This window comes from Urocitellus parryii, chromosome 3, assembly GCF_045843805.1.
Source record: "Urocitellus parryii isolate mUroPar1 chromosome 3, mUroPar1.hap1, whole genome shotgun sequence".
NCBI lineage: Eukaryota > Metazoa > Chordata > Mammalia > Rodentia > Sciuridae > Urocitellus > Urocitellus parryii.
Genome location: NC_135533.1, coordinates 73,189,149 through 74,342,581, shown reverse-complemented (window position 1 = coordinate 74,342,581; position 1,153,433 = coordinate 73,189,149). Strand labels below are relative to the sequence as shown.

Sequence of the window (1,153,433 nt, the reverse complement as noted above, 5' to 3'; positions counted from 1 at the left end):
AACACAAAGAAATGGAAAGAGAAAAAAATATTATCAAGAATAATCAGAAACAAAAAGCAATCTGGGATACACCTTTATGCAAAAACTGATTCATTTATATTTTAGCTGACTTTAAATAACAAAATTCATTACAGCAGGCAAGGACATCACAGGGTTTTCTGCAGTCTAACAAACCAATAAGAACATAACAAAAGATGAGGTTTCTTTTTCCATTTAGCAAATGCATTGCTAACATAAAATCCTGATATATTTGTTTTTATTCAGAGCTTTCCTTTATTTTTGGTTCACTCAAAATGACATCAAAATAAACACCAGCTATGTTTTCTAGTCAAATTTTGATCACTCTTATATAACTGAGTTTCCACTGGGATATTATATATCATGTAGGACAAGGTGTGTATTGCTTTCCTCTAAGAGAGTTTTACAGTGTGAGTAGAAATTGGTAAGAGTGGTGCTGAGCTTCTGTTATCAGAATATAGGATATAACATTGACCTGCCTGTTTATCACTGGCTTGCATATTGTCATCATCTGACTGACCTAGTTCATATAGCTTAGAAAGAGGGCTCAACCCAGAGGGTCAGGGAAGGTAAAAATACTTCTGATCTTTGCAAGTAAGCATATCAATGTCCTTGAGAATACATCTGAGAAATTGATGCTACCATGACATCTTGGCTTCACATCTTCTATAGTTCAGATATTTTGGGGTAGATTTGGTTCTCAATGTCCTCTGGATTGTACTGTTGGACATGAAAGAACAAAAAATGTTAAATTTTCTTATTTTAAAATATTATGACCTGAAATAATTTAATGTAGCTCTCTCGCAATTGGTTTTGTTGTATCAAACACAAAATAATAGTTTTCAATTCTTTGTAGCATACTTTATTCCTATAACAAGATATGTAAATGTTTTAAATAATATGGAAATTAAAATATTAAATTCCTCTTCTCAAAGTACATTGTAAAAAGAAATGTAAAAACTTGACTTTCATATAGAATTAACATGTGTCATATATTTTTAGTTCATTAATGAAAGAACTAATAGGAGATGAAAAGTAGTTGCCAGTACAACTGGATATTCATAGGTATTTTTAAAAAGATGATGTTGGGATAAGTTTTCTATTTTAGGCATAAAAATATTAAGGTCTTACAGAACAATGAATTCAAATCCTTCAGGCTTATTTTTTCCCTCAGACATAAATATACATGTTACTACATCACATCATAGTTCTGAAGTAAACTGCAATGTCAAACACAGATACAATCTGTTAGAAAATTTAATACCTTTATCTCTATGTGTGATAACTATGCTCTGATATAACACTGAAAAATTATGTATTTTGTTGTCTTTTATCTCAATTTTGAGAATTTCTCAATTTTCTTTTTTTCAATTTTCTTTCAATCTTGAATATTTGTCTTAATAGTTCCCACATTTTGATAAATAACCTCCAAGTATACTTGAACACAAAAGTTGAACTGTTAATTAATTTACCACTTAAGTCTTCTTGAAGGCTGTGGTTTAAGTGCTTATGTTCCCCTAAAAATTCCTATGTTGAGATCCTTACCCCTCAAGGTAATAGTGTTAGGTAGAGGAAGCTGTGGTGACAGAGCCCTTATGAATGTGATCAGTGCCCTCATACAAGATTCCAGAGAGAAAGGATCCTCCCCTTCTACCATATGAAATTAGAATGAGAGACCTACTGTGTATGAGGAAGTATAGGAAGTCATCAGATATTGAATTGACTGGCTCCTTGATCTTGGATTTCTCAGCCTCCAGAAGAGTAAGCAATAATTTTCTATTGTCTATAAGCTACCCGGTCTATGGTATTTTGTTACAGCAGCTGGAACAACTAAGACATTAAGCATAAAATTTTGAGCAACTACTGGGCCTTTACCAGAGAAATAAAACTCTCTAGATAGTCTCATAAAGAATCTCAGTTTGGACTTTTGCAAGCATATTTTATTTGATCTTATTTACCAAGACCAAGAAAGCCTCTACTATAAATTTGGGGAATTCTAATTTTTTTTCAGTGGTGGGGGTGTGCCAGGAATTGAACTCAGGGGCATTTAACCATGGAGCCACATCCTCAGTCCTATTTTGTATTTTATTTAGAAACAAAGTCTCACTGAGTTGCTTAGTGCCTCCCAGTTGCTGAGGCTGGCTTTCAATTTGCCACCATCCTGCCTCAGCCTCCGAGCATCTGGGATTACAGGCATACACCACCATGCCCAGCAAATTCTACTTTTTTAAAGGTGTGTAAAATCTGTTAAATTTTCTAGTCTGTCAGGAAGGGCCTTTCTTCTATACAGGACTAGAAATGTATAGCAGGTCACTGGGCCAATTTACCTGAGAGGCATCATTAAACATAGACTCCACAGACAAACTTATTCTCAAGTGTGGGCTTGGCGTTTACTGATAAAGTCAGACATGTTCTCAGTAGGATACTCTAGTTTTGATCTACGATACCTGACTGATTTTTCCAACTATAACTTAGTAAAGGAAAAACAGAATTTTACTTAATTTATGCAAATGATTATATTTTAATAAAAAATTCAAACTAAATAGAGGTATTTGATTTTCAATTATGAGGAGTAAATGAGACTGGTAAATTGAGAGTTAGACATAGATTAAAAAGTGAACACCTGGCATGGTGGTATATGCCTATAATTCCAGTGGCTCAGGAGGCTGAGGCAGGAAGATTGAAAATTCAAAGCCAATCTATGCAACTTAGTGAGGCCCTAACTAACTCAGAAAGCCCCTGTCTCTAAATAAAATACAAAAAAGGGGGGCTGGAGATGTGGCTCAGTATTGAATGCCCCTGGGTTCAATCCCAGGTACCCACACAATGAAACAAACAAACAAAAAGTAAGCAAACTTATTTATGTACTAAACAGAAAAAAAAAAGAATAATGTAGCTAAATCAACAATATTGCAAACTAATACCCACAATTAAGTTTCCCTCCTTGGTTCATTGAGTCCAGTAGGATTAATTTTGTTATGAGTCATAGGTCAGTTGTCTGTTTTTAATGAAGTTCTCCATTTCTAGATTAAGAAAAAGACGTACATTTCCTGACTCAGTGTACTGGAGCAGTATGACAGTAGTCTAAATGATGTTAGCTTTGAGCTTCAAAGCCTATAACCCACGAGTCTGTCTGTTCATGGCTAACTTCTTAACCATCAGTAGTTAAAAGTCTTGGCATATTGCTTCCCATGAGACTGGAAGCATAATTTTCTTTGTCAAAGGCAAAAATTTAGAACAAAGCTTTCAATAAAGCATAAGATGAAAACAAAATATTGTAGGTAATACTGAATTTCTGTGGTTAATGTTACAGAAACCAATGATATCAGTTTACAGAGGAAGAAAGTTGCTTATTGAAGTGCAGTGAATAACCTTTTCATAAACATTTTATCAGTGTTACCTCTGCGAACATATAAGGACAAGAGAAGCATTGACAAGTCTTGGAAGCTTTGAAATCCATTTTGCAAATTGTGTAATCTCTGAAATATTTATATTATTCGCAATTCATTTGTATAAATTCATCTTTTGGATTGAATCCTCTTTCCATGCAGCACCTTTTATAGTAGTGCAAAGCTAGTCAAGAAATAGAGTGCATGTGAAATGAATCTAATTATTTCCTCATATTTCTGTTTTGATAAGGTGAAAAAGCCTTTGATTTCCCCCAGAAATTCTCTCAAAAACTTACACTTTAGTTTTAGTTTCAAAGACATGCAATTTTTTCCCCACTAAACTTAGAGTCTGATTTGGTGGAATACAAAATACAAAGATTAGCAGAGAAAACATGGTTACTTGATTAAAATAGGTATATGGATGCCTAAAGAGAATCAGTGTGACAAGATAATGTTTTGTATAAACATGGAGAATGTAATGCATTGTTTAGAACCTCTTCTCCTTTAGATATGAGCAATATTTCTTCAATGTTTAAAACTCAAGGACATAATAAAAGTCAAAACAAAGTGTAGAGAATTATTCAGTTATTCTGAAGAGGCAGTGACAGAGGAAAGCCTGGGCATTCCATTTTAATACTTCTTTTTAAGAAAAGACTGAATATTTCAATTGTCACTTTAAGGGATAACAAATCCAGTTCTGCATTTTTGATGTGTTCCAGTACAAAATTCATAAGTTTAATTAAAATATATAATTTATAAACCCAACAAAGTAAAAAGTTGCAAATTTTTAACAAATTTTATTGTTTCTTTCTAGACTCAGTATTTGCAGAAAAAGAATTATTCAAGGTAAATTAAGTTAGCTTCTCTCAACTTTTTAGAGAACTTCTAAAACTTTCTACAAAAACTCATGCTTTCCCTTTCACTTTTCTTTTTTATATTCTGAAATGACCTGACAAGTTTAAAGTAAATCCACTCTTTTTTTCTCTTAAAAATCAAGAACTTATCTCATACACAGAGTTGCTTTATTCCTACTGTAATTTCAAAAATCAATATTAATACGACTTTTAGTCCAAGTCACTTCCCTTACACAAAGAAATTTCTCAGAGGGTGATTGATAACTCTCAATACCAAGCATACTGGCAGACAGCAATGGCACATGAGTACATTAATGACCATCTACTGAAAACTACACCCCTTTTATTTGTTCCTCAAATAGCTAAATGGACACCTTAATTAATTTGGCTCAAAGTATAGCTATTCTGTAAAATATTAAAGAAAGAAGTAAACAAGTATGTGTTTTTACATGTGCTGTGGTTGGAATGTGTCCCTTAAAAGTTCTTGAGTTGAAGCTCAGTCTCCTATGCAGCAGTGCACCGACAGGTGGTACTTCTGGAAATGGATTGTGTTATGATGGCTTTGCTCTCCTGGATAGATTAATCCTTTGATGAATTAATGGATTATCACAGGAGTGGCTTTGTAATAAAACAAGCTTTCTCAAGTTTACTGGCTCTGTCTCCCCACATGATGCCACATCATGTGATGTTGCAGGAAGAAAGCTTTGCCAGATGCAAAGTACCATACTCTTGGACTTTTCAGCCTCAAGCACTGGGATCTGAATAAACCCCTGGTAGTCAGTAAGTCCAACAGAAAAAAAAAACTAAAACATTGTGTAAATCCATATATCCATATATGTGTATCTAAACAGATATGCATAAACATATATGTACATTTAACTGGGTGCCATGATGCATGTCTATAACCAACTTGAGAAGCTGAGGCAGAAGAATTGCAAGTTGAAAGCCAGCTTCAGCACCTTAGTGAGGCCCTATCAAACTTAAGGAGACCTTGTCTCAAAATAAAAAATAAAAAAGGACTACAGATGTTGCTCAGTGGTTGAATCCCCAGTTTAAAAAAAAAGTGTGTGTGTGTGTGTGTGTGTGTGTGTACTTAAAGTGTCAGCATTCCATCTTATTTAACATATCACCAAGTATCTAGATATTGTTTATTAATTATTTGATTACATAATGCCCAAGTCTTTAAATTAAGTAAGGGTGTTGGAATTTATTTTAAACTTACATATTCAAAACTATGCAGAATACAGTTGCTCTTAAAATACTAACATATTTACAGGTTTTAAATTTAAGATGAGCCCACCAAGAAACCTTAAACTCACTAAAATTCTATTTATATTATGCTTGTTAGTCTCTATAAAAAATTAAAACAAAGCTCCTTCCATTTAAGATACTAGAGTCAAAATCATTGGTATACTTTGAAGAGAAGAAATTATTTCAAATTCACAAAAAGAGGTATAGGTGTATCCCAGTCAAAACCACACCAATACTGATAGAGCTTAAGGGCTCATTTCTACAGGTATGTTACATAAACACAGAATGATGCTTGGGTGTAGCTCAATGGTTGAGGATGTGCTTAGTATGTGCAAGTCCCTAGGTTCAATTCCTAGCACCAAAAATAAGTAAATAAATATATTCAGAACAAAAGATTCTCTGTTGCAGGAAAGGCTTCTCTCCTAAGTAGGCAAGGGATGTTTTTCTTTATTGAATTAAACTCACAAGTTGAAAAGCGTATGGACACAATAAATGACTAAATAACTGACAAAACAAACAGAGGTGGATGTAGGGCTGTGGGATTCAGAGGTGGGAGAGAAAGTGCTACTGGCAGCACTTAGGAATAACCCTAAGGGTCAAAGCAGTTTTGTAACCTGAACATAAAAATATCACTTAAATGGTAAAGCTGATTCTTAATGCCTTTAGGAAGCTGGACATTTATAAATATAGAAAGAGAAAGGATAAGGAATCAGAGGAAAAGATGGATATAAAGACAAGAACATTAATCAGATTACAATTCTGGGTAATGTCCTACGTGGCACTAAAACCTTAACCTTTAGGCTAGTCTTTTCTAACAAACATAAACCTATAAGGTAATATCTCAGGGTTTGGACCACAATCAAAAAATAAGTAAGAGGGGCTGGGGCTGTGGCTCAGCGGTAGCACACTTGCCTGGCATGTGTGAGGCACTGGGTTCGATCCTCAGCACCACATATAAAAACAAATACATAAAATAAAGATGTATCAACAATTTTTTAAAAAGTCTACTTTTAAAAAATAAGTAAGAAACAGATACATTCTTCTAGGATCTAGAAGATTAAGTGATACTTATTAGAAAAGGCAAATGATGACATTAGAAAGGAATTAGGTACCTTGAATTCTTTTGTTCTTTGTTTTTAATTTGCAGGTTGGTATTCTATTTCTTTTGTACACTGTAATTCCAATTATTAGAGATAATATTTTCTCTACAGATTTTTTTCTCTACATATATTTACATTTGTGAACTTTATATGAGCTCTTAAAATATGCAGCTTAATAGCTTCACATTTTTCACAGTGGGATAATAATCAATCTATTTCATTTTAGATCTCCAAATGCATTGAAATGTCTGAATGATTTTGTATACTTTCCATCCTAATGTATGCCTTCACTCCTTTTATTGTTATTACATCTAATATTCATAGTAAAAATTTAAATGCTTAATATTTTAATCTCATATTAACAGGAAAAATTTAGAGCACAAATGTTTTTGTTAAATTTTTGTGAGTGGTAAAGCAGTTGGAAGGTATAGTTTTCTAAATTTATTTTGTGCTATTTTCAGCATAGACATCTGTCTCAATGGTGAATGAGCAAATGACTCACTATTAAATGAGGCTTTGAACCATGTTCACTTTTTCAATTGAATGAAAATAACACATATTTCTATTCAGTCAATTTCTTAGTAGTCCCATGTATTCACCTACATTTTCTTTGGAGTGCATCCTCTACCAAACAGGAGAAGATATGTCTAGGTATGTCATATTATTTTCTACATAGATTCTGTGCATTCTATCTAGCTTCCCCTAGGGAAATCCTGAAGTCTACCAGTAACATCATAACTAGGGTTTCTTCAGATGAATAAGGAAGTTTTGACTGTTAGAAATAGGATATAGGTATAGGATACAAACATAGAAGGAAAATGGAAAAGGATAAAAAGAAAAAAGAAAAGAATCACAAAATAAAAATCCCAGATTGCAAAAAGGCCTCATGGAAAAGCAAAACCCTGAATGTACCATCAACCCTACCTTGATAAACTCATTCTAAATTCATTACAGCTCTCTAAACTTTGTGATTTTAATGGATAATTTCAATATTAGAAAAAGTTCATAGTGAATAAAATAATTCTATAAAAGAAAGCATTTCTTACAAGTAAAATCATGTATATATTTTCAAATATTGTCCAATGTTTTAAATTTCCCCAGTACTTGTTAAATTATATTTATAAAAGATCATTTCCCAATGCTTTAAAAATTGGGGGCTGGTAAATCACTGCAATTTTTTTTTTAGTTGTTGATGGACCTTTATTTATTTATTAATTTATATGTGGTGCTGAGAATCAAACCCAGTGCCTCACACATGCAAGGCAAGTGCTTTACCACTGAGCCACAACCCCAGCCCTCACTGCAATTTTTATAATCTTTTTCTTCCCTAGATTATTCACATATTTCTTGAGTGGTAAAAAGTACAGTAGAAGAATGCTTTCAATTAAAATGCAAAATAATTTTTTACATACTTTCAAGAATTTTTTCTGCCCAAAACTTATTTTATTAAATAAATCTAAAACAATGTTCAACTTCTTTTATAGATATGTATGTAGCAGTATAAATATGTTATCCAAAATAAAAATTTAAAATATTGTTAGCCCTCTATGTGCAAGTTAGCATGAAAAGCTTTTAAGAAAATTCAAAAAGAAAATAAATTTCTATGTTAAAAATAAATGAAATATCATCAATATAATGTTAATAAATGCAAATTTGCATGTTAGGAAATTGAGAGAAATTGCTAGACCAGCTTCCAGAGTTCATGTTTATCAAATGAGCATATTAGACTTTAGGAATGGTGAATACTATCAATAATGTCTTGCACTTTTTTAGGCTTCTGTATAATTCAGGGAGTTTTCAAATGCATTACCTTATCTAATTTCTTTATGAAGGAAAGAAAGCAGAGAAGAAACAGAACTGCAGCTGCCAAAAGATTTATCTGAGATAAAAGATGGAGTAACTCTTGCATTGAGCACACTTTTCAGACTTCTGACTATGAGTTCATCTTTTCTCGGGATAACTTTAGCTCTTTTTTTAGAAAAAATTGTTTATACTGAAAATGGAGCTGTTGCCTGGGTGACGGGGGCTAATTCTCTTCATCATTATCACTGATATTTTTGTTCCCCCAAGGACATGCTGGTGTGGTGTATGGTATTTAGATGGAAGGGAGTCCATATTTCATACAATTTTTTTCCCATACCCTAATATTGAAAAATTGGATAAGCGTTAGTTTCTCTGGTTACAATTTTCTATAAAATGAAGAATAGTTAAGTTAAACATTTGTTGAAGTCCATTTCAGCCAGATTATTGTTTTACTAGCTGACTATGACAAAACTAAAGTTGGTAGCTAGGAGATCAATGTTATTTGTAAACAAGGGATTTCTAATTGTAGTTCCTTGCAGCTAACTATTTTTATTATTGTATGTTTCACCATGCAGACATATATCTATTGTGTATTGTAATTGAAAGGCAAACATTCACGTTAGATTGGGGACCTCATGGGGTGTAGGAGCATCAGGGTAAAAATAGCATTTAAATATACTGAAGAATGGCTTGAAATACAGGTGAGATTTGTCTGAAAAGCAATGTTAACCTTTATAAAATACTGTCTGCCAAGCAATAAACAGAGTAAGTAATTTATTTACTAATATCTAATACACTGAAAGTATTTTTTAATCATTTTTATGACAATTTTGAGAATGCAAACCCCACAAACCCTGCAAAGCTTATACAGTCAGACTTTTGTTAGCTCCTTAAGCAAGAGTGTTTCTTTTCAAAATACTCTGAGCCTGACATACTGTTACTCTAACATGTCAAATTGAGTTACATCATGTAATAAACATACTTAGAAAGGTATACCATTTTAGAGAACTCTTTGAAGCTTAGAAAAATGCATTTTGTATAAAAGGTGTAGATGTGCATAGCATAAATTTCTCTACCTGCATTTTTTTTCACCAAAGAGGAAGAAAGATGTTATAATTATGTAAGCAAATAACATATCAATTGAGACATTATGTTAGTCTATCTTTATCAGAGTTTTAAAAACACTACTTACTGAGAAATTGTTTATATAAAATATTTTTTGGGGAAAAGACAAGATTTGGGTAGGGAACATTTGGAAAACTGAGTGTTTAGGAGAATGTATCAACAGCTTCATTCACAACAGATATATGGTGTCAACAAGGATTAGTTTTCATTCCTCCTGACAGCAAGTTAATCCTATCTTCTCAGTAAAGAGTACTTCCATATGATACCCATGAGGAAATGCACAAGCTATTCTGAAGATTTAGATGTGATTTTATTTTTGTGCAAATTCTTAATTTGTCTCACTACAAAATTTTGTCTTTGATGAAATTTATTTTTCAAGTGATGCTAGTATATAGAAAAGATTATAAATTTACTCTTTCACTTTCAAGTTCCTCATGTACAGGTATATTTTTGTGCATATGCTATAGCCAGATTTTAGATTTTTAGAAACTCTTAGCAAAACTAATACTTAAGAGCAGAAGTATAGAGAACTTAATAACCAGTTCTAGAAATGTCCTTGAAATAATTGTGTACTCTGAAGCTACAGTGTAGAATAAAGGAATTAAGTCATCTTGTTAACTTAAGAATTGCAGCATGAGCAGGCAATCAAGAGTCCTTCTCACCACTTGATTCTTTACTCTCCTAGTCATCCTTTAGCTTGGTTAGCTCTCAGATGCCTTCAAACATATGGATTTCTTTCTCTTTTCTTTCAGTTTTTTTTTTTAAATAGTTCTCTTTTATTTTGTTCTGAGCTGGGAATTGAACCCCTGGCTTTGTGCAGGCTGTGCTCTACCACTGAGCTCTACCCTTACCCCTGCTAATTGTTCTTTTTTTTTAAATTAATTTTTAAATTTTGTATTTGTTCTTTCTATGTATACATGACAGTAGAGTATATTTTGACATATTACACCTACATAGAATAAGTATAACTTGTCCAATTAGGATCCCATTATTGTGGTTGTATACGATGTGAAGTTACATTGCTCGTGTATTCATATTTAAGAATAGGAAAGTTATGTCTGATTTATTCTACTATCTTTTCTATTCCCATCTCCCTGCCCTTTCCTTCATTCCCCTTTGTCTAGTCCAATGAACTTCTGATCTTCCCCTCCTTTGTTATGGGTTAGCATTCACATATCAGAGAGCACATTCTGCCTTTGTTTTTGTTTTTTGTTGTTGTTTTTTTTTTGGGGGGGGGACTGGCTTATTTCAAATTACATGATATTCTCCAGTTCCATCCATTTATCGGCAAATGCCATAATTTCATTCTTCTTTATGGCTAATTGTTCTTGATAAGACAATTGGTCTAACATGTTAGTCTCCCATTGAGGAAAATACAGATTCTTTCTCTTTCTCTTTTAACTTAAAAATAAAACATTAATTATAAGTGACTTAAATACTTCAAATATATCAATAAACATGCACAGTCAAGAATTCTAGTATCATAATGGGTCAAACTGAGTAATTGATTTCATAGGAATCGAATGCACTTCTAATACACACAGGGAAAAAGCCTATTATGTCCTTATTATTCTGAGTTGCACTTCTGCTTGTGCAATGACCAGACCAAAGTTGAAGAGTGCAGTTTATAAACTTGTCCATACCTCCCCCCACACCCACAGTGCCATGGATGATGTCCTAATTGCCAGAGTTTTATTTGGTTTTGAAGTATAACCCTCACAACAGCCTGGGCAGAAAATTACAGCTCACAAGGCAATAGGCAGAGACAGATCTTCAGTGGCCACTGGACCCTGGGGGGACCAATTGATAGCCATAGAAGTATCTTTCATACTGTTCTGTGGCAGGCATATGGTATTCTGATGTGTCATGAGAATTATGGCCACAAGGCTCAAGTCTATTTTAGTTTCCCTTGAAAATTTATGGGTGCTGCCTTGTTTTTAATTGTAAAAATTGGATGTGACTTTGAGGGAAAAGGAGCTAGCCAGGAGTCCTGCTGCCTGAGTTGAAAAGAGAAATGAAAAATCAATGAGAAGATTAGATTCATTACAGAAGCTCTAGAGCCACCTGAGTAGAGGTCAGACCTCTGACATTGCAAACTCTGTGTCTGATAGCAATTGATAAAGATGCAAACAAGTGTGCTTTTTTTTTTTTAACTGGAGGATACAGTAGATATTCTCAAGCAAGAACAGAAAATCCAATTACTTAAAATTTTTCTTCATGCTATAGTGATGACTAATCTTGACACAGACACTCAAAGGAGGCATCAAAATCTGTCCAATGCCATGTGACTGAAGCTGAAATATCAGACATTATGGAAGCTATAGAACAATGTCAGAGAAAAATGGTTACTGTTTTTGATGAAGATGCTCAGCTTCAAGAAGCTGCTTTTGTAAGAAACTGCTGGAAGGAAAGAAATGTTGGAGCTGAAGAAATTGGGGAGTAGGCTACAAATCATCAATACACAAGGGGACAGGAGGTCAATTATAAGGAAAGCCAGTCAAAATATCTGACTGAAGTCATGCTGAAAATTTTTAATGAATCTGCTGTCTTTAGAGAAAATGACACAGATGATGACAAATGGACAAAAAGAGTGTCGGAAAAATGGAAGCCAAGGTTATTGGTCAGATATCAGAAACTTATTGATGCTGTTAATTTAAATGTTTCCATTTAAAAACTTGAAATAATAAAACATAATATTCTTTTTTTGAGAGAGAGAGAGAGAGAGAGAGAGAGAGAGAGAGAGAGAGAATTTTTTAATATTTTATTTTTTAGTTCTCGGCAGACACAACATCTTTGTTTGTATGTGGTGCTGAGGATCGAACCCCGTCCGCACGCATGGCAGATGGCAGGCTAGCGCGCTACCACTTGAGCCACATCCCCAGCCCAAAACATAATATTCTTAAAAATTCTAACGTGGACATCTTGAGAAAATGCACGTTATCAGTGAGATCCAAAAGCTTCTGATTGAAACTGCAGACACTGCCTGAAGTAATAAAAACTATGAATGTGACTTTGCAGAAAATCAATGGAAGAGGGAATTTGTGGCTCAGAAAAGGAGAAACTTCTCAATACTTAGGAAAACATCAGCCTTACACATCAAAGCCTACACTCCCAAAGGAAGATGTCTGAAGGACTAGAGAAACAATTGGAGGAAAAAAAAAATGGCTGAATTTGAGTTTGAAATGCAGCTTTTTTCAAATGTCCCCATTTGCACCTGCCATTCTACATGTGATCCAGTGCAGTGACTGGAGAAGGCCAAGAGAGCAAAAAAGTGAATCATGAGGACTGAGGGATACAGGACAATGTGGAAGCTTGACTGAGGTTCACAGCAGCCAAGTCCTGAATATCTACGTGCCCAGCAGAACATCTGATGCCTTTTTGAACAATTGATGCCTTTTTGTTATAACTGATTATTTAATTGAGGCAGTATATACTTTATCCAAGTTTTATATAATTATAAATACTAAGATGTAGATTCCAGAATACAGATAGTTTTAATATACCTCTTAAGAATATATAATTTAATTCTACTGTCCTCTCTAGAATTAGATTCTGTATGTACTATAGTCTAATTTACTTAGTTTTTCCACTATTACCTACACTATAACTGAAGTTGTACCTGATCAGGGGAACAATTGAAACAGTAAAGACCATTTTCATTTGATAGGAAATGTGGAAACAAAAAGTAGTGCCAACCTCAATAAATTTTGAAATACTGAAAAATAAACCTAAACCAAACAAAACCATGTCTCAACCAGATTTATTTGTATTTTTTTAGTTTTATACTCATTTCAAATATTTATTTGGGGGTATTGACATTTGGAAACCATTGAACTCTTATTTTGTTTATTCTTTGTATCCATTTTGATGCTGTTTATAATAAGGTTTACTGTGTAAACATTTCTTAATTTTATGTAGTCAAAAGATTATTCCTGGGTTCTGGGTTTCATTTTTGACTTGGAAACACTCTTTTCAATCTAAATTTTTTTTAAAAATTTCTGTTTCTCTCTGGTCATAATTTTTTAACATTAAATGTTTAATCTTACTCTGCTTTGCAGGAAGAAGAAATTAGAAATACCAAATCGTTTCCCCCCAATTCCTTATGCAGTTTTCCCAAAAGAGTTCATGAGACAATTCAAGGTTTTCAATTTAGTTTAAGTGTAATTTTTCAGGTATTAAATTCACAAATGTTCTTAGGTCTATGACCAGGGCTTATTAATAATGATCATACAGATTTCAAAATCTCATAAAGGTAATGAGTTTCTCATTTAAAAAAAATGTTCTCTTTACAAATTTCTCTTGATTGTCCAATTTTTTATGGATGGAATAAAACTTGGTCAAGTTCTCCTTCCATCCCAAGAATATAAAATGTATGTATTAATTTAGGTCACTTATTAAGGTCTTCTCTAGAACAAGTGGATTTCATGTTGACTTTTGCTTTTATTCATGTAATAAAGTTTTCTTCATCTATGTGATATAATTTTGTTATGGGGTTCAATAGTTTTTTAATGTGTTACTAATTATGAGTATTAGTATTTTAAGATATTAAACCTTTTTTCCTGCATTCCATATTTCCCTTTCTTTTTCTTCCTTTCTTTATGCACTGAATATATAGCCCTAGAAAAGGGATATTACCAGAGATAAAACCGTAAACATACAAAATATCCTTGTCTTTTATTTGAAAACTCTTAAACATAATAATAGAGAGATGACTTGGAAACTAAATAATATACCTTGGCAAGAAAAAAAAAATGATAATAGAAGCATCCCTCTAACTGCCGCCTGCACAGAGAAGTGAACATATGTGCCCTGCTTAGCCTCCTCTCGAATCTCAGGATGTACTAAGAGAGGTAGGACTGGATTTCCTAGTCTTCACGCTTCTTGCAATCTTATTTGAAGCACTAGAATTTTCTGCTCCAACAGGGTGAGATACCACATGAAATTTGATGACCAAGACAATCTCCATCACAGGAGATAAGCAGAAGAGCAAAATTCACTATCCTGGATGAAGCTTTCCTAAAATGTGGCTGTCCCCTAATAGGCACACACACCAATGGTCTCCAGAAACCTCCTTTGTCCTCAAACCCTGTCCTATAACTATGGCATTCTTGACTTTCCTTTCTCCAACCTCCTGTCATTTTGTAAATTCATTTCAAATCACAGATGTTACTATATCCCTCAATTTTGCCATTTCACAGAAGTAATAAGCTGATACATCAATTACTGCTGTTTTTACAGAATTCCATAGTCTGCTCAGCATCTATAGAAAATCAGTTTCCCTCAGACTATGTCCTTGATTTATTACATATTTCACTAAATTTGGCATGTAGTTTCATAGTGTGAGGTTTAGGATTCTTGTTCTTCCAGAGTCCAGGGATTTTTTTCTTTGTGACTTTATAGAGTCTTAATGTTAAATAATCCATGTAACATAAAAACAAGTATATAATACATGGTCATTTATTATAAAGTGATCTCTTTCATAGTACTATGGCCAACAGAAAAAAAAATATCAGTAGCTTTTGAATTCATTTCTGAATATGTTGCTACTTAAAGTATGTTTTATTTTATATATAAATCCAATTATTTCAGCTTCATTTAATGAAAGATCTGTCCTTTCTACAAGAAATTATTGTCATTTTACCTTTGATGAAATCAGTTGAGAATATATATCTTAGTCTATTTCTTGATTTGCTGTTCTATTCCATTGCTATATATTCTTTCTCAAAGACCATATAGCCTGCATGGTGAGTTTAATAATATGACAGTAAAATTTTTCCAACTTAGTTTTTATTCTTAAATTAATTCTAATTCATTTCCCTTTCCATATACTTATTTTAATAATAAATTATTAATTTATACACAAAGTCATGTTAAGAATTTGTTTGGAATTTTATTGAATCTACAGAATAGTATGAACAGCCACAGGCTGTAGGGGCCTACATTTGAGAATAAAACCTTCTTCCTGGAGAAGGATAACCCCTTCTTCCTGGAGACAGATATTATTGTCTTGTTTGAATAATTAAGTGGGCAGCAACGAACTGCAGTCTGCTAGTCAAGAAGTATAATCACATGAGATATTATTCAGCCTTAAAAAGGAAGAAAATTCTGCCATACATACAACATATATAGACCTGGAGGATATTATGCTAAGATAAATAAGCTCATTACAGAAGACAAATACTATGATTCCATTTAACATGAGGCACCTGAAATAATCAAACTCATAGAAGATGAATAAGTTCTAGAGATCTGCTTAACAACATTGTTAACATGACTATTGTGTACTAGATGTCATGTGAGGTGTTCTTATAAAATAAAACAAAACATTAAGGCACAGAGAAACTTTTGGTGTTGATAGATAGGCCTTTGGTTGTGTGTTGGTTTCATGGCTGTAGCATAAGTCCAAACTAATCCAAATCATATACATTAATTATATACAGTTGAGAAAGAGAGAGAGAGAGAGAGAGAGAGAGAGAGAGAGAGAGAAGAGACAGAGAGAAATAGAGAAAATAGAGGCATAAGCAAGAGCTTGCCTAGTTCTCTAAAAAGAGATTCGTTTGACCAGGAACCATATCCCAAGGAGCAAAGGAGAAAGATAAGCTCACCTATAGGGCATTCAAATCATACCTATTTATTCTTTATCTTATGTTCAGTGTCTCTTCTAAAATTATGGGACTTGCTATGTTTAAATTTAGTGGGATCTCCAGTATTAATTGAATGTCATGAAAGGTTGCCAATCAGTGCATTTTTGCAGATGGTAAAGTTAATTAGGGACATATGTTGCAGAGGTGCAAAAGCTAATTTACTTTTTTTTTATCTTTTCATTAGATTCATTCTTTTGGTAACTTTTGGATTTCAATTAGGTCCATTTTATTTTTTTATTTCTCCCCCTTATATCCAGGCTTCTCCTTTTCTTCCTCTCCCCATTTCCTCTTTCCCCTTCCCCTCCTTCTTTTTTTTTCTTTCTTCCTTTTTTTTCTTGTTGTTGGTTTTTGTTTTTGTTTTTGTCACTGTACATACATTAGTGTGGTGAGGTGGGTGCACATGGGTTGCTTGTGTGTATGTGTTGGGGAGGGGAATTCCTCTCTAAACTACTCATATTCACAATTTATTCCTCCAGAAACCCTCAAATTAGTATCATTAGAGTTCGTAAGTAGCCTCCCTCACAGCAATGGTTGCTTCATAGCTCACAAGGACCCCAGATTTAAGTCAGGTTTGGTTTTTATACATTGAAGTCATCCTATGGCCTCACCTTTTTGGAGTGAAGGCTTCCTTTTCTTCCCCACTTGCCTCGCTGTACAAATTCCTTCAGTATATTTAGTATTCTATCACATAAAGTCTGAATTTTCAATCTTTGTTTTTGCCTGGTCATCCAGGATGCAATGCGTTTCTGGGTGGTTACAGAGAAACACTCAGGAGCCCCAACAGCCTCCTAGGTACCCACTTTCTCCTGAAGGAAGTGCCAGTAGATCTCCCTGAGGGTCACACACATTTTGTCTTACTGAAGGACAAGCCATCAAGCCATGGGATTACATGATTGTTCTTTGGCATGCTGGTAAACATTAGTACTTAGCAAAACCCAGACACACTGACTAAGGTCTCTGCATTGGGAGAGTAGTTGAGTTCCTTCCTTGATGTCCTGAGAGGAGCTAGTACCAAATTCTTTTTTTTTTTTTCTCTTCAGTTCCTGGGCCACAGACTACCATGAACATGTACCTCAGTCCCTTTGGAGGTCAGGGAAGAACATATGATAGATCAAGAGAGCAGCAGCACTGCAGAAGTTGAGCAAAGCCACTAGTCTTGCCTGAAATTAATGACCAGTTGGGCAAGCACGTACAATGAATTCTTCCTGGGATAATCTTATTTATATAGACCTCTAAAAGATCCATCTCCAGCCCTTTTACCTCTAATTTGCTATCACATCCCGTTGAACCATTCTGTTTATTATGCCAATTGTTTTAACTGTCATCTTTTCGCTGTGTTGGTGCACAATGACCAAAAAAGTCCATATCGCTGCCCCAAGTACCAATGACAGTCACCAGGATAGATGCAGTGACCAGAAAGCATAGATTGGGTTAAGAAGCTACATTGTCACTGTTTTAGGTGGGAGCTCAAAAACAACCCGCCAAACAGGCTGAATCTGGCTGTCAGTGATCCTGCAGCAGGAAAAGAAGTCAGTAACAATTTTGGTTTAAGTATATGTGAGTATTTTAGGGTGAAATAGTATGGCAACACCTGAAGGAGGTAGCAAAGTGGACACAAGCAAAACAAGTGCACCAGCCGTTGGTGGTTCTGTTCCAGGTAGCCTTCACTGTACCACAGAATGAGGGAGTTAGCAAGAGCAGTCAGCTAGAGCTTCTCAAGTGACCTCCATTATGGCTGGGACACTGCTTCATTATGCCAACTGTTTTAATTTTCTGATTTTCACTTCATTGGTGAGGGAGCACTTTTACCTTAGGATTAAGGGAATAGCCACTCATGACCCTTGACACTGGGCAGGTGAGGTGGACAGCAGTTTATTAATCATATATATTCAGAGTCTATGAGAGGAGGGCACCTAGGGCCATACAGGGTTTACATTTGAGAACAGAGTGAATAAACAGGAGCTGTGAAGAGAGACATTGTAGTAGGGAGAAGGTAAGATGATCCTTTTTTTTTTTTTTTCATGGAGCATGTGATTGACTTCTTTAAATAATGCCAAGGGTTGATTGGGAACTTAAACACACCAATGGTCAATAAACAGGAACCATACCTGATCTCATTGGCGAGGGCTTTATAAAAAGGAGAGAGTGAGAGGGAAACTTGTAATTAGACTTGCTTTCACTGGATGTCATGGCAGCACATGGTATTGGGCTTATTTTTAGGTCTTATGCCCATATGGACAATGCCAGTTTTTGTCTAATGTATTCCAAAGCTCTGCTAGTAGGTTTTCTAACATTAGGTCTATTACTTCTTCTAGAAGCATGGTGATGTTATCAGAACATTTTAAAATCATATATTAGATGCAAGACATAGATAAAAAGAAAAAGACAATCAAACTTAAAAATGAACAACAGCTGGGATAGAAATTACTCCCCAAAATAGGCAATAAGCACATGAAAGGTACTCATCTGGTCAACATTTCATTCATTAGTCAAATACAAATCAGAACTACAATGAAATATCAATCCACATATTTTAGGATGGTTGTAATTACAAAGAGAAAATAACAAATATTGGAAAGTATTTGGAAAAGTTGGGACCCTGACGAAGATGTTAAATGGCACAGTCATTTTGGAAATCAATTTGACAGTTATTTGAAAGGTTAAGCATAGTTATCATATAAACAAACAATTCCACTCCTGTATATATACCTGAGAATTGAAAAATGTGTCCAAAACAGGACTTGTTTATGATAGCATTATTACTCATACTAAACAAAAAGGAAAAGAGACATCCAAATATCCTTCAACTGATGAGTGGATAAATAAAATGTGGTATATACATATATTGGACAACTTGGTCATAAAGAGAAATTGTATACTGATACATTCTACAGCATAGATGAACCTTGAAAGCATTACATAAGCCAGTCTCTCTCTCTCTCTCTCTCTCTCTCTCTCTCTCTCTCTCTCTCTCTCTCACACACACACACACACACACACACAAACCTTCATAGTATGTGACTTCATTTATATAAAATGTTTAGAAAATAGAAATCTAGAAAGTTGTAAAGTAGATTAGTAAGTGCTTTGGTTTAAAGGGGTTGGGAATAAATGGAAAGGGACTGCTATTGGGTATGGAGCTTCATTTGGGGATGATTATTATTTCCTGAAATTGATTATTTTTTTTTAAAGAGAGAGTGAGAGAGGGGAGAGAGAGAGAGAGAGAGAGAGAGAGAGAGAGAGAGAATTTTTTAATATTTATTTTTTAGTTCTCGGCGGACACAACATCTTTGTTGGTATGTGGTGCTGAGGATAGAACCCGGGCCGCACGCATGCCAGACGGGCGTGCTACCGCTTGAGCCACATCCCCAGCCCCTGAAATTGATTATTGTAATGACCATACCACTCTGTGAACATACTAATGAATCGTACAATTTAAATGGATAAATTATATGATATGTGATTTATGCCTCAAAAATCCATTATATTAAACAACTAAGAAACCACATAGACTAGAGGACTTCATCGTTAATTCAAGAAATATGTCCTACCCTAAATGTACACAGGATATTCTGAAAGATAGAAATGAAAGAAGTACCTCCAAAATTTATTTTATGAAGCCAGCATAACAGTGATATAAAAATATACAGACTTGAGCTTGGCATGTGGCTCAGTGGTAGAGTGATTACCTACCATGCACAAGGCCCTGATTCCATTCATAGCACCACAAAGGAAAAAAAAAAAAGTCAATGCTCTTTGAAAGAAAAGTTGCATACTAAACTTTTTATGAACATAGGTACTCAAATCCTAAAATAATAGTAATAATAATAATAATGCAAAATATATAAAGCACATCACATCAAAACCAAGTTAGAATCATTCCAGGAATGTGAAGCCATTTTAATATTCAAAAAATGATGCACTTCATAAATCAGCAGGGTAAAAAGAAGAATAATTAACATAGTATTATTAATATATGGATAACAAGTATTTGATAAACTTCAACACTCATAAACAAACTGGGATAAAAATAACTTTCTCAGTCCAACACAGCATATCAACCAACTTCTAAATCCATTATCTAAAGTTACTGGTGAAATTGTAAAAACTTTACCTTCTAGATCAAAAGAAGTACAAAGATGCCTACTCTTACGTCTCTTGTCATTGTTAACTTTTCTAGAGGTACTAATCGATTACACAAACCCAGAAAAAAATATGTTGGCATAGAAAATAAAAGGGAGAAAAGGAAAATGTATGTATGTGGTAAATCCAAAATAATATACAAGTGATATAGTTAACATATTAATTAATTTACCAAACTTGTTAGGTAAACTATGGTTGCATTTTCTAGATAACAGTAAATAAAAAATATTTTTAAATTATGGTATTGAAATTAATATAGAAAACAGGCCAAGCTTGGGCATAAATATAAAAACATATGTGTAAGAACTTCATAGAAGTGCAAGTCTACAAAATGTTACAGAGAGAATTGAAGGTGACCTAAATAGAAGGCAGCATACACCATACTCATCATCAAGAGGCTCATAACATAAAGATGTAATGTGCTCTCTAATTTACCTATTTTTAGTATACTCCATATTAAAATCCTAATAGGTAATTTGATGGGAATTAAGAAGGTTATTCTAATATTTATGTATAAATGTAAAAGGAAATTCAGGATGATGAAGTGATGAAGAGATTAGTTTTATATTTAGTCTCTCTCACGCACTTTTTTTGTGTGTGTGTGTGTTTGTGTGTGTGTGTGTGTGCCAGTGATTGAACTCAAGGACATTTAACCACTGAGCCACATCCTCTACCCTTTTTTGTATTTTATTTAGATACAGTCTCACTGAGTTGCCTAGGGCCTCGCTAAATTGCTGAGATTGGGCTTTGAACTCATGATCCTCCTACCTTAGCCTCCAGAGTCATCAGTCTCTCTTTTTACTTTTGGATACTCTTCCACTTAAGGCAATGCACACTTCCACAATCCCATAAACTCCTTTAGAATTCCCCATATCAGAGCACCTATATTTCCTTTGGAGAGCTCTATTCTGCTTGTGAAGCCATTTCAAACACTGAAGCCAGGAGCACTTAGATGGAATAGTTTTTTTTTTTGCTACTCTTTGGCAGACACCAGGCAAATTACATTCGGTTCCCTTCTGATGTGGATCCCAGGATTCTGTTATGAAAACTCACCTATGAAATAAGTTCTTATCTTTGAGTTGCATGGGGTTACCAATCCTACAGTTACTATATGTTTCATGATTATACTAACCCCATTTAGTTCATTTCTTTCTTAATTTCTCATTTCTTTTGTTTGATAAGTCCTTACAATCTTTTCAGGTCACTAGAACAGGTTTGTTTTATTAGTATTTAGTTTGGGCATTTCACTAGGTCTTTCAAAAGAATAAAGAAAACCTGATTGTTTGATCATTCATCTTAACTTAGATATGTCACTATTTTGCAGGTATTATATACTAGTATAACTAATGTTCCAATTAATTTTAGAATAAAAAGCAAATTCCTGATGCTCAAATGTTGACTGAAAGTCAAAAGAACAAAAGAGCAAAACAGCCTGTATCCTTCAAAAACATTAGTAGCTTTCCTGGTTATGAGGAGATTTTATAAGTTTCATATTAAAAATTTTTTCTTGTCTAATGGAATTAAACAACCCATAGCTTATAAAATGATCATATAAAGAAAAGCCTTCAGTGAAGGATCTATAACTTGTGTATCTATTGATTTAAGTTCTGGAATTTATGATTCATACAGCCAAATAGAGGTGAGCACATCCTGGACATTATGAAGTACATTTATGCGTTTTTATGAATTGGTTTCTTTCTTAGCTGGTAGCAGAGTCTCCATAAAATTGAATGCCTGAAGGATTTTAATAGCAAATAATTGACTTTCCATTCATTTATTACTGCTACTCCTCATTTCTATTTTCTTGGCACTAAATAAGCTCACCTTAGAAACATATATGAAATTGAGTAGTTTCCACGCAAATGGAAAATTGACATATTGTTTGCTAAAAGGGAGCAGAACCAGTTATAATAAAATATTGGACAGCCTTACTTATTAAATATAAACTAGTGTATATTCACATTCAGATGCTCTTTAATATTCTTGGATCTCCCTCTCCATTGTCACTACCCTAGTTTAAACCCCAGCTATCTCCTCCTTAGATCCTTATAAGGACCCCAGTCTTTCAACTTCTATTTACCCTTTTCTTGTCCAGTCATTTTCCACATAGGATTCAGAGAGATGCTAATTACATGCAAATTGAGATCATATCATTTTCCTGTTTCAAATTCTCCAACATTTGCACACTTCTAGCTCCTCCCCCTAGTCAACCATTGTGTTTTTCCTTTAAGTAGCACCTCCACAGAGATAAGACCCTGATCTATCCGGAGTATTAGTATATGCTGTTTTCTCTGTTTGAAAAAAAAATACTTGTTTTTGTTTTGTTTTACTTTATAATCAAATTAGTCCCATGTTTATATTTTATTCTTTTGTGCATTTGAGAATCTTCTACTCACTACCTCGAGTGTGCAAGCTACTGTGATAATATTGGTGAGCAACATCAGACATAGTCACTGGCTTCAAATCTAAGGACAAAAACAAACACAGAGCACTACTTGAACAAATAAATGTGCAATTGTGCAATTTATAAAAAAAAACAGTAATTTTTTATGAGAACATATAATAAGAGCATAATAAAGAAATGTCATCTAATCATAGAGGCAAAGTGGAGGGAAGAGCAGCATAGAAGGAGAGATCAAGAGCAAGCACCTGAACATCAATCCCTCAAGGAAGGCCTCCCTTGTATCCCAGACACCCCTGAAGTGCCCCTGGAAACAAACCCATTGCCACTGCCCTTCTCTTGTTGTGCTCTCTCAGTTTAGTTTCCCTTCGGTGTTGCTTCCTACCATGGACAATCTTCTACCTGTGACTTGGGATAGTGGCTAACTTTATGTAGAGTAATACCCAGAAAATAAATATACTCCTTGTTCCTCCCCCAACACACATACAAATTCCAGAGAAAAGCAGCCATTTGCCCTGCCAGGCTAGGGACATTACTGTTGGCCAGATCTGGGTTCTGTGCTCACCACTGTCAGGGAAGGGTCTGTTACCAGAAGGAGGCACATGGGAAGGACCATGCTGGGTAACCATAAGTGATCACTATGACATTCCACTATGCTCAAGTTTTAACTCTCCCTGATTTCTGACTCCATCTTTTATTCACTTCTTTGAGAATAGTATTCACTTCAAAGGTGGCTCCATCTTCCTTAAATGTTTAGAAAAATGACATTTAAAAAAAAAAGCTTAAAAAAAACATTTACAATTTGACTAATGTAAACATTTTTTTTTAATCTCAAGTGTGGTTTTCCACATACAAAACTGTTATGGTGGAATAATTGAAATCATATCATGCATTAGAATTCAGCAGCATTTTATAACCACAAGGGAAACAAAATTTTAAGCCAGCTTTTTGACTTTTATAAGAGCTAAATCTTTTTCTGCACTCACTCATAAAATAAGAATTGATTGTGCTGACTTTTCCATTTATATTGCAAATTATAATTTCACCCATGAAATCCTTTAACACACAGTGAATTCCTCCATAGAGAAAACAGTGTATCAATTATGGATATATTTCACCATCCTTCATAAAATCTAATATGGATGAGACTATAAATGAAGAAAATAAACAGTTTATAGTAAAGTAAGTAATTTAAGACAAGTTAGGAAATTAGCTGTGTTTTTATAAAAGCTGCCAATCTGTGTTGCATATTATAGTAAACTTCAGAACAGAAAGTGGTGTTTTACTTTATTCCTTGGGATCCCTGAGACTAATTCGAGGGTACAAAGAAAATAAATTCATAATCCTAAATGTCCTACAGTAGCATGTTTGTCTCACTTACACTAAAACTATACATAGTAACACTTTCACTTGATGAAAGTGATTTTTTGTAACACAACCTTACTGAGCATTTACTCTGTTTGGTACTCTTCCAAGAACTTGGGATACATCAATGAATAAAGCAAAATATCCAGAACTCATATGGATTATGTTGAGAAGGTTCTAATAATTATTTATGTTCCAAGTTAAGTGAACATTTAAAAGATATCTCACAATGAGTAAAGGACCTGTGATGGCATGCCCATCAGATAGCCCCCTATAAATTGACCCTTACCTTGGAAAACTCAGTTCATTTCACTGACTGACCTTCATCCACATAGAAAAGAAACCTGGAATTTGGGTATTGAGTATATTAGCTGGTCCATCATATTTCACAGGTAGAGTTCCCAAACATGGTGACAATAATAAAAGCACTGATTTACTGGATAAACATTGAAAACTACTGAGGTTGCTATACAGGGAGTGGAATACTGTATTCCTTTCTCTGTGAAAGGCCAAGTTTATCTTTGGAAAGCCAAAAATTAGTGAGTTACTGGTAGAATATGACATGACAACATGGGAGTTAAAGACAGGTTTCCATATCAATTTCAATATCAACTTCAATATCAATATAAATATCAATTTCAGTGTTTGAAATATCAGGATTTAAAAAAAATTGCTATTATCAGCCTCCTATGAAGTGCCTAGCTCTAAATTTCTGTGCAAATTATTTTGCCTTTTCTAAAATTTATACAAAGAGAAAGAAATGCACACATGCTTCTTGATGGCTGATCCAAAAAAGAACATTCTGTCTAATTACAAACATTAAAAGCTCAGTCTCCAAATTGTCCTTACCTCAGATCCACCAACCTGGGGGAGCAGGGAGGAAAAAGGTGTGGAAAATATACTTGTTTTTCCTTTAGACAACTGCATGACTTTCATTACTTCCCAGCTGATCTGCCTCACCAAATATAACACAGGATTTCAATACAGAAATTTCTTTAAAATTTGTGATAATTTTAGGAATGTATAGGGTTTACACATACACGCATGCACATGTGTGCAGACATACACACACACACACACGCACCGATTCTTTCCACCTTTGTATAGACAAGAAAGTGTTTTGGGATTTGATGATGTGCTTATTCCTTTTACTATACCTTCTCCTGTAGATATGTCCAGAATATTGTGCAAGAGAATAGAAATAGATGTATAATTTTTCCAAGAAAATGTGTATTTAGTGAGAACCTATGACAAAAGCTAATAGCAACATCATTTTCATCTTGGTATAAGATAAATTTTGTCATTCCTGAGTAGAAGACACACTTTAACTCTATGCTTCTCCTTATACTTCTCCTGCTTCTGTTCTTCCATAAAAATATTAACTTGTGATTTTTTAAAAAAATAATTTATTATATGTTTTGCTTTTTAATCCCTCTGGGAACTATAGTTTGGCTGTTTGGTTATCCTTATCACTATAATTGACATCCAGTGATCTGGTTTTAAAATTGTGTGCAGTAATTTCAGAAGTAAATTCTATCCTTTCTCCTTTGAACAATGGTCAGCAAGAATGACAGACATTCCACCTTATTTTCCTAGAACTATTCAACAAAGGGAGATTTAATCTAGATCTCAAATTTTATTAAAATTCTGAGATCATTACTCAAGAAATAAATAAATATATATATAAATATGTCTTCTAGTGAGCATTCAAAATAAAAGTAAGGAAATGTAATTTAACTGCTGAGTTTTCAGAAAAGTATGATTACTTCTACATCATTTATGATTATTTCTTTTTGTAAGTAGATGAGAAATAATCACTTCATTTAAAATCTGATAAAAATATCTTAAAACTTTTGTTGCCTAAGAAATCTAATCAACTCCTTGAGTCTATATTTTTAGTATCATTACAATTATATTTTATGTATTTTAGTGCCAAATGAATATTGATCTACTTAATTATTACAGAATTATCCAATATTAATTATTATTTTCTAAGAATATCAAATTTAACGATACAATGAGCATGATCTTTTCTCTTTCATGTTTTTATTTCACTTTTGTGAACAATTTCAGTGTCTTTGTGTTCTTTTACCCCAGTCCCTCTTTATCTTCTTCCTTATTTGTTGCCATTTTCCCTCTGAACACTAACTATCAGCTTCTATTGATAGATTCCTTGTTTCTTTTTAAGTGACCCAGATATTTCTGTATTCTACCTTAGAGAAATAGACTAAGAATATATTCATATTATCATTTCAGTGTTCATTTATTTCCATACTCAACACCTGTATAAGATAAAAGAAGAAAGGGGCAAAGAGGGTTTTCCTTACTGCTAGCAGAAAGTGAGATACAGTTAAACTGTGTATAAATTTTAGTTTAGTCTCTGTTTCTCACTGGACTAAAATCTCCCTAAAAGAGTGAACTGGGAAAATATGGTGTTTCACCATGATCAGCAGAGCTCTGTGACAATATTAGCCTTTCCTATCTGACCTATCAGACAGGAAGTCAACAGAGCCTATTATTGTTTTTGGAAACTTAGTGAGGGATGACCAGTGCCTCTCTGATTCATTTATTCATTCTTCAAACACGAGTTAATTCTCTGTTAGGCTCTAGAGGAGTTTATTAGTCAGCTTTGACCAATATACCCTTCTTAAAGGAGGAAAAGTTTATTTTGACTCACAGTTTCAGAGGTTCAGTGCATGGTTGGATGAATCCATACCTCTGGGACTCAGGTGAAGCAGAGCATCATGGCAGAAGAGTGTGGTAAGGGAAAGATGCTTAGTTCATGACAGTCAGGAAGCAAAGAGAGCTTGAATGCAAGGATCTAGGTATAATATAGTTCCAAAGGGCACATCCCAAGTGACCAACTTAATCCATCCATGCTCTACCTGCCTACGTTTACCACCCATTAATCAATTTAAATTATTCATCTATCAAAAGGATTAATCCACTGATTAGATTATGGTCCTCATAATCTAATCGTTTCACCATTGAACATTCCTGCATTTTCTCACACAAGTTTTTAGGAGAAACCTCAGATCCAAACCAGAACAAAGAAGAAACACAAAGTTGAATGAGACATGATAATTCTCATTTGAGTGAAGACAATCTATCATAATTGCTTATTTTATGACAGCAGATTTTTTTGAGTCAAGTTATAACACTAGAGAAGAAAACATCAGCATATGGGTGGCTCAGTAATTGAGAAGAAGGAAAATATTGCCCTTTGAAAGAACCTGGAGGGCTGATCTGTCTTTAGTAGCCACCTTCATGACCTGTTTAGAAATATTTTGCTTTGAGGCTTAACTTTGTTCAGTGGGGTTTTCTCCTGTATCCCACTGTGGTTACTTTTGGCCCACAAGAACATCATTTCTTGATTTATTTTCTTTTGTTTCTGATGACAGATGATATTACCTGATAAGATGGCATCCTCTAGGACCTATCACATCCCTTGACTTCCTTCTCAGTTCACAGACATTGCTGTTACTCTTTGGATAAGATTGTATATCTATCCAGAGGCTGAAATTCTCACATGAAAGAATTATGCATTTTCACACTTATAGAAGTTACTTTCATAAACTTCATGTCCATACCAAATCAAAAAGAGGCCGTTGCTGAACATGTGGAGTTTTATACATTTTTAACATGCTTTGTGTTCTCTTCTCTATGGATTTATGAGTCCCACAAGAGTCTTCAAAAGGAGATAAGGTGTATAATTCCCTTTAAAAATGAAAAAGTTTAAAGTTGGCAGTTTAATGATTTACCAGAAGTCATGGAATGGATTACAAGCACAATGAGAGCCAGGAACCAAGTTATCTGCTTTCTTAAAGCAGGACATTTGCCACTGCATTGAGTCACATATCTTGATCAGGTTTACCTGTGAGAATGAAAGTGCTAAGAAATTCATAGGAAAATACGGGAGAAAATTGCCCATTTAATTTTAGTATGTATGAGCCACTAATGCTATTACAAACTTAGTAAAACTCCAATAGATTATGGTTAATTTGACTCAGGAAAGACATTTTTATTTGATTTCTTTTAATTCATTGCAGCCATTTCCTTTGAGAAAGCTCATTAACTGAACCAAAAATAGAAGACTAAGTTGTTCTTTGCAATTTAGAACATCTGTATCTAGGTACAATTTTTGTGTGTGTGCATGTGTGTGAGGGGGGTTTGATTCTGAATGAAACCAAATATAAGTATGTCTGCTTAAAAATTAATTTTAGGTAAACAAATCAAGTATCTTAAATTTGACTTACAATTTTATGTAAGGTTCTATTTTTCTTCCTGAGTTAAGATACTAATTTTAGAGACTTATAATTAGGTCAAAAGCTGAACAATTTAAGTATCCATAACCTAGCAAATCATAGATCCTTAGTCCTAATTCCCAATGATTAAGTGGTCTTTGTCATTCTTGGAAATGAAAATGAGCTTAGAAAAAGTTTTAATATAGGGAAATCATTCTAATGGAACCCAGCTCTTTCTTCTTAATTCCGTTGCTCAGCTCTATATGTTTTAGGACTTCTATATTCATGACCTGGCTCCCCTTCAAAATCCACTAAGGCCAAGTTTTTATCCTCAAATGTGATGATTATTTTACCAAAAATAGAATCTGTTGATTGACAGTATTCATTTTTCTCTTGTGTTCTATTCACTGTGATTGCTTTGTTGAATATATGTGGTTAGAATTGCTCCTTATGGCTGCTTAACCTTTGGCATTTCCATACCTGGCTTGAAACACATTCTGCTGGCTAAAAGCTAGACATAGCTTTCATGGGCTCAAAGGATGTTATTTGCACTGTAGTTTTTCTAGGTTTATAATTCTTACAGAACCACAGACCACTCACTAGAGCCACAGAGGGACCAATCACCAGGTTATATATTGAATCCAGAGGCCAAGAGTGTCAAAGTGTGTGGCCGTAGCAACAATTGGCTCTTTAATAGTGAATGAGGGGCTGGGGATGTGGCTCAAGCGGTAGCGCGCTCGCCTAGCATGCGTGCGGCCCGGGTTCGATCCTCAGCACCACATACCAACAAAGATGTTGTGTCCGCCGAGAACTAAGAAAAAATAAATAAATATTAAAATTCTCTCTCTCTCTCTGTCCCCCTCTCTCTCTCACTCTCTCTTTAAAAAAAAAAAATAGTGAATGAGAATGCTTCAGCAGATCTACCTCTACTCAGCTGGGAAGCTTTTTCAACCTTGAAGCTCATATCTCCCAACCAGAGATCTTGATTTAAGTGGTATAAGGTGGGGCCAGGCATAGGTAAATATTAAGTGATTCTTTAATGACTCTTGTTTGCATCCAAGGTTAAGACCCATCAATATATCCTCAGGGATCAGAGATGTTCATCAGCTGAGTAGGAGACAGAATGGCAAGTAGACTCCAAGGTAGAAACCATTTGCTTTGCCATTTGATCAATATCATAGCAAAGCACACATGACTAGCTATATAATGATTATATTTACATATATTAGAAAAACAATTATTGCTAATTATTTAAATTAGGATCACTTCTCTTTTATTATGTGTAAGCTCAGAATAGAGTATAGAGTCCATATTCATAATCAGAACTTGACTTGTTTTTATGTAGATAAATAATAACTTGGTTTTAGTGGCTTGATTTAGTATCTAGCAATTCACCACAACAAAGACAAGAATAGAAATCAAATATACTGAGATTTCAAACATTCATCTTTTGTTTTAAGGCTTGTAAGCCTTTTAAGAAGGCTTCCAAGTAATGTGAGCTTGAACACTTCAGAGGTAGTATCCATAGCTTCTGAATCATGTCTGGCTTCTGAAGCTAAAAAGTAATTTGGGAGATATTGGAATCATTGGCAGATATCAGTAGTCCTGGAAATTTGCAATTTTTAAAATTCATGAGTAATAAGAAACTTAGCATGGGTAATTTTTACATAGCTCATGGGGACAAAATATGCCTCCCACATATTGTTATAAGAGCAAATATACTTATGTAGGAGTCCTAAAGGATGAGTTCACAAACTGGGCAAATAAATCTTGGTTTTTGAGGTTTTAAATATTAGGAATTGAAAGACTGAAAAGATCACAAAAGATGGATAAGAAAGCACATGGAAAGTCAAGATGTAGTAATATATCTGAGTTCCCAACAGGGCAAAGATTATGCACGCACACAGTAACATGTGCACATCTGTGCTCTTGAAAGGGGAAGAAGGTGGATTAACCAAACTTTCCTAGAAAAGGAAAATACTTTGTTTAATATGTTATGTCTTTTTAAGCATGGGGTAAAATATATTGATAATATAATACTTTTGAGAGCAGTATATACCTAGTATTAGTCCCATTTACCAGAAGTTTGTAAAGTACATAATTTTGGTTAAACACAATCAAGTGACTAGAACACTATAACTTGTCTTTCCTTAAAGCAAAAGATTGCAATCTTTTCTTTTTTTAAGAGCATATACTAATGCTAAATCTCTCCCCCACCTCCATCACCCATCATCATTCCTAATTGCACAGTACTTCATACTAAGAATCAGGTCTTGGGCTGGGGTTGTGGCTCAGCAGTAGAGCACACAACCCCAAGGCCCTGGGTTCCATCCTCAGCACCACATATAAATAAATAAAATAAAGGTATTGTGCCCAATTACGACTAAAAAATAAATATTAAAAAAAAAAGAATCAGGTCTTCCTTTTGGTACTATAAAGAATAATACCTATTGCTTTCATTCACACAAAAATGTTGTTAAAAGCAAAACAAACAAAACACATTCTTGGGATGATTTGCAGTACCTGTCCATCCTTGAAGTATAGTTTTTATAGAAGTGCACATAGTAGGTAAACAGTTTTCATGAAGTAACTAGAGAGCTTCATATGCTCTTCTGCATAGTTCTCTCTTGGTATCTTTCCCACCTAAAGAGGAGAACAGGTTTTCTGATGAAAGGTTTGGGTGTGCATGTTTTTCTGTTGCTATTACCCAATGTCTGGGCGACATGGCATGAAACTAGAGGAGAGCTGTAAAATAGTTGCTATTATACCACACAGGTCATGGCAACATTAAATGTTAGCTGCTGTCACTCTCCTCTGAGAAAAGGTCTTAAAGGAGACTGTTTTTGCCCACCCCTATATTATGGCAATCTCCAAATATCTTGGAGAAATTTTAAAATCAGACTGAATGCTCAATGAGAAAAATATAATTATCTCTTGAAAAACTTATGTGGATATTAACACATACATGAATATATACATACATGTTTATAAATGTGGCCATCATTGTTCCTACTCATAAACTTAACTGGGTTTAGATCATGTCTTATGCCCTAAAGTCCTTTACTCCAAAGAAGAAATTGTCTTTGATTTCCCTTCTGTTTATTATGGAATTAGATATCATGTCAGGAACCTCACAGATTGATCACTGGGATGCTTCTTAGTAATCCTTGCTCTATAATGTAAAAACAGATACTATGCAAAAGAAAAGAAAAATGATTACCTATTTTTCTCCTTGTGTGGACAGTACCATAGTCTAATTGATACTGAAATAAGACAATTATTTTATTTTATTTTATTTTCTGCAGGACAGCTATGGATAGGCATCTGGTTTAGAATTAGAGGATCAGGTGTTGTTTCTGGCATGGCCATATGGTGTCTTGGGCCCATCATTTATCTTCTCTGATCTTCATCTCTCTAATTTACAAAGGAATAATACCTATTGTTTTCATTCAAACAAAAATGTTGTTGAAAGCAAAACAAACACATACTCTTGGGATGATTTGTCGTACCTGTCCCCTCCTTGAAGTATAGCTTTTATAGAAGTGCACATAGTAGGTAAACAGTTTTCATGAAGGAACTAGAGAGCTTCATATGCTCTATTTCTGGGCTATTTTGACAATTTTGCCTCACAGAGGAATTTTAAGGATTGATTTATAAATCCTTTGTTAACTACACCAGATTATGCAAATAATTATTTGCTAATATTCTTATTACAATTTATCAAAGTTACATGAGGTATCAAATATATATTGCTTCACATATCCTCAAAAAACCATGTTGAATAGTATTCTGGTTATCAACCACTGTATAACAAACTAGTTAGCCCTCCATATCCATGGGTTACACATTTGTTAATTCAAACAGTCACAGATTGAAAATATTCAGAAAATAATTGCATATGTGCTGAACATATGTAGACTTTTTTCTTGTCATTACAATAGAGTAGAATACCCATTTACATAGACTGTACATTATATTAGGTAGTATTAGTAACCTAGAGATGATTTAAAATATACAGGATTATGTACATAGGTTATATGCAAATATTGGGCTAATTTTTATAAAGGATTTGGGCATCTGACAATGTGGTATCTATGGGGAGTCAAGGATTCAATCCCTCTCAGACACCAAGGATGACTGTACTCCACCTTAAAGGCTTATCTGTTTTTGCAGAAATTTGCACAGCAGAAATTTGGAAAGCCTCAAGTAAGGTATGTCTCTAATCCACTTGTGGTATAAGCTGAGGTAGCTGGGCCAGGATATCCAGGATAGTCTGATGCTGGGGCCCTTGAGCTGCTCTCTTGCTCTCTCTCCACCTGACATCACATTCTTTAAATTTTCTCCATGTAGATTTGACTTCTTACAACCTGAAATATTACTCAGTGTTTCTATGGGAAGCATTTATAGGCATTTGAGGTTGTGGATATCCTCATAAATAAAATGTCAAATCAAACAAATGAATGAGAGTAACAATAGAATGAACAGAGGGACCATAGTAGAAATCAAGATCCTGACATATATAAGAGATGTGAGTCTTCCTGAGGTGAGCACGCTGTACTGCATGGCCAAATCCTATGAGAAATGAAGAGTAGGAGGAGCAAGGTAGAGAAATAGATGCTCAGGAGATTATAAAATGGAAGAGAAGAAAACTGATGGCTACAGCATCCAGGTGATCTCAGGGAAGTCAAAGCTGTCTTATGACCATCCAGATCCAAAAGAGAAGGGACAAAAGTTCTACCTCTTAATAAGGGAAAGACCAGGTCAGCCGGGTTTTGAATCCAATATTATCTATCATCTCTTAAGTCATATGTTTCTTTTTGCTGATGTATATTTAATAAATAAACAGCTACAGCTTCTTATGTGATACACAGACATACAGAGACACACAAAACATTGTATGCTAAAGGCAGCTATTTTCTGCTATTTTATCATCTAGAAATATCCATTCACTTGACATTTGCACTCATTTTTGTTACACTGACAACTGGTATATTGTATATCACCCTCAGGTATTGAAAACTTGTGAAATGTCAAGGGAGAATATTTACACTTTATTTTAGGCTATTCTAAGTACATAGAATAATAGAAGTCTGATGCCTAAGGCAGCCTAGCAATGAATATATTTTAAGATGTAGGTTCTATGGAGGCAGCTACCACCTCTGCATAAAACCCAGGCATGTTTTTCATAATCTTGAAATGTGGAAATACATTTTTGGTAGAGTTGGTATATCAGTGTGGGTGATGTGGCTACTTTATTCCTGAGATATTTTGTTAATGAGACCACCACATTTCCTTATTATGTCAAAAACAGAGGATTTTTTAAAAAAAATACTTTCATGTGTTTTCTTTTTAGTACTTCTTGCTATAAAAACATGACTATTACAATGTGTTTAGTAATCATAACAAAATTCTTACTGTGGCCATCCATTATTGGCTTGAAGTTGAGGTTGAGGGACCATTTGCTCTTTTGTTTGTTTGTTTGTTGTTTTGTTTTGTTTTGGCACCAGGAATTGAACCCATGGGTGATCAATCACTGAGCCACATTCCCAGCCCTTTTTTAAATTTTTTTATTTTGATACAGGATCTGGGTAAGTTGCTTAGGGCCTTGCTAAGTTGCTGAGGCTGGTCTTAAACTTGTGATTCTCCTGCCTCAGCCTCCCAAGCCACTGGGTTTATAGGCATGTATGACTATGCCGGCTGCTCTTTGTTGTTTAACATCATTGTTTTCCATCCTTTTCCTCTTCTATCCATTACTTCACCTCCTTGACATCTATTTATCTGACTTTCTCCTCTCATCCTATATTTGAGAGTGAAAAATTTCTAAACTGATTTGGCCATGCAGCACAGGGAAGCCCACCTCAGGAAGACTCACACCATTATACATGTCAGGATCTTGAACGCAACTACGGTCCCTCCACTCACTTCTGACTATGCTGCATTTCACTTGTTTGACCTGAAGTCTTACTTATGAGGACATTCACAGCTTCAAATGTCTATATATGTTTAAAAGGAAATATTGCGGAATAATGCAGGTTGATGCAAGTGAAATAGAGCCTTCAGGGTTTATTTATTTTTCTGATTTTTCTCTCATTTGTTTACACATTTCAAACATGGGAAAAAAAGTATTTTTACCTACTTTACCACATTTATCTGCTATAAGAATAAATTTCACCCATGTATCTGACACTCCTCAGACTCCTGTGGAAACAATGGGAAGTGGTATAGTGTGGCACATGGAAAGACAGAAGCTCTACAAATGAGGGAGGCATTACTCAGCTCTATGCAGATGAAAATGCAGACCTATTATTACTAGATTCTATTGGCATGTAAGTTCTCCTGATTTGTTAATGTCAATAATTATTTTAAATTTTAAACAAAAGAAAATAACATATAACAGTAGATCATGTATATGAGCCCAATTCTGCCCATGGACCACTAGAATATAAATCTTTTCTTGAATCTTGATTCTTATCTTTATCTTCCTGTTGAGTTTTAAATTCATCCCTAACTATTCCCATGGCATCTTCATCAAGTATCTGAAACCCACCACGCTTCATATGTCCAAATCAGAGCTTTTAATATTTCATCTTCACATTTTTCCTGACTCAGGAACTGGCACAATTATCAACTTAGTAATTCAACTTGATCACTTTTTTCAGATTTGAGAAGAATAAAATATGAAAATCTCAGATCATCAACAAATTCTATCATTTATTAATACCCAAAATTGTAGCTAAAATACCTCCATTTCTCCCTGTCTTCAGCACCACCATCTTTAAAAAAAAATGTAGTTGTGTAGATGGAAAGAATTCTTTTATTTTATTTGCTTATTTTTATGTGGTGCTGAGGATCGAAACCCAGGGCTTCACACATGCTAGGCAAACACTCTGCCAGTGAGCTACAGCCCCAGCCCAGTGCCACCATCTTAAATTTTGCTCTACCTTCACTCTCCTAGACCATGCAATAACTTTTAGATCAGACTTTATTTCTCTTCCTTCTCCTTTTCAATCTATACTCTGTCAGCACTGGAGAAATATCTGTCAACTACAAGAAAAACAACAAGAACAATAACATTGTTTCTCTGAATCAAATCTTGCAGTAACTTCCATTAAAATAAAAGTTGCAATGTTTTCCACAGCCTACCTCTGATAACACCATCCCTCACTCACTGTCACGAGTCACATTAACCTTCTCTCTGTCCCTGAAGAAACCAGCTCTTGTCCCATAATAGGATCATGGCATTTGCTTCCCCCTGTTGCTTTGAATAGTTGACTTTTTTTTTTAATTTCACGTTTTAGCTCAAATGTCTCCTTAGAGACTTTTTCCTGACCCTCTTCTAATAGCCCTCTGTACTGGGGTTCTCTCTGTACCATCATTCTGTTTCCTTTCTTCATTAAAATACTGAAGTTCATTGTAGTTTTATTTATTTCTTTACTATCCCTCCCCACAAACAAAATAAGAATTCTACAAAAGGAATCTGGCACATGGCACTTTCAAAATAAATATCTAAGCTAATAAATGGTTGGGTACCCATAAAAATACATTTAGCATGAGGATGTCACTATTTTACCAAAGCCTCCTGTGTTGTCTAGACCTGCCTATATTAATCATGTCAGGCAATACCAGCTTTTCTCACTCTTGAACCAACTATAAGCTCTCTCACTCAACATTTCATAGATATTCTGCCATAAGCATCTTTCAACTCAAACTTCTGTTGGCTAGCCTCTACTCATGCTGTTCCTCCCTCAAATGTCAACTGATGGTTATTTTGTCAGAGCAGTCTCCCTGTCTGATTCCCATCCCATAACCTGAGACATGTATAGGTCCCTCCCAAAGTTTTACTTTTATGGGCTGTTTTTTTTTTTTTTTTTAATCCTTCTCCCAATTGAAATAAGCCTGTTTTCTTGTGACTATTTGTTCATCATCCTTAAGGACCAAGGCTGTCATGTTACTGCAGCCTTACTGCACACTTCAATAGTTCCTAAAGAAGAATTAAGACTTGTAGATGAGAAGCAATTAAAAATGTAGAACTCACCTTTCTGCCTTCCCTGTTCCCTCAGAGCACACATCAATTAACATTAAAAGAAATCAATTAGTATGGCACATGCTACCACCCTCGCATATTAATGCACAGCCTTCATTCTGTAAAATGACCTCCATTCATTTTAGGAAAATTTAAAGAATTTGCTGGTGTGCTTAGACCCACTCTGTCAGTCCCCATCAAGTTTGATGTTTTCTCTCCTCCTCTGAGTGGACCTACTGCTTTTTTCGTGTTTGTCACCTGCAGAGCTGTGCAAAATCACCTTGCTGAGATCCCTCAAGATGTCAGCAAGGTAGACTTCCATTGTTTAACCTTTGGGACCTCATCAATCCCCGTCAACATATGTGCTTCTCCTGCCATGGAAGTCCTGAGGATTTTGAAACATTCAGTGTGGATGCACTCCATTGAACAATATTTAGAAAAATAAAGAAGATGCCTTGATTTCTCTTGAATTACACATCCTGACAGTAAGTAGATTCCAGTGTTGCACAGATTTTTAAAAGAAGAGTTTGATTACTTCTTTAGATATTTCTAGCCACCTCTCTTAGGATTCAGGCCTAAATCCTTGAAGCCCTGAGTGGGATATAAATTCAACAATTGTTCTATACTTTTCTCAGAATCACCTTGCCCTTCTGATAAATGAGGGTTGGATGTACTTCAAACATATCTCTCTTCAAGCATATTTCTTATATACATAGATATCTGAAGAGGATGTCCCATCCTTTTCCCAGTGGGGAATATCCATGAGAATCATCCACTATACCCCTAAATTTTGTTTTGGTGAGGAAACAAACTAATTTGGCAGTCAGGAAGATGTGGACCCTTGTTGAGATCCATTGAAAAATACTGCAATTCAAGCATAATGAATCACCTAAAATTTTATGTATTCACTACATAAGCAAAATATTTAATATGGTTTTGGCATCACAGGGTCAGTAATGGATCTAGCATATGGATATATTTATCACCAAACCATTATAATCATCAGGGATCCCAGCCAATGCCTTCTTATTTCTCCTTTTCCCCACACTATCACTGATGATTCAAAAGAATTTTGTATGCATATAAAAAGGAAAAACACTAATCAAGGTCTAGGAATGGCAAAGAGTTGACTCTTACAGGGAATGTTCTTTCAATCTGTACAGTGACTAATCTTTTCCATAGGAAAAAAAAATTTCCACTCAGATAAATCTACCATACTTTATGACCAAATTCAAAACAAGATGATAGACACCAAGCAGTCTAGAAACAGCCTGGCTTGCCTTTTACTGCCTTCAAGAAGCCAATTTAAGTTCTGAGCATTGGAATGAGTCAGTGCTTAAGAAACACCAGGAAAGACTTCATAAGAGATTTGTAGTTAAAATAAGGAGTTAGAACCAAATAGAAATCTTAAATTTAGGAAAGTTAGTACAGATGAAACCACCCCTGAGAGCAAAAGTTTAAAACAAGAAGAATAAAAATCATTATAAGGAAAACATAATTAGACCAAAGGAAGATTGTACCATTTCTTATGCACTCCTTGTAGAGAGGGACCAGTGAGGATGATATGAACATGAGTAGAAACAAAAAAGTACTGCGAATAATTTATTTTGCAAATAAATTATATATATATATATATATATATATATATATATATATATATATATATATATAACTTTTGAAATATTTAAATATACTGTGTGATTTAAGAAGGTATTCACATAGCAATTAAGACTGCAAGAATTGAAAATTTTTGTTACTTTATTAACCACAAGCCACAGTTACAAATGTTAATAATTCATGTCAGTGATGAAGGATTATAAGAAAGAATTTTTCACAGTAGGTATCAATGTATTCAAATATGACAACCACTGGGATTCTTATTGTAATTAAATCAAACTCCCACCAGGGGGAGCAAGGGAATAAATCTGAAAGCCCTATATCCAGGGACCTTTCCAATGCAAGGTACACTAGATTCTAGAGAAAACCGCTCAGTAATTTTTTTTTTTTCTCTCCTCCTCCTTGTCCTCCTCCTCCTTCTTCTGGTGAATCATTTACAGCCTGCGTGTCACTGTGGGATGTTTCTTTCAGATTTATTTTCTCTGGTTTTTCAGCAGCTTTCTTTTGTTGTAAATCCATGCTGTGGTTGAACAGCAAAGCAATATTCCAGTGAGCTCCAGCAGGGATGCATTATCCTACAGGATTTTAAAAACCTTTCACATTCATTTAAAGCCCTCTTTCCCAGTGTCTTGCCAAAGGTAGCGCTCTGGTAACTGAGCCTGGGGACTGGGAGAGGGGATAAAATTAGAAGAGAAGGGGACACACCGCTTAGGAGAGCTTTTGGAACTACTTAATGACTCAGAAAGATGAACTGGAGAAGCAGGCGGGTCAGCACAATAGAATGCAATTAGCAAATGCAATTATCATCAGCATATAAGTCCCTCCCCCTTGACATTCTCCTTTGCATTGCCAAGGCAACCCAGGCAGACTCCTGCTTTTCCACCTCCTCCATTCCAACCCAGTTTACCTCCCCTTCTCACTCACTGACTTTGCCCTTGGAATTGATTTCTAGCAGTTGCACCTGTATAACATAGGTGGGCGTGGAGGATGGGAAAACCCTGGGAAATGAAGAGCTGGTAAAGAGTCAGGACCTAGGTTATGTAGTTGTGATTTTATATCTTGATGGCTCTCTCGCTGTTTTGGGAGATATAACCTGGGTACTTTAGGAATATTTTATTCCTTGTGACCATCAGCTGACAGAACAATGCTCTTCTTGCCAGCTCAACTTGACAGTTTGCAGATGAACAGATGAATACCCAAGCCCTTCACTGCATGCTGTAGTACACATATCACACATCTAAACTTGACACTGGAGTAGTTTATTGTGAGATAAACAATGTTTCAAGTTTATTTTTAAGGTAACTAGCATATACAAAAGAAATGGAGTTGACTAATACATACAGTAATAATGTATTATTACTATATGTATTATTAAAAAGTGGTATTAGAAAAAGAGCACTTTGATTTTTTTATTTAAGTAGTTTTTTATCATATGAAGCAAATATATAATGCTTTAAACAATACAAAACTAACCCTAATATTACAATAAAATACATTTGAAAATGAAAATTCTGAACAGTTGGAAAAAAGTTATAGAAACTAAATGAAGCAAATAACTCCAATAATAGCAAAACCTTTATTGAATGTTTTCTGCATGCCAGGCAGTATTTAAAGCACTCATTTGATTATCAAAAGAACCCTAGGATGTAAGTATTTTTATCACATTTTTTTCAAATAAGAAAACTGAGGAATAGAGATAATTTGTCTAAGATGATTTAGCAGTATAAATCATCATATTATACCACTGCCTCTCATGTTCAAATTTGTTACAATTTGTTTATAACATTATGATGTTTGTTGTATATTCTTTAAAGAAAGAAAGAGTAAAGGAAGGTAGGTAGCTTCATAGAATTAAATGAAATTTACCTTCATGGCAATAATCTTATGGATCTTAGAATCAGAAGTGAGTTCATGTCTAGGCTCTACCACATAATAGCCTCAGGCTACTGGGGCAGGCTAGCCTCAGTTTCCACTTGTGTAAGAGATGAAAAAAGAGCTACCTGTCTTCCAATCTTCTGACCTCCCATTAGGTCCTCATGTCATCCACCTGGTTTGCCCCTCGTTTGCTTTTCCATGCCATGATTTCAGATACCATCTTCTTTCTTCTTGGTAGAGAAGAGAGAATTTGATAAACTCATTTAAATAATATTTTAGTTTCACAATGCCTAGGATATTGGCACATTTTTAAAAAGACCCAACCGAAAATGAAAATGCTTATACCAAAGGCATAATTTCTTTGTGAATTCTTCAAAAGATAAGCTCTTACTGTTACTCTGTCCTGACTTGTACTCTCTTAGTTATTTGCATTTTCTTCTCAATTCTCAACTGTAGTTCTCTCCACATTAGCCATAAATATACACATACAGAGATACAGAACACTTTTTTGGAACACTCTTCAAACTTGCCTGGCCCCACATAAGGATGTTAGGTCTAAGCTAGCATTGGTGATACAGCCACAAATCAGGTCTCTTTTTTTTTTTTTTTTTGGATGGATTTTCCTCTAGGGAATGTTTTATGAGAAAGAAATCAATATCAAAGACAGTCCATTTTATTTTTTATAGTGTCCTTGAATGTGATGTTTAAATGGTTTATCTCACAGAGAAACCCGCTGTCCCTACTGCAGACATCGAACTTGAGAGGTAAGCAACTATTAGTTCAGTAGGGATCCATCTCTCTTTGCTGGCTAGAAAACATTCCAAGACAGGACATGGAACCACCATATGACCCAGCTATTCCACTCCTTGGTATTTTTTCTAAGGAATTAAAGTCATCATACTATAGTAATATATGCATACCCACCTTTATAGCAGCATAATTCATGATATTCAAACTACGGAACCAGCCTAGGTATCTGTCAACATATAAATGGGTAAAGAAAATGTGGCATTTATATATACACAAGAGTTTTACTCAGCCATAAAGAAGAATGAAATTATGAAATTTGCAGGAAAATGGATAGAACTTCTAGCATTATGTTAAGTAAATAGCCTAATTCTGGAAGTCAAGGGACACATGCTTTCTTTCTTATGTGGAAAGTAGAGAGAAAAAAAGGGGAAGAAAATGGGAGGGGAACACATGAAAACTGAAGGGAGATGAGGAGAGCAGAGGAAGGGAACCAGGGGGATGGGAGGATGGAAGAAAAAGAGGAGGTCCAGGAGAATGAAACAGAACAAATGTACTGCAATAGTGTGCACTTGTATGAGAATGTAACAACAAATCTCATATTAGGTATAATTATGATGTATCAATAAAATACACACATATATATGCATGCATATGTGTGTGTGTGTGTGTGTGTGTGTGTAAAACCTGCTTTTAATATTAAGGATAAGACACTTTCCTGGAACTATATTCAGATTTTAACTTGTTAAACACCAGAATAAAAAAAATTCTAGTTGATGCATATTAGGTACACTTTGAATTGTTAGTATGTGCCAGCGGTTCAGTTGTGGCTATAGAGTCTAGCCATTCCCTGAGAACAGTAAGACTGTGAGACATGAAAATTTGAATTTGGAAGAGACAATTCTCTCACTCACACCTGAGAATCCATCTCTTTGTCTGAATGATCAGGGAACATTGACTTTAGGCAAGTTAGGCAAGAAGAATACTGATGCTACCAGGAAACAGCTGCTGAATGGTATAGAGGGTTTGCTGTCAATGATTTTGCTTATACCTAAAATTCCAACTTGTAATGACCCAAGAACTAAGGAAATGTATTTCGAATTATAGACCTTCCACATTAGCCAGTTCTTGGATGGGACACCTCTATAATACCAGTGACTCTGGAGTCTGAGGAAGGAGGATCTCAAGTCCAAGGCCAGCCTCAGCAATTTAGTGAGGCCCTAAGCAATTTAGTGAGACTCTGTCTCAAAATTTTTTAAAAAAATGAAAAGGGCTGGGTACTTAGCTCAGTAGTAAGTCTTCCTCGGTTAAATCCCCAGTACAAAAATAAATTTTATAAATAAATAAATAGTAAAAAAACCCAAATTCATTAGTTTTTTCTCATATGTTTCAGAAAGTTAAAGAAAACTTCACACCAAGTAAGTAGACCATTAGCAGGGTTCCCAAGTTTGTATCATTCATCAAATTAGTTCTATAATATTCATTTTTTAAACCAATCAAAAATTTAAATTTGCTGAACATGAAGGATTTATAATATGGCCAAAATCATCCCTCAGTGAATCATTTTAAATAGTCAACATTTTTTGTTTCATTCTTTAGCTCAAAGGATCTAATTATAAATTTGCTGAGAAACAGATGTTGTATAAATCATTCTCATGGGTTGGCTGTTTAGAAGCTGTTAATTCTTTCATTTACTCAATATATGAGTAATAGTGCCTAGTGCTAGGCACTATTTTAATGTCTTGGTGAGAGCTATAAATAAAGTCCCTGAGCCATAGAACTTGGCTTATAATATATCTGTGTCGATCTTTTCTATGACAAATGGAATAACTTAGAAAAAAAATACACTATGATATTGTCTAAGGGTTTTTAGAGATGTAATTCTTAAATGAATTCTGCTGCCTCAAATGATTTCTGAGTACTGCTTTCTGATTTTCATTGTTTAACTGTTAATATCCTTACATATCACTGAAAAGCAATATGGAATTTTAAACAATCTTTCATACACAAAGGAATTTTCAACTAGACCAATAAACTTATTTGTTCATTTTAATAACTACAAGCACTGTGGCTTGCAATAAAGAAATTGGATTTGGAATCAGAAGCTTCAGGGGAACCCTGTCTTGCCCTGTGAACTCAGGCAAGATGTTCAGCCTGTCTGAGCTACAGCCTCATACCTAAAAAGGAGCCTTAGGAATGGTGCTGCTCCAGGTTATCTTAAGTCTATGGTAGAATGGAATGTTCTGTTACTCTAAACTCCAAAAGTCTACTGTATTAGGCTAAAATCTAAAATACTTTTAGTTTTAAAAATATCAACTAAATTTGTTGAAGACTTTAATATAAACCATACTCACTAAAATGAATAAAAAGGTAAATAGCTTTAACGAATTGAATATTTTAGTCAGAATATCGGTTCATTTATAAAATACATCAGGTAAGACAAGTCCTAAAAATGTGTCAATTTACTTAACTTTCTTTAATTTGGTTACAGAAAATTAAAATAGCACACTCAAAGCAGAACTGACAGAACAGAAAATGTTCTATTTTTATAAAAAAGGGTGAACACAAATAATTCATTTTAAAAGGAGAGCTTTTTGCATCCCAAACAGCACAAGTAACCTATGAGCATAGTTTTTCACTATAGCAACTATATCACCCTTCAGAGATTGAATACTGGTGACAAAGGCATCCCACAGGTAATATTGACTAACTCACTAGGATTCCCTAGGCTCAATGAGTTGATGAAATAAGTACCTGCAGAGAGATTTTAGACACTCAATAGAGGATGGGAAATGAATAGCACTAACTGAAAATGCATCCCTACAGATAAGTTAAAATGGACTTTTAACTTTCCACAATCAAGTTAAAGACTCCAAGAGGTAGAATATGAATGATGGTAATACCCAAGGAGGCTACACTGGATGCTCACATCATTTACCTCAAGAAGAACAACCATCACTTTCAGCCAAAGGTGACCCTGACATTCTACTGTAAACTTCCTCCTTCCCATGTCTTGCTAAGAATGGTGTTTTATTTTAAAATATATCCTTGAAATATTTACACAATGGAATTTTATCCTTATCCAGTTATGATTCTTTACAAATGGTAAAACTCCAAGATAATAACACAGAAACTGACACTTGGAATAAGAAAAATATCTGAATATGGATGGAGTGTGTTAGAAGGCCGTTCTTATTATAAAGAAGTGTTGGCAAGGATGTGGGGGAAAAGGCACACTCCTACATTGCTGGAGGGACTGCAAATTGGTGCAGCCAATATGAAAAGCAGTATGGAGAATCCTTGGAAAACTGGGAATGGAACCACCATTTGACTCAGCTATCCCAATCTCAGTTTATATCTAAAAGACTTAAAAACAGCATACTACAGGGACACAGCCACATCAATGTTGATAGCAGCACAATTCACAATAGCTAAACTGTGGAACCAACATAGATGCCCTTCTACTGAATGGATAAATAAAATGCCCTTCTATATAAATGTATACAGAAAATGTGGTAAATATACACAATGGAATATTATTTGGCATTAAAAGAGAATAAAATCATGGCATTTGCAGGTAAATAGAGTTGGAGAATATAATGCTAAGTGAAGTTAGCCAATCCCAAAAAAACAAATGCCGAATGTTTTCTCTGATTTATGGCTGCTGACTCATAATCTGGTGGTGGGGGCCATGGAGAATTAGATGAATTCTAGTTAGGGCAAAGGGGGAAAGGGAGGGAGGAGAAGGAAAGGGGCATGGGGATAGGAAAGAAGGTGGAATAAGATGTACATCATTACCTAAGTACACATATGAAGATGCGAATAGTGTGACTCTACTTTGTGTACAACCAGAGATATGAAAAATTGTGCTCTATATGTGTAATATGAATTGTAATGCGTTCTGCTGTCATATATAACAAATTAAGATAAAAAATTTTAAAAAAAGAGAATTTGGTTCTAGTCCACAATTTAACAGTCATTTTTTTAAATTTCCATGTTTTCTTGACAAAGTACTGAGACATAATATTTAGGTACCTAGGAAATACAGAGAAAATGGGTTAGCAAAGATCAACATTTACATTATATTCAGAAATTGAATGAAGGAAAACAAAAATACATACAAATATTGTGATTATTTTATGTTTTCTTACAATTTAAATAAATTCATCAAGTGGTAACCTTTTATATTTAAACCAGATGCATTTGCAGCTCAAAAATTACTTTGTGATGTATATTCCACATGAATACCTCTAAAGCTGTTCCTTTTTCTATGCAACAACAATTGAATAGTCAATGGAAATCATTTAATAGCTATGCTGCATTTGGTACACCACTTGTCTCATGCAGCTTCCCACCAATTTTGAGGAAGAAAAAGAGCAAAATTAGAACTAAGCTGTTATGCAATTGACAAAATAATAAGTAGGAACCCAATAAAATATGGTGACAGAACAAAGGCATGAACAACCCAGTACCAAAGACATTTGTTTCCACCACATATAAACCTAGTTTAATATTTCAAAGAGTAAATATAGATAGAAGTGAGATGAAAGAATTGTCAAACTGCAATGCAAGAACATACATGCATTAATGAGAAGTGATAATTATTTTTTAAAAAGTCTTGATGTTGGATTTAATAATATAGAGTTATTCAAACTTCTTTCTAAATAAATCTTAAATTGATATTTAACTTTGCTTATTCCCTCAAAGACCAAAGAGAAGAGGAACAGATAATATTTCCTAAAACACAATAGCAGATAAATTTAAAAATCTTTGCTGTAGACACTGAAGTTGGTTCCTTCAGGACCAACACACAATTTCCTCTAGATGCTGGGACTGTGGCCCTGGGTCACTGCAGAGTTCTTCCCCATAATTGCTTTCTATCAAAAAACAAAAACAAAACAATCTCCATAGGTTAAGGCTAGAAGGGTATAAATGCCTCCATTTGGGGAAACTCTGTAGGGCCATACCATCAACAGAGCTTCCTAAAAGATCAGCTGAGCCCCATTTCAACTCTGACCTTCACCCTCTCTCAATCTGCCCAATCCTGGTTCCTTAACACATTCTGTCTTTCTCTCTGTCTCTGTCTGGGTCTCTATCTCTGTCTCTCTCTTCCTCAGGTGTTGATCTTTATTCAATAAACCAGATGCATTTAAATGTCAATCTCAGAGTCTTCTTCCTGGACAACATGACCTTGACATTGGCCTCCTCCCTAATTAATTATATTTTGAAATTGCACACACTCTAACAGGAAACTGGAAAAAACTATGCATTTTCTTATTACTTCATCATTATCTTATTAAAATATTTTTTATTCATATCAAAACTTCATATAAAGCTTCTCTGTTTTTTTTCCTACCACATAGTTGATAAAATTCCAATCACATCAAGAATACAAGACACTGACAATTTTGTTTCTTGATGATAAAAATCGTGATTTAATAAGGACAGAGAGATTTGAAAGGTCACTGAATCCAGCTCTAGTTATAGTTTTCAAAAGCCAATAGACTATGAAAATTCTATTCCATCCTCCAAATTAGCATTAGTCATCCCTATTCAGAGATATCCGTGCCTGACAGTTCATTCAGATTTATATTCCCAGACCTTGGGCAACTAAAAAATTAAGTCTAAAAGAAATAAACCAGGCATTATATCATGAATGCTGCCTAACTTTTTAAGTATAATGTGTATGTAACAATATATATACAAGTGAAAAAATTACCCTTATTTACTGATATTACCATCAACTGTATATTGCACTAGGTATTTCTCATTCCTAATTGCTAAACCTTACAAACATAGTACAAGATAACTATTATCAGTATTACACAAAGAAAGTAAAACAAGATTCGTAATATTGAAACCTTGTTTATTTGTTTATTCAGTGATTTTAAGAAGAGTTGTAAAAATCAAAGGACTGATTAAGATTATTGTGAGAAGCAGGGGATATTTGCTAATTGGTTATGAATTCTGAGTTGAGATATTTAATCAGAAGAAAATGCTTATTGTCCATTTGCTTGATGCATAGTTTATTTTGTGGTTTATGAGTAAATAATTGTAAGAGGGTTCAAAGCAACTTCTTCTTTGACTTAAACCCCATTCCCATGATCTAAAAGTTTCCAAGACAGTCTAGGTGGACCTATTTTGTCATGACAAAAGAGGTGTCTCTGAGGAGGAGTCTGAGGAGTTTTTCAGAAAGAGAGGAGATCTCTACTCAAGAGCAGTAGGGTCCTTGACATATGTGATGGAAACGAATTTCAGCACATGTAAGTCAGAGGCAGAGACAGAAAATGAAAAGTGTCTCATAGTCGAGGAAGAATGAGAGCAATTTCAAGAGAGGGATGGCTTTGTGGGTAAAGCAAGATATGTACCTCAACAGTGAGAGATGCAGTTTTAGAATTCCAGCCCTGCTCTTAAAAGGATACTTGGTGTGAGGGGTGGGTATAAGAAGGTATGTAGGGATGATCTCAAAATGGTTTCTGGGGGTTTGGTCAACCTGCAGATCCTTAGGTTGTCATCGTCTTTGTTATCTGATCAGTAGAGAGCACTGCACTCTCCCCTAAATTATAGATTATCAAAATGATGCATCTTTTTAAATCTATTCATTAGGGGACTATTGAATAGATTAGGTAGTGCACAGATGATTTACAGATTTCTTAAGAATTGGGGAGCAACAGGCCTAGAAAGAGACTTGGGGAGTGACAGGCCTAGAAAAAATATATATATGGAACTTCTGAATTAAAATCATATTTCCTTGTCCTTCCTTTATGTTTCTTATCTACCTATTTCTTATTCCTCTATCCTACCTCAAATTCACCTATTCAACTCCATCATGTTACCTTTAACATGAACAAGGCTTCTACAAAATGGCTAAAATTGTCTTCTTTTATATTTGAGTTTTCATTTAGGGTAAGTTATAATGCCTTGCTGGTATGAGCCTTTCCATGAAATTTCTCTTTAACCAAGTAAGAATTTCCTTTTTCTTTTCTTCCCCATATTTTCAGGATTGGATATTATCAATCACAATTACTAATACAGCAGGGGGAGGGCATGTGAATTTTGGAAAAGACAGCAGAAAACACTAAGCACTCTGGAATGATTTGAATTGAGGAGTTAATCTTTATATATAAACAGGATTCACTGAAAAACTCTCATTGAAAGTTTCTGAGGTGGAAAAAGACATCCAGAAAATATTAATGTAATGAATTTGTGAAACTATATGAAAATTAATGAAGACCTCGTATCAGGAAATGGGGATGTGGTCAACATCTTGCAATAAATTTAATGAGGGGAAGATGTTATGGAGCTCTGATATGAATTATTCATCTGAGTAATAGTTGCCAGTGGTTAAAATGTCTTTAACTCACTGAGCAGTGAATGAATGTTAGCCCCACCTTAAATAGAAAAATCAAGCTGATCTGTTTTAGACCAACTGATTTTAAATACGTACACAGTGACAGATCAGCTCTTCTCAGTTTCTTCCAGGCTTTGTAAGGCAAAACTTGAGTGACTTTGCAGGATTTTTGCAAAATTACATAGTCTTGATTTACAGTGCATCTGTGAGGCCTGGCCATCTTCATGACCACTGCAGAAGAGTGGCACAGGCACAGGTCATAGAGTAAAACTTCATCTAGCTCTACAATTGAATCTGGTGACCTGGCTTGCCAAAATCTGTCTTCAAACATGTAAAGTAATTATGCTGAAGTTTCAACGTGACTCATTTGGGGGTTGTTCTAACTATTAGATCTGAAAATCACTCCATAAGCCAAAACAGCAACCACTTTAATATATCTTATGATTTGGGGGCTCAGAAATTAAGGCAAGGTGATTCTTCTGCTGTACAGGAACATGATTAGAGTCACTAGGCCTTATTCAGTTGGGGCTGAGCTAAACTGGAAAATTCAAGAGTGCTTCAGTCACATGTCTTTGTGCCTTAGTGGGGATAGCTGGACCTCTGGATTCTGCTATATTTTTCTTCCTTTCCTTTTCATGTAGTCTCAGAGTCACATCATTAATATCTTTGGCAAAGTAACTGGACTTATGTTAAGCTGAGGTTTATTAGTACTCTTAATAGGTAAGTGCAGAAGTAGAATCGTTTTATCTTGTGCTAAACACTATAGATCAAAGTTGCCATAGACCAGCCGAAATTAAAAGAGAAGGCAAGGAGACCCCACCTCTGTATGAAGAGAATATCAAAGCATTTGGGGCCTTCCATGATTTTCCATAGAAGTGCAAGAAGTTCTCACAGTTGGTAGCATCTCACATATCTTCTGCACACATGAGTTGTGAGAGAACTAAGTATACTTAAAAGGCATTAAGTATACTTAGTTCTCATTGAGCATTACCCATTTTTTTTGAAGGCCTCTGGTATTTTTTTTTACTGAAAATATCTAGTATGACTTCTTTTTAGAACAATGTACCTTGTAAACAATTCAGAGTGCTTACATTCACCAGTTCTCAAAACAACCAAATTGAATTAGAATATAGACAGTTGGAACTAGAAGACAATTCTGGAATAGAGATAAATGTTTAGAGAAGACATGACACAAACTCTGCTTTTGGTGTTAGTAGAACAAATGAACAGATTAAACATATAATATAGTAAAAGTATATTATAAATATATTGTATACATACTGTTCTAAATTGTTTATATAATGTAGTTAGGAAAACTATTCAAAATATTTACTTGGAACTAGGCTCAACTGCAGAGTATAAGACTGCATCACATGGCTTATGCCTTAGAAGTGATAGCTAGAAGCCTCAATTTTGAATTTAAATTGGATTCTTGGATGAGATTGTTTTAAACAAGACATTTTATCTGTTGAATAATATTTACATAAATATATTTTCAAATCCAGAATCCCATTATTGATCAATGCACATATCAAAACAAAATAATGCATCTAATGTAACTAAACTAACAGGTAATAGCATATTCTCTTTTAAGTCAACAATGTATTAACAAGGTCATCAATTTCAAGGACCAGCATTCTGAAAACTATAAATTAAGAGTTACTCCTTTGTAAACATGTCACTAAGTTAAATAGTCCATTATAACCTATATAATTGAAATTGAATTGCAAATAGAATTTTTTATACTCAAAGAACTATTTGCTTTAATTTTAATAAGTCTTTTTTATGAGATATCTTTATTGATTAAACATAAAAATGCCTTGGATTATAATATTCAATCTTATGATAGTTGGAATCTTTTCAATAATTATTATACATTCACACACATAATCAATATATTTGTAATGATTCTGGCCTTATCTTTGAAAAAATATTCTCTTTTGTGCATACATTGTGTGGTTAGTTAATAGGAAAATATTATGAGAAATACATTTTCAACAACTTTTCTCAAATATAGAAAAGCTATGTGTATGAAGTCCTTAAAATAGAAAATCACGTATAGATCATCTTCTCACATTTTATTTGTGGATTCATTTATTCTCTAGAATAGGTGTTGTTAAAAAAGGAAATATAGCTTTCTGATAGTCACATAAGTTTCCCATTGAGTCTTACTCAAATCTTTGGGGAGATGATAAATGCACTCATGATTTATGTGTATAACTGTCTGCCTTTTAACAGTGAGATATAAAACACCTGTGTATCTATCACCATTTTCTAAAATAGATAAGAGGAATTTTAGTATTTTCATATTTAATGAGTTTATATAGCTCCATAATTCACTAGATAAATATTAACTAAGCTTCTACCCTTGTCAGACTGTTTTGGGAGTATAATAATGAACCAAACCAACTTAACTCCATCATACCAAAGCTTACATCTATAGTGGAGGGAGAGACAATAAAATAGTAAGAAAAATAAATATATAAAATATTAGATAGGAATTATTACCAGAAAAAGTTAAGTTAGGGGAGAAGAGTGATGGGTAGAGTGGGCAGGGACCATTTTTGAATATATGGTCAATCAAGTCCTTTCTATGAAGGTAACATTTGACACATGGTAAATAAACACAGAGGAAGTCATGCATGACCCTGACCCTATCATTCTAGTTCATCTTCCATGACCAGATTGCCATATTGTTTTATGGTACTAATTAATATCCGATTACATTCATGATTACAATAAAATAGTTGTGTGTGGGGGGAGTGTGTTATTGTTAGTTCTGTCAAAGAGAAAGTGAACTAGAATGACAGGATTTGATTCAATGTTATTTATCACTATATCCCTATAGAAAGTCTTATTTATATATTTAGTTTTACAAATGAGGCAGCAAAGGACCATTACAATTCAGGTACCTTAACCAAAATACCATGTATCATAGTAAATAGGATAAAGATATGGGAAGAAGAAATTAAACATATATTGAATGCTACCATGTTCCAGATGTCATGGAAGACACTTTATCTACATTATAACTTTAATCTTGAAGGCAACTATAGCAGGCTGAATAATGGTCTCCCCAAATATCTATATCGTAATTCATGGAACCTCAGAATGTCACATTATAGGTAAAAGAGACTTTGCAGATGTGGTTTAGTTAAGGATCTTGAGATGAAGAGAGTATCTAGGAATACCAGGTGATCATGGGTGTTTTTATAAGAGGGAGGCAGGAAATGGAGAGAAAGCAGGAGATAGGATTTCAGAAGTGAGAGTTTAAAGAATTGGGAAGAAGCAGCAGGTGGCTTCTAGAAGCTAGAAAAGGCAAGAAGATTGATATTCAAGAAGTTTCAAGAAGGAAGCAGCCTAACCTGTCAACATCTTGATTTTACCCAGTGAAACTGTTCTGAGACATCTGGCCTCCAAAACAGTAAGAATTTATTCCTATTGTCGTAAGATACCAAGTTTGTGGTTTTTGTTATAGCAGCAATTTGAAATGAATATAGCAGCCCAGTTGGGGAATTCCGATAAAGGTTAGGCAACTTGTTCAATATAACAATATCTCTGTAGCAGAAAGTTAAATGTTCTTTTTCTTAAAATAGTAGGCAGTAATTGTTCCCCTATTCTAGAATGTCAAGTTGTTACCTTATAGTTATTTAATAAAACATGGTAATCGAGTATTTTGAGCTATCTTAATTAGTTGCATTTATTTCCCCTTGGAAAATCTTTGGTAAGATTTTCCTTCCTGAAGATTTCCTGAAAGTCTAATAATGAATAATTGTATGTTATACAGCAACCACAAATAACACACTTAGCCCCAGGCCTGACCCTCTGCATGCTTACATCCAGGATCCTTCCAACCTAGGTAAGAACAGGTGTAGAAGAATTTAGGGAAATATGAAGTAATCTGGGTTGTTGAGTTGTCATCCAGTGAATAACAGGGCAAGGAGATTCTTTCCTTCCCAAGTCAAGGTGATCTTAGGAAAACATGTAGAAGACTAGCAGTGCCTTTAAAAGAAGCAGACTGTTTAGCACACAATTGTCAAATGCTTATGAGCCACAGGATCTCATAATCTTATCCTGGGTCATCCCTTGGAATAGTCCACAATGCAGTGCTTTACTAGTCCTCTATACTATAAGTAAATGATTAGAACTGGCTTATTACATGAGTTTTCTGTGAGTGGAACTATGGCTTGAACAACCCACTATCTCAGAGATACCCAAGGGAAAAAAAGGAAGGGGCTGTATGTGGCAAGGATGTATGGACCAGTAAGACAGAATAATGTAGATCAGCTTAAGTTTTTGGTTTGGTTTGTTTTACTGTGCACTATCAAATGGGAAGGTTACCAGGAGAGGGATACTCAGAGTCTGATAGCCATATTGTAGTACTATATAATACAAAACTAAGTATTCTGAGGTGAACTTTTCCCCAAGAGTTCTTTAAAAATTTGCAGATATTCCACTCCACAAAAAAAATTTTTGAAAATTAAAAATTATATATGAATGCTTCCATATAAAGACATGTCATTCCTGATTTGTGGAGAAGAAAGAAACTTTGAATGAAGTTAGAGATTAGAGCTCTGATTTAGACTGGAAGGAACATCTAAATAAGCGAGAATGAGTCATAATGATTGAAAAGGAAGAAGAAATGACTTGGGAATTATGAGATTTGCATGATGTGCTATCAGGGAGTGGGAAGGTTGAATAGATAATGAAAAATAGTCACTTTCTGAACATATTTCTATCAAATTCACCCCCACTGAAGGCATTAGTTAACCTTTTAAGATGTGGGCTGCAACAGCTGGGTCTTGAGACAAGACCTCTCATACTGTTGTCATCTTTGTACATTTTAATACCATACTGGATCCCTACTCATCATAGAAATCAAAATTTAATTTTTTCCTGTCTTTTGTTCCAGCAAATGTGCCTTTTTAAAACCATGGTGAAACACATTGGTTTGGGTAGTCATCCATCCAGTCTCTTCTTGACTTAAAAAAGCAGAGTAACATCAGACTTCCTTAGCGGGCTTTTCCCTTTCTCTCTCTCTCTCTCTCTCTCTGCATACCAGGCGAGCGCTTTACCACTTGAGCCACATCCCAAGCCCCCCTTTCTCTTTTAAATTATTCTTTCAATTTATGGTTTGCTCAACTTGCCACATCTGATTCTCGCTTGGATTTTCCCAGTTTTTCATATAGTGGTCAAATGGGAGAGCCTTGAGATTATAACAAGTTAAAAGAAATGTTTCTTGGAAAAAGTTAGGATACCTATTATAAAGTAGAGGTGATATTTACGTGTCCTTAGATCTTATATTTAGAATCATAAGGAGATAAGGAAGAACACTGGGGAGGATTATTTTGTGCAAATGGTTTCTTGAAAAATTCAAGGTGTCTTGAATGACAGCCAATTAAGGGACTGTCAATTTGAATAACTCAATCTTGATTATAGGAAGTAGATAAAGATCCTTCATAAGAAAGAAAAAGCAATATTAAATGACCTAAGAACATTTAGAGGATGATATTTTTAAAGTATCTTTGAAATCTCAGACAAATTGAAGCAACATTTTACTAAAGCAGTTACACAAAGCTGTCTGATGTGTTAAAGCTCTCTTCTTAGTCTTGTTCTATTTTGAAATGACTGAGAACTAACATTTCTCAATTCTCCATTTAATATCTTAATTATTATGCTATTATAAAAATTAAGGCATTTTCACCAACACATTGAGTTTAAGGATGGATATCTATTTTACTTAATCATCCTAAAACTTGTACACCCATCAAAACTACCTTTGGCCTACTCTGTATATGCTATTACAGGATGTTAAAGATTTTATTTTCCTTTCTACTAAGGAGTTCAAATCACAGTCATGGATGGTCAAATATGGTAGACATCTTGATTGAGATCACTCTGTTCATGATTGAACTCAGTTTCATAAGGTTTCCTTGTCAACACTTATAGAAATTGAATCAGTAAGCACTTCTGTTGAATGCTGGCCTTATCCAGTGCACCCACTCTCTATGAACAGTATTTTTTCTTGGCTCCAAACAGCATACATACTTACCATCTCAAAGAATACAAAATAAATTTTGGAACAAAATATTATTTTCTATTTCTTATATGCAAAATTCAAAAGCACATTGTTTTGTGAAGTTTCTTTGTATCTATATTATTCGCCTTCTCATTTCTTTTTCTCCAATTTCTAATACCTAGTTTTTCCTGCATTTGACCATTTGTGCACTGGTGAGTGTGGCTGAGGAGAAGGGGGTCATTTTTAGGAGAAACAGGACAAGTGGGAAGGTGACAAACCAGAGAACTTGGGTAGTTTTGCTCATTTTCTAATCACTGAATATACTTACAAGTGTTTGTTCTATTTTAGGCTGAATTAGGTGCTTATTCCAGCATGGAAATAGGATTGTTTTGATCAAGTTTCCATAATCATTTCTGAATTAGATAGTAGAAGCTAAAGTGCTTTAGCAACAGTCTCAAAATGTAATGACTTGGGAAGAAAACAGAAATTTATTTGTGCACAATACTCTATGGTAATACTTCCCAAGGTAATGGTCCCTAAGGCTATGACAAAGAATCTGTTAAAAATAAAAATTCTTGAGTGTGACCCTAAATCTACTGAGTCAGAAACTTTGGTACTGAGATCCAGCAATCTATGTTTAAACAAAACTTCCAGGTGATTCTCATGCTTGCTAAAGCTTATGCACAACCCAGAAATATGTGTGTGCATAGAAGTGAAGGAGAGGTTGTGTGTACTCCACTTGGTCATTCAGGGACTCAAACTGACTCTGCAATCCTTGACATGCCCAGGTGAAAGGGGTAAGGGCTCCGAAAGGTATACCTGAGAAGGGTCATAGGGTAGTTACAGTGCTTATCGTACATCTTTGGAGAGAAATACAGCACATGGTCAGAGCTAACTAGAAGGGAGTCTGGAAATGTAACACAGTTGAACAGTAACATGCCTACCTACTATAACAGAAGGGAGAAGTGATTTTGATAGACAGATAATAGTTATCTTTTTATGATCAAGTATACAGGAGATGTGCTTTATTTCTTTTTTCTTACATTCCCATTGCTATTGATTTAATTCTGGCATTGGTCAAGAGGGTTGTATCACAGTATTTGAAGTTAAGAGGATAATTCAAGAAAAAGAAACAGTTGACAGTGTCAGATACTGCTGAGAAATCAATTAAACGCAGAACAACAGTATGCCCCAGATTTGATAAGATGAAGGCCATTGGTGATCTTAGGAAGGACTATCTGAAATATAATGTTACAGAAGCTGTATTGATATGGAGTGTGTTAGTATGTGCACAGGAGATGAGAAAATGGAGACAGCAAAATGTGAATAATATTTTTTAAAAGATTGATTATGAGGTGGAAGAGAGGTGGGGTTATAACTGGAAGAAGATATGGAATAGAGACCTAAGGATGATAAACTTTATGAACCTATTATAAACTTTATGAGCCTATTATAAACTTTGTGGCTGAGATGGTGGGGTTGAAAATTCAGGAAAGGGAAATGGAGTATTATTCCTGAGAAGGTGTAACAGGGTCCAAACTTATAGATGGGAGGATGAACAAAATGAAGCAGACAGGCAGGAGATGTTTAGAAATAGATGGGAAAATGGAATCATTAAGAAAATTGAGAAAGAAAGCTTATAGGATAAAAAAGATAGATTAACAGCAGTGCTAAACACCTATTTTAAGCCAATTGCACAAATCTATACAATAGCATTGTATATCCATGTTAATATTATATTGGGCTTCTGCATTAATTTGAAATATCTAAAAAAATGTTACATCTCTTTGAGTTTCTCTTTCCATTGTTGTTCATTTTTAAGACATTTTACTTCCTAAGAATAAGGAAGTTGTGATATTTTATTTTGCCTTAAATTGCTTAATTAATCTGTGAAAGGAATTTAAAATTCAGTGACTCTCCAAAGGCTTCAGAATGAGCATTCACATGGGAGATTTTAAAAAACTGACATCATTTCATTGGAATAATAAAAAAAACTCTAAAAATAAACTCATCAAATGAACCAATACTTCATGTTTATTAAAAAGTAATTAAGAAAAAAAGATTAATTAAGAATATTGAGTGCATACTCCAACATTTAGTTTCTGTTCAAAGAAAAAAGAAAAAGTAAGCATGCACTCTTAATAATTAAATGTATTATTTTAAAACAGAATCTCTAGGCGCTCTAGGTGCTTAGGAATTATGGAGTGACCTGGGTACTTACCTAGAGGCATACTTTAAACCTCGCAAACTAGATGTGTTTGGGCATCTGAGGGCCATACTGCCCACCATATTCCTCTGAGAGGTTGACCCAATTTTAGCCATTTTGGGGAGCTGATCTAGAGATTCCAAGTTCTGCTTGAGTTTTAAGGTTTACCACCCAACTACAAATGCTAGAGATAATCTATGATGCCCCACTTCTCAAACTGCAATACAAATGATCTCTGATTTATAATTAATTGCAGTTGTGAATTTTCAACCTTATGATAGTGTAAAAGTGATAGGTTTTGAATGGAAGCCATATTTTTAATTTTTATTTTTTTTATAGGACAGTGATATGTGGTATGTTACTCAGCAAGAGTGAGCTGCAAGCTCCCAGTCAGCTGAGGATCATGGGAGAAAACAACTGACCCTTTGCAGTGTGCTATACCGCTAAGCCATGATGTGAGGTAGGCTAGATGAATTGAATGCATTCTTGAAATATAATGTCAAATTAGGATAAGTTCATCCAGACGTAACCACATTGTAAGTTAAGGATCACCTGTATTCTTAAGTTATGTAGACTTTTTCTTGAAATCTGTCAATGCACTCACAATTTTCAACATGTTTTAGGAATTGAAAACTTAATCTGATGTACTAAATTGTATTTACATGGTCTGTATTACTCATTTATCTAACTAGGCATAGGATCCATTTTTGAACAGAGGAAGGACATGTTCTGATTTAGTTGAAAAAGGATTACTCTGGCTGTGGCATAGGGTAAAGGAGGGATGAGTTAAATTGGGTGAATAGGAGAGTATTTTAATAATCTATATAAAAGATATTAGTGACTTGGACAAGGGAGACAGATGAAATAATTACAAGCATACTAGATATATTTTGCAGTTGAATCAACAGAATTTTTTGGTGGTTGGATGGGAGTATGAAAATAATACAGACCTCAATAACAACTTTTTCTTCCTCCCCTAGCAAGTGGGAATTTATTTATGTAACAAGAGTACAAAATGTAAAAGTGGGTGGGTTTGGCAGACAGGAGTTTGGTTTTAGATAAGTTTAATATGGAAAAATATAGTTTTACATTATTTGAAATTACAGATGTAACATTAAAAATTGAATGCATGAATCTGGAGTTCACTGGGGAGTACCCAGGTAGAGATGTAAGTTTCAGTGTTGTCACTTTACCGATTTTTTTAGACCCATTTGTTTTTAGATGAAGTCATCTGGTGTATGGATATAGACTTAAGAAATAAATACAAGATAATTAGGCCAGGGTGTAAGCACTTGGATAGTCACTGTTCAACTGCTGGGAAAAAGAAAAAAAGGAAGAAAGAAAAACCACCAAAACACAAAAGAAATTGAAAAGGAAAATCAGTAAGTTAGCAGAAGATCTTGAAGCCAAAAGATGGCATCTTCAACCATGTTTAATACTTAAAGTAGGAATCTGAGAACTGATCTTCAAAAGTGAAAATGTGTAAGTTGCTGCTTCCCTTGGAAAAAAGAATCATAAATAAACCCACACTGTTCGGTTTATATCATCTACAGAGACACCATCTTGATGCATTTCATCTTGGTTTTCCCTTCTAATTTAATGTTCATTATATTTTGGTGCTCAATTATTTTCTAATAAAAATGGGAACAGAATATTTAATATTCCTCATCTTAAACACAGATCTATTATTTGGCATTGCATTTTGCGTTATGATGTTATAAAATCTACAACATGGTAAATATTTTATATTTATGACCCGCATTAAAAGGAGAAAAAAGTGCTATTAGCAAGTGACATACAAAATACCACTCATTAGAATCTAACTCTAAAGTTAGTTTGTCATGTCAAAGAGTCATAATCACTGATCCATGGAGTCAAAGTTATCTTCATATATCTGTGAATGAGTACAGCTTGGAATTACATTTTTATATTAGACCCTCTTTACCCTAAGTGAGTCATAAATGATAGACTAGAATATGCCATAATAACGTTTACTATATTACCAAGATATCTTTGAGGTAAAGTCCCCTAAATCTTTATACCTTGTTACAAAAAGAACAGACTACTTTAATTTACCCAATATTAGGCTTTATGTCTTCATGAAGTAATTAAAACCAAGTTTTTCTATATTTCTTCATAAATATAATACCCTGTATCTGTTGAGTACTATGTGCTTTATCACTTGAATGCAACACAATATTTTTATTTGTACACTTTATCAGAATTATGATTAAAGAATTATGTAATTATGTAAACTGTTAAAAGTCACATGGTTCAAAACATGTTTATGAAATTTAAAGTATCTCACCTACTCTGGAGGTGACCCAATATGTCTTTCCCATCTCCATCTGTGATATCCATTCACCATCATAGTTAATTCCTTTTTAAAAAAATGTGGTATATACACACTCACTTTGCTCATCAAATAAATTCAAATGAAGATGATTATTTTCTTCCTTCTTTTATATAAATTAAATGTTAATTTTAGATACCCTGCTATATACTTCACTTTTTTATTCCTTTTTAAACTTATCAATGTATGTTATTATTAATTGTACATTAACTACTATTGAATACCTACTGCATTTCAGGCAATAATATGATAGTTATAACATGTAACATAGTTCTAAAAGATACATCAGAACACTATAGATAAAAAACGCTGACTTTGTGGCAATTGCTTTGTAGTATAATATAGCATAGATCTCAAGCTGTTGCTGAGGTTTTTTGTTTCCTTTTTGTTTTTTTTAAATATATATTATTTAATTTATAGGATGGTTCAAAATTTAAATAATACTTTTACTGATATTACCAATTATTAAACTTGCCCATTTGTAATTTTGTAATGCCTTTACAGACAGATGTAGGATAAATGTCTGAAAGTGAAATGCCTAGATTAGAGAAATTTGCATTTATAATATCAATGCATTTTATCAAATAGTTATGCATATAAAGATGTTCCATCTATTCTCCAATTATTGAATATTTCTAAAAAGAATAATTGCCTTTTGGGAATTTAGAAATATAGTATTGATTTTTTTTCTTCCTACCTGTCTAATACTAGTGGATTTTGAGAGTATATAGACAACTTGCCTAATCTAGTTAATTTAGAGTAAACTTTTCAAAACAAATTTTAAAAAACTTAAGAATTATTACCATTACTGTTATTAATCCTGTTTTTGTGTGTGTGTGTGTGTGTGTGTGTGTGTGTGTGTGATATAATATACTTGTGCTGGCTTTTTGTCTTTAAATGATGTGTTGATCCAGTTTTGAGGCCCTGGCTATAGACTGGTCAGTAATCCATTTCTAGAAAGCAGAGTCCACATTCCAACCACTACCTTCATCAAGATCTTTTACTCTGAGTCACAGATACAACAGCCCCAATCAGCCCTGGCCAAGTGCCCAACAATTGGGCACAGTGCTTTAACCATTTCACTGAAAGTGTGAGAAACAGTTAAGCCCACCTTGTTTGCCATAGCTACCCCACATAGCTGTCTCGGGCCATGCTCCTTTGCTACAGCCCCATCCCTGAGCACAGTTTCTAATGAGAGCCTGTCTGACATACTTCTCTCATTAGCAGTTGTAAGCAACAAGAAATTCTGTCTTTCATCTATTCAAGTGTCAGTGTATTTAATTCTGATATCAAAGGAATTCTTAAATCTCATAAAACAATTTGCATTGTGCTCAGAAAGCTGTGGCCATGACCGGTGACACTTGGATGCCTTCTCAGGAGTCTGCTCTTGGCTTGCTAATTGCTTCCAGACTACTGTAAGAGCTGCTTCCATGGAACTTGAGCTTGTGCTTTTAGCCTAGTTGCCAGCCACTGTGTCTTCCTGTGTTTGCTGTGTCTCTCCAGGTCTTTCAGGATATTATAAACAAACTGCTAATGGGGCAAACTCTGGAGGCCAGATAGATGCCTAAGTGAGAGCGTACCTTATGACAGGAAGAATGGCTGACCACTTGGAGTGTGCATTATGGGGTTAGCATTCGATTGTTCTTCTAGCCAGCAGGTTTTTGTTTTGTTTTGTTTTGCAAAGGCCTACTCCAAGAGCCCTACTTCTTTGGCATTAGTATTTAATATTACTTGGTCAAGAATCCTGATTTGTCAATGTGTTTCAGAAAAAATCCCTGAAGAAGAAAATGTCACTTGAATTTCTCTGTGGTGGGGAAATGGCACCCATGGTTGCCATTGTTGCTAAGGTGGGGTAGCAGGCTACTGTCTTCTTTGCCACATATTTCATGTCCTCAAGACTCTCAGGAACATTCTGGGCTGCAACCTGGGAGATCATCAGCCCAATGTTTAACCCAAAGGGTGCTTCTGGGGCAAGAAAACTAATACCTCACCCCTGAAAACTCCTTCAGAATACCTTCAAAAGTTACCCAGTTGCTTAAGTAATGCAATACCCTAGACAGTCAGGGACCCTTGCATATCAACATGAGAAGAGGCTGGTACTTCAGCTTAGGAGGCTATTGTACTGTACCAGGGAGAAACTGTTCTGGCCCTCAAGTGAAACTCTAATCCTTCAGAGGTAAATTGGGAAGCCTTGGAATGAGAGCTGGCTTCCATCTAGATGATCTATATTATGGTTATTAAATAGAGAAAGAAACTAAACAACAACAACAACAACAAAACGCAGCTTTAGGTTGCTAGAGGTACAAATAATTGATTTTTTTTTTTTTACAAAAAAAAGGGAGATATAGAAAGAGTACCTTTAAAATAAATATATAAATAATGCAATATAACTATATATAAAGATATATATGTACGTATCCATAAAGTAGTTGAAAGTTCAAAATTTGATAAAAAATGTTTTTATAATACGTAGTAAGTACTCTAATTGAACTTTTGTGTCTATATTGTGATCATTGTAAATTGACTTTATTTTTTTGATACTGGGGATTTAACCCCACTTTACCACTGAGCTACATCTCCAGTTATTTCTATTTTTTTTTTTTTAATGCTGAGACAGGGTCCCACTGAATTCTGAAAGTCTCTCTAAATTGCAGAGACTAGCCTAAAATTTATGATTTTCTTGCTTCAGTCTTCAGAATTGCTGGGATTACAGGTGTGCTCCACCATGCCCAACCTAAATTAACCTTAAAATTTGTTCTAATGCATGCATTGAGCTAAAGCTTCATAGATTTTATCTGAGTCTCAAATTATAGTTCTACCAAGGAATCCCATTACATTTAAACATGATACTGCCTGCGATCTTAATGAACACCTAAATATAAAATAAAGATAATTATTTCTAAATTTAAGCATTTTCCTAAATTTTCCAAAGACATAGTATCTATTGTCCTCAAAATTGCCCTTTTTGGGCATGGATGCCCTGATACAATGTGTAATAAATTAAAATTAAATAAAAATTTGGGCATTTAAAAATTGACTTAAGTGTTCCCATACCTTTATCCCTGTCAAAATAATAATTTCAAGAATTAAAAATTATTAATATAAAACATTCCTGGGTTCAATCACAAGACCAAAAAGGAAAAAAAAAAAAGAAGAAAAAAAAGTGTGATTATGCCCACTACTTTTCTACTTAACTCAATTTTAAACACTTTTCCTTTGCTTAAACCTTTAAAAAAAATTGAAAAATAAAGAAAGGCACTTCATGGTGGTTTACTGAAACTTCAATGCTGTGGTCCCATCTATTCAGGTCCCCATACTCAATACCAATTATTATTAAAATTATTATCATCATTCTACCAAACTAGAGTTTGTTGATATTTCTTTTTAGTAGCTATTTTAATGACCTTTCAGTTTTAGTTTGCCTTTACCTTCAAAGGAAAAAGTACACCTCTTTAGACCACCCAATGTGGAACCTCAACACCTTTGCTATAATTCACCATCTTGGCAGACAGGAGCTTAACAGTATCCATCTTTCTCCATCAACACAGGTATGATTTGCACTGATCACATCCACCTCCAAGGAGTTTCCTTTGATATACTCATTACGACAATAAATGTCCAACCTTTTTTAGTCCTTTTTGGGTTGTGAAGGCAGTATTTTTCTCATTTACAAGTTCTGCTTAGTCTGATACTTCTACTTACAAACCAGCCCATATATTAAATGGGGCCTACTCCAGTAAATAGCTCCAAAACCTTTACATATTAAAATTAGCTGGCCCTGCAAGGGCCCACTATAAGTTTTGTCTGGGGTCATCCAGTGCAGTTGGATCTGGGCAGAGAGAACATTGGCTGCCTGGTGCTGATCGCCTTCATGGCTCTTACATGTCATTGTGTATCTAATGCCTGTGCAGAGGCTCTAACGCCGTGGAGCACCTAGTGTTAGTGTTGTCCCTGACCATTGCAGATACCCTTCACCTGAATAGGCCAGAGGTCAGGCCAGCTTAGATATTTCCACAGCATACACTTGTGCAAGCACATGGCAGGGAGAGATCACTTGTTTGATGAGTTTAGCAAAGCCTTTATCAGGGACTGCCATCTGAATTATCACACCCTGATTCACACTGGAGAAATGTCTTTTATTTATGTAGTTAGCAGCTGTGATAAAAAAATTCAACACAAAAACTAATTGGAAGAACCATTTTGCATGCAAACATAAAAATCAGTGAAAGAAGTATTTACATAATTTTGAAAGATGTAAGGAGACTTTTAAAAACAGCAGCTGAATATCCTTCAGTGCCAGCATAAAACAACCCATTAATCAAGGTAACCATGAAAGATGTGGGAAACACTTTGTTTTATCCAGCAAGCTGAAAGGACACAGGAAGATCCACAAGGACAATATGTGTTGCAAATAACTTTCTGAAAACACTAGAGAAATTCATAAAAAGAAAATGACATCAGGTATGCCAGAAAACATTCAAATGCAAAGTTATCTCAAGCAACATGTGAAAACTCATGCCTCAGAAAGGGATGTATACTAAGGTCCTAGAGAAAACTGTAACAGAACCTACCAACTGTGTTTCATCTCCAGAGCCATATTCTCTTTTCATGAGGAAAAGCACCATTGTGTGACCAAGACAGCTGTGACAAAAGATTTGCAATGAAACAAAGTCCCACAAGACACACCATTATGCATGATCTTAACATGGAGAAAATGAAGATCAAAGTAAAACCATCTCTACAAAATTAGCATTTGGCCTCTCATCTAAGTGGATGGATACATTCCTCCTAAAAGAAAACAAGAACAGGGCCTATCTGCCTAAAAGCAGTCATTGAACTGTATTGATCTCAACAATCACAATACTTACCCTTAGCTAAATATCAGATGGTTCTGTTTAAAGGACTACAGACGAATGAACTCAGTGTCTCTCAGACATTCATTTTTCTATATTAAAATCATTGATTTAGGAGAGAAATGGCAGGAATTTTTTTAGTCCCTTAAGTAATTTTCTGTAGAGAATTTAGTAACCTCTTGTCATGCCTACTGGAGTCTAGACCACCTATAATAGCCACAGTTTGTTCATGGGCTGCTGACACAAGAAGTCAGTCTTTTTGATTCTGTGTTATACACTATTAGGACAAAAGGGACTGGCCACATAATGGGCTTTCCTAGCATTAGAGGCCCTTACAGATCATAAGTATGTGACCCTTCCTCCATATCCAATTGTCCATTATGCCTTTGATGTAAAATCAGAAGCCCAACAAGCTCAGTATTGCTATTGAGGCCTTCTTGATCAGGATGGATCTGAACCTGGGCCCTGTGTCATATTCCACCCAGAGGAGGTGATGACTTCCACTGCCGCAGCCTGGCTGGCTGGGCAAAATAACCGGGGGGTGACGAGCAACTTGTGTAGATTGATACAGCAGGAGTGGGAGCCGTTTATTGTAGGACCGGAGGGGTATATATACATTCCACACAGCTTATCTTAATTAACATAAACTAGATACAGCAGTCAACCAATAAGGAATCTCCACACTTAATGGCTCGCTGGTGTTACTTCACAAACCACTCCCTCTGCAAAATGCCAGGCGCCATCTTGACTTGTTTACAGACTCTAACATTCCACTGTCCTAAGTCTCTTGACAGATGCCATAGTGCTGAAGAAGATCATATCACCCAAAGATCCCTTGGGTATCTAGGAAGTACCTTGAGATTAAATGACTGAGCAGCAATGGAAGTTTATCGAACGTAGGGATGGCACTGCTAACCATCCTAAGATATTGAGCTTTGTGGAATGTTGTTTCCCCCCCTTTATCATATTTCTGATAAAGGAAAGGATCAGAAAATCAGCAAATTGGCAAATTTTCAGGCAGTTTTCCTAGTACGGATTGTCCTGGTTAGCATATGGCTTTATCTGTACATTTTTTTCAAATTTTTGAATCATTGCCTGAGAGATGTCCTTTCAGAATAAAGAACTCTGTCAATCTCTTGCCTCACAGATATCAAAGTCACACATGTCTCTAGAAATACTTAGTCCACAATACAAGGCTTCAATATAACACTCCTTATCTTCTTTGGAAATCTAGACATTAGTGAGTGTAAGTTACCTGTGATTGGCAACCTCCTGTCATGCTTCCTGGAAAATGGACCACTAATAATGGCCATAGGTTGGTCATGGACACATCTCACTTCTCAGAATTCCTAACCCAGCTCTTGAAAAACTGCAAAACAAAACTTTCATTTCCCTCAATAGGTCTCAGATAACTACTTTAATGAGGAGACTTAATGAGCTCCTCACAAAACTCTTATTTCAGTTACAAAAAAAAAATGTAAATATGTATAGGGTTCTTAATTTGCCCCAGGCATTTAATAATTTTTAACCCAAGTCCCTTTAAAATACATTTAAAACCACTTTTTAAAAACTTTGTATCTTTTTTTTCTATATTTAAAGTGAGAGATGTCTCACTTCAGTGACTATAAACTCAATGACTATAAAGACTCATTATATTCTTGACGGTATAATAGAAATTCCTCTTATTTTTATGGATTTTTAATTCTTCCTCAACTCTGCAAAGGTGATAGGCCAGATCTAAAACAATGACTTCTCTGGAACCTGTTAACAATAGATTTCCCAATGAGCCAGGACTCTGCCCATCTGTTTTGGGAGCCATTTAAACCTAAGCTTCCACCAACCAGAAAATCGTTCTCAGTGTTTAGCTTATGGTGGTTGAATGAATGATTCAGGCTCTCCTTCTGATGCTTTCTAGGAAATTAATATTAGCTTTCCAGGAACATTCCTGTGGACCATATAGACACCAAGAAGGGAGACCGAAAAATCCACTTATTAAATAAATACAATGTCCAGAGATAAAAATGAAATCAATATCATATCCCATAATGGTGAAAAGAGACAACCTCTCATTGGCAATAATGCATGCTGGAAGAAAAACAGTATCAGACAGCTAAATCCTGTCAAATGTAGCAATAGATCAATCTGTTGACTGTTGGTCTTATTATTGTTGGTCTGGATGCTTTCATTGGTTTGTTATTCAGAGGCTCAAACCCTCCAAGTGAACCATTGTTTCAACATATTAAATACTGAGGTCCATATTCCAGGGAATTTGGCGAGGCTAATACAAGCCCTACTGCTAAAACATAAAGCTGGTAAACCAGCAACAGAGACAAAGGACCCATTAAGTAAACTGGAGGGCATACCTATATGATAGTGCTTAACACCCTATTAAAAACATGCACAAGTCTTGCCATACAATTTAAAACCTAACTGTAGCAGAATCTCCCTTATCAATCTAGACAAAAACCTTGGAATTTGAGGAGTTTTAAGTTCTGACACCCTTAATTAAGGTTTTGATTATGCAAGTTGGGTTCTATACCAGATTGTGCCAATTAAGTATCAGCTAATTACACCAACATCACAAATGCCATCACCTCTTTCTTAGCTGTGTACCCAAAAAGCCTTGACTTAAAAGATATTTACAAGTCAAGCTTCCAGATCCATCTTTGCCCTCAGATTTTACAAGAGACTTAGTTTTACTATAATACCCATAAACCAGACCCACATAAACTTGAATAGGCATCTACTTAATATGGATACACCAATCCCATATCCCAGACCACAATGCCCAGAAACTAGTCATTGGAGATGATATTACCTCAGATAATGTGACACCACTCAAGACCTCACAGGTTGAGATTACTTTGCTTTTGTGCCAGAGACAGTTTCATCCCAGACACTGAACCCACCATATCAGCAACACCATCAGGCTGCATATCCTAAAAGGCTGAAGAGTTGGATAAAGAACATTACCTTTATTCTTTTTGATATTAGGAAATCTATCACATTCCTGGGCTCCCTATTTACTTATCCCACAACCCTGGTACACTTGCATGCCTAAAAGAAAATTTTTAGAGCTTATAACTATCTGTGCTATTTTAATATAATGAATGCTTCCTACTGGTCCATGATAGCCTGTGCCTTTCTCTTCCCAGACTTTCTCCTTTTTTTACCTTTCAGCTTGCCACCATGACCTTATGCTCTTTTCTCTGTCCATGATCACCATTACTTTTCACTCTTGGTTACAGAAAAATATCACTAATCTTTATATAAACATCACTATCAGTTCATATTATTTTACAGCAAAACTGGTGCCTGCCATCTACCACCCTGACTGAAGGGATACATCAAAATATTATTATCTCAAAAAAATAATATAACTCGTACTTTAAACACAGTTTAAAATTCCACCAACATACTTCTAGAAAACCCCAAATTTCAGGATATTTTTGCCATATAAATGGGACACATGGTTACAATCTGTCCTACCAGGATTCCTTATATTACTGCTTGTTTGCTTCCTTTCAACTCTCAAAATGTATTTCTATCTGTTTAGGGGAACTTATATCTACTCTCTAAAACTCTTTGCTACCATTTGTGCCACTCAAAGATGTCTAATAATTAAGCTCAAAACTGATGTAAGTACAATGAGAGATCAAATAATACACATATGTATGCAATATGTGGGTGTGCCTGTGTGTATTATTTGACTTCTCATTGTATTTTGTTCTTGTCTGACTCTGCACCTCAGTTCCTGGCTGGGCTTACTCAGAGGTATGTCTTATAGGTCTTTGGAATTGGGTGGAAGGAAAGCAGTCTCTGAGTTAGAATTCTTTGTTAAGGTCTCCATCAGTTTGCAGAAATCATTCCCTCTTTAATGCTTCCCATACTGCAATAGTAATTATGTCTCTTGAATATAGTTATATACATTTATTATTTAAGGCAGACATGAAGCAGAAGTAGTAAAAAGTGAGATTTCTTGATGACCTCAGAGACCCATCTTTGTTTTAGTCAAAATAGTGTATTCTAATCAGGCTTCTCTAATCTTCAATGTGAAATTGTCAAGGCACAAATTGAACTTGATTTTCTTATTTACACAATGTAAATACTGATACCTGTCTTTCAAGTTGTGAGGAAGCTAAGATGCAAAGGCTCTGGCCCAGCAGTGCTAAGAAAATGTCGATTCTCTTTTCTGAATGAAAGATCAATAGAGAAAGTAGCTCTAATGGGCTGCTGCACTCTAGTAGTTCTTCTCAGATACTCAGCCTTCCTGACAACCTTCCTGTCTCGTGAAACTTGGTCTTAGATCAGATTTCCTAGCAATTTCAGGTAATAGAGTAACAGTCTATCTCTGGCTCATGGAAACTTGGTGGGAAAGACTCACTTGAAATTTCTGCAGCAGTGGCATCCACAAAAACAAGTGATGTAGAATCACCAGGCCCCAGGAAATGTGACAGAGTGGCAGAAATCCAGGGTACACTACGGTAAGTGGGGGAACAATTAAAAGAATTGATATATGGAAGTCTGAACAGCCAAAACATCTTCTGCCTCTTCTGTCCCAACTGGCTCACACTAAACCAGTCTGAGGTGACATGGCATAAAGTAAGTATCTAAAATTTCTAATTTCAAATACATAACTTGTTCAGATTTTCTATATAAAAATAAAATATTTTATTAATAATAGTGAAAATACTATAGCTTTAATTAAAGCCTTCTTTATTCATGGAAAGCCCTTAGCAAACACACTGATTATTTTTAACCAACTAAAAGTTTACGTTTTGGGTACAGACTATTTCCTAAGTCATTGTTTTTAAAGAAAATTAGAAGGATGACAAAGGAGCTGTGGTATTTTTCACAGTTCCACCAATGAAAAAAAAATCAGTGAAGCAAACAGTTAATTGGAAGTAACCCAGATATTTTCATTGTTTATCTCCTATAAACTGATATTTTGAGCACATATCAGAAAATGTTTGAGAAAAGAACTCTTTCTAGTCTGAAATTTAGTTGTGATAAAGTGAAATTTATCCAGAAAGCCTCTGCTATCCCTGTACTTTAATTAGAATTAATTTTTCTTAGCAGATACGCAATTGATGTCTAGTGGGATTCATGCATCCATGAAGAATCTCATGGTCTTCTGACAATGAATGTGCACAGTCAGCAATAGACACTGCCTCCAGGATTGAGAGATGTCACATTGGGGATGGGGGTGGGGGAATTTCAGCATGGGATCATTTAATAATCAACATATATAGTTCATTGTGAATTGTTATTTTAACAATATATTCTGTAATTATGTTTAGTGAAAACATAGTTACATCATAGTTTGATTTTAAAATGACTTTATTTTAAAATATTGTAAGCACACAAAAATTCTAACTTATTTTGTTTTTGTTTGTCTGTTTTGTTTTGTTTTGTTTTTTTTCTTGTCCTTCATTTTTCTATTCTGGTGACCTGAAAATGAGTATTTTCTCTCCACCTCTAAGAGGCTCTGCCAACATTGTTCTCATTGTTTACTGTGATAACAACCATCACGGAACTGGAGTAGGAGGTCATTGAACCACTAGAAAGAACGTCATCAGACATTTTTCAACAGTAGTCCTTTGGCATGGAAGGTGATTACTTGAGGGCATTTTGCCAAGGCTGTGTAGGATGGAATCCAGAATTGTGGACTATCACTATAATATCACTCTTGGAGTCCAAAAAATTTAAAAAGGATTAAAAAAATAATTAAACTAGGGGAGCTTTAGTATTTGGCAAAGGCACTTGAGAGAAAACTCTTCCTTAGCAACCAGTTAATCATGATCTCTTGGCTATGTTCACCAATATCCCCATCTTTCCTTCAGACTCTTATGTTTTTATCTACATTTCATAGATATATGAATCAATCAATTAGTCTCAAGTCCTGAGTGCTTTCCTTAAGTAAAGCTAATTTACCTGTAATATATTACACAGCATTTCACATATAAAATATACCAGGAACTGGTGCTGTTATTTTTCTCAGATAAATCGCTGCACTGATTACCATGAAGCACATTGATGTCACTATCACTATGACAACATTATGACAAGAACTAGTCACTCTAAGCTACCTAGTAAAAGGAAATGTCATCTGTATTTCTGAATAAAATGTAACATGTAGGACCTCTGCTTTCACACATAAATTAGTACCTTAATGGTTAGAAAATGTTGAATCACAATTGGATGAAGAAACAGTTCATGCTAACCTTTCTCCTAAGGTAAGATTTGAATATTTGAAGAATGTGTACTGTAACTTTTTGATCCACTAAAAGGTAAGTGATTGTTTTTTCATTATAATATAAGGAACTTTTTAATTTAATAAACTTCTCATCATTTGCTTATTTATATTTTGCAATTACGAGAATATAATTCAGTGAGAGTAACATACAGTTTAAATAGGTGAGCTTCTTGGGGATCTATTTGAAGATTATTATGTGAAAAAAACATTTGAATCAGTCTTTGTATTTTTAGGATATTGCATAATTTTAAATTTTTAGCTTTTTAAGATAGAAGTGAGTCACCCACTTGTACTGTTCCATTTTTAATTAAGCAAGGATTCAAAGTCATTTCTTCTTTGTTAACTTTAAAAATAACTTCACTCTTCTGTTCTCTACCCCCTTCCCCTCAGGAGGGTACTACAGAAACAAATGCAGGCCTCCTAGAACCTAGAAATAAGATACCAGTTATCACAAATACTGTTCATTTACAAATGCATCACTGCCAATATTTTTGGATCATTTATGCTCAATTTTGTACTTGTTTTAGTTTGTACAGTAGAGTGTCAGTATTCTGACATTTGCTGTTTAGAGAACTGTATCACACATGATGTGACATGGAACAGTTGACAAATGGCAATTTTCCCAGTAATGTTTGCCTTTTAATTTATTCAAGCCAAATCTGAAACTCTTTAGAGGAATTCCTTCCTGGTAAGACTAAATTTATTTATTAAAAAGAAAAAAAAAAGAAGACTACACAACCTGATTTGAACTGAAATACTAAATTTTATTTTGAGTAATTAAGAGATGTGATTGTTACAGTTCATGTATAAAGATGGGCATTGATCACAGAGATGGTCGCTTTGTTCCTTTATAACTTCTTAGACACATAAACCTAATTACAAGGCTATTTTTTTTTTCTGTGATGCATTACTTGGTGCTAGAGCACTAAAAGAAAAACAAAATATTTTTGGTGAGTGATGTATTATTCTGAGTATATTTCTAATAAAAAAAAACTGAAGTATGTTTTCAGTGCTACTCAAATACCCAATTATAGTAGGTGAGAGGAAAAATATCAAAATATCAAAAATAGAGAATATGTAGCTTAAGATCTCTCTGAGAAATGATGTTACTGAATAACTTAGTATTCAATCCATAATTTACCTAATTGGTCTGTTTTAGAATTTTGATGTACATCTTCTGATTTTATTATTTTTAACTAAACAGTATTTATTTTCCATATTATACTGATTTTATCTGTATTATACACCATCCAGACAAAGAAGAAAATAAATTTCACTTCTATGAGGAATGTTTTGAATATCCCTTAAATAGCATTTTAAACAAAAGTTAAATATAGGTAAGCACAGATATAAGCAGAGAATAAATTTAATTAAAAGTCTCGTGGATATGTAGAAATTTGAAGAGGGAAGGATTTTAGACTTGGATTTTAGTGAAAACACTTCAAAATTGATTGCATTGAGCTTCATTTTCAGGAGGCAAACTTCCCTTATAAATTATAGTTTCCATTTTAAGATAAGCCTTTAGCAGAGCATATTGTACATCACTTAAAAATAATTCTTTATCATATAACCTATTTTTCCTATATTGGTTAGATTTCCTATGTCCTATATAAAGCTACCCATTTTCTCCACCAGCCATATACACACATTCCGAGATATACATGTCTTTATGTCCAAGATGAAGAGATGGGGAGTTTAGTAGGTGCCTATTCTTATGTGTTATCTAAATTCTCATCATAATCTTATTTTTATTATATCTCTTTAAAAATTATTAAAGAGGTAAATAAATTAAAAATTATCCTCAAGGATAATTTTTATTTTAAAATTCAAGCAATGTGTTTTCTGTAATCTTTGAGAGAATTAAAAATTTAGCAATCATATTCTTATAAGAAGCATTCAAATCTTAAGCAATATAGTTCAGATCTAATATAATATTTTTTTAAAGAGAGAGAGAGAGAGAGGGGAGAGGGAGGGGAGAGAGAGAGAATTTCAATATTTATTTTTTTGGTTTTTCAGCGGACACAACATCTTTGTTTTGCATGTGGTGCTGAGGATCGAACCCAGGCCGCATGCATGCCAGGCGAGCCCGCTACTGCTTGAGCCATATCCCCAGCCCCAAGATCTAATATAATATTAGTCATATGTTAAATTTACCACTTCAATATGATGATTATACCCTCATCTAATGTTTTTAATTTATTTAAGTTCAGTGATTTTACTGCAACTTAGCAATAGGTAGCAAGGTATTCTTTTCTTTTTTACCCTTCAGATTTAAAATTGTCAATGTTTTCTACACTGGAAATTTTGTTTGTCTTTTTTGTCAAAAAAAATTTATAACTATAACAATTTTTGACAAAAAGACAAAATCATAGACTCGGATTTACTCCAGTTTGCCACCATTGTTACATTAAATAGCTTTTTTAATACACAAGGAACCCTAACATTTGGAATGGTAATAAATTGAAAATGCAAACTTTTCACTAGTTTTTGTTGTAGTAAGACTATAAATGAAATCAGAGTTTATTTGCAATTCATGTTGAAAATGGCATTTGTGAATTGAAATAGGATTCCAGACTAAGTTGCATCACACCTAGTTCCTAAGGTAAAGTGGCCTCTCATTTTCTGAAGCAGTATCATCCTGATTTGTCTTGAAAATATATTCCATACACTTTCATAGGCAAGTTTCCACATTGCTATGACGTTGAAATGAAATAAATACTTTCAGCTGTCTAGGAATTTTTCCATGCACATTATTTCATTTGATAAGTTTAGTGTTAACACATATGCTAATTTTCTTTCATTCTTTTTCCTGAGTAAGCCTAATTGGCTTCATAAACATTTGTTTTAAGTTTAGTTGTCTCTGTCTTGCAGTTAGGATACAGAACATTGGCTACATATTTGTACTCAGCTACAAATTTTGAACCAAATAATCATTATAAAAGTACTATATTTAACATCTTCAAATAATTTTATCTTAAGGCTGAAGTTTTCTGCCAAGAACACAATATCAAGCCTTTTGTTAATATTAATCAGAAGTGGAAAAGGAGGTAGGAAACGTCCTTTTTTTTTTCTTCCTCTAAGATTTTTTTTCTTCTAATATCCCAAAGCTCAGTAAACATAGGAACACCTTGAAATATATTTATTTATGATTATAGTTCTTTTTAAAGCCTAGGCGTTCTTTCACCTTTGAGATATGCAGTTCTTATTACTGCTATCACCATCTGTCAGAAAATATTTTGAATCGAACAGAACAGCAAAAGAATAATCCCACCTGCAGATGCTCTTCAACTGAGAAACTAATCCCAACAATTGAAATCATGGTGGAGGGAGCACAGGCTTAGTTTTCTTTTCGTCGTGACACAATAGTTTGCCTTATTTGACTCCTTGGGGAAAGAAAAGAAAATTTTAATTATTTTTCAACAAGATTTGCATTTGAAACTTCATTTTAGGGTTTTACACAGAAATGGTTGAAGAAACCTGTAACAGTTTCATTTCCTCACCCCACTTGGGGATCTGGGACATTCTAGTGTATGGATCTGCTCTCCAGCCTGCCCTCTACAAAGGCTGGTCACAGAGCTTGGGGCTGATGTCTGGAAGAAGGAGTCCAAAGGATACTACAGTGTGTCCTCATCTCCCAGATTTATATTCTCATTAAAGCAAAATATAGCCTTTCGGGCCAGAATCACAAAAAAAAAGGCTGTTATGCAACTCTGGGAATGGGCAGGAAAACAGAGACTAGTTTTACCTGCTCTCCCTTTATGATTGATGAAATAGAAGCATTTTTGAGGCTGATTTATATCTGCTTGTCTTTTTTTCCTCTCAGACATTCATTCATTCCTTCATTTTCTTTTTCCCTTCAGCTATTAATTTATTCATTCAGCTAACATTCATTAAGTATTTTAGCTTTATGATCCACTTTATTCTTACTCTATTATCTGCCAAACATGTTCTTGCCTTCAGGGGTTACATTTTTGTATTACCCTCTGGTGTTCCTGTAAAGCATTTGTCAGTACTTGAAATCATCTTATTTGTTTGCTATGTTGTCTCTTTTCCTCTTCTGAAGCATAAGTGTAGTAGGAAAAATAAATTCTATGTGTTTTTCAGTGTTGCAATTACTAGACATAGGGGTTGCCTGGCATATTGAAAATAGTGATGAGTATGGTTAATCCTCATCTTCATCTTCATCACTGAGAGCAGCTAATATTTATAAAAATTTTAAACATTTGCAAAATAAATGAAAGCACAAATGATTGGATTTGTACCATAGGATTACTGAAATTAATTGGACCCAAACATGTCACTACACATAATGATGGATTGAACCAATAAATTTTCACTTTCAAATAGCTCAAAATTTCCTAAAGTCAAAGTGTCTGCAATCACTCTTGTCTATTTTTCCCCAGGCACATTTGTGTTCCACAGGGATTAGGATCAGTCTTTCTGTGCCATCTTAAAGTATTAAATGGATATTCGCTTAAATGTATTTATGATACAAAAAGACTTAAGGAAAACTGATGGTAACATCAAGCCTCCACCTTCAGTTTGTCTCTGGCAGCATCCTCTTCTGTTGCGGTTACTGTGGTTTTATTGACTCTCTTACAAATTGCATAATGTTGGATAGGGCAATTAATAATCATAACAATTTTGACAGATTGGAAAATAAGTCCAAAAAATGACTAGCATTTTACAAAAATTAATGGAGTTTCTTCTATTTAAATATTAAAAATAGTTGAGAATACATAATAAGAAAATACCCAGAATAACACTATTAGTGATGAAAATAAAACACTTCTCAACATTTTCCTGGTGCAAATATATGGTAAATATGATTTTTTTAAAAAAGAAACTGCATGGGTTTTAATAAACATATATGCCTGAATTAAAAAAAAATAGCATGCACTGTATTTCAAGAGATATGAAAATTTACTTCAATTTTAATAGGGTCAACTTAATTTATTCCAGGCTTTTCCAGAGCAAGATACTGAACCTTACCACATGAAGTTTTGGGATTAAAAAAATGTAATTTTGATTCAGGGCAGTTATAGGCAGAATCCATGCAACAGATGTTGGAAAGGTCTGGAGTCCCTTCCAAGTCTGACATTTGATTATCTGATAAATTACCCAAAGCAAAACAGGGCCAAAGGAAGTGAATGAAAAAGACCATTAAGATCTTTTTATTTTAGGTTATCAACAATAGAATATAGAAAATGCTTTTTTTTCACAAAGAGTCTCTTGAAGATCTGTGATTTTAATGTTACCTGTGGCTTTAAAGAACCCAAAATGGACAATTTACTATATAAATAAATTGATCCATTCAAAATATTTTCTGACACATGGTGATAACAGTAATAAGAACTGCATATCCCATATATATATATATATATATATATATATATATATATATATATATATATATATGTCTTACTTTTCACTCTGTCCAAAGCAATGTTGCATTTAGTTTGGTTCAAATAGTCATACACACAAATACAATAAATAAAAGGTTATTCAAATAAAATGTCTTAAAACCTTAAGTTATGAGCCCATTTGTTTTAATTGGTTACATTCTGTTACTTCTTTCTCCACTTAGAACAGGCTTAGTGCTTCTTGATTAATATGAAAGTAAGTCAATGGAACTTTTTATTCTCCTCCTACTTATTGTTTTGCTGAAACAAGGAAGGGGGGAATAAAGGTCAAATTTGCCTGAGATTAAAAGATATAAAGAGGATCATATAATTCTTTATTGCTTCTCTACTCCTGGTAACATTAAGAGAAAGTGGCCAAAGTCACTCAGTTTTGAATTTTTCTGCTCTATGGAAATGGCCAAGTGGGCTGTCACTACTTCACCTTCACATTCATGTGTAAGAAATAGGAATACCCACTAGTCTCAACAAGTTTTTCAGTAGGTTACAGCTTTGGGTTGAGTTTAACTAACCCACTATCTCTCTCTCTCTCTCTCTCTCTCTCTCTCTCTCTCTCTCTCTCTCTCTCTCTCTCTCATATCTTTCACTCTAATTAGTTTTCTGGCTAAAAATTGTGCTGTGAATTTCATTAGTCTAATGTATTTTACTGAATTCCAGTATGTTAAACAAGATTATTCTTCCATAAGACAATTTTAAGTTTTTTAAGCTCTACAATTGCATTTTGCAAGAAAAATAGGTCTCAATTTTGTCAAATAAGAAAATAGACTGGATGTGGTGGCACACACCTGTAATCCCAGCAGTTCAGGAGGCAAGAGGAAGCCAGCCTCAGCAACAGTGAGGTGCTAACCAACTCAGTGAGACCCTGTCTCTAAATAAAATACAAAATAGAGCTGGGATGTGGTTTAGTGGTCATGTGCCCCTGAGTTCAATCCCCAGTACCTAAAAATAAAAGAAAGAAAGAAAACAAAACTTTTATTTTTAACTATAAAATACATTTTTTCCTAATAAAGTCAACTTTGTGTTTCTAAAATCAGAAAGCACTTATTCTTTAGGATGTACTATGGATGAAATGAAGAGTTTGTTGATATCCTTATGTAGCAGGTTTCAAATCCTCAGATTTCCCTTAGCAAATATGGATGAATTTTTTCACTTTAAATATTTCCATCTTTCAGATTTAAAAAAATCTTCAGCCAACCAGCTAAAATTTCAGACCAAAAAGAAAAGTTAAAATTAATTCAGTTATTTAACTGAATCAATAACCACTGTCAAACATAGGACTAAATTGGTTCAATTCAAATAATTGGCTCATTGCAAAGGTTTGCATTAGACACAGAAGGAATAAAATGTATCAGAGTCTATTGTAAAAAGTACAATTCATGTACAATATTACTTCCTTAAGATTGATTTTTTCAGGGTTTTAAACAGGAAGAATCTTGTGTAATTGTGTTTTTATGTAGTATTTTGTAAGGTAGATTTTATGTAGTACATTTTAATGAAATTTTGTTTGTAATTAAATAAAGGTATCCTTTTCTCTAATTGCCATTCATTTGTCTTTACAACATCTCTGTACTTGACCAAAAAAAGAAAGAAAGAAAAAGAAAAAGAAAGAAAATCAAAAATTAATTAGACTGCCTAAGGTTATTGTGGAATGAGGCCAAGGAAAAAATCCAAATAGATCTCTCATCTGGTCAGTCTGTTCTAATGGAGGAAGTACAAGCTCAGGCTGTAAACAACATTGATTGAATATCCCCTTAAGAACTTCTGCCATTCCTATCTAATTCGAGCTTTTCCTTGAACAAGGAAAATGATGCCAATCCATTCTGATATTACCATCGTGAATCACTAAACGTTATTTAGTAAGCTTTTTCTGTGTTTCTCCTATCGTGCTACGTGATATAAAAAAAGCCTTTTAGGACTTAATGCATCAAGGCACTCCGTGTTTAATTAGGGAGAGAGATGTAAAAGCTAAATCATATTTTACTCATCCTCTTGTAGGAAATGGAAGGAAGCAGTTAGTATGGAATGTCATAACAAAATATTCAGAGATTAAAGGCCCTCCAGCCTTAAGGTCATAACTGGATAGTATGTCGTTTTGTGGAAAGAAGTATAGAAATATAACATGGGAAATGATGGGAAAAGATTCAATCAAATTAAGAACACGGGAATGGAAATTTTGGAATACATTTATGTGTGAGCTGGAAACAATTTTCAATACGTAGGGCTGCTGCCAAGTAATGGTGTGCACCAAAGATTTAAATGTGGTGTGAGGATCGAGGACACATTTTCATAATATGTTACATTCTTTCTATGTCAGGCCTATGTAAACTTAACAGAACATGGATGGTGGTGTTCCTATATTATCACTCAGTCCTTTTTCATTTCTATGACTATTAACCACTGCTAATCTGTTAGAAAGTGATGTTTTTGTTGTGTTGGTTTTATTTAACCTTTGTTCTAAAATTTGGAAAATATTTATCTTAGGAACCCTGCTGTAAAATGTGCTCGAGTTTCTATCAGCAATTTTCACAAGAATTTTTTATACTAAAGTTCAGCTACTTGATATAAGTTGTTGATATAAAAATATGCTTCGAGTTCACATTTGGGGGTGTTAGAAACTGTTCTCGTACTCAAATGTTGATTTTCACAATTTTCTCACTCTTAACTATGTATTTATTACAACATATTTATTCTCAAAGTACTACTGTCGCTTCCATCTATATCTTTAAAACTATTTAACTTCATTAACCCTAAATCCATATAAACTACTGCCTCAAGGACTTTCTATTTGTGTAATGTATGTTAAATTGTACATATCTAAAATAAGATCCACTCATCCAATTTACATCATACTCACCTTATATTCTTCTGATCTTCCCAAATGAAGTTTGGGTGAACATCATAAAACCAACTATCAAGAAAGAAAGAAATATTGTGAAGCCAATGCCTCTCTGCTGGTTCTTCCACTAGTCACATCTAATCAATCCATACCCTCTATGTATTTTTCCTCCCTCATGCTATTCAGATTGTGTCTATAGTTGGATTATGTGAGCCAGTACTATTTATTGCTTAAGCTAGTTTTATTTGAGTCTCCATTACTTGCAACTAATAGAATCCTGGAATATTATACAAGCCTATAATTTCAATCTTAAGTGTCACCGATTTAGTTTTACATTATATCCCTTGCCTCCTATATCACTTAACTGCTAATAGTCTTGTCTATCTTTCCTCCACATTCTTGCCATAAAAGTCTCTTAACAATGAAAATGTAATATTTTCATGTCTCTTAACTCATTAAACTCCTCTTTACAAACTTTCAGTGTGATATAATAAATCCCAATATATAAAAGTTTCTTCTTTTTCTGGTCTTGGCTAAACTCTTTGTAAAACTTACTATGTGCTTTATTCTCTATTTTTCCAATATATTTATGAAAAACTTATATATATTGCTTTGTGACTCTGTGCCTTATCACATGTTTTGTGGCTCTGTGCCTTATTCTTGTCCACAATTCAACTGATAAGTACATTAATTCTTCCAAATCTTCCCTAGATATCACCCACAATGTAAAATTTCTCCCTAACCCCAAATTTCCACTTTATGTCATATATAATCAATTTTACTACTTTAGATTTTGCTATATAACTTTAGTATAACAAATATCGTGTGTGTGTAAACACACACACTCACCTACATGATTTTAATTTTACCTTTTTCTCTTCATAACTTTACTTTGTGTTGCTACAGGGCAAAGTCCATTCTATATTATATCCATGTATTGCTGGAGTTCAACAGTTCCTGCAACATGATATATTTTAATAATATTGTGTGAATTAGAGTAAATCTTCCATGTACTACAAAGAAGTCCTAAAAATCTAAAATATTAGCTATTGAATGGGAACATAGACTTATAAAACCAGGAGCTCTGAAACAGTCCTTTTTGGAAATAAAATTTTTCTCAGTCATTCCCTTGCTTACTAATTATAAAACAATTATCTTTGAATTTTAGTAGTGAATTGAGTTTCAGAAGTCAAACATATGACTTCCCTCACTCAAATTCAAATTCAATGGAAGGAAATAGCCTCATTAATTTTTCATAAAAAGGGAGAAACATTTGAATTCTCAAATTTTTTTTGCAACTTATTAAATAGGTAACTTCACTGAGTTTATTGTGCCTAATTGATTGATTACTTCAATCAATACTTAATATGCTGAATTAAACTGAGGGAACAAAACACACACCACTTGATTTTTCTTGGTGAACATATTCTCCATCTTATGTTACACAATGAAGTGCTCATTTTGTGCATTTTTGTATATTCAGTCCTTTATAAAGCTATTTCTCAGAGAAACTCTGACGTTTTATAAAGGGTTTCCTTATTAGTAATCTCCTCTGAGGTCACAGGAAGAAGCATCTAGCAAGAAAAATAATCAAAGGCCATCATATGAATTTTCAATTGCCTCTGTCTGTTTTTTTGTTTGTTTTGTTTTATTTGTTTGTTTGTTGCTATGGATTAAACCCAGGAATCCCACTGAGCTACCTCCCCAGCTGTTTTTATTTTTTATGTTGAGAAAGGGTCTTGCTAAGTTGCTTAGGGCCTTGTTAAATTGCTAAGGCTGACTTTGATCCTCCTGCCTCAGCCTCCTAGGCTGCTGGGATTATAGGTTGTGGGCCACTGTAACCAGCTCATCTTATGAATTTTTAAAGTTAGAGTTATAGAAAAAGGATTTTTTTTTTTATCGTGGAATGTGATAAAGAAGATGAGACCCTGGAAACTGTTTATGTCAAAGGTTTTAGATTTATAAAGATGGATTATTGGAGAGAGTAAAACAACCAGTCCAAGAGATGCAAACATGAGTAATGAAGAGTGTAAGAACACAATAGTAAAGGAGGGGCTCACTTCTTGGCTCTAGTAGTTGAGACTTATAGTTTCAATAATGAGATATCAAGTCCATATCTTTCCAAAGCTCATTTTAGTGGAGTGTTTGTCCCTTGTAATCAATAAAAACCTGTATCATATAATACCTTATATATTATCAGTTATGAAATTTTATGTTTGATGAAAATAGTAAAATAGAAAATCCAAAATTAAATAACACTTGAAATAACTGTAGGGAAGCTTATTGCCATATTTTCTACTTGTTTGCCTACTCACAAACACACACACACAAACACAGGCACACAGGTGCAAATACATCTACTTTCAAAAATTCCATAAACATTAATGTCTTCTGTGAAAGCACAAATAGATGTTTCATTATATTTTGAATGAGTAAATAGTCAAAACCATGATTTTTTAGTATCATGATTAAAATCTTCTGTTTCTAAACATAACTATGTGCTCTCTATCTGCAAATAAATTATTTCATTCAAAACATAAAAATATTAGTGTGACTTTGATTTTTGAAAACGCAGCAACTGCTTTTGCTGCTGTTGGTACTGCTAATATTTTAATCAGTGCACAAGGAAGGGAACAATGTGATGTCTCCTGAAATTCTGCTGGATAAGTAACTGCCAATGAAGACAACCTTTCTCAAACTAAAAAGTGGCTTATTCACATCTGAAATTAGAGAAAAGGTGTATTCAAACTATGGATATGTAAGATTTTTCTCTGTTTTGAGGGTCTGGAAATGGCTCATAAAATATCTAATCCACGACATAATGAATAATGAATTAAACTGATGGTAATTGAGGATTATAGACTTGTGTCATATACTGTTCAGATTTATAATTTTTTACTCAGTTCTAGACAAATGGTTTTATGCTTGGTAGATGGTGTTTGTAAAGAACTCACATCCTATATGATTTAAAGTCCAATAAGTTATGCTTTTTCCCAGTGCAAGGACATTATAGTTACTCAATCTGTAACATTTTGAGTTAGTGTTGTTAGAAAATAATTTCTGTATTATCTGAAAACTGGATCCTTTGAGCAGCAAAGGCAAAGACTGAAGTTTAATAGGGTACAAAGTTGTATGCATGAGTAACATCTTTGTAAAAAGTGGGATAGTGATAGGAAAGAAGCAGGATTATGCAGGAGGAACTTTCACACCATATTTTAGATTTGATAAACTCTGCCATCCAATAGAGAGGTCTGAAAGAAAGATTTCCTAATAGAAGTGTTCTGGATTGAGAAAATGTGGTCTAATTTTTCTATCATTGTTTGTTCATGTATCAGCTGTGGCTACATGAAGAAGAGTGGTCTTGGCTTAAAAGCTGTGATAAACTAGAAGTTGATAGCTAGAAACTATCTTCCCAGTTACATTCTTCAGAGCTGGCTGAGGGTCATCCTTATACTTGTGTTTTGCAGCACCATGACACCTTCATTCCAGACATCTAAGGCTAAAAGTGAACACAAAGAAATGAGATAGACCATTGAATAAAAATCAAAAATATGTGTTTTTAAATTTGGAAAGTTTTTCTTGCTAAAGAATTTTGGGGTTACCACTTGGGATTGTTTTAGTAGAAGATGGAGAAATATGGAAATAAGTCAATGCATGAACAGTCAATAATAAAAATAAATAAATTAAAGGGAAGTTATGTGCAGAACCATTTCCAAAACAATGAAAATATTCAAATGTTTTCAAAATATGGCACAAATTTTGAAAATAGGAAAACAACACAACTGAATATATTCAAAATAAGGATGGAATAAAAGAAAACTAGGAAAAGTATACTGGAATTCTAGTTTATTTTTTTCCTAAACTAGAATACATGTCATAATAAGCAGTACCATCATAAGAGACCTCTGTTTTGAATTGCTCTTATAAATTAGTCATGTCAGCACAACCCCTACAATAGACTACTATCACAAAGAACAGGATTGCTGAAATGTTTGAGTTTGAGTTGTTGTGACATGCCATAAGTCTTTAAATGTTTGTGTTTTCTGATGTTTGTCCTGAACCGTTCTCCCTGAGATCCTAGGTCATAAAACATTTACCAATGTCTTATATTTAGCTTTGTCTGACAGCAAGAGAAGTATTTGTTACTATAAGTCAGAAAATTTGAGAGGCAGAGAAGATAAGTGAATTATTAGTACTAAATATACAATATTCACTTTGACATCAGAATGCATAAGAAGATGATCTACTGTGTGACAAGGATAAGGGTATCACAGATTGACAGTAGTTAGTATCAGATGAAGTTTGGGGGAAAAAATTACCATATTCATTGTCAATCTATTCCTCTGCAATTGCTCTGACTTCATCATAGAAATGCTATTTGTAGAATCAATTTACTGAATTACTATGTAAAGTTAGTTTACTTTCTTTCTACTGTTGCTTACCCTTACTACAGTACTATTTCTGATGATGTTTTATTTAAATTTTATATAGTTTTTAGTCAATCTTGTATAAATACCAGAAATAATAAAGTCATGAGATTATTTGTAGCTCTAATATCTAAATGTGTGTACTATTAATATTTTTGGTCCATTTAATTATTTTTATTTATGTATTTATTTATTTATTTTGGTAGCAAGGATAAAATCAGAGGCATTTAACTGCTCAGCCCAGCCACCCAGCACTTTTTATTTTTACTTTTTATTTTCTTTCTTTTTTTTTTTTTTTGTACTGGGGATTGAACTCAGGGACACTTAACCACTGAGTCACATATCCAGCCCCTTTTTGTATTTTTAATTTAGAGACAGGGTCTCACTGAATTGCCTGAACCTTGCTTTTTGCTGAGGCTGGCTTTGAAATTGCTATTCTCCTGCCTCAGCCTCCCAAGCTGCTGGGATTACAGGCATGCACTATCATGCCTGGCTTTATTTTTACTTTTTATTTTAAGATAGGGTCTTGCTTAGTTGCTTAGGCCTTTGCTAAGTTGCCGAGGCTGGTTTTGAACTTGCCATCCTCTTGCCTCAGCCTCCCAAGCTGTTAGGATTCCAGGCATGTGCCACAGTGCTGGGCCATTTAAAAATTTTTTAAGATAAAAATTCTCTTTTGTAAACAAGTAGTATATAAAAACTATGGGTTGTTCTTCTTTTCATATATCAAAATGTTCCAAGCTATTGTTATATGTTCTTAAAAGCTACTTTGAGTAGCATCATAATATTCTAGCAGTGAACTAAATGCATTCACCACATAATAGCACTTGGAGTTTATGTTTTAACTTTATTGATTTTTAGACTCTAAAATAGTAACAGGAGAAAGTTAAGAGGCTGATCTTAATTTTCACATATTTGTAACTTAGAAGGCAGATTGGTCTACAAAAGGCTCCCTGGGTAGATCTCTAACTTGTAATTCATGCCCATAGTCACAATTCACTGATGAAAAAGTCTTCCCTGTGCAAGTACACCAAATGGAACCAATTTGTTGAGAAGCTAAAGGAAAAGTTTTACACTCACCAGGAGTAGATTGAAAATCATTTTGTGTAAAGAAAAACCTGGATGTTTCCTAGGCATATAATAACTGTATGTGGATATGTATGTAATATTCATAAGCACATAGTCATTTTCATATGAGGTAGGAGAAAAATTTTGGTTAAATTGAAAGTGAAGGAGAAATATTAGAGAATGCTGCTGATTTTCTATTTTACTTTCAGTGAAAAATCTGATGTTATACAGTTTCCGTTTCCCCTCACAATAATGAGTATGGAGGAATGACTGTAACCTCTCCAGACCTGAAATGTTTAAATTACTGAGCTTTCCACTGACCTCTCTTAGGTTGACACATTGGAAAAGTTATTTAGCTAGCAAGGCATTATGTAATTTAGTGACAAATGTTACTAAGTTACAAATGAGTTATGTTGTCCTAGATGAACTCTAGGACTGTGTATACCGAAATTAGTTTTTCTCCCCAGATTCCAATTAAAAATATTAAATCCAAGAAACTAGGGAATATAGGACTAGGGAGGAGGTTGTGTATAAATGGTAGATAAAGAAAAATAAAAAGAAATGGGCAGATGGAATGAGCAAAGGTATATAACTCTTCTTCAACCCAAAATGCTCTAGAAGAATGAAAATTGTATTTTTAAAAATATCTCTATTGAACAGGCAAATTGCAGGCATAAAATTAATAAGCCAGGTTTAAAATCAGTCTGCCAAGATCAGGAGCTTTCATATAACCAGTGGTAACCAATGGGAAAATGTAACTGCAAAAAATATATAAAATGTCTAGAAATAAATTTATCAATAAATGTGAACTCTTTCTGTGAAGGAATTTACTACATTTTGCTGGAGAATATAAAAGACCGAACCAGGTGGAAAAATATTCAAAATTATAAAATGAGAAGACACATTTGTAAATATGTTAATATTGCAGGTGTTATTCTTTAATTTTATATTTTGGTACTAGAGATTTAACCCAGAGGGGTTTTACTAGTGAGCCACATTTCCAGCCCTTTTTGTCTTTCTTTATTTCCTATTTATTTATTTATTTTAATTAGATATATATCACAGCAGAATGCATTTTGTTTCCTTGTACACAATTTTGCATTTCTATGTTCTATATTCTATGTTCTATGTTGTACACAATGTAGTGTCAAATCATATGTACAATCATGCATGTACTTAGGGTAATGAAGTCCATCTCATTCCACCATCTTTCCTACCTCCATGCCCCCTCCCCACACCTCTCTTCCCTTTGCCCTATCAAATTTCCTCCATTTTTTTTCCCATGTTCCCCCCATTATGGATCAGCATCCACTTATCAGAGAGAATATTCAGCCTTTGGTTTGGGGGAATTGGCTTACTTGACTTAGCATGATATTCTCCAACTCCATCCATTTACTGCAAATGCCATAATTTTAATCTCTTTTAATGCTGAGCAATATTCCATTGTGTATATATACCACAATTTCTTTATCCATTCATCTATTGAAAAGGGCATCTAGGTTACTTCCACAGATTAACTATTTTTAATTGAGCTGCTATAAACATTGAGATAGCTGCGTCCCTGTAGTATGCTGTTTTTAAGTCCTTTGGGTATAGACAGGAGGAGCAGGATAGCTGGGTCAAATGTGGTTCCATTCCAAGTTTTCTAACGAATCTCTGTACTGCTTTCCAGACTGGTTGCACCACTTTTCATTCCCATCAGCAATGAATGAGTGTGCCTTTCTCCCCAAAACCTGGTCAACATTTATTGTTATCTGTACTCTTGATAACTACCATTCTGACTGGCGTGAGATGAAATCTTAGAGTAGTTTTGATGTACATTTCTCTAATTACTAGACATATTGAACATTTTTACATATATTTGTTGGTCAAATTTATAGCCTCCTCTGAGAAGTGTCTGTTCAGCCTTTTAGCCCACTTATTGATTGGGTTTGTTTGTTTTGGTGTTAAGTTTTTTATATATCCTGGAAATTAGAGCTCTATCTGAAGTGCATGTGGCAAAAATTTGCTCCCAAAATGCAGGCTGTCTCTTCAACTCATTGATTGTTTCTTTTGTTGAGAAGAAGCTTTTTAGTTTGAATACATCTGATTTATTGATTCTTCATTTTATTTCTTGCACTTTAGGAGTCTTGTTAAGGAAGTTGGGCCAAATCCGATGTGATGAAGATTTGGGCCTACTTTTTCCTCTGTTAGGTGCAGGATCTCTGGTCTAATTCTAGGTCTTTGATCCACTTTAATTTGAGTTTTGTGCATGGTGAGAGATTTTCATTTTGTTGAATATGGATTTCCAGTTCTCCCAGCACCATTTGTTGAAGAGGCTATCTTTTGTCAAAAGTATGTTTTTGGCACCTTCGTCTAGGATGAGATAACTCTACTTATGTGGGTTTGTCTCTTGGTCTTTCTTATTTTGAGAGGGCCCCTCTAAGTTGCTGAGGCTGGCCTTGAACTTTAATCCTCTTGTTTAGCCTCCCAAACCACTGGGATTATAGGCATGTGCCACCACACTGGGAAAGATGTTAGGTTTCAGTCAAGTTGCCCTTCTATTGATCCTTTCTATTTTATTTAACTCAATGAAATCCCAAACAAAATACAAAATGAAAATACCAAATTAATAACAGTATTTTTTTTTCAAAAGTTGACAGAGGAATTTGAAGAACAATATAAAAAATGGAACTGTTCAGTTTGTGGCTAGGTTATTCTTTGGCTTTTTTTTAATTTATTTTTTATTGTTGGTTGTTCAAAACATTACATAGTTCTTGATGTGCTTCTGCAATCTGTATACGGGGTAAAAATGGGAGTTCATAACCCATTTGAATCAAAGTGTGAAATATGATATATCAAGAACTATTCTTTGGCTTTTGACATTAAAATCTAGATTATGTATTCAGAAATGATCTTTGACATTTCCTTATGCACAAAATGTTAACCCACCTGAAGATTCCTTCTCAGGAGAGACTTCTATGGAAGGTGAAGAGACCCCAGCATAAGGAGATAAATCCATCCAGCTGTGTGCCCACCATGTGGCAGGCATCTTACTTCATGGGTTACATTTACTTGTGAGGAGATGATGAAGTGTGGCCAGGGATGTGCATAATACTCCTGTGGAAATATACAAAGAAGCTGGAAAACTTGAAGCAATGAAAATGTTGGTTACTTTAATTAAGAAAAGCATCTTTGGGACATTTGGTAATAAAACCAATCATTAGTGAATGAAAATCAGGCCCTTTTGGCTTAAAATACTGAAAAAGAAATTTCCTGCAGCTGAGGCTTCTTTCCTCCTATTTTATTAACATCTCCCAGAGGGTGTATATGTGTGGAGATATTAAATGATTAAATGGGGGTGTGGTGAGATTAGCAATTTAGGGAACCTTCTAATTCAGTTATATGCATTTACTATCTGCCATTTCCTCCCTTCATTTGTCCAGAATTAATTCATGTGGACTTCTCTCCACAGCAAAGCCCATCCTCAGGAGTTCAGGGGGACCTGCTGGAGGCCTTGGCTACATACTGGCAAGTTTGGCAGCTCAGCAGGACACAAATACCTATTAGCAAATGGACAATGCTGACATGTAGTGAAATGGACATCAGGGTGGACTGGATGTTTATTTAACTCCCGTGCACCCATGCTGCAAAAATTGCTTGGAAATCTGGAATTTAAAACAAGAAAATCTAGAATTGGTATAAGGGTTTCAAACCAATGCACTTAAATTACTTATGTACAGTATCACAGACTCCACATTACAACAGACTCTACATAAGCACACATTTTATCAAATAACTGTTAATTACTTAGGATATATTTCTGAAAAAGTATTTTAAAGCAACATGTATGAAGTTTATGCTTTCACAGTTTATGCTGTGTGTGTGAAGCAAACTTTACAATTTCACTGTATGCTTGTATTCTCTTATCATTCATTCACAGCTTCATAAATGAGGCTTTTCACTTTGTCAAATTATCTGACTTCAGGTAACTACATGTATAATATTTTGGGGCAGGTGTTTTAACAACTCTAATTTTAAATAGACAAGGTAATAGATTGTGTCAATCTCATGTGAAAAATAAGTTCTTATAAAGCAAGTATATGGCAATAGGTACTATAAGGAGTTTCACAACCATTATTAGGTGGGGTAATAGCTAGTCTTAGGAAATATTAATATATCCCTCCCTACCTTTTTAGAAAGTTCTCTGTAAAGTTTTACTCAATGTTATTGGGTAGAATTAATCTATTTCTTCTCTTCCTATGCTTTGTTGAACCTTAATTATTACATTCTACTTTTGTACTATAGTTGATTACAAAAGAAACTATCTCCAATGCTAGATCACATTATTTTATCTCTCCCACTGGCAGTAGAGAATAAATAACTCTATATAGACCAAAGCAGCATTGTAAACTTTTCTGCTAGGAATATTTCCAGAAAGCTCCATTGAAAAAAAAAAAAAAAGAAGTGTCATGCATTTTCAAGTTCTGACTAGTGTCTTATTTTTGAAAGCACTGAATCAAGCTAAAAATTGTTAAATATTTTAAAGATCTCTTTGTTTTAAACATAATGGGACAAAATATTTAATAAGACACTACAGATTGAAATAGAAAATTTCAACTAGGAAACTAGAAAATTACAAAGACTCACAAATTTAACTAAAGCATTTTATAGACTCTGAAAAAAATGTTAAGTGTATGATTGACAGGTTTTAGGTTAAGGATTTCATTGCTTTGTAAGAGATTTCTAAAGGTAGAGAGAAGAAAGCCAGGAAGTAGGGACAGGAAGGAATACTACAAAAATGTTTAACTTCCTCTTAACTGCACTTTGGCCTAGGAAGAGAGAGAGAGAGAGAGAACACCAAGGCAGAGAAATTGCCTTCTTTCCCCTTTTTTAAACCGAAGAATCACACTTCAGACATAAACAAAATCCACATTTAATACAGACATTTTATGATATATATAATGTATATATTATATATTCATATATATAATGTATATATTATATATTTTTATATATAATGTGTATATGTGTGTGTGTGTGTGTGTGTGTGTGTGTGCGTATTTCAAATTTTTAAGTATGGGGAAGAGAACCCAGGGGCACTTTACCACTGTGCTACACCACCAGCCATTTTTATAATGATATAAGTTCTAAGTTGCCTATGCTGACCTCAATCTTGAGAGCCTCCTGGATAATTCTCTCCAGTTGCTAGTATTATAGCTGTGCACCACCAAGCCCAGCCACTTTCTGATCTATACATTTTCATTGTTGCATGCAAAGGTATAATTATCTCTTTTTAAAAAATTGTGTGCCCATATATTGTTACACAAATACATTGGTCTATGATGTCACAATAATAATGAATAGAAAATGAATTTTTGCCTGATGTGAACAACTTCCTAAAAGCTGAAAAGTTATCTTACTCAATCATGTCACTTCTTTGGTACAAATAGAACATATTTTAATTGTTGAATTAATGGAATTATTTAGCAGCCCATTTCTCATCTCCTAAAAATATGGGGCCATTAGTAAGTTACTAGTATGGAACTCATTTTGAATTTAAATAAAGCCTTCCTAAAATCCTTACCAAACATTGAGCAAAACTTTAGGTGATTAAATTGTATGCTGTTATTCAAATTTGTTGGGCAATAGTACACAGTCTTTCACAAATTAAGGGAGTCCTTTAGTTTGTGACCAATTGAGCCATGGGAAGGGGGCAAGACATTCAGGTTTAGGAAGGATCCTATTATATAAAGTACTGTGTTTGAAATTCTTTAAAGCATGTCAGGTCTTTCACACATGAATGTCAAAGAAAATTATTTCAGTCTCTTGATCTCTACTCAGTTTTGTACTGTGTCAAAGGTATCATCTTCATTAAAATTACCTGAGATGGCATTTAACCTACTTTGAATTTGTTCCATATTTTGATACATCTTGCTAAACCTTGAGCCTTGCCATTCTTAGTGTTATATTCTCTTTCAGAGGATCACTTTTCTCCATCACATGAGATTAGACTACATTTACCTGAAACCACACTTATCTGTAATCTGCCTCTTCAGTGTAATTCTAGAAGTTATTTCCAAGTGTAAATACTAATTGCCTAAAACAAAATTAAGATATGCTCACCTTTCAGATTCGACTCTGGTCATCTTATTAGTAAAAGTCATTATGTGGTGATTATCTACATGAGATTTACATTTCAGTACTGTGAAGAGAGGAGCTAGGTTTATCTACAGTAGCACCATTTCACTCAGACACTTTAATTGGCTTTATCATTGCCCTCCTCTTCTTTTAATTGTTGTAATTTTCAAACATTTCTTTCTATTTCTTTAGTTCCTGGATTCTTTCCTTCCAGCATCTATTTTTAAAGATATTTTATTGAAGAGTTTTCTGAAAAATAGTACTAATATTTGCATGCAGCAAATCAACAGGTCTGTGCCACCAACTTAAGTTATACTTATCCAATAAAGGACTCATACAGACAAAAATAAATACAGGCCACAGCAGCAGCAGTTTGAACTACCAATGATGAAGCCAGCCCTTACAATCATGATATTACTGGTTTTAGTGACGTCAAAATGAGTTTCCAGCATCTTTTTGAGCAAACAGTTTTAGACTTTTCTGAAGCTGAACACTGACATGGATGCCATTAGCTGTTTCCTTCTGAGATGCCTCCATTGTCTGAGACACCATTGAGATGTTTTTTTTTTCTTTTTTTTAATCTTCTCTTACATAGAATCTTCCAGAAGGAATGTCATCAAAGGTAAAGCACCAGTTATGAGGAACAAGTTTGGCTTAAAGAAATAAGTTGTGTTCAGATAATTTAGGAAAAGTCTGCAGAGAGAGAAGAAATGAGAGGAATTTCGACAACTAAGAAAATAAGAGAATGAGATGTACACAAAGGAAATTCAGGAGCATGTACTTATAGTAAAAATTGCTCACATATATTCTCTCTACTTTCTTTCCTCTTATTCATTTTGAAACTGGAAAGAAAGACCTTGTTTCTGCCCCAACTTTTCCATTAGACTTGTTCTTACAAATGATCTTTGTTGTTAATTCAAATGTCCACTTCCTTATGGTAGTTTTCTTTGACCTCTCAGCAACTTTTCATGGTATTGGTTTCACTCTTATTCTAGAAGTTTCTTTTGTTGTCTGTCATTACCTCACAGCCTGCTGGTAGTTCTTCCTGACTCTATAGCTGCTTCTCAATGTTTCCTTTGTTGGTATTATGGTTTGGATGTGAGGTGTACCCAAAAGCTCATGTGTGAGATAATGCAAGAAGGTTCAGAGAAGAAATTATTGGATTATGAGAGCCTTAACCCAATCAGTGAATTAATCCCCTAATGAGGATTAACTGAGTGATAACTGAAGGAGAGTAGGGCATGGCTGGAGGAGGTGCACATTGAGGATGTGGCTTCGGAATATATATTTTGCATCTGGCCAGTGGTGTCTCTCTCTGCTCTCTGATCATCGTGTGAGCCTCTTGGCTCTGCCACACTCTTCTGCCATCACAGTCAGCCTCCCTGGAGCTCTGAGGAATGGAGCTGGCTTTCTAAGGGTTGAAAACTGAGAAACTGTGAGTCCCCAAATACATTTTCCTCCTCTAAAATTGTTCTTGTTGGGTCTTTTAGTTGCAGCAGTAAAAAAGTGCATTAAAACAGTTGTCTACTTTTAAAAATGTCTTAATGTTAAAGTTTCTTCAATTTCCAGTGTAGAGAAGATTATTTTTTTATATTCTGTCTAAAGTTTGTCGCAAGTTTAGGGAAATATCTACATACCAGTGTGTGATATGTAGATTCCTACTGAAATTTAAAGTGTTCTTCAGAGGTTGAAACATAAAGCCAATTTTATTAAGCATACATGTTATTTTTCTGTCTTTTTGTTTTTACCTAATATCCAAAACAAATGATTTTTCAATCTTCCTCCATGACGATTTAAATTTTTTGTACATCTCATCACTCGATTGTAATGAAAAACCACATTTGCTTGACCACTAAAATATCCTCTTATTAATCCTTTAACTTTGACTTTGCTTTCCTTCCAGTTTATTCTGAATTCATTGGCTGGAAGAATTCTTTGGAATGAACATCTAATCACATCACTATGCTTCCTGACTATTAATAATTTCCTTTAATTTAAGATAACATTTAAATCATTGATATTCCTTGGAAAGCTCCACATGGTTTTACTTTTTTTTTCTTTTTTAACTTCTGCTCATACCTCTCTGACTCAATATAATTCTCTATACATTTTCTTCCTTTGTCCTCACACACCTGAAATGCTCTCCACTGCAACTGCCAATAGATTGTTCTTGTCAGCACCATGGACATCAATTGCCTTCTTAGAAATGTAGACCTTAGCACGTAGTGTGCAATTTGATTTGGAAGTGAAAGAGTTAGATATGATGCCCAAGTGTTTGACCCACCTGTCCTTCCCTCACTGGACCAACTTAAAATAGATAAAAAAGGAATTCAGAAAAGTTTCTTTTATCTCCTAGTAAAGTGATTCTCAGTTAGTGCAGGATCAAAGTCAGGTGTAGGGTTTAGTAAAATACAGATTGCTGACTTGCAGCCCCATAATTTCATATGCAGTAGGCCTGGGTTGGAAGATTAAGAATTTGCATTTTTAAGGAGTTCCCAGGTGATGCTGATACTGCATATCTAGAACATGAAGAACCTGTGGTTTTATAAAGGAACTCAGCCTGGGCTCTACAGGAGCATCACCTAAGGTAGTCTTAAAGAAATGTTGATGCCCATACCACACCCATTTATACCAATTACATCAGAATTTCTGGGAGCAGGTTTTAGGTGTGGATAACTCTCCGATTTCATGAGGCAATTTCTATTGGCAGCCAAGCTGAGATTTAGTGCTGTAAAATAAATTGGGTTCGCCTGTTTTCATCCCTCATCACACCACACAGTGTTGCCTAATGGTCTCATTACAGTTTGTGACTACATAGGGGTTGGTTGTGCTTTGATGCTTCTCTGAGCTGGAGGGTGGGGAACAGATTTCTGAGAAGTAACTGAATTTGAAAAAATAGAGACAGCAAATCAAGGCTAAATTATAAGTTGAAGAAATAAGGTGAGAAAATTATATTATTTATGGCTAAGTTTTCTTTTTTATAGTTTGGATACATTCAACTATGTTATATACCAAGTGGAAAAGACTGGAAGTAGCAGATCAGGTGAAAACACCATAAGAAATATAGCTGATAAGATGAGATATCTACATTAATAGCAATGCGATCAAGAACAAAAACCGAGAATTGGCCTTGAAAGGATGAAAGACTACATGTTCCATGTTCAAAGGCTAGCAGTAGGAAGATATGCTGTGAAGATGGACTAAAATGTGCCAGGCATGGAGGTATACACCTGTAATCCCATTAATTTGGGAAGCTAAAACAGGAGGACTAAAAGTTTGAGGCCAGTCTCAGCAACCTAGCAAGACCCTCCTTTCTCGGTTTTCTTTTAATTTTAGCAATACTATGTAATAGGCATTAGATATAAACAATTTCTAGTACATAGAATATATGCTAAATGTAATATAATTGAATTACAATTTACTTAAGCAATCAAAATATTAGCAATATCTCCACTCTCTCTGGGTACTCTTCCATTATTTGATCTTTCTCTGCCCACCCCTGCATCCTTATGCAGAGGTAGGCATATACTTAATCTTGTGACTAACAGTGATTTTTAGCATACTAATTTTTACTGTATATGTAATTTCAATAGTGTATTGAGTTTTGAGCTGATTTTTTAACTTTATAAAGTATTTTATCTTATTATTTTACAAGTAATACATTTCCTATTCTAGTTGCTTTTGGCTTTCATTTATTTTTTTTGTAACAGATATATTGAGACATAATTCTCTTACCATATGCTTTACAAGTTTAAGCTATACAATTCATCAGTTTGTGGTTATTCACTAATTTAAGTTTCATGGAAATTAAGTAAATTAAGTTTACTTTTAATTTTACATACTTATCACCTCCAAAAGAAACACTGTGATGATTAGCATTTACCTTCCATTTCTTCCCAAACATTCCCTAGCCCAGGCAAACACAAATTTACTTTGTCTCCACAGATTTTCGTATTCTGGAAATAACTCATAAATGTTATTACACAGTATTAAGTGTCATTTTGTGACTGACTTCTTTCATTTAGAAAATGATTTTCAGCTTAATATTTATTGTAGTATGTACCAGTATTTCAATTTCTTTTGTGACTGAATAATATTCCATTGTAGGGATAAACCACATTTTATTTGGTTATATTTGGTAAACATTTGGGTTGTGTCCATTGTATAACTAATATGAATATAGCTGCTTTCTACTTTCTTTACACTAATGAAAACCTCTGTTCTTATCTTTTTATCATAGTCATCCTACTATATGAGAATGTGATATCTCACTGTAGATATTCAGTATGCTTATTAGCCATTTATTTTTTGGAGAAACATCTGTTTAAAATATTCTCCAATTTTTAATTGGATTATTAATCTCCTTATTACTAGTATCTGTTATTTACATATTCTAGGTACAATTCCTTTGTTATATATATACATATAATTTATAATTTATACATGTAATTATTTGCAAATACTTTTCCAATTTAAATGAATTGTATATATTGCATATATGTCTACCATGTCTACCAGTATATCCTTAGGCCAGAACTGCACTTTCTTGATCACTCTACTTTGTTGCAAGTTTTGAGATAAGGAACTTGGTTCTTTTGCAGATTATTTTTGCTATTGTTTCCCTGTTAATTACATATTAATTTTAGAATTGTCAATTTCTCTAAATATTTCAACTAGACTTTTCACAAGATATTATTGAAGACTAGGAAGGTAGCTTAGTGGTAGAGCACTTTTCATAGCATGCACTGGGCCCTGGGATTGATCCCCAGCCAGGGGAGAGATTGCATCTATATGTTAATTTGGGGAGCATGGCTCTCTTAACAATATTGAGTCATTTGATTATGCAGATGGAATGTTGTGCCAGTTTTCCAGGGTTGCCACATCGAAATATCACAAATCGAGTAGTTTAGGCAACAGAAATGTATTGTGCCTGGCATTCACAGCTGAAAGTATTAGTGGTCAGCAGGACCGTACTTTCTGAAGGCTGAGGAAGGATCTGTACCAGGTATCTCTTCTGCTAGTTCCTGGTGAGGCATGACTGCAGTCATCACCTGGCATCCTCCTGCAAGCATGTATCACTGGATTTGGTGCAAACCCTACTCCACTATGATAATCATGTTATTATTATTGTTGTTATTTGGTACCAGTGATTGAACTCAGGGGTGCTTAACCATTAAGTCTCATCCCCAGAAGCATCCTTCACACCTTATATGTTTTATTTTGAGGCAGGGTCTCTCTGAGCTACTTGGGGCCTTGCTAAATTATTGCTGGAGCTGGATTCAAATTCACGATCCTCCCATGTCAGCCTTTTGGGCGCTGGGATTTTAGGCATGTGCCACCGTCATTACACCCTATTACTCCTGCCACTAAACTTATTTCCAAATAAATTCACCTTCTTAGGTACTTGAGGGTTAGGACTTCAAGATGTCAAATGCAGAGGAGCACAATTTAAAACATATCTTTTTAGTTAGATTATCATTGATTTATTTCAATGGTTCTTTATAGTTTTCAAACTGCAAGTTATTTTTACTTTAAAGCCTTTTTTTTTTTAGCAGTTTCATGTTTACAGACTGAACAGAAAGTAGAGTTCAAATAGACCTCTTTGATACCCCCTCCTCTGAGGATCTTCTATTTTTAAAGTCTTGACTTAGTATGGTACAAATTTAATAACAAATTAATTAATATTTCAATATTTTTATTAACCAGAGTACACAGTTTATATTAGAGCTCACTGTTTAACATTGTATGGGTTTTGAAAAATTTATAATGAAATATATTCACCATTACAGTGTCATAGAATAGTTTGCAGCTCTAAAATCCCTCTGTTTCACCTATTTCTCTCTCCTTCCCCTAAGCCATTCCTAAACCTCTGGCACCCACTGATGTCTTCACCATCTCCATCATTTTTCCTTTTCTTGAATGTCGTATTGTTTGAATCCTATAGTATGTAGGCTTTTCAGATTGTTTTCTTATACTTATCAAGATACATGTAAGATTTTTCCATGACTTTTCACAATTGAGAGTTTATTTCTTTTCCCATAGTTTGTTCCTTCACCCATTGAAGGACATCTCAGTTGCTTAAAAGTTTTGACAATCATTAATAAATCTGCCAACATCTGTAGAAACTTCTATGAAGTGACCAGAGCAGACACCCTGGCCTTCCTGTCTCAGACAGAAAACACTCAGTCTTTCACCCTTTGGTAGCATATTAGCAGTGGGATTTTTATAAAAGCCCCTTATCAGGTTAAGGAGGTACCTTCTATTGTTTGTATTGAGTGACTTCATTTTTTTTTATTTTAGTTGTTGATGGACCTTTATTTTATTTGCTTATTTATATGTGGTGCCTCACTTGTACCAGGCAAGCGCTCAAACACTGAGCTAAAACTCCAGTCCCTTGAGTAATTTATTTTTAATATGAAAGCATGTTAAGTTTTGTCCAATGCTTTTACTTTATTTTTTTTTATTCTTACTGTGATGAGTTATATTAAGTGATCATAGGCTATAAATCAACTTTGCATTCATGTAATAAATCCCACTTATCAGAGAGTATAATATTTTTATACATTATTATACATATAATATGTATATTATTGATCTTTGCATTGATATTTCAAAAGATACTGGCCTATAGTTTCCCTTTCTTTAATGTCTCTTCTAATTGTGGTATCACTGTAATCCTGGCTTTGTAAACTGAATTAGGAAGTAATTTCCTTCTTCTTTTTTTTTTTTTTTTTTTTTGAAATAGTTTGTGAAGAATTGACATTAGTTCTTCCTTAATGTTTGACAGAAACTCAGTAAACTTTATGTGCCCGGGATTTTCTTTAGGGGTAATTTTTTATTATTACTTTAATCTTTAGTATCTTATTGTTAATTTGCAGTTTAGGGTTATAAATGAGCTTGGAAATCTTATCATGTATTTGTTTTCCACTTATGTTTCTTTTGTGATATTACTATTTGTATCTATTTCCTGTATTTTTAAAACTTGTTTGATTCACAAAATTTCCGTAAGTATACTGATTAAATCTTGTGTTGCTTACATGAATTTCAAATAACCTTTCCAATTTGTGCTTTGTTTCTTTGCTATTCTTTTTTATATGTCAAATGTCCCACCTGGGTTTACTTTGCTGCATCTTGGAATGTATCATTTAGTTATCTGGTTTACTTGTTTTGTTTTAGTGCAGGTGCTTTGTGGTATTTCTCTCTAGTTTTATCTGTGAAGTGTCTTTAATTTGCCTTCAGTTTAGAAAAATAGTCTTTGTAAAAAACCATACTTTAGCTGATTGACAGCTGTTTTTTTTCTTTTGATTAGTTATTCGTTCTCTTTATTGACAAAATTATTCCACTCCTCTAGATGTCATTATTGCTATTGAGAAGTCTGAAAGCAACAGAAATACCCTTTACTCCTGGCCTTTGGTCAATAGTTTTAGTATGTATGTGTAATATTACTTATTGCTCCACATTTTAATTTTTTGTATTGATGGATAATTGGTATTTCTCTTCAATTCTGGAAATATTCTTCCATGATCCCTTCATTCTCTCTCTCTCTACAAGATGAATCTAATTAACTATAAGTTCTCTCTTATTTTGGAATACATCCTAAACACATTTTTTTCATTTCCTTTCTTTCCCCAAGGAATTTTTTTCAGATGAGTATTTTTTCATATTTACTTCATGCTAAATATCTCCACATATATTTTAAGATATGCGTTGATTAATCCAATTCAATGGATATGCTTCTAAAATTTACTTTTAACTCCTTTAATATATACCTAGCCATTCTTATAATTTTTCCTTGTTCATTTCTAAATTCCATTTATTTCCTTCATCACTGCATACAAAATTTTTTGTTATATAATAATTGTAATATGAGATTTATTCAAGATTGTCTAAATGTTAAAATTTTAGACTTTCACTTTAAAAAAAAAAAACAGTTATTGAATTCGGTTGCATTCAACCACTGAGCCACATCCCCAGATCTTTTTGTATTTTTGATTTAGAGACAGGGTCTCATTGAGTTGCTTAGCGCCTCAATTTTGTTGAGGTGGGCTTTGAACTCCCTACCCTCCTGCCTCAGTCTCTTGAGCCAATGGGATGACTTTCACTTCTAATAGTAATTATTTATTATAACTCATAATTTATTAAATTAAATAGAGAATTCCATGATCTAAATTATAAATACCTACTTCCAGATAGAATTTTAATTTTTCTGATGTTGACCAAAGTTGTCACTAACCGTTGTCACTAACCGTTTAATCCTTTTTACAGTCTCTAGATGAATTTGAGGAGTGCTTAATTTCAACTTTTTTATATTCTTAAGGAACCATTATTAGATTATTCCTCTCAATTGATTATTTTAAAGGAAACCATTTTGTGTTATATTTTGCTTGTTTCTTTACTGAGATTTAAACTCTATTTTGTTGTTGTCTTAAGGTTCAGAAATTTATATTCTAGTGAACTCAGTAGCACTTTAAATTACTTTTATAATACAGTTCATGCAGAGGTTTAATATATTTTATTGGAGTGAGGAGAGTTCTAGAGAATTATATTTGCCAAAACACTCTTTAAAATCCATTCCATATTAAGTTTAAAATTCACAAAGAAATTTCAGTAGAATCCATGGGGGAAAATTGTTAGGAATTTTTATAGTAAATGAATTAAAAGTAATCCTTTCCATTAGAAAAAATAAAATAAACCAGTGAGGAAAGACTTGGGGAGGTAAGATTAGAATGTTTGTGGTCTCAGTTTGCTATTCTATTTTAGATGCTCTGATACGTTATGATATTCCCGAATTCCATTTTTTGGTACCTTGCAAGATTACTTTGTTGACAAGTTCCTCTTCAGAGAAGGAAAATAAAATTGCCAATATATCATACTAAAATCTGTCAATATATAGCCATTCACCCTGAGCCACTACTGACTATTGGTTCAAATGTGTTGACTAAGCAGGTGGACCTGTGTTGGGATGGGGATGAATAGAAATTAATATGAGGAGAAGTTCTGCAATAAAAGCAGATTGATAATGGGCTTGGTGCCATTATGGAACCCATTTACTGTGGGAAAGAATAACATGCTTGTATAAAAATGTTCTGAGGAAATGAGTATATAACCACCATATCTGATGTAATACTTTCAACATCTATCTTTCCCAACTTCTCTTTGAACGTTTATATTAAGATATATATGATAGAGGAGGCCCCCTCCCTTTGTTTGTAGTTTTACTTCCAGTGATTTTAGTGACCTGTGAATATCTATGGTCAGAAAATGTTAAATGGAAGTTTACAGAAATAAAAGGTTCACAAGTTTCAAATTGCCGTGCCATTCTGCACAACATAATAAAACCTTGAATCATGCCTCCAGAATATCCACACAGTATATGTTACCCACTGTTAATCATTTAGTAGCCATCTGGGTTATCAGATGGACTGTCTTGAAATCATAGTACTTCTTTAAACAACCTCTATTTTACTTAAGAATGGACACAAAGCATAAGAAGACAATGCCGGCAACATAGCCATGCCAGATAAGCTGTGAAGTTCTTCCTTTCAGTGAAAAGAACAAAAGTGGTAAATATAACAAGGAAAGAAAAAGAATAGGATACGGAGATTGCAAAAATCTATTGTAAATAACATTGTTAATCTGTTACTGCACCTAGAACTTTATTAGACATTTGTTAGGGAAAAATAAATGGTGGATAGGGGATTCAGAATTATCCTTCATTTTGGGCAGTCACTGGAGATCTAGGAACATGCCCTGGTAATAAGTATTGTATCACAGTAATTTTCTCTCTCTCAGTCTCTCTCTCTGGAAGAATGCTTCTTAGGGGTTTTATTTTCTGCCTACTATTGTATGATTACATACACTAAATTGTCTCCTGAGTGTTCTGTACAATCTCTAATGTATGCATACTTTCTATACATGTTTCACAGAAGATGCAAGAAAAAAAATCTTAAGGAAAAGTTTACATGTTAACAATAATTCAAGGAGAAACAAATGGAATGCCAGAAAGATAAATTAAAAGATTCATAAGAGAACAGCTTTGTTTTTCCATTTCTATATAAAGGAGTTTGTTTTACAAGCAAAGTAACAAATGGCTTAAAACAAACTTCTTGTTGCTAGGCTCTTAGATGCCTAAACAGACCTTATGCATTTTACGTTTAAACATAACAAACTGAACCATTACAAAGATAAGAAGTTGACTCATCACAAAAATTAGAATTTCTCTTTCCTAGTGAAAGTCCTTGATTTGGATTTCCTTTCCTTTGTTAATTATTCTTATAAGTAATGACAAACTAACAATGCTAATTAATCTCTTTACTACTTTACCACTTAAAATATCTTTTAGTTATTATTTCTGATTGTTTTAAATATACCATTTTATTTTTAAATACTTCTTAATTTCTATCATAAAATATGACATGGATGATTTTGTTGAATTACACAATCAGCAGAGCATAATGAAAAGCTGATGCACTTTAAGAAACTTGATTCTAATGTTATAGGATATTTACCAAGTTGTATTGATACTGTGGCCAACAATATGAGAAAAGAGCTTGGAATTGAACTTTCAGAAGACCCAAGTGATATTTCTGTCTTTATAATTCAATAACTAAGTGATCTGGGGCAAGTCACACTCTTTTTGGTCACTTTTCATTTTCTCTACTAACACAACCGCAGGGATTCCTTTGTGAAGCAAGAAATTTGGAACTGTGTCTGATACTTGTGAGCTTGTGTTTATGTATAAAATTTAGAAGAGGTGATAAAGATGCTTTTATTGAGGTATACTATATTTTAAAATGTACAGATTCCAATGCAACACCACCAAATGTAAATTTTATATTATTTTATATGCAATGTGTATGTGTGTTAGGTGGGGGCATTTAGGATAAAGCAAAGATTACAGTGATTAGGATGCAGCAAAATGTTTTCAGAAACCAGTGTAAAAGCAAGTGGGTTTTTGGTCTAAATAAAGGTGGTATTTAAGGAAATGAAAGGTCCATTGAATGTGTTAAGAAGATAATGAGAAAAAAAAGGCACAATTGCTACAGACCTATGTGGAATTAAATGCTATAGACCTATATGGAATTAAAATTTATTGTGAAGAATGCCCATATGTTAATGTTATTTATTAAAAGCTCAATCAGCAGGGTTTGGTGGCACACATCTCTAATTCTTTTTTTGTTTGTTTGTTTATTTTATTTATTTATTTATTTTTATTGTTGGTCGTTCAAACCATTACATAGTTCTTAATACATCATATTTCACAGTTTGATTCAAGTGGGTTATGAACTCCCAATTTTACCCCGTATACAGATTGCTGTATCACATCAGTTACCCTTCCATTGATTAACATATTGCCTTTCTAGTGTCTGATGTATTCTGCTGTCTGTCCTATTCTCTACTATCCCCCCTCCCCTCCCCTCCCCTCCCCTCCCCTCCCTTCCCCTCCCCTCCCCTTTTCTCTCTCTACCCCTTCTACTGTAAATCATTTCTTCCACTTGTATTATCTTGTCTAGCTGAGGCAGGAGGATTGGGGATTCAAAGCCAGCCTCAGCAAAGGCACTAAGCAACTCAGTGAGACCCTGCCTCTAAGTAAAATACAAAAAAGTTCTGGGGGATGTGGCTCAGTGTTTGGGTGTCCCTGAGTTCAATCCCTGGTATCCCCCCAAAAGAAAAACAACTCAATCATATATCAAATGTTTAATACATATTTAATTTGATTTATATATTTACATATATATGTATATATAAATGAACAACATTGAATAGCACAACATCATAGTAATATTAGAATCAAAGTATTTTCCCTTGAAATTCATATTTTTTTGCTTTAGAAAATTATGGGTATGAAAGCTGCAAGAAAATGTACAAAGGGACTACTATAATTTGTTCATTTACTTATTATGAAAATATTGTATATAAAGTTGATGTCATCAAAAATAAAAATTTTGCAAATTCTAAATGATGACAAAAGTATAATAAATAAGGATAAGTAATTAGAATATTGATGTTCAATATTACCTTTCTTTATTTTTATATCTAAAAGCTAGGTTTTATATTCACTTTACCTATCTCCTTAAGACTTTTATTCATTGTAACATGTAATGCTTTTTAAATATTTTATTAGACATGTAAATTTTGAGTTATAGAAGATGCATCCATATTTCTGGTTCTTATAATAATCATAATAGACTATTAATGAAATGTTGCTCATCTGTGTTTGAAACATTATTATTGCTTAGACTTATACTGAAATATTCACAAAATTGAATTCTAAGACAGCATGAAGTTGTATTTCAGTGTACTCACTGGGCATGTTTTTTCACTGAAAGTAATAGAAATCTCATGTGTTAGTCACCTCTTTGTCACTGTGACCAAAATAGCTGGCAAGAATAACTTAGAGAACGAAAAATTTATTTGGGGTTCACAGTTTCAGAGGTTCTGTCTATAGTCCCTCAAGTTCATAGCTCTGGGTCTGAGTGACACAACATCATGGCAGAGGAAAGCAGCTCAGTTCAATGCATCGGGAAAGGAGGAACAGGGAGAAGAGGGAGGAAAAGAGGGAGCAAGAAGAGAGGAGAGAGAGACGGAGATAGAGAATGAGAGAAGAAGAATGAGAGGGGCAGGGCTGGGGCTATAGTTCAGTGGCTGAGCGCTTGCCTAGCATGTGTGAAGCATTGGGTTCGATCCTCGGCACCACATAAAAACAAATAAAATGAATGCATTCTGTCCATATACAACTACAAAAAATAAAAGAATGAGAGAGAATGAGACTGTAGTCCAAGCTCACACTCCCAGTGATCTTATTCCAGCCACACTCCATATGCCTAGAATTACCATCCAGTAGTCCATTCGAATTATCAATCTATCAAATGGATTAATCCACTAATGAGATTATACCTCTCATGATCTAATAATTTCAACTCTGATACATTCCTGAATTGTCTAATTCATGAGCTTTGGGAGATACCTCATATCTAACCAGAGTATCTCACCTCAAACTATTTTAAACAGTTGGAATACTCATTCTTTTTTTTTTCTAAAATAGACATGAAGTTAGGTAGTTTTAGCACTACCTGTCATAAAAGCACTGGAACAATTTATACACAGTTTTTAATTCTCTCTCATGGCTGGAGCATTGTTTTTGATGCTATAGAGCTCCAAAGAAATTCTTACTGGATTCTAAAATTAACTGCTACAAAGTTTTTTTTTTTTTTTTTTTAGTTTACATTGTTTTTTATTGAAGCTCATAGGAGAAAATTGTGTGTGTATAAAGTATCATGTTTGCAATATTCAGTTTATTAGTATGAATTCATTTTCCTATCCACTGTCATTTCCTTACTTCTGTACACCTTTTTCCTATTAAATTCTTTTTTTTTCTTTTTTTTTTTTTATTGGTCGTTCATAACATTACATAGTTCTTAATACATCATATTACACGGTTTGATTCAAGTGGATTATGAACTCCCGCTTTTACCCCGTATACAAATTGCTGTATCACATCAGTTACCCTTCCATTGACTGACATATTGCCTTTCTAGTGTCTGATGTATTCTGCTGTCTGTCCTATTGTCTACTATCCCCCCTCCCCTCCCCTCCCCTCCCCTCCCCTTTTCTCTCTCTACCCCTTCTACTGTAAATCATTTCTTCCATTTGTATTCTCTTGTCTTACCCCTCCTTTCCTCTTATATGACATTTTGTATAACCCTGAGGATCGCCTTCCATTTCCATGCAATTTCCCTTCTCACTCCCTTTCCCTCCCACCTCTCATCCCTATTTACTGTAAATATTCTTCTCAAGCTCTTCATCCCTACCCTGTCCTTGTTTACACCCCTTATATCAAAGGAGTCATTTGGTATTTGTTTTTTAAAGATTGACTAGCTTCACTTAGCATAATCTGCTCTAATGCCATCCATTTCCCTCCAAATTCTATGATTTTGTCATTTTTTAATGCAGAGTAATACTCCATAGTGTATAAATGCCACATTTTTTTTATCCATTCATCTATTGAAGGGCATCTAGGCTGGTTCCACAGTCTTGCTATCGTGAATTGAGCTGCTATGAACATCGATGTAGCAGTGTCCCTGTAGCATGCTCTTGTTAGGGCTTTAGGGAATAGACCGAGAAGGGGAATAGCTGGGTCAAATGGTGGTTCCATTCCCAGCTTTCCGAGAAATCTCCATACTGCTTTCCAAATTGGCTGCACCAATTTGCAGTCCCACCAGCAATGAACAAGAGTGCCCTTTTCCCCGCATCGTCTCCAGCACTTATTGTTGTTTGACTTCCTAATGGCTGTCAGTCTTACTGGAGTGAGATGGTATCTTAGGGTAGTTTTGATTTGCATTTCTCTGACTGCTAGCGATGGTGAGCATTGTTTCATGTACTTGTTGATTGATTGTATGTCCTCCTCTGAGAAGTGTCTGTTCAGGTCCTTGGCCCATTTATTGATTGGGTTATTTGTTATCTTATTGTCTAATTTTTTGAGTTCTTTGTATATTCTGGTTATTAGGGCTCTATCTGAAGTGTGTGGAGTAAAGATTTGTTCCCAGGATGTAGGCTCCCTGTTTATCTCTCTTATTGTTTCTTTTGCTGAGAAAAAACTTTTTAGTTTGAGTAAGTCCCATTTGTTGATTCTATTTGTTAACTCTAGCGCTATGGGTGTCCTATTGAGGAATTTGGAGCCCGATCCCATAGCGTGTAGATCATAACCAACTTTTTCTTCTATCAGATGCCGTGTCTCTGATTTAATATCAAGCTCCTTGATCCATTTTGAGTTAACTTTTGTGCACGGCGAGAGATAGGGATTCAGATTCATTTTGGTGCAAATGGATTTCCAGTTTTCCCAGCACCATTTGTTGAAGATGCTATCCTTCCTCCATTGCATGCTTTTAGCCCCTTTATCAAATATAAGATAGTTGTAGTTTTGTGGATTGGTTACTGTGTCCTCTATTCTGTACCATTGGTCCACCTGCCTGTTTTGGTACCAGTACCATGCTGTTTTTGTTACTATTGCTCTGTAGTATAGTTTGAAGTCTGGAATCGCTATACCGCCTGATTCACACTTCCTGCTTAGTATTGTTTTTGCTATTCTGGGTCTTTTATTATTCCATATGAATTTCATGATTCTTTTATCTATTTCTACAAGATATGCTGTTGGGATTTTGATTGGCATTGCATTGAACTTATAGAGAACTTTTGGTAATATCGCCATTTTGATGATGTTAGTTCTGCCTATCCATGAGCAGGGTATGTTTTTCCATCTTCTAAGGTCTTCTTCTATGTCTTTCTTTAGGGTTCTGTAATTTTCATTGTATAAATCTTTCACCTCTTTTGTTAGGTTGATTCCCAAGTATTTTATTTTTTGGGGGGATATTGTGAATGGAGTAGTTGTCCTCATTTCCGTTTCAGAGGATTTGTCGCTCATATACAGGAATGCCTTTGATTTATGCGTGTTGATCTTGTATCCTGCCACTTTGCTGAATTCATTTATTAGCTCTAATAGCTTCTTTGTAGACCCTTTTGGGTCTGCTAGGTATAGAATCATATCATCTGCAAATAGTGATAATTTAAGTTCTTCTTTTCCTATTTTTATGCCTTTAATTTCTTTTGACTGTCTAATTGCTCTGGCCAGTGTTTCGAGGACTATGTTGAACAGAAGTGGTGAGAGAGGGCATCCCTGTCTTGTACCAGATCTTAGAGGGAATGCCTTCAATTTTTCTCCATTCAGAATGATGCTGGCCTGTGGCTTATCATAGATTGCTTTTACAATGTTGAGGTATGATCCTGTTATCCCTAATTTTTCTAGCGTTTTGAACATAAAGGGATGCTGTACTTTGTCGAATGCTTTTTCTGCATCTATTGAGATGATCATATGGTTCTTATTTTTAAGTCTATTGATGTGGTGAATAACATTTATTGATTTCCGTATATTAAACCAGCCTTGCATCCCAGGGATGAATCCTACTTGATCATGATGTATAATTTTTTTGATATGTATTTGAATCCGATTCGCCAGAATTTTATTGAGGATTTTTGCATCAAGGTTCATTAGAGATATTGGTCTGTAGTTTTCCTTCTTTGATGTGTCTTTGTCTGGTTTCGGAATCAGGGTGATGTTGGCCTCGTAGAATGAATTTGGAAGTTCTCCCTCTTTTTCTATTTCCTGAAATAGCTTGAAAAGTATTGGTGTTAGTTCCTCTTTAAAGGTTTTGTAAAACTCTGCTGTATACCCATCCGGTCCTGGGCTTTTCTTAGTTGGTAGTCTTTTGATGGTTTCTTCTATTTCCTCTATTGTTATTGGTCTGTTTAGGTTGTCTATATCCTCCTGGCTGAATCTGGGCAGATCATAGGACTCAAGGAATTTATCTATGCCTTCACTATCTTCTATTTTATTGGAGTATAAGGATTCAAAGTAATTTCTGATTATCTTCTGTATTTCTGAAGTGTCTGTTGTGATATTGCCTTTTTCATCCCGTATGCTAGTAATTTGGGTTCTCTCTCTTCTTCTCTTCCTTAGCATGGCTAAGGGTCTGTCAATTTTATTTATTTTTTCAAAGAACCAGCTTTTAGTTTTGTCAATTTTTTCAATTGTTTCTTTTGTTTCAATTTCATTAATTTCAGCTCTGATTTTAATTATTTCTTGCCTTCTACTTCTTTTGCTGTTGTTTTGCTCTTCTTTTTCTAGGATTTTGAGATGAAGTATGAGATCATTTATTTGTTGGTTTTTTCTTTTTTTGAGGAATGAACTCCAAGCAATGAATTTTCCTCTTAGAACTGCTTTCAATGTGTCCCATAGATTCCGATATGTTGTGTCTGTGTTTTCATTTAACTCTAGGAATTTTTTAATTTCCTCCTTGATGTCTTCTAAAACCCATTGATCACTCAGCAACCTATTGTTCATTCTCCAGGTGATGCTTGATTTTTCCTTTCTTCTTTTTCATTGATTTTCAGTTTCATTCCATTATGATCAGATAAGATGCATGGTATTATCTCTACCCCTTTGTATTGTCTAAGAGTTGCCCTGTGACATAGTATATGGTCTATTTTTGAGAAGGTTCCATGTGCTGCTGAGAAAAAAGTGTAGCTACTTGATGTTGGGTGGTATAGTCTATATATGTCAATTAAGTCTAGGTTGTTAATTGTGTTATTGAGTTCTATAGTTTCCTTATTTAACTTTTGTTTGGAAGATCTGTCCAGTGGTGAGAGAGGTGTGTTGAAGTCTCCCATGATTATTGTATGTTGGTCTATTAGACTCTTGAACTTGAGAAGAGTTTGCTTGATGAACACAGCTGCACCATTATTTGGGGCATATATATTTCTGATTGTTATGTCTTGTTGGTGTATGGTTCCCTTGAGCAGTATGAAGTGTCCTTCTATATCCCTTTTGATTAGCTTTGGCTTGAAATCTATTTTATTAGATATGAGTATGGACACTCCTGCTTGTTTCTGCGGTCCATATGAGTGATATGATTTTTCCCAACCTTTCACCTTCAGTCTATGTATATCTTTTCCTATCAAATGCGTCTCCTGTAGACAGCATATTGTTGGGTCTTGTTTTTTGATCCATTCTACTAGCCTGTGTCTCTTAATTGGTGAGTTTAAGCCATTAACATTTAGGGTTATTATTGAGATATGGTTTGTTCTTCTATCCATATTTGTTTATTGATGTTACTAAACCTGATTTGTTATCCTCTTTGACTACTTTCCCCCCTTTACTGTCCTACCTCCCATTGTTGGTTTTCAATGTTATTTTCCATTTCCTCTTCCTGTAATGTTTTGCCAAGGATTTTTTGAAGAGATGGTTTTCTAGCTGCGAATTCTTTTAACTTTTGTTTATTGTGGAAGGTTTTAATTTCATCTTCTAACCTGAAGCTTAATTTCGCCGGATACACGATTCTTGGTTGGAGCCCATTGTCTTTCAGTGTTTGAAATATGTTATTCCAGGATCTTCTAGCTTTCAGAGTCTGTGTTGAGAGATCAGCTGTTATCCTGATTGGTTTACCCCTAAATGTAATCTGCTTTCTTTCTCTTGCAGCTTTTAAAATTCTCTCCTTATTCTGTATGTTGGACATCTTCATTATAATGTGTCTAGGTGTGGATCTCTTATGATTTTGCACATTCGGCGTCCTGTAGGCTTCTAGGATTTGGGATTCTGTCTCAATCTTCAATTCTGGGAAGTTTTCTCGTATTATTTCACTGAATAGACTGTTTATTCCTTTGGAATGGAGCTCTGTGCCTTCCTGTATCCCAATGACTCTTAAATTTGGTCTTTTGATATTGTCCCATAATTCTTGGATGTTCTGCTCATGGTTTCTTAGCAGACTTGCTGAGCTGTCTATGTTCTTTTCCAGTTGAAATACTTTGTCTTCATTGTCTGATGTTCTCTCTTCTAAGTGATCTACTCTGCTGGTAGTATTCTCAATTGAGTTTTTAAGTTGGTTTATTGTTTCCTGCATTTCTAGAATTTCAATTTGTTTGTTTTTTATTACCTCTATCTCCCTGTGAAATTGATCTTTTACTTCCTGGATTTGTTTGTCAATGTGATCTTTCATTGTCTGATTTTGCTGTCTCATGTCTTCCTTGAGACTCCAGATCATCTGAAGCATATATATCCTGAACTCTTTATCTGATATTCCATCTGTTGCAGCTATTACCTCTTCTAAAGTTGAGTTGACCTGCATTGCTTGTGGTCCTTTCTTTCCTTGTCTTTTCATACTGCTCGCGTTTCTTTCTGCTTGGTGCAACTGTTGTGTTTTGAAATTTTCCCCCTATTTATTTATGTTGCTCTTGTATACTTGAAAAGTCTCCCTTGCAGGTGCGGGCGGCGGCTGTGCCCCTACTCCAATTGGGGTGACGTGTCTACCACGCTGGCGGCTCTCTGGGCCTGTTCCGGGAGTGGAAGGCGGCTCTGCTCTGTCCCTATTCCAATTTGGGTGTCGTGACTACAATGCTGGCAGGTCGCTGGGCCTGTTCCGGGCGTGGGCGGTGGGCTTGGCTGGCGGGATTCCACCTAATGGCAGTCCCTAACCTCCCTGCTTGCTAATTAATGGCTTCTCTGAGGCGCCACGCCTTCTGTAGCTGCGGGGCAGGCCACGCGAATCAGTTGGCCTGGATCTCCGGGGTCCTGCTGCTGGCTGTTTTGATGTTGCAAGCTGTTGGAGAGTGGTGGTGTATTCTTCAGCTTTCCCGGATGGTGGCCGCTGACTGCCTGGATGGAGTGTCCGCTGTTTTGATGTTGCACTCTGAAGGAGAGTGGCGGTGTATCCTTCAGCTTTCTCGGATGGTGGCCGCTGACTGCCTCGGTGGAGTGTCCGCTGTGGGGGATGGGACTGTACCGCTTCCTTCCCCTTCTGAGATCCCGTGCTCAGCCCAAGGGTCCGTGTGGGCTTGGCTGGTGGGATTCCACCTAATGGCCTTCCCTAACCTCCCTGCTTGCTAATTAATGGCTTCACTGAGGCGCCACGCCTTCTGTAGCCGCAGGGCAGGCCATGCGAATCAGTTGGCCTGGATCTCCGGGGCCCTGCTGCAGGCTGCTGGGATCCCTGGCACTCTATCACTTTGATTTTTTCTGCTTGCCCCTCCCCCAGGGCTGGCTAGCCAGGTTTCGTTTTGGCTGCTACTAGGAGGAGGGGTTGGAGGTCAGGTGTCTCTGGTTTCCCCCTAGTCTTTATGGAGGCTCAGCTTGATACTCCCTCTCCCGGCAAGCCTAGGAGAGATTTTATGCGAATTCCCGCTGTCTGGGGGGTGAGCTGAATGACACCGACCTGTTTTGATGTTGCACTCTGAAGGAGAGTGGCGGTGTATCCTTCAGCTTTCCCGGATGGTGGCCGCTGACTGCCTCGGTGGAGTGTCCGCTGTGGGGGATCTGCTACAAAGTTTTGAGTTACAAGTAATAATACAGTAATTTCAAAATTGTATCCCTTTGAACTTACACCATGTCTAACTATCTTTTATTAACTCCTGTCCAAGTTATTAATCAAATTTTTTTGTGTTTTTCCATAATTATTAATATTTAAATTTAGTGTCATTCTAAAAATTTTTATGTGATCTCATTGAGTGATTATGGTTTGACTCCTTTTGTTAATTACCAACAGGTTTCTTGGAATAAATTGTGAAATAAGAAAAAAAGATTTCATATCTGCTATTATTCCTTAACATTTAAATCATCATCATTAATTACTTAAGGGGCAGTTCAGTAATTTTCTATAAACTATAAATTATCTTCACAAATAACTGTATGCTTAAAGTTATATGTAACATTTTGGGTGTGTGTACTCATTATTCATGAAATCCATTTAAGTACTTCATAAATCCAGGGTACTTCAGGCTAAGATTCTGATTAAATAAATATTCTTAAAAATTTTCTCCTTCCTATTCAGTTCATTCAGCTGATTCTAATTAGCTGGATCCCATAATAGTAGAGTCCTATCTAAATTGCATATCAAAAACTTCAGTCATTAGTGCTGTTTCTTTAAAGACCTGCCCTCATACAATCTAAGATTTTCAGATTCTCTTTTATTACACACAACACTACTATTTGAATAATTTATTTGAAAATGGGTTTTTTAATGACACAGTTCCATTTAAAATCGTCCCTGGTGTACTTACTAAAGTTAGTTGGACTTTGGGAAAGAATAAGTAGTTTATCTCAAATGTTAATAAAAAATATAACTTTTAATCTCACATCTAGTATTTAAATAATTCTTCTTACCATAACAAAAAGTATGATATGTACACTTTGAGAATTTAAAAAATGAAATTATATTCTGTCCTTTCAGAGTCTTATTTTAGATACATTACTTGAAAAAGACAATCCAGCCAGGTGTGGTTGTGCACTCCTATGACCCCAGCAACTTGGGAGGCTGGTTTAGGAGGATCAGAGGTTTGATGGCAGCCTGGGCAACAATATATTAATTAATTAATTAATTAATTAATTAATAGACCAGGGATGTGACTCACTGATAGAACACCCCTAGATTGGATCCCAGTAACACTCTCCTAAAATAGACAGTCTAAGGAGTTGTTAAAGTCAATTAATAGGCTTATCACCATTAAATGTAATACCTAGGAGTTTTTCTTACTGTTCATAGACATATAACTAAACCAAAATAGGATCTGACACTATTTGTAGCTTTTATAGACTGATCACCTCAGAAATATTAAACTTCGAATAGTGATTTTTTGTTCTTGACAAAATGTTTTCAAGGAGTATATTGCATTATAGAGAGATATTTGTATAATTTCAGAAATGTATTTTTATTTTGATAGAAACGTTTGCATATATTTACTTTATCAGGTAAGACAAACAATGCAATGGAAAGATTTACTTATTTGGGTTATAAGAAAAATTTATAATGCTGAATATGTGCTTACATGTTACAATCAGTCCATCCCATATACCTATTAAATGACTGTTCTAAGGGTCTCCTTTCATGTTCTGCATTCTCTTTTATCTCTTAGATACCATTCTTTATACCTCTTAGCCCTTTCAGAGGATTTTGAAAATGAAACATTCTCATTTTTAAACAACTGATATTTGTGTGTTTTGAATAGAGACCACATGTAGAATGTCCACGGTTGTCTAGATCACTGCACATATGTATTGCACAAATGTGTAACTACTTGAGCACTTGTGTGTTTTTATATGTATATTCATATATATTAGAGCAGGAAAGAGGGAAAGGCGACAAAAACAGTGAAGAACAGGTGTACTGTCTAGACATCCTGTGTAAGTTATTTAATCTTTGCTAGAATGCCTTAAAGATGGTATTTATTATCTTATTTTATAAATTTATATATGCATATTATATGTGAGTGTGCCTGTGTGTGTGCGTGCATGTGTATGAATGGTTTAACAGCTGTTATTTTAGTTTATAATATGTATAATTGTGTCTATCTTTTCAAAGTGGAACATTTTTCCATAGAAATATAAACTTTATTCAATCAGAATTTGGACATATTTATAAATTTAAGGTACATCTGGAAACATGAAAGACTTTTATTATCTAAATATTAGATAATAGAATTTAGATAATAACTTAGATGCATTGATAGCATACACATTGTAAAAACTTTGCATATACATATTGATAATTTAAAAATATATAGGGAATATATATACATATATAGAGTGTGTTTGGGCAATGAAAATCAATCAGATCAATAGTTGGTTTTTTAACACTTAAGCGAATAAGCCATTATAAGGGGTATTTAACTAGCATGAGGGGTTTTAGTGGATTTCCATAAAAGTGAAATTCTGTTTTTCAATAATTCCCTAAAATGACCTCAAAGACAAAATTAATCTCAGGGCAACATATACCTGCCCTCAGGTAAACTTTTACAAACTAACAAGGGAAATTCTATCATTTACCTGCCCTCAAAACTGAGCACTATCCCCAGTTTTAGGTAACAAAACATGCATGTTGCCTTTCTTTATCAACCATATGCTTTTCAGTAGGTAAGACTTTATGAGATACTAGGAATTTTGATTTTGGTAAAATGTCCTTGAAAATTCTGAATATGCTCTGATACTCTTCAAGAGCCCTTTGTTCTGTTTGATTTTTGCAGAGTTAGAGTATTACATGCAGAGGATTCTTTGAATACAGGAAAAATTTCTTTCTTTTAAGGTTAAGGATGAAACACTGTTCTGATCATTTCAAAAACAACCAAATATTTATACGTTATCAAAACTCAGTGCAAATGGTGATTCTAATATTGAGACATTCTTTAGAAAACAGAGGAAAAAAAGGTCTGATCTTACTGCTTCTTTAATACTGTGGAAAAATACACATTTACCCATCCCCTACTTGATGGTAGGCACAGAATATAATACATGAAATATTGACAGTATTAAGACATAGTCTGGGCTGGGGATGGGCTCAAGCGGTAACACTCTCGCCTGGCATAAGCGGAGTGCTGGGTTCGATCCTCAGCACCACAGAAAAATAAAATAAAGATGTTGTGTCTACCGAAAACTGAAAAATAAATATGAAAAATTCTCTCTCTCTCTCTCTCTCTCTCTCTCTCTCTCTCTCCCCCCCTCCCTCCCTCCCTCCCCCCCCCTCCCTCCCTCTCCCTCTCTCCTCCCTCTCCCTCTCTCCTCCCTCTCCCTCTCCCTCTCTCCTCTCTCTCCTCTCTCTCCTCTCTCTCCTCTCTCTCCTCTCTCTCTCCTCTCTCTCCTCTCTCTCCTCTCTCTCCTCTCTCTCCTCTCTCTCCTCTCTCTCTCCTCTCTCTCCTCTCTCCCCTCTCTCTCCTCTCTCTCCTCCCTCTCTCCTCTCTCTCCTCTCTCTCCTCTCTCTCCTCTCTCTCCTCTCTCTCTCCTCTTTCTCCTCTCTCTCTTTTTTTTTTTTTTTAAAAAAGACATAGTCTGCTTTGAAGAGCTCAGTTTTGGTGAAGGAGGTAGATATATAAGCTTAATTTATTTGAATGTAAGGTATTCACATAGAATATAAGAAGAGCTTTTACTGTGTCTAGAAGTTTGAATTTGTCATCTTAAAGAATGAGTAAAAGCAAATTTCTGTATACTAAATGTCTCTCAGACTGTTACTCATAAGAAGCTACCAAATAGTAGGTCAATTGTCAACCCCAGTATATTAAGATTCTTTGCTTGCAAGACTAATTTTATTCAACTTATGACAAGGAAAAGTAGAAGAAGAAAAATTAGAAAAAAATCAAAGTCAAACATCCATACCATGGCAGGAAGAGAGACAAGGGAAAGGACCTCAGTGATGCGAATGAAAGGCTCATTTCCCATATATCCCACCACTAGAATGTTTTAGCTGTAATCATTCTCTGCGCTGGCTCGTGTAACACTGTGCAAGGTCCACATTCCTGGAAAGGCAAGTTTTATTGGATTGGAAAGATGGAACCAAGAATGACAGTTTCAGCAGGATGGTGTGGGAAGGGGAAAGGATGGTCTACCAAAGAAAATTCTAGGTCTGCTGCCAGGAGAAGATGGAAAGGAAGCTGAGCTGGCAAACAGGCTACCCTGTGTTCCTATGTAGCTCTGATCTATAATGTCTTCCATCCCAGTTCTCCTTTTCCTTACTTTTTTTGTTTGGAACATCTTTATAGGCAAATCAGATTTAATCACAGCACTTAAGGATTGAGAGGGGAATGGAAAATTACTCTAGAATACATGTCTGTCACTTCCCTGGTCTCTCCTACTGTATGCTTTAGGAGCTTGCACAACCTGTCTTTACCCTGAAGTAAGCAATCTTTTTCATTCAAATTTGTTACTTCCAGTGGTGATTTTGATCCAATTTTACAGAGACAGTTCTTCATCTATTTTCTCCTTTCTTGTTTATATAGTCAGATTTTCCAATCTGTTGACCTAACCTGTCTCTGACAATCGGTGTACACTGCCTATTACAGAAACAAAACAAAACAAATCAACCTTGTTATTGTCTCTGCCAGTCTGTCTTTTTTTCCTTATTGCCTTTTTTTTCCCCCTGCAGTACTGGGAATTGAATTCAGTGGCATGATACCTTGAGCATTTCCCCAGCCCTTCTTAGTTTTTATTTTGAGACAGGGACTCGCTAAATTGCCCAGACTGCCTTTAAATTTGTGATCATTCTGCCTCAGCCTCCCAACTAGCAGAGATTACAGGAATGTACCACTGGGCATGCCTCCTTATTGCTTTTTATTAAAAGTTTCTTCTCTTTCCACTATATTCATTTATTTTTCCCTATCTATTATTTATATTTTGATATTTGATCCTGAATGTTTCATAATGTGTTTTAAAAGATTGCTTGCTGGACTTGGATTTTTTTTGCCTAGATTAGTGCTATCCAAACTAAAATTAATAATCTTGCTACTCCACATGTGGTTGACAGACCAACAACATGGGGATCACTTTGGGATAGGAATATTTTAGAAATAAACAATTCCAAAAGCCCTACTGAATCAGAATGTACCTTTTAATCCAACTTCTGGGAAGTACTTTCCTATAGAATGGGTCCAATATTTTTTTTGAAACAGCAGAGAAAGAAGAAAGAGATGGAAGAGAAAGGAAAGAATGGAGAAAAGGGAAGAAATAAAAGAGGGAGGGGAATCTAGGAGAGTGGAGGGCAGAATAAGAGAACAATTATTTGCCTTCTGATTTAGCCACAATATAATTAGCCCAATTAAAACTAAGGTACAGTCTAACAGCATAGAAATAGCATTGTGCATGTATGATACATTGAAGGTCTTAAAAAGAATATCATACACACCTTAACTATTCTGCATTCACTAGTTTCATCACTTTCTATTTTTATATAGAATTATTGCTATTGTGTATGATTACCATAACCAAAGTGCAAATAATTAATGGAAGGTTTACCTGACTGCTTTTTGTCAAAAATGCAGATGATAATTTCATTAAATTAATTTTATATATATATATATAAAATTCTTATTATATATATATATATAATTGGTGAAACTCCTATGGTACACTCAAAACCTATAGTTTGCCTTGTAGTTGCTATAAGAGAAATTTTGTTTTCCTCCTGGATATATATCTCACTGTGACACAGCTACCTCTTTTACATGTTTTTGCAATAAATGTTGTACTTTTTTGTTAATGATTCCATTTAGAAATATCCAGAATTTACAGATCCATAAGGCTGCCAAAGCCAGTTTAAATTCAAATACCATTTGCAGGCTCATTAGAGTACCCAAAGACAGGACCTGGTATCATAGATTTGTCAACTGATATTCTCAGAAAGAAGCAGGCACTTGAATGCTTTCCTGTCCAATAATACTCAAATTGGCTCTAAGGCTTATCTTGGTGTTTGTAATGTGTTTTTAAAACCACAAGACTCCAAATGTAACATTAGGCTGTAGGTACAATTATGACTGCAAGAAATTCAGTTATGTGGGTTGTCTTGTTTTTGTTTTAGTCCCTGATAAAAAACACATTGAATTTAAGAAGTTGGGCAGATATCAAAAACAAATCAATATAACACAAGGATTTTAAGGCAAATTAAGGGATTGATTGAAATAGATATTTCTTTTTGTAATCGCTTGGCTTTATCTATTTTACATCTGTGTAAGGGAGTATTGTGAAATATCTTTCACTTTGCATATTTTACACAGGTTTATTATATTGGGCAGGATATTAGAGAATTAAAGAGCAATAAATTCTGGTGAAATATGTATTTTAAATCATATAATTATTTTAAAATTAGCATTCAATGATTTCTAATTACTTACATCTTCTCTAGTTTGGTGTCTTAACCAGAAAATTTAAAAAGTAGTAGATTAGCCTGAAAATAATAATGAAAAATAAATGAATGAAAACTAATTTCTAGTTCAGTGAGATAATAGGATTGATGATGTAGAGTATAGCAAACATTCCTGCACTTGTAGGGTTTATAATCCAGCAGAATATCAGATAATTGCTTGCTTTTATCTATAGCATATTTTAAATTAATATTTCAAATGCTTATTTACAGAGTTGGCAAAGTACAAAGTTAGGTTTATCATTGAAAATGTTTAAAAGTGATTTTTCTAGGAGCAGCATTTTTTTTTAACTCTTATTTTATTTTTAGGTATTAGGGATTGAACCCAGAGGATTTTTTATCACTGAGCCACATCCCCAGCATTTAATTTTTTTTTTTTTTTTTTTTTTTACTGTGAGACAGGGTCTTATATTAAGTTGCTAAAGAGCCTTCATTAGTTGCTGAGGCTGGCCTGAATTTGAGATCCCCCTGCCTCAGTCTCCCAAATAGCTGAGAATCAAAGGCATGTATCACCTCAACCAGCTCCTATAACTAATGTTTTAACATAAGTAATTCTGAATATTAGTAAGGAAAAATAATTTAATTTTCTGCTGAAACAGAATCTGAAATTATTCATAAGGTTAAAGCACTGAAACATTGTTTATCAACTCTAATGCTGATGGGCAATTCAGAGTTTCAGTTTTTCCTGGGGACACTGATTATCGGCAGATCAAAAGCAGGGAAAGGGTGGTCAGAGCCAGTGTTTTGTTATGCACTGGGTGGGTGGGGCCATACTGACAAGGATATCCTTTCTCTGGATCCAGAGGTGGATTCTGAAGAGGAATTTATTGGGATTGTCCCATAATTGGGGAGAAGTGCTTTCAGTTTTCAGTTTATGGACCATAATTGATTAAAAAAAAATTAAAGTAATGCCTTGTAATTTTCAAATGTCAAATGAACAGAGAAACTTCTAGGGCTGCTGAAAATTAGTTTTATCTCTTAAATACTAATCATAATTGAAGAGCAGCAAAGCACAAAGCACAAAAACTAAGAAATTCATATTCTGAAGAAGCTAGTTAAGCTTCTTGCCTTTCTAAATTTAAAATTCATATATTCATAAGACCTCTGCTATTTTTTTTCTATCTTTGTATACATCCATTTCAGAAATTTCATTAGTTAATAAGCACCTAACATCTGGAGACTACAGACAGGAGTAAAATATCATTTCAACCCTGAGGGAACTTAAGGAGTGACACAATTAGCATAATAATAATTATTTGAAGGAAGCAGAATGCAGTAATCTTGAGAGAGATACAAATGTAGATGAAAACTGGACTCCATCTACTCAACACATAGTTCCCAGGACTGTATGCCAAGCACTATGTAAACAATGAGTTTAACTGGGAGCCTAAGGAAAATATTTCTAGGCAATCAAATTTAAGAGCAGAATTGAAGGATTGATATATACCCTTTGCAAAGATGATAAGGGAACCAGACTGAACGCCAGAGATACAAAATGTCCTGGTATAAGGAATTTAATGAGAAAGTTTAAATGTGTTCTGGTGATAGAGAATAATTTAATGCAGAATTAAGTGGTGATACTTTAGGCAGTAGATTAATATCTGGAAGCAAAACTTCATCAAAAGTGGGGTAAAGTATAGCTGATCCTGTCTGTCACTGTCCAGCTTACCAATTTTATATCACACCTTATGATATTGGGGTTAAATGTCTACAAACTGTATATAAAAGGTTTCTTTACCAGCTGGGTGGTAATGGAGTAAGATGTAAAGGTCAGCGGAGAGCAGGGACTGTCTTCCTGTCTCCAGTTTTTGTCAGTTCTTTTAGCATCAGCAGACAAAAACAGAGCCAGGGCCATTTAATTCTTCTAAAAGGACAACATAGAACTTTCCAAGATGACCCTAGAATAAAGCAGAGTTCTAATCATCCACTCCCCCGCTGCTTCCTTCCCCCAACCCCCCAGCTATCTGGAAATGCATTTGTGGTCAGCAGAATAGCTTTGATGATCACCTATGTCCTGGTGCTACTTCAGGGTCTGGAGTCTTTAAGGATAGTAGCCATTTTGTGTTGATTCCATTTTTCATGACCTTTCTAAATTTAATTATATGTGAAATGAGCTGTGTTTGGAATTCCTGGCTTGTTTTCTGTTTTAAAAATATGGAGGGGGCTGGGAATGTGGCTAAAGCAGTAGTGTGCTTGCCTGGCATGCACAGGTGCTGGGTTCCTCAGCACCACCTAAAAAATAAAAAAATAAAAAATAAAAAGTTGTTGTGTCCACCAAGAAAACTAGAAAATAAATATTAAAAAAATTCTCTCTCTCTCTCTCTCTCTCTCTCTCTCTCTCTCTTTAAAAAAATATGGAGGGGGGCTGGAGATGTGGCTCAGCGGTAGCGTGCTCGCCTGGCATGCATGCAGCCCGGGTTTGATCCTCAGCACCACATACCAACAAAGATGTTGTGTCCGCCGAGAACTAAAAAATAAATATTAAAAAAATTCTCTCTCTCTCTCTCTCTCTCTCTCTCTCTCTCTCTCCTCTCTCACTCTCTCTTTAAAAAAAAAATATGGAGGGATTTTGCCTCATAGGGGTGGTGTAAAGTAATATACTTTAACAAGTATAATTTTGTGGTTTCAGGATTCATCTTTATAAGAGGGTACCTATTTTACTATTATATACTATAGTTTGAATGTGAATAGAATACATGGTAATCTGGAAAAATAGTGTAACTTGGGAGGGCTATTAGTAATTCAGGTAAAGAGAAACAGTGCAACCTAGTTTGTTTAACAAGAGGTTACTGGCAACATTAAAAAAAAAAACCTTTTTATATGTAAATGGAGCTTTATTTCATTCACTTATTTATATGTGGTGCTGAGAATTGAACCCAATGCCTCACACATGCTAGGCAAGCATTCTACCACTGAGCCACAACCCCAGCCCCTCACTGGTGACATTTTTAAGATCACTTCCTGTGACAAATTAAACACAACAAAAAACAGTGGGTTGAAGCACTGAGGAGGTTAATACAGCACTAATATATATTACTATTTAGAAAAAATTAGCTGTGAGAGAACAAAAATTTTATAAGAAAAATATATTTAATTAGATTTTTTTCAATCTGACCAAGGAAAGAACACTCATTTGTTCAATATTTTTAGATACTAATACCTTAAGTAAAATTCTTACAAATTTTTGATTACAGTGTTCGGATGAAAACTAGGTATTTAGATGTTTAACATTTTAAAAATATGTGGTAATGCCTTGTTTGGCATAATTGTTAACTAAATAAATTTCTATAAACTCATCCATAAGCCTCAAGTTCCATTAACTCAGGGTTTTATGTTTATTTCCAAATCATCAATGTCCAGCATAAATTTATGTCTCAGTATGTGTTTGTTGAAAGGATTCATCTTTACAGTAGCATTTGCTAGCTATTACATACTATAGTTTGTATATTAGTGGCCACATAAAAGCTCCTCTATTAATGCAGGAGGAGGAGGTTACATGATTAGCCTAATGGTCAATCCTAATTTGAAAGGACTAACTGGGTGTTAACTGTAGGCAGGTAGGGTGGGGCTGGAGGAGTTCTGCCACTGGGGAGGTGTCCTGAATGGGTTTATCTTCCTGCAACCCCTTTCTCTCATTCTTGGCTTCCCTGTCCCTATGAACTGAGTGGCACTTCCCTTCCATGCCCTAACATTCTGCTTCATTTTGGCCCCAGAGCAATGGAACCAGCTGAAATGGACTGAACCTCTGAAACCTTGAGCCAAAGTAAACCTTTTGTTTGCTAAGTGGTTCTTGCTCAGTATTTTGGACACAGTGATGAAAAACTGACTAACACAATATACGAATATAATTTCAAATGGTTTTGTTTCCCAAGTTGAAGGGACTTCTGCAAGAAAAATCTTATTTAATCAGAGTTTTCAGATGCCCAAACTACTCCAATAATTATATGAGTGATATCATCTAGACATTGCACTGTGAGGGATATATTTGCAGTAGCAATCTTGCCTCTTTATAGACTGGCTCAGAATTGACTACAAATTATCTCCAAATAAACTAGTCAACAACGTAGTTCTTGTAAATTAAATATGTAATGGGATCTCGAAATCAGGGATTTTAGAGCAAATTTAGCACATAAATATTTAGGAAAGGAGAAGGTGCAAAATGTAAATCAGCTGCTGCTCAATATAATTGGATTATATTTTTTAAAAATTCTTTTGATTTTTCTAAGTTCTCTGACTTTTCTCTATGAATAAGGAATATAGCTGGAGGAGAAAATGAAGCATTATTATTATTAAAAGAAGTGTTCTTTTTCTTCATAGAAAGCAAAAGGGCAGTATACCTTTCTAAAAGTAGATAGAGTCTTACTGTTATTTTAAGGGTTTTTTGTTTGTGTTTGATATTTATTGACCATGTTGTATGCAAAAATAACCAAAAATGGGAGCTGAACTCAGATCAGCAAGCTGTCTTTTTGAGCAGTGGTGGAATGGCACATTTTCAGGGGAGAAAATAGCTACTGGTTACAAGAAGGGGCTGTTTTTTTTTTAATATTTTTTTCTTTTTTTTTAGTTGTATGTGGTGCTGAGGATCAAACCTGTGCCTCACATGTGCTAGGCAAGCTCTCTACCTCTGAGCCACAACCCCAGCCCCAGGGGTCTGTTTTTATAGGTCTGAGTGAAAGTCAATCATAGCAGAATGTCTGGGGTAACTTAATCATTAGAGACTTGGGATGTGCTGCCTGGGCAGTCAGGAAGCTAGTAGTTTAGATTAAAAATCTAATTCAGGAAAACAGCTGTAAAACCTTAACTCCCTCCAGGACTCATTGTTACTGGGATAGGATGAAAGACTAGAGCCCAGAACCTAATGTTTACCTCCTTCCTCATTGTCACTTATTGCCACTGGGAAGAGATGAAAGTCCAGGGCCCAGGGTCTAATGTTTACCTTTTCTCTCCCAGAACCCATTGTGCTCCAGTTATATTCTATATCCTTCAATGGCTTTTGGATTTAATGTTGTAGGATTTATATTGGAGTGTGCATTGAATTTCTTGCTTTAAAATTTTTCAATTAGTAAAACAACAACCAACAAAAATGCAAAACTAGCTAGCATCTTCATATGTCAGGATAGATATTGATGGATCTTTATTTTATTCATTTATTTTTATGTGTTGCTAAGAATCGAACCCAGTGCCTCACACATGCTGGACAAGTGCTGCACCACTGAGCCACCATCCCAGCCCCCATGATAGATATTTTTTTAAAAAGTTAAGGAGTAGTGTGTGGTGGAACAGATGCTCAAATATACCCACTTTTGAAAAACAAAAAGAAAAAATGTTTTAATTTTAAGTCAATAAAGTGGAAAAAAATTAGTACTTAATGGCACAAACAAAAGAAGAAAGAAAACAGCTAATTGAGCCACACAGAGGCCAGTTTTCTCTATCTTGAGAACATTTGCTAAAACAGATGGACATGATGTTTCATGTCACCAGGATACAGGATGCAGTAGAGGAGACCGCTGTCCTCTCTATCCCTGCATACTATCAAAACACAAAAGATCTAAATCATCCTTGAAACAGGTAAATACAAATATCTACTACCCAAGTACTCCCAGAAAAAGGGGCTCTGTCTGTTTTCAAACTTGATGTTTGAATGGTGAAGTAGTAATGCTAAACTTACTCCTTCAATATCTACAGCTCAAATTATCAGACTGACTGGCTTAAAAACCTAAAGCTCAAAATTTATAATGAAATGGTCCTTGGGTGGAAGAGGCACTGGAACCCTTCCAAACATAGAAGCAAATGAAAATCTTCTGTGGAGAACCACATGCAGAGAGGTTATCAAAAAATTTCAATGGTAAATTTTGAGGGAAAATAAGCAGATTGCTAGAACTTACAAAGCATACACACAAAAGAATGCAGGCATTACCAACAAGCGTTTTTCATACCAAATTCGGATGCAGACAGTAAATACTGAGTGAACCAGAAATAAAATGCATGAATTAAATATATCTACCAAAGATTGAGGACATTTGAGAAGGATGAGACATAAAAATTGATCAAACGTATTTCTAAAAGCAAAAATATCTTACAAAACTAGAAATCAAAACTTCTGGTTCCATAGGAATAAGAGCAGATTATTCTTCATAGCTTTTCCCAGTTAAAAAAAAAATTAAAAATCAACACAAAAATTCAACTAAACAATGTGAGAACAATAAAAAGTAAGGCTCTGAAAGATGGAAAAAAGGCAGAAGGCTGACTAGGAACAAACATTTAAACCTACAATTAAAAAATCACTGGTTATAGAAAAAAAAAAAAACAGGAAAATCACAAACTGAATGAGGAAAGAAAGCCAGCAGATGTGAACACCAAAATGAATCAAATGAGTAGATATCATGGTAATAAAGGTTACTTCAAAAGCAATTATACTGCTTTCCAGAGTGTACCTTTTTCCCCAGGGTCTCACCAACATTTATTGTTACTTGTATTCCTGATAATTGCCATTCTGACTGGAGTGAGATGAAATAAGTGTAGATTTAATTTGCATTTCTCTAACTGGTAGAGATGTTGAATTTTTTTTCATGTATATGTTGACCAATCATATTTCTGCTCATTTCTTTAATCTGTTCATTTGTGGGGTTTTTTGTTGTTGTTGTTTGTTTGTTTGTTTGGTGTTAAGTTTTTTGAGTTCTTTATATATCCTAGAGATTAATGCTCTGGGGTGCAGTTGGCAGAAATTTTCTCGAATCTATAGGTGCACTTTTTATATTCTTGATTGTTTCCTTTGCGCTAAAGAAGGTTTTTAGTTTGATTTCATTCCATTTGTTGATTTTTAATTTTACTTCTTGCACTTTAGGAGTCTTATTAAGGAAGTTGGTTCATAAGCCAACATGATAAAGATTTGGGCCTACATTTTTTTTTTTTTAATTAGGCATAGGGTCTCTGGTCTAATGCCTAAGTCCTTAGTTCACTTTGAGTTGAGTTTTATGCAGGGTGAGAGATATGGAGATTCCTAAGAAAACTTGAAATGGAACCACAATTTGACCCATTTATCCCATTACTCAGTTTCTACCCAAAGGATTTAAAATCGGCATACTACAGAGACTTGGCCATCAATGGCCAAGTATAGCAGCTCAATTCATTAAGCTATGCAACCAACCTAGGTGCCCTTCAACATATGAATGGATAAAGAAAATGTGGTATATATACACAATGGAATATTACTCGGGCATAAAAAAGATTGACATTATGACCTTTTCCAGTAAATGGATGGAACTTTAGAATATTATTCTAAGTGAAATAAACCAATCCCCCCAAAAACCAAAGGCCATGTTTTCTCTTATATGCAGATGCTAACTCACAATGGGGGAAGGGGCATTTGGGAACAATACAAGTTCTTTGCATTAGACAAAGGGGAATTAAGGAAAGGGAGAGGGAATGGGAATAGGAAAGATAGGCTAGTAAGGTTTGATTCATTCTTTTATGTGCTTATATGACCAATATAATTTTACAACATATACAACCAGAAGAATGAGAAGTTATACACCATATACTTATAATACATCAAAATACATTCTACTGTCATGTATAACTAATAAGAACAAACAAAATATGAAAATGAAGCAATTATAAAATCTTTTTAAACAAAAGAAAAATGTATAGAATGTAATCAACCAAAATAACATGTTAAAAAAAGAAATCTGTTTGAAAATATATGTGATAAAATATTTCAAAAAATTAATACTCATTAAAAACTCTCCACAAACTAGAAAATAGGGTATCTTCTTTAATTTGATAAAGAACATTAAAAAAATGTACAGCTAACAAAACCAAATGGTGAAAGACTAGATAGATGTTTAGGATTAAGCAAAGATTTTGTTTTAAATATAATACCAGAACTTCTAGCCACTCTGATAAGGCAATACAAAGAAATAGAGGCAAATTAAAAAGGGAGAGAAAACTATCCCTGTATACCCAAACCAATTATTGTCTACATAGAAAATGGCAAAATATCTAAAATGATAAACAAAGGAACAGTCACTGAGAACAATTAGTAAGTTTTGAAGGATTGCAGGATAAGAGATAGTTCACACAAATGCAATTTATCTTGTGTTTTTAACAATGAACATATGAAAACTGAAATTAAAAACACTATTATTTATAATTGCTCTAAATTAAATACTCAGGAATAAAAAACAGTTAATTAGTGTTCCACTTTGAGTTTTCTTTCCAAATTTTATTCTTTGTCATTGGTTATGAACAGACCTCCACTCACCACTACTGTCATACTCCCATATCACTTGGGAAAGAAACTTTTGTCCCAGTCTCTGCCATTTCTTTTGAAGACCTGGATTGGTACCAATGAATGGAGTGGTACTGTTAGAGGACAATTTCAATTCATTTATTGTTTGTTCCTTTTTGAAAAGCCTGATTAAATTATTAGTGACAGTTTGCAACATAATTAATCAGAACATGTTGGAATATCAAGGTGCTGAGCATAAGTAAAGCTGTTTTTTGCTGCTAGCAAAGAAATTTTTTAAAAAATGTAAATTTAAATAATATAATTCTTTAATATATCCCCATAGTGTTAGAATAAACTTCAATATTCTTAGCTTGATTGCTCAAATTATCTATTGCTTAGTTTTTGTGCCCCAGGCCTCCCAAAACATATCACTTTGGCTGCAATTTACTTAACCACTCCACTAAATATGCATATTTAGGGCTAGATAATACTTTGTTGTAAGTTCCATTTAGAAAATTGTTTAGAAGCATCCCCAGGTCTGTATTCTGGCCATGACAATCACAAACATCTGCAGACCTTCTCTATCCCCTGGGGAGTAAAATAACCCTTTGTGGAGAACCATGATATTACACAAATAACTTAAATTTCCTACAAAGCCAGCTGTTTTCTAATTCTGCTCTCAGTTTGAAATAGACATCATCTTTTTTTTTCCTTTTAAACTAATCCGTTTTATTTTTAGAATAGTAAAATTTACAGAGAGATTGAGCAACTGATAAAAGGTATCCACATAACCCTTGCTCTACCATTTTGCTTCACACATCTTGAATTAATCTCCTATATTTCTTACAATTAATGAACTAATATTGGTTGGTACAGTTATTATTAAAGTCCACAATTTATATTAAGTTTCACTGTCTGTGTTGTATAGTTCAATGAAATTTGATAAATACATAATTTCATGTTTCTACCATTACCGTATCTTGCAGAATAGTTTTGATACCCTCATAATTTTACCTGTTGATCACTGTCTCCCTCCAGAATGCTTGGAAACCAGGTACATTGGTACATTTTTACCATCTCTCTATAATTTTGCCTTTTGAGAATATCATTTAGCATTGCAGGCTTTTCAGAGTTTTTTATTTTTTAACTTGGGAAAGTGCATTTCAAGTTTATCCATGTGTTTTCTTAACTTGATAGCTTGTTTTCTTTTATCATCAAATAACATTCCATTTTGGAGATGTGCAATAGTTTTCTTACTTATTCATCCATTGAAGGACATCTTCAGGTTTGGGAAATTGGTAGAAATCTGCCATAACATTCATGTGCAGATTTTTGTGTGGATCTAAGTCTTTTTTTTTTTTTTCACTCAGTTGATTATACACTTAGGAATGTGATTGCTGGATCATGTAAAACTATTTGTCAAACTGTCTTCCAAAGTTATGTTTTATATTTCATATTCTCCTCAACAAGGAGTGAAAATTACCGGTGTTCCACATCCTGCCAGCATTTAGTATTAGAGGGTTTCTGGATTATAACCATTTGAATAAATGTATAAGGGCATCTTATTATTATAAAAATTTATAATTACATAATGATGTATGATGTTGTAGATTTTCATGTGTTATCTGTATACCTTCTTTTTGCCCTATGTATACCTTTTTTTGTGTGGTGTCTATTCAGGTAATTTGCTTAATTTTAAATTGTGGGTTTTTTTTCTTATTTAATTTTAAGTATCTTCTATTTTAAGTACAAGTGCTTTATTAAATATGTGTTTTACAAATATTTTCACCAAGGCTATGGCATATCTTTCCACCCTCTTAACATTTTTCAAAGAGGAGTTTTAAGTCCAGCATTTTCCCCTTAATGGATTGTGCTTTCAGCAGTATATCTAAAATCTCATTGCCAAACACAATTTGACCTAGAATTTTCTCCTGTTTTTTTTTTTTTTTTCTCCCTGTGTCAGTGTTGGGTTTTACATTTCTGTCCAATGTGTTTTGAATGAATTTATGGGAAGGGTTTAATATCTGTCTAGATTTCTGAATGTATATGTATTTTCCCATGGATCTCCAATTGCTACAAAACCTCCTTTTCTCAATTAAGTTGCCTTTACTTCATCAAACATTAAACATCAAATCAGTTGACTATATTTCTGTGAGTGCCTTTTGGGCTCTCTGTTCTGTTTCTTTTTCTTTTTTTTTTTTTAAAGAGAGAGTGAGAGAGGAGAGAGAGAATTTTTAATATTTATTTTTTAGTTCTCAGCGGACACAACATCTTTGTTGGTATGTGGTGCTGGGGATTGAACCCAGGCCGCATGCATGCCAGGCGAGCGCACTACCGCTTGAGCCACATCCCCAGCCCTCTCTGTTCTGTTTCATCAAATGGGTTGGCTATTCTTTGCCACTATAATGCTGTCTTGATTACTGTCACTGGATAATATGTCTTGAAATCAAGTGATGTCAGTCCCCCAACTTTATTGTTAGTATTAATAGCTATTCTGAGTCTTTTACCTGTCCATGGAAACTTAAAAATTATTTTGTCAATATTCACAAAATAAATTGCTGGAATTTTGTTAGGGCTTGCATTAACTCTATAGATTAAATTGGAAAAAACTGAACTAACAAAAAAGAGCAAGTATTCCCATCCTTGAATATGGAATATCTGTCATTTATTTAAATCTTAGATTTTTTTTGTTGTTTTATAGATTTCATCATATCATCCTGAACATATTAGATGTTTTTACCTAAGAATTTTACTTACTATTTTGGAGTATTGTGGCATTGTGCTGTGAAATGTGAATTCCAATTTTTTCACTGCTAGTACATAGTAAGGCAAATTTTTGATTCATGTTTTCTTGTATTCTATAACCTTGCTGCATTTGCTCATTAGTTCCAGAAGAATTTTTATATTTGTGGAAGTCCCAAGAATTGACAAATAATAATAACCATAATAATAAAAATCATCATCATCATCATCATCATCATCATCATTCGATCTACATAGTTTTATTGTTTTGTTCTCAATATGTATATTTCCTTTTCACATTGCATTAACTAGGAATCCCAGTACAATATTAAGTAGGAACACTGAGAGGAGACATGCCCATGTTGTTTTTTTCAATCTTAGAAGAAAACATCTATGTTCTCAATGAGTGTGATGTTAGCAGTAGAGTTTTTGCAAGTGTCCTTTATCAAGTTGAAGGAATTCTCTATTCCTAGTTGATAAGATATTTTTTTTCTTATCACAAATGGGTGTTGATTTTGACAACTCTTTCTTTCTCAACTGCTAAGATCATGATTTTTCTTGTTTAGCCTGTTATGACTATATTATATAATAATATATAACATTTATTATATTGATTTTTAGATGGTAAACTAGGTATGCATTTTCTGGAATAAATTCCTCTAGTGATTTATAATTTTTTATATATTGTTTTATTCAATTGGTTAACATTTATTTGAGGATTTTTACATCTATCTTCATGAAAGATAGTCTGTAGCTTTCCTTTCTTTAACTCTAATGGTCTGATTTTGATAATAGCATAATGCTGGCCTTACAGAATATATTGGGCAGTTCTTTGCTGATTTTTTCTTTTTTTACAGTTGATTATAGTGAATTGGTATCAATTCTTTTTTAAATGTTTGTTGGAATTCCCAAGTAAAACTGGGCATGACATTTCTGTTTTGATTGTTAATCATTGATTTAATTTCTTTAATAAATACATCCTATTTGGATTATTACTTTCTGCTTTGTGAATTTTAGTAGATTGTGTTTTTCAAGAGATTGGTACATGGTATCTAACTTATCCAATTTGTAGGCATTGACTGGTAATACTATTTATTCCTTAATTATCTTTTTATTCTAAAATAGGATCAGTGGCAATGAACTCTATTTCACTATCAATACTTGTTTTTACTTGAAGAGCCTGGTTAGAATTTTTGTTTGTTTGTTTTCTTTTTTTGGTACCAGGGATTGAACTTGGGGGGCACTCAACCACTGAGACAAATCCTCAGCCCATTCTGTGTTTGATTTAGAAACTGGGTTTCATGAGTTGCTTAGTAGTGCATCACTTTGCTGAGGCTGGCTTTGAACTTTTGATCCTCCTGCCTCAACCTCTAAAGCTTCTGGGATTACTGGCATGTACCACCATGGCCGGCTGACTGTAATTTTATCAATCCTATAAAGAATTGGGCTTTTGCTTTCATGGATTTTCCTCTATTGATTTTGTTTTCAATTTTATTTCTTCTCCAATTTTAATACTTTTCTTGTTGTTTTAGATTATATCATTGTACTTTCTCTGGTTACCTAAGGGAGAAGTTGAGATCCTTGGTCTTAGAACTTTCCTCTTTTTATAAATATGAATTCAATACCATAAACATCCCCTTTTAGCACTGCTTTTTTAATCTCACAATTTTTTATATAAATCGTATCTTTTTATTTAATCCAAAATCTTTTAAAATTTCTCTTGAGATTTATTATTTAGAAGTGTGTCATCTCCAATATTTTGTGGTTTTCCAGCTCTATTTCTGTTATTGAGTTCTAATTAAATTCCATTGTATTTGAGAACATAGCTTCCATGATTTCTATTCTTTTAAACTTGTTTTATGGACTATAATATAGTTTATCTTGATGTGTATCCCAAGTGACCTTGAGAAGCATATGTACTTGCTGCTGCTGGATAGAGTCTTATACAAATATCAATTAGATTTAGTTGATTGATGGTGATACATGGTTCAACCATGTGCTTACTGATTTTCTGGCTGGTGGATCAGTCAATATCTATTAGAAGGTTTTAAAGTCTTTACTATACTATGGTTGTCTATTTCTTCTTGTACTTTTATCAGTTTTGTCTCATGAACTTTATTCCCTTTGCAGGAACATATGCATAAATGATTGCTATGTCTTCTTGAGTCATTGTCCCTTTATCATTTATGAATTTCTTTGAAGTCAACTTTGTGTGAAAGTAATAGTCAATTTAGTTTCATTCTGATTAGTAACAGTATGAAACAATTTTACCTTTTGCTTTACATTAATGTATCTAAGTTTTTATACCTAAAGGTCTTATTGAAAACACACAGTGAGTCTTTACTATTTACCTATTTTATGTACCTTCGTAGTCTATCTTTAATTATGTGTATTTAGATTACTCATATTGAAAATTGTTACTGATATAATGAGATTGTTATCTATGATGTTTGAAATTGTCTTTTAATCATTGCATTTATTTTTTTTACCTTTCCTTTTTCTACTATCTTCTCTGTCTTTATTTGAGCATTTCACCTAATTCTAAGTTTTCCTTATCTTAGAATATCAAATCTTCTTTTAAAATTTTTTAGTGGGTGCCCTAGATCTTGCAATAAGTCTGAGTCCATGTTCAATTATACTATGACTGTTTCACAGGCAGTGTAAGTGCCTTTATAAATGAGTAATTCTACTTTTTTCTCTCCCATCCCATATAACACCACTATCATTCATTTCATGCATCCATAAGCTGCAGTCATGCCACACCTTATATTTTGTTGCAATTTTATTACTAATATTAGATCGTTATCTTTCAAATAAATAACAATTTTTTTCTTTTACCTTCATTTACCTCTTCTCTGTTGTCCTTCTATTCTTTGATAAATCCAAGTTCCTGAAGATAAAGTTTTGAAAAAAAAAATCTGAAGAATTTATTTAACATATCTTGCAAGGCAGAACTGCAGGTGACAAATCATCTTTTAATTTTCTTTTTATGAAAAGGTTTTTATTACTTTTGAAAGATTATTTCATTGAATATGAAACCTAGATTAGTGGACGTTTTTCTTTCAACATTATAAATATTATACTCTATTTTTTTCTGTTTTTTTCCATAGGCTGGGCATTTCTCTCTTCTGGCTCCTATCAAAATTTCCTCATTGGCTTTGCTATTCTGCAGTTTAAATATGATAGGCCTGGTTATAATATTTGTTAATTTTGTTTGGCTTTTGTTTATTTGTTTTATCTGGCTTATTATTCTCTAAGCTTCCTGGATCTGTGGTGAATATCTGTTATTAATTTTGAAAAATTCTTAGCTGTTACAATATCAACTATTTCTCTCTTCTACTTCCCTCTCTTCCTTCTCTCCCTTCTTTTTCTCTTCTTTCCTTCCCTTAATATATTCTTCATCAAATTATATTTGTTACACCATTTGTAATTATCCTCTAATGCTCATGTGTTCTATATTTTTATTTTTTGCATTTTATTTAAAGTAAGTACTCTTGCCATATCATCAAGCCCACTGATTTTCTTCTTGTCTCCATGCAGTCTACAGGTCAGACCTTCTTAAACTTTCTTAATTTATATTTTAGTATTAGGATTTTTTGTGTTTTTTTTCTAGTATTCTCTTTTAATTCCTTCTTAGAGTCTTCATATCTCAGTTCACATTACTCATCTGTTCTTGAATGCTCTCTATCTTTTCCATTAGCAATATTAATTATTTTAGTATTTCCTATTTAATTGTTTTTTGTTGTTTTCTGTTTTTTTTTTGTGTGTGTGTGTGTGTAAAAACAAACAAATTGAATTGTATTTGGTAATGAAACTGAGCTTTCATTTCAGGCTTTAATGTGATCATTCATGTTAATATGGCTAGGAGCTCAGCTATGGCTAATGTTTACCATATTGTAGCTGCCAGAGGGAGGATTAAATTTCCTCTAGCTGCTTCCCTGTTATTTTTGGCTTTCTCAAAAATATCTTTCATAATTAGAGTCAGCCTGTTGCCCTCTCTTAGGCTTGTTTTTTATTGATAAGTAAAATGGAGAGTGCCCAAGAGGTTTTCCTATATTCTCCACTGTACACAACTGAACATCCCTGGGTTACCCCCTCTCAGTTTAAAGGTAGGGGTCCTTGGAACAGCTGAGGGAAGGATTACAGTTTCTTTCAAATCTATATCTATCTGTCTATCCACAGCCATCCCTGTCCTTCGATGTCAGTCCTCTTCCTCAGTGGGGTAGCAGTGACTCTGAATTGTCAGTAGAAGCTTAATGGAGGTTCTGTCTAACCTGGGAGTGTAAGAGAAATCACTGGGGACAGAGTAACACAGCCTGAGATTGTAAAGGTATATCATAAGGCAGTGACTGCTAATTTCATCCATGACCAAGGCCCTCCAGGTGCTGTGGATTGTGTTTCAGGTGTGTGAATTGAGAACAGTAGCTCTCCTTACTGCTTAGTGCTCCTTTCTGAGTCTTTACTTTGCTGCTGAGTCTCAATGATATGTTGACCTAGTTACCTCTTTTGTAACTCCAGTTATGAAAGTGGTAGGTGTTAGGGAAGGTAATTTTCTATAATCTTATGATTACATCTCAGTGATTTTAGTGGATCTGTGTCCCTTGGCAGTGTGATCTTCATTGCATTTATTATCCTTTATTTTTTTGTCTCATTATGTCAAACAAGAGCAGTAGATGAGACTGGAGTTCTCTGGTTGGCATTTCCCTTGAAAGCAAGCTTTTGTTATAGAGAACATAGAGCATATTTTGAAATGGTCACTTTTGTTTGACGTATTTCAAAACAATTTCCCCTTTTCCCCAAATCATGAAGGAAGGAATTTTCCTCCCTTCACTGTGAGAAACTCGTGTGATCACATTTCAGTGTTACCACCACTTCCGACTTCCACTGGTTTTTGCAGGGTACCCTGATCTCAGCTGGGACTCTCTGAATTTGCTTGTCTCTTTAGTTTGGGGGATGGTACTTTGCCTGTCATTTTCAATTCTCTGATTGGTCTAAGAAAAATCATTGATTTTCAGTTTCATTAGTTTTGACTCATTGTAAAGATGGGATGATACATTCCAAGCTCTTTGTGTGTTTGAGACCTTACCATTTTTTTTCATGGAGTAAGTCATCCTTGAAAGTTCTTCTCCAATGTCAACTATCCCAGGAAGAATGTTTCTACTTTTATTTATTTTGGTTTACCTTCTTTTTTTCCTAACACTCTTATTATTGTAACCACTCTCTTCCTCTGTAATCTTAGAATGGTTTGTCATATTCTATGTAGCTTTAGGTTCTTGATATTTGTATTTATATTTGCTGTGTCTAGCATCATGTGCAGTACATAGGACACAATTTTCTAGGGCAAGGATAATAAATGTTTTGATGGGAATGACAGGAACTTTAAGAGGGATTTTCTAAGAAATGTAAAAAAAACCAATAATTATAAAAAGTTAAAGTTAAGTATATAGGTGCTATGCAAGTTGACAGGATGGGCAAACCATATGTTTTCAAGAGACAAAAACATCCTGAGTGTGAAACAAAGACTTTCTGTGTGCCAGGCAAACCAAGGAAGGGTCACAGGGGCATCTGTCTTGAAAGACCTAGAAGACATCTGAAGTATGGTTGTGACAGAGCGTGAAGACACAGTAGCATGATGTGACATACGGTCCACGGTGCTAGAACAACTTGTAAAAGGCTTGTGAGGCTGAGCTGAAAGCTGGCCAGAATCGTATTTCTTGTTGAAGTAGCCAGAAAGATCATCTGCTGTGAGAGGAAGGTTGAATTAAGTGAGATTCTTGAAAAGAACCACAAAGTCTGGAGGAAATGAGAAAGAAAATTACCTTCAACAAGTTAAATAAGGGGTAGTGATTTAAAACAATGAGGAACAACTTGAATGAAACATAGGTCAGGTTTTTTGTTTAATAAAATATGACAGATAGTCTGTTGGTAGATCAGAGGTGGATATGCAAGGAGACTAAGCATACTGCAAGAGAGATAGAGGCTGGAACCACCATGATATCATGAAAATGACATAGGTAATAAAACAGACACCTTGACAAACTTCCTTTACAGTATGTAGCCTTGTTATTGGCATCTACTTAGTACTGCCTGGGTGCAGCTGAGGAAAGAAACAATGATGAATGTTATGGTTGAATCGACATAACACTGAAAACTTTTCATTTTAGCTCCATTAGAACAGTTCTGGATTTTCATGTAAACCATTCAACAGCCTCGTGCCAATCCTACTGGTGTTTGTCTCTTTTTCTTCTAATATAGTCTCTCTACTGTGACTAGATAAATCACCCTAACCACTCCCCCAATAAACTCATTTTTCTGAGGCAAAGTCTCCATGTTTAACTGTGGTTTTATCTAGTTGCTAATTTCTTATTACAAGTTAAACTGATTCTGGCAGTTGGCACACAATTATACCATTTAACCCATATGAAATAGTTGATGGACTAAAATAAATCACCATGCTTCTGAACTTAGAAATACTAGGAAATGGTCCTATTTGGAGATCTAGATAGAAACATCTGAGGGTGTTTCCACTTTGAATCAGTCCATTCCAATAACTTAACATTGTTGGAGAAACTCAAATTGCTAGAGACAGAATCTGTCTTCTTAGATGGGGCCCCTTGGCTTTGGGAGCATGGATGCCTTGATTTACATTCCAATGAAATTTTATGAAAACAACCAGTTTGTTATCAGGAAGGGGAATCGGACTATAAATAGATGGAAACAGAAGTTAAAACAAGTACAAAACCATCAGAAGAGATGTGTTTTGAACATACTACAAACATATTAGCTGTTCATCAACCTCCTTTTTTTCCTGGCATTGTATACTGTTTTAGTGACATAATATTTCAACATGTTATTATGTAAACAAAATCACAAAATGCATATTAGAAAATGATTTTTTAAAGTAGTTGCCCAGGATTATTTTTATATTTCCAGTCTTTTATCTAGGTTGAATGAAACACAAAGTTGCAGCAGTTTGGCAGCCCTGGGTCATGGCACCTAGATGCTGGCCCTGTAGCATAAGGCACTCATAAGAACACCAGGTGAATAAATATAACTTTATCAGATGATATAGACTTGGAAAAAAACAGTCTGTTTTTTGAAGAGCAAGAAAGGGGATAGATTCACCAACTGTTCCTGAATTGTCAGTTTAATTTAGACTTGGATAATTAATAGATCATTTGAACTTCAGTGACAACTTGACAGATATTGTGTGAAGTGTTGGCACTATAGTGGCGAAGAAAATCCCCTTCAAATCCTGTACCTTATAGATTTTAACAGATAGTGAGATTGACAAATGTTCTTCCAAAATAATATACTGTATAATTAATTATTATCTCCACAAAAGAAGAATGAGAAAATATAAGTACTTGTACTATAACATCAGAAATTAAAATTTATAGTGCTTGGGATCAACTATTGAAAATGTTTTCAGCATTTGGACAGATCCCAACAAAAACACACTTATTAATAATGTGATAATTTAGGTGACATTTCTTATTCCATACCCTTTTTAAAGAACTAAAGATAGTAAATAAGATAGGGCCCTTCTACTAGTGACTTTATAATGTATGTGGAGCCAGTTACAGAAAAACTGACGAGAAATGTTTGACCACATGTGTACATTATAAAGCCCATACAGTTATTAAGTTAGTGAATGGCTCTATACATTTATTTTATACTTTGGCATGAAGTACATCTGACACAAACTTTAAGTTGCAGTAAACAAACACATGCTTAAAATACATAATAAAAAAGGTAAGGGAAGCTTGAATTTGGAGTGTAATGACATTAAATTGTCATTAAATTTTATGTTTCTGACATACATAAAATTGCATCTATTTGATTATATTAAATGGTGAGGTAGCATTCATCAAAAACCTACCTTCAGGTGATTCAAATCTGATACAAATTATTTCAAGAGTTAGTTATATCCTATACTGATTAATTATAGATTAATCAGCTACATTTTGAACACTTAAGTGATATTTTATCTGTTAGAACTATAGAGTCAAAACAGAAGACCTGTTGAAAATATCACCTCTGGAGTCAGATCATGCCTTCCCTACATGTTGTAAGTCCTTGAATAAATTAAATTCTGGTGCCTCTGTTATTGCACCTGAAAATTGGAAGTAAAAACGGTATCTATCTCATAAGATAGTTGTAATAAATGAAGTAACATTTGTTTATTATAGATCTCTTTGAAACTAGCATAAAAGTATTCTTTCTAAAAGTAAATATGTTTTGGTGGACAAAAAAAAACAAAAAAATGAACATAAGGAAATATGTTCTAGTCTTTTTAAAAAGTATTTTGGAAGAAATCTTTTCAATAAAGCATTATGACATCACAGCTTCCCATGATTATCACAATGGATAACAATTTTCCCCCCACAGTTTTGACGTCAATTCCTATTGATATAAAAGTGCTTACGTACAATGTTTTGCAAGACTTTTTAACCTCAAAAGCCATTTTTTAGATAAATCACCCAGGGAAAATATGATCTTTCAATTCAGGTCATGAAAACTGAGAAAAGAAGTGACTGATTTAAAAAAAATACACATATTTACTCATTGTTTTAATTATGCAATTCTTATTTTGCAAGATGATATGTAATAAAGATCATTGGAGGATTTAATTTTTTGTACAAGTCAAGAAAACTTACTTTTAAGTATTGGGCTATATCTATTCATAATTATATTTAAAACCTCAAGTGAAAAATATATTTATTTCCATCTCTACAAAATAATTCCTTTTCAGAATCCTCCAAGAAGATCTATGAAGCTGAGTCCCAGTAATATAATGTATATATGATATTGGGTGTTGATAAGGATAAAGAGGTTATAAATAGCATTGCATAAAACAACCCCTCTTTCAGTTTTTCTTTTTGCTAAGTTTTTTGAGAATCTGACATTTTAAAATATGGTTACAATATGCAGGAAGAAATTATTCACTGTGGGATGAAATGAATTGGCTTTAACAGCCAGAGCTATTTGGGCTGTGTGGGTCACATACATGATTAAGCTTTTGCTCCTTCAACTCTTCAAACTCGAGGCAGAGAAATTGTACAAAAGAAAGCTATCATAAAGAACATTAGAGTTCAATTTTTAAGGTGTTTAATTGAGGTTTAGAATGAGCTTTTCTATTTTGCAAACATTTTTTATTCTAATATCCGTATTTATCTTCAGATAGTAGACTGAGAAGGTTATGCATCCTCAGATTCTCAAACTACCTTCAAGAACAAAAACTACACAGATGGCTGATTTTATAACAGTAAAGATAATGATAATGAATTTTGTCATTATTTTTTACTATCATATTACATCTATCTTTTCAACAAAGTTTTCTGTAAAATTACCCCCAAATCAATCTATACATATCTCCATTTTCAATGCATATTGTATGTGGCTATCATTACTGTTGCAAATTTTTGGACTTTCCCTTTCAGGTCACCCACCCTTCTGAAAGTTATAGAAATCTGTTTCAGTTTAATAAAATTGCAATAAAAAGCTATTCAAGTCCAAACCTTAAAAGAAAATTCTGCATTTTTTCTTAAAGTATTTTTCTTTCACTGTAAACACTATATATAATATTTAATCATTAATTAAAATAGCTTAAAGCTAAAGTATCTATTTGCTTGAAATATATACATGGTGTTTTATAAATTTACATATTGAATGGAGGTTACCTGTTCTCTTTAAAAAATGGTATTTAAAATGATTGGTTTGATTCTACTTATCAGTGCAATTGAAACTATTTTGAGTGCCTTCCTTTTATGTGGCTTTGTGCAAAATGTATATGATTTGGCCTCAAGAACAAGTAGAATACAAATAAATGATGTCCAGAGTGTTAAGGAGACTGATCGGATGTCCTTCAAGGTTAGAGTGAGCACAGAAATAATTATAATCTACATATCTAGATTCCTAAAAAAGAATCAGAAAAAAAGCACTACAAAATATGTATGCCTTATCTTTTTGTAAACCGTTGGTCTAAATAATAAAGTGAGGTCATGCACTATAAAATATGGGCATTTTCAGTAACTCTGTGTGGGTGACCATTGCTAAATCAATTATACTGTATTCTACATCCATCTTTGAGACAGCCAAATAGATGGCTGGGCTGTATTACAGCCTGCTAATTTCCAACCTAAAACTTCAACTGCAAAACTACAACTCTATCGTAGGTTTCCTATTTTGTCCTCTAAATTGTCTTCTGCATTTTTCGTGGTTCCTTTATTATGTGTGTAGCTTAGGACTTCTTATATTGTCAGAGCCTAAGAAAGTTTGACTAAACAGCCTCTTCACTAATTTGTGTTATTTATCACTGCTTAGTTGGGCTGCTTTAAAACACCAGTTAGGTAACAGAAAGATTTCTTTGATTTTTAAATATTGCTTCCTCCTACCTCAGCAAGATGTTCGCTGCCCCTAAGTCAATCTTTTAGATTCAGCTATCTCCATTCAGTTACAAATTTGGTTACAAATAAACAAATGAAAAATAATTTAAATTATGTAATTAAGCACTAACCTTAGAAATTATGGTTCCGAGAAAGAATTGAGAGTAGTCATGAAAATGGCTATTCTAGGTGTGCTTATGAGTGTGTTTATTTGCACACACATTCACAACCCTACTAGGTGCTGAGCTGTGGGCTTCTAGAACCTGCACTGTATTCTTCCTGGATTTTCACAACCACTCTACAGTATAGTGACTATCATTATCCTCATTTTATAGGTAAGAAAACTGAGGTGTGGAGAAGATAATTGTCCCAAGGTCTTCAGCTAGTTATTGACCTAGCTAGGAGTTGAAGTGTATCTGTTATGTGCCAAAGCCTGGGTTCAGCAGACTGGTAAGATGGCCTCTCCAGCAAAAAGCCACAGTGATATACTTTGTTAGTTTCCTCTTCTATAAGAGATGAAAATTGAATTAGGTAAAGTCTAAGGGCCTATCCAAATCCAATATATTATGATGATTATTCTTTTTTAAAGGAGTGAAATAAAACCATGCCTTTTCTGGGTCTCCCCTAGCCTTGTAACCTACATTCAGTGATTCATAGATTTGAAACCAGTGGAAAAGTCCCTATGTGACAGTTTGTTCATTTATTCAATTTAGGAAGTAGTTCTTTTTTTTTTTAATCATATAAATGAAAGTTATTAAGGATTTAAATCATGTTATCATAAATCTGAATGATTTGACTTTTCTGAAACATAAACATTCTTAATTTTAATTAACAATTTTTATTTATGAGACCATATGTCCTTTAAAAGCAGATGTTATGACTAATTGAACTGTTTCTTCATACTTTTGAGAGAAATAGATGGTCAATGTTTGTTGAATAAAATTAATATGACAAGGCGATTCTTCTCCTTTTTAATTCTTTTTAGTTATACATGACAGTAGAATTCATTTTGAAATAATTATAAAAGCATGGGATGTATATTGTTCTAATTCAGTCCCTACTACCTCCCCTTTCCCTCCTCACTTCCCTCTACTGATCTTTTTATCATTTACTTATTGTTGCTGTTTAAAATTAATTTCTTGTGGATATATGCAATTGTCAAGGTGATTCTTAAGCATTTGTTTACATAACGGGCTGATTAAAAATAAATTTCTATCTTCTGGAATTTTAAATCAAAAATGTATCTACTGAAAGTAACATATTTCATTATATAAGCTATTTCTCATCATTTGTTTAAAGAATCACAATATTGAGAGTGATAAAAGGTCTATAAAAGTCTCTAACATTTTTTGGAACTCTTACACAAGTATGCAACAACCTATTTCTTTATGCTTCTAAACTAGTCTCCACAAGACTAGATCCAGATTGGCAAGTCAAAGAAGGGGGACAAGGGAGAGCTGTAAATTTCTTAAGGATTAAGTAGGTCCTTGATGTAACTGGTTTGCAAAATGATCAGGATAGAGATTATAGGGAATTTTATTGATTGCATTTGGAGAGTGGAAACCCACTCTGGAGCAGTTTTGAGAGTAGGCATTTATCATGCAATTTTGTGTAGTTTGTGAGGGATGGACCTGAAAGGATGCTTAAAGACGGTGGTAAGTGTGCCACTTTCCTACAGTGCCACAGTTACTTAACAGCTGAATTAAGACAGGAAGACAGCAAACACCTTTTTTTCCCAGCTCACTTATCTTCCCAATGCCCCATACCCATAGATTATCTCCTTATTCACTAATATATTTTTTTTAAAAAAAACTAATGTGCACCTAGTATTCTAAGCACTTTGGTAGATACTAGAGATAAATGAGTGAACTATACAAACATGGCTTTTGTAGACATTGCAAACTTTTGGCTTTTTCTCTAGTAAAGGAGTAGCATTAAATGATTTAGTTTGGGAAAACATTTGTCGATGATGAAAGAGATTTAGATAAAAATTAAGATTATTTCTTTTTTTTAAAGTTTTTTTTTATTGATTGTTCAAAACATTACAGAGCTCATGATATATCATCTTTCATACATTTGACTCAATTGGGTTTTGAACTCCCTTTTTTACCCCAAATACAGATTGCAGAATCACATCTGTTACATACTCACATTTTTACATAATGGCATATTAGTGACTGTTGTATTCTGCTACCTTTCCTATCCCCTACTATCCCCCCTCCCCTCCCCTCCTCTCCCATCTTCCTTCTCTAACTCCTCTGCTGTTGTTCAATTCTCTCCCTTTTCCCCCTCCCCCTTGCCCCTCATAACCTCTTATAATTTTGTGTATCATTGAAGGTCTCCTACCATTTCCATATGCTTTCCCTTCTCTCTCCCTTTCTCTCCCCCCATTCGTCTTTGTTTACTGTTAGTCTTTTTCCTCATGCTCTTCCTTCCTGTTCTGTTCTTAGTGGCTCTCTTTATATCAAAGAAGACATTTGGCATTTGTTTTTTAGGGCTTGGCTAGCTTCACTTAGCATAATCTGCTCTGATGCCATCCATTTCCCTGCAAATTCTATGATTTTGTCATTTCTTAGTGCTGCATAATACTCCATTGTGGATAGATGCCACATTTTTTCTTTACTTAAAGTGTTGCTTTTTTAAATTAATGAGTATTTATAGAGCAAGTTCATTTTTTCTATACTTTTTTTAAAAAAATGATCAATTATATAAATATCCCAGTAGAATTTTCTTTAAATGAAGTTTTGGGGGTAGAGAAGCATCTTAAACAAATGGACAAGGAATCAAAAGAAGCAATTTGTAAATTCTCCCCCAAAATAGAAATCCTGAATTATAACAGTCAAGAATTAAGGATCGGTCCTCAAATGAAGATCATTTTCTTCATTACCAAATCTTGTAATTTTGTCAATAAGACTGTTTTTCTTTTCTTTAATTCTCAGTAATGCTATGAGCATTTTTTTTAACAAATCAATTTAATTAGTGTTAGGTAGATTTGTTTAAAAAAAGTACCAATAATCTCAATATCTTGTGCTTATTTCTTCTCTACCCAGACTGAATGCTTAGCTTTCTTCCTCTTTTACAATAAAAATATCTAATACATTCTGTCTCTTAAGAATGTTCAAGTGTTTTTTCCCAAATATGTTGAATTTCAAAATAGGGATAAAGGTAAAGACAAAAAACTAAAATGGTAAAGTATGAAAAAAAAAACCTGCTAAACTATGAAATTTGTGATCCTGATACTGTTCCTTTCTGAGAAAGGAGTTTGAGGGCCAGAATAAGCTTACAGTCATATCACTTGCCCTTGGCTTTATGTACCATAATGTATTTCTAGATGGTAGAAACTACTTTCTTACAATGCAGTGGATTCAAGTACAAAAATAAGATGTTACTTTTCAGATTTTTAATATTAATTGTGCTTTATATAATAATCATTTAATAGACAAAGCATAAATAGGCAAAAATATGTGGCATGTTTTATTAGAATTTTGACATTTAAAAAATTCTGGTTACTTTTTGCACTTAGGATATTATATGATTTTTAAAACAAAATGTTAAACTATGGCATCTTCTGTCATTATAGTTGTTTTGGCAAATTTATTTATTGGATGATTGAAAGATGCTTTGTTCATTGATTGGTCTTTGTAGTTTTCTTATATAAACAAATCAGGAGATGTATTAATCTTTTGGGGTTCTTTTTCTTCCATTTGGTTTCTTGTTATATTCCCAGGGATTTCTTCTTTCTGTAGTCTCCGCTGTCTGAATTAACCCTGATTATAGGAACCCTCATGACAGGGAAAATACATGGCAAACATGAAAGTACTCAAAGCAAGGCAGAAATAATTGAAGGTGTACATAAGGAATAAAATCAAAAGGAATTAAGATTATTTTTAGCTCAGACAACTGAAGGATGAAAGTAGATTAGAAATATTAAGTGGTACTTAGTAAGGGTTTTTCATGATGAACCAATCTACAGAACAACTGTGAAAATAAATCATTGCTAGAGTAAATGACATCAGGTATCAAGATGCATCCTGGACTTCAGAGGAATTAGAATGTCTTTAACCTGTAAATTCTGCTGAACATTACCTTAAGTGAGAATATATTGAAATAGATGAGGGCAGAAAATAATTAACCAACAACCAGAGAGAGGGAGAGCCCATAAACAAAAGTAACAAGTAGATTTCAGTAGAATTTATAGTTGATGGGGCAATATTAATGCATCAAAATCACAGTGTGTGGGGAAGCTGAGAACCCCCAATGGACACATGCATCAATGTAACCTGCACTGAGACAGTTAAGCACTCTCTTTAACTATCAGGGTTTGCACATATTCTATCAGATAACCTGATTATTGACTAGCCTTATTTTACACTCATGGCTGAAAATCATCATTTTTATGTGTGTCCTGATTGGTTATGTATATATACATTTTCCATCTTAATAAATGTCTAGTTTATCCTTATTCATCCGCTCCTGGGTTACCAAGCTGGAATGCAGCAATAGTGTGTGCAGCTGCCACAATTCATAGACGTGGATTAGGCAGGTGGTTGCTGAACAATGACCCATCAAAGACTACACACTCTGTAGAAAAAGGGGAGACAGGTATCAGGTTTCTCATGGGAGGGGAGATATACACTGAATGGTAGTAATTGCAGTGAATTCATTTTAATGTCTCAATAACAGTCACTCATACCTGTACAGTCTCCTCCCCTATCTAATAACTCAACCAGCACTTAAACAGCTGTGAAGCCCTGTCTCCCTGATTTTCCCCTGTGCTCCAACAGCAATAGTAGCAACAGCAGCAGCAGCCAGAGATAGGCAGGGCTGTTGCTTGCAGCCGCGCAGATTGCCTCCTCCTCACCGCACGCGCCCGCACGCACACACACATATACACACACACACACACGCACACACACACTCACACACACACAGACACACACACTGAACAGACTTCCAATATCAAGGCGTCTTTGATAAAAATCAAGGGATGAAAAGAGATGAAAGAAGAGCGTTAGTCATGGACAACAGGTATTTCCAATTATCTGGTAAATTCAGTGTTCTTGATGCTTATTGGCATGAATAATAAAATAATCTTTTGCCCTACCTAGCCTGAGTGGGAGAGGAGGTCCGTAGTGGAGGAGGGTGAAGTGGGAGGAGTGAGATGTGGGGAAAAGGGACGCCAAAATTGACTTTCAAGCTGCGGAAACCTACGTCTTTCATGTCTTTCAACCTCCGCTGTTTTTGAGTTGCAAAGGATCAGGGACTGGTGGACTGCAGGCAGCCGGTGCTGTTGCCTGGAAGTAGATTTCCATCTTTTCCGACACTAGTTTGAAGGGGCAGTGTGTTCTGAAAGCGGTGGCAGTAGGGAGGAGGATGCTGTGAGCAGAGTTCTTTAGCTCCACTCCTCAGGGGAAGCCGAGCTGTGGGAGAGCCTTCTTACTGAGCGGACGGCGTGTGAATTGGAAAGGATCCTGAGAGCTGGTCGGTCCCAGTTCCTCTCCGGAAAAGCAGTCGCTCTCCCTTTCCGAGATGCGCCTAACCTTCGCCTGCATCACACTGCAGTAAGTTAAACTGGACACGGTTGGCAATTTGAGTGGCTTCTGAGTATGGAGTGCGGGGGAAGGGAAGCTGAAAAGAAATGGAGAGGAAAGTTAGAAAAACATAGCTTTGAATTTTCCCATGCAATGTGCAATCATTCGGTTTGTCTCCCTGACTCCTGTCCTAGTTATGCTGTGGTCGTGTTACTCAGTTATTTGCACTGCTGATTGCTAGTTAGGTCTGCAGAAAGTGCCCGGTTTGTTGTGATTTTAAGCAACAAAGCTGGTAGATGTGTTCTAGATTTAATTCCAAAGTGGTCTGCTGAAAGTTACTGATGAGATGGCAGCTTGCCTTTAAAAAAATAAATCAGCAAAGGGGCTGGTTTAGAATTCCAAATGCTCTAGATAATGGTTGTAAGTTTCACTCCTGATTTATTTCCTAAACGTAAAACAAGCAGACAAAACAAAAATGTCTTTGATTTACCTTATTAAATTAAGAAAAAAAAGAAAGAGAAAAAGAAATGTGAACTCAGGCTCTGGGTTACTGCTAGGCAACAACCTAGAGGGCACTGGTAATATGATCACATTCAAATATTCTTTAGTGGGTGGCATACAGAGAGTTTCCCCAGTTTCTTATTGCTGCAGTAATCTCCACTTGTTCAACAGTATCTTCCTTGTGATTTCACAGTGGTGATTTTTTACATAGATGGCTCTATACTTAGAAACTAAGCAGCATTGTGTTCACTGGCAGAAAATGAAGGCTTAAAAAAACTTTTAAAAAACAACTTAAACTCAAATTGCAGATAACCAACTCTTTTAAAAATAGGTCAGTAAGGGCCAGCCCATTGTAAAGCAAATGCCCAAATAAGCATGAATGCAGGCAGAACACTAAAGGTCTTTTTTCTAAAAGAGAAACTAGGAATTATTAATCTAAATATGTTGAAGTATCTAGCCAGGCCCTCTCATAGATTGTAATTTTATAATGGTGAAAAGAAAAAAAAAAAGAAAAAGAAAAGAAAACGAGTCCCTCAAGTTGAAAGCATATGGTACACAAAAAAGTTATGTTTAATTGGAGGATCATTGGAGAAATTTCTATATTACTACATCTTTCTCCAAGAAAGATTAATGTAAATTAGAAAGTACTGAAAACAGAATTCAGGATTTTAAACTGGATGTTCCTATAAAGTAGCATAGGTTATAGGTTAAGGTGATTACAAACTTTTGAAATAACTCTTGTGTGATGCACAATAATTCTGAAGACCTCTGTCATGAGAAAAGAGGAAATTAAAGCCTATTATTTCAATTTTAAATTGTATTATACCTTCTTTAATCCACCTAATCTTCATTAGTTTGCTAAAAATAAAATATGTCCAGGATGTAATTTAAATTGTTTAGTCTAATTAGCTGCTCATCCTGTCGATCTCTAGATACAAAGCTTTACTTAGTACTTTTGGCATTGTATTGTTGTAGTATCCATTCCACACATGAAATTTCTCTCTGCATAAACATGTGACTTTCTGAATCACTGAGTAAAATATAATCCAGAGGATGTATTTGCTATGTATTTATGTATTTGTATTATGATAATGCATACATGAGGGCGATTAAAAAGTTTAGGCAGCAATAAATTAGATCTAGGTAAAGAAGAATATAGGTTGAAGGAGTTTTCAAGCAGTTCCATGTACTCTAAAAGAGATGAATACTTGAACTTCAGGTAGCAATCTAAAGAGAAGGAATATCAGGTGGAAGACATTGATAACAATTTGTGAAAATGTCTTTAAAGACAGAAACTTAGGTAGTTGGAGGTGAAGTATAGAAATAGCCTTGATTCACACTTTTCTGGTCCTACTGATATGCAAAATTTGTATTATGTTGTTAAGAAAATTGTTACGTTTTTGAAAGAAAGCAATTATTTTAAGGTTTAAACCATTGGTGAGGTTTATTGGGACAGTGTTTGAACTAGGAAATTATCCTGTGAGTCATGGTTTTCCTTGTACACTACTGAAAGAAGAGAGAGTTGTAGCCACACAGGTCAGACATAGATAGTTGCTTGTCCCTAAATCTAATCTGTCTGCTAATAATAATAAGTATGATATATATAGGCTTGATATGACATTTTAAGATTATTATTTCCTGGATGCTTCTTCTGGCTGACTCAGGATCAGAGCTGTATTTATGTATGCAAGATAGTGTTGCAGAGTTCTCTTAAGAGTAATACCTCTAGCCTATGAGCACCTGCCCAGAGGAAGCTTCAGGCAAAGCTGAGAATAAACCTCTTCCTAGAGCCCCTATTCCATCTACAGCATTCTCTCTCTTATAAAACACCAACATAAAATAACCTCAAGTAAGAGCCCATGTACTTGTTGACCCTGGGTATCAACCGTGAAGTAGATTCAATTCCTTCAGAGCTCTGCCGATTATTTCCATACATAATTTGCTCATTGCACAATGAATGATAATGATAATTTCTGTAAGTATAGTCAATGCAGTACTAGGTCAAGCATTTTGAAAGTGTTGTTTCATTTATGGTATAACAGCTATGGAAGGGAGATGGCATTCTCTCCCATTTGGAGGGAATTCAATGTTCCATAGAATAAAAGAATTGTTGAAAGCAACATATTTGGTAGATAATGGACTAGGATTAGCCCACAAATGTGACTAACTCCAATTTCTAGTCATTTTTCTTGTTGTTGTTGTTTACCTGAACTATTCAAATGGTACTCTGTTGATGATTAGGTGTGGTAAGTCTACCATTTTGTGGATGCAGTTGGTAAGTGAGTGTTTGAGAAGTCACATCAGGTAAGGGAGATCTTTCTGCTCTGATGATACTAAAGATTGGAACCCCCAAAACTGGAACCTAAATTAACCCCAGATCCAAACCTGGCATAGTCACCATCCAATTTCAGGTTCTGCTTTGGCTTTACAAACTGTGGAAATGAAGCTGGGGACATTGCCAGGAAGATGCTGGAGTTCATTTGGGAGGAATGAAGTTGGAAGAGGGATAAAAAGGAAAATAAATGGATGTCATGGTAGGAGACACATAAAATGTGTCCAGATCCTTTGTTCTGAGGTACTCTAAAAAACTCCTTAGGCCGTGTGTGGGGAGTGGATATGTTTAAAGTCGCAGATAAAACACAGACTTGAAACATCTCTTTAAATCATTGTAAGATCTGATTATAAAAATGATGTTAGGCTTATCTCCAGATAATCTTTACACACTTTTAAGAGGGAAAAAATGATTCAAAGAAAAGTGGGGTGAAAAAAGGCCAGATGATGACTGTAGAGGTAAAATAGTACATGGAAATATCACTGATTGTTGCATAATCATTTCTTGAAAATTTGCCAAGAAGCAAAAGGCCATCTTCAACTACTGAGGAGCAAAACAGAATGCAAAGTGTTAGGTAAAATGTGAAGTGTTACGGAGCCTAACATGATTACTGCCACTTGTCTTCTTATCACAGAAGACAAACACTAACAAGGAATAAAATGAAAATGTTATAGGCATAGAGCCAAACAATATTTTAGGATTGGTCTTTCTCAGCATGCTAAATTTAAACAGCTGAAATTCTTTTTTAAGGACTTTCTGAGTCAACAATTTGAAATGACGGATTTGCCTTTTAATAGGGAGTTTGTATTACCTTGTAAATTTGAAACACAGTGTCCTTGACTGGGTTATTTTTGATTGGCAACATGCCAATCACTATAGATGCAAGGAACATAAAAACTGTTACCTTCAAATCAGAAAGTAAATGAGCTCCACAAGCTGAGTTGATGCTACTGAGCTGTTGTCAAATATGTATGTAGTGATGGAGCTTTGCAAATATGTTCACGTTCTTGGCCCTGATTCATTCCCTTGTCATTTGTGACATTTCACGTTGGGGCTGGGAATGCAATTCTGAGGGATGCTTTTTAAAAGTAGTATTGAAAATGGCCTTCATATTTTTACAGTTTAAAAATCATGGTACCAACTTTTGTTGAATGTTTACTATATGCCAGCTAACTTTATAAGCATCTTGTACATTTAATCTTGACATTACCCTTATTTGATAATCCTAATTGTTTTTTTCCTTCCCATTTTATAAGGGCAAACTGAGGAACAGCAGGGTTAAGTGATTTTCCACAGTTAGAAACTTGTAGATATACAGTGGGGGCTTGAATCCAGACAGTTTGGCTCTAGAAACCAGATTTTTAACCAAAAGGTTGGAAGTCTACTATTTGTCATTGGTTTATTATAATCCTCTACGGTTCATACTATCTTATACCTCCTTTGTTTCTGTTTATATTTGTCTCTCTGGAATTTACAGTTTTTATTTTGTTTTGGTGCTGAGGATTGAACCTGGGTCTCCCTACAACTGACATACTAGGTCCCTAGTCCTTTCCATTTTTCATTCTGAGAAAGGATCTCACTAAGTTGCCCAGGCTGCCATCCTCCTGCCTAGGCCTACAAAGTAACTGGGATTACAGGCTAGAATATTGTGTCCAGCTGGAATTTACTTCTTGATTCCCCAAATCCTCTGGCCTCCCACCATACTCACGTGTGTCATTTTGTAATGTAACTTCAGCCCTTAAGCTTTTAGTGTAGAGTCATAACCCACTGGGGATTTTATTTGGATTTTACTGCTGATCTGAGATTCTACCAAAATTTGTGCTTTCCTTTGTTGAATATGCCACAGAGTTGAAATGGTCTTGTTTCCACACTAAAGAGGGGAAACAAGACTTATTTTTTTAGAACTTTAGTGTTTAGCATAGTGTCTAACATGCCATTGAAGCTCAATAAATACTTTATAAACTGACCTCAGGACTCTAACTCAATTCCCTAAAAGGAGTAGGGAGACCCACGTGCAAAATATTTCACCTTTACCTTCCAAAAAGACTAGAGAATTGCCTTTTAAACACAAGGTGTAAATTTTGAGCCAGGGAATATATTTTAATAAACAAAACTCCTGGTTGGTATCTAAAATTACTCAAAATGCATTTACTTCCCCTGTGTGGTTTGAATTGAGTATCCCTTACCCAACACGCATGGGACAAGAAGTGTTTCAGATTTTTTTGCAGGAATATTTGCATATACATAATAGGATATCTTGGGGTGGGACCCATGTCTGAAAATGAAATTCATTTGTTTCATATATAGTTATACAAATAGCCTGAAGGTAACTTTATACAATATTTTTAGTGTGCCTGTTTTTCAGCTCACCTGTTGCATGAGATCAGGTATGAAATTTTCTACTTGTAGCATCATGGCTACACTCAAAAAGTTTCTGATTTGAGAGCACTTGAGATTAGGAATGCTCAACCGGTATTAAGTATTTAAAATATAGGGGAAGATATTTTTGGAAAATGAAATGACATTTATTTCCAAATCATAAGGTAGAATTTTTATTGATCCCTAATTTCTGATATCAAGTTATTTTTGTATTTTTTAGAGGATAAAAATAAATATTAGAATAAATGAGTCAGTCATCAAAGGTGTCCTGCCCTTATAGGACAATAGTGTGAAAGTTGTGAAACTGTGCTTTTTAAAATTGTTTTTTGAACTCTTATTTCCTTTGAGGAAAAATACCTTATGAAATTTTAATTCAGTGGTAGCTAACAAATAGTGAATCCTATCTGCAAACAGACCTTCCATACTTCAGTACCACTACAGAGACTGAAGTCAAGGTTGGTAGTAGGAAATCATTCCCAACTTCCCTCCCCCAAAGAAGTATTTTCAGTTTATATGATTACTTGAACCCTAGTTTTTTAAATTTCTTTTAATAAATATTTAAATGTTATGTAACTAGACTATTATTTTTCAGATACAATAGTTTTTAAAAAGCAATGTCTTAGGCAAAATCATTCCATTTTGTTATTCTTCCTAATCCACATGAATGATCAAATAAGAATTACAATAAGGGGAAGGACAGATGGGAAGAGAAGTATGGTAGCTATTTAAAATGTCTGGTCTTTGGAGTTACATCAACAGAGTAATCTTAGAATGATGTTTTCCCAGTGAGGCAGTTGGACCTTGCTTTACATTTACATTTTTAAAAAAATTCCAGGTTTTGATCATGATGAGATAAAGTTGTGAATAATGGTGTGAAGAAATTCACTGTACAAATAATTTCTCAATATGCAAAAAAAGCCAGAATTTTGCCATTCTAGTCTTAGTTACAATGATATAGGGGTTAAAATCTAAATGTAAAAACAACCCTTATATTAGTTTCATATTGGTAAAAATATTTAATGTGACTCAACATTTATTAAATATTATTTAAACTTTTTATAAGGAGCTTTATTAATTACTATTAGGGCCAAAAAATTTTTATTGAATTACAAAGTTAAAAATAAAGATAACTGTTAACATAGATAAATTAAATATACATGTACACTTCGTGAGTAGTGGCTGATGCACAATTAATCTTCAGAAATTCTAGTTCCCTTTCCTTTTTGTAAAAAAAAAAATATTGAGAGGTCTTTCATTTCAATTTCTCTGACATTCATCAAATGTAGTCATACTTACCTATTTGATATATAAGATGACTTTCTATTTTGTTTTATATATAGACTACTCTGCTATTTGTACCTAAGCACACTGTGAAAACATGACCTCTTCTGTGAGGAAAATTACTATTACCTAGATTGATTCCTTTTGAGTTATATGAACTGGAAAGGAGGAAGAAATAGAGGTGCTGTAAGAAAGCATTATAGGATACTTGACCTGAAAACAGAACTTCAAACAGAAAAGATGAGATTGTAGTTTATTCAGCAAGCTGTTTTGCTGATACAGGGGTTATAAAAGTGTTTCTTCCCTGGCTTTTGACCAAAGAATTCCTTTGCTGGTTAATGCAAAAGAAAAAAAAAAAAAAAGAAAAAGAAAAATAGAGCTGGGGAATTCTTGCTTGTCATGCTTTTGCTTCTGTACATTTTGGAGACTGCAAATAATAGCTACTGAGAAGTTTGATTCATACAAATGGAGATATGAAGGCCATGGCCTAAAGACAGAAGTACTGACACCATGACCCCGATCCTGTTTCATCCTTCAGCCACCGATGGGCTACTCTGTGAGGCACTGAGCCAGGATCAGTGGAGGAGGAGTAATGATAGCAGACAAGTGCCCATAGTACCTAAAGTTGCACTTCAGTGAAAGAGAAAGATGGAAGTAAAACACCTCAACAGGGAAACAAGCACCTAATGTGCTGTCCTTGTATTGCTATGAGAGACAAAAAGCTGACACCAAGAACAGAAGAGCCTCGTGGCAGGGGAACAGACTGGTCTCAAGATTAACAGGGACCACTCGTGCCCTCCCCACCTCATCAGTTTTGTTTTATTTTTCCCTCTGTAGTTGACAGTGAGTATAAGGTGACAGGGAGTTCAAGGGGATTGTACACTTGAAGGAATCCTTAAGAGCAAGACAGATGAATTCATGGTGAATCAGAATTTCAGAATTATCGAGCAAAACACTTTCATTCAGTCAAAAACATGACTCCCACATTGCTTTTTTCTTTCCCTTTATATTATAGAATTATTCAGCTTTGGGCAGCTTTTAAAGATTAGAAATATGCAAGTACTTAATGTTGCTTAGTAACTTCTCTTGCCTGTCATTTTGGGCTGCACATTATCGACTTGTAACTTCCCCACACTTGTCCCAAATTACTAGAATCAGGAAAGAGCCCGCAAGCTGATGAGTCACTTTGCTATCCTGTTGTTCTTAGTAAGAGTTCTGATCACCAGAATGGGTGCCTTGTTATTACATAATGTCGTGTGCCACAGCATATGTTAGAACTTTCTATTTGGTAAATAAAGGTTCCCTGTCACACGTTGAAGAAAGCAGTGTAGTGTAAAAGCCATTCAGGAGGGGCTTTTGTTTTGCTTAGTCTCAGATTTTGAGTGTGCCCTGTCCAAAGGACAATATATTCTGACAGTGAGGTGGTAAGGTCTTTGAGCTTCAAGTAGAAATTTTGTTTTGGACCTATCAATCCTTCTGGTATCCAACTTAACTGCATAACTACTTGGTGGTGCATTTGATGCTTAATTAACTATATTATCTTTATAAGAGCAATTAAAAAAGAATAGTTCGGGCTGGGGATGTGGCTCAAGTGGTAGTGCGCTTGCATGGTATGTGCAGGGCGCTGGGTTCGATCCTCAGCACCACATAAAAATAAAATAAAGATGTTGTGTCCACCAAAAAAACTAAAAAAATAAACATTAAAAAATTCCTCTCTAACAGAAAAAGAATAGCTTGAAAGTGACTATAATATTGCTATTTTATGATTAAGTAAATGTACCTTAATTGTTTATATTAATGACTGTAAAAATAAGAAAAAATGTGTTAGACTTGATGTATTTGTCAACACTGTAGCAGTGCTACACTGATCAATTTTTTTTTTTCTGCACTAAGAAGCATCAAAGCTTCTTGAAGGAATTTGCACCTGGAATTTGCACCTGTATTGTACAGTGATTATCCTAGACAAAAGAATGTCCTATAACCTCTGCTTCTTTAGCAATAGTTTGATGATTCTAATGAGGGAAAATCCAAACTATGTTACATGGTAAAGAAAACCTGTTTGAAGAATAATAGAATATGTATTAAGAGAAGGAAAATCACAAAAGAGAGGGAAATCTCTCCCAATTTAACCATTAATTTTTTAATTTGCGTAGTCCAGATGCAAGCATGTGCTGGCCAGGGATGGAGAATAAACTTCCCTGACCTTATTTAATCACAGAATCCTTCCTTCTGGGAGCATCTATTAATATGCCTTTGGAAAACCCAGAGTACAATTTAGGAAATAGTGGTCTATTAGCATTTGATTATTAACTTAAAAATTTGAATACCTACCATGCATTAGACAGTAGGTTCTGGGAAGCAAATTATGAATAAAACCTGACTCTGACACTAAGGAGCTCCTAACTGTGTAGTTGACGTTGGAGGAAGACATGTAGATGTAGAAATTAAAATACCATAGCTATATGTAGCGGCAGAAGTAGGCACATGTTGCTATAGGAGATGAGGAGAGGAAGAGACTAAGGAATTAATCAGATAATTTAGAATCTGAGTTGAGTCTTGAGGGAAGACCAGAAATTCACTCAAAAGATGACAAAAGCACTTATAAAGATATATCTAGAGGTTATTATTTGTTTATTTTCCCATGAAAACCAATATTCCTTTTGTTTATCCAAGCCAACTCTGGAGTGAACAGTTAGCTATGTGAGAAAGAGATAAGAACAAACTAGGAAAGAGATGTATAAGTTTGGTCATATAGATGGGCATTGAATCCTTAGGCATAGATAAGAATCCCCGAGAAAATACTGCTAGAGTGAAAAAGAAGATACTTTTAGGGGGAAAAAAGATGCATCCTAATATTTTTAGAATATTTTGATGAAGACAAGCTTGGAAAGAGTGCAAATGGCTTGTCTTAGAGAATGGAAAGTACAACAGTGATCTGTGGCATTCTGAAGACCCAGAGAAAGCATGCTGTAAGAATGACAAAGTATTGGTTACTGCCAAGAGGTGAAGTGAAATGGGCCTGGAAAATATCAATTGCCTTTGAACACAAGGAGATCATTGATGATCTTATCTAAAGACACATTGCTGAAGTCAGGGGGGGGGTGTGAAACTAAGAAGAAAATGTGTGGAGTGTGTAGGAGTTCAGGAAAGGGAGACAGTGACTCATTCAAAAGTTGTATCTATGAAGGTTTAAAGAAAGAACTGTTTTCTGGAGAATTGGGGTTTGAAGAAGCTTTCACTTTTCTGAGATGGGATATAATATATATAATATTTAAATATCTATGAGAAGTGAAGAGTGATTTAAAAAGTGTAGAGGAGAAAAGGGGTGTTTGATAGATCTTAACAGTCCCACATTCTTATGTATCTAAGACAGAGGATATAGGTTCACTTTGACCAAGAGGGGTACCACCTCTAGATAAAGAGGGGAGGAAGGATAGAAAGGAACAAACTGAAAAGGTGTGAAGGTTTTACAGTGCTCAGCTGAGAATATTTCTGGAATTTAAATTTTCTTCCTTTGAACCAAGAGGAGAATGTTTTAAGTTTAGAAAGTTTATTTACCAGAGCCATATACTATGATCTGGGCAATATTGGGAAGAGGCTATTTGAGAAGATGATCTTTGATTTATGATAATAGCAATTTACCTCAAAATGTCATTCTATACGCAGCTGGATGTGACATAGAAAACGTGAAAACATGAATAGAATTAATCAAAATTAGATTGTTCTATTTTGCTGATTTTATTAAAATACCACACCTACTTCTCAGTGTCATCTATGATCTTCCTTATTACTCCTTCAGATGTGGAAATCTGGATGGCAAAGTTTCATTATCTGTATCTCCTGTCATCATTAAGATTGGTTAAGTTACATAGATTGAAGATGTCAGTTACCTCTGGCAGAAATCCCCCTCATCTCGCCTGCATCAGCATTCCTATCTATTCCAGGTTAACCACTGCTCCATATGAATCTTGTTATTGCCTGGAACTTGTTACCTTGGGAATCATGAACTATAATGCAGTCATCACATGGCTCACTCTACCTCCCACCAACCTGGGGTACCTCGACAACCTCATTTTCTTCCAATGACTCTTTTCTCCCTTTTCTTACTATCCAGACAAGGCCTGTTATACAACTTAAATGTCTTGTCTAAATCTCCATTTCTCTGTACTCATTTCCTTCCATTTCACATCCAGGAAAATCGTTATTCTTTCTCACTTGAGCAATGTGACTTTGGAGTTTTTGTAAAATTATTAATATCTACCACACTTCAACCTTACTTCCCATGAGCCCCTAACTTCTCTGTGTCCCTGGCTTTTAGAAAAAGCTTCAGGACATGGCCCCTCTTTATGTCTTCAAGAGTGTCAACTGCTGCTCTACTCTTTTCAACACTGTGCTCCATGTGTCTCTGTACTGCTCTGAGGATCCTCGCTGCCAGAATAACTTCTTTACCTTACTTGCACTCACATTGTTGTTCATTTTTTTCTGGTATCTAGAATAGCACCTGGCACCAAACAGATACCTAAAAAGCACTGAATAAACAAGGGAACTATGACAATGCCCTTTGCTTGATTGGAGAGGATGAGCTGTCTCATGAAAGATCTCTCTGGGAAAACAATACATTTTTTTGCCTTTAAGTCTTCTCTGTTAAATAGGTAAATGGCCATCTCCTTCCTTCTCTGAAATACACTATACCTTCTCTTTTCCTATACATCATCATTATTTTTTTTCTGCTTATAAGAAATTGCCTGTTATTTAGAATACCTTCTTGGTATGAAATAGTAATGAATATTTTTGCTCTTTATGGAGAAAATATTCAATCATATTATTCTGTTTTGAGAGAAGGAGATTATTTTTAATTTAACAAAGTTACAGTATTTAGAACTATATTTTGACAACGTTAGCAGGATAAGGTAGACATAGGCATTTGTTTTATTTATGACATTTTGTGAACTGATTTATAAGTATTCAGACTGTGAACTGAATATAAAGGAGGTGAAGGATAGGGTTATTTTCAGAATTTGACGAGTACAAGCATGGAGACTTTGAGGAATCATAGGAAGTAAACAGAAGGCTAAGAGGTCACACATAGAAAGCATAGAAGATGAGAGTCTACTTTTCCTAGTGCTTTGTCACTTTCTTGGGGTCACATTTAAGTGATGATGTGCTGATAGTAACAAAAGAAAAGATTTTTCCCAGTCACATCAAATACTTTCTATACAAAGTGTAAAAAAAAATATTATAAAAGGTTTTATCAGGATTTTCAGGTTTAACTCAGGAGTGGATAGTCAAAAGTTCAGGTTCTTCATTCTCGTCACCTACCTTCTCGTCCTCCTTCTTTCCCCCACAGAATCAAATTGCTTAGAGAAATAAATAAAGGTTTTTTTAGAAGAAAAGGTTGATTTCTATCAAAGCTCATCTTCAAGTAGTGCACTCTTAGCAATTTACTAGTCTGTTTTGCAAGTGTGCAATTTCCATTTACCTTCAGCTTCAAAAATCATAGAATGAGGTTGTATCTAGGATAGCTTTTGAATTTATAATATTTTTTTCTATGTAATTCTATTTAAGCATCATAAATAAGGTTAACCGTGGCCTACCCCTCCCCCCCAAAAAAGTATACTCAATTTCCTTGGCACACAATATAGTGTATGCCCTCATTAATTTTATTTAACATTTATGTGGTGCTGAGGATCGAACTCGGGGCCTTAAGCATGCTAAGTAAGCACTCTACCACTGAGCTACAACCTCAGCCCAGTCCTCATTAATTTTATCTGAGATTTTTAAAATATGATTTTATGAAAAGTGAAAACCAGAATGAAAAGAGTCAGACTGGAAAATTCCATTAGATTTTATGACTAGGTAAATCCTGACAAACTGATTTATTTTTAATGCACATATGTTTAACTTTTTCTCTATTTCATTTGTTGTAGACATTACTGAAAGAACGTAATGTATTTATGTATGATACTTATCCCATGTCATATAAGAAAAACAAATGAAAACTAATTTTGAGTTTAAAGAAATAAGTTGATAGATTCAAATTGAGCTATTCACTTTTTTTTTAACAGTAGTAAGATTTTATGTCTTTATTTTATGCCCCTTTCCTTTCAATTTATACTTTAGTTGCCGAGGTCTGGAATACAAACTATTAATTGATACCTTTGTTTTTTCTTATACTATAAGTACTGTTGGCCTATTACTATACACGGGATGCTTATTCTCTGCTAGTGTGTTAGGCTGCTCCAGTTTCCTGAATTGAACTGTGAAATGATCTTCCTATCCCATCTCCTTTTAAGTGGGGTTTGTGATGGGTCATATCCAGACCTATTGTACTGGAACTTCGGATGGTCTGAAGAAAGATAAGAGATGAAATACAGAAGTGTTTTTCTGTAGAGCAATTAAGTTCCCTAAAATGGTAGGGGCTGCCAGACATACTGAACCATGGTCCTCATTCTTGCCAATGCTAGAACCTGAACCTGCAGTTTTTGTTTTGACTACTTTAGAATTGATGATAAAAAAAGGTCTTCACTGGAATGGCTCATAAATTCATTGTTGTGTTATATATAATATAATACTTCCTGGCTGCTATAATTCCATGGTATTTCTCTTTATTCATGTTAAACCAGCAAGGTGCAAGTTATCTAATCTTTAATGTTTTTAAAAATTATTAATCTTAAAAAACTTGGCTAGTCCAGGATACTTCATGATTTTAATACTTACAAAAGAGGGTGCAAACAATACACTGCATGAAACTCAATTTACAACAATACTCTGTCTTCACACTGTTAAGCTCTCTGAGTACTCTCCTTACACAGAGCTGAAGATGAAGGAGGATAACCAAGGGAAATTGTGACGAATCAACAAGCATTCTCTTTAGATTGCTAATTTTTTAATTTGCATTCCAGTTTTAATTCATCTTTATGTCTACCGAAGTCTATTTCTCTTATACTAACAAACACACACACAGTTGTGTTTGCATAAGTATATAAATACAAATTTATATTATACATAAATTATTCCCTGCATAGCTGGGATTACAGGCATACATAAACAAGCCCACCTACCATTTCTATGTTGACTGTTTTACAAAATGTTATGTAATACATTCTAAACAATGTTCTACCCTTGCAATTTCTAGATGTATGACTCTTGCTCACAGAAAGATGATGAAGAGGGCTGGCCTTTTGAACACTTAAGGTGTCTCCCTCCCTATTCACTATCTAAAGTAGAGGTCAGGGGAATACTGGTATAATGGTGCAAGAATTTTTAACCCTTTATGGAATTAAAGTTATCTATGTGTTAGGAACAATGTTTACTCTATCAGGTTGCTCTTGGGGCCTCTGTGTACCTCCCACTAATTGCTTAGTCAGTTTTAACCTGCTATCAGTATATATTTAATTTGGCCTGGAAATGTATTAATAATTTCTTGATTATCAAATGCTTTTGCCTATTATCAATTCTTGTCATCCTTGTATTTGACATGTTTGACAGCTTCACTCATTTCTGAAATTTTCTCTTCCATTGTTACTAGTTATGTCTGTACTACACTAATATTATTTTATTCATTCCAGCAGTTAGGAAGCATTTAAAACTAAGCACCATTTGACAATCACTTGAAAAACAATACTAATCAAACTTACAAAAACTGACTGCCCCAGTGAGATTTCAGTTCAATGAGAGTGATTGATGTTAGCTATTCATTATCTAATTTACAAAATATATTTTGAGCATCTACTTGATGCTAGGTTTTGTTCTAGGCATTGGAAATGCTGTACTAAAATGGTACAATCAAAACGTAGATTCTCTTGGAAAAGATGGAGAATGGAAGTAAAGATTAAATATAATTTTATATGTAAGACAAAAAAGTGAGGGTAGAGGAAAGAGAGATGGAGAGTGGGTACTATTTTAAATAATGTGCTATATTAGATTTATTTTCAAAATGTGTTCTATCCCTCTACAAACAACCTACATATGAAATTCCTCTAAGATACTTGAGGGGTGATGTTAATGGGCAGGTTGACATGTAAGACTTAAGGAGATTCGTTGGAGATAAAATATATGGAAACTGTGTAAACCTGGAAACTGGAAAGAGAACATAAAGGTTGAGTTTCCATGGAGAAGAATGTCCAGTGCTAAGTCTTGAATGTAAATCAACTTTTCATGACAGAACAGTGGTAGAGAAATCTACCAAGGGAATTGGGTTAGATTATTTTATAGCAATGAAGGAAATGGGGAATGCCAACAGGATGCTCTCAGATGCCACTAACCAAGTGTTTCAAGAAGGAAGTGTTGCAGAAAGGTCTTAGTTGCAACTAAGAGGACCAGCTGGTTGACTTTGCTTTGACTCTAGGACTTTGAAAGAATGGTCTTTTCTGATTCTGAAAAGGGACTGTCTTCTATCTCAGAGTGGTGTAGCAAAAGCTGACTGAAGCTAATTTAAGTGTGAATTGTTGGTGTTGAAATGGAGAAAACTAATCTAATGATCACATGAATAAATTGGAATTTATACCTTAGGGTTCTAAATCTAGGGTCCAGCGGGTTTAAGAGGCTTTTTGAAGTAATTATGAACTGAGTTCTGAAGAATGTATCTTCTTGTTACTATGTATCTATAGCATGGATACATAATAAAGAGAAGATAGAGAAGCATGTAAAAAGTCTAGTGCATGGTAAATTTGAGAGCTAAAAGAAGTCCATTCTGGCTGGTCTAGACATAATATGAGATTAAACAGGATCCAGGAGGCACATGCCATTTTGTCTTTAACCTTAGAGCGCTGTCAATAATCGAGGATTTAAAGGACATGGGAGATACGGACAATATAATGTAGTTTGATGAGATTACCCTAGCTGCTGTGTCCAAGATGAATTGCAGGTCAGGCAGATGGAAGGAGGTAGCCAGTCAGCAAACTATGGAAGCAATAAAGGTGAGTGATTATTTTAGCCTGAATCATAATAGTAATGGTAGAAGTGATGAAAAATATATTTTTAAAGTCAGATTTACAAAATGCAATTTGATCAGGCTTGTAACAGTCTGAATACAAGCATATGGAGAAATGAGGTAGAGAAATCAAGAACAAACTTTAGACTTCAGGCATAAGCAGCAGGGCAGCCAGGGCCTTGCAGCAATTAGAAGAGAATTAGAGCAGGATTCCTTTAGTCTGCTGATATTTTTGTCAAGCTTCTGAATTCAATTTAAACATGTTGAATTTTAGGGACGTTGAACCATTGTGATAAGCCTGCTAGACTAAAGAACATATCCTACTGACAACTTAAGAATAGTATCCTCAGACTCAATGGCACATGCCTTTATTCCCAGCACCTCAGGAGGCTGAGGCAGAAGAATTGTGAGTTCAAAATCAGCCTCAGCAATGGTGAGGTGCTAAGCAACTCATGGAGACCCTGTCTCTAAATAAAATATCAAATAGGGCTGAGGGTGTGTCTCAGTGGTTGAGTGCCCCTGAGTTCAATGCCTAGTACCTGCCCCACACCCCAAAAAAGAATAGTATCAAAACTCGATTTATTGTCATCACTCCAAATTCTCCTTCTACACTCAGATCTCAGTCATCTTAGAATATTCTCACTCCCTAGAATCCTCCTAGCTTCCATGACAGCTGGTTCAACTTCCCTCACCTGATGTTTGCTGTTTGGCCTTCTCTTACACTGACTCCTTCTTTTCCATTTCTGCTGCTTTTAGGTATTTTCAAGCTCTTAAATTTCACCCACTGTATTCTTCACCTGCACTTTCTTAATTTCTGGTCTCTCTATTTTCAGTCAATTCTTTGTTTGAACCTTTGTTCTATTCTGTCAATTTCCCTATGGAAGATTCTGATTTCCCCATGTCCTTGCTCAAAATATTTTTTCTTTCTTTCTAAAATTTCCTTCTTTCCTGCAGATTCACATTGGTCTGGCTTTCAGACAAACAACAAAATGCATCTGCAAAAGTCCTGTTAGCTTGTCACAGTTGTTAACGCAGTGATTAAAAACAACCTGGTTTAAATTCTGCATTTAATATTCACTAGCTGTGGGACATTGGTTATTTCATCATAATTTCTGTTTTTCTGGGATTATAAATAGCAACTCATATACAGGCTAATTAATGGTATAAGTCCAGGAAATTCACTTACCAGAGTCTATGGCACAAAAATCAAATGAATGAATACAATTTCTGTATTTTGTTGTCCACCCACTATGCTCCATCTCTCTACATAGGCATGTGTAAGCACCTTATTGAACATGCCTTTTATTTTCCCTATTTGTGTAGTTTTATGTGCCTTGCATTTTTCTGCTTAGAATGTTTTATCCCTCTGCTTTTGGTAGAACCTCCTTACAACATCTTCCTTTCTATTTTTTTTTTCCTTGTAGCTGGGTGTGATGGCACATGCCCATAATCTGCCATTTGGGAGGCTGAGGCAGGAGGATCACAAGTATGAGGCCAGCTTCAGCAACTTGGAGAGATCTTATCAAACAAAACAAAACAAAACAAAACAAAAACAAGGATGTAGCTCAGTGGTAAAGCGCTGCTAGTTTCCATCCCCAGTACCAAAAATGAGGAGGTGGTGAGAATGTGACTCAGCGGTAGACCAAGCCATACCCAGGTTCAATTCCCAGTATCCTACAATTAACAAACAAACTCTTCTTTTCCAGAAACAGCTCCATTCTCATCTTTCCAGGAAACATCCAGTTCTCTCACAATCTTTATCCATCCCCAACTCCAGGTTCTGTTGTTCCCCATTTTTATGTATTTTGACATATCTTATTAGCCGTGTGTATATGTTATAGCTTGTTATCTCTATAGTACATGAGGATCCTTAACTTAACTTATTTGTGTAGAATTTATAGTTACTGAAATATCTGTGAATGAATGACTGTAATAGAAGTAGGCAATCCCATCTGGTACCTTTAGATATTCTCCTATTTCCTTCAGAACACACACAGGTTTTGGCTCCATTCTCCATCAAGGAACATCAAGTTACCTGGCTCAGATATTTTTTCTTCAAGATAGGAGCTTTCAGGTCAGTAGTTGTCTAAAAGGATCAGGGCTAATGCATTTTTCTGTGTTCCCAGGAACTCTAAATGAATTGCAACTAAGTTCTTCTGGCAATAATGTCCCTGCTTTTTTGTTAAGTCCTTAGTTGTTGTTTTTGTTGTTGTTTTACATAATTTAAAGGAAGCAGTTGTAGGACAGGTGGTAGAACATAGCTTTATACTGTTTCACTCAGAGATATCCAATAATTGGCCTCTTTTAAAATGACATAGAACAGAACAGAATATCTTTTCTGTTTCCTGCTAATTTTCTCTGGACTGATCAATGGCCTTAGGAGCATGAGGGGCCATATTTTTAGGATGTTTCAAAAGCATAAATCGGGATAGATTCTCATTTTATTCATGACTATACTTGGTGGTAATTTACAGAGCCTAAGATGAGAGTTTATTTTTCCCCTCTGAAGTCTTCAGGGATGTTTTTGTCAGGATTTGGAAAATGTGCTCTAGGAGCTGAGTGATAAATTGAGTGGTGCCTCAGAAAAAGTCAGGCTGTCAGGGAACATATTTATCTCTTTTCGGGAAGCAGAGCAGGATAAGTACAGATCTTTAAAAAAGCTATGTGAAAACTTTCTAAGGTAAGGGAGAAGGTCAACCTGACATGGCTTTCTATTTATTTATAACTTATGGAATGTCCAGGCATAAAGAATAAACGGAAGTCCCTGGTCATTCAAGGATGAGCTTTTTTCCTTTTGTAGTGCAGTACTGAGGATAAATGGACAATTAAATGGTTCTTAATGGGATTTATGGTTTGGATGTGTCATGTTCAGAAAGTAGAGGTTATGGGGCTTCCGATTTGGGTAAAAGAGACACAGAAGCTTCCCCAATGAGACAGCTATTTATTGGAAAAGAGCAAAGTTAGATAAAGACAAGAAGGGGAACATTCATGATTACTGCTGGGTACTTCACTCCAGCAAACTTATTATATTTTCTTTTTCTCAGAGAAGCATGTTTTTATGCTTTCAAAAAATAACGTTTAACTTTTCAACTCTTCTTAAAACTGCAGTCATTATTTCTCACCCAACTCTCAGATAGCCACAGCCCATGTTTCATATAGAAATATCATCAAGGAATTGAAATATTAAATTCAGTACAGTCTAGTATAGTAAACTGTAAATGAACCCTTCCCAACCCTCTTCTTTCTTCTGCTATTTTAAGAGGGAGCTCTCGTCCTCCAGAGGAATACAATTGGTTACTACACATTCTGGCTGTCAAATATCACCCTTTTTGTGGATTACCCCCATCAATTATTCACTTTCATTCTTTCTTGCTCATCCTGGTTCCTCTCCAGTCTTCTAAACACATGCATATTCAGCTATTTCAGTTTTTGCCTTCAAAATGCACTTCTCTATTAATCATTCTATTTGAGATTATCAAAATCTCTTGCTTGGGAAATGACCATACTAGTAAAAGCATTATAAAGATTTAATGCAATTCCTATTAAAATACCAATGATGTTCTTCATGGAATTATAAAAAGCAATCATGAAATTCATTTGGAAAAATATGACATGAGATTGAGAATAGCCAAAGCAATCCTTAGTAAGAAGAGTGAAGCAGGAAGCATCACAATACCAGACTTTAAACTATACTGCAGAGCTATAGAAACAAAAATGACATGATATTGCCACCAAAACAGACATGTAGACAAATGGTACAAAATAGAAGACACAGAGACAAACCCCCATAAATACAGTTATCTCATACTAGACAAAGATGCCAAAAATATTAATTGGAGAAAACATAGCCTCTTCAATAAATGATGCTGCAAAAACTGGAAATCCCTATGAAGCAAAATGAAACTAAACCCCTATTGCTCACCCTTCCCAAAAATCAACTCAAAGTGGACATCAGGGACTTAGGTACTAGAACAGAGACCATGTGCCTAATAGAAGAAAAAGTGTCACAAATCACCACCATGTCAGCTTAGGAACCAACTTCCTTAACACGACTCCTAAAGCACAAGAAGTCAAATCAAGAATAAAAAATAGGATGGATTCAAATTAAAAAAGCTTCTTCTCAGCAAAGGAAACAATAATGTGAGAGACCCTACAGAATGGGAGAAAATCTTTACCACATAGAGATTGAGCATTAATCTCCAGGATATATAAAGAACTCAAAAAACTTAACACCAGAAAAACAAATGACCTAATCAATAAATGTTAAGGAACTGAAAAGACACTTCTCAGAAGTGAAATAAAACCAATCAACAAATATATGAAAAAGTGTTCAACATCTCTAGCAATTAGAGAAATACAAATCAAAACAATCAAGAATACAAGCAACAATAAATATTGACAAGGATATGGGGGAAAGGTACTCTCATACATTGCTGGAGGTACTACAGATTGGTGTAGCCAATATGGAGAACAGTATGGAGATTCCTTGGAAAACTGGGAATGGAACCACCATTTGACCCATCAACCCACTCCTTGGTTTACATCCAAAGGACTTAAAAATCAGCATACTTTAGTAAAGCAGTCACATCAATTTGTTTATAGCAGCTCAACTCACAAACGCTAAACTGTGGAACCCACCTATGTGCCCTTCAACAGATGAATGATAAAGAAAATGTGTGTGTGTGTGTGTGTGTGTGTGTGTGTGTGTGTATACATACATACATATATATGTATATATAATGGAATATTAATCAGCTTTAAAGAAAAAAAATTATGGCATTTGCCAGTAAATGGATGGAACTGGAGAATATCATGATATGTGAAGTAAGCCAATACCAAAGAACCAAAGGCTGAATGTTTTCTCTGATATGGGATGCTAATTTATAATAAATGGGGGCAGGGCTAGTGAAGATAGAGCTACCTTGGATTTGATAGAGGAGAGAATAGGAAGGGGAGGAGGCATGGGTAGAAAGGGTAATAATGTCTAATTCATTCTACTATGCTATCTGAATATATGATTACATCACTGGTGTGATTCTACATCATGTACAACCAGAAGAATAAGAAGTTATGTATGATGTTTCAAAATGCATTCTACTGGCAAGTAGAATGAATTGGAACAAATTAAAAAATCTCTTGCTTGGGAAATAGTGATTTGAATTTAAAGAAAAAGAATATGACTTTCATAAAATGCAAAATGAAGTTTTTATTCAATTAGTGAAGGAACTAATATGTCAGTAATGAATCAAAGGAGAATTGGGATGTGTGAGATTCATAGACTTGGTTGGCTAAAGGATTGGAGAAATGAATTTCTCAAAAGATATGAGTGGTTCATATTATTACAAGGCAGTAAGGTTAGGCTATAGAAACCATTTGCTTCTTTTTTTTTTTTTTTTTTTTTTTTGTACTGGGGATTGAACCCAGCACCTCACACATGCTAGCAAATACTTTGCTACTGAGTTTTACTCCCAGCCAAATTGCCAAGGATGGTCTTAAACTTCTAGTCCTATTGCCTCAGCCTCCTTAGCTGGGATTATAAGTGTTTGCCACTGTGCCTAACCCAAGAAGGTCCTTTTGACAGTTTTATTATATAAAAATTTAAAATACTTTCAGGGAAAATTTATTTAAATAAAAATGAAAAGCTAATGATCTGTTGAGAGAAAATACTTTTATAATATACTAGGCAAAGGCTTAATTTCTCTAGTGTTCAAGGATGTCCTGGAAAATGAGAGCCATAGAACTAATTCTGTGTGATAAAAGCAATTAATCTGTAGAAGTAATTCTGATGGCCAAGCATGTAAAGAGGTGGTCAATCTCAATAGTTGTCATAAAAATAAACCAATAACACAACAACACAAACAATATTTTAAAAACAAAATTTACCCATAAGATTGGTAAATTTAAAAGCTTTTGATCACCTCTAACATTGGCAAGAATGTAAGGAAGTGTCTTGCTTATCAACTGCAAGCCACTCTGTAAACTGCTGTGAAATATTTGGAAACTATTTTATTGTAACTTATTAATATTAAAATTTTCTATATTTTGAGGCTAAAAAATTCCATCATTATTTGTTCATTCATTCAATAAAATAAAGATGCTAAAATAGACATGCAAGGAATTTTTATTGACATATTATTATGAGGCTAGTAACAAGAGCAAATAAAATCAGTGGGGATATTGTAGAACTAATAGCAAAACATTATTCCCTACATGTGATGTGTAAATAGGTTTATACACAAAGCTTTACTGGTGATTAGAGTTATAAGCTTGGTATGAGGTTCCTAGAGACATTGTTAGGGATTTTTTTTTCAACAAAATGTGAATTTAAACAATTTCATACATAATTTTAAATTATATAATACTATGTCTCTATTCCCATATTCAACATCTTTTAAGGGGCTTTTTGTACTACTAGGATGCAATCCAAACTTTTACCACCACCCTGTGTGAGGGGGATTTGCTTACTCCTGAAACTTGACAATACCCGCTTTTAGGTTATTTGAAACAATGTGACTTTTTTTTTTTTTTTTTTTTACTGTAGAGTTTGCAAACTCACTACCCACTCCTGTCCTGCCTGAAGCCAGTCTTCCACACTTTAGTTTTTAAGTATTGCATCCCTAAAATCATTACTAATCAAAATCTTCAATAGAAATTATTCCAGTAATGAATCCTTATAAGGATTCCAAGGAATATAACTTTAAAAATAGAAATACCAGACTAGCAGATAACAAAGCTGAGAATTGCTAAGTAATGGGAAAATTTTCAAAATGCTTTGAGTGATAAACTAGAGAAGTATTCCTTAAATGTAATTTCTAAAACAGGAGCCCTCTTATGGGAGGAAACAAGGATCAGACCTATAATTGACAATTATTACTTTGAATGGCTTCTGTATTATTCCATTTACAAATAATTTCAATTTGTCCCACAAATGACATATGTAATATGTTCTTTCAGCATATAGATAAGTTACTATGAAGAAAAGGAATACCCTGCTTGATTTTTCTTCCTAGGTTTAGGAGCTGTGGATAAAGATATTTTTGTCAAATAAAAGAATGGGGGTTTACAAGTCTGTTCTTAACATATGTATTTACCATCTTAGGAAGACCTTTTGGGTTTTGTTCATTTAAGATATTAAAACTTGGTCACTAGAATTTACTTAATACGTAAATATTTATACGGGATGCAATATGTTTATAAGAATCTGATAAGATGAAGTATGAAAAATTTAAAAAATGATTTTACATTTAGGAAGCAAACTGAAATGCTAGAAACACTCTCTATTTAATATACATTTGACCATATGCATTTACTAAGTATAAAACATATAAATTTACCAAACGAAATTGTCTTTTTAGATATATTTGGCTAGCTAACATACTAAACAGGATGTCCTATAATTTGAGTCACAAGTATTTTGAAATATATTAATATAGATTATTTTTATTTGTCATTATTTGAAAAACCTACATTACTGTGGGCTGTAAAATATTGTTTTGATTCACATTACTTTTGCTAAAATAAATATACCTAGAATACCAGACATTTTGTTATGTCTGGTAACATGAGGCCATTAGTATTTAATGTATTATTATTTTTAAAAAGTATGGATTTTGAGTACTATAATCTAATCATTTGAAGAAGTGAGCATTCATTTTGATAGTTGTGTTTCAATAGAGGGTGATGGCTTTTGATACAAAGTTAAATGGCTTCAGGATCTTATGACCTATAGCCCATTAGCTAAAGCAAATGTAAGATTCATAGTGAATTCAATGGGAGGAAAGCAAAATTAGTTTTTAAGATGTTTTAATATATCACATGATATAAATAATATCTATCTCTTTGAATTCTTTTATACCCAATAAAATCATAGTTTATGAAGACTCTTTACCTACTTAAGAAATGTGGTAAATGTTAGTTTTGTTGTTACTGAAAATCTTTTCAAAACTCTAATGAAGGAATAACTGAAGAAAAGAATGTTAAAAAGCAATTACTAGAAACTTTTACTCCTCATTATCATTGATGAAAACAGATGAATTTTAAAAAGTGAAAGTGGAAACCATTAACATGTGAATTATTATTATTATTTCTTGTTAACTGGGTTTATGGGCATGGGTCAGACATAAAGAAATACATATATATTTAGTTGTAGTTGGACACAATATACCTTTATTTTATTTTACTTATTTTTTATGTGGTGCTGAATTGAACTTAGTGTCTTGCATGTGCTGAACCACAACCCCAACCCAGACATAAAGAATTTTTATTGACAAACTCTGTATATCTGTCTTATTGATAAAATATTATCGGCTTCTTTCTGATATTGAGACATCTCAAAGTTTCCATAAATTAATTGGAGTGAAGTACCAATACAGATTTTGATTATAAATGTGATTTTTTTTAGAACACACACCTATGTAGACACTGGAGATACTAAACAACAACAAAAAATGATAATCAGTCCTTGAAAGCAAGAAGTTTGATTTAATTTTTGTTTCATGAATGATTTTTTCCTATGACAAGTCAGCATATTTTTAAAAACTTCAAGATACTGTTATTTGTTCAAATGTGAATAATAATTATTTAATTATCTCTCATGAAATGTTTAAAATTTGAAGTAAGTTTGGTAAATAAACATCTATTAAGCATTGCCACAATGAGAACATGCCAGAAAAAAAATTTACATGTAAGTTATAAACCACAGACAAGTAGCCCAGCAAAGTCTGTATACAGGGGTGACGGAAACATACCACCGGAGCAATTGCCTTAAACAGAATTTTTCTAAAGAATATTTGAATAGAAATAAAACAATAAAAAATGGGCAAATTTCAGCAAGAATTCTGTAGGGTAAAAAACATGTTAATTCTTTGGGATTGGAAAGAGTAACAGTACTTAAACAAAACACAGTTAGAAAACTTCCCAACTATCCCAGCATTATTACACAAGAAAAGAGCATATAAATGCTCTTAATTTGTACTTTTGGAGATTTTTTTTGTGAGAAATTATCTTCCCAGCACAAAACACTGTTCTTAGCATGTAGAATGCAAAAGATATAGGAATCATATACTTTGACAAATTTTATTTTCTGAAAACAAAATTCAGTGGATGTTAATAGCATTCAACTTAAGTGATTTGAAATGCAGGTTGGGTTTTAATTATTTGATTCAAGGGAAAATAAATATTACCATTGAATATATGACATTTTTGCTGGTTGCAGTACAAAATGTGTCTGCTAGTTAGTTGAAACAACTAGAACTCCATGTCATTCAGTGAAAAAGTGACTGGGTGCCATGGCACATGCCTGTTACCAGTAGCTTGGGAGGCTAAGGCAGGGAGACCAGGAGTTCAAAGCCAGTCTCAGCAACAAGGAGGTGCTAAGCAACTCAGTGAGACCCTGTCTCTAAATAAGATGCAAAATAGGGCTAGGATTGTGGCTCAGTGGTTAGGTTCCATGGAGTTCAAAATCAGCTATAAAATATTATAAAGTCCAGGAAAGCAATTAAGTTGTATTGAGGTGAATCTGATGAAACTTATAAATAAACAAAACAAAACTGATACCAAGTAAGTACTGCTACTAAATAAGCATCAAAACCTAAGAATAAAATGAAGAAAAACAAGTGAGAAAAGTTGCTTGAGTTCTAACTTCAATATTTTTAGTAGACAGGGCAAAAATGTATATGTGATAATATAAAGATCTCACTTTTAACCCAACAGTGTATTAGAAGAGAGGATTTTCTTCATAGTCTAATCTGGTCACTGAAGTGAGTGTACATTCCCCTTTCCTCCACCAAGAAAAAAAAAGAAAGAAAGGAAAGAAAGAAAGAAAGAAAGAAAGAAAGAAAGAAAGAAAGAAAAACAAACAAACATACTTGGCAAGCACTTAAAAATAAATGCATATAAACTTAATGATTTTATTTTTACCAATAAATGATTGAAAGATTAAAGGTAAAATCATGAGATATTATACTGAATTATAGCTGACAAAATATTTGTATTTCTAGATAGCTTTGCAAATTGGTATATTTTAAATGTATAATGTACAATTATCCATGTTGCTTAAATAAAAATATCACGATGACTTCTATAAAATGAATTATTGAAGTTTTCAGATTTTATACTATAGTTAAGTATAATAAAGCAGAATTTCCCTGTAGAAATAGGGGAAATTCCATTGGCTATCAATAAGGACATTAGATATTTGCCAAAGTCTTGGCTTGGCACTGAATCACGAGCCACCACACACTTGCAGATTCAAACAGCAATTCTTTATTCCCGAACTCACACTGGCCTCTACACACACGTTCTGGTCCAATCTCCAATAATCAGCTGCCTCCAATCACCTACTCCACGAGGCTTTTTTCCAAATCCCATTTGAATCTCAAGAGAACTCAATGGGAACAAGCAGCAGGAACACCCTAATCCCAGCAGCAATAATCTTCAACCTCCAACTTCCCTAAAACCCATATTGTCTCAGACCGGGAACGCCCTAAACTTGTCTTAAACCAGATTGCCTTAAACTCAAGGAGCTGGAAACTTCCTCAAACCTGATCATCTCTAAACCCGGATCCACCCTGGTCTTTGAGCAGGGTCACCTTTCTCAAACACACATGCAAGGTCACAGCAAATTTCCAAGGCAAGTCCATTTAACATGGGGTACGCTGGCAAGGAAATATCGATGCCTCATTCCTACTTGGCAATGGCCCTCAGCAGATATTAATATCCTAAGCCCAGTTTTTCATTTTTAATATAGGACATAACTTTTTTGAATATTCAGTTACTCATATGGAAGGACTAGATCTAAGACTGTTCCAAAGAGAAATGTTGAATTTATGAAGATGAATTTTGAGGTTTTAAACATTGTTAATTTTCAAATAGAACTATCAATATCCAAACATCTGCCTTTTTTTTGTAGGGGTAGACAGTAGCATGCTAAACAAAACTATCATAGAAGTATTTGTCACATGTGACATGTGGTCAGTTAGCTGATTAATACGATACTTATCTTGTGTGATTCTTAACACTACAGCACAGTATTATCTCAGTGGATTATCTGGAGTGACAGCTAAAAGATGGGTTCATTTCTATTAGTGTTTGCTCTTTATATACTATTATGTTCTGCCTATTCCAAGTCGACTTTTCATCTATTAAATGAATTCTTCAGCTGCCCTAATAGAGTTCTATGAGGGTAACACCTTTTCTGTGTTTTCACCTTTAGTTTACTGTATTCAGATATTTGTTTTTAGGTTGAATGAATATAAATAGAGATTAAATGCAAATTTGAGTAAAATAAGTTCTGAATGGCAAATAACTATAAAGAAATGAAACATTTTATTTGATTCAAGTGAATATAAATATTACCATTGAATATATGACATATAATAAACATCTCCCTTAATATGATGCTGATCAAACTGTTCTTATAGCATGTTATGTTTTATATGCTTTCTATGGCTTTCAAAGAAATTCATCAACTCCATCCCATCTACTTAATGACACAATCAACTTCTTTCTAAGAAGATAGGTATCATTTTCTAACAAACAAGAAAAAATTCCTTACTGTATAAAGATTCTTACAGATTTTAAAAAATAACTACATGTTGAATTCTTTGTTGTTGTTTTTTCACCTTAGTGAAAAATAATTGGAGGGGAAGGGAAAATATTGCAAAACTATTTTTTTAGCCTGCTTGTTTTAGAAAAACAACTGGAAAATTTATATGCAGGGGACTGCCATCTAATATTTTATAATGAGTCTAATAATCTATGTGGGGACACTGATTTTGGATAATGCCTTGAAGCTCATGGTATAGTAAATTTTGTTGTACTTGTTAATTTTTTTTTTACTTTCTGAATTAAAAAGATTATTTCAAATAAATTCAATGTTTTGCAGCAATATCTCTTTGCTTCTTTTATCAGTTTTTCCATATAGAGGAAATACATGAACTATCTAATTGTTTGTATGTATCTTAATTTATATGAAACTATATATATATATAATTATATATAATTTATAGGTAGAACTATATACTATATTAGAAAGTAGGACAATAGTTTTCCCTCACTACAATCCCACAGTGAGATTATTTTTTATAGAGGGGAAAGTTGAGATTTTTTTTTATAGATTATGTGCTCCTGATAATATAAATGAAAAGCATTAAACTATCAACTGACTTGTTTCCACAAAAAGTTACATTATGGTAAATGTATGTCTACTTAAATGATCAATGAGTTCACTTGTGGCATAATAAATCCTGATTACACAGAAACGAATGAAGAAACCTAAAAGACTGGGGCAGAGCAGAGGATCTCAGGTGCTGATTTTCTGTACCTTTACAAAACAAACTTCTGGAGGTGAATTTGTGCTTGTATGTGTAGAACTTTACTGTGGGATAACTGAGTATATCTCTGTCTTCAACTAGAGAAATTCATCCTCTGTTTGATACATTAGGTACACTAGCCAAATTTTATTCAAAAAAAGATTGTTGTTACTAGAAATATTTTAAAATCACTGCTGTTTCACTCTCAGTTGAGTAGCTATTTTTTCATATTTTAATAGAAAACACTAAAGAAAAGTTTTCTTATTTTTTTTTTTTTTAGTTATATACAACATGAGGATAAACCTTGACTTATCACAGGGGCATGGGACACAACCAGCTCCAATTTAGTCCTCCCTAGCACTTTGCCCTCAAACTGTTAACCTCTACTCTACTCCCTGCACTCCATGGATCTCTCTCCAATCTACTTACAGTTTACCTTTTTTTTTTTTATTAGTGTTCTGTGAATACATCCAATGTTGAACCTCCTGTTCCATATCGTGTGATATCCAGTCATATTTTTCTATATTTTGATTAATAAAATGTAACACATAAAGGCATTAGTGAATCATAAATATTTTCTTTCTTTAAAGTCAAAGAAGGCAAATAATATTTTAATAATTTTCATTCAATGTATAGATCTTCAGTAACTGAGTCTATAGTTTGGGCTTTATGGACAACTGCTTAAATATAATGGAACTGAACATTAACTATGAATTGTTATACATGTACATGTCATTGCAAAATATGTGCAAATATCTGTATATGTATATGTAGATATCACATATATGTATACATATAATAAGTATATATATTTTGTGATAAGAAGTAAATTATGGCAATTGATATTACTTTGGTATTTATCTTTATTGTTTCCATTTGAACCTTTTCCCATCACAATCATTAGGTATATTTTCTAAAATTTCTTAAAAATCTCATATGTTTGGACAACTATTATTTGTTATAATTAACTTTATAAATTTATCTCAGCCTTATACTTTTTGTGCCTGATTTATTTTTATTATTGTGATCAGAGTATGAGGATATTAATCCATTTCATACTAATATGTTGTCTGTTATGGTACTATTGATCAAGGCTAACTATGATTAAAGAGAAAATGTGAAAATGCCTATTTTTCTTTTATCCTTGAACAAGTAAAGGTGGGCTAAATTGAACGTATGAATGGATGACTGCAGAGGTGTAATAGAAAAGGGTAGTGACTAATTGAACTTCTGTGCCAGAATGTTGTTCCCCAGCAAAAAGTTTCTGGAGACAGATAATTATTCCTATGAAGCTTAACTGATACTTTGGAAAGTTCTGTTTCTCAAACAGGATGTTTTTATTATCTTTTATGGTGTTTTGAATTTCCCATTACTTGCATCTAATTCTATATGATTCTACTTTTTGGTTACTTTTTAAAACTTACATATTAAAGCCAAGTGATTAAATTTCAATTCTTTCATATTGGCTTCCAAAATATTACATAAAATTGTAAATATTTTAAGAAGCAGGTATCCTTCACAGGGAGCCAGGAGTGCACTATTCATATCTTAGAACAAGGGAGCTTAAAGGCCACATTCTGAAACTATCTAATGTCAGTGAAATGAGAAGTGTTCAGTTTCTGAATTTTTGCAGCAACTTGAGCTTTATAAACAGTTATGATGGTGATAAACAATGCATTTTATTAGTCAATCAACATTGACTAATAAAATGCATTGTTTATTCTACCAGCATTTACCTAGATCTCCCCTAAACCAAGACCTGAGCTAGTCATTGAGAGTACAGTTTTATGTAAGATGCATACTGTTTCGCAGTTACTTTCTGCAAAGTTCATGATTCTAAAACATGTATTGAACAATAAGTTTCGTCACATACTAAAAACATCACTCATCTCTTAGCATTTTTGCCTATGATGCTGTTTAGAGTGAGTTCTGAGTCTGCCTGTGGGCTGAACAGCAAAATCTTTTAATCAATTATTTGTGACTGACTGACTGAATGTTGAAGGGAAGTGTGCCTTGTGGTAGAAGGTAGGTTATATATTTGTTATCTATGTTCCATCACTTTCTTATTCAAAAATAGTACTTCATGGGAGAAACTGATGTGCTTTGTAAGTGGCGTATTTATGTAATGAGCAATGTGAACAGATTGATATGACAGGTTCTTATTATTTTAAACTGCAGAGATGACTTATGATACTCAATTCTTCATTTTTACAAACTCATTTTTATTTTTAGATCTGGTGAATCACCATTTTGCCCTTTGCTTCACAAAGAACTTGGAGAGGTTTATCTTCTTGAGAATCACACTCTTGTCTTGGTGATAGCTTTATATGGGGCAAAGTGCCTTATCAGTCATAGAAGCTTTAATAACAACAACAAATTCAGAGCAAGTGTTTCAAACTTCCAAAATTAAAAAAGTATGCAAAGTGTGTAAATATGAAAATTCATTTGGAAAATGTCTGTTTCATGCTATCCATCTTTATACATCCACCTTCACATGTTTATACTCTATCTTAGTGATTTTAAGATAAAATTCAATAATTTTAATTTTATACAATCTCAACAATGCTGGGCACTTATTGCTGGCCTGTTAATGACCTTTGTTCCTAGAATGTTTTCTAGTGTTGTTCTATCCATATTTCCTAAGAAACAGTCCAAGTATGTTTCAGCTTAATTCTAGATGATATTAGGGTATACCAAACATCTAGGAATATAAACATCCAAAGCAGAGGAAATAAAAATTTCATAAACATTGATAAACTGTGAGAGATTGACCCTAAACAGTAAATCACAGTAGGGTATATCATGATACCAAGACAGATTTTCTTAAGAAGGTTAGACTTTGTACCTTTAACCAAAGTCTCCTTTTCTCTTTCCAGTCCTCAAATCTCAGCCTCTGATATGCATGAGAGGTGATAGGTACATTAATTAGCCTGATTCGGTCATTCCACAATGTATATATTTATAGAAATATTACAGTCCATAAATAAGTGCAATTATTGTATGTTGATTAGAAGGTCAGACTTATTAGTCTTTGTCAGGATTTCTGTAGTTAGAGAAATCGGAAAAGAATTTTTCACAGATGATGGGGAAAATACCCCATTCGAAAGGTATTTTATAAAGAATTAACTCATCAATTTGTGTGTTTATTAATATCATTTTACTTAATTATCAATAAGTGTTGTTTGAATACATTCCCTGCAAGTTTCAGGAAGCTACCAGTGGTACAAACATCAGAGGATAGAGGTCACCTCATTTGAGGTATCTATAGGGTACCTAGTGAAGATCCCCAGTTAATGATTTTTTTTAAAAAGAGAGAGAGAGAGAGAGAGAGAGAGAGAGAGAGAGAGAGAGAGAGAGAGAATTTTTTAATATTTATTTTTCAGTTTTCGGTGGACACAACATCTTTATTTTTATGTGGTGCTGAGGATCAAACCCAGTGCCCCGTGCATGCCAGGCGAGCACATTACCGCTTGAGCCACATCACCAGCCCCCAGTTAATGATTTTGAGGGCTTGGATGTCAGATGAGAAAGTGGGCTAGAGGCAAGTTTAGAAGGGTTTTTCACATAGGTGATCCCCAAATCCACAGGGAAAGCCATGGAGAGCTACAGGACATGCCAGATACAATTCTGTGTCTCAGTATTCAGTGTTGCTAGAATAACAGTGGTCCAGGAAATTTTTACAAAGTGTTGGATTATAAAACATTAAATTTGCCTTCCAAATCATAAACTAGATCTTATGGTATAGCATAAGAATTAGTGAACAATCTCTTGTTGATGTATTACCATCCGATGACCCATCAATACTGATTAGAGATCTGTAAATTTATTTAAATGCAGGACAAAATTAATTAAAAAACTATATATATATATATATATATATATATATATATATATATATATAAGTATAATGTAGGTAAAATATGTAATAGTTTAAAATGATAAGTATAGAAGAGAAATACTCAAGCATGGTAAATGCATGTTAGGGTTTTCTTATTAATCACCTATTTTACATAATTCAATAAGAATTTTCAGATAAACCTTATTGAGTTACAGCTGATTACTTCTTTTAAAAGTAAAGTGCATAACTCTTTGTTATAAAGTTATTTATTTAAGAATGAACATTAATAACAATACCATGACACAGCATGAAAGTTTAAACATTTTCCTAAAAATGGAAAGAATGTTCCTTACAGGAGGATTGTGTAATTAATTATAAAGTTGTAATAAAATATATTAATAAGAAAAGGAAATCTTTAAGCTTTTAAAATACACAAGGAATTATGAAACCAGTAAAACCTTAATTGTCTAATCCTATCAACTATGACAAGATATCAAAGTGATGCCATTACAAAGTAAAAACCAATGTTAAATTCTTAATCGAGTTGTATTTTCCAAGAACTATATAGGTTACTTTTAGTGTTACATTACTCACTGTGTTTAATTAAAAAAGATTTTTTATTTGTATATAATATTCCCTTTGGAAAAAGGCGAATCCTAATCTCTGTAGACTTGGTTACTTTAGCAATTGTTATAGTAAGATAAAATTCTTCACGTTTAGTAATGAAGAAGTCTGGCAATATTTAGATTGTAAGGACAGTCTTTCTAGATGTTACAGTTTGATAAAAATGTTCTCTCTTTACCTCCAAGATAAACAATGATGAGGGTTTCTTTTTCCAGATATCTCCATGGAACTGTTTTATGTCTTCATCTTCCCTGAGGAATTTGAAATTTGTATCCATGCAAGGAAGCAGGGAACTAACACTGAATAAGTGCCTAAACATACAGCAGAGAGTGGGCTAGAATATAAAACCTTTAACTTCACAATCCTTGAAGATAGATGCTATTTTTCTATATTATATTTACAAGCGAAAATTAACCCTATTTCATTTACAAAAGGGAGAATGGAAAATTAAAGAAGTTGGAGGGAGGAGAAATTGCTCATGAAAAGTAAAATGATGAGGAGGGGTTAAAGGGACAGGGTGAGGAGACATGGGGTTGAGGGGCAGTGCCAGTGTTACTCCAGGTAGGTTCTGGAGTGAGACTGTACAGAGAGGAGGGGAGACAGGCACACCTGGAGGCAGCTACAGATGGGACCAGTGACTAAGGGAGTAATTAAAGAGGCGTCTTTCTTTGTAAAATATGTACAATAGCTGCCACTTCCATATTTTACCGCAAAACTTTCCCTAAATTTTACACTCTTGTCAATGAAAGATTGACCCTAGGAGAGTTTGTAGTTATACCAGAGCCAGAAGAAGAGGGTCCAGTTTTATGGAGAGGTGTTTACTACATTCAAAAAGATTGGAATTCTATCTTGACCTCCTGTTTCCAAATTTCCTTATTCTGTTACCAGATCATTTTGCACAGAATTGAAAATAGCTATAAGTCAATTGGTCAACACCTGAATAAAACTGCTGTATTTCTTGTTGATAGTATTTGGTATTATGTTCACTGTGTATGACTAGATAGCTGATTTGTTTGGTTTGGCAGACATTTAAGTTAGAACTAGACATCTTAAAGATTTAATCCTAATTGTTCTGATATTTATCTTAAGGAACTTACTTCCTCAGCTATACTAACATTATTTAAAATGATGATTCTCAAAGAAGTAAACAATCCTAAGTTGGTTTTGTATTTTGTTAAAACAAAGGAGAAAATTTGATTCATTAGGGGTACTTATATACTTAATTACATCTATTTTTAATAATTTCCAAATATTTACAGCTTTATTGTTTTTCACAAATATGATTCAACAAATGAGTTTGAAAAAAAATGGTTCCATTTCAGCAAACACAAAGTTAATTTTCAAATTTTAGCGAGTCATTTAACAAGTACCATTTTGGTAAAAGGAAATGCATTATTTCAAGAAGTATTGGCTTTGAATATTTTATATGGCATTGGAAATTAGATCTTAAAGTGCTTTGAAAAAAATATGACATTTCAGTAAAACAATTAACTAGAAAATACTGTTTGAAATACTACTTAATAAGTGTATATGAATATATTAAAAATAGGAATACTGTCTTTAGATAATTATATGTCCCATATAATAATCACCAGTGTCATAAAGATATAATCTAACTAAGCTTATGCATACTAATGTCCAAAAAGCACTAGCTTATACTTCTATGCTGTATACCAGGTTTGTCACTCTAGGCACTATTAACATTTTGAGCCAGTTAATCTTTTGTTGTGGGGTAGGAATGCACTTTGCTGGATATGTGAGAGCATCCCTGGCCTGTTTATAAGACACTGTGACTGACTACCCTGCAGTAGTAAGAAAATTCTCCCTGGATATTGACAAATATCTCTTGGAAGGCAGAATTATCTCTATTTAAGATCTATGAAGATCATCACTGAACTCCATCTGAAATATATCATGCATTATTTTAAGACTTTATATTTACTTTTATCATTCATAATTACTATAAAATAATTTATACATTATATTTTTGCTCACTTTAAAAAATTATTAGTATAAGTAAAAAAGTTAGTACTAGTACCTAATATTCTCTATTCCTGTCATTCAAAAAGATTATTTACTATGAATAAATAAATAAAAGTTATTTCATTTGAGAAAATTCTTTAGAAGATTTAAAATAATGAGAAGTTGAGATATGTCATTAGGCTAGGAACATATATGTCTGTTACTAATTACCATCTCTTTAGCAATCTTTATACAGGGACCATACTTTTAAAAGTAGTGGAAAGAAAATAAATGCATTCTTGAGATTAAATTAAATCTGAGTTATGTTAAATACAGAGTTCTGTATGGTCTTTGTCATTTGTTTTTGTAGAATAGACTGAGTTGATTTATCTTGTTGATGGCTATCAAACTTATCCACAGCTACTATCATTTTTACTATTCAAAATGAAGTTATTAGTTGTCAATTTTATTTCTTCATAGAATACTAAATGACAATGAGGATTATGCACTTTTCTCGGAGAGCCAAATATATTAAAATATAAACAAAAATGTAAGTGGTGCTGTTCTTCAGACTTCATTGAAGCTATTTAAAATATATAAAACTATATCAGTTTTCTGTTAGTACAATTTAGTTTCTGTATGAGAAAGAAGATCTTGATAACAGGATATCAAAAGCTAATTGCTAATTTTTATTTGAGTAAATGTTTTTTTTTTTATTTTCACATTATGTGCCCTATGCCCTTAAAAGGCTAAGACCTAATCATGAAATATAGAACAGTTCCTTTTTCCTAACATTTTACTACCACATTACTAAAGATTACAACAGTTTTCTTTGCCAGGTGCATCATAATTAGATACCATAAAAATTCCAAGGCATATTAAAAGGCAAAAACAACAATTGTCATCCATTCCCCACCCCCACATTTGAAGATACAGAGCAGGCATCAGAATGAGACATAACAGGGATGTTAAAATTATCAGACCAAAAATGTAAACAATTATGAGTAATATGCCATTGACCATAATGAATAAAAAAAGATACTTCATGAGTAGATGAGCATATAAGCAAAGAGATAGAAATTCTAAGAAAGGACTCCCCCCCAAAAGTATTAAAGATAAAAAACACTATAATAAATTAAAGAATGCCTTTGATGAGGTTATTAGGAAACCAGACATGGCTAAGTAAAGAATCTCTTATCTTGAGAAAATATATATTTTTTCATTCAATAGGAACTTTGAAAACTAAAAAAACATAAGAACAAAGACTCAAAGAAAGGGAGAATTCCTGAATTCTAGGGGTAATTACAAAAGGTGTAGCATGGGCATAACGGCATACCAGGAGCATAAAGAAAGAAGGGGAGAAATAAATATTTGAAGCAATAATGATAAAATTTCTCAAATTAGTGGCACATATCAAACCATGGATCTAGCATTTTCTCACAGAAACCTTATATGTGCAATAAAGTGAAATATTTAAAGTGTTTACAGAAAAACAAAACAAACCCCAATTCTAAAATTCTGTATCCTGCAAATTTTCTTTCAAAAGTGAAGAAATAAGCTTTCTCAAATATTGAGGGGACTTTGTTGCCAGTGGGCATGTCTTGCAAGAAATGGTAAAATAAATTTTCAGAGAGATGAGAAATTATGTAAGTCAGCATCTCTGGCTTACAGAAAGGAAGAACACCAAAGAGAGAATAAGTTCATATAAAAACTTTTATTTTAATATCTCAATTTTTTAAAAGATAACAACATGTTAAAAATAAAAAATGAGTGTGTATAATCTTTTAAAATATGTTTACTATAGATATATATATACCTATATATTTAATACCAAGAGTGTTTTCTCATATATACATCTATTTATATAAGCTTATATATACTTATATATACATCTATTTATATAAGCTTATATATTGCTATTAACAATAGCAATAATGAAAGTATATATAAGTAAAATGAATAGCAACCATAATACAAATAAAGGGAGGTAGAAATTAGGTTATTTTGTTACAAGATATTCACTTGTGAATCAGTAAGTTAATTCATAGAAGAATTGGATTGATAATGATGTATTTTTTCATACTTTAGTCCAGAAACTAGGAAACATTAAAAAGTAAATATAACTTCTTTATGTGATAAAAAAGAGAAAAAATGGAACCATAAGCTCACTTACCCAGCAACTTGAGAAACTGAGGCAGAAAGATCATAATTCATGTCCAGCCTTTTCAACTTGAGAAGACCTTGTCTCAAAAATAAAAAAAATTAAAAAAGGGTTAGGGATGTAGATAAAGCTTCCCTGGATTCTATCGCTAGTATACAAAAAAAAATTAAGTAAAACCAGAAAATATAGAAAAAGGGTGGAAATTACAAAAGCATACAAAGAAGAATTATAACAAATAATAACAGCAAAAGATAAATACTATATTATTAATCACTTTGAATATGATTGTTTTAAATATACCAATTAAAATACATGATTATCAGAGTTCATAAAAGAAAATACAACCCAAGTATTTGTGGTCTGTAAGAAACTCATTTTAATATAAAAATACATAGTTAGCAAAGGCAAATGAATAGAAAAAATATATCAAGTTAACAATAATTGGAAAATAGTAGTAGCTATTAATTTCAGACAGATTAGGCTTCATAACAAATTTATCAGAAGGATAAATAAATCAATATTACTTATTGATAATGAATCAATTGTCTAAGAAGACATAATTCTTAACATGTATACACCTATTAACACAGGATTAGACTCTGTAGGACAAAATGAGCAGAACTAGAAGAAATGAATGAATTCACTATAGTCACTGGAGATGTCAAAACTCTTTCTGTCAGAGATAAATTCATCAGGCATTAAAAAAATCAGCATAGTTTAATTCGACATCAATCAACTGTATATAGTTTAAATATACAGACTGCTTTATGCAGCAATAATAGAACACACTCTTCTGAAACTCACGTAGAATAAATCAATAAAAATCACATTCTGGCCCATAATATTCATCAAATTTAAATGAACAGAAATCATACAGTATCTACTGTCAGATCACAATAGAATTAAACTAGAATTCAATAAGAGTAAGATAACTGGAACCCGGAAATTGTGGACATTAAATAGCACACTTCTAAAAAATGCATTAGTAAAAGAAAAAGACCTTGAGAAGTTAAAATTAAAATAAGTGAAAATAAAATTTATCAAAATATGTGAAGTAGTGAAAGCAGGGCTTAGAGGAAAAATGTATGGTACTGAATGCATTTATTAGAAAAGAATGACCTAAAATCAGTAATCTGAATTTCCATTATAGGAAATTAGACAAAGAAGAGCAGGATATATCAAAAGTAAGCCAAATAAGTAGTAAAAATTAAAGCAAAAATCAATAAAATATTAAACAGGCAATCAATAGAGAAAATATATAAAACCAAGTCAATAAATTGATAAATTTCTAGCCAACCTAAGAATAAAATGACACAAAATACTAATATATAAGAAAAGAGGAGACACTACTACAGACCCTGTGAACAGCAAACACATACTTATAAATCAATACTTAAAAATTTCATAGGCTACACGATATGAACAAATTCCTTGAAAGATAAATTCAGAATCAATAGACAATATGACGAGGCATATATTGATTAAATAAATTAGATCAGTGCTTACTAATCTTCCAAAACAGAAAGCTGTAGGCCCATGTGGATACACAGGTTAGTTTTATCTGATATTTAATGAAGAACTGATGTAAATTCTGTACCATCCATGGTTTCTCTATTTCAAAAAATAGAAGCTGAGGTAATTGGTATTACCCTAATAGCAATCCAGAAAATACATTACAAGAATTAAGAAAACAATATACCAATTTATCTCATGAGCACACTTAAAAAAATCTCAACAAAATATTAGCAAATTGAATCTAACAATTTTTGAGAGGAATATAATCATATAGTTTAATTTGCATTGTGAGCAAATGGATTCATCCCAAGTATGCAAGTCTGTTCAATGTTTGAAAATCAAGGAAATATATTAGGAAAGTGGAATGGGTCTGAGAGTAGAAAGCACAGATTGAATTGATAATATCAGATATGAACCACATTTTTATTAAAATAATTTATCCTTAATCTTAACAAAAATCCATTGTTTTTCTAGAGTCCCATTAATGGAATTAACATTTACAGGGGTCATCTCTGATGCCTCCTTAGTTAGCCAAGAGATCATCAAATCTTTGTAATTTTACCACGGAATATCTCTAGCATTGTAACTTTACTGTGGAATATCTCTAGCATTGGCATTTTCTATTATCTGCACTACAACTGCCTTGTGTCTTACCTTGGTGTATTTCTACTTGACACCATGCAAAGCATAGTCACTGGTAGCTCTGCCTGCAGTCCTTTCTTAAATGCCAGCAGAATTCTGTCTGGAAAAAGAATGACATGACAAAATTCTCCTTACATTTTAAAAATTGATAACCATCATCTAAAAAATAGTATCATAAGACTTCACCTTAGATTCTGGTTTCATTTTTTTCTATCTATCATCCCTTTACCCATAGCCTCAATTCAGTCCTATCAAATAGCCTGTGACACCTCTGGCTATTACAGATTTTTCTGTCTTTATATATTGTTTCTTCTCCTTAACTAATTCCAATACTCCTATAGGATTCTGCTGAAATACCTGTTTTCTGGGAAACATTCTAATACACAGACTCAGTTGTTTGCTATACCGGAACATATCTTATAATTCTATTTGCATTTATCTCTGTATGTTAAGTACATGTACATGCAAACACTCCATTCCCACCCCAGACTGGTAATTCTCAACCCCAAGTAGTGTGCTTCATTTCCTTGTGTATCCCTAGGATATGGTAACACGCTGGGCCTTTTGTAGATGCTACAAAAATGCTAATGGTATTTCTAGGGCTCTTATGGTCTATGGAAACAGTTCTACTCTGATTATATGAGTGGTTTTTTTTTTTTTGTGTGTGTGTGTGTGTGTCTTACTTTAACAGTGGCTGCTGCTGCTGTTTCTCCTCCTCTTCTTCCTCCTTATTCTCCCTCCTTATTCTCCTTCTCCTCCTCCTCATTCTTTTTTGGTGAATATTTGATATATAGACTGTCTCATCTAAGTGAATTAAACAAGTGGGAGTACCTATAGAAATGTATCTTATCTAAAACTATTATAAAATAAAAATGATATGTAATTATCTCTGAAATAAATGAGGTTGCTTGAAAAACCCTTAAGTAATTTTAATTTCGCAGAGACAGCGCCTCACTTTTAAAATAGTAAAAGTATTAGTATTTTTTAAATTTAATATATTTTGCTAAAAACTCACTCTCACTCTGAAAAATAAGTTCATGAGGAGACAGATGTGTTATATTAGAATGATCTAATCTTTCTATAGTGTATACATAGAGAGAAACATCACTTTGTACCCTTTAAATATACATAATTGTTAGCCATCAATTCAAGATAAATTTAAAACTTTGCAACTGTTTTTCAGTTCATGTTATGGCATTCTGTTTTATTCATGCAAAACTATAAAATATATGTGTTTTCTTTGGTGTCTCTAATGATTCTCCATTTTCTAGCATATTAAAATTATGTAGTTTAAAATTAAGTACAAAACTAAAATTTTTCAAATTTTATGTAACTTATTAGTTTTGTTTACCATCCAAATGAGAGAAAATATTTACACCAGGTAACAGACACAAATAAATACTACTTGGTATGAACTATAGTAAGAAAATTTTTCAGAAAAATACAAAAATTCAGTTGAAAATGGGTGATTTGAACATGCAATTCACACACATCCATGCACAAATTATGAATGTCTAGATATATAAAGTTTCACAACATCAGTAAAACTGGAAGAAGTACAATATGAAATATCTTGGTATCTCTGAGCCATCAAGTAAAAATTAATTAAAATTAATACTAGTAAAAATAGTATCAAATATGTAAGTTGGTCTCTCCACCCTAACCAAATGTTATTTCCTGATTGCTAATACTAGTGCTCTTATTGTTACCTTTTATAGTATTTGTAAAATCAATCATACTGAAAATTATTTTAAATAACCATTTCTGAGCAAAATAAAATATATGAGAAGTAAATTTAATGTTTTTGTGACCTGTAAAGTATATTTAATATAGTAGAGTTAAAGTAATTGTGACAGAACACAAATATTCAAAAATGGTACAGTTGAATCAAGAGATAAAACAGATTATATGTACAAATATATAAATATAAATATGAATAGTAATATATTCTATATATCTCTCTATATATAAATACACACACAACTGACACAGGCATTCTTTAGCCTTTGGCCTTTGTTCTCATTGCCCTAATCTTCTTAATATAAGCATGAAATATTTAATTCTTGCATAAGAATAGCAACAGAATATGATGGTGATACAGCTGGCTGAGAGTGAAGGTTCTTCTGCTGGACTCCATGAGTTTGCTGACACCATCACTTATTGTTTGTGATGTGGGATAAACAATTTAAACTCATTTAAACTCCTCATCTCAATCTCTAATATATAACATGGAAATAATATTACCTCATCCAAACAGTTGTTAAAACTGCTAAATAATAATGTACCTAGGCTATAGAAACACTTCATAATTATTAGCTATTATTCTAATATATAGTGTGGGATGAAAGAGAACATTACTAACTATATTAGTCAACTTTCAGCTACAGTGACAAAATACCAGTGATAATCACTTGCAAAGATGAAAGGTATATTGTGGCTCCTAGTTTCAGAGGTTCCAGTCTATGATAACTAGGGTCCACTGTTTTGGGGCCCAGGTCATGGCAGAACATCATGGTGCAATCATGTGGTGGAGTAAGGTTGCTTTTCTCCTAGTGACAATTAAGCAGAGAGGGAAAGGAAGCCAGTGTCCCAATATCTCCTTTAAAAGCTGTTCTAATTAGCTTCTTAATTGCTCATGACTAATAATCCTTACAAGAACAGTTGGAGGAGGAAAAGTTTATTTGGGCTCATGGTATCAGAGGTTCAGTCCACAGTTGGCCGGCTCTATAAACTCTGGGCCTGAGGTGAGGCAAAACACCATAAAACACCATGGGGGAAGGATATGGAGGAGGAAAGCAGCTCAGAACATGGAAAACAGGAAGCAGAGAGAGCTCTGCTCACTGGGAACAAAATATAGATCCTAAAGGCATGCCCCCAGTAACCTATTCTTCTAGCCATAACTTACCTGCCTACAGCTACCCCCTGCCAATTAATCCATATAAATGAATCAATCCATTGATTAGATTCTGCTCTCATAATCTAATCATTTCACCTCTAAACATTCCTACATTGTCTCACAAATGAGCTTTAGGGACATACCTCATGTCTAAACCAAAATGAGCATTTTTTCCAATGAAACTTCCACTAGGTTTCATCTCTTAAAGGTGTCCTCATGTCTCAACCACATCACAGATTGGTGACCAAACCTTTCTTATATGGGCCTTTGGGGATATTTAAGCCCCTTGTTATTATAAATATATCGAATGTGTTGAATCTAAAATTTGACAAGAAAATGGTTTTTAGTTGCCCTTACTATGTGCACACCATGAAAAATGGTAAATATATGTGGTGATGAATATGTTAAATTAATTTGATTGTGATTATCATTTCACAATTTAATATCAAATCATCACATCCTGCATTGAATATACAGTTGCATCTCAGTATGTGTGGGAGATTGGTATCAGAGGTTCAGAATTGGTATCAGAATTCCCCCTGATACCTACATCTACACAATGGTATAATATTTGCAAATAACCTCTGAACATGGTCCTGGATACTTTGTCATTTTTAGACTAATTATATCTAAAATGTAAATATGATGTAAATAATTGCCATACTGTATTTTTAGGGACTAATAAGAAAAATTGTATATAATTGAAATTTATTTTCCGTCCAAGTCGATCTTCAGTTAATTGAATCTGTGGATGCATATCTCATGGATACAGAAGCTGCAGATAAGAAGGGCTAACAGTATACAAAATTTTTGTTGATTTGCTTCCATAAAGCTGACTAGAGAAACAAGAAAAAAATGTGAAAATATATACTCTCAATTTTATTAAATGTCAGAAATGGAATTTAAAATCATAACGTGACATCATTTCACATTCACCTTGTTGACTAAATATAAAAAGCCAGAGTGAAGAAGTATTGGTGATAATATGTACTAGTGAGAACTAACTTCTAATATGAATGTAAATGGGAAAAAAACTCTGGAGAATAATGAGGCATTACCTCATGATTACAGGCATTACCTCACAATTATAAGAGTGTTCATAGCAACATTTCCATGAAAGCAAAAAACCTGCAGACAGCTCAAACATCCTTCAACAAGCAAATAGAATAATGTTGATGTACTCAGACAATGGAGTAGAGCTGTGTAGAAAAAATGAATGAACTTCAAAACAATATTGATGGAATGAAGTAAACACAGAAGAAAAATGCAGTGTGATTCCATCACTATATTAAAAACAGTATAAATTTAGATAATATATTGACTATGGATATATCATAAGTGGTAAAACTATATAGTGACAATTACATCATAATTTGGGACCTCATAGGTATATTTCATAATGTTTTAATGAAAAATGTTAGCCATATAATATTTTATTTTTTTATTTTTAACCATATCAGAAATTTATTAAATATAGTTATATTGAAAATCAACATTTTAATATCTTTTCATATTTAGCATAACATTTTTGTTTTGAACATACAACTAAACAGAAATAGTTTTTACATCTTATTGAATCCATACAGGCTGAGAAATATAAAATATTGTAAAATAATGTTAAAATTAAATTATGTGATTTGCAAAGTAAATATGATAGTAAAATAATTCTAGTAGTCTAGAATTTATTATGCACATTTGCCAAGTAGCTGGAAATAAAAACAGACTGTGCGGAAATCATCTCAGCTTTGAATTCCAAGTTAGAATTCCCTTATATTGGAACATTTCATCATCACTAAGAAAACAATTATAATGGAAACACATATCAGGAAAATAATCTGACATGCATTGTTTATGAGGAGATATGTCACCTGCTATGGTTTGGGCATGTAACCCCCCCCAAATTTATATGCTACATGCTTGGCCCCAAGTGTGATGATTTTTGATAAGTGGTAGAACCTTTAAAAGTTGGGGCCTCTTGGAAGTCAATTAGGTCATTGATGGCATTGCCCTCAAAGGAGATTAGTGCCAACTTCATGGAAAAAGTTAATTTTTGCAAGAGTGGGATACAAATCAAGGCCACACTGTGCATTTGGTGATATATATAATATATGTCACATATATTATATATAATATGTATATATAAGTAATATATATGTATCATTTAAATATAAAATTGCAAAGATGCATTTATATTATTTAAGTGTTTAAAATTGTCTTCTTGCTATCATATAACATGATTCCCTTTCCATTTCCCTTCCATGTTGTGATCCAGCCAGTGAGGTCCTCCCTGGAGGCCAAACGAATGAGGCCTCCTAATTTTGGATATGCAACTACCAAACTGTAAGCTAAATAACCCTCTTATCAGAGTCCAGAGCCAGGTATTTTGTTATAGCAACACAAAACCAGCCAATATAACATTTTTTTAATTCCAAGAAAAATGTAGGATCTCAATATTTATAATTGTATAACCTTTACAAAATGTCATAAAATCTATGAATTTTCTGTTCAATGTGTGCACACATGTTTACACAATCTTGCAGATATTAATTTGCCCAAAGACTCCCTGAAACTGTAAATTAACAATATGTATAATAGAGAAATGACTGAAGCAAAAAGAAGATTGCTTTATCCAGTCTTCTGAACATATCATTATGCCCTTTGAAACTACAAAACTCATAACTGTAAAAGCATTTATTTAAAATTTTCTATAGATTAATATTCTGCCACTGAATATCCAAATTTAGTTTTGTCTGCAATTCACAAATTAATTTTTTGGGTAGTCGTCATGCACACATATCAAAGAAACATCAAGAAACATGTTAAAGATTATCATCAGAGCTTAAATTTGGTCCAAGAAGCACATGTTACAAGAAATGCAATAAATCATAAAAAAATAAATGAAATTTCTCTTTTGTAACAAAACGCTACACCTTTATGGATTTGAAATCTAAAACATTTAGGTAAGTGCTATATGCTCTAAAATTTTCACAAATTCTAAAATGACAGAAATCCTAGGTTATAGTAAGTATACATTAAACTGTCCTTTAAAGTTAAAAAAAATAAAAAGGAATGGGGGAGGTAGTCATTGTAAAGTGCTTGCCTAACCTGCAGAGGTCTGGGTTCAATTCCCAGAACTGACAAAAGAAAAGTAGTAAAATGATTTAAAAAGAGAAATACCTGGCACATTGTTGTTATGATGTATTATTTAAATATAAAATTGCAAAGATGCATTGCTATTATTTCAGTGTTTAAAATTGTCTTCTTGCTATTATCTTATTTGTGACAGAAAAAAATGACATAAATGTCTTCTAATTTCTTGGTAAGGTTTATGGTCACATTGCCTATTGCCTACATTATTGCTTCCAGACTTATGCACAACTTTGCAAACATGCTATGTCCAGTCAAATACCAATAGTATCTAACCCTAAGGAGATCCTTGTCTCTCTCACAAATTCTTGTGAGAGGTGCACATGTGCAGTCCAGTTGTTTGAATTTGTTTAGGAAAGGAGTTGAGGGCATAAAGGAAAATTTTTTTAAACAACTTGGAAATTTTTAAAAAGTTGCTTTGGAAGCACATATTGTCTCTAGAGAATGCAGGGTTACCTTCAAAGGTGTGAGAATGGATAAGGAAATGAGAATTTTAACAACACCCTTATTGTGGGGGAAAAAAAACCTCAATATGTATCTCTCCTTTTCCTTTTATGCCATTGTCTTATTTCTATTCATAACCTGCTAGCTACCTCTTCCATATTCTAATGTGCAAAGTGGTGGTCCCCAGTTCCCCAGCTTTCTTGGTGAACCTTTTGAAGTGAAGCTTTCCATCTTCTTGATCACTCATGTATACAGTCTGTTTCTAACTGAATAAATACATATGTAATAAAGTAATAACAATTTGCTGTGGCTGTTATCACATAGGACTAGGAAATCAAATCTCATTACCGAGACTAACAAGGAGCCTCAGATTCTGCTCTCCTCACTTGCCTCTTTTCTTGGTATTCAAATCTCCTGTCCAATTCTGACCCCTTTTTGCCTGACTTGAGTTTCCTGTTTCTAACATCCACCCACAATCTGCACTCTTCCTGGATCATTCCTCAGTTACTGAGCGTGACATTCCTGTTACTTGGAGTACCTTCTCTCATGTCCTGTTATTCTTGTGCACACATAATTCAAGGTCAAATTTTCATTACACTTCCTCTTTGTAGCTTTCCCTAATCTCCGCAGTCAGAATCGTATTTCCACCTCTCTGCTTCCGAAACACTCTATTATTCATCAGGCTGCCTCGTATAAAGATAAATGTGATTAAATCTGTCTTTGTAAATAGTATGGGAGATCACTGAGATCTGGGACCACTGCTTAATCATGTTTATTTTACCCAGAACCAACAGCCATGGTATACACTTTTTACTCAATGAATGTTTGATTCAAATATCTGTAACCTGTCTTTTCCTCCAGTTTATAGCAACTGCTTTGATGATTCACTTGATTGACTTTCTCCATCTCTGAGTTAATTGCTGAATGTTCCCACTCACATTTCTGGCTTGCTTCAGATCTGTGGTTCTTTTTCCCTTTACTCCTTGATCTGATGCCATTTGACACCATGACAACTTTATATCCCTCATGCTATTCTGCCACCTAATGATAACACACATTCTGCAGGCCAAGTAATTATACTCCCTTTGAAGCTGATGCCCCCCACTTAACAAATCTTGTTCGTTTTTGCTCCACAGAACAGGCTCCTAATCTAATGTAGAATTTCCTGCTTCTGTACATCTTGCATTGCTTTCATATATATTTGTATTTCTATCATATTTTTCACTTTAACTTTTCCCAGAAAACATTGTATTCATATCTTATAATGAAGATGAGAAAAGTATAATCATTCTTGTTCTTTGAAGTGTATTACTGTTGATATTTAAAGCCTTTTTAACTGGAGTCATTCTTCAGTTAAAATTGAAGAACTTTGAGATCTGCTATGGGCAATCTGGTTGTGACAATTAGCCAACATAAGTAAATTGAAATCCTTGCTGTTTTCAGTGAAGCAGCATCTTACAAAGGCAACAGAAAACAAGACAAGCCCTGCAGTGTGGTTACTGTTATGTCTTACAGTGTTGTAATAGTGGAACCAATTTCACCTCTACATGCCTATTCCTCACCAGAATCCTGAATATTCATCTGTGTTACGATGAAAAAAATGCTGTTACATGTGGTAGGAGTATTTTACTTATAAGTAAAAACTAGCATCCTTTAAGTTTTGTTATTATTTCATAAATAATATAACTATTTACAATGTATTTATACTGTATTAGGCATTATAAATAATCTAGAGGTGATTTAAAGTACATGACCAGATTTATATAGGCTACATGCAAATACTATACCATTTTGTATGGAGAACTTGAATATTTGTAGACGTGGTCTCCACAGGGCTTCTTAGATCCATCCTCCATAAATACCATGGGGTAACTTTATCAGACTAGAAACATGGAAAAAAGTTATAAATAGACAAACTGGATGTTGAAGGGACACATGAAAATATGTTAAGCATTGTAGAATTTAAAATATGCAAACTAAAGATAAGTTGCAATCTCATAACTATCATATTAGTTTTTGATACTTTCGTAAGAAATTCCTAAAACTTTCCAGCTTCAAATGATACTCATTATCTTGCAGCTTCTATAGGTCAGAACTCTGGGTATGACTTAGCTGAATTCTTTTCTCAGAATCTCATAAAGGCAGGGATTTTAAGGCCTGTGTTCTCATCTGGAAGTTGTACTGCAGAAAAATCCATTTTCTTGCTCCTTAAGATTGTTGGCAGAATGTACTTCCTTGAGGCTAAAGAATTCATAAAAGCCTGCTTCCTGAAAGCCCACCAAAATAGAAGATGGGATGCAGGGGGGTACCTCTGCTGCTTCAGTTCTCTGGCCTCTTTGCCCTCTTTTGAAAGACTCACTTGAGCAGATTGAGTCTACTCAGGATAATCTCCTTTTTGATGAATTTAAAGTCAACTGATTAACAGCTTTCATCCCATCTCAAAATCCCATCAACCATGACATGGTGTGTAATCTAATCAAGGGAATGATGTCCCATCCTACTTACCAAGTCCTCTTGGTTAACAAGAAGTCAGAGACTCCACTCATACTCAAGGGAAGAGTTACAGAAGTACAACTTTGGGGGCTCGCCCTAGAATATGTCCCCTACAGTTATGGGCAAAGACTTAAACTAAAATAAGTTATTTTTGAAGAGAAATTGAGTAGCCTATGTTAAAACATACTCTAAAATACAGCAATACCATAGATGACTATGTGCCCAGGAGGCATATATGGAATGTTTATTGAATAATTAATTTTAAAAATAAGAAATTAGAGATAGTTAAAACTTACATAAATAAAAATCAGAATAATAAATCATGTGTGTTATACAATGAATACTTTTACTCTGCATCATCATGATAATCAGTGATCTAGAGCTACATATGCATATCCATATTAATGGATACATTTGGAAAACTTGAGAGAAAAAAATGCAAGTTGTTTTAAAAGATAGGCAGAGTGATCTAAGCTACATAAAGTTTAAGATAAATAAAATGATGCTATACAGTGTTCACACCATGTATGTTACATGTGCATTAAAAGAATAAAGGAAGTACAGAAATAATAGAGTTGATATTGTTTTGAATTTACATGATTTTTTTCAGCTTTATGTTACTGTGTCAAAATATCTGAGATGAAAAAAATTAAAGGGAGGAAAGGTTTATTCTGAATTATGGTTTTAGATGTTTCAATCCATGGTCAGTTGGCCGCACGACTTTGGGCCATGGTGACATAGTACATTATGGCAGAAATGTGTGGTAGAAGAGATCTATTCATCTCATGGGAAGCAAAAGGAGAGAGGACAGGTTCAGGTCCCAATATTTCCTTCAAGGGCATGCATGCCCCAGTGACCCAACTTCCTTTCATTAGGCTTCACTTCCTAAGTGTTTCACCATCTCCCAATAGCCCCACAATGTAGTGACTAAGTCTTTCAATTTATGGGTTTGGAGGGACATTTAAGATCCAACCCATGAGATGTGAGTTTGTGTGACTGTGGAAAAATACCTATGCTTACCCATTGAATAAAGATCAATTGAAACACTATATTTTTATATTTATATAAGTCTTTTTTTTTCAAAGAAGAGTTGAGGTCTTTTGTGTTTCCTATTCCACTGAGTTTCAAAAATTTTAATTTAGAATATTTCAACTCTCAAATAAGCCTCAGGAGGCTATTGAGGAAAATTCATTAGTTAAAAATGGTTCACTTCTGAATTCCCTTTTAAAAGGTATTTTGAATGCTATAAGAACATTCCATACCTGATTAGATCTCTCACTAAATATGATAGAAAATATAAGCTCTTGAGATTCAAAGGCATTTATAGGTTTAGGACTATGTTAATTTCTGGTATTCATTTGATCATATAAATTAGTATATTGGCAGTAAACACCAATGGTATTACTTAGCAATAACAATATTTTTATGTATTATCTAATACACATTTCACAGTAAAATTTGTATCTATTGTTTATACCTGTTACTTAACAAAAAATTCAAGATACATGTGAGGCACGCTTCATAGAGCAGAAAGTAAGTTATAACAAAGGTCAGATCTAGTGAACATCAAATAGGAACTAATTTAGGAACTAATATGAAAAAAAAATGAAGGATGGAGAGAATCTGAGGTTCCTAAAAATATTGTATTGAAAAGAATCTTTTGGTAAATAAAGCAACATATGAGAGACTCATTAAAGAGTGTAATCATTTATAACTGACAAGGAAGTAATAAAACTTTATCAGCCTAACGAATACATTCATGTGAGCAAGCAGATCTGTGCATGCCTGTGTACATTCGTGTGTGTGTGTTGGGGGGGGAGGTATCAGTTGTTCCTGCTGGCCAAGGGAAATAGATTTACATAATGAAAATTTCAGTGCTTTGTTCTTTTCTAGTATGTCCTAGACATGTATTTATAACAGATGCCTTAAAATTAGAACTATACCTAAGTTGAAGTGATATATATTTTTGTTCAGGAACCTTGACAGAGGCATCTGTTAGTTGAAAGTAGATTACACAGGGTGATGTAGGCTCTCTGGACTTCCAAGTGCTGCTAAATTTAGTCCCTTCTAACCAGGCAAGCCCAAGGTACATTATTTCTTCACTGATCTCCAAGAAGCTGCTGCTTACCAACCTTTTATGAGATAGACCTGATGTAAAATATTATAATCTCATATCACACCTTGCATTATTTTTAAAAAGTAATTTATTTTCAAAATCAGTTTTTGGAAACCTATGTTTATAATGTGGTTCCGTTTGTCAGTGTTTCCTTTCTTTAGAGGGCTATATCTCAGGTTCTCTTGAATGTATTACACCCTATCATATGAGTATTCCAGTTCAGAGTTTAATATTTTTAAGTCTTTCTTTGCTTATAAAGCTTTTAAATATATTTTTCTTTCAGTAGACCATTAACATAAAGGTAAACTAATTTCTTTAGTCAATTGATTGCTTTGCAATTCTGGAGATAAACTTGTGTAGATTATAAATGAAAACACAACATGTAAACATAACCCTTCTTTAAGTTCAGCCATCTAATGTAATTGGCGTGGGGATGTGGCAGGCACTAGTGACCTTATGCAACAGAGTTAGGCCTTCTGAGATCATTTGTATTATCATTCTGCCCAAGATGAAAATCAGGCATAAAGAATTTACATATGAAAGTGACAGTTTTAGGACAGATTCAGCTCCAAAGATACTATACTAAAATGTCATATGCTTAACCAGTGTAGACTTTTTGGTCTAATTATACATGTTTAATTTTGCAAATTGAACATTAACCTCTAAGTAATAAAGGACCATTAAAGGAGGTTAGATGTGGGGGTCATAAATACTGAGGGACTTTTACAGTGCAGATAATTTAACAAAGGGAGTTTGTTACATATGAATGAATCAAGATAAGATAAAGGTCTGAGGTGATGCAGTGGCCAGAGAGGTGGAGACAAAGTATGTTTTGCTTTTAGAATACCATGTGAAATTCATAGTAATTGCTGTTTTTTTAAAAAAAAATAGAGAAAAATGTTTATATTCCAAAAGTTTTCTTAATTCACTTCTAAAAAGTTTTGCAGTTTGTGGCTAAAATATTCTTAGATACATGTCCTTGTTAATTAACAAAAAATTAACATTTTATCAAGCAAGGAAAAGCAGCATTTTATATTTTAATACTAACAACAATAAAGAAAACTGAAGGACAAAATCACATTGTCAATATTTCTTAGTGGTGTTTTTGGTGAACCAGAATATATGAGAAAAGTTTAAGGTAGTAGGTTTTTAGAAGAAAAAAAATGATATACTGCCAAAACATGTTTTTCTATTGTTGACATCTATATCTGTGTATAAATTGAGTACAACTCTGTTTTATATGGTGGAATTATTGCAAGCATTGCTGTTTCTCAGAGAGGACATCAAATATCATTTGGTAAAAAGGTCCCCATTGTGTGTCAGTAGTAATTTTCCTTAGGCAGTTGTGTACTCTATCTTGAAGTTAGATAACAGAATTAAAGTAGATTATTTTTTCCTAGGGATTAAAGGTTTGAAAGATATTAGTTCCTTGCCAGTAATCATTAATTTCCAGGAAGTGCCTGAGACTGGAGTTATTATTTTTTAATGAATAGAAGAAATTTGTATAATTGGTAAGCACCCACATTCTTAATTCAGTAAAAAGTCTGAATATGTATTATGTCAGTGCTTCTTCACGAAGGGAATTAATAGATGTGAAATCATTTGGGGGGGGTCAGTTTCTGCTTTTGTAAATGGGGCACAGAACTTTTCAAAGATAAATTTATTAACTTGCAATGATCAATATTCTAGGAAATATCTGTTTCTATTGAAAAAGCCCCAGGTCAGACAGATTGAGAATAAGCATTCAATTGCATTTTTCCTTAATCATTATTGCATCCCAAGGGTAAAGGAAAGAATCATCCTTTATTCTTTTTCCTCCTTCATTCTTTCTCCTATTCATTTTTGTTTGTGTTGGAAAAATCTTTTCTAAAAGACAAAAACATGCTTTGTTCCTTGGAAAAATATGGCCTACAAAATTGACTTTTTTTTTTGTTGTTTTGGAGTTTGGAATATTTACCCCGTTCTAAAACATAATAATAATGTAGATTCTCCCCTACCCCTTATTTTTATTCTCTAGTCCTAATTTTCCAGAAATCCACACTAAAAAGTCCCAAGTTAGAAGAAAACCCAGATGGACTATTTATGCTCCACTCCTAAAGACCATATTCCTTTCTATAGAAGGAAATGAGAACTGATAGACAATATGAAACTGATCATATAATGTAAGAATGGTAAATTAAGAAGTAAACCCACACACAAATTTCATTCAGAATATGCTAAAATATAACAATATACCAATGACAATGGTATTTTTGTTTGCTTCCTATATGTGCCAAACTTTGCCCTAAGTAACTTTTTCTGGTTAATATTGCAAACAAACCACCAGTGCTTAGTGTTCTAAAACAATCATTTTATCACACTCCAGGATTTGGTGGGTCAGGAAATTAGAATAGGAGTGGTAAGGTGGATTGTTTCTGTTTCACTTGTCTGGTGCCTCAACTGGGAAGACTCTAAGCTTGGAGAATGCGGTACCTGACAGGTTGGGCTAGACTCATCTGAAGACATCCTTGTCATAATTCTCTATTGCATATTTGGGGATTGGTGCTGGCTGTTGATTGGGGCATTAGCTAGTTTAATGCCTGGTACCCACACAAGGCTTTTCCATGTGGGAGAAAGATGGTCCAAGTTAAACCTTTAAAAGTGTTCTAGTTGGTCTTCACATGACTAGCTTGGGGTTTCTTAGGATATGTTGGCTAGCTTCCAAGAGACAGACAGACTAAAGTGACATTTTATGAGGTAGACACAGAAATAATATAGATTCACTTCTACTGTCCACTGTCTTGGTTAAGGAAGTCAACGTCCTACAAGTACAAGAGGATGAGACATAGAATAATCTTTTAAAGGCATTTATAACAGGTTCTATAAAACCATGTGAGAACAATATTACTGTCATTGTTCTTGGAAAATAGAACCTGCCTGATGACTTCACATTCAAAATTTTATGTTAAAAAAGATCCTGTTCTTATACATGATTCTCATTTTCACTTAATCTGCCAGCTTTTATTGTAAAGGTGTTCTTAAAGTCATATCTGAAAAGAAAAAAACTGAAATTCACTTAATGTTTTTAAAATTCATAAAATAAAATACTAATTCAATTTCAGAATCCTGACTAAACTGTTCAGGATACAAAGCTGGTAATATGTCTCTTTTTTGCAGCATCAAAGATTTTCTTTGAATTTTTTCTGTTAGATTTTTCTAATATGTCAGCAGAGTCCCAAAATAACACAATCATGAATTTTATATTAAGCCACCCACATAATCTTTTGAAATATTTGAGGATTTGTATACTCCCCACACCAGAATACATATTGTATATATGTCTAAATGCTACAAATACATCTTAAATACATATTTATAAAAGCAAAAGAAAAATAACCCTTATTGAGATCTTTTGTTATATATTATGTGCATGTTATTTGGTTAAATGCTAATACCTCTGTGAGGTGGGTGGTTGTTATCCACTTTTCATGAGAAAGGAAATTGAGGCTGACAGGTTAAGTGATTCACTTCACACAGGGTAAAAACTGGGCTCAGAATGTTAAGGGGAATGCAGCTTCATCTGATTAAAATTGGAAAAATATAACTATTTGCCCTTTAGGTTTTGTTACCTAATCACACATTCTTCTCTGCACCTCTTACAATCACACCTTTCAAAGAGTTGATGATATTTAAGGTCTTTATTCCTAAACTTGGTCGAAGCAATACAAAAGCTTTATGGTCTTACCTTCTCAGCCTCAAAAAAAAAAAAAAAAAGGCTGTAGATGAGGTCACCAGCAACTACCATGTTGCCATTGGATCCTTCAATCATCATCTTAATGAATGACTCAGTGACTTTAGGACAATGCCTTCTACCTTTCTCCTTGAAGTAATCTTTTTTTTTTTTTTTTTTTCTCCTTCAACTCCACATTGTTCTAGTTGTTTGTTGGAGGTGGAGTGGGGGAAGTGGGAAAGGTGTGTTTCTATCTCTGATGTCTAAATGTTGGAACTGCCTTAGAGATTTATCCTGGACCATCTTTCTCCCACTACACTCTGGCCCCAGATGTGTTGGATAGCTTATCTTTGCCACTTCAGATGCCTCATTTGTCCTTTCTCATCTCGCTCTCTGCTTCATGAGGCTGTTTTACAATGGTAAGAGTATGGTAGAGGTCTTTGCTCTCTGGCTCGTGTTGGGTTTAGTTAATGTAAGGCACTGGAGGAAAAGGGAGAAAGAAATTACCCCAACTCCTATCCAGCTAGGTCATTCTAAGATGGATGGATGTTTTCCTTAAGGGTGTGGCTCTTATTTCAATTTATTTTACGCTGCTAGAGCAGGATCTCTAAAATTTGTTAATTTACAATGAACAAAAATGTATTTTCTTTCAGTTCTAGACTCTTGATTTGGAGAAATCCAAATCAAGGTGCTAGCATTTGGCAACAGCCTTTTGCTGTGTCATCATATAGCAGAAGGGCAAAGAGGCAAAGAGGTTCGAAACTTGCCTATTAAAAATGGTCTTTGGGGCTGGGGTGGTGGCTCAGGGTGAGAGTGCTCACTTAGCACATTGGAGGCCCTGGGTTTGATCCTCAGCACTACATAAAAATAAATAAACTAAAGGAATTGTGTCCAACTACCACTAAAAAAATATTTATTTATTTATTTTTTTAAAATGGCCTTAGTCCTACCCACAAAGGCAGAATGGCCTAATCCTTCTAGAAGGTCCCAGCTCTTAATACTGATACATCGACAATTACATTTAACATGAGGTTAAAGGGAACAGGTATTCAGACCATAGCCACTAATATAGAGAACTCTCTACATAGCTAGGCAAGGTCTGTTAGCTGAAACATCCTGTGTCGTTTCAGGTTGTTCATAAGCCCACCTTTAGCTGCAAGCTTGGTTAGCTCTCAACTATTTTTAGTACTGGATACCCCTTCATCCTTTATTAGCTTCCCTTACCTATGTCTGTTCTTTGTATATAATCCTTTCGTTAAACTCTTTATTACTCACTTTAAGTGTATCAACTGTTTTGTACTGGGAACTTGATACCTGGAATCCTTTACCAGGAAACACTGAGATGGAATTAGGGATGTATAAGCTCACCAGGAAAGTATTCCTATGAAGCACAAAAAGAAGAAAAAAGCAAGCAGGACAGGGAGGGAAATCCTTCAGGTTATGATGCACATCTGACACAGGTGAAAATAGAGCGGGAGATGTAGGACCAGTTAGAAATAGCCTCACACTACAAACAGATCTGATGTATTTTCAGCCAGTCTGATGGGGAGCTTTGGAATAAATATAGACCAGTAAGGATTGGACTGCAATGCACAAACTATCATCTCATCTCTGACTCCTATCTGTAAAGTTTACCTTGGTTTAAAAGCTAAATCAGTTTCTAAAGACAGAAAGAAGAAGAGACTGTCAGATGATTACACTCTTAGCAGATGAATATAAGTCTGTCTTTAGCAGAGCTTAGTGCCACAGCTCCATATCCACCGTATAGGACAGACATACCTATCTCATTGGTTAAAATATAATCTGTACTGAACAATTTATAATATCAGACCTCATATCCCTTAGCTCTAGACTGATCATCTACTAGTACTTTCAACTAAGATGCCTGATATTCATCTCAAATATTACAAGTGAAAAAAATAAAATATAGGTGTCATTCTTAATCCTTCATCTTATACAAAATAAAAACCATTCATTATCAAATCCAATTTCAAAATGTATGTTGACTTTGTTTTTTTTTTTTTTTTAACACCCTTGTCTTTATTTCCTCTTCCCTAGTTAAAGCCATTAGCTCTTACCTAATTTTTAAGCTCTCCTTGTTGGTCTTCCCACTTCTGTTCTTATCCCTTTTCTATTGTTTGGAATGACTTCTTAAAATATACATGAAAAATGTTAATCATTTGCACAAAATATTTCGATACCTTCATAATCACTTATGGCAGGTTTTACTATCCTTAATATGACCTCTAGAGACTCTCCCCCATCTAGTTCTACAGTTATTTTTCCAGCTTGCTCTTAAGGCCTACTGCTTTTTCTTCACCAGGGTCCAATCACAATTGTCATCTTTAGACAGTGTTTTAGTCAGATTTTTCACTGCTATGACTAAAACACCTGACAATAACAATAAGAGGAAGAAGAGTTCAATTTTGATCTCAAGGTTTCAGTCCACAGATGGCTGACTTCATAGCTCTGGGCCTGAGCTGGGGCAGTATACCATGGGGGCAGATTGTGGCAGAGGAAAGCAACTCAGGCTATGGCCACAAGTAAGCAGAGAGAGAGCTTGACTCACCTGAAACAACATATATACCCCAAAGGCATGCGTCCAGTGACCCACCTCACACCCTACCTGCCTATAGTTACCATCTAGTTAATACATATTAGGGGATTAATACCCTAAGGTTCTCATAAATAACCTAGTCATTTCACCTCTAAGTTTTTTGCATTGTCTCATACATGACCCTTTGAGGGACACCTCTTATTTGAGTCATAACGGAGAGCTTCTAGTATTTCTACTTTTTTCTCATATCTAGGCTCTCAGAATGGTTTTGACCTTATTGAAGTGTATAATTATTAATCCACTTTTATTATTTGGTTTCAATATATCTTCTTTTATAGGTTGCTCTTTGAACATCCCAAACTATATCAGGAAATCCTGGTGTACTCTCTTACAGAATCTGGTTGCCTCTTCTCCCTCCCCCCATATAACTGATAATAGGTCACAATTATTTATTTGTATAATTGGATTATTTAATATAGATCTTTCCCTTTTGCCAAGAGCCAGGAATTAAGTTACAATATCTATTTAACACATTACTACATACCCAGATTCTGAGAATATGCCTAGGACAACATTGGGTCTCATTTTAAATTATTTTCATGGTTACATAAAGAAATAACTATAAATCAAATTATAGAATTAGCATTCTGTTTAATTTGATCTTACTTTTCATTAATCAATTCTATGATTATGATATAACCCTGCATTTTCTCACCCCCAAGATATTTTTTCACTGCTTACCTTATAATTTGTGTTTCATGACCTTCCTAGTCAATATTTTCAGACATCATAACATCTTTTTGTATACATTTGTATACATGTATTCTTCAGTGTGCCATAATGTTTACCAACTTTTATTTGAAGATTGGAATCATGACATACTGACCTGTGATAAGTTTGTAAATATTTATACTTAATGTGACTAACAATGCCTCCAACCCAGAAGACTCTTTTACTTAGATCATGACTAAGAACTTCTTCACAAGGTAAATGACTCCTTTCTTAATGATGAAGAATGTTTTAGCCCAGGTACAATAGGCCAAAGAATCTTCTTCAACTCCTTCAACATAATTATTTTCTGCCACCAACTAGGCAAAGTGCCACATCTGTTGACTAGATGAGAAAGCCAGAATTAGGCTGATTTTCAAAAGCCAGTAAAGTGGATCCCTCCTGGCACTCGTTTTATGTGCCTAAAGAAAACCTTCTGCAAGGAAACAGGAAATCTGTGAATGCACCATAGGGATTCTCAGTTGAATAGTGTTGCATTCTTTCTACCCATTTATGAAGAAGCAGAGACTATGAGAAAGTGCTGCCATCATTTTCATCACATTCGGAGGCATGAAGAGTAGCGGTGCCTCTGGATTTGATATTATACCAGCAGCATGTCTCTTTTGACAAGCCTGGGATATATTGTTTCCACTAGTTAAAATATTTGACTGGAAAACTATTCTCCATCTGCACTTCAGTTCATTTAAGTATATGAAACTCAAATTTAAAATCCTTAGATTTTAAATCTGGTGATTTAAAATCTGATGATTCAATTTATAATTTCATACTCATTCATTCCATCACTCCATCACTGTTTTATTTGTTTGGATATTATATTTTATAATCAATTATTTAACTTATATTATTTAATGAATAATGTATGTTGCCCCTAAAAAGTTAGGGGCAACATAAGTAATTTTGTGCCCCGATGGGATTGATTATCATTACTACTATAATTTATTAATTAACTTGTTGGTAAGTCATCAGGCCTCTGGAGTCACTTTAGTTTATGACCATTCAAGAATAACAAATGGAATATGAGAATTGGCCGGGTTAAAGAAAGGAGAGAGTTCAAGAAGCTAGTTAAGAAGCTATTTTAATAACAGAAGACAGAGAAAAAACTAAACTTAGATATTGACCTGTTTTCCAAAATGCAAGTTTGATCAGATTTCTGACTTTATTTTTTCTTTTCTGGTAGTCTTTTCATTCTTCCTTACTGCCTTCAGGATAATGCCCTGACTTCTTTACTAAGCATATTTTCAAAATCTGGTCTTTTGAGGGTTTCTCTAATGAATATGGCTCTGCTCCAAGAAAACTTTATTTAGAAAAACAGGATGTGGCCCAAATTTATTTTGCTGTTAATTGTTTGCCTACCCAGGTCTATTTTATTGGGCTTCACTATGCTTAGCCCCTGGCTTCCCTTCTCAATTTTATTTATTATTACCAATAACAAAAGAAACTACTATATTTGTCAACATTTCTGGTAGGTAGCTAGAGGAAGACATACAAATATTTAAAATGACACTTCCTAACTTTTTATTCTAATGGAAACTTTCTGTATGCCTCAACCAATATCTACTTACATGATTATTGGCCACTTTTCCATGCACAGAACCTAGGTATAGTCATTTTGATAGATATATATTCACTGAATAAAATTAAGGCTTTGTTACCAAGGAAGCAAGGGAGAATGGATATTGAGGGGACTTCTAGCAGTCTCTGCCACACCTACTAGATTCCAGTCACTTAGTGTTAGTTACCTTACTTGTCAAGATAATATTTGAACATATGTATGGAGCACAGCATGGTATCTTGGCATATGTCTATATTTATTTATTTATTTTTATTTATTTTTGGCTCCAGGGATTGGACCCAGCTGCCACATCCCCATCTCATATATATTTAGAAACAGATTCTCACTAAGTTGCTTAAGGCCTTGCTAAGTTGCTGGGGCTGGCTTTGAACTCACCATCCTTCTGGCTCAGCTTCCCAAGCCATTTGGATTACAGGTGTGCACCATCTCGCCTGGCCACATTTAATCCTTTATTAAAGAATATCACTAACTTCTGGAAAGGACAAGATAGCTGGAGATCCAGGCTCAGACAGGCAAAGGTATCCAATTATTTCTGTAATGAGTTCGTTACAACTGCTTTCACCCTGTCCTTGAATCACTCTGCACTCCACATTTAAAGCCCCAGGAGACTGTAATGTGCCAAATGTGACTGAATCATCTGTCCCTCTTTGGATAGGGGAGGGCAGAACAAGTCGTTTTATACCCAAACTGCCTGTAACTGAAGAGAAGCAAAATGTTAGGATTAAATCAGTGTGAAGAATGGAATCTGCAGAAAGAAACTGGGTGGATGACTCAAGAAATGTCCGTCACATGTCCCCATTTGTTTCAGTTTGCTTTGCAATTTATCTTTGGTTAACACACTAAGATCACTCTTCTTTGTTCATTAAGTAACAAACTACCACCTTACAAAGCTGAGTACACGAACTCTGAACAAATAAGACCGAAAAGAAGAGGTTTAAATTTATTCTTACTCATTTATTTATTTATTCTTGTTAAAAACAAGGTAATAAGGATGTGACTTTGGGGTCCTGGGATTGATACTGTAGAACAATAAAGAGATGGTAAGCAAAGGCAAGGCCCTAAAACCAAATGAGCCTTGTCTGAATAAACACTCTGACATTAGCTAATGTCACTGTATAAATAAGCCTTTCAGTGATGCAATTTCAGAACCTAAGCAATTTCTTCTAAATACTTCATTTTCTTTAAAGATTACAGTGCTGGTTGGGTTGATTGCTGAACAATTGATTATAGTCTCTGATAAAAAAGTTGAAACCAGATGGGTTTTCACTTTGTCTTTACAGATTTGCCAGTGAATCTAAGTCCATGACAACCTAGGTATTTATTTTAAAACATGATTCACACTAGAATCATCTACTATCATTAAGCAAGGCTTTCAAACATTTGGAATTTCTTTAATTTGGCAAATGTAATGCGATTTTTAAAACTAAAGTTATTATCTTCATTTGATAGCTAGAAAAATCCCAGAGTTTACTTGCATCATGGCAAATGTATATGCTATAGCTGAACTCCATTCCAAATAATTGCTGGAAATATAGTAAATTAGCAATTGTATACTTAGGAGGTGATAATGCTTATTTTGACTCCTTTACATTTTGTTTTAATTTCATTCATGTAAGTGATTAGGAAATATGTATTAACATGCCATTAAAGAATGAAAAAGCATTTAAAGGTTATTCGAAATAACTTTGAAATATATGATTTCAAAATTGACAATCCTTACTATTTTATAACTTGCTGACTTTTTTTTTCCTTGGGGCAATAATGCTAATCTTTTGATTTTTATGTTTTTCTTTTCTCAGTGCTTTAACACATTATTGAAACTACAAACATCTACAGCAGATTCATGTGGACAGATTGTGTGTTTTGAAAGCTTCATATATTTCATCATGAAACATGTCACTTGGGATCTTTGAAGCATAGAGTTCTGCCCAACACCTGAATAAAGAATCCCTTTCCTGGTATGAAAGAGAACTTATCTCCACCATGACAAATCAGGAAAAATGGGCCCACCTCAGCCCCTCAGAATTTTCCCAACTTCAGAAATATGCTGAGTGTAAGTATTCACATTGATAATATGACTTCATGGCTCTTTTGTTAAAAAAAGGTATCATTCATTTATAAGAAAAGATCATAGATACTGTATATCAGAAATATGTACAGGTGCAGATCTGTCTTGTGTTTACAAGTAGGCTGACTCATGACTACCTTTTTGGCATGAGAAAAAGGAAAAGATAAATATCAAATCTAGAAGTAAAAAAAAAAAAAAGGCTCTGCAACTCAAAACTAAGCTTGGGGAACACTCCACCTGTAGTAGAAGCAAAACAAAGACACACTGCAGAATGGAAACTGGTGATACTATAGTAGGAAAGTAGAGCACCGACAGGAACACAAAGACAGTAATGAGAACGAAAAGGCAGTAATGGCTTGAGTCCCTATGGCCTGACTCATCTTTTCTTTTTGTTAACCTATCGCTTCAAAAGGACTGGAAGTAGGGAATCATAGATACATTAGAGCATTACAGTGAGAGACTGCAAAGACAGAGAACTTGTCAAGACCTTAAGCCAACCGGTCATCGTGTGTATTAGTAAAAATGATAGGACATGATAATCCAATGCATAAAATGGTATTTTAACATGTTTTTTTTTAAATGTATGGGCAGTATGATTTTATTTATAAGAACTTTGTGTTTACTATAGATTTTCAGGAATACATTTTTCTTCCGAAAGCAAATTTAGGCCTTAAATATGAACAGCAGTTGGGTCAAGGTACTAAAGAGAGAAAAGAAGCAAATAATAAATAGGAAATAATAAAAGGCTGGGAGGATAAGTAGAAAAAATAAGGCATAGAAGATGTAATTGCAATGTGGAGAGTGGAGGGAATAACATTGTGATTGTCAGAATAAAAAAATGGAAAAAAGAAAAGAACCAGTAGCACACAGCAGTAAAAGAGGCAAAAATGGAAGCATCTGGTGCTACTTATGCAGAGAGATGGTGTGGCATATAGGAGATGAGCATTATGAATGAGTTGAATAATATGAAGGCAAAGAAGAGGAAAAGGTTAAATGCAAAAGAGGAATTTAGAACATAAAAAAGTAAATGTGATGAAAGTAGTGAATACTATCCCGTTTACAGGGTACATATTATACTCCTGGAATAATGCTAAGTACTCCATATTCTGAAAAGGCCAGTTTCAAAGGTATGCTAGAACCTTTTTAATGAGAGGACTGAGTTACACTGAGTGACATTAAGAATGTTGCTGGATGTTTGCAAGGAAGTTCCAAATCCACTTTCTTAGTAAATTACAAGTTTACTTTCTTAGTAAATAATTATAAGAATGTAACTAGTACATGTTTGGGGGTTCAAACATTTTGACAACAAACTATAATCTTCATTCTCAAAACTTTAGGAAGCATAATTCATTTGTTTATCATAAAAGGAGGAATTAGCCTAGAATAGCACAATTCTTGTTTCTTGCCTATATTCTTATATTCAGTACTTCTTAAATTGACCCCAAAATGATCTACCTATGATTTCTAATTATCATATGCCCTTTGGTACTGTTTATATTCAATAATTAAGTAAATATTTCTGAGCATCTTCTCTAGGGATAGCATTCTTCCTGGTGCTGCAAGAGATGCAAATATGAACAGATAAATGTACCCTCCCCACAGGAATTTACAGTTTATTAAAGGCCCAAAACTAATGCATAATTATTTTCCATTTGGGTAGGATATTTTAAGTGCCACAAGCAAAGTCTACAGTTGTGTGGTACTTTGGATTTCACTCAGAGGTGGGAAAGAATAGGAAAGTCTTTGTGGAAAAAGTCAGATTTTTAAAGTAACTTAAAAATTTGGCTTAAGGTGAAAGACAAAGCAAATGGTAGGGAAAAAAAGAAAAGTTGACCATACTTTTGAGGAAGGGAGATAAGTCACATCACAAATTGAGTTTAAGTGGAGTTAAGGTCATAAAAATGAATCAAAATGCATAAGACTAAACGAGAATCAGGCAGTGAAGTATCATTGTAGGATTATAAATGCTAGAGTGACAGGAATACGAGTATGCTTCAAGAAGTTTAATTTTGCGACTGAGAAAATGTTTGGGGGTTTGGTTTGTCAATTTTTTGTTATTAAAACAAATAGCTGAGGTAATAAGTTTATAAGAAGAAGGGTTTATTTGGCTCACATCTTGGGAGGTTTCAATGCACAGTGGGTTCCCCCATTACTTTCGGCCCTGTTCGAGGCAGCAAGTCATGGTGAGGAGTACATGGCAGAGCAAAGTCATTCACCTGATGGCTGGGAAGTTAAAAAGAAAAGATGAAGGGGCTAGGGGGTCTCATTACCCATTCAAGGGCATGCTCCCCAGTGACCACAAAACCTCCCATTAATTCCCACCTCTTAAAATTTCTACCAACTAGAAGTAGTGCCCAGTTAATGACTAAGCTTTATACTCATGACCTTTGGGAAATACTTAGCATCCAAACTTGAGTAATACTAATGGAAAGAGACTAGAGTTGGACCAGTTAGCTAGCTCTTGGTGTAGACTAATGTGGATTATGAAAGATGATTAGACAATTAGTGATTCAGATATTGTAACATTGAAACTAGCAGAGAAAAGTTTGGGAAATGATCAAATATGAGAAATGAGGAGGAGAGAGAGAGAGAGAAAAGTCTGATTTAGGTACAGATTTGACTTGGAGGATGGGGGATTATGGTGATAAGATCCTTTAAGTAAAGAAACATTGAGTTGGGTTTTAATTATGATAAACTTTACTGTATTTTTAAAGTATATTCTCTAGTGTTTGGGTACTCTTAAGAAAAATGCCTATGGAAGTATTAATATAAAATAGGCACATTATTGCTATGATAGCTAAAGTATCATCTGTAATTACTCTTTATCAGATATAGAAACTCCACTTGAATTGATAAGCAGAGGGACATTTCTTCTGAAGTATTAAATATAAGCAGCCAACTGTATTTTATTATTTAAGGAATATGGGGGTATAGTTTGGCTTACAGTGTGTTGTATTCCAATGAACCCATTGTTAGTTGAAGACATGGCAACTTAAAAACAAACTCAATACTCCTAACCTACTGAACATTATATTTTTGTAACACAGTATGCAGTAGAATATATGGCTTTTTTATCTTTGTGATCACATGGCTGTTTGGAGCTATAGCTCACTGCCACTCTCCAGCATTGCCAGAGATTATTATACCACCTATTGTTACCCAGGGATAAGATCAAAATTCAAATTTTTAAGGTAGGGCTTTTCCTGAGTTTGTGTCACTTTTTCCCCATCAACATGAAGTAAAAAAAATGTTTAAGTCTAACCATTATATGCAGAGGACCATCTTTATATGGAAGAATGCTTGAATTAACCAATTTGTGGAAATGCTCAAACGGGGTGATAAACATTTTTTATAAATGTAAAAATTGCAATGAACTGAGACTAAATTTAGTAAGTATTCAGTGAACTGGTAATAAAAAGTGACACAGTGAGGGAAAACACATTATTAGAATGGATTTCATGAGAAGGCATATTACATACACATTAACTGAGAATTAAAAAAAAATAGTTCCAGTTCCACAAACATTGCATTTACTTCCCTTTTTAAATAGTCAACATGACATGAGATGTGCTAGACTTTTTTTTCTCCCAAGAAGTTTTCCATATGATTCAAAAAGCAAAGTATATCAAACAACTAGAATGTCTGCTTGTGTAATAAATTGCCATAGCCAAAAAGTAACTGGAAACAAACTTATAATCTGATGATCCTAAATTTAGTGGACATTCCATACTGTTTTCTGCATGCGATCAGCTATTAGGGGTATTTAAGGATCAGATTTTTCATGTTGTAATGCAATATTGGCAAAATTAAATTCCTCTATATTCTATTAGAAAAGTGGTATATTAGATTTACTTTTATTTTGTTTTTTTCAATAAGAATTTTTTTATATGTTTAAATGACTAAATCTTTTTTAAAAGTTATGGATTTAAAACTATGTTTGAAACACACTAAGATTACGCATGTTATGTATTAAATAAGTGTTTCTATGGTTGGTTGGTTGGTTTTGGATGGAGAAAGCTTTGGAACTGATGGGCAAAATAATTGAGATCGTAGAAAAGCCAAAAATTTAATGGTGAACCTAGAGGATACCATAAAGGTCATTTCCACAAGTTACTTATCTGATTTGGGGTTCTCACTGCCATCACTGCGATATGTCCCATTTTTCTGACTTCTAGGCTGTTCATAAAATTAATTGGAGATAAAGAAAGGGCAAAGCTTGTCCAGCATTCCTGGATAGGCAGCTAGCACATCAGGCAGCTCATGTTAAAAATCCTGGTCTCACTCTACCTTAGATAGTTTTTGGCAAGTGTCTTAACATTTTCTGCACCAGTTTTAAGTATTAAATTGTATGAATTTTATATGTGAAGTAAGGTGGGCAGTGCTTGGCAAATTCTTAGTGATATAACTATTTAACGGAGGGTGAATGAATATATTATCTTGTTGTTGATCAAATAGAAAAGGGCTGCATTTTGGAACATGAAGAATTGGTATCTTTTCTTTTTTCCATGCTACAAGCCTAAATTCTGTTCACAAGGTAGAAGCTTCTGGTGCTATTGGCAGCCTTAGTTCTATGTTGTCCCCACAAAGGCTGCAGGCAGCTAATGCAGAGCCTGCTGTGGCTGCCTGCAGCACGCTGTGACCATGCTCCTGTTTGGGATTTCAGGCTGAGTCACTCCATGGGAAGCATTTCCATTGATATGTGGGAGGGGAGTATAATTCTCATCTCTACTTTTTATATAAAGTCATCCAAATTGCTGTTATGAGATAGAAAGCTCTCACTCCTGCAGGGTGGAGAATTGAGCTGATCTCATTATTGGTCTGTCAGTGCTTCCTGCTGTGGTTTTGTGGCTCAGCAAAGGGTTAAGAAACTCAATGTTTCATAGATAACAATACCTTCCATGTAAAACCTACATGATATGTTCAAGTGAGTCATTATCTGCCCACATATTGTCACTTTGGATTAGCTTTTTGTTTGCCATATATAAAGCATGCTATATGGCATATAAATTATTTTTGAAAAATACTGCTATTAGGGTGGGAACATTTCTAAACTTTTATAAATTGTATGCTATTTATAGCACCCAGGGCCCCACGCATACTAGGCATGCACTCTACAACTGAGCTACATCCCAAAACCTTCTTTAAATTTTATCTTGAGATGGTCTCATATGTTGAATTATGGACCAATATGCCTAAATGTTTAGATGTCAAATTTCTTGCAATAGAGAAGGCATTCAGCATGACTTAGTGGAAAAAACACCATCTGTGCAGGCAAACTAATATTTAATGGTATTGGATTCCAGTCTTTCCTTCTACGTATTTATTGGGATAAGCTTGAGTATGTTACATAAACTACCTAGGCCTCAGCTGTGTCACCTAGGCAAAGTTGATTCCACCTCAAAATGTTCTTTAATATAAGATTTAATGAGATAGTCATGATTATCTTTGTGAAGATTCATAGTACCCTACAATAAACAACCTACAAATATTACCTCACTCAACCCTCACAATAATCCTGGGAGGGAGGCAAGCATTCTCTCTGAGGATTGAATGTTCCTGGCGGATTATCTGACACAGATTCTTGACATTGTAAGTGACAACAAAATACAAAGCTGTAACAATTTATTTGTGTGATGAATATTGTTATGTCAATAAATTGGCTATTCATCATTTTTCCAAAATAGGGAAAGCTAGAACTAGGATTAAGATCCTAATATCTCCATTATCCAAGGTCATCTTCTAGAGGGTTTTTGCATACAATACAAAAAAAGCACAGCTGCTAACTAAAATCTTGGTCCAAATGTGTATTTGTGATCTTCCTCTCTGGTATATTGAGCTGGGCCCTATGTAAACAAAAATGACATTCTGCCTGATATACAGACAGGTTTTACCATTCTTCCTACATTCATTCCTTCTGTCCCTGAAGTCTCCATCATTCTTCCTTTACTAACCATATGCTAGAGAAAAATGAAATAAAAGAAAATCATGAAGAAATTGTAATAAAGGCATAGTACTTTTCTATTTTCAGAACTTTATTTTTCTCCTTAAGGAAGTCTTCCATCCAGCATTAGGATCTAACTGTGTCTTTGAGATTTGATTTTTGCTTGATTCCCACAAGATGGGATAAGGAGAGGGGAGAAGAGACTTGACCTCCTACCATGTATGTATTTATTCATTGTTAAGCAAATTCAGATCATGTGCTAGCCCTCTTCCCAATTTATCATGCTGAGATTAGCTTTTACTTCTCTCTCATGCCCTGTGTTAGATTGGCTCTATTTTGGGAGGCCAAGCCACTTATTGATAATTACTCTCTTTGTACAAGACAAAAGGATAAATGGCATAGGGCCATTTAGCATAGCATCTGAGAACACATAATTTGGTGTCAGATAAAACTGGATTTGAAGCCTACTGCTGTGATGTGTACCTTAGTTTCTTCATAGACTCATGCTAATGATTAAATGTGAAAATGTTTGTTAATGTTTTGAATTCAATATTTTTACTATGATTAGGGTCATGATAGTGGTGGCTGAGATAGTTTAATATCAGAGGGCCTTCCATTACTCTGATTTAGGTCTACTCAAAGTATACTACCTATTTGAAATATCTTGACTTACCTAAAATGTCTTGACTTTGCCCTGATACTTGATCTGAAATGTGAATCAGCAGCCCTATTTTTGATGTGTGTTTCTCATTTCTGACCCTGTTTCTTCTGATTCACATTGATTAACTCAGCAGTTCTTGGCTTTGGCCCAGATTGTATTTCTGGAATGTATGTTGGCTGCATAATCTCTTCTGCCTCATCTCTGGCTCTGTTTTCTATTTGTTGAACTGCTTCAAACTGAATTTCCTTTTGGTTTGCTTTCCTGTTGTCCATATGTCTTAAATCTTTCAATTCCTAATTCTTGAAATAGTAAAAGATAGTAATAATTATGAATGTTTAAATTCCTGTTATTTTATGACCCCAAAACATATAATTTGGGTAAGTATTAAACATTTATTACTTTCAAATTTTCAGAATCTTTATATTTAGATTTGTGATTAAATGAACCTCAATAATGAAGTTATGACTTCTATGGAGTATTGGTTGGGTCAAACCAATATATGATATCATTAAAATATTCACAAAATCTCAGTGGCTTACCAAAGCAGAAGTTTATTTCTTATATTTTTATCTGAGTTAGCAAATGGTTCAATCTCACATTGTCCTCAATTTTGTCCTGGGCAGATGGAGCACCCATCAACTTTAGAAATTGACAGTTGTAGGAGAGAGGAGGGGGGGAAAGAGAAAGAGAGAGAGAGGAAGGGAGAGGGAGAGAAGCTTGTGAATTGAGTGCTGGTAGAAATAGGAACACTTTTTTTTGGTCTAAGATTTCATATGACCACATTTAACTTCTAGGAAGTAGGAAAGTATATTCCTTCCATCTTCCCAGTGTTAGAAGTACTGCAATATTTCATGAAAATTACTAATATGATCAGTATTATAGGAGTAAAATATAGACTATCGTTTACTTTGGAACATTATGCCAATCATTGTAAACTCTTCTAGGCTTCCATTTCTTCACATGTACAATGAGGATAATTATGCCTCTTCATAAATGATAATTTTATTAATTAGCAATAATATTATAAAAAATTACAACAAAAATTGTTGAGGCTTATGTATCTGAATTACATAAATCATCATTAATTCATTGTAGATGAAAAGTGGTTATTCACTAGAAATTTCCATAGTTGATACCATCTACATAATTGTAAGAAGTGACACAAGAAAAAAAATAACAAAAAGCCCAAATCAAATGAGTATGCAGGCTACAGGAATTTAAATTTCCCCCTTCATTATTCTTTAAGCTAACAGTATTTAGTGTCTTTAACTCTTAGGCATTATGCTTGGCTCTGGTAATGTAGAAATGATTAGTGAGATACTTTTAATCCAGGAGCTTACTAAAGTCTATACAGAAAAATAGTGGCAAATGATGATAAAGCAATAAAATGGATTATTAGTATGTTAATCATATGTAATATTTCTTAGAAAGCTTTTATCTCTGCTTCATGTGAATAAAAGTTAATAGGGGAATTTCAATTTTGATTGAAAGCATTGCAAAGAGGTAAGAGGATGTCCAAGCAGATATTAGAAAATGTGCAGAGGCATGGAAGAATATTACACATTAGGAAAGAATTGAAGTACATATTGGTATATACACATATTTTGGTATGAGCATCTGTGTGTGAACATGGGTGTGTGTGTGTAAGTGCTGAAGATTTCAGCAAGAGTCACAAAAGGTGAGTCCATGTATGCCTTTGATAATATATTGTCTATTAACATTTGGAGACATTGAGGATATTAATTTTGGAAATGGTGAAATTATAAAATATGGATTTCAGAAGAACTTTAATATACAGTATCTTGATGTGTGTTAAACATCAAATAGCAAAATACTTTATTAGTACAGCTTAATGAGTATGCAGGATTGCATGGAAGTTAAGGCATTGTTAATACACAAGTAGGCATGTATTAGAGCATCTGCAGGGAAATGAACTGAATGCAAGCATAAGTTAAGAAGGGTAGGGTATTTCATCTTGGAGAACTTAAGTCAATGTGGTCCATTCAATCCAGGAAAATAATACAAACAGGACAGGTTTAGATAGAAACCGTGTTTTGATTTTGGACAATCGAACTTTCTGACTTAAACATTCAGATCCAGATGTACAGTTCTAGATAGAGCTCAGGAAAGAAATTTGAGCCATAGATGTGGAAGGGGTATTTCTTTGCATTGTGACTGGCTATCAAATCATGGCCATAGATGAGATGTCCAGAGAAAGCAGACTCAGGAGAGAAGGAAGGAGAGAGAGTTCTAGGGAACATTGTATTTGCAAGACAGGGGAAAGGGGAGAGATGCATGAAACAACTAAAAACTTACTATTAATAAAAGAAAGGAAGGTATAAATGAGTAAATGATATTTCCCATCTAAAGAAGAAAATTGTTTTCATAAGTGAAGTCTAAATTAGGATAATAACCAAGATGCATACAGTCTTGAACATTTAGTGTATTTACACTTGTAATCCCAGTGACTTGGGAGGCTGAGACAGGAAGATCACAAGTTGGAGGCCAGCCTTGGCAACTTTGTGGGACCCTCAGCAACTGAGTGAGACCTGTCTCAAAATAAAAAATAAAAAGGACTGGAAATGTATGTCAGTGGTACAGTGCCCCTTGGGTTCAATCCCCAGTAACAAAAGAGAGCAAAAGAAAAACAAACAATATATTTGGTGGGATTAATGGAAAAGAAAAATGACAGGAGAGTGTTTTTATAGGATCCTGATTATAAAAAGATTAAGGAAAGATCATAACTAAAGTAAGGGTAATTGAGTGACTTTATTCTTCCATATAAGTGAGAAATTTTCATAGGGGGGGAAAAGGGCACAATAGGAATGGAAGTTCATATATAAAATGAGTAATTGGTGAAAGAAGTTTGCAAACCGATGGCCAAATCTAGATTTTTGTTTTGGGTTTAATTTATTTAGTTCTTTTGTCTCTACTATTTATTTTCCTAACACATTAGTGTTAGCCTTAAGCAAGTTACATAACCCTTCCAAACTTTAATTTTCTGAACTGTGTAATTAAGAAAATAATGAAGACTATCTCAAAGATTTTTCTAAGGCTCAAAATATCATGTGTATAAATGCTTTGTAAACAGCAAGCCACCATATGTAAGTTAATTATCACTTTTGTTGTTACCATTAAACTGTTCTGAGTTTTCTTTCTACTCTCTTTACTGTTTCTGTAGTTCAGCATCTCTTCTTTTCCCAAACACATATTTCTATTTCTATTTTTATTATTTACTGAATTTTGCATTTTAGTTCTATGAGACTATGTGAGAAATGCACTCCTGCTCAGAGCAGCCCAGTTTTTTTAAAATTTTTAATTTAAAAAAAAAATTTTGGAACAGTTTATATTCAAATCCTGCAATCTCTCTTAAAGCTTTGTTTAAGCATTTTAGGGAGCAATTACTATTTTTTATACCCCAAACTGTATTTTATAAGTGAGAATATGGCCAATATCATGGTGGACCTGAGACTTTTTGTCTCTGTACAAAGTAATAAGGTAGCCCACTGCAGATGTCTGCATGCTAGAGACATGGGCCTTTTGGGTTAGAGACAAAGAACTTCGTTAATCATGTCAAATAAAGAAAGTAGCTTTTACCTCCTGTTGGGCGTGGTTCCCTCTCTTCATTTCTTGTTGAGAATTATAAAAAATGCCAAGTGACATTCATACAAGCAGTGAGTTGTGTCACAGGAAGAGATCCCCATGTTTAGAGAACTGGGTATTTTATAATGGACAGTAAACAAATCTGCTCTTTGCTCAAGAGGGAGTCATAATCTGTCTCCCATGGTTGTTTACTATAAAAACATCCTTGGAATAATAGTCTGTAAGAAAGGCACTTAATGCTTCTGCTGCAACAGAAACAAAAGAAACCCTGAGAATTGTCTTCAAAGAAATATAAGCGTATATTAGCCATTAATACTATAGTCAGTGTACAGAGGGTGACTAAGTATACATATTTTCCCATCAGGCTGCCTCCCAATATCTGCAAAGGTGTTCCTGAGTCTTGGCATTTAAATCTTTTTGACTTGGTCTCTGATCTACCATCTTTTCCTTTGCCCTACTCCAAAATTCTCAAACCCACTCCAATTATACCCTAAAATTCAATGTAGGAAACGTACTCCTTTTTCTATATTCATCCAGGAAGTATGAAGGAGAATTTAGGTTCTGTTTTTTTAGAGCCTCCCCATGAAAAAGAGACTTAATTCATTCATTTTATTTAAATAAAGATGTCCTGACACACAAGCATATTCTCTCTCTCTCTCTCTCTCTCTCTCTCTCTCTCTCTCACACACACACACACACACACACACACACACACCTCATATGCATACACACCTTTTTCTTGCAAGTATCAGTCACCATTAACTGATTTTTTTCAGTGCTTTATTATAGAACACAAAAAAGAAGGGTTTCAGAGAACAGGACAATCTTACCACTATGTCCCCTTTTGTAAAATGCTTTTGAGAACTCTTTTCAAGTGAGTGAAGGTCCAGAATGGTATTTAACTTCTGTTATCATAAATACCTTGGCAGCAAAGTATGTTACTATTTGAATTTTTGTAACCACCAAATGATGAATGAATTCCAGATTTTCGTCTCAGTTTCTTCCAGATTGCAAAAAATCCGCTGGCCTTTAAAATCAACCTCAAAACTAGGATTAGTGGAAAAAACAAAGGTTTCACATTTAAAAATCAAGAAATGCTGGCAACTGAATTTTTGCCATGGACAAGGGAGTCTCCCAGATGTTTATGTAATTCCATTAAATATTCATGGCTTATCGTTTCCCTATAGATATTAGAGATTTGTTCTTGGTCCACATGTACCACTTCTTTGATATCATTCTCTTCTGCAGCTTCAGGAGCTCCTTAGTACTCCTGCCCATGTACACATCAATTTTTGTGGTCACAGAACTGAAAGATATGTAAACAGTTATTGAAGAGAGGGAGACTAAATGGTAATAGTTGTCTGAGACTTTGTCCTGAATCATCTTCATCTTTCGTGCAAACATTTTGGACTATTTGCACTTTTCTCAGAGACTCACCAGGTAAGAACTCCAATAAGACACTATTATCAGCAGCCCTGCCAAATCCAATACTATGACATTTTGTCCACTTCTAGGAAAGAATCCTTTGGAAGCATAATCTACCAGCTTGTGCCACAGTTCCTCCCAACCCCAAGTCTGTGCTCTTACAGAAGATGGGATGTCCTTTTGGGGAATCATATGAATTTGCCTAGGATACTCTCCCTATCCATAAAGGTGAAGATTTTAGAAATTATCATTCCAACCATCCATGACATCTACCATCTCAGCTTTCAATCACATTTTCTGTGATGACATATCATTCATGCCTCTTGAACTATTTCTATTTTTTCCTAGTTTTCCTTAACCTCTGACTTCTCTTCTTGCTTCTCTCTAAATTAATTAAAATCACAAGGATGCTAGACATCTTAGGGAGATTGATGTTGGCTGGCAGAGGTTGGCACTGGGCCATATATTGCTCCTACCAGCTCTTGATTGTCAACTAACTGTTTATGCTAAATTGTCCTCTCTTGTGTCCACTGTAAAAATGTCACAGTGTATCACAAAATTACATACATTCTATGTTCTCTTAATTAGGTGGTCAGGGGCTTATATATGCTTCATGGCATTCTCTAGCATGTTGAATATTTGCTTTCTGAACTGTAAACTCCACAAACTCAGTATAACAGAGATACTGCCACTTTCTCCAAGATTCTCCATTTTCCACCTCAAAGCTGACATTTGAACTGCCATTATTTCACAGATATTTCAGAGTCCATATTTCCGTTATAATTATGGCTTATTCACATTTTTGTTCCCCAGATTATTCTTGATAGTCTCACTATATATTTTTGAGATTTCAACACCTGGTGACATGGAGCAGAAATCACGCTACTTATCCCTCAGTGTTCACACAGAGCAGAGCCTACATGTGGATGACTTAAATGTGACATAGGCTCCTGCAGCTCTACCACACCCTTCATGGACATTTCTTCTCCATAAAGAATCCTCAAATTTCTTTGTGACCATTGCATATTAAATACTGGATAAGTTATGTGACACCATATGACTTTACCCAATGCTTTCTGCAGGAAATTTATTAGAGGGACACTCTAACACACATTAGTAAAACTTGATCCTGACTTTGGAGTAGAAACATTTTCAGTGTTTAAGTTCCTTCAGCAAGTTTACCATTGGAGTTCTAACTGTTCCCATATTGTTGGTATTACTTTCTCAAAGTGTTCTGCACATCTCTGTCATCAGTGTAAATGCCACAGTAGAGGTTTCTGGGACTATCTATGGTATGCATAGATTTAGATGGGGCCTTTCCACAGGTCAGAAATCATTGAAAATGTTTTCTTCAACAGCTTTCATACTATTTATTACTCTACACAATTTTTAAAGGCAGTCCAGGTCCAGGCTCTGTTCCACAAAGACTGTAATACTATGAGTAGTTGATCAAAAGCACATTTAGAGTACAAAGAATGGGGCATATCTGGAGTACAAAGAATGAAATAACCAGAGGTTATGAACAGAGGCTTCCATGGAGGAATATATTTCTGCTCATTTGTTTTCTGACCTTCTCTTGTTTCCCTTCCTGTTTCTTTTTGTAGTCATTTGCAACATCTTGGCTCCAACCTGCCTGAGCCTTGCAAAGTCAAAGCTGGCAAGACCATTATTTTGGTGTCCTGTGTAGTATAAATCGGCTATTTATTATTCATGGAATCATCCTATGTTAGCAAAAATGTTAGCAAAAGATAGTTCATTGAGTCTATTTTAGAATGTTCAGCCTAGTGCATTTTTAAGGGAAGCCAAATGGTTAATGCTGATTATTTATTAACACTCAGAGCATATCTTGAATGGCTTATAATTCTAATACTTATAAAAAGCTTATTGAGAGTGTATCATAGGTTACATTATTCTAAGTGTATATTCTTTAACTTTATTAACATAATAATCTCTAAGCAAGTCTATAAGACTCTTAGTTATTATCACCATAAAGATGAGGAAATTGAAGCCCAGAGAAGTTCAGTACTTTTCCTAAAGTCACAGACATAAATTTTAGAACCATGTTTCAAATCAGGTGGATAATTTCCAGCATCCATGCATTTAATCACTCTGCTATGCTAGATCTTGATGTGCTATTTTTGGGGTGATAGTTAACTAAAAACAAAGCGTAAACTGGCCAAATTATTCCCAAACAGAAATGAGAATAGAAAGCAAGAAAAAGAAAATTTTAATTATTTTTAAAAGATACAAATACTTGATACAAAAAATAAGAAGACATAATATTAACTGTGATATTGCCTGGAATCCTCTGGGCTAAGAAAAGGGTAATTTTAAAAGTGTCTTAAATACATACTTTAGGGTAGACTTGAGAGAGTTCTTATAGATTTTGGAGTCAGTTGGAAAGCATCAAGAAGCTCATGAAATAACCAGAGGTTATAAACAGAGGCTTCCATGGAGGAATATATTTCTCCTAGGCAGAATCCATTTCCAGGCTTCAGTGGGAAGAAGGATGGGAAGGTCAGGTAAGTTGTTAAAGCACTTAGAAACTCTTCTTACTTTTACTGCAAGTTTAACACTGCTAGTGTGTGCAAGCCCCTAAGCAATGTAGGCAGAAATCAAATAGGTTGCCTCAGGCAGCAGCAGGAAAAAGAAATGCTGAAGGTATGATCTAGTAAGTGGGCCAAAGGAAACTTGTAATATAAATGCAATTGACAAAGATGTCATGAATCAAAAAAGCTAAGGCACTTCCATATTAGTGTTCCTTCATCCTCCATTTATGGTATACCCTTAATGGGTATATTGCAGGCATAAGGATTCAGTTATGGCTTTTCTTTCAGTAGAGAGTAATTTTTAAGGAGAGAAGAAACAGCCTGGATTATTCATAGTGTGAACTTTAACAATTGTATATTTGAAGAGAGGCAGCATCAATCCCGGAGCCCGTTGAACATTGTAGTTTGTCTGAAACAGTCCTGGTCTAGACAGTAGTTCATTCATGTAAGCCTGTTGGGTTCCAGGCATTGCATAGCACTTGGGAACACACACAGAACAACAGTGTTGAAAAGTGAGTGCTCTATGAAATCTCTGCTTACATAGGATGTAGGATGTGGTGTGTGTGTGTGTGTGTGTGTGTGTGTGTGTGTGTGTGTGCGCGCGCGCGCGCACACACGCGTGTGTGTTTAAATTAGTTTGAGATATATATCTCCACTAAATTAGCTGTTCCTTTTGTGACTAGTCAATATAGAAAAAATCATATTACTAAAAGAAAAAAATTCAGAGTGAATGATTTTTTTATCAATGAAAATGGACCTCTAAATGATGTTTTATATGACTTCATGTGCTCTGATCCTGAATGGCAAAGACAGATCAACAATAATTTTTAAAAGGGTAAAGATAAATAAACCTAATATGTTGTCTACCTTCTGATAAAACTCCCCTTGGTTGTTTCAAAGCAAATAATACACATAAATTCCTCAAAGTTGAGGATAATAAATAAATTTTGAGAATCTTCATCATTTTTTAACTATATGATATAAGGTAGCATTCTGGATTCTGATGAGGAATAAGATTATTTTGCTAATTTTATTCCACAAAATAGCTATATTTGATCTATCTCACACTTTTTTTTTCCAATCTGTCTTCTCTCTAGTATTTTTTACTATTTCCCTCCCTCATGCTTTCCATTTTCTATCTTAATCAGAGAGTTGTGAGGAAAACAAAAGTATCCTCTTTGTCAAAATAAAAAATTATTATATTTTCCAACATGGACCCTCACTTAACTTATCTATTAGTATTTTTTTAGGGAGCTAACATGGAACTTTACTTAATTTATCTATTAGTCTTTCTTTAGGGAGAGTAAAAATATCAATGAAAAGAAACAATATGAATCTGGAAGAAAAGCCATGGTAATGCAGGTTATGCCTTTCAGGTAATTTGCAAACTAGGAAGGAACAGGGAAAACATTTATGCTATCAGAGTATTATTGTTTTGGTTTTTATTTTGGCAATAGACGAATCTTTAGGGGTACTGAATTTTACACATTGTTTACCTTTTATTTTAGTGAAAATGATACTCATATTTTAATGCAGATGTTAATTTAAAATCTGATATTATGAAGCCTGGATAATCTGCTCTTTTAGTTCTCAGTTAAAACTTGCTAAAAACTTAAAATCATGGAGGTATTTGAAACTTTTCCTCGTAGTTAGATTTTATAGTAACTGGTTTTTGCTCCAAATATTAACTCTGTTACAGTAAATATAGATTATGTTTGGTATAACATAGAGGTCAATTTTTAAAATTCAAAAAACACTTTTAATCTGCTGGCTTTAGGAATAAAATGTAGTAATTTGAAAGATCAGAAATAGGATTTTAGGAGAATCGATTAAAAAATTACATTTTGTAGCTTATGTACATATTTTAATATCTATTAATTTGGCAATTCTTTTGCCTATCTAATTTGGTTAAGTTTGTACTGAAATCTCACTGCTTTCTTAATTGTATTTTTTGAATAGGTTTTTTTCACTTAGTTTTCTTTTAATGTGAAAAGATATCTTGAATACTTACAATTATATGAAATGAGTAATTAAACATAAATTTCACTCTTAAATTTAAAATATATTATTTACAATAAAAATTGTTAACTTGGTTTAAATCCTTGGTGAATTCAGTTGAAAAAGGACTGCATCATCTAATTCTTCTTAAGGTATTAAGTAGAAGAGTATTATACTTGAAGTCATTCCTGATTTCTGAGATATAAAAAAAATATTTCTTGAAATAGATCTTCATTATCAGTGGAATGAGTCTTTAAATTTGTGGCTTATGCTTATTAGGATAGTTGAAGAAGCTAACACTTTTATCTCTTTGATCATTTATACTAATGCTTCCATGATCTCAGTAGCTTCCATGTTCATCGATCTCTAGATGTTCCCCCTTTCACTAGCCTCTCACTGACTTAATTCTATTCTCTTTCATTTTTATCAACCTGAAAATGCACTCTAGAATTGCTAGTCCTATGAAACTTGACTAGACCTATCTATTTACTCTTTCATTTACCTGATTGGCCGGCTTCTGCCAACAGCAATCCCGAAACCATTAATCCTAAGGTTGAAATGGTCAATATTCAGTTCTTATTTTACCTCAACCCTTCAAATTACTTATGTTATATAACTGATCATTTCTTCCTGAAATATTCATCTCTCCTCTTGCAGATCTGTTAATTTCCTATTTATTAGCTCATTTCTGGATCATTCTCTTCAATCTCCCTTTTAAATTCTTCCTTCTCAACATGACCTCTAAATATTGGCTGGTTCCAGATTATTCTCCATTTTAAAATTTAACTTTAATTTCCTATATGATCATCTGTTCCAAGGCTTTAAATACCACATATGTGACAATAACTCCCAAATGTATATTTATAAATCAATCTTCTCTCAACTTCAGCTCTAAATATGCAGCCATCTAGCTGACATCTTCAATTAGATGGCTCACTGGAATTTCACATTTAACAATTCAAAAAATGAATTCTTTTTTTTTTTAAAGAGAGAGTGAGAGAGGAGAGAGAGAAAGAGAGAGAGAGAGAGAGAGAGAGAGAGAGAGAGAGAGAGAGAGAGAGAGAGAGATTGATTTATTTTTTAGTTCTTGGCGGACACAACATCTTTGTTGGTATGTGGTGCTGAGGATCGAACCCAGGCTGCACGCATGCCAGACGAGTGCACTACCGCTTGAGCCACATCCCCAGCCCCATGAATTCTTGATTCCCTTTCTTCTCCATCAAAAATAAAAAGTGAAATACAACTCTGTTCCTTCCTTTAGCTATTGCATTTTGAATTTATACTATCACCTTTTTATAAATTTGGAAAAACCAAGTTATTTTTCATAATAGATGTTCAACACATAAATTGTCTCAACATATAATCTAACAACAGGTCAACTCTCTAAAATAATTCTAAATTATGCTGTGCTTACTGTAAACCCAATTACATCTATTTCTTTTCTGAACTACTGTAGCATCTTACTTCTTTGTCATCTTCTATCCCTGCCCCCTACCATGTCTCTCACCAACATATTTTTCTTAGAGAAGCCAGAAAAATCCTCAGAAGATATAATTCTAAATATGTTATTCTCCCTGCATGAAACCTTAAACTCAAATTCTATAAAAGTAAAATACAGTTTTCTTAACACTCCCTGTAAAAGTCACATAGACAATCTCTGGCCAGTTTTCAAAACCAACCGACAGGATTCTCTTTTGTTTATTGTGACTAGCCCCACAGATCTTGTCACACTCTACTCCCTTCTTCTGTATTTTTGATTTTTTGTTCCAGGATGTTTCCTTTTCATCTTTCAGTTTTTATTGTAAATGCCAATCTCTCTCTGAGGACTCTCCTGCCTACTTGAAGTTTTTCCTCCCTGAATTATCCACCTCTATATGCTCTTTATTACCTTCATTCACCACAGTTAATGTGATGGAAATTTATGTATTTGTTTTTATCCTCCATTATCCTTGAAGATAGTTTATTTATTCATGATTCTATATCCAACTGATGAATGGAACATTTGACACATAATGGACATTCAATAAATATGGATGAAATGAATCAATTACACTTAAGGTAAATAGGAAAAATAACTCTACTCTTCATTGAAAGGTTATATTGAAGATTAGATATGCTTTGATAGAAATTAAAGTTTTCTGACTTTAAATTTCCACTATTCCTAGTCATGGGTATGTTATTGACTTAGGTATGAATAGACAATTTTTGAAATACCTAAATAACTAGCTGACTATGGAAAAGTGTCCTAGAAATTCCTGGAATCTAATTGAGCATGTTCACAGAGAGGACAGACACCTCAACATACTCACTGCAAATACTTGAGTTGTTCCGAAGTAATGACTTTAAAATTTGAGATGAAAAATATTCATTCAATGCACTGCAATTTGTAGGACTAGGTCAATTTAAGTACAGAGCCACATTGTGCTTCAAACTTTTCCAATTTCTTTCTCTCAGTTGAATCTGTATGGTAATTTTGGGTTAGAGTTTCTTACCTTAAATCCAACAGAAAGGTTATAGCAGAGAAAGAATACCATACTCCATAGCAATTCATACACTGCACTCAAACATTTTCTGACTACCCATCAATGATAGACAGTGCTTGTTGAGAGTATTTGCTGCTTTCTTGTATTTCTCTTGATTAAATTTGAAATGATTTTAATTTTTCATGAAGCTTGGCTAACATAAGACTTTAATTCACTTGAAACCATGATGGTAAAACATAATTTCCTGATTACATGAGCAGTTTCAAGTGATTTAAAATGTTTAAAATACCCAATCTAAGGACATTTTTGCATGCATTATAATAGACACTACTAACTGTCAAATCCAAGATCTCTTTAGGACTTTTAACATTTGACAAACTACATTATAAACTCTTTGTTGAAATGCACTATGGAATAATTTGGAAAGCAGTGAAACACTACTGTACCTCAATGTTTTATAAACAAGATTTATTAGTTTGGTTTGTCTTGTTTTTGTGAGGTACAGGAATTCGAACCAAGGCCTCATGCATGCTACACTCAGAATCCCCCAGCCCCCAAAGTAGGTGGGTTAAAAAAAAAAAAAAACATGAATTTAATCTTGATGTGGAAGGTATTTTTACAGAGCCAGAATGTGTACTTTTTTATATAAAAGGTGACTGAGTCTATCTTAAAACCATAAACAATCATTAGATAAGTGAAGATTGAATATTTCAAGGTAATTCCTACACTGAACTGGCACCAGGCAATGTATTGAAAGAAAAAAAAATAGTACCTCTCTTCTCTATTTTCTTCACAAATATATTTTAACCCCCAAATATCCCAAAACATTACATGGAGTATATATAGACAATGTGTGTTTTGAGGGTGGGGGTGGTAATGGCAATGATGTCCTATTTGAATGTTTATATCTATCTGAATCTCATTCTCTTTGGAATTTACATTTATTGATTATGCCATCCATTTGATAATTAATTTAGTTTTATGTCTTAGTAGGTTTATTATATATATATATACATATATGCATATATATGTATATATATATATATATATAAAACAAGGAGTTTATAATATATATATTATAAACTCCTTATATATATATATTTATATACCATATGTATATAAACACACATCTCTCTATATAATATATATATACATCTCTATGTAAATACATCTCTATGTAGATATATTATTATATATTCATACATAATATGTATTTATATATTTAAATTATATACTATATATTTGTAGATGTATTTATATGTGTATATATGTACATATATATATATATATATAAAGGCATATAGAGTAGAAATTAAGAATACATGGTTAGAATTGAACTGCATTGATTTGAATTTGCAACTTTGGATATGTTCTTTCATCTCTGTGTCTCAGTTTATTTGTAAAATGTGAATAATTATAATGGGGGCACAGTCCAGCAATTTATTACCACTCATTATTATTATTGGTCTATGAAATTATTTATTGTAAGTATGTATAATTTGAAGGCAAAGCCTCTGTGTACCATTTTCCCCCAGAACTATACACATGAGGTACTGATGTATTAAATGAATGAGAGATATTGGGCAAAAAATAGGTTATAAAAGAGAATGGACACTTGACATTTGGAGATTACAGAATATAGATTGAAGAAAGCAGGAGACAGAGGAAGTAGGCAGAGAGGAAGTATAAAGAAGAAAGCAAACAGTCTAAAGTTTAGATACATTCAATTATTTAAATGAACAATTAAATATTTGCTACTTTATTTTCATTTTTAAATTGCAAAAATTTGATTACTTTTATAGTAATGTTTGATTTCAGGTCTTTGCACTTTCGAAAAATTCATCTTCTCTGATTTTTTCTTATCCCCTGAAAATATCACTATCTCTAATATACAGATTTTGAGTATATCATAATGTAAATATACTTTGCATTAGTCTTTTTTTCGTTGCCAATAACACAATACCATAGAATGGGTAAGTTTTAACAAAAAGAGGTTTTGGTTTACAATTCTGGAGGTCCAAGAATGAGGGGCTGCTTCTGGTGATGACCTTCTTGCTGGCAGTCCCTAGGTATCACCAGGCAAGAGACAGAGAGCATATGTGCAAAGTCTCTTCTGGTTTTTCTCCCTCTTCTTATAAAACCAACAGTATTCAATCATGGGGATTCCACTATGATCATCTTTTCTACTCCTACTCAGCTCCTAAAAGCCTGGTCTCTAAACACTGGAGTTAATAGTTTCCACCTTCTCAGTCTCTAACAGTGGGGATGAAATTTCAATGCTGAAACTGCTGGGACATAATCAGATCACATCCAACCATGGCCATGTTTCTGCAGCAGTTAACATGCCAATGTTTGGATCATCATTCCCTTCTCTTCACCTGCAAGAATAAATTTCCATTTCACAAGTAAGAGATTTAGAATCTTGATTGATAAAATAATCTGACTGGAAGGGACTGTATTCTTTTTGTTTTCTAGACAGTCATTGTTCTCATCTGTTTGCCTTATATTGCAGCTATTTTACAATTCTATTCTTCACATTCACTTCTCAGAGCTTTTCTCAGTTTTCAGACACTGTGACTAAACAGCAAGAGGCAGAAGGGAAAGGGTTACCACAGAAATTTAATGAGCTGTCTGTGCTTGCCACAGGAGCATAGCAAGTCACTGAACCTGGCTATTCATTGTCTTCTTTTTTATGTATGAGTGTTGTCATTCTCATCAACACCTACTGGTTCAAAATTCTAGAACTGAATGCATCAGAGGAGGCAGAGTTAAGTATTTGAATTAACGATGAATAGAAATTAGGCCTCCCCTGATTTATCCATTTTATTTATATTTCTGGAAAATACCTTTAAACTTCTTTCAATAGTTACTTGTAGGAGGATTATACAATGGCCCAGTTTCCCTTGATATTTTTGAAACAAATGTGCTTAGCTGTTAAGGGCCCCCCTTCAGTGAGTGTATAGAAGTTTAAGACTCTTAAGAATTCATGTTCTAATCTTCTGGAACATTGGTATTATCACAGTTTCCCAGCAGAAGTCACGATTTATTTGCTCAAGGGAAAATCTGGAGTTTTTCCCAGTTGGTATCTGGGTTGTTCTCTCTTAGATTAGCACATAGTAGAGAAATTCAGAATTAGGCTTGGCAGATAAATGAGACACCTACTGGTTTTTTGTTGTTGTTACCAGAATTGATTCTTGGTATCAGCATCATACCATAATTTGTGTGCTTCTGCATGCACATGTGCGTTTCTGTTATTAAGTTTCATAATAAGTTATTAAAATATACTTCACCATGTAATATATCATTGTTATCAATATTTTTGGAGGAATATGTGAATAGACACTAAGTAGACAATTGGTTTTGACAATATAATCTAAATATTGTGTCACGTGTGTTTATTTTAAATTAAACACATGCATTTCCCTGGCAAGAATAAAAATGCTAATTAAAATACCACTCTCAAATTTAAAAAAAAATTAATAATTTTCTGCAAAAGCAAAGATATTAAACATTTCAAAAGACAACAAAAATCCTTACAAATCAAAGTCCAATGTTTTTTTCATTTTCTTAATTGAAAGAAAATCAAGTTTCTCCTTGATTATGTTGTAACAGTTGGTCTCTTAATTTTAGATATTTTTATTGCTATTTAGTTGTTTGACTTTTTAAAAATATGATAATACCTGGCTGGATTTCATCCTTCTCTTTTCAATTAAAACCAAATTTTGAGCTTGGACTTTTTGTAAATTAATTCTTATTTCTTGTATTACTAGTCATAACTTGCAACATTTGTCAAAATTTGAGATATGTTCTTAGTGGGATGAAGAACATAAGGTATCACAATGACATTGTCTCATTTGTGTGTGATGGGGCTATTTTAAGATCCCCAAGAGAGAATCTAATCAAAGTAAAGCAACCTGGATACGGACTTCAGAAAACTCTTTAGCTTAGTTATTTCTCAAAATCTCAAAAACTGGAACTGAGTCTGAACTTTAGTATCAATTTGAAAAGAGGGAAAAATATTGACACATACTATGTAAGGAACAACATACATTCAGAAAAACATATTAATAGATACTTTATGTGCTAAACATGTCCTACTAGCTGTGTAGAACACAAAGCCAGATTTATCTTCAGATATTCATCCCTGAATGACATTTGCAGAAGAAGGAAGTCATTGTTATTATGAGCATATATTGGTTTGGAGTTGTTTATTACAAAGTATTGACAGAGAATATATATAATCATCCTATAATAATAAGCAATATCTGTCATGTGTAAAACATTCACTGATTCCTTTTCTCATATTATTCCCTTTGATCATACTTTCAAATTTATAAGATTGTATTATTTATTTGACCAAGAAAAGTAAGGTTAAGAGGGGCAGTACATCTTTAATGTGCAGGTAGAAATGGCCCTTGGATTTTCCTGATTCCATTGTTCATGTTCTTTATTCATTTGCTCCTCTGGTGGGTGAGCACAAATCTACCTACCATCAGCTAGAAACTAAATCAACATCAGTGATTGCTGCAATAACTGCCAGGCATCAAGGTGGGTAGGAGTTGAGAAAGACAGGTGGTAAAATGTCAATCTTGGTGGAAGAAGATGAAGTATCATAAATCCTGACTCAAAGTGGCTACGGTATATACATATTTATCTTCATGTATATTTATACACACATCATTTCCCATTTCACAGTTCAGAGTTGATAAAAATAGCTCAATGTTATCATTAAGTATTCTGGATTTCCCATCACTTTACTTTGCTATTCTTGGCACTGGTTTGACCTCTGGCAAAAAGGTAACAGTCACATCCAATATCCAGAGGCTGAAAAAAAGACAAACTTTCTTGAAGCTGTGTTTTATGAAAGAAGGTATTTTTCTCCCAAGATATACTCTCACAGTCCATTGAACAGAATTGTGCATCACAGCCAATCTCTAGTTGTTATGGATCATACATTTGAGAAAGAATATTGAGGAATTAATTTGTGATATTCACATTGGTTCTCCAACAATTAAGAAAAAAATACAGAGGTGAGGAAAATTCATGGCATAAAAAAGATTAAGAATGAATACTAAAATCATGCATAACTATATTACTAAAACATGTTTAAAATGTAGTGATAGAAGAAAAATTCCAAAATTATTCACTAAAAACAAATATATAACATGAAAATATAACTAAATAATTCACTTCTTAGTTCTCAGATGACACCAACAAAAATGTTTAAATAATATAACTACTGAATTATAATTAATGAAGATAACTTAATGAAGAATTTTTGGAAAATCATTAAAGATTCAAAGAGAATATTATTTATGAGAAAAGACACCAAATGTGAAAGTTTAGAAACATGAAATATGGGGGCAGGATTAAGTCATGACAATAAATCTAGAATCATTTTTTCAAATAAATTGCATGTAATCTTATTTTGAGTGCAAAATTAAAGTCCTATTATATAGTTTATGGTAGACAAAGGGAATGCAAGGTAAAGCAGATGGTTAAATGAGAGAGATGAAATAGCTGTTCCCCAAGGAGAAGGTATCTGGTGGCTATAAACTGCTCTGTCCCTCCATTCTGGTGACACTTCAGGCACAAACATCCTGGTGCAGTTATGCTGCAGCATTTCTCTGTTACTGTTCTTCATTTATGTGGTAGCTTTACATTTCCAAGAGCAACCACGGTAGCATAAAGTTGGGGAAATATGCCTCATAGGTATATGGATGAGAGTACTTTATTGCAACAGAAGCAAAAATTAAATGTTGAATTATTTAGAATTGCTTATCTATATATCACTTCCTTTCCTTCTAATACTTGCTAATGGGAATTGGTGGAAGTAAAAAATACTGAATGTGCTAGAAATTCAGGCAGTGAACGTCCTTGGAACAGTTCTAGTTATTAATAAAATTATCATATGCTTTTCACAAGTCTTTGAATGGTCGTAGTCTAAATAGGGCACCCAAAAAGTCAGAGAACAGTCAACTTTTTCTATGAGCCTTGTTTCTCTGGATTTCATGAACCCTCCTTGCCTATTTTTAGATCATAGTTAGTACATTATTCTGTTTACTTTTCTCCTTGGTTTGGATCATGTGTCCTCAAAGCCATACTTACTAGAAGGGAAGAAATCATAGTGCTATGATAGTTGTGGGTTGGTGATAAAAGGGAACTGGAGATAGGGGAAGAATTTACTGATGCTACAAAATTGCTACAGTGCAATTTCACAAGGCTAAATTTAACCTAACCAAGCACACATGGCATTTTAGTTGTTGAAATTATATTGCCTTAAAAATGAGTTTTTATACCAAAAATAGTTCGCATGTGGGAGCCGAGAGAAGAATTTAATAGAGTGAAGAGGGCTGAAAGATTGAAGCCTAGGGTATTTGACAAGATAGATTCCAACAGAAAATGTGAAATGGGGATAATTTATTTGGGACCCTGGGAGTTGTAGTTCAGAATATTCTAGAGACATTTTTAATTTTTGGAATTCAGTATGCTAATATTTCTTCATGTGAAATGATTTCATATTAAAGAATGACTTTAGAAGGATATAGTGGAGTCTGAATAAAAAATACAGGGCAGAAAATATTTAAATGACCATGGAGTAGATTTATTTGTTCTATTAGAAAGAAAAACTCTACATTCTATCAGAAATCTAATGAAAGAAAAACAGGAAAGACAACTGATCTAGCCCTTAATTAACATTTCTTAGTGTTCAGGCCAATTTCTAATTATTCTAACTCATTCATGATTGCAATATACATATTTTTTTTAAGTATCTAGAAAAAAGTTACAAATTAAGAGAAGAAACTATGTGGAATCCCAGTGACCTAAAGGAATTGAAGGACTCACACATGGTTAAACCTGTGTTTATGTACCAGATTTAGTGGAAATTAGGGAAGTGAATTCAATCCTAGAAATTTCAGATTGTAAATCTAGCAGAGGTATGCTTTTTTCATGTTAACACAACACTTTGATAGCCCCAAAATGCACCTGGGGATGGCTGAGTAACGGGATCCATTGCTCACTTTCATACATGTGGTCTAAAGTGAGAAGAACCTAGTTTTCTTAAGGAAAATAAATAACATATGCTAGTTTTTAATTTTTCTGCCCCTTTTCCCCCTTATTATCCCAAACACTGCTGCATCATTGGTCCAGTTATTGTAGAAAGTTGATGTGAGATCTGTTTGTAAGGCAGATACATCATTTGATTTTCTGGAAGATGTTAACTTATAACTTAAGAAAAAAATGTTTGGCATAAACAAATCTCTTAATGTTATGCATTCTTCATTAACAGAAACTTTTTGGAGGACACCAAATTTGTCCCTTGTTAACGCTCTAAACTTCTCACATGGATGGAAGTTCAAATACAACCGCCACCTAAGCTCTCTGTGTGATGATACCTCCCTTTGTGAGCCTTGACTTGATGTTTCACTCACTCTTTTTGATATGACCTTGAAAACATAGACCCTTTTTAGTATTTCTTTTGAGAACTCCTAGAACCTATAGTTTGCAGTTAAGTATTAGAATTACTGTAAATGAAATCACAATTTCATTTCTGCTGCCTTTCTTTTAAAATACTTTTATTGTACTTTTACATAATAGCTATGGAGAAAACTCAGCCTCCACTAAAGTTCTCACCTTCATGAGTTTAGTTTTTTTTATGTTCTTTTTAACTGCTGTTAAAAATAAATATTTTAATTTCCTCATCATTTGGAAACTTGAAGCAACTTCAAGGATAAATGGAGGAGGGCTGATATGACAGAGGCCTTCCAGAATTGAGAGGGATCTGGAGCCATCCTCTCAACTGTCATCCCTTTTGCCCTCCCAGTTTTCAACTAAGGATTTTAAGGGTGAGGCATGTTTCTTGAGTTGTACAGGGTTATAAAACTGTTTAGTGATGAGTCTCCGTTGATCACCTGGAACATTTTTATCCTAGCATAGTTATTTCCACTATTTCATGAAGATCCTCTGGCCATTTGTTGGCAATATGAAAACTGAATTAAAAGCAAATATTTCACTCTCATCAGTCTACCTGGGTTACTCTAGCAGCTAATGTCCATGTTTTACTTCCTTTGATAATCTCTTCTGCTAGACTCATTTTTCTTCAATTATTATATTAATCATCTTCATTCTTTATTGTACACTCCTTTATTGTCTACAGATTCAAGCTCAGTGCCTCGAGTCTATTCTTATTAACTCCTGACAGTGAAATCTTTTTTATACCCCTAGTTAATTTTATCTTCTTATATTTCATTTGGACTCTTCAGAGTTTTGGTGGAGAGTGATGAAGACTTAGGAAGGATTAATGCAGAGTTCTTGAATAGTATTCCATATTTTTCTATTTTTGTATTTTTATTTATTTTTAACTTATTTTTATAATTTTAATGGTATATTATAGTTATACATAAGAGTGAAGTTTTTTGTTTTCATGCATGCCCCCAAAATAATTTGGTGAATTTCATTCCTTAGTGCCTCTCCTTTTCTTCCCTCCCTCACTCCCTCTGGTCTTCTTCCTCTACTCTATTAGTCTCCTTTCTATTTTCATGAGATCTGCCTCTTTTCCACATTTTTTCCCCCTCTAGCTTCCACATATAAAAGAAAACCAATAACCCTTCAAATTCTGAGTTTGGCTTATTTTGCTTAACATAGGTTCTATTCATCTTTTCAACAACCATTCCAACTTGCTAATCAATTTGCCTTCTTCATATTGCTAATTATTTATTCCTTGTTTGGGGACTCATCTTCTTTAAGAACATAATTTCTTTATAATATGATCTTATATGTAGCAAAATAAAAACAATTTTTGGCACAAATATTTTGGGAAACAATCAGGAAATGATGTTTTAAATATATAAACATCACTCACAGGAGTCCTGTTGTTCTAGAATATAAAGAAGCATTTGCAATGGATGAACTTATTTTTAAAAGGAACCTCTAATGAATATTTGTATGACAACTGAAGTTATTAGTATATAATTTGGATATTAGACTATGAATGCTACCAATTATTTTTAGGTGTTTTGATAAATTTAATTATTGTTTTGTAAAGTATATCCTTATTCCTAGAAGTTGCATATTGAAGAATATATGGAAGAGATGCCATGATGTGTAATTATTTTAAAACAGTACCAAAGCATGTATGCATACAGAAGAAATATAAATAAATACCACAAAATATTACAGTTGTCAGAGCTAGTTTGAGGGCATGATTTTCAAAACAAAATTTTTTTATATAAAAAACAAAACAATAAAAGAAACTACTATCAGATGGAGATGCTCTAAAGCAATAATACTCAACTCTTCTCTACCATGGCATATCTGGTAGATAATATTATCCAAAAAAGCAGGAGCTTCTATGACAGAGACAGAGTAACAGACCCATTGCTTACTTTCATACATGTGGTCTAAAGTGAGATGTGGTCTAAAGTATGTATGAGATATCTCTGGTAAAAGTCAGGTTCAAGTCCAACCTTTCTACCTCATCTATATTATTACTGATGTGCATCAATACTGATCTTATCAATGTGATTTGACACCATAATTGATACTGTTTTTTTTAAATTCCAGTATTCCTGTTCTTCATAATGATTTACCACAGAGGAGAATGGAATAAACATAGCATATACTTTCTGCCAACTCAAGATATTTAACTAGAATTATAGATAAATTTTCCATTAATTATTAATAATTATTTACTATAGCAACTTATCTATGAAAATGGCTGCTTGATCTAATTTTCATTTATTGTTTTTTATTAAATAGTTGAATTGGGCAACTATTCAACTCTAACTAACTACTGGAAAGAGAGACACAGAGTTTATTGACTCATCTGAAAAGTTCCAGGACTGTTTCTGTCTCTGGCTTAGCTTTATGTCCTCAAGAATTTGTGTTTCTTTCAGTTCTGATTTTCTCCCCTAGAACTTCATTGTATTTACTTCTGTTAGCAGCATGACCCCAACAGTATTAGGTGAATTCCCTACTATTTTGCAATCCTAGCAGAGAGAGCTATCATTATTTCTAATGGCTGAGAGAAATTTCTGGAGCTCATGATGCTAACAGGTGTCTTAGTGCACTTGCTCATCCTTGCAACAAATGCCTTACATCTAATTGCCCAGACCTAAGTTAAGTGCTCATCCCTATGGCTATGGAACAAAGGGGATTTTTTAAAGGAAATTGATGTGCTGCCATAAAAGGGAGGGCAGCTTGTGGCTGTCAAGTAGGCAGATATAATAGATATTCATAGCTTACAGTAAGAAGATGTGTCTCTTACAAAGTACTGTAGGAAAGTAGCCAGGACACTGTGTATCTATAAAGATGTTACATGTGTTAGAACATGGGTCTTGAAGAAAAGAAAGGTCATTTTATGTTAAAAATCTACCAAGTACTAATAAGAAGCATACAATAAATAAATGAAAATAAAATAATGACAGGAGACATGTAGGTAAATTATAGTGATTAGTCACTATTTGCACATGTTTTGCACACATATAGCACTAGTATAGCAATATGAATGCTAAAGTATTAAACACAAAAACCTTAATAAGAAATGCATATATTTATCTTTGTATATGGAGATCCAAACCAATGTAATAATTATTGAGGAAAATAAATCACTCCTTCAAATGTTTGCTCAGATAACTGCTTCCCAAGAGGCACACATTCTGCCCTCTATTTAAATTACATCCTACTCCCAGTTTATAGTCTCCAAATAGCTTTCATCTGCTTTACTTGTTATAGCATTATTAACCTCAAACTTTAAAAAATATAGTTAATTTTCTGTTTTTAATTTGTGAGTGAGAAAATTTATTTAATGAATGAAAACATTCATTCCAATAAGTAGTCTCTATATGAATAAATATTCAGCAAATGTATGAAAAATCGGGATGGTGAAGAATCACTCTAGTTTAAGAAATATGGTTATTTTCAGTGAGGATGAGAGGAATGTGTACACATATTTTAGTAGATCTATAATTTTATGTTGATTTTTACAAATGAACTAAAGAAAAATGCATCCATTTTGACATTTGCTAAATCCATGTAGTTTCATAGGTACTCACGATTTTTTCCTCCAAAGTTTTTAGTTCTTAAATTTTACTAGTAGAATTGTATTAAAATCCATTTTAATTTGGTAAAACTTCAAATCCATATTGTTTTTAAAATTAGATTATATTAGGAATGTTAACAAGCAAATATTTTTTAATGTTTGGAAAAATTCACAGGAATTAAAAATAATATGTTTTAACATCTTCAATTTAAAAAAAGGCTAAGGATCCAAAAACATACCACAGACTTTTAAGCTGCTGAGATTTTGGTGGATCTATCAATTGAAATGTCATACTTTCTACTGTAGTCTGCTAATTGCATTGAACATTAGCAGAAAAAAATATTGTTTTCTAAAATTAATAACAAAAGAGACTGTAAGTGAAAGTCAGAAAGGATTTGCAGTCATGATTTGTCATTTACAATTGAATGGTGGTATTATTGGTGGCAGTGATCGTGCAAATTGGAAACAAAATCAATCCTAGAAATGACTAAAACAATCTTAATAGTCTTTAATTTATATAAAAAGCAAACTCTTAATTTCAAAGGACCATAAGAAATGATAGATATTCCCAAATTTGACAGCAATTATAATATTATATATTTTTTTATTAGATTCTCCAAAAAAACAAACAGTGGAGTATGTGTGTAGAGCGTGTGTGTGTGTGTGTGTGTGTGTGTGTGTGTGTGTATAGGAGGGGAGGGGAAGTGTGTGTGTGGGGGGGAAAGATCTATTATGAAGAATTGACTCAAAAGATTATGCAGATTGAGGAGTGCTGTGATCTGCTCTCTGAAAGCTGATGCCCTATTGAAGACCTCAACGGATTGGATGATACTCAAACTGGGAAGAGAAATTTACTTCATGAGTTCATTGATTCAAGTGTTAATCTCGAAACATTCCTTAGACACACTGAGAAATAAATATCAATCTGGACACCCCAAGGCCAATACATTTGACATGTAAAACTAACCATCACAAGTCCACTCCATGCCAACTTGGCACTCATATACCCACCTTGAAATTAAAACCAATAATGTGATCATTAGTCTCCCTCACATGGTACAACTATCCTGTATGCAAACACAATTGCACTCACCTCTCTCCAGAAGAGAAAGTAAAGTCCTTGAGTGATGTTTATTGTTCATGATATTTCATAAATTAAGTACTATGATGTAAAATTAACAATACTATGATATAAAATCAAGACATCTAATGGTATAATATAAGAGAACAGAAATGGGAACAAATGCATGCATACATAGTCATAGTAAAACAAGGAGAGGAAAATCATAACACTTACAGTCTTTGCTTTCTTATTTCCATAACTGGTTATTTGGTTATAGTTGTCACTTATAAATACCTACTTCCAGTCTCCATGTTTTCATCCCTTTATGGTCATAAAGCACCTCAGCTACTCATGATTCTTTACCTGGTGATGTGACCCAAACCACTAATCCTGAAAGGTCAGGGCTATTACTATTTCCTACCTGTGTTGACTCATTGTAGTTTTTCATTGACGTCAACAAGCCTGTTAATACTGAGGGATGCCCTAAGGGATATTTTGTATTACACAAATACTCTTTCTTACCTTCACTGTGGAATAGTTCAATTTCCTCTTCATAGTCAGGATCAATCACCCTAGTCAGCATTATAACTCCCTTCTTTTCCTGTTGATTCAAAGATGTCAAAATCTTACATGATTGGGTAGTAGTCGTAACTTCAAGTTCAATGGAAAGGTTGTATCTTCAGGTGGAAGCATTTCTCCCTCTGAAACGGAGACTTCTAGGTGAATAGAGCAGAAACCCATGAGACCAGGAAGCAAAATTTTTGCTACTGGGTCACTCATAGAAATAGCATGTTTTGCCACCAAACTGACATTATAACTAAATCTTTAAAAGGCCATTATATCATTTTTTTCAATGGTGGTATTATTGGTGGCAGTGATTGTGCAAATTGGAAACTAAATCAATACTAGAAATGACTAAAATAATCTTAATAGTCTTTAATTTATAATAAAAAATCAAACTCTTAATTTCAAAGGACCATAAGAAATGGTGGATATTCCCAAATTTGACAGCAATTATAATGGACCCATTGCTGTACTTCTTCCATGAATGAGTTCTCTGATTACAATCAAGGCTGTATAGAATAACATGATGATGGACAAGGCATTGTGTAGGTCGATGAGGATAAGGATCATAGCTTTGGTAGAATATTATATGCAGTGAAAGCAAATCGACATACAGACTAAGTGTCTATTCAAGCAGGAAAAAAAAAAACTAAAAAAACACTCTTCTAAAATGGAAGGAGTGCAGATAGCTGATTGATCATCTCAAAGGAACAGTGCCATGCTGGGGATTCAGTGTTGGTCTCTGCTGCTTTAAGATTCTGCACTCAGAGGTGACCACGACCAGGTTAGCCTCTGTAAGTAGAAGCCCATCCCAACCACCATGAAAAATCCTCATCCCTAGATAATGAACACATTGGTTGATGGAAGGGGGGCTTAGGGAAGGAGCCTTACTAGTTTTGAATGAGTGGGCCATAATATCCTCTTGACTATTAAAATTCTCATGTGCTAAGCCACTATTTCATTAGCATTCACATAGGACATAAATATCCTCATGATTTTTTTTTTGCCCAAGTAAGAGCTATCCATATACATTATACCCAAATTTCTTTGTCACTAGTTTTTCTAATCTTCTTCCTTCCAGGTTTTGACCATTACAGTCAGATATCACAATTCAGCCTTCATTTTAGAAAAGATATGTTAAATGCCCCATACCTTTGGACCTCTAGAAGTTTCCCTGAGATAGAAGACTCCTAAATTTTAGCCAGATTGATTTTTCAACCTCTGTCAGGCAAATGAGTACCTATAAATATAGAGCAGTTGCTACTTTTCACTACCTAGATCCAGTTATCAGAATGTTGACAGTGACATGGACCAGTGTGATATATTGCAGAAAGGATCAAGATCCTGGCAATCTCAATTATGACAGAACTGGAGAGTTGAAATACCCTTGAGTTAATAAGGTACTGATGTATTATTGACCTTGCAAGATGACAACAAAGTGCTTATGATTGACTTTATGGACAAATAGGTGGAAAAAACATAATGTTCCTGTTCAATAGTTTGTGATTATGCAGTGAATATGAGGCTCAGGTCCTCTGGCATAGACGGCAAAGTAATCAACACATCCAGAAAAGTAAAAACAGAAAGATGGAAAGAGGCAAGAGAGTATTTGAGGGTCACAAGTGAGGAATGTAGGGACAAAAGGGCAGGGGGTTTTGTTTTGTTTTTGTTTTTGTTTTGAGGCAGTAGTGACAGCCAATCATGTCCAGTTAGGAAGGATGACAGGAGCCATTCTTTCTTTTCTGATCTGCATAGTTTTACGTGGCATAGCATTTCTGTCATGTAGAATGCATTTCCAACATCCTCCTGCCAGAATGACTGCCATTATTTTTCTTAAATGTCACCATAATATTTATGTAGAATAGCCGCCAGTACACCCATTTTTTTCCCTGTAGGCATTCTAGGAAGCTTTTCGGGCTCTTGTGTCCTGTGTTTTCACCTTCCTCTTTTCTCTAAAATGTATATTTTATACAAATATGTTGATACGTGCAGTCTTTCTTCAAAGATCTCAATTGGTGATTTTCATTATAGAACTTTTTATATCGGTGTATATTTTTATATACCTACATTTTCCTTGTTCTTAAAAAGTGTTAGTGTTTCTTCTGACAAATGTCTTTCTTTATGCATTTAATTTGTACATTTTTAATTGATGAATTAAAGAAAGTTAAAGTGGAAATAATGTTCAATGAAATTTATTTTTATATTATGTTCCCCTGGGAAAATTTCTATAGTGGAAGTGATTTTTAAAGTATTTAAAAGAAACATTTTCAGGGACTAATGTAATAATACAGGTTGAGATTCCTAATTTTAAAATCTGAAATCTGAAGACTTCCAAAATTTGAAATAATTTTAGTGATAATTTCACATAAGTAGAAAATGCCACACCTGACCAAACCACAGGTGCATTAAAAATGTTTATTAATTTATCTTCATAATATGTGTGGAAGGTATATAGGAAGCATAAATGAATTCCATGTTTAGGCTTGGACCTTTTTCCCGAGATTCTCATTTTGTATATGAAAATATTCCAAAATCTGAAACATTTCTAACAAAGGAATATTTCTAGCCCCAAGCATTTCAGATAAGGTATACTTGACCTATACTCTAGGTAAGGGTGCTTTTACTTAAAGCCTATATGCAAAAAGATGAAGTGTAACTATACTAAACAACTAAAACTATTCTCACAATATATTTTCAATGTAACTTTCTCAGTTTGCTTGAAAGATTTTTCTTTCTTTTTTTTTTTTTTTACTTTCAGGTTCATCTTTGTACTTAGGTCTACCAGTTTATTTTTATTATGAATACAAAGATATTTCAGAATATCAGGATTGTCATTTATGAATGGGTAGAAAAAGTGACTGATTTTTCCCAAAACATTTGTTTTAGTTCTATCACTGCCAAACTATGTGAGTTGAGGATTACCTAGTACGAGGCCTTTTTTGCATGGATTCTAAAAGATATTACCTATTTCCTTTCTACTTCATATTGTAAAACCAGAACTAAATATGAGAGCAATGGTGATAATTACAGGGCTCTTTAACACTATTTAAGGCCTATTATGGATCTTACATTCATTATTCAATTTCATTTTACTACATCCCTTTGAATAATAATCTCAATAATATAATTAAAGCTCAAATGTTAAGTAATTTTCAAGTGTTACACAGTAAGAAAACAAAAAAGTTAGAATTTAATTTCAGGGTTATTTGAAACTGTGTCCAGTCTTGTCCCTGCTGAAGAATTCACTAAGCCTCCTAATCATTTAGTTGAATGAAGCAGGAAATTGGTTTTTAGAAGGCTCATTCCCATGACCACAAAACATTGTCTCCATTCATCCTTTTACTTACCTGTTTTTTTTTTTTTTAATTATTATTGGCAACTCTTTTAGTAGGTTCTTATTTACTTCTCTATTGTTTCTTTTTTGAGTAAAAAAGAAAAATCTAATATATGTTATTATAATTCCCCTTCTTAAATAGAATGTCTTTAAAGCATATTTTCTCTTGCACTCTTTTTTTTTTTTCTTTTTTACATAAACCCTGAAGCTATTTCCATGGTAGTATATAGAAACTTTTCTCATTATTTCTTCATAGCTACTTCGTGCTCTTTATTACCTAATGAAATTTTCTTTGGTTCCAGGGATTGAACTGAGGGCACTTAACCACTGAGCCATATCCCCAGTCCTTTTGTTTTTTCCCAGTCCTTATTTATATTTTATTTAGAGACTGGGTCTTGCTGAGTTGCTTAGGGCCTCACTAAGTTGCTGAGGTAGGCTTTAAATTCCTAATCCTCCTGCCTCAGCCTCTCTAGCTTCTGGAATTACAGGCATGTACCACTGTGCTTGGCTATCTAATAAAATTTAACAGTCCTTTCTTGCACACACACACACACACACACACACACTCACACACACACACAAATACATGCTTATTTTTTTTAATTGAGTTGTATCCTATCTTCTTCATTTACCCATAGCATTTGTCAAGTTATCTCATATTTGTACATAATTATGAATTTGTTTAAGACACATTCTAAAGACTCTGCAGGGTTGTTGAAAGAAAATATAGTTATGGAGAATGTAAGAAGTTAATTTGTATAATTTACTTATGTTTATGAGAAGATAGAATTTTATAATTGCAAGTCTGGGACACAACAACAATCTCTCCAGCATACTTGGATCTCCAGGATTAAAGAGACCTAGATTTGAAGTTATCTTTGTATTTATGGGATCTACTAACCTGTGTAAATGATTTACTCTCTCTGATCTTATTTGGTGTCCTCTATAAAATGGGAGAAAACAACAGGAACTGCAGAAGATCATTTTGAAGATGAATGAAATAATTAGTACAACTTTGAATGATATGTGTGATATAGAATAGGGACAATAATTGTAAGTTTAATTTTCTCTCTAGATCATATTGTCCAAATTAATATTACACAAATATAAATGATATTGTTTTCCATCTTTGTCATCTTGTTAGTGGACTGTTTCAGTTGAAAATATCTTTCTTGAAACATGTCAATGTTTTTTTTTTAATTATTATGTAATATCTATCCTTCTATTGGGTCTATTTTCTTTCTCAGCTAGGTTCCCAGTGATTTTATAAGAAGCACCTTACGTGGTCAAGGCCACCCACTGTTTTTAATCAGAACCCCAAAACTGCATGAAGTTGAAAAAGCATTAGAAGGGTAGCTACATAACAAGGCTGAATGCTAATTGGATTTGGGGATTAGGGTTGCATGAAAAGCTGCAGAGCTTCCCCATTCTCATACTTGATGATTGTTAGAACATTTTGTTCTGGAAAGGCAAAGCAAATGATAGCTCTGAAACAAGGTAAATGACTGTAAAACTATCAATCAGAATTCTGTCAAGGCTCCCTGACATTCGTAAGCAAACCTATTTCTAGAACACTAATAGCAACCCCTCCCACTTAGTTGACTATTTTAAGGAATATACTCCTGGAAACATTGTCAGAATATTCTTTAGATAATTCCAGCTGGCAAGATGCCCTTTAGTCTGTGTCATTTTTGCCATAGGAATAGAACACTCTGGAACTTTCAATAAAGGAATAATCAGTAAGAACGATGCACTTGTATTGTATTTGTAATGGAAACCATTAAACATTTTATGATGAAGCTGAAAACAACCTCTCTGAACTATTCAGAAAAACAAAAAAATCATAAGATGAGTCAAATATTTTTTTTTCTATTTACTTACAAATTTTTATGTGAATCAGCAAAATAGAAGGCTAGTCTTTCTCCCTTAACTGTACTTCTGAGGGTTGTTGGTTGGTTGATTGGTTGGTTGGATGGTTTCAGCAATACAGGCCTTCAAGTATGCTAGGCAAGAGTAACACTGATGAGCTATATCCCCAGCCCCAACTGGACTTCTGCTTTTTGTCTTCAAGAACTGGTTTGTGCTGCCCTTAGGTCTCTCATTATTAGTTCCCCACCTTCTTGCTATCATAACCATCCATAACCATAAAAGTCATTCTTTAAAAGACACTGATAGATTTAATAACTTCCATGCAGTATCCACTCCACTTCAGCTATGAAGTTTTATAAACTATATGCTAGCATAGCCTATCATACTAGTATAGGAATATAAATGAATTATATAAAAAAACCCCTGCAGATTAGTCTAATCGCCACTTACTGCCTGTACTAACTTCTCATGAATGACATGGCTTTGAATATCTGAGTGCAAATCTATGTGTCCATAAACATTTTCATTTCTTTTGTACTTAAATACATATAGAAGAAATATTTAAAGAAGTTATCTTTAATATCTTTAATAAATTTAAATAATATTTAAAGAAATTTTCTTTAATAAGGGAATGGAAGGTGGTAATTTTCCATTTCACTTAACCTGGTAAAATGGTGACACAAGTAGTCTATATATTTGTTTATATACCTATGTAAATGTAGGGTAATATCTAGAGAAACTACTAAAACCTGTATGAGGCGATACATTAAAAAACACTAAAGAAAAGTAAAAAAAACTCAGGAAGGTGAGATTTTCCTGCTCATTTCCCAGAAACAGCTTTACCTCTATGTGATTGAAGGATGCAAAGTTTGTGCTTGACGTCCAGTGAAAACCAATGGCTACCTACATGCCTGTACCAGCTGGGGGAAGAAGGTCCTCTCAGCCTCTGCCTGAATACTACATTTCTTGTGAGCACCCAAAGAAGCTGGTGGGAAGGAGCTACTGAGTCTTGATCCTCCAGACCAAATTGACATACTTTACCACACTTGGCCTATAAGATGTTTTTGTTTTTCGTTTTTTTTTTTTTCCTGTAACTATCATCCTTTTCTTACGGGCTGTTTGAGTGTTCAAAACTATCTTAGTATATTTTGTGTTACTGTTACAGAATACCTGAGACTAAGCAATATAAAACAAACAGAGATATTATATCTTAACTATTCTAGAGACTGGAAAATCCAATGTCAGGGGCCTGCGTTTGGCAAGGGCCATTTGGCCGCACCATTCCTTAGCAGAAGGTAGAAGAACAAGAGAACATATGCACATGTATGAAGAAAGAAGTTCTGATCCGAGATTTTATCAGGAATTCCCTCCCGTGAAAACTAACCCACTCCCATGATAATGACATCAATCTATTCTTTAGGGCCAACAATCACAACCTGATCACCTGTAAAAGGTCGCACCTCTCAACACTCTTGCATCAGGGATTACATTTCGTATACATGAGCTTTGGAGGACACATTCAAAGCATAGCACTATCCACCTGCCTCATCTATTCTTTAAAGCTCTTTTCATTTAGAATTAATTTCCCCAAGTAGCTTTGAGATCTCATCTTACTTACGTAATAATAATAATAATAATAATAAATTTTATCTAAAATACTATGACATTATTTTAGATTATTTTGATAAGAGTGACATTATTTTACAGCTATGTTATAAGTAGAAATGGAGATCTGCACTTAATTTCACTTTCAAATAGTTGTATTGCTCCTAAATTATTAATTTATTTTTTAAATAACTTGCTACTATATCAAGTTTAAATATGTACATCTTCTGATGCAACATTCTATTCCATTTTTTCCCTTTTCCATTTTTCTATTTAAAATATGTCCATTAACAATACTTTGTTCATTGGAAAGAAAAGGCTGATGTTTTATCAATCAAAGCAGTGGTATAAAAAGTTTTACTGAAAATTCTTTTGGAAAAGTAATATAGCTTTTAAAAAATTATATGGTTCTTAATAGTTTTTTAAGTCAAGTAGAGTTTTTTGTATGTGTGTGTCAAGTAGACAGTTTGGTATGCTTTACTTTTAAAATATAAAAATTGTGATAAACATCTATACATATTTCATAAAACATAACATATAGAATCCACTTGCAATCCTATCACCCTCTATATAATGATAAATAATAGTGCAGTACTGCAATGATAAACAATGATGATAGCTGTATGTTATAAGAGATGATCAATATGTCTTGGTAATTAATTGACATGGTCTTCAGGTATTTCCAATTTAAATATAAAGAAAGGGCAAAAATTCTCTGAAAACATTAATCATGTTTTGTAAAATTTAAGAACAGAGACTCACAGACAATTATAGCCAGTAGTGACTTCTTAGAAATTAGTAACTTGTAGATATAAAAGTTTATTGGAAACTGTGTATCACCAATTTTCACCAGAATATAGTATTATAAGGATGTATATGTTTATGTGTATGTGTGTGTTCCTGGATTTTTCTAATCTTTGCTTCCAAGAAATTTTTGAAAGAGGAAAAATCTGTAAAATTACTTACAAATGCTCTAGTGAATCAAAAGAAACGAAGAGAGGGTTTTAAAATCTATTTTATAAATAATTATTTGATTCATGTGTAAAAAGTTGTAATAGTTTTATTTTATCCATAAATCTTCTAACTTGTTTAAAAAGAAAATATCTTCTTTTCATATCTGAAAATTAGATTCTCTAATAATATTCAGAGAAATTAAGTTTTTCTAGATTTGGGAACATGAAATAATTATTTATCAAATATTAAATAATTATTCAACCTGTTATTTCAAAAATAATATTATTCATGACTTTTGAATGCAGATATGTCCATTTTGTCATAAGTTTTGATGTAGGGGCCATGGATTTCCAATTCAGTTCTAAGGAGACCTGTATTTGTTCTCTTCTGAGAACAGAAGAATAGCAATGAATGGATTTTATTTGATTGTGAACTTCAAAATTGTGAACTTTATGCCATATGTGTGTGTATACATACATATATATGATTATATACGTTTGTGTGTTTGTGTGCCGGTGTGTATATATTTACATGTATGTATAACTTTTATTAACTAAATGAAAGGAATAAATATTTAAAGTCAAAGTAAATGAAATGCTAAGGCAAGAAGATTGAGTAACAAAAAGCTAAAACCATTTCCTAGACTTAATAAATTTTCCAGGTGATTTTTGTACTTTTCTCAAGTACTTTTAATAAGATATCAGAAAATGATTTTTAAAAATTCCATTTATAAAATTCATTATAAATGCTTTCAGTATCACTCTTTTTATATCATGTTAAGTTTTCATTTTTCTTTTACTTTTTTTTCTAGACTTTATAAGTCATATGAGAAAACAAGTGTAAAATGCTAAGGTAAAAAGGAAATATAGGTAAAAGTCACTGAAAACATTTAGCGTACTTTCTTCTCTTTCCCTGTAGAAGGTTCATTGTTACTTCCATCTCCTGGTCAGCAAGGCTCTTGGAAACAGTGTCATACACATAGGACCTGCACTCTAGATACCTGTATCTGGGAGAGACTGACTAGTAGCACAGCAGACTAGACACATTCTGGTTTTCTGTAATAAATGTGCATTAAATATATAGTTGAGTTTCAAGAAACATGGAATGATTCCAATGGCCAAAGATGGAAACAAAGAAAGGAAGAAGAAAGGAGGGAGGAAGGGAGGGAGAAAGGAAAGAAGAAAATAGCTGACTCAGGAACAGTAAGAGAACAAAGCAGCCAGGTTGCTCTGGAGCCTAGACTAACACCAGGAAATTAAACAGATATTAAGTGTGTAAATAATTATAGTAATTTCTTCTGATGAATGAAAAAATAGTGACATAATTTGGAAGGAAGGAAATCATGACCAAGAATGTTCCATGTTTATTTTATTGTTCAGATGTGATTAAAATTAGATGTTAATGGTGTAAGAATATATATTATTTTCTGTGACCAAAGAGTAGGTTAGAAGATACAACATATAAAGGAGTGGGAAGGTGGGAGTAACATAAGCTGAAGGGGAAATATAGTAGTAAGGGAAAGATACAGTATCATAGTTTAATTACATATATGGAGACTGCAAATGTATTTTTAAGTTAAAATTCAAATTAATGCAATTTTGCATTAAACCATCCATGTGAATAAGAGATGCAATAAAAACATTCAATAAAACTCAGCATACAGTCATGATTTTAATTTCTGTCAAACCAGAAAGCAAGAAAATATCTTCATCTAGATTAAAAGTATTTAATAGAGGAGTATAACAAATATCATTGGTAAAATGATGCAAGTATTTCTTCTCAAACTAGGAACACAAAACAGACATATACTTTTACTTCTGTTGAATATTAAAATGAAGCCTCTAGTAAAATAAGAAAAGAAAGAAGGTATAAGAAGCAGATAGAAAGGTCAAATCCTCATGATTTATGGATAACATGACTATCCTTTTTTAAAAATGCAGAAAATTTTGGAGGCAGCTGAAGAATTATTAATAGAGATAATGAGGTTGATGACAGTAAGAGCAACAAAGAACAAAGTTCAAGTTTTTGTTTTAAAACTAAAAACTGGAAAATATAATTTATAATAAAAAGAAAATATAATAAAAATTTATAATAAAAAATCTAAATATATGTAAAAACCTAATAGATAAAATTATAAAACTTCATGGAAAAATGTTCAAATTGACATAAATGGATGGAACAATATTTCATGTATCTCACCAAGAAGACCTAATATTGAAGAAAAAGTAAGTCGAATCCTTCATAAATTAAGCTATGAGCCTAACTGTGTTATAATAAATATCTCAGTGAAAATTTAGGGAATACGAAGGCCTTCAAGCAAATCGATCCTAAAATTAAATGAGATAACAAAAGATAAAGAATGGTGTACTATCTATTGAAGTTAAAATGTATGTCCTAAGAAGTAATGAGTTGTTTTTTTAATAAAATTGTACCAACTAAGATATTGTGGAATTATCAAAGGAATAAACAATTAGAGTAATGAAATTAAGAGCCAAGAACTTGAATACTTGTGCATAAATGTAAAATAGAATAAATAATAGATGTGTTATTTGTGATTCAATAAGTAGAAAATTAAATAAATTGTGCTGACTAACTGAATATATGTAGAATAATAAAATAAATTGTATTCCTTTTGTATTATTCAAATAAAGGCAATTCCTTTGCATAATAGACATATAAGAAAGAAAAAATATAAATGCTTCATTTGATGATGGAGGAGGCTGTATTTGTGACCATATGCTAGGAAAAGATTTCTGAAACCAAACATGCTAGGTAGTAAGTCATAAATACAGATTAATTATATGTTTGACTATATTATAAGGAGCTTCTTTTGATATCAAGACATCATGAGGAAATAAAAAGAAGTCAAATAATGGAATGTGATATTGGTAAGCATTTATACCTAGCAATGGGTCTCTCTCCCAAAACAAAAACGAACCTTTGGGAATCAGTAAAAAACAAAAAATAACTTAATAAAAAACAGAAAAAGTGTTACTGATATCTTATATAATAAATGTTATGCATAGCTAATAATCATGAGCGAAAATGTTCAGCATCATCAGTACTCAGTTGAATACCAAAAAAGTACATTGCAAAAGGATGCATGTCCATTACACCATCCAACTGTAATAAGATTGATAATAACTAATATTAATAAAGATATCAACTAATATTAGTGAAGACATATAACTGAAAGAATAACAGGCAATGTTGTTGACAGTATAAATTGGTACATTTTTGGGAGGAATTTATGGAGTTAATGCTTCTTACAAAATGAAGATCCATGTACACCAGAATTGAGCAATTCTATTCTGAGTAATTTCTCAAGGCAGCTCAAATACATATATCCACAAACCTATACAAATATATTTTAGAAGCATTGCCTATATTTAAGACACAAAAATGTTCATCAACAAAACTATGTTATGTAACTTTTGGAGATATATATATAAGTGGTTAAGATGAATGAACTAAAGCTAGAATATCAATGCAAATAAATTCCATGAGCATAATTTTTGAGTTTGAAAAAAACGTTTCCTAGCCAGATGTGCTGGTACATGTCTGTAATCCTAGCAACTCTGGAGATGGAGGCAGGAGGATCACAAGTTCAAGGCTACATTGGCAACTAGAAAGACTCTGTCTCAAAATAAAAAACAAAAAAGGTTGGGCTGAAGCTTGGTTGCAGAAAGCCTCTGGGTTCAATACCAGTTCCAAAAATAAAAAACACATACACACACACACACAAACACACACACACACACACAAGAGAAAACCAATTAACCAATTTTCAGGATTATGATCTGGCTGGGATACACAAGAGACTTTACTAGCATTCATGATGTTAAAGGTTTTAAATTGGGTCATGGATATTAATTTGATTATCCTTTTATATTTTATGTTAAATTTATTATTTTATGTGTATGAAATGTTTTACAATGTAAATAACCACTAATTATGAAAGTAACCCATCTCAAGCAATTCCTAGTTGAAAGTCATGATAAAATCATTGAATAAATCAGTGTCTCAGTATACTCATTGAAAAGTAATGTTTGCATTAAACATACCTGGTATTTAATTATTTCCCTTTCTTTAGAAATGTAAACTCTGTTCAAAAGGTGTTTGCTAAATTAATTATGACAAAATAAATGCAAAAATATTTATACTTGCCAATTTCATTAATAATTCATGCATTTGAGTTTTGTAATGAGCAGTTTGCTGAAAATAGAACTGAACAAACATAACCACTCCAACAATTCCCTAATGTCAAACAGCAGAGTCAAATAGTGAAAACATAAAGGAAATGGCTTTAGTACGCAAGAGGGAATGCACATATAAGGGCAAGACTCACTAGGAAGGTGAATTAACATATTTTACTTCTATAATTGCAAATATTTCAGGCACTTCAAAATTCTTCCTAATTTCTTGCAATCAGTAGTTCAGAAGTGCATATTACTTCCTTTTTCACTTAATGGTAATGACAAAAAGAGTTTATAATCCTTGCTAAATATATTTCCCTGGGTATAGGAATGATTCATATTTTGAATAACCCTATGCTTCAAATTTTCCTAAAATTCACTTAATTGGTCAGGTTATCAATAAATTTTTATTCATTATTTAAAATAATATTTAACATTCTCATTGTATGTTTCTTACTGAAAAAATGCTTCCAGGATGGCAAGAACAATTCAATATGACACGAGTCTTCAAAAAACATACAAAAAATTTAAACAATACCCAAATGAATAGTTAAAGGGGAAGATGAGTCACATAAATTCTTCCAACAATAAAAGATAATATTTTCTTGTGAGTGAACTATGGTCCATCATACCAATCTCCTCACCCTCTGCTTGCCTTTATACTGATCTAGAATAGACTTTCCTAACTTTATGGGGTCCTTTATTTAGTCTTATTTTCTAAAAGAATAAATATATCTTCCTGTTTTCTACATATTTTTCCCAGTGCCTAGAGCACAAGGCAGAATAGACAATGAAAAAGTATTCTTTATGCTGCTATAAACATTGAGGTGGCTGTGTCCCTGTAGTAGGCTGTTTTAAAGTCTTTTGGGTATAGACTGAGGAGAGGCAAGCTGGGTCAAATGGTGGTTCCATTCTCAGATTTCCAAGGAATCTCCATACTGCTTTCCATATTGGCTGCACCAATTTGCAGTGCCACCAACAATGAATGAGTGCACCTTTTTCCCCACATCCTCATCAACACTTATTGTTGTTTGTCTTCATAATAGCTGCCATTCTGACTGGAATGAGATGATATCTTAGAGTAATTTTGATTTGCATTTCTCTAATTGCTAGAGATGATGAACATTTTTTCATATATTTGTTGATTGATTGTATAACCTCTTCTGAAAAGTGTCTGTCATGTCCTTGGCCCATTTGTTGATTTGGTTATTTATATTTTTGGTGCTTAGCTTTTTGAATTCTTTGTATACCCTAGAGATTAGTGCTCTAATCTTATGTGTGAGGGGTAAAAATTTGCTCCCAGTATGTAGGCTCTCTGTTCATCTCACTGATTATTTCTTTTGCTGAGAAGAAACTTTTTAGTTTAATTCCAACCCATTTATTGATTCTTGGTTTATAGTAGCACAATTCACTATAGCTAAACTGTGGAGCCAACCTAGATGCCCTTCAGTAGTTGAATGGATGAAAAAAAAAATGTGGCATATATACACAATGGAATTTTACTCAGCAATAAAAGAGAATAAAATCATGGCATTTGCAGGTAAATAGATGACGTTGGAGAAGATAATGCTAAGTGAAGTTAACCAATCTCCAAAAAATAAATGACAAATGTTTTCTCTGATATAAATAGGCTGACTCATAGTGGGGTAGGGAAGGGGAGCCTGGGAGGAATAGATGAATTCTAGATAGGGCAGAGGGGTGGGAGGGAAAGAAAGAGGGCAGGGGATTAGCAAGGATAGTGGAATGTGATAGATATCATTATCCAAAGTACATGTATGAAGACACAAATTGGTGTCATCATACTTTACATATAACCAGAGATATGAAAACTTGTGCTGTATATATGTAATAAGAATTGTAATGCATTCTGCTGACATTTATTTTTTTAAAAAAAATCAATAAAAAAGAAAAAAGTATTCTTGAAACAATGAATTTATATATGGTCCCAGAGATATACCCACAAATTGGTGGTGCTAGTCAGCTTGGGAGACAACATATTAATATCTAAGCATAGTGTGATCTTAGTAGTCTTATTTATCTCATTAATTAAACCACAATGTCAAGTATATAGTGCTTTAAAATGCTTTCCACATTTATCCAAGTACATGGTAAATAAAAAGAATTGAAGATGATCAAACTCTGTGCCTTACCCTAAGGACCAAAAAAAAAAAAAAAAAAAAGGAGTGGGAAAGATGTTAGATTTTCCTGAATTAACTGGTCATGGCCACAGACAAAAGCTTCATTATTCAAAATGCTTGTAATGATACAGTATTAAAAATTTATCACCTTACGATACAGTAATAAAAACACACCTAGTGGACTATACATAGTAATACAAATATCACATATAAAATGTTTACTGCAAATATCTATATAGCTTTTCAAGTGGAATAGGGTATTTAAATAAAGATGTGAAAGTTAGAATTTCCTGATTAACAATAAGTCTCTGAGTAATTTCTATCAAGACTGGAAAATAAATGTGATTTAATTGACAGACCAGAGCAAAGAAAATAAAACCAAGAAAAAACTGTGATTAGGTAATAATGGATATAGAAACCTCTGGTTATAGCTGGAATGGACCTTTAGGAGGCAATTGGGAGTCCACAGACAGGTTACTGATGGATTATGATTAGCAGCATTTATTCCCTTCCAATATTTTCAAAGAAGTTGGATGTGTAGCTTTTATATTTGACCAATGTAAATAATATTAATGTCTGAACAATAATCAAAGTGCACCTAAGGAGGAATCAGAAGAATATTGAATTGAAAGAAGAACAGGATAGATGAGTTTCCATGGCTGTTATATTCATAAAAATTATTTTATATCAGAATATTTCCCTGTGGTGTCTTTAGAATGTTGTAAGACAATCTACACCTTGCTCAACCACACACCTTAAGGAAAGCTCGCCTTTTGATAGGATTAGCTGTTTTTTGATAAACAGACATAGAAAACTGTAAAAGAAACAAACCTCAGTTTTTTTTATTGATGCAAAATATGAATGAATAACCAAGAATCACAAATTATTTGAAGAAAATAATAGTTTGAAAGAAAAAAAAACCTTTAAGATGAAAAGTTGAATCTAGGAAAAAAAAACATAATAAAGAAAAGAGAAAATTAGGATTCAAAAGCAATCTAAGTATTACTATTTGTGAGATTTAAGAGAATAACATGAAACAACAAAAATTTATGCTGACAAGAAACATCAGAAATCAGCAGGAATTCTCAGAAAAAAATAAAATTATAATGTCAAATATTAAAAAAGTTATTTAATACAATTTTTATTGTTGAAGATCTTTATGACTCAAATGCAAATCATGTATCTATTTTTAATACAGAAGAAAACAACACAGAGGTATAAAGTCTAGTGTATTTCATAAGCACCTTAGCAGGAGATAAGTATTCCTTTCCTTTTTTTTTTTTTAAACAAGTGGCCAAGAATATCATGCTCACAATACCATCCAAACTAAAATATAGTATATTTTGAACTACTGGTCTAATATATGAAAATGGAATCTAACTGATCCTTGGAACATCCTCCTTCAAGTGGCACAAAATTAACCTAGCAATATAGCTTCTTTTCTCAGAGTCCAATAATATCATTTGGTTAAGGAGTAAATGATAGTATTGCATGCCTATGTTTGTAAGTGCTGCTAAGTGGTTTTGAAATTTTATAATACAAAAATAGGCAAAATACTGAAATGTTTTTGTTAGGATGGGTTAAGATGCAAACACAGAAACCCTAAATTTTAAGACATAAGAATAAAGAAGCTTGTATACTGAGGTACAAAATAAATAGGGGAATGTTCCAATCTAGAGGCCATCTGAGGATCATTTAAATACTGATATTACTCGTATCACGTGGCTCTTCCTTTTCTTACCTACTTTAATCTGGGTCCAGGTCTTACCCATTTTCCAGCTGTCAGAAACAGGGAAGCAGAAGCATGTATTATCCAAGTGCCCCAACTTGGAGTCAGCACAACTCATTTCCTTGCATTCCATGCCCCACTCTTACATCAGCCCTGTGAAAATAAAATACCACAGAAGAAGAAAAATCTCCATCAGTGAATAAAAATGTAAAGATTTGGTTAAGAAAATTTGCCAGCCTGGGGGTATGTCCCAGTGGCAGAGAAATTGTCTACCTTGCACAAGGACCTGGGTTCCATCCCCAACACAGGACTAGGGAAAGAAAAAGTGACAATGAAATAAATGATATACCTAGACTCCATCGAAAATACACATCAGATAGTCTAGAATTGAAATACCAAAATAGATCCTTTTAGTGGAATATTTTCAGTAATAAAATGCCAGTTGGAAGTACAAAAAGTGCCAATTAGAAGAACTCATATGAGTTAGCCCAGGCTACTGAATTGCCCAAAATTCAGGATTTTTTTTTTTTTAAATAGCATTTGGTCACCCATCCAGAAGTGTGTAATGGTAAGGGTGAACCATCATGAAATGATCCTCTTGAGCTTCAGGATCCTTAACTGCTTAATGACAGCATTAAATTTTATTCATGAGAGTTGTTGCTTTGTATTTTATTATGTTCTGAGTCTTTGAAATTTAGATTGCTCTGTGTGGAGTAAAAAGTACCTTCCATTTCAACAAAAATACTGCAAACTCCCTCCATTTAATATGGGAAACATCTGGATATATGATTTTTATTTCTGTTGCCCATTTAGCCCAAAATTATCCTATTGTAAAACTCATTTTTTAAAAAGCAAAGAGAGAGATACATATACCACAAGCTGAATAAAGTTATATTCTATTTCCACAGGATTTGAAACATATGTAAAAGCCATTATGAACCATATTAAGTTAGGCTATAGATTTTTTACTTAGAAGTAAAGCAGTCTACAGCCCATTAGGTTTCTAACCTAATGAGTCTAACTACAGATGTGAAATATGAAATGCTCACTCTTCATAATTATGCTAACAAATTTGATGCCATATCTCTGGCTGTAGCACCTTATCATTAGCTGAGGCTGTGGAAGCAGCAGAAGGTCAGCAGGAGAAAGGACTCATTTGCTTGGGATCTAACTAGATAAAACATTTACTTTTTAAAAAAAATTATTATATATGATAGCAGAATGCATTACAATTCATATTACACATATAGAGCACAATTTTTCATATCTCTGGTTGTATACAAAGTAGAGTCACACCATTAGTGTCTTCATACATGTTCTTAGTAAACTTACTTTTATTAGAGTGATTTATGAGTGAAAATGAGAAAGAAAAAATAAGCCAATTCAACCTAACTCTCAGAAACATCCCAGAATATCCATCTCCTCTATTTCTTTCTTTTTTTGTTTTATTTTTTAAATACATGAAAGTGGAATGCATCACAATTCTTATTACACAATTTTTCATACCTCTGTTTTTATATATAAAGTATGTACACACCAATTCATGTCTTCATACATGTACTTTGGATAATGATGTCTATCACATTCCACCATCCTTGCTAATCCCCTGCCCCCTCCCTTTCCCTCCACCCCTCTGTCCTATCTTGAATTTATCTATTTATCCCATGCTTCCCCTCCCTACCCCACTATGAGTCAACCTCCTTATATCAGAGAAAACATTTGGCATTTATTTTTGAGGGATTGGCTAACTTCACTTAGCATTATTTTCTCCAACACCATCGAATTACCTGCAAATGCCATGATTTTATTCTTATTCTCTTTTATTGCTGAGTAAAATTCCATTGTGTAATATGCCACATTTTTTTTATCCATTCATCCATTGAAGGTCATCTAGGTTGGCTCCGCTGTTTAGCTATTGTGAATTGTGCTGCTATAAACATTGTCCATCTCCACTATTTCTGATATCTATTTGTAAATCACACTGGATGAATTATAAAACCAATAATATAGCCAGTAAAATTTTGAATATCTTTGGATGTGTTATAAGCCTATTTCTCACCTTTAATATCAGGGAATCAACAGTCAGTGTAACAAGAAACAGAAATATTTTAACAAAATAGAATGGATAAAATATTGAATTTTGAGGTTTATAGTAGACTTCAGTTTTTTTAACACTATATCTTTTGCTGTTTGCATATTTTGATCATGTATATTTATCCATGTTTATATTAAACAATGTTTATAATTATTACATATTAATTAAAAATATAATACTGTTAAAACAGGGAAGTTCTATCTTGTTTTGTTTTGCTTTAGAAAAATAAAAAAGGTTTATTTCTTTCCTAGCAAAGGAGCACAGGGAACTTCAGTCCCTGAGGCTGAGGTTCTGCCTTTCTGGGAAAACAGAGGGCTTTTAAAGAAGTTTTTCAGAGAGTGCATTCCAATGTGCTCCATGATAGCAAACCCTTTCTAAATTTTTGTTAATTAAAACAATTGTCCTAATAAAAATTAGGACAAATAAATAACTCATATTATACTTAAAAATATAAAACTATCTATTTAAGAATGAAAGTTAGAAGTCAACCCCTTCATCAGTTCTCTCTTGTTCCTATATACAGGAAATATAAAACCAATTAATAAGATTCCCTTATTAATAACATTTCATAATACCAAAATTATCTATTTTCTTTGTGGAAAAATTTCAAGCAATGGGAAAATGATTCCATCTGCCAAGGAGTGTAGGATAATAAGTACTGGAAAATCAATTCTTATTTTATTTTTAGGTAATCCTATGAAATGATATTTGATTAATAACCATCTTAGCATGCTTATTTTAAAAATAGATTTTAATATGATCCTTATGGCACATAAAATGATGATTTCATGCAAGGTAATTTATGTTCGAAGTTCTATGGGAAAAAGTTACAAAAATAAGTAATAGTCATTTCCTTAGAGCACTTTCATATAGAATTTAATGTTTTATTAATTTTTAATAAATTTTATTTATTTTATTTTAATTTTATTAAAATTAAATTAATTTTATTCTTTTTAGATATACATGACAGAGTGTGTTTTGACATTATACATACAGACAGTATAATTTATTTTAACTAGGATCCCATTCTTGTAGTTGCACATGAGGTAGAGTTTTAGAACTAGAAAGGTTTAGAGATTGCCCACAATGCTATTTTTATTTGAAGATGAAAACAATCATCATCATCAGATTCAGGGAATATGTTTGCCCTAGTAGAACAGGTTTCCTAACTCTGAATCCTGTCCTCTCATTATTTTATACCACTTTTCTTCTTTATTCCTTTTCTTTTTAAGAACATGATATCAGTAATCACTCTACTATAATGCAAGTAAATCAGAGAATCTGCTAGTTACACCTAGGTTCACTTAAGTGATTTACAGTGATATGAAGTTTGAATTAATATGGCATTTTGATGTGTTTGATTCTTATAGTTACAATGCCAGTAAATTTGCTTCATATATAAATTATTTCAGATTTTACACACAATAATCCCACTTTCCTCTTGTATACTGCTGTGACAAATTTAGTTCGTTCAAACTTGCTGAACGTTAGATTAGAAGGATATAAAGCAAAGCCTTAAAATTAGTGAAACCTTTGACCTATCAACACTACTTTTTGGAATTTATGGTAAGAATAGAATGAAATATGTTCCCAAAATCTATATATACTCCTTTTATTAAACTATGAATATTAACAAATATTTCATTTAAATGCCCCAGAGAAGCCAGTTCATAAACTAAATTATGATATAACTATACAAAGAAACACTGTTCAGTCAGTAATGTTGGTAGAATGGGTTTATACTTATTACCATGAAAAAATACTTAATATATGCAAAGTGAAAGTGCATCTTGAAAATGCCACATAATTCCTAATGTTATTTCTGTAATTTCTGATCCCAGTTTTATAAATATGCATTTATGTCCACTTATTGAAAATATCCCTGAAGAATATCAACACACAGATAATTGACATTATTTCCAGGTTTAGAAATTATGAATGATTATCTTTTTATGTTGAAGTGCTTTCATTTTTTAAAATGGTAATTGTTAATTACATAATCATAAAAAATTGCAATGATCCTGCCTTAAAACACAAAACCACTTGCAAGTAACCGCAAAGTAACATGCTAGTTAATATGACTTCATTCTGCAGAGTTATAGCCAAGGCATGTAAAGAAATCTGTGATGGAAAGAAAAGCAAAGAAAGGGAGAAAAGGGAGTGGAAAAATCTAAGATAATAAGAAATTATTTTTAAAAATCTAACAAATTTAGATAAATTGGTTTCCATTTTCATTTAGTTGGCCATCTGTCTTTATTAACTTGGACTTCCCTCGAAAATTTAATAATTTTGAGAAGACTGTTGCATATGACTTCATAGATTCTAAGGTTGGGAAAAGGATGATTGATATCCAATTATAATAAAATTAAGATTTAAATAACATTTTCAAAGGGCCAGTTATTTAAAAGTTATTAATCAAATAGTTTCATTCATGACACATTCAAATTATACTAGAACAAAATAATAATGATAATCACATATAAATAAGAGGAAACCTAAAATTTTTTGACAATTTATTTCATACTGCCTCTTAGGTTTTCTGCAATTTCAGATTTTTAGTGGAACAAAATTTGAAATCTTCCCTTTAATGTTGTATGTGCTTAAACAATGTGCTTTAGGCAAAGCTCTTACTAGGTAAAAATTTGAGTTTAATTTCTTGGAATTCCCTTTATTTAAATGTTTTTTCCTCCCTATCTTTAAATCTAGAGGAAATTATTTACTAGAACTTCTCAGTCTTATAGAGACAACATGAGGAAGAATGCTCCAAGTTTTATAAATCTTTCAGCCCAGTCATTCGGTCCAGAATTTTAAAGGCCCTTATATAAGTTTTATTCCTATATGAGGTCATAACATTCAGGCAAGTAAAGACCAAAAATCAAATAATTCAAGGGGCTCTCACAAATTCTAGTTACCTAAGCCCATTTACAAGAGCCACACCCTATTGTCTGGGGAAATTTTTCCCTTTGCAGTGGAAACTACAAATGTGAGGCCATGTGGGTTCATGAAAATATAACTGTCTAATATTAACGTGCCTTTATCATGATGCATGACAGACTACAGTACAAAAGAATTTACCACAGATGTTGGCCAGTATAATCGATTTTATTTATGGGCAATTTACATCTCCTTGTGATCTCTCATCTTTCATCCAGGGCAAAAGTCCTCTTGTGCTCTCCTCCAGAATTTTCTTTGAGACAGACAGTTTCATCATATTTTTCTGAGCCCCTCATCACTCTTTGCTTTATCTTGAGGATAGAATCCCTTATTTAGAAAAGCTGATATTGGGGACTGCAACTGTTCAGATTTATCTGGACTTCTACTTGCTTAAATCCCAGTGCTATTCCTCACTTTTTTACTCTTTGGTCTCTTCATTACTTTCTTTGTGATTCTTCAGTTAGTTTCACTGAATTCACCGCTTATATACTATTTTGACATAAGAAATATAATGCATTCATTTCTCCTTTCAACCTAAAACGTTATTAAAAATGTGTTGACTATTGATTTTCTTTAATAGGAAGAGCCTGTCTGCCATTATTTTTAATAGACAGGAATATATTTCCAACACATAAAAACACCCAACCAAATTTTCTCAAATAATAATAAATATTTAAACATCTATACAAGACCCAGCAGAGAATTCCGCATAACATGAAGTCCTAAAGCACCAATTAATCTTGTAATACCTAATTAATTTAGCATTTTATGTGCCTGTCCTGTAAGCTTCGGGTACAGATTACATTTGCCTTAAGCATAAAGAAGAGTAAATAATATGTTAAAGATGCAATGAATAAACAGAACTCTTGAAAAAACATAAAGAATTTTTAGAAATTAAAACATTAAAGATTTCCTGACTGAGTTTTAATATTAAAAACTAAGATGTGGAAGATGCAGTCAATACAGTTGCTGCCTGAAGAGGAGGGTGATGGGAGGAAGCTGGTGGGGGTAAGAAAGAAAAATAAATGCCTGATGTTTGACCATGCCCAAATGAGAGAGAGCTTTTCAGGTTTCCCATATTTGTGTGTCTATCTACAAATAAATGGCTGTGAACCACCAACTGATGCCATAGATACCAGTAGGAGAATTGAAACTCTCATTTCACATTCATTTCCATTCACTTTGCTTATGTGAATATATCTGGTGATATAGAGAGTCTGTGATGTCTATATTCATATCATACTCGTGTATACTTGCCAAATTATTTTTGTATACATGTTCTAAAATTTGTTTTAAAGTTTTGCATCAAGTATTTATCTTTTGTCTTCTTCCAGTTAATAACAAAAATTAAGCTTTTTAAACTCTTTTCTGTAATTGTATTTCATAGACTCTATTCAGTATTCATACTATTCATTGTAGTAAATTGGGCCTCCTCAATATATAAAAATATCTGATGTGTAGCTCTGTTCATAAATATTTGGAAATTTAGGAACAAACTAGAGAAATCTTTCTTGTATCCAGAATTTGGACATTATTAGGCATGAGATTCTTTTTGTACCTCAGTTGACCAACTTGAGTTCTTTTTTTTTTTTTTTGCGATCAGAACCCTTTAATTAATCCTTTGTCAGAGTATTAATATCCCCATTTATAAGCACTCCAAATACTTTATCTCTGTCATAGATGAATATGCCTTTAAGATTGCCAATACTATTTGCTTCAAAAATAACCATGGGATTGGGTGTCATGAAGATCATTTGGATATAATCTCACAATCAATAGTACTAGAAGAATGTCCTAGGATGCTCTCAGATTTGATTTTTCTAGAGATATCAAAGGGACTGTGTTGCAGAATTTTCCTTCTTTTTCAATTCTTGTATTATTTTGTCAATGATGATAGAAAGATTCTCACATGAGCTTTGGTTACCTCCTAATCATTTAGGAGTAACACTTTAGATTTGCTGCAGTATTGACACCAAGGCCATGTTCTCCCTGGACTGCTCCCAGGCAAATCAAGTGCAATGGTGGTAGTAAATCTAGGATGTCCTCTCCAACAGAGAATTCTTTCAAAGGGCCTTGTTTTCTGAGGAACTCCTTGTTATTCTTGAGGAGACCACTGTGCCATTGTCTGAGACCTTGCTATCCAATCCTCTTCCTCCTTGTCCTTTTCACTGGTATTGGATTTGCTTCACAGTCTAGAGGTTCTCCCAACCTACTCTTGCTCCTCCTCCCTTTATTTTTTGTAGGTATTTCTACCTGCATGTGTTTTTCAAAGAGTCTGAACTAACAAATAATTTAAAAACAATAGACTTTAACAAATTTTGTTAAAGCCCTAGGTTTTCAGAGAAATTTCTCCATAAAAGTTTGGATTACACATCACCTTTATTATTTCTACCTAAAACCAATATTTAGTAAGTTAAATAGTAGCTCTAGCTGGGTGTGGTGGCGCACACCTGTAATCCCAGCAGCTTGGGAGGCTGAGACAGGAGGACCACAAGTTCAAAGCCAGCCTCAGCAATGTTGAGGTGTTAAGCAACTCAGTGAGACCCTATCTCTAAATGAAATACAAAATAGGACTGGGGATGTGGCTCAGTGGTCGAGTACCCCTGAGTTTAATCCCTGTTACCAAAAAAAAAAATGGCTCCAAAATATATGTCTAAGTCATAACATGTAGTGACTTTATTAAGGAAAAGAGTCTTTGTATGTCCAGGATCTCAAGATGACATCATTCTGGATTTCTGGTGGGATAGCTCTAAGTCCAGTGGCTAGTGTCTTTATAAAACACAGGAGCAGAGAGGCCATGTGGAAACAGAGGCAGAGATGGGAGTGATGGAACCTCAAGTCAAGGATCATCAAGGTTTTCCAGCAGGCACCAGAAGTTGATGGAGAGGCATGAAATAGATACTCCTTCTGGACCTCCAGAAAGAATCAACCCTGTTAACACCTTGATTTCAGACCTCTGGTCTCCAGACCTATGAGAGAATAAATAACTATTGGCTTAAATCACCAGACTTCTAGTAATTTTTATAACAGACCTAGGAAACTAATAAATAATTTTGTCTTATGTTTGGCAGTTTTTATGTTCCTGACAGTTTTTCTAATTACTAAGTGAATTTATGAGATGGTATTGGTTAAAGAAAAGAAAGAAAACAATGTCTACATGATGAAGAATTTCCTCTGTAGTAGGAGCATATTGGTCAAAGGAGTCCTCCAGTTCCCTGGGGACTGCTGTAGCCTATTCGCTGGAGTTGCTTATGCCTGATTTTTAAATTGTTTGATGTTATATGAAACCAAAATCTCCCAAACCCACTCACTCTTGCTATGTAAGTAAATTCCTTTCTAAGATCATCATCCTTATCCAATTCTTTCTTTTTTGATCTTCAAAAGCATTTAAACAATGTGTGACTAACCTTGGTCCTCTTATCTGAAATACAATGAAAGTGCATCAGAAATCCTCTCACCTCTGAACAGTTAACACATTTAACTAGCACTGGAGTAGGATTTTTATTTGATAGCAAATATGGAAAAGTTTGTTGGAAGTTGTTGTAGCAAATATTACACATTAGAATGTGCACTGTGAGAGATGTCGTTTCATAAAAACAGCACTCAGTATTCAGTCCCTTCTGAATACCAGACAAGAAGGATAATCAGAACTGAGGGAAAATGTCCACAAACATAGTATGTCATTGTCAATCCTCCTCCCCCAAATTTTGAAAAACCTGAAGATTGATCGTCACAGTGAAGGTAAAGATTGTATTTAACATAATTAGTTTAAGCTTTATGTGAACTAGATCAAACTGTACTACTTTTCAGAGTAATAAGTATAATTCTAAATATGATCTGAATTACACTACTAGAAGTTCTAATACCGGTTCAACATGTAAGAAAAACATTTTCCTTTCTGAACTGGAATTCTTGCACTCCTCACCTCCAGCCGGACTCTGCTTTATCTGCTTACCTGATAGTGAGATTAAAAATTTACAAATTATTCAGCATGATCTTTCTATTAAAAAGTGGGGTAAGGTTTGCAAGAAGTAAAAATCAATGGTGGGAATATCAAGAGAGGAATATTTAGCAGTGTAGGACAATATGTACATCTCTCTCTCTCTCTCTCTATATATATATATATATATAGAGAGAGAGAGAGAGAGAGAGAGAGAGAGATGGGAGTGATGGAACCTCAAGTCAAGGATCATCAAGGTTTTCCAGCAGGCACCAGAAGTTGATGGAGAGGCATGAAATAGATACTCCCTCTGGACCTCCAGAAAGAATCAACCCTGTTAACACCTTGATTTCAGACCTCTGGTCTCCAGATATATATATATACCAGGATCTTATTATCATAACATATTGTGGCTGGAAGAGTCCTTACCTACTTGTAGTTTCTTCTAATATTTTCAGAATTAGAGGGAGAAAAAAGAGACCATTTGTGGGACTATCCCTTTGGTCATCTAAAAGCAAAGTCTAGAAACAAACATCTCAACTACTTCCAAATATGTATGCAATTCCTAGCCTCCTTCTCACATTGAGATCATCACAGCCTCTTAAGCTGTGGCAAAGATGAGAAGATACACAAAACCACAATATAAATATGCTACATTTCCCTGAGTGCTATTCAGAATTTAAGATTTGTTGAAAATATTATGGAGTTTTGGGTTCTTTAATATATGTATGTGAGCAACTTATCCTTTAAAACCTGAATGCTTGCAAGATAAAAGACTTTGCTTTTTCCACATTGCCTGATATTAAGATTGTTTGTAAATGTACAGAGAACTAAAAAATTTATGTTCAGAAACTAGTTGGAAACTTCAGTAATTTTATATTGTTCTAAAAGAGGATGTTATTAGCATTGTGATCAGAGAATACAGTATTGTTGCCAGAATGTCTGGTTTCTCAGTTCTTTGCAACCCACATAAGGACTTTAAAAAAACTAAATAAAATTGTCATCTTATGAACTAGCGTGGGTTTAAAATTTTGAAATGATGTGCAGATTCAGAATTGTAACTCATAATTGCATTTCATTAAATGTTTTGATTTAGCACATATAATGACTACGTTTATTTCCATTGCCCGTGAACTGAATTTTGCATAACAAAAATTTTAAATTAGTATGTTAAATATAACTTTAAAAGAGTTTAAATTATATTCTTGGTTTTGGCTCAAAAATATGGGAGTTTAAAGTATTTATAGAATTTGTTTTTAATAAAGAGGATGGAGAGTAACCTTAAATTAAGGTTATGGAATAAAGCAATCCCAGAGGTCACTATGAGTCTGATAGCCCAGATGACGATAAGGGATTATAGTTATTTGCTATTTACTATGTACCAGATACTAATCCCAGAAAAAGCACAATGAAGATAATATTGTTATCATTTCTGTTTCACAATTCACCCAACCTCACTGTAACTTGGAACCCTGAAACTGTCTACTTTGATGACTAAAGGGCTAAATTATGAATCTATAGTTACCCTTCACAAATATTTTGTACAAATAGCAAATGCACATTATATGTTAGGTAGTCTTGTTAACCATGGAATATGTCCTGGTATTCTCATAGCACTATCACTAATATTTAGGTAGTAAAAAATAATGACCTAGGCTTTTAAAATATATTTACTTGGGAACAAACAGAAACAGGTTTTCTTATGAGGCATAATGAGCATATGTTATTTTCAGAACTGTTTTTTTGTATTTTATTTAGAGACAGGGTCTTATTGAGTTGCTTAGTGCCTTGCGTTGAGGTTGGCTTGAGGAACAATTTTTAATTCTATATCATAGGCCTTTGCTTTTCTATGTGTTTTCCCCTAATAATGAAGCATGAAAATTTTATGTTTTTTATTCATAATACATATTTATAGTAATTATATGAAATAATAATTATGAAAAATTGGCATGTATTTTGAAATTTTCAGAAGAAATAACTTATATACTTATATATAAATTCTACTATTATCAATATAAATTATATTAATTGTCAAATGAAAACATAACCCAAGCAAAAATGTAAACATGGTAAAACTTAGAAAGTATCCATATGATTCTTTTGCTTTCTCTTATATTTTAGTATATACTGAAGATATATTCTTTACCCATTAATGTAAGACAGTAAATAGAAGTCAAATATGTCTATGTACTGTAAAAATAAGTAATAAAATTCATTAACTAAATAATAAGTCATAAACTCCTAACTTGGTTCCTTGGTTGAATTGGAAACAATTATTTTTTTTCAAAGAAAGAGAATAAGTTTGTTTATATATATATAAAAGTAATCACTTCTTCAAATATTTTTCAGCTGATTTTAATTGTGTGACTCTTAATAGATAATGATCTTATGTTAAGTAGGAAAAAGGTAAATTCATTGTGATTTTGAAATGAAAATAAACACTTTTGTAAACTAAAATACTACATATGCATGCTATCACTAATAGATGTAGATTCTAAGAGCTTTTATGAGGAGTTCCAGAGAGAGGCAGGTACTACCTACAGTGACTGAAGGAAGTCCTGAGAAGTAGGGTGGACAGGCTGGCAGGTCAAGTATAGGACACATTTTTGAACTTCATATGACATTGAAGGAAATCCTGGCCAAAAGTAATATCATGGACACAGAAAGAACTCTGCACTCAGGGGATGCCTTGGGAATTGAATGGCTAGATATTGATGTGCAAATTTGGAAGGATAGAAAATATTTATTAATCTCAGTGTTTCATTGTATTTAGACATACCTATGATTCCAATAGGAAGGGTTTATACTTAAATTTGAAGGCAAATATGGAACTATTGAAGGATGGCGGAAGTTGTATCAAAGGAACATGAATTTATTAGACACTGGCACCTTGCTAGATACAGTATTACAAAATTCATAATATTATTCAAATTTTAAGTATTAGAAAACTGAGTCACAGACAACTTAGAACTATGCCCAGTACATTCAGCCAAGAATTCTACAGCCAAGATTCAAATCCAAATCTATCTGATTTTACATTGCTTCATTATTCCATGTGGCCTTTGAGATTAACCTGATAAGGACTTGTTGAAGTTTTTTGTAATAAAAAGGCAATGAAATTATAAAAAGATCATTCAAGATGTCACAATGCCTAAAGAGATGTAAGATAAACTAAAAACTTTTTATTTTTGTTTTTTGTTTGTTTGTTTTAATGTAGCAGGGTTTAGGACCCATTGGGTATACACTGCCAAATGCCCTTATTAATTTATTTTTATTTCAGGCTTATGGAAAGGAAATTTGATTTTCCTTAAAATTATGTACAATTTAGAATTTGCAAAACTACATAATAATTTAATATTCATTCCTTAAACAGCTAGTTTAATTCTCATTTTTTTTTTATTATGTGACTGAGTCAATATGAGAGGAATTCCCAGTACATTCCCAGTACCAGGAAGTATTCATATGGCAAAGCAGGTGCTGGGGAGACAAGTTGTAAGAGGCAAATATACTTTTATCAGCTGCTGTCTATCTCCAAGCACTTTGTAAGGGAGTTTCCCAAGTAGAATGAGTCCAACTTTGAGACTTGGTATTACCTTAGTTCTTAAGTGATTCTGCTGGTAATGGAAAGAATAACCCCAATTAAGCACAATCTCCTATTGTGGTTATTAATATTAAATTACTTCTTGGGAAGGTTTATGTGCTTCTGTCATGGTTGCAATTGGTATCCACTGTTGTTCTCCAAGTCCTTTGCCCCACAAGTCAAGTGTAGGCACCTCTGGAATTATCCCTGTGTCTCAGAATTGCTGTAATTCATGACCCCCTTTTGATTTATTTTTTTATTTTTATATTAGTTGCTCAAAACATTACAATGATCTTTTTAAATTTATTTATTCTAATTTGTCATACATGACAGCAGAATGCATTATAATTCATATTACACACATAGAACACATTTTTCATATCTCTGATTGTACACAAAGTAGAGTCATACCATTCATCTCTTCATACATGTACTTAGGGTAATGATGTCTATCTCATTCCACTGTCTTTCTTACCCACACATCCTCCTCTTCCCTCTCCTTTGCCCTATCTAAAGTTCCTCCATTCTGCCCATGCTCCCCCCATCCCCATTATGGATCAGCATCCACATATCAGAGAAAACATTTGGCATTTGGTTTTTGCAATTGGCTTACTTCACTTAGCATAATATTCTCCAAATTCATCCATTTACCTGCAAATGCAGTGATTTTATTTTCTTTTATTGCTGAATAGCATTCTATTGTCTATATACACCACATTTTCTTTATCTATTCTTCTACTGAAGGGTATCTAGGTTGGCTCCATAATTTAGCTATTGTGAATGTGTTGCTAAGAACATTGATGTGGCTGCATCATTGTAGTATTCTGTTTTTAAGTCCTTTGTGTATAGACTGAGGAGTGGAATAGTTAGGTCAAATGGTGCTTCCATTCCAAGTTTTCTGAGAAATCTCCATACTGTTTTCCATATTGGCTACACCAATTTGCAGTTCCACCAACAAGGTATGAGTGTGCCTTTCTTCCCACATCCTCACCAACACTTATTGTTATTTGTATTCTTAACAGCTTCCATTCTGACTGGAGTAAGATGAAATCTTAGAGTAGTTTCAATTTGAATTTCTCTAGTTGCTAAAGATCTTGAAAATTTTTTTTATATATTTGTTGATTGATTTTATATCATCTTCTGAGTAGTGTGTGTTCAGTCCTTGGTACATTTATTGATTGGGTTATTTGTGTTTTAGGTGTTAAGGTTTTTGAGTTCTTTATATATCCTGGAGATTAGTGCTCTATCTGATGTGCGTTTGGTAAAAATTTGCTCCCATTCTGTAGGCTCTCTATTCACCTCACTGCTTGTTTCTTTTTGCTTAGAAGAAGATTTTTAGTTTGAATCCATCCATTTATTGATTCTTGATTTTATTTCTTGTGGTATAAGAGTCTTATTAAGGAATTTGGGGCCTAATCTGACATGATGAATACTTGGGCCTATTTTTCTTCTATTAGGCACAGGGTTTAATTCTGGTTTAATTCCTAGGTCCTTGATCCACTTTGAGTTGAGTTTTGTGCATGGGGGCTTAATTTCATTTTGCTGCATATGGATTTGCAGTTTACTCAGCACCATTTGTTAAAGAGGCTATCTAAGAGGAAAGTTTATTGCTTGGAGTTCATTCCTTAAAAGAAAAAGTCAAAAATTAAATGACCTAACATTACATCTCAAATCCCTAGAAAAGAAGAAAAAATCAATACCAAAAGCAGTAGATGACAGTAAATAATTAAAATCAGAGCTGAAATCAATGAAATTGAAACAAAAGAAACAATTTAAAAAAATGAGAAAACCCGAAGTTGGTTCTTTGAAAAAATAAATAAAATTGACAAACCCTCCTTTGATTTCTAGAAGATTCAATGTTCTGTGCTGAAGATCCATCCTAATTCCATATCCAAAGATTAAACAACTGTTGAACCTGACTGCCCAACACTTGGCTCCCTCACACTTCATTTGCCTATCTTCCTGATCACCAGACCTTTATCCCATTATAGATATGTATGAACTGTGAATTGATCCCCTAGCTCAAAGCTGCCTTGCCTGGCTGGCTATCTGCCTGGATTTCTCAGTGTTCCTGAGTCCAAAATCTGTCATTGTGCTCTTTCATGTGGAGCACTGATATTAACTGCAATGTGACTGACACCATGTCTTACCTATAGACTTTTCATCCAGATGTTACTTCCTTAGTATCTGTCTGTTCCTATAGGGTAAGTCAGTCCTAGATATGAATCCTTTCTCTTCTTCAGTGCCCTGAAACTGTTTTTCATGAAACATGATCCAGAGATAGCAGATTCAAAAAGATAGGAAGGAACTGAAAAAATTAGTGAAATTACGAAGTAAGATACTATGAGTTCTCTCATGAAGGTAGGTAAAGTACAACAGTAGGAAATTCACAAGCTGATAAAACTGAGAATCAAAGCAGATATGCAGGCAGTTTACATACAAGAATGCTGTTCAAAGATTATGGATATCTAGGTTCCTTAGGTATTCCTATACCAAAACCCCAATCTGCAGATGATTAGCCGGACAAGTCAAGGCCTCAATCTTGGAGAGACTAGGCCCAAGAAAGGTTATTGAGACAAGAACAGAAGAACAAAATAGTTCCAAAATACATTTGTGAAGTGGAAATTAGATCCTAGGTAAGTTTGTATCAAGATGTTGGAACTATCTGGGTGCAGTGGTACATGCCTGTAATCCCAGTGGCTCAGGAGGTTGAGGCACGGGGATTGCAAGTTCAAATCCAGCCCCAGCAAAACCAAGGTGCTAAGCAACTCAGTGAGATCCTGTCTCTAAATAAAATACAAAATAGGGCTGGAGATGTAGCTCAGTGGTTGAGTGACCCTGACTGCAATCCCTGGTATCTGCCCCCCCTAAAAAAAACTGGTTCTGGAACTTGAGAATTAGAAAAGGAAGAGGTTGAATTGATAGTAAGTCATCTGAATATGAAATACTTTTCTTAAATTGTTTAGTCGAAGTTCATAATTGAACCTCAGTTTGTGGAAATAACAGTCACATATATCAAGATTTTTGGCTCTTAATTTAGCTCATGTTATTTGTACTGGAAATAGTACAATATAAACTATGACTTATAAATCAGTAAAATATAACATGAATAATTTTTAGAACTTTTACCCTTTTGGGGGCAGTTACATACAGATGTCTGTTTACTCTTATGGAAACCTGAAATGAAAAGACCAGCTTTAGGCAGTGTCTCCAAAAATTTTGTTGGAGTCTGTCTATAAGAAACCAAAAACTTTTCTTCCCCTTTCATTTATTATGGAGCTACAATATAGTTAAAATAGTTTATTGGAATATGACATTGCAGATTGTGTATATTACTATAAATTTATATCTCTGTTGGTATGCATAGAAGAGTCTGTATCTACTTATAAGCAAGAAGGTGTAAAAGGGTCCTTTGCCTTAGAATACTACCTTATTACCCACAAGAGGGATTTGGGAATAAGGGATCAGCTTCATCTTTCTTTTGAATACATAATTTCATCTCTGCAGTAATGTAAGTTTCGACAAGAACCATGTCAATACAATTACTATATTTGTTGTAGTTTGGGAAGGGCTCTTGTTAAATTAATCCCACTTTTTAAATTTTTTTTATTGGTTGTTCAAAACATTACAAAGCTCTTGACATATCATATTTCATACATTAGATTCAAGTGGGTTATGAACTCCCATTTTTACCCCAAATACAGATTGCAGAATCACATCAGTTACACATCCACATTTTTACATAATGCCCTATTAGTAACTGTTGTATTCTGCTACCTTTCCTATCCTCTACTATCCTCCCTCCCCTCCCCTCCCATCTTCTCTCTCTACCCCATCTACTGTAATTCATTTCTCTCCTTGTTTATTTTCCCATTCCCCTCACAACATGAAAAAAATGCTCACCATCTCTAGCAGTCAGAGAAATGCAAATCAAAACCACCCTAAGCTACCATCTCACTCCAGTAAGATTGGCAGCCATTATGAAGTCAAACAACAACAAGTGCTGGCGAGGATGTGGGGAAAAGGGTACTCTTGTACATTGCTGGTGGGACTGCAAACTGGTGTGGCCAATTTAGAAGCAGTATGGAGATTCCTGGGAAAGCTGGGAATGGAACCACCATTTGACCCAGCTATTGCAGAGTATACAAAGAACTAAAAAAATTAGACAATAAGACAACAAATAACCCAATCAACAAATGGGCCAAGGGCCTGAACAGATACTTCTCAGAGGAGGACATACAATCAATCCCACTTTATTTTTATGGTGGTGCCAGGAATTAAAACCCAGCCTTGTCATTGAGCTACATCTTCAAGTCAATCCAAATATTTATTGCAATTCTGTTGTTTAAGCTTTGTCATAAAGTTGAAGTTGTATAAAAATGTAAATATGTGTTTTCTGTTCTAGGGTAACCTACAGTCTAGTAAGGGACATGAGAGAAAATTAACTCTGATAACAGATAAAAATTGCTATCACAATATGTACTAAAAATGAAAAATATAGGAAACTATATTCTGTTTACATTAAATGTCCAGAATAGGTAAATTGATATACAAATAAAATTGATTAGTGGTAATCAAGGACCGGAAAGAAAGGAAAATGGGGAGTTATGGTTAATAACTATGGGCTTTCTTTTCAGGGAAATGAAAATATTCTGGAATCAGACAATTGGTGATGTTTCAGTACATTGAGAATGTACTGAAAATGTAAGAATTGCATATTTATAATAGTTGAAACAGTGAATTTTATGTTATATAGATTTTATATCGATTAAAAATAACTCAAACAAACGTACAAACACACATGATTTAAAATATAAAGGAAGAAAACTGTACATTCCAAGTGAAAATAGAGTTCACAAAATATAGGCATGATACATTTGATGGACACCCATCAAGAGTGCATTTTCTAACCGGTATTTCAAAAGCTTATTTGAAAGTGAGTTTTTTTGGAACTGGGAAATATTTTATGCAGGTCAAATATCACTGAGATATTTGACAAGCACAGTGGCGCACACCTGTAATCCCAGTGGCTCAGGAGGCTGAGACAGAGGGATTGTGAGTTCAAAGACAACCTCAGCAAGCACTCAGGCACTAAGCAACTCAATGAGACTATCTCTAAGTAAAATACAAAACAGGTCTGGGGATGTGGCTCTGTGGTCAAGTTCCCCCAAGTTTAATGCACACTACCAAAAAAAAAAAAAATACTGAGTTCAGGCAAAGTCAGAAAGAATTATATTCAACTGCTAGGATACAATTACTCCTGCCACCTTCTGTAAATGAATCTACATAATTCCTACACTTTATTTAAAGAATATTCATTCACTATTATTTAAACTTGATTGAATATTTAGATGACTTATACTTGTTATCTACTGTTTCTAACTTAAATGCACCATATATCTGAGATGCTTATTCAAAATTATATTTCTATGAGAGCATTGTTTTAGTACACTGAATATATAATAGTACATTCAGTCTAATAAAATAATAAAAAATTAAAATATTAATTCTAAGAGCATTTATTTTAGTTTAGGACACTATTTTTCTGTCAATCTCAACACCTAATATGATATAAAACTTTAACAATGTTGTTGTTAGTTAATGCAGTGATATTTGAAAATATAAATTGTAAAGTTTGACAAGGAATGACTATGTTCTCTTTTTTTCTTTTTGAACTGTGTATTTCATTTATTTAGATTTTATGCTATGGAAATAAATGAAGAGAACATATAACCTATTCACTTATTTGCTCATTAATTCATATAATATAGAGTCAGTGGCCTGTTCTTAAGCAATATACTTGGTAGAACATACTTATTTTTGTTCTTTTTTGTTACTTTGACATTTTTTCCAAATAAATGGCATTTCAAAAAATTTTACATTTTACATGATGATTTTTAAATTCATTTCTGTTGATGATTATTTACATTTTGTATCTTTTATTCTGGCCTGTACTATGTGACCATAGTAGACATATTAAACAATTTATGTGTTTTTGTTTATTTTTTGTAGATTCTACAAAGAAATTAAAGGATGTTCTTGAAGAATTCCATGGTAACGGCGTGCTTGCAAAGTATAATCCTGAAGGGGTAAAACTTCTTTTTTCTTTATATTAGTTTAATATTTATGGTTATAAGTAGGTATTTCTTTATTAAAAGTTCTTGAAAATATGTATAGTGTGTAGGCATATATATATTATATGCTTACGTGCATAAACACACATATATGTATATGTATACATATATACACATACATGTATATATCACATCCCATAAATCATTACCATATACCATACATAAAAAAATTCATAACAAAATGCTTTTCTGAAGGTATCATAAATATAGCATGCTTTTCATTCAAAATTTACTAATGATATTGTATTTCTTCTACATTATATGCTTGAAAAGTTAGATTTAAATAGAGTGTTAGTTTTTTTTTTTTTTTTTAGATGTCGAGAAATCAGATCAGATAGTGGAGAGAGAGTGCTTGATTCTCACTCTATAACCTACACATTTCAACCAATATGGTCATTAGTGTGGGGCATGAGAGTTGTCCCATTCAAAAAATTATTTCCTCAAAGATATTGTGATGTACATAATCACTTTGTCATTTTAAGGAGCCAGCTTGTACTAAAGGAAAGTAATTTCTTCCTCCAATCTTGTACTTAACCTATTACTATTATGGTTTGAATTCCTGAAGTCCTCTTTTTTAACTGTCAATTACTTTTGCATGCCATATTGGAATGAATGCCTTCCCTTTCCTAATCATTTGTTAAAAAGTCTTTCCTTTAATATTAGTTAAGAAGTGTTACATTTTGAGTGTCAGTATTAAAATTAGTTAATTTCTAGCTTCACCAAGTGTTATTTGGGTTTTATGGGAATAAAAATAGACTGCTCTCAGCAAAATACAATTTTACCTAAATGTACCATCTAGATAGATTTGTTTACAGACAAAGATGTGATATCTCTTTTGTTGTCATTTTTTTTTTTTTTTTGCATTTTCATGATTACAAGAACACAGTCCCTGATTGTCTTTCAATCTTATTCTTCTCTGGAATATTAAGAACTTGATTTTAAGTATTCTTCTCTAATCTCTAAATTCTAACCTTCAAATATTCCTATTGTTTTATAAATCCCTATCAATTATTTCTCATAGCTGTTTTTCATGTCATGTTTGCTTATTCTCTCTACAGTATGATAAATTTTTATATCTATTTAGCCTAAGATTTATTTTCTTTTTAAAACATAAAATTATTATGTTTAATGGTAAAAAGGTGGGGAAAATAAAGGCAATTTTAAAACTATTCCTGTTTTCCTCTATCAGGAACAAAACAAATGTCTGGTCTGCATTTCCCTCACAATTTATTTTCCTAGAAGCTGTAGTGTGAGAAAAATAATATTAATGGCTTAATTTGTAGAATTGAAAATCTCAAAGTCCAAGAAAGCAGAGTGTGGAAATTAGAGATGTCAACTACACTAAATTTCTATAAAAGAAAAATGTCATTAATATTAACAATCACCATATTACCTGAAAACATGCACATTTATCTACTCTATACAGAGATTAAAATTTATTTTTCTCCCTAAAGATAGCTGCAAGCTATCATAGACTTTTTACCTCAGTGATTTCTTATTTAAACAATTCCCAAGATGTAGTCTTGCCAATATTATCTATTTCATGAGGACTATCATTCACTATATACTGGATTTATTGTGGTAATTTCTAGGTTCTTTGCTAGACACACATATGATGTCAGACTTCAATCATGTAATACCTCTCTGTAAAAGCACAGATCTGTAGAGATGCATTATTAAAATAATGGAGAGTGGATAAACAAAAAGCTGGATCTCATTATGACCCAACAGCAATTCTAAATTAAGAGTGAAACCACTCTTTGATCTGAATATTGATAGAAATTTTTCCTTCAGGTGAAAATTTTAAAGTATTGTGATTTTTTAAGAAAGAAGTTATGTATTTTATAAAAGCCAATAGGAAATAATTAGGAATGTCCTCTATTGAGAATGAAAATACTAATGCCCATAGTTATTTTAATATGTCCTTATTTATGAAAAGTTGCTCTAGTAGTATGAAAGAATTTCTACTGTTAATTCATAGGTGAAATCATTACTCTGTCTTGAGAAAAATTGAGACCAAAGTTGTTTGGCATGAATGACTCTTATTGATGCTCAATAATACAAGAGAAGTGATTAATCAAGGCTGACTTTAGAATAAATAATTAATCCCTTGTTTCCTAAAATAGATATGACATATCATCCATATTAAATACATTTGTGAAGAGAATAAACAGAAGGTCCCTTAAATTGCATCTCCCAATACAAAGTAAAGCTGCTAAAGGAGTATATGCATTCCTTAGTTTATAATTTGCTTGCATTACTGACTTTTAAAAGTTGTATATGAAAACTTAATCTGAAGAAGATATAAACTTCTTAAGCCTATTTTAGTTGAGTAGAAATATTATGTTTAATACGCACAATTATTTATTTTTAATTCTTTTAAAGAAAATTTTGTCCTTTGAAGAAATCAATAGCAGATACCCAATGACCTTAAATATTCTTTGAATAAAGGTCTTTAAAAGAACTGACATATCTAATTTCATAAGTTTGCAAGGCCTTTAAATAAAAAAAAAATTATTTTTAAAAAAGTAAAATGATGTTTCAAAGATTAACTAGTTAGATGGATGACAACAACCACAATTAAAACTACTATTCAGAGACCCAGTTTAAGGCTGATGCCCTTTTTTAAGATTTCCTCCTCCATTGACTAAGCCATAGAAAGCAGGAAGGCCCTGATTCATTCGAAGAATAGGGGAAGGGGAAGGTAGTGGATGTTATTGCTTTTATAATAAGTGTGGCATATCACAGACACATAATTATTGCTGACCTGTGACTGGCAAGGTAAGAGGTTGCTCCTATTGGTCTTTGCCTAATCTTATATGAATAATATGAAGTTAAGAGTATGATTACAACTAGTTTGTAGCAGAGACCTTGCCTTAGCAAAAATATTTTCTATAAAACACTGTCAGGACATGTAAATGATCTGATGAGAGTAGTGGAACCATTAGAATTCCACATAATTTTTTGTTTTGGTCTTGGATTTTAAAATCAATTCCAAATTATTCTATTGATATCTAAAAAATTCAAATAAATTGGCAATGTATGGAAATAATATATATAATCTTTAGAAGCATGGAGAAAAGATTGGAATGTTATGCTAATAAAAGGAAACATGAAGAATGGATAATAAGTATTCATTATCTAATATATTTTTTGCAAGCTCATATTTTCATTATCCACTTTCAATGACTTTCATCATACTGTATGTGTTATTCATTATATTTGTCTCATGTCAGTTCAAATTGTTTGCTTATTCAAATACTGATCTAGTCAATGGTTCTCAAATCCAAGTGTACATCAAAATTATGTGGGGGCTTATTAAAACATGAAATGTTACTTGTCTCTCTGCTTCCATCAGTTTCTGATTTGGTGTTTCTGGGGTGGGGGCTGCTGAATTTGTATTTCTATCACTCTTCCAGTTTATGGTGCTGATGCTGTCAAAAATCATATTTTGAGATCCATAGGCCTAGGATATGTTTTAAAACCAATCTATAAACTTGAACTTTTAATATAATTATCAGAGAATGAGATAATGAGTATAAATTATCTTACATTAACACATGTATTCTTTCTTTCCTTGCATGCACAGAAACAAGACATTCTTAACCAAGTAAGACATTTTCTTTTCTATTACAATCTTTCTTCTTTTATTCTGATATGACCTATGAATTTCTCATCCAATACCACTAAACTATACTTCTGAATCAATAAGGTTTACATAGTATTATATTAGCTATAATACTCATAAATTTATAATTGAGGTCAGGTATAACAGAATTTTTTTTCAAAACAATGTCTTAAATGGAGGAATAGCTACCTTAATAGAATTTTAAAAAAATATCCAGAGTATGGACTTCAGTTTTGTATACTCTGGAATTTAATTTTCTAATTTCACCCAGACAAGTGAGACTGATAAATTAGCTTATTCAATGAAAGTCTCAATTTATTAATTTAAAATGGAAGATTTAAAAATTGCATTCAAAATAAAATGATATGGTTTTTGTTTTGTTTTGTCTACAATTTTATGTTTGTTTCTCTGTGTGAAACATAACTTTCACAAAGCTGTTAATTTTGTCCTCCTGGGAAAAAGGGTAAACAGTCTGTTGTTTCTATTACTTTCTTCCAGGGAAGTTATAGGTCACTAGTTCAGTTGAATGTATAGAATTACAACACATTATTGGGTGCTCTATGTAGATAATTCTATCTATCTATCTATCTATCTATCTATCTATCTATCTATATAGTGATACATGTATACACATATAGATATATGCGATACATGTATATCTATATATATAGTGATACATGTATACACATATAGATATATGCGATACGTGTATATCTATATATATATAGTGATACATGTATACACATATAGATACACATACATGTATACACATATAGATATATTTTTTACCAACTTAGGCATATTTTCTTACTAAAATGCATGAGTTTTCTAAAACTATAATATTGTTTCTCTTGGGCAATACTGGATACATAAAAGTTGTTTTTTGTTCTCAAGTATTCTGATGCTTTCTGCAACAATAAGCACTGTGATTTCATGCCCTGCATGTAAAATATAATCATATATCAGAGTGGTCTTGGTGGATTTAGACACCAGTCCTAGACAGCATGAGTTTCTGCTTTTCTTCTCCTTGTCTGTCCTTTGTTCCATTTGCTGTTCTTTAGTAGCCAAGAAATCTCTTGCAGAATAGAAAGACCAGGCAAAGCTGAGGGGAACCAAAAGGTTAAAAAATATTGAAAAGCAAGCTGGGGATATAGCCTAGCTGGTAGAGTACTTGCCTTGCATGCGCAAGGCCCTGAGTTCAATCCCCAGCACCATAAAAACAAACAAACAACAAAAAAATGAGAATGTTACCTGTGCTATTATTGCTCTGCCTGTGTCTTTGGTGTACCAGTGTTCTCTGCATGTGGCGTTTTCCTGTCAGTAGTTGGTCTTTGGCCTAAGACTGTGTTAGGGTTCAAATCTCCCTGGGCTTCCCTCATCTTTGCACTTGATATTGTGCATTGTTGTTTCTGTTAATGTCTATATGTTTTACATTCAGACAAGTAAGTTGCTGTGATCCCTTAATTAAAAAAAGCTGAGAATTTAGAACCTACATATTGAAGTGCTGCTAACTAATGTAATATTTAGTTTTTTACTATACTGTACCACTGAGCTATACCCCCAGCTCAAGTGTAATATTTTAAATGTCTTTATAAAAGATACTGACATTGATATTGTTATTAACAATAATAAGGAAATCCCTTTGTAAATGAAAATTACTAAACCATATCCAATGTTTTCCATTAAAGAAAGCATAAGGAGGGGCCTGGGATGTGGCTCAAGTGGTAGCACGCTTGCCTGGCATGCGCGTGGTCCGGGTTCCATCCTCAGCACCACATACAAACAAAGATGTTGTGTCTGCCGAAAACTAAAAAATAAAATATTTTTAAAAAATTCATTTTCTCTCTCTCTCTCTCTCTCTCTCTCTCTCTTAAAAAAAAAGAAAAAGAAAAGAAAGCATAAGGAAAATATAATAGAAAATGTTGTCTTAAGAATCTGGCTGAGGGGTTGGGGATGTGGCTCAAGGGTTAGCGCCCTCACCTGGCATGCATGCGGCCCGGGTTGGATCCTCAGCACCACATACAAAGATGTTGTGTCCCCCTAGAACTAAAAAATAAATATTAAAAAATTCTCTCTCTCTCTCTCTCTCTCTCTCTCTCTCTCTCTCTTTAAAAAAATAAAAGAATCTGGCTAAAATAAGTATAAATCCAACCTTAGGAAGCCTTGTTCACCTATAAAATACAGAGGGTAGCAGCTAAACTGCATTGTTAAAAGATTTTAATTCTAAAGTGCATGTGAAATAATCAGCTCTATGAGTGGCTCAGAGTATGTGTCCCATTAGCATTTAGAGACACTGACACCATAGGTCACACATTAGTGACCAACATAATTTTATCCAAAAATTCTGAATCATGTACCAAATGAGAAATTTAGCTAGAACATCTGAGATTATAACACCAACCAACCTTGCATCCTTAATTTTTTTTAGACACTCACCTTTTTTATCCAAACATGAGGAAGTATGACGGGTATATTATTTCTTTCTATCATGTGGTGGGGAGGGGACATGACACAATATTTGCTTCCACTGCCATGCTGGCCTCAACCCTGAATGCTGTCCCAATGTAAGCACTATCATGCTGTGATATTTGCTCCATCTCTCACAACTGTATTGAACCAGGAATGACATCTTTTTCTACAAGCATTTCTACTACCATTAGTGTCATGTTTGTGACTTTCCCCTTCTCATCAAACCTACAGACGAGACCCAGTTTTGAAGGCAAACTACAAGACAGAAAAATAAACTGCCAACTGAAATTCTGTGTTACTAACTTGATATTGACCATCTATTGATTATTCATGGAATCTACAGTACTTCGCCTTTCAATATGTGGGCTTGACATTTTATGCCCCATACTCAGAAAATTGTTCTAGCATAGAATGAAATCATGTTCAACAATTTGAGAAGTTATTTATATCTATATTTCTTAGCTTAATTAGTTATAACATAATTAAACAAATCACCTCGAATAGCTTCTTGCAGTTTTACTCAAACTTCAATGTTTATAGATGATATACACTATCATCTATTTATGAAAACAGAATTTGAGAATGAACCATCTGCTACATCTTTTCTACATTGAGAACTTGTATTAATGATTTGACTGCTAGGTGATAGCTATCAAAATTGATTTATTTCTACCACAAACTGCTATAATAATCATACAAAAAATAAAATGTAGGTAATTATTTAGAGTACATAAGGTACAATTAAGCCAATTCTATTCAGTTACTTTCTCAAAAGTGAGATTATGGAATAAATGTAAATGGATTTGGAAAATAAATTGTTTCTCTCTTTAGTTTAATAGAACAAAATTTAAGTGTGAATTTTATATACTGTATAAATTAATTTGTCCTTCATTTGTTTAATAACATTTATTAAATAGGAGTTAAATACCAGATTATAGAAAACAGTGATGCTGGTATCTTATCTTGAGGTGACCTCTCCGCTTTTTTCCAAGGAGAAGTACAACAAAGGGTACCCAGCCAAACAAGAAGTTTATTTTTAGGGTTTTGTCTCTGATTTTTTTTTTAATCACCAGCAGTAGTTTTTTTGAGCAGAAGAGCACTGATGGTAAATTAATCTAATTATTTGGGTAGAATGTCTTAGAATGTCTAATAATTTTAAGGTTTTTTTAAAAAATAGGTAAAGGAAATCATAATTAATAACTTTAAGATGAACAAGTTAAGATTTTCTCTTAGAAAAATACCTTCAAAGATGATGTGTAAAATAAACTTCAGTGGAAAAGAAGATGAGATATCCAAAACAATAAAGTAAAAACAACTGAGGTGGCAATGCAGATTATAATGAAAGTCAGGGACAGATTTAGAACATGTTTCAGATGTAGGTAATATGTTACAATTTTAATCAAAGGTTGCAGAAAAAGTGACAATTGTTTTCAAAACTGGGCAACTGACAAGAGTATTATATCATTAAATTTTATTTTTATACATTTTTGTGTGAATAGCTCTTCTTCTAAAGTGGTAGGCTTATTGATACTGATCAGTGCACCTAACTTTAAAAAATCAACTACAGAATGTCATGTACTATGTATGAATATTGCAAAATATTTCTACAAAATTGTACTTGTTCACCTACAGGTGAGGGGTTCATTTTTCAAAGAGAAAATGTGTATGTACTTAGGTATATGTTTTGTTAACATGGGCATTAAAGTTAGTAATATTTAGGTCTTTGGTGATAATTAGAAGCTTTGGGTGTTGGGCTATTTAAAGAAATTTTCTGAACCTGGAATTGTATTTAATAGGAGTAATAATAGCATCTACTTATTAAATTATTGCACGCATACAAAATACTTGGCTCAGTTCCTAAAGCATTGTCACACTTAGTGTTTCCATTATATGCAACTGGCATTTTAATCAAATTTCCAATATCATCTTTCCATTTAAGGATAATGGAGGAGATCATTGACCATAAAGATTAAAAGGAAAGAGTGGAGACTTTGAGAAGGAAAACAGAATAAAAACACCCATCATTGAGACATAAATATACAGAGAAAAAAACACTTGAAACATATACAAAACTATTGTACTGCATCCCAAATGCACTGACTGTGGCATGTTTAATATGTACTAGATACTGAATATGGTTCTGTGAGAGAAACAGAAATGCTCAGAATGGTCTTTGCTACCCAAGAGTGTCAAACTACTAAATCCACTTTATAAGTTGCTGACAAAATGTTTCAATTCAGGAGATTCTCAAGTCCTAAAAATAGTAAATTCCCTGACCTACTTGTAAAATCTTAATCCCTCACTTTCAGATGTTGACAGAGTGTTTCCTGGTTTTATTATCTTTCTCAACTTGATATTTCTCCCAGTGCTAATCCTGGAAGATTTGGACATTGATGGATTCAAAAGAACAGAATTTTTGAAATAGGATGTATTTTAAACCCTTGGTCACACTGCCCTTACTGGTTTTGTTTTTATCCTGTTACAGTAGTAAATATATGGCTATAGTCTGTTATATTTTGAAATAATGTTGTTTGAAATTCATGAAGTGAAGGAATATATCCCCGCTGAGAAACTTTTGTATTCATTCTACTTTCCAAAATGTTTATCATTTACCTAGCCAAGTTTATTTCTTGCTAGGTTGCCTATGAAGATATAATTTAGTGTAATTTCACCATTTTTTGCCATCCTACTGTCTATACTTCACAAAAATAATGAGGACTTACAGTATAAAAGATACTATGTTGATCACTGTGTGTGGGTTTCATGTATTATTTTTATTTTTTTTAAGATATGAATGACAGTAGAGTATATCTTGACATATTACACATACATGGAGTATAACTTATGCTAATTAGGATCTCATTCTTGCAGTTGTACATGATGCGGTTTCACTGGTGGTGTATTCATATATGAACATAGGAAAGTTATGTCCAATTCATTCTACTGTCTTTCCTATTCCTCTCCCCACTCCCTGCCCTTTTCCCTTTCTCTAATACACTTTACTTCTATTCTTCCCTTCCCCTTTGTTTTGTGTTAGCATTCACGTATCAGAGAGAACATTGGGGCTTTGTGTTTTTTGGCACTGGCCTATTTAGCATGATAATTTTTGACACAGAGTAGGATTGGGACTTACAGTCCAGCAGGGAAGAGGAGTTGCACATGCAAGTCTGCTGGCATGTGTCACCCAGAGTATAACTTTTGGAAATGTTCTTTATAAGTAAACATTCAATTAATGGAATAATTAAAAAAAACTGACATCATTCATTGGAATTATACATCTATATGGGTATTCATGATATCTTTAATGGGTTTCATTTTTCAAAGAGAAAATGTGTATGTATTTATATGTATGTTTTGTTAATACTCAATCCTGTACTAGTGACAGTGTTGAAAAAAAGACAAGGCACCATCTCATCATGTTAAGAGAGATTGATTATAGCTGAAGTACACATGTTAGTTGAGTAAATTACAATGCATGCTGGAAACCACATTAAAAATATTCTCATTAAGATTCTTCCAATCCATAATGAGTATTTTGTAATCACTAAAATAACTTGGAGCATCATTAGCTCTTTTTTTGCCATATATGATCTTTTACTAAAAATATGCATTTTTTCATTTTCTCTTTACTGATCCTTAATAAAAGCTAGGCTTAGGCAAGATTGATTGTAGGCAATGTAGTCTTATGGATTATAAACGTCTGGTGGACAAATTTTAAAATTAATATTGAAGGTTTTTACGCTGTTCATTATTTCTTTTCAAAGAAAGTTGCTATATGGCAGTCTTAGGGAATTATCAAGGAATTCTGTGAAATTTAAAGTAAGGAACAATACAATCACAATCCAAGATAACCATAAGAAATGGAAAATTTTAAAATACCATTTTTTTCTGAAAGTATATTAATATCAAAAATATGTGCTTGAAATTTCAGAAAATTAGCCATCTTACGTATTTAATATCTACACTTTGGCTTAATGGTCTTCACATCAATTTTCAATTTAACATAATTAGTTAATGATATACATTAGAAAGCAAAGTTGAAATGGAAAGGATGAAAGAAAACCCCTTAATAATTTCAATCATTAACTGACTCATTTTGTCAATGTTATTTTGCCCAGTAGCTAACATAGTACCTTATACATTTAGACTTACAATCAGACAATCAGCACTCATAAATAGATGAGGGGAAGTCTTTCCTTGGCTGTGGTTGTAGATATTTACTTCATCTCTAATAGCTCAAAAAGTCATTTTATTAATTATTACATGTCTTTTAAAACACAAAAGCATTTGTTAGAAAAATGTAAAAAGCTTTACAGGGACTATCTTCTGTCTTATATAAACATGAGTTTTATGTTCATAGGATTCTGTTAAATTGAGTCAAATCATGTGGTTTTCTGCTAAAAACCTTCCAGTGTGTTCCTCCGACTTTATGTTAACACTGTAACTGTCCTTTGATGATTGAAAATTCTACATGATTTTCCCCAGTCCACTTGTCACCAAAAATCCTTTCCTTGGCTCCTCTTTTTGGAGTTCTCCCTCCCTCCTGTTCCAGTCTCTTACTCTTCTCATAGATCCTGTATCAATTCCACAAAAACAGGAATATCCTTACAGCTCAGGCTCTTTGCATTAACTGTTTTGTCTTTCTATAAGTTTTCTCCATCATCATCTTTATATCTTTATTCAAGAAACAGCTTATTTGGTTTAAAACTGCAACCATATCTCCCCAAATATTAAATCTTTTCTTTCTTTATTGTTTCTATAGCAGTTAATACCATCCAACATGGTGCCTCTAGCACATTTTGTTGTTGTTTTCTTATTCCTTTTATTAGAAGATAAGCTCCCTGATGGGAAGGATTTTTTTCTGTGTGTTTCAATAACACTTTTTTCATAACACCTATAAGATGCTTGGTACAGAGTGGATGATCAATGATCATTTGCTGAACATGAGAAAATTCCCAATCCAAAACTGCCAGAGGAAATTAATGATAAAATTACATTTACTTTCATTCACTTCAAATATATTCAAATGAATACCAGTGTTATTTCCTTAGTATTAAAGAGGATTTAAAAACAAAGGATCCAGATGGTCAACTATAATAATGAAAAGCATATAGAAATGTGTTTGAATTTATGCCAATTTGGCAGCAACATCTGAGCAGCGCCCTCAGTCTGCATTTGTCACAGATTCTCTGTTATCTCTCTGAATAGTCTGTGGTTGCTCCTTAAGAAAAAAAAAAAAAGAAAAAGTTTTCAAAATTTTAAACATTATGCCTATATTTGTAGGTGCTTACATTCAAGTAGATTGTGCCTGTATTTGTAGGAGCTCACATTCAATTCAATTCAATTCAATTTATTTATTTATTTATTTATTTATTTATTTATTTTTGTGGTGCTGGGGATTGAACCCAGGGCCTTGCGTACGCGAGGCAAGCACTCTACCAACTAAGCTTTATCCCCAGCCCTCAATAAGATTTTTTGAACACTCAATTAAGTCTCATCCACTTTTTCTGATTAATGTTTCTGCTGATATGTCTATAAGTGATTTCATACTATTTAAAGGCCACAATATTAAATAATCAATTGTAAAGGCAGGAGTAGAAACTCTAATTCCTAAATTTGGAAAATTTCTACTAAGATAAAAAAATGTATGAAGACATCAATCATATAAAAAATGTCTAATAATTTAGACAACATAGAATTTTAGGAGATATTAAAATATCTTTTACAAATGAAAAAAGAAAAAGGATGATTTCTCAGGATGAGCATTGAAGAACCAATTCCTCAATGAATTAGAAACACTGAGTCAGCTCTTACCCGGCTATGAACCTTGGGTTTTGCAGCATTTTAAGCCATGTATATTAGAAAACGCAAAAGAAAGTTCTACTTCCAAGAACACAGAAAAAAAGTTGAAGAAACAATTAACATCGTCAGTACCCTTTCAGCAATCTCTTAGAAGTCACTAAGAACTAAGGAAATATTAAATCTTTGCTTTTCTATAGTAGGCTTTTTCCTTTCCATCCCCTTTCTTTCTTTTGTGGAGGCTAGAGGGTAATGGGGTTTGAACCCAGGAATGCTCTACTGAGTTCCATCTCACTTCTTTTTATATTTTATTTTTAGAAAGGCTCTGAATTTCCCAGTCTAGCCTCAAACATGTGATCCTCATGCCTCAAACTCCTGAGTAGCTGGGCTTACAGGGTAATAGGTTTAAAAAAAAAATAGCATAGTATCTATTTTTAAATTCCTGCCTTCTAAAAGCAGTTTTTAAATTAATGTTGCATAATAACAGAATAGTTATTGGAAAATAATTTAAGGCCACAGAAAATCTGAGGTTTTCATTTGGGAAGACACAGTGAATTTTAGTTTTTAAAAACAATAAAAAGGCAAGTTAAGATAATAAAGAACATCCATCTAACCTCAAGACAGTGTTTCCTTTTATTTGTTCTTTTTAATATTTACTTATTTTACATATTATGTGCTCAAGGGTATGTTAAACACTTTACACCAATTTTTATTACATTTAGACAACAACCCTGAACTGCTGATCTCATATATGAATTTATATAGAGGAAATTAAGGCTTAGAGCTGCCAGAAATAAAACTAAACTGAATTTTTTGCTTATTGAGCAAGGCAGAGCTAGGATACTAGGAAAAGCTCAGAAACACTTCGTGAGTACTAAAAAAGAAAAGAAAGGTGGAAAAAAAGAGCAGGAATATATTGTTCAAGAGGAGGAAGGAATGCTAGGTATTTCAGCTTGTTTCCTCTCTTGGTGGGACATTGTTCTAGTTTTCATCATTAAATCACAGTTACCATTCTTCTTGGGTACATAAGGCTGAGTAAAGAGCACACAATTGAGATTTTGCAGGTGTTTTCTTCAAAAAAGCAAATAAATTTCTTGCCCTTGCTCCATATCACTCAGGGCAACTGGAAGTATTGGGTTCTGAAATAGAATTGTTTTATTCTGAAGTCCTTTCTTCTGCTTTTGTTTTTGTTTGTGGGTTTTGTTTTCCTCTGTCACCAAACTAAACTCTAAGCTTGAAATAACTGTTTCAAATATAGTTGCATTCTAAAAGGTGACCCAGAGAAAAACTTTTGGCAATTTCTACTCCTTTACACCTTCTGGAAGTTCAGATTTGATTATTAGTTCTCTAACCAACAATGAAAACAGTGAACCATGTAATGGCTTATTAAATGCATATGAAAAAATGTATATAAATTTGAAGTGTATTTTTCAATATTATTTGGAATTCTGAACATTAATACTGATGATTCTATTCACAAATATTGTTTATTTTTGTTTAACTACTTATAATATTTAGTGTGTGCCAGATATTATTATGATGCTTTAAAAATAGTAAATAATCTAATTATCCCAACAGGCTAAGAGGTAGGTACTGTTATTTACATTTAATAGATGAAGAAATTAAGGCATAGAGAGATTAAATACATTTTCCACAGTCACACAGCCAATACTGGATCCAATAATTAACCCAGGTAATCTGACTTCCAATACCATAGACCTTGTCACTTGTTATGTTGTAAACAAAATGCTGAACATAGAAGATGCAGGGCAGAAAAGGAAGTGCTACCATGATTAATCTTGCTTTTAACCACTATGCCTGTGAGCATTTTCATTCCACAAACTTCCTTATCACTTTGCAATTAAATCAACTCTCAATTCCCCAAAGGTCATCATACATGTTGAAGATCATCTACCAATGTTGGTCACTCATCTGGTTGAATGTATTTTTTTCCCCTGTAATTGTTAATCTCTAAGGAATGCTATTAGTGAGAGTAAGTGCCCCTTCTCAAAATTTAGGTTGAATAGAGTGGCCTGGAAGTGGGCCTCATCTTTGTATTGTGAAATGTTGACTGCATTCATTTTGTTAAATTGCTCTTTGAAAGAACTACTTCCTAAGGCTATTCTTCATATATTTATATTACTCATAAATTTTAGTTATGTAATTCACCTTACTAGCAGATTTCACAATATTTTGTGGTGGTGGTGGTGATTTATTTAATATAAAAGAAAATGAAGTCTTTTTACAGCCACCAATATAAATATCTTATTTGTGAAAATGAATAAGCAAAACAAAACTAAACTAAACTGAAAATGTCAGATTGAGGTGTAGGCAGAGTCTTGGAACTATTAATAAGTGAAGTTTTTGGTTTCACTTTTTTTGCATGAGATTACATTAAGTTACAAAAATGATACTTAATTAGTACATGATCCAGGTTTAAAAAATCTACTTTCTCTAATGATATCCCTAATTGTTATATTCCATTTTGGGTTTATTCAAAATATTATAACAATAACACAATGATAATGATAATAATAGGTGGTGGGTGATCATATTTCAACACCTTCCTCTAATATTTTTATAGAGGAAAATAGACTTTTAAGATTCTGAAATAACACTTTAGAAAATTAATTTTATTCTCACTTGCCAGGAGTTTGAACAAAATTAAAAGCATCAGCCTGCCAAATTTCGTTTTTGTCCTATTTTTAGTTTTATCTCAGTACATTAAGCAGGGTAAGAAAAAAAATGGCCCTTGAAAGGGCTCCCTATGAAGCCCATCTGCAGTTACATTCTCTTTCTTTTGACCCACGTGGCTTTATTCCAGCCTTTTCTCTGTAGATCTTCTAGTCCTTTCAAATGAATAAGACCCAAGACAATTCCACAGGCCTTCTCTTCTACATTGTCCACATCTGTTTCTCAGGAAACATACCCATCATTATTTCTTCAGTCACAGAGGTTTTGGCCAAGTGCAATACAATACCATTCACATGCCTTGTCCCCAGAGTACCACCTGCTTGTTCCCAGTTTCCCCATCAGAAGTCAGACTCTGGTCCATTGTCCTCCTCTGCTGGGAGCTGAAAGCAAGCTCTCTGATGGCTCTTGAGCAATGTTCCTGTTTACCTTGAGGTTGAAGGTGGCTTCTGTCACCATTCACCAAGTGGACACAGCAACACTCAGTGCCATAATAATGCTCTTTGAATTAAGTTCTAATCAACATGGTTCTATAATGAAGAAGGGTGTGTAATGATCTTGAATTATGTTTCTTTGAAAGTCTGTTCATGAAGTTTTGCACTATTTTATCAAGTGATCTAGGTATTTAGTTGGAACAAGTCAGCAACTTTTGACAACTGTCAAAAGCAGTACTCACCATTATGAACAAGAAAAGGAGATAAGGATCTCCTTTCCTTGTGTGTGCCTGTTGGGATTGTAAGACTCTGCATTGGCTTGTTCACACCATCATCTGATCTAATCATTGTCACTTGGTGGGACAGGAATAAGAACACCAATTTGTAGATGACAAAATTGAGTTTCAGAGAGCAAATTTTTCAGGTCATACAGATACTGTGGAAATAGAAACATCTAACTGGAAATTTCCTTCTCTTCCTGCTTATACCACTACAGGTGAGACATATATCTCATTGCCAATGTTAGTGTAGGACTGGCCAACCTATTTCTCAACTTGGTATTTTCCTTTTGTAAACCTGGATATAACAAATGTTGGAAGTAATGTCTACTAATGATTTTGAAGATAGCACTAAATCTTAACATTTGGCTGGATCTTAAAATATATGTTTAAAAATTGTTTTTCAGACCATAGATTTTGAAGGTTTCAAGCTATTCATGAAGACATTCCTGGAAGCCGAGCTTCCCGATGATTTCACTGCACACCTTTTCATGTCATTTAGCAACAAGTTTCCTCATTCTAGCCCAATGGTTAAAAGTAAGCCTGCTCTCCTTTCAGGTGGTAAGTTTATTTACTTTAAAAGTGTCTATTCAGTTAAAATCTCAAAAGCTAAATTAGTATCAAGTTCTCATTAAAAGGGAAATGACAATTTGATTAAAATTGTCTTTTTTTCAGGATTTATAATCTACACTGTGATTGTGTAAATCATTTAAAATGTCTCCAAATAATAATTAAACATTAGAGAACACATAATCCATCATTATCTATCAACCTGCAAGTCCAGGTTGAGGTAATAATTTTAAGACATAAAGTTTAGAAAAGTATTATTTTTAAATGACCAAATATAGACAACTGTATATTTAAAAATATAATCTCAAAGCAGTATGTCTAGAAAACTTATAATATTTAAAATCAATTATGATAATTACCAGTATACTTTCACAATTTTCGATTTGTAAGCTCAGAATATGGTTTTTATTTATATCTCTGATAATTATTATTTTTTAACACAAAGGTGGTCGGCTCTCTTGTTATGGGTAGCATTTTGGAGATGTAGAAGTATATTAATACTTGTTGATAACAGTATCAATCTCCATTCAGTTAGGAAAATGGAAATTTCACTGTATTACACAAAATAATGCAAAATCAGAAATTGTCTTAATGGTGTGGAGGATTGAAAAAGCAAAGGCGGGACCCAATGTTTAGATAGTAAGAACAGTAAGAATCATGTGCTGCCCCTAGGTTAAAGTATTCAAAACCCAAAGGCATGGAGGAAGGACCTCTTGATCCGGGAAATAGTTCTGAGATGAGAGCATTGCCTGGAAGATCTAGCCCTAAGATTGCTGTGGAGCAGGTCCTTCCTTGCTGACTTTCATAGATCAGGAGTTCAAGAAGGAGTCTGTAGCCCTGGACCTCAGAGCTCTCATGAGGGTGCATCACGGTGGTCTGTGTTGGACCATGTAACAGAAAGCTCCTGTCCCTTGTTAGCAAGGCATTAAGCTGGAGAATAGAAACTACTGCCACTGGAACCATGTGTTATAGTGATGAAATGATGAAGAGGTGGCTGTCTAGCAGGAGCCTACTCTTTCCCCTTCCTCCTGCCTTCCGTCTCTATCTAGTGTCCCCTAAAGACCCAGTAGGAGTTCAGCTGGCAACAGAGAAATGTAGGCATTGAAATATTTCTCACTCTTCAATATCAGGGATTTTCTGAAGGCTTAAATATTATTGTGGATCAGAAATAATTTTCTTTTTTTTTATTGGTTGCTCAAAACATTACAATGATCTTGACATATCATATTTCTTTTCTTTATGTATATGGTATCTATTGATATTTACTGTATTGAAGATGAGATATTCTAAAAATAACAATAATCAACCCACTTCATGCTAACAAAATTAACCTACTTTATTAAAAATAGCTATTTAAAAAAAAACAAAATGACTGAGAAATGTGGCATGATTCTGCATAATTACTAATCTCTTTAATGCCTATCTTTACTGAGGACCATTGGATAATCTTACCTGAGCTTGTTTCTGTTGCCATATCATATACCATAGGGCCTCTTGAGAACCTTGCTGTACATTCATGACAGAATGAGAGTCAAACATTATCTTAGTATTATTATGAAAATTGTTGTGATGTTCCAAATTCCCTGAAGGTAATTCAGGGATCCTAGGAGAGCAGCCAATGATCTGAAGAACAAGAACCTTAATATCACAAAGTAAAATACTGAAGTGCTGAATAAGAGACAAGGAAAAGTTTAATAGCTACTACACTAATAATTAAAAACTTAAAAATATATAATTAAGAAACAGGTGGTTGAGCCTTAAACAAAGCTAGAATATCTGATCAACTGTTGGCATTATTACACCTTATGTGGTGACTCTACTCTCTCTGTTAAGAATGTTACCTAATTTTCTAAGAGCTGTCAGCTGTTGGTACAAACTTTTAAAAATCAAGTGAACACTTTTCATATGGTAACCCATGAGATATATGACAACTTACCATGTTTACCATATTTTTTCCTCTAATATATTTTTAGTTCTTTAAATAATTCCTATTACATCATGGATTAAAAAAAAATCACACCTGCTGTTTTTTTCTCAGACTGAATTTCAATAGTTGGTCCATAAATTGTAGTGTGAGAGTTGAATAATGTTCCAGGATAAACATTTTAAAATGAGATGATTCCTTATTGACCTAGAAATTAAAACTCCCCAGTTCTCTCTTCATGCTATAATTGATTGCATGTAACTCAAATTGAATAACATAACAAACCTGACCTTGCAGTTTGCATTAACTAATACTGTCCTTGGATTTTGATAAAGAAGAGGGTGTTCTCAACTTGGTAATTTCCTTTTGTAAACCTAGATATAACAAATATTAAAATCTCTTTCTTTTACATCCTATACATGTTTATGTTGTCTGTATAGGATGGAAAAGAAAGAGATTTTAATAACTTATTTATACTTAAATTTACTTTTCTTCTAACAGCATATATTAAGTGATAAATAGAAGGTGTCTGATTTACTAGGAGTAAAAACCAAATCAAGGGGAAAAAATAAGGAAGGGTTTGTCCTTAGGCTGCACTTCATTTGGGGCAGTCTCATTGTTCACAGATTGACTTGAAAGGAAAAAGGCTGTGTGACCCTTATGCCCTCATGCAGCAATGATACATTAACTTCCATTTCTTTTCGAAGTTTGGCATACACATTGTAGAATTAAGTGCATAGGGTCCTTTCCAAGACCATTTCTACCCTATTTTCTTTTCAGAAATATCTTTGATAGTTTATCCCAAAGAACAAGGAACACTAGACAGCAATGAAATCTTTAAGGGCCAAGGTTTTCTTGACTCAGAAGCTGAAAACATAAATGTCTTTCTGTTCCCAGAACCTTCCTTTTAATAATATATTATCTAGATAAGGTGTATTTGTGGTGGAAAAATCAGTGACTTTTGAACAGAAAGGTACCATCATGAAATTTTTGTTTTTCCTGTTAGATTTCACCATATTCAATTACCACAATACCACCAGTAATAGGATAGCTATTCATTACTGTGCATGTCAGCTGAAAAATAAGAGTTCCTCAATAAAATGCAAAATTAAAAAGAAAAAAAATTTCTCTCATCAAAGATTAATTGTCAAATATAGGAGATATATTGCAAGTAAGACATTTAGTTTTCATAAAATAAATTTTTTTAAATATAAAAATATAATATAAATAGGTATAAGGTTTGTGCACAAGTATATGCATATGTGTAGCAGTGTTTTGTTTGACTTGAAATACCTAATGATTCATCTGGAATTTCATAATATGGGTGAGTTGTTTTGTGAAATACTTGGTTACAAAATAAGGTACTTTTATTATCTACATGAAGGTAAAATCACTTCTACTCTTCCCATTTTGGAATTTGGATTTTTTAAAAATATTCATAATATAAAATATCTTCAGAAGTCTCATGCATCTTCTGCCCCTTCTTATAAATGCCAGGTCCCTAATCTTCCACTTTTCTGCCAATTCAATGAGGAACTACTCTTCTTACTTTCATCCTTAGAGTCAATCACTTTATAAACATTTTTTCATTGAGTTAGAATTCTGCATTTTCTACAAGTACCTCCCAACCTCCCAAATATAAATTGATATTCTGAGCTCATATTTTTTATCACTTCTACTTTAATAGTATATGACCTGAGATGACTTTCACAAATATAGAGATTGCTGACACTATGAACTCCTAATACCTGGTGTTTATATGACCTTAAAACTTCTTAAGCTTTAAAATAAATATTTTATAAAATTACCTATTATTGATACTATCCACTAGAAACATTTATAGAACTTTCCATACTTCCTTAATCTCATTTAAATGTATCCCCACAATCTCAACACAATGACATTTGTTCACATCACTTAAATATAGCTAAAGTCAAATATAAAATTCTTCAATTACTCCCTATAAAACTGAAAACTGTTTCTTTAGTTCATAAAGTATATCCACATGTAGTTCATCCTCTGGGTGTTCCATAAGATATTTTAAAACTATGTCTGAAAGTAAACTAATTATATTCTACTCAAAACTTCTTCTATTTGTACCTTCTCTCTTGGTGAGTGGCACCCCAAATCTATCAATTTCCTGGCACTAAATATTGGATGTTCCCAACTGTTCAGGGTTTCATTCCTCATCACGGAATACTCTGTATTAGTCATGATGACCACTTCTTTCATCATTGTTTATGTCATAGACTCTCAATTAGTGTGGCTCCCAACTTGAATTTGCATCTCCAAATGTTCTATCAGAAACCTGATTATATTACTTTTGGGTTTACAAATTTCAGGTCTTACCATCAATTATTGTAGGGCTTTTATATTAAACGTGGTTTTCAATAAAACATAAATCCCTGATTCTAAAAACTAATTGAGTATGTGAAGGAACTGGGTGCAGGAGACAGGAATACATGGAATCTTGGTCACCCTCACCTTTTGAAATACCCGTTAAGAAGCTTCCTTAGTGAGGCTCCAAGTCCCAGGCATGTTGCCAGTGTTAACTGTGTTAGTTAGGAAGACGATAATATTTAGATCCATAGCCTGAAGCACAACACTATGCAGGTTACTGAGTTTTCCCACAGTCCTATACATTTCATGCCTACTGTTTGCTATGACTTGAAGTTTCTGTGCTTTCTTAGGACCCCGTGCTTTCTTGCGTTATGTATTCTCTTCCCTTATCCCTAAAGAAAAACCCAACTCCTCCTTAAAGCCTCTACTAAAGCTTCAGTCTAATTACATAGCACACACTGGGTTCCATGCTAGAAACTCAATGATCAATGACATAGGCATAACCAAAGTGTGCCAGTAGAAAGCAATCCTGGCACTGATGTAAAGGAAGCAGCATATGTATCTTATAGCATCTTTGTATGGTCCCTATGGAACTAATACCAATTCTACACAGACACTCTGGAAACTAATTGCCTTCAGCTAAATTATCTTTCTTAAAGGGCAGCAATTAACAGCAGTTATTGGTTACTGTTTGTTTCTCAAAAACTATAGAAAGTAAAAGAGAATGTGATTTGTTGACTCATACCTATAATACTTATTTCTGTAAGGTTTCACAGTATCCAAAATGTTGAATCTATAATTTGGTGTTAGCCACAGCTCATTGTAAGTTTTTTTTTTTAATCGTTGGGTCTTATTAGTTATTTGATAGGACAGAAAGATAAGATTTCCCCCAGCACCCTTTAAATCAGATCAGGTAGTTAATTAATCAGTTGTTCATATAGTTGTTCATTTAGTTCATTTTTACTCATTCTTTAATTCATGCATCTAACCATACATTTATTTAAACACATTATATGACCAGAAATTCTATAGGAAAGTTGAAGATTGTTTAAAACCAATCAGGAATAGACAGAAAATTATGTGATCAATTATATTACCATAAAATAAATGCTGTGATTCACTTGTAAACTGATGATGAAGAGAGCACAGTGAAGGAGATACTCAAGTGAGACTGCAGTAACAGAGATGTGAGCTATGGTAGGGCCCATCTGGATTTTTTTACATGAAGTGGTCAGAGAAGATTGTATACTGATGTAAAAGGGTGGAAAGGGAGTTCCAAGAAAACAAAGCAACAAGTACATTGCTATTTATATTTTTAAAAGCATGTCTAATGAAAGGACAGTTTGTGAATTTTAAGACATCTAATATTTATTTGGTGAAAACTGTTCAGTTACAATGTGCTACTTACTGTTCACATCGCTGAGGATTCATCAGTGAGAAAAATAGAATTTTTTCCATATTTATTTGTAATCTGCACAGTCAGATTTTTGTCACTATAACAAAATAGTAATTCATTTACAAAGAAAAATGGTTTACTTTGGATCACAGTGTTAGAAGTTCTAGTACATAATTGAATCTCTTTGTTGCTTTGGACCTGTGGCAAGACAGCACATCATTGTGGGAGCACATTACAGAACAAAACTACTCCCCTCATAGCAAGGAATCAAAAGAAAGAAAAAGGAAGGAGGGAGTCACATAATCCCCTTCAAAGGTGGGTCCCCAATAACCTAGGGACCTCCTGATAGGCCCCACCTCTTAAATGTTCTACTCAATAGTGCCATTCTGGCAACCAAGCCCTAGGACATGGACCTTTGAGGGATATTCAGTATATAAACTATATCCTAATTCTAGTGGGGAGAGAAAGACAAGCAAATAAGTAAATATATGTTGTGTGAGATGGAGGAAAGTAGAACTGATTAGGAGCACTGAGAGGTCCACATGGGCTAGTGAAGATGAAGTGATCAGAGAATAGCAAGAGGAGGGGTGAGAATGGCCATCAAGCCATGTGGAGAAGGGTTTTGGCTGTAATGCTAAATTATTAATTGTATCCAGCACAGATCAAAGTCATTACAAGATTATAAGCCAGAAAATAATCATACTGCCAGAGATATGGAAGAGGGAAATGGCTAAAAGTGATAAAGGGAGCAGAAGATGATAATTAAAAATAGGGAAAAATAACATCTACCTCTAAAATAAGTTAAGGTACCCTTTCCTTAGTTACCAGCCCTTCCTTGCCAATCTGATGGGGTAATGGTTGATGATTTGTGATGTTGGGCTGTGCATATAAATTGGCTGTGATATCAATAGTAGAATTTAGTTCATTTCATGTTTTCTATGATACAAAGGAGTTATGCCACAGTACTTATTTTACAAAGGAAAAAACCTGCAATTCTTTTTTGTCCATAGGAAGTTAGGAATTAAAAACTGTGCAATGAAAATCAGGTACTTGAAACTATGGGAAAAGTTTTTTCTGCAACTGACCTTATTGAATGTTCTTACCAAGAGGCTTAATTAATTGTAATAAGAAGAAATTATTATGCTTGTATAGATTGTCTTTGGGATACATGCATGTTCATATGTGGGATATATATATATATATATATATATATATATATATATATATATATTATATGTATACTATATATATTATCAAGGTACCTCTTAAGGCAGAAGTCATTTATTGAGGAGCAGAGACAGATTTATTTTTTCCCTCTCTAGCCTCACAGAATCAACCTTAAATTATAAAGCCTCAATTCAGACTGCCTTTAGAATTGTACCTTTGCAATACAAGTTTGCCCCTGTTTTCTTAAGTATAAAGTGGGAATACTTGTATTATTATTTTTATATATTATAAACTTATCCAATGCTTCTAGAACAGTACCCCCTAACTCCTGCTCTTCTTCAAGTCAGCTATATATAATTGCTTTATTCAGATTTTATGCCAATCTCCAGATAGATGAATCTAAGAGTATGCTTACATTCTCAGGGAGATATGTCTGGCCCCAGTCTCACATCAGGGATTACATCCCACAGACTGTACTCACATTTTGAGGAATGACTATTTTACATTCCTTATTGATTTGTAATCTGGTGTATTTAATTTTTCTTCCAGTTTATGTAAGCATAACGAATACAAAATAATTATAATACTATCCTTAGACAAGTATATTTGGAAGGTTAAGAGATTAAGTGTAAGGATCATAAAATATACGGCAGTACTCTGTCAAATGTTTCTATTCTTGATTATGCTGATCAACCTGACTTTTAATGTGGATATTGGAAATATAACTATACCACAGTACTATGTGATAAATTTCTTTTTAAGACTAAAAAACTTCTGAATACTGAAAAAGAATAAAAAATGGAAAAGCTAAGTTGTTAGTGTTTTATTTTCTTAAGTTTATAAATGTAATTAATTGCATGAATTTTGCATATTTCATTGTAAAAGATGACAGGAAACAAGATAATGCCACCTTTTCATTATCTGAAATGAAATTGAAAATAAGACAAACTGCATCAGAGGTACCAATTTAACATGTATTAAAAACTCGTTTGCTAATAACTAAACTTTAAGATCAGAATTAAAGATATATATTAGAACAAAACTTTTTAGCTTATTGTTTCAAGAAAAATGTCTAGATTGGAGTGGAATGAAAACCATGTGCTTGAAGGAAATGATAATAGTTTGCAATATTCAACTTTATTAATGCTACTTTATAATAAAAATATTGAGAAGAATGTTCTCTGTGTATGTGTATGTCTGTATGTGTGCACCAAATCATTTTAAAAACACAGAAAGGTGCTAAGTATAAAATAATTATTTCTGGTAAAACTCACTGTAATTACAATGTTTATTTTTCACTTTTATTGTGTACTTTACTTCATGATGAGTATATATACATATGTAGATGTTTGGGGCATGTGGACATTTCTCGTGTGCTCTGGGTTTGCTCTTGCTTCACTTTTGTGATGAAATATTTAAAATAGTATGACCTGGAGCAGGTGAGAAAACCAGAAATTGAATATCAATTAATCACGTGATCTTCAGAGCTACATATGAGGCAAAAAAAAAAAACAAAACAAAACAAAAAAAAACCACCTTTTGTTTTGCTTAACTTCCTGTTCTCTTTCAATTCTGAAGTGAGAAGTTCACCAATTTTGGAAGAGGTAAATAATCTTTTTTAATGGGAAGTAGAATTTTGACCCTCTTTGGCTAGGGATGCTGCTAAGTAGTGGAGTGCTTGCCTAGGACAGGTGAGGTGTTGAGTTTGAACCCTAGAATGGAAGGGAAAAAAAAAAAAGAAAGAAAGATGGAAGGATAAAGAAAGAGAAAAAAAGAAAAATGAAAGAAATAAAACATTAATAAAAAAGATTTTGAGTCTCTTAATCACAGGCTATTGCTGCTAGGAAGTAATAAATGATGCTGCTTATCATCTCACTGAGGAGCTGTAGTCAAGAAAGTAGGCTTGCAATCTCTTATGTATTATTTCCTATGCTTCTTCATGATAATTTACACAAAGTGCTTAAGAAGTAATGAACTGTAGCAGGGGAAAACAAATAGTGGAGACATGTCAGCTAGACTTAGGGAAATGGAAAAGGTGAAGGGTTAATTAGGGTGTAAACCCCAAAGCCTGCTTTCAGTAAATGAAATGAAAACATGAAGAAACGTTGTCATTACCTAAGAGAAAGTGAGTTGATCTTGAAGAGAGTATTGGGAGCAAGAACAAACCTCTGGGCTTTTTCATTAATCACCCCAAAATTTAATAAAGTCAGTGAAGGGAAAAACTGTGGTATATCCAGACAATGGAATGTAAGTGCTAAAAAGAAATGAACCATTGTCTCATAAAACATCATAGAGGACACTTATTTGCATATTACTAAGTGATAAAAGCCAATCTAGAAAGGCTATGTGCTGTATAATTCCAACTATATAATATTCTGAAATAGGCTAAACTAAGGAGAAAATAAAAAGATCAGTGCTTTGTTAGACATTGAAGTTGGGAGATGAATGGGCAGAACACAGATTTATAGTGCAGTGAAATCTCTCTGTTTGAGGCTATGGTGGCAACACATTTGTTTAAACTCATAGAAGGTAAAACACAAATAGTGAACTAGGGAAGACTGTGGAATTAAGCGTCAGTATGGATTCTTCAGTTGCTAGAAAGGTACCACTCTGAAGGGATGTCAATAGTAAAGGAGAGGCTGCATGTGTGGGAAGTGAAAGAGAAATATCTGTATCTTCCCCAAATTTACTATAAGGCTAAAGCTTCACTAAAAATAAAAAGTCTTAGAATATTAATAAGGTCCAGTTCTATAAATTTTTGTTACCAAGTATTCATGAAAAAGGTCATTGACAGTTTATGCTTTGATGCACGCTACCATAAGTCATAAAAAAAAAAGTATATAGTTTCCTTCTGGAATTTGACTACAATTAGGTTATTGGGAGAGTTACTTAGTTCTTCAAATTATTCTTTAGATAGATGACTTTTTAAAATATTTTTAATGTAAAACTATGACACAATTAAATGTATGCCAGGACTTTTAAGAAAATGTCATGAATATAAAAAGGAAAATATTTTCCTCCAAAAAAAAAAAACAATTTTAGTACAGGAGTATGCTCCTTCAAATCTGAGGATAAATGTATATTTATCCTACTCAATATAGGGAAGAAAAACAGAGAATCATGTGGTCCTCACATTTTCTGATTACTTATATTCAATGTTGTATTATGAAAGCAGTTAACCAATTATCATGCACCTTATTTTTTATGAGTACAAATTATCATTCTAAATGAGTGAAAATTTAATAACTTCTAAACAAGTGAAAACATAAAATGTTTAGATTTCTTTCAAATAAATGAGACAACTTGTTATTTCTTTCTTCCTTTTTTTGTTCTGAGTTTTTGTATTAAAGAATTAAATTGAGCTGATTAAATCACTTCAGTACCACAGGGGGAAAGAGGATTAGCTCATCTGGCAGGATGAGTTAGGTCATAGTTTATCCAACCATAATTCAAGTGCTGTGTTCTTCAAGTCTGCAAGTTAAGGTTGTGTCAAGGGTCAGTGCCAAAATGTCTTTTATCATAAGTTGGAACTTATTTCTGCAGCTGGCTAATCTTTAATTGGATAGTCCCAATTATTTGGGGTATTTTTTAAAGCTCAGGATTATCTTCAATTTTCTGCCTTCTTTGGTTTATAAAAATAGTTAATACTTTGTATTAGAGATATATAGTAACACCTCTGTTATGAAGAAAAATCCGTTTACAATTTATGTCCCTTTATTGATAAATATGAATGGGAGTAGTGTTAAAGTTGAATGTACAGATATCTGGGATAAGTAAAACTTCAGTAAAGAAAATGAAGGAAGTATCTAAAGTATTGTTTTTGAAACTGGATGTGATTTGTCAGTGGCTAGTAAACTCAGGTTAAAGGGTCTCTGACAGAATTTGGAAGATGAAATAAGGTAAAATGGAATAATGGTAGGTCAGCACAGAGGACAAAATACTTGGGCATTTATTAAAACTCACTAGTGTGACATGTGCTGGGGTAAGATATAAATTCTTTTTTTAAAAAAAATCTCTTTTTATTGACCTTGAAGAAAAATTACTTTGTAGACCACTTTTGTAGAATAAAAAGAATTGAATTTCTTGCTGTCTATGCAACTTTGGTAAAGTAATATGCATATGTCCGTAAAAGGGGGAAAATGCAATCTTTCTTATAGGATTAATATGAGAATTGAGTGGTATGTATTAAAGCCCCTACCATACATCATGCTATATATTAGACATTCAATTAATCATATATTTTATTAGTAATATTGACAATGGAAAAAAACAAGACATTTCATAAAGCATTAAATTATATGCCTGACAATCTTAAGATAGCAGGGTAAGAGGATAGGTATTCAATTGATATAATATACCTAAAGAAATGAGTATCTAAGAGATGAACAGGAAGGCAAATCTGAGGTACCAAAAGACAGGCTTACAAAACTGTATTTGGTTGGGATTATTTCCTCCTTTCCATTCTCTACTGGTCAATTAGGAATCCGGCACCCATTCAGCCCTTTAGGTATTCCAACCAAATATCCCTGTTGTTGCCAAATTGACCTCAAAATATAATGATATTTACCCTCAGGCATTCTAAGGCACACATGGTCTGGTTTCAGAGATTTCTCTGTAAGAATGGACTAAGTTTATTGTAAGCAAGTTGTAGTTAGATCAGATAGGAAATGAGCAATTACCATCAGTTGTGAATAGATGTTCATGTTCTCTCTACTCTTGTCTTGGAACAAGGCAATAAATAAGGTTTTTTTTAAATGAAGTGAGAACCACGTTAAAATCATACTGTAGTCATGTGCTTTTACCTCTTAATTAAATGTCCATCATAATTATCTAGATTGTTTATGTTTTCTTCACTCTTACTCATCCACAAATTCCTTGATGGCATAAAGGATGTCTTATTTATGGTTCTCAGAAATATTTGACATATATTCTTGTTTTGTGAATAAATGATTACTTATTATCAATATATAGATCTCAACTTGACATACTCATATTTCTTCAGTTTTTGTGAAAGGCTGATTTCCATTGTCTTCCTAGCCAATTTTTATCTGTCATTGCCTAAGACAGAGAAAGGTGTAGTAGAAATGGTATGCCAGCTCACCCTGGACAACAGAATCCTGATCCTAATACCTAGTTCAGGCAGCTCAGCCCCCATGTTCCTGGATCCCAAAGTGTTCTCTATTCCACATTCCAGTCAGTGGACATATGTGTCTCTTCTGTACTGGAGTTTCACAGAAGTAGGTCATTCTCTGTCAAATAAATATGCAGCTGTTTTTATACTTTGTGAGTTATCTATTTTCTTTATTCATTTTTTTTATTTGAGAGCACTTTGAATGTTTTTAAATGTATTTTTTCCAGGTCTGAGAATGAATAAAGGTGCCATCACTCCTCCCCGTACTTCTCCTGCAAATACGTGTTCCCCAGAAGTAATCCACCTGAAGGACATTGTCTGTTACCTGTCTCTCCTTGAAAGAGGAAGACCTGAGGATAAACTTGAGTGTATGTGTTTCTTCATTTAATTTGCTTTTTGTGGTTGGAGGCAGGAGAACAAACTGGATATTGATGAACTTAAAATTGCACCAACTATGCTTGTCTAAATTTTTTTGTAAATTAAGTAACCTTGCTTAACAATATAAATTCCTCCTCCTGAAACTCAATTAAAATATTAAGACTTATCAATTTCAATTTATTAAGTTCCATTTATAGCCAGTGATTTCTTAAGCATATTTTTCTTTTACATGACGTTTAAAGAAAGTCCTCAATTCTTTTGAGTTAACATAATACTGTCACAAAGCATCCTTTGGTGAAAAAGTATTGATTCTGGTGTGAAGTGGTATGGTATGAAGAGGTGTTCCTATTAGTGAGCCAAAAATTATCCCTTTATATATCCCTCCTGTATCCTTCTCCCATGGATAAATCTCTATTGCAATTTTCAGTGTTAATAATCCCCTCTCCCTTTTTTTGCCAATACCAACATAACTCTTAAATGCCAAATCTGAGAGTCTTATTTATAGGACTTGATTCTGGATATTACAAATTATTAAACAAGACCTTTGTTCCTTCACTGTGACAGGTAGAGAGTTCCTATCTGCTGCAAGTATCAATTATTCTCTTTCATAAAATATAGTGACTGAGCTCTCTCTGGTGGCAATCTATACTCATTGCAACGCAAGAAAATATTTTTCAATTACTCTAAACCTGATCATTTGATATTCTATTATCTCTCAAAGCTTTTAATGAATATAATGTTGAAACTTTATTAAATAATCTTATTAATTTGATTACATTAGATATCATTAAGATGAATTTAAAAATTTACTACTAAAATGATGGTGAAGCTAATTAATCCTAACTTTACTATTTCTAAAGTAAATGTAAAACATTGTGATATTTCTAAGTTATGATTAGGAAGTGTTTTTAATTCAATTTTATTAATTTTTGATAATGTTTCTCCTACAAATAAAGAGTTTACCAAAATAAGATTATTCAAGAGTCACACCTGCTTAGGTTATAAATAAACCATGTGCACATCATCTTTAAATATATATTTATTATTCATAAATGTTACATATTTATATTTCAAGATTTATTTCATATTCCTAAGAGCCTACAGAAATTTCTCTCACTCCAACATAAATATTAATGTTCAATGAATTCTTTTGAAGTAATGGCCAGAGAGAAAGTTTGCTCAGGTGTTATCAGAACCATATTTGGGATGATTAAGAAGATATAAAGACAAATATTTTTTCCAGATCTAAAAATGAATAAAGACCCCATCAATCCTGCCCAGTGGTCTTTGTTGCAGTTTAATTATTTCTGGGTCAAATGGAAGTGTGTTGCTTTTAAGGTGCAATTTCTAATAAGCGTGCTTTTATAGTTTTCAGTTAGAGTTCTTGAACATACCTGACCTTTGTCCACACTACAGGCAGAATATGAACTCATGAGCCATTCAAAAACATTTGCTGAATCAAGTCAAGCCAATATGACATTCACTTTTCTTTATAGTTATCAGCACCCTTTGCTCTGTTGTTTCTTTGAGTTTCCCAGTTCTTTTTATAAGCTTACACCAGATTGACCTACGGTTTCCCCTTCCCCCCCCCCCGAAACAGTGTTTTCATATTCTTCTGTTACTATTGGGGTTTTTACCAAACTCCTCAAAGTAAATGATACCCTAGTCATCTTCTCTGTTTTCCTACTTTGTGATCCTTAATCTGGTTATCCATCACAACCATCAGGTTTGTGTTTTTTACTTTTTATTTTATAATGCCGATGCCTGACCCTTCCCACATCAACTAAATCAGAATCAATCCCCCTCACCCAATTTCTTAGCAGTTTGTCATACATTTTCTCCTACAAATGCACACTTACAAACTCCTAATATTCATGCATATATTCTTTTACAGATTAAAAAAAAATCTTAGTAAGACTTTAAAAAGCATTTAATAGTGTTTAGTTTAGAAGGGTTATGACCTATTAAACAGAAGAATTAAAAGAAAAGCAATTACAATTAACACAGACATAGGTGTGATCAAGCACCTAAAGTACTTAACTTTTGTATGTGAATACTGAATTTGGTTCTTACTTTCAGGTAGCTAAGTAGAAAGGAATACATATATGTTGATTTAGAGGTTCTCCATCTTTATCACCCAAAAAAATCACCTATAGGTCTGTGCCCACAGCTTGCAGGGCCCCACTCTTGCATTTCTGATTCAGCAGACCTGTCATGTGAGCTTGGAATTTGGTTTTGTGACACATTTGCTAATGCTCCTGGCCCAGGGACCTCATTTAAAGAAGCACCGGTTCATGCAACTTTTTTCTCTTGAGTAAACATTCATACACATTGTTTTAGTTAGCTATTTCTCTGCTGTGACTAAAGGACCAGACCAGAACAACTGTAGAGAAGGAAAAGTTCATTTGAGGGCTCACATTTTTAGAGGTCTTAGTCCATAGAAGTCCAACTCCTTCCTCAGGGCTCAATGTGAGGCAGAGCATCATGGTGGAAGAATGTGGAGAGGGAAGCAAAGAGGAAGTCTCTGCTTGCCAGATACAAATATATACCTCAAAGCCACGCCCCCAATTCCCACAACCAGCCACACTCTACCACTTCAGTTACTACTCTATCAGAGAATTAATTCACTAATTGAATTAAGACTCTCACAACCCAGTCTTCTCCTCTGAACCTTCTTGCATCATCTCCACATGAGCTTTTTGGGGGACATCTCACATCTAAACTATAACACACATACACAGTTCATGTGAAATAATTGTTGTGCTTCCTGGAATAGTGGCACTGCTTATAAAATTCTTTTACCTGGGTTATTAGATAAAATGCATGCATCACTGTCAGAGTTTAGAAAAGGAAGACATTTCCCCACAATAATGTTTTATACATCTATTCACTTCTTTCTGCCACTTTCTATCTCCCTTTCTGTCTTTTTCTGTGAGATATTTACATAATGTTTCATATAAAGCTTATCCTGTAGAAAAGAAACTGATGAATAAACGTTTTTGAGCTTTCTACCTATTACAAGCCATTTCTTAACCCCATCCTAATTTCTCTCTGAGGATCTTGATTGTCCTGAAATTATCAAGTAGAAGGTGTTTATTAACTTGTCCCCATGTGCTCTTAGAAAGAATGTGTGCTTGTCTCTGTGTCTATCTCTTTGCTCTGTCTCTCTGGTGTTGGTGCTACAAGGGCATTCCACTTTTTAATCTTCCCTTGTTGGTATCAATTTCCAACAATTCCAATGAATGGAGGAGGACATGACACCAGGGATGCCTTGCCTTCCTAACCTTTAATACCACCCACCAGGTGGTGGATTGCACCACCTACCTTTGTTGAAATCCCCCAATGCTCATAACATTTAAGAACTACTCTTACTCTAAAATAGTAAACTCCAGAATTTCTCTTGACCACAGACTTTGTGCACTTCCTAGTCTAATTTAAATATAGTAGAGCACAGTAGTACTTAAGAACCTGGACTCTAAACACTGATTAAACATGAATCACAGGTAGACACTAACTTGGTACAGTTTAAAAACCTCTCCAGGACTTAGTCTCCCAAACTGTAAAATTGGGATCATAAAATAGTGACTATGCCATGGTGTAGATGTGAGGATTAGATGAGCTAGTAATTGCATACATAAATTTCTTCACCTTTATCAGTTCACATAGGTATCTGTTAAAAAAATAAATAACAGTCTGTTAACAGTTTTTGACCCTGACCACTTCACTTCTTCATGAATTTGCCTGCTACCTTTTGGCCTCTGTCCCTTCAAATTTAAATGGATCTCATAAACCATGATGTCAGGTATTCTCTCACACTTAGTTTTGGTTATCCAATGCATTTACTCACATCCTGGGGTGGTAGAAATTTAGTGGAATAAAGATATAATTCTATAGATTATATTTCTACACAAGTCCTCAGCAACCCTTTGGTGCCCAGTGTTTCTCTCAGCTGAAAGTAAAGCAGACACTTTGTTTTTTCAAACACCTGCATGTTACCTATTTAATAATCATCTTGAATTCTTGTATTTTGTCTTGTGAATTCTTATACTTTGTCTCCTATAACCTAAAGTGTGTCCACTGCTATCTATATACTTGACTATTTCTATTCTGACATAAAGGAAAATATGAAATTGATTATTTCCAATTGAAAAATAGATATAATTTAAACCCATAACATAAAATCTGGCTCTACAGTTTGACCCACATTTTCTTGCCAGTTTCACATTTGGCTTGAACCTGCACACACACACACCCCAACAATATTCCTTGGTCAACCTCTCAGTTATCAGACAAACTCTAAACTTTTCTACCTTCCTGTGGAAATTCTCTCTCAGTGTATTTCTGATCCAGTCCAGACCGGAGACCTACCTTGCTTGATAAATCGTCTTGAAATCTCTATAAAGATGTGTGTCTCTCCTTCATGTCTTACATTTGTTGAAAATGTATCATGAAAGAGAAATCAATAGGAAAATACTTGGAAAGTAGATAATCGGCATGCAGATAATGAAGAGGAATCTGTAAGGTAAAGGTACTACTTACTATGTGTAGTACCTTAAAACCACTGAATTTTTATACTGAAGAGAACCAAAAGATCATCTGGTCAGCCTTCCTATACTTTATCAGTGAAACAAACTAAAGCCCCAAGACACTGATTATTAATTTGACCACCAGTTTGGTTATAATTGAAACATGATTCTTAACCTACTATATAGTGCCCTGTTTATTTTATTTCTGTTTTTATTGTGAAAAATATTATTCCATTGCACTTGTTGGCAAAAACTAAACAGCTGATTTTCTTTACCTCTACCCTTAAAGTTTATTAAATAGTTATTGAAGTACATATACCTATAAAATCTTGAAAATTAAACCTTAGTTTAAAGGTCTTTAAAAATATACAATTTCTAATGTTTAATAATAAGTTCTATATTAATATTTTCATATCAATTATGTATCATGAAAAGTTTACAAACAACATAGTATGTATACTAGTATATTCAGTAAGAAAAATAGAAACCGGTAGAACTTTGGGGAAGAAAAAAAATTATAAGAATAAAGAATTCCCTTTTCTTACATAATATGCCTTGGCTCTGATCTTTTAACTAAATACATGTGTAGGCACATAATTGGTTCTATATAAAGTGAAATTATGGGACCAAAAAATAGAAAAAAAGTGAGTTAAACTAGGTCATAACTTTGCAACCAGTACCTACCTTTGGAAATCATCATATTGATACAATAATTTTAATATTGGGCTTACTTTATTTTTACACATAAACCTCTATATGCTTATGTTGGTTTTAGAAATAAGATCTGTTTGTTCAGTTATTCACTTACCTTGAAACCTACCTTTATTTTTTATTTATGCATTTTTAAAATTAGTGCTTTATAGATATACGTAAAGGTGAAATTCACTGTGATATATTTATATACATAAGATAATTTGGTCGATTTCATTGCACCATTCCTCCCTTTGCCTGTCCCTCATTCTTGCCTCAATTCCCTTCTTCTAGTCCACTAATCTCTCTTCTGTTTTAAATATGGAGAAGAAATTGTCTTATTATAACAAAGATTAAAGCTTAATTTTACCCGTATTATTTATAAAGATAGTTTTAAAAGGGAAAGGTTTTATAGGCTTATTAGACCAAAAAACATTTATTTCCCATGGAGTTAATGATTGCCTTTTTCCCCTAACTTGATAGTTTTCTCTATCCATACAGCTAATTAATTCTCAACTTTGCCCCCACCCCATTAATTTTGGCTTAGAAACTTGTGCTCTTCGTACTTTAATCTTTTCATTGATAATGTCCTACCCCTTTATTTTATTTGTTCTATCTTTCTAGAACCACTTTTATTTGACTATAGAAGCTTTAAGAAAAAACTTTGAGTTTTTCTTTCTTTTTCTATTTTTCATCTTCTTTCCTTTTATCTATGTCTTACATTCCATATCTGGGACCTATTTTACATCATATGATGACTTTTCTCACACTTGTTTTTTAATCAGATTTTGACTTCACAGATAATCCACTTTGATCCCAGCAGGATCCTTATATGCTTCTAGTCTTATTTCATGGATATAATTTTCTTTTTGCTACCAGTGGGCACTGGGTCTCCACATGTCTAAACTATACAAGATGCTTTTACAGAACTTTATTCCACTGAGGATGAACAAAACCACAGTTTCCCTCCCTCTAAAGAACAATTAGACTTCTCTGTGGCCTTGACCTCCTGCTGTTAACCTCTTCTCTGAGTGAATCTGTAACTTCTTAGTACTTACAAAGGTAATTTTTACTATTTGCTACTACACTAGAAAATCTTGAAAATCTCATTGTCCATATTGTGGTAGGCATTTTTTTCTACTGCATTTTATTCTCATTTATTGAGGAGATGAGAAGGAATAATCTGTATGGTTTGCAAATAAACATATTTAAGTGTGTGAGTTGGCCTAACATTTATTTCCCTTAATTCAATAGGTACATTCCCCCTTTATATTTTAACATCTTTTAGATTTTTTTCCACTTACAAAAAAATTGAATGACATCATTAAGTTGGCAATATTTAAAATTTTAGTGATATGTAGAATAATTTTAAATCTTATAAATAATCATATCTTACAATTGGTGAAATATAAAAATCATTAAATAAAATGATAATAATCAATGGCAGTTATTTGATCAAGGTCATTGCATAATTATGCCTCCTAGTTATCAATGTCTGTTTTAATATTGTAGGTCTCAGACACCAAGATCCTACAGGAAATTATACAAACCCAACACACACCCCCACTTCCACTCTTCTGTTTTTACAGCTGTATCATTCTTCTCTGTTTATCTCAAAAGGGCACCTGCAGCCTCTTCCACAGCCTCCTAGTGGAGTGTGAATTCTACAATGTAATCCTCAGGCTGGGAAGGCTTTGTCCTGCTCTCCTGAGCTTACTAACTTGTAACCCATACTCTCCATATCCCTACTTGATTAGTTCAAAGATGAATTACCCCATGAAGCTCCACCACAGAGCTAGACAGATAAACCATTGTAGCCATGAAAACAATGCATTTTGTGTGCTGACATTCCCCAGAAAGAACTTGTTCTTTGCACTCCTCCATCCACTTCCTCACTGTTTGGGGATCAACCATTACAGTAGGTTATATCTGAATAGAACCTACAGTTTCTGGCATGCACTTGAGTGTACTGCTTCACTTAACTTTCATAGCAAATGGGTGTCTCTTGGCAGTGTGATTACCTCCCTTTATAGATAAGAAAACAGTGTTGGGCAAAGTTCCTGTAAGATTGGAGGGTCGGTTCCAATTTATAATTAAATTTTTTAAATTTCAAATCATTTGTTTGTTCTTATCCACTTAGCCCTTTGATGTTCAGACTCTGAGTGTCTCAACTTTTCTCTTGTTATATTTGAGTTTTTACATTTAATGACCAAATAAGAGTTTGAACAAACAATGGTGCTTTTTCAGTGTTTCCTAGATACAAACAAAATTTGGTAGATTTCATATCTGATATCTAGTGTTTTATTAACAATTAATTTGTTTTCAATTTAACTTGGTAAACAATCTTACAAATAATTTATTTGAGCAATAGAGAACTTTAACATTTGTTTTCAACAGAAAAGTTTTAAAGAATATGCCTTAAACTAATATTGATCTTGTTCACCTATAATCTTTTTTTTAACACTTCTTTTATTCTAGTTATGTTTCGCCTGTATGACACAGATGGGAATGGCTTCCTGGACAGCTCGGTAATTTTTTTCCTTCAAATTTTCTGTGAAAATTTCAAAGTAATTTCTTTTGAAAAAGGCAATGAATAAATTTATAGCTATTACCACAGAAGGCACACTTAATATAATTTACATCCATTCACACAGCATTTTTATCATTTGATTTTTTCGAAGGAGTGATCTGAGGAGACAGGATTATGATTGTTGTATTGAATAGTTTTGCTATGAAAACATGACTTTTTTTTTCTGCGCAGAATTTTGATAAAAAACGAAGACTCTAACATTAAATAAAACATTAGATAAAGTTGAGACCACTGGTCTAGAAAGAAAGAAAAACTATCAGTAAGATTTGACACTAAGGAAAACATTGATAATAGAAATAAAATCTAAAGGAATTATAAAGTCAATTTAATAATTTGATTATTTTCTTATTTTTCCACTTTTAAAAACATATTCTTAGTCATACATGCTGTTGAAATAAGTATGTGCATATATATAGGTGTATGTGTGTATATATGTGTATATATGTGTATGTATGTATATACACATAAATATATTTTACATATTTTCATAGCAAATGGTTGTCTCATGGCAGTGTGATTACCTCCCTTTATTGATTTGACAGACTTTCCTTTGTAAAGTCTCTCATCTAGTTACATATGCAGCTTGTACTCTAAGTCATAAAAATTAGTGAAAGAAAAAAATACCATCTCTGTATGATTAACTGGAAGGAACACTCAAATTTTTATTTTATTTGTAATGTACAGAGATCATAGTTAGCTCTCAGAAAAGTAGAAATTAGCCTCAGTTCCAATGTACACATCAGTATGTCCTATGAGAAATTAGCCTCCATTCCAGTGTGCACATCAGTATCTTCTATGAAAGTCTATTTCAGGTTTCATTCAATAATGTACTATGTATTTGCTGATCACATATTTGCCACATTATATTATTTCCTTCTGTCTCAATGAAAAATATGAATAATAAGAGTGTCAAGTTCTGGCAATTGTGAAGTGCACAGGCACATTTACACCGAATGCTTTCACACATTCGACAATGACTAAAATACATACTCTCTCTGATGGTGAGTTTCTCTGGTGGTGTGGTGGGCCTCCCTGTGGCAAACTCAAATAGAATTTTACAAGAGGAACAATGAAGCTGGAGACATGTTTATGTAATACTGAGGAGGAAAGTGGCATATTAGCATCACCAGAGAAATGAAATTACAATTCCCATTGCAGGAAATGACCACCACTGCTTTGAACTGAAGCTCTGACTGTGGGACTTATGTTTAAGTCTCTAGAATATTCCTCAGACTATTGCTTTTAAGTGCCTACTTATCTTGAGTTTTCCATTTAGTAATTTGGGGGTGCATGATAATTTTTTTCATTTTCTGGTACCATTTCACAGCTAGGAATTATGAGTTCTTTCTAGATATCTCAGTATGCTTATTGTAACTACAATACTACATATTGTGTTGTAATGAGAATCTGTTTTATTTAATATTTCTTTTAAGTTTAAATGATGTTTCTTGGGCTGGGATTATGGGTCAGTGGTAGCGTGCTTGCCTAGCACACATGAGGCATTGGGTTCAATCCCCAGCACCACATGAAGAAAACTAAATAAACATCTAAAAACTAAGAAAAAAAAAACTAAATAAACATCTAAAAACTAAAAAGAAAAAAAGAAAAAGAAAGAAAATAAAAGGATTTTTTTTTTTTTAACTAGGCTTTTAACCATGGGTTGAAATTTGGTGGATTTGAAAATTCAGCCAGATTTCTTTTTTTTTTTTGGTCTTAGGCCATTTTGGGGTAACATATATATAGTAGATTACTTGTAATATTCATATATTGCAGTATTCCCAATATTGAACAATGAATTGAGGATAAATTGTTTTAAATTGATTTGTTTATGGTAATTACCCTTTTTTTCTTTTTCTTAGTGATTAAATTTGGGGGTTTTCTCCACATAATCCACATAATCCATTGCCCAGTAATTTTCTTCAGTATCAGTTTCAAATTGTACCTTCTGTAGTCATTTGCAGTTCACCTTTTGGAGGACAAAAAAATAGAAAATTGATTTGGAAATTAATTTGAAAAATGATGAGTATTTCTCATAGTGAGAGTTAAAGTTTATTGATCCTTTATAATATGCTAAACTAGATAATATATTTCATATAACAAGATGTTTAATCTTGGCAGCAACTTTATCAACTAGGAAAAATTAGAATATCCATGTTTAGTGACGAGGAAACTAGAGATTAAATGACTTATGTCACAAGACTGTGTAATGTAGTCCATGAAAAATAGTTCTTGTTCTTAAAAACACATCCAAGGACTTCAACCTCTCCAAACCATTGAGTTGTTTATAAGCAAACATGGACTAGGTGATAATTTACTAATTCAAATACACAATTTTTGCAAGTTTTAAAATTTAGCAATTTCTAATATACATTTAAGTTGTTGTGGGGCTTCCTATCATGCATTAATAACAATATATATTTTTTAGAGAGAGAGAATATAGGTTTTACAACTTCCTCAGAGGGACCTGCTTTTTCTAATTTTTGCCGTATTTCCTTCTTCATGTAATGAACATTGACCACATATATTAGATCAGGGGTTAAGCAGCGTAATCTTTGACTAATATATTTTCAAGCCTAATGCTTTTTTACTTCTTATATTTGAAATTATACCACTTTTAAAATCATGTTATATCTCCATTTAAAATCAAAAGTATATTATAAAGCCATGTTTAATCTTTTCTGAAAATAGGCAAAGAAAATTGAAACATTGAAGACATACATCTGAAAAATATTTGAATTTTATTTAGCCAAGCCATATGTATTCACCAGTAGGTCTTCAAAGAGTTGACATTTGAGCAGAATAGTATAAAAATTCAAACTAAAATTCTATCCTCTCACAAAATAAACTCTACATATACTTAGCCTCCAAACCTTTACCCTGAATATCCCCCTAGCAAAGCACATTATCCCAATAAATGACTGGAAGAGACAATATATGTTCTCAGTGTATCAAAATAAAAATAAACCTCTCAGTTGCTCTCAAATGCTTCCTTCCACCCGTGCACATCTGCTTGGAAGCCAAAGGGTCAGGATGGTCAGTGACTTAGAAAATCACATCCTGTGAAAATATACATAAACTCCTGCTTTCATCAGGCCCTCCTTTTCTAGTAGAAGAAAGCCTTTCTTTGTATAATTGTGCCCTCTTCTGGTGGAAATTTCTAGACAAAGTACAAGATGAATTTCTATTTAGTCTCCTCTTCTCTATATCATTAATAAAATATTTAAATAGGAATATATGTATGTGTCTTATTTAATTTTTTAGCTACTTGTTGAACAAAACAATTCCTTTAAGTCAAAGATTAATAAGATCTTCTATTCATATATTCTCTCCCCCACCCAACCCCCTTTTTCTCTTTTTTCAGGAGCTAGAAAATATCATCAGTCAAATGATGCACGTTGCTGAGTACCTTGAATGGGATGTCACTGAACTTAATCCAGTAGGTATAAGAATTATTTAACTGTTGACTAAATCCTAGAAGGTTTCTTTCTTTCTTCCTTCTTTCCTTCCATCCTTCCTTCCTTTCTTTCTTTCTGTCTTTCCTGGGACTAAATGTACTACTATCATTTGATTTTTGTCTTTAAGTCACTCTAAGTTACTATTTCTAATGAGAAATCAAAGAGGATTCTAAATAAGACAAAGTATTTATGGTATTCTAAAGCTCTCATCAGTTAACTTTTGTTTCTTCTCTAAGGAAAGCCCAAAGCTCTTTGGCTTCTTCATAATAAAGCTTGGAATTCTAAATCAATTTGTTTAAAGAAACAATACCTCATAACTTTAATAAAAACTTCTTATTTAAGTAGAAGTACTAAAACTTCCAGCATTATTCAAATGGATATTAAAATAATCTGCATAGCAAATATAATTTTCTGTGAATTTAGCTGTAAGAAATATTTTGGATGATAGGAAATACTAATTTTAGTTCATTTTGAAGTCAATTAAGATTACATGAATAAAGCAAATACAGATCAATTTTAATTGAAATGCTTTGCATTTTATATGAATTTAAAAAGTCTGTAAACCAGTTTTTGCATTTATGCAGTTAGTAGCATGATAAGTGCATGAATATGTGTTACAAGAGCTCAAATCATTTATCTTCCTTTCTAAACTACGCAGTAAATACATAAGGTGCAAAACATTGTACCATTCATAATTGGATTTGGATTTTTCCAGTCGTAATGCAACTGTTTGGGGGGAGGGTTGTTGTTGTTGTTGTTGTTTATTTGTCTGATGTAGAAATGCATCCAACCTTCTTCTAGTGACTGGCAGCTATCAGTAACAGATTATATTTTGTGTATGGAATGATAAAGTAGATGATGAGGGTTGGGGTTGTGGCTGAGTAGTATATTGCTTGCCTAGCACTGGGTTTGATCCTCAGCACCACATAAAAAGAAATAAGTAAAATAAAGATACTGTGTTCATCTAAAACTAAAAAAAAAATATATTTTTTTTAAAAAGTAGATGATGACATGTATTTAATTGATTGCTCAATTGTCTTAGTACTATTTTTACTGTAATCAGGGGATTTCTTATAAGTTCTGCTGACCTTTTTGGTTATAGTAATCTAAAACATCTTTCTTTCCTCTTCCCTACCTTTTGACCTGTAAGATTGTTCATCTATCAATCAACTGAGGAAAGGAAGGGAGATTTTTTTTTTTCCTAACAGCTTTCTAAGTAGAAGTGGGTACCACCATTTTTTAGCAAAAATTATATTTGGTGACAGGAGGTATAGGTTTGAAAAAAGAAAGATCTAGATGCTGGGAAGGAGACAGAAAGTGGCTGGACAGCCTAACTATGACAAATACCGATGGGAAAATAGAAATAATACCTGTAGCATTATTTGTCATGTGTGGTCTGATAAGCTGGCCTCTATTCTGAATGTTTCAGTGTGAAAAATAAAGGTGAAGGCCTCCCTTTGAGCATGTCATTTGCTATCATGGTAACTGCTTCATCTTGCCTACTGCTTCAACAGTGATCTTCATTTTGAACAAATGTACACAGTTTGAGAGTCTTATTAACTTGGCATATATGAATAAAAATAAGTGATTATTTGAGGTTGATCATAATTAGTATTAGGTAAGAGTTTAGTTTATTCTCATATGTTCCTTTCCATTGGTTAATGAGCATGTCCTTCAAGAGGCAGAGCATTTAAACTGAATCTTTTGCCATTTATCAAATTTAAAATAATTTATCTTTTATTTTGAGAATAATTAAATAATTATTCCAGTACATTAAAATACAAATTTTTTTCAGTACTTACAGATCATTGTGTTGCTATGAAGGAAAACAATAGGATTTTAAAATACTTTCTGAGGAAACACACCAAGCACAGAAGTGTTTAGGCAAACAATATTTTTTACCAAAATTTTTTTAAAAATTCAGTGGTGGAGACCAAACCAACAGCATTGTACATGCTCCACAATCTCTCTATTACTGAACTATAGCCCCAACCAAATATTTTATTTATTATACTTTTAAAGTTTCTGTTGTAATGTTCTTTGAATTTCTTGCTTGTTCTTAATTGTTTGAAATTCCCACATTATATAAAGGCAATAACTCACTAGGGTTCTTACCAGGTTTGCCACCTTGATATCTTGAGATGGGAAGTACTTTGCCTTTCCAGCAGCCAAGGGTCATATGGTTGAACTCATATAATTTACTTTAATAATAATAAAACAATACTATGTGACATGATATATGCAGGGGTCTTCTATTTATAATTTGAAGTAAGTACCAACATCATCACCATTCCACAAAGAGGTTAAATGTATTACAATACTGTGAAGAACATTTTGGGACATTATTGCAAGTTATCTTTAGAAAAGAAGTCTAATTAAATATGATTAGGTCATTTAAATTTGGGGCTCTATTGAGTTCTGATAGGCAATTAAAAACAGCTTCATTCTTTTACCCTTTACTACTTAGCAGAGAATTCTTTGAGCTCTTTGCCATGAAATTAATTTGTTCAGACATTTTCTGGCATATATATGAATCTAAAAAAAAATCATCTTGAGGAAGTAATTAAAGACCACTTTCACTATTAAATTAAAGTTAACTTATTTTAGCTGTGCTATTCATTGAAAAAAATATTAGAAATTTAAGCACTTATTTCTAGCAGTTGATCAATGTATTTAGCTGTGTTCCAAAAATCATTAAGTCACTATTTTCTCAGTAATAGGATTAATGTTGTACTGAGTTATCAAAACATATATGCCAACTCTCCCTTTTGCTACTAGTCAAAATTTGTTGTAATCAGTTCAATGTAATGCCTTGCTATATTATGTGAAATGCATTTTATTGATTCTTTTTAAGTCTTCACTGATCTCCTCTTCTCCAGATCCTTCACGAAATGATGGAAGAAATTGACTATGATCATGATGGAACCGTGTCTCTGGAGGAGTGGATTCAAGGAGGAATGACAACAATCCCACTTCTTGTGCTCCTGGGCTTGGAAAATGTAAGCATTTCCATGGAGAAGGGTGGCCTGGCAATCACTCAGTGGGGTTCTCTATTAACCTTTTGATTATAAATTGATCTGGCCGTTTTCTACCACGAAGCATGTAGTGAGTGCCTGCTACTTTTAATAAATACACCATGGTGCAATTTAACAGTAGCTCCTTATGTGGTAACACTTGACATAAACATATTGATCCTCTTAAAATAATACCTTAGGATTACATGTGTATTTTTTCTCTTTTGTTTTCCTCTGTTTAAAGTGCAATCCTTTTTTTAAAACTGCATATCTCCCCAATGTTGTTTCTTCATATATCATTTAATGTAAGAAATTCTGTACTATTGTTGTATTCTGTGGTCCTTGTGATGCTCTATCTCAATCAATATTCCCTCTCACATGAAGATAATCTATTTTATTGATATCCCATACTTGGAGAAGGCAATTAGGTATTGGAGGAGGATGAGAGATATACATGTATATGAAAAATGTTGTTCTTATATTTCTGCAGATCAACCCATGTTCTTATTCTAATTTAATTCTCAAAAGTTTTTTTTTTTAAATTGGTGCCTAAATGCCATGTATTGACAATTAAATATATAGTTTGGGGGTTTAAAGTAGATCAACCTATGACCAGATGTGATATAATAATGACTTTGAAACTAAATCTTGCCTAACTCTGCCATAAAATTATTTCAGAAATTAATTCAGAAACCTGGTGACATCAACAGAAAAAAACCCTGGTTTTTGTATTTAGCATTAATTCTGGAATAGGAATGAACTCTAATATGTATATAATAGCATATTTTCTTAGAATCAAAGAGTATAAGGGATAGAAACCACCCTGACACACATAACATTTAAATTTTTGAGATACAAGACCATAGCGTCTACCACTTTTTGCTCCTGATCCTCAAACTCTTCATACTTCTTGTTACCAGCAAAACTAATTTTGCAGATTTTAAGACTAGACCAGTTATTCAACACAACAAAGTTTTTTAAGTCAGCTCTCAAGACATTTTACAGTCTGTTTGTGAAACCTATGAACGTATATATAAACATGTTTGTGTAAATGGGTTTAAGAATATATAAATAGGTTTAGGGTTTAGGATTATATATGAGTTTACAAATAAATAGATGAAGTTCAGAAAATTATCCTTTCTTTTTACCTGGAACTTCAAATTATTTACTGCTATTTTGATGTTACCTTTCATAGGAACCCTGGGATTTTAGTCTCTGTCAGATGAAGAAAAAAAATACTAATAGTTGATATGTAGGATATCACCTTAAAATAATTTATGACAAAGATAATGAATATAGATGTTATTTCTCATAAATACATATTTCTACACTTTGAAAATTAATTATTCAGTATTTCTTTGTACCTTATGTTTGTATACTACACATAATTTAGCATCTTTTATAACTTGTTATATACCCCTATTATAATTATTTAATTACCCCTATTATAATTATTTAATTTTTGAATATACCTGTGGATAAAAGCATTATGTAAATTGAATTATGATGAAAGAACAAAAGGAAAAAATATAAAATGGCAGCATTTTAAGTTTTAATTACATTCTGTGCTGAAAAACAATTGTTAGAAGACTCCAGTCATGGAGAGCCAATAATAATGGTTCTCTAGAAGGGAGTTTTATATTATCAAAACTAAAATTTGAGTATTCTATATCTTTTGGAAATTGGTGTATGAAAGCAGAGGAGATACAGGAATGACTAAATGAAATGTAGTCAGATGTGAGACAAGAAAGTACAGAAACGGAGATTTTGTTACATTTATTTTAAACATCACAGAGGATGTTGAAATAATGGTTTACTTTACATATTATTGTTTATAAAAGGCTTAAATTTTAATTTATAAATAGAGGTTCTTGTAAAATTATACAAATAGCATGGCTAACATAGTTCACAAATTTGTTTAGATTTAACTCTAAATATTTTAAAGAAATATGATATTTCATTAGTTTCTGGCATAGCAGCAGTAAGTTACATTGAATGAAATTTCTTTGCTTTTAATGTACATTTGGTTAATTATTTGTAAATTATCATTAATTGAATTTGTGTAAATTAATATTTTATGCTCTTAGTTCTAAAAGATTGACAGGAAAAATAAATTTAGGGTTTTGTTAATTGTAAAAAGAGCTGTGTTCCCAGTCCTGGCCACTAGATGTCAGGGCCACATTGTTTAACACGAATAAGGCAAATATATTTAAGAGATTGGATGTTTTCCCTCTGTGAATTAAGATTCTGAAAGAAATTTCCCTTTTCTTTCACATTTAAAAAAAAAAGAGTAAGGCAACCATATTTTAAGTATCTTTTAATAAGATGTATAAGCACTGTAATCATGTGTAATGATCATAAAACAGAATACCTCTCTGTTAAAAATAGCTTTTTAAGTCTAAGGTATTGTAAGTGTTGTAAAAAGCAGGAATGACACCAAGACAATTGAATGATGAGAGTCTTTTTTTAGTAATTGAGATTTATTTCCTTTCTGTAGGCAGTTAATGTGTTATATTATTACCTGCAGAGAATTTGATCCCTGGTGCTAGAGCCCCAACCCCCACTACATCTTTTGCTTATTAAATTGGAAATCTAGATGCTTCAGTTTGAAGCTGGCCATTTATTATAAAGCTTGCCTTGTTATGTTGTCCTATATATTCTTGTCTATTGTCAATTATGAGCTTGGAGAGTAGATTCTAATTGATAGTGGGTGTTAAATACCACAGTGTATTTGAGAGTGACTGCCGTGGACTAGCCAATAGCATAGATAAAAATGTCATTCTGAGAGAGTAAGCCTCTGTTCTCATGTAAGGCACAACTGTTATGATTTCACTATATTTATTTTTCTCCATTAACAGAATTTAAAATGCTGCTCTATTTTAAATAAAAATCTGCTTATCTACTAAAATCAGAAATGTAGTTTATCAGGACTTAATTCTTTACCAAACACTAAAAAGAAAGAGTCATTTCTTTTCTTTCACAAGCACTAATGCAAACTTCACAAAACCCAAGATAAACTGGTCAAAAACAGTACCAAGTCTTAGTGTCTCTTACATTTGAAGGAAAATAGGGAATTTAAATGATTATATGATTTTGATTACCACTACCAAAAGTTAACTTGAAACATTCTTTATTTATTTTGGAGGGAAGGGGGGACTGGGGACTGAACCTAGAGGTGCTTTACCACTGAGCCACATTCCCAGGCCTTTTTGAATATCTTATTTAGAGGCAGGGTCTCACTGAGTTGCTTAGGTCCTTCCTAAGTCGCTGAGGCTGGGTTTGAATTTTTAATTCTCCTTTCTCAGCCTCTAAATTTCTGGGATTACAAATATGCACCACTGCACATGAAGAAACTTATTCTTTTTTCAATAGTCATCTTACTGAAGGATTTTTTTCAAACCTTATATAATGAAAACCCTTTTTTTTTTTCTTTTCTCTAACAACTATTTGCTTCAGTAACTGGAACCTGTCTATCATGGGAAATACATTATATAGTTTAGGTTTTATGGCCATAAAGATCTCTGTCCCAACTGCTCAGTGCTTCTGTTATAGCCCAAAAGTAATCACAGAGATTGTAAAAAAGCAACCAACAAGGCTATGTTCCAATAAAACTTTATTTATAAAACAGATTGCTTAATAGACTTGAACCACGTGCCACCTTTTGTGCCAACTGCTGATCTATTTTGTTAATAATTTGTCATATTACAAACAGAAGATGTTTTAATTTACTTTTAATAATTCAGGAGACAGGACTCTAGAATACCTCTGACTTGGCACACAAACAACCACAGCAAGACATGAGTGAGATACAGAAGCAGTGGACTTCATGAACTGATCTCCATCCTGACTGTTATTAAGTCAGTCATTTTGTGCCAGGGAGTTGCATCCTCTAAAAAATGAAAAGAAAGTTAGTCAAGAATATGTTTTTCTTTTTCAAAACATTTTTTTAGTTCTAATGTTTCTTTTCTGAGACCAACAAGACAATTAATAATACTTCAATTCCTGAAAGCCATAATCTTGAATCTTTACTAAATTGTTCAAGAAAAATCCCCAAATTCATATTATTAGAAATTCCTTAATTCCTAAAAACAAAAATACACATTCACCTATTGTACACATATAATAAATATAAATATTATCCATCCAGGTATCCTTGAAATGACCTTAACTCCTTGGAGTGGACTCTTGTGCCCACATCTAATCTATTCTGGTTTTAAAGAGAATGATTCCATCTCAAAGAATCTTGGCCTTTAATCCTTAGAAGTAACATAAACTCTTCCTTTGATTGAGATGGTTTAAGACCTGTTAACTTTCTTGATAGAATAAAAGAATATGAAATATATTCTCTGATAAAATTTCTGAGTGGTACAGTATAAATGATAACATATTTTTAATAATCTAAATTATATTTTTAAAATTATGATTTGTATTCCAATTTTTACAATGTTAATTTGGTTTAGTTTTTGTTCCTCTATATGTACATGGTTCAATATAGAAAGAAGTTTCAAAACCAGATATATGTGACAATTCTTGAGATTTCAGATTAGGTATTGAAAAAGAAAAATGAACGTGTGGTTTCACATGTTATTGAGTTTGCATCTGAGCTGCAGGGGCCCAGTCTGCTCTCAGAAGGTGCAGTCTAGAGATGAGCAATTCACTGCAAATCTGCCCCAAATTTTAATATTTATCTTTGTTTTCTCATTGACCAGTGTCTGATATAGCTTGGTTTTTTTGTCTAAATGAGTAGTTTCTTTCATATTGACATTTACTGTTTGGAGATCTTGAACAAAATAGTAAGACAATTTAGTGATCTTTATTGTTTAATGGATTTAAAGTAATTTTCCACATTGGCTCATCTATGTGTTCTAAATAAGTCAGTTGAAATGTGGCTGGGTGCCAGGGAAGGAGTACTTATACTGGGATCTGTAAAATTTCTCCTTGAGGTCTTTGAAAATAAAAATATTTATAGTGCTATGGTGATTCAAGTTCAGTTGAACATTATATTTGATCTTTGAAGTATTTAGGAAAATCCTAAAATTTTATAAATCACTAGGATAAGGAAATTAAGTTTGAAAAAGTGCAAAGAGCCTTCTCCCATTTGAAACATCCCTTTGGCTTCTAGGGAACTGAGAATCAAGGAAGGACGTGAAGCTCCTTCTTAAGAGTAGACCAGCCTGAGACTCAGTAAACATTTCTCTCTGTCCTAAGCATAGAACTGAGCTGCTACATTGTAATCTGCAGTGCTGTATCTGGTAATGAAAATAAACTAACACATTTCCTATGAAATAAAGTATATAAAAATCTATGAATTTTTTCTTAATTCTTTTAGCTGATATGTTGGGATGTTACACAACTCAACCCAATGATGGTAATAATATTTGCTGTTTATATAACACCAGTCTTCTGAGGAGATAAATTAACTTCACAGGTATTGTATAATGAAACCTCACACGAAGGCCTAGGAAAGGAAAGTGGGTACTTTGATTTCATTAGAGAGGAAAATAAGAAGAAGAAAGATGAAATGGCCCGTTCACATTTTCATAGTAGGCAGGAACCAAGCCTTCTGGATTCTCTGTTCATTTCTTTCTTTTTTCTTTTTCTTTTTTTTTTAATATAAAAGTGAATTCATTTCTTGGCAATAAATATTTATTTGTAACAGAAGCACTAATAGAAATATGCTCTATTGGCTGATAGGATATAGGAAAGGACAGATTCTTTCTCTTCCCCACTAAGTTTACAATCTAAATAAGACAAACAAGACAAGACATGAAAATACAGAGAGTTGGAGTATAATTTGCACTGCTGAGAAGTAGTTGGCTCCTGGTTTCAATTTCTTCTTTTAAAGAAGTCACATACATATTTCATTCCTTGCATATTTTGGCAATGCATCCGGCTAAGAGCTATAAAGCTATTTGATTTGTTTTTTGGTAAAGCGTTTTATGCCTGGGTAATGGATTTGTACATCAGTTGCAGCCTGTAACATGGCTAAGTGTTCTGATTGACAGAACACCCACATTCAGACTTGTTTATTTTTTGATAAGGAAAATGCCAGCTAACTTAGTCCATATGTGCTCTCCAACAGGATGAGGCTTATTCACATATAATGGACAATCATTTAAAAATAAAATGACAAGGAATATAAAAATGGTAATACATATGAAAAATAGTTTTTTCCTTTCTTCTTTTACTTAAAAATATTTCAAAAAATTTAACTGCTAATTTTAAAGTTTGTTAGTTTTAAAAATTAACAATGCCATAGTTAAACTTTTTTTACATCAGGATGTTTAATTTTTAAAGCAATAGAAATTTAAATATACACAGTTTTCAAAATATAGCAAAGTTAAACACGTATACTATTCACATTTTATTATGACTTGAAATCTTATGGTTCATCTAAACCCAAACTCAATTAGGAAATTACTATGAAGTCTATTTCTTGAGTTTTAGAAAACTGAAATTATATCTTCTGAAGTTCTCTCCTTGACACCTTATGCCTAGCTGCTTTTGTTGAGATCTCATTAGCCCCTTGTCAGAAAGCCAAACATGAGCATTGTTGAGATTTATAGGTCTAGATTTACCCTTCTTGCAGGTTAATGTGTTGTTAATGTGTTAACTTGCCACCATTTCCTGGAAGCTGGCAGAGGACATGAGACTTTGGGGTCAGAGACAATGGGTTTTAGTACTCACAGTGAAGCAGCATCAGGAACTCCATGTTTGATCTGTTTGCCTTTCTCCCTAAGTTTCATGGGGAAAATGAAGTGAGACCTGACTAATTGCAGTGTACAGCATCAGAGTTAGGAACTTCTACCTTAGGGAAACTAAATCTCTTTTAATGTGCAGTAAAGAAATCCGTTTAATCTTTGCTTAGAAGAAAGAGATTATCCTTATTAGACTGGACAATAAATAAACCTGCCTTCTCTACTGGCCAGAGAAACATCTTTATTGTCCAAAACTTTTTTTCAGTAAGTTTGAAAAGATTTCTTGGGAGGGCAGAATAAGAAAAGACAGTGCTTCTGCTTCCAAAACATGCAGACATTCAAGAGATCCATGGAGAATTATCTCCCAGATAAACCATTTTTATTAATGTTTCATAGTATGATGCAAGTTTGAAATTTCTGGTTCTAATGTAAGAATTAGTTACTATAGATTTCCTCTGGTATTATAAATCTGATGGCTTGTCTCTTGACTGAGAATAGAAAAAAAGTGGTTAGGAATGTTAATATGAATATTTTCTTATCAAAAGAATCAAGATGATCTGGATGTTTGTGTTATCATACCACCTCAGAATTAATGATTTCCTCAGTACATAGTAAATGCTCAAAAATTATTTGGTGAATGTAATTCTAAGAAATGGGACAATTTGGCTAACCTGAAAAATTATGAGTTATGGTGGTGTCAATAGAGTACCAATAAATTATGTCTGAAATTAAGTTTCACACAAATTAGTGAAGTGAATACGGAGTACACATGTCAATGAAGAAAATGATGGTAAAATGATATGTAATGAAATATATAACTTTATATCTGTATTTTGACCTTCTTGTAAGGCGTTCAAGACTCATTTTATTGAATCTTGAACTATACAGTATGATTAAACATCCATTAGAGAAGTAGCTATTATGATATGCAGAGTTTTACTTAAAAGAGTAAGTAATACTCACAGAGTTTTTGCTAAATGTGTAAATTAATATAAACTCAAGGTTTTGTTGACAAAAACTAAGCTGATTGTTATACATATAGCAATGCAGTTTACCATCATTCTCTAATAATAAAATCACTTATTTTACAAAAGAGACATAATCAAGAAGGAAATGTAATTTAGTCCCTTAAAATGTTGATGCATTTAAATTTATTATTTGAGATATGGAATATATTATTAGAAAATATAACATAGCCTACTATCCACAAATTAAGTTCTAAAGTAACACCATATCTTGCTGGTAAGTGCTGTATTTTCCAGCCCATCCCAATCCTCTGCCTTCTTATAAGACCTAACCATCATTGGGAGTTTTTCATATTCCCATTCTAAGCAAGGGTTAATCTAATTTTTACAATTTTCATTGTTCAACCACTTACACTCAAGAGAATTTTCTCTCTTTATTCATTCACTTGTTTATGGAATTTTGCTAAGAATATATTACTCAAAGGCGAGGCAGACACGTCCCTCTTCTGAGGGAGTGCTCAGTTTGCCAGATCATAATGAAGGTTTGGGGTATGCTGTTGAACTGCTGACATTCGACAAGAACTTGTGGGTTGCTATAGCATCCACGATTTGTTAGCGGTGTCTCATTCCACTAGAGCACATGTGTTTTTCTAAGACTCTGTGGCGATCTTGGAGAAAGTCAGAGATGAAATAACAGATTGTCTTCAAATGCTTCAGTCCAGCTCTGAATTTTATTGGCACCTACATATTCTACTGTTTATTTCATTAAGTGAAATCTGTTTCTCTTATATCCCTGTGCAGAATGTGAAGGATGATGGACAGCATGTGTGGCGACTCAAGCACTTTAACAAACCTGCCTACTGCAATCTTTGCCTGAACATGCTGATTGGTGTGGGGAAGCAGGGCCTCTGCTGTTCCTGTGAGTATGTTTGCTCTGCCTGGATGCCCTCACCCCCAGTGAGCAAAGGCGGTTTTATAGAGTCCTGTTTGTCAAGTGATAAAGTAATCCAGACCCTCTCTGAATTACCATTTACATTGCTCTGCAGACCTCTGAATGAAGTCACTCTGGTTTTACCTTTACTCAGTTTTGGAAAGTCCTTCCTCTGAAAAAGAGTGAAGGAACTTTTCTAATTCTTTAGCCATTTTCTTTCCATTGTAGTTTAATTTATTCATGATTTTGAGTTCTTTTGGAATTTTCACTAATTTGAAGTTTCCACGAATTTCTCAGTTTACGTGTTATTTATTTATTTATTTTTATCTCCCTAACTTTGGCAATTTATTCACACAGACTTCTTATAATAGTGTAATTCCATCAGGTCTTTAAAAAATAACTGATTAAAAGTAGTTTGGTATTCAAATTAAGTTTAACACCTCAAGTGTGTTATTTTTAATGTTCTCATAAAGAAAATCTTCAGATGTGGTTGCAAGTTTGTAAGTGTGTCCATTTTTCTAACTTCAGTTCACTTGTATTTGCAATTATTTTTTTATTCTATTAATTCATTACTGCCACTTAGAATTTCTCTAATAGAGTATGAAGGAGTTAACTTAAAAAATTACCTAAGTATTTTTAATTCTATAGCATATCTATCTGAGAATATTTTGTATTCTCTGACATTCCTACTAAAGTACAACACATATCATTTCCTCTTCATTGAGGGCTAGCATTCTTCATTAATCCTGCAATATGTCTATCCACACTTTTTTCTGCTATGTAAAAAGTTACTGAAACTATCAAGCTTATTATATATACCCCACTTTCCCACTTTTGCACAGTTAAGTTTTTATCTGGCTAGCATACAATATATTGTTTTCAGATTTGTTGTTATTTTCTTTCTTTTTGTTTTCCTATTCTTTCCTCCCCCCTCTTTTTTTTTTTTTTTTTAGCTAGCAGCTTGTTTAGAAATAAGTTTGGAAATGTATTTTGCACCAGATATATTTTTTGACACCAAATCATTTTTAGGGTAACATAGGGTATCCTAAGTGTTAAAGGACTATAATGAAGTTCCATGAAACTTGCCTTTATCTCTGAAGACAGTTTCTGGTGGCCACATTTGAAACGTTCTTTACTCTGGAACATTCTGCAAACACAAAGAAAATGCTTTGCTTTTAAAGTCCTATGATTTTTTTAAGGAGAATAATATTTTATGATAAATTCTATTGATAGGAGGACATGCAACAAAATGACTCTCAAGTAAGGTGAGTGGTGTTATATAAATGTGAGAATTTTGTTCACAACTTTTTTTTCTTTTTTTTTTTAACTGACTAGTAGAGTGAAATCAAGAATCTTGGCATGATTACTTGTAGTAAAATTTTAAAAGTATGTTTTCTTCCTCAGTGTTGCCCCCAAAATCACAGATATTAACAGTTTAGAAGAGTTTTCTTATATATATATATAAATTATGTGGATTTAATGGTTTTTATTCATATTTCAGGAAATCTTTAGGTGCTTTCATTTTTATGGAGAGGACTAACTGAATATCATTAAGATTGTTTTATTCTATTTGTGTATGCATTTGGAGCTCTTAACTTGGAACCAGCATTATTTTTAGAGAGCCACTTTTATGACCCTAATTATATTCACAGTCAAAGCACAAAAATATGTAAAATGCTAAAAAGTGTGTTAATTTTATGACATATTATGTGCATACACATATATATATTTGATTACATATGTGTATATATACATGTGTAAAAATGAGCATCAGTTTTTGCTTACATATATATCATACCATATGCTGCTGAGCAAAGATATTTTTTTTTTCTTTTTTTTGGACAGGCAATGCCATGATGTCAAGTGACGAATGATCTTGTACTGACTGAAAGCCTGGCATGCATGATGAAATCTAGTCTCTAGAAATAGACTAATCAGCCATTTAAGGTTTAGATAAATCAATAGACAAAATAGCATAAACTCATCGGCTTTTTTTCCCATGCTCACCAGCTGCTCTCATGCCTATACTTTGTAAAATATGGATCTCTTCCTTCTAGCAAATGACACCAAGCCATTTGGCAGTCATCAATTTGTCTTTAATATTTTTGTCATCTGGAAATTATTGTGAAAAATTTGAGTGAGGACTGATTTAATTAAGCATTTCCTGCTATGCCATGATAGAGGAGTCTTGGTTTTTCACATGCATAATATTTCCTGTACTAATTGGCCTTTTGTATTCCATGGTAAAAACAGTCGACTTGGGCTTTTCCTGGATGTGGCTGATTGGATTGATTAGGGAGCAGTGGATATGAAATGAGGTCCTGTTAATGTCATTCTTTCCTATAAAATTGCAATCAGGACCAGGATTAGCTCTGAATTTGTGTACCTGTTTCCTTTCAGTCTGCAAGTACACAGTTCATGAGCGATGCGTGGCTAGAGCACCTCCCTCTTGTATCAAGACCTATGTGAAGTCCAAAAAGAACACTGATGTAAGTTTGTGACCATGCTTGCTTTTTGTGGGTGGCAATTATGGATCCTTCTCTTACCAAAATACTGTTTTTCTGTTGTAGGTCATGCACCATTACTGGGTTGAAGGCAACTGTCCAACTAAATGTGATAAGTGCCACAAAACAGTTAAATGTTACCAGGGACTGACAGGACTGCATTGTGTTTGGTGTCAGATCACAGTGAGTAACATTAGCAGACAAATCCCGTGGTCACTCATATTGAAAACTCTGTATCCCATACTGTCAGATGTCTGGAAGACCTTCTAGAGTATTTAAGTCAATCAGCATAAAATCACAGAAGCTTCTTAGTTCATCTCACTTCCAAAGGGAGAGAAGGCCTACACTTTGTAAAATATGAATCTCTTTCTTCTTGCAAATGACACTAAGCCATTTGGCAGTCATCAATTTGTCTTTTAATATTTTTGTCATCTTGAAATTATTGTGAAAAATTTGAGTGAGGACTGATTTAATTAAGCATTTCCTGCTTTTGCCCTCATAGAATCCAGAACTTTAGAACTGAGTAACAGCCTTAGAGATGATACTATCTTATGGTTTTCAGATTGTGTCCTTAGAACTCTAGAGGTTCCCAAAAAAGGCAATCAGAGGACATGGCCCATGGTAAGCAATGAGAATAGGAAAAGGATTGGGTAGAACTCAATTCTTAATTTCACCTCACAACATTTTTTAAAGGTTTTATTTTATTTTATTTTATTTTATTTTTGGTATGTGTGTGACATATATTGTAACTTTATTTTAATCATAGGATCTATGGGCTCAAAAAAGCCTCTAATTGGTACTCAAAGCATCTTAAAATTCTTTCTGTCCTTGTTTACATTGCAACTTGTTTTTCTCCTCTACTTTCTATGTTTTAATGGTTTCTCTTATCACTGACTCTGGAATCTAACTCTAGCACTACCACCTACTGATGACCAAGCACTTGACCAAGACCAGTTGAGCTTTGGTCTTGACCCTGGCTTTTGCCTTATAGGATATGAAGCACTTCCTTTTTTTATAAGAAAGGGTATTACTCTGAACAAACCGTACCTTTAAAAATGTAGAAATTTCATGTCCCAAATCAGCTCAGACAATATGTCCCTAATATTTGATTCTTATACTGGAGATCAACAAATTTTTTGAAGATGATTTTATTTTTGAATGTAGCAGAATACAACATGAACTGTAAATGTCTTTAAATCCTTGAGGTCTAAATCAATTAAAATCTCTGAGTTTTATTCAGGAAATAAGGCTATAAAGGGAGTTTTATAGGGTTAAGGCAGAGTCAAGAAAAAGAAAAAGAAAAAAACAGTTCTCCTTTTGCAAAACTCTCCTAGGAGCTGAGCTTCTGGCCAACCTCAGCCTTATTTGTTGAGTCTTGAGCTCCAAAGACCCTGTGGTCCCAGTTGTTTTCCTCATGAAAGGAGCTTGCAAAATTAAAATAATATGTTATTGTATGTCTGGAAGAATATATAGCCTTTTTTTAAAAGTAACTTCAGGCTTTCTGTACCTCAAGAGTTGTTATTTAATTTATTTATTTATTTATTTTTTGGTGGTGCTAGATTGAACCCAGGGCTTTGTGTGCAAGGCAAGCACTCTACCAACTGAGCTAGATTCCTAACTTACTTCAAGAGTTTTAAGTAGTTATAGGGATATATTTATTAAATTAATAATTTTGTGCCTCCCTGATAATAGAATATATTTACTTCTGAATATTTATGTAATTACTATTTAGACTTTTTTTCATAAGCCATAATATAAAAATTTTAGGATAAAATTGATTTGCCTTGACCAAACATTACCTACTACTACAGATTTGATTCTAAAATCATCTACTTTATTTTGTCCTCCCACTTTCCAGAAAGTGCTATTAATTACAAAGAGCTACTGTACATTATTCTGAGAGTGATGGGATAGGGCACTGTCAGTGTTTTTGGAAGGCCTATTAGAATGGATTCCATAAGTAATCTACTGCAGAAAGAAACCAAGAGAATAAAACTTGGCTTCATTTTTTTCCCCCAAAAACCAGTACTTCCCTTTATATATGACTTCTGGAAATGACTTGGTATCATAAGTCAGGCCAACCAGATCCTTAAGATCACATCTGTTAGTTACAAGCTGTACCATTTGGGGTCATGTATATAACAAGTTTTGGCCAATTTTCTAATTTGTAAAATGTACTTAATGATGTCTATATCATAGTATAAGTTATCTTAAGAATTAAAGTTGTCACTGTAAGTGTAGAAATGTTTAAAAAAGAACCTTCTTCAGCAAGTAACACCTTGGTGAGAGGTAAAGTGCCACATGGGTTCCCCAAATCAATGCTGGGGTCCCCAGAGTACCTCAAGAAGAGAGATCATGCCCTTTCTTTCTTACTTCTGGAACGATCTCTAATGATCTGGTCTAAGTCACAAAAGCACCTGCATATACTAAAAGCATCCAAAATCATGTGGACTTGAATTTCACTTAATTTTAAGCCAACTTGATTGATCTATATTCACAATGAGTTGCTATTACAGCTTTCTATCAGACAGATTAGATGATTTTGTCCTCACACTTCTAGTCTTTGAAGATAGAGTTTCAAGTCAATTTATTTTACTCTTTCTCTTTTATCCATTTATACAACCTACCACGAAGTCCTGACATTTCCTCCTTAAAATATCTCTTCCAGAGCTGAGTTTTTGTCTCTACATTCACAACCCTAGTGCAAGCTCTTAGCACCTCTTGACTAGATTAGAGTCAGAATCTTCTGGCTTACCTCCCTGACAGAAGGTACTTTTCCTATAATACAGCCTGCATACGACCTCCTGAAAGATCTTCCCAAAATACCAATTTGTTATCATATGCCTTCTTTAGCAACCTATAATAATCCTGTGATGATAAATGCAGCCCTCAACACCCCCTACCTCAAGTTGGTTTTCACTTCCTCAAAACTCAGACTGAGACCTAAGCACATATCCGTATATTTTCCTTCCTCATTCTCTCCCTCTGCTTTAGCTGTGTATGTCTGGTTGGCAGTCCCCTGGGAAGACTGTTTTCCCTGTGCCTGTTATTTCATGCATCCAATTCCCTTGAATGCACTTGTTTTATATTCTTACTACACCTCAGGAACCAAGTTAACTTCCATATCTTCTTTGGAATTTTCTTTGATACTAATATTTCCTTTTTCTGAATACTTTTTACGCTCCCCCCCCAAAAAAAAAAAGACTGAATTGTTCTCAGTAGTATCATGTCTGCTTACTAATACTGTCTACACTTCTAGACTACACTCTTGTTTCAGGGGTGGGTCAATGTCACATATTGTTTCCTAATTACATAAAATTCATGATGGAGCATTGAGTTTAGAAGAAGGCCTTGTGAAGTTCACTTGAATAACTCATACAGTTTTCTTCTTGTTGATAAATACTGAATTCCAAATGCACGCCCTATTTAACTTTTGTTTTCAAATATCCTGTGACAGTCAAATCTGCATCAAATAGGCAAGTATTAAAAATACATTTGAAATGCATTAAAATATTTAAAGAAAAAATCCATTTTCACACTGTTTTTCAGTCAGTATTTGTGGTATCTTGATGGTGCATTATACTGGTTTGCCATCTTGTATGTATCTAGGTAAGCTCTTAGAATGATATTTTATATCCTTTTGAAAATCTAACCACTTAGAAAACAAAAGCAGGAAAAACCTAAATAAGAACAGTGGAAAACTCTTCCACTGTGTAGGCAACTTGTCTTCCATGCTTTCTTTTTTGATCCTTTGAGCCAGGCAAAATATTTACTGTGGTTCTCTCTCCTCTCTCTTACTCACATCCTGCCATCATTAAGAACCCACTGCTTATACCTGTTCACTCCCATGAAGAGGGTTTCTTTGACATTCTATTTAGAATATGTTGTGAATTGTTTACCATCCAGATGAACAATTCCTGGTTAGTCAGGACTCACCAGGATGGGATTTTCATACATCTTGTTTGGTTTAACAAAAGAATGTCTATTTTATAAGTATGGATTACTAACTTGTGGTATTATATAATGATACTCTTTTAATTACAATATGAAACTCCTAACTATAATACTTAAAAGTTTCCATAACCATATGCTTTATCTTTAGTAAATACCAGCATTAAGTATGCATCCTGAACATGCAAAATATTAGGGCCAATGGATTGTAGCAACTAATAAATATGTTCCCTCAAATTAGACCACTGACTCTTTCCTTTAGAAGAGTAATTTTTTTTCCCTTCTTTGTGTGACATCAACATTTCTGTGACCATTTATATTCTATTTTTTTTTCTCAATTTGACTTCTTCAATTCTACCACCTTCTTCTCTTGCCAATACATTCACTGTTTTCTCAACTTTACCCTATAAACACATACACACATATACACACTTCATTTTTCTTCTAATTTTGAGACAGATTTTTTAATACACATAGATCTGGCTCTGAATTAGGTGCTAGTAGGAGCTGTCATAAACCCTGAAATTATTTCTAAGGGTTTATTTCACTTCCAGGAAGACATGGCTCATATTTTATGACTTTCTAGATATGGGGCTAAATTTTCTTAAAAAAAATAAATAAAGGGGGGGGGGATTTCTTATATATAAAAGTAATGATCCAAGAATTCTATATCTTACCTAAAAAAGAGCACAGAAATAACCATGAATAACGTTTTTTTTTTTTTTAATTTTAAAACAGGACATAATTCCTTGTCTTTGGTGCCTCACTGGTTATTTTATTCAAGAGGCAGTATTTTCCAATGCTTTGTTTATTTCCATTCTTGATGAGGCCCTTTGTGTCCTGGATTTTACTGATTTGGGGTCTGGGCTACCTTTAAGGCTATTTATCGATCTTTACTTTCTTATTGATACTGACAAGGACTCAGTTATGTCTTTTTCTTATATTCTTATTCATGAAATGACATAGTAACAAAATGTCTTAGCCTGTTTTATTTTGCTATAACACAACATCACAGGTTGAATGATTTATTCTTTAAAAAGGCAATTATTTTTTACAGTTTGGAAGGAAGATGTCCAAGGTCAAGGGGACACATCTGGTGAAGGCCTTGTTGTGTCATAACATGGCAGAAGGTATTATATGGCAGAGGAAGTGTTCAAGCTTGGGTTTCTCTTCTACTTCTTATAAGGTCACTAATTTAATTATGGAGGACCTACCCTCATGTCTTATCTAACCCTAGTAACCTCCCAAAGGCCTGACCTTCAACTACTATCAATGTAGGGATTTGGGGTTTAGTTTCCAACTTGTGAACTTTTGAAGAATACATTGAAACCATGGCCCAAATTTAAGCAACTTGTTATCTTTGACAATGTCCATTTTTTTTCTTTTGAATTTTTCATTGAAAAATGACATATACACAGTAAATTGTTCTTATTCTAAGGGTAGAGATCAATGACTTTCCACAAATGAATACTCCACCTCAGAAGCACTTGACCAAAAAGAATATTACCAGTAACCTAAAAAAAATATTTTGTACTTTGAATTCAATTACCAATTTTTATTTTGTTGATATTTGCTTTCTTTTGATAGGCTTTATTTTTTAATTTTTTTTAAATATTTATTTTTTAGTTGTAGTTGGACACAATATCTTTATTTATTTATTTATTTATTTATTTTATGTGGTGCTGAGGATTGAACTCAGGGCCTCGCATGTGCTTGGCGAGCGCTCTACTGCTGAGCCACAATCCCAGCCCCAGGCTTTATTTTTAAGAGCAGCTTTATGTTCTGAGCAAAACTCATGTTCAACTTTCAGTTGGATAAATAATCATAGGATGTATGCATTTTCTTACTGGCTTTCACATTTTATATTTTGTCATCAAGTATGTATCTGAGCAATATGGTACTTAAATTAGACCTGTATGCAAACTTGTTCTAACCTAATGCTCTCAGCATTATGTTCTAATATCATGATGTTGAGGACCATCTAAATATACTCACCAGCTAACACATTCCTCTCTATATAAAAGCATAAAGTACTCCTGAATATTCTTAGTTAATAGAGTCCTCTTGACTGCATCTATTGACAGGGCTTGCATGAGCCTCAAAGTACCTACCCTTTTGCTTCACCAGGATATCTTTACAGTGTGGATATGAATAAAAAATTCAATATTTTCTCAAACTATGCAAAGGGGATTTTCATTTCAGATTTTGCTATGTGTAGAAGTTTCTTAGAATCTGCATTCTCCATTTTATTTTACTTATTTTAGTACCAGGGATTAATTCCAGATGTGCTTAACCACTGAGCCACATCCCCAGCCTTCTTTATTTTTTTAAGACAGGGTTTCACAAAGTTGCTTATAGCCTTGCTAAGTTGCTGAGGCTAGATTTCAACTTGCAATCCTTCTGCCTCAGCCTCTGGAGGCACTGGGATTATAGGCCTGTGTCACCATGCCTGGCTGTATTTTTCATTTTAAAAGGATTGTGCAAGATCAAGGTACTAAAGTTTTTGTTTTGTTTTTTTCTCTGTGACAACTATGTTACAGAACAGCCTTAAGATACATAGTCTGCCTTTGGTTTTAGTTTACATTTTATAGTGCTTGATGTACTAGTATCCTACAGTTCTTATAACAAATAGCAGGAAAACCTATGGAGTAGAGGGAAGGGTACAGCGGGGGAGAAGGAGGGGAGAGGAAGAAGTACTGGGAACTGAATTAGAACAAATTATATTACATGCTTTCATAATCATGTCAGATTAAATACTAATATCATGTATAACTAAAAAGAACCAACAGTAATAATTTTCTAAAAATCTGCAAACTTATTCACCCGCAGTTCTGGAAGCTAAAAGTCCAAAATAAAAGAAAGTCTTAGGGAAGAATCCTTTGGCCTTTTCTAAATTCTGGTAATTGCCAGAAATTCTTGGCATTCCTTGCCATTTAACTGAATCACTCAAATTTTGACTTCTGTTATCACATGGCTATTTCCCCACTGTACCTGTATTTTTCTGTTTAGATTTCCCTTTTCTTATAAGGATAACAGTCATAGGATTAGGGCCCAAACTAATATGGCTATATCTTAACTTATATATAGCTACACAGGCCCTGTATACAAAAATGTTCATATTCACATTTACTATAGTTTAGGATTTTGACATATCTTTATTGAGGTACCCATTCATCCCACAAATATATATGTATTTGTGTGTGTTTGTGTGTGTGTGTGTACTAGTAGTAATGGGGCACTCTGCCACAAAGCTATATCTTCAGCCCTCTTTATTTTTATTTTGAGACAGTATCTCACTAAATTGCTGTGGCTCACATATTTGAGATTCTTTTACCTTTGCTTCCCAAGTATCTGGAATAATAAGTGAGTACCACTGCATCCAGGTTTAAAAATATATTTTAAACTCTTCTTCTTTTTGAGGACATTATGGATTTTCATTTGTCCATTCAGAGTGCTAGTTTATTTAGTTCTTTTAAAAAAATATTATACCTCCCATATGAATTATTATTATTATTATTTTTTGGTATTGGGGATTGAACCCAGGGGAACTGAACCACTGAGCCACATTCTGAGTCCTTTTAATTTTTTATTTTGAGGAAGTTTCTCACAAAGTTGCTTATTGCCTCACTAAGTTGGTGAGGCTGGTCTTGAACTTTTGATCCTACTGCCTCAACCTCCCAAGGCACGGGGATTACAGGTGTGCACTTCTGTGCCTGGACTCTTGAGTTTATTTAGTTCTATTATGTATAAGTATTCATTGGCTTTACCTTTAACACCTCTTGTCAAGGATTAGGAGACCCTAATATAAAAATTAAACTCTTTTTGTATAGAGAAGTTTATATGTCACTGTGAAGCAGAGCTGGTAATTATGGATGTATGTGTAAAGATAGTACATTCCATGTACTAGAGCCTAATATGCACTAAGTTTAGTACATCCTGAACCCTGAGTCAGGGAGTTAGTAGGACGAACATTCCAGATTCTTGGACCATGAAAATACCCCTTCAATACAGTTCTATCACCAACAATAAATTAGCACTCATATATCTCCTTCCGTATTTGCTAATTAACTGCTTCCAAAGGTAAGTTAATACAGCCAAAGCATAAATGGATGGTCTTCAATTCAAAACTGAAAAACGCTGTAGCTCTTTTTTTAAATACGACATATTATCATATTAAAATGTATAATTTTTCTAAATTATGAATATTTCATATTAAATTGATATAAAATTGTGGAAGAAGAAATCCTTACTTGCCTTTAAGCAAGTATTATTTTCTCAAATCTGTGTGATTCCAATAAAAAATACCATCTTGATTTAAAAAACATTACTATTGAATACACTGTGTTATAACATGTTAATTTAAACTTACGATCAGGTTGATAAAAATATAACTTTGGGTTGATAGATATTGTAAAATAAATAGTACATTATATGAGTATATGCTATAATATTGAGCTTATAAATACAATGTAAAGATAAATTTTTATAATCATAATCATCTTCTTTTATTTATATCCTGCTCCTACTGAGATGAATCTCTGGTTACATTTACATATTGAATTACAAAGTTAAAACTAATGATGGGATCAATTATGCCCCATACTGAGCTGTGCACTTTGGAATGACTTTGAGAAAACAGGAGGGTCAAAAAGAGAGAGAGAGAGAGAGAGAGAGAGAGAGAGAGAGAGAAAGAAAAAGCATCCACCGTACACAGTGGTTTCAAGATTTTGCTCACAGATATGCAGAGAAAGGGAAAGACTATAACTTGTGTTTGTCAAAGAAATCAGTCTTCTTTGGTGTAAAACTTAAAACATGTTTTTAATATAAAAGATTCTGAGAACTAGAAAATACACAGTCTGTGTCATGAAAGTTTCTTAACAGCTTATTTAAGGTAGATATATGGGGGCAAGTGTAATGCAAATCTCTTTATGATCCTGTTTATTTGCTTTGGTAATTATTTTAATGTATTTTTAATATATTTGCTGTACCTCAATTGAAATGTAATCTGCCCTATGTTTGCTGTTGTCATGTAGAATTTGATATTACCCTCCTTTCTATTTTTCTAGCTGCATAATAAATGTGCTTCTCATCTAAAACCTGAATGTGACTGTGGACCTTTGAAGGACCATATTTTACCACCCACAACAATCTGTCCAGTGGTCCTGGTGAGTCCTTACCATTCTGCTCTAACTTGGGGATACTAGGAATAATTGGTACATTGCACCATTAAGTGCTTTGGAGCTAATTTTTATTAGTCAAGGCAGAACATCATTACTTTGGAGCAGAACACCTTTACTCAATGTATTTCCTTTTTCCTTCATGTCACAATCCACTTTGTAGTAAGGTATGCTGGGACTGAAGCTGACTCAGGTTTTATCACTTAGTCATACTGTACTTACCAGAAATTGTATAGGCAGAACACTTCTACATTTTACATATTTTATAGATCTAGCTTCCCAGAATAATGAAGTTATTCTTATGGGCAATTTTGCTGGGGATGCATGTTATATATCTGCAGTGTTGAGTTCTCTCAGACCAGAGGCTACTTAAAATGATGACACAAACCTTGAAAAAAATTAGGGTCTGCCATTAACTATGTTTTTTTTAATTTATTGAACAATAATTTAACTACCTGCAAAATAATTATTTAATTTAATAAATATAGAAATGAAAAATGCATGAGAAGGGTAACTCCAAAAAGAAAATCCTTGCTAAGAAGAGAAGATATTCCAAGACAACACTCATTTTCAAAATCCAAATTGTTTCTATAATGAAACTTATTCTAGAAAACAAACTATTTTATATCCGTAATGCACTTTTTTTTTAAACAAGATGAAAATTTAATGGCTGGAACTTCAGTTTGCTATAATGAAAATATAACAACTAAGAAATGTTAGACAAATACTTTTGTAAAGGTCAATGTAGAAATTAATCAAATTACTCAATTTGCACCCACTTATGATTCATTTTGTAATTATCTGTAAAATACTTGTTGTATTTTAAATGCCTTTATTTAACAAAACTATTAAAATCTTTTCATTTTATCAGAGTAAAAAAATAGATGAAAATGAAATAATGCCATATTGCTGAGGATAGCAATACCTAATTCTAAATTTCCTTTCTTTATCTAAGATTTATTAGACAGCTTTAAGTAAATGATATTAATTAAAAATAATGAGAGTCATATAAAATGCTATATATTTTAGGTTCACTTGATATCAGTTTTATTCTTTTTAAGTTTTATCTTAAAGAAAAAGGACCTCTAGAATTTTTACATTTTAAAAGTCTTTTTTAAAGTATAGTAATTTTGTTGGTTTAGATGCATTCTAGATCTCATATTTTTAACTCTAAAAGAAATTTCAGTATTCTATCCACTTGCCTGTGGAAGAAACCACTAATTGGAGATTCTTGTGCCAGCTCTGGTTATATACATTAAAATATGAGGTGTATTATTTTCATTATTCTATTCCTTCTTTCTTTGAGAAAGGTGTAGAAAATGTGTTATATGAATGCTTTTGTCTTCCAAAGTATTGCACAGTCTTTTGTTGCTACTCTTACACACTTGATTCTGAAGATTTAATTTCAATCATTTTATTTTTCTATGGTTTTAATCATGAATTATATCACAACATTTTCTATTTAATCATTTTCTGTAGTACTCTCTACTCTGAAGTACTTGACAACGGTTAGCCATTGCATCCTACACAAATGTTTACCTTTAATTGACTTCCCTGATACCACATTTTCCCAGTTCCTTTTCATTCTGTATGTATCTTCTGGATTTATGATGTCAACCTGCCCATGTTGGTGCATCCCTGTGTTTATGTTAATGTCTACTCAGCTCATCCTTCTGTTCTGAATCACATATGTACAGAGCTTCAACCTCGTGTTGCCATATTGTTTTAAGTACATGCCCAAGATATTATTAATTAATTTAATAATTATAGCTCTTATTTATTTATGACATATATGATGACAAAAACCTTGAAAAAAAGTTATACACTGCTATTAGCTGTTGTTTAAATTGTTTTATTGAACAATAAATTTCAGTACTGGCAAAATAGTTACTTAATTCTATAAACATAGAAATAAAAATGCATGAAGAAAGTAATTGAAAGGAACAAACCTTGGTAGGAAGATAAACAGGTATTCAGAGGTGATATTGATCTTAGAAATCCAAATTGTTTCTAAAGTGAAACTTATTTTGCAAAATAAACTATTTTACACCTAAAATACACTTCTCATTTAAAAAAAAAGTCATGGAAATTTAATGTCTGCAACTTTAGTTTACTATAATAAAAATGTAACATCTAAGAATATATACCAGGCACTATGCTAAAAGTATTAACAAAGTAATTCAATAAATATTTATTCAGTGTCTAACATTGACCACACACTATTATTGGTAGGGGAAAAAACAGTAAAAAGCAAAACAGATCTTTGCTTTATAGAGTTTACATTCCCCTGTGAGGTGAAGTAGACAATAAATAATACAAATAAGTGAATTATTTAGTACCTGGTTCTTTTAAATACATAGAAACAGAGGGTAAAGTGGTGGCTTCCAAGGGTTAGGGAAGGAGGAAGGGAAGAAATTGGTCAAAAAATGATAAGTTTAACTTAAGAGGGATGAAAAATTCTGGAGATCTAACATACAGAATGAAAACCAGAGTGAATATACTGTATTGTATATTGGAAATTTACTAAGCAATTAGATTTCAGGTGATTTTATCACCCATACAGAAAAACTTAACTATGTGAGGAAATTGTATGTTAACTTGCTTAACTGTAGTAATCATTTTACTTTGTGTGTATGTTTTACATACATGCATATGTTTTTAGTCAAAAGAAACAGAAAGACACATGCATATAGGCAAAATTATAATAAATGTAGTTATAAATCTAATCGTCTTTTACTTGTGATTCATTATTCAAGATCAGCCCCATTCTATAAAATAGCATGAGAGTTCTGACTGGGCAATAGTGGAACAGTGAATTGTGTAAAGTGTGGACAAGGGAACAGCAATAGAAAAACAACATCAGGTTACTTTTAAAATAAATATTAAAACAGAAGGAACTTTCTTATTATACTGAGTTGGGTAGCTAGATTCTCCTATTTTTAGGAAAAAGAGCCTGTTTTAGGATCGCTTTACTTCCTTATGGTTGCAGTTTTATTGTGTGGCAGTTAGCATTAGTAATTTCATTTTGATTTGGTCTGATCTGTAGGGCCCAGTGCAGAAGGTCAGTCAAAACAATGGTCAATCATGTTTTTAGTTTAACAGTATTTAAATTTTATACCTTGAATATATACAATAAAAAACAGCAATTAATTTTCAAAGTAAAGAATAGAACTAAAGCAGGTAAAGAAAAGAAATTCTGGGGTTGCAATTATGAGACAGTCAGGAAAGAGTTCTCTAAAGATATAGTTGGAGTAAAGAGTTAAGGCATTTGGAGGAGTCACCATATGGCTCTTAGTATGGAGCTTCACAAACAGGTGCCAGCCAGGACACATACACTGAGGTAAGAGATGCCCGGCATACCTGAAGGGCAACATGAAATTCATGGCTGGACCTGAGTATGTAGGGGGAAAATTGGAGAAGAGAAGATCAAAGAGATCACAAGATTTTAATATTAGGTAATATAGTTGAGGCTATATATAGTAAGATATTTGACTTTTACTCTGATTTTAAGAAGACATTAAATGTTTTTGTCCATAAAGGAAAATCATGACTTATGTTTTAAAAAGAACAGTCTATCTGCTATGATAAGAAGGCAATAATAGAATAAAAGATATAACTTGTCTATTTACTCAGAGAAATAGAAAGTTGGATAATTGGCTGAGAATGGGGATAATTTAAGAACATTAGAAGTCTGAGGAATAGGAAGACATTATCCAGCAGTGGCCCAGGAAGGTAGAAATTAAATGGATCCAAAAAATATATTATGATTTCCAAGGAGAAGAGATAAGCCACCTCTATTTAACAATCATTCATTTAGAATAAAATCAGTAAGCTTGAATGAGTATATTTCTATATTCACTTTCTGTTATATTTCTCATAGCGCTGTCATAGTGAAACTGTGTGTTTTTCAAAACATCATGAAGGGAGAAAACCAAGAAGTTGAAAACATGTACACTAACAATTATAAAGATTGACTATTGAATTTAAGCTGGGGAATGAAGGGAATAAGGACATGGGGAGTGAGATGCAGTAACAGATGTTAGGAACAATACATTGTAAATGGCAATAGAGTCAAAGATAAGGAGTCAAGGATAATGGTCCCCCTTTAATAGAGAAAATGAGATATGAATTGGGAGATTGCAATTATTGATAATGAGATATATGAATTCATTTAATCCTCACAGTGACCCCATAAGGTAAATATAGTAATTGTCTCCATTTTACATAGGAAGAAACTCAGAAGGGAATGAGTGAGTTCTCTATTGTCACATGGCTGGTAAATGGCAATCCAGGATTAGAATCCAAGTGTTATTATCATTCCTAAATTTGTTTTTCTACCCTTTCTCCTTAGGAGACCCCAGTTTTCTCAAACCAGAAACTGAATGATAACTTTTGTTCTTTATCTTAAATATCAAATTATCATCATTTATCATATTCTAATGTTCTTAATCTTATCTCTTAATTCATTCTAAATGTAACTGCCTCATATACTACCCTGATTTTCCCCAGGATTATCCCAGTAGTATCCTTGATGAACTACCTCTTTTTTTATACAGCCCCAATTTGCTTCCTGGTTCTACTTCCTAAAATGCAAATATGATGACTCTTTCACACATAACATTTTTGCTGATTCATTATTTGAATTCCAAACTCTCTAGCATGATAAACAAGGTTCTTTAGCTGGATCAACCCACCCGATCTTTCACAAACCACCTCACACACTAGAAATCAAGAATAAATGAACTACTTGTAATTTTTCAAGTACACCTCTTCTATCAAGCCTTTTGAGTCTTGTATGTGCTGATAAATCAGCTTCAATCTCTACATTTTACATTATTTTTTTCTATTTTGCTAAGTAAGAATTAAAGGTTACTTCTGTAAAGAACAACAAATATTTGACTGTTATATCCATTAACTGTTTAAATACTCATATTTAAACAAATTAGCCAAGTTTTTTTGCCTACAAAATTGCTTCACTCTATTCAAACTGATGGGCATTAAACAACAAAAAGGTATGTTGGAAATGCCCTCTATTACCTGGAAGAAATTATTCTCAACTCTGGTTTTTATGGTTTGTTGTCTTTTGAAACTCTCTGAATAATTACTGTCATATTTTATTTTCTATACTTAGGAAGCTTAGAGTTAAATTTATACCCACATGTGAACATGATCTACAACACTCAATTCTTTACATTTTAAACTCTCTCACTCTTCTCTACTTTACTCATTCATTCATTACTTTCTTTCTTTTGACAAAAGTCCTGACAGCATGCATGGTGTGATTATAGAACTATAAAATACTTTTTAAGCATTTTTGTCAAAGGCTAGAGAGACAAGGTAAGATCTAAGACAGTGGAAAGTGCGGTCTGTCTTGTCAAAGAGTTGGGATTCATTTAATGTAAATATGAGGTTATATTATTGGCTTTGTGTTGTAGAAAGACAACTTTTTTTGTCAGTGTGATGTAAAATAAATTTTAAGCACAAACTGGAAGAGAGATGAGAGTATCCAGTATCCGTATTAGATGGTGATAGGACACCAGCAGAGTAAGAAAATGAGGGAACCAGGAAAATGACTAGCAGAGAATAGAATATCGGAATTTTATTTGATCTGGCAATAGATTAGTTCCAGATTATTATAGGATCCAATATGCAGCCATGGATCTGAGTGCCTCCACTGATGTGATGGGGTGTTTGCTAGGTTTGGAAAATCACTCTGAAAAATGTTGAAATTGTCACTATATAATAGTAATTAATAAAGATAGAGCAGGTAACTAGTAGATTTCAATAGCCTCAAGTGATAGAGGATTCTGATTTGGAGATCCAAGAATACGAAATTTGATGGTAAGCCAAGAAATTTTCATTAAAACCATGGAATCAATAATGGGTGAGAGTGTAGGCATTCTTTTTCAGGAATATCATAGGCAAATTATAAGATTTATTTTTTTTAACTGAAGAAAATGATAATTTGTTTATTTGGGATAATTGATCCAGAGACCTCACTTAAAGGTTTTAGACAGAGATGGAAGACTAAGGAAGACAGAAGAGAAAGAAAGACAGAAGCATGGAATAGTGACAGCCAGAAAGGAAAGACAGCTAGGTACTGGAGTTCTAACAGGAACTCTGGGTCTCTGGGAAAGTCATTTCCTTCAAATAGTTTTGGAATGCTGACAGATGACTCACATTTGAATTATAAAAGCAATTTATATAAATCAATCATAAGCAAGTGACCCAATTCAAAAGGGCAAGAGACCTAACAGAAACAGGCATTTGGAATGTATATGTATGTGTATGTATATATCACTGTCATTTCTCATCAGGAAAATCTATATTGCAATATCACATATAACACTTTATGCACCTACCCCAAATATATAATCAATGCAATTTAAAAGCTTAAACTTTGTTAAGTAGCATGCAGATTATTCATACATTACAATTGGAGAGTTACTTAGAACATCACTGAACAGTATACTGCCTATATTTGAATTCTGGCTTTTTCACTAGTTTTATGACAAGAGGCAAGTTATTAATATTTTGTCCCTCTCTTTTCCAATTGTGAAATGTATTAATTCATGAGAATTGCTTTAGAGCTATTCCCAATGTGGAGTTAATGCTCAGTCAGTATCATCTGTTGTAAGTATTGGAGTTTTAAAAAGTGAATGCTAACTTTTATTATAAATTAACAGCATTTATAAAATAACTATGCACTCACTGTATAAAGTTCAAAATGATACCAAATGAGGGTTGGGGTTGTGGCTCAATGATAGAGTGCTTGCCTAGCATGTGTGAGGCACTGGGTTCGATTCTTAGCACTGCATTTAAATAAATAAAATAAAGGTCCATTGACAACTAAAAATATTTTTTAAAAAATGATACAAAGGACCAGGGTTGTGGCTTAGTGGTAGAGCGTTTGCCTAGCATGAGTGAGGCACTGTGTTCGATCCCCGGCACCACATCAAAATAAACAAATAAAATAAAGGTATTGTGTCCTTTTACAAATAAAAAAAATTTGAAAAAGATACAGAATCAAAAAAGGAAAAACTAAAAACCTGTGACAGTTATGTAAAACCAGTATTAATGTGTAAGTCATATAATAAAATTGACGTTTAATCTCCTTCTTTTGTAATTAAACTTGATATGTCACTGTAGCATCCTATTTTATATCCTATTTTGAACTTATATTATTAAATTTATATGTACTTCCATTTACTATGGAACATCACTATTAATAACTTCATAATCTATCTCTTTAAATGAGTATATCCCTAATTTAGTTAAAACAGTATTGTACTAACATCTTCCTATTCCTTGTTTTATTACAAATAACACATTAGTGAACATTTTAAATATTAAAACTGAGACTAATCATTTTTCCCATACTGTGCCATTTTCTTCTAAACATGAGTCAGAATTAATATTTTTTTTACTTTTTATGTACTATAAGTTCATTTGTAAATCAATGATATAAAGATTGGAATGTTTTCTAAAACAGAAAATTTATTCAGCATAAACAAATAAAAATTTGAAATTAATTGGGTGAATATTTTAGTTCTTTTAAAAATTTAATTGTATCATCAGAATGTACAAATGAGTATTATGTATCAATAGGCATTAAGTTGATGTAAAACAATGAATATATTAAACATTTGCCCCTTTTGGACTAAATGTTGTGTGTTCTTTCTGGACTACTAACTTAACTTTTAAGTTAAGTTATTAATTTTTAAGAGTTGAGTTTATACAAATGCCAACAAGATAAGTAACAAAGCTAATTACCTCACAGACTCCAAACAATATAAATTATAAAAATATTTTTATATTATATTCAAATGGTTCCAATTCAACCTCTTTCTTCTGCATGTAACCAAGTTGTATCCCTGAAGCAGCAATCGACGTATCTCTACGTGTAACACCCTAAGGGAACCATATGTCACAGCATCTTCTCCTCTTCTAATCTTACTTGCTCTTCTACAATTTTAAGAATTCTAAATTATACATTGTAAATATGGTGATTAAATCTTAAATAGCATAGAGCATGTGAAGTCTTTCCTTAGAGCATGTGTTAAAATGAAGTCATTCCTCCTCCGAATGTCGGAAGGTCTGTTAGGGAGTGAAGTCTGGTGTGTCTGTTCTTCAGACCCCAAGGTTTACTGGATCTTTGTTTTTGCTGTCACTTACTGCTAGCCAGTGAGAGTTAATAATGACAACTCCAATGCTAAACATCAGCCAATTAAAGAGGGAGGGAGACATCTGAATTCCATATGATTCTGAAATTTAGATTTTGAATTCTCTGTAAGTTTGTTCCCTAGGCTAGTTATAGAACTTCCAGAAATGTCTGTCTGGTGAGGAGGTGTGAATACTTGACTAGGGATGTGTCTTAATGCACTGAGCTTCAGTTTTTATTTTATATCATTTTTGTCTGCTTCACCCTTCTTTTCTATTTGCCTCTTTAACCTTTCACCACAGTTACTGAACTCATCTATTTTCTTGAAATTCTTTATGTAATCTACCCAAGGTTTGCACCTGTGCAATTTTCTTTTGTCAAAAAAGTGGAATAAAGCACATTGTCAGTTCTCAATAAATGTTTCATCAGTGTCATTACTTAATATTCATTTAATTAATATTCATTATAGATCAATTCATAATTGTCATCATAGTAATGATAGGAAAAAAGGAATCTCATTTTTTTCATATTTTGAAAATCCAACCCAGACTCAATTTCAGGGTATTATTCATTAGCTATGACTTCTTTTTATTTATTTAATTTTTAAGAGCTATAGAAATAAACTTTGATATTCAAATTCCAGTAAGGAACACATTAAACCCTAGGGTTCTGTAATGTTTGTGAGATATGTATACATTCACTTTTGCTTAGTCATATTCTTTATGTACCTTTATGTACGTGTACTTTGAAGTTTGTAGCATAGGAGAAGGAGAAATGCCAAACATCACTAGATGACCATTACATCATCCATGCTTCTGAGTGAACCATGTATCTGTTACAGTGTCTTAGTTGGATTGGATTTATTTGGTTCTCTGGAACCCATTTTTATGCTGACATATACTATTTTATATAGAATATGCACATTTATAAACAAGGTCTATTCTCAAAGTAAAAGTTCGTCTATTATGGCCAATTATAATTGTTTCTATCTATATGAATATGAATAAGGTCCATTTTTAGGAGGTTTATTTTTTAATAGGGCTATAAAAATATTCTTTCAAGTTTCTATAATGATTTCTGCCTAACATAAATATGTACAAAGGCAAGTTATAAAATTTTTTAAAGTAATAAACTTGTGCAAGTTAGGTTTGTCGGGATTTCTAGAAAAGCCAATGACTTAAGGTGGTCTGTGAACTATGGACAACAATATTCAAGGCTGCTCACTTAAAAATACAATATGCACTAAAAAAAATTGTAGAAAATTCATGCCAAAATCAAGTTATATGTTAGAAATTCATATCACAAATCTCCCCAAAACTGCCCCTGAATTTTGTATTAGTATTAGCACAAAGTAAAAATAATAATAATAATAATAATAATAATAATAATAATAATGATAATAAAGGTTTGAGGGTATTTAGTTGAAGGAAACACTGTTTATTGTTTTGTTGTCACTGAAACCTGAGGTTGTTTCTATGTGATATTGTATTAGTGTTAGACTGCATCACAACTACATTGCAATAACCAGGTTAGTGGATTCTGTTTCCTTTGGCTTTTTATAATAATGGTCAATTCAGACTTATGGCCTATGGCCAAAGTGCATTTTAGTATAAAAATCTATCTGTTACTAAAGTGAAATAGTAATAATTCTGCAAATAAAAAACAAGTAAGTCAAATTTAGATGGATATCATACAAGACAAATTTTTGCTTCAAACAAAAGAAAATTTTGCTTACAATTGTTTTAGATATTCAAATACTAAAGGAAACATCTACTCAAAAAATAAACTGATTTGAAAGAGATGGATAAAGAGTTAAGAAAGGTTGTAGAGATATAAAGATAATGCCTTAGTAGAAGTAAAATATATTCAATATATTCGTATCAGAATAGTATAAAATCATTGTTGAATACTACATCAGTAATTGAGGAGAGAGGATTAAGAAAATCTCCTGCAATGAAAAAGAGGATAGGAACTGGGTAGAAAGGGAGCAGGCTAAACTTAAGCAAAATAAATAAAACAAAATTTAAGTATTTTCTGAAGTCTAAGAATAATGAAGAAAATCAAACTGAACAAAAAAGAACCTGCATGTATTCAAATTAACTTATTTCCTCCTTGATGAAATTTCTATGCAATGTTTTGTGCTTTAAAAAATAATTTTAAAGTTTGTCTGGAAGGACAAATATGCACAAACATATTATACAATAGAAAAAGAAGAATAAGAAGACCTAATATAAGTAAAAAAACTTAAAAACATGTTTGTTAGTTATAGTGATTTAAAATAAGGTAGTAGTATCTCTAGAAGATATTAAGAACTGGTAGAAAACCAAAGATGTATTGAACTACATATAGTAATAGAGTATGTGATAAACATAACTATCATATATACTGTCATAGCAATATTCTTGAGGTTACTGTAGAATCACGTGGAAACTAAAGTAAAATAAGTCCTATGTTACATTTCTTCCAAAATAAATCAAACATGGATTAAATAATTTTTGCTCAGGCAAGACCTTTTTATTTTATTTCCTATTAAATGAAAGATAAAATGTGGATAGATTTAAGCAATGAAAAATAGTTTTTTTTTTCTTTTTTTGATACCAGGGTTTGAACCCAAGGGCATCTAAATCACTGAGATACCTTCCACCCTTTTTATTTTTTACTTTGAGATAGAGTCTCACTAAGTTGCTTAGAGCCTCCATAAGTTGCTGAGACTGGCCTTAAATTTGATGTCCTCCTGCCTCATCCTCCTGAGTTGTTGGGATTACAGGCATGTACCACCATGCCCTGCCAAAAATAATTTTTAAAATGCTAAAGATTAAACAAATCAAGGCAAAGATAAACATAAAATGTCTCTGTAGATTATAGAAAATAATTTAAAATATTTTTTAAATGACAATATCCAGTGTTGGCAGGTATGTGTAAAATTGACTAATCACATTTAAACAATGGTGAGACTAAATTGTCACAAACATTTTCCCAAATGGACAGAATAAAAGTAAATCTTGTTTTAATTTCCATTTGTTGATTACTTATGAGTTCCAAATTTTAAAAATATTTTAAATATTTTAAAAATATTTTTAAAATGTCACAAACTATGGAATAAAAGCTTCCAAACATGTGAACTTCTATGTTAGTGTTTCTGCTTTTTCCCTTTGATGGAATATTGGGATTTGGGCAGGGCAAATATCCAGATTTTATAGTAATGGAATAGAAGGAAATGCTTTACTTCATTCCCATCTCCTAATTTTTAAATATTGAATGTAATAACAACCAGACTCCCTTCACCACTAGACATTTAAATTTCACCTTGCTAAGGTAATCTGTGGTTTTAATGATTCCTGCTTAAATGGATGATCATAAAGTATTTATGTATACGCTTTGTTCTGTTTTAGTATTAAATATAGTTTGTCTCTTTTTAATTTTCACTTGAAACCTGAGGAGGAATTAATTTCTATTCAACTGTTGGTCCACACATCAGTTTTTTGTATAATACAGTGATGTCTCTCTCACTTCTGTGTTTGTTCCTTACTTCAACCAGTGTCCCCTTTATATGGAAAAATAATACTTGTGCTGAGTCCTCTATGACCACTCCTTGCTGTGCTGTCTAGAGGATAAAATCCATCCTCTGACATTCTGTTGCTAATACTCTCAAGAGCTTTGTGACATTTTTGGTCTTATTTGACCAAGGAAAGAATACACTTCTATACTAAATATTCTCTTTATTGCATCTCTCTTTTTGGGGGAGGGTGAGGAATACTAGGAATTTAACTCCGGGGCACTCAACCATCAAGCCACATCCCCAGCCCTATTTTGTATTTTATTTAGAGATGATCTCACTGAGTTGCTTAGTGTCTTGCTTTTGCTGAGGCTGGCTTTGAACTTGCAATCTTCCTGTCTCATCCTCTGGAGCCAATGAGATGGCAGACACGCACCATTGTGCTCAGCCTGTTACATAAATCTTATTTCATCTTAACTAAAAATATTTTCCTATTATTACATTTAGTTACCATTCCCTCAATATCCTTGAATCATTCACTATTTATGTTCTTCCACATTTATTCATTCTAGTATTCCCTACCTTGTCTCCTGACACTTCTTAGTTTTCTGCATTAATGGAACTTGTCAGGACCTTGAAAAATATGCTAATTCCCTAATTTACAATAGAAAAAAAACCTCAGACAAACTGTAATCCAACATAGCTATATAAATTAAGTTCTTAAGAGCTTCCTGATTTAGTCCAGTAGTCCAACTGTGGTCTTCCTCTCCATAGGTTGTAGAATCCATAGCAATAGAAGAGCTGTTTTTCCTTGTATGTAAGACTTTCTGAATTTGCACAAGAATCTGCCTATTCACATCACCTTAAGTATAGGTTGGTGTGCAGACAGACTCATTACACCAAATTCATCTCTTCTTTCCTCTTTAACCCACATTAGTCTAATTTTTTACTACAAAAAATACATCTAAAATTGCTCTTGCCAGCCTTACCAAATCCAATTACATGTTTTAAGCTGGGTGTCCAAGGATCAGATCATGACAGTATGTTAGCTGTGAGTGATTTAGGAAAGAAATGTTCTTCCAAAGCACAAAAAGCAAGAAGACAAACTGGGAGCAAGGAAGTGGTCACAAAGTTTGGCCTTGAACTTCACCTTAGGACTTTACCTTAGGACTTTCAAATTATGTTATATGCAAGTGTGAATATGGCATAATGTATCTCACAATTATGTATAATTTTAATGAACTGATAAAAAAATCATACCACAAGATTGGTTATTCTTAACTTAAGGCAAAGGGACTGTACTTGTCTAATCATTACTGGTTACTCACAGACTAGGAATTTTCCAAGATTGCAGGCATTGCTGGGAGGACTTGCTCCTACAAGCAAGGGATAATTATTTGCAAAACAGGGATAGCTAAGAGCTCTCAGTAGTTGACACTTAGTAGCTAGGGGTAGGTGCCTTGGCAAGGTAGCAAAGGATCTGCTTTGGACTACCAACAGGATATACTTGAGATCCTTTCCAAGAGTGATCTCTTTTGAATCCTCTAAAATGTTCTTCTCTTATGTTCTATAGCACTCATCCACTGTATTTCTTCTAGATTTTTTTTCAAGCAAAACTAAACTCCTTTTATTTGATATTGTAGACACTATTCTCTTTTGTTTGGAACAAATTCTGATTTATTTTTCCCCTGAAGTCACACTTTGTCAACCTATTAAATTCCTAGTATTCCCTTCATTCTTAAATATATGCTAGGGTTTCATTTTGTATTCTTATCTTGTTGTGGTCTTTCTAAATTGCGTCATCCAGATCCAAGGTTGCATCTCCCAGTTTTGAGTGTTGTGAAGCTTGTTCTCACACCCATTGGATACATGTGCTCTGCTTTGTTTTTCTTCTTGGATGACCCACAGAGGACACATAATCAACATAGCAGCAACAGAACTTGACATGTTTCATGTTGATGCTATTCTTTCTGCTTACTGAATAGTATTCCTTGCCACCTGTATCAAAAGGGTTGATCTCTTTATCTAGCTCTAGTACCTCAATCCATTCTGACAGAAACTAGATGCTCAATAATATTTTCTGAGAGAAAATTTTTTTACACTTAGCAGTTATCAGTTCCTTTTCTGAGCAAAGAAAAAAATGTATCAGTGACATAAATGTCAAATAAAAATTAAAATGAAAAAAAGATTTTTATTTTTTAATCACTGAAATTTCATAATTGAATTTTATTGTTAAAAGCTAATAATTTAAAGTATATGATAAAATAATATCAGTAGATGTCAAAATAGTATCATATTTAGTTTCTGAAATATCACTTGAAGCCTTTCATTCATAAATTTGGCAAAACTTTTGATTGTTATGTTCTTGTAGTTATATAAAACATCCAAAAGACAGTTTTATAAAATAATGTGACTTTGCAGGTACAAAATTTAAAGGGAACATTTTCAGAATTAAAAATGAATCAAGATTTTTTTTCTCTGAATATATAATTATATTTAAAAATCCAATGTTTAAAATATGGCTTAAGCAATATGCTCTTTCATGTAAAATGCCATAAATATCTACTCAGGGTAATTCAGAAGTAAAAACTGATGTTTATTACAAATTGGGCCCTGAAAGTACACTTGAATTGTTTAGAAATCTTTTGGGTTATAGTAGGAATTACCTGTAGTTAATGTGGCTTTTGGTGAATGTTACTCAAATGTGACATTTTCAACAAGCTATTATCACTTCATGTCTTTATTACTGAAATCCATAGAAAACTGTTTTATGAAAAATAAAGCAAATCTGTATGAGACAGTCTATCTACTTGCTTAAAGCAGCGTGGGAACATTATTTTCCTCAGTTTTTTTTGTGTCCAGTAAGACATGTCTAACAGCTAAATTGAACATCATTCAAGAATATAAATAAACCATGCATTCAGAACATTTAAAAACAGATTTTTATATTTGTATTTTTACATCTGTATGTATACACATATATAAGTGTATGAATATGAAATTTACAAAATCCTATGGAGTTGAAGTTTGTTAGATAAAAAATCAATAATTTAAAAACTTCTTATCATTTGTTCTCAAAAAGCATGTGAAAAATAGTAATTGGTAGGGGCTTTGTTTATCTTAGTGCTCATCCACAATTTCCATGATAAAGCAATGCATGTATCTTTTGAGAATGAATGCCAAATTCTGACCATCATAACTGTTTTTAAAAAACCTATTTCTAAATCTAAAAAGTTCTGTGAAAGATGTGATGATGTTGAAAGCTTAAAAATATATATGTTTCTTTATTACATACAGCCCTTTGAATTTTTTGTTACTGTTTATGAAATTGTCCTGGACTAATGCTGAATATTCCTTTTCAAAGATATTTATTTATTTAATAAACTTTTACTGAGTATGGCTGCATGCCAGGTTCTAGAGAAGCGAAGATTAATAACTTATATGTAGAATGTGTGAATCAGCAGCTTCTTTTGGGATATGTATCATATGTCCCTCTTCTTTTTTACGCATTTACTATTTTTTACCATGGGTTATATAACCTGACTGTGTGGTATGATATATTATGCATCTTTTTAAAAATAAGATATTCTTAGGTACACACAAATGTTCTGTTTAAAGAAAATCTGCTATTTAAATATCTTGAGTTAGCTTAAGTAATTGAGTATTTTATTAAAAGACAAAGGTAGTATATTTATATATCTGGGATATTGCAATCATAATCTTCTAAGGCATGTTAGTACAAATATGTCATCTTTATAATATAAGGATATGGGATTAATAAATAATTGCCTAAATATTTTGAGTTAGAATATATTTGGTGGACAAAAATAATTTTATCTTATGATAACATATTTTATGGAATTAACAGACAATAATTGTGTCTCTTGAGTTAAAGCCAATTCTGTAAAATTTTGTAGCCATCTTGTACTATACTATTTTCAAAAAACACACTGATTCATTTAATCGGTTGTCCTAGTACGCTGAATGTATATCACAATACATGGCAAAGTTCCTATTTGAGCTAAATAGGTTTAAACATAAACTGTGCATACAGATCTCAAGTGATAGTCTCTAAATAGATGTCAGATACTCTTTATTGCTACCCTCTTTTATTTCAGTAACATTTTAATTAATTCACACTGATTGAATAAATGCACATTGAGACTTGTTTCCTAATGAGGGCGCATTTAGAGGAAAGGTTCTGCATCATTCTGATATCCTGTGGGTAATTATATTCTAATTATATGGTCAGGGGAAAAGAGTCTATAACTTAGTACTGATATTGTTCGTTAGACCCAATTAATTACATGCACATAATGAAAGTTCATGATAAGGTTGACTGGCAGTCAGTGTAAAATTTTAACTCAATTGAATTTTAACCTAACGTACAGAACTGGACTTTAACCTGGTTAGAAGATGCTTTGGCATGAGATCAGTGAATAATTAGAGGGACAAAGGATGAAAATAATTTCAATTATACACTCTTTGTTTTTAATTCAAGTTCTTTTTCCACAGATGATGAAAAGGAAATCTAAGCTTTAACTCTAAATAATATTATCAATATTTTTTCATTAGCTACAGTGATTGTTTTCTACTCTGGAAGGCAGTGGTAAAACAACTGTACAATAATATGTTTCTAGAACTCACTTATGTTTTTTAGAGAGGAAAAATGGAGACAACAGGAAGTATTATAGATTAATTTTATGAAATAAAACATACAGGAATTAATGTATTATGTTAGATTACTTGATGGGTGATTGTTCTCTACACTCAAAGCCTATCTTAAACACATACAAACAGAGGTAATACATAGTTTACACATATTAGTTATACCTAATAAATCAGTATCAATTATGTATAAAGCAAAAGATCTACAGAATAATCAAAACATAGTCAATAATGGAATGAATTTTAGAAATGATAACTTTAATTATAAGCTCCCATTCATTTTTATCCTTCTCAATTTCATTATTTTATTGCTCAAACTTTGGATAGAAAATTATCTAGTATTGAAAAAAACAGCAGTGAGAATTTCTTCTCCCTCTCTTCTGAGGTCCATCTCTCTCATTTCTTCCCTTTCCTCTCTTTCTTTGTCTTGAACTCTCCTCTCCCCTCCATTAATTTCTCATTCTTTTTCTCTAATAGTCTCCACATAGGTGTTCTCATGAAAAATATTCATTTCTATTGCTTCTACATATTTTCAACAAAAAAATCGTTCCAGATGGGGCTGGGGTTGTGCCTCAGTGGCAGAGTGCTTGCCTCCCACATGTGAGACACTGGGTTTGATCCTCAGCACTGGGTTTGAATCTTAGCACCACATCAAAATAAGTAAACAAAATAAAGATATTATATCCATCTGTAACTAAAAAAAAATTTTAGAAATGGTTCCAGATGAAGAAAGCATAATTTTCTTGCTGAGTTCTTAATCAGGCAGTGAAAACTAAGTGAATCATTTCACTTCTAATGTTAATAAATCAGTTATCTATTTTTAGAGAAGTTCAATATATGTTTATATATATTTATATATGTACATATATATGTGTGTATATTTATAGAATGAATAAAAGTAATGTGTGTGTATATATGTATACATATATATATGTGGGTATATATATATATGTGTGTGTGTGTGTGTGGTGAGATATATATATCTCCACCCTCTGGTTAGGTATAATTGTATTCAGTGGATATGAGGAAAGTGAAATTTAATAAGATTAAGAAATTTACCTAAAATGACACAATTTACACTTAAAGAATTAACACTAGATTAATTAATACCCATGTTTTAAATCTGTTGTTCATATGTATGCTGTAATTTCCAACATTTGCAGCAAAACAATGGAATAAAGGAGAAGAAACTGGAAAGAATAGAATATAAGAGAGAGTGGGGCTCATAGGTTTAGCAGTTTTTGTGAGATTCTTTTATAAGTGTGTAAATTCACAAATATTCTTAGTGTGGAACAAAATTTTTAAATGAATTGAAGAAAGGTTCTTTAACCATATCAACTGCTAATGAGTTTATGAGACTTAACTAATTTGAGTTTATTACTTATTTCTAATGACTTCTTTCATGTGAGAATCAAACAGGCAAGACAATAATATTAGAAAGGATTTTATTTATTATTTCGAAGTGCATTCATATTTGGAAATCTATGTTTGAAATGGCTTGTGTATTTCCAGAAGGACACATTCTATATTCTTTTGTTTGTGTGTGTGGTCAGAGGTGGTGGTACAGGGGATCAAGCTCGGCAGCATTCATCTACTGAGGCACATCCCCAGACCTATCTTTTTTTAAAGAGACAATGTCTCACTGAGTTACTTAGTGGCTTGCTGTTGCTGAGGCTGGCTTTGAATCACGATGCTCTTGCCTCAGTCTCCCAAGCCACTGAGATTATAGGCATGTGCCAGTGCACACTGCCACATTCTATTTTCATTGAAAACATTGGTGCCACTAAAGGGTACACTATCCCTACCTATAGATTTGGTTGTAGTTCCTTTATAAACACACACACACACACACACGTACATACTAAAAGTAGGAGTAGAAGGAGTCTCACAGTCTCCTTTTTTATTATTTGTTCAAATTAGTTATACATGACAGCAAAATGCATTGCAATTCATTGTACACAAATGGAGCACAACTTTTCATTTCTATGGTTGTACATGATATACAGTCACACCATATGAGCTGTCATACATGTACCTAAGGTAATGATGTTCATCTCATTCTATCATATTTCCTGCCCCCATGCTTCTTCCCCTTTTCTTCTTCCCCTTTGCCCAATCAAAGTCCCTCCATTTCCCCTCATGTGCCCCCCACCACATTATGGATCAACAGTCACTAATTAGAACATTCAGCCTTTAGTTTTTTGGGATTATTTTACTTTGTGTAGCATGATATTCTTCAACTCCATCCATTTTCCTAAAAATGCTATAATTTTATTCTCTTTTAATGCTAATATTCCATTGTGTATATGTACCACAGTTTCTTTATCCATTCATCTAGGGCATCTAGGTTGGTTCCACAGTTTAGCTGTTGTGAATTGAGCTGCTATGAACATTGACAGAGCTGAGTCACTATAGTATGCTGTCCTTTGGTTGTAGAAAAAGGAGTGGGATATCTAGGTCAAATGGTGGTTCCATTCCAAGTTTTTTCCATACTGCTTTCCATAGTGGTTGCACTAATTTGAAGTGCCACCAGAAATGTAAAAGTGTTCCTTTTTCTCCACATCCTTGGCAACACTTATTGTTGCTTGTATTCTTGATAATTGCCATTCTGACTGGAGTAAGATGAAGTCTTGGAGTAGTTTTGATTTGCATTTCTCTAATTACTAGAAAAGTTGAATATTTTTCCATGTATTTGTTGATCAATTATATATCTTCTTCTGAGATGTGTCTGTTCAGTTCCTTAGCCCATTTGTTGATTGGGTTATTTATTTTTTTGATGTTAGGTTTTTTGAGTTCTTTATATATCCTGGAGATAAGTCCTCTATCTGATGTGTGTGTAGTAGAGATGTTTTCCCACTATCTTTATCATGTCAGATTAGGTCCTGACCTCCATATCTATACTCCTAAAGTGTAAGAAATAAAATAAAGAATTAATAAATGGGATGGATTCAAACTAAAAAGCTTCTTCTCAGCAAAGGAAACAATAAATAACATGAACACAGTTTCTTTTTTTAGAAGGCCTCTAGACAGAACTCTGCAAGATGCATTAACAATCATATTTACTAGAGTGATAATAGAATATTTTTGTGAGTGATCATTATTTAAAGATAGTAAAATAATCAAGGTGAGAAATTTTTTATCATTAAATAAATGTAAGCTGAAAATATTGACTCAGGTGAGAAGTGGTTAGGTAAGACACCCTGGATAAGATTATAACAAATGCAACTTCTGAAATGTCTTCTTTTATATTTTAATTAGATATGTCAAGGAGTCAGTAGAAATGCAAACGTAATTTAATATTATTCTGATTGGTGTTTGTAATACAATAAAATAACATTTAATTAAAAATGCCTATAAAGGCAAAAGTAGTATAAAATTATTTCCATCTCATTTTCTTTAAAAAATTTAAATTGTGTTCATTTGCATGAGTAAACATACTTAAGGACCCACAAAAACTTTAAGCATAATCAAATTACATAACTAAAAAATGGAAATAAAATTCATGGAAACAAAAATGTATTTAGTTTCCATACCCTAAAATGCCCTGTATATATATTTTTTATTATCATGTGAAGGAAAAAAAAAAACTTACCTCTTCAGCTGGCATTGTGTGCCATTTGATGAATACAATTTTTCTTTTCTCTGGCCTGTTTTTTCTCTTTATCTCTCACTTATTGTTGATGCCAGAGATACCCTATTGCATATAAAGGAAAACAAGCTCCTATTTAAAATAGTTCTATTTGGCATTAACAGTTATTGTGTTAAATTAATCCATACTAACTTTCAAACCAGTTCTTTGTAAAACCATGTTTTGCAATCTTTATCAATGTTTTAAAATAATTTTCTTTCCCAAACACTTAAAACATGAGACTTGGCTAAAAGAGTAACTTTTAGAAAACATTCCTTTTCTATTTCTGTTGTTGTAAAAATACAGCAACATTCTTTCACTAACTTTATTTTTTGGGTGCCTGACATTTAATCTTTCGGATCTGTTGTTTCTCAATCTGCAAGAATGGAATATCTTGGTTAAAAGGATTAAATGAGACCAAGGATATGACAGCAATTTTTTAAAAATATGAACACTTCTTATGTAAGTAGAAGGCCTAATTTTGTTAATTTTACTTTAGTCTTGAAATAACTAATGGCCCTTTTAATGTGAACACTGTGCTACTATTATATGTTAACTAAGTCAAACCTCCCAATAATCTCCACCAAAGATTTTTCTTTGTCCTATGACAATTTGGATTAAATTGTCAATTTAAAATGATTACACATTACAAAATATGAAGACAAGAAATATCCTAATACTTAAGAATAATAGGATTTTAAAAAATTCTTTGATATTAGATTGAACTTAATAAGTGCCCTGAAGGCAAATGCATCTTTTAAACTAATTATCTGTACTGTGTATTCTATTTAATATTAAAAGATACTGATTAAATAAAATCAATCACATTCCTCTGTAGTCACACCTCTCATTTGATTAAATAAAAATATACTGTTCCTGTATTAATTCTGATTAAAAATATATTACATTTAGAATTATATGCTCATGATAATTTTCAAAAAAAAACACCTAAAACATTTACTCTGCTTATTCTTGATATTTAAGAATATGTACAGAAGAGTAAAAATCAAGTAATATAACATCTGAATTCATTTTCGAACAAGTTTCCACTTACTTTTTTATCCTAGGTATTATTGTTTTCTGATTGTATCTCAAGAATAAGCTACTTATGGGCATGCTAATTTAATACATACTTCTTTAAACAAGGTGTTTTTGAGTTCATATATATGTTTTTATTACCCTTCTTCATTGAATTTCTAGAGTTGATCTCAGGATTCTGCATGTTGGCCGAATTCTCAGAACTGGTGGCTTCTTTTCATGTACATTGATAACTTTCAACCTCACTGGATTCTCTTTCTTTTCCTTAGTCAACAGCTATCTCATTCTCAGAGATGTAATGAAAAATTTCTCACCTTCTTCATCTTGCCACCTCTCTGACCACCTCACTTGCTCTCAGTATATAACAGTAGCTAACCCATACTGTTTTGAGAAAGGGAATCTTCCAAGCATGGGTATCCACAAATTACTGGTTTTTTATATAGTGGCAGCAAAATGGTAGTGAGGGTTCAATTTCATCCCACAATATCTCGCATTTATAAATACCTTAAATGAAACATTTATTGCACAACATGGTAATCTTTGCATTTTTAACATCAGATCCATTTGCATTGTCTTCTTGGACCCTATCTGAAATATTGCTTTTTCCTTCTGTGCATCTCTCTAGTCCTCTTTCTCCAAAGCCTAGATACTTACTTATATTGCCATACATAATGCATATTTTATTAGGTTGAAAGTTTTAAAAGTAAATTGCATGTTGTATGATAATATATCCCTAATATTTTGGCAAGCATCTTCCAAGACTAAAAGCAATTTTTTTACCCAATGATATTATTATCTTCACAACTAAGAAAATTATCAATAATTCTATAAGATAAATCATTATGCTGCCCATATTTAAAAATGTCCACAATTATCAAAAAAATGATTTTTATAGCTGTTACCTACTCATTTTTGTTGTTGTTGTTGTTGTTGTTGTTGTTATTGGTAGATTTGGGAGTCAAGCGGGATCTATTCAAGCAGGACCTTGCATTGCATTTGTTGTTCCCAAACATTTGGATGACCTTAATTTTTTCACTTGATTTCCAATGACTCACTCTCTACAGATGTATGTGTAGGGAGCATACATTCTTGCAGGGCAGAAGGCATCTGCAACTCCAGCTCTGGAGACTGTTTAGGGGGGTGTCTTATTTTATTTGCTTTCAAGTTTCCTTATCTACAGAAAAATGCTCCATAGGATGAAACATTTAATCTGGATTGATGTGTGGCAGCAAACAGAGTCCCATAAAAAAAATGGAAGCACAACATCATTGTCTTATAATATTTTTTTTTCAAAACTTAAGCTTTAAAAAGGAGCCAAGAAACAAAGACAGTAAGTCTGACAAATGACTTTGAACTGGCTCTAATGGAAATAAGCCAAAACATTTGCCCACTATCTATTGTCCCAGCTGTTACATGGGTGATTTAGACTTTAAAGTCAAGAATATTACTAAAATTTTGAAGAATTCAATGGCAACTTGATAAACCCTATTGTCAATTCACATTCAAAATGACAGAAATTACTTTTAAAGGATTCTCATTTCAATTTGACCAGGGCACATATTCCTAGATTTTATGAATTCTTTTTTAACAAAACTGCATCTATCATATTTTTATACATATTATGGGAATATCTTGTAAATCTATCTGTAGTCCTGGAGAACTTAATTTTTTCTAGAGTTTCCTTACATCTCTTCTATTTGTGTGCCACTTTTAGGTGCATTAAAATTTTCAGGTCCATTGTTATGTTGTGCCACTGTGAGAGTGTATGAGGTTTTACCTATCTCTGATGTAGGTATTTATTTATTTGTTTGTTTGTTTGTTTATTCTTTTGGTTTCTGCTGCTTTCCTGGAGTTCTACTGAGTAAGATAGCAGAATAGTATCTCTGCTCTCAGATTTTTCATATCCATCCCGATGGTCTAAAATCCATCTATCTATATTCTGTTTGGCTATGTGAGCTTGAGTCTGTGGAGGCAAATGGAAAATACCAACAGCCCTCTCTTTTCCAGGGGCATACAATATCTAAGAGCTCCCAGTTTCCCATCCAGTTGTCCTATTCTCCTTCTCCATGGGAAGCTTTTATCTAGTATTATGTGCATGATTAGTCATCTGTTCTTGCAAATTTTGTTGTTTACATTCTATGTTTTTCAGAATTCAGGTTTTTGGAATTTCAACAACTTTTTCTGTCAACACACACATGCATATGTACACTCTTTCACATACACACAAGCAGAATGATGGTGGTAGATAATTGAAGATAGATACACTGTCATGAAGGTCAGTGTTCATGTATTTAACCTCGTCTTTATAAATTACTCTCAAGTTAAAATTTATTAATTTAAATCTTTTTATTTTTTATTGATTTTAATGATTTTTTTTTATTTTCAGAGTATCACAAAATAGAGTCAAAAGACAGTAATTTTAGAAAGTAATGAAAATTAGATTGGAAAATGAAATAAAGTGGGGTCAGTAAAGGGGAAATTTATAATTTTCTTTACAAAGGATAATGGAACTTGAAGATGAGTTTCATTCCCAAAATACAATAATGTATTAATATTGTAGAGAGGTCTATGAGGTTGATCAAGGATATTTATCAGTGTGCTTTGAGTAGATTCAGGTGTATTTTGGATAAATAATTTCACAACCAAGCCCACTCTGTCTTAGAACATTCCTAATTCAATGAAAAGATATCAGTTATTTAAGGAAATAGAAAATGATGCCAAGGGAATAAATTTTTAAATTGTACATTTATTTATAGACCTATAGTGTTATAAGAATCTTCATTGATATTTTGTATTCAGTTTGACTTTTTTTCAGATTTAATATGAACTTCTCTTTTTCAGCAGACTCTGCCCACTTCAGGAGTTTCAGTTCCTGAGGTGCGTAAGCTAAACAAGGTTTCACACTTGCAATTATAGTTCATTGTGCATATTATATTGTTATAAAAAAATGGGGGGTTGGCTCAGTGACCTACTGACATCAATTTTGATATTTGATCTTCTTTTTATTCCAATATTTGGAAATGAGGTTATGTATGTTTTCAGTAATGGGATAGGATTCCAGTCTGCATTTGTGGAAAGAATTGGGGATATAAGATATTATATGAAAAAAATAGAGAAAACATAAAGTTTACTTAGTAAAGCTAACCAGAGCATAAAATAGTGTCATTTTTATTTTTTATCATAAAATATAATCATATGACAACAAATCCAATGTTATTCAATCCTTTAAAATCATAAAAGTGAAGCTTTCCATGATACTATATTGAGAAATCCTTCCTCACTTTGAAGTGCTTATTATTTTAAAGAGAGTACATCTGTATTAATCATATAGCACATTATATTGCATAGAAAGTCATTGGAGAAAAATATAGTCACAAGTAAATTTTATCTTTTGAAAATAAATGTAAGCATCAGCATCACCACATTTGCTTACAGTATTAGCTGTGTCTTTGCATTGATGAGGCAAAATCCTCACAATGTTCTGTGACAATCTCCTGTTCAATTGTTATTATCTTTATATAAAATGTTCATATGGTATTGTTTGCCTGAAAATTGAATCTGCCTGCTTCAGAAAGAATTATTTATAATATATGAATACTACATAAGAATATGAATTTAATTAGAGAATAACATAATTGCACAAAAGTATAACTGTTCTCCCCTCCCCACCAAATATAATTTTCTAATCAGTGTCAACTACCTCAATGAATTAAAATAAACTATTGTTTCAAATCAGATACAAACTTGAAAATATGCTTAGAGATATGCTTGAAGTATAATGTTTCTAATCTAAAGGAAATATTAAACTTATTTTTGTATCCTTCAAATGAGTTGATGGCATTATTATCATAATTATTATTAAATAGAGATGTTAACTTCCCCATTCAAGTGACAAGATATTAGAAGAGTATATCATTTCATTAATTATTTGTGAGAGAATTAATATTACCTCTTCAAGATACTGACTTTATTTTACGGCTATTATAAATTCATCAAGTGAATATAGGTACTACATTTGAAAATTAGATTTCTCATTTTAGTTTTGTTAATCTCCAAAGGTCTCCCATAGTCCCATATAAAATGGATCATATACACTGAATAAGCAAGTCAAATTCTCTAGTTTTACAATATGCTTTTTTCAATTTTTTAAAATATCTTTTTCCTGATAAAAAGTTTTTCAGAATTCTTCCTATACTATTTATATTCTTTCTGGCAAGATATATTGGTTTACATTGATTTAAATTTTCCACTATCCCTCAAAAATCATTATATACATTTTTAAGCTATGTTGTTCCAAAAATTTCCTTAAACCCAGGTGTGGATATATGCATGAGGGCGTGTGTGAATACACATATATACACTCAGACAGGGAACCTTATGTTCTACCAGCAGGAAAAATTGCACTTAGGTTAACTGAAAATATGGTTAGAGTGAATAGGAAGGACATATACAAAGATATACACATATGTTAACAACTGAACTAAAAAAGCAAATGTATCATCATAACTCCACCTTTGACACAGGATGAAGGGCTTTCTATGAGGACAGTTTTTCTAATGGGAAGTTGCATATAGGCTTTCCTGCCTCTGTCATAGTCTTATTATCCATGATACTCAGGTTCAGTTGTTTTAAAGTGTAACAAAAATTAAAGAACATCTGTGAAGCAATCTAAATATAAAGTTTTCTCCATTTTTATGATTAATTTCCAACACATTGTTTTTGCATCTAAACTTAACCACTCCTCTTACACACCACCAGCTCCAACACATAAGTAGCTTATATTATCACGCCTTTCTAAAACCTGCATGTAATTTTTCATGGCAACAAATCTTTCATTTTGTACTCAAAATTAAAAACTGTAGTAATTAAATTACACAGTTATAATACAAGAGGACATATTTCACTTGAAAATGACAAAAACAGATCAAACAATAACACAGGAATCACAAGGTTTAACATTTAGCTTAACTAATAAAGACAAAGAATATGATAAGCATATGAAGAGCTGTCTCGTTGCTCTTAGAAAGCTTTAGGTTACTATAGCCAGCTGTCAGTATGCTTTACAAAGTCACTTGGACAAAGTTGAGACTGGTTCCTCTGTCTGCTTTCATATGTACATTTTGTACACACGCACACAATCTTATTTCATAATTGTGCTTCCATATGCTAGTGCATAGCCAAAATTAAATTATTTTGACATGGACTCTCTCATTCTTAAAATTCATTGAAGAAATCCACTCAGGAATTTTTTAACAGAAATTTTGTAGGTGGTTATGCTCAGTATGAAATTATCTTCTGAGAAAATATGCACATGATGTGTGATGTTTGAAAAGCAGGATGTGTTGATCAAAATGTCCCTTCTAGCTCAGGAAACAAGTAGCTCTTCCAGGTACTTTAACAGTAGGTTTCATATTTTCAACTTTTTTTGTTTCATATCTAACCCAAGGACATGGCCAATATCATTACAATGACGATTTCCAGTTATAGTGATGCAGTGGCAAATAAATTACAATACAGTAAATTTCTTCTCTACAACACCCACCATTTACTACTATGACCTGAGTAACATACTTGTGATGATCTTAATAATAAAATGATATGTATTTGTACTTCAAAAAATATTGCCATTTACTGAGTACATATTTTAAGTCAACCTTTATTTCCATTTATCTTTACATGAAACATTCCAGTTTAAAGGTGGAATAAATGGTGACCTAATAATGGTAAATAAGTTGCCCAAGTTTACAAAATAATGAGACAATGCTCAGATGCTCAGACATTTGTCTTTACCCAAAGCTATTTCTGTTTCAATAATGAACTTATTTAATTTTCTTAAAATGAGAATCTTTAAACCTATCACTTACTATATTTATATTGAAAACTTTATAAAATATTTTTTTAAGTATTAATGCAACTTCTCTAGTCAGCAATCAGTTTTGAGGCAACATCCAAGGATTCCTAGTAGATTTAGAACCTTTGCCACTTTTTAGAATGGATTTCTTTCTCTAAGCTAGTAAAATATTCAAAACCCCAAATAATATACACTAATAAAGTTGTAGCTTTGCAGATACAAGTTGTTTTCTCAGAGTTCTTTTGAGAGCTCTGATGAATATGGTGAGAGACACCTTAAATACTACGAATATCTACTTGATACCTGGGGTTAAGATTCTGAGGTTTCTGGGAGATTCTTATGCCCTAGCTCCATTGACAGGATTGGCCATATTTGTCTTCTTACCACAAGTTGTACAGTAGCAGAGAGAGTAAGTTCCAGGATCTGAGGGATGGAAGCTGTTGGCAGCAAAGCACTTCATAGCTTTATCCCGGTCCAGGTGCTTTTCTGCTGTCTGTCTCTCATGCTGAGTTTGGACAAAAAGGAGAAAATCTCGTGCTCAAAGTAATCATCACTTGCTGCTTCTAGTTTTCCAGTGATCGATAGCAGCAGGCTTAAGTATTGTGGTAAACAACCCTTTTGAGAAAGCAGTTTTCACCAATGTACAAATACTCTACCTCTGAGAATCAGCATGATATAGAAAAAGATTTTTTTTTAAGAACACATATTTAAAGTGAGGTCTTTTTATTTCACTTATTTCATCTTTCTGTTTTCTGTGAATGGTTTTTTTGGCTTTTCTTGTCTGTTTATTATGTTGATTATTCTTTTGAAATTCTAATACAATATATTCCCCACTCAAGATCTGTTGTGCTACTTGTAGTGTCCAACGATCACAAAAACCCTGAATTTTGTATTTAAAATGTCTGCAGAGCAAACACAAATGGTTGATATTTGAAAATGTTCAAACATCAATAAATGTATTTTATATTTTGTATTATATGTTCTATATTCTTTCAAGCTTTTTTGTTCAGTAGTTCTTTTCAGTGTTTGAATAATTTCTATTGATTAACACGACAATTTTCCAAATCTTTATGTCTAGGATAATTTATCTGGCAGAAGGAAATTTGCCTTAATTATAACATTGTAATTTATTTTGTGGTTTTGAACCCAAAATCTCAAAAAAAAGAAACTGAAGGTTAAATGGTGAACATTGCCCCCTATTACTCACAGCGTAATTTTATCCTGATTGATGATACAAAATAAGGTTTCTGAGTTCTTACTGAAACTTTTTAATAACTGTAACAATTGGGAAATAACTCTTCTTAAATATCACAGTGGAGCTTTGCCAGTCAGGGTTAATTAACCCCCTGTACAAGCTAGTGAAATCCTTGAGGACAGCATATTTTTTGAAGGATGCAATTGCTTTCCTTTTCTGTACCTCATACAAAAATAAGATTTTCTCAATGGAAATAGGAAAATGTATCCAACTACCCTCCTGTTCACTAGGTTGCTTAAATAAAATACAGTGAATATCCCAGAAAGACCTCTATAAGAGTCAAAAATAAAAATAAGAGAATCCTGGGGAAAATTAAATGACCACAAGTCTCTTCTGTTTTTAATATTTCAACCTTGATTAATTCTATAATTTTACCTACTAGCATTTTTCTCCCAAAGAAATCAATTGCTTTTCTTGATGTATGTGTATGTTTAAATGAATGTTTACCATTTAGTATTAGCTAGATTTTATAATAAAATACATAAATATTTATATGATGAGGATTTTAAAAATTGATTTGCTATAAATAAATATCTCAGATTAGAATTCAAAAATAAAACCTCATCAATTTAAAACTCATTTTAGGATTTTATTATTATTTTTTTACACTAGTGTGCTCTAAAACATTTAGTCTTCTTCTTCTCAGCATGCTCAGAGTTTGACTCCTTCAAGGACAAGAAACCAGATAAAAACTGCTCTCTCTGCTAGCTAGAAGTTCTTACCACATAGGCAGTTCCCAGTTCTTTGCATGGACTAGAATAAAATAAGGTTGATAGATGATTTGTTAGCTCTTTATAGATATATACATACATATCTTAAGTTTTACATGTAACATATATACATGATCTGGTATAAATGCCCAGTTCTAGTGTGACTAATGAACTTGAATTTTATTTGATTCTTCTCATTGAAGCAATTTAAGAATTAAGTCCTAAATAAATTTTTAAATGCATTATGTAACAAAATAGTTGCATTCAAGTATATCTTTCACATTGTACATTTTTACAAAATATTCATTCTATGTTATATATACATACATCAAAGGACCCTGAAATAAACTATTTCTGTTTTCACCAACTTTGTATTTTTAACTCCCAGCACTATACATTTTCAAATATAAGCATTGATCTTATTCAAACATATTCCTAATGTAACCAATGTAATTTTTTCATATATATGTATTTGAAAATATGAAACAATTTTGCATGGTGGCAATACAGATAAGGCCTGCCATGAGGAACCATTCCTAATTTAATTTATTGAGCACATACTATAATATAAACACAATGGTAAAGACTTTATAGATTTTCTATTAAACTTTAAACTCTGCGAAATAGAAAACACTATCCATTTTGTTAAGAGTAAGTTGTCTGTATCACATCTCTAAGTAATAAAGATGGGATTCAAGTCACGTTTCCTCTTCTTATGCATTATACTGTTTACAATATGGATAAAATTTTAATTTGCAAGTTTAGAAAGAAGGAACTTTCTTTTTAAAAAATCAATATTTTTGCCAGAAATTATGCTTATATGAAAGCACATCATTTTCCAAAGAACTTGAATATCAGGAATTCTATTATACCATCCATTTTCAACCATACACAAAATATATTCAGTGTTTTTGCACCATGCAATTGCAAGATGACTAGACTACACTGATTAGCATTTATTTTCGTCAAAAGAGATTTCTAATCTATCTATCACTAATAGGTTTTAAAAAGAGCTTACATTTGAAGCTATTTAAAAACATCTTTCTAAGTTACAGAAATTTAAATGATACTTATCAAGTAGATAGAGGGACTAGGAAATATATATCTGGATAAGTTTATCGGAAATAAGTGTCACTAAAGCACATAGGTACCCTTAGCCAAGCATTGCTAATCAGAACAACTTTTTCACATCAAGCCTAGACATGGCCCCCAAATCCTAAACACAATTATCTAGGTACTTTTTTAAAAACAATTTTTTTTTAACATTTTGAGTTTATTTCTTTATTCATTTACTCTGTCTTCTGTCAGGCACTGATCTAGGATCTAACACAGACCTGTGATCCAAAGAAAATTCTTTCCCTGTGGGACTCTGATTAACATGAAGAACACAAGCATTCAATAAATCACATAAATAATCATTCAAGTTGTAATAAATTATATTTAAAAGGAAGTTAAAGGAAATAGAGAAGGCTATCTGATATTTGACCAAAGACATGATGTCAGGACCAAACACAGCAAATACACAGGGGAAAATGTTCCAGCAGAGTACAAAATGATTGCAAAATCCCTGAATTAAAAGCAGGATTGTTGTGACCAAGGAGCAATGAGTTGTCCAGAGTTGCTGAAGTGGAGTAAAAAGGAATGAATGTTGCTGTTGTGTAAAAAATTGACTACAGAGAGACGAAGCTGGAAGGAGATTGACCCCTTAGGCGATGGTGATAATAATCCAGGCAAAAGAGAGAACTATCACATGAGCCACATGACAATGGAAGTGATAACTGTCCAAGGACTGATACATGGAAAGACAGAAAGGGCATTTATATATAGGAATTGAGGGAGAGTTCTGAATCAAGAGTTATGCATTTAGAAGTCTTCATAAAATTGAATTTGAAAACCTAATGTTGAAATCAAGTTACCTAGGGAGCAAGTATAGACAGTGAAGCTGAGGTGTAAAGAAGAGGCTAAGTCTTATAGGTGGCAAAGCTGGAGGACAAATGAGTGAAAGAGACTGTGAGGGAGCAGTTAATGAAGTAAGAAGAGAGCTAAGAGAGAGAAGTGTGCTGAAAGCAAATTGAGGCAAGTTTTCAAGAAGTGAGAAGAGATCCACTCTATCAAATGTTGCTTAAAGTTTGAGTAAATCATGGCTATTAGATGCCACATGAGAAGGATATTGGTCATTTGAATAAAAGCTCAGGCAGTGGTGATAAAAGTTGACGGGGCTGGGTTATAGGAAGAGTGAAAAAAAAGAAACAGAAAACTCTAAAATATATATGAACTAAAGAATTAGCTGGGGCTGGATGGTAGTTTTTTTATATGCCACCCCTGATATAAGTAGTACCTTCAAAATCCATCATGCAATTAGAATTTGTTTACAATATTCCATATCTTTAAGAGCATTATGTTAGCAACTCTTTACCAAATTCTTCAAGTGATAATCCTATAATATTTATATATCCCATTGTTTGTGAATAACTTTTGATAAAGAGCAATAATTGGACACAGAGAAATAATTCCAATTTGGCTTTCTTTTGCATTCTTTAACTGATATTTTTTTTCATCATGTAACTATCACATATATGGAGCCAGTTAAAGAAATAGTTTTTGTATTATGTAGTAGCAACTCCAAATTAGGAAGTTGGGCCTCAGTTTGTAACCATGAGATATTTATTAGTTGCACCTTCTAGTGAAATATTTTCTTATGTTAATTTTATTTTTATAAAATATTTCTCTTACAGGAAAGACAAGCAACAGTGAAAAAGGAAAAGAGTGGTTCCCAGCAGCCAAACAAAGGAACCGATAGGAACAAAATGCAAAGAGCCAACTCTGTTACTGTCGATGGACAAGGCCTACAGGTATGAATTTTTAATTACATATCTTAGTGGATTTTATGTTTGCTCCTCTTATGTTCTAAGAACAGCATATGTTCAGTCATCAACACATTTATTTAACATTTATGTTAGCTCAGTAGACAGTTTCAGAAAGATTGTTATTAATTTATCAAGATGTCAGTCTTATAGTTGATTGACAGAGTGACATTCTGGTTAGATTAATCATTTATGATGTTATCTCCATTAAACTAAAATTAGAAAAGTCTTTTGTCAATCTAAAAGTTTTTCCAAATTAATACTAAATATACACATTTATTATATACACATGTGTCATTTACAAGTATTGTTCTCTCCTACTCTCTCTTCATTTGTATATATACTAAGTATGGGTATGATTTTGAGGAGTCATTTTTATTGTAAAACTATTATTTAGGAAAGAAAACAAAGGAACTCTATTTGTATGGTTATATTTTTTCCTAAATAAATTATAAAGAAATTTATTACAATTTATCCATATACTTCAAAGTTTTAAATAAAAATTAAAAACCATATATATTTCTAGTTTAAACACATGTAGCTAAACTTTTTCTAGTACTTTAAAAACTTGTGTATTTTCTCTGTGATCTATGATATCAAAAGAGCATTTCTTTCCATCTGCATTTCAAGTTACTTTATAGAGTAAATACATTTTATGTATTTACCTCTACTTTTAACTCCAAAATATAAACAGTCAACAAAATGAGCTTAATCTATGAAATTGGGAAGTTAATTTTTAATTTTTCTATCTATATGTTTCTTTCAATTGCTTATTCCTTCCCTTAAAATATGCTTCAAATTTCACATTGTCCAGGAAAACTTACCAAACACTTAACATACAGATTATGTCATATACTTGCATTTAGTGTATGTGATTGATTTTAGCATATTATTGATTTTAATCAATTTTATTATGTTTATTACAATTTATTGTTTTACCTGTGAAAATATGTTACATCTTTTTGTATTTTTCAACTTACAAGCACAATTAAGTTTTTGGCAAAGCAGACAATTGAGGAATCCCTGATTGAGCAGGTCCCATAATAACCATCTCATTATTAATGGCTCTTAAATCTTGCAATAATCTCCATTTACCGGATTTCTTTTTGATGACAAAAATTGGAGTATTATTGGGAGATACAGAAGGTTGTATATGTCCTTCCACTAATTGTTGTTTGACCAGATCATGGGCTGCTTGTATCTTTTCTTTAGTCAGGGGCCACTGAGGGTACATAATTAATACATGCCTAAATATTTGCTTATTCATTGTCTTGAATAACTCATGGAAACTTTAGTGATTATTGCTTACTAATATATAATAAGGGATCTGGTTTTGATCTATTAAAACACATTTAAAATAGAAAATCTCATAAATTATTAACAAAATTGTGAAAAGATAATTATGAAATATAAAATTATTATACATCGGAGTATATGATTCAATTATGAAAAACTAACTCAAAAAGTAATTTTCAGACATCATTTCTATGTATTTAGCATAGCATTTCATTGAAGTCCTCAAATATGAAATCTGTCCACAATTTTTTAAATTAATACATATATTTGTTCTAATTTTTTCACAATTTTGATAGCAAAGAAATTTCACTGAAATCTTATAAAAATTATTAAAAAATTAACATTTGACTTTAATGTGTCAATTGGAAATATTTATCAATTTAAAATTTAATCACACTGAGTTCTTGCCATACAATTGATGAAACGAAACACTGGTTTTGAAATCCAAGTATATTTCAGTCAAAGCGAGGTACATATTTCTCATGATGGAAAAGAAGCATGTTATCTTTTATCACTGTTTAGTATAACCTATGCATTATGGTGATATTTTATACATATTAGCCTGTTTTCATTCTCAAAAGAAACATGAGATCAATGCCCTTATTGTTATCGCCATTTTCAAAATTATATTAATACTAAGAAGTAGGGTAACTTTCCCAATGCTACCCTGTCATTCATTGATAAAGCCTAGTACTGAAGGAGGACTCTCTGACTCAAATTCTGTGTTTTACTCTTGAGACAACCTGTCTCTTTGCTCAAGAAATTTAAACATATGTGTAACTGCCAAAATTCTGACTGCCTTGTTCTCCCAAGTGTTCTAATATTGCTTGAGGTATTGAGATAAAAATCATATATTCACTACAACTATAACTTTTGTAGACTCAGCCTCTTAAGATTTAAGTAATCATGTCTGAATTTTTCCATATTCAAAACCAAAATTAAATGGTATATGCACAGTATTTTAAAGGTTTAAATTAAGATAGCAACATAAGTTCTATCTTTTAATTTAAAATGATTCTGAAATATTTGGCCCTATTATAGTTAAATTAGTCACATTAAAAACCCTACATGATTAACATTCTCTATGGATGTGTGGGCTTCTCCAAGCAGGTATTTACTTGTTTTAGCTCTTTTTGGCATATGAAAATGGAAGCTGAAGTTGTCAGTAGGCAAAATATAGACATCAGCCTTAACAAAACAGCAGTAAATAACTGATATTGTAATGTTATAATAAATTTTCAGTTTTGTGAATTGGTATATTATCATGTGCAAAAGTCTGTTTTATCGTAGCAGAATGGATCCCCATAAGTGTTCATATAATTTGGAGAAAATACAAAAAAGTAAAATGATAAATTTTGAGATAGTTATTTCATGCAAAATGGTAAAAGATTGTGTTAAAATGATCGATTTTAAAATGGTAAAAAGGTTGTTTTGGTTTTTAACCAGAAAAGCCAAAAACATCTACCAGAAAATGAATTTTTCTCTAAGCTTTAAAAATTACATATCATAAAAAAGCATTGAGTTGCAGTCCAGTTTGCATATAACTCAGTGACAGGAGAGATCTACACTGCTTAAAGAAGACTATTAATCATAGTTAAGCACATTCATCTTACGTCTTTCCAGCTAACCAGCATAATGATCAGGATTATTATTTCTAATTAGAGGAAGTAATAGATCATGTATAACCTTAGGATGAGTCTCATTAATTAACCTGAGTCCTAGGGGACTTCAAGTAGCGGTGGTTAGGCACTCTGTCTTTGTCATTTCTCACACCATAGGTTTACATTTATTAGATACTATCAAATGTAATTGAAACTACAATTTTTTAAGATGCATGTGACCAACCCATCTGTAAATGGATAAAAGAAAAAAATTAAAAAGAACAATTGTTTAAAATGTATTATGCTAAAGTTACCCTGTCCTAAATATTATTTGAAATTTCCAAATTGAAGGGTCACCAGAGAGCGAAAGAATCTAGTTTCTTAGTTTCTCATACTTTAAACCCAAGGTAGGAAGATGGGACCTTTTCACTTAGTATCTAAAACTAAACCAATGTCTTGCCCCACCAATCATTTCTCCACTTTGTCTATTTTATGTTTTATCTTATTTTTGTAATCACCAAGATTATCACCTATACATGCACTATTGCACTATAAACAAATGTATAGTATGCTTATCAATTAATCTCCTGTATTTGATTTGTGTGTGTGTGTGAGAGAGAGAGACACATTTGATAGTTACCTATATGTGTGTCCCTCACTCACTTAGAACCCTTAATCCTGGTGATTCTTTCATACTGAGATCATAATTGTCATTCTAATTCTCTAAGTTTGGAGTTATTGCTCTATATTTTTAAGTATTGTAGCAAACTTTGAACAGAATCACTTTTTTTCATATACGTATTTTACTAGGTGAAAAGTAATATGAAAAATATAGAGCTATGTTTTCTATAATTTTAAGAAGATGGCTAAAGAGGATATTTGAATAAATTATTAAAACAGGTGAGTCATTTGTACATAAGCATTATGAGAAATGGGAAGCTGTAACTTCTAACACAAGTGTTATGGTTTGTATATGTGGCATTCCCCTAAAGCTCCTGTGTGAAACAATGTAATAAAGTTCTGAGGTGAAAGGACTGGGTTATAAGATCATAAACCTGGTCAGTGTATTAAACCGTTGGTTAACTGGACAATAATTTTAGGCAAGTAGAATATGGTTGGAAAAGTAGATTACTGGAGACATTCTTCTGGCATTTATATTTTTTCCCTGGTGAGTGGCGCCTTGTCTCTGCTTCCTGTTTGCCATATCCTGAGCTGCTTTCCTCCTCCATTCCCTTTCAACATGTTCTGCCTTACCTTACAAGGGTCCAGGACAATGGAGTTGGCTATCTGTGCACTGAGACCTCTGAAACTATGAGTGCCAAATAAACTTTCTCTCCTTAACTTGTTCCTGTTAAGTCTTTTGTTTGCATTGGCACAAAGCTGACTAAAACATAAGTGTATGCCCACAATTGTAAGATCAAAAAGAAATAGATGTTTGGAGTAGACTGAGTAGGATAACAAGCAGTAGAGAGTGCTTAAGAGAAGAAACAGCAGCTAGATGCTATAAGTCCTGGGAAAAATTTCATAAAAACTTTGTCTTTTGATATGAGATGAGGAAATTTTGAAGGGGAGGATGAAGCAGAGAATGACATGATTTAAATTATTGGTTTTGTAAAGATTCGCTTATTGCTGCATTGAATGCTCTGTAAATTACTGAATTATAGGATGGGGTGATAATAGGCTGGAAGCTTGTCAGTGTAGAACAACAGATATGGAGAAATGATTTGAGGATCAAACTAAAAGGATATGCTGATGGATTAAGTGTAGAGTCTACAAGAAAATGAGGAGTCAGAGACATCACCATAGTGGGTCCATGCAACTGAAATGGTGGAATTGCCATTGACTGAGATGAATGAAGAGTTTGGGAGAGTATGGTTTGGGGAGAAATTTCTGATGCTGTCAGACATCCAGATAGAAATGTCAATTAGGAAGACCATCAAGTGAATGTATGATTCAGGTTAAAGGACAAATATAAATTTATGAGTAAAGACATATTGATGATACTTAAAGGCACCAAAAAGGAAGATAAATATATATGGATGATATATACTAATATAATATACTATGTATTGATATATGTCAAGAGGAGGAGTAGAACTGGAACCCACAATCAGTCTGACTCCAAAGTTTCATATTCTTTAAAGGTATTATACTAAACAGCCCCTTTGAATGAACAAATATGTTTTACATGATTAACTCTATTTAACATAAAGGAAAATACAACTTGAGCAGTGTCCTTCTGGAATTTTCTTCACACTTACCTAATTAATAACTATTTTCAAGATTTAAAGTACCAAAGCTACCCTGAATATTTTGTCTGTTCATCAACATCTTCTTTGTTATTCTCCATCAGTGTGTCTCAACATTCTTAAAAACTGTTTCATAAAGAGAAAGAGTTCTGTAGATATATTTAAGCACAGAGATGGGTTAATGAGACATTGGGAACAGGCTCAGGTTTTTTGTTTTTTTTTTTTGTCTTTAGATATAGAATCTTAGCTTTTACCTGTTTATTTACTGTATCATTTTAAGATTCTCTCCAATGCTGTTTAAGTATATACTTCCAACAGTGAATAGTTTTTATGGTGACAGAGTCTTGATATATTTGTGCTTTTTCTTTTGATTCCCATTCCATCAAAATCTATGACTGAGTATAATATTTTAGTATGTCAATAAATTAGTTTGCAAAATACTAACATTTACATCTCATTTCAAAAATTTATATAAAAGCAAAAATTCAAAATTCATTCTTTTAAATAATAGATGAGAGTCCAAGAGAGAAATAGTAAACTTGATTATAACATTGATAAATTTCTTCTATCTTCAGATCCCACTGAAGTTTTATCAATTGTTTCAATAATATGTTAAATAAAAGAAACTAGTCTTGAATCATAATAACTTCCTGTGATGGATAGTTGTATGTGTTGAACAGAATGCTTCTTGAGGGTATACAATGCTGAAGTTAAGTGGAAGTAATGGAGAACTACTTTGTGAAGTTACTAACAGATGGTTCAGGGGAAAGACTCTTTACACAGTCTTTGTAACTTTTCTCTAAATTCGAGAATGTTTCCAGAAAAACTTGTGCTTTAAAAGCATAATCTAAAATGTACCAAGGTTCAGAGATGAGATCATTAGACAATGATGAGTTTTTACCTTATGAATGGATTAATCCATTTAGTGGATTAATAATGGGTGGTAATTTTAGGCAGGTGTGATATGTTTGGAGGAAGTAGATAACTGGAGGAATGCCTTTAAAGACTATATATTGTGCCTGGCTCCTTGCAAGTGTATTTGTTTTCTTTCGCTCTCTTCTCTCTCTCCTTCCTGGCTGCCATGAGTTGGGCACCTTTTTTTTTTTTTAAACTAAACTCTTCCACCATGATGTTCTGCCCCATCTCAGGCCCAGAGAAATGCAGTCAGCCAACTGTGAATGGAGACATTTGAAACTATGAATACACCATTAAATTTTTCTTCTATAGTTTGCTCTTGTCGGGTATTTTGTTCACAGCAATAAAAAAAAAAAAAACTAACAATAGATTGTTTCAAAAAATAAAAATAAAACTATCACTGTGAATTTTAAAACATGTTATTGAAAGATATTTACATAAATCTTTATTCACTGAAATCAATTATACTGAGTTTTAGAAACTGAGAGGACTGTTTATATTCCTTTATTTGGTAGATATGATTCACGTTGTAGTATAAATTAGCTCCCCTAGACTAAATTCTGTACAGAAGATGAAGTTACTTCTACCTAATTGGCCTCTCTGGAAACCAGAATCTGAAATCAAATAGATTAGATTAAGTAACTGAAATATCACATCTAATAATGACTACATGTTTTTCTTAGTCTCAGACTCTTTCAGACATAAACGAATTGACTGAAAATGAGTAAGAACATATTAAAAACAAGAATAGCATAATATAAGAAAAAATACAGAGTCCATTCTGTGTTTTGGTATCAAGGAACAATTGTTCTCCCCCACCCCCAGACTAGATATATTAATAAGTTTGATGAAGAATAAAGTATTTCTCTATGCCTGATATGATTTGTATCCATTTTGAGTCCTTACAGAACTTGTTTTTGTTCACATCATTTACATTTGTGTTATGCAGGATTTAGCAGAGAAACAACAAAAACAGGGAACACACAAAACAACAATGTATTGAAAAACATAGCCATCAATTTTTCTGTCATGTAAATAAAGTCCAGAAGTAGGCTCTCTGGCACTAAGACAACTACACAGTCTCATTGGGAATGCCAATCCTACTGTTCTCTTTCATGTCCTCCATTGATGGCATCTTCAAAGTCAACTAATGAGCAAAGATGGCTACTGTAATTTTCAAATTTCATGTTGGCATCAGGAAGAAAAAGATTAGGAACTTTCCCACAGTGTTGAGGCTAGGGTATCCAAGACCATGGTACAGACAAGGTAGATTAATTTCGAGACCACTTGGCTTGTAGGCAGCCACTATCTCACTGGGTGTTCCAAAAGAGAAACATAGGGAGACATGGAGGACTAGAGAGAATCTTCTCTTTTCAATGGGCACTAATGTCATTATAAGGATCTTACCCTCATGTCCTTACCTAAACCTAATTATCTCTAGAAAACCCCATCTCCAAGTGTCATTACATTGGGGCTTAGAGCTTCAACATATGAATCTCAGGAGGGACATAATTTAGTCATAGTAACTTCCAAGAGATCTCACCAGACAAAACATAAACACTTTTTTCTTCTTTCTATGTATTTGTGTGTCCTTTTACCTTACAAGACACCAGAAGTTGCAATTTCTTAAAGCTCTTAAAAAGTGTCTGTGTGTGTATATGTGTGTGTGAATGTGTGTGTGTGTGTGTGTGTGTGTGTGTGTGTGTAAATTCTGTAAGCAGCAGCAACTTCCAAAATATACATAGGATGGGAGGATGGAATCTTTCTAAATTACCATACGCACCAGGTTCTTTTACCCAGGGCAAAGGGGAATATGGTACTGAAGTGCCAAAAGCAGATTCTACCACTAAGATACTGCTGCTTATTTCAGACTGTCACTGAACTCAGTAGTTGTTTATTTTTAACTTGTCAGACTTGAAAATGACTATGCAGTACTGCAGGTCTTTGGCTCTCAAATCTAAGAGTTCTGTCTTTGCTTGGCATCCAAATTTACTCAGTTAGATGGGCCTTCTTTTTATAGTTGCAAAGGTTAACACAATTTTAAAGCTTTTTGAATGAGCATAGAAAAACATGACAGGTTTGCCTGGAACTCTAACATTTCTAGTCTAACACCATAATATGTTCCTCAACACCAGAGACTCAGTGATATAGTTGTTCAATCACATATCACCCCTTAAATGGAGATTACCTTATGTCAAGTACCTGTTAATATCATCAAATGGGGTGATAGTGCTGGTATTGGTGATGAGTCCTGCTTCCCCACATGTTGAAGTTTTGAAGTTTGAACATTAGAGAAGCACAATGAGGCAAGGCAGGGCTTATTTAAAAAGGTGTGACATAGACTTCTCGGGAGGGAGAAGGGGGCCATAGCTGGTACCATGGTATCCCAAGAAGCAGGGTGTTCTGCCCTTTTTATTTGTCCCTGGCTTCCTTTGTTCTCCTGCCTTTTCCCCCTTGTCTTTCTCCTTCCTGCATAGGTGACTAGGCCCAAGAATGCTTGGTGGAAAGGCCCAAAGGTGGGAAACTGGTGGGTTGAAGGGGGAAGGGCTGGATGGAGTAGCCAAGGACACATTAACAACCTTGTATCTCAGAGACAGCTTACCTTGGCAACAGGTTTGAGCTGGGCCAGGTTGTTGAAAAGGGTGGAGGAAGGGCTCTGAAGGAATTAACATTTCAATCCCTCAGGGGACAGTCTCCAACTTCCCAGACTCACTCAAAATAGGCCTCCTTCATTGACCTGATTTGATTTACCTATCCATACTGACTGCCTATCTAATTCTGGCTTCAGGGGCACAAATCCAGAGTACTTGATAACTTACAAATAAACACTACATTATATTTTTAACATTTGTCTTATTTTTGAAGTAAGAGTAGATGTGATGAAAACTGCAAATTTATTTTAATATTTTCATATTGGATATTTGACTTTTGTCACTTATGAAATATCTCCATTCTCCTAAATTCTTTAAATTCTCTCCTATTTTTCTAGTCCATTTTATCTGTTTCTCTGGGGAATACAACTCCTAAAAATAATGCCTGAATATGTATGTATGTATGTATTTATTTATTTATAGAACTATGGATTAAACCCAGTGGTGCTTTACTACTGAGCTATATCCCCATTCATTCTTATGTGTGTGTGTGATTATATATACATATATACACACACATACATATATATAATGTATGTATATATATATATATATATATATATATATATATATTTACTTTTTATTTTTTGAGACAAGGTCTTACTAAGTTGCTGAGGCTGACCTAGAATTTATGATCCTCCTGGCTTAGCTCCCAAGTTACTGGTATTACAGGCATGTATCACTGCACCCAGACTAGATTTTATATTTTATTTTGAGATACTCTACTGACTACTAAAATATCTAACTAATTATTCATAATATTATGGAATTTATAACACAAGTATTACTGACCTTTATTTGATCTTTTTGTTGATGCCTTAAATATTTCACAAAATAAATATATTTGACCTACATTTTAAAATATATTTTTAAAAGAATTCCAAATTTGGAACCAGTTTAAATTTATATTTATATGTAAACTCATATAGTGGTAAGCTTAATGTTGAGTTTGGGAATGAAAAGAGAAAACAATATGTGTGTTCAGATTTAATACTCTGCTCAAAATCCCTTATTTACCCTGAAATTCTCACCTGTTTTCAAAAGTAGGGAGTAACACTTCAAATTAAGATAAAAAATCAAGTAAAATATTTGTTTGGTAGGTTTAACTTTTGCATAAGAGAAAAATGGAAATTGAACACTAATGATTAGACATAGGTGTGCTTTTTTTTCAGTTCAGGTTTGAATGGGCAAGAGAAGCACATATCAGCAGCCCAAGGTCTTTAATATGTAGGTACTGGATATGCATTCATTAATTGAGAACTTTTAGTTCAGGGTAAACTGGGAAGTTGCTACAGAAGTTACTCCAGCTCACCTTTTCCAGTTGATTTAGAGGCAAATTAGGAAAGAAGAACCCTGGTGCTCTTTACTAAAGAAAGTAAAACAGTCAGATACTATGATAGATAGTAATGAAAACTAGCTGGATAAGAGTAGATGAATTAAGAAGATCTTACTCAACTTTCTCATTTAGCTAATGTGAGGAGTTTAACATTTTCCAATTGTCTATACTCATTAGAAAAATGCCATTGTACTTAAGAGTTGGAAGAAAATATGTTAGTAGAATATTCTGACTTATTGAATAGGAAGGAAGGGCATGATATGGTGACATTATTGTTTTCAATTGTTTCATTAAATATTTAAGGATACTTTCTAGGAGAGACAGATAACTTCACAAAGAATACTCTGAATATACTTTCACAAAAGCAGATTATTCTAAAACTTTTCAACTTAGTATGTAGAGTGTCCATTCTATCAGCTACATCTCTCTCTTAACATTGAATTCAGGTTAAAAAAAAATAAGTATTCTGTACATGCTGTTTAAAACAAGTCTACCCACATAAATGAAGTCCTGACACTTTACCTCCTTTTCCTTCATGGCACATTTCACTAATAGTATGTATTTGTTTGTTTAGTGTATAATTCTCCCTGTGGATATAACCTCCATTAGGATGGGCACTTGATCTTTCTTGTTCCACAGAGAAGTGAATAGTGATGAAGACAGCACATAGGATGTAGTAGGGACATGGACAGTCCTTGATAAGTGAAAGAGAGACCCTTTGCCAAAGGAATCTTAGCAAATAGACTTGATTCACTGGCACTCTGCTCACCACGCTGGGAAAGAAAGCATTGAGAAAAGATTGCTCAGAACAGACTTCTCAGCCCAAATGCATCTGAAGACATTTGCTGAGTTTCGAGTTCCTGTGTGGTCTGAAAGGTAGATTCCACAAAGGCCACAGAGCTCTGAACAAGGGGGCCTCTTTAAAAGAAGCCTTTTGTATCACTTGATCTTTCTATTTGCTTATGATCTTTCCCTGAAATTCTTCTTTATTCTGGCTCATTTGCTTACTGACTCACAAATTGCAACTTTATAGTTTTCATCTAACAGCTATTTTCTTTTCTTAAGGGCCTTCCCCTCTGCCCTCTACATTGTCAAGCCCACCTCTCTGTGCAGAGAAGGTTTTCCTTTTGATACACTTTATAGAATAAAAGTGTCACATTCATGAATTTGTACACTGAAATTCATGATGTAGAAATAGCAAGGAGTCTTCTTCATATATCAGATGCCTAATAACTTCTCCATATACCAACCTTTTTTTCTAGATCACTCCTGTTCCTGGAACTCATCCGCTTTTAGTCTTTGTGAACCCCAAAAGTGGTGGGAAGCAAGGAGAACGGTATGCTTTTAAATAACATGTTTATTTTCTATATCATAAATATAAAAAGATCAGCTAAAATTGTGTTGTGCACATGTTTAGAACATTATTCCTCACTATTTAGTAATTTTAATGTTATATATATATATATATATATATATATATATATATATATATATATATAATTCCAGCATCTACATATAATGTACTGCTAATAATTTTTATAGTTTAAAACTTAATGTAATGGCTTTTTTGTAAGCATTTTATTATTATAGCTCAGGTATCTGCATTCTTCACAACCCACCTACCATCTTAACCCTTAACAAAGAGCTTTGCTTACAACCTGATTTCATAACTACTGTTGAATAAAAACTGAGTCTCTAACTTCTTAATCAGGTGATTGGAGATAAATCATAACCAAGTACTTAGGAGCAGAATTTATATCCAGCTTCTAGGCAAAATATATTGTTACAATTATTTTGCATGCACACTTTGGAGAAAATGAAGCCATATTTTCTGGAAAAGCACAATATATTTAATCTGAATAATAATACACTGCTTTATCAGATATCTTCATATACTAGCTGATGACATAAAATTTCATTTTATAGTGGATTAGTGATTAAATAATAATATTTAATAGAAATATGAAAATCATTCTCTTAAAGAATAAGTCTAATGTCCTATTGAAGAGGACAGTGACAAACAAAACTGTAGCTATGCCTACCTTCATGATGTCTACATATCTTTCTTAACCTCAACCTAATATAAGCAAACAGACAAAGCACTTACACAAGCACTATAATGGGAAAACAAATGTCTTTTGTGGTTTAACTAGTAACAATTGGAAATGTTTTCATAAATGATAGAATTTGCAAAGTAATATCCTTTCCTACTATTTAAATTTTGAATGTATTTCAATGAAATGAAAAGAATTCTTCATTTTTCAATCAAAAACAAATATTACTTCTGCATAAAATGTGTTTTTAAAATTTCCATTAACATATTTATGTTTGTACCCTGCTAAGCATGATATGAATTATCATATTTTTAAGAGAGAGAGAGAATTTTTTAATATTTATTTTTTAGTTTTCGGCAGACACAACATCTTTGTTTGTATGTGGTGCTGAGGATTGAACCGGGCCACACGCATGCCAGGCGAGCGCGCTACTGCTTGAGTCACATCCCCAGCCCAAGATATGAATTATTTTAAATAAATAATAGCTTAATAGTTAAAATTTCACAAAATTTTACTTAAGAGAATGGTTGCCTTGCTCAAACAGGTATAAAATTGTAATTGAATAATAATACTAAAATTATTTTCTATTGTGCCATTTGCAGTTTGTTAGCTGTCTATACTTTGAGTATTTTTTATTTAAATTAAATTTATTCTTTAACACATAACGACATAACAATTGCACATATGAATTAAGTACCAAGTGATGTTTGGATTATATGTATATATTGTATAGCATTTAAATCAGATTCAACATATCTATCTCCTCAAACATTTATCCTTTTTTTTTCCTCATTAGAAAACTCACACTCTATTCTTCTAGCTTTTTAAAATGTATGTTATTATCCATAGCCATCATCTGGGAAATAGCATACCAGAGCTGCTTCTTCCTCTCTAACCCTAAGTACCCAGTGATCAATCTCTCTTCAGACCCTCCCTCCCCCTAGTCACACCAGCCTCTAGTAACCACCATTCCACTATCAATCTCTTTGAGGCCAACTTTTTTTAAAAATTCCACATGAATGAGGTTATTTCCCTTGTTTTTCTGTGTCCGAGCATAATTATCACTAGTTCCATACATTTTGTTGCAAAAACAATATTTGCAATATTTTTATGGTGGAATAATGTTCCACTGTCAATTTATACTACATTTACTTACTGCATTCATCAGCTGAGGGATACTTTGGTTGTTTCTACTTCTTGGCTGAGGTAAACAGTACCACAATAGCAGAGGTGTTCAAGTGCCTCTTCAGTATATTGATTTCACTTGCTTTGGGTGCATACACCCAAAAATGAAATCAATATGCTGAAGAGGCACCTGAAGTATGACCCAAAGCAAATGAAATCAATATGCTGAAGAGGGATTGTTGTATCATATGATAGTTCTATTTTTAATATTTTAAGGAACCCTCCACTATCTCCCACAATGGCTGCTAATTTACATTCCCATCAACAGTGCAAGGGATCCATCTTCTCTACATCCTAGTCAGTACTTAATACCTGTAGTATTTTTAATAATGTCATTCTTACTGGAATGAGGTGATATCTAATTGTGATTTTGTTTTTCATTTCTCTGATGATTTGTGATTTGGGGCATTTTTTTTCATATACCTATCATATACCTGATGATCTTCTTTTGCGAAATCTCTATTTATGTCTATTGCTTATTTTCAATCAGTTTTTTATGCTGTTAATGTTTTGGAATTCCTTATACATGCAGATATCAACCCCTAGCCATATGTATAGTTTGCAGACTCACTATGTTGGCTGTTTCCTAGGCTGTTCAAAAGTTTTTTTGTTTGATATAATCTGTTTTGTCCATGTGATTAGCTCAATAGATGCAGAAAAGTCATCTATTCATGATCAAACATTGAACAAAGTGAGCACAGAAATAAAATTAGCTCAATATAATAAATGCCAAATATAACAAGCCCACAGCTGACATCATACTGAATGGGGAAAGATTATAAGCTTTCTTTCCATGATCTGAAATAAAATAAGGATATCTACTTTCACCACTTTATTCAACATAGTCTGAAGTAGAATAATCAAGCAAGAGACAGAAATAAAAGGCATCCACATAGGAAAAAGGAAATCCAATATTTACTGTTTGCATATGGCATGATCTTCCATATAGAAAGCCCAAAACATTCCACCAAAACCCTCCATCAGAAAAAATCTAATAGAATTAATTCAAATTAATTTGAAATCAGCAAAGTATAGGATATAAAAATCAGTATACAAAAGCCAGCAGTGTTGTTATATTCCAATAGCAAAGAATTTAAAATTGAAATCAAGAAAATAATACCATTTATAAAGGTTACCAAAAAATTAAAATACATCATAATAAACCAAAGCAAGGAGATGAAAGATATCTACAATGAAATTTATGAAACACTGATTAAAATAACTAAATGGGACACAAAAAATATGATGTCCATGTTCATAGATTAGAAGAATCATCCTTTGTAGAATGCCCATGATTCCCAAAGTGATCTCTATTTTTAAGGCAATCCCTACCAATTCCAATTACACAGGACTAGGAAAGAGAATCCTAGAATTTGTATAAAATCAAAGTAACTAAAGACACATTGACCAAAAAAAAAAAAAAAAGAGGAGGCATGACACTAACTTCAGAATCTACTATAAAGCAGTAGTAATCAAAACATGGTTTTGTCATAGACATAGACACATAGACAGATGGAACAGAAAAGAGTCCAGAATTTTACTCGGGCTTCCACAGCTGAGTTTTGACAGAGGTATTAACAACATGTGTTGGAGACAGTCTTTTCAATATATTGTAGTAAGAGAATATCCACAAGCAAAAGATTAAAACTAGGTCACTCTCATCCTTTATAAAAATTAACTCAAAATGTATTAAAACCTTATAAAATCTGAATCTATGAACCTACTAGAAAAAAAAAGATAAGGGAAATGACTCACAACACTGCAATGGGCAAGAATATTTTTGGACAAGACCCCAAAAGAATAGGAAATTAAAGCAAAAATATACTGTGGTTACCTTGAATACAAATATCTCTCACAAAGAATCAGATAAGATTTAAATCTATGTTAAAGAGTAAAGTCAAATGAAATCAATAGAAAAGAATTAAAAATATATTTCCAAAAGAAACTACATTTCCTTCTAATTAAAATTACATTAATCATGTATGATGACCCTGAGCTTAATAACTGTCTTTCCCTTATCTCAGTACATATTTTTTTATAAATTATAAACCAATTATATAGGGATAAAATGATAAGGAAACAAAACTTTATGGGGAGAGGGTGGCAAATTTGAATGCATAGTCTGTATGCATAGCAACTTCTGTTTACTCTTCATCCATTCACTGGAACCATTCAAAATCAAATGAAATGTAAATATGTTTTAAAAGAGATTTATTATGAATGTAAGTATAACTTTTTGTATGCATACAAGATACCTTTCACAATAGGATTACATAGTTTTTTCCTTTAAAATTTTTTCAGCTATTTTGACTTTGATATGTCATATAAGTTGCAAAAGTCACAGAATTATATATGCACAAACAGTTCCCTATATCATGCAACAGGTGTGAAAGTGTTCACATATCATCCATTCAGACAGCAACCACTGGGAAAATTTAAACAATACTAGGATTTGGGGATAACAGATTTGTAACAGTCATGCATGCTGTCAAACATGTAAGCAGATATATTGAATCATATATGATAAATGTTAAACTAGAAATGTTCGAAATAAAGGTGCTATGGAGGATCCAATGGGGAAATATCTAAAAACTGTGAGTCTTTGAAGAAAAAGTAGCTTTTATATTGTTTGTTATTTAAATAGGTGTTTCCCACATGTAGGACAGAGAAAGACAAATTCATGAAAAATCTTGATGTCAACTAGGAATGATTTACCAAGGTTTAACTTTAAGGGAAAGATAAGAGATTAACTTGCCCATATTGGGAAGATATTGGAATTTCATCCTGGAAACAATATGTCTATACCTAAACAGTAGTAGGGGAAGGAACTGGAATGTGAAAAATTTAATAGATCTGAAGATCTATATAATGAAAATTACAGAACCCTAAAGAAAGAAATTAAAGAAGACCTTAGAAGATGGAAAGAACTACCTTGCTCCTGGATAGGCAGAATTAATATTATCAAAATGACCATACTACCAAAAGCACTATATATATTTAATGCAATTCCAATCAAAATTCCAATGAAATTTCTTATAGAAATAGAAAAAGCAGTCATAAAATTCATCTGGAAAAATAAGAAACCCAGAATAGCTAAAGCAATCCTCAGCAAGAACAGTGAAGCAGGTGACATTACTATACCAGACCTGAAACTATACTACAGAGCAATAGTAACAAAAACAGCATGATATGGGCACCAAAACAGATTGGGAGACCAGCGGTACAGAATAGAGGACACAGAGAGTAACCCACAAAATTACAATTATTTTATATTAGACAAAGGTGCCAAAAACATGCATTGGAGAAAAGATAGCCTCTTCAACAAATGGTGCTGGGAAAACTGGAAATCCATATACAACAAAATGAAATTAAACCCTATGCACAAAAACTCAACTCAGAATGGATCAAGGACATAGGAATAAAACCAGAGACCCTGTGTCTAACAGAAGAAAAAGTAGGCCCTAATCTCCATCATCTCAGATTAGGCCTCAACTTCCTTAATAAGATTCCTTTGGGCATAGACTAAGGAGAGGGATAGCTGGATCAAATGGTGGTTCCATTTCCAATTTTCCAAGAAATCTCCATACTGTTTTCCATATTGATTGCACCCATTTGCAGTCCCACCAGCAGTGTATGAGTGTACAAGGACTTAAAAAAGCATACAACAGGGACACATCCATATGAATGTTTATAGCAGCACAATTCACAATAGCTAAACTGTGGAACCAACCTAGATGCCCTTCAGTAAATGAATGGATAAAAAAAATGTTGCATATATACACAATGGAATATTACTCAGCAATAAAAGAGAATAAAATCATGGCATTTGCAGGTAAATGGATGAAGTTAGAGAAGATAATGCTAAATGAAGTTAGCCAATCCACAAAAAACAAATGCTGATTTTTTTCTCTGATACATGTAGGTTGATTCATAGTGGGATAGGGAGAGGGAGCATGGGAGGGATAGACAAACTCTATATAGGACAGAGGAGTTGGAGGGGAAGGAAAGGGGCATGGGGTTAGAAATTATGATGGAATGTGATGGCCATTATTATCCAAAGTACACGTATGAAAATATGAATTGGTGTGAATATACTTTGTATACAACCAGAGATATGAAAAATTGTGCTCTATTTGTGTAATAAGAATTGTAATGTAGTCTGCTGTCATATATAAATAAAAAAATTAATTAAAAAATTTAATAGAGCCCATGAGAGAAATTAAAGACCTGAACTAAACCAGTGAATAGTAGTACCCCAGCTTGAGAGGCGTTTCTCAGTTAGAAGGCACAAGATGGTCCTCTGGTGGAGTTCTGGTGCCAGGGTAAAGGATCTATTGAGAATAACTCCAAGATCTTTATTCAGATACTAATCAGAAACTAGAATGTGGGGTTATTGAAGATTTGAAGATGGGGAAATATAGGTATTACATAGTGTATTTACAGAATTTCTATCAGTAAGTATCATATAAATGCATTTATAGAATATAGAGTAATATTTTATGTGTATATAAAAGTAATCCCCCAAATCAAAATATCACCCTTTACTTTAAATATTTTGTGTAAAAATTTAAACCATACAGGATATAAGAATTCAGAAACACTTTTGTTTGATTTGTTATATTAAAATTATTTTCTTTCAGAAAAATTAATTATTTAATACATATCTGTTAAGACAGTAGTTTTGTGAGTTAACAGGTCAAGATAATTGTTTATATAAAATAATTATGCCATCTGAGGTTACATTCTTTGCTTACATAAATACATATAAGGTATACAACCCCATTGTTTGTGTGGGGTAGATAATTTTGATCTCTATTAATTTGGCCCAACAACTCAATCTCGAATTCTATGGAGAAAAGAATATATTTCCATTTATTGAGAGAATATATTTAAGTAATTTACTGAAATACTTTTCCAAATATTTATTTGAAACCCAATTATTTAACTAGATGATATTCAAAAGTGAGTTGGAGAATATTCTAAATGCCTATGCATATTTGGAATGCATCATTATTTCTGACTTCTAAGATATATTGCCTTTACAATGGTTAACAAGTTCTTTTTCTTTTTATTTTTTTGAGAACTACTATTTCCTATTGAGATATTATATTTCTGATACTATTAATGCAACACATATCAAATATTTTAATTGCCATTACATATTTATAACATTGAGATGTTACCCCCTAATTATAATTAAATTTCTTCTTCCTATATTTTATCTTTATAGAATTTACAGAAAATTTCAGTATCTACTAAATCCTCGACAGGTTTACAGTCTTTCTGGGAATGGACCAATGCCAGGGTAAGTCCAAGGATAATATCATTACCATTAACTTGCTTAATAGTAGTTAATTTATTAAGCAGACCATCATATCCATAAACAATGTTACTGGAATAACACAGATGGATCAGTATATACAAAATAAATGTGAACTGCATAAGGGAAACAATACAGATAATGTTAATTGAAATAGCTGACATTCCATTATAAGTAAAAATTTCCTCCCTTCTAAACATTGTGAAACAATACTAATAATACTAGTAACAATAACAGTATACACAGCATACTAGACAAGTGCTTGTGTTTAAAAAACTACTAAGCCATGTGTTTGAATTATAATTCTCCTTTCTTTTACTTATTAAATATAAAATATAGATCTGCTCCAGAATGTGGAGAAAACTAGTTAACAAAGAATTCAAATCATAATATAATATCTTAATTTATTGCTTGCAAATTCTAATGAATATCACTCTTTGTAACATATTTTATTGTTAATGGGTAAGATAAAGTGAAATAAAGTTATTTTTTCAATATAAACTATATGATTTTCATATCACAAATATGTACCAAAATAAATCATCATTATTTTGGCCTAGTTAAATAATTAATTTTATCTTCTTCCACTAACCTCGTTTCTTTCTATCAACATGAGAGTAAACTTTAGACCACATAAGTAGAGAAGAGTTTAATCAGCTTTGCATGCTCCATTAAAAAAAAAAAAAAGTATGATTTAAATTAACTCATATTTGGCAACTATATACCAAATATTGATATTATACTCTTGAAATTGCTGAGTACATTATATAGCATTGTTTCTTATGTTAAATAAATGTTAATAAAATACAGTTGGTTAGCATAGGCTCCCACAATTATATTTATTTCTTCTATGCCTTGCTGCCTGCTTTCTAAGGTAGGTTTGCAAATACTAAGACATGATCTGAGGAATCTCCTTTCTGTAGAAGGCAGGCTTACCAGAATTTACAGAAATTTTTATAGAATACAATTTAATTCAAATACTGCCTTTATTGAGCTCCAGAATCTAGAGGAATGATTATCAGAATATAGGCTAGGTGAACCACATGCAGAATGAATCAGGGTAGAAAAAGTCAAGCCAAAGTAAAGACTTGATATTAACTCATAAGTTCAATTAGGGTAGTTCTTTTTTCATGACCTTTAATCTTTTCTGGACTTTCGAGAATAATGAATTCCAAAGTTTAGTCATGCCAAGAACTCTGTAGGTCCACAAAACCAAGTAAATCTAGAATTTTTTTTTTTTTGCATTTCACAGTTAAGCAGAGTGTCTGTTTGCTCTACCAATTACTAGCTTTGTAAATTTAACCTATTTGGGCCTTCATTGTCTAATCTGTAAAATGAGGGCTAGTACCTACCTCATAGAATAGTTGTGAAGTTAAATGGGCAATGCCTATGAAGTACATAATCATGTGCTTCCCACATGGTATGTCAATAAATGTTACAAATTTCAATAATGTTTGTATTGATATTAATTAATAATAATAACATAGCTTTGTAAATATACTACAATAGCATTGATTTTAGCCCCATTTTCTCATTTCATTTCATTTACTTATTTATTTTTGCCTCTACACTTAAATATGCTTTACATGTTTTCTTTCTCTCTTTCGGTTTAAGGCCATTCATTATCCTCTACTCTATTTTAATTTTATTATATGAAAACATGGAAGTATATACTACATAGTATTAATTTAATATGTGAAAAAATGAAAGTATATACTATATGTATGTGTGTGATTGTAAGAAGCCTGCACATTGCAATGAATATTATGCAGAAAACAAGCAGATACTGGTCTCACTTCAAGAATTACCACTCCTTAGAAATTACCAGTATAATTGGGTATATCTTCCCAAACAATCAAATATACATATATAAACAAATGTCTGTCTTGCATATATTTCTATTTAATATCTCTTATCTTTGTATCTAATATATTCAAATATATATTTGATAGACAAATAGATGTTTTGACATAACTTGGAGTATAGACTATATCGTTTTGCAACTTGCTCCTTCTAGTCAAAAGCATGTAATTATTTGTCCTTGTCCTTTTCTGTAGTTATAGACAGTTTCATTATTTCTAAGGCCTGCATGGTATTCTGTAAGTTTGTTAGCTATCCATTGTTGATGAGTATTTAGATTGCGTTTGTTTTCTACTTATTGACAACTATGCTTTAAGTCTATCAATTTGTTGAATATTTATTATTATTGATATTGATTTATTATGTACTTTTGAAAGCTTGCTCAAATAGTTTCACAGAATAAGTCACTATAGGTAAAATTGCTTGACTGAAGTTTTTCAACTTTAAGTTTTATCTGGTTCTGCCAAATTATTATCCAAAAATTTTCTTTTAGTAATAAAATGATATTTATTATATTTATTTATTATAATCCCAACAATAGTATATAATTCCTATTTCCCCAACCTCCCTTAAATTGGCTATCTATATTAATCTCTATATCTAATTTGAGAAGTGAAAATATGTACTTTATGTTTTTATTTGCATGTTTCTAATCAATTGTAAAGTTGAATATGGTATCAATTATGTTTATTTTTCTAAGCAAAGAAATATGCTCTAGTTTATTATCCAAATAACATACACTAAAAATTATGAGATTGCTCATTGAATTATTAGGGAAACTAATAATTGGGAAATTATTAGTTTAGGAAAATAGGAAGCAGGACAGTTTGAGGAAATGAGCATCAATAAAAAGAAAAGTCCCATGGTAGCTAGTGTTCAGAGTAATGGATTCCAGTCAATTGTTTTTAGTGTTTTCATTTCTGTGCTCAAGGTTCACATATCATGGAGAAGCTTATGTATTTATCATGCCACAACCTTAGCTAGTGTGGAGTTGGGCATCTTGTCTGATAGTCCAGTTGAAACTATCCAAACAGATTGTTTCCTCAAAACCAATGATGATGCTGGAGTCATTGAGGAAGAAAGGTGAATTCTTGGTAGGAATAAACAGTAGGTATCCACCATAGTTTTAACATTTGGGTGGAACAACATAACTTTCACTATGAACATGAAAAATGGAAAAGATAATCACTAACCATATGGATATTCCTGAACATATCTGAAAATAGTCATGTCCTCTAGACAACCCAATGTCACAGTTACTATATCTAAGTTTAAGTTACATTTCTCTGGAAAACTCTTTGTAATGGATATTCTCTCTTTATCAATTCCCTCAGGGTTCCAAAAATTCCAATTTTAACTACAAATATGAATTTAAGTGATATTTTTAATAATTAAAAGAATGAAACCTTATACAGTCAATAGTCCTGCTTTAACCAATAAACTTATTTAAAGGACTTTTACTCCCAGGGCTATAAAACCGCTGTCTTTTCTCTGTTTTTGTTTTGAGAAAGTAATTCTTTAAGGAGAAGGCAAGACATGATTACATAAGACATTCGTAATTCAGTTGCTATGATCACTGACAAAGGCAAAATGGTTAAAAAAAAAAAAAAAAAGAAATCCAGTTGATACAAGAGTCTTAATGTAGTTAGCTCAAATTGTTGCAGTTCCATTGTGGAAAAGATCCATTAGATCCTAATCCCCTTGATGTAGTATATTGTAACTCATGAACTTGTTTCTTTGATGATAGCTGATTATTCCAAAGTCAGTAGCTACTTTGTTGTCCAAAGCAAATAAATGTTGTTCATTCCTTCCATAACCTTCACCTCTGCCAACATGAATATGAGCCTTTTGAATGCTCAGTGAAGAAATACTACTGCCTGGCATTGCTTTGTGGTATTTGAGGTCTGAGAAATTCTGAAAAATTCATTTACATAATTTTCTTTTGTCACTGATTTTCCATTCTTCTCCTTTCCAAGCCTTTGATAGTGTGAGTCATATTATCAGCCAGTGCTATTGAATTGGTGTATTTCCTAAACTATGGACATAGTATAGTCCAGAAAATGTGGATGGCAATCTATATTGTATGAAATACTGTTCCCAGATCAAATGGAGTTCTCCCTGTCCTTGAGTCACTCCCAGGGTAATTGTAATGCCATAGCAGTTGATTAAATGTAAATTTTAAATTGCTCCTCTGGTCTTCATAGAATCAGATCTTTTTCCTTAATACCATTAAATAAATATGTACATCTCTAGTTATAATAAACTAACTCCACATGTTAATGTGACTTAAAAAATGTTAATATCAGTTATTGTATACTTGTGACATTACTTGTTCCCTTTGACTCTAAGATTCTTGAAAGTACAGATGGCTTATTCTCACATATCTTTAAAACTTATAAGTAAAAAATAACAACTGTTTATTGAATTCAAATAAAATACAAGATAATTCTTTTAAAATATGTAATTTTCCCCATTATTGAACATAATTATTCATTGATTATTTTTGAGAAAAGTGCTATATAAAAATCTTTTATTTCATCTATGTTAACTGAATATAGTACACATATAATTTTAAAAACTAAACTTATCAACCTACAGTCTTATGTATTCCAAATATCAGACATATTTCTATAGTGAAACTTCAAAATATATAATCCTATTAAAATAAATGTGCAATTTAGACAACATATAAAAGAGTCTATTTATTTTGTACTTTCTTAATTTAAAATATCATTTTATATAACATGATATCTACCATATTTATATTTAAATAGAATCCCTCTTTAATTAGAAAATTATGACCTTTTATATACATGTCTTGTTATGAAATTGTGTCAGAGATACAAGCAAAGTCCTCAAAAGACTAAGAAAATATTCATCAAAATTCAATCCAATTCTACTGGAAGTATCCAAAAAATACAAAAATCTAATGCTTTACTAATGTAAAAAGCTTTTAACTTATCTCTTAATTGTAAAATATGAGGATCCAAGCCCTCTCACAGTTAAATACATCAGCATAACTCTGCCTTGGTCGCTGGAATGACTGAGTTTGAAAGATGATTTATTCTTTCAAATTAAGATCTGTAAATTAGTAAAAGCAGCAAAACCCATAACAGTCTCATACAATTAAAGATTATATAATTTCTTGCCTTGAACAAGAAATTTTCCCATTTGAGGTATTATAGCTCTTCAATCACTTTATATACATGTCAACAAATGCATTATGACTTCAAAGATTTTGAAAAATCTGAACAGTTATTACTCATATCATAGAGAACAGAAAAAAACATTGACTTAATGGCTGTTACCAGATCTATCTATCTATCTATCTATCTATCTATCTATCTATCTATCTACCTACCTACCTACCTATCTATCTAGATAGGTAGGTAGATAGATAGATATTGTTTGTTTCACTTGTTTAGAGATCATTGCTTATTGAAATGGCCAGAACACTCAAAAATACTTTTTAAAATTATATATATTTATATGATTAAATGTTATTTAACCATGAAACATGTTAACCATGAAGAAGAAAAAAATAAATTACCATTTAAGCAATAAACAAAGAAATAATAAGGAAAATATTTATTATAAAATATAAGAAAATGTCAGAAATCATCATTGTTTTGTAGATGGTAACAATCATAAAGACATTTCCCTATGGAGAAGTGTCTGAAAAGATGAAAATCATGTTAGAATAATGGACTGGGGCTACCTTAATATTATAAATTAATTATTTAATGTTGCAAAATTAGTATCTATTCCTAAGGAGTGAATTATTCCCAAATTTGCTTAAAATGATAAACTGTTTGCTCACATGCAAAAACTAGATCATTGAACTGTTGAAAATCACTACTTTTTTTGTTTCTTTAAACTGTTTCTGATTTTTTTCTACAAAAATCAAGCATAATAAATAACTATTTATTTCAGTATTTTCAATGTATAATCATCTATCCTTGTCCATCAAGTTCCCTGATGCAAGTTTGTCACCATATACAAGCAATTTAATATTCATGACTTTCATAGTAAAAATAAGAAAGCTTATAATTATCTCATAATTTAAAAAAAATGATTATGCAGCAGTTATTCTATAGCAATATGTAAGACACATGTACAATGACCAGAGTCATCACTTATATATATAATAGTGACCACAAAATAATCTTTTCCTGATTCTTTCTACTCTCAGCAAGAAATTACAACTTCCTTTTAAGAGTTGGCATAATCATTATTCCAGCTGATATGCTGTGGTCTATTCCTGACATCTCCCCGGGATGTGCAAAGAGTACAAGTATACCAGGCAACAATGTCAATAGAGATTGTACAAAATCATATACTACATGTGCATTTTTTCAGAACAACTAATCTCAGGGTATGAGAACTGGCTACGTGATCCTATGTAACTAAAGATGAAAAAAGATTCAAGATTGCACAGAGTACAATTTGTTAGGCACATACTGACAGAGCAAGGTCCTATGTGGCAGCAAGACCAGGTGGATCCCCATTACGTGGGCCAGAAGAAGGAGGAAATAATAGACAGGACAAAAGTGACTGCATCTTGTTTGGAATAGACCTGGTTAATCACAAGCCAGTATCATTGACTTCAGGCACATTCCTGACACTAATGGTGCCAGAGTCTCATTGTAAAGCTTCACTTACCACTCTAGTGGTTTTGTTTATTTATAGTATGCTGGAAAACTATATGGGGGAACCTGTCAGGGTTACTTGTCATGGTGGTACAACTCATGGTAACTGTGGGTCATATCAAGTTGAATCCTTACATATATGAAATACATGTGAGAGGATGAGCAGTCCTGTCAATAACACATAGTATATAGCTCATATTCTCTTCTTCAGTGTTTTTATTCATTAAACATATGGTTTATATCCATAAATATTTGTGACTTGTAATGCTTTTTATTTTGCCACAAAGCTTTTCAACAAAATTAACTCAGAATTGAAAATGTCTTATAATTGAAAGAGTAAGTTTTAAATTTCTGTTTCTTAAAAGTATGATGAATTTATAATTCGTGTGAAATATTTGTTGACATTATCACCCTCAACTGTAATCCTAGTTATATAAATGGCCATGTGAAAATTAATAACAAACTGAGAAAGTATCAGCATGTGCTTTAAAATTAATAGTAAAGGGCTGGGATGTGGCTCAAGCGGTAGCACTCTCGCCTGGCATGCGTGCGGCCCTGGTTCCATCCTCAGCACCACATAAAACAAAGATGTTATGTCCACTGAAAACTAAGAAAAAAATAATTATAATATTAAAAAATTTCTCTCTCTCTCTCTCTCTCTCTCTCTCTCTGTTTAAAAAAATAAATAAATAAACTAAAATTAATAGTAAATTCTCTGCCCAAGGGCAATCATTTAGATTACAGAAATTCCCTTTTCATATCACTCTTTGAAGCATGATTTTTCATTCAGATCAAATGACTATTTTAAATTAATGTTCATTTTCACTTCCAAATTTTCTTATGTTTGCTATAAGTGAAGTGATTGCCATTAGTATTTTGACACCATTAGCAGAACTTTAAAAAGAACAAGTTATATCATATTTATATCAGAATGCTCAGAATGCTTTAAATAGAAAACCTGTTTGCATAGTGATTTGAGCTAATTCAATTCATGGACACTAATAACATTTGGAAGCATTCATTTGCATACAACTTTAGAAATTAGTGATATGCTAACATAAACTAATTTAAAAAGTTCAGCACTAAAGATGCAGTTATTTGAATGTAGATTTTTGACAGAACATCTCATTTCTACAAAAACATGGTTCTTACTACAGTAAGATATATATACATGAAAAAACATGTTTGAAATGATAGTGCCAAGCACATAACTGTATCAAAAGAAGATTTTTAACATTCTATTAGTTACAATAAAAACCTTAATTGTCACTTCATATGCATACATACATGCATACATACATGCCTACAATTGCCTCCCACCCACACACACAAACACAAATTTGTTATTCAGTTATTCTCTTTTTGACTTTAGAGTCACTAAGAATCCTTGGGGAGGGGGGCGGTGAGATAACTATGATATTGAGTCATACTTCCTGGTAAATGTCTCTGAAAACCACTACTCCCTCTAGCCCTAGAAGAGTGATTATCAGAGATCATGGAAAGGAAATTATTTTAACTTATATTCCATATTTCTACTCTTAAATACACGTCCCGTAGATATCTCAAATTGTCATGTCTAATAATAAGCTTGTTCTTTCTCTCTCCTTCTCTCTCTTGCAAATCCATCCATGGCCTTTACTCCTCATTTGGTGAATGGAAAGAACATTCATAAGAAACAACTTTTCCAACCTCTCTGACATTATTTCAGTTTCCAGATTTTTTCATCTACTCACTCTAGTTTCTAGACTTACCTTCTTTCTTACAACTCTTCACTCAGTCTTTCCTCACACCTGCCCTAAAATTCATTAGCAAGTTAACTCTTACCCATGCTTCAAGAGTCAACCTGAATGTATGCATTTTTACTAAACCAACTCTATCTAATCTGCATTTATCCCTCCTCAAAGAACATCGCACTGTGACCTAAATTGCATGGGTTTTTGTCTGTCCTCTCAATACAGCAAGATACTTGAAGGCAAGAATGCTAACTTGATTTTGAATTTGTGAAATCTAGTTCAACTCCTGATACACATTTGTAGATAATGAATGTATATCAAATAATTAAATAAATGTAGGTGTTTTGTTATTTATAAAGATGTATTTCCAAATAAAGTATATAAATTTTAAATCTCTTTTTTAGGTATTTAAAGATTCTTTTGTAATAATTTTTCTCTCTCTATAAAAGCATAGGTTTTTTTTCTCTTTCAAAATACTTCCTTATAGCATATTTGGTTAAAACAGTGGAATTATCTCATGTATACAGAACAAAAACGCACCCTAATTATTAATAATAAAAATATTAGCATGAGAAAATGAATTAGAACTGAGCAACCTAATCATATTTAATGCTACATTTTAAGGGTTTAGTTTAAACTGTGAACTTTGGATCACAAACTGTATATCTCTGTTTTCAAATTAGAAACATGAAGAATGAACATTTCTAAGTTAACTTTGAAAGATCAGAAGAATATGAAATTTCTGGTTTATTTAGTAACTTTTTAAATATTTATTTTATTATTATTTAGTTTTTAAGTGGACACAATATCCTTATTTTGCATTTATGTGGTGCTGAGGATTGAACTCAGTGCCTCAAGCATGCTAGGCGAGCGCTCTAATACGAAGCCACAACCCCAGCCCTACTTAGGAACTTTTTATTGTATTTTTCACTTTAGGCTCATTTACTTCAAAATAGTCAGTTTTACTTATATGTTAGCCATGTACCTTGTGAAGAACATTGTAAATTGCATATATATGTATACATACACTATATAAATATTCAATAAGTACTTTCAGAGAGGGAGGTATTATCATAAACTTCCCTCCATTTGTATAACTCTAGATACAGTATGGGAAAATAACATGTATTAACTTATTCCTATTCTTTTTTTTTAGAGAGAGAGAGAGAGAGAGAGAGAGAGAGAGAGAGAGAGAGAGAATTTTTTAAAATTTATTTTTCAGTTTTTTGGTGGACACAACATCTTTATTTTATTCTTATGTGGTGCTGAGGATTGAACCCAGTGTCCCGCGCATGCCAGGCGAGTGTGTTACTGCTTGAGCTACATCCCCAGCCCAACTTACTCCTATTCTAATGGAGAAAACTTATATTTATAGATGAGAGATAATGGCTGAAAAATATATTTTATATTCTTAAATGTCAAAAGACAAAATTACAACAATGCTTACTTTAAAGATCTATTTGGCTTTTATTTGTTAATCTAGGATTGGGCATTAGCTCATTTTATAAAATAGCATGAGTCTTCCAGTGGGCTGAACAGGGTAAGTGGCCTATATAGAAAGAAGAGGGCTTAAGGAAGCAGGCATAAGGAGTGATATTTCTAAGTTACTTTTCTTAATGGATTAAAATATGGGAGACTTTTTTATCATGCTGACTCAGGCAAATGAGCCCCTTCTGATTGGTTATAGTAAATCTCCTATTTTGTTGGAAAGCTAATCTGTTACAAAGTTCATTTGATTACATGACTCCATTCTGGTTTGGTCTGGCCTATAAGGGCACAGTGCCATAGCCCACTCTAAAACCATTGCTTCCCGTATATTCTGTTTAACATCAGTTACTTGTTTCTTAAATAAGAAGTCATGTTTGTACCTCTCTGAAATAATCTTAAAAAGTAACTGTCTTCCATGTACTAGAACAAATTCAGGTTTTGAGAAGAAAAAAATCTTTACAAAGGTGTGTTCTGAAAGTAATGAAGTTAGGAATGCTTCCTATATAAAATCAAGAATATTTTCACTAAATATTAGATCTATTCAAAAATGATAAAATAAATTTTATATTCCTTTAATATTAATTTTCCAAAGATCATATACATTAGTCAAAAAAGGAAAAAATTAGTCTACATTACAGAGGCTATTATTTACTGTCTTGTCATTTCTAACACATTTTACATTAGTGAATATAAATAAAGTTATTTAATAAGAAAATATCATACCTTTCCCAGTAGTTAATGTTCTCTATTTTTTCTTTCATCATTTCTTTCTCTGTCCCTTTACTCCTTATATACATAATATATAAGTAATTTTTTGAGATATCCAGAGATAATGAGATTAATGATTACATATTTAATGGATCACTGCAATATATATTTTCTCAAATATTCTGAAAATTTGTCTGGATATAATGGTAACAGTATTAAGTTATATAGATCTCCTAAGTGATTCTAAATTATGTTTGAAATAACTATTCTACTTATTCACATGAAATGACGACTAAAGAGTGTACATTTACCTTTTGTGCAATACCTCAAAAGACTAACCAGATTTGTTGAAACAGTCATATATTCTAGTTTACCTAAACTTTATAATTTATCATTAAAGTACATAAGATATGAAATATGAGATCATAGCTACAATTAGTATTACTTTATTTGAAATGATTGGTCTTTACATTAATTGGTAAATTTTCACCTTGAAGCTATTTCAGTTATCTTTGCATTTCTGTGACCCTTATACCAAAGAAGAACAACTTAGAGGAAGAAAAGTTTATTTTGGCTCACGTTCAGAGTGTTAGCCCATAGTGGGACAAACTCACATGCTTTAGGCCCAAGGGAAAGCAGTACATCACCACAGAAGGCTGTGGTCTACTCCATTCCTGGCAGCTGAGAGGCAGAATTGGTGGGGGAGGGCATGCAGGATGCAGGGAAAATTACCCCTTCCAGGCACACTCCCAGGAACCCTCTGGTAGCCATTCCCCACCTGCAGTTACCATTCAATCCATTCAAATGAGAATGGGCCTATTAGGTACCAGCTCTCATAATCTATCTTTTAACTTCTGAATAATCTGGCTTTATTATTATATTTTCTTAAATACAGGGAATTGAACTCCCAGGTGCTTTATCACTGAGCTACATTCTCAGCCTTTTTTATTTTTAAATTTGAGACAGGGAATCACTAAGGCTTAAAGTCTCACTAAGTTCCTGGGACTGGCCTTGAACTTGTGACCCTCTTGCCTTAGCCTGCCATGTCACTAGGATTATAGGCATGCACCACCAAGCCCAGCTGAATATTCATGCATTAGTACAGGATCTTCTGGGGGACACCTTATATATAAAGCATAACACTGACCTTCTCAAGATTCATAGAAAACAATTAAAACCTAAATAATGTTCCCTTTCCCTGTGCCATTTTGTAATATAAATAATAGGATAAAACTTTAGGGGGCATAAATGCTCCAGGGATGTATTTTTTAAAGATACTGCAGCAACAAAAATGACATCAACAATACTAAGGAATGTACAGATGTGGTCTGTGTATTAGAAGAGATAGAAGTTATTACAAATTGTTTTTCATGACTATAAATCAAAAACAGCAGTAACAACAGGCACCAGAAAATTCCAGCCTGATTTTAGTGAGGCAATTGTGAAGTCATATAATCTTTTAACTTTAAGAATAATATGTAACTGTGCGTATGCAAGTGTGAATATGAATTGAGCATAATAATAAGCAATAAGTATGCTTGTTTCTGCCTTGAAATGCTTAGATCAGAATTCAGATCTTTCTTAGGAAACTCCTAAAGTAAATTACTTTTCCTAAATAAGAGGAAAAAAGAACAAGAGGAGAGTTGATGACTTATGATAAAGACATTTTTTATCTGTCAGCCTAGTGTTTCTGCAATATGAAAAGATATAAATATGTGTAATTAAAATGAGCACTTACTATGCATCAATAAGGAAAAATTTATGAATCTCACACTGATTTCCTCTATGTACTAAAGAATATTGTTTTATAATACATAATGTGCAATGTGTATACTGTTTAATAGACATACATTTATTTATATTTGTTTAATCAGTTTGATTTATAAACAAAACATCAACATCATATAAATGGTGATATCTTATTTTCTTTGAAAAATAACATGTAATATTTGAATCAAAATAAATACCTCTATGATGTTATTTAAGAAATCTGATCACAAAAGACTTTCCAAAATACTGAAATTGGTATTGTAATTTTCTATTCTTTCTTAAAATATTTTCCTGATGTGCTTTTGAGATACTATTATTAGGCACCAATAAAAACCTACTTATTTTCATGCCTATGAAAATAGGAAAGTAAACTTCTGAATCTTAGAAGAAATTATCTTTTTTTTCAGTGTTTTTTGCATCATATTTCACCACTCAGTTTTCTTTTGTTGTGATAATAACATGCCCCTCTGAACAATTTTTTGGGTGTACAATGCAGTATTGACAATCATAGGAACATAAGAGATCTGTATAGCAGATCTCCATACTTTATTCATTTTGCATAACTGGGACTTTAGGGGATGTTATAGTGGTTGTTACTAAGCTTAACTTAAGAAATCAACAGACATAGAACTACTAAATCCATACATTAACATAGGATCACTTTCCAAATATAACTACTGCAGATAAATAGTAAACTCTCAAGACGATCAATTCTCTAATGACCAATGTTGAAACTTAATCATCTTTAATCTCCTTAATAAATAATTCCAAATCTCTTGGAATTGATTGTCCTTGGTTACAGCTGCACCTGCTGTCCCAGAGGTGTAAACAAGTTTCTCAATTGTCCACTGTCTGTGATTTCAGTTTGTAGGTAAGGCTCTCCTCACTGTCCAGTCCAGCTTGGAAGTTTTAGAAATTATCTTGGTGACTCTTCTGCCAGAACACTGAGGATGGAGTAGATGGGAAATAGAAGAGAAGCACTCTGACCTATAACACATATACACTACTTTTAATGAGGGGAAAAGATAATTTAATTTGTAATGACCTAGAGATAGTATAACACAAACTCTTTATGTGTATGTAAACAGTCAACAAAACAGGTGGTGTTAATTCCATTTGAAAGATAAGCAAATGGAGAATCAGAATGATTATAGGCTACTATTCAATGAATGAATGAAATAAGGAATGAATGAATCCCCAGGAAAAACACTGCATGGATTGAGTGGATTAAGAAATTGAGATAAAGAGAGGTCAATTTTCCATCCATTTAGCAATCAATTTACAGAGAGTAAGCTGGTCTGACAGTCACGTGGGGTTTATGTTTGGGGGTAGGATGCTGCTGAAGAACCAATGATGACAATTTTAAAAGAAAACAAGAATGAATAACAGATGAAACATCATCATGGAGTAGAAGAACAATGGTGAGTCAATGGATGGTTAGGTTTCACCAGACACCATTAACTCTGTGGTAAATGTTTCCACTGCTGGAATGTTTCAAAAACCTGTCTTGAGCTTCAGTGCCAAAGTGTTAGAAAATCTAAGAGAGATACACAAATTGCTAAAGAAACATAACTGAAAAATACTAATGTGCAAAGAATTAAAAAAGCATTTTTTTTCAATAGACATTAAAGAATTGAAATTAATATCTAAGACCTTTCTATTTTTTAAAAATAAGGACTCACCAGAAATTAGATAGTTTTCATTTGAGTGTTACCAGTTATTAAGAATTTTCTAAAATTGTACAATTTTTTCAAAAAAAGGTGATGTGCAATTAGCAACTTTTAAAAATGGCAACATAATTTTATTTAAAAAGTGAAACAGAAGCAATATGTATAAGAAAAACAATAGATCTATTTTGTTCCTGAATCTAGGTTTAGAGCTTCTAAACAAGATTTGAGTAAACTAGATGTAATTTTCTACAAAAATATTAGTCAGCAGTGACCAATTTGGATGCATAAAAGAATTGAAAGAATGCTTTCCTAATACAGAAATGTATATTCATACCAGATAATAAAATAAAGAAACCAAATCAACATCTCTAAAGATGTGAAAAAGGTAAACATTTATTCATAATAAAATTACTATTATAGAAGGAAAAGGGAACTCTATTAACCTAAGAAAATGTGTCAATAATTTTTTTAAAAAAGAAAAGAAATTCCAAATAACAAATATCACTCTAAATAGACAGACTCAAGAAATTAATTTTTTGAAATTCAGAAACATGCTATGAATGGTTTTAGAATCATCATATACAATAATATACTGGAATTCCGGCCAGGATAATGAAACTGAGAAAGAATGAATTACAAAAATTGGAGATGACTAATATCATGCTATAAGTATATAACACAATTGTATACATAAAGAAATCTACAAAATATAAGTAATTCAAAAGGTAGAAGTAATATGACATTTATATATAATTGTCAAATCTATTTCTGTATACTAGCAGTAAAAACTTTAACATTAATAAACATAATTTTTAAAGTATTTAAAATATCAACAAAATCTATAAAATAACCAAGAATACATCCAAAAAGGTATGTAATACTTATAAACATCTAATTCAAAACTTTATTGAAGAACACTAAAGAATACCTAAATAAACTGAACAATCCTATGTTCATGGATAAAAAAATTTAACATACAAATGCTGTTTATCCCAAAATTTATCCATAAGTTGAATCTAACTCCAATCAGAATTATGATTTATTTTTATTTTTTCTTAATTTTAGTTTGGTGGGATATCACGTTAACTTTGAAATGCACATCAAAATGCCAAGATTCATCATACTTTATGATACATAACTCTATGGGAAAGCTGGAGCTATTGTAAGACTGTGGTACTGGTGCAGAGGTGCACAAATCCATGAATTAAACAACAAAGAGAATACAAAGAAAAATGCACCCATATATAAAAATTAGATTTAAGATGAAGTTTGCATGGTAGAAGTTGAATTATTCAGTAAATTCAGATGTATAAAAATAAGCCCAAATAATTTGTGCACTGTAGCAAAAGGAGAAGGGAAAGAGGTTGGAAGGAAAGAAGATAGGAAGAATGGATGGATGCAAGGAAAATGAAGGAAGGAAAAAATGGATAGGAAGAAAAAAAATTTATGTCAAATATAAAGCTGAAATTTTAAGAGAATAAATGTGAATTCTTCTCTGACCTCTGAGGAAACTTTTCTTTAAAAAGACTGGTTGAAAGTACTAGCCACTTACCAAATAATTGATAAGCTTGAATACACTGAAACCAAAATATTACTCATTAACATATACAGTGAAAGTAAATGAAAAAAACTTCCATCTTGTAAAATATTTGAAAAAAAATACAAACCAGAAAATATTAAAATCAATGGCAAGTAAAGAATTTTTGCCAAACAACAAGAACAATATGGGTAGAAAATTGAGGGAAATTTTTCATAGAAAGAAAAAACTACACAAAATTAAGATGCATGTCATTAGAAGCATTAGAGAGGATAGATTCAATAAGGCTCACACATTGTATAGTGGTACAGTTTTTTTGAGGGGCATATTCGTTGTCTTGTAAAACTGCATATTTAATAACTTCACCCAAAGTAACCACTGCCCAGCAGCACTAAGAAGCAAGAATGTACTTTTTATTAAGAACATAAAAGTAACTAGTCCAAATTTCCATTGACATGGGTTTAAAAAGGCATATTGCCATAACTAGCATACTACACAGCAGTAGAAATATAAAGGAACAGTTTCAAATGCAAAGAATTCAGCAACAGCATTGATGAACCCAAGTTAAGTGAAAAAGATAGAAAGCAATATGTTGGTTATGAAATTTGCATGACAGCCTATATTCAGTTAGTGCTCACCTTTGTGAATGAGGAAGAGCAGTGCTACAGGGAAAAATACAGAGGAATATGCAAGTTACTGGAAATATTCTATCTCCTGGAGTAGTAATTGCAACACAGGTATTTATTATACTATGTGTAATATAGGCAAATACATTGGCAATAAACTGGAAAAAATACTTGCAAAATATCTAACAAAGGTCAAATACCCACAGAATTAAACATGAGGAAATGCATGGAAGTTTCATATTCCAAATACCCATGAGTATTATTGCCAGATGGTGAGGTTTACTTATTTTTTATACATTTCAAATATATTTTTGACAAAAGTTTAAAATTATGTAAATTTAAAATATCACATGTAATATGTAGAGTTAAAAAAACAATATGAAAAGACAACTAGTTTAATAGAGGGGTAAGTCTTTGAGGATGCTGTTCACATAGGTCATGCTTCTCCTGGAACCTGTGAAAATATGCTCAAGTCAAAAGCAAACATGGAAGTGAGTTTCACCCAAAAATAGCAAGATGCTATTTTTTACTCATTATCAAAGAAAATATTATAAGGTTGTTTATATGTACTGTTTTGGGTTTGCAAGGAAATGGCCACAAACATATGCCACAGTGAGAGACTTTTCAAATGATGATGTACCAAACATCTTCCTGAAGACTAGGCTTCAAACACATATACATATTCACACACAAATATACTTTGAATATTGTGAATTATTGTACTTTTTATGCTAGTGAAACACTAGGTATAGTTTCTAAACACAAAAAAAGAAACAATTTAATGTTGGAGTATATTCACTTATTATAAATCATCCTGTTATACTTCGAAATTATGATGTGGAATGAGTCAACACATAATATATGCATGTTATGTACAATATAGAAAGATCTCTTACACACATTTTAAGTTTTAAAAAAGCACAGTAAATGAACACTGTGTCACAATCCGATTCAGGTTAAAAGTGTGTGTAATAAAGTTTTACCTACATCTCTATATTCATATGCAGTATATAGAAAAATTACTTCAGTGGTTTTATATGATTACCAGTGGTTATATCTGGGGCAAATGAAGAGAAGGCATGGGTTTCTTTCCTGTTTAATTTCTTTTCTTGCAATAAAATAGGCATGTATGACTGTATAACTTGCTGTATTGCCTGTGTTTGTGACTTTTTCCCAGGTAGGTTGCATTAATAAGCACATTGCATGCAGCAGTAGCAAGAGCAGTGGGTATTTATCACAGCTGACCCAGCAATTAAGCTTGAGTGTTCCTGGGTAGTAAACACTAGTCATCAGGTTGAGAGACAAGGTGAAGTCTGGCTACTATTTGCTGATTCTAAGTCAAAAGGAAAAGCTCAAAGAGTTGGCTATACTCCCACTTGCAGCCTGATCAGTTTCTCCCAGTGATAAGGAAAATAGAAAAGTCTTAAAGGCATTGTATTTACTGACATGGTGATTTTTAAATTATTATTCAAATGAGAATTTTTAACTGATAAAAATTGTTAAATGAAATAATAAAGTATATGTCATTCTGGATTATGTGATCTCAGATCACATCTGGGTGAATATTTTAATGAAAATCAGGATTTATTATATTTTAAAATGTTATCATTTATTAAAAAAATGAAATATCTTGTATGTCATCTGGAACATATGATTACCAAATATTTTAAAGGGAATATATATAAATATATTTAAAATATATTTAAAAGAAATGTAAAATATCAATGAAATACTTTGTAGTTTCTATAAAATAGAAATATAGTTCATTGGATAAAATGGCAGGAATAAAAAACCAACAAAATCCTCATTTTTAAATATCAGTCATGTGCCATAACATGTTTATTTTTCAGGTTAAACTTTTTCCGGGATGTTCCTGACTTCAGAGTGTTAGCCTGTGGTGGAGATGGAACTGTGGGCTGGATTCTGGATTGCATAGGTAATGAGGAAAAGTACTTAATGTGGCTTGTGTGAGAATAATGACCTAAAATTCTGTTTTATCTATCTCTCTATGCATCTATCTACCAAATGTCAACATTAGGATCTTTGGATGCAATTATGTAAGTTGACATCTTTCAGGTTGTTCAGTAACTGGGTTAATTCCTTCTTCTATCGTTTAGAATTTTAATTGATATAATTTACAAGTATCTAGAAATAACTTCTAATCATTTCTCATAGCATTTTCTAAATCTTCAGAGTTGTTTTCACATCAGGCTCTAGGAAATCTTGTTTCTTTGCCCTAGAAAGAAAGCCAAACGGATCTTAGCACTTCTGATAAAGTCTTTGACAAATGGATATATTTACCTGATTTAAATGTGAAGTCTCAAAACCTTACCTTCTGTATATATTTATATCATTATCACCAACTGTCATCATCATTACCATAGCTAATTTTTCTACCTATTTATAACTATTGGAGATTCCTAAATCATCTCATTAATTCCCCATAAATCTGTCAAACCTCATTTTTAGACACAGGTAATCTAAGCTTAAAGTGGCCAAATAACTAGAGCAAAGCATAGGAGTTATAAACTGACAGAGCTGGGTGAGAAGACACACTTTAACCTTATTTTGTATTTTCTCTGTAGTTAAAGAGTTTGAGTTTATAAACACAAAAACAAGTGTATGATTGAGGATAGAAAGGTGATAATACTGTACAAGAAAACTTGATAAATTCTGAAAATGTAAACTGATTTTTAAGATCTAGGCACTTGTAAGAACTTATTATTATTTAGATTACTAGTTACAACATAAATTGGCATTTATAAGGAATAAATCCAAAACAAATATTTATTTACTCTTATATCTCATTCCAGTTACTGAATCAACATTTCTTTAATAGAATCAGATCCTTTCACAATAAGAATTGATCTAAGAAGTTTTGTTCTCTGTAGATTAAAACAAAGTTATATTTAGTTGATTCGGATTATATTTTTTTCATATACTGAAAATATTTAAATTTAAAAATACATGTTACAAGTAACACTTTTGGTAAGAGTCTAGCAACATTAATCTACTAATATTTTACAAAATAATCAGTAAATATTCTGCTCTTGTCCTTCCAATAAAAAAGGTATACAGTATTTATATGCTCTATCAAGGAAGAAAACCAGAATTCAAGAATTATAAAAGTTTCTAAGTTAATGGAAAAGTATCTGTGGACTTGTGTGGATTTCAGAGTGAAAACTGTGGGCAGTTTGGCTTATTTAATCCCTAAAATCTACATCTGTGGCATGTCCCTGAATTACCCAGTCCCTCTGTTCTTATACTCATCTCCACACTGACTTTAAAGGACCAAAGAGGGTGTGAAAAGTAAAAAGAATAATATACAATTGTGAGATTCACTTGGGGCATAAAATGTTTCAAACAAAAGCATATGGAATTTCAGTGACAGAGATCTATGCTGCTCTAAATTCAAAGCACTATATGATATAAAGATTAATCTAATCAAAAAACCTAATCTTAGGTTACTCAGTATTATCTTTGTCTTCATTTGTTCTGACAGAAAACAGCACGTGGGTAGAAACAATTCAAGGACAATATTAGCAATTTATTCTCCCTTAAAATTCAGTTGTTTTTATGTGTTTTATTCCTTAAAGTACAATGGATCTAGATTTAATGCTATAAAAAGGACTATATTGGAATCTAATAAGGTATCCTGGTCACATTCCTCTTCTGATACTGCAGGTATATGACTATCTGAGAATTTTAACAGAGATCACACACAAGCGTGCGTGCGAGCGCACAAACACACGATTACATACACAAAAATACAATATTCAGCTGAGTTATAGTATTTTAAAATGTTTTCTCATTTATTATTTGAAAAATCCCTGTCACATTGTTAATAATTATGTTTGTTTTTTATCAATTGTCACAAATGAATAAAAATTATAAGTAAATCTTTTTCATTTAATGTTAGGTTACCATTTTTGTTGCTATTCTATCTGTGATCAACATTTTGTTTTATTTTTATTTCCACAGAAAAGGCTAATGTAGTCAAGCATCCTCCAGTTGCTATTCTGCCTCTTGGGACTGGCAATGACCTAGCGAGATGCCTGCGATGGGGAGGAGGTAAAACAGCTGCATGAGAAACGATGCAAGAACACAGTACACACACATACCCATTAAAAACAACCCAGCATTTCTTTATTGTATGACAATTGTCATGTGATTTTAGCAATTATAATGGATATATATATATATATATATATATGATTTTGAACAATAGTATGGAGTGGAAGAGCAAATATAGTACAAAGCAAGTACGGGTATTTGGCTTTAATCAGGTACTAATGATAAACTCAGTTTGGGAGTGTTTAAACTGTGTTTGGTTTTTGTTTTTCTTGCTTATAAAAATGAGGTAAATGTAGATGGACTCTAAGATATTGTTCAGATTTTTAATCTATAAGGTATGTGAAAAAAATCACAAAGGAAAAAAATGAAATACTAATGAATGACTTTCCCAGAAATGAATGTCTTAAGTAATACTTAATAGTTGATACCAGCTTTTGCTATCCAGTGTATTCTGTAATTGGGATACAGAGGTAAGAGTTGAAAAAAGAAAGGTCCTTAAAATCTAGTGGTGCATAAAATTGTATATAAATGGAGAGACTTTGTACTAACAAGACAATAGGTACCAAATGAGGGAAGGCCTCACATAAATCTGATAATTAGACAATGACACAGCCATATAAAACTGGGAATAGTCTTCATAGAGGAAACATTAAGTTCAAAAGAGGTTAATTGCATGGCATACTCAAAGAACTGCAAATAGAATAGTATGTAGAAAAGAGTGAGTAGAGAGAGGGCATTCCAAGATGAGGTCTTAAAATATTTTGAGCTTTCACTAATACATTATCTGAAGATTACAGAGGAACAACACATTTTGCTAAAGAAGCAAGAATTAAATATAAATATTTTTAGCATCTAAACTCAAGAGATGTTGGAAAGACTCTACTAAGGGTATATAAATCAGAAGCCCTTGGGGAGCTTGTTAAAAATATAGTGACCTGATCTTACCCTAAATATGTAAATTGAAATCTTTGGAGATGGGACCTGAGCAAGCAATTGTCTTTTTAAACTCTTTCTAAGTAACTCTGATTTACAGAAAATTTGAGAACTATTGTTCCATCCTAGTCGACTATCTGGTCAACTAGTATATATGTTAGATGGAGAGAATTATAAACTAAGTAAAAAGCTTAGAATATAATCTATTTGGAATTTTCATAAGAATGTACTGTAGTAAAAGAAAATCATCAGGTATTGAGTTAAATATCATGAAATCTACAGAGATAAAGATGTAAGCATTGCTTCTAAGATATATTTGCCAATTCTCATACAGGTGCATTGATTTAAAAGAAGGGAACCTTGAAGTGCATTTCTGAAACATACATTTGATATTTGGAAATTTCTAATTTTATTTTTAATTCCAAATAAGTAAGTGGATTAAATCTGAATTTTGATGAAGAAGTCCATTTTTTTTTACAATCTAGTGAGTCATATAAAACCACATAAAGATATTGTAGATAGACAAAGAGAAGCACTGAAGTACATGTCAAAGTCTATATTAGTGATGAATTCCTTGTGTCTGGTACATGATGGCACTGTTCTAGGTTATACATATAGAGTAAGGAAATAAATGAATGGTTTCTACCATTTTGAAGATTGTATTTTCATTGCGTATATAGACAATAAATCAATTTACAAAATATGATCAGGGTTACAAAAAATGAATAATAGTTATGGGCTATTTAGTTAATTGGTCAAGGAGGTGTCTCTGAGGAAGAAACATTTAAGCTGGACCTAAAATATAAGGAGGGAGAAAAAGGTTCCTGTTGAGAGGACTCAGAGAGGTTGTAGGGGTTGCTCAAGCAGCACTAAGCTGGTGGGTTGTTAGGGGTGTTGTGAACTGTGAGTATAGAATATCAGTAAAGAGCTAAACAATGCAGGGTATTGTCTGTCAAGAATTTTATTTGATTGAATTTGAAACAAAAGGTGTATCTAAAAAGTTTCAGAAGTAGAGCAATACAATGACATTTGTATTTTTTTATTTTTTATTTTCTATTTTTTTTTTTTTGGTGCTGCGGATTGAGCCCTGGGCCTTGTGCATGGGAGGCAAGCACTCTACCAACTGAGCTATATCCCCAGCCCAACATTTGTATTTTTAAAAATAGATATTTTTTTAGTGGAAAATAAACTGGTCAAAAATGTGAAAATATGGAAAACTATAATTGTACAAATGAAAACGCAAATTATAGTTGCCCCAACTGGAAAATTTAAAGGTTGGACTAGGGTGTTGTGATGCAAGTAGAGAACCTTGAAGTGCATTTTCAGGCTTAGACAGATTGAACTTGCTGGAGAATTGAACAAGGGGTTTGGGAAAAAAAAACAGATAACAAGGAGCCCAACATGAACAATTAGAGAAACAAAAGTCATTGGCTAGAGATTATTAATAAGGAAATATGTGAAGTGGGATTATGTCTTGTTAGGTGTGTAGCTTTGGGCATGTTGTTGAGCAACTGTGTACATTCTACTCCTTCCTCATCAGAATTCAGAGTTAGTAATGGTGCCTGCCTGCTAGGTTCTTGGGCTTAGGTAGCTGGTTTAAAACTGTTAAATTGCTTTGTCCAGTGCTTGTGATGAGTACTTTGTGTAATATTCGTGAAAGTACTTTATTCTGTTAATAATCACTGGATTCACTTAATGTCAGTTAAATGTATTGACTTGAAGACTTTTTTTACATGACTATATTTCCATATTTTAGAAAGAGTTACACTGTCAGAATGTAAGAGTTCCTAAGGCATTTGAAAAATATTTAATTAGCATTCTCTTGGAAAATTTCTTAACCATCATTAATCTAACAAAAATTTGAAGAATATTGGAAGCAAAATTTTGTTTGCGTAGAGTATAAAGGTAAGGGACAGAGTTTTAAATGGGGCACACTTTTACAAATATTTGTTTCTGCTTTTTTCATTTGAAAAAAAAATATTTGAATTTTTTTAAGTAGATTAAGTGATCCAGAAATTATGTCATTAAAGAGCAAATAAATATTATGTTTTCATTTTGTTCATTTTTTTCCTTTTTTTTTGGGGAGAGACAGTAATGGGGATTTAAGCCATGGGCACTTTACCACTGAGCTACATCTCCAGCCCTTTTTATTTTTTATTTTGAGACAGGGACTCACTAAGTTGCTTAAGGCCTCACTAAATTGCTGAGATTGGACTTGAACTTGGGATCCTCCTAATTCAGCCTCCTGGTCACTGGGATTACTAGCATGTGCCATCACTCCTGGCTCATTTTGTTTCTTAGTCAAGAGTGACTAACACTTTTAAAATAAATTAATGACAGAAAATACCATCATGCTTTCCTTTAAACAAGCTTTTGCTTGTGTATTTAATGGTTTTGGTTATTTAAAAAAATTTAATCTTCTTAACTTCAGGAATGCTTAGTAATGGCTATATGCCATTGCATGGCATACATAAATACAAATTTGCATGTCGTAAATATTTGTTAAGTGGGAGACTACAATTTGGAGTTTGCCTTTGTGAATTAGCTTCCAACTCCAGATGTTGTAATTCTCAAAATACGTTTATTTATTGGCTCTTTCCCTTTTTATTTGGCTGGAAGACTGATTGATACCAGTCTTCCTCATATTTAGCCATAAAAATCTGTGAAAACATATTTAGTGGTAAATATTTTGAGCTCCTACAATCTAGCCCTGGTAATTAAATTTCACTAAATTTTCCTGTTTAGTTACTATTCCTATCTTGTTCTGTGCTAGCAAGAACAATGCTGCTATTAACCTGAGATATGGGTAAAGGCAAGCTCAATCATTTATTTAAAGCCTTATTATTTACTTACTTTACTGATGAGTAGGGGTGTGTGTGTATATACACACTATGCATCTATATATTAATTCATTTATAATTAAAAACTATGGTGCTCTCTCTAGTTTTTATTAGAGCTTTATAGTTATACATGGTTTACCTCCCAACAAAATCATACATGCATGTGAATTTGATTTTAGTTTATTATCCCCTCCTTTTACCACCCCTTTACCTTCCCATTTTCCTCCCCTCCCTAGTTCTTCTTCCTCTACTCTTCTAGATTCCTTTTACTTATCTATTTTTCTATATTTGATTGGTTCTTTTAAAATATATATGAAGATGAAATTCCCTGTGGTATTTTTATATATACACATAACATGATTTTTTAGAAATTCATTCCCCATTGCTTCCACTTTCCCATCCCTCCGTTCTGCCACTCAGTCCCGTGCTACACTACTAATCTCCCTATGTCTTTCCAATATCCTATTCATCCCTCTTTCTTTTTTTATTTTATTTAAGCTTCCATATATGAGAAAAAATATTTGACTTTTTTCAGTCTGACTATTTCACTTAGCATAGTAGTCTCCATTTCCATTCATTTGTCAGCAAGTACCATAATTTTATTCTTTTCTATGGCTGAGTAAAACTTCATTGTGTATATATACCAAAGTTTCTTATTTCATTTGTCTGTTGAAAAGCATCTGTGTTGATTCCATAATTTTAGCTATTGTGAATTGTGCTGCTATAAATATTTATGTGGCTGTATTGTTATAGCATATTGATTTTAGTTCTTTTGGGAAAATACCAAGAAGTGTGGTAGCTGGTTCATACGGTGGTCCATCCCTAGTTTTTTAAGGAATCTCAGTACTGCTTTTCATAGTGGTGGTACTAGTCTGCAGTCCCACCAACAATGTACAAGTGTACCCTTTTCCTTATAACCTCATTAGTACTTATAACTGTTTGTATTGACCATTGCCATTCTGACTGGAATAGAATCAAATATTATAGTTTTGATTTGTATTTCCCTGATTACTAGAAAGGTTGCACATTTTTCATATATTAGTCATTCGTATTTCTTCTTTTAAGAAATCTGCATTTAGGTATTGCACATTTATTTATTTTTTTGATGTTAAGTCTTATGATGTTTTTATATATTCTGAATATTAGTCCCCTATCAGAAGATTAGCTGGAAAATATTTTCTTCCATTCTGTAGATTCTTTATTCACACTCTTATTAATCATTTCCCTTGCTGTGCAAATGCTTTTTAACTTCATGGCATCCCACTTATTGATTCTTGGTTTTATTTCTGTGCTTTTGGGGTCTTGATAAGGAAGTCAGTGTCAACAACAATATGATGAAGTGTTGACCCTATGTTTTCTTCTAGCAGTTGCAAGTTTTCTGGTCTAATTCTTAAGTCTTAATCCATTTGGATTGACTTTTGTGCAAGGTGAATAATGGTGATTTAGTTTCATGTTTCTACATATTATTATCCAGTTTTCCCTATCCCATTTGTTAAAAAGGCTATCTTTCTCCAAGATAAATTTTTGGCATTTTTAGTCAAGTATCAAATAGCTGTAAGTAGGTGGGTTTGTCTCTGTGTCTTCTGTTCTAGTGATCTTCATGTTTGTTTTAATGCCAGTGCCATGCTGTTTTTGTTACATGGGTCTGTAGTATAATTTGAGATTGGGTATTGTGATGTCTACTATTTGGCTTTCATTGTTTAGAATTGCTTTGGCTCTTCTGGGTCTGTTATTCTTCCAAATAAATTTAAGGATTGTTTTTTCTAATTCTTTGCAGAATGTCATTGATATTTGATGGAGATTGGATTGAATTTGTATATGATTTTGATGGTATGGCCATTTTTTTATTATTATTGGTCGTTCAAAACATTACATAGTTCTTAATACATCATATTACACGGTTTGATTCGAGTGGGTTATGAACTCCCACTTTTACCCCGTATAAAGATTGCTGAATCACATCAGTTACCCTTCCATTGATTGACATATTGCCTTTCTAGTGTCTGATGAATTCTGCTGTCTGTCCTATTCTCTACTATCCCCCCTCCCCTCCCCTCCCCTCCCCTCCCCTGTTCTCTCTCTACCCCTTCTACTGTAAATCATTTCTTCGATTTGTATTATCTTGTCTTACCCCTCCTTTCCTCTTATATGTCATTTTGTATAACCCTGAGGATCGCCTTCCATTTCCATGCGATTTCCCTTCTCACTCCCTTTCCCTCCCACCTCTCATCCCTGTTTAATGTAAATCTTCTTCTCAAGCTCTTCGTCCCTACCCTGTCCTTGTTTACTCCCCTTATATCAAAGGAGTCATTTGGTATTTGTTTTTTAAAGATTGACTAGCTTCACTTAGCATAATCTGCTCTAATGCCATCCATTTCCCTCCAAATTCTATGATTTTGTCATTTTTTAATGCAGAGTAATACTCCATAGTGTATAAATGCCACATTTTTTTATCCATTCATCTATTGAAGGGCATCTAGGCTGATTCCACAGTCTTGCTATCCTGAATTGAGCTGCTATGAACATCGATGTAGCAGTGTCCCTATAGCATGCTCTTATTAGGGCTTTAGGGAATAGACCGAGAAGGGGAATAGCTGGGTCAAATGGTGGTTCCATTCCCAGCTTTCCAAGAAATCTCCATACTGCTTTCCAAATTGGCTGCACCAATTTGCAGTCCCACCAGCAATGAACAAGAGTGCCCTTTTCCCCACATCCTCTCCAGCACTTATTGTTGTTTGACTTCCTAATGGCTGCCAATCTTACTGGAGTGAGATGGTATCTTAGGGTAGTTTTGATTTGCATTTCTCTGACTGCTAGCGATGGTGAGCATTTTTTCATGTACTTATTGATTGATTGTATGTCCTCCTCTGAGAAGTGTCTGTTCAGGTCCTTTGCCCATTTATTGATTGGGTTATTTGTTATCTTATTGTCTAATTTTTTGAGTTCTTTGTATATTCTGGTTATTAGGGCTCTATCTGAAGTGTGTGGAGTAAAGATTTCTTCCCAGGATGTAGGCTCCCTGTTTATCTCTGTTATTGTTTCTTTTGCTGAGAAAAAACTTTTTAGTTTGAGTAAGTCCCATTTGTTGATTCTAGTTGTTAACTTTTGTGCTATGGGTGTCCTATTGAGGAATTTGGAGCCCGATCCCACAGCATGTAGATCATAACCAACTTTTTCTTCTATCAGATGCCGTGTCTCTGATTTAATATCAAGCTCCTTGATCCATTTTGAGTTAACTTTTGTGCATGGCGAGAGATAGGGATTCAGATTCATTTTGATGCAAATGGATTTCCAGTTTTCCCAGCACCATTTCTTGAAGATGCTATCCTTCCTCCATTGCATGCTTTTAGCCCCTTTATCAAAAATAAGATAGTTGTAGTTTTGTGGATTGGTTACTGTGTCCTCTATTCTGTACCATTGGTCCACCTGCCTGTTTTGGTACCAGTACCATGCTGTTTTTGTTACTATTGCTCTGTAGTATAGTTTGAAGTCTGGTATCGCTATACCGCCTGATTCACACTTCCTGCTTAGCATTGTTTTTGCTATTCTGGGTCTTTTATTATTCCATATGAATTTCATGATTCTTTTATCTATTTCTACAAGATATGCTGTTGGGATTTTGATTGGCATTGCATTGAACTTATAGAGAACTTTTGGTAATATTGCCATTTTGATGATGTTAGTTCTGCCTATCCATGAACAGGGTATATTTTTCCATCTTCTAAGGTCTTCTTCTATATCTTTCTTTAGGGTTCTGTAATTTTCATTGTATAAATCTTTCACCTCTTTTGTTAGGTTGATTCCCAAGTATTTTATTTTTTGGGGGGATATTGTGAATGGAGTAGTCGTCCTCATTTCCGTTTCAGAGGATTTGTCGCTGATATACAGGAATGCCTTTGATTTATGCGTGTTGATCTTATATCCTGCCACTTTGCTGAATTCATTTATTAGCTCTAATAGCTTCTTTTTTTTTTTATAAAGTTCCCTCCACTTTTTTTTTTTTAATATTTATTTTTTAGTTCTCTGCGGACACAACATCTTTGTTGGTATGTGGTGCTGGGGATCGAACCCGGGCCGCACGCATGCCAGGCTAGCGCACTACCGCTTGAGCCACATCCCCAGCCCTAATAGCTTCTTTGTAGACCCTTTTGGGTCTGCTAGGTATAGAATCATATCATCTGCAAAAAGTGATAATTTAAGTTCTTCTTTTCCTATTTTTATGCCTTTAATTTCTTTCGTCTGCCTAATTGGTCTGGCCAGTGTTTCGAGGACTATGTTGAACAGAAGTGGTGAGAGAGGGCATCCCTGTCTTGTACCAGATCTTAGAGGGAATGCCTTCAATTTTTCTCCATTCAGAATGATGCTGGCCTGTGGCTTATCATAGATTGCTTTTACAATGTTGAGGTATGATCCAGTTATCCCTAATTTTTCTAGAGTTTTGAACATAAAGGGATGCTGTACTTTGTCAAATGCTTTTTCTGCATCTATCGAGATGATCATATGGTTCTTATTTTTAAGTCTATTGATGTGGTGAATAACATTTATTGATTTCTGTATATTGAACCAGCCTTGCATCCCAGGGATGAATCCTACTTGATCATGGTGTATAATTTTTTTGATATGTATTTGAATCCGATTCGCCAGAATTTTATTGAGGATTTTTGCATCAAGGTTCTTTAGAGATATTGGTCTGTAGTTTTCTTTCTTTGAAGTGTCTTTGTCTGGTTTCGGAATCAGGGTGATGTTGGCCTCGTAGAATGAATTTGGAAGTTCTCCCTCTTTTTCTATTTCCTGAAATAGCTTGAAAAGTATTGGTGTTAGTTCCTCTTTAAAGGTTTTGTAAAACTCTGCTGTATACCCATCCGGTCCTGGGCTTTTCTTAGTTGGTAATCTTTTGATGGTTTCTTCTATTTCCTCTATTGTTATTGGTCTGTTTAGGTTGTCTATATCCTCCTGCCTCAATCTGGGCAGATTATATGACTTAAGAAATTTATCAATGCCTTCACTATCTTCTATTTTATTGGAGTATAAGGATTCAAAATAATTTCTGATTATCTTCTGTATTTCTAAAGTGTCTGTTGTGATATTGCCTTTTTCATCACGTATGCTAGTAATTTGGGTTCTAGCTCTTCTTCTCTTCATTAGCATGGCTAAGGGTCTGTCAATTTTATTTATTTTTTCAATGAACCAACTTTTAGTTTTGTCAATTTTTTCAATTGTTTCTTTTGTTTCAATTTCATTAATTTCAGCTCTGATTTTAATTATTTCTTGCCTTCTACTTCTTTTGCTGTTGTTTTGCTCTTCTTTTTCTAGGATTTTGAGATGAAGTATGAGATCATTTATTTGTTGGTTTTTTCTTTTTTTGAGGAATGAACTCCAAGCAATGAATTTTCCTCTTAGAACTGCTTTCAATGTGTCCCATAGATTCCGATATGTTGTGTCTGTGTTTTCATTTAACTCTAGGAATTTTTTAATTTCTTCCTTGATGTCTTCTAAAACCCATTGATCATTCAGCAACCTATTGTTCATTCTCCAAGTGATGCTTGATTTTTCCTTCCTTCTTTTATCATTGATTTTCAGTTTCATTCCATTATGATCAGATAAGATGCATGGTATTATCTCTACCCCTTTATATTGTCTAAGAGTTGCCCTGTGACATAATATATGGTCTATTTTTGAGAAGGTTCCATGTGCTGCTGAGAAAAAAGTGTAACTACTTGATGTTGGGTGGTATAGTCTATATATGTCAATTAAGTCTAGGTTGTTAATTGTGTTATTGAGTTCTATAGTTTCCTTATTTAACTTTTGTTTGGAAGATCTGTCCAGTGGTGAGAGAGGTGTGTTGAAGTCTCCCATGATTATTGTATGGTGGTCTATTAGACTCTTGAACTTGAGAAGAGTTTGCTTGATGAACACAGCTGCACCATTATTTGGGGTCGCAGTTCTGCACAGCCCCCACTCCCAATGGGGGTACCTGACTACCTCTCCAACGGGTCGCTGAGCCCCCTCCAAAGCCGGGCGGCGACCCTGCTCCACCCCCACTCCAACCAGTGTGACGCGACTGCCTCGGAGTTACGTGTCCACCACGCTGGCAAGCTACCTGGCCTGTCTTTCCAGTGGGCCGCAGGTCTGCCTGCCCTGCTTGCTCAGATGGCAGCTCTGCACAGCCCCTACTCCAAATGAGGTTACTTGGCTACCGCGCCTCGGGGTCACTGGTCCTATTCTAGGCGTGGGCGGCTACTCTCTTCAGCCCCAGGTGCATTTGGTGTGTCATGATACCATGCCGGCGGGTCACTTGGCCTGCTCTGGGCGCAGGTGGAAGCTCCACTCTGCCCCACAGCACCCAGCAGGAGCCTGACTGAGAAGCAGTCACTGCTGGTTCCCTAGCCTTGGGCTGAAGCAGCTTTGGTAGCCAGAACCCCGCCTCTCCAATCCCGACACACTCTCCGCTGGGAGCTGGCTCCAGGGAGAGACCCCCACGGGTTCCCCAGCCCCCAGGCCAAAACTGTTCCGGGAGTCAGAACCCAGTCGCCCCAAGCTCAGCACACGCTCCACTTGGAGCTGGCCTTCACTGGCAGTCTCCGCAGTTTCCACAGACCTGGGCCAGGTTAGCCCCGGGAACCAGAAACCAGCTGCTCAGTGCCCGGCGCACGCCTTGCCAGGCAGGAGCCTCTAGGAGTATTCTCCACAAGATCCCCAGTCCGGAGCCTGAGCAAGAAATCTGTCTGCTAGACGCAGGCAAATACCAGCCTGAAATCACCTGTTCCATAGCTGAATGAGCTGAGATCAGTAGAACATAGGGATGATTACATCATCTCTCCGAAGTTATGGCCATTTTTACAACATTACTTCTGTCTATCCAAGAATATGGGAGGTCTGTCTTTTAAGATCTTCAATTTCTTTCTTTGGTGTTCCCTAATTTTCACTGTAGAGCTCTTTCACATCCCTGGTTAGATTGATTCCCATTTTGTTGTTGTTGTTGTTGGTTTTGCTGCTGTTATTGTTTTGCTTTTGTTTTTGAGATTATTGTGAATGGAATGATTTTTCGGATTCTTCCTCAGCTGAATCATTGTTGGAGTATAGGAAAGCTATTGATTTATGGGTGTTGAGCTTATATCTGCTATTTTTTTTAACTAATTTATAAACTCTATAAGTCTTCTGGTAGAAACTTTGGGATTTGTTAGATATTGAATCATGTCATCAAGCAGAGATAGTTTTACTTCTTCTTTTTCTATTTGTAGCTCTCTGATTTCTTTTTCTTGCCTGATCATTCTGGTTAATGTTTTGAGGGCTACACTCAATAGCAGTAGTAAAAGTGAACATCCTTGTCTTGTTTCTGATTTTAGAGGAAATGCTTTTAGTTTTTCTCCATTCAATATGATGTTGGCTTTCGGTTTGTCATAAATAGCCTTTATGAGGTTGAGGTAAATTTCTTCTATCCCTAGCATTTCCAGCATTTTTACGGTGCTGGAATTTATCAAAGACCTTTTCTGCATCTATTAAGATGATTATGTGATTTCTGTCCTTAATTCTGTTTAAGTAGTAGATTACTTATTTTGATTTGAGTATGTTGAACCATCCTTGGATCCCTGAAATGCGATCCACCTTATCATGGTATGTTATCTTCTTGTTGTATTGTTGAATGTGGTTTACTAATATTTTGTGAAGGATTTTTACATCTATATTCATCAGTAAGGTTAGTCTTACAGTTTTCTTGTTGTGTCTTTTTCTGTTTTGGGTATTAAAGTGATATTGGCTTTATAGAACATATTTGGGAGTGTTCCCTCCCTTTCAATTTCATGGAATGATCTGAGAGAGACTGGTGTAGGTTCTTTTTCAAGTTATAATAGAACTCAGCCAAGAATCAATGTGGTCCTGGGCTTTTCTTTTTTGGAGGGCCTTTAATTGATGTTTCAGTGTCATTAATTGATATTGGTATGTTTATGTTTTCTATATCTTCTTGGTTTAATTTGGGCAGATCTTATGTGTCTAGAAATTGCTCAGTGACTTCTAGTTTTTCTGTTTTATTGGAATATACATTTTAAAAAATAGTTTTTTGATGATCCTCTGGATTTCAGAAGAGTGTGTGTTGACATTTCCTTTTGTACCTGTAATTTTTTGATTTGGGTTTTCTCTCTTTTTTTGTAAGATTGGCTAAGGGTCTATCAATTTTGTGTTTTTATTTTTCTTCTTTGTTGAATTGATCCTGTCCATTTTTTATGCTAAATTTCACTAATTTCGGCTCTGATGTTAATTATTTCCTATATTGTACTGATTTTGGAATTAGTTATTGTTTTTTATGTAAGACCATGAGGTCTTAGATAAAAGGTTTCATATGATTGATCTAAGTATAATCTAGGCTAACTAATGAATTAATTAAATAATGCAAGAGAGGGCTATTCATGTGTAAGTTGCATGAATGTTTATGATGTTGAAGTAAATTTCTTGGTGTATGTATACATATATTCAAACCTATCCTTGCAGTGTGAGTATACAAAACCACACATGCACATTTACATACACAGAAAATCACGCAAAAATGAAAAAAAATGAATAATGCTACAACATTATGAAATAATTTTTTTAAAAAATGAAAAATATTTTAAAATTTAAAAAATAAAAAAAAATGGAAATGTGAAGGAAGAATGAAATAAGGAAAAGGAAAAGAAAAAAGAAGATAAAAGGAAAGAAAAAGAGAGAGTCTTAATGAGAGAGAGAGAGCTTGTTTCTACTGCAGTGATCAAATCTGTTGGCAGCGATGGATTTTCAGTCTTTACTTTTATTTTTAACTCCCTATTTTTGGCCACTGTCCTTGCGTTCCTCACCTAGCTGCCAGCTAATTATAGTAATGCTCACCTTCTAATCTCCCAGTATTGGGTGGGATAGACTGGGGAGTCCTGATGAATTATGTAATCCTATAGTGTAGATGATGCGGACTTCTAGATTGAAATTTCCCGTTTGGGGGGTTTGGACTTTGGAGTTCTGTGGGTAGGTATTTGAGATTTGATCTACTCTGCATACTGACATGGAGCTTCTATCACTGATGGATTTTGGATCTCTGGGGCATCTGGAAAAAATCCACTTTTAGAACATAGGGACCAAGCCTCGGCAGGTTTTACCTTCAACACTATGGACATGAATTATCCGTTTCTTCCCGGAATCAGATGTAATTCTGTGGCCACAGTGAGACTCCTCACAGTAGCTCTTATGGGGTGCCAGCCATTATGGGATTTTTCTCCCTTGGGATCCAGATGCTAAGTGGTTCACCTAAAACATTCTTTGGTTCCATTTCAGTCTCTCTGGTTCAGGCACCTTTGGGAATTTGTTCTCCGACTGCTGGTAACTTCCCTTATGAATTTACAAGGTCCCATCTCTGTATGCGGCTGTGCGAGCTGCGTGTGGCCAGATTCCAGCTCCCGGGAACGTTTTCCTCACCTGCTGGCACGTTCCGGGCTCCGCCCTGGGGGAGGGTTTTCCATGTTGCATTCCTGTGTCTGCCTGTACAGGGCTTCCTGCCCCCACCAAGCGCTTTCACCTCAGTGGATCACTTAGGGTTTGTTTTCCCACAGAAGCTTACCCTACCAACTCATTAGTAAACTGCAGGTTTCCCCAAATTGATTTTTCTTTATTTTAACATTTCTTTATCTGCTGGTCACGGGGCTCCTTTGTCTGCACTCCTCCATTTCCTCCACTGGCAGCTGGAGCTGCACATCTCTAAGGTAGTATTACTTGTGCTCAGATTACCAACTTTCTGTAGCTCTGTGTTCTGTTTTTACAGGTCAGTATTATGTTTCATTGAGGTTCCTTTGTAACTTGCCTGCTTTCTAAGTCTGGTGCTGAGGCATTGCTGGGCCTTCCTCCTTTCTGTACTCCACCATCTTGTTCTTCTATCCATCCTGCTTATTCTAAAACAAAAGGAAAACTTGGAAAATAAGTGAATATAACTAACTGCTTTTAAATTTAATTCAGTAGAGAAATGTATACACACACACACACACACACACACACACACACACATATATATCTATATAAAATTTTTATTTTGATGACTAGAAATTCTTATTCTTTTGTTATTGCTGCTGTTACCAGGGATTGAACCTACAGGCATTTAACCACTGAGCCTGCACCCCAGCGCCTTTTATTTTATATTTCGATATAATATCTCGATAAGTTGCTTAGGGCCTCCGGTAGTTACTGAAGCTGGCTTACAACTTGTGAGCCTCCTGTCTCAGCCTCTTCAGCTGTTGAGATTACGGGTATGAATAACCATACCCAGCTAACTTATAGTTCTTAACAAAAATGAAAATGATACTAGAACTATTAAAAAATCTGATATAAGTAAATGTGATTATTTAGTCTTTAAGTTGAAGTCATTCAGTGTTTTGGCACTGAATTCAATTATGTATATATTATTAATATTCACATTTTAAAATTCCATATATATATATATATATATATATATAATTTTTATTTTCTTTTGTTACTGGGGATTGAACCCAGGGATGTTTTACTTTTGAGTTACACCTCCGATCCCCCTTTTTTTTACCTAGGGTCTTGCTAAGTTGCTGAGGCTGGCCTCAAACTTGGGACATTCCTGCCTCAGAATCTTGAATTGATGGAATTTTAGGGATGCACCACTGCATCAGGCGTATGTTTTGAAAAATAGTCAATAATTTCTATATAATGATTGTTCATTGTACTTTTGCTGTATGCATAAAATGGTTCATAATTATTTTTTAAATCTCTGAAAAGTAAGAGTTAATGGTTGTCTCCAAAAGTAGTATTTTTAGTGTGGGACTGTGTTCATCTTCTTATAAATAATTAAGCAAATCCATTTTTAATATAACTTACTATGTTTTAGGAAATATTGACATATGAGAGTACCTGTTTTTTTTTCTTTTAACCCATTGAGTTTTTTTTCAATATATGTATGCTAACAGCTCTAATGACGACAAATAACCTTTGATATTTCCTTGTTCAACAAGTAAATTAACAAGTTACAAGCCAAAAGTTGAACGTGGAAAAAAAAAAGCTATTAAAAATATTTTCCACTCAAATATTAATTTGAAGTATATTTTATGTATGCAGGTGTGTGTATATGCACACATGCACAAAAGAGAGTTTAACTTAATACAACATTTCAAATTCTGATGTTATCTTTAGTAGTATTATATTGTTGAAAACTTTTAAGTTTTAGGCCTCTTTTATGCCATGTCTCATTGTATCTTCCCAACCAAGGTTAGATTTGACAGGAGAGGAATCTAATACTGAGGAAGAAACAAAAACAGTAACGTAGCAGATGAGGCTACAGTTTTAACTATTAATATATACCCACAGATAAACTTAAGAAAATTGTTAGACAAACACTGTCTGTTTGGGCCTTTTTGTTCCTCTGTAGCAAATTCATTAAAATATTGATTCATGAAGATTTAGCAAGCAGAGCTTGTAGTGAGGAAAACACAAATAACAATAGTGCAGTGTGTCCGTTCTAAGCTAAGGCTGATGTTGAAACCTGCATCTGTGGGACTGTAGAGGAGGGGCATCTGATCTGTTGTTTTAGAAGGGTGGCTTCAAAAAAGAAGTGTTATCAAAACCATGCTGAAGGAATAAAAGGAAACTAGTTAAAGAGACAAAGAGCACCTGAATAGACAGAAAAAAAAATACAATGAACAAAAAAGAGCAGGATCTTTTTATTTAAACTAAAATTCCTCTGTTGCTAGAGGAGAGAATAAAGGAGGAATGAAAAGTCTAAAATGGCATCTAGGTTCAGCAACTGGGTGGAGGGTGATATCTTTCTAAGATGGTTTGAATGTATTGAAACATTTGTGGGGATATACAACAGAAATGTTCATTTGGCAATTGGGTGTACTGAAAATTTGAACCATAGAACAGAAATATGCATTGCAAATAAAAGCTAAGAAAATCTTGGTATGTTTATGGTAAGATTATAGTTAATTCTTACTTTGGTGGTAGAATTAACTTTAAATGCCTTATTTAGCTTTAGAATAATTTATATCCATGAATACATCTAAACACAAAATAACAGCTTTTGTTACTTTTTAGCTTTTTTCTCAAGATAATTTTTTTTCATTAGGTTATGAAGGTGAGAATCTGATGAAAATACTAAAAGACATTGAAACCAGCACAGAAATCATGTTGGACAGGTGGAAGTTTGAAGTCATACCTAATGACAAAGATGAGAAAGGAGACCCAGTGCCTTACAGTATCATCAACAATTACTTTTCCATTGGTGTGGTAAGATTTTCCACTGCATCTTGTTTTTTTTTTTTTTTTTTTTAACCTGCCTTGGATAAACACTGTATGAAAACTATTACACAATGAAGATTTGCTGATTATAAATAATTTATTTTATCTTTGTGTCAGCAAAACACCTCTTTTAATAGGCAATAATAAAGCTTATGGATTTATTTAAAGTCAAAATATCAGCAATTTATAAAATTTTTATGTGTTAAACAAAGGAAAGGGATCCATTTTTTCAGCCTGACCATTTTTGTTACTAAATTGAAGCTTAGAATGGTTTATAAGATATGAAAATCTTAATTGTTGAGGAATTGATCATTTTACAATTCTTTTATTTACATGTATTTATCCAATAATTATGCAGGTAAAAATATATATATGATAGCATTGCATTTGATGTATGTATTTCAGTATAAATCTTACATCTTATCTCTCTCTGTGTCTTTGTCTCTCTCTCTCTACTCTTTCTCTCTCTCTCTCTCTCTCTCTCTCTCTCACACACACACACACACACACACACACACTATAAAAAGTAGCAGTTGAGTCTGTTAAATGAAGGGTCCTTGAGAAAATTATTTAATCTGAGTGTATTCATTTACTAGTACCATGTTATTTATTTCCTTTCTTAGAAAGTTACATATAATATGATTATAATTTAAGGACTTCAAATAATGCTACATAATAAAGACAAAATACACAATGAATTAATACTTTGATGGTTATTATTATTGCAATGTATTTGTAATGTATCTTGATCCTGAGAAGTTCTTGTTATGGTTTGGATCTTGAATGTCCCCCAAAGGCTCATGTGTTGAAGGCTTGGCCCCAAGGGCAGCAATTTTCAGAGGTAGTGCTTTATGAAAGTAATTGTATCATGGGACTGTGACTTCATCAGTGGATTAGTTCACTGAGAGTTTTATAACTTGATAACATTAATGGGAGGTGGTGGAAAAAGTAGGAAGTGGAGCCTAGCTGGAAGAAGTTGGTTGATCACTGAAGGAGTTCACTAGAAGGACATATCTTGTCTCCAGCCCCTTCCTTACTCTCTCTGCTTCCTGGTTACGAAGAGGAGAATAGCTTTCCTCTGCCACATCAACCATCATGTCTCTACCTCACTACAAGTCTCAAAGCAGTGGAGCCAGCTGACTTTAGATAGAAACCTCTGGAAAGTGAACCAAAATAAACTATCCTCTTTTAAATTATTATTTTCTGGTATTTTGGTCACAGTGATAAAAGCAAACAAACAAACAAAACAAATACAGCTTTCCTATCATATTGGTATGAAACAGTATTTTCAGTTGCTTTATTAGTGTGTACCTTCAGCATAACCTGATTCACTCATTTGAGTGTACTTTTAATGAATTTAATATTTTATCCCTATTTTAAGATATTTTAACTGCCAAACAAGAACTCTAATCCCCATTTGTAAACAGTTTTGACTCCCTCCCCCAATGTTAGGCAAAAACTAATCTGTTTTCTAATGCTTGTTTTAAGGACATTTTATATGAAGGAAATCATGTACTATATGGTCTTTTTCATCTTGATTCTTTACATAACATTTGCTTGAAGTTCATTCATGTAAATTATGTGAATGCTATTTTCCTTTTTATTGCTGAATTATAATTCATTATATGTGTGTATTATACATTATTCCTTCACCAATAGATGGCTATTTGGATTGTTTACAGTCTTTGAATATTATGAATGATGTTAATTTTTAAAATCTCTTTAGGAATTTTTGATCATTTGTTTTGGTTACTATAATTTTTAACTCCAGAATTTTCATTTTTTAATCATTTCTTATCTTTAATTAGAATTTTTATGTGTGAAGAATCATTGTTGCTGTACTTTCCTTTATTCTTTAAATATGGTTAACTTTAGTTTTTTGACATGATTATAATAGCTATTATGAAGTCTTTGCTAAGTCCAACATCAGGGACCCAAACATACTTTCATATTCTTTTGCATATTTTTGTTGGAAACTAGAAATTGTATTTGTATGTCTTAACGACTCTGGATTTTCATTCTTCTGCATGCTTGCTTGTTTAGTGACTTTTCTGTGGAGACTTTCTCCTCTGTGGTGTACCCATGCTGTTGCCTCAATTTTTTTTTAATCTTATTTTGTTTTGATCCTGGCTTCCAAGATATCAATCCTGTATCAGTATAGTTAACTAAAAGTTGTACTCAAACATTTTGAGGTAGTACATCTTTTCCCCTTTGCTTTTAGATGGAACCATGTGTTCTTTGAGGATCATATTCAAAGTTCAAAAAATTATACATCAGGTTTACTTTTTTTCTCTTCTGTCTATTTACATGTCCTCTCATTTAAGCAGTGATATGAAAATAACCAAGATTTCCTTTGCTTTCTCTAACAGTGTATCTCCACCCATTGTGACTATCTCATTCCCAAAGCCTACTGTTAAATTTCTGGCTAGTTTACTGGATAGTCACTTCTCTTAATCAGTCTTGAAAATTAAGGCACTGACCTCTCTTGTTCATTTGCCATAAAGATTACTACTGTTTCAGACAACTCTCAAATAATGGAGATTTTTTGATAGGCATTCACTAAAAAATAAATAAATATAAAGCTTTTTAAACATGGTAAATGAAGTGAAAGAAACAAAAGTTACCATGACCTAGAATAAGGGACATCAACTTTAGATCTAATAGTCAGGAATGGCTTATATAAAAATTTTCATTTAAGAATGAGATCTGAAGAATACTGAGCTGGACACCAAAGAGATAGAAAGAACATACCAGGTCTATATAGTTGTATGTGAAGGGCTTGAGGTGAGAAAGAGCTTTGTGTCTTCAAAGACCACTTAGACCAGTGTGCCTGGAGCATAGAGGGAGAGTGGGAGTGAATGACATGAAAGGCATCTGTAGAAATGGCTGCAGTCTGGTCTGTAAGGCTCTTGGAAGCTATTGGATTTGTCATTTTAGTGATAAGCCACTGAAGGTTTGAATGATTATAATTGAGAAATAAAGTAGTACAGTTTATGGATAGCAGGATATCTTCTACTAGAGGTGAGAGTCAGACATTAATTGAAAGACAGACAAAACAAGTATCATAGAAATGATAATACAACTTTAAATATTTCCTTTTAAACCTATAAATATAATAGAATTGGTCAACGTATTCTAAAAAGCCCAGCCAATATTCTTTCTTCAAATACAGGCCATTCACTAGAGTTTTTCACACTTTGATATATAAATCACACTCCACAATAAGCCACCTATGATTGCCAATTCAGTTTCTTGAAAGTGGAGCAAAATATCAAAAACACTAAAATAGCAATGTATTCCATTTTGTTCTGGATTTTTACAATTATTTTTAATAATTATTAATAATTATCTCTCAGATGTAATTAAAGAGCAAAATTCCAGCATTATACTTACAACAGCCTTCCCACAGCAATTGACTTGTTTCCATAAAAACATATTTATAATCATATATTCTTTTTATATGTAATTAAATATTATTAAACCCAAAATTTGCATAAACAGGTTTGGAAATAGCATCAATGACTTGATAATCATACCTCAAAATGGGAAAAAATATTCAAGTTTATAGATAGTATCTTAACAACAATCTTTTATGACTTATGGAGAAAAATATTTGTTAATATGACAAGTCACTTCAAGAAAGTCAATTAAAAGAACTACTCTATTAAAAATTATTCCAGTTGCCTCATGGAGATTTACAGGAATGGAAGCAAAGAGGCCAGTTTAGCATATCTTATTCAGTCAGGGACAGGTAAAGACACTAAGAGTCATGATCACTGAAATAATTGGATATACTTAAGAAAATATTTTGAAAACAGAATTCATAGTGTTAAAAGGATGAAAGAAAAGAAAGCTTCAGGGCTTAATCTTCAAGACTAAGTTTCAAGACAAAGTTTTAATTATGAGATTTCGTGTTTAGAAGTCTGTGGTTACCCTCCATGGAGAACCATCAGTGGCAAATTATCTGGGACTAGTCTGTCCATGATTCACTCATGAATCTTGCAGTTTATTCTGGCTACTGGTATGATTATGATATGCTGTTGGTCATGACTTTATCACATGATGGTGGAAGAATTCTCAGTAGGCAGAGGATTAACCCCACTGTTCAAACACCATTCAAGCCTTTGCATCAAGTTTGTGAATGATTCATTGGTCAAAGAATGTCACATGGCTAAGCTTAGATACAAGGAGTGGAAAGACAAACTTGTTCTCTCGATGGAATATAGTCACAGTGCAAAAAAGTGTACAGTCAGAAAATGGATGAAAAGTTTGCCCATTATTTTACATCTATTGCAGCAAATACTTAAATCAGTATACACTGATGTAATTAATGGTAAATAGTTCTAAAAGAAGAAACTAAACTTCAGGATAAAACCTCAAGATTTATTAATACCTAGATATTTGCTAGAGAAGGAGGATCTGGGAACTTCCCTGAAAAGTAAAGGCAAATGAAGCAGAAGGAAAATTAAAGAATAAGATGTTTAGGTAGACAAAAGATTATTTCAAGAAGACAATGGCTTACTAGATGAAAACTGCCAAGAAGTCTGATAAATTAGAATGAGTAAATGGAGAAATTTGGACAATAAAGTTGACTTTTAAAAGACTAATGTTTTTGTCCTAATTTTTTTCAACTATATATTTGTATATATTACTTTAAGTAATATGTGATTTTTTGATATATATTGTAGAATTAGGTTAAACATATTTACTTAGATGTTATAACTTCTTCATGGTGAAAACTTTTTAAAAATCCCTTTTTCTATTGTTTTAAGATATAAGTACCCACCTAGTCATATGTAAAATGTAAAAATGCTGTAAAATAGCCCACCAAAATTTCTTACTCCTACTTAGTGCAATTTAGTATCCATTGATCAAACTTTTCTTCCCCCCATTCTTCCTACTCTTCCTAGCCTTTGGTATCCCCTATTTTATTCTCAACTTTCATGAAATCAACTTTTTAAGTTCTTATATAAGTTCATGCAGTGCTTTCTATGCCTGCCTTATTTAATGAAACAAAGTGATCACCAACCCCATCCATATCGTCACAAATATTAGGATTTCATTATTTTTATGGCTGAATAATATTTCATGGTATATATGTACCACATTTTCTTTATCCATTCATTAGTTGATTGATACTTAGGTTGTTTAAAACTTTTGACTATTGTGGATAGTGCTACATTTTTAAAAATGGGAAGGCAAGTATTTCCTCAACATACTGATTTCATTTCCTTGGGATAGATATCCATTAATATGATTGCTCGATCATACAGTAGTTCTATTTTAAATAATAATAAGGAAGGAAAATTTTATTTGTGTACTTATTTACTGTGGTATTGGGATTGAACCCAGGGCCTTGCATATGCTAAGCAAATACCCTATGCCTGAGGTATATACCCAGCCCAGGAATTTTTACCAGAAGTTTTAAAATTTTTTTGATATTAAAGTAAAAATAACAGGAGTGATGTCAGCAATATGGCATTTTTACTGCCCCCCAAAACACCACTGTAACAATAACTCAAAGATGAATTCTCAGTGATAAATCAGAAGTGAAGTAAAAGGCTCCTGCACCTTGGGAGAATAAAAACAAGACTCACTGAGGTTGGTATAGAGATTCAGGATACCTCTGTGTTACAGACCCTAACTCTGGCATAGCTCCAGATGATTAGGGAGAAACCTGTTAACATCAGTTTCATCTGCTTCCACTTCTCCCTAAAGAGTCAAAGAGTTGGTCAAGACTTCAAGACCTCTCATCTGGTTAATTGGTGAAGCTTTCTGCATAAAATTAGTCTGTGAGGACTGGGAGAGGCAGCTGTCAACTGTGATGATACTACTGATACAGAACACTAAGGAAAATGAAGAACTAGGCAATAGTGTTTTAAGCATATAAACAAAATAATTCTCCAGAAGCCCATCCTAAATAAATATTTATATGATTTACTTGGCAGAAAATGAAAAATAACTTTCATTAAAAATGTTCACTGAATTCAAAAGAACAATAAATAAACAAGGATACATTTTCAACAAAATGATAAAAAATATCAAGTAAAAAACCCTGAAACTGAAGAACATAATAAGTGAAATGAAAATTCATCAGAAGCATTCAGCAGTAAAGTAGGACAAGCACAAAAAAAGGATAACTTGAAGACAGATCATTGGAAAATATTATCAAAAATGCCAAAGAAAAAAAGGAATGAATTGAAGAATGAGAATGAAAAATGAAAAGAAAAAGGAAGAGTGAAGAAAACTTAGGACACTTATGGAATACCATCAAGTGGACTAAGGTATACACTCTGGATATCTCAGGAGAGGAGAGAAATAACCAAAACTATTCAAAGAATTAGCTCTTATACTTATTAGCTGTGGAGAAGAAAATAGACAACAAGATCCAAGAAGCCTAAGTAGAGATGAATAAGATGAACTAAAAAAAAGCACAGTGAACACATTAAAATCAGATTGTTAAAATTATGAGACCAAGAGAACTTTAAAAGCAGCAAAAAGAAAGTGACTTGTCACAAACAAGGGAAAAACTATCAAATTAACTGATGACATTTGCATGGGAATTTCAAAGTCATTAGAGAGTGGGAGGATATATTTAAACTGTTGTGGGATGGTGGGGTGTGAGAGGACTGCCAACAAAAAATAATTATACACTGTAAAGCTGTCCCCTGAAATGAAGGACAGAGAAAATCTCAGACAACAAAACTGAGAGAGTTCATTGCCACTAGAAATGCCTTACTGGAAATGCTTAATATAGTTGTTTAAGTTGAAAAAATTGTAATGCTAACCAGCAACGAAACAGCACAAGAAAAGATGACATCCATTAATAAAGGTAAACACAGGAGGCTGTACTTCATAATGTTAATGGGTAAATCACTTATAATTCCAGTGCAAAAGTTAAAAGCAAAAAGCACTAAAAATAACTATTACTAAAAATATATAAATTAGAACATATAATATGAAAAGATGTAAAATGTGATAAAAGCATAAAACATGACATGAGAAGTTAAAATATAGTTTTTTTCACACAGTTCAACTTAAGTTGTTCTCATCTTAAAATAGAAATATCCTTTCTATGTGCAGGTAACAAAACTAGAAATCAACAGCAAATCTGAAAATTTCAGAAATACAGTAATTAAACAACATACTCAAAAACATCCCTTTTATCAACAAAGAAATCAAGTGGGCAATTAGAAAAGATCTCAAGACAAATGAAAATTAAAATATAACTTACCAACATTAAGGTTTGCTGTAAAACTAACAGGGTGATTCAGGTTTGAACATGTGCATTAAAAATAAGCATCCTAACACTGTAAAAAAAAAGTTAGAATAAATCAAGTCCAAAGTTAAAAGAAAATGGCAAATCTATAGGAGAAATAAGTGAAATGGAAAATTTTTAAAAATAGAAAAAATCATGAATCTAAAGGGCTTTTTAAAAGAAATTAATTATAATTGACAAATCCTTAGCTAGAATAATAAAAAAAGAAGACTCAAATGAATACAACAATAAATTAAAGAAGATACATTATAAGTGATGCAACATAAATTTTAAAAAGAGACTATTAAAAACAAATTGAACAAGCTAGAGGAAAAAAAAGTTTCTAGAAACAAAGTATCCATTATGAAAAAAATAATATGAACAGATATATACATTACATGGCAATTGAATCACTAACAGAAAAACTACCCAACAAAGGATATATGGAACTAGATAGCTTCACTAGTGACTTTTGTCAAACATTTAAAGATGTAATGCTAATATTTCTCACATTCTTCCAAAAAAAAATCAAAGAATAATATTGTTAAAGAGTCCATACCACACAATGCAATCTACAAATGCAACGTAAAATGTACAAAATAGCCCAATGACATTTGTTTTATAGAAACAGGAAAAAAAACATAAATTCATATGTAAACACAAAATTCCACAAATTAATTTCAAACAAAGCAAGAGAATTCACTTCCTGAATTCATACTATATTACAAAGCAACAGTAATTCACAAAGAATGGCACTGGCGTAAAGACAGTCATATCGACAATTGGAACAATATAAACAATAGGTTGCCAAAATATACAATAGAAAAAGGAAAATGTCTTTAAAATACTGTTGAGCAAACTGGATATTCATAGTTAAAAGATTGAAATTGAACCCATATAGCACACACACAAATTAAAGTAGATTAATGAATTAAGTGCTTACTTGAGACTGTAAAACTCCTGGAAGAAAATGGATGAGGAAACTTTATTGACTTTGGTGTTGGCACTGATTATTTAAATATGCCACCAAAAGCACAGGCAGCAAAACCAAAAATAAGTAAGACTATATCAAACTAAAATGCTTTTGCATAGCAAAGGAATTAACCCACAGATTGAAGCCAGTTGATTGAATGGGAGAATGCATGTGCTAATTGTTTATATGATAAGTGGTTAATCCTCAAGAAAAAAATAAAGAACTTCCATAATTGAATAGCAATAAATAAATAAATAAATACTAATAACATTATTATAAAACAAGCAATGGAATTGCATAAATGTTTCTCTAAAGAAGACATTTAAAATAATGAACAGCTATATGAAAATATGCTTAATATCACTAATCATCAAGGAAATTTAAATCAAAATCACAATGAGATATCACTTTATGCCTATAAGGATAGCTATTTTCCAAAAAATAAAGATGATTAGTATAGCCAAGGATGTGGGGAATTGGGACTCTTGCAGAGTTGGTGTGAATCAAAATGGTGAATCCATTATTAGAAATAGTGTGGAAGTTTCTTAGAAAGTTAAAAATATAGTTATCATGTAGTATAGCAATCCCACTTTTTGGTATACATCTATCTCAGAAGATTGAAATCAGGATCTTGAAAAGATTATCCCTCCTGTATTTACTGTAGCACTTGTCAACATCCAAGGTGTAAGAAGAAATATTTTTCTAATATTTGAATAATGTTATAGAACAACATATATAGAAACAACAAAAAATGATGTAAAAAAAATACCAATGACCAATGATAGATTAATTATAAAGAAAATGTGATATCTTTATATAAATGAATATCATTTGCCTTAAAAAGAAGGAAATTCTTCAATAAAATATGCAACAACAAGGGGCTGGGGATGTGGCTCAAGCGGTAGCGCGCTCGCCTGGCATGCGTGGGGCCCGGGTTCAATCCTCAGCACCACATACCAACAAAGATGTTGTGTCCGCCGAGAACTAAAAAAATAAATATCAAAAATTCTCACTCTCTCTCTCTCTCTCTCCTCTCTCACTCTCTCTTAAAAAAAAGAAAAAAAAAGAAAAAAAAATATGCAACAACAAGGACGAGCCTTGTGGGCATTATCTGGGTGAAATAAACTAATCACTGAAAACAAAATACTACATATTTTCACTTACTTGAAGTACCTAAAATAGATCCACAAAACTGAATAATGAATAGTGGTTACCAGGGCTGTGGGCAGGGAAAGTCAAGAATTATTAGTCAATGAGCATAAAGTTTCAGTCAAACATATAAGTTCTAGAGATCTCTAAATCATTTATTCAAACTGTAGTCAGTAATAATGTTCACTATTTTACTATAAAATTTTATAAAGAGGGTAGACATCATGTAATGTGTTCTGAGAAAATAACAAAGGAAGAGAGAAATAGGGAGGAAAGAGAAAGGAGGAAGAAAGAGGGGGCAAGAGGAAAGGAAGGAACGAAGGAAATTAAAGGGACTCAAATAAGGTGTAGTTAGGTACCTAGTGGGTCAAGTGATATCCTGAAATTTCACGAAACAGCTTCTACCTCATCTCAAGTTACAAATGCTTCAGATTCAAGATTTTGAAATTTCAGTGACTTCAGTGTTACATTTAAGCAGATGCCTCTTATTTTATTTGGGTTTATTTGGATTTCATGGTGATATTCCCACACATGCACATATTCTGATGATTGTATCCACCATCTCAATTCCCCTCAGTGATCTGATAATTCAATCCTATGGGAAGTACATATGAAGCAGATCTAAAAATCCCATCATCTGAAAATTTTAGAACAGATTCCTAGATAATTCTTAGATCCAAGATAAAATTCAAGGAAACTAGTAAGCTACATAGGACATATACTATTCTTATATATTGCGAAATTTCAAAGGAAAATCTATAACTTTTCATCTTGTAGGATGAACAAAAAAATAAGAGATCTTACTATTCTTTCAAGAAATAAGATACAAATATAATGTAAACTGAGAGAGAAAATTCATTAACAATAATATAGTGATTCTATACATGCATTGGAAAGAATATACATAAACTCATTATTTACATATATTCTATAGATAATAATACAAATATGTACATGTAAATGGCAAGAATATGCATATGTAGTCAATGGAACTGTTATATGTATAGATGTAGATATAGAAAATGTAAACAATAAATATATCTATAATTCTTTTGAGATAGATCTATAAAAAAGAACACCTTGGAAATTTGATTATCACAAACAGGTAAATAAGAAAATATAAAACATTAAGAATGATAAACAATGTGAATCAAAATTTTAAGGCTATATTTCAGGAAAATCATCTTAATAATTTCTTCATACTGTAATAATAAATTTGTAGAGATTCTAAATGATAATTATTTGACCAAAATAGCATAAAGCCATGTATTGGCACCAATGAAAAGACATTAAAATATTTAGAAATTTAATGATTTCAATTAAATATTATTCTAAATTTTTCAGATAAAATGAAAATAAAAAATGAATTGGCATTACTTAGATGTTAATCTATACTGGCAGAGTTCGTAGCAAAGCCTAGTGAAGTATGTCCCAAACTGTCCAGAAACAAAAATTACAGTCATAATGGTTTTATACTTTTTAAAAAAGTTTTTTGAATTATAAGATATAATAAAATATTCAAATAATCAAAGACCAAGGAGAAATGCACAAAACAAACAAAAATTACGATGAATTAATGACAGTAAGATACCTTGAGAGGAAACACCAAAATAGTAATTATATATAAAACACAAAGCCTTATCTTCCAAATAAGTAAATAGAATATATAGAAAACTGGAAAGAACATTTTTCACAGAAAGAAATGAATACACAACATAATTAATTTAAGATATAACCAAAGCTCTGGAAAATATTTAAGTTATTATGAGTACATCAACCATGTTTTTCTGGCAATGCAGAATAAATTGAATATTTTTATCCAAATATAAAGAACTGAAATTTGTTGAAGAGGGAAGAGTAGAATGTAAGCCAATGGATCTCAAACTTAAGCATATTATCAGAATAATGTGAAGAGCTTTACAAAATGCCAAATTGCCACCATTCACATTTTTTAAATTTAGTATGTCTGAGATGAAGTCCAAAAATTTAAATGTCTAACAAGATCCCAGGTAATCCCAGTATTGCTTGTGTAGTATCACCCTTCAAGAACCCCTGCTTTCAGCATATAGCCAAAGGGGAAAATGTAAAACTGTAGTAATAGAATTACTAAAGCTGGGTTCTATTCAATTTATCCATCATAGCATTACTCTTAATACTAAAAAAAAAAAATAGACTATGGATTTTAATGGGAAAATTTCCCAGTTTATTTTACATAGTTAGAAAAACTTATTATAAATGTTTCATAAATATATACCCCAAAAGAAAATTCACATGCAAAAACTGTAAAAAAAAAACTATCAAGTAAATTCAAATAATACATGCAAGGACAAAAAACTTCTTGACCAAGTAGGGTTTTTTAAGGAAGCTAAAATGGGTGTAAATTAGCAGAGTTGTTTAATTGAGGTGAAAAACAGGGTTGCCACTTTTCATAATTAAAAGCTAATTAGAAGAACATTTGCAATGTTTTCTATAAATCAATAGCTAAAATATGGAAATTATAGAATACTAAAGATATTCCAAATAAAATCAAGAAGAAAACAAAAATTTCTATTATTATTCCAGTCAATACTTCTAGAAAAGTGAGCTAACTTCTTGATAAAAAATTTAAATATCTCATAAATTTGACAAAGGTTATTATTTTGAAGGTGATATATAGTCATAGTAAGTATGCATCAACTAAAAATTGATCTAGTAAACCAAAAGATAAGGTGGTGAATACTGGATAGATACATTTTTATTTCAACCCCATAACTTTCCTTTATATTACCATTTATTGTAACATGAGTAAAATAGTTAATAATATCAACAAAACTATAAAACACAAAGGTTTACTTTTAATAGATAGATGTCCAGCTTATACAAGGCAAGCCAAATAATATATGCAAACTTATAAAATATGATCTGAATAATAAGAATTTGATTCATGTTCCTGTATGGGACTATTTAATATTATTAGGAAATCAAGTACTCCTAAGACTTAATTTTTACATTTAGCCCATTGCTACTGAGAATCCTAATAGGATTACTGGTAGCTGATTTTGATTAATTATAAATTGTACTTGGGCAAAAATGCCTTTATAAATTTCTGAAATAATGAATACCTTATAATCGTCAATTTTCTTGCAGGGTACTAAATCCTACTAAGTTACTGTAACTAAAATAGAGTAATTAAATAGAACTGAATATAAAGTTAAACAAATTACAGATGTAGAAAATATTGTATATTTGCTATATGTTGAAATTTCAGATCATTTGATGAAGTTGAAGGGCACAATAAATTATGTGACATAATTGCTTATTTATCTGAATGAAAATAAATATATATTTCTATATCTTGTTCATGTGAAATATATATCAAATGGACCAAGAATACAAATATACCCATATTAGAAGAAAATATTAAAGTATATTGCTGTCATCTTGGAGTAGGAGCAATTTGTCTGAGGCAAACAGGAAACCTCAAACCCATTAATGAAAAGAAATTACAGTTAAAATTTCTCAATCTTTCATTCAAAAAAATTATGTGAAAACTCATTAATATTTAAATGTCATAGAAAATATTTTAAGCAAATAATAAAAATGAGATTTATAAGATAAAATATGGAATTCATAATTTTAAAACAAGCATGTAGTAGAAAAATAGACCAAGATGATAAAAGATTGCTAAAATGAATAAAAGGTGCATGTTTTTAGTTAGTAATGAAATGGAAAATTGTTTAATAAGTTATCACATTTGCCTTTCAAATTATTAAAAATCACAAAGATTGATTATATCTGAGGTCTATATGTTAAAAAATCAATTTCTATTGTGTAATAGGCCTATAAAATTAGAATAATCTTTTGGAGAATAATTTGATAATATCCATTAAAATTTAAAATTGCAAATACCCTTTGAGCTATTAAACCTATTTTGAAAAACATATTACTCAAGAAAAAAAGAATACAAAAACCAATGTGCCGATTATATTTAATGATATCCTATTGAGAAGATTTTATTAATTGGACAGTAGTATATAACCATAACTGAGAAGTCCCCAAAATATAGAAAATTAAATGACAAGAACAAATTGTCCATAAGTAAACATTGTTTCTCCTATCCTTCTTTTGTGTAAAATGATATTAAAAGTACTTGAAGGAGTTTGTGGGGATTGAGTGAGTGATTACTGAAGTTCTCAAAAAATATCTACCTATACCAAAATGTTAACAAAGTTTATCTCTCAGATGAGGAGACAGAGAGAAAAATGGATATTTATTTCTTGTACATATGTAACAAAAGTTTGGTGGAACTATGAGTGATCTTCAAAACTTCAACGGATTGCACAAATGTATTTGAATGCTTGTAAACCTATACCATGATGCTTAATTTCTCAAATAGTCACATTTAACCTACTCTTTTTCATTGCCTCTTATTAAATTGTTTTAATAATAATGTGGATTTGACATTGTTTTAGTTGCCTAGATCACGGGATTAGCTATAGCTGCTGTTCTTTTTTCATTTCATGCATTCTTCTGTTTTTTACATTCATTCTTTCTGCAGCATTTTTGTTTATATATCTGAGTAGTCACTATATACTGGATGCTCTTCAACACTGGAATATAAACAAAAAATATTGGAGAATACAAGAAGGAAAAGTGGTTCTTACCCATTGTACATCTTCATAGGGGTTAGCCAATAAACAAGTGAATTTAAAATAATTTCAAATTTAAAGATGTTTTTTAACATGCCTACCATGTGAGAGGCTCTGGGTTCAAACCTCACCACAGCCAAAAGAAAAGAAAAAGTGATATATTGCATAGGGTCATAATTTCATTACTGGATGGGAAATATATTTTATCTTGTATTACATTATTTGATACATTTTATACAATAAATTCATCTGAGCAGCCTTGAGCTGATAAATTCTTCCATTTCATATGTTGTTCTTTCCATTTGCTTCTCAAAGTTCAACTTTCTCTTTGGCTCCCTTTTAGGGATTTGATGTTAGGCATCCTAAAGGTCAAAAGGCCATCAGAATTAGCCTACATTTACTGGATCATTAATATTATCTTCCAGCTTTCTGATTTTATTGATAGCTGTGATTTTCCAAGTCCATAGCAAAACTAATCCTATTTTGTTGTGTTCTAACCATCAGAACTTTAAGCTAGAGGATCAATTTCTGGTTAAAATGCTGGTAGAAAGCTCACACATCTGAAAAGTATAAAATCCATACTATGTTAGTTCCCTGTGCAAGAACATTCTCTTATTCTACTGCATGGGAAGGTAAAGAGATTCCATGCTTATTATGATATGCAAGGAGTGAAGTCAAACTATTGGTACCTGCCCACCTAAAAATCATTTTAAGTCATTTTAAATATTTTTTTCCTGCTGTGACATTTTGTTTACCAGAGAAACTATTACCATATTGCATTAGGGAGAGTCATTGTGTGCACATACGGGAGGGAGGAGTGTTCGTACTCAAAATGATTCCCAGTAAAGAATACAGCTAAATGGATTAACAAAATATTTCATTTATGTGTCATTTACTGCGATTGATAAATGACATTGATGAATAAATATTTATTAACTTCTAATGGTGTTCTCCCAGTATATAAAAATTCTAAAATATTGAGTTGCCATGGCCATTTACTATCCTAGAACTCTTTAGTATTTTAATCATAAAGAGTTTATTTATTAGTTCATTCCTCTAATACTTGTCTGCTCTATGTCCTGAGTTAAGCAATATAATGGATATAAAGAAGAACTTGGTGCCATGAAGAAGTGTGAATTGCAGCATAATGGAGGTAAAACATCGTATACATGCATCAACCCTTGAATATGGATAGAAGAGATAAAAATAAATAATAATGATTTAGGGAGTGACTTTCCCTTTGAATTGGTAGCATGTTTATCTTTACTATAATAGGAAGTCATTTAGCCTTACAAAATATATAATAAATATGAAGGCTTTTAAGGCATATATTAGCAACTTCTGTACTGTTCTGTAATTAAATTATCATATCTGGGTATAATAAGACAAATTCACAAACATTGGTGTATCTTTCAATTTAATTTGTGGGGAATAAAATTTAAGAATTGTTTTAACATAGGTTACAACAACAATATTAATAGGACTTAATGTTTTAACCATAATAGGTGTTAAAATAATGGAAGATTTAAGCAAACTCATTTCTTACTAAGAGTAACAATGATCATCTTTACAAGTGAGGAGATGAGTAATGACCTGTTTTAAGACCTATGAATTATCTTCCCCATCTCCTGGATCTCTGAGGCCAAGCCTGAAAAGCCCATGGATTGTATCCATGGAAATGCTTCCACTAAGATAAATTATATTTGGCTTGCTGACATCAGTAGATATTCAGCCACAAAATAGTGCTCATGTAAGGCCATGTTAGCCCAATTCTGTTTTCCCTACATAGAGTATTGATTTTGTAGCAGCTGTTAATCATCCCAGTAAGTTCCAATTTGGACACTCTTCAACACAGCAGTCAGCACTGTGAGCAGAATCAGGCAAGGCAATAAGAATCGCAAAGGCTTCTGGAAAGGTCCTCTAGTTTTTGTAGAACATATCCAGAAACAAATTAGTATCACACACTGTGTAAAAAGTGAAAGCCAACATGAAAATTAAAACCTTATCCACATTACTTCTTCTGAAATCAGAGAGGTGTCTATGCTCACTGTGCAATGTTCTCCAAGTATAGTAGAAATCTGACAAAGACAAGTAGACTTTTACTGCACTATGTATATTACCACCCAAATGTCCTATCAAATAGATATTTGCATGGTTATGATTTAATATCCTTCAGCTTTAGTCAGTCACTAAGAGCCTCTTATTCTGCCAGGGTGGGAAAAATATGACTACTGAATTCTCATAACCATAAATTTTAAGTAAGTGGAATGGTTACCCATCAGAATTTCTCTAGTTATCAGTCTTTTCTCACATTACACATTTTTCAGTGCCTTTACTGAAAGTATAAAGGAAATACTTTAACTGTAGAATGTGCATAATATCCCAAATGGTTAAGAAGTTAGAATTTTTTGGTCTGGTTCTGAGGTCTTGGGCTCTGAACATGATCAAAATGTTTATTAATATAATTGTTTGCTACTTAATATACCACTTGAGTATAAAACATAAAAGTTTTAAAAGCTACTGCTTTCACATAACTTAAATTTGTTTTGGTAAAATTCTGCTTGTCTAATGATGATTGTGTTATAATACTAGTGATAATAATTATTATGTGGATCCTAAATAAAAATAAACTCTTCATTTGAAAATTGAGAAATTATTGATCAAGGTAGCAATGAAATGAAGATTATAAGACTTCTATAATTTTCATTACAGAAAGGTAATATTCTGAAATGTATTTTTTCCTTTTTGATATCAAGAAGTTGTGATGCGTAACTCTATACAGGTATAAAATATTCTTTCTGGTAAATCAACTTTATAATTTTGTTGGACATGTGAATAGGAACATTGGTTTCTGAAAGAGGTTATTTATCTCAAGAATCACTTAACTCCAGTAAATTATCAATCACAAAATTTTATTAATCTCATATACATGATAAGTATATGTCCAAGCAATTCATTTTACTGATATTATTGCAAATTTAAATTAGATATTTTCTTACAACTGTATATTGTTTCTGCCTTATTGATTAGGCCACATTAAACTTAAGGAAAAAAATATATTTATGAAACAAAGTGATATTCAACTGGTTCTTTTCTGAATGATAACATATATTAAGCATAAAATAGAAATTAATGGTTATTTTTTCAAAACAAATCTATCATATAACAACCAATATTAGAAACTGTAATTTGATTTATTCTCAAAACTAAAAACCTAAAAAGAGAATATTGAATCAGAATGAAACAAATTACTCTTTTTATTTTATTCATAAATTTTAAAATATTTTTTCATTAAGCAACTAATTGCTAATATTTTTTCAATTGTCTTTTTCCTCACAAGATAACAATTCTCTAATATAAAATTTTAGACTTAAATGTATTTTTAAAAGTTTTTTTCTCCTGAACTTTATCACTCAAGAAAGTTACCATGTCATTTTTTGGGGAAGCTTGGTGGTGGGGGTAGGGGTTACCAGGGATTGAACTCAGGGCCACTCTAACCTTAAGCCCCACCCCAGTCCTGTTTTGTATTTTATTTAGAGATAGGGTCTCACTGAGTTGCTTAGTGCTAAGGCTGGCTTTGAACTGGCGATCTTCCTCTGCTTCCGCCTCATCAGCCGCTGCCATTACAGACATGTGCTATGTGCTCGCTTACCATATCTTTTTATTTACAAGAACTTCAGATCTGTGAAGAAAATAAAGTGTCCTATTTTATTTAAAACATTTAAATAAGATATTAAATAAAATAGAGTATATTAAGCATAATGTTTTAAAATTATTATTTGCAGAAAGAAGAACTTGGAAAATATACATTAATTTCCTTGAAATCATCATTTCTAGGTAATCTTTGAGTACAAGACAATTATTTTTAACGGTCACTACTTCATCACCCATTTGTTTTAGTATTGTAAACTGACTTCTGCAGTCCTTCTACTTAATTTCTCCCATATTACAATCCTAAAATTTCTGTGGCTACCATCACCCCTGACATCAAATTAACCAGTCCAATTCTGTTAGTTTTGTGAGTGTTTTGCAGCATTTAGCTTTAACTCACTTTGTTTCTTAATTTTTTTTCTCACTCCCTCAAGGCTCTATAACCAGTTACCCATTCTCTTACTACTTACTGAATCTTTATCACCTTCAAAATATTTTCTAACTACATCTGCCCTTTAATTGCTAATAATCATCAGTATTGTTTTCTGGTCTTTCCTGTCTGCATCTCTCTGGGTCATCTCAGTCCTACACATGATTTCTACTACCATCTGTGCAGATTGATAGCATTCTGTAGATCATCCTTATATCTCTTTTCCTGGTATTTCACAAATCCCCACAACTAACAAAGGAATACTATTGAGTTTATCTTCTACTCCTCCTTAAATCTTTCTCTCTCTCTTTTTTTATTTTAAAGTTCTCATGTGTCTCAGATTCTTCCAACAATGCATAGTGAAAATTTTCATGCTTCCTCTTTGCTGTCTGCTTCCAGTCCTGATTGCACAGACCCATACTACTACTATCTAATCATGTCTCCTGTGATATATTTAATATGCTGATGAAATCCACACTTTGTATCACATTCTGGCTTGCAGCTAACCTTCCCCATCTCCTTTTTCCCAGGTTCCCCCAAAGGCACCCAATCTTTTCTCATTCACAAGTTGTGAGATTTGCTGCTATCCATTTTCAAATAACCAGTTCTTGATTTGCCTCTCTCAAAAAGTCTTTGGGCATCTACATTACTTTTTACATAGCTTTATTGGATCCTAACCACATTTAATATTTTTTTTTCAGTTCTGTGCATGTTTGTCTAGCTTCCCATCGAATTTGAGGTTCTTGACTCAAGGAATGTAAGCTACTTATTAAAGTATGCCTACTCTTTGCACATATTTTGACATATAGCAGTTCTCAAACAGGTATTGAATAATCATATTCTATCATATTCTACTGAATTTGATGCTGAAGATTCCCTTAGGCTTTTCTCTTGCTTATATTTAATTAAGAACAGTCTTATTGTAAGATAAAATTAAATAATATAGGTCTCCCACTACTATTAAAATAAGACTACATAATTAGGAATATAGATGTGAATATGTATATGAATATATATTTATATCTCTCTCTATATATACACTAATGTGCTATTATCTATGTGTAAAACAAGAAGCATGTTATCATTTTGGTTATTTCTAATAATTTTAGAAAATGAGAATATTTTTAAAAAACTTTTCAAATATATGTTAAGGAATTCCTAATATACCATATTTTATTTCAAAACATGAGATCATCCATAACTGCTATTAAATATAGGAAAGTCCTCAGTCTGACTTGAATGATTTTAACAGAGTCTTCATTTTTTTATAGTCATTTAATTTCTGGGACATGAACTTTCCTAATGTTCCATAGCTAATTTAATCTTACCTGGTTTGGGCTGTCGTGTGCTTTTAATGACTAAACTTGCAAAATGTATCACAGCTAAGGAATTCTTTAACATTAAAAAAAGCTCTATATTCTTGCTAGGAGCTATAATGCTGCAAGTGACAATGATAAATGAGAGTGTATTTCTGAAGATGTAATTAATCTGCAACAGGGTCAGAACAGCTCCTTAGGTAAATGAAACTAAATCAGCTGTGTAGTCTATAATTAACTTACAACCATATTAGCCCAAGTGTAATATTATTCATTATATATGTAAGGTATTATTTTCTCCATAAGAAAGTTGTAATTTGCTAAGTAATGATTAACAATTCATCTTAATACTTTAGTCATATTATCATAATATAATTGTCATACATTTTCATTTTATTCCATTTTCAGTTTCTATTTGAAATACAGAAGTGTGTATCCTTTTCCTTGTGAGTACAGAAATGAAATATTTCAAAATTAAAGCCTGATTTTTTTAAATGATTAGATTAGTTACCACTGCCATACAATGCCACGTGTTTATTGCTAATTCTTGGAGGATGTAGAGGCATATGCAACAAATATTAAGCCAAATCAGAGGTTTAGCTTTCAGTCTTTATTGAGTACCTGTTGGTACAGAAAAATTCAAAAGAAATAGAAGCCAGAATTTTTGATCTTTCAATCCATATCCATATTTTGCTAAACATTCCATATTGAATATTGAATTTATATCAGATTTCTGTGCTTAATGATTATGTGGATATTAGTTCATCAAGAAAAAACTTATTTAGTGTAAAGGGTGATGCTTTTAGGCATACTTGAGAATATTTTGTAGAAACAAATAAATCAATTCAATACAGAATGAAAATGTGTTTTGGTCAGGACTGCTTGAGATTCTCATGACCCAAATACCATTCTTGCTAGCTTAAACTATAAAGATACTCAAGAAAATGTATCAACAATGGAACATTATTCAATGTAATATTATAACATTATTCAATAGAATATTATAGAATGGAATTGACTCATAACTGGGCCAAGAGTTTTTCTGTTTTTAGGTTGAGTTTAGGAGTTTGACAGTATCTTTAATGCCAAATTCCTTGTTCCATCTCTTGATTCATTTGATTTTTGACTCAATTCTTTTTGAGCTTTCCAGACGGTATTCTCTGGTTCAATTTCACTCTCCATTTTGGGGACTTCTTGTCTGAAATTCAGAATAAAGGATACAATGTTACTGCCCAGTTCTAACAGAAAATCCTAGATAATTGAAATGACTAGGAAAAAAAAAATGAAAATCTCTTCAGGACATTATTCTGGGCAAAGATTTTTTATATATGCACAAAATAACAAATGTGATTGCATTACATTAAAAAGATTCTGCATGGAAAAGAAAACAATCTAAAGAGCAAAAAGACAACTAACAAAATGGGAGAAAATTTCCAACTACTCATCTATTATATCTAACAAAGGGTACATTTCCCGGAACTGGAAAAAAAATATCCCTTTAAGAAGTTAGTGAATGACATGAATAGATATTTCTCAAAAGTCCATACACAGATGACCAGCAAGTTATGAAAAAATACTCAACATCACCAGTTCTGGGAAATGCAAATAAAAAACACAAGATACCATCTCACTCTATTTAGAATGACTAGTTTTTCTCAAAAAGACAAAAATGACAAAAACTGGCAATGGTAGCTAAAAGGGAACTCTGATACACTGCTGATGGGAATGTAAATGATTACAGCAAATATGGAAGACAGTATGAAGTTTTCTTTCAAAATTAGTACTGGAATTTAATATATGTTTCAATAACTCCACTATTCGATATATAGACAATGGTAATTAATAAAATTTCTATGTAGAAGAGATATCTGCATTCCCATGTTTATGGCAGCACTATTCACAATATCAGATATAGAATCTATCTAGGTATACACTGAAATGGTGAATAGATAAAAACAATATATATACAATGGAATGTTATTCAGCCATAAAAATGAACTCCTGAGGCTGGGGATATAGCTTAGTTGGTAGAGTGCTTGCCTTGCATGCAAAAGGACCTGGGTTCAATCCACAGAGTGACAAAAACAAACAAACAAAAAATGAACTTCTGTCATTTGCAATAACATGGATTGAACTGAGGTCATTTATGTTAAGTGAAATAAGTCAGGCACAGAAAGACAAATACTGAATGTGCTCCTTGTATGTGGAAGATCGAGTAGGCAACAGAGTAGTGGTTAGCAGAACCTGGGAATTGTACAGGGGAGAGAAAAATCATAAGAGGATGGTTAATGGGTATAGAAGAGAGCATTTGGAAAGAACAAATAGCTTCCAGTATTCTATAGCACATTAGGATAACTGTGTTTGACAGGGAATATTTAAATATCTCAAGTTAGCTAGTAGAATTTTTAATCTTCCCAGCACAAAGAAATGATAAGGATCTGAAGTATAGATATGCTAAGTATTCTCATATGGTCATTACATATTATATACATGTTTTAAAATGTGATGTACATTAAGTACATTAATTGAAATTAAATGTCATGTACACTAATGACACATAGTAAGGCATATTAAATATGTGCATTACTTTGTGTCAATTAAAATAAAAATATATTTTAAAAAAATGGTGAAATAAAGATGTTCTCAGAGAAAAAACTAAGTTTGGACTTGCACTCAAGTGACATAATTTTGAGGGATAGCCTAGTGCAAAGTAACAATGAAGAATCCCTTGTTCAAAATTTCTAATAATTTCAGGAATGCAGCAGTACAGCATTCAGCCACTTGTGAGGAAGCCCCCTAAGGTGAGACCCATGTGACAGCACAAATACCTTGCCCATGAAGCCAGCAGTACATGTACTTATTCCTGAGGTAGTCAGGAATGAGTGACCTGAGTTGCCATCATACCTAGAAGAATAATGATGCTGCTGGTGAGGATACTTTTACCTGAGCAACAGGAAATTTGTTCCCATACTAAAGAGAGGTTCTATTAATAAGACAAGAACTGTCTCTTATTCAGAAGGTGGTAAAAATTGTCTACATGAGTTCTCCCCAGGCCTCTTTTGAGCTATCAACCTGGAACCCCAAATAAGGAGTTAGCTGCCCTCTTTCTCATGCTGTACATGATGATGGATCAGGAACAGGTTGACCAAAACAAATGATCTCAGGAAAAAAAAAAAAAGAGTGGGAGTCACCCAGCAGAACATATTTTGCATTAATTCTTAGATTTTTGTGATCAGATACTGTGATAGTTACAACTCTGAGATGTGTACCAGAAGCTGATAAGCCTGTATTCTGGTCTCCAAAAGCTCTATTTTCGACTGTTCTCCGTAGTTTCTTCTTGTGCTGTATTTTTTTTTTCCTCTTCAGCCATATCTAATGTAGACAGTTTATAATATGTACTTCTTAAAAGATATTGTGTTTTTACAGTGAACCTTCTGCTCCAATATTGAGACTCCAGGTTATCTTTATTCTCACAGATTCACAATCTTTTATAGACCCGGCTTTTGTCAATATATTTCTAAAACAGTTGCCTTTATATCTGTTTGGATCTAATCTGCAGCATTGTATATACCCCATTATCCACTGTTCTTTCTTTTGTTTTAAATTTTTTGAAGAATACTTTAATCTCATAACTTCAGTGAGAGAGCTTTGTAATTCCCCACTCCTACTCATCTATTCCAAATGAAAAATTTGGCTGTGTCACATGATTAGCCATTAATTTCATTTTTTTCCACTGTGCCTCCATCTTTCAGAAGTTTAACAAGAGAAATTAATTTCCCCCTTGTCCTGAGGTAATTTAATAAATGGGGGTTACTTTATTATGTTTTAATATGTATCTTATTTGTTCTTTATAAAATCTGACTTTTAATCTATTTCTGTTTCTCTAAGATTCTTTTAACTTCATATTTTTCTATATGGGGCAGAACAGTTTTCTCTTCCATTCCTGATGAATTCTCGCTATGAGTTCTTTGTTTCTGCTTGAAAACTCTTTAATTCTTTTCTGTGCTCATCTCTCTCTCAGGATACCTTGCCACACACCACCACTAGCAATCTATGTACATTACTTCCATTTCTTTTAAGCTTCTTTCTAGAGCTCAACATATTTAAGTACAGGATCAGTTTCTTCCACCCAAAATAATGTGGATCATCACCTACTTCTCTTAAGCCTCTGATAATACTTTCCTTAGTGGACACCACCAAACTGCTAAGCAAAATTTTATATATTTTTATCTTTTTAAACTCATGCCAGCATTCTCTAGTATAAGTATCAATCTCCCTAAATCCAAGTAAATTAAAGGCAATAATAGTTTATTTTTCATCTAAGCTACATGTCTAGGATATGTTGCCAGTATAGTCTAATCCACATTATCCTCATTGATGGACTCACAATTGCTTGTTAGTTTCTCTAATGGTCAAATTAACCATAAACTCTCCTTAAGGAGTTTGACTGGTAATGGCATGCATTATTTTGGTTTAACTTTTTATCTAAAGCAAGATACATGGGCACTCTTGATTTTTGATGGTATCCAAAAATAGGGGAATTGAAATATAGACAAAAACTCCTAATGACTGTCATAACATGAATGCCCAGAAAGCAATAGAAAAAATACATAAAAATATATAAAAAAGAGACAGATTAAACATTTTAGCAGTATCAGGAGGGTAGAAAGCATAATAATATAAAGGAGGAAGTAGTAGCATGTATAAAGAAGATGAAAGTGTTTAAAAAACTGGTTTTTAAAAAAGGGACATATTTTGGCATCAACATGATGAAGCATCTGACAGTAAAAATACAAGTGGGAGTGAATGAGAGGGAAAATTGACATTTGGGAGAAAGCCTAGAAAGCAGAGAAAGAGAAGAACTTTTAAAAAAGAGAAAACAACACTGCTAAGGAATTTATTACCCTATCCTACAAGAATTTCCCTGTTGAAAACACTATATCAAATTTTATTACTATTATCCAAACCACCAAATTTTTTACTATCTTCATAATTAAAAATGCCACTGATTTTTTTTAGTTTTTTGAAAAAAATAAATTGTTTTACAGTATGCATTGAATTTTGAATTGTATATGTGCAATGTTAGAGATCTGTGACAAGAAAAGATGTTATTGACATTTTGGTAGATAAAAAAATAAGTGAATTTACAAGTACATGATAATATTAAAATTACTATAGTACAAATTTTTCTTTATTTGAATAAAACTGTATTAACTTTTTTACTTTATCCTATAAGCATGTACCTCTTGATAAAAATAACTTAAAGACTGATGAAAACCATTGCTATTCTAGTAGCATAGGCAAACACAAAATCATAGAATTGTTTATATTCTGTGTAATTTTTATTACATGAGTTATTCAGTTCATCTATATCTCGTTTAGTTCTAGGACCTGAAACAGCATATTTTTTTCTTCTGCTATCTTACAACCAGAACCATCCCAAAAGCTTTCTTCTGATTTTCTAAAAATTTCCTAAATATATGTAATTTTATATATAAAACTATTGTCTTATAACTGAAGAAATATTTTAAATTATCTCTTGATCATTTTAATGCTCAGAATTAATGACTAAAACATAGAGAAATAAAGAATATATCAACAGCAATATGTTTAATAAGATATGTAATTTGAATTTTTATTAACCTATTTATTTATTATCACAATGATACTATTTTGAAAATTTACATGATACACTTCATTTCTTCAATGTCCTATGTTTCATTTGTTTTACTGTATTGTGAATCCCTGTGGAGTATGCAGACATCTTGAAAGGATTCATGGAGCTTCCTCTCCAGGAATTATAACCAGTCAGTACCTTCAGAGTTGCAGAATTCTGATTTTTAATTTGTGACCATAGCAATGAGCTATGATTCTTTGAGCTTCTATATGTGAACATTTCTTCTAGATACTTTACAAATAGCATTTTATTTCATTATCTACATATTGTTTGAGCCAGTCACTACTATTCTTGTCTCATTCTACTGAAGAGAAAAGTGTCATTCAGAGAGGTTACTTTTCCCAAGTTCACGCAGTTGGCATGCAGGGAGGTATCAAAATATAAACACTGTCTTTTTCATTCTTTTAAGTAGGTCATTTCATTCTTTTAAGTTGTAACTATTATCATTAGGGTTTTTAAATTAATATATACTTTTTACACCCTGTAGTATTAACAAACGGACATTTGTTCATCATGTATGTTTAGAAATTATTCCAATTTCTAATGGTTCTGAGCCAATAAAATTATATAGATAAGTAATTCATTGTAGCTTATAGTGTGGGAAACTATCTCACACTTGAATATATATTGTTATCTTGAAATCCTTAAATGGTCCAAATAGACCTATCTAGGTCCATTGTTTCAAAACCATCATGGCAAAATATAGCTTCCCACACTCCCTGTAAAATTTTGGAAATAGTGTGGTTTTAGAGATAGGATATTTTCTTTGAGTAACTATTGATAAAAATCCTCCCATGTCCTCTAGCTGCAAGTTGGTAACTGAGCTGAAAGTCTTCTGGTATACAATAGGTATGATTGAAGTCTTAGGCACATATTCACAATCAAAGTGCTTCCCAACAGAGAGCTCTTGAATTGTGCACTTGGACCATTGACAGGCAAAAACATTATATCCATATTTGAATGTAAGACTCTCTTGCCTCTGCAGGGGAGAGGCAGTTACAGGTTGGTTCAGGTGACCAGGCAAAATAGTAAAATGCAAAACCAGTAAAATTGTACAGAGAATCTCCTTCTGTAGGAACATTTGCAGAAGTGTAGGTATTAAGTAGGAAAGTGAAGAATGTAAGGTTTTTCTGGGCAAGAACAATGATGTGAATAAAGCTGTAAATGGAGAATACACATAGTTCAAGTCCTATTTAGAGGAAGTGACCACTGCCACTTGCAGGGAAGAAGTTAATGACCCTAAGAGATGCAAAAGAGCAACATGGGGGACCTTGACAACAATTACAAGGAGTTTGCAAGTTAAAATGTAGTCATGAGGAACTGTAGGAAGATGTTGGAAAAGCAGTTGATCCTTTGAAAGGAACAATGTTGGGGGAACAAAACCTGAACTCCACAAATTTCATTTAAATTTGATAAAAATAGAGCTAGGGAGGTCAATAACAAATTTGAATGATATGAGATGATAATGAAACAGAATAGGACTGTTATAGGACTGTTAGGATTAAAAAAATGGAAATGTACTAAGAAAAAAGACACAGATAAACCATTGGTAATGGATTTGTCATTGAGGAACTTCACAATATTTTCTGATTTACTAATGTCAAAAATGCATGCCTGGAACACAGAATAAAAACAGTCACTGACATAAAGTCTAAGTGTACATGGATAGATAGGGTGGTCTCACCAGGACCTGCATGGGGAGGGAATAAGTAAACTGTTCAGAGGTATAGGCTGACTAGAAATAAAAGGCTGATAAAATCGTATTAAATAAAGACAAAGACACAAGAAATATAGTTAAAGCTTGAGCTTGATGGGTGGAAAAGACCTGATGGGTCTGATACTAACAAAGAGAAATCCCATCATATCAAAGGAATTTATTAGATAAAGGAGAAGCAAGAGGCTGTGGGAAATTGGCTTGGTTGGGGCCTTATCAATTGCACAATAATTCTTCCCCCAGGCAGATGGTACCTCAAGGTTGTTTAGGTGCACTGGTATTTCTTTCACCCAAGACTAGCAAGCATATAAATTCAAATCTATGGAACTTATAAATTCCATGCCAGGGATGGAATTGGCCCCATTAATAGTAGCTGTCTGCAAATGGGTGTGTTTTTCTACACCTTCACGTGGAAAGATTTCCAAATGTGTCAGTTAAACTGTCCAAGGCTATGGAGTTCAATGCAATAATTTATTTCCCACTCTCAACGAGGTGGGATTGCTAGAAAAAGTCTATAGAAATCATAATGGCTCAGGAGGCTGAGGCAGGACGATCTTAAGTTCAAAGATAGCTTTAGTAACTTAGCAAGTCCTGGAGCAAGTTAGAAAGACCATCTTCAAAAAAAAAAAAAAAAAAAAAAGGCTGGGATATGGCTTAGTGGTTAAATGCCTGTTGGTTTGATCCCTGGGGAAAAAAAAAAGAAAATGAACAAGTTTATAGAAAATTAAAGTAGTTTATGAGTAAGAGAATTATTTATGTGCTTTGGAAAATTTTGGAATAATATTGCTTCTGTGTAACCTTCTGTAAGTAATTATTAGTCTATTGCTTCTGAATAAGATGTTGACAGCTGAAGTGTTTACTTTTACAATTGTGGTAACATCTCTGTGATATTTCATCTGTTACTTGTGTATCTTCAGTGGACTCAGTTCATTCCTGTTCTATTTGATGTATTTCACAAGTAGCAAGATGTGTTGACTACAGTGCCACTTTTCTCTTTTGACTCTAAGGTACCACCAGATCTTATTGTCCAGTTTAGAAGCAGGTCAGTGTGCTTCACACATGGAGTGATGTTGATGACTGATCCATGCTTGTGACTGATTTCTCTTAGCATCCAGTCATTATTATCCCCATCCTACTCAGCTTCCACTTGAATTGTTCTCTATTCTCACAAGTGAGTGAATCGCACAGTCCTTTGGATATGTAATCACTTGTCATATGAGTGTGTCTGGAAAAAAAAAACGAAACAAGTAATATTCTTTTTTATTGAGTTTTTAAAGAATGACAGTAGAATGTACTACAATTCTTATTACACAAAATAACATTCTTAATGCTGTATTTCTTGGAGTTTAAACCATGAATCTTTTTGATCTGTCAAATGTCAACAAGCTGTTTGCTGGCTTCAGATAAAACCACAATGAAGTAGTTTTGTTTACAAATATTTCATAAATTTGAAAAGTAAGATTAGTTACCATTTTCATAGATATTCTATTTATACTATTAATATACAATGCACTGAAGGGCTGTATCAATGATAAAGACAGAGCTGATCATTTTGTCTCAGTAATACTCAGGCTAAATTTCCTCTCATTAAATATTTTCAAATCAATTCCATGTTATTGCTTGTGTGCTTTAAATATGTAGTTAACATGGTTACTATTACATTGAGTTTTATCCACAACTCATAAAAATGAAAAACTCAAAATAAGCCAGTGGAATATAAATGTAATGATAAAATCACTCATAAAAGTTGTAACTCAAATAGTGAACCGAACTATATTACAAATTGTAGAAGGTAAATCTGTATATTCTCAGATAAACAAATTATCAAGTGTCATGACTTTGCATAAACAGACAAAACAGAAGAGATGATAGGAATTATGAAGATAAAAATCTTTTAAAATGAGCTTTTATTGGATTGATGATTTTTTTTAACTTACCCCAGAGCTTTTTAGGTTAGATATCTCTGCCAATCTGGGTTATGAACTTTTCCTTAATTTTCAAACAAAGCACAATAACCTCTTTTGTAAACCAATTGAATTATTTCGAAACAATTGTCACACAATGCTTGCAAAATAAATAACTCTTGTTTTTGCCAAAGGCAAGAAAGAGACCAGCACTTCTAAGGCATCATTAAAATTACATCTTCATGGTAAATATGCCACATGTTGACTGGAGAGTATTAAAACAACAATTGAAATGTTAATAACAAGTATTACATCCAAGAAGTGATGTATGGACAAATTTCCTTATCAAATGATACCGAGGACTCTGGCATGCAGTCATTTGCCTACACCTTGGAAGACCAAGTACAGAGTTTGCCTGCTAACAAATATTTCACATAAATGAAGCCACTCATGTGATAAATCCACAAATGAGAGAAAATGTTCACTGATGTTTTTGTGCTTATCACATGAAAATTCATGTTACAGGCGATTAGTCAAAACTATTCAGCCATTTATTATGGAGAATTAAAAAGACATGATCAATCATAAAAACCCTGAAATAAAAATACCCTGAAGTGCATACCCCCAAAGCCAATCCATGTACTGTGAATATTTAGTGGTAAAATATCCCCCTCTGGATCTTGATGAAGTAGAGAAGAAAATCAATAGTGTGAAGGTGAATAAAGGACACATGTACTAAGTGTAAACCTTTTTAGTGCATTGTTCAAGGAGTTGGGTTGCAACTTTAGGACTATGCTTTTTTATTACTGAATTACCATGGCTGTCAAGAGACTGTGTATTATATGAGCTTTTGCAATTACAAATGAGATTTTTTTTTTTAAAATGTGTCCATTAAAGTTATAACTTTCTTAAGTTTCTATCTCAGCATTAAGAAAAAACAGGCTTAGGAAATATAACTTACATAACATACAATTAGCCTATTGTAAGTTCAATGGAGGAACCTTCATAATATTTTCTCTGTCAGTTTTGCCATTTTATATACCCCCCAACATTATGCACATTTCACTTTTTTCACAAACTCACCACATGTTTTCATCTTATTATGTTTCTTGATTGTCATTCTGACAGATGTGTGGTGACACTTCATGTGGTTTAGATTTTTATTTTTCTCATTAAAAATGTCAACCATCTTTTCATATACTGTTATTTTTATTTTTGGAGAAATGTCTATTCATATCCTTTGCCCATTTTTAAATTTGTTTTTGTTTTATGCTGTTGAATTGAAGGAGTTTCTTATAGAAATTGGAAATTAATCACTTATCAAATATATGATTTGCAAATGTTTTCTCCATTCCATGGATTGCTTCTTTCATTCTGTCAGTTGTTTCCTTTTCAGTTGGATGTAGTCCCATTTGTTTTTTGTTGTTATTGTTGCATGTGATTTTGGTTTCATGTCAAAGAATTCATTACCAAGAGCAAGAAAGTTTCCTCAGGTGTTTTGTGATTGCATGGTATTAGATTTTGAGTTTGCTTTTACTCTGTTTTGAATTAATATTTGTCTATGCCCTAAGCTAAGGGTCCAATATTATTGGTTTGGCTATGGATAACCAGTTTTCCCTCTCTATTGTATATTCTTGGCATTTTTGCCAAAGAACAGTTGACTACATATTTGTGGGTTCTCCATTGTTCTCCATAGGTCCACATATCTATCTTTATATCAGTACTATACTACCTTGATTACTGCAGGAAGTGTGATGCCTCTGATTTCTTCAAAATTGCTCTGCCTATTTGTGATCTTTTGTGGTTTCACAAAATTTTAGCGATGTTAATTTCTCCTTCTATGTAAAACATTTTTGAGAATAGATACGGATTTCACAGAATATATATATAAATTAATTCTGAGTAGTATGGACATATTAACACTCTATGTTTTCCAGTCCATTCTATTCAATAGCCTGCCTTTTTTTGTGTGTCTGTCAAATTCTTTTATCAGACTTTTTGGTTTCTCAGTGAACAAGGTCTTTTACCTCCTTGCCTGGGTTTATTTCTATGTTTTATTATTTTTGGTGGTATTGTAAATGGGACAATTTTCCTATTTCATTTTTGAATAGTTTATTTTTGGTTTATAGATATGCAACTGATTTTTTGTATTAACTGTATAATCTGCAATTTAGCTCTACTTTTTGTTTGATTTTACTGTCTTCAGTTGTGTTGCAGTCTTAAATATTTTCTACCAAGAAGATCATATCATCAGAAAATAGATAATTTTATTTTCTCACATAAAATTGGATGCCTCTTTGTTTCTCATTCTCCTCCTGCTCATTAGCGTCCTTCATCAATTTTATTCTTTTACAAATCTATATATTTTTCCCTGTGTGCTTAATTGCTCAGTCTAGGACTTCTATAATTATGTTGAATAAAAGTGAATAGGGTGAGCATCCTTGCCTTGTTTCACATCTTAGAGGAAAATCTTTTACTTTTCACACTTGAGTATGATTTTAGTTGTGGGCTTTTCAAATATGTCTATTATTGTGTTGGAATGAGTTCTTTCTATATTTAATGTATACCTAATTTAGTGAGTTTCTTTTTTAACTATGAAATGGTACTGAATTTTGTCAAATGCTTTTTTGGAATGTTTTGAGATTATTGTGCATTTACTGTTCTTCATTTTGCTAATATGGTTATTTGTATATTTGTATTTTGGATAATTGTATATCTGTATGGTGATTTCTATATGCTAAGATGGTGATTTGTATTTGTTAAACAATTATTGCATTCTGGGGACAAATCCTATTGGATCCTGGTATATGGTTACTTTAATATGTTATTGAATTTAGTTTACTAATATTTTGTTGAGGATTTTTTCATTTATGTCCTTCAGGGATAGAATTTCTTTCTTGTATTTTTGGAATTGATATCAAGATGATAATCTTACAGAACGTTTTGAAGTATTCACTACCTCTTCTGGTTTTGGGAAGAATTTTTAAAGGATTAGAATTGATTTTTAGAAGAATTTTAAAAATCTAGTGTATTACTTTTCTTTATTGTAGGATTGTGATTACTGAGTCAATCTTAATTATTATTTTTTTGGTATTTTTTTGGTTTCTCTTTCATCTTGAATCTGACATAATAGGTTGTATGTTCCTAGAAATTTATACATTTCTTATAAGTTGTCCAATTTGCTGCATATAACTCTTCATAATAGTCTTATGTTATACTCGCTCCTCTTCCATTTCTGATTTTGTGTCTTTGAATCTTCTTTTTTCTTACATAATCTATAGAGAAGAATTTGTCAATTTTATTTACTTTAAGAAGTTTTGTTTATTTTTTCCTATTATTTTGGTTTTATTATTTTTTTCTCTTCTAATTTTTATTATTTCTTTCCTTTTACAAACTTTGGATTAAGTTTGCTCTTCTTTTTTTAAGTTCCTTGAAGAATAGTTAAGTTGTTTATTTGAAATGTCTTATTTAAAATGTATCTATTGCCAAAAACTTTGTTCTCTGTACTTGTTTTGCTATGATATGTTGTATTTTCATTTTCACTTGTCTTAAAATAGTTCTAAATCCTCTTCTGATTTCTTTTTAAACCTAATGGTCATTCAATATTTTGCTTCTTGATTTCCAAATAATTGTGAATATTACCCTTTTCCTTCTGCTATTTATTTCTAGTCAATTTTTGCTTTTACTTTTTTTTTCATTGTGGTCAGTAAACATACCAAATTTGTATTCTTAAATTTTGAGATTTTGTGTTTGTGTGTGATGAGCATGTGATTTATCTTAGATAATGTTCTGAGAATATCTTAAAAGAATATATATCCCATTTGTATTGAATAGTTGTTCAGAATATTCCTATTGGGACCATTTGGTCTATGGTATTTAAGTCTGCTGTTTCTGTATTGTTATTGGTTTTCTTTCAGGATGATTTAATCCATTAATGAAAGTAGAGTATTAAGGATTTACTCTTTTTGTATTGTTTTATAATATTCCCTTCAGATCTGTCACTATTTGTTTTAAATAATTAGATACTCTCTAACTGAATTGGACACATATATAGATAATTGTTAATCCTTTCTATTATTCTGAATCTTTGTTTATTATGTATTGACCTTTTTTGTCTATTATATTTTGACTTAAAGTCTCTTTGATCTAAGTAGAGCCAACCTCCCTTTTTAGGTTAGCATTTGCAAAGAATAAATTTATTCATTCATTGACTTTCAGCCCAGGTGTGTTTTTAAATATAAGATATATCTTTTTTAGACTGAATTTGTAATACATTTTTCTATTCTACTTTTCTTGAGAAATGTAATTAATTTGTTTTCAAAGTAATTATTGTTGGTAAAGAATTACTATTGCCAGTTTGTTGTCTTCTCTCTATTTTGTGGTTATGCTTTTTCCTCTGTTATTCTCTTGTATTCAATTTTGGTTTGATAATTTTTTTGGTAGTGATATCCTTTCCTTCTTTCACATGGTTACTATGAGGCTGAATTGAACCTGCATTGTTTTAACTGATAACAACTATTCTCTAATCACACATCAATGTTCCATACTTTTATTCTCCTTACTACAAACACAGTGTTATTGTTGCTTGTTTAGTGCTTTTCATATTATACATTAACATAATTGTACTTATTATTACTTTTTATCTTTTAAATTTTATACTACTATAAGATTTCATCTCACTCTAGTCAGAATGGCAGCTATTAAGAATACAAACAACAATAAGTATTGGCAAGGATGTGGGGAAAAAGGTACACTCATACATTGCTAGTGGAACTGCAAATTTGTGCAGCCAATATGGAAAGCAGTAGGGAGAATCCTTGGAAAACTGGGAATGGAACCATCATTTGACTCAGCTATCCCTCTCCTCAGTTTATACCTAAAGGACTTAAAAACAGCCTACTGCAGTGATGCAGCCACATTAATGTTTATAGGAGCACAATTCATAATAGCTAAACTGTGGAACCAATCTAGATGCCCTTCAATAGATGAATGGATAAAGATACTGTGGTATATATACACAATGGAATATTCCTCACTATTAAAAGATAATAAAATCATGGCATTTGCAGGTAAATTGATGGAGTTAGGGAATATTATGCTAAGAGAAGTAAGCCAATCCTCCCAAAACAAATGTTTTCTCTTATATATGGATGCTGATCCATAATGGTGGTAGGGAGCTTGGGAGGAATGGAGGAACTTTATAGATAGGGAAAAAGGGAGGAAGGGGATGAGAGGGGGCATGGGGGTAGAAAAGATGGTGGAATGAGACATCATTAGCCTAAGTCATGTATGAAGACAAAAATGGTGTGACTCTACTTTGTGTACAACCAGAGATATGAAAAATTGTGCTCTGTATCTGTACTATAAATTGAAATGCATTCTGCTGTCATGTATGACAAATCAAAATACATAAACAAATTTAGAATTTAAAAAAGTGATTTTATGTAAGATTTAAGTATTCCATGTTTGCTTATATACTTACCTTTACAAGTGAGATATGTGCTTTAAAATACTTCTCATGTTGCTGAACAGCATCTATTCATTTCAACTCAAAGAACTTTCTTTAGCACATGTTTTAGTATTGCAATTTCTTTTTAATCTGGCAAAGAATGTCTCCTTCACCCCTTTCATATTTTTTTCTTCCTCTTTTATATCTTAAGAATAGTTTTGTTAAATACACTATTATGAATTGGCAGGGTTTTTTTAGTACTTGGATGTGTCATTCCACTCTCTCCTGGCCTATGGAGTTTCTGCCGAGAAATACCCTGATGGTTTATTTTAAGTGTTGCCTTGTTTGTGGTAAGCTTGCTTTCAAATCTTTGGCTTTGTCTTTTAGCAATTTTGTTAAAATGTGTTTCAGTGTAGAACTCTTAAGATTTAACCTGTTTGGGTTTTATGGGGCTTTATGAATCTGGGTGTTCATTTCCTTCTCCAGACTTGGGAAGTTTTCAGCCACTATTTCTTTGCATAATCCTTCTGCCTCTTTCTTTTCTTTTTTGAACTCCTATAATAAATATGTCATTTTATAAGATGACGTCCTGTAAGTCCTGCAGTCTTTTGTCAGTATGCTTCTTCATTTTGCCCACCTGACTGTATGGTTTCAAATTACCTGTTTTCAAGTTCATTAATTCTTCAACTGAATCTAGCCAATTATTGAATCTTTCCATTTTTTTTCCCAGTTCAGTCACGATCTTCTTTAGCCATACACCTTTTTTTAAAAAATAGTTTATTTCTTTATTGAACTCATTTTGTTCATATTTAGTTGTTTGGGTATCTATTTTCTTGTCTTGTAGTTCCCCAATTTATTTATGTGGATCATTTTGAATTCTTTGCCAGAAAATTTGTAGTTCCTCTTTTCTTCAGGGTCATTTTTGTGATCTTCATTAGTTTCCTTTGTTAGTGTTATGTTTGTTTGTTTCCTTCATTCTTTGTAATTCTTTCATCTTTGCATTTATGTCTGAACATTTTTAGAAGTGGACAGTTCATCTAGTCTTTAGAGGAGGACTTTGACTAGTCAACATAGCATGAGATTCTAAACAACTAGAGCAACAGTAACTGTAGGCATCTGTGATCATGAGTTCTTTGCTTCCCATGTGGGAAGGGTTGACTGAGTTCACCTGCTGGGCAGAGCTAGTTATCAGGGCTCTGTATTTAGGCAGGGTTGCTGAAATAGATTACTGCCAAGTTGCCTGCACATAGGTGCTGAAAGTTTTTCTTATTTCTAGATATACACTGATAGCTTTTCCATGCTGATTGCCCCAGTGTTCCCTGTGAGGTGGGGCAGAAATTATCTTCTTGGACTGTACCCTGAAATGTGGAATATCCATTTCAATCTCTCTTTATGAGATAAATATATACTGAAAGTATCCATATGAGTGCTTCACTGTATCAAGAAGGGAGTGGCATATATTTCTCTCATTCTTCTTTGCAATTAGCATCTCCTCCTGTTTTCAACACTAAGCAACCACCAATATGTTTTACATCTTTTCTAGAAAGTTCTTATAAGTTGAACCTTATAATATAAAGTGTTTATATCCGTTTCCTTCCATTTTTGAAGCTGTATCAGTAATTATTCTTTTACCAGTGTTCTATGATATATAAATACCACATATTGCTTATATTTTCATCAGTTGATGGACATGTGAATAGTTTCCACTTTTTACCTGTTAATAGTTACTAATATGAACATTCACATACAAATCTTAGGTGAGGGGTATGTTTCTCTGGGGTAGATACCTAGGAGAGGAATTTGTGGATTATATGATACATATATATTTAACTTAAAAAAATAAAGACTGCAAAAAGTTTTATAAGTAGCTATTCATTTTTACATTCTATCAGAAATGTATGAAGTTTCCATTTTATTCACATTCTGTTACCTTATCTATAAGTCTCTTCTTTTTTTAAGCCTCTCCAATATATTAGGTTTATTGTGGTGTTTATATGGATTTCCCTACTAACTAATGATATTCTGAACTTTTTAACATGCTAGTTGCCTAATTGTTTATCTTCTTTAGTTAAATGTCTGTTCCAAATCTTCTTTTCATATTTTAATTGGATGCTTTTAAAATATTATTATTGGGTTGTTAGAAATTATTTTAAAGAGATGGATGAACGGATAGCTAGATAGAATGCAAATCCTTAATGTGATATGCTTTTCACGTATTCTTAATGGGTCTATTTTTTTCTTTTTCTTAATGATGTCTGTTGGAAACCAAAATTTTAATTTTGATGAACTTCAATTTCTTGTTTTGTTTTTACGAATCATCCTTTTATTGTTATATCTGAGAATTTTTTGACTAATTCCAGGTTACAAAAATTTTCTCCTATGGTTTTTTAAAGGTTTTCTTTCAATTTTAGCTCATACATTTAGGTTTGTGATCCATCATTGTCAAACTTTATTAGATATTTTTGCACATTAATATTAAATTGTGCATACACCATTAGTTAAAATGACTATCTTTTCTGCAGTGAAATTTCTAGGTGCTATACTTAAAAATCAATTGGCCATAAATACCAAACTGCATTTTTGAATTTTCTATTTAAATACATTACAGCAGGGCACAGTGGCACACACCTGTAATCCCAGTAGCTCAGGAGATTGAGGAAGAGGATCATGAGTTCAAATCTAACCTCAGCAATTTAGGATGCACTAAGCAACTCAGGGAAAACCTGTCTCTAAATAAATTGTACAAAAACGGGCTGAGGGTATGGCCCAGTGCTTAAGTGCCTTTGAGTTTAATCCCCACTACCAATAAATAAATTATCAAAAATACATTCCAGTTCTTATATTGATACTGCACCATCTTGATTATTGTAACATTTATTTATTTATTATTCTAATTTGTTATATATGAGAGCAGAATTCATTACATTTATATTACAATATATAACACAATTTTTCTTATCTCTGGTTGTACACAAACTATAGTCATATCATTTGTATCTTTATACATGTCCTTAGAGTAATTATGTACATCTTATTCCACCATCTTTTCAACCCAAATGCCCCCTCTTTTCTCATCCCACCCCTTTTACCTATCTATAGTTCCTAAATTCCTCCCATGCTCCTCCCTAACCCCATTATGATTCAGTATCCTTATATCCGAGAAAGCATTCAGCAATTGGTATTTTGGGATTGGCTTACTTCACTTAGCATTATATTCTCTAACTCCATCCATTTACCTGCAAATGCCTGATTTTATTCTCTTTTAATAGTGGGGAATATTCCATTATGTATATATACCACAGTATCTTTATCCATTCATCTATCGAAGGACATCTAGATTGGTTCCACAGTTTAGCTATTGTGAATTGTGCTCCTATAAATATTGATGTGGCTACATCACTGTAGTAGGCTATTTTTAAGTCCTTTGGGTATAAACTGAGGAGAGGGATAGCTGAGTCAAATGATGGTTCCATTCCCAATTTTCTGAGGATTCTCCCTACTGCTTTCTATATTGGCTGCACCAATTTGCAGTCCTACTAGCATTGTATGAGTGTGCCTTTCCCCCCACATCCTTGCCAACAATTATTGTTGGTTTGTATTCTTAATAGCTGCCATTCTGACTGGAGTAAGTTGAAAACCTAGAATAGTTTTGATTTGCATTTCTCCAATTGCTAGAGATGTTGAACATTTTTTCATATATTTGTTGAATGATTATATAACTTCTTCTGAGAAGTGTCTATTCAGTTCTTTGGCCCATTTATTGACCGGGTTTTTGCTTTTTTTGGTATTAAGATTTTTGAGTTCTTTATATATTCTCGAGATGAGTGCTCTATCTGATGTGCGTGTGGTATGAATTTCTTCCCAATTAGTAGGCTCTCTATTCACCTCGCTGATGAGGTGAGAAGATGCTTTTTAGTTTGAATTCATCCCATTTATTAATTCTTGATTTTAATTCTTGTGATATAGGAGTCTTATTAAGGAAGTTTGGGCCTACTCTGATTTGATGGAGATTTGGGGCCTCCTTCTTCTTCTATTAGATGCAAGGTCTCTGGTTTTGTTCCTATGTCCTTGATCTACTTTGAGTTGAGTTTTATGCATGGTGAGAGAGAGGGGTTTAATTTCATTTTGTTTGCATATGAATTTCCAGTTTTCCCAGCACCATTTGTTGAAGAGGCTATCTTTTCTTCAGTGCATGTTGTTGGCACCTTTGTCTAATGTAAGAAAATTGTAATTTTTGTGGGTTAGCCTCTGTGTCCTCTATTCTGTACCATTGGTCTACCAGTCTGTTTTGGTGCCCATACCATGCTTTTTGTTACTATTGCTCTGTATTATAGCTTCAGGTCTGGTACAGTGTTGCCACCTTCTTCACTCTTCTTGCTAAGGATTGCTTTAGCTATTCTGGGTCTCTTATTTTTCCAGATGAATTTTATGATTGCTTTTTCTATTTCTGTGAGGAATTTCATTGGGATTTTGATTGGAATTGCATTAAATCTGTATACTGCTTTGGTAGTATGGTCATTTTGACAATATTAATTCTGCTTATCTAAGAACAAGGTAGATCTTTCCATATTTTAAGATCTTCTTTCTTTTCTTTATTTATGCTAATAAATTATGCTGTAGTTTTTATTATAGAAGTCTTTCACCTCTTTTGTTAAGTTGATTCCCAAGTATTTCTTTTCTTTTTTTTTTTTTTTCTGAGGCTATTGTAAGTGGGGTAGTTTTCCTCATTTCCCTTTCAGAGTATTTGTCACTGATATACAGAAATGCCTTTGATTACTGGATGTTGATTTTTATATCCTGCTACTTTGCTGAATTCATTTACTGGTTCTAGAAGTTTTCTGGTGGAATTCTTTGGGTCTTCTAGGTATAGAGTTATATCTTCTATAAATAGTGCTAATTTGATTTCTTTTTTCCTATGCCTATCCCTTTAATTTTATCTAATAGCTCTGGTCAGTGCTTTAAGAACTATGTTAAATAGAAGTGGTGAAAGAGGGCATCCTTGTCTTGTTCCAGTTTTTAGAGGGAATGCTTTCAGTTTTTCTCAATTTAGAATTATGTTGGCCTGGGGCTTAGCATAGATAGTTTTTATGATATTGAGACATGTTCCTATTATCCCTAGTTTTTCTAGTGTTTGAACGTGAAGAGGTGCTGTATTTTGTCGAATGTTTTTCTGCATCTATTGAGATGATTATATGATTCTTATCTTTAAGTCTATTTATGAATTACATTTATTGATTTCTATAGGTTGAAACATCCTAGCATCTTTGGAATAAATCCCGCTTGATCATGGTGCACTATTTTGATATGTTTTTGTATTCAATTTGCCATAATTGAGAATTCTTGCATTTGTGTTCATTAGAGATATTTGTCTGAAGTTTTTTTTTTTTTTTTTTTTCTTTTTGTGTGTGTGTGTGTGTCTTTGCCTGGTTTTGGAATCAGGGTGATATTGACTTTATAAACTGAGTTTGGGTGCTCCCTCTTTTTATATTTCACTAAACAATTTGAAGAGTATTGATATTAGTTCTTCTTTAAATGTGTTGTAGAACTCAACTGTGTATCAACCCGGTCCTGGGCTTTACTTGGTTGGTAGGCTTCTGAATGTGTCTTCTGTTTCATTGCTTGAAATTGATTTGTTTAAATTGTGTATATCATCCTCATTCAATTTGGGCAAATCATATGACTCTAGAAATTTGTTGATGCCTTTGGTATTTTCTTTTTTATTGGAATACAAGTTTCCAAAATAATTTCTACTTCTTTTCTATGTTTCCATAGTGTCTATTGTTATATTTACTTTTTTATCACATATGTTAGTAATTTGAGTTTTCTTTATCCTTCTCTTCATTAGCATGGCTAAGGGTTTGTCAATTTTATTAATTTTTTTCAAAGAACCAACTTTTTGTTTTGTCATTTTTTTTCAATTATTTCTTTTGTTTTAATTTCTTTGATTTCAGCTCTGATTTCAATTATTCCCTGTCTTCTACCACTTTTAGTGTTGATTTCTTCTTCTTTTTCTAGGGCTTTGAGATGTAATGTTAAGTCATTTATTTGTTGACTTTTTTTTCTTTTAAGGAATGAACTCCATGCAGTGAACTTTTTTCTTAGTACTGCCTTCATAGTATACCAGGGATTTCGATATGTTCTATCAGTTTTCTCCTTTACCTCCAAAATTTTTATTTCCTCCTTGATGTCTTCTGCAACCAATTCATTCAGTAGCATATGATTTAGTTTAGTAGCTTCTATTTTATATTTTATCATTGTTTTCTAATTTCATTCCATTATGATCTGATAGAATGCAGGGTAGTATCTCTACGTTTTTATGTTTGCTAAGAGTTGCTTTGTGGCATAATATATGGTCTATTTTAGAGAAGGATCCATGTACTTCTGAGAAGACAGTGTATTAACTTGCTGAAGAATGAATTATTCTATGTATGTCAGTTAAGTCTAAGTTATTGATTGTATTTTTTATTGAGTTCTACAGTTTCTTTGCTCAGTTTTTTTTTTGGGGGGGTGGGGGGAGGGGAAGATCTATCCAATGGTGAAAGAGGTGTGTTAAAGTCACCAAGAATTATTGTGTTGTGGTCTATTTGATTCTTGAATTTGAGAGGAGTTTGTTTGATGAAGATAGATGTTCCATTGTTTGGGTTATATATATTTACAATTGTTATGTCTTGTTGGTGTATGGTTCCCTTGAGCAGTATGAAATGTCCTTCTTTATGCTTTTTGATTAACTTTAGCCTGAAGTCTATATTATTTGATATGAGGATGGAAATCCCTGCTAGCTTCCACAGTCCATGTGAGTGGTATGATTTTTCCTAAGCTTTTACCTTCAGTCTGTGTATGTCTTTTCCTATGAGATGAGTCTCTTGGAGGCAGCATATTGTTGGGTCTTCTTTAAAATCCAATCTGCTAGCCTATGTCTTTTGATTGATGAGTTCAGGCCATTAACATTCAAGGTTTCTATTGAAACATGATTTGTATTCACAGCCATTTTTGTTTAGCTTTGTTATTTAACTTGACTTGGTTTCTCCTTTGATTAGCTTTATTTTTAGTGTAACACCTCTGTTGATTTTCATTGTTTTTCCTTTCCTCTTCATGGAGTATTTTGCAATGGTGTTCTGTAATACAGGTTTTCTAGTTCTAAATTCTTTTAACTTATGTTTATCGTGGAAGGTTTTCATTTCATCATCAAATCTAAAGCTTAATTTTGGTGGCTATAACGTTCTTGGTTGGCATCCATTTTCTTTCAGTGTTTGATATATATTGTTCCAGGATCCTTTAGCTTTCAGGGTCTGTGTTGAAAAATCTGCACATAACTTAATTGTTTTACCCCTATATGTAATCTGATTCCTTTCTCTTGTAGCTTTTATAATTCTCTCCTTATTTTCTCTGCTAGTTATTTTCATTATATTGAACCTTGGTGGGGATCTGTTTTGATTTTGTGCATTTGGTTCTGTAAGCCTCTTGGATTTGGTTTTCTAATTCATTCTTCATGATTGGAAAATTTTCTTGTATTATTTAATTGAATAGATTGTTCATTCCTTTGGTTAGGAACTCTATGCCTTCGTCCATCCCAATAATTCTTCATTTTGGTCTTCTTATGCTATCCCTTATTTCTTGAATACTCTGCGCATGGTTGCTTACTATCTTCTCTGTGTGGTCTACATTTTTTTCAAGATTATATATTTTGTCTTCTTTGTCGGAGGTCCTGTCTTCCAAGTGGTCTAATCTGTTGGTGATGCTTTTGATTGAACTTCTAATTCTTTCATTTCAGGATTTCTGTTTGTCTCTTTCCAGAACCTTTATCTTCCTATTAAAGTAATCTTTTGCTTCCTGTATTTGCTCATGTAGCTCTTTATTGAAATTATATTTTGCTACCTGTATTGCTATTTTGTATCTTCCTTTAATTCACAGAATATTTTAATTATGTACATCCTTAACTCCTTCTCTTTCATTTCTTCGGCTGTGTTGGCCATGGATTCTAATAATGGAATATCTGGATTTGTTTGGGGCATTTCCTTCCCTTGTCTTTTCATGTTGATCATGTATCTTTCCTTCTAGCAATGTGGTTCTGAGGTATTACTGTTTTTACCCTATAGGCTTATAGTTCCCCTGTAGGGTTCCAGGACCTCTCCTTTCAGGGGAAGGTCTATGTTAATAGATCTCAATATAAACTATATACAATCTTAAATCAAATAGTTGCTATTAAGATGTTTACATTTGGTCACAATGTACAGAAATGGTGAATTCATTTATTATCTACAATATAATCAGTAGGTTTGCAAAAGGGTTTAACGTTTGTGATGGAGGACAAAGAACCGGGGGTGAGGTGTAGGATGATATGCTGAGGAGTTAGGAGATGAGGATCTTGTTATTATATCTTAGGAAGTATGAAAGAGGAATCTAAAGAAGAAAGTTAGTAGCAGGAGAAAAGAGACAAAGTAATTGACAAGTAAGTAGGAAGAAGTAGAGTACATAAAACCAACACACATATATTAAGAAAAATTTTAAAAATGTTAAAAAAGTAAAAGTGGCAGAAAAAAGAATGTACAACACAAATGTAATATACTATTCAAACATCCAAGTCCTCAGTATACTAATCCACATTGGTTTCACATATGTTGGGGATGTGAGGTGGGAGAATACAGAGGGAGAAGAAGAAAAAAAAAATCTCAAAGGAAGAAACAAGGATTGTTTTGGTTGGAGATCAGTAGCTTTCCTGCTTCCCTTCTCATCCATCAGGTGTAACTATCTGTTGTTAGCTGGTATCTCTGCCCTCAGGTTGGTGAATGTTACCAGGGTGAGAGGATTGATCTTGGGTGCAAGACACCTGGAGGTGGAGTGTGGCACCCTCTGTTCACCAAAGGAGACTTCACCTCAAGGATCTCCTTTGGGGCCTGCTGATGTGACATAGGTGCCTAGTCTTATCTCCTTATCTTGCTTGTGGACCTCATAGTTCCTGGTCTCTATGTTAGTCTCTAAAGTATCTCTTATTCATCCTCTCCCTTTCTACATCCTAATAAGGGACCTTTCTTTCCAATGGAGAGGTGTTTTATATTGGGTAGACACTGTGCTGGGTTAGTGGCTGCTGGGGAGGGAAGGGCTTAGAAATTATGGGTACCAAGTCATCCAGAGTTCCAGACTGGAAGTTGCCCCCACTAAAGTGGTGATGAAGGTGACCCAAGATGTAAGTGGCTGCTTTCAGCAATGAATTGTCAGGTTGGGTGGTAGGGAGCTAGGTGATGGTGTTGGGTGGTGTGTTCAGTCAGTGGTGAGCTCTGTGGCATGCAGTGTTATGGCTTTTGGCTCAGAACCTCTGTAATATCCCCTGGTGCAGTAAAGCTGTTGGTCATAGGGAACTTATCTCAGTTGCTGCAGAGTCCCAAAATGGAGATGACCCAGGGGAACCCCACGTTGGTAGATGGGGGTCCACATGGGAGTGGCAGCCAGAGTTCCTGCTTGTGGGTAGTGGATGGGAGTCCAGGATTTCTGCATGGGTGGGTGGTTGAAAGTTTTGTGTGAGTGCTCATCCCAGTGGTCCCGCTAAGGCACCCAGTTGTCCTGCTTGTGCAAGTACTTGGGAGTCCTACTCTGATGCTGGTCCTAGAGCCCACGATGTGCTTCCTGGGTGGAAGCAGCTGGGTGGGTGTCCTCTATTGCTCACATAGAAGCAGTATTCTCACTACTTGAATTCCAGGTCACAGAGACATACACAGAATGCTTGCTGCCTCCCTGTGGCCCACTATTTTGGATTGCCCCCTCTAACTTTAATTTAAATTGGTAATATAAATTCAAATTTGTGTTTACTTTCAAAGATTTTTGCTATTATAATTAGCTTGAATTTCTATAAATTTGTAGGCTTACCTTTGTCAATTTCTATTAAGTAGCAGCCTTTTAGGATATTGATAAAGATGGCATTCTTTATTTTTTTCTCTATATTAATGTGGTTAGACCTAACATCATAGCTATTTATTTTCAGAATTTGACCACTTTCATATGGAAGGAGTCTTCATTTACCTAGACTTTTAAATTTTTTCTCTGGTGATTTTAAATCTTTTTTTTTTTAAAGTTATTATTTTAAAATAGTCCACTTTAGTTTCAATGCTAATTTGAAATGAATAACTTTCCTTTTTTTTAGAAATACATTTGACTTGCATATCAATCTTGAACCTGAAACCTTATAAAGTTAATATTTCTAATAGATTTTATATATATCTTAAGATTTTCTACTTATAGGACACAGGTATTATAGAATCAAGACAGGTTACTACTTTCTTTTAGACTTGTGTGTGTGTGTGTGTGTGTGTGTGTGTGTGTGTGTGTGTATTTTTTTTCCTTACTGAGCTGGATAAAACTGCCATACTTTCTTCTTCCAAAATCTCAGGGAAACAGGCATTGTCTTTCACCATTAGATTTGAGCATTGTCATTTATATGTTGGAGGAAGTTCTCTTTTATTACTGATAGGTTCTTCATCATGATGCATTGAATTTTCTCAAATGATTTTTTTTGTGTCTGATGGTGGCAACTCTTACTTTACTTCTGGGCATTTCTGTAGCTGAAACCAAAAAATTTTGTTGAAATAATTTTATTTGTGTTCAGTTTAGAAATTTTCCTTGTGATTTCCTCTGGGCAGTGGATTTTCAGAAGATGATTAATGAACACATATTTGGTGATTTCTGTTGAATTCCAATTGCATTTAATTTGGGTTGAATTGTATCCCTCAGATGATTATAATAAACTTAAAATCACTTATGCTGTTTTTAATGGTCAAATATGTTGTCTAATTTGGATAAAAATACCTGGACATTTGGAAGAAATTTGTGACTTTTGTTTATGGATGGAGGGTTATGTAAATATTAAGGCATTTGGTTAACAGTGTTCTTTATGTATTCTCTATTTTTACTGGTTTTCTGTGTCATCAATCCTAACAGTATTTAAATACTCAAATGTTATTCTTATTGCAACTATTGTACTTCATATATTTCAGAGCTCCAGACATACTTTTCTAATAATACATGCTCTTTATGTATTGACTCTATCAACATGAAGCATAATTCTTTGTCCTTCCAGTTCTATTATCTTCTTAATTTTCTCACATATAGATAAATGCAATCCATATAGATATTATCTTCTTAATTTTCTCACATATAGATAAATTATTTATATGGAATAGCTTGTTTTCATACATTTGCATTCCACTTATTTGTGCGCTTGACTCCAAGGCATGATTTTATAGATAGTATGCAGTTGAACCTTGTTTTATATCCAGGTTGATTGTTTCTTCCATTTAATTCACATTTTAGTTCATCCATATTTATGAAATTATTGATGTTGTTGATTTTACATTTATCATTTTATCTTGATCTCTATGGATCTCTGAAATTATGTTTATTTTGTTCCTTCCTCCTTTTTTGATATTTAACAAAACTTTTCTCTATATTTTAAACCTCTGATTTTCTGAAAGTGAAGTATAACTTATAAAGTCTAAAATTTACTTGTTGTAAATGTATAATTCAGTACAATAGAAGTGGACATTCCCTTTGGCATAGCAAATATTTCAAGGAATATAAAAAAAAAGTATAGTTGAGGGCACAAGCTGCCCTTTACATATATTTGGAAGTATAGGAATGGAAGGAAAGAATTATAATGTACTTGTGACAATATTTAGCAATGTTATTAAACAGATTAAATTTACCATATTATGTGACAGATTTTTATTTTTAATTTTTGTGCTTTTAATTTAGATTATTTGGCTATATTGTATTTTTAAAGGTTTTTTTAATGAAGGAAAAATAGATAAAATAAGAACTCTGTATATATTCACAACAAGAGCATCTTAAATTTTTGAAAAGTGACATCTTATAAAAAAGGAAAGGAGTTGGTAGGAGGAAAGAAGACAATGGAGATGTTTAATCTAAGAAAATTACATGCATATTCATGGTTAAGAAATCAGTTTTAGTGGTTGGGGTTGTGGCTCAGCAGTAGAGCGCTTGTCTAGCACGTGTGGGACCCTGGGTTCAATCCTCAGCACCATGTAAAAAAATAAATGAGTGAAATAAAGGTATTGTGAATAAGTATTTAAAAAAAAGTAGTCAGATTTAACCACCTTGCTTTATATTGTATATGGCACCTTTCTTCTCTGAAACTTACTATGAACAGTATCTACATGTTGTCTATATTTTGTGAGAAACTCAATATCTCATAGTAATGTCATATAAAATATAATTTTATGTTTTATATTTGCCATAAATTTTTGACTTTCACCTCTCTATTAAGTAAGAATTTTAAATTGAAAGTTGGGATCAAGGGAAGTATGTACAGCTTTTTATATGTCAAGATGGTACAATAATGAATGATGTCATATATTTTTCATATTCCTAGAAGTTTATTTTGTGGCTGTCAATTCAGATGTGAATTATTCATCTTAATATAATACATGAACATTTATAAAAAATGAAGACATTTGATACATTTGTGCATTTTGTGTAATAGTCATTGTTTTCTTCCACAAGTCTCACACCACACAATAGATTTAAAAAAAAATAGGAAAGAGGAAATTTGAAATGAGTTATTGTATGCACAGAATGGCAAACTATATAAATTATTTATTAATTCTTTTCTAGATGGTAACCAAAGGCATTATATAAAATATGATCTTCTGTATTTTTATCCTTTGTAAAATAGTATATGATAATTTATTTTAAAATTGGAAGTGTAAGATTTGTTTTTGGAAAAGCAAATTATAAGTAACTTAAGCTACAATATTGTAAAATATGGCCTTAATAAAATGGCATTCCTGTCTTAGAAGGATTATTGACATTTTGAAATGAGATAAAGACCTATAATGAATCCTCAATCAAAGGAAATACTTCAGTAATGATACATGTATTAATGATGCGATGCTATCAAATAAATCTTCTCTGGTCCATTTTGGATTTCACTTTATGAGTAGCTGCTCAGGTCAAAAGATTAACAAGTTTATAAGTGACTACTAATAGAGTTTCTCTTAACTATGGATATGTATCTAGCTAATTGTATGAGACAATATTTTAAATTACTTTAGAGTATAATTTGTTGTAGTGTAGAAATCTATAAAGAAGGAATATAGCAGGCAAAACAATATAAATCAAAGATTAAAATAAGCAATTGAAATATACTCAGAATTATATTGTATTTCATGGAACTTTGGGAAAAACAGACAAACACTATAAAAACCAATCACTTTAAGAATATATCAAAAATGCAACAAAGGATTTGAAAGAAACCAAGTTTTAGGTTTTTTATTTGATCATTTTAGATATACATAATAGTAGAATGTATTTTGACATATCATACGTACATGGAATATAATTTCCCATTCTTGTGGTTGCACATGATGTGGAATTAAATTGTTCATATATTAATATATGAACATAGGAAAGATATGTCAGACTCATTCTACTGTCTTTCAGATTCCTGTTTCCCCATCCTTCCCCCAATTCCCCTCTGTCCAATCTGGTGAACCTCCACTATTCCCATCTGTGCCTAATGGCCTGTTGTGACTCAGGATGGGCATATCAGAGACAATATTTAGTTTATTGGGATTGGCTTATTTCTCTTGGCATGATAGTCTCCAGTTCCATCCATTTACAAGTAAATACCTTAACTTCATTCTTCTTTATGGTTGAGAAATATCCCATTGTGGATATATACCATATTTTCTTTATCTGTTCTTCAATTGAAGGGCACTTAGGTTGGTTCCATAACTTACCTATTATGAATTGAACTGCTATAAACATTGATGTGGTCATATCACAATAATATGTTGTCCTTTGGGTATATGCCAAGGAGTGGTATGATTCCATTCAAAGTTTCTTCAGGAATCTCCATACTGCTTTCCAGAGTAGTTTTACCAGTTTGCAGTCCTACCAGCAATGTGAGTGTCCCTTTTTCCCCACATCCTTGCCAAGTCTCAGTGTAGTTTTAATTTCATTTCTCTAATTGTTAATGATGTTGAATATGTTTTCATATATTTGTTGACCATTTGTATTTGGTGTGTGAAGTGTCTTTTCAGTTCTTCTGTCCATTTGTTGATTGTTGTGTTTTTTTTTTGTGTGTGTGTGTTAAGTTTTTAGAGTTCTTTATATATCCTGGGGATGAATGTTGTATCTAAGGTGCAGGTGACGAAGATTTTCTTCATTCTGTAGGCTCTCTATTAATGTTCTTGATAGTTTCTTTTGCTACATTTCTATTTGTTATTCCTTGATTTTAGTTCTTGAACTTTAGAAATCTTATTGAGGCATTTGGTTCCTAAGTTGACATAATGGAGATTTGGGGCTACTTTTTTTTTCTAGTAAGCACAGGGTCTCTGGTCTTGATCTACTTTGAGTTGAGTTCTATGCAGGGTGAGAGATAAGGATCTAAATTTTATTTTATTATACATAGATTTCCAGTTTTCCCACTACCATTTGTTGAATAGGCTATCTTTTCTCCAATATATGTTATAGTACCTTTGTCTAGTACAAGGTAATTTCTGTGAGTTTCTCTTTGTGTCTTCTATTCTGTACCATTGGTCTTCATGTCTGTTTTGATGCCAATACTATGCCATTTTTATTACTATAATTCTGTAGTATAATTTAAGGCCTGGTATTGTGATGCCTCCTACTTCACTTTTCTTGCTAAGGTTAGTTTTGGCTATTCTAGATCTCTAATTTTCCCAAATGACTACTTTTTGTATTTCTCTGAAGAAATGTCCTCAGATCCTTAATCGGAATTGCATTAAATCTTGCATTAAATCTGTGTAACACTTAATAGTATGGCCATTTTGATGATATTAATCCTACCTATCCCAGAATATGGGATCTTTACATCTTCTAAGGTATTATTCAATTTCTTTCTTTAGTGTACTGTAGTTTTCTTTGTAGAGGATGTTCACATCTATTGTTAGATTGATTCCCAAATATTTTATTTTTTGAGACTATTGTGAATGGGATAGTTTTCCTAATTTCTCCTTATGTGGATTTATCACTGATGTATAGAAATGCAATTGATTTATGGGTGCTAATTTTATATCCTGCTACTTAGCTGAATTCACTTATGAGTTCTAGAAGTTTTCTAGTGGTGTTTTTCTTTTTTTTTTGTCAGGGGGGGTCTTCTATACATAGAATCATGTCATCAACAAGTAGGGATACTTTGAATTCTTCTTTTCCTATTTACATTTCCTTAATTTCTGTCTTCTGTCTATTGCTCTGGCTAGAGTTTCCAGGACTATGTTGAATATAAGTAGGTGAAAGAAGGCATTTGTGCCTTGTTCCTTGTTCCTTGTTTCATGTTTTGTTTTTTTTTCCATTTAGAATGATATTGGCATTGGGTTTAGCATATGTAGCTTTTATAATGTCCTTGTATATTCCTACTATCCCTAGTTTTTCTAGTGTTTTGAACAAAAATGGATACTTTATTTTGTCTAATGCTTTTTCCACATTCTTTGATATAATCATGTGATTCTTTAAGTCTATTGGTGTGATGAATTATATTTATTGATTTCATTATGTTGAACCATCCTTGCATCCCTGGAACTAACCCCACTTGAATATTTTGCACTATCTTTTTAATATGTTTATATATGTGATTTGCCAGTATTTTGTTAAGAATTTTTGCATCTGTTTTCATCAGAGATATTTATCAGAATTTTTTTCCTTGATGTGTCTCTTTCTGCTTTTAGTATCAGAGTTATACTAGCTTTGTAGAATGAGTTTGGAAGGGTTCCTTCCCTTTCTATTTCATGGAATGATTTTAAGGAGGATTGGTGTTAGTTCTTCTTTGAAGGTCTGATAGTACTCAGCTCAGAATCTGTCCGGTACTGAGCTTTTCTTTCTTGGTACTCTTTTAATGGTATCTTCAAGTTAATTGCTTGAAATTGATCAGTTTAAATTTTCTATATACTCCTAGTTCAATTGGGTCCATCATGTTTCTCTAGTAATTTGATAATGTCTTCAAGATTTTCTACTTTAATAGTATAAATTTTCAAAATAGGTTCTGATTATTATCTTTATTTAAATACTGTCCAGTGTGATATTTCCTTTTTCATCACAAATTTTAGTAATTTGTGGGTTTTTTTCCCTCTCTCTTTGTTTGCTTGGCTAAGGCTTTATCAATTTCATTTATTTTTTCAAAGAACTACTTTGTTTTGTCAGTTTTTTTGGATTGTTTATTTTGTTTGGATTTCATTGATTTCAGCTCTGATTTTAATTATTTCCTGTCTACTGCTTTTGATGTTGATTTGTTCTTTTCTTTCTAGGGTTTTGAGATGTAATGTTAGGTTACTTATTTGTTGACTTTCTATTCTTTTAATGAATGAGCACGTGTAGTGAACTTTCCTCTTAGCACTAGTATGAAGTGGCCCAGATATTTTGATAAATTGTACTGTTATTCTTATTAACCTCTAAGTATTTTTTATTTAATCTCTGATTTCTTCTGCTATCCTTTTGTCATTAAGTAGCATATAATTTAGTTTTCAGGTGTTAGAGTAGCTTATATTTTTTATTTATCATTGATTTCTAATGTTATTCTATTATGATCTGATAAGATGCAAGGTATTGTCTGGTTTTTTGTTTGTTTGTTTGGTATTTGTTGAGAGTAGCATTGTGACCCGAGGTATTCTCTATTTTAGCCTTTTTTATATATGTGTTCAGTCATTGATGGATAAAATGTTCTATGTATATCTGTAAAATCTAAATTGTTAATTTTAATTTTTAGTTCTATGGCTTTTTTATTTAGTTTTAGTTTGGAGGATCTGTCTAGTGGTGAGAGAAAGTCACATATGTTTATTGTGTTGAGTTCTATTTGTTTTTTGAAATCGAGAAGGTTTTGATTGATGTATGTAGGTGCTCCATTGTTCAGGGGCATAAGTTGATGTAAAATTCCCATAAGCAGTATGAAATGTCTTTCTTTGTTCCTTCTGATTAACTTTGGCTTAAAGTCCACTTTATCTGATATGGGGATAGAAACTCCTGCTTGTTTATTTGGTCCATGTGAATGGTATGTTTTTTCCCATTCTGTTTATCTTCCTTCTATAGACATATTTGCATATGAGGTGAGTCTCTTGGAGACATCATATTGTTGGGTCTTGTTTTTTATCTAATCTGCTGGTGTCTGTCTTTTGATAGATGACTTTAGGCCATTTACATTAAATGTTATTATTGAGATATGATTTTTATTTCCTGTCAGTTTGAGTTACTTCTGGTTTTAATTTGAATTAGTTCTCCTTTGACTCACTCTTTTTTTAATAGTGTATTTCCTTTCTTTGCTGTTTTCACTTTTATTTTTCAATTCTTCTTCATTATGTTTTGTGGTTCATGCTTTCTAGTTGTGAATTCTTTTAACTTGTTTATCATGGAAAGTTTTTATTTTATAATCAATTCTGAAACTTATGTTTCCTGGGTATAGTATCCTTGGCTGGCATTCATTTGCTTTCAGAGCTTGATATATATTATTCCAAGACCTCCAAGCCTAAAGGGTCTGGTTTGAGATATCAGCTGAGATCTCAATTGGTTTCTCTCTGTTAACCTGTCATTTTTCACTGGCAGCCTTTAAAACTCTAACCTTTTTGTGTATGTTAGATATTTTTATAATAATGTGCCTTGGTGTGGGCCTGTTGTACTTTTGTATATTTTGGGTCTTGAAGCCTCCTGTATTTGAGTTTCCATTTCATTCTTTATATTTGGGGAATTTTCTGACATTTCACTGAAAAGATTGTGTATTCCTTTGATTTGTATCTCTTAGCCTTTATCCTAATAAATTTTAAATTTGTTTTTTTTCAGAGTATCCCATATTTCTTAGAAGTTCTGTTCATGGTCTCTTAACATTGTTTCTACATGGTCTACTTTGATTTCAAGATTATGTATTTTGTATTCATTACCTGAAACTTTGTCTTCCAAGTGATCTAGTCTGTTGGTTACTTTCATTTGAATTTTTTAGTTTGGTTTATTGATTCCTTCATTTTGAGGATTTCTGCTTTTTTTTTTTCTTTTTTTATAAAGAACCTCTTTCTCTTTATTGAAGTGATCTTTCACTTTATTTTTTTCTGATTTCACTCCTCATAGTGTCCTTTACTTTGCAGATCAACTTAACTGTGTACATTCTTGTCTTTTTTTTTTTCTTGTGGTACTGGGGATTGAATCCAGGGCTTTGTGCATGTGAGACAAGCACTCTATCAACTGAGCTATTTCCCCAGCCCCACTTAGTATGTTATAAACTCCTTCTCTGAATTTTCTTTCATGTTGTGTCAGTGCATTCTTTTATTGGAATATCTTGGTTTGTTTGAGGTGATCTGTTCCCTCACTTTTTCATGTTATTTGTGTGTTTACCCATCTAACAGTATGGATCTGAGGTAGTAGAGTTTTAACCCTGTGGACTTATAGTGTTCCTAAAGGTTTCTAGTACCTCACTGGTTAGGGGGAGACTAATAATAACAACAACCAATGCAAACAATATACAGCATTAAACAAAATACTTCCTACTATGATGCCTACAAAGTTAATTATCACAATACATGGGAATTATATGATTAATCATCGCCTATAATAATAACAACAAGTTCACAAAAGGGTATACAATTTCTAATGGTGACCAGGGAGGAAACAGAATTGATATTGGATGTTATGATTACGAGGAAGGAGGGGAGAAGATAGAAGTAAAAAATTAAAGAAGAGTGAAAGAGAGGTCAATAAAAATTGGCTATTAGCCGAAGAAAGAGAACAAAGGGAAATAGATAAGGGAATATATATATATATATATATATATATATATATATATAGAGAGAGAGAGAGAGAGAGAGAGAGAGAGAAAGAAAGAGAGAGAGAGAGTAAAAATTGGGGCTGGAGTTGTGGCATAGCAGTAGAGTGCTTGCCTAGCATGTTCGAGGTGTTTGAGGCCCTGGGTTTGATCCTCAGCACCACATAAAAATAAATAAATAAAACAAAGGTATTGTGTCCAACTACAACTAAAAATAAATATTTTTAGAAAATTTAAAAAAAGAAAAATAAAAAATAAAAAATGGAACTAAAATATACAATCAAATATCCTAGTCCTCAAAAAAAAAAAAAAAAAACTAATCCATGAAAAATAACTGGCTTCAAAAATGATAGAAATGAGAAAAAAACAAATGTGTACTTGTCGCGACCCCTTGCCCGCAAGGAGGACGCAACTCAGGAATCTTCTTTCAGCAGTTTATTCAGGTCCTTGATACTTTTTCTTCTTTCAGCAGTTTATTCAGGCCTTTGTATTGACATGTCTTTTAGCTTCTACTGCTACTCCTACTACTACTTCTACTGCTACTCCTACTGCCACTACTTCTACTGCTACTCCTACTGCCACTACTTCTACTGCTACTACTACTGCCACTACTCCTGCTACGTGCCCCAGCCCTAATAAAGCAGATAAAGCCCCAATGCACAACTGCCACGTGGATCTTTCTCATAGGGTGTTTTACAGCTACTTGCCAACTCTCCCAAAATAAGGAGTTGTTTATCACAGGCCACGGCGCTTATCAGCGCCATCTTGTAATGGCGGCCACAGTACACAGAAACGGCTCACTACAGTTCCCCCTTTTTTGTTTTACTAAGACAATACAGGCGAGAGTAGAGGTCCTATCCCACTGTGCAGAAGTGGCTGCATATGGTCCAGCCTTAAGGAGGGCCCTTCCCCAAACCTGAGGCCATATCAGCCGACGCCTTTTTTCGTGGGGCGGGGCGTGGACGTCCAACCCGCATGCAATAGGACATGCTCCCCTTGAGGTCCACTCAAGTGGATCACTCAAGTGTAGTGCCTTGCCTCGCATCCTGTATCGTGACGATGGTAGACGAAGGGGGACAGCTGAGGCTGTCTTTGTAGTGCAGACAAAATTAAGTTGGCAACACCCTAAGAGAAAGGCACGGACAATAGAGAGGGGGAGAAATTTGGTTGTGACATCTGCCATTGTTAGATAAAGGTCAAGACGTTCCCGTGGAGCACATATGTCATGGCCTTGTGAACTGGCCACTTTGACATGCAGAACAAGGAATTGGGGGCTGGGCCCCGGGGGCCAGGGAAGGCCTGCTATCAGCAAGTTCCCCTCTTTTGTTTATTGCATGTCAAAGGGAATCAAGTAGCCCCTGTCTTAGGTCGTCCACCGCCCCTGCACTGCTTACCCGTCTCTGGGGAGGCCCCACTCCCCTGTCTTAGGTTGCAGTGCAAGCGTGGAAGTTGCCCGTCACTGGGTACTACAAGATCAGCTCAGCGTGTTGTGGCCAACAGGACATTGTTATGGTAACCGCCTCCATAAACAGGACCCATGACCATCACCATCAAATGGCAGGTGTAGTTGGACTGTAAGATTAGCTAGCAAAGATCCTAGTGCAGAAAGGCAGGGAGGAGAGGTATGCACAAAGGAAAGATATGGTAGAAGTTCCAACACTAGAAGAGTGACAAAAGAAGGACATGTCGATCCCAGTGCAATGTTATAATAACTTGGGGTGCAATGACCATGTCAAAGGTTTACTGTTTAAGATGCGCAAGCCAGACCTGTGGCGAGTTGCCATTTTCTAAAGCAGCAAGAGCTTGTATGATCATAGCCCTATCGTGAGCACTGCGGGCCTTGAGGCGACAGAGAAACCACAAACAGAGAAACATACCAAAGCAACACATAGTACCAAAAATGCTTATTCCCACCCATTCCTTAAAAAAGGAAAAAGCAGAGGATAGCCAACTGGTGAATTGACCCAAAGTCACTGGTTTGACACGGGTGTTATTCAAAACAGCAATCTGAGTTAGTTGAGACTGGATCAAGTTTTCTGCTTCCATGGACCAGGTTCCGGATAAATACTCTCCGATGATGCATGAGGCATTTCTGGAATCATAAAATCTGACAGAGGTTATACATAAATGTGCTCGTTGATCAATACAGCCCAAATGTACTAGGTCAGACAATTTTTTACCTGAGCTTGAAGTAACTCTATCCTTTGATTAGCAGCCAAAATCCCAGATAAAATGTATTGATTAATTCTACTTTGAGATTTAGAAATTACTTGATTGTATTTTTACTTAAAAGCAAATTTATAGTAAACACATTTATCTCAAATATCTGTAACTGAAAAGGCAGAGTATCTGATAAATGTAAATATAAAACATAAATTATGGGTTTTCTGTTGAAGAAAAACAATTAGGCAAATATATATTAACTAATTAATTAGGCATGTACTAATTAATTTATAGATTAACAAATATAGGTTATCTAAATATCTAAAAATATATATATATTAAGAATAAGAACATGACTTATAATTGTATTAACTTTATGTAACCACGTGGTCTTAAAATATTTGGATCCATTTAAATTTATTTTTAACTAGGAGTGCACTCTTCTATGTGACGTCACTTGATGTAACTGAAATAAGATCCTTGAGTATACATTTTTATTTTTATAGTTAGCAATGAAAATAAGGATTTTTTGGTCATCACAGGAACTTTGCCGGCTTGTTCCTGTGGCGAGCAAATGCATCCTCATAACCTTCAAAATTAAAAGTAAAATATAAAGAAGCATATTTGATATCTCCCATCAATAGAACATTATTTAGTAACACAACTATAGAGAAAAAGTCAGGTTATTTAACTTAGAACTAGCTTAAATTTAGGACTGTAACATAGAAACCTGTGGAATTAAATTTTGTCTGAAAAAGATATCTTTCATTAGCATTTACAGGTAGGCATTTTTTTGTAAAAAAAATACAGGCTCTGAGCAGCTCCGGTAGAAACCTGAAACACAGCAGTACAGGTTAGTGGCTGGAAAGCGGGACCAGAAGTCCTGTCTGAGTGACTGTGGAAGAACCAATCAGAAGCCCGCAAAAGTGTGGGAGGTGGGACCAGGAAGCAGCTATGCCGGCCAGGCACCCCATGGTTACCATGGTGATGCAAACAACATGGAGTCTGGTGCCCATTTTCAGGGCAAAAGTTCTCCAAGTTTTCTTAGCCTATTGTATTTTGTTTGATTTTGTCTGCATTTTCCCCCGCCTGGCCAAGATCTTACTGCGGTAGCAGCTTGTTCTGTCTCTGCGACCTGCGGTTGCAGTTGTACATCCTGTACTTCCTGGCATTCCCCTAGGGAGTCTACAGATAGAAAGGGGTTGGTCCCTGGGAGGTGACGAAGTCGCCCACTCCCCAGGGTACCATTCCGTCCCTGGATTGCCCCATACACCTAGGCTTCCGGGGCCCGGGCCGGGCCCCTGTTTCCCTTTTGAGGGCAGCGGCCAGAACCTGTCCTGTAATATGAGCTCCATCAATATCCTTACAAGCTCGAAGCATGTCATCAACACTCTTTGTTCTGGTAGATTGAATAGCATTTTGGCAATAGGAGTTTGCATATTTAAGAGCCAATTGCTTAATGACCGGCATGGCTTGTTCCAAGTTAGGGAATATTTTTCCTGCTACGTGTATCAATCAGGCAAGGAAGTCAGAATAAGGCTCAGAGGGTCCTTGAGCAATTTTTGAAATTTTTGTTTTAGCATTTGAAATAGGTAGAGCCTTCCAAGCCTAAATGGCTGCTGTAGCTATCTGAGCATAGACCCCAGGATTATAATTAATTTGTTGATTTATGATAGCATATTGTCCCAAGCCTGTTAACATTTCAAGGTTAAGCCGTGGGAAGCTGGCGTCCTGATTGACTCGGGCTAGCTCTCGACACCTCTCTTGATTTTCACTTTTCCACAACAAAAAATCCCCTCCGGACAACACAGCCATGCAAAGCTGTTGCCAGTCACTAGGTGTCAGCTGATTGGCAGAGAAAGACTCGAAGAGAGTCAATGTAAAGGGGGCATGGGATCCGTAATTAGTAACTGCCTCCTTTAGATGTTTAATATCCTTAAAGGCTAAAGGAACATGTACTCTGGCCGGCTGTCCATCGGCATCCAAGTTTTCAATTACTGGGAAGTTTGGGCCGTCTTAGGCTGCCACTGAACACCCCCCAGCCTTCTGGGGTTGTCCTTGTCCCAATCGGGGTTATAAGGAGGGAGCGTGACAGCGATCGGGGCTGTAGGTGCTTTAAATCTTGACTTTTTCAATCGACCCTCCAGTTCCTCTATCTCCCTTTCCAATTCTTCCTCCTGCCAGCTGTTACCATGGAGCCCAGTTAGTAACTCCCTTATCTTAGAAATGTAGTCAGCACTGTGAAGCCCAGCTCAAGGCCAGAGGCCTTGTTACATATTTTTGTGAAAAACTAGTAAGGGAGTGTCCAGTGCCTGGAATGCTGATTTTTTCAGACAGTAGCCAAATAAAACAGGGCAACATGAAAATAGGAAGTTTATCTACATTAAACCTTTTTGTAGAGATTCTTTTGCTGAAAGTCCTAAAATAAGCCATGGTGAATATTCTGGAGAAGGTCAATTAAGACTTTTCTGTGGGCCTGATAGGGAGGGGGAAGATGAGAAGGCGGGGTTGAGAGCGGCTAGGGTGGATCTAATTCCTCAGAACTGTCCGAGCTACTTGTGTCCTTGGGAGTTTTTAACTCAGTCAAGTCCGGATAGAGCCTTCTCCTCTGTTTAACTTCAGACTCCCTTATCTTTTCACCACTCTTACTCCTAATACTTTCTGCTACCTCGCTATGTGACCCCTCCGATTTTTCTTCATGCAATTGCTCAAGAACGGCCTGACCCTCGCTCACAGCTTTCTGGCATTTACCATCCATTATACACCCCCTCACTAATTTCCAAAGCGGAATGGTACCGCCCCTTAAAGTTCCTTGTTTGTAAGCGAAATCCAGATCTTTCCCTAATTTGTCCCAACTGGGAATCGTGAGAACTCCCTGAAAAAGCAAACCAAGGAGCTACGGAGTCAGTCTCTTCTAAAAACCTCTGTAATGTGCACTGCTTCACTTTAAGTCCCTTAGAACGCAGTAACCCGTCCAAGACCAGCAAAATTGGACTTGAGGGAGTAGCACCCATACTGTTCCAAGCAGTATAAAGAAAGTGAAAATACAAAACCCCGCTCTCTCTTTATCTACAGAGGAGCGTCTTATTTATTTATTTATTTTTCCCCCGCTCTCTCTTTATCTACAGAGGACACAACAACAAAAGAAACACAAAAAACAAAAGCGAAATGACACAACAAAAGAAACACAGAAAACAAAAGTGAAAGTACACAGTGCAGCTGCAATAAATGTGAGGCTCTCTCTTTCTTTGTAGAGGAGCTGACCCCGCTTTGGACGCGGATCCCACTTACTGGGACTATCCCTGCTTTGATCGCAGATCCCACTTACCTGGGACTAACCGGTGCACCACCCCTGACTGACTGAAAGTTCTGGTTCCCGGGTTTCGGCACCACTTGTCGCGACCCCTTGCCCGCAAGGAGGACGCAACTCAGGAATCTTCTTTCAGCAGTTTATTCAGGTCCTTGATACTTTTTCTTCTTTCAGCAGTTTATTCAGGCCTTTGTATTGATATGTCTTTTAGCTTCTACTGCTACTCCTACTACTACTTCTACTGCTACTCCTACTGCCACTACTTCTACTGCTACTCCTACTGCCACTACTTCTACTGCTACTACTACTGCCACTACTCCTGCTACGTGCGCCAGCCCTAATAAAGCAGATAAAGCCCCAATGCACAACTGCCACGTGGATCTTTCTCATAGGGTGTTTTACAGCTACGTGCCAACTCTCCCAAAATAAGGAGTTGTTTATCACAGGCCACGGCGCTTATCAGCGCCATCTTGTAATGGCGGCCACAGTACACAAAAACGGCTCACTACATGTACTCATAAATGTCCATGACCCATTAAGGTCACAGTTAAACAGAGAAAAGGAAAAGAAAAAAAAAAAAGGAAGGGAAAAAATCCCAATGAAAAACTAAAGAATTGTTTCTCTTGGAGCTCAAAAGATTCTCAGTTTATCTTCTCAGCAATGTTAGGTGGGGTCCTCTGGAGAATGATGCTCCACCCTCTGGATTGCTTCAGTGAGAGAGCTAATCCCATAGGTGGAATTTCTATAAACAGGGTTTAGGTTTAGGTGGGCTCCAGGCCCTATGCTGAGTGCAAGTTGGTCTGGAGATTTTAAATCAGTGTATCTCCAGTGCCCAGTAATTGATGATCCATGCTGGAAGAAGACTATACCCCAAGGATCTCCCCTGCATTCTACTCATGTGGTGGAGGAGCCAATTTTTAGTCCCCTGCATCACCTGCAGACCCCAAGTTTCCTGGTCTTGGGTTTAGTCTCCAAACTCAAACTTTCCTACCCTTGCCCTTTTGAATTCCTGGACAGGCAAGTCTCTTCCAGCTGATCCTACAAGCAGCTGGATTGGAGAGGGAGTAGTAGAGTCCTGTGGGTTTCCACAACCAGTTGTCCCCTGTATAAACCTCTTTCCATATTTGATTTTCTCCTAGTCACTTAAGCATACTCTATGCTGCGCAGTTTGTGTTCACTGGGCTTATATTTCGGCCAAACTCAGTTTTTCAAGGAATTGGCTCCCTCAGTTTCTGGCCCCTGCACCGTGGCTGCAAAATGGTTCCTTCCTTTCCCCTTTGCTTGCCCCCTGGAGGGATGGCAGCTTCTATCCTGCACAAGGATATTGTGCAACTCCCCTTTCAGTTTAGTTGGGCAATGTCCTTGATCTCTAAGTGTTCCATACCCAGACATGTTTTAGGCCTCCTAAACATTCAGGTTCTTTTAATTCCCTTATCCCTCTACTCTGTTCATTAAGAGACCTTTCTGGCTGGTACTTCCTGCTTAACCATGGTAGTGGCTATTGTGCTGGGACTTTTTCCTTATTTTATTATACCCAACGTACTGAGTCCCAAATCTACTTTGAATGTCCAGTTTTAAATTCCAATAATGTGCTCCCTGCTTTTTTTGTTTGTTTGTTCACCTACCTTGCTGAGATGCTGCCTGTCTGCTTTCTCAGTTTCACATCATGGAGCAGCCAGGAAAGTGACCTATTCTTTTGAAACTTTTCCCCAAGTTCTATTTTAATAGTATTATTATTATTTTTTGGATACTCTCAAATCATTCTTTTCCCTTAGATATGGAATTTTTCTTTATTTCTCAAGGACATTTTTATGGAGAATGAGAATATTAAGACATCCCAGAGTTCCTTGTCTATGTCACATATAAAATATTGCAATTACTTCATAATGGAATCAACATGGTCTTTATTTCAAGTCCTGTGTTATTGTTGTCTTCAATCATGTTACCAAAGAAAAAGTAGTTCTTCACTCAAATACATTTTACAGATTATTAATTTTTAGCCTATGTGCTCAAAAAAACAGTTGACATTCACCTTTTATAACACACACATACAAATTATAGTTACCTTTCTCTTGTTGCTTGTCATAGATGCGCCATAATTTCCATTTACACTCAGCTTATATCAAGTAAATTTTCAGGAGAGAGTCTATTCATTATTCTTTTCAAACATTAAGCACACACTTGGGAAATTAATTTGGGATAAGCATCTTTAGTGTGTTTCAGCATCCTTGTATAGAGTTATACAAATAGTTTTTATTCACTTAAAATTTCAGGATGAAAAGGGCGAGGGTTGTAAATGATGCCAATGTGGATCTTACAGTGTCTTAAGAAATTAGGCTCTACTCTGGATCTGGTTCAGTAATTAAACCCTAGTTCAGTTAACTAGTTGTTGAATTTGTCCAGAATTATTCATTTCACTTTTCTATCACTGCCCCAGTTTTTTGCCCTATCATTGTATTTTCTTAAAGGAGTATAAAAGGAAATTCTGTAAGAAATATTCAAATGTCCAGTCGCACTTTTGTATTTTATATTCAAATCATAACAATTCTTATTTCAAATACTGATTATCTGTCTTACAAAATATATACCCCCATTTACATTTTTATTTAATGACTCATATAATTTTTTGCTTATATATTTATGTCCTATTAGCATAATTTATTGATGATCTTCTTTCTGTTATCCCTTCATAGAATGTGTGTTACAATATAGCTATTCTGCAATTAGTGTTTAGGAGAACTACAATACAAATACATTTTCTGACATTACTTCATAATTATATTTCAAGTTACCATGTAGTTCAATGACTAATCACCACGTTACTTGCAATTTTTATATCTTGTAAGCCTGCAGTTTAAAAGACAGAAATAATCAGATAATTAGTCTTTGATTACATAGTACTCACCCTGTTCTTAAATGTACTTAAATGGTCAATAATTACCATGTAATTATGGAGCAATTATTGTAGTGCATTCACACCACCATATGTAAGGCACTGTCAGTGATTTCATCCCCTGTGTTTAGGGGTTTATGACTCAGTTATAGAAAGGTTACTGAAGGCTGCATGTGAGCAAAACCTGTCTGACAGAGTGAGCTGTTCTATGGAGGTGAGAGCCAGTGTCCTTACAGTGGAAAAGCCTCTTAAAGAAAAGTTGTAGATTTTTGACATGGCAAGCAAACACAAACCATGTACAAAAAGAGAAATACAGAGCTTATACTGACTTAAAATTTAAGAAACCCATCAACTTGTTCTTTTCAGCAAGTCATTTTCCCTAAGGTGTTTCTTTTCACTTTACCCAAGGATGCTTTTTTGGATACTAATAGACCATTTAAAATCACATAGTACAAGGTTCACACGCTAAAAATTTCCATCTCACTTCCATATAGCAAGAAGTTTTAAGTGCCAGCACCTGGCACCTCAGCAAAAGATCATAGTTAGCACATTTTCTTTTTATTGAGTTGTTGCATGGCAAGAATTGATAATTTTCCACTCTAGGAGTTAAATAAAAGTTGCTGCTTTAGAAATAGTTTTACACAGTTGTATTTTCCTATTGAACTGTGTAATTCATTTAATTATGTAATGTTTAATTTTATATGTAATTATCTTCACTATAATCATATTAAAGGAAATTGGGATTATTCATATCAACAGGGGAAAACATTTAAACTCAACCAAAATTATAGAACTTTATGAACATATTATCCTTTTCTTGATGCTTCCAAAATTAGTTTATGTAGGGTCAAGGGTATGTAGGAATGCCTCCTTAAGTTTAAATCTATACTAAGTTCTTAGTGCATTCTCTATTAATAATATTTGTAAAGTTATTAATTCACCAACAATTTGGGTATTTATTCGAACTATTTTATTCTTGATCATTGTTTCTCTTTTGATAGAGCTGCTAAAATCTAAAATGACCATAAAATAGAAGAAAACTCAATGTAATTTCTCAAATATTTATTTAAGTTTATTGTATTCCCCATTCCCTTCTGTAAACAGTTGATTATGATAGCCAGTGAATTTGCCTAAAAAAGAATCTCTCAATACAGATGCTCTCTCATTCCACTTATGATCCAGTGCATGTCCTTGGAAAGTCAGTTCATGATTACATCTAAAATTTTGTCTTTAAATTAGATGTAACACTGTTAGAGGTGGTATAATGTCCTAATTTGGCTGACTATGGTTGCAGAGAAGACAAAAAGGCTATCAGAGATCAGTGCTTAGATAGTTAAACATTTTCACTGTAGTATTAGACCATCCTTAAATGTAAATGCTGAGGATATTTAGTAAGAGCATTTAAAACTAAATAAATGAGTTGAGCATGTTACTACCAGTAGGATTGGTAAACACATAAGCATAAGCCCAAATAACTCTTGAAACAACCAGATTTTACATCAAATTTAGGTAAAACAAAATAAAACATAAAGGAAGATGGATGAATTAACTCAGAGAAAAGTATTTACTGGCAGAGAGAGAGAGAGAGAGAGAGAGAGGGAGAGAGAGAGAGAGAGAGAGAGATCAATTTTGGTTCACAAGTACAAAAATTTGAAATTTATTGTTTCACTAAGATGAACTGCTTTAAATGATGAAAAGATGAAAATCAGTTTGGTGAAAAGGCACTGTCTTCCATAATATACCATTTCTCCAAGCTTTGCAAGCAACTTGAGTTTTTTAAGCATCAGTTTGTTATGGTACCCTCTTATAGATCTTTATGTTCAGCAGATGCTATTTGAACTTATTTAATTTAGAATAATTCTTTAATTTTAAAACTATCTCTTGTCACAGTTACTTTCTCAAATATTTCTCTTTTTTTTTGCTTTATTGACTCATTCCATCATATGAGAAATAATTAGAATATAGGCAAATATAAAGCAAATCCATTGCTGTAAAACATTGATTCTCAGTGCAAGTAATTTTAACTCCAGGGGACATCTGGAAATGTCCCAAAACATTTTTGGTTGTCCCAGCTTCTCTGTGGTGAGTGCTGCTGTTATTTAATGGGTACAGACCAGGGATGCTGCTATGTAACAACTGCACAGTACAGTACAGCCCCACAACAAAGAATTGTTCTGGTCTCATTGTTCACAGCAGTGAGATTTTAAAAACCAAGCTTTAAAGGGATGATCATATATTGACCTTGAAAATGTAAAATAAATCACATGAAATTTTAACAAAGTGTGCATTTTTCTCAAAATTTTTAGAAAACCATGTCAAGAAAAAAGTTAGCAGTGAAGTAAAGGGATATATACAATTTAAATTGAAATACAATTTAAATTTAAAATAATGCTTCAGCAAATATAAAATAAAATTTAGTCTCCTTAGCTTTGGTTCAGTATGTACATATTTTTCAGCATATGTAAAAAATTAATACTGACTTAAAAATTCTAAAATTTTCTCTCTCCAAAGTAATATTTTGTTTTTTAATACTGTTTCTTTGTTTCAAAATTATATGGACAAAATTGTGATATTAACACATTAAAATTCCTAGAAATATGTTAAGATAGAAATGAACTAAATGAATATTTAAAATTCAAAGTAAAAATTATATATTTCACAAATAAAACTATTTTATTTTGCCTAGTGATTTTTAAAATTTTTTTTCAGTACCTCTATATTCATTATAGTAATTGACTCATCACATCTTGCCTACTATCAATAGTTATGTCTCTAATTTAAAGGTCATTAGACCAAGTCACTTAAGTGACCTGCCAAGGACATGCACCCAATCATTAGTGTAACAAGAGAGAATCCCTTGTTGGGCAGAATGATTTTTCTCGGCTGCTTAATGGAGACAACTTGATAACACTCTTTTCAAGACAGTGTATAAATGTAGCAAAAGAGTATAATTTCCAGAACAGTCATTCTTATTTCTAGAAGAGGCTAACTCAAACCATTGACTGTCTTCTATTCATCTGAGACTAAGGTCACATATGCACCTTTCAGCTTCCCAGGAACAAATGAAGATGAAATTTGGAATCATGAACAAAAGCTTCTTAACTGGAATGGGGAGAATGTTACCAGGATCAAGGCTACAAAAATGAACAAATGAGGAATGAGTAATCTACTCCTCTTAGAAACAGTTGTGCTATTTGTATTCATGGCAATAACCCCAAAGCAGAGATTTAAAAATGACTTATCAAAAAGGTTAAATGTAGCAATATTTAAAATATTTTCAAAAAATTTTATTAGGAAAGCCTTCAACCCTATAAATGCCATTCTCCCCATACAGTAATTATCAACATTGACTTAATTTGGTATCCCCCCACTTTTGGCATGGAATATTTATAGCAAATCTCAGGAGTGATGTCATTTTACTTACAAATATGCCCATTCTACTCTTAAGGACACTTTATTTATTCTATAGAGGTCATGTTTTTATCATTTTTGACAATATAACAGTAATTCCTTAATATTTTCATAAGTCCAGCAGGAAATAGATACCACATTCAAATTGGTATTATGTAAAGAAGCTCTTAGTGAATGGACTATTTCTAAAGATGGACTCAGGGTTTGAGGATATCATGAGAGACAAAGATGGTTCAGTAGCCTGGCTAGCACCTGAAAAGAGTATTGCTTTCAGCACTCACTTGGTCAGAAGCAAAGAGTGGTTATAATTACCTAAACCCAGAGAGAATAAAGATATTTTAACCAATTTGTTTAGAATGTAGTCTTCCAAGGATAGTGTTTTTTTTTCAAGTTTAAATTTAAACATTGATGTATCTTTAAAGAAGCTTAAGAATATGGAATATATCTGTTTTGAACATAGTGCAATAAATGTAAAATATTACATTTACTAGGCAATGTTTCTTAGCTCTCATTAAATAGATGTAAGACAAATATTTTTAAATTAGAAACATACAAAGTAAAAAAATCACCAATTTATTTGATATAGCTATATACTCATTCAGAGCTGAGAGATTCCTAGTAATGGATGATATTAGCTGTAGTTTATATGTTAGATACTGATATTATCTATAAAGTATGTGATTTAGTTATCACAGCAACACACTATGAGGATATTTTAATCTCATATTAATAAGGTGAGGAATCTAAAACAGACCAAATTATATTAAATCACACAGGTAAAAAGCAGTGGAATTGGGATTCACACACTGATATGACTAGCTCTATTACTACAGCTCTATATCAAGCAACATTTCATGTAAAGTATACTCAGCATCAGTTTTATATCCATATGCCTCATAATTATTTGTAGATGATGTGTATATAATAATTATTACTGAATAATATGCCCTATGACTATTTTATTGAAATCATATTAAAATCTAGAATACAGACATTTATGTTTTATAATGTGTTCTTGATGTGAAGAACAATTTTAGCATAAATATCCTCAGAAATCCTGAGCTTACTATATGAAAAACTGTGTTATAGGCTGGTTACTGAACTGTATGAAGGCAACATATCTTTTAAGTAGATCCTGACACATTTTTCAGCAAATCTAGAAGGCTGTGCCTGGAGAACAGGCATGGGATGTGGCTTATACCAGTTACTAAAAAGACTTAGTCATCTAATTTTGAAACAATTTTCATGAACAGAGGAAGTGGTAGTGTTTTTCTTAGATGGGTTTCCAAGATGCCTCTTCTCAAATGAAGTGCTTAAGAGAAGTTATGACAGGAAAAAATTTTATTTTCAAATGTTTTTAAAGAACATTATGTAAGAAAGGAATATATTTAAAAGGATATCCATTCAGTGTGGCATCGTTTTCTGTTATTGAAGTTTACCATTTATTTTAAAGTCAATAGCTAGTGACAATTAACTATAATTCTAAATTCTCTGATTCTCTGACTTCAGGAAGCATACAGTTATGGAAGGAATGTTGCTGTTCATTAGAAAGTTAGGTTTAGATTCATTTCAGTCATTAAATTTTAAGAAGTTTCATACTCATTATGGTCTGTTTTCTTCATCTGCACAAGGAGAGGACAGGCTTATTAATCTCAACTTTTGTTATTTTAAATACCTTTTATGAAATAACTAATGAAAAATCAATGAATGGCATGTCAAAGTAAGGAATAGACAAATCCTTTTTCCATAAATCAACTATAAAACTGGACAACCCTTTCAAAACTAAGAAATTCTTTCCTTTAGGATTCAACCAAAGGCACAAAATGAACTGAGAAGTATTTATATTTTTTTATTTTTTTAACTTAAGGGCAGTGTATAATTCTGTGGCATTTTTCCTAGGGGAAGTTCCAATCAGTCCCCTTCCCAGCTATGTCAATATGGTAGTTCCATTAGGGAGGGACAGGTCTTCCTGCCACCAAAGATGATTTACCTGACAGGGCATATTGTCAGTTAAAGTGATCACCTCATGGCAAGTCAACAGGCAGGGATAGTAGTTTCATTAGGCTGGCCATGCAGTCGTAGATGTTGCAGCCAATGAATGAGGGGACTAGCCAAGTATGTGATAGAAATTAATGGGAACTCTTTCAGACACAATATTTGATAAACTCTACATGTATTCCCAGTTGTCCAGAGCTTATGTGAATTCACCACACAGAACATATCATGCCAAAGCTAGCTATGGATTCCTGCATATAGATCATATTCATATGCAGCAGAGATAGCAGAGGGCTTCATAGAGAATAAGAGCCTGGAAAAATTGGAAAACACAATCCAAAACTGGGCACTGTTTGGGCCAGATAAAGTTCTGTCAGCAGAAAGTGAAACATTTACTGGCCAAGCATATAAACTCTTACACTGGGATGAACACTAAGGTATGTAGTCATTGTGGTGACCCTTAGAGTGCCAGGTTTTAAACTGAGCAAACATTACACATATTATACACTACTAGAAACATACATCACAGATTTAGTTCAGGCAGGCTTACTAAGACAAACTAATAACACAATAACAACAAAACTAGCAAAAAAAAAAACTGAAGAAAACAAAGTCAAAATTCAGAGTTGCTAAAGTACAATATCTCAAAAGTCCAGTATTTAAAAAAAAATAAGAAATACAAGGAGATAAGAAAACATGACCCATACTCAGGGGATAAAAGTAGTTAAAACCATTTTCGAATTTTCTGAGATTTGCAAAAGTAGACATAGTTAGAAAAACTGCTCTTATTTATATGTTCAAGCAATAAAAAATATCTTGTTTAAAGATTCATGAAAATAATGACTCAATGAATAATAAAGAGATAATCTTATTTAGACATAAATTCATATTGTGATAATGAAAAATAAAATAACAAAAGTTTAAAAATTTTTTTATAGTTGTAGATGGACAGCATGCCTTTATTTATTTTTATGTGATGCTAAGGATCGAACCCAGTGCCTCACAAATGCTAGGCAAGGGCTTTGCCACTGAGCTACAACTCCAGCACCACCTCCCCCACACACAAAAAATTAATTCACTAGAGTGAATAAAGTACAGACCTGTGATGTCAGAAAAGTAGAACCAATTATCTTGCATAGATTAATAGAAAGAAGTGTTCTAATTTGAAAAGCAAATAGAGGAAAAGCTAATAGAGAAAAAGCTGAAGAAAAAACATGAGACCTATGGGACAATATAAGGTATACCTATGTATGTATAATGTGTGCCCCCAAAAGAGAGAAGAAAGTGAAAAGAGGGAAATATTCAAGATTCAATAGTGGGAAACTCCTTAAATTTGATGAAAAACCGTAACCTTCCAATTATAGAAATTAAATAACCCTAAGTAATATCAATACTAAGTATTCCAAACTGAGATATATCTAGTCAAACTGTTGAAAGGCAAAGACAAAGGGAAAATTTTGGAAGAAGCAAAAGAAAAAAACAACTCTTCTAAGATTGGAGGGATTATAGTACAAAAGTGCCTGACATCTATGCAGTAAGAATGAGGCTCAAATGCACATATTGGCATATTCAAAATGTTGAAAGAAAACAAAATGTCTCCAATAAGGATGTCGTTCAGCAATATAACCATCTAATAATGAATGTGAAAGAAGATTTTTTTTTTCAGATAAACGAAGACTGCAAACTTTTGTTGTTAGGATTCCTTGGCTCTGTAGATCCCCATGAAACAACTGCAGACTGTATGTTTCGTTCAAGCACTCATGGAACATTTTCCATTAGAAATCATTTTCTGGTCCATAAAACAAGTCTTAATAAAATATAAAATGACTGACATCATACAAGGTGTTGCCTTGATCATGGCAAAATTATATTAAAAATCCAAAACAGAAATATAGGAGAATCGCACTGATAGAATTTAAACAAGATGCTTCTAATTACCCTTGGATCAAAGAAAGATCACACCACCTCCCTCACATATATTTTGAATGGAATGAAAATGAAGCCTCAACATATAAAAATTTATGTTCAGAGAAAAATTTACAGATTTAAATGTTCATCTCAAAAGAGAAAAAAACTTTAAATCAACAACCTAAGTTTATACCTTTAAAAAATCATAAATGGAAAACTAAATCTAAAGCAAACAGAATAGAGGTAATAACCAATCAGAAATCAATGAAATATGAACTACAAAAGAGATACAATTAATTAAACTAATCAGAATTATCCATTGCTACTATGGCAAAACTGGCAAAACCTAGCTAGACTGACCAAAAAATGGGAAATGATATGAATTAACAATGTCCAGAATAATGATATTTACTAAAACTACAAACTTCTAGAAGGAAACGTGAAAATATTTCTAACCTTAAATTGGGTCAGGTGTCTTAGACATATAGAAAATAGGAAACATCAATTAAAATGATGTATTGGAATTCAATAAATTAAAACCCTTTTAAAAAAACTAGTAAGAAAAAGAAAAGACAAACCAAAGTGGAAAAATATTTGTAAGTTCTATATCAGATTAGAAACATTTTCTAAATTACATAAATCATTCTCATTATCCAGTAGTAAAAATGACAAATCAGTTTAAAATTCTAAAAAGCTCAAAAAGAAGTACTCAACATTAGTAAGTATTAAGAGATGAACATTAAATTTATAATGACACACCTCTACATACTCACTAAGGAGTTTATTAAAACAAAATAAACAAAGAAATACCACACACACACACACACACAAAAAAAACAAAACAGCAAGTCTCTGTTTAGTGACGATTAATTCCCAGTTATATAGTTACATGAGATAATGGTTTGGCAGTTTCTTGAAAAGTTAATTCCGCATGTGGAAATATACCTCCAAGAAATGAAAATTTATCTCTGAAAATACTTATATGTTAATGTTTCTATCAGTATTATTTATAATATTCCCAAATTGGAAGAAATCCAAACACCAATCACCTGGTGAAAGGTTAAATTAAATGTGATACATTCATACAGCTTACTTAGTAGTTAAAGGGAACAAAATGACAATATATGCTATAACATAGATGAAGCTCAAGAGCATTGTGAAAGAAGTCTGATAAAAATAGTACACATTATATGCTTCATTTTTATGAAATATGCAAAACAGACTATACATACAGACCTATATATACAGAGGTGTCATAGAGGTGCTTAGGCTGGTCAGAAGAGGGAGTGATTATAATCAGTTTGAAGGAGTTTTGCAGGGTTGGTCTGGGAATGAGAGTAAATTCTAAAATTGAAATTTGGGATGGTTATAGGAACTATAAATTTACTAAAGATCATTGAATTGTATAATTAAAATGACAGAATTATTTTGGTAATTTTTTTTTAGATGGACACATATCTTTATTTATTTATTTTTATATGGTGCTGAGAATTGAACTCAGTGCCTCACATGTGCTAGGGAAGCACTCTACCACTGAGCCAGAATCCCAGTCCACAATGATAGAATTTTATAATGTTTATTCACTATAATAAAATTGTTTAAATAGCCATATAATTCTAGAACAATCTAATCAACTAGTGCTATACTAGAGATGTTTCTAACCCAGTCCTAATAGCCTAAATAAACATTCTGTTTCCAATTTTATATCTAAAAAAATGAAACAGTAGACAAAATTTGAAACTGATAATAAAGGTAGCAAATTTCGTGAGGAAACAGTAAGGTTTTCAGTTTTACTTGATGTTAGAAGACTTAAATATCAAATTTGGAGAAATAAAAACATTTTTGTGTTAAAAAATAAAAACTAATAGAAGCTCCAGATTTTTTTTCCCTTCATTAAAAGAGAAGATCAATATGTAGGTTGGTGATTCTCAAACTAGGGTCTCTTAAACAGCACCACTGGCATCACTGGGAATTCTTGGAAAGGTAGATTTACCAGACCCTGTTTTAGACTTACTAAATCAATGTCTGGTCAGTTGGCTCAACAATTTGTATTTTAGTAATCTCACTGAGTGATTGCTACCTTGCTAAAATTTGAGAGCCATATACCTGTAAATCCTGTGGTAATAAGATTCTCTCTTTTCCTGGATAATGGATCTGGGGGGACTTGTATCTCCTAATTTTCCATAAGTCAATTTTTTCATAAATTTTAAAAATACTTAGCAGATAATTTTTGAAAAGTCTTACAATTTTTAATTTCACATTTCTCTGAAAAAAAATCGCATATGGTAGTATTCCTCTTGATTCTCTTACATGGAAGTATTAAGCTGGAACAACGTACTAAGTACCCTTGAGTACCCCTTGAGCTGTATGGGTTCTTCATTGTGCCTCTGAACCATGCAGCTGTCCTCTCTTACCTTTGCTATTTTTTTTTTCCTTCTGTATTTCAGCTGTTTGCTCCTGACTTTGATGCAACCCTAAACAAATGATGCAAATTACAGATTGTGGAAAGCACAATGAATACTTAAAATTAGGCAGAAAATTAATGAAATTGTATGCATATAGTGATAGAGTGGGTATAGCTTGATTTTATAGCTGTATTTTTAATTAATTAGTATTAATTTGAGTTGTATTCAAATTATGTATTTCTTGATGGTTTATTTTTCTGTTTCATGTGGGAGGAAATACATCAATAGATTACTTATTCCTGGAGTAATAGATTGTTTTGTGTGTTTATGTTGTGAAACAATTGTTTTACTTCTTTAAAAAATCTACCTTTTTACCTAGCAATTTGGAATGAAATGTACTCTTACTGCTCTGTACTTAGTCATTTACATGTAATCCAAGCAGCTATGAGAAAATGGTCAAGGTGATTATTCAAATATTTTACTGATAAAGACATAGTGTTGCAGTCTGTTCCTTTGGCCAGATTGCAACACTACTATACAATTACTTTAATTTTTGAACACCTAATATAGAAATTTTTATTGATTTTTTTCCTTTCCTTGATTCATAGCTTTTTGGATGAGATGCCTATATCCTTTCTGGAGTAGTTAATGTACATATTTATAGAAAAATAAAAATATAGTTTAATAAATTTAATTATTAAACATGTTAGATGGTTATTTCAACTCTGATTTATTCATACTAGTCGGGAAAAAAGTGTTTGGTCTGCCTCTCATGAATGTCTGAGACAGAATCCATCTCAAACAATCAACTTTGAAACCTTGATCTTTGTTATAGGGCCTTGAGCTGATTTTAGTCACTGATTTTTATTCACTGATTTCATTATTTTCTTGGCACATAATCATATAATCTGACATAATCAGTTTCTTCATAGTGTTTGAGTAATTTTCTTATAATTGTTGATTAATATAAAAAAGTAACAAAATATATTTATGTTCTACTATTTCAATTTTTCATTTTTATTTAATGTTTCTATTTGTTAACTTTCTCTAAACCTATAAACTTAAGGATTATTATTGAAGAATTTTAAAAATATTTTTAGTTCAGGATGGACATAATATATTTATTTTACTTATTTATTTTTATGTGGTGCTGAGTATCAACCCAGTGACTCACACAGGTTAGGCAAGTGCTGAACCACCAAACCATAACCCCAGTCCCCTAGTGAAGAAATTTTTATTGTTGATTAACACTCCCTGAATGTTAACCTTTAGGCTACTAACCCTTAGTCTCTTTTTCTTTTAAACGGGGCATTACCAACATATTTCTTGTAAGTTTTTTTTTAAGTAATTCAAAACATTCATTTTATCACGGAATATGATATAGGATAGATTAAAACTATATTTTTTAATATATGATAAGATCTCATATTAACTAATATGTTTGTGATTCTGATAAGTATATGTTTTGGTAATAACAAATATTTAATCCCTTGCCTTTTTATAGTTATATTACCAACCCACAAAAATTTTATACTCAAATTTTTCAATAAATTATTTGAAATTATGATCAAGTTATATACAATACAGGTAATAGTTAAAAATATCTTGACATTTTCCAATTATGCAATCAATAAGTCTAGAGTTCAACTGATAAGTAGCATTTAAGAAAGTCAAGTTAATATATCCTATTTGTTAAATTTTTTTTTAATTGGAAAAATGATCCTGATTTATGTTTTCATTTATCAATTCTGAGTTAAAAATTTTAATTTTGAAAACTTTTTATTTAACTTTTTTATACAGTTGGGGGAAATGTACCTGTATAATTCAACAGGAAACCACTTTTTTAAACTCATTTAGTAAAAGAAAACAGAATTTCATTGGCTAGAAAGAGCCTTGCAATTAAATAGTACTCAAAATATAATCATTTCTCAAGTTAATTAGTAGGGGTTTCACTGGCATTTTATAGATGTTTAATGTTTATCATTTATCTGTGGATTTTAATTTTAATTTGCATTGATAAAAAAAGGAACATGTTAAAAGAGAATCAGATTACTTCTGTGGTAATTAACTCTCTGGAAATGTCAGTAGACCCAATGCAACACCAAAGGATTTTGGTACAAAATGAAAGGTAGACTATTTTTACTAATTAGTAACTAATGGAACAATATAACTGAATAGGACATTTTTAGCTTTAGAAAATCACCTATATGTCCATTTAAATTTAATTCTAACACTTTTTCAGCAAATAGTATATATTGTTCTAGACCCTTGAGTGTATGTACATATGGACCACATATAGTTCCTATACACAAAAACATCTAAAGAAAGATGATATTTTCATTTGTATTTTAATATAAAAATTGGACAGTTCCATAATAAAAATTATGGCCTTTGAACAATAGATCATAAAATGCAATGTTTGCATTCAAAAATCTTTTTTTTAGTAAATTATTGTTGGTATAGCATTAAAAATAGACAATAAGTATTTGAGTAATATGTGCTCCTAGAATTAGAATTTTAAAGATCTCGCTCTGCATTAAAGTTGGATGAATAAACTCTTGAAGATCTTTCTCTGATTATGTTCTCATATGTAATTCTTTTTAATTTAGTGAGAAGTGAGTACACAAAAATTGCATTAAATAAGAGCAGATTAAGCTACTCACTCTAAATGACACAGATGTCTATTATGTTCCATATGGATTAAAAAAAAAACTTTTTAGCTTTACTCTTAATCATACATAATACCCCAAATGTGGTCAAACCTACTTAATACATGTGGAAGATAGAATAATAAAGTATGAATTCTGTCTTAATCACTCTGTTCTATTAAACATTAAAAGGATGTTATTAATAGCACTTTTATAATGGATGTCATTTTCTACCTTGAATGAAAACCTCATCTCCTTTCATGCATTCATTGCAGAAGTTATATAATCTTTTCAATTCTGAATCTTATGCCAAAGAGGAATTTTCTTTTGGTTATATGTCATATCTTCTTTGTATCTGCCCCAGCTCTTGACATGTAGTAAATGCTCAACAATGCCTAGTAAATAATGACACAAGATTGAAGGAAAGAAAAAAATAAAAAAACTAAGTGTATTGTCATTAAGAAAAACATCTCTGTTTAGTTTAAATAAGCTTTCTCAAGTTTTGATGGCGTTAAGGGAGATTTTATAATTTGTGGTATTTTGAATCCTATGTAGTAAATAAGTTGTGTTATAATTAGGTTCTATAATTAAGGAGCATGGAAGCTTTTAAGTATATTTAGTAGAAAGAAGTGATAAAACTTATAAACAAGTTATATAGTTTAATTATAATTTTAGAAAATTGTGTAATCCTATACTAGCTTCTTTGGGGAAATGGCTGAAAGGTACTTTCTAAGACCTGAGATATGAAGAGGATTTGAAACAATAAATAAGTAAATAAAGGTGGAGTTGGTAGGAAGAGATTTTAGAGAGTTTTCAAGCCAGCTAAGAGCATTGTAATCTATCTAATACTCTAGTTGAACTTCCAGAGTAAGCCTATTTCTTAAAAAGTTAATAGAATTCACAAGACAGTATTCTCTGGATAGTCACTGGATATACATCAAGTATTAAAATCCTTGTTGGTCATAAAATGAAGCCAAAAAATTCCATCTTGTAAAGAAAGTAAAACTAGCATGGACTTTTGGGACATGATCTTCTGGGATTATATTTCAGTTTGTTCAGATGAGGAATATGTTGGTGGTGTTTCAAAATGTGCATTTTGAATTTGGTATACAAGTGTTCATGGGTCCAGATCCAATAGTAAAGTTTATTAGTTTATAAAACTCAATAAAAATTTAGTTTAAACAGGCAGGAAAGGTCAAAGATGCATATTTAATATAGTCAGAATTTTAAGCTTCATATGCTAATAAGAATCTGTTCTTGGTGTACAATTTATTGATATTTTTCTCTTGGTTTACTAGTACAGTTTATATAAATAAACCTGTAAGGAATAATAATAAAGAGGAGACAGAGACAAGGTGCAGAGGCAGGGAAGGTGGTAGAGTGGCTCTTTGTCCAAGTGGCCACGTTTATTTATACTAATAGGTTACATTAGGTCATTCTTCCAAATGAAGGTTAACTATATTATTGTCTAGAGTATCAGTAAGGTTGCTTATTCTGCAGTTACATTTCACAATTACAATATGTAATGTTATGAGCTTTGTGTAGCTCTCAAGAAAGTCCATTGTCTGAAATTACTGTTAGGCAGGAAGATCTAGGATCATTGGAACTTGGTGAAACCTTGTAGTTATCAAGCAAGCAAGTTCCTTTATTCCTAGGAGTTATGTGCCTAAGATTAAGGTTGAAGCTGATAAGACTCTAGCAGGGAGTGCATTACCATAGCAACTGGGCATCCTATGCCTTTACACAGAAACTTTCCCAGGCACCAAGCATGCCATAGCCATGAAGTGATCAGGGACCCCAGTCCCAAACACAGAACTCCTACATAAACCCAAGGTACACTTTTGTTTATACCTTATATAAGTAGAAGTAATTTTTTAGATATGCTGCTTGATTGTCTTTTGAGAAATCACTTGGGAAAGACAAAAGTCTTAACCAACCTTTGTATAATCATTGCCTCATAGTTGTCTTAAGGAGCCAAGCATGGCTTTAAAAAATATTTTTAAAATTAATCTAACTCAGTGCTAGATTATTGTTGGCAAATCTGTGTTTCTGTAAGTATGTACTATAAGCTTAGGATGGACAAGTGTTTGGACTTCCATGTCTGGGAATTATGCCATCAATACCCACAGTTGATTCACATGTTTTTTTGGCACTTTCCCCTCATGCCATCTGTGTATTTGGCATTGTGCCTCCTTGCAAGTTGGTCAGACCTGTGCCAACATAATGGAATTTCTATGGTTGGTACATAGAATGCTGTAAGATGTAGCATTTGAAAGAAGAAAACCTGCTTCAGGGGGCACCACATTGGTTCAACATATGGCCTTCATGGATAACTGAAGAGAAAGGGTGAAAGAAGATAGAAATCCGTGAATTCTTCCAAATGAAGGTTAAAATAAAAACAGTGTAAATTTCTGGGCAAGACACAAAGTGAAAATTTCTTCAATAACTTTAATTCTTAAAATATTTAAATATTAAGTGGAATGTGGATTCCCTATCATTTTGACTACTAAATGACCATTGAGACTTTTGAATGACATATTTAGTATTTCAGAAGCAATCTTGGCAGTAGGCTCAAGGGAACTAAGTATTTCATTAAAACTGACAATGTGCCCTGAAAAAAGTATCAGCTTCTCCTAAGTTTTGAGGGCCAAAATGTATGAAAGAGATATTAGTTTTTGGAAGGTCATGATAAGCACTAAAAAATATGTTGCTATTAATTTTTGAAGTAAATGAGTCAGACTTATGATACTATGTAATTGTTTAAATGAAGTACACTAGATGAAGTTGTGCTGCAACAACAAACAGACCCTTCATATCTGTATGGCTTAACACATGGAAATCTTATCTAGCACATCAGTCATGAAGCATGTCTTTAAATAAATCAGGTATGAGGCACAGGCACTAGTGCCTCTGCCACATTGTGATTACATTGTTATCTTGGCATCATCCAGCCTGCAGATGGAATAGGAAAGAGGTCAAAAAGAAGGAATATAGACTATGCCAGGCCAGAAATGACACATATTACCTCCCTTACAAATCACTGGTTAGATTTAGTCAGTGGTCAACCTGCCAAAAAATACAATAGAGTATAACACATCAGGAGTACCAACAGCTTTCACCATAGCAGATAATGTCAGAAATCAATCTTTTGTCTGTGGAATAATTTGAGGGAATAATGATAGCTCTGTTATCCCACTTATAGAATTTTGGGCAGTCAGGGACTCCCAAGGATCCCAGATGTGATGATGGCCTCAGAGGTCAGTGCATGTATAGCTCTCCAATTCTGTGTTCCCATTGCCTTGCACTATGTATGGCATGCTTTTGTTCTATGAGTGAGTGAGTGAGTGAATAAATGAATGAATGAATAAAAGTGAAACTTCTATTACTTATCATATCTAAAGGGATTAAGGGACTCAGTGAGTTTCCTCCTGCAGCTCTGTACCACTCTAGGAAGCTTTATTTGCATATTGTTCACCTTTTTGTACAAATGTTTCGGAGGTAGAAAAGTAGTTTTTGAGTGTAGGAGTTTGCCATTTTACCTCCCCAAAATTGTACTTTACATGAAGGTCATGTCTTACTTTGAGTGTTCCTTTTTGAGTCAGGAGAGCAGCCATGTGGGTGAGTTTTACATCTATTGGTTTGTGGGAGGCCTAGAACCTTGTTCTTTTCTAATCAGAGGATTCTGCCAGAATTTTTATTTTGAGTTACCAGGAAGAAGGGTTAGTCATAGTGTGTTGGCATCTTTTTTGGGTTCATTCTATGAGCTAGAGGATTTATCCTGAATGCCGTAAGATCTACTTGGTGATACGTATACTTGAAGATATACCTGTTGTCCTAGCTGAACATGAGAACATTTTAAGGCACAGTATTGGCATAGGAAGAACATTGCTGTGCTTTTAGAATCAGCAGTAAACAGACGAGGAAAGTAAACAAGTTTAGAGAATTAACTCAAGGAGGTGGTAAAGAAGGAAACAACAGGGTATTTGAGTTTTGTTTACTCCAGCATTTTCTACTTCTATTGTCTTCTTAAGGAAGATCTACTAAAATTTGTTTTGTGCTTAGAAAAGAGTCTAAGGCAAAAAATGATATACATGTAGGAGGCTACTTTAAGTTGACAGTTGAGGCAAAAAAAAAAAAAGGGTAGCATGGACTGAATATTTTCATAGTCTTCCCATCAGCAAATTTGTAGTCAGCAGTCTGTTTTATATCCTAGAGGGAGATAAAGATAGGATGAAAATGGACAGGGGGAAAAGGAGGTTAAGAGATCTTGAAATAAAAGAAAACAAAATTTAAAAGCAGGGACTGAATAGGATTTGAGGGCAAGAGGTAGGACATTGTATATGAGCTCTACTTCTTGATTGTGGCATGGGATGAAGAAAGAATATTGGAGAGCTGTATCATAGTGAGTGGTTCTCATTTTCTTATTCTCTGCTTTAGACTTAGCAGATGTGAATCCTAGTTCTTGTTACTTTGAGGATTTGGAAAGCTTATACATGTTTGAGGAATTAATATAGAATTAACTACACTTCACATGACTTATTAGTCTGTTTATTGAGAGAAATACCTTAGTATTTAGCACCGTATTAACTAGTGACCTAGATATACTCAAACCTTAGAAACTGTTCATTAAAATACCTTTGAGTCTTTAAAACAAACAAACAAAAAAATCAAATTCAAGCCAGTTATAAACTTTTTGTGGGGAACATGCTTTTTTCTAATTTTTTTTTTCAAGGAAAATTAGCACTTTTGATAATTCTTTTTAGTTTCATGTACTGATAATTTCTTTTGGATGCTTGCTTTAGAATGTATACTCACTTTAAAAACTTTAAGTGGAAGAGTAGTTAAAATTTTACAGTGCATTACTAATCACACATCACAAATGAGTGAAATTTTGTGAATCACAAGGAGAAAGCTATAGGGAAAAAAGTCAACAAGTTCATTTTAGATGCCTCTTAGCTGTAAATCTCTAGCCACTCTTCATTTGTCAATACTGAACTTTAATGAGTCCGGATAAGAAGCTAGTCAATGGATATCCATTTAGCTAGTGATAATCTGAACTCCAGCTGATTGTCCTAGCAGCTGTGTGACTTCATTACCATTAGAAAGGCGTACAGCCAAGCCAGCTGGTATCCAAACCAGCTACTTCATACACAGAGCATATCTATTTGTTGGTTTACACATCAGAATTACACAAGGCTCCATGAAAAGTTTGGAGTATAAAATAGAATCTGCATAAAGATTTAATTTAAAGGGCTTATCATTACTATGCCAAGTACAGCTAGTTTGTTTTGTTTCTACTATGATATAGTATATTGTGGTTGTTTTCGGTTCTTCCGTAAATGCAGCCTACATGCAAAATTTGCATTTAGATACCAAACATAACTGCACATCATAATTTCCCAGTTAAGAAAACATCTTTTTGGTTGTGTTTGTTTTAGTGCTACAACAGTGCATTTTCATTTTCTAAGGCAGCTTTAATAGAAAGCAGTTTTAGGAACTTGTTAATAGCTAGTTTAGCTTCCATCTGTCCCCTCCTTTCAATTCCTAATGTCACTGTCTGATCAGGCATCTGTTAGCACTCTTCTGGACTTTTACAAAGATATCCTGACTGGACTTGCTCCTTTAGTCTTTTTCCATTTTATTATTATATGAAAATTTTCTTGAATCACATTCCATTGACTATAAAAGTGTTTTATAGTTAAGTTTCAGGGCATCTGTACCTGAAACAACTGGAATCCAGAGCAAGTGGAATGCAGATTCCTACCTTTATTTGAGACCCATTGAATAAATCCAGGAGTTAATCTCAATTCTACTATATTTTTGAAAGCCACTTCTAGAATAAGGGTACCACAGATAATACACTTCTTACATGAAGGGTGCTCTCAATTAAATGATTAACACTTAGTCTTAAATGAGAAGAATCAAAACATAGATCATGGCATAAATTCAAAATATGCAAAAACTAAATTATATAAGAAACCCATGCAGTGCTAAGGGGAAAGGAAGCAGATCTCAAGACAATGCAAGAGAAAAAGGGTGATCCATAATTTTAGATGATGAACACACGACTATGAGGGTTTTTTTAAAAAGAATTTTAAGATTGTTAAATGTGTCTTGTAAGAATAATTAACACATCCTTAGGTACAGTTCCTTGAGTATGATTTACCTTGAAATAAGGACCGATCAACTAAAAAGACAAATGATCTGAGCCCTATATATAAATCCTAAATAAAATGGGATAGTTCTAACAGAAATAGACATTCCCATTCAAAAAGTGACAAGATCCAGTGTACACAGAATTCATCGCTTCATAGCAATTATAAAATCCAGCATAGTACATACTGCCATTTTCTGGTTTAGAACTGTTGGTTTTCCTGGAGATGGTTCTCTAAGCTCTTGGTTCTGCTGTATGAATCATTATTTCTTTTCCAGAAAAAGATATCCTGTGTTTTTCATGAAGAAGTTTTCACAGCCTTCTACCTTCTTATAGTAGGTTTGGGGCTTCAACAACCTCTTCATTTTATATTATTTTTTTATCTCTTTCAGCCAAACCAGAAGAGCTCTTTTAAAACTTCAGTTGCTTCATCTGTGTACAGTTACAAGACTACTTAATTATACAAAATCATAGCCATTTTTGCCTTCCTGCAAGACTTTTCTCTACTTGGTTTTGCCTATGAGGCTTCTGTGGGACAATACCCTGCGATTCTTAAAAACCTATTAACTGCAAGAATGCAAAGCATACTGCTAGGGCCTTTAGAAATCCTACCTGGAAGATGTTTAAATAATTTTGAGGTCCTAAGAAAGAATCTTGCAGTTACAACCTCGTGGTTTATAATTATTCTATATCTCTGTGTTATTGGCAATGCACTGGGTTGAATCTTTTCCTAGAAGTCAGTTCTTGTCTTGAGGATCCTTTGCTGAGAAGGAAGAGGGTGAGGGTATGGGCTGAAAAACAACTTTATCTCAGAATTAATCAAGCCCTGAAGCCTCAATGTTTTACCTAAAAATCTGTTTTAAAAATTTATGTCCCTTTGTTCTTCTCTCCTTCGTATTTCATAATAGGCAACTAGATTTTGTGAATGGACACTTTTCTACAAGTTGCCTAGAAATTTTCAGTTGTTTTCATGAGTTCATGAGATGCCCTTTCTATTTCCCATGCAACAGGAAAGAATAATGTTGGTAAACATTTCATCAGTGTACAACAGGGGTCCACTTTTCTTTAGACCCAATAACATTTTCCCTGCTATCCTTCAAATTCACATTATTAGATGTCCCCAGATCTTTTCAACTTCTGCTTCTGCCTCTCCTAAAGCAAATATTGTACCCAGCCATAAAGCACTATGCTTATAGTACCACCAGCCTGCTGATCTCAAAGAGGAATAGATATTAGTTACCTTTTTATTTGTATTATTGTTAACAGTGATAGCAAGATTGATGGTGAAGAGATTATACAAACTATATGGAAATATTACTAGAAATTCAATTTGTACTTCTGATTTTTTTTCACTTAGGAAAGATGAGAGCAAAGGAAAACAAACTTTTCAATCTGTTCTTTTTTTTCTTAAACTTACTCTAGTACTAAGCATATGATAAGAGCAAGATGAATGAACAAGCTAATAATACAAAATGAGCAATATTTCAGTGCAAGGTTAAAATAAGTTTATTAAAAAACTGATCAATTAAAATAATATGAAAATAAAATAATATGAGTTTTTTGAAATTTTTCATCAAAAAGATGAATATAAGATAATTTATAGTTTAGTTCAATACAGTTAAAGGGCAATAATATTAATAAACTTCAAAATAAAAGATAAAGGGTCATTGCTTGACTCTTAAAAGCTAGGGTTGATTTACAGAAATAAATTGTACATAAAAAGTTATGAAAATTTATGAAACATAAAATTAGGAAACAGAAAAAATATGTAAGATATTTGAAAAGTCATGACAAGTCTGTGAATACTAACTCCTCCAGCAAAAAAATAGACTGTTTGAATTATAGTTGTCTTGATTTGAATTTCCAACTCTGAAGTTGATCTGTGGACAAAATGTCCTCTTTTCAATGTTAGTGCCAATGGAAAATACTGGGATGAGCTAAAAATCTCATCCATTGTGATAGTTTTTAGGTTTTCAGCATGTGGAAAAACATTTAATCATTCCTTTATCTTATTACACTGGGCCATGCTTTAAGCAACTTCTGGCATTTACTTGCCAAAATGTATTTCATTTCTTTACTACTTTACATTAAAGTTTGGGTAGAATAAAGGTTGTATACTCAGAAACAGGATGTGTAGCTCGGCCACCAGCTTATTAACTATTTGTAAATTTTTCTGTTTATGAACATTTAAGTTCCCTTGCTTATAAAAGGTAATTTCCTCTCTCTCTCCCTTTCCTACCCTTCTCCAGACATGGGATTGAACTCAGGGGTAGTATTCAACATTCCCACCCCTTTAAAAAATATTTTTATATTGAGACAGGGCTTTACTAAATTGTCAAGGCTTGCATTGAACTTGCAGTCCTCCTGCCTTATTGTTCTGAGTTCTTGGGATTACAAGTGTGTGTCACTGTACCCAGCTTAAAAGAAATTTTCAAATAAGGTGATCTGTGAGGTTCAACATTTACAATTTTATGATTATATTAATCAATCCCTAATCTGGCTTTACTTCCAGTTTTGCTATTCAGTTAAGACTTGACCCAAAATTAACCTGCATGAATCTTTGGGAGGTGATATTAATAGCCAATAATCATGTCTCTGTAGACTTTATAGCAAAAAGTTAACCCATCTTTATTTTGAAGTTATTTCTAAGAAGCAAAACTTGCTACTAAATGATCCCTGTTTTTAAAAAAATCAAGTGAAGTCTTTATTCCTGCCCAGGTTGATAATTCTTAACCTAAAACTATAATGATAAATGGTATCAATGCTTAAGTGCTAATATAGAACAACTCAGAACTCAATATACTTAAGTGAAAAAACAGTGAAAATGACACAAAATTATATTGAGCATAAATAAATTTAGAACATTATTTGTTACATTTTACCACTTATAAAACCTATGGAAAAACTTACATTATTTAGTAATAATAAATCTCTCTAAATAATAAATCTCTCTAAAACAGAATCACAGAAACATTTTTAGCATGAGGCCCATCTCCAAGAAATACCATTTTCCTCCCTCTGTTCAATAATTCATGAAGAGGACTCAAGTTTCAATCAAGTGAAATTAAAACTCTTCACTCAAATCCTTCATGTTTACACACAATGTCTTTCTTGTCTTTGGCTTTAACACCTAGTTTACTTCCACCTCCATCACCAAGTAATTCCTCTCACCAGATCTTCCTTATCAACTATAATCTACTGTCCCATCAGTAAACTAGGCAAGGTAAGAAATATCACATTATACATAACAGGCAATTTTTAGTCAGTTGTAATTAATATTTTCTCCTTGCAAAATTCAAATTAATTTTGCCTTCCTTTCTTTGTTAGCAAAATTCTTATTAGGGCTTATGGATAAATATTAGAAATCATTGACCCAGAGTAGTACACATTTTGAGGCAAAAAAAAAGCAAATAAACAAACAAAAAAACAAACCAATTACCTAAATTGGCAGTTCCCATGATTTGTCATAAAAGTATGCCTGAATTTTAATTCAGAATTTCATTCTATTCCTAGTTCAGCACAAACATTTAGGTGGGTTATTTCATCCTCTAAATCTTTAAGCTTGTATTTCTAAAACGTTTTAAGTTTAAAAATTCCATTGCTTGTTACCTATCCTACTTCACTTTTAAATTTTTATTGCTATGATTATGTAATACTATATGCTAATTAAGTTGGTTATATTAATGTATCCTTTGTAAAACAATTTTTAAAAATGGGCCACTTAAGTTTGTGAATAAACTTTAATGAGATGTAAAGACATTTAAGCAAAATAAGAATCTTTAACAAATGTTATTAAGGAGAATATTCAAGGTAACAAATGTGCTAAGAAAATGTTTGCTTCAAAAGATACTTTTCACAAATACAGGATGAATAAATATAAATTACATACTTTTAAATGAGAAACATTTCTATTCTAGACTAAAAACCCTTTGATAGACTAAAACATGATTATTTCCCATTTTTGAGCTTTTTTGTTGATTTTTTATAATAAATTGATAGCATTACAATTCTTATTACATATATAGAGCACAATTTTTCATTTCTCTGGTTGTATATAAAGTATGTTGACACGAATTTGTGTCTTTATATGTGTACTTTAGATAATGATATCCATCACATTCTACCATCATTGCTAACCCCTGACCCCTCCTTTCCCCTGTCACCCCTCTGCCGTATCTAGAGTTTGTCTATTCCTCCCCTGCTCCCCTTCTGTACCCCACTATGAGTCAGTCACCTTATATATCAGAGAAAACATTCAGAATTTGTTTTTTGGGATTGGCTAACTTCACTTAGCATTATCTTCTTTAACTCCATCCATTTACTTGCAAATGCCATGATTTTATTCTCTTTCCTTGCTGAGTAATATTCCATTGTGTATATATGCCACATGTTTTTTTAATCCATTCATCTATTGAAGGGCATCTAGGTTGGTTCCACAATTTAGCTATTGTGAATTGTGCTGCTATAAACACTGATGTGTCTGTGTCCCTGTAGTATACTGTTTTTAAGTCCTGTGTGTATAGACAGAGTAGAGGGACAGCTGGGTCAAATGGTGGTTCCATTCCAAGGAATCTCCATACTGCTTCCAGTATTGGCTGCACCAATTTTCAGTCCCACCAGCAATGTATGAGTATATCCTTTTCCCCCACATCCTCACCAACATTTATTGTTGCTTGTCTCCATAATACTGCCCTTCTGATAGGAGTGAGATGAAATCTTAGAGTAGTTTTGATTTGCATTTCTCTGATTGCTAGAGATGATGAGCATTTTTTCATGTATTTGTTGATTGATTGTATATTCTCTTCTGAGAAGTATCTCTTCGGGTCCTTGCCCCATTTATTGATTGAGTTATTTATTTTTCAGTGTCTAGCTTTTTGAGTTCTTTATATATCCTAGAGATTAGCGCTTTATCTGATGTGTTAGGGGTAAAAATTTGCTCCCAAGATGTACGCTCTCTATTCACCTCACAGATTGTTTCTTTTGCTGAGAAGAAACTTTTTAGTTTGAATCCATCCCATTTATTAATTCTTGCTTTTAATTCTTGTGCTATGGGAGTCTTTTTAAGGAAGTTGGGGCCTGATCTGACATGATGAAGATTAGGGCCTACTTTTTCTTCTATTAGATTCAGAGTCTCTGATTTAATTTCTAGGTTCTTGATCCACTTGGAGTTGAGTTTTGTGCATGGTGAGAGATAGTGTTTTAATTTCACTTTGTTGCATATGGATTTCCAGTTTTCCTAGTACATTTGTTGAAGAGGCTATCTTTTCTCCAATGCATGTTTTTGACACCTTTGTCTAATATAAGATAATATATGATTCCATACCTAGAAGACCCAAAAAGCTCCACCAGAAAACTTCTAGAACTAGTACATGAATTCAGCAAAGTAGCAGGATATAAAATCAACACCCATAAATCAAAGGCATTTCTATATATTAGTGACAAGTCCTCTGAGAGGGAAATGAGGAAAACTACCCTATTTACAATAGCCTCAAAAAAAAAAAGCCAAAAAACCAAACTTGGTAATCAACTTAATGAAAGAGGTAAAAAGAGCTATACAATGAAAACTACAGAACCCTAAAGAAAGTAATCAGAGAAGACATTAGAAGATGGAAAGATCTACTTTGCTCTTGGATAGGCAGAATTAATATTATCAAAATAACCATACTAACAAAAGCTCTATACAGATTTAATGCAATTCCTATCAAAATCCCAATGGCATTCCTCATAGAAATAGAAAAAAACAATCATGAAATTCATGTGTAAAAATAAGAGACCCAGAATAGCTAAAGCAATCCTTAGCAGGAAGGGTGAATCGGGTGGCATCACTATTCCAGACCTTAAACTCTACTACAGAGCAATAGTAACAAAAACAGCATGGTATTGGCACCAAAATAGACTGGTAGACCATGGTACAGAATAGAGGACATAGAGACTAATCCCAAGTATTTTTAAAATTACAAGAATCTAACTAAAAACAAAAATAGATAAGGAGATAATGTGTTTGCATTGATTGTATTAAATGTATAGCAATACTTGTGCTTTGGGTTTTGTTGATGTTGGAATATTAGCTGTTCTTATAAAACAATTCAACAGCCAGTAAAAATAAAATAATCATCTATCTCCTAGAGCAGAGGGACACAGTTGAACTAGGTTCAAACTTCCCATTGATTTTACAAAATTACACAATTTACCTAGCATTCTTAGATCTCAATTTGTTCAACTATATATATGGTAATATATATCCAACCTACAATAATTCAATGAGGTGTTCTTATTCAGGACAACACAGAAACTTTCCACTTGTTGATTACTAGCTCTATACAACTTGGTATCTCTAGATCATGTGGCTTAGGCTACTTATGCTCACTGGCACATAGCTGCATGTGTGTGGATAAAATATAGCAGTACATTCTGCTAAATATTCTCTTGGAACAAATCAGGAGGGTAGATCTAACTACCCTAAGTGATGTGGGGCATAGAGTTTCAGAACACTCTAAAATTATCCCAAAAGTATAGTGTAATCTTAAAGTGGAGGGCTAGTGTGGAGACTTTCTTGCCTTTAAAACCTATATCTTGAAGCACCCTCATTTGCAATTTGAAATTCATTCCTATTAGTGTATTGACTTTGATTTACTACATGAAAATGGGACTAAAAATAATCAAAATAATTTTAGTAGTCACAAAATTGTAAATATCTGAAGCAGCTCACCTTCTATTTTCTTCTTTATTACCATATGTGTGTGTGTATATATGGATACACACATATATTCATTCAAATATAAGACAGGAAGAGAAAAAGAAACTTGTGAAAATTATGATTTCCTAAGCACAGGGCCTGTGTTTTATTTAATTGTGTTGTCTTGAAACCCAACATAGCATATAGCATATAGGTCAGTAGTCAATAAACATTTCCTTTTGGTTCAATCAGTATGAGTAAAACAACCCAAAAACTGTTCTTTAGTATGGAAATAACAGTCATTTGTACCTGATTAACAAATGCCTACCCATAATACCATCTTCTCATTTTTTATGTTTTTTATATTCTGCTAAAGTTTATCTTTAAAAACCCAAGAACAAATTGTTCCAGGCAGTTAGTGTAACTTTGACCATATGGGCATTATTTCTTCATTCTACATTTCAAATTAAAAATAAATTGTGTGTACATGTTTGATAAAACATGGACTGTTTGTTAAAGGTAAGGCAATAAAGTGCTACTTTAGTAAATTTTTTAAAACCATGCAAGTCAGTATGTTAAATATTAATTTGAGTGTCTACAATAATGGGTACCTCTAACTATTTAAGGAAGTCATCATTCCACTCTGTAGTCAATAAGTATATTGATTAAAATTAATTCTCTACAAAAAGTCTCCAATAATTTTTAACATAAGTTTTTTCTCTTTAGCAGTAGCCTGAAACTTTGTGTGTGTGTGTGTTTGTGTGTGTGTATAGTCAATTTAACAACAAATTTGCAATTAATCATTTGCTGATTGCAATGAATGTTATGTCAATAATATGTAACTCATAGCTAAAAGGGTTATACTGAACTTTATTGTTTTCTTTTTGTCTTGGGAATGCTTTGTCTAGCTATGTTTCCTAGAATGGATTTTGAAGAGTTGTTTTGAAGTAGTGCATGCCAGTTTTAAAGAGACACTGCAGGCTTCTCTGAGGGTATTAATCAAGATATGCCCTAACTTTCTTTTGGCATTACAATATTTGGACATCTGTTCTTATTCCTTATATGTGAAATAAAACTCATACCAGATAGTAGAATAAATGAAGGTTTTCATTATCTTAAATGTCATAACATTTGTTTGAATTATCATGTGTAGATTTTAAATGCTGAAATTGTCATCTTGGTTTGTTTCATCTATTTTGCTGTCCTTTCAAAAGACTATGAGCCTGAAATATTCTTTTTTTCAATCATTAATAATTTAAGAGAAATAATTTACAATTTTATGTAATAACAGTGAAATTGTTGTGGATCAGCTATATAGTCTGGAAATTTCTAAAAGCATAAATATTTTACTACAAAACATACCCTTTTAAAGCACAAAAGGTTTCTTGTTATAATGGCATTATATTCAGTGACAAATAATACATTTTAAAAAAGCCATTTGTTGACCATTATTGTAGTATTCTTTGTGTAATGCTATTGTAGGTTCTTATGTGTTCACTTCAAAGTATTTTCCATTGTGTGTGTGAGGTAAGATTTGTGTCTGAATTCCATATAGGCACTGATTAGTGGGTACTATATCTAGAAACTCATGAGGCAATTTGAAATACGATGGAAATATACTTGGACTTTTATTTAAATAATAAAGAAAATATAAATTGTGATAAATACCAATGGTACTGTCAAATTTAATTTAAACTACCCCCTAAAACCTTTGCTTTACTGAAAGGCTTTTTTTGAGTTAGTGTTTGTAATTATGTGAAGAGAGCAGTATTCATGAAACCATATGTCATATGTATCCATTAGGCTTGTTAACATCAGTAGTGCTAGATACTACTTCAGTGTCTTCATTTTTTAATTTTTTTCTTTTCCTGCTAGAGAAAATGAGCAGCATATAATTTGAAATATATACAATGATTTAACTAAATCATGGAAGCAAAGCAGTACTTTACAAATGTGTAGTTTTGAATACCTTAAAAAACTCACAGGCACTTTCATCCTTTGTCTCACTTTGCATAATTGATGTCAGAATGGATGAGGTTTTGCCTGGCAAAACATTTCAATCCAATGTGCCCCATAATATTTTTTTGTAAGACTAATTTAATGTGGTTGTAATTCTTAATAAGTGAAAGCCATTTTTAGAAATGCTGTTAATTTGAAAAGAGATGAAAATCGTTAGTTTAAATTCAAATTTTTGTATTTGAAAAACTGATTATTTTTTACCTCTTTTGGGTTGTGGTGTCCTGAATTAAGATCAGCACAAAACAGAAAGAAATTATACCACTAGAAATATTAAATAAAAATTGTTTCATGAAGTTCATACATTTTCAGTTAGACATCTAATAAATCAAAATGCTGCATGAACATACAAAATAAAATGATAGATAGTGGAGGATCGAAAATTCAACATTAATATAACAGAGTATATACTCTCACAAGAAAAACTTCCATAAATCAACAGATCTTATTTATTTATTTTTTCTTTAATGAAGGGGGACTTTTTTATAATTTTGTATGAAGAGCATTTTTGAATATTTTCAACCTCCAAAGCCCTTAAGATAGTGAAGCTAATACACTGATGCCAAAATAACATGGGGCTTTTGGGCTATAATTGTCTTTTATTGGATTGTGGCACATCAATTAGGTTCACATTTTAGTTTAATTGCTCTAATGTATATACAGATGTCATATATAATTCTGTGATGATTCTTTTTCTTCTTAGTTTGTATGTGAGAAGTTTTCTTTATGGATAAATCCAAAACTTTAGAAGGTTGTATGTTTTTAGCATTTATTGATTAAGTGTTGACTTAATCTCTCTTCTTTTTAGTCTTCATACAGCAATGTGGTACATAAAACTATTTATAATCCATAATTTATTAAGGTAAACATAATTTACCACATATTTTGAGCCTAATCATAGAACCTTGTTGCTAAAAATAATATAAAACTATTTTATCACAAATAGCAACTTTAGACAAATATGCCTCTTAAAATTCGTATTGATTAAGCATTCAAAATGGTTATGTTAAGAATTGTTATGTCTATGAAAGTATACATAGATGATTTTACCTTTTGCTATTTGACTGTGGTTATACTGTACCATACAGTCTACAAACATATAGTTGATTTTTTCATCTCCATGAAAATTTAACTCTGTTTTCCATGCACTCTAAATATATAATTTTATTATTGTTGCTTTTTATTGCTGTTGAAGGTAAGTAATCAAAAGGATTTGAACTTCTTGGCACGTATTGCTTTTATGAGATGAACATGGATATTATTTTTAGAGTTGTAAAATTATTTTATAATTATGTAACAGATTAAAATGTTTATTAATTGGAAGTAAATTAATTGTGGGAATAGAAGTATATATACTATATTTAAATATTTGTAAGTTTGTGAGTAGGGTCCTAGAGGCAATACTTATAGAATGGCCAGAAGATGCAGAGTTTTCAGAAGCTATGTCTCATATTTAGAATTTCCATGGGAAAGACTATTGCATTAAAATAAGTCATGGAATTTAGGATGAATGGTAGTAGTGGGGCAGATTATCATCAGGAAGAATCATTTGGAACTTCCTAAGTAGTTTACCTGGGTTATGATCAGACTTAAACTAATGTAAGGTAAGTGGAAATGAAAAACTACAATTAATAAGGATTGGTCTATACTAGATATGGTAGATAAGGGGAAAAATATGAAATAACTCTAACTCTCAGCCTGTTTAGCTTAGGAATAGGGTAATGGCATCACTGGTGGGAATAACATTTTAAGAAGATGACCCACTTTCAAGGAAAAGACACTATTGAGTTTACATTTTTATCAAGAAAACTGCATGGATTTGGAAACATGGGATTGAAAATCAAGAGAGAAGACAAGGCTGCAGATACTGAACTAAATTTTATCAGGGTTGGTAGTTGAATGCTGCAGAAAAGAATGGAATGAAGATGGATTTTTGGCATGAAAAATTAAATATCACTACAGACATACTGAAACCCAGAAAGGATCATCAAACTATTAGACTCCAATAAGTTAGAAAAATCTTGAAGATATCAACAAATTCTTAGAGACATATAACCTACCCAAATTCAATCATGAGTACAGAAAATTTAAACAAATTGATCTCAAGTAATGAAACTGAAGCAGCCATCAAAAGCTTTCAATAAAGAAAAGCCCAGGACCAGATAGATTCTTAGCTGAGTACTACTAGACCTTTAAAGAACTATTACTACCAATCATCCTCAAATTATTCCATGAAATAGAAGAAGAGGGAACACTGCCAACTCAATCTATGAAGCTAGTATCACCCTGATACCAAAACCACACAAAAACATTTCAAGAAAAGAAAACGTCAGACCAATAAAATTAATGAATATAAATGCAAAAATTCCTAGTATAATATTGGCAAACTGCATGCAAAAACACATTGAAAAGATAGTGCATCATGATTAAGAGGATTTCATCACAGGGATGCAAGTTTGGTTCAACGAATAGAAATCAATAAATGTAATTTACCATATAAATAAATTTAAGGACAGGAATCACATGATTATCTCAATAGATACAGAAAAAAGTGTTTGACAGGATAAGCACCCATTCATTTTTAAAAATAGAAGGAACTTAACTCAATATTGTAAAGGCTATATATAACAAAACCAACACTAACATTATTCTGAATGGAGAAAAAATGAAAGCATTTCCTCTAAAAACAAGAACAGGCTGCTTTCACTACTCCTATTCAACATAGTCCTTGAAACTCTAGCCAGAGCAATCAAGCAAGAAAAGGAAAGGCATATAAATAGGAAAAGGAAAAACTTAAATTATCTCTCTTTGCTGTCATGAACCTATATTTGTTCATGTCAAAACTCCACCAGAAAATTTTGAGAGGTCATAAATAAATTCAACAAAGTAGCTGGATGTGTCCCAGTATCACTTAACAAGATCTTGAAGCAAATGCATGACACATCCTCAAATGCTTACATTTTAATAATACCAGACAAATCAGGGGTAAAAACACACAAGTTCAATAGCTATAATGAATTTTAATGTATGAAGTTACTAATGTAAATATTTTAGTTATTTAAAGAAAACAAAAACACATCATCAACGCATTTATGCAACTTATAAGAAAAGGTAGTGCTTTTAATTGATTTATTTAAAATGGAACACAGGTATCTTAAAATATCATAGTTTTGAAGTCAGAAATTTGACATTTTCTTAATTTCCAGTGACATGGTTCACATTTGTAAGTTCATAAAAATGAGAAAAAGGAATAACTATCATTATTGAGCTCTATTGTAGCTATTAGTTCAACTCTTTCTCCTATTTTTTCTCACTTATTCCTTTCAAGTACTTCAAAGAAAGAAAATCATTTTTTTCTGGATCTACTGCTAGAAGCTGGTAGGAAACGGATTCCAAGAAAGACTTTTATATTCTGAAGAAATTGTTGGTTTGATTTCATTTTTCCCCCAATGAAAAATTAAATGGTTACTTATTTAACTTTGCCAGATTAAGGTAGAATCAACATTTTTATAATAACAAAGTAGCAAAATCTGAATCATTAACCATTATATATAAGAATTCCATATTTTTCAATATTTTTGTTTTAATTGTTTTTTATCTAAACAAATTATTTTTGGCAACTTTTAACAGAAAAATAAATCCTGGAAAAAATTGTTTTGTAGGTATTGTAGCACTATTTTTTACATATATTTTTGTTTGAGATTCTAATAGTTTTCCAATTAATGTAGCCTATTAATATTAATATTCTCAAAAATCCAGTAATCTGTTCCTTTTCTTAGTTAATTATTTAAACATTAATATGTACCATGACATAATCATGGTTGCATACTAGTTCATAAGTTAGAGATAACTTAAATAGGCCTTACATGTTCAGTCATTCAAACATTTACATAATACTTACAGATAAATGCCATACTTTGATAATGTTAGCGAACCTCAAGTCAAGGCTCACTAAGAAATGTTAAAAAATACAACAAAAAAACCCCTAGACTTTTGGAAATCATGCAAATGTGCTATTTATTTCACCTGAATGTGAGTAGAACAGTTGTATCTAATTAACATTTTATACAGTTTAATATATATGTGTGTGTGTGTGTGTGTATGACATTTCAATAAAAAGATAAACATGCAACAAGCTTCAAAATGACCAAGTAGGACTTTGTCATCTGCCAAACTTCCTGTTTTATTGTATCTGAATTGGAAGCTCCATATTAATGAAGTTATGATAGCTAAAATCCAGGGAGCCTTATCCAATCCCTTCCTCTTCATTATTACCCAACCAATCTATATGCAATCAGTCACCCAATCCAATACTTACCTCTCAAATTTTCATAAACAAGACTATTTATTTCCATCCATAATACTACCACATGGTTCAAATGTTATTTTATTCTCTAATATTGAACCCACAAAAAGACAAATTTTATTCACTATTTGTAAGAAGTTTAGGTGAAGGGGGAGAGGAGTGTGATAACGTTTTACAGGCATAGGAGATTACAGGAAACTAGTTTAGATTATTGGTACCTAAGCAATTTTAGGTTTAGAAAAAAAAAAACACGGTTGGGAGGGAGCTGATAAAAACACAGAAAAGAAGGAGTATATATACCCAAGTTAATGAAGTTTCTGAGATATTGAGAAGACAGAGGATCCAAATGTAAATGGGATGGGGTCCAGTCTTACAATGGAAGAAGGGAACCCCCACAACCATGGAACAGGGAAGGAGAGTAGGTACAGGTTTGAAAGAGCAGAAAATGCCTAATAAATACAAAAAGTTTCTGTGTGAAATACTCTTGGAAAATCTGAATGAAGAGGACTTTTGCAGAGTCAAAACTCAAGTCAGACCCCAGTTAGGTTTAGACCTGCATAAAACATCAGGTCTAGAACAACTGTGGAAAATTGTACTTTCAACCATGGCAAATGGTAACAGTGCCCACATGTTTATTAAAAGAAGATTTGATTGGCAAGTCCTAAACCAGAAGTTATATATACTCAATTCTATTCTAAGAAGAATCTTGTTTTATTTTTCTTCTCCTAGGCTATTTCTTCATGAAAAATAAATATTTACAGAAGAAGGTTTCATAGAACATTTTTAAATATTTAAAACTATAAAATAAATAAATAAAATGCCTGAACTGTTTATAAAGAAATAACCTCTGAAGTCCTATTTTGAAGAAAATTTGAACCTAGAAGATGACCCAAATATTACCTTTCATCTGTATTCATATTTCCTTGGAACACAGAAATTCATATTAACATTGCCCCTCCCTTTCAATCTCTATCACCTCTAGACTTTCCAACTTTGACACAACTCACTAGTTTTCCCTCTACAACCTGCTTGAACTTTCCTGTTTTCAATGAAACAGCCCTATAATATGTGTGCTGGATAAATTGCATTCTCTCTCACAAGGAACCCTGTAATGGGGCTGTAATTCTTCCCCATGTTGTGCTCTCTATAGAGTTCATCTAAATGTTATCTAAACTTTTGCTTTGTAAGAAACAGAAGAACAGTGAAGTTCATTGGGTGAAGGCAGTAGCAGGAAGTTGAATATATTATTACAGTTTAGGGCCAAATGTCTTAATAATTTACTAAGACAAATTTTTATAGAATTCCAATTATATATAGCAACTTCTTAAGAAAGTCTTGTGGCTGATATTCAGAAGTTTAAGATGTTTTGACCACTACTTCTTTGAACTTTCTAGAAACACTTCATGGGATGAAGTCGAGGGATAGGGCTTATGATTTGTGTGAACTCAAATTTAAAGTAGAATCTAATATCCATTACTTCTGTACACCCCACAATTGGTGTTACTCTAATAAATGTGACAACTATATTGATTTATATTCAAACAGGCCAAAATTGTAAAATGCTTGTTCTTACACAGGAAATAGATCTAAAGTTTCATGTTGGTGGAAATATCTAAGGATATACTTTCAGCATTACCAAAGCACTGTCTGATATATGAGTTTTTTCATTGTTATGTTCAGATTTTTCCTCAGGGCTTTCAATATAGCCATCACATTTGCCTCAGACTATATCTGCCCCATCTCTCCTCCAACAGGGAAATTTCTTCAGTGAATAACAGCTGTTGGCACTATTGTTCCTTTCTCTCCTATGCATAGGACAGTCACAACAAACTACTTGCAGTTTCTTTCAGGGACAAAGTAAAAGTAAAGATTAACAGGAACACAATTTCCTACTGTTTTCTAGAACTTTTTCTTTCTGAATTTACAATAGGTTTTAATTCTTATATTAGAAGAAAATATTTTTGTCTCTGAAGTCTTTGCAAATTCAGTATTATTTATTTATGCGGATTATACCATAGGTCTTTATTCTCTTTCAAATCACACAACTCTGCATAAATATAAAGTATTGTAATTTTAAAAAGAGTAATAATTGAATTAAATATTTAATAGAAATCACACTGCAGAATTTGCAGAATCACTAGATTAAGATTCTCAGAGGTTCAGAGGGTGAGGGAATTAGTGTCTGTGTTTCAGTTGGGAGTGATTGGCTTCATGAAGAGTTACAAACAAGAGTTACAAATTATATCCTCTTTTTCCAGGTAGCAGGACATGTAAAGGAATTTGGTCAAGTTTGGTACAGCAGCTTCCCTCAGCCTTCTGCGGTTCCCAGCAATGGCTTTTACCCTAAAATTGTTAAGTTGCCCCCTCTATCTTTGATAGATGCATATTGCTCTGTAAGGTGGCGCTGATTAAGAGTGGAAGAAATGGAAAGGAACAATACTTAAGTAACCATTCCCACTTAGAGAGTAACTTGAGAAATCCAGGATTTAATTGTTTATTAGCTAGCCACATGGCTGCCAGATGAAAGGAGAGTTAAATCAATATACTGTGTGCCCTCACTTGGAGATACTTTATTTAAATCAACCAAGTTAGTAATATGATTGTTTTTTAAACAGAATTTAATAATATTTTGGAAATCATTCTTATTATAAAAGAGAATATTTTTGGAAGTAATTCTTAGAGACAGTACATGGCTACACAATACTTATAGGTACATAACATATATTTTGGCTTTTTGTTTTGGCTATTCCAACTTTATGATTTACACTGAGTTACAGAAATGAATTAGATTTCCAGGGTTTTTTATCTAAAACACTATCATAAATTTACTAAGGATATTAATGAGGTTAAAACTACATAATTATACTTTGTATCTTATCCTTGAATGCCACATTGATTCTGTTGACATTTATTGAGTTTATGGAGGTTACAGCAAGCCTTCCTTCCATAGTTATGTTGTGAAAGTTGTATTAATTCAAATTCTGGTTCTAATAAACTATTCAATTCCCTACCCCAGTATAATCCTACAGAGGAACCATCAGTTTCCTATACAGGTTTATTTCTTCTCTCATTATTGAGATCTCTTTCCACTCCTACAAAAATAGTAAATTAAAAAAAATTTTTTTTGCTTTGTTTTCTTCAGTCTCATTTCCCCTCGTCCTTTGTGGCAATGAAGCCTGTGTGCCGCCTATTTTAGTACCTGTTCCTCATGCTACTGCATCCCAGTTTACTGGTTGCCTTTTGTACTTTGGTCATTCCAACCCCCAGTACAATGACTGAGGTTTTGACTTGGATTTATTTTGCAAACCCAAACATTATGCCTAGCTTGACTTTATTAAACATGATATCACATTTCAAATCCCTAGTATTCAGAAGCAACAGTGCTTTCTTTACATATTGGCTGAAATCGCAGAATGCATTTGCAGCTTTTAAAAGGGCGAATAGCTACTGTAGTAACTCAATGAAACTCAGACATAAATGTAATTAATGGATTCAGCATTTCTGCTTTAACTAAAAATGATACCTTGATTACTAAAGATAATAGTTATCAGAAAAACACTGAAACATATTTAAGTATTTAATTTACTATTGAAAGAATAGTTTAAAATATATGGTGTTGACCTAAATTTTTTGAAAGCAAAATCTCAGGCACATAACATGATTATAATCTAATTTACAACTATTTAAATTTATACATTTGTCACATTTTTCTAATAAAGAAAGAAAAATGCAAATTATGAGATAAAAATTCTATTATAAGGAGCTCAGAAATTTTGAAGAAAACACTGAAACTTTATATTATTCAATGGATACTGACAGAACCTGGGAGATATTTAGGTCCATGATTTTCTTAACAAAGTGTTTTGGTTAAATATTTTATAGTCAACTGATACTTAGAGAAAATAGGTGGATATTGTAGTAATGTATTGGTCCCTATGGTTTAAGCAATATAATAATAACTTTCTTATATATTTACCCCAAACTTTATAGGAAGGGATAAAACCCATATAAGAACAACCATATTTAATATGAGCTATTGGGTCTACCTTTTTCTATATTAGGTACAGGGTCTGTGGTCTAATTCCCAGGTCCTTAATTCACTTTGATTTGAGTTTTGTACTTGATGAAAGATGGGGGATTAGTTTTATTTTGCTGCATATGGATTTCAGTTCTCTCAACACCATTTGTTGAAGAGGTTACCTATTCTCCAATGTATGTTTTTGGTACCTTTGTCTAGTATGAAATAACTGTATTTATGTAGGTTTGTCTCTGAGTCTTCTTTTGTGTACCACTGGTGCACATATCTATTTTGGTGAAAATACCATGTAATTTTAGTTACTATAGCTTTGTAGTATAGTTTAAGGTCTGGTATTGTGATACCTTCTGTTTCACACTTCTTAATAGGAATTGCTTTGGCTAGTCTGGGTCTCTTAGTTTTCCAAATGAGTTTCATAATGTGTTTTTCTATTTCTATAAGGAATGACATTGGGATTTGAAATATATACAATGATTTAACTAAATCATGGAAGCAAAGCAGTACTTTACAAATGTGTAGTTTTGAATACCTTAAAAAACTCACAGGCACTTTCATCCTTTGTCTCACTTTGCAAAATTGATGTCAGAATGGATGAGGTTTTGCCTGGCAAAACATTTCAATCCAATGTGCCCCATAATATTTTTTTGTAAGACTAATTTAATGTGGATGTAATTCTTAATAAGTGAAAGCCATTTTCAGAAATGCTGTTAATTTGAAAAGAGATGAAAATCGTTAGTTTAAATTCAAATTTTTGTATTTGAAAGACTGATTATTTTTTACCTCTTTTGGGTTGTGGTGTCCTGAATTAAGATCAGCACAAAACAGAAAGAAATTATACCATTAGAAATATTAAATAAAAATTGTTTCATGAAGTTCATACATTTTCAGTTAGACATGTAATAAAATTCTCTTGAAGGCATTTTTAATCCAATCTGTCAGCCCATGTCTTTTAATTGATGAGTTTAGGGCATTCACATTCTGGTTTATTATTAAAGTATGATTTGTATTCTGGTTATTTTGTTTTATTTTTGGTTTTTAACTTGACATGGTTTCTCCTTTGATTGGCCTTTCCTTTAGTATAGTTCCTCCCTTTGCTGTTTTTCATTTCCTCCTGGAATATTTTGCTGAGAATGCTCTGTAGTGCAGGCTTTCTTGCTGTTCATTTTTTTTAACTTTTGTTTATCATGAAAGGTTTTTATTTTATCATCAAATCTGAAGCTCAGTTTTGCTGGATATAAGATTTGGTTGTCATCCATTTTCTTTCAGAGCTTGGTATATGTTGTTCCAGATCTCCTGGCTTTGAGGTTCTCTGTTGAAAAATTTGCTGATACAAATTGATCTCCCCCTCTATGAGATCTGATTCCTCTTTTTTGCCACCTTTAAGATTCTAACCTTATTCTGTATGCTACGAATTTTCATTCTAATGTACCTTGGTGAAGATCTGTTGTAACTTTGTAGGTTCGGTGTCCGTGTAAGCCTCTTGTATTTGGTTTTCCATTTCGTTCTTCATGTTTGGGAAATTTTCTGATATTAGTTCATTGAAGAGATTGTGCTTTCCATTGGTTTGAATCTCTGTGCCTTCCTCTATCTCAATAAATCTTAGACTTGGTCCTTTGATTTTTATCCCACAATTCTTGGTTATTCTGATCATGATTTCTTACCATCTTCACTGCTGTCAACATTATTTTCAAGATTGTATATTTTATCTTCGTTATCTGAAGTTCTGTCTTCCAAGTGATCTAGTCTGTTGGTTATGCTTTCTATTGAGTTTTTAATTTGGTTTATTGTTTCCTTCATTTCCATGATTTCTGTTTTTTTTTGTTGTTGTTGTTGTTGTTGTTTAATTTTAGAATCTCTATCTCTTTCTTGAAGTAATCTTTTGCTACCTAGCTACCTGTATTTGCTCCCTTATCTCTTTGTTGATGTGGTCATTGATTGTCTGTATTTCCTCCTTTATCTCTCTGTTGGTGAGATCAATGGTCGCCTGTATTTGTTCTCTTGTGTCTTTGTTGGACTGGTCAATTTTTGCTTGTATTTGCTACTTAAAGCATTCTTTAATTTGTAGATCATTTTAATTATGTATATTTTGAACTTCTTCTCTGACATTTCATCAACTGTGCTTTCCATGGATTCTCTTATTGTAGTATCTTGGATTTTGGGGCACTTTTCTCCCTGTGTTTTCATCTTGGCTATTTGTCCTCCTTTCTTGCAGTGCAGATCTGAGATATTACAGTTTTTACCTGTAGTGTTCCTGCAGGTTAACTGTACCTCATCTTGGTGTTGGGCTTCTAGACCCTGGCTGGCGTCCCATGATAAATGCTACTGGAACTAAAGATGGTAGTTGCAATAGCGAAGGTAACTCAATATAGTAGTAGGGGTGTCCCAAGATGCATCAACCACTTTCAAAGATGTGGCCGAAAGGGTGGTCTGCCTATTCAGAGATGCAGCTACCTTCATTCCCTTTCTGTTGTCCCAAAGTGGAGGTTACTGCATGGGGAGGGATATGCCAATGGCTGCAGTGTCCCAAAGGGGAGGTGTGCTAGGCCTGTGCTCTGGTGTGGGTCTGCTGGTATGTGAGGCAGTCCTGGGCTGAGGCCTGGGCTCTAGAATGGGTCTGCACAAGTGGGTTAGGGCGGTCCTAGGACTGAGCCTGGGCTTCAGAGTGGGTCTGTGGGTCAGCGAAGTGGTCCTGGTCCAGGGCCTGGGCAGAGCCTTGTCTCTGGTGTAAGTCTGCCAGTCAGCGGGGCACCTTTGAATTCTTTCTTCCTAATATTTATCATCTGTTAAAAAGATATGTTTTGTTCATAGTGCATATAACTGTTGTCATTTTATTCTTGATCTATTCTATGGTATTTTAAAAGACCTTTAATGCATGCTAAATAGATTACCAGCAGTATTATCTGGGGGTTACAGTAAATCTTTCTTTTATGAACAAATATTTCTTCCTTTCTAGGATCTTGCTGTTTTATTTCTTAGTGCCTACTTCATGGAGTTGACTTATAGACCTTGCAAGCCCAATTCTAATTAGCTTATGTGCTTGTTTGCTAAATTATAAATTAGAAATATCATATTATGTGCAAAGCTAATAAAATTATAATTGTGAGAATAGGGACAACAATGGGTTCAGAAAAAAATTGAAAGATAAGATAATGCTTTTCACAAAAAATCTAAATGATATGTAAGCTTTTTATGCCTTCTATTACAAATTATCACAAAATTTTGTGGCTTAGCACAATAGACATGTATTCTCTCTCAGTTTAAGAGAACTCAAATACAAATTTAATGTCACTGGGCTGAAATCAGAGTTTCAGAAAGTTTGTGTTTCCTCAAGATGCTGTAGGGGAGAAGAAATTCCATAAAAGATTTAGCTTTTGGTGGTTTTCTTCATTTCTTGAGTGGATGTACCATGGATGTATCACTCCAGTCAATTCTGATAAAGGCACATGGAGTTCCTATTCTGTCCAATTTTCTTCTCTCTCTCTTGTAAGAAAACTTGTGAAGATATTTTGATCCCAATAACCCAGGATAATCTTCTCAACTCATGATACTTAATTTAATAATACTTTCAAAATGTTTACCATATATCTTTGTCTATTTTTCTGTTGCTATAACAGCGTGTCTAACACTGGGTAATTTATGAAGAAAAGAGGTTTATTTTGTTTCACAGCCCTGTGGGCTGGAAATTACACAGGCATGATGTTAATATTTGGTAAGGAACTCATGTGCTACCACTCATGGTGGAAAGCAAAATGCAAACCAGCATGTAAATATGAGGAAAAGGGGGCAAAATTCCCACAATAATAAACCCATTCTTATGACAGCAACACTAATCCACTCACGAGGGCTCCATCCCCAAGACCCCAATACCTTACCTGAAGCCCCATCTCCAAAGACTAGAGCAGTGAGGAAGTAAATTCCAACATGACTTTCCTAGGAAACAAACTGTATTCAAGCCATAGTACCAGGCGAGGTAACATTTTTAGTTTCTAGGAATTAGTATGTAATATATTTAAGAATCACTTTTCTTCCTACCCCTGTCTATACTCTCACACCCAGATTCATGCCTGCCTGTATACAGAATGTGTTTACTCCATCCCAGTGTGTTCACTTGTCTCAGTCCTTTCCAACATCAAATGAAACAGAAAAATCTCATCTAAATATCATCAGCTCAAAGTGCCAAACCTCATCATTTACATTAAACATAACTGAGAGTTGGTATAATTCATTTGGGGGTAAAATCCCTCTCCATTTGTGGTTCTATGAAACTAGAAAACGAATGATCTGCTTTTAAAATATAGTGGTCGAGCAAATATAATAGTTATGGCTATTTCTATTCCAAAATAATTAGTGCAGGTAGAAACAGTCACAATTCCCAAGAAATATCAGTCATGAACTTGATATCATCTGCAAACAATCTACCAAGTTCCCAAGATTAGGACCCAATATCTTTGGAGAACCACCATTCAGCCCACCACAGATAAGATCACAAAAATGGCATTTTAATTAATATATGTAGACATAGAAAATATAAATAGGGAGAGAAATGAAGAAAATTAAAATGTCAATTAGTCCAAAAATTACTAAGCCAACAATTCACAAATAAATTCTTTAAAAACTTTAAGAAATAAATAATTTCCATGTGTTATTAACTGTTGTAAAGCATGAAAAAATAACTCTGATTCATTAAGGCAGAATCTCATATAATCAATATCTGATAAAACCTACCTGTTAAATAATGTCACTTGTGATTATTATAATCATTTTCTTAAGTAAAATCTTAAGAGGCAAAAACAGTGACTTCTGGAAATATCATACCCAGATAAAGATTATCAGGTGAGCAAAGATTGTTAATTGCATATGAAAAATATATTATGGCATTGCAACTCTTATCTAAAAGTTCAGAGTCTAACAAAGCTTTGAAAACCAAAATTTTCTTAGTGTCTTTGGTAGAAATATAAGCCGAACTGACCTCCTCTTTGTAATGCCAATCTATCTTTCCCTGAGTCAATATTCATATGTACAGTGCAGAAATATTTATGTGAAATTTAATTACAGCATACTGTTTCTGATCCTTTTAGGTTTGTTAAATAATTTATAATATATGCATGGTATAATCCTTCTAAAATCCACAAAATGTTGAATACTAAAACACAACTTTTCCCAAGAGCTCCATCTTTAGAATTATGGAATTTAATTTACAGTATCTATAAACCGAAGAGAAAAATAATATGAGTCTCAAAATCATAATCAGTATATTTCAATAATGATAACAGCTAGCATTTATTTTCTTGCTTTCTCCATGCCATGCACAGTTCTATCTCCAGGTATTAGAATTATATCTAAAAATCAAGGATTATTAGTATTATTCTTATTTTAAGATAGGTAAATGGGAGCATTGAAAGTCTAAGCAGACTTTTCAAGGTCAAATATTCAGTAAAATATAGAGCTATCTCTTGAATCGAGTCAGTTTAATATACATCATTGAAACAGATAATGAACATTAGTAGGTATATCACATGAGAAGAAATAAAAATGTATATATAGCATATGATAGGATGGTGGTTATTACTTTGTCAAAACTTATCAAATTACACACTTAAATTGTTGGGTTTTTTGTATTAATAATAGCTCAAAAAAGAAAAGTATATCACTGGAAATCTTTAATGAAATACTCAATGTGCTAGGCACAGTGACACACATTTGTAATCCCAGCAGCTAGGGAATCTGAGGCAGGAGAATAGCAAGTTCCAAGCCAGCCTCAGCAAAAGCGAGGTACTAAGCATCTCAGTAAGACACTGTCTCTAAATAAACTACAAAATACGGCTGGGGATGTGGCTCAGAGGTTGAGTGCCCCAGAATTCAATCCCTGGTTACCCCTCTCCAAAAAAAAAAAAAAAAAAAAACCAAATCCTCAATAAATAGAGGACCAGAAAGCTTCAGTTTTGAAACATTTTAGAAAGTTACAATTTGGGGGGGATAAAAAGCTTGCATACAGGGAAAAATTGGAATTTATCTCCCCATAATCAAGGAAGAGCTGAATCATTTCAACAACAAAAACTCATATAATATTCAAGAATTAATTTTAAATTCTACAGTTGTATTTTGGAATAACCTCTTTGATGGTACCTATTTGTAAATTTATATTGTATCCTAAAATGGTATGAAATTAGAAGACTTTTAATTGGTACAATTATCTAATATTCTAACATTAAAACAATGTATTTGCAAGTTTTGTGAACATACTTGTGAAAATTTCTTTAAACAGAATAAAAGAGAGTACCCATGGAAAAATTTGGTGAAATATATTTCACATTTTAATAAAGTCTTTATAATTGATAATATTCTGTCACTATATGCTCAAATATATCAGCACTTACAGAATAGTCTCCCAATTTAAAACATATAATCCACAGAAAATTATCACTTACTTCAAATTAATATCCTAAAATGGAACCTTGAAGATTTATGGCAATTTTATCCCATATAAGAAGAAAACAATTTTCAGAAGAGCAAAAGCACTTGGGATAGATATGATTAAAAAGCTGATTCTTTTATATATGAATATTTATATGTATTGGTTCATATGTAAGAATATCTTTTGAAATTACTCTGAAATTTTCTGCTTAAATGACATGAGTTTATGTTTTGCTTTTTGAAAATTGTTACTTCTTAGATGTGATTTTAAAAAATTCAAAACTATTAATAGTTTCAGGAAATAATAAAACCAATTTAAGTGTCAGTAAACATATTTGAAAATTATGTTGTTTAAGCATGTTTTAGCACCTCCTTTTGCATTCCAGAAAAATCTTGTTTGTTTATAAAATAAGTGAGCATCTGCCTTACAAATCACTGTTCCAGTCATGATATAGAATAATCTAATTTAGTCTCCATCAAGGTAGTTATAAGGTATATTATTTTCTCTTCAATATAAGAAAGCACTGACTCTCCATGAATAAACAGTTTGCTCAAAATTGCAAGGCTTAGAGTAGGAAAGTCTAACTGAATTCAGTGTCATTTTAGGAAGTGGAAGTAATGCTGATTTAGTTTCTGTTCCCTGAAAGCTATACCACATAAAGACAGGAAGGGCACAATTTATTTAAAAATGTCATTTTTGTTCTTTCTTATTTGGTTTCTGGATAGAGAATCCTTAGTATCCCTGAAATATGACTGTTCAGTAAGTTTCCAGCATTTGGCAGAACTCTTTGAAGCCCCTTGGAGTAATGCCAAAATGACAAGGTCCCTTGTGACTTTGAATTCTCATCCAAATGAACACCTGCTGTCATTATTCCTATCAATTCTATAGTCAGCAAAGCCAGAACTCTCTTTGTGGTAGAACCCATTCAACATGGAAAAGGCCTCCCAGTGTTTCACACTAGTTTTTATTTTGCCTTCTTTTTTACTGAATGAATGATCCATTGCCTGAGTGTCTTGGATTTAGAGCCAATATTAAGTTCATGTCTGGTTATTTGGTGTCCTAATGGTCCATATTAGTGTACTCCATTGTAAGTCTAGTCTAGTTCTTTTTATATGTCTCTCCTTGTCTCTACTCCTCTCTCCCTTTCTCTATCCTGTTTATGTTGCTGTAGAAAGAATGAATTTTTTTATTATTGCAAAAATATACACTTGTAAAGAAAATTATACTACATAATCCATTTGTATGAATTTGTTTCTCTAAATTAGCAGAAACAAATAATTCAAACAAGAGAAAATTCAATGATATTCTTCCTATGAGTAACCAATATTGATCATTCATTTTCAGTCTTAAGATAACTTCATAATCTATCTATGATTATGACTTAGAATTCTATAGAGAAATTCTGTGACTAGGTTTGAGAGCTATTTGATCAATAAACATGAGCCATGTTTTCATATTCCTACTTCCTAGCAAACCAGGAACTTGACCTTGTTTGTTTGTTTTTTTAACAAAGTTGTATGTTGAAAAACTAAAACATAGAGAAATTTTGGGGTGACTTTTAAAGGTTTTGTTTCTATACTCATCTGCCTATATCCATGAGTTATTTCATTTATGGATTAATTAAAAAATTTGACAATTTTTAGAAAGTAAAATGTTTATTCAGAAAAAAAAATGATTGTTAGCCCTTTCTTGCAGGGATAAGCAACTCTCTGCCATCTGCATTGGGCATTGGTACCTCTCTTGTTGGGCCTCATGCTTTACTATGCATGAGTAAGCACATGAGCCTTTTCGTTTCATTCATTAGATTTTTAATCCTTGACTAGTGTTTTCAAGATTCTCTTAAATACACAACTTCTTTATTCCTTTGTGTTGGATCTTTTTCTTTAACTTCACTCTGAGACAAAATAACATTTAATCACGACAATAGCTCTTTTCTATTGAGATGACTGGTAAATATATTAGTTTCTCATTTGAGTGATTAATCATGTGGATGAAGAATAGGAAAATATCTCACTTGATATGATAGGTTTAACTCACTAATGTCAGAATGGACCCTTGAAAAGTTTGAATCACAATATCCCACCAACCTCACACATTCCTTGTAATTTTTATTTTAAAAAAACCCTAAGGATTTCTTGATAGTAAAAAACACCCATTGGGGTTCAGAACTTTTACACTTAGGGTTTCAGAGATGAGTTATACCTGTTACCAGTTCTCTAGAAATAAGTCTTTCTCTTTGTTGCTTTTTACCATTAAGCAAAATGGTTCAGAAAACTTCTTGTGGTCTGAACAGTTATTAATTACACACCAAAGACTTGACTTTGAAGTCAAGTATTATAGTTGCCTCTACTAGACCAGCATCCTCATACTATCTTTGTACCAACTCAAAGAAGTAGGAGCTTTTCTACCATCATTTTCCCAATTAGGCTGTCCTTTTAACTGTTCTTTATCAATACTGTCAACTACTATTTGAGATTTATGACTTTATGTGCTATCTTAAACATACTGTGAGTCTGGTACCAAAATTAGATATTTTAAAGGAGATATATAAAACAAACAGAAATCAACTACTAGATGTAAAGATGACCAGTAACCAATCATGACATGATAGCATAAATCATACTTGTTCAGGTTTGACATAGATTACATGTCAATTTTAGAACATCTTGACAAAATTATTTTGAATTTAAAATATTGGGCATTTTAAATTTATACTTCTGTAGGATATTAGGATTATAAACTATTCTGTTTTTTTTTCCCCATTTCTCCCTTTAGGATGCCTCCATTGCACACAGATTCCACATCATGAGAGAAAAACACCCAGAGAAATTCAATAGTAGGTAAGGTAACAAAGGATGAAACTACAAGTATGGTAATCAAATTGTGTCACAATAAATGATCTCTTTGTTAAAAACATTTTATATATAATGGTTGAAAGTATAAATTAGTTGAATTTTTCTTTTTAGGTTTAATTCCACTCTTATATGCTATAAATGTTCACAGTAATAATTTATTAAGGTAAGACATTCGTGTAACCTTTACATGGCTTAGTATGTAAATGGTGATCATCTTTAATCCCAAGGAAAAGTCCAAAGGTATGTTAAAAATCTTCTAGTCTTTGGACTCTTGGTTCCCTGTAGGCCTCAATTAAATGCAAAGTAACATCAATGTCAATGCCAGTATAAATTGTCTTAATGAGTTTTTGCTCACAGAGGAAATCCTTGACATAAATAAGTTTTCTCATAATACCAATTGGCAAACATTTTCCCTTTCAAAATTTAGACAATAAATGTTTGTAGTTACTCAAAGGAGTAGAGAAATCATTGGCTCTGCATTGGCTCCATGCTAGAGGAAATATGTCTCTCTTAACCTCACTCCCCTAGAAAATGAGGCAGAAAAAGTAAAGTGTCTTCTACTTCAGGTTACATTCATTTACACTCTATTCATTTCATAAAGTTACAAAATGATAAGCAGTATTTCTGTATAAATACTTGAGTGATTTTATACAATAATGTTCAAAACAAAAGGCTGTTTTCTCTGTACTTGATGAAGCTGACAATTGGCCAAGAATATTCCACGCAATTCATTAGATAACTGCCACCTGGAAATTCTTCTGTTTATTTAAAATTTGTCATACTCTAGTATATTAAAGTAATTTTTCCATGTAGATTAGTAATAAATAAATGCTATTAAGACATACTTTCAAAATTATTTTAGATATTTTTAAACTGTACACTTAAGCTTACTACTTTATATTATCCTAGTAAAAAAATTGCATGATTAGTGAAGTTGTATCAGAGTTTTCATTAAATTTACCTAAGTGTTTTATTAAAACAAATAAGTTCTTATTTATTGTACTTTACCTTAGATATCATTTTGTTTCTTACCTTAGAAATCATAAACCATGAACTTATAGTCTTATTGTTATCTCAGAGTTCAAAAAGCTGTAATTTTTGTTTTAAAGGCAATAGAAGAATTCATATATGGTTATTGATAAGTGCACATTATATCTTTAGAAGGATTCAGAAAAGTTTTGTAATTCTGGAGTGAGAGAAATGGAATTGGGGGTTATCAGAGGGAGACAATTGAAAACATAAAGAGATATGTCAGTGCATTTATCTGATAATCAAATCCTATATATAAGATTGCCAACATTGATGACCCTCCCTCATGTGTCATAAGCTAATGAGTTCCTTTCTGCTGAATAATTTTAATTCTTCTTAATAATAAAGACTCCATTTTTCACATATGTCCATTTCACTTTTTATTCTTGATAGCACTAATTTATAACATTCTTCACTGCCCAATATATGATTACATGATATTTACAATAATGTGTTTGTATACCTCAATATTTTCATAGGATGTGAACTTTACCTCATTGAAACTTCCTTGTAAATTTGAAACATGAGTAAATCTTGCTTATAAATAGGTTACAGAGAATATTGAAATCAAAGACAGATAATGACTTCTATAATGATATACAGCGACACATTCCATAGTGAATTCAAAGAATGCCAGAGTTAGAGGTGTTGGACCATCCTTCTGTGGCACTATCAAGGCTGCTCTCCCTTCTGATCTAAAGTGGACCTCTGCACAGTCCCTATGAGTTAGTTGTTTAATTCAGGCTGAGATGGAGCAGCAAGCCTGAGAGTGAGCCAGAAGTAGATAGTGCACCACTCCATCCATCCCGTATATGCAGGTACGAAAGTTAGGCTGTGGTCTTTCATTCTGAAGAGCTTGGACAATATATGTGAAAACATACTACATATGGATGACATTGATGTGGTGAAACAATTTATGATACCTGGCCATCTCAGGCAATATCAAATAATTCATCAGCAAAGGCCAGCATACATGGACCCCTGACCCACAGTAGACAGGTACATGGTTCTCATGCTCCCAGTCCTTACATCAATAACCAATTCCTCTCATTTTGGCTTCTCTAACCAGATGCTTTCTGAGTTTGATCAGGTCTTCTTTTTGACATGTATATAGACTTGGGTGAAACAAAGACTAAAATGTAGTATTGAAGCCTAAATGAAGCTCTGGTCTCAGTCTGGAAGCCCTCAAAACCCTCAAAAATTGCCCTTAGGGCTGGAGTTGTGGCTCAGAGGTAGAGCTCTCCCTTAGCCTATAGGAGGCACTGGGTTCAATCCTCAGCTCCACATAAAGTAAAATAAAGACATTGTGTCCACCTATAACTAAAAAAATAAATATTAAAAAAGAAAGTTGTTTCCATATATTCACTAGTCAAAATAGTAATAAAAGAAAAAAAACGCCCTGAATGCCCTCACCTCTCTGGAGCCACCTGCTGCTGCCAGGGTTAGATAGATGGGAAGATGGAGTACAGTGGAGATTGGGAACTTTATTAAAAAGATATTATTCCATGTAAATCCCAGGTTTAAACCTTTTAGTGACTCTTTTTCCTTACTACATAGAATCCAAATTATTTTTATTGTTCTTACAGTTTCCAGATCCAGATTTTGTTCAAATATAGAATTTACCTCTTACTAGCCATGTAAACTTAGGAAAGGTCTTTGATCATTATGCCATGTTTCTGCTTCTGGAAAATGAGACAAAAAAAAAAAGTATTTGACTGTGCATGGGCTGCATCAAATTCCCAATAACCATGTGCCAAGTTTCTGCCTCTTCCTGCCATCTCCAGAGTTGGATGGAATGTCCCACCACAAGGCATTTGATCTCTGATTCCAAGTAACGGCTGGAAATCTAGAAGTATGGGGGCATACTCATGGGTAAAATTTGACTAATGGGAGCTAGAGAGACAGGCAGATGAATTCTGCCTTCTTTAGTCTCTTTCATAAATTGCTACAAAGTATCTTTTCTACAATTGGTACATCCTCTGGAAAATCCTTCGTAGTACCCATTGGCATAACTCCTGTGCTTCTTCAAGTCTTTTATGAAGTAATTTCCAGCCTGGAAATGTATCACCTTGTATTACCTCCCTTTATTCCCAGCCTTACTTATATTTTTTTAACTCCTAATGTCTTATATTTTCACTTGCCAAACAAAATATCAATACTTTGATCTTCTCTTAGTCACTGCTTTCTGGGTTACTTTGGGGTGGAGAGAGAGGAGGACATTAGACTGGAGGGGAAAAAAACCCTAGAATCCTGCTTTAACCTCATCTCCTTTTTCCATTTAACCCAGGAATATGAGTTAACAAATACTATATATTAAGAGGCCTGTCCTGCCCTACTGTCTCCACAAGAGGTTGAAGAGATAATGAAGAGATAAAGACTATCTTGGAAATTCAGTGTGATAGTATAGAACCTTATTTCTGGTTTGGTAGGACATTTAATTAATATGCAACCTAATAGAAAAGAAGGTAGCTTTTGTCAGTTGGCAAGCTGGATGCCATGCGGGATCTATCTTCTCCAGAGGTGCATTTCTTCCAAGAGAGATGATGCCTTTTATACTCGTTGCCTGAACCCAGTCCCGTATCATGCTCTGCCAGGTAATAGCCACAGAGAGGTTAAACAGGATTGGTTCTTGTGCTCAAGGCACCATCTTGGTCTTGAGGCTGAGAGGTGCACATAGGACAAGTGACCACTGTGAAGAGGAGTTCCTAAAGAAGAAGTCAGAAAGGCTTTTTGGAGAAGGAAACCCATGAGCCCATTAAGAGAGTGTAACATTTGGCAACCACTCAAACATTAGAATAAACTGATCAGGTGAATGAAGAGTGAAGGATATTCCAGAAAGAGAGAACACTTGACCTGGCAACTGCTCAGATAGTCAACTGTAAGTTTATATTCATTCAACAAAGAATTTTTGAGCCCACAGTGCAAATAGCACCAGGGCTATATTGACCAATTGTGAGGAGCACAAAGAAAACTAAAGGATGTGTCAAGGAAGAAAGACTTTTCAGGCAATTCCTGAGTCAAACCTGAAGGTCTCATGGGTATCAGCCATTCATCCCATTTCTTGAACCTGTACCCTTAGTGTTGCCCTGTGCTGGACACTAAGGTCCAGTGGTTTGTAAATGAAGACACTCGACTTCTTCATAGAGCCAAAGATGTTAGATAAAATTCTGTATTTGTTCAGTATTGCCAAGGACAGATTGCAGACCTTGATAGGCTCAAATTTAATTCTCAGTCTCTGATCAAGCCTTGTGGCCTGGGATGTACCTTCCTCTTCCTTTGCATTTCCACCCCTTTCCCCATTCTTTATTGCCCCTTAGGTTGGTGCTGCTAGTGGCGTCAGTTTTTCTGGGGAGGGTATCCAAATGTCCTCTACCTAACTTGAAGCCAAGTAGACATAATATAAAATAGAAGTAGTATGGACTTATTAGTGACCCAGTCACTAGCACTGGTGATTATGACCCAGTTAAAGGTCTGGGGAATGAACATCTCTTTTACTTCCGCTTCAACACCAGGTCCCCTCCATGGAACAAGCCATTATAAGTTAAATGAGCCATGGCTGGTCTCCATCCTTACCTAGCTCTGCAGGTAGGGTCAGCAGGTGAGATTGCTTGTTGTTGGGTAGCAGAGTGAGAGGTTTGGTTGGTGACTCACTACTTTTGTTGAGGAAACCAGAGCAGGGAAAAACCAGACTAGGCAAGTGTGTGAGATATGCACTAGAATGGTGGCAAAATAGGTTTCTGCCCTGTGGAGGTCACAATCTAGTGGAGGAGGAAAATTATTACACAAAAGTGCTATAAGGTCTAATATTATGAACTTGCTATCCTAAGGCAAGGGGATTAGGAAGGCATTTCATTCCTACCTCTAAAATAAGTCTACACTGCTTATTTAATATATGTGTATTAGTAAACAACTTAGCAGTTGGTTTTGTATAGTTTTGAACTTAAGTTAATTTTGATTGAGTTTCATTAAACTTCTTAATCGAAAGGTTTATAATTTTACCAAAATTTGGAAAAATTGAAAAAAGTATATGATAGATATTTAACATATTATTGACCAACAGTTTTTAAGATAGCAGTTAGCCCTGAAACTCCTTACATTTCCAAATCAATTAGGTACTTGCATTTCCATCTATATTTTTGTCGATTGTCTTTGCTTAGAGTTCCAAGCATTTAGATAATTCCCTAAAGTATAATGTAAACATTCAGAATATGAATACTTTCTGACCAATTTCTCTAAAGACAAGATATCCTATACAAGCAATTTCAGATGTTTCTCAAGAGTGGATTTTGGAATTCAACACTGAGACTAGCTCAGGCATAGCACACTTTCACATGTTCAGGAATTCACAAATGGATTTTCTTTTAAGTACTCCTAATAATGGTGTTTCAGATCAGATCTCTTGTCACAATAAATCATATGCCATTAATATAATCCTCTAGAATGCTCACCTTGAAATTCATTTATATTTTAGAGAACATGATGTTTCTAACATTATCTTAAGGAAATTAATTACCAAAATATATAGTTCTGCTCTCTATGCTTCTTATGACAGAAATTGAAAGAACTGAAAAAGGTAATGATTTTTCCGGTGCTTAAGAGAGTGCTAGTTGAGAGGTTTATGTCGTATTCTTTTCAGATTTCTGTGTAGATCTAAGTTAACTATTGAAAGGAAGCATGCTATGAAAATTTCTAAACTCTTAAGATAAAACTAAATTTACATAAGAACCTCTATCATCTTTTACATTAAAACTCCTTAAAGCACCTTTGCTACTACAATTTGACAACATATGTTACATAACATTGGTGTTTAAAATATTTATATAATTTGACTCTAAATATCTACAATAATAGTGATGTTCTTGTGTAATTTCTCAGATATTACACCTTCCTGATTATATCTAGAGTATTTTAAGTTCTTGGGTTTTTAACAACTAACCATCAACATACTAATAATTATGAAAGCTTAAAGTAATAATATTTATAGAAAAAATCCAAAACAATGTTGATTTCCAAGAGTATAACTATGCAATATTAACAATAACTTGCAAGTAACTGTGACATGTTTTTTGTAATACAAAAAAAAATTGGTGATCTTTCAAAGATCTTTAAAATTTTAGTCATAGCATGTTTTTGAAGAATCAATTTAAATTCTTAATGTATTACTTTAAAATAATTTTCGTGGAGTAAACTAAAATAAATCAACTCATAAGCACTATGACTAGTAATGATAAAGATGCTATCCCATAAAGTCTCTACTGCTTATTTAAAGGCATCTGGTCTCTTAACTTCTGGAAAGAAACAGAAATACTTTACTGAGACCCCTGTTCAGAGAAAAGTGATTCATTTCTAATTACTCACTGCTTTTTCTCTTAAGGATTCTCTAACCAAAAAACTGAAATTGAGGTATGAATGTAAGTAAGGCAATTTAACTCAGAATTTATGTGGTGAATTTTCTCTCAAAATTACCCAAGAAATTAATATCCTACATGAACTTAGAAATTTTGCCTTCAAAATTACAGTAATTATTCTATAGAACAATACTTGATTTTTTTTTTTTTGTTTTGACATGAGGTTTTGTGAGCTCATGGAATAAGTTTTACTTTTTTTTTTTTTTTACTCTGGGACTTTGCTATATACAGTGTGTTTAACAAAATGAGCATTCAATAGATATTTATTCATTAAATTATTTATTATTTCATAATACATTTCTCTTCCCAGTATCTTACTGCTTTTATGGTTCATGGTTAAAAAAGTAATAGAAAAAAATTAGAATTGCAGGATGCCTAAAATGAGTCTTGATTCTGCATAATTATCATTCAAATATCAATAATACATTTTAGTATTGTCAACTTTCATGTACCTGACCTCCACAAAACAGCAATATAAAACAAATTCTACAAGATAAATCCCTGAGCACTCTGAGTTGTAAATAAATAATACACAGTTATAGATTAGTTTTGTGGTTCATAGTTTTGTGCTTCTTATTTTTAGTTTTATAGGTCAACAAAATATAATTATGACCACTTATTGATTTTTACCTGGTGACAGTATTGAACTGAAGACAGTATATCACTCTTCATGTGTGTGTGTGTGTGTGTGTGTGTGTGTGTGTCAGAAAGAGAGAGAGAGAGAGAGAGAGAGAGAGACAGAGAGAGAGAGAGAGAGAGAAAGAGAGAGAGAAAATGACAATTCTATAAATAAATTATTTTATTAGTTGCAGAGGATGTGATGCCAACCCATATGCTGAAATTTGTAAAATTCAGTTTTCCATAAATGGTATCAATCTGAAGATATATATTACCAATACAAATATTTTATTAGCCAAAATAGCTCATAAATTTTTATTATTTATTTTAAAATGCCAGTTTTATACCTGAGCATTCTTTACTTTAAACTGCATTATAAGTGAATATATATTCTTAACTTGGAAATTATAAATTTCTAGATATTTTACTCTATTGGATATGGAAAATTACAATTTCCAAGTTAAAAATAGAGAAACCAAACCTAAATATTTTTTTTAACTTTCTAATTTGATGTTGAAAAGGGAAAGAAAAGCACACAGGAAACAATGACAAAATGGAAAGTTACCATTTGTTATTTAGACAGAAAAAATCCAGTTGTAGTTCTTGAATAAAATATGAAATTAAAAATGAAACAATGTTTAAGTAGTAATAGAAAAAATACTGTATCCTAACCAAATATTATTATCCATAATGTAAAGTATCATTGAAAAGTTGTTTCTCTGAATTCAATGTAATAAAATTTTTAAGGTATGAAGTTGTTTAAGGTTTTTTTTAAATTTTATGATTATGTATTCAGATAATTTTCTTCATCAACTATAAGAATTTTAATGTATGTTTAATAAAAGCCAATTGAAATTGTCTTCAGGGAATTTCATGACATATACTTTTACATACATGGCGGACATACTTTTTTTTAGATTTTTTTTTTTGTTGTTTATAGATGAACACAATACCTTTATTTTATTTTTATGTGATACTGAGGATTGAACCCTGTGCCTTCCACAATACTGAGCCACAATTTCAGGCCAAAACATGTCTGACATACTTTTGAGTTGGAATGACAGGAAATAATATAGAAGTTATTCTATATTATAGTATAACTTCTATATTATAGAATATTCTATATTATAGAATAACTTCTATAATAAATATAGAAGTTATTCTCATATGTTTCTCTGAAGATTTTTAATCTGTATGCATGCAAAATTGCTTTTGGAAGAATTTAGTTTTACTTGCACTTTGAACTCTTGAAGAGTGAAACTTTTATTTCATATATTAACTCACTTGTAATAGTTTTTAATGTGTACAACAATTGATTTTTCAATAATTGACATTTATTCTCCATTAAAAACAATAAATATAAAAAACTGAATGGAATCTATATCACATATACGTATGTCTTTGTTGAGGTATTTGACCTTACCTTTGCATCAGGATAACTACATTATTACATAGTGAAATTTCATTTCTGTTTAAAAATGCAAATTATTATGTTTTGAGGCATATTCTACCTTCTATAGGTGGTACCATTTTAATAATACAACTAGTACTGTTAGTAGTCTTAACATTACTTCTAATGTTAAAATTAAATACTTGTAAGTTTTAGTATTTTATAATGTCTTTATTCATTAGCCATATCAACATTGCTTAGAAAACTTTTGGGCAAAATCATATATACTCAAAGAATTTTATTGTGAAAAGTTTGTATAATTTTCTCTTCTGCATATCAGTACCAACTTTGGTCTGTTTTTAGTGAACCATTCTCATTTTTATTCTAACTGTACATGATTATAAAACTTTACCCTTTAGATAAGATTATTTGACATTTTTCTACATAAGAAATATTGTTAAACCAACTTTTCCAGATTGATGACTTATTGTTTGCATATAAGCCATATAGGATATAGACAAATGGCAAGTAAATAATAAATATATATTCATATATATTATTTGTGATGCATAGAAGTCTAAAATACTCCATTCTTACATTATCATTTTATATAAATCTTTCATACTTATTGCTGTACATGTATTTCTAATTTAAGGCTTTTCAAATAATTTACAAATTGCCATTCTTTTCCTAGATTTTCATTTGTATGTTGAGACTTGTTTAAATATTTGGTTTAATCTAGCTGTGTGCACACTGACAGGAAAGCCTCTGCTTTACCTGTAGTTTCTTCCATCATTTTCTGGTATTATAAAACATGAACACTTACTTCTGTGTCCAGGCTGCTGAAAAGCCATGTTTGGAAGATAGCTCTTTGGAATAGAGTGCATGAGGATAAATAAGGATTGGAGTCAGTAACTTTCTTCTTTCTTTTACTGCTCTCTCCCTCTTCTTCCTTAACTTCTTTCTCTCCCTCCATGCACCTCCCCCCTTTTCTTTTCTACTTAAGTAGAGTAACAAAAATCTCAATTGAAATCCTGGATAAAATACTGCCTATCTGCTATTGATTTGGTTGATTATTTATTATGCAAACATTTTCTAGGAAATCCTGTTTATCTAATAGTCATGCAGTAGATGTGGAACCTGAGGAATCTCTAAGCCAATAAGGAAAGTGAACTTGGAGTTACAGAGAGATCATAATGACAAGTTCTCCTGAAGAATGTAAACTTCAGGGGAATTCTGTATTTTAAATGAACAGTGGGAAGGCTATTCCCTGGGGTTATACAAGTTAGGGTGACTCCTGAGAACTAAAGGATATATGTTGAAGTAGGGATTGCTTATATATTCTTCAACTGAGATACTAACTATTTAATTCTAGTTTCAGTTTGCAAGATAGTTACATTTTATTAGTATCATTTCCATGCTGATATTTTACATATTTTTCTCCTTGACTTTGCCTTGCTAATCCTATGATTTGCATTAGTTTTTACGTGAAACTGTATGTGGGCTATGCAAACATTCTATGTGTGCGCGCGCACACATACACACACACACACACACACACACTCACTTCCTAGGATAGTAAATACGCAGCAAGATTTATGAAGTAGCAGTACTTAATTCATAAATGCCCACAAAACTTCACAAGAAAAATCCAAGTAAGACTGTTTTCTTGTAATCAAGTAGTTTTTGAAAAAGAAAAAATGAACAATCTAGTTTGGGGAGTGACCTATAACCTTGATTGATGTCAGTGATCTCCTCTGATGTTCATGGGTAGCCTGTAGACCAGCATTTGAAATTGATTAGAATTCAGTTATTATTTTCTTTGTATAGATAAAGTCATATGTTAGTTGATTTGATATGAAGTTTAAATATACAAACTCTAATATTTAGATACATCAGATTCACTCTATATCAGTAATATATTAAAAGAGATTTGTGGTTGTTCTGGAATAAAATCATTCTGGGTAGAATTTATCCCAGGGAACAATTTCTAGGACCCTTGTTGTAACACTTCTTTATAGAACATATTAAGCATAAAATAAGTCTATCTTAACTCTTTCCAAAGAAGTTAATCGCCTCATTATATGGTAATCTTACCTAGAAAACAATCCCTGAGCATGACTAATTGGAACTAATTAGATACTTTGTTACTTCTTGCTTCACCTAAGCCATAATTACTAATGCCTTTCTTTTGAAGTACATGCTTCTGCCCACCCTTCAGTCCCAAAGTAAATGTCACATTTTTTGTTTTTTATTATAGCAACAATCACTTTTACCTATCAAAATTTTTTATGTTTAGTATTACTACATAACAGATTACTTAAAACTTAGCAATATATACAACAATTTTATTATGTACCTAGCTGTGGTGGGACAGAAATTAAAACCAGGTACAATAGAAATGGTTTGTTCCTGTCTCATGATATCTGAGCTCTCACCTGGAAACACTCAACAACTTGAGTTAACTTAACAGTGGGGGCCTGGACTCATCTGGAGACGTGGTTATTGTCATGTCTGGTAGTTGATTCCAGTTGGTGGCTGAGACCTTACCTGGAGCACCTGCACATGACTTCTCCATGTGGCCTGGATTTCTCACATTGTGGTGATCTAAGGTGACCAGATTTCTGACATGGGAGTCCATGTCTCCAAAAACAAGGGCCCCAAGAAAACAGGCAAAAACTATATGGCCTATTCTGACTTACTTTTGGAGAATGCATAGTATCATGCTCACTATGGTTTTATTGATTAAAACTCTTAAAAGACTCAGATTTAGAGTAAAGGGATATAGCTATCATTTCTCAAATGGAGGAATATCAAATATGTTCTAAAACCTCCTCACAGGAGTTTGGGATATAAGTAATGTCAGGCCCTGGGTTCAAAGGAACTACAGAGTTTAATGGGGATAAAACCACAACATACTACTGTAGTAAAGGATACTATTTATTTAGAAATATCTCTTCCAAGTCATTAAGCTATTTTTGTCATGAGATGTTTTATTTAATCATTTAAATATCTCTACTCTGTAGCTATTGTTATTTTCTCTGTTTTCAATGTATGGAGAAAATGTTATTTTCTCTGTTTTCACTGTTCATATATATTTCATAGTAGTACACGCAAAGTCCATGCTCTTAAGTCATGGGCTAAACTATGTCTCTAAATATCAGCTTGACTTTTCATGTTGTGCTCTTGTTTCCATGACTCTTACTCTTTTAATTTTTCAGTCATATCTTTTATTGAAATTTCCAACTGTCTTCTTTCTGCCTTGTTTCCTGGATCTTCTTCATCTGATAACATTCTAGCAATCTTAATGATATTTTCATTTGACATCATTTGACTGCATTTGCTCTAGTCTGGATCTTAAATATCCTCCTGAAGGCCCATGTTTTGAACTTTGTCCCTAGCCCATGGTGCTATTGGGAGGTGGTAGAACCTTTAGTAAGTAGAGCTAGTAGAAGGTAGTTAGGTCGTTAGAGATGTGCCCTTGAAGGAGATTTTGGGACTCTGGCACTTTCTTGTCTCTTTTGCTTCTCAGCTGTCATGAGGTTAACAACTTGGCTGTGCCACAGACTCTACCTTAGCACCCCAAACAATCGGATCCATTGTTCATGGACCACAGCCCCTGAAACTGTAAGCTAAAATAAACCTTTCCTCAACTGACTAACATAACCATTATTTCCTGGTTGATGGCTCCTTTCTGTGCTTAGGCTAGCTTGAGGACACATTCAAACAGATGCTTCCAACTCATGCAACTCTTATATATAATATGTCACTGAAAGCAGCAACATTTGTGGTCATACAATCTCTAAGAAGGATGCTCCAGCTTTGTATACCATGAGGACAATATGACCTATAGACTGTATTTTTCATGAATTCCATGATGAATCAGGGAATTTTTTCTTTCTTTCTTCCTTTTAAAAAATATCTTTGTTTATTTATTTATTTATTTTTATGTGGTACTAAAGATTGAACCCAGGGTCTCACACATGTGAGGCAAGTGCTGTATCACTGAGCCCCAGTCCCAGCCCCAGGGAATTTCTCTCTCTCTCTCTCTCTCTCTCTCTCTCTCTCTCTCTCTCTCTCTCTCTCTCTCTCCTCTCTCCACTCTCTCGTTGTTGTTTTGTACCAGGATTGAACTCAGGAGCACTTGACCCCTAAGCCACATCCCCAGCCCTATTTTGTATTTTATTTTGAGACAGGAATCTCACTGAGTTGTTCAGGGCCTCACTAAGTTGCTGAGGCTGACTTTGAACTCTTGATCCTCTTGCCTTAACCTCCCTAGCTGCTGGGATTATAGGTGTGTGCCACCGTGCCCAGCACGAAAAATCAGTGAGTCTTAATGAAGGCCATGCCTAGAATTCCTCATTTCACCTTTTCCCTCCTGCATACATTCATTGCATACTCTTTATGACACCTTGGCTTCAAAAAGTGCTCTTCTACCTCCTGGATGTGTGGTTTCTGGAAAATTGCTCCTTTTTCTGTGCCTACTTTCTAATTAGTGTAATGATACTAATGATACCAAACTTGCATTGTTGTTGCAAAGACAAAATAACAATGAACAAAGAACATTTTGATAGTAGCAAATTGTAAGTGCCCAATAAATCTTAATAATTATGATTCATGACCTTATCACTTATTTCTGACTGCAATCCCCACCTCTGGAGTTTCTCTGATTCATTCCATTCGTGTTTCTAGGGCATTTTAACTGTCACCCAACATTTTCGCATCTTGGCTCCTTGATAGTTTTTTTGAGAGTCTGAAAGCATCATTGGAATTTTATTTGCAGACCTCTTTTCTGGGCATATGGCAAGGGATATAAACTCTAATAGCAGACCTGGGTCTCTAACGTGTGCTCGGCAACTCTGATGTGGCATTTGTGCTCAGTTGCCTGAACTCCACAAAGTTCTCAACCCTCCAGGGAAGAGGGAACTAAAGAGGATGACAGCCACGTTTTAGTTTTCCTTTAATACATCACAGAGTAAACACGTATGGGTATGATTTTAAAAGAAAAGCCCTTGTTGAGAAAAACAAATCCATCTGTTAAGAAATTTTCAAAAGCCACCTCACTTTGGTTCAAAAGATAAAGCAAGTTTTGGTTCAAGACAAATATGATAAGGGCAGGCTTCAGACCAAGTTTAATACAAAGATAAATAAAATTAGCGGGTCCTAATTTCATTTTTCTTTTATTATTATGTCCAACTTCCTTCATATGTTAGATTTGTCCTCACAATGGATTAGATTATAGTGAAAAGCAATTCTGTAATTTACATTTGCAAGCCCACAGTGTCCTGAGAGAATGAGACAAAGAGAATCCTGATTTCCATTTCTGTTGCCTCTTTGTCTGTCACATGTCTGATACTGAAACAATCACTTTCACCAGAAGATGGGAATCTCTTTCCTTGAAACGATATGGCTACTATGTAGCTCAGGAGAAAAGATGAGTTTGACATATTTCAACCAACTAGTTTATGAATTAGTAAGAAAAAGTTACATGTGAGTAAATACATATAATACTGTTAGATGAATGCAGTATTTCAAAATCATATGAAGAGGATATAAAGGAAAAAAATCATATGCAGTGGCGGGGCAGTGATCACTAACAAGACTTTGGTTGACACAATACCCAATCATGGTTTGACAAAAGCAGTAGGACTATTACAAGTGATCTTGGAGAAAATAGAAAGAATATCATGTGTTAAGGGAAAGTGTTATTAAACACAGAAATGTATAAAAAGAGAGAAGGAGGGAACAAGAGAGGAAGGAAGGAAAGAAGGAAGGAAGGAAGGAAGGAAGGAAGGAAGGAAGGAAGGAAGGACGGCAGGCAGGCAGGCAAAGGAAATATGAGAAATTGAAGATTGAATGTGCATTGCAAATCATAGTAAGATCATACAGAACATAACTGGGCCTGGTATCACATGCCTATAATCACAGCAGCTCAGAAGGCTGAGGCAGGAGAATCACAAGTTCAAAGCCAGCCTCAGCAACTTAACAATGTCCTAAACAATTTACTGAGACCCTGTCTCAAAAAAAATAAAGAGGACTGGGGATATAGCTCAGTGGTAAATTGTTTCTGGGTTAAATCCATGTATTGAAAAATAATTAAAACATAAACAAAAACATAGAACTTTGGTAGTTCTCTTGAAAACTTGCCTTTATCCATTAATATGAAACAATGGATTTTAAATAAGGATGTGATATAAGACTAAGGAAATAGGCTAGTAGAAGGCAAAGGTGGCTGTTGTTCCATAGTTTAGTAACTCACAATGATATTACTGTGGAGGGGAAGGAAATGATGAGTGAAAGTTGTAAAGAAAGGCAGAATATTGGCAATATCAACCATAAGGTGAATGTAAAGAAAAGGTATGTTAGGTAAAGATGATGAGTTCAGTTCTACACATGTTGAATGTAAGATATCAGTGAAATACATGGGCCAATCCCATATATGATTGATTTTACTGGTCTTAAATTAGGTCACATGTGAATACTAGAATTTAATAAAGTTATGAAATAAGGGAGCTCTTTTTGTTCCATAATGTACAAGCTAGAACATCACTTAAATCTAGAGTAGGGATAACTGGGTATTTGACTGAAGTTTGTCATTTTAAATTCTACTTGTTACAAATATTGAACTCTACTTGTTATAGATATAATTATGTTTTTTGAAGAAATTAAAATCATGGGCAAATTGCATTTTATATATTATGCAAAAATGATTAAACTCAATATACTATTACACATTATTAGTTTTATCAGAAATATTTATTTAATGTTTATTTAAATAGCTTTATCAATTTTAAGAATACATACTTATCAGAGGCTCTTATTTTTGAGGCAAAATAATTTATCAAATTTTTCCTTTAGCTTTCATTATAAATATTTTAGGAATCCAATTTTACAGTTATCTTCACGGAATCACCTTGCTTTCAATTGTCTGAAATTCTGTTTAAAATCTAAATTCATTAAGAGTTTCCCATAGTTTGTTAACAGGACATCTTTTCTGTAAGCAACACTTGGAAACACATTTGAGTACTTTTAAGAAGAAGAATCAAGCCAGCAGAGGGCGCACACCCATATGCACTCAGCTTTGCAGGAATTCAGCCACCAGGAAAACATGGGGATGAGTCCTCCCTCTGTGAGTACACTAGCAAGGCCATTCTTTTGCTGTGTTGCTTTGCCAGGACTTAGGATTCACATCAATAATCCTATCAGGTGGTAGTATGCATTTCTTTTAGCAAAGTGTAATTTTAGTTGTATTTGAATGCCAGCCAGCACACTGTTATAAAATGCCAAAATCTTAGCAATCTGTGGTGGGAAGTCAAAGGCCATCTATGTACCTCAGTCTTGCTGACTAATTAGGGAGCTTTTGATCACATCTGATGAACAAGACCAGTTTTAACCTGACGTGAAAGGAGCTTTGCTTCAGTAAAAGTCAAAGTCAAAGTGTTGATACTCTTTTCTAATTGTAGCATTGCAAATTAAATAAATGTCAAAATGTCTGAAATAATTTTCTAATTGGAACTGAGATCATTCTCAAATAATTTAACTGTTTTACAAGTAATTAAATTTTAAAATAATAGCATTACTATGACTTACTATATAGACTATTTATAAGATTTTTTTCCATGTATCTTTTTGATTTTAGAAGTATTTAATGATCTTGCAAAATATTGTTTTAGAAACTTTTCAAAAGTACAAGCAATTCTGTCTTCTTTAAGACTATTTTAACAAGTTTTATATATTTTATATACATATATTACTATAATTCTTGTATTTCCATTTAGAAAAATAAACAAGTAAAAAAATTTACTATATGCAAGCTACTTACTGAAAATTTTCTAGCAACTGTTCATTTTGGGTAATTGCTTAGTAACACCAATTAGTTTTTAAAGATGTAGATCTTTTTATATGCTATCTTTACTAGTGAATTATGAGTTTTTCATATTATAACATGATTAGAATCTGTGTAGTATATGAAATTTGCTTATTTATAAAAGCTAATATGAAAAGGCTAGGGACATAGCTCTGTGGTAGAATATGTGCCTAGATTCAAGGCCCTCGGTTCAATGCTCATGACTGCAATAAGTGAATAAATAAATAAGCAAAAAAAAACTGAAGTGTGCATATTGGCCTCTTATTATTTAAAAAGCTAATAGTGCCAACATTTTTACTTTATGATCCAGTACAGTTAAAGATAAATAAAGACTTTAAAAACCTGTGGGAAGTTAATTTTGATGTGTAATAGTGTGAGAGGGTTCCATCTCTTTTCTTCATTATATGAAGCTAGTAACAATTTTATTTGCAAAGCTAATAATTATTTAAGAAAGTAACAAACTGTCCCACTGATAGGACATATTAGTTTGCCTGTAATTCTGATCCTTGTCCTCATAAGAAGGTGATAATTAGGTTTTCAGATTGGAATAAAATAATTATGTCACTTGTGTAGGTGCTTGTTAAAATATATTTGATCCCTTTTATAAATTTGAAACAAGTAAAAACTGTAAAATATGTGCAGACTTTTAAGTAAATATGGCTAATATTCCAAGTTAATGTTAAACTAACATAACACTTTGGATGACCAACAATTGGAAAATAACATAAGAAGTTATTAACATGGCAGGTAAAAAATTGGTATGAGGTTTTGTCAGAATATCCACCTAAAAAAACAGCACTTCCATCTCTCCCAAATTTTTCCATTTGTACTGAGCAATTTAGTTTTAGAAGTGTCACATAGGCTTGTTTTGTGCATATATACTAACATCTTCAACATTAAATGTTATTGAGAATTTGAGTATTGAGCTATTTGACTATTTATTTATGAGTATTTGTGAATATGTATACTTTTTAAGCTTATATTACACAAAATTAACTATATTTGAGTGCCAAAAAGAATCCTATTTGGTGTTTGAATGTCAACAGTGAAAACACAACTTATGAGTCACTGGTGACTTTAGCACAGACCCTTTTCCTGCCTTGGAATTGATGATAGCATGTTGTCTTACAGGTCCAAAGCCCAATCTTCTCTAGCCTTAAATAACGAAAGGTAATTTCCTCTTCTTAAAGTTTGCAGGGTATTAAAAACTTCCCTAAATCTATTTCCTGACCAAGTTGGAGAATATTCAGTGCACATTCATTTAAAATGTCTTTAAATGTTCTGACTCAATTACTTTTAATAGAGTGGAGAATATTTGGTGTAGCTTTGAGTGCACAGCATGAAAGGTTAGGTTTCATGTAAGAAAACATACAAAATTAGTTTCTGTGCAAAGGTAATCTCTAGAGAAATATAAGTAACTAGAAAACCATTGTAAGTCCTGACACTGACATGTACATAATTATAACATAAATGAAGTTATAGTAAAATATTGCCAAGGTAAAATAAAAAGAGATTTTTGTTGATAACATGCAAAAATGCCACATCTGTTTTTATTCATTCTGCACATATTTCTTTGAGGGAGCATTTATACAGCTGTGAAAACCCAGGGAATTTTGTACAAAACAATTATGAAAAATGCTCATGATTCCACACCAATGAAATGCATTTTAATTTCATTCAGAATGTTCCAACTTCTCTAGCATATAAACAGTAACAAAACTCATATTTAAGTTATTTCTGTGACTTTTAACTTTACTATTCAAATTGTACAAGCATGTTTTTCTAGTTCTCAATAAGGAATACAGAGACTTGGAAGTAGAGTTTATAGAAACAAAAAGTAAATTGGTGGTCGAGAAATGTGAAGCTCATGTTGGGCTTCACATACAACTCAGCCATGAAACATTTCATGTTGTCATACAAAGAGCATAAACTTTCAGGTTTTTTTTATTTGCTGATGTTAGAGTCTATGTCTTATCATCTATGAAAACTGATGTAACTTATTTAGAATTTAGAGCCTCTGTTTCATTTACCTGTAACAATGGAATAGTAATACTTAGTTCTGAGGTTTGGCGTAAGGTTAAATTAAATTGAATAATGCATGTTATGTAGTGTGATGCCAGTTTTCCTTTTCATTCCCTCCAGAATTTACTATCAAAACTATCATTATAACCCAAGTGCATGATGTTATATACTATAATGTAGAAATCAAATAATTCTCTGCAATTTAGGAAGTTGTGTCAGAAATATTAGGTGATCCTTGGAAAGGGAAAATGGATTTTGAAGTTTTTGAAAACTCTGTTAAGCAAGAATTATCATGGATCTGATAATAATCACATATGAGTTTTCTATGCAATGCAAATAGTGCTAGATAGTAAAAAAAAGTACAAAATTGGTATTAGGCCAATGTAATACTTTATGGTTATAAAAGTTACCTCCTCTATAAATTAGAATGGTTTGGGTAAGATTACTCAGAGTTGTTATATCAAACACAAATATTTGTGAAAATATGGGATGTACAAGAATTGGCTTAACATGGTTTTCCAGTCAAAGTCAAGAAGAGAATACAGTCAAGAAGAGAGTACAGATTTTATAGAGATACACAGGAAATGCCAAAGTATTAAGTGGCTTCTCTAAATGTGGAAGTATTTTCAAAATATACTCCCTTCAAACAGGCAGACAAAAAAAAAAAAAAAAAAAAAACTTCCCACTATTGCATAGTAAGATCAAGGATCATGCCAATTCCAGCCCTCTGCTTCCTTTGTAAGAAATAAAAAATAAGGAAGAAAGAAAACAAGTTTTGTTGGAATTCAGCCAATCACTGTTTTTTTTTTTTTTTTTTCTAATGTTTTTGGCTGCATTTGAACTGCAAGGGCAGAGCTGAGTTGTGACAGAGACCATATGACCCACAAAACCTAAAATATTTACTATCTGGTCCTTGTCCTTTACAGAGAAAGTTTGCTACCTCTGTAACACATGAAAAACAATTTCTCTGAGAGAAAATGTTCTAAAGACTGGGAATAGGTTTAAGAGCAAATCAGAAGAGTAGAAGTTTCATGTTCTGAGATTTAGGGATCTATACAATAGATAGAGTTGAGAATACATTGGATGAGGACTTTAAGTAGACTTCTCATCTTAAGTGATATTTTTAAAAATATTCTTTTAGTTGTGGGTGGACACAGTATCTTATTTATTTATTTTTATGTGGTGCTGAGGATCAAACCCAGTGCCTCACAGTTTGAGGCAGGCACTTTACTACTGAGCCCAAGTCCCTTAAGTGATATTTTGAGCAGTAACATAGAAACAGATTCTTTACAAAATGTAATGCATTCTAGTTCCAATCCATATATGCTACACAAAATAGTGAATTATAACAATACTGAAACAGAGACTCTAGAACAGACAAGTCCTTTATTAACACCAGCTTCGCTTATTTGTCAGAAAAGAAAATGCATACCACAGCCACATACTTTGGTATTTGAAATGGCTATAGCAGTGACAGCAAACACACTAGAACTTGACAGTCCTAGTGCAAATCCAAGCTCCCCCACTTACCAAAAGGATAAACCTGGGCAAGCAGCTCAATACTCTGTATAAAATGACACAGCAATGGTACCTTCTCCACAGAGCAGAAAAGAATAAATGAGTCAATACTATCAAGCACTGAGAGTGGTGCCCAGCATATAGTTCGAACTTTACCTGTAAACCATTGCTCTTGCTGTTAACGCACAAAAGTATATATTATATTAGCTTACATTAGCTGTTTCATTTTTATATACTTTATCATTTTCCTTATGTAATATAAATTCATTCTATCTTGTTATATTTTATTGTCCTTATGGAGTTTTTGAGCTAAATTCTCATTCAGGGAAATCTTATGTGGAAATTTTAGTCAAGAAATACCTTTATCAAGATATACTATAAATTATTTACAAACAATAGCTACTCAAGTGTGGGTTGCTAGATACATATTTCTTCAGGGCTAAGTAGATGAACAAATATAAATGCTTCCTATGAAAGGATAATATGTGTCATTCCATGTGTACAGGTTTTTTCCCTTAAATTCAAAATGAATATTAATTTAAGATCTGGTGTTGAATACTTTTGATTTCACATGAGGATAAAATTGTTAACAGATCCTAGGTAATTGCCTTATTTCTTTTAGATTCTAAGACTGTTGACCTTTATCATTTTTGTGTAAATTAAAAAAAAAAACATGTGTATGATGATTTACAGTTTTAAATTTGCTTTTATGTGAACTATTTTATGTGATCTTGAGATGTTTAAGCCCAGAGATGTATGCCATCCTTGCTCTTTTTTATTTGGCAGGAAATATTGCAAGCATATTGATGGTGATAATTAATATTTTCTAAACAGTCAAAAAACAGGTGTACCTTTCCAAATAAATTGAAAAAAAATTTCAAAACATACTTGTTGAATGACATAAAGAGTGAAAAAAAAAGGAGAAATTTTCTTGAAAGCCTTCCTAATGGGACTGTTGTAGAAAATAATTATTAGGTTAAAATTTTGAAGGTAAGAACCATATCTTATTCATATTTGTATCTTCATTGCTTATCATGTACCTGATACACAGTAGTCATTAAATGATATAATTTTTAAACCTCTTTTAATAAATTTAAAAGGAAATTTCAATGATTATTTTCTGTTTTTAACTAAATGTTTTTAGGTCAAGTTAAGAATAGCTGAGCAAATTAAATTTTTATATAAGAATTACTAGCTTTGATATTAACTATGAGAAAATAAGCAGTGAAACATGGAGCAATCAGATGTTTGTAGAAAAGAATAATTTTCATTAATTTGTAGGAATTACTCCATCTTGTTCTTGAGTCATCATTCTCACTGATGGAATAAACAACTGGTTTTGTCAATTAAAAGTAGTTCATTCATTTTTTGGTTCAAAACCTTTTCTCATTCATGCAGCCACCCAGTTTTTCTAGACATCTCTCCAATCCCTGGCTATGCCCTTCCATTCCTCCTTCCTCTAGCAATTTTTAGGTACCAAAGGCATAAAGCATCTCCTTTTAAAAAGGTATATTTGAGTCCTCCAGAGAAAAAGAACTAATTAGAGACATCCTGCAGTCACCCATCACTTATCCTAACCCATGCTCCCTCCTATTTTATCCTTCTAGCACTTTTGAGTGAGTATTCTTTGGGGGGGGCATATAACTAGGGTACTTTGCGCTCACCATAGTAAGATCGGCATGACCTTGTTAGGGCCTCCTCTGCTGTACCTGACTGGATGCCTCCTCCAGCCATGCTACACTTGCTGCTCCCATACAATATAAGGTATAAAATTATGAGAGCAGCTTTATCTTTCTCAGTCACAGGAAAGGGCCTCCCATGGCTAGGATTGTTTGATTGCCTCTTCCTACTTGGTGTTTTTCTCATTGGAAAGAATGAGGGGACTAGAGCTTACATCTAATCTCTTGGCTCTCTCTTCCTATGATTTGGCTCCAACTTGCCATCTACCACCTACACTCAGTGCTTTGCACTTTTAGTTTGGCAGAAATTTCCCACTGTGTCTCCTTAGTATATAGTTTCAGTGTATTAATTCTTCTGTCCTCAGTTCTCTGGTACCTGTCTCTTGATCTGAAATCCCTGCTGTGGAAATACAAAGAAAGGCCTTTATCTTTCACCGGGCCTGACTTTTGCTAGAATCAGAAATGTGTGTCTTTAGCTTATTACCTAGAGAAGGCCATTCCCATGAACATCTGCATATTGTTGACATAATAGGGAGAAAAGTCACATGAATTCAGGAATTTGTTATCATCCAGTATGACAATTATATACATTTAAAAAGTCTAAAAAAAAGAAATTTTCTTTGTTATATCTATTTTTCATGATAAAACATGTTCTGAATATGTTTCATTTTTTTATTCCATGAAAAAAATTATAAAAATATCATGAGATCAAATTAGTTGTCATTGCCTAGCAAGTTCCTATAATGAAATTTGAAATTCTACATATGCTAATTTAACAATAATTCATTACATTGTTTACATTCTACACTATAGTATGTTCACAAGAATCCAATTAGACAATTTGACAGAACAGTCTCCATGAGTGGCACAAACACTAATCAGAATGTCTAACTGGGTTGGCTAAACATCTTGATCCCAGAGTCAATGTTAATTCTATTACTATTTAGAAGCTCATTTTTCCTCATTCTGTCATGGAAGAGTGTATGCAAGCATATCTTACTAATCTAAGGGAATGTAGAAGTCTGAGAGAAGATTAAATACCACTATGAGGGATTTAGAAAATTATCTTGCTATATAGATTTTGTAATGGTAAAAAATGTAATCAGTGTTCAAGAAAGTGGATGCAGATATTATAGGCAATTGAAAGAAGTAGGTGGTTATTGTAGCTGGAATGCCTCCCAGAGCAGATGGTTTTTTCAGAATTTTTGAAGGAGAAGAGCAAGGTGGCCTGCCTGGCGTATATTAATTGGGTGCCTGTTCCAAGTGTAGGGGGTGGTTGGAAGAATGTGTGATGTCTTGAGTGGGCGAATGATACAAACAGGCATAACTTCAAAATAACCTGGAATTTATATCTCAGAAAGCGTACAGACAATTCATTAAGACACAGTTTTGTCTGTATCGAATTAGTAAAATGCAAAGGTATACAAACAGAAAGCTAGCACCACACAAAATAGAATGTTGCAAGCCATGGTCAATGTTTGTACATTTAACTTGGCTATAATTTACCTCCAACAACAATAAATAAATCATTTCCTGATTGGGAAAAAGCTTACTGAAACCAGTTGGAGAGTTTGTGTTTTAGAAGGTCAGATATTTGAAAGGCATATGATTATTATATCATAATATGTCCTAATTCCTATGTGTGTTTGGTAGGCATAAATTCTTTAATAAATAATGTTTAACTTACTTGATAGTCATTGTATATTTTGCTTATTTATTATTTTTACTTTTTATTTTCACTAATACTTAAAAAATTAAAAATAATACATATTTAAGGGATATCAAATGATATTTTATTGCTTACATAATTGTATAGTATATTTATCTTCTCATTTATCATTTCTTTGTGATGAAAACATTCAGACACCTCTAGATTATTGAAGTACAATATACTCTATTAATCTATAATCATCTTGCTGGGCTATAGCACACCAGAACTGTTTACTCCTATCTAATTATACCTTGGACTCATTGATTAACCTATCCCCATTTCTCTCAACTCCATACCCTCCTCACCCTCTGATAACCATATATATACAAATATTGAACCCAGGGCCTTGTGCATGCAAGGCAAGTACTCTACCAAGGGAGTTATATCCCCAGCCCTACCAATATATTCTTAACTTCTATTAGAGTATTATTTTAAAATTCCACATGTGAATGATATCACACAGTACTTACCTTTTTGTGTATAGCTTATTTCATTTAAAATGAAGGCATTGAATTCCATCCGTGTTGTCATAATGATAAGATTTCATTCTTTATTTTTAAATAGCATAACAGTATTCCATGATGTGTACATATCACATTCTATTTAACTATTCATCAATTGATGAACAATTAGGTTGTTTCCATTCCTTTGCTACAGTGAATAGTCCTGCAGTGAATATGGGAGTGCAGATATCTCTTTGATATACTGATTTTATTTACTTTGGTTATATTTCCAAAAGTGTGATTACTGGTAATATGGTATTTCTAATATTGATTTGATCAAGAACTTCTGTACTATTTGCTAATTCTCTGTAATTACTGTAATAATTTACATTCCCATCAACAGTATTCAAAGGTTTCCTCTTCCTATTCTCACCAGCAATAGTTATCTTTTGTCTCTTTGGATAATAGCTTTTCTTACTGAAGAGGGGTGCTAGCTATCTCATTATGGTTTTGAGTTGCATTTTCCTGATGATTAATGATATTGAACTTTTTTTCATATTCTTTTTCGTCATCTTTGTGTCTTCTGAGAAGTTTCTATTAAGATTTGTTACCAGTTTTTTAGTTGTGGTTTTTGGAGGATAGTGAGTTTTTTAAAATTCCCTATATATTCAGGATATTGAACTTTTGTTAGAAGTATAATTTAGAAATGCTTTCTCCTGTTCTGGAAGTTGTCTCTTTACTTGTTGTTTCCTTTGCTGAGAACTTCATAGTTTGATTTAATTTCATTTATCTAGTTTTGCTATTGTTTCCTGTGCTTTGTGGGGTCTTGTCCAATAAATTCTTGCACATTCCTATGTCCTAAAGTATTTCCTCTTTATTTTCTTCTAGGAGTTTTATAGTTTCTCATATTGGAGTATTCAGTTCCTTTTGTGTTGACTATTGTAACTGATAATACATAGAAGTCTAGTTTCAGTCTTCTATATGTGTATGAAAAAGTTTCCCAGTAACATGTATTAAAAAGACTGCCCCTTGTCCAATACAAGTTCTTAGTATGTTTGTCAAGAGTCCCTTGGCTCTAATTGTGTGGGTTTATTTCTACGTTTTTATTCTGTCCCATTGGTCTATGTGTCTATGAATATGCTAATACCATGCAGCTTTTATTACCACTGCTTTGCAATACATTTTGAAGTAAGACAGTGTAACATTTCTTGCTTTTTCTTTTTTTTCAAGGTGGCTTTTGCTATTTGGGTTCTTTTGTGGTTCCATATAAATTTTAGGATGTTTTTCTAGTTCTATTAAGATTGCAGTTGGGCTGGGGATGTGGCTCAAATGGTAGCGCGCTCGCCTGGCAATCCTCAGCACCACATACAAACAAGATGTTGTGTCCGCCAATAACTAATAAATAAATAAATATTTAAAAAAAAAGATTGCAGTTGGTATCTTGATAGGTATTTTATTGAATCCTTAGATTTTCTTGGGTAGTATAGACATTTTAATTGTATTTTTTCTTCCAATCCTTGCACATGGGATGTCTTTCCCTTTGTGTGGGAAAGACACACAAAATTAATGTTTTCTAAAACAAATGTTTTATAAAATAATGTTTTACAAAATAATGTTTATAAAATAATGTTTTATAAAATTAATGTTTTATAATTTTCATCATAGAGCTCTTTCACCTCTTTGGCTAAATTTATTTCTAGCTTGTTTTGTAGCTATTGTAAATGGAATTGTTTTCTTAGTTTCTATTTTAGGAAATTGTCTATTGGATACATAACAATACTACTGATTTTTCTATGTTGGTTTTGTATTCTGTAACGTTGCCAAAATTATTCAGTAGATCTAATATTTTTGGGTAGAGACTTTATATTTTTCTCTATATAAAATCATGTCATCAGCAAAGAGTGACAATTTGGCTTCCTCTTTTCCCATTTGAATGCCCTTTATTTCTTCTCCTTTCTTGACTTCTCTGATGAGAATATCCAATACAATGTTGAATTAAAAAGGTGAAAGTGGGTATCCTCCTTTTCTTCCAAATCTTAGAGAAAAGCCTTTCACCTTTTCCCCATTCTGTATGATGTTGGCTGTTGGCTAATTATATTTGGCCTTTATTATCTTGAGATATTTTCCTTTGTGTTATTAGGGTAATGCTGGCCTCAGAGAATGAATTTGAAAAAATCCTCTCTTCATATTTTGGGGTTTTTGGTCTATTTGTTTGAGATGAGGAATTTAACTAAAGGGTGATTTAGGAGTGAGCTTCATCCCCAGATCTGTTTTTTTGTTTGTTTGTTTGTTTTGTTATAGAGCCTCACTAAGTTTCTGAGGCTGGCCGCAAACTTGTGATCCTCCTTCTTCAATTTCCCAAGTCTCTTGGATTATAGCATGTGCTACCACATCTGACTCTTCAATTGTTTGGAGTGATTTAAGAAGAATAAGGATTAGTTTAATGTTTAGCAGAACTCAGAAGTGAAACAATCTTTAAAGGAAAACTTTGTTACTAATTCAACCTTATCATTCATTATTTTTTTTTCAGATTTTTATTTCTTCATGGTTCAATCTTGGTAAGGTGTTTATGTCCAGGAATTTGCATATGTCTTCTAGATTATGAATTTTTTGGTTTATAGCTGTTCATAATAATCTCTAACAATCTTTTGTATATCTATGGTGTGAAGTGTTAAGTATCTCCTTCCATCTTTGTTTTTTATCTGAGTCTTTTCTCTTTTTCTTAGTCTAGCTTAGGATTTTTTATATTGTGCTGTCCTTAAAACAAACCAGCTCTTTATCATTTGAATTGCTTTTTAGTATCTATTTCATTAATTTGTGTTCTGATATTTATTACTTTTCCTTTCTACAGATTTGGGGTTTGGTATTTCTTGTTATAGTTCCCTGAAATGTGGTGACAGATTGTTTGTTTGAGGTCTTTCTGCTTTTTGATGCATGAATTTTCATGGATAACTACAAACTTCCCTTTTAATATTGCCTCTGCTGTATAGGATTTTCTGTTTTTCACTTCCATTTTCATTTGTTTTAAGTATTTTTAAAATTACCTTCTTGATTTCTTCCTTGATCCATTGATTGTTCAAGAGTAAATTATTTTCTTTCTCTTAATTTAAGTAGTTTCCAAAGTTTTTCATGTATTTGCTTTCTAGTTTGTTAACACTGTTCAGAAGAGATAATCAATATGATTTTAATATGTTTTAAAATTTCAAAGCTTGTTTTGTGACCTATCATATGATCTATCCTGGAGAATACTCCATATGCTTTTGAGAAGAACATGTGTCCTGAAGTTGTTGAGTAAAATTTTATGTAGGAGTGTGATAGGTCCTTTTGGTATAGGGTTCAATTCCTTAGAGGGTTTAATTCTAGTTTCCTTGTCCTTGTTAATTTTCTGTGTGGATGTTCTGCACATTGTTGAAAAAGGGATATTACATTATTGTATTGGAATCTAATCTTTCTGCATTCAAGTTAAAAATTGCTTTATGGGGCTGGGGTTGTGGCTCAGTGGTAGAGCTCTTTCTTCAAAAGCATGATGCACTGGGTTTGATCCTCAGCACCACATAAAAATAAGTAAATAAAATAAAGATATTGTGTTCTTATAAAATTAAAAAGAGCTATTTAAAACATTGCTTTATATGTTTGAATGTTCCAATACTTGGGTACATTTACATTTAGAATTATTTTCTCTGCTTTGCCTTTTTCCTGATTTTGATTTAAATTTACTTTACCTAAACATGGTTTTACCCTCTTTCTTTTGGATTTCATTTTAATGAAAAATAATATTTTATCTTTTTACTCTTCAGTCTATGCATGTATTAGAAGTAAATTGAATTTTTTTTAACCACATATACTTGGGTCATGTTCCTGTTGTTGCTTTTTTATTTTTTGTTCTTTTTAAAAATCTATTTAGTCACACATGCTTTTTAGGTTCTGGAGATTGAACTAGGGAGCCTTCTACTATTGAACTATATCCCCAGTTTTTAAAATTTTTTTGGGGGGGAGGGTACCAGGGATTGAATTCTGGGGCACTCCACAACTGAGCCACATCCCCAGCTCAATTATATTTTTATTTAGATACAGGGTCTCACTGAGTTTTTTAGCACCTTGCTGTTGCTGTGCCTGGCTTTGAACTCATGATTCTCCTGTCTCAGCCTCCCGAGCCACTGGGATTACAGGTGTATGCCACTGCGCCTGACACTCATGCTTTTTAATTAAATAATTTAATCATTCTAATTTAAAGTAATTATCAATAAGTAATGTTCTATTATGGCCATTTTACAACACATTTTCTAGTTTTATGGTAATTCCATTCTTTCTTTCTCCCTCTCTCAGTTATCTTAGTGATTTAATGATTTCCTCTAGTAGTTTTATTCTTTGCTTATTATACTTGGTTTGTCCATTACAGATTTTTGCTTTTTGCTCATGATGAGGCTTACAAAAAAATGTCTTTTGATTATAACAAGGTATTTGAAACTACAGCAACACAAGAAAAGGGGTAAAAAAGTAAGAAATAGAGAAAAATATTTTTTAAAAAAGGAGAAGCTTTTCACCTGCACTCCATTCTTCCTCACATTTTGAAAACTTAGTTTCCAATTTTGTATATTTCTTTATTGCATGTCACTTAACATATTAATGAGGTTATAATGTTTATAATGTTAGAATATTTTCAATTTCTTATATTTTTACTCTGACCATTGAGTTTTATGCCTTCTAATGCCTGCCTTTTTGTCTCTTGGTTTCAGTTTGAAGAATTTTCTTTACTATGTATTTTAGGCCTGGTCTGGTGGGAATTATATTCCCCCAGCTTTTATTTGTATAGGAATGTCTTTATGTCTCCTTTATTTATGAAGGATAATTTTCTGAGAATAGTATATTTGTTTGGCAGATTTTTTTTCTTTAATACTGTAAAAATCTCATGTCACTCTTTCTTTGCCTGTGAGATTTCTGCTGAGAAGTTTGCTGTTAGGAGAATTGGTACATATGAAGATGCTATTTGTTTCTTTTCTCTTGCAGCCTTCTATTTTTCTTTAACCTTTGAGAACACAATTATAAATTATCTTGAGGTAGACTTGGTTGACTTAACTACTGGTGACCTTTTTCCTTTATGTAGCTGGATATTTGTATCTTTCTCTTGGAAAATTTTTCATTTTAATTGTTTTGAATTAAGTTTCTATCCCTATGGCATTCTCAAGTCCCTTTTCAGTCTCAGTAACCATTCATGTAATGATTGAAATTTAACTTACTAATAAAAACTGAACGTAAATATAAATATAAGTACTGAACAACTCAAAATAAAATTCCCTCTTGGTAAGACTTAGGATTCTAGTGAATTTCTGCAGCACAAAAGACCTGACATATTTTATTAGTCATTAGTAGCATTTTATCTTTAAATATCCAGTACCTTCTTTTTCTTTTTCCTTTTTTTTTGGGAAAAATTTTCATCTGTTAAGATTATAGATAGAAACTATTGAACAATTGTTTCAGTTTATCTTATAATCATTGTTAATTAAATCCAAGTTGTTGCTAATGTATGTAGACTTCAGGTTAGATAGTCTAGCTTCATTTTAGGATCCATTTCTGTGGCCTTCTTTAACCTATCTCTTTTTTGCTGATTCTTCATGTTTCAGAATAGTTTTGAATTTTTTCCTAGCAAAAAACATTTAACCAATTGAATAAAGTAAATAGAACACAGCAAATTAAGAAAAGGAACAATTATGAAATTTGGTGGATAATTCTATTCAAAATGTTTTGTCAGTTTTAATCAATTCTTTTGTAACAACATATTGTTTATAGTTGTAGTTGGACATAATACTTTATTTTATTTATTTATCTTTATGTGGTGTTGAGGATTGAATCCAGGGCCTCATACATGCTAGGCAAGCACTCTACCACTGAACTATAGCTCCAGCCCCTAATCATTTTTTGCTTGATAATAATTACTGATTTCCCCTTGTGCACAATAATGCAAAGGAAGGTGAAAATCATTGGTATTATATACAGAGGGTACATAGTGGAAATATGTGAAATCCATAGATCACAGACATTACTTATTTATACCAGTATTTATCATTGTAAAAGCCATGCAAGTTTGTATTCTGTAAATATCAAAGGAGCTACAAAGAAAAGCAAAACAGGCATAAAGAAACAAGCTAGGAAAAAGATTATATGAAATTTTTAAAAACGATTTTCTCTGAAATGTCTTTAATGTATTTGTTTTTATTTTAATTAAATTTTAATTTTACAGTATTCAGAGTTTGATATATCACTAGAATATTAGTACTTTCGTGGGGGTGGGTGGGTACCGGGAATTGAACTCAGGGGTACTTTACCACAAAGCCACATACATCCCTATCCCAATTTTGTATTTTATTTAGAGACAGGGTCTTACTGAGTTGCTAAGCACCTCACTTTTGCCAAGGCTGGCTTTGAACTCATGATTCTCCTGCCTCAGTGTCCTCAGCTGCTGGGATTACAGGTGTCTGCTACCACGCCTGACTAGAATATTAGCACTTGTTACTCTCTCTTTTTCATTAAATGTCTCCATAAATCTTGTGAAGTGTATTGCTAAAAATTACCCTCACAAACTTTTTATGTGATTTGTTAAATTTCTGTGAGTAACTTAACCAGAATTATCTTTGTATACTCATTTATCTTTTACCAGTTTACTGAAAATAGTCTTCTTGATGAAGTTTCAATATAACTTATAAGGTTGTATTAACTTAATGATTCATTCAGGAATTGATATTATGAATGATAGTTGTTAGTTACTTGTTTTCTATGATATTAAGATTTTAATATTTAAGTTATGCAGATATGTCCTATGTATTTCTCAATCTTTCAAATTTAAATTTTTATTTTACTTTATCTTCATGTCTAATTTTTTCCCTAACACCGTTACAAAACCAATGTGTTTGTGTTTTAAAATATTTTGTAATTTTTTATACTTAGGTAGAGAGAAAAAGAGATAAGTGCTGTCTTTTTCCATTTTTATTATGGAAATTGTGGGGAAATGATTTTTTAAAAAAATTAGCATAATTTATAAACCTGTAATTTGGAAATAAAATTAATTTCTTTCTTGGTTTTATTATTTTGACATCATGAAATGTCTTTTATGTGGTCATTAGTAGAATAGTAAATTAGTAGAATAGTAAAAGTAAGGATTTTGTGTAAGCAAAAAAAAAATAGACCCGCACATTTTAGGATTTTGGGAAAAATTAAGAATCCTCATGTGATTTTTATTAGATTTTACATAAAATTAATCATTAGTATTATTTTTCAGAACCATTAACATTAAAATATATACATGTAGACACTAAGAAAATTTATGAAATTCAAGTGATACAATACCAAAGTTGTTGTCAAGGTTTTCCAAATTTGTATAGATAAGTGTATTTATCAGAAAGGAGACTGTTTTTAACTCATATAAGGAATAATTGTGTTTATATAACATCCAGTGTTTTAAAATGAATTTCATACACAGAAATTTTTAAAATACTTAAATGTTGTATTTAGTTTCTTCCTCATGGTAGATAGTTATACTTAGAAATTTCAAACCAAACACATTCAAACTCTAGATAACACCTTTTAAAATTCATGCCATATTGCAAGTAAAAGAGAATTTCTAAAGCCTGAAAACTATGACAGGGAGAAAAGCTAAACATTTAAGTTTAACTGGAAACAATGGTATCTTGGGCATGTCTTAAGAATTATATATATATATATTGTACTGGAGACATGAGACAAAGTCTTCAACCTCTTCAAATTCAAGTTATAAAGAGACTTTTACCACAAAGCTGGACTTTTTGAAATGCTTCAAACTGAGCGAAAAGGCACAGTGACGGGGAAAAAAATCATGCTCAACAGAAGAAATGAGAAAGACATCTGTTTCAGCCTGGTCACAAAATTGGTATAATAAAATTTCATGAAGAACTAAAAAACACAAGTTTTTCATGCAGTTTTAAGATTAAAAACTTTCACTATATTAAAGGTCTGAAAATAAAAAAGTAAAGAATTTAATGAACTTCAAGGTTGAAAGGACCACTGATTATCTACCAGACTAAGAGTATCTTCAATCTGGAGAAAGTGTCTCTCAACCCAGGGCTTATACAATTCTCACCCATAAAATCAGATAAAGCCCTAATTGTAGACAAGAGATGGCAGTATAAATTACATGACACAGAAACCAGAAAAACAAAGCAAGCTATGCTAATATTAAAAAATAAATAAATAAAACAAACAATAAACTTTGAATTAAGTTGATATATATTATAAGCCTTTTTAAAATGCAAACAATTCATACATTTAAAGCTTGAGGACAAAATATATTTTTTAAAAGATAAGTTTGGAAAACAAGCAAAATCCAATATCTCTAATATAAAATACAATCATTAATATTTGAAAAAAAACCCAAATGGAGGATAATAAGCATATTAAACACAGCTAAAGAGAGTAACAATGAATTGGAAAACAGAATAACAAATGAGAAAAAAGAACAAAAGGAAAAGAAAAATTAAGTAGAGAAGCACGTGATTGGCTTGCAAAAGAAGATGTAAAGAGAAGGTAAACTAATATTGATGATGAAAAAAATTGCAGAAGTAACAAAGTGTATAAATCTGAATCTGAGAATCATAATAAACCCTATGAAGAGCAACATCACTACCTAAACAACTATAACAAAAACACCTGAACAAAACTTCCAGATTCCTGGCAGCAAAATTATTGAGTAAAAAGAGAAACCTTAGAAATACCAGGGAGAAAGGACAGATTATCATCAAAAGAACACAACAAGAGTGACAACTGGCTACTTATTAACATTAGAAGACAGGATATTGAAAAAAAAAAATCTTCAGAGTTTTTAAAGGAAGTAATTGCCAACCCATTTTCAAGTAATAAGCTAACCTATATTTTGAGATCAAGTGGAAATGAAATCCTTTCCCATAAAAAGCAAGAGATCGTCTCTTCAACAAACATTAACTCTAGGAAGTTCTAAAATGTATGTCTTCGCAAGAACAAACTGTTTAGTGTATGCAGAGGAAATCAATTTGTGTAAAATATAATTACAAATAAACAGCTGAATCAATCAGTAATGTCTAATTAGGAGGTATACAACAAAGTATAATTCAAACATATATGTTAGGAGAGAAATCATGGGATCTAATAGTGCTGATGGATACTGAATTCTTCAGGTGTCACACTTCACTTTCAATCTAGTAAAAGTAAAAATTGAGGAAATGAATCTCAAATAATGTAAAGGAAGATAAAAAAGGATTTGCAAAAAGTGCATATAAAAGAAAAAAATATAGAAAATACAGAATACATATCATTATAAGTTAACCTGGACAGTTATAAAATAGATATTGGCAATTTGAATATGTATAGTTGACCACCATGTAAGTGATACTTTTTTTTAAGAATTATTGTCATATAAACCACATTTTCATACAAAAGAATAATCCTCGATATTATTGTCAACTATTATCAACTACAGGAAAAAATCTATATACTTCATTTAGAAGTTCAAAATCACACACACATTATAGACCAAAATTATATTGCACATTAAATAAAATTAGAAATAATGTATAATAAATTGCAATATGTTAAACCTTTAATGACACAGTTACTGTAGAACTTTAAAGTAGGTATATAGCTATAAATACTTACTATGGGGGGCAGGAGTCCAAAAATTAATGAAACAGTTATTCAACTTAAAAAGCTAGGATAGACTCAAAGAAATTAGAAGAAAGCTAAGAATATATGGGTATATGTTACATAATATAGAAAATAACAACATATACAGTACGTAGAAATGTTATAGATTGGATATGAAGTATACCCCATAAAGTTCATGTTTTGGGAAGATTATATCAAATGTAGCAAAGTTCATAGGTAAAAGGATTAGAGTTGTATCCTCATCAGTGGATTAATACACTTAATGTATTAAAATTTGGAAGGACTCCTGGGGTGCTTACTCTAGCCAGATGGGGCATTCTGGAGGATGTAGATCACTGGGGATGTGGCCTTTGATATATTAATATAAATGATGATGAAATAAAAAATCTTACTAGGTTTAACCCATTGAAGAAATTGACTCAGTAGTTAAAAATGAGTGCACCTATTCATTCACAGATATTTTTGAAGACAAATTTTAACAAATATTCTAGTAGTATAAATATTTACCAATCTGTAGTATGAGGAAAAAAAATCCTTCCCCCTCATTCTATCAGTTTGAACATACTGATGAAAAGAAATTGAATTCAGAATGAGATAGGAAAACTAAATCTAATTCCAAGTATTAACATAGATGCAACATTCTGAGCAGATTCTAGAAATCAAATCTACAAATATACATATTTTTAAAAAAATATGCATCATGACAAGGTTGGGTTTCAACATCCCAAAAGTACAAAGGTGACTCACTGTCAGGATTTTATTATGGAAGAAATATATAAAATACAGTTTATTTAATATCTTGTTTTAGCGTAAAATAAAGGCAGTAGATAAAATTTAATATTCCTGATTAAAATTCTTAGCATATTGGAAACAAAAAAGTCACTATTAAAAAAAAGTTAACAAACCTGATATACAATGATGAAAATTAGAAGCATTTCTTTTGATATAGAAATAATATAAAAATCATAATCTTTGTTTCTAGAAAATTTATATAAAATTATAATGCTCTGAAAGTCTAAATTTAATAAAGAAATTTTAACTTGTTTAGAAGAAAATATAGGAGAACAGTTTTTGAACTCAGAGAGGGAAAGAAATTCTGAAGACTGGAGCTGTGAAATATTTGGAAAGTTAACAACAACAAAAAAAGCTTCATCACAGTTGAAAATTCTGTGTATCAAACAACAAACCACAGAGGAAAGGTTGCCTACACAAAGCCGAAGAAAACTATGAAGCCTACAACTGACAAAGAATTAGTTTTTGGAATGTTAGAAGGACTTTTTGTAATGTAAAGAGGAAGTCAAACCATTTGGCAAAAGAATCTGCAAAATACACACACACAAAAAAACAATTCTAAAATAAAACAACCCGTGGCCCAAAAAAGCTACTCAATGGGTTTTAACTAATGGAAAGTAAAGTAAAATACAAGTTACCATTCCAAAACTATCAGAATAAGATTTGACAGTGCAACTGCTGGCATGGAAGGGAAGCAAAGGGCAATCTTAAACATAATCTATAATATGTATACATTGATAGCTAAGAACCAATAATTTTCATATTTTGTGTGCCGGAGTTTCATTTAAGAAAGTTCAACATTCTTTGCCTTATTTAAATAGGCAGAACACATTGGAGTCAACTGTGTCATCAGTGGTGGATAAAACTGTGGTAGAAATTCAAATAATAGAATATCAGTGACAATGAAGGGATTTGAGATACACCTATATACCTCAATATATCTCATAAACTCCAATGTTGGATTTTATAAAAGCAGACTGCATAGAAGATATAAATTATTTGTTAATAAATGATGCATAGAGAAAGCATTTATATGTTATGATTTCTAAAATATAAAAAATTAAAAATTTTAAACTTAACAAATAAGATTTGTATCTTATTGGGAGAACTCTCATGTTTTTTTTTCCTTTATAAAAAATATAATTAACACTGAAAATACATTAGCTTTTACCAGAATTGAGTCTAGTGTAGAAAAAAATGTAAAGGGGACAGCTTGAAGATTAATACAAATATTGAAATTAAACCTTCTTTAATGACTCCTCCATTTGTTTTTTATTTATATTTTCCCTTAAAGACACTTAGTGGAACTCTTATCTAGTTATGTTGTTTCCAGTAGAATGCATGGCACTTTTGCCTTGGAAAGAAGTTGAACTACTGTTAAAAAAAAAAAAAAAAAAAAAAAAAAAGGTTCCCTCATTATTATGTAATTTTCATGCTAATGTAGGAATACAAAAATTCTTAGAAACTTAAAGGTTAGAGAGTATAATCAGAACACTCCTTTTTTATCACTTAGATTTTAAACCATGGAACAAATGGTAACCTTTCAAAAGATGTAATGAAGATAATTAGGTAATATTTAATTATCTGTTTCTTTAAGGAGTATATCACTAGACTGAAACATGTTCTTGCAACCAACACTTACTAAGATTGCTAGAAGGACATCTTGCTTCCCAATATCTGGCTCTAATTTGAGATGAAATAGTGCATCTAACTGTGATGTCATCTATAATTCATAACCCCTCATAAGTGTAGTTCACTGGTATCTTACCCATGCTCCAACCTCTGTCACTCCAGGAAGTAAGATCATTGCACTTTTCTTCCTGTTTGTATCTAAATTATTATGTTACCTGTATAGGAATTAGGACAGTAAATTATTCTCAATAAACACATAATAAAATCTGGCTTGATAACATCACTTTAATGAGAGGGTCTGTATTTAATTTTCTTTTCTTCTTTTGTAGAATGCAAGTACAAGGTAACAAAGTGTTTCTGCTGCTTTCTCCAAATGTCACATGTTTGGTAGAATGGTTAAAAGAAAAAAACCCAAACCGGCTAGCTTTGCTCTTTTGACCCAGGAATGCAGCTCCATCAGCTTCACTAAGAAGCAGTGACAAGGTACAACCTGATAATGAGGCAGTTTAAGCCCCATTTCTTAATTTGACTATTCTAGTGTTACACTGACAACTTAGGTCAGCAATCTGTTAAGTCAGAATTAATTTGTCCTAGTATCCCTGAATTTTGTGTTTGATTTTTATCAATACTTATAGTGAAAAAGAAATCTTTTTTTTTTTAAGTTCAACACTTACCAAACTTCAGTATTGATAATAAGGCATTGTCCTATAGTTACTATGACATATTAATGATTTTTGTCACTCTATAACCCTTTAGGAAAATCTATATGAATATAGTTTTTGGTAATTTCATCTCTACTATGCTATAGGGAAAATAAGCTTTTATTTCTTTGTCTTATTTTTCAGTTAAAGAGCAATACTTTCTGCCCTTACAAAGCTTTCCCTAGAATTCTCTAAGGCACAATCTTATAGTCATTTCCTAAGAAAGGCTTAAGAGAGAGCCCTAGGGGGAAGTTTAGGGGTTATAGAGTAAGTGGAGAATTAACTTTAAAAAATCGTATGATAAATAATTGAAAATATATTTTAATTCCTCAGAGATTATCTTGAAGACAATTCTCTGTCCTGAAAGATTCCCTTTCAAGATGCAAATTAACACAATTATCTTAGTTGAAAACATATTTAGGAGGTATGTAATCAAAATAATAAATCAGTTAAATAAAGCTGGCACGTGCAGTCACATGTGGTAAGTAAATAATGTCTAATGAGAAACTTTTAAGAGTACGTTTAGCATACTTTTGAGAGTGAAGCACATTTTCTATTGAGTCAATACTGTGCCTCAGTTTAGATTTAATTTATTTTTTTTAATCCAGTGTCCAATAAAGTTGTAAGTAATATATAGAAAACTCAAACATAAAGCATGAATAGTTTTAGAATGATCAAAGCTATTTTATGTTAATTCTACATTGCTGAATAAAGAACATTTTAATCTCTGCTATCCTAGATTTGGTTGTAATTTTTAAGTATAACCACATTTACTAGATTCTTTTTTCCTATTAATGTTATTGTTCTAACCGCTTATTTTTTAAAAAAATAAAATGCATCTCCATAAATCATTAGGTCTTGGCAACCAGAAAAATATTTTGTGTATAAAAAATAAAATTTATCATTTGCTGAGGCTGCAAGTCATTACTGCTAAAACACACAAAATAGCATAAAGTAACCAGAGAAAGAGAAAGTCCAAATGTCATTTGAGTTAAGATCATTAAAAAAGATGAAATTAATTATGCTAATTAATAGGTGCTATGAAAGCATGCTAACAGTGATATAATTTTTAATAATTTACCTGGGTAATTTCACTCTGAGGTTCATTAAAATATTTTTGAAAATCATACTCTTCTTTTTGAGGTTTCAGTACTTTTAATAATGCAATATTGCAACTTTGCTAATTAAAAACAAAGGTCAGAATCCTAGAATTAGATCTAAGACTAGATTTTCTTTAATGAATTTTGGATTAGAAATATGTGTACATTCTGCAAATGAATCACAGGGAAAACCATTGATAGTGAAATGAAAAGCAAGGTAACATCCAATAGCATTGAATAATTTAATTATTGAATTTAGTTTAAAATCAAAACTTATTTTGGAGAGGAGGGTTGCCATCTCCCTTTCATGGGAAAAGGCTATAAGATGGACAGAAATATAGCAACTTGTATCCCAGAGGACAGCTTACTAAGATAATTATATAGGAAGTTAGATGATTATGAAGAGTGGGGCGGCTCTGCCATGGCCCACAGGAAGAACAGCATCCACTGGATGGGTAAATGAACCCAACTCTTATTATAAATATTAGTTTATGGAACCTAACATTAAGCTTATAACTTATTTATTAATGCTCTCGATTAAAGAGCTGAACATGCAATGCTATTAAAAATAGAGAATAATGATTGATTGGTATGAGGAATTAGTTTTTAAAGTTCTACATTTTTTAAAAATTATTGTAGTAAGAACACTTACCCTCAACAAAATTTTAAGTGTACAATGCTGCATTGTTAATCATAGAGACAATATTTAATTCTGGAATGTATTCATCTTACATAATTAAGACTTTATTTTCTCCATTAAAGTCCACAGTTTCTTTGTTTACATGCCAAAATTATAGTGGAAAAAAATTAGGCATTAAATTGCATTTGCAATATTTTGTGCTGGAAGAACAATGATTATTTCTTTAGAATTTTCCCTTGATACTGTTCCAAGTCCTAATCTATTAGAATATTCATTTGTCCTCTATACCAAAAAAGTAATGTTACTTTAATATGTGTCAAAATTCAAAAATTATACATGACTTTTGGGAGATCAGGACATATTTCCAGAGATAGCTTTCATAAATAACAAGTAAAGCACAAAACTTGTTTTCTTGAATGATTTACAATAGAAACTTAAATAGTATTTTTAAAGAAAATTGAATTTTCAAATTGATGAGATCAACTATTTCATTCCAGTTTTTTCTTAAATACTGTTATATGAGAAAAATTAATACATTAGAAGAGTATATAGATACAGGCAGAATACTAGTATTTTAATGTCACTTCCCAAATCCAAAAGTTCATATTATTTAAGGGTAATAACATAGAAACTTAATTAGTACAGGCTAGTTACTGTGATTAAGTGGGCAAAAGGAGGAGAAGAAAGATGAATAAAATGGTGAGCTGAGCAAACCGAACAGAAAACTATTGCAATGAGCAGAAGGTAGTCATAAGAATCTTATTATCATGAACCATAAGCTTCTCTGGACATCCAAAAAACCTCAGTGTAACAGATCAAAGCAAAAATTCACATCTCAGAATATACAGTGAGACAAAGATAAAACCTGAACAAGGAAGAATCAAGAAAGATGTGAGATAAAATATAAAACAACTATTAAAATGAAAATCAAAATGTGTGCAACTCAAAAAATGCTGACTGTGTCATAAAGGACTCAGAATTAATGATGTAAGCAAAATGAATGGAAATGAAAGAAAATAGTGCAAGATTATGGATATGATTATAAAGGTAAGGCAGAAAACAAAGAATAGCACCTCATATATTATAGGCATTATATTAAAAATTGCCTATTATTTTTGATTGACAATTGAGCAAATGAAAGGACCTACATAAATTAATGTTATGGTAGAAAAGAACTACATAATAAACAATTTAAAAATACAAAGACACAATTCAAGATAACTTTCAAGAAATTGATATAGATTTGATATTGACATGAATTCAGTATTTAGAGCCAGATGTATTCTGAGATGATGAAATGAACAACCCACCAACATACCCTATCACTGTCACCTAAAATGGATTCAAAATATAGAAAGAAACAGATTGCCTAGAATATTTGGATAAAAAATTTCAAATTGACTATAAAGACAGATTTCTCATTGGCCCCTTACTTCTTCAATTCTAGAAAATCATATAAAATTTACCCGTAAAATCCTTAAATTCATAAAAGGTGATTCCTCAAATTTAAGATCAAACTGAAAATAATAATGTGAAAACACTGAAGATGTATAATGTAAGGACTAGTGGATGCATACAATTACTGTAATTTTAGATTAAGAGTAAAATATATTTTTATGAAATTCTATAAGTATTTTTATAAAATAAAATGAAAGTCTAAATACAAATACAAGGAAACAGAAACGTTAATAGATTTAATTTAAAATAATGAAGTAATAAGTATATAAGTACTTTTAATCCATAAATTAAATATAGTAAAGGTAGCCTATGGTGTATTCATCTCAGAATATTCAATTTTCTATCAACTCATGAAACTATGAGCTACAGTCAAAATAGTGACTTAAAACTGGATTTAGAAACAAGAGTTTGAATTTAATTGAAAACAATTGAATCTCGGTACTCTAAATACCATGGTTTTTCTTTTTAAGGAATCTCAAAAAAATTGGATAAGTATTTTGTTGTTACTTGATTTGAGATGACTTTAAAGGGAATGAAACAAGACTATTATAACTAATACCTTCTTAAAGTGATTTAAAATGTTCATTTTTATATATGCTGATTTGGGATTGCACTGATTAGGCACCAAAAACATTATTAATCATCTTTAATACAAGTCTAATTACAGGATAATGTCAATGACATACTGCAGGATGTTGTCAAAAGATAACTTGTCTTCTCTCTCCTGCTGTTACATAAATGTGGGATGAAACTGAAATGCTTACTCTCAGAGCAGGAAACATTACTGTTTAGATGGCTTTAATGTAATATTGACTATTGGATTAGTGCTTATAGTTAATTGGGTCTGTGTATTGGATGTAGGTGTACCAGTAGTGGCTTGATGCATGTTTACATACATTTTTAAATTCATGTCCTTCATGTGATGTTTATATTTGAATCATGTATGTAGTTGACATTTTTTTTCACCTCTGACAAATATGTACAGGCTGATTTGTGTATAAAGCAAATGTATGATATGATTGATCCTTATCTTTCATTAACTATATGAGCAATGAGTAGGAATTTTATTGTGATTTTGGTGTAATAGTACCTTCCAAAGATTCCAAATGAAAATATGGATGAACTATATTCAAGATGAGTCATAGTTATTATTTTAAAGAGATTTATATTCAGTGATCAGTATGAACAATGAAGGAAGGGAAGTTGAGTAGTATATTGTTAAGAAGATAGAATTAGCAAATAAAAGAAGGAAAATCATTGGAAAGCATATAAATCACAACTCTGTTAGGTAATTGGGGGGATTACAGTCAATATTGGTAACGTTCTATATCATATGTATGCTTATCTTGTATTTTTATATTAGCCAAGTCTTAGATTTAAGATGTCATTATTCATGTGAGACTTGGCAAATTAAAGCCCAAGATACACAGAGAGTGAACACACTCCTTACTTTGGCTAGTGATTGGCAACAGGAATATAGGCTCTTAGGAAGGCAGGGTCTTATAAAGGAGGAATTACCAGACTTGACTAATACTTAGCACTTTACCATTTACTTGTTCTGTGATCTTGGGCAAATGTATTAACCCCTGAGCCTCTGATTTACTGTTTTCTGAAATCGATGGAGTTATAAAGAATAAGTAAGCTTAGGCAATTGGTCAAGAACCAGGACTAAAACATCTGGAGTCCCAGTTTGAATTTTAGCTGTACCTTCAGTGTGTTCTATAAATGTTAATCAGTACTTACATTCCATAAGCTTCAATATAAAAAGGAAATAAAAGCTACCTCTTAGAATTGTTTTGAAAGTTATGAATCAGAATAAATAGCACACTTAGCAGACTGTAAATAAATGATGGATATTACTTAATATAGCAAAACTTCTATGGAGTGATGGAGCTAACACTTACTTCTTCTATATAGGATGGTCAGAGAAGATGTTTTAAAAATAATATTTATGCAGAGATTTTTAAAAATAAAGAGGAAATAATGGGCAGAAATCTGGAGGTAGAACAATTGGAACAAGGGATAGAATATGCATGAAGTCTCAGGAAAAGTGTCAGTCTGGGTAAATTCAAGGAAAGGAGGCCAATATAGCAGGAGCAGAGTGATTGAAAGAAGAAAATGACAAGGTGGCAGGAAGACAGAAAAAGAGCAATAAGTTTTACAGAATTGTAAATTTGGCAAAGTGTTCAGGGACAACTTTGGATATTGAAAAACTCAGTGAATAAACACAAAAATTTAAGAGGTGAGTCCAGTTAGGAGACCTGTGCCCAAGTGCTGGCAAAGATTGATATTAGATGGACTAAGGAAATGGTGGTGAATGATGACGTGACTGAATTTTGGATACATTTTGAAATTAATATTAATTAGATTTGTTCATTGATTTTATGTGGGATCTGAAGGAGAAATAAATAATAAAAAGTCAAACACTTGGTGCAAAACAGCAACAGTAGAAGTGCTGTTTCCTAGGAGGAAACCAGTATCAAAGAAAAAGACTGATGAAATGGAGATCAGGAATTTTAGTTTCAACATATTGTCATGTGCCAAATTAAAAGGTTAGAGTAGTTCTAAATGGTAAATGTGTGTCAGTGCTTTTAATGTAATCATCATTATGTAAAATGTCAATGATTTCAGTTAACTTTTTTAAATTCTTCTTTTCTGAATTAGTCTAACTTATATTGAATTGCAGTCTCATGAGTTAAAAGTTTCAAAGTTATTGCTAAGCCTCTCAAAATATATCCAAACTAATTTTATGAACTACTAAGCAGTAATTACATACTCAAATAAAAAAATGAATTATACCTAGAACCATTGACTTTTTTCTACTAATTATGGGAGAGATGATATTTCAAAACCTGTTTTATAATGACTAAAGTTGCATTTACACTGGTTAGAAGATCATTTAAAACTTCTTAAATGTCAGATTATTTTATTAGTTTAAATGTAATTAATATCCCATTGAGAATTCAAAAGATAAATAGCATTATTCTTTTTGACAGTTAAACATAGTCCATTATTTTTTATCTTACATTCACAGTTGAATAGCAGGGTTTGTAGCAACTTTAAAAAGTAGTGTCTAGGATAGCAAAAAATATAATCCAAATTTGAAAAAAATAGCATAGGGATATTTTGTTATTCTGTCTACTGCCAAGCAATCTGACTATTTATTGTCTTTTTTATCTGTAACTTAGTTTATGTTCTGTTGCTGTTAAAATATTTAATTTAACCAAATCATAGTGACCTCTTTCTAAAGATATAGCTAGGTTTTGATTTGAAACATAGGCTTCATCCTCAGAATAGAATTTGGGTCCCAGCACTGACAATAATTACCTATACCATATTACTTCAGTCTTTTCATTCATAGAGTCTACTTTCCACATAAGGATATGATTAATCTTATATTTAGTTTAGGGATTTAATTAGATGGTACATGTAAAGAAACTAACACCAAACAAAGGGACAGAATGTACTAAAAAAAAAGGAATTGTATGAGTATACTTGTATTGTTATTATATCATCATCATCATCATCATCAGTCTGTGAAGAATGTGTTCCACCTGGAACATTCTTAATTACCTAATCTCATGCATGACAACCATAAGATTAAGCATGAAAATGGTCTTAAGGGGAGAATTTTCAACAGTTAAGAAAAAAAATCAAAATCCTATGAGATTTAGAAACTTAAGACTACATTATCAAATATATACAACAAAGGTATTTTCAAGGGAATCCTTTCATTATTGCAATTAATAAAACCTGGAAGGTCTTTGTGTTCCATGTGCTACATGTGAAAACTGGGGGAAAAATGGATGGTCTTTTATCTAAATGAAATAGCCATGATTTCAAACCTTCCTAATTCTAAAGAAATCATCTAAGACAACAGGTGTTGCTTCATTTCTTTTACTTAATAGCAAACTTTTCAATTGTACACAATTTTTCCAACAGAAATTCTTATTAATAACACAATTGAAATAAACTTCAGGAAAATAAATATGTATCTATTCTCACTAAGGGAGATTTAGCCCTCCCTTGACTTTTTAGAGACCTGCAAGCAAATTCTGAAGTATAGTGATACTTTGTTGATACTAGATTAATCATATTTAGAAACAATTGAAAGGAGACTGAATTTAATTGTATTTTTCCTTTTAGGTTAATGGAACTGAAGAAGGTAATATGATTCAGCAAATTGATAAAGGAGATTAGTTGTCACAAGTGCATTTTTAAAAATAGGTAAACATAATATATCAATATTTTTATATATACCTTCTATAAATATGCTTATTATTTTCCCAGGAGGCTGTAATAGCTTTTTTGGATGCTAAGGAGTAGCTGAAGTGAATTTTTATGGTCTAGTTATAAAATCCTAAAAGAAGGGTTTATAATGGAAACATGGTGAGACATTTAATACCATCACTGAAATAGGTACTTTTGAGTCCCATATTTGTTTCAAAATAGTAACAGCATTCAAAATTTCTCCCAGAGGTATATTTTCTTTAGCTACATGTCTAATCATGGCTAATTACAACAGTGCTTTTTGTGCCTATTCAATGTTGGTACTAAACATTGTTTTCCATTATCACCATGTTCTTATTTTAGAGCTTTTAAAAATAACTCTACCCAATAAAATATTTGTAGAAATTATATTTTGAAATTGAGTGAAATGTTTTCCATTGATAAAGGCTCAAAGGTAAAACATTTCCTTATTCTCAAATAAAAAATTCCAGAGGTGAATGACCCAAGAAAATCGAATAACTTATTATAGAATAAATATTACTTAGCTTATCTAACTGGAAAAATAACAAGAATAACAAGGACTAATATATTACTATAATAGTTTACAGTTTAATAAGTCTTTTTAAAAGGTAAATTGTTCTATTTAAGTCTGAGCAAAATGCTGAAAGGTAAGGACTGTGTTTATTATTATCATTATCTATTTATGTATTGTTTTCAGAAGCTAAAAAACATTTCATTTATGCTCTGACAGCTGGTAAATAGTAGGTACAATTCTTGATTATTTGAAAGTATTTAAGCAACCAAACTTCTGTTCTTTAAAGTTGCATTATATTTTTAAAGTATGAGCAAACTCTTTGTTTCTCATCAGCTATATAATGATTTAGTAATTTAATATCTAAAGCGAATTGACATTCTTATATGGTCTCAAATTTCAGAATGAAAATTAATGAAACAGCCTGATACAAGGTCTCTTTTTCTCTTTAACCTGGCCAAGCATACTTCTTTTCCCAAACCCATGGACATTAGTAAGAAATAAAAAGTATTTGAGACCATTGTTCTTGTAGTCCCAAAACCAGGCTCATGCTTTGATACTTAGGAGTCATTTTTAACATGACATTTTAACATTATAGCTAACTGGGAGTCCGGATATCTGTATGTCTGTGCACTATTTTTTCCTGCTCATTTAACTTTCCTGCAGCACTATCAGGCCTGTTCCAATACATTAGTAGTTTTTAAAGTTAGGCTTCTGTACCTTGAATAATTTTGACACAATTTCAAATGTAATGTTGAGAAAAGTGAAGAACACCAGTACCTTACAAAATGACATTGTTTTTTTTACATTCTTTTCAGCCATAAAACCAATATGAAGAGATAGTCACAATTTCCTTCATTGTCATTAAAAGCCAAATGGAATGATGATTTGAATTTTTGCAAAACTCAGTTTATATATCCAAAACTCTACAGTGTTATAGTTAACTAAGAAGTGGGCAAAAAGTTTTGTTGGAATGTCTTTAAATAAGTATTTCCTAGTAAATTTCCTCATACAATTTAGCTTTATTCATATTTTCCATAGGTTCTGAACTAAGAAATGTGTTGTGTCATGTTAACATAATTTACTCAAAATACTTTCTCATTCTACTTTCTCATTCTGATGATTCCAATAGATGAGATAGTTTTTCAGAGGTTTATTTTATTTATCTTATTCAATATTTTGAATAAAATAATTTATTATAATTATGTAAAGATTTTTTTGTAGTACATTTTCATGTTCCAAAGAATCTAACATTCTCCTCCTCTTGGTCACAATAATCATACTCAATGACAGCTTCTTAAGATGGAAGTGGGACTGATCTCTGTCATTTGCTATGCAAAACATGTGGCCTAGAGAATATTGAGAATGTTTACAAACATTTATATATCAAGAAACAATTTTATTTCCTAATTTCAGGTTCACTTAACTTTTTTTAAATTCCTCATCTGTAACCATTTTGATATAGATCATTTTATACATACTCTTATTACATTTATCACATAGCCATAAGTCTTTGAGGTCACTATTACTAACCCTGCTTGACACCTGTCATGAGAAGCTCAGGGTAAAAATGTTAATGAAATTAAAGCAACTATTAATTAACATACCCAGTATTAAACCTAAGTACCTAGACTCTCAATCTAACTCTGTTTTAAGCAGAGTCCGTATTGTTATTTATTTTTGTAGTTGAATGATAGTATATAAAAAGATAAATTGGTGTAAGACATGAGGTTTATCAATAACAATAGCTAACATTGTAGAGTAATTGCAATGTACCAGACACTGTGCCTTGCTTTGCATTTTAAGCATTATTAATTAGAGGAAATTCTTATTATATGTCTGCCATTGAAGGAAGATTGTGTGTGGTATGGTGTGTGTGTGCGCACGCATGCACATACACACATATATATGATTTCAGGGAAATTCAAACTTGAGAAGAATTATGATCTGTAGATACCTAGTGCAGAGATATATGTACACAGAGTTCTATAAACATCACTGTGTTACAGAAATTTGTATTCATTAATAGTCAAATGATAACTTTGATATAAGCAAACCTGAGTTTAGTTACATTTAAAACTCCCCGGATTTTTAAAAATAAATGAATATATAACATGTTCAACAAAATTCCTATCCAAACTATAAGAAGTTTTTGTTTTCTTTTTTATTACTACAGATATATAACTTCAAATATACCAAAGACACAGTTATTCAGTTTTCTTATCCAAGTTCCAGAGAAGAAAGCTCTTCTGAAGTTTATTTTTAATTACTTGTAGCATTCATAACACAAAGGTATAGCTTATGAATGAAATAGTAAAAAGAAAATGACCAGAAACAATTTATATTTCCCAGTTGTAACATTGATGCAGAAATTAAACACAACTGCAAATTATAATCTAGAAAGTTCCTTAAATTCTATGAACTTTAATGATTTTAAATAGTATTTATAAAATGCTTCTGTTATTCCAGGCTAATTTTCCCAGCTTATACAAAAGGAAATTATTCAGAGAATATATCTCAGGTATTTTGTTCTGGATTATTAGATGCCTCATTATTCTAACAGTTGCTGCCAATCCAAAGGTTACAGCTTAACTCACTGCGATAAGAAAACTCCCTCCCTCCTCCTTTTATCATGCTTCTTAAAGTGTTTTATGTGGACATATGAAGATGAAGGTTATTTCACAGTTTCTGTTATTTTCTGATGTAATATCTGCATACATCAATCTCAAAGCAAGCTTAAACTGAAATCTGAAGTCACAGAATTAGACATTATGATGAGGCCCAGAATCACCCCTGCAACTGGACAACCCAAGCCCCACCCCAGGCTATAGACATCACGATATCCCTCCCCATGTGGTAGCCTATACCTTGGGACAATAGACAGGCCATGGAGGCAGCTGCATCTCCAAAGAGCCAGCCCAAAGCATTCTAAGACTCACCCTTTTAGCCCCATCTCTGAAAGTAGTTGCATCCATCTTGGGACACCCCCACTGCTATCTTGAATTACTTCCACTATTGCTGCCACCACATTGAGTTGCAGTAGCATCAATCTTGGTACACTGGCTGGGGACTGGAAGCCCAATTCCAGGTGAGGTACAGGTAATCTGTGTGGACAATACAAGATTATAGGGTAGAACCAGTAATATCTCAGGTCTGTGCTGTAAGAAAGGGAGACACATAGACAATGTGATAAAACAAGGGAATTAGGTGCCCCCCCAAAACCAAGATACTACAAAAATAGAAACAACTGACAGTGCAGTGGATGAAATGTCAGAGAAGGAGTGTAGAATGTACATAATTTAAATGATCTGTGAATTAAAGAATGACTTAAGTGAGCAATAAGGGGAAAAATTAATCATACCAATGAAGAAATAAAGGAGAAAATACAGGTAGCAAAAGATTACTTAAAAAATATTACTTCAAGAATAGAGATTCTGAAAAAAAAAATAACAACCAGAATCGTGGAAATGAAGGAAACAATAAACCAAATAAAAAACTCAATATAAAGCATCACCAACAGACTAGATCACTTGGAAGACAGAACTTCAGATAACGAAGATAAAATATACAATCTTGAAAATAAAGTGAAAACACAGTGAAGATGGTAAGAAATCATGAACAGAATACCCAAGAATTATGGGATAAAATCAAAGACCAAGTCTAAGATTTATTGGGATAGAGGAAGGCACAGAGATTCAAACCAATGGAAAGCACTATCTCTTCAATGAACTAATATCAGAAAATTTCCCAAACATGAAGAATGAATTGGAAAACCAAATACAAGAGGCTTACACGGACACTGAATGTACAATGTTACAACAGATCTACACTAAGGCACATTAGAATGAAAATTCGTAGCATACAGAATAAGGATAGAATCTTAAAGGTGGCAAAAAAGAGGAATCAGATCTCATAGAGGGGGAGATCAATTTGTATCAGCAAATTTTTCAACGCAGACCCTCAAAGCCAGGAGATCTGGAACAACAAATACCAAGATCCGAAAGAAAATGAATGCCAACCAAGAATCTTATATCCAGCAAAACTGAGCTTCAAATTTGATGATAAAATAAAAACCTTTCATGATAAACAAAAGTTAAAAGAATTGAACAGCGAGAAAGCCTGCACAGCAAGAAAGCCTACAGAGCATTCTCAGCAAAATATTCCGGGAGGAAATGAAAAACAGCAAAGGGAGGAACTATACTAAAGGAAAGGTCAATTAAAGGAAGAAACCATGTCAAGTTAAAAACCAAAAATAAAACAAAACAAAAAAAAAAAAACGGAATACAAATCATACTTTTATAATAAACCAGAATGTGAATGGCCTAAACTCATCAATTAAAAGACATGGGCTGACAGATTGGATTAAAAATGCTACCTTCAAGAGAGGGCATCTATGTATATTGAACAAACCCTTCTCAACTACAAGAATCAAATATACCACAACACAATTATACTGGGTGGCTTTAATACACTTTTCTCACCACTGGATATATCTTCCAAATAAAAACTAAACAAGGAAACTATAGAACTCAATAAAATAATCAGTAATTTAGACTTAACAGGCATACACAGAATATTCCATCCATCAACAAGCACAAGCAAATACACGTTCTTCTCAGCAGCACATGGATTCTTCTCCAAAACAGATTATGTTATGCCATAAAGCAGGTCTTAGCAAATATTAAATAAATAAATAAATAGACATATTACTCTGTATTCTATCTGACCATAATGGAATGAAACTAGAAAATAATGATAAAAAGAAGCTATTCCAACTCCTGGATACTAAATAATACACTATTGAATGATGCATGGATAACAGAAGACATCAGGGAGAAGATTAAAAAAAATTTTTAGAAGTAAATGACGCGCTCGCCTGGCATGCGTGCGGCCCGGGTTCGATCCTCAGCACCACATACCAACAAAGATGTTGTGTCCGCCAATAACTAATAAATAAATAAATATTAAAAAAAAAAAAAGAAGTAAATGAGAACTCTGATACAACTTATCAAGATCTATGGGACACTATGAAGGCAGTGCTAAGACAAAAGTTCGTTGCCTTAAGTTCATTCATTAAAAGAAGAAAAAGTCAACAAATAAACAATGTGACATTACATCTCAAAGCTCTAGAAAAAGAAGAACAAACCAACACAAGAGTAGTAGAGGACAGGAAATAATTAAAATCAGGGTAGGAATTAATGAAATTGAAACAAAAGAAACAATTAAAAAAATTGACAAAAAGCTGTTTTTTAAAAAATAAATAAATAAAATTGATAAGCCCTTAACCACCCTGAGGAAAAGGCGTGAGAGAAAACATAAATTACTAAAATTTGTGATGTAAAAGGAAATATCACAACAGACACTTTGAAATACAGAAGAAAATTAGATACTATTTTGAAAATTTATAATCCAGTAAAATTGAAAGCCTCAAAGACACCAACAAATTTTTAGAGATACATGATCAACCCAAACTGAGTCAAGAGGTCATACACCATTTAAACAAGGAAATAGAAGACAACATCAAAAGCCTACCAACCAAGAAAAACCCAGGACCAGATTGACTCACAGCTGCATTCTACAAGACCTACAATGAACAATTAATACCAATACTCCTCAAATCATTCCATGAAATAGAAAAGAAGAGAACCCTTCCAAAATCATTCTATGAAGCCCGTATCATCCTGATACCAAAACCAGGCAGAGACACATCAGGAAAAAAAATTTTCAAACCAATATCCCTGATAAACATTGATGCAAAAATTCTCAATAAAATTCTGGCAAATTGCATATAAAACATATTTCAAAAAATAGTGTACCATAATCAAGTAAGGTTCATTCCAGGGTGTAAGTTTGGTTCAATATACAGAAGTCATTAAATGTAATTCATCACATCAAATAAACTTAAAGAATCATTGATCATGCCAATTGCTGGAGAGAAAGCATTTGACAAAATATAGCACCCTTTCATGTTCAAAACACTAGAAAAACTAGGGATGTAGGAACATACCTTAACATACATAAAAGCTATGTATGCTAAACACAAGGGCAGCTTCATTCTAAATGAAGAAAAAAATGGAAGCATTTTCTCTAAAATCTTGAATAAGGCTGTGATGCCCTCTTTCACCACTTCTATTCAACATAGTCCTTGAAACTCCAGCCAGAGCAATTAGACAGATGAAAGAAATTAAAGGGATGTGAATAGAAAAAGAATTCAAACTATCATTATTTGTTGATGACATGATTCTTTACTTAGAGGATCCAAAAAATTGTACCAAAATTTTCTAGAATTAATAAACGAATTTAGCAAAGTAGCAGGATTTAAAATCAATACCCATAAGTCAAATGCATTTTTATACATCAGTGATGAATCCTCTGAAAAAGAATTTAGGAAAACTACCCCATTTACATTAGCCTCAAAAATCAAAGAAATACTTTGGAATCAATTTATGAAAAGAAGTGAAATAACTCTACAATGAAAACTACAGAACACTAAAGAAATTGCAGAAGACTTTAAAAGATGAAACAATCTCCCATACTCTTGGATAGGCAAAATTAATATAGTCAAAATGGCCATACTACCCAAAGCACTATACAAATTCAATGTGATTCCAATTAAAATCCCAAATTAATTCTTTATAGAAATAGAAAAATCAATCATGAATTTTATTTGGAAAAATAGGAGACCCAGAATAGTCAAAGCAATCCTTGGCAAGAAACTGGAGGTAAAACTGGAGATATCACCATACCAGACCTTAAACTGTACCACAAAGCTCTAGTAACAAAAATGGCATGGTATTGGCACCAAAATAGGCAGATAGACCAATGGTACAGAATAAAAGACTCAGAGACAAACCTACATAAATACAGTTATCTTATATTAGATAAAGGCACCAAAAACATACATTGGAGAAAAGATAGCCTCTTCAACAAATGGTGCTTGGAAAACTGAAAATCCATATGCAGCAAAATGAAAATAACCCCCCCCTCTCTCTCCATGCACAAACACTCAACTCAAGGTGGATCAGGACCTAGGAGTTAGACCAGAAACCCTGTGCCTAATAGAGGAAAAACGAGGCCCAAATGTTCACCATGTTGACCCAGTCCCTGTTTTTCTTAACAAGAGCTAAAGCCCAAGAAATAAAATCAAGAATCAATAAATGGGATGAATTCAAACTAAAAAGCTTCTTCTCAGCAAAAGAAACAATCAATGAGGTTAAGAGAGAGCCTACATTTTGGGAGCGAATTTTTGCCATACACACTTCAGATAGAGCACAAATCTGCAGGATATATAAAGAACTAACATCAATAGATTCAATAAGAATTATATGATAACCTCAATAGATGCAGAAAAAGCATTTGAAAAAATACAGCACCTCTTCATGTTCAAAACACTAGAAAATGGGGTAGTTGAATCCTTTTTCAGAGGATTCATCACTGATGTATAAAAATGCATTTGACTTATGGGTATTGATTTTAAATCCTGCTACTTTGCTAAATTTGTTTATTAATTCTAGAAGTTTTTGGTACTAGAAGTTTTAGGGATAACAGGAACATATCTCAACATCGTAAAGGCTATCTTTGCTAAGCTCCAGGCCAACATCGTTCTAAATGGAGAAACATTGAAGGCATTCCCTCTAAAACCTGGACAGGGATGCCCTCTTTCACCACTTTTTTTTTTAACATAGTTCTTGAAACACTGGCCAGAGCAATTAGACGAAAGAAATGAAAGGGATACCTATAGGAAAAGAAGAACTTAAATTAGCACTATTTGCTGATGATATGATTCAATACCTAGAAGCTCCACCAGAAAACTTCTAGACCTAGTAAATGAACTCAGCAAAGTAACAGGTTATAAAATCAACACCCATAAACCAAAGGCATTTCTGTATATTGGTGACAAATCCTCCTAAAGGGAATTGAGGAAAACTACCTTATTTACAATAGCCTCAAAAAAATAAAATAAAATACTTGGGAATCTACTTAACAAAAGAGGTAAAAGATCTATACAATGATAACTACAGAACCCTAAAGAAAGAAATCAAAGAAGACCTTAGAAGATGAAAAGATCTACCTTGCTCTTGGATAGGCAGAATTAATATTATCAAAATGACCATACTACCAAAAGCACTATACAGATTTAATGCAATTATGATCAAAAGCCCAATGGAATTCCTCATAGAAATAGAAACAGCAATCATGAAATTCATCTGGAAAAATAAGAGACCCAGAATAGCTAAAGCAATCTTTAACAGGAAGAGTGAAGCAGGTGGCATCACTGTACCAGACCTTAAACTATACTACAGAGCATTAGTGATAAAAACAGCATGGTATTGGCACCAAAACAGACTGGTAGACCAGTGGTACAAAATAGAGGACACAGAGACTAACCCACAATATTACAATTATCTTATATTCAACAAAGGAGCCAAAATCAAAATTATACATTGGAGAAAATATAGCCTTTTCAACAGATGGCTAAGAAAACTGGAAATACATATGCAACAAAATGAAATTAAGCCCCTCTCTCTCACCATGCACAAAATTCAACTCAAAGTGGATCAAGGACCTAGGAATTAAACCAGAGACTATTAGGATAAAAAGTGTCTATTAGGATAAAAAGTAGGTCCTAATCTTCATCATGTGGATTAGGCCCCAACTTCCTTAGTAAGACTCCTATAGAACAAGAATTAAAACCAAGAATCAATAAATGGGATGGACTCAAACTAAAAAGTTTCCTGTCAGCAAAGAAACAATCTGTGAGGTGAATAGAGAGCCTACATTTTGAGAGCAAATCTTTACCCCTCACACATCAGATAGAGCACTAATCTCTAGGGTATATAAAGAACTCAAAAAGCTAAGCACCAAAAAAATAAATAACCCATCAATAAATGGGCCAAGAACCTGAACTGACACTTCTCAGAATAGGATATACAATCAGTCAACAAATATATGAAAAAATGTTCATCATATCTGGCTATTAGAGAAATGCAAATCAAAACTACTCTAAGATATCATCTCACTCCTGTCAGAATGGCAGCTATTATCAAGACAAACAACAATAAATGTTGGCTATGATGTGGGGAAAAAGGCATACTCATACATTACTAATAGGACGGCAAATTGGTGCAGCCAATATGGAAAGCAGTATAGAGATTCCTTGGAAAACTGGGAATGGAACCACCATTTGATCCAGCTATTCCTCTCCTCGGTCTATACCCAAAGGACTTAAAAACAGCATACTATAGGGACACAGCCATATCAATGTTTATAGCAGCACAATTCACAATAGCTAAACTGTGGAACCAACCTAGATGTCCTTCAGTAGATGAATGGATTTAAAAAATGTGGCATTTATACACAATGGAATATTACTCAGCACTAAAAAATAACAAGATCATGGCATTTGCAGGGAAATGGATGGCATTAGAGCAGATTATGCTAAGTGAAGTTAGCCAATCCCCCAAAAAACAAATGCAGAATGTTTTCTCTGATATAAGGTGACTGACTCATAGTAGGGCAGGGAGGGGGAGCATGGGAGAAATAGAGGAACTCTAGATAGGGCAGAATGGTGGGAAGTAAGAGAGTGGCAGAGGGGCAAGGGGTTAGCAATCATAGTGGGACACCAAATTATGTACAACCAGAAAAGTGAAAAATTGTGCTGCAATTTTGTACAATGAATCAAAATGCATTCTGATATCAAATATACCTAATTAGAATAAATAAATTAATTAATTTAAAAAATAAAAATGTCATTATTATAATTTATTTTAAAATTGGAACCTGAAAACTTTAGATGGAAAAAAGATTTCATAAAACTCCTAATTGTTATCAAAATCCCTATGGGCACAGAGGAATCAAGTGTCTTTCCCAAGTTCTCATAGTAATTTAGTAGAAACAACATAATAATGTTTCTGTTCTTATCCTTAAAATCAATAAAACTCAATAAAATTTAAAATCAGTAAAATTTAAAATCAATAAAATTCTCAGTAGCTATTAGAATATGATATTATTAGATTGTGTACATAAAAGAAGAAGTTGTCTAATAAGCTATGATACCTGGTGAACAGATACAGTCTTATCCATGGATGGCATTGGTTGCAACTTGGAAATGTTTTGAATTGATCACCAAAGGAAATATTGAATAAATGTATTTGGAGATGTAGAAATGAACTAATTTTAAATAGAGAAGATTTGAAGGAAAAGGTAAGATTTGGACATAATTCACAATGTAAAGAAATTCTGAATGTATATATTTTACATACAGTATATATTTTATAAATTTAATAAGCAATGTTTAAGAATTCGAGTGGATATCTATTACCTTCCAAAATTTTACAAGTTATCTAGGTTCCATAAAACATATGATTGAGAAGATACACCACAGAATTTTATTTACTTAGATGTAATACAGCAAAGCTCTATTTAAAGATACCTGAGTATCATTTGATTCAGTTAATCATTGACTTGCTGCTGCATAAAGTCAAATTAATTTTAATCTTTTTGTAGAAAACAAATCAAGAAATAATACACATATATTTATATTCATCATCGTATATGCTATTTTTATCTGTTTACTTCTATAAAATACATCTTTTAACTTCTAAATCTATTCTCTATTGAGATTCTATAGTAATTTTTTTTGTTTAAACATAGATCCCATGAAAAAGTCTGAAAATGACTAGCTACTTTCTTCAGAATATTTAAATTTTATGTACTTGTTAAAAATTATGTGCACAGAGGTAGGAATTTAATAGATAAGTTACAAAGGGAATAATGTCAAATGACTCAGCTTGTCAGAAATGTTAAGTGCCCTTGACACATCCCTAAGACTAGAAAATGTCACTTCACACCCCTGCCAACCTATTCAGAACTAAAACAAGGAATGTGTGGAGCTTTTAACCCCATTTACACAGAGACCTACCCTAAAAAATTCTGAAAAATAAGAATATACAGATAGTTAAAGTTAAATCAATGTTTTTTCTTTTCTTTTTTTTTTCTTACAGCATACCATCCCTCTTCTTTTGGTAACATTGTACAGGATTTTAATGTTGTATGTGATTTACAGGTAACACAGGGAACCTCTTAAATATATATACTAAGAAACTGAAGCTCCTATTAATTGAATGCCTTATCCAAGATGCTCCTCTTTATTATTGGCAGAGGCAAACCTAACTTTTATGCCTGACTACATGGGAAACACTTTTTTTTTTTTAGCTTTACCATTCTGCACTATCTTCAGAACAATTCATATGTCCTATAATATTCAAATGGCCTTCCTAGTAGCATAGGATTCGTTTCCTTTCTTATTTTTTCAATTGTTCAAGTACGTTTTTTAATCTTCCAATGCTTGCTCTATTCTGCTTTCAGAGGATAAAGTATGCCTATCCCTTCAAATTCCTTGCACTCTCTTATGTCTAACTCTTACAGCCCCAATCTCTTACATGGAGTGTTCACTTGCTAAGCTCTAGGCATTTGGAAAGGATACATATTTTCCCCCTAAGTTCTCTACTTCAACTTTTTTATTGACACATATTAAAATATCATATATTTTACTAGAATCTTTATTTTCTTGAATTGTCTCTGAATGATCAAAATCCTGTAAACTTAAAGGATATATGATATATTAAAAAGAGTACAAATGTCATTGAAAATAAACATTTGATTTTTAAATATTAAATGAAAAGGTTTAATGTAGAGTTAGCCTTTTAACTTCAAAGAGCAAATCTCTTTGAAGATTTGAAGATTCTTCATATGCTCAAAAATTTGCCTTATTCAAGTCATAGTTCTTGTTCCTACTCTTTGTAATCAAAACACTGATGTGTTGTATGTTTTTTGTCTTCCCAATTCAAGTCTGATCCACTCTTGTCTACACATCCATCAGTCTTGCTATGGGCACCAATGCCATGCATCTCAATCTCTTTGGTCAAACATCTTTTAGGTACAGGTTACATGAGTTCTCACAAGATTCACTGCAGTTGGATACTTCTTCATACACTTTTTTTTTCCACTTAGCTTCTGTGATACTCTCATCTGGCCACACCTGGTTTTATCCCTCCTGCAGGCTAATTGTCCTTTACCTGGATTGTCTCACTGCTCACTAGGCTCTTTCAACTTTAGCCTTATTGACATCATTGGTAATCCTCCAAATTTTATATATAATCCAAACCTCTCTTCTGACTTCGGAGCTCATTTCCAACTACCTCATCTTGTCTTGAATATTTGGAAAGTAATTCAAGGCCTGTGCATACAAAGCTGAATTTGCAATTATACCTTCAAACGTGATCCTTTTCCAACATTTACTGTCTCCAAGAATGGCAATGCTATTTATCTCATTATGAAGTTAGCCACCTTTAGCAGCTCCTTCTCCCTCAATATCAGCACCTATCTGTGCCTGGCCTTGTGCTGAGTGCTAAAAATTTGATTTACTGTTTTGTTTTTAATTCCCATAGCCACCTGAGATGGGCATTATTGTTGTCTCCACATTGTACTCTTCATAGGGCTCTCTTGCTATATCATTTTAATTTGGTCTTATAAATAGCTCCTGGATTCCTCACTTCATTCCCTGTCCACAAGCTCCATCCTATCCCAGGTTTCTGTCTCTGCCCCTTGAATTAATCAAACAAGAATACAATTCTCACTGACTTTTCTCTTCTTCAGTGAATAGCCAGTTGACATTTTCCTAACAGATTCTCAGATCATTTGACCTTAATGACCTCCTCTTATAAACCCTGTTTTATTGGTCAGTCCATACACCTGCCTCTCCAGCCTCACTGAGCACCAGACTCCTTTGTCAACTACTTTGCTGCTTTTTACCTTAGAGCGTTCCCTGAGCTGTCTTTCCTCCCTTTCCACTATACAGGTTCTGCTCTTCTTTCAAATTTTAGTTCAAATGTGAATTCCTTTACAAAGGAATCCTACTATGACTTCCTTTTAAAAACTAACCATCCCTATTACATGCTTTCTTATAACATTGACCTTTCATAGCATTTTTCTTATTGCAATTTGAAATCAAATTTTGAGCTAATTCTAACAATCTCTAAAAATTTTGTTATACAGTAAGCAGTAAGTATACTGCTTTATAACAAAATTTTGTGTTTGTTTTTATTACTTATTATCACCAAAAGTTAGTAGGGTATCTACTTTAGAGCAGGAATTTGTAGAATATTTCTGAATGAATGAATGTTTACAGACTTCTGGTTTTCCTCGAGGCTTATACATACACATATAGTATCACACATAAGCGTATAGTCACATATACTGATGCATGACCTCTACACATAAATGCTTACTTTTATGAATAATTCTCCCCCACATGTAAACAGAATTATGATAGTAAAATACACATAACTTACACAACTCAATTATTTAGACTAACAAAAACTGCTGAAAATTTTACCAAATAATTTTATTAATATTTTCTATAATATTGCTTCAGTGGCCACATATTATTTCAATGTATGAATGTGATAGTGTATTCTACCAGTGTCCTCTTACTTTACTGCTATAGGTGATACTTTGGTTAACATCTTCATAGGTTGAACTTTGTTTCTATCTGTAATTATTTCCAGAGGAAAAGTAAGGAAGAATGATGAGATGCTAGCATATTGCATTTGAAGAGCAATTATTATTTTCCAGAAAATGTGCCAAAGTGTGTGTTTTATAACCACCCATTGAGATGGTTATTATGGTCCCTATTATACAGAAAGGCAAGTTAAGATTCAAAAAGCAAAAGAAGTTAGGGAGATTAGACAGCAAGCAAGGAGCAAATTAACAATTTGAATACAAGATTCTCTGAATACAATAAGATTTGATAAATAATACATTTAATATCTTGATATTTATTGTCCAGTGCCCTAGGGACTTTATATTAATCTCTAGATCTCCAACCCATATCTGAGTCACCACTATTATTATTAAAGAATAATATTTTGTTATTTGAAGATATAAAAACTAATCTTAAATAAATTTTTACATATTTGAGTACAAATAATGTTCAGTATATTTGTGTTCTTGCCATGAGTTATCTGATCTTACATTTTATTGTTTTGACTGGCATATTTGTTAATGAAATTGACTCATCAGAGCTCTTTCATGCCTTTTATATTGTAAATATTTATTCATATTGTTAAATTCCTTTTAATTTTAAATATGGGGCATGTATATAACATATGTTATAATATATGATAATAATTTTAACCCTATAATATGGCCAGATTTATTCAGTCATAGATTTTACCATATTCAAGATTTGACTTTTGAAAACATTTTAACAATAGATAAATGCTAAATAATTCTTGAAAGAAAAGTGCTTGGAAATATAAATGATAAATATGGTTGGTTACATAAGTGAATGTAGATGAAATCTATTTTAGATGTGTCTTGCTGAATAAAAATGTCTTAGAGATAGGAATAGCAAAAGTTTTGGAAATAGAATGAATGTACACATGAGATGAATTTGGATCAAAATGAATAGAAAGTTATACAGAACCAGACTTTATAAAAATATACAACTATATTATAAATTTAAAACTATGTTAAGCTCCTCTGAAAGAAGATATAAAAAGATTCTATGCACACGCAACACACACACACACACACACACACACACACACATAATTGGTGTAAACAGGTTTGATGCAAATAAAAGTTCAGAAGTATTGGTGGAAGGATACCTGACACATTTTGGTATGGGTAGAAGGCCTTGTTAATTGTGGTATACTGTTTTTATTTTTTATTTGTAGTTTGTTTTTAATTCATGATATCCAATGATTATTAAGTAATAAACAAGAGAAGCATTAAATTTTAAAATTTTTAAATTTTTAAAAATCATTGAACTAGGAAGACTAGGATTATAAAATGAGTAAGAAATGGCAATTGTTACTGGAATTTGGAAGGTTGCTAGATATATCTTTCAATGGCATTTTACCTTCATCTCAATATAATAAATTATTAAATATCTCTGGTTCAGCCTAACACTAGTAACATTAATATTGTGGTCAGTTTCACTCATTGAAAATAATTGTTTTGTCTTGTAATCCTTCTATGTTCCTCATCAGGGCTAGGCCCATTATCAGTCACATGCTAGCACATAAATGCATAATTGTCTGCTTATTAATTTGAGATGTTTTCTTATTTCCATACTTACTCTACCCAAGACAAATGGCCTAAGAACTTCCATGAAAATTAATGTGGTGATGGTCACTTCTCCTGCTTCATTCACCTGGGGCTTATTAGTGGCAAACTGTATAAATTGCCAATTTCAAATACTTTGTTATGTTCTCAGAGACCAAAATTTCAACTAAGTAACTGCTTACTAAACCCTGAAAGAAGCATATGGTCACTTTATCAAGATCTCTCGTGAATTTTTTTTTCACAATTGTGTTTGCTATAATATGTAGCATCTCCTTAGTGTATGTGATACACAACTTAAATCCTAATGACTACTACTGTTCAGTGTACCCCACCCCCTGCCATGTAACAGTGGTCCACTTTATGCTTTGAATATAGCCCTTGCTGCTCTGACACTGCAACTTTTTTTAAATTTTCTTTTAAGAGAGAGAGAGAATTTTTTTAATATTTATTTTTCAGTTTTCGTTGGACACAACATCTTTATTTTATTTTTTTATGTGATGCTGAGGATCGAACCCAGCACCCCATGCATGCCAGGCGAGCGCATTACATGTGGCTTGAACCACATCCCCAGCCCTGCAACTTATTTTGAAAAGAACATGTTTCTTTTTCTTCCTCTCTCCCTGCTCCTCCCTAATCTCACCCCCCTTCCTAATCTCAGGGGAAAGAGAATTACCTTTACCATTTTGGGCAGATTTATCTGTCCTTGAGTATACATCCACCATATGAACAAAGTAATTCGATCTTTGAGGACTGTATGAGAAGACTACAGTTTTTCAGATTAATAAGTGAACAACAGCTTCCACAGAGAACATGAGAATTCTTAGAATGTAGTCTTTGAATCACCTTTTTAAAAAGCCCCTGTTCCTACTGATGGGTAGAAACACAGCTTCTAGGACAGAGTCCCCTGTGTTTCTCCTTTGCTAGCAAAGCAATAAACCTCTTTTCTTTTTCTCAAAACCATGTCCTTGTTATTGGATTGGCATCAGGGACAAGGACTAAGCTTTCAATAACACCCACACTGGATTTTCTGATTTCTGCGAGTTGGTAGCACTGCATTGTTGCTTTTTCCAGACCGATTCTTCTTCTATGCTTTGCAGGATTTGGGAGCTGGATTATGTTTTCTTCAAAGTTTAGAACTAATTCTATCTATTTTCTCTCTTCTTTTTGCCAATATCTGTTTACCTCCCACTCATTTATCAATAGTCTCAAAAGATCATCCAAGTACCTAATATAGAGCATTTGTCATCATTCTTCTTGCATCATAATTTGAATCCGTCACTCTGTCTTTAACACCACATAGATTGCTAGATGTTATCCAGACAAGTAAAAGACTTATTAATTTCAGTGAGTCATGGTATATATTTTAGCCAATGTAATATGAATTGAGTTGAGACTTTATTTGTGTAGTTAGATTTGCCTCTTCTGCTTCCTCTTATGAAAGCTTAAGGAAGTAGTTTAGAATCAGCCTGGCCTCTAACACAAATGTACATAACAGGAAATCTAAATCTTAGATCAAAATCCCCCTACCAGCAACTTGGAGCAGAGTGGCTCAGGGGAACCTGTCTTAGATCAACTGAATATGGTCAAGCCATAGACCTATGACCGAGTGGCATAATGTGTGCTACCTATAAACCAGAGAAATTTTCAAGGTTGTTTGTTATTCAGTGAAGTTGAATAATAGATACTATAAACAATTAACACATTTCATGAATACATTCAGGACAAATTTTAAATATATGTAGGTAACTTTCTAGCTCCCTAGGATTATAGTCCCTGGAACTCCTGAACTGGAAGAACTATCACTTTCATTCTGTTTAGCATCACCCACTCAGATTCATACCCTAGAATTAATGCCTTCATCTTACTTCTGTTGTAGAGGAGCCAAAGTGACTTCAGGGGCTACAGCCATCCATTCCTGTAATCCTGTAGGAAGAATTTCAAATGTGTTGTACATAAGAACAACTAGTAGTCTATGAGAAAGAGTGAGAAATAACTTACTCTAATATATCAAAATACATTCTACTGTTGTATATACCGAAAAAGAAAAAAAATTAAAAAATAATTATTTTTTAAAAAGTGAAAAATAACTTATGATATAGGGACCATCCTCTGCAGAGTACTCCAGCATGACTCTTAAGGAATCTGGAGTTTTTAAGGATTTGAGGTTCCTTTGTTTTTCTCTTAGTTTCACATTTTTCCCTTAAATGGTTTATTACCCTTTGTATAGCTCTCAGCAAATTTCCTTTATGAGTGTCATGATGACTGTTCATAAAAGTGGAGGATGTGACATGGTGTTTTACAAATAGTTCCTTTAAGAGGTTTTGATTAATTCTAACTAGGGGAGGTTTGGCATACTGATTCCCATTTTCTACAAGTTTATCTGCTTTCAGGTTTCCTGAGAGTCCCACTGCTGTGACTCATGGATGCTTTTTGATATATATGTCTGATGTCCTCCAAGTCACTGCCCCTTATTGTCTTCCCCCTACCACTTGCTCATGGCTGCTTGTCTACTAAACACCCCTACATCACATCTCACATCCTTTTAGCTCTCTCATTCCTTCTCCACTGATTTTTAATCTCTTATCATCCTCAGATAATTAATTCCTGCATTTCCCCCCACACTCTATATGCATCTTCTTGAACTAAATTTTCTCTTCATATAGAACCTGTGGTAATTATTTGATTATATCCTCAACCAATATGTTCCTCTTTCCTTTTCTTTGTCTTCCCGGAAAACACCAAACATAGACTAGTCCCTCAAATTATACTCTTAACTTCTACATCCAGACTAGTAATAGCTCTTGAGAAAATTGTTGATAACCTGAATAGTTCCACAAAACAATATGTAATATGGTCATATCTCATATCATCTAAATTAATTGTTTAAGAAGCTACTTAATTTAATAGCAGAAAGTTTAGAATCTTTTAGAGGTTTTATTTCACTCTATAAATTTTCCAAGATTCCTAGGTTTAGATAACACCAAAGAGGATCATTCTACTTAATGCTAAGAGCTTGTTTTTTTCCCATAAAACCAAGGGCCAAAATTGAAATGTATTATTGTTTACTGCATTAAACTATCACCTAGATACAGCTTTAAAATGTAGTTTTATTTAGGAGTACACCAATGTGTAGATACACACCTTTATCTGATTTCAACTTCTAAAAGCAGGATCAGGAAATATTTTTGTTTGTATCCCTATAAATTTAACATTTCTAGATTTATTTCCTTTTCCTGCACATTGGTGTTATTTGCCAAAATTAACCCTTCATGACCTCAAGCATTTTCTGCTAATTTAGGCCAACTTGCTCTCAGATAAATTCCTTATCTTTTGCTCTATTAAGTATATTTGGATAATGATTCTTAAGCTATGTTTGCCAGGCTATTATGTTATCTGGCATTTTATTTGGTTCAGTTACTGGTGGGATAATGAATGAAGAGACAAGAGGGATATTTGGAGATATATTTCTTCTCTGTGAGATTTGTTGTATCTCATTGGACCCAACTTTCTTTGAGTAGAACATCTAATATTCCATCTTAGACTGGGTGACTCTGTATCTGGACTCTGGTTAAAACCACCTTCTCCTTTCTTCCTCTGCATCCTAGAAGTAATGGTGACTTCCTACTCTGACTTCCTACTCTGGTTTCTTCACCAGCCCTAGTATGGATACTTGTTTATTACAGAAAGACACCAAGTTCTTTTCTGCCCCAATTCCTTTGCCCTTCCTGCTGCCTCTGGCTTAGAAAGATCTCTCTTTTTGTATGGAAAGCTCCTTTGCCTTCAAGTCTCACCCCATTCACCATCTCCTACAACATCTACCTTGTTTCCATTAGTCTCTCACATGTGGAATCTTTTCATTCCTTGACTCACAGTCTCTAGTTTACATGAATATTGTTTTACATACAGGTTGACTGTGTTTTCCTGTGTTCTCCAACTGCATTGTAGTTCTGTGGTGTCTGAAAACTTGTCTGTCTTGATTTATCCCTGTATCCTCAACACCTCAAATGAGGCACACTAGGCTTATGGCACATATTTTTCTAAATAAGTGAAAGAAAAATATTTGAGACAATCTGGTTATAGACTTTAGAAACGCTAACTTATTTAACTCTTAGTATAAGTTGATGCATAATTATGCTTTAAATTTAATAGTTAAGGGAACTGACATTTATAGAGATTAAGTAGCTTCAAAAGTCATAAGATGAAGTAACATTACAAAGTTAATAAATGGTAGAATTTCTATTTTAAAAGTGGGATTTTGTGATTCCCTAGTTCATATTCTACAATGAAATTTATTTTTGAAAATGTCATTTGAAAGATATTGATAAGGGCATGTAGTAGAATTTTTTCACATGGGGGAGGCGGGGGCTGGCTACTGGAGATTGAACCCTTGAGTACTTTACCACTGAGCTACATCCCTAGTTCTTTTTATTTTTTATTTTGAGATAGGATCTTGTTAAGTTGAAGAATTTAAGTTGCTTAATTGTTGCTACTGGCCTTTAACTTATGATCCCCTCCTTTGGCCTCTAAAGTCTCTGGGATTACAGGTGTACACTACCTCAAACTGCATCTGACTGAATTTTTCTCCGTTATTTGCTTGAATGTATAATGCAAGCTGTCCAAATGAACAATAATGAATAAGATTACTAGTTTTGAAAACCTGGAATAAAGTAGATTTGAAATGTATAAATCAAGAAATTAGGCTTAGATGTATTTGATGTGAGATGTAAATGGTGACATCTGACAACTTTTTGGAGACTGGGACTTTGATCTGAATTAAGGTCTGATCAAATTTTATGTGGTGTTTTTTTCCCAAGAGCTATGTGAGATTCTCTCGTAGGAGATAATGGGGATAGTGCAATAGACTAAAGCTGGGCTCTTGAAAGTGTTTAATTGCTGAGGGGAGAATAGAAAGGGGACAAAAGAGACCAAGAACTAACAACCAATAAGGTTAAAGGAAACACAGAAAGTGTAGGTTCACAGAAATGAGTAGCAGAGAATTCAAGAAGAAAACACTGTGATGAAGGCAACATTAGAGCAGAGCAAAAGAGCTGCAGTGGAGGAACCTGAAAGAAAGTGATTGAGCGAGGTGTGGACCAAGGAATGGAGAGAGTGACTAGATAACTTATGTTGGGAATTGTGTGGTAAAATGGTGGTTCTTCCCTCTTTCCAGCATTGAGCTAAGCTTCTGGCACTTCCTGATTATTCAGTTAATGTTAATTTTAGGCATCTGCATTAAATTGAATACTAAGTTACAATTTGTTTTAGGAAGAGTTATTTCAGAAGTCATAAGATAAGTAACATTACAAAGTTAATAAATGGTAGAATTTCTATATTAAAAGTGAGATTTTGTGATTCCCTAGTTCATATTCTACAATGAAATTTATTTTTGAAAATGTCATTTGAAAGATATTGATAAGGTCATGTAGTAGAATTTTTGATAATAAACTGTTGTGTGTATTTGCTACTTTGCTGTTAGGCAGAAAGAACAATGAGAAAAAAAGATTCATTTGTAGATTTGTCCATTTAAATATTTGACTTCCATCAGAGTGAAAAGGTATGGATAGCATGATATCCAGTAAAGAGAAAGTGATGATTACATGTCTTATTTCAAAAGATGGGAAGAGAAGGAAAGACACTACCTCCAAAGGAAACAGTGGGTTAAATGGAAATGCTGGGTCATTTGTGGTACATCTCAAAATAACAATGTCCAACATTTTCTAACCTACTACACTGTTACTTTTCATTGTCACCTGTCTTTGACTATAAGAGGAAAGTAGATCTCCAAACTTGCTAGGTTGGCAAACTTAATTTTGCACAATACACTAAGCATATCCACTTCTCTCTGACAGGAGCAAATCATGGAGTTTTGAAAACTACTTTCCTCAAAGGAAATATTACTTCTGTTTTGGTAGCAAGGTTTTTTTTTTTTTCTGATTGCTAAAAAATTGTGTTAACTAGATATGTGGGGCCCTATCACAATCATTATTATAATGCAATCTTCCACATGAGGGAAAAATGAAGAGTATATTCATTATATGAATTTTAAAAGCTTAGATAGTATCACAATTTCTGATTTTAGGTGACTGGTCAGCCTGATTGCATGAGTCACAGAGGGTTTAGTAAGTTCAATAACAATCTTCATATAAAAATATTTGAAAAGAAAAAGCACATCATGTGGTTAGATACACGGCAAAGCAGTCACATGTAAATAGTTTCTGAGGTCTTTACATAAGAACTTTACTTCCTTATTGAAAACTAATGGATACAATGGGACACTAATTAGGGTTCCTTAAGAGTTCTCCAAGAGGAGTTGCATTGGAGTTGATGTGAATTGGCAAAAAGCAGCATAAATTGATTTGATTGCTAAAAGGCCTTGCATTTGGGGCTTTTTTAAAATGGAAAATGGTTCCCCAAAGAAAACATATATCATAGGAGAATGAGAGGAAGAGAAGATAAAGAAAATTGAATGTTCGTCACTGATCAATTATTCAGAATCAATTATGGTTTGCTAGGGAAAGCATGCTGTGCCAAAGCCAAACCAAACTCAAGGAGGCATGAGGATTAATTACTCTCGTGCTTGCATAAGACTAGAGGAAGGAGGAGGCAGTAACAGCAGAACTTTACTGCTCTCTAGGAGCAGAAAATAATTATGACACAATGAGAGAGAAGATCTTACTCCAGAATATCAGGCCTTTGTTATTAAAGGAGAGAGTATGCATTCAAAATATGTAAGAGAATTATGTACTTGTATATAATTTCTTCCAGCAAATACCTGTTTTATTAGCCAGGGTATTTGGAGAAACAGAAATCCATAAGAAGTACAGGTAGCCTTCCCATTTGTGGGTTGCACATTAGTGGATTTAGTTTCCAATTCAGAGAAATATTGCTCGTGTAATGAACATGTAAAAACTTTTATAATTTTTCCTAAACAATACAGTATAAGAAACATTTACATAGTGTTTATACTGTATTAGGTATTACAAGTAATCTAGAGATGGTTTAAGGTATGTAGGATGATGTGAATAGGTTACATGCAAATACTATAATGCTACTTTATATGAGGAATTTAAGCATATGCAGATTTTGGTATCCACTGGGGATCCTAGAACCAATCTCCACTCTATCAAGGAATTACTGTGGATATAGACAGAGAAAGAAGGGGAGATTTGTTTTAAAGAACTGTGATATATAGTTGTGGGACTGGCATGTCCAAGTTCTGAAAGGAATAGGAGAGTGTGACACAATGACTGGCTGGGGAGCAAGAGCTCATGTGGTTAGTATTTAGTCCAAAAAAGCTTAGAGCTCAGGGAGACTTCCTATGTTGTAGTCCAAAAAGTAGAATTTCTTCCTTTTGGTGTACTTGGTCTCGAAGACCCTCAACTGATTGAATAAGGCCCGTTTATATTATGGAGAGTTTTCTACTTTTCCATAATCTGCTAGTGTAAAGGGTAATCATATCTACAAAATACTGTCTTGACAGCAATGTCTAGACTGGTATTTGGCCAAACAACTGGATTCATACACTTGTCAATTGATGTATCAAAGTAACCACCACACTGTGCCTACTTGTGGCCCATGTCTGAGCTATGGATAATAACCTTACCATTTTGGTACTGGTTTTTGAATGCTGTCATAATCATAAACATCACATATTCCCAACAGTATTGCCACATAAACAGGGCAGTACATTTTGTTCTAGTGACATTAATAAGGAAACTCAATCCAAAACAAACATAATCTTAAATTTTAGATTGGAGCCTATATCCATTGTGATGAAGTTTTATCAGTGGTCAAGAAGCAGAAAAATCTGAAAGACAAAATTTGTAACAAAATAAGTTTCCTGAATTAAAATTAAGCATTAATGAAGACAGGATTAGCATTGCTATAATTAAATTAGAATTATTCTATGAACTAGAAATTGTAAGTAACTTTTAGTTAGCCAGAAATATTTTCACTTACCAAAATAGGCTATGATAAATAATTTTAATGATATGAACAATGCTGTTCTCTTTTCTATTTTGAATAATAAACTTTAAATATCATACAAGAAATTAAATATATCTATCACTTTCAGATAGTCTATATGAATTAGAAAAGAGAACAATGATTATCACTCCCTGCCAAAGAATCTGTAGTACCCTTTTCCCTTGCCATTAGTGATTTTTAAAAAGTATTTATTTATTTTTTTACTTGTAGTTGGACACAATACCCTTATTTGATTTACTTATTTTTATGTGGTGCTGAGGATCGGACCCAGGGCCTCGCACGTGTGAAGTGAGTGCTCTGCCACTGAACCACAGCCACATCCCCACCATTAGTGATATTTAACCCCCCTACACATACATAAAAGAAAATGGACAGTTATTCCTATCAGTTGAAAATTGTCTGGGGGGGGGGTATATGTGTGCGTGCATGTGTGTGTATTACTAGTTTTTTCTTGGCACACAATTTTTTCCCTGTAGTAACACTGTTTTATACACAAGTATGATAAATAAGGAAATAAAAAATATTATCAGTATTAAAAAGTATTCCCAGTGAGACTATATTTCTCTTTCATATTTGACTATAAGAAACTGAAATTCTTTTAATCTGAGAGAAGTTGAAGAAGCTCTCATTTTTAGAGGATGAATTGGTTAACTATAATGCTAGGAAGAGACGATTATGCCAATTGTTTGAAACATTTAAAAACTAGCCTATTGGAAGTGATTATGCTTGGAGTTAATGAAGCACTGATTCCCCTAACATAGTTGAGTAAAGGAAAGAAAGATCTTTTGCCAATAAAAATCTCATCAGGTGATGGCCTTGACAGAACATCCCACTATTCCTGTCAGCCAGAGCTGTCATAAACAAACCACTGATGAGACAATGACAATAATTAACACAGTGTTAATGGGATATGGAGCCTCACAGTTATTTTTTCAGCTACAGTGAACTGAATGAATGCCAAGCAGTGCACATGGTTTAACATCATAACATGTTTCTCTTTTATTTACTGTAGTTATGTTGGCTCTCTTGAGTTACAAATCACAGATATGCTTGCTTAGGTTCAATGGATGGTAGATAAGGAAACTAGGTATTGTAGATGCTAGAAATCCAACACTATGTTAACAGTACCATTAAAGGATAAGAGTGAAGAATCAGGCTTACTCTGGACTTGGTTCACATAGATTATGGCAATTTAGCACTGCATAATGGAAGACATTTTGGATTCTGATGGTAAATCTAGGAGAGAACATTCTACTAAAAATGAAGCTTGAAAAGTTAAATTAATTAGAAACAATGCCTTTCATTATACCTGTTGTCACTGTCAGAATCAAGTTATTAATGTCATGAGAGGTTCTGGCCACTACTGCTATAAGCAGTCATATTATTTTTTATGTTTTTAATAGTTCATTATAATTTTACAATAATGTGTTTCATTTAGACATTATCATACACTCATAGAATATATAATTTGCTCTATTTTAGTCCCTAGTGCTTTCTCTTTCTCTACCCTTCTGCTTCCACTTCTGCCTCTTTCTCCCCTCTACTGGTCTTCCTTCTGTTTACTTTTTTTAAAAAATTGATGCTTTATAGATATACATAAAGAAATAATTTGCTGTGATATATTCAGTGTATATACATGCCTAATATAGGCACATCAATGTTTATAACAATTCAGTTTACAATAGCTAAGTTCTAGAACCAGCCCAGGTGCCCTTCCACATGAGTACATTAAGAAAATGTGGTATGTATATAAAATGGAGTTTTACTCAACCATAAAGAAGAATGAATTATGGCATTTGCTGCTAAATGAGTGGAAATGGAGAACCTCATGCTAAGTGAAATAAGCAGGTATGTTTGAAATCTTATAGGTAAAAAGACAGTGTATCTAGCACAGGGCAGCAAATAGAGCTCGGAAGCAGTCAAGCAAAGGCTGGTGTGTTGGATTCCCTGCAACTCTTTCTTTACTATAAATCTTTAGGCCCATTACAGCAATCTAGCCTATTTGGCTTTACTGTATTTTCAACTGTATACCTCAAGAAGTTCTCCCTTTGGCATTTTTACTTTTCAATAAGGTATTTATGGAACAATAAATACTTCCTTAAGCCACATTTCAGGCTTAATAAATTTCAACTTACAAAAGGAACAAACATGGTACGTCTAGACAGATTTTTTTTTAAATTTTAGTTTCCCTGTTTGAATTCAAATCAAAGGAAATAGTGGCATTACATAAAATGCATTCACTTGTGGAAATGGAAATGTTTTGATCTCTATTAAATACTAGAAATTTAAGAAAAAGTTTGAATGTACTCTAAAAGTGGGATTATTTTTACCATCCTGAATGACAAATCTTTCTGAACAGGCTTTCCAGCAATTAGTCTTGCTCTAATGCTATTTCTACACTGGCAAGATGAAGTTTGTTCTTTGCCAGATCTCTGGAGAATATGGTGCTTTCTGTACAGGCACCAGTATCTGTCCAAATGCCAGAGTATATGCTTGTACTTGGCCAGTGAAGAAATAGCAGAAGAGGCCTGAAATACTCGAATTTTTATTGGATCAGATGGGTGATTTCTTTGAGGAATCACTGCTTAACTTCTGTAAGTCACAAATTATTAAACATAATGAAAGGAAGGCTGTGGGTTGTTCTGTTTACTGAATATGCATTATGTTTGGCATTGCTAAGAGTCAAAAGGAAGTATACTAATGATGCTGACTCTAAGGGAGACCATAAAGGGTGGTTTTGTCTTAGACTTGCCATCTAATTGAGACGATTTATATAGTACTTCAAAATAACTTTTTAGAAAGTATTTTTACATACACTTCAGTGTGTAAATGCTTTTTGTGTGATAATTTGTTAAATACTTACATAGAACTTCCCCTAAAGTACTTTGAAAGGAAATCCTTTTATTCTTGCCAAAATTCATGGTAGTTTTCATAATAATTTTAAAAATTTGTTAATATTTTTCTTTGTGTATCTATCCCATCAAAAAGGGGTAAATCTGGCAGTCTATGAAGATTTTTTTGAAACTTTCATTTTGTTAGATTCAAAGACTTCAGAATAGTCTGTGCCCTATTCTGTTTCTTTTTTGAGAACTTCAAGAGAAATGGCTTTTTCAAAGAATACCCTGTTGAAGTAGATTTTCTTTGCCATTCTAGAAACACATAATTTGGATGTCATCCCAAAGTGTGTCTCAATTCATGCACTATCAACTCTAAGTTTTCTTTTATCTTGGTCAAATTCCAAATGACTTTTTTTTAATAAAAGTAAATGTATAGAATTGTCACAATGCATAGTAATTAATTTGCTTTTCTTCCTCCAACCCTAGGACTTGGCTATAGTATTTGTTAAAAGTTATTTGTTTAAAGCATAAATATCTGTTTTGCTTTTTCAGGATTGAATGCACTATGAAGAATGTTAAAGTGTTGAGGATAAAAGGAAATTTTCTTAATTTAACTGATATCAGATAAATTAAGTGCTTCTGTCTACTAAATGTTTAGGTTTTAGAACACTTACTACATGTGAAGTTATTGAAGAACTGAAAACTCAAAAGGAGATGGTAAATTCTTTTTTTTCCTCTCAGAAGCATATCCCATCCAATAATTAATGGTTATTATTATTTATAATAAGAGATACTAACATATTTTTATATACTAAAATATTTTCAGATATGTTGTCAAATACTTGAGGCCACTGTCATTCTTGGAGTAATGGTAGTAATAGTGGTGATATTCCTATTTTGACAGTGAGAAAGTTAGGTATAGAGTAGTTTAAAAACTAACTCACATTTGAATGTTTTATAAGTTTTAGAGCAAACTCCTGCATTCATCTTGATTCCAAATCTCTTATTATTTACACCATACCTTTCCTTTGCAAACATTAGAGGGAAATGTGAGTGTTATATTCAACTGCAGAATTTGCAGTTATCTCTCACCTCAAGAGAACCTGCTGAAGTTGCAATTACATGGCACCTAAATCCCCTCTAGCATCAAGCTAGACTCATAACTTACAACCAACTTGAAAACCTGAATGGTGCTCAAGATCATGACCTTTGCAGGCCACTATTTTGCTTCACTCTATTGCATATTTTTACATTTTCCCTTTTGTTTGATTGTGTTTCTGTTATTTTTTTATGCTTCTGTAAGTCACAAACCAAGTGTTAGCATCCTAAGTTCATATCACTTCATAGATATCTCCAGAAAAAAATTCGAAACACAATTCACTCTGATTCCATTCCCATGATGTGTTTCTAATCCTTCTTCTGGGTATACCCTCATCATTTGGCTCATCAGAGTAAAATCACTACTAAATCTTTTACTTCTGTAGATGATTTGCTCATTTGAGAAAAGCAAAATGATAATAAAAACAAAGTCCAAGATTTTGCTTTTGTATGTGCCAGTTTTATGTTTTTATAAAAGTAGAATATTGTAGCTTTGCCTGACTATTCCTTTTCAAAATGATAGTGTGAATCTGTCAAAACCATAATATGAATTTGTGCTTGAAGCATTGGTTGTCAGTCACTCAATCTTTTGAATGAATTATACTATTAATACCATATAGAGATCTCACCGACATTCATTATAAGGTGTTTGTTTTCCTAATTTACATTTTGTATTCACAAGGACATTTTCAAGGCCTCAGTTCAAGGAAACTTAGGACACTATTTATTTATGGGTAAATGTGGTTTAGCATAATGTTTCGCAATGGATACCATAAAACTTGAGTTTTCTTCATTTTTTCCGTCTTTAATCTTTCCAACTGGTCATTATCATTGATCAAAAACATTCAAGAAGATGAGATCAAAGTAGATATTTAGATAAACTGCTGTAGGTGAGTATTTATGGCAACTATGTGGCATTTTCTCCAATATGGAAGGCATTCTTTGAAGTGATTCCAAAGTTTGCATCAGTGCCAAGTGTTCAGAGATTGCAATAAAATTTTGGCTACCTGAAATCAGACTTCTTGCACCCCATTCATTTGAGAGAGCATAAACACAAAAGATGGCTTCCAATTCCTTGAAAATAAAGCTGAATTGATGAGCACTCTGAAATAATTAATTTCTCTAAAAGAGGCAGAAGATCCAAAGATTTCACTTGATATAAGAAAGCATCCATACAATAAATGTTCTAATTAGCTGACAAGAGCAAACCACTTTTTTCACATAAGAACTGAGAAGCATAGAAAAATAACATGAAACACAACATGATCAAACGAAAGTGAAAATGTATAATGAAAGAGGAAGTACATGACATAGAAGGGTCTATTGGACCATGGCAGTAGTGATGGAAGTGGTGAAGAGATTCTGTAAAGCTAATGGAAATGAGAAGTGAAGAGACAATAGAAAAAGCAGCTTTGCTGGCTTGAGGGACCCAGCAGTTCTGGATTCCAACAGAGGTGATCTTTGCTACATTAAAAGAAGTAAAGGGGGAATGAGGTAACTAAGAATAGAATCTGATAAGACTGGTTAATTCAAATAGGGAAAGGTGCAAATGTGGGCTGGTACTTCTATACTGCTAAAATAGACTGCATGTTAAAAGTAGGGCAACCACTATGATTAAACAGTTTGAGAGAACAGCTCAGTGCACTCACAGGTCTTATCCCCTGTCCAATTCTGTATCAAAAAAAAAAAAAAGACATATGTGACTTCAGCTCTTTATATAGTACAACACCACCAGTAATGCTAATAATCAATTGTCCAATTGTCTATCATCAAGAAAATTTAAATCATGTCCTACTTATATAAAATTGCAAGAAAACGATTTCCCTGCCCTGCCTCAACACACACACACACACACACATACACACACACACACACACACACACTTCAAGAACTCTTTTAAAAATATACAATTTATTCAACTCTTCTATATAATTTTTATAATAAAAATATAAAATGGATAAGTAGACAACATCAACTTTAGTACAGAGCTGGAAATTTTCTCTCTCCTGAATCAATAAGAGAGAATATGTCAACATCTTCTACCTCTTTTATTCAGTGAGAAACCTGTGTATATATGTCTAGCCTTCCTCTGTACAGTTTTATCACTCTATAAACTCAGTAGATAGATACATAACAGCTTTGGATATGAGAGAATTGGGTGTGGATTGAAGCATATTGTCACTCTAGTATGAAATGCAGCCAGAAGCAGTTTAAGACAGTGCTTGTAGCATATTTAAAATAAAACATTGATTTTGTTTAAATATGCTATCTGCACTGACCTAACTTCATCAGTATTGTTTAATATTAGGTTTTGAAGACAGTCTGTCTACAAATACAATCTCATAGTAGCCTTTTTTAGCCCATGCCACAGGGAGATGGGGATTTCTCCTGCTTTGAAGTGAGCATGAGTATCATCTTTGCATTAAATCCCAATATGGAAATATTAATAAATAATACCTAAAAACTCCAGAATTAATGAGATTCTTGATGAGAAACCAGAATAGCTTTTCTTTCTAGAAAATATAATCTTTTAAATGCTAAATAAATGGTCCAAAATATTTGTTGAATGTAAAGTTTTAGTCATTTAATCACCATGCCTAGCTAGACTTCTGTGCCCTTTGTTTCCCAGAGATATACTCCTTTATTTTTACCTTGCCACTGTTTTTTCAAATAAATCATCTTCATAAAATTCAGAACAATATTTGGGATTGCTCAGGTAAGATTTGCAAGTACACTAGACTGATATTTGGCATTTATTCACATTTAGTTAGTATATTAAAATATATATTTTCCTAACCAATAAATTGTTCTTTCATAAAAAGAAGAAAATTGCATCCTAACAGACAGGTGAGGTTGACCCACTCTGCCATTCTCCAGTGACATAGTCACATAATTACAGTCCAGGAGAGCAAGCTTCAGTTGACATATTGATGACTCACAATGGGAAAACTTATATTGAAGGCAGTTTTTCAAATGCATATTTTATAACCAAGAAATTTTAGCTTATTGAAGTGGTATATAGAATAGCTTGCATTGGTTATGATTAAATCACTTTAGGAGAAAAAAGTATTTACTGTTTACCTTGGAGAGACCAATAATTAAATATGTTACATATATATAGGTTCAAGAATTTATTTTAAAATTACTGAGTTTTATTTTAATATTAGCTAAACAACTAATATCTTTAGTTTCTTGCAGGTGAAATAATATGAAGAAAAAATCCAATACTTAATATTCCATTATGTAGAATGTTACCGATTTGTTATTTACATATATACTTTTACATATGATAAAGTACACATCTGTACATATGATAAGATACTATTTAAACATGGTAGTTTTCTAATTTTTTTAACTATCTGGATTTCAGAATGTTACAGCTTGTGTTTAAATCTTATCACTGTATGGTATATTTGAACATCAACTTCTCATAACTACCTTAAAATTTTTAACACCATCTTTAACTATAAAATAGGATTTTTTCCCTTTTTCTTATGTTTCTCCTGGAGACCCTGTCAAAATACTGTGTAAAATAATTCTCTATTTTAAAAGAGCATAGTAATAATAATGAAAAAAATATTTTCAGTCAAAATTTTCTTTGAATTGTAGAGATTATTTTAAAGAGTTTGTAATTTATGAGCAAATAAAAGTTCAAAATGAGATGGAGAAAAAGAGACTAGTGAAAATATTTCATCATTGTATTCATTATCATAAATCAAAGGCACTGGAAGATTTGCCTTTATGTTTGGAAGAACAAGCTTTTTATTGACTGTCGTTCATAATTAATAGCATTTACTCTTTAAATCAAATTAGTCTACTTTTCCTATTAAAGCCTTAGTGTGGGATCATTTTTTAAAACACAAAGTGACCTTGACAAAAATGAAAGATCAATAATATGTTGATTAGGAGTCTATTTGCTCTAATAGCAAATGTTTCCTTGTTGTTAGTTCCTGTTGCAACACTCTCAGAGGTCGTAGTTCATTACTATCTCCTGGCAGTGGTATATTCTACATGCAGAAAAAGTTGACCCTGCTAAGCAAAACACTGATGGATTGACTTAGTCATATTTATGGATTTTCTTAATACTTCTTTAATCAGCTCATTTTTGAATTCAAGATTGTGTTACAGGATATCCATCAATTGGGCAGGAAGAAGAGAACAATATGCTGTTGAACCTAGCATCCTCAGAATTTCTTGAGTTAGACTTAATCAATGAAGGGTATGGGAGCTGTGTTTTATTGCAGAAAAAAAGAAAGCTTAATGTGATTGAGGTTTCAGAAAATAAAAATATGAGCATTGATGGGGAAATGGATAGCAGGAAGAAAGTGCAGATACAATGGCAAATTATATGGGCATTCATGGTTTGAAGTGTTGAAAATGTAGTAAGAAATGTTTAGACATAAACAACCAGAACCCTGATGAATTTAAGAAATTTTTCTATGAAATGTGGTTATTTTTGTTAGCAAGGGTGCCCTTTCCACTGTGGTTTCTGGGCAAAAGATCTGAAAATATCTAAGCAATAATACATCTAATAAACAGAAACTATTAGTGATACATATTTTTTATCAGTAATACCTCTGGATAAGCTGGTCTCAAATAAATCTAGTCAAAGGGAAAAAAAAAGAGTTTGCTTTGGGTAGCCAAGGGGAATAAAGGACAAATGAGATGCAATTAAGCAGAGAACAATTTAGTATAACTCTAATAGCAAAGTCTTTAATGATGCTTTGGTACAGATGAATTTGATTTAGAAATATCTTCCAAGTTAAGTTGTGGAAACCCATCTCTTCAGTCACTTAAATTTGGACAGGGCAATGTTAATATGTTGAATGAGAAAATTGGAACCCTGGAAAGGAACTAAATGACCTAATTGATCTTCTTTTTCATCACTGATTTGTAGATACTACTATGAATTAAATGAAAAAAGGGATAATTTTTTTGCTATTTAATGTAAAAAAGATGAACTGAACTTTTAAATACATACTTTTAATTTCACTATATGGCTGTGTCTACAGTCTCCTCTCTGTTTTGGACTGTGTCCTCAGACTCTTATTGCCCTTAGTTAAGACTGTGGTGGCATTCACACTCATCATGTTATATAAGTCATTTCATAGAGTTTGCTCAATTTTTTTTTAATTTTTTATAGTTATAAATATACAGAATGCCTTTATTTTGATTATTTTTATATGGTGTTGAGGATCAAACCCAGTGCCATATGCATGCTAGGCAAGCAGTCTACCACTGAACTACAGCCCCAGCCCAAGTTTGCTTAGTTTTTACAGAACCATAGTAGGCACAGAATTTCTTGTCTAGATTTAGAAACAAAGAAGTCATTAGACACTATAAAAATATTATACTTGATTGTTTCATAAGCAAGAGTGAAACAATAAAATTGTTAAGCAAATGGTGAGAGGAAGTGAAAGAAGATAAAGACCCAAAGATGTTGAATCAGCTAAATTGGCAAAGTAAATATTTTATGACCCTTAGAGAGCAGTATGATATCCTGGAAGAAGGGTTGGAAACTTTTTCAGTAAGAGTCAAATAGTAAATACTTATGCTTTGCAGTGCAGGATATAATATTTAAAATATATATTATATAAAAATAAAACAAATTTCTACAGTATATATCAATAACATCAAAAATATGTTATTAACTGAGTTAATTTTATTGTAATATGGTTTATTAATGAGGATGAGTTTGTGTTTGGGGAAAATAACATTTCACTTAGGGGTTCCAAATCGGTGTACTCTTTCATCGAATGAAGTATACACATACATGCTGAACGAAAACAGCCTGCTTGGCCCTTCAGCCTTAGTTGGTAAAATCTTCTCTAAAATACTTTTGTCCTAGTGTAAAGCTATTTCTTTAGCAGGTTTTTTTCTTTTGTATGGGAGAATATTAATGAAATTCTTACCCCAAACTTATCTTGCTACATAGAGATCTTTAAGTCAGTGAAATACAGCTGATCAAATACTCTTGAATTCTTATTTTTTAGTTGTGGCCACTTTTTGTCCATGGTATTTGGAATTTCCAATAGGACTTGATCAAAATTATTTGTTGTCAACTATTCTTCACTCCCTCAGAGCACACAACAGCACTAAATCTGCCCTTCTTAGTGTATTCAGTGACTCTGGAGGCCCCAGTGAAATCTCAAAGACCCACTGATAAATTATCTAAACTTCCACTGCAGAAACAATACAAATGATTATTGTATTTATTTACTTACACATTTTCAACAATCATGCATCATATACAAAAAAGATAGCATTCACTGATAATTATAAGGATATAGAAATATTTTACAAAAATATCTCAGGTGGTTACATCATGCTATTGACTTGATAAAAATAAGTATTCAGCTAGAGTCCTGCTACTTGTTGTGTCACTGTCATTATCTACGAGTGACAACTCCAAGATAAAATGTATAATCTTATAGTCATAAAGTTTTGACTGGCAAATTCTACCCTATTAATTTCACAGTGCTCCACTTATATATTAGAATTTTTGAAATATCAGAATGAAAATACAGCAAAAAAATACAGAGAAATGTTGTATGCATTTAAGTTTTCAATGTTCCCAACAAATAAGAAATAGGTATTCTGTGGTACTATCAGCCTATATAGATGATACTGTTTCAAAAAACACAATGAACTTATGTTCATATCTTCAAATAATTTAAGTAAAATTTCATTTTAAAAGGGATGTTAAAGTTTAAAAGGAATCAACTCATTTTGGTAAGAGTATTCTTACTGTCCGATTTTCATCTTATATAATTAGTAGAGTCTCTCAATATCTTCCCAACCCATAATGAGAATATAGTTATCATTATGCATATCCTTAAGCATATATGCCTTACAAAAGTTGAAAGTATGAATTTCAAGTATCCATATGTTGTATCTGAAAGACAGAGAAGAGTACTTACAAGTTACCTTCTCTTACCCTTCTTAGAAGCTCAGCCTTGAATTAGGATGGAAATTGTGAAAGGTGATGAGGAGAGAAAATTAGCTTTGCTTGCAAAAGGCAAGATCTGACATAAACTCTTGATGTAGACTTATTGAAAATGTGGCATAAAAACTTTTTTTATTTTTTATTTCCACATAAATTAATTCTTAATTGAATTCCTAAAGATGAATTAATTGTTAATAGATTTTTTAAATCCCCCAAATACCTCTAATTAGATGTATAGGTAATAATAGGTCAAGCTGAATGCATACTGGTTTTATATTGCTTTTTCTTGACTAATTTTTCTCTATTACTGATGATCACATAATTAAATATTATCTCTAGAACAAACTTTTCAGAAATTGAAGAGAAAAGCAGTAAAAATCCTTCTTCCTGAAAAAGGAAGTAGCAAAAATTTCTCCATATAACAAGTCAGTTCCCCTATTCTACTTTTGAATCATTGATAACCTTTCTTAAATGTGTATACTTTGCATACATGTCTACCTTCTAAATTCTGTTGTGTCTGTGTTATTAAAGTAATTATACTTCCCCTTTGCACTTCTGTTGTGATAATTTTACTTAAATATTGTGAGAAAGATCTAAGTGAAATGTAGACCAATGCAATGAGAGATGCCTACTGCCCCTGGATGTATAATATTGCTTCTATTTTGTTATTATGGTTGTTGCTGTGTTGAAGAAATATCTTGTGCACAATAAGTACCTAAATTTTAAAACTTTCAGATGAGCAAAATTCATCTTTTTGTGACTCTTACCAAGAAATTAGAAAAATGACATAAGGATTAAGGCTATAAAATAGTTCCAACATCAGTTATTCCTGCATTGTCACTTGCTCATATTAAGCTAGGAAATGTGAGTGGCACTTAAAGGAGAATTTTAGTTTATTAAATTGACAAGGCAAATAAGTTAGTTCAAGAGTTATATTTTCTGTAGAATTCTGGTTTTCTAAAATCTTTGAAAATTTTATTGAAATATTATTAGTTCAAGCTATTAAAATTAAATCATTTGCTGATATGGAGAGGAGGAGGCATTTTTGTTTGTGATTTCATAAAAGGGAAGTTCTGACCAGTTTTTATTGTTCACAATCACAAGAGATTTCAAAAGAAATATTTGAGAGTTAATAGGAACAATGAAAGATTCTATTGTCTCTAACATACGTATCCTAGTTTACTCATAAATGGGTTAGCAGCATTTCTTGTATTGAAACAGCAGCTTGAGGTATCTCTTCATACTCAAATGATTGCCTCACCCCCCACTTAGGGTTTTTAGGTCATTTGGCAACCAGTAGAATTTTGAGTTATAATTTCCTTCTCAGTATGTTGAAAGTGTTTTACTATAAAGCTGGTTGAATGAGATGCCCTCATCCTTTACCTTTAACAAGGGTGGCTGATGGATGTGGTCCATTTAAATGTACAACAGAGAGCTGAACTAGATAACGAACTTATTATTCCTCTCAGAGGATTATAGGTTAGTCCCAAAGGAGTGCAGTAAGCCAGAGTAAATCCATATCTACTGGCTAAACAATAGCCAGAAGGCTGACTAGAAGTATTGATTTACTTTCTAGGCCATTTAGGCCTTAATGGCGGAGAAAAGCTGAAGTGCTGTTTACTTTTCTGCCAGAATCGACCAAACAACCAGTCCATTTTTTACAGGTTTTTGATTGATTTCGCTTAGAGGAATTAGAGGTGATTTATTTTTAAGCTGAAAGCAACTCGTAAATATCTTCAATGGCACAGGTTCCCTGAGAGGAAATGTTAAGTGGAAATACTTATTGAGAAAGACTTTGTTGCAAATCAATGGGAACAGGTACCATGCCTCACTGTGAGCCGTCAGGTGTCAGACACCTTTCCAGAGTCCTGTCAGGACTATAATCTCATCCCTTCAGCTACTCTCCTTTTGAAAGCTCTCAAGTTCACCAAGCTTGAATAAATTTAATCGCCTGACTGAATTTCAGCCAGATGCACCCTGCTGACTTTCAAAGGGTCCTAGATGGGACAACATAATGGTGTGCAAGGCTTGTATGGAGCATTTTCGATGTTTGATGGGTGAAAACAGTAATTTATCACACAAGTGGCAATTTTCCATGATTCCTCAATCCCACACACAGAAAATGTGTAACTCCAACAAAGGAATGAAGCAGCCACACAAAAGAAGGCTCATCCAAAATGCTGCCATATTAGTCTGACTTTTAGAAATACATCAACTCTTAAATCAGTGATAATATTGAAGAGTGGGCTTCAACAATAACAGCAACAAAACAATGGTTTGTGATTTGCAGTTTAAGCTGGCAAGGTATGGGGAAGCTATAGTGAAAGGGCAGGGAGTGTTTTAAATGATCTTTCCAAGAGTGCTTGCCTTCATGCTTAGAATGAGTTAACAAAGGGGTAAAGGACAGCACTTGAAATTCTATATAAAAGCTCTCCATTCCATGTTGGCAGGAGAGGGAGAAGAGAGTTCAACAAGCTTCTGCTTTCAGCTCTGTGCTCTTTTCTCAGTTGTCATCATTATGCCCATTTCTATATTTTTTTGCAATGGTGCTTCTTGTCAGAATTCTTTTTTCTCTGCTTATTAATAAAAATCAGTTCAGAACCTTGGCATTCATTGACTTGATTAGTCTTAAAATTTAAAAGATATACAATCATGTTTATTTCAGAAGAATTTTTTTTCTGATGAAAACTAAAGTTACATATTGTAGAAAATTTAGATAATACAGAAAATTGTATAAATTAAAAAAAGACTTATAATCCCTTCAGCCCAGAATAAGGACTTTTGCTTCTTATTAAAGTATTATACCCTTACATTCTTTTTTCCTTAAAAGTTTCCTTAGATATTTCTGTTTATTTGCTTAAAGTTTTTTAAAATAATGGAACAAGTGTATATGCATTTTGTTTTGCTGAACATTATTTCAGGAATGCTTAACCTAATCTGAAAAATGGAATCCTACATCCAATCTTGGCCAAAGAATTTCCTAGCAATGACTTGAAAAGGTTATTTTAATTGATAAAACTAACCTGTGAAATGGGAATATAGGTAAATTAACTCCCTCATAAGATCAAATTGAGAGGGTATAAAATAAGAAGAATGAAATAGGAAGAAATGAAAATGTAAAATATATATATGTCAGTGTATACAATATTTAGCAACCTCCCTGTTCTCTACAGCTATTGTCATTAAGATGGCTAGTATCATTTAAATCACAAATTAGAAGGCTTCTACTGGAGAGATCATTTAAAATTAATAAATGTAAAAATTAATCTATTCATGTTAATAATTTCTCTTTGTTTGTCTCTATCTCTCTCTTTTTTTTTTTTTTGTTTTTTTTTTTTTTTTTGGTCCTCTTCCTGCCCCCAAAACCTTTGATCCTTTAGAAGAGGCCAGTGCTCCTGGGAGAGGAGCAGTACATGTATATGCTAATAAACTTAAAAGACCAGTTTGCTAGAGTTCACCAGAGGGACAGTTCACTACATCTTTGCTGTAATTACTATAGACCAAGGGCAGCAGTAATTTATGGGCTGACAATTTTCACTTTCTTTCTCACTTATCTCTTACTTTTCATGAAAATCTGTGCAACTATTTCAGCAACTGGCACATGGTTTTGTTATGATTCCTGTGGCAAAAAAATACCTTATTGCTACAGGTCTTTCTTGATGAATGAGGCTACTTAGTTAGAAGGGAATTATACTTGATACAAAAGTCATGTGTTGGAGCAAAAGGCCCCAGTCAGCCTAGATTTGGTAAGTGTGGAGGTGTGAGACAACTCATTTTTTTCTTTTATGCTGGGAATTTAAATGGAGATACTTCTTAAGAAAAAAGTATGTAATTTGAAGAATTTTTTTTTAAAATCATATCTTGAAAGTTAAATACATCAGTAAAGAAAACAACAGATGTTATCATGGAACTGAACTGGATTTAAAACACTCATTTAAAACAATGATTATAAATGCAATATTGCATCATCACATTAGAATCTTCTAGGCCTAAAGCACTAAAGCAGAATTTCCCACATCCCATGTGGAATTGTATTTTTGAAATATATTGAAAGTTTATATATTCAAAAAAGTTCAAATAATCCCACACTCTTCACTCTTAGAAATTCAAAATGAACATAACATTATTTTCAAAGGCTCTTAATATTTTTAAACTTAATTTTCACTTAACTAAACTTAATTTTCACTTAACTAAAATTTAGCATTTTCTTTCAATTTGAATGATGCTCTAGTACTGTTAACAGTAACTGGGGCTATATTAAAATAAAAATGTCAGATATTTTCATATAGTATCACAGTTATTGCAGTTCTCTTAAAATATAATTTATATTCATTACTATTTCAAAATTATCATAGTTATTAGAGCTACTGCTATATCTTATTATTCAATGTTTTAACAAGAATACAGTTGCATTTTAACATATTACAAATTTATTTTCATATTTTTATCATTATACTACAATATAACTTGTTTACTTTGGCATCTTACACATTTTGTTTTGTGTATTTAATGACATTATTAAGGAATTTTTGACCACCAACAGCACCATCACATATACACAAAAAAGAGTCTAAAACGCTAGCACTAACTACACTTATTAAACTTTATCTGATGTGAAATCTCCAAACTAATTTACTTAGGAATTCTTTTATATTTCACTCTGATAACCATGTTTAATTCAGCCATCTAGTGACACTGTTTAGAAATTCTACTATGATCATTTCTCCACTGACCTAGTGCATCTTCTCTAGAACTCTGTCTACAGTTAGCTATGTCCACAGTTCACATATTAATTAATCAGTCTTCTCAGTGCCACAGATAACTTGGAGAGGCACAGTGAACTTCTAAGACCATGGCATTTTAAGCACCCTTCCATAAGTTATTTTGACCATGGGATACTTTTTTTTCTCAAAACCAAACTTGGGACTAGCATTCAGTCTTCCACAATGCTGAAGACCCCTGCATTCTAGGATGCTTACATTCATCCCTGACACCTATGTGTGAAATGTTGTGTCAGTCCATATAGGAGATTAATAAAAATAATAATAACATAAAAATAAAATTTAAATCAACTTTGAGCTACTCATGCAGGTTTTTTCATCTAGAGGGGAAAACACTGAGGGAAATCAATGTATGTTGAGCAAAGTCCCTCCCCCCACAAGAAGTGATGCTACAGACTCTTTACTTTGGAGGACACTGATTTCTCCTGATGAAGGAGAACCACCTGTCAGTCCTGGAGAGTTCTCACTCTTTTGTGGTTTTTCAGCTTTATCACTAATGGAATGTGGGGCCAAACAGTTCTTTGTTGTGGCTCAAGATGTGTGCACTGTAGGATGCTTACATTCATCCTTGGTCTCTACCTTTTAGATGAAAGTGGCAACTCCTTCCAACCTCAAGTTGTAACAACTGAAAATGTCTCCAGATGTTGCCAAATGCAGTTGGCAGACACAGTTATAACCTTGGAAAACTTCTGGAGCAAATGTTTAGTTTATGTAAGGAAGAAATTTGTCATTCCCTAGGAAAAACTTAAGATTAAAAAAAAATGACTGCTATATATTTCAGTTACTATTTAAGCAAATTTTTCAGAACAGTTTTGTGGGCTCTAACCTATACATATAAGGGAAATTCAATGTGTCCAGGATTTTATCATACCTTATACCAGGGACCAGGAAACATTTTCTGTATGATTCCAGAATAAATTTTGTGGGATTTGTGGGCAAGGTGGTCTCATATACTACTCAATGCTTCAGATATAGGCTGAAAGCAGACACTGACTGTGTAAAACAAAGAGGGTGGCTAGGTTTCAATAAAACTTTATTAACAGAAAAAGACTCAAAACATATTTGGCCTGAAAGCTGTATTTTGCCAATACTTGTACTAAATGCCACGTATTCATGTTAGGTCTAGAATAAGGAAAATTATTTATAAGGTAGAAAATGTTATTTACTTTATTTGATACACATTCAATTTAATCATTAAACCACACAAATTTTCAAAGTTATTATTGCTTCTTATTTAAAGCTTTATTTACATAGAGTAATTAAATCAGCCTTGCCTATTTCTCTCAGATATATTAATATTTTGATAACATATGCCAAAATTAATATGGAACTTCCAACCTGGATTGTTACTGAATGCTGGGCAGTGCACACCTCAACTCTAGAAGTTTCAGTCCATGATAGACCAGGACGAGGGACAGCCACAAGATATAGTCGACCTTGTTCTTATACACAAAATTTTGTGCTTTGTGCAATATCAGTAAGAATGCCTGTTTAACACATTCTCAATAGACAAACAATATCAAATGACATACATAATAGCCATCCTCTCCTTCTTACTTACAATTAGAACCTCAGTTTAAAATCAGGGGGAAAACACATTTAGCAATAGACCACATTTCCCAGCTTCTTCTCTAATTTCATGTGTCCATGTGACTAAGTTATAGCCTATGAGACACATGCAAAAGTGTTGTATGGGACATACACGGAAGATATGCGAAGAAAGTTGGTTCAGTTAGAAAAGAACCTCCTTTTGTTCTCCTCAGCTTCTTTTTTAAAATTAATTTATTTTAATTTGGCATATATGACAGCAGAATGCATTTTGATTCATTGTACATAATTCACAACTTTCATTTCTCTGGTTGTACACAACATAGCGTTGTACCATATGTGAAATCATACATATATCTAGGGTAATGATGTCCATCTCATTCCACCATCTTTCCTGCCCCCATGCACCTTCCCCACCCCTCCTTTCCCTTTATCTCCTCAGCTTCTTCACTCTACTAGTCTGTTACAGTGATCGGAATCAAAGCCACTATGGACCATGAGGATAGAAACTACATGTTGAAGATGACAGAGCAGAAAGAAATTTGGGCCCCTGATGTACTGGAAAGTCACATAGAGGTCTAGATACCTCCTGATTTCTCCTAAATGAAAACAAAATGAAACCCCGTATTTCCCTTAAGCTTATATGATTTGGATTTTATTCTACATGTGGCAAAATATGATCATAATTGATGAAATGACTCCATAAGTTTGAAACTGATTCTGAACCTGATTATCCTAGGAATCTTTGGCTTTCTTATATATTTCTACAGGAACTGATGTACCTCAGATTAACAGGCAATTCCAGAGGAAAAGGGTGGAGAAATAACAGTGTTATTCAAGGACCCTGTGATCTCCTCCAATGTTCTTCTTGAGAGTAAAAAAAAGTCATTATAAATAGGAACAGCTATTTTAAAAACATATTCTTGCTGAATCTCATATTACCATAGGCCTTTCTCTGCAGACTACTCCAAAGAAAAAGAGAAGGAAGTTCTTTCTCAGAACAATAAAAATATTATTAACTTGGAAATCAGAACGAGGATGATATTATTCAATTTCTTTCTTAGCCAGTGCATTTCTATCATATTTCTTTCCTTTTTTCAATTTCCTGAAGGATCCCTTGTTAGCCAAGCACAAATTCAGAAATGTAACCATCCAAGTTTTCATTTTTAAACTCTGAGTATCTTCTGTTATTTCTTCTTATCTATATACAGAAGAGAAAACACAAGGTAGTTACAGTTCATAATCTTCATGGTTGTTCATGTGATAAGTAGTGCTTTATTAAAAGATAACTGTATTGTTCTCCAAATGTATAATTTCCTAAGAGTTGTAATATCAGCCACAATAATGTACTAAGGTTTCCTAACTGGTCATGCCTAACAGTAGGGATTTCTAAACTTAATTGTGCCTCTGAGTAAGATCAGATTTTTCCTTCCATGAGGCAAACTAAAGTTTTATACTTTTGGATGCATGTGTGTGTGATATCATGTGTGCCTCTGAACATGCACACACACATTCAAGTATCCAAAGATCTTTGGAAATGGTATGTTAGCTTTCTATTGTTATCACAAATATCTGAGATAATAATTTATACTTAGAAAAGGTATATTTTGGAATTGTTTTTGAGGCACTATTCTATCATGAGGTAGACCCATTGCTGAGTGGCAATGGTAAAAACTCATGGTAGAGCAAAACCTCTCACCTCATAACTATGTATCCTAAGAGAGAAAGAGGAGGAACTGGACTACCACAATCCCCTTTAGGGGCAAATCCACAATAACCTAAATATCTCCTGTTATGCCCCTCAAGGTTTTCACCACCTCACAATAGTACCAATCTGGACACCCAGCCTTATACATGGGCCATTCCAGATGGTGGTCATTCCACATCCAAATTATGGCAAATGTATAAATGTACAGTAAGATGTGTAGTTATTTGTTTTTATTTTTAAAGAAAATAAGTATATTTGAGTTAATATAGAATCATCTAACTCTCTGTATGTTGAATGTACCTTCTTGAATAATTATTTGGTAGACATAAATTACACCTATTTTTGTATTTGTGCACAAGGACTTTACTGACTGCAGATAAGAAATTCAAGGAAAACATACTCTCACTCCTCTCTTCTAAGTGTGCTCTTTCTTATTATACCCCATGATTCTCTTAGCAGAACTATTCAGGAAGATGATACCAGCCTATCAGAGCAGAAATCTGAGATGAACACTATTTGCATTCCTAAGATTAAATTACTTTGTATAAATAAAATGGAGAAGGATAGCTAAATTTGAACCCATGTGAAATGGATACTTCAGGATCCAGAAAGAGGTCACACTCACCAAAAGATTGCATTATTTCAAAAAAGGTTGCAGAATGAAGAATTAGGGTTCTAGATCAGTAGATTTGTGTGTAAACCCACTTTAAAAACAGATGGAAACTAAAACTATGACAAACATCATCACTATTCCTCTGAGACCAATTTCAGTCATCAAAAGCTTTGTTGTTAGGCCATGGCTAAACACAGGGGAAAACTGGGGGTGTGGGGAACACCCACTTCCTGCATGCTGAAGAAATAGAATTCTTGTGAAATTTGTGTGACTAGATAAAGGATTTTTTAATAAGATCACTCTACTCCTATAATTTCATTTTCTTATCTCTTACATGTATACAAACTGTTCCTATCTCAGATTGATGTGATCTGTGGTAAATACAATAGTGCATCAAAATTTTTGGATGGTGTCTAATAATTAGAAGGCACTCAATAAGTCTTGGTTGCTAGAATTATTCTCAGAGCTATATCTGAGACATTAAAAACCTGGAGGAAAAAAGCACAAATGGATGCACACATGCCCTCCTAAACATTGAAAAATTTTATATCTATTTAACCGCATTAAATAAAATAGTCTCTATATGATTACCTTAACAACATAAAGGCCAGGTTCCAACCCTTTGAGTTTCTCACCTGGAAAAGAAATGCAGAGACAGTGAGGCCCCGAGCTCTCTGCCAGTGGCTTCTCTTCTTTTCTTTACCCTAGCTCCTCAGGCAGTGTGAAGAGCTCTTTTCCACTACAGGGGTGCCAATCCACACATAACTCCTGCACACAGTAGTGCCTTTACCTATCCTTGGGCCCAAAGTTGCAGATAGCACATTTTGTCATCAGGGAAGGAGACTGTGTGGGCTATAAAAGTGGCTTAGTTCTGTTTGGGCAGAGGAGTATGTTTCCAGGTAACTGTGGGTGTGGGTAGCAGATAACCCCAGGAGTATTGGTCTAACAGAGTCTTTATTCCAGGAAGGAGGGAGAGGGAAGTAATGCTAGGGGAGGGCTGAATGAGGCCATTACAAAAGATAAACTTGGCTCAGGAATACATCTTTCTCAGAGAGTGTCAAGTTTTCCTAAAATAAATAGGCTCAAAGTCCTTCACTGTAATAAAAATTAAATGCCTAATAGTGTATTTTTTTCAATGTTGAATATTTAAGAATAACATGTATATTAAAGGGAAAGATGAACTGAATGCTTAAATGGTATTTTCATATTTATTTATTTGTAGTTATCATCTTGTCTGTATTAGTTCATTATTACTACTATAACAAATTACCAACTTAACAGTTCAAAACAATATAAATTTACTATTTCACTTTCTGTAGGTCAAAAGTCTGAGTGGGCTTGGCTGGTTTCTTTGCTCTGGGTTTCACAAAGGAAAAAATCAAGGTGTCAGTCACCTGGGCTCCATTTTTTTTAATATCTTTTAGTTGTTGATGGACCTTTATTTTATTCATTTATTTATATGTGGTGCTGAAAATTGAACCCAGTGCCTCATACATGTAAGGCAAGCACTCTCCCACTGGGCCACAACCCAGCCCTCCAGCTGGGATCTTATCAGGAGGTTCTGGGAAGAGTATACCTCCAAGTTCCTGCAGGTGTTGACAAATAGACCCTTGCAGTTGCAGGACTATGGTCTCCATTTCCATGCTGGTCACCACCCTTCTCCTCAAGAGAGCTTCTTGAGTTCTTACATTTAGGCCTTTGTATCTCAGAGCTATCAATGAAGTGGCAGGTTCTACTCAGCCAGAGAAACTTCTCTGCTTTGAAGAACTTTCTGATTAGGTAATAGGACTTCATATTTTGAAAAGTTTGTAACTTTAATTACATCTGCAAAGTCCCTTAGCCTTGTAAGAAAACACATTCACAGGTTTTAGAAAATGGGTTTAGTTAACCATTTTGCCTAACACAATGTCTATAAAATTAAAACACAGTATATACACTCTGACTGGAAAATAAATAAGAAAGAAATAATTAGAAAAAAAATTACAGCAATATATAGTATTCTAATGAAGTGCATTGTACCTAATAGACTCTGCAAAAACTATATTTAATCAATACATGATGAAAGAAATACTTTTTGTTCTTGAATTTAAATTTTCTAATAATCACAAAATATTTCAAATTAACAAAATTAACTATCTATGTCACAATCATACATGTCATATATTTAGATGATGTGTAGAATGAATAAATACCTTTCAAGAATATGTAAGCTAAGACAAATAAAACAATACAAGTAATATTTATTACCCAGCCTAATGGGAACTCTTGTTATAACTATCAGTGTGAATATTGTATTGCATTTTTATAGCTGTATTCCTTTACAGAATTTATTTTCTTTAGGAAAAAAAAAACACCAGTTATTTGACTTTTCATCTACCTTTCTTCACCTAACTTTCAAAAATTTCTACATTTTCTTTCCCAGTTAATCATAATTTGAAACATACTGCTGTTATTTTGTGATAAACAAGTTATTTTAAATTTTTAAAAGTGTTTAGCAGTCTTTTAGGTCTGTGACATAATAACTGCTTCAATCATTGAAAGTGAATTTGTGCCAGAGATGGATACAGTTAGGTGTGTGACATGCATTGGATCCCTTCATTGATGACAGGACAGTTGATGTCCAGAGCATATATGTATCCAGTTTCCATCAACACTACCACTGAACTTCACAATTACCAAAATAAATGTTTTCAAGAAACCTCACATTGAATTTAGAAGAAGAATTATAGTTAAGAGCAACTGCTTAAAGTCAGCTGATATCATCAACTAGTGGACTACCTGACACCAATCAGAACAGTCCCCACTCTCTTCCCTTTTTCCTGGAATTACCACCTTTCTTAAGAGCAGGCAATGAAGAGAAAGTGGAAGGCAAGTCTCTCTAATTTTTTTGAGTCACCTAATGATGGATTTCATTGCAGAATTTCTAGTAGCACTGGTGCGATAAAAATTGGTTTAATAAAATGGTTTAATAAAAATGATTTTATACATGGTTGAGGACTTAAAGAAGATGAAAAGAAATGGGACGTCTTGTGTAAAGAGGGCTTCAAAACAAACACTCACTGAAATCAGCATAATGAGACAAGAAAATGAAGCCAGAGAAATGATTTGATTTACAAATAACAAATTTAGAAAATTATGAAGTCTAGTGTAATGTGAAAAAAAAACCTTTAAAATGTGCATGTGGCATAATTGTCTATAGTATTGTCAAAAATATGTTGGTAAAAACTGGAAAAAAAATTAAAAATTATTTTCCTCAGATGACACTTTCCCCAGTCTCATTATGCTGTACTTTATTTTTAATCAAAATTTCCTCCTATCCTTACAAATCAGTTTTACTAAAACCATTTTCCTTCTTTACCAAAATGTGCAAATATTTATAATGGACAAGAGCAAAAAGTAGATTATTTTTCCTTTTCAATTCCATTTGCATATAATTATCTAGTAAAACAGAAACCTGAAGCAAATAAGTAGGGTACTTTCAAGTTAAAATAAGGCATGTTTTAGTAACTTTTTTAAAAGTTTTTAATACACATCCTACTGTACATCTTGCCCTAAATCTATGATTGTCTTACACTGATATAGACATTGTTTAGGTATTTGATGTTGTCTTCAATGAATATTCTCAATGTTTCTAGGACAGGTAATACATAATTTTCAAGCCTTCAAAAACATTGATTGCAGCATTGTTAAGAATATAAGTGATTTTGAATTATTGCAGCTTTCCTCTGCCACTCACTAACTTCTTAAATGGTTTTGTGATTCTGGACTAATTTTAGGTTTACAGATAATTTATAATGATGGCACAGAGAATTCCTGCATTCATTTCACCCATTTTTTCTTTAAGTTAGTATCTTATATAATTGTGATACACTTGTCAAACTAAGAAATGAATACTGGGAAACAAGAAATTAACATTACTATTTTAAAAAAAATACTGTTTATATGGGCAAATGTGTTGGAATGTCTTTGCATGTTCTCCTGTGAATGACTGGCTCTTCAAAGAAAATCAAGGTCCATAAGTCAGAGGGTGGAAACAGAGCCTTGTGAGCCTAGAATTGAATTTATTTTTCTTCCATTATTTTCTGCCTTCAGTGGAAACCGTTCACTTGCAGGGCTACACAATTCAACAATTTTGGCTGGGCTGTCCATAAAGATTAACTATTTCAAGAATTTCTGTGAATAACCCAGATATTTTACCTGCATTCCAGAATCACAGGGGCATCATAGTAACCTGGGGAGATCTAGGAAATTCCCATTCAAAGAAAATCCTATGGATTCAAAAGAAAGAAATCTTAGAACATTATCTAAGAGCACTCATGAGCAAGAGATGGTATTATATTGTCTACAAAGATCCTTCTGAGGGAAGGCTGTGGTTGTGAAAGATTTACCACATGGGCAACAATGGGTCCAAGCCACCCTGAGAATGGGGTTTGATATGAATCCCTGGAAGATCTCAGGAATCCAGGGGAATGACCCAGCCAGCAGAGAGTACATGCTCAGTGATGGGTGTGGGGGTTGGGGTTTCATATTTCCTACTGACAAGTTAGGTACTGCTAATTACATTGTCCTGGTATACACTGTTTAAATATGCCTCCCTTTTTGGCTGTATTTATTACCAATTTATAAGTATATGTCTTTTTATTAAAATTATTCAAGTCAAGTATTTTCATAACTATCTTAGAAAGATAAGGATATTCATTGAGGAGTTTTAAAATAGAAGACAAAAGCATGGTCTTCAAGAAAAGAAACTCCAGACTTTAAATCAAAATGCAAATCAAAAAAGTTTAACAAGACTACCATCAATGCAATTTTTCATTTTTCATTTTAAATTAAATCATGGGAATAAAATAATTTTCCTTTTTCTTTCTCTCTTAAGAGCTTAGTACATTATAATAGAAATGACATTGAGTGATTGCTAAATTAATGAAACCATTGTTAGAGTTCACTACAAGTTTAGGGATAGATTTATAAAAGCTACATTTGGCTGGCTCACTGCTCAGCCCTATTTTTGTCCTTTTTTCCTTTTGAAACAGCCTAATCAAGAAACAATTCTACATAATGGGTCAAAGGATGAAATCTCTTGAGACAAAGCTCAGAATATCCTGACACAAAATAGTATCAGTCTTCCTGGTTCAGAACTATCCTTTAACTTGTGTCCTTAACTTCATATTACTTGAGCCTGTGAAATGCAAACACAGTTATACTTACCCTTCCCAGAAATTGACTGAAGTTACAAAGTTCATGGTGTTTGTAGCCTTACACCTTGGGTCTCTTGAAAATATTTCTCCTGGATTCTGGAGCCGATAAGGGGACCCAGTATCTCACACCATTTGCAAAATCTCTCTTCCAAGTTTGGTCACTTTGAAAAATCTCACTTCTGCTTCATAGAATAAGATTACAGTTTGAACATTTTCTCTAATCTGTCTCTGGAAATATTGAGGTAGCCTTTATATTTCCTAGAAAAGTCATTTTGCCAGTAAGTGTTCACAAAACGACTTTACACAGGTTTAGTATTCAAATAAGCAACACATGTGCTGCTCAAAAGGCAGGGGTGGGGAGAGTCATGGTTTTATAAAGCTTTTTTATAATTCTGTTCCCTAAAATTTAAAGCATTGTAACAATGGTTTCATTAATTTGCAAATCATTCAATGTCATGTCTGCTATAAAGTACTGGACTTTTAATGGGTTTAGGGAGAGAGGAAAATTATTCCTTTGATTTAATTTAAAATGAAAAATTGCATAGCTAGTAACTTTGTTAATTTTGGGGGGATGGGCTAGTAAAATTTTCATCTCATGTAAGGTTATTTTTATAATGAGAGTACATACCTGTTTCATGGTTTAGTGGTGCATTATTATAGCAGGTAACTTTGATGTATCATGAAAAATTCTCTTGGCCCATCTGCTTTTGGCCACAGCTGCTTATGGATGTTATTGAAAGCACAGACACACCTTAAGCTGGCAACCTTCTACCACAAGTATAAGCAGGGTTCCACCAGCTTTCTGACTCAGGGTGTTCCTTTCCATTTTCTGTCTCAGGGCAGAAACTAGAGAGACAAGAGAATCATCACTTCTCCCTTGTATTGGGATCATCTGTATACCATTTACGTAAGCAAAATGCTTATGGGCAGGAAACAAATATGAATACAATTCTTAAAGCAAATTGAAGTCTACTTTGCAACACAGGATTCTGCTGTCTGGCCTACTTGAACTCCTAACACCCTTACGCTGAGGCTGCACATTTATTCATTCATTTGTTCAACAAATATTTATGGAGCACTAACCATGAGTGAGGTAGGTGTGCTGCAGTTGTTAAGGATATAGCATTGAAATTAAAGTGTGGTCCTCAAGAAAAGGAACTTCTAGTCTTTGTGGGGAGATAATCAGCAAAAGAATAGCACAGTCAGTATGCCATACCTGCAGGTTCTGCATTGAATCAAAATTATGAGAAAAAAAAATTGCCTTCACTGTTTGCGTACAGACTTACAGTATAACAATTATATACAAGTGTTATGCTGTACACTGTAAGTAATCTACAGATGATTGGAATAGTATTAAATCATATAAAATCCTAATATTGCAAGACTTGCATAAGTTATATGAGAATATTTTGCCATTTTATATAAAGTACTTGAGCATCCTTGAATTTTGTTACTCATGGGGGGCCTGAAATCAGGACCTATGGATGTTGAGGGAAAGCTGTATTTTAGTGGGTGGAGAGTGCAAGGCAAAATAAATACTAGATTAGGGTACTGTTATAAATTTATATAAGGGCATCAGAAGTCCTCCCTAAGATGGTACCATTAAAGGAAATTACCATTAAAGGAAATACCTGGAAGGTGAGTATGCAGAAATGTGATTATTTTGGGAGGAGAAAATTCCAGACAAAAGGAAAAGCAGGTATAAAGAATTAAGGCAGGGGCTAGGGTTGTGGCTCAGCTGTAGAGCGCTTGCCTAGCATGTGCAAGGCACTGGGTTTGATCCTCAACATCACATAAAAATAAGTAAATAAAATAAAGGTATTGTGTCCAACTACAACTAAATATGTGTGTGTATGTGTGTGTGTGTATTATATATATAAAGAATTAAGGCATTCTGTCTGGCTTGAGAAAGCTCAGTAATTAAGTCAATATTTGACCTTGAACTAATTAACTATTCTGTATGTCTCAGCTATGTTATTTGTAAAATGAAGGCAGTGTTAGTAGCTGATTCATGGTGAGGACTGAATGTGTCATTTTTTCAGACATAGAGTACATGTATAGTACGTGTAGCTCTTTATTACTCTCAAGGTGTTACATGGTCTGGAAGGCTCTCCAAGGAAGTCTTGGCCTTGCGTCAGTCTTCAACTACATTACCAAAGGTCTCATTCTGTTTTTCTGGCCTTTATGTATGACATGTGTCATGGAACTGACTCAAAAAGTATGTCTTTGGGGGAGAGGAAAGAGGATTGTTAACATGGACGTGTCACAAAGAATAGGTGAAGTCAGATATTTCACCACAAGAAGACCTGATTTTATTCTGGAAGTCTTTCAGAGCTAAAGGTGAGTTCAAGCATTCTAGTTGAAGGATGAGAAAGACATCTAGACTGAGGAAGAATCATTTTAAAAGTTTTGCAAAGCAATAGATGGACAAGTTGTCTCCTCCTCAGGAGACATTTGGCAAGATCTGGAGACATTTTTGATTGTCATAAGGGAGAAGGTGCTACTGACATCTGGTAGAGGCCAGGGATGCTACTAAGCATCCTGCATCGAGTGGACAGTACCTCACAATGAAGTCTTATCTACTTTTTAAACATTAATAGTGCTGAGACTGAGAAACCTGCTGTATAGCAAGAGCATGCTTTCATGGAAAACAAAGAAGATCTGTGTCAGTATCTTTTATTATTGCACAGTTATTAAGACAGGTGGGATCTAGATCATGTGGGGTTGTATAAGTTTAATTATATTGTATCCTAAATTCAATGAAGTCTCTGAAGAATTTTAATCAGGACATGTGGTTTTAGTTGGGTGAGGTGGGTTGGCAAGACTTGATTTCTATTTGAGACACATGGTACAATAGAAGTTTCAGCTGAGACACATTCCAAAGAGAGGTGTATATTCAGAACTAATTTGAACACTGATGAAGCACTCAGCCACACCAAAGCTATAAGAGAGCCCTGCATGGAGACTGGAAGAGTTTGGAAGATAAGTCTCTGCAGAAAGACATGCAGGCAAGTCCACCTCTCCCTTTCCAACAAGGCCACTCCCTGTTAACATTTCCTGACATAAAGGCAAGAGAGTAGGTTTAAAGAACTCGCTTCAAGATCTTAACATGTATTAATTCCTTGTTTGTAATCATGTAGGAGTCACATCTGAGCAAAGGATGGAGAGCAATGGCTAGTGATGTGGAGGACTACAGTTTGAAAAATATTGTGATTTCCGAGTTTACCAGGGTAGAACATTGCAGCCTGTTGGCTAGGTGTGTGAGCTCACAGCAAGGGGAGAGAGAAAGAATACCAGCTATTTTGGAACTAATCTGTTACATCCTTCAGAATGGGCAAAGAGACCTCAGCAGAAAAAATTGAGAGTTGGATTAGCAGACGCCAAGGGATGTGGAGGAGGTCAAATTGGACTGGGGAAGTAGCGGTATGCTTGATTACATCAGGAGACTGCATGAGAATGAGAGAGAGATCCCTTGTGTTAGGGTGAAGGATGTAGGATGGCAGAGGAAAGAATCTCTGAAGATTGAAAGCAAAGGCCCAAGAGGAAAGTTAATTTTAAAAATATAGCATAACTAGAAAATGCTAGTGGAAGTTTTCTACCACAGTACAAATCAGATAAGAGCTGTCCTACTCTCTCTACCTCATCCAAGACTTGGAGGAGTCAGACCACTTGGACAACACTTGCAGCAAGAATAAAGAAGTCCTGGGTGACAAATGTGTAGTGAAGTTGCCCTCCTTCCCTTTCCTTTTTATGAAATTTATTAGTAAGGCAAGAAAAAAATTCTATTTTAGGAAATGAGTTTTGGTGAAAGTAGCATGTTAGTTACTGAACTGAAACTGAGGGCTGGAATATAGCTCAGTGGCAAAATGTCTGCCTTGCATTCTCAAAGTCAAACCCCCCAGTTCCAAAAAAGAAAAGAAAAAAAAAAGAACTGAAACTGAAACTTTAGGCAAACAATTAAGTGTACAGAAGAAATTGAAAAACAAATTTTGAACCTTCTTTACTTCTTTTTATAAATCTTTCTCATAATGGTAAAGATGTCACAAAACAAGTAGGAGCCAGATCCCAAGGATGCAGATGCCTGTTAAGAGCGCTGCTTCAGCAGGTGTTTCTTGGACTCATCTGTTACTTGTTGTCATAAGTTATGATACCCTTGCTTTATATGCTGTAACATAAACCAAACTTTTCTTCACAATTTGTTTTTGAAGAATTTTGTACCATCTTTAACATAATAAGCTATCTTTGAAGAAAACTCTAAATTCAAATGTAATACTTGGTTTTTACTAACATCCATTTTAATACTATTTTTTAATATTAAAATATGCCTAATATGTAATATCACATGCTGCAAAGTCACTTCTCAGTTCATGTTATCTGTGTTGAATTGAAAGAGATTATATTTGGCTTCAGATAAAATAATTTAAATTATGAAACAAAGATTGGTCAGTTCTTTGTCATGTATTAAGATAAATGAAAAATAAGAAAGGAAGAGATATGTATATATATATATATATATATATATATATATATATATATATACACACACACACACACACACACACACACACATACACACACACACACAGACAGACACATATATATATAAATGGTCATTGTCCTAACAGGAAGTAAGTTTCTTAGAGATCAAATGTCAACATATTTAGGATACAGCCAAGTAAATTTTCCTGAGGCAGAAGTATGGACTAACTAGCCTCTAACCTCTGAGTCCCACTCATCAAATATAAACAACTCTAATTTTGTGAATTCTTACTAGTACTCTAGAATATTATCTGAATGCAATTCTATATATCATGTCCACATATACATTAAATGATAAATGTATCTTCTCAATTTTAAATGAAAAGAATTATCATTTTATTTCACACAGAGCTATATGAAAACACAATTTGAAATTGTATTTGTGATTTAACCTGATAAAGTAACTTTGACTAAGAAGAAAATAATATTCTGTATCAAAGTCTGTAATTTATGCTGTCATCTAAGATCTTTACTCATCCTCAATTTTGATAACACAGCTGTAGTCACAACTTTTGATGTGGAATTACATAGTCCTGGGTGCTATGCACAGATTTCAGGACTGTAAACTCCTGAAATTTTAGGCATAATCCTATCCCTATATGTCAAGTATATATTTCAGAAAAGAGGGTTCATGACTATAGTCAAACTCTCCTTGTGTTCATGGTCCTTGGAAAATTACGAACTAGTGCTTGAAGTGTCTGCCTCAGGTAATTATAAAAGCTATTTACAGAATAATTGGCTCTAGCAATTAGGTTTTGTTTTAGTGCCTTCAAATCTATTTTTTACAAAAGTGAGAGAAGAACCTTTTGGGCACTTCACTGGAATTTCTGCACACATGGAAACCAGTGGGGAAAATGGGGCAAATTATGTGCTATGGAACTTAGGCTGTTTCAAATGTTAATAGAGATCCCACATCTCAGCTTTACCTATGATTTCAGGTCCCTGCTTTTGGATTATTTGTAAATGGCTGACAATGTAACCATTAATAATCACTAATAAAATACATGACCCATGGTTTACAGTAGAATATAGAAAAGATTTTCTGTCAGATTCTTAGGCTTGAATATTTTGGGGGATGTGGAATTTGACTCTATCAGCCAGCCCTTTCTGGGCTGTCCCTCCCCCAACCTCCATTCTGATTCTAATTGTGCATATCACCCGAACAATAGCTGAGCAGCACATTAAGCTGAGGATTATGGATAACAGAGAGACAAAAACTCTTAGAAAATAGTCATGTTGATTGAATTAAACTCCCCATGTGGTACAGATTCTGTCCAATTTAGATTTGGCTTCTTCACTCACTTAAAAAAAAAAAAATCTGCAGTATTTTCTTGCTCTTAAAGTAGGATTCCAGAATAAAAAGTTTATTTCCATCATTATTCTCCAGATCCTGAGTCCTTATGAGTGCAAAGTACTGTGTAGGAGATAAATTTACACTGGCATGGAGAGCTCCTACCCTCAAGATGTTGACTGTCTAAGAGGTGATATAAAACCACAAACGATCATAATATTTGAAAGTGATGTTTCAAAAAATAATGTAGAGATTTAATGTTTACAGCCAGTGTCATAAAGTGCCATTACAGCTACCAAATATATTCATTTATGTGACACATTTGCAGATGGTGACCTTCTGTATGATAATCCTGGTACATTTCCTTAGAAAATTCTGTTTTTCTGATGTCTGTTGCTCCATGACTTTTGGTTCTTGAGATTTATGCTCCTGTGCAGGCTGGGCCTGAGCTTCATTAGCACCTGATTTACCATGAGTGCAGATGGTTATTGGAAATAAAAAGTCAGCCATTTCCTATGATTAAATCTCTCATGGGCGGCATCTCCCTCTTAGCTATTTCCTTACTATTGCATATGATTCATTCGCAAGCAGAACAGTGATTATTATATGATTGTTAAATCTAAAGTGGAAAGGAAAGTAGAATATTAGAAAAAGTCTAGTAGCTTATTAATATATATTATGTGCTACAATGAAAATGATTTTACATAGCATTAGCAAGATGATAGATTTACAGATGATGAGAGAAAATTACTCTATTGTGACGATTGAACGTAACAAAAAAGAATTCAGAATTTTTCTTTTCTTTCTTTCTTTTTTTAAAATTTGTTTTTCTTCTTGCCTGTTTTAAGAGGTTATTGTTTAAATGAGTAATCACTGCCTGCCTCCTACTTCTGGTCACTTGACAGTTCTTCTGGGCAGTAATTATATTATGAACCTAATAAAGAAAGGGAACAACAGAATTGTTAGTGGCTGTTTGTATCTTTAGAACTCAAAAAGTAAGACATTGTTGCCAATAGAAGTACTTTACTAGTTTTTATCTGCTTGAAAATAATTGATAGACTTTTTTTATTTGACACTCTCCTTTTATATGAACAAGAGTTTGAAAAATTTCATCACCCTTTTGATGTTTTGCACACTCCTGATGTTATACTAAATTAGTAAAGTTTATGACTGCATAGCACAGAGTCAATCCATACAATAGAAACTTGTTGCTTTGCCTGGTTATATTACTATTTTCAACTTTCCTATTATATTCTATGTAAAAATCTGTTTGTTGAAAAGACAAATACAATCACAATTACGAAAGCTCATTCTGTTTAATTCATTTTCATTATTAGATTTATTTAGGTTATTTAGTTTCAAACTCTGAGGTTTTGAATATGAAAAAAGATTAATAATGAAATTCAAGTGCTGCCTCTGGATTTTTTAGGAGCATATTTTGCTGCCATTTCCAGAATGCTCATGAAGCAAATAATTGCCTCAAAAAAATTAAAAAATAAAAAATAAGAAGACATACACAATGAAACACAAATTTTTCTATGTATTTTTTTTCATACAAGCATTGCTTCTAATAATATCATTCATAAGACAAATAGGCCATACTGTAAATATCTGGCCCTTACCTGCCAGTGTGATCTTATTTCTCAGTGAGCTAAGGCTCCTCATCCAGGCTTGATGGCCTTTTTTTTCAGTGGATTTTAGGTATCTGTTCCTTTTTACCACAGGGTCTTTCTGCTTAGAATCACTGGTGATGGAAATGTACTTTTTTAAAAGTAATCATAATGTCTCATCAACTATTTCACTTTTTCCATTTTCATTTATTACCATAGTGATTATATTATATACATGTGAATATTTGAAGAATGCTGTCTTTCCCACTATCTTGGAAGGTAGTTTGTGAAAGCTCTTGGTGACTTTTTTATATTGTGCTTAGCACACCTTGTGTTATGTACTAAGTTTTCATCTCTTTTCTCAGTACTTACAGAGTATACTACACCAAAACTTACTGGCAATAGGCAGCAATCACTTTGTTCTCATATTTCTGTGGATTAGTTGAGCAGTTCTTCCACTGCAGTACATTGGTAGATGAGCTAGAGGCTTGGTTTTCATTTAAACCACAAGCTAGTCCTGATTCAAGGGAGTAAAACAAGAGATTTACCTCCAAAAGGGAGAAACCATCTAGTTCCACTATATAGAAGAAAGCATAGAGGAATAGGAAGAATTTGTGCTCACTAAAAATTTGTGTTGTATTCAATAATAAGGTAATTACATATATAATTGCCATTTATTATAAAAAGTATTCCAGCAATTGATTGAATTAACAGTTTGATCAGTTTGGTTTTATGCATGGAGAGTGTGTTCTATGGTATATACATTCTCTTCTAAGAATGACAAAGGGGAGAGTGATTCATTATTTCTGAGTGATAACAGGCAATTTCTTCTTACATTTATATAACTAATTGCTGTGATCAATATGAGGACAAAAAATTTAATCATTCATTAATAATATTAATGAGAAACATTAATATTTAATAATTAAGAAACATTAATATGCATTTTTCCTTTGGTCTTTCATGTTTTTAAGGAAGTTACTTTTTATTTTCCTGTGTCTGAAATGACTAGCTTCTAATTTTTCGAGAAATAGGAAATAAAGGTCCTGCTCACATAAGTGGTATCATGAGTTCATAATAATGAACTCTCACATTATATAAGAATATATATTATGATTTATTTTGAGAATATGTGACCACCCACTAAAATGAGCATCTCAGAGATTCTGTTTTCTATTTAATAGGTAGACCAAAGTACAATAGAATAGTTTCTCTAATCTCTGTAATCTGTTCAGAACAGGAAACATCTTTAAATGAGTCATTGGGCTGAATGGGTGGCCATAAATATGTAACAATATTCAGAATGTGACAACTTCAATGCTGTATCTAGTTTCAGATTGTAGTTCTATTTTTATAAACACTTGGTTATGACTCAATGGAAAAGTAAAGATGTTGTTTCCTTTAAATCCTAGAAATCAATGCAACGTGTTACTATTGTTTTAATATAATAAAATCTAGTGGTTTGGTAATTTGTTGATGGTGATGTATATTGAAAATAGCTTCTTCTTAGAAAACTACTTCAGTTCGAAATTAGTCTCCATTTATTATCTGCTGATATGGGCATAATTTCAAACAGGAGAAAATAGTATATACTAGCATGTTTTTAAAATAAAACAAAAGGTAGTGGAGAGAAAAAGAGAGGAATTGTTTCCTTCACATCTATCTTAAAATTATCTTACATGCACTTGGAGTACTGGCACAATGATTAATCCCCAAATGATGTTGCTTATATCTGTCAATTAGTTCATGTAGAAGTCAGCCTAGATATTTTGTATAAATTATAGCATCATGACTAGAAACAAAAGAAGATCATGATGTTTCAGGGAGTCATCTGGGTCCCTCATGATGTAAATCAGTGACAAAAAAATGTAATCTAAATAATAATGGATCTACTGATTCATATGTTGGACCACGTAATTCTTCAATTTGATTAAAATATTAATATTGTCAATATAACTCACGTAGTCTGATTCCTACCCCTTATCATTTTTTTCAAGATAATTAATGTTTATAGAACTCCTCTATAATATTGGAAGAGAAAGAATTTCCTTTTTTAGTTATAATGTCAGAGAAGTTTTAAAGTGAACAGCATTTGCAAAATGTAGAGTTTTGCTTCTTGTTACAGAATTGGAAAAAGACTGCTGATATGTGAAGAGAAACAAAAGGTAAAGCACTTAACTAATTTTCAGGGAATGGAAACAACTTTTATTAGAAGTATTTTTTTTAAGTTGTAAAGCTGCGACAATTTTCACAGAATATAGGTAAGGAATATAATGTGTGAAGGAGCTAGAGAAGTGTAATTTTTCTTGATTTTTGCAAGTTTTACAAAATATAGCATCTAAACCTTAGGAGACACAGACAAAAATACAGCAGGGCAAAATATATTCTATGACAAAATTATTGATTTAAAATTATCTTATTACATTTAGGATAATAGAAAAATATCAGTTGGCCTTTCAGTGATGAAAGTATATGTGTTTTTCAAAAATATGTAAGTGGAATTGCTGGGCATGGTGGCACATGCCTGTACTCTTAGCAACTCTGGAGGCTGAGGCAAGAGGATTGTAAGTTCAAGGACAGCCTGAACAATTAGGTGAGACCCTAAATAACTTAGCAAAACCCTTTCTCGAAATAAAAAAGGAAAAAAAAATTAAAAAGTGTTGGAGAGGTGGTTTAATGGTTAAGTGCCCCTGGGTTCAATTGCCAGTACTGAAAAAACAAATAAACAAACAGATAAAAAAATATTTTAAACTGTTTTAAACTCCCTAGGTTGAAACTGCTTTGCATGTCTATGTGTACTGTACTTCCCTGAAACTTAGTATGTGCTTCTGAAATACATGTTGAACTGTATTAAAGCTAATGCACTTTATATTCTTATTCCAGATGATTGGCAGTGTTTTCTCTAAAAACAATTAAAACAGGGAGGGAAAAAAAGAGCTGGGAGAGAGAGAGAGAGAGAGGAAAGAAAATTATCAGGGAAATCACCAAGGTATTTCAAGAAAGTCAATTGGTAGATAGAAAGTGAATGTTGTAAGCAGTTATTACATGTTGTAACTCAATATATTCAATTGCCATTATCCAGCTAGTGTTTCTGTTGCTTAGGAAGGATATATGGACTTTCTAGCAGGTCTACCATTGAACAATATCTTGGTGATGTATTATACATAGTCCAGAGTCTCATCTTCCTTTTGGTAAATGTAGAAACATAATTGAATTGTGGCACCTAAAACTGATCAGGCTCTTATCCACCTGCTCAATGTGATCAACTATAACCTATATTACAACTATATTACAGGCTCACAACCTGTAATCTCAACAGCTCGGAAGGCTGAGGCAGGAGGATGGAGAGTTCAAAGCCAGACTCAGCAAAAGAGAGGTGCTAAGCAACTCCGTGAGACCCTGTCTCTAAATAAAATACAAAATAAGGCTGGGGATGTGGCTCAGTGGCTGAGTGCCCCTGAGTTCAATCCCTTGTACCCCCCACCCAAAAAAAAAATTATACACTTAAAATAGAGAGAAGGCAGTGATAATTCCTTTCTGTGGATTCAGATGCACAATTCCATGACTCAAGATAACACATTCATAATATTGAACTACACAGAAAACCAAATTACGTTCTATTTTGCCAACATCTCTTGGTTTCCCTTGCCTGCCCATTCATGGTAACAAAATGTTTGCTCCATCTCCAATTATAATATCCTTTCCTGACAACACACAAAAATGGTAAAGGAGGAGAGAGCTTCCACTCTGCATGTGTGTCTCTACCAGGAAGGAAATCTTTCCCAGAAGTTGACAGTATGCTCTCTTCAGGTACCATTCATCAGCTCTAGATTATACTGTCGTATTTAGAGGGTTTGCTTCAGGAGTAGGAAATAAAGGCCCTTACATAGAAAAAGGAACAAAGTTGTCATCTAATGATGACCTGTTAATCAAGAACATTTTCTTTATAGTCTAGGAAAAAGCTTCCCGTGATGCTGTAATCTATTATTATATTTAATGAGAAACATTTTTGGGAAAAAAACTTTTAAGAGGATTTCTTGAGTTAAATTTTGGTACTTCCTATAAAATATTAGGAGAATCACTACTATGACCCACAAGCTTACCTGAGACAACGCCATGTTCAGTAACAGCTGTAATTATTGCTACCACAAATGTTGTTCAATCTTCCTAACATTTTCCTAAAGAAACTTTTATTATGAAAAATTTATTTTAAATAGTGAAGATATGATTACTACTGAAAGATATTTGGTTCTAAACATACATGGTCATTGTTTAAACATTCTTTAACATTCACTTTACATTTTGTATAATTATAAATTTATCACTGCTCTTAGGGATTTACTATATACATGTACCTATCCGGTACAGACTGTAATGTGGCAACACTGCTGCTTTTGTACTTTTTCATTTTCATTCAATTAATTAGATGTATTGTGCAATATAAAGGTGAGAAAAAGAGAACATTTAGGTCATAAATAACAGGGAGAAAATTATTACACATAAAACCTTGATATAACCAATTTTTTAAATAACTGAAAAAAATGTTTGATTTTTGATTGAATATTTTCATATTTTCATACAGTTGAGAAAGTTTTTTTATTCTTGTGAAAGTAATTCAAGTTAAAAATTGTATTTTTAGAATATCCATCTTCTTTTTTAAACATACTAAGATAAAGTATTATATGATTCTGTCTGAAGTTTCTATAGCTTGTTTCATTGTCTCCCTGGGTTTAACAATCACACCTTATGAATGAGCATTAGATACAAGCATTTTTATATGTCATTTAAAAAAATGTATAGCTCTGTCCATTGTAAGGAAGCATGAAAAATGTGTGTTTTCTTTGGTGTAAATATAAAATAGCCCCATTGTAGTCATCATAGCAGTGTTTCTTCCCTATAAAATAATATCAGAAGGATCATTCTGTATTATAAGAGACATACAATTCTATTAACAAGAACAACAACAAAATTCATGAGTTAGAGAGTTTAAATGAAATGGAGTTCTTTACATAACTTATAATGATATTAAAACATAGGGTCACTTTCCTCCCTGGCACATTCACATGGATGATTTCTTGGTTGCTCTCATTATGTTGTAGTCTCATGTTTCTGCAATCAAATATGTAACACCTATATACTTAAATATTTGATGCTATTTTTAAAAATAAATTTGAGTAAAAGTTCCCATTCATTCCATCATTTTGTACTTAGAACAACTTTATTCATAACTATTTATTTGTGATTTTTGTAGTTGCCAATCAAAAGAAATAATTAAATTGGTAAATTTATCTGAGTTGGGTCAGGTCCTTCTTGTTAACAAATACCTATTACCTTAGTCTCTACAGATGACATTTGTTTGCCAAGGAGACTTCACAAAGTGATGAAAAACATAAGCTACAACATGCCCCTTCATTACTCCTTGACTGACCTTGCACTGACAGGGCCCCATGGCCCTGCAAGCATTCTGCTTGTCACAGCTACTTTACAAGTGCTTTTCCTTAGATGAGTTGCACCTTTCCAACACTGCTCTTTCACTGGTAAAATCAGTTCCCCCAGGAGCTCTTCTATTTTCCTTGTAATGTATTTTTAAAAATAATATTTCACTACATTTAGGAATAAATGAGTAGTTCTACAACTAATGTTTAGTGTAATATTTCTTGGCAATGAAAAATGAATAAAACTGAACTGATTCTATGATATAAATATAACATTTTTTAAAACACTGTTACAATAAGTTGACATTACTGCAAGTCCTAACACCAGCAGTGTTAGTCAAGACCAAATCCCTACTATGCTTCAAAGCTATGCCATCAAATTGTTAAGATTAAGACTTACTATTAGAAAATTATTCCGTTTTGAAGTGACTACTAAAAGTAAAACAAAAACAATGAAAAAGATCGGATTTTGAAACATCCTTAATAAGTAAAACATTTATTGGTTTTTACCTAGGACATTATGATTTTGCTTTCATTTGAAAACCAAAGATCAAAGAGGATTTATTTTTTTCATTTGTTGAGTATGTTATCCATGCAATTTAGTTAGAATCACTGAGTTCAGGATACTTGAAAAGGGACGAAGATGTCTTACAGAAGACTTTTCAGTTTCATACATGTTAAATGATTGGCTTGTATCTTCTATATCCCCATAAATACATAAAAATAACTTAAAAATCTCTGTAAGATAAAAAGATAACCTTTAAGAGTAATTTCACTGAATTAAAAACTTCTGTGTGTTTATGACATAGAGCTTGCTACATAAAATAAATGAAGTAATAGCATCTCCCTCTTCATGATGCATCTTTGTTAGAAATGAGTTTTATATATAATTAAGTTCTTTTGTATTCTTTTGAGAAAAGCACTGGTACTTAATGTTCTGCTTTATGTTTGTAGCATTGTTGTTACCAAACAGATGCAAGTTGAAACAAAAAGCAATGAACTAGAAAGAAATATTCAAAGGAAAAAAAAATATATATATATATGGCTAGAAATCAAATTCTCTATTGGAAAGTTAAAAACTTGTAGAACTAAATATTAACTAAATTTTATAATGACAAAAATGATTTTGCTTGAGGAAAATCTCTGATAGTTCACATTTCTTTGAGGATATATAATAGAAGTAAAATTAGTAACAAAATGCCTGGAAATGGGAGCTAATTTTTTCATCTTAACATGAACATCTGCTAGCCAAGCACTCTGAATATTAAACTGGAACCTGTAGGTTTACAATTAAATTCATTGAACAGGATTTAATATGTCAATTAAATTAGAATTGCATGGATAACTTTTTTTGGACTTTTTGGGGCATTTGTCATCTTGCTTGAAGTCATAAAACCTGCCCATGAATACAATGAATTTGATTTTGGTGTGACCATTTCACAATGGGTTAATGCCCATTTACCACATTCTTAAAGTCCACATTTGTTTTCTCTGACAAATTTGAGTTTGAATTATTTGGATCATTTTATAATGTGAGTCATAAAAATAGACAGCATACATGCTTAAATGGCTTTTTTTGCATTTCTACAACCTAAAGACCAGTTTGGTTGAAAAAATAAAATTTCACAGCCTTTAATTTGTCATGTGGAATCTGACTCTATGTGCTTTTTATTACCTCTATATATTTATCTAAGTGAAACATAAAATGGTTGTAATAATGGAGAATTTAAAGTAGCTTTTGCACATGAGCAGTAATGCTAACTAATATTGTGAATAAAGGCTGAATGTAAATTCTCAGAATTTCTATTTCTTCTGATGTATTTGTTAAAGTGAGTAAATCTTGGTTAGCAGATCAAAGTCCCACATTGCCCTAAATTAAACTATGATGAATTTTGATAGGCAGAATGGAAAATATAGGGTATAATCATTTCTATGCACCTGAAAGCCTCATCTGTATATTTAATTTCCAACTGTAACACAATATACATTAGATCATAGAACTTGTCAAAATATGAACCCATGGCTCTTTTTATTCCAGAGAAATACTCTGTTATTCCCATAAGTACATTCAGAGATAACCTAGGTATGGCATAAATCTAAGTGTAATCCAATATTACCAGTTCTTATTGATTCTACCTCATTTATGTCTATTGAATTGGGACTCTCTTCTCCATTTCCCTTGTCACTTAGTTTAGAACTCCTATGATATTTCATTTGGATTATTCCAATAGCCACGTTTCTGTCAACACCAACAGCATTTCAACATTCCAGACCACTTTTTCTTTTCTACTAGACATATTTATCTATAAAATAAAGCTGGCCATGTCAGTCCAATGCTAATAAACTTGTCAGCCTCTTATTCATCTTATTAATATACAAGATCAAATCTAACCTTTTTCTGTGTCATACATGTTCTGAGACACATCTCACTGCACTTGTCCATCCATATTCAGCATACTCTCACATCATACTGCACTGATATGACACTCAGAACTTATCTTTCTTCCTTCCTTCTCTATTTGCTTTCTACTAACTTATCCATTAAACATGACTTTTTCCTTTAAAGATTTTTTTTGCATTCCCTAAAGCAAAATTAGTTGAATTATCAAAGTGTGCTCACATTATTTTTTGCACATATTCATTTAACTAATTAATTTTTTAAATATTATCTTATATGCCTATAATCTTACCTCATTCTTCATTCACTGAGAACAAAAAATAATTGCATTTTTATGCATATCTTTAGAACTTGACACTAAAGCATATGGAAGTGAATGTTCTCATGAATGAACAAATGAAGATCTAGAGAAAGATAAACACAAAAATTTTACAATTAGAACAACCACTAAAAATGTCTTGAGACCATCTCAGACCAACAATTTCTTCTTAACTTATAAAATGATGTCCATTTTTATTACAATGATAAATCAATGGAAAATGTTTTTAATTTTACATAACTTCAGCAAGTATGTCAACTTATAAAAGCATATCTATTGTATACAATCAGGCTTTAAATAAGAAAAATATTACCTGGAAAATAATAATGATTCATGGTACCAGAATCCAGTGAAATCTGAAACCTGTTTTGATCTTCAGATTACTGACCTGAATGTGGCTGAAACAAGAAGGGCTTGTGAAAATTTTGTATGGAAATAAAACCTAGTATAAACCTAGATATTATTGAATATGTGTAGATAAATAAAATTACTTTTATAGTTTATAATTTCATGTCATAAACTCTACTTAACAGCAGATTACTAACCACTCTATTGGATTTCACACCATTTTCCTAACCAATAACAGCATTGAATCAAGTACAAAACTCCCTTGCCAAATAACTTTTTAATTATCAAAACATTTTGCATTCTAATGGAAGAGACAGATATCGATATTTATAGGTCACACAAAATAGTTTAATGTGAGAGATATTCAAATACTAAATGGAAGTTTATGTTTTGATTTTGTATGTAAAGATGTGTATGTCAATTTACCTGCAGTTTTTCTAATTGAGGGCATGACACCATATCAGAAATATGTATAATTCAAAACTGTCTATTTTTTTCAAGAATGAATTTTAAGTACAATATGGATAGTAGAAAAATATAGTCAACTTTGTAAACTTACATTAAGTAAGCAAAGAGCTAAAGAGAATATAATTGGGTCATGGGAGAAAAAATTGCATGATATTACATTAAGATTAAATACCTAAAAAAAGATTAAATACTGAAATATTTTAAACTCTATTTTCTTTGCAACTTTTGTTATATTTATATCATTATTTCTTCCTTGTTTTTTCCACAGTGTATCTTAATATCCTGCTACTGAAATATGAGAAATAATAATGTCTTAAAAATCTCTAAATTACTAAATATTAGCTTTATGGATCACCATTATTTTTCTTAATAATATGCTATCTATTCATGCCTATTTCTAATGAATTTATAACCATGCCCATGTAGCATGCTTATACTTTATCTTTTCACATGAAATGGGAAAATGTTTGTTTCTCTTTATGATTACAGAATGGTTAGTTCCTAAATCAAGTTACCTAAAACAGAAAACCATAAGCACTAAAACATTTTTAGAAATCTAATCAACCAATAGTTAGAAAAGTTAAAGATATATGTGAATCTGTCAGATCAACCCATTCCTGTAATCCCCTAAGGGACTATCACACAATTTGACACCAACATTTAAGCTTTGAAAATTATGTGATCATTTATTACATTTTGGATGTCATATGTTTCAAACCTTTTTTATTACTTGTATTGCAAGACAAAGTTAGGCCATTTTTAAAAAAAAAAAACTTTTCTGTTATTGATAATTGTCTGAGCTGCTTCTTTTCTTCCATTTTTTTTCAGAATGAAGAACAAATTTTGGTATTTTGAGTTTGGCACATCTGAAACTTTCTCAGCCACCTGCAAGAAGCTCCATGAATCTGTAGAAATAGAAGTAAGGAAAATTAATTTCCTTTTATAATAGTATGGAATGGCTTGTGTTTTGTTCATCACATGTTTCTGGTGTAGCTCACAGGATGAAATATTATTTAAGCAACCCACTTCCATTTATTCAAGTTGCTAAAGTGTCATTTATGCCTCTCTAAAAACAGTAGCATAATTTGAAATATTAGAATAAAGTTAAATGTGGGTTCAAGTTGTTTTAATATAATATAAAAGGATGAGAAGTGGAACACAACTATGGAAATTAGTGAAGTTAGTGGGCATAGAGAATGTAGAGTGAAAAGATATAAAAGTCGTGGATGAAATGAAAGAAAAAGTTGTAATATATAAAAAAAACTTAGTATTTTCAAGTTTCAATATTTCATAACCTTTAAAACACAGTTCACAAAAAATTGTACTTACTTTCATGAATCAACGTTAAAAAGTATACTTTCCCATTCCATTCCCATTCATTAACTAGGTTTTCTCAGTTCCCAAGGTTGCCATTTCCCCTTACAAGTATAGAAAGTGAAAATGCCAAGAAAAAGAGCAAAGATAATAAGACAAGACACACTTTCAAAAGACTTGGAGCACATAGGTCTACCAAAAATATATAGACACCTTAGGACTTAAAATTTTGGAGACATATTTTAAAGAAAATGACACGTTGAGAGATTTTAAGGATAAAGGAAAATTAAAAGTTGCATTTTAATAAATGGCAAGGACAAAAACAAAGTAACCAAATAATGAAACATGAAAAATAATTATCTCTTAGGAATCCAGAAATATTGGCTTTGATGCTTTTCATTTTAAAAATAAATTCACAAACTGCTAATACTTAAATCATTAGTGGCAAACATTCAGGTAATAGGTTAGTAAACAGAAGTGATGGATCACATAGGTTCATAATGGCCTGGCTAGGCTCGTCATTGTCCTAACTTTATAATTTGATGTTATTAGTAATAATATCAAAATGACATTATTCCCCGAATAAACTCTTTGTACTTTCTTCTCATCATGACTGGAAAATAAGGTGAATCATTAGAAGTAACACTAGATGTTTTATAAAATGGGGAGAACCCTTCATAACTGGATGAGATCATAACCTTAGAAAGTAGTTTGATCACAGAAAGTAAAGAATTTTAATTTCAATGTGGACTTTCTGTGATTACTATTTATAATAATATATCTTTATATATGCATCACATGGATACAATTATGAATGAAAATATAGCACAGATTTATATTTTAATAATATAAATATATATATATAATATATATTTATTATAATATATATAGCAATTTATGCCATATATGTTTTTAAATACAGTTATATATGTGTCATGTATTTATTGTAAAAATTGCAATTTCCCTTTACATTCAGCATTACTATTTTTATAAAGTTGCTTTATTTTTTTATTTTTTTATTTTTTTTTAAGAGAGAGAGAGAGAGAATTTTAATATTTATTTTTTAGTTTTTCGGCGGACACAACATCTTTGTTTGTACGTGGTGCTGAGGATCGAACCCTGGCCGCACGCATGCCAGGCGAGCGCGCTACCGCTTGAGCCACATCCCCAGCCCTATAAAGTTGCTTTATACAATAGGTTTTGAGCATTTATTTTTCTCAGAAACCTAGGTTCAAGAAAATCTGTAGCAGAAGCCAAAAATAAGGAAAAAAATTTAGAAGTATGGCTCTAGTTTAAGACATTTAGAGAGCCCAAACCCTTCTGCATCTTCTTATCCTTTCTTTCCCTCATCTTCTCCCTTGAAAAACTTTCAATAAATAAAGCAATGTTACATGTGTTATAAAGTAAAAAGTGGTCAAGAAAAAAAAAGTTGTATCATATAGCAAAAGATATTTGAATAAAATATGGAAAACATTGATCTTTAAAGTTCTATACAATGATAAAAGTGAGTGATTTTGTTCTATAGAACTTTTTACATCTTATAGAAAAACTATTTAGAAGACACTCAAAGAAATTTGGACAATTAGAGCTAAGTTATTTTTCTTATAGTTGTGATTGTACATATTTTCCAAGGCCAACTTTCTGGCTTTGCATTACTGGCTTGTTCTGGGGAACACTACAGTGGTATTTACAAATCAATCAGCACAGTATGCACTTTCCATTATATTGCTTCATATCCTGAGAGTTGTGTGTGTGTGTGTGTGCGTGTGTGTGCGCTTACACACACACACACATGCACATGTGGATAGATGTCAATGCCAAATCTCCCTCTCTGCTCACATTTTAATGAATCCAGTCTATCATATTAGCAGAATAAGCCTTTCTACCCTCAAGGTTACTTCATAATTAAATAGAACAAAAACAGCAATTCAGAAATTTGATTCTGCTTGCTATTGCTTCCTATGTGGCCTAAATATCATACCAACTATGGTTTGAAAAATATATAACAGGGAATAAACCACTTTAGTAACAACAGAACCTCAAGCAATGAATATATGTTTTATTGGCAGCTTCTTCAAAAACAAGCCATTTTTTGTGTCTCTTTTTATACCACATTCTTCTTTTATATAGATCAGATCAGATTTTATCTCCTTCAAAAGGGGACAAATGTTTGAGAGTAAATAAATATCATGGGACAATAGTTGATAATAATATCTAAAATTTATTAATATTACCCCATGCCTTGTGCTAAGCAACACATATGCATTACCTGATTTATTCTTCTTCAAAACACTGTGAATTAGAGACACGCTATTATATCTCTATTGTAGATTTAAACATCTTATTCAGTAATTTAAGAGAAATAAGAATCATGTTGTTGCTACTGCTAAAATGTTTAAAGTCAAGAAAATATTAGAAATATATATAATATACACTTATAAACAAATATAATTTACATATACATATATATAACCTATAATGTAGATTTTAATTTTAATAATTTCAAGTTATATTATAGAAGAAAAAAATAAATAAAATTAAAAACTTTAGAATTAAAACAATATTTTTTTTTTTAGTTGTGGATGGACACAATACCTTTATTTTATTTATATATTTATTTTATGTGGTGCTGAGAATCAAACCCAGTGCCTCACATATGCTAGACAAGTGCTCTACAACTGAGCTGCAACCACAGTCCACAAGAATACATTTTAAAAGTGAAGTTTGCATTTAAGTATTTGGGAGAAGGAGTGGGTATATACTTTAATATTTCAGGTCTGCATCTACAATTAAACTATAAAGATCATAGTTTTCATTTTGCCTCATGTAGCAGAAAAAGCTGTTAAGAGAATAAGAAAACACATTCTTTCAGTATTTCAGACTTGGTTGTTAATGAGCCTAAGAAGGATGGTAAATTCTAAAGTCATGAATTTTCATCCAAAAATGCTGAAATTTATTACAATGAGTAAGTACTTCTACAAATCTAATCTCAGGAATAACAAATGACAAAAAGAATATCAGGTTCACAAAATAAGTTATCAGAATTTTTATTTATTTACTTATTTATTTATTGTAGATGGACGCAATACCTTTATTTTATTTGTTCATTTTTATGTGGAGCTGAGAATTGAATCTAGAACCTCACACATGCTAGGCAAGCACTCTACCATCAAGCTACATCCCCAGCCCAAGTTCTCAGAATTTGAAAGATGAGATTTTTGTTTTCCCATAAACTGGAAAATAGAATTCTTAAAGTCAACAAGGCTCTTTCCCAGTATGGCTTTTACTCTATGGGTCCTAATACTAAGATTATCTATAAAGCAGTTTCTTAATGTTTTAGTGAGTAAACTTACTAATAATTTTATCTGATACAGGTACAGAGTCAAACTCATTACATAAAAGATTTACAATCCATCATTAACGTTTAATTAATATCAAATTATCGATCAAAAGTTATAGCTCTCCAAAGTTTATAAACTAGAATTAATATACATTGACAAAAATATTTTTGAAATATTCTTTACCTTTAGGTAAACTTGTTTTAGAATAAGGTCTTTCATTTTAAAATGAAGAAGGGTAGGCAATGGCATCATAGCATTGCACTCTATAAATAGCTCCCACAGTTCTATATGTTAATGACCTTTTCCTACACAATAAAAATATTCAGAATTTATTGTATAACTGAGGCTGTTAGCGTTTAAGCTTTTATATTCTTTCCTCTGTAGCTACCTTTTTAGAAATTATAAATCTTCAAAGCATATGAAAATATTATCTGACACAATATTATCACTTGTTTATATTTCATAGCCTTCACCTCAGCTTTTATTTTCCTGTATTCAACTGGTGTGCTACATTCCGTTGTCTCTATCAGCAATAGCACTGAAAATTTCCAGACTAACCAACATAACATTAAAGCAAACAGAGGAAGGTTACCTGGGGTCAAGAACTAGTGGGAACAAAGTATCAATAAATTGCAATTTATTTAAATACATTGTCCTGCTCCCAAATAGCATCAGTGTTCTTCAACAGCTCTTTTTCTTTGCAACTCCTTAAGATTTTTTTTTTCACTTCTTAGAGAACAGCCCACTCTGTTTCCTTAAAACGACAATTGACATGCCTCTGAATAGTGCAAACATGAATAATAGTATACACTGGTGTTTTTCCACTGTCACATGTAACTCCACTAGTTCAATTAAAAGGAAAAAAAAAGCCTATTTGCAGCATGCTCTCCATTTCTGCAGATGAACAAAGGAATCCTCCTTCACTAATTCTGAAAGTCACTTGTCACAGTGGGGTTCTAAGGCCTAGTCAAATAATTGTCTTAGTGTATTACCTGCTGTGTTCAATATTGAGTGAAAATGGAAGCCAGGCCCCAACTCCAGCTTATTTCACAATTCTTCTGTTATTTAAATGATTTTAGTCAGTTTGGGGGAAGCCAGACCTTTATAAATTAACAGCAGGGAAATACCAAAGGTGTCAGATTGCATATTTATCATCTTTTTCGTGTAATACTTAAATATGTATTAAGAAGTGACTGACATAAATTAGGCAGATTTCAGAAGCCACAGGCCGTGGCTTGTAGAGGACCCCCTTCTGCTTGACATTTCATCCTTGTCAAAGATCAAATTATTTTAATTTAGGCTGCAAATTATAAGGAATGAAGACTTCTTTGTGGGAATTCCCTGTGGTAATCTGACTTTTGTTGTTACTGCTGCTTGTCAGTGTGCAAAAGATATAATATGCATGCAAATAAGGTTAAAAAATATGTACTATCTAATTATCCAGCCAGTACATTCCACTTGAAGTCAGTGGGAGGCCTGACACACAGTATGTGTTTGATTCATTGAGGCCTGCAGGGTATTTACACAAGATTACTTTTAATTATGAAATTAATATCTGTTTATCTAGAATATATAGCAGTAAGTGAGTATACACATGAGCAGAATTCTTTAGTAAAAAGAAATCATCTTAATTTAATACATGAAAAGGAGGGAAAATCACTTATTTCTGAGGGAAAAAAAAAGTCATCATTCGGATATTGGTTTCACCCTCCTTGAAACAAATGGAATGAAAACTTGGCACTTTCTCTAGAATTTGTTTCTATCTCTGCCAACTAGGCTCAAAATGTTGCTTTATTTCACAGCTTTTATTTTTTGGTGAACAAGAAGCAGTTCTAGAGTCAGTGTGATGAAGTTAATGTAGAAGAGAGGGTTGTGTTTTGTTGTCATTTTTGTGGAGCATTACCTCTTGTAAGTCTAAAAGTTTTGATTGCTATGAGAAATGAGGAAGTTAGTAGCAATGATTATTATTTTTTTATAAGACATGGCAAATGAACTAATCCCACTGCAGATTTGCTTCAATTTATGAAATGCTTATTCCTAACAAAGTTTTTTTTAAACACAGTTATGTATGTATATCTTTACTCATATTGACTTGTATTTGAAAATGGGAGAATAATTTCTGGGATATATTTATATTAACTATCATTTTAGAAAACCTACAGCATATCAATTAATACATAGTCATTCAAAAATTAGACAATGGCCCTGTTATTCTCCACACATGTCCATCAGAGGAAATGATCAAAATGTTCAAAAAATTAAAAAGTGAACACTGAATACAGCAAAGAACTGTCCACACTTTTTATATTCAGCAGGGTTTTTTGTCACCAGGCCCAAAACAAAAACTCTGGCTAATTAATTGGGGTTTTTAGCAAGCCATTACCATAATAGAGTGGTTTGGAGTTTCCTTTTACTGCTGTTCTTGTCATTTCCCTTACTTGATCTTCCTGGCCCTCTATATTCATTTGGACAACTGGGCTTCTAGTTGCCTTTGATGTCCTGATTAGAACTTTTTTTTTTTTTTATTTTTTTTATTTTTTTTTTCTTTTTTTTTTTTTTTTTTCTGATTAGAACTTAATCTAGACCAAGATACCATTTTTGGTCACTCCAGAGTGGTTGAGAATTACTGCTTTGGACTTTACTTTCCCTTTTAAACACTTTATTCTTTGTTTTTGTTGTTATTGTTTGTTTTGTTTTGTTTTGTTTTAAAGATGTAAGCCATGATTCAAGAATTCTATTTCTTTATTTTCCCCGAATAGTGCCCTTCAATGTGTTACAATATGTTCTGAATAGGTGTCAGGTGACAATCATTAAAATTTATTCTTCAAATTTGACCATTCTTCCTACAATCAACCTCCTTGTAACATACTGGAAATTTGCAGCTGGATACACATTTGTAGACACTAAACATGTTTCTCTTGGAAGTTTTCTGGTGATTTAATTTTATCATTTTTTAAGGATTATTAGTGATAATAGGTTAATGCTAGTGACTGATTTATCTTTTATGTTGATATTTATAATAAGCATTTAGGTATTCTTGAAAAGCTTATTTAGAAAAGGTACAATGGTAAATTTAAAAGCCCTTATTTAAAGATAAGGAAAAAATCAAAGAAAGATAAATTATGTTCCAGTCTATGTTCCTTTTTTTTTTTCCCAGTGTGATGGCGTACAGATTGATTTAATAAACATCTCTCTGGAAGGAATTGCTATTTTGAATATACCAAGCATGCATGGAGGATCCAACCTCTGGGGAGAGTCTAAGAAAAGAAGAAGCCATCGACGGATAGAGAAGAAAGGGTCTGACAAAAGGACCACACTCACAGATGCCAAAGAGTTGAAGTTTGCAAGTCAAGGTAAGGTTCCTAACAACTAACTGTCAAATTGCTTGTTAATCTGAATTCAAAGGCTACCTTTAAAGAGTTTTTCATTGCACTCAAATGTATATATTTATGCAGTAGTATTTTTCATAGTATCACATACCCAAGTTTTACTAAATTACACAATGGATTCTGAATATTTTCCTTCTTTGTTCTCATTCTTTGATTAGGGTTTTTCCCACAAAAATTAAAATGTGTGCTATATATGTAATGGATAGTAAAATATGATAGGTTACTCATTAGCTCTTCTGGAATGTAATCATCTTAGTCAGGATGTACGAATTTAACAAGGACCTAGTTCAGGCATGTCTAAGATTGAATCCTAAGAGGTTTTGTTCTTGTCTTTCTTCAGTCAGGCTGTGATACTGAACTGTCTTACATTAAACTGTTGTTCTAAGAACCATATATCAGGGAATGTTTCAATGTTCTACAATAAATTATGACTATCTGCTATTATTTTTCCATAGAGTTAGTAACAGGACACCTGGGAAACAAAGAGCAAATACTAATAAAATAGGATACAATGACTATGGTGAAGAATTTTCAACTCCACTGTAATATATTTCACAGTGGGATGTGACATCTAATTTTTTTTGGTAAATTTTATAAACAAAGTAATATCTTTGTTCATAAAATCTATAGGAATTTAAAAAATCAACAAAATGAATGTATATGATGTTTCTTTTTACCTTCTACAATTTACCTACTACCACTGATTGCCTTAGAAATAAGACCACATTGTCAAAGTAAAAAAATAAATAAAATTTGAAGGTAGTTGGTGGACTTGTGGTAGTAAATAGCTCTATGTTGTTGTTTTTTTGAGGGGGGTAACTGGTAATTAATTTAGGTGTCTGCAATAGGCAATGAATTCTGTTATACAAAATTCAGTATCATGATGAGAGGGACAAGGATAGATGGAGAAAGAGTTGGGTATGCTCTAGAAGGAAAAGGTTATTAAGACCTGACAATGACTAGAAGTTTTGATTCCTCTGAAATATATAATAGTGAATATCTATGGAATTCAGTATAAGCAAGATTTTTAAAAATCAATTATAATAGTTTATACTCAGAATGCAATGTAACTATATGAAAATATGGACAAAATAGCACTTTAAAGGAGACATACCTAGAAAAATTGAGAGGCTTGCCCTATATGAATTAATAGTAAGTAGGAAATAAATATTATTATTAGCTTTTAGAAGATATTGACATTAATATTGTATTCATATTTAAATATCATTTTAAAGATTAGTAGAGTTTAAAAATGTTTAAAATTTTCTGAAAATTAGAATTAGCCTAAGAAACATACTAAGACCAAATTATAAAGTTTTCTTTTGAATTCCACAGATAGCACTATTATGTTATTTATATATATATATATATATATATATATATATATATATATATATATACACTCCCTCTTTCTTTACAAATATTTTGTACTATGCACATATAAAATAATATATACAAAAATATTGTTGGTTTGTTTTTCTATTTGACCACTACATTACAATATTAGGCAGATCCTTTGCTTGTACACATTACATTATGTGTCCAAATTGGTTCCCAGTGGCTCAGCTGCCTACATTCATCCACTGGAAGTTTCTAAGAAACAGGGCTGTACTCTATCCAAACAAACATCTCTATGGACATATGTGTGTGAAGCCCTGCACAGAGCTGAGATTCTATTGGCCTGGTCTCACTAACTCTGATATTTATATGATTTTTTTTCAAGAATGTATGATTGAAATAAAGCCCAGACAAACCAGTCACAGCTATTATCATTGATTCTTACTGCCATAAATGTAGGAAAACCTCTCTATTCCATTTCTGCCTTTTTTTTTCTAATGTGGAACTATTAGATCTAAGTTCCCATACACACTGAGAAAGAAGAAAGTGGGAACATCCTGGATTTGTGAGTCAGGAATACATTTTTGTAAGTGTATAGTTTTTGAAGGTCATTGTATGACTCTTTAAAAATTTATCACAAGTTGCAACTAATTTTTTACTATATTTTGGAATGGAAACTTTCCCCCCTAAACTTTAGAAAGTATTTCTGTGTGGTGGGGGAAGAAGCATATAACTAAATTCATGTGATAGAGATAAGATATTTTATTAATAAGCAGATTAATATTAATAAAATGTGTACACTATATTTTAAATTTATTTAAATAAATTTCATAGACCAAAGGTGCAATATTAAATTTGGTTCATCATATCCTCAATATCTTCAAGCTATGTATGATCTGGGACTCTTGAACAATTCACTAGCTTGCAATCTTAGAAGATATTCACATAAGATTGTAACATTTTTAGTCAATAAATTTATTTGTTGCAAATTATACTTTTGACTTAATTCAAGGTTGAATAAAATTATAAGTAACTCATTGCATTATATTATCATTTCATTGAAATATACTAAAGTATTTGGACTCAATTCTGAAACATATTTATACTCACATTCATCTAAATTAGTAGGGATTTTCTGTGTGTGTGTGTGTTTGTGTGTGTGTGTGTTTATAAGTATAGTAAGTATATTATATAAAGATAGCATAATCTTTAAGTAAATCTGTAAAGTAAGCCAAGTTGATTTTCAATGCTCCTAGCCTTAATATTTAATCTTTCCCATGTCTTTTAGTTGCTGAGTTCATCTTTACCTCCCCCTCTTCTAAATTAACCTCGGAAAGATGTCTAATAAATTTCTTCACATTAATGTATAAATGAATGATTGCACATGGAGGTAGAGGTATTTGCATTAAAGAAATAAAGGCCTCTAGCTAAAACATTATTTTTCATACTGTGTTCCATTGAGTTACAACTGTAATTCTTCAGCAGCTCTATAAAAACTTGGGTCAAACATGGCCGTATTTTGAAACAAGAAAAAAGTCTTTAATAAAAAAATACCCTATGTTATATTCTATAAAAACACATTGCCATATTATTCTCAAATGATTAACTTGTGTTACCAGACAAAATCAGCTTTCTCCACACACACACACACATATATAAATAAATAACTGTGGCATTGATTGGAAAGTCTATAACTCTTCAGTGGTCATTTAAAAGAACATGCCTTTCCATATTTAATGAGAAAAATGCTACAAATGGACACATTACCACCATAGTGTATGTGAACTCAGTGGAACTAAAAGACCAGCAAATTCAGACACATTTTTTTGCACAAGAACAAAACAGCACATACCAACCAGCAGAAGTGAAAACTAGGTTACAACACCAATATTTTAAATGAAAACAAAGATCTTTTTTAGTAACATTTTTGCTCATAAAGAAATTGCATTAATTAACTAGCTCCGATAATAGGGTTATACCAAAGTATATCACAAGCATGCTTCAGTCAGAGAAAATTTGATTTAAACATATTCACAACTGTGGCTAAGGAGCCAGGCATGAAATTAAAAATTTTAGGTCTTTATGCAGAATAAAATAAATCCTACTAATTTAAATTTTAAAAGAATATGAACCAGGCAGAAGTAACATTATATAATAAATTTCTGTTAACTAAAATGTGAATGTGTAACAGATGTGATTCTGCAATCTGTATTTGGGGTAAAAATGGGAGTTCATAACTCACTTGAAACTAATGTTTGAAATATGATATGTCAAGAGCTTTGTAAGGTTTTGAACAACCAATAAAAAAAAAATAATAAATAAATAAATAAATAAATAAATAAAGTGGAAAACTTGAGATTCCAAAAGCCACCTTTGAAAACTTTGGATTACAAAAGCACCTTTGAAAACTACTTTTAATTTTTTAATTTTTTAATTTGTTCTTATTAATTATATATGGTAATATAATGTATTTTGACATGTTATACATATATGAAATATAACTTCTCACTCTAGTTATACATGATACAGAATTACATTGGTTGTGTAGTCATACATGCACATAGGAAAGTTATGTCCAAATCATTCTACTACCTCCTATTCCCATTCCCCTTCCCTTCCCTTCATTCCCCTTTGTCTAATCCAAAGTACTTCTTTTCTTCCCTACCCTGTTCAACAAATATATGAAAACTGTTTTTTAACCAAAAGTGAGGACCTTTCAAGGAATGTGACCTATTTTAGTTCTAATTGATGTACCTTTGAATAGTCAAGTTAAACTCTTACACTTTCCACTAATGGAATCAGAATGTGACCAAGTAAGATGCAAAAAGTTCATCTACTTAATTATATATCTGCATCAGGATAGTCCCAATACCATGCAACCAAAATAAAATGTAGAAATCTAAGAAAGGCAGGATGGCTGTAACATTGCAACTGACTTCATCAAAATAGTCCTATTATTCCCGTAAATCAACTAACTGAAAATGCTAACAACTTGAACCTCTGAAATGTATTTGTACAAATAAAATTTTGATTTTCTATTTTATTTACTTGTTTTTAAAATATTGCTTCATTTGTTTAAACAAAAGTTGTTGACTGCTTTAAAAAGTTTGAAAATGACTGAGCAGAAGTAATTACATTCAAACCATAGAGTTTCAAGCATTTGCCAGAAGCTAAGGGAGGTGCTGCCAAGAGCAGCTGGACTTCCTGCTTGAAACCTCATTAAGTAGATGTCTGTCTACCCTGCACATAGTATAGCTAGCCAGGTACTTGTCACAGGAAAGTTTATCTTAAAAACTGATTAACATATTATGTCATCCAGGAAATTTTCAGTAATTTCATTCACATTTAACAACCCTATTTTTTTTATTTGGTCAGAATTTATCAAAGCCCACCAAGCACTCATTCATGAAAACTGAAATGGTTTAGCAGGTTCACAAATACTTTAAAGTTTACTAGTTTCATATATACTTACTATTATAGTTGTCTTCTTTCTGTTAGCAATGCTGTTTTAAATTATTATTTATAATGGTAATTGCAATTTTTCATTTGACCTAAATTCATTTAACTGAAAATAGAGTAAAACAATTAAAATAAATAATAACATAGGAAGTAATTACATGTGGCAAAAATTATGAAGGTGGGACAAAACAGATTAAAGTTTAGAAAACTGAAACAGGCAACTTCTACCACCTTTTATCTTTGACATAGCTCCAAGCATGACTACTTAGTATAAAAACTATTTTTATTCTTTGTTGTCTTCTTGCATAAAATTTACTACGTAGTGATTTCCCAAGAACAAGCTTTTCTAGATACTTTATACCAAACCTGCCTTTATCACACCTTACTTGATTTCTTGGAGCACTGTGTATCCATAGAAGACTATATCCCTGTTTGTTTTTTATCTATCTGATGTGATGTTCGAGTATCTCTACATCAAATGGCTTTATCATTACAGTTTTTTTTTAAATTTCCAGAAATTAGGAAGACAAACAAACCAAAACAAATCAATCCAAACCAAATTGATCAAGGAGAATGAATTAGAGAATGTCTGCAAAGTTTGACAAAATTTGAATTTCCTTTTATCTCTGAAGAGTAATACTATACGTAATTTCAATATCTTTATATTGAAAATGAGGGTGATAATCTCTGGAAGAGGTGAGATTAATCTATGTGTGTTGTACACTGTATTAACCTGAGAAATTGCACAAAAATCATTTAAATAGTAAAACTATTACTTGCAATACCTTGCAGAAGTTAGGTATATCAGAAAGTATGGTAATGGACATTTGTCATCTATTATTACCAATTTTTCCAGATATTTCTATGGGTTATTTAGGGTAACTTAGAAGGCTGTGTTTTAAGTTGTCTAAATATAAATGCAATATTCATTTTAGAACTGTAGATGATGTATTTGGCATTCAAACCCCAGCAAGCAGAACAATTTCCAAGCATTTAAATTCAGTGATTAGATCAATTAAATTTAGAAACAAGAAAAGAATTTCATGCAGCATTATTATACCTGGATGTTAAATTGTTGAAAAAAGATCATGGTATTTGAGATGTTTCATTTCACAAAAATATGTGCATATTCTAATACCAAGATATTTGCATTAGTTGAAAATAAATAGATTCAAACATTTGCTACCTAGTAACCTTTAAGATAATTCCAAATGAGTTCCTAATCATATGCTTTTCAATTGCCTCTTTTAAAAAATTTCAGAAATGGACAATCAAGTAATCAAATATATGCTTAATAAAGCTATCTCAATATCAGAATTGCTGCTTGCAATTAAGATTACATGATATATCTGGGTGTCTTAATGTTATGTAACTCATAAGTCTTAATGTAAGTATGCCTTTAAAGTTTATAAATCAGTAACAAAAGTAAATTGTAACACAGAAGACAATTCTTTTACATAAAAATATAATAAAAATATAGGACCAGGTATAATCTTTGGTCTAGCTATGTGATAAAGCATATAATGTTATTAAGAAGCATTTTTGAAATTTCTACTTGTCATAGTACTGTAAAAACTTCACACAAAATGCTAACCTCTGGGAACTTTAAAAGCAGAAGCCAGAAATATGAATAAATTAATATTTAGGGACAACTGAAAATAGTGGAGGACAATTTTTAGAATACTCTTTATGTTGCTTCTGAAGCTGTATAAAATAACTTTATGCTTTTAAGGCCACTATTATTGTCCCTTTTTCTCTAATTTAACAGTCCAATTTTTAAAAATAATACATTAAATATGATTCTAAAACCAAAATCTGACATCTGGTAGAATTCTAGAACTTCTTATGGTAGAATTGGTATAGCTGCGAAGTCATTTTGTATTGAAAATAATAGATAATTATTTAAATAGAAAAGTTCTGTTTTCTAAAACATAAATTAAATCACTGCCCTTTAGGTTTAAATCCTGAAAACAAAAATGGTTAAAATCTAAAAAGATAAGAATGGCTGAATAAATGAATTTGGGAAAATGTGCAAAAAAATGTGCTTTGTATAACAGCTGCATGTTGAAAAGCATATGATTTATCAGTCAATCTAATAGGTGCAAGGGACCAAGGAAAGGGACTCATTTACTTAGGGCTTTTAATGAAACCCCAAGCTGTTTAGCTTATATGGCATTGAAGGCAGAATACCTTCTTTGTTTTCAAAATGCTAAATGCTATCCTGAGCCATTGCACATTTCTAACAATTGATTTTATTGTAACTTCAGAACCAGATGGAAAATACAAATGTTTTAACATGTCATTTTCTGTACATGTACATGTCTGATATTGGTGATAAAATTATCATATTGTTTCTGTGACATTATATGTCCAGTCTTGTGTCTGTTGAAAATAATGGCAGATTTTCTACCCAGGTTAAGGCTGAAAAGTAATTTTAAGTATATATAGGTTGGTTACACAGTGGTGGAAATACAAAATAGATTTTCAAGTTAAATAAATATTGGTTCTCTACATAAGTTTCATCCAATTAAATAACATTGTAGAACATGAATTCAAATCGTGTCCACAAAAATTTTATATCTCAAATATGATACCATCCATACAAATTTTCTAAATATAAATCACTATAGTAACCTTGTCCTTTGAGGGTAATTATTTGAATATCAGGAGGTAGATGTCCCCAAGGGGACTTATAATGATTTTTTCTATTATCAAGAGACATGACAATAACTTAGGGAGTACTTTAAAATTATAAATGTGAAAGAACTCTTTAAGAAGGCATGAAATTAACTACATTGTTTAAAAACTAAGTCATGGTTCTAATTTTTTTCCGATTGCTATTAAATACCATGTTTTCCTTTCCATTAAGGTGGAAAAATTAACCACTATTACCTAGATGAGAATTCATATTCAGTTATACCATATTGTGGTTTGACATCTCATTTAAAGGTTTGAAGTAATATCAGGGAAATTTTGAACTTCACCTTTTTTATTTACAATTTTTGATAACCTTTATGGATATAATAAAATGGACACACTCTACACCTGGTCCTCCTGGCACAGTTATCTAACTACCCAAAGTGCTGGGGGTCTCAATAAACAGCAAAGAATCCTGTTTTTAAAAGAATTAAATTCTACCATTTACTTAATTATCTTTGAATAATTGAGTTTGAGTTAACCAAAGGGATCAACTTCTGGAGTCCCTTGCCATGAATTTAGTTTTCCATGAATATCGTCATTTATTAGAGCTAATTAACATATGCATGGTACATTCTGGGATAGTATTCAGCCCAGTCCATTTTTTTAGAAATTGACAGAAATTTGTATAAATAACAGTCCCTTTACATTAAGTGACTTTTTTTCTATCTTAATAAACACAGTTCCATTATTCTTCCCTTGATAAACTATGAGTTTATAATATTAGGGCTTCTTTTTTTTAACATTTGTTTTAGGTAGGGTCTATTGTCTGCTGTACAGTATCAGCTATTAATCAGGTTAGGCTAAATATTGAGGCCTGAATATTATAAGGTGCCAGTCATTTGAAATAAAACTAAAAGTCTACATGGATAAACATGACTAATTTAAATAAGCCCTGGAGAGCTTTTTTGAGAAAGTTAAAATGCCTGATGAACATGGCACTGTTATCTAATTATCCCATAATATAGCACAAATAACAATCTCATTTCATCCTTTTATTTACAAAGCTGTTCCCATTATCATTATATTTTACCTGTTCAAGTGCTAAAAGATTATTCCTAGTTGAGAGATTCATTAAAAGAGAATAATTATATTATATTTCACAGAATTGGCAGAAAGAAAATGTACCTTTGAACAATTCCATTTCCCTGAACAGTTGTTCATTTCATAGTTGAAGACAGGTCTATTAAGTACTTTCTACCCTTTTAAACATGTCAAAGCTAACCATTAATACTGAAATTAGTAATTTGGTTTTGATTTAATGAAAGAATTAGCTGCTATTTGTAAAACTCAGTTTCTATGAATGAAACACAAACATAACAATATTTTAAAAATATTTAATATCTAAAAGCACTAAATTTTTTCTCATGATTCATATTAATCTCCTCTGATAATCCTTAATATACTGATATTTTCCCCAATAAATGCTTCTTTACCCAAAACACTTACATGAAACATTTTATTACCAAGTGTATAGTATTCAAGTTTTAAAAATATCTTTGTAGAACAATAGTAAAAGAGAAAAAATCAATGAGTATCAGTGAATTCTAATTTTAGATTTCTTGCACCAAAGGATTATGGATTTTTTTAGTAAGGTCTTTAGTAATTTAAAGGAGAATGAGTACATTAAAATTCTCTTCAATAGAAAATAGATCTGAGATATATTTCATATTCAAGCATGTAGATGCTGTGTAATGTTATCCATGATCATATGCAAGTGGATACATACTTTGGTAAATAATTCAGGAAGAATAAAACAATATATTAATTAGTGATGGTCTGACCATACTTTTTGTACTTGATGGTAATGATTGCTTATAGTTTAGTCTTTTCTTCACATCATCTTGACCAGCTGACCAAGATGAAGCACCAGGATGTCTAGTGAGTCTAGTGAAAAGCAGGGAACCAATGGATGCATCTTCTACCTGATCCAACAGGAGGAAAGATGCTCTTTTGATTTTATATATATATATATATATATATATATATATATATATATATATATATATATTTCTTCTATCTTAATAAAAACAGTTCTTCTATCTTAATAAAAACATATATGCTGACACATGAGGAGTGCTATTTTGAATTACAGGTTTAATCTTAGGTTTTAATACATTTTTTAGTTAAGTGTTATTTTAGAATTATTCATTAATATGATGTCTTTTCTTTTGTTAATGAGGACTATTTTTTTTGTAGTAGTAGTAGGGATTGGACCCAGGGTTGTTATGCCACTAAACCACTGAGTTACATTTCCAGCCCTTTTTATTTTTTTAGTTTATGGCAGGGTATCACTAAGTTGCCTGAACTAGCATTGAACTTATGATTCTCCTGCCTCCGCCTCCCTAATAGCTGGGATTTCAGGCATATGCCACTGCATCTGGCTCAGTGGGTCTCATTATACACATAGGCCTTATAGTTTTGTTAAAATCAACTTTTTGATTTCTATTTGGATTTTTTTTGTTTTGTTCTGTTTTGTTTTTCATTTCTGCTGTTTTGTTTTTGAATATTTTATATATGTTATCTTTGTAAACATTACTTTTCATCCAAATGTTCATTTAAAAATCAGCAATCAACAAGAAACTATAACAGGTGTTTTCATTCTTGAGGAAGCAAATGAATGTGATGTTTATGGTAGATATTGAAATTTAATATCCTTTGCAAGTCGAGAAACCATTCTGTTATCTAAACACTATAAAGAAAAAAGAATTGAAATAAGTGAATTTGTTTAAGCATAAAACTTGAATTAAACTAAGAAAAAATGGACACACAAAACCTCTGTTGTTAGAATTTGTAAATAAATCTATTTAATAATGAGTACTCAGATTAAAAAATCTTGCAGAGATGTGTTGGACGTGTGTGTGTGTGTGTGTGTGTGTGTGTGTGTGTGTGTGTGTGTTTGAAATGAAGCACAGAATAACAGCACTTCACTTGAATGCATATTGTTTTGGAAGTCTCCTTCAGAGAACCAGGGAACCAATAGCAGTGATCCTTTAAGAATAATGTATTATCATTCCAGGGGCAAGAAAAAGGAGTAAACTACTATCACACCAAATGGTTTATGTTACCCAGAATTCTCTCTCACCCTATGATGCCTTCTGTCTACTTTCTTTTAAGTCAGTATCCTTTGATAGGGAAGAACTTTGACATGAACATTGAAGACAACTGAATTTTTTATAGATGAGCTTTAGTTTTTATTTTGCTGGAGTATAAGTTTATAGCTCTAATCATATGGTAAAAAGAGGAAGAAATCTGTAATCTTGGGCCAATTATTAATTTGGCCATGTTTGTTTCATAAACATGTAAATGGAAACAAGCATTTCTGATTTGTCTACCACAGAGGATTATCTGTACATCTTAATACATTTTAAATAATAATTTACGGTGGAAATGTAAGATGCTCTAATTATTGTTCATAAAATTTAAAATATGTGAAAGATTCCACTCTGGTATTATTGAAGCATTTGGGTCACATTTGTAAGAGGAAGCAGAGGACTAGGGGTCATTCTCCCACTATTGAATCAATAGTCCTTCTAGGAATTAATCCTGGCACCACTGAATGATTAAAAACAAATAGGATTAATATATCAGTTTGTGTGAAAATTTTCCTTTCCGGAAAAGCTGTATTATGATTAAAGTAGTGGAGTTCTCAAGTCTTAAAACATTTAAGGACTGTCCAATAAAGATTTAGGTCCTGACAGATTTCTGATCCACTTGAATTACTTTATTTTTCTACAATCTTTATGAAGAACGGAGCAATTTCTGTTAGAATATTTGTATCAATAAGAGTTTATTAGAATACAATTGACTCTTTTCAGGTATTAGGGTGCTCAAAATATCTTAATTATGCATGTTATTTCTTTAAGTTTTCTCTGCCCATGTATTGCCTTTTCCTCATAGAGAATCATGGAATACAGTATGTTCTTCCTTCATTTCCTTTGTTACATGTCTAACATCTCTCACTTTCTTAAAATTGTGATGGCCCCAGTACTGAATCCCTAGGACCCACATAAGCAAATTACTGCCCCTACTGATCTTGCAGCCCAGTCCAAGTCACCTTAGCAACCAGTTTAGGTTGTCCCTGCTGCGCTTAAATTTCTGATGCCCTCTTGGAAATTCAATGTGTTGCTGGTGATGCACAGGGTTGTTTCCAAGAGCATTCTCAAAAGTAGGCTCTATGGAAAGTACAAACTGCCTAGCAAATTAATGACATTGTGAGGTGCTGCCTGTTGGGGTGAAAATAAATTGTAAGAAAAGACAGGGGACAGGTAATGGGCCCTAGCTATGCTGCAAAACTCTTTTCAAACTGGCACTGATTGTGCACCAATAGATGTGGCAATAACTGTCAACAAGATTTATGGTACTTTAATGTAGACTCAGTAAGAGAGGAAAGGTAATAGTAGTTCTATGGTTTTGTTTAAAGTTTAGTTCCTCCTGCTCCTGAAGCAATTCTTTTTAGGCAGTAGGGTCATGATCTCACTGCAGACTATTTGCAACTTTGAGGGATACTGAGTCTTTGAATATGTATTCTATTGTTCTTGCATAAACTGTTATTGTTTTGTTGTTGGTGATGATATTGATGATTTTCCTTTTTTAATTAGAAATCAAAAATTCCCACAGAGCTAGAATATGCATATCTAGGTTCTTGTAAAATAGAGAAAGTATAATGATTGTTCATATTCTTTTGCTATTTGATGATATCAATCACCTCAAATGTTATTGCCTGTTTTTCATGGACAACCTTGAGGTAATTATGTCTATAAGGCAATATAGCCCTTTACAGAATGACTCTCCCTTGTTTCCATTGTTGCTTGTGTCATGTCTTAAATATGACTGTCTCTCAGCAAAACTTAAATATGCATGTCTGGAATGTGCATGGAGTTCATTTTCCATAAATGACAATAAAGGAACAGATTATGCTTTTAATAACACTTTTTTTCAACTATGTTCTTGATTAACTGATAGTTTCTATCTTCATTGGGAATTATGTAGGATTGATGAAACCTAAAGATTAAATGAAATGGGACTTTATTCTTGAATTGAGTAAACTGAATACCCTTGTGTTAAATCTGTTTTTTTTTTTTTGTAAGCCTAGTGGACGGACTTTTTAAAAAATCATTTTGAAATTTGATATATATATATATATATATATATATATATATATATATATATATTTAAATTAGGTATATATGAAAGCACAGTGAATTTTGATTCATTGTACACAATGAAACACAACTTTACATTTCTATGGTTGTACATGATGTAGGGTCCCACCATATATGCAGTCATAGATGTTCATAGGGTAATGATGTCCATCTCATTCCATCATCTTTCCTGCCCCCATGCTCCCTCCCTACCCTTTCCCCAATCAAAGTTTCTCCATTTTTTGCAATTTTTCATGTATATTTAATGGAAAGATAACAGAGAACAATCATATTAAGACCATAAATGTCAATAAGTATGGAGGTTATTTGCTCAATAGCTTAATATGTACCCAGCCCATCTGATTTGTGGCAGGCTTCCATTTCACTCAAGCCCACTCAAGTCCAAATGGCCTTTTTAATGCTCATGAAGTACACCAAACATTATACCATCTCAGAGACTGTATGGACATTCCCTCTGTCTAGAATATTCTTACCTCAGATTTTCATATGACTTCTCTTTTATTTCCCTCAGATCACTGAAAATAGGTTACTATTAAGTATACTCTCTTGAAAGAGGATTACTTTGACCTCCTGTCAAAAATACCTTCCTATCTCTACTTCCTTTCCCACTATGTGTTATGCTTTCTAAAAGCCCAAACACTATAATGAACTATAACATGTGCAGAAAGGTGCATATATCATAGATGTACAATTGATGAATTTTGACAAAGTACATAGCCACTCTGTTGGATCAAAAACAGGACATGACCATGCCACAGAAGTCCCAATCATATGCTGTACTCAATATTCTGAATTTTTTCACATGGATAGGCTGTTCCAGTTTTTGAATTTTATGTAAACAGAATTATATATGTTGGGCTTCCATAATTTCATATTTTTATTATTAAATAATATGTATAATGTGATATACATATTTTTCCAGTGCAGGGCTACTGTTAACTCTACTGCTATGAATTTTCATTTTGAACATTATATATTTCTTCTGTGTATATACTGAGGAATGAAAATTGCTGGGTCATAGGGTGTGTGTATATTTAGTTTAGCAGGTACTTCTATAAGTGGTAGTAATAATTTATATTCCAACCATTTGTGAACAAGGGTTAGAGTTCAGTGTTGTGAAAATGGTAAGACCATTAGGAAGTGGAGCCTAGAGGGAAGTCTTTAGGTGACTGGGGAACTGTAATTAGAAGGGATGAAGATAGTTCTCATGGGAGCCATGCATTAGTTCTAATGATAGAAAGTTATTATAAAAGCCTGAGCCTGACACCCAAGTCTCTCTTTGGCTTCCTGTGCAGTGATGTGATCTCCTTCCACATACACTCCCACTATTGTACTCCAATCTGCCATGAAGTCCTCACTATACCTAAGCTGATGCAGCTTCCATGTCCTTAAACCTTCAGAACTGTGAGCTAAGCAAATCCCATTTCATTATAAAGTTTCCCAGTTGCTAGTATTATATTACAGTAATGAAAAGCAAAGTTATGCAGCAGATTGAACAAAATTTGGGTTATGGTGGGCCTCTGAAATGGTAGTATCATTACTTGATATCATATCATCAGATTTTTTTTTTACATATTCCTAGTGTCATGCCCAGAGCTGCTTTCTACTTGAATTATTTTAGCTTTATATTGCACAATTCTGTTTGCAGTAGTGATAGCCTTGCTCTACAGCCATAGGGCCTACATTATGGTTCTTTATTAGGCTTGCTACGAAGTCCACAAGGCATCTTTTCAACCATACTTATATCTGGAACTATGAGCTGTCCTGTATGGCTCCGGTCACTGAGCTGAATACATTTCAGTCTAACCTACTCCAGAGTCCTTTCTTTTCCTGCATCTGACACAAAGCTTTAAAACTTTTATGTTACTAGATGAAGAAGGAAGACTATGCCTCACAAGTGCAACATATGCTGCCTCCAAATCCTAAAGAGCTATCAATGTTGTACTTTTTTCTTTGTGCTGGGAAGTACAGGATACTTACTTTGTCTTTTACTTTGGAGAACATTCTCTGACATATTGAAGATCTCCAGACCCATGTAAAGATGAGAGCTGAATTTTCATAGAATTTATCTCTCATCTTCTGGCAAGTCATTGTCTTTCAAAGGTCTCCAACCCACATTCAGTTTATTGCTCAGTTTATCTAGCCCCATTACAGAACTAGTATAGTTATTCTCAAATTTTTTGTATAAAGACCCATTTACACTATTAAAAATTATTATAGACCCCCCAAAAGAAAATCTTTGGCTTAATAGATTATGTCTATCTCTATTGTAATTTGCCAGATGAGAAATTAGGATAGAGAAAAATATTTTGTCTATTTATTTGAAAATAATAATAAATTATCACATGCTAATATAAATAGTATATATTTAAATAGCAGCATTTAAAAAAATAATAACAACATTGTTTTGAATACCTATAAATATCCTTAAGGTCTGGCCTAATAGAATACAGCTGCATTCTCAAATCTGCTTTGATACTCAACCTATTCTAATATCTTGTTTTTAAGTATATGAAGAAAAATAAGTCTCACACAAATATGTAGCTGCATATTATTCTTTGGCTTATATTAAAATTGAACAAGTGGTAGTTTCTTAAAGGTTAGTTGAAATGTGCAATATAAAACACATCAATATTCATATAGTTACAGTAAAATTAACAGGAGTATCTTAAACTTTGAATTGGTTTTTGCCTACACAAAAAACCATAAATGGATCTTTTTGAAAATTAAAATTTCTACATTTTTAAGATTTTTAAATATTGAGACAGTTTGTTATATAATATAAAAAATGATAGTTGCTAATTTTAAGCTCTCATTGGTAAACATAAAATTTCTGAGTTCCTAATTTTCATTTTATAAATTGGATTTTCTTATTGGAAACATGTTATCAGTTATAAAAGAAAAAAAAATAAGTCTTCCAAATATCCAAATCTGAAGTTATTTGAAGTTTAAATAAAAGAATAAAAAAGGGTTTTCCATAAAAAAAAATCCTGATCAGTTTAGCTCACAACTCTGTCAGTTATGGAAATTCCATTCTTTAATCTGACATCATTGTTTGGTGCTTTATGTACTTTTCTCATTTCACCAAAAAGATTATTTTAAAAATGTACTCAGGAATAAGGATCTAATACAATTTTTATTCCTTTACTAAGAGTACATTTTTTTAAAAAAACTATTTCTCAGCAATGAAGAATGTATTAAATACTAGTACTGCTTCCTCTTAAGTTCCACTTTTTTTCTGCTCATTGTACTAATTGCATCTATATTTCTTCTGGTCATTAACTACAACTTATTGGTATCTATTATTTAGAGATTCTATCACTCCCAATTTTTATCAGGAACCCCAGTTCTATAATATGATTTTGTACTATGTCCTATCAGCTGACCTATGGAGGACAATTGTCACTGAGCATCTCAATGACACTGTTGTCCCATTGTTTTTTTTTTCCCCCCTTTTCTGTTTTTTTTTTTTTTTTTTTCTTGTTTGTGTGTGTGTTACTGGGGATTGGATTGGGGATTGAATGCAGGACTACTCTCCCACTAAGCTACACCCCAGACCTTTTTTTTTTTTTTTAAAAACTTTAAAACAAGGTCTTATATGTATGTTACTTAGGCTGGCCTCATGTGATCCTCTTTCCCTCTGCCTCCTATTTCTGGGATTATAGATGTGTGCCACTGCACATTGTTGTCCCTTTCTGAACCACAATTCTTATTGTTTAGTAAGTAGAATACCTTGTGGTTGATAATGTGGATTATTTTGATCTGGTGAGTTTTCTAACCTTATGTATATCATCTCAGGCATGCTCAGTATGCTATCTTCAATCCCTTCCTCATCTTTCATGGCAGTTCTGGAATTTTTACCTCAGTTAGGGTGGGCTATAAATTTTTCCAAGCTTATAAGAACCATTCTGGAAGTTTTTAATACCATCTTCTAGGTTTTGTGCCAGAATTTTTAATTTTGTATCACAGTAGAGTGCTTCCATATCAATTAATTGCCATATCTAATATGGCACTGAAGTATATTCTGTCAGACATTGTCAAGGACCCTCAGGATCCATGTCATGTGCCTCTTCTCAGCTCCTCTAGATCCTTCAGCAACTTCAGTGATTGTGCTTCTTCTTTCTTACTAGTCCTATAACATTCTATGCACTCTGTGTTCTAGTTGTGCTGATACCTGACTATCAATATTGGTCTGGTTTTCAAGAAAAATATAATAGTAATCTTGAGGAAGGGCACCGATTATCCTATAAAGAATCTGCCAGTTTTTAGGTCTGTATATGATCTTCAAGCAGGAGTATGGAGTATACAATTGCATAAAAAGTAAAAGTGATCCAGAAAGAATCTAGAAATTCCAATTTCTTAATAACATCTCTCCATATAATCATACATTACTATCAGGGTTTTGAACTTGAATTGGAAACCAGACTTCTCTGAATTCTGCAGCTTTTATGACTAAGTTTTGAGCATAGTCCTCTCTTTGCTTTTTGACTGCAGAAAAGTAGGTTTCCTTAACTCTTGCAATAGAGGCCCTTTGGTTTTCACTTTTTGCCTTGAATTGGTGATTAATCAGGGTGGTATTCGCTTTCACACAGGTCCATTAAGAAAATGGCACTGAAGCTTTACTATATGCAACCCCTGCAGATCTGTGGTGAGCAAGACAGGGCACTAACTCTAACAGATTATGTCCTTTAATCCCAACAATAATCCTGTAAAGGAAGTAGCATTTGACCATTTTCAAAGTGGAAGAAATTTGGAGCATTTTTCTTAAATCCTGGAACAAAAGAGCATAAGATTGTTGGAGATCTACTTGTGGAACTAAGAAAAAATATGTCACTGAGAAAAATATGTCCTGTGTTTTGGGCTTGTTCTAGAAACAAGACTGCATTCTATCCTAGCCTAGTCTCTATGGGCTTCCCACCAGGTTTAATAGTCCCTCTTTTGTGTTCTGAATGTCACCTACACAGTTCCCCATTATCTACCTTAATACTTGCAGTTTTACACTTGATTTTAGATTTAGCTAATAGCTTTTTTAGTATTATTTAATGTTTGTGGCCATGTAATTAATTCCATATCCTTCTCCATTCATACAACATACTGAGTAAAACATTTATGCCCACACATTACTCTATCTATTGGTTATAAGGCTTGGCAAAAGTATTTGTGATTGGAAGAACCATTTAATTTGTAATGTGACACTCCTTTGGAACATATATAATTATATTGTTAAATAACATGTTAATGTTAAGTATATACTATAAGAAAGAAGTTTAAATATTTTAATTTAGTCACCACTGTAAAATAAAGTATTATGTTAAAAATCTTAGAAAATGATTTATATACAAGTAAATTCATTGTTATTAATAAATAATATAAATGGTCAAATTAAGAGTATTATCAAATTAATCATTACATAGTCATTAAAATCATAGGTTGAGGCATTTTTCATAATATTTGAGAATGTTTATGATATAGAATCACATGAATAAAGTCTGGTATGGAGCTATATAAACAAGCTATATAAACAAGTCAATATGGAAATATTTGAATGGCAGAAAATTAAAGAGCTAAATAAAATTTCAGTAAGATATTATGATCTTAAAAGAAAAGGTGATACAATATCAGAGAAAAGCTCAATGGATACAGTTAAAATGGATAAGGGAAACAAATTCCTTCCTTTGAGTGTACTAACATTATTTTATTTATATTAACTACTAACATTAAGTATTCTCTACAGATTCAACCACTTATTAGTTGACATTCAGTACTATACATGGTAAAGACTTGTATTTTATTTGTACATTATAAGGGCATGTTTCTTCAATACTAAGATAAGTTCCAGCTATTCTTTTCCCACATGCATACATAGCAACCAATGTTCATCTTTCATTTAGAACACTTTCAAGTATTTAACCTTTTCTCTTATTTGACTTTATTCAATTAATATGCCCAGTCATACATTAGAAATATGTTAAAACTTGAATTAAATGTCTTGGATGAAACCTTATAATACCACATCATTTTCAATGGAAGACTTTAATTAATTGAAGTTGGAAAGTATTAAATGACTATAAGCATTTTCCATACTATTAAAATTCTTCTGTTTTATGAATTAGAGTTATAGTTTAAGATATTGAAAATAGTTATTAGAGATTTTATTAAAGAATTTAACCTTTATTTTTTATTTATTTGTTTTTTATGTGGTGCTAAGGATCAAACCCAGTGCCTCATCCACACTAGGCAAGCACTGTAGCACTGAGCTACAACCCCAGTCTAGTTATTAGGTATTTGATTCTATACTGTGATACAAAATTAAGCATAAATTTTAATTACCAATTTTTCTATTAATATTTGTGTATAATATGGTATGCCAAGAAATTCAAATAGAAAAAAAGGTGGAAAATAAAATTAAACCAGTAATTATGATGACATAATGTTAGTGTTATAATGGGGAAGTACTGGTGACAAAGCCATACTAGGGATATCAAATTTTGTTGAAATTAATAAAGAAGTTAGAGTATTTGCCATTTTGATGAGACCTAAACATAAGAATGGATTAAGTAGACAAAGAAGAAAAGGAATATTGATATGATGGAGCAACAGGGATAGAGTTACAAAGATAAGACAGTATGAAATCACAATACAATTAGCCAATTACTGGCATGATTATGTGTTTTTTATTGTTGTTGTTTATTTGTTTCTTTCCTACCAAACTATAAACACCATGAGGACAAGGAACATAAGTATTTTATTTCCTCTTATATTCTCAGGGTTGAGTATGGTTTCTGGCACTCAATAGTAACCCAAAGAATCTTTGTGAAAAATGGGGAAGGACTTGGAAAAGGTGAAGTTGAGGATAAACTTTGTGCACATCAAATGCTAATATTCATAAATACCAATGTTTTCAGGTGAGCAAACTAAGATTAAACATTTGAAATCTTGCTGAAACTCAAAGTCTGTACATAGTAAAGTGGGGATAAGGCTTAGTTCTATCAAAACTAGCATGGCTCCAAATTCGGCATGAAGTTTCTTAAAAGGCAATGACCCATTTCTGAGGCACAGTCCAAGGATCCAGGGAACATTTCTCTGCCAATTGGGCTTTCCAGACATCCTGAGAAAAAGACTACTATATGTGGGGAGCCACTCCAAATACTTTCATCTTTAAGTCCTGATGCACCACAGGGATCTGAAACACCACTGTAGTCTGGTGTGGTAGTGCCATGACTTGTGACTCAAGCTTTTCCCTTGCTCTGATAATAAGGTATGGCTCTGGGAGTGACGCTAGGAGTGAGTGGCACCCAGAGGGGTTGCGCTACACTCACCTGTTTCCTTGTAATCCTACCCCTTGCCTAATTTGAATGGCTTCTTCCCAATACAAGGGTAGAGCACATGCTCCTCTCTCTCTTTCCACAGACCTAAGGTCTGACCTAAGGTCAGAGGATCCATCATAGGACCCAAAGAAAAAGGTATTTCTCTGTCACTGTGTGGTTATTTCTTAAAGTCCAGTTGACCTGGAGTGACCTTGAGTATTCAGTCATGGAATGCTACAACTATGACTTCATGAAAGCCCAAATATGAAGATGAAATAATAATTTAATGTTAATATTGTATTAAGCTTTTATTTTACTTTACCACTCATATACCTCCAGGCCCCTTCACTATCTTACATTTTTTCCCTTCTTATTTTCACTTTTATAAATTGTTAAGCCTTTTGTTATTTCAGTCAATAATACTTTTCTATCTTGTACTATTGATAATTCTAATTCATATATGTATATATGTCTATGTCTGATATCACTGTGATAAAACAGAATTATTCCAAATAATTAAATAGCTGCTCAAGATTTTTAACTGCTTTAGAATGAACTTTAAAATCCTACTTGCAATTATTCTAAGGAGAAAGAAAGCAACAAATACTGTCTCTTAGATTTCAGGCCAACTTCAGTATTAAATCCTGGAATTAACATAGGTTTCATCTATTCTTTTATTCCTTTGAATGGTCATGCAAACAAATGTTAATCATTTGGGAAAATGTTTAAACATAGAACTTTGAAAGAAAAGTCAAAGTAGCTGGCAATTTAGTAGTCCTGTTTATTAAGAACTGGTCAAGCTATTGTATTGTTATAGAACTTTCTTCTTCTTCGTGTTCTTATGAAGTGAGAAACACAGAAAGACTATGAGTTTTACTGCTTTGGTAAAATTGTTGACAAATCAGAGTTTAGAAATTATACAGACACCATATAGGATCACTGCTGAGAACACCTAGTCTCTGAGAAGGGTGGCATTTGTGCCTTCTGATGGATCACAAGCCATTAAGCCTATAAATAAATGCAGTTGTTCACATGTTCAGAAAGCTTTGAAGTTCATTGTTTTTAACATTTTATTCACACACACATGTGTGAGTGTGTGTGTGTGTGTGTGTGTGTGTGTATATATATATATATGAGTTCTATCTTTAATATCAGTTTATTCTAATTATGACTGACTTCTTTGCCTCATGTCAACCTCAGACATAACTACCAAAGATTCGACCTCTATTTAATATCATCAAAAATGAGGTGAGAGTCTTAAATGCATTTTGTGAGACATGTGTATACTTTGAGTGAGAAAACATAGTTAATGTGGTAATGGTATGTGCAAAACAAGCTCCAAAGCTGGAGTCTGCCTGTATTGAAATAGTTCTGTAAGATTACACAAAGTAGTCAATGTCAATAATATAAATCACCTTGATATTTTTCACTAGGCTTAAAATAGTCCTAACATGTCATGAATGAACAAATTTTTACTTTATTGAGCACTTTAAAAATTCCAGAGAATTTCCATTAAAATTCACGGAATATTGTAAGAAACATTTTATTTCTCAGTTTAAAAACTGAAAATCAAATGACATTTATGAGTTGTAAGCTCACTATTGGACACTAAATTGGCAGTGCTCACCTACCAGGGGAAATATGTGTGAACTGAGCATTGGCTAGCAATTGAAGAAAAAACAATCTGTTTGGGCTGTAATGTGAAAAACGAAACCAGCAATTTCTTTTGCTGAAGCTCATCTCATTACCTGGCGTTCTGAGGCAGAAAACTAGATGTAAGTGAATGCTATGAGGCTTAGCACAAAGTGGGACTGTGGAATGTTGTGTATTATGACAAGAAAATCTGGTAATATTGCAGAAATCAAAATGCTCTTAATGGTGCAATAAAAAAATCTATAAAACACCACAATATAAAAATAAGCTGTCTTACATTAACTGGATGTGATGATGCTGAATGTAGAATGCTGACAGCCTAGGTAGCTCTATAAATAAATAAATAAATAAATAAATAAATAAATAAATAATTCAACTGAAAGGTAGTGATTTTAACTTGAAGAACTTGAAGCATACATAGAAATCTTACCTTCAGGGTGAGGAATTACAGGTTGGTGTCTTTTTGTTGTTGTTTGTTTGTTGGTTGGTGCTAGAATTGAACCCAGGGCCTTGTACATGCAAGGCAAGCACTCTACCAACTGAGCTATATTCCCAGTCCTGGTTTGTTATTTTTGTAAAAAATATTTTCATCCTGTTTGCTTGAATGGTGTATGTGCACATGTGAATTTATGTTAGTTCATAGGAGCTAGCAATGAACCAGGGTATTTGGCAATATAATACTAAGATAAAACAAGAGTGAAGGTGCATACTTACTAATCAAGGTTTTCATTAAACTATGTGCTTATATATTAGCTTTCTTTCTCATAGTACTCAATAGATTTTTCAACCTTTGGATGGCCTTCATGATGGTAAGAGAGTTTTGGGAAACAAAGTGAATGAAAACCTGCAGTGAGCACTGAGCCACCTTCACTTTAAAGCTTTTGGGCCTATGTACAATTAAAGTAATGACTCAGTGGTTATCTGGAGTCAGTGTGGCAGTGTATGTGGCATTTGATCTTTCAAATTTCCATCACTGTTCTGGCAGGCTGACTTTGACTTATCAAAGTATCAAAGTGACAGAGAATGTTACAATGATTTATGAGATGTCTCTGACAATGCAGCTTGATGAAGACCGGATTTGGTCTGACAAAGAAATAACACATAGTAAAGAAAAGGATTAAGGGGGAAAATACACCAAAATTCAAACAGTAAATATGGAAGATAAATTATATTACTGGCTGAATTATAAAGCACAGTGTCAAAAGGATCAATAATCAGTAACGAAACTTTGTTTATCAACTTAGCTTGTCTAAGACAATTTTAGATATTTGGTCTAATTAATATCTTTACTGCCTAACAGTATGGCTATAACCAAATTATACAATGTGATTATAAGTCTATTGTACCACCCCTAGTACAATAGACTAATTGCAGTTCCTGTTTTTTTTTTTTTTTTTTTTTTTTGTTGTTGTTTTTTGGTACTGGAGATTGAACCCAGGGGCATTTAATCACTGACCCTTTTTATTTTTTATTTGGAGACAAGGTCCCACTAAGTGTCTTAGAACCTTGCTAAGTTGTTGAGTTTGGCCTTGAACTTACAATCTTCCTGCCTCAGCTTCAGGAGTCACTGGGATTAGAGGAGTGTGTCACCATACCCAGCTCAAAAGTCCCTTTCAAAATGATTTTCCTGGCCACAGATTCATTTGATGATGAGAATAAACACCAAAAGTCTACTTATCCTCATAGATTTTATTTTATATAAAAATATTACATTAAGTGAAAGATATTTATAAAAATTACAAATTAAATTTCATCTTAGGGCTCTTTCTAATATGAAGAAAATAAACAAGAGGATATGGAGTAATTATTGGTTTTCAGTTGTCAGTTTAGAAAGAGTGGTCAAGGAATGCATCTGTGAGGAAGCTACAATTAATCTGAGGTTGAATGATAAAGAAGTAATTATGGAACAAGCCAATAGAAGTGTACTGCAGAAATAAAAGTGAGTTGAAGTGCAAAGATTCTGAAGTGGTCAAGATGTTGTGTTTTTTGAAGAAAATGGAGGAATTCCTTATACCTAGAGTAAATGAGCAAAGGAAATAAAAGGTATTTCTGGATAAGAACAGGAAATAGATAAAGGCCTATAATTTGAAGATTTTCAATAGGGAGCAATAAAACCAATATATACTTTAATATTCTTAGTTTAAAATAGAGCATGCAAGCACATAAATTTCAAAACAAAGCATACATTCAAATGATTTATCACTAAGTCATTGCCTGTGTAAACATCACCTAAAAAGTGAAAAAAAAAAAAATTGGCAGTATCCAAGAAATTTTTCCTGTCCTCTTCTCAATTGCAAGGTTCTTCTCTGTTCTAGAAGAACCATTATCTTACTTTCATTATAAATTGTCTTGATTACCCTATAAATTTAACATCCAAAAATTCATTCCTAAACATATCTTATGTGTTGAAATAAAATCATTTAGTACTCTGCTTTGTGTGTCTCAGTTTCTTTACTCAAAATCATGTTTCTGAGATTTTCTCATTTTGCTATCTTGGGTTTAATTTTTTCATAATCACTCCTGTAGAGGATGAGAGAGATAGAAAGAATCACCTGCCATTCTCATGAGTCTGCCTAATTTTAATTTGCTTTTATTGCTATTTGGTGTTCAAACTCATGACTAGGGGAATTTGCCCAACACCCTACTCTAGTGGACCCTCGAAGTCTCAGTCCCATTAGTCCACCAAAAGCACTGTATACTCTATGGAGTATCCCCTAGAACAGACAAAAAAAACCCACAGGGAAAGTAGCCTACTTCTCCAGATCTCCATCTTTAGCCAGAGGCTGAACCTGTGTCTTTACTTTCTTATTAGCTTTCTGAGCTTTTATGTAGGTGTATGTGCATATGCATCTGTATCTGTGAATGTGTGTGAATATGTATTATGTGTTTGTGTACTCAGTACTGTTACTGTCCTCACAGGAAGGATTGACCCAGTTATGGTTCTTATTACAATAAGTAGAGCTTTCTAATTTATGTTTTTAAAAGGTTACTGGCTGCTTTTATAAAACTGGATTTAAGCAGTCATATTTAAAGATAGGATGCAAATTGGATTAATACTGCTCTTGCGTGCAACAAATGAAGATGTCTTCATTAAAATGGTGTTTAGAAAAAGATTTTTTTTTCTGTTAGATAGAAATCTCAGGACTTGCCAATTTTTAAGATGTGTATGATGTGGGAAATTAGAGGAGACACCGAGTCTGATACCAAAGCAAAAATTTTGTCTCAAATCAACAGTTCCCATTGAGTCATTACTGGACATCCTAATCAAATGAGACTTTTTCCTTTTTGTTATTGTTTATTCTCTGATTTAAAAATACATTCTCAGATTTTAGGATTCAAAAATGTATTTACAAGATGATACATGTATTAAAACAAATAAAATGTCAAATCTCACAAATACATAAACTAAAGGAAAAGTGCAATCTTTTATTTTTAAAACTTTAGCTATTAAAATTGTATCAAATATATACAAATATATTGCAGGCTGCTTGTGCCATATGAAACCCTGATGCCTAATAGTGTAGGAAAACTAAAATGTAATCAAATCTGCATCCAGTTAAAGGATTTCCTCAAGAAAACCCATCTGGCTCAAAACAAATGTCATCTTTGACTGATAAACCAATGTCTAATGAATTTCTGTGCTGAGTGAGTCAGTGAATTCAACAGCCATTTGCTTTAGTTGAAATGAGGTACCTTTAGATTTGTTGTTGATAGAAATAAGACTATTCAAAACCAGGAAGCTGAAAAACAGTGCAGCCACAGAGGAGATGTTCTTATGAATGATACATTTGTTAAAAGTGGTTTCTGGATGTACTTAAGAGAGTTGATATGCTTACAATTGAATTGAGTAATAAGTCTCAGAAAGAGCAACAATAAAATGACATAATGGAGGAAGAAAATATAAAGTTAAGGGAAAATTTAGATTTGACAAAGTTTTCATAGATTTATAGTACAGTTAATTGTATCAAACAGGTTGTGAGGATTAATTTACTAATAAAAATGAATAATCATTTCCACTTAGGGCTTTTAAAACTAGAATAAGTCATAAACTGGGTGATTATTGCATAATAATCATATGCATCAATCCCTGAATCATATCATTGACCATTTAAGGAAAATCAGATAGAAGATAAGAGGAGAAAGAAATGAAATAGGAGTAAGAAATAAGACTGTATGCTTTGCTAATATATGTTATCAATTAAAATGAACGTGACAGCTAAAATGAAACATTTTTATTGAGTTAATTTTTAGAAAATGTTTATTTCATATTGTTTGGAAATATTAATGGATTTAGAAAAATACACTATAATTTTTGGTACATGTCTTCAGAAATATGAAAGTATAATTACACATTCTTCTATGTGTGTTTTGAAGTTCCTGCTATAGGAATGTAGCAACCACATGTCCTGTATTGTAGGAAATACATCATTTTCCAGTATTTTTGTGTGGCTCATAATATAGGATTTTTGTTTGTTTCTACTTTGGTTTTATTTGTTTTTGTTTATTGTGGAGGGCTTTGTTTATTGCTAAATAACTGTCACAGATATATACACATGAGTAATAGCAGTTCACTGGCTAGCCTTTCTCAGAATCTAGGAATGGAGAGCATATCACTTAGAGATGTGTAGTAGAGTACAAGAAAGGGGCAGGTGCAAGAACAGCCCCTAATTCCCCACCTCCATGTACTATAGATTGTGGCTCCTTTTATTTTTCTTTTTAAAGATCCCTCCCTCTTATATATTCGCCTGTCTTTTCAGTCAAATAATGAGTTTTTGATCACGATGGGTGAATACATTGTGTGTGTATGCACAGCCTGTGCTGGCCCAACAACAGCCACACAGAGAAAAAGAGAAGGAAAGAGGGAGAACAGAGGTGCTAAATTGTGGGTAATGGTTTTTGCCTACAACACAATGCAGTACTTGGTTTAAATGAAGCACCATAGTAGTATTCATATATTTATTTTTCTGTATTGCAACAAACTTAGCATTTCCCAAAAACTCTCATTCATATATAATTTATGCATTCACTCACTTAATATTGTGTCCTTAATATGTATCAGAAGCTATTTTAGAAGATTATGATATAAAGAAATGTAGTCCCACATATTTTATGTTCTTTTCTACACAGGTATTTTTCCTTTTCCTTTTCCCCTTAAAAACTATACATTTGTAGCCAACCAGAAACTATTATAAAATGGTCCTTTATGTTTTAGGCTACCACCTACTTTCCCTCCAATACTTTATTTCCACTGTCACCCCTCCACTATCATTTGTTATATTTGAAATAGAGTTACAAGAATTGTTAGAATTATATAACATAAAGGTCTCAAAACAATGAAGATGGAGAATTATAGGTTGAGCTTATTGGAAAGCAAGCATAGCCTTCAAGTTTTAAGAGTGTATTGAATATAAGCTGGCTGAGAAAACCTTATCCAGGAAAAAATAAGTGAGGCAGCAGGATCTATAGCTGTGAGCTCAGATAGGAATGGAGATAAGGAAAGATCTAAAACACAACTTTGAACAGACTCTTACAAATGCAGATTTTAGGCTTTGGGAAATTATAATCTACATTTGGTCTCTAAAGCTCCTCTAATAAGTACCAAGAAAATATTTTACATTCTATAACTATAAATATCTAATATAGAAAATTATGGTTCCAGATATATTTGGGATTGGATTTCAGTAAAATGGGATCAGTCAATGGTGGTAGCATATTGCTAAAGGAAAGCAAAGCATATTCCTAAATAGTTCATTCAGTATGATGACTTTTCTATAAAGAAAAACTGCATTATATATATATATATATATATATATATATATATAAATATATACATATATGTATATATATATGTGTGTGTGTGTGTGTGTGTGTATATATATATATATATATATATATATATATATATATATATAGTTTTTTGTTTGTTTTGTTTTCTTATTCAACATTTACCTTTAGAGAACCTGTTATGTGCCAGGAACTAGCCTGCATGCTAGTGATGGGCACAAGGGAAAAAGGAATTTCCTTTCCAGTAGAAGGAAAAAGATAATAAAGAAAGGTACCTGTTGACAGATACTCCCCTCAATAGTTGTTCATCTCTGTTTGGAAAGAGTTTTTGAACCTCTCTGGTTTAGACTGTGTTAGATGACCTTTCCTGGTTAATCTCTTTTCAACTCCAGTAAGACCCTCTGAAACCTACACCAAAATTTTCTTACTCTGTATATTAAACGTCACCTGTGTGATTCTCTCAATAGACTGACAGGTCACTGTCCCAGCTGAAATCCCAAGGTTATCCTATATAAGATATTTGGCATGTTTTAACAATGGAATAATAGCCATCAAAACACTGCATAGTGTATTATTTGTTTCTGAAGAAGTTCTATTCAAAGAAAAAGATAAAGTGTATATTTGGTAAATCACAGCAAACTAATGTCAGAACAGTGCAATAGATATTATAAATTTTGCCTGAATAAACTTGTGCTCCATCCTCATGTTCTTCTCACCTCTTGCAGTTTTCAAAATTCCAGCATTTCTAAATTTTCAAGTTACTCAGAAGGTCAAGTATGTTGATCTGCACTTCACCACGGCTGTTGTTGGGCCAGCACAGGCTGTGCATGCTTGGTGTTCCTGGGGGAACCAGATAGCAAGAGTATTTGACTCTGAAGAATGTGCGGAAGTGTCATAGGCAGAAGATGGCTCCTCTCCCAAGATGTTGATATGTCATGTTACATGGCAAAGAAGAAATAAGGTTGTGAATCTTCTGGCTTTTAAATAAAGAGATTATCTGGATTACCTAGGTGAGCCCAATGTATTCCTAAGAGATTTTATAAGTGGAAGAAAGAGATGAGGTGAGGCAGATCAAGGTTTCTAGTTTTCTAGGCGACCATGAGCCAAGCAATGTTCTCTAGAAAATGGAAAAAGCAAGCAAGCAGATTATGCTGTAGGATAGCCAGAAAGAATGCAGCCTGCCAACACTTGGATTTTAACTCTGTGAGACCAATTTTGGATTTTTGACCTCCCGAACTTAAAGATCTTAAAAAATTGTGTTGCTTTAAGTCACTAAATTAGTGGCAATTTGTATCAGCAATAAGAAGCAAATACAGAATAGGACAAAAAAAAAATCAGAGTATACAAAGTCAGACACAAAGATTTTTAAAGACCACCAGCCAGAACACCATGAAGACTTTGAAATTTATTGCAAGTGAAATTTACTACAGGGTTTAAAACTGGAGTGTTTTAAAAGGTGTGTAGGGTAGATTGTGGGGATCCTGGAGGATATCACATAGAAGAAGTATGCAGGTAGAAAAGAGAAGGGGAGTAGAAAAAGAGGAGGAAGCAACATGGAAAAACACTGGAAGAGCAAACCATATGCTGCCAGTAGCTATTTCTGGTGGTGACATGACAGATGATTTATGTGTTATTTATTTATTTATTTTTGTCTTACAAGTTTCTTGAGCACATTTTCTGTGGTAATTAAAAAGAAAACAATAAATGACATAACATATGGAGAAAAAAAACAGCCACAGGTTTAAGATATTAGTCCCCTCCCTGTAAAGAGAAGACACAGTGAATGACCCCAGAATGAAATGGAAACCAAAATCTATGGGAAGATTTCTCTTTAATCTGTTAGGCTTCATCTACGCAGGTGCAAATAGAAGCTTGGCACTGAGGTAATTTTATCATGTACCTGCAAATTCAGGCAAACTGTTTTTCTTAACATGACTTCTGCACAGATTTTCTATTTTTGTGTAACAGAATTTATGAAAGATTATTTACAGACTTTTCAATAATTGCTATTCTATTAAGTATAATATGTGTGTAGCACTAATAATGGTCAACAAACAGCTCTAAGCAAAATACAATAATTTTTAAACATATTCTCAAAAGACATGTCAATACATGTCCACTGAATTTTTCCCTTTTCTTTTTTTTTTTTTTTTTTTTTATCTTTCTCTTATTCTAAGGATGAACTGCATGCAATCATCTCAGTTTTCTCAGTTTCTGAGTTGGTTGTCCAAAAAGCCCAAGATACCAGATGACTCATTTTTTTTGTCTATAATTTTGCATCATGTAGAGATGACCTAACATGAAACCAGTAGTGGTCAAAGCTCTGCTTATTTGTCTTATTCTTTCTTCAATGAAGTAGTAGCCACTATCAAACCAGCATCTCTGAGAAATCTGATTTCAAAAACAGAAGCATCTCATTTCATGGTTTGAAATCAGACAGCAGGTACACAGAGGCAGTCTCTGAGTGCAGATAGGTTAAATGGTTTTCTTGGCATAGCAGCAAAATTCATCCATAAGTAAGACCACCCCAGGATCTGAATTAGAATGAGCCATTTAATAAAACGTAGCCTCACCTGCTGGTTTAAGGATTGATACTCCCAAAGAGGGAATGGTATAGATCTGTCTAAAAATTGGTTTCCTATTTGGAGACTGAAAAACACTGCTGAAATATTCCTTTTATTTTGTGACAATTGATAAAAAAACAAATAACTAGTTTTGAATTGTCATCAATCCAAAATGTGAGTATGAGCAGATACAGTTCAGCTGACACAGAATGGGAGTATTGCTGCGACACTTTTCACAGCTTGAATATGCGTAAAATACTGTGAGAAAGGCGGCCCCTCCAAGCTCCACATTCCAAGTCAGTGCTGACAGAGCTGCAAGATTTTGCAAGGGAAGACCCAGCAGGAGGGAAAAAGAACCTTGTAAATGAATCATTTCCTACCCACCACAGATGAAAGTGAGGTAACTTCTCAAGGAGAGGACTCTTGAATTCAAACATTGTAATTTATATCTTCCCAAAAGACATTCACAATTATGCTTTTAAACCCCAAAATATTAAGCCAAAAGGATTCTTCACAAGCAGAACAAATGAACTGTCATGTTTTCCACTGTTTTTCATAGCCGTGATAAACACAATGTTCAAATTTCAAAAGTGACCATTTGTCCCTCTGAGATTGTGCCTCTTTTGTGAAGAAATTGAAAAGGAGATAAATAATAGATGCTACTGACCATTTTAAGAACTTATGCTCTCTGAAACTCCTGAGATTAGCTCCTGCCTCTCTAGGCCAGTGTTTGCTTTGTTGTCTAAAAGGACAATGCGATTTGCTGCTTACAGAAGCAAAATGTTCAGGGCAACAGGATCTTCGTTGCTTATTTTTTAAGGTATGTTCTTTTCACTAGTAATGTCACAATTTTCTGCATACAATGGATAAATCACCTGAATGTATTTCTACATATAAAAATATTTTTAATATAAAAATATTTTTAAAATTTAGTGAAAAAATTTAAAACTTAAACTCTTATCTGCATCCCTAAAAGAAATTACACTGAAAAATTTTCCCCTCAAAACAAAAATGTCAGAGAGAATTTCAAGCTTCTTTTACAGCCAGGTCTTCAGGACCCCCAAATTACAGGTTCCTTCTAATACTGATAGGAGAAATTCCCCTGAGAAGGACTCAAGATTCCTAAACCAAATCCATTTTGGGATTGCCAAGGAAAAAGCCAAAATCTTAGTAGCCCACATTTCAAAAATCTATGGCCCATTTCATTTCAAACAGCTTGATCTCATGATTACTTGAATCATAAGTGAATTTTTTCCCTTATATCTGGCTCAAAAATGAAGAAACTCCTTGAACTCATAAAGGAGAAAATTGTTTACTATTTCATCTCCCTATGCTTAATATTTTATAGCATTTGCCTACTTTTAGATAGTAGGATACTTTGGCATTTCCTCCTACTGCTCAAAGGCTAGCATCATGGATCCGTTATTTGTGGACATTTTTCTTGACTATGAGTCGTAGTCCACCCAAGTATCTATTAGTCTAACATTCCCTACTGAAGTCCACAGTAGCAGGACATTCCTTTTCTTTACTCCTAGAATATATATTGTCTGGTATTATCAATGAAAAATGTTATAATCGTCTGCAAAGACTTTATGCTGATAGAAGAAAAGATTGCATTGGCTCCTTTGACCCATTGACATCCAGTGCAACATGAAACTCTCTTTGCCTGATAGCATGTAAGTAGAAGTTATTGGTGTCTGCTCTGGACAGAAGCTGTAAGAGCTAATGTCTAGCTTAGGTGTCCTTTCCCCCTGTCACAACAAGAACAATGATCCAGATAGAGGGTGCCCAGTGGGCCTGAGTGTGAGGGAAGAGAAGGTGTAGACAACTTACAGTTCACCTTTGATGGATATGTATTGTGAGTATAAAATAAAACTGTGGAAGCAGAACACTGATGCTGGTAGACACCAAACCACCAAAAACATCAGGATTATTTATGTGTTAGAATAGCATAGCCTTTTATGAGTGATACAAATTCCACCTCTCACAGTTTATATGCTTTCAGGCCATGGGTAAAGTCTCAAAATCATCCTTATTCTAGATGTTCAAATTAGAGAAAACCAAATAATTTTATTTCAATCAGCAAGCTTGTGGAATTCAATATTGTATCTATCATGAAGAGGGATATGAGAACTTTTTTTTTTTTACTCTTCTATTTTTCAAATGTCTTTCTAGGAATGAATAGCATTGAAAATTTCAAGCTGCTTAGATTAAGACACATAGCTTTCCCCCCAGAGCCTATGTTTACCTACAGTATGTCTGTGAACATGTTATCTGTTAGTCTAACCTGCAAACCGGTAGTTTCAAGTCTTCCAGACTGGTTGCATATTGCTTATGATGTCTGCCAAATCTGTAGCAGTGTTTTATTCATTTTGGATTGGGATATAGTATTTGATTTGGCACACATCTTGAGTGTCAGTGGATGATTTTGTACTCAGGTTGACCATGCTGGAGTAATAAGCATGAGAGACAGAAAAATGCAGCAGCTGTTTCCCTTCCTAATAAGGATATCATATCTGCAGTGTCTCTTTTGCCTTGATCAAGGTGGTTGCTTAGCAGAGTCTAAAGACATGTCTATCTAACTTCATTATCCTATAGAATCACTTTCATTAGGGGAGGTTGACCATTTTTTTATTTATTTTAATTTTTTTAATTATAGTGATAGACAAAGCGGTAGTTTTAAAAACTGAAATTGATTTCTTAATGGTGTTAGTCTTTATGGTGGCATATTGCTGTGGCTTAGATAGAAATTTGTAATATATTATCCTTTAAAATCATTTATAACAAATATATTTACTGACTTACACATGTGTTAGTATCCCATATTGATCCTTTGCAACATAGAATGTTTAAATATTATGAAGTGTTTATTTTTCAATAAGGATTTTAGTATGCTTTGTAACATGAATGCACACTCATACAAATATATTATTCTTACAAACTCTGTGTTTGTGAAATGCATTCAAAAACGTCTGTTTCTGCTTTTAAGCTTTCTATTTTTATTGATAAATTTTACAGCATCTCTCTAATTTAAAGTCCAGAATAACTGTATTTGTCCCATTAATAATGTTACCTTTCCACATCCTGAAAAATATATTTTAAAAAATTAAGTGGTTTTTCAAGCATGAGAAACTATTGCAACATTTCAAATTAAATTTTCATAATATCTACAATAAATACTGAGCTTAGTATTAAATTGACCAACTGTCTTCAAACCTATACTTATTTTTAAAGACCAGTTCTCCAATAAACAATGTGTCTTTAGAAAATCAGGAGAAATCTGTTCTTACATTCTGAAGAAGCATGCCAAAGAACAGCATGCTACACACAGTATTCCAAAACTCTGTCGCCGTCACATCTTTCTGTCTCACTGTATATGCTGGGGGCTAAATTTTGGCTGAGGCCCAGTCCATGCGGATGCTATCGCAATCTTTCCATTCAGGAGCAACAGTGCATATGGGTGTGGGCTGTTCTTTCTGGTAGCAGAACCAGACTGACCCACCACAACACATCAAAGAACCTCCTGTTTGGATACGTCTGTCTGCCGGGAGGTTTCCAGCTGGTCTATTTGCTATACATTTGGATGCTTTCATGTAAACAATGAAAACATTGAGAAAATTGCCCATGGAGTCTGACTAACAACCAAAGGCTGACTTTGGCTACTCTACAAGGATGTAATGCTGAAGGCAAAGAGAAAAGAAAGGATGTGAATAAGGTGAAAGGCGAAAAGGGAAACAGACAAAATCAGAGACAAAAAGGTACAAGGAAGAAAATAATAATAGCTAATGGTTGAGGGTGCAAGAGCACTTTATTCTTGGGACTATACAATTGATCTGAAATGAGGGACAGTGATTGTCAAGTAGGCCTAGATATATAATCCCTTCAATCAGTACCTGAGTAAATTCTTTTCAAATATGAATTTGATTTAGTGTATGAAATACACCATAGGCATGACACTAAAAAAAAAAAAACTATTTTAAAATAAGGATAATTCTTTTCTCCTGAGCCACCAGTTTAAGGATATATCAGTAAAAGGCAAAATAAAACCTTCAGATATAGTCTCACAAATTATAAAGACACTCATATTTTGAGATGCAAATTCTCAAAATCAGTTCAGAAATTTGAAGGTGGAATTTCTCACATGCAAACACTATCTTTCTGGCTCTAATATGGCCCTTCCATTGCCTCTATGTCTACTCCTAACAAAATAAAAAAAAAAAGCATAAAACCTTGCAAAACCTATTTACAGGTAAACCTTGACTAGTGTAGCCTTGGCTGCTCCTGGCATTTCCTCTCCATTACAGACTCTCATGTATTCAACAGGATGAATGAGGAAATGAGGCAATGCCATGGAATAATATTGTGTTTAAAAGATGACCTGAGAATAGAAGAGTGTCTGTTATGAATGGGGAGAGGGCCAAGAGGCAGGGGTAGGAGAAAGTGGGAGCAGGAGAGTGAACATGATCAAAGCATGACACATGCATGAATAGAAATGCCACAATGAATCCCATTAATTTGAACAATTTATGTGTTAACAATTGCAATCATAAAAAAGGTAGCTTTGTGAACAGAAAGTTTAAAGATTCTAAATGTGGAAAATCTCAGAACATTGTGTTTTAAATTCTCACCTTTCAGGTATTTTTTACAGTGTCTTCTATGAGGCTAAGGTACCTTCCCATTAATTAAAAATTTAAGATGCCTTAAATATAAGCATGTTAATTAAAGAATAATTGGGCACTAAGTTCTAGAAAGCTCAGTTTCAGGACCTTTTTCATTCAAACATCTCCGTATGCAACTTTTTCTATTGCATCTTCACTATTCCTCTCTTAGTTTAAAAAGTTGCTTTTCTGTAAAAATTTGGTCAAATATCCCCAATTGGCAATGTATTCCTGTTAATGATCTAATACCACCTTAACTGTGGATCCTACTCATATTGTTATATAACCTGGTTTCATTATCAGTCTTGTAGACCATGTAATGGAGGTAGATAAAACTAAGTATAAGAAAATGAATGGATACTATTTCAACAAATCTTTATTAATCTACCAAAAGCCAAGTATGGTGACAGGCATTTAGAACAACTCAGATGTTTCTAGAAATTTCTCATTAAAAATTCTGCTTATGAGAAAAGATGTTAAAAAATGCTACTTCAGTGGGGCAAAGCTAACCTAATAGAAGAGAAACACTGAAATACAAAACTTAAGAACCCTTTGAAATATTGTAAAAGGATAGATGCTAGAAGAACCAATAAGATCTTCCTACACTTTCATCAGATATATTTAGCATACTGAAAGTCTAGCTTTTATTCTGTGTCATATTTGAATTTTAGAGTCATAAGGTCTAATAAATCTTTCACCATAAGTTAATAAATCTGTTTTCTAATGGAAAGAAATATTATATTTTAAACCATATTCACAGAATCTTAGTGCTTAAAGAGATGCTAGAGATCACATGGTCTCGCTTTCCCTTCTATCCACATACACCAAAAATAAACATGATTTAAGAAGTCCATATGTGTATATATCACTTTATTTAAGAAGGTGTGACCAATACAGAAAGTAATCTAAGTGGCTAATGTGTTGGTTGCAGGTGAAAAAAAATTATATCATGGAGTCATTTTGTCCATTGAATCATTTTTCTAAAATTGTCTGAGGTTTTTGGCACATATTTTATAATTCTAATAATAACTGAAATATGTTAAGTTATAATATGCTTATGTATTTATAACTACAGTTATTGAAGCACAGTCTGGAATCTCAGAAATTATCCAGACACTGAACATTCAGTGAACTTATGAAAGTTTCTTATCCAGAAAGATTAGGAAAAAAAAGAAAAAAAAACTCTTTATAACATACTTAAAGGACTGCTAGAATGAGAATTTAGGGCAATAAAAAGTTTAAAGTATAAATAACAAGATTAGTTCTATGTAGATAAGAAAATTTCCATTGTATGGACAATTACTCAATCCCTGATTCTGACTTACCCTTTTTTAAATGAAGATAGTTACCACAGAGATCCTAATTGCAAATTTTGGTCTTTTCATATTCTTTTATAGGAGCTTTTGTGTCTAAGTAATACTTTCTTTGTACTCTTTCACTATTCTAATTCTAGATGCCTGAATTTTCCTGTTAAAACTATGATAACTTATGCAGCTATATAGTTTCACAAGTTTCTCCAATTATAAGACTTTGTCCTACCAAAGAATTGTGCCCCCAGTGCTCCATGAGGCACCCTTCAGAAGTATTGGAAGTGATACCACACAGCTCTGGGCCACGCTGGCTCACAGGTGTTGAGTGAAATCTCTAAAAATAGATTTCATGACCTGCTTCCGGTGGTGGTTGCCGAGAACCCTTCAAGACGCACTGGCACTAATTATAAATAATGATTTCTGACACTGAAACTTTCTTAGGTAAGGAGATCTCCAGCCTCTAAGCACTATACCTTCTAAAGGGAATTAGAGAACAACAACCAAAAACTCTATTCTGATCCATTGATGTATACAATTTCTACTAATATAGTAAATGAAGAGCCAAACATAGGTCTCCTTTTTAATTTTTTTAATAGAAAAATATCATATATTTAAGTATTTGAACCTGCCCCCAAAATGCTGACTGCTGTTAGGAATATTAAGGTCAAGAATTTTTCAAATATGCTAAACACGTTTTTGTTTTATATCTGTGTTCTTTGCGTCTTTAAATTATCTAACAGTTCTCCACATACATAGATGCATCATTCAAAATATGTATCATAATTGCTTTAAAAAACAAAAGACATTTGATATCCATCATGTGGCATATATTATTGTCCAGCTACATAATGTGAGTTACCAGATGCAGTTTGGCATAACTAGCAGCATACCCAACCCAACTGATAACTCATCCACAAAGTGGTCTATGAGATTTATTCAGAAAATAATGCTTTCCTGGCCTCTGCTAAATAACTATATATTTTATCTTTCTTCTTTGTCCTTACTCAGTCTGATATATTCAGCATGCCTTGAGAAAGATGAATAAGGTGGGAAATTTAAATGCCCAGTAGAAAGGGCATCTTCTCTAAGAGACATTTGCTTACCATATGCTTCCCCCTATTTTGATACACTGGTGATGTAAGGCCTGTCTATGATAGCAGTAATTGTGGGCAATCACAGGCTTGCCTCTAGACAAGGTAGAAAGTTTCATGTCTTGTTCAACTTCGTAACACCTACACAATGGCAGTGTATTTTAGGAAGTCAGTTAGGGCAGGGCATACATACATGGTCAAATCAACCAGAAACACTTATTAGGAACTAGGGGAAAAAATCAAGTTATTTTGATTTGTCATAAAACATAGTCTCTAAGGATACAGTGTAAGGAAGTGTGGCTAACTACAAGTAGAACTTTTCAATTCTTTTAAAACTGGAACAAGACAGGGTGTCCTCTTTTACCACTTCTATTTAACATAGTTCTTGAAACTCTAGCCAGAACAATCAGACGAAAGAAATTAAAGGGATATGGATGGGAAAATGAGAACTCAAATTATCATTATTTGCAGATCATATGATTCTATACTTAGAAGACCCAAAACATTCCACCAGAAATCTCCTAGAACTAATAAATGAATTCAGCAAAGTAGCTGGATATAAAATCAACACTCATAAATCAAAGGCATTTCTGTACATCAGTGACAAATCTTCTGAAAGAGAAACTAGGAAAACCACCCCATTTATGATAGCCTCAAAAAAAATACTTCAGAATAAACTTAATGAAAGAGGTAAAAGACCTCTACAATGAAAACTACAGAATGCTAAAGAAAGAAATTAAAGAAGACCTTAGAAGATGGAACGATCTCGCTTGTTCTTGGGTAGGCAGAATTAATATTTTCAAAATGACCATACTACCAAAAGCACTATACAGACTCAATGCAATCCTAATGACATTGCTCAGAGAAATAGAAAAAAGCAAACCTGAAATTCATCTGGAAAAATAAGAGACCCAGAATAGCCAAAGCAATTCTTAGCAAGAAGAATGAAGCTGGTGGAATTCCTATTCCAGAACTTAAACTATACTACAGAGCAATAGAAAGAAAAAAAACAGCATGGTATTGGCACCAAAATAGACCTATAGACCAATGGTACAGAATTGAGGACAAAGAGACAAACCCACATAACTACAGTTATCTTATATTAGACAAAGGTGCCAAAAACATGCATTGGAGAAAAGATAGCCTCTTCAACAAATGGTGCTGGGAAAATTGGAAATCCACATGTAACAAAATGAAATTACACCTCTATCTCTCACCATGGACAAAACTCAACTCAGAGTGGATCAAGGACTTAGGAATTAAACCAAAGTCCTTGGGCCTAATGGAAGAAAAGATAGGCCAAATCTCCATCATATCAGATTAGGCCTTAATAAGTCTCCTATAGCACAAGAATTAAATCCAAGAATCAATAAATGGTATGGATTCAAACTAAAAAGCTTCTTCTCAGCAAAAGAAATAATCAGTGAGGTGAATAGAAAGCCAACAGAATGGGAACAAATCTTTACCACAAAGCACATCAGATAGATCTCTAATCTCTAGGATATATAAAGCAATCAAAAATCTTAACACCAAAATAACAAATCACCCAATCAATAAATGGGTCAAGAACCTGAAGAGATACTTCTCACAAGATGATATACAATCAATCAACAAATATATGAAAAAATGTTCAACATCTTTAGCAATTTCAGAAATGCAAATCAAAACTACTCTAAGATTTCATCTCACTCCAGTCAGAATGACAGCTATCAAGAATTCAAACAGTAATAAGTGTTGGCAAGGATCTAGGGGGAAAGGCACACTCATACATTGCTAGTCGGACTGCAAATTGGTGTATCCAATATGGAAAGCAGTATGGAGATTCCTTGGAAAACTTGGAATGGAACCACCGTTTGACCCAACTACCCCACTCCTCAGTTTATACCCAAAGGACTTAAAAACAGCGCACTACAGGGACACCGTCATATCAATGTTTATAGCAGCACAATTAACAATAGCTAAATTGTGGAAGTAACCCAGATGCCCTTCAGTAGATGAATGGATAGGGAAACTTTGGTATATATACATGATGGAACATTACTCAGCATTATAAGAGAATAAAATCATGAAATTTGCAGGTAAATGGATGGAATTGGAGAATATCATTCTAAATGAAGTAAGTGAATCCCCCCAAACCAAAGGCTGAATGTTTTCTTTGATATGAGGATGCTGACTCATAATAGTGATGGAGCGGGAGCATGGGAGGAAAGGAGGAACTTTAGATAGGGCAAAGGGGAGGGAAGGGAAAGGAGGGGACAAGGGAGTAGGAATGATGGTGGAATGAGTTAGACATAATTACCCTAAGTACATGTATGAAGATACGAATTGTGTGAGAATACTTTGTGTACAATCAGTGACTTGAAAAACGGGCTCTGTATGTGTAATATGAAATGAATTGCATTCTGCCATCATGCATAACAAATTAGAATAATTAAATGGTTTAATTAAAAAAATAAAGTTGCTACATCTTTCAATAAAAAAGTATCTTTTTAAAATTTTTTTGTTATTGAGTTCTTTATATATTTTGAATGTTGAACATTTATTAGATTTATGGTTTGTAAATAATTTCTTTTGTTCTGTTAGATGCCCCCACTCTATTCATTCTTTCTTTTGTGATACAGAAGCTTTTCAGTTTGATGCAATTTCATTTGTCTCTGTTGGTTTTGTTGCCTGAGCTTTTAGGATCATAACCAAAAACATTATTGCCCAGCTTAATGTCATAGAGTGATTTTCTTGTGTTTTCTTCCAGTAGTTCTATAACTTGAAGTTTTATATTTAAATTCATCATATGTTTCATTCATTTGCATGTGGATATCTCATTTTTGCAGCAACTTTTTTTTTTTAAAGAGACTGTCCTTTTCCCTTTGTATGTTCTTGGAACATAAGCTGAAATTGACTCTAAGAGTATGGGTTTATTTTTGGGCTATCTATCCTATTTCATTGGTTGATGTGTCATTTTATTTCAGTACCATACTATTTTGAGTATTATCATTTTATATTTTTAAGTGAATGTGTTACGTCCAACTTTGTTCTTTTTTGCTCATAATTGTTTAGCTGTTTAGCTCAGGTCCTTCATATTTTCATATAAATTTAAGGTTTCTTTTTTCTCTTTTTAGAAAAATGCCATCAGAATTTTGACAGGAATTACTTGAATCTGTAGGCATTTCTCAAAAGAAGGCATATAAATATATGAATTTATAAACATATTTATATAAATATATAAATAACAGATTCATGAAAAACATACTCATCATCACTAATTATTAGGGAATTATAAATTAAACTGCAAAGATATATCATTTCACATGCTAGAGTTACTATTATCAAGAATATGAGAGTTTCCAGGCCACAATGGTGCACACCTATAATCCCAGCAGCAGCTAGGGAGGCTAAGACAGGAGGATCATGAGTTCAAAGCCAACCTCAGCAAAAAGCGAGGTGCTAAGCAACTCAGTGAGACCCTGTCTCTAAATAAAATACAAAATTGGGCTGGGGATGTGGTTTAGTGGTTGAGTGCCCTACAGTTCAATCTCCAGTACCCCCTGGCCAAAAATATGAGCATCAACAAGTATTGGTATACTTGCAGAGAAAAACACTTGTACACTATTATTGGGGTATAAATTAGTATTACTGTCATGGAAAAATAGTATGGAGATACACAAAACACTAAAAGTAGAACTATCATATTAATCAGCAATTTTACTTCTGGATTTATGTCCAAAGAATTTGAAATCAATATATTGAAAAGAGATCTAGAATCTCATGTTCACCAAAGCCAAGATTCACAGTAGACAGGATATGCCATCAATCTAAGTGCTCATAAATGGGTGAATGGGTAAAGAAAAATGTGGTTCATATGCATAATGGTATACTATTCAATTCTAAAAAGGTAAGAAATCCTGTGACAATATGGTTGAAACTGGAGGACAATTATGCAAAGTGAAATAAGTGAGGCACAGAAGGCAAATGCCACATGGTCTTACTTACATGTGGATATAGAAATAACAAACTCATAAAGTCAGATAATAAAATGATGGTACAAGAGATGGGATGATAGAGGGAATGTAGATTTGTTGGGCAAAGAGTATAGAGCTTCAGTTAGAAGGAATAGTGTTGAAATCTATTGCACAACAAGGTGACAGTATTCAATAATAATGAATTATATATTTCAAAATACCTAAGTAGATTTCAGATGTCTTACCACAGAAAATAACTTGAGTGATGAATGTTATTCATCTTGATTTAATCATTACACTTTGTATAAATGTATCTAATCATCACATTGTACCCCATTAATATAATTTGTCAATTAAAAAAATTAATTAAAAAGAATAAATTAAAAAATAAGTTTTTAAAAATGTTCTGTTTCTTGATCTTTCAAATGAATATTATAATAATATCTAGCTAATGGTTGTTATACTGAGATAATTCATAGGTAATATTTCATCAAAAATGGTTCCCAGGGGCTGGGGATGTGGCTCTAGCGGTAGTGTGCTCACCTGGCATGCGCGGGTCGCTGGGTGCGATCCTCAGCACCACATAAAAATAAAATAAAGATTTTGTGTCCACAGAAAACTAAAAAAAAAAAAAAAAAAAAATTAAAAAATTCTCTCTTTCTCTCTCTCTTTAAAAAAATGGTTCCCATATTCTTATATTCTAAATGTTAAGGATTATTATTTTTATAATACTGAAAAGCACAGAAGTAAAATATAAATCATTCAAGTAATATAACCTAGGCATGGTACCTCTAATGAAATTGTACATATTTTCCAACAATTTTCTAACCTACACACAAATATAAGACATATATATATATAAAACACAAATCTAGGATATTACTGTGCATATAATATTGCATAACTAAAATTTTCTCTTAAAGTATACACTGGGTATTTCTTTTATATCATACATGTATTTTAAAATAAAAGATTTTATATTATACATGTATTTTAAAATAAAAGATTGCATTAGCATCATAATATTTTATCATGTAAGTATAGTATAATTTATTTAACTCATGTTTTATCATGTATTTATTAAGTGATAAAATACTTCTCTAAAAAGTAGAGTACAAGGAAGTGTTAGAGTGGAAAAAGATGCTGAATCAAGAGGAGTATGTACAATGTAATAAAATATATATTTCTACCATTAAATAAAAATGATCCATAGCTTTCTTGCCTTTATTATAGGGGATGGAAATTGTGTGGGATCATGTATTGAAATAATTTCTGTCATTAAATAGTGAGACCACAGGTCTTATCAGTGGCAAATTATGTATAACTGTGTCGTTAAAAAATAAAGCTTCAACTATTTATATCACCTTAATATGAATTTATATCATCTAATTTTTAAATGTTAAAAAGAGAATATTCCTTGTATACTAGGTCTATTACTGTGGAATATGAAATAAGCAACTAAAAGCATAAAAAGAATTTTAGAACTTCTTGCATTTAATTTCTTTGTTCTTTATGAATTAGGAGTTAAATACTTAACTACTATATAAACACATGAATAAATGACAGACTATTATGATATTTACAACTTGAATTGCCCTAAAATTTGACTGGATGCATCAGACCATGTTAGTTATATTTATATTTGGAAATGTTTTTCCAAACTTCTGGAATTCTTCTACCCTGTTACTGACAAGACATCACTGACATTGTGCAATAGCTAACCCCTGGGCTGTTAAGAATTGCTAGTTGATTTTATTAAAAGACACAATTTGTTATAGCTGTTTCTTGTCTGCTGTCAAATGTCTAGATAGAGAAGAACAGCCTTTCCAACAGGCAGAGACCTTGTGTGATTTGGAACTATTAAAAGTTCCACACATGCACACCATTTGACTCATTCTACACATGCTGCAATTAAGTGCTTGCTAAATGTTGCTTTCCTCTCAGATTGAAAAGCAATTATAGTGAAAAATGTTTAAAAGATTTAAGTTGTAAGCTTAGTTTAGCTGAAGAAATAGACTAATTTCAAATTGTAACCAAGGACTATGTGTTTCATTCTTTGTGGAAAGAATGTTCATAATCAAACATTACTTCAAGAAACTTTCATACATAGAATTTTTATTGTGGGACAACTCTATATGCCTATGGCAAGAGTTAGTACTATAAAGGTGTATGAGATATTCACCTGCCCCCAAATCAGAAGATATACAAATTTAAAAACAGAAAAAAAAAACTATGTTGCAGTATCAATAAGCTTAGTATTACATTCAAAGCAATGGTAACCTATAAAGTGTTAATTACTTCTGTCCACAGGTGACAGAGGAATGCCTCAGAAATGGTGATGTTTAATCTGAATTTTGAATAAGGAAAAAGAATTCGTTTAGGGTAGTGGAAAAGGCTATTTCAACAAGAAACCACATTTGTAATATAGATAAATATACATATACATCCACAGAACTATGGAGTGAATGTTTATGCCCCCATTCTATTTCATATGTTGAAGGGCTAATGCCCAATGTGATGAAATTTGAAGGTGGGGCCTTTGGAACATAAGTAAGTATACATGAGATCAAGAAGTTGGAGTTCCTGTGATGAGATTAGTTCCTTTATAAGAAAACAAGAAAACCTAAAATCTCCCTGCCATGTGAGGATATTGCAAAAAGACAGTGTCTGCACACCAGGAAGGGGCCACATCAGATACTGAATCTGCCCTCACCTTCATCTTGGACATCCCAGATTTCTGATCTGTGAAAGGGAATTGTTGTTTAAGCTATCCAGTCTATGGTGTTTTATTGTAGCAGCCTTAACTCAGACAAACATAAAGGAAAAATCAGCAGAGAGTGAGACACTCTAAGTCTGAAGTTAAAGAGGAAATGTATCAGTTGATAAAGATAACACCAGAACAAGTAGGTAGTAGTGGGTTTATAAAGGAATTTTTATGCTATGCAGACATTGTTGAATTTGTGATAACTTGGGATCATTGCATGTTTTTAAAAAGTGATTTGAGGAGCTTATATTTTATTAAGAAAATTCTGCCTGGTTGTATTAAGGTAGGATGAGTTTTTGTCCAGAAATAGTGTAAAATTTGGAAGCTGTTGCTAAACCAGAACCCATCATTTCATTTATCTTTGGGGAACCTCCCAGATATAGTGCCAAAAGCCAAAGAAATAATATGAAGCATCCAAATGTCTGTCGCATTTTTTTGAGGAGATGTTTAGGAGAAAGGAGTCAGTGACCACATAAACAACTCCTTCAACCACAATCCTGGAAGAGTCCTGCAAATGAGCAAAACAAATCATGATACGCTCATATCAGCTGAAATCCCTTTGGCCCATCAGAAAGGGAAATCACTGCTGAGGTCAAGGAAATTTTTCTACAAAGCAATTAAATTTCCAATAATTGAAAACCCTCTTAAAAGTCATTCCTAGTGTAAAATTTTAAATAATTAGTTCTACATATTGCCATATTGATCACCTATGGATACAATATTATGAATATCAAGTGTATTTTTAGCATATACACATACATATACATTCTAACCTCAATATAAACTGATGAAAAATAAATAAATGAAACAAAGGATGGCGTTAGAACCACTTGCTTATAATAACTGAGTGCTATTATGTTTGTTAAGTTTTAGAAGATACTTTTCGAAGGAGAAATGAGCTTATCCTTAGTGATAGCTATAGCATTTATTTGTGTATTAAAATGTATTTTCTGAAACATTACTTGAAGACCCACCAATGTCATGTTTAAGAAAATACTAATATCTCAAATCATTCTCAAACTATTATTCTAGCCTTTCAGTTACTAAAACTGTGTGTTAAACCAAAGAACCTACAGTGCTTGAGATATACTTATATTGGCTATAAAGAATTAACTTGAATCTACAAACCACAATTACACCTGTAATTGTGTAATTCCTGCCCCTATTCTATCATGATTTTTGAAATGAGATTGCCAAATATATTATTACATATCCTGAAGAGAATCATTGCTATATTTCTTATGAAATTAGAACTCATAGTGGGACCAACATGTTAAATTATATTATCTTTATTTCTAGTTTGGGTATATCCCATATTCTAACTATTAACAGAAACATCCTTTTATTCTACCGTTTCATCTACTCTCCAAAATAGGTTACTTATTCTCACTTCTGAAATTCACAAATTGTATAACCTTTCTCTTTCAAAACTTTGATTATTCAGAAATCTCTCTTGGATCTGAAGATACTTTAGGCAACAGCCATTTCTGCAAGATAAGTGAAATTATTAAATAGTTAGGAATCAACAAGGTGAGTTATAAACATTTCTTGGTTCTTGTAGGATTTATTTTGTCATACTGAAACACTAATGAGTCTGAGAGAAAAGGCTTTCCATCTGTTTTAGACAACAAAAGTAGAGTGACAGTTGATACAGTTAAGAAGGTGCTAACAGCCTGGCAGATAAAGATAACTACTGTGCAGTGCAGGCTTCTAGTAACTGTGCAGAGCTTCTTCAAGGCATAATCTTAGTAGAAAAAATGGTTGGAAAAAATATGTTTTATAACCTAAATCTTTAATTTTGTACAGTTTATTGTTATCTATGCACAATTTAAAATGCATTCCTTTTTATTAAATGAGATTTGCCTTCCAATTTATAATTTTACATATATATATATATATATATATATATATATATATATATATATATATATGATAATAAAAATACCTGGTGTTTGTGCAGAATTTTCATGAAGAACTTTAGTGCTGAAAATCTGTGAACAAACACCTTGCCCTACTGATTATGACATGAAAGTTCATATTCTTATATATATTTTCATGCTATCTTAAATATATTGACCATAATTCATCTAGTTCTCCAAATCAGTATACTATACACCTTCATCTTCTATTGTTCCTAAGAGATACTACACCAAAGACATAATTAGCAATAAGAGTTATTATGCTTATAATCTGATTTTCCTCTTCAAATCAGATTAAATGAAGTCACAAATATGCATTTATATTACTGTATGCTTATGTTTTAAATCAAAGCATCAAAGAGAATTGAACACAAAAGATATACAACTATAGTACTAACATGAGGTTATTACTGTATGCATTTCAATATTCAAAACAGGAGCCCAAGAATATCTCTTCTGCTTTACTTTCCCTAGTTAGTTTCATTTTGAATAGGAAACATAATATGGTTAGGTTTTGGAAAAGCCTATTTGTCTTTACTTCTATCCCTTTGACACCGGCACATACACCAAAGAATATTGATGAAAACAATTTATAGGGAGCTATTTTCTTTTTCTCTTACAAAGTCCTAACTAAGAGCTTTTGAGTTTTGGGGCATTTAAACTGAGAATACCTTTCTTATAGTACCTTCTTTCATAGCACTCAGGCCATGTGCTTTGCTATTATTTTAGAATGGTAATGCTTTCCTTTTAAATGATTCTACCCTTGCCCCTCAAAGGCCCCATTGTCTGCCCAGGATCCTCAGTTTGGTTGCTTTTAGCCCCTGATAAATTAGTAATGGAACCAAATCAGGAGGCTTTGTGGCCTCTGTGCCCTGTTATTAAATTGTGGTTTTGTGCTAAAATGTGTGCATACACCACAATCTCTGTAATGACAGGTAACTGACTAATTGGACAAGATGCAATAGAATCACAGAGCTACAAGGACCTTCAAGATTCTTTTGGTCTAATTACCTCATATTATCAAGGAAGACTGAGGCCTCAGATGTTAAAAGATTTGCACAGGATCATAAAAACAGTGAGCAACAAAGCATGGATTACTACATATTCTGCTTCTCATGATGTCTTTGAATAGGAGTTCAAGTTAGGGAAAGTGAATTTTGATTTTGCTACATAATTTTTTGAAAAAGCTGTGAGTCATTAAAATGTTTTAAATAATGTAAGTCAATTTTAATTGCTGAGTCATTAATTTCTAAGTTATTCTTTAGTCATAAAAGAAATTTGTATTCTTGTAAGTCTCTTTTTCTCAAAACTTGACTTTTTAAGTTTTCCCTTCAAGGTTTGTACCTATGTTATATCAGTTAATGTTATCAGTTTTATAAGGTAGGTAAGGAAAATATTATTATCTCTCTTTTAGTTATTTCTTACCTGAACTCCACTAAGTATAAAATTCTTGATTGTCTATCTCAACCCATTCCCATTAGTCACTAGGAGCTTTTGAAGACAGGAAATCTTCGGAAGCATCCTTCAAGACCTCATAAGTTCTAGCACATATGATGACAAACAATAGGTCTTCAATATGTCTAATTATTAAATTACCAGATGACTTTCTGTTTTCACAGTAAGAGAAGATATAAAAAAATTGTTAAGCCTATATAAATAATTAGTAGATGAGATAGGACTAAAATGACATTTTTATTTATTTACTTATAATTGTGCACCATAGGCAAAGGCTTATCTATGGCTCCTCCTAAAAGAAACAAAGTTGACCACAGTGCTTCCTGAGGAGTCAGTGTTTTACCAATTCCTGTCTACCCCAGCCAGAGTGGATTGGTTGAAAGAATGGGAGCAACCCCGATCCACATAGGACAGACCATAACCTTAACAGTGTCTTAGGAGCTGAAAGTCTAGATGAAGAGGAGCAGAAGAGCTACCATGAGCTACCATATGCCATCTAGAACTATGAGGGAGCAGAAATTAAGAGTGAAAAGGGGAAACTGTTTGGAGTCAGAATTAGAATACAATGCAGTTTGTCTTCAGTAAAAATGGAGATACTTCAAGAAACAGCAGAGAGAGAGAGAGAGAGTAGCATAAAACTGGAACTGCATCAATATTGACAACTTTACTTTTCTGTTTCCACTACCATCTACCTGCAGATTGAAAGTAAAACCTTTTATTATGAAATAAACTTAAGGATAACTTTCTCTTGCAATAAACAATAAAAGCCTCATACTAAACTTAGTGAAAGACATAGAAATCAATGACCTATGATTCAGAAAGGTCAGAACCTTTATATCTTGTCACAATGCCCATCTGTTAATTTTATGTCTCCTTGATACAAAGTATTACAGGATTTTAGCAAAATAGTTAAATATTTGCCACCCATTAAAAGAAAATGTGTTATAAAATTTTCTCTATGTAGTTGATTTTGAGATTTAGTTTGGACCCAAATCATATTAGAACACTTCTCAGGAATGAAAATAAAATCTCCCTAACAAAATAAAGAAGGTAAATTGATTTTATTGAAATAGTAAGTTTCTACATCCATGAACTACAATTCAATGCTGGCTGTTTTCAGCTTTGTACTATTTATTGTGATCTAGCTATTGTCCTGAACTGGAATGCTACCTCTCTACCCAGAATATGAGTTCGTTCGAATCCTGAGATATTTTTGATTTTTATGAGATTCAGAGGTAGAGTGAGGGAAATAGTGAATTCAGAGAGAGCCCATGAATGTGTTCAGTGTATGTTCTAAATATATCATGAAAGACTGTGGCTTTCAAAACTACTCATTAACTATGGCTCACAGCAATGAAATGTTCACTAACTATATTGTTGCCTCTAATTTAGCACCAAATAAACCAATGAAGTTGATTTTTGACAAATCTGTGAGCCAGCCTATAGTGATTTTAAAACATGTCTTTAGGACAGTAGAATGAGATGGACATCATTACCCCAAGTACATATATGAAGACACAAGTGGTACAACTCTACTTTGTGTACAACAAAAGACTTAAACACATGTGCTCTATATGTGTACTATGAATTGAAATGCATTCTGCTGTCATGTATAACAAATTAGAATAAATAAATTAGAATAAATAAATAAATAAAAATTCTAAAAAACTTTTTGATACTGTTCCCATTAAGAAGTGAAGATTAGTTCCTCTGCCCTTAAGTGTGTTATTGACTTAGTGGTTCATGTCTAATAAACAAAATAAAGGACAAATGGTGGCATATGACTGCAGAGGTTAAGTCATAAATGACATTGTGGCTTCATCCTTTTTTCTAATCCCTTGCTCTGGGGGAATCCAGTTGCCATACCATGAGCAGACTCAGGCAACCATGTGGAGAGAGCCACATGGCAATGAAATAAATTATCCTACCAACAGCCAGTGAGGAATTAAGGCCTTTAGCCAACAGACCTATGGGTGGGTGAGTCATCATGGCAGCATATCAGATACAATTAGTCTTCAGATGCTCCTTGATGGCTTACTTACAACCTCATGAAAGACTGAGACAAAATCACCCACCTTCAAATTCATAACCTACAGAAACTGTGAGACAATAAATGTTTGTTGTTTTAACATGCTATGTTTGAAGACTATAGGTTACCCATAATACATAATTGATATATTGCATTTACATTTTACAGAACCACCATCAAAATAAAAGTTACCTAACATTCTAATATTCACATTACTTTTCAATAACCCCTTTCCTATCATAAGTGATACATAAAATATCTTATGTTCAATATGTTCAATTTACGTTCTAAATACATCATGCTTTATAGGGATTAAATGGATTTAATTGCACAATCTACATAATTTGCATGTGCTTTTGTTTTTTCTAAAGGAAATTGACTTTGTCTAAAACTGATTAATAATGCTAGGAACCCCAAAGAACCTACATCTTCTAATATATTTCTTTTATTCATTTCTTAAATCATACAAATTTCATTTTTAAACCTTCAAAGAAACCAATTGGAAGAAAAATTTTTATGCATTTTTTACATTGTTATTCTAAGAATTCTTTGGGCCCTTCATCCTGCTGAATTCTAAATCAATAACCCTGCATATGCTTGAAGTATTTTTATGTATATATATGAATACTAAAATATGTATGGTGCTTTCCAACCCATGAGTTATTTATTTACTTACTTATTGTTGTAGCTAGTTCCTCCCTAGATAAATGGCTGCCTATAAGTGGTGGGTGAATCTCACACATCTTTATAAGGGAATTTATAAAGTATTTATTAACTGGTGATAGAAGATCTGTATGTGATATTTGTGTGTGTTAGCTATGTGTGTGCATGTGTGTGTGATTTAATGTGTAAAACAGAGGTTTTAAAGTCTAGATATCAGATAGTTCTACAGAGTGGTTACACCAGTAGGCTAGATCATAATGAGTACAGCTGAGTTATCTCCAACATGGAAATGGAAATTGGGTAATACTAGAGAGGCAAAATTCTATGTTTTTTTTTCATTAACTTTAAAATTATAGATTAGTAGTTTCAACTTATATACTCTTGGAGTCATTTTATGCTATGAAGATATTTATCTTGTAACCTGATTAGTAGAATTATTCTCAAATACTTTGATGAAAAAGAATCACAAATAGATACAGCTTACAGAATCACACTCTACACTCTCAATTCTAGTTATCCCTTGCTATATAACAAATAACTCAAAACAGTGACTTACAGCAACAGAAATATTTTACAACTCATGGCTTTGAGGCTCAGCAGTTTGGTAATTTTTGTACTCCAGTGTCATGACTTGGTCCTTTGGTGGTATTTAGTTTGGAACCTCAGCTTGAAGGGCTGAGAGAGTGGATTCATCTGAGTTTATCATTCTCTGCATATAGACTCAGATCCTCTACATGGTGTTTCTCTAGCTAAATAGTCAAGCTTCTTAAAAACTACCTCAGTTCTCTAAGAGCAAAATGTTGAGACAAAAGGTGGGACTGCCATTCTTTCCTAAAGTCTGGCCCACAGATTGGCACAGTTCATTTCTGTCTTTTTTATTATTTTCTTCTTCTGCTCGTTGTTGTTGAGGTAGTCACAGAAGTTTCTGAGGCTTAATAAGAAAAGCATTTAACATATTTGCGGCATTTTTAATCTTCCATACTTTGAGGGCCTTGAAGACATTCATTCACACACAAAGCATCTCATCTCTAGAAGACAACTGACACCTCATACTACAAAGAAATTAAAACAAAGCCCCTTCCAACATATCATCTCATTTAAGTGCTAAAATTTTAATGTTAGAGATCATTAATATCAAGGACCTTACTAGAGAATATTTTAATTATTAGACTGTATTAAAGTGAACAGTATTATTCATTTAGTTAAGCCAATATATATTCCTTTGTGTAGTAGAAAGCAATTGAACCATTATAATAATAGAGGGTAAAAATACCAAGAGACATCTATTGATACAGTGGAGTACTGTCATTTTATTTTGAGCATTGTTGATAAATAGTGATAGATATATTTTTGGTACACTCATTTAGAATCTCAACAAACATAACCTGAAAGATAAAACATAGAGAAGCCTCTTTACCTGCAACAGCAAAATGACATCATCTGTAGCCTGTATAACTACAAACATTCTTCAAACACAGCAATTTGCGGATGCTTTTCTAAGAATTAGTGAATATATTAGCTTTCTTTAAAATATACAGCTGCAGCAGTAAACCACGTGTATTTTATTTGGCCTTGCTAACTTTCTGTGAGTTCTAGGAGCTATGAATTTTTGAGATATTTGGCTGAAAATCAAAATGAAAAATCATTTAAAAAATAGAAAAGCATTTCATTCTTTAAAAATGCTAAAAATATATGATGCAAAATGTCATAGTTTGGCTGTAATAGCAAAATTCTTAGAATCAATCAGTCAAAAATAACTCTGTTATTTAGGCGCAATTTGAAGGCATACAAACTAAAAACAGTATTTTAAAACCATCTATAAGAGTCTGATAGCTTCACTATACACTGATAGCTATTTGCCTTGTAAAAATAACAATTAAGTGAGCAGAGAGAATAGGCCACCATAGAAAAAGTTGCCTTTAATGTAGCACTCAACAGCATTTCCCTACTTAGTCTGGAACTAGGGTAAAAGGATACTTCAGCAATTCAAACTATTCCATTATGCCGTTATTTTCACTATATTATCCTCTCACAATAGGAATTAAGAGGCAAACTGAAATTCATATAAACAGCCCAGTTTGGGAAATGTTTTATATATGTCTACTTTTCCAGAATAGTCATATTTGGGGAAAAGTACATAGAACCTTGGCTCAATCATTGACTCAGTTTTAATTGGTTCATTTATAAAGAACCAGCTGGTGCCAGGTACACAGCAAGAGTATGGAGAAACAATCAGCTTTTGCCTTCAATAACTTTGAATCTAAGAAGAAAGATAGATATAAAATGCAACTACTGAAGACAGGATGGTATATTATAGGATACATAGGTGTGTCTCATAACTCATAGAGAAGTGGTGAAGGATTTTCCAAAATAAGTACCAGGAGAAAATGTGGGAATAAACCTGACCAAGGAAGGGACGTGACCACACAACACAAGGAAGGGGACATGAAAGTGTCAGAATAGTAAAAAAAACACATCTTATATGCAGCAACTAGTATAAAATAGGGAAGGTAGTGTAGAAACATGGAAACCTGAGTAGTACAGTGAAATGCCATCTGAACTGAGACCACTATGAGAATAAAATTTTAAATTAGGATATGAGAGAAAGTTAAATATTCCAAACACAGAAGAAACTTCTGAAACTAAAGTATACACTAACAAAAATAAAACAGAGAAGTAATCACAAGATAGATCATGAATCCCCCTTATATTTACTCTTCCTACATAACCCTTACTGCATGTTAGAATGAATATTCTTTGTTACTTATATACACATATATCTCGTTTCAATATAGATCATCAGTTTAAGTTGCATCTAAAATAAAAAATTTGTTTGGCTTACGATAGTAACAAATAAAATTATATAATATTGCCTAAAGTATAAAGGAAACTCAACAATCAATTTCCAGGAGACTGGAGTCCTGAAATTAGGCAGCTCTTGCCCAATATTCTCAATATTGATTAGCTTTCATCCTTGATTTTGAGGAATGCTCAAAAGAAAGAAAGAGTATTATACTTATTACTCTGGTCAACATCAATCTGGAAGACATTGTCAAGGAAGTAGTATCAGAACTGATTTTAAAACCCATCAATAGGGTTTAGCCAGGCATAGAATGAAAGAGGTAAGAGTAGCTTGTTCAAAGATCAGAAGCCAAAGAGAGAATAGCATGCTTCAGTTTCAGCAATCTTTTGAGTATGCTGGAACATGAACTGGGGGTTGATGTAAAATGGCAATGGATGAGTTTAGGAAGAGAAGTAGATGTTAGAATATGTAGGTTGGTCTCAACATCATATTTAAAGAGGGATGTAGCTACTAGGAATTAGAAATATTAGCCTGGAAGGAGACTGAAAAATAATCAAATGAAGAAGAAATGATAATGTTAATAATATTGCCTGCTGTTGATGGGTTACAAACTGTTTACCAAGGTATGTAGTAATTGTTTAGTTTGTTTTATCTATAATTTAGTCTAATTTACCTCCCTCTGCTGAATAGCAGGAAACAAAAACATAGTCCTATCTATTTTCAAATGTGCTTGTTCTGACAATCTTTGTGCAGTATTCTTGGTCTTTCTAATATAAAATGTGCACCTCTTTCTAGTTTTTAACCAACTGTTCTCCTCCTCAGACTCCTTCCAAGATATTAAACAGATGTATGAGGGGAGTGCTAAGGTTTGTATATGAGGTATCCCGAAAAGCTCCTCTGTTAATGCAGGAATGTTCAGAGGGGAAAGGATTAGAATTTGAGACTTATAATCAAATCAGTGGATTAATACAATTGGTGGGTTAATAATTTTGAAATAACTACTATTCTGGGTGATAACTGTAAGAAGTAGAGTATGTCTGGAAGAGATGGGTCACTGGGGATCTTCCCTTGTGGATTAAATCCACCCTACTTCCACCCCTGACAGGCTTTTCTCTTTCAACTTCCAGATTCCATGAGTTAAAGAGCTTTCTTCCACCATGCCCTTCCACTGTAATGCTCTGCCTTACTCAGGCCCAAAACAATGCAGATGTCCACCCCCCGCCCAAGGACAGAACCTCTAAAATTATGAGCCTCACATTAACTTTTTCTCCTGTAAATTGTTCTTTTCCAGTATTTTAGTCACGGTGATGAAAAGCTGACTAACACAGGAAGGGTTATGACCACCTCTTGTTGGAAAGGGAAAATCTAACTTGTTGCATCAGATGTCCTCTGACTTATTTTGCTCCCTGGGAAAGGACCCTTGTCTAATTTGTTGCAATTTGCCCAAGTAATGTTCTAAACTGAAAGATGATTCTAGTTGAAAGTGGTCTTATTGGTTGGAGCTTATTTATCTGTTGCTCTGCATATACCATCCCACATCTACTCCTTATGTGGGTATTCCACCTTAGTCTTCTCACACTAGCCTTTGCAGCAGACCTGTGGCAGGTGACTGACTCTAAGCCCAGAGAAGCCTTCCAAGCCACTCCTTTCTGGAGGATAGAAAGTCCAAGTGATGACAGATTTGGTGTGTGATGAAGGCCAGCTCTTTGGCTCACAGAGAGTTTCTTTTTGTTGTATCCTGATAAGGTAAAAGGGTCAAACATATTCCCTTGGACCTCTTAAGGACACTAGTTCCTTCATAATCTGCCCCAAATCCCCCCTATTAATATTGTCATATTGGGGGATGATATTAGCATATTCATTATGAGGGAACACTAGCACTTTGTCTATAGCACTCTCTATTCTTCAAGGTAAACAGTTGGCACAAAGATGCTAAACTTATTCTACTCAGCACCTTTGGACTATTCGGTTTCTTTTGTTAGGCTGAAGATTCAACTGGTATATCATCATCTGGGGAGTGCCTATGCTTCAGAGGGCCCCCTATGTCCTCACACCATCTTTAAACCTAAAGCAGAGAGGATAAATCCACATTATTGATTATTCTCCACAAAATCCACATTTTTCCGTATATAATCTTATTCTCATAACTTCTTTTAAATTGTTTAATTCAGAAGCTTTACATGACAAATATATTTCTGTTTTGTATTCTTAATGACATTTAAAGCCAATGGCTTTTCAAGAAAGAATACGGAATTTAAGCTTTTAGAATACTGTGTGTCTATTTGTAAAGGAATAAGACTAACAAGAATATGAAATTTTAATATACAAAATTTTAAAATATCACCATTGTTTCTCTATTGAAATATTGAAATTCTATGTCTATATAATATATGTACATATATTAAATCTTATCTCCCTGGCTCTTGCTTCTCTCTCTGTGCTTCCGGCTACCATGAGGTGAGCAGCTTTGTGTATATGCATACATATATACAACACATATATATGAAATATGTAATATATGTATATAATATGTGTAAAGATACATTTGAAATGTATTTGGTTTCTTTCTTATATCCATTTTAAGGAAAAGGATGTTTCTCAATCTTATTTTATATTTGGCCATGTATATAGCCATATTGAATTACTTATGAATACATTGAGTCTAGGTATAATGTCCTTCTCCTTATTACAACTGAGGATATTAAGTGAAAAGGCAAAAATATCAACTCAATTTTTCTTGTCTTTCTTGAATAAATATGTTCAAAACTTCTGTACCTCATCCATTCTAGAGTATATGATATCTAAAGTTTGCAGAGGGGAAAAATACCAAACTTGCTTGGAATTATTCATGTCAGCACTTAGGTATTTCTACATAAAAATAGTAGGAAACTGTCTATACCTTATTAAAACTATTGATTGAAAACCAACAATTCCAGAATAAAGCACTAGTTGTTTTTATTTCTATGATATCAAAACATTTATATTTTTATAGTTTTTGAACTGAATTGATAGATTTTTGCCACCAGAACTATTTAATTATTTTGGTACTAGGCAGCCCAACATGTTGAAGAAGAAAATGAAAGTAAAATGCCTGAATAATTTAAACTAATTAAAATATGGTTAAAAGTGTCTAGCAAGTGTCCAGTTCATTACTTTAATATTCTTATATTCTGCACTTGTAAATACTGCCATTCTTAAAAGACTTTGTCATTTATTTAGTAAATTTGATCAAATAAACCACTAGCTGAACTTAGTATATAACAGTCCTGGGCTTATTTTTTTTCTATTTGTCTATGTTCATGACTCTTTTTATTTCACTAAATGTATAATTGACAATATTCCACTTTGTACTATGTAGATAAAACCTTAATGAGCAATAAATCATCTCTTTTTCTGGGATTAAAGCAAATTTTAGTCTTAACCTTGCCCAAGTTAAATGTTAACATTTTGGTTAGTAGCAAGGTTCACTCAAACTGAAATGTTACTATAATTTCATGGTATTAAGTGGCCATACCGTAGCCAAAGAGTTGCTTAAATTAACTAAAATTGCTTAGTTCCCTGACCTTTAATAAACTGAAGTCTTAATCATATTGGTAGAAAGTTTCTAGCCTGATGGATGTAATAGGAAATAAAGGCTAGAGAAGCTGCCATATTTTACTAGTAATAATAATGCCTATTATTTTAATGATGAAAAATGTCCAGGAATTCTTAATAAAATGATGAACATCCTGAAAACAACAGCCTCATCTATCTCTGAGTTTAGTGGCTTCTGTAGTGGATGATCACCAGCATAGTTTAATTTTAAACTTGCTAACACAAAATAGTACTGGAAAGCAATTTGTTTCACTTTTTTCTTTGTAAAATTATGATGGAAAACTGTTCACCTGGGAAAATCCAAACTCATATCATAAACATAATGCTGCTTATAAGGAGTCCTAATGATATACTTTATGAATTTTAATTTCTGTTTGGAAGTCAGCAAGTGTGCATTCTATAAATGTAAACCATCTGTTGGCACCTCCTAAAAGACTAGATTTCAGTCCATCCCAACATGAATTATTTATTTTGATGGATTTCTTTCCTAAGCAAATTCAAGGGTGTGTGTGTGTGTGTATGTGTGTGTGTAAAGATGTGTGTGTTTTAAATCTGTTTTTAATTTGCAATAATGTTTCAAAGTCAGAACATGCATAATTGCAAACTTAAAAGATAAAAGTGCTCAACAATTTGAAATATGTTTATTTTACATAATAAGATGCTTATGAAATTAAGAAATACCATTTAATATTAGATCAAAGATGGAGGAATGGACAGAAACAATAAAACGTTTCTGTAATTTTAGTGCCTCAATGACAATATCAGAAATTCCTTTTTTTTTTATTGTTGGTTGTTCAAAACATTACATAGTTCTTAATACATCATATTTCACAGTTTGATTCAAGTGGGTTATGAACTCCCAATTTTACCCCGTATACAGATTGCTGTATCACATCAGTTACCCTTCCATTGATTGACAAATTGCCTTTCTAGTGTCTGATGTATTCTGCTGTCTGTCCTATTCTCTACTAAATTCCTATTTTTTCCTGAGAAGAGACTCTCATAGCTATATACTGAGTATCTCACATGTTCTATATTTATAAGGTAGCTGCAATGACAAAGAACATTTAAATACATGAGCTTCACTGATAAAATTTTACTATATTTTGAATAAATGAAGAAGATTTAATTAGGATTGACTCAACAGCCCTGGTTATTGTGGCAGTATTGGGTTTTTAAATAATCCTTCTTGATAAGTTTATAAAATAAGCCTTTATAGGTCAATAATCACTATATATAATTTCACTTTCCACTTTCAGTTTGTATTTAATTTTTTCCTTTCTATGAAAAAATTCATTGGTAGGATACAGACAATGTCCATTTGTGAATCTATATTCTGTTCCTGGGAGGAAATAGATAGATGCCCAAGGGGTTTTTAAAGCTATGTTCAGCAGGGAATTTTACAGAGTTAAAAAAAAAAGTTATGCTTAAAGATAGTATCTTTGAACATGATGAGGAAATTTCATGGAGTCATGAATCCAAATTCTACATTACAAATTAGAGCAGGATTTAAATTAGGCTTTAAGAATCAAAATTTTCTCAGTTGAAAATAAATGCCTCCCAGTAATAATTTTAAAACTGTCAGTTTTCCTAGGAGTAATTATATGTTTTTGTTGTGTTGTTGTTGCTTTTTGTTTTGTTGTATTTTTAATTTTTTTTAATTTTTTGGTGTGTGGATTAGTTGAGACAACACACTTACCTTAAGGCCATGAATTCTTTCTTCTTCCTTTATATGTTCACTACTCCATTTTATAACATGGGAAAATTAAATCAACTGTGAAAAATGTGTTCTTTTTCATACCAAAGACCGAGTCCCTGCTGTACATAGACTCAATTGTGCTTATGTGTATTTCCATAACACTTGTTGCTATTGGAGAGCTACAGCTGCATTTGCCTTCTCTGAGTTTGTCCCCTCCCATCCCTTTCACCCTCTAGCAATTTTTGTTCTCTTCCATTCAGGCAAATTTGAACTGATTAATGTTCTTGGATTATGTAAGAAGGCTATAAGACAAAGTAGAAAAGAATGTCCTGTTGTACTTTACCCTAATTTCAGCTATCTGCACATTTTATCTATAGTCTTGGAAAATGTATCTTTAATTACTCCTCCAGTCAATAAATCTAAAATGTATTTAATCAAGATTAACTACTGGTTCTTAGTGAAAAGGAAAAAAAAACATAATGCACCAACAAAAACAATCTGTATTGTTCTCCTTATCCAAATTTCCTTTTTCAAGCATGCTTCCACCTGCCCTTAATATACCAAGTCTCCTTATGCTGGTTGTCTATTAAAAATTGTGAAACTATGTCCATTGAATAAATTACATAGAATATATTTCTGGTTTACCAAAAATGTGAATGTTGAACAGTGTTCATACTAAGCTTTTCACATAAGGAATTCTCTATCAAGTAAGTCAACTTTTACTCATCATAGTGCATTGGTTCATTTGGCTTTCCTATCCAGAGACACTTATAAGAAATGCCTTTCTTTTGTTTTGACTCCATTTTAGAGTCTGTTTTCCAAGTTAATAAAAATATTAGATCTTTTTGTTGGAGGTAGGAACCATGCATTTAGTTAAGAGTTCAGATAGCAATCAAGCTTAATATGAATTTTTCTTATTTAATGAGAAGAGATACATGTAGAAAAGCAAGGGAGAAAGTATTTAATCCTGATTTTTGGTCATCTTACCCTCACATTTTTATTGATGTTGATCTGAATGATGCTACCTATCACTTGCCTTGTCCATTGTTAACTTCAGTGTATATTTTTAATCTGTTCATTGCTTTCCTACATTTATTATGAGTAACTTAATAAAACCACCATCTTCTTCATCTATGCAATAATGTATAATTTGTCTCTCAGCATCTACTCTGGTTATATTTTATCCACTGTTAACAGCCAGAGTAATCTTTTTTAAAATACGCACAACAGATCATTTTATTTTTCATATTTAGAAGTATTTCAAATATCCATATGTTTTGGAAATTTTAAAGCATAAAAATGAAATTGAGGAAATAGTAAAATAAAATTAAATATAAAATACTATAGATTCAAGGGCGGTATCTCAAATAGTAGTTAGAGGCAAAATTATATAATAAGAAAGAAGAAATATATAACTTATAGCAAATGAGTTTCAGCAAAGAAGAAAGTACTTGAAAAGTAGAAGTACTAAGAAAGAGAAATAAAAATTAATAGGCTAAGAAATCAACTCAAGAAGTTAGGAAAATGGCTGGGTGTGGTGGCCTACATCTGTAATCATTAGTAGCTTGGAAGGTGGAGTCAGGAGGACAGCAAGTTAAAAACTAGCCTCAGCAATTTAGCAAACTTAGCAACTTAACAAAAACCTAACTTAAAAAAAAATTAAAAAGAGCTGAGAATGTGCCTCAGTGTTTAAGTGACTCTGGTTCAATCCTTGGTACAAAAAAAAAAAAAAACGGAAAATTGGAAAATAATTGCAAATTGTATCTAAAGAGAAAATGAGTAAATGTAGATTTAGTAGACAATAAATATTAAGTAGATAAATAAATATATAAGCAAACTAGATTTTTAAGAGCAGAATTAAATGGACAAAACTATCAAGAGTTAAAAGAAATGATCAATAAAAAATGAGATAAAGCCAAGAGAACATTATCATAAGGAAATAAAAATAAAAGATTCAGGCACACAGAGCTGTTCCAGAAGCCTCAGAATCAGTTCAAGAAAATAGGGACTGAAATATTTGCCTTAAGTCTCACACTTAGTAGGACATCAGAGGTCAATATTAAGAAGCTAGAAGTAGGAGTACATTGTATTATTTTGCTTGTGTTAAAGGGCAAGGGCAAGGGCATCATTTTAACACTGATTTTTCTCTCTTACCTTTACAATAGTATAAGGGTTACCAAGTAATCTCTGGATATACTTACTGTTTTACAGTTCTCTAAAGAGATTACAAGAATTCTTTCTTCTTAATTAGGGGTCAAGGCTTTGAGTAGAGTGAAATGTCTTTAATTGAATTCTATGTCTTGGGTCTTTACCATGGTAAGAGCATACACTTGTTGACTCTGCTGATTGCATTATGGTTAGGAGCAATAGGAGGGTGATTAATATTAAAATATTTTAATCATTAAAACACATCTAATTAAATTATTTTATTTTTTCCAAGACTCAAAATGGGAATATTTTTATTTTTGTTTGAAAGTTTACATCTGTCTTTGAGTAGGATTCTTCAAGTTTTTTGATTACAAATAATTCTTAGCCAGACAATAGAGAACAGTGTTAAGCGAAGCCAATTTAATTGCTTTGATACCATGTTCAACCCTTATTGTATTATATTTCACATATACCTTTTTTTAATAATCATCTTTCCTTCCATAACTCATTCTTTTCCTGATTTTTTTGTATTTTTAATATTATTAATATATAGAAAATCAAATGTGGGACATCCTTCAACTTCTTTTGGCTGCCTTGCTAAATATAAAAGCAAATATCCAATTATTTACATTACATTGTTCACTCAAGGGAAATCATCAGTATTTTTGAATATTCATAGTATTTTTATGAGATATGGGGTAGGATGGAGTAAAGAAAGGAAAAATCTCAGTTGGGTTCTATTTTTCATTTTTCTTTCTTTTACAAGAAACTTAGTCATACACTGTAGTGATTGCTCTAGAGGGAAAACAGGATAAACAAAGAAAGAAACTCATTTGGATATTTAGAAAACTTTCTAAATATTTAGAAGTAGTTTGAAACAATAATTGAAATACATAAATTTCTCTGTGTATAATGCTGATAAAACAAACTTTTCTCATATTATAGATTTTAAACTAGAAGTATGATTATTTTACTAATGAATACATATATGAATAAACTGTGTGAGATTCAGAATTATCAAGTAATCTAACATGTTATCTACTGTATACCTGTGTTGAAACTCAAATGCAAACCAGAGAGTTCATCCTGTGGTCCTTTCTTATACCACTAATCCTCCATAGTAAAATTAATCTTCATGGTCTATCATGTGATGTCAATTTCAGAGTAATAGAGTTATCATGTCCAATGATTCATCAGCCTCATAAATCTCACATCCTCATAAACATATGAATATGTTTAACAAGATTCAGTTGTGAATGTGGAGAAAACCTCTCAAGTTGAATCTGAAATCTATTTTGGAATGCAGCATGAGAATATAAGATAGGCATAATGCCTTCAACCCAAATCTTTTTTTCCTTTCCTTATTACATAATTTCAGGAAAGTTTCTTGTTACCACTGGTTCACCAATTTTTATCTATTGCATATAGTAAACCCCTCCTGTTCATAACTGATACTGGCAATCATTAGTACTTCAACCAAAGGAATAAATATTTACACTATGTATTTGGGAGACCAATGTCCATAGATGCAGCCTAACACAAGAAAACTGCCCAATGTGTTCTATTTCAAAAGGTGGCTAGGGCAGGGGATATGGCTCAAGTGGTAGCGCGCTTGCCTGGCATGCGTGCGGCCTGGGTTCCATCCTCAGCACCACATACAAAGAAAGATGTTGTGTCCGCCGAAAACTAAAAAATAAATAAATAAATATTAAATATTAAATATTAAAATTCTCTCTCTCTCTCTTAAAAAAAGTGGCTAACTGACCCAAGTGGATATTTTTTGGAGTGCATTTTGAAAGGGAAGGCAAATGGCAAGGAAAGAAGGAAAGGAGAATGAGAGATGTTGAATCATTAGTATGGTCAGGCTGAATTGCATTCACAGAATATATGCATATTTCTGAGAGAATAAAAAATGCTAAGAAAGTCACTTTAATTTTCGCCTCCATACATAAAATATTTTAAGTGAAATTAAGTGAGAGTATTTAAAAATTTCATCATTATCATCAGAATATTGAAAAATCTAATCTTTCAGTATGTGTTGGGGATGAGGGGACCATAGATGCCAGAGAGATTTCCGACATAGGAGCATTAAGGATAAAAAAATAGGACACTGTAGCTGTTTTAGGTGTTAATAATCAATTGTCATTAAGATGAGGCAGTGGATCCCTCTAGGAAATATTAGACAATTGAATACATATAATCTGGGGCCAGAGAGTTGAAGATATAGAGGAGGACACAAACACATGTCAAGGGATCCTTGAGTGACATCAACAGGATGGCAGAGTAGTCCTTTATATCATACATCTCTTTACAAAAAATCAATTTCAACAACTATCTACATGCAAAAGTACATTGATAGGAGCAAACAAACAAACAAAAAGATGATAGAGTGGAATAGAAGAAATAAGAATGTACATATCAGAGAGGATAGAAAGGATATTTTACACTATCTTCATCCACCCTCCTCCAAGCCCATGCAGCACATGGGGAGAGACACAATTCACTGTGGGGAAGAAGACTTAGCCAAGCATACAAGGGATATAGCTCAGTGGTTAAGGGTCTCTGAGTTCAATCCCCATATATATATATATATATATATATATATATGTATATATATGATGGATGTTGCATTTCTATACACAAACAAGGAACTCTCTGAAAAAGAAATTAACAATCCCACTTAAAACAGAGTCAATAAACAAAATTCTTAGGGGAAAATTAACCAATGAGATGAAAGATTTGCATACTGAAATCTATGAAGCAGAAAGAAATTAAGGAAGGTATGAATAAATAGAAAGATATCCATGTTTGTGAATTGGAAGAAGTAGTAAGTACTGAAGTATCCATGTTACTCAAAACAATCTACAGATTCAATGCAATCCTTACCAAAACTGCAATGACATATTGTACCAAAATGGAAAAATAATATTAAAATGTGTCTGGAACAATTTTTAAAAATAACCAAAGCATCCTTGAGCAAGAAAAACAAAACCACATGCATACATACACACAGGAATATTATTCAGCCTTTAAAAATAAGGAAATACTACTTTTTTAAAACAACATTGATGTACTTAGCAAACATTATGCTAACTGAATAAGCCAGGAACAGAGAATCAAATACTGAGGGACTTATAATGTAGAATGTGAAAACATAAAATTTCTAAAATTGGAAAGTAGAAAAGTTGTTGCAATGGTGAGGGGCTAGGGCATATAGGAGGATGTTGGTCAAAGGATACAAAGATTCATTTATGCACAATGAGTAAGTTCTGAAGTCTAATACACAGTATGGATTGCAGTATAATTAACAATGCACAGAACCAAGTTAATAATAGTGCATTATATATTTGAAATTTTCTGAGAGTGGGTATTTATTGTTTTTACTACACACATATAAAAAGTAATCTAATTATCTTGAGTATGGTAATTGTCTAACAATTCATATGTATAGCAAAACACCATGTTACACATCTTAAATACATAGAATTTTTGTTTTCCAATTGTACCTCAATAAAACCAGTGGGGAGGGCAGACACAACTCAGAGGACAATTCCAAGTCACCTTTGATAGAATTTACTTCCAGTCCCTATTCCTTAGCCAGAAAACAAAAACAAAGACATTAAGCAAGAGTTCCAACCCTATTGAGTGTGTTTTATATTTGTTTCAGTTTTATAGTGAATTACATTCCATTCTCAGCCCAGAAGATGCATGCGGGTATTATCACCAAAACCTAACAAGCAGTTTGCCACAGTAAGTGGGAATATAGGTTTACAGGTATAGATTATGTCCTCTTGACTTGTTGTCTCCTCTGCTGACCAGCTGGGCAATACTGGCAAGGTACTTAGCAATTCTGTCACTTAGTACCCTCAACTGTATAATAGCATTAATTTAAAAACATATATAATATATAGGAGTATTGTCAAGATTAAATGTGAAATACTTAAAATTACATTTTGCAATTAATCACCATTCAATAAATACTGACCTTTATATACACACTTTATTTTATACTGACACAGAAAATTCATTTGAACAGTAGTAGATTCCTGGACTGATTGAAGCTTAAGCATTACAGATAAGACAGTTAAGCAATGTCCTTTAATAGGGCTTCTTTATATTCAGAGTGCCAATTTATAATTAAAATGTTAATTCTTATTTACAACTTGAAATGGTTTTTAAATAATTTAATTTTCACTTCAATCTGGTCAACACATTTTCTTCACAAAGGTAATAAATATAGGGAAACTTATTGTAATTTTTGTAAGTTTGTCTTTCAGTGAAAATAGCTTAATGCATTCTTATTATTATATCATTGGTCTTTGCAAGAAAACCACAATATTTAAATGCTGAAGGGCACTTGGAGACAGGCCCCCCACCTCTTGGCCAGAGTTTATGATAATGAGTACCTAGAAGACTGAGCTCATCCTCACTCTCTGACTCCTTCTCTTTCTCTTTAATAATGTCCCATAGCACTTTATTTATATATAGAAGGACAATATTGATAATAGAGATATAAATTTAAAGGTTTTGACCTTTCTTTTAGTAAGATTAGATGTTTTGACCAATGTCAAATGACACTAGAAAACAGTTATTAGCAATCCCAGTTTAGTTTCTCAAATTATAACAATGGATGTAGAAACAGAAAGGACAACATTATTGTCGTTTTCTTTTGGTTAGTTGGTTTCGTTGTTGTATCTATTTATTTAGAGAATGGGTCTTGCTATGTTTGTCTGGCTGGCCTTGAGCTCATGACCCTACTGCCTCAGCCTCCTCACTAGCTAGGACTACAAGTGTCCATCACGGTAGGGCAAAATGGGTTATTTTGAATCAAAATTTGACAAATTGTGCACTTATGGGAGGAAGAAGTTAAAGAAAATTGAGTTCTCAGACTTATTATGTGAATAGTGTTAATATTAAGAAGAGAGATTTGTATTTAACAGATGCAGTGTACCAAGGAAATAATTCATCTGGAATTTCTTACTTCAGAAAGAAATATTTGAAAAGCAATGTGTTTTGCTACACTAATGCTTCTAAAGATATTCTTGAATATATTTGTTTTGGAAAGTGAAATGACATGCCAGAGTCTAAAAGTATGTTTTCCCTATTTCAAATACTGTTTTTGGTGGATGCAGCATATGACCTTGACTTTTAAAGATAGTCAATATATTTGAGTCAGTTATTCATTATTAAAAGCTAATATCACTGCATCCATCTAGTTCTAGGAATTTTAAAGTATCTGTATTACTTGCTTCTAACCAGCAGTTTCAATCACTTGTTTCACTTGTTTTTCTCCTTAGACTTGCCTCCCCCTTGAAGGAAATGGGATGTTCAGTTTAATTTCCAATAGCTTCACCTTCCAGACTTTGAAATTGCAACTGCAAAAGTTCTTTGTAAAGTTCCCTGCACTTTAGTAAGCATGGACATAACTTTGATAATATTTATATAAATTCAGAGCAATATGTATAATTGTATGTAAGCCTCTCCTTTTCCATTCTTCCTACCTCTCTCTTTGTTAAAGAAAAGTAAAATCACCTAAAAATAGTCTTTTTGCATTTGCTCAGTTTTTCATTTATTTACACTTAATGTTTGAATCTGATTTTTTAAAAAAGATTATTCTCCCCATCATATTATTTTTTTATCTCCAATTTTCAGGTATTGTCACCCAGTTAATAAATATGCCTATGCTTGTTATTTGCATAAAGTCCAAATTCCCAAAATCTGTGGCATTTCAGAGATACACAAAAGGCTTCATAAGCTTTTTAAAAAATCTTTCATATATTTGGATGTGGCTCTTGTGTGTTAACTGCTGATGACACTTCTATTGAATCTAGAAGCACTAACATCTTCAGTTATTATTATTATTGACTTGGAGGTTATGAAGGGTATAGTTGAATTCAAGAACTATATATGACCTTGCTCTGAGGTCACCTTAATTATTTTATGACTTACTTTATGAAAAGCTGGAGTCAAAAAAGGCACAGAATAACTTTTTCTCCCTTCAGGTTGTAATATAATTTATGAACAACCATCAGGATTTGCTCAAAGTATTTCCACAATGTAAGATATTGCTTTGAAGGGCCTGGGTGGCATTACTGGATGAATTCTGACCTAGATTCCTAAGAGAAGCAGGTCTCACAGCTCTCTGCTCCTTCTCAGACAAACAGTAATCTGATTCTTAAGCACAGAAAATCTGTCAGGATTTGTGACCTTTACTGTGAGTGATATAAGCTTAGCCAAAGTAGAGACAGAATTACCTCTTACCTTGCAGAAAGTCACACTTGAGGTCACTTTCAGGACAATATAAGGACAGGTGCCCTACTGCTTCTTTGCCCTGTTAGGCCTTTCTGTTTGGCTGATTTATCCATCCTAATACACACCCTGCACCAGTAATTCAAAGGAAACTCATTCTACACTGGAGGAGATCAAGACTGGTAACCACTGGTGACTAGTCTTTGTGAAGAAAACTGTCAGCCTGCAGGCAGGTCAAGGACTAAGGCAATCAAATGAAATCAGCTAAGGTTTTCCCATTCATCAGGTATCATCTGCCTAATAAATATGGACTGAAGAATGTTCATTTGGCCCTTTTATATAGATATGTCAAATTACTTCCCTACTACAGGTCATTTATTATATCTATTGCTTCTAAAAACAATTTACAGCAAGGTATTTTCTTTACTATTTAATCGTTGATTTTTAGTCCTTTTGAATGTTTGTAAAACTGTTCATTTTTCTAAATATTTTTCCCTGCATTTTACATATTGTACCTCTAATTTTCTCCCTCTTTCTGTTCTTATGTCTATATATGTTCTTCTAGAATATTTATAAGTTCCTGGAGTTCAGGCAGATAAACTTTACTATTTGTTTATTTTAATTATTTTCCTATTTTTAAGTAAAAGGCCACTAGTTATAGCAAAACATTTTCACATTCACTTAAATAAAAATATGACTTATAATTTGCAATATTTCCTATTTTCTAATTTCTTATTCCTAACAGCTTAATTTTAGGATAATTTTATGACATGCATAAGGTCTGTACAATATTACTTACATGTCATTTTTCATACTAAGCTATATAATTTGAATTTAGGAACTTTTGCATATTTAATTATAAAGTACCAGTATTTGTGTAGAATAATTATTTACAAGGTCTTCACATGGATAGCTAAGGTTAACAGTCTTACATAGGAGAAATTATGTTTTCACTACTAAATGAAGATTGGACTGCTAATTATTTTTATATCATGAACTTTTGTTTTATACATAGTGTATGTATAATTTAATATTATCATTTATAACAATGATGATAATGAATACTTACTTTTATTAGATGACTGTGGGGATGGGTTAGAAGAAAGCTCCATATATTTCATTAGTGCCCTGAAAGGGTCAGTCTAGGTTAGAACACAAATTAAGTCACATCTAGGCCATTTCTTGGTTTTTAAGCACTAATAAGCATTTATGAGTGAAAGTCAAACATGAGGATGAGCTGAATGGGCAGTAGGCCATGTCAATGACCACAGCTACATGAAAAAGACAGAGGGACCTCTCACATAGGTTTGTGAAGTGATTAACTCCCAGGTTCTACAAATTCACTAAGAGGCACATTTAAAATTTTTCACAGACCTCGAAGGCTTATTATTTTAAGCCATAAGCAGTTTCTATTAATCTTTCCAACCATTCACTGTCACTTAGCTTATTAAGAGATAATTACTTGGTGACTGAAAGATAACAATAAAGAGCAAGATGTCAGAGCAGAACAGTACATGTTCTAGCAACTTGCTTTTTCTCTCTTTATTTCTGTAAGTATATAGGAGTCCCAAATGGCAGAAGTTAAGCCTTTTCACTGAATGGTTTTCTTTCCAGGAGGGAATAGAAGTAAGGGGGCACTTTCTGACATTTTTTATTTAAGAGCTTAAAAGAGGGGGGTAGTTTATTTTTTCATGGTAGTTAGCAACAATGACAGCTCTGATAGTGATTAAAAAAGTATGCACTGAGGCTTCTTAGGAGAATCCTGAAACACATAGGCTAAAATAAAGACGTGTTGTTATTTATCACTTAATGACAGTATATGCACTCCAAAGATAACTTTAAAAATAATTGTGGTTATGTTTAAAAATTGACACTTCTTGGTTGTTTGGGAGTAGAAATCAAATGAATTGTTAAAACTCTATGATTTTTCACAAGCATGACATAGTTCTCATTGAAAATTTGTTTTATATGGAACCTAGGCATTAAGAGGTTAGTAAATTGTTGCTTTTTGTTTGGTTTGTTGGTTGGGTTTGTTTTTTGTTTTGTTTTGTTTTTGAAGGAAGGGGACCTAGTGTTTGGAGAGAAAATAATGAAATTAATTGGGCAGTAATTTGTGCTTAATAGGAACATATGGTAATATGTAATTGGTAAGGGAAAATATAGAACTATGTATACCTCAACTGTTTTATTACACAGTCCCTCCCCTTTTTCTTTCCCATTGATGTTTAACCAAAATTTTATATACAGTGGCCATTAAGGTAACAGTATCAAATTATTTTCCAATTATATCTCATGTCAACAATAACACCTAAAATCTTTCTCAGCTAGGTTATAAAATCAGGAATATGGTAAGACAGATAAATCTCTGTAGAATTATCATTTCATCTTTACACTCCAATCTCTCATCTCCATCCCCTTTACTTATTGGGTTTCAATCCCATAATAGTTGGGCTAGCTGAGGGTTACTTTTGTCCCCAATGAACCTGCTCAGCACTATTTAGAAAATCACCTATGGTTCCCTGGAGTTATTTGGCATTTAAAGAAAGAACTAGTGATGCTCTAAATATGAGACATCCTTTAGATTTCCCAAAACAAGAATTTTGTATCATTTGTATAGAAATCCATGCCCTAGTCAGAACCAATTCTGAGTGATATTTTTAACATTTTAAACTCAACCAAGTCTAAACAGTAAATAAGGACTTTATTATAATTTTCTTTCTTTTATTATGCCTGTCAATTTTTAAGGAGTTTCATAGTTTTTGATTAGTGGACCTTGCATTTGAAGGAAGAGCATTGTAACTGCCTTTGGATAATTCTTTACATTTTTCACAGCTGCAAAAGCTTAATGAACAAATTAAAAAGGTCTGAAAAAGAAAAAGAAAAATTATTCTTGATACCCTACAAATAATCTTATGTAAATATATGAAAGCTTCACAAACACATAGCATAGTCAGAATGCAAGAGCTAGTACTGATGTCTTGGTTTTGATTCTTCAAACTTGATTTTTTGTATCTTCAACTTACCTGTTGAAAATAAATTAATATAACTTGGGCCCACCCTAGCATGAATCAGGTACTTAATAAATAACAAAATGTACCTGTGTATAATGGCCTATGCCTGTATTCCCAGCAGCTCTGGAAGCTAAGACAGGAGAATTCCAAGTTCAAGGCCAGCCTCTACTGCAACTTATGAGACCCTAAACAACTTAAGGAGAATCTGTCTCAAAACAAACAAACTAAAAAGGGCTGAGGATGTGGCTCGGTGTTGGAGCACCTCTGGATTATTCAATCCTTAAATATCCCCCCAACCAAAAGAGAAATAATTTAGACAATCTGGAGTATATGGGAAGACCTCATAGAATCCAAGAGTCCCTTGGCATAGAAAGTAAAGTTTTTGTGTCCTGAATTAATGAAATTTAATTATCAATAGATTTTTATTGGGTAAGAGGACATTATAATGATTTAGGATCACACATAAAGCCATTCTTACATTATCTATGACTCCCCCCCCCCGACAAAAAAAAATCATATTTCATCCCTTGACCTTCAGGAAGCCTGGCACAACTTTATATTGTGAGGCTTTTTCTGGCCCATACCAGGATTAAGTAAATGTAGATTCTAGTCTAGGCTGGGAGATTCATTGACCTTTTGACCTCTGCATATCATTTAACATAGATACTCTTTCTCTTTTTTTGTCCTTAAAATGAAGATGCTGATTATCTATCTAGAAAGATTAGCGGGCATAATGAATGAGTAAACACATAATAAAATTATGAAGTGCTATATAAATGTAAGAAATTACTATGACTGCATTGCTTGAGATTTTGATATTAAAATGTACAGTAAACAGAAAATTGCACAAGGCAGGCTGCCATCTAAAGATCAAACAGTAGTGAGCCATTCCAGAAAACATTTTTTAAATTCCATTCACTCAAATTTTCAAATCTATCATACCTATGAGCTTTAAACTTTGCTGAATACATTTTAACATTTTTTAAAACTTTTTGAAATAAGCAATAATGATCTTAGAGCTGTAAAAACATGATGTTCCAACTGCACTTTTTTATAAGCTTTGTACCCGTTTCTTGGTTTTATTGCCAAAACAACCCATGGAAACAAAAGATGCAGAAAAGATATGAAAGGAAGTAATGACTGCTGAGCAGTTATCCTGTAGATGAATAATAGACAAGTACATAAACAGATGCAAGCCTAACACGGATGCAAAATGAATGAGAGGAAACAAACAGCAAAAGCAGTTACAAAGTTAGGCATTGGGAGTGGGCATTCATCTATCTCCCTTGGAAAACATGCTATTGCTGACAAAACAAAATCCTTCTTCACTGTAATATAATCTTTGCTGTAGATGTCTGTATCTCTTTTTCATAAGTAAAAACCTTTTTTAAAAAACTTTAAACTTAAATTTGAGACAAGCCTGATAATTTTCTTAGGTTACATTTCTATGGTATTTCAACAAGCATCTAAAAATTAACTGAACTTTTAAATTAGTTACCAAAACTAAGTATCAAGTACACTCAGATGTAATATGTAGCATGTCAATTAATGCCTTTCAGTAGTACCCAACTGCTGCCTTAATATTTGTTCCTACTAAACTTACCTGTGTTTATTAAGTGAGTTCATTTTATTTTTTCATAAATGTACATAATTCTGACTTAGAATAATAATAGCTATAATTTACTGAGTACCTATTCTGTACACGTTAATGGATTTTCTTCTTTTCATGTCTTACAAGATTTTTTATTTTTATTTTTTAGTTATTAATGTACCTTTATTTATTTATTTTTATATATTCATTTGTATGCAGTGCTGAGAATCGAACCCAGTGCCTCACACATGCAAGGTAGTCACTGTGTCACTGAGCTATAATCCAAGCCCCACAAAATCTTTGATTAGTATAATTGTTCAAGAACTGTTAAACTTATTCCTGAATTTAGGCTATTCTAATTACTATAGTATTTTTAAGCTTAATAACAGAAGATATAGATGCGATAACTGAAAATCTTTAGGATAAAATAAAAAGTTATAATGGAAAAGAATTGAGAAGGGGAAAATTCTTTAAATTCCACCATGATGTGATGAATCCAACTTCATAAAGTGCAAGACTGCATCAATACAAAGTTAATAAAGGGATTTGGATGTTCCTGTACCCATCTGTTAGTTCTACAAGTGGGAGTATAATATCAATGGTGCTTATTCCAATAAAGGATTCAGTTTCATTTTATGGAAATATAAAAATAATATGTATATAAATACTTCTCTCTATATTTTTTCAACAAAGTAAAAAGACATCATGAATTATTTTTGTAGAAATGTGTTAGGCAAGTATCATGTTGGATTGTGGGATTTTACCTGTGGCATCAAACATGAATCTTATTCATGAGAAGGGATTGAATGTGAGCAATCTCAGAAACAGGTTTCTCTGTACTCCAAACTGATTACTAGGATGAGTATGCCAGGTTGATTTATTGGTCTACCACTTTGCCAAGAAACTAAGAAAATAAAAGATAAATATCACTTAGGAAAAGAAAACTGAGAAGTGACCATGAGAAAAAATTAAAAACACCTTATTTTGAATTCTGAAGATGTCTAGGGATCTATGTACTTATTTTCATTTTATATTTTTTCCATTTCATTTCAAAAGTTTGATTTTTTTTTGTTTACCAGGAGATAAGGATTGAATTGGCTTACACATGTAAAATTGTTGATTTAAAAGTTTTTTGATAACTGTCCCATGAAAGAGAAATTTGTAATTTGTAATGTATCTTTTTTCCTGGTACATAATTCACAATGTAGAAAGTTATATTTGCTTAAATTTTAGGAAATATAAATTCTATTTTATTTTTCAATGAAGATTTCCCACTATTTCTAAAATCATTTGACTATAATTACAGATAGGACTATGTCATGTCTATCTGCAGTATAAATTGATTTTTCAATTTGTTTCTCATTGAATACACAAAACTGTCTTTATAAAAAATATATGTTGTTTAATTTATTTTCTTTTGTTCTTCTTGAGTGTTAGTGTGATCAGGAGATGTTCATAATTGGAAGCTGTTCATATTAAAAGAATCTCTGATTTCTCTTAACTTTGCTATTGTTTTCCAAATTTTGGAAAAAAATAATAAATAATAATCGTTTTATTCTTCCTGAATTAATTTCAATATTCTTTTCATTTTCCTTAGAAAATTATTCTGCCTTCCCTCCTTATTTTGGAAGTGATAATCTGCCTTTTTTGTTATTAACTACCTGTTATGATGTTTGGTTAAATTGTAACAATTATAATTAATTTATTTAATGATTTTGAAGTACAATTGGTATCTTTACATAATATCTATAATTTAAAAAGCCTATAACTGAATGATAGGTATATCAGTCTTTAAATTTTATTTAAAATCATAATTAAAATGCATATTTTACACTAATATTTGACAAAAAAATTAAAAAGTGAATTGGTTCATTTTTTATTCATTTCAAATTCTGAATTATTAGTAGCATAAATTGTATGTGTGTATATGTATGTGCTGTGTGCAGTGTGTATGTGTCCATGCATGTTTATACACGCAGAAGGTAAGTATTCCAGAAATGTGGCTTGCTATTTATGCATATGTTTTATGTTGCCACAAAATTTTATAGTGTCACATAACAGCCAAACTAACTTCATGAAGCTCAACATTAATACACTGTCTTTAAGTATGCAAAGATAGATTAATTTTTACAGAAGTTAAGGCAGAATTAAAGAAAATTACTTGCCATTTTCAAATACCCTGACCTGTTTAGTGGTGTTTTAGCTCACATTTCCTGATTATAGCTTTAGCAAATACCATATACAATCTGCTGCAATGACTTTTAGTTATAAAATTTTATTTATAAAATTACATAAGCCACTGATTTTCAAAGCAATAATGATCAAATATTGGCTTTCTTCTTTACTGATGAACCCTCTGACCAAATTGATATTCACTCATGTATCCTGAAATAAGGTCCAATTTCCAAAGCCCTTCTCTGTTGTACAGAATGACAGTTTAGTTTCTTAATATCAAATTCTTTTGCCTGTTCCAAGCAAAACAGATGGTTAAGATAATTATAATGGAAATGGCATGCTGAGAAAACTGTTGAGAGACCATTCATTCTTGGATTTTTCCTTTTTCCTCTTTCTAAATGCAGTAGATAAGAGTATGAGAGGATGAACAAGCCATGCAAGTAAAAAAATATATATATATTGCAGAGATGACCTGTGGCATGCAAATCCAGTCAGTTAACTTCTCTGTTCTGTTTTCTTTTGTGTAAAATCAAGAGCAGGTCCTTGTGGCCTCTCTTTACTCAGGTAGAATACCTGGGAAAGGCTTCTGGAGTAAAAGGAGAAATCATCCTAAGAAGAAACAAAAAGGGCTCCTGCAAAATCAAACCCAACTTACTTTTTTGTTGACCAAAAGAATTTTTATGCAAAAGGCATTTCAAATGAGTTTAAAACAGAGAGCAGAAATGAATCTGAAATGCCTACCGTATGCTTTTTCAGCACTTTCTAGCAATTATGACAATTTAGGTGGTTATGTAAATTACACAATTCTTGTAAAATGATATAATTATGAAATGTTGGGGCAGAAACAGAAAAGGAAAGTGAATACTGCAACGATATAAGATTGGGAATACACCCCCTCTGTCACCTTTTAAAAGTCCCTTGAGATTTTGCTGTTGCCAATAGAAAGACATCAATATAAAATTGCTTTCTGTGGGCATAGGTGTTAGTTAAAAATCAGATAGGGTGGTAAAATAAAATGAGAATATGCTGAACTGGTTTTTTTATTATTTGTATTCAGATTATAAAATCATGTTTGCAAAAATAATCCATTCACATAAGTTAATTTTTTAAGATATTATTTTTACTTTTAATAAATTATTTGGAATTTGGAGTATTTAACCCACTGGATATATGTGTTTATAACAAATATTTCACTTAGCATTTTGTTGTCCATGTTTTCAGAAAGGACAGGAATATGTTATTACTAAGATAGGTTTAGTTTAAGAACTATAAATATCTACCTACATTTTCAGAAATCTCAAAAGTCCTTTTGGAGAATAGTATTTGTATTTTACTTTGAATTTTTTTTATTTTTTAACTATTTTGAAAAAATAGAGTTGTGTTAAAAGTCAATAACCTTCAAAAGTTCCCTTGCTTTTTCTCCCAATGAACCATTTCATCCCAGGAAGAGCACATAACCAAAGGTTTTTAGCTCTCACAGGGCTGTTACTCACCAAGAAGATAAAGATGGCTTCCAAGCATTTTAGGGTTCTTTCACATAACCCAAAGTAGGAGCCTTCACACCCTGAGGTTCAGAGTTTACTCTAGCCAGGGCTTTACCAAGTGTTTTTGTGATGGGGTGGGGGATGGAGAGTGCTTTATTTTCCAGTTTTTTTCCACTTCCTGGCGCACAGCTGTAAGGTGGGGAGGGCAGAGAACTGTGAGCAGATGTTCTCCCCATCAGCTTTCCCAGTTCTCCAGTTCCTTTGTCTCTATAGTTGGTTCTTCTTGATAGCAGATTGATCATCATACTTAGGCAATATCTTGAGGTACACAGAATATTCACTTCAATTAATACAGATGTATTCCCGCTTTACAGACCATCCTAAGGATTCAGTCCCAAGATCTTTAAGAAAAAAAGTTATCTCTTTTTTAGGCGGATCTCTGAAGTGGGAAGATATTCTGCAATGTCACCCTCTCAGACTTGTTGATATCAAAAAGAAAATTCTGGACTCAACTTCAGAGCAAGAATAAAGGGCGTCGGCATGAAATCTTGCTTTACAAAATAGCAAATATGAACATCCTCCCTTGGCTAATGTATAAAGTACAAAGAAAAAGAGAAAACTTTTACAATGCTCTTCACTCAAAGTTGCTTCAGATAGCCCTACTTGTCATGGGTGACCAGACTAGGGTGGGGAATTGTCTGAAAAGTCATTTCCCTGCCACTTCTTTTCTATGTCCCTTTTCTTCTTTCTTTGCCTGAACATAGCTTAAGGCAAGCCCTTTTTTATACATAAGATTGAATTTTCTTGAGGGCTCTTCATGTGTTTCCCTCTCTTTTTCCAGTTCTAGTCAAGACACCTAGAGAAATGATTCTTCCTTTTTGTAACCATTAAGGCTAAATAACAAGCATGGATAATAAGCTTGAATATTTTTTGTCTAGCAAAGACAAAATGGTATTTTAAAGTGACGATCACATTCTTCCTGTTACTCTGGATGTTGTCTAGATCTTACAATATTTGGAGCTTGGATACTGACATATTAGGGCTTGTAAAGAATTCTTACTCATAGGTTGGAGCCTGGAATTTTTCCTTATAGCAGGCATACCAGTTATTCTGGGGAAAGCTGCCATTTCAGTGAACACTTTTTTGTCTTACAAATACCTGTTCATTGCTTCAAGGCCAATCAAGCACTAAGCTAGTAAAATAACCAAACAATTTTCACTAAATATAACTTTTTAAACTAATTGAATACTTCTAGCAGGACTGTGCATTTTAAATCATTGGTTCTTTGCCTTCCAAATTAGGAGTTTGAATTGGTCCTATCTTAATGCATACCCCATATTGGGTGAGTTAAGATGGAATAATAAAAATCGGGGGCAAGCATTTGGTCTAATCTAATGATTCCCTTGTTTTTGTCTCCATGATCTAGATCCCTCTATATGGTGGGATGGGATTTTTTCCTGAAGCAAATGCATGATCTCACTGCCAGTCATTCTGAATTCACGAAAAAATAAGAAGCCACATCTGGCCTTCTGAAAGGATTAACACCCACTCCCCCCTTGAACTTGCCTTACACTTTAGGAGGAAGAAATTTTAAGTGCTTATTTTCCTATAAAGGACACAGTTTCCTGACAATCAAAGCATTGAAGGGGAAGTGTTGCATATAAAGTGCACTGGGAGGTGGAGTCCCTGAGAAGGCCAGACTGATGTATTCTAGGGAAGGGAATATCTAATACTGCCATTAGCATTTTGCCCTTTATATATTTTATTTAGAGACAGGGTCCCACTAAGTTGCTTAGGGCCTAGCTAAGTTGCTGATACTGCTGGTTACTGGTGACAAGTCCTGCTTCCTCACATGTTGAAGTACAACATTAGAGAAGCACTCTGAAGCAAGCATATGAAGCTGGGTTTATTTAAAAAGGGGTAACATAGGCTGGTGTGGGCACACGTGTGGGAAGATGGCAGCCAGGTTCAAAACTGTAGAACCTATGGAGTATTACAGGAGATTTCTGAAAGAAAACTGTCATACTGATGGAAGAGAATTTGGCAAATTCAGAACCACAACTGTCAACATAGTTCCAATTAGTACCAAAGATGGTTCTGCTTTAGTGAAGCTGGGAAATACTACAGTAGTTTATGGAGTTAAAACAGAATTTGCGGAACCACCAACAGATGCCCCTAATAAAGGATATGTTATTCCTAATGTGGATCTACCACCCCTGTGTTCATCAAGATTTTAGTCTTGACCTCCTGGAGAAGAGACCCAAGTAGCTAACCAGTTTATTGCAGATGTCACTGAAAATTCACAGATAATTCAGAAAGAGGACTTTTGCGTTTCTTCAGGAAAGCTTCCTTGGTTTCTATACTGTGATCTCATTTGCCTTGATTAGGATGGAAACATTTTGGATGCCTGCACATTTGCTTTGTCAGTGGCTTTAAAAAATGTTGCCTGAGGTTACTATAAATGAAGAAAACTGCTTTAGCAGAAGTTAATTTAAAGAAGAATTTGAATATTAGAACTCACCCTGTGGTAACTTTCATTGCTATGTTTGATGACACTTTGCTGATAGTTGACTGTATTGGAGAGGAGGAGCATCTGGCAATAGGAAACTTGACAATAATAATGGATGAGGAAGGCAAACTGTTGTTTTCATAAACCAGGTGGAAGTGGACTCACTGGAGCTAAATTTCAGGACTCTATGAACCATGCAGTTACAAGACATAAAGAAGTAAAACAAATCATGGAAGAAGTAATTAATAGTATGAAACCCAAAAAGAGTCACATTTTCCAAACAGATTTAAATATGTACTTGTTTGGGCTGGGGATGTGGCTCAAGAGGTAACGCACTTGCCTGGCATGCATGGGGTGGTGGGTTCGATCCTCAGCACCACATAAAATAAAAATAAAGATGTTGTGTCCACCGAAAACTGAAAAATAAGTATTTAAAAATTCTTTCTCTCTTAAAAAAAAAACTGTACTTGTTGCACTGTGCACAAACATTTTATCTAAAAAAAAATACCAAACTACATTCTCTGTAAAGAAAAAATAAATAAATAGGGGTAACATGGACTTCTCCCGGGAGGGAGAAGGGGACTGACTACAGCTGGTATCCTGGTATCCCAAGAAGTGAGGGTATTCTACTTTCTTTATATGTCCTAGGCTTATTTGTTCTCCTGTTCTCTTCCCTTTTATCTTTCTCCTTCCTGCATACTGAACTAGGCCCAGGAGATGCTCGGTGGGATGGTCAAAAGGTGAGAAGCAGATGGGCTGGAGGGGTCAAGGTGGAGTGATCTGGGCAAGAAGGAGACATGATTCATAATTCCCTGTAGGGAGTGACAATCCCTGGGACAGGTTACCTTAGCAACAGGTTGAAGCAGGGGCAGGTTATCATAATAAGGGTGGAGAAAGGTCCCTGAACGTATTCAGTCCCTCAGGGCACAGTCTCCAACTTCCCAGATTCACTCATATTGGCCTCCTTGACCCAGCCTGACTCAATTCACCTGTCTATATTGACTGCCTGTCTAATTCTGCTTCATTGTTTAGGTCCTCGCTAAGTTGCTGAAGCTGGCTTTGAACTTGAGATCCTCTTGCCTCAGCCTCCCTAGCAGCTGGGAATATAGGCATGCACCACTGCACCCAGCTCTACTGATAGATCTTGATTGTATAAAATACAGGAAGGGAATTTTTTAAGAGGCATAAGAATGCAGGAGGAACCCAGCATTTTAGAGAAGGATCCTGAGCAAACTGAGGTGAGCCAGCAGAAAAAATATATGCATTGTTCAGGATGCAACCACTCAGGAGATTTGAGTGGTATGAAAGTCTTCCTAATAATTCTCATGAGGACTAACAGGATAACTCAATGAAACATATCAACTTTTCTAAACCCACAGGATGGGGCTTAGGTGGTGTTAAACATTTAAAGAACACTTTATGACTGATATAATTGAATAATGTTACTGATATACCCCAAACACAATGTTCTCTTTTCTTTGTAAATGTCAGAACTGCACATCAACTAGACTTGGTTCTTCCTTCTCTTTTTAAAAACCAGTTAATGGGATCATCTCTAATCAAAATCACATTATAGTGAATCTTAAGGGATGATCAGAAAATAGAACACAATAATTTGTTTTATGTAATTATTTTATGGATAGCAGAAAATTATCATCTATTCCAAACAGAAGAACTAGATACACATCCACACAAATACATGTATATGGGTAATCATATGCATATATTATGTACAACACCACAAGTATTTTTAACAAAATTTACTTAATTTGGAACAAAATATATGTTCAAAAAATACTTAACAAACTTCACTTAATTTTCTAAGATGGCAATTAGCCTCCTGCATAACCCTTTGATGATTTTCTTATAATATCTGTTTTCAAAATGCTAACAAGTTATTATCTATCAAATACTTTCTCTTATAAAATGCTGTTAAATACTATACCATCCTCTGGAAAGCTTTAAAATGTGTATTCTAACCTTAATTAATCTAATCTGTCAAACAGCATTGAATAACAAAGATTTAGCCCTTGTCCTTCTGGAGGTTTTAGCATAATTGTCAATAGACAAAAAGTAACAGTAATTATTTAATTACCCTGAAACTATTTGTGTTAGGCTTAGATGTTGGGAACACGTATCATCTCACAGGAAAGGATGTAAGACTTTGCTAGGGTGTTTGGGCTTAGTATGAACAATGGGGGTTGGAGGCGGGATCCAGACAGAAGCAACACCGGATATGGAGGTGGCTCCAGAATAGAAAAGGATGGTTCTTTATGGGAACTGAAATGAGGAAAGTAAACATCAAAGAGTAGAAGGATAACCTATTGGTTAACCAGCAAGGATAACCTATTGGCCTTGAAATTTTTTTCTGAAGTTTTTGCTAACATTTCTAAATATGAATCTGTAGAGCTATAATAAAATGTCGCAGTGTTATCCATGTTGCAGTATTTCTCTGGTCATACTGGCTTTACACTTGAAACAGTTTAGCTGTTGGTCTTTCTTATGTTGATGTCATTAATCTCCACTCTTTTTTCTTAATTTGTGGAGAATTTCTAAGTTTAAAAGTTAACACACATAGTATCTCTTCAAATAATGGCATTTCACCATAGGTGTTTTTGAAAATAAATGCCATTTTTTTTCAGGCAAAACTTCCTCTATTCCCATTGAAATGACTTTCCCCCAAAAAAACACACAAAGTGACTAGGCCATAATAAATATTATTTTGACATTATGATTTTAGGCAAAATGCCTTCATCAATTTATGTGAAGTCATGTTTTCTAACAACAAGTCATATGGAATAAATTAGAATTGTATGTATTCAAAAGTGTGAGAATGAAGATAAAGCATCTTGTACAACTCAGCAGTCTATTGAATATGAAGTCTGTTTGTCCTGTTTTGAAGCACTTTGTGTTAAATGTTCATTCTCCCCTAATAATATTAGGTTCAGATTTAGTATAGGTTAAGTATGAGTTCAAAGGAAGTAAAGACACTGAAAAAGAGGTTGCAACAAGAATGAACTTTCCAAAGACCAACTGTTTTTCACACCTCCTTCACCAGCCATCTCTCACTATGAAATAGCTTCATCTTATGGCAAAGAAAATAAAATCCCCTTGCATTTCACTTATGTGCAAACCACATTTACTTACTTTTGAATCAATGTTTATTATATATATTTTTTCTAGCATTCAATTAATACATTTTTCTATCAGTGAAAATTGACTAGCTTTGCATGAGACAGAACCACATCATAATTTATCCTACTATAATTAATTTAAAAAATTTTCACAGCTTTTAACTTAGAAACAGGTTTTTCAAGAATAAATGACAGGACTGGGTGTGGGGTGCATATCTGTAATCCCCATGGCTAGGGAGGCTGAGGCTGGAGGATCAAGAGTTCAAAGCCAGCTTCAGCAAGTTAGTGAAGCCTAAATAACTCAGTGAGACCTTGTCTCTAAATAATACATAAAAAAGGGGCTGGGGATGTGGCTCAGGGGTTAAGTGTACCAGTACTCGGTACCCTCTCCCTAAAAAAATGACAGTCATTGAATAAAAGATAGATCTATTTTGTAATTATTGAAAAAGCTATATCCTTAACCCCAAGAATTTTTCCCCTGAATGACTTAATTTTTTTAAATTTCTATTGTGACATAAATTTTGTAGGAAAACAAGGTAAATGTGTATGCAAAACACACCACAAACTCATACATATATGGGTTATAATAAGTAAGATAATGAATGATGTTTAAAATTGGAAACTATCTCTAATAAAGAAATAAATCTGCTGATTTTATAGATATAACATAATTTAATGTATTTGGTGTAATATATATTCTCCCATTGTTTGTACAATATACTTTGGCACATATATTTTGATTTTCTCCTTTATAAAATGTAGGGATCAGGCTATATGATAATTTTCTTTTATATCTTAATTACTATGCATGTGTGTATGGTATGTATGTGTGTATATATATACATTATACAAGTAATATATATATATATATTTGTGAATGTATGTGTTTGTATGTGTATGATTTCAGTACAAATTGTTCACTTCCTTAATGAAATTTGTATGTTCAAATTTACTATGAATAATCCTAAATGCTATTCCTCTTAATTCATTGAATTGTCATGATTTATAGGAAAATATTTTTAAATGAAATACTCATATACTTAAAAGAGAAAAACAAATAAGCTAGGTAGTTAAAGATTTAGTCCTCTGTAGTGATGATAGAAGAAATGAGCTTTGAGACAGGCAGGAATAAATTTTTAAAACTTGTTTAGTGTGTTTAGACCAATGGCAAGGATTGAGTGTTCGGTTGACCTTGAAAACTTCATAGTTCATTTTTTTGTTATGGTTTCTCTGATTGTCATCAAGTGCAAAATCATTTGCCAGTTTCACATCTGCTCATAGCTCCCTGTGCTTGGCAAGCCACTTGGCTCTGTGCATAATGCTGAGTGGCTACCATCAAGATGCACCCATACAGTATTGTACACTGTGTGTTCAAGTACGCCCATGTTACACTTGCAAGTTATGTACACTAAATTTAATTTCTTTTCAAACTTTAGTTTTAGTTTTACAACAATGAGATGAACCTTCTGATTATAATGGGCAACTTCAGACAGTGACATCACTAAAATAGCAATGTTTTCTGTATTAATTTAAAGGTTTTGTAATGGGAAGTGGCCTGGGTGCCAGAGCATGTCTAGCAAAACTTGGTCTTCGTCCCTTAGTTTTGTCAGCCTCATTATTTGCTTTAAAGTGATGAAATAATAACAAAAACCGAAGCTGTTTCTAGCCTGTAGTCTATATGCCTAACAGATATCAGTTGTAAAAATAAAACAAAATTAAATTACAAATAACCTCATTGTCACTGTAATTAGTGAGCCACAGAAGTGGATGATTTAATAGCACTTGCTTGAAAAGACAGAGATTCTCTATGATTCTGAAATCCTGAGCTTATAGGATGAGGTTAGTTAAACTACTATGTAGAGTAGCTAGTTCAACAGGGACAATAACTTAGCAAATACTGGCTTAATAGATTGCATTCTTGTCAGACACAACCTAATAACAACAGTAAAAAATTGCTATTTTAACTTCATATCTTATAGTGGCACACATGATCATCCAGAATTTTGAAATACAATGATCTTATATACAAAAGATGAAAGAGAGTAAATAAAATATTAATAGAACTTCAAAATTTAAATGCCCCTTTTTACTTCCTGCTGTTCTTTTGTTTTAAATAAATGAGAGATAAACATTATATTACATAAGTGTGTGTGAAACATATGAACAATTGTAACTTGTTCCATGCTTTTAGTATCTGCTTATTTTTCTTTTTCCTGTGGACCAACATAAAGGAATAGACGGATAAATAAGATTGTTGCCTTTCTTCCTCCTCAGACTACCTCCTTCTTTCTTTTTCTTCCTGTGTAATTTTGACAAGACAGAACCAAATGAACCTCATTTGATCATTCCATATTTGAAACAAAAAATATTATTGACTTATATTTCTAGTGAATTGATCTTATCAAATCCTTTTTGGTTAATTTTATGATAGTCTATTCTTTTATTTGTATTGGTTAGTCGTGTTTAGCTTATAGACTTCTGTAGAAGTTTGCATAATTTGACCATATTTTGAAGCCTGAACACTGACACTGTGATTGTTTGAGGTAAATTTTAGGAAAAGAGAACTGTTCAGAATGTGAATCTAGGTATTTCTAGTGTGGGGTGCATGTGGATGGAGCAACTGTTATATTCACAAGCCCTCCAAAGTGAAATTTTCCAGACAGAAGTTCATCGTGGTTATGAAAAAGCACAATAACTAGGTCCAGAATAGAATGGACCAAGTTAGAAAATCTTTGGTATGACCCTGGGCTTCTTACCAAATAGCTATGGATTCTTAGAAAAGTTTCAACTTTCTTCCTTTTAAATCTGCTACTAGCTTTAAAAGTTTATTATTCTAAGTAAATTTTTTAAAAAAGAACATTTACTTACATAAAAAAACATTGGCAGGATTCTTTCCCTTTAAAAGTAATCACAACTGTGGATTCCAATGCCACATTATATTTTAATTGATTTATTTCACATACTATAAGTACAATGGAACTGGATATTGGTAAAACATTTGATAATTATCTAGAAAATTTAGTCAATATAAATTTAGTAAGATCTAAGATTTAACTTAGCATATGTATGTATCATAATTATAAAATCTTTAACTTATCATTTCCTCTATAACATCTCAACTTATTATCTTTCTTCAAGAAAAATGGTCATAAGGCTAAAATTTAAAAGAGAAGTTACAGAATTCCAATTAAAAGAGTTAATTGGTAATGCAATGTAAAATTGCTTTAGTTTTATAAAAGAGGTATTAAACAACATTTTTTTTCCTCTTTACCAGTTTGGTTTTCATATTTCAAACCTAAATACTGTACATGATTTGAAAAAGTCTTAGGGAAGAGAAAATATCTATTTTGCTTACATATAATCCTCTTAACATGCACATGCCAGATGGTGTTTCATATTGGGTCAGAAATAATGAAGGAATCTGGCTTTAAATCTAAGAATCATGGGAAAAGTGAGTAACTAGAGATTATATATTTATAATAGCATTTTTTTCTCTGAAATTCAACTATTTGTAATGATTTCTGGTATGCTTCTGTGTCTATAGGTTTATTTTTACTTATTTAACTTCTATTATACTATCTTGGGATTCTGAAAGATTATTTATTATATGATTGAACATATTTTAATCCTTGGATTTCTATAACTAAATAAAAATTTAAAAATAAACAAATTATGTAAATTATAGAGAATAGTATTTCCCTAATTCATTTGAGAAAAAAAATTATAAGATTGGTCTGAATTATTTTACTGAAAACTAAACAAATTTCCTTTTCATAACAATAGCACATTTCTCCATCATAAACCTGACAGAAGAATAAATTCAATTCTTTGTGTGATAGAGAAAGCAGAACATTATACTCATGATTAACTCACTAATTTTTCTTATTTTTCATTTCTAGCTATTACTTCTTAATAGCCCAATTAGTCATCTACATCATTAATTAACCTGATCAAAACCAATCAATGCCTTGACTACTGCATCCAAGCTATATAAAAGACAACTTTCTAAGTTGAAACTTTTCTAAAAATCCATAGCTATTTGATAAGAAGTACAGGTCATACCACAGATATTCTAACTTGGTCCATTCTATTCTGGACCTAGTTATTGTGCTTCTTTCATAACCATGATGAACTTCTTTCTATCTGGAAAATTTCACTTTGGAGGACTTGTAAATATAACAATTGCTCCATCCACATGCACCCCACACTAGAAATACCTAGATCCACATTCTTAAATACCTAGATCCACATTCTCTTTTCCTAAAATTTACCTCAAATTATAATATATAAAGCTGGATCTTGTAAATATATAAAGCTGGATTTTGTAAATCCAGTCATGGCCAACCCCTAGCCAACAGCTATATATATATATAAAATAAAAATTTCTGGTACAATATGCCAGCCCAATGGACTCAGTGGACTTACTCCCTACTAAAACTTATAAAACTTGTTTTTAAAAATTTTGAAGTCTCTGGAAATTTATAATTCTTAGAGACATCAAAATCTCCAGAAATTGTCTTTAGAATGGCATGTGTGGGTCATATAATGCCTAGATAAAGATATATTTATTTCATAGAAGAAAATCTATGAAAAATACTGTGTCCCTTCATCCATAGAGCACTCAGCACCTAAAATTGGGCTGTCATTCAGAGAGAAATGTGCTATTGTCCCATCCCTGCTCTGAAGCTATAATTCAGATATTTTTGCAGTGGGATGATTGAAGCTATAAAATAAAAAGTTCCATATCTCTTTCCACAATCACTGATTTCATTTGTAAGAAAGTATTGAGAAATTCAAACCTAAGGGATCTATCAAAAACAATGAAGGTTATGGTAAATAGCAAATTGAAAGAGATTGGCAGATTTGGTGTAAATAGATGTTAAACTGTAGGCTGGCTACTTTGCTAAAGGGAAAGAAATGGCTAGGAATTGCCCTCCTGGACTCAAAGAAAATCTCAACCTCCAATCTTGTAAACTATCTCTTCAAATGATCTTGGATTTGCTTAGATCTGTTGGTCAAGCAATTAGTGTACTATGGTACTGTTAAAACAAAAAGACTACAAACTGGCAAGTTGTGGGGCTGCCATATTATGGAAAGAGATACTCAAAAAGATACTCATGTCAAATATCTCTATCAGTGCAGTGTTACTAGAGGCATTTCCAAGGCTGCATTCCCTGAGGAGCAATGTCAGAGGCTTCACATGACAGCAGAGAAGGGTGGGTTTTGGGTAGTGGTGGTAGTGGAACAGACACTGAGTTAATCCAACAAGTTACTAAACAAATAAGTTTAAAAAAATGACAACGTGCTGGGGAATGGGAGAAAGTATTTACAAAAACTAAAATATATTTTCTACAGTGTCAAGTTTCCACTAAAAGAGTATAAGACTGGGAAAGAAGAAGGAGATTATAATTCGTATATGGAGGATGGGGGAGAAACTATGTGTGATTGCACTTAAATATTGGATTCAACAAAGTTCTCAAAGTAGCCATTATCAATATGTTCAAATAAGTAAATGAAGATATATAACAATGACACATCAAATAATCAATATTATCACCATATCAATGAAGATAAATTTTTCTAAAAAGAACCATTTTTAAATCCAGGGGTTGAAAACTATAATGACTAAAATGAAAACTTCACTAACTTTTAACTGGCAAAAAAAGAACTAGTTACTTCAAAATAGATCAATAAAAATTATGTAATCCAAATAATAAAGAGGAAAAGAAATGAAGAAAAATATAATTCAAAGAAATATCAGAACATCAAGTATGCAAACATATGTGTAAAGGAATATCAGAAGAAAAGGAGAGAGAAAAAGGAACATAAGTAAAAACAAATAATGACTGAACTCCCAACCTTATTAAAAAATATTGCTTATATAGTAAGCTCAGCAAACTGCACTAAAAATAAATATAGAGAATCATAAACATACACATCATAGTAAAAATATTGAAAGCCCAAAGGATGAAAAAAACCTTAGAAGCAAGAAGAGGAAATGTTCTTCATCTAGTACAAGATAATTACAATAAGATTAATGAATAACTTCTCAGAAACAATGAAGGCTAGCAAGCACTGGGATACCATAGTTCAGAGATAAAATAAAACTCAACCAAAAATTCCATATCAAGCAAAACTAACTTCCATAAGTAAAAGCAAAGTAAACATTCCCAAATAAACAATATTTGGTAGAATTTGTTGGTAACAAACATATTTTACATGAAATACTAAAGGAAAATATTCTGGTTGACCTCAGATAATAGCTTGAATCCACCTTAAAATACAAAGAATAATGATAAAAATAACTATATAATTATAGGATATGTTAGAAATGCAACTTCTTCTCCTTTTCTCTCCACTTTTTAAAAAACTTCTGTATTACATATAAATATCATTGGGTGTATAACATACAAATGTAATGTATTTGATAATATATTGGGTGAAAACAAAGAATATTGAGTTAGAAATTGTCTCTAGATTGTAACTTGGTCCAAAGGGTCAAAATTTCAGAAATAATAAATAAAGCTAATAGACAGAAATATAAATATGTACTTGTATTCTTCTCTCAGCTTCTAAAAGATAGCAGTTATGCAATGTAATAGTTATAGTAATGTAATATTGTATTTGTAACACTAATTAATGTAATGTTAGAAGAATAATATCACAAAAAGATGACAAAGAAATAGTTATCTAAGAGTAACATTTCCTCTACCTCACTGGAATTATTGTAAGATAAAACTGAAGTTGATTCTTATAAAAAGTATATGGTAAGATTTCTCAAGAAAATGTAGTGAAAATCATTAAATAAATTACAATTCTACAATATAAAATATTCTCTTACTCCAAAAGAAAGCAAAAAAAAAAAAGATACAAAAAAGTGAATCATTGCAAACAAAAAGAAAATCTAAGTTAATAAGTAATGGTACTAAATGTGAATAGCTTAAACAACCCAATCAAAGACAGAGATGATAAGAATGAGGGGAAAGATGAAATTATATGTTGTCTATGAGAGACAAACTTAAAAAATTATAAGCGATTAAAAGTAAAAGACTGGGAAAACATATATCATTCAAACAGTAATCATGAGAAATCTGGGACAGCTATACTAATAAATTTTAAAATAAAGAATATTCATATAGATAAACAGGGACTTTTTTAAACAAAGCATCATTCTTATAGTACAATAATTACAAATGTATGTCCTAACAACAGAATATAAAAATAAAGCAAAATCTCACATAAATGGAGAATAAATAATTTAGTAGTCTTAGGTATATATCAAAGAAACGAAGCATGTGTTCAAAAACCTGAACATTTATATTTATAGTAAGATTTATAGTAAGATCATAAACGCTGTTAGTGTTGCTTCATTGTGACAAAATATCTGAGTGAAATCAACTTAAAGGAGAAAAGATTTATTTTATTTCACAGTTTCAGAGATTTCAGTCCCTGTTTTTCAGTTGTCTGGCTTCATTGCTTTTATGCCCACAATGAGGCAAAACATCATAGCAGAGTGCACATGGTAGAAGAAATCTGCTCATTTCATGGAGACCAGGAAACAGAGAAAAGCTTACTTTTATTAAAAAAAAAATTCCTCTTCCAAATCCCATTAAGCTATGAATCCATAATGATGAGGTCAGAGCCCTCTCCATCCAATCATCTCCCAAAGGCCACATCTGAACACTGTTGCATGGGGCAACAAGCTTTTTGGGAGCACACATGAGCTTTTGGGGGACAATTCAGATTCAAGTCATAACAATAGCCAAAGTCAAAGCAATGAAAATGTCAATCGGTGAATGAAAGGTTAAACAAAATATGGTAGATTTATAAGAAGGAATGAAGTACTGCTATGGTTTAGTTATGAGGTGTTCTTCCAAAAGCTCATGTGTGAGACATGAGAAGAAAGTTTAGAGGGTTAACTGGGTGGTAATTGTAGGCAGGTAGGGTGTGGCTGGAAGAGGTAAGTCACTGAAGTCACTAACTTGGGGTTTTTTATATTTTTGTCCCTGGCAAGTAGAGTTCATCTCTCTCTCTCCCCCCCCCCCACTTCCTGATCGCCATTTCCTAAGCTGATTTCCTCCTCCATTTCCTTCTGCTATAATGTTCCCCTTCATATGGGGCCCAGAGCTATGGAGTCAGCCATGTTGGGACTGAGCCCTCTGAAACATGAGCACCAAATAAACATTCCCACCTCTAAAATTATTTTTCCCCCCTGAGGTCTTTTGGTCACAGCCACAAAAAAAAAAAAAAAGATAAACAAATACTGATGCATACTACAACGTAGAGTAACCTTAAAAATGTTAAGTGAAAAAAATTGAAGTATAAACAATGGCATATTATGTGGTTCCATTTATATGAAATATTTGGAGTAGGTGAATGTACAGAGGTGGGAAATAAATTATTAGTTGCTGAGTAGACACTGGGACTGGACGTGGAGGTGAAGGAATGGAAAATAAGGAATCAGTACCTAAAGGATATACGATTTCTTTTTGAAGTAATGAAAATATTCTAAAATTGACTGTGATGATAGTTATATACATGTTCAAATATAATAAAAAAATTAATTTCACATTTTAAATGGTTGAATTTCATTATATGTGAATTTTATTACAATAAAGCTATAAAAAAAAAGAAACCTGTCCCAAGAATGGTGGTTCAGTTTCTTTCTCAAAAGATAAAATGTAATATTTTAGTTTAGAAAGTCCATAAATGGACAAAAATATGATCAGTTTCCCCTTATCTCTCTTTAAGCCATCTCTTATTCATCATGGGCCAGAGCTACTTCCAAAACAGATCAGGTCTTCATTTCCATTAGCATTTGGCCTTTAGTCAATTTACAGTACAAAAAGAACTTTTGTTGGCAGACATCTTAGACCACCAACACATTCACCTATGAGGTTGAGTAAATATCATTGTGGTTTTCACTAGATTTTTATTAGAGTGGTATTTTTATTTAACTGTTGAGTGCTTTTGTAAGATGGTTTTAGTGTTGAGATAAATAAAATAAATTCGATCAAGATTTATAACTTTTAAGCTGTGACCTTGTGAATATGATTTCAAGTGCCATAGCTAAGTTAGGCTAATGCTTAAATTTATTATATATTTGAAAAGGGTATCAAATTCTTTTTCCATTTCCTCTGAATGAGCCAGTACATTTATTTTTCTGTTAACTATGTTGAACATATCAATATTGGAATTACTTATACTGGAAATAATTATTCCTTTTTTGTAAATTCTAAATTATCTGAACTCTTCAAATACTAGTCTTATAAACAAAAAAACTCTATGGTAGGTAAAATCTGTGCATTTATATGAATAAATCTACCTTACCAAGTAAGACTTAGTTATTTTAAAGCCAAATGAAATGTAATAATTGCTTATTAATAAGGGTCCTAGTGGTAAACAGATTAAATGTTGATGTTAGGATGAATAAAATTGTGTTTATTTACTAAGGAGCTTACTACAAAAGCGTGGGCAGAACCAGGGGTTCAAATGAAATGGATTTGTCACCACCTAGACATCAATGGACAAAGGGATGAAAAGGTTAAAAGGAATGTGAGGAAAGGGTGAAGAGTCAACTGCCTTAAAGGGAACATAACTTTGTGTCAAGGGCCAGACCACCCATACGGGGAATAAGGGAATAGATAGCTTGAGCTCCATGTGAAATATAATCACACTGGTCTATACTTGGAAGAATGATGTTTTTGTTTGTTTTCCTACTTGCATCTCTCTTGCTTTTATCTTGTTTTGAAGTCTGTTCTCTGCTCTTTCCTATTTATGTTCTTGTGTTAGTCAGCTTTTCATTGCTGTGACCAAAATATCTGACAAGAACAGTCTAGAGGAAGAAAGATTTATTTTGGCTCATGGTTTCAGAGGATTCAGTCCATGGTCAGCCAGTTCCAAGGCAGAAATCCTGGGACAGAAATGCATGACTGAGAAAACTGCTCAGTTCATGGAAGCCAGAAAGCAGAACAAAAGAGAGAGGGAGAAGGAGAGAAAGAGAAAGGGACCAGAGGCAAGATATAGTCCCCAAGGCCACACCCCAATAACCTTTTTCCTCCGTCCATACCTATCTGCCTACAATTACCACCTAATAGTTAATTCAAATTATTAGCCCTTCAATTGAATTAATCCACTGATGAGATCACAGCAGTCATAATCCAATCATTTCCTAAAAGCCCCATCTTTGAACATTGCTGTATTGGAAACTATCCTTTCAACAGACAAGCTTTGGGGAGGACATTCCAGATCCAAAAGATAATAGTTCTGAATAGGTCTTTTGGAATTCCCAATATGTCTGGTCACTATAGACTTCTATGTAAATCTTGTGTGTATTTAATCACTTCAGAAGTTAACACCAGTCTCAGAGCATTGGGATAGTTTTAGAAAATTGTAGCAGATTAAGAACCAAGAATATTGGTGATGATTTTTACTGAAAATGAGGAAAGTAAAATCATAGAGATTGGAATTAAATACTAGATTCAGAGATTGATATCTAGAAAAATACTCCATGTTTCAAGACAGTAAAAAAATATAAATATTAATTTCAATTCAAGGCAAAGAAAACATGGATAGTTACTCACAATTATGATTATTATTGGAGCAGATATTATTGATAAATGAAACTGAATTACTCACTTTAAAATTTTAATATACAAATTTTACTGTAGATTCCTTACACATATCCTTTAGAAATTTAAGCTTTTTATCTCTAAGAGACCTCAGAGAATATCTTTCTCTTATCATTTGATGTAGAACCTGGTCTGTAAGAAATGAAGTGACTTTCCCAGTCCATGTAAGTTCCCATTCAATGGGTGAGATGAAGGAAGCTAGGTTACAGTTACAGAATTTTTTAAAAAGTACATTTGTGTGGTTTCTTATTAAATGTAATATATAAGCACTGACACATACATAGAAAATAAAGGTTGTAGATTTTTGAAAAGTTACAAAAATCATTCATAATTCTATCTTCCAAAGATAACAATTACCAGCACATTGGTATGAATCTTTTAAATTATTCTATGAGCACACCTCCCTTCCCACTTTCACATACACATATTTGTTGTCAAAGGTGGTAACTTAGCACTATGTATATTTTCAAAATCATGTTATCCATCTATAATTTGAGCCCATAAAAATATTTAAAACAAACAATACTCATAACGCATAACACACTGGTTTGTGTTTGAATATAGGTGAGCAAGAATAAAATGCAACATATACAATCTCACTAGAGTAATAATGGAAATGCAGGTTAACTAATGTGATACCATTTTATCCTCTTTTATTGGGAACAAAAAAGAAGAATTTGTTACTCTCAATTATTGGCCATAATATGACGAATCTGATATTCTGTCATTGTTTTGTAAATGCTGGTGGAAGACACAAAAATTCTGGGTAAGCGGGCAGTACTATTTATCACTCATAGCATTAGCAATACTCAGAACATCAGCATGTTGGCACCAGCTTCCTAGGCCCCAATGCCTACAGAATGGCACAAATAGGACCAGATAACATATTTTTGCCTATACAATGATTCACATAATAGAAGAACTCCAAGCTTGGGAGGAATATCATTTTACTGAAGAGTAAGCATGCCTTCCCTTTTCTTTGGAAGGAGAAATTTTATCTTCTAAGGCTGTTTCTACACATCTTTGAAAAAGATAGTGCAGCAATTCACAATATTTAATCCATGGAGCCAATCTAGGTACCCTTCAACAGATGAATGCATGAAGAAATTGTGATATACACACACTATGCCATATTACTCACCCATAAAGAAGAATGACATTTTATGACATTTGCCAATAAATGGAAGGATCTGGAGACTATCGTGTTAAGTTAAATAAACCAATCCCACAAAACCAAAGGTAGAATGTTTTCTCTTATATGCAAAAACTAACCCACACTAAGGCAGAGGTGGGAGAAGATAGAAGTTCAATGGATTAGACAAAAGGGAATGGAGGGAAGTGAGGGAGGATAGGAAAAGGAAAGACAGTGGAATGAAACTGACATAACTTTCCTATGGACATATATAAATACACCACAATGAATCTCACCATAATGTACATTCACAAGACTTGGGTTCTAGTTAGAGTAAGATATATCCCATACTTATATAACTATATAAAAATGGATTCTATTGTCATGTATAACTAAAAAGAACCAATTTAAAATAAGAAAAGAAAAAGTAGTACAAAGTATCAACAATGCCTTGCTTGATAGACATACAAAAATGTGACAAATTCTTAGGGAATTTTCTCCCAACACAATTTGGGACCATAATCTGGCATTATCTTTTAAATTTATGATTTTCCATTTTGAGAAACAATCATATAAGAAAGCCATATATGAAGATATTCATTGCAACATTATAACAAAAAAAGGAGAAATCTTAAAATTAAATATAAGAAAGGTAACCATGTGATACCTATAATCTGGTATTTGGAATATTTGGTGCATTAATTAAAATGAGTTATATATGTGTGTGTGCTGAAAAAATTACAGAGTATGTTATCTTTTTTGGTGAAAACATATGAAACTAACTAATACATTCAAAATTAAACTAATTACATGTATGAGCACATGTAAGAATAGACTAAAGATTTGACTACATATACTTCATAATTCGTATAAGCTCTAGGGAAAGTAAGATGGTCAAGGATTAAGAATAATGATGAAAGGACCCTGTAGCCATTTTTTACAAAGTACATAGTCATGAATGACTTGTTTAATTTTTTAAAGTTATTTGCCAAGACTTGTAAATTGATAAATTTTGCAAAGGAGAAGGACAGTGGTGTCAAAAATGACTTAAAATATCCAGCTTAATAAATTGAGTGCATAGTAGTGACATTTGATAGGACAAGGAACTCTAGAAAAGGAATAGGTGTCGGTATGGAACTGGGAATGATAAGTGAACTTCAGAACTCCTGGATTTGAAGTATTTATGAGTCATTCTAGTTCAGATATTGAAGGAATATTTTGGTGATAGGGTTTAAAGTTTAGAATTCAGAGCTAGTCTAAAGTGGAGATTAAGATTTACTAGTCATCTATAAAGTGATGGAAACTGATGCCATGTTGGAGAATGAGAGTTTCCAAGAAAAAAAGTAAGTGAAAAGAGAGTCCAGGACAATGCCCTGCAGAATTCCATTCTTGAGTTGTTAAATATTAGGGAAAGGGAGGCAAAAGAGACTGAGAATAAGTTTATTGAGAAATAAACAAAACAAGAAGGTGAATATCACAAAGTAGAGTCTAAGGAAAGGGACTGCATGAAGAAGTTAACAGTCACACTTGTCAAATGCTGCAAAAATATCTATTAAAGTCCTTTCATTTTAGCAGCATGAATGGACATGAAATAACGTGATAAAATTTAATGAAATGTTGGGGGAAGGAGCCATATTTGAATATTTAAGAAGTGAGTAGGAGGAGAACATAGTAAAGAAATATGTAATGATGTTTGATAATGAAAGAAGGGAATAGGAGAGAGTTGTAGAGGGACACAGCATCTATAAAGGTTTTCTTCTAATGAGAGAATCCTAAAACTAAGCAGGTTAAACTTCAGATGGCAAAAATTCAGTGCAGAGGGAGACTACGTGAAAAATCAGGGAAGGATAGGAATAAAAAGCAGGAGGATACAAGTTTACTATATACAGACATAGTTATCACAAATTGTTGTAACAGGAAACAAGGAGAATGGTGGGTGCTGGTTTGTGTAGGTTCTAAGACTGTAAAATTCTGAAGCAGTGTCCACCTGGTAACTTAAATTTTCTGTGCGGTGGGTGGCATGGTCATCTCTTGAGGGAGAGGGAGATTTGGTGACTCGAGAAAAGGGACATAATCATTGTGCAGAATGGGTTCTTTATGTTTGTGGAGACTGATGGATGGAGCTCCACCATTCTCTTACCCTTCCACACATATTCATTCTGAAAATCAGATGTATGTTGAGACTTAGGATTGAGCCAAGTCACATTAAAGCTGTTATGATTATGGCAACACACTAAAATCCTGATATTTTCCTGGCAATAATATTTAGAAACACAATTTCAAACTGAAGAGTTTAATGTCTCCAGATTATGCACATGGATATGTAACTGAACTGAAAGGACAAAGCAGCTATCATGCTGAGTGCTATCTGCTAATCAGTCTTGTGGAGTTGGCTGGCTGCCCACAGGCCTGAAAAGAACTCCTACTTGCCTTTGTATTGAGTTAAAGAGTGAGGCATTTGCCCCCAGTAGCAGAGGCATCATTTCTTCTTGCCTGGCCATGGAACCACCAGATGTATCACATAAATACTCAAATGGATAGTGGTGGACTAGGAACATCAGAGATAATCTGATGCAGGCAGATGCTTGCAGTCAAGATTACTCAAGCTGTATTGAAATTTCCTTTGCACCTGGCACTGGAGGTGTTAGCCATGCCAGTTCAATCCCCCCAACACAGATGTTCTTGTTGTACCACTTTGTATGTATAACATTTAGGTTTCTGCTCAGCTTTGCCATAGTACATATAAATACTGTAATCCAAAGATCACCCATTTATTAGTGCACCTGCATCTTCACTAGATTTCTTTCATCCCTTTTCAATGAATGTTCAATGTATTTTTTTTTAAAGAGAGACCCATGGGATGAGTAACCTTTTCCATATGCTAGATAACTTAACAAAACGATAATAATGACAATACCCCCAAATCCCCAAAAACAATGTTACTGAAGCATGGAATTAAAATGAACTTTTTAAGCAAAAAGATATTTTATTAACTCCATTTAAAAGCTTTCTTTGTTTCTTACTAGTAGGGAGATAGATTATATAAATAGATTTTTCTTTTCCATAAATAAACTCTCATTTTTTCAATGAGAAATTGGTTGGTAGAATTTACCTCTGAAGGGACAGATTTTGCTGAATGTGAACCTCTGAAACCCCCATTTTAAATTAATAGGAGTGGAGCTCTGTGCAGCTGAAGACTGAATATGACCTCCTGAGTATAGGATAAAAAGCCTTTGGAAGGAGACAAGATCATTACTCCAGAGAATAGCCTTGTATAGTTGCTGTCCTACTGAAGTGGGAAAGGGCATCAAAATGTTTTTATCTGATTTTTATAGTTGCAAGCAGTGTCTGTATCTTTCCAAATACCTAATTTTGTCATCTATGTCTCCATGAAAATGAATTTCAATGATACATAATTATGGTTGCGGGGGGGGGGGGGTTATGACTGCCTTTCATTATTTATTTGAAGCAAATAAATGTTTAAAGAAGAAATTCATTTTAAAAATTAATGAGTGGTGATTTTTTTTAAGTTTGAATTATTTTTAATCAGTAGTAATACTTATTCAGGTTTATATTCATGTCCTAGATATATTAGTGCTACTTATTTTCAATCATCATATAGTTATAAGTGCATTATGTTTGAGATGTACAGCCCATAGATTAAAAAAAGATATGCACAATTATATCAGTATTACTCCAGTAATTTAGTGAATAATTGGGAGAATACATAGACTACCACGAAGTCAGCTAATTAAGAGATTTAGGGGAAAGAAGAGGAGAATCTAACATGAAAAAATAAAGAAGAAAAATGATAAATGGAAAAAAGAAATAAACTATCCATATCCAGGAAGTTCTGAAAGTCCTTTTGTTTATTTTTAACACCTATTGGGGCACCAGAATAGGATGGAACAAACAACAGCAATATTTTCAGTGAATATTTTTAGAATCAAGCTACCTGCAGATGGTACCTGCTACTCCTATATTCCAAAATATAAAAACTAAAGCTATAATGCAGAAAAAGATGAGAAAACCTATAATTGCTTGTTTCTTTGAATATTTTAAAATTAATACAACTATTTTATTTTGAACCTTTATTCAATACAGAAATATAAATATGGCATGTGTGTACTCAAAGGCACAAAGAAATATGGATCTTTAACTTAGTAGAAAGGGGAGAAATATAAAAAGAGGGGGAAATTGTGGCTGTATAACAATCTTCTGTGTCCAGTAAAAGGGATGGGGATTGTTTGAAGTAGAACTTGAACTACCATTTATCTTTCCTGCCTCCTCCTTCAAAAGTTAAAATGAAATGTACATCTTTATCTTAGACTAGTCTTAGTTCTCTTCTTCAAGTTTTAGGGCTCCCACATATTCACACCAGCAGTTCAAGAATCCTGGGGACTAGTCTCCTGTTCCATCCTTGGAATATTGTTTCAAATTCAAATAAATAATTTTTACTGTTACTGACATTAATAGCAACTAGTGAGGACCTGTCCTATGCCACTGTGGCACTAAGTGTGCTGAATATACTCTCTCAATAGGTGTTTTATTTCTATAAAGGTGCTTTCAAAGATTAATTTTTTAAGGTCACACAATTAATAACCTATGGGACAACAATTTGGACCAGAACATGCATTACAAAACTTGAACCTTTAATCATACTAAATTTTGCTAAAAAAGATAGTGTAGTACAGCTTTACAAGGAAAAATCCATAGGGATATTCAAGAATCAGGTAAGAAAATGTATTGATAAGTTATATATAGGCTTAAATGTTAATAATTTAAATGTATTTTAGTTCCATTTGAAGATACAGTCTTGAAATTCATTTCTTTCCCTTCTTTTTTGTCCCATATTTATACTCTCATCCTCACAGTTCTCATGTCATGGTTCTGAAATACAGTAAAAGAGAGGAAATAAAAAAAAAATAGATTGCCACCTCAGGGTGAAAATCATGGTTGCACTTAGATGTATCAGTCAGGAAGTTAAGTTGAAAAGAGCAGGATCCACTTTCACTTAAGGAAGAAAAGGAATGTACTTAATATTGCTATGTAAGACAGTGATAGTAGAACATCAGTTACTAGTGAATACTCATTTGAGGAGAAAGAGATATGGTACAGAGAACCTAAGTATTAGGGTAAAAATGTAGAAGTTACCTTTCCTGCCTCCTTTGGGTTAGCATGTGATCCATCAGTGTGTCTCCAGAGTCTCCCCAAAGGACAGAGAATGAAGCTTAAAAGCTGTGCAGCCAGAGGCTGCTTACAAAGTGCATCATCTGACTTTTCCACAGGGAGCTCACTGCCTCTGCTTCTGGGAAAGGGTGCAAGCCCTCATAGGGAGATGCTGGACAAACATGGTTATTGCTAGGACCTCTGACACTGACCCTTAGAGAATAGAATGTCCATGTCATCCTGGCCAGAAGTATTTCTGCCTTTTTCTTTAAAGCACCATTTTCTTAGCTAGTCCTTTGCTGGTGCACCTGAGTGGCAAAGCCTAGATCAGATATTGGAAGATTACAATCTGGTGGATGACACACTGATGGATCACACACTAACCTCAAAGGAGGCAGGGGAAGGCAACTTCTGCCTTTTTACCCTAATACTTATGCTCTCTGTACCATCTCTCTTTCTCCTCAATTGAATATTTGCTAGTAACTGATATTCTACTACCACTATCTTATATAACAAGACTTATTTATCTATGATAGATCCTGCTTGCTTACCTCCTATAAAAAGAGTTGCAGGATTCAATGAATTTTATCTAATAAAATGTTGACTTGCATCATAGAGTTTGCTGAACTACAGCATATATTATTTGATTTAATTTTTGCAATAATTCAGTGAAACAACTAGGATTTATGGCATTTCTGCTTTATGAATAAAGAAACTTGATTTCATAGGGGTCATATGATTTTTCAACATCAAAAATCTTGATTATGTTATCCATTACATAAAACATTCAACTGGGGGCCAACAGTTCTTCACTTAAGCCAAACTCTCTAACAGGCTTTATAAAATCCTGTGTGCATGCACTTGCTTGCATTATTTATCCAAATATATCTGTCCCTCCTGCTCCCTGAAGTTCAATGCTATAGCCATACTGGATAATTCTGAAGTCCTTTTGAGCACCGGGCTATATCTCACCCATTGTTCCTTTGCATGCTGTTCCTCTACCCACTATCACCAGCCCTCTCTTTTGGATGAGTCTCATATTCTTCAGGTTGTTACTTACACATGCCTTCCTTGGAGAAATCTTCCTTTAAGGTTGGTTAATTTCCCTTCCTACAAATTACCTAGCACCTTGAACTTGGCTCTATCATATCACCTATTATGATTTCCAATTGGTGTATTAATTGACTGTTTGCCTATATGTATTCTACACACCACCTTCTCGTTCAATTAGACTATAATCTCTATGAGGATTCATCTCTGTTGTTTCCATTTCCACAATGTCAACTCATGAAAGAATTAAGATCTTATAGTTAGAACACAAAATTTTATTTTGAATATGTGCTTTATTAATTATTAACTGGTTTCCAGATATAGGAAGGATCTTTCCCACATTTTGGCCCTGAGACTTTTTGCAGAGTACAAGGTAAAGGCAGTTAGAAATCTTTGGCTCAGAAGATGAACTCACAAATACATTCAGAAGCCAATAGTGAAGCACCCTGGGCAGGGCTTTCAGTGAAGTTGAAAGGGTCTACCCCACCTCAAGTGGAGGAGGTTTGCAGGAGGGCAAGTTCACCAGTGTTGTCAGATCTTCTAATATTTCAGAGCATCTCAGAATCACATGTTTATGTAGAATCTACTTTTATTAAAAATGTTAACAAACATTAAAATATTCAGAATACAATATTTTATAAGCCAAAGAATTCTGTAGACCAGATTCAATAGTCTGGTCAACAATTTGTGATTTCTGCCTTCCCAGCAGAAATGACATGAAGTATCCCAAGGAAAGAGAAGGTTTAAGAAACAAGATTTTGATGGTCCAGGCAAGAGAGATAGTTACTGTGGGTGAATCTGAAAACAGTATAGAATTTCAGTGGCTCCCTGGAAGAGTACTATGGAGATGGAAAGGAATCCTCACTTGGAACAGATGTGAATACACATATGTGGGGACACAACCAAGATGAGTCTCAGGAAGTTTCCTCAGTTCGAATGCTCATGGCATCAGAAGGCAAACCTGTATAACATGAATAACTGTGCCCATGGGATGGACCATATATAAGAGGTTGTTTTCATATTTTCCTGGATATTATACCATCTTTAGAGAGGAAATAGACCTTTTTTGAGGTGGAATTTACTGATAAGATGGAGTAAAGAGAACATGGAGACAGAATTGAAATGATTAACAAGAAAAAAATGGTATTCCTTGAACACCTAATGTCGTGAACCTACACATACACACACACACACACACACACACACACAATGAAGGCTTGTTTGAGTGCATGAAGTTTTCCCAAGTAAAATTCATTATCACATATTAAAGAACTGCTAGAAAATAATTATTCAAGATAAAGAATAGAAACAATTCAATATATTTATTTTTCCCTTGAACTGATTCACATGAGCATATGTTCCTCTCTCATACCCACGACCTTGTTTTTAACATCCTTTTATTTTCTGTAGAAATTAATTGCTGCCCTATGGTGACAATGTGGGTCTGAGATATTTTTGCAACACTCTAAATGCTCTCAAAACTCCCTTTTAACCAGTTGACTAAGAGCTTGAACCTCTTAGTTCTCATGGGCAAAGAGCCAATGAAGTTTTTTATGACACAATTTAAGACATATTAATTTCTCACCAAATGGTAAACCCTGTATTTTCTCAGCAGTTTTATGTTCCCTCATTTTAAATGTGTATGGAGAGGTGGTTTCCTCTAATAGATTATAGTTTATGATTTAATCAAAGACCTCAGGCTAATCATTTTCTTGCTCAGATTTATCAATAGAGACACACAGATTCAGTTCACCAAGTCTACTTTTAGAACTTTGTAGAAGCCCTGCAATTAATCGGAACAGGTGAAACTTTGAGTTACATCATATTGGACACAGATGCACACGTAAAAATCCCCAGAATCCAAGTTTCCATGTCAAAATTTCATCTATGAAAACAGAGCATGTTGCTATTTGTACATAAAAGCACTGTCCTCGTTTTTTTAAAGTACGTGATTTCATAGAATACAGATCAGTAATTTTCACAAATATTAATTATGTTGAAAAAATCAAAGTACAACATTATTGAAATACAATAGCATTAACTCATTTCTTCCCTGTATTATATTGGAATAGTATTGCCAGGGAGCACTATTTCTAGTCGTATATTTTCTAAATAGATGGCATTGGAAAACTCAGTTAATTTGACAAAGAGATGAACAACTTGCAGTTCATGAGGGAAGCAAAGAACAGAGATGACACTTAAGTACCATTTATGGATATTGTTTGGCAAGAAGCTTCAGAATGTCCAAATATTATAGATTATCAATCAGCATTGTTTTTCTTTGCCTACTCCTGCTAAAGTAGATGGATACTAGATAGCCTTCTAGTGGTCACCAAAATATACTTCATTGAAACAAATGATACTTTATGGAGTACTTGATCAAAATCATCCCATCTGAACTAACCTCTTCAAATTTCCTATAGCTTCCTGATGTATTCCAGGGCCCTGTGCATATGAGTGTGCTCTGTGTGCTTCATAAAATTTGAGAGGCTAAAATTCACTTAGACTACAATGTGAATGATGCCTCCCAGGGTCAAGTACTACACAATTTGTATCACTACAGGCTTGCACTGGCTTGCAGGTTCACTGACCTTCAGAACCTGAGGCACTTTATTGTATTTTAACTGTCTAACTATCATTTAAATTCTTTCATGCTAATCTTTTTGGTTTATACACATGTAATTTTCTCTGTGTATGAATCATTTCTGCTTTGGAATTTATTCATTATCAGAATAGAGAAACATAAGAATGAGGAGAAACCAAAATACACATCCTTCTCTAAGTTCTACTGATGAATTTGCAGTGTATCATTTGCTCTTTGGCCCCATTTATTATTGATTAATAAAATTATTATCATAAGAGAAAATCTCATGATTTGTGTATGTGTGTGTCCTTTAACTTAGTTGTAAAGAAATGTTAGAGGATAGAAAAAATAAATGTTGGATTTTGGCGGGGCGGGTGGGGGGATACTTTCTTTTTGATACTGGCCCCAAGCAGAGATTATCTGCACATCTGTTGATTTTTTTTTCACATTGCACACATTTGCACCTTTTTTTTTAAATGTTGACTGAATCGCTTAATTGTAGACAAGTATTCATTTTAATGTAAATCTTACAGTATTACATGAGTGAATGTATGAAAATAGCTTGGAACAGTTTAAATTGGGCAGAATTCTGCTTTGATCATAATGTGCCTCTTCAGCATTAAAATAAACTTGCAACATATGCTGAAAAACATGTGTAATAAGTAAGGGCCTCTTGCCTGGTGACTTATCTGGAAAAAATAAATCATCATTTAATAGAATTCAAAATTCATAAAATACTTCTAGCAACCAGCAACGTGATGATATCATTAGTGTTTATAACAAGAAATAAGTACCTGGCTATTTCAATTACAAAAAATTTAAATTTTAGAAATGCTGTCAGATTTTAATCACTTAAAAAATATTTGAAAACACAAAACATTAGCAGGCAGTTAACTTTTTATTTTATTATTCCAATCATACTCAAATTTATTTATGCTATTTGGAAGATACCCAAGAATATGACACATTGATTTCAATCTTTAGAGAAGTCAGTAAAAAAAACAGTGCAATTATCATTATTTTGGAATAATGATAAATATTGAGAAGAATTAATAATGACAAAGGACTTTATAAAAAAAAAAGAGAATGACTATATAACAAAAGTCTCTCTCTCTCTCTCTCTGTGTGTGTGTGTGTGTGTGTGTTTTACCTTTGAAAAGGTAAGATGCTATTAGCTAAAGGCAGATATCCAAATAATTTTCCCATCAGTAAATTTGAGATGTAGGGAATAATTGTGAATTGTGATATCATGGGAAGAACCCTACACATTTGCTATAAAACTGTAAGTAAATAATTGATTTTATATTGTATTTTTCTCCATCTGATTCAGTAAGGAATGCTTTTGATTACAAGTAAAAATTTTAAAAAATCCATGTAACAGTGGCTCAAGCATAAAACATTCAAGTACTGTGAGCATACATTAATCATGAAAAAATGCAAGAAACTAAACAGAGCTAAATAAGTGTAAGAAATGAGTACTACACAGAAGATAATCCATCAATGTTTACTTTTAATCAAAAAGAATACATTTGCTACTTTAAGACATTTTCTCTGAAATCCTGAGCCATTTTTCCCCAAATAGTCCTCCCTATAAACCAAATTTAAAGGTGAATCTATTTTTCTTTTGGAGACACATATAGGAGGCTTTCAGGAAGGCTTCAAGTTTACTTAATTCAGTGCATTATTACTAATTCAACATATGCTTATTGATTATCTAATCTGTGCCAGGTTGTGCATTTGGGAATCTAAAACAAAACAACAAACTCCAAAGCAACACACTATATGATTCTTATCCCCAAAGACTTTAAGTTAATTTGGAAATAATGTTTACATCCACAGATATATGTTCTCTAAGCAGTCCTCTCTATTGAGAGTTTTGTGTGAACACCCCACAGAGCCAACAACATAAGCACATTCTAAGCTGCAGTTACCCTGCTGTTGACTTTCCTACTTGCTTTTCTCTCAGCTATCCAGATCTTTGCTGGTGGCTTCACCACCAGCTTGTCTCGAAAGCCTGAAACCAAGCATCCTCATCCCTTTAGACTCTCCCCACCTACCTGTCCACATTCTGCCATGAATACAGCCTTGCTTTAACTCCTCATCATCTTTCACTGGAATCATTTCAGTGCTTCTTCAATCACCCTTTTCTTACTCCATTTCCTTACACTCTGTTGGCAGATTTCCTTCAAATAGGGATATTGATATCATAACCCTCAAGGTGATAGTATTGGAAGGCGGAGCCTTTCAGAAATGATTCAATCATGAGCTTAGGCTCTATGATAATTGGGATTAGCAACCTTATAAAAGGACCCCAGAGAGCCCCCTTGCCCCTTCTTCCATATGAGTTAATAGTTGAAAGACAGCTGTCAAGGAAGTAGTCATTCTCCAGATATTGATGACACTTTAATGTTGGACTTTGCAGCCTCCAAAATTGTGGCAAATAAATTTCTGTTGTTGATAAGCACCCAACTTATTATTTTTGTTATAGCAGGCTGAATGAACTGAGATACCATCTTCCACAACTCTCTAAATTTTTCTTTTAAAATGCAAGCTAACCATTTCTATACTTGGCTTAGAAATATTAACTGCACCTCAGCAAACCACAGGGAAGGTCCAAGCTACCAGGCAAGGGTCTAAGTTCTTTCATTGTTTAATACCCACAGCTCTATTATTTTTCTGAACTCCTTCCATCCTAACTCTCCCCACCAACAACCACAGTTCCTGGAGCTAAGCACCTGCCATTTTTGGCAAAACTTTAATAATTTTTATATGTTCACTTGAAGACACTACTCTTTTTCACACCCAGTACCTTCCAGACTACCTGGCATAGATGCATCTATTGCACTTTTCCTCAAGCTTAATATTACTTCATTGGACGAAATAAGTGAATAAATGTACAAAATATATATTATGTAGAATTGTTAAGCCATGTGTATGTTACTAAAAAATAAATATGAAGATACAATTTATCCCATAAAAATAAAAATCCTTGGCAAGAATCCCCAGCAAGAAGGAACAAAAAGAAATAACTGACTATTCAGAGTAGCTATATAAAAATGGGGATATACCACATGGGTAGTGTGGAGGAAAAATGAAAGCTGGTCTAAAATATTCAAATTGATTATGCTCAACAATAGGAAACTGTGATAAGAGACCACTAGGAAAAGCAAAAAACAAATAAACAACAACAACAACAAAAAAAGCCCCAAACATCAAAGTAAAAAGTAATGTGTGCTATTTTCTAATTGCTAGGTCTTGCATGCTAGGAGCCATACATATGAAATTTCAATTCTCTGATTGCTGCCTCATTGCAAACTAAATGGGTCATAAAGATATTGTGTTTTTATAACTTTTAGAAGAAGGCAAATGACAGGAGAAAACATTAAAGGAGAGTAGTCATTAAACTGAGCCTGAAAGGGTTAACATCACTTAAATAGGAGAAGTAGTAAAGCTTTCTTTATGATTGGACAGTGGTAATCAGGCCTCACTGGAGAAAACAGTATTTTAGACAAGGTCTTAGACTTTGCACAGAGAAGTATTAGAAATAAAGTTATGAATGTATATTGTTGGATTGCAAAGATACAAAATGGATACATTTGCTCACTTCAGTGGAAAATTCATGACTAGGTTCAGGAATGACTGAACCAAGCACTCAAACAATACTTTCTTTTTTTTTTTCTTTTTGTAGTTTCCAAAATTGTAATAAGCATGTGATAAATAGCAAATACATTGTTTTATAAGATTACTATTTAAAAAAAATAGTTTAAACTATTTAAGAAAAAGTATACTTTGTCATCACTGCTACTAATAGTTCAGAAATTATGAAGCAATAACATGGTGAAGTCATTGTATTTAATTCCCTATTAAATAGCTTCATTGACAATAGGATACCACCTGTCCTGTTGTAGTGCAACTTTGTTCTACTTACTAAGTGAGTTCATTGATTTTTTTTATTCTGCTATGCCTTTTACATAGAACATCTGGGTATAACTGCTTTGTCCCATTCCTGTTGCAATTAGAGCAGTCTGGGTCTTACTTTTTTCTTCAGGTTCATAGTGTGCCCAATCTTGTCTTATGCCTCCTAGTTAATATGTTACATTTGACTTCATGGGGGGAATGCTCATATTCTGACCCTCTCATGAGATGAACTTCATTTCACATTTATCTAACCCAAATGCTTTCTTAGATCAGACATTTTTATTTCATTTTTTTCCTATTCATTCTATATACCCACACTTTAATATTCCTAGTCACATCTTCATCTGAGTCACATCATTCTTATTAATTAGTTTGCCTCCAATATTGTTCAAACTACTTTCATAGAAATGTTGGTTTATCAAAAGTATGTTATTCAGGCAGGGCACAGTGGGGCTCAACTGTAATCCTAGCGGCTTGGGAGGCTGAGGTAGGAGGATCATGAGTTCAAAGCTAGCCTAAGTAAAAGTAAGGCACTAAGTAACCCAGTGAAACCCTGTCTCTAAATACGAAATAAGATTAGGGATGTGGCTCAGTGGTCGGGTGCCCCTCAGTTCAATCCCTGGTACAAAAAAAAAAAAAAAGTACAACATTCAGAGAACTCCTAATTTTACCACTTATTCATAAAGTATATTTAGTCTGGAGGATAAAGAAAGAGAATAAGTAAGAAAAACATACTGTAGGGTTGACCAAAATAATTTTTTTTTAAAAAAATGGTACTGACAAATAAAGTCACTACCATTTCTCTTTTAGAGACAGGGTATCTTGGTCCCAGAAATATTAATGACTTGCCTGAGGTTACCTTTCAGGTAAAGCAAAAATTAGCACTAAAACTCTAGGAACTGATAATATATTTCAGTATAGTATCTTTTATCTACACCTGCTTTCTGGTCAGCATAACTGTACCAAATGTTAACTATTTAACATTAGCTCATTATTGGCCATGAGCTTCTATTTCCTTCATCCTGCCCAATGACTTTATAGACTTACAGATGCAGCAACCAGGCCAATGTCTGATATAGTGGAGGCCTCAGGAACCCTGTTAAATTGTAATAGCTAAGATCCACTCAGATGGACCAGTATTGCTGACTGCAAAATATTTTATAAATCTCCCCTACTTTGGTACCAACTAGGTTACAATTCACATTTGACCAGAGTGTTAATAATGGTTAATTTTTTTTAACCAGTTTGTTAGCTGGGAAAAGATCAGAAGCTCATGCTCCTTATAAAAGATCAAGGTTCTCAAACCTACAGGTCTTTCTTATAACACACTCCACTGTACATGCAGGTGTATACTAAATCAATTTGTTTTACCTTATGTTTGAGGGTCAGGGCACTTATATAAATTTGACTCTTTGACTACTGCTATTGATATGAGAAATAAAGTCTCTAGTCTTTAACCCAAGAGGCTCATACCCACTGTCAGTCTTTACCAAATGGTGGCAGGTTAGCATATTAGTTTTCAAGAAAAGTTAACTCTCAGATGCTTCATGCCTTGAGATTGAAATTCTTCTCTAATGAAAGCTCCTCTTCTCCCCTAGGTTCTCCTTAGACTTCACCTTCTAATTCTTTCTTACTATTCTCATTCCCTGAATTTAAAGAATCCCTTCTTTTTATTGATGATCCATGCCGAATATTTTCTTTTTACTTGTAATTCAGATTAACACTCCTGAATGAATCTGTGTAGTGACAAGTCTAGTTTAACTCCTTTGTTGAGAAAAAAAGAATGAACTGAGAAAATGTGGAAGTCAGCTCTGAAACTCAGGGAACAATTCAATTCTTTGACCCAATCCCTGCATACTTTGAGCCCAAAGGGATAAATCAATCTGTCCAAAAGGAGCCCCTGAGCTCATTTATGAGGAGAGGTGGGCAGACTGGTCTACTCCAGTTAGGAGGCTTATATGAGAAAGTAGTTATGACTCATTTATAGCATTTTTCAGTTACCTACCTTTCCAGTGGCTGTATGCCTGTGAACTTGACCAACCGAGGCCAATAATAGGTATACTTTGAAATGTGTATGCCAGCCATACAATTGCTGTTGGAGAAACAGACCATTCTAACAGTTATTTTTCCAATGAAGTTGATACTCATTCCACATTTTTATCTAAGAGAAGAAAATAATAATAGGAAGGGTCTGCACAGGAGCTTGAAACTAGCTAGTAAAAGTGGAGATCCGTCCAAACACATTAAAATTCTATTTTCCTTTACAAGTGTTTGCTGCAGATGACCCCCACTGATCTTAAATATATTTCTGTATCTGTAACTGAATAGAGGTTTTCCGTACAGCATGTTCTAATGGCACTCTGGCCTTTAGCCAACAAGGCACTGAATAAGGCTATTTTTAAAATACAGAAACTGGGAACAGCTGCAGCAATCAAATTTGATAAAAACAGAGAGGAACTTTGCTTCCCCCCCCCTTTTTTTTTACGGTTTGTCCAAGTTTAGTCTTCTTTCATAGAACTGCTTTTGTTCTGTTGTATGAAGGGCTACAAGACCAATACAGTGAAGCCCTTTTAAACAAATAACTTTTAAAAGAATATGGCTAAATAGAATAATTTTTCTTTTACCAAGGCTATCAATGCAATAGTATTTTAAAACTATTAAAAAAAGGATATATCTCTTGTAAAATTAAGTGTAAGAAGAATGAGATACATTGGCAAAGTATGTAATAAAATTAAAAGAGAGAGGGGTGGGGGGGTTGGTTTCTCCCATCCCCCAAAGTAACTCCTTGAAAGGGAAGATAAAGTCTTTAGTTTCTCAGTCCTAGAAGTCTGAAAGTTTGCATTTGAACTTCCCTTATATTCTCCAGTGTTGCTAGGAGTGAAGGTACTTTTAATGTCCCAGTTTTACTTTCACATTACTATTAGTCATGAATGTTGCTGTGTTTTCTAAAAGCTGGATTAATATCAGTGTAGTTCTTTTGTAGAGATAAAATGGCATGCTTTGTAGAATGTAAAGGAAAACTTTCTCACAGAGACTTTTTGTACTTATGTGAATCCTTCAACATGTCTATATACAAAAGCTTATTCTTCATTTTTTAAAAAATTAGAGCTCTTTGGAAACTCATAGTACATGATTAATAATTGTCAGGAGGTGACTGAATACCAAAAATCTCCTATACAGCAGTACACTGCAGGTTTTCTCTTCTAAGTGATTTCATGTATGGAACGGATTTCTCTGCTTACTTTGTAATTGACATGACAAAGAATATTGTATTACTTATAAGTATTTACAAATGGAATTAATGTTAAAATCCCATTTAAAAAAAACAACTTATGTCAATATAATTCACTGTAATAATCCAGGATAATAGTATAATTCTTTTTCTGAAAGCATAAGGTCATAAAATAAAATTGCCTTATTGCACAATAATGAGGAAAAATGAGAATATATGCAAAATAGAAGTGTTCAGGTGTATACTAAGCTGTACTAACTTGTTAGCAGACAGCCGATTAGATATGATGGTCCATCTGTCCACAATCTGTTATAAACTTTCAAATAGATGGAAAAACAAATTTAGCTATGTCTTTCGGGCTGGAATAATTCTTTCCTAGAGGCACCTATGAGTCAAGAACTGTTCATCTTTAAACAGTGAGGCAATGAAGATATGAAATGGGATTTGTACTTAGGATAATGACAGGCCCTGTCTCAGTGCATGGATGAGGGGTCCTCAGTCCTGCATTAACAGCAAAGCTCCCTAAGTACACACACTGTTCAAAGTAGAAATTATTACATTCCTATTGTGCAGAGCCTTGAATTCAGCAGGTTTTCAAGGGTTCTCTGGCCAAGACACCAGACTTCAGGATATAATCCTATATTTTCCCCACAACAAAAAGTTCCAAAGGAACATTGCTGGAATTTAATTTCATTTAGTCATGTAGTCTTCTCTCTGAAGACAAACTGCCAGGAGAATGAGATTTACTTCTAACCAGCAATGTTTTTATGCACAATAACCCCAAATATAATAGAGTCTTTCAATCTCTTGCTAGGAATTTAATATTTATATGTAACCAGGATAGTTGAATACCAAAACAGCTCAGTTATACAGGAAATGTTTAGTGTAAATCACTATTCCCTATCATTATATTTTGTCCTTATTTTAATTTTTAGCATTAAATTTATATGTGATTTCAAAAGCACCATGTTTTTAAAAATCTATTTTTTCATATTTCACTGAAAGTAAAATAAATGAACAGTAGAAATATTAAATACTATATTGCAAGAAAATGAGTGTTTCGAAGTGCTCCTGGAAAATGAATGGAAAGACTAAATAGTCATAGGTAAGGTAATATGGATACTGCCCTCTAAGAAATTAGATTTTAATTTGGAACTTTTGTTTTGTTTTGTTTTGTTTTTGTTTTTGTTTTTTTTTGCTGAAACTGTTTGTCTCTTAGGAGAATAAGGGTTGATGATTTCCCTGACGACTTCACCCCCCTCATTGGCTCAGTCCTTCCAGATGCCCTTCCAGAAGCTATTCAGTATTCCCTGACATCAGCCTTCATTCAGGAGCACTTGCTTTGTTCAGTGATGGCGCTAATAGGAGGAGACACATGAAGTAGCTTAGTTTATAGAAGAGGGCAGAAGAGGCACAGTGCTGTGAAAACATTCCCACAGACACTAGCGGCTCATTCACACAGAAAACAAGTGAGAGCCTTCAGTCCCTCCACAAAGCCCGGCAGAACAAACCAACTCTCAACCTAGGAGCAGCACAGTCACCGCCTACTTCTGCTAATAGACTTTCTGCATACCTTTCCTGAGAATGCTCGCTGTGGATCTCAGCAATGCATTAACCTCTATGGGTCTTATGAAAGAAATGCTTATGATTCCTTGGATTGTGTGTCCTGTGGTGAAGATCACTTTTCAAGTACAGTGCAACAAAGTGATCTGCAGGCCCTGAACTTCTCTGTCAAAATAGGGAGGTTGTTGACAACACGGTCATTTCTGGTCTTCTTTTTTTGGATCCATTTAGACAAGATCAGAATTTTAGAATGAAAACACATAAAGTTATAGTCATCTCTGGCTGGTTGTTAAAAAAAAAAAACAGATGGCTTTAGAAGAAATGATCAAATCCATTTTTAAAAGGCATTTTTAAAATCAGGCATGTGATTTCACCGTACACACACTCACACACACACACACACACACACACACACACACAGGAACACATCAACCCTTTGTTTTTCAAATTTCAAAAGAAAATGAATATTTCATGCTAAATTTTTCCAATAATTCTTGTTAATCCTTTTATAAATTAGCCTACACAATCTTTTCAGATTTTACATTTTAACCATTTTGGATACAAATCTTTCCAAAAAGTGATTTGCATTTCTTAGTCTGCTTATGGGGATTCTTCAGAGATAATTCCCATGTGACCTAGAGCAATCATTATAAATTGTTCTGTAGTGTGTCTTAATTTGGTGATAACATCCAAAACAATTTAGTGGTAGGATTGTTAGCAGCACCATTTTTAGGCATATATATTATATTATATCATATTATATATTTATATAATTGTATAAATTATATAAATATATAATATATTATATAATAAATAATATAATTATATAAATATATGTATTGATAATATAATTATTTAAATATATTATATAATTATATAAATTATATTAATATATAATATAATATATAAATATAATTTATTATATAAATATAATAAATAATTATATAATTATATGTATTAATTATAAAATATATAATTATATAATATATATTTATATATAATATACATTATATATGATATATAATATATAAATATATATTCCTTTGTAGCATTTTTTTATTTATGTATGACAGCAGCATGCATTACAATTTTTATGACATATATAGAGCACAATTTTTCATATCTCTGGTTGTATACATAGTATATAATCACACCCATTTCTATCTTCATACGTATACTTTGGATAATAATGATCATCACATTCCACCATCATTAATTACCCCATGCCCCCTCCCTCCCCCTCCAACCCCTCTGCACTATCTAGAGTTTGTCTATTCCTCCAATGCTCCTTCTCCCTATTCCACTATGAATCAACCTCCTTATATCAAAGAAGACATTCAGCATTTGTTTTTTGGGGGGATTTGCTAACTACACTTAGCATTTTTTCTCTAATTCCATCCATTTATCTGCAATGCCATGATTTTATTCTCTTTTATTACTGAGTAATATTCCATTGTGTATATATGCCACATTTTTTATCCATTCATCTATTGAAGGGCATCTAGGTTGGTTCCACAGTTTAGCTATTGTGAATTGTGCTGTTATAAACATTGGCCGAGTCCCTGTAGTATGCTATTTTTAAGTCCTTTGGGTATAGACCAAGGAGAGGGACAAATGCATCAAATGGTGGTTCCATTCCCAATTTTCCAAGAAATCTCCTTACTGCTTTCCATACTGGCTGCACCAATTTGCAGTCCCACCAGCAGTGTATGAGTGTACCTTTTTCCCTGCATCCTTACCAACTCTTATTGTTGTTTGTATGCATAATAGCTGCCATTCTGACTGGAGTGACATGAAATTTTAGAGTGGCTTTGATTTGCATTTCTCTGATTGCTAGTGATGATGAACATTTTTTCATGTATTTGTTCATTGATTGTACATCATCTTCTGAGAAGTGTCTCTTCAGGTCCTTGGCCCATTTATTGAATGGGTTGTTGTTGTTGTTGTTTTGGTGTTTAGCTTTTTGAGTTCTTTATATACCCTAGTGATTAGTGCTCTATGTGATGTATCAGGGGTAAAGATTTGCTCCCAAGATGTAGGTTCTTTATTCACCTCACAGATTGTTTCTTTGGCTGAGAAGAAACTTTTTAGTTTGAGGCCATCCCATTTTTTTGTTACTTGATTTTAATTCTTGTGACACAGGAGTCTTATTAAGGAAGTTGGGGCCTAATCCCACATGATGGAGATTAGGACCTTCTTTTTCTTCTATTAGATGTGGGGTCTCTAGTTGTATTTCTAAGTGTCCTTGATCCATTTTGAGTTGAGTTCTGTGCATGGTGAGAGATAGGGGTTTAATTTCATTTTGTTGAATGTGGATTTCCAGTTTTCCCATCACCATTTGTTGAAGAGGCTATCTTTTTCCTGTGTGTGTGTGTGTGTGTGTGTGTATAAATAAATAAATATATATATATATATATATATATATATATATATATATATATATGCATTCATCTATTGAAGGGCAACACTTATTGTTGTGTGGAGTCCAGTAATGTGCTGCTCCACTGTGGGAGACCTCCTGGAGGCATGCTCACTGAATATATTCAAAGGAATAAATATTCCTTTGTAGCATTTTTTTCTCTTCTATCACTGATACATCTAATTATTGTTATCAGTATGTATAATCACATGGAATTTGCAGTCAAACATAACTAGCTGAAACACCAGGCTTTCTATTACATGTGAAGATTTGAATGAACAGTTTCATCAATAAACAAGTTTATTCATCAGTAAAATGAGGAGAATAATACCAGGATTATTGGGGGAAAATGGAAAAAATATCTGTAAAGCTCTGAGCAGAGAGTCTGCTAATAGAAAGCATACAATGTATATATATCAACCCTTCCCATTCCCTCACTTTGGATAATAGACCTAATATTTTATAATAAATTATTTATTGTTAAAAAAACATTTTATATTTATATACATAAATTCCTTCTAAAACTTTCTCTACTAACCCCCTTTTTCATTTGTATGTTTTAATTTATGGAGATATGGAAAGTAGTTATTTGTGCTTATGAGAAGTACATCTAAATTAAGGATCAATGAGCAATGGGTGGACATGTTGAAGAATCCTTGAAATCTGCACTTTAGTGAATGTATTTCACATATATATATATTTTTTAAAGTTTACTCTGGGAACCAGATGTGTAGCTTGGTATTAGAGTATGTGTTTGGTATTTGTGTGTCCCTACATTCAATACACAGTGAAAGGGTGGGGGAGGTTATTGGTTACTTTGGATCCCAGACATGTTTCCAATCATTGCTAGATAAATAAAACATCACTGAAAGGGCATACAATCTACATATCTACATATCTTCACTTCTGAAGGGATGTCCAACTGCAGAGCTAGTCTGGTCTGCCATGGCCAAATAAGGATTTAATAAATGGTGTTATAAGCAACAAGTTGTGATTATTACAGTATTACTATTGAGTCACTGAGCATACCTCCAGGTGGTCTCCCACAGTGGGGAAGCACATTGCTGGATACCACATGCCATGCCCATGCATCATGCACCAGGCAAAAGGTTCACCTGCCTTGCTCCAGCTCCCTTTCCCCTCCAGCAAGACAAACTATATTCTATGAAATACTACAACCCACATTCAGTCTGTGTTTGCAATGTATCCTCTTCTGTTCCATCACATATGGTAGTCTGAAACAATTACATAATGAGACATACTATCAGGGCATAACTGTCAAACCAAAGAGACTAAGCAATGAATAAATATTATCCACTTATTAGCTATGCAGCTCTTGCATTCTCTATCTGTGCCCCTAATTTTAGATTTTATATTCATACCCTTGATTGCCTATGCAGCAAAATAATATGGTACAATATTCAAGAACAGATTTACAAAGGCAGAGGCAAATTCTATTGTAAAGCAGAGTTTCTTGCCATTTTGGTGGTATAGTCGTCTTTGTAATTCCATTGAAATCTACTGATTTTTCTCAAAATAGTGTTTTAAAATTCAAAGGATAAAATATATAGGTTTAAAATGTAGTCAATTATGTTGAAATAATACTAAAATTTTGATTTAGTAATATATGTGCTTTCTTATTAGCAAATTAACTTCAAAAATCTAGCAGAGAACAAGGGATTACTAAAATATATATATATATATTATATATATATATATATATATATATATATATATAAATATTTACATGTATACAAGTACTTTTAATTTAAATAAAAGAAAACTTAGATTATTATTTTCTAGGGACAACTGAAGATATTTGGGGATTGTGGATGATTGAAATTTGTTACTATCTTTTTTTTAAAAGGAAGTTATAATAGCTATGATGTAATATGGAAATGTCCCTGATAACTATCAGTAGCAATAGATCATAGATATTGCTACTACAACTATGTTTTCTTGTTTAAATTTATACTTGAAATAACTTTTAGTTTCAGTTACAGGCTACTGATAATAAATTTGTATTTTCCCCATTCAGATTCACAGACTTCGTATTAAGAATCTAGCTCTAATATGACCCAATTTTGATGACTTAATTAAGTTTTTCCCTCAGAACCATCTCCTAAGACTTTAATCTTACAACTTAAAGTACCTAATTTGAAAGATTATCTTGCCACCATTACTCCCATGGAGATATTTGGAAAGACATTAGCTCAAAAACCTAGTAGTATTTTCCTCTTCAAAAATATACTTTATAATATTCAATTGAACAAAAGGAAGATCTTCCTGAGGAGACACACATCAGACACACACACACACACACACCCCTATATCAGGGTGTGAGAATGTCTCAATGCTTGCAGGTAACTCTAGAAGGTAGAGCTAACTTTCACCTGGATCTCCAAGTCTGGCTGCAATTTTTGCCTTCCTATCTGTAACTCCACTTCTTTTTCTGCATACTCAAAAAAAAAAAAAAAGGTAACAAAAATGCAGTGACTCCTCTGGTTCCTTTTGAAATAAGGTTAATTAGAAACTTTGTTATTTCATGATAAATAACAAATGTATTGTGGCAAATCTCCTAGTCCACCAATGTGGTAAGACACCATGGTTGAGAACAGCTTCTCTATACATAGATACACGCACTGTGGAATCAGTGCTGCCACATTATGCCTTTCAGGCCATTGCGATGCCATTTAACATTTATTGAAGCAGAGATAAAGTAAAATTTTCAGTGATGTGAAAGAGTTCATATTTCTCTTAAGAAGAGGTTGGCAAACATTTTATCTTAAGGGCCAGATAGTGAAGATTTTAGACTTTGTGGGCCATATGGTTGCTGTCACAACTACTCTACTCTGAGATTATAGTACTAGGGCTGAAACAGACTAAATAAGTGTGACTATGCCTGATAAAAACTAATTAATGGACCATGAAATTTAAATTTATACAGTTTTTATATGTGTCAGCATATTATTCTTTTACATTTTTTTAGTTTTTAAATAAACAAAAGTAATTCTTAAGTCATAAGCCATACAGAAACTGGCAGTGAAGTAGATTTGATCCATGGACTATAGTTTGCTACTCCTATTCTAAAATGTAAAATCAATAACAAGGTATCAAATCAATTAAATAAGTTAATGTGATTAGGCCATCGCAGGGAGAGTTGCACTTAAATTTTAGCTAGAATGTGAGGTGAAGAAGTACTTGATATTCAGAGCATACCACATATAGAAAAAGGGTTCAAAAAATATATGGATAGAAACTCTATACAAAATCAATCAAGACTGATCTAAAAGATCACACATCAGGGCATCAGTTATGTATATACTGTGCAGATTGCACTGCATCAAAAATTGCCCATGCATTATGAGAGAAAGAGTTGCATGTCACAAACTTAGTTCTTTTGTTTTTGTCTCTACCCCATGACACTTTGTACTTTCGCCAGTGTTTGTAAACATTCCACTATTCCCATATAGTTTATTGTTTTAGCAACAACATAATCATTTGAAAGCCTAGGTGTTGTAAACTCATGAGAAATAGCTTCTTTAGTGATTATTAATACTAGAATTGATTTTCAGAGTATTTTTGCAGGAAAAAAAAACAAAGACAAATTAAAAGAAAGAAAAAAATAGAAGGAGGGTGGCAGACAGCAGCAATATGGTGTGAGTGTAGACAAATCTCTGTGATTCATGGAAAAGTTAGGGCTCACAGATTAACTCTGTTGCGAGAAAGTGTTTCGTTTCTTCTAGAATAGTTCCCATCAACCAGCCTCAGATCATTACAAAAATTAACATGGAATTTCACCTCTTTAGGAATTAGGCAGTACAACACCTACAATACCAAGTGTGAACTGCAGTCCTGTGACCGTGCTGCTAGTGGTTTTTGTTTTATAAATATCACCAGGCACACATCTGGAGCTTTAGAGCTTGCCACAATGCTGTTTTCTGGTTGACATATATCTAAGAAATGCGTATATTAACACCCAGGCTACAGAGCCAAGCACATTTTAGTGCCGGCTACAGCTGAAAGAATATGTTTCTATTCCTTGTCCATCTGTTCTTGGCAACATAAATTTAAACTAGAAACAGAATAAGCTTCATGAGAAATAAGTCTCAATAGGGGTTAGAGCAGTGAGGTGGAAGCTCTGAGCTCTGACTTGGTAACATTTTATTTCCTACCTGAAATGTTGTTTTTACTTGGAGCAATCTCATGCCACAGCTACAATTTAATTTTTTTTGATTGATACTTTTTAATCATTTGCTATAAAAAAAAACTTATGATGGTTTGGTCACATATTCTGTTGTAAGTGAAAATTTTAAAATTTCCAATGATCATAGGCCTCATGAACTTTGAGATTTTAAACGCTCTTTGCCACAGTTGAACTACACTCAAAGTGAATCATTAGCATCTCTGAACTCCAGGCTAGAAGGGGTTCATTAATGAGGAGTGAGGGCTTTCTATACAGAATGGTTCCATAGAAAACAACTTTCTTGTTTTTCTAGGAGTCTAACTTGGCTGTGGCCAACTAGCACATGTTTATTTGGTATCATCATTATGCATTCCCACTGTAGGCCACTTCCTCTAGATTTTTTTTCTACTAAAACAGTCTGAATTTTTAAATTTTCATTTAAAAGCATGTTAGGAGTATATGGGACTGCTATAATAGAAAGGGACCGGGTGTGATTACCCATACTACTGCTTCTAAATCCAGGGTCTCAGCACTCAGGTCAGTACCTGAGCAAATGGACTCTTGGGGCAGCATCTCTGGGGTTCTATTGATGCGAGTTCAGCCTCTACTCCTGAGTGACATTTATATAGTTTTTAAAGTATCTGCTTTTCATATAACTGATTTATCAAAGACTAGCCTAGTGTTTATGCTTTAAAGTGGCTGCTTTCGATATTTGACTGTATCACTTGTTCACTGTGCAAATATAAAAAAAATTACCTTCTCTGATTCTCAGCTTCTCTTTCTAGAAATGGGATAATTTAATTTTTCTTAAATTGGTTCTGAGGGGGAGCCAATGAGATTAATAGGACATGATTAGTCCAGTGACAGCTACTTGATAAGCACCTAACAAGTAGTACTTATTAATATTAGCCCACCTTTAATGTTTTTTCCTAATAACAATAAATAATTGCACTGTGCTAATTTTCTAATCTGCTCCTAAATATTAGTTTGGTAGGGTATATTCCTTAAGAAAACATTTCTAGAAACTACCATTTTTTCTTGAATTTCTACACAAAGTTACTTATGACTGTGGACAAGTCACTCAAGGACTTGGGGATTCAGTCTTCTAGTCTATAATATAAAAAGATTCAACTCCATGATCTCTAAGGTCTCTCATTTGAGTAATTTTTTAAAAATCATGTTTGACAGTATATCCTCATACTTTATTTATAGTGATGAGATGTGTATTTGCTGCCAAATGTCTGATGTAGGATGTATAAATGTTCCATATATACATGTGGAATAACATTAAGTTTGTTGATGTTAGAAACTACTGGTATGTTTTTTGGCATTATTTGGCTCAGAATTTTTTCTTCCCACTTGTTTTAGAATAAGCTGACAGCACATCGTTTTCCATAGAACCTCAAAGGTTCTGTGAAACTGAGAGTTATAGAAGTAGGCCATCTTTACTTTCTGTTTTTAAGACAGAGAATCTTTCTTTGTGAAGGGGCTTTCATTATTTCCAGAATATCCAATATCATCAAATTTTGGACATATGCATATTCACTATAACTTAAAGGCATCTGTTTTCTTTCAGATCTGAGTGATCAGCTGCTGGAGGTGGTTGGTTTGGAAGGAGCCATGGAGATGGGGCAAATATACACAGGACTGAAAAGTGCTGGCCGAAGACTGGCTCAATGCTCTTCTGTGGTCATCAGGTAGTTCTTTTTCTGTAATTGACAGAGGGGTTTGACATAACTTCACCAAAACTAATCAAAAGCACACAAGACTAATAGTGACATTTATTTTTGCTTCAAATGAGCAATGGTTAATATTTATATATTTCAAAATGATAGAAATTGGCAGATTTTTATAGAGTGTTGGCTAGCTATTACTTATCAGGTCCTTTGAAATCTGATTCTCCCTTGTTGACTACCATGGAAATGGTGATGTGTCCCTTCTAACATGCAAATTTAATCTCCCCTATGCTCTATGCTCATGCACACTCAAGTTCACTGAGGCACTAAAGTATTTATCAAGTAAATACATCCAAAATAATAATAAAAAAGTTATTGATCAATTATAAACTTAAATTCTTTCATAGCCTAAGTGCAACACTGTTTCTGTGAAATTAAATAGTAATAAGTTATTGTATGGTAAAACAAAATGTGAATTAAATTTGAAATTTTCCAAGGAAAGTTTCCCATTATTTCACTGGTGAAGGGGGGGAAAAGTCCATTTTGACAAGGAATCAGTCTCTTGGATGTACGAATTCTGTATCCTTAAAAATAAACCCTGACATTTTTTTTGCATTAATAATTTTTGTTTTTAACACCATATTTACCAGGAAGCTCTTAACATTCTTATGACCTAGGTGCCTTTCAGAGTATTCATTAATAGTGAATAAATATCTCCATTTCAGATGAGATAACTTTAGAGGTCCACTTTACCACATTTGCCTTCCCTGGTCTCATCATCGTCTACCCTATATATAGTCTTTTATATGATATATTTCAATGTTATACTTACAGGGACATATTTTTCCCTAGGACTAGCAAGTCTCTGCCAATGCAGATTGATGGGGAACCATGGATGCAGACACCATGCACAGTGAGTACAGGGTAGCTAAAATACCCTGTCAGTTTCATTTTTACAAAATGAAAATAATAAACAAATAATCACAGTATCTAATCTTTTTTCTTGCCTCCTTTAGGACCTATAATCAAATAATTCCCCTCTTACTTATGTATCAAAGCCATTGCATTCAAGGTTTAGCAGTTATATGCCCTTGGAAAATTTCAGTTTTTGAATATGTGTTAACCTACGTATAACTTTAAATACCATGGATCAATTATGAACTCTGGAACTAAGCAAAATACAAAGTTTCTAAACTTTCTTGTGTTTATTTCAGAACACCTTATGAGAAAATTATTTATGGGAACTTCAGACGTAAGTCTCCCTGGATTTATTACTCATCTGTTATTTTGTCTCCATTTAGGGACTTGTGGGTTTGCTTTTCTATAGAAAAAACAAAAATCCCCCTTTTTCTACCATAGTTGTTGTCTTCATAACATGATATCATTTTTTAATTTTTCTAATTAGTTATACATGACAGTAGAACACATTTTGACACATCATACATGAATGGAATCTAACTTCTCCTTCCTCTGGTTGTACATATTGTAGCGTTACACTGGTTATATAATCATATATGCACATAGGGTGATATCTGATTCATTCTACTATCATTCCTACCCTCCCTCTGTTTAATTCAAAGTACCTTTATTCTTCCCTACCCACCTCCTCATCCTTATTGTGAATTAGCATCTTCAAATCAGAGAAAACTTTTGGTCTTTGGTTCTTTTGGATTATCTTATTTCACTTAGCATGATATTCTCCAGTTCCATCCATTTATTGACAAATGCCATAATTTCATTCTTCATTAAGGACGGGTAATATCCTATGTGCATATATGCCATGATTTCTTTATCCATTCATCTGTTGAAGGGTATCTAGGTTGGTTCCATAAGTTAGCTATTTGAATTGAGCCTCTATAAACATTGATGTGGCTCTGTCACTGTGGTATGCTGATTTTATGTCCTTTGGGTATAAACCAGAGTTGGATAACTGGATCAAATGATGGTTCCATTCCAAGTTTTCTGAGTAATCTCCATATTGCTTTCCAGAGTGGTGCACCAATTTGCAGTCCTACCAGCAATGTATAGATGTACATTTTTTTCCCCACATCATCACCAACATTTATTATTGCTTGTTTTTTGTTTGTTTATTTGTTTTGGTATTGGGGATTGAATTCAGGGACACTTAACCATTGAGCCACATCCTCAGCCATTTTTTGTATTTTATTTATTATAAATGCAATAAGAAGCTATTAAATGCTTTAAGTATCATCTGACTTACATGTTTAAAGTTCACATTGACTGCTATGTGGAGAATATGCTGAGGAGCAGATAAGAGACAGGTTTATCCCTGTTGTCTGGGAGGTGGCAGGGAAAGAAAAGGGAAAACTAAAGTTTGCCAAGGGCATGTAATTTGAGCTACATTCTGGAGTTTTGAGCAGGAAGAATTTACTAATGCATTCTTTTGAGATGGGAAATGGGAGATGAATGAGGAGTTTTAGTTGAGGCTAACTCGGACCTATAAATGACAATGCTATTTACTTAGTAAAGTTGGAAATGAAACTGATTAAGGAATAACAGTATAGGGCCTTCATCTTGTATAAACATTGTGTTAAGTGCTGATGTTGAATGAATTTATTATTTTTCACACGAACCCTGAATAAACATCTGAATTATCAGATGGAAAAGTGAGGCTTTGGGATTTTAAATAACTTATTCATGTTCTGTTATGCGGCAAATATGAAACTCATACTCAGATCTCTTTATTGAAGTATCATTTTCTCAACTTCTAGTTCAAATAATGTAAACTACTGATTCCAAACAGCACACCCTAGCAAATCAAAGGGAATTTTTAAATTTTACCTCTTAAGATTGAACTCTGGAGCTGTTGGCTCAAACATTAAGTATAGCACATAAACATAACCTCTTGTTCGTTTCATATTCTGTTTCATTATTTCCTAAAAATATTGGCTATTTCCTGTGCTTTCTGCCATTTTTTATTTTTGGTTCCAAATATCCTTTTTAAAAATTCCTTTCCCTCTACTTACCGGAATGTCTACGTTTATACTTTGTCTATTCCTCTTTAGACTCTCCAAATGATACTTCTGAATTCAAATTTATATTCACATAAATGTTAAGGGTGTAGAAGTAGTGGTAGTGATGGCGGTGATGTTGGTAGTAGTGTTGGTGATGGTGGCAGTGATAGTTTTACTGGTAATGACATTATGGAGACATTTATGATAGTGGTGGAAGAGTAATAGTAGTTATGATGGTTATGGTGGAAATAGTGGAAAAATTCCTAGTGATGGTAATGATAGTAGTTGCAGTGATTATGGTGTTCATGATTGTAAAGCAGAATGGTAGTGGTTATGGTGACAGTTGTTCCCTTGTCTTTAATAAAAGGTCACTATTCATCAGTCATGTCACAACAAAATAATTTTTTAAAAAACAATGAAAACAAATAACTTCTATGAATATTCATTGTATTTCTTTAGACTCTTTGGGAGAGTAGAGTCTCTATACTATGTTGTGAGTAAAGAAGCTGAAATGGCAATGATAAAAATTCATATTTATTAAGTTCTTATTGTGTGTACATATTGAGGTACTCTCTCTGTTGACATATTTAATTCTCCCAAAATAACCTAATAAACCTCACTTTATGAATGAAGCCACTAAGGTAGGCAGAGACTAAACAGATTGTCTAATTCTGCACACCTATTAAGTGGCAGGGTAGAAACTGAAACTCAGGTGGCCTGGCTCCAGAGTCCTCATTCTTCATCACTGCGCCTACCATGGATCTCACCCTGGAAAGACCCCAGTGTACCCAAGTGAGCCACCTCCAGAATGTGACCATTTACAAATCACTTACTGACCTTCTCCAGCTTTAAAAAAACTACGTCTATTGAAATTTAAATAGTGTTTAAGAATAATTGTAGCTTATTTCACATAGCACTTTTGATAATGCTTTTAACTTTTATTTTAGTTAGTAATAGTATATTCATTTCACTTCTTAACTATCATGATCTACAATTGTTATTTTAGTAATAATGTGTACATAATTTACATTTAATTTTCTCTTCTTGTAAATTCACTTACTCATTTAAAACATGCACTGCAGCCTACACTGGGCCAAGAACTGTACTAGACTGTGGCTCATTATTGTTATTTCACATTCTGGCTCACTCTGTTTTTCCTAGAACCACATGGAGTTCTGAACTTTAAATTTCATTTTAATTGAAGAGAATATTTAATATCCATAGCATTAGTATGATTTAACTAGAAAGTGTTTTATTTTCTTCAATCAATAACACAATATTTTTCTTACAGAACATAAGAATTGGTAGAATGTTAAAATTCTTTGCTGAATTTAAATATCCATGAGCTGATATTCAAGTTATGAAGAGTTTCTCTAGATATAATTTTAGAAGAAAGCAGAAGTTTTATTTTTTTAAATAGAATATATAAAATAGAAGGACAAGCAATAAATGTCTTGATTCAAAATCCATAAATATTTTTTTAAAAATCAGGATAACACAGGTTCTTAAAATGGCTGGTAGTGATGCATAACAATGTGAAAGTATTTAATGCTAATGAACTTAAAAATGTAAAGTTAAAATGGTAAATTCATATATATATATATATATATATATATATATAACCACAATAAAAAGTGATTTAAGAAACAATGTAATATTTGTTTATAAAGTTTACTAATCCTGACTTCAAAATAGGAAGAAAGGCAAAGACCAAAAGTTTTAAATTTGCCCTTGAAATATATATTTTTAAATTATTTTTATGACTTTCTAAATTCTCTCACTGAAAATCAATCTACAGAAGCTTCTTAAATATCCCTGTGTTCATAGTATTGTAATAATCACCAAGTTAACAAAAAATATATTTTAGCCATATAACTATTTAGTCATGCAAATAAGCATATTTAACTTAAGAGGATCTTAATTCTAGAATAATGTATATTAAAATGTTCTAGAAGAACCTGTATTCGGGCTGGACTCCAGAGTGAAATTATTTCTACCTTCTTCCTCCTCTTATCCTTTCTCCTGAATACAGAGAACATATTGACTCTGTTGTCCTTATATTCCTAAAACAGGAAGAAGAACAGCTGGGGTGAGAGAAGAAGAGAGTTACATGATAGGATAGGGGAGAACAAAGATTAGGTCTAGCTTTATTTTGTATCTGTACACACAACACCCATTAACTCTCCAAATTTTACAATTGATGGGTGCCCAGAAAAGTTTTGTTAAGTTAGAAGTGACTGCACATGGCATCAGAAACTTCAAATTCAGTATAACCAAAATGGATTGTTCATCTGTCTCTTCTTCCTGTTCCCCAAATACTAACCTCTCCTCATATCCCAGATCTGCTGCTTTTCTCTATGTTATTTTGATTTAGTGGAACTATTACACACCCAGTGTTTTCTTAGCTAGCAATCTGAGAGTCATACTATGCTTATTTATATATTCCCAAATTCAATTACCACACCCACTTAATGATATGACCTATTTCTAGAATCTTTTCTTCCAGTCCTACTACCACTGTCATAGACTTGGCCCATTACGTTTCTCTCATTCCTGGCAAATATTACATATATTCTTCCACCACCATTTTTTGTTGTATTTTAAATAATCCTTCACATTTCCATGAGAATGATCACTATAAAATACTAATTTCACCATGATACTTTCTACTTAAAATTCTTTAATTATTTTCTATCTGATAAAATATAATAATTTGAGACAGATTTCCTATTTGACCAACTTCATCTCCTGTTTCAATTTTACCTTTTCATATACTTCTCCCTTGTTCAAAGAAACTTTTCCTCTTATTTAGTTGAATGGCATCAATTGATCCTTTGAAACTCCTTCTGAGCCTCCCCTCCTCCACAAAGCCTGCCTGAGCACTGCCCTTCTACTCCTGCACCCATTCTAACACCAATTCACCTGCAAACTCAGCCTCCATGGTCAGTATCTCTAAAATTATGTTGAAATCATGTTTTGCTGCTTTTCTGAGGTTATAAGCCCAAATTTTTGCCAGCTTAGTACAGCCAGAGTATAGCACTGTGCCTCAAATATGATTTGATTGCCAATACCAAGTGCATTTTGAATTTGTGAATTTCTTAAACACTTCATGGGGTAGTATCACATTTTTAAAAATGCTTTCTACTAAATCTTTTTTCACTGAACATAATGTAGTTTGGCTAGCAATTCATTCACATATTTTTCATATATAAATATATGTAAAAGTTATTTTGAGTTATCTTTATTCATTATATTCTCAAAGCAAAGATTTGAATGTATCAGAGAAGATATACTTTCCCAACTCCCAAGATGTAATCCTTCTGTTTCCTGGTATGGTACAACTAAACTTCCTTGGGCTACTTCCTTTTACTTATCCATTGTGTATTTGTGTTAGTCAGCTTTTCCTCACTGTGACAAACACCTGAGAAAAACTGCTTAAAAGAGGAAAGATTTATTTGGGCTCACAGTTTCAGAGGTCTCAATGAAGTGCATGCTGGATGGCTCCATTGCTTTGGGCCTGAGGGGCAGTACAATATCATGGTGAAAGGGTGTGGCAGAGGAATGCTGTTCTACTCTTAGTAGCTTGGAAGCAGAGAGAAAGACAGGAAGGGGCTGCTGATAAGATAAATGCTTCCAGGGCATGCCCCTGGTGACCCACTTTATCCAATTAGGTCTCACTTCCTAAGGTTTCTACCACCTCAGAATAATGCCATCAGATCATGACTCCCATTCCAATCACCTCCCACCTCTAAACGTGGTAGCACTGGGGCCTTCAAAAGATGAGCCCCTCGGGGACATTTCTGATTCAAGCTATAACAGTATTTATTGTACAGATTCCTTGACATATAATATGCCTGTATTAGTTATTATCTGTTACACTTTTATGAAATATAATACCAATTAGGTTTTAATGCAGGATCCATTTAGCACATTGTCTATGAATAAGGTAGAGAAAATTCCTGAAACTTTCTCCTACATCATAGAGAATGTGAAGGAATTTATTCATGATCATAAGCTAAATGGTGAAACAACAAACCACAGGTGATATATGAGGACTCATCAAAGTGACAACTGCAGTCACAGTAACTTCCGGAAAGCATTTATGTGTGTAGGTCTTCCTTTGCCCTTCTAGGTACCTTTCCTGGTATATACCTCTCTGGATCCTGAACCTACTCACCCAATCTCAGCTTCTTGTGTGTAAATACTTTCAAGATGCCACACAGCCCTGACCTAGCACTTAGCTGCTCCTTGATGAGTCTGGTGGTCTTGCTGCCTGGAGAATTTGATCCCTGTTATTCCTGAGGCCTCTTGCTGCCCTGAATTTCCCTATGTACACTGTTCAGTGAAACACAATTTTCTGACTGGAACGACAGTTCCCTCCACTGACTCTAGCACCTCCTTGACTTGAACATTTGAGCTTTGCTTGCACACTTATCTAGAAAGATGGGATCTTTTCCCCTTACCCAGTTACTACAGGTACCTGTAAAAAAAAAAAAAAAAAAAAATATATATATATATATATATATATATATATATATATATAATCTTCATTTTGGTCCTTTTTTTTCATAAACTCCAGCACAATTTTAAAATTGTAAAGAGGAACAGTAGAGGCCTAATATATCTAGGTTTTGTGTTTAATTATTAAAAATAATCATAATTGTAAGATGTTATTTAATCTTTTTTTAAGAGAGAGAAAAAGAGAGAATTTTTTAATATTTATTTTTTAGTTTTCGGTGGACATAACATCTTTGTTTGTATGTGGTGCTTGAGGATTGAACCCAGGCTGCATGCATGCCAGGCGAGCACGCTACTGCTTGAGCCACATCCCCAGCCCGTTATTTAATCTTTAATCACTTGCTAGATACCATTAATCTCAGGCCACTGATACTGATAATGAAAGATTTTGTAAATGTAAATTTTTCCAGACCCAGAAATTTACTGCTAAGTAGATGAAGGCCAATAGATTTTTCTAGACATTTTAAAGGACTAGAGTTATTTAAGGGGAACCTTTGTCTCAATACGTAATGTTTATTAAATGTATACCATATACTATTTTCTGTTCAGTGTGCTAATATTCATCAATAATTTAATCTTCACAAAATCTTAAGAAGTCAGTAGAGTTATTATAATCTCCATATCATAAATTTTAAAAAACTGGAAGCCCGAGAAGTCAAGTAACTTGCCCAAGGTTACATAGTAAGAGTAAGCAGGCTATTGGTCTCTACTGCCTTCTCCTAATTATGATGCTTGCTGCTTCACTCAGTGCCTCTTCAGAGTCTTAATGTATCTCTAAAAGTAGTAATCAACTAAAACACATTATTTATAACAGAATCCAATCTTTATTAGCTTATTTATATTTTTGATCTTTTTATGTTTTGCTTCTCAGTGTAGCACGGCCATCCCTCACATTACTGCCAGAATTACTACTGAACACCACAGCTGTGATACCTTGCATTCCTTGATTCAAGTCCAGTACCTCCTCGTTTCACATAGCATACAATTCAGAATCCTCATCACGGCCTTAAATTATACCCCCAACACTAGCACCAGCCTGGCATGCTGCATAGGGACCACTTCTGGAAGATTCATACTTACACTGTTATGGGTGGAGATTCCTCAGTTTTTGTCTTCCCCCCAAAAAAACTTAAAATCAAACTATACAGAGAGCAGATGAGAATAAGTAAGCATGCTGCTTTATTTAACAAAACAAAAGTACACCCCAGAGAGCATGGAGCTGGCCATTTCAAGAGAAAGGGGTGGTCTTCTGCACTGTAAGGTTTTAAGTTCTGCTTGGTATCCTCCTTGCTCAGGAGTTATTCAGTTTGGGTGGGATGATTACACCTGCCTAAGTTTCTGCACCTGTACCAATTTTACTATGTCAGAACTGTTCCTGTCACTACCTAAATAAAACAAAGGTGGGGGTGGTGAGTGGGAAGAGATGTCACCAAAGTCTATGGAACTCCTGACAAAACACAATGCAAACAATAGAATTATGATCCCAAGGTCATCTACGACTAGTCCCTTGGAGGATGATTGTATCCTTTCTTCAGATTGACAGAGAGCTGTTGGTGCACAAGTTGGTCTGTGGGGAGATATACCAGCCAGATGGGTGCCACCCAGGGGTGGAACCTGAATTTTCCTTCCACACTTTTGTTTACATCTATCTAGCTACCTGCTCTAATAATACTGATTCCTTCTGTATTGTGCCTAAAATTCCCATTCTGTTTTGTGGTTTAGAAATGAATTCATTCTCTAGCCTCCAGACAAGCTTCAGGAAATCTATAGATTCTTCCAACAGTTCTCTGAAACCCATGGTTTGCATTTTTTCATCTAATCTTACCAATGGTTTATTATATTTATATACTTAATGTTTCCCTTTTACTCAGATTGCCCGAATTAATTATTCTCTTTTGTTAGGATATATGTATTTTTAAAGTTACTTCAAAATCTTTCTGGACAATGATGGGATTATAGGTACTTGCATACACAAAAAGTTTTTAAAAAGCTCTTCTTCAATGCCAAGCTTAAAAGCACTTTCCTCCTGAAGTCTCTTTAACTCCCCATCTGTCTGAAATATTTGCCTGATCCTTTGTACTTCTGTGACTCTGCTAATATCTCCATGGTGTCCTAACCCACAAGCTTCTCTCTCGGCTAGTGTGTGTGTGCATCCAGCTCTTCTGACTTAACTGTAAGCATTTTAAGATTCCTCTTTATTTCCCCTTTACACCTTGCATACTATCTTTTACATAATATCATTTCCAGTAAGTCCACAATCATTTGAATCATTGCTTGCACTATGTAATATGTTAGTTTTCTCAGGTTGCTTTTAAACTTTTTAATTTGTTCTTAGTTTTCAGCAGTTTGATTTTGATGAGTCTGGGCATGGATTTCTTTGAGCTTATACTAGTTGAGTTTCACTGAGTTTTATGTGTCTGTAGATTTATGTTTTGCCAAATCAGGAAGTTTTCAGTCATTATTTCTTCAAATACTGATTTCTACATAACACTCTTTCTCCTCTTCTTCTAAAACTCTTATGACATGTACATATTACATACTTTATTGTCTCAGATCTCTGAGCCTGTTCATTCTTTTTTCTTTCCTCTTGTTCTTTCTATTATTTAGATAGGATAATAAACATTTCCTTCATTCAAGTTCATTGCTGTTTCCCCCTCTTATCTCCATTTTATTCTTGAGTCTAAAAACTTACAGTTTTTGTTTTGGTAATTATATTTTTCAATTGTAAACTGAATTTTCAGTTGTACAATTTTCCAATGATTCTTTTTGTATCTTCTATTTCTCACCTACCACTTTCTGTCTTTACTCTTGAATTGTCTCCCATTATTTCTTGGAACATGATTATAATAGCTGCTAACTCCTTGTTTGTTAATCTCAACAAGAGATTATATATCATCTATTATATATATATATATTATTATATCATCTCAAGGCTTGTATCACTGGGTGTGTAATACCATATACGTTTTTGAAATTTTCCTGGTTCTTTTTATTTTGAGAAATTATGAGTTATGTCCTGAACATCTTAAATATCATGTTTTGAGGGCCTGGCTATTATTTAATTCCCATGGAAAATATTGTTTTGCGTTGTCATTACTGTTATTCTAGCAGGTGCCTTTCAAGGTTAGGTTCAGGTCACAGATGTTAATTCATCTTCTATAAGTTGTGGCCCTGATATCAGCTCAGTTTTCAAAGTATTTGTAATATTGTTCAAATTTATATTGCATGTAAAAGATCTATATGTCTGTCTGGACTCCCAATGGTAGCCTACACTCGAATTCAGTTATAAGTTATCAGTATTCTGTTTAAAGTCAGATCCAGGCCTAGTCAAATAAAGAGCAAATTCAGGGAATTCTACAAAGCTTGGCAGAATATCTTGCTTGAGCTCCCTCCTCTCCATGATCTCTCTGATGTTTTTCATTCCATGCAGTCTCATGTTCTAGTAAGAATCCAAGAGTTTAGTTTTTCTGCTCTGCCATGTATTTCCTGAAGTAGCATCTTCCTCCAGGATGGCAAGGGGATACAGAGAGAAAGAAAGAACAGGGATCTCCTATTGAGCCCATAATTCCTTTAATGAGTTAAAGTCTGTCCTGCACTAAAGTGTTAGGCACCTGCTGCTACTATGTAATTGGCTATGGACCTGTGTTGGTAGAGATTGTGGTAGGGTTCGTGTACAACACTTTATTTTCCTTACTGTCTTTGATCTGAAGGGCTTTACTCTCCTATTCTTTAAATGAGAAAGATAGGATTTTCCTTAAAACACTCTATGTATACTTGGTATACAGTGCCCAATATAAATAAAGAAGCTCCAGTTAAGTCCAAGCCAGGAGATACAAGAAGGGAGAAACAACAACAGGAACATCATCACCAATTCTGTAGCATTTAATGTTCTGACTTTTTTCCCTAATCTGTCTGTTATCATTTACTTTTTGGTATCCTCAGACAGAGGCTTGGTGTAGGATGTTCAGGGTTTGTAGCCATATCCAGTGGGAGCAACAGAGTAGAGTGTACTTACTCCCTCTTGGCTAGACCTGAAATCGTCCCCTATATCCTTAGATGTTATATTGCTTATGGCTCTTCTTAGATGTGACTGAATTCTCTCCAAGAGTCAGCATTTCATCAGCCTATCACCCATGCATGTTTATCCACTAACTTGTGGATTTCACAATATATTTCGCATTTTCATATCACTTAAAAAATACTAACTATATCTAATAAATCTTTTAAGTCTTTAATCTTAATGTCATACCCATTTTGGTAAACCGTCTTTAATTTTTTTCTACTCCTATTTCCTATAGTTAGCCAATTTGAGGCAGCATCTACCTGTTTAAGAGAAAATAATGTGGCCCCAAAGCACAGCTCTTTTATTTACCTCTAAAGATAAGATTAAGATTTTAGATATTTCTCTATATCAAGAATAATGTATATGACCACATGAGGTTTTGTTTTCCATTACTTTATAGACAGAGACATTCATTTTAAGACTCTTATTAGTTATCTGTTAGTATGGGAGACTTCTAGACCTGGAGGCAAGGTTAGGTGATCCAAGGTCAAGAAGCAAAGAGTTCTGTGACTGGGACTTTCTAACCTGTTTTTCTACTCTTAAACCTGTCATCAGTCCATTAAGCCTGTTTGCCTAAGGATAAAAAGTTCAGAAGAGGAAATGCCATGTTTCTGAAGAGTCCTAAAGTACACTGTGTTGAAAAAGGGAACATCTAGTTGTAAAGCAGGTAGCCAGTCCAGTGAGGCGCCTTTCCATGTGGACATTCCCTAGTAGTTCTCTCCCTAGCAAGTGTCATACAGAACATTTACATTTAAAAACAAAAATAAGCCATTTTAAGAGGATACTGCTTTAATGACCCTCTCAAAGATCCAAAGTTGAATATTATGAAAATCTTTTTTATTTTGTAATAGTATTTAGAAGAGCATTTCATCTAATATCATATTAGAAAATACATTGACATCTGCTAATTTTCCCCATAGTTTGTGCTTATACCTCCCTTTTGATTATTAGCTAAATAATAAGTTTTCTTAATGTCAACTCAAAGGTAGAACTATGTTTCCTGCCAAGATCCTGGTAAAACCTAAATTTAAACAGTACACAAGGAAAGACTTATGAGAAAATGGAGCAATTTTGAGAAGTAGGCAAATAGCTAGAATTCGTCCTTTTTTTACAGTAGGTAAATTTCCTTATGCCTAATACCTAAGCTAACTAACCAAAGACTGAAGACTAAAAACAAATTAGAAGTTATAGTCTTACTACTCTCTTATTACAGAAGTTTTATTAAAACTTCTGTTTTCAGCTTTTTATTTAAGACCTATTCTAGGTTTCACTATTTTAAAAGTTATTTTGAGGAAGCTGGCATCTGCAAGTGAAATAGTCAACTTTTCTTGCACTTTAGCAGAAATTAAATGCAGTCAGAAGTTAAAAATATTTTTCACTCCTTGAAAGCAATGTTTCATTCGATTCCTGTAAGGAGGGAGGGAAAAACTACTTAGGAAAATTGCTGTTAAGAAAGAGTGTCACAATGAGTAGAAAGTAGGAATGAGGGCCAGAGTCCAAGGTTAGGTCTTCTATTATATCAGTGACTTCTGGATTTCAGAGAGTTACTTAATGGATTTTCTTGAAACTGTTTCCTTATTCCTAAAATGAGTTACTACACATCACAAGGAAATATTTAAATGTTTTTGAAAATTTTTATATCACATTTAGCAACACAGAGAAAGCATTGATTTTAGGGTGTATATTGTTATATTTAATAATTCATCTAGATTTCTTTAATTTTATAATTTAAACCAACTTCCCTTTAATCCTGAATTATGCAACAGGAAAATAAGAGTCAAACCCATATTATTCTATGTTAGAACAAAATTTGACACTTTAAGTTTGGCTAATAAATCTTTAAATATTATGAAAATAGAGACATTGTTTTCATATTATCATTTACAGATAAACTCATTTTAGGAAAAGACAGAATTTTGTTGTAATATATAACATCATTAATAATCATCTAAAAAGTAAATTACGTTAACATTTACTCAGAATAGAATAATGCTATGAAAGTTATCTGCAAATTTACCAAACCGGAATCTCCCAAGACCCTTGCATTAAACTGATTAAATACTATAAAATAATGTTTAATGTACCAGGTTGATTTCCTAATAATCAGTCTTGTGAAAATTTGATAAAAATATTATTTTCTTATTAAAAGTTAGACAGCTATTGAAACTTAACACTTGCTGGCTTAGTAGACACACTTTTTAAAGAATGTTAAGCTGCTCTAATGACTTGCTTTCAAAAGAGAAAAAAATTCAACAAGGGAATGTGCTGTATTTTCAGTCATGAAAGAAAAATAGTAACCCATAAATTATCTGGAGGAAAATATTTAACATGTAGGTACAGATAATGAACATTTTGCTGTGCCTAGAAATTGCAATGTGTCTAATATTTAAATAGTGAATAATGAGAAAGTTTAGAAAAGGAAATACTATAGTTTGTTAATTAATGAACCTACATCCTGGTATTTTGAGGAATAGAAAATTAGATTACAGTCATCTGCCATCTTAAAACATTTGAACAGTCAGACTGCTGTTCTAGTAGGCAGTAGGCTTTTAAGGTGTGAGTGGTACTATACCCTAAAAGCAGTTAAATAAAACATAAATTAATAGCACCCTTTTACCTAAATCTTAATTGGTAAATAATTTTGCATAAATTTACATTTCTAAACCTTAATTTTTTTTCCAAAGACTGACACGTTTGTGTTTAGTTGGGCATTATTTTGTGTATTCCCCTGTTACTTATGCATTAATTAGTTTTGTTTATCTATGCATAATTTTTCTTAATTTTACAACAGTTGTTGTTTTTTGTAATTGACAATGCAATTTACTGCATGTGTGCTTTCTGGCCCCCAAACAAGAATGTTAAGGTGTAAAGCACCAATCTCTTCATTTCAGGTTGTTTAAAAAAAAAAAAAAAAAAAAAAAGGATTGGATGAGACTAGTTTCCAATTAATTTGCAGTGGTTACAGGGGAACAAAACAATTGCACCTACTAATTAAAATTTAAAATATTCCAAAGTGTCATCTTTAGGTGTCTCTGGAATATGTAATTTTCATTTCGGTTCATAGCTGGATCTGTAGAACCCGTGAGCTTGACAGCTCTATTAAGTTAAAGTCTCAGTAATACCTATTAGTACAAAACATGAAAAAAAAAATACCATTAATCATTTATTTTAATTTTGCAGCTCTGTCATTTTCTCAGTATGTTTTAAAATTATGATGACACCATAATGTGCACAAATCGACCTGGATGAAGGGGAAACGGATCCACTACTTAGGGAAGTTACTGAAGTACATTATTAGAGCTTAATTAATGCCAAACTGATTAAATTTGATTGCATTTTGCACAAAAATATTTTAAAGATTTTTTTCTTCCTACATTATATTTTAAAAGCTTTCCCAAATGTTGTATTTATAATTGGGCTTTAACTTTTTATGCTTCTTTAATATATTTCTTTAAATATTATACATAAGCATAAATTGGTCTTCTATTTATTTTGAAAGTTATTGGTTTAAACTTTGAGAAATTCATTTCATTTTGGTTAAAAGATAATAATCTCTCATTTTTGTAGTCTCCAACAGTAACTCCAAAGCCAGTTGAACACAATAAGCAAAATTGAAAAGAGACATGCTAAATCTGTAATAAATTTTGCATTCATATTGATATGGATATAGACTGTAAATGTGCTAAAAGGGATGAAATTGTTGTACCTAATGGACTTTTAAGCTTTCCAGAGGACCAATATTCACATCTAGTTCAAACTTGAGTTCCTCTAAAATGGGTACAGTTAGAAGTAATCTCCTTGTTGGTGGAAATTGTCAACTAATTCACAGTTTTAATTTCTTTCAGCAGTTGGAAATCTGTCTTCTGGTGGATACAGACAATAGAATCACCAAACCTGAGTTTGACTTTTCTCTCACACTTGCCTTCTGATCACACTTTATTTAGCTCTTTGTTTTCTTTGATTTTTCTGTATTAAAATTAGGAAATAAGACCAAAAACATATTCCAAGCTTTTTGTTAAGAGGCAACAATCTGTATTGTTCAAAATTTTAATGAGTAAGACTTCTTATCTGTTAATAAAAACTGGTCAGTGTTTTACAAAGGTTCCTACCCATTTAAAAATATATATATATGGACTTAAAACCCCTCTAGGAAATAAACTAAAAATAATTTGATAACTTATTGTTTTTATTTTTTGGATATTCAGAACACATTGCACATGGTTCATTTAAGGATACTTAAGAAATTCAAGGAATTTTAACATATTCCATTGTGTCATCATGATAATTCTGTGGGGTGAACATGATGGATATTATTAAATAAGATGTTCAAACTAATGAATAAAAATTAATAAAATAAGGCAGCTATTTTACCCAAACCATCTTAAGAATATTGGTGAGTAATTTAACAAATGCTTATTGATAAAGCATATATTAATAACCTAATAATGCCTTGTCAAAATGATGTATGGACAACAAGTGCTGACATTTTGTCCTAGAGTATTACAATGGAACAGCACAAAGAAAACCAAAACAAAATGTGATTTATGAAATCAGTGCAGGTATATATTACCCAAATATTCTCACAAATATAAGATTTTAATAATGATATGAGGATTATGAAGGAAAAGTTCATGGTACTGTGAACTGTGGTACTGTGATTCAATGGTACAATAAGGAAGTGACAGAGAATGATTTTATTTGGTCAAAAGAGATCCAGAAAGCTTTCAAAAATCTCACAGTGGACCTGTGAAAGAAAAGATGAGAAAGAAATGATGAAGCCCAAAGGAAGGAAAGAGTGTCCTATGCAGTGTGGGAAGGAGCCTGATATGACAAGGATCAGAGAGAGAAAATGATAGATATGGGACAGAAACAGATATGGGGCCACGCAAAAATTGTGTAAGAATCAGAGCAGTAGGACCTTGAAGCCCAAAGGAGGAATTTTTAGCCTTAGTTTCAGAGTCTCATAGAATTAAAGAAATGTTTAATCAAAAAAAAAAAAAGCTTATTTGCATGGTGAAAAAAACAATCTGTGTGGGGAATGGATTAAAAAGATAGTCAATGAGCAGTTAGAGGACTTCTGTAATTGGACCTTAAAGTTTGGGAGTAAGGGGGCAAAATCAAGAAATACCCAAAATATTTGAGGGATACAAACAATTGACTTTGATAAACAGATTGGTTATGGGAGGTAAGAAAAAGACAGTATCAAGGATTATCCTGGTTTCTGAATTATCTTGAGGAACTGAATAGTGTTAGGACAATTCTTTGAAATAGAATCCAGAAAACAATCAGGTAGTTTTCTCCATCTACTTTAGTACTAGTTCAACTGAATTATGCTCCCTAATCATTGACCTGGACACATTGTTGAGAATATCAATTATCATCACACCATTGAATATATGTTTTATGGATAAGACATCAATACTGAGTATCCAATTTGATTAACATGTAATGCTTTAACTTTGAGGGAGAAGAAAGTCTTTAGATCAGTGCTATAATGTTCCAAAGAGAAAAGGATATGGCTGAATCTAAGAATTGGACTCCTGATGACTAGTAAATGCCCCACACTTTTTTCATCCTAATCTTTCCTTTGAGTGGAAGTAGAAACTACCATGTGGCAGGAATTATGCTGCCTGGTATTTCACAGAGAAAACAGATAGCTATAATATGCAATTCCCCAGTGCCACCAAGATATTTTGAAAGCTTTGTCATCTCAGATAGAAGATGGCTTAGCAAAATGTGGTTTTAACTCAACTGTACATAATTACACTAAAAATAATATGTAAAATTTATAAAGTATATGTATGACATATATCATTTGGTGCTTGCAGTGATCCTACAAAGTAGGTGCTATTCTTATACTTCTTTAATAAATATAGACTAAGGCTTTAGTCTAAAACAGGATATCCATTGGCCACAACCTTATAGCTGGCCATTGGCCAAGGTGAGAATCAAACTGTTATGTTATATCCCAAGTCTATATTCTGAAGCAAGCCCTATGCTAGATGAGAAAGACTACATAGAAAATTTTATATGAAACATTATTCCTATTAAGAAAATTAAAACTTCTAGTTGCAAATATACTTTGGTTATAATCAGGAAGGAGAATCTCCCCACCAAAATGTTTTCTTTTGTTCTGCTGTTGTTTATCTTTCTTTCTTTTTTTTTTTCATGTGACCATATATTTGAAGATGCCCTATAAAAAGATAAACAGAAAAACAGGGTTAAAATTGTGGGTATAATTTCTCCATAGAGACACTAGAATAATAAAAATGGTTTCAAATGTCTTTGACCTTCATTGCCAACCAACTTAGAGCCATAAAAATATTTTGGAATGGAAAATAAAATTTATATCTTAAAAGATATTTCAGGTCTTGTTATGACTATTTTTCTTGCAATGTGATCAAATAGCCCATTACTTTCAGGAAAAAGGTTCTTCTTTTCCAAAATGCTTGTGAATTTCATCAGCAAATAAACCTCTCAACCTCATTTTTTAGTGACTTTGTTTTAAATCTTCACAATGATTTCTCTGAATTTGATGTTAGATCAAAGACTTTAATATTAAACTTGAAAATTACTATCATTCCAGAAAATAATGGGTAGAATCACAAAGAAGCTGGGAAGGGATTTTAGAAAATTATGTTTCATTGCCTTTCTTTTTTGGCAGTTATGGACCTGAGAAATTCAGCATGCACTTTATCCCTGCTGTCATATGGCTCAGCTACATATTTGAATTCAAAATAGTTTCCATTATTGAAAGGATACAATCTGAAGTAGCTTTTAATGTTCTAGATAATTGCTAAATTGTCTGCCCACACATATTCAATGGCATTTATTTTCCAAAAATCCTATTTATTTTAAGGTAGCTGATTAAATCCAGTAATAATGAACTCTCAAAGTGATGAAGCAGGGAAAGAAAATTTTGGCTAGATTCAGAGAGAATATCTCTATTTTTATTTATTGACTTGATTATTTATTTATTGATACTAAAGATTGAATCCAGGGGTGCTTTACCACTGAGCTATATCCCAATTCTTTTAATTTTTAAATTTTTCAGAGATGGTCTTGCTAAATTGCTGAGGCTGATCTGTAACTTGTGATCCCTCTACCTTAGCCTCCTAAGTTCCTGGAATTACAGGCATGTGCTACCACCCACAGCTCCTAGACTCCTTACTTTTATTTTAAAAGTAAGTTGCTATGCACTGAGGTACTTTCAAAGAATCATGTTATTAAGCTCACCCTAGTACACAACAATGAGAATTAATTAAAGACTTTATGTACTTAAACCAAATTTGATCAGTTGGTATAATACTGAAATCAAGGCAGTTAGTATATATTCCAATTCAGATTTTTAACAAAATAGATTCCAATGGTGGCACTCAATAGAGCAAAGACATGCCATAGAAAATTATTTTTACTTTTATCCATATTTTAGCTATGAGCCCAATAAATCATGATTATAAATTAAAATTTGTTATTTCACTTTATGTTTCATAATTCAAGGTTTACTTTTTAGTATTTGACTTAATAACATCAAGTATTAGCACATTATGACCTTATGGGCCAAAATGACCAACTTCTTATTTTTGTACAACTAAAAAGTTAAAAATGGTTTTCATATTTATAAATAGTTGAAAAAAATAAAACATTTTATAATGAGAAAATTATGTGAAATTCAAATGTTATTTCTTAAACAAATTTTATTGAAACATGGCCACAGTCATTTATTTACATAGAGTCTAAAACTACCAATAGTCTACAGTGGCACTGTTCAGTTGTTCAGGTTAAGACCACATAGCCTGTAGTATAAAACACATATCTTCTAGCCCTTTACAGAAAATATTTGCCAATCTCAGAATTACATGGATATCTACCTAAAGATCCTACATATGTAGCTCTCAAATATGATTATTTCTGGGTTTAGAATTAAGTTAAACATTTTAATACTTTACGTCCCTTATATGCAGACCATTGTGAATAACGTCAGCATGCATACAGTTTTGGCTTGAATCTGCAATGTCCTCTCCAATCCCAAAGCTCACATGTCAAAAGCATTGCCTCCCAATACAACAAGTTTCAGAGGTGCAGCTTTTAGGCAACAACTGGATCATTAGGGATCATCAGTGTATTAATCCATAAAATGAATTGATAACTGAATGGACCATTGGGAGGTGGGAAATAATTGGATGGAATAGTTCACTGGGGATGTGCCCTGGAAGGGTGTTTTCCATGAATTCTCCTTTCTCTGCTTCTTGGCTGCCATGAACTAAGTAGAATTCCTCTACTATACCCTTCTGCCATGAGGTTCTGCCTCATCTTTATGGCCCAGAGAAATGGGGCTGGCCACCTATGCACTAATCTTCTGAAACCAGAAGGCACAATAAACCTTTTCTCCTCTCAGTTGTTTCTGTTATGAATTTTGGTCACAATGACACAAAACTATCTTATACACATGCATATTACTAGATTAATGGAATATGAAGGCTTTGCCTTACTTAATAGAAGAGAAATAAGCCACACTGAAGATGGATTGGAAATGTTTACATAATTTTTTCCGTTTTTTTCTCCTGCCTCTCCTGTTCTTTGTACTCATATTCTTCATAGTATATCATTCTCTTGCTTTATCCTCTAATTTCCATACTCCCAAGTTACAAAGTCTAACATCTGCTGTTTATATTTGCTATACCATTCTTCAGTAATCTAAGTGAATGATGTTACTATATGTGTAGCAAAACTAAATCTGTCTGAAGACCTATTCCCCATTCTAAACACCAGACTCACATTTTCAAAAAATCTTGAACCTCTCCTTTAAAATGTCACATTCAACTCTGACTTCACTAACTTTCTGATTCTCATCCCTGCCAAAAAAAAATGCTTATTTTGCTATAAAATAGTGTCACTTCACAACTAACAACTAATACCCAAAGCATGGGAATCATACTAGAAATTTTTCCTTTTCCAATATACCACACATCCAGTCATCTGCTTCAGCCTATATATTTTGCCTCCCGAATGCCTTTTATATATGCCCCCTACTGCAATGTCTTTGGCACTACCATAACTAAAGTTCTTGAACTTCTTTTCTGAATTACTACATTAACTGTATACCTCCTTTTCCTGCCTCTGATCAGGCACCCAACCCTTAATTTATGATGGTGTGACTGAAACTCATTTAATTACATCACTGTCCTTCTACCATGATCCTAATGGTGTGTGTGTGTGTGTGTGTGTGTGTGTGTGTGTGTGACAAACTGAAAGGATCTCTATAGCACAACATGTACACGTATTTCTCACTGTCATTAGACTAGAAAATTCCTAGGTTAAGAAAAGAAAAAAAGCTATTTAACTTGAAATCTCCAGCACTAAATGAAAATTAGGTGGTACCTAGAAGATGAAGAATAAAGATAACAAGTAATTGAAAATATTTGTTTTGTTACTATTAACTCTCAGTCATATTTGGGGATGCTGTTCTCTTTCAGTCAGCAGTGATTTATTGACCTTGCCTCTTAGGAAGAAAATAAAATGACATATGGACCCAGGCTTCCCAAATTTAAACATGCATATAAATCATGTATGATTCTTGGTATAAAGCAGAATCTGATTCAGAAGTTATGGGGAGTCTGTATTTCTTAAGAATGATGTAAGTGCCTTGTTTTTGGACTGCATTTGAAGAATTAAGGACACTGGGATACAGTATAATCACTGCATAGGGAATTTTTAAAATTATTTAACATTTATATCAAGATAATATTTGAAAAACTACAATTATAGACTTGTCTCATCAATAGTACTGTGTCACAGGTCCATTCCTCAGATGAACTGTTCTGATTCTTCTAATAGTTTACTCCATATGTGTAAGTAATTTTCTGTTAATTTTGTGTTAGTTTTAGGTACACTGTATTTAATTCATTTTGTGGAGAGATAGTTCTTAACACTAACATTACTCTAATTCTCCTACTAATAATTAACATTTAATGAGTGCTTTTTATGTGCCAAATAACATTCTAAGCATTTTGTGTACATCGATTCATTTATGTTTACAAGAAACCAATAAGACACTATTTTAAAATCTTTACAGTACCAATGAGAGAAATGAATGACAACAATATCCCAAAAGTCCCAGATAGCAAACAATAGACATAAAACTCAGCCCAGAATAAAAGCCAAATAAATACTTTATTCTTACTATTAGTCTTTGAAAAAAAATTAATTGATAAATAATAATTGCATATATTTGTGCTGGCATTTTTACTATTAGGAGATAAAGCTAGCACACTATGCAACCTTAATAATGTTAACAGTTTACAAACAAAAAACAGTGCTTTTAATCTTTGATTTGGTTATTGGTTTCTATGTTAAACCCTTGTTTCATAAAACTAAAACCAAAATCAAACTTTTAATCTCCATATTTTTAGATGTGGACAAAATTAATTTGAAATAGAAAAACTATGGGCAGCAGAAATTCCTTTCTTCTACTGCTGTTGGTTTCAAACTAGTAGGTACTCAAGAGACACGAAGAGTTTTGATAGGGGACCATTCCATTTACGACAACATTTACCTTGCACTTTTACAGCAATGTTGTAACTTCTGCAGTCATTCCAGGTTTATCTCTAATGGGTACGTTTTTGCTTCTGCCCAAATATGCAAAGACATGTAATTTTCCAATGAGAGGATATGTGCAGAGAATGTGGACACATTACAGATATTTTGTGAATGCTGGTTTCCTCCATGTTACCTCCCCTCATCAAGAGGGAAATAACCAGTTGTTTTTCATTTCCATGGACAGATAAAAAGGATATGGAATTAATTCTTTACAGAAATAAAGTTAGATTTTAAAAAGAGTTGTATACTTTGACCAAAAGTTAAACAAAGAAGTTAAACAGAAAAGTTAAACAAAGAAGAAATCAGATTATAAATAATTGTAAAAATAGAATTGGCTGTTAAACTCTTTCAAAACAGAAAAATAGAAGTGAATTGTTAGTAACAAGGATACAGAGTCAAAGTCTGTAAAGAGATTTGAATGAGATACTCTTATTTCAAAGGAATAAGAACATATGATTTCTTCTGAAGAAGGATATTCATGAGTATCATAAAGATACTCATGATCCAACAAAATTCAAATATCTAAAAAAAACACACAAGAACAAAAAAAATCTCATAGGCAATAATTTGTGAGATCTTGGCTATACTTTGTCATAAATTGATGCTCATTTTATATGTGACTATAAAAATAATTTCTTCCAAAGACTTAATAACAATTGAATAAAATTATCTCATCTTGTGAAATGTCTTTATACTATACCTTTTAAAGGAGTTAGTCTAGCAATTGTGAATCAGAAATATGTCTTCTAATTTTACCTGCTGTTTCATTTGACTTTAAGGTTATCATGTAAGTAATAGGTAATAACCACTTCCCCAGGCACTCATTTAAAAATAATATTTTTGTTGCATGTATAAATTGACTCATTTTCATTTCCAGCACAGAAAAATACAGTGCCTTTGCTTAGCCTCCTATTTCAGTGTGGATAATAATATTAAATGTGCTTCCTCAAGTTCTCTGTCCTACTAGACTATAATTTCTTGGGAGCAAAGATTGTGTATGGTCTATTTATTCTAAGTTCCTGGTAAAATGTCCAAAGAATAATAGAGGCTGAATAAATTTTATAAAATGAATAAATGATGATTGATACTATATTAGATCTTGTCTAAAGCTAGAATTCAGAGGAGTTTAAAAATCAATGGCTTAATATTCAGTGTAATCTAAAACAATTATTAAGAGAGAAAATTTTGTAGAGACCATTTTAAATCTATACAGACAGGTACATTTTTGGCATCTCATCTGTGTGGCTATCATCTGCCCACTTCTTAAGATAACAAAAATATAATAAAGTAAAATATCCAGAGATTTGGGGCCAGCTTAGCCTAGTGACCTTTTACAAGTGCAATTTATTTTTACAGTGAAAAGAAGAACACTGAACCCTTCTAGTATAACCTGATTCCAACAGACTTAAATAAAGTTGTTCATTCTTTCAAGGTTTCTCACTTACTCCTGTCTTTCTAGGCTGTGAAGTGAATTTCCATTTGCCAAAAGCCTAGTACTTATTTTAATGATCCTGTTCATGTGACAAACTTTTTTCTTTTTGTTTCATTGCTATTAATGAATGACAAGTGAAGGATATTCATTTTAACTTGAAAATGTCAGGTATGCACTTTAAGAGATATATTTTTTGCGGGTTTTAATGAGGTGGTGTTTCTTTTTGAAAGAAATACTCATCTCTGATAGGGATACCGTGCAGGTGACAACTGATATTTAATAAGCGATGGTTCTTGTATTAGTCACAGTAAGCTAAAGAAAATGTCTCAGATTGCTTTTGAAAAACTCTTAGCGTCACTAGCCCAAAGGCAAGATGTGACCTTTTTATTACATAATGAGAATCATTTATTATCTTACAATGTATCTTAAAGTCACAGACAAAATGCCACTTTGATAATTGCTTTCAATTAGCTTTGAGCATAGCATATATTCATAAAATGTCTTCTCTAATTTAGAGTTGAATTAGGGAAAATTGCAGACATAATCTACTTTAAGGTTGTCTCATTTAAGGTGATTCGTAGTTTTATATTAAAGAAATCAAAACGAGTAGCTTTAGAACAGTCTCTCCAAGTGTTTTAAGCAGGCTTTTCAATATTTGATTCTTTTCTATTACCAATTAATTAACAAATTAGAAAGCTAGTTCATCATTTCTGACCTTTTTTGCATGTTAACTTTTGACTTTCATTCTTAATGATTGTTTGGGAATTAAACCTTGCAGTTCATGTTGAAAGAAAGAAACAATATGATTAGCAAGATAAATAAGGCTCTCCAACTAAGCACATGTTAATGTGGGGCCATCACTGGGACTCTGGATACAGTAATGGTGCATCTTTTCCTGCTTTCAATAAATAATACATAACTAATGGTCAAGAAATTATAGTCGGTTATTGTATAGCCTAAATAAAGAGTTTGGGGGTTTTACAGTACTACTAGCTAGGTTAGAGATAACATCATATTTAAATGTGACTTCAGCTAAATTTTATTTTTTGTTAGTATATTTAGCATTGGAATATTATTCAAATGCATATCCTTATTTCCTTTAAAAGTATGTTAGAAATTTAAAAAAAAAACTGAAAGCAAATTTTACTCTTGTGGTGTTTCAGTAACAAATGAAATACTTTTAACCTTAGCAGGGATTCTCTGAAATCAGTATTGTATTTGGAGATTACTCCTTCTCTCTCTCTCTCTCTTTTTTTCCAGATAAAAATCACACACAAGAACCAAGCCCCAATGCTGATGGGCCCTCCTCCAAAAACCGGGTTATTCTGCTCCCTCGTCAAAAGAACAAGAAACCGAAGCAAGGAATAATCTTCTATGATTTTGTTCTTAGAAATTTAATTAGAATAATTGGGCCATGGAACATTTATGCTGGAAGTCTTCGAACCATTTCAAGTCTTCTGTTCATGCAAAATCATGGAATTGGTTTAATAGATTGTGTTTCCAAGCTAATGTAAAATTCAGCTATTAGAAAATTTATTGTCTCAGTTTTTATAGGCACCTTTGCATGAAGAAAGCAGAAGTTTACATGAAGTGGTACTGCATACTTTTGTTGCATGCATTCCCATAGAGTTTTATGTCTCCCACCGCATCTTACTCAATTTCCATTTACTAATCTGTGAGAAAAACCTGTGAAACGTGAAAAGGAAATACCATGGGAAACACAAGTCTCAGTGTGATTCTAATTATTAATAAGCATTAATCAGTAATGCTGCAGTGATCATAGTTGCAGATTGCTATACTTTTCCCTCTTAGTGTATCAATGATCTTTGATGACTTAAGGAGACACTTTTAACTCAAAGGTTCTATTCAATAGTTGTCTATGATACTAAATAGTTTTTCTTCAACATCTTAACTCTTCTGAGTGGAAATAAATATCAGGTATAAGATTTTCTTGTGCTAAAAAATAGAAAATGTTTTTTTTTATTTTGTTCATTGGTTTTCAATTCCAAAAAATGAATGAAAATATGTTTCTTGGCAGTGAAGTGTGGTTTTATGGCAAGCTTTATCCCTTTCTGCATGAGAATATAGAAGAAAATTTATAATCACACCAGAAACCAAATAGATGTTTTAAAATATGTGCTTAATTAATGTGTTTCTCACCAAATTTTCAGAAAAAGATGCTTCAGAGAAATGGGTTAATGCATAATTATGTGGAAAAAATTTATGGTTCTTATGATTAATTTTTGAGAGGTAACATACTGGAAGAGAGTGAGTTACCCATTTATTATGATCAAAATTCTCACCTTTCATAGACAATAGGTCATACAGCACAAAGCTCGAGCCAATTTCTTAGTTATTTGGTCCTTTATAAATATAGATGTCTTTAATTTTTAATGGATCAGTTAAGTGCACTTGAAGAAAGTAAATGATTATATCAGTTCCCTTCTAGTATAAATTGGTATCTGTAATAATATTGAGCTCATTGAATCAAATCATGCATGCAATTAGCCCCCTCCCATTCACGTATTCCAATCCCATCTCTATGACATTTCAAATGTTTATTTGGAAATATTAAATGGCTAGATCACTATTTAAGGTGTTCATGGCATGGTTGGGTTCTTTGATTATTTAAAGAAATCATGGAATTACTACTTTTCTTAGTGTTTCTTTAAGCTTGTGATATAAAATGAAATGCTTCTGAGCAGTCTTGGTATTGTTCATTCATATTGACTTGCATCTCATCATTGCATGTTTTATGTTTTCAAACATGCCATAAGGAAAACAAGTGCTTGAAATGCATGATTTATTAGTTTTCCTCTCCACTCTGCATTAAAGTGCCAATGATTTATCAGTTCTATTTTTCTATTGATTCATTCATCTTTGAATAACAAATAGCATTTAGTGATTCTGTTGAACACAATCCTGTGCATGGATTTATGGATTTCAAATGAAATTGCTATAATTTTAGTTCTTTGGTTTGAAAACTCAACTGAATGCTGTTATATCAAATAGCTACTCTCTAGCACTGTGGTATAATGGAAGATTATGTATAAAGCATACTCTTTTAGTGTTTCAGGAACATTGGATGGTAAATATCAATCAACAATAAGTTTAATTGCTTTAAAAATAAAAGCTTTGAATAAAATTAAGACATAATTTAGCATTCCCAGGAAAATTATGATATGATTACAATTGCAAATTTAGTATAGCAATCACTTACTGTAGTATAATAATAATAACAATAGTAATAATAAAAGTTATTTGACAGAACAGTAATCTAGACCAAAAGAAATCTCAAAACAGTAACAAATGCATTACTGACATAATGTTACATAACACACACAATGATTTTGTGTATCTATGGTTACAGGTAGTAAATATTTTCACATGAATTGACAAAATTTTCTACAATGGGCACTCAGGCTTTGTGTCAAAAACATGTTTAAAGCCACAAATTATTTTATGTTCAGTACAACATACAATTATTTCTTGGCTACCTTTTAGAGTAGTATATAGTTTGAAGGCGGCAACAGTTTGTGAATCCCTCTGAACAATCTGTGCACTGCAAAGCTGTTAGAGAGACAGTGAGATGAGGCAAATTAAACAACCTGCCTACATGATTTCAATAATTGAAAGAATGAGATGGAGTTTTGCTTCAGTGTAGTTACATACCTACAATTAGCGCTAATAGTAGTTACTCACCTGTTCAGTTCAGTCAGTTGGAATCATTGGTACCATTAAGAAATGTTGAAATATGAATCCAATTTGACTTTTCCCAATTCATTTTCAAAAGATACTGCTGTTCTTGCCCTTCAAGTATGCTACTCCTGGGGTTTGGAAAGTAGTTTTTAAAAATCTACTTTGATGGTTTTGAAATCAGAGAAGATATTCTTTCCTTTATATGACAGCTTCATGTGAAGAATATATATTTTAAGTAAAATTCTAAATGGAAAGTTCTATGACATATTAAAATACTGAATAATGAATGTTAGCTTTACAAAATGGAAACTTTTCTTCAGTGTGTGTGGGTGAGCATTTGAGTTGTGAGTCAACCTCTTTTAAGTATAGTAGACATAATGATTAACAGTTTTAAGTGAATAAAGTTTTAACATGAAAATTAACACTGGACCCAAGTATGGGAACCAAAGAAAAAGGGAGAAAAAAGATGCACACTGCTAAACACTGCCATACTCAGTACTGAATAGTAAGTACTAAATGCTAAGTTGGTATATGGGGAGAATTCAGAATAAACCAAGATAGCCGCACTTTTAAGAAATAGGAATGGAGATTTCTATATAACACCCAGAAAACTTAAAGGTTATAAGTTTGTTTTCCCACTTTCATGTGTATTTAATGTGAAAAGTGCCCATCAGTTTTTTGTAGTGGAAGGAGATAGCTTATAGAAACTGAAAAAGAAATAACATTGTAAAGAAGTTTTTAATTTAAAAAGGTCATATGATCATAGCTAAAAAAAATTTAAATGAAAAAAAAAAGAAAAGAAACCATAGGTTTAGACATTTCATTTCCTTGGACAGCCAATGCAGGCAGAAATGTATATCTATCGAGGACCAATGAATCATATACATGTTTCTACATTATGTTCTGTTTTCCTTTTCGAAGAGAATGGAGAGCAATTACAATTTTCAGGGAAGAATCTGTTTTGAATGTCAGACTGTATGCTACTTGAGTGGGACAAGATTTTTAGAAGCTTCCATTCCTTTTTGTGCTAGTGTTAGTTTGTCTTGTATTGGTTATAAAAAGGAAAATGGACATTTCATGGCACATATACCACCAAAAAATATTAAAAGCATTATTTATATTCTACATTAAAAGATCAAACCCTTGTAAGATACATCAAGGCTGTAAAATTTAAGAAAATAAATTAATGAAAATCTGCAAAAGAGCTTCATTTTGTGAAAGACAGAAATCACCACTTAAAACTCCCAGTTAAATTGTATTGTATTTAAATAAAATTTGAATAAACCCACATTTGAAAGTTTCTATACATTCTTATTGTGTTTAAAATATCGGATTCAGTTAATTACAGTATCTTAATTATTTTCTCAGAAAGTGTTATATAAGATATCCTGCTTTTTGAAATAAAAGTGTTAACCACTTACTTAAGTGTCATTCCTTACTGCCATTTGAGCCAAATGTTCTCTGTAAATGAGCTACTCCAGCAGTTCAGTAGTCAGCCTACTCCTGTGAGCATCCACTGGGAGTGCTGGAATAGCCACCCTGGCTTTCCTCACGAAGAAAGGAGGCTGTGTATTTTGGGATTGAATTCTGTGTCTTTAAGAACCAACCCTTTCAACTTTGTGGTGCTTTGTGCCCTGAGTTGCTGCTGTGAACATTATTATGGCAATTTCATCGATCGAAGAAAAGCTAGCAAGCCAGGAGGATGGAATTATGTGGCCTTGAGTTGAATTTTTGGGATAAAACTGATTGCTAATTTAATTCTGTGTAACAGACTTAAGCAGATATCTCTTGGGCATTGACTAAGTAAAAGATAGTTTGCAAAGGATCTGAAGCAATTAAAAATTAAAAGGACACGATCTCTTTTCTAAGGGTTTATATATCTGTTAGACAAGTTAAGTATATTAAAGACTGGATTGTGTGAGTAAATAAGGTAAATGTGGCACATGTTCAATGGAGAAAATGGTGATTTGGTAAAGCAATTTAAAAAGACTAATCTAAAGAAAAATGGATCTGCAAATGTTTTTTTTGAAAATCTAGAACTTTACACAAGGAAAGTATCATTAAGGGAATTCAGAATAAGAGAACATGAGTGAGAGCATGGGCACAGAAATCAAGCCCTGCATGTGCTGTTGCCTCGTTTCATAAAAATACTGAGAAAATTATGAATGGAGCATTAGGACAGTGCTTCCTCTTAAAGTCATTGGGGAGAGAAAGGGCAGGAGAAGAATGGAGAGAAAGAAGAAGAGACAGGAAGCAAGTAAATGGGGGTTAGAAGAAGAAAGAACAAAGCCAAACCCCAAATTAGGGCTAGAGACAAGAATTAATTTAGCATCCCAGAAGAGATGAAAATAAATAAATAATTCCTAGAAAGCCTTATTTTTTAAAATCTCAAATCAGTATCTGGCCATTCTACATTTCCAAAGACTTGTGATGAGATAATATTTTTCCAATTTACATAATTTTATAAGCCCTCTAAAGCTTATGAAAGCTAAAATAATAGACAATACAGATTGTAAAATGTTGATGCTAAGTGTATGAAAGTTAAGAATATATGTAAATGACACAAACTAAACATATATAATAGAAGAAGTCTTTCTGATGACTGAAAACTGGTGGCAATCACTAACAAGCCCAAATAGCTCTCTCTCATTTACTCCATTTTTTCATTGCAAACCCTCATTACATGAAATAACTTGGTTTGAGGACAAAATTTCTCATTAAAAATATATTCATGGGGGCTGGGATTGTGGCTCAGCAGTAGAGCACTCCCCTAGCACTCCCCTAGCACGGGCGCAACCGGGTTCGATTCTCAGCACCACATAAAAATAAAGGCATTGTGTTGTGTGTCCATCTACCAAAAAAAAAAAAAAAATTCTCTCTCTCTCTAATATATAAAATCACTAACCTGTCGGGCCAGAGCACCAGCGGCTCTGGAGGCAGAGACAAGAGTATTGCAATTTCAAAGCCAGTCTCAGCAAGCTGCCAAAGTACATAGCAACTCAGCAAGACCCTGTCTCAAACAAAATATTTATATATATATATATATATATATATATATATGAATATATATATATGAATATATATATATGAATATATATTCATGATAATGATAATTCTCATATTATTAGGGACTTTACTAATATCTGTCAATTCCCAAAAGCCCATTTCAAAGGCACTGTTTGGGGCACTCGTTTCTCTTTCATCTAGCCATAGGACTAAGGAAATGTCTCCTTCCTGCAATACCACCCACCCAGGGCCATCAGGCTTTGGGAAGAACCAAAGCTGAGCAGTGTCTATAGCCTATCACACCTGCAGGACTCTACATGCTCGATCATACCTATACTTCTTACCCCTGATTCGACACCAGCAGGGGAGGCAGCAGATCTCACCTGCCAGCCAGCACAATCACAGAAATTCTATCTCAAAGGCTATGGTGAAAACTGCAGATTCCGTGCACTGAAGGGACTTTGTTTGGGCTGTGAGAAAGCAGAGGACAGTTTAAAAAAGTGGTTGTAGGTATGTGGGGCTAATGTGAGGCCACTGTGACATAAGTGAACACAAGCCAATGAACCATAGAAAGGACGCTGCAGGGGATAGAGGAAGCAAATGGAGCAGTAGAGAATTAGGGTTGCCCCCTTCTGTGTATCCTACATTGCACTGTCCCTATGAACTACATTTAGATGAATGAAAACGCACCAGAACCTTACAGGTATTAATAATGTTAATTTTGTCAATAAAAGTAGAGGCTGTGTTCCAGGCTGATTATGTGTATAAATGAACTCATTTAAATTCTACCATCCCCATTTCACACATTAGAAAATGGAGGAACAGCGATATTCTTTAAAATCTCTATAACAGGGTTAGGAATGAGGCTCTGGGATATTACAACTAATGGTCTTCTCATAATCACCCTGCTGCACTGCCTCTCCTAGCCTGCAGGATTGGGTTTGATCTAGCTAAATAAAATATAATAAGGAACTATATTTATGATTTAACTTATAATAGATAAAATGTTAAATAGAAATCTCATTTCATAGAAATAGAAGGAAAAAAAATTAACCAAGACAATGAGCAATATCCTTGATATTATTGAAACTTGAAGTTACCTAGTGAGTATAAATTAAGTAGGGAAATTGTTGGAACAGTTTTGGTGGTGTCCCTTACATCAAATATAGCTCAAAGGCAAGTGATGTTCATCTACTAACAACCTTACTAAGTGAAAGATCACACCAGTTATCACCAAAACTCCACAGGTGATTTGAAAATTATTAGACTAATTTAATCAATTAATAGTACTAAAATGTGTGTGAATCGAGGAATAAATAGATAAGTAGGTAAGTAGATAACTTCCGGGGAGAATTAAAGGGAATTTTAAAACACATCTGATCTATTGATTTATTTATATTTTAGAGATATTGAATATTTCAAATTTTAACCCTGGCATATTGGCTTCTCTTTCTCCACCTATAAGTTAAATAGTGTTCTTGACATCATGCCTTCTCCAACTCTCTTTTCTAATTCTTTGTATTCAATTCATTACATATACTGGATAAATATTACCATAACCATAGTTTTATCTACATGCCTAGAATTATCAAATCTATATCTCGAGTCCAGCTTATATTTTACTGCCTATTTCCACATCTATATTTGAATATGCCACATGTATATTAAACTAAAAATACCCACAGTAAAACCAACTTCAACTACTGGCATTAATCTCTTCCACTTCCTGTATGTCTGACTTTCTTAGAGGTGAATTTCACTGGCATATACTTAATGACTGAAGTCAGAATTTCAGGAAAACCTTGAACCACTCCTTCTAGATTGCCATGACTATCAGTCTTATCAACTCTACTACCTTAATATCTTTCAAGAACATTTCCTCCTTACCAACCCCTTGTCATTTCCAGCTACTCATTATATCACTGCCTTTCAAGGTAGGGTAAGTAACAATGTGACTGAGATAAGGGAAGTATCTTCTTGGATTTAAGATAAAATGTAAGATTTGGGGAAAAAAATAATTTTGTCTAAGATTTGGAAAAAATTAGATTTCATGAAAAAACTAACACAAAAATCCATATCTGTGTTCCAGATAGACAAAGTAGAGAAATTAAAATAAAACTCACATCCTTAGGTGATTAAAACTTTGGAATGTGCATTGGGAAAAAAACGGACCCACACTCTAATCTTTACCAGCAGTATAGATCTCATTTCAAAGTTTCAGACTTGAGTCCAACTATCCACATGTATATCTCCTCAAAGGTTCACAGGTGTCCCCAGTTCAACATGCTGGAAACTTGACTCATCCACATTCCTCATAGCTACTGTTCACCTGTCCATATTTGCTTTTCCACTTAATGAGAACATGACCCTCTCTTTCCTACCTAGTCACCAGGTCTTTTCTATTTCACTTATTTGACACACTTTCATTCACCTTCTACTTCTCCCTCACCATTATTGTCTATTTTTTGTTCCTTATATTTTATTTGAACTTTTAAAATAACTGCCTGACTGATGTACCTGCTATCAGTATTTTCTTCTTTCAATTGATCTTGCCACATGATACAAGATTTTTTTCTAAAAAGAAAGATCATTCCATTTATATATGAAAAACCCTTAATAGCTATTCATCCTACTTAAAAATCTAAATTATTAACCCAGTAACCAAGGCCCTAAATGATATTTAAGGTCCTTAAACATATTCAATTATACAATTTTATCTCCTAATACTCTACCCTAACACTCTAAAACGAATAATGCTGCTTTATTTTCTAGTATACAAGGTAATTAATAATAGATACAATTTAAAAAATGATGGCATTAGACAAAAATAGCCTATTTCTTATTCACTCCTGAACTACATGATACCATGCTGTCAAATTGAGTTTATAACCTCTGAGGTCACTATAGAAATGGATAAGGGTGTGCATAAACACCAGTCACTCCAGAACTTAACTTTAAGGGAGTGTCAAAAGTGTGTCAAATATATATATACACATTCATATATATACATTAATAGATATATACAATCATATATAATCATATATATACATTCATATATATATATATATATATATATATATATATATATATATATATATATATAAGTGTTGGTGAAGATGACATTCTAACCACCATAATAATCTTCCTATTTTTTTCAGTTATGCAAAGACAATGCCCCTTTTTCAAGTCAATTTAGTCCATATTTATCCATGTGGACAGATGCAATTAGAGGGTTAATTATCATGGAAGTAAAATATGATTGAGAAAAGAAAGATAATAAATTATTTTGAGTCATAATATTAAATGATTAGTAGCACATATTTTGTTCTTTTTTTTAGGTGGTTAGAAAGCAAAAAAGCACCAGGCCAAAAATAAAAGGAATAGGACAGTACTAAACCAAATTAGCCATTTGACTTCTGGAGAGTTACCTCAGAATAATAATGTTCTGTTTCTTCATTCATAAATTAGAAAAACTAACACTTTTCTCCACTTTCTATTAGAACTAACGTGTACATGCTAAATGCTTATCGCAATATCTGTTACAAATATTGTAGCATACTGTCTCTCAAAAAATGGAGATATTATGCACAGTGCTCCCACAATTGCTGTTGCTATCATTATTATTATGTAGTGTGATAGGGCAAACAACATCCTGCCCTTTACCCAAAAAAGTAAGGACTCTGTTTCAAGCAGTCTTCAACAAAACTTCTCATATATTGTATGACAATCATTTGATGGCAAAGTTCCAATTGTAAAGTTAAAATTTTGAAACAGAAAATATGCATGTCTCAAAATCTTTTATGGCTTCTTTTATACTATCTGAAGTTACTTAGAGTTCGTGAATATCCTATGTTCAGTCAACTTCCTTCCTCTCCAGCCTTATCTCTTACTATTCCTTCCTCTGGTTTTTGGTTCTTCAGTCAAAAAGGCTTTCTTCCAATCCCTAAAATATATATCCCTCCATTTAGGGTGGTTTTCACCTTGAAAACGAGGGGATAAAAAATGTTCTAGGTAGAGCAAACTGTCTGTACGTTCTGATACCTAAAACATTACTTTCCAATTAAAAAAAAATCTTTCCATGGGCTGCTTGTTTTACACTGTTGGAGGTTCTGACATTGCAACTGCAGCTATTGGAACCACAATGCCACCATCATAAAGAAACTTAGGAACCCAAATTTACACTGCTATTACTCAACAGATGCTACTGGGAACGCGTATGTTCTTTCATAAGTGAAAGCCATAAACCAGGAGGAGGAGTTGGGGAGAGTCTGATGACTTTTGGTGTGTCCAACCCTCTTTTGAATGATGCCTGTTAAAAGTTATCTAGAATTGTAGTTTGTGAGTTTCCAGCCTCGGGGCACAAAACAGGACAAGTTTTGCAGAATTCATACTGTATGCTCTTGAGGTATGATGTATCTCAACTTCATGGCAGCAATCACTGCTGCAAACTTGAATCTTTGTGTATTTTTAAAATTAATATCTTTCTCACAGGAATATAATCTTTATTAATATAGTGGAAATTGTCTCATTTATTATTTTATTTGAAAATTAACATAAAACTTGACTTCAATGAATAGGTAACAAACATTCAGTAAGTGGAAGAATAATGACATGATTAGTGATAAGCTATCACAGTTATTTGACAAAAATAATTACTAATATACCATTAATATATTCTGAAAAATGACTACATACTGAATAAAGTAAATTGTCAGTTTTTTGTATAAATGTCAGTAGCTTAGAAGTTCTTATATGATAATGTGTTTTTATACTCCTGCATTAGAATAATCTATTTGGAGTGAGGAAAGGACAAGAATAATAGGAATACACATTAACAGTATCTTATCAACACCAGAGTCCTGAGTCAAGGTAGGTGTGTAGCAGTGAAGAATGAGCTTTACTATCACATCAGAAGGTGTTGGATTTGGATAATAGCTGACTTAGCAGACTCTTCCAGCACAATTCAGAGGTCAGCTCTCTAGGAATTTCCAGATGTGGACTTCATATTCCTTTACTCTCTTCTATCCTTGCCATTTTAGGAAACGCATGGATTTTAATATCTCTGTTTTAGTAAAGAATTTATTAATGCATTCAAAGCTTGTCTCACTGCATCTAGTCATTAAACAAATTGTGACTTATATTGGAAATGGTAAAAAATGGATAATACAGGAGTTTACAGCACTCAGCATCATATAAAGAGCTGCAGATGGGCTAAATAATATTTTCAAAATATTTATGCTTATTTGTAACTTTTTCTATGCTCTCTAGTAACCACATGCTGTGAGCTCTATTTGTACATCCTTGAAGAATTAGTTGGGTTTTGGCTTGTAATATTTTAAATTACCTTAACATATGCAGTTCTAAATATCTGGCATTTCTTTTAAAGTTGTTATATCATAGATATGGTTTTTTTTCATGTTCTCAATATGTGTATTTTACCTTTTAGAGATTTTTTTTAAAGAAAGACACAAGTTTTGTCTAAATGCTCATTTATTCACACACATATACATGCTACCTCACACACAAATTGGCAAAGTAAATTTAATTGAAGAATGGAAGAGACTTTGGTCATATACAACCTATGTTAATTTTAAGGCATTGCAATTTATATTAATGATAAAAAGTTTAAAGGATTATTAAAAGTGCTCATTATGTCCATTATGCAGTTGTTCACATAACCAAAAATTCAATGGTAACCCTTTGGGGAAAATATTTTGGGGCTTAGCAAATGCATAAATGAAGGTTTCTAAATGATCCATTGATTCCAAATAAATTTTATTTGCTGCCAAATAAATAAAACACCCAAACACCTTGGGTTAATATTTCGGACAATAAAATTTGTAAACTCAAGAATAAACTCTGAGCTTTTTTGATCTTAAGTTAGAGTTCAGCTACTCTCCTAGTTCATAAATATTCCTAAACTAGACATCCCTGTCAATTTAAGAGAAGGGAAAAATAGACATTTGAAGATAGGAAACAATAGCATCAAATCAGTACTCCATTATAGACCTTAATCTTCCATTGATATTTTAAATTGTTTTGTTCTGAATTGAGAAATAATTGTTGTGATACTTATGAGATGCAATATATTGTTATGATACATACATACATTGCATATTGCTTAAATAAGGCTAATTAGCATATTCATCACCTGACATATTTAACATTTCTGTGTGGTGAAAACATTTAAAATCTACTTTCTTAGCAATTTTTAAATATTGAAATTTTCAAATATATTTCTACTAATTATAGTCACTGTGCTATGTTGTAGATCACCAGGACTTATTCTGAAACTTTGTACCTTTTGATTAATATCTCCATTAGTTTCTAGATACACTATATTTTGAAGAGCATTATAGCATCTACTTTTGTAAGTATTATTAAGTTACTGGAAATTTTATTTCAGATCTAGTTTTGAAATTTCACTTTTTCAAATTTAAAAAAGTTTGCCTTAAATATATTATCTCATTTTTAACTTAAATTACTTACTTATTCATTTTCTAAGCCTTGGTAATAGATATTTTTAAAAGCTGCATACTATTCTCTCTCTATGGTATCTTCAGCTAAACAAAGTTATTTATTTCCTATTATATTTTAAATTTGTGTCACAACTCTAATTTGTACACTTAAGAATCAGAAAATATTCAGACCTGACAAAAGCTCTCACTAAACTTTTTTTTTTTAGTTACATGCAAATAAATGTTAGGTCTTTGGCCACTTTCCTACAGTTGACTAATAGTAAAGCTAAGAATAGAACAACTACATATTCCAGAACTATCTTCAGAAATAGTTGAAATGGGCAGAAATGGGAAAAAAAAACAACCACAAAACTCTGAGACTTTTGAAACAAAATAATTACAGTCAAATGATGTTAATTATCAAAAAAGTATGTGTATGACATAGAGTAATTATTTCCAAAATATTTAGTTTTAGAGAACAGTTTGATTAATGTTAGAGGTAATTTACATAATTATTTTTAGTAGGCAAATATTAAAATTACTTTCCTTCCCTTAAACAAGCAAAGCCTAATGATAATGGAGATAACTCAAGTGTGGAGACGACAGTAGCTGGAAATTTTTTTCAGAATTTTAACTTACATCTTGGATAAAATGCAAACCCCAAAGCATTGTAAATACATAACTAAAAGTTAGGAGTGAAATAACTGTAAAATGGCAATAATGCCAGAAGAAAATATAATCCTTCTATACTTATCTGAACTATAGAGATAATTTTGGTAATTTTTTAAAATATGGGCTCTTGGATATCCTCAAGTTTTTGATTTTGAAACTTTGGTTTTTGAAGCACTAAGTAACAGAAAATAACATTATCTGGCTATAATGGTGTGCAAGAGGACACCTAATACTGTAATTCATTTTAGTTTTAGAAAAAAAATACTTCTCTTCCTTTGAATAAAACAATTATTTAAAGATGTTTGTAGCAATTTTTACCAATAAAATGAGTCCCTTTATTCAACACATTAGAATAAATATATTGGTGACTATTTTTTAACATTCACTTTTTGCTTTTCTTTACTGACTTACTATGGAAGTCATGCATCTCCCAGGCCAGTCCTCAACTTTCCGTTTACATGGAAGAATGGGGAAGCATCCTTTTCTCTAGCACCATTGCCCAGTGCAGAGTCTCTCCTCACTCTCCTCCCTGCTGATCCTGTCTGTACCAGATGCTCAGGAGCAGGGTCCACCAAGCTGTTTGTAATGCTGCTTGCTTGTGCCCGGTGGATGCTTGACACTCAGCAGTGCTGCAGGAGTGACAACAACCTTTGGTTGCAAAGTAATATTTGCCTTCCTTCTATCTCAAAGCCTGGCCATTTCCCCCATGTTATAACACCATGCAGTGTTTATACCATTGAGGTGAGCTTTCTTCTTCTGGTAAATGCTGTGTTCACACCAACTCTCCTCCATTACTACTTGAACCTCTGTAGTAAGCTGAAACACAAGCTTAGACTTTTCCTTTCCTCAAAGACATTTTACTTAAGGGTCTGGTTTCCTTTACCTTGAGAGGAAGCTTTTCTGCAAACATCCTATTCAGCTCTTACACAAGAATTGAAACAATATAAATCTCAGAGAGCAAGGGTTGAGATTCTCACCCAACTCTCACAATCGTGCAAAATATTTCCCTCTTATTTCCTGTGGTCAGAGAGACAGTGCAAGAACCCCAGGACATCACAGTAAGGGGGAGTCACAAGAGATTCTATCACATCCTTTTACAGGTTTCCTGCTGTCCTCAGATGCTCCTCTTCACATTTCATAATTCAGCTTCTCCTGGGAACCATACATACATACATACTGACAGCCCCAGCACCCCATTAATACCAGTATGCCTGATCTGGTCTTGGTCAATATTTTAAATTGAGCAAAACTTTCCTTCCTTCAGTCTTTTGTATCTTTCTTCAGAATCCCCTTGATAAAGTGAACTAGAATTTTATATTTTACCAAAAATGATTCATGTTTCCCACTGTAATGATCACTATTTCAGTAATTGAAATGAAATGATTCCTGAAACAAGTACTGTCTCAGTGATCAACTGATAATGTTGTCCAGGTTAGTGGCTAATATTTACAACCAGATCTTTTCTATTTAGAGGTAAGCTTTTATAAAATGCTACCTTAAAGAAACAACCTAGTGTAGCAGAAAGCTCATTGGGTTGCATCCATAAGACATAATTCCAAAATCCTGAGAAAATTTTAAAAAATGGGGGGAGAAGGAAATGAAGGAAAGAATAAATGTGCAATGATGAATTAAAGAAGTAAAAGCTGTTCTTGTGATCACCGTGATTATTGTATTTGGACAGTACCACCTGGAAATTGAAATGAATGATGCAGTGTTTATACATAAGAGAGTTTGCCGTGAACTTGAGCAGTATAAATAATGAATAGTGAATTTTTAAAAATGTATGTGTAGTGAAATTTGAAGAAAATTCCAGGAAAAAGCATTATGACTTGAGCCTTTTTAAAAAGCAAATCTGTTACATAAAAAAATAAACCAAATGTCATAAGAAACAGACATCAATGAAAAGATTCTGCTACTGAGTTCAATAGAAGGAAGCATCATCTATGACCATTTCCTTCCATGAATAAGGAGGCCAGCCAAGTCCTTGGGATCCAAGTCCATGATATCAGGTAGAAAGCAATTTAAATTAAGAATAGAAAAACTATTAAAAGTGCAGAATAATTATTTGTATTTCACAGAGGAGAATGAAATGCATTAAGTGAAGGAGAGATTTCAAGACTTCTTTAATTTGGTTTGGAAGAAGTAGATACTAACTCATGGTAGTTTGGACACACAATGCTTTTTTTATGTTTGACTTTGTTTTTAAGTTAGTAGCTTTCTCCAATATAAAAAATACATTAAAATATGCATATTTATTTATTTACATACATGTCACATTTTATTCACACAACTAGCTTTGCAGCTTTCCTATAATTATTTACTGCCATGGTGGTAAAATTTTACATTTCAGAGGTAAATGTCATCATTAATTTACAAAGAAATAAAACCAGTTATTTATCAAGCATTCACTAATCCTAAGAAATAATATTTTTAGATTCTTGGTGGCCTTATACATTCACTTTAGTCATCAAATCCGAATGATTTTTTGAAAAAAAAAAATTCCTTGTGACATCTTATTAGATATTTGCTAATGTTCTAATTTGTTCTTTCAACCATAAAAATAAGAATTCTTTTGAAAATAATTCAAAATAAATAAATTCTCATTAGTCTTGGATTTTGGTAACTAAAAGTCAAAGTTAGAAAATACCACAATCTACATTTGATGCCTGGGCTTTTCCTATTATTTACCAAGCGTCTCCTTCTGTGTCATAAACAATTTTAGAGTTCAAAGTAAACCATGTCTCTAAAATGCTAAAAGGACCCTAATCATGTTTATTTCATGTGTTAATATTTTCATCATATAATCAGAACCTGAAACCATTCACTTGTGCTCTAATTTTGAGTAAAAATCTTCTTGCAATGTCAACTTTACGCATTCTCCTGAAAAAGCAACAGCAAAAGAAATTAAACATACAATATGAATTGATGATAGAACACTTTATATATGCATTATACTAGTGACTCCATAATTTTATATACAATTCATACAGGAAAATTTACATCTACCAGGACAAATACAAATCATGATTGAGAAAAGAGGTTCAAAAGTTTTCATTTAACCAAAATTACAAACTTAAGGTTGAAGTAGGTAAAATTAACACCCCAGAATTCTGGTGGACAGCTCTGGTCTCTCTACTTCCTCTCCTGAGAGAAAATGTGTGGAATTCAAGATTCAAAATCAGAGCAACGTAAAGTATCATTATAAATGTGTCATTATTAAAAATAAACTATTTTCAAAGAGTAACTTCCTGTCAGTAATTTCAATATCTTACTTGAAACCAAAACATGGTAAATTCTTACATTTCTCTTGTAACTTAATTTAGTAGAAAACTATCAAAACCTTTAAGAAAATTGGTTAGAATGTGTCTGTACGTATGCCTATTCATATAGATGAATTTGTGTTTGCTCTTCTTTATGTTCTATCACAGTCCTAAATTTCACACTTGTGCTTATTTATAAAATGTGGGTTATTACTAATGTTACAAGACTTCTGTGAGGACTGATTGTGATATATAAAGAACTTAAAACAGTCCCTGTAACATAATAAGAGTTTAGTAAACTGGTTTATCATTATGCTTTTTAAATTTTATTTATTTATTCTAATTTGTTATACATGATAGCAGAATGCATTTCAATTCATAGTATACATATACAGCACAATTTTTTCATATCTCTGGTTGTACACAAAGTAGAGTCACACCATTTGTGTCTTCACACATTGTACTTAGGGTAATGCTGTCCATCTCATCTCCCTATCTTACCTACCCCCATACCCCTTCCCTGTCTCTCCCTCCCCTTTGCCTTATCTAAAGTTCCTTCATTACTCCCATGCTCCACCACCCCTACTCCCATTATGAATGAGCATCCACATATCAGAAAAAAACATTCAGCCTTTGTTGTTTTGGATTGGCTTACTTCACTTAGTATGATATGCTTCAACTCCATCCACTTACCTGCAAATGCCATGATTTTATTCTGTTTTAATGCTGAATAATATTCCATGTGTATATATACCACAGAATTTTATCCATTCATCTATTTTATCATTACTCTTATTAAGTGATTGGCTTTACTGAATCATCATATTCTAATAAAAGCATCTGATTCAGTTACTCAAACTTATATGAAACATCTTTTCTTATCCATTTTCATAAATTTTTTAGCTGCCATATCCCCCATCATCTAACTATGAAAAATCCATTATTACTAACAAAATATCTGCTAAGTGCTATAATAAGCCTAATGCTGTCATAGGTGTTTCATGTGGTATTCACTTTGATTTTCATAATCATCCTAAAAGGTAGGTACTAAAACTTCTCATTATCTAAACATGGGCACTCAGTTCAAAGAGACTTACTTGACTAGAATTCCATACCAATCCTATCATTTACAAGGATGGAACTGGAGGTCATTGTGTTAAGTAAAATAAGGCAGGCACAGAAATACAAGTATCACATGATCTCAATCATATACAGAATCTAAAAATGTTGACCTCAGAGAAGCTGAGAGTAGAACGGTGATTACTGAGGCTGGGGAGAATAGAGTGAAGGAGGAATGGAGAAAGGTTGATCAACAGGTACTAAGTTAAAATTAGATGGGAAAAGAAGTTGTGATGTTCTGTTGTACAGGGGTGTGGCAATAGAGGATGATAATGTACTTTGTTCTGTAAAAGAAGCAAAATATCTTAGGAGAAGGGATTTTGAAGTTTTCATCATAGTGATGTGTTTATTGTTTGAAGAGACAGCTATGTTTACCCTGATTGGAGCATTATGGAATGTGTGCATGTATCAAAACCTAATATGATACCCTATAAAAACAAAATTTTATGTATCAGTTAAAAATTAGAAAACAAACTATATTTTTTTTAAATTTCATAATAAGAAGACAGATGCTGGTGTGTTGTGAGAGTGTCTCCAGACTCTTGGTATAGGAGTGAGGGAACTAAGGGGCAAGACCCTCTCAGGGGTAGGTAGCCCTATCCAATAGGCTGGGGCCAGCTGGAAAAAGGCAGAAAAGGGAAGTGTGCATGCACCCACTCACGCACACTCACACACTACACTTCTTGACTGGATGTGGTGTTTTGCGGTTGCAGTTATCTACAGACATCAGACTTCAGCTTCTTCAGCCTTTGAATGTGGTCTCTCCCATGATGCTCCAGGAAGTATCCAAGTCTTCAGCCTCAGGCTGGGGCAGCGTCAGTGGTCTCTTTTATTCTGAGGCTTTCAGCTTCTGGAACTAAGCATCTAATGCTTTCTCTGGCTCTCCAGCCTACAGAAGGTCTGTGTAGGATGACCCAGCTTCCGATCCTGTAAGACAAGCTAATAAATTCTCTCTTGTTATTGTAGATAAAATCTATTGGTTCTGTCCCTAGGGAGAACCCTGACAAATGCAAGCACCAATGACCACCAGACTAACAATCCATTTCTAAACACTGTTCCCAACTCTTGTGAGCTGCAGATGAGGAGGCAGTACTCAGGATTTCAGACTCTTAAGATTCCTGCTTTCTGTAACCTCCAGGCTTTTGTACTCTTTTCCTCTTCTCCTCCTGTACACACACACACACACACACACACACACACACACACACACATACACACACACACACCAGGAGCCACTTGCCTCATTCCTCTTTTGAAAGGCTAGAGTTTTATTCCCATAGTAATCATCAAGTCTATGCAACATGGCCTTGACCACCTTTTAAGCCCCTTTTAGGGATAGCTGCAGAATACACTACAGCCTTCAGGATAGGTTCTGTGTCCTTTCATAAGTCCTGTCAAAAAATCCTTTATTTCCAAATGTTGAAAATTAGTGCATTAAGATTCTTCAGTTTTCATATGAAGGATCTCATTGTTGTCTTCCTTTAGCAACATGTGCCAGATAATATGTTAAATATCTAGCAGACATTATGTTATCAGTTACAATAAGTCTAAGTAATCAATGCTCTTCCTTATCCCTATTTGTCAAATGTGCAAAATCAGAGAAGTGAAGCAAATTACTGAAAGCAACAGAATAAGTAGAGAATCTGTGATTACAAATCAAAACTAGTAGGGATGGTTCCAAAAGTCTACCTTAAACTGCTCACCGTGGATAAGAAAACTTATGAGCTGTTCAGACTTGAGCCTAGGAGCATCACCATCATAGAATCACCATCAGAAACAGAAGTTTTTCCTCCATCTCTGTTCCCAAAGTTTTCCTGGTAAGTAAATAGGAAATGGGGTACTCACATTTGTGTGTACTGAAAATAAGAACCTGTGATATGATACAATTGCTCCTTTAACATGATCAGGACAAAACAATCTTACTAGTCAGTATTTCTAAGTTAGTAACAGATCTTTGTTTCATGGAAGAAACTCTGTTATCATTTTCATTCTCCTTTATTAAATGTGCTACCTTTGGAAAACAGAGTGTTTATGTAAACCAAAGGAAATAAAAATCTCCACAAATGTTACACTCTAAATTTTACTATGCATATACTGTCAGAAACTTTCCAATTGATGACATAAAAACCTTTTTAAAGTTTGGATATGATGCATGTTGTTCGGGAAAATTTGGACCTGTTCTATTAGCGCTCAGATGGCTGTAATGAAGACAGCTGCTGGGGAGACTTGGCAAGTGTACAAATGAAGTTAGAAACGTACATGTTTATCACCTAGAAGCTGCATACACCTACTGTTCTTCTCCGCCAAAAGATAACAATTCCACATTTTATAGGCAATTGTCTTTCCTTTTTTGTCCCAGAGGCTCACCAAAATTCAATAAATTTATTTTAGTGAAAACCACCTTGCTGTACTCAGCATCTTGCCTAAGCAAAATTCCTTAAAATAAAATGAGCAGGAGCCATTACTGCAGTGTGAACAAAGCCAAGATGATCATGAGCTCATTTCTTTCCAAATGAGCTCATTACTATTAATTTCTCCTGTCCTTAGAGAATATTTGAAAAAGCAAGTTCATCAGGAGAGCAAAATAAATGTGAAAACAAAGTAGGTAAAAATATTTCTCCCCTACAAAATTGCATCCAAAGTAAGGCAATCCCACAGGACACCAACTCTCAATGGCATAGACTCTGATTGAATACTTTAGATAATTAGCCATGCAGAATTCTGGATGCACACACGGATGTTTTGACATTGGCATTAAACAGAAGTTAAATGTTTGTATCACCTCAGTAAATGCATATAATTCAGTGGATTTCATTCACGGGGAACCTATGGTTTTCCCTCCTTGGAAATCTACAGAAAATATGCAGTTGAAAAGATTATGATAATAATAAAATAATAGACAAAATTGTAAATAAATACTGGCATTTGCCCTCTGTGGGTCAAGTTTTCTGTTTGTCCCTACAATACCCTATATTCAAGGACCTTAGTATGCAAGATGGAAATACGTGACTAGAAGTCAAAGCTTTAGGTGAGAAGAAAAAGGTTAATACAGCATCTTAATTCTTTGGTACTTTCTCAAACATTCCTTTTGAACACCAGCTCCCTCACTTACTCGCTGTTTGCATTGGGGGAGGGGGACAGAAAGGGAGAGAGAGAGAGAGAGAGAGAGAGAGAGAGAGAGAGTACTCCAGTGCATAGGACAGTGCCTGAAAGAGTAAGGGTAAAAAATGTTGCTTATTATGTTACTTTTATGAATTTGGACATCATTTCCTCTCTTCCTTTCTCTCTGCACAGTTTTTCTTCTCTGCCTTTGAAGAGCCTAGCTGGTCGAGGTAGGGTTTGGAACCATAGAGAGGGCAAAACTTTTTAAAGAAGATAGTCATTGTTTTTCTATGATTGAAAATTTTCATGCTTCCTCAACAGCAAAGTAGAACAGTAGATTTCCAATCAGGGGTAAAAAAACCAAAGTATACTGTTCGGCTTGATTTAGTGGGCCTTGCGGTAAAGAAGTAAAAGGAATCTTCTTGGCTCATACAAGTTCCAACCTAATTCAGTTAAGATGATGAAAGAACAAGAAGGAATTAGTCTCTATGGCATACTCTTCTTAGGAGCCTACAATACCACAGGTTAGTGGTACTAACTACAGGTTAATCTATCTCTAAGTATTTCTGGCAATTATTTCATTTAAGAACAGAAACACACCTTTAAAGAAGTAGGCGATTCTCTTTACTAACATTGGAACTGTTAAAGATAATAGAAAATGAAAATTTTGTATTTAAAAAGTAGAATTTTATTGAAAAGCAAAGGATTTTTAAGTATTAAGAAAATTTAACTTAAATGACACACGAATTTCCAAATCCAAAGCAGAAAAATCAACTGAATTCTGACTTCCAGTGCCCACAATTATAGTTAAAATCCTCATAGACCAATGGATCATTATTATAAGGTTTTAAAGGAAAAAAAAAAAGCTTCCACCCCCCCCCAAAAAAAAAAGATGAATTGACCCTCAGGATGCATATAGATTTTTTTTTATTTTCTAAGAATATATTTTTTAAATCATAATCTTTCCTTTGTGCACTGGACAGTGGTTACATTATCAATAACATCAATTATGTTAAGCCTGAAATAAAAACTTCTAAGTTATACCACATGCTTTCCTAATCTTTACAGCATTTTCTAGAGAATGCTGTGAAAAACACCTTGCAGAAAAGGTTTTGCTCCTGATCAACCAAAATATATAGAGGACTTTGAATAATTTATCTAAAGCTGTCAATTCACATGCCCTAATGTACTCTTTCAACACGAATGCCACCGGAGGTGAAAGATCCAACTCACTGTCTTTCCTTCATGCTCAGACATTTTACCACTGCTTGAAAAATATCCTCACTGTAGGAAAAAAAAAAAAAAAAAAAAAAAAAAAAAAAAAAAAAACACCTTTCCATGAAGGAGAAAAACAGAGGAAAATGTTCTAATAATACAAATTCTGAAGTTTTTATTTTTTAAGTAGTATATACCTTATTTGTAAACCTCTAAATATAATTTTGTTCTATTTTCTCCTTAGACATCAAGCAAGTGCATAGAGTGAAATTTATTTGACAACAATGGGATTCAGACTCCTGAAGTTTAATTCTTTTTTAATCCAAGGTGTTGCCCACATTTTACTTGTTTGATTTTATCCAAAGAATATTCATAGTACAGTCACTATTTCTCACTATAAAAAAAGCACCATGTATAGTATAGCTTTTTCCTAACTACCTGGTAAACCATACTCCAGTCCAAATGCTATTTGTATCTAATTCAAGATATTCACACTGCAGGGGCTGGGTTTGTAACTCAGTGGTAGAGCACTTGCCTGGCACATGTTAGGCACTGGGTTCGATCCTCAGCACCATATAAAAATAAGTAAATAAAATAAAGGTAGTGTATCCATCTGTAACTAAAAAATAAAGAAAGAAAGTCTTCTTGGTGAAAAAATTCTCACAAGAGGAGAAGCTTGTGAACTACCCACAGAGGAAGGCTATTCAAGAGGCTGAGTAGAACAAGGCTAATCGCATAATGTTCTTCAAACCCCACTCCTGCTGACTGCTTTTCTGAGAAAAAGAGATGTTAAGTCCTTCATTTCATTAAATTTAACAAAAATTTATTGTGTTTCAAAATAGTACATTTGAAATGTTTCAAAAAGAAATCTGAAACATGCATTACATCTTTCTATGATAGGAAATCATAAGTCACATGGGCTTTGTCAATGCCTTCAAACTTTCTATTAGAGAAATTAGAGGTTTGGGAGGAAAATAAAGAAATCAGAAGTCACAATACATACATAGGATTAAAGAAGAGATTAAATAAAATTTGATGGCTGTAACCAAAAATCACAAAAAAGAAACCTGCAGAAAAAAATTAGAGGAACCAACAAAAAAGCAAGTGAAAAGAATGGCAGGAACACAATTTTTAAATTTAACATAATAATTGTAAAACTTAGCAGGGCATGGTGGGATAAACCTGTAATCCCAGCAACTCAGGTGGCTGAGGCAGGAGAATTGGAAGTTCAAAGCCAGCCTCAGCAATTTAGTGAGGTCCTGAGCAACTTAGTGAGACTCTGTCTCAAAAAAAAAAAAAAACCATTTAAGGCCTGGGGATATAGCTCAGTGGGTAAGCCCCCTGAGTTCAATCCACAAAACCAAATCATCATCATCATCATCATCATCATAACTTTATGGGGTACAGTGTGGTGTTTCAGTACCTTCATATATGGAGGAACACAATTTTGGCATTGAATTCTTTGATACAAATACCTAGACAATGATAAATAATCATACACATGAAAGTTTGTCTTAAGAAAATACATATGTCCACATAGGTATACAGGGCTTTTCTGATAATTGAGGAGGTTTTCCGGCCTTGCAGTTTTCCTGTTTGCTCATTTTATAGTGTTACCTCTGCCCGTCAATGTACTGGTGAGTTCTTTATAGTGGATTTTTAGAAATTTTCTTTACATATGCTTAATAGTAGTCTTCTGTCTGTTATATGTGTTACAGATAAGGGAGTCTTACTTCATTAGTATTCCACAGGAGTCCCAGTAGCATCTGACAAACTCTGCACTTGCCAGGCTGAATTTAAGTCAAAAATAGATAAGAAACCTGAAAAAGGGCACTGATTGTTTTAAGAAGTTTTATCTGTGGTCCAGAAACAAATCTAAAGAGTCCTTCCATTGTATTCGAAGGTACAGTTGAAGATCGATAGAGGCCAAGAGGTGAGACTTGTACCAAAACAATCCTGTCAGACCAAGGGTGTTAACACCCATCCCTACATAAATTTCAGAATACTTAAAATAACCCTTAAGTACTTACAAGGAAAAGAAGAAGAAATAAGAACCCCCACCTTTACCTGTCCCTGGTTAAGCATGGAGCTTACTAGAGTCTGTCCCAGTTCAGTGATGTGTAGTTAGCACTAAATAATGATTTGCTAAACACTATTGTGGTACAGTGGGCACTCATTCTAAGAGGGATGCCAACAACTGGGAACATATCCAGTGATGAATGATGACGATCAGGAAGAATCAAAAGACCATGCCTTAAAAGAACCATTAAAAGAACTGAATTTATTAAGCCTGACTGAACAGGTGAGGTGGGTGGCATGATACCTTTCCTTAGAACTCCATATGACTTTGACATGAAAGTGGTGTTGGAATCAGTCTCGTGATGGTCCAAGGAAAGAAGTTAGAAGGGGAAGATAGGACCTTTCTGCATTAATGAATCAATGACAACAAAAAAAATATTTCTTTTGCATACATTCTGTGCTGCACAGTGTGCTAAATACTGAGGTTCAAAAATAATAAGACATGATATCAGTTGATAATTATATTTTTATCTATTAACTAATAAAATATTAGCTCTAAAAGTGTTTTAAATAAGGTAGAAGACACTAACAGCTACAAGATTAAAATTAATAAAAGTGTGATAAAACAATGTAGTATGCTGAGGGAGCACAGAGATGGGGTGGTCTATTCATTTAAATATGTTTAATCATTAAACGGGTTACCTTGAGAGGTGCTGAGACATCACACAGATTTGAAACCAAATCTGAATTGGACTCAAATACACTTATAAATGTACAATAAACACAATTTTAGTAAAAGCTGATAATAGAATCTAAGATGAATATTTCTAAGAATTCATTGGCTTAGTGCATTTCTTTCTAAACAACATGGAATCAAGAATGTTCAAGCCAAACTCATACCTCAGTCATATATTAAGCCTGGCTTCCAAACGTATGATCCATGATCTAGATCAGGGATTGGTAAACTATAGCCATTGTCAAATCCGGCTCACTGCCTGCATTTATAATTAAAGTTATAACGGAGCACAGCCACACTCTTTAATTCATGTATCATCTATGGCAGCTTTCACACTACAAGGCCTATGTAGCTGTGGAAGACCTTACGGACTGAAAACCCAAAATATTTATTATATTTCTCTTCACAGAAAAATTTTACTGACCACTGGTCAAGATGGTCACCTGTTGTTTATATTGAAGAGGACATTATTGGGCTAAATGTTGGACTAGACTGTTTTAAACTTTATAGGATACTTAAAATTATGATCACAATGTATTTTTATGGTTTTATCATGAGCAAATTCTTTTGCTAATGTTGATAATTGCATTTTTATCTATTAACTAATATAATACAAGCTCTAAAAGTGATAAAATTCTCAATGTAATCAATCCCATTTAATTGTATCAGGTTGTTTTTACTACAACCTAAAATTTGCATTGCAAATCTACAAATTGCATGGGCTTCATCACTATTTCTGCTCAAAAGAATACATTTAAATTGATAGAAAGCAATGGAACTGATAGTGCTATAACAACAGGACCTACATGATGAGGTAATGTTTGCTGGATATTTAATGTTAAATTAATGAGGATTATGCAACCATTATTGCTGTAGGAGTGCCGGTAAAGATATTTTATTATTATGTGAGTTGAGAGATTCTATCTTTGCTTGTATACTGATTGATCTGGCCAAGCTTCCTGAAGAATTGAATGCTGGAGTGTATTGAATGCAGGCAGGGAAGTATGAATTAGAAACTGTTTTCTGAACATAAGCAACTGAGTTAAAATACCTATTTTTACACCATTAAAAAAAGTCCATTTATCCAGTCCTCAGCATCTATGCCCATTTTTTCAAAAATATAATGTTCTTGCTAGAAAATGTAGAAACTGGTTCATTTTTGGAAATCTTTATTAGTCTTCAAAAAAGACACCCTAATATCCACATCCTTGTCTTGTGCTTTTCTACATGGAACAGGGTTGACTCATGTAATCAGAGTGTATTAAAAGAAATGATGACATGTGATGTCTAAAGTTAAGTCATAAAAGACATTGATACTTCTACCTGTTCCCTTGGATCACTCACTCTGGGGGAAGCCAGCTATTATTATATGAAGATATTCAAGAAGACAAAGAGAGAAGTTGTGTGGCAGGGAAATGAAACCTCTTGCCAAGAACTAACAACCAGGCAGCTGCATGAGACAGCAACCTTAGAAGAAGATACTCCAGCCTCCATCAAGCCAGATGGAGGCGGTACCTAGACTATATCATCATGAGAGAAGACAAGCCAGAACCATCCAATTATTCTGTACCTAATCATTGAACAATAGAAACTGAAATATGATAAATGCATGTTAGTGTTTTAAGCCCCTTAGTTGTGGGATAAATTTTTATGCACAGCCAGGTGGGGCAGCACAGGCCTCTAATTCCTTTGACTCCAGAGGCTAAGGCTGGAAGAATGAGAATTCAAAGCCAGCTTCACTAACTTAGCAAGGCCATAAGCAACTTAGTGAGATTCTGTCTCAAAATAAAAAAGAAAAAGAGGATTGGGGATGTGTCTCAGTGGTTAAGTACCCCTGGGTCCTTCCCTGATATCAAAAAAAAAATGTTATGCACATTAGATAATGACTGTAGTAGCAATACTCTATCTTGAGTAGTTGTGAAGCCCAAACCACACTCATAGCCCTTGTTTTTTTGTGATAGAAGTTCCCAACCTAAATGCCTGTTAGCAACTTTATGCAAAAAATGAAGGTTCATTCTGTGGGTAGATTTGTTTTTATCTCAGTAATTTGATTATTGCCCAGAACATTGCATTGATTATTGTCCAGAACATTTGAGCTAAGGAAATACTAACTCACCTCATTTGAAGATGGGATACTGAGCATGGTATATGACTTTTAAACTAAATTTTAATAAAATTGAAATAAGTCTTTGCCTTTTTTCTAAGTGGTGTAAGAATTGAATAGAGGAACAGATGTGACACGTGTTTGATTACTGGTCCTCAGCATCTAATTTAAAAATTGAAAGCTACCTCTACTTGTGACCTTACACCTGTCCATAAGACTGTCCATTTTTCCTTGGTCTGAATTACTGAACACATATGTAACTTGTATAATCATCTTTCATACTTTGATGCTTTGCTCCATGTGAGTATGTGTACTAACATTTAAATGATCTCACCTTTGACTCTGAAGCCAGGAAAAAAAGCAGGTCTTTCTTTCCTATAATAATTGTCCTCATATTTTCCTTTAACTATTTTTATGCTGGCATGTCACATCTATCTAAGAAGATTCTGGATCCCTTACTCTTGTTCATCTGTGTGCCCTTTGTTAGGAACCACCCAATGTTAAATATGCCCAAAGGAACCCTCTTCCTAGTATTTGCTGCTCATACCATCATGAGTATGAAAGAAATAAAACATTTTACAATATGAATGCAGCTAATATTTATTACTGATACTCATTCCTTTAGCAATATCACTAATAATAGACCACTAATATTTATATTCCACAGCAGATGCTATTTTTAGGTGCTAGAAATGTAACAGTGAAAAAAAGGTGAAATCCCTACATTTATAGGATTTTCATTTATTTACAAGTAGGTGCAAACTTCAAATAAACTCGATAAAATATATAGATGGTCCTATTAAGAAAAATAAAAAAGGGATGAGTAACTGCCAGCAGAGAAAAGAGCCAACACAAATGCGCTCTTGTGGAAGCATGTTTAATTTGTTTAAGGAAGAGTAAGGCAGTCAATGTGGCTAAAACAATGTGAGCATGGGTAGAAATGTAATAGATGAGGTCAGAGGTTTCATCGGGAGTTCAGATCATTTCCAATAACTTCACTTATACATGAAATGAGATGGGAAATTTGAAGATCCATGAGCAGAGGGTTGCTCTTGTATGATTTATATTTTACAGGAAGTAATCTGACAGCTGTAATGAAACAGACTGAAGGGGCCCATGGAAGATGCTGGTGACTATGAGGAGGGTTGAGCATGAAATCCAGTGAATGATATGCTTGGATGAGGATGGCAAATGAAGAGGTGGTAAGAAATGGTCAGATTCTGGATGTATTTTGAAGGTACAGCCAAAATGATTTATTGACAGATTGGATTCGGGTGTTAGAGAAAGAGAGTGATTCAAAGATTTTGGCATGAGAAACAGGAAGAATGGAATTGTCTTTAAGTGATGAAATAGACTGAAAGGAACTCAGCTTTTGAAACGAAGGATACAAGAAATTTATTTCTCAAATATATTAGCTTTGGGGTACACCTTAGATGTTTAGACATCTGGCAGAAAATCCAAAGTTAAAGTATTTTTTGGAGCTGGAATCTTAGACCAAGTGAACTAGAAAGATAGAAAGTGGTTGTTGGAAAATAGAATGCATGTGAAGGAAATTTGGGGGAACTTCAGGTATTGGTAATGGCAAATTCTGAAACATGACCTCTGATTGAGTAGCTAGGGACACCAGCTTTAAAGGATAAGACCAAGATACTAAGAGCATCATCGACATGAGTAGTAAAGTTCTCAAGAATTACTGCTAGAGTTGTGATGAAGTGACAGTGAATTGGGAGGTAAGCTTTTCCAGGAATGAAACAATGTGACGACAGTCAGACATCAGCTGCAGTAAGGAAAATACTGAATAGGATATGATAATCTTTAACTCTTGAAAAAATGGATAGAAAAAAATAAAAGTAATACCAATTCTGGTTCATTATTATGACTGGCAAATTGATGCTCATTGTTGTTGAGAGGCCTTAGTCTTCTCCACAGAAACATTTCTTAGGGTAGTTGAGCATCTTTACAATATGGCAGTTAGCTTCCCCCAAATGTGATACAAAAGATCTTGGGTTAAGAAAGCTATATTTTTTATGACCAAGTCACACAGCAAGATTTTCACCACATTCTAGTCATTAAAAGTGATCACAAGTCCAGCCTACATTTATTAGTCTCCCCATTTTAAAAGAAGGAATAGTAATGGATATACAGAAATATTTCAAATAGCCAAAGACTATATGAAAAATTAGGCTTTTTAATTTTAAATTTAAAAGAATGGCTGTATTAGTTCAATGTCTAGTAAATTCACTTAAACATATTTTTCAATAAGATGATTCTTTTTCTTTTTTTCTCTTTGTCCTCTTCCTCCTCCACCTCCATCTTCTAAGATCTACTATTTTAGTCAATAAATGAACTTAGTCGTCTGTTATGAAGCCTAGTAGGTGTAGCCTAATTGTTTCTTTCAAGGTCAACAACAAAATGTTGAAGTCAGTCTAAGTTTTCTGAGTGACAGATTTGCTCATCTTATTTTTAGTTATTTTGAAATAACCCATCAATGACAGCAACTTGGTTTTTATTCCTAAGCTTTGTGATTGTGAGCATAAAATTCAGAGAAGTAAGTTTCTAGTGAATATGAGACAGATAGTAGAGTGGGGCGTTATGAAAACTTAAAGTGACAAGGTCATAGAGAGAATTTTGTCACCCACATAGTATAAATTTGGTGCATGATGTGGTAAAAGAAATTGAATTGATGACTAGATAATGCACTACAGACCTTTCAAATAGCAGGAGCAAAAGTCATTTTTTTTCTTTTATTTCTTATTTATTTTAATTAATAATGTATGATGGTGATCTCAGCAGTTTAGCACAGCAAGTTCCAATTCTCTCATTTTCTATCTGCAGTATAGAGATGTGACTCTGCTGTCAGTACAGGTTGTGGCATTTGTTATATAATAAAAACCAAAACCATATTTAGTGTGGCTAACTTTTCTTCTTCTCTCCACAATAAAAAGATATATTTATATTGTTGTCTATGCTGAGAGATGATGTCATGTCATGGCTTGAGATAAGAGGGTAAAGTTATATAGTGGGCAGATGCAGAGGCTCAGAATCATTGTATAGAATAAAATAGAAAGGGAAAAGAAAAAATATCACTTTAGATGTTCATAAGATAGATGACACATGTAAAATAATCTATTAAAATGTACAAAATTACTGTCTATGGTTTGAAACTAGTATATGTTCTATTAACCTATTTAATATTTACTTTCAAGTAAATTAGTTTTTGAAAACTAAATGTTTAGACCCAGGCCAGGGGACTTTTCAGATATGTAAATATCTTTGCTTTTCTTGAGGTAGATTTATGCTGTACTTTCTAACTGAATTATAGTGCGCAGGGATCAAAGACAGTAATCGGGAGAGCTTTCACTGACACTATAGGTCGAAAACTTTAAAAACACTTGTAAGAGAATAAAAAAGTAAGTGGAAAGTGCCACCCAGGAATTCCTGTGTTTAGTTTGCCTCAGAGAGTTTGGTAATTTTCTCATATTTTAATTATGAAGCAGGCATTCTCATTTAACTTGCATTTGAAAAAAAATTAAGTAGTTTCTTATTAAAATAAGTTTATTTGCTAAAAATAACATTCTCAGTGTTTATTCTACACAATATATAAAAATAGGAGTCCCCTGTGAGCCTGAAAGCAGTGTCAACTTTGTAATTTAGATCTGTACATCTTAATGTTAGGTAATTTAATATAATAGACAGTTTTGTGACTTGGGAAAAAACTATCAGCTGATAACTAATTTCTAGATTCATTCAGAGAATTATGGAGAAACTGAAAAGATTCACTTAACTATTTTTAAGAACAAGTGGCTTTTCCGATTAAGTGGCTAAAACCGACAATTAATAGCAGTGTACTAATGAGTTCAACCCTAAGCATTTTCCAGAAGATGACAGATTCTAGGTAATGTGATATTCCATGGAAGAAAGCAATGCCTCAATTAAATGCTAATTCCATCACCCAGAAAAATTGTTCTAGAAAAAAAGTGAAGATCCCCAAGTTTTCCTAAATCCCCAGGAGGTAAATCCCATTGCATTTTCCTCTTCAGTCTATTTCTTCTGTGAAAGAATGGAAGTTCTAAGATGGTACAAGGAAGATAATAAAAGTCCTATCTGAGTTTTGTCAGACTAAGTAAAAGCTGAGTCAGCTGCTAGGAAGAAACATAAGCTGCTATCATTTTTTTTTTCACAAATAGAACAGTTCCAGAAGGCTGGGAGTATGGTTCCATGGTCGAGCACTTGCCTAGAATGCTCAGACCTTGAGTTCTAACCCAGCAGCCCCCACCCCCCAAAAAAGCCAACCAGTGCAAAGGAGGCTTTCTCTTATGAGCATTGATTTCTAATTAAAATCTTTCCATGATTTGTCTGAATATAGGAGTATGCTAGAATCTATCAATGCAACCCACAGAGAAGTGGTCGGAAAAGAGTTAACTTATAATATTTTGTGCCATTTCAGATGGATTGGGGAATCTAGGTGCTGTTTGATATTGCAATTGAAGAAATATCAAAGAAGGGTTAGGGTCAAAGTCAATCTGAAAGCTTCTTTCTTTCATCTAAAAGACAGGTTTTACTATACTCTTCCTCTCATTTTTTTCAGAGGAGAGCAAGAACATAGAAAGGGAGCAAAGAATATATTCAAGATACATGCAGCCAGAGGGAGAGTACCTTATACTTCCAAGGGTAAAAGAATTTTGTGAGGGAGGCATGAAAAGGAACAATGATGTCATCAATTCCAGTAGCATCCAGAGCAGCAAGAGCCATAGAGATAAACAGGTGGCCAAGTCTGAGCAGTTGCAGAAATAAACTGTCATGAAACACCCACCACAGGAATACTAAAAAATTAAGAGACAAAATACCAGAGAGGATTCAGAAAAGCTGTAATGTTTACAGGGAAACTTTTACTTGAGATCTTGATTTTATGCCAGTAAGAAAAGCTTGAAGGGACAAAAGGTGTTTTTTGTGTGAGTTTTTGTTTGTTTGTTTTTTGCTTTGCTTTGTTTTTATTCTGTTTGCTTGGACAGTCAATAGTTTTGGGTTCCAGGAACCCAGAAAGATCTTTTGCCCCTGAGATATCAAGTCTTCATTATTTAGATAAAAACTTATTTTTTTTTCTTTTTTGGAGAAAGTAGGTAGAAGTATGAGGATGCTCTTAGGTTTGCAAAGGTGATGGACTTGCAAAATAGTGATTTTGATCTACCCTGAGACTAGATGAGGAAGAATTTGGGGGAGATCATTACAATTTCTTGGGTAATGATGTATACACCCGACTGTTTGTTCTTAACAAAGAAGAAGTCGAGGAAGGCACCTGTGAAATCTAAACAGGTACCTGGAGAGGAGCTGCCTCAGCTGTGAGTGAGATTCACCCTGGAGCCTCCAAGAGGAGGCATTTACAGACTGGAAGAAGGTGGTGTGGTCCTGTGGTGAAAGGCAAAAAAGCAATGATGCCATTTAACCAGGGCTGGAGGATCAAACTTTCCTGTGTTCCCAGCATCAATGAATCTCAAAGATTCTCATCATCTCGAATCTGAGTCAAACTGGATTTGCTTTTAAATAATAAGATGGTACTTATTGCTCCTGGAAGTTGGGGAGTGAATACTTGCTTGTTAAATACACACATTATGCTTAGAACATTGTGTGAGTATGGCATGAGTTTTATTTGTATGTGAAAACAATCTCACAATTGTGGAGATTTGAAATGGAAATCTAACCGGGTTCTTCTTGTAATTTAAAAAAAAGAGGCAAGAGTAAAATGTCAATATACGAAGGGGAGTATATCCGAAATAAATAAGGTTTCTGTGAAGGGTAGAAAATAAAACATAATAAAATAGAAATGCGAAGCAATGATCCTCTGTCCCTTAGATCTCCGAGAACATGGAGACAATGAAGTCTCCACGGAGAACATTGAAGACAATGGCAGAAGCTCAGGCAAGCAAGGAGGCTGGACAGATCCTCAATAATCTTTCTGTATTAAGTATTCTTTGTTGCATTCTAAGGCTTTTTGGTCACTCTTTTTTGTTCTCTTGAACTCTTAACTCCGCTTCCTTTAATACCAAATTTTTTATCATTAGCACATTAGATTTATCTTAATTTTACCACTTTTTTTTTCTATCTCTCTAATCTTATTCTCTTATGTTGAGTATTGCTTTGTTCCAACGTAATAAATTCTTAGCCTTTCAGTTTCCAAACCTTAGCTTCTGGTTTTAACTTTTTATTTTTCTGTCTCAACCAATTCTGTTTGGTAATAATTTTTCTTGTATTCTGATTTTTATATTTCCCTCCTTTTAATTCCCATGTTTTCCTTTTCTTAAATGTATCTGTTTTTTTCCTCTATTTTCATGATATTGATGATGACTGAATAGTAGTGATCACCATATGTGAGATGGCATCATTCTTTTTTATTCCTGTTCTGATAGTTGTCACCTCTTTTTCTGTTATTTGTTCTTAAGAGTGTTTTTGTATAAGTAGTTTGGTGTGAGAATACAATTTAATTTTGTTCTATTCACATAATTAATTGTCCCATTGCTATTTATGCAAATAGTTTTGCCCCAATGATCCCCAATCCCACCTGTTAAATTTATCATATTTTCCTATGGGTGTCGGTCAATTACAGGATTCATTAATATGTTTTTGTTGATCAATTTTTCTAAAATTATAAATATATGTTATATATTCTATCAAACATGTACATAGAGAGTTATGTATAGTTATATTCAGGAATACATACAGCTATATGAATATCTACATATGTATGGAACAAATATAGAAATTCAAGAAAAATCAGAATTGTGATTACATGATGGAGTTGTAAAAGGTGATACACATGAGAGGACCACAAAGAATGTTTCAGAACTATCAACATTGACCTATTTCTTAAACTCACTAACATGCATACACTGTGTTTACTATACAAATAACCATTAAATTAGACACATGGATTATGCATATACACCTTTCATACATGTCCTTTACTTTTCAATTGTAAGTACATGAAAAAAATAATTCATTATTCATATTTGTTCAAATGCAGAATTCATATGGAATGCAAAATAGAATTTTTAAAAGGATAAAGTATTTTAAAAAGATAAAGTAAAAAAAATATTCTGTTTTGTTCAGACAAGTTTCAGATGGCTGTGAAATATCCATGTGCTGATAGATATTCATTTCTGGAGCTCAAAGGAGGAGTCTGCTGTAGACATAAGTGTAAGAATCTTTAGAATGCAATTGATATTTAGCCAGTGAATGAGTGTGGAGAAAAAGAAGATGGCTCAATATTGAACTCTGAATACAACTTTATTTCAGAAGTAAGAAAGAAAAATCCAACCAAGGGACAGCAAAAATTATTGCCAAAAGAAATAGGAGAAGGCTGTTTTCAGGGAAAACCAAAGGAGATCATCTTTCAATAAATGACAATGGACAATCATAGTAAATTATGTTAAGAGATCTAGGAAGACAAGTTCAAAGACAGAGGTCACTGTGCCCTTGAGAGGAGCAGAAACATGATGAGAGCAGTTTCAAAGAACTGAGGAACAACTGGATTATGCTACTGTAAGAAATCCCTCAGAAATCTTTTCTCTCCTTGAATACAATAAAAATGCAATAAATTTCCAAAAATAGCCAGGCAAGCAATAATAACCACCTAAATCAATAAACGTAAAACAGGAAACGTATAAAATTTTATACCGGAGTAAGACAAGGGAGCACAGCAGGCTTCTGTCCTACTGCATGACTCAAACCCATGCTGGTATTTGTGCAAAAATAATTCTCTAGCAACATCTCAGAATCTTGAATGAAACAACCAAAGGTTGTCCGCTCTCCTTTTTATTCTTCTGACCATAAAGAAAAGGAAAAAATATCTGGAAAGAAGGCAGTAAAATGTGGAAAAATCAAAAGAAGGTAACTCACCTTCATAGAAAAGAAGACCTCAGGACTACACTTCCCACAAGAAAAATAAAGTTCATATGGGTTCAGAATGCACCAAGGTAAGTCACATTTACTAAAAGGCAATGAAGCTTATGTCTCAGGCTTCCCTCACATGAATGCGCTCTAAGACCCTGAACCTACTTTTGTATTCATAATTTTGCATTACTTTTCCTAATAAAGGATATTAACTTAATTAATTACATATATTTGTAAATTCACAAAACTTCAATTCCCTTTTGTCTAACTAGGAAAAGTAAACTAATACAGTATATTAAAAATTCTGAATGAAAAGAGTGAAGATTAGACTGCAAATGATACCACCATTACCTTCCCCTTGCCCAAGAAAACTAGAGACAATTTATCCAGATTTCATGAACCTTATCTCACAATGGAAACAAAGCTGGCCCCCATACTGTGTTACTCTCTGGCCCCATAATTGTGTCACTCTCACAATTATTCAAATAAATGTAGTATTTAGGCAGAGAAGAGAAGGTATACGTAAGAAAAAGAAACTGGCTAGAACTCAGAACTATGGCTACATCTAACTGCAAAGGATATTGGGGGATGTAGTCAATTTGAGAGTCCAGGACAAAGAAGAAATTTTTTTGGTCAGGAGAGAAGCTTTTAACTGGGATGAACAGTTTAAGTTTGAATGATGAAGACCATGGTATAAAATAATTTCAGATTGTACAGAAATCAGCCTATTTATGATATATGATTGTTGAAACATGTAGAGTGCAAATCAAAAGTGTTTTAAGTTTATCTTAAACATACAATCAAAATATATGTGTGGGAGGGTCTGTGGATGCCTAGGTCAGCATAGGTGATATTAATAGTAATATGGAACATGTCTGTAATCCCAGCTACTCAGGAGCCTGAGGATGGGGCTGAAGAATCATAAAACTGAACTCAGAAGCCTGGGTAACATAGGAGCAAGGCCCCTATCTTAAAAAAAAAATGTAGTAAGGAGATCAGACAAGCATGTCAATATATATATAAGCGCCAAAGTTACTACATCTTGTGGTAACTGAAGAAGCTGCTTTGAGCATAAAGAAAGAAAACAGAAGAAACAAAAAACATGGAACAAATACAAATGTAGGAATATTGGTAATTGATTATAAAAGATTAGTGAGGAGGACAAGAAAAGGATGACTTTCTTGTTTCTGGTTTAAGCAAAGAAATAGCTATTGATGCCACCATCAAATATAAGGAAATTTGTCAGAGGAACATAGATATGGTAGTCTGGATTTTCAAACATTTTTTAATGGAGGGAAAGCATATAGAGTAATTATTTTAATAGATATGTTAGATTAAATATCTGCAGAACAAAAAAAAGTTGAGTAGAGATGTCTGGACTATAGATTTTGAGGAACATCAACATTTGTGGCTTGGGTAAAGGTTGAAGAACTGGAAAAATAACCTGGGGGTGGGGGAGACACAGCCAGATGGTGAAAGAAAAACCACCAGGATCCTGTATTACAGGAGCCATATGACAAGACAGAGAGAGAGAGAAATCAATAGTAGGGAAAGATGCCAACAGGTAAGTAAGAGAGATTCAGGAGTGTCAGTTGATATTTATGACAAGGGGCACTCACAGTTGCTACTGCTTTAGCTGTGAAGAATGTTCTGTAAGGATACCTTACTAGGTCAGATTTTTCTGGAGCATTTGAAAATCATTCTATTATATTCAAGTTCATCTTAATATAATTGTATCCTTAATCTCTCATTTAAAATATTTATGTAAGATGTAATAACTTAAATAACAAATTGTTGGGTAATATATTTAAGGATATTAGAAACTAAAAAATGAGCATCTGCATATACCATCTTCAGTACCGGTACTAGTTCATATTTTAAAGTACATTCTAAATACTCAACAATATTGGATAAATAATCAATAAAATGAAATAATCCATCATAGATAATTGCTGTGAAGCACATCTTCCATGAAATAGAGTGTCTACAAAAATGCAGTAAACAGTATTTTGGTTTAGTAACATAAACTTCAATTTCCTAATAAAAATTTAAAATATGTGTAGTAAATGTAACTTATGTGACTATTCTTTTTGACCGCTAAAACAAAAAAATATTATTTAAAGTAATGGAAATGTACCTAATTCACTAAAAGAAATTTAACTTTAAGCTGCTATTGATCTTTTCAGGCCCTTGAAGAAATAGGGACTCTTTTGATGATTTAGAATATGCTTCTCTCAAGTCTGACTGCTTAATTACCATTTTTTTTAGAAAAAAATAGTACATGCTGTTAATCAAAAATAGATATTTTTCAAATTGGTACTTATTATGTGCTTAGTGCTGTAATGATTTCTAGACTCAGAAAATTCAAAATTATCTTGATAAATGGGCATTATGCTAAGTATTCTTTTTACTTTTATATTTTTCCTCTTCTCTTCCCTTTCTTGAGGTGGCTTAGATTAATACTAGATCCCCACCCCTACTGAAATGCAAGAGAGCAATCTACATGTGTGGGGCACAGGGTGTCCTGGACAGTAGTTCTTCAAGGTTGTCCAGATGACTTTCAATTCCTGGATCACAGATTCTACATCTTCACATTTTTGCTCTTATTGTCACAGGGATCATCAGACAGCCAATACAGTATTGGAAGGTCAGTGAGGTAATGCAGTTGCTGGCCAGAGAATTTTCAAAGCTTCCTTGAATTTCTCATTGGTTCGGCAGTCTAAGCTACAGTAGAGATGTAGGAGAACTCTTTCCCAGATTTACAAACCAAAGTCAATGACAAATTTTTAGGACATTAATTCTCTTTTGAAATGAGGCAGTTATTCACACTTATCTTATAGAACTAAATAAAACAACTCCAGATAGAGTATTTTTAGCCATTATCCCTGACTATGGATTCCACTGAATGATGTATTCCAATCCTAATTAATTAAGTCATCTCTATTAATTCTAAAAATATGGTTCCACCTGGCTGACAACAGCACAGTTTCAAGTACCAGAGACAAAGGGTTAAAAGCATGAACACTGGAAAAAGACTGCACAGCCCTGAATCCTGGCTCTACAATGTCTGTAAGACTATGATGAAGTTACTTAAATATTTTGTGCCTCAGTTTCCTCATCTGTAAAATGGGAATTACTGTGGTACTGTCACATATGATTGAATCGGGTCTAAATTAATTAATATATGTAAATTAGAACTTAAGATAGAGCCAATCACAAAATAAGCTTTATCTACTATTAGATTACATCAACATTGGCTAGAATAAATTTCCTCTCATTTTCAAAAACTTGATTCCTCTTACATTTTGGTAACTAATTTGTTGGTCAAAGCTCAACCATTACCTCTTTCTGATCTTCTAAGCAAAGCGAAAGAAAGAAAGAAAGAAAGAAAGAAAGAAAGAAAGAAAGAAAGAAAGAAAGAAAGAAAGAAAGAAAGAAAGAAAGAAAGATTGATTCCAAAGGGTATATCCAGAATCAGAGAAGCATGACTCATTCATTTATTCAACATGTATTTTTAAGTGCTTACAATGTGTCAGGTGTCTATAGTTTTTTGATTAGAAAATAGGAGCAAGTCTGTCCTCAATGGCTCCTCCTTCATATTTTAAACACTTCATGTGGCTAGGCTAAAACTGATGGATGCTAGAAAGTGTGTATGCAGGCTGTGGCATAGTGGAGAAGTCAGTTCTCTGCTGCTGTGACAAAATACCTGAAAAATGAACTCAAGAGAGAAAAGAATAATTTTGGCTCACAGTTTCAGAGGTTGTAGTCCTTGGTTATTTGGCTTCATTGCTTTTGGACTTTGTGGCACAGCACTACATTATTATGGACACATGTGGCAGAGGAAAGTTACTTACCTCATAGTGGCCAAGAAGCAAAGAAAGGTGAGAGAGGACCAAGGTCCCAGGATCTACTTTAAGGGCCTACCCCCGATGACCTAACTTCTTTCCACCATGTCCCGTCTCCAAAGGGTTCCACCACCTCCCAGTGTGCTATGTTCAGGGTATCAAGGCTCAACATATGAGCCATTGGGGGACATTTAAGACCAAATCATAATAAGTAGAAGATGAAGGATGGGGATGCCAAGTCAGCTCAGTGGGGAGCAGGATTCACAGAAGTGATCAGATCCAAATGGACCCCTGAAACCTGGCTGAAAATCCCAGCCTATTTCAGGGGTTAAACATATTCTTCTATCAAGAAGCATTATAAAAATCTCTACCATTTAAAATTTGATTCATAATGAAACTTTATCTTGACATTGTTCTCAAAACTTTAGGTGGCATCATAAGGTTAGAACAGTGATTGCATTATCTAACCCATTATTTTCTTTCTTTTTACACTTCTTCTTTAAAGAGAAAAGAAAATGCCATAAACATTACTCTCAAAGATAAAAAGTTGGGGGGCGGGGAGCTACTGAAATACTTGAATACCAGAATGTATTTAAATGACAGAATCCCATCAATGAATACTAAGCTGAAGGGTAAATGGAACTGTAGGCAGTTGTAATAGCATTTAACTTTTTCTGTATTTTAGGCTAATGTTCAAATCCACAGTTTCGTCAAGTTTGGCTTGGCAGTTGCATCCCACTCATTCTGAGGGCGTATGGCAGAGAGAAGAGAAGCCAGTCTGCTCAGAGTAGATGGATCTCAATCTCTTACTCATCTCATGGCAGAAAAGCTTTCTTTAATTGTAGTGCTGCCAACATGTAAAATGAGGAGCAGATGAAGTGGCTTTTACTCATCTGCAGATTCTTTGGGACATTGATAACTTCTTCTGTGTACAAAGAACATCAGAGTAAGCACAGCAACTTAGAATTAGGAAAGATAGATCTGGGTTTACTATTTCACCTCTGTAGTTAAAAAGAAAAGGGACCTAAAACTCTGGGAAGATCAAATGGGCTGAACAAAATCATACATATAGCCAGTAGTGACATGAAGACTACAATCTTGATTTCCTGGATTCTAATCATGTTTTACCTGCACTACATCATAAATTCTTACTGATTATTTTTAGTGAAATAAAGTACACCTTCAGATTCTAGCAAGTGATCTGGAGACCTTCTTAAATTTAAGAACTGTGATTTTTTTTTTTTTTGCTTCAGATGCAACAGAGCATAACTAGATACCTCCAGGCATTCAAGTATCTATAATATCAGACCAATGTTTATTTATACAGCTATTAAAATACACTTTTCCAAAAGCACATTTTCTTCTAAAGTTACATATTTCACATTACAAGTTAATTGCTTTTTCAGATTTTACTAAAGTTTTATCTTTCACAATAAGAGCAAATTTCAGACTATTTAGAACATTTGCTGAATCAGCCTCACAAATCATTTTTTCTTGTTTCCACATAGAGCTTGTGGTGGGCTTGACAACATCAAATTTCCAAGTTGCCATGTAATTTGACAATCCATTTTTAATTTATTGAAAATGTTACTTTATAGATGAAAGCATTAATAATTTGAATGTATCCCCACCACTAGCACCTGAATTTCTTTCTGGAGTAATTTCCATAGAGAAACACAATCTTGCAGCAGCACTTTGAATGAATTTTACTGAAAATATGAGATGAGAAAACAAAGCCACAATGAAATAAATGTAAGTGTTCAGTGGTCACCTCACTTGCCAGCCAAAGCTCATTTCTACTCTCTAATCTTATGCTATAAATTGCTCAAGATAGTCATACACAAAATTACAAATTGGTATAAAATATAGACCTATAGACTATCAAAATAATCTAAAGCAATGTGTTATATCTATTTTGTCATAGTGTCCTGTATTCTATTAAATTCATCTTGTAGTGTACACCTCAAAAGGCAGTGCTTTCCTTATTTAAATTAGCATGAAATATGATTATATAGGATGTGTCCTTCTGTTCTTCTTTTCCATATATATATATATATATATATATATATATATATATGATATATATATATATATATTAGACATTTTAAAAACTGCAGTATCCAAAGCAAGCATAGCACATTACATAACAAAAACCCTTTCTTCTCCTTTTTCAACAAGAGAACTTTCAGTTGTTAGATTGAGTCTCTTCTGAAGAAACCCTTCAGTGATGTATTTAAAGCATTTTTGAATGGTCCTCAAAATTTCAGTAAGTTCATTCCAAGAGGAGAGAGCTTATTTCTATGATCTCCTTCAGCAATTTGCTCTTTGCAGTTTTCCTCTCTGTCTTCAGGGCTTTGATCCTGTTCTGAAAAAGGCTTTTTGTCTCCAGGTCAGAACTCTTCTCTGCAGTTCTTATGCAATGGTCCCAGGTTCATGCTGATCTTCACCATTCTTTCTTCTACTTCTCACTGGTTGGTAGTGATCTTTTTGTACTGAAAATGTTACTTTTCCAATAGGATAGTCCTCCTCTCCTGTATCAATACAATTAATCTATAACTATACTAGGGATTGTTGAAATTGAAATAATTTTTGGATTTGGTAGTACATGTATTAGATCATTCAGAATAGCTTTATTTTTAGGTTATAAGTTACAAACCATCATTTTTAGGTCTCAAACTAAAGTCTATAATAAAATTTGGTATGCAGGTCATAAACAAAATTTAATTTTTCATAGTGTATAGTCTATATTTTGCTCCAATATTCCATAGAAGTTTAGGAATGAATTCCCAAATATAAAGATGTAAACAAGTAGTATATTATGCATTTTGAGATTTACCCTTTCATATTTTATTCAATAAAATAACTGTCTAACTCATGGCATTTATTCTCGTACAATAAAAAGCTTCCTTATTCTATCATAATAAACCAAAAGGCAAAATTTTAAATCCTTTAGATACATGGAAAAGAATGACAGCAAATTGAAAGAAAAACATTTACCTTTAAAATTGGATTGGGAAAAATTATTAACTTCATATAATCCAAATCTATATTATATTTTAAAATAAGAGTGGGAGGATTGCCTTTTAAAAGAAAAGTATCATCTAAGATTAAAAAGTATTATGATTAACATGTATTTCCTTGATAAGTCTTTTAAAATGGACTTGTGGTATGCAGTCTAAATCTGCCTTATCATCTTATTTTTTGAATCTTTTTCAAAAGCAAAGCTAGTAGTTGATGTTTGGTAACTGGAATTGTCAGAGAGAATCTTTTTTACTAGGAGATTGCTCTCTCAAAGTAAAAGGAATCAAAACGAAAACAGAAATTAGAAATGGAAGCAAGAGATGTTTCAACGTACCTGATCACTTCTAGGCATTTCATTTATAAAAGTCAAGAAACTCCATTTATTGATCAAGAAGAAATAAGCAAATGATTAAGGGTTACCTGTCATTGAGGAAAATTGACAGCAGGAAAGAGAAGACCAAGACAAACAAGCACAATAATTTAACTTATAGAAAAGGTAACAACACAACCAATAAAAGAGAATTTAAAAGTTTTGACTTTTTCAGAATGATTTGAGAAATTACTATTTTCATGAAAATGGGATTATGGTAGTCAGAATAACAATTTAAAAAACAGTTAAAACATTGTTATCACCATAAAAATTTACTGAAAACAATGATACAATAAATAGATGAAGAAAAAATCTGTTCTATTTTCAAATAAATACTTGCAAAACATACTTAAAAGCTTCAAAGTACATTGTCTGGACAGGCAAAGTAACCTTCCAAACTAGACACAACTGTAGATGTCAGAGATCATTCAGTTATCAACCCAGAATTTAAAGACATGATTATTAATATTCTTAAAGCTTCAGTGGAAAAAGTGGCTTAAGGTCAAGAACAAACTGGTAATGGAAGCAGAGAGATAGAAACACTAAGGAAATATTAAAATGAAATGTTAAAAATCAAAAGCACTGTTAACAAATTGTAGAATATCTTTGATGCCCTGATCACTAGATTAAACAGATCTAAGCCAAAAGAAAAACAACAATTAAAATAGAAGATCCAATACCCATGGGACAATTACAAATGATGAAACATATACATAATGGGAATACTAGAAGGAAAAGAAATAAAGACGTTGAAGACACTTGGAAATAATAATGGCTCAGAGTTTTCCAAATTGAATTACACAAACAAACACAGATTTAGGAAGCTGAGACAATATAAAACAAAACAAACACAAAAATATCTACATCTGAGCATACCATGGTCAAATTACAGAAAACCAAAGACAAACATAAATTGTTGAATGAAGCCAGAGGGAAAAATTATTGCTTAGCCACACTGATAGAGGATAAAAATAACATGAGATTTCTCTTCAAAATCCATGTAGCAAGAGTGAGCTATTTAAAAGTGTTGAATGGAAGAAGAAAACATAGGTCTGGGTGAGTCAGAGTTTCAGTAAGACATTCATCTGAGTTTGGACTCTCTGATCGATCTCTGTTTCTGTGGCCTTAAATATTGGGGAGTATTTTTTCCACAATTTTCAGGTTTTGAACATACCTTTATAAGGGTCCATCCACCCCATAAAGGTTATATCTGGAGGTAGAGATGAGTTTGAAGCAGTTTCTCTAGGAGGACTTTGTTTCCCAAGAACCACAAAACTACAGAATATTTCCCTCTGCCTTTGTTAAGAATTTTCTAGCCACATCTACAAAGTACTCTTGTGTTCAAAATTATGGTTTTATTAATATTATATTCTTAATTTTCAGTAACTTTTACTGGCCACAGTGTATTATATCTTACCCAGAAACCATTGCCTCCTTTTAAAATATTATTTATAAATATATTTTACAATGTAGTTTAAATTATAGAATAGGATTACATTTTTACTCTTTATTGCCCAAATTAATATATACACACCGAAGATTAATGCTTTTTAAATGTTTGGGAGATATTGTTATATGATCAACAGTGCTTGTATATCACACTTCATGAAATTGTCCTTTTAAACTTCCCTAAAAAGCTACCTATGTTTTATTTCTTATCATGCTCACAAATCTACAAATAAAATCAACCATTTTTATCATCCTGGATGAAAAATATTTACACATATGTTAAATTTGATTTTTATACGATTATATATATGTACTTTTGCAACTGTCCTTTAATAAAAAATATGGCAATATTCTGCATTGGTAGAATTTTTTTTGAAAGAATAATGAATTATAGGAGTACTTAAAAGATAAGACCACAGAGCTTTTGCAGTTAATCATATTACTTATTTTAAAAAGTACTAATAAATTAATTTGCTCATCTTGAATTCTTGATGTTCACAATAAAGGCCTAGTAACAGAGGAATAGTGTGCATTACTAGGCAAGTTAAATAAATTATCATGAGTTTTATGATCTACAAAGTGAACCTAAAGTGGCTGTTCTATTTCCTAGTACATCTTCTGCATATCTCCCAGATGTTCCTATCGCTCAAGTTTTTTGAATATCCACTCCTATGGTAACTTCATATTTCTCAAACTTCAGTCGTTTTCTATTTCTTGTCTTATTTTACTTTCTTGAATCTATTCTGCCAGCTTTTTTTTTTTTGTGTGCTGTCTGAAAAGCACTCAGCTATCTGAACATCTGGAAATAAAACCTTGCAATTAACAGTCACATTTTCATCACTGGAAGACTGTTAGTTTGTGAACATCTTGCTGTTGCCTTTCTACTAGGTATGTTGAGAAGCTGCACCATCTGGGTCTAATGAAACAGAAATGAAAACTGAGCAACAGAATACTCAAAGGAAGGTTGCCCAAAGCATCTCTGTACCCTATTTCATCTAGGCACTTGTTTTATATTTGGGGGGACTGAGTGCTTTTTTATTTATTTTTTTACTCCACATTGCTGAATGGCCATTAACACAAAGTAAGTACCAATGTCCTTGAACAATGATTTAAAATGTAAACACTTTGATGGAGCTAGAGGTCTTAACATGAGTTTTGAATCTTAATAAAACAACACATATCTTTTACATATCTAGTCTCATTATGACTTGAATTATATCAAATGATTTAGGAATCTAATACTTTGTCTTGACTGTCACACAGAAAAGCATCTAATTTATGAGGCTCTAAACTACTGAATTATCTCAAATTCTGGCTCCCTTACTTCAGAAATATATAGCCTCTCAAGAATAAAATGTAGGTGACACTTTATTTAACTCCTGTGAGTGGTTAACTATATATTTTCTAAGCTATTGGGCTGGTTTTTATATGATTCATTTAAATGTAAATTAAATTTTGTATTAAGAATTGTAGATCAGTAAATAAAAATGGAAATAGTGGAATCCACAGGTTTTCTAATTGGACTAAATGAATTCCAAGTAATTTGAAGAATCAATTTCAATACAGATTTGACAGGAAAAAAGGTGTAGGGGATGTAGATGGTAGAAGTGAGTGGAGCTCCAATAAGCTTAGCATCCTCATCAGAAAAATTTGACTTTAACCTGTTTTTCATATTAAGCTTCTTTGTATTTGTAAGATAATTTATTTTAAAAACATGTTTTAGTTGTATATGGACACAATAGCTTCATTTTATTTACTTATTTTTATGTGGGGCCAAGGATTGAACTCATGCCTCACATGTGCTAGGCAAGTGTTCCACCTCTGAGCTACAATCCCAGCCCATAAGAATTGATTTAAATAAACTTTTCCAAGACTTAAAAAAGTAATTAAAAGTCATTTATATTGTCAATGCTTAACTCTAGAAATGAAAAAAGAAAAAATATTTGATATGACAATTTTTTCCCAGAGTCTAATTCATAGTTAATTCATGAGAGTATTAGGATAGTTTCTCTTTACTTTAATTTCTATGGTCTATTAAATGGACCAAGTAGAGAGCTAAAGAGAATATACCAAAGAGAAAAAAAGAAAATAGAAAAGAAACAAACAAAAAAAAAACAAGAAAGCATCAAATTTATAATATGATTCAATTAAACAAGAATTTGCAGAGCTGCTTTAAAAATGTATTTTTTAAGAAAAATTGGTTAATCACTATAGGTGATCATTTTAGCTTTAGTTACGTGTACTAGTGTGTGTGTATGTGTTAGCTTTTGTGACTGTTACCAACAAGCCTGATAATATCAATTTAGAGTAGGAAAGATTTACAATTTAGAGTAGGAAAGACTTACAGTTTCAGAGGATTCAGACCATACTTGGATGACTCTATGGCAGAAACATCATGGTGGATAGGCTCCTTACAGTAGCCAGGAAGCAGAGAAATAGAGGGGAAAAGACCCAAAAGATGATAAACTCCTCCAGTGATCTATCTCCTTCAAGTAGGTCTCACTTCCTAATAGTCCAATTGGCCATCAGTGGATGAATCCCACTGGTGAGATCAGAGCCCCCATGATCCAGTCAGTTTCCCCAGAGCCTTACCTCCAAACCTTGCTTTACCAGGGACTTGCTTTCAACACATAGCTTTTCGGGAAAATTCCAGATTCAAACCATATACAATGTGCTATAGTGGGAACTTGGTATTCAGACTGATGTAGTGTATTGGGAGGTGGTAGAACCTTTAAAAATTTGAGCTTAGGGAGAGGTCCTTTGGTCATCAGGAATGTGCCCTTAAAAGGGATTGTGGGTCCACAGTCTCTCTGGCTCTACTTTGTTATTTAAAATATGACCACTTGCTTCTATATGCATTCCCACCATGATGTGTCGGCAATCACCATGCTTGCCAGAGCCAGAACTAACAGGTGTGCCCAATTCTAAGCTTTGACCTTCAAAACTGCAAGCCAAATAAACCTCTTAAGACAGCCTCTTCAACAAATGGTTTTGGGAAAACTAGAAATCCATAAGCAACAAAATGAGATTAAACCCCTATCTCTCACCATGCACAAAACTCAACTCAAAGTGGATCAGGACTAGGAATAAAACCAGAGACCCTGTATCTAACAGAAGAAAAAGTAGGCCCTAATCTTCATCATGTCGGATTAGGCCCCAACTTCCTTAATAAGACTCCTATAGTGCAAGAATTAAAGTCAAGAGTCAATAAATGGGATGAATTCAAACTAAAAAAGTTTCTTCTCAGCAAAAGAAATTGTCTGTGAGGTGAATAGAGAGCCTACATCTTGGGAGCAAATTTTTACCCCTCATACATCAGATACAACACTAATCTCTAGGGTATATAAATAACTCAAAAGCTAAACACCAAAAAATTTATATATATCCTGATCAACAAATGGGGCAAGGACCTGAATAGACACTTCTCAGAAGATATACAGTTAACTAATATATGAAAAAATGTTCATCATTGCTAGCAATCAGAGAAATGCAAATCGAAACTACTCTAAGATTTCATCTCACTCCAGTCAGAATGGCAGCTATTATGAAGACAAACAACAATAAGTGTTGGCGAGGATGTGGGGAAAAAGGTACACTCATACATTGCTGGTGAGACTACAAATTGATGCAGCCAATATGGAAAGCAGTATGGAGATTCATTGGAATCTGGGAATGGAACCACCCACCATTTGACCCAGCTATCCCTCTCCTTGGTCTAAACCCAAAGGACTTAAAAACAGCATACTACAGGGACACAGCCACATCAATGTTTATAGCAGCACCATTCACAATAGCTAAACTATGGAACCGACCTAGATGTCCTTCAGTAGATGAATGGATAGGGAAATTTTGGTATATATACACAATGGAATATTACTCAGCAATAAAAGAGAATAAAATAATGGAATTTGCAGGTAAATGGATAGAGTTGGAGAAGATAATGCTAAGTGAAGTTAGTCAATCACAAAACCCAAAATGTCGAATGGTTTATCTGATATAAGGATATTGATTTATAGTTGGGTAGGGAAGGAGCTCAAGAAAGAATAGAAAAAGTCTAGATAGGGCAGAGGGATGGGAAGGAAAGGGAGAGGTCAGGGTGTAAGCAATGATGGTGGAATATGATGGACATCATTATCCAAAGTACATACATGAAGACACTAATTGATGTGAATATACTTTTTATACAACCAGAGATACGAAAAAGTGTGTTCTATATGTGTACAATGAATTGTAATGCATTCTGGTGTCAAATATTTTAAAAATCATTAAAATTTAAAAAAAAATAAAAAAAACACGTCTTCATAAGTAGGTGTTGGAATATAGTAAACAAAAGTGTATATTCACATGCATAGTTTTTAGAACTGGCTAGATAAGCATTAGGATAGAGTGTTAGTCCGATTTTCATAGTTATGTCCAAAATATCTGACAAGAATTAATTAGAGGAGAAAAAGTTTATTTTAGGTTCTTTGTTTCAGAGATTTCAGTCAAGCAATTCCATTGCTGTGGGCTCAGGTGAAGCAGAATATCATGGTGGAAGGGTGTAGTAGAGGAAAGCTTCTCAGCTCAGGGCAGCTAGAAAGTAAAGAGAGAGAGCCAGACAAAATACAATTCCTATGGGCATTATCCCAGTGATCAACTTTCACCAGCCACATCCTACCTGTCTATACTTACCACCCAGCACAGTAGTTCTTTCAAATTATTTATCTATTAAATGGACTAATCCACTGGTTAGAATAGAGGTCTCATATAAAATCAAGGCATTTGCAGGTAAATGGATGGAGTTAGAGAAGATAATGTTAAGTGAAGTTAGCCAATCCCAAGAAACCAAATGCCAAATGTTTTCTTTGATATAAGGAAGCTGATTCATAGTGGAATAAGGAGGGAGAGCATGGGAGGAGTAGACAAACTCTAGATAGGGCAGAGGGGTGGGAGGAGAATGGAGGGGACATGGGGTAATTAATGATGGTTGACTCTGGTGATCATTATTATCCAAAGTACATGTAGGAGGACACAAATTGGTGTGTGTATACTATGTTTACAACCAGAGATATGAAAAATTGAGCTCTATATATGTAATAAGAGTTGTAATGGATTCCACTGTTCTATATAAATTTTAAAAAATTTTTTAAAAAGAATATAGGTCTAATAATGTTCACCTCTGAGCATTAACACATGATCTTTTATAGGGGATAACTCATGTCCAAACCATAACACACAGTTAGTAGAAATCTTTACAGTACTTCTTTTCTTTTTTCTTTTTCAATGTGTACGTTTTTATTTCTTTTATCTTTTTTCCTCTGGCAATGGCTAGGACTTCTAGTACAACAATTGAAGAGAACTGGTAACAGTGGGTTATCCTTTCTTATCCTGATCATAGAAAGAAAGCATTCAGCCTTTCTCTATTTAATCAGCTAGCTATAGCTGCTCTATAAGTGCCTTTTATTAGATTGAAGAAGTTCCTAACTATTTCCAGTTTGCAGAGACTTTATCATTAATGGGCACTAAAATTTGTCAGATGTAGTCATAGGATCATATAATTTTATCTTTAATCTATTAATATGATGATTTATATCAACTGATATTCAAAATGTGAAATCAAGTTTGCATTTCAGCAATAATATCACTTAGTCATGGTGTGATGTCTCATGTATATATTACTGGTTTTGAATTAATAATATTTTGGTCAGGATATTTTCATCTACTTTATTAACACTGTGATGGCAAGTTTGGTTTATTTGTGTGAGGGTGTATTTATATTTAATTTATATTTCTTTTCTTACTTTTTAAAATTATTATAGCATTGTAGTTATATATAATAGTTAGGTTCATTTTGACAGAATCATACATGCACAGAAATTGATTTCAATCGCATTCACCCTTTTCCTCTCTTCCTCCCTCCCCCTGTTCTCTTTACTCTTCTTATCTTTCTTTCACTCCTTTGTTTATCTATTTTTTGACTGGTACTTTCTTTATATACATAAAGGTGAAATTCCTGGTGGTACATTCATATACACATATAACTTGATTTTGTTAAAATGATCCATATTCCCTCCCTTTCCTATCCTTCTTTCTCCCTCTCATTTTCTACCTTCTACTCCATAGATCTTCTCTCTATATTTATGATAACTGGTCTCCCCCACTGCCTGCTTTCTCTTATTTTGTTCTAGCTTCCACACATGAGAGAAAACATTCAATCCTTGATTTTCTGAGTCTGGCTTATTTCACATAGCATGATGTTCTCCATTTCTATTCATTTACTAGCTAATGCCATTATTTCATTTCTTTTTCTAGATAAAACTCCATTGTGTATGTATACCACATTTTCTTGACCTATTTGACACACATCTGGGCTGATTCCATAATTTGGCTATTGTAATTTGTGCTGCTGTAAACATTGAGGTGAATATATCACTCAGTCTGCTGACTTTTGGAGAAACACCATGGAGTAGGATAGCTGCATTATGTGGTGGTTCCATTCCTAGTATTTCGAGGAATTCCATGCTGCTTTCCAGAGTGGTTATATTAATTTGCAGTCCCAACAACAAAGTATAAGTGTACTTTTGTCCCCACATCCTTGCCAGCATTTATTTTTATTTTTGTTCTTCATAATTGCCATTCTGACTGGAGTGAGATGAAATTTTAGTGAAGTTTTGATTTGCATTTCCCTCATTGCTAGACATGTCAAACATTTTTTTTTCTTGGCCATGTGCTTTTTTTTCTTTGAGACCTAGAATATGATTTATTTTGGAAAAGGCTCCATGAGCTGCTGAGAGTATAGTAAATTCAGTTGTCTTTGAGTGAGATATTCTGTAAATGTCTACTAAGACTATTTGATTTATGGTACTATTTCAGTTGAAAATATCTTTATTGACTTCATGTTTCAATGGCTTATTAGTGATAAGGGTGTGTTGAAATTACCCAGTATTATTGTTCTGGAGTTTATTGAGATCTAATGTCAAGGAGTATTTTTTGTTTGTGTAATTGAGTGTGCTGACATTTGGGGCATGTATTTTTGCTATCATTCTATCTTCTTGTTAGATTGTTCTCTTTACAAGAATGCCGTGGCCTTCTTTGTCTCTCCTGATTAATTTTTTGCTTGAAATCTGCTTTGTCAGTTATGAGAATAGTTACTGCTTCTTGTCCTGAACTTCATTTTCATGGACTAACTTTTTTCCATTTTTTCAACTTGAGCTTGTGAGTGTCTTTGCCTATGAAATGAATCTCTTAAAAACAACATATAGTTGGAATTTTTTTTTATTATCCATTCTGCTAATCTATGTCTTTTTATTTGGGAGCTGAGGCCATTTATATTCAGTATTATTGCAGATATGTATTTGCAGTTTCCTGCCATTTTGATTTTTTGTCATATATAATTGTCTTGATTCTCATTTGTGTTATTAGTCTTCTATTGATCTCCCAATCCTGAATTGGGAGCTTTGGGATTTGTTCTTGGTTCCTCTATGTGCGGTTTACCTTTGAGTACTCTTTGTACTGCTGGTTTGATGATTATGAATTCTTGTAGTTTATCCTTGTCCCGTAAAGTTTTTATTTCCCCATTGAATTTGAACGAGCTTTACTGGGTATAGAAATATTGACTGAAAATTGTTTTCTTTTAAGGCTTGGAGTATCTCATTCCAGGCCTTCTTGATTTTAGGGTCAGAAGCGAACCTTATTGGTATACTTATAATTTTGATCTTATGTTTCTCTCTCACAAATTTTAATATTCTTTTCTTATTTTCCTTGTTAGGCATTTTGATTATGTGTCTAGGTGAACTTCTTTTCATAATTGGTATATTTGGGGTCCTGTATGTCTCCTATATGTGGATATCTATATTATTGCTGATAATGGGGAAATTCTTCTGTTACTATCTCATTGAAAATGTTCTTAATGCCTCTTAATGCCTTAATGACTCTCAAGTTTAGTCTTTCAATGTGTCCATAGATTAGGAGAATAGATATTGTATATTCTGATCATGTTCTACCATGTCTCCCCATTATGTATACCATGTACTGAAGTTCACCTACCCTGTCTTCAAGGTTGAAGTATGGAGATATGGCAAGCATCTCGTTGGTGGGGGGCGGGTGGCAATTCTTCTTCCTGCCGAGGAGGGTGTAATCCACCTGAGAAATTAAAGTCTGGAATAATTAGTGAAGAACAAAAGACAAAGAGTCAGAAAGATATTTTCAAAAGAAGAGCCCCTGATAGGTTTTTGTCCACATGGGAGCTGTTTCAAGGGCGGAGTCTTGCTTCATGATGTCTTTCATTCGGTAGGTTGATTGGCATCTTGGCAGGTCACACCCATCTCAGGCGCTGTGTGGGACATGGCAGAGTGGAATAGGAATTCACAATGTCTCTGGGAAGTGTTACACAGAGGAAATGTCCATGGAAGTTCCCAGACACCAGATGTTCCTATTCACTGGGCTGTGATGCCAACAATGTCCACACACAGCCCATGGACAGCTCTCAACACTGAAGTTCTCTCTTCAGGGGCCGAAGTTCTATTTTCTGGGCAGTATAATCTGTTGATGATACTTTCAAGTGAATTTTTAGTTTGATTGATAGTCTTTAATTTCTAGGAGTTCAGATTGTTTTCTTTTCAATTTTTCTTTATTGAAATGGTCTTTCATCTCCTATATTTGCTCTCTTAATTTGTTCCTCAGATCATGTTTCAATTCACAGGACATTTTAATAATCGTTTTGTTAAATAATCTTTCTCTGGAACTTCATCCACATCCATATCTGTGGAATCCTTTGTTGCGGAATTGGTTAATGTTGGGGGAAGATTTATTTGCCTGTTTCCTTATGGTTTTAGGTCTCAAACTTATACATCAATGGAGATGGATTCTCTTTCCTCTTTCTTGCATGTGTCCCTTCATGTGTTGTTATGTTTTTTGTTCTGGAATTTCTGTTTTTGATATATAAGTAGGCATCAAGGGGTGGGACCTAATGGTACCCTCTGATTGTTTCTCCTTAGGAGCTGGTTATTGGTTTGGGATTTTTATCTCCTCCATTCATTGAAGTAATTTTAAGGCTCAGGTGAGGATATTTCATATATTGGGTGAGATTCACTGTTGCTTGGCTGAGTTGTATTTCTCAGCAGTAAGATCTCATTTTGAAATGTCCCAATCACTTTCCAGTACCTCTTGGAAGAAAGGGGGAACCTGGAATAGCACTAATGTCATCAATAGATGTACAGCCTTAAGATAAAGGTCTACTTTGACACCCGTAATAATAATTACCACCTATATAGGAATGGTGGTGTCAGCTTTTAACATCAATATCAATAATTTTAAAATACTGAATTGGAACAGACTTTTGACAACAGGTGTATACTATGTTGTTCACTGCATTCATAGTCACAGCAACATGACTGGGATAGGAATTACATATACTATATAAGTCTATTATTCAATGAAGTTTTCTTAAGTAAAGAGAAAACAGGATGAGAAGGAGAGAGAAAGATTGAAATATTTTAAAAAGCTATCAGATGATGCAGGAGGTAGCTAGCAGCTGTCAAGTTTAAAAAAGAATAAATAAACAACTGAATGTAATAAAAGAGAGAGAGAGGAAGTAGGAACAGAAAGGCTTGGTTGTTGATGGGGGAAGAGAGTGAAGAAAGGGAGATAAGAAGGGAAAGAACTGAGGTATGAACAAACCAGCCCATGTACAATCAAAACAAGCAAATCAAGGCTTAATAATACACAAAGCAGAAGAAAGTAATTAATGTGAAAATAAAATTGTGTGAATATACACGTATTTTTCAAACCTATTCACAGAGTACATATACACATGTCCATACACACAAAAAATCATGCATAATAAGTAAAAAAATGATAAAATACAATAAAATAATATTTTTCAAATTTTTTTAAAAGTTAGAATTAAAATTTTAAAAAGAAATACACAAAATATATTTTAAATATTGGAAATATGAAGAAAAAAATAAATAAGGAAATAGTAAAATTAGGGGGAAAAAAGAAAAATATTACTGAGAAATGAAGGGCTTATTCCACTAAAATGGTCAAAACTTTTGGTAGGGGTGGATTATCATTCTTTGCATTTATTTTAACTTGTAACCCTTGGTTAATAGACTGGGGGTAACACTTTATGTTCCTTAGTGTCCAGCTGTTGTGGCTTGGGGCCAAAGCTGGTTGTATTAGATCTCAGCTTTCATTCTCCCAGTAAAGAGTAGGAGAGCACAATTTCGTTGCTGTTAAAATGTGTATTTCTGTAGCAGGGATGGAGCAGAGTTCTAAATTGGAAGTTCCAATAGTTGATGTTTAGTCTTGGCCAAACTACGGAATTCTATGGATGGATGTTTGAGATTTGATACACCCTCCCTATTTCTGGGGTGATGTTGGTCTCTGCAGGATGTCTGAATTTCTAGGGTCTCTAATAAGATCCACTTTTAGGGTGTAGGGTCTAAATCTCCACAAGCTTCACCTTCACCATTATGAATATGGAATATTGGGCATCTGCCCTGGAGAGAAGCTATTTCTGTGTGGCTGCTAAAGGCAACTTCTCAATACCTCTTACGTGGCACCAGCCACAGAGGGAACTTTTTGCTCTGTTTTTGAGAGTCTGTATATTCCAGGTATAATTTTCTTTTTGCCCATTTCAGTCTCTCTGGTTCAGGCATCCTCTGGGAAGTTTTTTATTTGGCTACTTGTAACTTCCTATATGAGTTTCCAATCTCTACAGCTGCAGAGCGCTTGTAGATATTTCCTGCACCCCATGCCATGCGCCAGGTGCTTCCTGTACCCAGGAGCATTTTCTGCACCCACTGAATGCTTCCTGCCTCTGGGGCAAGCAATTTGGGGATTTGCCCTTATGGACTCTGTTACCATTAAAACCATTGCTCTTCTCCAATCCACAAGTTTTCCCTAGTTAATATTTCTATATTCCTTTTCTTTTCTCTTTAATTTCTTTTTCTGCTGGCCACACTGTGTCCTTTGTCTGCCTGTACTTCCTCCCCCTCCTCGCTGCTGCTGCTGCTGCTGGCAGCCAACCTGGCCTGTCTCTGATGTATTATTTCTTATATTATGTTCAAGTTTCTGAGTTTCTGTGACTCTATGGTTTATTCTACAGTCAGTATTAAGTTTCACTGAGTTCCCTCAGTGACCACCTCTCTGAGAAGCAGGCTTTCCACTTTGTAATTCTGGTGCTGAGGAACTGCAGTGTTCTTCCACTAATCAGCCATCTTCTCTCCCTCTTTATGCTACTTCTTATTTTAGACCTCCTTTTCCCAAACTTTTCTGAAAATTCCATCTTTGGTGTGCTCAATAAAAAAAAAATCTCACCAAAAATATTTTAAAATGTTACAGTCCATATTTATTGTCTAATTGCATTAGCTATTCTAACTGGTGGGGATGGGGGGAAGTCTCTAAATTGTGAAGGAAATGAAATAGACAAGTCCTTGGTAAAATTGTAGAAAAAGCAATAATAACTGATTACTGCAATTTCACCTTTGATGTCATAAATGTTGTGAGTAGAAATAAGTCATAAATTTCTTTGTGATTTTCACTAAGTTTTAAGCATACAGTAAAAATAAAGGAAAATAATTTGCACCGATATTCCTTGAAATCTGACCAATGTTTAGGAAATCTATCATCATTTACTGTTTTTTAAAAGAAGGATAGAATTCTAAAGTAGAAATCTGGTATGGAAGATGGGCTGGGAAGTGACAGATATTACTGTGTATTTGTCATTTTAAAAAGCTTACTAGTTTGAATAGACTGGATCTCTCCACAAAATTCATGTGCTGACTTTCTAATACAAATGTGATGGTATTTGGAGGTGGAGGCTTTGGGAAGTGATTAGTATATAGAAATAGAGACTTCAGGGGTAGGATTCATGCCTTAACAGGCAGAGACCAGAGAGCTACTTAATTCTTTCCACTGTTTGAGTATAGTCAGCATCTGCAGTCCAGAATAGGGCTCTAACCAAAATCCAAACTGATCTCAGTCTTCTAGCCTCCAGATTGTGAAAAATAAAGTTGCTATTTTTCAAACCATCTAGTCTATGATGATTTGTTACTACAACCCAAAGTGATTAAGGTGCTAGCATGAGGAAACAATGTGCACAATTTGGACTGAAATGGACATTTATTATGGATAAATTACAGCTTCAGGAATTATAATGATCGTGTTTGTCAATAACTATTCACTTATAATAATGCATAATCAAATAGATAATCAAAATGCACATAAAGATCACATTAATACCTTTGTAATGTTCTGTTAGGGGTTGATATACATTTCAACAGATGGCTGGACCATCCAACAATATCAGCACAAACTTTTTTGTGTTTCTGTATTAATGTTACAAGTCAATTGCTTCTCTGGTCTTTAACTACCTTTACTTTTATGGTAATACACCTTCTGAGTGATTGAGAACTATAAACAATCTATCACTAAGTAAGTCTTAATCTTCTTTTATCCATTTTTTTCCATAGGCATAATGCCCTTGGATGTTTTAATTTCATATTTCAGTGCATTTGACATCATATCAATATCAAAGTTTTTTCAAAATGTTTAGCATAAAATAAATTTAACTCTCTTACAGATTCTTTAGTGTATAATTTTGTAGTGTTAACGTTATTGTATTGTACTGCTACTGATCTCTAGAACTTTTTAATCTTGCAAAACTGAAATTCTATAGATATTGAACAACACTCCATTTCTCATTTCCCATAGCCCTGACAATAGAATTTTACATTCTATTCATTATTTGACTGCTCTAAATATCTCATGTACATGGAGTTACACAATGTTTGTTCTTTTGTAATGGGCTTATTTCCCCTTAGTATAATGTCCTCAAGGTTCATTTCTATAGGAGCAGGTGACAAAGATCTCCTTTATTCTAGACTGAATGATTGTCCTCTGTAGATATATACCACATTTTCTTATCCATTCATCTGTTGATGGCTATTTAGACTGTTTCTGTCCCTAGGCTATCATGAATAATGATGCAATGGACATGGGTGTGCAAATATTTTTTTAATATCCTGATTTCAATTATTTTGGATATATGCCCAGAAGTAGTTTTAGAGTTTTTTAAAATAACCTGTAAACTCTTTCTGACAGTAGTTTCACCATTTTCCACCCCCACTAGTAATGCTCAAGGATCCCAGATTTCCACATCCTTGCCAATACTTGTATTTTTTGTGGTAATAACACGCGCGCGCACACACACACACACACACACACACAAAATGCTATTTTAAATAGTGGTCACGTGACAACTATAAAGTATGTGAAATGATATCTCATGATTTTAATTTGAATTTCTCTATTTATTAGAGAGTTGAGTTTCTCCAATTTGCTTGTTGGTTTTTGTATATTTTCTTTGGAGAAGTACCTGTTCATGGTCTTTGCCTATTTTATAATAAAGTTACTTGGTTTTTATTGTTGTTGAGTTGTATCAATATCAGTTTTGTCATGTTTTATTAGCTTTTGCAATATTAATTTTCTGTCCAGAAAAACATAGTCAACAACTATTTTTATGTGTAATATTATGACAGTTGGGATATGTCACATATAATCTTCTATAATCATACACTACCATGTTTTCTTAACCTTTATCTCAATCAATGGCTACGCAATATTTATTCAGATTATTATGAACCTGTGTTCTCTGGATTTTATTCAGTAAATATCATCTCTCTGTTCTTCCTTTTATAGATTCTTGTTAATAGACACATACAGTTAAATGTGAAGCACAACACAGAGCCATATTCATAATTTTATATAATCATAGTCAGAGCTCCTGTTTATTCATTTTGAAGACATAGACCCACTCCAGAATGTATGTGAGTTAATGCTAAGCGTCCTCTAATTCTTTGGAAGAGGAGGAGGTTTCAGCAAATGTTTCACTCAAAGGCATCTAAGTTGAAATTAAAGGGGTTGATTTATATCAAGCCTCTTTAGAGGAGAGAGAAAAATATCTTAGCATTTCCCATTTTGTATCCCCCCTTAATTGTGACTCTTTTTCCCTTACAAGAAACTCACCTTTCTTGCATTTATCATTACTTTTTATCTAAAGCTTTTTCACTGAGATAGGTCTCTTTGGTTAAGTCACTGTTATAGTCCATACTTATGGTAGCATGATGGCATATTCTAGGGCTTCTTCTCTTATTCTTCCTAGTGACAGTGCATTGGAGTGATTCAGCATGGAGAAATGGGGCCATCACATACAGTAGGTAGCAACATATGTGGCAAAATCAGGCCCAACTTGGCAAGGTCTAGAGAAGAAAAAATTATGCCATCAATATCTTTGCAATTTTTTCAGTAAGGTTCTGATTAAGAGATATCATTGTTTGTTTTTGAATCTTATGAACCTTTGGGATAATAGCTTTAGTCCAGAAATTCTAAGTCTTACATTTTAAAATATATATATTTACATATAAGTGAAGATTTGCATATAAATGCCTGTATCATCCTCCATTTGCTATTCCCCAATTTTACAAGTGTGTAACAATTTATCCAATGGAGACTGCTTATTAGACTTCTTGATATTAAACTGCAAAATGTAAGGTGGGAAATTTATAGAACTCAAATTCTTTGTCACCTGCATCTTCTTAAACAGCTGTTTGCATTTCTCATGTCAGTTTTTATTAACCCATCACATTTTAGGGTGACAAGGAATGGAAGAAGTCCATTAATAGTGATATTTCTGTTTGTGTATTCATCATTGCACTACAAGTGAATGCCTTCATCTGAAGAAACATAACTAGGACGATCAAATTAATATACAATAATTTCTTGTCCTAGTCCTGTGAGAGCATGAGTAGTATTGGCTTCAGTTAGTGAGTATGGGAACCCAAACCTAGAATATGTATCAAGTCCTGCCGATATCCATTTAAGTATCTTCCTGGCAGCAAGAGGTAAAAAGCCAATGAATCCACTTGCCAACTACATTCTGGCAAGATGAGCTTCAGACTTTGTCTTTTCCCCTGCCAAACAGGGAAACTTTTGTTGACAGTTTGGGCTTTGGTAGCGATCATCAGGATGTTGTCATCTGATACACTGTTATGTGATTTAAATTCCCCTGTGTCCACTCATTTCACAGACGTAGAACACCTCTTTAAGAAAGCCACCTAGGATATCAGCTTCTTAATTCCAATCATAGTAGGTGCTGGCACAGATTTGCTTTAGTGGGCAGCAGCAGGCCTTGGTTTTTATCTCAGAACATCCACAGTGATTTGCAAACAGCAGTACCTCATATGGGAGTCCCTTTATGGTTCATTTGTTTCATTTTTCAAAACAAATAGAATGATCCAGAGTCAGTACAAACTCAAATATGGGAGCTTTTGTTTCCAGTTTCTATCTTTAAATGAATGTAGACAATAATTAATCTTTTCCATGAATATTTTACTATTTGCTAAATGCAGGGTAGCTGATTTTCATACAGTCTTATCTCCTGCCTCTGGAACTGTGCCCTTAGAACCAGGCCAATTGCATGGAATCCTTGGGCAATTGCTCAAAAGTGATGATCATTCACCAACAGCAGCAAGCAAATCCTTAGGCAGCTCTATAACAGGTCAGAGGAGGAAAGAGGATACTTGCTCATTAATACAATGAGATTTTCTGTAAATCATCTGGTACAATGCTCTTATTTGTGCCATTTTTATTTCATCTTTTGAGGCAATTTCTTTGGATATTTTCCTCTCAGAATGTTTTTCTGAAACTGCCCACAGCGATGAGTACTTCAGGTCTTAACATAGTCTCAAACAATTTACTTATTTGGGCATCTGAGGAAGTGCCCAATGATAAGCCATTAACTACTTATCAAAAGGAATATACCAGAAAGCAGCATCAAGCAATTTTATAGACTAAAAGTATAGGGTCAGGATTAAGTAGCCATAGAGATGGACTTTGTGTAAAGCATGACTAGCCAATACTTTTAATACCATTTCAACATTAGGACCATGTAGTCGAAACAGAATAGTGTGGGTTACAAACTTCAGTGAAAATCTTGGAAATTAAGACTGAACAAAGACCAATAGAAGAGCAAAAATATGGGTACATAAAATAGACCATCTTTTCCTCATGAATTTTATGATTTATATTTGCTATTTGAAATACAAAATTACAATATCATCTGTTTTACTCAGTCCCTGCTGGTCCTGCAAAACATCTTTCCCTGGGTAACTTATAGAGAAATTCACTATTCACAGTCATGGAGGCTGAAAATTCATAAATCAAAGGTCCCACAGATTCTATGTCTGGTTAAAGCTTGCTCTCTACTCCATACGGAGTTTTGGTGCCACCTTCTCACATTGGCAGAAGTGGTAAATGGCACATCCTTACATGGTGGAAGGGCCAGGAAGCTCCCTTCAACCTCTTTTATCAGGATACTAATTCCGTTCATGAGGGCTCCACTTTCATGACTTAATCACCTCCTGAAGAACTCACCCATATTTTCATGCTGTCACATTGGTGATTAAGTTTCAGCATATGAATTTTGGAGCACACATTCAGACCATACCATCTGATACTCTAGATATTGATATCTAAAGTAAAGAAATTAAAGAAAAATAAAGTAAGGATTTTGCATTTTACAACAATTAGTACAATATTGTATCTGTGATAAATAGCATGTGTAAGACCATCTACCATAGCCACTACGGAAGTCAGACAAGGAGAATATTTAAAAAATCTTTAAAGATAAAATCTTTAAAAAAAAGTTTAGTGAGCTATAGGAAGGGAGGAAACAGGAAAGAGAACTACAACAAATACCCACATAATAAAATATTAGACTTAAGCCCTATAACAGATGAATAATTATTTTAAATGTGAATAATCATCTTAAGAGGCAGACATTTTCAAAAAGAATAAAATATAACTCAATTATGTGTTATTTGTGAGGAATTTACTTCAAATGCAATGAACCTAAAAGGACAGAAAAAGTTATACCATACAAACATTTTTTTGGTGCTGGGGATTGAACCCATGGCCTTGTTCATGCAAGGCAAATGCTCTACCAACTGAGCTATATCCCCAGCCCAACACAAACATTTTTAAAAAATATAAATATCTGTAAATATCCATTAATATAGAAGTCAGAGAAAAGAAAATCACTAGAGATAAGAGGGGAAAGAAGGATTTTTTAACTGAGGCTACCAATAAGTCCTATGGTCCTAAAACAAAACCATCCAAAAAAACAAGCCTCGAGAACTTTGGGAAAAGGGAGATAAAGAAAGGAAGGGGCCATGGGGCCAGGAAAGATGGTGGAATGAGATGAACATCATTACCCTAGGCACATGCAGGATTGCACATATGGTATGAGTCTATATCGTGTACAGCCAGAGAAATGAAAAGTTGTGTTCCATTTGTGTACAATGAATTGAAATGCATTCTGCTGTCATGTATAATTAATTCGAATAAATACAAAAAAAAAAATCAAGCTTCAAAACATGTGAAAAAAACAGACAAGAGTTGAAAGAGAAACCAACCAATCCACAAGTATAAATGAAAAATTCAACTCTCCTCTTTCAGCAACCCACAATACTTTCAGATAGAAAGTCAGCAAGGACAGAGCTGAATTGAACAATACAGTCAGCCAAAAGGACCAAACTTACATATATTTAACACTCCACCTAACAATAGACAATACACATTTTATGTTTCCTTAAGTAACTATGGACAATTCACCAGGATAATTCATACCCTGGGCCAGAGCAAAAGTCTTAGGGAATTTAAAATACTTGAAATCATAACTTGTAATCTGTAACTACAACTCCTTCTAGAAATCAATAAAATACAACAGGAAAATTTCCAAACACATTTAAATTAAACAGTGATGCTAATTTTTAAATGTTTGGTATAATTCCCCAGTGAAACTACCAGAAAATACCCTTCTTATGTGTGTTTAAAACAAACTAACAAACAAATAAACAACAAAAAAACCTATGGTTGAAAAAGGAAGACTAAAAGGACTTTTTAAAAAAAATACAGATAACTGAATAAAAATTAAATACAATATAGCAAAGAAGGTAGGATGTAGTTGCCAACATGATGAGAAAAAGAAACTATATCACTAAATATTGATATTACAAATGAAGGAAATTCTTAAATCACTCTCTTAAAACCCAACCTGAATAGCTTAGGAAAAAAAAGAGAAAGAAACCCAAGAGTAGAAAGAAGGAAATAATAAAAACAGAAATCATTGAAATTTAAAAGAGGAAAACAATAGAGAAAATCAATAAAACAAAAGCTGTTTCTTCAAATAAATCCATAACATTGATAAACCTCTACAAAACTGACAACAATAAAACAAATATCACCAAATAAAAGACAAATATCACCAAAATGAGCAATAAGTTAGGGGATATCAGATTCCTTGGCCATCTAAAATCTAATGGAAAATAAACAGAAAACTTTCATAATTTGACATCTTAGAAGAAACAAATTCCTCAAAAACTACAAACTACCTAAACTGATCCAAGGTAAAAATAGATGATTTTAATAGTCACATATCTATCATAGAAATTGAATTCAGCCAGGTGCTGATGAGGCATACACACCCATGATCCAAGTTACCTGGGAGACTAAGGCAGAAGGATTACAAATTTAAAGCCATCTTGGGCATCTCAGCAAGACTCTGTCTCAAAATAAAAATTTTAAAAAGGGGGAACGTGATGCAGTTCAGTGGTAGTGTGCCCTGGGTTCAATCTCCAATACTAAAAATAAAAAAGAAAGCAGAAAGAAAGAAACCGCATTTGTATTTTTAAAACATACAATAAGGATATCTCTAGCTCTAGATAGTTTCACTGAATAATCATATCAAACATTTAAAAATTAACATCACTTTTGGAAATTTTACGTTATTTCCAAAATAGATGTGGGCAGAACATTCCTTAATTTTTTATGGTGCTGAGGGCCATTGCCAAGTAGGAATGACGCATTGATATTTCCTTGCCAGCGTACCCCCTATTTAATGGACTTGTCTTGGAAATTTGCTGCGACCTTGCATGTGTGTTTGAGTAAGATGATCCTGCTCAAGGTGATCGAGGGTGGATCCAGGTTTGAGGAAGTATCCTGCAGGTTTGAGGAAGTATCCCGGTCCTTGGGTTTAGGGTGTTCCCGGTTTAAGGCGTTTCCCGGTTTAAGACAATAGGGGTTTTAGGGAAGTTGAGGTTGAAGATTATTGCTGCTGGGATTAGGGTGTTCCTGCTGCTTGTTCCAGTTGAGTTCTCGTGAGATTCAAATGGGATTTGGAAAAAGCCTCATGGAGGAGGATTTGGGGGCGGCTGCATATTGGAGATTTCGCCAGAACGTGTTTGTAGACGGCAGTGCGAGTTCGAGAATAAAGAATTGCTGTTTGAACCTACAAAGCTGTGTGGTGGCTCGTGATTCAGTGCCAGCCGAGACACTGGCATTATGGTATTAAAATTTCCCTGATTTGAAAGCTAAACACAATATCCCCGCATCCCCCCAATGCCAATATCTCTCAAGAATTCACACCCAAAATCCTCAAAAAAAATTGGTAAACACAGTTCCACAAAAATGCATAAAAAGAAGCATTCACCATGACCAAATGCCATTTATTCCAGGTGTACAAGTTGGACTAAACAGTTAGACGTCCATGTAATACATATATCATAGCAACAGCCTAAAAAAAAAAGAAGTCAAATAATCATATCAATTGGAGGAATCACTCTACCTAACATTAATATTTACTCTATAGCAACACACACACACACACATAGATAAATATATAACCACATCACTGTTGTCATTGGCTTTTGGAAAAGAGCAGAGGACAATACAACTCCCTTTTCATAAGCAAATTCATCAATGGAAAACATACTTTCCCAGAATAGAAAGGCTACAAAGAATATTCAACAGGCAATGTAAGATATCGACTGTAGGTAGACATGCGTGTTTCTTGATGGGATGGTCAAAAAGGCATCTTTAGAAGGTGACCTTGGAATTGAAACCCAAAATGACTGAAGAGGAGCCCGTCTTGTGAAGAGTGTGGAGAAGCACAATCTAAGCAAATGAACTGTGGTCTGGTTGCTATTTTGTTGCCCTTCTTTTATACCTGTCTGTAGAGTCAGCAATGTCAGGGACTATGCCTGCTGACTCTCTGCTGGATTTAGCCAGGCCTTGCAAAGATTAGTCACTGAATAAATATTTCTGATTAAAGAATAAAGACAAAGGGACTTCAAGCACAAATGGGACTTCATGATATGTTTTGGAACAGACTCAGAAAGACTGGAAAAGAGAAAAGGCTGTTTTAGACCAGTTGGATGGAAGAACAAAGGCAAGACCCATGTAAGAAAGATGGTCAGTCTCAAAACAGATGGAATGTAACCTTGGGTGAATTGGAAATGCCTCAAAAAAGTAAGATGACTTAGTTTTAGTATTTAGTATGACTTAGTATCTAAAGATAGAACTTACCTCTGATGGTAAAGTCACCAGAGAACCATTATAAGTTTATAAACAATAAATAGAATAGCAAAAAAGAATTTAAACAAGACTATTCCAGAAGATGTAGATAGACTGATAAATAAAATTCATAATTATGATCAATTGTTACTGTCATGAGTATATAATAATAAAAATTATTGAAATGATTCTAAATAAAGATTGCATCCTAATGTTTTAAGCATTATTCTCAACACTCCATATGTACTTATTTATTCCTCGTATACTCCTATGAGGTAAGTATTATTTTCTACTTTCACAGATGGTAACTAAAGCAAATACAGCTAATAAAATTACCCAAATCACCCCAGGTATTATGATGTGGAACTGAGAACTATATTCTCAATAATCTCTGCTATCCTTCAATAATAGCCTTATGGAGATAGTGGGATTTTAGAGTATTTCAGAAATGGATTGGGAATGGATATTTGTACTCTTATATACAGATTTAAAATTTTGCTCTAAGATTTCTGAGGAATGATTTGAGCTCTTTTTACCAAATATAAGTGGCATTTAGTTATTGAACAATATTATCAAGAATTTGATTTTCAAAATAAACAAGACATAAGGATTTCAATTTTCTGTATATATTTTCATTGTGTTCTTTCTACAACTTTCTTTGCATCTAGAGCCCAAGTTAGATATTAAATATTTCTCTCTGCATTTTTTTACATTCCACTATTACTCACTAACAATCTGTCATAGACTTTGGGAAGTTTTCTTCCAATCTTATTTCAATTTTGTTAAATTCAAAATTTCTGAACACCTTTGATTTATACTTTAAGTATATAATTCTACTTAAAAATAATGTGTTTAAATTAAGGAAAATACCCATGAAATACTACTTAAAAGCATGCTCTTTAGAATTAGGATACTTGTTTTAGAAAATTATCACTCCAAAAAGTATATAGTTAAATGCCATTTATTGCCTTAATTCAAGAGGAAAAAAAGTTCTGTGGTATTCTAATACATTTCTTAACTTTTCTCTGCAAAACACTCTCGTGCCTTTATTATTTTTACTTTCAATTATAAGTCTATATTCCAATTGAATAATATGTCAAGAATATATTTTAAAGCATTTTAAAATTTTTTCCTTATATTTGACTTGTTATTCATAATCTAATAATTTTCAACTATTATGAAAAAGTAAATTATTCATAGAATCTTTTAAGTTGTCTCCTTTCAATGTCTCCCTTTAATGTAGTGTGATCTAGTCATAATTTTCTTTGAGTAGGTTAATATTTAGGTACAAATTTTTGATGTTCTACAAATACTATATTGATTGCACACTATAATGTTTAATCAGCTTTTCTAAATAGAGATGCTCTTCATTTTTCATATTCTATAAGATGTTTATCTCTAAAGAGTCAGCTATACTGAAAATCCTTGTACTTTGCTTTTTCCAGTATTATTGCATAATTATTGATTGTCAGATTACTTTTAACTTTCTGTTGTTAATATATACTACATCATTTGAAAGTATTCATTATAGTAAAATCCCTAAAAGTAGTGCATTATATCCATTCAATCTTGTCCTCTAATTCTTCTATTTCATATTTTTATATGAATGCTTATCAAAAAACAAATCATACAACAAATTTTTAGTCTGTTAGTGATGTAATTAATCACTAAGCACATTCAAATGTAGAATAGGTGAGAAGTTATAAGGTCTTCATTCCTACTTTCTATGTTTTAAGGTTTTCCATGCCAAAGTAAACTAATATCTATAACTCAAATTCTGCAGAAATTTGCTAGGCACACACTCTAATGAAATCAATCACTGAATAACCACTCATGTTATTTTGTGACTTTTTTTTCCTAAATGAAAGAAATTGACTTACAGCCCCAGATCACATGCAATATATCAAGAAGATTACATCGTTTCTAAATAGGTAAATTAGCTTTCATGGCTAGCAAAAATCTATTTGAAAATTTACTCGTTTTACATACCTTGCCCTCTCTCGTTGATTCATGAACTTGAACAAAGTTAAAATAGAAATAGAGACACATTAAGCTTCTCTGAGTCAGTTATTCCACATACCTTTAACCTTAATCATATTGGTTTGCCCTTCTCCTGTGGCTGTTAAATATTATAGTATGCAAAACTATTCCTGGGACTATTGACAAATATGTCAAACCTTATGTTCATCAAAACTGAACTAAGAGTTCTGCATCTTGGCATGTACAGTCAGCTCTAGGCCTTGAGGTCAGTTTCATGGAATTCTGTGAAGTCAAAGGACAAGGGCAGAAGCACCTGAATTTCAAACAGTTATGTGCTCTGCCTCTTTGAAGGTAGCTCTTGTGGTCACAAGAAACAGAAATGGACTTTATCATAAAGAGGGGTATTATCTGAAACCAACCAGAAGAAAGAAAACACAGTCATTTAAACAGGAAAACTGTAATAGGAAGAACTATTACACTATGATAGAGGAGTAGGTATCAGGATGCAAGGAGAACCCTGAAGGCTAACATAGGGCTGAGGAAAGTGTGCAATGAAAGGCAAGGTTGGAAGGAAGATTGCAGAGGGTGGAAAGTCACACTTTGTTGGAGAAGGTGTAGTTGCAACACCTTGGAAAGTTTGCTGGGTTGCTCAGGTCAGAGCTGGTTCTCAATGTGTAAAGTCAGGAAATAAGGTGGTAGAAAGCCAAAGTTTACACCAGGTGTATACAGAGGCAGTGGGAAAACACATGGGTTAAAAATACAACAGGCTGTGAAAAAGTAATCCTCTAATCACACAGATGTAGTAAGACACAGAATTGGCAACACACAGAAAAGACCCCAACAAATAATTTCTGGCTCAAAATTGTTCCAAAACTGAAAAGACTCTTCTACATGATCATGCCTCCTTCTCTCCCCTGCCCTCTATCCCACATATATTCTTATGACTCACTTTCAACACAACATTCCAGGTAGCCCATACCAGTACTAGTAGGGATTATAGCTGTTGTACAAAATGAAACTTAGTTTCTCTCTACAATCCATTGGGAAAACAATAATTATATTAGGCTGAATATTTTGATTACAAATGGCATAATCTTCATCTTTTATAACCAATAAGGATTGTTAATAATAAGAATGTGCCTGAATAAGAAGAACTACTAGATATGGGGATGCAGGTGCTCATAGTAATCCTCTGCATCTCTTAACTTTGCTCTTCTCTCCATGCCAGATTTATTCTTCATCTTCACATTAGGTCAGTCAAAAACAGTTCACACTTTATACCTTATAGTCATTAGGAGAAAGAGATAAACTCAGTATTCTGAATGCTAATTCCTAAAATCCTTACACAGGATTTTGAACAACCTTACCTAATTTGGATGATCACTTTTGGATTGATAAACTGTAAAAGGGCCACAGAGGTGTCTTCCAAAATTTCTCTTTCCCTCCCCCCATAACCATAGGTATGATGGAAATCCTCATAAGAAAGGGCTATTGGTCATCAGTCTCATACATAACCATTATAATTGTGTGGCAGGATATCAAGTGTCTGGATAAATAACACAAATTTCTGGATAATTTCCTCATTCTCATATGCAATAACTTCATTTAAAAAAATAGTTGATTATCTTGGGTAAATATTACTTTTCTCAAAGCTCTAGTAATTATTCTCCTTGGTATATTACTGCTTTTCTATCACATCCTCCCACCTGTGAAAGAATTTAAATCAGGTAAAAAAAAATTTGTGAATTCAAATTGAAAAAAAACTTGTTCAAACTACTATAGAAGCTGAATGCTTGCATGTTTTTGAGAAATTTAATAATTTTTAACACCCAACAATCCCAATCAAATATCTTTGATATTTTAGCTGGTGTGTAGAAAATAATTGAAATGAGTATGACAAAAATATCAATCAAACTGACAGTACCTGTCTAAGATGAAATTATATCGTTTATAAGGAATATACAATTCATATTACTGGAAATCTATCATGAGTGAAAGCATTTGTTTCTCTTAAAAGAATGTTTTTCTCTGTAACGTAATGCATCAAGTTCACTTGTTTAGCAAGTCCTTTTTGTGTTTTGGGGGAGATTAAAAATAAAGTTCTAGGCAACCATACTTGTCCAATGTATTACAAATTCTGAAATAAAACTTAGCAACCATCAAAAAACCTTTACCATGGCTTTTCACTAGAGACTGCAAGATGATATAAGCTTGGCTGCTCCATGAAAAGAACAAACAAAAAAATGATATGGCAAAAGCTCCCTCAGGTATATCAATTTCATGTATAAAGAAGATAAAAAAACCATTTCAGACAAGTATTCTGTTCCTTATACATTAATTGACACAGGCATCTAGTAAGCTCAATAAAATTACCAAAGGTGAGATAATTCAAGATAAAGCAATACCAGATGATAGTTATCTTAAGGATAATTGTCATTAATCATGTAATTTCATTAAAAAGGAAAATGCCTCCAAGCTCCTATCTAAATCTTATGACTTTAATATGATGATGAAGTAAGAAGTCGAATCTGTAGTGGGCACATGGCATGAGGAAGACCAGGTGAGCTGTTTAGCTGTGAGGCGGGAACAAGCTAACATCTATAAAAGCCATCGAAATTTGTCAAAATTGACATAAAAACCAGAAATGGGTTACATATTGCCTATTAGTCTAGAGATTCAAATTCTTCCAAATGCTAAAACTTTGCCCATCTGGGGTTCCTAATATGACAATGCTGCCTGGGGGACCCCATCTATATTTAAAGATATGTTATTACACTTGTTCTTCAGTATGCTCAAAAACATAAATACATAGCAATTGATTCATAGTTTCAAGTAGGAAATAAGTTGAGTGATAAACTTTACATTCTAAGTAATTAATTAACATTTCTGGAATAGGTGTAATAATACATTATTTTGGAAAGTACAAAAAATTTTTGTTTGTATTTTAACAGCAAGTGTTTTCTTTCTTTTTTATTTACATATGACAATGGAATGCATTACAATTTCTATTACACATATAGAGCACAATTGTTCGTATTTCTGGTTGTATACAAAGTATATTCATACCAATTCATATATTCATACATGTATTTTGGATAATGATGTCCATCTCATTCCACCATCATTTTTAACCCCAGGCCCCCTTCCTCCCCCTCCCACCCCTCTGCCCTATCTAGAGTGCACCCTCCCTACCCCACTATGGATCAGCCTCTTTACATCAGAGAGAACATTTGGCATTTGTTTTTTTTTTTTTTTTTTGAGATTGGCTAGCTTCACTTATCATTATCTTCTCCAACTCCACCCATTTACATGCAAATACCATGATTTTATTCTCTTTTATTGCTGAGTAATATTTCATTGTGTATATATACCAAAGTTTTCCTGTCCATTCATCTACTGAAGGGCATCTAGGTTGGTTCCACAATTTAGCTATTGTGAATTATGCTGCTATAAACATTGATGTGGCTGTGTCCCTGTAGTATGCTGTTTCTAAATCCTTTGGGTTTAGACCAAGGAGAGGGATAGCTGGGTCAAATGGTGGTTCCATTACCAGTTTTCCAAGGAATCTCCATACTGCTTTCCATATTGGCTGCACCAATTTGCAGTCCTACCAGCAATGTATGAGTACCTTTTCCCCCACATCCTTTAGCCAACACTTATTGTTGTTTGTCTTCATAATAGCTGCAATTCTGACTGGAGTAAGATAAAATCTTAGAGTAGTTTTGATTTGCATTTCTCTAATTGCTAGAGATGATGAGCACTTTTTCATATATTTGTTGATTGTATATTTTCTTCTGAGAGGTGTCTGTTCAGGTCCTTGCCCCATTTATTGATTGGGTTATCTTTATTTTTGATTTTATTTATTTTTTTGGTGTTTAGGTTTTTGAGTTCTTTATATATCCTAGAGATTAGTGCTCTATCTGGTGTATGAGGAGTAAAAATTTGCTCTCCAAAAGTAGGCTCTCTATTCACCTCACAGATTGCTTTTTTGTTGTTGTTCTTGTTGAGAAGAAACTTTTTAGTTTGAGTCCATCCCATATATTGATTCTTGATTTTAATTCTTGCACTATAGGAGTCTTATTAAGGAAGTTGGGACCTAATCCCACATGGTGGAGATTAGGGCCTACTTTTTCTTCTATTAATTCTTAGGTCTTTTATCCACTTTGAATTGAGTTTTGTGCATGGTGAGAGATAGGTGTTTAATTTTATTTTGTTATATATGGATTTCCAGTTTTCCCACTACATAAAATTGACTTTTATTAACTGAGTAGATATAGTTACATAAATATTTATGCATGTCTTCATTCTTTCTCTTTAAGGAACCACACTCTCTTGTAAGAATCCTTCCCTGTCCATTTGGTTGGAGTGAGGTGGACACAGTATTTAGTCCATGTAGTTGGGAGTGGGACATCATAGAGTTTAATTCATATAGTGCCTTGAAGTGAAAACAGTGATGTTTGGTCTATGCAGTTGTAGTGAGGTTGGATGCCTGTTCTTTGCGCTCCATGGGGGTACACATTAATCAGGCTAATCATTAAAGTGTTCTTTTCATCCAGCTACTGCCGCGACCCCTTGCCAGCAAAGGAAACACGACACAGGATTCTTCCTTCAGCAGTTTATTCAGGCCTTTGTTTTGATATGTCTTTTAGCTTGTTTCTCTCCTCTACTCCCGTGTGCCCCAGCCTTAATAAAGCAGATAAAGCCCCAATGCACAACTGCCACGTGGACTTTTCTCATAGGGTGCCAAGTCACAGTGTGCCAACTCATTCTGATAAGGAGTTGTTTGTCACAGACTACAGGGGAAACCAGCGCCATCTTGTAATGGCGGCCATAGTACACAGAAACGGCTCACCACAAGCTACCACAAAAGATCAAAGGTTCTGTCTGTGATGCAAGCAAAGTCACCTCTAGTCTTACTTAGATCTTTAAGGGTCTTAGGGGAAAGTAAAATTTTTATGCAGTTGCCATAATAGCAATATCTGATTCTGAGTTTCTAATGATCATGTTTGGTTTTGTTTTCTGATATAGGAAAAATATGAAAACAAAGACAATTAAAAAAGAGGTAAAGGTAGGTTAAATCAATAGGGTAAAGTAGGGGGATTTCTGTTGACCCCTAGAACCAACGGTACCTGAAATGTTCACTGGACTTTCATTTTATTATAAATGGAAAACAAATCCCTTTTGTTGTTTAAGCTAGTTCAATTTGAACTTCTATTACATGCAGCCAGAGTCCTGCTGAGTACAACAATTACCAATTAAGATGATCAAAACATAGATTTCTACAAAGTCTATTCAATGTGATGTATTGAATCATTTAATAAATGACTTAAAGCAATTTAGGGGGAATAGAAATGTTTTCCTATTGTGTCTACTTTGTGTTAAACTCATTCTCTCAACAACTATTTATTGGATGCCTACTATGATTCTGACACTGTGTTGTTACTAGAAATACAACAATGAATATGATTTTCTAAACTTACTTTGTAAACTCATTATAGCAGTCCTAAAAATTGTTAAAATCCCCTTTCTGGGGGATCATTTCCTAACTGCCAAGAACTTTAGCCACTAAAGATTTAGACCTCAGTCCCTTCCCAGGAATTGACTTTGGCCCAAGGGGTCTTCCTGTTTGAAGTTATAGCTCCTAAACCATCCTACATCAGTGATTGATTGGTGGAGGGCAGCAAAGGCTTTACAGTTTTATCAGTTGGTACTACACGTTGGCCCCCATGATCTATGGTGAATGTATTTCAAGACCTACCTCCTGTGTGGATGACTGAAATCTTCAATATTACCAAGCGCTATGCATGCAGTACTATGTTTCTGCTATATGTCTGGCAGTGTTGCCACATGGTACGAAAGTTAATCTGTCCTTCCATGCCTAACGTCCTCCTCTACATCACTATTCTTGCACTCTGGAGCCATTGTTAATTAAATTAATGGATATTTGAACACAAGTACTTTGGTACTGCAACAGTTAATCCAGTTATCCAGATGGCTATGGTGTGATGACTAATGGGCAGGTAGTATTTACAGAGCTGGTAGGCAGGACAAAGTGATGACTCACATCCCAGGTGAGAGGGAGTGGGATGGCATGAGAGTCCATCACAATACTCAAAATGCATTCCGCTTAGAACTACAATTTATTTATTTCTAGAATTTGTTATTCAGTATTTTCTGTCTACAGTTGACCATAGGTAACTGAAACCACAGAAAGGAAAGAAAAACCATGGAGAAGGGAGGACTTCTTTACTTCAAATGGCATTCTATCTTCCAGAGCCTTTTCCTGGAATAGACAAGCATTCCGTTGTCATTTCGTCACAGTTAAATCTCCTCTGGCCAACTCAGCTGCCCTCACCCTTCCCCAAATAAACTTCTCATCAAAAAAAATCTGTTTAGAAAGGAATTTGACCTCTATCACTCACTTAATCATTATTGGATGTTTTACCGAATCTGTATAATAGTAAGTAAAGTTTTATTTATTCCAGAATTATCCAATGAAATGTGGGTGAAATAGAAACATAACTGGGAAAGGTCAAATGGCATAATTCTTATGATGAAATAAAAGATAATTTTCATGAGCTTGAATCAAGAAGGATTTCTTAACATAATCACTAACACTAAAATGATTTATTCTTGCGCTCCCTGCGCAGCGGAAACATGGCGGCGGGAAGGGAGTGAGCCGCCCAGTGCCCCGCGCCGCCGCGCCCGCAGGAGGATGCAGTTTATACCAGCAGACTGATTACCAAGTATGAAAGAAAGGACTCAGTGTGACATTGACCTGGTTGCCTTAAGTAGAGGACAAAGTGGTATAATAGAACTGATTACTTTCCAGTAAATATTGAATTATTTTTATACGCGCCGGTGGGGAACGCGGACCGGACCCACTAGGACAGGTCCGGTGGACGGCTGAGGGCTAGGCCCGTCCCCTCCCCCAGTGTCTGCAGGTAGGCGGGACTGTGAACACCAGCAGAGCGGGCCCAAAGCCTGCTGAGGGGCGGAACCGGCCCCTCCCCCAGTGCCTGCAAGCTAGGCCAACCTACAAGCCACGGGCGGGCGGGTCAGGCCCAGCAACCAGCCAAGTGACAGCAGCTACACGCGCCGGCGGGGAACGCGGACCAGACCCAATAGGACAGGTCCGGCGGACGGCTGAGGGCTAGGCCCGTCCCCTCCCCCAGTGTCTGCAGGTAGGCGGGACTGTAAACACCAGCAGAGCGGGCCCAAAGCCTGCTGAGGGGCGGAACCGGCCCCTCCCCCAGTGCCTGCAAGCTAGGCGAACCTGCAACCCATCGGGAGGTTAGGCCCAGCAACCTCTGGAGTGACACAGGTGCCCCTGGCGCCTGCTGGGTAGGTGGACCTTTGACCGACCAGCAAAGCAGACCTAGGGCCTGCCAGCATGGTAGACGGATCACACTAATTGGAGGAGGATCACAGCCACTACCTGCCCTGCAAGGGTGATTTTTCAACTATACAAGAGCAATATAAATAAATAGAGGGGGAAAATATCAAAGACACAACAATTTCACCAAGCAGAAAGAAACGCCAGCAGTATGAAATGACAAGGAAAGAAAGGACCACAGGCAATGCAGGTCAACTCAACTTTAGAAGAGGTAATAGCTGCAACAGATGGAATGTCAGATAGAGAGCTCAGGACATACATGCTTCAGATGATCTGGAGTCTCAAGGAAGACATGAGACAGCAAAATCAGACAATGAAAGATCACATTGACAAACAAATCCAGGAAGTAAAAGATCAATTTCACAGGGAGATAGAGGTAATAAAAAACAAACAAATAGAAATACTAGAAATGCAGGAAACAATAAACCAACTTAAAAACTCAATTGAGAATACTACCAGCAGAGTGGATCACTTAGAAGATAGAACATCAGACAATGAAGACAGAGTATTTCAACTTGAAAAGAACATAGATAGCTCAGCAAGTCTACTAAGAAACCATGAGCAGAACATTCAAGAGCTATGGGATAATATCAAAAGACCAAACTTAAGAGTCATTGGGATACAGGAAGGCACAGAGCTCCAAACCAAAGGATTAAGCAATCTATTCAGTGAAATAATACAAGAAAACTTCCCAGACTTGAAGAATGAGACAGAATCCCAAATCCTAGAAGCCTACAGGACGCCGAATGTGCAAAATCATAAGAGATCCACACCTAGACACATTATAATGAAGATGTCCAACATACAGAATAAGGAGAGAATTTTAAAAGCTACAAGGGAAAGGAAGCAGATTACATTTAGGGGTAAACCAATCAGAATAACAGCTGATCTCTCAACACAGACTCTAAAAGCTAGAAGATCCTGGAATAACATATTTCAAACGCTTAAAGAAAATGGATTCCAACCAAGAATCTTGTATCCGGCGAAATTAAGCTTCAGGTTAGAAGATGAAATTAAAACCTTCCACGATTAACAAAAGTTAAAAGAATTCGCAGCTAGAAAACCATCTCTTCAAAAAATCCTTGGCAAAACATTACAGGAAGAGGAAATGGAAAATAACATTGATAACCAACAATGGGAGGTAGGACACTAAAGGGGGGAAAGTAGTCAAAGAGGATAACAAATCAGGTTTAGTAACATCAATAAACAAATATGGATAGAAGAACAAACCATATCTCAATAATAACCCTAAATGTCAATGGCTTAAACTCACCAATTAAGAGACACAGGCTAGTAGAATGGATCACAAAACAAGACCCAACAATATGCTGTCTACAGGAGACGCATTTGATAGGAAAAGATGTACATAGACTGAAGGTGAAAGGTTGGGAAAAATCATATCACTCATATGGACCACGGAAACAAGCAGGAGTGTCCATACTCATATCTAACAAAATAGATTTCAAGCCAAAGCTAATCAAAAGGGATAAAGAAGGACACTTCATACTGCTCAAGGGAACCATACACCAACAAGACATAACAATCATAAATATATATGCCCCAAATAATGGTGCAGCCGTGTTCATCAAGCAAACTCTTCTCAAGTTCAAGAGTCTAATAGACCACCATACAGTAATCATGGGAGACTTCAACACACCTCTCTCACCACTGGACAGATCTTCCAAACAAAAGTTAAATAAGGAAACTATAGAACTCAATAACACAATTAACAACCTAGACTTAATTGACATATATAGACTATACCACCCAACATCAAGTAGCTACACTTTTTTCTCAGCAGCACATGGAACCTTCTCAAAAATAGACCTATACTATGTCACAGGGCAACTCTTAGACAATACAAAGTGGTAGAGATAATACCATGCATCTTGTCTGATCATAATGGAATGAAACTGAAAATCAATGATAAAAGAAGAAAGGAAAAAGCAAGCATCACCTGGAGAATGAACAATAGGTTGCTGAGTGATCAATGGGTTTTAGAAGACATCAAGGAGGAAATTAAAAAATTCCTAGAGTTAAATGAAAACACAGACACAACATTACGGAATCTATGGGACACATTGAAAGCAGTTCTAAGAGGAAAATTCATTGCTTGGAGTTCATTCCTCAAAAAAAGAAAAAACCAACAAATAAATGATCTCATACTTCATCTCAAAATCCTAGAAAAAGAAGAGCAAAACAACAGCAAAAGAAGTAGAAGGCAAGAAATAATTAAAATCAGAGCTGAAATTAATGAAATTGAAACAAAAGAAACAATTGAAAAAATTGACAAAACTAAAAGCTGGTTCTTTGAAAAAATAAATAAAATTGACAGACCCTTAGCCATGCTAACGAAGAGAAGAAGAGAGAACCCAAATTACTAGCATACGGGATGAAAAAGGCAATATCACAACAGACACTTCAGAAATACAGAAGATAATCAGAAATTACTTTGAATCCTTATACTCCAATAAAATAGAAGATAGTGAAGGCATAGATAAATTCCTTGAGTCTTATGATCTGCCCAGATTGAGCCAGGAGGTTATAGACAACCTAAACAGACCAATAACAATAGAGGAAATAGAAGAAACCATCAAAAGACTACCAACTAAGAAAAGCCCAGGACCGGATGGGTATACAGCAGAGTTTTACAAAACCTTTAAAGAGGAACTAACACCAATACTTTTCAAGCTATTTCAGGAAATAGAAAAAGAGGGAGAACTTCCAAATTCGTTCTACGAGGCCAACATCACCCTGATTCCGAAACCAGACAAAGACACCTCAAAGAAAGAAAACTACAGACCAATATCTCTAATGAACCTTGATGCAAAAATCCTCAATAAAATTCTGTCGAATCGGATTCAAATACATATCAAAAAAATTATACACCATGATCAAGTAGGATTCATCCCTGGTATGCAAGGTTGGTTCAATATACGGAAATCAATAAATGTTAACCACCACATCAATAGACTTAAAAATAAGAACCATATGATCATCTCGATAGATGCAGAAAAAGCTTTCGACAAAGTACAGCATCCCTTTATGTTCAAACCTCTAGAAAAATTAGGGATAACTGGATCATACCTCAACATTGTAATAGCAATCTATGATAAGCCACTGGCCAGCATCATTCTGAATGGAGAAAAATTGAAGGCATTCCCTCTAAGATCTGGTACAAGACAGGGATGCCCTCTCTCACCACTTCTGTTCAACATAGTCCTCGAAACACTGGCCAGAGCAATTAGGCAGACGAAAGAAATTAAAGGCATAAAAATAGGAAAAGAAGAACTTAAATTATCACTATTTGCAGATGATATGATTGTATACCTAGCAGACCCAAAAGGGTCTACAAAGAAGCTATTAGAGCTAATAAATGAATTCAGCAAAGTGGCAGGATATAAGATCAACACACATAAATCAAAGGCATTCCTGTATATCAGCGACAAATCCTCTGAAACGGAAATGAGGACAACTACTCCATTCACAATATCCCCCCAAAAAATAAAATACTTGGGAATCAACCTAACAAAAGAGGTGAAAGATTTATACAATGAAAATTACAGAACCCTAAAGAAAGACATAGAAGAAGACCTTAGAAGATGGAAAAATATACCCTGCTCATGGATAGGCAGAACTAACATCATCAAAATGGCAATATTACCAAAAGTCCTATATAAGTTCAATGCAATGCCAATCAAAATCCCAACAGCATATCTTGTAGAAATCGATAAAAGAATCATGAAATTCATATGGAATAATAAAAGACCCAGAATAGCAAAAACAATACTAAGCAGGAAGTGTGAATCAGGCGGTATAGCGATACCAGACTTCAAACTATACTACAGAGCAATAGTGACAAAAACAGCATGGTACTGGTACCAAAGCAGGCGGGTGGACCAATGGTACAGAATAGAGGACACGGTAACCAATCCACAAAACTACAACTATCTTATTTTTGATAAAGGGGCTAAAAGCATGCAATGGAGGAAGGATAGCATCTTCAACAAATGGTGCTGGGAAAACTGGAAATCCATTTGCACCAAAATGAATCTGAATCCCTATCTCTCACCGTGCACAAAAGTTAACTCAAAATGGATCAAGGAGCTTGATATTAAATCAGAGACATGGCATCTGATAGAAGAAAAAGTTGGTTATGATCTACACGCTGTGGGATCGGGCTCCAAATTCCTCAATAGGACACCCATAGCGCAAGAGTTAACAAATAGAATCAACAAATGGGACTTACTCAAACTAAAAAGTTTTTTCTCAGCAAAAGAAACAATAAGAGAGATAAACAGGGAGCCTACATCCTGGGAACAAATCTTTACTCCACACACTTCAGATAGAGCCCTAATAACCAGAATATACAAAGAACTCAAAAAATTAGACAATAAGATAACAAATAACCCAATCAATAAATGGGCCAAGGACCTGAACAGACACTTCTCAGAGGAGGACATACAATCAATCAACAAGTACATGAAAAAATGCTCACCATCGCTAGCAGTCAGAGAAATGCAAATCAAAACTACCCTAAGATACCATCTCACTCCAGTAAGACTGGCAGCCATTAGGAAGTCAAACAACAATAAGTGCTGGAGAGGATGTGGGGAAAAGGGCACTCTTGTTCATTGCTGGTGGGACTGCAAATTGGTGCAGCCAATTTGGAAAGCAGTATGGAGATTTCTTGGAAAGCTGGGAATGGAACCACCATTTGACCCAGCTATTCCCCTTCTCGGTCTATTCCCTAAAGCCCTAACAAGAGCATGCTACAGGGACACTGCTACATCGATGTTCATAGCAGCTCAATTCACGATAGCAAGACTGTGGAACCAGCCTAGATGCCCTTCAATAGATGAATGGATAAAAAAAATGTGACATTTATATACTATGGAGTATTACTCTGCATTAAAAAATGACAAAATCATAGAATTTGGAGGGAAACGGATGACATTAGAGCAGATTATGCTAAGTGAAGCTAGTCAATCTTTAAAAAACAAATACCAAATGACTCCTTTGATATAAGGGGAGTAAACAAGGACAGGGTAGGGATGAAGAGCTTGAGAAGAAGATTTACATTAAACAGGGATGAGAGGTGGGAGGGAAAGGGAGTGAGAAGGGAAATTGCATGGAAATGGAAGGCGATCCTCAGGGTTATACAAAATGTCATATAAGAGGAAAGGAGGGGCAAGACAAGATAATACAAATGGAAGAAATGATTTACAGTAGAAGGGGTAGAGAGAGAAAAGGGGAGGGGAGGGGAGGGGAGGGGAGGGGGGATAGTAGAGAATAGGACAGACAGCAGAATACATCAGACACTAGAAAGGCAATATGTCAATCAATTGAAGGGAAACTGATGTGATACAGCAATTTGTATACGGGGTAAAAGCGGGAGTTCATAATCCATGTGAATCAACCGTGTAATATGATGTATTAAGAACTATGTAATGTTATGAACGACCAATAAAAAAAAATAAAAATAAAATTATTTATTCTTTTGTGTTGTTGTTGTTGTTGTTTCAGTGCTAGAGTTTAAATTCAGGACCTCATTGCATGCTAAGTAATTGCTCTACCACTGAGCTATACACCTAGACCTAGAATTTGATTTTTTGATTATATTAAAATTGAGAATCTCTGTTCATCAAGCAATATCAAAAAAGTAGGTAAAATTAAAAACTACAAGCTGGAAGAAAATATTTGGAATCATGTAAATAATAAAGGATTACATTCTAGAATATTAACATCCCCACCTTAATAATTTTTAAAAATCCTAATAATCCATAAAAAAGACCAAAAAGGGATCAGTCATTTAAGGTCAGAAGAAAGTTTAATGTTAAACATTCATATGAAACCATCTTTAATCTCACTAGTGCTCAGGAAAATGAATACTAAACCCAAAATTTGATAATGTTTTGTTAACTTCATGGACAACATTTACTGTTTCTGAAAATTCTTGATACCATAAGGATGTACTGCACTGTGCATTCTAATAAGCTGGGGATATTATTATTTTGCAAATTTGAACATAACAGTAAACTATGTTCTAGAAATTTCATTCTTTTTTATTTGTTCTTATTAGTTATGCATGATAGTAGAATGTATTTCTTTTTTAAATTTTTTTAGATGTTGATGAATTTTTATTTTATTCATTTATTTATACATAGTGCTGAGAATTGAACCCAGTGCCTCACACATGCTAGGCAAGCGCTCTACCACTGAACCCCAGCCCCAGCCCCAGTAGAATGTATTTCTACACATTATGTATGTGTGTGTGTGGGGGTGGGTGTGTGTGTGTATTATAACTTCTTATTCTTCTGGTTGTACCTGATGTAGAATTACATTGGTTGTGTAGTCATATATGCTCAAGGGATAGTAATGTCCAATTTGTTCTACTATCTTTCCTATTCCCTTCATTCCCCTTTGTGTAATCCAAAGTACTTCATTCTTCCCTACCCCACCTCCCCATTGTGTGTTAGCATCTTCATATCAGAGAGAACATTCAGACTTTAATTTTTAGGGGACTGGGTTATTTCACTTAGCATGATATTCTCCAGTTCCATCCATTTACTGGCAAATGCCATAATTTCATTCTTGCAATTACATTTTTTAATTCACACTGTGCAGACTTTTATATGTGTTCTAGGAGACTTATTCTTCATAAGAATCGTTCATGATAAAAAAGACTAGAAATACAATAAAAAATGAATTTATTTCAGTTGTACAAAGCAAAACAGATGAACTTTAGACCATTGTGTTGAGTGACAAAAAGCAAAATTACATTATGTTCTTTTCTAAAACTTTAAATTTAAAAAAACTAAGCAAGATATTGTTTAAGAACATGAATATTTAGTAAAACTAGTTTTTTTTTCAGGAAAGATTTATTTTTTCAGGATGCTGCTAACTTCCTATACAATAACACAAGGTTTGTGAAGGGAAGGCAGATCATCGGTATTGATAAATATTAGTTCTTGAGTTGGAATTTACAGTTTATTCCTTTTATTATTATGCTTCATATTTTACACATATATTGTATGCATATCCTCTCATGAATATTAATATTACTTAACTTTTATACTCATCAACAAAAGAGAATAAAATCATGGCATTTGCAGGTGAATGGATGGAATTAGAGAATATAATGCTAAGTGAAGTTAGCCAATCCCAAAAAAACTAAATGCTGAATGTTTTCTCTGATATAAGTATGCTGATTCATAATGGGGTTGGAGGGGAAGCATGGGAGGATTAGATAAACTCTAGATAGGATAAATGGTGGTAGGAGAAGGGAGGGGCATGGGGGTAGAAAAGAAGGTGGAATGATGGACTAGTACATGTATGAAGAATGACTGTACTTTGTGTACAACCAGAGATATGAGAAATTGTGTTCTATATGTGTAATCTGAAATGTAATGCATTCTGCTGTCATATATAACAAATTAGAATTAAAAATAAATAATATAAAAAACTGCTCACATAATTCTTTCCTAAGAAAATGTCTCTTAATTGGTTCTTGTGATTCCATTGAGTGACCATTATTCTATGTTTAAAAATGCCACCTTTACAGAAAGGCAGAACCAGTTTCCTCTCTTGACTTTCCTTTTTTATCAATAATTTATCCTACTCCTCATTGGTTCAACCAAAACTGCTAAAAATGAGGCACTTTGTATCAATATTTAATAAGTTATCCAAGCCTACTATATGTCCTCCAATAACAAAATGCCTTCTGCTTATCTCACCTTATTTTTTGAATGGTCTGCCCCACTTACAATTTTCATCGATTCAAATACTGGGTGGCTCTCATTACTTACAGGAAAAAAAAAAAGGTCCAAACTTCTTCAATTAGAGTTCAAGCCATCCCCAATTGTTCGTTTTTGCCTTTCTAAATGTTCATTTTACACCATCTTTTACAAACTGCTCCATCCACAGACCCCTACATGCATTAGCACTTTTATTCCCATGTTCAAACCCAACTAAATAGCTTTTCCTTTCTAATCCAAAATGTATTCACTTTCAAAATAAATTTTCATCAGCTAGACCTCCTTAACCTCTCTAGTTAGCAATCTCCCTTCTTGCTGGAGCACTTTCTTGACTTTACATTTATAATGCATACCACCTGGATTTCCTTCTAATTCATTGATGTATCTTCTTCTTGGTATTCTTTCTGATTTGTTTTTTATTTGTCTTCAAAAAACTTGAAACCCAGGATTCTCTCATACCTCATTTCTCTTATCTGCAAAGAAACCTCATCATATTCCATGTTTATTATTTATTTGTTGGTGACTTCCAAATCTGTATCTCCATCTCTGGTTTTTCTCTTGAAATTCAAAAGGCAGAACAAAAGCTTATTCTGCCTATATTTGTCAAACATTTTTCAGGAAAATATTAACCACCATAAGCATGTCCTTCAGGAAGTGACTTAATTCAGAGAACTAAAGAATGATACAACTTGTGCTCCAGGCCCCCGTTCCCTGGTGGGATCCCTGGCTTGGAGCTTTGCTGACACTTAGCCTCAGCTCTGCAGTGGACCACACAGTACTGGCCATCAATGGCATGGAAGTGAACAGCAAATTCATGGCCAACGGGAAAGGGGAGGTGGAGTACCTGGGCAATCCTGTTAATTACTGGGTGTCCATTCAATTCAGTCAGCCCTGCCTCACCTCCAATGAGAAGCTCATGCTGGCCTCCATGTTCCACTCAGATCAAGTTTGTGGTGCTGGCAGATCCTGGGCAAGCTGCAATAGAATCTCATCTTTGAAAAATTTATGAAATTTACTCAGACTTTTCCTTCAAGAACCCATTCTATAGAATAGACAATATGATTGATGTATGTCCGTTCCATGTATGTATTATATATCAAAATGCATTCTTCTGTCATGTATGACTAAAAAAAATAAATAAAATTTGTTTTAAAAAGTATGATGCACATATAAAAATGCATAAAGCATTTTTGTAAAGATTTAGAAATTATTCAAAGTAAAAACATTTTAAATCAGCCTTGCTCAGGACAGACTCAATCACTGTTTCCATTTATGATCCCCAAAAGCAAAGAGATTCTTAATAACTACCATAAGTATGTTTTATTACATAAATATAAAATTTACATAAATAAAGTGAATATTTTACCAGTAAAAAAAAAAAAAAAAAAAAAAAAAGAATCCATTCTACTCCCTGGAAATGCCCATCAGGTGTGAGCTGTTTGACCAGAAGGGGAAGCTAGCTTTGGAAGTGGCAGAGAAAGCTGAGACTTTTGGACCTGAGTCATAGGTTAAATCTACAATGGACCCCCAAATTCTGAGAGATCCTGTATCATGGGTTTTATTGTTTCCACTCCAAAGAAGATCCCAGCATCCTTGTTCTTGTACTTGAAAATGGGAGGATGCTGAAGTCTTGTACTGATCCCTGAGCCTTAGGGTATGCTTTCTTCATTTCTGTAGATGTCACGGTCCTGCTTCCCAATTCTGAACAGATTTATTTATGGAGGAAGTAGGCCCATAATTTCTATAATAAAACATTCATTTGATCCAGGAAAAAAAAGAGAGAGTGATACAACCATTGGCAGAGCTGGGGAAGCCACGAGTAGGGCCAAATCAGAATTTGCATTGAACACAGAAACCACTGCTAGTAGTTTCAGATACTTGCAGCACTCAAGTTTGTGACTCTCAGCAGAACACCTAGAAGCCACTAGCAAAAAAACAAATCCCATGCCTTCCATCTCTAATATCTGCATAGTGACCTGCATCTCCCACCAAAAAATAATGGCTTCTCCTTTTTGCTCTCCTTCCAAATCTCACACAAGAGTTCTTCATTGGCAAAACCTAAACCAATAACTGCTGACATGTGAGTCTGAGAGATCCATGTTTTCTGCCCCTGCCATATAGAGGACAGTTTAACAAGGTAGAGAAGGCTCCTTACTTTTCCCTAGTACTGGCATTTAAACTCTGAGATGTGCTGCCACTGAGCTACATCCCCAAACCTTTTTTATTTTTTATTTTATTTTTGTATCTTGAGACAGGGTCTTTCTAAGTCAGTGAGGCTGATCTCAAACTTCTGTTCTTCTTGTGTTGCTGGGATTAAGGTGTGCCCCACCAAGGCAAATTGAGGAAGGTTCTGAGAATCAATATAATATTTAGGCACAACCAAACTTTTCACTCCCCAGCCTTCCTTACTTGGTAAATAACATTGCTGCACATCTAGTGTTTTAAGACAAATTCCAAAATTCTAATTTTAGCATTTCTCTTAGCTCTCATAGCATACTGTTCTACAGCTCAACCCAAACTCTATAACCACACTGTCATTAATTTTTATGAAATTTACCAAATTTATTATACTTTAGCTAATATGTGTAATGTATGCTGTTCTAACCTGAACTGCTATTCCCCCACTACTGGTACCATTAGTTATGCACATCTCAGTTTAACATCCAACTTAGAGGGAGTTATGGTTTAGATGTGATCGTCCTCCAAATCTCACATGTAAGACAGTGCAAGATTTGGAGGAGAAATGATTGGGTTATAGCCTTAATCTAATCAGTGGATTAATCCCTGATGGCATTACTGAGTAGTAACTGAAGAAAGGTGGGGCTTGGCTGGAGGAAGTGATTCATGGGGGCGTGGCTATGGGGTATATATCTGTATCTGGAGAGTGGAGTCTCTGCTCTCTGATCACCATGATGTGAGCTGCTTACCTCTTCCATACTCTCCTGCCATGATGTTCAGCCTCCCCTCGAGCCCTGAGGAACGGAGCCACTCTTCTATGAACTAAGATCTCTGAAACCGTGAGCCCTCAAATAAACTTTCCCTCCTCTACAATTGTTCTCATGGGGTCCTTCAGTCATAGCAACAAAAAAGTTGATTAAGACAGAGGGATTGTTTCTACCAATATGAAATAACACCTACCATCTAAAACTCTCTGCATAATATTATTGCCATTAGAATATATTTTTTTGTTTATTGTTTGTCTTATACTCCAGCATTAAGTATTACACAAGCAATGATCTTGTGTATTTTGCTTATTTTGTTCTTTACCATGGAATATTTCCTGGAACTGTGAATAAGATAAAAATTGCTCAATGACTGTGGATTGACAGACTGGTCATACTAGTACGCATTGTGATAATTGTAATGTTTATAAAATAATTGTGGTATTTCTTATGTCACTGTGCTTTACTGAATCCATAAATCTTGATGCCATAATTTTTCAAAGACTCTTATAATTAGTCATGCCTTGTTCACAGCTTCTACTAAACAGGGGTCCTTAGGAGACATTATGCAATGCATACAACACTACCGCCTTTGTCACAGATGGTGTGATAGAGGTATGTCTCAAGACAGCCAACTTCTAGACCTGACAACGATATAAATTGTAAAGAAGACTCTCTTATAATATCCATATGAGACTGAGAAAAGCAAACAGTAGAGAGAACTGAAGCAAAAAGTTCGTAATGCATTTCGCCGGGAGTGTGGGGGTGTTGGCTGGAGGGAGAACAAGGACTCCATTCAACCCAAAGCAGGAAGGAATACAAACTAGTAATCCAGAAAAGACATATTTTATATATTGTAAATCTGGACAAGAGAAAGAGGAGGCAGGTCTGCCCAGAGCTGCTGAATTAACAACTCATTATGAGAGTAAAGATCTATATACTCTGACTTCCTTGAGTTGACTTGGAATTATCACAGAGGGAGCCTCAAAATTCCTGTCTTTCTGGATCCATATCCCCACAGTTACTCCCTCATAACTTGGAGAAGTTTGGCTGAGTTTCCTTTTTATACTAAAAATACTGATCTAGGTAGTTGGTTACTACCTCTGTATGTCTTGTCATTTCATCTTTTATTCAACAAATATTTATTTTACAACTGATACACATTGCACAATGTTCTGGGTTCTAGGTTACATGGTATACAAAAAGAAGACAAAAATAAATCCTTTCCCTGAAAATTATATTATAGAAAAGGAGATAAAACATGAAAAAGATAAATAAATTAAATGTAGTTTAAGATAGTGATGATGCAAGGAGAAAAAAAAAAATAAGACAGAGAAAGGGGTTGTGGAATCCTAAAAGAGAGAAGAGGGATGATTTTAGACGAAGTGTCCAGAGAAGGCCTCAGTGAGAAGGTTGCATGTCAGTAAAGACTCAAGGAAAACAGGAGCATTATAATGAATGTATTGGAAAATTCTAGGCAAAGGGGGAAATAAACACAGAGGCCCTGTGCTGGAAAGTGACAGGTATGTGCAAAGGAGAGCAGAATAAGTAAGTAGAAGAAGAATATCAGGGAGTGAGGTCACAGAGTCACTGGGGCACAGAGGGACAGGGAGATGAGCAGTAAGATGAGAAGGTGCATATCCTGACAAGCCTTGGCAGTCAGAGCACAGGTTTGGGCTTTTCCTGTGTGAGGTTGGTTTCCACTAGAAGATCATGAGCAGAAAAACGCCAGACTCTTCTTACGTTTTGACAGGATTATTCTAGGTTGGTATCAGACTGTAGCAGGCTCAGGACAAAGAAGAAAGTTAAGAGAATGCTGCAATAATTCAAGTAGGAGCTGAATGGTCATTTAGATCAGGATAGTGGTCTTGGGGATGTTGAGAAGTAAACATATTAGGTAGATATTTTGAAAAGGGTACTAAAAGGATTTGCTTTGGATGAATAAAAAGACCCAACATTTGTGTCTTAAAATGCAAAGACTGTAGGAGAAGCTGTTGTAAGGTTGGGTAGAGAGTAGGCACATCATAGCTCAGATTTAAGCTTAAGACACATAAAATTTGAGGTGTTTATTTAGTTTCTAAGCAGAAATCTCTAGTAGGCCAGGGAGATAAAGAAATTTGGATTTGTGGGGAATTTTTGGAATGGAGATACATAAACTTATTGTCAGCTTGTGGTTCATATGCTGTTTATCAAAGTGGAGGAATAAATATAAATTAGATGATTAAATATGTGGCTTTAGTTTCAGAATTTCTAAATATATTTACTCTATTTCTTTTAAAAAAGAGTATTTATTTTTAGTCTAACTTCTCATAAAGTGCACCTTTTAAAAATCCCTCTGGGAAGTTTAAAGGGCATGTTAATATCTATTTTAGTCTACAGATTGTGGTTGGAAATAAATGGTATCAACTGTACCATAAATTTTTCAGGCAAGATTAAAGTGAACTTTTGAAATATCTCATCATCATCTCTCCTCTCCTTCCTCATGCCTTCACCCCACTCAAAAAGTTCAAGTAAGGTAAATAGTGAGAAAAAGAAGTCAGAAGACCTTGGGTCACATTCATGTACAAATCATAACCAACATATAATAGACAAATGAAACAGGGTATGGCTCTTCCAAATTAAATAATATAAACTTATCCTATCTTTAAACCCACCATTTTTTTAGAATTTTTAAATAATTCTTTGATCTCAGGATTTCTTTTTTTACTGGTACCAAAATTTGTTTTTCTTTGTCAACAGACTTTCCTCTCATCTTTAGAACTCATGTAGTGATTTCTCAATGTACCATAAAGCTTTTTTTAAAATATAACGGCTAACATACAACCTGTTTTATTTAGCTCTAAAAAAAATTGAAAGAAAGAAACAATACCTCAATAATTACTTAGGAATTAAAAAATAAAGTGCTTTTTCTTCCTAGAAGTAGAGATTGATTGATACCATTTTGTAGTGCCTCAAACCCAATGTTCCATTCAAATATTTTTCTTTTTTAGATAGTTTAAAGAAATCGGATAGGGGCTAGGGATGTGGGTCAAGCGGTAGCATGCTCGCCTGGCATGCGTGTGGCCCAGGTTCCATCCTCAGCACCACATACAAAGAAAGATGTTGTGTCCTCCGAAAACTAAAAATAAATAAAAATAAATAAATAAATAACAGAAATCAGATATTTTTGTTTGTTTTACAAGAACAATATTGTCTAGGAAATTTGTTAACAAAAATATGCAAATAATACAGGCTTTAATATTGAAACTACCAAGAAATCTCATCACTTTGAGAGACTTTCACATACGCAACTTCAAAGACAGCCTAAAGCTAAGGAAACAATAACTGCTCTCTGGCAAGCATACATCCATCCACATTACAGACACTGTGTCTTAAGAGGTCATATGGCTTTCCTTTTTGGTATAGAATCAATTTTCAGGATCATATTGGTATTCCTTATTGGAAGATAGTCACCTTCCCATTTATTTTATAACACAAATTTATAAATTTAATGTATGTACTTTTTAGTATTGCTTTTTTATTGACCTCACTTGCAATATCAGCATGATGATTTTAAAGAAATATTTTTCCCTAGTTCTTATTTTTACTTTGTCCTTAAAAATAATTTTGAAAAATAAAATTTATCATAATAAAATAACTTATATTTTATACAATGTTTTATATCATATTTTATGTAATGTCATTATAATATATAATTATATAGTATATAATATATTCTTAACTATTTTATAGGTTATAATATAATTATAATATACAATATAATAATAAACAGCCACCAAATATGTAAAAAAAAAGTGTTTACCATCTCTTGTAATTAGAGAAATGAAAATAAAAAATACACTTAAGATTTCATTTCACTTCAATCAGAATGACAAGAACCAAGAATATAAACTATAAAACTAACAAGGTTGTGGGGGAAAAGGAACACTTATGCATTGTTGGTGGGACTGCAGACTACTTCAATATCTCTGGAAAGCAATTTGGAGATTTCTCAAAACACTAGAGATGTAAAGACCACATGATCCAGCTATCCCCCGCCTTGATATTTTCCCACATGATCTAAAATTGGCTTACTAAAGTGAAAAAGCCATTTCAATGTTTATAGCAGCACAATTCACAATAGCTAAATTATAGAATCAATTCAGATGCCCATCAATACATGAATGGATTAAGAAACTGTGTTATATACATACATATATATGTATCTGTATCTCACAGTTTTATATATATAATGGAGTTCTACTCAGCCATAAAAAAGAATAAAATTATGGTAATGCTGGTAAGAGGATGAAAATAGAGAATATGAAGCTAAGTGAAATAAACCAAACTCAGAAACTGAAAGATCAAATGTTTTCTCATATATGAGGAAGCTAGAGTAAAATAAAGAAGGGAGGATAAGAATAGAATAACATAAAGTTAAAGGGAAGATTAGTAACGCAGAAAAATGGGATCAAGAGACAGAGTGGAGGGATGGGTAAGGAGAGGCAATGTAGAATGAATTCTTTAAAAAATCATGTTATTTGCATATATAAATATTCACATGATGGGAACTTCACCTGTATGCATAGGTAGAAAGAACCAATCAAATATAAATTAACAGATGAGGAAAATGCAGTCTAGTAAAGTTGAGGAAGCAGAATGAGAGAGAGGAAGGAGGATATAAGGAAAAAGGGGAAGGGTAAAGAAGGCGAATCAAGAACTGAAAGAAAATTCCACATGTGTGAGTTTATTGGAATGAACCCAACTACCGTGTATAAACTTTACGTATACTATGTATAAACTATAAAACTTTCATTCTAAAAATAATAATAATAAAACTTAGCACAATATAATAACAGTACAAAGCACAAAACTATCAGAGTATTTTTAAACTATTTTTCATACTAAGAATCTTTTGGTAGTTCTTTAAAAAATAAGTTTTGAGCCAGGTGCAGTGGCACATGCATTTAATCCCAGCAGCTCCGGAGGCTAAGGCAGGAGGATCTCAAGGTCAAAGCCAGCCTCAGCAAAATCGAGGGCACTAAGCAACTCAGTGAGACCCTGACTCCAAATAAAATACAAAATAGGGCTGGAGATGTGGCTTAGTGGTGGAGTATCCCTGAGTTCAATCCCTGCAATAATAATAATAATAATAATAATAACTTTTGAGAAAACTGTTTAGAGATTCATAAAACAAAGTATATAGATTTATAAAGGAAATCAATTACATGGAATTACTGCTATTCAAATCTTTTTGAATTGTGTGACTCATAAACACATTAAATAACAAGACGTAGAATTTTGTATAATAACCACTAAAGTGAGGAACATAAATATTAAGTTGTAATATCACCAAGAACCCTAATGTGATTTTAAAAACTCTCCAATTTCTATTCGTGATTAAATTATAGGTAATACTTCTACTGTTGTTACAGTAGAACATAATTAAAGGAAAAACTAAATTTCTGCTGGGAATTAATGAGAATAAAAATTCAAATATTCCCCATCCAAAGTCACAAAGTCCTTGAAATTGATTTATGGGCCTTGGGTTGGTAGATCTGAATCCATAAAACACTGATGTAGGAATATATTTTTTTTAAAAAAAAGTGCCTTCCTTGTAATAGCTGCTATTTGCAGTGTCTTTCACTAAGTGTATGGTTTAGATATTAGGTGTCCACCAAAAACCTCATGTGTGAGACAATGCAATAAAGTTTAAAGGTAAAATGATTGGGTTATGAAACTTTAACCCAACAGTGAATTAATCCCTGATAGGAATTAACTGAATTACCATTAGGGTTTGGCTAGAAGGAGATAGGTCATTGGGGGGTTTCCTTGAGTGTTTTTATTTTGTCCTGGGGAAAACAGCTCTCTCTCCCCCACCCCACTCCCGCCCCTCCCCATTCCCCCTCATCCTCCTCCCCCTTCTCCTCCTTCCTTGTAATGTCCTGAGCAACTTTCCTCCACCACCCTCTTCTGCATGATGTTCTGCCTCATCTCCAGCCCCCACAAATGGAGGCAGATCCCTTAGACTGAGACCTTTGAAACCATGAGCCCTCAAATAAACGTTTTCTCCTTAAATTTTTCTTGTCAAGTCTTTGGGTGATAACAGCAAAAAAGCTGACAAAAACTCCAAGTCAAGGCTGGGGTTGTGGCTCAGCCGGTAGAGTGCTGGCTTAGCACGTGCGAGGCCCTGGGTTCGATCCTCAGCATGGCATAAAAATAAATAAATAAAATAAAGGTATTGTGTTCAACTATAACTAAAAATTAAATATCTTAAAAAAAAGCTAAGTCATATAGTTTTTAAGATTACTTCTATAGTGGACCCAGCTTTGATTCCTTTCTTTCTTCCTTTCTTCCTATTCCTTTAACTCAAAAGAAAAATGTGCTGCTTAGTTAAACAAAATGTCTCATTTTTTTTTTTTCAATTTACATGGCATGACCAGAACATAAAGTTTAAGATAGAAAGATTCCCTACTGTGCACGTCATATATCAAGTAACTTTTCCCTTTAGGAAGGTCTGCAACTACACTAGTCTACTGTGCCACGGATTTTGTTTTTAAAGAAAGGCTGAACCCTCACCTGCTAGTTCAAATAAGACCTTGTTCAAAGAAGAGATGAATATGGCTCTCCATTTCATATATCTTGATCAGATGCTTTGAAAATAATTTGTAAGAAATTTGAAATGCTAAAAGTTTAAGTCATTTGGCCTTAAATCACGATTATTCTGCAGCTTAACCTCAATCTGAATTTCTGACATTTTAGTTCAGGGATTCTGTGTTCAGTTATATTATGTAAAAGAATTTTAAAATTATTTCCCTAAAACATATACACTTTAGTGAAAATATTCATTCTTTTTTTCCTTTTCTCATAATTGGTCACTATTCATCATCTATATGGTATAATGATTAATCCAGATTATTCCTTAAGAGACTCATATCCTTTATTGCATTAAATATAATTGATCTATTATCTCTCCTTCTTTAAGATATACAGAAGTGTTAACAATGTTTGTTAGTATCAGAGGTGTCCCAAATAAGACCCTTTTCTACTCTAGACCTGAAATGTACCCATTCCTTTGGACATTTCATACAATTAATTGATACTATGTTAAAAACTGAAGATAATGTGAAAAACAGAAGGGTGAAATAAAATAATTTAATAGCAGAAAAATCAAATATTAAATTTAGGATAAGCAATTCAAGTGATGTTTCCTCTTCTGATACCTAATCAAGTCAGGATCTAAGGTTTCAAATAGAACCTGTATTTGAGGCCTATGTTAAGGACATTAGGTGTTTTCCCTAAGTCTGACAAATATATTTGGAGGCTTTCAAACAGGAAATTGATTCACTCATTCTTTTAAATACATATTCATGTGTATTCCATTTCTAATACTATAACAAAATGCCTGAGATAACTGACCTTTAAAAAAAAAGGTCTAGCTTCTACCACTCATGAAATTAAGATCCTCATATGAAAATAACTTCAACCAATAGGGTTTTTTTAATTAGTACATTATAATTACACATTATAGTGAGCTTCATTTGTTACATATTTGTCCATGCACATAACATAATTTGGTATTTTTTTTTATATTGAAGACTGGGTTACAGATGATTGGTAATCTAACAATGCAGTGTGAGATGATGCCCACCATTGAAAAGCCTGGACACACTGAATGAGTCACTCATTCAACAGTAACTCTGTCATTTGTCCTATGTAGCTTTTCTTAATGCTGGGCATAAGGCAGTGAGTAAGATACACAACATCTGTTTTCTGAGAACGTACATTCTAGTCGCAGAGATAAATAATAAATATGCAATAAAAAATATTAGGTGTTAATGAATGCTATGAAGAACAACATAAGTAATAAAAAAGGTAAGAAGTAAAATATGCTACTATTTTATATTGTTGGTATGGGGAGATGCATTAAATCTACCCAGAGGTAGACTGAAGGCTAAAGGAGCTGAGAATGTGAACTAAGAATGTGCTTAGTCTATCAACAAAAAGCAAGATGACCATTTCTTCTTCTTCTTCTTCTTTTTTTTTTTTTTTTGTGGCTTAAACAACAGAAATTTATTTTCTTTTTTTTTATTATTATTATTTTTTTTATTGGTTGTTCACAACATTACAAAGCTCATGACATATTCTTCTTGAGCTTTGTGAAAGAGTACATGATGGGAAATGAGGCCAGGATTTGAGGCCCATGTTAAGGATGTTAGGTTTTTTTTTTTTTTTTTCTAAGTCTGACAAACATATTTGGAGGTTTTCAAACAGGAAATTGATTCACTCATTCTTTTAAATCATATACATTTGTATTCCATTTCTAATATTATAACAAAATACCTGAGATAACTGACCTGTAAAAGAAAAAGGTCTAGTTTGTCTCATGGTTTCAGAGGTTTTAGTCCATTTTAGATTGGTCCTGGTGCAGTTTTTGACTGTGGCGAAGTAGCCCATCCTGGTGAAAGTTCAGTAAAGTGGTTCATCTCATGTCCAGAAAATGAAACAAAGAAGCAGAAAGGAACTATTCCCTTCAAGGTCATGTTTTCAATGATCTGAAGACATCCCCAATAATCCCCTCCTCTGAAAGGTTCCCCCACCTCCCAATAATATCATGTGCAGGGGACCAAATCTTTAACAAATGAGCATTTGGAGAATATGTACCTGAAGCATAGCCCTGTTTAAAATGGCATCCTGCATAAAGACAAGTCATTCACATCACTTAGGGGAGCGTGAGAGGGTGGACAGTCACACTAAACAAAGGACTGTTATATGAAAACAAATGCTTTGAAGTTATGATAGAAATATGAAGCAGCTCCAAATAAGGTCACATTCTAATAATATACTGGGCATGAGGACTTCGTGGTAGAAGGGTAGGATGCTGTGGTGAATGAGAGACACAATTCAACCCATAATATATCAACTCTAAGTAAGGGACTCCTTTTCTAGTAGTCCTATGTTCATTTCTAAAACAAAAAATAAGAATAATTGGGATTTTATTAGTGAAAAGTAACTGCAATTCAACTTAAAATGGAAACTTTGGGGAGAGAAGTTCATAAAATTAAGGCTTCAGAAATTAAGGCATCTCTAAGAAGTACCTTTGCTTCCTTCACTTCCTCTCACCTTTGCCTCTTTCTGGGCACCTGCCATGTTCCCCTAGGTTGGCACTTGCATCTGATTCTGTGCTCTAGGACTACAATCTTAAGTAAAGAATTAGAACCATTCCTCATCCCTCTAAAGAAATGGCCCATGGAAAGACTCTGACTAACCCTGTTTAGGGCCTAAGTAAATGACTCTGGCTGTCATAGCTGTAATGATCATGGCCTAGTAGAGTCATAAGCCCAAGTCCTGTTTGATGTAATAAGGGTTTTTTTTTGTTGTTGTTGTTTCCAAAGGACAGGAGAAAATTGACCTTGATAGATGCATTAATTTTCCAGGGCTACTGTAACAAAATGCCAGCTTTCACAACAGGAATGCATTTTTCTTACAATTTTGCAGTCTAGAGGTTCAAAATCAAGATATTGTGATTTGGTTTCTTCCAAGATACCTCTCCTTGGCTTGCAGATGGCTGCCTTCTTGCCACATCCTTATATGATCTTTCCTCCATAGGTGCACATGTCTGTTTCCTAATATTTTTTTCTCTTTTTTATTAATTTTTTAAAATTTATATATGATAGCAGAATGAATTACAATTCATATTACACATATAGAACACACTTTTTCATATCTCTGGTTGTATACAAGTATATTCACACCAATTCATGTCTTCATACATGTACTTTGGGTAATGATGTCCATCACGTTCCACCATCATTTCTAACCCCATGTCCCTCCATTCCCCTCCCTTGCCTGTGCCTTATCTAGAGTTCATCTATTCCTCCCATGCTCCCCATCTCTACCACACTATCAGCTTCCTTATATCAGAGAGAACATTCAGCATTTGGTTTTGGGGATTGGATAGCTTCACTTAGCATGATATGCTCCAATTCCATCTATTTACCTGCAAATGCCATGATTTTATTTTCTTTTATTGCTAAGTAATATTCCATTGAATATAAATGCCACATTTTTTTATCCATTCATCTATTGAAGGGCATCTAGGTTGGTTCCACAATTTAGCTATTGTGAATTATGCTGCTATAAACATTGATGTGGCTGTGTCCCTGTAGTATGCTGTTTTTAAATCCTTTGGGTATAGACCAAGGAGAGAGATAGCTGGGTCAAATGGTAGTTCTATTCCCAGTTTTCCAAGGAATCTCCATACTGCTTTCCATATTGGCTGCACCAATTTGCAGTCCCACCAGCAATGTATGAGTGTACCTTTTCCCCCATATCCTCACCAACACTTATTGTTGTTTGTCTTGATAATAGCTGCCATTCTGACTGGAGTGAGATAAAATCTTAGAGTAGTTTTGATTTTTATTTCTCTAATTGCTAGAGATGATGAGCACTTTTTCATATATTTGTTGATTGAAAGGTATCTGTTCAGGTCCTTGCCCCATTTATTGACTGGGTTATTTGTTTTATTGGTGTTTAGCTTTTTGAGTTCTTTATATACCCTGGAGATTAGTGCTCTATCTGAAGTATGAGGGAAAAAATTTGCTTCCAAGATGTAGGCTCTCTATTCACCTCACAGATTGTTTCTTTTGTTGAGGAGAAACTTTTTAATTTGAATTCATCTCATTTGTTGATTCTTGATTTTAATTCTTGTGCTATAGGAGTCTTATTAAGGAAGATGGGGCCTAATCTGACATGATGAAGATTAAGGCCTACTTTTTCTTTTATTAGATGCAGAATCTCTGATTTAATTCCTAGGTCCTTGATCCACTTTGAGTTGAGTTTTGTGCATGGTGAGAGATAGAGGTTTAATTTCATTTTGTTGCATATGGATTTCCAGTTTTCCCAGCACCATTTGTTGAGAGGCTATCTTTTCTCCAATGCATGTTTTTGGTGCCTTTGTCTAATATAAGATAATTGAAATTTTGTAGGTTAGTCTTTGTATCCTCTATTTTGTACCATTGATCTACCAGTCTGTTTTGGTGCCAATACCATGCTGTTTTTATTAATATTGTCCAGTAGTACACTTTAAGTTCTGGTATAGTGATACCACCTGCTTCACCCTTCCTGCTAAGGATTGCTTTAGCTATTCTGGGTCTCTTATTTTTCCAGATGAATTTCATGACTTCTTTTTCTATTTCTATGAGGAATGTCATTGGGATTTTGATTAGAATTACATTCAGTCTGTATAGTGCTTTTGGTAGTATAGTCATTTTGATAATATTAATTCTGCCTATCCAAAAGCAAGGTAGATCTTTCCATCTTCTAAAGTCTTCTTTGATTTCTTTCTTTAGGGTTCTGTAGTTTTTAATCCACTGCATTGTAAATAAAGAGTATTTTGAGAGTGACACAGAAGTTAATTTTTGCTGTGTGTGAGTGTGTGTGTGTGTGTGTGTGTATATATATATATATATATATATATATATATACACAAAATAAAATTTAAGAAAAACGAATTGTAGCACTGTGGTGGACCATGTGCCTACTGTGAGGCCATGGATTCCATTCCCAGTTCCACTTTAAAAAGAAGTCATACCTGCACTAACTATCTAAATGTAAGTCTTGTCTTACCTTTGATCATTAAAATATTGAAGACCAATTCAGAGGCATCTATAAAACTGCCTCAGATTTCAATAGCCAGAAATTCAGTACACCATATTTCACTTGAAATATTTCTAAATATTAATACTTACATTTTTCCAAACACAGAACTACAGATGTCTTTTTAAAAAATAATTTTAGAATCTCATCACAAAAATAAGCTACACATTAATAATACATAATAATAAAACATATTAATTGTTGCTTTTTGCAGTATACCTATACTAATCTTTTGGGGATCAGAGTAAAGTTCATGGTTGGCTGTAATATCAGGATAATTCTTTATAGAAAATGAAGTGGGGGAAGAGGCACACATTCACTTATTTGCTTGTTGATGATGTATGCTTCAGATCAATAACTGAAACCTCACATAACGCAAGAATACTAAGCAATTTTATTTCATAATAGGTTGTGGAAAGTGACCACATTTTGCATTTCCTGACTTTGTGGTAGTTTGGGGCTTTCAGTGGCTCCATCAACATAAAGAAAATGAGAGTCTGGTGATCTTCATTTTCATAGTACTGCAAAAATACATGGAAAAACTAACAGTCAGGAGGAAGCAGACAGATCTATAGGGAAGTTCAAGTTTCAGTCCAAACTCCACCTCCACAGATACTTTCACATTATTTTGAAGGGTTTTAAACTTCTAAGTGCTATTCAAGCCAAAGTATTAGCACTTGGACCCTATTAAGCCTCTAAAAATAATAACAATGTATTACCTTTGAAGAGATGTAATGTTCTTTTGAATTCACTTTGTTAAACTAACTTCTATAAAGCCCATCATTTAATTGATGATCATTTAATATTATTAAATTAGCTTTTCTTATTGAGTAAAACAAATTTGAGAACTAAGAACCTTATTATAATCTCAGTTCTACCTTTTGAAAGAATGGAATTGATATAGCTTGAATACATCTGATCATTTTTAATATCTTAATGGCAGAACATTCTGATTAAACCAAAAAAGCTGTCAGTACAAAATGATAGATTATATTATTTAATTAGAATTTGATGTTGGAAAATCAATAAGATATTAGTAAAAGAATAAGACACATAATGTTTGATATTAAAATAAGAATGTTAATGTGTCAAATTTTATTATAAACCAATAAATGATAACTAGTAATTGATTTCTTTTTTACTCATGTAATGGCTGAGATAGCTAGAGAAGTTCTGGAATACTGCCTGTAGTATAGAATTAGCAAACGTGAGTGAAAGGCCAGAACATTTTGTAGAAGCACACAAATATAACCATTTCAGGAATTTTTTTTTAAAGAGAGAGATAAGAGAGATAGAGAATTTTTTAATATTTATTTTTCAGTTTTCGGCAGACACAACATCTTTATTTTTATGTGGTGCTGAGGATTGAACCCAGCGCCCCGTGCATGCCAGGCGAGCGTGCGCTACCGCTTGAGCCACATCCCCCAGCTCCCATTTCAGGATATTTGAGATAATTATATTGGGTAATCCTTATGTCTTCGAGTTTACTAGAGACATAGCTCTTTAGATATGAAAGAAAGGGGGCAGGGGAAGGAAGGAGGAGAATAAAAGTGAGAGAGGAAGAGAAGGAAGGAAAAGAAAGCAAACTCCAAGCTCCCCTCAGGGGCTCTCTTCTTTAGTCCCTGGTTAATTCAGGGAGTCTCTAGCTCTAGCTGGCAAGATCTAGATACATTATCACCCTGAATTAAGAGCAATAGATTGACACTGCAGCTAATGAAATGAAAAATGAAAGGGATTTGGTCACTGTTGATCAAACTTGATTGGGGCAAAAACTTCAAGACCTCCATAACCAAGGTGTCACATAGTTGTTTTATTATTTTATTTCCTGGTGCTACACGTCATTGTAGTGACACAAACCTTTAAATATGTATTACCCCAAGTAAACTTTAGAACCTATTGAAGTTTAATATGACCTTTGCTGAACTTTACATATGACCTTGGATCTACATAAAACATGAGCAGTGGGGCCAGTCATGGCTTTACCATGACTCAGTGGTAAAGCGCTTGCCTAGCATGTGTGAGGCACTGGGTTCAATCCCTGGAACCACATAAAAATAAACAAATAAAAAAAATAAAGGTATCATGTCCATCTACAACTAAAAAATATTTTTTTAAAAAAGCATGAGCAATAAAAGACACTTTTTCCATCTGTTTCAATTTTATTTCATGATTCCATCCCAGAAGGGTTTAAAGCATATTTAAAAGTCCAATGTACGAAACCCTACATTATTTTGATTAATATGTTGGCAGTTTTACAAAATGTTTGTTTTTAATTACCAAAAGGAACCAATCCATATTAAAAATTAAATGGTTGCATTTTTTAAAAAACTCTGGCTGCTTATTAAGCTAGAGTTAGCCATAAAAACATTTTTGGCTCCCCTACAACAACAACAACAAAAGATTTATCTGAGCTACACTATTAAAAAATCCATTTAGGCTGTCAACAAGTATGTCAAATATCAACCCAATATGATTTAAAGATTCAAAGCCATAAAAGAAAAAAATATTCCTTGGACTCGTAGAATCTGCATGGTTTCAAAGAATCGGGGGAGAGTGACAGACTGGCACAAGCACAAGAGGAAGATGGACAGTTGCCTGTGGTAGCTGAGTTGAAGTTTTATCAAGTCCTCCCTCCTATACCTGCTTCTCAGTCCAGCCTGGCCTGACCTCTCCTTCTCCAATTTTTCTTCCTCTGGATACACATTCCTGTTAAGTGATGCCAGTTCACCTTTACAATTATGATTTTACTAGTCTCTTTTCAGATATATATATACTGTATTGTAATTCCATTTCCCTTTTTCCCCAGGGCCACTTTTCTTCCATCAAATACACAGGCATTGATCATTTGCCACATTTTTAGGATAACAAAATGACAAGAATTTGATTGTTATCCTTAGGGAGCTCACAATCAAGCTATCATCTGGTAAAACTATTCAGGAAAAGCTAGACGCTGACTAACCATTACAATATTATATTTTTCAACTTTTATTTCTAACTTCCTCTGAATACATTACTTAATCCTCACAATCCCCTTTTCATAGATCTTCATTCATAGAGAAGCAATGTAACATGTCCTACTTTTCAAACTACCTATTATATCCACTAAGTAAATAACTTATAAGAACAATTATGAATAAATTATTTTAGAAATTCTGTTCTTTGACTCCCTTCCTTGTAAGATTAATGCTGCAAATATTTGCAAACCATACATCTGAAAAAGAGTTAATATCCAAAATATACAAGGAACTCAATAGGAAGAAAACAGATAACCCAATTAAAAATGGGCAAAGAACCTGTCTAGATGTGTATCAAAAGGAGACATACAAATGGTAAACAGGTACATGAAAAATGTTCAATATCACCAATCATCAGGGAACTACAAATTAAAACCTCACACCTGTCACGATAGTTTTTATGAAAATGCAAAAAAAGATAACAAATGTTGGTAAGGTTGTGCGAAAAAGGACTGTTGCTGAGAAATAAAGGGCAGCCATTATGGAAAAAAACAGTAAAACAAAATAGAACCACCACATGATCTAGTAATCCCACTGCTGGGTATATACCTAAAGGAAACAAAATCAGCGTATTGAAGAGACATCTGTACTCCCATGTTTCTTGAAGCACAATTCACACTAGCCAAGATATGATGACATCAACCTGTATCTATCACAGATGAGTAAAGTAAGAGAGGTATATATGTACAATGGAATACTACAAGGCCTTTAAAAAGAAAGAGCTGTTGTCATTTACTATAGTCTGCATGAAACTGGAGGACATTAGGTTAACTGAAATAAGCCAGGCTTGCGAAGATAAATGCCACATGATCTGACTTACATGTGAAATCTAATGAAGTTGAATATATAAAAGCAAAGTGTAGAACAGTGGTTACCAGGAGCCAGAGTTGAATGGGAGGGGATTAGGGAGATGTTGGTCAACAGGCACCAAGTTTTGGTTAAATGTTTGAAATCTATGGGACAGCACAGTTAATATAGTTAATAATATAGTTAATATAATATTTTTCAAAATTGCTAAGAGAGACAGTTTTAAAAGTTCTCACTACTATGTTAATAAGCTTATAATAAGATCATTGTACAATATGTAAACACATTAGAACACCACAACATGTACAATTAATACAATAAATGTGTATGGTTATTTTTGTCAATTAAAAGTACAATAAACTCACAGGAAAGATCAAGAATTTCATGTGCATAGAAATAAAGCACTATATGTTTAGAGTTTATAATTGAATTATTTTTATGAAATTGAAATATTTACTTAATTATGGTGTTTAGTATTTTCTCCCTAATTTAAAACAAACAAACAACAACAACAACAACAACAAAAAACTAGAATGCCTAGTATATATTATGCTCTGAGTACTCCTAGTGTTGGACAAATAAAGGTCTCTTGGTACAGCTGGCAAGGTCATGATAATGGTATTTTCATTCAGAAAACTTCAATTCACCTCTGACCTTGGATAAGTTCTCCAGAAGGGGCTGGAGATTAAAGGAGAGCCAATCCAATACTCCATCCTGTGAACATAGAATTTTAATCCAGAGACGTGGAAAAGAGAATCTTAGAGTTGAGTCATATTAAAAGCCTATAATAGTATGTAAAGAAACTAATAGATCATTATGGAGCTAGGTTGTTCCAGGGTCAAAAGAGCATCAGCACAGGAATAAATAAATAAAGGTCTAAATTTTATTTATATCTTAATAGACTGAAGGAGGAAGAAGAAAAGATCAAGGTCATCTTATTAGGTGCAAAAAAACTGCTAGAACATTCGTAAACTATGATGGAAACACTTGGCAAACTTGAAGTAGAAGAGAACTTTTTCACTATCAAAGGTACCAACGGAGAAAAAATACAGCATACATGATTCAAATATAAACAGTTTGGAAGTAGAGTGCCTATGATCTGATAACCTGGTAGACCCTGCTCAACCAGGCTCCAAGAGAGCCCACTGGGCATATATCTTCTCAAATCTATAATACTACTGGTAATTTGTATCCTGGCTACGAGAAGTACAGCACCTATAAACGACATACAGATTTAGAGAATATACAGCCTTTTGAAGAACCTTGTCCTAGCCCTGCAAAGTATTGCCACCTAGCTGGCATTGTAACTGCATTCAAAAATCCATTTCAGGATGATGGGGAACATAGTAAGACCAGTGAATTCTAAGACTGTGAGTCTGTTACAACACTTCTTTGGTCATGGTATTTCAGTTCCAGAAACTGTCAGTACTACAAATCAGGGATGACAGAGGGGGATCAGTGGGAGGGCACTGATATGACTAAAATGACAGCACACCATTGAATACAGGACCAACCTGGATTAGTCAAATTTGAGAAATATATTGGCTGTGAGTATAGTAGAGAACATGCTTAGCACTCTAGGTTAAATCCTTAGCACCAAAATAAATAAATGAATAATGGCAAGTTACATAAAATATAAGGTGCAAAAATAATAAAAATGCAGTACTATACTCCCTAGGAATATAAACATATGTAGTTGAACCATCTAAAATAAGGAACAAGAAAATAAGTAAATTTCAAAACAATGATTACCTCCATGAAGTAAGCAGGTAGGGAATGTGATTAGGTAGTAGCCTGCGGACCTCTTCCTAAAGGGGGAAAAAAACAAATGGAAAAACTAAAATAACAGGCAGGTAGAAAATATTCACAAAAAATAATACATACCTACTGTTGAACTATAATATTAATATATTATAAGGTCTGCCTGCCAACTGATACAAAAATGACAAACCATGCTAGGTGTGGTGGCACACTTCTGTAATCCCAGTGGCTCAGGAGGCTGAGGCAGGAGGATCACCAGTTCAAGGCCAGCCTCAGCAATCTAGCAGGGCCCTAAACAATTCAGCAACATCCTGTCTCTAAATAAAATACAAAACAAGCTGAGGATGTGGCTCAGTGATTATGTGTCCTTTGATTCAATCTCCAATACGAGAAAAAAAAAAAAAAAAAGACAAACCAAATGCAAAAATAGGCAAAGGATATGAATAATCATGTTACAAAATTAACAAATAACAAATGTGTAACGACGGTAACTCCCACTAAAAATTAAATAAATACTAATAAACATATTTTTGCTCATCAGAGTCAAAAAATTTAGCAATGTTTTAGAGAAAAAATATTCTCAAGAACTGTTAATTGAAAGTATAAACTGGTGTAGTTTTTTGGCACATAAATTTTTTCTTCTTACTCAACAATTCTACTTACAGAATTATGTTCTACAGCAAGAATACATCTTCCTCTGTGTGTGTATGCTGGAATTTTCACTGAATTACTGTTTATGACAGAGGAAAAACAAAAGGTATCCTACATGTCTAGCAATAAAGAACTTATTAAATAATATATAGAAATATTCTGTACTATTTAAAAAACAAGATAGAACCATATATCTTGATCTGGAACAATATCAATGGTATAAAGTTACCAAAATTAAATTATTTGTCCTGATGCTAGTTAATGGGAAGAACAAAAGAACAGGATGGAGGACATTTGAAATTCTAGTCTTCATTAAAGTTAACCAATGGTTTCTTTCAGGTTTGGGGATAGAGTTCAGTATAGCACTTACTTGCTATGTGTCCCCAAAATATGTTGTGGATATGGATCATTGCTCACTAGTAATGACACATAAAAATATGGGCCAACACGAACAGTTACTAATCACATCTCAATTAAGTTAGAGTTGTTCTTGACAATTCTAAAGAATGTGCAGAAAGGCTGGGTGCAGTGGTACACACCTATAATCCCAGTGACTTGGGAGGCTGAGTCAGGAGGATCGTGAGTTCAAAACTAGCCTTAGAAATTCTGCGAGGTCCTAAGCAACTCAGCAAGACTCTGAATCTAAGGAAAATACAACAAAGGGATGAGGATGTGGCTCAATGGTGAAGCATCCCTGGGTTCAATACTTGGTATCAAAAAAATTTTTAAAAAGTGTGCAAAAAGTATTTGAAGCATGGATTGCTTAAGTATTAGAAAAAGACAAGAGATACTTAAAAATACAAAAATTAGGAGTTGTTGGTATGAAATCATCCTTGAACATTTCTTTACTATTTTCTGAATGTAAATATAATGCTGGACATTCTGAATTGTGAACTAAGAATAAATAAAAGGCTCACAAAAGTCAGAAAGGAAATAATAAAGATCTGTTGTGATTTTTTTGAAAATTCATAATATGTAGGAAAAGAAAATATAATACATACAACCCAACACAAGATTATCTTCATAAAAACCTAGAGAAATTTGGAAGGAAGGATGTGGATTCCTTAGATAGTCTAGAGAAAATGGAGAAATATTAATAATGGATATATTAAAACAGATACCTCCATTAGTAGAAATTCCCCAAGGAAATAAGGGCCAATTCTGCCAGCCAAGGAATTTCCAGGTTGAAAAACAGGCTGCGGGCCTCCGTGTCCATTGTTGGGTCATGGTTGAGGAAAGCCAGAGGAATATGTGAGACCAAGAGGACCCATCTTCCCAAGCACCAGCAATTCCCTCCTCTCCTCGCTTAACCTGCCTTAATAAAATGACCACCCACATTCAAGCCACATCCAATGCTAAGCCTTATTGTGAAGAAACCCCACTGAGGGCTTATATTCTCATCATTTCTCCTACTGGAACTAAATATTTCTCTTTTAGATTGACCTGACTACCAGAGGGCTGCATGATTCCATTTGAAAATGCTTTTTATAATTAATTTTTCATTGACACTTTTGTTTTTATTCTTTTTGTGGTGCTTTATCTACTAAATTTTCAATACACAGGTCTTGTTGCTCTATCAGTAGGCGGGGATTCATAAAAAATGTGGATGTCTCTTTATATCAAGAACTTTGACCATTACAGACTGGAGTCAGTCCCAGGTAAAAGCTTCTCTAAGTAGGAGACAACAAGAGACTACAGGAAATTGTCTACCTTGCTTATAGGGCGCAGAGTTCATCTTTATCCTGCCACTAATGTACAATTGGATTAGGTAATGTAACATTCTCCTGGTTGTTTAGTCATATTTCTCTCTGAAGAGCCTGAATATAAACTCTGTTAAAAATGCAGGAAGTTGAAAGGTAACCGTAGATTTTAAACCCACAGCTATTGTAATTTATCCTCCCAGGAAAGATATACTAGTTAGGATGCTATTATAAATGGAAAACTCTGAGAGGTGGGAGCCATTTGAGCCTGAATAACTCTGGAACCAAGTAATAACTTCACAAATAGGAATTTCAGATGAAAAAGATTTATGTGTCAGAGAGAAATAAGGTGAAATAGCTATTCTGAATGCAGTATGAAGTTTTACATGCTGAGATAAATGCTAAGATGACATACTATGTTAAATCAGTGATTCTGAAGTTTTCCCTTCCTCTACTTACTCCTTTGTAAGGCACAGCTTCGTCTTCCTTCCCTGGTGTCACAGAATCACCCAAGGTTCCTCCTCTCTGCTCTCTTTATAAACTCAGTACCCAGGCATGTCATTTACTCACTGACCATTCTCAAAGATAATATTTAGTCCTGGCCACTGATATATAGTCCCAGTAGATTGTAAAGACTCACGGGATCCAGAATCAGAAGAGATATTAAACATCATGTGGCCTAGTGTCTTTCTATACTCAAATCTTTTCTGACACTTCTTAAAATAAGCAGTACTCCAATATGTACCCAAAATCTTCCGGTGCAGAGCATTTCACAATTTTTAAAGAGTTCTTCTTTATATTAGGCAGAAAATGTCTCCCTTTATTTTTATGTGCATCTTTTATTTGACTTGTTGGGTCCATTAAAAAGAAGTGTAATATCCAACGTCACTTCAAATGTTCAAATTAGCTACTGTAGCCTCCTATACTATAGCATAGGCTAATCAAGCATTTTTTCCAACCATTCTTTATGTGGTGTGGTTTGGGATGAATATAGTAGATTGCTATATAATAGTCACAACTGTATCTCATCTGCATATGTGCATGCCTTTGCAATCTATCCCAAGAAAAAGGAACTATGGTTTACAGTTGCACTATACCTTGTTGTCACCAATCTTTAGACACTTAAAGGATTTACCCAGTCCCAGAATAACTACCTGGCTGCAGTTGCTTGAATAACCCCAGAACTGGCAGAACTTTTCAGCTTAGCTCAGCTCAAATTGCTGACCTCCAGAACCATGAGCAAATGAAATGATTATTGTTCAAAGCCATAAAGTTTTGATATGTCTTGTTATCCAGCAATGACTAACTGATACAGAATTGCTTGCTATCCATCACTTTTATAGCTTAGAGTATTTAACCTTTTTAATGTAAGGTACCCAACCAAAATAGAGCATTTCACTTTACAATATGACTAAAGTGGAATATAGCAGTTATAACACCTCTCTTGCATTATCTGTAATTTCCATAGTCTAACTTTTAAACTTGCTCTAAATTTTACAGTATAATACTTTCTGATCTATATTACAACCATTCTCTATGTTTTGAAATATCAAACTAGAAAATGTTAAAATATTTTAAGATAGTTTCTGTAAAAATAATAATTTCTCAAAAAATGCACTGCTTCTTTGATAATTTATTTATTCCTTTGTCTTACTTCTTGTCACTTTCTAGAAACTATTTGTTCAATGTTGCCCATTCAAATCAATCCTCTAAGTTTAGTTTTTCTTCATTTTTCATTTTTCCCTTATTCTAATTTATGAGAATTTCTCTTTTTTAAATCTTTCTATGTTTCCTACACTTATATCCACTATCATACATTTTTTAAAATATTTATTTTTTTAGTATTTAGGTGGATACAATATCTTTAATTTTTTGTTGTTGTTGTTTTTATGTGGTGTTGGGGATCGAACCCAGTGCCCCGTGCATGCCAGGCGAGCACGCTACCACTTGAGCCATATCTCCAGCCCCACAATCATACATTTAATTTTAAGAGATTTTTCATTATTCTATCACTATTCCTTTATAGTAGAATTCTATTCTCATTCAGAGCTATAATAAATACCTTCATCTATTTTCTTCCATATCCCATGTTGAGTCTATTTCTTCTGCGTTCTTGTTTTGGGGATATGGTTTCCTTTTGTGATTTTTTTTTAAGCTTTGTGTCTTCTCTTTCACTTTGGAGACTTTCTAGGAACTGTGGGCCAGGGATGGGAGTGAGGAAATGCATATCAAAGGAGGGGAAGGCAGAGAGAAAAGGGTTTGGGATTTAAAGTTGGGCAATTGGGACCTTCGTATATCATATATATTGATGAATCAATATGTAGTTAAGGGTTTGTTTGTTGTCCTCTATTTTTTTTTCTCCAAAATCGTGAATTTCTCAAGACTCCTCTGTATTTAGAGCTGATGTTCTGGAAGTAGGACAGGAAAAGAAGCTCAGAGAGTCTCATGTCTTTCCTGTAGGACTAAGTTGATTTCTTTGCATTCTCTTCCATTCTTCTCTCCAGCTCCTCTTTGGATGAGTGCCCCTGAGCCCTGAGCTTTTATATTTCTTCGGAGGATGCTTCCAGTCCCTACTGTTAATGGAGGAGTTGATGGGATGTTGGAAGTGTTTGGAGTTGGGGATCTAGGTGGGGAAAGTATGCACCTATGTATTTTATGCGTACCCTTTAATACAATACTCCTACTCTCCACTTCCATGGCTCACATCTTAACTTCCTCCTTAACTGATGCTTTTATGTTCTGAGTCCCCTGAAGTTTTGCAGCTGGAAATTTGCATTGGCCCATTTCTCATCCTTGCCCTCCTCTGCAGCGCTTTACGCTTAGCCTCCTCCACTAATCTGAGTCACCACCGCTGCTGCTTCCCACCTACCAAAAGTGTGCTGAGAATTCTGGCCCATCAACTTCTTTCCTCCTGTTCTCTGCAAACTTATGGGTTTATATATATATATATATATATTTTTTTTTTTTTTAATTGCCTTCTTGGCATTTCATTGGGATTCTCAAGAGGCAAAAGTGACAGATGAGACAAATGGATGTGAGAACCAAGTGTTCCAAAATATTTTTTGTTAAAATTTTAAAAGTATACAATGATTTATTTAAACCTTATATGTTGCCTAATTCTCGATTTTCTCTTCTAAAAAAATAACACCAATGATAATACTCAAGATAACTTTTAAAAAAAGAAATCTCTGGGAAGATAAAGATAAGTTTTATTTTTAAAAAGGTATGCCAATGCGAATGTCTGTAGACATAACTTAGAACAACTGTAGCTCCAGATTTGATGGTGATTTTATTTTAGAACTGAAATACTCCTGAACTGAAACATCACAGTATATCATTATTTTGGTCCTCATTTTGCAATCATTGTACTTTAGATTAAGGTCATAAAGCCCATGACTCATCACCTGTTTTTGTAAAAGAAGTTATATCATAATCTACTTCCATTCACTCACATTACCTCAATGGCTGTCTTGGTGCTACAAACACCAGTGGTTACACCAGATTTGAGTAGTTACAAAAATATTTACTATCCAATGCTTTACAGAAAAATGTGTTGAACCTACTTTAAATAATTAAACTTCAGGAATACAAGAGTTAGTGGCTTTGCTAATAAATTAGGTGGAGAGTCAAAGGTGAAGAGTAGTAAACAAACATTTCATCTTTCTGAATTAAATAAAAAAGATTTTTAAAATCGTATTGTCTTTTAGGAAACATGGTGAGTGAGAACAACACATCAAGGTCAGATTATATCTAAAGCACATTAAAGTCAGAATCTTTTGTAACTCTTTCAATCCTTAATCTAATTGCATAAAGGATCAGTGCATCTGGGAAGTCAATTCAATTTTTTCACTTCAATCATGGTGGGCACAGCACTGTACAAGGCATGAAGGATACTGGTGTTTGAGTCTAGTCTGTAATATTTGCATAGTTCATAGCCCTGGACAAGTCACAATTCCTCTAGATTTAAATTTCCTTGTCCAAGGGGATAAAGTTGCATGATCTTGCAATGAATGACTATGATTCTGTTAGGTTATATAAACAGTGCAGTTAACAGCTTTGTACCTTGCACGTGATGTTATTAGGCTATTCTACTGGTTTTAATATTTAAAAGAAAAGCATCAAACACTAGACTGAGGCATAATGAAACTCTGGATCTATTATTCCTGTGCTCCTATACTTGATTTGGATTGCCTTAGAAAAATCATTTATGCAATTCCATGCTCCAGTTTCCATTTTACTTAAGCAGCAATAATAGTGTTTGTATCTTTCGTATATCAAGATATACTATTCTTTTGGCAAAGCTATTTGGAAAGACTTGGAAGAAAAAAAGATGCATAAATATTAAATTCTTGTTTTTAAATTAATTTCAGGTTATTATAATATTTCAAAAAATACTTAACCTTGCCCTTTAGAATATTGCATATAGAATGCAAATTAAATGCTAAATTTTACATAGTCCTTACTCATGTGTGAAAAAATTAGATATTCTGCATCGTAGACAACTCTTCTGAAATAATGTCACCATGTAATATCACTGTTAGCTTTCCCAGCTGAGAAATGCTGTTTTCATGAATAGTGATAAGAAAGGAATTTGAATGGAATTTTACATTCTCATGGCTTGTTACATAAAATTGTCACCCAGGACTATAAATTTTATCCCTTGTATACCAAATGTAAACTATCAATTTCAAATGTGTAGCATAGATTTAGATGCATTTCTTTCTATTTAATTTTTAAATGTCAGGTAACAATATTGAGTAAAGTGAACCCAGAATATGATTAGCTAGTATTAGATACTTTTAATCAAAACCATGACCTCTACCTATTAGTATATAATATTAAAAATCTTAGTATTTATGCACTACATAGCAAATGGGATTGTTTGCCTTAGAAATCTAACTTACAGCAACATTTTTACAGAATAAGAATTATTAAAGGTCTGGACCTTTAAATAATATAGTGAAATTACTTTTAAAATATTCTTCCCTAGCATGTGACACACAACTAATGAAAATGCTGAAAAATTATGTTGATATTTCAGCAAAAACATGATTTCTTATTAAATAAGCTGCATACATTTTGTGGAAGACAGTAAATTAATAAAAAAGAAATACTTTAAGCATATCATTCAGTTTTTTAAAAAATACATTTATCTGTATATAATGTGATGGTTGGGAAAGTATTGAGCATTTGTTGAAGATCCTTTGTTTGCTGAGTTGGAATTGATTATTTAATATTTATAAAGCTTCTGTGAAGTTTACTGGAATGCACAAAGCCTGATCTTCCTCTGCAGGAGTATACTAACATAACCAACCTTTATAAGGAGTCACTAATGAAACATCTGGTAGACCAAATATTTCACCAAAATGGAATCCAATAATAATTTTCTGCTTCAGACTTTCTCACTTCCTATCACTATTTCATCAAAGCAGACTACTGATGTACATTGTTTTTACAGTCACTATTTAGGGCCATATCTTTGGTCATCCTTCTATGGTATTGGTGTATTTTACCTATATTCTATAATACTGTTTTGCATTTCATTTCTAAATTCTCTCTGGGTTGTCAGTAAGTCAAATTCCTATGAAGCTTGATCTGGTTAACTTGTGTAGAAGTTTTACTTCCTCTTGTTAAAAATATTTAGCTGCATGTTTTCAGCCTTCCATTTGAATTTGTACTTTGACTTTTTATACAGCATTTCTCCTTGATCATTTTGAGCACTGCAGCCACTGTGACATTCTTATCTTAGCCAATGAAGAGGTCCTGGTATAACAGATATTCGCTTACTACCTATTAATAGTTATAACTGGCCAGAAGAATCCTATAGCTCACAAAACCCACTCCTTATGACTCCTGAGATATTTTTCATCATGCATGATATTATAAATACATAATAATACATTACATAACCCACTCATAGCAACAAGATTAACATGCCACTGGCTTCATGATAATGGACTCCTGTGAAGTTCCAATGAGATCACTACCATCCTAGTTTCTTCAGATAACTTCTTACAAATTGGATGCAACCTTTAAAAATCAAAAATCCCTTCATATATCTAGCCCAAATGGCATGAGAAGCTATGACTCATAACGTGGAATAACAAAGAAGCCAGTGTAATTGAAGTAGAGGGATCAAGGAAAAAATTTTCAAGAGATAAAGTCAGATGTGTAATGGGAAGGGTGTAGTTTCTTGTGGTGGGCAGCTCTGAAGTTGCTTCTAATGCTACCTACCTCCTGGGATTCGTGCTCTTGTTTAACACCCACCCTTTGAGTGTGGGCTGGACCTAGTGACTTGTTTCTAATGAAGAGAACACAGCAAAAATCATGGAATGTCACTCCCAAGATTAAGTTACAAAAAGATGGGTTCCAATTTTGCTCTCCTTCTCTTGCTTTTTTATTCTCTCTGATGCAAGCAAGCTGCCATAGTGTGAGCTAACCTCAGAGGAGACCCATGGCAAGAACTGAGGAAGGCCTCCATCCAACAGCCAACAGATAACATGAGCCTGCCAACAATGGTGTGGGCAATACTAGAAGTGGATCTTCTAAAAGTAGATTTTTCATGTGACACTGGAGTCCCAGCCAAAACCCTGTGAGAGACCCTGGGCCTGAGGAACCAATTGAAGTGCCTTGTGTTAAGTAACTGCGTTGTTCTAAATTGCAAAGTTTGTTATGTTGTTATGCAATCAGAGATGACTAATATGCCATATAAGGCCATATAGACTGCTGCAATGGTTTTTCTTTCATCTCTCTGGGTGAAATAAAAAAAAAACAATTGGAAGGTTCTAGAGAAGGAGTGATGAGTTGCAAACTTTCTGTCATATCAGGCATGATTTAAGGGGAAGAAAGGCAAACATATTAAGAAGAGTTAAGAGGTCATTGTCCCAGTTCAAGTGTGACATGATAGAGGCCTGAACTAGATGTAAGCAAGTGGAAAAAAGGAAAAGTAGCCAGAATCTGATACAATTGAAGAAAGAGTCAAGAGGATTCACCTCTGTAGAGTGTGAGAAAGAAGGGGAAATTTGAGAAAGTCTCAAAGTATCCGGCAAGATGAATTTGCCATCTACAGAGATGGGGAAAGCTATGAGAGAAGTAAGCTCACAAGCGAAGGATATGAGGAGCTCTTTGTGAGGCCTGTTTAATACACATATTTGACATCCAAGTGATGCTCCAAGTAATCGATGGAATGTATGAGTCAAGTGAGCAGGGAAGAGGTCCAAATTGCAAATATTGAGTTTAAGAATATTCAGAATAGAGGGGGGTATTTAAAGCCCTTCAGTCTGGATAAGACCTTTGAGGGTTCAGAAACAACAGAAAAGGGAAGTTCTTTTAAGTATCAAACCAGGAATTTGGCTGATGATCCAGAAGTAGGAATGTGAGAGGCAGCAGACAGTAAGGAAATAAAGAGGCCAGAAAAGTGCATGTCCTGGAAATCAGTAAGTTGAGTTTGAACACATCTGTTCTGCCAAATGCTGCTGGTAGGTCGTATGCAATAAGGACAGAGAACAGACCACTGATTTTAACAACATGGAAATGCTTGGTGGTCTTGATAAGAGGAATCTGGGGAGGGTCAGAGTGAACTGAAGAATGAATAGGTAGAGAGAAATGTTTGAAAGTATAGAAACATATTTGATGGAGTCTCACTGTAAAAGAGGAAGGGAAACAAGGGATAGCTTGAGGAATAAGTGAGGTCGATAGAGACTTTTTTAAACTGGGAAAAATAACAGGAGGTTTGCATGCTGATAATTCATTTAAAGAATATAAATAGTTGCCAGAAAATGAAGCAAAAGTTGGAAGTAAGATATCATTTTTAAAAATGCACTAATTTCAAGAAAGAAACTAGTCTGTCATAATTATTTTTTAAGCTAAAAGAACAGATTTTTAAAATTCTACTCTAAGTGCAGAGTGGAAAAAAAATGCAAGGAGGAATACAATCTAATGAGAAAGCAATAAATCTCTTTATTTCAAGATCTCTCCTCTCTCCACCCTACCTTCTGTATTTTTAAATTTATTAATGAAATACTTGTTTTTTATTATTGAAAAAGAAATACAATTATAGTTCCTGATTCATAGTTAGTTCAACGTATATTATTTCTTCTCTTATGTAATCTTTTTCATAATCATGAAATAGAATATAGCAATTTTTTCCTCTGCAGCATTAGGGTTATAGCATGAATAAGAACTACCTGAAAGGTGGGTAAAAAGAGAAGGTTCACTCTTCACAATGTCCAGAAAATTATTGGTAGATTTGGGATAGTGCCAAGGAATTTGCATTTTTTACAAGCATGTCCAGATGATTCTGATTAGGTAGTCCTGAATGAATCTGATGAAAACTCAATAGAGCTACAACTACTGATGGAGGTCTTTGAGTTTATGAGGAGATGCTGGGCTGCTTGCCCTAATGCTGGCAAGAATGTGGATTGTAATGAAATAGAAGAAGGCTCCCAGCTTTTTCAGACTTGGGCTATGCTGCTATGGATTAAAATATAAGCATATTTTATGTGTTAGTTAATTATTTCTTTGATTCATTCCATATCTGCTGTGAATGCTAAAAAAGATTAATTAGTTCAGTTTTGAGTAGGATTACAGAATTATTTATGGGTCTCTGTTTTGGAGCCTATGCCTAAATGATTGGGCAATGTCTTTACCAATAGGAGCTTTAAACAATGTATAACACTATAAATATTTGCTCTTAAGAAGCAACATTTTAGCAGTGATAAGTAGCCAACTCTCAAATATTTAAAAGAGCCTATCCATCACACAGGTTACCCATATTCCTTCTTTCCTTTTCAATTTATATTCTATACATTTTAACAGTCAGCCTACCAGAGAGCAAAGTGATTAAGAAGGAAAACAGGTAAACAAAATGTCCATGATCAAAAATCCCATATGCTTTATGTGTTTGCAGAGCAGCCTAATATGTAAGGCAGCAAATATCTTGCCTTGAAGAAATAGCATAATTAAAAAATGTTGTTTTAGTCAGCTTTTTTCGCTACTATGATTTTAAAGACCCAACCAGAACAACTGAAGAAAAGAAAATGTTTATTTCAGGGCTCACCTTTTCAGAGGTCTCAATCCATAAACAGCTGACTCTATTCCTTAGGGCTCAAGGTGAGACTGAATATCATGGCAGAAGAGTGTAGCAGAGGGAAACAGCCTACATGATGATCAGAAAGCAAAGAGATAGGTCTCCACTTGCCAGATACAAATATGTACCCCAAAGCCATGCCCCCAATGCCACACTTCCTCTAGCCACACTCCACCTGTCTTCAGTCACCACTCAATTAATCCCATCAGGTGATTAATTCACTGGTCGGTTTAAGGCTTTCATAACCCAATCATTTCTTCTCTGAACCTTCTTGCATTGCCTCACATGTAAGCTTTGGAGGGACACCTTATATCCAAACCATAGCAAATGAAAAGTATGTGGACATTTGTGTCATATTGACAAGGTAGATGACTTACATAAATGCAAACACCAGAAAATGAGCCATACTTAAGACTTGTGAAAACAGACACTGAAGTGTGAATTTGTACATCATTGCCAGGTACAAAGGGAGAGAACACAAGGAATATGTCAACATCCATTTTGGGAAGAACTGTGTAGAAACAAAATATTAGACAGTGATTGTCTTCAAAGAGTTTACAGTTTAGAGAGACAACTATACACCTATCGTATAATTCACTGAGTGCTAGAAGAAAGCAATGGTTATTGCTGAAAACTTAGGAAAGGAACACAGTCTATTCTAAGGCAATGGTTAGGAGATCTCTGGGGAAGGTGGTGCCTGGGCTCAACATAAAAAGAGTTGTTCAGAATGGAGGTAGAGTTGGGGTGAAATTTAGACAGAAAGTTTGCAAAGGCATTGAGGTGTGTGCTGCATAAGAGGAAATGAAACTAAGAAATTTGAACTAACAGATGAGAAAGCGAGGACCAAATCAAGCACAGGACTCTTCTGCAAAGCCTAGTAGTTTAAAGTTTATCATGACTGCTCCAAGAGGTCAGGTAACTGTGGAACTTTGGGCCAGGCTTGGCTGCCTACAATCATACTTGCTTTAAACAGCACAGTTTTTACAGAGGAAACTGGAGCTAACATTTAAACAAATCAGAAAAAAAATCATAAAATCCAGTTTCTTTCCTGAAAGTAAAAAAAAAAAAAGATTCATAGAGTACTTAGGTTGGCATAATAGCTTAGGAGGCAAAGACAGAATTTCAACATAGACATACTGGCTACAGAGTTCCTAGACATGATCATGACTTTATGATCAAGATAATGTAGGATTTAGAATGGGAGTGTAGATCAGTGGTAGAGAATGTCAAGGGCCTGGGTTTGAACTCCAGCATCACAAGAAGGAAAGAAAGAAGAAAGGAAGGAAGGAAGGAAGGAAGGAAGGAAGGAAGGAAGGAAGGAAGGAAGGAAGGAAGGAGAAAAGGAGAGAAGAACAAAGGAAAGGCAATCTAGGATTTGAAGCACATGGCATGGGATGTCTAAGTGACAGCCTGTCAAAGAGAAGTTAATGTCTATGATGTGACAAATATCAGAAAAATTTACACTTGCCTTTTTGTTCTGTGAGTTATGACCAGATACAATTAAATTTGGAAGAGGTAGGAAAGGATATTGTATGCTAAGGGGTTTTTTAAAAGATTTTTTGAACACATCTTCTGTTTGTCTTGTGCAAAGGTACTGCCTAATTCTCATCACGAAATAGATGTCAAAATGTCAATAGAATCACCTTACATCCTTTTAATCAAATGAACCTCCTCTCTGTGTGTTACCCTCACATACCAAATGGTCTATAAAGACCAACTTAGTGAATGAATAATGATACTGATAACTTTGGAATAAACTTCTACAAGGTTGATGTAGGTAGCAAGTCTATCAGAATGGCAATAAAACTTTGGAATGCCTTGGAAAATAATCTATCTCCTTAATTTTTGTTTGTGTCATTTTTCAAGATTCAGGAAATCATACTTCTTGTTCCCTTTTCATTTTAAAAACACACCATATTTATATTTGAAGATAAGAAAATTCATATATGCAGAACTTTTAAAAGGGAAAATTACTACTCTTCTTACGATCAAGGGATAACCACTATTAAAATTTCTATGTATTTCCTTCAAGATATGTGTGTTTATGAACATTTTAAAATTATATTCACATGCACATGAAAATGTTGGCAAGTTGAATAAACAGAATTCAGTCACAATTGCTATCGTCATTCTAAATGGTTGCAGAACATTCTATTAGATGATTCTGTCATAACTGATCATATGTATCCTCAACTGTTACCGGTTTAGTCAGGCCTAATTTTCTTTGTGTTCAAAAATATGCTAAATTTCTATACATCGATGTCTTCATATTTCTCCATTGCTTTTCAAGATATGAACTCTCACAACTTTTTCTTTCATTCCTGCTGCAGTTAGAATCTGGAATGTCCCCCCAAGGCCCATGAGTTAAAAGATTTCTCTGCAGAGTGGTGTTACTTGGAGGTTGTGGAACCTTTAAGCGGTAAAGCCTAGTGATAGTCATTAGGTTACTGGAGGCATTTCCTAGAAGCGGAGAGTGGAGTGATAGCCCCATCTTCTTCCATCTCTTTTGGCTTCCTGAGGTGAGAAGCTTTACTCCAGCACATAATCCTGCCTCAAAGCATGTGCTGACACAGGTCTTGAGCAACAGGGCCAATTGATTGTGGAGGGAAACTTCCCAAGCTGTGAGCCAAAATAAACCTTTCTTATTTTAAAATTGACTTACTTCAGGTTATTTTTGACAAGATTGGGAAACTAACACAAGTCTCTTTATGTGCATTTTCACTTTTTTGATACATGCTGTCAAAATCTTTGATCAAATTTTCAACCAGATGATATTCAATATCATCATATTTAGTCTATTCAAACCTAATTTTTTTAAAAAAGGTAATATGATAAAGGAACTATTGATGTATGATTTCCCAAATACCAAATATTTAATTATGTTCCCTATTAATCAGCAGCAACATCATCACATTCTAGTTATTATGTACATATTAAATTCTATTTTTATATTTACTTTTTCTTTCCAATTATGTGTTTATTAATCTTATGCATATACAACATTTTACTCATTAATAGTGATATAAAATATATTTCCAATTATATCTCAAATACTCTTCTTTTAATGAAACTTTGGGACATTTTCTTATTTGCTCATTTATCTAAGAAAATTTTAATTGGGCAAGGTGCAGTGGCCCACGTCACTAATCCTAGAAACTCAGGAAGCTAAGGTAGGAGGATCACAATATTGAGGCCAGCCTTGGCAACTTAGTGAGACCTTGCCTCAAAATTTAAAGTAAATGTATCTCAGTGATAAAGCTCTCTTGGATTCAATTTCCATACAAAAAAAAAATTAAAAAAAGAAAAGAATAAAGAAAAGCCTAAAAATTTGAATGGGATGTTTGGAGAAATTGTGGTAAATTTATGCATCCATTTGGCATAACTTGACATCACTTCAGTATTGATATTCTCATGTTTTCCCTTCAAATATGCAAAGTTATTTTATAAAAGACACAAATTTTATAGTTTTTTGATATATGTTCCATCCATTTGTATTTGGTATTGTATTGTTATTAGAAATATAGTCCTTTTATATTCAAACTATTTTTCGATTATATGTAAAACTGTTATTGATTTAGATGTATCATTGTCTACTTACATTTACACATTCTTTTAATCTATTTCAGTGGACTTTTGCTTTGATTTTCCAATAAATGAACATATTTTGGCATTCTGTCCTTAGTCTTCCATTATTATAAAAATCTACTACCAAGCTGTTCTTACATTATTAGGCAATCAAAAAGTATGCACTACTGGGCATGGTGGTGCACAACTGTAATCCCAGCTGCTAAGAAGGCTGAGGCAGGAGGATCGAAAGTTCAAAGCCAACTTCAGCAACTTAGCTAGGCCCTGTCTCAAAAAGGGGGAGGGGGGTGGGTGGAGATGTGTTGAAATGCCCCTGGGTTCAATGCCTGTTTAAAAAGAAAAAATAAATAATAATTCTACCAAAATGTAAATCAGAGAACATATGTGGATAGGATCTGACGGGTTAAATGTATCTTCTGAAAGCAAAAAATTTTAACATTACAATAAGAGATAATTTAAATAATTTTTAATAAAATTTTCAAACATGTGTTCTTTATCATGTCCCAAACTTTCTGCTCATGGTAGCAAGTAGGCTTTTTATTTTTCTCTAGTTCTTTCTGACTTACTAAGTTCCTTGAAGATATAAGATACACAGCAAGCTGGATACAAATGGAAAGAAAAGCAGAGAAATCCATGCTCACTGATCAGTGCCCACACAGAGTTTAGCATCGTATCTGGGAAATATTTGATTCTGAATAAACTTCAAATAAAAGTTTAACTGTGAATAAACTCCAAAGGCCTGGAAGAAGAATAAGAACTTGAAATTGACTTGAACTACTAACTACAATATTAAAAGAAAGTTTTCCAAACACTGTGATCTCACTTCTGGGAGCAAAGGGAAAATGTGACTACATAAAATAACACTGCTTATAAGAAAGTAACTAAAAACGCAGTATCCACTTAATGTGATGACACACTGCCACCACTTTTTCCTCAGCTGTCATATTCAAGAATAGAGGAAATCATACTGAATAGCTGTTGGATTCAAAACTGGAGAATTATAAGTGATCTCAAGTGTTACTCCAACTCATGGAAATCTTGTGTATTTTTTCCTTAAGATTGGAGTGTGATGTCTATTAATTTTCTGTTTTTAAGCCTGTTTCTCAATGGAATAGATGTTAATTCTGACTGAACTTTGACTATAACCCATGAATATATTTTACCTCATTTTTTTCTGAAGGAAACATAAACTACTACTGTTTCCTGTATCATAAGAAATGTAGGTAAATGAGTGCCTTTTGATACAAAAAAAAAATTGCACTAGTTTGAGGCAAGAGACAGTTGAAAAGAATAAAATTAAATCTGACTTTTATCATGTTTTATTGTGGGCCATTCCTTTAGACAATTAATGCTTAGGCTTCAAGATCACAATTTTATTTTGAGATGTCAATTTTGAGACAGGGAGAAAAAAATGTTCAAGGCAATGATAATGTCCCACTTTAAAGTTCTTATGTTTTTGCTTAAATGGTTATAATAACACATGCTGTAGAAATTTTCTATATTTATTTTGGAATTACTGCTATGTGCATATGTATTATTCTTGGTAGGATGGGCATCTTCATATCTAGGGCATCCCACTATGATGTCTGATTATGTTCCAGCTGGTCTTTCTCTACTTAGGAATGAAATTTTTACTGGAGTAAATTTAATCAGGCAATCTTGTTAAATGTGGCACTGGTCCCAATCAGTTGAAACTTTTGAAAAGGGAAAGAACAAGAGGAGAGACAAAAGTTAGTTTTTAATATCATGGATTTCTTCAATGTGCTTTCTGAAGTTGGATAAACTTTGGTTCATATCCTGAATTTGTCCCTTCCTAGTTCTATGATTTCAAAGTTCTGCTTAATCCTTCCAATTCTTGATTTTCAGTAAGTTGGAAAATAATACTAATAGACACATCTTAGGCTTACTATGAGGACAAAATGAGAAAATGTGTGTATGCATACACTTAACGACGTATCTGGCAAAAGGGAAGTGGGCAACAAATATTTTCTTTTATTATTACTTTTATGTTCCCTAACAAGCGTTAAAGAGTGATTTGCAGATTTTTACTTGAGGTACATATTAATATATAGATTCATGGATCTCTCATAATACCTACTGCTTCAAGATTTGTAAGGTTGCACCCCAGAAATCTGTATTTCATGAGAAAATTCTTATGCACATAAAAATTGCAAGACTGTTACCCAAATACTTATTTTTTTTTATAATTATTTGGTACTGGGGATTCAAAATCAGGGTGCTTTACTACTGAGCTACACTCCTGGTCTTTCTTATTATTTGAGACAAGTCCTCACTAAATTTTGTGATCCTCCTGTCTCAGCCTCCTAAATAACTGGGATTATAGGTGCACATCATAGCACCTGGCTTGAATTTCATTTTTACAATGCTGTGTTTCTTATAATACAGGAATAGTATAAAGCTTCTTTTGTAAAGGTTTCATATTATCTTATCAAAATGCTGTCTTTCTGAAAGAAAATAAATCTACATTGCTATGGTTTCTGTTTAAAATGCCCAGGGCCTGCTGGGGAAATGCTGGGGAGTGATATGGGCCAAATTATATTGTTATATTGTGTGCATGTCATTATATACAAGTATAATGCACTAAAAAAAATGTGGAAAATAAATTAAATGCCCAGGACCACTTTCATGCAAATCTGCTTCCATTCTAGAGTTGTCTTCTCTGGAATTTCAGTTTCCTCCCAGCTCCCCCACTCCCAGCCCCCAACACTACCAATTAGAGCTTTCTAAAACATTCACTGCATATTCTTCTTTGGAATCATTCTGTACATGAAAAGTTCTGCACTCCTGAAAATAAAAACCAAAATCCTCAACAAATATGATGCGTAACCTCTCTTTTCAGCCATGTCTACATCTGATCCTGATGTAGAGTACTGCACTACAATAGAAAAGCTCAACATTGTAAGTAATCCATTGTGCCATGTTTCCATGCCCTTCCTGTCAACAAATGACCTTAAATTTCTTCCTGTTGAAATCATGTTCACTAAGATCCAGCTCATAAACCATGTCCTCCCAAGAGCATTTCTCAATCTCTGCAGGTGAAGGAGATTATCCTCTCAAAGTTCTTAGTTTGTAATGTTCTAATGACAATTTTTCTTTTTCTGTATTGAGATGCCCCCTTCTAGATATTTAATTTCATATAGCAAAGAACACATCACCTCTGCCTTTTATGATCCCCCACAGTGGCATAATTCTGGATTCAAGATATCTTACAATAACCACTCAATGAATAATGGTAGTAATATGTAATTTACCATAATGGTTCTCTAAAGACACTCAACTTATACTTATCTTCTTGTATTTTCAGTTATTTTTTAAATAAAAAGGCATTTTTGCATTATTGAATGTATATGGGTTTTAAAATTCACCCTACCTAATACTATCAATATAGTTGAAAACCTGAGAACCACAGTGACTTGGCCAGATCAAACAATTAAGACTGGCACTGAAGCCGGTGCCATGGCACACACACCAGCAGCTGGTGAGGCTGAGGCAGGAGGATCAAGAGCTCAAAGCCAGGCTCAGCAACTCAGTGAGGCTCTAAGCAACTTAGCAATATCTTGTCTCTAAATAAAATATAAAAAGGACTGGGGATGTGACTCAGTAGTTAAGTACTCCTGGATTCAGTCCCCAGTAACAAAAAAAAAGAAAAAGAAAAAGAAAAAAAGACTGGCATTGAGTTCAGAAGTATGTTGGATTAATTCCCCGTTGAAATTATTTAAACATTATTTCATCATCAATTAGTGTACTTATTTTTCTTTTGTGAAAGTTTGCAACAATGCTATATAATCAACAATCACAGTTACAGTGGTGTGCAAGAAGCATCTACCCTAAAGCTTAGGAGACAGGTTAACTGTGGTTCATCTGAACAATGATGGGTTCTTCTTCAGGTTGCAGCTCAGAGGACTTAGCTACAGACAAAGGCAAATTTAGGTTTTATTCACATGTGTTGCATCTCAGGGCCAAAATAAAATTGTACTTACTACCTGAGGCCTGCTTTTCTCTTAGCCTACCATTAGACACTCTAAGAATAGACTGAACTGTTTCATTACCCTCTATGTCCAATTTCATTGGCCAAAGGAAATAATTGCAAAACCTCCATTATTACTTCTAGTGGAAGAAGTTCCAAAGTCTCATAGCAAAGCGCATGGAAGCATCAGAAAGATGTGATTACTTGAGAATAAGATCTACCTACCTCATGTGTATCTACAGTTACTTTCTACTCTGCATATATCTATATAATATCTGAAAATGGACATAATTTTTCAAAATAGTTTATTTTTAAAATTAAAATCATAAGTATTCCTTATTATAACAAGTGCAATTTGTAAGAGAGTAAGGGAAATTAAACCTATAGAAATGTATATTCCATGTACCCATTATAAAAGTGACAAATACATACAGACAGTTTTGATTTCATAATTGACAAAATGTATGTATAACTGGTTATACTAACTATTCTTTACTACTCATAGTTGTCATAGTGTGAGACATTACAATAATTTTTTTCACAGCAGAAATTGAAATGAATAAAATTATGTTTAAAATATTAATGGTTTGGGTTTTGTTTCCTGCTTGTACCAAACAGAAGAATGAAAAATTGCAATTTTTAGTCTAGTGATAGAATTCACAAGAAAATTGCTTAAGTTTTAAATTTTTAAGTCACCTTGTTTGACTCCAATAAATGTTACCAAAAATTTTAGACTCAAATAAATCCTTCCTTAGAGAAGACTTCACAGAGCACATTTATATAAATACATTGAAATATATTTTGCACATTTCCATGTGAAAATGACCATTAAACAAAATACTCACATTTAATAATTTTAGCAAATCATTGCCTTCTTGCAAGATTGCTTTTAACCTAAGCAAAGGCTTATATAAAAATACATTGATGGGCCATATTGTAAAATAAGATTTTACTTTAGAAAGCTTGCCATTTTTATCATGATACTTAACATAATCTATAATTATGCAGTTAGCCATATATTTTGTTGATAATACTGAAATAGTCGAATTCTTAAATTTCTTTCAAGCATGAAACAGAATTAAAACAATGTAATGTGGAGAATTTAGAGCTCTAGTAACTGTTTCATAAGTCCTCCCCACCTTTGAAATTAACATGAAATTGAGCCAGAAACAGTGGCACAAGCCTGTAATCACAGCAACTCTGGAGGCTGAGACAGGAGGATGGCAAGTTTGAGGCAAACATGAATTAATTAGAGAGGCCCTCAGCAATTTAGTGAGACCCTGTTTCAAAATGAAAAGTATAAAAGCATGCCTATAGTCTCAGCTAATGGGAAGGCTAAGGCAAGAGGCTAACTTGAGTCCAGGAGTTCAAACCAGCCTGGATGACATCACAAGACCCAGTACCAAAAAAATGAACAAAAGAAAACAAATATTCATGATGTATATGAAGGAATAATTGATTGAGATATTAATTTGTGCCTTGTTTTCCCTGCTATGAAAGGCTCAGAAAGAAATAACACTCTATTTTTACATCTATCTTCTCTTCCTTCCTCATTCTAAAAAGCAGCCAGCATTTCTGTTCCTCTTTTTTTTAAACCTGAAGATGAATACCCTTCCCTGATTTTGTTTTCAAAAGCCTCACCTCAGCTTATTAAGAGGTTATACTGAAGTTTGAAAAGAAAAGCAGAGAAATGAGGAAAATGCAGGGGGCGGAAAGCATCAAAGAAGAGAGAGAAGATTATTGAAACAATTCTTATTGAAACAACAGAGTATGGAAGAACACAGGGCTGTTGGTTCACTACATGGACCTTTTAGGAAGACCAGTCTTGAAAGACTTAGCAAACATTCTTTTGACTGACATTTTCTTCCTTCAAGAGGAAGAGGATTTGTATATTGAGCATGTCACTACAGTCCCAAATGACTGAGGCCCAGAGAGCTTCAGTCATCCTGTGAAATTACTGAGTTCTTATGCACAAATCCCTAGACAGGTGAATGGATGTCGCCAAAATGACCCAAATTGGCTCTCTTAGCAGCCAAGGAAGATGAAGCTTAGTGTCAGTTTTAGATTTGATTTAATGACATAAAGATAAAATGAATTTTTGTGTGTGTGTTTGTGTGTTCCAATAAAATTTTACTTGGGAACCGTGAAATTTAAATTTCATGTATTTTTGTTTTTTAAATTTTTTTCTTTCCACATTTTATTGATGCATTATAATTGTACATGATCGAATCATAATTGCTACATATTCATACATGTACACAATATAACAGTATAATTTCACCATTGTCACTCTCCAACACTTCCTCTCTCCATCCCTTTCTCACATCCCCTGAGTCCTTTCCTCTAAAATACTGAGATAAGTTGAAGACATTTCTTGTTTTGAATTTAGGAATTAAAAATTATAATGGCCGAGAGTATTGAGTAAAAAAAAGAATATCCTTCGAAAATGCACTAAGACTGAAAGTAGCTCAGTAGTAGAGCACATGTTAACAGATAAGAGGTCCTTGGTTCAATTCTCAACACAACACAGATTTAAAAAAAAAAAAAGAATCAATATAAATGTAATAGTCTTCTTTCCTTCCTCTGGAAAACAAAAGACAAAGTTCCAACTATATGTAGTATGTCAAATAAACATGTTTCAATAAAATTGAAATAAAATTGTAGTTTGTTAGAATGGCTTGTTCTATAGGTTAAAATCCTCCATAATACTTCAAAGCATAGAAAAAATGTGAAGCTCTCAAATTTATTTTTAAAAAACCAAGAATGAAATCTGAAATTTAAAAAGAATGGAACATTCTTTAGCACTTGTTGATATATCTCACCTCTACCCAATTTAGTGAACTAACAACAACCAAAAAAAAAAAAAAAATGGGACAAAGGAAACATTACCCATCTTGTTTTATGTGTGAGTTGCCCTCCATATGGTTTGTTTCAAAGAAAATCCACACTCAAATACTCTTTTATATAAACATTTTCAACAAGAATGTAACATCAAAAATACAAATAGGGGCTGGGGATGTGGCTCAAGCGGTAGCGCGCTCGCCTGGCATGCGTGCGGCCCGAGTTCGATCCTCAGCACCACATACCAACAAAGATGTTGTGTCCGCTGAGAACTAAAAAATAAATATTAAAAAAATTCTCTCTCTCCTCTCTCACTCTCTCTTTAAAAAAAAAAATACAAATAGTAATAAATGCAGGAGAGGTCAGGTGCAATGGTACATGCCTGCAATCCCAGCGACTAAGGGGATGATGCAGGAGAATAACAACTTCGAGACCAGCCTCAACAATTTAATGAGACCCTTAGCAATTTAAGAAGACCCTGTCCTAAAATTTAAAGAATTAAAAAGCACTGGGGGTGTAATTCAGTTGTAAACCATCCCTGGCTCAATCCCCAGCACCAAATAAATAAATGCTAGCGAGAATGCAGAGAAGAGAATATTTATACACTGCTGGTGGGTTTGGAAGTTAGTACAACCACTATCGAAATCAATATGGAGGTTCCTCAAAAGACTAGAAATGGAACCATCATGTGACCCAGCTGTACCACTCCTTGGTATTTATCCTAATGAATTAAAGTCAACATACTATAGTGATATGTGTGCACCCATGTTTATGGCAGCACAATTAACAACAGCCAAATTAAGAAACCAGTCTAGGTGACTATTAACAAATGAATGGATAAAGACAATGTGGTATATTTATGCAATGGAATTTTATTCAGTCATAAAGAAGAATGAAATTATGTCATTTGCAGGACAATGGATGGAACTTGAAAACATTGCATTAAACAAAATAAGCCAAAGTCAGAAAATCAAGGATTGTATGTTTTCTCTCATATGTGGAAGTTAAAGAGAAAAAAAGGAAGAAAAAAGGGGGACTCACATGTAAATAGAATGGAAACCAGTAGAGAAAGTGAACAGGGGGGAGGGTAAAGGGAAAGGAAAGGGAAGGTACTTGGGAATGAAATTGAATAAATAGTATTTTTTTCTATTGTGTGCATGTACAAGTATGAAGCAAGGAACTCCACTATTATACAAAATTAAAATGCATGAATTTAAGAAATGAAAAATAGAAAATATTTTTCTGTTTAAACTAACGAGCATGGATGTCCAATGATGATGGAATATGGAACTATAAAGGGTGAGATTTGAAAATGTTTTAGGCAATAACAGTGTCTTTGAAATAAGTATCCTCCTTTAGCATATTATTGAATTTAATTCACTAAAGGTAAGAAAAGTGTATTTGTTTTATTTATGATTTTCTTAAATAAATGCCCTGTTCTAGAGGCATGTACTAGACATATGCCAACTGCTAAACAAGACCCAGAATGTCAAAATGCCAGCATTCTTTTAAATTTGAATACAGAAACATTGCTGGAAATCAGTATAATCACTGTAAAGTCAAAATATGCATACATATTTTTTTCAAATTTGCTTTGATCAATAGGAATCATTTGTAATACTTTAATAAGATTAAAATGAAGTTATTCACTTAAACTCCAAATATGTGGACTTAATCACATGGTTTTAGGACAGAAACAAAAATAGAGATGAGTAGAAATTTCTTTTTTATAGTTAAGCAAACTCAAGCATAGTCATGATAGAAATTTTGAAGTTTTGGAGTGGGCTATGTCAAATCCAGAACACAGAGAATCTTATGTCATTAATCTTTCATTTGAAGAAAATAGAGACAGACATATAAATTAATTCTCTCAGTATATTTCTGACTACACTTTGTATTAACTGAAAGGGCAAAAATATTTGGTCAATAAAGTAAGTTTTCTCCCACTTCCCAAAGAAAAAATACAATAACTAACACAAAATAGATAATAAATGATACTTATTTCACTGTCTTTTTGAAGTGTCTAGGAAATTTTTACATCTAAACACTAAAAAAAAATGTATCTTTGCTTTCCTTGACTGCCAGAAAATATGCCAGTCAAATTTTTAATGAGAAGACAGATTATATTATGAATATATTTTCTGTCTCCCCCTTCATGGGTTTAAAAGATGTGTTTATATTATATAAACATGGACTTACCCTAAAGTGCTCTCCCTTTTAATTCTTGTCTTAAAATTTCAACTCTTTCCTTTATAGACTCCCTGTGCCCAGAAATTATACCCATATATATGACTTTAGTCAGGAAGCAAATTCTTTGTTATAGTTGAAAGCTGCCTCCTGGTAATATCAACACCTATTTATTGAATTCTACATATTGTATCCATTTTACCAAACAGGAAGGGGACATTCCTTTTCTTCATAATTCTTCCATTAAATATATGCCATTTCATTAAATGAGAGACTTGTTGAACCCAAGCTAACCATGAGAATGAGATTATGAATATGAAATATATGTATGCATTCTATCTCTTTTCATTCTTAAAAGTGGGAGACAATAGAAAGGAATAGGAAAGAATCTGGATGCATCCAGTGGTTCTGCCCTTAGAGAGAGACATATGGGACTCCATACTTCATGGACTCCACATATCATACCCACAGAAATACAAAGATACAACGTTTTAATGCTTATTGGGTTTTGCATTTTAATTTTTTCATTGTTGTTCTTTTGTAAAAGTTGGATACATAAAGGTTTTGGAAAATCCGATGCCCTATTGGGTACATGAGGATTACAAGAGGGAGAGTTGGAAGAGGATGGATGTCATCAGGCCAGAGGACCAGAGTGGCAGTATGGATTGTGGGGAGGACAGGAACAAAGCTTTTGCCCTGTTAAACAGAATGGCAGGGTATGTTGAAACTAGACAATACTCCAATCTCCCAAGGGAGAGAATCTGGACTGGCTTCCTGGGATAACTACTGTGCTCCTTCCCTGCTTTTTCCTAGGCTGGTCTACTTTCAGTAAGTGATTTATCTGTCTGAGGATCCAAAGAGGGAAGAGAAATAAAGTGAGAGGAGGGAAATGGGAATCTGCACACCACACAGCTTCAGAACCTGGACTGAGACAGTCACTGTCCTGGGTCAAACCTCAGTCACCCCCTGCCCTTCTCTGAGTGGCAAAAGCTCCAGCTCACAGGCCACAGTACCCAACTTCTCTAATCGCTTGCACTTGGATCTGGTTTGGGATGAACACTTTTGCCAGGATGTGGGCTTTTGCTTAAATTTACAATTTTTCTGTTCGATAGAAGCACTGTCTATGGGCCTTCACTTGTACTTTTGTCTCAGGCCTGGAAAATATTAAGAATTTGGCTTGTTTTTAAAAGTCATTTTAGCCATTCTCAGTAATAGTTGTTCATCTAAGATTCTCCTTGATTCACAGGGACACTTGCATACTAAAGGCTCTCATAAATGCAAGAGTGCTATTTAAAAAAAAATTGGTTTAATTATTTTCAACCAAGAGTTCCTTAAACTTTCAAAATTTTTATGGCAACTTTTTTTATTTGTTTGTATTTTCCAGATAAATCCCCTAATGTCCTTCCCTCAAGACACACTTTGGGAAACTGTCCTGTTTATTGTGTAAGCAGAGTTGTTCAGAAAACACCTTGGAAAGTGTTTGAAATCAGACCTACGCCATTATCCATTAGTGTTTCCCTTTGCTGGCTCTTCACTTTGAATCCTCTTTTTAGCATCTTCTCTGTTGCAAAACAGGTCACTAGTGCTGCTATGGTGGTTTTGTTCAAAAGATCCGTGAGAAGGTTTGTACAGTGTATGATTTACCTACTACACAGCCTATCACAAACCAGAACTTTAGTGTCTTTTTCCAGTTTTCCCTCTACTCCCATATTTTGCAAATGAACAGTTAAAAGACAGACAATTCTTTTTTAAAAAAGAAGTTTCTCCTATCCAAACTTTTATGAATTCCTAATGGTCCACTTTACCTGTCATGGGCTAGTGGGCTACTTGCTAATTCCATGACTACTGAAATATAATTTTACATGAAGCTAATTGAAAGCAGATCAATTTTTAGAAAAAAATGTCCTTGAAAATGTCTCTTTAATTTTCATTTAATTTGAACAGATTCGTTTGCAGTCCTTACTTATTCATGCAAAATTCGCATTGACATCACTTAGTTCTAAACCAAATTAGGTAATAAAAGTTATGAAAGCAGAATCAGTGGAGAATAAGAATATTGTGTTTATATCCTTTCTACAACCTAAATGTAAAACTGAAGAGGGACTAGAGGTATGGCTGAATGGTAAAATGCTTAGCATATCAAACCCCATTCCCTAGGTTTTATCCCTAGCACCACAAAAATAAGTTAAAAAAATTAAAAATAAATAAATAAATGATAGAACCAGAGGAGATGGAGTAGTCTCAGTGCAAAACCAAATGGGCTCAAAATGTTGCAATGAGGTGGGCGTGGTGGTGCATGTTTAGTCATCCCAGGGGCTGGGGAGGCTAAGGCAGAGGGATTGAGAGTTCAAAGCCAGCCTCAACAACTTAGTGAGGCCCTAGGCAACTCAGAGAGACTCTGTCTCTAAATAAAATATTTTTAAAGGGGAAGGGAGATGTGACTCTATGGTTAAACTCCCCTGGGATCAGACTCTGGTACAAAAAAAAAAAAAAAAAAAAAAAAAAAAGTATTGCCATGAACTTAAGTGAAAGCACAAATGAAGCAAAACAAATTGTATGCTTTGTCATGGATAGTCTGAAACAGGACTCATAGGAGAAAGTAATATTTTCCATCTTACCTTGAGCAAGCTAAATCCTATGATGAAAATAAAATAGATTAATATGCTAGAGAGTGTCTGATTTAGGATTGTTAAGGAACAAAATTTTACCAAACTGAGTTTTAAAAATTTAACTATTTTTTTTATTGTTGATTTATGAACCAGACTGCATCCAGACTATAAAGTAGAAAGGAGTTCCAATGAGCTAAGGAAATGGGTGAATTTTACTGGCAGAAACAATAAAAGAGATGAAGAAAGGAAAAACTGGCAGATGGATTATCTTTCTTATAAGGAATATAAGAAATATTTTATTGAATTAGTGGCATTTGGTTATCTTTTATCTCCCAGTTTCTTGGAAGGTCAGATCTTACAAATAAACAACTGAATTTTCTTTGCTGATATGGAATCTTAGTGCAAATGACACCATTTTGCTTCTGTTGCATTTTCTTTTTCAAGGGAACCTGAGCCTGGTCATGGAAGAGCCCTCTGAAGAGGTGTTTTGCTGTTTTGTGTCTCTACTCTTAGTTTATGATCTTGTCTTGGCAGAGAATGCTCTTTACTATGCATTCCTAATTTAACACAATATCTGCATGTATATAATGATGAATGCCCAATGAAATTTCAGATGAGGAAATAAGTTTAAACATCAGCATAACGAATTTAGTTTTAACTGAACAAGTCTTCAGCTTAAGATGTCAAATCCTTATAAGATCCTGTACCTTAAAGTTCTGGATTGCCTTTGCTTTAGCAGATTTAAAAATAAAGTATGTATTAATTCTATCAACAAATAGTCATTGGATGGCTACTACTAGACAACCATTCTATTATGTGATGGGAATATGATTACTAACAAGATAGAGTCCTTCTGTCTTGGAATTTTAGGTCTAATAATAGAAGTAGTTTTGTATAAAGAGAGCAAATATATTTATTCAATCTGTGAAGGATTAGACATGTTAAAAAGAATAAAAGGTCTTGCATCTAGTTTCCAAGATGGCCACCTATGATCTAGCCCCCTAGTCTTCATTCCTTCTGTTACCCCGCTCTTATGATGTAGAAAGGTCGATTTGTGTCAAGAATAGCATATGACAGAAGCTATGTAGGTCCTTTCCAAGAGAAGATTGTGAAAGGCTGTGGCCTCCATCTTCGACTTTCTCTTTGGACTTACACTGGGGAGGCCATGTGGTTTGCAACATTATAGAGGAATCCACATGTCAAGAACCTGAGGTATATGGCCAAGGGTCAACAAAAAAACTGAGACCTGACAAATACCACAAGTGCACTTGGAAGCAGATATTCCAGCTGCAGATGACTCACCCCCTTCTCAATAGCTTGATGCTTAGCTCAAGAGAAACTGTAAGCCACAAACACTGAACTTCTGGTGTTCCAGGATTAAGGTATTCCAGGATTCTTCCATCACATAAACTAGTAAGTGTAGATTGATTTAAGCTGCTAAATTTGGGGATACTTTGTAATTCAGTGATAGATGACTAACAAAGGTCTTTCAATGCAGATATAACCTAGAGTGTTTTGACTAGTGACCAGATATTGAAGGCTTAAGTAAGAATTGGCAAGATCAAGAATTGGCAAGATCTTTTAAAGTATGGCTCTGCATGTTGGAAAATAAAAGTAGTTATGTCATTGATAACGAACTAGATGAGCTATTGATGTGTCTTCCTGTTAGAAGGGTGAATTATCTGAATCTGAGCACTCTTATTACCCATTATGTCAGGAATGAGTCAAATGACAAGAGCTATTTATAATAAATGTCATGGCCTTTTCCTCTATTTTAACTGATAACACTTATTAGTTTAAGAATTCTGAGTAGATTTCAGTAGGAGTAGGTGTGACAACTAGTGCCTGTATAGAAAAGAATATCTTTGTTTTGACTCTAAATGCAAAGATTATTTTTAGGTCCCATTGATACACATACTGCAAGCAGTGAAATTCTGTGTTTTGGATGCCTTTTTGATAATGCTGCCTTTCTTATTGACTCAAATGATGTCAAAAGTGTCACACGCGAACCTTTCCTAAGAAAATTTAGACCCCCATTGATAAATAATTGATAAAAAATTACTTCTGGGTGGACCATATTCCTCCTCAATATATTTGACAAACCAATGAGGTTTGATGTTATTTGACACATTGAAGGAGGGAATAATTTCCGTTTACAATCTAGTGAATCAAGAACAAAATCCTGGGTTTTATTTAGAATGTGTCAAACAGATACAAAGGAGATTTGTAGCTTTCTTTGATGTGCTCACATGAAATGCCTCTAGTCAAACGGCTATTTTTAAACTTGAGAAGAAATTCAGGACAAAAGGAACATTTTAAATATAAAAGGGAATTCAAGAAGATCACAAAGAAGTGAAATCACTATTACAAAGTTCAAAGACACATTGTTCTTCAAATACCAAGAAGCTGACTTAAATATCATTGGTGACCCTTATTCAGAGGAGACTTTCTAGGGTTTAAGGAAGTGATGGACACAAGGCCATTCTTTTTGCCCCCTTTTAGAAACTGCTTGGTTTTGGACTACTATTATGTTTTACTTTCTTGAGTCGAAGTCTCCTGTTGCGCTAGACTTTTGAACTCAGTAAGGAGATCTTAACTGCAAGATAATGGGTATGCTGTGACAGGCATCAAGTCAGCTGACCATCATAGAACAGGGAGAGGACTCTGATGTGTCAACCTCATGTCTGAGCAGCAGACAATCCCTTGTCTGCATTGGCACCTATATGGATAGGAAGCCAGGAAACTGTTTTAATCATGGGCAGGGCATCAGGCCTGTGTCAAGAACAGTCCTGAAAGCCACATAGAATGTTGCATGGATAGATCTCAATGGCTTCAGACAAATGCAGGCTGACCTAGAAAGGAGATATCTACTGTCATATGCTATAGAGAAGTTCTAAATGCATAAGGGTGGCAACTTTTATGGAGTACCAACTCAGCTAGACAGTTCACATGAATGAGTTCATTTCTTCCTGGCAGCAATTTTGGAAAATAGGCTTTATATCCATTATGCAGGTATGGAAATTGACACTCAAAGAGATGAAATAATCTGACCTGTGTGAGAGCCAGAATACAAACCCATGCTTGTCCTATGCCATTTCTCATTCCACCACCACACAATGTTTTTTTTTTTTTTTGCTTATTTTTTCAACATAATCATCTATTAAAAATATGAAAATTGGGGGATTTATTTTATAAGGAGTTGCAAGAACATCTAGTATAAACACTGCATTTAATAGATAAAAAAAGAAAGAGGTTACATTAATATAAGCTATGATTCTGAATTACATACTTCAGATATTTTGCTGTGATATGTAAATATCCCAGCCTCAGAAATCACAAAGAATATGTTTCTGTGCCAAAAAAGGAAGAAAATAGAAATTAATAAACCTATATATTACAGAAATATATTTAGTTCCATGTAACTTTTTAACATTTTTTTCAATAATAATTTAAACATAAAAATATTTTCTTGCTTCATTGAAGTATGATAACAAATACAATTGTTTAATTTATTATAATGAAATGTTTTGATATATATGTACATTGTGAAATAATCATTACAATTAAACTCTAACATTCACCACTTAGTTACCTTTTATGTGTTGGGGTGGGGCAGTGAAAGCACTTACCTGTTCTCAGGAACAAGAACAAATTTTTATCTAAAAGTTATTTGTACTCAGATTTTTCTTGTCTTTTTAATTCAGTAATTGTGTGTGTGTGTGTGTGTGTGTGTGTGTGTGTGTGTGTGTGTTTTGTTTGCTTTCAGAGCAATCACTGCCACATAGTGCTTAGGTTGATAGTTGAAATTTGTTTATATTTTAAAGGAAGACAGTTTATAAGCTTCCTGTCCGTTCATTTATTAATTAATCTGACAACATACACAAACACCTTCTATGTGCTTGTGACTAAAAACACAGGATTTCATGGAATTTATTAAATGGAAAGAAATAATAAACATCTACACGGAATACAGAGCAGTGAACAAATACCAGCTTTGAGATCCCGTAGTGAGTTTCCCTAAGTCTAATTTGGGGTTGAGAACTAGGAAAACATATTTATTCCAGGAGGAACTCACAGGGCAGGTACTTTGGGGAGTCAAGTCTGAAAACATTATTCCTCCTAATGTTTAATATACATAAAATGTTAACTTTATTCTTAGGGCTTTAAATCATTCTAAATCAAATTATAATTCAGGAAGATAAAATTATTTTTCTATAGTGGACTTTTGCAATCATTTTTGGTCTTATTACTAACCTGCCTTTTACATTTGAAAAAGCATAGTAAACACATTGGCATTTCTCATTGATGTCCATAGAACAATCGCAAGAAGTAGTGATTGGTGAAAGTCTATTGATATTTTACTGTTTAAAGTTACCAATTTAGCATAACCAATTAGAAAAAAAAGCATGCAAATGATTCCCTTTCCAAAGGATTCATGCTTTTGTCCTTGCTTATTAGTTATTTCAAACTTTATCTTTCAAAGATAATACCCACTGCCACCTATTCTGAAAGAATTTCTGTTGCTTTGCAATACCAACTCTAATTTAAACTATTAATTTGTTCTTCCGTTACGTAGATTTTTTTTAAAGAATGCCTATGATACTTGCATTGTAACAATCCATTTCAAGTACTAGAAGAAATATTTATCTTTTATTTCCTACCTCCAGCCAGACCTACTAATGGTAACTATAACTTTTGATGAAAGACGGATGGATATCTTTCCATGTCATTCTTTTTTGGTGATAAAATTAAAAAAAAATTTACAGGTAAATATAGTATATATAAAAAGAAATTCAGTATAGGTGTAATCATTCTCAGTGATGATATTGTCCCCAAATGCTAAATATTGGTTCTTAGAGGGATGGATCTTAGGTATCCCAGTGGTCTTCGACTCTCCAAGAATATAAGACATAAACAGGTGCACATTATAATTGCATTATTAAAATGTAACGGAAAGAAAACAAATAGGAATAAAAGTAAATGTCGAAACAAATTTCTTAGGGGACAATAAAGAAAAAAGTTTGAGAATATGTATATTGTTCATATAAATTTGCACACACCCATGTTTATATATACTATTTGTTTTTTTTCTTTTTTAAGAACAGTTGTATGATACTGAATATTCTTTTTCCTGCTTTTTCCCCCCAGTTAATATGATACACCAAATGTAAGTTGTGGATGGCACATGTAGATCATTACAGAAGTCAGGTAGTAGCATAAAGAAGACAAGCAAACGTTGAGGAAGAGTGAGGACCATGGTAAAATTGAGAACTGCATATTTCTTTAAATGAATCATCAGCTCTTTTAAATCAACTCCTGCAGATGGTTGCCATGTGAGAACTGGGGCCCAGTGTTATATTCCCTGATTTCCCCAGAAATATTGGAAGGCTGGATTTTTTTGTGTAATCTGAATTTTAAACTTTAAATATGAATTCTCCATGAATATCAACAGTATATGGGTCAAGCAAAACATGTTTGTACTGGTACACACTGCAGGCCTCTCAAGATTCTCCAAAGAATCTCTGCTGAGAGATCAATTGCAGAAAAATTTGCATCAGAAATTCAGTGTGACTTGTTTTTTTGCACCCCAGGTCAATCCTGCTGAGTTAGAAATCCTCTGCATCCACTTAGGAATTTGTTTTTTGGGTTTTTTTTTTTTTTTTTTTTTTTTTTTGTACTAGTGATTGAACCCATGGGCACTTTACCACTGAGCTGCATCCCCAGCTCTTTTTATTATTTAGTTTGAGGAATCTAATTTTTTAAATATAGTGTTTCTTATGTTATCTCAAGTTTGTGAACCAAAGAACTAGCATACCATAATTGGCACATAACCATAATTGAATTCCAAAGATTGGGAATATCAACCTTTGTTAAATTCATTTTTTTTCATTGATGGATATTAAATTGCTTCTAGATTTTTCTTTCTATAAATACTTCATTATATCCTAATGTATCACTGTTTTAATATTTGTGGTACAGAAAATCAGGATTATTGGATCTAATTATAGGGTCTAATAGATATTATACATTTCAGGATCTAGTACATATTATAAACTTACTTTTGAATGACAGAAAAAAGAAAAACATTCACATTTCAACCAGAATATATGTGAGAACCTTCATCCTAATATTCATACTTCTGTATATTTGAAACACTCCCAACTTGAGATGATAAAAATGTTCTTTATTTTTAAAATATCTGTTGTCCTCACTTTTTTTTTTATCATATGTTCATAAGTTACTTATGTTTTCTCTACTTGAGGGAGTTTTCAGATAGAATAGGAAAAGGAATATCTTCTACAATATCTTTCTTTGATAGTTTTACCTTCTTCCTAGGCTCCACCCTCCTCCCAAATTCCAGCTTCCTTTCCTACAGAGAGCCTATTAAAGCCACTGATAATCTGTCACCATTCTGTTAGGACTCTTTTTCCATTGGAATTATTTTTAAGTGTTCATTTCCTTTGCCAGTTTTGCTACTTAGTAGTCTATATTTTTTCCTTATCTGTTTAATATATCCCTGTGTAAACTAGGCTATCAAAAATTTGCATTATATAGTATTTTATAAAACAAATTATTAAAGTACTAGTTTACTTAATCTAATTTTGAGAAAATTCCATTTTAATCATATTAACCCTTTTAAACAAACAGCACTATTTTAGTTTGCTTCTTAAACTGCTTTAAGAAATTCACTTTAACTACACACATTTTCAGTATAATGCCATAAATTAACTGCAGAAAAGCCATTAATGAATATTACTTTACTTCACGAAATAACAGCAAAGGAACCATAAAGATTTAAATAACTTTATACACAAACTATTTAAAAGTTTTAGAACTTTCTAAACTAAAAAATGGACTTTTTTGAGGGGGGGTACTTTCAAGAGTTCTTATTTGAAAACCCAAATGGGATTTCAAAATACAAGTAAATAAATGTCAAAGCTTCTTGGCCTCTGCTCTGCCATTCTATGTCTGAAACCCTGCCAAAATGAAATTTTCCATTCAAGAAGGACTGGCATTTACTAAGCTGATTTTTAAAAGACATTCTCAAAAGTAGTGGAAACTTTGTGCAACTTTTGACATTCTTCTCTTGTGGATATAACAGCTGCCTCTGTGGACATTTTCCACCACTGTAACATTTTCTAAAAAAGTTTCAGTCTTTCCAATGTCTGGCCACTAGGTCTGTTGTTCCACCCATCCACCCAACCCCTGGTCCAGTACCCAGCATAGAAGATAAACAGCCCCCAGGCCAGAAAGTAGTGTTTCACTAAGTTTCAAGGTGTAGAAATGATGAGAGAATATATCTCACTAAGTATCAAAGTAGAAAAGGAGAAGAGAAAGAGGGAGAGAGAACCGGCAGGGTTCAACCTTTCGCTCTGAAGGGAAGGACATTTATCTCAACAGGCTCTACTGTTTAAAACAGAGCTGTAGCGAGATGGTTGCTTATTCACATGAGAACTTCATTTTTCAGTTATTGAAAAGTCATCTAGTTAACAGATATGAGTCCTTTAAAAAAATTCAAAAGAGAAAATATGGAGTCTCTGCAAAACGTAGTAAAATTAGAGGCTCAGTGCGCTGCTCCAATTGCCCTTCCACCCTAGGGATGGAGAAGGGGTGAGGGAGCGCCCCGCCTGTGAAAGAGTGATGAAGTTACCCTGGCCTGGAAAGGAGTGATGGAGTTTGGAAATGGAAACTACAACTATCATGAAAACCTCCAATATTCCTAAAACAAGCTTTAAAAAATTGTCACTGTGGAATAAATCAAAGGTAGAAATGAAAATTACAGGGCGTTAAGTGAGCAAACGGAGATCTTTCTATAATCGATCTGTTGGCACTTTTAACACACCTTTTGAAGCAACAAGCTAGTTACTAGTCATTCCTTAAAGCTTTCTCCCCATTCTCAATTCTCTTCCTTCTCTTTTGCGCAGCTTTTTCCTTTGCAGCGCACCCCGGAATTATTCCCGTGTGAGCATTCCTTTAATTTCGAACCTATTTTTTTCTGTCCTTATTGCTCCCAGATCCAAAGCGCCTTTTCCTGATCTAGTATCTGTTTCACTGATGCGACTAAGAGGAGGTGGCAAGGCATTAAAAAAAAAAAAAAAAAAAAAAAAAAAAAAAAAAAAGTTTTGCGGTTTGGGAAACTTGGGCCTTTGTTGTGTCATTTCCCCTGCCCCTCCACGCCCCCAACCACGTGACCCAGAAAGGCCGGAATTTTGTGAATGAAGCCGAAAGGTGGCTGAGGGGGCGGGATGGACTCCGCCCCCTTCCCTAAGTCGGCCAATCTCCGAGCGGAGCGCTGCGGGGTCAGCAACAAACAACAATGGGCTGGGAATTTACGGTTCGTTATTGGCTGCAGGAGAAGCTCGCGGGGGCTCTGAACTGAAGCTCCACCCTCTCCCGGTTACCCTGGATACCCGTCTGGGTCCGGCGGCAGAGGTCTTCAGAAACTTGCTCTGCTTACAAGGTCTTGCTTATCCTGGGAATGCATAGTGGCAGGACACCCTTCTTATCGTCCCTTCTAGTAGTTGCACCCTGAGAAAGCACCCGGGAGCCTCCCTATTCCAACCTCCGGGCCCAGGCTGTTCCCGGGATCCCTCCTTGGCAGGGGTTAAAATGCAGTTCCCGCTCAAAATGCTTCTAGTTGAGAGCGCTGTGAACTCTATTTTCAGCGAGTGCACGGTGTGTATCCTTGCTGTTCATGGCTATTAGTTATTTCCCCAGCAATAAGTGCTGGGTTTTGTTTGTTGGTTTTGACATAGATATTGTCCCTCCTCCATGGGTCCTTGGTTGAGTCTTAGGCACTCACACTCCATTTTAATGCGTCTCCAAAGGTTCTATTTAAGGAAGGGAACTTTCAAATAGAAATTGAGAACCGCAGCACGTTTCCTATTAGGCAAAACGGCTGCAGGAAACTTCTTTTGGTCACTAGCTCTGGCCGCTACCAGATTCACAAATGAATTTCGTCACCATTCAGTTCCCGGTTCTTTCCCCTTGGCCTCCTACTTCCCCCGTAGGACCAGGGCTTCCAAAGAGACCTTTCAGTCCTTCAAGTCCTATAGGAGAGTCAGGGAAAGTGACTTCAGAGATGCAGTTCTCACTTAACGTCCTAGTTATTGTCCGTGTAACTCGAGCTCTCTCACCACTCGCCCCCAACTCCCGGCTCTGTCTGTTTAAAAACTGGAGAGGAAGTGAAAGCGTCAAGTACTGTAAGAGACACCCTCCGCCTCCATGTATACATAACAAAAGCTCAGGAAACAAGCAAGTCCTTCGGATATCCAAACCACCCTATCCCCTCGCAGTTTCTCCCCACCCCCACAGTGGACTTGAAGTGCCTTTTCCCAATGTACACGTAGGGACAAATGTTATTTTTATGTATTTCCTTACCCAGCTTGCAATATAGTTCTCCCTCCCAGTATTACAACCTCTCCTAATAAACAATTCCTCGATTTTATACTCAGATGTTTTCCTCAAAGATTCTTTATTTTTTCTGTCCCATGAGCTAATTTTAGTTAGAATGGGTCTTTAAAAAATAATGGTTCGATAAGCAATGGTGAAGGTTAGTGTTGAAAAACGAGAATAGAACTTGGGCCAAAAGCTTGGTGGGAATGAGGCTAGACTGCGAGGTGGGATCCTTGTCAGGTCAAGAGTAGAAGGGTTGGAGATCTTGGAGAGGAGTGCGAGGAGGAAGCAGGGGCTTTGTGGATCGCTTTTCTGAGTATATACCTGAACCTCAACAACAGTGTTTAAGGAAATCAGCCCAACAGTGGACCAAACACACCAGTATTGAGAACTGGCGATTCGGTACACATGGTTTCAGTATCCCCAGGCGCCTTAACAATAAGCAGCGAGTTAGGAAGGAAGTGGATTTTCTCCATGGCTTTTCCAGGGTGCGGACCCTGTGCCTGCGGACAGAGAACTCGTTTGGGCAGAGGGGCACAAGAGACCCGCGGGAAGGGGCAGCAAGTCTCCTGATTGACAGCCCGAAATCTGATCTTGTGAAAGAGACGTGGAGCCAATGGGAGGCAGCGATCCATCAGTTTGGATTGGAGGCCCCTGGAGGAGAAGTAGAGGAAAAACCACCGAATTGAGCTCTGTCAGAGTCGCTTTCGGCTTGCAAGGGGAAGTGCTGGGCAATAATTAATGTTTTTATTAAATTTGGAGGGAATTTTTTGCAGCCGTTCGCCCAGCGTGGCCTTCAGGTGGGTCTTTCCAACAACTTTTTATGTCTCTCCAGATAATTGCATGGTTGTGGGTTGCAAAAACTATCCTTATGAAAGAGGTGTCTCCGTCTCTTTAGTCCCGTTAGGTGCAAAGCAAGTCTCGCTGATCGCCATTGCTAGTTTTGCACACGTTTGCGAATCAGAGCTGCCCGGGGTACACCGACCGCGCAGGGAAACATCGAGAGTGTAAATAAATACATCGCCTCTTGTTCGGATTTTTGCTACTACCGAAAATATGTAAATTGTGAACTCTCTGGGCTCTCTTTGGATCCAGGTGAAGGAGGCGGTGTAGGGGAGGGTTATTTTTGTGAATGGGACTGTCGGAGGGTAATTAGCTATGCAAATTCAAAAGCTTCATTCATGATTTTTTTTTTTAAGCCTAAAAGCCATCTTGTTCCCCTCTAGGTTGATAGAAGTCCAGATCCCGAGGAAATCTCCAGCTAAATGCTCAAAATATAAAATACTGGGCTAATATTTGCGAAGAGCAGCAGAATGGATGGATTTTATGACCAGCAAGTGCCTTACATGGTCACCAATGTGAGTGATCAGTTCGAAAGTTGCTGTTTATAAACTTGACTCCGACGGGGGGTGGGGAGAGAGAGAATGAGAAGGGAGGGGGCAGGGGGTTGGGATTGCAGATACTTTATCTGCTTTGTTGCCACTGTAGGGCGACTGTGCTTCTAGAAGCCCAATCTTCAAAATGAGCTTACCTTTCAGTGATTTGGATAAGGCATATTTTTATTTTTAAGACTCCTTTTTCTGATTAAAGTGCCCAAGATGAGTGGAAGAGGAGATGGAGGGCAGCAGCAGCTGCTGCACTCAAAGTTTGTGGCTGGGTTTGTCTGCCACATTGAAAAGAATGAAGTTGAGACAAATGCTGACACTTTTTGTTTACATGGGTTTTAGGTTTTTTGTTATTTTTTTTCTCATTTTTTTTCTCTCTTTTCACTTCTCCACTCTTTTTGCTTTTTGGGGGGAGGGACTATGTGAGAGAGAGGATATAATTCACTGTATTTTAATCTAGTATTAATCCAGCCTAGAAACAATGTTAAGTGTTATAATTTAATGTTCGATGCTGAGATACCCAGAATATGTATGACTGATAAACAGTGTTAGGATCGGCGGTGGGAAGCAACTCTCCATGCCTATTGAATCCTCAGCATAAGCTTTCACTGTCAAATGAAGGCAGAAACTGAATGTTAGAATTGATCCTGTGAACTTTTATTTTTTTCTATTCAAAGAGAGGATCCAGTAGACTTATGTTATATATGCATGTATTTTTTGTGTGACATTTGAGGTTTACATTCTTTTAAAGGATTTTATCTTTCCCTTTGTAGAGTCAGCGTGGGAGAAATTGTAACGAGAAACCAACAAATGTCAGGAAAAGAAAATTCATTAACAGAGATCTGGCTCATGATTCAGAAGGTGAGGTTTGATTTTGAGCTGAATCCTCCCTCTTTACCTACACTCCACTCTCATAAACAAGGGGAGCACTTCATTCTTACCTTAAAAATAATAAACTTTGAAATTACTGAATTTAACTAAGACCTTACTTGGAACAGTTTACATTATATGATGGTTTGCCCAGGGAAATATTTTATGGTCCTGTCACAAACTAGTAAAAGAAGGAAATAAAAACTTAACAATGACATTTTTCTTTTAATCATTGTTTTGTGTTTGCTTTTGTCCATATGGCATATAACTACTTCCATACTCTAAGATAACAGTTTAAATGTATCCAACACAGTAGGAAAAAGTAAGCAGTTATAATACTGCTTATGTTTTTCTTTCAGCTTTATTTTAAGTTAAACAATAAAAAGATTGTTTGATTTCCCATCTACTTTAAACTGAACTAATACACCATTATCAAAAATCTTCATGGGTGAGTTTGATGACTACATTGTGAAGTCATCACATCTTGTTAATAGGCCTTAAAGTGTTCACTGAATCATACTTAAGGCCTAATTAATAATTACAATACTATTTAGGAAATTAGGTTGCAGATTCTTTTTATGAACTGTTGGTAGGAGGTCAATGTATTATAAATTATTTCAGCCATATGTGTGCATTCATATTGAACTGCAGATACTTAGATTTATTTAACAGAGTACAGACTGCAACTTAATTAGGTATTAAGTTGAATTCTGAAACTTCCTCAAATCTTCATACTTATTGAGTATCCCTTTCTCTCCCCAATATGACAGGATATGTAGTTTTGAACTTGATAATAAACTGGTTCCAGGGGATTATCAGTCTCTGACTTTTATAAACCTATTAATGTAGAAATTTTTCTTTAAAAACTAGTATATAAAGTTGTACCTTTTACTTTTGAGGCATTAAACCTGTAAACAGTACTTTGAGAGTTACCACAAGTTATGTTAATATCTTGTATATAAGATTCAGAAGACAGACAAAAAATGCCAGTCTTTCCAATCTTTTCCCTACTCCTGTTTTAGCCAGAGTTGAGTATATTTAAGGAAGGTTTTTGTGACAAGAACACCTTCACCTCAGTCTTTTTGTGAATTCTAACATGTGATTTTTGGTTTCGCTGAGCTACTTACTTATTAAGCTGTTTGTTAAATAAAACGGGGGGGGGGAGGGAGAGGAGATTGACTATTATTTAGTAGATTAAAGAATTTCTTAAAGTGTTGTTTAATAGGCATCAAAAGTAGGCAGGGTGATTGAGATAGTTAAGCTAAATAAATCCTATTTTCTTCTATCCATTCCTTTTCCCTAAATTAAATTCATATTTTATGCCAATTTCATGACAAACATTTTTATTTAATGAAGTCTAAAGATTTGCAAATCTTATTTTTATGTCTTTGACTTGTTTTTTAGAACTCTTTCAAGATCTAAGTCAATTACAGGAAACATGGCTTGCAGAAGGTAAGGCAAAAAAAAAAAAAATTGCTTAAAAGGGGAGAAAAGCAACTCTAGAAGGGGGAAAAAAAGTCCTGAACTTGCTGTCTTAATGTTCATCCCAATTAATTGAGCTCTAAAAGAGCCACCTCATGTGTCATGCATACATTAGAGCCTCTGATGAGTTTGTCTTTGGGGACTCTGGGGCTGCGCTACCCAGTGTCATCACAAATTACCAGGAGAAATTGCTTCCAGCTCACAATCACATCTGCTTTTGGCAAGAACTAATGCACCAAGACTTCAAGTTCTAAGCCTCTGTTCAGATTTTAATTGCAATTGATCAGGTTTATATTATTGTACCTCGAGAGACCTCCTAGAGCCAGAACCCGGCTGGCTTGCTGTTTCCTTTAGAGCAGCGCATATCATTATTTGGTGTTCTGGTGGAGGACTTTTCTGATGGCAGAAATTAGTTTCTCTGGGTTCATCAGGACGGGATGCTTCAAGATTTAAGTGCAAGTGTCTTCTTTCCACCTTGCTCACAACACAGAACATTAGGTGTGTATCCAATACTTAGGAAATCTTGGGGTTTAAAATCAACCTTTGGGGGATATGAGATTTAAAAAATGTTTTGTGTGTATTACTGTGTATGTGATATTTATTGAAATTGACCTTTGCTATTTTGTCACTTTTATTAGGATTTACTTAATATTTAGCAAGGAGATATTTAAAGGCATTTTGGATTATTTTTTGATAAAGTTTAATGGTGTAATCTATTATATATTTATTGTGTGCAACTTTATTTAAAGAAACAATGAGGCATTGCACTAGTAGCTTTATATTTCTTCAGAAATGTCTGATATTGAGGGATTTTTGTTGGCAACTATGATTTGAAATTTTCTTTTTGGATTTGATATGATCAAGGTGAAATATTATTTTTATGATTTGTTTTGTGGGAAACAGAAAATTATAGATATTTAAGTGCTGACTATAAACTGTGTTCTGTGTTCACATTCTATGGGAAATATGTCATTTTTGGAAAAGATTTTTAAGATGGTTAACCGGAAAGAGGGTCTCTGAATGGAACCCAAGTGCTCTTGTGGCTATTTTAAGGCAGACTGATGTGTTTCATCCGGTGGTCTTGTATGCAGTTGACCAAGTTGCTGTTAGCATGTAAAATAAGTTTCTTTGTTTTGCTGATATTCTAGTTTTCCAAAGAGCTTTTGCAGTCTTTATGAATCTTTTAAGTTAAATGGCTTTCCTAGTAGTCCTTTGAAAGAATGATTGTATTTGTATGTTAATGAAAGGTAAGTATTAATGAAAGTTTCCGTTATACTTAAAGGTCATTTTGCTTGTCCCTCTAAATGAAACTTATTGTAATACATTACTTATTATTGCAATGTAAGACATACATTCTAACATTACTTTTTATGAAAAATTTGCAGAGATTCTTGTGTTAACTATCAGCTATTAGTTTTGGAAAGTTGAAGACTGAAAGGACATCATATTTATGAGGGAATTTATTCACTTTTCCAAAATAACTTAAAGTATTTCTTTTAATTGTTGTGGAAGGTTTATTGGTTTTTAAGATGTTTAAATCTGATTGATTCCAAGTCAGTGCACTTGCTGGCAGATTTTGAATGTGCATAGCAACTCTGTTCCTGGAATTTTAAAATGTGGAACTGACAGACTCTTAGCATTTTATAATCAGTTTCAGTACATTTTTTTTTTTTTTTACTTTTGACTTGTTTGTGTCTTGTAGCTCAGATAAGTGATTTGAATAATTTATTTGAACTTACTTTTAAAAACTGTACAAAATATTCTTATTCACGATTGTTAACATACCTATAAAACAAATCTGAAGATTTAGCTTATATTAAATAAATCTAGAAAATTACTAATGTATTGGTTGGAACATAGATTTTTTTTTTCTTAGAAAAAAACTCATAAGCTTAATTAAATTCAGGAATTACTCAGGTGTGCTACAATTTACAAACTGGATAAGATTGCATTTTAGAATAATTTAAACATTTTCAAAATAGTTTATATTAATTTATCAAGCCATGATGTAAGCAAAAAGTTGATAATGTAATTTAAAAAAAATCTAATAGTGAAAAAAGTTTTTTTACTATTACTTTCTCTTCTTAGTAATTAAATATATTATTTTGCATTAATATTTTAACTGTACTAACCCAGATCTTGAACAATATTAGCTAAGAAGAGATGGCCAAATTACCTTGGTTTATTTATAGCTAGATTTATCCATTTAATCTCTTTCTGGATATCCAGAAATTAACATTGCTCCACTGGCACACTACAAACAATTTATATATTTCTTTTCATAATGCTCCATAGCCAAGAAAATGACCATGAATTTTAAGGCATCTTGACCCTAAAAAAAAAAAAAAAAAAAAAAAATTGGCAACTAATCAAATTTTTCCCATGAGTTAGAATCCCACTGGGAAGTTAAACAGTCTAAAAATCTTATTAGACATGAGAATCAAGTTAGTTGTAATGTGTCATATGATTATCACGTTTTTAAAAAATTATCAAAGTCCCTAAATCTTTGAGAAATAATATATATAACATGCTTAATTTGTTTTTTTCTGTAAAAATTTTTACATATTAGACTAAGTGCAATACATGGATTAGTCATGAGTAAATTATTATGAATTATAAAATGTGTTTTATCTCTAAGAGGAAACTGGGAAAGGTAAGGCAGTTCTATTGAGGATTTTAATGCAACTAGTATTTTCGATTCAAAATATTCTTTCATTTACCCCCATATTTGATTCCAATGAAGTGATGTAAAATATGTTTTTTTAAGAATATAATGTCATACTAATATCAATATCACTTTCTAAACACTAGCAATACAGTTTAAAGTTTTAAAATATGTATATCACAAGTTAAAATATTCATCTTATTCTGAAGAAAATTAAAATGCTAGTGTTTTCAATGACCATAGCAGCAGTTAAAACAAAAACAAAAACAAAAAAGAAAACTCAGAGAATATGCCTATTTTAAATTTTGCTACAGATGCTTCATGTTGTACTTTCACCATGTACAATCCTTTATTGATTCTTTGTCTTTTGAATTAGATTGATATGGACAGGAAGGCAATTTCGATTATTTGATCCCATGAAATAATGAATTCAAATATCAATCCTATCAACATCATGGATAACTTCTTGTACTTAACCTATTTGGAGTGCTGTAGTGTCTAGTGTCCTAAAAAGTCCTACTTAAAATGGAACCTCTTGTGTAAGAGGGACAGAAATAGAAGGATGGAAAAACTGAGTGAAGAAAGGGTTATATTCTTCTAAACTGAAGTTTATCACAGCTTATCTACTAAAACAAATTAAAGAAAAATAATAAATTTCACTAAATATCTGATGTAAATGCATAGCTGCTTTTGACTTATTCTGTGTGAGTCTAAGAGTCTTGAGGTTCCATTTCATCAGTAATATTGAGGAAGAAGTCAACAAGGGTTCACCGCTTTCCGAGTAAAATGTTTTTCAATGGTGTAGTAAGTCAAGTTTCATGCAGCTGTCATACTTTCAAAGTTTTGTTTCCAAGAACAACCTTTCTATTCCAAAGTTTATTATTACTTCATGAAAATAAGTTTTTTTTTTTCTTTTGCCTTGATGTGACTTTCCAGTAATTGTCAGGCTATCTTAAAAGTAGAGATGTCATTACTTTCCCCTCAATTGCTTTTAAGACTGAAGCTAAATTTATATTCAAAGTCATTTTATGATGTTTCTTAGTTAAATAATATGTGCTATTTTTATTGTTTAAATATTCTACTTTTTAAAAACACGATATTAGATATGTGCTTTATTTTTTGCCTATGTTGCAAAGAAAGGAATTAAACTTTAAAAATGACATTATTTTATGTGATTCACACAAAACAGGAATCAAGAACTATGCATTAAAAACATTCATACAATTTCTTAGAAATTGATGTGGAGGTGTTGTTAGGGTGACTGTCCCTCCTTTATTTGTTGTAACAGGATATACTATAATATAGAAAAGACTTCTCATTTAGACTTGATTTAAAGATAGCAGGTAGAATAAATTTATTTTACTTCTAAATGTTCATGGAAAATATGTAAATGGTTTTCATTTATGGGCTATTTACAAAAAGAAAGATTTCTTTTTCCTTTTTTTAAATAGAAAAATTGTATTTGTTAACGGAGTGTAATTTTTTCCAGGGGATCCTAATAAATGTTAATATTAATAAATGTTAATATTGCTGAACTTTTCTAGTTCAGTTACAAGAAATTTGTAATTTCTTGCATTTCACAGAAAAACTTTATTCCCTTTGATTTATGTACAATTTTGCAATAAAATGATAATAATAATACTGTCAGACTTCTGTGGCATTAGAGAACATTTGGGGCTGCAAATAACTAGTTGGCTCTGAGCTTCAAGTTTTCAAGTCACTGCAGATCAATTTAGTTAGAAATTGAAGCTGATTTGAGGTTCAAGACAAGTTAAAAAAAAACTTACTCTTGTTTTTTCCAGAACATATATCAATAATATACTAAAGGTGTTTCGGTCATATGGAAATGGCCTGCTTTTTTTGTTTGTTAAATGTGTTTATATTTCTGCATTAATTAATGCTTTTACATTGGAACAATCATTTTAATGTTAAAACCGGATGTGGTATAAAACTAGGCTTAGTGAACTGATGATTATTTTGTTCCATGGCCTGAAGCAGCTTCAATTTAGGATTAAAAGGAATTCACAGCGCAAAGGTTGATTTTCTTGTTGTTTTACTTTTACTTAAAATAAAGTACAATTTCTTTGAAAAAATTTGTTTCTAACCCTTTGATTCAAAGTGAAATGCTACCAAGTTCAGCAATTATCTGCTATAGTTTTAGGTTAATCAACTTGAATAATAAGCCAGTAAAATAAGATATTTTTTGAATGGTTTTTCTTTTCCTTTCTTTTCTTATTTCCTTCCTCTGATACTCCCTTCTTTTCCTCTTTCTTTTCTTCCTCAGTTTTGTACTTTGTGTTTCCTTGTAAAGCACGATAGGTTAAATATATGTGTGTATGTATAAAGTTGCCATTTATTTAAATGTGTTTCTTAATGGATCTGAGCTCTATTTGAGACAGAGCAATAAAATTGGTATGTTTATATTTCAAGTTCAAGTTTACTTGCTTTAGCTCTCTGGAAGGGTGTGACATGAAAAGCTTGTGGTTGGGCCACATGGCTCATGCTGGACTGTGTTTTTGTGAATGGAGGCAGAACTCCAGTCCTGCCTGCTTGTCTTGAGGAATTGCTGAGGAGATCAGCTGTCTCATTCACGGGCAGAAAGAATGACTCATACATCTTCCGCCTTGTTTGGCTCCAGGTCATTGTTACAGTGGATAGAACTGGTTTTAATTAAATATTAACCCCTTTTATACTTGACATTTGCTTTATTTGTAATTTTTCTGCTTTTTTCCCATAGTTTTAAAAGAAAACCCAACAGGCACCTAGTTTTATGAGAATATGGGGGAGGGGGAGGGTTACTTACTTGCCTGTGACCTTGAAAAATTTTTAAATGCTAACTTTTTTTTTAAGTAGTGAATATTATTTTATATAAGAGTTACAAATAGGCATGAAGTAAAGGCAAGCTATATTCATAATTGTCCATCCTCAATGTAATGTTAGTTAGGGAGGATATTAAAGTTAAAATTGAGCATTGATGATTTTCGGACATTTAGGTAGTCATTAATATTTTTATGAAGTTCTCTCCCACAATCTGTATTATGATGTAGTAAAAAGAGAGAAAAATTAAAGAACAACTTTGGATAATAATCTGGGTAAAGCAAGTAGCTGAGAGTGCAGATATTACCCTTTTAAAGCCCAGACCCTGGACTTGATGGCAACTTGTCTTAATGTTAATGAACTGATAGAGCTGCTCCAGCTATTACCAATAAAATCTACATGCTTAATCTCCTTGAAAGCCTTTTATTGGTCTTTTGATATATATATTTTCTTTTTCTCCTTTCTTCCTCTTTCCCTTTCTCTTTAATCACATAGTGCAGAGAAACATTTTTATTCCCGTAAGGTGATTCTTTCAAGTGTAGCTTATAATACTAGACAGCAGTGAAAAAAAAAATTTTTTTTCACCTTTAGGTTGGTCTGTATTGTTAATTTTCAACTTTGTAGTTGGAATGGCTTGTAACAAATTTTCAGGCAGCTGTAGTTTGCTCTTTCACAAAATTCTCGTGAATTAAAGAAAAAAGGAAATGTCTGATACCAGTGTGGCAATACTTTGTCATATTTTCCTTGCCCAGATCCAACTTGTGTTTTTAGTTAACTGCTTTCCTTTTACTCCAACTTGAAATTAGAGGTCTACTTAAGCCTTTGTCTATTTAAGTAGCATGCTGCTTCATTTGGTCTATTCAGTTTCTTAAGATTAGCTTCTGTGAAAATGTGAGTCATATGTTTTTTGTTAAAATTCTGTAATATGTTCAAGCCTAAGTGTGAAGTATTTATTCAGTATGTAAAGAAGTTAGAACAGAAATAGCAGTTCTTATTCTTACTCTTTTTACAAATTGTTAGTATGTAGCTATTTTTTGTGTATCTGTGAAGTGCAGCTACTGGATTCTTTTGCCCTTGTGCCTTGCCTTCTTCCCCTTACACGTGTCCCAATACATACCACACACCACATCAGGCATTTTGCTGCTGCTGCTCTTGCAATGATTGTGTATGGAGTTCTGACTTGGTCTTATGATACTAAGGAAAAAAAAGAAAGAAATTAGCCTTCAGGACATTCATACCAGCATATTCAGTTACAAATATACTTTTGTTACTCACCAGCTATTTTTAACTATTCCTGTAAAGGGATATTACATTTTTATTAGATTCTTATAAACATGGATTTTTAAAAAGCACAGTAATTGCTGTGGTTGATAATTTTGCACCTCAGTTGTTATATCTATTTAGTTAAGTTAGAAGGAAAACCAAAGCATGTGACATCAGGGAAAAATGTGCAGGATTTGATTGTTTACTTGCTGTTATTGGTTGAGTATTTATTTAAAACCCTTGCTTTTTTTTTTTGGTGTGAAGACTTATTATAAAGTATAGTACACTACACTCATAATTTATAAATCTATGAGACAAATCAAACTTCCAGTAATGTCAAAAATATGTTGTTAATAGCTAACACAATGCTAATGTACAAAATTTAGAATTCATTAGAAATTAAGACATGAGTAACTGGGCATGTAATGATTGTAGTACTTTTCGATTGTGATTTGAAGGAAGAGAGTAGATAGTGGAGGATTGAAAATAAAAAAGTGTGTATCTGGCATCGGGTAGACTTTTATATAATTCTAACAAAAACCTGTATGTTATTGCTCTATACTGATGAGTAAAATGACATTTAAAGAGGCTAAATAACTTACCTAAAGTTACATAGTTAGCAAATCATAGAGCTATGAGTTGAAGTTTGCCTGACTTTCAAGCTGTTACATAATAATAATAGATACTGGTGGAAAGTGAAGAGAAAACTTTCCCTTTCAACTAGTATAGGCTAATCAAATAGGCATCAGTAGAAACTTGCAGAAGTTCTTAATTTGTTTGGTTTTGTTTGGTGGTAGGGGATGGTGTGACTTTAATAAGGTAAAGTATTGGTGTGTAAGAGTTTTTGGGAAAACAATTGAAATGTCAAATCACATATACTTCACAAACGGGCAAGCCTCATTAGACTGTGATGTTCTTAATAATATAACATAGATTTATTCAGACAAATATTTATTTAAAGAGAATACTATTACATAGGCTGAGAAAAACAAACTTTAAAAAGAATACCAGTTTACAAACTGAGAAAAACAAACTTTAATTCCATGAATGGTAGATTTTTTTTATATAGGATATTTTATATGAAATTCCACTTTGTACAGATTTGTCTTAACCCATTCAATTATTAGCCTGAGACATTTTTAGCAGAGACTGATTATTTATTTTAATTAGCATTCTCATCCAGAATAAGCTCATTCTAAAAAAATTAATTGATGTCTGTTTTAATATGATTTAATGAGATAAAAAAGTTTCAGTATTGTATAAGACTATATCAGCTAATCAGATCCTCGCTAAAGTTAATTAGTATGATACTTTATTATGTGTTTACCAAATTAAAAGTAACCTAACTTCTGTTTGTGTAGTTTCTGTATGTGAGAGTCTGTATATTTGTGCAAACTCATTTTAGTAATATTCTGTCAGTTTGGAATAGGTTATTTCTATGCCTAAATCAATTGTGATAAAAACAATTTAGTAGTGAAAAATTTGTTTTGATTGTTGCCAAATGCATTAAGTCCTTGCTATTCAGTATTTCTTCTTTACTTGAAATAGGAAAGTCATTTGACATTAGAACTGAAGAAACAGTGATATTCTTTTTATTAATGCTGCATAGATGCCAGGAAAATATTTTGCATGAAAAGATGGCATTTGTTTTATTATTTTCAATTATTATTATGACTATAATCATCAAAATATATTACTTTTGTTAAATGTGACTCAAATTAATGATTTTTCTTTCATTTTTAAAACTTAATAGCAACCTCTTGTCAAATTTAGGGCAAACATTTAGAGGTACTGTGGAGATTGAACCAGGGGTGGTCTACTGTTGAGTTACATTTCCAGCCCTTTTCTAAAAATTTTAATTTCATTTTATTTATTTATTTATTTATTTTTGTTTTGAGACAGAGTCTCACTTATTTGGCCAGGTGGGCCTCAAACTTATGATTTTCCTACCTCAGCCTCTGGAGTTCCTGGGTTTACAGGCGTGTGCCACTGAGCCATTTTTAATTATGCCAGTCTAATTTGTAAGAGATGGAACATATCAAAAGCAATAGTTTGTACACGTGCAGAGGGATGTGTGTGATACCTGTGTATGATTTAAAAGAATCGTGTGGCTCATTTTGATGGGCAGCTCAAGCACTGGCCGTGGGTGAACTGAAATATTTTTTGCTCCACTCTTGCAAAATGAAACCCTGCAGGAAATAGAAATCCTAGAGCTTCTTTTATTTGTATTTTTTGTCTCTTTTATTTCCATCTGGCAGGGTGAAATTCCGAGGGACTACACCTGCCACTGTCATATTTCTGACATATTTATGTTTCCTCGTTGACATCAATGATCCCTTCTGTTTCTCCTCCTAAGTAGCGCTGTCAATACCATTTTAAATAGGAGCTTATTGGCAAATAATAATAGGTTTGATCTCAGCCTAAAAAGACCGTGTTTGACAGATCTGAGTTGACATTCCTTATGCCTTGGCAGTTTTTCTCTTAATTTTTTTTTTTCCTTCTTCCGCAGCTCAGGTACCTGACAATGATGAGCAGTTTGTGCCAGACTATCAGGCTGAAAGTTGTAAGTATAGCATGACTCATCTCTTGTATGTTTCATTCTTTCATTCTTTCTTTTGGGGTTGGTTTGCGCTTCTAGTATCTGGTCTTGTATTATACTAGTGTCTTTTTAAGCTTACAGTCACAAGGTGATTTTATTTGTCAGGTTGTGACATCAGCAGAATCAATGTATGATCTGAGCAAAATTTCTTCGGCCGGCAAGGACAACTGATTTGTTTAAATGTTCTGTTCTTCATATTTTGTACTTGTCTTTGGAGAGGAAACAGAGTGTGATCCATGAACGTGCAAGTGTTTACTTCCATTTGGCCAATATGTTCACCAGGAAAAGTCTGGATGCTGAGGGGAGGCAGTTGGAGTTAAAATCCATATGAGATTAGTTATTGTATAGCTTACAAAAGATTCTGGACCAAACATTCATTACATTCATAAATTGTCACCTGCTTTGATTTAATTTTTAGTCTGAAATTTTCTGCTTCCTGTTTGCAGGCACACAAATGGAAGCAGCCATTGGTTTCTTTCAGGGTCCTTTCAGGGTTCCTTTTCCTGAACTTTACTCCAGGGCCCAACTGTCAGAGAAAGCATGAGGAGTGATTCATGGGGTGCTTGCCCTCCCTTAATTGCAGAGTGAGCATTTTGCCTGTACTAACATAGTTGCTTTAGGGTTTACTGCTAAAATTTATGCTTTGCCCAGTCTACCAACTAACTGAACCTATTGACCTTAGAAGCAAGTTTTACAGTAGTTTTCCCTTTTCTGTGAGGGGATATGATCCAATATATTCTGTGGCTGCCTGAAACTACGGATAGAACTGAACCGTGTACTGTGGTGTTTTTGTTTGTATGTGTACATACCTATGATAAAGCTTAATTTATAAATTAGGCACAACTAAGAAATTTGGAAAAATAAAATAGACTAATTAAAATAATATATTAGAGAGAAAGGTATTTTTAAATTATACATTATTTCTGGAATTTTCTATTTAATATTTTTGAACTGTGGTGGATAGTAGATAAATAAAACTGTAGAAAGTGAAACTATGTATAAGGGAATGACTGTAAATGCCATCTTGATTGTGAAACTGGCCTAATGCATTTTTATTCTGTCCATGCCATTTAGAGCTATAACTTGTTTTATTTTTTGAGATCATATTAGCTGAAGCAATGTCAACAGTAATATTAGAATACCTTACAATCAAACTCATTTTTACACCTTAGTATCACAAACACATTACTTCAAGTAACAGATATTTGCTGGAAATGTTTTCAAATTTTATGTTTATTATCCTAAATTTCCCAGGCATAGAGGGTTGTGGGAAACTTCTTTTGGATTTTCTTCCATGTTGCCTATTTTGGGTCAGCTTGATCAAAAAGCATATTATGGTAAAATATGTATAACATAAGATCGATCATTTTAACCTTTTTTTTAAAGTGTACAATTCAGGGCCATTAAGTACATTCACATTGTGCTACCATCACCAATATTCATTTCCCCAACTTTTCCATTAGCCCAAAGAGAAATTTTACTCATAGAACAATTACCTCCCATTCTTCTATCTCTCCAGCCCCTGGTAGCCATTGTTCTATCAGCTTTATTTTTGATATGAGAAGAGAATTTTGCATTCAGTTTGATCTGAATGCAGGTATTTGTCCTATGCTTTCAAGAAACATATTCAGCAATGATATAGACCCGAATGAGAGACCCTTCAAAACATGTGCAAAAGGCTGATGGCCAAGGACAACAGTCAAGCCAAGCAAGGTATCCCCTTACTGATGAAAGTGTGGGAAGGCAACGGTTATTATTTCTAACATTTTGCTTTCCGTGGGGAGCTTGAATTCTTCTCTCTAAAAGCTAAATCTGTCATCTGAGTCAAGGAATTAATCTCATTGAATCATTTCACATTTGAAGAAATTGGTAACAATTCCCATACAATACCAAATGTCAGGGTAAAATAAACTACCTAGAGCTAATTTTTTACTCCTTTTCTTGTTTGACCTATTTTCAGCTTTTCTCATTCGTGAGCATTTTGTTCCCTTGAACTCTCTTCTCTTGGTCAAAGTAGTGTGATATATTTTTTTTTCTTTCTCTTTTTCCTCCTTTGATCACTCTTCATTCCTCATATCTTTCTTCTCTCTTCTTTGTGCATCTCATCTTTCCTTGGGGTTCTGTCCCCAAACATTTTCTCTTCTACTGTATCACAGTGCTGTCCCATGGAATGTTTGCTGTTGATGGAAATTACATCTGTGCCACTGACTGTACAGTAGCCGCTAACCACATTGGCCATTGAGCACATGCAATGTGGCTAATGGAACCAAAGAACTCAAGTTTTAATCTTAGCTAACTTTGATTAATTTTAGAGGTGTGGCTTATTGGTTACTCTCCTGGTCAGTATAGTCCCCCCAAATGATGTGTGCCACATTGTTATTTCCAGCCTGGGACTCCCTTCTTCAGCTACTGGACATCCTCACCTCATCTACCACTAGGATCTCTTCAAATTAGAAAAAGGCAACACCTCTGGACTCACCCCTCCGTTCTCGGCTTATGTTGGTGTAAAACACCATTTACACACCAACCCTGATCTTTACTAGGGTGCTCAGCCAGTCCAGTGTTGAAATCATCATTTTTCTTGGGCAACATTTCTCATTCTTGTTTCCTTTAAATTGATGGCATTATTCTCCAAAGTAAAAAACCTGTGATTTCAATGCGGTTGCCTCGAGCCCTTACCATCCAAGATTGCTAACCAAATTATTGATTCTTCCTTTCAAACATGTCTTAATTCCACAGTCTCTACTCCATTCCTGTTTCCTTTGTTTCCTTGCTTTAGTTCACACCCACATTTGGCTTTGACTGAACTTCTGAGTCAGTCTTTTTTTTTTTTTTTAATTGGTTTTTTTGCTTCTGCTTTTTTTTTCTTCCTGCCCTTTGCAGTGACAGTAGCACACAGCTATCTGGCCTTGTTAATTTTCTCTTTAAACTTCCAGCAGGACAAAGTCCTAATTCTTTGATTGTACAGAAAATTGTTGTATAACCCAGGCCCTGGTTACCTTTTTAGTTTTGACCCTTGCTACTCTAGCACCCCTGTCCCTTTTCATTCTCAGCACTTTAATTTCAATTTTTCAATCCTCCAAGCAGATTATTCCATTTCATGCCTCATTTTGCTTTGAAAGTTTTCACTTCCACTTTGCAAGCTGACGATTCTCCTATATCGTACTCCGTGTAAACTTGATCTTGCTGAAGCCTGCCTCACTATTTTCTTGCTACCCACACTCTGCAGAGTTCCCAGGATTATACATCATTTTGTATCTTGGATTATGTATTAGAATTTCTTAGATACATGTCTGCCTTCCGTAAGAGTGAACTCCTTAAGGATTGGGAGATGACAGATTCAACATGCCCTACATGTTATAGAAGCAAAGTAAGTAAAATTGTCATGGTAATCATGATTAGCTTCTTAGAGCTTATTTCCTCACTAGTATTTTCAGAGTTTTCATTATTCTCTTAAGGGAGAAACATGTAATTGTGTCTCAAACAATATATATAGTTTCAATCTAGGAAACTTGCTGAAACTATGAAAGTTTAAGTCTCTTTAGATTAATGTTTTATTTTACTTTAATGAATATCAACAAATTAACTAACATGGCTTTGGGATATGAGAATAAGAGGTACTTCTAATAACAAAAGTAGAAGCTAGAAATAGTCTATAATAAAGTTGAAGCGTATTTTATTTCATGTTTCTAATGACATAAAAAAAAACTTGTTCATATGAGGCTGACAGCTAATTTCAGTCCTCACTAAGGAGAAAACAAGAGGAAAATGGTTTGAAGAGGAATAGCATTTGGAATAGATTGTAAGGAGGATTTCTGAATGGTGAAGCTTATGAAATACTAGAACTTGGAGTTAGATGGTCTTCGAAATGCCTTTTATAAATGCTTGGTGGATGTCTCTCTGTAGATGCTTAGTGGGTCAGAGGGATCCTATCTCCCAGCAGCTTTGGAGGCTGAGGCAGGGAAGATTGAAAGTTCAAAACCAGCCAGCCTCAGTAAAATTGAGGTACTAAGCAACTCAGTGAGATCCTGTCTCTATATTAAATACAAAATAGGGCTGGGATGTGGCTTAGAGGTCGAGTACCCCTGAGTTCAATGCTTGGTACCAAAAAAAAAAAAAAAAACAAACCAGAACAAAACAAAACAACTTCATCCCTGCTGTGTGCCCCTCTATAAAGCATATGGAGCTACTTTTTCAAATGTAAATAATTGAATTTTCTTATATACCTTAATGAAATAAAATGCTTCTATTTTCATTTATTGCTTTAGTCTTTTAGTAATTGAAGGCTAGCCAGATTAACAGCCATATTCCATTCAGTTAAGAAAATGCATTTGATTGTAACATGTTTGAATATATGTGGAAGAGTAGTGAAGAGAACATTCAAAAATTGTGAAAAGGAAATTAAACCTTAACACTTGGGAATTTTCTAATAATCTTTATGAGTATTCCTTATTTTCTAATATATCAATTAGAAATTTGAAATCCAATCATGTTATACTATAGCTTACTAAATTTTGAAGATGCTGAACTTTGAAACAAGTATAGAAATTATAAATAAATCAAACAACTTCCTACAAGTGCATGCCAGAAAACAAATAACATGGTTTGAATACATTTATTTGTTTGTGTTTTAGCAATACATTCTTCTTAGGTAACTCTGTTGGTATACATTGAATTACTTTAGGGATACACTTTAGTCTGGAAAAAATGGAAGTGTATCTCTTTAGAATGGAGAACTCCTGCCCAAAGTGGTGATGTACATCTACAGTCCCAGCAACTTTGAGGCAGAAGGGTTTTATGGCCAGTCTGGACAATTTAGCAAGACCTTGTCTCAAAATAAAGAAAACGAAAAGCACTGGGGATGTAGTGGTAGAGCAGCCCTGAATTCAATTCCCAGTATCCAATGAATAAATAAGCAAATAAATAAACAGAAAGGAGAACTCAGAGTATTGAAAACACAGATGAGCCTTATCTTTCTGATGTAGATGCAAATTGTACATAAACTGAAACTTTTATAAATCATGCTTTAAAATTTTACCTTAATAATCTTATATTTTAAATTATATGTTTTAAATTTACTTACATCACTAACCTTCACATCTAATTTTCATTTTATTCATTACAAAGTTATGTAGTGTTTTTATTATAACTACTTCATTTCTCTTTGGTTACATTAGTTCATTTCAGTCTTCTCTACGGTGATAGCAATAAATGAAAATAGAAGCTTCTTATTTCATTGAGGTATGTAAGGAAATTCAATTATCACAGGATAGATTGATATTCACCTTTATATTTCACAGTCTTCCAGAGCACTCCCAGGAGGATAGCCAGGGTTATACAAAATTCCCAAGAGATCCTTGTCCATCTCCCCTTTCTCTTAACTAACACTAGAGAAGACATTCTAGAATGTAAGTCTATTGCACTGATGGTATTAAAGGAATAATAATCTTGACTCTTTTTAACATATTTACAAAAGTAACTATTTTCAAACTTTTATATTGAATGTTTTTAATAAAATACTAGTGTAGCTTCTAAAAATAATCAGGACAAACTAGTGTGTGGGAATTCAACTGATTAAATATATAGCAACAGTTACTTCAAGTAAGTGAATGAAAGTCATAGGTCCACTTTGTTTACTTAGGATTTTTTTTTTTTAGAATGACACTTTGACTATTGAAAATATTACAATTGATCACAGTTATAAATCTTCTGTTATTTGTGGTTTTTGTTGGTGGTGCTGGGGATGGAGCTCAGCGCTTTGCCCTGGCTAAGTACATGCTCTCACACTAAGCTATACCCTCAGCCCTTCGAATCTGCTTCTTATAAAACTAAAGTCAGATAGGTCTATGAAGACCCTGACTGAATAGTTTGTTTTACATTAACAGTTGCTCAGCATTGGAAAGTTCCATTAATGATTTGTGTTTCTTAATTTTTTTCTGACCTACTAGGCTACATCTTTCTGCATTTTGTTACTTTCTGCACATACAGCAAATGCTTTAAAAGTTGGCTTTTTATTATAGTTTTGAAATCTTTCTTGTCTGATTAAATTTTTGGATATGTTTGGCTAAGGAAGACTTTGTTATCTTTTTTCACTCCTCTGACTACTTTTATTGGAGAAGAGTATCACACTCAAAAAGGAATGGTGTTTTCTGAGATAGATCTATCTATCTATCTATCTATTTTCTGGACTGGGAGTTGAACCCAAGCATTGTGCATGCTAGGAAAGTGCTCCACCACTGAATTTTGTTTTGTTTTGAAAGACAGGGTCTCATTAAATTGTCTAGGCTGGACTAGAGCTTGTGATCCTTGTTCTTTAGCTTCCTAAGTAATGGGGATTATAGGTATGCATCATCCCATGCCCAGCTACATTTGTGAGGTTTGAGACTATGAGTTTGTTACTGTGTTCAATTTTTAAAAAAATTTTAAATTTTGCGGGACAATTAAATTTGTTACTGAAGTGGAATTCAAGCTAATCGTTTGAAGGATAAATTGTCCCATCCTTCCTCACTTGAGGTAATTTGCTTGAGACCTTAGTAACAGTTAGTTCTGGAAAAGTCTGTTCCTTTCTGTATTTTTTTTTTTTGTTGCTGTTGATAGCTCCCCCCCCCTTTTTTTCTTTCTTACAGTTAGAATATTTTATTAGGGCAATATATCAATATACTTATAGAGTTGGGAAAACACACACACACACACACACACACACACACACGAAGTCATTCCTTTATCCTACAACTCTGATCTTCTTTGTAGGACAAAAATTTATTTTTTTCCCTTTTACTTGTCCCATGTATTAAATAACATGCTGGTACTGTAACTTCTAAATTCATCAGTTTTAAATTTTATTTGTTACCCTATTAAAGTAGCATTTTGTATAGATTTTAATTATTTGACTGACAATAATCTGCTGTGCAGTTCTACTGGAGTCCAGTAATCTTATTCACACCTGGCCATGAATAAGAATCATTTGGGAAGCTTCTCCAAATACAGCATAGTATTTCTTATCCTGTGAGAGTTTGACATTGTAGATCTGGAACTGGGTCCTGAATCTCTGAGAAACTGATAGATGATTATGATGCAGGCTTTCTTTGGAAGCTGAGGTTGGTTACTGTGCCCGCCTGTTATTTACTTAATTGCAGAACAATAAAGGTGGAAGTGTCAAAGCTGATGGACCCTGTTATGCATACAGCTATACAATTTATAATATAACAGATGCAATCAGCTTCTGAAAATTTTAGGTAAGAAAGATATTGTCATTTTATTTTCAAATATACTAAAGAATTAAAAATGAAATCTACATAAAAATTAAATTTTTAAAGCTTCTTACTGTTTTGCTGTCTTTGCTATAATCATGCATATTTTCTAATTCTGAAGACTATTTTCTAGTTATTTTCTCTTACTTTTAAATTTGAGAATCATTCCTGATTGTAACTCACTGTCATACTGGAGCAAATTCTGATTTTTAAGCCTTACTAGTAAATTATAAAATTTCCAATAGTGATTAGAGGGGAACCAGGGCACTGGTGGCCCATCCTGCTCAGTTTTTCTGGTAGGGATTCTTATCATTAGATAGTCTATTTTTACACTGTTGCAGATGTGCCCTGTGTCTGTCACAGTTTAGAACCTAGCAACCACTGTTTTAGGAGGGCAGAAATTTTAGTTTGGTGTGTGTTTGTTTCACAAGGAATGCACTTTTCAAATCAGGTCATCTTCTAGCAATCCATCAGATCCGATAGAAGAAACAAAATCTCAATGGCACACTGAGGACATTTCCTTAACCTTTAACTTAACTAAAAGTTGACAGAACTAAATCATCTCTTAGACACAGCACATCACATTATGATTCTATGTTTCTTCTTCCACATTCAAGTAGAAAAGGTAAAATCTAAATATGATTGTGTGCATATTTGAAAATAAAAGTGGACCTTAGGAAAAAACATAATTAATGGGGGAATAATGTGCAGGTAAAAACTATTAAGAAAGACTGTATACTTACAGCAGAAAATTGTCTTGATCTTAATTTTAATAAAATATTCTGTGGTTGATAGTTTTAGATATATTTTTTGTTTTACCTTTTTTTTTTTTTTTGTACTAGGAATTGAAGCCAGGGGTGCTTTAGTACTAAACTACATTCTTAGCCCTTTTTATTTTTTATTTTTGAGACAGAGTTTTATTAAATTGCTGAGGCTGGCCTCAAACTTGTGATTCTCCTATTCTCCTGTCTCAGCCTCCTGAGTTGCTGGAATTATAGTTGGGCATCACCGTATCCAGTATCAGTTCATTCTTGTTAAGATAGATAGGTCAGACATAATTCCAAGGTTTAATCTAAAAAAAAAGAAGCAAAATTAAAAACTCTGTAAAACTGAGGCTTACTATTCACCATAGCTAAATGCTAAAAACATATATCTAAAACCAAGTCTTTTTCCTCCTAGATTCTTTATTCTTAGATTTGCCCTTCATGTAACAACATATCTTTTAAATTGACTTCTAAAACATGCTCAAAGGAATTATGTCAACAAATATTTTCCACTCAACCATGCCTATAATTAGTAAGAAATTATTTTGAGAAAAGTAATCTGTGTCATCTTTTTTTGAAGTTCACTCAATATTAAATAAGTATCTTCTTTCTTTCATTTGTTTTTTTATGGTTGCTTAACCACTTACCCACATCTCAGTCCTGTTTTTAAAAAAATACTTTTATTTAAGAGACAGGGTCTTGTTAAGATGCTTAGGGTCTTGTTAAGTTGCTGAGGCTGGCTTTGAACTTGTGATCCTTTTGCATCAGCCTCCTCTGGAATCACTGGGATTATAGGCATGTACCACCACTCCTCAAATATAAGTATATTCTTATGCAATGATTGGCTCTTTAGGGGGTACAAGCCAAACAATATATTTTTGGAAAACCTATGTAAAGAATAGGGTGGAAAATAATTTACAGAAGAAAATTTTGTAGTGGGGCTGGGGCTATAGCTCAGTGGCAAAGTGCTTGCCTTGCATGTGTGAGGCACTGGGTTCGATCCTCAGCACCACATAAAAATTAATAAAGATACTGTAGGTCCATTTACAACTAAAAAAAATTTAAAAAGAAAAATTTGTAGGCTTTGTTCTAATATTTTAAATATATAGAAATTCACAAATATTCTGTAATGTGTATAAAAGCAAACACAATATTTACTAGTATTAGAAAATAATATCAGTCATGAAAATAATTGTATTTTTGGGACATGATTTCATAGATTTTATAAATTCTATTAAATCAGATTTAATGAGGAAATAATATGAGCTAAACTAATACATATGGACCTTTATGTCATAATTGTATATTAAGTGTTTGCTTTTTGTGGGTTTTTATTTATAGCCTTATTTTTTCCATTTTTCCTTTTATAATGATAAACATCTACTTAAAATTCACAATGCATATTTGCTTTTGTCTGTTTATTGAATTTTCTTCTAATAAGAGTTTCTGCTGTGTGTCACTAAGTAAAAATGTTGGTTTGATACTGTTTGCTTTTTAAAAATCTAATGAATTATATGCCAACAAGCTCTACTTGCATCTGACTGTAGCTGAGAGTGATGGTAACTGAAGAGCTCAATTATTGGCATTATATCAGGAATGGATAGATTAAAAATCTGGTTATACGGGGCTGGGGATGTGGCTCAAGTGGTAGCGCGCTTACCTAGCATGCTTGCCGCCCGGGTTCAATCCTCAGCACCACATACAAACAAAGATGTTGTGTACACGGAGAACTAAAAAATAAATATTAAAAAATTCTCTGTCTCTCTTAAAAAAATCTGGTTATACAATGTCTAATTAAGCTTTCAATAAATAAGAAATATTTCTGTGAAATGATTTTGTATGCAATTTTTGAATATTATTTAAATCTAGTGTTTAACAAAAAAAGGATTTTTTTTTTTTTTTACTGTGGGTACAACATTAAGCTATCTGTTTCATAATTACTCCTATTTATTGGCTTTATAATTCTGTTATAAGTGATTTTGAAATTCTGTAGAAAGTTTCAGTTGTGATGATCTCTTTATTTATCTTTTATATTAGGGATATATTATATCACCTTTCTGTTAGCAAAATTGGAATGATTTTTTTGTTACAAATGAAATCCATATCCATAATCATAAAATTAATTTTATGATTTCAAATATGAATAATAAATTTATTTAACAATAAATTGTTAAAATGGAATAATTCTTACCTTATGAGATTTCAGCTTAACATTTATTTATTAAGTACATATGTCTATACAATTGTGTCTATACAGATGACTGATGGGTTTACAAAACTCTACAAGTTTTTTTATTCAACAAATATATTTTGAGTTCCCATCATGTGTCTGGCTTTGTTCTATGCAGCAAATGACACAGTGGTGAAGTAACAACAACAACAACAACAACAAAACCCACAAAAAACAATCATCTGCTATCACAGAGCTTATGTTCTGTATCTGATATAGGAAGTTATATTCATCCCAAGATAGGTGTTGTGAACTTGTATGTGGGACAGTGTCTTTTCATAACCATTGTGTATTCAGACTCTGATTCATTAAATTCTGCAGAAAATGAGCTTAGATTTTGTTTCTTTCATATTAAGTTTACTTCTAAAAATGAACTCTGCCCAAAGGTGTGGCTTTTGTGGCCCACTGAATGGCCTTCAGTGTCTGTGACCATACCTATTTGGCTTATGCCAAATTTCTGTGATGAGGGAATAAGCAAATTATCTTATAACTTTTAAAAAATCACATACTATAGTTTGTTATTAAGGTTGTTTTCTGTTTGTTTGTTTGTTTGGTTGGTTGGTTTTCTGTGGTGCTGGGAATCTATCCAAGACCTTTCACATGCTAGGCATGCAATTTATCATGATGCCACACTCCCAGCCCCATGTATTTAATGTTCACTACTATTATTACTACATGGAGAGTATTGTCCAACTCTATTACTCTACTACAGATTTGTTCTCTAAGATTCAGTTCTAATGTCACTTATTTTTTTGGAGGGGGAGATACTGGGGATTGAACTCAGGGGCATTCAACCACTGAGCCACATCCCAGTCTTATTTTGTATTTTATGTAGAAGCAGGATCTCACTGCGTTGCTTAGCTCCTCGACATTGCTGAGGCTGGCATTGAAATTGAGATCCTCTTGTCTCAGCCTCTTGAGCTGCTAGGATTATAGGCAAGCACCATCACACCTGGCCATCACTTATTCTTTGATTCTCTTAGTCAAATTTAGTGACATCCAACTTTACTCCTGTTTCATGAGCTTGCAGAGGGACGGATCATGTACTGCTTATCTTTATCTGGTTCACATTTAGGAATTCACTGTATATTGAATTGAACTGAATAAATAACTTCTTGGGTATTTAGCATTTTAAAAAACATTAATGTACAGAGTTGTTTGAGATCTAATGCAAATATCTGCTTTGATTTTTTTTCTCCCTGTTTCATTTTTCTTGAGGGATAATGGGAATATGTTTGCACTCATGTAACATTAGAGCTAGACCTCAGTTATTAGATAAGGGCTCTCTAATAAATATTATTTGATACTCCTCTCTCACAATATATTTCTCAGTAATCTCTATTTAGCACAAATACTCTGAAATAACTTGATATTGTTCTCAATTGATATAAAGGGAAATTCTGGGCATAAAATAATCAAATAACAAAGTCATGTGGAGATGGAAGTTGTACAGCTCGGTTGAACTGTCCCCAGCTTGGTTGCTTGGTCTGTGGGGATATTCTTCTTTCCCTGACAGCTAGTACTCAGACCACTTAACAAATTTTCAAAACTGCTTCTACACTGAAAAAGTATAAACAAAAACAAAAAGGACATGGTTGGGGCTGGGGATGTGGGTCAGTTGCAGAAGGATTGTCTAGCATGCATGAGGCATTGGGTTGAATCCCAAGCAGCACAACAACAACAACAACAACAACAAAAGAAGTATAAAAAGTACACAGTTAACAAATAATGACCCCCATTCAGGACATTGATGATACTTGAAAAATCAAGGCATGATACGTTAAGAGAGACCAGGAGAACCTTCTTGTAGAAATTTTTGCCAGGACAAATATTCTGTGAACTCATATGGGCTTATAGCTGTGGGAAAACAAGTTGGGACAACTTGGTATTTGGGAGATTCTCTATTTGTTATCTGGGCTACAGGGCTTGCATTTCTCTGCCTCATGGATTTTCTCTTGTTTATTCAGAATTTGAGAGATGTTTCTGATGGTACATCTTGTCTACGTACAGGTTTTTGATTTTTCAAATATTTCAGCCCTGACACATTTTCCTTGCCGGGGAGAAGAAGCATTTGGGCAGTGGTGGCAGTAGAAACAGCAGCTGAGGTTTTTAGAAATAGTGCTGGTAGTACTGGTTGCATTCATGGAATTTTCAGTGTAATTGTGAATAGAAACCCCAAGCTGCAGTTTGGGAAGAGATATTATAAATGAATGATGTCAACATTTTAAACTTAAAGATGGAATACAGGAATCCAAAATGGCTGTTGGACTTTATATGTTTTTCTTTTTTTTTTCCTATCTGGTTTTAAAAGAAGAAAGAGTGTATGACCTTAGTTATGTGTTGGGAAAAATAGCAAATAAAACAATGAACCAAGTGAACATCACTTCACTTATTAGTGATGTTTTCTTTACCAAATCCTCTATTTGTGATACTGGAATAAGACCACATTTATCACCCATTTTTGTTTTTTAAAAAGATACTTTTAAAATCTGCTACTCACATGCACAAAAACGTAAATGTTGGATGAAAGGATGAATTCGGTTCAATATCTCTTTTGTTTATCCACTTCATTAATTTTAGCGTGTCTACACATAATTCTTAGTTGATTCTTATTTAGATTTTTCACATTAATTATGATCAAGATCTATAAACCCACACAAAACTGAGTGCATTTTTATTATAAATACATATCCCCCTTTCTCTATTTTTCCCCTTAACTTTTCAATACTGACATTTAGTCCTAAAGCACAGGATGCCCTTCTTAGAATTCTTTCCAGCTGCAAAGTTGCCAGCAAAAGTTCTGTCAAACACTATCAAGGCCACAGGACTGGGTTAAGAATGGCTCATTCCTAGCAAGATGTATGGATAGTATTGAAGTAAACCCTTCAGTAGAGTTAGCTTTTCCTTTGAAATGGCATTCATGCTGTGAAATGAACTTTTACCGCTGTTTGAGGTTGTTTTTCTCTATTCTTATGGACACAACAGCCTTATTATGTTGATTTGATTTGACTCTCCAGTCTTTGGCACCACAGCCAGAATGTCAGGTGATGCAGTGGTCTTAAACTCACAGGTCTGCAGTGATAGCCAAGTAACTGGATGTCAGTGCTGTTTTTCTTGATTTTTTTTTCCTTCCCAAGAATGTCCCCATTCTTGTTTCTTTCCAGGATAATCAAACCCTATTTCCTTTTTTTTTTTTTTGTGAGAATTCAACTTTCATTCATGGTTTTATTGCAGATTAAAGGCTGGTACATTAGAACGTTATCAGCTAATCAATAACTGTCAGTCCCATCTTGTGATAAAGCTATCCCATTGATCAAAGAGGAAATTTAGACCCTTAGCTTTTAAGTGGCAGTTTCTTAAGGTTTAGATAATGTGCTTATGGAATACATGGTCCTGCCCTTTTGTGTATAGAGGCAGACATACGAATTTATGTGTTTATGTAATGTATTCATAAACTAAACTACCTATATAAAGGGCTCCATCTGAATTTTATGCCAAATAGTGCATTCTCACTATTCTTAAAATTTTGGTCAAATGTATTTATTAGAATCTCCACCACCCTCATATGTGTACACAAACACACACACACTTGCACACACATAGCCTTTTTCTGTTTAAGTCTGGTATTAACATACCTCCTAAACTCCTAATGTAAATTTCAGTGATTATACATGTAGCAAAATACACATGAATCTTATGACTACAAAATTGAAAATAATATGCTTTTATTCCATATTATTATGTAGTCAAGTTGAATGAGACTTTTATTAAGATTTAGCATGTTTCTTTTGGCAAAATGCATCTTGTCCTCTTAGTTGAATTCCTACCATGGCTTTCTCAAAATGAAAACCAAGTTAAGCCAATATACATTCACAGCGCCAGGCATTGTGCTAGGTGCTAGGAACTGAAAGATAAATGTAATACTAGCAGCAACACTAATCTCTGATATTTGTTTAGCATTTTAGAGTTCAGAGACCATTTTTATATCCCATATCTCATTTTCTTCTCAAAACAACCCTGGGTTGTATGGAGAATGGACAAGGTCCATACCACTTTGGTGTAACTCCCGAGTCTCCTAGGTCGTACATGCCAGAACCAGGACTCATCTGGTAACATTGTCTGCTTTCCAGCAAATTGTGTTAATCATGGCTTTTAGTGACTTGGTATGACTATACAAGTGAGTAAATATATACAAGTATTTTTGCTACATGTATTTATACATATATAAATTTATATGCTTGTATAATGCAGTAAAAATGGAAAACAATTTTTTTTAATACTTACAGGGCTTTTCTAATTTATATCATAGTGTACAATACAATACATAAATGAAAGCAAAGGTGAAGTAGGCAGGATCCTAATTTCCTTATTATTCTATGAAAATCTTCATCCTCTTGCTTTGAATTATAGAAATGTAGTTAAGTCCTATGTATACATAGGTCTTGAGCTTCAGGAATCCTGAATGTTTGCTTAACAAAATAATCTCCCTAAAATGAATTTCTGAATTTTGGTTTGGACAATGTATATCTCTGGACAGTGGTGTAATTAGGCCAAAAACATTTGCTAAAACTTGCGAAAATTAATTTAACATCACATTTGAACATCACATTTTGCTTTATTACTACTTGAAAAAAAAGAAAAACCATTTGCACTATTTATAGTTTCAATGTTGTAGACACTAAAGCCATGTACTATAAACAGGACAAGCATTATCCAGGGAACTGAGAACAGTACATCACATAAGAGCAGAACATTAGTCATTTGAGTTCAGATCTGTGCTATTTACTAAGATGTATGACCTCATACAAGCATCTTAAGATCACTGGGCCTCAGTTCCTCCTACATAAAAAGGGCATAATGATATTACCTTCTCCTATTTGACCTAATTAGTAAATGAGTATGTATCTGACTGTGTGTTTGTGTAACATTGCATATGTTTTAATGAAATATATATATATGTGTATTTTTTATATATATATATATATATATATATATATATATATATATATATATATATATAATTCCAAGAAGACAATATAGAAGCTTTTATTCTCTCTATAAATTATAGGATATGCAGTATTTAAGAATACACTATTCAGGGCTGAGGTAGCTCATCAGTAGAGCAATTGCCTCACACATGTGAGGCTCTGTGTTTGATCCTCAGCATCACATAAAAATAAATAAACAAAATAAAGGTATTGTCTCCATGTAAAACTAAAAATAATTAATGAAAAACCATTCATATTATATCACAAGTACCTTTTATCTGATCAGTTTACCTTTTTATATAATATGTTAGTTTTGTTTCCATGCCAGGAATTATATCTATATCTATGAACCTATAGGCCAAGTCTACACATATTATAAATTAGTAACAAAAATAACTGCACATTTTTTTTGTTGATTTTGTTATGTAGTTGAGGGCATATTTATTATGATATATTGTCAGCAGAACAAGCTTAGAAATGTTATTGGTTCAAACCTACTGACACTTTGACCATAGGCATTCACAAATAGAAAGTTCAGGTAGAAACATAATGATACTTGTAAAACAGGCCCAGTGATAGGTTCAGTTAGCATCTTCTATTTGAGATTATGGGTTATGAATTCTTGTTGATCAAGGACACATTAATTTGTGGGTCTAGCAAAATTGCTTGCATCTTCAGTGTTTTTGTTGATTTTGAAGTTGATGTATTCATTGAAAGGGAAAAAAGTGTTGATTTTTCAATTAAGATGCAACCTTTACAATGCAAAGCAATAATAATTATAGTGTTCATTCAGCCTGAAGAAAAAATTTCACTAGTTAAATAGCAATAATCAAGATGAGAACTACATTAGAAGGGTGCTAATTTTATGATCATCTCTACTTAAATAATAAAAATGAATCCACAGGACCCTTGCTGTAACTCTACTTGCAGTGAAGTGATATTAGGCTTTATATGTGGCCCTCCTTAAGCCCATATTAAAAGTAATTACTGCTTAAATTGTGGATGACCAATGACCATCCTTGAAAATAGCTCTTCCTCAATAAATCATTTGTTAAGTAGTAGTCAGCTCCTACAGGACCAGACATGTTTGACCCGAAGTATTTCACAAGCATTAGTGTAATCATCATTTGTAACAGATTCTTATATTTTCCAATTTCACGGAAAATCAAAAACAATAAGAAAATAATTTATAATTGAAATTTCTTCAACTGGATTCTGTCTGCTAAATATAAGAAAAAGAGAAACCAGTTTTTTCACCATCCCCCAAAGGGAATTATTAGCATCAGAGAATTATTGAGCATTGCAGTAAAAAGTATAGCTGTAAGCTTAGGAGGCAAAGTGTGAATTCTGGAGTCCAGCATGTCCAGGTTCAAATCTTGGTTTTATAATTCACCACTTTTGTGATTTGGAGCTCATTACTTCTTTGGGCTTTGTGAGCAAAAGGTAAAAAGTAAATGGGTTGATATAATGAGTAAAGGACATAATTTTTGTCAAAATTTTAACACATAGGTTGGTATTGAATAACTCAATAGTTCTGTAGAAGTAAGACAATACCAATATGTATTTAATTTAGGTATCTTTTTGACCCCAGAGGATTTTATAAGCCACATTAAGAGTAATGAATATTCAGAATAGTAATATCGATAGTATGGTTGAAAGAATTTGAGACAATTGTATTTGATCGACCTAGCAATAAAAGAGTTTGGTTTGTGATGTTATTCTTGCTACCACACACTGGTAGGATAGCTTCCCTAGATAGATATTATTGCTCATTACAGATCTGCTTCCATTCCACTGTGCTTCCCTACCCACTCAAGAGAGGAAGCACGGCAGACGCAGCAGCATATACACTGCAGATTTGTAGCGGACCGTGCTCCTTTTTCAGATTGTGTGTCAGTTGTCTATGCACAGAACTATCAAATATTATATCTGTGTTTCCCAATTAAACAACAACAAAATGGTTCTAGAGAACTATTTGTTCTAGAGAGCAAACTATATATTTAAAATACAGTTTTAATTAGAGAGTCATTCCATTGTAGAATTTATATGGATGACTTCCATAGTTATAATGCCAAGATAAAGAAAAGTAAATATTTAAGTATTTATTTATATGGAATATAATTCTCCAACATTAAAATATGTAACAAGAACAACAACAACATGATTTCTGCCTTCAGAAAGCATAATGACAAGTTTGGAGGAAGAAGGGAGACACAGGTTAGGAGCAGTTAAGATACAGTGGATGGGGAGTTGATGTAGCAGCTGGAGCTTGGCTACTTTCCAGTTGAGGGACCTTGGTGAGTCTCTGAATCTCTCAGTATTTCATTCTTCATTTTCCAAAGAGGATTGGAATAGGAAGGATACCATGTAAGTTTAATAAAGATAAAGTCAAAACATTCATAATTATTAACATGATTGCTATTATATCAACATATAGGCAGTACTATCTGACTACAGATTAGTTCTATAGACACTAAATTCTGTAGTTTCTTTTTAGAGAGATCAATACATATTGAAATAGTTTTGAAAGGCCTCATGGAAACAATGAAACATGACCTGGAATTAGAAACTCAGTCTCATGAAATATTAGCAATGATATGGACCTATAGCCTCCCCACCAACTGGGTAATGATAGTTAGTACTTACATAGTGCTTATTGTGTGTTATGTCCTCTTCTAAGACATGTTTGGGGTTCATTGAAATAAAAAATGGGCCAACCTGGAAATTTCTCAGGATGAATTTAGATGTCACATTGCTGGGGCAGAGAAAGTAGAGAAAAAAGATAAAAAAGCCTAAGTGGTCTCATTTTTTTTTTAAAGTATTTTAGCAGCTTGGGTGCCATGGATCATGCCTATAATTCCAGCAGTTCCAGAGGCTGAGGCAGGAGGATCACGAATTCAAAGTCAACCTCAGCAACTTTGTGGGGCCCAAAGCAACTCAGTCAGACTCTGTCTCTAAATAAAACATAAAAAAAGTACTGGGGATATGGTTCAGTGGTTAAGTGCTCTGGGTTCAATCCCTGGTACAAAAAAAAAAAAAAGTATTTTAGCATATAGGTGCACTTGCATTTAACCACATTTAAAACAGATATTAAAGAATGAACTAAATTTTGTAATTATATCAGTAGAATCTAATGTGATAATTCAGTGAAATAGGCACTGGCTAAGAATTTATGCATTATCCTAAGGGAAGAGGAGAATCCAGCTTTATCTGACTTAACTTTTATCCCTATGCACACCCTCAATTTACAAAGCGCCTATTTACTTCAAAGGGGTGAGGAGGAGAATGCAAACCAGGCCTATTATGTTTGTGATCATACGATTGTTTTGCAGGTGGTACCCATGTGTTTTTCCAAAGCTCATCTTTTCTATTTGCACACTTGGAAGGAGAGCAGAGCGCTCTTTCATCTTCATATTTTTCTAGTTTCTTGGAGCTATCAATTACAAAGAGCACTGTATAAATCTTCTTTGTCTGTTTAAGTGCTAATATAAGCTGCTGAATCTATCAGGCAGTTACAGTATTTAATGCACCTAATAGCCACCTTACACCTGGAGTTACAGAAGATACATTGGCAGGACTCTGCTCTAAAGAATTAGATTATAATTCAGAAAATAAAAGAGGAATATTAAAAAAAATCCATTCAACATACAACTCTCCTACATTGCACTGTGTTGGTAAACAACAGGGCTGTTTGTTGTCATTGTCTATCATCCTCTTTGATCAGTAAATTTCAGAAAAATGACTGTTCCTCTAATTAATCTGTGATCTATAACAGGCATTATAAAATCTATTTATTCAAATGAACTAATATCTGAGAGTCTCAAAAGGTTAAATTTAAATAGATGCTTTAGATTGACATAGAAGTAAATGATATTTTGGCAATTTAAAAGAATGCAGTTGTATATTAGACTGCTTCAGTGTTTAGATGTGCCACCTTATTTAAGAAGAGAGATTCATTTATAACTGGCTTTCCTTTATAATCACATCTCAAAATTTCTAAAGGATTAGTAGCTAATAAGTGAAATTTGTGTAAGAATAAAATCAAATGCAGAAGTTATTTTTTAGCTAGTCTTCTGTATATTACGAATAACATAAAAACTTGCATTATGCAGTGATTAGTATGATTTGATTTGTACTTTGATGTTAACACTAAACACTCTGCCCAAGATAGAAGTAAAAAGATTTGTAATGTTAAAATATTATTGCCTCTGTGCTTCGAGTTTCCATTTCCAATAACACCTGTACATCACTGCTACCTAGTTCTGTATTACATTTTATGTTTAATGTGGTAATCTAATCTCTTCTTATTTGCAGTTAGCAAGTCAAAGTAAAAAATATACATTGGAATGTTGCCATGACACTATTTCTGTGGAGCCAAAATTTAGTAGCAGGTGAGATGTGTTGGTTCCCATTAGATAGGACTTGGTTCCTGAAGGATCAGAGGATCTCTTATGGAGCTGTCCTGTGGCACAACCTAAAGGTGTGGCTTAAAGGTAATAGTGAGGTTCTAGGTTGATTAAAAAAAAAAAAAGCAGTAGAAATTCTTTGAACCTACCAGATGGGAAGTTACATCAATAACTGTATAAAGTGTAATAAAATTTAAGTAATAATTTTCTATACATTTAAGAAGCCCTTCTGGATTACTATTAATAGTATTAAAATTAAGAACATTTCTTAGGTTCCAAGTATATGCATTAATGAATAGCCATATATTACTCCATTATATATTTTCAGCTATTCTAATAATTGCAAATCACTAGATCCTATCAACTAAATCAAATAATATTGTAAATTTGTCTAGATATGTCATAAATTGCCTGCAGGATACTGAAGTCAGATATAACAAATTTTATCTCCATGATTGCTTTTCAATAATTGCTCTTTCTAAAGATTGTGAAGTCAGATAAGAATAATACCTTAAACTCCTTGTGAAATACTGTAATAAGACCTTGTTCATTTGTGATTCATTAACTCCCAACTGGGTAACAGTGAAAATTAGAGGTGTATTCTTGTAGAAAAAAAAAATGAGTGTGTAAAAGAAACCACAAATATTAGATCCAAAAATGTTAATATAAATCTAAAATTCTTCATCCCAATGTTAGTTTTCTTGGGGTTATATCCGGTAGCCATTGAAATGTGATCTATGTCATCACTATATTACATTTTGTTCCTCCAATACTTAAAAAGTAAAATTAGGATTTTTTTTTCTTTTTTGTGGTGCTGAGAATTGAACCCAGGGCCTTGTGCATATGAGGCAAGCACTCTACCAATATAAGTCCATGTGTGTTTTCTCTTGTTTATGTAATGGTCAAGTTTATGTCTTGCTGGGAATCTTTGTTAACATTGGGCTTGTTTGCTTCCTGTTTTGTGGGTGGGGGCTGGGCTTGTCAATAGAGACTTAAGGTTTATTACTCTGGCACCACTCGTGCTGTAGGTGTTAATATTTATCATTAAGAAATGACAAAAAGGCTGGGTGTAGTGGTGCACATCTGTAATCCCAGAGACTGAGGCAGGAGAATTGCAAGTTCAAAGCCAGCCTGAGCAATTTAGCAAGGTCCTAAGCAACTCAGTGAGACCTTGTCTCAAAATAAAAAATAAAAAGGGCTGAGGATGTGGCTCAGTAGTTAAGCATCCCTGAGTTCAATCCCTGGTGCCCCCCCCCCCCAAAAAAAAAAAAAACAAACCAAAATGGACAAAGGGCTTGATCAACAGGGAAAAAGTACCTTCCCCTTCACTCTTTGCTTTTATGTTTCATACATCTCCCTTTACTTTTGGGCGATTCTTAATCTAGTAGAGTTAAATGAAGAGTATGGATGAAATACTTTTAGGTAAACATCGTTCTGTGAAGAGTGGTGATTCTTCATGGAAATTGCTCTAATATACACTGAATTAAATATTACAAGGCAGCTTTAAAGGACATTTCCCAAATTTATTTCGGGAAATAAATTATAAAAAATAGTACCAAATGAGTAGTTGGTTTAAACAAAATGTGTTTGCAGGAATCGCCCCAGCTAGCATTAACAGCTATAACAATTGAGGCCAGGTGACAAATCATTTCTTTTTAAGAAGGTGTTTATTGTCAGGAAAATTGCAAAGTTTCCTTTGTAATCACTCTTTGTTATTTTGGCAGCCTGTAAAGTTTTATTGGCATTTACAGAAAGGTACTTTTTTTGGCCCTAGCCAGCTGGCTTTCTTTTTCAGGCAAACTTTCCTAGCTCTGGTATTGAGAATATATTTTCAGCTTTGATTGTCTACCGATGGGGTCCTTTTGAACAAGCAGCCAAGTGGCTAATGTCTGGATTGATCTCATTCTTGTCTTCAGGAGGGTGACTTCAAATGCTGCAGGTGTACTTCAACCATTTGAGTGTTGCTTCATACTTACCAGCATATCATTTTGGTGCTAAAATGGTCAATTTAAGACGATGCAAATTACAGGTTCCTTTCACATCCAGACTCAAAGAAAAGCATGTGAAATTGTGAATCAAAAGTGAGGACTTGATAACTCCAAAGAAAATGGAATTTTTTCCAGTAGCAAAGGGTCACCAAATTTACATCAAAAGATTGTTTCTAGGGGATAAATATTAAAAGAAGTAATATATAAACATTTGAAGAACTAAAACAATAGCATAATTTTGCTACACTTGTGAGTGTGGTATACGGATTTGGAATTTCAGAAGGTCTTCTCTCAATAAAGGCCATATACCTTATGCCTTACTTCCCGGTTTATAGGAAGACTTGTCCAGATCATATTAATGCATGTAGATTAATTATAAAATTAGAATTATACTGCTCTAGTTTTTAAGACCACAGTAATGAATTTATTTAAGCAAGAACTTGCATCACTAATTACTTATTTCATTGACTTTAAAATACTGCTGGAGAAAATGGTTATATTTTATTTTATAAAAAATGTTTATTTGACTACTTGTTCTTAAATGAGTAAAATTTACAAATCTTAGAAACTGCTTTTTAGTACTTATTACTCCAAGTGTTGACAGGCATATTAGTATTTGGCAGCGGTCTGTGGCAATGCAATATTATCTTAATTCTGTTTTGCATATTAGTATGGCCCATAGTTAAAGTAATTAATGTAAAAATTTTGGTTGGAGCTTCTGTGTTTGCGACTTAATTAAAAAGGAACACTGAAGATCACATTATTCTTACTTTTAGGTAAGATCCCTTTAGATGCAATTATCTTCATCAATTGTGATGTGTCTATGTTCTGCTTACTTTTGGGGGGGCATTGAATTTTGTAGAACATATTTACCACATTTTTTTTTCTGAACTGTTGGTTAGAGAACTGTACAGGTCATCTACAGAAGGAAACACTAGGGGATTTGTTCTGGAATGGTAGATGAGGCAGGGGATGCAGGATAGAAGGAAGCCCACCTTTCACATGTTCTTCTGTGGTAAGAACCCATCTTCTGGCCAGTCAGAAGCCAGGACAGAGCCCTGTTGGTGTCTGGATATTACGCAGGCCCATCTGTCATAGCATTCCTCAGAACCTCTTTGTGCCGGACTCAGAAATACTGGGAAGTGTTGGGATCTTCCAGCCCCAACCAAGCTAGGAATGCTCTTCCAGCCCCACCCCAGCAGATACTACATACTCTTTTCCAAATACCCGTTATCCATTATTTGGAAGAAGTTACCAGGTAGAGAAGTAATTCTTATTTTTGAAACTTTGCAAGCCTTAAAAAGTATATATATCAAGACAAAGACAATTTCAGTAGAAGAGGTCTTTTCCATGTTCATAAAGGTCATAATTAGGAAATTTATTAAGCAGAACAATGTTTGAAAGGTGCAGATTTGGATGGGTATCTTTATTCAGGGACTTCATTTCAGTTTATTAGATCTGTTTCTCAAATAGCTGCAGCTTGTTCAGTTTTGTTCCTGCCAGTTGGATATGAAGTACTGTATGTTTGGGCTCACTGTACAGAATTTGTTTCCAAAAAAAATGTGTCGTGCTGCTTTCCATCTACTGGACCAGTAGGGGTAGGAAGATCTGATCTGAAGCCAATGCAAAATGCAAAATCTATCGGATTTGGATTGTTCGTACATTAGGCCTTCCTTTGCCTGTTCTTACCCTTTTCCAGATGGAAGAACCAGTTTCCTCCCAGGACACTTTTTCCTGGCAATTAGACTGAGAAGATGAGGATCATTTAGTACCACTACTGCTGAAGTGCCATTATATTAAGTTTAGACTTTAAAATTTAGAGGGATAGAATCAACACGTTGTGTATTTGATCTCTTTGTTTTTCAGTTAATGATGCTTTTAAAATTAGGAATGTAACTTTCTGTCTTTTGATTCTGCCTTTTGTTTTATTAATATAATAACATCTTACTTTCCCACATCAACTGAAAAGTAGGTGGTCCATGTAATCAAGTTTAAAGGAGACTCGAAACACCTTTTAGAGCATCCAGTGTTTTAAAATGTCAACCACATTGCTGCACGTCTTTCTAATGTGCATTATGCACCTTCCCTTCTTAAATAGGACATTTAACCTGAATTTATTCTTTCATGGTGATTGAGGGTCATTATCAAGTCGGTTGCTTCATAGGATGCAGTGATACCTTCAGCTTTGTGCCCATTTTACTAAACAGCTTCAGGATTTTATACCCTTGAAATTCTTGTATCAGGTCTTTGTCCTTTTCCCTTTTTCTTTTACAGCAATAAGCAGGGACTTATACCTGCTTTTATTTTATTTAAAATAATTTTTATTCATATACTATAATTATATATACTAGTGGGATTTATTGTTACATATTCATCCATGCACAGAATATGACAATATAATTTGGTCAATTTCCTTCCCCAATACCTCCTCCCCCTTTCTCCCAGGCATGACGTTTTAGAATTATAAGGAAAGTTTACTGAGTTTAAATGCCTTCATTTTGGAGATTAGAAACAGAAGCTCTTTCACGATTTTCTTATGGTCACACAGCTAGTTGTATTTTGGGTAGGAATTAGGTAGAGATTATGTGACTCCCAATGGAGTGCTTATTTTCTTATATCAGGCCATACTGTTTACTTTTTTTATTTTGTCAGAATATTCTCCTCTAACGTATTTCTTCTCATGTTTAATTTAATTTAATTTTTTTTAATTTTTTGCTAATAATGTATAATGGACAGACTTGAAGAGAAATTGGGAACAAGATAAAAAAGAACAGGTGAGATAAGTCTGAGGTCTAGAAGGCTTATTTCTGTCATAGTCACTTTACTTTCTTCAGTCTCAATTTAGCTTCTATTTGAGGAAGTATTTGGATCAACAATAGTAAAAACAAACATTTTCTGAAGACTGACCACTTCTTGTGAGGTACTGTTCTTCCTTCTCATGTGTGTTACCTTGTTTAATTCTCCCACAAAGCCCTCGAGGAAGGTCTGCATCCTCATATCACAGAGGAGGAAACTGTTGCATAGAAGTTACCTGGTTTCCCAGAGGCCTTTTAGCTAGTGAGTGGTAAAGGCAAGAGTCAGTCTCCTTGTCTTAGCCACTCTGCCATCTGCTTCTGGGCAACCTGTGTGTTCTTACTCAGCTGTAACACCTGCTGGTTCTGGGTTTGAATAATAATAACTTTAACATCTCACATGAAGGACTTACTACATACCTTATATGAAGTGCTCCATGAAGCAGGTGCTATGTCATCACAATTAAGTGATAAGAAAACAAGCACAGAGAGGCTCAGTGGCTTGCCCAGAGCTCAGCTACTGGATGAAGTTAGACTTAAAACCAGGCAGATATTAGTGTGTGCCAGCTTTGCCATTATTTTTTATTGTCTGAGGATGTAAGCCATAAGTGTAACATGAGTTTCATAATATTTATGATTAGAGGCGAGGTGTGTGTGAGGAAAAGAGACACTGTGTGCACACTTGCATGTTAATGACTTCTTAGCTCCGTGTTAGGTAAGGGGTAAGATACTCAGAAGCCAAGAAGACAAAAATGAGTGCAATGAGTTTAGTGCAAATGATACTGGGAGTAGAAACCATGGGAGAACATGGCAAGTAGGAAAACCCAGGTCCTGGTCAAAGGGGCAGCTGATAATGGGCTCATTGAATTGCTGACCTCTTTCAAACTGGCAAGTGGATTAGTGTTGCTGAATATTGTGTGTGTGTGTGTGTTTTCTGGAGAAGCTATTAGTTTGATTTTAAAACCAGAAAAATATTTTGAAGCAGCATTTTAAATGATCACAACTAGTTGAAGTTATTTGGAACTACTCTGTGAATCAAAAAAAAAAAAAAAAGTTACAGCCTCTGATTTAAATCGTTAGGATCTCAGTGGTGGAAAAGTGACTTTTAGATGAGTGAGAGTTGACCACATCTTGGTGCCTCCACTATTCTTTGAAGAGATGAAGGACAGACAGAAACTCAGAACACATCCACTTTATTCTGTTAAGATGTTATAATGGTACTCTGCATTGGAGAGTGGAATTCAAAGTCTGCTTTTGAGAAATAGCCGCCTCATGAGGAGGCTGTGCCATCATCAGCGGGCTGCATTCTGCAGACTACAAGGAATCCTGGCTTCTCATTCTGTTTTAACTTCAGTTTCCAAGTCCTTAGACACCTCATGTCAGATGGGGGCGTGAAGTCCAGGGTCACCTTCAGGACTTTATCCATATCTCCTCGTCTATTTTCTATCTGTATTTTATATGTAGTCAAAACAACATGAGGGGGTGAACTAAGTGTGCAATCTCTTTAAAAACTTTTGTGTTGCCTTTCTTTAGCTGTTATGCTTCAAGAATCTTATTTAAGAAAAAATAAAAATCAACTTGCTGTGCTAGGGTCTAAATTTCTGTCTCAGAAATATTATAGGTGAATATATTTCCAGATGCTGCGAATAATGGAAAATCATGAAAACTCGAATCAGGGTCCCTGTCCTTAAATGTGTTTCAGTTTGCATTTTGATAGCGGTTTAGAAATGTTATTGCTTGTTTTGTCACAGACATAATTCACATCTTTCTTCAGGCACTGTAAACAAGAGAAATGGTTTAATGGCCCCATAAAGGCACTCTGCTGATAGCTGAGATTAGGCTCTTTAGTAATGGATGTTGGTGTGCCGGTGTGAGTGGTGTGTGTACATAGTGGAGAAGGGCGGGCTTGGAAGAGGTGAATTGGGAACGAATCTTTGAGAGGCTCAGATGCAGCTCAAGTGGCCTCTGCTTTTCTCTGTGTCTTAGAAGACGAATTTATAGAGCATGTGACACCATTGTCTTTATTTGTACACAAGCCTTCCCCTTTGCTTCTGGAATTTAACTGAGCACTAATTGAGGTCATTGCCATCCATTTATCACCTGAAATGGAAGTGATATTAACTTAAAGTGAATGCTTTTCATCTACTGAGTGTATTCCTAACAACATATATTTGTATAAAAGGCTGCATGCATTTTTCATGCCATATTTGTATCTGGTCTTAAATAATCTAATTTATGTACACCATTTACTTTTTTTCATTTTTTACAGAGTTTTTTTTTTCCATCACTGTTATAGCCAAGTGATTTTTTTTAAAAATCTCCAAGCATTTTAGTGTCCATAGCATGATTTGTTTTGACTTTTTCAGTTATATTTTCCAGACAAGTATAAAAAATTCTCCATGTTATAAGTCACCCTGGTCTAAGTAAATAAATGCTTTGAAATTTCTCGAAGCTCATAAATTTATAGTATTTTAGAGTCTCAATTTTGTGTCATTTTCCATTAGCTAGTTTGTGTATGTCCCTATAAATTGACTATGCCCATTGCACACTTTGGGTTTTGAGAGTTAGAGTAAACAAGTGTTAGGTTAAAATTAAGTGTCCTTTGTTGACGGGTTTAGTTGTATCCTATCACTAGCAGGTTCTGTGGTTCCACTCAGTCTCTTTTATGTGTTTTTTTTTTTTCCCCCTTCCATTCCTTTTTCATTATAGACCATATTCTGGAACAAGCATCAGAAAATGGTTCTCTGTAGAGGTGATAATTCTTTTAGGCTTTGTGGGCTCTATGGTTGCTTTCAGGACTACTCTTTTCAGCCACTGTACCTTACCAGGAGCCTTGGACTGCATACACCCCAAGGAATGGTTGGGAGAGTGTCCTTCTAAAAGTTCATTTCAAAAACAGCTGGGAGGTTGAAGGTAGCTCATGGGTCATAATTGGCGATCCCCTGTTCCAGAACACCATATAGCAGACTGTGCTAAAACAGTATATATATATATATATATATATATATATATATATATATATATATATATATATATATATATATATTAACAGACCAGAAATCTCAGCAGCAGGATATGAAGCCTCCCAAGTCTAGCCTCAAGACTCTGTATTACTAGTGAGGTTTTCTCCGAGAAGGGATTCAAAGACAAGGTTCTGTTTAGAGAAGAATTAAAAACGTCGTCCTGTGTTTCTTTTCCCAGTGTAATTGTTTTATATGCACAGAAATTGGTACTCTAATTTCCTCTTAGGATAAGAGTTAAGGAGGAAAGCAGAGGGAAAGGTCAACCAAGACATCTTGCCACCATATTTTCATTAGCTGTCCATATATAGAAGGAGACCTTTCCTTCCCTTGTGACATTTTGGTTATCAGGGTGTAGGGGAAGATTTAGATGTTGGATAGCAATATTTTTTCTTCAGTGGAATACAAGTAGTGTGAATTTTTAAATGTCTTTGGTCACAGTAATAAATTGAATAAGGCAGAATGCCTAAAAGCAAGCATGAATGCTCTGAGAAGAGTTTCTGCTTAGATAGGAGTGCCAAGAATATGTTTGTAAGGTCATGGATACAGATGTCTGTATCACACACATGCATTAATCAAACTTAGAGAATATGGTACTGGGTAGTATATTTATTAAGGAATTTTTTAAATGCTTAAGTCAAGTTTGAAATAGACCCCATGGAACTCTTGTGGGTAAAGACTGTGTTTTACTCTTTGTCTTCATTCCATATCTGGGACATAGTAGATGAATTAATTAGTGAATTAATTACTGAAGGAGTGAATGAATAAAGAAACATCTAAAATAATGTTATAGTGGTGCTCATGCATGAAAGGAATTCTAAATATGTATATAAATAATTTGAATTGTATGTTTGCAGCCAAAAGCCCAGGGCTCTAATACTTTCCTTGTTATAATTTAGTTTTAGGTCTTTAATTAGACATGATGCTTAACTTCATTAGGCTTGTATTAGTCAGCTTTCTGTGCCTATGACAAAATACATGACAAAATCACCTTAAAAGGAGGGAAGTTTATTTTGGCTAATGCTTTCAGAGTTTTTACTCCACGGTTGCTTGACCTGTCACTTTGGGCCTATTGTGCACAGTTTGACATGGTGGTTAATGCCTCCATCACGGTGGCCAAGAAGCAAAAGAGGGAAAGTGGAGGGATCACAGATTCACTGTCCCCTTCAAGGGCACACCCCCGACTTGTCTTCGATGAGGCCCCACTTCCTAAAGGTTTCACCACCTCTCATTGTCGCCATAGGCTGGCAGCTATGCCTTCAACACCTGGACATTTGGGGAACATTTGAGATCCAAACTATAGCAATGTCTCTTTAAATAATCTGCATAATGGGAATTATAAAAAGTGTTCTTGTCTTGGATGACGAGAATAAAGTATGAGACAGTTCTTTGAAAATTGTAAAATATATAAATTTCTTTTTTTAAAGTATTATAGCATTATTCTAATAGGAATCTAAACTCAACTGCAGTTTATTGTCAATACTTGAAGTTAAACATATTATCTTTCTTCTTCTTCTTCTTCTTTTTTTTTTTCCCCTGGTGCTGGAGATTGAACACAGGGTCTTGTGCATGCAAGGCAAGCACTCTTCCAGTGATCTATATCCCCATCCCTATCTTTCTTAATGTAACAAGTTATCATCACCTTTACCATAGAAGTATAAATAGCGACTTCATTCATTTATTTTCACTATTCATTTTCTGAACAAACATTTGCTGGGAAGTTGTAATAAACATGATGTGCTTTCAATTTAAGAATATAAATAATGCCTCAGTGTCACACATGTTTAGGAGATTATTCTCCTTGAGCAATTTTTAAATGTGCTTTTTCCATCTATATTTCAAGTATTCAAATGTGATTTTATATTATATCTACACTCAACCAACAATGTGTTTATACTCTAGCAGTGTTGGTTGTGGAAAGCTAAGGGCATCTCTGTGCTTCAGTGGAATCATGACAAGATTGTACCTCCTTTCTAAAATCTAGGTGGAACAAAGTGGAAACAGGATGATGTCTCATAGTTCATAGTTCAAAAATGAAAGCAATTACTAATTTAATAAACATTTAACGATGAATACCATGACCCTGAGTAAACTTTTGAATTAAGAAGTGGTTACGTTTATTTTGGAAGTGCATATTTTTTAAGTCCTGGTATTTTTGATTTCTTAAGTTTAACCATTAAAAGAACTCAGTCATCATTATTCAGCCTTAAGATGTGGTTTTAAAGGTCAAGCTTCCATCAAAGACAAAAATGCAAGAAACATCTCTTGAGTTTTCTCTCTCCCTCTCTTCCCAAAGATCGGATTGTCTGGAGGAGTTGTGGATCATAAAAGTTTGCATGAGAAATGTGTCTTAGGAATGCCTGAGAAATACTGTAGATTTCATAGATAAATTATGAACTGTCTGAAGTCAGGGATAAAGATATAATATCATTTTGAACTATCATCTCTTTGTAAATGAAATGAAGGAGTTAACTCACTTGATTTGATAGACTTGAAGAAGGAGAGATTCACTTAAATTAAAACTACAAACAATACAGATGCCTGTAGCTCTCTGTTCCAGACCCAGTGAGGACGGGACTGTAAGCGAAATGAAATGTACCTCGCAGCCTCGGCAGCAGGCTGGAGCCGTGTTCAGCACAAGTAATTTAATTAGTGTTGATCATGACTCCAGATGATGGTGATTTGATAAGGAATAATTTAGTACTTAACAGCCTTTTACATGCACCAACTCCATGTGGGAAGGTAAAGCAAATTGCACAAAATGAATGTGCTGCTTTCACTTGTGCCTGTGCCAATGAGCTGGAAAACCGCCTGTTAGCAGACGCTCAGGCTCTCAGCCCTGTGATGAAATACCCAACATGTTTCCAACCCAGCCCTCTTGGTGGGAGTCTCTAGACTACCCTTATTTCAGGATAAATAAGAGAAGTCATTTTTGTGACCTAGCATCTCCAGGAAGCAGGAAAATTAAGGTGAGGAAAATAAAGTAGCCGAAGATTCTCATGTAGAAAGTTGAAGATCTTCAGCGTGGCTTCCTTTTCCCCTCACATGCAGCAGCTAAGAAGAACAACAAAAAAACAAACCAAAAAGCGAACAAAAATATCCTCACCAACTCAGATTCATGGGATTAGTTAATTGGCTTATGATCAGAAAAAGCAAAATCAGTTTTGGGGGCCAATGATGATTTTAAGAGGCCCATATACATCAAATATGCTATGAAGAGGAAGAGTCCTCAACTTCTGGAGTTGTAGAACTTATACGGATCCTTGAGTGTTGGCATCTAAGACAAAAAGATGTTCGACATTTTTAAAACTATTTTCAAGTGCTAGACCTGTGCCAATGAGCTGGATACAGCATACACTTCATCCAGATGTTGCCAAGCATCATGACAGATTCAGAATTTGTCCAATTATGAGGAGAATCACCTAGAAATTTTTTTTTTTTATAACATACAAAATCCTGTTCCATTCAGCCTTGATGAATCAGAATTTCTGCGAGTAGTGTACTAGTCTGCTGGGGCTGCCATAATAAAGTACCACCTGCAGGATGGCTTAAAAAGAAAAAAATTGTCTCAGAGTTCTAGAGGCTAGAAATCAGAGACAAAGTGTCAAGCAGGGTTCTAAGTGCTGGGAGGGCATCTGTACCATGCCTCTCCACTGGCTTCTGGTGGTTGGCTGGCAGTCTGGCATTCCTTGGCTTGCAGAAGCATCACCTTGACCTCTGCCTTCATTTTTGTTTGATATTCTCTCTCTGTGCATGTCTCTATATCCAAATTTGCACTTTTTTTTGTCACATTGGATTAGAGCCCATCTTAGTGACTGCATCTTAATTTAACTGGTTTTCCAAATAAGTTCGCATAGTAATCAACAGAAGGAAATTCTTTTTCTCTCCGTTTTATCTGTTTTTGAAATTTATATACTCCTATGCTTGTTTTCTTCTACTCAACTTCATGCCTGGCAGACCATATTTTTTGGATGCATTGGTAGGTAGTTTGTCCCTTTTTATTCCTGTATAATATTTATTATATTGTATGATTATGGCATGGTTGATTTATCCATTCTCTCACCAATGGATATTTTTCAGCTTTTTCTATCATGAGTAAAGGTTCAAAACTTTCTTACACGTGTCTTTTGGTGAACATATGCACTCTTTTTTTTGGATATATACCCAAACGTGCAATTATTGGATTCCAGGGTAGATATTGCCAAAGTTTTCTAAAGTGGTTATACCAATTCATATTCTCAGCAGCATGTATAAAATTTCCCATTGCTTTATGTCATCAAGAAAATTTGCTAATGTCAATCTTTTACAGCTTAGCCATTTGAATGGGTTTGTAGTGACAGCTTAATGTGGCTTATTTGCAATTTACTGATGAGTAAAGATTTTGAATACATTTGCATTTTTCTCATTGTTTTTGTGGGCTTTTATTTGTTGTACATTTTTCTGTTTTGCCATTTGGATATTTTCTTTTATAAACTGCCTGTTCAAGTCCTTTGTTTATCTTAATAGGTAAATTGTCAAATATCATTGATTTGTAGCAATTATATTAAACATGAATTCTTTGTTAGCTCTTTCTATTGCAAACACCTTGTAGCTTGTGGCTTACTTTGCTCTGTTCTTATGATGACTTTTGATGAAGAGAAGTTCATAATTTTAGTGAAGCCCGATTTGTTGATAGTCTTCTTTTATGGTCAGTGTTTTTTAAATCCCATTCACTAGTCCTTTTGAACCTCATGGCTCCAAATACTTTTAAAATATATGAAATGTAACAGTCTCTGATGTATCTGATATTTTGATTAAGATGGTGAACCTTGAATCCTACTATAGTTATCAGCTCCTGAGTTCATATCGATTTTTATTCGTAAAAAGTAGATCTGAGATCTCAGGTATAATATGATTTTTTACTTCTCTGAATGCAAGTTGAGTTTCTTATTTGTTACTAATTTTTTTTTCCTTAGGGAAATGTAAAATGAATAGTTAGGATACAGAGAGCTAAAACATGAAAATATACATTTTGCTGTATATTTTCAAAGAAGTAATAAATAGTTGAAAAATATTTGACAAAAAAGCAACAAATACAGTTTAATGTACTACAAATGTTGCATCATTCAGTATTTTTCTAAGAAGTAGCATGCACACATACATTACCCATATACAGAGGAGACAGAATTTTCTTATAGAATACTATAAATATTTGGCAGTTTTTTAAAAGTATATATATATTGGAAACTTTTTTAGTGGATATTTTGACTTAAATAAATGTAAAGAGAACATGGTGAACCCCCATGTTCCCATCATTCCACTTTTCACATTTATCAACCTTTTTCTAATTTGATTATTTTCATACATAAATTTTTCCGGGGCATTTTAAAGGTTGCAGACACCTTATTGTTTTACCTGAAAACACTTTGTTAATCTTTAATGTTAAAATTTTTTTGGACAACTATTACATTATTATTTCAACCATCGAAACTAACAACAGTGTTTTGAATTGTCCAATATCCAGTCTATATTCAATTGCCCTGTTTATTTCAGAGTTATTATTTTTAAGTTTTTAAAATCAGAATAAAAACAAGTCTTCATAATTGATTTTTGAGATTTTTAATTCTCTTTTATCTGAAGTTAACAAATTATGATTTTTTTTCAACTATTGAAGATTGAGCCCTAGACTTCATGAATGAAAGCATGCACTCAATCACTGAGCTGTATTCCAGCCCCTAAATTATAACTTTCTGGTTTTGTGAAACACCTTGGCAAATGGAGATAGATAAAATTTCTTCCCCCCCCCCAGCCATTTCTTTTCTCTCTACCTTGAATAGTCATATTTAGCATGTGTTTGCACATACAGTACATTAAGAAAATATGTTGAAGCAGAACACTCAGTATAATTAAGTTTCCTTAGATAATGAATTTGAGTAAAATTTGCTTAGTTGGTAAATTTGTTTCCTAGGGTGTTTTGGATCTCAGGTACCATTGAACACTCATCAAAACTGTGTTCACATGCAAATGCACAGTGTTTGTTTCCTGAAACTTGATAGTTTTTGAAATCCAATTCTTATATTAAAAATTAGTTTTTCAAATTGAAGCTAATTATTATGATGGAATAATCAGAACTGAACTGTAAACCATGCTGTTTCTCTTGACATTGTCTTGCTTTATAAAATTCATACTTAACATTTTGTGTTTTAATTGCAATTTTATAGAAATTACAATAATTTCCAGTGACTAAAGCAGACAAAAATATAACTTAATGACTAAGAATGAACTGAACACTGTAATGAAAGTTTAATAAGCATTATTGAAGGGAAAATGCCTCCAATTCATCAATGGTAATTGTTTAATGGAATGACAATCCAACTATGAAAAAAAAAATTCAGATTTAGACCCAGAGAAAACTCATGATACTTGGGGCAAAAAACTCAGCATCTTTTTTTTTTTTTTTTTTTTTTTTTTTAAACTCAGCATCTTTAAGTCTAATAGTAATTTATCAGCTAAGTCAATTATAAGTGATTTGATTTACTTTAAAGTGAGAAAATTTAGGCTTATATTTTGTTACAGTATAACAGCATAAAAGGAGTATACAGAGATTCTTCAGAATCTTACTGCCCCTGAAATTCATCAAATGTAATTTTTCTAAATATATGTAAGTTAATTAGAATTATTAATGACATGTTAAATGAGAGAAGCCAAAGAGATTAATATACTTAATTCCTAACTTCATTTAACTTTTGTGGATTTTTTGTTTTGTTTTCTTAGTGGCTTTTCATGGCCTACCACTGAAAATCAAGAAAGAACCCCACAGTCCATGTTCAGAACTCAGCTCTGCCTGCAGTCAAGAACAGCCCTTTAAATTCAGCTATGGAGAAAAGTGCCTGTACAATGTCAGGTAAAGCAACCAAGTTTATGCATAGGAAAGTGATTCTTATTGAAACAAATAATCTAGAATAATATAAAATCTCAAGTCACATTTTTTTGAGTTATATCTTAAGCATGGAACAAGCTAATTAGGTGGTGCATTTAGCAGAACTCTAAAGAACCCTTTACCATACAATCACACACTTTCAAGAAACATTTTAAAGCAATCATTTTCGTCCAAATCGTTAGTTGCTTTTCTCTATAGTGATGCATCTTGGGTTTGTAAAGAGGGTCTTGTTTGGCACAAGCAGCTTTTGAAAGTTCCCATTAGAATGAATGCATTATGCACTTTAGATGGGAAGTTTGTAGAAAAAAAAATGAAACATTTGGCAAGTCAGAGCAGTACATTAGTTATCTGACAGGCTTTGCAGATGATCTATACAATGCATTCATGGACAATTGCAATAAAACTAGAATTTCATAAGGCTTTGTAGAGGCTATTATCTATTAAAAAGCCAATTGTTCTTCTGATGGTAATAAAGGGTGGTGCAGTAAAAGTACATTGTTCATTTGTTAGAAAATTTGATAACATATATGTTCATTAAAAACTCTTCACAGTCAATTGCGTGCTTTTATTTTCATATTGTCCTCTAATTGCATAAAGAAAAAGTTGGCTCTGTCTATTGAATATTGCTTTCAATCACATTAGAAACTTTGTTCTTAAAATAAGTTGGTTTGGAAACTTATAATAAAAATATTTCCAAATGTTTACACTGTTTTATAAGAACATCATTTTAACCTCATAATTCATTATGAAACAAAGGGTCTTCTGTTTCTTCATACATTTAGGACATATTCTCTTTGTATCCAAGATATGTAATACTTGGATACTTAGATTTGTACCATCTCATAGCAGCTGATCAGCAGCAGCTCTGATATTTCATTACTATTTATTCTTGAAAATAAATATCTTTTATATCTGCTTTTCTAAGAGGTTTGCCAGAGCCTGAAATTACGGGTCAGCTCAGTTGAAACTCCAAAGCTTTTATAAAAAGATCTCTTGGAGTGGGTATGAAAACATACTGAGTTCAGTATAAGACAATATTGATCAGTCAGAGTTTTATAGTTTAGTGTTATTTTTAATGTTTACTCCATAAGGTGCTGTGTGTCCACAGCATAGCTATTTAAAATATTAAAGAATTTCCAATCAATGAAGCTGTTAGATGTAGAGTTGTCATTGCATTTCAGCATTGATCAGAACTGTGATTGAAATCACTGCTGTTCTGTGTGACATATCTTGTAGCCATAAATAAACAGTAGAGGAATTGTGTGAGTATTTTGAGGCTTTTTTGGGGGACCAGTAGCTCTCCAGTGATACAAGGTATATGGAATAAATTTGTGTTCATTGGGGGGGGATAATATCTCAAGATAGAAAATGTGTCATTTGTTTCTTTTTTCATGGAAATGAATTGGGGAACCATTTTATAACAGTGACTTTTATTCATAAATATTAGTAAAGAACAGGTAGAACCAGCAGGGTGTGGTGGCACATGCCTGTAATCCCAGTGGCTCCAAAGGAGGAGACAGGAAGATCATGAGTTCAAAGCCAGCCTCAGTTACAGCGAACATGTAACTCATTAAGACCCTGTCTCTAAACAAAATACAAAATAGGGCTGGGGATGTGGCTCAGTGGTTGAAAGTCCCTGAGTTCAATCCCTGGTACCCCCCACCTGCCAAAGAAAGAACAGGTAGAACCAAACCCAGGTTTGGGGGTTTTTTTTTGTTTGTTTATTTTATTTTATGAGTACAGTGGACTTTACTTTAAAGATAGAGCAGACATTTATAGCATATAATACTTCTGAATTTTTGCACTTGGATATAATTCTTTATATCTATGGAAGAATAATAAATTATTACATGTCAGCTATTTTATAGATTACAAAAATTGGTTAAATATATTCCTGAAAGCCACATATAGGAAAGCAACTTAAATTCATGATATAAAATCAAGCTTACTCATTTTATTCTCTTATATTTATGAGTGGAAGTTAGACTACAATTCGAATTACTATTATTATTCTTATTATTTTTCTTAATAGTATTATTTTATACTTATTCTTATATTCCAAGAAATTTTGAAATTATCAGAGACATTTTAATTTATCTTATTAATACTTATTATCCCATCTGAGGAAGTTAATGGCATGGATCATTTATTTAATATAAAAAAAATTAAAAAGGCAAAAGTATTGCCTAAATTTCCACCACAAATAAAGGCAGAGCAAATATAGTCTCCATTATATTATATTAAACTGATACTATTTCTTGTTTAAAATGTACCATGGATGAAGAATTATACTTTCAGAACTATTTAACGATTTAGAAAAGATCTATCAAATTTATTCGAAGGGACGGGCATGGAGGTGCGTGCCTGTAATCCCATCTGTTCTGGAGGCTGAGGCAGGAGAATTGTGAGTTCAAAGCCAGCCTCAGCAATTTAGTGAGGCCTAAGCAATTCAGTGAGATCTTGTCTCTAAATAAAATATAAAAAAAGGGAGGTGGGGATGTGGCTTAGTGGTTAAGCACCCCTGGGTTTAATCCTTCATACTAACAACAAACAAATAAGCAAACAAACAAAGAATAGGTGGAATTAGTACTGCTGCTTTTATTAATAGTGATTTTTTAATACTAAACTGTCTATATATGTATTAAAATATATACTTTAATATACACATGTATTTATGCCATCATAAGATTTTGTATTATCCTATTTTCTGTTTAAGGGTGTGATGATTTTGAAGTTTACATGGTCTGACATTAAAAACAATGAAAAAAAATAACTTATTATGACTAACATATAAAATATTTTTTCTTCCTTGGATTAGAAACATTTTTTTTTAATTGCTCCAAAGAAACAAATGTTCTGTTTTCTTTTGTTCCCTGGGTAGTGCCTATGATCAGAAGCCACAAGTGGGAATGAGGCCCTCCAACCCCCCCACACCATCCAGTACTCCAGTGTCCCCACTACATCATGCATCTCCAAACTCAACTCACACTCCGAAACCTGACCGGGCCTTCCCAGCTCACCTCCCTCCATCGCAATCCATACCAGATAGCAGCTACCCTATGGACCACAGGTAAACTGCAGATACCATTTTTTTTTTTTTTTAATCTTCTTAGCATTCCTGGAGGAAATTCCTGTTACCAAATCTGACGACCTATAGTAGTTTTAAGGTGAGCATATTAATTTTGCACATCTGTGCAAAATATATTTAGAAAGAGCTGCTCTATCTATACTTACAAATAATTTTTAAAGAAGGTCATTTATAAACATTCCTTTTATAAACATTTAAATTGGTTGCAAAAATGGAAAATTAATCTATATACTGACATTTGAACATTTTCCTTTTGCTTTGCTTGAATTAAATTGCTTCACTTAAACTTTAAATCAGATCATCCTATTTCTATGAGCATATGTGTGTACTTGTTCTGTAAAGTTAGGAGACTAATTTTAGTAGGTGGCTTATGGAATTAGGTTCTTTACCTTAGATTGAATGGTTTAGCTATACATAGTTTTGCATAATATAACTTACTTGGTTAAAAGCATTTACCTTCCTTCCTAAGTGATGAATATTTAATGTCAGCAGACCCATGACCCTGCACACGGAGAATATACAAAGATACAGAGGCTTACAAAGGAACAAGGAAAGAACCCAAGTGTGGAACTAGGGAGAATGCTATAGTGGGCAATTCTTGACTCCAAGTGATGAAAAAATTCATGTTTAAATAAAACATTGGAAGACTTTTGAGGTTCTGAGATACAGCCTTAATATGCTTAAAATACAGGTCGGTTATATGTACCAAACCTCCTTCTCTCTTCTCTGTTGTACTTAAATATAACCACTGGTGTCCTGGCACCAGTAGACTACATGGGAGTAAAAGAAAGACCTTATCTATAGCATTTGCTGAGTAGTTGATGTGGCTGCTGCCTGATGGTTGACTCTGAGCTAACACTGTGACAGTCCTGAGTGTTGAGGTGGAGGTGGAAAGAGATGTGCAACAGCCAACAGCATACCATTATACGGTATTTTTCTTTTTCTTTTTCTTTCTTTCTTTTTTTTTTAAACAATTACGAGCATTTATAATATGTAAGGATTGTGCTAAGTTTTTCAAAAGCATCATCTCATTTTTCTTATTCACATACAGCAGCTATGACCTTGGAGCATAGTTAATAGTGAAATGTAGTAAAATAATTAGGGAGTAATGAGTTTTGAGTTTCTCTTGCCTTTGTTTGAATATGTCTTTTAGTTGTGCTGTTGTATAATCAAATTCTTAATAATAACTGTGGTTAACAATTGGCTCAAAAAATTCCTGAACATTTATCCGTAAGCCAGAGCTGTAACTGGCTCTGACACACCACTGTAAAAATAACTCAGCCAAAGGAATCCCCTAGATCAGCAGAGGAGAGCAGAACATGTGCCATAGGCAACTTTCTGTGTATAAAAAACAGTTGAATCTCTCCTTTATAGCTTATTCTTTTTGATATAAAGGAATATGGGGATAACATTATTTCCAGGGTGAAGATAAGCCATATATTCTATACCTCTGCTTCCATCACTAAGTCCCTTGTGTGTTATTACTGAATGCTTCCTGTCATCTTCTCACTCGGTGGACTTGAGACTTTGTTAGAACAAAATGGTATGTGCATCTGTGTAAACAGTTTTGTAAATACAGATGAAAGAATGCTTATTGCAGGGTGGGCCATTAAACAGATGCACATTGTGTAGGGCTAAAAGGAAAAAAGGGTCTGAACCACAAAAAAGCAACTTTTGTCCACTTCTGGTGACTTCCCAGAGTTCTCAATAACCAAGTCCCTCACACTTCAAACGAGAGCCAGAATTTCAGAGTATTATGTTCGCCCTTAGTGAAGACTAGTCATTTCTTAGGAAGATGACTGCTGAATAAGCAGTGTGGCTGTTTTTAGGTGACCTAACTTGAAATGCTTTCGCCAAATCCATTTTAATTTCACAACTTGAAGTCATATATTTGAGACTGAGAACAGCCGGCCGGAACTACAGAGAGAAGCTCAGGGTCTTTTCCCGCTGCCCCCAACTGAGTTTTGAGGGCAGGACCAGCTGGCCAATCCCAGGAAAATCTCTGAAGCCTTATGTTTCTGAGGAGGATTTCTTAGAGGGCTCTGGCCAACAAATGACAGTCCCTTAGTTATAAATGGCAAATTTGCTCTGGGAACAGATCCTTTCCCCAGATAGCCCCCTCCAGCCAGGCACCCCACCTCACTCTGGGATTGCTTTAAGGCCAACTGGCCGGCACTCTGCTTCCTTTCCTCAGCCTCCCTCCACTCCTCGGGCCAGCCCTTTGGCACTTTTTCCCGAACCCACTGTGCAAGAGCCCTGTCTCTGTTTCTCAGCATTCCCCACCACTTACACCCTGCTTTTCTTTATCCAGGAGTTCATCAGCATGCTCTCCTTACCCATTAACTTTCTTCCAGTAGCTTCTTCAATCACTTTTCCTTTACCATTGGTCAGTGGATCATGAGATAGGCACCAAAAGCACACACAGCCGCCTAAGGACCTTGGGCGTTTGATACATACATAGTCCCCAGCTAGGACCCACTGAAATCAGGTCAACTTGTAGGAACAAATGGCTTGATTCCCCACAAAGCTTTCAGTACAAGCATTATTAACTTCCTTTTAAGGCTTCACAAGCGAGCAAGTTCTTATTTTATCTTCAAGTTACAATTTTCTGATTCTCTCCTTGACAGTTCCTAATGATAATTTCTGTTTCTTTTTTTGGCTAATGAAATAAGCAAGAGAAGGGAAATGAATGCAGTGCCAGTCAGCCTAACTGTCTTGCAGTATCCGAGTTTCTAAGTTTATTTTCTGCAGGTGTAGGTGGAATTTCAGTGCTTTCCACGGCAGCCAGTGAGCCTAGCGTTAAAGATGGAGTGTTCTTAGAAATTCTAAAGCAATGATTTTGCCATTCTTTAGCTTTCACCTTATTTTCATTTAACATGATGAAAATTAAATGCTAACTTTCCAAATTAAAGTCTTAGGAATGCTTTTAGTTGAAGGGGGGCTGTTAATGGGCTTATATTTGCTCATAGATATGTTTTATAGGTTATTTTTAAGCACTCCTGGGGCATTTTTAGAGCACTTTTAAATCTTTAATTAATCCACAGCTTTGTGGTGGGTCAATGATATTATGGATGAGAAACATGGAACAGAACGATTATGTGATCAGCCAATCGTTACACAGTGTAACCAAGAATGAAGGAGCACAGGACTCATTTTCAGCCTTCTGCCAAGACCTCAGGACATTCAGAGGACCTTTCAGTCTGAGTTGCTCCAAATCTGCGCATTGCATGTTATCTACATCTTTGGTGGTTGGCTGTATATTTATGCTTATTTTTATCAAACTGACAGCCTATTTGAAGCAAATTGGAAGCTGGTATGTTCTGTGTTGCTATTTGACAGGAAAAAAAAGTGGTCTCTTAAAAAACGGGTTGGATTTAACTCCTCATGATGCCAAGTTTTATTTCTCACTAGAACATACTGTTAGCTAGGACATTGTTGAAGAATTAAAAATCCTGGTGATTTAAGAAGGGAATCATTGCTATCTTGCTTCTTCAAAAACTGGTGATCACAGAAGGAGAATGAATAATTAGGTTTTTGTTTAGTTTGATAACAGTTAAAAGACTGAAGATGCAGTCTGAGAAAGACTCTGTTTTTCATGCTTTTATATATATATATAGATATGTGAAAACCTTTTCCTGTGGAAGGTATGTAAATGATCCAATTGACTTAACATTGGGCATTTTAGCAGTTAGTATCCAGATTTACTCAAAATAGTTCACTGTTCTCTTCTCTTCTCAAAATACACCTTTAAACTGAAAATATACCAAAACCATGCTATAAGGGATAGATTAGAAGGTGAACACAAGTCATTGTATAATTAGAAGTCATAGGAAGAGAAATCTAGTGTGCATTAAATGTTTACACTTCATTTAGTAGGTAATATGTTCATTCACTAAGCAGATAAAAATTCTAATGGTATTTTAAAGAATATTCAGTGTTACCACCTTATCTGAAACATACTCTTTCATTCCCCAGATTTCGCCGCCAGCTTTCTGAACCCTGTAATTCCTTTCCTCCTTTGCCGACAATGCCAAGGGAAGGACGTCCTATGTACCAACGCCAGATGTCTGAGCCAAACATCCCTTTCCCACCACAAGGCTTTAAGCAGGAGTACCATGACCCGGTATATGAACATAACACCATGGTTGGAGGTGCCGCCAGCCAAAGCTTCCCCCCTCCTCTGATGATTAAACAGGAACCCAGAGACTTTGCATATGATTCAGGTAGGCCTGTGCTTTGATGAAATTACACATAAGTCATCTTTTCACCTCCCTTGTCGATTTGTTTAGTACTGTTGTCAAACTGGGTGGCTCCCGATAATTTTTAAATGGGTTCTTTCTGGTTTTATCCCTTATTTGAAACTTCCTCTTCATGTGAAGGGTTGGACTATCAAACCATTTTGGCATGAGCAGATGGTCAAAATAGTGTCTGGAAATGAAATCAGTTCAAAGAAAAATTCGATTTATAAAATTATGCATACTCTGAGTCCCAAGAGAGTAACATTTAATTATTATTGATTCTATTTTTTTTTTCCTATTTTGTTACTACAGTGCTATTTAAAAACAGTGTTCCCATAAAGCAATACTCTTCTGTACTGGGCATTTTATTGTTTATAACTTAAAATATTATTGGTATGGAAGACTCCAAGGGTCCATAAGTAAGAATTCTTAGGAATAGCAAAACACAGATTTATGTTTCATTTATGGAGTTTAGCTTTGTCTTAGTGAGTTAGAAAGTACTAAAAAGTGTAGTCTGTCAAGGAAGGAGAGGTTCTTTCTGAAACTAGAAAGGCTTAAGATCTATTTCAAATGTTAATATCAATTTGCTAACATTCAATCTAGAGACTTTAGAAAAATTACTAAACTCATCTCTGCTGAATTTTTCATGCTATAATATGGGAAAACAGGACATCTGCTTTTCACACATCTCAGGTATTTTGAAAAGATGCATGAAATAAATGCTAGTGTGTATAAGAATGGCACTGCATACCTCTAAAATACTATTGTTAATATTATTATAACAATAGTTAATAGATGGCTGCAGACATGGACATATTTGAGAACAGTATAATTTTCTTTTGTCTGGATGCAAAGATATGCAGTTTTTATGAAGGAATTATTGCTTCCTGACTAATAATTCTTCTGAGATTTTATATCAGATATGTTTGAGGGGAAAAGAAAACTGACTCTAGGTCTTAAGTTTACAACTTTCGTAAAGTTACCTGCTTTCTTATGAACTGCCCTTAAAGCTTGGCAAGGAGACTTATGACTTAAAGGCTCTCTCCCTTGAGATCCTTTGACTGCATCCTTCCAGACTGAGGGAGTTGGCCTCTCTGAAGCATGTCTCAATCAAAGGGCACATAAGCTCCACAAGACCCATGAACATCCTTCCCAACTGGCCCTGAGTCCTATTCCAGGGCCAGAGCAGGTTCATCCAGATATTTTTTTACTGAAGGCAGGGCACACTGCTCCTGTGTGTCTCCCTAGGACTAAGAGGGTGGCCAAAGTAGCTGTGCGTGAGTGTTTGAAAGTGGAGCTTAGATGCCCTTACACTTGTATGTGAGTCCCCCACAGCGTGGTATAAATAGGTTGAAGGATAGGAAGAGAAGCAAGATGGCAATTGGATCACTATCTGAAGACTGGTCGCTGGTGATCTCCACACCATCCTATGCCAGAGCTAATCTTAAGACATTTCCTTAAATAACTAATTTGACTTGATCTTTCCATATTACTATCATTCTATGTCTTTAAAGATGGGGAAAAGAAAATGTGTTTATCCATTTTTCTGGATGATTTATAATTTAAAAAAATTTGAACATGGCATGAGGGCCTGTATTTGAATTTTTGCCCCAAAGATTATAATTTGGGATTCTTGAAATATCTCATAGTAGTTTCAATTGAGATCCTCTTTATATCTGTCCATGGATCTACTTATTGATGAACCCTGAAATTCAGTGGACTTTATTACAGATAAAATGTATTTCTCTAAATCCCCATCCTGTTAACTGATTTATCCTTATTTCACAAACAGTATTTTAATTTGCTGCAGTATTTTTTTCATTTATCAATACTTCAAGAAACTCTTCATGGAAAATACATAAATTAGCCCAAATAATCATTCCAAAAAATTTGTATATCATAGCATTTAAAAAGGTTTTTGTGTGTTCTAGAAATGATTTTTATGAATATTTATATGTATAATACCAAAAAAGTAATGTTGAAACTCCTTTCTTGATTCTGTGATTTTCTCCTTATATATCATCTTGTTTTTATATTATATACACAATTATATGTTGCATAGTATTGAGTATTTATCACTATTTTTGAGGAGATATAAATGAAATGGAAAAGAGATTTAAGGATTCTAATGAGAATAAAAATAAAAGAGCTGGTACTGAAATAGTCAATTCCATTATTTGTGGATCATACATCTTATCTCATGGACTTCACAGTCTCTGTGTGACCTTCAGAAGTACAGAATCTGTAACTCATAAGCTTTAAAAGCACAACCCATCATCATGTCCATAGGGCATTTCTTCTAAGTGTTTCATATATATTGCAAAAGACTTGTAAACTTCTTGTTTAAATTGAGAAACTATCAAGTTATGCTATTTTCTCCCCTTTTAGCTCTATTTAAATTTATTTTTACCACCTTTGAATTTTAATTTCAATGTTGCAATAGAATTCAGTTTTGTTTTATTTGAAGGGTTAAATGATAAAGATGGAATTTTTGGATATGATTTAAAAGAAATGTTGTAACAATATAACCAGTGTCTATGAAAAATTTAATCTTTCAGTATCACAGTATATATATATATATATATATATATATATATATATATATATATATATTTTAACCACCAAATTGCTGTCTGAAGTTGATACCTCTGTTTATATATTGCAATCAAAAAGTATGACCTAGATAATTTGTTGTCATTAGTTTTTTTCACCTTTGCTGAGAGCATATAGAATAACTTAGGAAATCTAATATATGTATCCCTGAGTACCTGCTTGCTTTCGTTAGCTATTGGTGTTGAACATACAGCACATTAGGAAATATTTTACATTTTCTAAGTCAGTTAACTTACCATCTATGATCCAAAGGTTATCCTTTGAGAAGGCTTCTTGGATCCTTTATTGACTAATTCAGTATACCATAAATGTTGTAACAATAAAAGATGCCTTGTAAGGGTAAAGATGGCATAATTGTGCTCTAATAAAGCCTGACATTAATTATGACATGGGAAATGGAAGGTCTATTAGTTATAATTATAATTACAGGAACGCAACATCAAGTACTGAATATTTAAGATAAAAAATTCTAAATATTATGTTACTAGAGTAGACATTTTTCTTCAGGACATGAGAAAAATATTTGGATCAGAAGACAGAGAATAGATTAAAAAAATAGATATTTAAGAAGCCAATTTGGTGAGCTAGTACAGTGTGATCATAATAATATCTTGATATTGTATTAAAACTTCCTATACAATGTATCTACTAATGTTGCTTTCCTTCCCTCTTCTAGCTCAGTAGTGCTTCATAAAGCAGTGCATAGGGTTTTTGTTTGTTGTTGGACTTTTTCAAATCCAACATGATCTTTTTTGTTTTAATTTATTTTTTTTTTGCTCTATGGTCAAGTCACCACATAAAGAGTTACATGTGCCAAGTGATTCATTTGGAGTGGTTTATGCAGAATCCATATACCATGTCTCATTTCATAATGTCTTGGGTATTCACTCATTTTCATACCCATGTGGTTTTGCAGGCTCAGAATGCCCAATGAAGCAGATATTTTAAACACTTATGACAATATATTAAAATTGTATGTGTTAATTGATTGGCACTATGTATTATTTAATTTACTTTAATTTTTTGATAGCTTAGGGTAATGTTTGAGACAGTTGTGGGCACATGAAATAAAATTTTGATTGTAAGAAAATATTAGCATATAATGTTCATATACTTCGATCAGGTAATTTACTTTCAGGAATTTATCCTAGAAATAGCAAAAAAAAAAAAAACCGATGAATATTTGAGAGAGACAGACAAAAAGAGAGTGAAATATTTCAAGTATTGAGTGGGTGAATGGTAAAATAAGTTAAGGCTACAACAAAAGAAATATTACACAGCCATTAGAAGTCATGTTTTTAAAATATTTAATAAAATGAGGCTCTTGAGTTAATAAAAACAAGTAAGGCACATGAGTTGCAAAGTAAGGCCCAATACAGAAATACTGGGTGATGATGACAGGTGATTTGTATCTTTTGATTATTTACGAAGTTCTTTCCTTTTCATTGCTCTCCTAATCAGACAGAATAAGCCTTCGTTAATTTTCTGTTTTAAATCCTCTCACTTAGAGTTGTAGAAGTATTCAAATTAATCATATTATTCTTATAAGTGAAAAGATGGCATTATATAGACTCATATGTTGCAAACCTAAATGACTCTTCTATTATTTTGGGTCCAGGACTACCTTAGAGGAAGAAAGGAAAATTAATATTATACTTGGTGGGGTTCATGTTCATCTGTCCACAGTGCTTGTGATTTCACCATTAGTATATATATTAATATATAGTTATAATTAGTATATATATTAATAATATACGCTTGGGGTATATTAAGAATCTTAACCTAGGAGTTGGTTGGAGGGGTAATATATTAATATGTTGTTTTTAGCCTTGAAGTCTGTTCTATTGCTTCCATTAGTTTAAAAGATTCTTTTCAGCGAGGTGGCGGAACAGTGTGATCAAAGAGTTGGGAACGAAGAGGGTGAAAAAGAAATTTAGGGGCAAGAGGAAAGTTGCTGAAGTAAGAAGATGGGGAAAGTTAAGCTTGTGTAGAAAAGAAATAGAAGACTATAGGGGCAAACCTATATGTCTACTGCAGAAATGTTTTTACATTTTTAGTTGTTTTTATAGGCTCACTCCTGCAGCTATGAATTAGGCCTTTTGATTGGAGGCACAACAATTACTGGTGGCAAATGTTCGACCTGTTTTAATTGAAAAAATTGATGCAAATAGATGTTTGCTAGAATTACAAATAACTTTATATCCATTAAAGCTCTTGGAGAAAACTACTTCATATTCCCTCTCCACACCCAGGTTTTACGATAAATTGCAGAGGCTCATTCAAGTTAAGTAACTTACATTCAGTAATATAGTTATACCCTGAAGTAGCCCAAACCCATGAAAAAAAAAATTCTGATTCTTAGTTTAGTGCACAATTCATGCTTTCTTTTCTTTTCTTTTCTTTTTTTTTTCAGGTAAACTCCTATGCCTGGAGTTGCTGAACAAATTTATTTGTGCAGTTTTAATAATTTGTATAGCTACTGCCAAGTAATATAACTTCTTGCTTATTCTGAGCTGGGTCTCTCCAACTTTTTTTTTTTTTTTTATTGGTTGTTCAAAACGTTTTTCAAAATAAGGGGGAATATTTTAGTTTGTTACATACATTATTGATCACTTATCTCAATCTGGGTTTTTTTTTTTTTTTAATTCTTAAAGGCTCTCTACATGATCCACAAATAAAGACACCTGCTTTAACACCATAAAGCAATGCCTTTTCCATTTTGGGAAGAAATATATTTCATATTAGATGGTTCCCAAATTTTACTCTTATTGTTAGGTATTTACTGCTTCGAGGCAGGCAAATTCATAGTCTCAAATTATATAAGTGATTAAGATGCCTACTACTTTTATTTTTTAAATGTATCACAAACATTGTTAAGAATTGAGAGTATCAAAGAAGTGGCCTTTTGTAAAAATTCTTCTGTAAAAGGGTGAATAATAATTATTTAAAAGATACAAATTAATGGTCCACCTTGCTGTAATTCTTTGTGTAAACACTGGTTTATCTGGGTCTTCTTTCTGAAATTGACTCTTCTTTCTTAAAATACTTGATAGCTTGATGACTTGCAATTTAATTAGAACAGTGGGTTTCAAACTGCTGTCAGCTGGATCCACTTTTGACAAGTAAGCTTACGAGGTACTCCAGTATCTAAAACAGATGTAAGGAAAGTTGTTTGGGAAGAACAGTGTGTGCCTTTTTCATTCTTCATTTTAGCTCCATCCATTATTCAGCAAGTATCCCAGAGACATCTTGATCACTTTAGGACTTTAACAAAGGCCAGCAGAAAAACTTTTAAATTAAAAAAATTATTATCTCTTCTAAGCTTGTATAAAAATTATGTCTAGGCAGAGAAAGGATGAAATAAATACTAAAGAGAAAGAAGTCCTAAAAAAAAATTACCCCATGTTAAATATGTTAAAACTGGAATAAGTATAACTTTCATCTGTCAGAACTGACAGATATATCTGGTGTTCCCAGGGGCTTGAGCTGGCACTTTAATGAAGAGATTTAAATGCTCCTGGATTTCCAAAATGGCAAAAGAGGAAGATTTTTATATTGTAAATGTTATTCTGTTTTGCTGTGTTGGTGGATACTTATCCTAATCAAATAGTAGAGGAAATAGTGAAGTCATTCTTAACGATGCCTCTAGTAAACACTGCTTGGGCTTCCCCTTACAGAGTTTATAATATGGTCATGCAGTTAGAGTTATAAGATGAAATTGTTAACAGGAGGAATAATGTGCTCATTTTCTGCATTTGTATACAAATATAAATAGATAGTGCTTCATATCTTTGGAGATGATTTGCCAGAACCTCAATCCACTGACTAAACTTGCAAAAAAACTTTTTAAAAAAATAACAATTCAGAGTTCAAAATCGCAGTATGCTTTATCTCTAAATTGTTACTGTTGCATTTGTTACTCTAATAGGGTAGCAATAGCTCAGAAATAACTGTTACTTTTAAAAACAATTTCTTATTATTTATAAACAGAATATATATTCTAGGGAAATTGACTCTCTACATATTTGCTACTAAATTTACTTACATCCTTTCCGAACAATTGGGACACATATAAACAGCCTAAAATATTGTTCCAGAAACACAAGGAATGCAGTGATTATAAAAGAAGTTGTTTAAAAAAATGCAAGTAAAGTTAGATGGGACACAGGATGTAGGAAGTAAAGATAACAGATATTTCTCCTGAACACCCCAGGCATCATAAACTAGCAATCTTTATTATTTCCAAAATGGAAGGCCTACCATCCATAATTTCCCCTTCTTGAACATTCACATATGACTTACAATCCAGTGATTTCATATTGAAGAAATTATTTTTTCCTATTTTAGTGATTTTTAAAACCAAATCATGGTTGCATTCTTTTTAGATAAAGTGGGGAAGGAAGTGGGACAGTATTTTCTGCTCATATTCCCTAAGAGGGATGGGAAAGTCCCAGGTTCTTTCCAATGTTTATCTTCTCTTTTGTGCAAAGACAAATCTATCACAAGAACTGCCTTGTTCTTATAGGTAAAAGGGAAGGCCTAAAATTATAAAAAAACACAGTATCTAGAACTCTTAACACCTCAAACTACTCCAAATATTGCTCCTTGACTTATGATGGATTGCATCCTGCTAAACTGAACATAAGTTGAAAATGTTTTAAGTCCATAATGCATTGTAAGTCACTAATGCAACATAGCTGAACCATGGTACACTCTAGAGTATAGGCTATTTACCCTTGTGATTGTGTGGCTGATTGGAAGCTGTGGCTTAATGCCATTGCCTAGCATCTTGTGAGAGTATTATACCATATTTCTCTAATAGAAATGATCAAAATGATAAAGTTGAACCATCATATGTTGGGGACTATCTATGCGTTAGCATAAACACTGCTCCCACTGCTCCAACCAATCTATTATGGATATTACATGGAACCCCTAATAATTACAAGATTGTCCATGTATTAATGGTCATCCAATTTTAAACATGTTGCATAATGGAGCTTATACAGCATATTAACGTGTTTTAAAATATGCAATATTACATTTGCAAATATTCAGATTCATGCTGTCATTTTTATTTACATATCTTTGAACCATCTTAAAAAGTAATTCCTAAAGGAATACTGGATAGTTCTTAAAGCCTTGAGGAAAATCTGTTAATTAGTAATTAATAATTTAGTGTATGTTCACTCTTCAGTAATTGTTTGTTCTGTGTTTTGTTCTTTGAGGTAGCTTATAAACTCTCTTTTCACATTCTTGTATCAGGTATTTCAATTTGAACTCTCAGATATGACTATGACTTTACTGTTTTACTTGACAAATGTTATAAATTCAGAGTAAGATATTAAATTGTCATAATATCATATTAAATAAATCTTTATGGGCTTAAAACAAATGAGGGGGGGCCACTTCCTTGTTTCTCTTTTTTGCTTCTATGAGCCTAGTAAAACTTCCTTGATCATTTGTTGAGGGATTCACAGAGGCACTGTGGACTGCAACTGTTTTCCCATGTGACTTGACGTCACTGGAAGATGGAAATGTTTTCTTTACTCCAGAGTTAAATCCCAACTTAAAGATGGCTGATAAAAGCCATTGTATATTTAATTAACACTGTTCAGTCTAAGACTGACTTTTCATAAATAATTCCCATAATTGCTCATTTGTAACTTCTTTTACTCCCTAAAAACTTTATTTTTAAGCATTAACATCTTTGTACAGTGATGGTTATGGTTCCATGAACTTTGGCTTTTTGTACCTGGTATGTAACACTCCCAAAGGCTGAGCCTTGGCCTTATTCCATTACAAAGCATCATTTGCTTAAGGCTACATTTTCTCCTGAAACACACCAGCTTATTTTTTACCTCCTAACTCTGAAACTATTGCTTAGAGAAATTCAAGTGGAGAAACACTTGGGAATTTTAAAGAATGAGCTATTGATCCTTTAGAAAATGTTGACATCCTATCTGTTTTTCCAACATCCAAAGAAAATTTTCTTTTACTCAGCCAGTGATTTGTGGACTAGTAGATCACTTAATCTCTGATATTTTTAGGTGCTTCAATTGTGAAAAGTGACAGTGAATCTTTCTAATTGATTTTGTTATTATAAAAGAGGTCATGGGTTGGCCCCCAGATTTGACTTTGCTTTGTATTGCTTGGCATGTCTTATTCATAGGAGTTTTTTTTTTTGTTGTTTGTTTGTTTCTGAGTTAAAATTGCAAATCTCCCAAACCAGTACTTCAGTCTACTATATCAGTTTTTCTAAGAAATGCTTAAATATGCTCTAAATCTACAGTTACAGTAAGTGGCATTGGCTAGTGATTTGATTTGAGAATTGAGAGTACGATCTGGATTTACTCTTTATGCATTAACACAGGTCAAATGGACAGGGACTGCATTTTAAGTCAGTAATGGAAGGCTGTAGGCTGCCTTAAACCAATCATATCAGTTTTACCCATGACTGATTGATCCCTAGGGGCAGAGCCCTGTAAGCATTCCTCCTACATGAATGGACTCTATAGAGCCTGGAGTTTCATTCATAAAATGGAGACTGAAAGGAAACACACACATGCACACACGCAGGCAAGCACACACACAGTCTCACTCCCTGGAATGTCCATTTATACAGAGCTGAGGGTGTAGTGTTCCATCAGCTGCTGCTTTTGCTAGTTGACTGGGAGTGAAGATTAATGCCCATTGGTCTTGCTTGCTTGTAACCCGATACCATTATGGCCTTGCCGTTCCTAATGTATAGTGAATGAGAAGACAACATTCTTAAATCAGAAACATAAACAGGAACTGGTGGGTCTGAATTCCATTCAAATATGTCATTTCAGCCCCACTCTGTTTGTCTAACTTGAATTTTTCAGGCAGGAAAGGGGGAAGGGAAGGATAATCTACTTGTTAGTTGTACTAGCTTGGAAAAAGGGAATTAGAAGGGGGTGGAGTATACTTTTATAGCTCGTAATTTATAGTTTCTTTTTAAACAAAAACAACCGGGACACTTAGGCCTAGAATTGCTTACTGCCAGTGGGTGAAATGAGCACACAACAGTTTTTATAAGCAGGAGTGAGGTTTGAAATTAAATGAGACAGTTTAAGGATGCATGCTTGGATATTTCTATTTATGTGGGTTTCATGAATGTGAACAAAAAAGGGAAGAAAATGCAATTAAAAAAAACACATATCATTTTTTGATATGTGTTTTTAGGTTTAGAATATTGTTATGAAATGTTTTATGCTTCAATACCTAAGTGAGTTAACTATTTCGTAGGTAAAAGGATGAGGGAGTTATTTTATTTCACAAGATGTTTCCATCTAGGATTTGAGTAACTTGAAATAATTTTTAAGGACTCTTTCTCAGGTTCAATAGATGCTTATTGTTTTCTGTCTGTACATGTGTGCTCGTGGTATATATGAACTTCCCATTTAATTATTTCTAATGCAGTCTGGACATTTTTACAAGGGTGGGTAATTCAAAGAGCAACATGAAAAGAATCAGAGAGCAAAACAAAATTGAAAGAATGACAAGCATGTTTCATTGTGATTTATTTAATTCTTCTCTGTGACTTAGTGAAGTATTTTTGAACTCTTCGTTCTGGTGACCTTTCTGTTTAATGTACTGGTCTCTACAGTTATTGCTTCATCTGTGTGATCTGTTTTGTATTTATTCTTTTCATTGAAAAGTTAAACCACCCACTTTGAATGACACTGAAAATGTACTAAATCCTAAGCTTGACATCTATTTACTATTTGTGTCCTATGGAGCATGTCCTCAATTTCCTTATTTATAAAAAGGGGTTAATAATTCGCATCTCTTAGTGTTTTCATAGGCTTAAATGTGGTTATGTTTGTAAAGTGTCTGGCACATATTAGGGGTTCAGGAAACAACAAAGAAATTTTTTTGGCATGAATTTATCTTGACTTCTATAGATTTTTTTGAAAAGTAATGGCCCTTTAATAAGATGCCGTTATTATTTCTTTTTTGTTTTAATTTATTTTTTAGTTGTAGATAAATACAATACCTTTATTTTATTTATTTTTATGTGGTGCTGAGCATTGAACCCAGTGCCTCATACCTGCTGGGCAAGTGCTCTACCAGTGAGCCACAACTCCAGCCCTGTCTATTATTATTTCTAATAATTAAAAATACACATTCATATCTAGAGGATAAAACAAAGCAAGAAAGATTTTCTTATGCAGAAGCACTCATGTAGTGTAAGTTCAGATAGAAACTGTTTTGTTCTACTGTTTTTGACAGGAAAACAGCTGTCCTGAACTTACTGGTTGTATTCATGTTCAAAGCAAACAGAATAAATTATCTGGATGTTGTAAGGGATTCAAGGAGAGATGAAACCCAGAGTACAAAGCTGACCATGATGTGTTTGTTGCTAATTGTGTGGATTCTAACAGGTGACAACTGGGGATTGAAACTCAGCATTAAATCCTCCATGTCTTCATAATTTTTTGTGATCCATTGTGACCACTAATAGCATCCTCCCTTATGTTTTCTTTTAAACTTCTGTTAATTGTCAGATAGATACCTAATAATTACCTAGTCAAAATACTTGTGTTTCCTATCACTTCAATGTCATTTTAAACTCCATCTTATTCAAACTATCACAGGCTTGTAAAACATTTCGGAGCCTAGTAAATCACATAAATCAATCCTGTTTGTATCTGATCCTTATTTGTATGGGAAATTTGTGATTTCATAGGTACAATTCTATACTGTTATTTGATGCTATTCAGCCTTTATGTTTCAAAAACATCTGAATTTGTTTAGCTACATATGTACTTCTCCTTCCTTCCTTCATTTTACAAACACTATCGTGGGCAACTAAAGTCTAACATTGTTCTCTGCCTTCAAAGTCTATTAAGGATAGATTTAATGCACCTAGGCTGTGGTGGAGAAATAGCTCTGCAGATTTTATATTTTCTGTATTCACAGTTCACTGAAAACCCTAAAGAGAAAGATCCCATCTAAGTGTGAGTGAGGTAATACCAAATTTATCACTCCCTTCTTAAAATCATGTCTATCTCCCCTGCCTTCTTCAAGATGGAGATATTTTATTCACAGAGTTTTGTTACTGGTCACAAATAGGTCTCAGAAAACCTGAATGTTTGGGCTGGACTTATTTTGAAGTTAATTACTTTTAGGTTTGTTCTACAACAGAGTGGTATAAAAAACAGAGTGGATATAAAAAATTCTTTGCCATTAGCATCCCTTTTTGGAAACATTATAAAATAAGAGCTTTCTTGGTTGATTATACCAAATCTAAAGTGGCACATGTGAAAGCAGAAGAAACTTGTAGTGAGGATGTTTCTGCATTTGCATTTTATCATATCTTCATAAGCTTGGTGTTATTTATGCAGATAACTTTAAGGTTTTATATGTGATCTGTGAGAGTACCAGGAAATGAGAGGAAAATAACAAACAAACCAGTATGTACAAAGTTGAAGGGAAAAAATATTGATAAGATAATGTCATAATATTCACATTTGTTGAGTGAGATTGGTATCATTAGTTTTTTTAAAATTAATGTTTCTTGAGAAAATAGATATATTTTGGCAATTTGTTGAACAATAAAAAACAAAACTTGTTGACTCTAGGTATGTATAGAACACACACAAACCTGTAAACATACTTTTTAAAATCAAGTACATGACAATTTCAAAGGTATGTTTTACATAACACATTTTGGTTCTTGATATAATTTTGTCTTCGAACCTCAATATGCAGTGAACCAGTTTTTGTGGACTGGATTTTGTCACATAACTCTATAAGGAGTCAGTCGAGTGTATAATCAATCTATCTTTGCAGTGTACACTTACACAAAAGCAAAACCACAGTAAAATACAAAGTTGAACTTCTGTTTTCTGGGATTTCTCATTTACTTTAGGAAATTTAAAATCTTAAGTAAGTTATACACTGATTATTGCTTCAGGAATTTAATGAGAAGCATCACATGAAAGGTAGTTGTTTTCTTTTTTTTTTTTCTTCCCTGTTCAGAGTTTATGATACAAAATAATCCCACTTTTGCGCACTGTTTCATAACAAAGAGATTTCAGTAACCTGTGTAGAAAGATTTCAGGCATTCATGGCAAATCTTTTCTTTCTGCTGTGTCCTGATGTAGCTTTTAGAAACTTTAGGCAAATGATGCCCTGAAGGGGAATTTTCATTCTGTACAACTGGGCAGCAAATATGCAAATCAGAGGAGTGCCCAGCAGTATTACATGTGCAAATTCACAACTGCACGTTGTGGTCAAAGCTTGGGTAAGGCTTCCCAGATCGGTATTATGTTTCCCAGCACAGCTTTAAAATACAAGTCAAGAGACAGAGAAAGCAACTTTTTTTTTTTTTTTTTTTTAAGGTTCATGCCTGCATGTCTTAATTTGAACAAAAATTACTTTAATAATATTACTGAAAGTGAAGTCTAACCAAATCTGGTAGTTTGTAGTGTTCGTTTATGTTAATTCTTTTTAAACTGTGCCTACATTAACCAATGCATTAAAATGATGGCAGTGCTTCACTGCTTTGAATTTTTGGAGCATATTAGATCAGCTTTCATCACCATGAACTCATCTGTAACAAATTGTAGGCAGTTTAATTTCTGCAAGCTGATTTGGTCAGTACTAATGTCATGTTATAGAGCTCTTTGATCCACCAGTTTCTAACTAACTAAAAAGCCTTACATTTATTTTTCATAATTTATAAATTGAATGTAAAACTTTTTGAACCAATATCATTTAAGAACAAACATTAAGGGCTAATATTGTAAAAAAGAAATTTAAAAGATATATACTCAGGTGTTTAAAAAAATCTAATGCAGATTTGGAGGTATACTGTATAAATCATAAATTGATTGTGAATTCTAAATCAGCATATTTTAGTGTCAAAGATTGATAGATTTGTACAGAATATTTAGGAATAACTTTAAAAAAAACACACAAATCAAGCATCTTATATGATTTAAGAACAATAGTCAGTCAGATGTGGTGCTGCATGCATGAAATCCCAGCTACCTGAGAGGCTGAGGCTTGGAAGATCACAAGTTTGAGGCCAAACCATGCAAATTAATGAGAACCTGTTCAAAATAAACAGTAGAAAAGGCTGGGGATGTTCAGTGGTAGAGCATCCCTGGGTTCAAATACTGGGAAGACAAATATATAAATATATATATTTGCACATCAAATTTGGATAAAAACTTAGATACAAAATTATTTGGATGTAAAATTATTCTTAGTTTGAAGTGCTATTCTTTATTCTGTGTGGCTACTTGTGAGGATCACTTAAAACAGGTCCTGTTGTTAATAATAAGTTCCATGTGTCAAAATTCCTACTGTGTGCAGATACTGTGGGAAGTGTTGTACCTGATTTACCCCTCGGGGTCTTCCAAAGAACTAATATCAATATTAGTATTCCCATTTTACAGTTGAGGAGATTGGGAGTTGATGATACCAAACAACTAACAAAATGCCATATACTGCCCTGAAATGTCAGATATGAGATTCAGAATCATATGTGTTAGATGACAAAGTGCTTACTTGTAATCACTGTGCTACACTAGTGATCTTAAAATTATAATCCAGAGAGCTAAGCATGGTAGCACACCTCTGTAATCCCAGCAGTTTGGGAGGCTGAGGCAGGATGATTGTGAGCTCAAAAGATAGCCTCAGCAATTTAGGAGGCCCTAAACAACTTAGCGAGACCCTATCTCTAAACAAAATACAAAAAAGCTCTGTGAATGTAGCTCAGTGTTAAGCATCCATGGATTTGACCCCAGTACCAAAAAAAAAAAAAAAAAAAAAAAAAAAAAAAATCCAAGAATGCACAATAGGACAGTGCAAATATGCTGTCATCTTAACATTTTGTATAGGTTAAACCACAGCTTATTATTATTATTGTTAAATTTTTCAAGTTTTGTTTCATGAAAAAACGGAAGTGAATATATATGCAGTGCTTCTATTCCCTACCGCAAAACGTTTGCCTTTGAAGTGGCCGCTTAGCTAGTTTGGATCTTAGTTGAGCATTTAGCAAAAGTTAAAATATAATGCCAAACTTCGTCAGTTGGATTTTTTATTAGATAAGGTAGAAATGAAAGCAGCAGGCAATTTAATTAGCAGTAATTTTTCTGGGCAAGTCATTACTTTGATGAACTTCAGAGCAATGTTTATGGCTCCTAATTAACCATGTTAGTCATTTGATTGAATAATCACTTTGGAAATGTTTCTACAATTTGATTAGAGTCTGACCCACTCTGATAGTCATAAATTAACTGATATCACTTTAGGATAACATGACTTTAGTTACTTTATGGGAATAAGCCTCTTAGCCATATTTTTTCAGGCTTCTCTAGACCATAAAAAGGATACCGATTTAAGGATAGACTGGATTTAAACAATGCTAGCCAAGTGTCTCAATTTTAAGAGCTAGATGTTAATCTCATTTACCCTAGGGTGTAATAGCCAGTAGGAGGAATTGGTAAAAACACAATTATATTCTCATACATGTATTTTTTTCCTAAATTGTTATTCATTGCTTTTTTTTTTTTTAGAATTTAGATCATAAAATAGGCCTTTGGAAATATAATGATATTGGCATGAGCCTTATTATATGTTTAGCAGTTTATTATGAATTTTAAATGAGTATATTTTAAATATCATAGATGAATAGTTAGAATTTTTGAAGACTCTTACAGAGTAAATACAGTGGAGAACAAATCAGCTAATTCAACAGATACATGAGTGTTAGAGTGAAATTCAGCATCTTATCTTTGATGTCATAATCCTTTCCCAGGATTATGTTAGTTTTGTATTATATTAGAACACTTTTATAAGGTGTCCGTCAGCTTTGAATAGCAGATTTCTCAATAACGTTGCATTTTCTCTCTTCCTTCTTTTCTCCCCCTGTGGGAACTGAAGACTGTATTTAGTCACACTTACTGTAATAGAATTTAGCCTATGTATTTTCCTCTAGCCACCTCCAGAGTCAACCAGCTGTTTTTACAGCCGTGTTCCAGGTGTGCAGCAGTCAGTAAAAGTATTTTGTGGCAGGGTGTCAACATTGGTACAACAAAATGCTTGCCTTGGAGCAGCTGTGGAGCTGATGGCTGTCATTAACACTGTCCCTTCCAGCCCAGCTGCTGCCAGCGACCTTATGCCTGGTAATAAATCAGAATAACATGAAAAATTAATTTGAAGTGTCATTGTTTTTAAAAAGTTGGGATAAAATGGATTGCTCCACTATTTAGCAACACAAAAGATCAACTATATTACTACCCTGTTATACATGCTGATATTGGGACGCAGGGTTAACTCTGCCTTGTGTACAGTGAGAATTATATGCTCTATAACACTTTATAAAAAGAAAGCATATTATAATGAAATATTTGATAATGAATTTTATAGTATTTTCAACTTGAAAGATATCAATTCCTTCATACATTTAAATGTTGTTAGTATTATGGATTGCCATTATGATGTTTTTTATCTAAACCATGTTGGATAAAAATTTTTTCCATGAGCAAAATCCCTCATTGTGATTGACATTCATCAGTAGACACCCCTCTCATCAGTAGACAAAGTTTTTTAAATATGTCGAATTTAAAAAATGGAACATTCCAGATCCCCCTGGAGTCAGAAAATAGTGCTATCTATTGTAACAACTTGGTGTATAGCTGGATGGTTATGAAGAGATAAGGGCCTTTGGGTTCCAATTCCTTTAAATGTTTATCATTACTTTTTCAGGGGTCATCTATTTATCACAAGTGATGGCAAAGAAGACTTTTTGTGTCAAGAAGTCCATTTTTATATGCATTTTTAAGCTTATTTTTGTACATGTTGTTAAGAAAACTTTAGTAATGCATACAGACATACAGAAGATAGAAATTATCTGAACACGTTTATACTTTCTTGCAGAACTTGTAGTTGCTATACACTGGGTTGGGCATAGGTTTGTTGGAACTAAAACATGTAAAAATTTGGTGAATTCCTCTTTAAGAAGAAGAAAGTAAAATGGCAAATCCAAAATGAAGTACAGGACCTCAAAAGGGACTCTTACAAAAGTGGAAGGTCCTGAGGTTCACTGCTTCACCATTGATCTACCTCTCTTTATGTGAGTGAACATCTATATTCAGAATCAAGGAACTTGGGGGAAGCTGAAATTGATTTCAGGAATCACCAGACCCAACTCTTTGCTTTATAGAAATATAGACACAAACTAGTCACAGCGGTACACACCTGTAATCCCAGAAGCTCTGGAGGCTAAGGCAGGAGGATCATGAGTTCAAAGCCAGCCTCAGCAACTGAGAGAAACCCTGTCTCTAAATAAAATAGAAAATGGGCTGGCGATGTGACTCAGCAGTTAAGCACCCCTGGGTTCAATCTCTTATAAGAGGGAGGGAAGAGGGAGGAAGGAGGGAGGGAAGGAAGAAAAAAGGAAGGAAGGAAGGAAACATAGACACAAAATGGTTTGTAAAAATTTATGCAGCTTAATTAATAGTAAGAGAATGACTTGAATTTTAATCCATTGTCTCTAATGTATACTTATTTCCTTTCTCCCATTTCTAAACTATTAGACAATTTAAATTTGGAGCCATCATTATGACCCAGGTGTACCCATTACTCAAGTTTGTTTTCTCAGGAATTAAATGCTGTAGTCATGTAGGCAAAGCTTCACACTTAGGGTAATACGTATTTGCTATGAAGTTGCTCTATCTCTGTTTTAGATTCTTAGTGGATTTTAGTTTGATCTATATTCTTAAGATGAAAAAGCCAGTCAATAGCAATAGCAATCACCTTAAAAGTTTTAAGAAATTTAACTGTTTTATTTATTCGTACTTATTTCTACCTTGTGTTCATGAAATAAACTATGGGCAAACCATTTGTTGATTTCTGCTTTGCATATAAGCAGCCAGGAGATACATAAATTTATTATATAAGTATCCCCGAAACAAACTCAGGATACTATTTGAAGAACATTATTACCTTCATGTGGAGATGCTGTTAGAACTGAACCTGATCAAGTTTGATTTTGGTAAACTTCAAATTTATGAGCCTGTCCTGTTCCAGAGAATCAGTGTTCACCATGATATACTCATTCTTCCGTTTTGTTTGTGGGCCCCACTGGAAATGTTGACCATGGGTTGACAGGTTCTTCTCATGGGGACTTGTGCCAGTTTCTGTAATTTTCTGTTTGTCTGCACCCTGTCCACTGACAGCAGTGTCCTTTCAGCTTCAGACCCAGCTTTGACCAATGCTGTTTCCTCTTTCAGAAGTGCCTAGCTGCCACTCCATTTACATGAGGCAAGAAGGCTTCCTGGCTCATCCCAGCAGAACAGAAGGTAAGTCCTTACATACTTTAACTTCTGCATTAATATTGTTAAAAATAATTGGACATTCCAAATATGGGATCATTTAATGAACCATTTATATGCTTTTAGAAAACTCGTTCATGCTCCCTAAACCATTATTTTAAAACTTTATATTTTTAAAGTAAAAGGAAGTTTTTCGGGTCATGATACCTTGTGTTTGGTTGTTAACATGAGTCATGTACATAGAAACAGCTGAAAAGTGCATTTCTGTGTTCATTTTTTGCAACAGCCACATTCTTTTGAGCTAAAACTTGTGCTTTATAGATCAGCTCACCTTACTGCACTGCAATCTACTGAAATGATCTTTGAGTAATATTCAGGTTTGCTTTTACAGACTTAAGTCATGGTTCTGTTTCTTGATAAAACATGTAGTTTTAACAATCCTGGATTTTACACAGTTAGACAAGTAATTGTTAAGAATGGGATTTCACATAAGAGGCCTAGAGGAGTTTTTATTGCAGCTGTATTTTGTGGTAACCATGGTGGGAAAGTTTTGCTCTAACAGACTTTGACATCTGCAAAGTAGTAGATAAAAGTGATTCCATCTGGCTATCATCCCCAGGATTTCTGGAAATATGTGAATAGTTCTTGACCTAAACACTGTTTCTTCAGTAAAACCTAGATGCATCCTTTTACATGAGATCTATTATTGGTTATTTTACTTGGATGATATTAATGGAGGTTTAAAGGATAGAATAAAATGGTAAATCCAAAATATTTGAGACCCAGTTTTGCACAAATGCAATGTCATTATCATTGCTGATATTACTAGTATGTAACAACCAAAGAGATTAATACACTTGAGAAAAAAAACTATAAACTATGTGAAATTTCTTTTCTTCTTTTTAAAATTTTTTTATTTATTTGTGTGTGTGTGTGTGTGTGTGTGTACTGGGATTGAACCCAGGGGCACTTTATTACAGAGCTGCATCACCCAGTTCTTTTTACTTTTAATCTTGAGACTTGGGTCTTGCTAAATTGCTGAGACTGGCCTGGAACTTGCAATCCTCCTGCCTCAGTCTCCTCAGTCTTTAGGATTACAGGCCTCAGCCACCATGTACCACCATGCCCAGCTGAAATTTGTTCCTGGTAATTAAAGACAACAACAATTGGATTAAGAACCACAGTCAAGAATATTTGGAGGAGAAAAAATGATTATGGGAAGCTGGAATTTATTTTGAAATTTGTCTGTGGACTAAGTTATGTTACAGCAAAAAAAAAAAAAAAAAGAAAAGAAAAGAAAGAAAGTCCCCCCAACTATCTTGGCTATTAAAGATGAGATTACCTACCTAGATACTTCCACAAGAAAGTAGGATTTCGAAATAAATATGTTCCAGAACAACGGAGTAATAATGCAAAGTAAATGCCAGTAATTCACTTTGATTTCACTCTATTCTCATTGAGTAAGGAAACTAAAAGAAACTAAAAATGACTTGATACATTATAAATCCTAGGTTTGCCAATATTTGGGTGACAATTAACTTACATGTGACCACGAGCTAGGCGCCATTCCAAACTTGTATACCTTAAATCATATAATCCTCACAACAACTCTATAAGGTGGTAGATAGATGGTATTACTGTATTTCCGTTATATAGAGTGGAATCTGAGTCAAAGAATCTAAATAAATTTGTCCAGGGTTACAGAGCCAAAAAGTCATAGAATCATTTTCTACCACAATTTTTGTGCTAATGATTATATTCTAAAGAACTAACCAGCTCAATTGGTATCATGAATAAATGTCTCCCATTTCCCCCCACAGGGTGTATGTTTGAAAAGGGTCCCAGGCAGTTTTATGATGACACCTGTGTTGTGCCAGAGAAATTTGATGGTAGGTTTTTCACTGTGCTTCAAATTTTGATTTTTTTTGCGAGAGGGATTGAAGAGATCACCCTTCCTTCTGAAAATAGTTGACATCACTACTTAAAGATTTCTATGCACTTCATTTATCATGTACTCAATTCTAATTAAACATAACTTATTACAAATTCTCTCTTTCTTCTACCCATTAAGAACCTTTTTTTTTTCTTTTTTCCTATGAGGCAGTCCATTTTGGGAGATATAGCCAACGAGCATCATGCTTGCCGAGTTTGTGTAGAGTAAGAAGGGTCTTTCCATTGCCCTACTGAGCACATTCAGCTTGTTATTTGAGATTTATTGAAAGCTGATCCTGTAATTAACAAAGCAGGGCAGAAAGCATGCTACTGTGGATGCACTGAGAACTTAATGCAAACCCTCCTCTCTTTTATTGTTCATGAAAAGATGCATTATGGAAGACAGAAACAACATAACTGCCCATTTAGTTAGTGATTGTTAGCTCCCCCTCCCCATTTTTTTTCCAAGGAAGATGCACATTACTAATGTAGCATTGCTTTGTAATTGCTTAAAAGGGAGTTAGGAAAGCATCTTTTTAAAAATCACTCACTGCTGCAATGGAAAGGTCTCAGATATTATAAGAAAGTGTCAAGTTAGATAGAATCTTCTTTTCTTGACAAGGTGGCAAAAGTCGGCATTTATGAGGAAGCTTGGGTAAATAGTGAACAGTTAATTCATTTAGTGGTTCTTCAGAGTGGTCTCCATATTTCCTGCTTTGATTGTTAAACAGGAAACGAGCAGGGGCCCTCTGATTAGCTGATTGCACAAACTTTGGGGATCATGGCTATAATGACTTGGGAGCTCTCAGAGTTTTTAATTGTCATTATTTAAACAGCAAAGTACATGCTCAGATTGCTTTTCAATCTCTAATTAGTTACTTGAAGTCTATGTTCCCAAGCTTTTGCTATTCATTCTTTCATACCATTCAGAAGGGATGGTGAGTCTTGGGAAAATACACTTCCTTTACCTCCTTTAAATTGTTAGATTTATTCCAAAGTCACTTTGGGGGTCACTTTTTTGGCTTTATTCTGTAATAGATACTTTAAGCCTCGTTTTATATGTGAGAACTGGCTATTTAACACCATTAGAAGAACATCACAATTCTTAACATATAGCCTTTTCTTTCAGGAGAAGCTTAAAGCTTTTACTTGTAGGAATGACCTTTGTCAGTTTCTTTTGTTTGTGGTGAGCTTCATATTTTAAGTCATCTTAAAATTAGTAAGAACACATGAGGAGGAAAACTATCTTAAAGCTAGGGACAAGATTATGTTATAGTTTTACAGGTCCAAATTACACTGATGTTTAGGGAACTGGCTGTCTTGATTATTGATTCCCTTTGACTTTTAAATATTCTTCAATTTTATACTAAGAAAACATTGTTGAAAGATAGTATTTGCCATGTAATGGAGAACAAGAAGAAAGAAAAACAAGGGATTATTGTTTCATTGAACATGGTCAGTGCAATCAGTCACATTTATAGGCAGAAATGCTATAGAAACAATAAAAATGTAACAGTGTTTCATTCTGTGTGCATAATTGTTTAGTTACCCTCATGAAAAATTTTTATAAATCTCATAATAAAAAACTAAGATAAATAAAACTATCTTTGAAGCCAATATAAAGATACACTCCTGTATTATCTAGTTTAGAACAAAACAACATAATGATTTTTTAGCAATTAGGGACTGAATAACTTTGCATTTTGGTGTGCAATTCTTTTAAGAGTTATATTTCTCTCCACAGACCCCCCCCCAAAAAAAAATTAGAAAGCTTATGATTTGGTCTGTTTTAAAATTCACACTAGTGTCAATAGATCCACTTGAGTGTATCCTGTCTGAATTGTTTCTTTAGTGGAGAAGAAAACTTCATGCATTAACAATCATGTACTCATTTGACTGTACACACTCAGCCCCCATTGTGACCAATTCCACATATTTTGAGACAATGGACTGGAGATAGCAGTAAATAATCAATGGTTATGACACTAGGTGTTTTGCTTTGTTAAGCCAAGATAAATGACCAGATTTATAGAAGAAGCATTACAATGCTAAATAACCTTCATTGTTATTTACTAGATTTTTATACTATATATGAATGCCAAATGAATCTAAAATAAACAAATCTTCTTGCTTAAAAATAGCTTTTTTCCACAGAAATATCTGATGTGCATATTTTTAAATTGGCAAATTCATATGAATGAAATACAAATAAGAGTTAAAGAAATATGAGAGAGAATTTTTATTTGTTGCCAGGTAAGAAAGTGATAATTTCTCTATGAAGGTATATGAAGGTGTGGAAGAAAGATGGTATGATGAGGATCTAGTATGCTATGAATTACCCAGGAGAGTTTTCTAATTTATATAAAGTGCACATTACTTAACTCAGAGTTTATGAGTCTATTACATTTGCTTTGAAATATGTGCATTAAAATTTTCAATAGTTTGTCATGCATAGGTCAATAAGGTATTTGCAAATTATAGTTTGCACAATTTAATTTGTACAAATAAAATGCCCTGAGCTTAAAATTGATTACTCCCTCTTCAATGTTGCTTAGAGAAGTGAGTAATATCATTAACAAAGAAGCAAATAAGTATGATTAGGTACTATGGTAATTATTATTGTTGTTGTAACTATATTTGCTTGTAGTGCTGGGGAACGAACCCAGGGCTGCATACAAGTTTGCTAGGCAAACTTTCTACGGCTGAAATACATCCCAGTCCCTTATATCATGTTTTTATTTTTTAATTTTTATTTATTTATTTTTAGTTATACATGACAGTAGAATGCATTTTGATATATAATACATACATGGAATGTACATACATCAATCATATTGTCTATTCTATTCTGCTGCCCTTCCTATCCTCCCTACTCCTCCCCTCCTCTCCCATCCTCTCTCTATCCAATCTAATGTGACACCCTTTTTTTTCTTTTTCTCATTACAACATCATATATGTATTCTGTATAACAATGTATATCATGGTTTTTAGAGAAATCAATGAAAAAAAAGTTATACAAAACTTTTGTAAGCAAATGACATCCATGGATTTTTTCCTGCACCTTTTTACAATATTTTTGACGTGAATGTATTACATATAGTTCTCTGTAAGTTTGTACAGATTGCAGATTTAGTCAACCATTTAATTATTTTAAATCTTTATTTAAGGGTAACATTATATTTCACAAAGTGGCTGTGTTTAGCCATTTTCTTCATTGGTTTAATAAAAAGTTTACATAAATAGCATAATATTGATGCTAATGATGAACCTTTAAAATTTTTAATTTAGGGGATATCAAACAAGAGCCAGGGATGTATCGGGAAGGACCCACGTACCAACGGCGAGGATCACTTCAGCTCTGGCAGTTTTTGGTAGCTCTTCTGGACGACCCTTCAAATTCTCATTTCATTGCCTGGACTGGTAGAGGCATGGAATTTAAGCTGATTGAGCCTGAAGAGGTTGGTTTAGTAAATTTTATTTAGGAGACTAAGATGTGCTATGATGTAAAGGAGCTGATATATTTGATAAATATGCTAAACATGTAGTTTTAAAACTCTGGATACCTTTTGAATTAGACAGTGGGACAAAAAAGAATAATGTCAACATTTAAAACTACTAATTTATTCTATAGTCTTTCCATTGTAATACTGTCCTACAGAATGTTGAAGAAAATCAAACAGAACACCATTAGCATGGCTCTTTATTCAGGAAGGCCAAACTGGAGAAGTCTCTAAAAGAGCATTTAATTTGGGGAAGGAGGTAGGAGGTTTCATGGTCCTTAGGAAAGAAGGGAGATGTCTGCTGAGGCGCAACTAATTTTGTAGATAGAGGAATTGTTCTTTTGAATTAGCAGTCATTATTTGGACAATCTGGATTTTATCAAGAGGTTTGGAGAGGAGCATTTAAGGACCAAAGTCATGCGTAAGGTGGAGGTGAAAAACAGCTAGGGGGTGGGGAGAGACATCCAATGCCACAATATACAGTGGAAAATTCACAGACTTAAGAGTGTTTTACAAGACACAGGCTTGGTAGAGACATTGTTTCCTTTTGAATGTTAGTGATATCTGTTTCAAGTCATCTGGACTGTGTAGACTCCATTGGAAAGTAGGGATAAACTTTAAAATATTGCTATAGTATACAAGGGATTATTAAAATGAGACATTCTGGATAGAGATAATATACATGTAAGGAACACGCTTTCAACCAAGTATTCAACTGTCTCTCAATCCTGCCTCCTTACCTTGCAATGCACACACAAATCAAGTATTTTCATAAAGAATCACAAATGAAGTAATTCCATGAAGAGCTCCTAAAATTAAAATTTTCTTTCCCCCAGGACTTAGTTTAGGTATAAGTCTACTGTAGTTACTATAGCATAATCCATCCATAACACTTTGGACCTCCAGGGAAAGGTGACTGACTATTCAATGAAATTTTTGTTTTATTAAAATGCTTTCTCTGTAATTTTAAAAATTGACTTGAGTTAATATCAGCCAAGAAAACCATGGAAGATTTTTGGCTGACATGCCTGTGACTGATTTTATTGGCTACTGAATCTAAACACCTCAGCAAAGCTGAACAATTTAGTAAGAGTTAAAAATTTTTGGAATCCAAAGTGATTTGTTTAGACACTGGATATCTATAACCTGGCTACTGGGCCCATATATCTTAAATGTTCTGGGTTTATTATTTGATATATTGAACATAATCAAATAATATGCCCTTTTTTGATGTTCAGAAGACAAAATTACATAACTTATTAAGAGATGATTTATTGCAAGAGTGTATTTTAAAAACTATGAAATAAGAGGAGCTCCTTAGTACGATTGTATCCTCTGATTTACATCAACACACCAGTTGTACTAGAGGTTCGATTTTTGCAGTATCTCCCTTGCCTCACACCAAACACACACACACACACACACACACACACACACACACATACAGAGAGAGAGAGAGAGAGAGAGAGAGAGAGAGAGAGAGAGAGAAAGGGTAGCAGAAACTGAAAATGCCCCTTATTTAGAGTGGAATAAGTGTTTGGGTGTTTAAATTTTGGAGTCTGTCTAAAGCTCAATTTGGCTGTCAAAGAAAATTAGTTTTTCTGTAGATGTACTTAAATGATGTAAGTGAAATAACCACAAAAATGTGAAGCAGTAACAAATTGAGACTAGAAATGCTTAACAAAGTAATTTGAAAGCCCTCTAACATGATGGGAGAGTGTGCTCTTCTCTTCATGGAAGATGCTAATAATCGCTGTAAGACTTGATTCATGCAGCAACTGAGCATATCCAACAGGGATTTTTAGTAGTTAAACAGTTATTTCCCTCTACCTGTGATTAAAATAAACTGAGCAGAAATAGGACTTTTTAAATTTTGTCATGTATTTGTTAAGATAAGGGACATTACTGAATTATGTCAGTAATTCTTGATCCACTCAGAAGCATAAACATTCTGCAAGTGATTAAGTTCATTTTATAACAACTATTGACCTTTCTGATGCTTGAGTTTGAATAACTGGTAGATGTGACCAGATGACCATTAAGTTCCATCAAATTCTGAGGTTCTGTGATTTTTTTTTAACACAAAGAAGGAATATAGTTACATCTGTTATGTACTATAAACCGACATTTCAACAACTTTTCTGTAGCAGACTCATAAAGTTAAAAAAAGGACTGGGTAATTCAGAGCCAGTAGACCATTTACAAATGGTAACTAACTCAATGGGAATTGTGCAATAAGTACTGAATATTTCCTAAGGCTTTTGTTCAAAATGAAGTGAATCTCATTTCTGATTGCTGCATTGCTTACTGTTGGAATTGCTTCCATCAGGCAATGACTGTGATGCCTTGTTAAAATTTCTTCTTTGTAACAGGTTTCTGAAATTTCTTTAGCCTGTGTGGCCCATAGTTCCCCTCTGCCCTTACATGGCAGCTCTGTGTACATGTATGCACAACTCAGGAAAGGTGTCTCCAAAATCTTTGACTTGTGGCTTCTGTTTTCTTTACATTTCATCTAGATCTGTGCTGATTATCTGCACAGATAACTTTAGCAAATTCATAATCTTTGATATCTCTTTTTGAGATATTTGAGATATTATTTTCAAGTTAATCAGTAATCCTAGAGAAATGTTCCAGGAAAAAGTATTGCAATAATTAGTAAGGCATCTATGAGACTCAGTGTCAAAGTTTTTTTATAATAGGCAAGATTGTTGAGCATCAGGATGTCTGATAGCTGGGACCTCGTTGTGATTTCCATGTATATATACACAGGCAAGTCTTTTTTAAAAAGTTAACTAATACTTGTTCTATTACATTATCCTGTTTAATTTGTGGAAAAATAAGGAGGAATGCCATTGTGCTACAGTTTGCTCTCCCCACTAACACCCTAAGTTTCTATTTGAATGAGTGTAATAAGGAGGTCTTGAAAGTGTTGCTTCCACCTCCCACTCCATGTTGACAATTGTGCCTTAGCTTCAGGTGGTGCTGGATACCATGTATGGCACTGGAAGGTCACAGGTGGAGACTGAGTGGACTTCCTTAGCTTATGGGTGGTCTACCTGGCCTAGGAATTTTTTGTGTTTTCTGTTAATTTTAAGCTTCTTTCTTGTCTGAATCTCATAGGCTTATTTTTTTGCCTCATTCCCCTAAGCTTTGTGAAGAAATGTCACTAAAACAAGTCTAAGAATGCCTTGTAGTTTTCTTAAATATGGACTAGTACCCACAGTGATGAGAATTACCAGGTCTCATAAGAATCAAACTCTGTAAAGATGGAATACTCTTTTGTGGTATTAAGAAAATCATATTTATCTCCCCAGAGATCTCCAGAATGTCCTCTTGAACTTTGTTGTGGATATTTTATTTTCCAGGTGAATCCTGGTGAGGTTTTAGAAAAGAATCATTTATAAACGAATAATTATTCCTCAATTGTTCTTTAATTTAAAGAGATAAGCATTTATTTTCACATCTCCTCAAAGTTTGCATGCTCTTCAGCTGCCATGTCTATTAAAGATTCACTGATGTCTATTGTGAAGTTTTTAAAAGATATTTTATTTAGACAATACTTTCATTTCTTAACACTACTTTTCCCCACACCATTTTAGTATTGCTCAGAACCTTAACATTAAAATAAAGTTTAATTCTGGAAAACTAAGATATATCTGCCACTGTTATTGGCAGCTTGGGTATGTAATCTTGTCCCTGTGATATCATGTCTCTCTACCCTGAAAAAGTATACTGATTCATGTGGCTAAAGTACATCTTCATTGAGAGCATACAAACAGCAGAGAGAAAAAATAGCAAGGATGGGTATTTAAAAAAAAAAAAAAAAGAAAGAAAAAGAAACCCTGGAAAAGGTTGTTGCTAATGAAGTGGAGACAGACCGAATGATCTCTTAGAAAAGCTATTTTAGTATATATGACGTAGCAACAACTCGGAATTTCATGGAAACGAAGGAACACACTAAACCTGTTAGATAATGCTCTCTTGGGGTTGCCTAGGTTTGCATGGCAGCTGCAGTTTTTGCTCAGACTAATAAAAGTGGAAATGAATGAGAACACTTTAGCTAGGGAAGGGAAAGCAGGCTACACAGTATTCTGTATAAGGCCTCTGCTCGCCCAGCCTAGTAGTAAGGTTAGGGAGGTGTGTACATTGAGAAAGGAGGTGTGTTTTTAAAGCTCTTTGAAGAATTCTGCCAGAGTCACATGTTCAAAAGCTCTCAGAAATTTTAGTAAACAATAAGGCGAACATTCTGCTTTAAAGATATTTGTTTGTGGACTCATGCATGATGACCTTTTCCACTTCCTTCTTATTTTTAGCATCCAACTATGTATGAATGCTTGATTCTCCTGTTTGGTTTTGGATGCAATTTTATTATGATGCTGCTTCAGGCAATAAAAATTATTTGTAGTTCGGTTTATTAATTTGTATATTTCTCCTTCTGCTATATATATTGCCCACTTGTTTATTCTTTTACATAGAGTTACATAGAGTTCTTTTACAAGACAGTGAGTGGGGGATCGCCTTCACCAGCAGGATATCTTTTTTCTTTGGTTTATCATAATTTCAATAAAACACCTTTACAAAGAGATCATTAAAGCAGCTTTTAATCTATAGTTTGGTTTGAAAAACTAAGAAAGAAAAAAAATAGTGTATCTCAGAATGGAAAACTTGCCTCATTTTGGTGAATTGCAGTCTGTTCATTCTGTTGTAAACACATTCCCTTATTTCCATTTAATTTTGTATCCAAAACAATAGTGACAAAGAATTCTATTGTGATGTTTCAGAATGATCACTGCATGCCTGGTTTAAAAAGCAAACCAGGGCACAGGAAATTTTTGCTACTTGTATCTTTGATTTGAACAAGTTTGGGTGGGTTTAGAAGTAGTTAATTACCTAATTTTTGTGAACCTTTGCTAATCCTTAACACTATAATGTAATTTTGTTCTGGTGGCAGGTGGCCCGGCGTTGGGGCATTCAGAAAAACAGGCCAGCTATGAACTATGATAAACTTAGCCGCTCACTTCGATATTATTATGAGAAGGGAATCATGCAAAAGGTGAGCAGCTAATACAGCATTAAAATTCATTGAAATGTTGCACATTAATCTGCATGTCATACTTTAAAAGCCACATATCATTGCATTGCTGAAGCAAGGTTTTCACTCATTCTAACAAATGCTTAGCTCTTGGTTTTGGTATTCTAAGCCTTTCTGTTTATAAATTCATGGACAGTACATACAAATGTGTAATAATATTATATATAAAGTAATAGGCTTTCTGGAAGTTTCCACTTTCCTACACAGAGTAAAAAGAAAAGTTATATCGGTATTGATGCTGCATCTGTAACTCTCCAGAGGAAGTTGTTATTCTGTAGCTTTCTCCACAACTTTGTGTTTTTGAAATGTTTGTTTATAAATTCCAATGCAAATAAAGGTTCTTAGGCTAATGAATTCTTTCTTTTTCCTCCCTTTTTAAAAAATGTTCTGATTCTTAAACATTCAGATATTTCTTATACTCATTAGGAAAAATACTTTTTCTTCTGGCTGATATCTTGCCTGGCTTTGTCACCTAATAGCCTATTATGCTAAACTACTTATTCTTGGTCTTATTTGGTTGGTAGAACAAAGTTTAATATATGTCGTTTTATCCCAAATGAGCTTCCTTTAATATTTGAAAGTAACTTAAAAATACAGTAGAGATAAGTGAATCATACAATAAAATATAAAATCTTTGAAGGAAGCAATGAATAAAGATTAAACATTCAGATATTTGTTATGATGTCCTTCTGCCTTGTATTTGTATTCAAATCTAATTGCCTTGTTGATGATTTATTCATTGTGGACATTTCTGTTTTACAATTTATTCTTTGTTTATTTGGGAGACAAACATAGTTACATGTTATAGATTGTGGCATATTTTTATGGCATCATAGTTGTGCCAAGAAAAACTGGCAGTCGCTGCATAAAATTTAATAGAGGGCAGTAGGACTATTGAGTTTTCTGGAACACAGGGAATTGGTGCTCTGGAATTTGCCATCTCAGAAGTTAGGACTTTTAAAATCCTTATAAGATAAAGTTGAATTGGATTTTCAATTGCTCCCTATTTCCTGAATCTTACCTTCAAAATATGTGACTGTTTGCTGTCTCCACACCCCCACCCCGCCTCCATACTCAGTTTGTAACCCTATCCTTTCACATACATCTTATTCTTCATTTTCATTCCCCTCCTCTTCATATGGGAGCTCAGTACCAGTCCATCACAGTTTCCCTGGGCAGCACTACAAAGTAGTGAAGGAAAGTACAGGCACATTTAGGTTTCAATTCTAGGGTCACTTTCTTGAACAGATTCTTTTACTAAATGGTGATGTTCTTACATCATTAAAGTTGTCATGATTATTAAATGAAAAGTACTTGAGATACTTTGCATAGCACCTGGCATAATTAAAGCCTCTATAAAATGATAGATGCCTAGCCTAGCTTACATCCGGAAGTCATGGTAAGCCAAGGCATGTGTGGTTTGTCTAGACCATTAAGAGCATTCTCAGCTAAAATTATTATAAGACCCATAATTGCTCCTTTGGTTTTAAACACAGTATTTGTATTAGCTTTCCATGTCGATGAAAAATACCTGAGGTAATTCACCTTATAAAGCCAAAAGTTTTATGGTGGCTCACAGTTTTAGAGGTTTCAATCCATGATCAATTAGCCCTCTTGCTTTGGGTTTATGGAAAGGCAGCATATCATGGTAGAGGAAACCTGCTCATCTCATAGCCAGGAAACAAAAGAGAGAAAGAGAAGAGACTAGGGTCTCACTACTCCTTTAAGGCAGGCCCCAGTGGTCTAAAGAACTTTCACTGGGCTGCACCTCTTGAAGTTACCACCACCTCTAGCAGCAACATGTGTGGGACCAAACTTTAGCACATAGACTGTTGGAGAACACTTAAGATCCAGACTATTGCAGTGGTAGACAGGGATTTACAGAATGTTGTACCTGATCTTAAATATTCTCAAATATGTTTAAACTTATTACTAGTAGGACCACTACTGATTCCCATTTATTTGTTGTCTTATTCCATGTCCTCTTATTTTAATAAGTTAATAAGGCAACATGCTATCACACAATGATATAGATCCTGAATTATACTAGTAAAAATGTCATTGTTCCTCATATTTTCCCTTGGTAGGCTATAACTGCCAATGAAAACTATTTACCACTAATTTATAAGTTAATTTAGGAAAGTAAAATGCTAATTATGACAGACCTTTTGAGGTGTTTCTTATGACTTAAAGAATGGCAGGATGCTCTATAGCTCAGTGCAAAAAATGCATTATATTCATGGCTAGCACAATGAGGACACTTACAAGTTTAATTGTGAAACTTATCCCTCCTCCTCATGCCTATATAGCCATTCTGTGTCTGGCTGTTGGTAGACACATCTGTACTCCAGTGCATCACTCACATTCTTTCTAGAATGTTCTGCCCTTCCCTCTAACTTATGCACTGTTCTGTTGATTAAGTCAATTCCAGTATGTTCATTCAGAGGAAAACTGTGCCATCCTTTTTATTTTTTTTAAAAGATGTAGAATTACATACTTCAACATGTAGGGGAAATATTTACATGACCATGTTTATTCATTGACAAAACTCAATGAATTGACAGTGGGCATTATGTAGAGTACACACATACAACACACACACAATCACACACATACAAACAAATTAAAAGGCTAGAAAATAAAATAAAAATAACCAATGAGTCTAAACATGAAAAAAAATTTAAAATTAAAACTGGTAATTAATTTCAGTAGTTATGAAAGAAAGAAGAAATGTTGTAGTAATGTTCATTGTACCTAGACAATAGGAGTGCTCTATTTCAAAATTTAGAAATGCCTAGAAAAATATATACCAACATTTTAAACAGTGACTATATTCTGGATGATATAATTAGGAAGCTTTTTTTCCGCCTTGATCTGTCATTTCTAATTCAGTAACCAATAACTCTGAATTACTTTTGAAATTTCAAAAGCTAAAACATAATTCAAATATTTAACCTTTGAAAGTACAGCTTACAAAGATGCCTCCTTGTTTTCATCTGATTCATTTGCCCACAAAATCCCTGTTTTTCCTCTCTCAGTATTGTAATTTGGGGACACTTAATGTACAGCCCTTTTCACATTGTGATTGTAATACTAATAATGGAAGACATCACTTTCATTGTTTGGATGTCAGCTCTTGTTCTAAACTCAGCATCACTTAATATAGTTCAATAAATACAGTAGTCAACCTAAAAATGTTTATTCAAAATAAATAAAGAAATGAAAGAAAAGAAACAGGAGGAAACAGTGAGTAAAGACAAAGTCCTTAAGAGATTTTATAATCTTGATTGCATATTATCCATTTAAATTCCCTGTGGTGAAACCTTTTTCATTTATCACATCACTTCTAATTATAGCCAATATATCAACATGTTGGACAGAAAAGCAAATATACCTAAATATATACCTTCTTTCTCTGAAGCCCCAAACAAAATAAAACAGGTTATAAAACACTCAAAGGTATGCAGGCCATATACTTTTTTTTTTTTCCTTTTTCCCTGCAAATACTTTGAACAATGGAGGGGGAAGAAAAGGAAAACTCGTATTTAATATTTAAGGTTGTTTCTGGTATTTTCTACTTATTTTTTTATGAAAATTTCACCAGTTCACCTTTAAGAAATTAATTTCCTTTGCATAAGGCAGGAAAGTAAATAATTATGTGAGGCTTCTGTTTGCAATGCACTATGCAAGAGGCTTTCCTCTCAGTCCCACAGTGGCTTTCCAAGGAGCCATTCCTGTTTCCATTTCACAAGGCAGGGAACTGAGGAGTGAGGTAAGCAACATGTCCAGATTCATAAACACTACTAAGTCCTGGCTCTTTTAAAACTCAGGCATATTCAGCTTATTTGAATTTGCTAAAGTGGTTCCTCTTATTTAAATTTGGGGCAAAAAAAAAAAAGTTCTGAAACGGAGTTCAGAGGAGCAAGACTTTGGCAGTTATTCTTTTTCCCCAAAACTTATACAAATAGTTTAGAAACCGTGAACACACTGTTCCCCCACACCACAAATCCAATAGCAATGTCTTTTTGACACATGGGAGCACAAAGACATTGAGAAATTTTCAGCTTTCTGAAATTATGAGCTACACACACACACACACACACACACACACACATATACACACAAAACCAAAGTGAATACAAAGAACTATGAATGTGCACCCCTCCCCTGGTGTTGAACATGTCAGCACTATTTTTTAGTGGGAGCCATATTTGTCTCCTTTGATTGCTTATAATTTTCTACAGAAGCATTACTCTTCCAAATTTAAGTTTGAGGTATGTCATTCCCTACACATTACGGTATGTCTCTTTTATTTCAGGCAGTTGTCACATTTCTTTTTCTCATTTCCTCTGTATGCGTTGTATATTTTAGATTCCTTTCACTTTTTTACACCTCTTGCTTCAATTTGACACTTTACACACATCCTTAAGTTCCATCTAATGTATCTTCCCTTCATTTTTAAAAATGTGATGTACCCACGATAATGCTGTCCTCTTGATTCATCTTTCATTTAAATAAGGCAATGTATCTTTGCTTTTTTTGATGAGAATACACAACACAAAGCAGGAGGTGGGGGATATTAGGAATAAAACACATTTTTCTTTTAAACTTTCAAGGCTTAGTTTTTCCATTGTTCTCAAAATGGAATATTGAGAGGGAGATACCATACCTTAAAGATATAAATTTTTACAAATGTAGATGTTGCCTTCAAATGAAATAAAAAATTTTCCAATGCGAAATGCTTGCATGAGATCATTGTTTTTAAAAAATAACAACATAACTTTGCTTTTATATTAAAACAAGCAAACTGCTGAAATTCGTAGTTATATCTGAATGGATTAACTATTACTCCGTTATCATTTTGTATTTTCCTTGATTGAATCACAATTTATTGTAAAAACGAAGAATTTTTTTTAACTTTGTGTGTATACCTGCTATGTATTGGGTTGCCTTTGTTCATTCAACTTTCTCCTATAGTAAATCATTTTTTCCCCCTTCCTTTCCCCTCCCCATCTGGGGATGGTGAGGATGGGCTTTTTTCTCCGTGTTCTCATCAGGTGGCTGGAGAGAGATATGTCTACAAGTTTGTGTGTGATCCAGAAGCCCTTTTCTCCATGGCCTTTCCAGATAATCAGCGCCCACTGCTGAAGACAGACATGGAGCGTCACATCAATGAGGAGGACACAGTGCCTCTGTCTCACTTTGATGAGAGCATGGCCTACATGCCTGAAGGGGGCTGCTGCAACCCTCATCCCTACAACGAAGGCTACGTGTACTAACATGAGTGACAGTCAAGGGGGCATCCTCGTGCTTTCTCTCTTTCTGCGAGATATAGAGAATCACTGAATTCTCTTCAGTCTTTGTTTTATTTTTGTTGTTTGTATTTTATTTTAAAATAATAATACAAAGGGGGCTTTTCCTGTTGCATTATTCTATGGTCTGCCATGGACTGCGCACTTTATTTGAGGGTGGGTGGGAGTAATCTAAACATTTATTCTGTGTAACAGGAAGGTAATGGGTGAATGGGCAGAGGGATTTGGGGATTACTTTTTACTTAGGCTTTGGGATGGGGTCCTACAGGTTTTAAGTATGAAGCTATATTGTGTCTGTCGATTTCATAATAACATAAGATAATGTTCATTTTCTCTGGATACCTATGGTACAGTTAATTTCACATTGTGTAAATATCCACTTGGAGACTATTTGCCTTTGAGCATTTTCCCCCGTCATTTCTGAGGCTCTGCAGGTGTACAAAAACCTACTGTAAATGGCAGTTTAATTGTTAGGAATGACTGTTTTTGCACCTCTTGTAAAAAGGTGTTTAGTGATTGCATTTGCCTTTTGTTTTATTTTGTTTTGTTTGCTTTATATATGACTCGTAGAGGATAACCACGCAAGTGGGCAGTTCTCTCTGAAACTGAGTAATCACCATGACTGTAAATGAGGGGCACAGTTTTGGACTCTGGCTCCAATCTGAGCCATAGGCCAGTAGCATTACACGTTATCTGGTGCCACCTTGCTCTTTAGTTACATATCATACTGTCTTTTAAGTATTTTTGAAGCCTGTTTCAGTTAAATAGTGACATGTCATGGTCCTTTGGAATCTTCATTTATATGTTAAATCTGGGATCACAATGAAGCAAAAAATATCTGTCTCCTTTCTCTTCCTCCAGTACATAAATACATTATTTAATCAATAAGAATTAACTGTACTAAATCACATATTATGCTGTTCTAGTTACAGCAAGCACTCTTTAAGAAAAATATCCACTACACTAAATAGGTACTATAGTAATTTTTAGACATGGTACCCGTTGATATGCATTTAAACGTTTTACTGCTGTGTTATGTTGATAACATATATAAATATTAGATAATGCTAATGCTTCTGCTGCTGTCTTTTCTGTAATATTCTCTTTCATGCTGAATTTACTATGACCATTTATAAGCAGTGCAGTTAACTACAGATAGCATTTCAGGACAAAATAGATGACTCAAACCATTTATTGCTTAAAAAATAGCTTATGCCATGCCATGCTATGCTATGAGCAGCTTTTATGCACATTGACAAATGAAGAGTAAGCTTCAGCTTGCTAAGGGAAACTGTGGAAACTTTTGTAACTTTTGGTGAAATGGAAAATTACAAACTGTCAAAGAATATGAGGAAGTTTGCTGTATGACATAGTGCTGGCACTGATATTATCCATCATCTCGTTTTGGACACTCCTGTAAATGTGACTGGATTGTTTGAAAGAAGATTTAAAGATTTGAAGTTTGAAAGATTTTGTTTTGTATTTTGTTTTGCATTTGGAGAAAATAATCGAAGGCAGGACTTGTTCCATTCACTCTGAAAGAACCATAAGTAAATGGTATCTCTGAATAGCTTGTTAAGAATCAAGCAAGTGACATGAATTTTGTTCAATCCATTAATATCCTAGAAGCATTTTTTCAGAGTCTATAGCAAAATGTTAAAAAAAAAATCCTATACATGAAGCCAAAATAGACCTATGAAAGCATTTCATGATAAGCACCAGAAAGACTATTTAAAGATGGTCTCTTGCTACCCATTACTGCACAGATCACAGCTATTTCTCTAAATAGTTATTGGGGAACCGACATGCCAAAATCAATACTATTCACATTATTCCTACAAAAAAATTCTACTTCAACATATGTATGTAACCTGTGATCTCAACTATTGTTCTATATACTCGTCACCTATCATTTGGCCCTTTATGGGCTAATAAGTATGCCTTAAAAATAAGAAACTATTTTTTTTCTTTTAAACCCCACTATGCTCATGTGGCCATTTGCAACACTTAGAACAAAAACAGATTTAAAAATATTCAGTGGAAATTTTATTGGAAAGAAAATGGTTATATGAGACATTTGGTGAAACTGAAGAGAAAACTTAGTGGGTCATTAAAATATGTTTTAAATGAAAGTCATATTGAGGATTTTTTTTCTCTTCCTTTTTTTTGTTCCTTTTTTTCTTTTTATATTCTAACTCTAGTCAGTCAGTGAGGAAGAATTAGGCCATGAGTTATCTTAAGGGATCAAAGAAAGAAATGGCATTCATTATATAATATTTAAGGACAGACTACATATTGCTGTTTATGGTAGTGACTCACTGAACTAAATAAGTAATTGGCCTACAGAAAATATATTTCCAATACAGAAGGGTTCAAAATATTGCATTATAAACTCTTTTGGGAAATGTATCAACTTTTTTTGTTTTTATTTTTTATGTTTGGATTTTATTCTACTTTTTGTTTGGTTGTATTTTTATGTTTTTTTAAATTTTCAGGTAGATTAATAAATCTGGCAGCTGATTTCTGCAAGATTCTCGTGTTTTGAATTTCTAATTGAATTGGCTATTCTAACATAGAAATTTGAAATAATGTCTTCTTTCCCCTTTGTAAGATAAACTAAATGGAGTATCTCCACTAGTATTCACTGCCTCTTGTTGATGACATGCTAATATCCAACAGATTAACTACAAAGAATTTTATATCTCAAATAACTAATGAAAAAATGCTTTTTCTCAATTTATACCTATTTAAATATACCTGAAAACAAAAATACACAAAGCAGGCAATGCAGAGCATTTTTCTCAAATCACAGAAGAACCTTAGAGATCAGTTTCCTGAAGATATTCTGTAAGTTATAGTAACTTTAGTAATTCAACACAAGATTATTCTAGTTCTGGAAATACGAAGTCTAACATTAGCCTATAGAGCCAAAACCAAGGTGTTTTAGGGCCAGTTCTTAAGCCAAGATGTCTGTAGGACTGGCTCCTTTTGGAGGCAATCCTTGTTGTCCCTGCTTCAGGAGGCTGCCAGTATCTCTTGGCTCCTACCTATATCATGTCAATCTCTATTTCACTAGTTACATCCCTTCTATAGTCAAATCTTCTTCTGCAATCTTAAGGATACCTGTGATTATACTTAGATTTTACCAGCTAACTCAAGCTTATCTCCCCCATCTCAAGATCCTTATTCACATGTGCCAAGTCCCTTTTGCCAGAGAAATTTTTCATAGGTTTTGGGGATTAGCATGTGGGCATGGGAGGGGACCAAGGAAACCTGTTATCCAGCCTAATATAATGAAGACCCTGTGTAGCAAAAATGCTAACTTATTTACTCAAGGACAAAGAAAAGTTCTATCAAGGAATCTAAGTTTAGTATTATGAAATGTTTCCATTTACTATTAAGATACTCTGACCCTTATACTTCATAGTTTTGAAAGCTTGCTATATTAAAGTTTACTATTCCACTAGTCCATCTGATAATCACTTCAATTTATTATATTATTCAGATCACCCCTTCACTGCAGGTAAACATTGTATAATGAGGGGGAAAAAAAGGAAGATGTGATAATAACAGTAATAGCACAGTTAATCTTTTACAAGTCAGATTATATTTTTAAAATAAATTTCTTTTACTGTTATTATGAGTAGTTATTCTATGATCTTAACATTTGCAAATGATTCCTTCTTATATGGTAAGAACAATACATAGACTATGTCTCTTGTTAATTAAAGGAACAGTTGTAAAAATGTCTAACTTGTCTTTATATGACAAGGAAAAAAATTTATTGCTCGATGTTATAGCAATTGGACAGATCGCAGGAGTTTCTAAATTAAGGCACTCTTATCTATTATGAAAAGCAGTTCAGAGCTTATAGTGACAAAACATTACAGAGAAGAAGGCCATTTGAATTTTTATTACTTCGAATCTTAAAATAAAAAGTTAAAATTAAAAAAAAATGAAATGAGTAAGCTATTTTCCCATTGCTGTTTGGTACAAAAAGGGGAGAATTAGAGTTATTAAAAACCATACAATTTGAATAAAAATAATGTTAGGAAGAAATTTAAAGAAGACTAATGTACATATTGTGTAATTGTGATAAGAATTGCATATAAGTCAAGTTTCAGAAAGGTATTTGTGTTGGACAAAACACAAGAATTTGACTCGGACTGGGGGGGGGGGACCCACAGGAGGTTGGGAGGGGCCACCTGGCTGCCTCCTGGGGACTTTGGAGAGCTAATCTAATTCATTTAGAACTCAACTAGCAATTTTAGGGCTTGATTTTTCTTTGAAAGAGACATTTTAAAAGTTTATGGAAAAGTATAGTTTAAGAAGAAAGTTTGATTAGACTAGTGTATGGCTTTATAGAAATACTGATGATTTTAGAATGTTCAATTAAAAGTGTATATAAGCTTGACTTATGAATTCATATGTAAGGTAGGTTTTCTTTTTGCATATACATAGACTCCAATATTCTTATTTGGTTCCATTCTAAAATTATATTTATGTTTCTATGGGAAATAAATTTTTTTAATTCACTTGGTTGTATTAAAATTATATTTACAGTTTGAGAAAACATGCTATGAAATTCATGTAATTACAGCAAGTTAAATATGCTCAAAATTGGAATCTAAAATAAAAGTCTAGAAATGGAAAATATGGAACTGTCTTGATCACTCTGAATAGTGGCACATTTAAACTGACAAATGTAATCTAAAGTTTAAACTGCATTCTAATAGTTTTAGATCATTTCAATAATTTATGACCAAATCATTTGAGTGATGTCTTTGCACTACTTCTATCATTTTTTTCCCATTCACTTTCTGGATAATTTAGATACTAGGACACATGGTAAATTTTGTTTTTCCAGTTCTGTGTTCCAATTTCTTAAAATATTCTTTCATTTAATCCCTTTGATAAATGTATCAGGAAGACCTTTTAGGAAGAGAATTATCTAAATCATTTCAGTAAGTCCTTTAGGCCAAACACCATGGAAACATGACTTATATTACTGCTTCCATCCTTCCTGGCTTTGTCCAATGAGAAGCTGAAGCTAATGGCAAAAATGAAATGTCATTGTGTTAAGATACCATGTGATCAAAGGCAAGTTCATAACTTGGACCTAGATGCTTCACTGATGTAACTCTTAATCACTAAATGTGTATTACAATGACTCACATTTTGCAGAAGCACGGATTATTAAAAATTTTTAAAAGTTTTTTAATATTTTTTATGCAAAAACCTAAAAAGGAAATCAAGCACTGCTTATTTAAATAACAGAAGCAAGGAATCATAGATTTAAGTAAAAATTTTAAATTTCTGAAAGCATTTAGAAAACAAAATGATTAAAGTACCACTCTTTTTCCTATCAGAGAAGGATACAGCTTAATAATAATTCCTGTGCAAAAAAAAAAAAAATCTTCAGAAAGTCAAACACACTGCCTCCATAATTTGCATTATTTATTAAACATGACTTCTGAAAACAAGAATTCTCAGAAAAAAATTATGATGCCTAAATGTTTCAAAGTCACATGACTCAGAAGAAACAAAAACTGTTTTATAAAGTAGAAAGTAGAACTAAAAGAATAGAAATTATTTTATAAATAAATGCATATTAATTTTTAATATCATTTCTGCAAAGGGGGCTATGACATTCTTATATAAATTGTAAAGAACCTCTTTGTCCTATAGGAAATTTAAAATGTGAATTTAACTGGCAGCTTTGGTGAAATTAAAAAGTAAAATAATGCATGTGACATTACTTCTTAAACTGCAAAATATTATTTTATTTTAATTAACCACAGAAATCTTTCTTAACTCTTAAAAATAGTCTTAAATATTTATTTTTAAACAAAACTTCTCATTCTTTATAAAAAATTGTGGTAAAATATACTGAACATAACGTTTGCTACTTTAGTCATTTTTAAGTATACAATTCAGTGGCATTACTTACATCCACAGTGTTGTGCAATCATCATCCCTTCTTCCCCAAATGTTTAGATTTTTATTCTTAGTTAAAATATTATTAAAAATACTACAGGCAATACTTAGTTGTGCATTAAACATTATACACTAGGATCAGAAATGTAAAAAAATGCAACTTTATGTTTCTAATAATGTAATTGTTGTTCATTTACTAATAGGTTGGCTTTGATTTTTATACTGTAGCTCGATAGCTTTTTTAAGGAAAAAGATAAGTACTGTGTATAAACACTATTTCTACATAGCTCAATAATTGTGGCAAGAAAAAAGTACATTCAAATAATTAACTTATCGGGTATTTTGGAACAACTCAACATTTTAATTTATGTTAATAAATACAAAAAGTCTCTTAAAACAAGTCACATGAAAAAAATATTTTGTACTCATGCTTTCTTTAGTTTGAATTGACATATTTGATTAACATATCATATAGACATGAACATATTGAAGCTATCGTCTATGATTAAACTCTTTAAGACAGTGATAATTTCAGACAACATTCTTAAAGAGAAAATTCTCAAACTGAAACATATGCTGTATTCATGCTAATATTTAATTAAGGTGAAATTAAGCTAACAAGATAAATGGAACCTCTCCCTACCACCTCTTCACCATATTTTTTAGCCTGAGCACTATATTAACACAGCAATTGAATATTTTTCTAACTTTTCAAAGTATTTAATATTCCTTTCAAAACCTGTCCCTTATGGTACTTAATATCATAAATTAAAGTATCTTAATTAGAATCATTTACTATGGATTAAACTTCTGGTTCTTGATTGAAACATTCATTCATCTGGAGAGACCAGATTCTCTTATTTTGTGTAATTTTCCCTCAAATATGTAACACCAGGCCAAAAGAAGTTGTATTCCAAATTGATAGTTCTTTGCCTTTGTTTTGCAGGTGCATACTACAAATAACCTAAAAATGGTCATTCAAATAAATTTGTAACTTAGCTCTGAAATTTAGTGTCAAGAAAATTATGAAATAGAATAAACTGGAAAAAGTTTCTTCCCCAGAATTAGTTATTTTCACAAAAAAAACTTTGATATGTACAACTCCTGAGGCATACTTCTACAACCAAAACAAAGAGAAACATGAAAATAAATATTTAGATAATTTAGATCCTAAAAGAGAAAAAACAAATATTGTGTATTGAATCATTTACTCATATTAGAATAGACTTTGGATTAATCATTTCAATGTACTCTGGGTTGGGAAATACATTTATTTAATAACTCAAGAGCCCCAAATGCAAATATTCTACAAACTGGTATTAAACATTGCTATAAAATCAGTTGATTATACGTTTTCTGGGTCCAAATTAAATGCATAAGTAGACTTTGGAAGATACAATGATTTGTAAAAAATGATTCCTTTCTTCAAACTAAAAAAGGCAGCCCATGTATATCTAAACACAATAATATATGGGGTATATCATTTAGTGCCAAATAATGTGCTTTAGACCCTGTGCAAAAGAAGTGCAACAAAGAAGTAGATTACATCTTGCTTTTGACAATGAAAGACAAGGATACTTTCATTCAAATATGTGAGTGTTTAAGTTCATTCACACCTATTGCTATGAAATGAAACATTTAATTAATCACTAAGTGTAAGTGTATATAGTACCTAATGCAGCAGAGTGTGAAAATTTAAAAATGAAGCAGGGCAGGTTGCTTACTTTAACATCTTGACTGCCTTGAACCTGAGCATCTTGATTAAATGCATTGATTAAATGCCTGCTTGCTGTGTACATGTACACACTGGGATTCCTCACTGTGCTGTGTTAGTTGTTTGTGGGTTCTAAGTGACAGGAACCACTATTTTTGGTATGTTGCCAACAACTGGCCCTACCACTGATGCTCACAAAAAGTGATAGACATGATTCACATGATCCGTCTAACCATGGGTGATGCCAGCCCTCCATCTGCTTGTACGCTGCAATGACCATTTTATAGCATGAAGCCCAAAAGTTGGTACATGTCAGTATCCAAGGTTAGCTAGGATAGTTTTTGTTCACCAGGGATGGTCTCAGCTTAAACCTATTATTCCAGAATATTATTAGCAGTGCCCACTTCTATCTCAAAGTTATGAAAAATAAATTCACTCTTTATCTGAATTCTAGATAAATAGTTCTATATAAGCCTGGTAAAATACTTACCTTGGGTAGCTTTGTTGAAGAACCTGTTATGATCAAATCATCACACTATCTGCCCTGGATAAAATTGATCTGTACTTTTTTTCTGTTCTCTCTATATGGTGGTCCTCAACAGTTATTATGAATTCTGTTCTTATTTTAACACACTTTGTAATTTATCAGTCAAGGAATGACAAGAATTTATAGGAATTAGAGACATATGCATCTGGGCTTGTGTGAGGTTTAATTGAATATATTCTAAGGCTTATGAACTGTAGACATGTCCTTGTGAAAAGGAATACAGCACTATTCTGCCCATTTTAATCAGAAAAGCAACTTACTTACCAGAATGAACATGAGTAGGTGGCACAATTGATGGAAATGATAGAACGTAGCTTTAAAACTACAAAGTCCCAGGACCAGGAAATAATCAGAGGTCTAATTTAAGTCACTGTTGTTGAAGTCATTAATTGTCAACCTTCTTCCCATTTTTGTATTGTTCCATTCAAAATTCATAGCCCCAGAGGAGAGAACACAAGGATTTTCCCCTTTGATTTGTGTTCACACCCTTTTGCTTATAAAAGGACATGGGGACTTGTCTTATAGTCTTATCAAGTTCTGAACAATGTATGAAAAGTCATAACCCAAGTAACTAGCAACTTAAAAAGAAATAAAACTATCTGCTGGATGTTAAGTGTTTCTTAAAGCCACTAGAAATACTATTATTGTCCATCTTCAGAGCTAGAAATGAATTAGAATATCCTTTGTGTCCTTTCATTTTCCTCAAGAGTATTTTGATGCCTTTAGGATTTTGCTAATGTGGTACATGTGCATAAAAACAGTGATTAGTAAGAACCAGAAATATTTACCAGGTTATAGAAAAGGAATAATGATTAGAACAATGTACATATAGGTTAGGGTACTACATTAGTTTTCTAAGTGGCAACAAAGCAAAAATTGTGGCTTCAACAACAGAAATATATCATTGTCTTACAATTCTAGAAATTACAAGTTCAAAATCAAGGTGTTGGCAGAAGGTATTATTTTTTCAGGGATGGATCTGTTCCAGGCCTCTTCCCTTGATGACCATCTTGTCCCTGTTTTTTCTTACATGGTCTTCCCCCTACACATCTTTGTGTCTGACCAAATTTCCCACTTTTACAAGGAATCAGTCATATTGGAATCTGGGTGCATTGTAATAACCTCATTTTAACTTCCTCTTAAAGACCCTATTTCCAAATAAGGTCCCATTCTGAGGGACTGCAGTTTAGGACTCCAACATATCTTTTTTTAGGGAGACACACTTCAATCTCTCACAAGTACTTATATCATGATCAAGTGAAAGCAAAAGTGGAAGAATTCATAAGAATAAAATCATTGCCCTCAAGTTTTAAGTTTAAGCAAGAAATTGCAACTGTATGTTTCTTATATGAGTAAGATAGAGAAAGAAATCGTACAGATATAACCAAGGCACTGCCCTTTATTCTCAATGGAGATGCTTGAAACAAAATTTATTTTCACAGTCCTGTTGTACCTTCACTAATTAACTCTTTTCCTAAAACTATGTTCTAGGAAAATGAGAATAAAGGAAGTATCCATATAATAAATTTAGCAAAAATCTAATAAGAAAATGTGGAGATAATAAATGGATAAAGCAGGGACATAAAAGCACAAAAATAGTACTATTATAAAGCCAGTTTGCTCTTTCTGTTCTCTAGATTTTAGGGCTTAGAAACTAAGTATGTGTCAGGAGGCAAAAAGTCTATGAATAAAAACACTATAGAGTTTACTGAGATGAGCTAAAATGAGAAGTTAGATGAGGAAATTTGCGTTGAGCACTACTTATCATTTAAGCACCATTGAGCAATAAGCAGCATGGGTTTATACAGAACAAATCATGCCAAACAAATCTGATTGCTTTTTTTTTATTGAATTACAAGATTACTGGATGAATGCAATGTGGGAGATGTAATACATTTAGATTTTAGAAAAACATTTGATGCAGCATTTTGTGAACTCTAAAACAAATTCAAATAGTCAGGAATATTAACACGAGGGTAAGAAATGGATATTAAATGAAAGATTGCAAAGAAGAAGAAGTAATAATCAACCATGATATGCAACTTGGGAACACATCATTATAAGGTGCTACAGTGATCACAGAATTTATTCAGTCTGCATTAACATTCACACAGCTTTCCTGGGCTTGATGAAAAGAAATGGAATAAAAGACTAGGAACACCCCATATGACTCTAGACAAAGTACACAATCAATCCAGATTTAGAAAAAAAGAAAACATGTTTAGCCTCATAGATTTTGATTGTTTTCAAAAGTATTTACTTTTACCACTGGGTCACTTCATGCTCAAACTTCTGTTGTGGACTTGTTTATCTGATCTTTTTCTGTAGCTCAGGACAAGCCAATTTCTAAAGTCAACACATTGGCATGGCCTAACACTAAAGATACATAGAGATGCTGAGTGGGCAGGTAGAAGCCTGTAATCCCAGCTATTCTGGAAGCTGAGGCAGAAGGATCACAAGTATAAAGCTAGCCTGAGCAATCTGGTGAGACCCTGTCTCAAAATAAAAGATAAAAAGTTAAAAGGATGCAGCTCAGGGATAGAAGACTGCTGGTTTCAATCCTAGGTCCTGCCCACCCCCCAAAAAAATCCATAAAGAAGAAGAAGATAACACAAGTTCTGTTGACTGCTTGACTTTTTAGTGCTCAGGATTATTCAGGATACTTGGATTCCACCAGAACACGCGGGTATTTCATGTTAGATCCCACTTCTCAAGGAGCAAGTTAAATACGATACCTAATTAAATGAACAGGAGGGAACAGAAATATTCCAATGAAACTCACAATTCATTACAAACTAGGAGGTGCTGCTAAAGGCCAGTAACATTACAGCTGCACCCAGGTATAACTGAAAAATGTGTGTATTAAATGCAAATCACTTGGGAGGAGAAATAACACCAGAGAATGCAATGAGTTGACAGAAAACAGCAACTTACTTATGAGTTTACAATGTCAGATATCACCCAAGAGATGTAACTTGATGCTTGATCTATTAGATGATGTTGGAAAAGATTCATCGATTTTGGAATATATTACTAACGTTCCTTCTGGAAGATAGAATTTATTTTCTTTAGAAACATTTCCTTCTGTAATAACAAAAAGGTACAGAGGAAAATCAGAGCATAGCAACAAGAATGATTATGAAGTGGCTAGTAGCAAAAGAGAATACATATTTTCCAAAGGGCAAGAAAACATACAACTGGAAAAACTTGGAATGAATAAACTTACACCTATATTAGTAACATTAAAATCTTGTTTAGGGTGGGGAAGACACTATGTCAAGCCTTCAAATACCACCCTTTCATTGAAGAACTATCTTGACAATGTACCATAATATTAGAAATGCAATGAATTTCTGATCAAGGGTTTGTCAAGAACATGAGAACATTCTTCACAAACTAAAAGAGCCAACAAGTTATTTGAATAAAGATTCAAATTCCAGTGCAAAGTTTTCATAAATCACTATAAACATAAATGTTGAATCTGCTTAGTTTTCACTAATGTGTGAAGGCCAGTAAACCTCCACCAGAATAATGGGCATTTGGTCTGGATAGTTCTTTCCCTGCAGGATTCTGTTGCACAGTAGGATGTATAGCATCTGTAGCCATTGGCTCTACCTGTCAGTAGATCTCTAATTAACTTTAATAGTCAAATTTCTACATACAAAAACACACTCACTCACACTTCTAAGTGTCCCTTAGGTTGCTTCCTCCTCACAAAGAAGCTCAAAAAATTTAAACACATTCATCAAAGCAAGCCAACTAGTTAAGCTTTCCATGTTCAGTTTTATCATCATACCTACTTGGGGAACTCCACTTATGGTTGTTCAAGGGTCCAATGTCACTTCTATCAGTCAGAATATACCAAACATTGCTATGTGGCTTATAAAAACAAAGGTTGTTTTGGTCTTTTCCTACATGGTCCTTATGGGTCAGCTGCATTCTGTTCTAGCTTCTGTTCTGATATTGTAGTCTCAAGCCAGAATGTGGACAGTTGTTTTAGCATAGGATAAAGGAACATGGAACTCATCTGCTGGCCCTTAGAGCTTCTTCCTTGAAGTCACACTCTGCTCTTCATAGTGATTGGCCATAGAATATCACACAGCTGTGTTTGAGTTCAGTGAGTGGGAGTATTTTTTCTAGGTAGGGTAATATAATATATGTAAACAAACTACCCATGTCCCTTAATACTCTTTTTGAATTTCAAGGCAAGGAACACTGGAGTTCATCTTGAATTTCCCTAGTAGAGACAACACCTTAAAATGAGGTCATGGTCATTACAATAATATTCAGACAAGAAATTTAAGAAAATGTTAATTGAACTGTTTCACATATGGCCACACAGAATTTTCTAGAGTCAAGAGGGTCAAAATCACCCCCATACATGTCTCTCACTGAGAAATTTGTTCTATTGTGTTTATAAAAATACACAATTCTTAATTGCTTCAACATTGAATATGGTGCAGATATAACAAATAAAAGGAAGTCAAAGCACCTTCAAAGGAACTCACAGACTAGTAGGGAAGAAAGACATGGAGGTCATTGACTATAATTCAATGTGGGGGATTTTGTATTATAAATATATAATGAATATTTGAGTACGGTTATGACAGCAGTTAATCTTGTTTGAATGTGAATATGGAGACATCATTAGAGATGAGTTGATATATGACCTAAGTATATGAATTTGATGGACAATTTCAAGTGGTTCATGGGGACTGGCAGGTGAGAGGAGGTGGGGTTGGGGTATCTGGAATGATCTGAATCTTCTGAGAATTTTTTTATAGTCTGTGTATCCAATCTCCCAATTCCAAAATTGACAACAGAAAAACTAGAGCCATTCACATTCTGTTCGAGCTTCCACCATAATGCTAATGTACCTTAAGCTATATGAACACCACTGCTACTTTTCATTTAATTCATTTAAATAACTAGGGCTGGGCACTTTAACATTAGAATCACTTGGGATTTTTTTCTCACATAGCTATTTCTGAGTTTCAGTATCAGTCCTTGAGTGAGGTTCAGGAATCAGAATCCCAAACAATTCTATTACAGATGATCCATTGACCTCACTGATGGAAACTGAGGGCAATTGGAGAAAGTATATGGGGGATGAGGCTAGTGAAGAAGGATCAGATCAGAATTTGAATATCCTTTGATGGCAAGGTAAGGAGAGAGATTATATTTGTTATGGTTTGGCTGTGAGACTGTATGAGACAATGCAAGAAGGTTTGGAGGAGAAATGATTAGCCTTAACCTAACCAGTGAATTATGTCTTGATAAGATTAACTGAGTGGGAACTGGAGGCAGGTGGGATGTGGCTGGAGGAGGTGGTTCATTGGGGGCATGGCTATGGGGTATATATTTTGTATCTGGAGAGTGGAGTCTTTCTCTCTGTATTCTGATTATCAGGTGAACTGCTTTCCTCTGCCACACTCTCTGCCATGATGTTCTGTCTTGCCTGGTGCCCAGAGGAATGGAGATGGCTGTCTGTGGATTGAGACCTCTGAAACCACAAGTCCTCAAATAAATTTTTTCTCCTCTACAGTTGTGCTTGTTGGGTCTTTAAATCACAGCAGTGAAAAAGCTGAGTAAAACAGAAATATAGGTTTTAGGCCAAATCATTGGCATTAGGATATAGTAGCATGAGTCTTCAAGCAGTTCTTAGGAACACTACAGTGGAAAAATAACCTATTTGGTATTTGTCAACTTTTCCTTTGCATTTATTTTTGAGATGGAGTCTTGCTGTATTGCTCAGGCTGGCCTTGAACTCACAGTTCTCCTGCCCAGTCTCCCAGGGAGATGGGATTATAGGTGTGCACACACCATGCCTGGTTAGAATGTTATTTGGGACTAAATATTTTTTTAAAACTGCAAAATCACTTGTGGTGATTGTTGAGAGATTTGGAATAGAATATACAATATGAACATTCAAAAGGGGTCCACAACAGCAATTCAATGTAAACCAAATAAGGGTGAACTCTGATCTGGTGTCATTCCAACAGGAACAGGAGTGGATGGGGGCTGAACAAAGAATGGCTTAGTCCAACAGGATCAACTGGCCAAGGCTCATCAGCAAGGTAAACAGGAACCAGTAGAATAGAAAAGATCACAACAGGACCTAAAGTTTGACTATAGCCAGAATCAACAGTGGTAGGCATACTACACCCAGGAAAACTAGAAGAAATGTTCTTGCCATGAATCAGATATTTCAAAATGGACAAGGCAATTTCTTCTCTGCATAGAGAGGGCATGTTGAAATGAAAAGAGTTTTAGCATTTATAGAAATTTCAGTTCTAGGATGATTTTCATGGGATTTAGAGACAATGCTTTTGGTAGCATGATTACTTTCTCTGTGTCTAAGAGGCTTCCAGGTTTTTCTTGGTCTTGCCTTTTGGGTCACTGCTGCATCCTCAGTTTGAGTTCTTTCACTCTAGTGGTATCCTTGTTTCTAGCCTTACTTGCTGCTTTCCCCTGATCTTTTTGAAGCCTATGGTTTCAGTTACCACTTATTCTGATGTGTTTAAAATTCTAAATTCCCAACCCAATTCCAAATCCTACTCTCAAACATACTGCTAGACATCTCAAACTGGATAGTCCATAAGTCCCTCAAATTTTAATGTTTCCAAAACAGAACTCAGCAAATATCTTACAACACTTCTTTTGTTCTATAGTGATTATGCCCCATTTCAATCTATAGTCACCCCTCTCTCTTCCTGTAACAATCCGCCCTTCCCACATACAGAAATTTGGGCGTGGCATCTTAGAATGTGTTTTATCCTACCATTTTGTTAGTTACTGAGACCCAATTTGCAAAATTCTTTGTGTCCTCCTTTCATTGCCCTTCTTACTGCTGTTGATCTACTTTAGGTCCATATCATATCTTGCTCTCTGAGAGTACCTTCACACAAGCCTCCTTACCTGCAGTTTTGCTCCCCTCTCATCTGTTTCCCATAATTGCAAACAGAGATTTTTTCTAAGTTGGACACTTAGTCCTATTATTCCACTGCTTAAAACAACTTTTCAGTGGCTATCATCATAAAAAGCCAGATAAAATTCTTTAGAATATTGTTCAAAGCCCTTTGTATTTGATCTATGCTATCCTTCTAGAGGCATCTACTTTATTACTCTGTCACACACACACACACACACACACACACACACACACACACACACTCCCTTCTTCCCTCCAGAACATGTTGTGTTTTCCTGAATGCCCACTATTCCCCCTAATAAATCTATGCTTTTGTTCATGTTTTTCCTCTGTCCATAACTCTTCCAACTTTATTCTCTAATTTTCCTTCTCATCTTTCAAGAATTTTTCCTCACACTTTGGATTTTCTGACTAAAGCCACAGGATAAAAACTATGTGCTAGTATTAAAAAAAGTTTATGACACTATTATAATCACGAAGTCAAATATTTTATCTTATTTCATTATATAATTGAACATTCTCCTTAATGAGAGGAAATTCTGAATTTTTCTTAACTGGACATATGAAAGTGAAAAGATTGTTTATTTCAGATCATAGCAAATGAATTTGGCTTGGAAGCAATCTGATATGATGAATGACTTTTTTCCAGGGTAATCTCATACATCACTCAGTATTAGTCACATACTAGCAACAGAATTAGAGACAATGGTCCTCAGAGCTAACCTGTCATCAGGGACTAACAAATGAGCTTTACTTAGCCATCCAAATATCAGTATGTCTGTTTATGGAATTTTGGAATTTCTAAATCAAAGTTGATTCTTTTTTTGCATTCAGTTCAATGTCTATGGGAAATCATCACAAATCAGTGTGAGTATAAAGACTTTAAATGAAAACTTCTCATGCCCAACATTTCTTTGGGATGAAGAACTATGCTGGACTACTGAGGGCAGAGTGATTCACTTCTTCATTCAACAAAAATTTACTCATACAGTAGGAATGTTCTAACATTTGTAAAATATTAGTTTAAAAAAGACAAAAATGTATGCCTCATGGATCTTAATTCTAATAGAAAGAGAAAATATATAATAAAGATCACAGACAAAATATACAGTATGTTAGAAAGTGTTGGGTCCTATGAAAAAAGTAAGAACAGACAGGGGTTGGGGAGTGTGTGTGTGTGTGTGTGTGTGTGTGTGTGTGTGTGAGAGTGAGAGAGAGAGAGAGAGAGAGAGGAATATAGTAGGCCTGATGGAGAAAGTGACATCTAAGAAAATACTGAAAACAAGCAAGTGAATTAACTAGGCAGATGGGTAGATGGGAGATTTTCCAGGCACAGGAAATAGTCAATGAGAAAATGCCAAGGTTGGTGAGTGCCTGCCCTATTCAAGGTCATTAAGAAGGTCAGCATAACTGGCATGAAGGTTGGGAACAGTAGTAGGACATGAAAAAACTGGAAGAATGTAGTTTCCAGCAATTGAGATGTTGAGTGGAGAAGACCAGGACTTTGGTTTCAGATATGTTATGTTTGAGGCATCCACCAGACGTCCAGTGGAAGTACAACCCATTGTTGGCTAGAATGTGCAACATTTATAGGTGAATAGCATAACAATTTGGAGCTGTGGGAGGGTCTGATAATTTCATAAGAAACAGTTTGTGCAGAGATATTAGCACTCAGGGGCAGGATTTGGCATCATGAAATATAAACTTGATTTCTTAGTGGGTAGAGTGGTGTTAAGCTTGATTTTATAACACTACATATGTTGCATTGGACTTAACAAAAGCAAAAACAACTGATTTAAACAAATTCAAACAAAGTCAGTTTGTTGGTACAGGTAACTGGAAAAGTTAAGAATAAATAAAAGTTTCAGATGTAATTTGGTTGTGACTATCAGATCTGTAGTACTCCCGGCTGTTCTCTGTGTGTCAGCTCCATCCTTGAATTGAGTTCCTCATGGTGATGAAATGGATCTTGATGTTCAAGGTCTCAAAGTCATGCACTGGACTATCCAGAAAAAAATAACTCTTCATTTCATCCAAATCTCCAAATAAAAACCTGTAGCTTTATCTTGAATAGACCAACTTTGGTGACATGCCCTGCTATGAGCAAATCACAGAGGGTAATGGAATTACTCTTACTTATTTACTCCAATTATCACCCATTCTTAGAACGTGGGAAGATTAGTTCTAAGCAAATCATTGAGTTGTGAAGCTCTGGGGAAGTATGGAAGTATAGTGAATACTGTAAAGATAACTGTAATATCTACTACTTTATATACAAATTAGAATGTGGATACATAATTATTTACTTAAGATAGACCTGTGTCATTTGAAAACATGTTTACTCTCACTGTAGATATAGTCCACTGCTCCTTCAATTTTGGTATAAATTTAAAATCATGTCTAATCTCTCATCCAGTTGCATTTTCCAAAGACCAAGCTTACCCTTCTACCTTATAGGACATATCCATTAATTGTATCCCTTGACTAGAACAAATTCTAGAATACCATTGTCACCTTTTTACCTATGTGTTCCTTATGCTGTTTATACAATTAAACACCTTTTTCTCTCTGTTCAATACAGGATAATATTTAAGAGCATAGACTCGAAGTCAGGCAGATCTTCGCTCAGAGTTTGATTCTAACTTAGTGTATAAATTTACTTAAATGATTGCATTTTTTTTGAGCCTTGATTTCGTCATTTGTAAAATATAATTAAAAGTTGCTTGTATTATAGAGGAAAGTGAAGATTAATAAAGAAAAACTACCTAAGTGGATTAACATGTAACATCTGGAGAGCAAGGGTCAGTAAGTGATAACTGCTGCTATTATTATTTCAATTAAATTTAAATAGTTGTTCCTTTGTTGCTTTCTCTATCGCCTGGAGCTAAGACTTTCCCAGGTTTAAAAAACAAAATTACTGTTTCATGTACTCTGAGTTTAACAATTATTTTACTGTGTTCTTTTTTAGATATACATTAAAGTAGGCTGTTTTTTGACATATTATACATACATGGAATAAAACTTATTTTAATTAGGATGCCATTTGTGTGGTTGTAAATGATTTGGAGCTTCATTGGTCATGTATTCCTATATGAACATAGGAAGGTTCTGTTTGATTCATTCTACTGACTTTTCTATTCCCATTACCTCTCCTTTCCCTTCATTCTCCTTTGTCTAATCCAGTGAAATTCTATTCTACTCCCCTTATTGTGTGTCAGTATCCATATATCAGAAAGAACATTCAGCCTTTGGGTTTTTTGGGGGGAGGTAGTGGGGGTGGGGGTTGGCTTATTTCACTTAGGTTGATATTCTCCAGTTCCATTCATTTACTGACAAGTGCCATAATTTCATTTTCTTTATAGCTGAGCAATATTCAATTGTGTATATAGACCACGTTTTCTTTATTCATTCATCTGTTAAAGAGCATCTAGGTTGGTTCCATAGCTTAGCTATTGTAAATTGAGCAGCTATAAACATTGATGTGGTTATGTCACTGTATCATGCTGACTTTGAGTTTTTTGGGTATAAACTGAGGAGTGGGATAACTGGGTCAAATGGTGGTTCCATTCCAAGTTTACTGAGGAATCTCCATACTGCTTTCTAGAGTGGTTGCATCAATTTGCAGTCCTACCAGCAATGTCTGAGTGAACCTTTTCCCCTACATCCTCGCCAACATTTTTTGTTACTTGTGTTCTTGATATTTGCCATGCTGACTGGAGTGAGATGAAATCTCAGAGTAGTTTCAATTTTCATTTCTCTAATTGCTAGTGATGTTGAACATTTTTTCATATATTTGTTGACAGATCATTCTTCTTTGATGAAGCTTTTTAGTTTGAATCCATCCCAAATATTGATTCTTGTGTTGCTTTAGAAGCCTTAGTGAGGAAGTTGATTCCTAAGTAGACATGATGGGAAGTTTGGGCCTACCATATTCTTCTAGTAGGCACAGGGTCTCTGGTCTAATGCCTAGGTCCTTGATCCATTATGAGTTGAGCTTTGGGCAGGGTGAGAGATAGGGGTTTAATTTCATTTTGCTCCATATGGATTTCCAGTTTTCTCAGCACTGTTTGTTGAAAAGGCTATCTTTTCCCAATGTATGTTTATGGCACCTTTGTCTAGGAGAGATACTAGACAAATGTGGGTTTGTCTCTGTATCTTCTATTCTGTTTAATTGGTCTGCACTTCGGTTTTGTGCCAATACCATGCCATTTTTGTTACTATCATTCTGTAGTATAATTTAAGGTCAGGTATTGTGATGCCTCCTGTTTCACTTTTCTCTTTAAGGATTGCTTTGACTCTTCTAGGCCTCTTGTTTTTCCAAATGAATTTCACGACTAACAGATATTTTCATTGCCTTCTATCATTTGACCAAAATACACAAGAGCAATTTAGAGGAGAAAAGTTTTATTTGGGGCTCATAATTTCCAGAAGTCTCATTCCACGGACAGCCAACTCCTTGGCTCTTGGCCCAAGGTGAGCTAGCACAACATGGTTGGTGAACCTGGTGAAGGAAATCTGCTTGTCCATGGTGAGGTCAGAAAGCAGAGACAAGGAGTGGAGATAGTTACTGCTCAGTTATTCAAACTGGGATGGACTGATAAGGTTTTCCTCTCACAGTACAATACAGGAGATTTTTTAGCACACTTAATATCCAAACCATAGTATTTTACCCTTGGTGCCCAAAAGTTCATTTCCATTTTACAATGCAAAACACATTTGGCTCATCTTCAAGTGCCATAGTCTTAACAACTTCAGCATCTCCCAAAAGTCTAGTCCAAGTCTAAAGTCTCCTCTGAGACTCAAGGCAAACTCTTGGATATGAATCCTATAAAAATAAAAAGTAAGTTTCTTATATCAAATATATTGTGACATGAAGTAAGTATTTCCATTCCAAAAAAGGAGGAATGGAAACACAGAGAGAAGGGATGGAAAAAAAAAAAAACAAACAAACAAGACTGAAACCCAGCTGGGCAAACAGGTTCCATAACTCTGTGTACAGCATCTAGGACACAGAACTGTGAGAATTTATTTCCAAAGGGCTTGAAAGTCCTGGCCCTTTGGCCTTACCATTGTATTGTACAAGGCCTTGCTTTTAGCCTGGCTCTTCTTTTCAGAGCTGGCAGCTTTTCTTGGCAGACAGTTCATGTTGATAGCATCTTTTAATTCTTGGGATGTCCATTCCAACTTTAGTTTCACATTTGTAACTTCATGCATTGCCTTCCCAGGGGCAGCCTGCAGGGACTCTGTCCCTGCTATACTTTATCTAGCCTCCCAGGTATTCTTTTGAAATCTTGGTGGAATCCTCCATGAAACATTAACTTTAGCATTCTGCATTCCTCTAGAACCAGCACCATAGATGATGTCAAGGTCTACTGCCTAGTAGGCCCCTGGAATCATGGCAGCAGTAGCCTCTGAGTGCCTGGATGGCTTAGCATGGTGAAATAACTTCTTAGGCCCCCTGTGCAAATATGGTGTCCCCATGATCTCTTCCCAAATGAATTGTCCCTTCTACATCCTGAATCCTGCAGTGGGTATAGTCCCACAAACTGAATCCTGAATTCTGCAGTGGGTATAGTCCTACAAACTCCTGAGATCCCCTGAAGGCATTTTCTTATTGTCTCTGAGTTAGCATCTCTTTAGGGATTTCATTCACTTCACCAACACTTCTTCCTTGGCTCAAGCTTTATATGCCCTTCTCTAGCAAAATGACAAGTTTTAAAAATTCTTTATCTCTGTTTCCTTCTTCTGTTTCTCACAGAAAACCTCACTAAAAGCTGCCAGCAATAATCCACGTCTGCCTGAATGCTATGCTCCCTTGGAATTCCCTTCATTAGATTAGTTTAGTCCATCACTTTAAATTCAGTGTCCTATGAAGTCTCTGCACAAGTGCAAAACCTTTAAATTCAGCATCATACAAAATCTCTGAACATGAGCAAAATGTAGCCAAGTTCTTTGCCAGACTACACCCTGAGTGACCTCTATTCCAATTCCCAAGAGAGTTCTTCTTTCTCTCTGAAACCTCATGGGCACATTCTGCCTTCCCATCACTATTCTGATCTTCTGAGCTCCCACCAGAACCATCCATTAAGCTCCACTTACAACATTCTAAAGCTTTTCTGACTTGCATCTCTAAACTTTTCAAAAATTGGTACTGCAAACCTACTTCAAAGGCTTCTGAACCATATGGTCAAGTTAGTCACAGCAATGACTCCACTTGTCTGTACCAATTTCTGTTTTAGTTAACTTTTTGTCACTGTGACTAAAATACCCAACAAAACCAACTTACAGTAAGTAAAGCTTAATTGGGGCTTAGGGTTTCAGAGATCTCAGCCCATAGACATCTGACACCATGACTCTGGGCCCAGGATGAGGAAGTGCACCATAGGGGAGGGGCCCAGGGAAACAAAGCTGTTCAGCTCATGACAGGGTTAGAAAGCAGAGTGTGTGTTGAGGGGTGGGGAGGGACTATAGGGAATATGCACCCTTCTGGGGCACATCAGTTGGGATGCTCTCCTCCATCCATGACCCACCTGTTAGCCCATTGAAACTGGCTGGATTTGTTAGATTATAACCCTCACAATCTAATAACTTTACCTCTGAACCTTCCTGCATTAACAGGAGCTTTGGGGGGACACCTCATATTTAACCATAACAGCAGATAAGTCATAGTCGCTGCTTTAGTAATGCAATGTATTGAAGTTTTACCATCCCTGTTGTATCTTGTTATTTTGCTAGGATTAAGGCATGTGGTTGACCCATGTGATTGTCTTTCTGGAGATCCTATGGTACACTGTATCAATTGTGGCAGCAGAAACCCATTTACCCTTTTGTCCTTCCCAATGCTGTCCTTGGGCCTCTTCCTTTACTTTCCTGAATATCCACACATCTACTGATATAAGAAAGGAAAAAAGCCTATTTAATTGCTACATTGCAAATAGATATACAAAGTGCCATGGATATCTATGAGGTACAATTAACTATGTTGATATTTAATCTAGTTTACTTACAATTAATATTTTTATTCTAAATTGTTAACTAAAATTATAAGTATTATTCCTTCTTTCCTCTACATTATTCTTCTGAAAATTACCTTATAGTTCTCTTTTATTTTTGCTTTTTATATATCTTGATTGTCAATGCTTATATTTTTCATTTTGCTACTCAGATTTCAGTTTTATGTTTCCTCTTTTCAGTGCCCCATGTCTTTTTTTTTAACCCCCTGTCCCAGGCTAACATGGATTATCAAGAACCTTACTAGTTTGCCAAGCATTCTGGTTTCCCACTCAGAACTTCAGATGTAGTCAGAGATACACCAGACAGCTTGCATTAAATTTTGAGCTCTGACAAAAATCTATAGAAGAGTCTGTCCTAGGCTTCTCACATTCTAACAGGCTCTTTGTTGTGTTATCTACTGCATAATAGTGAAATCTACAAAATTTAAAAAAGCAAGAAACAACCCATATAGGAAGAATATAAAATTTTAACAATGTTAAAATGAGCTCAGTTACTATACCCAGAAAACTATTTATTGAACTTGGTAAAGGAAGGGCATGTTTTGTTGCTTTAGTAAAAATGTTATTAAAACTCACTTGGCATAAAACTGTCAAAAGCAAGCCTATTGATTAGTGGAGATGAATTTCTAATTCTTTAATATTTTTGATCAACTTTTATAAGATTTTTTCTTCTAATATACCATACAATAATGGATCAACTCCAGATATAAATTTTGTCTTTCTTCCTTTTCTCATATTAATTTTATCAAATGGGCTCAGGTTCTGATGAATAAATGTGCCTAAAAATTTCATTAACTGTGGGCAATGGTGTGCTGGACAAATGTGTTGGTTTTGAGTTGTAACATTTCTGGGATAAATTGTTAAATTTTAAAAATTCTAGATGGAATTCAGATCCTAGTGGATCTGAAAAGATCAGTAGACAGTAGTAAACTCATCGATCAGCTTTTTTTTTTTTTTTTGGTACAAAGAAACCAAGGGGTGCTAAGCACTGACTTAGTTTACAAGTTTAGCTCATGAGAGTTTGAATGTTTAACTAGTGGCCAACAGTATTCAAGCTGTTTGGAACTGAATCACAACTGCCATTTGTATTATGATTCATAGGAGAAAGGGACTTTCTTGTTCTTCTTTTATAAAACTGGGATTTTTTAAAAAAAAATATATGGATTATTTAGTGGGGCACATTGTGGTGCATGCCTGTAGTCTCAAGGACTCAAGAGGCTGAGGCAGGAGGATCGCAAGTTCAAAGCCAGCCTTAGCAACTTAGTGAGGCTTTAAACAACTTAGGGAGAACCAGTCACAAAATAAAATATAGAAAGGGCTAGGTCAGTGCTTAGCACCCCTTGGTTCCTTAGTACCCGCCCCCACCAAAAAAAAAAAAAAAAGAAGAAGAAAAGGATTATTTAGTATCAATACAATAGTTTGGGGGAAAAAAAGCATGGTTTGGATAGTGTCCAAATGTCTCTCTGCATCATTTTGCTCTTCTAAATACTTGCAATATATCAAGGACTATTAGACATTTTGATAACCGTATGGGGATATAATTAAATTGTTAAATATTTATTATTTATTTAGAACATACTCTGCACCAGATCCTGGCAAGAAATTAGGGTCTCTGTTTTTGATTGGTTTACTTTCTTCCACAAACCTGTATGATTGAGTCCCACTGGGATAGGGAAGTCCTGAAGTGTAGGCCTTGGATTCAAGGCCAGCATAGTAGGTTAATGTATGCATATTCATTAAGTTCATCATAAACCCTGGGAAATTTAGTTATGACTTTGCACCCTACTCCTCCATGATCTGGTAACACTAAATCTCCAAAGGAGGCATTGCTATCGTTTAGATGTGGTGTCCCCCAAAAGCTCAAGGTGGGTGGACATTATGAGACATAATGCAAGGAGGTTTGAAGGAGAAATGTTTGGGTTATAGCCTTAATGTAATCAGTGAATTATGCCCTGATGGGGATTAACTGAGTGGTAACTAAGTGGTAGGGTATAGCTGGAGGAGGTGGGAATTGGGGGGTGACTTTGGGGTATATATTTATATCTAGTGAGTGGAGTCTCTCTTTGCTTTCTGATCATCATGCGATCTATTTCCCTCTGCCACAGTCTTCTACCATGATGTCCTGCTTCACCTTGAGCCCTGAGGAATGGAGCCTGCTGTCTATGGATTGAGACTTCTGAAACCATGAGCCCTCAAATAAACTTTTTCTCCTCTATAGTTTTTCTGATCTGGTCTTTTAGTTACAGCAGTGGAAAAGCTGACTAAAACAGGTGTTTTTCTAGGTTGGGCATTTCCTGGTCCTTGAATGGCTCCAGGATTGAGCATATATTCATTTTTAACAAACATTTATAGATTTTTCATCTGTACCATGCACTGTGCTAGAAGACGAAAATACCGAGCTGAATAAGACTGATTCTTTGTTTTCAGAGTTTATATGTTAGGAGAGACACCTTACTTGTTATATAAATAAATAACTGTAAATCACTGATATATAGATATAACACTAAAAGTTGAGTGAATGACTTTGCTATGACAGTTAGAAATGAGGAAGGTGATGGTTATCATTATACAAAATACATGTATGAAGATGTGAATTTGGTGTCAACATACCTTATATACAAACAGAGATATGATAAATTGTGGTATAAAGGTTTATTAAGAATTGTAATGCAAAAAAGAGAGTTCATGTATAATGGCATAATTTGGTGTGAACATACTTTATATACAGAGTTATGAAAAATCTGCTGTGAATGGATAATTATGAATGTAATCCATTCCACTATTGTCATGTATGTAAGAAATAAATTTTAAAAAATAGAAAATACATAAGCTGATCATGGAGTCATAAATAGAACTCACCTGGAAATGAAAGAACATGATCAAAAACATGGACATTTGAAACAAATGAAAATTGACTCATTTGCTAAGAAAGTAACTGAGTTGGCTGTGCAAAGTTATTGCACTCAACTCTAAAATTTTAAAAGGTAGAAACTATGACTAATGCATTCTAAGAAATATGGTAAAAATTCAGATGTTTGTGGTGTTTCTCGGTATAATATTGGAAACGTTTGCAGTTTTAATAACTAATAAAATTTGCCAGATGGGCTACTGATGCTGATTTTATTCAGAATCATGGGACTCTGTAACATGAATCATAAATATCACCAAGAGTGAAATTAATAAGATCAAAAAGTGGATCAACTTTCACAAATTAGTAAATCAAATCCAGTTAGGTGGTAGTTCCTGGATGATTCTCCGGGTGGCCTTAGGCGAACCCAGTTCTCTCTACTTTTTCACTTGTAGTTCTCAGTAACTGTAGAATATGTGGAAGTGCATCATCTTGAGACAGGAAGAAACTGGTTGCCATAGCCAAACTCTATTTCAGTCTCCTTCACTGCCCCCCCTCAAAGAGGTTGTCCTCCAGTGCTTTAGCTTAGCAAATGCTGCAACCTGAAGTGTAAAACTTAGTGTGGGCTACTCCCTGGGGTTCCTAATCTGCAGTGCAGTTGGAACATGTGCAGATGAGACTCCTTTCTCCTTGGATAGCTTTTCCTGGCATCTGGGAACTAGCTCACAAAGAATGCTATTGTCCCTTGCTGACTATCTATAAGTAATAAACTCTTCTTGTCAATTGTGGGTGGGACATTCTGAATCACCGGTCTCAGTCAGACTAGTAACCAGTGCACAGTGAACCTACTTCACAGTGGTGGTTGGAGCTTGAAAGGTGGGGTGTTGCAAGCCATCCATGGGCTGTGTATGTGAGCATGGGCATTAGAGCTATACGAGGGGACAGGTCTGGAATTGCACGCTGATTGGGCTGTGTGACACAAGTGTGCCTCTCCTCTTGCTCTGCCTGTGATCCCACACAGCACCTGAGATGGGTGTGATTTGACAAGATGTTAATCAATCTGCTGACCACAAGATATCACAAAGCAAGACCCCACCTTTGAAATATTATCCCCTGCCTTATTTGGATAGAATATTCTATCAAATTTCTTTTCCCTATAAATAAAGGCATTCTGGGTGCACTCACTCTTTCTTGGCCTTCCAGTGTGGAAGAGGACCACTGAGGTTGCAGAGCTGTCCCACAATTGATCTGAGAAACTCATGTCTGTGTGTGACATGATTTCTTCACAGTTTTCTTAGTTTAATGTAGCAGCCAGCTCTTTTGAACCCAGCTCATTTTGTCATCACAGGTCAATTCCGAGAGTGGAGTGTGACTGAAGAGACAGCTAGCCCATGGATCTTGACACTGACCTGTCCAACTGGAGAAAATCATGGATGCCTAATGCCTGTGTCTTTTAAAAAAAAAATTGTAGGATGGACAGCATGCCTTTATTTTATTTATTTATTTTTGTATGCAGTGCTAAGGATTGAACCCAGTGCCTCACCCATGCTAGGCAAGCATTCTGCCACTGAGCCCCAGCCATTCTCAAACCCATTGATTTGAGAATCAATGGATAGACAGTGTTAGAAATTGGAAACACAGCTGAAGAATATGAGTAGAATGAACAGCAGAGTTACACAGTTAAATTTACTGTGACTTTTTTCTTGAACTTATTTGCCACATTCACCTTAGGATAGTCAGCACATGTATCCAATCAATGTCAGGTGATGGGACATATTAAAATACATAGTCATCTTTAGTGGCAGTGGTATAAGGTATATCAAAACTTTGCCTATGGGTTGGAGGAAATGGAATGAAAGAATTGTGTTCTCTGTTATACCTCTGTATTTAGACTGGATAGCAAGAGGGTTAAAGAGGAGCTGACCAATAGAAATGGGTTAGAGAAGAGGAATATAGAATGCACTGCAAAAAAGGGTCTAGTTTTTCCACTGAGCTTGGGTGGAATCCTTGGTGATAAGCAGGGAGGCTGAATGTGGTGAAGCTCTGAACCTGTCAATTGGCGGAGAAAGCTCTTATAATATTCCTTTTACTGAAGGTTATTAATGCATACATTATGTCTGTGCTAATTTTGACACCAAAAGATAGAAAACAAACAAACAAACAAATCTCTGCATTTCATGTACTTTGTCTGCAGTTTCACTCAAGAATTTTTATGGTTCTTGCATTTGGCTTTCTTTTCCTTTTGAGTCCAGAGAAAACAATCCTATCTAGTCTCAATTTTTGCTACCTAACCTGGGAGTAATTCTGGAGTAGCCAAATCATAACTGAACCTATTAACCTAGACAAATTGGGTGTCCTTTTGTGTTTTTTAGTATTGTTGCACAGAATGATTTTAAATGTTATGTAATAATGAACTATGTGGATGTTCTACAATTTATTATACCAGTTTTCCAGTGTTGCATATATTTACTTCTGGGTTTGGGTTTGGTTTTACTCCCCCCACCCCCAGTGTTATCATAAATTAAGAATTGATTAATCTATGTACTTTTGTCTTATAGTTTCCTTGGTTAAATTCATGGAAGTGAGAGTGCTGGGTCACAGGATGATCTGCTGTGCCATTATTTTAACTTTTGCTGAAGTTTAATCAAGCAGTAGGTGAATCATGTCAAGGTCATTTTAGAGAACATAACAAAGCTATATCCCTGCATAAAAGGTAACCATGCAAAAACAAATCAATGAAATCTTTTCAGTTAAGGTAAGTGACTGGGGAAGTTCAGAGAGGTTATTGAATATTAAAGTAATTGACTTATTTCTAACTACAGGGAGATGTAAATATAACCTGGGCTTAGGAGAAACATTGGTAAAGGCCTGGGAACATTGTCTTTTTCTACATCTGAAGGAAAAATAATTGTTCTTAGTTTGAATAACCTTTCATATTCGAGAATTGTAGAATCCCAAAGTACATGCAGACTACGCATAACTATTGGCATCAGAAGGGTGTAGACAATGGTGGTTATGGCCAGAGAAAAGGGGGACAGGATCTGAATGTTTAGATCTAATGGCAGCTGCACAGAGAAGGAAAAAGGAAATATTAGAGGGCAGTAAGGGGATAGACTGTCCATCAAAGACACAGAAATTAGTCTACTTAGGTAAATAGGTGTACTATGTGGAGGACCAAAGTGAGTATGGAAAGAACAAAGTAAATTACATATTCAACTTTGATAGCTTGATTAGATACATTGTAGAATATCTCCTGCTCTGCCCCCAAGTCTTCCTCAAGGAGACCTGGTGAAGAGCCAGCCAAAGAGTTTCCAAGTGTGTGCAAACTTCTTTGGATCTGAGGTTCATGGGTTTCTAAACTGTCCCTTAAAAGAATTAATATATTACTCTTTGGATTACCTTTTTTATGGCTGCCACTTCTTCTTCTTTTCTGCCTAAAACATGCCCTCTCTCTACTTGAAGGAACATGTCATCTTAGCTGTCTTAGTAAGCTAAAGCAAATAAACAAAAATGAACAAAAGTATAGTTATTATTATTATTATTATTATTATTATCTGGATTTTTGTCTGTTTTGTGTTCTGTTGGAAATAACATACTTAGATAGCTGGAGTTTTCTATATCCTTGGTGGAAACAGCTCTGGTTGAGTTTGGAAAGTTTTAAATATGTCACACAATTATTTAAAAATCAGAAATTTTAAATTGCTATAATTTTCAAAATGAAGTAAAGGAGATAAATTATGTCTTCAATTGATAGCATAATCAAACAGAGGAAATGTAACTCCTCTTTGGTGTGCATGTGGTGCTGGGATTTGAACCTGGAGTATTGCACGCACTATTAAGAGCTATACCCAGAGTTACACCTCAGCCCTGGAAAGGGGACTTTTAAAACAGTTACTTGACTCTGAATCTCTAGTGCACTATACCCAACCTCAGAAAAAAAACAATATTTTAAAAATATACTTAAGTATATTGTTTGTGGTAGTAGTAATTTTATTATTTTGACATTATCCTATGTGTAAAGCAAATCAGTATTATGTGATCTTCTCTTATCCTCAATATCCTTAAGATCTAAGATTCTTGTTATATGCTAAAAGAGATACAGATGAGGACAAAGGAGTTTAAATAAAACTCCTATGGTCCTCATGTACAATGTGTACTTTACTTTAAAAACAAAACAAACAACTTAGTTTTCTCTGGGAAAAATGGATAATAGCAACAACATCCCTAGTGAATGATTGTGATCATTTCCAATTGAAAGGAACCAGATCTATTTGGAGATATAATGAGTCAGCTCTTTGTGGGATGCAAAATAAGAGCTTAGAACATTTTTTTTGGTATAAATATCAAGAAAATTATCAAAGATAAGATATACCAATCAGACTCAAGAACTAATTCAAACAGGTTTCCACTGTCCAAGTTTGAGAATCTGAGCATCACAAATGGTGATGACAATGAATTGAATGTATGTTAAATATGTTTAATTCATCTCCAGCCCTATGAGCTCATTTTTGAACAGGCTTATTGAGATGTATCCACATATTATGATTCATTCACTTGAAGTGTACTTTTAAATAGTTTTTTTTCTTTTACCTTAATATTTATTTTGAAAATGTTCAGTCTTACAAAAGAAGTTGGAAGACTCTTCAATGAATAGGCACGTGACCTTCATTTAGAAACATCATTTCCATATTAAATTTTTTCTCTTTCTCAAAGTCCTTTCCTGCATATATTTTTAATGAACCATTTGAAATAAGTTTCAGACATTCTGACATGTCAATTAAATAGTTTTTAATAAATTCACAGACTGCAACTATCATAATAGTCAATTTTACATTTTATCACCTCAAAAAGAAAACTTGTCTCTACCATGTCCAGCCTTAAATAATCACTATTCTCTGTCTTGATAGAGCTCTCTCTTTTGGACATTTGCTGTGTACAGAAATGTATAACATTTGGTTCCTGTGACAGGTTTCTTTCACTTAGCAGAATATATTCAAGTTTCATCCATGTTGTACCATGTATCTGTACTCATTCCTATGTATGGCAAAATACTATTTCATTGTATGGATATACCACATATATCTATCCATTAATTAGTAGATGAATATTGGGTTGTTTCTACATTTTGACTACTATTATGAATAATACTACTATAAACATTTATGTTCAAGTCTTGGTGTGGAAATCTGTTTCATTTATTTTAGATGTATAATTAGGAATATACTTGCTAGGTCATAAAGTAGCTTCATTTTTAATAATTTGATTATTATTAATAGACAATTTTTCAAAGTATATACACCATTTTACATTTCCATCAACCATGTGCAATGATTTTAATTTCTCCACATCATTGGCAATGCTTGTTATTATCTGACTTTGATTCTAGTCATCCCAATGGTTATGAAGTATTATCTAGTTTTAATTTGCATTTCTCTAAACACTAATGATGTCAAACATATTTTTGTTCCTTGACCAATTGTGTTTATTTCTTCCTTGAAAAAATGTTGATTCAGATTTTTTGCACATTTTTTAAATTGGCTGTTTGTTTATTATTGAGATGGAAGCGTTCCTTATGTATTCACAAGAAAATTTCTTTATCAGAAATAAAATTTACAAATATTTTCTCCCATTCTTTGGATTATCTTTTATTTCCTTAGTGATGATTTTTCAAACACAAAAGTCTTGAATTTTAATAAAGTCCAGTTTATCTATATTTTCTTTCATTGTTTGTGCTTTTTTATAATACTTTGGAATTCTTTACTAAATCCAAAGTCAAAAAGATTTATCCCAATGTTTTTTATATATCATTTTATTGATCATATCATGAAGACTATTAACCCACTTAGAGTTAATTTGTGTATGTAGTATGATGTAGTTATTATTTTCTATATGGATACCAGTTTTCTTTGCTCTATTTTTTTAAAATAATTTTTTCCCCTTTGATGGTTTGGCAATTTTGTTGTAAAGCTGACCACACATATATGAGTCCATGGAGTCTTAAAAATATAAACACACATAAATGAAAACATTAAAGAAGGAAAAAACAAAATACAAAAAAGTTAACTTGCCACCAGCTAAAAAATATTGTAATAACAGCTCATAACTTTAAAAAATATTTGATAATGGAAAAAAAACACTCATTTGTCTTGACTTTTCCATATTGAGCAATTCATGAGAAAACATTTAACCTCATAAAAGTATTAAACTAGCAAATAATAAAAATATAATAGAATTAGAATATCAGAATTTTGCAATCCATAATTATTTTAGTCAGCTTTTTTGTTGTGGTGACCAAAAGACCTGAGAAAAACAATTTTAGAGGAGAAAAAAAAATCTATTTGGGGCTTATGGTTTTAGAGGTCTCAATCCATAGTCAGTGAGCTCCATTGCTTTGGGCTCAAGGTAGGACAGAACATCATAGTGGAAGAATGTATTGAAAGAAAGCAGATCAAGACATGTCCACCAGGAAGCAGAGAGAGCTCTTGCTCATGAGGGATAAAAATATAAACTCTGCAATCATGCCCCCAGAACCCACTTCCTCCAGCTACAACCTACCTGCCTATAGTTACCATCCAGTTAATACATTCAAGTTGATCAAAGCATTGATTAAGTTAAGGCTCTCAGCACAATCATTTCACCTCTAAACTTTCTTGCATTGTCTTACAGATGAGCTTTTAGGGGCCACCTCATATCTAAACCATAATGATAATAAATTAGTGGCCTTAGGATGAATTATCAAGAGAATACACCACTTTCTTGATAATAATATGCCATGCAATTGAGGTTTATCTGATAAAGGAAAAAGAGGTTATAAAGCAGAGTTTTTATGACATAATATTGAAGTTAAGGTCAGAATCCTCAGTCAGAATTATGGTAGCTTAAAAATGGAACATCAGAATTCTTTATCATTCCTCCTGTTAAAAGTCAATGTTCCCTTTTCCTTTATGAGTTGTATTGAACTTTGACTGTTTCAATCAGCAATACATTAAAGAAGTGTTGCTATGTGACTTCTGAGGCACAATCATGGCAGAAAAGGCAACACTTAGCCGTGTTTTTGGGATATTTACCATTGTACTGTGAGGAGTTCAATGCTGCATAGAGAGGCCATGTTCTGGCTGATAACAACTTCTAGACATGGGGACACCTATGGGATGCATGACAGCCAGTTACCATCACAGCATGAAAGACCCTAAACGAGAACTTCTTAACAGGGCCAAGTCAACTCCCAGGGTCAAGAAAGGTAAAAATAAAATATTTTTTGCTTTAAACCCCTAAGTTTGGGGATGACTCATTTCCATATAAAAGTAATTGAAACAAGAGGAATATTGTGAGAAAGTCTTAGTGAACTTCACATAACTTTAGCTGAAGTAGGCTATATATGACCCTTTCTGGGGATGGGGTTTTGAGAGCTAGAGCTAGAGAATCATCCTCTTGGTCATTAGATAAGTATTAGAAATAAGCTGTGGGTTTGATTTCCTTGATTTATGAGACTCTTGTGATTGATTCTTATACTTTAGTTAATGGTATGTTTCTGGCCAGAGAGTCATTGAGGTAGCCGACCATGGGCTGTGGCAACAATAACGTGTCTGACTAATGCTCTCTCCTTTTCCTTTTATTCTGTGCAATAGTCCCATTTCTTTGTGGGCACATCTCCCCAAATATATACATAGTATGAGTGGGACTATCATTTGCTACATTATGTCAATTCTGAAACCTATGTCAAATGAGAACACCTCAAATTTTTGCAGCTTTCATAACAATAGATTTTTCAGGTAAGATTCATCAATGATGTTGAAACTAGGGAATGAAATTTGAATGATGAATGAGGTACTTATATAGTTCCCAAGCATCTTCCTATGAATTATTTAGCAATATGGTAGCAAATATAGCAACTCTATAGGGAAAAAAAATCATGCCAGTTGCATCTTTTCACAGTGACAAAGCTTACACAAGCCACAAAGGGACAAATTGTCACTATGTGTCTCTTAATGGAATGCCTTGAAAAGGACATAGTCTCACTTGTGTAGTATTCCTGCCAAGAATGCAGAATCTGTATTAAATAATGACATACCCTAGGAGGATCAAAACAAAAATGATGAGCCTAAACTTTTAAAAAATGCTAAAGCCCTGAAAGATAAAGAAAGGCTGAGAGGTTATTTCAAATTAAAGTAATATAAAATGTCTTACCAACTAATGCACTGCATACTTCAGGATCAGATTCTACAGCAGAAACAAAGTTCCAAAAAGAATACTGTCAGGACAACTGATGGAATTCAAATACTACTGTACATTATATAATAGTATTTCATTGGTATTAAATTTCACAATTTTAGCAACTGTGCTGATTATGGGATTATGGGAAAAAGTGCCATTGTATTTAGAAAATAAATTCCAACTTGAGTTAAGGCCCATGATATTTACAACATTCACACTTTGAAATGGTTAGAAATACACATTTACATATACACATACACAAATTATAAAAGTGCCAAAATGTTGTTAGTAAATTTGGGGGATCCAAATAAGGGAGTTCCTTGTAATATCACTGCAATTTTTGTGAAGTTTTACAATTATTTCCAAATAAAAAGCTAAAAGAGAAATTTGTCACCAATTTAAAAAATACTACAAATAAATAGAAGGAAGATCAGTAGAGGAAATTGAAAGGGGGAGGCATGAAGGGAGGGAAATAGAAATATTAGGAACTGAAGTGAAACAAATTACATTTCATGCATGTGTGACTATATCAAAATGAACCCCAATATTGTGCATAACTATAATGCCCTAATAAAAACATTAAAAAAGGGAAACTTTTATTTTTTGGCTAAAGAGATTCAGGGATGAATTTGTGACCCACCAAAAAAACAATGAATGCTTCTTTTAAAATATTCTAAGACTACCCAGCATCAAAGACTGCCTCTGAGGTCCCAACACTGGATGATGTAACTTTATGCAGTCCTGCAAAACATTTTTCATTGGCAAACTCCTCTCTCATTCCACTGGGTTTTAATAGGCTTGCTATAGGTTTAGGTACTTAATCGGATCTTGTGTCTTCAGGGATTAGAGTGAAATGAAAGGTTGATTGGAATACTCCCATCTTTTCAGCAAGTGCTACTGTGAATGACTCTTAGTTTGATTTGGATCTATATAACTGGATCTCAAAAAGACAGCTTTTTGCATAGAAGTTAATGAGATCAAATACACAAAATTAAGCAGAACTTATATAAGTAAAACTTTGAAAATCTAAAGGACATTTTTAAACCCATAAGAGCAATGTCTGAAAACTGAAGCCCAAGATACCCTGTTATAATACGTTATAAGAAGTCAGCCTCCTTATATCAAAGAAAACATTCTGCATCTGTTTTTTGGGGATTGGCTAACTTCACTTAGCTTTATCTTCTCTAACTCCATCCATTTACCTGCAAATGCCATGATTTTATTCTCTTTTATTGCTGAGTAATATTCCACATTTTTTTTTTATCCATTGATCTATTGGAGGGCATCTAGTTGGTTCCACAATTTAGCTATTGGGAATTGTGCTGCTATAAATATTGATGTGGCTGTGTTCCTGTAGTATGCTGTTTTTAAGTCCTTTGGGTACAGACCGGGGAGAGGGATAGCTGGGTCAAATGGTGGTTTCATTCTCAATTTTCCAAGAAATCTCCATACTGTTTTCCATATTGGCTACACCAATTTGCAGTCCCACCAGCAGTGTATGAGTAATGCTAAGTGAAGTTAGTGAATTCCAAAAAACAAATGCCAAATGTTTTCTTTGATATAAGGAGGCTGATTCATAGTGGGATAGGGAGAGGCAGCATGGGCATAGAGGAACTCTAGATAGGGCAGAGGAGTGGGAGGGCAAAGGAGGGGGCACGGGGTAATTAATTATGGTGGAATGTGATGATCATTACTATCCAAAATACAGGTATGAAGACACAAATTGGTGTGAATATACTATGTATACAACCAGAGATATGAAAAATTGTGCTTTATATATGTATAAGAATTGTAATGCATTTTGCTGTTAAATAAACAAATCAATAAACAAACAAGCAAATAAATAAATAAATAAATAAATAAATAAATAAATAAATAAATAAATAAACAGGTGATAATCAAGGAAGGTCCTGAGTTCAGTTAATGGTGCTGTAGCAATGCTGACTCCATGGCTGTGATCACTGCATGACAATTACCTGAGATGTTCATACTGGGGGAGTCTGGGTAAATGATATATGGAAAACCTTGGAACTTTTTACTAAGAGTACTCAAAATGGTTCAAAATAAATGATTATAAAAGTAAAAAAAAAAAAGTGAAATGTATTCCCTTACAGATTAATCTAGTTTATATTCTGTAGTTGTCAAGTTGAAGCATGTATTTGTCAAATATGTCTTTCAATTTTTATATAACCTTTCTGACTTATCTGCTTGTGCTTTTTAGGAAAAAATATATATATATATTTTTTTAATGGGCCTGAAATTAGATTTTTATTTTACATTTTAAGAAATTGAAAAAATCTGGGAGAATACAAAGGACAGTATAACAAAACACTCTCATTCTCCTGATATAAAAATAACAATTAAAAAATCATATCAGTTTTTTTTCAAGGGCTAAAACATTATGGTTTAAACTTAAGACATAGGTAACAAAGTCAACACCCTCAGTCTCATTTACCTTTCTGTCCACCACCCAAATCTTCCTCTATGAAGAACCAATTTTTCAAATACTTATTTATGCTTACAAACAAATATAGTACAGTTTGTTTTAATTTATGTACATTATATCATTCTGAATTTTTCTTAATGTTATATATTTTAAATTTGTTTAATATAGATTAAATATTGATATTATTTATTTCTTTTAGCTATTGTACAGAAGTCTACCCAGTCCCCTACTTCTGGATGCTTAGATTTTTCCAGTTTTCATTCTGAAAAATATTTCTACAGGGAATGTCTTTCTTTACATGTCCTGAAACGGAAAAAATATTTGTATTAAATCTCAATATAATTGTGAAATTATTTCTCTTTATAGTTCTCTGAAATTTCGCATTTTATATTTTGAGACTATTAGGTGGGTACAAATTTAGAATTCTTGTTTTTTCCTACTACCTCAATTTTTATCATTATTAAATAGCTCTTTGATCTTTAATAATGAATCATTACTTAGTGTCTATTTTGTCAAATATTATCACTTCAAAGCTTTCTTAATTTCTTTTCAATAATTTTTATTGTACTATTTTTGTCTTGGCTTTTCTGATTTTTAATTTTTAAAGTGTATCTTTTAAAAGCAGCATCTAATTCTTTATTTATAGTATTTTAATCTTCATTTTAATCTGCTAATTTATTTACATTCAATGTATTTATGTAATTTTACATTTAAATCAACCATTTTGCAATTTCTATTTCTTTTTTCTGATCTGTGAAACTTTATTCTTTGAAGTTCTCTTTTTTTAATTATTAAATTCAGTGCTCATTAGCTTGTTAGTTATGCAATCTTTTACTATTTTTACTATTACAACATTATTTAATGTGTTAACATTTATTCTAAAGGTTTTGACACTCTTTAATTGATGAAAGTCTAGTGTAAATTAATGTTCTTATCATTTCTCAGACAACATAATGACCTTACAAATATACACATGCGTAAAATCCAAGACACTATTACTTTCACATTGTTAGCATTTTACACTGGAAATATTCATTAAGTTTTGCCTACAGCTCTACCCTTTCTGTTACTCCTCCAATTATTTTCCATCTCTAGGCTTGCCTTTTTTATCAATTTTATCTGCCTGCAGAGTTCCCTTGAGTATTTCCATAGGAAAACAGGAGGACTGTGGAGTGCCTGATCAGTGATGAACACAGCCCTCCTCTGGTGGTGCAGAAAATGGATATCAGAGAGTCCTGTTTAAGTTGTATCAGTTGAAAGGTGGGCACATATATGGACAGCTGTTAGTGAAAACTTCTATCCTGGCTTTTGACTCTATTGCACTCATCTGTCTTCGAATTTGGGCCTTAGTCCCTAACACTCTCAGAGTCCAAACCTTTATTTTTCGTGCATGAAATGAGAATTACATTTATGTAGATCTGGCAACTTACTTTGACTTCTCTTTCTTCCTCTGACAGGATTGATTTAGTTAAGCTCAAATTCGAGAGATTGCTAATTTTAGTGCATGAGGCTGATGAGCAGCTGATCTTTGTGAACAAAAATCTCTTTAATAAAGTGTATTCACCAATACCAAATACACCGCAAACTATCTTTTCTTATGTTTAACCGATGCATATAATTAATTTTCTATGGAAATCCTGACTTGTGCTGCTGATTTTGTAAATTCAAGAACATTTAACATTTTTAACATTGAATTTCAAATCTGTTTCTGTATACACATTCTAGGTTGGTATAAAAGTTACTGACAATTGTTCAATGGTTTTGTCTACAATATTCAATTGTAACATTCCTTTGAGTAAAAAAGCACTTCATGTTCTCAACATACAGTTCTTTGTTAGGCAGAGTGAGCATTTCCCCTGTCTGAACAGCTGGAATTGAGGTTTATTTCGAGTTTTGTACCTGCTTCAAAGATTGTTGGCATGCCAGCAAAGCTTTATAAAAATACGTAGAGGTTGTAAATGCCATGAAAATGTCATTTTTTTCTGTTCTTGAAACATATGTCTTTAAATGACAGATCATTATTGATTTGTTAGAAAAATGCACACAAAGTAACAAGACCTGACTGACATCTTAATTCATGTATGTCTTATATTTAGCAGAAAAGTCAAAAAATATCATATAGTTTTTATCCAGAGCTCTTAACAATGCAATTGATAGTGTTCCTGCCATAGTTCCCTTCATTTTTATTCTTGAACTAGTCTCATAAGAATGCCCCTTACCAACTCCAACTCCTCAACATATACTTTGAACTGAAAACAGGTAAAATGATACTTTATAAAGGATTATACTCAATAGGGAGAAAATAAACTATTTTAACGAGTGGATCTACTGAAGGAAAAGCAAATACAACTTACAGCAAAATATATTTTATCTCTCTGAGTCCATCAGAGAGATGAAAAACCTCTTCCCTCTCTTTGTGCCTTTTATCTAATCAAAAGCTTAAATCTGTTCACAGACTTTACAGCCCAGCATTGTACTATTGTATATTGATTGTGCTGGAGGGCACCTCCTTGTGGAGAACAATTGATTTTTCTTTGTTAGCAAAGCGATTTTAATAGTCTTTCTACAGGCTGTCATGTTTCAAGGCCCCAGAAGCAAGATGTACCTGTTACTAGAACTTAGTGATCAATTGAACAACCCACAGAAAATGTGACTTCTCTGCTCTGTGAAAACACCTCCATAGCAATTACTCAGAAGATGACTTTAACTCGTTTTGATAAATATGCTGCTGGGGTGTCTCAGGTGGGTTGCTTAAGCATTTTTACCTCTGAGCCTAAAATTAGGTGTTTAGTTCAATTGTCATGAAGACAACATAGTTATAAGAGCAGATTTTTACCATTTTAATGTTACTTCAGTAGATTCATGCCAAATTTCCTTGCCAAAGAAAGTAGCCCAAAGTAAAGGTCACTGGTTTGAAGAGTGAGTGATGATAATAACGCTGTTTGTATTGCCCTTGATATTTGAAAATGGCTTTTCTGGCTAATTGTGTGGCATGACTAAAAAGTCAAAGGTAGACTCTGTAGCTGAATTTGATACAATTGGTTCTTTTTCTCCTTGACCAGTAGTGACCACTGTTTCCTTAATCTTATACAAAGTATCCCTTATTATATTTTTCCTTGTTCATGAAGCCAGCTCAAAAAAATTTTCTCTGTGTGTATGGAGGCTTCCTTGTGACTTATAGTCATGCTAAATTATATTATATATATTATATATATATATATATATATATATATATATATATATAAACTTCTTACACATCTTCAGAAGTCTCATTGGTATTATAAATAATTTGTAGCTGTTTTAGATAGCAATATCATTAACTACCACTGGTTAGGGTTTGCATGTACTATCTAAAGCATTTTTCAATCAAATTCTTCAACGTAGGCATAACATGTCATATCTTATAAATGAAGAAATGTTTGAGAAATTTGCAAGAAGTTAAGGAATGTCATCAGGTTACATATAAACAGACATAAGTGACAAAATCAATTTGTCTGTCAAGGGTATCCTCTTAACCACAATATTATACTGTTTCTTAGCACTGTGCTCTAATATATACTAGAAGTGTCTAACCTGAAAGTTGCTGTCACTTCTAGGGTTAGATGGCCCTCTTTTCAATCAGCAAACCTGTTTCAATTTCTATTGCATATCAGATGACATAATAGATTTGGGGGTAAAGTAGCAAATGGAGAAAGCTACAATGCTTTGATTTCAAGAAATATGTCATGTGATATTGTCTTGGAGACAGAGAATTGTTACTTTGAGGCTCAGCAGGGGCAAATATTTCCTCATCCTGAAGGTGGGGAAATGATTTATGGAAAACAGTGCTTTTGTACCAGACCTTGAAATACAAAGAGAATTGTTATGGGTTGAACTGTGTTTCTCTTCAAATTCATGTTGAAGTCATGACCCATCCTGCCTCAGAAAGTGATCTTAAGTAGAAGCAGGGTCTTTACACGTGTAGTGAAGTTATGATGAGGTCATTAAGGCTAAGGGAGGTCATATTTCTACTATGATTGGGAAATTTGGACACAGAGATGCTGGAAGAATGCAATGTGAATATTGGCTTTATGCTGACACAAACTGGGCTTGTTAGATGTCTCCAGTAAACCACCAGGGACAAGGAGAGAAGCATGCATAGATTCTCCCTTACAGCCCTCAAAAGGAACCAATCATTCTAGGAAGACTTCTGGAAATTTAATAACATTGATTTCAAGACTTCTTAGCCTCTAGAACTGTGAGACAATAACTTTCTGTTGTTTTTATAGCTCAGTGGTGAAGTGCCAGCCTTGCATGCAGGAGACCTTGGATTCAACACCACCACCAGGAACAAACAAATGAAAAAATTCTGTTGTTTCAGCTACCCAACTGGTGGACCTTTGCTATGATGGTCCTAGCAAATTAATATTGGGGTTTTGATGAGAATAATGGAAGAGAGAAAGAAATTTTTATTTTTTTTACCGGAAGGAAAACGAAAAACAAAGTTCGAAGATTAAGCAAATGCTTGTAGTGTGAGGAAATAATGAGGAGCCTTTGAATATATTTTTTTATTGAGCATCACAGCAGCATATTCAGAGTTTTGTTTTAGCAAAGATAATCTGATTATCACACAAAGAAGACCAACAAAGGAAAGATGTGTACCACCTTGAGACTCTTTTATAACTAGAATTCATCAAAGTTTTGAAGAAATTACTTAAAACTGAATTTCTTTAAAGAAAGAGCTATGATCCTCATATTTGTTATCTACGGGGGGTGTACAGCGGAGAGGAACATGTGTCAGTGAGGGAGCAGGCTCTATTCATTTTGCCTAAAGAATTAGAATCTGGAATAAGGATGCAATATGTTAGATTAGTGGAAGAAGAAAAAAACAATTTAGAAATGCTTTTCTTGCTTTTCACAGATTCAGATCTAATGAAACTAGAAAGAGCCTTTGATAGTGAATGGGCAGATCATAATTTCAGAATCAGCTCTGTAGTAAATCAACCAATTAGATAAATTATTCCAAATTCTTGATTTCATCATTTTTATTGAAAGGAAGTCATGGATGTATTGTTAGTTATGTTCCTCCAGCTCTAATAATTAGTTTCTTTAAGGAATGTGGTTTACTTCAACTTTAGAATGTTTGTCCTTTCATCTTTTCCTGATTGCTTATGTTATATTTACTTTTGATTTTATTCAAAATTAAACTTTTGAATAAAAAATATAAAGTACCTATAGAATTCATATGTTATCCAGAGAATTGCAGATGCTACATGTATAAATAAATGTGTTATAAACTCAGGTGTTTAAGAGAAATGGAATAAAAGTCATAGATTTAAAGAAAATAAATGAAAAGTTTAGACAGAAAGTGAAATTTCAGAAAAATTAACAGAAAGTGACTAAGAAGGAAAGGGGGAGAGGAAGATGGGCTGGTGCAGGTGTAGGGAAAGAGGGCAGTTTATGGGAGCAAGCAGAGCACAGGTGACAAACAGGTGCAGCAAAAGAGGTGCCAAAATTAATGACCTGCTATGGAAAATTCATACCCAGGGTCTGCTTCTGGCATGGTGACCGTAGGGGACTTGTCTCACTAAATGAAGTAAATCAGTTTTGATTACTAACCTGTAGCAGTTTAAGAGAGTTTAACAGTAATAGAAGAAAAAGATGTGACTCAGGCTTGAGTGCTGTTTTTATAAGCCGTGTTTTCCTAAGACTGATCACATCATGTGCCACAGCAGTTAAAGGAAACAGGGGTCAGCCAACTGTGGCCTGGGGGCCCAATCTAGCTGACTTCTGGTTTTGGAAATCAGCTTTTGTTGGAACACAGCCATGCCCATTTGTATACAGAGGGCTGTTTTTTTGGTTTTTTTTGTTTTTTTTTTTCAGTACGATGACAAAGTTTAGTAGTTGCGACAGAGACCATAAGATCCCCAGAGCTGGAAATATTTACTATCTGGCCTTTGATTGAAAAAAGTTTTTGACCTCTGCTCTAGAGGTTTTCTAACATGTGTTCTAGAAATTCTTAGATCCTAAGGTCAGATTGCTTGAGTTAAAACTAACTTTTTAATTTTTTTTTTAATATATATGATGCTGAGAATTGAACCCAGTGCCTCACACATGCTAGGCAAGTGCTCTACCACTGAGCCACATCCTCAGCCCTATTTTGTATTTTATTTACAGACAGGATCTCTTGAGTTGCATAGTGCCTCACCATTGCCAAGGCTGGCTTTGAACTTGCGATCCTCCTGCCTCAACCTCCCAAGCTGCTGGGATTACAGGTGTGTGCCACTGCCCCTTGGTAACTGAATGTTCTTGGACTACACATTTACCACTCTTCATTCGACTTATAGTTTTTCTTCAGGTGTAAAATGGTATAACAATAATCCTTCTCAAAAGAGTAGTTGCTAGAACCAGTTAAATAGGCTAAGCACTTCAAGCATGATGGTTCCCACTTTTCACACCTGTGTGTATTGTTGCTGTTCCTGCTGTGGTCTTCCAGGGTGTCTCTAAACCATGTCCACACTTCACTAGAAACTTTTGTGACCACCAGGCATTACAAGGCTCCTCAGAGGACATAGCTTCACAGATTATTTGTAGCAGTTTAGAATGGAACAGCTTGTATTTTTTTTTTGTTTGTTTCAAAACCTGAAATAATTCAAGTTGTGTTCCAGTGTTTAATTTTTCATTCCCCTTGCTGTTCTGTTTTTAACCCACAGTTCCCACCCTCTCAGGACCCAGAGAGAAATCCATGGTGCTGGGCCATTGATACTCTGATGCCAGACTATACTCAGAGTAATTTTTCTTCTGAGAATATAGAATGTATGTAGAATCAAGTTGGACATTAATAATTCTCTCCCCTCAGGGTGAGTTTTCACTCACAGGCTCTTTAGTTCTCCAAGAAAGGCGTCTTCCTTGTTTCTTTTCATTATTTTTGCAGACATTACCAGAAATACGTGCAACAGATGAAAAAATTCATGTTGAAGCTGGTAACTCCTTTGCCCCCAAGCACTATTTTAACTTAGGGTATTCAACATAGGAATCCTATATATAGTTAGAGGTAGTATGTACACTTAAGAAAATGTTGATTTACTAGTATTTACTGAACATTGCTCTAGGCCAAGTACTCAGCTAATCCTCTTGTCATATTATTTTATCTAACCCTCAAAGAATTCTTATGTATTATCCTTATTCCTGCTCTATAATGTTAGAATTTTAATAGGAAAATTAAATAAATTGACTAAGACCACACACAGGGATGTAAGACTGTAGTAACCAAATACAGATAAATCATTACTACCAAGATTAATATTCGGGTGTTTTGGTGGTGCTGATCTGAGAGGAGGTAGTTACAGATAACTAAAGACCAAAGCAAAATAAATATAGATTGGATTTCACATAAACTTTTCAAAGTTAAAATGACATCAATATGTGTTTTTGAGATATGACTTCCAAAAAGATGAAAAGAAAGCAAGAGCAATAGTTTATATCTATAACCATAAATTGCCTGATGAAAAATACTTAAAAATTTCTCCCTATTGAAATACCCTATGATTGTTATTTATCTTGGTTGAATTCTGTTTGTTTTTTTTTAATATTAGAATGAAGCATTAAGGTGTCCCTACTCTGCAATAGGCTCAAACCATTTACTATGGATTTCCATGTGATTCAAAATAAAGGACGTATTCTAATATGCACATGCTTTTAAAGAATCAGAAATGTTGATGCATTCAAAGGCATGTTATTTTTAAACCCTAATTAATATAAAAATGATCAACCTACTTATGGAAGCTGAAGCTATGTATGCATTAAATGTATGAAGTATCAGAGGTACCCCGGCATCTAAAGCAAACTCCCTACTTTCTTTCTGCCTGTAGAGCTGCTTAGATTTCCTTTCCTCCAACCTCACCTACCTGAAAAATCCTACTTCTCTTTTAAGGTAGAGCTTAAGAATCACTTCCACTATTGAGTCTTCCCAAACTGCCTAATCCTTACTATATATAGCAGATTCTCTCCTTTGAGCTAAAAAGTACACCTTTTAAAAATATTATTCCTTATATTATCTGACATATTTATATGCTTGACTATAAAATGTGAACCCCCTGAGGGGAGAGTAAGGTTTTATCATAGTAACATACCAAACATCTAACACAGTATCTGGCATATAGTATGCAGTCATTAAGGAATGAGCTTCATGGATATGACACCACAAAACATAAGCAAAGGCTGACAAATGAGACCATGTCAAGCTAAAACCTTCTGCACAGCAAAGGAAACAGTCAACAGAGTGAAAGGTCAACCTGTAGAATGAGAGAATGTTTTTGCAACTAATCTGAGAAAGAGTTAATTTCTAAAATATATAAGGAACTCTTAAAACTCAATATCAAAAAACTATAATGATTAAAAACTAGGCTAAGGACAGAAATAAACATTTCCACCAAAACAACATAAAAATATCCAACAGGTACATAGAAAGGTGTTTAATGTCACTAATCATCATGTAAATGAAAATAAAAACCAGAATAAATTATACTCTCTTTCCTGTTATGAGGACCATCATAAAAAAACCATTGGAACCCTTATAGCCTGATGTCGGGAACTGCAAAAAGGTACAGCTGCTAAAGAAAAGCAATGTAATGTGGTGGTTTCTACAGATCAAAGTTTATTTTCTTTTTAATTACACATTCAAACTCACTCATCTTATAAACAATGCTTCCAGTATCATTTCCCATCTTTACCAGGAAAGTCCTTATTTCATTTCATTTTTATTCTTTTGAATAGATGTAATTCATTACATGTGTCAGTAAATCCAACTGGATCTTATTTATTTACTTGTTTAATTTTTGTGCTGCTGGGATTGACCCCAGGGCTTTCCATATGCTAGGCAAGTGCTCTTCCACTGAGCTCTACCCCAGCTCTGGGTTGTTTTATTTTTTGATAAATGTTTTTGGTGCTTGCTACCACCTGCCAATAAACAACTCACCCAAGTTTCCTGGAAACTTCTATGTTCTTCCTTGTTCTTTTCATATCCCTGGGAGTCTCTTGAGAGATCTTCTCATCTCTGTATCTCTACCAAAGTCACCAGCTTTGCCAAGGGAGCTGTCCTGGTAGAAAAGGCTTAGAAAGTGGTGGTGGTGCCAGCCATCATTTGAACTGTATGCACTGCTCTAGGCCATCACTGTTTACCCAACTCTTGATGGACCAGAAGTACATTTATCTGTCATGTCACTGTTCTCATATCACTCATTTTATAACATTCACATGGCACTTATTATCATGTACTTTTTAGTTTAATAATCTAACTGGTTGGATCAAGTGTCAAAATTGCTCATTTTATCACAGAGCAAAGGTTGGAACTACATTTCTTGGAATGATTTCCCCTGCAAAGTCCCAGACAGAGTTTGTCATCATGAAGCATTGTGTATGAGATTCAGAATGTGAAGATGGATGACTTCCCATAGAGAAGAAGTGAAATGTATGGACACATGTATGGACACATACAATTCACCTTTCAACTCTAGATTGATTATCTTTATCTGCTTAGAATGTCCAGAACAAAATAACTTAGACAATAAACATTCATTTCTCACAGTTTTGAAAACTGGAAAGCTCAACATCAGGGTGCCTGCACGGTCAGGTTCTGGTGTGGATCCTCTTCTGGGCTTATAGGTGGCCACCTCATTATTGTGTCCTTACCAGGCAGGAAAGGAACAAAGTTCTGCTGTTTCACAAGGGCACTAATCCTATCTTATTTAAATCTAATGATCTACCAAAGGCTCCAACTCTAAATATCATCACATTGGGGGTTAAATATTCAACGTCTGAATTTTGAGAGTAATTGAATGCAGCAGGTGAAATATTGGATGGGAGCTCCCATAAATTCTTTAAATCATGTCAGCTTCCTGTAGAGCTTTTAAGAAGCACCCCATTGGTGCCTAAGGTTGGGATTAAAGGTAGCAGTATTCCTAACTTTAGTTCTTAAGCCTTCCCAGTGATTTTACAGTCCTTAAATTTTCAATATTGAAACTCTTTGGATTCAGAATGCATAAAATAACTTTTGTTTCATGAACTGAACATTGGCAGATATACCAAACCTTAATAATTTAGAATGAAAAATTCTATTGGAGTAACTACTTCTGTTGACTCCAGACCTTGTTCTATCCCAGCCTCCAGCCAAACTGTTACTCTGTTTATATCTCTTTCCCCAACAAAGCAAGCTATTATATTTGCTGCTGTGTAAAATACTCAAAGAAGGGCTAGGTTTGTAGCTTAGTGGTAGAGCACTTGTCTCACATGTGTGAGGCACTGGGTTTGATCCTCAGCACCACCTAAAAGTAAATAAATAAAAATATTGTATTTATCTGCAACTAAAAAATATTTTTAAAAACACACTCAAAGTATATTTAATTCTGAGGACATTTTACTTATCACCTAGGCTTTTTCAACAGGAGTTAACATGGGATAACCTTGAGAACACAGAAATGGGACTCATATTGTTATTTTTACTGTAGGTATATTGTGTTTTGCATGTTTTCTATTTATAGGACTTCATTTTGCAATCAGCACCCTCATACGTGCCAGAATTCCTTCTTTGACCTGAAGGGGATTCACATGTAATAAGATGGAAATCCCTAGGTATATTGAAAGAAGATATTTGAAACATTGCAGAGAGACAGATTAGACTTCCTGTTTTGGCCAATACATGACATTTCCAGCATTGCACTCTAGATCCTGACTAGTGTTCTAAGAATGTCCTTCACGGGTCCCTTGCTATTCTGTGTTCTTGCCTTCATTCCAAGAAAGTAAGTTACCAACTGTCCTTTAAGGGAGTTATTTCCTGCTGTTGTGCTTACCAAGAGCAGCCTTAGGGATTTTTGTTTTAATTTTTTTAATTTTTAAGTTTTTATTTTTAATGGTAGATGGACACAATATCTCTATTTTATTTATTTATTTTTTATGTGGTGCCAAGGATCGAACCCAGTGTCCCATGCATGTGAGTCGAGCACTCAACCACTGAGCTACAACCCCAGCCCTGGGGATTCTTTAATGCCTTCCCCTATATCAAGCAGCAGACTAGCTTACTACTTACCAGGAAAGTGGTAGACTCCCTCAGCTCAGTATTTTTCCCCTGTACACAAGACACTGGGGCTGCAGGCACCTCACAACATGGCCTGGCAGACTGTAAGAGAAACCGACTCAACATGTTAATGCTCCTGCTGGCTGCTGAGCTGTGTATTATCATTAAAGTTCCTAAACCATGAGTCTCCTGTTTTCTGCCAGCATCTATGAAGCAGAAACAGGCTAACTTATTTGTTTTAAGTAGAATAAATATCAAATTCCAAATCTGAGAACTGGGACACACATTTTGCATATCTAGTCCTAATGAAGATCACCCAGTTTCATGCCTTTTGTCTTTTCCAGACAGATGAACTTCAGGAAGATCGAAATTTCCATTTCTTTTCATTCATTCATTTTTTTTTTTTTTGTAGACCAATAGCTCCTATGTTTCACAAACACATTTGCAGTCATCAAATATTTATTGATTGAATTCATGAAAGGTATGAAAATGTATCACTTTAAAGTATTCCAAACATTCATTACAATACCTCAGTATTTGTAGAAACACAGATTAATGCGTTTTGTCTCTGAAATCCTGGGTTAGTAGGAATTCTGATTTTTCTTTATTTGAGCACTAAATAAACCAGAGTTTTAAAGTAACTCCTAGGAAATAGGTTCTCAAAATTAGTTTTCTACTTGTCTACCTCGTTGTTCCCAAATCATTAATTTTTAAACAAACCATAAGCAACTTCTGTTGTCTGGATTATTTTCCTCATATTAATCATTTCATTTGAACAATGCTCAAAAATAGTCAGAGCTTTTTTTTCCTTTCCCTTTTAATTTTTAGGTACTGGAGATTGAACTCAGGGGCACTCAACCACTGAGTGGCCTCTCCAACCCTATTTTGTATTTTATTTAGAGATAGGATATCATTGAGCTGCTGAGTGCCTCACTGTTGCTGAGGCTGGCTTTGAACTCACGATCCTTCTGTTTCTGCCTCCCAAACCACTGGGATTACAGGCGTGTGCCACCACACCCAGCAGTCAGAGGTTTCTTAAAGTATTCTAACTATCCTGGTAAAAACCTCTGTGGAATATAATCAGGCATCCATAAGCTAAGTTTAAGTAATTGTTACTTTTCTTGATTTCTTTTTCTTCTCCTTTTTTTTTTTTTTTTTACTTGCTTTCCTGAAGGAAATACATCATTGCTATCAACGACTATTGGCTGAGACCTTTGTATTTTGAAGGACATAGCTGGTTCCTCTTCTCTATAGCCACCTTTATGCTACAGTTACCATACTTTGTAATTAATGACTGTTAAAACTGTGAGGACTGTGAATTTTCAGATCAGTATTTATTTATTTTTTCCTAGACAGCCCAAAGACCCTGGGTAGTTATCCCCAGAAATTCAGCAATTACAACTGTCTTATGGTATCTAAGAGGGACCGATTCCAGGGCCACCACAGATACTAAATTCCACAGATGCTCAAGCCCCTTATGTAAAATGACAGAGTATTTACAATTCCCATATGCATATCCTCCCATATATGTTAAATCATCTCTACATCACTTGTAACATCAAACACATGTAACTGCTATGTAAATTGTTCTTATACTGTATTGTTTAGAAATAATGATGAGAAAAAAATCTATACATGTTCAGTATGGGCATAATTTCATTTTTTCAAGTAGCTTTCATCCATGTTTGGTTGAATCTGAGATCACACAACCCTTGAATATGAAGGACCATCTGTATATAACACTGGAAGCCCCTGGTGTCCTTTCAGGCCTAATTTGCCACATAGTCTCTGGTCCAATAACTGAGAGTCATGGTTTCATGGCTCTGCCTTCGACATTCTGGGGGTCAGCTAGTAAAAGTAAACCAGTGGGTAGAATCAAGTGGAATGGGCCAAAGTGGAGGGGTTTGCCAGCCTCTGAAGTAAGAGCTCAGCTCTTTGGTTTTGGAATGGAAGAACACATTTTGGTTTTAATTTTCTACTTTATGGCTCCAAATGCCTCAAGATTTAGTCAAGGATTAAGCCTGCGGTTTAACTTCCTTTTTCCTGGGAGTACGAAGTGTTTGAGTCAAGCCACCAACCCATATCCCTGCAAATGAAACCTATTTGCATTTCTCTTGTGTGTGAGCCTAGTAAATGTTGATTGCTTCCAGCTCACTGACAGAGAACCACTGTGCTTTCCATTTTGTTACCAAATAATAAAACCTCAAACAGAGGCACTGTCTCTGGGCTTAACAGGAAGCATGACTCACACCTCTAACCACGAGAGAAGGGAAACTGCAATGATGCACTTAACTGGTTTAAAATGTTTATTACCATCAACTCCGTAACATACATTAGAAGCAGCAGTCTTCCCAGCACAGTCTTTCCCAAGTGAGCATGGTTCAGGTCTAAAGAGCAAGTTTACTTTGATAAAGGAATGTGTAAAATAATATACACCATGTAATATACACCATGTTCTACTGGCCCCAGAGGGAGAAACCCAGCAAAAAAGATTTTATTATTAGACTTTTATTTTTCTGCCTCATTGCTTAGGTACAGGAGTTTTTGTTAAAATAAAAAAAAAATTAAAAAAAAAACAAGAAAAGAAAAGAAAACAAAGCACCAACATCCCAACCAAACAAGAAAACCCACTACAAAATATACCTCACATTGCCTTTAACACTAACGGCAATATTTGGTTTGTTTGTATGTTAGCAAACGTTTAGCATGTTTGATGATCAGGATTGGGTTCTGTGATTCTTTAATCATCTCAGGTTATTTATTCATTTGCTTTGTCATAGGAAAATGGATGCAGCAGTGTCAGGATGCCGATTTCTAACTGTAGAATAAGGGATGATGGAGCTTTTATCTTTATCCAACTATAGAAGAAAAGTACTATGCTTCACTGATTGGACAAAGTCAGAGCACATCTCTACCCTGCTGTACCAATCACTAATCACTGAGGACAATGTCAGGAGTTAGGCCTGGACACCTCACAGTGCTGGACCTAGGAAAGTGAAGACAGACTGCATAAGCACTTACATCATTACCTAGATAAGAGGGTGTCCACTGCCACTGTCAGCTAAATTAAGGGTCCTATGGTAAGGCAGTTACATGGTGCTCACAGGGAGGAAAGCAAAGTGTCCATGCTAGTGCACAACTGAGTGTTGACCTGAGACTGAGGAGAGGTGTTAGGGACTCTCGCCTTAACGAAATTCGTTTTGATATTGTCAAATCTCCTGATCTGATCCCTCAGTTGTATGTTCACTTTTGTTTTACAGAAGACGTTTTCTTCAGAACTACTCCTGGCCTTTTTCTTTGTGTTCTTTCTTTCTTTCTTTCTTTCTTTCTTTCTTTCTTTCTTTCTTTCTTTCTTTCTTTCTTTCTTTCTTTCTTTCTTTCTTTCTTTCTTTCTCTCTCTCTCTCTCTCTCTCTCTCTCTCTCTCTCTCTCTCTTTCTTTCTTTCTTTCTTTTTAAATTCCAATCTGTGTTCTGCAACCTCATTCCAACACCAAAAATAATTCAGTTGTTTTAAACACCATATGGAATAAATAAATATTTCAAAACAAATCAAACTTAATTCCCTGTAAAAATTCTCAGCATTGGTTACTCTGATTAAATATGTAAGCTGCAAAGGCCAAGGCTATTGGCAGGCCTATAAAGGAGAAATGAAAGGAATTAGAAAGCAAGAGACTGAAGTCACTTTGTGAATTAGAAAGTGATGGCAGAATTGTTATTTTTATAACTTCCTAGAATTAAAAAAAAAAAAAATAAGAGCTTGCATTTGAAAATTGGCTGGTGATCACAGCCTGGCTGGCTGAGCGAGGGCACATGTACAGTGTACTTGAGAGAGTGGATCATCCACAGCGAAATTTACATCAGTACACATTGAAAATAACCAAATTGGGAGGGAAATACTACTATCAGCTCAATTCAATTCAAGGAACAAATATTGATTCAGCAAGTTTGGTTCTAGGCTTAGCATTGAAGGGGGATCTTAAAGAAGAGGAAGAGATTGACTCTGTCATTCAGAAGCTTCCTTTATTAAAGAATTGAGCTAGTTATCTAACATTAAAAATAATTTGAAAAACATGAGCTCTATTTTAGAGGTGGGGGTGGATTCAGCAGTGTTAAGTAGTGGTATCGAGTGTGTATAAGGAAATTAATGCACGTTGTACAGTGGGATCTGTGACTTTGTGTTATCAAAACTAAGACAAAACATTATAATTTTTAATTTACTAATAAAATAAGGGAAGAACAGAAATGTTTACATATCTTTCTCAAAAATCCTGTCCCCAGCCAGGCATGATGGCACATACCTGTAATCCCAGTGGCTCAGAAGGAGGAAGCAGAAGGATACAAGTTCAGAGTTAGCCTGAGTAACTCAGTGAGACCCTGTCTCTAAATAAAATATTTAAAAAGGTCTGGGGAAGTTACTCAGTGGCATCCCTGGGTTTTACCAAAAAAAAAAAAAAAAAAAAATCCTGTTCCCAAGTGGCAGAGCCAATAAAGTGAGGTTTTCTATTGCACTGTAGTGAATCTTTCCTCCTGCATCAAGCAGTCTCCCAGGACCATTTTCTGGGTTAAGAGTTTGAACATCTTGCTAAAACATCAAAATCAGAGAGAAGGCAAGAAAAACTACAGTCTTCACCTCTGGGGTGATGTCATTGTAGAATCAATCTCTGGCCATATTATAATAACCCCCAAAATAAAAGAGATTTGTGATTGGCTATGAATATGTGTATATTCATTTTTCCTCTACTATCCTAGAGGAAAGGAAATTGTTCTATCTTACATAAAGATAGAAAGAGAGTTCATTCAATACTTGTTCTGCAATTGTGGACTGCCAGCTTTCCATTAGTTATCAGAGAGATGTTTACTAAGAGAAAGTTTCTGTCCACAAGAAGTTCATAATTAAACAGGAAACACAAACTTATAACCAATTGCAATACAATAGGTTGGTGTTATAAAACAGAAATGCATAATTCACTACAAGAAGAAAGAAGTGGGAAGAAAGGGAAGTGTGGAATTCTGAGGACTACAGATGATTACATTCAGGATTGAAGGATTTACTCAGCTGGTAAGAGAATTCTAGGCAGGAGAAACTTCATTTACAGTGATACAGAAAGAGCTTGTCACTTTGGCTGAATTTAGGCTCACACTGGATTGGAATGAAATTTTGGTCTTTTTTTCTCCATGTCAATGGTATCCAAAATTTTAAAAGTGAAACATGTCAGCGAACATTTCGAATATGAATATCTGAGATATATGTCTTTCTGAAGTTGTCACTGATGCCTCACATTAAAAATATAGGTAAAACTCAACTTGTGTCTTATTTTTAATAAACAGTAATGGCAACAATAATAATTGCTGCCATTTATTGATCAAGGAACTTTCTTCCAAAATATTCTACCTGCTTTCAGTAAATTAACTTACATACCATTTGCAGCAACCCTATAAAATAAGTATTGCAAACAATTCTGTTTTTTAATGAGAAAAATGCAGGTGCGAATACATTTTAACTCCTTCTACCCATAGTCCATGGATCGTCTTGCACTCAAGAACTCTTGTTAGCAGATACCAGAGACAACAAAGTTATTATAGAGACTGATATAATTGTAACCTTTAGGGACCTGTGTGAATATGCTGATGAATATTAGAGGTGCTGGAAAGTGTGTGTGTGTGTGTGTGTGTGTGTGTGTGTGCGCGCGCGCACATGTGTATGTGTGTGTGTTTATGGTGCATGTATTTTAAGGGAGGCAAGAGTCAATGTTAATGTTATTAAATATTCCTTTATTCTGTGGGTTTTGTTTTTATTTCTGTAATTAAACAACCTCTGGATCTTTATTATTTCTTTACTAAAATTCATCTTTATCTGTTCCTGTTAAGATGGTATTGTAGAGAGGTAATTTCTTGAGTGCTAGAAACTGTGGGGAAGAAAAATAGGGTCTTTTCCTTACTTAGTTCATGGCTGAGGTCCCCTTAACAAAGGATAGATTAACAAGAGAAAAGCATATGAATTTACTTAATGTAAGTTTTACATAGCATTGAAGTCCTTGTAAATGAAGATTGAAAGAAAGAGGGAACCCTGGGGTGTTTCTGTTTTTGTTCTATCTTCTTTGTATTGCCCAGGTTGGTCTTAAACTAATGAGCTCAAGTAAGTCTTAGTCTCTAGAGTGCTAGGAGTAGGATGTGTGCCAACATACCCAGCTTAACCCTGTTTTCTAATGAGAAAAATGCAGGTGCAAATACATTTTAACTTCTGCTACTATTCTTCTTCTATTTTGCTTAGGTTTGATAAAAAGTGCACAGCTGTGCAGCCATATGACTGACAAACAGGATATGATCTAATGATGGTGAAATGGGGGAACTAAGCAAGGCCTATTTCGTCAGGCTTCTATCCTGTGACTTCAGAGATAAAAGTGTTCCTTTATTTTGGGTACAGGGAGGGCACCTAGGGACTGAGATTCTTACATCCTACTTCAGGAGAAAGTCAGAGAATTCTTTTATGCCTTGCTTCAGGCAAGAAGTGTGGAAGGAGGTGAAAATAACCTTCTTTTTTCTGCTGTTTTCTCAAATGGCATAATACCATAATTTAGGGTAGCATGTCCTGAATTCTAGCAGTGGTAACATAATTTCCTCCATTAGCTGAAATCAATGTTTTGGGGCTTAAAATGTTTTACTATTCCTTGAAGCCAATGGCTTTAAAAAGGCTTTCAAAAGTTTTATTGATTGGGAAACTCTGTGTTGTTTTTTTTCTTTATTTTTTTAAAATAGATTTTTCCCAAATTATATATTTGTGACAGTTCCAATGTAGAAAATTTGAGGCAAAAGAAAAATAAGATAAAAAAATCATGTATGCATATTCTATTCCACCTTCCCCAAACAATATTGTTTGATGTACCTCCTTTGCCAGTCCCAAGATAGCCATCATCAGTTCTAGAGAAATTTGGTCCTCCAGGTAGAGCCCTACCTCTTTCTCTTCCCAGTCTCTTCCACATTATCACATTATTTATACATGGGAATTTAGCTTACTTTTTTGCAATTTCAAGATATTTTAATTCAGCTAGATTTCATTTACATCTAATTATAGATCTTTAGATAAGACAAAATTTCCTCCCGTTGTAAGAGAAATTTTCATAATTTCTTTTGAAAGACAACATTTTTTTGACAGTGCTTTGCTATAAATCCCTTTCTTTTGTATCTTCTAAATTAAAGTCCTTGAAAGATATAAAAACAACCTGTTATTTCATCAATTCCATTGTAAAAGATGCCTGCCCACGATAAAGGGAAACCAGTTATATAGACATTGAAGTGAAATGAAATGAACTGAGGCTCTTATAAAAACATGTATGGCTGCAGTACTAGGGTTTGTAGTGAAGATGGAAAGACCACAAAGCAAATATGCATAAGTCAAGTAGATGTGCAATATGTGGTCTGATGTGTCTGCAAATGTTGACTATGGGCAGGGTAATCCTGGCTGTTCTAGGGTGTTGGTACCTTAGAGAAAAGTTAGAGGAAGGCAGGCAGAGAGACTAGAGACTAAAACTGAATATGAGGGACCTCAATGGCATATAGAGAATTTAAGATTTTTTTTTCTGCACACCAGCAGACAAGCTGGATTAAAATCCTAATTTACTAATTTAATCAATAATTATTGCTAACATTATTATTATTATTATTATTATTATTATTTTTGCCTTGAGTTGCACAGGCATTAGTAGTAGAGTCAGACTTAAAACTTCCTGTTCTGACCTCAGAGACCACATACATGACAACTCCACTGGAAAAATTTTCCAAGTGGGGAAGATCTTGTGTAACATTAGGAACATAGGCTCTGGAGGGTGATATGATCATGTTTGAGATCTTCTCAGGGAGTTTGCCAAGTCAAAATCTTTCAATAATAGGACAAGGAACTTATATGATTGTTTTCACTGTGTTGAAATTTGCATTTCTGGTATGAAATCAATGTTGGATAGTTTTCCTGGTTCCTTGGCACAAATAAAGGTAATGGCACCAAAATGTGCTAATAGTGCATAAAAACGAAAGAAAACTTACTAAGTATTACTCAGTTACTCATTGAGTTGAGTATTTAAGAAGAAATAAGAATTACTCATATACAATAGCTGCTAAGTATCTAGGCACAATACTTCTTTCAAGGAAATGTACTTATGTGATTATTTCTGCTGCAGACTGAACTAATCACAATTTTTAGGAAATTTGGTTGTCCTTGAAAAAATGTCTGACACCAAAAAATTATGACTATGACTATTCAGATGTGGGCAATAGATAAATTTTCTTTAACATGGAGGAAGGGAACTTATTACTTCATAGAAAAAACTGATAGGTGTTACCAATAGTAAAATTTATGTGTTCAAGAGATAATCAGAACTTTTATAAACTTATATTCATCATTTACTATACCTAATACTAAGCAACTTTTCTGATGAAATTGAAGGTAATATTGATAAATGTGATTTTTAAAATACAAAATGACCTGTGGTGATATTTGGAATTTCTGTATAATTTAATAAATTAATATGTTCCAAATGGCTAACAAATGATGTTATAAAGATTTGTATGGATAATAGTCATAATAAAATGCTTGATAAATCAATGGACTTAAATGTAATGCATTATAAAGTTTATAGGATTTCAGATACAATATTGAAACTGATTTTTAACAAACTACTTTTTTTTGAATTCTGCTGTGAAATAAAAGAATAGTCACAATTATGTGAAAAGGTTATTAAGATACTCTTCCATTTTTTTCATTGTACAACAATATGCAGCAAGGTTTTCTTTATTTAATTAAACCAATACAACAGTTTATATCAAATTGAAAGCAGGAGCAGACATGATAATCTAGTATATTTTATTAAGCCAAACATTAAAAAGATGAATAATCATTTAAAACAACATCCTTTTATTAAATATTCCTATTTTTGAAAATTTTGTCACATTTTATAAGAATATATGTTATTAGTATATTTGGGGTTATTATTTTTTAAATAATAAAATTTAATTAATAAAAATAATTTTAGAGTTTCTAGGTCTTAAAGCTAATGTGGCAAAATATTCATAAGAATACCACAAGTATGCCAAAGCTTTATTGGGTGAAAAATTATTTTAAAGAGTGTGGAAGCTTCCTATAACCACATGCTAAAGAACAGTTTTCTTAGATTTGAAACTTGGTCAGATGCTTAATTGCTGTGTATCTTTGAGTGAAGCATTGACTTCTATTTAGTTTAAATTTCCACCTCTAAAAATGGTCATAATAACTGCTTTTTGAGAAAACTCTTATTTCAGGAATAACAACAGAGATCCAGGAGGCTTCTGATAAAAGAGGAGGATACAAAATTGGGAGAAATTCCTGATGAAGTACATGAAGAGTTAATGTCAATTTTCTGAATGTGATGATTGTGGAAATGGTATTGTACTTTATCATGGAAGAGAATATAGTAGGACTATGTTTGGGAGCCGTGGGAGGAGAAATGACTTCCAGTTTGAACATGCTGCTTTGGAATATGCAGAGAACATACATATTGATTTGGGTGTTAAAAATATGGGTCTCAGGGTAGTGGATGGGGCAAAGGATCTGAGTTTTGTAGGTATTAGCAGCTTCATTTATGAATTCATGGAACAGGCAAAATCTTTTTAGGGAAAATATGCATATAGACAAAAATAGAAAAATGAGAATGATTCTCATTCTTGAGACAGGTAGAGTAAGATAAGCATATATACTTTATATATGGTAGCAGCTTTAAATTGTCTGTCATTGATGTTGAAGTAGGCAGAAGAGTAGCTGATGTTGATCAGAGTAGAGGTGTGGGGATTTACCTTGCACAATAGACAATTTGGTAATAAAGGTGACCTGGTAAGGATTATTACATTATGATAGGTACTCTAACAAATATTAGATATTACCTAATTACTATTTTGAATAGTCCTAGGGTAGGTTACAGGGGAAGTTTCTCTAAGCTCTTTGGGAAGTAGAAAAGAATGACTTATCTACAAATAAATTAATTGGTATCATGTTTGAATTTAAAGAAATTTCTGTCATCTAGGGAAGATCCATGCCTTGGAATAAATCTATAGACAGGGCTAACCATAGACTGAAGAGCTTGGTGGCCAGCCTCTGGGTTGGCCTTCAGTGGTTGCCATCTGATACTTCTTGCCTTGTTTATTTCCCCTAATGTGCGTGCACAGATCCTGATAAACTTGCTTCTAATGAATTTCACAGAAACAATGATGTGCTGCTTCCACTGTTACAAAAAGACAATGGTTTACATCTTGAGCCCTCTTTCTTGCTTTTACATTGCTTTCTAATTAAAGGAAGAGTCCAGGTGTTTACTGCCAGTCTCTGGTGGACTTTAGCTTCTTCAACTGAAGCCTCTACTTAGTTTATTGTGACATTTTTCTCAACAATCTAAAAGAAAATCAGCTACCAGGTAGTGAAATTCTATTTTGAATAAACAAACCTCAAGTTTTAAGGATATATGCTTTTATATTCACTGTCTTAAGCAAATGCATTTGGTGTTTTGTTATTCACATTTGGGATTATGAGAAACATTTGTGCAAACTATCTACCCACCTGTTTGTATTCTGCTGATAAAGACCAATATGTAAACAGTTACAGTGAATATTTAGTATATTTCTTAATCCACAGTTTCAGAGCTTTCAATCTACTAATCTGATGGTTTACAAACTATATATTTATCCCCTTCCAAACTGAAAACTGAGATAAGAAATAACACTTTTCTAAATTTGAAGATGATTGTTCTTTATTACATATGCAGATTTTTTTCTTCCTTTTTTAAAAAATATTTATGACAGTGCAGTGGTTGATCCAGGGCCTTAAACATTACAAGCAAATGCTCTACCACTAAGGTAAATCCCCACCCCCACCCCTATTTCTTAATTGAGCTTTGGATGGAATGAAGTTTGATTTATTTTTCTATCTACCCATTTATCTATCCATTCATCTGCCTAATTTAAGTGTACTTGTAAAGTAACAGGTTCTCCTTTGCAATCAACTATCTACTATCCCCATTCTAAAAGAAAAATGGAGATTTTTTAAAATGTAAAAGCATTGTCTTAGTATTATTTATTTTAAATCTGTAGTTATTGTGAAATTTCCATCGGAGGTAAATATCAGTGAACTTTCTTTTCTTTTCCCTCCCTTTCCTCACCTTTTTTTCTTTCTTCTTCCTTTCATTTGAGAAATGCATACATCCTTGAAAAACAGATACAATACTGGGTTTACATCTTGTGTGTGCACACATGTGTGCACATGCTTTATCTCCCATTGTGTTTACATGCAAGCAGATACTAGCCATCAAATTGCAAGCATGTCCCAGAATTAAACATCCATTAGAAAATAAAGACTGATACTTTTCAAGCAAGTGAAAAAGGTGCTATTCAAATGTTGATGGCATTAAAAATGACACTCATCTAAATTGTTTGAACTAGAAAGTAAACTGAACAAAAGTATATTATGAATTTATTGACTCTTTCAAAACAACTGAAGGAATTGATTTGTTAAGCAAAATTTTTCCTTTCATCAATTCTTGCTTAAAGGATTAAATCACATTGGAAATTTTGGTAAACATAAGAACTGATTTTAATGAAGGAAAAATTCTCACATTCAAGTCTCTAAAAAACTGCACAGAGAGTTACTTGTTGTAAAGTGGTTTCTCAGTAATGAATATATAAAGAGCCTCAGTGAGAACAGATAATACTGTTCATTTTTTAGATAGCATGTCAAATTTAGGGTAAATGATGCTAAAAATATTCTAAAATAGTTCTTAGTTGTGCTCCTATAATAAAATAATCATAGAAGTTCTTCCTTACCATCAAAGCAGATGGCTCTAATGATTTTCAAGCCATAGTTAATTCATTTGCAAACAACAAATATAGGTTGGCAAATGTGTACTGAAAGTGTGATGTTACTGTTCATAAATGCTCCTAAAGTTTATTTTGTCCTATCATTACTGGAAAATGGTGTTTACCTAAGTTAAATTATTTGTGTGAACCATCCCTGAAACAGTGCTGCAGTTATAATAAATTACCTGCAAAGTGAATGAACATCACCTGGTTAATGTGGTTTCGGTGGTGCAATTGACCTCATGGAATCAGTGATACATCTATGTTCTTTAAATTAAAATTTTATGACAAAAGCATGTGTCTTTTTCTATTTGGAGAATATAGTTCCTTGGATGAGTTTAATGTAACCTCCATAAGATAGAAAATAGTATATGTAATAGCAATAAATTCTGAATTCTAAATTTTATACTAATAAACTTATTTGAATAGTATAAATATCAAATAAGAGATTATTGAAAACTTCCAGAGCATGTCATTCAGGATAAACTCAAATAAGCCAAATTATCTGGGCTTTTGAAATATATTACAACATTTCTAAAAGTTTATTAGGTATTGTTTTCAAGTTGTTCATGAGCTCTGCTTTTAACTAGAGAATAAGTCCTAAATAAATAAAATACATCTGTTCAGTTCTTTGGTAATACAAGCAACCTTCTGAAATTGAAATTGAGATTTTTTTAAAAAAACTTTTATTTTCACAAAAACTTTGGGTTGTTTTTGTCAATATCTTTATGGCCTTAAGTTAGGAGGTGATTGGGAAGTTTTAATCTTGTTTGTATTATACATTACAGACAGATCTGGGGGATAAATATTCTTCCCCAGAACAAGCATTTATCACTTATTGATGTGAGTAATGCTTCCAATTAGACCACACAAGCTTTGTTTTCTTTCTTAACTGATCTTACTTAACTTAAAATATGTTTCATGATTTGTGATTGATGGTTTGCCAGATAAACCATTTAAAAGGTAGCAGGGATAGACAAGGTGTTGGGATGCCTCTGACTATAATAAATAACATGAGATACGTGTTAAGAAAACTGTGAAATTAGATATTGAAGAGCATTGATGCTTGGGGTAGTAGATGCTTTGATTCAAACTGGAATTATAAGTGAAAGAAAGTTGTACTCTAAATTGTTTAAGCCAAAGAAAATTACAAGTGGTATTGGTGATGACTGGTCACCTGTTTTGTAAAGAAGGAATAGTCAAATAAGTTTTCAACCAACTTTTCCCACCCTCAAAATGATTTACTACACTTTAATCAACACTTTGAATTGCAAGCTATTTATAATTCAAACTTCTTAAGAAGCTGAAAGTAGCTAAAAATATCAGTTTTATGGTATTTTTTTCTTTGTACACTTAAAATATGCAAAATAAAATGTATTCTCTAATCATGTATGCTCTAAGTAAATAAATCAAAAGGCACAAACATCTTTGTAATGCTTTAATATCCATATACTTTCAGAAATATGCTTTATTTTAGTCCCTAATCTCCCTTCTCTTAATAAGATTATATGTTTTAATAAAGTGCACAAAAATTTTCTGATAATTTTGACTCCTTAAAAATGTGTGACTTTGTAGAGAAATAATAAAAACAAGTGTTTGAATCTATAGAATTTAAAAACCAGTAAAGTATTTTGCAATTCTGGTTGTTCCAAACAGGAATCATTTTTTTAATTCATTGTTTTGCAGATATTTATATTTTCACCTTGGATATGATTATTTAGAAAAAAAACTCTCCCTGCTTTCGAAGTACATTAGCAGTAGAATATTTGTTCTGAGCTCTTTCCCAACTTGTGAGTTAATGAACTTTTCTCAAAATAACTATCAGTTCTCATATGTGTGCCAGGTATTATTCTAGGTCTGGACATAAAATGCTGGTTAAAGCAACATCCTGAAGAAATGTAGTTCAAACCTCTTTGGTCTGCAAACCTTTCATACCATCACTTAACATGTAAAGGTGTGTGAGGTTTGTAATTTATCAAGCCCCTTTACTTAGCAGGGCAAGTGAGGTATGACCTGCCATTTCCAAATGCTGGTTGTACCCCAAACCGATTGTTTTACTGTCAAGATTGTCAGACAGAGTATGATGTATGGAAATTCCATGCCTTAAAAATGTGTTATCATACTTCATTGAAAGAGAAAACATAATCTTACAAGAGCAGGCTCTCTCTGTAGGAAAATATTTAAAAGAGCAAGAAGAATTCAATATCAATTTAATATCATGTTGTGATACTGAACCAATATTTTAAAATCTTGACTTTAACACCCACAGTGAAAATTGTAGTTTGTACCTAGGAGGTAACAGTTAGGAATCCACAGCTCTTGGAATTAAGGTTTCCCTCTGAGAACGAAATTAGACACAATTGTCACAAAGCAACTGAGATCAGCCATCTATAGAAATAACTGAACTGAAGTGATAATCCAGGGCAGAAGTGTCTCGAAACACCTAACAGCAAATTTCCAGGAGTAGGTGTTGAGTGCCTGCCTTAGTGTGGCTAAACCTGGCACATACTCAATTTGTTCGACTCTTGTCAAATTAAAAATAAAAAAAAAAACAAAGAAGAGAAAGAGTATGTTATTTAATAGAATTTTGAAAAACAATGATAGGAAAGTCTCTGGTTATGAGACAAGGATAATTTTGAACATCCTCCTGTTTCTTATATTTTGTTCACCAAGGAATAGCCTTATTATTAATTTAGCTATATACCTCTGTTAAGACAGGCTGTGACCATGTCTTGATCATTGCTCTATGAGAGGTTCTTTAATACCATTAGAGGTATGAATTTAGAGGATGAATATAGAGCAAATTGTGATTTGGGCCTGGTGTTAGATGAGTTATTGTGGCTTTTATCTAAAATATAGAGAGGAAAACCAGCCTAAATAGGGATCCAGGGGGCGTATCTGTGGGCCAAACTGTTTATAATTGCTGATAGACACTCTTCAACTGATATAAGAATTTATTGAGAATCTCAATGGTTAAAGAAGACTTCAGAATTTCCCTCCTGTTTCTTTACAAATGAAGAATGAATTTATAGGATGACTAAAGTGCATATGTATGTGGATGTACGTATCTTATCTGCTCTCTGAGTAATAGCAGCTTACTGTTTTATCCTTAAGGTGATACCATCTTTTAATTTATGCCTCGATTTCCATCAAATCAATTGCTTAAGGTTGTTCCTCAAACAGGGAATTTTTGAGCTTGTAAATTTGTTCGAGAGATCTTGTATATTAAAGGTCATCAAATGTTTCAGTGTAATTTGTGATTTCATTCCCCAAATGCTCAGAATTCAGAAGCTTTTGGTTTTCTCAGTTCTGAGAATGCTCATTGCAAAGGTGGGGCCTGCATAATCTCTTGGCCAGGAAAAGTTCCACATAAAAGTTCCACCATAATCTGGACTATGTTTCCAAGGTGCAAGATAGACCTTAATGATTATTAAGAGTATGGATCTCATGATTCTTCTTCCATCATTCCCCCAGTATAGAGGCAGTGACTTGGGGTAGCATGAAAGGCTGATTTCATCTATCTACAAGCATGCTCTGATCAACCCATTAGTATAATCTCATCCCTCCTGATATAATGACTGTTTCACAGAGTTTACCCTAAGTATAGATTTTATAATATTTCCTTGTCTATGAAATTTATTTAGGAATTGACAATCTCAGCCATAGAAACCTGAGCAGATGGTGTTGACTGGGGAAAGAAAGCTCCTGACCCTTCTGAGAGAGCTGGCTGCAGCCTGCAGTTTCTGTCTTTGAGGAAGGTGTGGTATGTGGGTATTGTTCTTGGGATGGTGGCAGGCATTTAAACAATCTTAGGATGAGGAGAAATGGACAAAATGAAGTATCTTAATGATATATCTACCTTTGCACCATTCACATACATAAGGTAGTACAGACTCTTTTTGATCAAGCCCATTTGCTTTTAATTCTGTTTCTTTAAAACAGAATTCTTAGTGAGGTTCTGCCTGGTGTGCTTGACATTAGTGTGGTCCTTTCTCTCATTTCATTCTCAGGTGAGCACGGTTGCTATACAGACATTGAATTCAAGCCCAAATACCCATTCTTAGGGTTCCACTTTGGTGAAAAATGGTAATTCTTGCCCGGTGTCAATCTTAACATTGTAGGACCACGAAGATGATTAAAATTTTAAAGTTTGATAAAGAAGTGAACATTATGACATTGTTGCAAGAAAAGGATCATAAAATATGCTCAAAACAAAGCAAGTGACCTCAGTATTCCAATAATTTACATGGAAGACTGGCTGAAAATCATTCATAGAGCTATGCATTTGTAAACAGATTCCCTGCCACACTGTGACTTTTGTCTCACCTTGAATGGATACTATTAATTTCTATTTCTTTGAGATTCTTTGAACTATATCATTCTCATTATGGGGAATGTCATGAAAAAAGGCAGCAAGCCTCTGCATGAAGAGCTGTGAAACTCATTCGTGAGTAACAGCAATCAACTCGTTTATCTAACACAGTGCCCATAAGGATGATGCAAAAGTATGAAATCCAAGCAAAACAAGAAAAATCTAAAACAGGCCTGGAGGAGATGTCCCTTCTAACTCCAACTGGTGGAAGACAGGCCAGAATGGCACATCTGGAGCTATGACACCAGCATTGGTTTTAGTGGAAATAGTTTAGCCTTAGTCTTCACTTCTGGTGCTAGAAAAACAGCTGGCATCATGAAAGAAATCCGGGGTAATGAAGTAGGAGAGGAGATGTGGCATCACGTAATGCAGAAAGATCTTGGTTTGCTGTTTCACTACAGAATGAATGCATGTGACACCAATGTGCTGCTTGGTACCCAAATATGAATTTCCTATTTAAAACAGTTCTTTATATCCCTGTGAACAGGGAATTTCAGTGAGGTGAGCTAAAGAAACTAGGGTGGAATAGAAGTTGACCAGCGGCAATCACATCATACAGCTGTTATTTCATTTACTAATATATAAAAAAAAATTATTTGAGATAGATGAACATGAAAACATTTTACAAATAACAATTCTGTTGGGAAAATTGCAGTAGCATATTTTTTTTTCTGACTATATGTCTTTGGACTCTGGCTAACTTTTGTCAGATGATCCTTCAGGCTTTTTCCAAGGTTGATTCTCCCTTGCTCTATTGTTTTGATGGCAACAGTTTCATGTATAGAGGTCTCTGTAATATTTCAAACACTGTCTTTATATGCCAAGGAAGGGAGTCTTAAGAGCTCATTACACAGTGTTTACAAGGATATATTCTGAAACAATGAGGAAAAACAAAGGTCAGGGAAAGAAATTATAGGGTTTAAAAGTGCAAGGTACTCACTTCATGCATGTAGCGTACCTTTAAATGGAAAAGGAATGTAAGTAAAATATGCTTCTGAGGATTGAACTGCTTTGCATACTGCAGGTTTACCCCTTTTCAACACATTATTATTGTAACAAATATATTCTCTCTGGATAAATTCTTATTCTTAGATGTTATATTCTTTTCTTCTTGTCTTTCCAACAGACGCACTTCTAGAGGCTAACTTAAATGATAAATGCCATCTATTAGGGACATGGGGATTCCAGTAGCTGAGAATCTACCAATTCAAATTTGTGATTTATTTCTTTAAAAACAATCTATGATTTTTTTAAAACTCAGAAAGTTCACTTTTTTTTCCTAAAATATGATGAAGAGAATTTGGAGGTTCTTTTTAATGGTACTGGGGGTTGAACTCAGGGCCTCATCTGTGCTGGGAAAGTGTTCTACCACTGAGCCACATCCCTGTCCCTGAGAGAATGTTTTATCAGTGACAGTGTCTGGAACTGAAAGAGATAGACTTTAGAAAAATAAAGAGCTAGATTGTAGAAGAATAAATATGGAAACGAAGGAAGCTACATTTATGGAAATAATCAACACCAAGCAGTGGTCAGAAAAGTTACTGAGTTCCACCTCATAGCTTCTGTATTAAGAGAAAATTAAGACTTCTAATTAAGCTTCACACTACATCTTTGAATTAGGGAATATGGATATTATCTCAATTTTACAGATGAGAACATTGAAAGTCTTTGAACATGATTAAATAGTTCTAGCTAAAATAAAGAAAACATACATTTATGTGCTTCTATTATGCGTCATTAACAATATCATATTTAATTTGTCTGATTTGATTCTTCTAAAGGAATAATGTCTGAAACTCAGTGGCTTAATAAAAAAAAAAGATATTTATTGTTGGCATTGTATACCCAATATGGTTTGGAAGGGAAGGCATCACACCTTTTCACAGGGGCTTATATAATTGCTTATTGCAATTATAACAAGAATAAGAAAGGGGAGAATTGTTCACTGTCTTTTTAATCATTCATTCAGCTGTGACAACATTTTACTGGCTAAATCAAATCACATCTAACCTTTAAAGGAGTCCACATTTAATTGTATGGAGGCAGAGAATTATAAACTTACTTTGTGTTTCAGAAGAAAGAAGGCAAAACTATATTTGGAAGCATCTTTAATGTTCACCAGAGTCCTCCACAGTCTACCACAGACTATATTATCCTCAGAATACTGATAGGTTAGATAACTCACCGAGACTTAATGTTTCCTGACTTCTCTATGCTATTCTTATCACTACAGTGGTCTCTTATCCCCAAATGATGGATCCGAAGTTTGGCTTGATGAATTTGAGGTTTAAAAACACTACAACTAATTACCACATAAGGTTTGTTTGTTTGGTTGGTTGGTTGGTTGGTGTTTAACAAATACTTCCAATCAAAGGCTTGAAGTGAACAATAATGACTACAGCAGAAGGGCTCTTTTTATCATATTGTCTCTTTTAATCTTCCTCCTAGCTGATTACTTCTTTCATGCAAGGATTTGAGACTTGGCAATTTTAACTCATAGCTGTTATATTCCTATCACTCTTGGTTGCAAAAAAAATAACAGAAGCAAATAAAAACTCTCATTGGTAGGTTTTAAAACATAGCACATATAAGGAATTTAAAAATAAACAAAGTGTTAAGAAGGTAAAGAAACTATATAATTAGAGAAATCTCAAGACTGAAGAGCAAAATATGCTGTTACTCTGTATTTAATGCAAAAGTCATGACTTATCTCAGAAAGATATGGGTTCTGAAGTGCTCCAACCCATCTGGAAGAAATCTTCCAATACCCAACCAAAATTTGGTCAAGAAGAATAAAATTCATGGAGGATTTTACCAGAGAACAGAATGTTGAGAAACTCAATTAATTGGCTGAGCAACTGATTCATTATCATGACTAGGAATTCTTGTTCTCTTCAGCCCCTGGTCATACAGCCTATGCTTTGAAATAGGCTATGGCCTGAATGTCTGTGTCACACTAAAATTCATATGTTGAAACTTAGTCACCACTATTTTAAGGGGTGAGAGCTCTGAGAGGTGGTCAAGGCAGGAGTGCACAGCCTTCAATTATAAGATTAATGACCTCATAAAAGAAATCCTTTTTCCTTCCACCACATGAGGAGCAAGAATATAAAATGAAATGGGCCATCTCAGATTCCAAATTCACTAGTGCCTTAATCTTGGACTTTCCAGCCTCCAGATCTGTGAAGTGTAAGTTTATGTTGTTTATAAACCACCCTATTTATGGGATTTTGTTGTAGCAGCCCAAGTGGACTAAAATTTATAATTATTGTTCTTCTTTATCCTTTCAGTTGGGTGGTATTCAAGAGACCCTGTTTCTCTCCTTAATGGTATATTTATTATATTGGGGCTGTTTAATCATATTTCATTGCATACCTCTATATAATAACTGGATGGAGTTTTGAGTTGTCTCCTGATAGGATTGAGTGAGACTTTCTGGTTGTATATGGGATGGTTGCATGATGTAAGCCAGGCAGTTCTGAATGTTTATTTTGGGAGAGTAGTGTGAGTGGATACTAGCAACCAAGGAGCAGAACAAAATAAAAACATTTATATTTTGATCTGCTGCCCAGAAATTCGGTGGGGTAGGCCTTTCTCCTCTTCCTATTTTTAGTGCACATGGCTTAGATAGACTGGTAATTCCCACTTCCATTTTCCATTTCCAAACATGGGTAGAAGACTTAGACTTGGTCAGGGAAGTGTCACCCTTCTGACCTGGCATTGGTTTGAGAACGATCATCTATATCCAAAGAGAATGAGGAGAGGCATATTCAGGAAATTGGAGTAAACTCTGAGGAAAATATGCTCATTTCTATGAAATTGTCACAAGTAAGTATAGGATTTTTGGTAGACATTGCCACTTTCACTCCAAACACCAAATGTTCTGATTTTCATAATCATACATGTATATGAAAATCACCTATGTTGTTATTACACGAAATGTTTATTTCATATTATTATATTAGATATATTATTACATTAATATCATGTAGATGATTATTATTCTTATCCTATAATTTTTCAATGAGAATTCACTTAGATGATGTTTATATAAACATCAATCTGTGGGTTTTCTAATTTGGAATAGGTGCACATTAAGTTTTAGGTAAAGATGAAATATAAAGATGATATAAGGAGTCTGATTCATAGTGGGATGGGGAGAAGGAGCATGGGAGGAATAGACAAATTCTAGATAGGGCAGAGGGGTTGGAAGGGAAGGGCGGAGGAAAGGGGTTAGAAATGATGGTGGAACATGATGATCATTATTATCCAAAGTACATGTATGAAGACATGAATTGATGTGAATGTACTTTGTATACAACCAGAGACATGAAAAATTGTGCTCTATGTGTATTAAGAATTTTAATGCATTCCGCTGTCATATATAAAGAAACTCAAAGAAAAATAAAGATGGAAGGAATAGAGAAATTTCTGATATCCAATGGATTACATTTCTATAAAAATGAACTATTGTGGAAATTCATTATTTATTCTTTATTATTATTGCTATATTTGTAATACTCACTATTAAACTAATCAGTCACTACAAAAATATCATCTTCATGATGTACAAAAGATATGACAAACACAGCAATCTTTGTACAGCAGTAGGAAGGTATCACACATGTTCATGATAACGCTAAGGCCCGCAAGTTTTAAAAGTTCTTCAACATAGTGTTAGTGTAGCATGAATTTTATTTCATTTAAATGTTTTGAAATCACTTCATTATGAGTGGAATATATACCTTTGTAAAAATAGTATTATATGACAAGAGCACCATATCCCCTTGAAAAATGCTGGTATTTCAAAATTTTACCGGTGAGATTCATCAGAAAGTATTAAAATGCTCTGTGCAAAGGATCATTTTAAAAGAATAATTCATCCCTGTGCAACTCTAATGTCACTCCAAGCAGTCTCTTGAAGCACTATTGTCCTAATTTCCATTCACTAAAAAATATAGGAAGCAAAAACAAAAACAAAAAAAAAGAATTAAGAAATTATAAATATAAAGTAAAAACTAAACTTCCCTTCAACAAAAAAATTAAGGTAGCAGATTAGGTGCTGGTAATGAGTATCAAAAACAAAACACCTGCTACTAAACTTGAACTATCGTCTTAGTTACCTGGGTAACATCTGTCATATAAAGGCTCTTTCTTCATTTTTTCCTGCAGGAAAAGAACAGAGCAAATCTCCACCTAACTCCAAGAGTGATGCTTTTACATTGAGAATCATAATTTAAACTGGGATCTCAAGGTACAGGAACTTAGAATTGGGGCAAAATATTAGATATATTTATTAAATTCTTTTCAAGATTAATGGTACTGGGAACCAGAAAATTTGTCAAGTAAATATTCGTTGCTAGTCTTCTCTCTGGAACTTACACAAAGTGATTGGAAACTGAAAAGTGCATGCACTGCTTATTAGAGTTCTCTTTTTCTTTTGTACAAATCATGGATTCTTATAAGTGTTCAAATCAAGAACACTTTGCAATGTGTTCAATATAGACCATCCTCCATCAAGTTCAGTTCCATTTTGACTAAGAATAATGATTCAGTTTCATTGGTCTCTATTTTGTGAAGTTAGAAATAAAAGAGGAAAAGAGTAAATAGGCCTAAATACCAAACCCTAGATTCTCAAAAGCCTCAAATGATACTCTTCTTATCTTCCAAGAGAAAAAATAGAGGTTTCTATAATTTTTTTTTTAGATAATGCAAATGTTTTCATTAAGCCTGATTTTAAAACTGGATCACACAGCCCAGAAAGAGGACTTAATAAGAGGAGAGGGGCAGCAGAAAAATAGAAAACAGAAAAGAAATATTTGATAAATCCTTTTTCTCCCCTCCTCTTTTTTTTCCCCCTGAGTTTGGCATTTAAAGATCCAAATTATGACATTAGAATTCCTTTGAGGATAGTCTAATTCAGATCATCAAAGCCACTGGATTCATGAAGTCTTAATTGGAAAGACTTCAGAGATTAGCCAAACTAAGCACTTTCCATACACTTTGATTTGAAAACACATTTAAGTGGAATATGTAGTTTTTACAGAGTTTGTAGAATTTTAATTTTTAAAATAATTTTTGAGTGGCATATGGTAAAAATATTTTAAGTAAGTAGGTAAATGCAATATACATAGAGATCTTGATTACTAAATTATTTAAAAATATAAATACGTAAGTATAATCCTAAGAACAGAAACAATTAAAAAATACAATTTTCTATTTTTTTCATCAAAATTAGTTTTTAAATTTAAATTTTATTTAAAATATCACAATTTGTTGAAAAATAAGTTTAACAATCTAATAATAGTGCATGTTTGTCTGTGTGAATAAACAGCAATTAAAATATACAATTTAAATATTTATGTTATGAGAAAAAGCTACTATTATGACCTAATGTGAAGAATTTTTGCCTGAAGCTTTAAGAAATAAATAATGGGTTTATTTTACTATTAGTTTTTTTTCTAATTCGATAAATAAGAGAAGATTCAAGCTGTTATTTGAAAAATCTGCAAATAACATATTGCATGCAGGATAACTTTCCCCCCATAATTCAAAGCCATATTTAATAATCATTACATTAGTTTATGCTTCTTAAATTGATTTTTGATGTACTAAATATACACAAGAATTTTCATCTGATGAAGGGAAAATTGAACAGAATTTGCAGAATTATATCATTATGCCCCTAGTTTCCTTATTGCATTTCAACATCAGTGTTCATTGTGCTTCCTGCCTTAAACAAATGGTCAATTATGGATTATAAATTAAAGAATATTTGACTGAGAATTAAAAAACAACAACAATCTACTGTTTAAAATTCATGTACTAGCCACTGGTTATCAACTGAGTCATAAACTAAGTGACTGAGTCAGGAGCCAGCTCATTTATCCTGCCCAAAAGACTGAATATATTATACAGTCACTCATGGCAGGTCTTAAGCTTCTCTCATCAAAAGAAAACATTCTCTAAATATTCATTTTGTTTTTTATTTAAGTGATAGATATTGCAATAACTGTCACTATTGTCTTTAATTATATGACTGTTAGGCTTGTGTACCAGTGTTTGGAAAAATATTATTACAAGTCTAAATTCTCCAGTTTCCCCAAAGAGATCCAGAATTGGTGCCTTTACAAAGTGATTAAGGGTAGTTAGATATTTAGCATGAAAAAAAATTCATCAATAGTTATTATTATTATTGGTATTAGGTTTAAAATCATTTTATTATTCTTGATTTACTTATGAAAATTTGATTCATGCTGTCTCTATTATTATTAAATTAGAGTAATAAAGAAAATTTTGTTTCTCTCCTTCAGGTAACTATATTTTTATTCCCAATGTCAAAGCTCTAGCAGATTTTGGTTTCAAAGTGGCATTGCTAGCATTTTCTATTTATGAAGATCAGTCTATTTTCCTCTCTGATACTGTGCTAAACAGTGTACATAAGCTTTAAATCCTAATTACCTCACTAACTTCTACCATCCCATTTATATAAAGTCAGAATTTCTGACATTAATTTGTCAAAAAAAATAGTAATTTGAACTTAACAGCTGCTTTGAAAACCTAAAAGAATGAGATAATTATTAGTTTCCTGACTACTCAATGTTTTGCACATAGAAGATCCCAGAGTATGAGAAAGTATGAGAGTATAAGAAAGAAGCTTGTACTTTCCATTCTTAGTTTTGTTTCTTTTGTACTATGCATATAAAAGCCCACCAGGAAAGTATAAATCACAAAATATTTAAAACTGAGGAAAACCAATACTCAGAGTATATTTTCCAGTTGATGGAAAAGCTAAGATGCTATTTAGAGACTAGTACCAGCAGGAGGCTGCTGCCATCCACTGGTATAAGGCCAGGTATATGGAATCCAGGAACCTGGCAGGACTCCATGATCCTTACTGAATCTGTGGAGAAGATGATGATGGTATCCAAGCAAGTGAGATATGGTTAGAGATACCTTGTCTCTGTCTTCCTCTTGCTTCCAATCTCTTAATAGTGCTGAAATACAAGCAGCTTCCATTTTTTCTCCCTGTTCCTCCTATTCCACACTGGGAAATGTTCTTATGATAGAGTGTTAGGTAGTAGGAAAGTTCCTGTAACTCTGTTTTCTTTCTTTCTCTTCTTCTTTTCCTTCTTTTTATGGACAATGGAAATGATGCTATTTACCTCTTGTTCTGGGGTTGCAGTATACTTGGTGCAAAACTTTTCAAACATTTAATGTGATTCATTATTTTCATAAAGTGATAACTCAATAGGTTGTGATCTTCTTGAAGAAAGAAGTCATTGTTACACTTTTAGTGCTGGATATTATCTTGTATAAGCCATGTACCATTTGAAAACAGAGCTGTGAAGAAATCAACCTACTATCTCCCATAATTAAATGATACCTGAATAACAAAAACTTGGCATAGAAGGCTAAATGTCCAAGGCATCAGTGTCTGTGCCTCATAGCTACATACCTTCCAGATTTTGAACTCTTTGCTGATGTTATTGCTAGCCTCACATATAAGAGGCCCACTGTATTCTTTAGTAAACTCAATCTTTAACACCTGAGTGCTAAGAGAAAAAAAATATCTCTATACGGTCAGGCTACAAAGTATAGTTCTTTCTTATACACACACAAATTCTACTGTTGATTTTGGTGGATTTGGTTTAATTTTATTCTTGAGTCATAGCTCAAAAACTGCCTGCTCTATTAGTATGTATCAAGAAAGGGCAAGTATTGTCCCACACTTGCCATATGATTCCTTAGAATCGTGGCCTTTACTAGACATCACTAGATTATAAACCTAAGTGTATTGATTTTTCCTCCGTCCCTTAGTCTAAGGAAATATTTGCAAAGCATTGGGAACAAAGGGATGCTAAGGTGTCCCTTAGCATTCGCTGGCCTTTCTGGCTGGACTGGACTTAATGTAGAATGATATTGAGGCCATTGCAGAAACAGGGGTTTCTATCGACTCTGGCTTCTGATTTTGAGGGACAGTTGTGATCACCTCAAATCTCATTTCCTACTAATAAATGTGTCCAAAGTAAGCTCTGTAAATGAACATTAGGCCACATAGTTTTCCTTCCATGTGTTTGTTTATTCAGCAAATGTTTATTTGGTGCCTGCCCTTGTCCTATATTATGTGCTGAGAATACATAGGTCAAAGGAAATGCCTTGCATCTGGTCCTCAAGAAGCACAGAGAATTCAGAGATGTATAGACAATAAAACACAAAAGGAAGCTTTTAAACAGACAATATGTGGGCTGTTCTAATACAGGTGGATATCAAATGTACAATAGAGAAATTGATGAAGGCTTCACACGGAGGGCTGTGTTGGGGCTAATGAGGTGAGGAACACAGTCTAGGCACAGAGAAGATTTACAAAAGATATGGAAGCACAGAAGAGCATGGGATTTTCAAGGAGCCACAATTACCACTTTTATTGAACAAAAGACATGAACTTAGATACAGGGAATGAGACTGAAGGGGGAAACTCAGGCCAAGATGAAGTTCCTTGTGTGCCAGACTAAGAAATTTGGACTTTTTATCTTGTAAGTCATGGAAAACCAATAAACATTTTTGAGCATAGTAAAAATATGTCAAAGATTTGTCTGTTAATAATGAGAGGAGTGGGCTAAAATGAAGATTAAGTTTAAAAATGGGAAATCTAATAAGAAATAAGTGCTAATAAAGTCTTTCACTTAAAAATCATTAAGTGATTTAAACAGACCTTATATAAAGAGCTAGCTAATATGAGACTGCTTGCTGTGCAGACATAGAGGGAAAAAAAATGGTCTTGCCTGGTTCCAGCATGTGTGGAATTTTATTTCAGTGATGATGAAGTAAGATATTTCAGGGGCAATAGCAGTGGACCTGGGAGGAAAAGGTTAAACATAAAAAAAAATTTGAAGGTGGAATGTGGGGAAGGATGGAGTGGCTTTATTTGGTAAACGGAATGGTTGAAGAAGTAATTGGGGGGCTGGGGATGTGGCTCAGCGGTAGCCCTCTTGCCTGGCATGCGTGCGGCCCGGGTTCGATCCTCAGCACCACATACAAACAAAGATGTTGTGTCCGCCGAGAACTAAAAAATAAATATTAAAAAAAATTCTCTCTCTCTCTCTCTCTCTCTCTCTCTCTCTCTCTCTCTCTCTCTCTCTCTTAAAAAAAAAAAAGAAGAAGAAGAAGTAATTGGTTAAAACAAAGACATGCTGGAAAAAGGCAGGCTCCTATTGTCATAGGACCAGTATCCTTACAGAAAGGAGAAATCTGGACAAGTGCACACAGGGAAGATTCAGCATGAGTATGAAGGCAGAGATTGGGTGTGTGTCTACAAGCCAAGGAATGCCAAAGATTGGCAGCAAGCCATATGAAGCTAGGAGAGAGACGTGAGGCAGATTCTCCCTCACAAACCCTCAGCAGGAACCAATTCTGTCAACACTTTGATCTTGAACTTCTGGTCTCCAAAGCTGTGAGACAACAAATTTCTGGGTGGGTTAAAAAATCCAGTTTGTGTTACTTTGTTATGGCACCCTTAGGGAACTCACAGAAACGTTTCTCGGTTTCCCAGCTTGGGCAATTTTATTTCATAGTCAGAAACATGATATGAACTTGATTTATTCTCATTATGTGTCATTACAAAGGGAGCTCCTCTTTTTTATTTTTTCCTTTCTTTGCTTGTGTCTCTCACAAATTATGAAACTATTGCTTTCAACAATGAAGTTATGTAATTCTTATCAATTGTATTTGGAATTGAAAAAGGACAGAATCATAATTTCTGGTGCCAACATTGATTCTTATTTCAAACACTGTTGGTTTACTAGAGTTAAGGACTGAATTACTTGCAGCGTTTTGGTAAAAAATCAGAAAAAAAATAATTAAGAAAATCCTTTTCAATTGTTAATTTGACTGAGCCACATGGTTCTGGAACAAAATGAAAATAAAATGTATTCCCTGCTAAAATACTTATTTGAACCACCTACCTGTATAACTTGTCAAGTGATTTGATGTTTTATAATACTTTAAACTCTATCTTAAAAAAAAAACAGAGTCTGTTAGCACTTTCTCTTGATCTTTGCAGAATACTATGAAAATAATAATAAACCTCTGGGTAGAATAAACAATCTGCTTGTGACAATTGCCCAAGTGCCTTCTGGCAAGTCTAGTCCTTTCTGCTCTCTTTAAAGTTGCAAAGTGCAAATTGCTTTGCAGCAGTAATATATTCTGGTCAGAGTGAGGGGGAAACTATGACTTTCATTTAAAAGTTGAGGTTGGTGATCGAATCATCTGAACTTCATCAGTGGCTTTGCAAAATTGCTTTTTTTTTTTCTAAGAAAGCAGTTTTTGCCTATGGATCAGATTTTAAATTACTATTGTCTTCTATTATTTTTCAATAGAAAATAGAGATGGGGAGAGAATATGGTGATATAATTTATGGTCACATTTTAAAGACCACATTTGCTCAAAATATAATGTGGCATGATAATGTTACATGTCCCCCAAGCCAGTGATATGCTATTCTTTCTCTAGTGTGTGAGCATAAGGCACTTCCTCCAAAAGTAAAGGATGGACAGAAATTGGTCCTTTGTGACAATGTCTTTATGGAGAATTGCTTTCAAAGGACTTGAGAGGAATAATGTGGCCATTATCTACCCTTCACATCCCAGTTCACCTTGTTTTCCTTTCTACCCACACTATTCTTAGATATCAATTCTATTAAGTAGTAATGTTGTCTCCATTCTAATGGTGACATTTCTCCAACTTTTAAAATTCAGTCTTTTACAATCAAATGAATACTAACCTAGTCAGATTAAGAAAAATTATCTTACAGTACCAGGTGTCTGATGAAATTTGACATTAGGTTTTCATTTCTATTTGCTGATATTTGAGAATCTTTCCAATTACTTTGATTAACATAACATTACACATTAACCTTCTATTTATTCATTTATCCACTATAACATGGCTTCAAATTGTTTCTAATTGCCAAAAGAGGCCTTTCCTAATCTTTGTTTTCTGGTATTCTCTGCTGTATTTGCCATTTAGATTCTTCTGGTCCCTATTTTCTTGGCTTTTATCATCAGACATTCTCCTGGGTCTTCTATCTTTCTTATTGCTTCTACTTTATCTCTTATTCATTTTCTTTTCATCTCTCTCCATTTCTGATGCCTACTTGAGCATCTCATCTACTCAACTAGTTTTATGTTTCAAACATAAAGATATGGTTCAAACTGTCTGGAGACTTTTCTATTCTGGTGTACTTGGCCACCACCAGATGATTACCCATAAGAAACTTGAAAAGTGATTATCTTCCTTTACAAAATCTCTCTCTCATTCTGTATTTTCTGGCTTAGTTGTATAAATAACAGCCAAGAAACTTAGGTCAAAGTTTGAAATAAATTTACAAACCCTCTTCCTTTCCAACCATATTTAATAAATCACATAATACTACCCTGATTTATAGAACTCAATCCATCTTTTCTAATCCAGCCCTATGGCCATCATCTTAGTTTACATCCTCATTATCTCATATGGCTTCTTCCTCTTTATTAGTTTCTTAATTGGTCTTCTTTCTCCATTCTTGTCCCAATCAAATCCATCTTCCACTTGGAAGCTAGACCATTCATCCTTTACAAGTGTCAATTTAAACACATAAAGCTTTGTGCCTACAGTTTTTCAATGAGGTTTTTTTTTTTTTTTTTTTTTTTTTTTTTGTACTGGGGATCAAACCCTGAACCTTGAACATGCTAGGCAAGTGCTCTACCACTCAGCTACATCCCCAGCCATATGAATTCTTATAACCAAGGAGATCCAGTCCAAACCTTTAAACTCAAAGCAGAAGCCCTCTTCTCTGATCCTTGCCTGCATCTTCAGCCTCGTCTCTAACTATTCCCTCGGTGCCTTGTGCTTTATATCCTGGCAAGGGCAAGCTGCTTTCTCTTTTGTCAGACATCATTTAGCTCCTCTCACTTTTGGGAGGACTCTCTCCTTTTCCACCCTTGACCTAGCTAATTCTTAAGAACTTACTTTGCTGTCACATTCTTCCAGAAGCCTTTCACTGCAAACTGTTCCATGTTCCCCATGGGGTACAGAATATATTCGGTAAATATTTGTTGAATGAATTACTCCACTTGGTTTTGTTGATCTAAGTGTTGGACAATTTAAAAACATATCAACATAATATTAGAACCACTCACACTAATTTTCATGTCAATGCAAAATTGATATCCCCTGCATTGACTTATTCCATGCGGGGCTATGCTGGCAAGATTGAGCTCTTTTCCTTTTCTGAAAAATTTGCTTTCTTAACCCTGTATAATTATTTCCTCTTTATAGCATCACTGGTTAGCATTGGAAGCTGTTATTTCAGTAAATAGATTTTTTAAATGAAATTTCTGTAAAAGATTCAAATTATTCATATGTGTTTAAACTTGGGGAATCAAATTCTGGCTATAAGCTATAATCTAAATTGTTTATTCCTTGATTTTTGCTAAGCAATTTAATATCCATTCCTGCAGCTCAATCTTGAGATATAACTATAATGTGTTATTGAGAAAGTTATATAAAGTCATAGAGAAACCAATAACTCCTTCTTTCCATTAATTTTCAATTATACTGATAGTTTCAGTAGCATGTTTTCTTATTTTACAAAGAAATATTGGTGGCACATTTGAGTTTTGACTCTCTCTCTCTCTCTCTCTCTCTCTCTCTCTCTATATATATATATATATATATATATATATATATATATATATATATATATTTTAGAGTCTGTAAACAATTCTGGATGGCGCCTGGCAAAATGCCAGAGGGAGTGGTTTGTGAAGTAACGCCATTGAGCCATTAAGTGTGGAGATTCCTTATTGGTTGACTACTGTATCTAGTTTATGCTAATTAAGATAAGCTGTGTGGAATGTATAAATATAGCTCCGGTCCTACAATAAACGGCTCCTACTCCTGCTGTATCAATCTACACAAGTTGTTCGTCACCCCCCCGGTTATTTTGCTGCAGCCGGACTGCGGTATATATATTTCTCCATTATGTTATATTCTTGAAGGTTTACAGTCTTGGAAAACCCATCTGAAAGGTTTATAGAATGAGATTATTCTAAGAACAAAAGTAAAAACCATTATAGATATTATGCCAACTCAGCAAGGAGAGTGACACAGGAAAAATTCTCCGAGACCTGTTCTTGACATTTCAATTAGGTTACTGAGTTAACTCTGTGAATCAAAGAATTTTTTAAAAAATCTGAAAGATTTGTAAAAAAAAAAATTAGCTTTTCTCTATTTTTATTATGAAATACTTTATATACAAAGAATGTAGGCAATGTATATGTAAGTTATGGAACACGTTATTAATCGTCTCCAACAGAGTGATTCTCAGTGGTAAGAAAATTCCCTTAATAGCAGTCCTAATTCCTTGGAAGCAATACAGTAAGCCATTTAGCTTTTTATGGACCTACTGAAAAGGCTCAATGAGAGAAACAAAAAGGCAGGCCATTTTGTCAATGACAGGTGATAGTCTTCCTATCAAACATAAGTGAATACCGAACTGGCAGAGGGACATACACCTGCTACAAATCATTCAATTAATTCCACCTTTTCTTTTTCCTAATCTATGAAGGGTTTTTTTTTTAATTAAGTTGTCCTCAATGCTTCCAACTAGTCACTTATCTGTCTATTATGATCTTGTTCTTTTGGGAGAAAATCGGAAAATCATCTTTGGAGTTGGAGGGAAGATTGGATTTTAACAGGAGGTGATGTCACTCTCAGCACGATCTTGAAGAAGGACAGTAGGAAAAGGTCTCCCTGTCCCTAGGGCCACTCTTTTAGCTGATACCTATTTAAAATATAAAATAGGTGAAGCACTGACCTGCTTCAGAAGCATGCCTGAAGTGGCAGATGGTGGGGTTGTATCTGAACCAGATTGTTCATGCTCAATCTCATGCCTTTATGCATTTCAACTGCTATTTTTCATTTGTTATAAAAAATGCCATTATCTTGACCAGTAACGCAGTTTCTCAGATATTTTGAAATCCTTAAAGGCTTATTTTTTGGAGAGTCCGTGCTGGAACACCACCGACTGTGCCTTGTGTGCATCATATTAGGCTAATGTAGGGTGGAAATAGCAAATTGACTTTGATAACGGATTTTCAAGTGTGCTCTTTGTGGATGAAATGCTGTTTCACTTATTATGATTTTTTTCGGGCAGTAATTTATTTGTAAATGTCTTGATTGCACTTTAATGCCACTCTGTCTCTGGGGGTGAGTCTGTGTTACAACCAGTTACAGAGATAACAAGGTTAGGAATACATCCTCACGTGGTATTTGTCTAGGGCCTGTGACTTTTTTATGTTGTGACAGCCTGACAGGAGCAAACAATTCAGCAAGCTATAGCATCCTAAGGGTAGAGAGGCTACCAATTAGCACATAGTTGCTCCATGATGTTACTTGTATGGGTTCTTTCCATTGGGAAGTCAGAAGCTGCCATGTGACCATTAAGGGACCATCCTAATCTCTTTGCTGCTGGTGCTGTTTTAAACATGGTAATGGTGGGTTGTGTGGAGTGGAAAAGCCAAAGACATAATATCTTCAGCAGGTGACAAGGGATTCATGCCCAAGGCAACTGCTTTCTTTCCAAAAGTTAAAGAAATATGTAGCATACACTTATTATAGGGGTTCTCACTCATTTTTCACTGTGGGTAAAGTTTGTATTCACATGTAGATTATTCAAAGGAGACAGCCCTTGAATAATTCAAGGGTTTAGTAAACTTTCTCTGTAAGCTCAGATGGCAACTATATCAGGTCTTCTTGGCCACACAGTCTCTGTTGTAACTCACTTATCTCTACTGATGTTGTGTAAAAGCAACTGTAGATGGTGCAGGAATGAGTGAGCGTAAATGAGTAACATTTTATTTATAACAATAGGCAGTGGGGAAAATTTGGCCAATACGCTATCCTTTGCCTATTCTTTTTCTAGGTTAGATGGAGGAAAGTTTTGGGAATGCTTTGGGCTCTACATTATTTATTTTCTTAGTAGATGTGAAAGCACCTTATTCCATGTAACCCAAGCTATCCTGTCCTAGACCCCTTTTCAATAGCTTTGTTAAAATCACAAATTCAATGAACTCGGCATCATTATTCTCCACTGTTGTGCCTCAGAAGTGATTTAAATTTGTCTTGAAGGACACCAGAATTGTCCTTTAGGACTGACAACAGAAACCTCAGATACTCATGTCCTTTGGAATGAAAGTTATTGTCCTGGGTAAAGGTTTCGGATGAGGTTGGATATATTTTTATATACTAATCTTCAAGGGCTGAAGGTTCTGTTTTCTATATAGTTGGCTTGTTTCATTCTCTCTCTCTCTCTCTTTTTTTTCTTTTTTAATCTCTTTTTCTCCTCCCCTCTCCTTTCACCACTTGACTGTATCATACAGTGTGACTGGTTGCTGAGGTGCTGCGTCACCTTCTGTATTGTTGCTTGATCTTTGATTTCCTGTGAGGCACAATGAATCTTACATTAGACTGTTCTGAGTCAGGTGGTGCACCATCTGTTCCCAGTCCTGGAAAACATGAGTATCAGAGAGTACCAGAAACAATAGCTCCCCCAGTTTTCAGCAGAATATTCCTATTCACACAGTGCAAGGGAGGCAGACAATTTTGATCTTAGGGTAATGGTGTACTTTCCTCACAATCACCTAGTAAATTTGACACAAAACCTTATGATAATCATTTTACACATTAGTACACGCGTGGAACTGGACAGGTTTGAACCGATTTGCCTTTGTAGCTCTGGGGTAATGTTAGATTTAATTGGTTGGGAATGGTTGTGTAATTGCACATAATAGCTGCATCGCGTGAGGCCACCCAGAACACACGAGAGCAGCTGGCAAACCGAGGTATTGAAGCTGATGGCAGGTAGCAAACAACAAATTGAAAGAATGCAGGCCAACTGGAGCCTTGCTGCCAACCTGTGATAGCATTTAAAAGCTTGAACTAACCTTCGGTTACAAAAATGAGACACCCATTAACCACAGAGCTTTAAATCCCTTAGCTAAATAATTAACTGTAGATAAAACTCTTTTAACTATGCATTGTTCTGTTAGTAATTTATTTAAATTAAGAGCAAATTGCTTTTCTAATACTCCCTTCAAAGTTTAAAGGCACAATATATACTAAAGGTGCTAAGACCTATCTATGCCTGTAATGTATTAAAGTCTCATTGCCATTAAGGTCATACCTGCCTCCCCCCATATGCTATAATGACTTCCCTAAGTATTATGTTGATTACAGAAAAATATCAAAATTAGGAAATTTTTTGGAATCTATTTAAGAGTTCATTCATCTCTCTGTACTGTTTGAGTTTTACCAGATATTTTTGAGAACTGGCATACATTAGGAATCTAAAACACTGCCAAAAATTTTTTTAAAAGGCTGTTTTAAAAAAGAAAAAAAACTGTTAAAAATGAAGAGCCTATAAAAATAAATGAGATAGAAAGCTACTCAGGTTAACTCTATAAACCTGAGTTGGCCTGTCCACCAAAAGCTTGGCAAACCACGGTGGAGTGGAAAGTTCTGCTTTATTCAGTGACTGGGGGTCCTCTTTTCAGCATTAACCTTGGAACATCTAACTTCATACTTTAATACAAAACTCAACAGTTTTGGTTCCTATTTTAAAGGTATTGAGCAATGGTGGCTTTTCCAACTAAAGGAGATTACGATAGGGTGAACTCTGGTTTGTTCAGATAAACAATTAACTAGTCATCAGAAATAGTGTTATAGATTTTTGTCTTTAGGAATAGATATTTTGAGGTAAAAAAAAAATTGGTCTTTTGGGGACAGTGGGTGGAAGAGAAGATATGATGCCAGATTAGGGGAAGGAGCATGAAATGAGTTAATACAACAACACTACTCTTAAAATAATCATTTTAGTAGCACAGCACCATATTTTTCTATTTTACCTTTTAAAATTAGAATTAATGCAGACATAGTCCCAGCCCAGCAAAAATATTATCTGATAATGTGAACAGCTCTGCTTCTGAACCCCCAACAGTCAACTTGACACATTTGTAATCACCTTTAAGAAAAACAGAACAACAACTCATTGTTGCTATAAACAGCACGTAGTTTATTTTCAGAAGTAAAAGTACAGTGTGGAACATGTTAAAATCCATTCTGCTGTGTTGAGCTATTTTTAGACTTCCAAAATTCATCTTGCAATTTTATGTGATTTAAAAAAAAACATATTTTCAGCACTTTCATTTCCACCTTTTCACTACTATGTGATCCTTTCGAGAGACTTCGAAACTGAAGGCCTTTGACTTCTCTCTTTGAAGCCTTTATGTCAAAATCTATGTGATTCTTGGACCAGGAAGTTTTTTTTACAACATTAAAATAAAAATAGGTTTTCCAAACTTTGATCTACACACTGGTCCTCACAGATGTGTTTTTCATACATCCAAGATCCACTTTGCCAATTGGGGCAGCCTGTTGGGCAGTTCCACATCATTCCTGGAGAACACACAGCAGAGTTTGCTTCCTGATTCCACTCGTGTTTCCATTTACTTGACATTAGTGGAATTCAAGGGCTACAAAACCTACACGAAACTCACAGAGGTTGTGTGCATGGATTCAAAAATAAGTAAGTGAAGTAATTCTCCAAGCCGTTAAAATACCAAGATTACTGTGACCCCAGTGTTCATTCCCTAGCACATTCCAAAATTGTTTTTTTTTTAATTTCTTTATATGTCTTTATTGCTTTTTCAAATTTCTATCAATCTGTTTTAGTGTTGAAATAAAGAATTCACTATTTAGTTCTAGTAATTCCTGAGATGGGCATATTGACTAACTAATACCTAAATGGTACAAGCTGTCATTCTATCATCTCAGGGATGGATTTGCTTTCAGTACAATTGATAACCAGGTCTACATTTGGTAGAGGATAACCATAATATTTTTCTCCTGTGCATGTAAAAACCATCTGTAATTTTTTTCATGCACACTTCCCAGGAATTTACTGCCATTAAATTTAATTTACTTAACTTGGACAATTTCACAATTAGAATGATTGGACAAACTCTACATAACAGTTGGACAAATTTTGGCTCTCTAGTCAGTAGCTTCAGGAATTTGATACCTTTGTCTCTCCCTAAAAGTAACTCCAATCCTTTCTTCATTTTCCCTTGTCCTAGTTTGTGTGCTTGATCCAGTTTGTTCACTATTAGAACAACTGTCTCACTATTAACCTAAACTCTCTTGTACTGTGGTTTTTTTCATTACATCTGGGCAAGTAATCAACTCTGATTGAGCTTAACTGAATTCTCTCTGTGCCAGTTCCTGGATAGCACAACATAGCTATAGCAGACTGGATTAGTATTGTTATACATCATTATACCCTTTAGGGCACCCATCTATCACCATGCTCTGTCAGTTTAACATGGTAATTATCTCTTGAATCCATTTATATTTATTCATGTGTGTTATCACTGTTCTAGTTCAAACCACCGTTAATTCTTTCTAGATTCCTATAATTATCACCTGGTATTCTAAGATCTTCCCTGGACCCACTCTGATTATTTTTCTCTAATGATCTTTTAAAAAATGCATATCCGATTAGGTACCTCCTCTGCTTTCAACTCTTAAAAGCTGCCCATCGTTCTTAGAATAGAACCAAAATTTTTGACCTAGTCTCTATGATTGCACAATCTACTACTTGTCTGGCTCTCTGCCCCATGCTGGCACCATCTTCTTGTGATACTTGGTAACCACCGACCTCTTTCACTACTTGGAATGTTCTTTTCTTTTTTTCAAGGTAAATACTGTACAACCTCTAGCTCTTAACTTGGATATCATTCCAAAAGGAGTATTTGCTCCTGCCACTCCTGTTTTACCTGGACGCCATCACCTAATGACCAAGGCTACAAAAGCACACTCAATGTGGGACCACTCTGTGCTGAAATTCATGTTCTCAAGCTTCCTGTGGTGACAGATTCAACCTAGTCCGAAGCTAAGACTACTTTGTTGCTTAACTCTTTCCTGCTTATACCATTTTCCTCAGAGTACTTCCTCATTTACTTGTAGGAGAACTCTGATCTAAGCTGTTTTTCTGGGGAACTCAATGTAGGATGGCAATCTGGGTTTTTCTGTTATTGCAGTATCCAAGTCTTTATTTGAGTCCTTGTGTCTTTGGTTATTATTTGCCTTTACCCTAGATTATAAGCTCCTGAGGGAAGTGGTCATGCATGTTTTGACCTCTATTGTATACACATTGCCCTATAGAATGCCATACTCATAATCAATGTTCAAAAAGTAATTGTTTAATAAATGTTAAATAAATCTATCATTCTCCTGCCTCAGTGAGGGGCAAGGCTGAACTGAAAGTTTCTGACCAATCACTGTCATGATGAGTATTTTTGGGCATAGGGATGCCTATTCCAAGAAAGAAGGGAAACCAGAGGTCAGATGTTTATTCTCAAATTTCCTTTTTTTTTTTTTTAAACATCTTGAACTGTGTCTACAAGGAGTTCAGTATGGATATACTGAATCATATAACTTTCTGTTTTTCCTGACTTCTTACTTAACTACATATATCAATGCTTATGTCCAATTCCCTTACCTTAGCTAAACTCAAGACCTTTACCCATTCTCATTATCAACTCATAACTCAAATAATTTCATCTATCTGCCAAATGTGGTACCCTCTCTAGATCTGAGACTGTATGAAAACTTTTATATCCCTACAATTTAGAAAATGGAAGTAACAAAAATATGTTCGTTATACGAAAAGTTTGCTTTGCCTGGGACATTTCTGTTTTTTTTTTTTTTCTTCAATCTCATTTTTTCCCCCATTTCTATTAATGCCATGCAAATTAAAAAAAAATACATGTAAATATAAAAAAAAAAGCATGTCTTTTGTTACATATCTCATAAAATGCTAAATAATGGTGATCCAAGATTACTTTTGTTGGGAGTCAAGATTACTTTTGTTGGGAGTGTGGGAGACTCCCTGCTGAAGTTGTTTCAGTCTTTTGAGAACATCAGGGAATCCCTTACCCCTCCCATTCCTCTCCAAAGGGTGCCAAGCCAAAGGGCAAAGAGCGCCAGAATCAAAGTGTTTCCCAACCAATCCCGGCTAGACACAGTTTCTGAGTCACCCTGCCAATCAGCACCAACCTATGCTCCTAAACTCATGCTCTCTGCCCTCTTCCCCTCTTCCTCTCTTCCCTTTTCCTTTTTCTCTCCTCCCTCTCCTCTCTTTCTCTTGCTCTCTGCCCCGCTCTCCTCTCTCTGCCTCTCCTTTTCTTCCCCTCCGGCAACCGCCCAATAAAATGGCTTGGTGAGTCCCTGCCTTCCAACTTTGCCTATATTACTGATTGTAACAGTCCCTCAGATTTGACACTCACCATTTGAAAAACAATTTTGGGTTCACTTAAACCATATTCCTCAAATGTAATTATATTTAATTTTTCTATTGTTTCTCTTTATCTAAAGGTGAGAACACTGAAATTACTTTGTTTATGTAAGCAAATTCTTTTCAGTATTGACCTTTGCTGAAATTCAAAAGAACTTGAGAAGGGTGTTGCCTATATTTTTCTTTTGAGTAAATGAGAGTTCCTGTACCCTATTTATAGATGCCCTGTTAAAGTTCCTTAAGTCATCAGGGGTCACACTCTGGCATGCAGTGAAAAAATTTCTTGTTAGAAAATGTTTATAAAAATTATATGAGAAATATCTTCTTTTAAATATGTCTCCAAGGTTGAATATGGCTTTTATTATACTACTGAAAGAGAATTAAAGTTTCCAAAGGATCAGGGAATTAAGCAATAAAATAAAGTTTTAGATTTTTCAGCACATGCATTAAATTCAACCAATTCCTCATCTCATTTGAAATCACTTTCAGAGGAAATTGTATGTGGTTTTGGAAGGAAGATTTCATGGTCATTGAAAATACAGAGGAACAAACCCTTACTGAATCTGGTGTTTAGAAGCTTCTAATTGCAGCTCCCCTTATGTTATGGATACCACTGTGTGATAATTGATCTTTACTTCTGCCCTCACTCACATTGAGATCAATTAGCAGGCAATGGTTGAGCTGCTACTTAATTTCAGGGAGAAAAAAAAAGAGGTTTTATACATTTTTGGATTCTAATTATTAAAAAGTAATTAGAAGTGATATAAATTTTCACTTCCCTGGTATCATTTGGAACTACTTTTGCAAAATTGAATGTTCATCATTAAAAGGAAACAGTAAGTAAAATAGACTTATTAAAGAAAAAGTTATACACACACACACACACACACACACACAATTTAAAGCTCCGTTTGGTTCAGATTTAACTTTGAACAATTCTTAATTAAAATGTAATGAAGTGGTCATTAAGTGAGCTAAAGTCTTAAAATATCAATAAGTGGCTATTATGAACATTTGTATCATATAAAATTAGGAATAATCAATAAAACTGATCTTAATTTCAGGTAAGAAAATATAGTAAATACACATTATAACATTGATATCTAATAATGACCCACAAAAAGTTTCAAATTTAGCAGGATGAAAAGTTCAAAGTAATTCTAGAGTGGAAAAGGAACAAAACTTTTAAAATGTAGAAATATACAACCTGTTGCTTTTGCATTTATATATCTAGCACTTTATTAGAAACATTTTTTTCCAAAATGCTGACTGATATTGATGTATATATCTATATATCCATATCTATATCTATATCTACATTTAACACCCTTCTCTCCACTAGGAGATAATAAAACTACAGACCTTTCCTACTAATGTTTCATAATTAGATGTGGATTTTTCTCCACTTGTGGTAAAACTTCATTTGAATTGTTTTTTTCATACCTATTTCTTGTTTTATATTAAAATCTGCTAAAATATTTTGATTTTATTATTTTTCTAAAACATTAAATAACCACAATTTTTGAACCATTAACTCTGGAGCTTTAAGTCACACTTATGAAATATGATTGTAAAAGTAATTAAACTGCTTAATTAGCAGTTTAAGGAAATGTTGGAAATTTTGAAAACACAGTTTTGAATGAAAGTCAGTATTTTAGATTAGTGTTGTTTTTACAAGTGTTTTACTAATTGACACTCCTTTCGTTTTCTTTTCGAAGTAAAGCAGATTGTCCTTAAAAGAAATTATTGCTTAATTAGCTCCTTTATCTTACCGAATGCCCAACTTTATATTCCAGAAAGATTTTTCCATTGTCTTACACAGACATTTTTTTACTTCTGATAGAACTTTATAGAAATGTTCTAGGAAATCTGGAAACATATCAAATTTCACTCAGTATTTACATGATAAAAGGAAAGGAAGATATGGAAGAAATACCTATTCTCAAATGCATGAATAAATCTAGATGAGTTGACAGAACAGGTATCTATCATTTAGGTTGATGTGCTCTTGGTTTGAGTTCCTCAGGTAAAGATGTATATACAACATTAGGAATGGCTAATTCTGCACTTACAACGGTCCTGGTCCTGGGAATATTTAAAATATAGGAAACATTTTCAAGAAGACATACAAATATAAACTTCCTCCTGTTTCTTCTCTTCCCTAGTATTTCTTAGACTCCTGCTTTTCCCCATGTTATATTGTTTTATTACGACTGAAAAACAATGAATGGTTGTTGGACATCAGCAGATACAAAGGGAGAGCCAGCATTTGTACTTTCCTAAACACTTGTAATTTAGACAATTCAAATTTTAGATTTTGGAGGCAGAAAATACAATTTCAATATATAATATTACAATTCATTGTGATACTATTAAATATGTTGGGTGAATAGTGAGCAGCCTATTGATTCTTCATTTAAGTATTCTTTGGTGAGAACTTTTCGTGGTATGGCAAGAGTTTATTGAAAAGAAAAAATAATTCATTACCACTTAAACTTACTTGTGGTTGTAAATTTGTTTCTATAAACAAATTGTTACAACTTGTGGAACTTGATGGATAAATGCATTTATGGATCACTGGGAATGTGCTTTGTGATTGTAAGGACTCAAAAGCAAAAGGTTCCTGATGACTGCTTACTTGAATTTTCTGCCAGGATACAAAACTTGCATAGTGAGTCTTATAACAGAGCAGTGGTTTTCCAAAGGAGAAAAATATATTCTGATTTAGTAAGAAATGTCTTTAAGCAAGAGTGAAATTTGAGTCAAAATCTTTCTAAGTTTTATTTCTGTAGGTGAGCAAGAAAGAGGGTGGATAAAAGCAAATAGAATTTAGCATAAAGTGGGATTAAGCAGTAGGATAAACAGGCAGTCCCCTGGGTACCATCTGTAAGAGGAGCTGAGATTAGCTCTGAAGAGGAGCAACACCAGTAAAATATAACACAATGGAGATGGTTATGTTTTCTTGACTCTCAGAGAATGAATACTCTGTGGTTGTTGGAAGAGTATTTCTATAAGAACTGAAGGCACCAGTGATGGTTAGTAAACTTAGTTCTGTGAAGGACAGATTCATTAAGCATCAGAAGCTTGTTTTGTGAGGGATGAACTGTAAATTTGGCAAAGAGGTAAGTTGCTGGGAACAATAGAGGAGTGAACTTTGGCAAAGAGGTAAGTTGCTGGGAACAATAGAGGAGTGAACCTGTTTCCTCCCTTCCCTCAAACTCTGCTAGGCTTTTGCTTTAAATAAAAAACAAGTATATTTTTAAGGGCTATTAAATTGCTAACAGGATTTGGGCAACCACTATGTCTTTGCCTAAGCTTTGATCTTGAAGTTATTCTGGATAGAACCAGAGGGCCACTGTTGTAAAATTGAGACTATTAGGAAAGAAAGAAAGTATTCCATAAAAAACTCAAGAGCCAGGCAAGATGAGTTGTCAGAGTTTGTTGTACTAAACCATGATAGGTACTTGGGAAGGAGAGGAGAATAGTTCCTTGACAAGATCTTGGTGAGAAGGGTATCTAAGAGAATATGTTTCAGGAGAATGTGTAAACCTAAGTTATTTCAGTGTCAATCAGTAAATAGTTTGCTACCAATACAAACTATAAAAGTGAAATACAAGTAAAAAATGCAAAATGATTTTCAAATAAAACATAGTAGGACTTATAAGCAGATTGCATATAAACAATGTGAAGAATTGAAGAGGATTTCCCAGGGTTTTGGGTAAGAAGATTAATAGAAAGAGAATGGTTGGGAAAAGGATTTTGAGGAAAAAAAAATCCCTACATTTTAGCATATAGAATTTAGGGTTTAAAAAGGGATATTCGTGTGTTAATTTTGCCTAGTGCCTCATAAATTGTTATAATAATTCTATAGTTCAGAAATTGTATAATTAAGGAAAGAATAATAATTGACAAGGTGAAAAAATCATAGGTTTCCTGAAAAATTGACTCTCATATAAAACTTTTGTATGTTTATATTGCCTTTATTTTAAATATCTATCTTGAAGAAAAATCATAAACTTTCATTATTATAAAAAGAGCTAAAATCATGTCACTTCACCACTTGACAATTGTACAGTTTATGTTGCTGTTTTTAAGCAGGTTATGGATTGTAATATGTAAAAATATGATACAAATTTAACTAAAATTATTACTCCACATACAACTATAAATCACTTACAAAATGTTCCATATTTATCCTCATGGTAAATCCTTAAGGGAGATTTTTCTGGTTCAAAGTATATGCCAGTTTTATTTTTGGAGACCTCAAAAAAAGATCAATTTATAATATTAGACCATAGAATGTAGGTGCCTATTTTCATTCAAAAACCACTGGGTGGTTTCTTTTTTTTTTTTCTATACAAATTTGATGCCTGCAGAATGGTAAGTGACTTAATTTCCTTGACCACTAGCTGCAATTAGCATTCTTTTATTTTATTTTCCATTTGTCATTTCTGTTTTGTGAAATACTTGGTAATACCCTGTGTTTATATTTTTAATTTGTTCTTTTTAGTTATATATGACAGTAATTTTGACATATTTATACAAGTGTGGAGTATAACTTAGGTGAATTAGGATCCTAGTCTTGTGGTTGTACATGATGTGAAGATGAACTGTGGTGTATTCATATACGTATATAGGAAAGTTATGTCAGAATCATTTCACTGTTTTTTCTATTCCTGTCCCCCTCCCTTCCCTTCATTCCCCTTTCTCTAACCCCCTGAACTTCTACTGTTCCCCTCCCCCCATTATTGTGTATTAGCATCCACATATCAGAGAGAACAATCAACCTTTGTGTTTTTGGGGGGATTGGCTTATTTCACTTAGCATGATAGTCTATGGCTGAGTAATATTCCATTGTGTGTGTGTGTGTGTGTGTGTGTGTGTGTGTGTGTGTGTATCACATTTTCTTTATTCATTCATCTGTTGAAAGGCACCTAGGTTGGTTCCATAGTTAAGCTATTGTGAATTGACCTGAAATAAACATTCATATGGCTATATCATTGTAGTATACAGATTTTAACTCCTTTGGATATATACAGAGGAGTGGTATAACTAAGTCAAAAGGCAGTTTTATTCTTGGTTTTATTTGAGAAATCTCCATACTGCTTTCCAGAGTGGTTGCATCAAGTCCCACTCCCACCAGCAATGTATGAGTGTACCCTTTCCCCACATCCTCACCAACATCTATTGTTACTGTATTGTTGATAATTGCCCTTCTGACTGGAGTGATATGAAATCTAAGTGTAGTTTCAATTTGCATTTCTCTAATTGCTATAGATATTGAACATTTTTTTTCATATATTTGTTGATTGATTGTATTTCTGCCTCTGTAAAGTGTTCAGTTCCTTAGCCCATTTATTGATTGGTTTGTTTGTTTATTTATTTATTTTTGCTGTTATGATCTTTTTAGTTCTTTTTATATTCTGGAAATTAATGCTCTATCTGAGGTGGAGGTGGCGTTTTCTTCCATTCTGCAGCTCTCTTTTCATATCCTTGATTGTTTCCTTTGCTGTGAGGAAGCTTTTTAGTTTGATACTTTCCCACTTATTGATTCCTGATTTTACTTTTTATGCTTTAGGAGTCTTGTTGAGTTAGTTGGTTCTTAAGTCAACCTGATGGAGAGTTGGGCTACATTTTCCTCTAGTAGATGCAGGGTCTGTGGTCTAATGATCCATTTTGAGTTGAATTTTATGCAGGGTGAGTAATGGGGTTTAAATTTCTTTCTGCTATGTATGCATTTCTAGTTTAACCAGTACCACTTTTGTAAGAGGCCATATTTTCTCTAATCTATGTTCATTGTACCTTTGTCTACTATGAGATAACACCATTTATGTGGGGTTTTCTCTGTCTTCTCTTCTGTTCCATTGGTTTCATATCGGTACCAATATGATGGTGATTTTGTTACTATAGTTCTGTGGTATAATTTAAGGTCTGATATTTTTATGCCTCTTCTGCTTCACCTTTCCTCACCAAGAATTGCTTTGGCTATTCAGGGCCCCTTATTTTTTCAAATGAATTTCATGACTGCTTTTTCTATGAAGAATATCATTGGAATTTTAAAAAGGATTGCATTACATTTGTGTAGCACCTTTGGTAGCATGGCCATTTTGATAATATTAATTCTGCCTATCCAAGAACATGGGAGATCTTTTCATCTTCTAAGATCTTATTCAATTTCTTTCTTTAGTGTTTTATAGTTTTCATTGTAGAGGTCCTTCACCTCTTTTGTTGGATTGATTCGTAAGTATTTTATTTTTTGAGGCTATTGTGAGTGGGATGGTTTTCCTGATTTCTCTTTCAGCTGATTCATCATTGGTGTACAGCAACACAATTGATTTATAGATTTTTTAATAGGAGTTAATTTTACATCATAATACTTTGCTGAATTCATTTATGAGTTCTAGAAGTTTTCTGGTAGAGTTTTGGGTCTTCTAAATATAGGATTATGTTGTCTATAAATAGGGATAGTTTGAGCTGTATTTATTCCATTTGTATCCCTTTAATTTCTTTTCTTTGGTTTCCTCCTTTTCTCCCTCCTCCCTCCATCTCCCCCTCTTTTTCTTTCTTTCTTTTTTCTTTCTTTTCCCTAATTACTCTGGCAAGAGTTTCAAAGACTATGTTATTTTCAAGTTATATATTTTTTCTTTGTTGCCTGAAACTCTATCTTCCAAGTGGTCTTGTCTGCTGGTGAGGCTTTCCATTGGGTTTTTAATTTGGTTTATTGATTCCCTTTATTTTGAGGATTTCCAATTGATTGCTTTTCATGACTTCTATCTCTTCATTGAAGTAACTTTTCACTCTCTGTATTTTCTGATTTCACTTCACAGATCCATTTAACTAAGAACTTTCTAAAATCCTTCTCTGACATTTCCTCCTCTGTGCTGTCTTTGTATTCTTTTAATGAGGTATATGTTTAGGATGGCGTATTTCCTTGCTTTTTCATACTGTTTGTATGTCTTCCCATTTATTAGTAAGAATATGAGGTAAGGTAAGCACAGTTCATACTCTATGAATTTTATAGTGTTCCTGAAGTTTTCCAGTACTTCACAGTTTAGGGGTAGACAAATAATAACAACAACCAATGCAAATAATGAATTGCATTAAACTAAATAAACAAAGTTTCTATTATGATATTTACAATGTTGACTGGCACTATAAATGGATATAGTATGGTAAGAAATTTCCAACAGTAAAGATAGTATTTTGCAAACATGTTTTATATATCAAAAAGGTGAAGAGAGAATGCAGAAAAGATATAGCATGTCATAATTGTGAGGGGGAAGGAGAGAGAACAGTAGTAAAAATTAAAGGAAAAGTGAAAGACATGACAATTGAATTTGGTAGTTAGCAAAAGAAAAGAGAGGAAGAGAATCAAGAAAAATAAATAGGAACAAAAGCAATATAAAACATCAACATCAACAACAAAACAACATAAAACAAAACCAAGGTATACTAATCAAAACCCCTAGCCCTCAAAAGACAGAGTCAAGAAAATAACTAGCTTCAATAAATGCTAGAAATGAGACACCAATATGTATGTGTACGAACCATTCAGAACACAAAACTTAAAAATGGTTCTTTTTTTTCTTTTTTTTATTGGTTGTTCAAAACATTACAAAGCTCTTGACATATCATATTTCATACATTTGATTCAAGTGGGTTATGAACTCCCATTTTTACCCCAAATACAGATTGCAGAATCACATTGGTTACACATCCACATTTTTACATAATGCCCTATTAGTAACTGTTGTATTCTGCTACCTTTCCTATCCTCTTCTATCCTCCCTCCCCTCCCCTCCCATCTTCTCTGTCTACACCATCTACTGAAATTCATTTCTCTCCTTGTTTATTTTCCCATTCCCCTCACAACCTCTTATATGTAATTTTGTATAACAATGAGGGTCTCCCTCCATTTCCATGCAATTTCCCTTTTCTCTCCTTTTCCCTCCCACCTCATGTCTCTGTTTAATGTTAATCTTTTCTTCCTGCTCTTCCTCCCTGCTCTGTTCTTAGTTGCTCTCATTATATCAAAGAAGACATTTGGTATTTGTTTTTTAGGGATTGGCTAGCTTCACTAAGCATAATCTGCTCTAGTGCCATCCATTTCCCTGCAAATTCCATGATTTTGTCATTTTTTAGTGCTGCGTAATACTCCATGGTGTATAAATGCCACATTTTTTTTATCCATTCATCTATTGAAGGGCATCTGGGTTGGTTCCACAGTCTAGCAATTGTGAATTGTGCTGCTATGAACATCGATGTGGCAGTATCCCTGTAGTACGCTCTTTTAAGGTCTTCAGGGAATATCCCAGAAGGGCAATAGCTAGGTCAAATGGTGGTTCCATTCTCAGCTTTCCCAGGAATCTCCATACTGCTTTCCAAATTGGCCGCACCAGTTTGCAGTCCCACCAGCAATGTAAAAGTGTACCCTTTTCCCCACATCCTCGCCAGCACTTATTGTTGTTGGACTTCCTAATGGCTGCCAATCTTACTGGAGTGAGATGGTATCTTAGGGTGGTTTTGATTTGCATTTCTCTGACTGCTAGAGATGGTGAGCATTTTTTCATGTACTTGTTGATTGATTGTATGTCCTCGTCTGAGAAGTGTCTGTTCAGGTCCTTGGCCCATTTGTTGATTGGGTTATTTGTTATCTTATTGTCTAATTTTTTGAGTTCATTGTATACTCTGGATATTAGTGCTCTATCTGAAGTGTGAGGAATAAAAATTTGTTCCCATGATGTAGGCTCCCTATTTACCTCTCTTATTGTTTCTCTTGCTGAGAAAAAACGTTTCAGTTTAAGTAAGTCCCATTTGTTGATTCTTGTTATTAACTCTTGTGCTATGGGTATCCTATTAAGGAATTTGGAGCCCGACCCCAGAATATGTAGATCGGAGCCAACTTTTCTTCTATCAGAGGCAGAGTCTCTGATTTGATATCTGGTTCCTTGATCCACTTTGAGTTAACTTTTGTGCATGGCGAGAGGAGGGGATTCAGTTTCATTTTGCTGCATATGGATTTCCAGTTTTCCCAACACCATTTGTGGAAGATGCTATCCTTCCTCCATTGCATGCTTTTAGCTCCTTTATCAAGTTGTAGCTTTGTGGATTAGTCTCTGTGTCCTCTATTCTGTACCATTGGTCCACCCTCCTGTTTTGGTACCAGTACCATGCTATTTTTGTTATTATTGCTCTGTAATATAGTTTGAAATCTGGTATTGCTATACTGCCTGATTCACACTTCCTGCTTAGAATTGCTTTTGCTATTCTGGGTCTTTTATTTTTCCATATGAATTTCATGATTGCTTTATCTATTTCTACAAGAAATGCCCTTGGGATTTTGATTGGCATTGCATTAAACCTATAGAGAGCTTTTGGTAATATCGCCATTTTGATGATGTTAGTTCTGCCTATCCATGAACAGGGTGTATTTTTCCATCTTCTAAGAACTTCTTCTACTTCTCTTTTTAGGGTTCTGTAGTTTTCATTGTATAAATCTTTCACCTCTTTGTTAGGTTGATTACCAAGTATTTTATTTTTTTTGAGGATATTGTGAATGGAGTGTTTTTCCTCATTTCCGTTTCAGAAGTTTTGTTACTGATATACAGAAATGGCTTTGATTTATGCATGTTGATTTTATATCCTGCCACTTTGCCGAATTCATTTATTAGTTCTAGTAGTTTTTGTAGACCCTTTTGGGTCTTCTAGGTATAGAACCATGTAATCCGCAAATAGTGATAATTTAAGTTCTTCTTTTCCTATTTTTATGCCTTTAATTTCTTTTGTCTGTCTAATTGCTCTGGCCAGTGTTTCAAGAACTATATTGAATAGAAGTGTTGATAGAGGGCATCCCTGTCTTGTTCCAGATTTTAGAGGGAATGCCTTCAATTTTTCTCCATTCAGAATGATGCTAGCCTGAGGCTTAGCATAGATAGCTTTTACAATGTCAAGGAAAGTTCCTGTTATCCCTAGTTTTTCTAATGTTTTGAACATAAAGGGATGCTGTACTTTGTTGAATGCTTTTTCTGCATCTATCGAGATGATCATATGGTTCTTATCTTTAAGTCTATTGATGTGGTGAATAACATTTATTGATTTCCGTATATTGAACCATCCTTGAATCCCAGGGATGAATCCTACTTGATCATGGTGCACAATTTTTTTGATATGCCTTTTTTCTTGATGGAAGATTAGGAAATTTTTTCTGTTGTGGTCAAAAGATTCTCAATAATGTTATACATTGGTTGTCTGTTCCCAGTTGCCTTTCTTTCCATTTTTTTCTTGAGGTGTTCATTGAGCAAGCACAAGACTTATAGTCAGAGACTGTCAGATCATGTGTGTGTGTGTGTGTGTGTGTGTGAGTGTGTGTGAGTGGAGTTTGTCAAGTTTCCCATTCTCAGCTTCCTTTCTTAGCAGTATGAGGTGGGAGGAGCTAGATGGTGTTGTCAGCTCTACTCACAGCAAGGGGATGCTATAGAGTTCTGTGAAAGGGATTCCCAGAGGGAGAGCTCCTAAAGGCAGGGTTTGGGACTAGCTAGACCTACTATATCTTGTTGAATGATAAGGGGTCTGGAGCTTTTAAACCATCACACCTCTGGAGCCCATTTGCTTCTGACCTGCACACTGGAAATGTGCACCACTGGAGTCTCCCCTGGGTTCCACTCCTGCAGCAGAGGAGCCTGTCTTTCGCAACCTCTATCACCAGTGGCTCCTGTATTTCTAGGCTTCCTGGGCTCAGTCTTGAAGTACACATTCACTGGCCCCCTCACTTCATCCCTGCCTAATCAAGTTCCTGGTCCTCCCCAGCTGGTCTTGCCAACTCCCAGACTCAAAGGGTGCGAGGCACACAGGATCTCCCAGGTCTGAATGTCCCTAATTCCTTTGGGTATAATATTCTTCATGACTGAATTTCACCTCGTTTTCTAGTCACACTGGATCATGCCCATGGCAGGTCTCTGCCAGGTCAGGTTTTTGGACTCAGCTGGACCCACACCCACTGGATGCCATAACTCCGCCATCTTCAGATATTTATCCTGTATTTATTTTTTTTGTTCAAACCATAACAAGATGACCTTTTTCTTATGAATATTAACTTTTTGGTTTTTTTAAATTTTGTTATTATAATTTTCTTTCATTATATCTTGTCTTTGGTTTTGATAATTATGGTTTTTTTTTGCAAATGAGTTCTGAAGTAGTGAAATACATGATTTTTATGTCTTTGGTTTTAGGTTTCATTCCAGGTAAAAGTTTTCCCTCTCCTAAAGATTACAATAATAGTTTAGTAAATTTTTTTATCTTTAAGTTAATCATTTTTTTTTCTCAGCAGGAATTTTATTTCATGTAGGCTTTGTATTAGTATATAAGCATGTGATCCATATGTTTTTTTTTTTTTTAGTTAGATGGCTAGACACAGCAAATTAAAGATCTTTTTCAATTGAACTACTGTGTTTATAGGACAATAACTTCCCAAATACTCCTGAATTTATTTCTTGATGTTCTAATTTGTTTACTAATTTAGCTATTATTGAGTCAATTCCATATAATTTTGAATAAAGACATATTAAGCTTTAGCATATTATAGATTTAATTATCTCTCATTTTTCAAAACTTTAAAACTTTTATATATATATTTTCTTAATATAAATAAAAAAATAGACTTTAGCATTTTTCACCTCTATGGAATTCTTTAAAGATTTTGATTTGAATTGCAAAAATATTATATAATAATAATAAAAGATCAGAACACATTTCAGTTATTCTGTTTCCTTGTTCAACTTTCTTTTGTATTACATTAAAAATATCTGTATATATTGTATGTTTTCTATTACATTTGGTCTTAGATATTTTTAAATTTGGTCATAAACTATAAAACTATTAATAGCCACAGATTGATAGGATTAGAAAAATGACTCTATATCAAGGTGACTTTACTATTTAATCTGAATTATTAGATAATTATCTCTCTAGGAAATATTTGCCCAGGATAATAACACTAGAAATAATTGTAATTGAATTTTCATCAATTTCTTTTATTTGAGCAAATTCTATTCAATGTTATTTCATTAGGATAAACAGCACCCTTTTCAGAAAAATTAGCTTCCTCATTGGATTTTACTCCTTAACATTTGCTTCAAAGCACTCACTTTGTATGATTGTCAACCCTAAACTACTATAATATGAACTTGGTTAGATTCCAGTAAAGAATCACACTCTTGGGAAGACCTATCTTAAATCAAATACCACAGTTTATAGATACCCCTTCCTTGTCATTGTCCTGACAAGATCTACTAAGAGACAATGGAGGCAGTGATCTCTCTTAATACAAAAGACAACTGACTTAACTTTGCTTGATGAACAGTTTGTTGATGGTCTCTTCTACCAGTTGAAGTTTAACAGTTGTTATTGTGGTTTAAATCCCTATTTCTTACTTACAACTATCCAATGAAACTATAAAGAAAATGAGTAAGTTATGTAAGTACAGTGCTAATCTCTTATTAAGTTTAAAGATTTTGAGAATAATCCCCTGTATTTTCTTTTCCAAAACCAGCTATATTGTAGGAAAATAAAAATATTGGTTTTACTTACTTTCATGTATTTATGTCTTTCTAAAATATCTCCCCACTGTATTTTATTAAAAACAAGTTGAATAAATCTGGTGATAATGGTTGTCTTCATATTATTTTTAATTTTCTTTGAAACATCTTTACTATTTTATAGTTTAATAAATATTTGAAATTAATTTTCATAAAAATTTTTACTTTAGTTTGTCTAGTCTTGTTTTTCTTGCATGTTTTGTTAGAAATAGTTGATGAATTTTAAAAAGGATGTTTTGCATGTATTTGTAAGATTTATGGATTTTTTTTAACCTTTTCTTTTTTTCTCGTAATGTTAAACATTTCTCAACACTGAATAATGTTTAGTTCACTAGAATTATAATATAGTGATGAGTTTGATTTACTTTTTAGACTTTTTAAATTTTTTTAATTTGTTGATGGACCTTTATTTATTAATTAATTTATATGTGGTGTTGAGGATCAAACCCAGTACCTCACCCATGCTAGGCAAGCACTCTACCACTAAGACACAACCTCAGCCCTAGACTTTTAATATTTGAATGTTCACACATTTCCAATATTTTTAGGGCAAATTTCCAATTGCCAAAAAATATCAATTTTATATTGCTCAACTTAATTAATAAATGTGTAATACCCCTAAGATCTAATTAGTCTTTCCTTTGACCTTGACTTGCCCTGTGTCTTATGTCATTATTGCCACATTGTTTTCTTTTTGTTTGTAAGTGTACAATTTGTTCATTCCTTATTTTCAAGTTGTCTTTGATAGTTTATTTTACATGGTTTACTTTCAAATGGCATGACACTGGAGTTCTGTATTTTAATCAATTTGTTAGTATTTTCTTTTGAATAAACAAATTCTCTACTTTACACTCATTGTGACTAATGATATTTTAAAGATAGTTTTATCATATTTTAAGTTGATTACTGATTAAGTTTGTTTCCCTTTTCCCAGTTTCAACTTGTTTTTCCTATGCTGACTTAAGTTTCTATTACTCTTTTCCTCCCTATTTTAACTTTTACTATATTCTTACTTTATTACTGACTACATGCCTATTGTGAGCATATATGTAAATGGATCTACTATCAGAGAAACACTGAATAATTACAATAATTACTTAACTTACACAAGAAATTTAATAGGATCATTTTTTTTTAAATCTCTAGGGAGGAAGATATTTGGAATGACTTTACAACTCCTGGATTTGATTAGCTCAATTTTTTTTATTTTTGAACTATGTCTTGTAGAATAATTATTTTATTATTTAATGCTTTTATTATAATTCCTAGTTATAAAGGTTCAAATACTTGTATGTACTGATATATACATTCAAATTTATGTATAGTAAAAGGCTGAGATTTATATATATTTAATTTCTCCATATAAAAAATTTTCTCTGCTCTCATTGTTTTCCCTTATTTTGTTAACTGTCTTACAAAGTTGTCATTTAGCATTTTTATGGCTACAGTTTTTCTCAAAAATTATACAGGTGATTTTAAGTGTATACATTATTTCCTTCCTGTCAGAAATGTCTTTATTTTGTTTTCATGGAAGAATTACATCTTAGCTAATGGCAGTATTTTGAAATCACTGTTCTTCATGATAATTCATAAATGAATGTATTTTGCTGTCTAATATTGAAGATGGAAAATCTGTTTCTAGTCTCACAATACTTTCTTGTTTTATTTGATTTTTACTTCTCTGAAATCCTGTAAACTTTGGTCATTATACTGGAGTTTTTAAAATTATGTCTAGATATGTCTTTTATATTCATTATAATTAGAATTTAGTGATTCTCTTCTAAATTGAGAATTTGAGTTTGTTACTGAGCATATCAGAAATTTTTAATATCCTTAATTCAATAATATTTTAAGAATATGGAAATATCAAAAACATTTCTAAAATAAGCATCTGAGAGTATAACATTTTGCCTACTTTCTTCCCTCCCTTTTTTGGTTTGTTTTAGAAATAAATAATTAAAGATTCAGCATTAAGAATAAGTGATCAGGTCATATTTTCATCTGCTCTTTTTAGAAATAACTGTTGTCCTCAGTTTGTTGTTTTACCTATGCAAGCTCAAAAATGTCTGTGCATATATGCATAAATAAAATATAATATTAATTTACACTTTATAAAGTCTTTACATAGTATCATATGTTTATAGTTCATGTACTTCTTTGCATGTAATATTAGATTTTTGATATTTATCCATATTGGTTCATATCTCTATTTCATTGATTTTAATTTAGTGTTTAACCATATGAATCAACAATTTAAAAAATGTGTTATTTCCACTTTTCTGTAATTCTGAAATACATATTAATGTATGTCTCTTCATACTTTTCCACAATCTTTGATTGCATTTTCTATTAAATGTTTTTATGTTAATTTGCAAATGTTATTTATATATTTTAGATATTAGTGTTTTGTTATTTATATGAAAGGTAATATTTCTCAATATACTTATGGTATCTCTATCCCTGGTTTGTAATTTTTATTTGCATCTCCACAGGTATAAGTAATATAAGTACAGCAAAAACTAATTTTGGTATCTTTTGAAGTGTGGCAATCCTGTTAAAAGCCTTCCACAGTTTTTTTTTTTTTTTCCCAGGCAGGAAAAACTGAGAGTATTCTGCTAAGGAATAAAGAGAAACCCATCTCAGTTCAGGCCTTTTTAGGACCAAGCAGAAGAGAAATGGCTTCTCTTGACCAAAGGACCACGAATTATTAAGCTTATGATACACCTTCTTCCAGATTTTGTTTATTAGCTAATGAGGTCACCCCTCCAGGAAAGCAAATCATAGAAATCCCTCTCTAACCTGTCATAGAAACATTATCCATATCTATAGCCAAGGTCTATAAAACTTTCAGTAACTCTATTAGTTCATTGTAGTGAAACAATGACTACCTAACTATACTTTTCTGCGTAATATTTACTGGCAAGATTAACTTATTTGTTAAGTTTCTTTAACAAGGAACTGAGGAGAGATTAAGAGAGTCAGGATATAAACTCAAGCAGCCATTTTCTCAGAACTCTCCATTCCAAGTCCTGATTTTAACTTCTTAAGAAATAAATATGTATTAAAGATGCCTAGAAATACATTATCTCATTATCTTCAGGCTCATTATCTGTCTTCTTAGCTTCTGACTTCTTAGCTTTCCCAATTTGCAATAATGAGATGGATATTAATCTCAAACTAGCCATCTTTGTTTCTTTTATTTTTCCCCATTAAAAGGTTTGCATTTTAATGAAGTTGCCACTCTTGACACAATAGTGCTTCTAATTCACCTGTGGGTTCCTGTTACCTATATTGACACTCTAGCTCATTGCTCTGAGCATTCAAAATGGTGCATTGTAAGGTGTTTCTTAAAATTAAGGAGAAGGAATAGGACAGATTGAACCATAATTCATTGTCTTTCCAATTTCATTGTGCATATGAATCAATAGAGGAATCCTCTTTAAAAGTAAGATTTTGGTATACAATTTTTGTAGATTGAGAAATTCATAATTTTTGATGAGCATTCCAAGAGTTTTGTGAGTATGCTCCATTAGGTATGAGAATCAGTATTAGGAGATAGCATTGAGCCTGCTTTGAAAGATTCAAGATGATTTCCTAAAATAAATATAAATATCCATCTGATGGAAAATTAGGTCACATAAATGAAAAATTCTCCTGAATTTGAGAATTATTGTACATATGTACAACATACATTCTGAAGCTACTCACATTAGTAAAAACAACAACAAAAACTCAACCCAATTGTTTACTGTTTCTCCTGTAAGATCTTTTTTTTTTTTTTAAAGCTGGTTCCCTCCTGCATGTGGTCTCTGTTGCTCATTCATCTGTTGGCTTGGAATCAACTTTGAAGATAGAATCAGGGGTAGCAGTTTACTAAAGTTATGTTTCTCCTAAGGTCTATTGTTTCCCATGCAGATTATATACACCCATTCTTTCTGCAAATCCGTACTCCCTTAACAAGACTAAAGGAGAAAAGGGGGATTCTATGGCCATATAAGTTTGGAAAACATTATATATTCCATTCTTCACCTACAGATTCACAATACACTTGAGTATATTAAGGACTCAGTAGTTCTGTAATAGGATAACTGTTCCTTGACCATACTTTGGTTTGAACCTATTTATTCAACTTAAAGTGCATTTTTAGAAAATATTTTACTTATGGGGTCTCTCAATTCATATAAAATGAGTTTTGGTGATGTTAATAAGAGCATGAACTCCATAGGCTTAGAGTTTCTCTTATTTTTGTTTGTGTTTTCAGTGTTTAGTGCATAGCAGTGAAGCAAAAACATGCTTCCTAATAGCCATTTGTTCAAGGAAAGAATATATTTCATTGATGGTTGATATAACACTACATTGAATAGGTATGGAATCCAAAGAAGCCAGGAAAAGAACAACAGCACTGAACTTTATAGCTTTGCTTGAGAACTTCTGTGGATGGGAGCTCTGATATTTTAAAAATGTCTTTTCCAAAAGGGATCATAATTTTTATATTAAAATATATTTAAAATTTATATAAAATAGTTTTTATGATTACCTACTGCTGGGAATGATCTTTGGGAAACCATTGATAGCATGGTGTCAAAGACTGAAATCTTACAAATATCAAATAGTAGAAAGCTTATGAACTATATAGAATTGATATGTGGGTATGACTTCAACCCTGGCCAAGTTATTAAGTGGATTAATAAACAGACACTTCATGAATCTAAGAAAAGAATGCAATGATTATAGAATAAATTTACTAGGAATTAATGCCAGACCAGACTCATTTCCTTTTTAGGCAATGTTTATTGTACTAGAAAATCCAGGGAATGCTCTATCATAGGAGTATTATGCTTGTTTTTAGACAGACATTTGATACTTTCCCATCTTTATGTTTAAGGACAAGATGAAAGTAGAGTTATGGGCAAAGTGGGACTTGTTAGCAGTTTTTCAGAGGCATATGAGTCAAAAAGAGACACAAAATACAAAGTATCTAAAATATTTTTCATTTTTAATTACTTTATGCTTCTTTCTATAATTAAACTTTAAGCCAGCTAGTCTTTTACCATCTCTTCCTTCCTAAGTTTAATAATTTTGGAAAAAAGTTTAATAGTTCATTCTATTGCTGTTAAATTAACCAAAAAAGAGAAATATTTTTAGATACTCAGGATTGCTAAATTAACCATTCAATTATTTGAGTTAGAGTAAATATATAAAATATCTCAGTATATAAATTTTCACAAATATGTTTGCATACAGAATTCTATTCCTTTGCCTTCTATGAGCAGAGTTAATTACACATATGTGAGTTCTAGTTGAAGAAAGCCTAATTTACCAGAAAGTTAAAGATTGTAGGTATGGGAATTCTATTCTTACACTACTACTACTGCATCTGAATATTTATTTTTATCTTTCATAGTTTTACTTAGAAACTTTTGGAAATTTAATTTATTCCTTTTTTCTTATGTTTTAGTTGTCAATGGACCTTTATTTTATTTATTTATATGCAGTGATGAGAATTAAACCCAATGCCTCACATATTCTAGGCAAGTGCTCTACCCCAGAGAAACAACCCCAGTCCCTTAATTTATTCTTTAATAAATTATTTTGTCTTATCATTTTAAAAGATAACTAGTAATTATTATAAGTAAAATTAGAACATACATCCAAATTATTCTTACATTATTATGGCATTTCTCAGGAAGCATTTTACATCCTGGACTGAGCTAGGGATCTGTCCTTGTAGTTGGGTTGATGTGTTGGTTCCCATCATGCACCAGCTAAGCTCTCCTTTGGTTATCAATAGCTCTTACACACCTTGAGGCAGCATAGCACACTGGCTAGGACTCACTCTGGAGCCTAGCCAATGTGGAATCATACCTTATCTACATGACTTAGTGTAATGGTTAATTTTATTTGTTAAATTGACTGGGCTACAGGGTAATCAGACATTTGGTTGATCATTCTCAGTATGTCTGTGATGGTGTTTCTAGATGATATTAACATTTGTTTTCATAGACTGAAATGGTGGTGGATGAGCCCCATCTAATTTGTTGAAATCCTGAATAGAACAAAAACACTAAATAAGAAAGAATGTTCTCCCTGTGCCTGTCTTGGAGCCTAGACATTGTTCTTCACCTACCTCCAGTCAATGGTCTAAAACTAAGACCACTGGCTTTCCTTGATTTGGACTTCTAACTCTCCATAATTATAAGAATTAATTATTTATAATAGATCTGTCTATCAATCTAATATCTATCCATCCATTCACATATTCTCTTGGTTCTGTTCTTTGACTAACAGGTTTACTATTTATCTCATTTGAGGAATGCAATTTATTCCCTATTCCTCAGTTTTTTTTATCTGTAAATATCTGGCACACTGCCCAGAATCCACCTGGCCCTCTGCCTACACTCCAGCACTGAAGTGCTTGTTTCCCCAGCTTCTGGGGAGTTGGCGACTGATGACTTGCAGTTGTGTCCTCTCCTGGAGATTGCTCCATTCATCTCCTAAGACCTCAACCCCTCCAAGAAGTAGCCCACATCCAGTGATTATTACTGAGGGTGTAGAAATCCTCAGCCACTTTGCCCTAATTTGTATAACTCTGCAGGGTCACCCAGCTCCAGAGCCCCCTGGAGATTGACTGAGAACTCTGTTGTGATTTCACCAAAGCCAACAGTTCCGTCTCTCACTCTCTTCTCTTCCACTACAGATGTCAATCTTAACAGTGCTTCTACCCATAAACTTTCTGCATTCTATTGTTTGTCTCAGCAGTTATTGTTCAGGGACCCTGATCTATGACACTATCTGCTTCATATGGGGAGTTGTTAGGTTTAAGTCAGGTAAAAGTTTAATTTGTATTAGCTACTCAAGTCATTCATTAGTCATAAGAATATTATTGTGTCATCTTTTCAGCCCACACAGTTTTAGCAGACACATAGTAATGGAATCTGATTGGTGAGGTTTGAAATCTTGTTCTATCACTTATTGGCTATGAAGCAGTTTACTTCCCTATGTCTCCATTTCTTCACTTGGAAATGAGTAAAGATGGTGACACATCATAAGGACACCTGATGGGTTAAATGAGATAAGGCTTAGAATAGTGTCTAGCACAGTATAATAACTCTTTGGATCATTACTCTCTATTCCACCCCAATGATGACATAAGATGTCACATCTACATCTACAGTTTGGGACCAACATCTACTCCAGAGTCTATTCTAGATTATCCCTATTTCAAAACAAAAATCAAACAAGAAAAGAAATAACTAAATAGGAAAAAAATTGAGAATTTGAGGAGGTGGTTAGTTATAGAAACTTTCCTTATTCCAAAACTTAAGGATATTTTCAAACACGTGGGAAATTTTACCTTGTTCCTTTTTTTCCAGATAATTTTGACTTTGGCTGAACTAATGGGATGGTAGGACAAAGAAGGTCAGCTTGAGTGGATTACAAATCTAAGGACAGAGCAAATATACTAGGGAGAATATAACAGATAAAATTTAGGATTACTTAAATCTTGAACATGCTCAGGAATGTGCCTTTGGAATATATTTATGTTGAAATATCAGTACACTGAGCATAACCATAGTACCTTTGTCAAAACCAAGAAATTAAATTTTCCATAATTCTTTCAATTCAACTATAGGCTTTATTTGTGTTTCAACTGTTTTTCCATTAACTCCCCTTTTCTATTCCAAGATTAAACCAAGATAAAGCATTGCATTGGATTAGTTATGTTGTCTTCTTACCCTCCTCTGATATATCATAGGTTCTCAGTCTTGTTTTTTTTTTGTGACTTTGAAAGTTTTGAAGAGTACTCTTTATGTATATTCTACTTGGGTTTAACTGATGATTAGGTTGGGATGCCAGGTTTGGGGGAAGAAGCCTTCAGAGAAGAGATGCCTTCCCCATCACATCAGGTTATCAGCATGACCACACTATTGATAGGCAATGTGTCACTTGGTTAAGGTGATACAGTGATTCCTTCTGCTGTTACAAATAACTCCAAATTAATGTCTTAGACAACATAAATTTAAGATCAGTTGGGTCTGTAGGCTAAATGTACAATATGTGTATCAGCGGGCTAGAATCAGGGGATCAGTAGAGCAGTGCTCCCTTCTGCAGGCCCTGGAAAAGAATCTATTCCGTTGCCTCTTCTAATTTCTAGAGGCTGCCTGAGTTCCTCAGTTCATCTTACTTCCCTTCAAGCCAACATTACAGAATCTTTAAATCTTTCCCCAACTGATCTCTTCTGTCTCTCTTTAAGAACCTTTTTGATTATATTGGGTCCTCCAGCTTAATCCTGGATAATCTCCCTATTTTAAGGTTACCTGATTAGCAAACTTAATTATCCTATGCCAAGTAGTATGATATACTCATGGTTCTAGTGATTATGGCATGCACTTCTTGGGGTAGAGGATATTTGTCTATCAACCACAAGTAGTGTCTACATAGTTTCTCTACTATAAAATAACTGGTATTTCTCCTCATATGATATTTTTGATTCAGGTTCCTTACCTGTGAAAAAGAGGTGATAATAAAATTTGCCTGGTCAGACTGTCGGAAAAGAATGCACAGTGAATGACTGAATGTAATGAAAGGGTCTGGCACATGGTCCCCAGGATGGGAGCTGTAATTGAAGTTAATTGATGTCACTCTCTACAACTTCTTCCTCTAAGGCAGGGAGATGACTATTTTTATTTGTGAGGTAAGTTGTCTATGTTTTGTATCACTTTTATGAGAGCATTAAAAGTGTGATTTCTTCACTGGTGCCAGGGAGGAGCATCTTGTCCAAAATGTATCTAAGGTATAGCAGCTCTGCACTAACAATCCTAAAAGAATCAAGGACTTTAAATATATGACTCTTAATAAAATTTTCCTCTATCTCTACCTATGACTTTCTGAGTTGGTGAATATAACTTGCTTATAAATAGTTGTTATTTATACACATATTCACTTATGTTGCATACAAAAATGGAAAGTTATTTTTGTTAAAGATTACTCAATAAAGATGCACTTTGGGAAATGGATGGCATCAGAGAAGATCATGCTAGATGAAGTTAGCCAATCCCCAAAAAACAAATGCTGAATGTTTTCTCTGATATAAGGGGGCGGGTGACTCAAAGTGGGGTAGGGAGGGAGAGCAGGGGAGGAAGATTACCTCTAGATAGAGAAGAGGGGTGGGAGGGAAAAGGAGGGTGAAGGGGAATAGCAAGGATGGTGGAAGGAGATGGTCATCATTATACAAAATACATGTATGAAGATGTGAATTTGGTGTCAACATACCTTATATGCAAACAGAGATATGATAAATTGTGATATAAATGTGTATTAAGAATTGTAATGCAAAATAAATCAATAAGAGAGCTCATGTATAATGGCATAATTTGCCATGAACATACTTTATATAGAGAGTTATGAAAAATTGTGCTGTGAATGGATAATTATGAATGTAATACATTCCACTATTGTCATGTATGAAATAAAAAAAATGATGCACCTTGGAAAAATTCAACTATGGATAAATCCAGATGTGCAAGTTACTATGAGAAAGGAGTGTCCCTAAGAGTAAGGAATTTTAATTTTTATCTAAAAGTTAACTGTATTCTAAACAGTTATTTCTCAGAATGTATTTCAACTGAGACTTCACTCTTTGTTACAGAGTGGAAGACAAAAAATTATAGTGCACTTGTTAGTGCTTGACCTTGGAAGAAAACGCTATTGACTTCTTCTTGGTTTGCGAAAATAATGAAGCTCATTTACAGTACTCAAATTGTATTTTAGTGTGTGAGCCATCCAATATGATGATGACTTAGTATTGGGGCTAAAGTTCCTATTCTTTCTATTTGATTACATAAGAGCAAACACAATATTAAAGTGTGTGTGTGTGTGTGTAATCGTAGGTAAAGGACTGAATTTTCTTTAAAAAATAAGTATGAGGGAAAGGAAAATATATTTTTATAAACAGAATGGAATATACAACTTAGAGCTTTGTAAAGTCTATTTGAATCCTGCTATTTTATAACTTTATAACTTTATGAGTCCTGCACCTTCAAGGGGAAGACATCTGAAATAGCACCTACTTGTTGTTGATGGAAACTTGATTGACTGAATTAAAGAGAAAATCAAACAATAGTTTCTAAGGTATTTTTTTGGTGTACAAGGTGCTAACTATGTAAGGTTGCAGAAGCTATCTTCATCCTCCATTATAGACATCTCAGATGTTGTAGGAGACAAAATCCAAGTCATCTGGATAGAGAAGGGAGTTTGAATTCCTGCTGTGTAATATCCAGTTACATAAACTTGAATAAACTACCTTACTTCCCTGGTTCTTGGTGTAATAAGTCTTAATAGAGTTGAACAACATTAGTAATTTCCAAAACTTTGTAACAAATTTTTGAGGTGGGACCATTTTCTTAAAAGAAAACGTTCCTGAAACCTCTATATTGAACACACATGGTCCAGCAAAGCCAAGCAGAATGGTGGCCTTTCTTTCCACTCAAGTTTTGAAGCTCTTACTGAAAATCAGGGCATCTACAAAACTATATTAAACTCACTGAAATGAGAATCTTCCCTCAACACTTCCAGCTGTAGATTTTGATTATCTGTTCCCTAGACTAGCAGTTCTTTCCCACAGGCTTGTGACTCTCTTCTGTGTCAGTTGGATGACTAGTCATGTTTGACTGCAAAAGAAAACCTAGTTACTGAATCGACCTCATAATCTCAGTGGTTTAAGATAGTAGAACAGTTCTTTCTTACCATTGTTGATTCAACCATATCAAAGCTAGCATTTAACAAAAAGTCTTTGGTCACTTCTCATGATTCTGTGAGTCATCTGGGTAGTCAATCTGGTCTAGAGAAGCATGGCTGATTTCAGAGGTGAGCTGGGTTCTGAGGTCAAAGGCAGAGTCTTGTATAAGGACGTGAGGGTCCATCACGTCCACCTAAGCAGTACTCTCTTATAGTGAATATACCTGTATGTCTGTAGGTCATGCTCTATTTGTCTACATATACACACATTTCTAATATTTTTACCCAAAGCATTGAGACAATCCTGGAATATTATCTTGTAAAATAAAAGCTGGCTGTATTCTACATCTGAAGAAATTTGAAGAATATGAGCTAATATGTGCACCTTACATCTGAACAAGGCAGCTATAAATGCATTATTTCTAACTAGCTAATTACTTCCCAATAGAGAAGATAATATATAATATATTTGTAGGGTGCTTTTCTCCATAACAAAGCCTTGTATTGCCAATGAAATAAAATTTTTGAGATTTCTCCTTCATTATTTCAGTCTTCTTAAATTCAGAAGAAATAGAAACCCAACTTTCTTAGCTTTTTTTTTTTTTTTTTTTTTTGCGTGTTGAGTTAGAAAAAGGAAAGTCAAAACTATTGTTGCTACTTTATTATATAGTGGAACTGGCCACAGCAAAATTACCATATTTAGTGACATATCAAACAATGCCTCCTAGTTTCAGAGAATCAAGAAACTACTCTGCAAAGGTTTCTTCCCTGTTTACTGAAAGAAAATTCAAAAACTGAAGTTGAAAATCCTGGTGATAGGCAAAATGCTAGAGCTCATTTGATAGCCTTAATTAGTAATCTTGTAATTGGGCATCATGTCAGTTGTCATGTAGCTGGCAGCATTCACTAAGAACATATCTAAATCTCTATTTTTTTTCTACTCCTTCTGAAGCATTGTCATTCATTTGGGTGACAATTCATGCGTAATATAATAGCCCTGGGGTGCAATTAATTTTAGCAGTTGCACAACTTATTAAGAAAAAAAAAAAGCATTGCTGGTATCATGTGTGCCTCGAAGGTCAGGTGATGCCACAATTTGCACCTTTGTTGCGAGACATGAAAATTAGCAATTAACATAAATATATTGATTAACATATGGATAGTTTAGCCTGATAGACTAATGAAGGTAATCATATTTTACCATCTGTAATCATTGTCTTCCATGATATAACATATTATAATTCTTTAGAAAGTGACAGGTATATTTGGATTAGTAATATTGTGGTACGAAGCATACAGTAGAGAAAAAATAAGATGGTTCTGTACTCTAGAAGGTATAAAAAAATAGCTTGATATACTTTGATTTATTTGGTACTACCCATGTTTCATCATCAATATACTTGTTATTTCTGTCTCTTTCATTCACCTTGTGTTTCTTCCATCCTTTTTCATAATTGTGGCTGTTGCTTGTATTTAAGTCCTCAATATGTTTCTTTTTGACAGTTGCTATAATCTTGTTTCTGGACTTACTTCAGTTTGTTTTTCAAATGCTGTCAAAAGGGTCTTGCCAAGTCACACATTTGACTCCTGACCTTCTGTTACAATTTGAAGATACTATAGTCAGATTTGTGTTACTATAACAAAGTGCCTGAGATAATTATAAAGAGAGAAGTTTATTTTGATTCACAGTTCCAGAAATTCTAGTGCAAGGTTTGGGGGCCAATTCTTTGGGCCTCTGACAAGGCAGAACATCAGAATGGGAGTGCATGATGGGGCATATTGTTTGGTTATAAGCACATGCCTCCAATGCCCTAAGGATCTCTCTCAAGGTTCTTCTTCCTAAAGGTCCCAGCACCTCCCAATACCATCACCCCGGGACCAAGCCTTTTACACATGAGACTTCTGGGAACACTCTTCCAAACCATAACAGATACAGACCTAAAACATGACTTTTGTTTAAGGTGGTATTAATAACCAAGTTGTTGATATACACTTGTGATTTAATAAAGTTCTGTTCTCCCACCCTTACAGATTAGGGCAGTTGCTCTGGTAAACTGAGTGCACAAATTTTACTGAGCTCTTACTGTATGCCAATTATTGTTTACAGAACTTTACATATATGATCTCTTTTCATTCTTTCCACAACTTTATTAGGAAGTTACAATAATTTTGCCATTTCTATTTTTTAAATGATTTTGAAACATAGAGAGGTTAACTAATTTGTTCAATATCACAAAATATTAAGTAATAAGTAAATGGGATTTGTAATTATAGAGCTGAATCAAAAGCTTTCTATTAAATATGAGGGAGGAAGGAGGGCAAGTAATGGAAAAAATCTAGAAGTCACCATTTGGTGCCTTGTTCTCAGTAAACATTTGTCATGCTGAGTATTATGGACTATCTCTTGCTTTGGTTTTTGGCCAACAGAGATTTTCTTTGTTTAATCAGAGTGTCTTTGTTTTTCAATGTTAGTTGAAAACTGAAGGGCATTATCTGATATCTACCAACATAAACAAGTATAGGTCACTTGATGGAAAAAGCAAATGACAAATGTAATTTAAAGGCTAAAGTCAGTCACTGTTGTGTACTGTGTAACAGAGATGTTACATGCACCATTTAACTTCTTTTGAGTAAACAGACTGCTGCTTGTCTTTTCTTCTTCAAGGTTATCTGTAAGAATATTGGCTTTGAAAAATGAAATCTGAGGCTGAAGAGAATAGATTTGGAGACGTTAGTTTTAAAGAATGGTTTATCAATTTGTAATCCAGAAATTCAGTAGCTATGCATTTCTTTTTAAGTTGGCATCTGTTTTCCAACTGTTAACCTTGCTAATTGAAAGCCACATGATGTTCTCTCTAGGCCCCCCCGTCTGGATTGCATTCATTGTTTTCAGTTAATCTGTCCAGTTGTGATGCCAAATAAAACATCTGGCAATTTAAAAGATAACTAATTAGAAGAGATTAAAATTGCACAACTTTTGTTGATGAGGTGCCATGGCCTGGGTTGGACTATTCAGGAGGCATAAGGCAATTTCCTATGTATTGGTCTGTATAGTTTTGTTACTATTCTGAAAGGGGAGAGGAAGAGCTGAGGAGAGGGTGTGGAGAAAAAGATGGTAGAAGGTGGGATGACCTTGTTGACCATGATACAATGTGACGAATTCACATGGCGATATTGACTGTTGACTTCATAGAGCACCTTGATGGCTGTGTGATCCTCAGGTCACACAGTTAGTAGAGAATAGGACAAGGCTCAAGTTGTGGCAGCCAAAAGCTTCGGGTCTTTATCACTATAATACCCCAACTCCTAAATTGAAGCACATGGAACATTTGGAATTTTCCAGGATATGAAATATTTCTCAATTTCTAGAAAGTAACATTTGGCTAGGTGTTTAACGTGCATGATTTTGTTTCATCCTTACCCTGCCGTTCATTTTTATTACCATTGTATAGATTAAAAAATCTAAGATAAAGAATCAAATCTTTAAAAAATTGCTCAACTTATTTCAACAGTGTATTGTCAAAACCAAAAATTTGATTTCAAGAGTTTATCAAAGCCATTTATTGTACTATCATCAGCAAGAATACTGAATTTTATTCTATTCTGAGAAACAGTCTTTGATTTCAGACTTGGTATGGGAGTAAACCCAAATATTACATTATAGTTAGTTCACTTTGATAACTATATTTAACTATTAAATCTTTTACCTATGACTATTTCCCTGTATCTATATTACTATAAAATTTAGAAACAAAACAAAACAAAATGCCAAGGACATAGAACAGGACCTGAGCTACTCAGAAACTTCAGTTTGATCATTGTGAGCCAACACAATACTGGACTTAATAATACATCTTATATTTGCAATTTCTTTCAATAATAGTGAATTATTTATCACTTCACAAGAAACATTAGAAACAATGTGTTGTCTACCTTTTATTTGTAATCATTTGGAATATATTCTTTTTTTATTCATTGAACCATGTTATAAATAGTAAACAGATGGTATTTTATTTTAACCTCAGAATCTAGTGATAAAAAAATAGACCACATGTAGAATGGCAGTTACCTGAATAAAATGAACTGTCAATAATTCCCAGGTGTTTTTCACTTCAGCATGTGCAGCATTTGATGCTTCTAAAGTAATATGCACACAGGAAGGCATTTTAACGTACATGCAATACATTTTTTTTCTAACTAATTTCAGAAGTACTCAAGCAATAAATGTGCCTCCATAAAGGTAAAATATTAACATACTAGACTGTAATTATGGAATCAAATTTCTTTATCATCCTTAAGTAAATAATAAGAGCATTATGAACTAATTCAAACATTTAGATAATACCTTTCACAGTGGTGCCCATGATAGTTGCTTTAGAGGGATGTCATATTAGACAAATAAATGGCTGGGCAATTGGAAAAATATAACTGTAAATCAAAACCAGTTTTAACAACACTGCTAATTTTTAAAATTTTCAACTGTTCTCTCTTTCTCTCTTCCTCCATCTCTGTACATACAATGTTTTCTCTTTGGATATTATGTTTTTATTATTGATTTCAATAATTAATATGTTAACCAAGGAATTTCCTTCTATTATACATTAAATAAAATGATATTGATATGTCTAACAGAGTAAGTTGAAGAATGAAAATGTTTGGGGTGAATCCTGGCACCATAAGGTAATAGATGGAATTTCTGGCAATTTACTTTACCTCAGTGCCTCAGTTTATACCCTGATCTGCAGAATGGGTATAAACCCTGAGTTACCTGAAAGGGTTGATGTGAGGATTATATTAGTATCTATAAAATGTTTGTTATCTGCTCAATAAATATGAGCTTTAACAATGGTGATGTGGAGTGCATAGAGTGCCTAACAAAGTTCTATTTTTGAAACATTGTGAAAATGAGAGTAAAACTTGGGACAGATTTTAACCTCAGATATAAAATTATCCCGCATACAGCTTCTCTAATGGTAGGAAAATCATTAAATATGATTTAAAATAATTTGACATTACCATGATAATAAGCACAATTTTGACAAATACCTGCTTACTATTAAAAACCTAAACAGTGAGATCAAAATCAAAATTTAAATAGAAAAAAAGAAAGAAAAAAGAAAACACAGTGCTTGATAAGGAAGCCTGGTACAAAAGTTCTTGTTTTTGAATTATAAGAGAATATTGTCAATTGGCAGATTGCTCTCAGAAGAGGAGGATTATGCTAAATCTGAGCAGGTGATAGACAGGATTATGTCTTGATCTACTTTCCTTTTGGATCCACAATGATGACTAGCTCTGTAGCAGTCATTGGGAGATTAAAAGTTAAAACTGCCCCAAAGAAAGGGGGCCTCAAAACAACTAATTAGGTTGCAACCAAATGGACAGAATTTGAAATATGAACAACCTAGGCATTTTCAAAATAGCCTAGAAGATACATGAAAAACAAAAGGAAAGATTTTATGAACACTTGAAACTAAATCAAGGGTCAGCAAATAAATGTCTGCAATGGCTGTTTTATTATATAGGTAAAAGTGAAAGGATATGGTGCATAATTTTGTTTCTTAATAAAAATAGTCTAAATCAATAGGAAGTTTATATAAAACAAAAGAACTGTCCATGTAATTTATTTTTTATAAATTTATTTATTTAAATTAAGTATATATGACAGCAGAATGCATTTTGATTCATTGTTCTCAACTGCAGCACAACTTTTCATTTCTCTGTACAAGAAGTAGGGTCACACCATATGTGCAGTCATACATGTGCCTAGGGTAATAATGTCCATCATATTCCACCATCTTTCCTGCCTCCATGCTCTCCCTTTCCCTCCCTCCTCCTCCCTCCCCTTTCCCCAATCAAATTTCCTCCATTTGTCCCTGCCCCCCACCCTTGCAATATGGACCAGTGTCCACTTATCAGAGAAAACATTCAGACTTTGGTTTTGGGGGATTGGCTTACTTCACTTAGCATGATATATTCTCCAACTCCATCCATTTACCTGCAAATGCCATAATTTTATTCTCTCACGTAATTTTTTTTAAACTAAGGTTATCCTAGTGTAGCATTCTGCTGTTCTATTAGTTGTGATATAAATATGAAAATTAGATATAAATTGATATACTTTTATTTTTCTAATCTATTTTTTTCTACCTAGTTTTCAAAGCTTTCAAGACATCCACTTCATTTCAGCAAATTAATTTCTTATGTTGTTATAAACTCACCATGTTGTCTGATTCATCTCCTGAACTCAGACAATTGGCTTCTTCATTGCTCTTTTCTCTGATGGTTTCCACTCACCAGACCCTTCCATTTCCCATTTCTCCACTCTAGTAGGCTATGGGAAAACATAGGCTCCAGTATTAAAATTAGATATCTCAAATTTCAGTACTGACTCCTCTGCTTCCTAATTAAACCCATTACATGACTTTCAGTTACTTAGTTTGTTCAAGTGAAAATAAAACTAATTGTAGAAATTGCTTCAGGTTAGTCATGAAGATTACTGGAGTAAATACATGGAAAGTGCAAAAAATCATGCTTGGTACAGAGTAAGTGCTCAATAAAAATTAGTTGATTATTTATTTTGGCAACCACATTTTTCTGAGGCCCACCAAAATGATGGGTTCATTCTGATTTAGAGTTTTGTATTGAGGCCTACAATTTATTAGATAGAAGGGGACTGAATTAGCTGTTTTTGTAGAGCTGAATGCTTCTCTTTATTCAGAAAAATGAATGAATTGCCTAATAGTTCTTGGAATGGAGAAAGGCCTTGATAACATCAGTATTGCTTAGCAACTATCAAAATTCCAAATTTTTAGTAATTCTGGTAAAATTCTTCATTTGTTTGGCACGATATTTTGCCTACATAGTTTTTCGTTGTCATTTTTTCTTTTCCATATCTTTTAGGATTAAATTTATCAGAAAAACTTACATGGCCATTTCTGTGCTCTCCATTATCACAATCATGTATTAACTATGGGAACAGCCTACGTTGTTTTAAGATTTCTGAATTTTTAAGTTTCTGAGGGGACAGTCAACTATTTTAGGTTTATTTTAATAATTTTCATTTTTTAGCACCTGAGAGAAGTTTGAAAAAATAATTAAAGTTCAATAAATATTGAACATCTGCACAAACATATGTCAGAATGCAGGAACATATCCATAATTTTTTTTCCTAGATAAAATGTTAGGAATTTGAATTTGAATGGGAACATCACTGTTTTCACTTTTAACATTTGATTAATATCACCTAGTTTTTTTTTTTACAATTAGAATTAGAATGGAAATATCTGGACTTATCAATGAATGTTGATAATTAATCTCTTATTAAACATAAAAGCCTACAAAATCACATGAGAGGTTATTTTTGTCTTTTAGTAGCCTTACAGAGACATAGTCTAATTACTTTTTCTCCTATATCAACCTGTAACGTCATTAAAAATAAATTGTTTAAAGTAAATTATTTCTTATTACTACAGTTGGAGTAAAATCTTAATTTCTACTTGTTGAAATCCTAATTGTTTGGATTTAGTGAAATACTGATATTCCAGTATTTTTTTTTCTTAATTTTGATAAATCAGTCTTACAAATGTATAACATTAGGAGAAAGTGAAGCTTTGGTGAGGTTGCTGTATCAGAGCTCTCTGTACTATGTATGCAGCTTTTTTATAAGTGTAAAGTTATTACAAACAAAAAATTTCCTTAAAAAAATAAGAGAGGGCTGGGGATGTGGCTCAAGCAGTAGCGCGCTCACCTGGTATGCGTGCGGCCCAGGTTCGATCCTCAGCACCACATACAAAGATGTTGTGTACTCCGAAAAATAAAAAATAAATGTTAAAAATTCTCTCTCTCTCTCTCTCTCTCTCTCTCTCTCTCTAAAAAATAAGAGAAAGATCAATCTTTACAAATGTGTTAATTACAAAAGCAATTAGAACAAGGTAAATGTTAAAAAAAAACATATGAAAATATGATCATTACATTTCCAGTGGCTTAATGGAATATTAGGCAGTCATAGAAAACTATAATTTTGAAAAATAAACAAAATGTAAAATGCTTTTTTCATTGCATTTAGTGGGCAAATCAATTTATAAACCAACATGTGTGCAATGTGATTAAAATCATATAAAAGTATAATAATTAAAGAAGTACATCAAAGGGGTCATATCAGAGCAATGGAATTTTGATTTGTTCATTTTCTTTTTATGGTAGTTTTCTAAATCTTAGAAGTTTTTACTCTGGATGATAGTCCTTGAAGGTGCATAAGGCTCTAAATGATTGAGTTTACCAAGTAAGAAAGTGAACTAAACCATCTTAAAGGAAACAAGACATTTGAACATAATTTCCTACATTTTAATGAAAATGTTTTTGATCAATAATTTTAGCAGGCATTCTATTTTAAGAATAACCTTATTCAATCAATGGCTTATTCTTGTTTCTCAGATATTGAATCTCCTTCATTCTTCTTGTCAGTCATGAATATGCTTCTTTTTTCAAATCTAACCTATGGAAAAATGAGTAATTTTACCTGTGCTCAGCTGGATGTTCTGAAAATCCTGTGTCAACACTTGTTCTCTGAACACATTCACATAGGAAGAGGTGGAGTCAAAAGCAACTCAGGCAAATTCAAGTACTGCTTTGGTTTGAGAGCTCAAAGAGAAATTGCTGCTACAAATAGAGAACAACTGAACCAAAAGGCACACTGTGGTTCTGGAAATGACCTTGAAACAGTCATGATGGCTTTAGTCCTTCCTTCAGCATACATATTCTGGCATTGTTGACAGTACCATTTTTTGGGTCCATCTGGAGCCTGGCTCCTATTCACATGGTTCCAGGACACCTGCAACACCTTCTTTTAGCATTCAGAGACTCCACCTCAAGTTTGATTCCCAGTTTTAAGCATAAAATTTAATAATATTCTTTTCTTACTTAAACTTTTATTATATGATGATTTTTATTTGGAATAGCAAAAAATAACTAGAACTATTCCATATAACATAAATATTATAATAGATAGTTCATATTGCTCTGCTGTATACATATAAATACTATCAATTTTCTTTATCATGTATTTAAAATGCAGTAGAGTACCTGAAGAAAATGTTTCTTCAAAATAAAAACACAGTATGATTAGTAGTTATCCTTCTCCTTTTTTCGTCTTTTGGAACTAGGGAATGAATCCAGGGGTACTTTCCCACATTGTCACTGACATACATTCCCAACTCTTTTATTTTTATTTTGAGAAAGCTTCTCTTTCAGTTACTTTGGGCCTTATTAAGTTGAAGAGAATGACTTTGAATTGGATCTTCCTGCCTCAGCCTCCTGAGTCCCTGGGATTACAGGTGTGTTCAACTACCATTGTGGCCAGCAGGAATTGCTTATTGGCAAAAGTTTTTCGTAACTTTAAGACTTCTAGTTGGAAATATTTCTGTAGTGAAAAGGGGGATATATCTATGATGTGTATGTAAGTGTGAGGGAGATTCTTGACAGAAGGAGACCTTGGAATCTTTCCATTCCTCAAGGCTGAAGGGAGATATATATTTAGAAGCAAATACATATCCATTGGATAATTTCCACCATCAAATGATAGGCAAGATTTGTCCTTGAAAATCGTGATGATAGGTGACTTCTTTGGAGGTATTCCATCCTTGCAAAATGAAAAAAAGGTATTTTGACTCTTTTGTCAATACTTGTGTAGAACTTGGAAAAGATTTAGAGAATGGAAAACATTCCAGAAGCCCCTCTCTCCATTTCCAATGGAGAAAATCTTTGATCGGAACTCACTACTTAAAAAGGGTGTGTGTAAAGGGATCCTTGGAAGATTTTCAACATTTGATGAGATAGCTCGTTGGATGATTTTCAAGACCTGGAGGGGTCCATAATGAAGAATCATGCTGCTTCCATTAGTGTATTTTTCCTCTTCATGTTTGCAGACAAAGCTGAGAATCTGTCCAATTTCTTGTTTGGCTAAGGTAGTCTTTATTTTAATAGAAAGGCTAGTCGACTTGGCACATTTGCAAATGAGAAGAGCAAATGAAAGCAAGTAACATTTAGGGACTTCTCATAGCCAATAGGAGATAACTTTGTGTATGTGACAGCTGGACTTTTTTCTCCCCCACAGTAGTTCACCAAAAGGAGCAATATATTCTGAACATGATGAAAAACTTATGTCTGGCTTTACAGCTGTTAATCACCAGGTGATTTTGTGGTCCTGTTGTGAAAGAAATTTAGTTGGGATATGTACATTTTAAAAAAGATAATTATATCCTTATATAGTTCATTCAGCTTAATATGTCACTTTTCTTTTCAAAGCTTGCAATATATTTAATTGCAAATTATATTGACAAATTAGGTATTTATTTTGAGAATTTAACCAACAATCTTGCTTTATTCATTTAAAAAACTAGAGAGTCTCCATACATCTTAATATGAAATTTCATTTTCCCTAGAAATGATAAATGTTGCATTACAATGTGCACCAAACAGACTTAAGTGTAATTGTTTCAATAGTTAGAACACTATATTTCTTACTGCCATCTAATGAATTTGTTTTACCTAAACTTTGTTGCTATACTTATGAAAATGGATATTACTCCTCATTAACAACAATAATAGCAAAATATTCCCATAGAACTAAAATAAAAAACAAAAATTTAAAATGTCATATTTAAGGCTATGACTTAAATGATTGATATAGATTAAGATTTTCCTTGAGACTATATTGTGACCTTATGTATCTTAAATATTTTAGTTTACATTTCAAAACACATGCTTAAAGTAAGTTTGTCTTACAATTTATTAGGGAATGCATATTAATTGATAACTTCCTAAAATAATTTAATGAAAATATTTACTTTTTATACTCAGTGAAATTTAATATATTAGTAGCTGGAATAATTTGACTAGTGAGTGAAACAGCTATAAATATGAACAGTGCGAATTTTAAGATGAGATTATTTTCAGGCCTAACTTAAAAATATTTGTCTCAGTAATTGATGTTAGCCCTTGAATTTCCATTATCACCTAAGACCAAAACATTTAGTATCAGCAATCAGAATTAAAACCCTTTACACATGAATGATTGACCATATTAATGAAAGATTGCTTTGTTAAATGGTATGAAGTCATATGTTCAAGGAATACAAAGGACCTAAACTACAGAGATTAAAATTTCCTTTATTTCAGGGAATGTTTCTCTTATACTTTAGTCAAACCCAGAGAATCTGCACATAGCTTCTTTAGTACTACTGTTGAACTTTCATGCACAACTTCAGGGTGGCAGACTCTATTGTAGCTACCTGTACAACTCTGCTTAGTAGGGCAGGTCAGGAAAAACTACTCTCAAATTAAAAATGGCTATCTACACTTTCTCAAGGGGAAAAAAAATACTTCAAAATTATTTAGTCAGGAAGGACCAATGGGGTTATACTTAACAGAAACTATATTCTGATTTCAACAAAATGGTTTTTCTATTCAGGTAAGTCACTTAGTCAAAAAAAAAATCAGGAAAGAGGCCTAGTTTTGGTGCTTAAAATTTGATTATAATAGCTCATCTTAATTTTTCTAGTGGAATGAGAAAATCAAAAAATAAACAAGCAAGCAAAATACCCCCAAAACAACAACAACAACAAGAAGCCAAACCTGATTTGTGGCTTTAGAAGTTACTGTTTTAAGTGACCTGGCTCTGAGGTGGAGTTGCAATGGAATATTCCTTTAGCCAGTGGCACAGACGGACATTTCTGGATGAGATTCTACCCCCTTGTAGTGGAACGTGATGTACATTTTGATTCCCTGGCATGCCTACACTAACACCCATCTGTTAAGATGGCATTGTTCCTAAAATTAAAAAAAAAAAAAAAAAGAAAGAAAGAAAAGGAGGTGGTTTGCCAGGTTCCAAAGTCCTAGGTGTCTGGCATATGTACATATTTCTAAAGGTATATTCCATATTCAAAAAAATATTAAAAGACGTGAGCTTGGTCAACTTTATCTTAGAACATAAATTTATTGGTGGGTTATTAAAAGGAATTTCATCTTTAAACTATGGATTTAGACATAAATACTTTCTTGTGTTTGAAATTAGGAAATTTGCATATGGAAGAAACATCCATTGAAACTCAGAATGTATACCAACTAATTTTAGGTATAAACATTCCTCTTTTTTAATGAATAACTATGTTTTCCATTCATACTATTTTTTGTCAGTTCCACCAAGTATTCCATAAGATGGTTTGTGAGAGAGCAGAACCTCCAGGAAGACTGCTGTGACCAATTTGGGATGGAAATCCATACCCCCATAAACTTGACATAGTGTTGATTGCTTGAGGTTCAAAAGTCCAGAAATGGTTTAACTTAAAGTCAAATGATGGAAATCCTTTAGAGCTCTGGGGCCCACAGGAGGTGACTGGATAATTTGGTTACTGAAGAGAAGACATCCTGTTGCTTAGCTACAGGATTCTGGGTGGCAGCTTTTTTCCTTCTCATATTTCCAGGAGTTTTGTTTTTGTAAATGTAGTTTTCTGCAAATGAGAGTGTCTGCATTCAGAGGTCCACATAGCAATTGTGATTTGTAAAATGAAACAGTATAAGAGGAAGGAAAATACTGGATGGTGTTAAATTTAGAGAGGGACTTTCCTCTTGTATTTTGTTGCTGACTTAGATTAAATATAATAATTGAAAACATCATGGAAAATAATGGTTTTGATGTGCATTTTGTCAGATACAGTATTTTGATTATAATACTGGAATCAAAATACCTTCTATCTCTTTAAGAATAGTGACTGTGCATTGGAAACACAAGTACCTGTTGCATATACCTGTGTTGAAAGACATTAATACCTAATTTACTTGACGAAAGGAAGATTTAAAAAAAATCAGTGTTAAAATGTTTAAAGAAACATTTATGTACTTCATTTGTATATTTAATCTCTGATCACATTTGAGCAAAATAAGTTATCACTTTTTATTTTTTATGCTAGCTCATGTAAAAAAATTCCTTAGAACTAATGTACAAGGTATAAAGTATAATGTTTCATACTTATCATATAATATTCTATACAAATTATCTATTATCATAATTACATTAAGTCATATGCTTAATTTGTTGTATTAAAAGTTACTAAATTATTTGGATTAAAATACCAAGGAATTCTTGTTACAGTTCCAGGAAAAATATTTGCTATGTTTAGAAAATCATTGGTAAGAAAGTTGTGAATTCAATTCAAAAGTTTCATATATAAATATACCACAGTGAATCTCACCATCAAGTACATCCAAAAGAAATTAATTAAAAAATATGAGTTAATGGCACAAAGGTCAATTGAGGGAAAGGAACAGTGGGTAAGAGATGAGAAAGTGAAGGAGAAATACTGGGGACTGAATTAGAAAAAGATATATTCCATGATTTTATAATTATGTCAAAATGGACTCTACTCTTAGCATGATATTCTCCCAATCCATCCATTTAATTTTATAGTTTTATTCTCTTTTAATGCTGAGTAATATTCCATTGTTTTGTGCTGCAATTGTGTACAAAGAATCAAAATGCATTCTGCTGTCATATATACCTAATTAGAATAAATAAATAAATTAACTTAAAAAATGGATTCTACTATTATGTATAAATAAAAAGAACCAATAAATTTTTTTAAAAAGTTAATAAAACTTATAAATCTGTGAGATTAGTAAGGAGATAAAACAAAAATGTGTTACTTCTTTGTATATTTGCATAACCTGAAGTTTGTAATTAATTTGGTTGTTAAAAGAGAGAGACTTTCAAACTTTGGAAAACAAAACCGGACCCCCCACTGATCCCTCCTAAATAGTAACTTTACAGTATTTCTATTAACAAATGGACCTTAAAAATGTGAAGATGAGAGAGAATGAAATGAATTGGAGACCTAGAAATGAAATCTGAAATTGTAAGCTTGATATTATCAGTGTCCCTACCTCATGCAAGATACTATGGGCTGAAGAGTTGTCCTGGGAATCGAGGACATCTCCAAAAGAAAGTTTTTAATGGAAGGAATAAGATTGAGCTTGGAGAAAATGCTATGATTTGTGAATGGAGAAGTGACAATGGACATTCCAACAAGAATAGTGAAAATAACAAAAGAAGACTATTGGATTGATGCCTTACATTTATAGTCTTCTTTTAATGACTGAAATGTGCATTGATTTTTATTAAAGGACAAAGTTATTGAATACAGTAGAAATATACTGACAATCAAAAAACTAACAACATTCTTTTGGAAGATTCAAGAATAAAGTAGATATAAAAAGAAGTAAGTTTAATTGTGATTTATGTTTCATCAAGATCATATGACTTCTTTTTTAAAGAATTTACAGATAAGAAAAATAAAGTCTAGAAGAATGTACACTAAAACTTAATCTTTTTTGGAACATTTTTATATTACTAGTTTGGACATTTATATTTTCTCAACACCAACAATATGCTTATTATGCTGTAACATTTGTAGTGAGGAAAATAGTCTACTTTTAAGTTTTAAAAAGTGGATGTCTTCATCTTATACACAGGTAATTGCCCCCAAATGCCATATTCTTAATCTTAGACTATTGTCTTTGCAATTAAAAAAAGTAAATTTCTCAACTAAAAACAAAATGAATAAGAAAAAAGGACCCTTTCAGCAAAATTTATAATAAGGGTTAAAAATAAAATAAAAGTAATAGTAGTAGGTATGAGTCAGGGTGTTAAGCTTACCTTAGTCAGAATTAAAAAGACAGTGTTTTAAAAAGTCCAGAGAGAAAAAAGACTTCCTTGGAAAAAAAAATTATAGTTGAGTGAAAATTGTGGAGGAAAAGAAGAATAGTTAAAACTAATTCAACATAATTATTTATGGTATAATGAATTCACCCTTTTAAAGAATAAGCATATTTTTTTTCAACCTAAAAGTTTTAGGTATATGTAAGTATAACAAAAGTTACACACACACACACACACACACACACACACACACACATACACACACATACACACGCATACACACACGTAATGAGGAATTTGAAAAATATTTAGAAACTAAAAACAAGAATAAAAAAATTTCCATCAACTCTTCATCTATAAATAACCATTATTAAGATTTAGCCTATATTCTTTCAGTCTTTCTCTTTAATGTATACTTTTTATCAGGAGTGTAAATTGTTTTGTGTTTTTGTTTTGTTTTCATCAGAGATTGAACACAGGGATGCTTAACCACTGAACCACTGAACCACATCCTCAGCCTTTTTTATTTATTTATTTTTTTAAATTTTGAGCCAGGGTCTTGCTAAGTTGTTAGGGCCTCACTAAGTTGCTGAGGCTGGCTTTGAACTTCCAACTGTCCTGCTTCAGCCTTCTGAACTGCTGGGCTTACAGGTGTGTGCTATGGTGCCCAGTTGTTTGGTGTTTCTTAAATTAGCATTTTTTAGGTATTTCCTTTCTCATTCTATATTTTACTATATTAATAAAAGCCTAAATCATCTTCTTAAGAATATACATTACACATTATTCAATCAAATTCAATCCTGTATCTTCTGCCCTTTTAATTTTGGGCTGTTATCATTGTTAAATTTGACTGGGTTCTTTGAAGGCGGTGACAGCTGCATCTGTATTTTGTTGCCAAGTAGCTACTCTTCTACTTGCTGCCTGTATTTAAAAAATACAGAAGCCTAAAATGTATTATATTAAAGCTAGGTCATATTTTCATGTTATAAACATTCTTACTTAATGCATGCTTTTTTTCACTTAACGTGCCTTGGTAAATTTGCATAGTTAATGAAAGATCCACAGCCCACAACACAATTCCCTATACTCTAGGTATTTCTACAAATATCTTTGGGGTTGTTTGTGTTGAATAATATCTATAAATAATGAATGCTTTCCCTCTCCTTCTTCCTCTCTCTAGCCCACCCTTTTACTGCAGACGCTGTTCAAATTGTCTGCATACTCAGTGAATGACTTTTGAACATTAACTTATTAGAAAAAAATAAAAACCTGGTGTAGAAACAACAGATTTTTTTTTTCAGTTGCTTCCTCCAAACCATAATATGAGGTGCAGGGCTTTTCCCAATGTGTCTCTGTGGAAATCCAATATTTTTATCTTTTTTCAGCACATTGATATCACCAAACCTGTTCTAAAAGCAAAAATTGACAACTGCTTCTACAGAACACATTTTAATACCATTCACCTAAATAAGCTAAAAATTCCATTTTTTTGTTAAAAAACACAAAACAAATATATGAAACCACATGTTTCATGAACACTAATTACATATAAGTTTAGTGTGCATAGATACTGTTTTCAGTATACAATCAGAAAACTTTATTTAGGAATCATCCACTGTATATAATATTTTTTAAAATAATGCCAAAAGGTCAAATTTCTGATGTTAGTTATAAAATGAGAATCTCATAAATAGTCATTGCAATAAATGCTTAGAGACTATGTCCATAATATTTTTATTTAAAGACAACTTGTAGGTTATAATGAGTAAGAACCAAAACACAATAAATCTATGCAAAAAGAATGAGTTGAGATTTAAAGGGTGAGGACAAAGTAGGCTTTGAGGGTAATATGGTTCTTTTATTTCTTGTTTACTTAATGACCCCCATAACCTCTACGAATGGATGATAGGCAATGATGGACAAATATTATCAGTCACTTTATTTATTTCCTCATGAGACAAACTTTCTTCCCCTCCCTTCTCTTCCCTTCCCTTTTTCTTTCCTTTTCTTTTTTATAAAAATATTTTTATTAGTCGTTGATGGACCTTCATTTTATTTAGCTATTTATATTTTATTGACTTATTTATATGTGGTGCTGAGAATCAAACCCAGTGCCTCACACATGCTAGGCAAGCCTACCACTGAGCCACAGCCCCAGTCCCTTTCTTTTCTTTTTATTCTGAGGTACACCTATTGCCAACCCTGCCACTTTCCCCATCATTTAAAAACATGCAATGTACTCTTAGTGAATACCTTGGATCTTTTCAAAGTGAAAATGTGTATCATTATAAAAACCTGTTTGCCTATATTGTTCTACAGTTTTAAGTTAAGATGGAATCTAATGGCCATACCCACCCTGGTTGGACAAGGCTGGCAGGCAGCTGCATTCTGTTCCAGCTTATTTACACTCCACTCTTCCACAACAGTACAACACAAATTAAGAGGTTTTAATTAACACGGAAAAGTTCCTTCCAAATCCAAACAGCTGCTTTGAATAATTTATTCACTTTTTATTTAAACAATCTGCTTTCATTTTTGCTTCATGTATTGTTCCTATGCTAAAAAATACAGTGCCTCATCTCCAAGTTGAGAAACATAAGCCTAAATTTGAAGTGTTACATGAAATAAATGTGTTTGTATGTAACAAATGAGAAGCAATTAAGTGCTATTAAATTAAAGGGTAAAATTAGATGCCTATGGAGAGTTCCAGTACTATCAGGACACACACACTAAGAGGACTAACTGCTTGTTTTGCTCATGTTTTAATTCAAGGCTATTTTAAATTTTCTATTTTTTTTCAAAAGGTAAGGTGATAAGCAGAAAGTGGAAGACTCAGTGATATAAACATATATACCTTATTCTGAGTTAGTTCAGAAAAAGATCACAGCTATTTTCATGACAAGTTAGGAAGAAGCTTGGCTAACATGTTAGTTTAGCTCCCCTGAGCATCTACTGGTTTTAAGGATCATGGTGCTTTTAGTAGAGTAAGAGCCTAGTGTTATGACAGCCTCTCTACTCAAGTCAATCATTCTGCCTCCCTCACTATTATTTCAAGTGGATAATTCATTCTTCACTTTCCATCTGAAAACACACTATTGATGTAGAGTTGGACAGGCAAAGAGTAGCAATGAAGCTGCTTTATAGTCAACTCAGGGATCATTTTATATATACAACGTGGATAAAATACAATAAGATCTGTTTTTTTTTAATTTAATTTTTTTAAATGCTGATAACCTGGTTTGGAGTCACTTGCCTTTCTAGAACATTAGCATTCTTGCAGGGATAAGTCATCTCATGATGATCATTTTGAAAGATGTCATTCAAGTGGCTAAGGAAATTCTGACACATATTCTCCACCCCCTACCCCTCCACTGCTGCTCTGAGTTCTATAATCTTATGGCTAAAATGTACCAGAGTATGTGGGCTAACCAAGAGGTACTGTCTGATGATTGTGGAAGGAAGCACAGACATTGAATCATAGTATTTTGTATTTTGACTTGACTCTACGATCTCACACTTATTAGCTGTGGGATATTGGTCAAGTGAGGGACCCTTTGTAAGCCTCAATTTCTTCCACAAAACATTAAGATAATAACAGTGTACAAACCCTTGTAAAATAACAAGTACAAAGTGCTTGATCTTGAGCCTAACATAAAATAAACATGTATGTACACAGTTTTTTCTTTGCCTAGTAGAAGAAATTTCAGATTTCACAAAACTTGGTTCATGAAACTGGTAAGGATAACACTGGAGTAAAGACAGAAAAGACATTAGTGGGAATCAACATTCATAACCACAATTATGGAGTGCAGTAATGAAATTTGCATATGATATTATTATACTGTCTTTTCCCTGGAAAGTCTTACTTTTCTTGAAAGAGTGTCACTTAGGAAAATATTCTTCTTCAGTCTCCTCTGCTAACTCACTTCCTTGTTGCACATATAGAGCTACAATAGTTTAATAAAACAAAGAGGGACTGGACATTGCCAGCGCTCCGTTGTTTGTGTTCACCTGTGACATTTACAAGTGAAGACATACAGAACCTTCTTTTGTTTCCTGGATAATCATTCAGGTGTTAAAGAAGAAGTTGATTCAACTTTAAATGGCATGATTTTCTCAAGCCTTCAGAAAATAATTGATGGATTTTCTTCTTTTTCCATAGCTCAAATATACACACTGCATGGTCATGTCTAACTGTTTAATTTTACAAGACTGGAAATATTGAATTTAAAGCTTAGGTTTTAGTTTAGGTTTATTCCTAGTGTTCAACACTGTGTAAACTTTCACAGACAAATCGGAAATGAAACACAATTGAAACTAAACCAAACCTTCTCTGCCTGCAATGGGACCTTAATATTTCATTTTATATTTTCACATGGAATCTAATGGAAACGTGATTTTATACAGATTCCTTGTGTCAATTATTCCCTGTATTCCTTCTAAACCAATCTGTGCATTCAACTTGAAGCTTCATTAAGGATCAAGCCAAGTAGTCTTTAAAAAGTACAGGGTTTCGGTGATAGACAGATGGTGGCTTTCATGATGTCAGGAAGTGTCAGATATTATCATTGGCTGTGGAATGGTGGCTACTATCCAAACAGATTGGGAAACAGACAGAAAGAGCAAGAACACCATTTGTTTTATTTAGATACATTGTGAACAGAAGGAAGCAAGACAGAGCATACTTTTACACATCTTTTTTCCACTCCTTGTGAAAACAGTTTAAGATTTGTTATGTTATATTAGCCCTTTCATTATGCAAAAACATGTGAAAGCCAGAGACACTGGTAAAAGAATTTGTCTCATTGTGATTTTTCTATGAGGTTTGTTTATTTTTATTCTTGCAGAATGTACTTTTTTTTTTTTCTTTAAATCCCCTCTCATTGGAAATATTGAATGCTTTAAACAGAGAACTGAAATGAGACCCTTCCGAAATGCTCCGCTGTTGAGAGTATGAAGTGGGTATTGGCTTCATGATCCAGAATGAGGGGCTTTCAGAGATCATCAAAGATTGGGTTTCCAAAGGGAAGATGCTCTTTGTGAAGAAGTGTTGATTTGCTTCTGTAAGAATTTAACTCATACTGGCAGCCAGAGGGCAGTGTCCACTCCAGACAAAGATGTCAGGTCTAATGATAGGATTCGCATCCATCCCACAGGATACCAGGGCTTTACTGAATTATAGCATATTGGTAGGATCTTCTTGATCTTAACTCATGAGATTGTGGAAATTTGCTAGCATACTCAAAACCTTTAAACTGCCCTTTCTGCTACTTACTTATGTTCATGTATTATTATAATCTTTTACTCCATCTCACCGTAGATAACCAAATTGGGCGCATTTTTGATGGAATGAGGGGCCAGTATCATAATCTAATCTTGTCCTCCAAACATGGTGACTATATGGGAAATTGGGGCCTGTTACAGTTTAGATATGTGCTATCCTTCCCTCACTCCCCCAACGTTCAGGTGTGAAACAATGTAAAAAAGGTTTAGATATGAAATAATTGGGTTATGAGAGCCTTAACTGAATCTGTGTGCTAATCCCCTGATAGGGATTAACTGCATGGTAACTATGGGCAGGTAGGGTGGGACTGAAGGAGGTGGATCATTGGGAGCCTGTATTGGGGGGAGATATATATATATATATAGTGAGTTGAGTTTAAGTCTCTCTGCTTCTTAGTGGCCATATCCTCAGGGGCCGCTTTCCTCCACTACACCTTTCCACCATGGTGTTCTGCCACACCTCAAGCCCCAAGGAATGAAGTCATCTATTTATGGACTGAGATCTCTGAAACTATGAGCCTCCAAATAAGCTTTTACTCCTCTATGTTGTTCTTGTCAGTTCTTTGGGTTGTAGCAGCAAAAATACTGACTGAAACAGGGCCATAATATAAACCTCTTATATTAGAACCTGAGGTTCATACTAAAATCTTAAACCAGAAACTGGTAGTTTAGAGTTACATAGACTCTAAAGATTTGGGACCTAGAAGATTCTAGAAGATCATTATAGGCTAGTGTTTTTTCACACTGTGTTTCACAAAGCCTCCACGTTTCATAGAGGCTATTTAGGTTGCTGTGCAGACAGTAAGAGGTCCAGACTCCATTCCTATCTCTGCTTCATCTAAACTGTTGTGTAAAGAAGTAACTTTCCAGCCTAGAGATAAAGAATGTCCAGAAATCTGGCTTAGGAGAACGTTCCTTTATTAAAGAAGTGTAATGCACTAGCTGGGGCCAAGGATTGGGTATGACTGCATCTTAACTGATCCCTAAGCTGGAAGGGAAGTCAAATTCCAGAGGGGGTTTTCAGATAACCACAATAAGATAGAGGGAGTTCACTCCTGCCTTCCTTCCATATCCTACTGAGCTTTAAGTCCTGGATGTGACCAGGACAACTAGAGCCTTTAAAGAGAGAGAAGTCCTAAAAATAGGAAATCTCAGCCACTTTCCCAGGACCCCCCCAAAATGTACAAGCCAACAATATGTAAAGCAGTATAGACACCTCTTTAGGAACTGAGTCCATCCACAGAAACACAAAAAAATCGTGTAGGTTCTTTATTAGGGAGTTCTGAAATCATAATATATATGCTGAATAATAATTAATAATTGCTTGTCATCTGTTTATTAAAAATCAAAACAGTATGTTCTATTGTGTCTTGAGACAAGCGTGTATATAAACGGAGACACCTGGTGGAAAGTTTATCTTCTCATTGTGGGTAAGGTCTGGAGTGGTGTGAGAAGGAAGGGCACATAGGACCTTGGAGCTAAGAGCATCTTTGATTCAAGAGCTAGAGACTGAATATCATATAATTTCTACAAGTTTTGGTTTATGCAGTAAATTTTATTGCCTTAAATAAAATTAATCCTCGTTCAATCTTGGAAAGGATCTGAACCACTTGACAGGTTAAAATTATGTTTCTTCAGAGCATGATTTTAATATCAGCCTTGGTTAGGAGTCATGAACTGTTAAGGAACTCTTGTAAGGAGAAATATAACATTAGAATATTTGCTGAAGCCATTAATTTATATCACAGAATTAAAATATCTGGGAGTCATCTTAAATCTCACTTAGACTTTCAGAAGCAGTACACAGTGAATCTATACCAAGGTGGGCTATCAGAAGAGGAAGTATTTGATATATTATTTACTGCTCAAATATCATCTTATTATTAAGTTCCAAACAATGACATGGAGAATTATACATAAATTAAGATGTGGCCACTTTAGCAGTTCAAATTCTTATTCAGAAATGAAGGTGGGACTGTGCCTTGGTGTACTTTCCTAAGAAGTTTGTTTATTTAATTTTTACAGAAAGTAACCCATAAAAGAAAAATTCCCTCTTAGTGAAGATACTGATATCTTGAAACATAAAAATCATTTTAAACTCTGTAAGAATTAGTTTCTTTTTTGATTTTGAAAACAGGATAAAAAAAACCCTTGTTTTATAAATGTAGTCAAAACGTACTTGTCCAAACTGGTTGGTATTTGATTCATGAATCCAGAACTACAACTTGCTGGCCCAGTTTTCTTTTGTTAAGGTGACCTGGGTAATTCTGTATGCCACAACTTAAACTTCAGTACATTTATACTCTCTGACTAGTTTAAAACAACAATTTGAAACACAAAGTCTGGTGTCATGGGTGCCTCTTATTGAAATTTCCAAATCCCACGCACTTATTTGATGATAGCATAAAGCTGTGATGTCTTATAAGGAATATATATCCTTACTTGTCTTGTTTTTGTAGCACCAGCTTTGTCTTGTGGTGCTTATGATCTCACAAATTTGTGTCTTTTTAAAGATGAAGAGAAAATTACAAATGCTGGCTTTGTCCTTTCTGTTTTCCCAATCTCTGATAGAAAGATCTGAACCATGGCTATATAGGAATAATAAAATCCTTAAATTCATTCACCCTAGTGCAATGTAGAGAGATGATATGCTAACTCTCAAATGGAGTATAAAATTCATCTACATTCTTGCCATTCAAAACAGCCTAATTTGACATTTTAACACATTTCCTTCTGGTTAAGTTCAGTTTTTGACAGATGTGTTTTTCTTTAGTTTAGTTATACACAATATAAGATACTAGTAAATGTTGGAATTTTACTAGTTAGTATCCTCAAGTAATGAAATGGGTACTAATTTTTCACATTATACTTTATCCAGTATTGAGGTTGTATATGATTTTATATTTTTCTTATAGTCAGAAGAAAAGATTTAAAATAATGAAAATAAGAAATTAAACATGGCAGCCATTTCTTAAGTAGATTGGAGTGTAGGAAAGCAAAGAAACATGGAACTATTTTGGACAGTGACTCTTGGTGGGAAGTTGGGGAGAATTGGCTTCCTCTTACTGTAACCATATCTTCCCCAGGTACCTTTGGATTGACTCGCTGCTCAGACTGTATGGAGAACACTTATGTACCTCACACAGAATTGAAACACACTCTTCAAAAAAATCTATTTTCCTAGTCACTCAGAAGTCTATAATTGAATTGTATTGACAATGATTGACACGATTTGATTCCTGTGCCCATTCTTGAACCAGTCATCATAGACAGGAAGGGAATGGTCTGGTGTCACTGACTTCATATATATTCAATTTCTAGATCCTAAGGGTAAAATACAAATAAAATGGCTGAGAATGGAATACAGAAATTGCCCAAATTGAAGTTAACATCATGATGAGAAGAGGGAATGATTTCTGGCACATCTTACTACAGCTTTTAGGACAACCAACACATTCACCTTAATGTTTCCCTACCTTGTCTGCATTCCTCTTTGTACATTTCTTCATGTACTTTCTATCCCTTCCCACCATTCTTAGCTTTGTCTTTGGTTCCCCTCCCCTCTTCTTTCCCATTCTCTGCCCTTTAAACTTTCCTCTAAGGCAATCCAATCCACTTTGAAGGCTTTAATCTGAATTTACATGTGCTGATATATACCAGATCTTCGTTTTGTTCCCAGCATTCTGTCTTTAAAGAAGGCCATATGTCTATAGTATAACAAACAAACATCTTTACTTAAATGACCTACCCTAAAACTTCTCAAGTTTCATGGTAAAAATATGATATCTGCTTTTATGAAGTTATGTTTTTCCTGTTCATTTTTTCTCCAGGAATGACATCTCCTCCCCAACTCTTTCATTCCATTAAATTTCAAGTCATTCTTCATCATGATCCCTTGATATCAATATCTATCTTTCCTGTAGTGGTAGTATCACTTCTTACCTTTGTCACAGGTCTGGGTTTCCAACAGAGTTAGCTGAGAGTAATCTTTCCTATTCTTCTGCTAAAATTAACTTTCTAAAATCACATTAAGTCAGTTCCACACTCAAAACCCCAAAATAATTTCCACCGCCTCCATGATCAGACCTATTCATGTTGATTGCAAGGGACTTTATTTCTAATGTCCTCTTCTTCTTTCATCACCCAGCCCTATATTATTGAGCCCAACAGGAAAACTTGCATTGACTTTAATGTGCAATTTTATTCTTTAATCACCTCTAAGCATTGGCATATCATTATCACCTCTGCCTGTAAAGTTCACATATTAGCCAGATTATTTTCTATTTTAAGGTCATTTTCTATGATTAAGCTTTTCTAATCACCTCTTACTCCAAGAACTGGGTTATACAAGCCCCCTGACCAACTCTGTGTCATTGTAGAGTTTTTTACTTGGTTTGAAACACTTCAATTATGTGGTGCTCTTCCTTAGTGTACAATAATTCCCTGAAAGATAGTGACCATACATTAGTCAAGTTGTATTCCCAACACCTAATATACATACATACCTGGTGCTTGATTGTCACTCTGCATGGTAGAGTGGGTAAAAGCAATTCTTACCTAATGCTACAAACAACAATTACAGTAATGGGGAAGTTGTGTCTTTTTAAGTTCATATAGTCAGTGATTTAATGTGGCTGTTATTGTAGATGTGGATTTTAGCTTTATTGTCAGCCTGTTACATTTCTCTCTGCAGATTTTTGGGAAAAAGTCAATCAGTGAAGTTCTGCTGAAGAGGATTGTGTTCCTGAATCTTCGAGAGTTTATTGGCATTAAATGAGGTAGTTATTTTTTAAAGTATCTATATAGTATCAGCTCAATAAGGACAGATTGATTAGGTTTCATCTTTGAAGGGAGTTGATGACATAACATGAAAGCAGGACTCATTACCTTCAGTTGGGGTCATTAATCCCTATGAAATATCATTTCCTGTAGTGGTAATTGCTCTTATAAATGGAAAGTGGATATATTTATGCAAACCTGAAGATTTCTGTTTTCTGCTATTTCAGGTGTATGTGCAAGTTATTTCTAGAGACTTAATGTTCTGTACTTAGCTTATCAGATTGCTTAATACAGGTTTCTACACTTAGCCTGGATAGTGGATAAGATTTCCTCCTTCATCACTTCTAACCCTATGATCAAAGCAACAAGCAAAACCCATTTCATGTGAATGTTATTCTGAAGAATATCTGTACATTTTCCAAGCACCAGTCTGCCTTATTACAACATAATCGGTTTAAATTTCTGGTTACTTGTTCATGTACTGTGGAATTTTTTATAAGAGGATTCTTTATTCTCATAGCAGCAAAATTGTGTAATAAAATGAAAAAATGAACTCATTCTGAATTAAACATCTACTTGCCAGTTTGGAAGTTTTAAAAACAGTGTTTTCATTGGATATAAAGGCTAATGATTTTTTATTTATAGGATAAAATGTAATGAAATTAATAGGTACATGTTTAAGAGACTATCCTATAATTGCTGCCTTAAATTTTCATGGTTTCTATATATGTACTATCAGATTTTCTTTGATGTGTAGTGACAAATAACTGAAAGTCATTTTCAAAGTAGTATTTGTGGCAGACTAGACTCATATCTGACCCTACACATTAGTTACAAGATGGCCACAATATGTGCTATATAAGGGAAAATTTGATTGGTGATTGAGTGATTGGATTAACATATTCACTTGTGCATGGATTCTAAGCAACTGTAGCTGCATTCATAGGCTGTAGAACTTGAATGACATTGTGTTCTGTGGATACAACCTGATCTTCTTCTATAAGGGGCCTCCATGTCATAGGAAAGCACATTCCCTATGAGCATTCTTTTTTTTAAAAAAAAAATAAAAGAAAGAAAAACAGAGGAGTGAATAGATGGATCTGACACAAAGACAAATATTAATGTTACATAGGAAAGGAAAGGAAACCAAGTTAATCCATCTCTGACCCACATTTAATATGTGACTATACTTAAGAGACATACATATATTTCTAGGTTTCCCTGCTATGAAAATTGTTAAATAAATTTGAATTTAAATTGTACAGACTTACTATTGCTTACCTTCAGTAAGCCAAAGCCTCTGACTAGGGGGTGGGAGATCTATATTGCTCCTTTCCTATCAAGCCAGAAATGATGACATATGACTCAGCTATTCATTATTAATATTTCTTCTCCTTCTTTTTCTTATGCACTAAACTTTTTCTCTTATGTTTTGCTTTCAAATGCTTCAGTGAATGTATTGAGTATATATTGATTATTATCTTTGAATTATCCATTATTTTGAAGTTTTCATATCTCAGAGGAATTCTTCATACATATTTTTAGAAAATATCAGTAATGATGATTTGAAAAGGACTTGCATTAGTACTAGATATGGAGTTTGAAAACTTGGGCTTGAATACCTTGTTTTCATTATAAATCACTAATCATTCTCAGATTCAGGTTCCCAGAAACAATAGCAACAGCCTTAGAGGACTACAGTGAGTATGGAGATTATTTAAAAAAATTAAAAAAAAAAAACGCATTATGTAGCCTGGTTTCTAGTAAATGGCAAGAAATAAGTGCTTTTGAGTTAGTTATTAAATTAATTCCTATATTAAAGATAAAAGGTGGGTGTTGTTTTAAAAGACCAATATAAGTAGGCATGTACTGAGGATGTAACTGCACTTAAAGTTAGTGCAAATTAATCTGAAATAGTGGGCTAATAGGGAGTTTAATTTCAAATTAAGATGAAAACACAGTGCAATTCAGAGGTTTTTACCTCTCTGTTAATGTTTGACTTTGTATGTAAGAGTTTGTATCATATTGAAGAACAGGATTTGAATTTAAGAAAAATTTGAGAAGTTGAAAATATAAATTGCTGAAAATGAGAAGATGGAATTTTATTACAAACTTCTTTGTATAGTACTAAGTAATATTAAACTATTAATAATAAGTACTTAGTGCTTTGTACAGAAAGAAGTAGCATCTAAGTAATAATAATAAGACAAGAAATTGAGGGTATAGTAGGCTCTCTCTAAGTTAACCACATAATTATGATGGCTTAAAATATTATTTGAGTTATATTAAAAGAATATGAAACACAAGAATGTATTTTAAATCACTAGGTCATGAATTCTTGTAAGCATTAACTCCTTCAGTAAATAGTGAGAACCTACTCTGGGTCAGACATGGTGTTAGTTTCTGGGAACACAAAAGCTCAGGCAGTTACATCCTCATCCTTGTAGAGTGAAAGAATACTGAAAATTAGAACTATTCAAAACATTTTACAAAACTAGTAAATTTCATACTTGAGAAATTGTACTAACAGTACAAGTAAGAGGCCAATGACTAGAGAAAGTGCCGTAGCCTGTCACCTGAAGAAGGAGTAGGCCTTAGCAAGTGTAAGACATGGGTGTGTGTGCATATGTGTGAATATTTATGAGTGTGTATTGTGGGGACAGGAAGAGAGAAGAAACTTCCATGAAATAGTGAAGTATATATCCAGAGGCCTGAAGATGACAGCAAATGTCTGTGGTTGTTAGTACAGACCTGGAGATCAGGCTAAAAAGAAATAAGAGTCAGAGGCAGAACCTGGAGGGTCTTTTGGGTATTTGAAAGCATTGAAATGTTTGTTAAATTGATATTTCTAAAGCATTTTAAGCAGGAAATAATCTTATCAAAATTGGTGTTGTTGCTAAATTCAGTCATGTTATTATATGATTTATTAAAGACAGATCTGTACAGAGCACACAAATGGAATGCAGCACCTTGGAAAGATTAGGGGGAAAAAAGGATTGAAAATTATTTTATAAGTTAAAAATAGTTTTGTTTTCTTAAGAAAATATGTAATGTTGGGAAAAGGGTTTCCTGCTCTAGGATAGTGCTTCTCAAACTATCTGTGGAAGAGAGCTAGTTCTCTTTTTATTCTCTCTCTCTTTTAAAATCTGTCACCAATTGATACTTTTATAAAATACAATAAAGATGAATTATTTAGAAAATAAACTTTAAAAAACAGACTAACAAAATACAGGTCTCATTTTTTTATTAGCTTCAACAGATATAAAATTGTGTTTCCACAAAACTAAATATGAGCTAAAAAAATGTAACAGAGGGAGAGAGAATAAAGGCACACAATTATACACATTGCCATTGAAAGATAATGTGGACCAATTCAAATTTCTGTACTCATCTCATTACAGAGCAATAAAAATCTCATACCTCATAGACCATATTTTAGATTTTTGTGTGAAGAATTTTTATATGCTGAAAATTATATCAATTTATTCTCCTACTGTTTTTAAGGGTAAAACAACAAAATTAGTTCAGTAACTGGGATTTGATTATCATTATCATTTAGGATGTGTGGAACTTTTTGTAAGTGAGAATTTTGCCTATATAATTCCATCCATATCAATAAATATTAACATTCACCTATATTTGAATATGAAATGACTTTGCTGCTATTTCTCCTGTCATACAACCGACTCCGGATCAGGGACATTATATTGACATATTTTATTAGGCAGAAAAAACCAATGAGTTTAACTTTTATTATTTTCCAGATTATTATTTATAGCAGCCATGTTGCATATACATACTGCATCCTAAGAAATGTAGCATGGAAAATGATAATTGAACTGTTCAATTAATATTTTCTTTTGATCTTTTAGATAATAGAAAGCAGGAAAGAGGCTTGCAAATAAGTATCTAAATGGACATATGAATACTAATGAAAGTGAAAGCATGTGAGTATAGACGGGCAGTACAATTTGTTAATTTGGAAACTTTCTATTTTTCTTCTGTCATTCATTACTTGTTAATGAATGTCTGTCTTTATTGAACATCTAATCTAAGCCTTTAACTGTATTGGGACCTGGATTATAAACGATATGAACTCCTATGTGAAAACTTCTTTCTTTCTTTCTTTCTTTCTTTCTTTCTTTCTTTCTTTCTTTCTTTCTTTCTTTCTTTCTTTCTTTCTTTCTTTCTTTAATACTGGGGTGCTCTACCACTCAGCTGCATCCCCATCCTTTTTTGTTTCATTTTGAGACAGGGTCTCACTGAGGCTGACCTGAAACTTGAGAACCTCTTGGCTCAGACTCCCCAGTGGCTGAGATTATAGGTGTGTGCTACCAACCTGGCATCTTTTTATAAATAAGGAAATTAAGGTTATTTGCACAAGATTATGCAGCAATTGTGTGGCAAGGAGGGAATTCAGGTCCAGACAATTCTATTTCAGTGTTCTCCAGCATAAATCTCTCACTATGACTTCCTATGTACTACCAACCTGATTCCCATATACTTTATTCTGGGTTCACCTACATGCCAACACTTTGCTATCAAAGAATATGATTGCCCCTCCAGGTTCTTATTTTTATGTGTTGTCTGTTTTCTCCAGAAGGAGTTATGTCCCATTTCAAATCGATTTTCAAAAGTTAGATCTATGGGCTGGTGTTGTGGCTCAGTGGTAGAGCGCTTGCCTAGCACATGTGAGGCACTGGGTTTTATCCTCAACACCATATACAAAAATGAACAAATAAAATTAAGGCATTGTGTCCATTTATAATTAAAAAAATTTTAAATGGTGAGATCTAAATCTTGGGTATTATTTCATATATTTTCTTATCATTGAGAAAGGAAAATAAATAAAATTGATATGTTCTTGATATTCTAAAGACAAATATTGAAGAAAACTATTTTTAAAATGTTAGTGAAGGCATCTTTTGCTTAATATATCTGTATGAACACTTGCACTCTCACTTTTGTGTTTGGCAAGCCTTGGGCATTTTAAATTAATGAATTTCTCAACCACTTAGGGAGGAGATTTAGAACAAAGTTTACTCTCAAGATGTAACTTGAGACTGAGTTATACCACTGTTTTATTATTCCTAATGGCACCAAGTCAATCCACAGATATTTCATCCTGCAATTTTCTACTGTTATGAAAATGCATAATGTTAATCATTGTGATACTTTATAAACTGACCATAAACCAATGTTTATAGTCAGTTAATCATTGTATTACTTTGCCTTAGGTAATTTAGTACATTACCATAATGTAGCAATCTACTTAATATAAATTTTAAAGTGAGCACAATAAAATTTGTATAGCCTTAATGTATTATGCATCCTAACCCGAAATTTAAAAATACAGCTGAAGTTTGGACAGAGTTCAGTGTAAACTTTGGTTTCCTTTAGGTTTGTTGGGAAAAAGAGTGAAAACTTCATGAAGCACATCAGGAAACTTATTCTACTTTTGATTATTTGTGTATCCCTTTCTCAAGTTGCCTTAGGCAAAAATACTTTTGATTGCTTCAGACCACCACCTATGAATCTACAGCTACTCATTTTTGAAGGACTGAACCCTAATTAAGGAAACCTACTCCAATTAAAAAAAATAGGGAGTAGGTGGCATTAATTTTTTTCTTTGTGTTTGTTCTTTTTAATTTTAATAAAGTGATATAGTGCTGCTTTATTATTTTTTTATTTTTTTCCATTTTTAACAAATATTTATTGAATGTGTATTATATACCAGAAATTATTCCAAGTTCTGGGGATCCCACAAGGAAAAAGAATTCCTGGTTCCTCCTCCTATGAAAGTTTATATTCTTGCTGGAGAAACAGAGAAGACAAGTACACTGCCAGAAAATACCAAATAATGAGAAGTGCTGTGAACCCAATACGATAATGTGATGGGGAGCAAATGGGTGGTGGAGGGCCAGAGTTAGGAAAACCTCTCTGAAGAAATGTCCTCTGAGCTAAGACTAGTCAGTTTTTTTTCCCATTTTTTTTATTGGTTGTTCAAAACATTACAAAGCTCTTGACATATGATATATCATACATTTGATTCAAGTGGGTTATGAACTCCCATTTTTACCCCATATACAGATTGCAGAATCACATTGGTTACATATCCACGTTTTTACATATTGCCATACTAGTGACTGATGTATTCTGCTATCTTTCCTATTCTCTACTATGCTGCTTTTTAAAATGACCAATGAATTCTTTTATGTGCACTTTAAAAGTTAATATAATTGTTTCAAGACAGTGGAACAAGTCATTGGCTTTGTCTTGAAAACAAGCATTTATTGAGTGGCCACTGTGTCCCAGGAACAATGCTAAATCCTCTTTTTTTCCCTTATCACGTTTACTCCTTATTGTACAGCCTGAAGTAGTGCTTGCATTCTTAAGACAAAAAACAAACAAACAAACAAACAAACAAACGAACTTGGAAATCTTTTACTAATGTCAAGTTGTCGTGTTAGTTGGGATATTCAGAAATCAGTGAAGAAATCTGTATAAATGTGGAAGTTTTCCCTCCACTGTATGTTGCTTTGAAGAATATGAATATTATGGACACATTAATGCCTCCCATTCACAAAAGTCTCAGTGTCTGTATTTCCTGATGTCCACACAGATGGGACTGGATAACAGCCTGAAGGCATGTGGAAAGTACTGTTTTGGATCAGAAAACAGCTGCATAAATGGATCTATCTGCTCACTTTCAATGCAGATGAAAACCAGTCAAGTGGTTTCTAGATAGATGAATAAGTGGCTGACTTATAACAAACATTCAATAAAAGTGTGCTAAAGGAAATGTTGATAAACAACAGAAAAATTATTGTGGATTTATCTCTGATGGCTGACTTACATGATTCCCTTCAATGAAATTTTTACTGTTTTCAATTGATTAAGGTCTTTCAGAAGTATTGACACTAAAGAAACTCTTAGAATTTTCTTTGTATGTATATTTGTTCTATCATGTAAAGTGTATTTTTAAAAAATTTAAGAAAGAATCTTCCCTATACCTTTTCTTCTCCTCTTCATTCCTTACCAGATTGGGCTCAATATTGGGGAAGCAGAAAACATGAATTTGATTAAATAATTGAAAAATGTTTTTAATTTTCATTTTATATTTTTAAATAATAAGTGTCTGATTCATTCTATTGTCTTTTTTATGTTCATATATGAATATATGACCAATGTAACTCATCATGTACCACCAAAAGAATGGGAGGTTATACTACATGTATGTAAGATATGTCAAAATACACTTTACTGTCATGTATATCTAAAAAAAAGCAAATAAAAAATATAGTGAATGTTCTTGTTCTTAAAGAAAGTAAATGATACAGCCAGAAATTGCTTGAACAATGATAAGAGAGATATAGGGTGGGGGGAGCTAAACCAGTGTTTGTGAAACTTACCGCATACTGGAATCACTAGGGTGACTTTTAAACATTTCAAAGCCAAGCCCAGACTCCAGAAAATTAAATGATAATCTAGCATGTGGGTGGTAAATAAGATAGGCATTCAAACTTTTAGGAAATCTCTGGTGATTGCAATTCACAGGCAAATTAGGAAATTACTGGACTATTTTATCATATGTGCAGGGTGTCACTTTCAAATTCAGTTTATCTCTGTTTAAAATAAATCCTTCTTATATTAAACATTTTTATGCAATATTTTTGCATGTACACACACACCCACATACACACACACACATACACACACACATATCTAAAACAATGGTTGAGTATAAATTATATAATACATTGTGTATATTATGGGCCAAGGCTCTGACTCTACAAAACTCTTCTCCCCATATTTTAGGAAACAGAAAACAAAAATATGAGATAGTTGGAGGCAGGTATGCTTAACATTTAAATAATAATCATTGGGAAAAATAAAAATCAAAAATAATATTTAATATGCTTGCAACAATGATAACATTGTTAGACTTTATTGTTTTATCTAACTGCTGGTTTGATTGTGGATACCTTTTGAAAGTTATAATGAATTCTCACAACAAGTAAAATTGGCGAAGAGTGAAACTAATTTTTTTCATTATGTTTTGTTTTAGTGCTTTAGTTAACAAAAATGTATGCAGAGTTAATAATACAGACTTTAATAATTATAGTAAAAAACACTGCAATGCTGTCATTTATCAAACATCTGTTTTAGATTCTTTCCATAGATTACCACCATACTGGAATTGACCTTGTTATTCTTCTTTTCTATTTCAAAGAAAAAGGCCATTTAGAATGACTAACCAACCAATAGAGTAGACAAGTGGCAAAGCTGGGACACTAAATACAGTGGTCCAATGTGAAAGCCTAATGCATCCTGTGTTTAGTCACAATAGCTAAATTTGTTCTGACTTTATCCAGATTTCCACTATTCCTTACAATATGTCTACCCTGCTTCCATAGCAGTAGACTATGAAGATAGAGTTCTAGGAGGAATTATGTCTGGCCTGAATGTGGTCATAGCAATATCAGAAGAGTGTGTGTATTTGTTGCTATTGTTGTTATTTTAACATAAAATTTTTGAGTCCACTTTTACACATTTAATGGTGAGATAAAAACAAAAATTATACACCAGTGGGGATTAAAACTATGAGCTTTTGGAAATTGGCTTATCCCTATGTTTGCCGAAATCAGTCTGGTGCTTTGTGTCACACTTCTCTGCCATATGCAGGCACACTGGCTCTTTTCCTAGGGAAAAATGTTTATTTTAAAACATACCCAAAGACACTATTGGCCAACAGTGGTTATCCCAGCTTTTTGCCATAGTGAAACTTGATATTTCATAATTGTACAATCTAATGACTTCTTCTGCTCAAGTGAAAAAAATCCAACTCAAACCAGCTCAAGGCAAAACAACAGCAGCAAAACCCAAACCCAACCAGAAAGAGCAATGAGTTTACTGGCAGGATTCATCGGTGGCTCAGATGCTGAAGGAACTTCTGAAGAGCAATCCTGCCTTGGTGTTCTTAGGCACAGATGAGTAGATGGAGGCAAGGCTTCCTGCTTTTCTTAATTCTCATTTCGTGTTGCCATGGGTGTTCACCTTCATCTCTTCTGTTACCCCAAGTACTGAAGGGTGTGAGAAGAGAGTCCTAGCAAGGGGTCCAAGGGGTGAGTACTACTTCACACCTAGATTATCTCAGTTTAGAGATCTGACAGGAACTGTCTATCACCATCATTCCCAGAGTTAAGTTAAAATCTCTGCTTTTCCTGGCTTGGGCCCTGCAACTGTGGTCTGCCTTGGTTAATCACTCTGTCTTCAGAGTGCTGGGATTGGAGCCTCCTCCTCAACTCCAGAGTTAGAGTAAGAGAAATGCTTAGCTTGAGTGGAAGCAGACTTTGTTCTAGAGAAGGAAAAAGAGAGTGTCCAATGAACAATTATACTGACATTTGACTGCTTCATATTAATTTACTTCCCACATCATTTGATAGATAAGTAACTGATTTGTCTTATAAGGTTTCTAATTCAAAAATGATTGACATCATTCTTATGCTGTTAGAAAAAGAAAAATTGCAAGTGATTACTGTGGCTAGCTGTCATTTTGGTTTTGAATGATAGATAAAAGCATAGATGTTGGAGTCAGAATTGAGGTTAAACCAAGGCCACTCACTCTTATTGATATTTCATAACTTCTCTTAGCCTTATATGCCTCATTAGTTAAATAAGAAAATAATAGTACCTTGAGGTAATATTTCACATGGACTCACTCAATGAGATCATTTATAAACGCTCTTAGTCAAGAACCTGCCATAGAATAAGTATTCAATGCAAGTTTACTAGCAGTAAAAACTACTAACCAAGCTTAATGATAACAGCAACAAAAAGTTTACAACACTATAGCTTGTAGCAATAAACAACAGTTTAATCATGAGATGGAGATTAGAGTGATATAATTGTGTAATGTGTTCACAACAGACCAAAATGTATTGTACATAACACACACACACACATACACATACACACACACACACTCACACAATATACTAATTTAGAAGGTGAATAGCTTATTTCTGGACTGTATGAATAAGGAATATAAAATTTCAACAATTGCTATTAATGTTGGTTCTGTTTTGATATTTCACATATCATTGGACTTTATAGTACTTGAACCTACATTTATAGTGTTTGCATTTCAGGCATTCCTTTGTAAAGTCTATTGCATATCAGTGTCTGTTAATGAACCCTTGAACCTAGTTCTCCAAACTTCCCCTTTTAGAGGAGTATTTCATTAAAAACTCATGTTTTGTTTTAAAAAGTATCAAAACTGAGATTTCATAAGGTACTTAAGGATGTATTTATATTTTTCTCAACTTCTGACACAAGTTAAAGTACTTCATGGTACATATATGAAATATATGGAAAGAATAACCCTTTTGATATTTACACAAAATGAGTAGAGGATATAGTGAAAACCAAGTATTTGAAAAGTTAGACTGATGTTTAGAATGTATTTAAATACACCTATATGAGTAGAGTATTTGTTGCTTTGTTAAAACAGTTATATGGGGGAAAAGAACTCACAAAATCACAAAATAGAGTAGCACTTTATTTTGTAATAAACACAAAACTGTTTTCATTTTTAAGAAAAAATATAATTGTTGACCACCAGATGGCTCCCATATTTTTAAAAATTGAGCAGAATGAGTGGAAAGTCTATTCAAAATAAACATAGATTTAAAAGAAATAAAGTTAAATAGAGAAAGTGATATAGCTTGTGAAAAATCTATGTACATATAAAAATACTTCAAGTAACACTATTTGTGGAAATTTCTCTCTTTTCAAAAATGTAGGAGACATATATGAAGCATGGTTTAATATACCTCTCAGGTTTTCAATCTTTGAAAATACTATGCTACTGGTATTTCAAGTTGGAAAAATAAATATTGTGTAGGCAAAAATAAACTGCTCAAAATCTTAAACATGAAGTATGATTTCAATGTTTTCATATTTTGCTTTAAATAACACAACTGGAATTCTTGTAACCTAATATTAAGGCAAATGTACATGCTTTTCTATGCACAGATTTTGACCTAGAGTGAACTATGTATTACTGATGGAACATATTCTTTAATGCCACCTCCACTTTATAATAACTATCATTAGATGAACATTTAATAATAATGCTACCTTATGTATCAAGGTTCTCCATTAATGCAAAATAATTTTCACCTGAGTCAATAGTGGAGCCAGTTGGTGATGTGGGGTATGTTACGCATCCCAGCTCCACTGTGGACATTGCTGGTGGCATAGGCCACGTTCTAAAGGATGTGTTACACTAGTCTTAATATGTGAGCTATTAAGATAATAGACCCTCCACTTGTCACTCTGACAGCTTTTTATAAGGGTAAGCTGCCCAATTTGTTTCTCATTAAAAGCATTAGCACAGTTTAGCGATATGTAGTCACTGAGCCGTTGAGCTTTCAGGGTGTATATTTCTATTTTGAGAATTTTTTTTGTTAATAAAAAAGGCATATGTTTCAATGAGTCATCTCAACAGAGCAAACTCACAAGAAGGGGTTGACCTGCACTTCTACCCTGCTATTGAGTTTCCCTACCTTTTCTTGTTAGCACAAAGCTTGCCCCTGCGCCTGTACCACAGGGAAACCAGAAATGTGGAGACGAGGTCTCCTTAGCCCATATGGCTTTATTTGTGTTCCGCTGGCACAGTTATAGTCATACAGTAACCAACATAAATTTTTAGTTTTATTATCACCTCTAAAAAGAGACAGAAATGTGAAAATTGAAGCCAGAAGGTTTGTATCACAGGATTAATTAGGCAGGGCCAAGTGGAGTCTCACTCCTCCTGGCAGCGAGAGCCTCAAGAAGGTGCCTGCCTTCAATTATGGAGCGCACAAAGCAATTAAAAACCCTGTTTCTTTTTCCTGAGGTGTTACTTGTTACTTGATAAATCTCTTTTTTAAAATTCTCCGGGGATCTGAACTGGCTTGAGGTGCAATCTACCAGGGTAGATATTCATGAAAAATTGATTTAGCTCTAGCCTAAGTGCAATAGGTTTAAAATAAACCTGAAAGGAATGAACAGTGTGTTTCTTGGCTGACATTTTATTGGCCATTTCTTCTAATGCACAAAAGACTAGATAATTAAGAATTGAGACATTATGGATCTCCAGTAGGAGATATGAATCGAATTGGTCAGCCATCCCAGGCATTTTATCCTAAGTCACACTGCACATTTGATTAACCTTTTTCACAGGGCTATTTGTACATTCTATGGACAACACTGTGGTGTGCATAAGTCAGATTAAGTGCATGCCTCACAGAACCCACATCCCCTTCTAATAGAGAATTGGCTCAATATGAAATTATATCTTTTTACCTGATTTATGTTCTAAGTCCAAGGGATTTGAAACTTTTCATTGTTATTTTTGAGAATTACATGATGATCTTAATTCTGAAATCATACACAGAAGTAAGCTTCAATTGTGTCCTTTACAGCTAGTTTTGTGGACTAGGATTTTACTGTTAGTTCATAAATTACCTAGCTAACCCTTTCCTCTGAAATATAAATAATTTAAAATATGCAATTGTACAGTATATAACTGGTACAAAGAATAGTGCTCTATCAAGATATGTGAGCTTAAGCTTTATCAATGATCTCATACTTCCTGTTGAAAAGAGAAGCAAAATATTTTTTAAATCAATAAACTAAAAACCATCACTGTAAATACAGGAATGAG

At 33.5% G+C, this 1,153,433-nt stretch overlaps 2 protein-coding genes and 2 pseudogenes across 9 annotated transcripts; all 4 read left to right on the top strand.

Annotated features, from left to right (window-relative positions):
- The first annotated feature begins 202,803 nt into the window (after positions 1 to 202,803).
- Positions 202,804 to 783,431, top strand: Dgkb (diacylglycerol kinase beta). 6 transcript variants are annotated; one of them, XM_026408335.2, is made up of 25 exons: positions 202,804 to 202,873; positions 268,603 to 268,679; positions 272,314 to 272,334; positions 284,431 to 284,584; positions 296,779 to 296,919; positions 304,624 to 304,673; positions 308,097 to 308,171; positions 311,070 to 311,189; positions 319,669 to 319,786; positions 322,199 to 322,287; positions 322,369 to 322,485; positions 331,320 to 331,418; positions 355,266 to 355,298; positions 362,973 to 363,089; positions 374,412 to 374,485; positions 381,619 to 381,693; positions 399,600 to 399,685; positions 401,731 to 401,820; positions 417,691 to 417,851; positions 523,893 to 523,957; positions 633,492 to 633,582; positions 640,476 to 640,671; positions 758,377 to 758,497; positions 759,329 to 759,389; positions 783,324 to 783,431. In XM_026408335.2, the coding sequence occupies exons 1-25, from the start codon at positions 202,804 to 202,806 to the stop codon at positions 783,429 to 783,431; spliced, it is 2,409 nt and encodes an 802-aa protein (XP_026264120.1). The 6 variants fall into 6 exon arrangements, with proteins under 6 accessions (XP_026264120.1, XP_026264112.1, XP_026264136.1 ...); XM_026408327.2 differs by having other exon boundaries at positions 355,263 to 355,298; XM_026408351.2 differs by lacking the exon at positions 272,314 to 272,334.
- Positions 717,229 to 718,113, top strand: LOC113196285 (exosome complex component RRP43 pseudogene; annotated as a pseudogene).
- An 80,914-nt stretch (positions 783,432 to 864,345) lies between the features above and the next one.
- Positions 864,346 to 865,059, top strand: LOC144253985 (trafficking protein particle complex subunit 4-like; annotated as a pseudogene).
- A 55,395-nt stretch (positions 865,060 to 920,454) lies between these two features.
- Etv1 (ETS variant transcription factor 1) lies at positions 920,455 to 1,012,857 on the top strand. 3 transcript variants are annotated; one of them, XM_026408539.2, is made up of 14 exons: positions 920,455 to 920,558; positions 920,657 to 920,853; positions 920,985 to 921,116; positions 921,917 to 922,004; positions 923,418 to 923,465; positions 932,750 to 932,803; positions 967,031 to 967,160; positions 970,078 to 970,266; positions 974,260 to 974,507; positions 992,408 to 992,476; positions 994,270 to 994,338; positions 997,670 to 997,839; positions 1,002,833 to 1,002,934; positions 1,008,031 to 1,012,857. In XM_026408539.2, the coding sequence occupies exons 3-14, from the start codon at positions 921,072 to 921,074 to the stop codon at positions 1,008,250 to 1,008,252; spliced, it is 1,434 nt and encodes a 477-aa protein (XP_026264324.1). In that variant the 5' UTR covers positions 920,455 to 920,558; positions 920,657 to 920,853; positions 920,985 to 921,071; the 3' UTR covers positions 1,008,253 to 1,012,857. The 3 variants fall into 3 exon arrangements, with proteins under 3 accessions (XP_026264324.1, XP_026264331.1, XP_026264337.1); XM_026408546.2 differs by lacking the exon at positions 920,657 to 920,853; XM_026408552.2 differs by lacking the exon at positions 994,270 to 994,338.
- Positions 1,012,858 to 1,153,433: the final 140,576 nt, after the last annotated feature.

What these genes read in the sequence shown, in the direction of transcription:
- Etv1 (XM_026408546.2), top strand. Translation starts at nt 921,072, where the DNA reads ATGGATGGATTTTATGACCAGCAAGTGCCTTACATGGTCACCAAT. An exon ending in TCATCCCAGCAGAACAGAAG is followed by an intron (nt 992,477 to 994,269) that starts GTAAGTCCTTAC and finishes TTCCCCCCACAG; the next exon opens with GGTGTATGTTTGAAAAGGGT. An exon ending in AGAAGGGAATCATGCAAAAG is followed by an intron (nt 1,002,935 to 1,008,030) that starts GTGAGCAGCTAA and finishes TGTTCTCATCAG; the next exon opens with GTGGCTGGAGAGAGATATGT.
- Dgkb (XM_026408327.2), top strand. Translation starts at nt 202,804, where the DNA reads ATGACAAATCAGGAAAAATGGGCCCACCTCAGCCCCTCAGAATTTTCC. An exon ending in CAGGAGTTTCAGTTCCTGAG is followed by an intron (nt 355,299 to 362,972) that starts GTGCGTAAGCTA and finishes TTTCTCTTACAG; the next exon opens with GAAAGACAAGCAACAGTGAA. An exon ending in TCGATGGACAAGGCCTACAG is followed by an intron (nt 363,090 to 374,411) that starts GTATGAATTTTT and finishes CTTTTTTTCTAG; the next exon opens with ATCACTCCTGTTCCTGGAAC.